General features: G+C 41.1%; 7 protein-coding genes and 2 long non-coding RNA genes across 38 annotated transcripts; 4 read left to right on the top strand and 5 right to left on the bottom strand.

The window, feature by feature from the left end:
• Positions 1 to 9926: 9926 nt before the first annotated feature.
• LARP6 (La ribonucleoprotein 6, translational regulator) lies at positions 9927 to 37628 on the bottom strand. Of its 2 annotated transcripts, XM_074328205.2 has the most exons (3): positions 36971 to 37628; positions 15392 to 15602; positions 9927 to 11514 (listed from the first exon to the last, which is right to left on the bottom strand). In XM_074328205.2, the coding sequence occupies exons 1-3, from the start codon at positions 37168 to 37170 to the stop codon at positions 10447 to 10449; spliced, it is 1479 nt and encodes a 492-aa protein (XP_074184306.1). In that variant the 5' UTR covers positions 37171 to 37628; the 3' UTR covers positions 9927 to 10446. The 2 variants fall into 2 exon arrangements, with proteins under 2 accessions (XP_074184306.1, XP_074184307.1); XM_074328206.2 differs by lacking the exons at positions 15392 to 15602; positions 36971 to 37628 and adding an exon at positions 11630 to 11789.
• A 20004-nt stretch (positions 37629 to 57632) lies between these two features.
• THAP10 (THAP domain containing 10) lies at positions 57633 to 69948 on the bottom strand. Its single transcript, XM_088796858.1, is given in 4 exon segments — positions 57633 to 59552; positions 69441 to 69577; positions 69580 to 69699; positions 69702 to 69948. Coding segments are annotated over 3 exon segments (504 nt in total). The 3' UTR covers positions 57633 to 59552.
• LRRC49 (leucine rich repeat containing 49) lies at positions 69672 to 199234 on the top strand. 6 transcript variants are annotated; one of them, XM_019736012.3, is made up of 17 exons: positions 69672 to 70497; positions 71169 to 71225; positions 73297 to 73384; positions 79109 to 79306; positions 79654 to 79756; positions 83195 to 83398; positions 89662 to 89728; positions 95566 to 95709; positions 113857 to 113918; positions 150370 to 150517; positions 160374 to 160457; positions 163527 to 163693; positions 181310 to 181547; positions 182747 to 182932; positions 185809 to 185918; positions 191725 to 191878; positions 198537 to 199234. In XM_019736012.3, exons 1-17 carry the CDS (start codon positions 70450 to 70452, stop codon positions 198738 to 198740), a joined length of 2262 nt encoding a protein of 753 aa, XP_019591571.1. In that variant the 5' UTR covers positions 69672 to 70449; the 3' UTR covers positions 198741 to 199234. The 6 variants fall into 6 exon arrangements, with proteins under 6 accessions (XP_019591571.1, XP_019591572.1, XP_074184308.1 ...); XM_019736013.3 differs by having other exon boundaries at positions 70291 to 70497; positions 73297 to 73393; XM_074328207.2 differs by lacking the exon at positions 95566 to 95709 and having other exon boundaries at positions 70291 to 70497; positions 73297 to 73393.
• Positions 199235 to 256956: 57722 nt separating this feature from the next.
• On the top strand, positions 256957 to 840423 carry THSD4 (thrombospondin type 1 domain containing 4). 2 transcript variants are annotated; one of them, XM_074328210.2, is made up of 18 exons: positions 256957 to 257216; positions 284450 to 284558; positions 294861 to 294930; positions 340170 to 340531; positions 368640 to 369087; positions 382217 to 382319; positions 518179 to 518315; positions 728989 to 729193; positions 796154 to 796329; positions 798700 to 798796; positions 803572 to 803844; positions 807153 to 807282; positions 808248 to 808452; positions 809012 to 809185; positions 817080 to 817253; positions 830547 to 830726; positions 834401 to 834545; positions 834977 to 840423. In XM_074328210.2, exons 2-18 carry the CDS (start codon positions 284530 to 284532, stop codon positions 835117 to 835119), a joined length of 3051 nt encoding a protein of 1016 aa, XP_074184311.2. In that variant the 5' UTR covers positions 256957 to 257216; positions 284450 to 284529; the 3' UTR covers positions 835120 to 840423. The 2 variants fall into 2 exon arrangements, with proteins under 2 accessions (XP_074184311.2, XP_019591596.2); XM_019736037.3 differs by lacking the exons at positions 256957 to 257216; positions 284450 to 284558; positions 294861 to 294930; ... (2 more) ...; positions 382217 to 382319; positions 518179 to 518315 and adding an exon at positions 627673 to 627891.
• LOC141570632 (uncharacterized) lies at positions 493298 to 515197 on the bottom strand. 2 transcript variants are annotated; one of them, XR_012494857.2, is made up of 3 exons: positions 515043 to 515196; positions 508767 to 508981; positions 493298 to 493666 (listed from the first exon to the last, which is right to left on the bottom strand). It is a non-coding gene; the product is annotated as an uncharacterized LOC141570632 (long non-coding RNA). The 2 variants fall into 2 exon arrangements; XR_012494856.2 differs by lacking the exon at positions 493298 to 493666 and adding an exon at positions 500196 to 504769 and having other exon boundaries at positions 515043 to 515197.
• On the bottom strand, positions 613012 to 627769 carry LOC148758542 (uncharacterized). 2 transcript variants are annotated; one of them, XR_016020761.1, is made up of 4 exons: positions 627636 to 627769; positions 619486 to 619651; positions 614023 to 614094; positions 613014 to 613906 (listed from the first exon to the last, which is right to left on the bottom strand). It is a non-coding gene; the product is annotated as an uncharacterized LOC148758542 (long non-coding RNA). The 2 variants fall into 2 exon arrangements; XR_016020760.1 differs by having other exon boundaries at positions 613012 to 614094.
• A 16298-nt stretch (positions 840424 to 856721) lies between the features above and the next one.
• NR2E3 (nuclear receptor subfamily 2 group E member 3) lies at positions 856722 to 862973 on the top strand. The gene is made up of 8 exons (XM_019735929.3): positions 856722 to 856818; positions 857311 to 857437; positions 857583 to 857686; positions 857777 to 858025; positions 858152 to 858312; positions 859147 to 859393; positions 859618 to 859723; positions 862440 to 862973. The coding sequence occupies exons 1-8, from the start codon at positions 856737 to 856739 to the stop codon at positions 862570 to 862572; spliced, it is 1209 nt and encodes a 402-aa protein (XP_019591488.3). The 5' UTR covers positions 856722 to 856736; the 3' UTR covers positions 862573 to 862973.
• A 6370-nt stretch (positions 862974 to 869343) lies between these two features.
• On the bottom strand, positions 869344 to 1134359 carry MYO9A (myosin IXA). 18 transcript variants are annotated; one of them, XM_074328212.2, is made up of 44 exons: positions 1134225 to 1134359; positions 1089793 to 1090703; positions 1079701 to 1079795; positions 1075637 to 1075699; positions 1066322 to 1066421; positions 1065673 to 1065729; positions 1060866 to 1060966; positions 1057406 to 1057532; positions 1050369 to 1050458; positions 1046406 to 1046522; positions 1043427 to 1043561; positions 1030680 to 1030801; positions 1012563 to 1012704; positions 1006982 to 1007177; positions 994559 to 994678; positions 983879 to 983954; positions 971671 to 971814; positions 970284 to 970323; positions 963493 to 963615; positions 963139 to 963219; positions 961255 to 961365; positions 959898 to 960020; positions 958193 to 958342; positions 957083 to 957396; positions 954893 to 956485; positions 952217 to 952316; positions 951501 to 951716; positions 943254 to 943366; positions 939185 to 939327; positions 933015 to 933238; positions 932404 to 932520; positions 923056 to 923244; positions 921748 to 921795; positions 916211 to 916322; positions 914208 to 914269; positions 907302 to 907494; positions 905419 to 905547; positions 904507 to 904612; positions 903616 to 903747; positions 902778 to 902901; positions 901450 to 901503; positions 874839 to 875041; positions 872718 to 872860; positions 871537 to 872147 (listed from the first exon to the last, which is right to left on the bottom strand). In XM_074328212.2, the coding sequence occupies exons 2-44, from the start codon at positions 1090630 to 1090632 to the stop codon at positions 871684 to 871686; spliced, it is 7932 nt and encodes a 2643-aa protein (XP_074184313.2). In that variant the 5' UTR covers positions 1090633 to 1090703; positions 1134225 to 1134359; the 3' UTR covers positions 871537 to 871683. The 18 variants fall into 18 exon arrangements, with proteins under 18 accessions (XP_088652983.1, XP_074184316.2, XP_019591524.3 ...); XM_074328213.2 differs by having other exon boundaries at positions 1060866 to 1060963; XM_019735960.3 differs by lacking the exon at positions 1134225 to 1134359 and adding an exon at positions 1133633 to 1134068 and having other exon boundaries at positions 1060866 to 1060963.
• On the top strand, positions 1132980 to 1153103 carry SENP8 (SUMO peptidase family member, NEDD8 specific). 4 transcript variants are annotated; one of them, XM_019735967.3, is made up of 3 exons: positions 1134276 to 1134384; positions 1135604 to 1135732; positions 1151393 to 1153103. In XM_019735967.3, the coding sequence occupies exon 3, from the start codon at positions 1151427 to 1151429 to the stop codon at positions 1152063 to 1152065; it is 639 nt and encodes a 212-aa protein (XP_019591526.1). In that variant the 5' UTR covers positions 1134276 to 1134384; positions 1135604 to 1135732; positions 1151393 to 1151426; the 3' UTR covers positions 1152066 to 1153103. The 4 variants fall into 4 exon arrangements, with proteins under 4 accessions (XP_074184325.1, XP_074184326.1, XP_019591525.1 ...); XM_074328224.2 differs by lacking the exons at positions 1134276 to 1134384; positions 1135604 to 1135732 and adding an exon at positions 1132980 to 1133107 and having other exon boundaries at positions 1151393 to 1152212; XM_074328225.2 differs by lacking the exons at positions 1134276 to 1134384; positions 1135604 to 1135732 and adding an exon at positions 1133005 to 1133028 and having other exon boundaries at positions 1151393 to 1152212.
• Positions 1153104 to 1153433: the final 330 nt, after the last annotated feature.

The following is a 1153433-nucleotide window of genomic DNA, read 5'->3' as shown; positions in this document are numbered from 1 at the left end:
GGGGGTTTGGGATGGCATTTTTGCTGCTGGTCAGAGGGTCTGGCAAAATAGAGACTTATACTGGCACCCAAGTATTATCTCTTTTCTGTGTTAAATGAGAAGCCGCCTCAAGTGGTGAGTTGTGGGCCTCCCAACAACGTTGACCACACTCATTTTCCAGGTCCAAGGTGCTAGCTCTTCCCATGATGCTCTGTGCTCTGTGGCTGAGCCCACACTTGTCCCTGAGGAATAGGGATGACATAGGAGGTAGCTCTGGGAGGTGTCCAAACTTGCCTGGGCCCCCTGAGTGCTGTGTTTATAGCAACAGTATGCAAGCTGTGTGGGCTGAAGGAAGCTGGCAGTAAGGCTTCTGTGATCTGGATCAGGTCACCCTGTGCCTGGGACCCTCGGAAAAGCTTGGCAACACCACGTTTGTTTATTCCGAGGCAGAAGGCCAGGAAAACACATTGGAAAGAAGGCCTGCCCCTTCATCAGTGGGGTGAGCCAGACAAGGAAATTCTAACCACAAGACCACACCGCATTATCAAAGGGAACTGGTTTCTTGTCCATTCCCATCCTCGGTCCCAGTTAAATATTCCAATTGTTTGGCCCGCTTTTCTCAAGGTATGATTACTTTTCTCTTTAATTAATCATGCTTTAGAAACAAGAAAGCCCTTTTTCCATAATCCACTGTTATACATCCATTCCCCACATAGCAGCCAGAAAGATGTTTAAGAAGCAGAGATTCCTTTCCAACTGTTTCTATGTCTGTACCTGGGCTTGCCCTGCCCTTCTCCCTGATCTCACTGTGTGTCCCCCAGCTCTTAGCTGCAGCCGTACTGGCCTTGGGTTTATTCACCACGTATTTCAGGTTTAGGGGACTAAGAAGGATGGATCAGGCTGCACAAACACCTGAAATCGCCCATCAATCTTTTTTATTACTTTTTAAAACTTCACATACATCAGCTTCACTTCCATTGTTTTCGAGGTTTAAAACATGCATAGATTCTTGTAATCATCACCACAAACAGGACACAGAACGAGTCCAGTTCCCAAAAGAAACCCCTCATGCTGCCGCTCTATAATCTCTTCCTGCTCCCACCCTCTTGCAACCACAGCTCTGTTCCTAGAGTTTTGCCTTTTCCAGACTCACATGAAGTGAACAATTCAGCATGTACTCTTTTAAGACTGGTTTCTTTCATGTAGCATAATGCATTTACGATTTATCCACCTTGTTGCGTGTAGCAATAGCCCACTCCTTCTCATCGCTGAGTAGTATTCCATTGTATGGATGCAGCACATTTTTTTTAATCCATTTACTTATTGAAGAATATTTGAATAGTTTCCAGTTGGGGGCAATTATTCATAATGCTGCTATTAAATATTAGTGTGTAGGTTTTCGTGTGAGCATAAGTTTTCACTTCTCAATGATAAATACCCACAGATGAGATTGCTGGGTCAAATGTGAAGTATTATGTTTAATTTTGTAAGAAAATATCAAACTGTTCTCCAGAGTGCCTGTTCTGTCCCATGTTGCCTTCCCACCAGCCATGCACAAGAGTTCCAGTTGCTCCACATCCTTATCAGCACTTCATAGTATCAGAACCTTTTATATTAGCCATTCTAATAGGTATGTAATAGTATCCCATTCTGGCTTTTCATCTGAATTTCCCTAATGACGAATGATGTGAGCAGCTGTTCATATGTTTATTTGCCATCTGTGTATCTTCTCTGGTGAGGTGTGTGTTCAAGTCTTTTGCCCATTTAAAAATGTAGGTTGTTTGCTTTCTTATTGTTGAGTTGGGAGAGTTCTTTATATATTCTGGATACAACAAATCTTTTGTTGGATATGTGATTTGCAAATATTTCCTTCCAGTTCGTGGCTCATCTTTTCATTCTCTTAATAGTGTCTTTCACAGAGCAAAAAGCTTTAATTCAATTAATTCCAATTTATCAACATTTTTAAAGGATTTCTTTTTCAATCCAAGAGCATGAAGATTTTCTCTTATTTTTTAATCTGAGTATTATAGTTTTTTAATTTTACATTTAGATCTGGGATTCACTTTCATTTAATTTTTGTATTTGATGTGAGGTGTAGGTTGAGGTTCAAACTTTGCATATGAATATTCAATTGTTCCACCACCATCTGTTGAAAAGACAATCTATTGAACTTCTCTCATACCTTTGTCAAAACTTTGAACAGACACTTCATAAAAGAAGATATATAGATGGCAAATAAGCATGTAGAAAGGTCTTCAACATCAGGAAAAGACCTTCAATGTTTAAAAAAATGCAAATTAAAACCACAATGAGTTATCACCACACACCTTTTAGACTGGCTAAAATTAAGTGTTGGTGAAGATGTGACAGAGCTGAAACTCGGACACTGCTGGTGGGAATATAAAATGGTACAAACAGTTTGAAAAGAGTTTGTCAGTTTCTTTAAAAGTTAAACACACAATTACCACTTCTTTCAGCCATTCTACTCCTATTTACAAAGAGAAATGGAAACATAAGTCCAGACACATGTCCAAAAACTCGTACATGAATGTTCATGGCAGCTTTATTTGTAATAGCCAAAACATGAGACAGCCTAAATGCCCATCAACAACTGAATGGATACGCAAAATGGATACAATGGAATACAGCACAGCAATAAAAAGGAATGAACTATTGATGCATGCTACAACATGGATGATTCTCAAAACAATTATGTCGAATTCAGGAAGCGAGACAAAAAAGTACACTACGCATGATTCCATTAATATTAAATTTCAACAAATGTAAACTAACATAAATGATGGAAAGCAGATCAGTGATTACCAGGAGATAAAACACGTAGGTGGAGAGGGGTAGGGAGAAAGGATTACCAAAAGAGGCAAGGAAACTGTTAGGGATAATGGATATGTTCATTATCTTGATTGAGGTGATGGTTTTACAGACCTATACATGTCAAAATTTATCAAATTGTACCCTTTAAATTTGTACAATTTGGTGTAAGTCAATTATACCTCAACAAAACTCTTTAAATTTGACCATGTTTTATGGATCTATTTCTGGAGTCTCTATGCTGTTCCACTTACCTATGTCTATTTTTGAGTCCATACTATCCTGTTTTGATCACTGTAGTTTTATTTTATAGTATATATTAAAATCATGTAGGGTGAGTCTTGCAACTTGTTCTTCTTTCTCAAAATTATTTTGGAAGACCTAGTTCCTTGACTTTTACATGTAAATTTTATAATCAGCTTGTCTATACCTACAAAGAATCATAGTGGGATTCCCTTGGCATTGCCTTTAATCTACAGATCAATTGGGTAAGTTTAACATTTTAACTATAATGAATCTTCTAATACATGAACAGAATAAGTCCCCTTGTTTATTTAGGTCTTCTTTGATTTCTTTCATCAGTGTTTTGTAATTTTCACCATATAGATCCTGCACATATTTTGTTAAAGTTATAATAAGTATATCATATTCTTTTTGGAGCTACGTACTATAAATGGTAATGTTCTTTTAAATTTCAGTTTCCAATTGTTCATTTGTAGGTATAGAAAAATGATTGATTTTTGCATGTTGACTTATTCCATGACCTTGCTATATACACTTAGTTCTAGAAGCGTTTTTTTTTCTTTTTTTGTAGATTTCTTGGGATTTTCTACATCTCACCTGTGATAGAGACTAGTTTTATTTCTTCCGTTTCATTCTGAATGCCTTTTATATCTTGTCTAATTACACTTGCTAGGATTTCCAGTACAATATGGAACAGTTGTGCTCAGAGCTGACATCCTTCGCTGACCATGCTTAACATTAGAAAAGAGAGACACAGCCAGGCAAGTCCTCTTAATGTGATGCAAGAGGGATACACAGTCGGCTGTGAAGTAGCATCCTTGGCAAAAAATTGAACCTGAGACTGACCAAGCCTCTAGCCAGGGATGACGCCACTAGTTAGTAGAGGCCAAAAACCTCAGTGATCAAGACAAATAACATCTCTTTTTCATTTATTTTTTTATTGGGGAACACTGTGTTTCTCCAGGGTCAATCAGCTCCAAGTCATTGTCCTTCAATCTACTTGTAGAGGGCGCAGCTCAGCTCCAAGTCCAGTTGCCGTTTTCAATCTTTAGTTGCAGGAGGTGCAGCCCACCATCCCATGTGGGAATTGAACCGGCAACCTTGTTGAGAGCTTGCGCTCTAACCAACTGAGCCACCCGGCCGCCACTCCGTAAGCTCAGCAGCAGCTCGTTGTCTTCAATCCAGTTGTGGAGGGCACAGCTCACTGGCCCAGGTGGGAATCGAACTGGCAACCGTGTTGTTCAGCGCTCGCGCTCTAACCAACTGAGCTATCCGGCCGCTCTGACAAATAAAATCTTAATGCAATATTTTAAAAACTCAAAATTAATGCAAAAAATTCATGATGAACTAAATATCAACATTTTAAATAAAGACAGGATCAGCAGTACTGGTTTTCCTTTCCGTTATGGCTCGGACTATTATTAATCCTGACTCTGGTCTAGATTCAGTCTAGAATTCAGTCTAGATTCTGGTCTAGACTGGATTCAGTCTTGAATGAATCCAGTATGTGGGAAATTACAGGATGATGATGAATTTCTTCAATAAATAAATTAAAAGAAAAAACACCTGGAGTGCCAGCTACTACATGTAGTAAACACAGATGTGTTTACTCCGTGATGCTTTATTTACCAAGTCATACCTTTATGACAGGTGTACTTTTCAACAGTACATTCTATTGTAGTAAAAATAAAAATGTTTTTTTTTTTTAAAGATGGAAGAAAAAGCACTTAAGTTGAAATAGTTGTTAAGTTCAGGTGATTAGATTTGGGCTGTTTATATAATTTTATTTTTAATGTTATTTTATAATGTTTAGTCATTCTTTTATAATTTATAATTTATAAATTACAATTTTATAACTGTATGTTATTTATATAACTAATAATTATTAAAATGTCTAGTTATATTTTTATATAACTTATAATTTTTAGGAATTATAAATTTAAGCAAAAGTTTTAGAAATACTTATCTGGCCCTCAGTTACTAGAGCTGCATACTGAAGTATGTAGGGATGAATTGAACGAAGCATGGGATCCGTTTTTAAATATTTTAGCTATTAAATCCAGAAACTTTGCCCTAAAAATTTTTAGAAAAACAAAAAGGAGAAAGAAGAAAGGAAAAGTTCCAAATGAAGTAAATGTGGGAAAAATTCATAATTGTTGAATCTGGGGAACTTATTAGAATTTCTTATACTCTCTACTTTTGTCTTTGCTTGAAATTTTTTATTTTAAAATTAAAAATAAATAAACTTTCACCCCTTCATTTGGTATAATTTTCTACACCATTACATTGTTTGATTTTTTTCTAAATTGGTATCTGAAATTATCTTGCTTATTGGTGTATTGCCTGCCTCCTCCCAGAATAAAAGCACACTGAGTACAGGATGTAGCTGGGTCTTGCTCACTCCTTTATTCCCAGCAATGAAAACAGTTAAAAACAATGAATTTTATCAGCATCTTACATCTAATATGATGTTTCAAACAGGTTACGTGTTGTAGTTGATGGGGATTTTATTTTTTATATTATTTAAAAACTAAGAACTCAGTACAGCCTCTCTTTTTGTCTCAAAGGGATCCCAGCTCTTCACGTAGGTGTCCTAGCTCTGTTTTCCTTGGATGGTCAGCAAGATTTTAGTGGATGCAGAGACTGAGTCTGCCCCCAAGGAGTTCTCCACAATCATTTCATAGTCCCGAAATCTGGTTATTTGCCTATCTGTAAAGACCACGAAGCCCAGCGATTTCATTTGACCTATTATTAAGTTCCCCACTGAAGGTGTTAATTTCAGACTACTTTGGAGTTTTATAGACTCCATCTTCCTTAAATTGTTGTAAGGCTACGCTAAACAAAAAACAGATGTTGAACTCTATAAATTTGCCATTACCAGCTGCTAATCTGTTCTCAATGTCAAAGGCAGCTTCTCCAACTTTGAAGAGGCTGTGCAACTCAGAATAAGCAAGTTTCTATTCCAAACTTTAGCTCCTTAAAAGTAAAAACAGTTGAAATTTCTCACATGATATTTCTTGTGTTTAAAAGCAGAACAAATCTACTTGTCTGTGTCGTTTCTTTTCTTTTCTTGGTTGTGGGCCTGTGGTATTAGAAGAATTGCTTTTGGATAAAGAAAACATTTATGCGCATTCATAATGCTTGCTATCTGTTCTTTCCCTGAAGTCTGCCCTATGGCCTTTTGAAATGACATATTACTCATGTACATGTGTGCAACTGAATTCATCTGGGCACAGGTTGATTGGGTTGGCCCTTCAGAGTGTATTCCAGGTGCTTCAGGATGGGACCATCACCCTCATTTTACACACACGAGAGGCAGCTTCAGTGGTCTCTTGGTCCTGACTTGGCCTCCATTCCTAAGCTCCTCCCATCTGTCCTAGGTTCACACGCTCCTTTTCGGATTCCTCAGGGGTTCAGAGTTCAGGAGTCCCCATTCTAGACTTAATCATACACAATATGCTTTCCCACACCTTGCGATGAGACATGCAGACACTCCAAGGTGCATTCCAGGGCCAGAGTGTTTCAGGACACGGAGTTGTCAAACAGAGCTGAATTGCAGTGCCCTTGCAATCTGTATGGCCTGCAAACGGGTCTGCTTGGATGGGTGGAAACACTAAATGTATAGTACACTGTACAATATATTTAAAGCTGAGGAAAACAAGGTTTTTATTCAGTATCCATTCAACAAATACTTCCCAAACTCCAGCCATGGGCCAGACTTAATTAAATGTGGTCCTTACCTCATGGTTCACCATCCAGCAAAGAAATGGTGCATAAACAATTGACTATAATGTAAAGTGATTAGTGCTCCAGATAAGTCTTTCCCATCCTTCTTACTTAGGATGACTTTATAGCTGAGAGTTTTAGTGACGATAAGTTGCTTGGAGCAATGTTTTAAAGTTGGGATGGTGTGAAGTATTTTCCACGTATTAGCCCATTTAATCCTTACAAGCACAATGTTGTAGGTATTATCATTCTCATTTTACAGATGAGGAAACTGAAGCCTAGAGAGGTGAGACAGGCGTCCTAGTTTGGCAAGTTGCAAGGCTGGAATTTGAACTAGGGTCTTTCTTACTCCCCAATCGTGAAAGTGTAAGCTGGACTCTATGCAGGGCTATGATCCATTTAGACAGGGCTATGTCCCAGTTTGGACACTAGAGGGCGCCCAGAGAGCAAACCCACGGGAGGAATTCACCTCCAGGGATACCATTCTGACCAGCCATAATGAATTGACCTTCCCAAAGTCATCTTTGAAGGTGAGTTAACTGTGACCACAGGGGTTAGAAAGCAGGCCTGAACCTACTACACATTCTGGTTACAGATAAGGGCAAGGATCACTTAGGATACATCTTTCATCCAAAGTACTTCAGCCCACTGTTTCTATTCCCCAAAGTATAGGCTTGTGGAATTTAATTAGCTATCTACTGTGTACAGTGACAAGACACATGTCTCGCTCGCTTCTGCTCATCCCATAGCTGATTCCAAATGCGGGGTGTGGTGCAAACATAGCTGCTCACCTAGAAATGGGTCCAAGGGAAAGTAGCTTAGTTCACCTGTTGGGCTGCATACATTCCAGACACGTCCCTCACCACCCCATTTATTCCAGCTCCCAGAGCAATGAGTGGCTGGCATGGCCCCGCTCCACTGGCAGCATACAAAGGACTGGCGCATCAACATGCCCATCATTGTGAGGGGAGCTACATGTGAACGAAGCACTCAGGCTGGAGCCTACAGCATCGCGTTTCCCCTATGAGAAGGGCGCCCGCCAGGATCGCCCTCAGTGCCTGGAACAAGAAGTGGACACTCCCTACTGTTTCAGTCCTTTCCTCCTAGAGCATGGCTGTTCATTTCTGGGTACTTTTCCATCATGTTTACAACTCCCAAGGATAGAACACACAGCTGAATACTATCGGAAAAGGCGAGTTCACATTTCAGGGAAAGTAGTTAAAAATAATTGGTGACCAATGTGTCTTCAAAGAGTCCTTTCTCACGTGTTTCAGTCCTGTGTGGCAGAAACCAAACAGAGCCTTTTTCAACCCAGACACACCCTGGAGTGATGCAATGGGAAATGAGACACGGGCATGGACACATTTTTGGATCAACCCTGCGAACGTCCAGAGGGCCTCCCCCCCCCCCCCCCCATTATGCACAGTGCAAAGGACGTTCGCTCCTTAGTCCATGGCACGGGAAGGGGCAGCCAGCACTTTTTTTCTAAGTAAGGAAGTTATGTGAACAGAACTCTAGTCGGATGGGTTTGGAGGCATTATAAGGGGGGCAAACAAGGAGGACTGGACACAGGGAGGCCTTGGGAGGAGGGTGTAAGGATGTAAGTGAGCATGTGGGGAGTGAGAGAGCATGTAAGAAACCTTTCAGGGCTAGAACTGACAGCTCTGAGTTGTTCACTGAAGGTGGAAAATGGTGAAGAAAAAGGTCTAAATATGAGACGCTCACATTTATTGAGTGTTTACCATGTGCAAGTTACTATGCGTTTTACGGGTACTGACTCAATTAGTTCTGACAAATCATACAAGGTAGGACTATTATCATCCACATTTTCTGGGAGAGGAAACTGAGGCACAGAGAGGCGAAGTCATTGTTTTGTCAAAGGTCACTAGGATTTGAACCCAGGCTGTCAAACTCCAGAACCTGCCTTCTTTTCCAGTCTGGGGACATGGAAGACGGTGAGGTCCCCGGGTGAGATGGAAAGTCAGGAGGAGCAGGTGTGCATATGTGTGTAGAAGGTGGTGTGGGTGCGGGGCAGACAAGATGATACTGTGGCTGTGTGTAGGGTCCGAATGTGCTGCCAGCACCTCAGTGGAGAGGTCCAGCGGGCTTCGTGTCCCAATGCGGACAGGGAGCTGGTTTTCATTAAAAAAATCACAAAACATCTGTAAAAATGCTATTGGCTGAGTTTCCCAGTCAAGCTGTTCAAGAAAAGCCTGCTCTGCTAACAAACAGGAAGCCTATGCCCCCGCTGAAGGTTTGGCCAGAGCTTTAGAGCTCGGGTTCATCAGCAAGGTACCCACATAAAGTGTTTCTTGCAGTATAAAACAGAGATAATATCTGAACCTTTCTTGTGTGGATGCTGGGAGAATTCAATGAGATAATGCATGGGAAAACCTTGGCATAGTGGCTGGTATCTAATCACTGTTCAATACTTATTAACAAATTCTATTGAATGTGACTTGTCTAAAATCCCCCCAAATGGCAAATGGATAAGCCAACACTGGAATCTCGGCTGGTCTTCTTTCTGTGACACCAAGGCAGCTTCCAGTAATAATGGACAGTAACCCAAGGACAATGAGCTACCATTTATGGAGGGCCAACTGCACTCTAGACACTGACATCGAGACAAATCATTCTGCAGGGCTACAATGAGGCTGAGAGGGGCTAGTGACTGTCCTAAGGTCACACACAGAACTAGTAAGTGGGGGGTAGGATGTGGGAATCCCCTCACCTTTGACCGTGACAGTGGCTCTCAAATTCCAGCATGTATCAGAATCCCTGGGGTGTGAGGAGGGCTTGTTAAAATCCAGATTCCAGGCCCCTCTCTCAGAGTTTCTGATTCAGTGGGCCTGAGGCAGAGCCTGAGAATTTGCATTTCTAACGAGTTCTCAGGTGATGTCACTACTGCTAGTCCAGGGGGGCACGTCTAGAGACCTTGGTTTATATCATACTCAGCTGCCTCATGGGCAGGATTCATTGTGATGAGAGATGCTCTAACATCTGCACACGCTCTGCCAACCCCACAGGCTGCCAGGAGCCCCAGGGCTGCCCCCGGGCACATTTAAGAAATGTGTCCCCGTTACTCTTCAGGGCTTCAGGACACACTAACCACAGCCTTGTCAGACAGGCAGATTTTGTCAGGCACAGTCTATGACTTCAGAGCTGGCACTCCCAGTTGGGTGTTTTATTATTTATTCATTTGACAGGAAACATACATTTGGTCTTAGAAGCAACCATGCTACCGGCTTCATTAGTTACCATTATATGAGAGAACTCCTCTGGGCTTTCAGGCAGCACCTGCGTGGCCCACAGAGGACAGCTCCGTAACCGGAGGGAAGAACCCTGCCCCAAAGAAGAGACCCACTGCCAGGCCTTCCCCGAGGAGCCTCTGTCCCACAGCTGTACAGAGCCATGAAATTCACACACGCCAGGCAGCGTCAAAATGATGGCCATGCTGGGAGGAACGGGTGTTCTCAACTGGAAGATGGTTGTAAACCCAGAGCGTACCAGACAACTTATATACATTACAAATATATAAATTAAGAGGTCTACATGTATACAAAATCTTTCAAAGGGGACTTATTTCATTCTATGTCATGCCAGGTATTTGTCAGAAGCTTGAAAACCGAGGTGGTTTTCAATGGAGCTGGCATTAAAAACCAAAGGTGATCATACCTGGGCCCTGCCCCTCTCATGTCCACCATGGAACCCCTTGGTGTTGTCAGGGCCTCTGGGCAACCTGAGCACCCCCACAGGTAACCCATCTGCAGTCTGCATCTTCCGAGAGAGCAGGGGACTCGCTCTGGGGCTCTTCTCCTGTGTCCCCATCTCAGCTTGGCGGCGCCTCCGAACCCAGGGGCTGCCGGAAGGAGTAATGCTGCTGTCAGAGGAATAATCCATGCACTTGCGAAGGATCTCAGGACTGGTGCTAGAGTTCAGCCGACCTTCCTCGGCCAGCGGGGATTTTCGGGAAACGCCTTTGCGTTGAGCCAAGGGGCTGCTCCAAGGGCTCGAGCACGGGGAGGCATTCGGGCTCAGAAAGAGATTCTGGTGGCCAGAGGGGCTGAGCTTGCTGCTGACCGTGTGCCGCCGGCCAGCCATAGGGGACGTGGGATTGCTCTCGGGGTCAGAGGAGCTGTTAGCGGAAGACTCGTCACCCATGTACTGAAGCTCCTCAACTCGCTTGTTTAGGGACTTGTTCAGGTGGACACTCGCAGTGGGCTCCTCGTCCTGGTTCTTGTCTTTGGGGGGTTTCTTTTTGGGTGGCTTCAGACCAATCAGGACTGCTTTCATGTTCTCCCTGCCCTGAGATTCCGCGATCATGAACTCATGGGCTTTGATGGCTGCTTCCACCTCCTCAAACTCGACGATGGCACACTCCTGAGTCCCCACCTGGCTGTAGCGGCTGCTGACCCTCCGGATATCAGGGGGCAGCTCTCTCCCGGGTTTGAGGATCCGCACTGATGAGATAACGCCAAAGGTCCCGAATAGCTTGAGCAGGTGTTCCATCACCTTCTCCTGCACCCGGCCATTCTTCTGGGGGGTGCCCAGGGCCCACAGCTTGGGGGACAGGTAGAGATCATAGACCAGGAGCATCTTGCTGGGGAGGTTCTCATTGGGGAAGAGCGGGACAGGGGTGGTCCGCCTCACCTTCCGGTGGTCCTCATTCAACTCCAGGGTCACTGAGTACTTCAAGGCATGTGCTGTGGTTCTCCAGTCCCGTGTGAGGTGTTTTACCTGAAGAACACAAAGCAAATAGGAAATGGCACCTCATGTCCTGTCCACCGTGTGTCCTCTGTAATCTCCCTCCCTCCTTTCCTTATCCCTGGAACACAGGGACCTAGAATCATACCTGGTATGAGCAGCTGCTCACAATTCTAGTGAATGAATGAGTAACGTCAAATGAGGCAGCAGTTTGTAGTAGTGCTGTCCACGGGACGCTTTCATGACACAGAAATACTCTATCAGGCACAAGTTTGGAGGTTAAATCTGCAAGCTCTGGAACAAAGCTGTTGGATACACAAATGGAAGGCCCACCTCCAACTGGCAGTGAGACCTGAGGAGTTATTCAACTTCTCAGTGCCTCGCCTTCCTCATCTGTAAGATGGAGATAATAGTGCCTGCCTCATAGAGTCATTGTGAGGATTAAATGAATATCTATCTATCTATCTATCTATCTATCTATCTATCTATCTACCTACCTACCTACCTACCTACCTACCTACCTACCTACACACACGTAACTTACTACAGTGTCTAGCTCACAGTGAGTACTCAATATTAGGTGCTGTCATTATTGCAAATATTACGTTCTATCATTTTGATAGGACTCACAGATTCTCAGCTACTCTGAAGTTGTATTTCTACGTTTAACACAGAGAAGTTCTCAAAAGATCTTTCATATTTCACTGCACTGTCTCCTGGGAATGATGTGGACTGTTTCAACTTAGAATCAAATTAAACCTGGGCCCCTTGGAGAATGATGAAACAGTCCCCCTCCTCCCTGAGTGGAAACTGTGTGTATCAGGGTTGCAATACGTGAAAGCTATATTTACATCGTAAAACAGTAATTTTCAGGAGGCCCACTTCCAGTGGAGGGAATGCCAGGGAGAATGAGTCATCCCAAAGACACAGTGGAGGTGGGTGGAGTGGGTAGCCTGAGCCAGGAATGGCGAGATCACCCCGAGTCCTCTGAGGCCAGCCCAAAGCCGTGGCTCTGTAGAGGAACCCTGAGACCAAAACAGGAACTTCCCAGGACTCAAGAAGGGAGGGCGGCATGGGGGGCACCTTGGCAGGCAGAGCTATTAGAGGTGCAGGCAGGCTCCTGGAGAGAGGGTACTATCCACTCTAGCTTGTGGCCTCTGGGTGAAATGGCCCAGATTTGGGCTTAGGGTACAGGGACCCCAAGTCACCTGCACACAGACTCCATGGGCTGATCACCATGACACAGGCTAAGGGCAGAGAGAAGTGTGTCCAGGCAACGGGTCAGACTTCAAGTGGATGATGTCAAGTAGGGGTCTGGACAGGGTGAAGATGATGGCTGCAGGTCAGTGCCAGCTGGTGGGAAACCAGCAGTGGTTCTCTTGGGGGGTAGAACACAACCCGTCAAAAAGGGAGCAGTCAGGAGAGGAGAAGAGACCACCTAAGCCTGAAGCCTAAGCACAAGGTGACTAGGGGAGGCCAGCACTGCCTCACTCAGGGGGCAGGGGAAGCTGATGGGCAGCCACGTCCACTCCAGAGAAGCAGCTGTGGCGAGGACCCACTGGGCAATCTCAGCCAGTCTGTGTCCCAGCCTGCGTCTGAATCTTGAGGAGGAGTATCCAGGTGCCATCTAAGAAGAGGAACCAGGGTGCTGAGGACTTCGTGCAACTACTAGAGCTTTGTGAGAATTCCAGAAACTCTGTAATTTCCCTGCTTGTGACCTTTGTCACATAAGTTTTCTACTATGATTAGCAGGAAACCCTTTAAGAGGAAAAGGGTTTTGCTCTCATTTTGTAGGTGTTGGGGAGCCTGTGTCCACTCTGTAACCAGTGAAGAGAGAAGACCCCTCTCTGTTCAGCAGAGAAGACCCCTCCCACATGGATCCATAAGTGGCAACTTAAAAAGGAAAGAAAATTGGGCTGAAGCTTAGAGTCCCAGGGGCGGAAATGATCCCACTAACTGCTTCATTCCAGGTCCCCCACAAATACTTCATGTGAGGGCGTGCTCTCTGTTCTCCGCACATGTGTGATACGGTGATTCATAGTAAGAAATATATATATATATATAGTCTTCATCTCCATTCCTGGCACCGAACTCCTGAAACCTATATAATTTCCTGAGGGATAAGAGCACTAGGAACATCTTTTGTACTAATGCGGTGACTCCAGGTGGCTCCTGGATCGGGGCTGGTCACCAGAAGACCAAGCGATGATTAGAAGCTTAGAATTTTCAGCCCCCCATCCTCCAAAGAGGGAGGAGGTCTGGAAACAGAGTTAATAATTGATCACACCTACGTGAGGAGGCTTCCATAAAGTCCCTGTGGGTGAACACATCTACCTACCTAGAGGGTTACATGTCCCAACTCCACTGGGACAGAAGCCCCTGCACCCAGGACCCTTCCAGACCTTACCCTGTGTCTCTTCATCTGGCTGTTCATTTGTATCCTTTATCATGTCCTTTAACAAACTGGTAAATGTGTTTCCCTAAGTTCTGCGAACTATTCTAGCAAATAATCGAATACAAGGGGAGGAGGTCAAAATCTCCAATTTGTAGCCAAGTTGGACAGAAGTTGTGGGTAACCTGGGGACCTACTACTTGCAATTGGCATCTGAAATGGGAGGCATTTTTGTGGGCGTGAGCCCTTAACTTCTGGGATCTGACACTATCTCCAGGTAGACAGTGTCAGAGTTGAGTTAAACTGTAGGAGACACAGCTGGTATCAGAATCGCTTGGTGTGAGAACTCTCTCCCCCACATCTGGTGGCAGCAGTGTGAGCATAGAGGACATGCACAGGAGGAAGAGTTTTTCCTTTACAACATGCAATGTCCCCTCCCCTCTCCTGTACCTTGAAAACCCCTTCTCATTCCCCCAAGACCCTACTTCAATGTCACCACTTCTGGGAAGACTGCTCAATTCTCCATGCAGGGTTAGTTGCCCCGATCAACTCACCCCCAATAGTGCTTTGTTCTTTCTTTTGTGGTACTGTCTATGGTCATGCTGTAATCCTTCACTGATCTCTCTCCTTCACTGGACTTTGCAAGGGCAGGGGGAGTGCCAAGTTCATTTAATACACCCTGTGTCTAACCAGTACTCAGTATACAGGATGCATATGTTTGATGACTGAATATAGAGAGCAATGGAAGAGAGCAGTTACCAGGAGGCAAGGCAAGAAGAGCTCTGGGAGAACAGCTGTCCTTCGTGCTCCCTGACAAAGTGGACAGGCAACTTGGCCAGGCCCCACTCGTTCCAGATCTCGTGATGCAACAGGCCGCACAGTGCCTTTCCATCCTAGTAAGTACACTTCCCCCGAGAGAGACACAGAGTTCTTACTCCAATGGGCCTGTCAGCCCTTCGAGAAGCAGGGCAAACACAGTCCAGGTGCTGGCTGTGTACACAGCAGGGACATGTGGTCTGCTGCCCAGATGGCAGCGATCATTAGATATCTCAGATCTCCACCTGCAGATGAGGAGGTGGGCATTTCACAGCAAAACAAAGACCGCTGGCGTCTTGGAGAAGACTCATCTCCAGAGTTCTGAGCACTCCTGCCTCCTTTTAGTTATTGAACTGGACAAATGAAAAGCTTGGATTTCATATCCTCCTAGGCCTGGCAGGTGTCTCACAAGGCCACCGAGTCCCCCTGTCCAGGCACAGAATCCTCCTGGCGACCCACTCGCCTGCCAAGAGTGCCTGACTTTACTAAGAATAAGCCATGTCATTTCATTACTGCTGCCAGCTGAGATCTGTCCCAACACCCAGGCCCTTTTAATAGTGTGGGCCAGTATTCTTACTAACAGGCCTCAGAGGAAATAAAGAATCATGAGTCATTAGGTTTCAAGGGGGTGAAAAGTATTTAGACCCATAGCCCCAAACACCCTTGAAATCCCTGAGGCTGCTCCTGAGAATGAAGCCTCACCTTTTTGAAGGATGTGAGTAGCTTGACGCTCACATATCCCAACTTGTTCCTCCTGACGTGCTTTAGCAGGAAGGCATCCTTCTCCAGGTTTTCATCAGAAAAGTAGAATTCGATCTGATCCACCAGTTTCTTGATTAACTCCTCATCCGGGGGCTTCCACTCCTGCTCCAGGTCCTCACGCTCGTTCTCGCCCCCACTTGTCGTGGCGCCACTGAGACCAGGAGGAGACGTTAGGTGTCATGAGCTGAATTGTTTCTCCCTGCCAGAATATATATGTTGAAGTCCCAACCCGCCCCGCCTCAGAATGTGATCTTTTTTTGGAAACAGAGTCTTACAGATGTCATTAGTTAAAGATGAAGTCATACCCGGGTAGGGTGGGCCCTAATCCTGTATGACTGGTGTCTTTAAAAGGGGACATCTGGAGACACGTGCACGCAGGGAGGACGCCATGTGACGATGTAGGAAGAGATGGGATGATGCAGAAGTCAAGGAACATCAAAGATTGCCAGCAAACCACCGGAAGGTGGGGGCAGGCCTAGGACAGAGCCTTCCCTAGCACCTTGAGAAGCAGCGTGTCCCTGCCCACACCTTGATTTCCAGAATCTCTGGCTTCCAGACCTGTGAGGCAATACATTTCTGTTGTTCTAGAGCCTCAGTTTGTGGTACTTTGCTAGAGCGGCCCCGGGAAACTGCCCTGGGTCACACCTGAGCGGGACTCCTCAGAGGTGGTGATCGCATGACCACAAGAGGATGGGTTTTGCCTCCAAAGAGCTAAGAAATCAAGCTTTTGTCTTTAACAAGGAGGGAGGATCACTAAAAAACAACACCCTCTACCAACATTTACAGGGCGCCCTGACACTGGCAGGAGGATTTTCACATATGCTATTGTTCTTCCCTCTCCCACCCAGCAAATCTCAATCCCTAGAAGACAGTTTAGTGGGGCAACTAAACGTCCCCTTTCTAGAGTTAGACTGCTTGGGTTCGAATCTTGACACCACCATTTATTAACTGATTTAACTGAGGCAGGGAACTCCACTGCCACACCTACCTCAGTTCCATTATCTATAAACTGGGAGTTATGATAATAGGGCATCATAACTCCCAGTTTATCGTTTATCTATAAACAGGGAGTTATCCTATATGGCATCTTGATGTCTAATAACATGACCATCAGACCCAGAACTTCCATTGACATGTTCAGAGCAGAGAACAATCTAGATCAGCCATCTAGTCCACCTGTATGCTTCTACTCTGTTGGGAGAACTTGCCTGCCTCCCAAAAAGGCTCAGAAAGTTCACAGCAGCATTATTCCCAACAGCCAAAAGGTGGAAGTAACTCAAGAGTCAATTGATGAATGAATAAACAAGATGTAGTATATATATATATATATATATATATATATATATATATATATATATAGTATATATATATATATGTAGTATATATATATATATATGTGTGTATATATATATATATATATATATATATATATATATATATATATATGGTAAAATATATTTGAGCCTCAAAGAAAAATATTCTGACCCATACTGTTGCGTCTAGTGCAACACAGGCAGTGAGGGTAAGAGAAGGGACAGCTTTGGGTTAAGTTTTTAAGAAAGTAAGAAACAGAGACTTAATGCAGTTAAATCTCAGAAGGCCAGGGGTCTCACAGTCATGAAAGACTGGAGCCCAGAATTAAGCCAACTGGCGGTTTTTATTGATAAGTATGCAAGGGAGTGTTACTGTTTTTGACATGGTCTGTGAGTCTCATTTATCACGTTTTAGAAATAACCCAAACCAATTATGTTGATCTTTAAACAGCCGAAGCAGAAAGTCCTTGAGGTGAGATATGTGACTCCCTTGAGGGACATATATCACATGTCAAAATTGTTTTACAGAGCTGAGCAGAGAGAGCTTAATCTTATCGCTCTAAAGACTCTACTCACAATTAGGTGAGAGGGGAAAGCCAGAGTCAGCAGCGGCTTTTCCCAGGCAGGGGAAAGGTGGGGCAAGGCCCCTTCCTAGATCTTTCTAAGGCAGCTCATGGGGGTCTCCACAGGGTTCCGCCTGGCTTGAGTTGCGCCCCCCCCCTTGGGGAATCTTACTCGTCATTGGCTGCAAACCCTCTTTTGGAGACTAAATAGAGAGAAGTATAAAGTCCCAGAGATGCACAGTCTCACAGACCCTTCTTTCCTTAAGGAAACACACAGGGGGACAATCGGCTAGGCTGTTGTGTGACAACACCATGCTACAACATAAACTTAGCCTGTGGTGGGAATCCTCCCAGGAAGCCCTGGGGCTGGCACACTCGGTGGGCAGCTTTGGACCCAGTCGGAGCATCACCCAGCCACCTTCAGGGATGACACACCCAAAGGGCAGACTGGACAGGCACCAGAGCCCTGCTAAAGTGAATCTTGTTCCATAGGGTCAGCTCCTGCATCACAGCTCCTCCACTGTAGTCACGGCCAGTCCTCACAACCGATCATTCTGGTGACCAATCCCTCCCATTGATGTGCAAACCGCAACCAAGGCTCAACTACAACAGAAGGGCACAAACAACCCACACAAGTGACACACCTGGAGTACCAGGCTCAGGTGACATGGGAGACTGCGCAACTGGGTCCCACAGGACACCTACTACATAAGGCCACTCTACTAAGACCAGGAGACATAGCAGTCCAACCTAATACATAGAAACAAACATAGGGAGGCAGCCAAAATGGGGAGACCAAGAAACATGTCCCAAATAAAAGGACAGAATAAGTTCCATAAAAATAACTAAACAAAATGGAAAAAAGCAATCTACCAGATGTATTATAGAATTAGAAACACTGGTTATAAGGATGCTCAGTGATCTCAGGGTGAACTTCAACAGAGATAGGAAACATAAAATTGGAGATAGAGAACACAAAAGAATCAGTCAGAAATAAAGAATGCAATAACTGAAATGAAGAATACATTAGCGGAAATCAACAGTAGATTAGTTGAAGCATAGGATCGAATCAGTGATTTAGAAGGTAAGGTAGCAGAAAACACTCAAACAGAACACCTAAAAGAAAAAAGAATCCAAAAAAATGAGGAGAGTTAAAGGGGCCTCTGGGACAACATCAAGCATACCAACATTCTCATTATAAGGGTACCAGAAGGAGAAGAGCGAGAGCAAGGAATTGAAAACCTATTTGAAGAAATAATGACTGAAAATTTCCCTAACCTGGCAAAGGGAATATATATACAACCCCAGAAAGCGCAGAGTCCCAAACAAGATGAACCCAAAGAGTCCCACACCAAGACACATCATAATTAAAATGCCAAAGGTTAAAATCAAAGAAAGAATGTAAAAGCAGCAAGAGAAAAGCAGTTAGTTACCTACAAGGGAGCTCTCAGAAGACTATCAGCTGATTTCTCAACAGAAACTTTGCAGGCCAGAAGGGATTGGCACAAAATATTCAAAGCGATGAAAAACAAGAACCTACAATCAAGATTACTGTACCCAGCAAAGCTATCATTTAGAATTGAAGGACAGATAAAGAGCCTCCCAGACAAGAAAAAAATCTAAAGGAGTTCATCACTACCAAATCAGTATTATAAAAAATCTTAGAGGGGCTTATTTAAGATGAAAATAATGATCATAAAATGGCAATAACTGCATATCTATCAGCAATTACTTTAAATGTAAATGGATTAAATGTTCCAATCAAAAGACAAAGAGTGGGAGAGGGTCCAAGATGGTGGATTAGGTGAACACTATGCCTACTGCATGCAGCCCAGGATCACACCAAAATTACAAATAAATTATAAAACAATCAATCTCAAGAATCATCTGAAGAGCGGCTGAACAGAACCCCTATAACTAAGGATATAAAGAAGAGACCACATCGAGACTTGTAGGAGGGGTGGAGACGTGAAATGGACTGACCCCAAACCCACAGATAGTGGTTGAACATCAGGAGGGACACCTTGGTGGTGGAGGTCCCCCTGGAAGAAGGAAGGGTCCCCAGCCCAGGGGTCCTGTACTGGGAAGTAGATCCGCCACAACATCTGGCAGTGAAAATCAGTGAGGACTGTGTCTGCTCCTCCTGGTGAGATGGAACGCAGCTGGAAACCCAGAAGTCCTCTCAAAGAACCCACACACAGACTCACGTGTCTGCAATCACTCACCTGGTCTCTAGTAGTGGGGCAGCAATTTGAGAGGTGCCAGAGATACATGGGGAAAGACTGAGTTGTACGACTTCAGAGTGAGGACTGGAGGGAGAGGAGCCATTATCCCTGTGTGGAGCCTGACTCATGTGTTATCTACAGGAAGGTGCCATCTTTTCTATGTTGAACCCTCCCCCAAAAGGCCCAATCTGAGACTGTGTTGGTCTGGTAAAATCTGCATGTATGTACTACCTTCATGATGCCCTGCACAGCTAATACTGCATCATCCGGGACACTCATGACTACTGAGCAACAGGCCCTGCTCCACAAGTTGTGGAAGCCTTTTACAGCAGCAGATGGCCTGTAGCAGCAGAGAACTTTTGGTGGTGGGCAGTAACCCAAAACATGGACCACAGATTCTCTTGGGCAGCTCTCAGGGACCTGCGGGCCTGAGGCGAGCAGTGGCTAGCCACAGTGTTCTCAGGGGATTTTGCAAAGTGGTCATGGGCCCAGGACCAGTGCAAGAACCGAAACTGCATTAACTTTGTAAAAACTACCAGCCACATCTCATGACTCCCTGGGACCCCATCCCACCCAGCAAGTACTGCACAGCCAAGGGCACTCTCGACAGAGGGTCAACCAGTCCGGTGTGTGCACCTACGGAGGTTCTCTCAACAACTGTGCCAGAAAGTGGCAATAGGCCTAGGGGGCTTTGGTCCTTTTGCTAAGCTGCCTCAGGCCCAATACTGGTGGCAGCTGGCCTCAGTTCACAGGAAGGCCACCCACACACACTTCCAGGTATAGCACAGGCAGCAGCCAACCACATACAGCTTTGTGGCTCCTACCACACAGCCACGGGCCAGTCACAGGCAAGGCTAAAATTGGCCTGCACAGAAACCCCTCCAAGAGACACCAGAAACAACACACCCAGAGGCCAGCTTCAGACCACACCAGAGCACTACCTGGTTATACCCCCAAGCAGCACACCCAAAGGATAGTCTCAACATGCAAAAGAGCCCATAGGGGTGAATCCTCCTCTGAGGGGTCAGCCCCCACACAGCAGCTCATACACTGTGGGAGTAGCCAATCCTCTCAGTCAGTCAGTGTGGGAGTCAATCCCACCCACTGATGCACCAAAAACAATCAAGGCTCAATTATAACAGAAGAACACACACAACACACTCAAGGCACACTCCTGGAACACATGCACAGGTTATCATGGAGACTGTGCCATTGGGCCACACAGGATACATACTACATAAGGCCACCAAGCAAAGACTGAGAGACATAGGAGATATACCTAGGACATAGTTGCAAGCACACAGAGGCAGCCAGAATGAGAAAACATAGAAACATGTCCCAAATAAAAGAACAGGAGAAACCTCCAGAAATAGAACTAAATGAAATGGAGGCAACGAACCAGCCAGAAACAAAGTTTAAAACAGTGGTTATAAGAATGCTTAAGGAAATTAGTGAGAACTTCAACAAAGAGAGTAAGCATAACAAAGGACATAGAAACCATAAAAAAGAACCAGTTAGAAATAAAGAATACAATACCTGAAATGAAGAATACACTAGAAGGAATCAACAGTAGGTTAGATGGAGCAGAGGACTGAATCAGCGATTTAGAAGACAAGGTAGCAAAAAACACCCAAATTGGAACAACAAAAAGAATTTTAAATATTGACATAGTTTAAGGAACTATGGGACAACATCAATCGTAACAACATTTACATCACAGGAGTACCAGAAGAAGAGAGGAAGCAAGGGATTGAGAACCTATTTGAAGAAATAATGACTGAAAATTTCTTTAACCTGGTGAAGGAAATAGGCATACAAACCCAGGAAATGCAGATAGTCCCAAACAAGATGAACCCAAAGAGGCCCACACCAAGACACATCATACTTAAAATGCCAACATTTAAAGACAAAGAGAGAATCCTAAAAGCAGCAAGAGAAAGACAACTAGTTACTTACAAGGGAGTTCCCATAAGACTCAGCTGATTTCTCAAAGGAAACTTCTCAGTCAGACGAGAGTGACAGGAAATATTCAAAGCAATGCAAAGCAGGGACCTACAACCAAAACTACTCTACCCAGCAAGTCTATCATTTAAAATTGAAGAAGAGATAATGAGCTTCCTAGACAAGAAAAAGCTAAAAGCTAAAGAAATTCATTACCACCAAGTCAGTGTTACAAGAAATGTTAAAAGGACTCCTTTAAGCAGAAGAAAGGAGAAAACAAACAAATGAAGATTAAAAATATGAATAATAAAATGACAATAACTATGTACTTATCAATAATCACTTTAAATGTAAATGGGTTAAATGCTCCATTCAAAAGATATAGAATAGCTGAATGGGTAAGAAAATAAGGCCCATGCATATGCTGTCTACAAGAGACCCACCTCAGATTGAAAGACACACACAGACTGAAAGTGATGGAAAACGATATTTCATGAAAAGAAAATGAGAAAAAAGCTAGGGTAGCAATACTTATATTGGATAAAATAGACTTTAAAATGAAGACTATAATAAGAGACAAAGGACATTAACTAATAATAAAGGGATCGATCTGACAAAAGGCAATCACCCTAGTAAACATTTATGCACCCAACCCAGGAACACCTAAATATGTAATACAAATATTGACTGACATAAAGGCAGAGATCAACAGTAACACCATCATAGCAGAGACTTTAACACCCCACTGACAACAATGGACAGGTCCTCCAGACAGAAAATCAACACAGAAACTGCAGCCTTAAATGACACACAGGCCAGATGGATTTAATTGATATTCTTAGAGCATTTCACTCCAAAACAGCAGAATATACATTCTTTTCAAGTGCACATGGAGCATTTCCAAAATAGACCATATGTTAGGCCACAAAACAAGTCTCAATAAATTTAAGAACACTGAAATCATATCAAGTGTCCTCTCCGACAACAATGGTATGAAACTAGAAATCAATTACAAGGAAAATACTGAAAAACACATAAACACATGGAGGCTAAATAACATTCTACTAAAAATGAATGGGTCAACAATAGGATCAAGGAGAAATCAAAAGATACCTGAGACAAGCAAAAATGAAAACACAATGACCCGAAAATCTATGGGACACAACGAAAGCAGTCCTAAGAGAGAAATTTATATCAATACAGGCCTAACCTAAAGAAACAAAAAAAATTTCAAATAAACAGTCTAACTTTACATCTAAGGGAACTGAAAAAATAACAGCAAACAAAGCCCAAAGTGAGTACAAGAAAGGAAATAGTAATGATCAGAGTGGACATAAATGAAACAGAGACTAAAAAAAAAATACACAAGATCAATGACACCAAGAGCCATTTAAAAAAAAAAAAAAAAAGATAAACAAAATTGACAAACCTTGAATCAGACTCATCAAGAAAAAAAGAGAGGACCCAAATAAATAAAATCAGAAATGAAAGGGAGAAGTGACAATGACACTATAGAAATACAAAAAATTTTAAGGAACTACTACAAGCGTCTATACACCAACAAATTGCACCATCTGGAAGAAATGGATAAATTACTAGAAGCATACAATCTTCCAAGGCTGAATCAAGATGAAACCAAAAATCTGAACAGACCAACTACTACCAATGAAATCAAATTAGTAATCAAGAAGCTCCCAACAAACAAAAGTCCTGCACCAGAAGGCTTCACAGGTGATTTTACCAAACATCCAAAGAAGAATTAATACCCACTATTCTACTAAAACTATTTCAAAAACTTCCAAGAGGAGAAAAGGCTCCCAAGCTCATTTTATGAGGCCACCATTTTATCACCCTGATTCCAAAACCAGACAAAGACATTACAAAAAAAGAAGACTATATGCTGATATCCCTGATGAACATAGATGCAAAACTCCTCACCAAAATATCAGTAAATCGAATTCAGCAATACATTAAAAATATCATACATGACGATCAAGTGGGATTCATTCCTAGTATGCAAAGTTGGTTCAATATTTGCAAATCAATTAATGTGATGCACCACATAAACAAAATTAAAAATCAAAACCACATGGTCATATCAAACGATGTAGAAAATGCATTTGACAAAATCCAGCATTCATTTGTGACAAAAACTCTCAGCAAAGTGGAAATAGATGGAACATATCTCAACACAATAAAGGCCACATATGACAAACCCACAGCTAATATCATACTTAATGGGGAAAATCTAAAAGCATTCCCCTTAAGATCAGAAACAAGACAAGGATGCCCACTTTCACCACTTTTATTCAACATAGTACTGGAAATCCTAGCCACAGCAATCAGACAAGCAAAAGAAATCAAAGGCATCCAAATTGGAAAGGAAGAAGTAAAACTGTCATTCTTTGCAGATGATTCTATATTATATATAGAGACCTCCAAAGATTCCACCAAAAAAACTATTAGAACTGATAAATGAATTTAGTAAAGTAGCAGGATAAAAAATTAATATTCAGAAATCGGTTGCATTTTTGTACACCAATAATGAACGACCAGAAAAAGAAATTAAGAAAACAATTCCATTTACAATTGCACCAAAAAAACAAAAAACTTAGGAGTAAATTTAACCAAGGAAATAAAAGACCCATTCTCAGAAAATTGTAAGACATTGAAGAGAGAAATTAAAGAAGATATAAATAAATGGAAACATATATACCATGCTTATGGATAGAAAGAATATAGTAAAAATGTCCATACTACCCAAAGCAATATATAGATTCAATGCAATCCCTATCAAAATGCCAATGGCATTTTTCACAGAACTAGAACAAATAATCCTAAAATTTATATGGAATCATAAAAGTCATCGAATAGCCATGGCAATCCTGAGAAAGACGAACAAAGTTTGAGATATTACGCTACCTGATATCAAAATACATTACAAGGCCATAGCAATCAAAATAGAATGGTACTGGCATAAAAACAGACACATAGATCAATGGAATAGAATAGAGAACCCAGAAATAAATCCACACCTACATGGTCATTTAATCTATGACAAAGGAAGCAAGAGTTTACACTGGAGTAAAGACAGTCTCTTCAATAAATGGTGCTAGGAAAACTGGACAGATACACGCAATAAAATAAAACTGGATCACCTTCTTACAAGAATAAACTCAAAATGGATTAAAGACTTAAATGTAAGACCCGAAACCATAAAATTCCTAGAAGAAAACATAGGCAGTAAACTATCAGACATTACCCTTAGTAATATTTTTACCGATATATTTCTTCAGGCAAGGGAAACAAAAGAAAAAATAACAAATGGACTACATCAAACTCAAAAGTTTTTTTCACAGTAAAGGAAACCATCAACAAAATGGAAAAACATCCTACTGAATGGGAGAAGATATTTGCCAATGTTACATCTGATAAGGGGTTAACATCCAACATTTATAAAGGACTCATACAACTCAACACCAAAAAAATCAAATAATCCAATTACGAAATGGGCAGAGGACCTGAACAGATATTTTTCCAAAGAGGACATAAAGATGGCCAATAGACATATGAAAAAATGGTTAACATAACGAATCATCAGAGAAATGCAAATTAAAAACCACAATGAGATAACACCTCACTCCTGTCAGAATGGCTATCATCAATAAATCAACAAGCGTTGGTGAGGATGCAGAGAAAAGGGGTCCCTCATACACTGTTGGTGGGATTACAAACTGGTGCAGCCACTGTGGAAAACAGTATGGAGGTTTCTCAAAAAATTAAAAATAGGGCCGGCCCGGTGGCTCAGGAGGTTAGAGCTCCATGCTCCTAACTCTGAAGGCTGTCGGTTCGATTCCCACATGGGCCAGTGGGCTCCCAACCACAAGGTTGCCAGTTCAATTCCTCGAGTCCCACCAAGGGATGGTGGACTCCGTCCCCTGCAACTAAGGTTGAACACAGCACCTTGAGCTGAGCTGCCGCTGAGCTCCCGGATGGCTCAGTTGGTTGGAGCGCATCCTCTCAACCACAAGGTTGCCGGTTCGACTCCTGCAAGGGATGGTGGGCTGCGCCCCCTGCAACTAGAAACAGCAACTGGACCTGGAGCTGAGCTGCGCCCTCCACAACTAAGACTGAAAGGACAACAACTTGACTTGGAAAAAAGGCCTGGAAGTATACACTGTTCCCAATAAAGTCCTGTTCCCCTTCCCCAATAAAAATCTTTAAAAAAAACCCAGAAAACAAAACAAAAAAAATACAAAAAACAAACAAAAAAGAGAGAGGAAGACTTTAAACAAATAAAAATGAAAAATGAAACTACCTTATGACCCAGCAATTCCACTGCTGGGTATGTATCCAAAGAAATCCAAAACACTAATTCAAAAAATACATGCAACCCTAAGTTTATTGCAGCGCTATTCACTATAACTAAGACATGGAAACAACCAAAATGCCCATCAATAAGAAACTGTGGTACATTTCTACAATGGAGTATTACTTGGCCATAAAAAAGAAAGAAATCTTACCATTTGCAACACATGGGTGGACCTAGAGAATATTATGCTCAGTGAAATAAGTCAGACTGAGAAACACAAATACCATATGATCTCATTTACATGTGGACCCTAAAGAACAGAATAAACGAGCGAACAAAGCAGAAATAGACTCAAATACAAGAAAAAAAACTGATGGTTGCTAGATGGAAAAGGGGTTGGTGGATGGATGAGAAAGGTGACGGGGTTAGGAAGTACAAATTGGTAGTCACAAAATAGTCACGGGGATGTGAAACACAGTATGAGGAATGTAATCAACAATGTTGTAAAGACTATGTAAGGTGTCAAATGGATACTGGAGTTGGGGGAAATCACTTTATAAATTATATAAATGCCTAATCACTGCTGAAACTAAAATAATATTGAATGTCAACTATAATTAAATATATATATATATATATATATATATATATATATATATATATATATACACACACACACACAGAGGGTGCCAAAAAATGTATCTACATTTTAAGAAAGGGAGAAACTATATTAATTATAGTACTCAATATATTCCGATAAGAAAAGATGAATACAAATTACGTTTGACTTCTGCAATTGCAAGAGGTGCTCAAAGTGGTTACCATGAGCGTCCAGACACTTCTGATTACCGCAAACTACTGTGTGAGCATAGATAACAAATCTTAAAATGTGTATACATTTTTTGGCACCCCTGATAAATATATTGTGGGGATAGAGCCCCAGAGAGCAGCTTCCAGGGTCTCGGCCTCACGTGGAAAGGTGCTCACTCGGGTAGTAAATGGCCATCAACTGTGATTGGATGGCCATCAGCTGTGGCCAGTTGGCCGTCAGCTGTAACCAGTGAGCCATTGGCCACTAATATAACTGCTGTGGCTACGCTAGCAGAAAATGGGGGCTAGCAAGAAGATGGTGGCTGGGCTAGCAAGCGCGGATTGCAGTTAGGACGGCAGGTTGCAGTTAGTGTGGCTCCTGCTTCCTGTGTCTCCAACCCAGCTGCCAGCGAGAATATAGTGGTGTGACTCCCCTACCTATGGCTCCGTGGGTGTTCCTTTTTGGCCTCACCATATCCTGTGTTCTTATGTGGGGACCGGGACTAGAGACCCCAGAGGAGACCCCGCATAACACCTGGCATGACATATATATATAATATATATATATTATATATTATATATAAGTCACTGGATATAAAGCACAGCATAGGGAATATAGTCAATGGTATCATAACTGCTATATACCATGTCAGATGGGTAGTAGACTTGTTGGGGTTATGACTTTGTAAGGGGTGTAAATGTCTAACCATTATGTTGTTTTGTATACCTGAAACTAATTTAAAAAAGGACAAAACAAAATTTCACTTATTAGAGAAATTTTATACCCTAGATAGCAGTGAAAACAGGTTGAATATACCAGATAAAAATAACTACAAACGCACAGGAAATTCTGAGCCCAGCTGACAAGGATGACAATAAAAGCAGAGGGTGGGGTGAGGTGTGTAATAATGACCAATGAAGAATTTTGGGTGGACTTGGGTGTTAGCAAAATGGCCTAACTTACTACAAGTGGCTAGTATATCAGAGGTGACCAGACCATCGAAGGGACCCACAGATCACTAAGTCCTACTCCCAAACTAGAGCAGTTGAAGCTATTATAAAAACTGTACTTGTAAAAAAATTAAAAAAAAAAAAAAAAAAAGGAACGAAGGTGATGTAATTTTTCAACCCTCCAGACCCATTCCAGTGCCTCCTGTTCTTCCCAAGATCTGCCATGGGGAGACACTACTCCCTGCAGATGATTCTATTTCAGACTTGATTGAGAAAGTGAAGTTCATCCAATCAGACTTGCTCAGACCTCCCCTGTGCCTCACCCTCCTACCCCCAAGTTTGTTCTGTGTCTGGAAATCCACCAAAGACCCCAATGGCCATATCCAGGTGCTTTCTTTCCATCTTGGTCCTCTCGCCCCGGATGCAGAACGGCCACCTTCTTCTTGATACTCTCCCCCTGGGATTATATGATTTGTTCTTTTCTGATTCTTCTCCCCATTTAGCTGCCCTTTCTGTCTCCTCTTTCCTCTCCCATTTCTAAATGTAGGTATTCCCCAAGGATCTCTCCTTGACGCTTTATCCCTGGCAAACTCTACACTTCAGTCCCTGATTAGCTCATCCAATTCAAATCTGCCTCTCCTTGCACCCCTTCATCCTTCTCTCACTCCTGAGCTCTAGTCCTCAATTCCTAACTTCCTTGTGCCTGCCTGACATTTCCACTTGAATAGTCTGATATTACTTCAAATTCAATTATGTCCAGAATCAAATTATTGGCTTCTGCAGAACTTGACCTACCAAGAGACATTCTATCTGGGAAGCTCCTCTTCCTTTGAGTCTCACAGTCAACAACCCATAACATGTTGGGTGGTGACTCTGCATCAGTTATTTGCACCCAGTGAGCAGATAGCAGGTAGCCAGAGATACTAGAACAGGCGGGCAGCTCTGGGGAGGTGATCTATCACCCCTCTGTGAGTGCAGAGGTGAGTTTCTTGCACCCAGGGAACCCCTCCCTTGCATGGGGGCTGTCAACAGCAACTGCGCTGGAAGAGCAGGAAAACCTATTTTGTATCTGGGAGCATGTTGCACTGTATCCTGGTTTATGCAACAGCCTTTGAACGAAACAGACCCTGTATCCTTTACAGACATTAAAGAAGTTTATATTCTTTAAATATAAATATTGGCAACTTTTGGTCAAACACAATAGTCCTGTAAAAACCATATATCATCCCTCCCAAACTTCCCCAACTACTTTCCCTATTCACTCATCTCTGCACTTAGGCTCAAAACCTAAGATGCATCTGTCAGGCCCACATTAAGTCAGTTATCAAGTGTTGATTTTATTCTGTGTGTCTCCCATCTGTTCTCTTTTCCATTCCAACTGTTCTCATTTATGTAACCCTTGGACATATTAATAGCTCATCAAAAGTGAATCTTCAAAATTAAAGCAATACATATCCATAGCAAAAACTAAAATAAAATAATAGAGAACTTATAAAGAAAACAGTAAGTCCCTGTTCCACCTCTCCTCCCTACAGGCATCCTATATTTAACCAGTTTGTTCTATGAGAGTTGCCTGATTGTCTATAAGATATGCTTATGGCTCTGTTTCTCTGCCAATTTTAGACAGTATGCATGTCCTATTATATGTTGATTTGGGGTTATTCATCCCCCAAAGCCTCTTCTTCCAATTTTTAAAACTTTACATTATTTTTAATTTTTCTATTAACCTTCTAATTGTGTTTTTAAATAATACATTTAAAACCCTGTTGCTTATTCCATCAACAGTAAATAATATTTCTCAATTCCTCACTATAGAGGATGTGCATATCATTACCCTACCTTTTCCTTCACCTCTTCATCCCCCTCCAACCTTTCAAATTCTATCAGACATACCTTTATTTCATTTTGTCATGGTTCGTAATATTTACATTCTATTCTGTAACTAAATTTCTATGTTTTGTCTATAGATAGATAGTGAAAGTGAACCAGTTGCATGTATTTGTATGGCTATGTAAATACTGCTCACTGCAGGAAGAAGGTATTTGCTAAGATTACGTTTCTTTCTTAAAGTCCTATTAGTTGACTGGCTCTGGACTGATCCTCTATGTCTTCTATCTTTTCTCTCACGTTGTCTGTCTTTGCATTTGTCTTTGATTTACATGGTACTATGTTTCCCCGAAAATAAGACCTAACTGGAAAATAAGCCCTAGCATGATTTTTCAGGATGACATCCCCTGAACATAAGCCCTAATGTGTCTTTTTGAGCAAAAATTAATATAAGACCTGGTCTTATTTTCGGGGAAACACGGTTAGAGATGTCCTTGACATTGCCTTCCAACCTTTCCTAGTGAATTTTTAAATTTTGTTAAGTATTTACTTTTTTCTCTGAAAACTCTTCTGTGTCTTCAGATTGTTCCTTTTTAATATCATCTGGCTTTTGCTTTGTGAATGCGATATTTTAAATTGTTTCTCAAGGTATTAACTGGAGTATATACTTTTAGTCTTTTTGTTTCCAACAGTATCACCTCTGTATCCTGTGGGGTCACTTTTTCTATTTAACTTTCATGTCATTGATTCTCTTCATGTGACTGGTCAAAAATTCATCCTTTTCTTTATAAGCATTTTAAAACATAAATTTATTTTAGAATAGTTTTAGATATACAGAAATATTGTGAAAATAGTTCCTATATACCCCACACAAGGCATTTTTATTATTATTAATAGCTTACATTAGCATGATAATGTAATAAACTAACACTGATGCATTATTATTAGCTAAAGCCCATACTTTATTCAGATTTTCTTAGTATTTACCTAATGTCCTTGTTCTGTTTCAGGATCCCATCCAGGATGACATATTACATTTAGTCATCATGTCTCCCCAGGTTCCTCTTGGCTGTGACAGTTTCTCAGACTTTCCTTGTTGCTGATGGCCTTGGCAGTGCTGAAGGGCACTATTCAGGTATGTAGTAGAATACTCCTCATTTGGGATTTGTCTGATATTTTTCTCATGATTCGACTGAGGATGTGGGTTTTGGGGAGGACAACAGAAGTAAATTTCCATTTTCCTCACGTCACACCAAGGCAACATACTATCAACATGACTGATCAGGTGTGACCCTGATCACCTGGCTGAGGGAGTCTGTCTCCACTGTCAAGTGACTCTTTCTTGCCCCTTTCCATACTGTACACTTTGGAAGGAAGTCACCCTACACAGCCCACACTTAAGGAGTGGGGAGTTACGCTCCATAGCTATTCATTTTGAAGAATGAAGTTCTGGATTGCTTTTCCTTGGTGGGTTGTGTGGCTTCCCTATTGGTTTCCTTCTTCGGTGGCTCTATATAGTAAACGGGGGGGGGGGGGGGGGGGACATGCCAACTGGCAGGCTTCACTTCACAGTGAACAGGCAGGGGATCAGAGAGTAGGGGCTTTACATGCAGAAGGCTTTCCACTGCAGGGGCTGCTCCACCTCAGCAGCCCTAGATTACCAGTCAATTCATTTAATCCCTATAGAAAATAATCTTGTTTCTTCTTCTTCCCCTTGGAAGTAAACAGTAGGTTGCCCGCTACTTTTCATTTCAAGCAGAGAGGCTGGGCAATTGTTCTAAAGGAAGAATTGAAATTCTCTCTCAGGTATTAGCATCCCCTTTCACTCTTGCATCCTTCGCATTCCTAGGGTTCTGTCTTCACAGCTCCTGCCACCTCCCCTCACCCCCAGCCCACTCCAGTTGAATTTGAGTTAAGCCTCTTCCACTCTGCACCTTATTACATGTTTTGAAGAACAGCGATGTCACTTCTCTACTTTAATGATGATGTGAATAATAATGATAATAATATTAATAATAATAATGTTTCCTATTTCATATTAAATAAAATGCAAAGTCCTTAACTCTTGATTCAGATCCACTTAGAATCTGGCTGTAACCAGTTCCAAACTTATTTCTATTTCCTTTTAGATCCTTTGCCTCAATCAAGTACGATGTATAGTTCCTTGTGAGGGTCACAAGGTTCCTGCATGCTCTTCCCATCTCCTTGAATGCTTTGTCCCTGTCTCTCAGGTCAAAATCCTAGCTACACACTAAGGTCCATCATAAAGCAATTCTCCCAAGAAGGAAGTCATTTCAAATTTGAACTACTCCTCGTCTATACTTGTATCGGAACTACATCTCTTAGTGCCCCGAACCCTAAGTGTCTGGACAGTAGGAGTCATACTGTTTTCTTTCATTCTAGCACCAACCTAGAGCCTTGCACACTAGGAATTTAAAAAGTGTCACCAACGTAAGGGGAATCATTTCCGTAGGGCAAATCACACCTATCAGGATTCTTTGAGACAGAGGTATATTTTGTTAGTGGCCTTTCAAGAGGACTTTGAAAAAGTTTTACATTTAATTTTTACATTTACATTATTGTTTCATTTTAAACAAAGTATTGCAAATCTAGAGTGGTGCTCAGTTCTGTTACAGCTGTAAACCTGCAAGAAACGGAAACAAGGGGTAGCAATAAGGAGCCACATTTCAAAATACATGATTTAGCTCCACAGACCAGTGTGGAAATATTTATCATATTTGTAAATAATTTGGAGAAACAAGTGCAGCATAAAACCTCCAAGGCTGCTTTTCTGATAAAATCTCAAGCTAATTTGGATACGCGTATATTCGTTGAGTGGTTATTCAAATGATACCTTACAGAAGGAAAATCCCAAAACAGAAATGGTGCAGCAATGAGCTCCTCACTGTGACTTTCAACACGGGAAAGATTTCCTGGACTCACTCATCCTTGCAGATGGCCTAAGGTGGCGCTTTGGCCACCAAGACCAGGAAAATGCTGGACAGCAACAAGAAAGATATTGAACAGAAAAGAGAAAACATCACTTATGAAAAACACTAGGGTCCAGTACCATCTGTGTGAAGTTTCTTTTGCCTCGCCTCTAGAAAAAGATAACGAACCTGAAACGGTTCAAAAAAGCAAACAATTGATAATGCAATATAAAAACACGAGAGCACAGTCAAAAGATGAAGTTTCTTCATAGAGACAGACAGAAAATATATACAAGTATGTTTCCGACTTCGGAAAAACCATTTTGGGAACAACTACATTTGGATGGCACTAGGGAAGCCACATCCTGTGTTTTGTGGCCCATGGGTTCTTATAGATTTATGACAGAGATCATGACCTGTCTTGACATGACATTCTGGTGTATTTCCTAGAGCCTGGGAAAGGAGTACAACTAGTGGCTGTCTCCGCCGATCTAAATACTGATTTGTGGTGTGCAGCAGAGATAAGATATACAAAGTGCTTAGTTCCACGTCTGGCACAAAGCTGGCGTTGATAAATGGAGGCTTGCATTATCATCATCCAGAACAGGGAAATGATAGCTTGTGCAATGTCCCTAAACATCACGAGAAGAAAGAAACTTAGATGTTTCTGTGTGTTAAATGAAAAGCAGACATGCCACTGGTTTTATTATTTGTACTGATATTTAGTACTATAATCATTTTTATACATTCTAAGACAAAGCAAACAAGTAAATAGGTTCATGTTATTAGGAATCAAGATTTCCAGTGTAAGAAATAAAAGAAACAAAGCAAAAACACTATAATATTAAATTTTAATTGGAATTATCAACACAAATTTCTTTTTAGAAAACATATTTCCTAGTTCTGTCTATTGAAAGGGCCTAAAAGCAATGAAACGCCAGTAGAAATCAGCACTCTTAATTCCAAGTCCTGGTTTCTAAATACCTTCCCACTAGTACTTGGGATTTCTGTAGAAATGGCTGGATCCCATGACTGGAGTAGGAAGTGTACAAGTTAGGCCTAGAATATCTAGTATCAGAAAGCAAGGAAGTGCTCCAAGAAAGGGGTAATAATGAACCATTTCTGCTTGCCTCATTAGGAGGAACTCTTATTCAAGCCCAGATAATGAGGCAAAGCTCTCTTTTATAGAGGAATGCCAGCTAATAAACACACAGAGAATGATAGAACACCACCTATTTGTAATTCCCAATGAACTGACTCAGGCAAGGGTCATCAGCAGATGCTAAAACCATTAGGGGAAAGTTCATTGGTGAAAGAATATTCACAAGAAGCCCACACATATTACTTGTTAATTGCAAGGGCAAGATCGCCTTAACCAAGGGGTCAAATTTAGAATCACTAACGGTGGGTGCTGCCTAAGGTGATGCAAGGAAAAGTTCCTGGTATTGCATATGAAGTGCTCATGAGAAAATGTTTGATCTGAATCTAATCAACCCTGTAGCTCTAAATCCCAATTTATGGGAAACACAGTACAAAGGAGCAAGTTAAACTAGATGATGAGAACATAACCAAACTGTGTGAAACATTCAAGACATCTGGCTTCTTAGTTCCAAGATAGCAAAGCATTGGGGGTGGGAGGGGGTGGCGGGGGGAATAATGTTCTAGATTAAAAGATTCTAAAGAGATATAATAGATGAATGTCTCGACCTGGATTGAGTTCTAGTTTAGGGTGGAAAAGAAATAGTTGTAAAACACAGTATGGGACAATTGTGAGAAACTTGAATATGAAACTTGGCTATCAGATTATTTTAGGAAATCATTGTTAGTTTTTTTAGTTGCAATAATAGAGCTACGGTTTTATGGGAGAATGTCAACATTAATGAAGTACTACAAAACGAAGTACTTAGGGTGTAAATCTTATGCACAAGATATTTTCAAATGATTCAGGGAAAACCACACACATTATATGTCCATCAAAGAAATATGGCAAAATATTAACAATTGTTAAATCTAGGTGGTGGGTACATAGATGATTGCTCACAGTACTACTCTGTCACCTGTTATGTGTGAAATTTGTATGTTAAAAAGGTAAAACTGAAAAGAAAGACACCTTTTTAGTGAACAAGATGTGAGAAGACTAATGGACATGTGAAGGTTATAAAGATTTTTCCTTATTTCCATTTATCCCTTTTCCCCCGGGTATAAGCCAAGTATTGGGCTAGGTACTGGAGATACGGTGAGGACTCAGGACAGGTCACTGCCTTCAAGGATTTCACTGTCTAGTAGAGGAGAAACACACAGATATTTCAATTCCATGGAGTGAGTGTGATGATAGAGACATGCATTCATTCAACAAATATTTATAAAGCACCCACTATGTGCCGGGTGCTGAGGATACAATGAGAATAGGGCAAGCCTAGCACCTGAATTCGCAGGGCTCATACACTGGTGAGGCACACAGAACTCTAGAATTACAATTGTGGGTAAGTGCTAGGCATAAAACGGACAGAGGGCTACCGCCACACCGCGGAGAGAAAGCAAATCCAGCTTTGGGGTAGGGATGGGGATGGTGGGGAAGAGGCAGCTAAGTTTTCAGGTGACTAGCAATCAGTCAGTCAGAGGGACACAAGTGCGAGTGCAAAGGCACGTGGACACAAACTGCACCCTGTGTTCGGGGACCTAGAGGGGGTCGGTTCTGTGAGTAGTACGAATTGTTAGGACAGGCAGGGAAAGAAGCAGTGGGCTGAGGGGATGATGCAGTGGGCTGAGCGGTGGGCGCCATGTCTCACCCAGCAAATTTAGGAACCTGGGCTTTCCTTTCCTGCAGGTTCTGGGAGCTCAGAAGTGTTCTCTTAGGGTGGTGGCTGCTCCCGTGCCAGGCTGGGCCCAAACAGTGTGGCTCCTGTTCTTGGCTGGACCTCCTTGTGCTCTGGATGTTTGCCTGCTGGGCTCTGTCAGCTCCACCACCCTGAAGAGCCCCAGGGATTTTCTGGGGTCAACTCTATGCCAGTGGGCAGCAGGAAACGCTTCAGACTGAAAACTCCATGAGACTCCAGCCACTGGGACTGGGAAAGAAGGGTGGCTCTGCAGTGAGAGAGTGGGGAGGGTGGGGGGGGGGCAAGAGGCCTCCCAGAGCCGAGGATCATGTTCTCCTAGATCTCATGAGGGATCTTTCCAGGCCCAAGAAATAAGTAGGGCTTTCATCCCGGCTAATGGTACAGTTTCGAAACTTAGCACCCAGGACAGGGGACAGCTTTTTGCTAGTTACAGGCAAAAACGAAGTCAGAAGTATAAACCACTCGAGGCTATTATACGTGACCTCTGAAATTATCTGACCAGGTGGCTGCCTTCTCAAGACTGTGAGAAGCCAGCGACTAGGGATTCATTATTTATATACTCTCAATACTCAGCAGAGCTGAATGAATGAATCAGGCTTTACAGTATATAAAGTGCTGACATATCTCCTGTGTCATCTGCTGTGGCCCAGCTTTCCTGCTCTAAACTGTTGAGCTGGATTTTCCTCCTGGAATACCTGTTTCCACTGAACTGCCCTGAATCTCTGGGTCCGTAAATCCAGACCCTTTCCATTGGGAAAGTGTCAGCCAGTGAAGGGGAATGGCTCTGGCCCCAGTCTCCTTATGCCCTGAGTTGAGTATTCTCCCAGTGAAGAAGATACATGTCTGCCACAGAAGAATCCTGCAGAGCCCGGACAGCTAAAAGCATGAGCAGAACCCCAGAACAGGGCTCTTCATAAGTGCCTGTTGGCCTTTCCCATAATTTGCAAGTTCTGCCATTGCCCTATGGATCTCATCCCTATGGATACTCCATACAACATGGAGGATCTCCTTTCAACAGCAGAAACAAAACCAGAGTTGTGAAAGGCCTATCCTTAGTGGACACAAGACTAAGATCTCCAGCTGACGACCAAGCTCAAAGCCCAGAGACAAGGTGAGACAGGTGGTTTCTGGTGCCATACCAGCTCCGTACAACCCATCACCCAGGAACCCAAGGCCAAGGCAGCAAGCTGATGATGCAAACCTAGAAATCGGATGGGGACGGCTGCTTGAAAATGGGAATCCCCTAGCCAGGGAGGATGCAGGCAGCAGGCCTGGAACTGATTCCAAACCAGGGCAAGAGAGCACTTTACACCATGAAATCACCCCTCCTGGGATCCCCCAGCAGCAAGTGTCAGCTATGCCTGGCCTGCCCCCACCCAGAGACTGAGTGAAGCCATGTGGATAAACAGAAAGGGAAGTGAGGTCTAGGAGGGACCACTCTCGGGGTGGGTTGGGGAGGGGGTGGTGCAGCCTCGGAGGTGAAGACCGGGCTGGGCGGGCTTTTTGGAGGGTCTTTGGGTGAGCTCACCAAAGGCGAGACAGGACGAAGATGGCCCTGGAAGGACTCCTGGGTCCCAGAGCATGTCCACGTCCAGGCCCTCAGAAACCCGCCGCCGGCCCCTGGAGGGAGCCTCGGTGGGGTTACAAAGCTGCGGATCCGAGCACCAACGACCGACACAAGCCGGTCCTGACGCGGTGCGACCGCCCTGACTCAAACCCCTCCGCTCGCTGAGCTGCCGTCCCCGAACTCCCGTTCGCCCGGACTCGGGGGTCGGCGGCTCCCCCTGGGCCGGGGCGCTGCCGCGCCTACCTGTGCCCGCGGCTCGGCTCCTCCTCGCTGGCGCTGCCCCAGCCGGGGCTGAGATACCGAGCCGGGTCCCCCGCGCCCTGCGCCTCCGCGCCCTCCTCCTCGTCCTCTAGCTCCTCCGTGTCCTCGGCCTCCTGGATGGCGACGCGGATCTGCACCGCAGTCTCAGGCCCGGGCAGAGCCTCCTCGCCGGGCTGGGCCATGGCGCGCGGGCCGGTCGGGACTGCGGCGACGCCGGGTCCCCGCGCCGCGAGGCCGAGCCAGCCGGGCGGCTGCGTCTGCGACCGAGGGAGCGGAGGCGGCCGGGGAGGGACGGGGGTCGCGGCGCCCCGCCCCGCGCCGCAGCCGCCACCGCCCGGCCGCTAGCGGAGAGCCAGCGTAGGCGGGGCCGTCAACGGGGAGGGTAACTTCCTCTGCTTTCCTCCCGCAGAGGCCTGTCCGGGAACGATCCCCTGGACCCCAGAGCCTTCCAGTGCGCGCCCTCCGCTCGAGGGGCCCGAACCGGAGGGGAGGAGTCAAGGCTCCGGCCTGGAGCCCGCTGCTGTTATACCACTGCCCTGGGGAGTGGAGGGGCACAGCGCATCTCATTGCTGTGTCTGGGGGGAGCAGGCGCAGACATCAGCTTAAGGGGCTTGAGTGCCTCTTCAATGTCTTTTCCACTGACCTGCCAAGGTGACGGAAATCTCCACCGTTATACCACTGGTATAACCACCCACGAACCACTGGTATAACCACCCACGACTGCGTCCTGCCAGGTCAGACTTGGTGCCTACCATGTCCTATACCCGTGGTTCTCAGAGTGTGGCCCCCCAGATCAGCAGCACCGGCCTTCCCTGGGAACTGGTTAGAAAAGCCAATTCTCAGGGCCCAGCCAGACCTCCTGAATCAGAATCTATGATTCAGAACTTTGCCTTTTAACAAGCCCTCCGAGTGACGTTGAAGTTTACTAAAGGTTGAAAGCCACTGCCCTGTATTGCTTCTTAGAATACGCCCTGCACATAGTAAGCATTCAAATACTCGTTGAATGAATAAAGGGAGCTATTGAATGCCAGTATGTTCGAAAACCCTGCCACCTTTCCACATTTAGTTTTCATTAGTTCCATCTCAACCCTTCAAATGTGACCCACAAACTAGGGACAGAGGCATAGAAATGAATAAAACCTGAATCTGCTTTCAGGAAACTCTTAATTTAGTGCCTTAAACATAATTTATCATATTAATTTGCCACTCTAGGACTCCAAAAGGACAGAACCCTGTACCAAGGCATTTTGATATAGGGAAGCAAGTCGGGAGAGGTTCAAGAAATGGGCTCTCTAGGAAAGAAGTGCCCTTATAACAGAGCACCATGCATGGGGCGCTGGGTGTCTGGGCTGGGGCCAGGAAAGACCCAGGGATGCAGGAAGGACAGCCCTTCTTATTAAGGTTTGACTGGAATCGGCCACCATTTCTTTGTCAGATCTGTCTTTTGACAGAAGAGGCCTTTGAATGAATAAATGAAGAAAGAGAGAGACGCTTGGCGTTCTGGAGAGGACAGCTCCCAGCCCTAGGTCTGAGCTACTGAAGGAAGAAGCAACAAATGGAAAGGATCTTTTCCAAGCCAGCTGTGCCTCTCTCCAGGGTTATGGAGTTTATAAAGTCTCTAGCCAGCTGGTCTACCCCTGCAATGTGGATGGAGAGGAGAGAAGTTTGTAGTCCTCTCCATGCCTGCAGATCGGATCACTTTAGTTCCTGAATGTTACAAAGCAATACACATTCTTTCATTTAAACCATCCTGTGTGGCAAAGACAAGAGGGATTATAATCCTTACCCACAATAATGGCTCACAGTTGTACCAGGTTTTAAAGTTTATGAAGAATTTATGCGTACATTATCTCAGGGTTTCCAATTGCCTGATCATATGAGTTCCCTGAGGATTTTTCTGAAAATATAGGTTCCTAAGCCCCCATAGCTTGAGAACTGCCAGTTGGTGAATGAATCTGGTCTGAAGAAGGGTTTTATTTGGTTAGAGTTTTGAAAAATAAAATGATTTTATATGCCCTTAGATTCAAATATATTTGCCTATGCCGATTCTGATATTACTTATTCCTGACTCTTCATAAAAGAATTTTGGATCTTCCATGTTTCCCTGAAAATAAGACCTAGCCTGACAATCAGCTCTAATGTGTCTTTTGTAGCAAAAATTAATATAAGACCCAGTCTTATTTTACTATAATATTAGACTGGGTATAATATAATACCACATATAATATAATATAATATAATACAATATAATATAATATAATATAATACAATATAATATAATATAATATAATATAATCAGGTCTTATATTAATTTTGTATTAAAAGACACATTAGAGCTGATTGTCTGGCTAGGTCTTATTTTCGGGGAAACATGGTAGGAAGGATGTCAGACATCACACAGCTCTGAGTGCCTCCTGTTAGGGAATGGGTGCCCCCAAGAGAACAAACCCCTTTCTTCCAGGGCTCCACTGAGAGAAAAGTATATATATATACATATATACATATATACATACATATATATATATATATATATATATATATGTATATATGTATATATGTATATATGTATATATGTATATATATATGAGGTGTGATAAAAAAATTACAGTGACTATTTAAATTTTAAAAAATTATTTCAATAAAAGTCACATTGCCATTAATCCCTCTCAAAATACTCCCCCTCGCTTCAAATGCACTTGTCCCATCATTCTTGCCACTTCCTGAAGCAGTTCTGGAAGTCCTCTTTCGTGAGTGTCTTTAGTTGAGCTGTCATGGCTGCCTCCATGTCTTGAATCGATTCAAAACGTTTTCCTTTCATGGTCATTTTGACTTTGGGGAAGAGCCAGAAGTTACATGGTGCCAGATCATGGTCACTGCAGCATCACCATAAACTAATTTTAACATTCTGTGTGCTTCGTTAGCACTTTTTTGCAGTTTGAAACAAAATTTCACCATTGTTCGTGATCCATGGTTTACGGCGCACTTTAAAACACACCTTTTCTCAATCATAGCTCACACCCGACTGACTGCACCCAACAAGTTGAAACTTGTCACACACTGTAACTAAGGTTTGACTCACTGCTACACATATTGAAGATCCCTGTCTTTCTGTTGGATGGCACTCAGCAGCAGCATTCACCATAGTTTTTGATCACACACCTGATATGTACTTTAATACTTTTTATATTTTATATAAATATGTATATTTAGCAACTTGGAATATACTGTGGAATCAGATGCAAAATTTGCATGGAATTTTTAAGGCAACCTCACATGTGGTGTGATTTGATTAGTTCTACTTACAGACCTCATCATTTGTGTCACTAGTGAAGGAACCAGGCCTTTGAAAGAGCCCCTTCTGGTTTCCAGCTCCTTCCTTCGCAGAACTGTGGCTGGAGGATGAGGCCAGTCCCACCCAGGCCTGTGTTGAGCATCATTGCCGGGAGTTTGCGTCAGCACTGATTTTACTGATTAGTAAAGTCTTCTTCAATAACATCATGACCTCAGTGTGGAGCTGGCATCAGTCCCTTTCCCTGGAATCTTGAGGGCTCATTTTTCTAGTAAACTGGAAATGGGAAATAGCTTTCTTCTATTGTTTCTGAGGATGAGACAAAAAAGTAACACATTGACAAGACATCAAGATAACTGAGGTTAGGTTGAAGTAAAAATCAACCACAGAAGACCTTCCCAGTGTATAAAAGGTTCTTGTTTTGGAGTCAGTTGGAAATATATTTGAATGTCCCTGGCATTAGAGTTGGAAACCAAGAACTTAGAATAAGATATTAATGTGCTGAAACTGGGAGTGGGCTAAATGTTGAAGGCAAGAATTGATAATATGGGGTATAGTGTAAAGTGTCCGTTTTTAGCTGTAGGTGAAAGGGGGATTTATTTACTCATTTAATCACTTGCTTACGCATACAACAAATGCCAGGCCCTGTGCTGGTGTCGACTTTGTAAAATGACTGAGATATGATCCATAAATACCAGGAGATAGAGAAAGCCTGGAAAGGATAGCCTTCGACCATAAGAGTGTCTACTGCAACAAATTCCGTAGCAGAAATCTGTGCAGAGGCAAAGCCAGTGAAAATATCACCAAGGGTGTCATGAAGCTAACGAGAAAAACTCCCACATAAGCAATGGAGTGTAGTGGAAAAAGCACTTTCTCTGGTATCGAATGGACCTTTGTTCAGACACCAGCCTTGCCACATCTTAGCTACATAACCTCTCTGCTGTTCAGTTTTCTTACCGGTAAAATGATTTGAATGATACTTACCTCAGCAAGTAGGGGATGTAGATCAAATCAGATCATTTGTGGAAAATGTCCAGCACAGTACCTGGCCCAGATTAGATGCTCAGTACATGCTAGTATATACTGTCATGTGTTCTTCTAAGTAACTGCATTCTGGGAAAATCTTAGCCTGAACGGGGAACACAAACATTCTAGTTACTGATACGTATTTTCCTCCATTGGCAATTAAGAAATTGGTATTATTATTATTTTGTCAATATGCAAAGCTCTTATAAATTGAGGTAGCCTTTCAGAGCCAACTTAATTCTGAATATATTGAGAAAACAGAGGACTTCTCTGGGCAGCAAATTAGCATCTTCCTAGAATTCATTTCCAGCTTCAATAAAAACTAAGATACTCATCCATAGGTATGAGGTGTTTTATAAGACTTGTCCATCAATACATATTTTCCATTGTTTAATAATATCAAATATCAAATAATAACATCAACCAGTTTTAGATGGATACATGTCCATCTAATTAGAGATTACATTTCCTAGCACACTTTGCATATTGTTACAACCATATGATTAAATTCTGGCCAATAAAATGTGAGTAAAATGTTTTCTAGGTTGTGCTTCTAGAAATATGGATGGCTTCCCCGGCCTTTTTCCTCTATCAGTTGGCTGGAGCAGCCAAGTTGGACCCAAGGATAGAATCCACATGTTAAGGTTGGGAGAGCCAACAAACAAGCTCTGGATTTGTTTAGTGGACCATCATCTGGACCATCATTTGAGAAAAAAAGAAACTCACACCTTGTGTAATCCTGTATCTGGAGATATCTTTCTTATAGCAGCTTGGCCTGTATCCTAACTAACACCTGAGGATTGAGTAAGATTGAATGAAACAACGTATGGAAGCACCTAGTTCAGGGCCCAGGACTAAGTAGCCACTCAATAAATTGGTGCTGAATTTGAATTTTTAAAATTTGACAACTCAGTAGCATTCATTGCATGATGCAAGTACACAAATTATGTGGTAAGAATGATGCAAGATCAAAAAGGAATAGAATATGGTCTCTCTTTCTAAGAACTCATGTTCTAATAGGAGAATTAGATTCTGTATTCCTTGTTCTAACCCTTTTGCAAGAATAGCATCACCAACATTATTAACGGAAGTCAACCATTGTTGCAAGTGGCAAAAACAGTGGGGCTTCCAAAAAGGCTCTCAGTTACTGTCTCCCACTCCCCTAAGTTTGAGGTATTCCCCCACTAAAAAAAGCAACAAAATCCCAAGTTGGGTTCCCACCATGTAAAAAGAACACGGCGCTGGTATAACATTACCTTTGTTGTGGCACGTTAACAGATTGTGTTGGCACATACTTCAGAGAGTATATTTAAGCTTTGCCTGCCATTTATGCCTGTGGAAGACCAGTTATCAAACTAACGAAGAATATGACACATTAAAATCGTTGGGTTTTATTTGGGGGAGGGAGGTGTGAGGAGGGCTAGGTACAGGAGAGTGTTCAGACATTGCAGGGGTAAAGGTGACTGGCAGAAATGCCAGAGGAATAGCCAGAAGAACTTGCACAAAGAGCAAGAGAGCCAGCTGCGTTCTCCAGTCAGAGAGGTGAGCCCAGCCGGGGAGCTCCAACCCCTAGGAAGAAACACAGCAGCTCATGCTTCTGATCAGGGTGAGGGCTGTATTAGGTCAGAGTTTGCGCATTAGAATCACCTGGGACCTTTTAAATATTCTGATGCTCAGGCTGCACCCCCACTCAATTAAGTTCTGGGGGTAGAGCCCAGGCATCAGAATCTTTCAAAGCTTCCAAAGTGATTCCAACACGTGGCAAAGGTTAAGAACCTCTGTTAGATATTTCAAGCTCGTATTCTCCAGACCCCTCCCAGGAAGTCTGGACCCTGGTTACTGGCTCACCTCATATCCAGGAGCAAGTAACCGCACAGTGTTCCTGGAATTGACTGAGAGATTGGGGTGACTTAAAGATGCATTTCTCAGTCGTATCATCTCTTAGCAGGAACAGGTTTTAGACCAGGTTGCTGCAAGCAGCTATGCAGGTTGTACATAGCACAAGTTTCCTTAGCAAAGGGGATGAAATCACAGCGTAAACTCTGCTCGCCGAGTCGTCACCCTGGCCCTGGACTTGGTGCAACTAGAAGGGGAAGAGGTGCCTATTTCTACTTCTCACAAAGGAGCTAAAGGTCTAGTAGTGTCCCTGGTTCAGGCCTGCCTGAGACAGAGGCAAAGGGAGATTCAAGAACCACCTGCATGAGAATTGCCTGGCATCTTATTGAAACACAGCTTTTTGGGCCCTTGGACCTAATGAATCAGATTTTTGGGGATGGGACTGAGCAATCTGTGTTTTAACTATATCCCAAGTGATTTCCATCAAGCTGAAGCTTGGTGACCAGTGGCCTAGGCCATGGGATGGTCTTTCAATAAAAATAAGTTGAGCCCCTCCTGCAGGCGGGGCCCATGCCACCTTTCAGGGCTGCAAGAGCAAACAAGACCCTGTCCCTTCCTCCTGAGCTACTGGGAGAAACAGACAAAAAATGTGGGTCCCAAGAGCCTAAGCTATGACCTCTGCTGGGTTCAGCTGGGTCTGGCACATTCAGAGAACTGGTGAGCAGACCCAGAGATGGCTACAGAAGGGACTGAAGCTCCTCTCAGAAGAAGAGTCATCCCGGGGAAGTAGGCGCCAGGCGCCACAATCCCAACCCACTGACAAAGCCTCCATTGTCAGAAGGGAGGAGTGATTTGAGGGACAGCTTAGTGTCTGATGCGTGGGCCAAAGCCCCAACGCCCAAACCCCGTTGATACCCTGTGGTTGTATATCTGAGTCCCAGGGAAAACTGGGAGCATGTGCGCTCAAACTGAAAGAAGGGTTTCCCTATAACCCATGTGAGTCATTTGGGCAGAAGGAGTATGAGTTTGGGGCCCCACTAACTGAACATACACACAAAGGGGGAGGCATTCCTGCCACAGCACAGAACAACAGCTCACAGCTTTGATATCCCCTGTGCTCCTCAGCTGCAGGGGCAGCCTGAGGTGCCTGATGGACACAGCTGTGCCCTGGGGACAGGACACAGGGGCTCTAACAGAGAGCTGGTGTGACAGCAGAGGAGGGACAACCTGTAGGCACCAGGTGCAGACTAGCCAGGCTTGTCTGTGAACACATGTTGTGAGACCCCAGGGAATGCCCACAGACACCTGGGAGTGTATGCGGGTGGCCGCTAGGATCAGGTACTAACGGCATTAGTGGATGAGAGGTGGTCCGGTGGAGGGAGCTCTAAAACATGGGCAACAGACTCAAGATTTGGCTTCTTTTCATTCATCATCCCTTTTGCAGAAAAAACTTTGTGCCTAATCAGAGTAACTTCTAATTTGTAGCCCAGACCGAGCCCTTGGAAGAGCCCTGAGGCATGGGCACTGGGATGGGACAGGGCACTGAGAGAGAAGGACCCCAGAGTCCCTGAGGGGAGGCGGTGAGGGGCATTTCCTTGGCTCACTTTGGAAGGTCTAGCACATGCGGCCCCTGCCCACCTTTCCTTGCTCATCTCATGTCATCCTGGCCTTCACTCGCTCTGCTCCAGCCATGGGGACGTTCTCTCAGTTTACTCCAAGGCACCATTCTCTTTAGCTTCCTATCCTTTAAACATGCCATTTCAGATGCTTGACATGCTGATTCTCCCCGCTTTCACCTGGCCAGCTCCTACTAATCTTCCAGGTTTCAGCCAAAATATCACTGACTCCGGTGGACCTTTCTGATGGACCAGTTTAGTATATAGGATATTAAATGCAGTCCATAAACTCAGCTATATAGAAAATGTAACTCTTTGGGGTGATGGAAACTGACTCTCAGTTTTAGTTTGGGTGCAACCCATAACTTGGACTTGGATCAAAATACCAGGTATCTGGTCACCAGTCATGTTTACCCAGGAATTTATCTACCGAGATGTCTACATCATCAGTCAGTGGCCTCATGGCTGCTCCAATGCCAAGTTTGGGGCACAGGGATCTTTGCTAAGCTTCTGGTTCCCCATGTGCCGGAGTCAACACCACTGACATGCAATCATTTGCCTTTTTTTTTTTTTTTATCTTGCTTCCATTCTGGAGGAATCATTTTCTGGATTAGGAAGAAGTTGCTTTCATTTCAAACCCTATTCAGCTCAATGGTTGCTGACTTCTTTCCCCAAATTTTATTTTCATGGATATAAAAATGTTGAAAGACTAATAAAATGAACATCCTTATAAACTCTACTGGATTAAAAAATTGTTAAAATTTTTCCATCATTGTTTCCTCACCGCTATGTTCTGCAGCCTAAGTCTTCTAAAAATAAGGGCATTTGCCTAGTAACCACAACACCATGGCCACATCTAACAAAATTATCTGCAGTTCTACAAAATCATCTAATATATAGTTCATAGTCGAATTCCTCTCAAATGTTCTGTTCCAATCATTTTTAATGCTTAAAAACAAAAAACCGGAATCCCATTAAAAGTCACACGTTGCAGTTTCTCTTTATATCTCCCTGGTCTATTTTAATCTAGAACATTTCCTCCTCTTCTTTCGGCAGTTGTTGCTTCATGATGTTGACTTTTTTGAAGGATTCATGTCAGTTTTCCTAAAAGACTCAGGATTTGGGAATAAAAGCCAAAGAACTCTGCTCCAAACTTTCCCTCAGGCAAGAAGTTTAACCAGCCTGTCCTGGTTTCCTCAGGATTGAGGGCTTTCTCTGACTAGGAGAATTTTAGTGCAAAACCCAAGAAAGTCCTGGACAAGCTAGGATGAGTTGGTTACCCTCAAGGAAAGGAAGCACAGAATTGGATACTTGCTTAAATAGTCGCAAGGCACAGGGTAAAACCCTAAAACAAATAGTTACCCAATATTATACAGCTGCACTTGATCCATAAATACTTTCATAGCTTCATGTGACTCCCCTTTTGCAACACTCATCATATTTTTTACTCTGTTAATGCCTAAATTTTCCCCAAAATAATAAACTCCATGAAGGCAGGGACTTGTATGCATGTCTTTCTTATTACTCTTATCCCACTGTATTCCCATAGTCCTTGTACATATCAAGTGTTTATTAAATATTTACTGAATGAAGAAATAATTGAATTATTTCAGGGTGTTTCAGAATCGAATGTATAAAGTAGAATTCAGCATCTATATTTTGAATGTCCAGGTAAGATACTTCTAAGACTGCAACCCTGGTTGGTAATCTCCATGCCTCTAATCCCCTAATATTAGGTTATGTTCCTGCATGGAAATCTTAACAAACATCCTACACAATGGCCTTGGCTAGCTCAGTAAGATTCTGGAAGTTTAAATAATCTTTAAGATCAAATTCAGACCTTAGCGTCCAAGTCCTCAGAGGGCTCATGCAATGAGGGGATAGATAAGGGTAGGGGTTTCCTGGGGATCTGGAGACACTTAACCCATTGGCTAAGCAATGCTGGCCCGTGTACCAGGGTCCTAAGGAAATCAACCACACTGCAAGAAAACTCAGTTAAGTGAGGTAGAAATTAAAATAATAATTCTACTCTGTCCTTGTGCCATTCTCCAGATTTGAACCCCTCAGGGCCATTAAATGATTGGTTTCTGAGCGGCCAAGAAGGAGGGACTGGGGTTGGGGAGGCAACTGAAACATAGTGTAATTCCGGAGCTGGCCTGAACTTCAGATTGGTTCAAGGTCAAGTCTGGCCTTTGGGAAGTCTTCTGGACTGAGGATTTGGTGACAAACTGGGAGTAGCATTGGGTACCTGATTGTAGAGAATTCAGCTAGAGGCTGACCTGGACGAGAGTCTTGAAGAGCTCAGTGCCCAGGACTGGCAAGGTCCACATGGAAGACACCACACCTCAATGCACGCTCTCGCCTTCTTTCTTCCCTCCCCAAAGGAGGGTCCGGTTGGGACCCAGGCTAACTCATAAAGGGCTGGCTTTGTGGCAGGAATACTTAGTTCAGATACTTGGAGGAAGAGGTGTCATGGTAACTACAATGTATCAAAGAAAGACTTGATAGACAAGAGCATTTAGAAAAGACCTTGCGTGGGGCTGACGGTTAGCTCAGTTGGTTAGAGCGGTGCTCTTAACAACAAGGTTGCCGGTTTGATCCCCACGTGGGCCACTGTGAGCTGTGCTCTCCACAACTAGGTTGAAACAACTACTTTACTTGGAGCTGATGGGTCCTGGAAAAACACACTTAAAATAAATAAGAAAAGTTAAAAAAAAAAAAAAAAAAAAGCTTTGCTAACTATGAAGAAATTTTGAAATACATGATTAGATTTATTTTATCCTGAACATCAACAGAGTAATGTTTATGTGTCCCTCACACCAGGGTGGGGGACTGACAGACTGAGAAGACACCAAAGTATTGTAAAGGAGATAAGAAACGGCTATTCACGGAACAATTACTGTGTGCTTTGCACACGACCTCATTTCATCCTTGCAGCAATCTCAATGAGGCAATTGTTTAGGGAAACTGAGGTTTAGCAAAATCAAGTGACTTGCTAAAGGGTATATGGCTAGGATGTGGCAGAGCATGAATATTTATACCTGAGCTGTCTGACTCCATCCAAATCTACACCTTTCCCACTATACCACACTGCACTCTTCCGGGGATGCAACGGACCAAGGACGAAACAGCTGCAGAAGTGGGGGCATGATTGAATCCTGGTGAAGAACACAGTCATTGCTGCCATGCTCTCTGATGGACACTGGAAAGATGGTTTTGCTCCCCAATTTCCTCTTCCACACCCCCCACATGCCCTGAAATCCTGGCATGCATTGCTTTGAGATGAATATCGGGGTTACGCCTCTCAGAGACATTCTCAATGAACTAGTCGGGTCCAGAGGTGATGGGGTGAGGTCCTCGGTACTCCTCCTCTCTGTCACCTCCATTCTGACACATCCCAGATGCTCTGGCAGCTCCATTTCTCAGTATTAGCTGTGAACTTGAGAGCATTCTGTTTTTCCTTCTCTTTGGTTGGATTGTCCTTCGCCCTCAGGGGAAGGGGCGGGTGTGGACAGCCTGGAGGGTGGCCAGATTTTCCATTTTGCAATCTCTAGCCACAGCTGCTAAAGAAAACTTATATTGTGTTTTAGTCTAGTGGAGAAAACATGTTTTCTTCTGCACTCTTGCGTAACCATGAAACATCTGGGGAAACTTAGCTTAAAACTTCCCTCCAGTGTCACGTTTGGGCTAAGCGACATAGAAGAATGTTCACCTTGACTGTCAAATGCGTTTGGATGCATCCCCCACTAGGAGTCATCCAGAACTTACAAGTGAGACCCTCTAAACTAACAGCCACTGCCTTTATCCTACATCACATTGTCCCTTGTAACTAACTGGTCAGGGCCCAGAAGGTAGCATTTGGGCACTTGAAATGGGGAAACACTTGGGAGGGCCAAGCCCTGTCATTTCCCCCAGAGACTCTTTGAGGACCCCAACAGCAAAGACTGATGGCAAGTAAAAGATGCAGAGCGTGGTTTCTGCCACTAACTTTAAGATCGAAAAGGGTGAGTCATCAGCAATGTGAATTGGAAAGCACTGTCGCAGAGCAGCCACGCTCTGTCATGCCACACTATATATATACAATATCTCACTAGCTCAATTGTGGCTTTTCATTTTTAGAAATATGAGCGAATGCCACACAGTTGGTTACCACTTTCTTGTAACACATCAGATTCATGTGAAGTTGCATCAACCCCAAAGGGTCATACACTTCAGGCAGGACTATTCAGAACAAGCCTGTTAGGTAATTCTTATCTCTCTCAAGGTCATCATTTCATCCTCTTCCCCAGTGGGAACCAAATTCTAATGAATTTGTGGTTGAAATTGGACTTAAGAATTTTTAGATACACTGTAAAATCTTTATGGGAAGGGCTGATTCTGTCATGTCTGATTTTATCCTGTTTGTTGAATGGGTGTAAAAGTATTCCTATTATGCTAAGAGATGAACCTAGGGGACGAGTATTTGGAAGTAACTTCCTGAGGGGTTCAGTTTGGGGACCTAGAATTGTGGTTTAGAAGCCGGGGATGATGTTGATGATACAATTTACGGTCTCCAAAGGTGTGTGTGTTCTAAAAGGATGGAAATTGTCAAGAAGGAGAAAATAATTAGCACTGTAATAAAAGAGAACATCAACACTGGAGAAGTTCTGTAAGTAGACTCTAAGAAAGCTGTCAGGTCCGTGAGGAGAGTCACACAGATCTGAAAGCACAGGGTGGACCTGTGCCTAGAGAGAAAGAGGATCTTATTTCCCCAGAGATACCAAGACCTGTGAGAGAAATGACTCTTAATGACGGATTGTCAAGCAGAGGTAACCTACATCTAAACCTGTAGTTGATACAATTTTAATAACAATTACGTTCTGCCGTTCCCTCACTGAGGTGAAATATCATGTACAGTCAAAATGCCTAACTAAACCTGTTACGATAGAAAAGTCGGAGGATGAGGACCCAGATGAGGAGGAAAGAGGAAAATGCTGCCTGCCTTTCCTGAGGGAGTCTTTACCACCACGTCTACAGCAGGTAGTGTCACTGTATAACATGCTGCCCACAGGGCAACGACTTCAAGATGGCCATTAACTCATCTCACAATCCCCGGGTTGGTTGTGAAGTCGTGTGTCAGGACGGACATGGCGGATGCTGCTGGGCTTCCTCCTGCGTCTCCGGTCAGCTGGCATGTCAGTGGTGGCTGGGTGATCTAGGATGACCTCACTCGTGTTGCAAGATTGCAAGCAGAGCGAGAGGACAAGCCCAGTGCTTAAGCACTTTCAAAGCCTCAGCTTGCATCTTCTTTGCTGAGGCCGCATTGGCCAAAGCAAGACATATGCGCAAGGCAGATTCAAGGAGGGGACAAACAGATTTCACCTCTTGATGGGAGTGAAAGGATTTATGGCCATTTAAAACATCTACCACAACTAGAAAGTAGGGTTGGTAAAGAAATAAACCAGTAAGTCCTTAGAATTATAGAGAAAGGGTTGGGATATCAAAGAGACAGTCCTTGGCTATAGAAATTGTTCATTTCCTGGAGGGTGTTAGCAAAACAGTGCCTGAATGTCACTGAGTCCAGCGAGGGAATGCTCTGTTTCGGGACTGCCCTGGGTTATGTTATCTCAGTCACTGTTGAGGATCTGAGTAGAACTGCAAACACCATCTTGGAACAATCTTGGAGGTTTCCTAGATGTCTGGAATCCGTCCGTTCTGAAAGTAACCAGGCAGGGACAACCACCTTGGAATACCTGAAAACCCGTCACTGCTGGTTCAAGTGGGAAAGACGCCTACTTTTTCTTTTCAAGGGCAGGGATTAAGAGCCAGGACGTGCAAAGGGTAGAGGGGTGAGTAGCAGTGATAGGTGACCCATTTGAGCTTGAATCAGGAAAGGAAAGGATGTGAAGGAGAAGCCTGCCCCAGAGGTAAGCGATCAGAATGAATAATAAGCAGGAGAATGTGAGCTGGTGAAAAGGTCAGAGAACATCTAAAGGACAGGTGGACGAAATTTGATCGTCTCTTCAAGCAGTTTGAATTTTTTTTTTAAAGACGATGAGCCAGCAAAGACTCTAATCTCAGCTCTGCCACTAACCAGTTAGTCATGTGACTGTGGAGAAATCACCTCTTTCAGTTTTCTCATTGATAAAAAGAGGGATTCTGACTGGACGATTTTTCCAAAGTTCTTTCCGGCTCTAACATCTTTATAGAAGCTAGAAAAAGAAGCGAAGGATTGGCTTATACATGAAGGGAATGAAGCTAGGTTAGTTAGGAGGAATCCCTTTCAGAGAGCAGTGGAACAGGTAGAGGAAGAATTGAAATCTCTAGAGCTTTAAAAACATAGATTCCTATTATATATCCAACAAATATTCACTGAGGATCTCCTGTATGTCAGAGAGAGTAGTCAGTGCACGACAGCAGCTTACGCCTGCTCTTAAGGCGCTTACAGAATCATTCGGGTTTGATCAAGTGATTTCAGAGAAAAAGCAGGATTTGTAAGCACACGTAACTTTTACTATTCAGTCATTTCTGATAACGAATAGGATTAGGTTTGCCAGGAATAGGGAGACTGAATTGCTGAGACAATTACAGGCAGGGATTATGTCAGATAATGTCTCTGCTCTTCAGTGTCTTTATCTGCAAAATAAAAGGGTAGACCAGCTCATCCCTGAAAGTCTCATTCCACTCCACAGTTCTGGTTTGGCGGCCCGGCGCTCTTCTTAGTGCTTCAGCTCAGCAACCCCATCTAGCGCCACTCTGTGAACCTGGAACAGCTCCAACAGTCCCGCTACCGACTGAGGAGAGCTATTAAAGAGACAGGACGTGAATGAAGGAAGACGGGCTTGAGAATCGAGATAGCAGAGTAAGGGGTTGATGGGGATTACAACTCACATATGTGTCTGGCACTGTGCTAAGTGGCTAACACGCATTTCATTTTCACAACAAATCTATGAAAATGGTACTGATAGCAATCTTACTTTGCAGATGAGGAAACGGGGCACAGAAAGGTAACTTGCCTAGTAAGTGGCAGAGACAGAGTTCAAGGCCAGGTAGTGGCCCAGAAAATCCATCCTCTTATCCACGACGCTTTCCTGACTCTAAGAATTATGGAATTACTTACCATGTGCCAGACACTGTTCTGAGAACCCTGCCTAGGATACCTCGATTAATCCTCTCAGTCACATTTACTCAAAGACTTAGGCCCAGAGAGATGCAGTAAGTTGTCTAAGCTCATAGAGTTGACAGGTGGTGGAGACTGGATTCAAACTGGAGTATTCAGCCAGGGTGAAGGGAACAAACCAAAAGATGCATCCAGGCTGCTGCCATCGCCCTACTAGTTTTTTCCCACCTCCCCAGATGTCACTGCTTCATCGTTCTTGGTGCAGAAAGGGATGATGCAAGCATCAAATGCCAGATGGAGTTTTTTTATTTGTTTTCAGTTTTTGCCAATTATCTGAAGAGCCAATTCCTGAATATTCAGAATTTGTTAATTCAATTAATGGGTAATGCACACTCGTACTCATTTTCTTGGTCTCTCTTGCTTCTCATTTTGCAGCAATGTTGCCAGGTAGGTAAGTAATGAAGGTGTGAAGTGCCCCAGGAGGGCGTTAAGCTCTCCCTTAGAGATCCTACATCATGGTTTCAACTACCACTTCTATGTAAATGCCTCCCTGACTATCTCCATGCCTCACCACTCTAATTGCCTGAGAAATGCATCTGCTTTCCTCTTCCATTATTCTCTCAAACTCAACATTCAGTATTCATTTAGCAAATACTTATGAGCACTTACTACGTGCCAAGCACATATGCAAAACCCTTAGACCTTTAGAACAGTGCTTGGCACATGGGAATACGAGTGAGAGACAGTCCTTCCTTTCAAGTTTTACAGTCCTGTGGGGGAGATTGGTAAACAGTCACAACACGAGGTGATCAATGCTGTGATGGGCTAAGCATGACAGGCACTGGTATATGCAGTGACATTTCATCCAGTCTTAAGAGAGAGGGAAGATTCCTCAGACAACTGACTTCTAAAAACGAAATCAGCATCTTTCCCCCAAATTGGCTCCTTTTTAGTTCTATTAATTGTACCATCACTTTTAGTTACCCAGGCTTAAGAACTCCGTCACTGTGTACTCTTGCCTTGTTCACAGATCCATTGTTGAAATTAATCATGTTCAGTCAGTTCTTCCTGCTCCGTATCTCCACCCGTTGTTTACCTTTCCCCATTCTGGTTGAATCTCACGTCTTGTTAAGCCAGGACTATTGCAAAAGTCTGTCATCTTAACCCTAATAATTCTCTCCTTTCCAGTTCTCCCTGAACTATACTGTAGATTTGTTTGCCTAAAATACTTTCCTGCTCAAAAATCTCAAAAGATCATTTAGGGCCCAAAGGATAAAGACCAGTTTCCTTGTTCTGGCAACATTTTGCTACTAGCTGCTCCATCTTACTCTCCCACAACGCCCATTTAAAAGCTTCTGCCTTTAATTTAGTGATACCACTATCTCTCTAACCCACTTACTCTCAGCTCTTCCTACATGCATGCCTGTGTTGACATTTTTTTTTGCCTTCAGTTCTTTTTTTTTTTTTTAAATATAGCATGTCTACAGCCTATTTGTCCTTAAAGAGCCATTACAATTTTGCTTTTTACCTTTAAAAAAATCTACAGATTTATCATTTATATTAGTCATTTGGCAATTAGCGTGTGTTGCCTTTTTCTTTAGCCCAGTGTATAAAGGTATGATTTATATACAACTACAACTGTACACACCAGTGTGACTATCATCACGTCAGGATATAGAACATTCCCATCACCCCCCACACATTTCCTTTTGCCTCTTTGCATGTAGTCTTCCCTTGCCCCGGTCCTAGGCAAACACGGATTTTGCCCTGGTCCTAGGCAAAACAGATTTTCTTTCTGTTACTACAGATGAGTTTTCTCTTTTCTAGAGTTTCATACAAATGGAAATATGGAGTGTGTACTCATTTTTGAGTCTGGATGTTTTCACTCAGCATAATGTTTTCAAAATTCATCTATATCGTTACATATGTTTATTTCATTGCTGAGAGAGTTGGATTGTTTGGGTACCCTACAATTTTATTAGATTGATGCAAAAGTAATTGCGGTTTTTGCAATTATTTTTAACCTTTTAAACTGCATTTACTTCTGCACCAACCTAATATTTGCTTATTCATTCACCTGTTGATGAACATTTGTGTAAAAGTCTATGTGTGGACATATATTTTAATTTCACCTAGAAGTGGAATTGCTTGATTGAATGATACGGCTATCTTCCCTTTATGCAAGTTTGCCAAACTGTTTTCCAAAGTGGTTATAATATTTTACATTCCTATCAGCCATATGTGAGTTCCAGTTGCTTTCTCTCTCCAACACTTCGTTATTCTAAATCCTTCGTATTTTCAGATTGTAAATGGAATGGATTTTATTTCACTTTGCAATTTTCCATTGCTAGTATATAAAAATGGTTTTTTATACATTCACTTTACTAAACTCACTTATTGTTTCGAGTAACTTTTTTTTGTAGATTCTATAGGCATTTCTGTGTACATGATCATGTCATCTCATGTCATCTATAAAAAACTGAGTTTTATATCTTCCCTTTAAACGTCTATGCATTTTTTTTTTTTTTTTTTTTTTTTTGGCCTTTGTTGCACTAACTAGGATCTCCAGTACAATGTTGAACAGAAGTATTGAAGAATGGATGTCCTTGCCTTGTTCCTAATCTTAGGTATAAAATTTTCACCTGTTGAACTTAACTATGATATAATTGGTATATAATTAATGGCTGCCATTTATTGGATTGAAAAAGTAAATTCCCTTCTATTTCTACTTTGCTGAGGATTTTTATCATGAATGGATGTTGATTTTTGTCACCTCTTCTAATAATGAGATGACCATAGGATTTGTCTCCTTTATTCTTTTAATGTGAATTGCATTGATCGATGTTTGAATTTGAAGCCAACCTTGCATTACTGTGCTAAACTACTTTTGGACATGATGCATTATTCTTCTAATGTATTGAAGGATATGTTTGCTAATAGTTTGTTAAGGATGTTTATATCCGCAGTCACAAGGGATATTGGTTTGTAATTTCCTTTTTTATGTCTTTGCCTAGTTTTGGTAATAGGGTAATGCTCAACTCATAACACAAAATGGAAATTGTTCCCTAGTCCTTTTCTCTTGAAAGAGCTGTGCAACATGGGCTTTTTTCCTTATGTGTTTGATAGAATTTGTAAGTGAAGTCATCTGGGCATAGAATTTTCTTTATGAAAGGATAATTACAAATACTATTTCTTTAATAGATATAGAACTGTTCAGATTTTTTTCTTCTTGTGCCAGTTTTGATAGCTTGTCTCTTTAGTTCTAGAATTTTCATTTGGTTCTTTTTTTAGTTTGCTTTTCTCTGCTAAGATTCCCCACCTCTTTAATCATTATTGCTATATTTTCTTTTTTGAACATATTTGTAATAGCTCCTTTGAAGTTCTTGCCCGCTAATTCCTCCTTCTGGTCCTCTTGGGGATGGTTTCTATGGATTCCCTTTTGGCTTGCTTATGGGTCACACTTTCCAATTTCTCCACATGGCTAGTAATTTTTTATTTTATCCTGGACATTTTGGAAGATGAATTCTGCTCTCTTCTTCCAAAGCACGATAGATTTTGTTCTAACAGCCAGTTAACTTGGCTGGACTCAAACCCCAGATTCTATTTCCAGTATGATGGGTAGCAGCTGAGATAAAGCTTGCAGCTGTTGCTTTCTGCTGGGCCTCTTTGAGGTCTTTCCACACAACACACGTGTAGTTCAGTGAGTAGCCAGACTTAGGTGGAGTTTATAGCACATGTGGGTCTCCTTCCTAAGTGGCTTCCACTTTTCCATGATTTGCCCCATCACTTTTCATTCTGGCAGCCCTTCATTTTCACCTCTGACTCATGAGGCCAGGAAAATTGCAGCTTTCTGCTTGAGTTGCAGCTGCCCTTCACAGCATGGAATGGTGAGTTCACTTGGGTACAAATATGCACAAAAGGCCTGTCATCCACTGCAGTTCACATTTCACATCTCTCAAGGCTGTTTCTACCTGCCTTTGATGTTCCCCAGCTCCCTCAATGTTGTTTGGTAGATTTCCCCCCAAATTTATACATGCTAACCATGGGAGTGTTAATCTGATACAAGCTTCCATGCCAGGAACAGAATAGGAACTGCTCTGTTGTCTTGGGGAAATTAAAAAAAAAAAAAAAATGACACTATCACCTCCATTATCTCTCCAGAATTCCCATAGAATTTTTTTTTTTTTAAGGATTTTTATTGGGGAAGGGGAACAGGACATTATTGGGGACAGTGTGTACTTCCAGGACTTTTTTTCAAGTCAAGTTGTTGTCCTTTCAATCTTAGTGGTGGAGGGTGCCGTTCAGCTTCAAGTTGTTGTCCTTTCAGTCTTAGTTGTGGAGGGCACAGCTCAGCTCCAGGTCCAGTTGCCATTGCCAGTTACAGGGGGCGGAGCCCACCATCCCTTGTGGGAGTCGAACCGACAACCTTGTGGTTGAGAGGACGCGCTCCAATCAACTGAGCCATCGGGAGCTCAGCGGCAGCTCAGCTCAAGGTGCCGTGTTCAATTTTAGTTGCAGGGGGCGGAGCCCACCATCCCTTGCGGGACTCAAGGAGTTGAACCGGCAACCTTGTGATTGAGAGCCCACTGGCCCATGTGGGAATCCAACCGGCAACCTTCGGAGTTAGGAGCATGGAGCTCTAACTGCCTGAGCCACCAGGCTGGCCCCTAGAATAATATTTTTAATGGAATAAACTGTATATTCACATTTTTTAGAGGGTTTTTTTGGGTTAATTTTTCTATAATTGGGGAATATTGGGGAAGAGTTTATTTTTTCCAGAGTTCATGAGCTCCAAGTCATTGTCCTTCAATCTAGTTGTGGAGGGCGCAGCTCAGCTCCAAGTCCAGTCACTGTTTTCAATCTAGTTGCAGGGGGCGCAGCCCACCATCCCATGCGGGAATTGAACCAGCAACCCTGTTGTTCAGAGCTCACACTCTAACCAACTGAGTCATCCGGCTGCCCCTATATTCACACACTCTTGACATGTCTCTCTTCTCTCACCTATAGCCCAATGGTTTTCCTTGTGTATCCAATTAAATATGAAAAATAAATACTAGCAGGTAAGCCATCTATAGAATACATTTAAAATAGAGTTTAAACCTAGAATAAAATAAAAATTCTTGATTATGACCTCAAATGCCTTACACCGTCTGGTCCAATCTCATCTCTTACCATTTTCTGCCTAGTTTATTAGCTCCAGCCACCCCAGCTTCTTGTTGTTCCTTAAAATACCAGTGCACCTGCTGGTCCAATCATCTGGAATGCTCTTCCCTCAGATAATTCCATGGTTTTTCCTTCTGATCCTTCAGGTCCTAATCACACATCGTCTGCTCCGAGAGGCCTTTTCTGATTAACCTGCCTAAAAGAGCAAACTCTCTTCCCCACCCCAAGTATCCTCTAACATCTTACTCTACTTTACTTTCTTCAAAGCACTAATCACTATCTGAAATTATTCATTCATTTCCTTGAATGTTTGGCTCATTGTCTGTCTCCAGGCTAACAGGTAAGTGTCAGGCGGGCAGAATCTTTGTATACCTTGTTAGCCAATGTATCCTTAGGTTTAGAATAGTTGTCTGGCACAGAGTATGTTTAACAAGTAGTTATTAAATAAATAAATGAAGAATGATATGGGAGAGATTGAACTAAACCTTACTTTTCCCCCGTTACACTCATCTGGCAATAAGAGAAATTGAGATCACTTAGAATATTTATGCAAAAAGTGAACAGTATTATATAGATGATAAGTTCCATACATTTAATTTAAAATAAAGCCAGAATTTCGTTTTACTTTAGGGCAGTGAAACATTACGCAATACATTGTAAAATCATGTGATCGACAAATCAAACATATATTCTCAGTTGGTAAGAGGAAAAAGAACTAACTGAATAGTAAAATAAATAAATAAATAAATAATAAATAAATAATAAATAAGTGCTGCTGTGGCTGTCAGAATTGTTTAACAGGTAGAAATGAAGTAAACCCATGGCAGTAATTTTGGGGATGACTGGGCACATAACTGACACTCATTATGGTTTGAATTAAGAAGACAGGCTGTTTCAAAGCTCAAGGGGCCACAGGTACTTACAGTCAGAATTTAATTTCAGAAGATTTACATGTTTAATTTGAAAACATAAAATAGTCATCTCAAATTCAAGCCAAAGCAGCAATAATAATGATGCTATGTGTTTACACAATCATTGTTCAGGCTTACAACTTCTATTAATATTTCATTTATTTTATTATTCTTTTTATTAAAATTAAGTTGGACATAAAATTAGTTTTGGAAGAAAATCATTTTCGTGTATTATTTAATCCTTTGAGGATAAAATGCATGCAGGTTCTTCTAATCATGCAGAACTAACAAGACATGTGAGGTGTAAAATGGACATTTATTCTTATTATTTTCAAGAGAAGATCAGTTATAATAAGTTTCTCAGAAACCATTTTAACAAATTACCTCATGGTACAAAATTACCATAGAGATTTTCCTGGTGAATGCCCAATGGGGCAGCTAAGTTTCACACGCTTGTTTCCCAAACGTGGAATTCAATAGAGTGGGATTAATAGAGGAAAACCTAATTCTTAAAATGGGGCTATTTTGGAAATGTAATGCTGTTATTTTGCTTGATGTTAATAATTTCAATCTAAATTAATCAAACTAATTTGTCGTAATAGGAACTGATGCAAAAAGATTTCACTAACAAGGTAATCTAAGTATATGAAACTCTAATTAAATTGATTCCCTTCAAAAATTTTTTGTAAGAGCCATTATCACTTCACCAGAAATGCGCATAGGGACAATCCATAGATCTAATAGCATTACAAATGGACAAACTAATAAACAAACATCACAGACAATAATAAGGGTAAATGTGCTGGCTTCACCCCCAAACAATTTAATAGTATCGGACTTGATTGTGCTATTATTGCTCTTTATTTTCAAATTATTTAGAAGAATAGGACATTTTAACATGTGGATGTCAAATAAGGCCCATGTGAGTGTTGCTTCTGAACTAAGATTAAATATCCAATGCTTAATCTTTATCTGGAAACACTGCTATTGTGGTTTTGTTTTATAACCTGATTTCCACCAAAAAAGATAAAAAGTAAAAGAAGGTGAAAAGGAGGAGTTGGGGGTTGTGGCAGGATTATCTTCATTATCTTGGCAAGCAGATAAAATTTTGCCTTAGAGCTAAATAAATTTTGTTGATACTCAACTGTCAAATAACTTGAAGTGAAAGATTTACAAAAGCAAAGAGACAATTATGTGAGCAAAGATTTGAAAAATGATCGCATATCAAATCATTTGCTGTGTCTTTAACAGGTCTCTTTTTCACTTCCACAACTATATAAGACAATTCACTTTTTTAAAAAAAGTTTATTGGGGTGACAGTTGTTAGTAAAGTGACATAGATTTCAGGTGTACAATTCTGTATTACATCATCTGTAAATCACATCTGTGTTCACCACCCAGAGTCAGTTCTCCTTCCATCACCATATATTTGATCCCCTTTACTCTCATCTACCACCCCCCTCCCCCCTTACCCTCCAATTCACTTTTAATAACCCAATCCGAATCTGTTTCTGAGCCACTGGAGTGAATGCCAAAGACAGAGAAGTTCTAGACCATAATTCATCAGTCTGAGTAGTTGCATTACATAGTCGTTTCCCAAACACTTTCACTTTGGCCTAAGTACCTGAAAGAGAACAAACACAATTTCCTATGAGTTAGACTTTGCTTTTCATGTATCTTTCATACACAAAAGATCAGTTCAATTGACCAATCAACTGAAGAGGTAAGACATGCCCACACTACCGGGAAGGGGTCTTTTCAGAGAAACCTGTGCAATTTTAGGCACTGGGCCTTTTTCATAGTGAGTACAGGTACTGAAGTGACATCATTAGATAGATTATCAGTATGGACCTGTGTTTGTATAACTTCATTTTCACATGGAATCTAAAAATATAAATCAGGAGAATTACATCAAAGGTAAGCCTACCTTATATGGTTCTATCTTCCAAAAGTTACAAGTGGTAAAGAGTATAGATAATACTTTTCAAGGTCACAGTAGGAAGGCTGGAATTTGAACCCAGGCAAACTGGCTCCATAGTCCAAGTTCTTAAGGACTCTGCCATACTGTTTACTATTTTTAAATCATAATTTTTTAAGCGTTCTGGCCAAGCAGAAATCTATAAGCTATTAAGTTCCTTGCTTACAACCCATTATTTTTCCCCTAAATCAACAGCTTGCAGAGATAATACTACTAGTATTAAATTATTGGATATCATAGCAGTAGCTTTATAATAGAAAGCTCAATCATCAGTCCTTTATACCTTACAGATATTTAGTTAGATAATATGATTGGCTTTAATGTTTTTATACTTTCCTGAGACAAATTACAATGTGAAATGGAAATTTTGATTTGTGGGGAAAGTAAGAAATAGGAAGATTTAGATGCTTGGAAAGTAACAAGACTGATATGTAGAAATTATGTGGAAGAGGCTAAGAAAAGATATCTGAAAAATGTAAGAAAGACTGGGGGAAGAAAAATATGAAGTGATAGAGAAATGAAAACAAAATTATAGTGCTTTGCAATTTTACCTAAGGTGTTGATAGTAGCAACTGCCTTCAGACCACTGAAAAAATATTTTAGCGGGCATCTTTGGTCACTGTTAACACAGGCTATAAATACCCAAGTTAAAGAAACTTTGAGAAGAAACTTTTATGAAGAGTCCCTTTGTAACATGAATAATGACATCTGATATTATTGAAGACTTTAAAATTTAAAAATCTTACCTTTATTTGTGTTTATAAAATTATGACAAATTTCTACTGGCTATTGCTACAGTGTTTCCCCAAAAATAAGACCTAGCTGGACAATCAGCTCTAATGCGTCTTTTGGAGCAAAATTAATATAAGACCTGGTATTATATTATGTTTTATTATTTACATTATACTATACTATACTATACTATACTATACTATACTATACTATACTATACTATACTATACTATATTAGATTATATAGACTTGGTCTTATAGGAAAATAAGACCAGGTCTTACATTAATTTTTGCTCCAAAAGACGCATTAGAGCTGATTTGTCCGGCTAGGTCTTATTTTCGGGGAAACATGGTACTTCTAAGCCAAGCATTATGAAGTCTAGAATAAGTATATACATCTTTACAAAACAGATGTACACTTGAAAAAATAGTTGTAGTAATTTAATTAGACATTTCAAAATAACTTTTGTTCCCTTTATAACAATAAATTTTATCCCTGCGAAAATCTACACCACGGAGAAGTAAAAAAAAACCCTAAAAATTAGCCATCATCCATAGCTAACAATGTTATGTTTTGGTATATTTGTCTTTTTTAATGCATTTTTTAAAAAATTAGGGAACATGTGTTTTATAATCTAGTTTCCCCTTTAATATATCATGTTTGTATGTTGTTAATTCTGTATCATAACTTTATGGCTGCAAACAATCTATTGTACATATATATTATAGTTTCTTAAAAACATATTATTGGAAATCTTTAAACATAAATCTTTTCTACACATATCTCATTACTTCTTCATACTAAAAGGTTAAGAAACAGAATTTCCAGGTATGTATTAATAAATTGGAACATGAGTCAAAAGAAAATATTTAGAATGAAGCAGAGAGAGATAAAAGGATGAAAAATATAGAAAAGAGCATAAGAGAAATAGCAGATAAGACGAAAAAGTATAACATATAATATTAATTGTAGTCCTAGAGCAAAAGAGAGAGAAAATGACACAGAAGCATTATTTGAACATATAACATCTGAAAATTTACAAAAATAAATAGAAGGCATTAAAACTTGTTTTCGAAAATACTTATTTGTATTTATCAAAATAAAAACAAAGGATACCACATCTATGCACATTACAGTAAAACTGGAAACCAAAAGAGAAAAACTTAGGGGCAGCCAGAGGAAAAAAGATGCAGAAAAAGGATACAGAAAGACTGAAAGTAAAAAGATGTAAAAATATGTACTGTGCCAACACTAACCTAAATAAAGCTGGTGTCGCTATGTTAGTGCTATATAACTAATAACAGCTTCAGAATATACAACACAAAATTTGTTTGAATTATAAAACTAAATATGTAAATGATCACAGTGGAAGATTTTTAACATACCTCTCTCAGTGACTAATACAATAAATAGACAAAAATTCCATAAGGATATAGAAATTTAAATAACATGATTAATAGACATATGGAGCATTGCACCCAATTGCAGAACACACACATCTCAAGTGCAGTTTATAAAAATTGACTTATGTTAGGCCTAATACAAGTTTCAATAACTTTCAAAGATTGAATACATATGTTGTATATTCTCTGTCTACAGTGTAATTTATTAAGAAATCTATAACAAAAATATAACTACAAATGCTTGTATGTTTGGAAATTTTAAAGTATATGTCTAAATAACACATAAACAAAAGATAAAATTACAGGAGAAACTGGAAGATATTTTACACTAAATAAAAAATATTCTATATTTAAAACTTGTAGGATTGAGTTAATGCCTAATTAGAAGGGAATTAATAGTTTTAAATGCATGTAATAGAATAGAAAAATTATGCTTGATTAATTTACATTAGAATTATTAACATTATGCAAAAAAGTATTATACCAATTATTTCTAACATATCCCCATCTCAGGAGTCAGTTTCTTCTCTAACAATACCACTCTACTGAATTATGTGTTTGGTAAATAAGCATGTGAAACTTAGCTGCCCCATCTGCCATTCATTAGGAAAATTCTGAAAATCAATGATCTAATTCCTCAAGAAGGTAAGGAAGAACAGTAAATACAGATTTAAAAGTCGAGGGACCAAAAGTGAACTGTAATGTAAACTCTGGACTTTGGGTGATAAAGATGTCTCACTGCAGGTTCATCAATAGTAACAACTGCACCACTCTGGCAGCGGGTGTTGATAATGGGGGAGGCTGTGCATGTGTGAGAGCCGGGGGATGTGGGAAATCTCCACCTTCCCCTTAATTTTGCTGTGAACCTAAAAGTATTCTAAAAATTAGCCTTGAAAATAATTTTAACAATACTGGAAATCTTATTTTAAAATGTAAGCAGTTGGGCAAAATTGGAAATATTTGGTACTTTAATGTTTTGTCTTCACATAAACAAGTTAGTTATCCTTAAGGTGTCTTTGTGTGAAATACCACATCTGAATCTGTAAAGATATGATAATGTTTAAGTGAAGTTTTCACTTTTTAACAATTTTGATTACTGGAAAAAACAGATATGAAAATGTCTACGTTAATCTTAGCTCAGTAAACCTAAACTACTCGTATTAATTAAAAAATCAAACCTGAAAAAAATAAGTGAAGGGAAGGAAATAATACATAATAGAAATATGTGAAAAAGAAAAAAATACCAGAGAGATCAAGAAGGCAAAGTTCATTCTTTGAAAAGACTAATATAAAGGGGGTCAAATATATAGTGAGAAGGAGAGTTGACTTTGCGTAGAAACAACCAGTGTCCTTTGATAGATGATTGGGTAAAGAAGATGTGGTACATATATACAACGGAATACTACTCTGCCATAAGAAAAGATGAAATACTGCCATTTGCGACAACATGGATGGATCTTGAGATTATCATACTAAGCGGAATAAGTCAGAAAAAGTCAAGAACCATATGACTTCACTGATATGTGGGCTATGAAACTGAAAGCAACAAAGGAACAAGACAAACAAAGAAACAAAAACTCATAGACACAGACAACAGTTTAATGGTTACCAGAGGGTAAGGTGGGAGAGGGATGGGAGCAAAGGGTAAAGGGGGTCAAATATATGATGATGGAAGGAGTATAGACTCTGAGTTATGAGCACACAATGTGATATATAGATGATGTATAGAACTGTACACTTGAAACCTATGTAATTTTACTAACCATTGTCACCCAAAAAAAAATTTAATTTAAAAAAAGCAAAAATTACTACAGATCACTCAGAATTTTAAAAGACGAAAGATTATCATGAACAATTTTGTCAATATATTTGAAAATTTAGATTAAACTGACTAATTTTTAGACAAATACAATTAATCAAAATGGATACAAAAATAAAAAAGACGTTTGAATAACACTATAACTATTAAAGAAATTGAACCTATCATTTAAAATCTTACCACGAGGAAAACTCCAGGACTAGGTGTCATTATCAGTGAATTCTACCAAATATTAATACTAAATTTATCAGTGAATATATGATGCCAATTTATAGAAACTTTTCCAGAGAATGATAAAAGAGAGAACAGCTCCAAACTGGTCAGCATAATCTTGATACTGAAACCTGAGAAAGGCATTTCAAGAAAGAAAATTTATAGACCAATTTTCCTCACAAACACCGATGCAAAAATCCTATACAAAATATTAGTAAATCAAATTAAGCAATATATAAAAAGAATAATACACCTTGGCCAAATCGGGTTTACTTCAGCCATGCAAGTTTGATTCTGTATTTCAAAACCAGGCAATACAATTCACATTAACAGAATAATAAACAAAATATATGATCATGAATAGATTCAGAAGAAGCATTTGATAAAATTCAGCGTCACTTATGATTTAAATCTGTAGCAAAAACTAGGAATAGAGAATATTTCTTTATGATAAAGAGCAGCTCCAAAAAGAAACTATAGAGACAATCTTATCAAATTGTGACATATTAAAGGCTTTCCCTCTGAAAATAGGAATGAGAAGGAGTTCTCATTTCTTTTGTTCCCCAGACTGTACTGGAGGTTCTAGTGCAAAAAGAAGAATAAGAAATAGAAGCATGAATGTCAAAAACTATTTGTAGATATTTTATTATACATGTAGAAAACCCAAAAGAATCTGCAAATTATTGGAATTAATAAATGAGTTTAACGAGATTTCTGGATACAAGGTCAACAAAAATCAATTTACATGCATTTATAGAAAATAAAATATTAAATACTATTTATAGTAGCAAAATCATATAGAAATAAATCTAATGAAAGGTGTAGTAGATCTCTACATAGAATGTCATAAAATGTTTTTAAAGGAAATGTAAAAATCCAAATAAATGGAGGGATACACTATATTCATAGATTAGAAGAATCAATTATTGTCAATGTTTGCTTTCTCCCCACATTCATTTATAAATTAGATGCAGTCCGTATCAAACTCCCAGTAGATAATTTGTGGAAATTGATGAACCAATTCTAAAACACACATGGACATTCAAAGGGCCCAAAATAGCCAAGACATCCATGAAGATGAACAAGGTAAGAATTAATCAATTGGTTAATTCTTAACATAAGCTACTGTACTTAAGGCACTGTGACAATGGTGCCAGGGCAGGCAAATACATAACGGGGCAGAATTTTAAAAAATGTGGAAACAGGCTTATGCATACGAGGTCTAACAATGAAGTTCGGAAACTCATCCTAGAAAAAGTGCTACATACTCATTGCTGAATATCACTAAGGTCACCTTCGACGTAGTCCCCTTGGGAAGCTATGCACCGATGCCAGCTCCTAGTCTACCCTTCAAAGCAATTTTGGAACTCTTTTTCTGGAATGGCCATCAGAGCAGTCCTATTACCCTTGATGTCCTGAATGTCATCAAAATGTCTTCCTTTCAATATTTACTTTATCTTCGGGTGAAGAAAAGAAGTCATTGGGGGGCAGATCAGGTGAGTAGGGAGGGTGTTCCAATACACTTGTTTACTGGCTAAAACCTCCCTCACAGACAGTATCGTGTGAGCTGGTGCATTGTCGTGATGCAAGAGCCATGAATTGTTGGCAAAAAGTTCAGGTCGTCTAACTTTTTCACGCAGCCTTTTCAGCACTTCCAAATAGTAAACTTGGTTAAGTATTTCTCCAATTGGTACAAATTCATAATGAATAATCCCTCCGATATCAAAAAAGGTTAGCAACATCGTTGCAACAAGTTTGTGAACTTAATTGTCACACCTCGTGTATATATATAAAATAGAAACTTGATTTATGATAAAAGTTGACAATGCAGGACAATGAGGAAATGCTCGTCTTCTCAAAAAAAGATGTGAGTCTACATGGGGAAACTTAAACTCTACCTCCATCATACATAAAAAATTAATTCTGAAAGGGTTGTAGATCTGATTATAAAAATAAAAACAGTAAGTTTATAGAGAACAGCATAGAATGCTTTAAGCATTAAGCAGACGAAAGATTGGTAAATTGGCTTACATTAAAATTAAGAACTACGGTACATCAAAAGACACTATTAAGAGTGAAGAGGCAAGCCACAGTGGGAAAATATATTTAAAATATATTTAAAAAACAAAGGAATTTTGACAAGGTCAGAGTTTATTAAGAACTTTAAGTCAAAAAGAAAAAGACAATCCAACAGAAAAAGGGGCTATCCAAATACTCAGTGAACACTTGGAAAGGTGTTCCCTTATTAATTTCATTTACAAAATGGGAAATGGAAAGTAAACCACCTCCACACATCCTGTGAAAGAACTTAAATGTGAAGTACTGACAATCCAAGTGTACACAGTATGCGGAACAATGTAAACTCTCACATGCTCTGGTAGAGTGTAAACTGGTACAAGTATTTTAGAAAACTATTCGTGTCATTTACAAAGTTTAATATAATCCTATGTCCCAGCAATTCTAGGTATATTCCACCAAAAATGTGTGCATATCTAAAAAATGCATGTATAAGAATGCTTATGACTACATTACTTATAATAGCCCCAAGAGTCAACAACCCAAATGTACAACAGAACAGATCACAAAAAGTTGGTATATTCACACAATGGACTGCTGAATCTCCAAAAATATGTTGAACGAAGCCAGACACAAGAAATGCCTACAGTATGATTCTCATATGAAGTTCCAAAAAAGGCAAACTTTGTTCCTCGGAGCAATTGGCAGGGGCTGGGCTGGTGTGATTTAGGGGCTCCTGGGTTGCTAGAAATGTTCTATTTCTTTGACCTAAGTAGTGGTTACACATGTTCAGGATGTGATAATTTAATGATTTTAGATTTGTGCACTTTCCTGTATATTTGCTGTATTTCAATTAGACAGTTAAAAAATGTAGTTAAATGAAAAAATAAGGATGCAAAATGAACAGTTAAAAACAATAATCATAGCTTTATGAAGCACAATATCAGGCAGGACATACAGTGCTCCTTAGAGCCCCCTTTCTTCCCTGGAGGTGGCCCTAATCTTTCCTCAAGCTCCCTGAAGACAGGGAACATTCATACTTATATTTATCTACATATAGCACCAAACACCCAGAACAGTGACTGCAATAGTGCCATAAATGTAGAATGACTGGAAATTTGATTTTCAGTCAATTGGTCCTGGAATTGAAAAGAAAAGCAGTGAATGGGGAAAGGAGCCAGAGGTGGCCCAAGCAAACTTTCTTAGCAATGTTACTGAGGTTCTCAATCCAGACCAGGCGAAAAATTATTGCGCTTAACTCTAAGCACACCTTTTTTTTTCTTTTACCTTGTATACTGTTAAAGTAACTATTATTACAATCATACCTAGTTTCCTAACAACTCTGCAATAACTCTAATGTAATATGGATTGTTAGAAATGTTGGCTGGATATACTTACTAGTTGGAAAACAGATTTGGTATCTCTTCTGGATTTTACAACAGTCAGCCTTTGTTATACTATGAAATCTTTGGTTGTTACATTAGCCTGGCTTTTCTTCTCCTGATTTTGATTAGATGGTATTATTATAAGGAAGAAAAATGGTGTAAGAGTGTGTGGCACGTTTAATATTTATCTTTTACTATATATTTATATTTATCTATGTATAGGTGTACCTGGGTAAAGGGTGGCTAGGTAGTGATGGTGGCTAGATGGTTCAAGGAAAGGACAGATGTCTTGAGTGGCATACAGCTTGGTGAGAAGGGAAACTGGCAGAGAATTGAAAATTGTTCTTATAGTCACAATCATTCTACAAATATTTATTGAAATAAATTCCTTAAATTAGCAAAATGTTCTCGGCATTGGCAATACAATAATGAACAAAATCAGGTATGATCCCTGCTCTCACGGAACTTACTTTCTAATGTGAGGGACAAACATCAAGCAAACAATACAATTATTTCATGACAATTGTGATGAGTGCTACTGAAGTATATGTGTTCTTGAGCCATATGGCATAAAAAGAATGAGAATATCTAATTAGGGGTTCAAAGGGGAAGGATGTTTGAGCTGGTTTTTATGTAACAGAACTTAACTGATGGTGGTGAGCATAATTCCAGGGTATTATGTGAGACAGTTGGAAACATCAGGATGACTGGTGCACGGTGAGCAACAAGGACAGTGGCCTTGGATAGGACTGGTGTGGTAGGCAGGGACAAGAAGCCCGCAGGGACTTGTACACTGTGTTAATAACTTTGTTCTTTATCCGAGTAATTTCAGGATGCCATTAAAGGACCTTAAGCATTCACCCCAACGTAGGAAGCAGGCTGGTAGTGCAGAAAGTTTCGGTCTGGCAGTCAGACCTCGAGCAAGGATTATAGGCCTTTGAGGACATTAGCCTCCTGGAATGTCTTCCTTGAGCATAAATTGTGAGTTTGGACTAGATGAGCACTAAGGTTTTCTTCAGCTCTAAAATTCTATGAATACTTGTATATATTCAAAGCCAAAATGCCAGTTACAGGTCACGTAGAAAATTAAAAAAAAAATTAAAATTAAAGTTGACATACAATTTTATATTAGTTTCAGGTATACAGCACAGTGGTTAGACATTTATATAATTACGAAGTGATCACCCCAATAAGTCTAGTACCCATCTGAGATACAGGTCACTATTTGGTGAACTCTTCCCATTTGTAGAAATGAATACCTTTTAGGCCCAATTAAGTGTCCTAATTTAATCTACATGTCATAGGGCTGAAGTTTCATTATCTCAGAGAAGGCTGGGTGGTCTTTAAGATGGGAAGTGGGGAAGAAGATGGTAGTAACCAGATGCAAAGTAAGTGTAATCAATGCTTATAAGGATAAAGAAAGGCAAGATGGGGGGAATCTCAGCTCACTAGGGTCATTTACCTTAAAGGCAGCTAGTGGCAGTCAAGAGGAAGTTGAGGAGTGGGAAGGGATTGTTTATCAGCAAGCCCCATCTTCGTCCGTAGCTCCCCAACCCTCTCCCCGCACCATTTTCACAGGTATAACTGACATTTCCTCAAGCCCTTATAATGTTATGCAAAAAGTTTCACACATCCCTTTCCTTGAGATTTGCTCAAATAAAACTCTTCCTACTTAAAAACTCTGGAACGGAGGTGAAGGGGACTTTACAATCTGAAGGACAATAGTGGGTGCTTGTGTGAGTTTTGGGGGAGGAATAAGGAGAAGGAACTCTAATTCCAAAGTGTTAAGGCTAAATAGGACCTTGGAGACGACCTTTAAAGCACAGTCCTAATTTTACAGACAAGTAAGACCACGAAAACCTTCGAGGTGAGGTGACTTTCCCAAGGTGACACTAAGTGGCGGAGCCCAGCCACAGTCCGAAGGTCCTTCCACGACCCTCGGTGGGCTCCTGCGTGTCCCTTTACCTATGAAGCCGCAGGCCTCTTCCCGGCCCGGAGGAGAGTACTGGAGGCTGGACGCGGGGCGGCCTCTGAATGCCCGATTGCCTGGGGCTCTCCCGCCTTTTCAGGGTCGGTCCCCCGCTTGGTCTCTCCCTCCTCTGCCCGCGTAACGTGCTGGGGGGTGGGGCGGGGGACGACACGTGGTGCAGGGTGGGCGCGGTACCCGCCACGAGCCTCAGGCGCCAGGAGAAGCGCAGGTTCTGCATCACCGAAGAGACATCAAACAGACCGGAGCGAAGTGGTCAGGGCGGAAGAGCGAGCGGTCACTGCCCCCGTACCAGTCGGCGCGGGGGCCCCGCACGCAGCGGCCCGACACAAGCCGCACGGCCCGGCCCTTGGGGAAGCGGAAGAGCGACTTCCCCGACTCGGTAGTGTTGCCGCAGTGGGCGGCACGCAGCGGGCTGGCGTGGTGGCGGCTTTTGGTGCCTGGCAGCCGGGGTCCCCTGCGACTGCGGAACCGCGTGGGGCCCATTTTCTTCCCCTACCTCCGGCCACCGCAAGTGCCGCACTGGGGCCCTAAATGGGAGGGCACCCCGCTCCTGGATATCTTCCTCTTCCTCCTCCCACACTCCTTTCCCGAGAGCAGTTGGCCGCAAGCAGAGGGATACAAATTTCGCGCGGGCCTAGCTGAGGTGGGCCGTAGAGGCGCGGGCCGGAAGTGGTGGTTGTCATAGTGACCGAGGTGGCCAGCTTCTTCCCCGGCTTATCCTTCCTCTTCTCCAGCGTAGTTTTTAGGAGGCCAGGAAAATCGAAGGAGGAAGTGCTAACGCACTGGGCTCCCCCAAACATCACCAGATGCTCTAACGACTGTGTCGGTCAGTTGATTTGTTAGAGGACCAGACCGGAAATGGATGTTTCCATGGTAACCCCTGAGCGGGTTGCCTGGGAGATGACCCCTTTCGGTCTCTGAATCTTCGCTGTAGCGTCACTTCTAAGGCAGGTCTATCTAACAGATCCTGGACCATCTCCTGCCATGATTCCCGGGAAATACCGCTCTGTATCTGGCCGGGCTACGAACAATGTAGGTTGGATCTCTTTACTTTCCCTTTCTTTCCATTCGTATTGTCCTTTCTGTCTGGCGTCTTTGTCTTAGGTGATGTACTATTAGGACCAGGACCGCTGAGTCTACTTAAGGTATTGTCTGATGGAGGCTTGAGATTCGTGGTCTGGACCAAGGCGCTTGGAGAGTATTAATATTGTATGATGGGTATTGAAAATCTTGTCCCAGATCTGGGCTTCCCAGAAGGTGGAGCTGGTCTGCTGTGAAAGGCTAAGGCTCATTTAAATTCCTTTAACCAGTCGATTCCCTTTTTTCTAAAATTAAGAAAATAATTTATTATTAACAAACACTCCCATCTCCTTTACCTGTTCCATTGAGATATTCACTTAGGCCTGAAATGGCAAGTGTCAAAATCATGAGGTGCTAAGTAGAGGGTTACATTGCTGCAGACATTTTGAAAACAAATCACAGTGAAACCTTTTAATTCTTAGTTGTAATTTTATTGTTTTCAGAAAATATTCAGAACATGATCATATACCAAAAACAAACAAAAAGCAAGCATCCTGTTTTATTCTAATTTTTGTTATATCTTTGTACTATTTTGGGGAGGAGTGTGTGTGTGTGTGTGTGTGTGTGTGTGTGTGTGTGTGTAAGTTAAGAACATATTTTATGATTTAATTTTTACATTTCAGGTGAACTGTGGGCTTCATCTGGTTATTCAAACATCATCTCTTCCTGAAAAAAACAAAGTAAGAAATAGCAGCATGATTTAAAGAGTAGAGTCTGAAATGGAAATTTTAAGTATATTTATTTTGGTCTCCAATCTGAACCTAATTTTTATTTTCTGCCTACATAAAGCCAAAAAAACCTCTTTTAAAAACTGAATCTTATTTCACTCATCAATTGGAGGAGGTAAGGTTATTTTATCTGACATTTAAACATTTTTTGAGTCAGGATCATTCTTAACATTGGTGACACATTATAGCTTATTTGGGGAAGATTTTTCTTTCTTGGTAATGGGTAAAATGATGGTATGTCTTACTAGTGATGGAATCTTATAATGGGTAAAATGTGATAATTTGAGGGGGACATATTCATATACTCCATTTAAGATCAGGGGAGAAAAATAGATTAGTTGTGGAAATATACTAGACGTAATGCTATTTAGAAGTTAAGATACAAACATGAAATTCTTTATTCCCTAACATTTTGCCCATAATATCTCTGGTATTTCCATAATTTCTTTTTTTATTTGATTTTTGAAGTACACATGTTTTTCTTTCTCTCCTTCCTCACCTCAGCACTCAAACATACCCACCTCCCACAAAATTATGCCTCAAGACACAATATAATTTTTTTCCTTTGACCAAGTAGTACATCTTCAAACATCACAATTCAGCTTTTTTTTTTCTAAAGAAAATGTTGGTGGATCTTTTCCACCCCTCCCCATGCCCCTGAGTTGTTCCTCCCAACCCCTCCACCCACCCTCCCCCCTCCTGAGGGGGCCTCTGGCCGGGTGCAGGGGTGGGCAGGCAGGGTCGGGGGTGGGGTCAAAAAAAGAAAAAGAAAGAAAATATTAAATAGATGACATTGGAGGAACTCTAAAGCAAAGGGCAGAGTTTACAGATAACAGCACAACGAGGGTAAGTAGGGGCATGAGAAGGGTAGGGGCATGGAAGGACATCAGTAGTCAAGGAGGCAGCAGTTGATTACATTCTGTGTATGAAAATGAACACTTGGAAACTAGACCATTTGATCATCTTGAATAAATAGCAGTTAGCTAGATTAATTGAAAATATTCTCTATTATAATTGGACACAATGGATTCCCTCCAAAGCTTTGCTAATTAATTTCACTGGACAATCCTATTCTACCATTATAACGTGTTTCTGAGAACAATATACCGCATCCAAATTCTTTCCAAACAATTCATTTTCTCTTATGTGGACATATGTTCTGAGAAAGTACCTGTAGCTCATATAATTCATAGGAGACAATACAAATGCTATTATAGTATTTATAGTATGGATGTGTCAGAAGCTTCATAATTCTTTTAAAATACATATTTAGGGTTTTTTTGTGGCTGATCATGAGAAGGAGTTTGATTTTGTTTTTTTCAGTTCTATCAACTAATTTAAAACCAATTTAGAGAAATCCCTTCTTAGAAGGTTTAGATATACGATTGTTATAATTGGACTCTTAAAGAAATTCTAATGACAAAAACATTGTGATTTTTTCCAACAGAATTTAGTTTTTGTATGTTTTTTGCTTTTGTTTTTGAGAAAATGATTCTTTTAATCATTGTATGTGTGGTGAGGCTATGGAGGAATTGAAGTGCCTCAGATGGAATGTAGTTTCATCGACCTTATGAAATTGACTCCAATTGTGTGTGCGTGCGCACATGTGTATTTCCAAATACATATAACATAAAATTTTAATCATTTTAAATTGTACAAATCAGTGGCATTAAGTACATTCACAATGTTGTGCAGCCATCACCATTATCTAGCTCCAGAACTTTTTATCACCCGAAAGGAAGTCCCTGTACCCATTAAGCAGTCACTCCCCATGCCCCCTACTCTACCCCACTGGAAGCCACAAATCTACTTTCTGCCTTTATAGATTTTCGTATTATCAGTATTTCATAAATGGAATCATGCAATATGTAGCATTTTGTGTCTGGCCTCTTTCACTTAGCATGTTTTCAGATTCATCTGTATGTTCTAGCATGTGTTGGTTATTAGTGTTATTTTATAATTATCTTCATTATTGTTAATTTCTTATCCGATTATTTTTTTCTTAAACATTTTTTTTTTTTAGGTTGAATTCAGGCTAAATAAAGAAACATCATCATTCCCTGGTCGACTCTTACAACATGACCTTGAAAGAAACTACTCAAGTAGGCAAGGTATTGTCAGTGAGTAGAGAACACATATGGTTTATTTTCTTTGAGTAATGTTGTTTAATAATACTGAATATCTAGATCAAAATAGACTTGAATTAAAAATGAAATGGTTAATTGGTTGCCAAATTGGTTTCATATTTGTTTAAATCGGAATTGATTTTACATACCCAGCAAGTAGATTATTTCCTATACAGAAAAAGATGTTGCATTTTAGTTCAGGAGTGGGCTATGTATAAGAGAATGGGAAAGAATCTTCCAAATACTGTTTTGGAATGAGGGATAATGGATAATTAGTCAAGGTAAGAGTATGGGAACAGAGATCTTTAGGAAATAAGGAAATAGTGGAAAGTTAGAAGTGGAAAAGGAACAGTTTCTTTCTCTTACCTACACATATAATTATAGATATTTTTTATCAAAGGCCTTAAACTTCAGTGTACATCACCCGAGCTCTTATTAGAAATGCAGATTCTTAGTATTTTCCTTGCCCTTTTCCCCTTCCTCATTCTGATTTTGTAGGTCTTGGTTGGGATTTGGAAACGTGAATTTTAATAATGTCGCAGGTGATTGTGATTGTTGTGGTTTGTGGACCATTCTTTGAAAAAGACTGCCTTAATATGATCTGGTTATATTTCTGAAATGTCATTTTCAATTTAAGGAGAAATTTCTTTTGGTACATTTGAGTTGTTAGTTGGTTGCTAACAACTGTTAGCTATCTGACATGTGCTAGCATTAAGCACTATAGTATCCTTACATGCAGTACCATCCCCACCTCCTAGGAGTTTGTATGAGAGGGCTGATCATACAGGCCTCTAGTTTGTTCATTTCTTTGCTGCATGAACATGTGGCAGTTTTGAATATTAGTTCCTTTTTTGTTTCATTACTTCTGGACCTTCCTTTTGGGCCCATCTAATCTGACATAATTTTTCTCTTTCCTATATCCTACACTCTTGTCTTAGCCAGTTGCTAGACAGGACATCAACCAAATCACAGTTCCACAGTGCAGGAAACATCTCTCTTATCTTCTTTTGTTCAATTGAATGCATATTTATTGAGTGTGTACTATGTGCTAGTACTGCATTAACCACACAGTAATACATGTGAACCTGAAAGTTCTCAAGTAGGATTTTTCTGTACACGTTGTGAATTTCCTTCACATTTTTGATAACAATATCTTAAATTTGTTTTGTAAATTATGAGTCAAACTTGCATACTTTTCCCAACCTATTCTCAAGTCAGAGGAGGAAGTTGGTATACAGATTTGTGGATGCCTGTCTAGATAAGTATATTTTTATATTTAATTCGTTAATTAGTTTGTTTGTTTATTTATTTATTTATTTATTTATTTATTTATTTATTTTCAGCTATACTTGACAGTGAATATTATTTTATATTAGTTTCAGGTGTACTGCATAGTGGTTAGACATTTATATGATTTATGCAGTGATTCCCCGATTAGTCTAGTACCCACCTGGCACTATACATAGTTGTTGCAACATTATTGAGTATATTCCCTATGCTGTACTTTACATCCCTGTGATTATTTTGTAACTACCAAATGTATTTCTTAATCCCTTCACCTTTTCCATCTAGCTCCCCAATCCCACTCCCCTCTGGCAACCATCAGTTTTTTTCTCTGTATCTATGAGTCTGTTTCTGTTTTGTTTGTTTGTTTATTTTGTTCTTTAGATTACACATGTAAGTGAGATCACACCGTATTTGTTTTCTCAGTCTGACTTATTTCACTTAGCATAATACCCTCCAGGTCCATTCATGTTGTCGCAAATGGCAAGATTTCATTCTTTTTATGGCAGAGTAATATTCCATTTTATGTATGTACCACAATTTCTTTATCCAGTCGTCTATTGATGGGCACTTGGGCTGCTTCCATATCTTGGCTATTGTAAATAATGCTGCAATGAACATAAGGGTACATATATCTTTTCGAATTAGTGTTTTGGATTTCTTCGGATAAATATCCAGAAGTAGAATTGCTGGGTCATGAGGTAGTTCTATTTTTAATTTTTGATGACCTCTAAACTGTTTTGTGTAGTGGCTGCACCAATTTGCAATCTCACCAACAGTGCACGAGGGTTCTCTTTTCTCTGCATCCTCGCCAACACTTGTTTGTTGATTTGTTGATGATGGGCATTCTGACAGGTGTGAGGTAATATCTCATTGTAGCTTTATTTTGCATTTCTCTGATGATGAGTGATGTTCAGCTTCTTTTCATATGTCTATTGGCCATGTGTATATCCTTTTTGGAGAAATGTCTATTCATGTCTTCCCATTTGGTAATTGCATTATTTGCTTTTTGGTGTTGAAATTGTATGAGTTTTTAAATAAATTTTAGGTGTTAACTCCTTATAATTGTATCATTTGCAAATATTCAGTAGGCTGCCTTTTCATTATCTTTGTGATTTTCTATGCTGTACAAATCTTTTTAGTTTGAATGTAGTCCCATTTGTTTATTTTTTCTTTTGTTTTCCTTGCCCAAGGTGATAGATCAAAAAAATATTACTAAGAGCAATGTCAGAGAATTTATTGCCTATGTTTTCAACTAGGAAATTTATGGTTTCAGGTCTTACATTTAAATCTACAATACATTTTGAATTTATTCATACTTATGGTGTAACAAGGTGGTCCAGTTTCATTTTTGTGTGTGTGTGTGTATATCTGTCCAGTTTTCCCAGCATCATTTGTTGAATATACTGTCTTTACCCCACTGTATATTCTTGCCTCCTTTGTCATAGATTAAATGACTACATCAATGTGGGTTTATTTCCGGGCTCTCTATTCCATCTATGTGTTTGTTTTTATGCCAGTACCATGCTGTTTTGATAACTGTAGCCTTGTAGTATAATTTGATATTAGGTAGCATGATACCTTCAATTTTGTGCTTCTTTCTCAAGATTGCTTTTTCTTGTCTGGGAAGCTCTTTATTATTCCTTCAATTTTAAATGATAAACTTGCTGGGTAGAGTAGTCTTGGTTGTAGGACCTTGCTTTTCATCACATTGACTATTTCATACCAATCCCTTCTTACCTGCAACTTTCTGTTGAGAAATCAAGTGACAATGTTATGGGAGCTCCCTTGTATGTAACTGCTTTTCACTTGCTGCTTTTAGTATTCTCTCTTTGTTTTTAACCTTTGGCATTTTATTTGTGATGTATCTCTGTGTGGGCCTGTGTGGTTCATCTTGTTTGGAACTCTGTGTGCTTCCTGGACTTGCATGTCTATTTCCTTCACCAGGCCAGGAAAGTTTTCAGTCATTATTTCTTCAATATGTTCTCACTCTCTTGCTTTCTTTCTTCTCCTGATACCCCGATGATGTGAATGTTGTTATGCTTGATGTCCCAGTCGTCTCTTAAACTATCCTTATTGTTTTAATTTCTTTTTTTCTTTTTGCTCTTCTGACTGGGTGTGTTCTGCTACCTGCCTTGTCTTCCAAATTGTTGATTCGATTCTCTGCTTCATCTAATCTGCTGGTGATTCCTTGTAGTGTATTCTTCATTTCAGTTATTGTATTCTTCATTTCTGACTTTTTTTTATGGTTTCAGTATCTTTTTTCATGCTTACTATCTCTTTGTTGAAGTTTTCACTGAGTTCATCTACAAAGTCTGACAATTAACTTCGCAAACTTGTTGCAACTATATTGTTAACCTGTTTTTGAAATCAGAGGAATTATTCATTATGAATTTGTACCAACTGGTCAAACAGTTAATCAAGTTTACTATTTGGAAGTGCTGAAAAGGCTGCGTGAAAACGTAACACAACCTGAACTTTTCACCAACAATTCATGGCTCTTGCATCATGACAATGCACCAGCTCACATGGCACTGTCTGTGAGGGGGTTTTTAGCCAGTAAACAAATCACTGTGTTGGAACACCCTGCGTATTCACCTGATCTGGCCTCCAATGACTTCTTTCTTTACCCAAAGATAAAGGAAATATTATTGAAAGGAAGACATTTTGATGACATTCAGGACATCAAGGGTAATAGGACAGTTCTGATGGCCATTCCAGAAAAAGAGTTCCAAAATTGCTTTGAAGGGTGGACTAGGCGCTGGCATCAGTGCACCGCTTCCCAAATGGGGTACTTTGAAGGTGAACATAGTGATATTCATCAATGAGCACATTTTCTAGGTTGAGTTAGAACACTTAATTGTCCTGCCTTGTGTGTGAGTGTTTATATATGTGGGTGTTTATATATCCACATAAATATTTGCATGTTTCAACTGCAGATAACTCTGGTTCCTAGTCATTTAGAGGATGTTGTTTGTAGATTTTAAGATCTCTCTGTCTAATCAGTCTCATCTCTTCCTATTTATTTGTAAGACATATATCACACTTACTATGATAGTAAGCTCATCATGTGGATCATTATTGTGACCTCTGTGTTTAATAGGAGTTGAAAAGTTTGAAGACAAAGTTCCTTTATTCACTGAGTGTAAATAAAATTTACTGTTTGATTACTACCTTTGCATCCAAAGTCTTATAATGTTTCGATCTGCCTCTTAAACTGAGGATTGGCTTGTAGTCTTTACAAAAGAATTTGAAAAACCTATTTGTAATATAATGAGAACTGAAAGTTGTCTATTGTTTGGAGTTTTTCTTTTATCACCTTTAGCTGATCAGTGAATCCTTAATCAGTTAATTCTCAGACTAGTTTTTGTTTGTTTATTTGGTTTCCAAATTAGTGTACTGAATGATGGTTGCTTGGCTATCCTGCTATCAGCTGGTCAAGGTCATTGGTGACCTTGATGTCAATTCTTAATGCTTGTACTGTGGAACGTCATGTTTAGTTACCTTGGTATCTCATGATATTCAGAAAGAAAGTGGAGTGTGGTCACTGGTTGTTTTGTTCATGAAGCTATGTGTGTGATACTTTGGTTTATACTTGGCATACCTAGAAAAGCTAGCAAATACCATTGCTTTTTAGCTCTTTAATACATCTATGTGGAACTTGATCTTAAGTTGTCATCATGTTGTATGATGGCCTGCCAAAGAGAATCCTAATGTCCTACATTTGGTTTGTTTTTATCTTCTTATTGGTCAGTTTAAGCCGCAGAATTTTGTGGTAACCTTCAGTTCTATTTTACTGCTTATCGCTCTTCTCAACATCAATTGCTGCTTTCATGAAATTTTCTCTTTATACAAGAAAATACAGTAGAATTCCTCAAAGTGTTACCTTCAACCTGTTATTCAAATCTTACCTCATTTCTGGAACTTCCCAGCATCTCTTCTCGACAATTCTACATTCTTCTGGGTGTTTAGAATATATCTTAATATACCCACACCCCCAAACTCATCTGTAACCATCTTCTTCAAGTGAAAAATAACCAGCCACATTTGTGTGTGACTGTATTATTAGGTATTTTTTTGTTCTCCATTTTCTGCATGTTCTTCTGTATAGTTTGTTAATTTCATATGTGTTTGCCCAGTAGAATGAAAGATACCTAATTGGCAGCGACAACATCTAACCAACAGCCTATAAAATCAATGGGGGTGTCATACATCCTGCGGACCCTCACTATAACTATACAAGATTTATTGATATCACTTTGGTTCTGCAGTATTCTCTGTTAATAGTAGCTGAGCATACAAACAAACAAACAAAAAGTGATGATGTGAGGTTTGCATTTGCTATTTAAAACTACTTTCTCTGTATTTCCTGTAGCAAAGTCATGTATTATGTAGCTTTGTGATAAACTTTTTGATATTTTGAAGGAGATGGAAGAGTAATAAGCCCTTCGCCTCGTAATAAATCCGCATGCATCTCATCCACAACAAACGTGACAGAACTCTGTGGGCTGGACATGAAAACTACCATGAGCTCCTTATCAGCATTTGGAGATTCTTCCATTCAGACACCTTCAAAGTCCAGAATCCGGCAGGGCTGTCATAGTGCTGGCCCAAATGTATCTGGTAATGAGGGACTATGATCTCAGCTCTAAGAGCGTTAAAATTTACTATTAGGAGTGAGCATTATAAAGGGGTAAAGATAGCACTATAGTAGTTCTGTGCTTTCAACCAATCTGTAAGGCAAGGGAAAAATTAGTTAGCATTCACAGAACATATAGTTTAGGTTTGAGAGGAAAGAAACAAACAAACTCAAAGTTAGTAATTAATTTCAAATATGGAGAGCTATGGAAACTATACTTTCTAGAAAAGGTATTTGTAAGTGCCAAAGTTCTCCAAATATAAGGTGACTTTAGTTTTAAGATTTTTAAAGGTTTTTCTTAATCAAGTAATTTATATATCATTTTCAATAGGTGATCATGTTAATTTGGTGAGCTCATCAATGCCATCATTTCCCATTCTCCAACGTTCTTCTGAAGAGAAAATTCTTTACTCAGACAGGTTGACCCTAGAAAGGTGAGGACAATTTGTTTTATTTTATTTTTTTGACTAGATAGTACATAGACATGGTACAAGATTTGAAAGGTACAAAAAGTCTCGCTTCCTCTTCCCGTTCCCCAGCTATCCAGTTCTCCTTTCTAGGTATAATCACTGTTACCGATTTTTTAGTTATCCTTCCAGGTGTATGGGGAGGAATTTTGTATCTGTATAATGTAAAAGAACTTGGCTATACTCTAAGAGTACTAAGTAATCTAAAATATGACATCGATGAAAATGGATTTTGGGCTAGAAAAACCTTTATAATGTAGTCCTCCCCCAGGCTTCCAGGCCCTGTCACCCCACTGGCCTCACTTCCTTATCTCTCCTTCACTCATTCTGCCTCCTTGAATATACCGAGCATGCTTACCTCTCAGGGGCTTTGTACTTGCTGTTCCCTCTTCCTGGAATGCTGTTCCTCCACACATCAGTAGTCTCACTTCCTTATCTCCTCACATTTTTACTCAAATGTTGTCATCTCAGGGATGACCTTCCCTGGCCACCTTCTCCAAAGCTGCAACCCCTTTCACCCTGACAGTCCCCAGCCTCCTTCTCTGCTTTGTTTTTCTTCTTAGTACTTATCACCCTCGAACATATTAAACATTTTACTTACCAAGTTTATTATTTGTCTCCTCCTACTAGAACATAAGCTCCACAAACATGGGGAGTTTTATTTAGTTCTGTATCCCCATCACTTAGAACAACCTGGGACAAAATAAGCTCTCAATAAAAACTTTTTGAATAAATGAGTATATTTAGGACTTGATCCCCATCTTTAAATCCTGGAATATACCTGCAATGGAAGGGTGGATGAAAGGTCCCAACCCTACCTTAGTGCTCTAACCAGCAGAGAAACCGTTTCTGCTGTGCATACCTTTAGCTTAGTGCACAGCTAACAGCAAATTGTTAAGCAAACATAATCGCTCAGCAGTGCACACCTGGCAGCAGATTGTCATGGATCATTTGTGTTTGTAGTTGGGAGAAAGCTCTCCAGAGGGTGTAACATGGTTTGTAGGCAGAGTAACACTTGAGGGCAGTAACTCTCATGGCATCTTTGTAGTATTGTTGGTTTTTGAAATTCTGATGCTATCTCTGATTTATAACTTTCACAATATCATTTTAATGTTTTGAGGGATTTTGTGGTAATTTTAATTCAGTCTTTAAAAGTACAGCCAAGAATAGTACCTCAGCCCTTCAGTTTCATGGTACTTGAGACAAGCAGGAGCCAGTATTTGTAAGACTGTGACATAACAAGTCAGGCACTTGTGTCGTAGCTCGGAGCGACTCAAGCAGTTATGAAGATGGTCCTTGGTACATGGGCCTCTGGGGTGAAGAAGCAGACTTTGATCAGATGGAGACATGTTTACCTAGGGAAGTCTGGACCAAGGGAATGAACTTAGCTTCAAAGGCTGCTTGTGAAATGGCAGGAATCACAAAGATGCCATAAGCGTAGGCATAATTTGATCGGTACCAGGATGTCCAGTCACGAAAGCTGGAGCAGAAGCAAGGCATTGAGGGATCATGATCTGAGAGCCAGTGGGCAACAGCGGTGAATTTCCAAGGGAGGTGTGCTGTGCTGTGCAGTTTCTTAGCCAGGAGACTGGGGGCTCAAGACTACAATCTAGCCCTGAGGAGAAATTCTTGGAAGAGCTGGGCTCTGGCTGTTCTGGGAGTTAGGGTAGGACTGGAGTAGCAGGAAAGCAGCCTGCCAGCATCAAGGAGAAAATCTGGAGGCAAAAGCATGGGCTAACAGACACCTCAGTATGGGGGTAGGAGGTATAGCGTCTCAGGGATTTTGTAGGCATAACAGACTCTCCTGGAGAGCACTGGGTAATAACCCAGTGTGTGTGTATTTGCTTATTTTGCTGGATGACAGGGACCTATGGGGTTAAGGGGTATACAAGCGAGCCTTGGAGTTGGGACTTAGTCACTGGATTTGGAATCTGAGAAAGTGATTTTATTTTAAGCTGCAGCTACTTATGTAAGTGATGGGTTAGAGCTTATTTTTTTTCCTATCTTAGTGATTTCTGACTCAAGAATTGGGTGAACTAGAAGCTGGGGGTATCAGTAAGTTTAACTATGTGAAACAGGAAGACTTGAAGCAAGAAAAATGAGACAATTTAAGATTTTTGCTAAGCTGATGCACAAAGATATAAATTTTAAACTTATAATTTATTAATTTATAATTTATAAAACAGAAGTACCAAATGAGGTAGTATAATTGAATATGTGAAATAAATTCTAAATACTAAGCACACATTAAAATAATTAAACTATTGCCTAATTTTTTTTTTTTTAAACTTTTTTTCTATTTTAAAACAATTTCTTCAGGGTCTGTATTTTTAAACATCACATCTTTGTCAACCATTAACATTCAGTTACTTCCTTATGCTAATCATTTTTTTTCTCTTTATGAGGAGAATTCTGATCACTTCCACAGTTTCACTTATGCTTGTAGCACTCTGATTTATTTGCTTTAAAGGTCACATTAACTTGATTTTTACTGAAAGGAAATATTTGTAATTAATCTCCCTATTAGAGTTGTTCACACTCTGATCAATAGACCTACATTTTCCTTGACAACTCTGTTGGAAATCTCAGAGTAGAATCATTTCTATCTGGCCATTGTTTCACACTAGTAGAGTTCTTAAAGGGCCCTGCACATACTGACTTCACATGCAATACATTATCACTTTTTGCATAATGGAGGCTTATTGTTTTGGTTTATTTTCAAATATAGCTACAGGCATATATTGTTAAGGTTTCATCGTACTCTGTAGCGTTCTAAATGTCTACGAAGTTCAAAGTTAGTATTAAACATATAATCATGTACTTAAAATCTAAGCTTCTGCAGACACTTTCAATAAGGGCAACCTTATCATTAATAGATTTCAGGATGAAATTGTTTTTATCAAACTGAACTATAGATGGCTGAATTTCTTACTCTTCCTAAGATATCATCCAACTCAAGTGTTTACGATTCTACGAGAGACCCTTTGTATGGTTTTATGTCCTGATGACTTAGTTGCCTGAGCAGCCTTCTTACCGGTGGATTGATGGCAAGGACATTTCTCTGGTTATGTGACATGGTTTTTCGAATCATCTCAACCGCTGTTGTAGAAGGCAATTACATTGAGTGTTGTCTGATGTTAAGTCATTTTATGTGAAACATTTTATATTGGAGTTTTTTTTTAATACCATGAGAACGTACACTTCACATTAATAATTACCCTTGTCAAAATATATTGGCTTTTATATGAATGATTTACGATTAGATCTAGGATGCTTAGTTCACGGAGGCAGGAAGTGGTTCTATTTATCTTTTTCTCCTCACAACAAAGATACTATTAATAGTATTTGTAAGAGGAGGCAGGCTGCCAAATCAGAACCTTACTAACTTTTTAAAATGTTTTTTAGGCAAAAGCTGACTGTATGTCCTATCATCGATGGGGAAGAGCACCTGCGTTTGTTGAACTTTCAACACAATTTTATAACTCGAATCCAAAATATTTCTAATCTACAGAGGCTAATATTCTTGGATTTATATGATAACCAGATTGAAGAAATTAGTGGGCTTTCTACTCTGAGATCGCTCCGTGTCCTTCTGCTGGGGAAAAACAGGTAATCTTTGTAGAGCAGTTGTTGTTTATTATAGTTAAGATCAATGTTGAGTACTGCGGTGTTTGGATGGCAACTCAGAACTGAAAGTTAGTTAAGAACCTAATAGACTAAATTTTTTTAAAGATTATTTGAATGGATTAAGATTCAATCATAATTTCTTTTATGATATTCAGTCTGACAGTCAAACCAAATAACATTTATTGAGTGTGTATTTTGTTATTTCCATTGCTTTCCAGTGCCATATCTTATGTGGAAGTTAATTGCTGACTTTGGCATTTATATTTTCAGGCTGTATTTTAAGCATATGTGTTCACGTTAGGCATATTTCACTAGTGATTCTTCTCAGAGCTGGACTGAGGGTAGACATTTGATACTTTGTGATTGTCAAATTATTGATTGATTTTTGTTCAGATGGTGTTTACAGTATGGATATAAGTTATGAACATCCTATATGAATGTCCCCAGTTCTTTTCATAAGGCTCTATTATGTAGCGCAGCTATACAATTCCTGATTAATTTCCTTGAGATTTGTTCATCTCCTCTCTCTCCTTTCTGCTTCACTGGATAGCTTTTGCAATGCCTAGAAAGAAGGGCTGTTGGAAAAATCCAAAAATGATTTTTATATTGTCAAGTGATGAAGTTTAGGTATGGCATTATACGCAAGCTTGGTTACCCTTCCCCTGTGTCCTCCCCTCCCGCCCCCCACCACACACACATAGCATGGACCTTGAATTACCTCTTTATTCTTATTAGCCAACAGTAATATAAGATACTTTTTCCAAGATCATGTCCAAGAGTTCTAGGCTCTTACCTGTTGTAGTTTCTTGAAAGTTCCCATCAGTGTAGTCTTATCACCTACTATTGTTTCGTGTGTTAGACTAAACATTATAGCAGCACTAGGGAATTCGGGGGAATTATAGGATCGTATAGTATTAGCTTGAAGTGACCTCAGCGATCAGCTCTCTCATTTTACAGTTGGAGAAATGGAGATGTAAAGTCACTTTTGCAAGGTGAGACATATACAGGAGGAATTATCCAGAGCAGTTCAGTAAGTACAGTGAGGAGTCAAGTCAATTCATACATTTAAGGCGTTCTCTTCTGGGAGCTCCCTGTTGTCTGTCCCAGAGATTTCTTTACGAGTTTCTGATCCTTGGAGTTACTGATTTGTTTCTCCAGCTTCCATTTATTCTTTAGTACCATTGCCTTTATGCTCTCTTTTTAGTCCTTGATTAAGGTATTTCCCAGTGATATTTTAAATCTCCTTTTCTAGTTTTAAACATAGTATCTAAGAGCTGCTCTTGGCTCCTAACGTTTTAAATCATCTCTCAATATGCTCTCTTTTCCTATTTCTACTTTTTAGATTCTTTGGCTTCTCAGAAATAACCTTTTAAGTTTTTAAAAAAAATAATTTGTGCCTCAGACATCAGTCTATTAGACCTCCTGACCTTTTAAAAGTCTCTTTGCTTCTCCAGCTCTAAAAGGCCCAATGCCCTTCTCTAAATCCTTACCACGGCCAAGTAAAAAGCAACCTAATGCAGTCTCTTCCTCTTCTCTCTGCTGCCCCATCTTCTTGTTTGTTTGCTTGCCTTCGGCCACATTTCACTTTATTTATCTTTAAAGAAAATAGCTGTTATACAGTTGTAGAACAGTTAGTGTTCTTGAATAAAAAAGAAAATGAGTCAGAGGACAACTTTCCACATTCTCCCAAGTTGCATATTTCTGAAGTGTCAGTACAATGCAAATTTGATCCCTAAACATATGCCCACTGCTCTCCAGCCAGCTGACTTAGTCCGGGCAAGGAGCCTGTGAGTCTTGAAGAGGCAAGTCTGTCCCGAGGCAGTATTTTAGTGACCGTCAGGCAAACTGGGCTGAGGACTGCTGGGGAAGAGAGCAGCATGTGAGTCTTGGATGACTCGTTGCCCCCTGCTGCTCAAGTCCAGAAAGCTTTCTCCTTCCCACCTTGTGAAGTACCGCACCGGTCTAGAAGACATTCTTGTCCGAGGCAACGGGACCATATATGAAAATCCAGGCCACCATATGCCTCTAAGTTCAAGCAGCTGCAACAAAGATTTCTGCTCAAAAGCTAGAAAAACCCTGTTAAGATCCTGTATGTGAAGTTTCCATTGCTGCTAAAGCACAGTTAACCCCTCTATACCACTTGCTCTTGGCTCTTGCCATCTAACTATCTCTTCTGGTTTCTGTAGCCCCTGTTTATCCTCGTGAGATCTTCTGGCGCCCTCATGGTTACAGGCTAATGAACAGAATTTCTCTGCACTTGCTTCTGGCCGCCTAGGACTCTATACAAAACTCCCTGCCAGACCCTGGCATTCCATATTCCTTTCCTTTTAATTGCTTGAGGGTTCCCACTTAAGGATTTGTCTCTGCCACCCGGAAAGCCTAGCTTTCACATGGATCCTACAGCAGGCTCTTCCCCCTGTCATGAGTAACATAAGGTGGCCTGCAGAGACAGGCTGGGAATAGCCCTAGATGTCTGCAGCTAGTAAAGTGCTAGGTGAGCCTGGTCTTTTTCTTGCTTCAGTTCTGTTTAATGGGAGAATTAAAAAAAAAAAAATTGTTCAGATCACATTGGTGTTATTGTAAAAATCTTAAACTATTCGGGAACTGACTAGGATTCTGCAAATTCCTCTCCTCGGTACCTAATCTGACCATGGTCTCATAGGCCAACAGATACCTTCATCTGCCTCTCAGTTCTTTAACATATCGATTTTTATGTCATTTCGGGTCCTGGGGGTGGGGAGAGAATCTATGGCGAAGGCAATTCATGAGAACAGGACAGCAAGATGTTTAGTCGGTCTAGAGTGTAACTGGCTGAGCGACTTGCCTATTTTTCTTCCTATTGATCTGGGCAATCAGGAGCCGAAGTGAGAGTCATAAAGCCGCGGAGGTTCAGAGCTAAGAGGATGCTTGAAATCACAACAGGTAGGGGCGTTTCATTGGCCAGCTTGGCACTGGCGGCCCTGGCAGAGCTCTGTGGATAGGCATAGTGCACATTTAGGTTTCTGTGACTGAAGTGCCTCCAAAGGGCCCAGAGTTTCTGATCCATACGGAAGGAGTTTACACTGAACCTCCAAATCAGAGAAATTTGGGCTGGGACAATCTCCATCCTTTGTTTATAATTTCCAAAATGTTAAAAAGAATTCTCAGACAAATAGTAATTACAGGCCAACATTTTAATGAACTCAAGAATGAGGGAGCTAGTAGGATGACAAAGCTGGTTCAAAGGAGGATAAGAGAAACTAATACATAGTCAATGAAAAATAAAGAATGCTGGACTAAGATTGGTAAGTTATAAAACAGGTTAATGTCCTATAAAAGCCATAGAATCATAATGGTCTGGGTTATGTTTCCTACTAGACAGAAATAAATTATATTCCTACCTGTCAAAAATCATTACATCTTATCAGTTCTCTACCAACTAGTATAGAACTTGACAGTTTGGCCTCTCATCAGTAGTAAATAGTCAGCTGATCCTTCGGTAGGCTTGCTGACAGCGCTTTGATATGACATGGAAAGGACATGCAGTCATCCGTGTGCTTTCTTGCCAAGATTCAGTTATCAACACTGAGTAGCACCCTTTCTTCTATATTCATGTATCACAGTTTTACAAAATTGTTTTTATACTGTACTTCTCACTTGAAAATGTATATTTTATTACTTATGTTTTCCCATGTCATTCCATGTTCTTTGAAAATACAATTTCTTAAGAGCTGTATAATCTGCATGGGTATATATACATATTTACTTAAATTTTCCCTTTTGTTAGACACTTACATGTGTGTTTTCTTTTACTGTGATAATGCTGTGATGGATACCCTTGTCCATAAATCTTTGTCTGCATCTCTGCTTATTTCCTTAGAATAGGCCTTAGTATTTTCTATTAAGTAGGTGAGTTCATCCTTCAAAAGCTCAGATGAGGGGGAGCTGAGATTTGATAAGAAGAAGATCGATAGAGTAGGGCGTTGCCTCTCCAAACGCGAGCCCTGGACCAGCAGCATCAGCATCATCCAAGAACTTGTTAGAGACACACATTTTTGGACCCTATCCCAGAAACTCTGGGGGTGGGGCTCAGCAATCTGTATTTTAGAAGCCCGCCAGATGATTCTGATACTCACAGAAGTTTGAGAACCACTGTTTTAGGGAACGTGAGCTTTGGAGTATAAAGAATGGAATAAAAGGCTTCTCTAATGGCTACACGGTCAGGTTGCTGTTAGAAAGCATCACTCTGCCCTAAGCCATGTGATTGGGTTCCTGTAATTTCCCCCCACTACTTAGGTGTTTCAAAAGCAAAGCAGGCAGAAGAATAATTTTGTTGAAAGTTTTGTCTGTTTTCCTATCTGGTTTGGTTAGTATTATTGTTATTATTAATATTGGCTGTTATTATTAGAGACATTTAAGTGTTAGATAGGATAGTATTAAATGCCTAACTCTGAATGAAGGCTAATGAAGGATTCCAGTGAATCCAGAATGATGTTAATGGTTTGGTAAAGTGACTTACGGATGTTTAAGGAGTAGGGTGCTTTCTAGAAAAAGAGCAGATTTCTGCCAGAGTGATGGTGTGAGAGAGGAGACTGAAGAGGAGGTTGTGGTCATAAGGGAGCGTGGGGTGTGTTTGTCTGTGTGTGTGTGTGTGAGAGAGAGAGAGAATGAGAGAGAGAGAGAGAGAGAGGAGGGAGAGAGGAAGAACTACAATCACCCTGTGATGGTACACAGGGGGTGTCTTTTGTAAATTAAATTGTATTGAATTGGTTGCCGTGATAGAATTCTGGGTTTGGTAATTATGGAAGATGGCTGAGGTCAAATGGAGATAGAAATTCAGGAAGTTTAAGTTTGTATGGTGTTTACACGTGATCAACATGTAGGAAGTTTCAAGGGATGATCCAGATTCTGGACACATTTAGGAAGCTGGAAATGGTTCTTTGAGGCAGAAAACAGTGCCAGCAGAAATAAGTAGTGAAAGGAAGATGATGATAAAGATGAATTCCATGAACTTAATTTTTAGCCTTTCTTTGCTCCTTTCCCGCTACTGAGTAATGGTAGTAGGAGAAAGTAGGCTCTACCGGGGAGGGAACAATAAAAGAGAAGTGGTTTTCGTTCTGTTTTGTTAGAAGAGTCCAACCGGAGGCAGTTTGGACAGATAAGGCAGCTGTAGAAGACAGGAGTGAGGGAGACAGTGTGTAGGCGCTAGGCATTAGGGGATAGAAGAGGGCGTATTTTAGAGATAAAATTCTGTGATTTGAGTTTATAGCAACGTTTCAGTTTTTCACCACATGGCAAATCAAACATTCCAAATAATACTCACACCCTGAGCAAGTCCAGTAGAAAGCATTTAGGTGGTATTCAGTCTGTCTCTGTGATAAATTATCCTGTCAGGAACAGCCTTGTACAGAAAACTCATCCGTTTGCTTTGCATGTTCCTCAGTCATTAAACAAATGCTTACTGTGTGTCTACTCAGTGCCGGGCACTGTCCTGAGGGCCAGGGGTAGCGCAGGGACATAGCAAACTTTCTGACCGCTTGAAGCTCACGTTTTGGCTTAAGGAAGGAGAGCATATAAAAGTAAACACCTGAATAATAGAATGTAGGCAAGGATAAACGCACTGACGTCAATTAAAGTAGGAGAAGGAAAGAGCAATGGGCACAGGGAAGGAGAGCTATTTGGATAGGGTCACCTGGAAAGGCCCTTCTGAGACTCTGTTGGAGCTGAGACAGGAATAATGTGAAGGTGTGAAGCATGTGACTTCCAGGGGAAGAACATGGGAAGAAGCAACGGCAAAGGTAAACACACAAGCAGAAATGAACTTGTGAGGTCAGAGAGAAGAAAGCCCCTGGGGCTGGAGCAGAGTGAGTGAGTGAGCCTGAGCCGGGAGGAGGTCAGGCTGGAGAAGCTCAGCAACCAGATGCTGTAGGGTCCCGAGCGCTGAGGTTAGGGCTTTAGAGCATATTCTGAGGTGAAAGGGACTTCCTTGAATCCGTGCCTTGCCTAAGGTTCTTAGACGTAGAATTTCTCTCTTTTAAAGATAGGACTTTTGGGATGGGAGGACATTTCCCCCAGTGGGACTGGATCTTGAACAATATAATTCAATTAATGGGAAGTATGTTTTTATTTAATATGTATATAATTATGTATCATCTATATATTTATAGATATCTATAATAAATTAAAGTGAATTATGCTTTAACATATTTTGATTTATAATAGATGTGATGCAGCTACATTTCTCCTCTACTTACTCTGATTTTCAGAATCAAGAAAATCTCAAATCTGGAGAATCTAAAAAGTTTAGATGTCTTGGACCTTCATGGAAATCAGGTATTGTAAAGCCCTATCATTTCTTTGTTTTTTGAAAAAAAAGTCCAGGAAATTTGGCATTTTAAAAGTTTTAAGAATTATACTTATATTGAATTTTTCAAGAGTTATTTTACTCTGATTTTCTAAGGTATTAAGCCTATTTATATAAGATTTGGTAATTCCTCAGCAGTAAATGATAGATAAAACATTCTAAATCCGTATAGTTGTGACAATTTTATTTCTTATTTAGTCATTTATTGACTTATTTTTTGTTGTTGTTGTTTGTTTTTTAGATTTTATTGGGGAAGGGGAACAGGACTTTATTGCGGAACAGTGTGTACTTCCAGGACTTTTTTCCAAGTCAAGTTGTTGTCCTTTCAGTCTTAGTTGTGGAGGGCGCAGCTCAGCTCTGGGTCCAGTTGCCGTTTCTAGTTGCAGGGGGTGCAGCCCACCATCCCTTGCGGGAGTAGAACCAGCAACCTTGTAGCTGGGAGCCTGCGCTCCAACCAACTGAGCCATCCGGGAGGCAGCTCAGCTCAAGGTGCCGTGTTCAATCTTAGTTGCAGGGGGCGAAGCCCACCATCCCTTGCGGGATTCGAGGAGTTGAACTGGCAACCTTGTGGTTGAGAGCCCACTGGCCCATGTGGGAATTGAACCGGCAGCCTTCGGAGTTAGGAGCATGGAACTCTAACCACCTGAGCCACTGGGCTGGCCCCTATTGACTTATTTTTAAAACACACATTATCCACCCCTTACCGAAGAACTAGAATATTTACTAATGACTTTCTAATACTTAGGCGTTTCTCCTTTATTTTGAGGTAACCACTATTTTGGATTTCACATTTTTTATTCTTTTGTTAGTTATTGTTAGTGGGTTTTATCACATATACTGTGATTCCCTGAAAATAAGACCTAGCCGGACCATCAGCTCTAATGCGTCTTTTGGAGCAAAAATTAATATAAGACCCGGTTTATATTATATTATATTATATTATATTATATTATATTATATTATATTATATTATATCTGGTCTTATATAAGACCCGGTATTATATTATATTATATTATATTATATTATATTATATTATATTATATTATATTACATAAGACCGGGTCTTATATTAATTTTTGCTCCAAAAGACACATTAGAGCTGATGGTCTGGCTAGGTCTTATTTTTGGGGAAATATGGTATGTGTGCCTAAATAATACATTGTTTAGTAGCATTGTCTTTTAATTTTAAAAAGGTATAAGACTATACAGTGTTGTCATCTTGTTTTTGCTTTTTGGATACAATATTATGTTACAGAAATTCATCTATTTTAACCAAGTAACTGTAGTTTATTAGTTTTTACTGTTGTATGTTCCATGATGTGGTTATATGAAAACTTTTCTTCTCCAGGTTATTATTGATTGCCATTTGGATTGTTTCTTTTTTGTTTTGTTTTGTTTCCTATTGTACTTCTAAGAATGTTTTTGTACATGTTTCTTCCATATGCCCCATGTACTCTAGGGTATAGACCTAAAAGTGAAATTGATGGGTCATAGGTTATTTAAATATCTAATTTTAAAAGATAATACCAGTGTTTTCCAAAGCAGTTGTAACAGTTTATACTCCCACCAGTAATGCCTAATAGATTCTGTTGTTTCACATCCTTTTCAACATTTGGAATTGTCAGACTGCTCAATTTTTGCCAATTAAATTGTTATAAAGAGGTATCTCCTGGTGGTTTTAATTTCCATTTCCCTGATTACTGTATAATCGGGGCTTGTTATTCTGTTCAGTCACTGTGTCTTCCCCCATATCTGTCTGTCTTAATTTCTCTATCTGGTTTGTTATGTTCCCCCTCCTTATTCATTTCTCTCAGAGCATCTCGGCTGTTTTGTAACCCTTTGCTCTTCTATTTTAATTTTAACCTTCAAATGTGAGTATTTACTTACGAATAGCTACCCGAGCTTCACACTCATGCAGAAGGTAAAGCCTCTCCTGAGGGCCACGTGCTCCTTCTGGAATGATCCAGGAGTCCTTGCCTGGTGAAGAACAAGATCTGCCACTGCCACTTGCAGTTGGTCAGGCACAAATCTCAGTGTGATCTCGCTAGGCTTTTGAACAGCTGTTAGTCCCAGTAGTTTTGGTGGAAAGCTAATGTAATTAATAAAAAACTTGATCAATCCAGACGGGCCACATCTGCCGGGTTCTAATCTCGTCCTAGCCCCATCTGTGTGTCTGTCCGTGTGTACCCCTTGTGAGAGCGGGGTTGGTGGCCTGGGAATTGTCCTGTTCTGCAGGCTCTTTAGTGTCACTCTGTAGAGGGAAGTTACCAGTTAGATGGTGGTAGAAGGGGAAGAGGAATTAAAGAGTTTGTCAGTAAAAGATTATCATATGCAAAAGCACTGAAACTAAAAGCAACATGGTATTTTTTACTACGAGAGAATTTAGCAGGCATTGGAGAACAGTGAGAGATGAGGTGTGAGAGGCGGGTAGGGGCTAGATTGTGGCGAGCTTTGAATATCATACTAAGGAATTGCTATTTTATCTTGTAGTCCACTGTTTTCAAACTATAAGTCCACTATTTAAAACTATTATGACTATAAGTGAACCGTTTTATGGCAGCAATATTTTCTTAAGTTTATTTAAAAATGCACATATGAGAAATAAACACAATGTGGTTTCCATATTATAATATACCTTTAAGAAATTCATGGGCATTACCCAAAATCTATAAGAGCACCTGATAAATAAATAACATATCACTTGATCTGTATGTTATGTCTAGGAGTTATTTACCAATCATTATGTGGATGAAAAATGCTCCTAATGCTTGCTAGATGACCTGTGGTTATGTGACTTATAATTTCTGCATGTGTTTGTGATAGTATATGTATTAAGACTAAACATTTGTACCACACAAATTATTTCTCAAGGATCTATAATAACAAGAAGGAAGTTTTAAATGAAAATCTGAGTCTTGTTTCAAAATATCTAAATCCAATAAGCAAACATTTGGAGTATTTCAAAGCAAAGGCCGTCTTGGTGACCTTAGGTTTTTAAAATGTTGGGAGATAAACTTTTCAAGATGAAACAATGTCCAGCTCTTAAAAAATTTCACCAAGTAGTTAAAAAACTAAAAGAAAATTACATGAATAATTTTTGTCTCTTGAAATTCTGTTGGAAATAAAAATGATACTTGGTGTACATTGTGGAATAAAATGCAACTGGCTTACGGATGTAAAACATTCTGAGGAATGATGATAGTGTTTGAGAAATAAACTGGGGAATGGAAAGAGATGGAGGGAGATGAAACCGGAGACAGAACAGTTGAGAGTCTACTTCAGTTATCTTTGTGAGAAGTGGTAATAGCTTGAACTAAAGCAGTAGCAGTAGGGATATCAAAAGGCGGCAGATTGGATAAGTATTTAAAAAGTAGAAACATTGTGATATAGCAATTGGTTATATGTGAGTAGTGAAGAATGCAGAGGAATCTGGGAGTTTGACTCTTACTTTCTGATCTAAATTTTGTTTGGTCTCCCAGAATCTGTTCTCTTGGTAAATGCTTGCTTTAACATGGACACACATGTGCTTCAAGAATCTGTTCTTTGAGTGACATCTTTTCATTCAGGGAGAATTTGCCCTTTCTGTGGTTGCTTGTCTGAAAGCAGACATTTGCCCCTTTAGTACTGCTGAGTAAGAAGCTTGTCTTCATTGAGTGAGAGGGATCTGGGTTGCTCTTATACAAAAGATAAGGCTGGAGTATCCAGCTTTCCTAGGTGTATTAAGAAGCTTTGCAGGCTATCTTGGGACCCTCTCTCTGATTAGTGTGACCCGTACTTGGGCTTTGGAACATTCCTATCATCTTTTCTTCTTGCTGTGAAGTTTATTAACTAATCAAGAACTATGCTGTCACTCTACACCACCCTTTGCCTGAAGTGTTTTATCACGTACTCTATGCTTGTGGCTTTGTCCATGGCTGCAGTGAGTAATAGACTATTCCATCAGAGACGTTGCATATGATTCTGGCCTATTCGATTGTAAACCAATCTGAACAATATCCCCAGTGATTTTTTTAAATTATTATTACAGGTTGATACCTATATATTAGAATTACCACTGTTTCTTTTTAGACTTACCAAACCGAAAGGAAATTAAAATGTAGGCATTCTCATTGTAAGTCCCACTGGTACCAGATGGAATTGGGGAAGTGTAGTTTTCTAAAAGAAATGCCCCAGGATAATTAGCAGAAAGGGGAAGACACCACACACAGGTCATACAATAATTGTGCCCTTCATTATATATATTTATCTTTCTTGAACTCAGGAAAGTTTTATTTTATATATTTAAATATTGCTTTTACATGTATGTTTGTTACATCTATATACTTGTCTGGGTTCCATATTCTCATCTCTTCTCTTATGCTTTCTAGCTCTATTTTTCCTTAGTATTTTAGGAGAATTTCTCAAGCTTATGCTGATATTACTGATTTTATGCAGTGTCTATTTTACTTTTTGCTAATTCCATACATTTGAAATGCTATCACCTGTTTATTTTGAAGTGTTTTTGTCCAAGTTTTATTGTTTAGTTCTGTCATCTGCAAATACTGATGGCCTTGTTTCTTTTATGATTTTTATTTATTTTCATTTTACATTGGACCAAAAATCTTAGGACAAATTTTAAAGCATGATCAGATGTTACCTTTATATATCATTGAATTTACAATAAGCATACTTAGGTTTCTCATCTCAAACCTATATGGAATCCACACAGTATTTCTCGAATGTAAGAGAAGGTCCAAGTAACAACATAGAAGCTGTATGATAAATCTAAAAAAAAGTTCCTTTACCCAACATCTGCTTTTGAAGTGTTAAATAATAAATTTCAAATAATACTGTGATGGTGGTATAGATGAGAAAATTAACCTCTTGTGATTGTGAAATTTATTTTTTTAATGTTCAGGAGAACAATGTTGTGTGTATGATTCATTATTACTTAAGTATGTTACATTAAAAGGTTGACAAAGTCCCGGCAGGGACCCCCACTTCTGTGCCACATAGAAACTCATCCCATTCTGCTTTGCTTGCAATATGACAATAACAAGGGCCTCAGAATCACGTTGAGCTCTTATCACGTCACGGGAGTAGCTTTTGCTTACCCTTACCTTACCTGACTGTGTAACTTGAACTCTTCGGCTGCCGGTCAGTGCTTCTGTGCTTGTGAGAACACTCCACGATTCGTCTTCTGGTTCTAAGCAGGGTCCACCATATTGCCCCCTGGCTAAACATTATCTGCCTCCTCTGCTCAGCACTTCCACTAATAAAGAATAGCCATCCTCACCCTCCACTGGGGGTGCTAGTTCCTTGAATCTTTTTTGTTCGGACTCTTGATTGCTCTCAGGATGCTTCAGCATAAATGGAATTAACAAGGGGAACTTGGAATCATTTCTTTTCCTTGCCTTTTCACTCGGAGGGCTGTCTTGCTACGTCAAAACATTGTGAGCTCGTGCCATCGACTCACAGTAAGTTTCTGTCTGGCAGGTAGTATGTATACTTCTTGTCACCTCCATGGGACCAAGCGTGGTGTTAGGCACCGAGACATGCCCCAAATGATGGGCTTTTTGATTATTTGATAACATTTACTTCAAATATTTAATATAGTCAAATTATAAAATAAATTTCTTTAGTTAATTTTCACAAGTTAAATGACTTCATATTATCTACAACAGAGGATATTGGAAACAGATTTTTAAATGTCTTTATATAAACTTGTCACTGAGTCCAGTGGCTATATATTTAATTTTTAAGGTTTTTATAATATACATATCTGAGATTTATGCCTGCTAATCATCCCTTCCTCATTTTTAACAGATTACCAAAATCGAAAATGTCAATCATTTGTGTGCTTTGAGAGTTTTAAACCTTGCCAGGAACCTTTTAAGTCATGTTGATAATCTTAATGGGCTGGATTCACTAACTGAACTTAACCTGCGACACAATCAAATCACTTTTGTGGTGAGTATTAAAATGGCATCAATATGTGGTTCCAGCTTTTCTTTTAAGGAAATGAAATAAATGTTATATCATTGCTTTATGCAAAGTATGCATCTAAGGTAATTTAGTTCTTTTTTCTGAATTTAAATTGTGCATATAATTATTAGGCTTTATGATTTTTTGATTTGGGAACTGTTGAGGTATTTTCTGTTCTAAAAGATAAATATAAAATTAAAAACAGAATAGAAATATTATCAGTAAATGAATCAGCTAGTATAAATGTATACTGAATCCCTTCCTGTTTTGTCATGGGTATAGAATTAATAGGAAAGAAGGTAATTGGTGATTGGAAGTTGATGTATTGTTGCACCAAGAGGGAAACACCTCAGAGGCTGAGGGCTGTGAAGACATGCATACATATCATATTCTTTGCAGTTTTTAAAGGGCAGCTTGGTCTAGTGAAAGAGCATTGCATAGGGCATCAGAGACCTAGTTCTGGTCTTAGCTTCCTCCCTCATTAGTTGTGTGACATGGAGTAAATCACTTTAACGGTGTAAGCCTCAGTTTACTTTTCTCTTAAATGAGGGCATTGGACTAGATTCTCTCTCGGGTCCTTTTGGCTCGTTGACTCTGAAAAAAGTCAAAGATGGAGGAGAACTGGCATGTGAGCAGGAGGAAAAAAGTTAGCTTTGTGGGGGCAAAACTACAGGAAGGCAACTCGGGAACTCTGAAGATAAACCTTGTTAGATTTATAGTTGTGCTCAACTTCAGCAACTACGTAACAGCTGACGCTCAGGTATTTTGTACGGGGCATATATGAAGAGGACTAGAAATATGGCTTTCCAGCTGCATGATATGATACAGACCAAGAAGACTTCTAATGATTAATGAAAACATTTGTTCTTTTAACAAGTTTCTTTTGCTTACATGCAATAGAAAAACTATATTGGGTTCTCTGGATATCATTTAAGCACTCTTAAAGGCACAATCTAACTCTTTTTCAAGACATTGAGTTCCTTAGTAAATAGTTAAGCAGTACGTAAGTGGTACACTTGAAAAGGCTGGGGGACAGATGCAGTTTTCTTTCCAGGCCTCATTGTACTGACTGGTTTCATTTGGAAGCTTCCCAGAAGATCTGAGCCATATAATGCTCACATCTCCTAAGAGGTTGGGATAATTTCAGAACCTCCTCCAAGTCGTGGATTTACTCCAGAGCCTATAAATTCTGTCAGGTGCTCCCCAGATTGGATTTAAATATTGGAAATGGCTTGTTTATTTTAAAAGACAATCAGATTGAGTTAATCTGTGACATTGTTGAGTCTCTAGGAATTGCTCAGGCTGGACTTCATATGCCATCAAGACACTGGGTACGGTCGGAACCCCAAAAATCTTTGGTAGAGTGGGGCACAGAAATCTACTGGCCCGAGCATATTCCTGTCTGTATTTTGTCTTTCATTTAGAAAGCACATTATGCATATCCAGGAAATTGCTTACTGAATTTCCCGTTGAGTATTACGTCTAATCATCACTGTTTGCTTAGGCAGCAGTAAACATCTGACGGAAAAGGAAATTAATTTCTAAAAGTTAAAAAGATTCAGTAAATAGTATACATATGGTATCATTATCATGTCAAGTATCTTGCATATTACTTTATAGGAAATTATGAGTATATACATATAAGGATAAATAAGAAACATTATCCAACTCTTACTTGTTTCGTTTTCAAAGCATTCTTTTCCTAAAAGAACCAAGAGGCTTTTAAATTTGAGGATTCTTTTTTTTGTTTTGTTTTTTCATGAGTTCATCTTTTCTCCATGGTCAGTTATCCACTTATTCTTTTTACAGTGTTTTTTCTTTCATGGTTTGGTTTTTTTCAATGGCTGGCAATCCCTAAATGAAGACCATGTTAAGTAGCAGCTGGGTCTCCTGTATAGCTGAATGGGTCTTTTTAACCATAACATCTCTCCCTTGAATGAACACTAGATTTGTGTAAGTTGTTGAATCTCACACCTTGGCAGACTTCCCTTTAGAGTGAGTAGAAGGGAAAAGGCAGGCTCACTCTGTAATTGCCAAAGTAAGAAAGACTTTGGGGATGGAAGGACTTTAATATCTTTTGTGCCAGGTGAAACTGCCATTCCTCCCCAACTCTGGTTCTGCGATAGCAGTTATTAACCATCTCCACGGATAAAACCCCCACATGCCCCATCCTTCCTTAATACATAGCTCTGTTTTGTTTAGAGAGCAGATCCTGAGTCTCCAGCTGTGGGTTTCCTCAGGCAGCTGCTCTGTGCGTGGCTGTGTTTGTACATGACAGCGGTGGGAGTGGACTGGGGTGGAGTGGGTTTGTTGGTATGCAGGAATAGTTGTGGAGTAGACATACCTTTAATTACACACCCACTTGATTAGCCACAGTTAAGCAAGGTCCCAGGCTATTCTTTGTATGACTGACTCCAGCATGGGGTACGATGGGATCCTGTCAGAAAGAACTGCTGCTCTGTCTGCACTGCAGCGTCTCTTGCCAGTTCTAAGCTGCAGAGTTCAGGGTTATCTCCGGTAAGACCCCACCTGCTTTCCAGCTTCCTGAAATTCATCAAAAATATTGATGTGTTAATGACAGCTCTTTTGTTTTAATCATTGCCATAGATTTATTTATTGTGCGTGTGTGTGTGTGTGTGTGTGTGTTTGCTTCACTCATTGAATCTTGGGAAGGTCATGAAATAGATGCATTACCTATTTCACCATTTTATCAGAAACTTCCTTCTCTTATGTTTTTGATGCAGAAAAGTTATGGTTTGTTTGTATTGTAGTTCAATTAATTGTTCTTTTTCTTGGAAATTTTGTAAATTTTAAACCAGGTGTCTTTTTAGTTTTTATATCTTTCCCTTTTAAAAAATTATGCAACCCCAAAAGAATAGGGATACCATTTATATATCCACCAGTCAGCTTAATAAATAAAAACCTTTCAAATATAGTTGAGGCCTTCCATGTAGCCCTCCACCATTACATTCCCTCTCTCCTTTGCAGAGGTAACCACAGTTCTGAATTTAGTGTTTATTCCCATGAATGTCTGTTTCCTTTTCCTATATATATTTGTGTGTGTGTGTATATATATATATATATATATATATATATATACACACATATATATACATACATATATATACACATATATACATACATATATATATACATATATATATATCATTAACAATATGAATGAATTGCATGCTTTTGAATGTTCTGTAAGTGGTATCATCATACTGTACATATCTTCTGTAACCTGCTTTTACTAACATTATACTTTGAGATTTATCTATGTTGATACCTGTAGCTCTGGTTCACTAATTTTCATTTTTATATAGTATATTGTATGATTGTAATGAAGTATTTATTCTTCTATTAATGGACAGTAATATTTCTAATTTTTTTCTTTTTAAGAAGTGGTGCAAATAACATTTTTGTTAATGTCTTTTTGTGTATGTATGACATTTATCTAGGTCAGTGGCTTTCAGACATTTTTAGCCATGATCTATGGTAATAAATAAAATTTCCATTGAAATCCAATTATTAAATACATGTTTATATGGATGCATTATAAATAACGGAAATAAGTATTTCATGAAACCTACCTTTAGTGCAACCCATTCTGGGATATCCTAGCCTATTTAATTCTATTGTATCTCATTAAAAAATATTGAGCTAAAAAAAAAAATGTTGGTCTCAACCTACTGAATTGATTTCTTGATCAATGAAATATTGGTTGCAACCTGCATTTGAAAAACAATGCTCACTGGTGGGTAGTTGGGGGAAGTGTAGCTGTGTGCCAGGGTACGCACATTATTTCACTTTATAAGATGTTGCCAAGTTTTCCCCAAGGTGGTTGTACCAAATGACACTTCCAGCAGCATGACCTGAGAAGTCCTTTAACTTCACATGTTTGGCGACACTTGATATTGTCAGACCTTTTAATCTTTGCCAATCTTTTAACTATAAAAAATATATTACAATGAGATTTTATTTTGAATTTCCAGTGATGTTGAATGCCTTTCATCTTTTTTCTTTTTTGATACTGTGAATGACCTTATCCTTTGCTCATTGAAATAACAGGATTTTTTGTTTGTTTGTTTACCTTTTCCTGTTAGAAACAGGAAAAGAAACAAATTTCTTTGGTTTCTGCGTTTTCAGGAAAAGAAGTAGAAATCATTAATAGTTTTCTTTATTGTTTCTGTTTTTTTTGTTTGAAAAATCATTCTTTGTAGGCTACGGACATAAAGATATTTTTCTATATTGTCTAACAAAAGTTTTAAAGTTATTCTTCACATGTAGGTGTTTCATCTATTTGGAATTGGTTTTTGCCTGGTGTGAAGCTGAAATCCAATTTTATTTGTTTCTCTCATATGGATTCCCAATTGTTCCAGCACCATTTATTGAAAAGTGAATTCTTTCTGTCTTTCCCTCTCCCCTTGGTAGTATCTCCCGCTAGCAAATTAAATATCCACATATGCATTGGTCTGTGCCTGGCCTCTCTGGGCTGTTTAACTGATCTCTATCCATGTTTCAGTATAACACTGGCTTAATAATTGTAACTTTTTATTATGTCCTCGAGCCAGTAGAATGAGGTCCTCAATCTTCCTTTCTCTTTTCTTTCCTTCCTTTTCCTTCCTTCCTTCCTTTAAAAAACTCATCTTGGTCCTTTCTTCTTCTATATACATTCTAGAAATAGCATGTCAAGTTTCACAAATAACCCTACTGGTCTGTTTAATTGGAGTATCTGTGAAGTAATTGACATTTTTATGATATCGAGCCTCCAATGTAATATGAACATAGCATGTTAATATGAATGGCATAATATGAATGCCACACATCTTTCAATTCATATATGTCCGATTTAATGATTTTATACTTTTCTCCATAGGTAGCTTATTTAAATTTTTTTTTTTTTTTTTAGATTTCCCCCCAGATATCTTATACTTTTTTGTTGCTATTGTAAGTTTTTTGGGTCAGAAATTGGTTTCTGACTGTTACTAGTATATGGAACCACAGTTGGTTTTCGTTTATTGGTTTTACATATAGCAACCTTGCTCTAACACTTAATAATTGTAATAATATGTCTGTAGATTATCTTAGGTTTTGTTATTTAGACAATTATAATTTTTTTGCAAACAATAGTAGTTTTCCCCTAATCATTATAGATTTGTTTTTTCTTGTTTGACTGAGCTGGACTGAACTTCCAGTTTGGCTGAACCTCCAGTACAAAGTTGGATATAGAAGCAAAAGTGCCTTACTTCTTGATTTTAAAAAGACATGCATTACTAGCTATGTTTGCTAAATGCCATTTATCAGACTGAATAAATTATTCTGTATTTTTAGTTTGCTTAGAGATTATATTATGAATGGTTGTTGGGTTTTATTAAGTGACTTTTCTACAACTCTTAGATTGATCATATGGGTTCTTCTGAAATCTATTAAATTTGCATATTACATGACAAGATTTTGTAAAGATAAGTTATTTTAGCATTTTGGTCATTATGTATATTATAGGCTATATTTCATATACATTCTTGATTTTGTTCGCTAATATTTTATTCACAATATTTACATCTATGCTAATAATTGAGATTGGCCTGTAATTTCTTTTATATTTATTGTTCTTTTCTGGTATAGAGGTCATACTAGCCTCATCAACTAAATTGGCAGTACTTCTTATTTTAATATTCTGTGATGCTCTATTTTGGATTTCTATTTCGTATAAATCTCAATTTACATGAGATAAAGATGATCTGTTCCTTAAATATTAGGTAGAACTTATCTGTTAAATAGTCTGGGTATTAGTGGGTAATAGTCTGACTCAGTAATAATAGTGGGCATCAGTTTTGATACGTTATAGTTTCCTTTCATGTAAATTCACTTTTGTGTGTGTGTGTGGCTGCTCTATCTGCAGTCATTGCCCCTTGTCACTTCTAATAACGCTTATTTATACTTTCCTTATTTATACTTGCCTGAGGGTTGTTTATTTTACCAGTACTTTCAAAGAAGCAGCTTTTGGCTTTTTTGAACCTCTCTTGGAGCTTTGAAAAATGTTATTTTATTGATTTTTGTTCTTATCTGTTATTTCCTCTATTTTCTTTCTAAAGTTTTATGTTGGATATTTGGTACATTAATTTTTAGTGTTTTTTATTTTCTAATATTATATAAGCACTTAAAGCTAATTTCCCTCTAAGAACCACTACAGTTTCTTCTCATAAGCTTTAAAATTTAATATTTTTATCATTTAGTTACAAATATGTTCTAAGTTCTATTATGACTTCTGTTATTTTGATCCATGTGCTATTTAGAAGTATATATTTTTTGGTATGTATGGATTTCTTATTCTTTTTCTGTCATTCTTTTCTCATTTAATTGCATTGTAGCCAGTGAATGTGGATTATATGCAATTGGTTCTTTGATGTTTGTTGAGGTTTGCTTTATTGTCTTGTAAATATTACAGTCAATAGTTACTATTAATATATTTGCCTTGTATGTGGTCAGTATTTGAAGCTATGTTTCTAGGTGTGCATAGTTTAAAACTGATGCATCTTCCTGATAAATTGTTCCTTTCATCATTATGTATTAACTGTGTTACTAACTCCTTCGCTGAGCAAGTATTTTATGAGCATGGGCTATATGCCAGGCACTGTTCTATTTGGTTGGTGCAAAAGTAATGGCGGTTTTTGCAATTATTTTTAACCTTTTAAACTGCAGTTACTTTCGCACCAACCTAATAGGTATGTAGAATATATCAGTAAGCTGATAATACTTCTTGCCTTAACATTTATTTAGTCTAATGTTAATACCAGCTTTCTTTTGTTTTTTTCCTCATATATCTTTTTTATTCCTTAACCTTTTTAAAATTTTGACATAATTGCAGAAAATGTTGCAACAATAGTGTAAAGAATTCTCAGTATGTTTCACTCAGATTTCTTAAATGATAACATTTAGTGCATTTGCTTTATCTTCTCTCGATTGTTCTCTTTCCCTCTCTTTATATCTACTAGTCTCTCTATTTTTTTCTAAACCATTTATGAGTAAGTTGCAGAAATGATGCCCCTTTATCTCCACATACTTCAGTGTGTTTTCCTAAAAACAAAAAATTTTCCTATATATCCACATTATAGTGATAAAAATCAGGAAATTACCATTGATACAATACTATTACCTAATCTGTAGATTCCATTCACATTTTCCCAGTTGCCTCAATAGTGTCCTTTATAGCAAAAGGAAATCCAAGATCATGCATTGCATTGTTGTTATATCTCCCTAGTCTTCTTTAATCTGCAAATGTACCTTAGTCTTTCTTTGTATTTCATGACATTGAAAAATTCGAAGACTTAGTTTATTATTCTGTAGAATGTCCCTCAGTTTGGGCTTGTCTAATGATGTTTCCTCATGATTAGATTCAGGTTATGTACTTTGGACAGGAATATCAAGAGAAATAATGCTGAGTTATTTGAATCATATTAAGTCCTTTAGCTCTCAACCTTTTTCTTATAAAGGATGCACAACTCCTTTTTAAGTTGGAGTAACATTAGTTAAAACAGTACATGAATTTCAGGGTGCAACATTATAATTCAATATTTGTATACTCCATAGGGTGCTCACCACCAAAAATCTAGTTTCCATTCATCACCACGTGTTTGACACCTTTACCCATTTTACCCTCCCCTCCCCTTCCCCTCTGGTAACAACCAAGTTGTCTGTATCTATGAGTTTGTTTTTTGTTTGTTTGCTACTTTTTCCTTTTATACGCATATTCCGCATATGAGTGAAATCATATGGTTTTTGTACTTTTCTGTTTGACTTACTTCACCTAGCGTAATACCCCCAAGTTCCATCCGTGTTGTCCCAAATGGCAATATTTCATCTTTTTTTAATGGCTGAGTAGCAATTAGGCAAGAAAAATAAATAAAAGGCATCCAAATTGGAAAGGAAGAAGGAAAACTGTCACTATTTGCGGATGACATGATTTTATGTATAAAAATACCCTAAAGACTCCACCAAAAACCTGTTAGAAATAATAAACAAATACAGCAAAGTTTTAGGATACAAATTCAATGTACAAAAATCTGTTGTGTTTCTATGTACTAAAAAGCAACTATCAAAGAGAAATGAAGAAAACAATCCCATTTAGAATTGCAAACAAAGAGTAAAATGCCTAGGAATAAGCTTAACAAAGGAGATGAAATACCTGTATACCGAAAACTGCAAGACATTGTTGAAAGAAGTTGAAGCAGACACGACTCCTTTTTTACCTTAGAATCTGAGAATCTGTCTTCTAACCGGAGAGTATTCTGTTGTACTGATTGTGATTACTGATATATTTAAATTCATAACTAAAGTGTTTCTCATGCTTTTTATTTGTCCTGCTTTTCCTCTGCTTTTATATCTTGGGCCTTATTTCAGGTTGAAGGCGTTTTTGCTATTCTTTCTCACTTGAATGGTTACTCTTAACATTTTAAAATACACACTTGATTTAAATTACAGAGTTAATGCACATCCCTACCCTGTTCTCAGGTAAGGAACTTAGAATCATTTAGTCCAGTAACCCCCTCCCATTTTACATGTTTTTATTGCCTAGTATTTTCTTTAGAACTTTTTACTCCACAAATTAGATATTTTAATTGCTGTTGTTTTCAGTGAATGCTTATTTGGATTCACACATATGTTGGTTTAGGCTTACCACTCCTCCCAAAATATCTAATTTAGAAAATTTTCCTTTAAGGTGATTCTAAGGATAGTAAACGCTCTCAGTTTTTGTCTAATAATGTGTTTATTTTGCTTTTATTCATGACTGATGGTTTGACTTGGTTGACAGTTATTTTTTCCCCAGATGTTTGAAGCTCATATTCCATTTTCTTTGGCTTTCTCTTATTGTCATTAAACTGTCTACTATCATTTTTTTGTAGGCGGTCTTCTTTTCCTCTGGTTGCGTTTAGGATTATAGACTTCCTTTTTGAATTCCTTCCGACACACTGTGATGTGTATTGACGTGGAACTACTATCTTTCACCAATTTGAGACACATTTTTCCATATTTCAACAACTCTGGATATGTCTTACAATCTATGGCATCTTAAAAAATAACTATTGGACAGGCTACAGTCATTTCATTGCCTAAATGTATGTGAATGTGGTTATACCTGTTTATACTATTGTCATTTCAATTGTTGGTACAACATGTTTTGAATTTAATCATTCTTTAAAATGTATTTAAAAAGATTGCATCATGATTTGGCATTGAAATGAAACGTTACTCAATTCAGAAAGGTATGGAAATAAAACAGCAAAGACATAAGTTTAATATTAGTGAACTTTTTTTTTTTGTGGAGAAACGACTGCCATCCCACATTTTCTGCTAATTAGCAAGCAAATATTTTAAAGGGAAGATAACCATGTTTGGTGAGGCTGTGTTACATTTTGTTACTGAGATAGGCTTAGAGAGGTTGCTTCTCATATGCCGGGCAACGTAACTAAAGGCAGGAGAAACTAATGAAACTCCTTGGAACAGATGAGAGAAATTGCACAGCAACAAAAGGCTATGTGAATAATTCATGCTGGTTCTTAGTCCATTCAGACGGCTATAACAAAATCCCATAGATTGGGTGGCTTATAAACAACAGATATTTATTTTTCACAGTCTGGAGTCTAGGAAGTCCAAGATCAAGGTGCTGGTCTGGTTTCATTTTGGTGAGAGCCCTCTTCTGGTCCGTAGTGGGTGCTTTCTCACCATGCCTTCTCATGGTGGAAGAGGCTCGAGATCTCTGCGGGGTCTCTGTTATAAGGCGCTTATCCTGTTCAGGAGAGCTCCACCCTCAAGACTTAAGCAAGGACCTCACTGACATCCCAGGCTCCGAATACCATCATCTCTGGGGGTTAGGATTTCAACACATGAATGTGGGGAGGCACAAACATTCAGACAATAGCCCTGGTGTTTCTTTATCCATATCAAAACATACAGAATGGGGTCAGTAGCTTGAAAGAAAATCCTGTGGCCAATAATGGAGCACACTTTAGTGTATACTGCGTCACCACTGTTTCTGATGGCTCGGAAGACAATCCTCTGTGAAAAGTGCAGACATTGTTATGTACTGAGTCAGAAATTGGATTCTAAATGTGAAGTCTTTTCTTCCTACTCTATTGAGGTATAATTTAGATACAGTAAAATTCACAAATCTTAACTGTACAGTTTATTTATGTACACATATATGGGGGTGCCAAAAATAATGTATACAAGTGGACACTTTGGTCAACGTTGCCCAAGCAGTAGTTCACCATAATCAGAAGTGTCTGAACGCTGACGGTAACCACTTTGAGCACCTCTTGTAATTGTAGAATAAAGTGTGTATACATTTTTTTGGCTATATATATATATATATTCATTTGATATATATATATATATATATATATATATATATATATATATATATATATATATCAAATGAATATATATACAGATCAAGATAGGAAAAAGTTCTATCATTCCAGAAAGTTCTCTCGTGCCTCTTTCCACTCGATGCCTTTCTCTACTCCGGAGGTTTCCTGACTTATGTCCCCATGGATTAATTTTGCCTATTTTTGAACTTTTTGTAAAGTGTGTGTGTATGTGTGTGTGTGTGTGCGTGTGCGTGTGTATGTGTATACACACAAAATTCAATTCAATGGGGAAAACAAGATCTTTTATATATATTATATATTTGTATTTAATATATATATATAATATGTATTCTTTTGTGTACTATACATAATTTTTTTGATATTAATCCATTTTGCTGTGTGTATCAGTAGTTTTTAACAAAATTGCTGAATTGTAGTCATTGTCTGAATACAATACAGTTTGCTTTTTCATTCTTATGTTCACAGCCACCTTGGTTATTTCCAAGTTTTGGCTTTTGCAAATAAAGCTGCTATGAATATTCTTGTAGTATTTATGTATTTATTTTGCTGGACATATCCCCTCATTTTTCTTGGGTAAATACATAGAAGTGTCATTACTGAGCCATAAGGTTGGTGGATGTCTAAATTTATTAGAAAATGCCAAACAGTTTTCCAAAAGTGATTATACCACTTTTCACCCCCACTAGCAATAAAGGAGAGTGCCCATTGCTCCATATCCTTGCCAATGTTTGACATGGACAGTCTTTATAGTTTTAGTGATTTTAATTTGTGGTTTTAATTTGCAGTTCCTTGATGACTAATGATTTTGAACATTTTTCGAGTACTTGTTGGCAATTCTGACATACCCTTTTGTGAAGTATCAGTTCAAGTCTTTTGCCCATTAAAAAAATTGGGTTGTTTATCTTTTTGTTATTGAGTTGTAGTAGATCTTTATGCTAGATTTAGGTTCTTTGTTTGATATATGTATTGAGTTTATTTTCTGCATGGCTTGCCATTTTGCTTTCTTAATAATGTTTTTGATATATGAAAGCTTTAAATTTTAGTGACATGCCGTTTACCAAATTGTTTTCTTTTATCATTAGTGCTTTCTTATCCTGGCTAAGAAGTCTTTGCCTGTCTCAATATCATGAATATGTTCTCCTCTGTTTTCCTCCAGATGTTTTATAGTTTTACCTTTCACTTTAGGCCTGCAATCTGTGTTTAATTAAATTTTCTGTATGATGTGAGGTAGGGATATTTATTTGCTCCATCACCTTTTCTTGAAAAGATCCTGTTTTCCCCCATTGAATTGAATTGGTGTGTTGGTTGAAATTTAGTTATAATCAAATGAATCTTTTTCTGGACCTTGTATTCTGTTCCATCTATTTGTCTATCATTATGCCATTGGTAGACATTATGCCAAATGTCTACCATTTGTCTACACTGTCTAACTACTCGAGTCTTATAGTAAGTGGAGATATTTTGGGAGTTCATTTATTTAATTAATTTATTTTGCTTAATTTTTAGGTATACATAAGAATGATATTAGGTTAAAATATATATGTTAAATAAATCCAAAAGAGCTCTTTCAGTAATCATAAAAAATTCTAAGTGATAGATTATTTTATTATTGGTTAATCATAAGTTGATTTTCACTAAGTGTTACATAAAATAATTGTAAGGCGGTATCTTAGATTTGATTAAATATGGTAATTTTATTAGCATACTGGATATTTGTGTTTCCTGAATCTGCAGATTATTATCTTTCATTAATTATGGGAACATCCTGAGTCTGTATATTTTCAAATGTTACCTACTCCTATTTTCTCTCTTTTTGCTTCTTAAATACCTACAAGGCACAGTGTGCACTTTCCTGTTCTATCCTTTGTTTCTTAAAAGTTTTGTTGTTCTTATCTCTCTCTGCTACATTTCTGCATTTTTTACTTCTTTAGTGATATCTTCCAGTTCAGTAACTTCTCAGTTTTGTCTAATCTGATTTTCCGTGTATCCATGGTGTTTTTAGTAATGGCCATTATTTTTTGTAGAAGTTTGTTTTCATAAATGCTCATATCTCTTTATTTATAGTATTGTATTTCTCTCATGTTTTGATTACTTTTATTTCTCTAATACTTTTAAACATGGATATTCCATAGTCTTTATCAAGTTATTATGGTTTCTTAATTTTTTGACAGCTTCCTGAAATTTCTGCTGACTCTTGCTCATGCTAATTTTTTTCACATGTTAGTAGTTTGGGATAGTCAGAATGTTGTAAAGCCTGAACCGAGTTTGTGTCTTTTCAGAGAGTTTTGCCAGGAGTGATACAGGCATGGATGCTAGGGACCATTTTTTATGAGGAGTCTTGTTAGCTCATGCTTGTGATGTAAATTTGAACTACAAATTCAAGTGAGGAAAGGCCTGTGAAGTTGGAGCTTTTTCTGTTTTACTTTATAGCTATTAAATCTAGCTCTCCTCGTAATAGAGACTAGAAATCTCTGTAGTCAGAGTATCAGTGTCTGATTACCAACTAATTAGTTTCTAGTTCCCTTTTATCTTTTTTTTGAGGGGGATTACAAGAGAGTGTAGAAGAAAATCAGATTTGGAAAACAACTTGAGGCTAGACTGACTGATATTTATTGCCATGTAATAGGTAGTTAACAAATATAAAAAGCAGATATACATATTAATTCCTTTGGGTTACAGAACCAGATAATGGACTTTTTTAAATTGACATTTAAATATATGATTAGAGTCATCGATATGATAGCTTACACATATTATTCCTTGTGTAATATGTGTCTGTGTCACAAAGTGATGGCTGTAGGAAGTAGTCATTTTGGAATTAACTTAATAAACCCTTTTATAAAAAGATTACTTTTTTCCATTGTTTTTTTTCAAACTTATTCAATGCTTTGTTTATAAATATGTTTCCAGTTCTCAAATGAAAATACTTACCCCTATATATTTTTACTCTTTTTTGTATGACAGAATAGGTCATGAAATGAGAATAGTTGCAATTTTATTATAGTAATCTTTGTCCTACTTGATACATGCCAAAGCCTCTATCTCTTTGCCTTTCTTCTTCCTTATTCCTCTGCAGGAGGCTGCTCTAAAAATAACTCCAGTAATAGATGTTATACACATGGTTAGATTGCTGAATCATCTAGTTCTTTTGTGAAGTTTAGAAATATGGAAAACAATGAGCAGAATAGGACAAGCATATTTCTCAAATGGCAAGTTATTATTCTTTTGAAAAATCAAAACTTATAATTCTCCCAATAGTCTGGTATTAAGTAATTTTATTTAGATCTCTTTTTTTTTAAATTAAAGTTTATTGGGGTGACAATTGTTCGTAAAGTTACATAGATTTCAGGTGTACAATCGTGTATTACATCATCTATAAATCCCATTGTGTTTTCACTAGATTTCTTTTTAAAAGGATTATATTTTAAAATATATTAAATGGTTTTGAATTTCACTTCAAATGATGTTTTGAATGTGATTCTCAGAATTGTGTGAAATACAATAAATTTGAGACTATGAGCAGATTAATAAACAGATGAGTATTCCCCTATATGTAAATATTTTATTTCATCATCTTCTCATCTTAGGTATGTTAACGTTATTGCTTCTTTGCAATAATTTTTATGCCTGTGATATTGTTATCTCCAGAGAAAAATTTTGGGAGGGTTTAATTCTTCACAATGAAATAAATGTGCTGACTTTTTCTCAAAGCTGTAAGAATTTAGCTTTCTTACATTATTCTTAATCCCTCCATTTCTCCTTTCCCCATCATTCCAAATTAATTAAATTTTTTGAGTAAGCAGTTTGTAGCATGCTGGCTTCCGCCAAAATATAACTTGTTGATAAAGAAAAGCCGAGATAATTGCATACTGGAAGGAAGAGCACACTACCATGACATAGTGTGAGATCCTTGAGGGCAAAGGCAGGATATTCGTTTTTGAGATTTCTTGGGCATCTGGTCAAAGGTGGATCAGGCTTGATTCAGGTTGATGAATTTATAATTTAATAGATTAGGATTGTCTAGCACAACAAGATGAGCTTTTCAAAGTGCATGTTGGACCATGATATTAAGCTCTTGTTTTTCCTGGCATTAGTAACTGTCTTGTTTCCCCCATTAATTGAGGGTTCTACCATTAACTAATGTCCAAACTCCCCAACAGAATTGTAAAATTCTTCTGTGTATGGGCAGAGATGTCAGGTAATCTGTTTCATTTGCTCCCTTTGAAGATACCTGGTCTAGGGCCCTTTGTCTTCTGTCTCTGATGTTGACTGGTTGCTCTTAAGCCTGCTATAGATGTCATTTTTGGATTTTTCTTTGCCTCCCTCCAATGGTGAATCAACTTCCTGGATCTTACATTTCTCCATCTTTTGTTTACTGTCTCATATTAGAGGAACCATCTTCTAGTAGCTTTCTATAAGTCTTTTTTTCCTGTAAATAACTCATGCTTAGATAATTGATATGATAAATACGTTTTCTTTTTGTCTATTCTAATGCTAGTAATTCATTACAAAGTATATCTCAGAATTGCTGGAAAAATTAAAGAAAAGTTATAATTTTCTTAAAAAATGAAATTTGGAATAATAAAAATGATTGTGGGTAATTATTTTATTTTTCAAATTTCTGGAAAGAGTATCTATTAAAGTGGTTATAAGGATATATGTAGTTGGATTCTGATTTTAGTTTTCAATTTTTTGTGAATATTTTTCATAGCTCTGTCAAGTAATGACAGTTATTGGTGTTTAAAATTTGATAAAGACGTCTGGTAAAAATTTTTTTCATAAATGACGATAAATACAAAACATTATCATTTAATAAAATAAACTTAAAACCTTTCTCACAAATTATCACTTGATGTAATTTGAACTTATATTTTAATAGCAAAAAATTATGTCTTGAAAGGTGTCTGTAGTCTCTGAAATGGTAGGCTGGAACTCGGACACAAATATATATATATATATATATATATATATATATTTATTTTTTAAGATTTTTTTATTGGGGAAGGGGAACAGGACTTTATTGGGGAACAGTGTGTACTTCCAGGACTTTTTTCCAAGTGAAGTTATTGTCCTTTCAGTGTTAGTTGTGGAGGGCACAGCTCAGCTCCAGGTCCAGTTGCCGTTGCTAGTTGCAGGGGGCACAGCCCACCATCCCTTGCAGGAGTCGAAATCGGCAACCTTGTGGTTGAGAGGATGTGCTCCAACCAACTGAGCCATCGGGGAGGCAGCTCAGCTCAAGGTGCCGTGTTCAATCTTAGTTGCAGGGGGCGAAGCCCACCATCCCTTGCGGGACTCGAGGAGTTGAACTGGCAACCTTGTGGTTGAGAGCCCACTGGCCCATATGGGAATCCAACAGGCAGCCTTCGGAGTTAGGAGCATGGAGCTCTAACCGCCTGAGCCACTGGGCCGGCCGACAAATATATTTTTTTAAGGTGCCTTGATTCAAAGGAGATCCAGGCTACTGCTTCACAGTTTCTCCCAATTAGATGTCAGCAAACAATGCTTGTGCCCAGAAATATCTCAGGTACATTTAAGGAAGAATTTGGGAGAAGAGATTCCCCAAGAGCACAGAGAGGGCTTTCAATTTGGCTGTGACTCCATACTTTTAGAGACCAGATAGAAAGCCAGCTATCATTTCCTTTGGAAAATAGGGCCTTGGAGTAAAATGAACCCTACCGCTAGTCTGTAATGCCTCCTTCACCCCACTCCCCTCTCACTTCTGGGAATATCAGAGAGAGGTAGCTGGCTGGTGGAGATGATTCAAGAATTTTGCCAACATGTAGCCCTGTCACCCACTGGGGGACTTTGGCTGCCTTCCCGTTTTATGCAGCCTTATTCCTTGACCATGATTGAAAAACTCTAAAAATCACTAACTCACAGCTGTGGAACGGGCTTTCCAGGCGTGGGCCTGAGAATGGTAATGCCGAAGGAATGGTATACATTGCCAGTGATTCTGTCCCTGCAGTTGTATTCCTTTTACACTGCTTAGGGTCTAAGGGGTTGAGAGAAGGTTGGAGAATGGCACACAACGGAAGCCACATGAGAGAATGCCTTAAGCCAGATTCATTTCTCCTATGCTCTCAAAAACTAGTAAGAGGTGGTTCTGCCACAATTCCATCACTTTTGTATTTTCTTTGGATAACAAGATTTTAAAAATAAATAAATGAACCATTTTTGGGAAAGCTGGGCTTGTCTGTAATTTTAATGCACTTGCCTAAATTCTTGTGGGATCTTGGAAATGGTAGTTTTCAAAGGGAGGAAGAAAGGAAGGAAGAAAGATGATGTCCTAACAGAAACAGTAAGATAGGTTTTGATTTGGTTTTAAATATTGGTCACAATAATATGTAAAATGTATGTATTTATATTAGCATTATTCAAACTCATATAACTCGGAATTACTGTAAATGATATTGCCCTTAAAAATGACAAACATTTTATATGAGAAGTGCCAGTCTGTAGTATTTTGAAGAGCAGAACACTGGAAGTCATGATACGTGGAAATTTGTCCTGCCTCAGCCTCTAAGACTGTATATAATACTGGGTCGCCTTCCCACCCCATTCCCACCCTGCCCCTGCAACAACCTCAACTGTTTACCGTTTCTCATGTGAATAATGAAGTTGTAGACTAGGTAATTACTAAACGTCCTCTTAAGACTCTGTTACTCCAGTATATGTCATACCTATCAGAAGGTTTGTGTCTTTTCACTTAATGAAATTAGGTAGCTTTGTATTACTTTATGATTTAAAAAAATCGTTTGGGCCAAACATTTCAATATTTGATGAGTAGAACTATATTTAAACAGCAGAGATTTGCTTTGGGGTGCCGTATCTAAACAGAACAGGGTAGATTTCCAGGTATACTGTGTTTCCCCGAAAATAATATCTTGCCAGACAATCAGCTCTAATGCGTCTTTTGGAACAAAAATTAATATAAGACCCAGTCTTATTTTACTATAAGACCGGGTATAATATAATATAATAATACAGTATAATATAATGTAATACCAGGTCTTATATTAATTTTCGGGAAACCTCTGATTCTTGCTTGGATTGGACATTGCTCTGATGGTGCCCTTTAGTGACATTCACTATGATCTGCTTTCGTTTTGTGGGGATATTGTCCGTGTATTGGTTCATTTGTACTTGAGCAGTATATTTCCAAGGGTTTGAGAGAAGTGAGGTAAATAGCTGTGACATTTTCAGATCCTTGCCATTGACTTGCAAACGGCAACCAAGGTTCAAACTACAACAGGAGGACACACACACACACACACACACACACACACACACACACTCACAGGCATGACAAATTCTCAGTACTGTTTGGAAAGCTAATTGCATAAATTTAAAATTTAAAGTATTTGAATGGCTTCCTTTTAAAAGTGATTTTTAACAAATGTTTGATCATACTATATTTGTGCTACAGTTGAAATGCTGAAGTAGCATTTTGGCTTCTTTCCCAAAAGCATGCTTAAAGAGGCTAGCAGCAGCATCTCTCTCTGTTCTCTTCCGTGCTTTTTACCTTGTGAGTGGTGCAGCTTGTTCTGCGGATGTGCTGAAACCCTCCCATTTAATCTGCAGTGGAGAAGAATGGAGCTCAGTGTCCAGTAGAAATCAATGGTCTAGCAAGGTTGCAGTAAATAGAAATGACTATATATTTCAACAGCTGAGCAAGAAGACGTTTGTAACATTTCTTTTTCTTTCAGCTGATAAATTTTTGCTTTCTGTTTCCTTCTAGAGAGATGTGGATAATTTGCCCTGCCTCCAACGTCTGTTTCTCAGCTTCAACAATATATCTAAGTAAGTGGAAACTCCCAACTTGTCATTTATTAATAACTTGATTGTGTGGGTTCTACTGCTTTAAGTTAAGATTATAAGTTCCTTGGAGAGTTTACTGGCATGTGAGATTTTAAACTGGAAAATGAGAGGGCTGGCTATGGCAAGTTCTTTGTGGAAAAACAAAGCTCTGGTGTATATCATTGCCTCTAATGATGAAATTAGTATAACATGTGCTTTTTATTTGATTATACTTCAGAGTTGCTCTCTTGTAAAAGGTGGAAATTTCAACAACATATATTTTGCTGTCCTTCATTTGACACTTACTGCACTAGTCAGTTGAATTCGAATTTCTTTTTAAGTTATCATCTAAATCTGTATAGCTGCTAAGCAGTTTTGATATAGCAAATATATTTGTTAGAGCAAATTGCTAATTAGGCCCTAAGTTCTAACTTAGTGTCCCTACTTAGAACTAATGCTGCTAAGAGACTGTATATTCGAATATATAAATGTGTAAGTTTTGTTTCCCAAATTTTTGAAGTGTATGATCCTTTATATTGTGACAAAATGTCAATGAGGGAGATTTCAGTACTGAAATCTCAGTACTGAAATGTGGAGCTGAGACCAGCAGACTTTTCGACGTGGAATGACCTCTGCTCCTTCCTAATTCTCTCCTTCTCCTCCTTCCCCCAGCCAGTCAGTCAGAATTAGGCTTTATAACCAACCCTCCGTTCTTTAGTTTCACTTCAAGGATGTTCTTTGAATCTGCTTTTAGAAGAGGGTAAAAATTAAGTCTAAAAGAGTTTAGAGCACATCCTGACCTCTGGGTCTGTGCTTCTGATTATTCAAAACTAGTTTAGTTTTTGTGCATTTTCTGTTATCATCTTTTTCCTCCTCCATCCGACCTAAGTGTTCACCCTATACCCCTGTACTATACTTCTAAACGTTAGAGATTAAATCCAGATGGTGAACTTCACAAATATGTATTATTTCAAAGAAAATATTCTTAATCTTTCTCATTTTTTCTCTTCTCTGGAAAAAATATTAAAATTTTCTGAACGACTTTAATCTTCTTTTCCATTTATGTTGAATGCTCTTCCAGCTGCCTTTCTGTCTTGTTGGGGAGGTAGGATTTATTTTCAATGGCACTGGAAGGGACACTCAATTTTCTTTAGGGAATGTCTACCTAAAGAACAACTGTTTTGAGAGGATAGTTTCTCATTCTCACAGTATGTTTCTCATGTCTCACAATATTAGCGGTTTAAGGTGCTGCAAACCCTTAGATTCTCCCAACTTGAGGTAGAACTCACTACTTTTGCTTCTTGTCTTGTTTATGGGGAGTAATTTAAAAAGAGATATAAATTTGGGTGTAGGGGTTACAATGGTCCCAGTCCCCAGGACACCTGAACTTCTGGACTCCTGGTGTCACCGCAGAACTTGCTCAAACTGGTCCTATCCTGTTTCTAACAAGACCCAGAACCAAAGTTTACAAGTGACACTTGTGAACCCTTCCTTAACTGACCCCCACCCATGGAACCAAAGGACCAGACTCGAACACCAGAACCCTTTTAGAATCCAAGGGTCTGTTTTCCAGGGAGATCTGGTACTGAAACCCCTTAAACCTGCCCTGAACCCTAAATCGGGGAGACAGATCTGAGCCTCGTCTCCTGTCTCCTTGTCAGTCAACTCGCAAATAAAGTCTTTTCTTTTGTCAAAAGCGGCTGCCATAGTATTGGCGTCTGTGTGTTTGGGCAGCGAGCCCTTGCTGGGTGACGCTGGCTCTGCAGGGAATCCATTCTAATTGCGAGTATTTTAGGGAATTTTCTTCCAACCTGTAAAGGAGTTTCACTCACTCAGCAAAATAAAGTTATCATTAATGGGATTAATATTGATAACTTCCTTTAGAAAGCATGATTTTGCAAGAAATCGCCAGAGAAGTGAGTCAACAACTTCAGGGCCTTCCTTTTCTAATTGCATTCTGTGTTTCTACAGGGGCTTAGCCCTTTACCCTCCTCTAGTGCTCTCAGCTGATATGCTTTTGAGGCTAAGTATGTTTCCTGCTCTTTGCCATCGGTGCACGCGGTCCAGGAGACAGTATAGAGCATATATTGGGTCTGAGGGGGAAAATTGGAGCGTGCAAACCTTGAAAACATTTCTGTAAACATTAGTCAAGACAAATATTTCAGAGAGCTGGGCCATTGGATGATCTGTAGTGATAACTACAGTACCTTTTCAGGGCCCGGGTACCCTGCTGTAGCCCTGGCATAACAGAGTTGCCCGCTGTTACAGTTCAGTGGCTCAGGGCCCAAGAAGAGTAGAAAGGGCAGTGTAAAGCTGAAAGTCAGTACCTTTTAGGACTCCTTCTGGAAAGCTCTCAGATAGTATTCAGCAGTGAAAATATTTAACTGTGTATCCATTTCGGGGAGACAAAAATGCACTGACTGTTACCTAGTAGGACCACTAGGTTTTAACCAAGTTATTGGATTCTTAGAGGTCCATTTACATGGACGGTTCGGTACCTGGTAGAAATTCAGAAAGTTCCAAATTGTGATGGCACCCTATTGAATTCAGAGAACGACTACATGGGTTGAATGGGTACCTATATTTAGTGGTGAGCAGAACCCTTTGTGGTAGACACCCTTTTTGTAAGTTTTCCTGCAGATAGGACAGTGCACTTAAGTTCTACCAGCAGACATGCGAGATATATTTAGAGAATAAATGACAAATATTCATGTCTGTATATCTGAATAGAACCGGTGCTTCTGGATAAAATATCCCTCAGAGTGTGAGGAAGACAGAAGCACAAATAGGTAATTATAACTCAGTGAATGAAGCTTGGCTGTGGTGATGTGCAGGGATATTAGCCAATGTAACTCAGCCTAGGTGTGAAGGGAGCCTTCTCAGAGGGAGATGGTACCTGCAGTGAGTTCTAAGTGCAGAGCAGGGCTTAGGGAATGAAGGGGACTGGGACACTAGTGGTAGAGGGCACAGCCTGGGCAAATTGATGGACAGGGCTCAGGGTGGACTCCCCGGGTCACCCTCTGGGCACCTGCAGTGAGGTCCCCTCCGACCCCCAACCCCATACTAACCCTGGGCCTTCCTCCAGCCCACACAATGCTGGAGGAGTCCGCCACAGTCCATTTTACGATGATCACCTTAAAAGGAATATCCTGTGGTTAATCAAGGGGCTTGGTTAAAACTAATTCATTCTTCAGATATGTTGGTTGCACTGGTCACCTCTTCTTCTGGGTGCTGTCTTTCTGGTTAAGATTTGTTTTGTTTTTCTTGGCTCTCACGATCTCAATTTCCAAGTAGTTCTGATTGTATGTGTTTTCCTAATGGTTTAATCTTATTTTATGAATGAGATAAAATTTCATTTGATTTCTAGAATTTCCTTTTTGCCCTTGGAGTTCATACCTGTATTTGTTCTCTAAACAAAAGAAACAAACAAAAATGTTCTTTCTTTCTTTGTTTCTTTGTTTCCAGGGTTTTTGGAAGGTAGTTCATATTTATAAATGAATCTAGATGGAGTTGTTTCCTCAAAACAAGTTTAAAAATATCACTTTGAAGGCAAATTGTACAGGATCTCTGTCTGCAGAAGATGTAGGGGAGGGAGGAGGGGGATGTCTGCCCAGTTGGACTTCCCTTTGGGATGTGCACAAGAATCCTGCCTCCTGGGAACAGGGGCTCCTTTTTCGTCCTGGCCACCAGACCTTACCTAGGGCGCTGACCTTCTCTCATCACTTTCAATCTAGGGACAACTCAGGAGTTAGCCACCCCGAGGGTGAGAGGCTGGCAGATCATTACCAAAGCCTTCCTTCATTACTGGACAGCTGACCCAGATCTGCCGCAAACATTTGCTGCCTCTGATCTAGCAGATATTCTGAGGCACTGCTGGCAACACTTACTAACTACCAATGTAATAATCCTGTTCATGTAAAGCTCTTCAGCAATTTGGGGTTTTACTGATTCCATCTGCTTTATATCTTCCAGAAATTCCTTAGTGTTCTGGCCTGCTGACGGAACTCATCCTGGCTTTTTAGTTCTGCAATGGGTAGTTCATGCTTTTATGTTGTCATTTCAAAGAGATTTTGAGAGGGTGGAGAGAGGTTAGAGCATGTGTTCAGGCAGCCATTCTCATAACTGTCCCTCCTTTGAGTGATTTCTCCAAGCAGATTACATATAAAGACGTCCTTGGAAACTTTGAAAATACAGTCACTGGTTCACTGCTGGCTGATCTGCTTCAGCAGACTTGGAGTGGGGCCAGGAATGACTTTTTTCAGGTTCCTCAGAAGATTCTGATGTGCAATTCGATGCTAGATGTGGGAACCATTGAGTTATGGCCCCCAAAATGAGAGTATCTGTTAAATTAGAGATTGCTGTTTTATGTCAAATTCCCCTTCACAAGAAAAAGCTTTATAAACAAAAATATTTGTCAGGAATAATTATTTGCTACCCTCAGAAGATAGTTTGTGATCTGGAGCCAAAAACCGGAATGTTTCATCAATTTCATCTCTTTTCCACTGAGACAGTTGCAGTTACAAGGTTAAATTGTAATTGACTTTTCTCTCCATTCTCTCTCATCTTTCATTCTCCAAATGTAGAAAGTTTTTATAAGCTTTAAAACAAACAAACAAACAAACAGAAAAACAGAAGAAAGAAGGTTTTATAATTCTAGTGCCTTGATTGCCCAAAAGGGAATTGTTGCTATTGCTTCTAGAACTAAGGGGAGTTTAGTATCATTGGGAAAAGAGTCAAAGACTAGTCAAGGTCAAATATCAGCTCAGGACTCTTGGTCTCCTGTATTCCTTTTTTAAAAACTGTGGTAAAATACGTATACATGTACCATCTTCACCATTTTTATGTATACCGTACAGTAGTGCTAAATGCATTCATATTGTTGTGCAGCCAATCTCCACAACTCTTTTCATCTTAAAAAACGGAAACGCTATACCCATTAAGCAACAACTCTCCATTCCTCCCTCCCCCAAGTCCCCCAGCAACTACCATTCTGCTTTCTGTCTCTATTATTTTGACGACTCTAGGTAATTCGTATAGGTATAATCACACAGTATTTATCTTTTTTGTGACAGGCTCATTTCCCTTAGCATAATGTCCTCAGAGTTCATCCGTGTTGTAGCATGTGTAAAGATTTCCTTCCTTTTTAAGGTTTAATACTCACATTTTATTCTTAAGGTGGTGTGGAACAGAGTAGAAGAGGGAGCTTGCAGAATGAGCCATGCCCCTCTCTCCTCGTGCCGTCCCACATGCCCTAGGCTCCGGCCCCACTGTGCCTCCTTAAACACAGCACGCTCCCCCTTACACACTCAGTCTTTGTATCCACCATGACTTCTGGGGAAAATATTTTTCTATCCTTTCTCTGTCCAAATAACTCCTGAACTTCCTTTAGATCTCAGATTAAATGACACCGAGGGTTCCCAAGCTTTAATATGCCTAAGAATCAATCTGCTAAAATGCAGCTTTCTGGGACCCATCTTTCATAGATTCTAGTTTAGTCGTTTTAGGTGGGGCTCAGGAATTTGTATCTTTGGCAAGTGATGCAGCCGACTAAAAATACCACTGGTCTGTACTTTTCAGATTTCAAGTCAAAACCTATACAGGGATCCTAAAATCAATTTAGTGGTTCAAGACTGGAAGAATAAAAACAGAATAGAAAAGATCAGAATTTGTCACGTATCGCAACGGTGAATATTGTTTCATGAAAATTTTCCAGTTTTAATTATACATGGGTGTATCTCTGCATACATTTGTGTGGATTGTTTTACCGCAGATATGTGGGAACTGGGTTACAATGTAAATATATTTCTCACTATGGATTGGGTTTAAAAAGTTTGAAAAATACTGTGGGGTCTTGCTACATGCTTTTATAGGTTCCTGTATTTCCACTATTATTGCAGCGTTCATAGTTTATTGTACTTTCATTTTAAATTGTTCTCCCTGCTAGACTGTAAACTTGACAATGGCAGAGAAGTATGTCTGTTTTGCTCACTACAATCTCTCCAGCATCTAGCATGCATATGCTCGTGGTAAAAATCTTACTATTGTAGCAACAAAATTTTCAAGAAGAATTGAATCCCTCAAATAGCAAGGTTTTTCTATGTGGTCTAAAAACTTGTTTTGGTGGGTCTTCTGTGTCATTGCTAAATGATTTGGACTATACTTAATGCCTGGACATGTGAGGGTCAAAGGCTTAAGCAATCAAAACTCTCTTGGCTGTTGTTTCTGGCTTCCGGGTCCATCTATTGATTGTCAATAAGGATCTTGCTCAGAACTTCTAGATACAATAAAAATCTATAGAAACGAAATCTTCCTGTTATTGTGGTATGTCAAGGGTGGGGTCGTGGCATGGTGTACCCTACAGGCAATAAGGAGCTGCATTTGTCTGGAGGGCATTTACAAACAATAATAAACCTGCCTACAAATAATTTTCCTTTTTATTATCTCCATGCACTGGAAATTCAGAACAACGTCAGGAATAAAATACTCCTCCCTGTCAGTGTGGATTTCTCATAACCTCCTCCCTTCTCTTAGTAAGACAATGCTTTTTGGACTCTGCTTTCTCTTTATGTTGTCATTGAAAATTTTAAAGTAGGTTTCCATTTTCTTTTTTGAGGAAGGAATGCTGTTACAAGTTCTCCAATGGCCTCTTTAGTATTTATAGGATGACTAAAGGTCACTGCCCTGCAAGCTTTGGGGTTTGACGTTTCCTTCATCACAGGGCAAGATTATCCTCCAGGCAATTTTCAAAATTTTCCTGAAAATGGCTCATAACTTTACCTTTGTCAGAAAGTCGTTCTCTTTACATTTTTCTCCAACTATACTTCAACTTGATAAGTCATCCTGCATGAATCATATCCAGAGAGGAACCTATTTCTATTTAGAAAAAGCAGAGAAACTCAGATTGCCCTGCAGCTGTCTCTTCTAGTACTAGTGGATATTTCAAGGAAGAAATGATTTTACTGACCTTCAGAATGGATTATTGTTTGTTGTGAACTCAGGTTGTTACATAAAGTGTCCCTATAGTTGACATATAGGGCTTTACTCTTGTACTTTACAGGGTTGGAAGTGTCGCTTAGGTCCTTTCAGCTGGAAGGAAATTGACTTTCCTTAGATCTGGTATCCAGCAAACTGTTAAAATGCCTTTACTTTTTTTTTTTTTTTCCTTTGTGGCTCAAGTTGATAGATAACCAACAATACCTGAATCTTCCTATGAACTGAACAACCCAGAGGAAATCAACTATTGATAGATCTTTTCTGACCACCTACTAAGAAAAGTTTTGAATTTAAGAAATGATACACATACCTGTTGAGGAAATTCCATTATCAGTACCCATTTAGCTTCTTAACTCCTCTTGCAGTGTTTGCCTCACTGCTGACGTGTGAGTCACCTTCAAACATTCAACTGCATTTTTAAAATGTGACAGATGCCATCTAAAGAGGGCCAAGGGAAACAAGTTTTTAAAATAAGGGCTTCCCCCCCCATCCCATTCATTGCTGTTTTCCTCCTGGGCCATGATCAAAACCGCGAGTATGCTAAGGCAGAGCTTGTTTAGTACTTGAAGTTCAAGCCTGGCTGCAGCTTTTGAATTCTTTTAGAAGGAAAACAGGCAAAAAGATGTGCCCACGACTGTGTGCCAATAAATTCATTTCAGATTTATTTTACCACCTCAGACAAGTAGACTTTGAGGTAAGATACATTTGTTTCATCATGCTCAGAGTTGATACAATTATGGGATCTAAACGTATCTTACTGAAAACGTAAAATTTGTACTAATATAAAATTAAACTAAAAAAATGTTATATAATCTTCCATTGTATACCTTATTTCAATATTACTTTATTATAGGCAACTTTTCCTTTTAGAGATCAAAATAGAAATTATTCTAAAATGTTAGAAAATATTAAAATGTCAAAAATGGACCAAGTTCATTTTCTTCATTTTTAGGATATTCAGTTTGTTAGATGACTGTGCTGTTTGTAATACTTTGCATTCTAATATAAAGGCTTATTTGAATTTTTCTGCACTATGCTATGGATTACACTTAGCTTAGTTAATTTTCTTTGACTATTGTTTTATTTTTGTGTTGTACTCAAAATGTTTTTTTATTTCTGTTAGTCTTAAATATTTGTTGATCACATGCTAGACAGATTACTGACTACAGAGATGGGATATGACCGTCCTGCTACCTTGTACTCTTGTAAGTGGCAGCATCATTGAAGACCTATTGGAGATTTTCTTCTGTTTTAAGGGAACTAGCATTACTGCCAACCACACAGTAGAACTTTGAAATCATAGCATTCTACTATTGATGAGCTGTAGATAAGTGAGAATTAGAAACCAACTTCTTTTTCTTTCTTTTTTCTTTTTTTTTTTTACCAAAATATTGTTTTTATTTAGTGGTTACATATTTGATCACATTACATTTCATTCTAATAAACATATAGGTAAAAATGTATTTCTTAAAATATAATCATTTCTTCAAGTACTTCGCTTGTTGTGTATTCTAGTAATCCTCAAGATTTTCTTCCAAATAAGTTACTTTTTCATGAAATATTTTTAAATCAGAGGCATTATTTTAGTTGTTATTTTGAAATGTTGATTTGAGCAATGTAAGTTGCCAGATAGTTTTGCAAACATTAACATGCATTATTTAAAGACATAATGCAAAAAGACATTGTTATACTTTCATTTGAATTTGAATAGTTTAAATATTTTCTCTCTATATAAATATATGTATATATATTATGACAACAATAAAACTTTCTAAAGCTTGCATTAGGTCGTTAACATGAAAATGTTAATAGGTTAATATAACTTTCTGACATGTTACCATGGTATTTTAGCCAAATATGATGATACCAGTTCTTATATTTTGGTAAGAATATACATAGTCAATCTGGCTTTTTTATTTTTATTTTTTTATTAGAGAAACCAACTTCTTTATATGCCTTCTATAGCTTGATACTATTTTGTACGGTTATAAATTCTATAATTTTTTTTGCTTTAAGGTAGCTAAAGTGAACAGAGTACATTTGCTTCATATCTTCAGAGGTAATTTACTGAGTTCCATGTAGAAGATACTGCCAAGAGAAAACTATTTAAGTAGTACAAATAGAGGTCCAAGGCTTCATTCAAACGTGTTGCCGGAGAGCCCCTGAAAACCAGGTGGTCACTGTCCAGTTGAAGCCGGGTCAGACCTTCCACAGGATATGGGAAAGCTGAATATGGGGCCTGGCGGTTCTACCACAGGCAGTTTTCCACTTTAACCTCCAGTAGCCATCGGGGGCTGTTCCTTTTTCATTCCTCTTGCTTCAGGACTCAGTAAACATCAGAATGGTATTCTCTGAGGACTGTTTTTGCCAGCCCTGTGGTTTATTGAAGAGTCAGAATTCGTAGGGCGTGGTAGACAGTGAAAAAGAAAGGAAAGGGGCAGGGGCACAAGGCGGTGGGCAGACGGGACGCTGTCATGTGTGTTTCATTTCCCTTTGCATTACCTTTGAAGGGGAGGAAGGCAGGGAAAATCTACTGGACAGCAGTTACTTTTTGCTATTATTACATGCCTTATTTTATTATCCTCTTTCTATTCAGCATCTATAGTCGTTTAAAGCATCCATTCTCTAGGTACAAAAAATACATGCAAATACTGCTATGGATTTTATTTATAACATTATGAAGGAGCCCAGAATTGTTTCCAGATACTCTTACTGTAATCATAAGGTTTAATTTACATTAGTGTAAAGGTAATTTATTTGTATGTGTGAGTTTTATAAAAGGAAGGATTCTTAAACTAAAATTAAACTAAGGCCCTGTGAGCAGGCTGCTTGCACACTTAGTCTCAGACGGGTTCACACATACCTAGTGGAGAGGCTGATAGCTATTCACAGCAGTGAAAGGACATTTTTAGAAGCACTGGTATATAAAAGCCCGTTTGGGTTTTGCTAATGTTGAAGGTTCTAGAAGTTGCAAGAAAATTTTTGGTGCATGTTACTAAGGGAAATTTTGAGTCTTAAAATTACTCTTGACTGCATATTGTATTGGGTGTGGTTGTTTCTAGGTTCAGAAACAAACAAGTATGATAAATGGAGATCAGTATGTGTTTTATGATTTCCTTTTTTGTGTGTTTTACAAATGCAAGGAAATCCAAAGTATATTCAGAAACAAACTTAAGGTATAAGGGATTAAACCCAAAATGCATATAGAAATTAATGTATTTAAGTAGCGTCCTCTACTGCTATTCCTTGTACTTGCATTATCAAAATATTTCCAAAAGAGGTTTGAAGTAGTTTACAATAAAAATCCCCACTACATAGATCTCTAGAGGAACTTTTGTTCATCCTTTATGATTCAATCTCAACCCCAAACAAGTAGAATAATTTTCCTTTTCTAAGACCTCTATAATATCTCTTAGAGTACTAGAGTATCTGTTTTCATATATGTCCAGTTGGGCCATATTTGACTTACATGCGTAGCATCTGTCCCATCTGGCACATGGTAAGCACGTAATTATTACTGTTTTCATTAATAAATAAATAAAGCCAAAGTTTAAAGCTGATGTTTTTCATAGTATTCATAGATAATTCTTAACAGTCCGACTCAGCATGTTATTTAGTTGTCTGAGGATTCAGTTTGCAGCTAATTCATCAGGGCTGTCCCTTGGTATATAAACTGCTAAAAAGCAAGTAAGACAAGAACGCCAAATTCAGATTCTTTTATGGTAGAGTTGGATTATTAGTAACACCTGTCATAAGATCTTCCAGACCAAAGCCTGTCTTCAATGACTGAAGATTTCAGTGGGCACTTTTTGAACATTTGAGTAGATTCAAAGTTGCATCTTAAAGAAAAATTTGAGATTTGGCTTCAGGTAGTTCCTGAATCGTGATGCCAACGTAAGACAGCCCCTCTGCTTGAGCAAAAATATCTGCCTGATTTTCACCAATGTCCATGTCATCTCTGGGACCGTTTCTATTGGCTTTTTCTTTTCTCTTTCTTTCATATTACATTTTCTTGCTTCACTTGACTGGCAATTTTTTATTGCATTTTGGGCATTGTAGGCATTATGTTGATGAGAATTGGGGTTTGTTGTCTTAATTTGGAAACTGTTGAGTTTTATTCTGTAAGGTAGTTAACTGGAGAAGCAGGTATTGATTCTGTTGAGGCTTATTTTTTTAGGGTTTTTTTTTTTTTTTAGGGTAGGTCTAAAGTAATGCTTATTCTATAGCTAGAGTAGTAAGTTTTTATATCTGTATTTATTTTATCCTGACAGTAAACACAAGATTTCTGGATCTGACTGATTATTTATCTACAGGATGTCTTGCATTGGTTTTCCATGCTCCATTTTCCCCAGGGGGTTATAAGACGCGGGCAGTTGTTACCTACACGTACGGGATGGGGGGCGTCTAGCACATGAGACACACCTAGAATTACTAATCTTGGAGCTAATAATAAAGGAGCTGCTTGCACAGCTGTACCTCTTCCCCTCTAGAGAAGGGAGGGAGAGAAGGTGAAAAGGAGGGGGGAGGGGGAGAGAGAGAGAGAGAGAGAGAGAGAGAGAGAGAGAGAGAGAGAGAAAATTACTTTTGGAATGTAAACAAATGGCTCCAAGTTTTATTACCTTTTGACATGTAAACACATAGATCTTGGAGATAAATTTCTGCATCATTCCAGAAATCTGGATCTATACAATCCCCATTTAACCCAGGCGCCATTTTTTTTTTTTTTTTCTTCTCAGAAAGCCTTGATCATGCAGAAACATGAACATCTTCACATTGTTTGCCAACTTAGGGCAGCCCTACACCTCAGGGATAACCTTCTGAGGCCTCAACTATATAACCCGAGTGTTCAGTGAAGTCTCTTCACTGAGTTTAGTTGGAACTCCAGTGTCTCCCAGCTTTGTGTGGCTTGTTGGGACTCTATTGCACAGCCCCTCAATAGTTATATTTTGCTGGGTTTCCTGTGTTGGTGCATCCTAATATTCAGCCAAATACTTAAAGAGACCCACGTGCAGCTTTCTAGAGTTTCTCTTCTCCACAGCTCCCCTTCTCCACTACTCCCTCCTTCCACATTCCAGCAACCTAGGCAGACCCTAAGTCCGACCTTTGCTTCACGTGCCTGGTGAGACCCCTGTTCTCTTTTTGACTCCACCTCCCTGTGCTGTGATCTGGAGAGTGCCTCCCGGCTGAAAGCCTAGATGAGTGCAGCTCCCATGTGTTTCTCTTAACCAGGGATCACAGCCCTATGCTGTCTGGTCAGTGCTTGTTCATGTTTTGTCCAGTTTCATAGTTGTTTCTATTGGGAGAGTGAGTCTGATACTGTCAGAGCCAAGATTGCAAGTTCCTTTCACAAATTTCCAGATGACCATGTCATGTGTCATTTTTCCCATCTAGCTGTCTGGTACTTAAAGGATGTGAATTTCCTTTAAATCAACAATACTGTCTGTATTCCTGTATCTAAGAGCCAGTGATTTAAGCTAATCTTAAATCGTTAAATGTACAGTTTCTGTCAAAAGCCTTCCTGCTATTTAAAATAAAGTTTACAAGTGGGCTGAAAATCTGTTCTTTAGATTCTTTATATTCCACTCCCATGTCATGTTATTTGTCCAGAAAACTTGATGTCTTGTCTTTATTACTTTATCTCTCTATAGAAATGCCTTCAAAAACTATGATTCAATTTATTCTAATCTTTACTGAAGAGCTTGAGGAAAGACTTAATTAAATCAGGAATTCTGGCTAATGAAAGATACTATAGTTGAGCACAGATTTTGTTCCGGGTCAGAGTGAAAAGGGAACACTATGAACGTAGGATTAAATTATAGGATTCTGTTTCATACGCACAAACAATAAATATGTCCGCACACAGAGTCCATATCTGAGATTGCAGGATCACGTCATTCTCAGAAGAAAAATACTTTTTCCTGTTTGTGATGGGAAAATACCTGTAATCTAAAAGCTGTGTTCAATTACTTAGGAGTAAATTTATAAGGATTATCTACATGAGGATTATCTATAGAAGCTGTTAGCCTTTGATGTTTAAAGGGATGATTGATAATCATATCCTATGTTTTCTGCTATAAGTTTTGAATCGATTAAAAGGTATAGGAATCGGACAAATGGAATACAGGAGAGCATAGATATGCACCTACAATCCGGCTTCCTAATACACCTCTCCTGGTTGGATTTTTGACTCACTGGCAGAAGAATTGGAAAGCTGAGAGCTACCTCTCTGGGAGGAGTGGAGCTGAAAGGAACACTCCCATTCGGTAGACTGGGTGGCCTGAAAGGAAAATAAGAGAACCTAGGATGATTATGTGTGCACTTGCACTTCTCCTTGGGGCGTGTACCTTTTAGGAGGTGTGTGTGTGTGTGTGTGTGTGTGTGTGTGTGTGTGGATGTGACTAGGTTATTAGATGGGTTGAATTAGTTGCTTTCTCCATATTAGTTTTTAGTATTAAATATGACTTTTATGAAGGGCTGAAACTTAAATTGGTCAAGAAGGAAAATAATTGCCTGGTCTTGAAAGTCACTGGATTTCTAATCAGGCGTCGATTAAAAAAGGGAGGGAGTTTTCCCCTTTAAAAAAAGTCTTGCTTACATCCAAGTAAGGGAGTTGGGAGTTGGGATTCTCTATAAATAAGGAGGATACCGCTGGATTCTTGTCTTGAAGGGAAGTGAATCCGTTAGGCTTGTTTGTCCTGGGCACTGAAAAGATATCACAGTGAGTTAATCACACACTTCCAAGACATCTTAAAGGGTAGTTCAAAACTGTTGACTAGTCTCTGGAAATTGTCTTTTTTTTTTTTTTTTTGGATAAAATTTCTGTCTTTTGGCTTAAAAAAGAAATTGACAATGTCAATTATAGATGCCATGTTAAAGACCATAGTGTTTATTTTAGGAATCTCCTGGGAAGCACTGGCTAGGTCTGTAAACAAGATTAATATTTTTCTGTAGTTTCTTTGATCTTATCTTTGGGGTTTGTTCTTTTGTACTTCAGGGGTATTGGCTTGTGATGCAGGTTTCTCATAGCTGCATGAGTTCAGGATGTAGAGCTATCTCAGGGAAATCCAGAGGATGGTAGTGGAGGCAATAACTGAGCCTCCCTCCTCTCCCACATCCATTACCACTTCATTAGAGATGTCTTCTCCATCTCTTTCATGTAAGGAATTTAAATTTTCTTCCCAGTTGGTTGTTGGAGAACACTGATTATGCATCTCTATAAAACACCACATTGTGGGGTCCGACAGCTGGTAAATACAAAGCTTGTGTTTTCTGTGAGTGTGGAATCTGATGACAGAGAACACACACAGACATGAACGACGGAAGCTTAAAGCAAACCTCCTGCAGCTTGTGGAAAACCAGCAGCCCCAGAATCACAGTCTGCCAGCATTGCCACTCTGATATAAAGGGCACTGCCTCCCTGATAACTCCGGCAGAAAGTTTCTGAAGAGCCTTAAAGTTCAAAATTGGACCAGCAGCGTCAGTATCACTGGGAGCTTATCAGAAATCCAGAATCTCAAGCCCTCCCTGCTACCTACTGGATCAGAATAGGGTGATGCAAGGGTACATTCCAGACAGGGACACACCTCTGCGAGGATTCTGATTTATTTAGGTCAAGTGCTCAGGTGGAAGTAACCACTCTGGCCAGGGGCATAGAGGCACACTGAATGCTCCAGCCTGGGACATATGTTCCCTGTCCCCTACAACAATGGGGGTGGGAACCTGTGTGGATTGGGTTTCTGCAGAAAAAAGTGTTCTGTTACCAGGGAAGGGAAGCCGAGCAGGAAGGCAGTGATAGGCACCTGATAAACTTATTTCCTCTTTCGTGTCTTAGCTCACGTTCATGTTTGGGTTCGCTATTCAGTAGTCCCTTCACTTTGGGTCATTTCATCCCATTTCCTGGTGTGTGTGAGTGTGTGTGTGTGACTCCCAGTCTCCCTCACCTCACAGTGCCATCTGTCTGCTTGACCTAGATATCAGAGATTCTTGCTTCTTCCACGGCATGGTTCCCCTGTCGCTTGTCAGACACTCACAGTTGTCACGTACGTAGGAATCCATGAAGGGTGAGCACGCACATACCTGGCCTAAGTCTTCCTCCACTTCCTTGCGCTCTTGGTCCAGCAAGTGTGCCTCACTCATTGCCTTTCAGTCTCCCACGAAGCATTAGTCCTGCAGCCTTGCCTTTTCCAGCCCTTTCAAGCTGTCAACTGTTAAACATGCGCCTGCATTACTAGAGGGAGTCAGACTTTTAGCCGTCAGGAAGGATAAGTCCTAGTGACTCTTTACAGAGAGCATGTAAAATACAGGGAAAGTCAAGGTTACGATCCTCTACTGTTATTTATTTTGATACTCAGAGTTTCCCGGATTTGTCAGATGGGCTCATATCAATATTTTGACATGTCTTTCCTCATCATTCCTTGAGTACTTCCTTACTTTCTGGTACAAGATGTTCCAGAACCATCTTTTGCAGGAGTTTTGATTCTTTTTAGTGGAAAATGGTATTTAGAAACCAAAATTTGAGTAGGTATGCTAGGGTATCATTGCTTCTAGTCCTTCTCAATAAAATTAAAAAGTGTGTGTGTTTTATTCATCTTTATCTGTCTCTCTGTATATATTAAAAACTGTGGCTTCATACTGACACCTTCATGAATTCAATCATGAAACTTCAATTACAGCCCAACTCTGCAGGGTTTGTTTTATCAATTCACCACACTCGCTTTTGATATTTATAATTACTCACCCAGACGTGGGCTCCCCATTGTGTATAGTTACTTATTTGCTCAGTCCTTGAATATGTAGAAAATAGTTTCAGAATTTCTGACCCATATTTCTGTGGGGAAAAACACCTAACCAGCATTCAGTATTTATGTACGTGGTATTCTGTCTTTAGCCTAAAGGTATGTAATCAAAGAACTGTGTTAAAAAGCTGCTTGGGTTAGTGCTCCACTATTTTCAGTGTGATTACGTTATTCACTTGAATAGTGGATTTGTTTTTTTCTGTTTGTATTCCACTTTTTGTTGTTTTTCCCTTTCAACCTTGCTATTATTTGATATATATGTTTTTCAGTCTGTGTAGTAATAACATGTAGTTCTAAACCTCAGAACTCGGAGATCTATCCGTTTCCCTTTCTTCTCCCCCATTTCCAAACCCAGTCCTTTCCATTCTGTTTTCATTCGTCCCTGTAGATAACCATTCTCATATCCTTTTTGTGCTTTTCTGGTTTTGATGTATTGCACAAATCAGAAGATAACACGTGCACTAGAGAGGAATTCATGCATGTTTTTGTATGGTTTCAGTTTTTACATTAGAGCTCTGATCCACTTGGAAAATATTCTTTTGCATAGAATAGATAGCATTTGGTCAAAGTGTATTATTTTCTTAATGTGGTATTGAAGTTTGTTTCCTAATATTTAAAACTTTTGCAATAATACTTACAAGTGACATTCATCTATAATTTTCCCTTTTATTTTAAAGTACTATTTTTATCAGGTTTAGGTGTCAATGTTATATTTGCTTCATAAAAAGAATTAGTAAGTTTTCCTTAATTTTCAATGTTCTGGAACAATTTATGAATCATTGCTACTATCTAGTCTTTGAAGGTTTGGTAGGATTTCCCTGTGTGTGTGTGTGTGTGTGTGTGTGTGTGTGTGTGTGTGTGTTGTTGTTGTGTGTGTGTGTTGTTGTTGTTTTCAGAGGACCTAACTGGAATCATATCCCTGCTTCTTTGCAGGTCAGGTGGTCTCTGTTTCAACTAACTCTGCTTTTGTAGAACAAAAGCAGCCGTAGACAATACATAAATGAATGGGAGGGGCTGTGTTCCAATAAAGCTTCATTTATGGACACTGAAATTTGGATTTTATATAATTTTCACCAGCCATGACATGTCATTCTTCTTTTGAGTTTTTACAACCATTTAAAAACGTAGGAACATTTGAGCTTATGCGCCATACAAATGCTTGGCTCATGCGCTGTAGTTTGCCAACCACTCGTCTTCCTGAAACCCTTTATTTTAGGCATCTCTCTTCTGTACAGCATAGAATTGGGTCTTGCCTTGTTAGCCAAACTGAAAATCTGTTTCTTTTAATAGATGAGTTAAGCATGGTCATATTTATTGAGATGACTGTCATATAAGCTTATAGTTCTAATGTCCATTATATTTATACTTCCTATGTTTCTTTATATGATGTGTTTTCTTTGTTTTTTGAAGTTTCTTTTGCTATTTGGGAAGTTTTGTATTTTTGTTCTATTAGTTACTTTTACTTAATATTATCTAAATGCCCTTAATCCCATTTTCTTTTTTTAATTAAAGTTTATTGGGGTGACAATTGTTACTAAAACTACATAGATTTCAGGTGAACAATTCTGTAATACATCATCTATATATCACATTGTATATTCACCACCCAGAGTCATCTATTCTCCTTCCATCACCATATATTTGATCCCTTTTACCCTCATCTACCACCCCCCTCCCCATTTACCCTCTGGTAACCACTAAACTATTGTCTGTGTCTATGAGTTTTTGTTTCTTCATTTGTTTGTCTTGTTCCTTTGTTGTTTTCAGTTTCACTGACATGTTTTCTTTTTTTAATTGAGTGATAATTGACATACACTATTGTGTTAAGTTTCAAGCGTACAATGTGTTGATTTGGTACACTTATATATTGCAGAATGGTCACCACGATAGCGTTTGCTAACGTCTCTATCATGTCACATAACTAGCATTTTTCCGTGGTGAGATTAAGATCTAGTCTCTTAGCACTTTGAAGTTTATATGTTGACTATCATGCATTATATCTCCTGTCATCTGTTTCCTTATTTTCTCCTTTACTATCATGACATTTGTAACGGTATTTTTTAGCTCTCATTTATCGCTTACACGATAACCACGAATGTATTATACTCTCCTCTTTCCTTCTTGCACCTTCCGTATTTTAGCTGCATGGTTTCTACTTTCCTGCACATAAAACACATTATACAAAATACATAGTATGTTGTTCTTCCACTTAGGTTCCTGCCTTTTAGTCTTAGATCTGTAATTAATTACTGAATGCTCGTCATTTGTCCTTTTGCTCAAGTTTCCTCAGTCATCTCTCAGTGGATGGGGCTCATCCAGTGTGTTCCTCAAGAAGGGAGCACGGGTCCAGAATATTCTGATGCCTTTCTTGCCTGTTTGAAAGCTTTTCTGTACCTTGTTACTTGAAGGACGGCTTGTCTAAATAGGAGATTCTAAGTTCACTCATTCTTTCCTTGAGTTTTCTTTTTTCTCCTTCTTTTTTTGATACGGCTTCATTGTTGCATTATAAGCTGTCTTTAGGGCATCTGATGCCAGTCTGAATTTCAGCTTTGATCTTAGTGCTTAGAGGTCTTGAGGGATTTTATTTTATTTTATCTCATCTCATCTTATTTTAAGTCTAATAGTTTTATTAGGATATGTTTTCAAATTGATCATTCTGGTTAAATTTTCCCAGTTACCTCTTAGACCTTTTTAATATGTACATTTTAGTCTTATTTCCAGAAAGTTTTCTTGGGATATAGTTTTAAGTATTAGTTCTGTTCAATTGTTTTGTTTTTGTTTTTATCTTTAGGAACTCTTATTATATATACTTGTTTTCTTCTTTGGCCTGCTTCTATTTCAACCACTTTACTTATCAATTTTGTTTCTTTGCCTCATTGTCATTCTCTTGGTTGTTTCTATGGCTTTCTTCAATGTCCTTTAGTAAAATTTTATTTGGATCTATTCTCCCTTGGGGTTTTGTAATTTAATCTTTGACTCTATGATGATTTTGTCTTATTCTTTCATTTCTTTTCTAAGTTCAATCAGCTCTTTTTAATTTTTTTCCTGTTTATTGTCCAGTTCTGCTTTTAATTTTTGAATTTCTTATTCAAGGTGGTTTTTCTTACCTCCAAATGCTTACTTAAGGATATTTAAAACAGAGTGGAATATTGTGTTACAGTTTTCTTCTTCATGTCTCTTTTTGAGTGGGGAATTTTCATCAACTTGAGTGGGTTTGATTTCCTATTATTAAAATACTTTGTGTAAATTGAGTCTGTTTTGGCTAATTTATTTTGTGGGCTTGAGTAGTTTACAAGGATCTTAGGTCAAGGGTGCCTTCTGTCATTGTAGCAAAATACTGTGTGTGTGTGTGTGTGTGTGTGTGTGTGTGTGTGTGTCTGTTGGGGAGACAGGGTTGTGTATCTTTTTAATTTTTATGTTTTGGTTCTCTTTTATTTTTCAGAACTCTTCATTTTCCCCTTTTGTTTCTTTGTCCATTTTCATCTTCACCATTCAAACTCCAAAAAGCTCCTCTACCGTCCTTTCTACCTTCTCAAAGCAATAGCTTTTAGAAGACTGATCCCTGGGATCACGTGCCCTAAAAGTCCCTTACCTGTATGTAGTACGTGCTGTGATCTACTGGCACTCTCCCAATATGTTTGCACCTAGTGGACTTTCTTTACTGGTGGTGATTTTAGATGGGTTTCAGGCCTACAAATAGTCCCCCTTTTCTCTCTGTCCACACACTTTTTTTTCATATTATCCTCCCATATTACCTACTTACATAGATCATTTGACAGTTAGTTGTCTTTTAGTTATGTTATGGGCATTGGTTTTATGTAATTTATTTGTTCCTCTTGTAATTCTGTATTGTTTTTTGGAGGATGGGTTGGGACATTCAGTTTATGCCTCTGTGTTTACGTCACATATAAGTGTATGCATGCATGTCTGTGTGCGTAATATGCAGAGGGTGCCAAAAAATGAACACACATATTAAGAAAGGAAAAACTGTATTAATTGTAATACTTAATATATAGCAATAACAAAAAATGAATGCAAGTCACGTTTGACTTCTGCAATTACAAGAGGTGCTCAAAGTGGTTACCATCAGCGTCCAGACACTTCTGATTATGGCGAACTATTGCTTGAGCATAGATAACATCTCTTAAAATGTGTAGACATTTTTTGGCACCCCCAGTATACATATGTATATAATGTACATACCTATCTCTCCTACCAGAATGTGATTTCCTTAAGAGTAGCAATTCAATTTTGCTCATCGTTCTGTCTTTAGCAAGAAACAAATGCCTATCATATACAGTGCCCTTTAAACATTCCTTTTCCCTATTAATGATTAAAACAAAGTTGCAATACAGCATGTTACTCTGTTAATAAACTGTTTCTTTCCCAAAGGCTGCAGATAGCTAAAAGATTGTAACATTAGGTTCAAACTCTCTTAACTACAGTGTTTTCCCCAAAATAAGACCTAGCCAAACAATCAGTTCTAATTCGTCTTTTGGAGCAAAAATTAATATAAGACACAGTATGATATTGTATTATATTATATTGTATTATATTAGACCCAGTATTATATTATATTATATTATATTATATTATATTATATTATACCCAGTCTTATATTATAATAAAATAAAACTGGGTCTTATATGCATTTTTGCTCCAAAAGACTCATTAGAGCTGATTGTCTGGCTAGGTCTTATTTTTGGAGAAACACGGTATGCAACTAGTGCTGGGCTAGATAGCCAGCACTTGGGGTTATTACTTGAGAGCCTGAATATACAGAAATTGCCATGCTGCTTATAAGGGAAGGAATATGATGTATATAGGGGCATCATAAGATGATGCCATTCAATTTAGAGGAAAGCCTCATTGTTTCTCAATAAATATATTATTCTCGCTCTTAATATTATTCTTGTGACTTGACTATGAAATGAAATAGCAGATGCCAGAAATCCTTTGTTCTAATACAAAGAGATAAATAGCAATGCTGAATCATGCTACTGTATTTAAAATTGGCTGGGAAGGTCAAAAGTGCTACAATGAATATTTAATGTTCTGATGAAATCTTAAGGGAAACGATGCTGTATTCACCAATACACTGAAATCTTCCAGACAATCATTCTATCTGGTTCATGCAGAAATGAAATTTAATGTAACTTCTCCTTGATAACTGTCATTTCTATGAGAGATACATACTTCTGTCAGTTCATGATTCAGAAAGAGAAGGAAGTGATGAATAATGGCTATGGGAATCAAACCGAAGAATAGGCATAAAGATTTATGTACAAGTGTTATGGGATGAATTGTGTCCCCTAAAATTCATATTTTGAAGTCCTAACCCTCTCAAAATATGACTGAAGATAGGACATTTAGCTGAGTAATTAGGGTAAAGTAAGGTCATGTTGGTGGGTCCTAATCCAACATGATTAGTGTCTGATAAGAAGAGATTAGCACATCTACACACCCAGGAAACAAACCATGTGAAGATGGAGAAGATGGCCAGCTACACACCAAGGAGAAAGTCCTCAGAAGAAATCAACCCTGTTGACACCTTGATCTTGGACTTTAGCCTCCATAACTATGAGACAATACAATTTTGTTGTTTAAATCCCCAGTTTGTGGTGCCTCGTTGACAGCCCCAGCAAACTGATACTACAAGGATACTCGTGACAGAATTTTTAAATAGCAGCTCAAAATAGAAATATGAGGTCACAATGTTGCTAACCTTTTTTGATATCAGAGGGATTATTCATTATGAATTTGCACCAACTGGACAAACAGTTAACCAAGTTTACTATTTTGAGGTGCTGAAAATGCTGTGTGAAAAAGTTAGACGACCTGAACTTTTCGCCAACAATTCATGGCTCTTGCATCACAACAATGCACCAGCTCACACGGCACTGTCTGTGAGGGAGTTTTTAGCCAGGAAACAAATAACTATATTGGAACAGCCTACCTACTCACCTGATCTGGCCCCCAATGACTTCTTTCTGTACCCAAAGATAAAGGAAATATTGAAAGGAAGACATTTTGATGACATTCAGGACATCAAAGGTAATACGACGACAACTCTGATGGCTAATCCAGAAAAAGAGCTCTAAAATTGCTTTGAAGGATGGACTAGGCGCTGGTGTCGATGCATAGCTTCCCAAGGGGAGTACTTCGAAGGTGACCATAGTGAAATTTATCAATGACGTATATAGCACTTTTTCTAGGATGAGTTGGTGAACTTAATTGTCAGACCTTGTAACATAAGTGTCCAATAATGGAGGCATGGTTATATTCACAGTTGAGTCTACCTATGCTTCCTCTTTGGCTGTCTCTTTAACGGCTGCAAAGGACAGCAAGAGTAGTCAAGCATGTAGCCTTGCACCACCATCAGTAACCTGAACCAAGTCGTGAAGAATCAGTAGGATGAGCGTCACTGTCTGTCAGCCCCTGGGTCCCTCTGTGTAGTGGGTAGACTAGCAAGGCAGCGTGGGGTAAGATAGGATTTATGCTGATCGTGAACATGCCAGCGAGAAAAAGAACACACATTCTATGCCAAGAAAGTTTGAGGACACAGACTCAGTATATCTCTTTTCCTCAAAATGATTTCAACAAATTCCCTCCAGAGCCTCATTTGAAATAAAATTTAAAATGCTCAGTTCATTCTTCTTTATTAGAATACCATTATTATTATCATTCAATGCTTGTTATGGCAAAAACAAACAATACAGACATGTGTAAAGTAAACAGCGAACGTGCCCAGTCTCGGTTGCAGAAGTACAACTCTGTTAAGAGTTTGGTGAGAACCTGTGAGGATTTTACCAGATATTTGGTCCTGTGTCAATACTGTTGACACATGAATAATTTTTTTAAAATATGGAATCATGCTATATCAGTTTTTTCCAACCTGCTCTTTTAGTTGGCAATATATGATAGATATATTTCCATGTTAGTACAGGTAGGCAAGGGGATGATAAAAAATTTAACAAGTATAGCATGTGTAGTATACTGGATAACCAGTACAGCACGGACACTGTCCAGTCAGAACACATGCTAAACTGGGTCTCGAGGCCCCTGCTCTGTGAAGGGTTAAACGTTTTGCTGTCAAAACAACAGGAGGCGCAGAGCAGCTCTGGGCTGCTGAGACTGGAGCCCTAAGGAGGGGCACTTAGGGGTCTGGAGGGCAGTGGACTTTCCCAACTGGCACGGAGGTGTTTCAGAACTTGTGCATTTATTGATACCTGGTGTATATCAGCCTTGCGTGTACGTCTCCTATTTAAATGGCTACACTCAAACTCATTATAATGTAATTATAAATCTTAATATATTTAATGAGCCCCTTACTGATGATCATTTAGATAGTTTGCCATTTTTTGTTATCATAAATAATGTTGCAATACACATTTTTTACTATATTATCTTTGTGAACGTGGACCAGTATATCACAATGGGACTTCGGAGAAATTATCTTTTTCCTTAGAATTGTGACTCCTTTCTTAATATTAGCAAGTAATTGTGAGAGTCATATTAGGAATTTATAACTTTAAGGAAATATTGAAATTTAGGTCAGTGGTCTCAAACCCCGACTCTGCATTAGAATCACCTATGGAACTATTAGAGATTCTATCTATCTATCTATCTATCTATCTATCTATCTATCTATCTATCTATCTATCTATCTATCTATGACCCTACTTACTCCTAGAGATTCTGATTTAGGTCTGGATGGGTTCCACAAGTATTTGTGTTTTTTAATAAGCTTCAGAAATGATTCTGATGCCCAGCCCGTATTAGGAGCTACTGAAATATGGAAGAATTAATATTGTAAAAGAGGACAGGATTGTATGATTTGTCAACCTCTAACATATGATAGCAAGTATTGGCGAAGATGTGGAACTACTGGAGCTCTCATACCTGCGAGTGGGAGTGTAAATCAGTAAAGTCATTTTGTAAAACTCTGGCGGCATCTATCCAATAGAAATTAATAGCATAATTTATGACTCAACAGTTCCACTTCTAAGTATGTGCTCCACAGAAACGCTTAACATGTTCACCTGAATTCTCTCAGCTGTGCCGTTTAATACAAACTGCCAACAAGCCAAATGGCCTCCAATAGTATAATAGAGAAAGTAAATTTAATGCTATTTTTATATAATGGAATCCTACCCAGCGACAAGAATCGTCAAACTACAGTTACATGCAATATGTGAATCTCAAAAAACAAAATGTAGAGGAAAAGAAGCCAGATTCAAATGAGTGCATATGTATGATTTCATTTACATAAGCTTAAAAACCAGGCAAGACTTACTTGCATTGTTAGAATGAATCAGTGGTGACTTTTGGGAGGAGTCATGGCCGCGAGGGAATATAAGGCATGGGCGGCACTGGGAAACCAGTATCGTTTTGTTTCTTAATCAGCTACTGGTTATATGGGCATGTTCAGTTTGTAAAACGTCAAGCTGTGTGCTTAGGATTTGTGCACTTTTCTGTATGCATAATATATGTTCATAAAAAGTTTAAATAATGCTGTGAAACCATCAAGAGGAGGAAGTTCCTCCAAATAACAAAAAGCGTTCCTGATAGAATAATGGCTGTCCTTCCATGAACTGGAAAAGAGGAATCTGGTCTGCAGTGGCGAGCTGGAGCCAGCTGGTACTCACCCACTAGACCAATTATGAGCATCTCTTCCATTCAGTGACATTTTGGTACTTTGAAATCGATCATATTGGGAATTTTTACACCATGGAAATTGGCAAATACTATGTCAGATTATTTATGTTATTTTCCTAGAGAGCAGATTACCTATATAATACTGAATGTAGATCTCTTTGTTCACAAGATATTATTTGACTTGCTTTATAGCCAGTGTAATTATTAAACAATTAATATAAAATTTGAAAGTGGCTAAAATCATTTTTTAAAAAGAATTAACCTTATCACATTTTGAGACTATGAAGAATCCTTCCTTCTTTTTTTCTACTGTAAATTTAAGGAGGCTTATTTGCATTCACATATCAATTCAGGAAGAGGAAATATGTCATTAAGAACTTTATTCAAATTTGGTTTCAATGTCACAAATTAGGACTACAAGAACATTATCATGTCTTAAAATCTGCCCTAAGTAATTATGAATCACCAGAGCCTGAAGCTGTCTTGCCTTTTTTTTTTTTTTTTTTTTTCCTTTTTACTGTTAGAAACTTATTATTGTAACCTGGAGAAAGCTAATAGAATTATTCCTTACAGTTCTGAGACACTCATCTCTGCTGGTGTCTTGTCAGCCAGGTTGCACAGACATAACAGATATATATGTATTTTTAATTGAATTGTTGTCAGCGACATTGTAGTAACAAAAGATACCAAAAGAGACAGTTTAACATTTTTTCTATGACAGCAGTTTAACTGTTTATGTCTCCTCCTTTTCACTTTCTTTTTGTTTCTGTCTGTATTCACAGTCTTCTAGCTACTTATTTCTCTCTGGGATCACTTTAGCTTCTCAAATATTAAACTCTTTTAAACAGTGTGATGAATGAATTAAACTGTTTTAATAGTTTCCTTTTAAGTACAAGACAACAGGCCCAAAATGGAATCACTTACGCTAAGCCCCATGTCCCCAAACCTAGATCTTAAACCAATCAATCACGAATTGCCAGATCACTAGCTTGGTAATCTGCCTGATTAACCCCTGCCACCCTGTAAAAGAAAGTAACTTTGCAGTAACTAACCTGTTGTTATCTAATAACTAACCTATTCCTGCTCCCTTTTGGCTATAAAAGTCTTTAATTTTGTAGGGCTCCATGAAGCTCCTTTCTAGCTGCTAAACTGGATGCTGCCCAACTTGAATCAATTTGTGTTCAAATAAACTCTTCAAATTTTTAATATGCCTTAGTTTATCTTTTAACATTCCCCCAAAGGAAATTTGGAGATCTTTTTCATGCATGTGGAAAAATAAATTATTCTCTCAATCGTATTTCTGCTTTGTGACAAAAAATAATGGCTTATTATTAGAAGTTTTCTTTTGGTTCTTCAGAACCATTTAGTTTCTAAGATCCCCTACCACCATCATGCACTAAAAAGAATTCTAGTGAATAACATAAATTAACAAATATCAACATAGATGATTACTTGTTATGAAGTACCAAATGGAGAGAAACAGGAAAGTGAAAGAAAATGTAAGAGAGGAGCGAGAGAGAGAGAGAGAGAGAGAGAGAGAGAGAGAGAGAGAGAGAGAGAGAATGTGTTTTGTTTACTGTAATGTTAAAATTGATTCTTGGGTTAAGCTGTTGTTAGCCTGTTCCAGTTTTAATAAAGTTCCCCCATTATTTTTTCACCTAAATATTTTAACAGTCATTGATAATCATTATCTGGATCCATTATTTCACTAGAGATTACAAAATGGTGATACTCCATGATTCTTTGGGAGTTTTTAAAATTATAATTCTTCTATAAAGAAAACCTTTATTACCTTTTTAGTTACCCCAGAGATCAGTTTGTACGGAGAAGACAGGAAAAATACTTGATTTCCTTTATCACCATCCACTGCTTTTGACATTATAATTTTAAACTTTTTAGTCTCTAATTCTGTGTCTTTTAAAATCTTCTTGAATTTTACTCATATTTTCAAACCTATTTTATTTCTTGAAATATGCTATAGTTTTTTTATGTTCTCTGTTTGATAATCCCATTATTTGAAGAAATTTGAGCTAACCTGTCATCTGTTGTTTCTTCTCGCTGTCAGAGTGCTTTATTTCTTTTTGAATTGTGAGAATTTTGTTTTACTTGGTACTTTATCTTTGAGAATTCTATGTTGTTGTTGTTTTATCAGTCTCAGGTGTACAAAGGAATGTAATAGATAGACATTTACACCCCTCACAAAGTGATGTGGGGTTTTATAGGAAGGTAGGGTCCTTCTCAAAGGAGTTGCATTTGTTTCTGTCAGATGTCTATGGGCATAACCGGCCTGAGAGCACTTCAAAAACATCAATTGTCCTATTGAAATAGTTCAGATGATCCATTTAGTGTGGATTTAGGCTGCAAATTGTGGTTTGTGGTTATAAGTAATCAGGGAAGAATTTTCCTCCCCTCCTACGTAGCCCCAAGTTTTGAGACAGGCTGTAATTGGGGACAATGAGTAGGAAAGGTTATAACTAATTCACCCTGTGTTGAGAGTCTAGCCCTTGGGGTCTCAGGTTTATGAACAACTTTCCAACTGGGGTGGCCCCCGGGAGTTGTCGCAAGTGCCTGGCCTTGACGATGAGTAACCAGAGCTCAACCTCATTGGCTTTAGTGAGTGCCTGCACGTCGGAAGGGTCAGCCTCAACATTCTGCTTGCCCATCTGAGTTCCCACTTTTACCTTATTTTTTTTTTTCTGCCTTTGTAGTTCTCATTTTTTAGCAGGCTACAGATGCATTTGATAATATTTTTTAAATATATCTTATCCATCATTTTCAGTTGTTTTTAACGACTCTCAGTCTACAAACTTAGTTCATTTGATCAAAAATACAAACACCATTATCGGCTCTTTTCTTTAGCTGTGCTTCATTGTTTAATACATAGGTATATATTACCTTACAGATCTTTCTAATTATTTTTGTTTGTCAGTGTGTATGTTTCTGTCCTGGTGAGCCCACTCAATTTATTCTGCTATTCCATTTCATTTCAGCCTGGTAGACACAGTAATTATTCAGTAAAATTCTTGCTGATCCATGTAAAATAAGTGAGCTTTCATTCATATTATTTCACAGTACATGGTACTTTATTGGCATGAAAGAGTAAAACCCCTTTTTCTAAACTACCTAAGTTAGTTTTGGGGGAGAATTTTCTAGTTGGAGAAATTTGACTGATATTTGGGAATTGTTAGTTAAATATCTGTGTAGTATACATAATCTATGGGAATTTTACTTTTTTCTCTGTATTTTATTAAGTAAGCATAAAATGGACTAAAATGTTTTCTTTCCTTTTGAGATGTGAGCTTGGTCAAGAGGGACAGCTTGTTCCTCTATAGGTTCTTTAGAAGATAGGAAGCAGATGTGGCACTGGGAGGAAACTACGAGGGGAGAACAAATGTATGAGTAATCTGGAAAAAGATTAAAGTCAAATTATAAGTTAAATGTCAGCCTTTGGACCAAAGCTTTTCCATTCTTGGTACTCTGAAGAGAAAAGCAACTGAGTATCTTAGTAAAAGAGAGAGACTGTTTCTAAGAGTGGTATTACTCCACTATAATTACTGTTCTGTTTCCAGGTTTGTTTGTTTGTTTTTGCTTTTATTTTTAAGTAATTTGATTTTGACTGTGTTTGGTTAAGTAGGATATAACTCTTCATACTCCTGTATTTGTACTTAAAAATATTGTTTTGTTTGATTAGAGAATGTCTTTAAAATCATATGTACTTTGTGCATTTCTAGGAATGTCTGGCATGTTTATTGGTCAAATGCCTTGCAGATGAAAATGAAATTTTGTGAAAACTCTTGTGGATCCATCCAAACCAGATTTATTTTTGCTTTAATAAAACTATTCAAAGCATCAAGACTTCAGTCTGGGTGTCAGTGCTAGCAGCTAATCTGGGAAGAGTTTCCAGGATAGAACCTGCTGCGGATTGTAATGGCTTTCCCATTCCTGGTGCCTCTTTCTGGTTGGGCTTGAATGATAGATACAGACCAGATGGGCATGAAAAGGTCTTCTCAGGCTCTGAAGTACTTCAGTCTGACTGCGCTCACCGGGCATACTGTTTTCTTCTATGTACACAAACGTGCTTTATATTAGAATTCAGTAAAGATGCTGTTTAGATTTGTGTTCATCACCACCCATTTGGTAATTATTAGACTAATTCCACTCCCTCAAAGAATAGTTGAGACACAGGGCTGGAAACAATTAGAATCATTGTAGTTTAAAATTATACTTGGCAATAAGAAACAAATCACGGATTCTCTATAGTCTAGCTTGTAAGTAAATAGTAAATAACAATAATATTGGAATCTACTTAAAATAAAATGAAGTTTTCCAGCTTCTCTGTCCTTCTCTCTGGACATGTCATTTATACTTTCAAACCGCATCTACCTGATTAGTGACAGGTATCAGGTCATAATGATTCTTGAATAGCAATGATATAACAGCAATTCTAAGAATAGAGTAAGAAAATTCATTTAATTATTTTAACCAAGGATTAGCCCTTTGGAATCATTTTAATTCATCATATTTTTCATTCATCCACCCAAACTTTACTAAATAAGTTATTAAATGCTATTTAATAAGTTCTGTGTTGGGGTACTGGTCACAACACATTTTTCGTCCTCAGGAAGGCTTCAGTTTAATTTTGTTCAGATATGCTAAGCCATTGAAGAAAAATGCTCCTCAATACAGACCGTCTACTGGCTCCGTGGCCTCTGCTGCTCACATTAGTTAAAAGCTCACGGTCGAAATTAGATATCCCATCCTGTGGTAGTTGAAGGAATACTTAAATGAAAGCCTCTTTGAAACACGTTCTACTAGCTACCAGTGTAAAATAGTGTTTCAGGTAAAGTAAACCTGATAGATGAAAAAGCGATCCTCAAATATGTATTGTTTTACGCTTTAATTTAAATTTCTTTGTAAATCAATTTATTTAGATGTATTTTGCATGTAGTAAAATGCACTCATTTTAAGTATAAAGTTCAATGAATTTTGAAAAAGTGTACACCCTGTATCCACCACTTCATTCATTCAAGAGAGAAACCTGGATGTTATTCTAAATAGACCACATATTAGACCACAAAAGAAGTCTCAATAAATTTAAGAAGATTGAACTCATACCAGGTATCCCCTCTGACCATAATTGGTATGAAATTAGAAATAAATTACAAGAAGAAAACTGAAAAACACACAAACACATGGAGGATAAATAACATGCTACTAAACAATGGATGAGTTAACAATGAGATCAAGGAAGAAATCAAAACATACCTGGAGACAAATGAAAATGAGAACAGAATGACCCCAACTCTATGGGACTCAGTGAAAACAGTTCTAGGAGGGAATTCATAGCAATTACAGGACTAGCTCAAGAAACAAGAAAAATCTCAAATATACAATCTAACTTTATACTTAAGGGGACTGGAAAAAGAACAGAAAAGAAAGCCCAAAATGGGTAGAAGGAAGGAGATAATTGAGATCAGAGCAGAAATAATCAATATAGAGGCTAAAAAGAGTAATACAAAAGATCAATGAAACCAAGAGCTGGGTCTTTAAAATGATAAACAAAATTGATAAACCTTCAACCAGACTTAAGAAAAAAACAGAGAGGACCTAAATAAATAAAATCAGAAATGAAAGAGAAGTGACAATGGACACCACCAAAATACAAAAAATTTTAAGAAAATACTATGAGCAATTATACTCCAACAAATTGGACAATCTGGAAGAAATGGATAAATTCCTAGAAGCAAACAATCGTCCAAGGCTGATCAAGAAGAAACAGAAAATCTGAACAGACTGATTAGTACTAACAAAATCGGATGAGTAATCAAAAAACTCCCAACAAATAAAAGTCCTAGACCAATGGCTTCACAGGTGAATTTTATGAAACATTCAAAGAAGAATTAACATCTATTCTTTTCAAACTATTCCAAAAAATTAAAGAGGAAGTGTGGCTTCCAATCAGGTTTTATGAGGCCACTGGTACCATGATTCCAAAATCAGACAAAGACATTACAAAAAAAGAAAACCATATACTAGTATTCCTGATGAACATAGCTGCAAAAATCCTCAACAAAATATTAGCAAACCAAATTCAGCAGTACATTAAAAAGATCATACACCACGATCAAGTGGGATTTATTCCTGGGATGCAAAGTTGGCTCAATATATGCAAACCAATTAACGTGACACTACGTAAACAAAATGAAAAATAAAAAAATCATCTGATCATATCAATAGATGCAGAAAAAATGTTTGACAAAATCCAACCTCCATTTATGATAAAACCTCTCAGCAAAGTAGGAATAGATGGAACATACCTCAGCATAATAAAGACCATATACAATAAACCCAGGTAACATCATACTCATGGGGAAAAGCTAAAAGCATTCTCCTTATGATTAGGAACAAGACAAGGATGCCCACTTTCACCGCTTTTATTCTACATAGTATTGAAAGTCCCAGCCACAGCAGTCAGACAAGACAAAGAAATAAAAGGCATCAAAATTGGAAAGGAGGAAGTAAAACTATCATTATTTTCAGATGATATTATACTATATATAGAGAACCCCAAAGATTGCACCAAAAAACTATTAGAACTGATCAATGAATTCAGTAAAGTAGCAGGATACAAAATTAATACTCAGAAATCAGTTGCATATTTATACACCAATAATGAACTATCAGAAAGGGAAATTCAGAAAACAATTTCATTCACAATAACATAAAAAAACAATATAATACCTAAGAATAAATTTAACCCAGGAGGTAAAAGACCTGTACTCAGAAAATTACAAGACATTGAATAGAGAAACTAAAAAAGATACAAATAAATGGAAGCATATACCAACTTCATGGATGGGAAGAATTAACATTGTTAAAATGTTCATAGTACCCAAGAAATCTGTATAATCAATGCAATTCCTATCAAAATACCAATAGCATTTTTCACAGAACTAGAGCAAACAATCCTAAAATTTATATGGAATCATATAAATGGCCATGGCATTCTTTAGAAAGAAGATCATACACAGTTGGAGGTATCACACTGCCTGATAGCAAACTATATATAAGGCCATAGTAATCAAAACAGCATGGTATTGGCGTAAAAACAAACACATAGATCAATGGAACAGAATAAAGAGTCCAGAAATAAACCCACGCTTATGTGGTCATTTAATCTATGACAAAGGAAGCCAGAATGCACAATGGGGTAAAGATAGCCTATTCAGTATATGGTGCTGGGAAAACTGGACATACATGTGAAAAAAAAAAGAAAGAAACTGGACCACCTTCTTACTCCATATACAAGAATAAACTCAAAATGGAGACCTGAAACCATAAAACTCCTAGAAGAAAACATGGGCAGTACCTTACCCTTAGCAATATTTTTTTGATCTATCTCCTTGGACAAGGGGAACAAAAGAAATAAAGAAAGAAATGGGACTATATCAAACTACAAAGTTTTTCACAGCAAAGGAAACCATCAGCAAAACGAAGACACCCTACTGAATGAGAGAAGATATTTGCAAATGGTACATCTCATAAGGGTTTAATACCCCAAATTTATGAATAACTCATATACCTCAATATTTCCAAAATTTATAAAGAACTCGTACACCTCAACACCAAAGAAACAAACAATCCAATTACAAAATGGGCAGAGGACCTGAGTAGACATTTCTCCAAAGAGGACATACAGATGGCCAATAGACCTGAAAACATGCTTAGCATCACTAATCATCAGAGAAATGCAAATTAAAGCAACGATGAGATACCACCTCACTGCTATCAGAATGGCTATCATCAGTAAATCAACAAACAACAGTGCTGGCGAGGATGTGGAGAAAGCAGAACCCTCATGCACTGTAGGTGGGATTGCGGATTGATGCAGCCACTATGGAAATCAGTATGAAGGTTCCTTAAAAAATAAAAAATGGAACTATCTTATGACCCAGCAATTCTACTTCTGGGTATTTATCCGAAGAAATCCAAAACACGAATTCAAAATGATACATGCACTCCTATGTTCACTGTGGCGTTATTTACAATCGCCAAGATATGGAAGTAACTTGTGTCCATCAGTAGACAATTGGTTAAAGAAGAAGTGGTGTATATATACAATAGAATATTACTCGGCCATAAAATGGAATGCATTCTTACCATTTGCGACAATATGAACGGACCTAGAGGGTATTATGCTAAATCAAATAAGTCAGACAGAGAAAGACAAATATCATATGACCTCGCTTATATGTGGAATCTAAAGAACAAAATAAATGAACAAACAAAACAGAAACAGACTCATAGATACAGAGAACAAACTGATGGTTAACAGATGGGAGAGGGTTTGGAGGTCTGGGTGAAAAAGGTGAAGCGATTAAGAAGTACAAAAGAGTCACAGGGACGTAAAGTACAGTATTGAGAATATAGTCAATAATATTGTAAAAGCTATGTAGAGTGTCAGGTATGTACTAGAGTTATCAGAGGGATCACTTCATAAATTATATAAATGTCTAACTGCTACCCTGTACACCTGACACTAATATAAAATAATACTGAATGTCAAGTATAATTGAAAAAAATAGTCACGGGGATGTAAAGTATAGCATAGGAAATATCATCAATAATATTGTAATAACTATGTACAGTGTCAGATGGGTAACATACTTATTGGGGTGATCACTTTGTGAGGTATGTAAATGTCTACTCACTATGCTGTTTTGTACTCCTGAAACTAATATTATATGTTGATGGTAATTGAAAAACAAATTTTTAAAAATTAAAAAAAATTCATCATAGACCTAAATGTAAAACACAAAACTATAAAAGTTCTAGAAGAAAACTTAAGAGAAAATATAAGGAACCTTGAGTTTGACGATGCATTTTTAGGTACAACACCAAAAGCATAATCCATGAAAGAGAAAATTGGTGAGTTAGACATCATTAAAATTAAAAACTTCTGCCCTGTGAAAGACATTATAAAAGAATGAAAAGACAATTTACAGACTGGGAAAAATATTTGCAAACCATATATCTGACCAAAGTTGTATCCACAATATACAAAAAAAACCTCTTAAAATGCAACAATAAGTAAATAAAGAGACTCACTGAAAATGGGCATGGGAACTGAAAACACAAAGAAGATGGAAAATGTGCTCTACATCTTTTGTCATTAGGGAATTGTGTATTAAAACAATGAGATACCACTACACACCTATTGAAATGACTGGAAAAAAAACAAAACAACAACCTGAGAAATGGCAAATGCTGATGAGAAAGCAGAGCTGGGAATGCAAGATGGTGCAGCCACTTTGGAAGACAGTTTGGCAGTTTCTTACAAAGCTAAACATAGTCTTACTATATGATCCAGCAATGCACTCTTAAGTTTTACCCAATGAAATTGAAAACTTTTGTCTACACAAAAAACAGACTAATATGAGGTCTGACAATTAAGTTCCTGAACTTGTTGCAATGACGTTGCTAATATTTTTTTGATATCAGAGGGATTATTCATTATGAAGTTGCACCAACTGGACACACAGTTAACCAAGTTTACTATTTGGAAGTGCTAAAAAGGCTGTGTGAAAAAGTTAGACGACCAGAACTTTTCACCAACAATTCATGGCTCTTGCATCACGACAATGCACCAGCTTGCACGGCACTGTCTGTGAGGGAGTTTTTAGCCAGTAAACAAATAACTGTATTGGAACACCCTCCCTACTCACCTGATCCGGCCCCCAGTGGCTTCTTTCTTTATCTGAAGATAAAGGAAATATTGAAAGGAAGACATTTTGATGACATTCAGGACACCAATGGCCATACGATGACAGCTCTGATGGCCATTCCAAAAAAAGAGTTGCAAAATTGCTTTAAAGGGTGGACTAGGTGCTGGCGTCGGTGCATAGCTTCCCATGGGGAGTACTTCGAAGATGACCATAGTGATATTCAGCAGTGAAGTATGTAGCACTTTTTCTAGGATGAGTTCATGAACTTAATTGTCCAGACTCGTCTGTATAACAGCTTTATTCATAATCACTAAAAACTTGAAGCAACCAAGATGTCCCACAGAGGTGAATGGATAAACAAATTGTGGTATATACATACGATGGAATATTACTCAGTGATGAAAAAGAGCTATGAAGCCACACAAAGGCATGGATAAACCTTAAATGCATGTTGCTAAGTGAAAGATGTCAGTCTTAAAACGTTACATACTATATGATTCCAACTTTGTGACATTCTGGAAAAGGCAAAACTATTGAGAGTAAAAAGATCAGAGATTCGGGGTGAAGGGAGCGGAGTTAAGCAGGGAGATTTTTAGGGCCATGAAATTGTTCCATGCGATACCTTAGTGACAGGTAGGTACATGACATTATGCATTTGTCAAAACACACAGAATTTCACAGCACAAAGAGTGAACCCTAATGTATACAAATTAAAAAAAAAATCATTTAGCAGGTTGGAGGATCCCAGAAAGGAATGTGGACTGTAACAAGAGAATCTAGTTGTATTTCAATTGTATGAAACAACTTCTCAGAAGGAGGGGCTGGGGAAAGGTGCTGACCTAAGTGACTTAGGAAATTAGTCTGTAAGACTAAATGCAAAAGGAATGACACGTGATCATGTACACAAGTTGATAATTTCCCATGGGGCACAGGTTAAAATTTCTGATACCACTATACATATATTCTGGGATGAAACAATTGAATAAATAGATGAGAGATGGTAGGAGCCAGATTTCTCCTTGTTGGAGTAGGAACTTACAAATAAGCAGAAAAAGAGACTAGAGTGATCCTTTTGGTAATGGGTTAGAGTGGAGTCATCAGAATGAACTCACGTTTAGCTTAATAGAGACACCAATGGCTACACAGAGAAATATTATAGATATATGTGTACATACATATATTTCCTTGCTCTGTCATCAGAGATCCTAAAAGAAATGACACTTCAGTAGCAAGAAGTACACCTCACCTCCAGATGTTTGTTTCTGATACCATTCTCCAATAAAAGGAGCATGGCTCATTGGCGAGGTGGTTGATTCTAGGACTAGGGTAGGAAATATGTAATATGTATCTAGAGACTCTTACAGTGCCAGAAAATAAAGAAGTACTAAAAACAAATCCACATTAATGGGAGTATATCAAAGGGACATGGGAGCCAGCTGAAAGAGCTTCCAATGGCCAAAGTTGGAACAATTTGAACAATAAAACAAGTAAAGTAGTATTGGATTAAAACCCAAAGTATAAAATAAACATCCATGAATCCAAACTGATATAAACAAACAAACAAAAACAAACAAATAAATGGCGGCAAAAAGATAAACGTCCTAGGAAGAAGAATTTAAAATAATTTAACTAGGTACTCGGCCCTCAAGGAGGGGAAGCTGAACTTCCCACCCTGAGTATGGGCCGCACACAATGTCTTCCTTCCAAAGAATTCAGGGGAGGGAACAGTAACTGCATTGGAGAAACCTGAGAAACACCACCTCAGCCAGGTGGTGAAGGGCAACATCAACAGTGACGTCATATGAGTTAATAGTATGTACCTTAACCCTAGCCTACTCATTAGAAAAACACCAGACAAACCCCAGCAGAGGAGCGTCTGACAAAATAACTAATGAGTATTCCTAAAAACTGTCAAGGTTATCCAAAAACAAGGAGAGTCTAAGAAACTGTCACAGCTAAAAGGAGCCTATGGAGACATGACAGCTAAATGTGATGTGTCCTCCATGAGAACAGACAAAGGGCAGTGGGGATAAATTAAGGAAGTCTGGATAAAACATGGACTTGAGTTAGTAAGAATGGATTGATATTAGTCGCTTAATTGTAACAAGTGTACTATACTAAGATGCTAATAACAGGGAAATTGGGTGGAGAGTATGTGGGGACTCTACTTAATCTTCTCAGTTTTTCCGCAAGTGTAAAACTGTCCTAAGCAATCATGTCTGTTAAACAAATCAACGTCCTACGCGAAGGTCTCGCACTGACCCCGTGGTTTCTCTCCCACAGTTTTGAGAGTGTCTCCTGCCTGGCTGACTCGGCGTCCCTCTCAGACATCACTTTTGATGGCAACCCCATAGCACAGGAGTCATGGTACAAACACACCGTCCTGCAGAACCTGATGCAGCTGCGCCAGCTCGACATGAAGCGGGTCACGGTGAGGGCCCTGGCCCCGCGCTGCGTCCTGGGTGCGGGCCAGGGAGTTGGCAGGCGTGCCCCTTGCTGGAGATGCTTCTTAGTCTTAATGAGCTAGGCATTCGCATGCATGTAATTATGGTGCATTTCGTTATTATAATGACAGATTCTTTTTTACCACCCGTCTCCTATTCCCAATTTCATCGCATAGGGCTTTCAAAATTCCTAGCCTTCTATTTATAATAGATGAATCATTATGCTTATTTTTCATTCTCACTTAGTATCCAACTACTAATTTACTTTGGAATGGATGGGTAAGAATTTCGTTGATAATGGTTAAGAACATAATGGTTAAGAACGTGGGTCCCAGAGCCAGGCTGCTTGAGTCCGAATCCTGGCTTTAATGTTTTCTAGCTGTATGACCTTCAGCAATGTGCTTAATCTTTCTATAGCTCGTTTTCCTCAAAGTGAAATGGGGATCATAATTATATTATGTCACAGGGTCGTTGTTAACATGAAATAAAGTGCCAAACCTTAGAACAGTGGGAGACTCCTAGGAAATATCACCTGTAGTTGCCATTGTCTATTCATTCTATCTCCATATGAGATATTTTGTATATTTAGAGGTTTTGCTATGGCTCCTGATCTAAGTGAAATGCTGCATATCATACCCCTGCTTTTAGGGGTACAGTGCACATTAGCACATTATAGGCCCCAAGGAGTTCTGTAAATAAGAACCTTGCGTGATTTGTGTCATTGCATCCCACATTAATTTGAATGTTTTATTTTCTCAGGAAATACCTGTTAATAACCTGAGACCTAAGCTTCTACCTGTTTTCTTACTTCTTGACTCTGGCAATTTTGATGTGGATTCTGAGTGATGCGCTAGGCTTATTCAGTTGCCAGCTGACTCGTGGCTTGTATCTTAGCTTCACAGTATGCAGTTTGCATTTCTGCTTCAGCAATATGACAGACCCCTAAGGGGCTGGCAGATGGGTAGGAGCGCTGATGAGCTCACAAATACCGGCGATCTCGCTGCTTTCTTTGTTCCAGCGTGGAGATGCGGTTCTTTGTGCTCTCAGTTTGTTCAGATCTGTGCTGTCAACCCTGTTGCGCACTGTTACCCTTATCTCTTTGTCTTTCTTCATTAAGCATGTTGATACTTCTCATTGCTCTTCCTGATGAGGCGAGATGAGTGGGGCAAGACATGAAGCTAGCCCCTTTATGTAAAGTAGTGCTTAGTTGCATAGTATGTTTCTCATAGTGAGTTTGTAGGTCAGCCTTGTCTATCGAACAAGTGTCGTGAAGGGCAGAAGCCTTTCTTCTTGTTCCTTGCCTAATACACACGGATGTCCTATCCATGTTTCTTTTCTTCTCTGTCTCACTCAGTGCTCAGTGTAGTAATATTCGATAAAGACCTGTTGGCTGAGTGAAATTTACCTACTTCTGTGCCTTAAATAATGGTGAATAATGTTGTATATAGTCGTTGACCTTGTACATTCCATAGAGGGTGTTTGCCTGGTGAGGAAATGAGGGAAAACCACCTGGGATGGGAGCAGGGCCAGCTGTTCTGCTAAGTACAGAGCAGATAGCCTTGCACATCTGCTCCTCCACTTTAGAATTTTGTTTTAATGTTTAAATGGAAACAATCTCAAAATTGCAGAAAAGTTGTAAGTACAGTACAAAGAACTTTTTTTCTTGAACCATTTGAGAGTAAGTTGCCAACTCGATTCCCCAACAACGTTGAATACTTCAGTGTATATTTCCTACAAGTAAAGACATTCTCCTATGTAAGCACAATGTAACTAATAAAATCAGGAAATAAACATTGAATAATTACTAGTGTTTAATTCTCACCACATTCAGATTTTACCAATTGCAGCAATAGTATTCCATATAGCAAAATGATCCAGTTTGGAATTACACATGGCAGATGGACACATTTTGTTGACATGTCTCTATCGTCACCATGTTTTAGGCACAGTTCTTCAGTCTGTCCTTGACTTTCATGACTTTGACATTTATAAAGATTACAGGTCAGTTATTTTGTAGAATAACCCTCAGTGCAGGTTTTGTTTGTTTGTTTGTTTTGTTTTTTATGTTTTCTCATGGTTAAGTTTTAGTTACAGATCTTTGATATGAATCTCACAGATGTGATTCTGCATTCTTCTCATTGCATCCTATCAAGTGATGTGTCATTTATATTTTTCCCTTTATTGATGTTGTTCACTTTAATTAAGATGGTGTCTGCCAGGCTTCTCCATGTGAAGTTACTGTTTTCCTTTTGTAATCCCATTCCTCATAAAAATTTCAGTTTATTCATGTATTCATATCATTATGGACCATGGTATTTAGTTTCACCTTTTGTTTATAATTTGGGGTACTTTTAGTGTGGAAACAATATACCTTTTCTTTTTTTTTTCTTTTTCTTGAAAGCTGTCAATTTATTAAGTCCTGGATCTGAAAAAGGCACAGCACCACTTCTGTCATATTCTCTTAGCCAAGTAGTCCCATATTCTATTAGCCAAGCAGTCCCATATTCTCTTGGCCAAGCAGTGCCAGAGTCCAAATTCAAGGGTCAGGGACATAAACCTCCCTGTTAATGGGAAGAAAATCAGCAAGTTTGGGGATCATGTTTTAAAATGGACGTGACACAGTCTGCCCTCTGGCCACAAGTTATTTACATTTGTTCCACATACTAACTATTTTCAGCACCTCCCAGTAGCCCCCAAAACTCTCTTCCCATTATGGTGTTAGGTTCAGGCTCGAGGTTTAGGACCTAGTCATCTAATCAGGTCATCTAATCCATGTGGCTCCGTGGATACAGTTGTTCAGATACAGCTCCTTCTGGATCAGAAGTCCTATCAACTTTTCCACTGTATCATGGTAGATAGGCTTCCTCAGAAGTTACCCAATGGATCTCTTCTGCATCTCATCTGCCAGAACTGGGTTCCATGTCCATCTCCAAAGGAATCCCTCCTATATGAAATCATGCAGTCTCTGTGCTTCTGTGACTGGCTTATCTCACTTAGCACAATGACCTCAAGGCCCAGGCATGCTGCTGCACGTGGCAGGACCTCCCTCCTTCTCAAGGCTGAGCAGTGTCCAACAAATATGCTTTTTCTTATTTCCTGTAAAAAGTGTGGCTCCCAGAACTTTGCACCAGGCTCTGAGTTTCTCTACCTGTAACAATATACCTTTATAAAGACTTTCTTTAAAAGGGTTGGCGAACAGCAGCCTATGAGCTGGCCACTCCTTTTTCTAAAAAAAAAAGTTGTGTTGGAGCACGGCCATGTCCATCCATTAATGTATTACCTGTGTCCACTTTGATGCTACAATGGTTGAATTGAGTAGCTGCTAATGAAAGTGTATGGCCCACAAGCCTAAAACACGTACCATCAGGCTAGAAGAGTGGGCTGACACCTGTTCTGTAATTATTTCTTCTCTTTAAAAATGAAATCTTGATTTAATTTTTATGTAATTTGCCATATAAACATTCCAGCCGGGTTGGATGACACAAATGTTTAATGAACTTCTGTGCATGAGGGCTGTGGTTCCCACACTGTGTGCTGCAGTGAACTCACAGGGGCACCACGGAATATTTCTAATTGTCAAGGGACACATAGTGATATATTTGATATCTGTGCAGCACTGAAAAACTTGCTCAAGGTAGTTTACCATTGCAATGTTACATCACGCTAAAACTGAAGTGTTCTCTGGCATCATATCTTTGCAAAGCTGACTTTTCAGTGGTTATTGTGATAAAAACAAATGGCATGCCAAAATCAGTATGCAGCAGGAAATGAGGGTGGCAGTGTCCAAGCTAATTCCAATGTTTGAGAAGTTGTGCAATGCCCTACAGGTACACATTTTCCCGTGGTAAAAAACTGTGGTTATTTAAGAGTGCTATATTGTCTTAATTTTAATTTACATGTATTATTATTTTTTCAAATGGCTACTAAGTTTCTAGAACATGAAAACTTATTAAGTTGCTTCCTAACTACAGGAAACAGAGCTGTAACACATTTCTTTTGACCTACAGGCACCATGAAAAAGTCCCAAGACATTCTTAATTACTTTGAACCAAAAAAGTTCTGTACTGGGGTCTGTATTAGATCCTAGAGATGATAAGCTCAGAAGCATAATTCGTGCCTTCATTTTAATTTACAATGTAACGCACGGGCAGACATGAAGCCAGATTATAATGTAAATTGACTGGTTAGATAAGATAGACTGATAGGTGCGTGCGTGCGGCGCACACACACACACACACACACACACACACACATACACACACACACCCCCGCAATGGAATCAAAGAACAAAGCACTCATGTATCTACTGGAGATACAGGGAAAGTTCCAAAGGAGGAAATACTTGATTTGACACTTGAAGGGTAGTAAAGAAGAAGGAGGGTGTATCTGGGGAGTGTTCCAGGGAGAGAGAAGGCATGCAAAATGCAGAGGGTGCTGAGAAAACACATACCTAGCTGGACAATCAGCTCTACTGCATCTTTTGGAGCAAAAATTAATATAAGACCCGGTCTTATTTTGCTATAATATAAGACTAGGTATAATATAATAATATAATATAATATAATATAATATAATATAATATAATATAATATAATATAATATAATATAATACAATGTAATATAATACCGGGTCTTATATTAAGTTTTGTTCCAAAAGACGCGTTAGAGCTGATTGTCCGGCTCTTATTTTCGGGGAAACAGTGTAGTAGTTCATGGCTGAGCAGTGCGTGCACAGAGGAGAGACCAGCAGGAGAACTGGATGTCTGACTGGCCAGGGCTAATCCATGAAAGGCGTTTTATGTCCTGATAAAGAGTTGAGACTTTTGTCGTGGACATAATGAGAAACCCTTGATGCGTTTAAGGTAGTTAAATTGGAACTGCCTGTGAAGGAGACTGTCTAGCAGGATAGAAAGCCAGAGGATGACTGGAGGAGGATGAGATGGGAGGTGAGATGAGAAGCAGGGAGATTAGTCACAGTAAGAGTTTCTGGGGTCCAATCCGAGGAATGGCAAGAGGTATGGTGCTAGAGACAATACAAGTTGCTGGCTTCAATTATTTCGTTTATGTTATCTCTGTTAAGAAGAGTGGCTTTTTGTCTGTAAAGAGTGGAAATAAATATTAATGAAGTAAAAGTAAAGCCTAGAACAGGTGAATAAGTAAGTTTGAATTCAGACCCATCAGAGCCGGGGCTGCTGGCAATCTTTATCTGTAAAGGACCCGATTGTAAATATTTTAGACTTTGGGGACAAAACAGTCTGTGTTGAAAACCACTCAACTCTCTCTCATTATAGTGTGAAAGCAGTTATACACAATGTGAATGAATGAATGAATGAATGAATGAATGAATGAGCACGGCTCAGCCCAGACGCAGGCTCATGGCAGTTGAGACGTAGTAGCATGTGTGAAAGTGACGAGCACTGGAATTGATGTGTTCAAATTGAGTTAATTGTGAGGTGTGATTGTTAGAAGTTAATACGGTTTAAAACAGTGTTCATTTATAGAAATAGGGAATTCAGAAAAATGGAGACAATAGTCTCCGTTTTTTTATTTTTTTCTTTAATGATCAGATTATACCTGAACTATTAGAGAGAGGGCTCATGCTAAGCTGGAGTACTTCCAGAGAACCTGGCATGATTTGTTGACAAAGGAGAAGACATAAGGAAGATATTACAGGTCTTCAAATATTTTCACAACTGTCTAAGAGAAAAGGCACGTTTTGAGAAGCTAGAGCAAGGACCATTCTATAGAAAGTCCTGGGAGGAAGGATTTTCTCCTTTTATTTCTAAGGCAGTATTGTGTGCATGCAGGCAATTCAGAATATGCTCACAGTTCTGAAACAGACACCGTGTCTGAAGTTCTCACGTGAAACCCACATCTAGTTGACTTAAGATGAACGTGTTTACAGTTTGCTCTCCAGATAATGGGACTGCCTGAGACAGACAGGAGTTTCCTTCCCACTGCTGGCGACGTGGGAGACATCACTAATGCATACCAACACGTCTGGGTCTCCTCCTCTTTTTGACCTGTGGAAAGATGGTATCGACTTTCCCCTTGAAGTTAGGTGTGGGCATGCAACTTGCTTTTGCCAATGAAATGTGAGCAGAAGCAAAGTATATAATTTTCAGACAGAACCATTTAAAAGCCAATGCATGAGTTTCCATGTTTTTCTCCCATGCAGTGGTCTTTGTGGGAGCATATATTGAATTGAAGATGCCATCAGATCATAGCACCCAGTAATACTCAGCCATTACGTGGAGGACAGTTGCAGGGTTCTTTGCATGGTCAAGAAATAAACTTTTCTTATTGTAAGCCAGTGTAAGTTTGGAAGTTGTTACAACAGCATAACCTAGCCTGTTCCGACTTCTTTCCCCCTAGTATTTAACAGCTAATATCCTTGGGCCAATAGAAGTCGGGTAACAGTTTCCAATGTTCACTCCGACATTAACTATGACTCTGGAAAAATCAGTTTTCTCTGAAAACAAGATTATTTGAATGAAAAATATGGATCATCTCCTCTAGACAACAGTGATTTTGAAGCTGTTTTAGTACTTGATGTAGTCAAGGAAAATAGTGTCTTTTATAACTATCTGTTCTAAAGTGTGTGGTTAAAAACCCACATTGCCATTCACTTTTTTAAATCCACGTAATAAACTGCTGCCTATATTAGGACCATTTTATTTAGTTTGGAGCAAAACTTCTTCTCCTATAATGTATGCATTGTTCTAAAGCCTTAATAATCTGCTAACGGAGTATAAGTTATCAAACACCTATTAAATCATTACACTTCTTAATTAATTTGAAATTATTTCTATATTAAGTCTTCATGACAAACTGAAGTATGGAAAAAAAAAATATATATACATATATTTTTGTCCCAGACAGTTCTCTTTCTTTCGCTACTTAAAAGATGGCTTTTATCCCAGAAATTGGACTAGTATCATGAAGAGGCCAGAATATCACAGTTTTTCCTTCTTACTAAGATTTATAGCTTATCTTTAAAATTAGAAGTGTATTATTGTTTCCAAGTTTAGTTACCCTTTAACTATTTGGGCTAAAATACAGTCATCACGTGTAAATTCCTTAAAACACTCAATATTTGAATTGATTTGGCATATGTCCAGTTTTCCTAGGTTTAGCTTTCCTTTTAAAGTCCTGCCTTTAATAGAAGCTCAAATTCTTTTAGAAAATCTAATGGAATCACCTCTTAAATATGTGTAGTACGTGATCCATACAGCTTCCAGTACTGTTTGAAATTGACCCTTTAAATAACCTATCTGTTTCTAGTTCACTTTTTATAGATGAGTCAACAATTGAACATCAATATAATTTGCTCTTTAAAAAAGTTTGTTCTGAAATAGGTTGTACTTAATAGGTTTCAAATCAGTATTTACTGAACAAAAGAATTTAGGATAATTATTAATCCAGCTATTTGTGAAGCTAGGAATCAAGGTTCTAAATTTCTTATTTAGTTTATTTCTCCTCATTACCTCTATTCACCCTTTAAACATTAAGAATAACTATTTTCCATATTGTAAAAGACACTTTAAATTCACCAAAAATCAAATTAAATTTCTATTCCCTTTTAAACAACTAAATCATATGGTAGATTACTACTGAATTTTAACCTCAGCTTTTTCATCTCTCTAAAATCAGTCAAATACATCTAAATATACCCTTACTATAAAAAAGTACTACAGATTCCATTTCTTATAAGATGTGCCTTCTGGTCCTGGTCCTAACTGTGTCACTAGCTATGTGACCTTATATAAATTACTAAACTTCTGAGAGCATTCATTTGCTCATTTCTAAAATTAGAGTCTTCTAGTAGATGCATTTCTAGTTTCTTTTTTTTTTTTTCCTTTTTAACTCTGTGATAGTTTCTATTTGTACATTTTTAATATACTTCTTTAGTCTAGGTCTTTCTTTGTTTTCAGAAGCATTTATAATAGCTCACCCTCTTGAATACATTTTCATGGCCTCTTTGACCTTCCTTAATATAACCAATATACTGGCCAAGATAGGCCAGCTTATGCTGCAGTAACAACTTCTCTTACCTCTGTGGATTAAAGGAACAGAGCTTATTTCCTGTCTGTACTACCCGTCTGCCTATAGTATGTAGTCCGGGCACTTTGCTTTGTGTTGTCCTCATTCTAGGGCCTTCAAAATACCCACCATCTGGAGCTTTGCAGATTCTGTAGCAGAGGTGAGAGACAATAGTTGTATCATACATTGTCTTTGAAAGCTTCCACCCAGAAGTGAACACGTGTCACTTTTGTTCATATGTTATTGGCCAAAGCAGGTCGCATGACCACACCTCATTTCAAGGGTACAGGAAGTGCTATCTCACAATGTGGCCTGGATGTGAGAAGACACAGGAATATTTGGTGAAGCTCTTATGACTACTCATCATGTTTTAAATAGAATGTTGACTTGGGGTAGGATTATAAATTACTACTACATTTAGTACTAGAAGGCAATTTGCAAACATCAAAAACCCTAGAAATATGTCTATCATTTGACTTTAAGTAATTATTGAACAAATATTATAAAGGTGTATATTCAATGATTCATTCCTTAATTATATATTTGTTGAGTATCTATTATGTGCCAGGAGCTGACATGCTTCTTACCTTCATGGAGCTATTTGGGGTGGGAGAGGGGAGAGATAGTGCTAGAGATAATTCAAATGAAACAGGTTAAGTGTTATGAATGAGGATGTATAGGGCGCTATGAAAGCATATAGGAAAATTTCCTGACTTATTTTCTAGATGACTGATTCTCTCTTCCACTGTGCAAAATGTGCTCTTCAACCCCGCACCATTGAATTTTTAATTTCTGTTTATGTAATTTTTCATTTCTAAAAGTTCTCCTTCAAATGTACTAAATTACTTTTTATAGTTTCCTATCTCTGAAGATATTCTCAAGCTTGTCTTTTATGAAGAAATTGGTTTCTCAAATTGTGACATCATTTTGAATGCCAAAAATCTTTTGATAATAAAAATTTAAAGTGGCGTGGTTGTAATTTACTCTATTAAAATTTGACAATCTTCAGGGGGAAAAGCATGATCAAGACTGTGTATACAGATTGCTGGCCTTGTAAAAATTTGTGAAAATTTTTAACTTGTGCAAATTTGTAAACTTGTAAAAATTTGCTCGTAATGAATATTGTAAGGTGATACAGAAATGACATGATTTGAGTTATGGTGTTGCGATTATGACTAATTACTTAAAAATTTTCTAAACTGTAATGTTATTTCATAGTTATTAGAATTTAATAAATTAGACTGGCCAAATCAATTTAAAAACAAAGTGAAAGTAATGATGGTAAGGGAGATTAATTTATGAATATCAGTGGAGAGTTTTAAAGGGTTTTCGTTTTTGTTTTATCATGTAAAAAGCTCTGATTTGCAACCATAGATCAAATCAAATTTGTGGGAAGTATCGTTTTGATCCTTTTTATCTTCCTGATAGAAGGTTTAAGTCTTTCTATGTGGAACTATCGTGCACTGCGTACTAAGGTAAATTGTAAAAACCTGCTCCCCTCTTTTTTCTTCTCGTCTCGTTATTTTTTCTCTCTTGATTTAACTAGATTTATATCACATCCAGAGTTGGGATTAGAATTAAGAATGCAGTTTTTGTTTGTTTGTTTGCTTGTTTTTGTTTTTTTGAATTAGGAAGGAAAAAGAAAATAAAGAGGCACATACTAAGTTTTTCTTCAAGGGAGTATTTTCTATTAGCTAAGTAGTATGCCTCTCACAAAGAAAAACAGACTTGCAGACCAAAGATATTTAGCATAAAAAAAGGCCAAATACTTAATGATATATTTTGGAAAATTTCTTTTAGGAAGAAGAAAGGCGTATGGCATCTCTTGTAGCCAAAAAAGAGGAAGAGAAGAAGCGGGAAAGTCATAAACAATCTTTGCTTAAGGTATTTTCTCTGATGTCTGTGCATGTGTGTGTTCCCACACTCACGTATGAGAACATTGAAGCTAGCTATTAATAGTTTGCTAGAAAAGTGGTTTCCAAACTCTGTAAAATTTTCATTCCTGTCAGTAGAATGTTTTTTTATAAACAAACACCCTAAAACTTTCATAAGTTACTACCTATAAATAAACTTGTACTTCTGAAATATAACGTATATTACACAGCACATGTAAAAGCTAGAAATTTTAAAAAGAAGAGACAAAAAATAAATATAACAGGTTCTCATTTTTTTCCACAACATTGCATCACCTGTGTATCCCCATGGCATATGCACTTCATTTTGGAAACCACTGTAATAGACTCTCATCTTTGCTGATATTTAATGAGCTCTGCTACTTTTTTCTTTTAATGATTTTTAAATTTAAGAACTTTCTCTGTTAGCTTCTCTGAGATAGAGGTGGTAAAGATTTTGAGGAATTTAGAAATTGAAGTTTGTTTTAAACTGGTTTTAAGTGATTTCACATATCAGATATTTCTTTCTATAAAGAAAATGTTTTCTTTTAAAATATTTTATATAAATATTACAAAGTACAGCAAATAAAGACAGCTTAAAGTTTATAGCTCCTTTTATGCTTCACACTATGTTCTAAAACTAAGGATGTCATCCTGATGATCATTACACTTATGTAGGGTTTTTTCTTTTTAAAATTAAAATGGCATTTAGAATTCAAAAAATGACAAGTAGAGATACAAAGTCGTATATAATAAACAGGACACGGGAACGTGGGTGATAGAGATGTGGTGTGTCTTGATAGGGGTATGAGTTGCACAGGTACATGCATTTGTAAACACGGAGCAAAGAACACATGTGCGCTGCTCAGTGAAAACTACTCCTAAACAACAAAAAGAAAAACTTGGTCCTAAGCCATCTCAGCTCGGGCCTTCTACTATAAAAGTGTTACTCAGCATGCTACATGTTTTTCCACCTGCTATAATTTCTACCCTCCTGCTATTATTTCTACATTTTTTTCCACCTGCTATTATTTCTACAATGAACATACTCCTCCCGAACTTTTATTTGTTTTCCTTTATCCCGTTAGTTACATGTGCCTAAGCCCCTCTTGACATCTCTACCTTTTTATTGATTTAGCCAATAGGATTTTAGTCTTTCTTATACTAGAATATCCCCAAGGGTTGGCTAAAAACACCTTGGTTTGTAGGAAATATAGCTGTAGGTAATATTTTTTTTAATGTATAGGAGCAAGATTTATCATTATACACAATACTGTTGGCAAACTTCTGAATGATTCATTTAGAAAAAATAATATTTCCTATCATGCTGCTGCTGCTGTAAGATGCATAAGTGAATGAATGAATAAATGAACAAAATCACATCAATCAATCAATCAATCAATCAATCAATCAATAGACTAATCATCTCAGCCCTACAGACTTGTATGAGTCCCAGAGCATGGAAAGGAAGAATAAACAAAGCAATTCCGTTGATGGTTTAGCTCTAAGGCTACCAGTGTAAGTAGAGCCCAGAACAGGCAACAAATTGCACTTGACTCCACCTTTGAACTGAAAATGTTTTGTTATGATCCCAGTTCAGCGGCTTGTTACCATCAGCGTTTTTGTAAATGTGCCATTGAATTTTTTGCAAACATATTTTTTTTAATATTTGGAAAAGTTTTTATGAAAACTTCAAAAACTAGCTATGCTTCACTTGAAGTCACTAAGTAGGACTCTTTGATTATGAGGCTTACTTTAGCTTTTAAACTCTGGGTGGTGAGCACACAAGGTGAAATATAGATGATGCATTACAGAATTGTACACCTGAAACCTGTGTAACTGTACTAACAATTGTCACCCCAATAAGCTGTAATTAATGAAAAATTTTTTAATGAGAAGAAAAGCATGGGAAATCAGGAGGCCTGTGTTCTAGCCCAACCTTAGATTCAGCGCTGTGATACCAAAGACCCTCAGCTTTTGCTGGGGATGTTTCATGTGACAATGCGTAATGATCATTAAGAAAATGGGACGGGTGGTGGAAGGGGGACAGGAAGAAAACACAGACACTTATCTTTTGCCTTGTTGCCTTTCTTTCTATTTTTAATGGGCATGCCATTTTAAAATGTGAACTTTTCATCATGGAGACTTAACCAGAATAGTGACTGTTTTCCCCCATCCATTTATGTCGAGTAGAAACATTTCAGCCAAGCACAGTTTCTTTCAAGAGTCTCGATCTGCTGTCTGGACAGGTTTCTGTGAGACAACGGAGCCCAGTGGTTCTCAAGGTGAGGTCCATTAGCAGCACCTGGGAGCCGGTTAGAATTGCAGATTCTTGAACCCCACCCCCAAACACTCTAAATCAGGATGAGGTGAGAACTAGCAACTAGTGTTTTCATAAGCTCCCCATGAAATGTGAGGTGCTCCAAAGTCGGAGGACCACTACCCTAAGGCATGAGTTGCATGTAATGAATTAACTTCTTTCCTGTTCATCTAGGCTGGTACTAGTTACCTAGAAACACTTCACCCTAGTACATCTTCTTTTAGTGGTCTACATATAATTACTAATTTTCAGACGTTGTAATTCGGACTGTGAAGCTTGGAACATTGATCAGTCCCATCTCCTTCTCTCAACCTTGCTGCGATTATTCCACTATATTAGTCCTAATTACTAGGTAGTCCTAAAATTTAAGATATTACTCATTTTGCTGTGTTTAAACACAAAGACATGTAAATTCCTGTCAAATTAAAATTTCGGATAACACTGAAGTATATAAATTTCTGTTAAACTTTCAGATAGTGAATTTTCATATCTCCGGTGGGAATAATTATTATTTGTATATATTTTTTCTTTAAGGATCATAGAGCATTATTGAAATATTTGAATACACAGGGTAAATGAAGGCCAGTCGTACTTTGTTTTAGAATACACATTTGGTAGCTACTTTTAAGGAATAGGCTCCTTTTAAGAGTGTGATAAGTGGTTCAAACAATATGTTCCTGGGATACTGTCCGGCTATAAAATTGTGTGATGTAATACTTGTCACAATGAACTTTTCCACAGGAGAAGAAAAGGTTAACAATTAACAACGTAGCTCGAAAGTGGGACTTGCAACAACACCGAGTCACCAGTATTGCTACGAATCAAGATAGAAAAGATACGGACTCTCCTTCTCAGGACCCCTGTCAGATGGATGGAGGCACCACCTCTGCATTTGCAGAGGAAACAGGGTATGCAGTGCTTCTCCTTCCCACGCGAGTCTTTGGAGAACTGGATTTGAAGCAGAAATGGGAACCCATTTCTCATATAATTATTTAAAAATAGTTTTCTTAAGAAAGTCTACTGAAATTAGAAGTTTAAATTAAAAAGTTAAGATGAATTACTGAAAAAGTAAATTGATTCGTAATTTAAAAACCTTCAGTGGTTTCCTTTTTGTCATAGGAAAACAATCTAGATTACTTAATACAGCCTATGAGGCCCGGTTCCCACCTCACCTATTTATCCCATTCTCATGCTGCAGCCTCAGTGAGTTTCAGTTTAGTTACTTCCTTCCTACCTCAGAACCTTTCTCCTGGAAGCAGTTGCTTTCTCCCCTGACACCACTTGCCTGCCCTGCTTCGTTTCCTTGCCCTAGCTAACTCCAGCTCAGGCTAGAGGTCTTAAATTTAAACCTTACGTCCCCTGAAACCTTACATTCCCTAACTACTTCCTGGAGACTGAACTAGATCAGATACCCCTTGTACCTGTCAGCGTTCTGCATTTCACCTTCTTAGCACTTACCATAATCATAATTAATTAATGTGTAAGAAGTAGTTTCATATCTGTTTTCTCCACTAGAATGTAAGCTTCCAGAGGAAAAGAGTCCTGATTGTCTTGACGTCTGTTGTATCCCCAGCAGCCCTACAAAACTTTACTCCTTAACTAGTTGTATTAAGCAATTCGGCAAGAAATGGGAATAATTACTCCAGTTGTGCTCTATAATATTTGTCTGTTCTCATGGCTCCAAATCTCTTTGCTTCTATCCCACATGTGTCTCATGATACGTATCCCTGGTTTATGAGCAAATCTGAGTACACTATCCAGACATTGCATATTTCTCTTCTCAAGAAAGCATTTGGAATCAAGTAAATGAGAGGGACATAAAGCATATATATCTTTATAGTTTATTTATAATTTAAAACATACATATAATTTAAAAATAAAGCCTAAAAATCAGGTAGAGCTTCAATTCCGTTTCATTTGATGAAGCAGTTATCTACCCTTAGATACCCTTAACCAAATTCTGAAACACATTTCAAACTAAATATAATGTAGCTTTTATTTCAAGTTTTTAGCTAGTATTCTTTAAGCTTGTCATATATAAAGAAAGTAATTTAAGAGGCATTAGAATAATATTTTGGACATTTTCTGGAGTTAAAAAGTCTGATACACAAGTTCTGACAATTAACTTTGAGAACTTGTTACAACAATGTTGCTAACCTCTTTTGATAGCAGAGGGATTGATTATTCATTAAGAATTTGTACCAAGTGGACACACAGTTAACCAAGTTTACTATTTGGAAGTGCTGAAAAGCCTGCCTGAAAAAGTTAGATGAAAACGACCTGAACTTTTCACCAACAATTCATGGCTCTTGCATCACAACAATGCACCAGCTCACAGGGCACTGTCAACAAATCACTGTATTGGAACACCCTCCCTACTCACCTGATCTGGCCCCCAATGACTTCTTTCTTTACCCAAAGATAAAGGAAATACTGAAAGGAAGACATTTTGGTGGCATTCAGGACATCAAGGGGTAATACGATGACAGCTCTGATGGCCATTCCAGAAAAAGAGTTCCAAAATTGCTTTGAAGGGTGGACTAGGCACTGGTATTGGTGCATAGCTTCCCAAGGGGTATACTTCAAAGGTGACCATAGTGATATTCAGCAATGAGGTATGAAGCACTTTTGCTAGGGTGAGTTCGCAAACTTAATTGTCAAGCCTTGTATATTTAGACAAATATACTTTACATTTTTGGTTATAGGATTACTTTATATTGATCACTGTACTTCCTTCAGTTCTCTTGGATACCCACATGGAAAGCTTCTCAGCTCTTTCAGCTAAAAAAAATCAGGCAGCAAGAATACAAATATAAATTAAGTGATAATTTATATAACAAGTGTATCATTCTTATATTGCCATAGAGCTTTGTTTAATATCATTTAAGTGTCAACATTATCATTTTACTTCATCTGAACTAAAGTACTTTATAAAGTAGAAACTTTATGTCATTGGTCTTTAGATTTATGGAATACTACATGAGTCAGTTCTATTTCTGACTTCTCTTTTTTAAAAAATATTTTTTTCTATCTTCCTTAAGAAGGTTTCCTGGTTCCAAGTTTATCCAAATAGTCTTGCAAATTTTATTCTAAAATTTAAATAAGGTTTTAAAAGTTAATCCTTTAATATATCAAATTTATTTTTACACATGGTGTTAGGTAAGAGTCTAACTTGATTTTATTTCAATTGACTCATCAATTTACTAATAATAGCATTCCTTAATTAAACTATTCTCTTTTTTCAGGAGAATGCCATTTTCATCTTATATTCAGTTCCCATAAATATTTGGATATAGTTCTGGACTTTCCATTCCATTTCACTATTCTACTTATGTCTTTTAATGCCAATACCAGATTATTTTGATTATAGTAGTTTTGTAGTAAGTTTTAATAGCAAGTACAGGAAATCTGCTTTCACTATTTTCTTTTCACAGTTTCAATTCTCACACACTTGTTCTTGCATATGAACTTTAAAATTATTTAATCTAAATAGAAATGTTAGAATCTTATTCAAATGGTATTTAAGTTATTCATTTCAGAAGGATTAACATTCTTAAGATAATAAATCATCACTTTAAAACTCATGGTGTATATCTGCATTTTTAAGGTCTTGTTTGGTATCCAGAGGGAACTAACTGTGAAAGTGTTGAAAGACTGAAGGAAAATTCTGGGGAACTTAATGAGGTTAGAAACCATGAAATTGTAGCAACTGTAGTCTGAATTGTTAAGTGAGTATTCCAGGAACACAGAGTAGCTAGGTATCACATAGAGAAGCTAAATGTCTGATAAAGAATAAGGAGATAGAGGACCAAAGATAAAGAGTAAAAATTTCAAATATAATGACAAACGAAAGAAATGATGGGTTATATGGTATAGGCTAGATATTTTAAGGAATTAAATACAAAAGGTTGCTAACAGATTGGGAGAAAATTTAGTATTTCTGGGACTGGAATTCTAAATGAGATCGAGGATGAGAAATTATGAAGTAAGAAGGTTAATAATGAGCTGGAATAGGGGGAATTTATAGTCAGAGTAATTTTTTGCAGTTGAAGATTTTAGAAGTACAGCATAAGTAATGACATACTAAGTAATTGGAGGACATTATTGCAGCATGGGAGTGGGTTGATGGAAAAGAGTAGATGTGAAGATCAGAGGAGAGATGAGTTGAACCTATTATTGTAGACACTGAAGTTACTGATGGTAGAACTAGGTGTGGACCCAGGGACCAAAGTATTAAACAGTGACCAGCCTTATCTCCTTCCAATCTCAGCCAATGCGTTCTATGCTCTTCTTACAGGGCTATTCACTGTTCAAGTCTCACTAGTGTGGGCAGTTGCAGTGTGTGCAAGAGTGTCTTTGTTCGTTTGTTTTTCATTAAATTTATTGGGGTGACATTGGTTAATAAAATTATGTAAGTTTCAAGTGTAAAATTCTACAATACATCAACCTTGTATTGCATTATGTGTGCACCACCCAAAGTTAAATCTCCTTCCATCACCATATATTTGATATCCTTCCCCATTTTCTACCTCCCGCCCCCCCAACCACCATGCTGTTGTCTGTGTCTATGTGTTTCTGTTTGTTTGTTCATTTGTTGCTTTCATATGTGAGTGAAATCATATGGTTCTTGATGTTTTCCACCTGACTTATTTCACTTAGCATGCTATTCTCAAGATCCATCTATGTTGTTGCAAATGGCAGTATTTCATCTTTTTTTAACAGCCGAGTAATATTCCATTATATATATATATATATATATATATATATATATATATATATATATATATATCACCTCTTCTTTATCCAATCTCCTATCAAAAGGCACTTTGGTTGTTTCCATGTCTTGGTCACCATGAATAATGCTGCAGTGAACATAGGGGTGTATATATCTTTACAAATAAATATTTTTAAAAATTTCAGGTAGATACCCAGAAGAGGGATTGCTGTATCATATTGTAATTCTAGTCTTATTTTATTTTATTTTTTTAAGGAACCTCAATCCTGCTTTCCATAGTGGCTGTACCAGTTAACATTCCCACCAGCAGTGTATGAGGGTTCCTTTTTCTCCACAGCCTCTCCAACACTAGTTATTACTTGTCTTGTTGATGACAGCCATTCTAACTGAGGTGAGGTGGTATCTCATTGTGGTTTTGAATTGTCTTTCCCTAATAGCTAGTGAAGTTGAGCATCTTTTCATCTATCTGTTGGCTGTTTGTATGTCTTGTTGGGAGAAGTATCCATTCAGGTCCTCTGCCCATTTTTCAAACTGGATTGTTTGCTTTTTTGTCGTTGAGTTGTAAGTGTTCTTTGTATATTTTGGATATTAGTCCCTTATGGGAGGTGGTGTTTGCAAATATCTTCTCCCATTTGGTGGGTTGCCCCTCTGTTTTGTTGATGGTTTCTTTTGCTGTGCAGAAGCTTTTTAGTTTGATATATGCGTAGTCTCATTCATTTATTTTAGCTTTTACTTCCTTTGCCTTTGAGGTCAAATTCATAAAGTCCTCTCTAAGACCAAGATCTGTAAGTTTAGTACCTACATTTTCTTCCATGTATTTTATTGTTTCACGTCTTATATTGAGGTCTTTGATCTATTTTGAGATTTTGAGTTAATTTTTGTGTATGGTGTCAAATAGCAGTCTAGTTTCATTCCTTTACATGTGGCTTTCTAATTTTTCCAGCAGCATTTATTAAAGAGGCTGTCTTTTCTCCATTGTATGTTTTTGGCTCCTTTGTCAAAAACTATTTGCCCATATATGTGTGGGTTTGTTTCTTGGCTCCCTGTTCTATTGGTCTGTGTGACTGTTTTTCTGCCAATACCATGCTGTTTTGATTATTGTTCCTTTGTAGTATAATTTGAAGTCAGGGTCTGTGATACCTACCTCCAGCCTTGTTCTTTTTTCTCATGATTACTTTGGCTTTTTGGGATCTTTTGTGATTCCACGCAAATGTGATGGCATTTTGTTCTATTTTCTTTAAATGCCATTGGGATTTTGATGGCAGAGTGTATTAAATCTGTAGATTGCTTTGGGTAATATGGCCATTTTAACTATGTTGATTCTTCCAATCCCTGAACACAGAATACCTTTCCATGTCTTTGTGTCTTCTTCAATTTCTTTTAATAATGTCTGGTAGTTTTCAGTGTATAGGTCTTTCATATCCTTTGTTAAGTTTATTCTTAGGTATTTTATTATTTTTGTTGCAATTGCAAAAGGAATTTTTCATTTCTTTTTCTGAAATTTTATTGTTAGTATATAGGAATGCAATGGATTTTTGTATGTTGATTTTGTATCCTGCAACTTTACTTATTGTTTCTAATAGGTTTTTGGTGGAGTCTGTAGGGTTTTCTACATAAAGAATCATGTCATCTGCAAAACATGACAGTTATACTTCTTCATTCCCTATTTGGATGCCTTTTATTTCTTTCTCTTGCCTGGTTGCTCTGGCTGGGACTCCTAGTACTATGTTGACCAGTAGTGGTGAGACTGAGCATCCATGTCTTGTTCCTGATCGTAGAGGAAAAGCTTTCAAATACAGGGAGTGCCAACAAAGCTGTATACAAGCGGACACTTTGGTCAATGTTGCTCAAGCAGTAGTTCGTTGTAATCAGAAGTGTCTGAACACTGACGGTAACCACTTTGAACACATCTTGTAATTGCAGAAGTGAAACATGATTCGTATTCATCTTTTGTTACTGGTATATATTGAGTATTACAATTTTAATACAGTTTTCCTTTCTTAAAATATGTATACATTTTTTTGACACCCTCTGTATTCACCACTGAGTATGGTATTAGCTAAGTGTTTATCATATATGGCCTTTCTTATGTTGAGGTACTTTCCTTTTATACCTCATTTTTTTCCTTTTATACCTTTTATACCTCATTTTATTGAGTGTTTTAATCATAAATGGATGTCGTATCTTATCAAAACCTTTTCTGCATCTACTGATATGATTATATGATTTTTTTCTTTTATTTTGTTTATGTGATGTATCACGTTGATCAATGTGCATATGTTGAACCATCCTTGTGCCCCTGGAGTGAACCCCACTTGATCATGATGTATAATATTTTAACGTGTTGTTGCATTCAATTTGCTAGTTTGTTTAGGATTTTTGCATCTGTATTCATCAGAGGTATTGGTCCATAGTTTCTTTTTTTGGTGTTATCCTTCCCAGGTTTTTCTATCAGGGTAATATTGGCCTCATAAAATAAATAAGGATGTATTACCTCTTCTTCAACTTTTTGGAAGGGTTTGAGATAGGTATTAAATCTTCTTTGAATGTTTGGTAGAATTCACTAGTGAAGCAATCTGGTCCTGGACTTGTACTTTTGGGGAGGTTTTGAACGATTATTTCAATTTCCTTACTGTTGAATGGTTTGTTTAGATTTTTTAGTTCTTTGTAATTCAGGCTGGGAAGGTTGTATATTTCTGAGAACTGGTCCATTTCTTCTAGGTTATTGAATTTGATGGTGTGTAGTCTTTCATAGTATTGTTGTGTGATCCTTTATATTTCTGTGATGTCCATTGTAACTTCTCCTCTTTCATTTCTCATTTTGTTTATTTGAGTCTTTTCTCTTTTTTCTTTTGTGAGTCTAGCGAGAGGTTTGTCAAGAGGACAATACATCAAGATATACATATATATATATATATATATATATATATATACACACACACACACACACACACACATATACATATGTACATATATATAGAAGATATACATATACATGTATATGTATATGTATATGTATATGTATATGTATATGTATAGACAATATCTCCAATCAGGGAGCATCAAAATATGGGAAGCAACTACTAACAGAACTAAAGGGGGAAACTGACCAAAACACAATTATAGTAAGGGACCTAAATACACCATTGACAGATATGGATAGATCATCCAAACAGAAAATCAGCAGTAAGGACCTATCGACCTTAATTGACACATTAGACCAAATGGGCATTTGCAGAGCCTTTCATCCCAGAACACCATATTATACATTCTTCCTTAGTGCTCATAGAACATTCTCAAGGATAGACCGTATGTTGGGACATAAAACTAGCCTAAACAAATTTAAGAAGATTGAAATCATACCAAGCATATTCTTCAGTCACAGTGCTTTGAAATTGGAAATCAACTGCAAAAAGAAAGCAGAAGAAACCCCACAAATATGTGCAGATTAAACAACATGCCACTAAAGAAGACTGGGTCAAAGAAGAAATAAAAGGAGAAATGGAAATATACATAGAGACAAATGAGAATGACAATATGACATATTTTGGGATACAACAAAAGCAATAACAAGAGGGAAATTTATATCAGTATAGGCCTATCGCAAGAAACAAGAAAAATCCTAAATAAACAACCTAACATTACATCTTAAAGGACTAGAAAACTAAGAACAAATGAAGCCCAAAGAAGGAAGTAATGAAAGTTAGAGCAGAATTAAATGAAATAGAGAACAAAAAGACAACAGAAAAAATAGTGCAACAAAGCTGATTCTTTGAAAAGAGTAATAAAATTGACAAGAGTGTCTTTTTTATTAATTGGCTCTTTTACATGGCAAAACTATCTCTGATACGTGGACTATTAATGTGACTTTCCTCACACTTTGAACGTTTTAAGCAGCTTATGGCCAAAAATTCTGTGACCCTCTGAAATAAATTAAAATTATAGAGTCTTCCTTTTCATGGTCTCAAAAACAAGCAATCAGTTCTAAGAGAAAGAGGAAATATCTGTTGTGCAAATTGTTGTGCCTTATAGTTACTGCCAAGAGTTCCAGAATTTTTATTAGGGGTTCCACACGGTCAGAAGCTTTTTAAGCAAGAAGAACAAAGGAAGAGTTTTGGAGAGATGGGAGAAGTGATGTGCGGTTCCATGAGGATTTGGAGAGCAGTAATGAATCATTAGGAAAGGGATCCACAATTTCTGGGAAAAGATTTATTTTCTACTGATGTAAGTTCAAAGTGCCATGGACACGCCGTTACATTATCTTGGTCTGACCCCTTTTAATGACCTGAAGAGTATTAAATCAAGGAGGCAGATGATATTTATATATGAAGCCAGAAAAATAAAACTTTAGAGGCAGTGAATTATTATTGGTGAAGATTATAATACAAAATTACTTATAACTTCTAGTAGTTGTAGTTACTTTCTCTAATTTAGTTTGTGGTTTTACAGATTCCTGTAAAATCTCTTATATCAGAAAGGTAAAATATTTCTAAGGTATTATAACTTGTATATGCCTACACCAGAAGCTCTTAACCAGAGAATCCAGATTGGCTTTTTGAACTTTATGTCTTTATTTTACTTGAAGTTTCCACACCATTTAATGTAGTTTACATTCTTCATTGTTGGAAGACTCTTTGCATTGACTTTCTTGGTATAATATATTCACCTGATTTTCCTTTTACCAATATGGCTACTTTTTCCCCCAAGTGTATCTTGCTGACTCCTTTTATACCAAATCTCTAAATATGTATTATGCTATTTCTTGAGTCATAAAATTTAGGTATACTTTTCCCTATAATATTAATAGATGAATGTCCAGCTCAATCACCTCCTGTCCTCTCTGTACTATGTATCTGTAAGTCTTTCATTGGTAACTTTTGTAATATGTAATATTCCTCTAGTTCTATCTGGTATAGATAGTAGCTCTCAAGTCTGCACTGTGCAAGATAAGCCTATCCTTTTTACTTCTCCTCCCATATTTTTACTTGCAACTGCTATCAACTATATTTTTCTAATTTATCTTGTGATTTCTTCCTTGACCCCATTGGTTCTTTAAAAGTGTGTTGTTTAATTTCCTCATATTTGTGAATTTTCCAGATTTCCTTTTATTACTGATTTCTAGTTTCATTGTGTTCAGAGAACATGTTTTGTGTGAGTTCAGTCTTGCAAACTTTAGTGAGACTTCTTTTGTGGCTTAATGTATGTTCTATCCTGGAGAATGTTTTCTGTGCACTTGAGAAGAATGTATAATCTGGTGTTGTTGAGTGGAGTCTTCTATATATTCTTGTTAGATCTAGTTGGTTTATACTCTTCTTCAAGTCTTAAATTTCCTAATTGATCTTCGACCTAGTTATTCCATCTATTGCTGCAAGTAGGGTATTGAAGTCTCCAACTACTATTGTAGAGCTACTGCTCCCATCAGTTTTTCTTCATCTATTTTGGGTGTTAAGTACACCTATGTTTATGACTGATACACCTTCCTGATGGATTGACCTTTTTATCTATATAAAATGTCATTTTACATCTCTTGTGACAATTTTTGATATAACATCTACTTTATTTGATATTAGGGGCCCATCCAGCTCATGTTTAGTTATTGTTTGCATGGAATATTTTTCCATCCTTTCAATTTTGATATATTTGTGTCTTTTAATCTTCTACACAGCATATAGTAGAATCATGTTTTTTTTAAAAAAAAATAAATATCATCCTTTTAGTTCAAGACTTTAATCAAGCCTGAAAAAGGATTTATTTCTGTCATTTTTCTATTTGTTTTCTGTTGTATATCTTCTTTGTTCCTCAGTACTTCCATTACTTTTTTCTTTCGTGTTTAATGATAATGTATTTTTTAGTGTACCATTTTGATTCCCTTCTCATTCCTTCCACTGTATATTTTTTAGTTGTTGTCTTAGTTGTCACCCTAGGGATTACAATTAACATCTTAATTTATAACAATTTAGTTTACATTGATACCAACTTCGTTGCAATAATATGCAAACACTTAACTCCTGTATATCTCCACCTTCTTTATGTTGTTGTTGTTACAGATTTCATCTTTATACGTTGTGTACACATTAACGCAAGTTTATTATTATTATTTTTTATGCATTTATCTATTAAATCATGTAGAAAAAAGGAGTTACCAATCAAATGTAATACTGGCTTTTATCTTTACCTATGTAGTTACCTTTCCTGATATTCTTTATTTCTTCATATGACTTTGGGTTACTGTCTAGAGTCCTTTCATTTCAGGCTAATGGATTACTTTAGCATTTCTCTTTTTTTGTTAGTTTCGGGTGCACAAAACAATATAATGGTTAGACATTTATCATTTATATCCCTCACACAGTGACAACCCCGCTCCTCCCCCCATCCACTATCCCTCTGACATCGCACACAGCCATTACATTTCCACTATCTCTATTCCTAATGCTGTACTCCGCTTCTTGGAAATATATATATATATATATAATTGTAGTTGACATTCATTATTGTTCAGCTTCAGCTTCAGGTGTACAGTGCAGTGACCAGGCATCTACATCATCCCTGAGGTGGTCTCCCTAATGAGACAAGTGTCCATCAGATACCCTACAAAATCTTTACAACATTATTGATTACATTCCCCAAATTGACTTTCGTATCCCTGTGGCCATCTTGTGGTTACTGATCCCCTCACCTTCCCCCTTATCCCCACCTCCCCTCCCATCTAGCATTTCTTGTAGGACAGGTTTACTAGCCATAAACTCTCACAGCTTTTGTTTATGTGGGAATGTCTTGATTTCCCCTTTATTTTTTGAAGTACAGTTTTGCTGGAAATAAAATTCTTGGTCGACATTTTTTTCCCTTTCAGCACTTGGTTGACAGTCATTTTACCACCTTCTGCCCTAGATGGTTTCTGATGAGAAATTCTCTATTAATTTTATTGAGGATCCCTTGTATATAACTATTCTTGCTGCTTTCAACAATCGCAAGTGATCGCCTAAGGTCTTCTCAGGTCTTTTCTGAGCAAGTTTCCAGCCCTGGACATGAATGTGGCCTTCTAGATTCCCTGAAATTTACAGGAGCTTCCCAAAGCCCTTATTCCCCAAGTATCTCCTCCCCCAGCCTCTTGTTCCTCAGACTTTTTGGTCTGTCTGTGTTTTGTCCCATGTGTCAGCAATACATTTTTGCCTTTAAATGTTTTTAACGAATGTCACCTAGAAAGCCACTTCAGCCATGAGGAAGTTCCGAGTCAGGTGAAACAAAAGCAAGCCCTTGAGCTGGTCCTTCATGGAGCCACTAGACATGTCAAAACATACAACCACAACTTTTTGAGAGGAAGGTATATATTGCTTCCTCTGGTACTAGCAACCTGCATGAAGAATATGGGTCGCCATCTTTAAGGCCACCACTTAGCTGGGGAGTTAGGTGATGGTAACAGGATACGTTAAAATGCCACAGAATGCTCTTACTGAAATTTAGCATTTTTTTCTTAAGCATTCCCCTGGTTGTTGTAATTTTTTGTTGTTAGATTCCAGATTTCTGAAAAAGTTGATTCTGGCAGTTTTCGCTAACATATTTATACTTTTATGGAGGGGTACAGTTTTGGAGGTCCCTGCCCTACCATTTTCTCTCCTTTGGAACTAGAATTTTTTCATATTGTATAAGCTATATTTTTACATTTCAAGATCAAGGTAATGTGTATCTATTCTATAATCATAACACTTGTCAATTGGTATCTTCTAAAGATTTGACACTACTAAACAGTGCTTTCAGTTTCTGTGGTTATGTAACTATTACATAACTATTTTTACTTGAGAGTTAAGTAGTGTACTGTGATTATATCTCATTTTCTGCTTTCTAAACCACTCAAGGAAACTAATCCCAAATTGAAACAGCTTCCTTTTATTTACACTTCAAAAATTGTTCAAAACCATGCCACACTTTAGTTTGCTTCATATATGAGCCATGCCTTTCTTACGTAGTTTGTTTTCACGTGGGGTTTCTTATTGCCTGGCTTTTTTTTTTTTTTTTTTTTTTTAGTTGAACAAAAACAGTTGTGCTGCTTTTACTACATTTCAAATTCTTTGAACTTCTTGTTTATCTTTTTGAAGCCTACTATCTCCCTGACTTAATTTAGTCTCATATTTCCCTTTTTATTTTATATCATGTTACTAGTAGTTTTTGTTTTTTCTCTTTTTTTATCTGTTAACAATAATTTTAAAATGCCGTTGCTATTGTAACACCAATGCAAGAGGTTTTTTTTTTTCTTTTTCTCTTGCATTTTTTTTAAATTAAGTTTATTGGTGTGACATTGGTTAATAAAATTAGGTTTCAAGTGTACATTTCTATAATACATCATCTATATGTTGCATTGTGTGGTCACCATCCAGTGTCAGTTCTTCCATCACCATATATTTGATCCCCTTTTCCCTCTTCTACCATCCCCCTCTTCCCTTACCCTCTGGTAACCACTTAACTGTTGTCTCTGTATATGAGTTTTTGTTTCTTTGTCTTGTTTCTTTGTTGCTTTCAGTTTTATATCCCACATATGAGTGAAGTCATATGGTTCTTGATGTTTTCTGTCTGACTTATTTTGCTTAGCATAATAATCTGAAGATATATCCATGTTGTCACAAATGGCAGTATTTTACCTTTTCTTATGGCCGAGTAGTATTGCATTGTATATATGTACCACATCTTCTTTTTCCAATCATCATTATGTTTCATCATCATATCCTCAAGTACTTCTAGACACTCAACTTCTAGATAGTAGAGTGGCTCAGATTCTTGTCCCGAGACCTCTCCTTACTCTCTCCTTTTCCCCCAAGCAATTTCACATATGTCTTTGACTTTAAATACCATTTATATTTTGAAGATACCAGTTTATATACATTTTCTTTTATGGTTTACCCATAAAAGATCGTACTTAAGGAAAAAAATATTTTACTACATTGAGATTATATTCTCCCATTTTATCTTTCTAAAGGTTTAAAATTTGGCCTTTCTTAGTTTATTCTTTATTACACTTGGAATTGATTTTTAAGTTTGAGGTTGAAATCTGATTAAACAAATCAGTTTTTCCTCTATAGGAATAACCAGTTGCCCTAGTGTTATTTATTGAGTATTCTTTCTTTTCCCCACTGATCTGCAATGCCACTCTGCCTGTTTTATTGGTGGTGGGAGAAATAGGTAGAAGGGTCCTTTTATAGATCTTCTGTTAATGTCCCTGTGTTCATTCTCACTTCTCACTCCAATCTTCCATCATATCAACTGTTCTTTCCTTCCCAAAACTTTACCGGGAAACTTGGCTGCCCTCTTTATTCTTGTCTGCAGTGCATTTTCAAAGCTATAGCTTCCTTTGTCCTTCACCATCACTCAACGTTCTTCACTTTCCAGCTTCTAGAAATTGGCAGAAACTTCTTGCTGCAGATTGCTCCCCACTTTGTACTTGTTGTTGTGTGTTTATACCATTACAATTACTTTCATGGGATCTTAGAGGGAGAGGTTTCAAATACATGTGCTCAGTCTGTCTGCTATTTTATCTAAAAGTACAAAGTGAAGTGTTTTGAATATTATAAGTTGTATTACTGCATTGTCTGTAAGTCTTTAAAAATGTAATTAAATTTTATCTTTCTGGAATGATATAAGCCTGGCTCTTTCTGAAGTTAGAAAGCTGGTCAGGGGGCCACAGAGTTTTTTCCTTGGAGTTCTGATTTGTTTTTTTAAATATTACATAAGGTTTTCCATTTTAAAAAATCACAATTATGGTCTTCAGTAGTTCTTATTGCCAAAAAGGTGGCTAATTCTTGTGTTACGATGTCTGTGACCTTTGGCTTATGGGTGTGTAACTAAATGCCTGGAAACAAGTATCCATGAAAAAATTATAGGCACATAAAGGGAACAAATTCCATAAAACTTCGCTATATCCCATTAATGATTTCTCTGTTCACTGTATTTGGGACAGCTCTGCAGTAAAATGACATATTGCAGGTTTCTTTCCCCTGCCAGCAATGGGAAAGTACTTGGTGTAATGTTTTCTTTGCTTACATTGGATGCATGCAGTGAGGCTGGTTTATTTTTGGTCATTTCCTGACTGTGAACACTGTGGTATTTTAGCCAATAATACTATAATAAAATATAATGCATGAAATGAATTTCTACACCTACTAATGTTGTAATAGAAATTTATAAAATACGTTATTGTAAGAATCAGCACCACTAATTCATGGAGGAAAGAATCTTCCGAAATATTTTCAGGCTTTCTGTCCTATCCTGTTTAGAAAGCCTAAAGATGTGTTTGAAACAGACCAAAAGAATCCATAATCTTCTGAAGTATTGTCTTTTTTTCCATTGAGGTATTTAAGAGTATATTCTCCATTTATCCTGGCTTTCGTGGACTCATTACTTTATGGCATTAAGTTAATCACCCTGTACTTCATTAGGTATTAAATGTCTAATCAACTGTTGTACACCTGAAACTAATATAATATTGTATGTTAACTATAATTAAAAAACAAAATTAAATATATATGTTAATTAGCCTGTCTTACAGTAATCAAGAAGACATAGAGTATTTTTTAAATTCATTCTTATGTAAAGATTGAGTTGAATACATGAATGTTTGGACTTGGAATTAACCACTAATGATCTTGAAGAGAATTCCTATTTGATGGCAGACAGCCTACTGTTATATAAATAATGTATGGGTTGGGAAATATCCATAGAAATATATTGGGCTTCATGGGAAAACAAATTTTCAAACGTAGATCCTCCATAGAAGAATACCATATTTCTTAGAGCGTAAATTTAGACTAGACGGGGGTAGACAACTGGACCAGGTGACCCAGTCAACTACTCTAAAACCTTTGAATCACACTTGATTCCTTCCTCTCCTTCATCCACGTCAGTCAATCAGTAAGTCCTATCTTTCTTTTCTCTTAAATATCTGGTTTATTTGTTCTCTTTTCTTAATAATCACTAAAATGTATTGAGCTAAGCATGAAGTATGGTTTAAAATATTATTTCTAGTCTCTGTAACAGCTCTGAAAAATAAAATATATTATGCACACCATTACATACAAAGAAACTGAAACTACAAAGAAGTTATTAATAAATAGCTTGCCCAAACAGTCCTCTGTTTATCAATGGCAGATCTAGAATTTGAACTAACATCTGTGTGGTTTTCTTGCCAATGCCATTTCTACTATACCATGCCCTCTTTTTGGTTATGCTTTTATATGGTCTAGCTGACCCTGTTGTGCTGGCCTTCCTACTAATCCCCATTCATCCAGCCTCTCCCTCCTACATCCTCCACACAATTGACCAACTTATCTCTCTCAGGTGGGTCCTTGAGGCCGGAGAACAAGCATCTCTCATTCACCTTTGTATCCCCAGCACCACCACCTATGGCACATTGTAGGTACTTAAAAACTTGCGTTGAATATGGTCCTCATACTTTTTATTTAAAAATTGTTTTCTGCTCCTCAAACATAGGATAAAACCTGGCTTTTCATCTTCATCTTCAGCTACTACTCCCCCTGTGCTTCAGTGTTCTAGCCACCTTGAAATTCTTCTTCACTGAAGATGTTATACATAATTAGGCGTCTATGTCTTTCTTCATTCTGTTTTTCTTACCCAAAGTGTGCTTCCTCCTTCTACTTCTGATGTATAATGACTCTATTATTCATCTTTCAAGGACCAGTTCAAATGCTATCTCCTTTTGAAAGCTGACTTCTCCCCTCTAGAAGAATTAGTCATTCTTTCCTCAGTATTCCCATAGCATATTATTTCAATATTCATTATATGACAATAAGCATATTATATTAGAGTTAATGTATGTATTTATCTTGCTCTCTACCCTCCATCCAGACTGGGAGCTCTTTAAGGGCAAATAATCTTCATTTATTTTTATATCCCCAGTGCCTACCACAATACCTAACACATAATAAGCTCTCCAGATTAATCTCTTTGTTTTATGGGATTGAGGTATTTCTTTTTAGAAATTATATCCCATGTGTTTATGAAATTAATTGCAGAGTATGATTAGAGCATTTATATTTCTGGGACCATAACCCAATAAAAGTGAAGAAAATTTCTGCCATAGCCAAACACTTGTACATAATTTCTGTATTGATTGTCCTTATGATTTAGTTACCCTTACCATAATCGTTAAGATTTATGTAGTGCCCTGTACATAGTGGGTTTTCAGCAAATGTTTGGTGAATAAATGAATGAGTAGACAAATAAAACAATATGCATGTATGTATGACTAGAAAAAGGTGGACATATTACCAGACATACAAAGAAAACTGAAAGGACAATCCCAACACAGAAACATTGGTTAGCAAACCTTCTAAGTTATTTCTTAGGGAAATCAGAGCACACCTTCCCAGAGAGCAGTTCCTCTGTTTCACATTGGCCAGAGGCTAACCTCATGCCTCATTCAGAAGATAACTGACGTGGGTTAGGTATTATACTACTTATTTAACAGGTGCTGTTTCCTATTGAGAAGGATGAGCCTGCCTACAGCCCAGCACACTTGCCATTTGCTTTCACTGAATATCCATGTGAGATCTATGTAAATTAGAGATTAATTCTTCTTTGTTTGGTAACTATATACCTGTTTTGCTGAGTCTAGGCTTACTTATTATTTCACTTATTTTCCCAACAGTTTGTTTGACAAATCTTTAAACAAAATAAATCATCCCCTTCTGATCATAGACTTTTATTTTGTAGTTTATATTCTTAAACTTATAATCATCTGGAAAAAGAAAAGCAAAACACTTCCAAATATACAATATAAAGCAAAACCACTTCTCAAAGGATTTATTCATGTTTTTGGTACATAGCTCTAATTGCCCATCATTTTTATATTAAAAAAACTTCTTTTGCCCTGTATCAGGGCCATCACGCATCACTCCATCAATTAGCTCCCTTTTTTCCTTGCCTTGACCTCACTTTATTATTTGTCTTTGCCTCACCTGAGAAAACTTCTTACTAACTCTCTCTGTGTCCATATCACTGATTCTGCCCCTTTACTCAAAACATACCTTATGGTTGGGGATCCTCCTTAAGATAACTCAGATTGAGTAATGTATGTGAAGTGATTGTATGTGTGTATATGTGTGTGTGTGTGTCCATTCTACAGACTAAACAGTGAACTGTTTTTTATCATTTCTTATTTCAAAATGGGGAGGAAATCTTTATTAATTTTACTGCTTATAATTGTACTATCCTTGTGTAAAATTTCAAACCACACTGAAGTATTGAAAAACAGAAAGTCAAAGTTACCCCTTAATCCAACTGCTGAGAGATAAACTATGGTTAACAGTTATTTTATTCGTCCCAAGTGTTTTATAAACATATTTTTGTATTATATTGTTCTTGCTATAGAAATAGTGTTTTGTAAAATGAGGTTGTTGTTTTTTTCAGTCAGACAATGGAATACTATAGGTTAGGAAAATCTCTTTGTATTGACATGAAAAGATATCCATGGTACATTAAATGTATTGTTTTAAAACTAAATCGAGTATCAGTTATCTTTCATTGATGTAAATAGTCTGGGTTAAAAGGTGGGGTAGTTTTAATTAGCATGTGCGTCTTTTTGAATTAAAATATCTGAACAGAAGATAGTCCACAGAACTTCCACATATTCTATTGAAAATTAGTCCTCGGTGCTCCGGGTTTAACTGTTGAAATGCAAAAGTGAATATAGAATTTCAAATACCTTTTCCAAGAGGTCTTGATGTTCCGTTATTTCCTTTGTGTGATAAGGCTATCATTTAAAATCCTATGTCGGGTTTTCCAGGCCTCTGGACCCAGTGCTCACCAATGCTTTGCAAGGCTTGTCTGTCACGGACACACACCTGGTTGAAGTAGACGGGGACACCCTGTCCCTGTATGGCTCAGGGGCCCTGGAGTCTCTGGATCGGAACTGGAGTGTTCAAACAGCAGGAATGGTGACAACAGTGTCCTTCACTTTCATAGAATTTGATGAAATCGTCCAAGTGCTTCCCAAATTGAAGATGAAGTTCCCTAATTCTCTGGTAAACGTTTCCTTTTTGCAGTATGTTTGCGTTACTCTCAGTCACGACTTGTACGTTCAGGCCAAATGCCTGTTTTTAACTCTGATGCAGTTTCTGTCTGGCAGGGAGACGTATGCTTTTGTGTTGATTTTCTGGGCCTGGGATTTACATTAGTCTTTGTAAATGCCCTTGTAGTTTTCTGTTAATATTGCAAATGATCACTCTACAAAGTGATTTTTTTATGGAGTATAAAGGACTAATATAATTTTATTCAAATTATATATTTCTACTTTATCAAGCATTCACCAGGACCTCACCTAACCCTATATTATATATTCATTTATTGTACCTGCTATTAGTGGGACATGTCCTTTTTGATATAATTTCACACTAGTCCCTTAACAACATGTAAAATAATTTTAGTAGTGAATTAAAATTACTCTGAGAATTAGCCTTTTCCAATCATGGTATTATTGTATTCCTTATTGGTATGCATTTACAGAAACTGTGGTTTCCATAAGCAGTTCTTTCTTGAGTTTCTATTATTATTATGTTTTTCTCTGTTAGCCAAGTGATTTCTCTCACCTGCTCTTTTATAGTATTTTCCTCTTGCCACATCATTTTCTCTAGAGAAGACAGATAGAAGTGGAGACCGTATGTTTAGAAAAGAGCATCCAATTTCACAGGCAGAACACTTACTTTAGCATTTCAGTTTTAGTGACTTGATTTTCCTATAGCCAGTGTAACTCGCCTACATAGTAATTGGCAAGATGCAAGTATAATCACTAATTAGTTCTCTCAGAGGCATGTAAGCCCTGCGTGTATAAAGTTCTGAAAATTTCATTTCTGATCTTCCCTTTGTAGATTTAATTTCAGCAAAAAGTATATAACATCATTGTAATAAGTTATTGTATGTTTATATCATTTTAAGCATCTTAATTTGTTAATAAATAGGGGGATGTCCTTTGCAGGAGGGGAATCACTTTGAATTCAATATCGGATGCATTAATGGATGCATTAATGGATTTCATCAATGATGCTTTAGTTGGATTAAAGTTATGTAAGTTTAGTACGTCCAGTCGACTTGATGTAATTGAAAACACATTAGCTAAGCCTGAAGATTACAAATTACTTGGAGAATGATCAGTGAAGCTTCAATGTTAATATTTTAAGATGTTAAACTTAATGTTCAGCTCTTTTTGTTTGCTTTATTATTGCAGCACCTTAAATTCAAGGAAACAAATCTTGTGATGCTGCAGCAGTTTAACGCCTTAGCGCAGCTTCGACGCATCGACCAGCTGACGGTTGATCCTCAAGGAAACCCAGTTGTCAATTTTACGCTCTGGAAATATTATGTACTGTTTAGGCTGAGCCATTTCAGTATGCAGAAAATAAATGGGACAGAGGTAAGCTAAACACTCAGTCAAATGTAGACTAAAAATGGTCCTTTTTAAGGGAATAGTCATAAAAATGGTCACGAATTTAAGTAGCCATAGCAGAACTTTTGAGAAATACTGCTTTTTAATTATTTTTTCAAATCTTGACATTTAAAATGTTAAAGAGCTAAAAATGTATTTATCTATAAACTTCTAAAGCAGTGGACAAATTTTGAAAATAAAATAGTAACCCGGTCATGATGAATGGTAAATACTTTTACTAGGTTGTTGGTAAGCATTCAGAGAAGTAAAATGTTGGTAGAATGACAGTTTTGTTGTTTTTTGTTGTTGTTATTGTTTGTTTGTTTTAAAGAACATTTCTGTGGGTAGTGTGATCTTTGCATTTTAAAAAGTGCTTTGTAGAGTACCTGGCATGCCAAAGGGGTTGGGGAAGCAATACCCAAATGTGTCCTAATAAGGGCTGTGGCAGAGGAAGGGAAGAATAAAATGGGGGATAAAGAGAATGCACACAGGGCAAGAAGAATGATTTAAAAAAGAAGTGATGAGAAAGAGAAATAAGCAGAGAGAAAGGTAAAAGAAGAGAAAGAAAAAAAATGAGAGAAATAAAGGAAATAAAACAAGCGTAAGTAAATGTCTGGACTGCTTTGTTAATAGTGTGTAACAGCAGCCAGTGGCCATTGCATAACACAAGCCTGCAGCCCAGATAACTGGAAAATTATTAATAACACGTTGTTTTTCAGATTGATTCTGCTAAGCTCATCACAAATAATCCCCTAGCTATCCAAAGACCATGTTCTCTTTAAATATTATTTGGAAGAAAAAAGGAAATTATACTTCTCTACTGTGGAATTCCTGAACTGAACTTAAATAACCATCCAAAGGAAAAAAAAATCTTTAATATGCTGTTAGTATTGTTGTGATTATCTTTTAAAATTCAGAAGACCTCCTTACTGTAAGATGAACTGTAATGAGCTTTGCCGGCATGGTGGTAATAGCGACTATATTTCCCTGCAGCTGACACACTATTAAGTACCCCTGGCCTAGGACTCCAAAATCCAGCATCTTGTTAGGGAGACGGGAGGTCTCTGCGTCAGTGGATAAGAGCGATGTGAAATTCGCATCTGCCACGGTAGGCCCAGGACCAGAGGAGCAGCCATCTGTTGGAGATACAGGGCAAATCTGGACCCTTTAGATGACTATTCATTTCTCCAGCTAGTTCTCGAGAGATTTGATTCCGTCTTATGTACCCTTGTGTACCCTGTTGGGACTTCCCCATATAGGTTTTGAGTTCCTGGTCAAACCTCATAATTAGCTCAAAGGTTTCCAAAGCTACTTCCGGTTGCACCCTGGACTGGAAGCAGAATGATCATCTTGGCTGTGGGTAATTCTCCCTCATCATCGCCAACCTGCTATCCTGATTAACCCTAAAGAGTGTATTTACGAGACATAGATCACTACTAGAAGTATAGTAATTTATTTTAGAACCTTGAAATAGGAAGGAATAATATAATTATAGGAAGTAGAAAAGAATTAGAAAGGACCAATATAATTTATTTTGATTTAAAATTCCAAAAATGTCAATGCCAGGGATATTTGACCCTTTAATAAAAGACCTAAAATAAAGCTGCTGATCTCATCCTTGACAATATATAGTAATGTTACATTATATTTCTGCTTCTCTTTGTGTAAGAGAGAATGACATTGCTTGAGGTAGAGTGCAGCTGAATTATGAGCATCAAGACGAGAGGACGGAGTAGTGGCCTACAGTGGCCACTAGGTGACTATATCAGACCACACTACTTAGTTGTCAGCTGAAGAAGGATTTGTGGGAACAGCAGCCTCATTAACTATGCAAGTGTAGGGAGAGGGTGTCAGTCTGCATTGATTCACAAGCATAAGATGCTTGTGAATTATGGGTTTCTTTTCCAGAAAATGCCTGTGAAGTGTTAATAATGAATTTTTAAAAGATTCAAAATTTAACAGTATCAGGCTTTCTCAGCTTCAGCCTGTTGACATTTTGGGCTAGGTAATTCTTTGTTATGGAGTCTGTCCTATGCACTATCCCTTAGCAGCGTCCCTGGCCTCTACCCACTAGATGCTGGTAATACCCCTTTACCAGTCATGACAACCAAAAATGACTCCAGACATTGCGAAGTGTCCCCTAGGGGTCAAAATGGCCCTGGTTAGGAACCACTGAATTGTATAGACAAACTAATAGTATGTAAAATGCAAGCAACCCTATTATCTGTTGAAGAAAATATGCCCAGATATTAATCCAAGTCTTGCTTTTAGCTTTTAGTATTTTCTTGGTTAACATAGGAATGAGCCCTCACAGGGAGTACCTGTGATGAGTCATTTCTTGTAGTGTGAAAGACGGACATAACTTCATAACAAACAGGAATGTCCTTGCTAATCCAATGTCCCGTCTCTCAGGCAGGAATAAAATTATCCTTATAGGAGCAAGGTCTGAACAACACCTTGACTTACCTTTGAAACATTAAAATGAATCTATTTACATTGACATTTGGGAATTTTCCCTCCTACATCGTTCTACTCCAAGAAGCTATAGGATTTCTGCAAAAATTCATTAAGAATTTAAGGGGCCTCAGTATAATACTCAGAAAACATAGCTTCAAAGTCAGAGATATCTCATTTACTTCTAGTCATACTTCATCACCATGAGCCACATTTGTATGTCTTCATTCTAATTAAGCTCAGAAGAAAGGTAAATATCAATGAGAACCCTTTTCTTACAGCTCAGGAGAAGGTACTTTCCTGGACTAAAAAGAACATACTAAAATCTGGACATTTTATTGGAATTATGTTAATTGTATCAAGATAAGAGACAGTGTCATTTTTGACCCATCTGCATTGTATCTCTTCAGGTGACACAGAATGATATGATAATGGCTGAAAGGCTATTTGGAATCCTAGCACACGTAGCATCTTCTGAGTTACCTCAATACCGTGTGATTTCAATTCTGGGTGATGCCAGGTAACCTTTAATTTCTATAATTTTTATAGAATTATTCTTTCTAGAGAAAGGGATAAATCCCACACACCTCTTAACTGCCATTTATACATCCCATAAACATTTATCCTAAATTTGTTTTGTGGCTGGCCCTATTCAAAGTGTTAGGGATATAAAGATGAGTAAGACAAAGTTCTTACTCTTGTGTGGCTTACAAGCTAATAAGTTAAAGATATACGTAAGCAATTATAATGTTTCAGATGCTAAAAGAGGGGGCTGTAGAAGAGACCGACAGCATTTTGGAAGAATATTGGGAAGGTGTCACAAAGGAGGTAACATTTTATCTAGTTCTATAGGAATCAGTAGGATTATTTCAGGAGAAAGATCTGCAAAGGCAGATCTGTAAGTAGTTCAGTATAATTGGACCATGGGGTGATTGCGAATAGTGATAGGAAATGAAGCTAAAAAGATTGTGGTTTGGTTTGAAGAGCCTTGCAATCCATGCAAAACAAAAGTGAAAGCATGGCAGAACAATTGTGTGGTTAGATTTATGTTCTAGAACAGCTGCCATTTGGGCAGACAGAGGTGAAGGAATGGAGACCAATCAAGAGGCTGGTCTGTAGTCCCGGAGAGAGATTATCAGGGCCAGAACTAAGATGGTGAGGGTGGAGAAGAGGATAATTTAAAAAGTATCTAGAAGAGGTGTACCTGACGGAACACATTCATTGACAGGATGTGTCATGGATGGAGGGAGTAAAGCCACGGATGGTCTGTCATTCATGATTCAATTATAGATAAGAGAATTCAGGCTAGAGTAAGTAGGAAATAACTTACATACAAGGAGTTAGTTATCTACAAAATCATTGGAAGGGCTGGAGAAGCAGTCGCTAGACTGAGCCTAGAGAGGACTCCAGACTGATACCACAGAACCAGCCCACCAAGGCAACTGCCACCTTTGTTACAATCACGGAGCTGGGTGATCAGCAGACTGTTGTCTGAACTGCGAGCTCCAGGATTATACCACTTTAACTCTACTGGAGATCAGAAAGTTCCCCACTCCTGCCCCAGAGCCTGACTCCAGAGCCATGCCGTCCTGCTGTAATTTACACCAACAAAACGGGTATCACGTATGCTGTTCCTACTTCCCCACTTAGCTCAGTTCTGATTTCAGATCTTATCCAAGTGTGTCTGATTGGTGGAATCTAAATCCCATGAAAACCCACAGAACCACTCTGAGGAACAAATACTGAGGGAGGTACCACTACAAAATGAAGAGTGAATGCAGGAAATATGAAACAACGGATTCAATAAATGAATGTGTGGGGAAAAAATGAGCAAAAATTATAGTTGTGTGAAAAAAAATCACTGCCTGATGTGAAACAAATTTAATAACGTGAAGATAAAAATCCAGGAAAATCCTAAGAGAAAGGAAGTTCAAGTTTGCTAAGTTACTTTCCCGGATCGAGAAAAATAATAAGTATTAATTAACACCACACATTGATGGAAAAAAACATATGTTTAACTGTGTGTTATAAAATTTTAAATGCTACCATTAGAAAAAAAGTAGATGTATAATTTCTAAATCACTAAAAGTAAAAAACAAAAAAGCAGGAAGGGAAGGCAAAAAGAAGAAAGAGAAAAAAAAAAAAGCATGTCAGTTATCACAATAAATATTAAGGAATGAAATTCTCTTATTAATAGACAGTAGCTCTCAGATTGGGTAAAAATTTGAGTTACGTGTTATTTTTGAGAGCTATCTCTAAAGAAAGCAGTACATAAAGGTTGAAAATAAAGGGATGGAAAATATATAACAGGCAAATGCCAACCACAACAAATAAATATGGGAATATTAATACTAGTGATAATAGAATTGATGAAACCAAAAACTACAATCCACCAAAAAAGATAATAATTTTTAACTTAATATAACTAAGATCACAGCTTCTAAATATATCAACAAATACAAGTATACATTGAAAATTTCATAGTTATTATGGTAAATATTAATCTCTTTGATTAGTGGATCAAATAAGCCAAAATAAAAAAGAATATTGAGGATTTCAATAACTCATTTAAACAAATTATCAAATAAATATATTTAGAATTTTATTCCCATAACCTATTTCCAATTCAGAAAAAAACTATTCAAACGCCTAAGAAATGTTTGAAAAAAATTGAATATATATTAAGCTCAAAGAAAATCTCTTTGCATCCCAAAAACCATACTCATACAAATCACTTTCTCTAATTATAATATCATAAAATCATAAAATAATTAGCCAAAAACTTATCCAGTTGGAATTGGAAAAGCAAATAAACAGAAGCAAGTTCCCAGAAAACAAAATACAAATGCCTTTAAACTTAAAAAAAGATGTTTGACTTCAATCAAAGTTATAGGCATGAAAATTTTAAAACAATGAAGTAACTTTGTGGGGGCAGAATAAAAGTTTGATAACGTACAGCATGATGAAACAGGATTCGTATAGACTATTGGTGTTGAGGAACGTTGATACAACTTTTTTGCCACAATTTAGCAATATCTAACAAGTTGTTGTTAGGTACATGTGTTTTAACTTAGTGATTTCATGTAAAGGAATATTCTAGAGATAATGTTTTTTACATGAGCACAAATGTGTATGTCCAAGGATTTTCATTGCAGCCAGTGTTTGTAATAGCAAAAATATGAAAGCTCATTAAATGTCCATTAATAGAGGACCAATTACTTGTAGCTCTAAAAATTATTAGAGTTTCTGATATGAAACAGTCTCTAAGATCTCTTAGAAAGTAAAAATGCAAGATATACAACGATTGTATAATATGCTGTGATTTGTGAGAAATGGGGCATATATTTCAGAGATAGCCTTTAATTGTAATCCTAGAGACAATCATTTAAAAACAATTTAAATTGTGTAATTTAAATTGTTTTTAAATGATTGTCTCTAGGAGTTGAACTGATGACACTAGGGGGCCAGTGTGTCGAAGCTGACTTTTCACTCGTGTGTCTATACATACTGCTTGAATTATCTGTTTGACTTTTGTTCTGCTTTATTTTTGTTGTTGCTCTCCTTTTTATAATGATTATTGCTTTCTTTTTTAAAAAAGGATTTTAGAAAATACTTTTAACGTTTTTCGGTTAAAGAATAAGTAAAACCAAACTCATAAGTCACATACAAGTGAATTTGACAACAAGAACAGTGTATGTCAAAACCTGTGGGATGTGGCTAAAACTCTACTGAGAGGAAATTATATATCTTTAATATACTTACTAGAAAACAAGAAAGATTATAAATTAATGAGTGAGGCTTTTAATTAGAGAAGCTAGAAAATACCAAAGTGAAGTCAAATAAAATGGAGGTAAGAAATTCATAAAGATAACAACTTTTAAAGAAATAAATTGAAAAAAGAACAATTGTCCAATAAAAGCAAAATTTGACTCTTTATAAGGACCATTTTTAGAGGGAAATCCAAGAGCTCAACTATTAAACTTTTTTTAGAACTAGTCAGAATATGCAAAAAGGAGAACAGACATCTCTTCAACATACAAAAATAATTAATATTTCCTCATTACAATAATAAACTACTGAAAACATAGTATTAGAAAAAGTATCCTATTTATAGAGGCAATAAAAACTATAAACACCAGGAAATCCACCTGACACAAAGAAACTATGTAATAAAATGGAAATTAGGAATAATAAAGAAATCTTAAGAAATGGAGAGATATGCACTATTACTGATTTCAGAGACTTAATATTATAAACATGCAAACTCATTCAAATTGAATCACAAATTTACTAAATTCCCAATCAAAAATCATAATGAAGTTTCTTAGTAAACTGAACAAGATGAATTTGTATCTTAGGAAGGCGTTCATCATCCCAAATTTATAAAAATACTGTACTATACTTTCTAATACTTCCATAAGGTTTGACACATTTACCTCACAAAAATAGCCTTAAAAGCATTTAAGCCAAAAGTTGAGAGCACTACAAATCCACATTACATTGGAAAGTTTTAATGTACCTCTGAGCAATTAATAGAAAAAAGATAAAATAGTTGAATAACATGATTAATAATTTGAGTTACTAGACATTTAGAGAACATTGCCCCCAACAACTGCAGAATGTACATTCTTTTCAAGCGTTTAGGGAGTATTTATAAAAATTGACCCAATACTCTCTGTAAAGCAAATGTCAACGGATTCCATGTTCCTCTGTTAAAATGTAAGTAAGCATTAACTTGATTACAAAATGTTAACTAGGAAATCCCCCCCGTATTTGAAAATTAAGTAACATTTCTAAGTAAACCACAGGTTAAAGACAATTTCATAATGGAAATTTGAAACTACCTTGAACTGAAATACAATGAAAATACTATGTTTTGAAACTTGGGGGATCAAGTTACATGGTGATAATGGGAACCATTTTAGCCTTGAAATGGGTATATCAGGAAAGAATAAAGGCTAAAAATGAATGAGCTAGACATTACGGCTAAAGAAATTAGAGAAAGAACAGCAAAATAATTGTGAAGAAAGCTAAAGAAAAGAAATAATGATATTAAAAACAGAATTAATGAAAGGTTGATTATTTGAAAAGACTAATAAAAGTGATATAAAATGTATGTTTACATTGCTCTTATAATACTAAAATTGATAAAGAAAATAAATGCAGGTAAAGATCTCTATTACTTTTTTCTTTATAAATGTGAGAATATTATACTGCCTATAATCCAATAAAAAGAATTGATTAGGTAAATTGTGATGTACATCATAACTGAATTTTAGGTGTTCATTGAAATTATTAGTTTTTAATGACATGGAAAATGCTTATTTTATAACATTAAGTGAAGCGGTATACAGAATTGGATGTTTAATATGACGGTAACGTTTTACAAAAATTCATAGAAAAAGCCTAGAAAGAACTATGTTGAATGTGAACAATGTTATAGAAATATAGATTTATGAGCGGTTTTTATCTAGTTCTCTATCCTTTTCAAACTTTGTGCTCCTTACAATTTCTAAAATGATTGTGTTACAGTATTAAATTGGAAAAAGAAACTTTAAAAGCGATATTCCTCTTCTGCTCCCAATCTTGAGTTCACAGTTCACAGTGAAATAGTAATATCACTTCGTTTATAGACACCCTAAGTGGTGGAAACCAGAAAACGACTTCCATGGGGGATGAGGTGTTGTCCTCTGGAATTCTAGGCTTACGGTTCTGTAAGTGATACTATGAGCACTGTTTATGTGCTTTTTGATAATCAAATGAGGCTCCCTGTTTCATTATTTACCTCCTACTGGAATCTTGTCCTGATATGCTGACAGTTGGAAGTTTTTGGTTTTCTGTCTGTTTTGATTTTGCCTAAATCAAAATTAAACCAGTATCCCATTCCATTTTCTAGCTATGAGAAATCCTACTGAACTGCATAATGGAATTATGAATAGTTTGTGTGATTTATAAGAGGGTAACTAACTTATAATATGGGATAGAAGGAGTTTGAAAATTTGGCCTACTACATCTTTAATATGGTTGTTTTATGCTCTGTGATTATTTAAGTTTTACATTGATTTTTGTAAGATAGATCTTTTTTTCACTTAGAAATGCTTGAGACAAGTTTATGTTGATGATTGGAAGTTATGAAACAAAAGAATTTGGGTTGAATAACTTAGTTAGTAGAAAAATTGGGGCATTGAAACTGAGCTCAAATAAACTCAAACTCATAAAACAGATACTCAAAAGAATATATGTTCCCCTCTAAAATCAACAAAAATTGATATATTTTAATAAACCGATTAAATAACTCTCTCAATCTCTTTATTGTCTTTCTATAGGAAGAAGCAATTCCGGTATCTGCAAGAAACCAAAGGGAAAAAACCTGGTATTGTCAACGAAGAAAATAATGATAGCAAAAGACTTGTAGGAGAAAACACAAATCGGGCTATGCTAAATTATACCACAAGAGAATTTTATAATGAAAAGCTAGAGGTAAAACTTCCATTGATTTTTGGAATCTAGTGCCTGGATATATCCCACATGGCTTAGGACTTGGTGGTTGTACATTTTTCCCTTAATGAGTTAAGATAACCTGTTTTGTTCTAGAATGTTAGCCAGCCTTATACATACAAAGCTGGGGACAGTAGGCACGAAGGCATTAGGAAGAGGTAGAGCCCATAGTTCCAATATCTTCATTTCTGCAGAAAAACAAAAAATGTTCAAAAGAAATCTGTACCAAAAATCTAGACCAAAGTAAGACCTAATCTCTCCGAATTAAGAAAAGCCATATAGCCTCGCTGTGAGGATTTAACTAGCTCATGGCAAACTGGCAGAGGCCACATTATGAGCATTTCACATAATTCAACACCCACTACATTTAAAAAATATATATAGGATAAATAGAAATTGGATAGTAAACGGCATGCGTGATGGGGGAAACTCTAGAAACATTAGGAACGGTGGTAGGTAGAATTCTAACTAAGATGGCCTCCATGAGTCCCAGCCCCTGGAGCCACACTTTTGTATAAAACCCTCCCCTAAGCTCAAGTAAAACCTATGACCTGCTTTTAACCAATGAAATATGGCAAGTGTAAAGGAATTTTGCAGACATAATTAAGATCCCTAATTAGTTAACTGAGCGGGCATGACCGAATCAGGCAAGTCCTTTAAAAAAGGACTCAAGATTTCCCTGAGAGATTCTCCTACTGGCCTTAAAGTAGTAAGCCACCATATTTTGAGATGGTCACATGGCAAAGAACTGTGAAAAGCTTCTAGAGAGCAGCCCCTGCTGACAGCCATCAAGAAAATGGGACTTTAAGTCCTGCAACTGCAAGGAAGTGAATTCTGCCAACAACCACTTAAGCTTAGAAGAAAACCCCAAGCTTCAGAAAATGACACAGCCTGGCCAGCACCTTGACTGAAGCCTCGTGAAGTCCTGAGCGAAGCGTTCAGCTCAGCCATGCCTGGACTGATTCATGGAAACTGTGACATGTAGATGTGTGTTGTTTTAAGTCACGAGGTTTGAGGTGATGTGTGCACAAGCCATAAGACACTAATGTACCACTGCAGTCAGTACTGAGACGAGGGTGTTCAGTATCTTCATTATTATTTATCAAAACAAACAAAGTGATGAGACGAAAGACAGAAATCATTGGAAACTTGAAAAGAAGGGAGTGAACTTACTTTCTGCAGTCAATATTATTGATTACCTGGGAATCCCAAGAGAATTAATTGGGGAACTATAAAAGCTGTAAGAACATTATTCCATAATGGAGCAGAAATCAACAACTGCCATATATATAAATAACAACCAAAAAGTAAATACAATGGAAAAAAAGACCCAACTCACAGTAGCAACACAAAAAAATAAAATACCTAGTAATAACTAATAAATATGCAAGAGCTATATGAAGTAAACTAAAATATTAATGAAGCACACAAAAGATTTGTGCAAATGGAAAACCTACCATGTTTTGGATAAGAAGGATCTAAAGCAAACCATATCAGCCTTCCTTAAGTTAGTTTAAAAATGTAATATTATCCCAATAAAAATACAAAAATTTTTCATCAAGGTTATTTTGTAAACAAGTTGATCCTACAGTATCTGTGGGAAAAATAAATAAATAGCCATAAAAACTCCAGAAAAGAAAAACAATGAGAAGTCTAGCACTACTAGATATTAAGGCATCTTATAAAGTCTTATCAAAACAGGATGGTTATGAAGAGATAACCTAATGGAATAGAATGAAAAGTCAAGTATACATCTAAATACAAAAGAGAATTTATTGTATGATAAAGAATAATCTCAAACAAGTCAAATGTATGATCCAATAACTATTTGGGAATAATTAGGGAACTGAGAAAAAAAAGTGGGATTTAGACATTATATCTTAATGGATATAAATTCCAAATGGATCAGAGATTTTAAAGTTTATAATGAAAGCACAAAAATATTATACAAGAAATGGAAAATTAATGTGTAGCATTGAGATGAGAAAGACCTTCAGGGGAATAAAATAAGCAAAGACAAGGGACAAACTGAAAAAATAGTTTGCAATAATCTCCCTAAATTATGAAGAGCTCTTAGAAAATGGATCAGCAATTCAATATAGGTTGTATTACTTATTCAAAAGCAAATTTTAAATAATATACAATTTACCACTGTAGCAAACATTGTGGGAATGAATAATAAAATATGTATAAGCCCTTTATGGAGGTTTCAATAAAATTTTATTGAAAGACATTGAAGAGAAGCTAAATAGAGAGTTGATGTTCATGGACAGAAACTTTTTACATGATAAAAATGTCACTTCTTTTTAAATCCATCCATAAATATAAGGCAGTTCTAGTCGAAATTTGGACAGGGTTGTTTGTGGAACTTCACCAGTTGATCATAAAAGCTATCTGACAGAGCAAAGTTTTAAAATAAATTATCTAATACACCTAAAATACACAAGAGTAAAAGTGGGAGAACTTGCCCTACTAGATATAAAGTATTATTTATGTCGTAAGAATGAAGGCAGTGTAGGAATAGACTAATAGACCCATGGACAGAATAGAGAACGAGAAAGACTGCATCTATATGGGAAACTTTGTACAGAGCAGGCATTGCAGACTAGTGTGGAAAGACCACGTAATAAGTGGTACTGAGGAAACCCTACTTTACACCATACAGCAAAAATTAACTACAGATCAAATAAACACATATAAAAAGCAAAACTTTAAAGTTCTTGTTTAAAAACAATCCTTATGACCTTGGTTGGGTAGGCTATGATTTTCTAACACACTAAGGGCACAAACTAGAAAGAAAAAAAAATTAAGAAATTTGGCAATCAAGGTCGTTGGTTGTTGCTGTGTTTTTTTTAAAAAAATATATATATATATATAACAGAAATAATTTCAGTGGAGTCATAAGCAAAGTCCCGATTAAAGGAGTTTGAGCAGTAAATAAGCAAGAAATAAAGACAGGGAATGTTGACTCCTATTTTGAGAAATACTAAAGGGAAAAGAAGGAATCTGAGGTCACATATTTTGGAAAGAACACTAGGCCACTAGGAGACCTGGGTTTGAGCCCGATTCTACCCCTTATTACCTGAGAGACCTTGCCCAAGTCCCTTAATTACTCTATTGACTCACAACCCATCATTCCTTCACTTATACCACACTCCCTACTTCTTGAAAAATATTGAAATCCCTGAAGCACAAAGTGCTCAGTCTCTCTCTGTACATCCTGAGTTGTTGAGAATGAATTGGAGTTCCTCACAAATCACGGAAGGCAGACCCTTTTCATTATATGTATGGCACGTCCAATTACACATATGACACGTATACTGTGTCGCGTGGTAATTGGCCATCCATTCTCCTGACTCATTCTAAAAATGATTAATGATGGGTTTGGAATCAGAGAGCTCAAAGGGACTTTAGAATCCAATCCTGTTCTTAGACAGATGAGGAAAACTGGAAACAGGTGACTATTCACGATTGCGTGGCACGTTATTAACTGAGCTGCCTCCAGGACTCAGGCCTTCCGCTTCCTGACCTGGGCCTCTTCCCCAGTATATCACACCCCTTTCTGAAGTCTTTCTGGCCACCCAGTGCAAAAGGGGTTATATGTGAACACTGATTATATTTGCTGTCTAAAATCTCATGCAGCACTTATTTACTGTTTAGTTTTTTTAAGTTATAATAACTTTCCATATGTTTAGGCCATCTCTCCAACTAGACTGCAAGTTCTTCAAGGACTAGATTAGGGTTGTCTCTAGGCAAATATTGGCTGATGATGTCTAATCCTAAACAAGTCTCTCAACTTCTGTTGACCTTAGTTTCCCATTTATAAAATGGAGATGTGGATTAAATCCAAGTACAATTGTCATTATAGTTAAAATTGCTTTATAACAAATCCCACCATTGACCTACTTTGTTCCCCCAACACCATCTTCATGACAACAAACTTTTAGTTCAATGAAATAATATAAACAATATTGTATAGAGTTCATCTCATCAGGATTGAATTTGTAAACAACTTGCTTTATGGATTACACAGGGATATTGTGGGATAGAAAAACAAATAAGGATATGAAAGCATCTGAGAAGGAAACAAGCATTGTTCAAAGAGCATCAGCTCTTTGCCGTGTCCGGGCAAGAGAGGCATCTCTCATGTGGTCCTTACGAGTATCATCCTGGACAGGTGGATATGTCATGCTGGCAGATACCTGATGAGTTTCAGACTAACAGGTGCAGAGTCATTGGCTTAGTGGAAGGAAGAAATGATGAAGCAAAAATGCTTTCAAACACAGTTACTAAATTCACAATTACTATAACATGTTTATGAAGAAGTAATGGAAGAAACTATAGCAGCAAATTATAAAGGACCAAAAATTGCACTCTGCCAATTATAAAAAGTTTATGTTCGTTTGTATTATGTATAAATTATTTAACAAGACACATCATTTAAGCATTCTTTAAATTTTTATTATCCCTAAATTGCTATAAAATGTTTTCCAGCCTTACTGCTAGAAGTTTATATTTTTTACATTCAAAATCATGTTTTAAGAAACTTAGAAGTCTGCAAAGAGGGGCATTCATTAAGTGTGCTCTGTATAAATACACCACTCATTGTAAAACGAAGCTCATTTTAGTACTGATCTCTGGTGATTCACACTTGTCTTTCCTCCTGGTAGTCCCTGTGTAGCCCAGAATTACCGAGCATTAAAAGGGAGCAGCTAAATGTTCTCATCAACAAGCTTAGTGCAGGTGACTAAGTCCCAGGCTATATTTCAGAGCTAGAGATGGTTCATCAGAGGAGCAGCCAGCTGGAACCATCTGTGATTTATCGCCCATCACAATCTATACATATTTTTATGACAGGTCAACCCATGACCTGTTGTTTTTAGCACATGAGCTAAATCAAATCAGCATGTTGACCCCTGAATGGTGACTAATTATTTAGAAAAATCTTATATGTCATAAGAAAATTTCCAAAATATGCCTCTGTTAGGGAATAGTGACAATTGAGACTCATCATTGACTTACATTAATTAATCAAGGATCTAAAACATATTTGGTTGTTTTAAAATTGTGAAAATCTGGAAAAGGAATAGAACGAAAGAGGGAAAAGCACTCATGTTCTCACAACACGGACTATCTTAATAATACTTCAGTATATTTTCTTCCAATAGTTTTGTGTATAATTTTTGTAACTTTTTAATGAAAATTTCAAACATACAGCAAAGTTGAAAGAGTTTTACAATAAACACCCGTATACCCAAACCTAGATTATGCTATTAACTTGCTTTGTCGTATATCTATGCATCTACCCATCCTCTATACATCAGAAATCCACCTTATTAATTCATTTACAGTAATTGCAGATGTTAGCATGCTTCTCCTTAAATAATTCAGCATGCATATCATGAATTAGTGTTCAGTGTTTGCCATAGTTTCTTCTTTTGAGGTAAAATTTATGTACAATGCAACACAAATCTTAGATGTAAGTTTTGACAAATACATACACTTGTATAGCCCAACCTCTATCAAAATTTCATTTTTTCTTTTTCTTTTTGCACTGCACATTGTAATGTATTTCCTTGTCATTATAAATCTTACTAAGTGTAATTTTAACGTCAATATGTGTTGATATTTTAAATTTAACCCTTTAATTCATCTTGAAATTATTTTGGTGTTCTGATTTGAGTTGGAGGTTTCAATAGATCCTTTCCAAGTAGTTAAACCTATGGTCTCATTGACATTTATTATTTCTTTTCTTCTTCATTGATGTGAGTTGATTTCCTTCTAATTCTGATTATCTGATCTAGTCCACTGATCTTTCCATATATATTATGACATTTTCTATCATCATGCCTTTATACTCCCCAAAAGTATCAATAGCCAGAAATAATGTTGAATGCTTACATTAAACAAAACGGCTTTGTTTCAGTTTCTGGGATGAAACGGGCCCAGTGCTCGAATATTCTTTGGTCCAAAACTTCCAGTGCTGGGTTTTGAACCCAGGTTTTTCAAGAGCAGACCGCCAGACCCAGAAGTTGAGTGGGGACACTTTCTTTGGAAGGCCAACTTCTGGGTCCCAGGCTTGTATATACTCGTATTTCCTCTTCCTCTTTGAACACTTTCCCCTACTTTGTCTACATGGCCTAGGCCACGTAAGTCGGTGTAATGTACCACTACTTGCTTTCCTTAAATACAGAGTGAATTCAGAGTATGGCCATTTAAGGTATGTATATGGCTATTAACTGACCTCATGCCAATTAGACTGTCAGTATCAGTACTCTGGCACATTTACCACCAGAAGCCATGAATCTGTGTGTTCAGCTGACTTGTGTGAGCTGAAGTACCTGAACTGAGAAAGGAGAATGTCTACCAAGGGAGAAACAGTCGTTATGATCCAGTGAGTCCAATAAAAAAGCACATTGTCTCAGCGTTGTCAGCAGAGGCAGGAGAGGCCGGGGAAGTAGGGGCCCCTGATTGGCTGTCGTTACTCAGGCAGAGCTGTGTGCAGACTGTCTCGGGAAGAGCTGCTGCTCTGACGGGTGGGGGTCCGAACAGATTATCTCAAGTTTCTCTGGTTCAGCTCATCGTTGCTTTGGCTTTTGGATTAATTATGATTAAATGCAAATTTTTCTTTTGTTAACAGGAAATAAAGGAAAAAAAGAAATTCTGCCAGATGTATATAGAGGACCTTGTGAAGGAAGCCACAGAAATCAACAAGAAAAATGAGGCTTTGCAGAAGCTCTGGCCACAGATGTTCATTGAGCTTGTCAGGGATGCGGTCATAGAGATCCGCAGCAAAAACTCCTATATGAAGCTTTGCCTACAGCAGATAACTGACCAAAAATAGAAATGGCTTGTCGTTGATTTTAGCAGTTTTATGTTCTTGAGGGTTGAAAATGTGTAGGTTAAACATGTTCAAACAATAACCCTCTCCTACAAACTAGAAAGACTTAGCATCAAACCATGATTGCCTACTGTTCTCGTACTAGTTACAGGTTAGGAAGGAAAGGAGGAAAGCCAGAGAAAGGGAGGGTGAATTTCCTGTAGATGATGACCAAACAACCTTTGGGAACTAAGCAGTTTTTAGAGATAGCTTGGGCCTTCAACTCGCACTGCATCTTAGGGTCTTGCTTGGAATGGTGGCCCCTGCTGTAGCCCACAGCACGGTGTTTGCTCATGCTTTAGCATGAGCTGCTTTTACCTTCTTTCAGCTGATCATTTCCAGTTATTTGCCTCTTTATTTTATGTCATGATCTCAAAGCCAAAAATATGTTCTTTTTATGTTTATAATTAAACTTATTAATCAATTAGTAAAAAAATAAAGGTGTATTTGCCTCCTTATTTTAGTCAGAATTATCATTTTATTGTATGTTCCCCTTTAGTTTCTTTAGAAGACGGTGACTGGGAGCCCTTCTCTTCACTTATATAGGAAGAGGTTCTGATCTTGTGGGACGCCCCTCAGGGCGCCACAGGAGATCCAGAAGGTCACTGTGGGAAGAAAATACGAAAACGAGTCAGAACTGGGGCGGGAAGATCCTTAGTGAATGGAAAATGCAGTTACAAATCAGTAAGTCGTCTCCCCTGAAAGGGGTTTCATTCTATAGTTAGATATTCTGGGACTCTTTTTCGTCTGGTACCCACCTGGCACTATACATAGTTATTACCATATTATTGACTATATTCCCTATGCTTTACATACCCATGACTACTTTGTAGTAACCAATTTGTACTTCTTAATCCCTTCCCCTTTTCACGCACCCCCCCAATACCCCTCCCATCTGGCAACTATCAAAATGTTTTCTCTGTCTATGAGTTTGTTTCTGTTTTGTTTGTTAATTTTGTTCTTTAGATTCCACATATAAGCGAAATCACATTGCATCTGTCTTTCTCTGTCTAATATACTCCACGCAGCACAACACCCTCCAAGTCCATCTATGCCGCTGCAGATGGCAAGACCCCACTCCCTTCCATGGCTGAGCAATATTGCATTGTATGTATGTACCTCCTCTTCTATATCCATTCATCCTCTGATGGACACCCAGGCTGCCTTCACATCTTGGCCATTGTAAACAATGCTGTAATGAACATATGGATGCACACGTCCCCTCAAAGTAGCGTTTTGGGATTCTTGGGATAAATACCCAGAAGTGGGATTACTGGGTCCTTCTTTGTTCTTATAGCCTTTGTTTTAAACTCTATATTGTCTGGTACAAGTATCACCACCTCAGCTTTTTTTTTTTCTTTTTTTTTTTTTTTTTTTTTTAAATTAAATTTATTGGGGTGACAATTGTTAGTAAAATTACATAGATTTCAGGTGTACAATTCTGTATTACATCATCTATAAATCCCATTGTGTGTTCATCACCCAGAGTCAGTTCTTCCATCACCATATATTCGATCCCCCTTACCCTCACCTCCCCCCCCCACCCCCCTTACCCTCTGGCAACCACTAAACTATTGTCCGTGTCTATGAGTTTCTGTTTCTCATTTGTTTGTCTTGTTCTTTTGTTGTTTTTGGTTTATATACCACATATCAGTGAAATCACATGGTTCTCTGCTTTTTCTGTCTGACTTGTTTCGCTCAGCATTACTCTCTCAAGATCCATCCATGTTGTCACAAATGTTCCTATATCATCTTTTCTCACTGCCGAATAGTATTCCATTGTGTATATGTACCACAACTTCTTTATCCATTCATCTATCGAAGGACATTTTGGTTGTTTCCATGTCTTGGCCACCGTAAACAAAGCTGCAATGAACATTGGCGCACACGTGTCTTTATCTCTAAATGTTTTCAGATTTTTTGGGTAGATACCCAGGAGAGGGATTGCTGGGTCATACGGCAATTCTATTCGTAATTCTTTGAGGAACCTCCACACTGCCTTCCATAACGGCTGCACCAGTCTGCATTCCCACCAACAGTGTATGAGGGTTCCTTTTTCTCCACAGCCTCTCCAACATTTGTTTCTATTTGTCTTGTTGATGATAGCCATTCTGACTGGGGTGAGGTGATATCTCATTGTGGTTTTGATTTGCATTTCTCTGATGATTAATGATGTTGAGCATTTTTTCATATGTTTATTTGCCATTTGTATGTCCTCTTTGGAGAAATGTCTCTTCAAGTCCTCTGCCCATTTTTCAATTGGGTTGTTTGTTTTTTTGTTGTTGAGTTGCATGAGTTCCTTGTATATTCTGGATACTAGCCCCTTATCGGAGGCACTGTTTGCAAAAATCTTCTCCCATTCAGTTGGTGGCCTCTTTATTTTGTCAATGGTTTCTTTTGCTGTGCAGAAGCTTTTAAGTTTCATATAGTCCCATTCGTTTATTTTAGCTTTTACTTCCATTGCCTTTGGAGTCAAGTTCATAAAATGCTCTTTGAACCCAAGGTCCATAAGTTTAGTACCTATGTTTTCTTCTATGCAGTTTATTGTGTCAGGTCTTATGCTTAAGTCTTTGATCCATTTTGAATTAACTTTGGTACATGGTGACAAATAGCAGTCCAGTTTCATTCTTTTGCACGTGGCTATCCAATTCTCCCAGCACCATTTATTGAAGAGGCTGTCTTTGCTCCATTGTATGTTTTTAGCTTCTTTGTCAAAAATTATCTGTCCATATTTATGTGGTTTTATTTCTGGGTTCTCAATTCTATTCCATTGGTCTATGTGTCTGTTTTTCTGCCAATACCATGCTGTTTTGATTATTGTGGCCCTGTAGTACAGGCCAAAGTCAGGAAGTGTGATACCTCCATTATAGTTCTTTTTTCTTAAGATTGCTTTGGCTATTCGGGGTCTTTTGTGGTTCCAAACAAATTTGATGATTTTTTGTTCTATTTCTTTAAAATATACCATTGGGATTTTGATGGGGATTGCATTGAATCTGTATATTGCTTTGGGTAATATGGCCATTTTAACTATGTTGATTCTTCCAATCCATGAGCACGGAATGTCTTTCCATTTCTTTGTGTCTTCTTCAATTTCTTTCAAAAATGTCTTATAGTTTTCAGCATATAGGTCTTTCACATCCTTGGTTAAGTTTATTCCTAGGTATTTTATTCTTTTTGCTGCAATTGCAAAAGGAATTGTTTTTTGTATTTCTTTCTCTGAGATTTCATTGTTAGTATATAGGAAGGCAATGGACTTTTGTGCATTGATTTTGTAGCCAGCAACTTTACTGTATTCGTTGATTGTTTCTAATAGCTTTTTGGTGGAGTCTTTAGGGTTTTCTATATATAGCATCATGTCATCTGCAAAGAGTGATAATTTAACTTCTTCATTCCCAATTTGGATGCCTTTTATTTCTTTCTCTTGCCTGATTGCTCTGGCAAGGACTTCCAACACTATGTTGAAAAGCAGAGGTGATAGGGGACAGCCCTGTCGTGTTCCTGAACGTAGAGCAAAGGGCTTCAGTTTTTCTCCATTAATTATGAGATTAGCAGAGGGCTTGTCATATATGGCCTTTATTATGTTAAGGTATTTTCCTTCTATACCCATTTTATTAAGTGTTTTAATCATAAATGGATGTTGTATCTTGTCAAATGCTTTTTCTGCATCAATTGATATAATCATATGATTTTTGTCCTTTATTTTGTTTATGTGATGTATCACATTGATGGATTTGCGTATATTGAACCATCCTTGTGCCCCGGGGATGAACCCCACTTGGTCGTGATGAATAATCTTTTTAATGCATTGTTGTATTCGATTTGCTAGAATTTTATTTAGGATTTTTGCATCGGTATTCATTAGAGATATTGGTCTGTAGTTTTCTTTTTTTGTGCTGTCCTTACCAGGTTTTGGTATCAGGGTAATGTTGGCCTCATAAAATGAGTTAGGGAGTACTGTCTCTTCTTCAATTTTTTGGAAGAGTTTGTGCAGAATTGGTATTAGATCCTCTTTGAAGGTTTGGTAGAATTCATTAGTGAAGCCATCTGGTCCCGGACTTTTGCTTTTGGGAAGGTTTTGGATGACTGATTCAATTTCGTTACTGGTGATCGGTCTGTTTAGATTTTCCACTTCTTCATGGTTCAGCCTTGGAAGGCTATATGTTTCTAAGAACTTGTCCATTTCTTCTAGGTTGTTGAATTTGGTGGCATATAGTCCTTCATAGTATTCTTGGATGATCCTTTGTATTTCTGTGGTGTCCGTGATAACTTCCCCTTTTACGTTTCTGATTTTGTTAATCAGTGTCTTCTCTCTTTTTATCTTAGTAAGTCTAGCCAAGGGTTTGTCAATTTTGTTAATCTTTTCAAAGAACCAGCTCTTTGTCACATTAATTTTTTCTATTGTCTTTTTGTTCTCTATTTCATTTAGTTCTGCTCTAATTTTTATTATTTCCTTTCTTCTGCTGACCTTGGGTTTTACTTGTTCTTCTTTTTCTAGTTCTTTAAGGTGTAACATGAGGTTATTTATTTGAGAGTTTTCTTGTTTCTTGAGATAGGCCTGTAATGAGATAAATTTCCCTCTTAAAACTGCTTTCGCTGCATCCCAAAAATTTTGGTAGGATGTATTTTCATTGTCATTTGTTTCTATGTATCTTTTGATCTCTTCTCTAATTTCTTCTTTGACCCAGTCCTTCTTTAAAAGTATGTTGTTTAATCTCCATGTATTTGTGTTTTTTCCCGCTTTCTTTTTACAGTTGATATCCAATTTCAAAGCCTTGTGATCAGAGAATATGCATGGTATAATTTCAATCTTCTTAAATTTGTTGAGACTGATTTTATGTCCCAATATATGGTCTATCCTTGAGAATGTTCCGTGTACACTAGAAAAGAATGTATAGTCTGATGTTTTAGGATGAAGTGCTCTATAAATGTCAATTATGTCCATTTCATCTAATGTGTCATTTAGGGCTACTATTTCGTTATTTATTTTCTGTTTGGATGATCTATCCATAGCTGTCAATGATGTATTTAAGTCCCCTAGTATAATTGTGTTTTGGTCAATTTCTCCCTTTAGTTCTGTTAGTAGTTGCTTGGTGTATTTCGGTGCTCCCTGATTGGGGGCATAAATATTGATGACTGTTATGTCTTCTTGTTGTACAGTCCCCTTCACCATTATGAAATGTCCATCTTTATCTCTTGTTATCTTTTTCACCTTGAAGTCTGTTTCATCTGATATCATTATGGCTACACCTGATTTTCTCTGGGTTCCATTTGCTTGGAGTGTCAATTTCCACCCTTTCACTTTGAGTCTATGCTTGTCCTTGTAGCTGAGATGTGTCTCTTGTAGACAGCATATGGTTGGGTTTAGTTTTTTGATCCAATCTGCTACTCTGTGCCTTTTTATTGGTGAGTTCAGTCCATTTACATTTAGGGTGATTATTGATATGTGAGGATTTCCTGTCATTCTATCTTTAGTTTTCTGGTAAGGCTGTGTCTCCATTGTTTCTTTGCCTTTTTGTTGTTGTCTATTATTTCTGTGTGGTGGTATTCTATGATGTTTCCCTCTGTTTCTTCTTTTATATCAGTATATATTTCAATTCTGGATTTATTTTGAGTGGTTACCCTTAAGTTTACGTAAAAGAAAGTTTGATATTTAGAGTATTCCATTTTCTTCAGCACGCTTACTTTCTCCATTCCCATATTCCGGTTCAGGCCTTTACTCTCCCCCTTTTTGAGTTTTGGTTACCACAAATTGTCCCTGTTGATGGTGGTCGAATAGCCTCCTTTAGTATTTCTTGTAGTGCAGGTCGTGTATTAGAAAATTCCCTCAGCTTCTGTATGTCTGGAAAGGTCTTTATTCCTCCTTCATATCTAAAGGATATCTTTGCTGGATATATTATTCTTGGCTCATGATTTCTCTCTTTCAATAGTTTGAATATTTGGTTCCACTCCCTCCTGGCTTGTAGAGTTTCTGCTGAAAAATCTGATGATAATCTAATGGGCTTTCCTTTGTATGTTACCGTCTTCTTTTCCCTGGCTGCCTTGAGGATTCTTTCTTTGTCGTTGATTTTAGACAGCTTCAATACAATGTGCCTTGGAGAAGGCCTGTTGGGATTGAGGTAACTAGGTGTTCTATTTTTTTCTTGGACTCGAGGGTCCAGTTCTGTCCACAAATTTGGGAAGTTCTCATCGACAATTTGTTTGAATATATTCTCTGTTCCCTTCTCTCTTTCTTCTCCTTCTGGTATGCCCATTATTCTTATATTGCTCTTTCTGATGGAGTCAGAAAGTTCTTGTAGAGTTCTTTCATTTCTTTTAAGTCTCAAGTCTCTTTCTTCTTCTATCTGTGTCATTTCCAGGTTTCTATCTTCGATGTCACTGATTCTTTCCTCCATCTGGTCAACTCTACTACCTAAGCTGGTTATTTCATTCTTAATTTCTTCTATTGAGTTCTTAATCTCCAGAAATTCTATTTGGTTCTTTTTTAAGATTTCAATCTCTTTCGTAAAATGCTCATACTGTTCTTTGATTGAGTTTCTGAGTTCATTTAACTGCCTATCTGTGTTTTCTTGTATCTCGTTGAGTTTTTTCAGAACTGCAATTTTGAATTCTCTGTCATTTAAGTCACATATTTCTGTATCTTTAAGTCCCTTCTCTGGAGATTTTTCACTTTCTTTCTGAGCTATCTTGTTTCCTTGGTTATTCATGGCGATTACTGGTTTACTATTTCTCTTCCTAGACATCTACAGGAGTGACTTCTGCAACAGGTTGATAGAAAGCGGTCTTTCTTTTGTTTGCCAGTACTTGTTGGTAGAATGTTTTATTATTTCTCCAACTGCAACTTATTTTTCTTCTCCCACACGGTAGTGCTGTTTTCTCTGCACTATTCCAATTTCTCACACAATGGGGGGATTCCCTGGGAGACGGGCTTCTCCTCTATTTATAGTTCGTCTAGGTCACAGGGCGCAGTGTCCCGGGGGGTATGCGGAGAGCTTTTGATGTTCCAAAGCTCTTCCAGATCCTGATTCAGAGCCCGTATGTTTCAGCAGTTCTGTTTACTCCTGCAGGGATCCGCCCAGATAGGTGGGGTCAGGGGCGGGGTGAGTTGTGAGAGGTGGCCCAGAGCAATGGCTGCGACCACCACCACAGCCGATCCTGCTTCCACAGCTCTCTCCCCTTTGCCGGAACTAGTTGGGCTGTGAATTTGTGTCTGCGGTACACAGTTCTCAAAATAGCAAATTTTCTGTTGTTTTGATCTGACACTGCTACTGTTTCGCTTCTAGCACCGGGCAGGTGGGGGCGGGGCGAGCTCTGGGAGGGGAGGGAGGGGGCGGCTAGTCTCAGTGCCTAAGGCTCCGTTCTCTGCTCGGCAGTGCGGCTTAAACTACTGTTTTCAGCCTTCTTCCCTCAGTCTTTTCTCCGAGGTCTCTGCCGTGAGCGTTGGGTTCAGCCGTGTTATATGCTGTCCCCTCAGCCCCGTGGGCCACAAGCGGAGCCCTAGCAGTCCGAGTTCTTCCCTCTCCTGCAGCTGCGGTAGTTCCGGGAAGCAGCGAGCTCGGCGCACTGAGCGAGGTCTGCGTCCTGCGCCCGTGCGGCTCTGTCTCCGCTCACTTCTCCCTTTCCTCCTCCCTCCACTCGCGCGAATCTCCCACCTGTAGGTGATTTCAGTCGGTAGTGGGCCTCTTCGTCTTGCCTGTCTGCTGTGCAGGGAGTCCTTTGTGGAGTTTTTGTTGTTCGATTCTTTGTAAATTCTAGGGGAGCTTTACAGAGGCTCACCTCACTCCGCCATTTTTCCGGAAGTCCTTTTTTTTTCTTTTTTTGTCCAATTTTTATGAAAACTCTTTTTCCATTTCTAATTTCTGTCTTTGTCTTTCAATCTGCAGTGAGTCTTTTGTAGGCAGCATATGTAAGGGTTTTGTTTTATTATCCATTTAGCCACCCTATCTTTTGATTGGAGAATTTAGTTAATTTACATTGAAAGTAATTGTTGATAGATATGTAGCTATTGTCATTTTATTATTCATAATTTTGATCTTTTTTTTTTTTTTTTTTTTCCATCTTAAAGAAGTCCCTCTAACATTCCTTGTATTATCGGTTTGGTGGTGATGAACTCCTTTAGCTTTTTCTTGTCTGGGAAGCTTTTTACCTGACCTTCAATTTTAAATGATAGACTTGCTGAGTAGAGTAATCTTGGTTGTAGGTCCTTACTTTTCATCACATTGAATACTTCATGCCAATCCCTTCTGTCCCGCAAAGTTTCTGTTGAGAAATCAACTGACAGTCTTATGGAATCTCCCTTATAAGTTACTAGTTGCTGCTTTTAGGATTCTCTCCTTGTCTTTAATCTTTGCTATTTTAATTATAGTGTGTCTTGGTGTGGGCCTGTTTGGGTTCATTCTGTTTGGGACTCTCTGTGCTTTCTGAACTTGTATGTCTATTTCCTTCGCCAAGTTGGGAAAGTTTTCAGTCATTATTTCTTCAAATAGGTTCTCAATCCCTTGCTTTCTCTCCTTCTGGTACCCCTATAATGCGAGTGTTACACTTGATGTTGTCCCTTAAGCAATCCCCTAAGAGGTCTCTTAAACTATCCTTATTTTTTTGGATTCTTTTTTCTTTTTGCTATTCCAATTGGGTGTTTTCTGTTACCTTGTTTTCCAAATCACTGATTTGATCCTCTGTTTCATCTGGTCTGCTGGTGATTCCTTCTAGTGCATTCTTTATTTCAGTTACTGTATTTTTCACTTCTGACTGGTTCTTTTTTATGGTTTCTATGTCCCTTTTTACACTTGCTATGTCTTCATTAAAGTTCTCACTGAGTTCCTTAAGCATCCTTATAACCATTGTTTTGAACTCAGTCTCTGGTAGGTTCCTTGCCTCTATTTCATTTAGTTCTTTTTATGGATTTTCCTCCTGTTCTTTCATTTGGAATACATTTGTTTGTTCCCTCATTTTAGCTGTCTCTCTGTGTTTGTTTCTATGTATTAGGTAGGGCTGCTATGTCTTGCCCAGATAGCCTTTTTTAGTAGGTGTTCTGTGGGGCTCAGTGGCACAATCTCCCTGGTCACCTGCTCTGGGTGCTCCAGGAGTGTCCCTTGTGTGGGTTGTGTGTACTCTCCTCTTATAGTTGAGTATTGATTGCTGTTGGCACATCAGTGGATGGGATTGACCATTAGGCTGACTGGCTATGGGGTTTGGCCACATCCACAGCTTATGGGCTGCCATGCAGGGGCTTATGCCACTGAGTGGGATTCGCCTCTATGGGCTCTGGTGCCTGTTGAGACCACCCTTTGTGTGTGCTGTTTGTGGGGTAATTGGAGGGTGTTCTGCTGTGGTCTGAAGCCAACCTCTAAGTATGTTGGTTCTGGGGCCTCTTGGGAGGGACTCTGGTGCCAGGTCACTCACTGCCTGTGACTGTTCGGGGGCAACCTGGCAGGAGCCACAAAGCATCTGTGGTTGTTCGCTGCCTGTGCTAAACCTGGAGGCGTGTGAGAGAGGCCACGCTACATACTGAGGATGTCTGCCACCAGTACTGGGTCTGGAGTATCTCCACAAAAAGTCAGGACACTCCATGGCCTGCTGCCACTTCCGAGCTCCCTTAAGGTTCAGCCACTGATAAAGCCTCATGAGGTATGGAGTTGGGTGTGGCGGGAGTCACTTGAGTGGGAAGAGTTTTGGTCACCAGTTTAATGTCAACTTTGGTTTGGTGCCAGGGCTGAGCCTGGAGCAACTCAGCAAAAGTCTTAGAGCACAGCAAGGCCAGTTGCCACCGGCCAAGTGCCTGCCAGGCCCCAATAGTTTTCCAAGAAAGAGTGCAATGCAGGTGGGGCTGGCTGCTGTCAGAGAAAGTCCCTCAGGCATTGGGGGAGTTAGGTTGGGTGGTGTCATGCGGGGACTCTGGTCCTGCTCCCTGCACAAGAACGCAGGATATGGTGAGGCCAAAAAAGGAACACCCACGGAGCCATCGATAGGGGGTTCATACCATTATATTCTCAAGGGTGCCTGGTTGAGACACAAAAGCAAACATCTGCCAGTATCCCAACGAGGGGCCTTCCTGCACCCCAGTCTTGCTGGCGGCCAGGCTAGACACAGGAAGTAGGATCCACGTGATCCGCAATCCGCCATCTGCGCTTGCTGACCCCACTTGCTAGCCGCAATCCACTGTCCACTTCTCTGCCAACCAACCGACCCCCTTGCCAGTGTAGCCACAGCAGTTATATTGGGGGCCAATGGCCACCTGGTTACAGCTGATGGCCATCTACTACCCAAGCCAGCACCTTTCCAGGTGAGGTCAAAAGCCTGGAAACTGCTCTCTGGGACTCTGTCCCATAGGTGGAGTCCCAGTGAGTCAGCAGGGCAGTGCAGCAGAGTTCACCAGGCCAATCAGATTCGGATTCTGCTATGGTGGGGGTGGGCTCACCACAGGAAAGATGCCGCCCACCTGCTGGCTGTCTGGGAGAAGTACCTCACACAGGGAAAATGCTGACTGTCCTCCAGTCCTCCTGAATCCACACACCTCAATTTGCTCCCCTATATGTCTCTGACGCCTCCTGAATCACTGTCTCTCCTCTAGAGCCCAAGGTGAGTGCCTGCGAGCAGGTGAATCTGTGTATGGGCCATTTAAGAGGACATCTGAATTTCCCACAGCCTTCTGTCCCACCTGAACAATTAGAAACCCCACTGTTTTTCATAGGCAGATGTGGGGGCTCCTGTTCCTGGCATCAGTACTCTGGGCTGGGGAGCCTGGTGTTGGAGGCCAGGGTCCCTCGCTCCTTTGGGGGGAACCAATGTGGCCGAGATATTTCTCCTGATTCTCAATAGCCATAGTGAGGTTTGGGGCTTGTTCCACATCTCTGCCCTTCCTACCAGTGTCGACGTGGCTTCTTTATATTTTTAGTCATAGGACTTCTGTTTGGCTAGACTTCAGATGGTTCTATAATTTAGGTGTAATTTTGATGTGTTCACAGAAGGACACAGACACAGTTGTATGTACTCTACCATCTTGGATCTCCTAACTTTTCTCATTCCATTGGAAGATCAAACAGGTTATGGGGACAGAGACAGGAGTGCAGTTTCCAGGCTCTCGGCCTCACGTGGAAAGGTGCTGGCTCAGGTAGTAAATGGCCATCAACTGTGATTGGATGGCCATCAGCTGTAACCAGTGAGCCGTTGGCCACTAATATAACTGCCGTGGCTACGCTAGCAGAATATGGGGGGCTAGCAAGAAGATGGTGGCTGGCAAGTGCGGGCTGCAGTTAGCAAGGGGTTGATTGGTTGGCAGAGAAGTGGATGGCAGGTTGAGGATCGTGTGGCTCCTGCTTCCTGTGTGTCCAACCCAGCCGCCAGTGAGAATATAGTGGTATGACTCCCCTATCTATGTTTCCGTGGGTGTTCCTTTTTTGGCCTCACCATATCCTGTGTTCTCATGTGGGGAGCGGGACCAGAGACCCCGCATGACACAGGTAAACAGGATGTAAGCGGGGATTTGTCCTATTTCATGCTGATCGGGAGTTGTTTGGAGCTCATTACCATAGCTAGAGATGATACGACTTCAGAAAAACAGCCTCACTCATCAGTAAATAGGACTTCTCCAATTTGCTCAAATTTCACCTAGCAGTTGTGATTGGCAGCAGGACTGCCAGGACGTGGGAAAACAAGAATGAAACAGGACAACAAAGTCATGCAGAAACGTTTGGAAGGAAGCTGCTCTTACAGTTCTAAGGAAGGCCCTACGCCCTTAAGAGCCCTTGGTTATCCTCCCTCAAAAATGGAATCCCAAGGTTTGGAGGTTTACATTATGTTTTAGAACATGGCCTTTTAAGTCACACTGTCCTGGTTTTGCATGTTGGCACTTAAGCTACCAGCTTGATAGCTTGTGAGCAATCTGAACCTCAGTTCCCTCACACTAGTACATACCTCCTAAGATACAAATGAATTCATGCATGAAGCATTTATTGTAATGCCTGGCACACAGTGAACACCCAATAAACGGAGCTATTCTTCTAGATACAAGTTGAACCAGAGAACCGGTGCCCCAGGACAGAAGAGCAATTAGCATTTCTGGATGATCCTTTAGTGTCTAAATTGAAACGATCTTTCATCTGGCTGGTAACGGGTGATCTGTCCTGGGGGTTATATCTTGTTTAGTGTAGAAATGAGATTCCACTTAGAGGGTAATGTTGAGAGGAGAAACAAGACTATCTTGTCTGTGGGCTGCTAGTAAGTAGGAAAGGCAAGAACTTACAACTCCTCAGGAGTGTGGGGACCTGTTGCTCACTCTAAGCTTTGCAGGTGATTGGCTGACTGGTCAATAAATAATCTAACTTCCTGAATGCTGCCTCTCCTCCCTTCACCCTCCCATCCCTGACGCTGAAGAGACTTGACCCTCACATTTATATGCATTCTTGGCCCTCCCTCCCCTGTGGATCTGGGAATTTAAGGAACCCTAAGTCAGCACTCGATGGCTTGGCAGCAAGCCTGTAGACACTGCTGGCCCTACCCAGGCCCTCCACTGCAGGCTTAGGAGGAGGGTGTCTGTGTTGTTCCTGAAACCAAACCTCCTCTGCCCCAGCTCTAGTCACTTGGTCTCTCATCCCTTTGTACCCGAGCTCCCTCTTGTCTGACCCTCTGTTTCACACTGATTGGTTTCTCCTTCTCGAATCCTTCCTTTGCTGGTTCCAAACTCCCAGTGTGTGTGTGCTCCTGTCTACTAGTTCCTCTCCCCTCCAGCCCAGCTTCCACCCAACCCATTTGCTGGCTGGAGTTCCCAGGTGAGGATAATTTCCAGATGAAACAATCTGGGACCAGGGTCCTAGGTTGTTAGTGGCGATCCCTGGACCAGTTGTCCTCTCTACTTGAGCTTTTCCTGTGTCTTCAGGAAGGGGGACGAGATACACATCCCCCTGTTTGAGACCGTCAAGGCCAGTGTGTGCTGAAGGATTGATGGCTTTTTCCCAAAGGAATCTCCAGCAGAAATGTCCGGTATCCCCAGTCTGGGGAGAAACACACATCCTGGTACAGCGGCTCGAGGGTTGAGTGTGCTGCTAGGTCGGGGGCAGCTGCTCAGTGTACTGTTGTCTGAAGCTAGTTAGTTGTGCTCCTGAGTCTGAGGGCCGTGCTGGTATCAGACCCCCACTGCCTGAGCCTCACGCCACTAAAGGGCTTGCCTGTGAGACAGTGAGGCCTCACCCTGCTCCTGATCTATGCCTGACTGGGGCACAAAATACACCGTGACTCATGTTCTCCACTGAGTAATAATCGTCACAACAACTGAGGTTGACTGAGCGGTGTCTAGCACTATTCTAAGTTTTCACATGAATTATCTGATTTAATCCCTGACCCTGTGATATATGTATGCTAGGCATCGCCATGTGAGCATTAGAAAACTGAGGCATAGAGAAGGCAAAAACCTTACCCAAGGGTATTTCAGCCAATAAATAGTACATAGGACCTGAATTCATAATCACCATTAGTCTCAAGGACCTGCTGTTTGGCTAAAATAAGTGAAAGAATGAAAAGGAAAGCAAGGGAAAGGGAAGAGAAAGGAAGGAATAGGAGGGGAGAGGAGAGATGGGGAGGGGAGGCGGAGGAAGAGAGCAAAGAAGGGACAAAAGGACATTGGAAAGAAGAACCTGGCTAGTTAGCAAGGCAAAATGAAAAATAGAATGCAGAGAGACTGCTCAGGAAAATATTAAGTTTAAATTCTGAAGAACAAAGGTTAGTTTTCTTAACCTGCTTTTATGGGTCAGCTGGAGATGGAATGCTTACTGTTGCCAAGAAGTTCAGAGCCAAGTTTGAAACTTGATCACAGCAACTGTGGTTAACCAGTATTGATGAAATATTTGTTATCTTTGATCCTGATTTCTACTTATGTTTATATTTTCCTGGCTCATGTGTGTGTCTTTTCTTGCAAGCTACCTTGAATCCTTTATGGAAAGAGGATAAGGATAAATAAATGAGTTAAAGTATACCCAAAGCTCCAAAGAACAAATGACTCCTATATTTCTTGGGCAGTGGGACAGTTTCAGTTTCTCTTCAGGAGACAATGAAACTATTTATTAATTCCTTACACCAGTCTCTCTAAGCTTGAGTTGTCAGAGAGTTGACTTCTCTTTGTTTATCTTGAAATATTTCAACATGGAAAAATGCACGTAGAATAGTATCTCAAATAAATACCCTGTATGCACCACCAAGCATAACAGATATTAATATTTTCCACATTTGCTTCAGATTTTAAAAATAAAACATAAATAGAGATGGAGCCCTTGTGCACCTCTTTCCCTCCCTAAAGGTAACCACGACCCCAAATTCGATACTTATTATTCATTCATGTTTTCATACCATTCCTATTTATGCATACATGCGTAGGGAGTTTATTGAATTGAGTTTTTATATTTTCAAGTTTTATATAAATGGTATCATGCAATATGTATTTTTCTGCATCGTTTTTTTTCACTCAATATTCTGTTGCTGAGTAGCTCTACTCAGAAACATAATTTTTAAAAAATTTATTGGGGTGACAATTGTTAGTAAAATGACATAGATTTCAGGTGAACAATTCTGTATGACATCATCTATAAATCCCATTGTGTGTTCATCACCTAGAGTCAGTTCTTCCATCACCATATATTTGATCCCATTGACCCTCATCTCCCTCCCCCCACCCCCTTACCCTCTGATAACCACTAAACTATTGTCTGTGTCTATGAGTTTTTGCAGAAACATAATTTATGGGAGAAACTTTTTTTTTAACTACTGTTTGATATTCTGTTGTACGGGTGATGCACAGTTTATATATACATTTTCCTGTGGTGACTTCTTGTTTATAACTTTACAGACAATACCACTTTGAATAGACAGTAGCTGTTTGCATATAAGTTCTGGGAGGTACACAATGAGTGGGGGAATTTCTGGGTCACATGCATACGTTCAACTGTATTAAATAGTGTCAACTTATACGAGTTTACACTCCCACAAGCCGAGACTATGAGTTCCAGTGGTTCCACATACTCACTGACAATTCGATTTTCATCTTTGCAGTTGGATGTGTTAATATGAAGTGTATGTGTTTGTGTTGTGTCTCTGTGTGTACTTGAGTGTGTAGCTTTTGTGCAGAGATTGCTCAAGGGCTTTTTTTAAAGATGAAATTTATATGCAGTGAAACGCACGTATGTGTATATTTTGATTAATTTTGAAAACATAATATCCCAATTAAGATATAAAATACTTTAATCACTTCAGAAAAGGTCTTCTAGTCAATTCTGATCCCTCCCTTAAAAGCAACTATTTTTCTAATTTCTTTCACCATTGATTAATTTTGTCTATTCTAGAGCTTCCAATAAATGAAAGAATACAATATGTACTCTTTTGTGTTGGGCTTCTTTTACCCGATATAATGTTTTTGAGACTCACCCATATTGTTGCATGTATTAGTAACTGATTATTTTTTATTGCATAATATGAAGGTACCACAACTTATTTATTGAGTCCAGTGGGTTGTTTCTAACTTGGGGCTATTATGAAGAGACATTTTTATACAAGTCTCTTTGTGTAGTGCAACTGCTGGGTCACAGATCAGTTTTGAGTTTAAGTACGTAAGGAGCTGCCATGCATTTTGTCAAAGTGATTGTTTAATTTTGCACTCCCTCAGGCAATGTATAGAGAATTCCAACTGCTCCACAAATGTGCCAACATTGGAGTGAGCCTTTTTTTTTTTTTAACTTTAAGTTTTTTTATTGGGGAATATTGGGGAACAATGTGTTTTTCCGGGGCCCATCAGCTCCAAGTCGTTGTCCTTCAATGTAGTTGTGGAGGTGCAGCTAAGCTCCAAGTCCAGTCGCCATTTTCAACTTTCAGTTGTAGGGGGCACAGCCCACCATCCCATGCAGGAATTGAACCAGCAACCTTGTTGAGAGTTAGCACTCTAACCAACTGAGCCATACGGACTGAGCCATCCGGCCGCCCCTCCAGAAGCTCAGCAGCAGCTCGTCGTCATCAATCTAGTTTTGGAGGGCACAGCTCCCTGGCCCATGTGGGAATCGAACCCGCAACTCTGTTGTTCAGAGCTCGCCCTTTAACCAACTGAGCCATCTGGCCACCCCGTGTGAGCCTTTTTTATTTTCAAATATTCCAGTATGGCTTTTTCAGCTATCTCATTGTCACTTTAATTTTATTTTCCCTGATGTCTAATGATGTTGATCACATTTTCAGGTGCTTTTTGATCACTTTTCTATCTTCTTTTCTGAATTATAATAAATGGTCAGGTCTGTTGACTATTTCATGTAACTTGAATTGCTTGTCTTTTTATTATTGATTTATAGTTCTTTATATGTTCTGGATATAATACTTTTGTCTTGAATTATGATAAAGTTCAATTCATCAATTTTTCTTTTATGGCAAGTGCTTTTTAATGTCCTCATTACAATGGTTTATCTGCCCCAAGTTTGCAAAGATATTTTTCTTCTAGAAGCTTTATAGTTTTAGCAATTGCATTCAGAGCTCTGATCCTTCTTGAATTAATTGTTGTGAATGCTGTGAAGTAAGGGTTAAACTTGACTTTCTTTTCCTGGAAACCTAGTTGTTCCAGCACAATTTGGTGCAAAGATTTCCTTTCCCCTATTGAATAGCCTTGGTAACTTTTTTGAAAATCAGTTGACCCATATATGTGTGGGTCTGTTTCTAGACTTAGTGTTCTGTTTCATTTTTCTAGTTTTACATGAATACCACACTGTCATGTTCGCTGTAGCTCTACGGTAAGTCTTGAAATCAGGTCATATAACACCTTCAATGCAGTCTTCATTTCAAATATTGTAGTGTTTATTTCTGACTGGTTCCTTTTTATGTTTCCTATCTCCATTTTTATGTTTTCTAGCGCTTTGTTGAAGTTCTCCCTGAGATCACTGAGCATCCTTATAACCAGTGTTTGGATCTCTGCATCTGGTAGATTGCTTGTCTCCATTTTGTTTAGTTCTTTTTTTGGAGCTTTGTTCTGTTCTTTTATTTTGGACATGTTTCTTTGTCTCCCCATTTTGGCTGCATCCCTGTGTTTGTTTCTATGTATTAGGTAGGGCTGCATTACCTCTGGTTCTTAGTAGAGTGGTCTTATGTAATAGGTGTCCTGTGGGACCCAGTGGCACAGGCTCCCTGGTCACCTGAGCTGGGTGCTGCTGGTGTGTCCCTAGTGTGGGTTGTGTGTGCCCTGCTGTTGTAGCTTGATTGCTGTTTGCATGTCAATAGGAGGGATTGACCCTCAGGCTGACAGGTTATGAGGACTGGCTGTGACTACAGTGGAGGAGCTGTTCTGCAGGGGCTCTTTAGGGGCACTGTGGTGCTGGCCTAGTCTGCCCTTTGGGTGTGTCATCCTTGGAGGTGGCCGGGTGATGCTCCAGCCTAATCTGAAGCTAGCCACTGGGCCTGCCAGCCCTGGGACCTCCTGGGAGGGACCCTGCTGCAGGCCAAGTTCAGCCACAGTCTGTGTCCTGCACAAGGCCACCTAGCATGAGCCACAAAGCAATCCAGAGATGGCTGATGCCTGTGCTGTGCTTGGAGGTACCTTGAGAGGCCAAGCCACTACCTGAGGCTGGCTGTCCCTAGTGTCGGGCTTAGGGCTGCTCATCCAAAGGTATGGAACATGCTGAAGCCAGATGCTGCTTGTTTTGGTTTTGTGAACCTTTGAGAGATTTTAGGAAAGTCCACAGCATAAGCCAAGTCAGGTTGTTTATACAGAAAGGGCACTGAAAGCAGCTTGCATGTGCCCGAAAGTTGTGTGGGGCACAGTCTCAGGGAATCACTAGGGCTTAGCAGACAATAGGTGATAGCCAGTTTGATGGAGACTTAAATATGGCAGCTGCTTGCATCTGCATGCAGGGAGGGGGAGGACTCAGCAAAGAAACAGTGGCTTCTGCCTCCATCTGGGAGAAAACTGCCCCTCTAGCCCTCTAGCCCTCACCCTGCAGCCAGACAATTCAGTTCCTCCCTGTGTGTCCTGGGTGCCTTTTGAGCTGCTGCCCCAGCACCAGAGCTCAGAGCAAGTGAATCTGTCAGCGGGTAAGTTTGTGCACATGAGTCCTTTAAGAAGAGCTCCTGGAAGTGCAGCTGCCTTCTGGCTCAGCTACAATCTCTGCTGGTTTTCACAGTCAGAACTTATGGGGATTTCTCTCCCCGGCACTGAAACCCTGGGCTCCCTCACGCCTCAGGGGGGCACCTCCGCTGCCAAGATATCCCTCCTGATTTTTAATGGTCAAATGCAGTCGGGAACCAGCCCGTTCTGTGTCTCTGATCCTCCTACTAGTTCTGAGTTGACTCTGCTGTCGTCCATAACTGTAGGGCTTTGCTTCAGCTAGACTTCAGGCAATTCTCAGCAATGGTTGCTCTGTGGTTTAGTTGTAATTGATGTGGTCCTGAGAGGAGGTGAGCACAGCATTTACCTACTCCACTATCTTGACCAGTTTAATTGTGTTTATGTTTATTAGAGATATTGGTCTGTAATATTTTTGGTTGTTGTTGCATCTTTTTGAGGTTTTGGTGTCATGGCTAAGTCACACAGCATCACTTTCACATCCGAGATAACATGGATCCAGTTCTCAATGGATAGAGTATCAAAGTCACAGTGTCAGAAGAGCATGTGGAGTGGGAAATAATGTTGCAGCCATTTTGAAAACTACAATTTGCCACATAAATCATGCTATTTTTTTTGTTGTTGTTGTTCCTAAGGCCTTGGACATTTTGCAATATTTCCTTCTACTTTTTCACCTGACTAAACTATATTCAGCCTCCTCTGGGTGAGGTGTCCCTATTAATGTACACACAGGACCCTGTATTTCTTTGATAGAATTTACTTGTAATTTACCTGCCTGTCTCCTCCATCAGTCTGTAGGTTCCCTGACTATATCTGAATTCGTGTCTTCATTGCTGTATCTCCCACATATTTAGCAAACTATCTGGATGAATAACAAAGCTTTATCTGGGGAGAGGGTTGTGTAGTAAATCAATTTCATTTAAACAAGATTCTCATTTTAGAGACAGCACTCAACTTCCAACTTAGTATCTTTACATCAACTTTAATATCCTTACATCATGTGGCTCTGACCACTTTGCACTGACACCTCTATGTATTCGAGAGGCAAAGGTCAGACTTTTATTAGCCAGGCAGTAAAGAACATTCTGAGCCGTCTCATGGTGGTCATGCCCAGAAGCCAACTGTTCAGTCTTATAAACATCACCATGTGTACACAGCAGAGCAAGTGGAAAAAGGAAAAATATGTAATTCTGATACTAAGAATTAATAATACTAAGTTAAACCTCGCAGGTACTACAATAGATTCAAAGATGAACTCATTAAACATGATGAAAGTGCCATAAAAAACAAGAATAAAATGTAAGGAATGTATACAAAATGCTGGAAATATATCATCCAAAGTGGAATCTAAAAGGCAGGGTGTTACTATGGATTTTATAATATTTTTAGCTTTCTGGGAATGAAAGCCCCACATAATATATAAATTCTCCTGCTGAACTTTTTATTTGCAGAGACATATTGTGGGGACATATTGCAGAGACTAAAAGCGTGGAACAACTATCCTAAATAAGATGTGAAGCTCATAGTTTCCATCAACTGTAAGGTCAAGTTTAACAGCATATCCAGGCTGAGAATTGATGACAACAGTAAAATACGTGGTCTGGGAGGAAGACTTGAAGACGTACATGTACCTGGACCTGTCATAAGCAGGGGGTCATACAGAGTTCAGAATTGGCAAGACACCTTCCAAAATATAAGCCAAGACCGATGGTCATTACTCGGAGAAATATTTCTCAAAAGATGGCATGAGGATGCCCACATCAGAACCATATGTAGGAATCTTACACTTCAGATATCTGTCCACATCCCCGTTCCTTGGACCAAATCTCTGCAGGTGCATCCCGGCGTTTTTAACAGGTTCCCAGGTGATTCCTGTGCAGGCCAAGTTTGGGACCAGTGTTTGGTGGATGCTGAATTTGGAGCCACGCGCCCCTCCACCTACTCCTGCATTTTGGAAAGGAGTCCATTTTAGCTACTCTAATATGAAAAGGTCAACTTGATCAGAACCCAGGTGATATAAGCCCATAACAACAAGAAAAAAATGGCTTTGCAACAAGAAAATAAGAAGAATCCAAAGCAAGTGTTTTGCTACCAGCATTGAAAATGCTGACGTTATGGATTTTCAAATGTCCAAAGCCTTGGCATTTCTCCCCGAGCTGACACTGGAGTAGTAGAACTGGACAGCCATTCCTCCGTGGAGACTCTGTGAAGCACTGGTCGTGTAATCCAGCTGACTATAAAATTTGACTATGGGAAGAGACAGGTAGTAGCCAGTGGCAGAGCATTTTGTAAGGTGATGATGCAGAGACTGAAAGGCTTGAGTGTTTCTAAGACTAGTAATGCTTCTGGCTTCCGCACTGTGGGATAGATTTGTGACAGAGATGGAGATGGTACAAGACAGGACTGCTCAACCATGTGTGGGGCAAGTGACACTTTTGGCTTTCCGCCAATCTCAGCACTGAAGGTAAGAATGCAGAGACACCATGAATTATGGGAAGTTAAATCCAGTAGCTGAACTTACAAAGCCTGTCACTCTAAGATGGCCAGGAAGCTGCTGTGGCCAGATGTGAGGAGCTGATGAGCAGTGCCCAGTACAGCCCAGCAAAACTGAGAATAGGACTAGGCCCTTATCCCCACAAGAGCTTAGTCCTTAATTTAAGTTCAGCTAAAACCATTCAAATCCTGCTAGGTTGTTTGTTTGTTTGTTTTCAGTCATTTAATCTATGGTTTGTATTTATGGTCTAGGAAAGAAACTGTATGAGCTTCTCTTTCTGCTTTTCTCTCTCCTCCTGTCCATTTTTCTAAACTTTACTGTCCCCACATCTCTCCCTGCTTCTCATATTTTGCTGTAAATCCTCTCTAAAAACATCAATCATTTCCTACATCTCTATCTTCTCTCCGTCTGTTTTTCTCCCTTTATTTTTTTGTCCCTGTGATCCTTTTCTTATCTTTCCTGCTCCACCCTCTCAGTGCTCTGTCTCACACACACTTCTCATCACACACACACACACACACACACACACACACACACACACACACATTCCCCTCCCTGTCATTCTATTAATTCCATGTTGTCTTTGTTTTTGTTACTGTTTCTGAGTGTCTCCAATCACTGTCTTTGTACCTCAGTCTTCTGAGCCTTCTGTGACTCTTTTTGAAAATCTCTGTGTTGATCTCAGTCTCTATGAAGTTATTGTCAGGAATACTAGGAAAGTGAGATATTTTGACAAGTAACATCTAAGACCTTATGGCAAGGGGAATAGAGACCCATGTTACATCCAGCTTATCTCTTACTAGACTGTGAATTCCTCAAAGCAGGGACAGTTCTTGGACCACGTTTAGAATGCACATGTTTATTGAACTGGCTATTGGTACTGGAGAGAAAAATCTTAGTAGTGGGTGTAACACCATTTACTATAATAAAAGTAGAGTACAGAAATATAACATCTTTAAATTTGAAAAAAATCATTGGAAACCATGGGGTACTTTTTAAAGTCACAACTTCCAATGCAAATGGCTCAACAGCAGTAGAGGAACTTTTGCCCATGTTTCACATGCGTCCTCCTATGCCCACTCTTCCAACACAATTGTCAAGTAAAAGGAACCAAGACTGCCTGGAGGACAGATGACTCCTTATGTTGGGAAAGGGGAAAAAAAGATCAGAATGAGCCTGGAATAGTGTGTTGTCACCAGAAAGCAAGAAGTTTATGTTAAAAAAAAAAAAAGTCCCAATAAATTAAAAAAAAAAAATGTTAGAGGCAGTATCAAAAGGCCAAAGGGCCCAATTTATGGGTTTCCATTGACCAAGCTGTGATAATTTGAGCACAAAATATTATTGTTATTATGGTTACTTGGAGCAAGTTGAGGCTATGAAAGATCATGGATTCATAATTATTCTCAAAAGAGAAAAGTTAACATAATGAGTAGCAAATATAGCTGTAATACAAAAAATGGATAACTAATTATGGATTTGTTTCTTGTTAATGGATTTCAGCAAATGGCCATTGTTTATATATGGATAATTTGTTTCTCCCACTAAATTACTCTTTTTTAAATATAAAACTACATAAATATACATGAACATATTTGTTTCTGAGGACAAATAAAATTATATAACTGAGTAATAATATAGGAAAAAAAAAGACCCAGCCAGAAAAAACGAAGACTGGTTTGGCTGGCACTGGGATTAACATATAATAATTTGTGGAAAGAGGGTCTGCCGCTTAATCAGGATCAGTGATCACACAAAATTACCAAATAGAAGAAAAGTTAAGCAGGGTCTTCCGAAAGGATAAATTAGTCAAATGTCCCAAAAAGGACGGATATACTCCCCAGACCTAATGCCTCATCTCACAGGAAATAAAACCACTAGATGGCCCTACTCATTTTAACAAAACACCAACAAAGAATACAGAATTCTTCAAAAAGGTAACGGACCAAGTCAATATATCATATTGATAGGACATTGGGTTTCATAATTCTGGCAAAGTGAGACTTTAAAATTACTACATCATTTCCTGAAAGACACCAGGTTATAGAAAAATAAAACCCAAGTGAAGGTGTGACCTTAAAAATCATGCTGCAGTTGCGTCAGAAGTGAATGCCGCCCGATGACGAGTCCTGCCCCCAGACCAACAATGGATCAGCCAGTAACCCAGACCCTGCAGCCTTGGCTGGGCTAAGCATTTCTTTTGGGTCTAGTAACATTACTCCACCCCTGGGAAGAAATAAAAATATATTACTGAAACCCTAGGAAGATATTAAAATAAGTATACTAATATCCCCTAGGAAGGTATAAAACAAGCACATAAATTATCAAAGAAATGAATAGGTCCATTGTTCTGAGCCTTTAGAATGCATTCAAGTGTAAGTATAATAATAAGCTTTGTAGTGACTGCATTTGTGAATGTTTTATGACATTTAAAGTGTTCAAAAATAATCAGCCATAGTAAATACATAATTGCATTTTAAATGATTGAAGAGAATTTAATCAAATTACAGTCAGCTTAAATTTTCAAGATAATTTGTTTTTAAAATATTTGTTTATTAGGTATGTAAGTCCAACAATTTGAGCATTAAAATACAAGTTTCCAGTTCCTGACAGGAAAATTAAGAAAACTGGACTGTGAGTTCCCTTCTCCAAAATCATCCCAAAGGAAATTATAGACAGTGATTGAAAACCTTTGATGTACATTAGAATTACCTGAGCTTTGAAAACTATTGATAACTGGGGGCCCTCCTTGGACCACTTGTATCAGAATCTCCAGAAGCAAAATTATTTCCAGAAGCACCATTATTTTTAAAACTACTCCCCAGTTCCAATGACTATGCAGCCAGGGCTGAGAAATTGATTGAGGAAGAGAGGAGGCTGAGTCTGCAGAACTAACATGAAAACGTTGACAAGGCCACAAGGAGACCAAAGACAGTTGTGAGCTGGTGCAGAACCTCGTGGCCGCCTGGGATGGGGCATCGTGGGTCAGTAGGTACAGCTACGGAGGGAACATTTTGCTCTTACCTGTCCTCCACATTGTTTTGGCAGGATCTTTTCTGGCTCCATCGCTTCTATAGATGGAAATTAGCAAGAGCAGCCCAGATGCCAGGTGTGCATGTGGGGAAATGGAAAGGTTGGGGAGGTGAGGAGACTATCAGGGCAGCTTCAAGACTTCCCCAGGTTGAGAATCTGGTGAGAACACGTGAATGGTGACTCACTGCCCTCAGGTCTTTGCTTCCTCAATGACAGTGGATTGTACCTAAGAACATGATTTTCTTTTGGAGATAACCTGCTTCTTTCCAAGAATTTAGGGAGACATTCTGAATTAGGGCAATGCCTGGTGAAGGAAATGGGATGGAGTTGGTCTGCAGGTTCTGTGATGTGTGGTGCTCTGGTTCTTAGAGAGCTTCCCCAATCTTCTCCATAAATGTCCTAATGGTCTATATCACACAGACTATGTTCTCTGACCAGCATGCAATTATATTAGAAATAAATAACAAAAGAAGAATTATTAGGTAACGATTCTCCATGGGTCTCTTGTGTTTCTGTGTGTCTTCTGAGCAGAGACGTTGTCAGCTTTTGTCTGGATTATCTTTTCAAGGATGTTTATGTAGCAAACACCCTTGGAAAATAAAGATAGTATCTCCCTCCTTGGCAGAGTGCAGGTTCGTTGCTGTCCATTAAAACAAAGATAATATCTCTCTCTGGGACAAAGACTGGGTGGGTTGGCTTACGCCCCCTTGTAAAAGATCGGAATTTCCTAATCTCAGGGTCTTTTAAGTGTGACTCCATCCCACTGCAGGTGCAGTGTCCTCCTGGACCCACATATACTTCTCTCTCGTGGGACTTGGCAGGCAAGGGGAACCAATGAGAAAATGAAGTAATTAAGTTCTTTGTGATTCAGGAGTCTCATGTCTTTTGCCAGCATTTTTGAAACTGGGACAATAGGGTAAAAATCCAAGACTCTTCACAGTTCTTGGTAATAACTTTTTAAAAACCCTTAAATCTGGATATGAAATAGCAAACAACTAAATCTTTAGATTAAAAAGAAATTCATGAAGATATTATGGAAACAGAATAAACTGAAAGTGTTTTAAGCCAAAATTTAGCTAAAGCAGTATTTGGATGGAAACTTATAAACCTAAATCAATTTATCAGGAATGCTAAGTGTGTGAGTCAAGAAGGAAAAGGAAAATTAGAGGAAAACTAAGGGAATCAGAAAGAAGGAAATAATAATGGTAGAATCAAAGTAAATAACAAAAAAAATGATAGTATAATATATAATAATAGTAACAACAAACAATAATGAAGATCAGCAAAATTAAAAGCTGTCTTTTTGAAAAGCTAAACAAGATAGTCTTATGGAAAGACCAGTAAAGAAAAATGAGAGATCATATAAAGAAACAAACTGCAGAATGATGAAAAGAGAATAACTGCAGATGCATATAGAATTTAAAAATAATAAAAGAATATTGTGAACTATAGTCTAATATACTTGAAACTGCAGATGAATTAGATTTTGTTCTACAAGGTGGTATTTAAGTAAGTGAACCACAGCAGAACTTGGCACCAGCCAATCACCATGGGCACCTAACAAGAGAAAGGGTGCCATGAGGTTATGGTGCGGCTGTGTCCTGCCCAAATAACATCTCTGTATTTACACATGTGTGTATTTATATTCATTAGGGAAATGTGCCTCTTTATATATACAGAGTCACATTCAGTTATAGACATGAGTGCAAGAATCTTCTGTAAATATTAGTTAAATGAAACCAACAGAACATTAAAAATATATCATGGAACCAGATTTACCCTCCTGCCTTAAACAATGGAAAAACTGAACAGAATATGTGGAGCAATGTTTTAAAGATATTGGATACTAAGAACACTGTGATTCCAGAGGAAAGGGAAACAAATGAGATGAGTCTTACAATCACTGTAGCTTTCTGCCTGGAGGTATGTTCTGAACATCTCAAGGAAAACACAGTGGTCTCTCTGAGTTGACAAGCAGAGATACGATTTCTGGGAGTCTGTGGGAGCTAGAAATTGTGGCGCAAGTTCCAGAGAGGAGAGAACTACATAGAAAAACAGCTTAGTCTTTGGTTAATACTAAGATGTATAATAATACTAAGACATGGACTGAAACCCTTTTATGTATGTGTGTGTGTGTGTGTGTGTGTGTGTGTGTGTGTGTATAAAATGTATAAAACAATAATATTATTTGAAGGTAGACTGTGGTAATTAAAGTTTACGATATATTCTAAAACAACTACTAAATGTGAAACAAGGGTTATAACTAATAAGTCCCCAAAGGAGAAAGAAATGGGTTTATAAAAATATTCAGTTAATCCAAGAGAAGTCAAAAAAATAGGAAAAAGTTCACAAATAGCAGGTGAGACAAATAGATATTAAACAGTATGGTGGAAGCATGTAACTAATTGCATAAGGTGTAAATGGTATGAAAATCAAATTAAAAGGCAGAGATTGTCAGACTGGATAATAAAGCAATACCTAGCTATGTGCTGCCTGCAAGCAACCCATTTTAAATATAAAGAAACAATAGATTAAAAATAAAAGAATGGACAAGATACACCAAGATAAGCATGATGAAAATAAAACTGGAGTGGCTATACTAATACCAGACAGAGTAGATTTCAGAGAAAAGAATCTTAGCAGAGATGAAGAGGACCATTTCATCACAGGACATAACAATTCTCATTGTTTTTGCACTAAGTAACAAGAGGACCAAAATACATCAAGTATATAAAAGAAACAAAACAAAAAACTGATAGACCTAAAAGGAGAAATTGGTGAATTTACAATTATAGTCAGAGGCTTCAACATCCTCTATTAGTAACTAACAAAACAAGTAGAAAATCTGTAAGGACACAGAAGACTTGAAAAACATAATAAACACTGTAAACCAAACTATTTATATATTTATATATAGAAAGCACTTAGCCAAACAACAGTATAATAAACAAGCTTTTCAAGTGCACAGGACATATTTACTAAGACAATATTGTGAGATGTAAAACAAGCCTCAATAAACTGAAAACAATTCAACTCATTCAAAGTATGTTCTCTGACTATAATGAAATTAAATTAGAAAACAATATGAGAAAAATACCTGGAAAACCTCCAAATATTTGGAAACTGCCATACTTCTGAATAACTCAGGAGCAAAGAAGTCAATGTGAAATTAGAAAGTATTCTGAACTGAATGAAAATGAAAACACATACAAAATATTGTAGAATGCTGGTAAAGTAGGATTTGGAGGGAATTTGTTAGAACGTTCTCAAATTAATGGTGTGAGTTTCCACCTTAAAAAGTAGAAAAAGTTGCATAAATTAAACCTTAAAATCAAAGGAAAATAAATGAAACCAAACAGTTGTTCTTTAAAAAAATCAATAAAATTGATGAATCTCTAGTCAGATTGATTAAGACAAAATGAGAGAGGACACAATTTATCAATATCAAGAAAAAGGAAGTTACGTAATTATAGTTTCAACAGACATTGCAGGAATAAGGGAATACTATGAACAGCTCTACACAAATTCATCAATTTAAATGAAATGCACCCATTCCTTGAAAGACATAACAAAAGCTCATTCAGGAAGAAATAGGTAACCCATAGGACCCAATTACCATTAAAGAAACTGAATTTTTACTTAGAATCCTTCGCACAGAGAAAACTCCAGGCTCAGATGGCATCACCAGTGATTTCTATCATATATTTAAGAAAGAAAGAAAAGCTAATCTCAAACTCTTCCAGAAAATTGAAGAGAAGAAAACCCTTTCCAACTCATTCTTTAAGCTACACTCACTATTCTGATACCAAAACCAGACAAAGGCATTATAAGAAAGAAAATTACAACCCCAAATCCTCCATGAACATAGATACAAACATTCCTTTTTTTTTGATACAAAAATTCTTAATATTTTAGCAGATCAATCCATGATATATAAAAAGATAATACATCCTGACCAAGAGGATTTCATCCCAGGAATGTAAGTTTGGTTTAACATTTGAAAAATTAATCAATGTAACTCACCATATTAAGGACTAGACGGGAAAAATCAGGCGATTATCTGAGAACATACAGAAAAATACTTGGTGGGATCATTCACAGCCTCTGCTGTGGCCCCCACACAGGGGCAGGGGAGCGTCAGGGGAGGGAATCTGTCACAGCCTTGGGGGTGACAAGGACAGTCATAATCCTTCACACACACATCCGATTGCTCCTGGGTTCTTGCCTCTGTGCTGGCTCCAGGGAGTGAACAGAGAGGGCTTCCCTTTGCCTCATGGGCGGCACTGCCCAGCCCGGCTCCGTGGCGGCCCTGCCTGCAGCCTGCTCCACCAGCGCTGCAGCCCCCATTGTAGGCTACTGGTTTCATCACCTGACCGGACACAATAGGATTTTAGGACTACTTCAGCCAATCCCCTCTCCCCCAGGCACTGGACTGACCCCCTCCACACACACACACACACACACACACACACACACACACACACACACGCACACACGCACACACCTCTGAGATATTGCCCCCACCCTATTCTCTTGGTGATAGGTAAGTGAGCATTTTAAGGTTTTGCTATGGGGAAAGAGTAGTGCTTCCCAGTCAAGCCACCCACCATTTTGTCACCCTGGATGGCTCACAGAAGTGGGTTTATATGTTATTTTCTATGGATTTATCTAGGGCCAATAGCTTCTTGCTTTCACTCTCAAATCACCTGTAATTTTTCTACATAATAATCCCCATCCTTTAAATTTTCACAGCACTCTACAACCTGTGTTTTGTTAACATAGTTTCTTCAGGGAGGAGCAGGAGCCCGCTGTCAAGACTACGGGAAGAGGACTGCTGTTTTACATTAGACACTTTGGAAGCACTATATGACTTTTAAAACTGTACACATGTAATTTTTGTATAAAATAAAAGTAAATAGACACAGCATGCTTGCTGCTGCTCCCCATCCTGAGCCAAATGCAGCATCAGTGATCCATAATGGTGCTTCTTCCCGCCCACCCAGCCTCCCAACCCTTCTCAATACAGTACTTCACCACCAATCAATTAGCATTGACCTCAGGTTTTCCATTCCTGACCATTTCCATTGGCTCTGTAAACAGGCTTTGATTTGGGTTTTCTAGCTCTGAACTTTGTGCCTTTTCCAGAACGATTCCAAGCTGCAGCCCTCCCAGCATCAGACATCACAGCGTAAGGTGTATACTGCTCCTAAACCAAGCCATGCCTCACTGCCAGAGAAAATTCTGTGGCTACATTCAGTCCCTGCTCAATGGGGATGGGGGTTGGAGAGTTATAGTATGCAGGAGCACGTTCATTTAAAGAGGTCCAAAAGCCAGAAACCCTGAGAGGAACCCCCTTTGGGAACAGTGGGTGCCACTAATGAAACACATTGCTTCAGGAATCCTTAGTCCTCTCTGCCAGTCCAAATGACCTTCAGGAATGGGTAGTGACCTCTGACATTTCAATGCTTTTCTCTCTTCCTACAGCCATTCCCACTGTGGTTGCTTTTTACCAGGTTGGGAGACCCTGCATTACATCCGGTGCAGGGTGTGGAGGGGAAAAGTTACAGTAGTGAGAGCTGTTACTCTATGCTCCTCCCCTCAGGAAGAGCACTACTTTTTTTTTTAAAACTTCCCCTTGCAAATCTTCCGTCTTGGAAGCAGAGCAATCAATCATGTTGTCAACACAAATAGACCTCATAAAATTCAACGTTAAACTTCCCTCTCCCATAAAACAAGGGGGTTAGACCAGATAATCCCTAAGGGTCTTTCCAACTCTCAGGTCTAGTGACTTTATGGCTTCAGTCAACACTATAAAACAAGAGTGGGAAGCACAAGTCTTCCTCTAAAATGTAGGCCAGGTTCTGGAGAAAAAGAGTTGAATTGAAAGGTAAGAAGCCCAAATGAATTCTGAAATGGCATAGGCTAATGAGAACGTGTTTGTAAAATGTATCACCACCCATGTGCCTTCCAATTGGCCCTGGATAATTTCCAGCAGTGATATCTGACTGATAAGTATCTTTCTTCATTAATGTAACAACAGTTTGTTGTATTTGCCAAAGGTTGGAAGAAGATTGAGCCAAGAGCTGGAGGCCAGGAGTTCCCCGTCTCCTGCCCTCCACATCTAGGCTCTGGGTTTTTGTATTTTCTCCTATATTTCAAGGCACACAGCTTTAATTTTGCTTCTCTGTCCTCTGTCACTGTGAAATACCACATCTCCATGGGGAAAGGGGATGCATTTCCCTTCACTAAATCTGCTCAAATCCTTCTAGAACACGCAGCAGGAGTTGCCTTTCAGTTGGGGGATGTTCAGAACGCAGCCAGTACAGGAGTTGCTTGCTCCTGGGAATGCAGGCACTCCCCAAATCCAGAGATACAAGAGATCTCTCATGGAGAAAGTGGTGGCGGTAAAACTTCAAATAGAAAAGCCACCGGCAAGAAAAGCTTATCTTAAGTTTGGCACAGAACTGGGAACCATTGCTTTGGGAGTCAGTGACACTCAGATGGAAAGGGAGGCCTCCAGGATGGGAGAGGCAGCAGGGGGAGAGCAAGTGTGTGCAGGGAGAAGAGGAGGGCACTCGGGCTAGAAGGCCAGTGGGGTGGGGTGGGGGGGGTGGGGTGCCATCTTGGTCCTGTTTCTGAGAAGTGTGTCTTTCCAGTGTCTTCATACCTTCACATACCTCTACGTGGCCCGGTGGGGTGTTGCATTTCTTCATCCAGTTAGTGAGTCATCCATTTTTTCACTGCCTCATTTGCTCACTTATTCAAAAAGCATTTATTCATCACCTACCATGTGCCAAATTGTGTCTCAGATACCAGTTCATGCGGATGAATAGGACGTGGTCCCTGCCCTCAAGGACCCACAGTGTGAAGGTAGGGGAGATAGACCACTAAACACGCATGTGACACTTAGCATAGTCCATGCCGTGCTGGGGTGAGCCTATGATACTTTGGGAACATAGTAGAGGGGCAGCTAAGCCACTTTGGGGAGGGAACACAGTGGGCTTTTCAAAGAAGGGCTTGCCATAAGGGTCCTGAAGGGGGTGATGTTATTCGATGCGTGAGGGGGAAGGGAAACACATGACAGGCATTCTGGGCTCAGGGGGCTGCTTTCACAATGGCTCTGAGACAAGGGAGAGCGTGCGGAGCTCGGAGGTCTACATGTGGCTCAGAGTGCTAGCTGATAAACTGGCCACACAGGTCATGGTGGGCTGGGCCCTCACCTTCACTCAGGTGCCTACCGAGCAGTTCCTGGGAAGAAACTGGCTTGTGCTAATTACATGACATTGTTTCACTTGGTTTGTTCTTAACTGTGTGAGGCTGGGTTCAATGAAATATTCCCTCTTCAGAAGGACCATGTGGATCTTTGAACCAGAGAATAACCTGAAGAAATCGTGTAACAGTGGATAAGGAGGCTAGATCAGTGAAGGGACTGATTGGAGAGACCCTCAGGAGAATGTGGCCGCCCTCAGAACCATTTGGAATGGCACAAACATGTGAGGGAAGGGAAGCAGTGTTAACTGGGCATCTGCTTTGTATCAGACACAGAGAGAGATGCTATAGACAGGTTACCTCATCCTCGCCTCACAGCAACCTAGCAGAAGTCAGTGTTTTTGCAACTACTTTACAAATGAGACTTGGAGTCTGTCAGAGCCACTTGCCCTGCATCGCTGTGAGGGGTTTGTCATGGTTCCCCCGACTTGAGCAGAGACTGAGTTAAGCCATCAGAAGTAAGATCCATGCTGGGGGAGAAAACAGCAGAGTCGAGTATCGGAGCAGGTGTGAGCAGCTCAGGAGAGCTCCCATGAGCTGGAAGCTGTGACAGCAGCGGCGTCCGTCGTTAGAGCAGGGAGATGAGCAGTGGTCGCGGATTTTAGCACATAGCTCTACTCACTCAATCATTCGTTCTATTTATTCAATTAAAGATTCTGCTAGATATGCAGCAGCAAAAGAAAACAAAAAATAAACAGAGATCTGCTCTCCCGGAGCTTACATTCTAGTGGGGAGGCAGATAATAAACAAGATAAATAAGATAGTAGGACAGTGGTGGTGAGCATTCAAGAGAGAAATAAAGGAAGTAAGGGAATACCAAAATGTCAGATGGTTGCAGCTTTAGATGGAGCGACCAAGGAAATGGCATTTGAGTCAAGACCTGAAGAAATTGAAGGCATGAACCGTGAGGACATCTGGCCAAAAAGCATTTCTAGCTGACGGAAGAGCAAGAGCGAGGGCCCAGAGATGAGAGTGCCCAGTGAGGGTGAAAACCAGCACAGAGCCCATGGCTGGAGCAGAGTGACTAAGGGGCTAAGTAGGAAGAGAAAAGAGAGTGTAGCAGGGGAAAGACCACCGGAGGCCTTGGAGACCATCGGCAGGACTTCAGCTTCCCCTCAAAGTAGGCTTGGAAGGCTTTGGAAGGCTTTGAGCAGAGAGTGACATCATCTGATTCTCATTTTACCAATATCCGTCTGATTTCTGTATTGAAAGTCTATGGTTTAAAGGAGGCAAGGGCAAAGCGGGGAGACGAATCGGGAAACCAGTGCAATAATCCGGGTGAGAATGGACGGTGGCTTGGACAGGGCCGGTGGGGAGGGTGGCGGGGGTGGAGCAGTGGAGGTGGTGAAAGGTGGTCAGATCTCGGTATATTCGGAAAGTTGAGTGAACAGGGTTTGCTGACAGATTGGATGTGGAGTGCGCGCGAGAGAAGTCGGGGATGACTTCAAAGCTTTGGCCTGGGGACCTGGAAATGCCTTTAACGGAGGGGGATCAAGAGTTGAACAGATTTGGGGAGGAAAATCAGGGCCTCGGTTTTGGATCTCTGAAGCTTGAGGCAGAGATATGGAGAAACACGAAGACAGGACAGCTCCACACAGGCCAAGAACAGAAGAAATGTGTCAAATACCACAGAAAGGTCAGGGAAGCTGAGCCTGGAGAGAAGGTCATTGGATTTGGCAAATAAAATGGTTCTGAGATCACAGAAGAGGCGCATGGTGTTCTCTGTGGATTTTCACCCAGTCCCACACTTAATTATGTATGGGGCTCTTTGGACCAGTTTCTTTTTTCTCTTCTCCGGCCCAGCTCCTTTCAGACCAGTGCTGACCTGCGTCGACCCACTCCTCCAGTCAGTACTGGCTTTGAAGCCTGTTTGATTTAATGGTCACTCCAAGGATCTCGGAAACCAGTGGGAGGGTGCCCTGTCTCCCATATGGTATTTTTATGTTCATTTTTATGGCACATTTATTTTTCCTGCTAAAAATATCCTGTGCCTTTCTAGAGGTAGGGGAGGGGGGAAGTGAAGCGGAAAAATTATTTCAGCATCCTGCTTACAGATCTGCCCAGTGGACTGGAGTCCTTACCTACTGCAGATTTGAGCCCTGGCTTTCCATGCCCATTTCTGGATGTCCTCACTAACATGTTCCAGCCCAGGCCCTTCCTGTTTTAATGGAAGGAAAGCAGGGCAGTCTCACCCACTCATCTTGGAAACGCCCTCCGGATGGCCTGGCAAGTTTCCATCCTGTAGGTGGCATAGAACTGAGTTCATGGAGCATAGAAAGTCCGAACATCTGTTTCTATGGGTCTCTGTGATGTCATTTGTCCTGAAACACCCTCAGCCCCCCACACATACAGACCAGATTCTAAATTTGGAGGGAAAAAACCAGAAGGGGAATGCCTACTGAGGCAATGCTCTGATTGTAGAGGGGCACCCAAATTTGGCTTTCGTGAATGGACTGGTTGAACCAGGTAGGCTCAGGAGGGTTAGTCTCCCCTCATGGCTTTCCTCAATTCTTTCCTTTGAAACAAGAAAAGAAAAATAAACTGGGCAAAGTCATTACTGTGTGAAATGGGGCTGGGGATTAGGATTTCTGTGTGTCTAAGAGCAACCAGTGTATAGATTCAAAGTTGATTTTAGGTTGGCTGAGTTCATATATTACAGGCTATTTGAGAAATGGTCTAAAGAGAATTTCACTGTGACCCGCCTGAGTTGGGGTAACAGCTTATTTCCGAAAAACAAAAATAAGTAAATAATGTCCCAATCATCAAAGGTGGAGGTGGAGACTGCAGCTTGGAGAAGGGAGGTAGCCGGTGTGGAGGTGCCTTGCGATGGCTCAGAAAAAGGGGCTCCTTTCTGAGCCTCCCTGCACTGCTGCCTCCAGGAGAGTCTCCCGAGATGGTTCTCCAGGGTGAGGGGTGTGACCCCTCCAGGCCTGGGAACCAGGACTTGGGACTTCCATGACGATTAATTTTGGTGAAAAGGGGACAGTTTGTGAACAAGAGTTAGCAGTCTGAGTCAGGCAGTCTGCTTTAAAGCCCAATTCAGTGAAGGGTCACAGTGCACGGCAGTGGAAGAAGGGGGACAGGGGGTGCAGAACAGCCTATGTTCTGCATAGCCACCTGGAACACTAGAATCTTGATGGGGGACCCCCAGTAGAAAGACATATCCCCACAACTGCCTGCAGGAGTGCTTTATCTTAGGACTTTAAGAAGATAGCAAAGGATTAGTTGATAATATTTGAACCTGTGTTTTTGATTGAGAACTTCATCGTGTTACTATATGGTAACCTAGGTTTAATGATAGACCCCTGTGCAGGAGTTAACATAACAGACCTGAGACTGCTTTCCTTAGAAAGGCCTGCTTGCAAGGCTGGCCCTTGACTGGTATGTGGGGATGTGGCGAGTACACTGTTCCATACACTGCTATAAAACTTTCCCTACATGATAAGGGGAGCTCACTGTGTCTGTACTGTTTGTACGATGAGACTGACGCTGAACACCTGGTTTTCTTCTGGGCGTCTGGAATTTTGCTACAATAGGATGGCCCCTATGACCAGCCCCCAAGAAAACCCTTAGACACTGAATTTCTAATTAGCTTCCCTGATAGGCACCACTTCATATGTGTTGTTAATTACAACTTGTTGCTGGAGCAATTAAGCACATCCTGTGTGAGTCCGCCAGGAGAGGACTCTTGGACGCGTGCACCTGGCTTCCTTCAGACTTCTTCTGTACGCCTTTCCCTTTGCTAATTTTGCTCTGTCTCCTTTTGCTGTAATAAATCATAGCCATGAGTGCAACCATATGCTGAGTCCTGTGAGTCCTTCTAGCAAATCGCTAAACCTGGAAGGGGTCTTGGGGACCCCTGACACAACATTAAGCCATGCATACTATACGAGTATTGTAGGGTTCTAAATTAATAACCAGCTCCCTCTGCATTAAAGAATTTGAAAAGTTCTTTAACCGGGTGGGGTTATAAGGGAGGTGTTATTCTGGTCTGGACAGTTCTGTTGAGCATTTTCTTGGTGACTCCTACTGTCCCTTTCCCATGCCGCACCTCACAGAGTACTTGCTTCCCTCTACCAGGACACCCCCATATGCATGCCAGTCTCGGTCTCCACTTACCTATCAAGGAGCAGAGGTGGACCAGACACGAGGAAGGAGGGTTTGGATCTCCCAGTGGTTGATGCTGGAAATGCCATAGGTGTTTGCAGTTCACTGCTTAAGCCAGTAGGAGGGTGACTGTGAAGAGCTGGCTACGAGTACAGCTCAGGACAGACTCCTCTAGCAGGGCAGAGATGGGCTCTTCCCAAGGCCGCCTTTTTTAATTGACATGCAATATTATTTTATATTAATTTTAGGTGTACAGCATGGTGGTTAGACATTTATGTAATTTAAGAAGCGATCCTCCTGACTAGTCTAGTACCCACCTGGCACTATACATAATTATTGCAATATTATTGATTATATTCCTTATGCTACATCCTACATCCCTATGACTAATTTGTAACAACCAATTTGTACTTCTTAATCCCTTCCCCTTTTTCACCCATGCCCCCAACACCCCTCCCATCTAGCAACTATCAAAATGCTCTCTGTATCTATGAGTTTGTTTCTGTTTTGTTTGTTAATTTTGTTCTTAGAGTCCACATGTAAGTAAACTCCCATTCCATCTGTCTTTCTCTGTCTGACTTATTACACTCAGCACAATATCCTCCAGGTCCATCCATGTCCCCACAGATGGCAAGAACCTATTCCCTTCCATGGCCCAGCAATATTCCCTTGTATATATGTACCACCTCCTCTTTATCCATTCTTCCATCAACGGACACCCAGGCTGCTTCCACATCTTGGCCATCGTAAACAATGCTGCAATGAACATATGGATGCACACGTCCCCTTGAAGTAACTTGGGTTTCTTTGGATAAATACTCTGAATTGAGATTATTGGGTCCTTCTCTGTCTCCTCTTATAGCCTTTGTTTCAAAGTCTATTTTGTCTCGTATAAATATTGCTACTCTAGCTTTTTGTTTGTTTGTTTTTTCACTTCCATTTTCATGAAATAACTTTTTCCATCCCTTTACTTTCAGTCTGTGTGTCTTTTGATCAGAAATGAGTCTCTTTTGGGCAGCATACGTAAGGGCCTTGTTTTCTTGCCCATCCTGTGTCTTTTGATTGAAGCATTTAATCCATTTACATTTAAAGTAATTGTTGATAGATATGTAGCTATTGCCATTTTATTATTCATAATTTTGATCTTTTTTTTTCTCTGTCTTAAAGAAGTCCCTCTAACATTCCTTGTAGTACTGGTTTGGTGGTGATGAACTAACTCCTTTAGCTTTTTCTTGTCTGGAAAGCTCTTTATCTGACTTTCGATTTTAAATGATAGACTTGCTGGATAGAGTAATCTTGGTTGTAGATCCTCACTTTTCATCACTTTGAATATTTCCTGCCAATCACCCCTGGCCTCCTTTCTGTTGAGAAATCATCTGACAATCTCATGGGAGCTCCCTCATTAAGTTTCTAGTTGCTTTTCTCTTGCTGCTTTTGGGATTCTCTCTTTGTCTTTAATCTTTGCCATTTTAATTACAATGTGTCTAGGTGTGGGCCTGTTTGTGTTCATCCCGTTTGGGACTCTGTACTTCCAGGTTGGGAAAGTTTTCAGTCATTATTTCTTCAAATATGTTCTCAACCCTTTGCTTTCTTTCTTCTTCTCTTGGTACCTTGATGATGTGAATGGTGTTATGCTTGATGTCCCAGAGGTCTCTTAAACTCTCTTCATTTTTTTGGATTCTTTTTTCTTTCTGCTGTTCTGATTGGGTGTTTTCTCATACATTGTCTTCCAAACCACTGATTTGATCCTCTGCTTCATCTAGTCTGCTGGTGATTCTTTCTAGTGAATTCTTCATTTCACTTACTGTATTCTTCAATTCTGACTGGTTGTTTTTTGTAGTTTCTATGTCCTTTTTTTTTTTTATGCTTGCTATCTCTTCATTAAAGTTCTCACTAAGTTCCTTGAGCATCCTTATAACAATTGTTGGAACTCAGTCTCTCGTAGGTGCCTTGCTTCCATTTCATTTAGTTCTTTTCTGGATTTTTTTCCTGTTCTTTCATTTGGGATACATTTCTTTGTTTCCTCATTTTGGCTGCCTCTCTGTTTCTATGTATTAGTAGATATGCTATGTCTCCCATTTTTGGCTGGGTGATCTTATGTAGAAAGTGTCCTGTGGGGCCTAGTGGCACAGTATTCCTTGTCACCTGTTTCAGGTGCTCCAGCAGTGTCCTTTGGGTGGGTTGTGTGTGCTCTTCTGTTATAGTTGAGCCTTGATTGTTATCGGCATATCAGTGGGTGGGATTGACCCTCAGGCAAACTGGCTGTGGGGTTTGGCCACATTCACAGCTTACAGGCTGCTGTGTGGAAGCCTTACCCCACTGCATGGGATTCACCCAGCAGGCTCTGCTGCCTGTTGAGACCATTCTTTGTGTGTGCTGCTTGTGGGGCTAATTGAGTGGTGCTCTGCTGTGGTCTGAAGCCAACCTCCAAGTATGTCAGTTCTGGGGCCTCTTGGGAGGAGCTCTGGTGCAAGCCCGGGTCAGCCATTGCCTGTGACTGGCCCCCTCCTACCCCCTCCTAGCTGGTAGGAGCTACAAAGCAATCCTAAGTTGTTTGCTGCCTATGCTAGACTGGGAGGCACATCAGAAAGTCCACGCTGTGAACCCAGGATGGCTGCCTACAGTACCAGGCCTTGGGTAACTCCAAAAAAAGCCAGGAACCCTGGGGCCTGCTGCCACCTGCTGGCTCCCTTAAGGATCTGCCACTGATAAAGTATTATGCAAGTTAAGTAAGGCAGGCTCTCAGGGAGTCACTGGAGTGGGAAGAGTTATAGTCACCAGGTTAATGTCGACTCTGGGTTGGTGCCAGTGCTGAGCCTGGAGTGACTCAGCAAAAGTCTCAGAGCATACTAAGGCCAGTTGCCGACTGCCTGGGGCCTGCCAGACTGTGCTAGTTTTCCTAGAAAGAGTGCAATGTGGGAGGGGCTGGCTGCTTGCAAAGGTGCTCCAGCTTTGAGGGAGTTGGGTGGGTCGGGGTCCCACTTGAGTCAACAGGGCAGAGCAGCAAAGCTCACTAGGCCAATCAGATTCAGATTTGGTCAGTGGGGGTGGGCTCAACGTAGAAAGATGGTACCAGCCTGCCAGATATATGGGAAGATGACCCCTCACCAGGAAAATGTCGACTGTCTTTCAGTTCTCTCCAGGAAGCCACACTCCTCAGTCTGCCCCAGGATCTCAGAGTCACTGCCCCTCTGCTGGAGCCCACCGTCAGTGCCTGTGACCTAGTGAGTCTATGCGTGGGCCATTTAAGAGGACGTCTGGGTTTCCCAGAGCCTTTCATTCTACCTGAACATTCAGAATCGCCACTGTTTTTCACAGCCAGTTATTGTGTGGGCTCCTCTTCCCAGCACCAGTACTCTGGGCTGGGAAGCCTTATGTGGGGGGGCTGGGGTCCCTCACACCTCTCAGAGAAACCTCCACAGTCAAGGTATCCCTCATGATTTTCAACCACCACAGGGAAGTATGGAGCTCATTTTGCGTCTCCGCCCCTCCTACTAGTCTCGACATGGCTTCCTCTTTATATTTTTAATTATAGGGCTTCTGTTCAGCTAGACTTCAGATGGTTCTCCAGGTTGATGGTTCTATAATTTAGCTGTAACTTTAATGTGTTCTCGGAAGGATGTAGGCACAGTGTTTATGTACTGCACCATCTTGGATCTCATTATGGGCCTTTGTGACTGAAGTTTTTCTAGATTTCAAGCTGACCTACTTCTACTTGGTTTCCACACATTCTTTCTTTAGATATGCTAATGTAATCAATTAACTAATGCAGAGTCTTGTTCTGGCCTGTGGGTCTTGCCTTCTGTAAAGCGTATGTCTGTCTGTAAACTGATGTGTTGATTTGGCTCTCCAAGAGCAACTTGATTCAAGTTTGGGAGTACTCCTTACTCATAGTCCCTTTTCTCAGTTGCAAGTACCACCTTGTATGCAGCATTGCTTTGAAGTCTTGTGTTCTTTCTGGACCATTCCATAGAGAAAATAAATAAACTTGTATGAGCTATTCAGTGTCTTAAAAAGCAAAATTCCATGTACATAGTTCTGGGTTCCAAGACAGCCACTCAGATACGTAGGCTTTCCTGGAAAGCCTCACCCACTTCTGCAGATAGCATACATCCATGGGGATATGAGAGAGGGGGCTTGGAAAATATATAGGAGTCATGCTGAGAGGAGGCTGTCCTTGGAAGTCTGGAAGATTTTTATCTCTTATCTGTAAAGAACTTTGACTCTGATAGCTGCTTTTACTAAATTTCCTAGTCCTCATCAGCTTATGCTTGGAAGAAAATAGTCCATGTAACCCCTATAGATGGCCAAAGAGAAATGAGACTCCTAGGTGCAGAGGTGAGGGGAATGAGGGAACAGAGTGTTTAGGTGGCCACAGGACCCAAAGGAGTGGTGGGAGAAAGAAAGAGAGAGTATATGGATAAGACAGCTCTTGAGAAGCCAGGAAGCCCCAAGGAAAATAGGAAAATCTGACAATTATCATAGCAGGAAGTGCTAGGTGATCAAAGGGAATTACTAGAGCTCCAGACCTTTATTTTTTTTCTGGTCTCTTAACATTATTTATTTTTAATTAAAATTTATTGGATTAATAATGGTCAACAAACCTACATAGGTTACAAGTGTACACTTCTATAATATATCATCTATATATTGCATTATGTGCTCACCATCCAGCGTCAGTTCTCCTTCCATCACTATATATTTGACCCCCTTTACTCTCTTCTACCATCCCCCCACACCCTTACTCTCTGGTAACCACTAAATTGTTGTCTGTGTCTATGAGTTTTTGTTTCTTTCTTTGTTTGTCTTGTTCTTTTGTTACCTTCAGTTTTATATCCCACATGAGTGAAGTCATATGGTACTCAGCTTTTCCTGTCTGACATATTTCACTTGGCATAATAATCTCAAGGTCTATCCATGTCACAAATGGCAGTATTTCATTTTTTATGGCAAAGTAATATTCCATTTTATATTTGTACCATATCTTCTTTATCCAATCATCTATCGAAGGACACTTTGGTTGTTTCCATGTTTTGATCACCATAATTAATGCTGCAATGAACATTGGAGTACATATATCTTTACGGATAAATGTTTTCAGATTTTTTGGGTAGATATCAAGGAGAGGGCTTGCTGGGTCATATGGCAATTCTCTTCTTAATTTTTTGAGAACCTCCATACTGTTTTCTATAGCGGTTGTACCAATTTACATTCCCACTGACAGTGTATGAGGGTTCCTTTTTCTCCACAGCCTCTCGAACACTTCTTATCATTTGCCTTGTTGATGATAGCCATTCAAACAGGTATGAGGTGATATCTCATTGTGGTTTTGATTTGCATTTCCCTAATAGCTAGTGATGTGGAAAATTTTTTCATATATCTATTGGCCATTTGTACGTCTTATTGGGAGAAATTTCTGTTCATGTCCTCTGCCCATTTTTTTAATTGGATTGTTTATCTTTTCAGTGTTGAGTTGCATTTGTTCCTTATATATATTAGCTCCTCACTGGAGGCATTTGTAAATATTTTCTCTCACTCAGTTGGTTCCCTCTTTGTTTTGTTGATGGTTTCTTTTGCTGAGCAGAAGCTTTTTAGTTTGATATAGTCTCATTCATTTATTTCAGCTTGACTTTGAGGTCAAATTCATAAAATCCTCTTTGAACCCAAGGTCCATAAGTTTAGTACCTATGTTTTCTTCTATGCTGTTTATTGTTTCAAGTCTTATGTTTAGGTCTTTGATCCATTTTGAGTTAATTTTGGTACATGTTGACAGATAGCAATCTAGTTTCATTCTTTTACATGTGGCTTTCCAACTTTCCCAGCACCATTTATTGAAGAGGATTCTTTTCTTCATTGTGTGTTTTTGGCTCCTTTGTTGAAAATTATCTGTCTATATTTACGGGGGTTTATTTCTGGGTTTTCAATTCTATTCCATTGTTCTGTGTGTCTGTGTTTCTGCCAATACCATGCTGTTTTGATTATTGTTGTTCTGTAGTACAAGCTGAAGTCAGGGAGTGTGATACCTCCAGCATTATTCTTTTTTCTTAGGAGTGCTTTGGCTGTTCAGGGTCTTTTGTGATTCCATACAAATCTGATGATTTTTTTGTTCTATTTTTTTAAAAAATGCCATTGGGATTTTGATGAGAGCTTTCTACATGGAAGCTTTTTCTCGTTGTTAACTTCAAAAGTCTCTTTATCAGAGGGATTTGAGGTGTAGGTTGTGGGTTTCAGTCAGAAGCCTTTAAGGAAATATGATGTGAAGAGGGTCTCCTTTTGTCTCTAGGGGATCTGCTCTCCACATCTAATGACTGCGAGCAGAGTCCCCATCATTTGCACTGACACGCATTGGCTGAGCACACAGGGTGGTTGGGGGAAGCTACAGAGTATTGACTAAGACATGACCTCTTCCTTCAGGGAGCTGGCAATTTAGCATGGTAAGGTCAGTAAGTGGGACTAAGAAGATGCCACATTATTGAACAGAGGCCAAGTCAATGGACCAATCCCAGCTCTCAGTGGTGGAGAGTTCCATCCTTACATGTCTCTTATCTACAGACAGATTTGCTCAGAAGACTGCGGAGGCTATATTCATTCTACAGAATGGTGGCTTTCTGAACCATTTGTAAATATCTTTTAACTCTTTCAATGTGTTAATTGATTTCAAGGTTTTTTTCCAAAATGTGTCAGAAATCCACAAAAAAACAAAAAGTTGATATTTTGACTCTTTTATGCATTTAATAACAACAATTTGAGCTGCTTTGTATATAAATGATATTATTTTTATGTATGAAAATTTCGGATATATTCACTCAGATGTAAATGAACTTCACAGCAAAAGGGTTAAGGAGGTCTTCAACAAATGAATTTTAGTTTCTCACAATTCAAGTCGATCAAACATTTTTTTGAAGGCCTACAAGGATGGAAAAGAATGTGGTCTCTGACCTCATATCCCCTGTTTTTACTCTCTTGGGATTGGCTGTGAACCCCAAATCATTGCTTGGCAGGCAGCACAAAACCTCCAGCCCCAGCTGAGCCATTTAATAGGTGCTTAAATTGATTTTGAGGGAAATTTTCTAGGGAAAGGAAGCAATTTCCCCAAGCATCCAGGAATATTTCATGCAGCTGTATTTCTATGCTCTGCATTTCTTCTTGTTGCAAAGGATGACCCGCCTCTGCCTCTCTCCAGAACAACCCTGTGAACAGGGTTCTGTTCCTTCTTCCCAGTCGAGGAGGACTTTGCATCTCACTCTTGCATCATTTTTCCATTTCTAGTGGTTCATGCCATTGGTTTAACAATATGTTGTAACATCCCTTATTATATTAAAAAATAAATAAATCTCTCCTTGACCTCCAATTCTTCCTTGATCTCTTACATATTTTTTCTCTCATTATAGTAAAACTTGTCAAACAGCTGTTGCTACCATCTTGACTTTCCCTCTTCCTAGTTTTTGTTTGACCCATATCAGGCAGGCATTTAGTCTCCACAGTAGTACTGAAGCCAGAATTCTCAAAGTCACCAACCATTCTGTTTTGATAAATCTACTGGTCAATTCTTATCTTCGTATCACTCCACTTGATCTCTCATTGACATATAACACAGTAGATCATTTCCGTTTTCTGGAAACACTTTCTTTGCTTGAATTTTGGGGAAGTTCATTCTCCTGGATTTCCTCCTACTCACTGGTCATTCCTTTGTGTCCTTTGCTAGCTTCCCCCCCTCTCCTTTCCCTCTAAATGGCAGGATGTTCTAAGGCTCAGTCATCAGACTTGTTCTCTACTGCCCCTCACTCCTTAGGTGATCTTACCCAGTCTCATGATTTTAAATATTGTCCATACTCCAATGATCCCCAAACAAATCTCCAGACTATACCTCTCCCCTAAGCCAACCAACAACTGCTTTCTTGCTATGTCCTCTTGGATGCCTGCTGTTCAAAGTTTGCATGTCCAAACTAGAACTCTGAATTTCCTGGTAGACTCTCTCCTCATACCTGTTTCTTCTTCAGTCCACCCCTCTCTTGGTCAAGGGTACTGCCATTTACCCAGATGCTCAGGCTGCAAGCTTGTGAGTTGTCATTGAGTTTTCTCTTTACCCTACATCACATCTAAACCTTAAACCATCAGTAAGTTTGGTTGGTCCCATCTTCAAAATACATCCCAGATTCAACTCTTTATCAACATCTTTGCTGATGTCATCCGTCTGAGCCCACTGCATCTCTCTGGACCTACTCTAATGCCTCATAACTCATCTCTGTTTCCTCTTTTGGCATCCCTTCCCCACTCTGTTCTCTTTATGGCCACCCAAGTGGATATTTTAAAAATGCAAATCAATTCATGTCAACCCCTGCTGAACACTTGGAATGAAATCCAAATTCCTTGCCATGGCTGCCTTTCACTCTCACCTTCTCTCTGTAGCCCTTCCTAGTCTCACTACACCCACCATCTTGCTTTTTTTCAACTAGCAATTTTATTCTTGCCTCATGGATTTCATGTTTCCTGTACCCACTGTCTACAATGCTGCCCCAGGATCTTTGCATCCTTACTTTTTCACATTATTTAGATCTTAAGCACTTATCATTATCTGAAATTATAATGATTATTAATGTGTTTACTTTTTATCATCTGTATCTAAGGCAATAGAATCTAAATTCCAAGGCAAGATTGAGTCTTTATCACTACTGCCTGAAATAGGACCTGAAACATGGAAGAGACTCAATAAATTTTTGTTGAATGAGTGAGGAATAGTAACAGCAAGAATTATTGAGTATTTATTATGTGCCAGATACTGTGGTAAGGGATTTACATGCATTGTCTCATTTAACTTACAGCAATTCTATGAGAAGTCTACTAATTTTATTTTACCCAGTTTTACAGATGAGGAAACTTAAGCATAAAAAGATGAAGAAACTTGCCTAAGTTTACACAACCAGTAAGGGATGCAACTGGACCTAGAACCCTGCTTGGTCTCACTCGAAAGCTCCTGCTCCTAACCACTAAATTCTACTGCCCCCAATGAAAGCAGCTTTCCTACCAGTTAAAATCTCAATGGAATCATTTTAAGATTTCCTGCTTAATGACTCTGCCTGTTGCCACCATAAATGCTCTTTTCATTATCTAACAGGGCTGAAAAGAGCCATCGTTGTCCAGGAAAGAACTGTGAGGACACTCTCAGCCTCCAATTCTCCTGCCCAGCCCCCACCAGTGGATTCATATTTCAAATGTTGGCGTGGAAGGAGAGGAGGACAAGTGGGATGGGAGAGAAGCACTCTACTCCTGGACGCCCAAATTCCTAATGTCTGAGGTCTAGGTTTTGACGTGTAGGGCAAACTTCACAAGTTTTCCTGCTGTCTTAATTCTGCAGCTTCACTCTTCGCTTAGTGCCCTCCCTACCTCCTTTTCTGGACAGAAGGGTGGGGCTCTTTTTTGGAAGACACGCTTTGTCCCCCAACCATATCCCCTGAGCCTGCCCTAGAGTTTGTAGACGTCCCCCACTAAGGAATGTTTCCCTGTATCTCTCTGCCTGAAGGCAATTTCCAGCCCAGGAGTATGTTTCATCCTCCACAGGGACAGGCCAGAGGTGTCATTGAGTTAAGACTTTAAGAGTGACCCTTTACTAGTGAGGGACAACAGTTGGTGGAAAAACCCCTTCTCTGCCTTTCTTGATGGGACAACTCTGGGGCGTGTTCCACAGTTTCGCAGAAGATCCCCAGGAGGTCTGAGCCCGAGTTGCCCACTGCAGTAACCCCCTGACTAACACACCTTTATCAGCCATCCTTGCTGTCCTCTCTCACCTCCTCTCTCCCTCACATGCTTCCTGAGACCACCTCCAAGTAAGTCACGTGTGCTGGAATCCTCCTCTCAGGGTTTGCCTTTGGGGAAACACCACTCAGGGCGGACTTCCTCTCCTAATACTGCACCTAATACCGAACGGAACAACATCCAGGAGTCATATCCGAAAAGGCCAACACACCGACCTCCCTACAAACTCAGGTTAAATTATGTTTCAGGGAGCTGCACACTCCACAGCTTCTGTCGGCTGTGATCTCATTTAACACTGTCAATCACCCTGCAGAGTCAGCCCATTTCACACTTGGGAAAACCCAGGCTCAGACTAGTGAATTAAGTGCCTGACTCCAAGCTGGCTGCAGCCTCCCCTTGGAGATTTGTCCAGGGATCAAATAAACTCTTGTCTGTAACACCCCCAGCAGAGAGCCTGGCAGTTAGGGGTGTTCAGCCAAGTAACTTCTCTTCTTTCTACTTTTATTATTACAATAAATAGTCTTAGAATTATTCTGTCGGTGGAATTTGGTCCATATTTCCTAATCAAAGAAATAGATGCACGTCCCACAGCCCCTTCTCCTAGGTGAGTCCAGGCACACAGCTCAGACATTCCCCTTCGCTTCAGAGACGAGGTGGGTGAATCAGCCCAAGCCCGACTCTGCACAAGCTGTCCATCTCTGGGGCTGGTATGTCAGTCCGTTGACTTCTGCTTCTGTCTCCAAGTTTCTTCTCCAACTCCCAAAGAAGGCAGGCGCCCCGCTTCTCTCAAGGGCTAAGGATGGTGCAACACAGCTTGCCATGGGAGCCCAGCAGCGTGGAGCAGAAATATGAGCTGGCTCCCTGGTCCTGGAGCAGAGCCTGTGTCCCCGTCCAGCATGTCCTGCTGTGGGTCTGCAGCTGGGGATGTCGGTCCCTTTCACGCATACACTCTGGACGCTCATCGGCGACCTGACTATGGTTTCCTCAGGGGTGGTGTGTGTGCTCTGCCCATTCGTGTTGTGCTCCCCCCATGACTCCTTCCTTTGCTTTTTTACGATGAGGCTGACCTGCCACAGCAACACCAACAGCTAGTGGCCCCTTGAGGGTGTTCCTTCTCAGCGGCACGTGTTTCCTTAAAGCAACACACACCTGGAAATGGAGTTCCCGGAACAATTCCTGGATGCTTTCCAGAGAAACCCTGGCAATATGTGCAAAAACCTTTTTTATTTTTCAACACGGGAACACATTACTTATCTTCCTTTAGTGCGCGGGCTGAGTTCAGTAAATCCTCAGGTGACACATTTCTGGGTGGCAGGGGTGCCTGAGGGGCATGAGGCTAAAGCAATAGCTGTCAGTCTGTGTCATTTCCACACACACTGAGTGGGTGATTATTTTAATATCCCAGTGGAAATTATAGACTGGAACTCAGGAAAAAAGATGGAGATGAAAATTCTGGAGTTGTCTTCAAAGAGAAGAAATTTTAAGCTGTGGGAATGGGTGCAATCTCTGAGAGGGACAGAGCGATAGACGGGAGGGGATGGGGCCTTAGATAGCTTGGTCATATAATTTGCTGCCCAAACTGGACCAATTTGGGAGAGAAAGGGGCCGCTATTAATAATAACATTGGGATCTCAGATGTAAGCTAGGTTTGTCTTGGACACACGAGGCCATGGGTCATCCTAACACTAGGTCACCTCTGTTGAAGGGGTTGGTGATGATTGCTTTTGCCACAGCCCTGACATTTGTGACATGATGGCAGGACGTGGTGAAGAGGTGGTCGCTTGCTACAGACCAGAGTCCTTTTGTTAGGGTCTCCTGAGGGGGAATTTGTGAACTCCTATCTTGTGTTGGCTGGCGAAGGCCTCCAGCTTCTCCCATCTTCACATCTTCCCTGGGGACAGGGAAGGTACGGTGAGAGTAGGGCACAGACACGTGCATGCTCTCCAAATGTCTCAGAGGGGAAGCTGCAACTATTGGAAAATTGATAAAATTGTCAGCTACATAAATTGTATAACCATAGTCACAATTCTATGATACAAATTAAAATTTTATTCACGTAATATTGAAACTAGCCATTACTGCAGCCATAGAATTTCCCTCTCTCCCTAATTTAATTACAATATACCTTTGTCCCTACTTGGTTTCCAACTGAGTCTCTTGGTTCTACGCCCTCTGACCTCCGACTTCTTCTGGGGCCTTGATCTATATTTTTTTCAAGTTCAGTTCTTGACCCTGAGTCTCCATATTGACCTATATCCAGAAGAGCATAGATGTAATACCATTCATTTTTCTCCTTCACCCCTTTTACTCCCTAACCTGTACAACCTGGGCTTCTACCATCCCTCCCCCAACTGTTTCTCTGAGTGGTTCAGACACAACTGGAGTCTGACTTCATCTGGGTCAGTGTGGCTCACAGGAGGCTCATACTGGCGAAGCCATTTCTGAAGATCAAGTTTCTAACAGAAACCAACTGGTTCTCAAAGTAGCAAACTGATTTCAAGTCGGTGAAAATCAGTTTTTAACTGGTTCTAACCAGGTCAAATCCAGCCTTCCTGGATCAAATTGTATACAGTCAGCTCAAGCGGGATAAAACATGGCAACTTGGGACAGCTCAAATTCAGAGCGATTCATGCTGATTGAGACCAGATAAGCCTGGTTCTAACTTGTCCTTATTGGGTGAGACCAACATGAATGGAATCACGACTGTCTGGAAGGAGGAAACTGGATTCAGCCAGGTGATACTGCTTCGTGTTAGGAAAAACTGGTGGAAAATGACTCCTGGCAGAGCAAACAGATTCTAACTAAATTAAACCAGTTTAAAGTCGCATTTGTCAGAGTAGCTTGGTGCAAACTGGATCAAATCAGCTCTAATTTCAATAGTTTTGCTCTCGCTGATTGAACCCAGGTTTGACCTGTTTAAACCAGATCATCTGGTCAAATGAACGGTTCCCTGCCTCAGAGCTTTGGGTGTCTGCCATCCCACTGCCACCACCATACCACCCCCCCAGCCCCACCCCCACAACATTGCCTATGAGAGAGGCTGGAAAGAAGGGAAAAAAGAAACAAAAGTCAGAGGATTTTCCCCACTCTCTCTGACTCTTAAGAGTCCCCTTTCTTGTTTCTTGGACCAGAAAAAGAGGGAGCTGTCTTCCCCTGGTGCACACTTCTGAAATTCTGCCTGCTTTTGAGTCAAAGGTGGGCGGCACTGGAGGAAAAATACCGTGTTTCCCCGAAAAAACACCTAGCCAGACAATCAGCTCTAATGAGTCTTTTGGAGCAAAAATTAATATAAGACCCTGTATTATATTATGTTACATTACACTACATTATATTATACCCAGTCTTATATTATAGTAAAATAAGACCGGGTCTTATATTAATGTTTTCTCCAAAAGATGCATTAGAGCTGATTGTCTGGCTAGGTATTATTTTCGGGGAAACACAGTAGGGCACACCCGCTGCTGGTTTAGGGGAACTTTGTGTTGTGGTCTGTGGGGACAGAGTCCCAGAGAGCAGTTTCCAGGCTCTCGGCCTCACGTGGAGGGGTGCTGGGTTGGGTAGTGGGTGGCCGTCGGCTGTAACCAGTTGGCCAATTGGCCGCTGGTATAGCTGCCACAGCTGCGCTAGTGAGTCATGTTGAGAGGGAGTTGGTTGGGTGGCAGGCAGAGAAGTGGACAGCAGGTCGCACGTCGTGTGGCTCCAGCCTCCAGTGGGACTATAGTGGTATGACTCCCCTACTTGTGGCTCCGTGGGTGTTCCTTTTTGGCCTCACCATGTCCTGCGTTCTCTTGTGGGGAGCGGGACAGGAGACCCCGCAGGCCGCCTCGCACGACAAATGGCGTAGCGAGCAGGGACTCCCGCATGGCATGGTCTCTTGCCCTCATCTACCTGCCATGATTTGTTTCACAGCTCTCAGATAGCTGCTCCCTCCATTCGGTCTAGGATTGATAGATGCATTTAGTGCGCCCTCTCTTGTTCCATCTTTTCTGGAATCAGCATCTCATTTTGCTTTTTAATCATTGGTTATTTTCTGTGTGTGGAAAATGGTACTTAGTTTATATACAGATGGCATTTATTGCATTAAAAAAAGTTGCATTTCTAAATTTCATTGACCAGCAATAGCCCTTTATTATGGCCTAAAAGAATTAAGCAGCTCACATCTTATTTTCAGAACCCACAATTAGAGACATTCCCTCCAAAGACAAATTCTCAAAGGAACAATTCCCACTAAGACTGAACCACAACCTCACCTGGCCTGAGTAATACTTTACTTTGTTTTTCTTGTTTTCACCCTCCCCTTTCACATTAATGAAAAATAGAGTGTTCCAAGGACATAAAAACTCTGACATTTGAGCTTGAGTGATTGGGGAGCTGTTTACCCATCATCCAGATATAGAATATGAACTAGGACGCAGGGTTTTTGGTGGTGGAATGGGAGATGACATGTTCTATCCATAACACATTAACTTGAAGAGGCTGCCCAAATTTCCGGGCGTGGGAGCCTGGAATTGGGGGTCAGAGGTTAGATTTGGGTGGCATAAAGAATGACTTCCCAATAAGTTACTGTGGAGATGTGAGGATGAAAATAATGATGGGAAGGGAGAGTACGGAGCATGGCAAGAGAGGAGAGACAGGGAGAGAGGTGCCCTTAAACTTGCCACGGTCAAGGACTTCCCCCCCACAATGCGGGCCTGGGCTCTAGATCGCTGCCCTCAAGGTGCCTCCCACTCCTCAGCATCTACTCCTTGGAGCCTAGGGAATGTCCTCTAAGCATTCTCCCTTTCAGGGCACAGATTGGCCCTTTCACTGGAGATTTTTCAAAGGCAGAGTTGGCATTTAAGTCACCATGGCAGTTCTGTTGGGGGAGGTTTGTCAGGATTTTCCTGACTCTGGCCCTTGGTGGAGACATAGTCTGGGGTGAAGTTGCAGTCTTCTGTGGCCTGCCTGACTTGTGCAAGAAGTTACCCCTGATGTTGGGCCTACTGATCAGCACAATTACCTCTGTATAGTGAATTAACAAGGCTTTTCAAGCACTTTGCCAATGCCACATTGTATTTACAAACACCATCACATATTATTCTACCCACTGCTATATCAGTCATGGTATGCCTAGGTTTTGCTGCACTAACAAACAAACCCAAATCTCGGGGACTTAACACAACAAAAGATGCTACACATCCAACAAGGAGTGGTGGGTGCTTTGCTGATCACAGACCGCTGAGACCCAGGCTAATGGAGGCAACGTCTTGGCAAGAGCTTCTAGAATCACAGCACAATGGAATGGAATGTGATGATTCCTGGAGTCTTAAAGCATCTGCCAGGTTTTTGCTCTTATCTTTTTTTAATTTTTAAAAAGAGAAGTCACATTCCATTGGCCAATGCAAGTCACATGGCCACATTCAGCTTCACAGTGACAGGGAAATTAAATCCTCTCTTGGGCCTAAGGAGGAAATGGTGACCCTCAGTAATGACCACCCAAACTATGCCCTCAAGAATTATCTCCACTCTAGAGTTGAAAAGCTCGGATTCTATTTAGTATCTTTTCCAAAATTACACAGATAACGGGTTAGCAGAGCAAGATCCAGGGGCATATTTGTTTACCTATAAAACCCATGCACCTTCCACAACTCAGATGCCTCCTCCTCATGAAACAATTATACAGAAGATGGTTCTTATTAGCTTCAAGGGAACTTCGGATGCTGACAAGTAAATTGTTTGACCCCCCCCAATTAAAGTTAGTCTTGTGAAAATGAGTTTCTTTTCTCTCTCTTGTAAAAATCTCTTTCTTAAAAGAGAGAGAGAGAGAGAGAGAGAGAGAGGAGAAGAGAAGAGAAGAGAAGACAAGACAAGACAAGACAAGACAAGACAAGACAAGACAAGAAAAGAAAAGAAAGACAAAAGAAAAAACAAACCAGACCCATTGTCCCTCACTCTCCAAACTGAACCACAATATCTAATTGCACATCAGGGTGATTTGGTTTCTTTCCCACTGTGTGGTATTTTCCACTCATAGGACTGAGTCAGGAGAAATCTATATCTTAATCTACATGCTTATCCTTGCTTATGTTTGTTCTCTGTTTGATCTCATACCTTCATTCATCCTTTGGCATGTCCCCATGACAATGGAAGAATGGCAATACAGCTAATCAGACAAAGGGACGGACCAACTACACAGCCCAACTTCTCTCAGACTAGGGTTCTAAGAGGGCACGAGAACACTCCCTACCCATTTTCCCACTTGAGAGAAGTCAGCAGTGAGCGTTTAGTACCACTCAGCAGATGAGGAAACCGAGGCTCAGAGAGGTTAAGTGATTGCTCAGGTCACGTGTCTAAAACCAGATTAAACCTAGCTGTTATTGTTTTTCTGAATCACATCTCATTTCCTGTACCCTCCGCTCTACATCCTTCCATGTACCTTCTCTTCCTGGGACCCTATCCTTAAGGACATCATACCAGCAGATGCAGGGGTAGCTCTGCCTTGTCTAAAGATGTCCACCTTCACGTGGTTTGCTCTTTGATGGGTAGAAGAATAGGTGCAGTCCTCTACCATGGGGATATAAAGGTGAGGCAGTCACCCCACAACTCAGGCTGTGGACCCTGGAGGTGATTGCCCCCCCCCCCCAATGCTTTAAGAAATGGTTCCCAGGCCTCAGAACTCTTCCTGAACAAACCTGAGACGCACAGAAGAGTTCCGGAAAGTGGCCTGAGTAGTGGTGGAGACCTGTGCCCATACTGCTGGGCTGAGCCTCTGGACAAGTACACGAGGCAGACCCTGCAGTGTTTTCGTTGTAACCCCCCAAAAGGCAAAATATAACTTGATTAGGTTAGTACTGTGCTTTGAGTAGGGGCTAAAGTTCTCAGCTTTCGTATGTATGATATTTGAAACTCAAGATGTCTTCAGTAGTTTTGATGGCTGTTTCTGAGAGCATGGAACCCCCAGTTTTTTCCATTCATGGACTGAGGGGTGGGGCAGTGGGGAGGAGGCTCATCAAAGTAGACGAGGGCCTGGCCTCCACGGGGTAACGGAAAGATCACAGGCCTGGCACTTAATGGGCTCTTTCCCCATATACATACGTGTAGTGGGACGGTTTTCTACTCACTTACTTTCATTTCCTTATCTGTGTAAGAGGGAATGCTCCCTCACACCTCTAGAATTCCATGATTTGAAATAGGGAAAAACGAACTTAGGAAGAAGCTGGCCATGAACACTGATCCGGTCCATTTAGGACTGACATCTAGTTCCAGAGGAATATAGGAGCCATTCCAGGGCTCACCCACACAGCCAGGCCTTCTCTCATCCTACCCACAGAAATGAACACAGCAGCTATTTCAGTGGGTCTTCATGACTCCAGACACAGGCCATGGGGAGTTTTCCTCTTGAAGCCATGATGTGGCCTTACAGTTCCGTGGTAATCCTCTACATTACAGGGTATGAAAGAAGCCATTTCAAATGCAGCTTGAAATTTTTTAAAAAAGAAGTCACATACTTCTCCGTGTATGTCATCTTTTCCCAGATGGATCCAAAACGAGCCACATAATTTTCCTGTTGCAGAGTTTCTGAGAGAATCACAGATCTGAGAGCTGGAAAGAGGTTCAAGACTTGGTGTGAGCCAATCGTCTTTTCTTCCAGCAGGTGTAATTATGTTCCTCCCATTCTCTAGACAAGGTGACTGCAGTTCTGTGGGTGGGGATTTCTGCGATGACAGGGCCAGCTGGTGATGCTGGTGGGGGGTGGGGCACTGACTACTTTATTTTACTAAACTGCTTCTCACAAGTAGAGGACTCCATCATCATGCAGTGAAACAGGAAACTATAAAGGGAAAAAAAGTAATGTAGGACCCATGAAAATCTTGACAGTGAAGTCTGGTAAGATGTCACAATTGGCTCAAAGTAGGTCCTCTGTATACTGAAAATAGAGGCAAGATGAAAGTGAGCAGGCAAAGCAAAGCAATGAACTTGGGACTGACTCCGTGGCCTGCAGTTTACTGGGTTTATATACAAACCACATCTGGCTAGTGTTCTCTGGATACGCGGTATCTCTAAGACTTGATAAAAATGAATTCAGTCAACAAGAAAGCCAGTTTGCTAAAGAGGGAAAATTGCCAATGAGTCCAAGGTGACAGCAATTTCAGGCACAATGTAAGCTGATTAGCCTCAAAGGGAGACCCTGCTTCCTGTTCTGAGACCTCTCACCTGCCAGCTAGGAGACCTGCAGTGCCAGTCACAGGGCAATGGGTGAAGGGCAAGGTTTTATTAGGAGAGTCTCCCAGGAAGCAGGGGATGGCAAGCGCAGGGCATGCTTTTAGAATGATAGATTTGTTTTATTTTGCCTTTTTCTTTCCCATTACAAAAGAATTGTGGAATGATGTTTTTGCATTACCTTTTTTTCCTTCATAATGGGAATTTTTTTTTCTTCTCCCTTTGGATAAACACAGATTTGATCATGTCAGCCCCCACTGAAATCAGAGGATTCTTCCTTGCTCATTTGAAAATAACCCAACTCACAAAATTAGCTATAAGCATCACTGACTTCTAAGGGATTTGTACCGGACAGATTATCCAATTGTTTACAAAATGATATACATACTTCTGCACTGGTTGATTAATAAAAGCCACTACTCAAAGCTGGCCCCGCCTACTTCTTCTACTTTGGGAGCCCTGGACCTCCCCCAAATCCAGCATCTAGGACAGCAGGGGGCTCCAGGACCCTGCTTCAGCCTCTGGCCTGTACCTTTGAGGTTGTCCCAGGATCATTAATCATGCCTAGAACTCTTTGCACCTTCAAATCGCAGCCTCTTCCTGCCCCCTTTCCACCGCCCCAACCACCAACACTGCTTCCCTCCTTTCTCTCTCCTGGATTCAGAGCAATGGCCATACAGCCCTTCTTTTTGCTACTTGAGCGCATCCAGTCTCCCTCAGGGCCTTTGCAAGTGTGCTTGCTTCTGTCTAGAATGGTCTCTCCCACCCTGTTCCCTTCTGACTCTGGTTAATGTTTCTCATCCTCCTTCCGATTATTCATAGTCAGCTTCGGTAAAAATAGGTTGGATGGATGAACGACCAGTCATGTTTGAGAGGAGCAGGCACTTGCCAGGGGACGGATTCCATGGCTCTTCCCTCAGTGAATCATCGCCAGGAGATAGGGAGCCTGTGAATCTGGGGACCACTGTGTCCATCTTCTATCTTGCTCAGCCTTGTGGCTCCTGGAGAGCAGCTGCTTCAACCTGGGTGATGCCTCCTAGCTGTGAGTATTATCACTTACAAAGAGGGAAAAGGAAATATTCTGAATACTTGGGATTCCAAAAGTTGTCTTGTACCAGGTAACACGAAGTTTTCTATCTCCGCTGACTGGACTGGGGCAAGAAAGAGAATGCGAGTGAAGCTGTAAGGAGAATTAGATCCCCCGCCACATAGCCTGCAGCCTGACACTTCACGGCACCCTTGCTTTCCATCTGGAAACCACTTTGCTTCTGTCCTCAGAGCTGTGGCTGCAGATGTTCTCCCGCCTCGTCCTGGACTAAAGGTCCGGTAGGGAGCCAGCCCCAGGCAGGCGCAGGAAACTTGGTCTTCGGTCAACATCCCACATAGCTTGCAGCAGGAAGAGGAAGAACGGCCTTAAGGAGGCAAGCAGGAGGGAAGACTTCTTTCCGCTCACCTGAGGTGCTTAGAAATCGCTGAAAACAAGTTTACCAGCTCATGTGTTGTTTTGCTTTGTTTGTTTGCCATGCCTCCCTTATTTCCTTATTATTCACTGGGCACAGCTTGCCTTGACTTTACAGTCTGCAAAGGTTTGCAACCAAGAGAATGGAAGGAACGATTTCTGTAAGTGTTGTGATGGATCCCGGTACCTCGCTGGAGCCTGAAATTAGGGGTTTGAATACATGTCTGTTTCTGTTCCGCCTCCAAACGTTGACAGCGTAGGGATAATATAGGGGTTTCCCTTCCTGCTGGGACACAATCCCCTGCAATGCCATCAGGACGAAAACACCAGTGTTTGTCAAGAATGGAGAACAGTATTTTTAAAAGTGTAACTTTTGGGACTCTAGCCCCCAGAAATGTTCTGCTGGGGAAAGACTTCACAGCCAGTGCTTGTTAGGGAAAGTACAGAAGCTGCGTTACTGTAAGTTCCCCACTGAGGTGCAGCTGGCCCATCTTGCCTTCCTGCAGTCTTTCTCACACCGCTCTACTCCGGTCCTGTGCTCTGAAATCCCAGGAGGAATGGCTGAACCCTGAGGCGGTGGCCCCAGGCAGGGGGCTGCCTTAGACAGGTGGGTGGTGGAAGTCTCCTGCAGGATGACCAGGTAATTGATCGTCGCAACTGGGACGACGGATGAAGGGGTCTTGTGGGGACAGAGTCCCAGAGAGCAGTTTCCAGGCTCTCAGCCTCACGTGGAAAGGGGCTGGTTAGGTTATTAGATGGCCATCAGCTATAATCAGATGGCCATCAACTGTAACCAGTTAGCCATTAGCCACTACTATAACTGCCGTGGCAACGCTAGTGGGTGGGTTGGCAGAAAAGCAGAAGGCGGGTTGCGGATCGTGTGGCCCCTAATTCCTGTGTCTCCGACCCGGCTGTCAGCAAGAATATAGTGGTATGACTTCCACTATATGGCTCCGTGGGTGTCCTTTCTGTGGCCTCACCATATCCTGCGTTCTTGTGCGGGGAGTGGGACCAGAGACCTTGCATGACAGGGCACTACTAACTCTTAATTAATTTATACTGGTATGACAAGTGTAAACTAGGACTGTCCTACATATACAGAGCTGGCACACGACAGAAGGGTTATGCTTTCTCTCTGTCATTTTAGGAGCCACCTCTAGGGCCAATGGGTAGTCATCCAGAAAAAGGTTTCGGTTCCAAATGGAAAGGGGTTTTCTAACAGAGGGGCCCCAACAACAGTCGGGGTTTTTAATGAGGTAGTGAGCACCTCGTTACTGCAGATATGCAAGAGGGTAACTAACCCACACACCAAGATGTAGTGCGTATGAGACATTGACATGCCAGGGAGACACGTGGGGCGGCCCCTATGATCTGAGGCACCTACTCTGCTTTATCCTCTCTGTCGGAGAGGGTTAGTAGCTTGTGTCATACGCGGGACCCAACCCTGCCCATCTGATTCATGCATACATATATACACTCACAAAGCAGAAACACAACAGCACTGAAAGATGAAAAACTCATACAGAATGTACATATCTCTTTGTTTAAAATGAGAGTAAATTTCACAGTATAGTCTCTGACTTTTAAACAAAGGACATTCTGTGACATGCAAGCAAAATATGGTCATGACAATTTGACCAAGTTTGAAGTGGATCAGATCAATTCTGACAAGCCAGCCTAGGTCAGCTGGGTCAAGTTTGGTCCATAAATAATTGTACTTTGGTTATGTAAGATGTTAACATTAACGGAAGAAGGGTGGGAGATACAAGGGAATACTTTGTACTATTTTGGCAACTTGTCTGTAAGTCTAAAATTAGTTGTTTTGTTTTTTTTAAAGACCCATATCCTTTCCTCCTAAGCCCTGTTCACACCATGCCTTGCCTAATGGACTCTGCTCCTCCTCTACAATTCAGCCGAGGTGAACACCCCAGATTCCTGCCCCCTTCCTATGAGTCCTCAAATATTGCTGCATATTCGCCAATTATACCGACCACCGACCAGCATGAGTTTCTGACTACGTGATGCCTTCCTTGCCTTATTCTGAGCTTCTTTTGGACTGGAACATTTTTATTTTTCATTTCATTTTTACTTCCTAACACCAATACCCTGCGCAGTACTCAGTTCATGTCTCTTAAATGAATTAATAATCCAATCTGAACACATTTTATTAGTTTTGCTTTCTTTCTTAAAATTATGGTAAAATATGCATTACGTCAAATTTACCATTTTAACCATTTTCAGATGTACCATTCAGTGGCATTAAGTACATTCCAATGTTGTGTTAGTTTTCTATCATTTTAAATGGTTTAAACTGGCCAGGGTTTACTAGAGCTGTTAGATCCACTTAACCAGGACCCATGGGACTTATGACACTTAGAATTAATTCAAGCCCACTCACACCAGGTGCCTCCAATCAGCACTGTTTGAGTGTGGAATTATTTCATCCATTTGATCCAGCCTGAATCAGTGAGAACTGGCCCTGCCCAGGCTCCAGGCCAGGCCTTAGCACTCAGAGTTGGTTCTTTCTTTGGCCTAACCCCTTGGGGTGCCACTTTCTCTATTGTTCATTTCCCCCCCTGGAGCTCTCTGCCCTGTTGCTCTCCTTTCTCTCCCACACAGGGCACCCATCCCTGGTTCGGCCTGGCTCTGGGGCAGGCAGCTTGCCTTCTGCCACCTTCATTGTCCACCCATGTACTACCTGCACCTTCAAAGTAACCCTGCTGGAGGGCCCTGGAGGCAGTGATAAACAAGCAGGATGACGCATATTTAGGGAGACTATCTGTATGTGGACAACCCCTTCAAATGTGTAAGGCCACCCCCAACCCTCTCCTGAGAGAGGAGGGACATTTTCTGTCTGTCACTGTACTTCCCACCTTACCAGCTCTAAACACCTCGGTATGAATGTTAAGAATGTGGCCCCACATTAGGAGTCAAGAAACTGGGCTCCAGTAACTTTGCTGCCATGAATTAGCTGTGTAATTTGGGTCATGACCTCTTTGGGACAATATTTCCCAATTAGTAAAAAGAAGGGCCTGGCTATACAGATCCCAGTTTGATGACGCTGATGACGACGATGATGATTTTGTTTTTTCTTCCCACACAATATCACCCTGAAAAAGACGAGAAGCACTGCTGGCGGCTCTGGCTGTCAGGAGATGTGTTTTCTCTCTCCTCTGGGTTGTCTAGCCCTAGTTGGAATTTGAGGACTCTTGTGCTTTTGTCTTGTGCTTTTGGAGGCTCCCAGTGAGGCTCCCCTTGTGTGTGAGTATGTGAGTGGGTGTGACTGTATGTGCCCTTTCGACCAGGGATCTTCCTTCTCTGGCCTTAGAGTCACTGCCTTCTCTGCTCTGGCTCACCGCACAATTTTTCTTGCTGGCTCCCTGTTTCAGCCTCAGCCCCATCCTGTCACAGCCAGAATGGTAGTTCCAGAAGACGAGGAGGCCCATGTCCTCCTGTGCTTCAGTCTGTCAGTGATTCCCACAAACCTCAGGGTAAGATTCACGTGGAATTCAAGGCCTCTACCTTCTGGCCCTCGCCTACCTCCTGGTCGTGCCTCTCACTTGGCCAGGGCTGGCCCGCCCAGACCACTCTTCATTCCACTCTTGCCACCCTCCTGCCTTCGTTGCCTCTGTCTAGACTGTCCTCCTATGTACAGGCTGGTACCCAGAGATCAGCCTCTCTCATTCTTTAAGGGGCCCCTCCGGAATCTCAGGTGTGGATTGAGGGCCGGTCCTTCCCGAGGCGGCCGCCAGGGGGCGGCAGGAGCGACTCCAGATGACAGCAGGAGGCCGCGAGTGGGGGAGGGAGGAGGGACGGAGGGAGCGCGGGTCCCGGCTCTCCGGATCCCAAACTCCGAGCCAGAGCTTTCCGCGCGCGCCCGAGCCGCTGGCCGCCCGCGCAGCCGGACACGGAACCGGGGCTCAGCGGGAGCCGGTGCAGGGAGGGCGCGGGGCGGCGGCGGCCGTCCATGCGGCGGGCTCGGGCTGCCCAGCTCCGGGAACCACGCGGGGCGAGGTGAGGCGAGGCGGCCGCCGGCCGCTCCGGGACGCGGACCGCCAGGTGAGCAGAGCCGCCCGCGCCCCGCGCCCCCTGCTCTCTGCCTGCGCGACCCCGACCTGGCCCAGCCCCTGCCGCCTCTCTGGCTCCCTCTGGACCGCGGGGCGGGCGGGCGGGCGGGCGCTCGGCGGCCGGGCGCAGTGGGTGTGTCCGGGGCGCCGCGGGGCTGCGCCCGCACGGGGCTCGGGAAGCCAGCCGCGCCTGGTCCGTGCCGACGGCTGCGCTTCCTTCCCTCTCTTCCCTTCCTGGAGGATTTGTTCTGTTCCGCCGGCGCCCACACTCACCCCTCCGCCCTCCAACTCTGAAACTCTAGGGACCGTCAACCTCGGCCGTCCTGGAGTCGCGGCCCGCGCTCTCTGGGTCTCGGGAGAGGGGACCGGGGAGTCCACAGCCAGCCCGTGCGCCCCCACCCCAGCCTCGCCTCCCTCCAGCTCTGGGCTGGAGGGCTAGCTGGTCAGCTCTCGGTCGGCGCGCCCCGAGCCCCAGCCTGGGGCCTCGGCCACTCTGTTTTCTAGAAAGCCTCAAATCCGTGTGTGTGTCTCAGCTAAGCCGCGGCAACCCTGTGCCTGTGGGAGCCGGAGTGGATGAGTGGTTTCCGCCAACTCTGGACACTTCCCTGAGTGCAGCCCAAGTACCTGCAGTCCCTTGGCGCACTCATAGAATTAGCTTTTACAGAGCTAGCTCACCTTGGGGCTTTAGGGATCTGTGAGTTAATATTTTTCACTTTGAAATAACATCAGCCCTAACTTGGGAAGGGGCTTTCAGATTGTTCTCAGGCCCACTTAGCATCTGGAATTTGTGGGGCTGGTGTTTCCTAAGCAGTCCACACTCAGCCCGGCGCCCCACAGCCTCCACTACTGCCTATTAAATGTACTTGCGTCTCTTCCCGTCTCCTTTGTGACCCCCCCACGCGTGTTTCACCCCTTCGCAGGCAGTAAGTGAATCTGAAGTCTTGGACCTGAGTAGCTGAGCGATCATGGAATGCCTTTTGGGATTTGGAGTAAGAGAAATAGAGACCCAGGAGAGGTCTAAGGAATGATCTTGTCCAACTGTAGTTCCACAGCGGAAGGCACCCAGACCCTGAAGAGTCTAAAGATTTCTTTCAGAGATCACACAGCACTTACAACCCGCATAACCAGCACGTGGCTTCTACTTCATTGATAAAGGTGATGAAGTGGATCTTACTGGGTCTCAATATACAAAGAAGCAAACATTTAAAAAATGTGATTTAAATCGAGTACCCCTCAATTCCTATAGATTTTTGTTGGCACTACAGTTGAATTCCTTTAGAAAACAAAATCCTCCCCCGGGAGTTAATTCAAGGAAGCAGATGGGAGTCCTGGGACTTTCCTATAAACCTTTGCAGGGCTGGAGCAGGGGTTTCCCGGAGGTCCTGGCCTGGGAAGTGAGAGTGGGTGATCAGCAGACTGGGGCACTTACTGAGTAAGCCACAGTCAGGCAGGCCTCTTGTAGGGAGGGCTGACGGCTTGAGCTCATGTGATCTGCATGCCCAGCCCTGAGCAGGGGACCAGGCTGGTCTTATATACATCTCAGTCTCCCCTGCCATGAAGAAAAGTTTCTAACTGACTTTTAGGAAAATAAAATAAAATACAACCCAGAGTTGGGGAATAAGAGCAGGGTTGGAAATTCTGATTTGGAGGTGTTGTGGGTTTGTTTTTGTTTTGCCTAGAAATGCTTGTTGTGATCACAATCAATTATCCTAGAGAGAGGCCAGGTATTGCCCCTCTCTTTCTCGGCCCCCCACATTTCTCTTGTGGCACCACCTTTCTCCCAGTTGTCCAGGAATCTCAATGTTTGAGCACCCCTATTGCCCCATCCCATTACCCATATTTGTAGCTTATTACCAAATCCCTTCCACATTCTTTTGTGATATCACAGAAAATTATTTTCTATTTCCATTCCCTCTGCCCCCACCTTATGTCCAAATGACAGTAATAATCTCCCCTCTTGACTCCTGGCCATGAGTCTCTTTCTTCATTTTAATCCATCTTTGTTCATGCTGACAGATTAATATTCCTAAAATTCTGATTTCACCACATCATTCCTCTTAAGAAATCACAATGGGTCCCCACTATTCACTTCTATTTCATTTGTCTCCGGTAGATTTTTTGAGCATCTGCTGTGTGCCAGGGACTGTTGCTATGTGCTGGGGCTTAAAGGAAGAACAAGACAATATCCTTGCCCTCAATTTGTTCACAGGCTAGCAGATGATTAATTGCCACTTTGGAGATAAAGAGACATAAAGAAATAACCACAAAACAATGTAAAATATTGGGGGTGTGCAAAGCTTCAGGAGCCACAGACGAGGGAGACATTTTTTTCTGCATGGGAGGAGCTAAGAAAATTACAGCTGGGCTTTGAAGTATGAAGAGGAGTCCAAGGAGATGGAAAAGGCTGGAAGGAGGGAGGGCATGCCAGGTAGAGGGAAGAGCTTGAGCAAAGACCTAGAGATGTGACCGTGCTGTTATGGATAGGGTTGATCCAAGGTCATTCTTCATCTGGGCATTTAAAACTTGTCTTAATTCCAGTCTCCTTTATTGACCCAAGAATACCCCGATTTTTCTCTCCTAAAACTCTTCACTTACCCAGTCTCTTTATTGTGGTCTTGTATGCCCCCCACCCATAGCTCAGAAATGCAGGTTTCCATTCCATTAATTTAAAGTTTGCCAGGAAGTGCATCCCAGCCTTCTTGCATACGTAGCCCTGTTCCCTGGACCCACCTTCTGTGCTGTCCTTCATTCTTTGCCGTGACTCTGTGTTCAGCCTGGACATGCCCTAGTGGGCGAGCCTCCTGGCCTCTCTTCTTTGGGCCCCTCCAAGGCGGGCAGCATAGTACCCACTTGTTACCAGGACCAGCAAACTTGAAAATATGACTTGACTGGGTTTGGCCTCCCATCCCACTTTTCCCATCTTTCCCCTCTTTTCTCCCCATTTCCTACCTTGTAGCTTTCTTTTCGTGTGTGATTGTGTTATTTATTTGTGTATGTGTGGATGTAAAGGTTTCATGTGTCTATTGACTGCCTTATCTGGGAAAATAATGGATTAGAAATATTACAGGCTGACGCTGGGGGGGGGGGGGCTTCAGTGGGAGGCTCTTGCTTTAGGCTGCTCTTCTGACTCTGGCTGCCTTTCAGGAACTGCCCCCTCCCCCCCTTCAGGACCTGTGCACTGATGCAGGGACATCCCTCATCTCCCCGGCCCGTTTTGCCCTTTCTTTCCCCAACCCACCAAAACCCACTTCTCTGGTTTCTGGATCCTCGCTGGCCTGATGAACTGACTCATTGAGGTCCTGTTTACTGAGCGCTGCTGTGGGCTGTGCTCGGTGCTTGACTCCTTTGTGACCCGGCATGGGTGTCCCAGCACCCATGACAGAGACATTGTCACCCCCATTTTAGGAGGAAGAAGACTCTGGGTCACTTGCCTGAAGTTAATAGCTCAGGTTTTGAACCTAAATCTAGAATCCAGCTCTCTGAGTCTGTTGCTCTTTCCACTATATCATTCTTTCCTGAAAGGGTTGTCTTTGGAACATCTGAATCAGAGTTAGGATCTGGTGAAAAAAGAAACAAAAAAACCAAACGGATTCCAGGGTGGAGGCAGAGCCCCAGAGTTGGCATTTTTAGGATTGTCTCAGGTGATTCTTTGGCAGGCTCAGGTTTGAGAACCACTGCCCTAGGCTGCCTTTACAAGGAGGTGCTAGAGTTACTAAGCCTTTCATCCCAGGTAACATTTCCTGTTTACCGGAGGCCTTCGCTTGGACTCTGAGCAGTGCCCAATGGAGCATCACGGCCCAGGCTGGGTGGAGAACTCTCTTTTGGTCAAAGGGATCTTCCATTTGGTCCTGAAAGCATCCTCCTCACCCCCAGCCCTCCCCACAGAGGCATGGAGGCCCTGCCCCCTTCAGGCTCCCTGGGAATTTCTTTCTGGGTCTGAGCAAGTGCTGAGGGAGAAGGATCAGGGTGAGTTGGTTCTGGAGCCCCAGATTTCCTGGGGTAAGAAATGGGCCGCGACTCCCCAAATAGGGCTAAATGTGTCTTGCCAGCCACTCCCTCCCTCCAGGCCTGGTGAGTTGCACTTCCTTCCCCAGATGGGGTTTGGATATTGACACATTTCCCTCATTCTAGAAGCCTTTATTTTGCCCCTCTCCGATCCCCAGCCTCAGTTTCCCCATCCGTAACAAAGGGATGGCCAAAGCCTGGAGGGCAGTGTGGGGACCAGGGCGTAGGCATGCAGGGCTCAGTGTCATCCTCATCGCATCCCTTATCCACTGTGTACCTGCTCGGTGCTGGGCAGACCAGTGCTACTCAGTATATGTGCTATAGAAAAAATATATAATCTCGGGCCCCCTCAGGTCCAGGGGTGTTGGACCAGGGTTGTTTAGACAAAGGGCTATATATTGCAACCTTATATTGAAACCCAGCAAATGAACACCCCTAGCTGTGCAGCAATAATCCTGAATTCTCCATTCAACATTCCCTCCCCCACCCAGCTTCCCTTTAGACTCCTCCAAAAAGGACCTAAAAAACAAGTAGGCAGCAGTTTTCTTTATTGGTCATTAGTTGTCGTAGGACAGTAATCTTTTCCTACTTATCTCTTCTTTTTACCTAATTTTTCAACTAAACGTTGTCTTCTCTGAGGCGCTTTGCCGAAGCTGATGGCTTAGGTGGTACCCTGGCAGTGTTCTCCCTTAGCCCCTCTCCTGGTGGGCATGGGCCAGAGGACAGAGGGCTGGGCTGCACTGTGGTGTCTTGTCCCAGAAGGGTGGCACTGGGTGGGTCACAACCTGGGGCGGGCAGAGGCGGGCCTGCCCCACCCTCCAGTCAGCTGGCTGCCTGCCTGAGGGCTGGCCAGCAGCAAGGACACAAGTAATGAGTGATTAATGGCTGCCCCATCTAATCTCCTGCCAGGGGAAATGAAGGGCCAGCCATGGGCTGGGGCTCGTCATGACCTGCTCCAGGTGGGCTTGGAATGCACCCAGCTCAGGATGGGGATTAAGGCTTGAAAGACGAGAGGAAATGAGATGTTAACCCTTTAGGCTGGCCCTCTGAGCCCCAGCAGGGAAATGGCAAGAGAATTATCAGCAGGCATCTGATGAAAGGGGGCATGGCCTTTGATTTAAGGCAAGGATGACTACCAGGGGACTGGGGTGGGGTGACAGGCCATTTCTTGGACTTACCATTTTTCTTGGAGGCTCAGTCAAGAGAGATTAATTCCTTATGAAAATGGGTACACAGACCGCTGGGAGGCTTTTCTAGCTGCTTCCGTTTGATCATATCAGCAAGTTACAAATTTGTAGTTGCCAAACAGACTTTTCCTCCTAAGATGCAGTGCCTCTGACCCCGTGTCATTTCCAGGAAGACAGAGGAGGGAGTCTGGCACTTGCTGCACACCATCTCTGGCAGCAGGAGGTCCGGTCCTTCCCCATCAGGGGGCAGCACTGCGATACTGAGGGAGGAGCCTCGGAGCCAGCCCCCTGCCTTCAGGCCTTGACGCCCCCAGTCTGTGTGTCCCTACACATTTCCTTAACCTCGTGTGCTGTAGTTTTCCCATCTGTGAAATGGGGGTCATGGGTGAGATTTATGAGAATGTAAAATGCTGAAAGCCGGCTCAGGAAGTGCCACGTGAATGGTAGCTATCATTGTCTTCTCATTGCCCGCCTAAGATCTGAGACGAGATCTTCTCTGGAAAAGAGGATGAGCAGCTTCTCTTCTGCGTCTTCAGACCTGCTTTGGGTGAACAACTCCTCTTTGATTGATGGTGCTTGTTTGACCCTCACATGCCTCAGATTCTGCTCCCCCTCGCCCACCCTGGCCTTCGGCTGCCCCTTTATTTATTACACTGCCTGCCTCTGCCTCTGTGCTTGGCAGCCAGACCTGGTGGACCGCGCAGTGACGCCTGCCTGGTCTTCTTGTGGCACGGCCACTTCCACACCAGCTCTGCCCATTGCCAGCCTCGCTGAGACCTGACAGCCTGAGCAGAATGGCCGAGGGTCGAGAGGTCAGCTACTTTGAGAGCAAACCCCAGAGCTGTGGAATCAGCCCTTCCTGCCCTGAAGCTTATAGTAACATTCTAGGGAGAAAGTGTGTGTGTGTGTGTGTGTGTGTGTGTCTCGGGGGCGGGGGAGGGATGTTTAAAGAGAAAGTCTTTGATTTAGTTTTTTTTTTAATATTATAAAGCTATTGCTGACCTGTGCTTCATTTTTAACTGTGGAAACTTTTTTATTTTTAACAAAATGCATCATCATTCGACAAAGTGAATTTTTAAAAAGTTTAAAAAAAATGGATGCAAATCGCAGCGGTTTCCTTTTCTGTTTTCTTGGAGCCTCCTTTGCTTCATCCTTGATTGAAGCTAATAATAGTAACACTTATCAATGGTTGAGCGGAGGGGTGGACCTGCCAGTGGACATGAGGCCCTTTGAGACTGTGTGAGCCAGGTTATTGCTGTTAGCGCTGAGCCTTGCCGGTGGAGCCATGCCTTCCAGTTTTGAAGTCTCATTATTGGATGTGCGCTAACATTCTAGCCTCTAATTCCATTTAGTCTATGGTGTCTTTTCCAGCACAGACAAGTCCCAGGCCCTGCTTCCCTTTAGTGAGGCCCAGGATTTCATTCTGCGTGAAGTTCAGAGAAGCTTCCGGCCAGCTAAGGGAGAAGGAACCACTGTTGCAGAGTTCTGTGTCAGGGGCTGCATTATGTTACTTAATCCTCTCAACCATCCATGTGAGCTCGACGCTATTCCTAGTCTGCAGCTTAGAAACGCGAGGCTCAGAGAGATTAAGGAATTTACACGGGCTCACACAGCGAGTAGGTGTCAGAATTTTGTGTGAATTCCGGTTCACCTGGCTCCAAAGCACGTGCTCTGTGGAACTAATGAGCCAGTTAGGCCCTCAGTCTAATTGTAACCCACTGAAAAGTCTCATTGTAATTCACCATTTTAAAGTATATAATTCAGTGGTGCTTACTTACTTTATTCACAAAGTTGTGCAACAATCAACATTATTTGATTCCAGAATAGTTCATCACGGAAAGAAACTTTTTATCTATTAGAAGTCCCTCCCTACTTCTCCCTCCTCCAGTCCCTGGAAACCACTAGTCTCTTTTCTGTTTCTGTGGATTCTGTACTTTTCATATAAATGGAATCATACAATATGTGATCTTTGGTGACTGGCTTCTTTCACTAAGAATAGTGTCCTCAAGGCTCACCCATGCCAAAGCATACATCACTATTTCATTCCTTTGGATTGGTGTGTGACCCACTTTAAAAATAAAATGTAAGGCTCTTTTGCTTAGAGAAGGGGTGGAGCTACAGTGTCAGAACAGAGGCAGCTCCAGGGAGTGCCCAGTCTGTACTGTGGGCAGATGTGCAGGAGACAGTGCAGCGGGTAGGTGCCCCAGCCTGAGTGTGGAGGTGGAGGCAGTGGGGCTGGCTGGGTCCTAAGTCTGGGAGGAGCAAGGAGGCCCAACCTCTGTCCTCCAGACACTTGTTGGGGTGCCCTCGGCTCATGCCCTCAGCAGAGCCTGTGGAGGTTCATCCTGGAGAGGCAGTGTGGATACAGTGGGCCCTGCCCGGGAGACATGGCCTGGAGGCTTTGCAGCCATGTCGCCACAGGCTACGTAGTGTGGGTGCTGTGCACACATTTTAGCCCCTCCTGTCTCCTGCATGGCTTGTAAATCCAGGTGTCAGATGCCGCATACTGAGACAGACCTGCTGATTGGCTTTTGAAGTTTCCAGATATAATACTTCATTTTTTTCTGATTATAAAAGTAAGGCATATTTATTGTAGAAAACTAGGAAATACAGAAAAACACAGAGAAGAAAAATGAAAATCATTCATAATCCCCCACCCATTATTTTTAATGTGTATCTTTCTAGTGTCTATATTTCTATTATCCACACACATGTATACATATACACTGTTTTATAAAATGGGAATCATGCTGAACATATTGTTATGTTCACTACTTTTTTCACTTAACAATAAATACATCATGTATTGTTAACATTTGTTGTTAGATGTATTGTTGTATAGGGTTACATTTCCCTATGTACTAAATATTCACTGTTCTTCCAAAATATGATTTTATTAATGGCTGCAGGGTATTTTAAAAATATTAATGTTTGTTTAAACGATCCCCTATTTTTGGACATGTTTGTTTTCCAATATGATTTATAAATATAACTGCATCTTTTGTGCATTTTTATACTTCTGTTAATGCATAGTGCTGTTTCTGGGACAAAAGATAAAAGTACTCTTAAGGTATTTAATACATGTAGTCAAATTGGCCTTCCAGAAAGCCTGTAGAATTTACAATCCCACAACTGTGCTATTGTTTCATTTGAGTTTTACTGTGCCTGTAACTACCCAAACAGCCCTCCCTCCCTCCCTCTTTGTCCTTTTCTGCCCCATTTCCTCCTCCCCTTGCTCTTCTTCCTCCCCACCCCCACCTCACATATTTGCATAGTACACTAACAGCTCATGTTATTCTGTTTTCTCCTTGGTATTTGCCTATATTTGAGTTTAAGCATGTGCACAATTTATCTGTGTCGCATAGTATGATTTTGTATAAACAGTTCCCACCCTTGAGCTAGTCAGGGTTCCCATTTTTAAGCATAATGATGGTTTCCATCATTTTTCTCCATCGTGATGCCCCACCCTCTGTTAGCAATCTACGTTGTTTCTAGTTTTTCCCTAATCAAAAAATTAGTACTACCAACATGAATGTTCAATTTGCTGTACTTTTTTATTTTTATTTTTTTATCTCACATTCTGTTTTGGCAACTCAGTTTCAGGCCAGGTAATGACCAGGTCAAAAGCAGGAGACTTTCTAGTAACACAGGTGCTACTCTGGGGCTCATCAGAGAAAACGCCCCTGGGAGTCCAGGTGAGAGCACCGGGAAACAGAATGGGTGCTGGTTTTCTGCCTCCCCTTTCCTTTCCTAGTAGGTACTGTTTCCTCAGGCTCATATTGGGGAACTCAGTACCTCTCCTCACAAGGGACTTTATAAGTTCTGTGCAGGGAGGTTATGTCAGTGCTCGTACAGTGTTCACATGTACACGGAATCGTACAATACATGTTCTTTTATGACCGGTTTCTGTGACTAAGTGGAGTGCAGATCTTGGTGACTTCTGAGATCTGCTCGTATTCTGCAGTGGTTCTTATGGACATCACTATGCATGCATTCTCTTTCATACCCAGTACCTCCTGAGCCCCTGCTAGGCGTCAGGCACCCTGCATTGTAAATGGTGTGAATTCCCGTCCTGACTTTGTCCCTTATTATTGCTGGTGTGGCTTGAACAGCTTAACCTCTTTGAGCTTCAATGTCCTCATTTGTGAAGTGGACTAATAGCCACTGTCCGTGCCACAGGAATTAAAGACCGCATAGGTACAGTGTTCATTCCCACACTGAAACAAAGGGCCTACTGTGTGTCTAAATGAACGCTGCAGGGTCCATCCAGCTTAAAGAGGAAGAAGATGCCGTTCCTGCCTTGGGGGCTTGGCAGAGAGGATGACCAGTGTGAGTGCCATTCTGCAGCAGGAAGGCTGGGGACCCAGGAGAAGGGCATCAGATGGTGATTGGTAGGAATTCAGAGAGACGGGAGCCCCCACCCCACACCTAACCTGGGGAGAAAGGAAATTGAAGCCTGTTATGTTTTATGGGTGGGCTGCATTCTGGAAGATCTCGCAGAATTCAGATCTCTTACAATTCAGACTATTTTTCCCCCTTTAGAATAAATGTAAAGAACGTGCAAGTGTGCTTGACACGTTCTCGGAACGCAGTTTTGCTTTAATGTTTCTTTTCACATGGTTGGGGTGTTATCGCTGACATTGCACAGTGCGTGTGCTCAGATTGCCCACTTATCTCATAAACGTTATTTGGCTTCCTGAGTAGCTCACCTGGCTGCTGTTGCTGCCATCATCATCGTCTCAGTGTGTTTTAATCTGGCACTACCGCTTCACAGACAGTCCAGATCAGGGGTCGGCCAACGTTTTTTTGTAAAGGACTAGACAGTTAGTATTTTGGCTTTGCATGCTGTATGGTCTTTGTTGCAACCAATCAACTCTGTTTTTTGAGCACAAAAGCAGCCATAGACAATACATAAGTGAACGGGCCAGGCTGTGTGCCAGTAAAATTTTATTTATGGACACTGAATTTGAATTTCATATAATTTTTACATCTTAGAAATAGTTTTCTTCTTTTGATTTTTGTTCAGCCATTTGAAAATGTGACAAAAACAGGCAGTGGGTCAGGTTTGGCCCACTGGCCAGAGTTTGCGGACCCCTAATCTAGATGATGATAATATTTGAAAGTTGTTTTAAATTGTAAAAAGAGTGAATGTTAAAATATCTCAGTAGTCAACAAAACCACTCATAGACGGTCCAGGGCTCATAAAAGTGTAGCTTAGTTCACAAGTTCTATTAAAAGATTGTGGGTATTTATCAGCCTGGGTGATACCAACATAGACAATTACTTGAACATAATTTGTAATTCTTAAGTAGTTATTCTAATGAATTTAACAATTTAAATCATATTATTTTGAAATTTAGGCATCAAATACTTCATTAAATGTCATGATTCCAATTATATACCATAAAACTGTTTGTTATTTCATACCATCCACGAGTCTGGCAACTCTGCCTGACTCTCAACAGACTGATGGACTTTAGTAGGGGTTTGGAACTTGATTCTGGCTGGAATTTTTATTGTAAAAGCAGGGGAGGGCATGGAAGGAACACCAAGGCTTGTATCTGGCACATGGTGAATGTGGGATAAACGTTTGTTCCTTCTCTGCCTTTCCTTTCCTCCCCACCCAAAAGTTCTGTATATTTGGTCAGCGCCAAAACTTGCTGAGCCTCTTTGAAATTGTTACTTTGGTTCTTTGCACATGAAGTAAAGTCAGTAACCTTTTTAAATGGAAATAAAAACAAAGGCTGTTAGCAGTTTCCCTTCCCAGGTCACCAGCTTTCCCTTGCTGGAGAATAAGCAGTACTGTGTGTCTGGTGGGGCCACACGCCAGGTCCCAGGTCCAAGGAAGGTTCCTCCAGTGGGGTGCAGACCCAGCTCTCCAACCAGGAGAGGGACACTTGGCCTACAGGCTGCCCTGAGCACTGCAGCTCCTGGGTATATCTTGGTATCCAGGATTCCAATGGTGGGGAAAGCCAGAATACTCTACATGGAAGACCACCAACCCCAAAGGTAACTGTGATGCTGTAGCTCTTGGCTCGTGGCTGTGCTCTTACTGTGTGGAAGGTGTTTTGTGAGTAGACGTGTGTTTGTGTCGTTTAGGGGATGGTGGTGTGTAACCATGTGTGCATTCTGGCCTTGGGGTCTGGCAGGATGTGAAGGGAGGCAGCCACTGCTCTCTGGCAGGTTTGGTTTTTCAATACTATAATGGGTTGGAGCTGGCATTCTTTCTGTGCTTCAGGAGCTCCTTGGTTTATAGACAAGAGGTCTTGGAGCCAAGGGCATGGGTGTTCTTGTCTCTGCACAAGAAAGAATTCAAGAGCGAAACACATGTGGGAAAGCAAACATGATTTATTGAAAATGAAAGTACACACTTGAGAGGAAAGTGTGGATGAATTCAGAGAATGAGTCGCCCTGAGGAAGTCACAATCAGGGGTTTACATCTCTCCTGGGGTGAGAATTGGTCACGTCCCATTGTCATGGTTCATTCTTCTCCTCTTCCTTGGTGGGACCCTCCATATCTGCTTTTTCTTCCTTATTTCATTCCTGCAGAACTGTCATGGTGTCAGATGCATGATGGGAGTCGTAGTAACCTCAATGCAAATGACATAATGACATTAAACTTAGCTAAAGGTCAGGTTCCCCCATCTTAGGGATGAGCTTTGCTGGATGAAACTAGTTCTTGTTTTTTCTCCAGCTGCGGGTACTGGATACAGTCACTTGTTGTATAACCAGTGAGGCACCTCACCTTGTACCCTGGAGGGGGTGGTCAATTTCCTAGGCTCTCTATCCTGCCTCATTACCCCCTCCCCAGCAGTATCAAGGCCATGCACCCCCCCACCAGTGGTGCCAGGGAAGGTCACCTGAGGCACAGTAATGAGGCACTTCTGTCCCTCCCAGCCAGGTAAGTATTAGTGGAGACCTGCTGAGGAGCTGGAACTCCCACTCCTGCTCAGTAGTAATGGTGAGTCCCCCTTCTCCCCTGGGTGTCAGTGGACGTCAAGTGGGGAACCTGAACTTGTGTCCCCACCTGGTCATAATGAGGTGGGGCCTCCCGTTCCCTGTTGCAACAGTGTCAGATTTAAGTAAAATCTAGAGCCTCATAACATAATAAATATCCAAAATGTCCAGATTTCAATGGAAAATCACTCATTATTACCCTAAACCAGGAAGATGTCAAACTGAATGAAAACTGACTATGAACTGATGCTGACACTGAGATGACAGAGACATGAGAATTATCTGACAAAAATTGTAAAGCAGTCACCGTGACAATGCTTCATTGAATAATTATGCTTGAAAGAAATGAGAAAAAGATAGGAAGTCACAGCAGGGAAAAGGCAGATACAAGTAGAAAGAAGAACCAAATGAACATTTTAGAACTGAAATAAACCATAACTGAAATAAAATCTCACTGGATGAGCTAAACAGAAGAATAGAAACAACAAACGAAAGAAGCAGTGATTTTGATGATATAGCAATAAAAATTACCCAATCTGAACAACAGAGAGAAAATAGGCTGGGGAAGAAAAACAAACAAACAAACAAAACAAACAAACAGATCCTCAGGGACCAGTAGAACTCACAAAAGATGTAATGTGTCTGAAATCCTAGGAGAGAGGAGGATGGGACTGAAACAAAGTACTTGGTGAACTAATTGTTGGAAGCTTCCCAAGGTTAGGAGAGAACACAAACCTACAGATTCAAAAGCTTAGTGAATTCCAAAGAGGATAAACCCAAAGAAATCTATCCCAAGATACGTCATAGTCAAACTTCTGAAAATAGTTTTGAAAAAGAAGAATAAAACAGGAGGAATCAGTGTACCAGGTTTGAAGACTAACATAGCTGCAATAATCAAGGCTGTGTGGAACTGGCAGAGGGATGGGCACAGAGATCAATGGAACAAAATGGAGAACCCAGAAATATGCCCCTCTGATTTTTGACAGAGATGCATAGGGAAATCAAAGAAACACTAACTGATTATCTGAATAATGACTTGTATGAGGCTGGTGGAAGATGCAGTGGGCAGGAAAGAGGTATGAGACAAGCTAACAGGGATAATACAAATGAAGAGTTGAGAGTTGGCAAAACTCGGGGCCTTGGGAACATTGGAGGGGGGAATTATGGAAGCCCAGGTAAGCTTTGAGCGTTGTCACTGGAAGGAAGGTGATGGCTACCACCAAAGTAGGAAACCTTGGCAGGTGGAGGACTTGGTGTGGAGCTGGTAACCTGGTCCTTTTATTATTCATTGTGAGCCGGCCATCAGCAGGAGCAAACTAGAAATACAGGAAAACGGTCTGAATGAGAGGGCAGGTCTTGAGTTGTTGTTTGAGACCTCAGCATGAGATAATAATCAAAGAGGTCAGAGTGTAAGAGTGCTTACCCAGTGTGCATAGCTTGTTGGTGGGGGTTGGGTTATTATTGATATTTTTCTAGTCCTGGTTTGGGTCACAAGGAGACCAACAAGGCAGACAGAAGAGACAAGAAGAGAACAGATTTGCATGGCAATTGACAATGGAGTTTAAGAAAATGGATATGGTGACAGTTTTATTCTCGCTAAACCCAATTGCCTTTTATTGTCTCCGTTGACCTCTGAGTGACCTTGACTCCAATGACTTGCCTCTTTTGGCCTCCTTGAAAATGTTTCCTAATTCCTGAGATGGCTGGCTGTTTTGAATTATCATAATCTTTTAATTGTGGCACCAGATTTTAGCTTTACCTAATAGCAGCCCATCACAGAATTGTGTCCAAGAAGTAAAACTAATTTGCTGGGTTTCTGCTTCCTTCTGTAAGGATGTACAAAGCCTTTTGGCATATATCGCACAGTAGTGATTACTATAAATCATTGACTAGATTTCTGTCCTTTAAGAAAATAATAACATAACTCAAATGTCAGTGCAGAAGCCCTAAGAGCCGAGCAGGAAAAGTCAAATCCTTTCCCCTGATGTTCAGAAGCAGCAAGGGCAGAGCGTGTGGCTGGTTGATTTATGATGGCTGCGGCACACCAAGCCAGGAGGCATTCTGGACAGGTAAATGCATGGGGGCACTGAGGAAACATCCTGGACCCAGGGCCACAGCCGTCCTGGAGTGAACAGGGCTGAGCACAGCCTCATGCACAGCATCTCCCTGGCTGGGGCCCAGGTCGTAGCCCATGTTTGGCAGCCGGCAGTTTTCCTGGGAGTGTATATTTGATGCAGTGTGTCAGGAGACCTGCGAGATACTCATTGTATTGCTAAGACAAGCCATGGCCCCAACAATCATGTGAGCTTGGGCTCAGATCACATGGCTACCACTTACTAGCTCTGTAAGCTCAGGTATATTGCATCACTGCTTGCAGCCTCAGTTTTCCTTTCTGTAAAATGGGGATGTCAGTCGCACCTACCTCGTAGAGTTGTCTTGAGAATCAACCAAAACAATGTTCAAAAAGTGCTTAGCGTAGCTTGTCATGTATTATACTCTCAATAAAATGTAAAAACCCCTAGTTCTAGCTTTGCCTTTAATTAGCTGCAAAACTGTGCCAGTCATTTTATTTCATTGAGTGTGAGTTTATTCACCGGTAAATCACGATTACAAAATAATGAAATTGGGCAGTTGGGTTAGTATCTCCCAGTTTTTTGTGTGCTTTGTGATTCTGTGATCAGATGTTAATTTGAAAAGTCAGAAAGGAAATAATTGATAGTTTAAAGGTGTAAAAACTTATTTACATAAAAATTATTTAAAAAATTGAAAGAAGAAATCAAACTGAAAAGGGGTCCTAGACAAAATAAGAGTTAACATCCTTAATACTAGAAAGAGCTCTTAAAAATCAATCCAAAACATAATGAGCATTACAGAAACATTGGTAAAAGAAATTGTAAGAAGAGATAGTACACTTGACTAATAAAATGAAAATTTGTTTGAACTTCACTAGTAATCAAGAGTACATATTAAAATGACTTCCTTATTTTGTTTTTCTTTTTGCCTATTTTGACAAGCACATTGAATGCCCACCCTGTACCAAAAGATTTCCTCCTGCCAATACAGGCAGACTACGTTTTCCACTCTCTTGCAGTTAGGGATAGCTATATGACTAAGCTGGGTAATGGAATACAAGTGGTAGCGATTTAAGCTACTGTTGTGAAGCTATTAGCTAAGTCCTCCATGATTTCTCTTTTCCCTTGTTTGTTCACTGGATGGAAAACAAATAACCAAGGATTCTGAGGCCCTAGACAATGGTGGAGCTACTAGATGAAAAGAGACTGGGTCCCTCGATGCCTGCATGACTGTATGGATCAGAATGTCCCTGTCAACCCAAATCAGACATTGAACTGAGCAAAAATACTTTTTGTTGTGTTAAGCCGTTGAAATCCTGGAACGGTTTGTTGCAGCAGTTAGCCTACCCTCACTAATTGTCATGGTAGGAAAGATTATAATGTTAGCATTATTAGCAAGTGTGTCTATTTCATCCACTACATGTGGGATTTTAGGAGGATACACTCTTTTTTAAAACAGCCCATATGTATGAAGGACCTTAAGTAGTCATACCTTTTGGCTTAGTGATTCTATTTTTAAGAATCTATCATCAAGAACTAAGCAGAGAAGCAGATAAAGAATTTTATACAAAGATGTTCATTGCAGATTCCAGCAATAAAGGAACTTATTAGATGTTATCTGGCTTCCACAGGATGAATTATTATACAGTAATTAAAAATGTTTCTGAATATTACTAGTGAGATGCTTATGATTTAAAGTGAAAAACAGAATGCAAAACTGTGTGTGATTTTGTTTACATAGAAATAGTATATGTAAAACATGCAGATCGTATGTACGAGCATTCTGCATAGAAAGAGACCAGAAGGAGCAACACCAAAAAGTTTTGTAGTGGTTAATTTGCATTGTGAGATTATGAGTAATTATAGCTTTCCTCTTGATGGTTTCCCATAGTTTTCAAACGTTCCTCAGTAAACATGTGTAATGTTATAGATGGACTTTTTTTATTTTTTAAAGAATACCACGTTAGCTATGTTACACCCAGCCCTGAAGTATTACCTAGATCTGTTTGGTGGATGAAAGCTCATTGTTAGTGCATTTGGCAAACCCTCCTTCCCCAACACGTGTGTGTGTGTTTGTGTGTGTGTGTGCACACAGACGTACACAGGTGCTTGCCAGAGTGACAAGAAGCCATTTGTAGATGGCAGGACCTGGGCCTTGTATCAGAAGAAAGGGCCAGTGGAACAGGAGGGTAGCTGAGCCTGAGCCAAAGCTGCGCTTAATCCCCACTGTCACGTGCCTTTCACCAAGGTGGCTGTAGAATGTATTGGTTTGGGAATGAGATGGAGCATCATCTTGAAGAAGGCCTTGGTGGCTCATTGGGAAATCTGCGGTCACAGGCAGGGCTCAGCTGTGGTTGTCGGATCTTCTTTCCTTTGGTAACTGCATGTCCTGCGGGGAGGCCTGCGGGGAGGCCTGCGGGGCTCCCGCTCCCCACAAGAGAACGCAGGACATGGTGAAGCCAAAAAGGAACACCCACAGAGCCATAGGTATGGGAGTCACACCACTATAGTCTCTCTAGCGACTGGGCGAGACACAGGAAGCAGGAGCCACACTGTTCGCAGCCCTCACTGCGCCGCTTGCAGGCTCAGCCACCATCTCCTTGCTAGCCCCCATTTGCTGCTAGCGTAGCCACAGCAGTTATATTAGTGGCCAATGGCTCACTGGTTACAGCTGACAGCCAACTAGCCACAGCCGATGGCCATCTACTACCTGAGCCAGCACCTTTCCATGTGAGGCTGAGAGCCTGGAAACTGCACTCCTGGCTCTGTCCCCACACTGCACCCCTACAGGCTCTCGCCTCACAATCTATGCGACAAGCGTCTTCAGAGAGGGGTCCTGTGCGAGGAGCCTGGAGGTGAATGCAATATCCTGGGCACAGCCAGGCTCTCTGGGCACAGCCAGGGTTTCTCAGGGCACCACCAGTACTTCTGGGCACAGCCAGACTTCCTGGGTTTCTTAGGGTACCACAGTCTCCCCAGACACAGCCAGGGTTTCTCAGGGCACCACCAGTACTTCTGGGCACAGCCAGACTTCTTGGGCTCAGCCAGGGCTCTCAGGGCACCTCCACTCTCTCTCTGGGCATAGCCAGACTTCTTGGGCTCAGCCAGGGCTCTCAGGGCACTGCCACTCTCTCTGGGCCTCTCAGGGTACCCTGCTGGAACAACAGCAGCTCACAGTCAAGGTGCTTACATATTCTCGATGGCGGCCGGTTGGGACACAAAAGCAAACATCCGCCAGTTCCACTACATGGTGGTATGTTCCCAAGCAAACAGTCAAGCGGTCCATTAAAATAGGAATAGAAGGCAATTCCCATAGTCCATAGTCATTTGCCAGGGCTGTCCTGGGGGTGAGGGACGACCTTGACCTCACCCTCATCTCCCAAGGAGGACTCAGCAAGCGTTTCCTCCTGGGACAACAAGTCCCGCGTCCGGTCTGCTTCAGTAAGCACTTCCCAGCCCACAGGGCCACAACGACCTTTGCTTTCTCCGGCCTCTGCTGGTTGGGGAACCGTCCACGTCCTCCCACCCCTCCATGGGGGTCCAGCTCTCCAGCAGCTGCTCCTCCTGGTCTTCCTGAGACTGAGTGTTCATGGGCACAAACTGCTTCATTATCTTCCAGAGAGTTTCGGTGGACACCATACCCTGCTTACTGCGTCATGTGTCATGCGGGGCGGCCTGCGGGGTCTCTGGTCCTGCTCCCCACATAAGAAAGCAGGACATGGTGAGGCCAAAAAGGAACACCGCGGAGACATAGATGGGGGAGTCACACCACTGTAGTCTCGCTGGCGGCTGGGTTGGAGACACAGGAAGCAGGAGCCACACTGTTTGCAACCCTCATTGCTCCGCTTGCAGGCTCAGCCACCATCTTCTTGCTAGCCCCCATTTCCTGCTAGCGTAGCCACGGCAGTTATATCAGTGGCCAATGGCTCACTGGATACAGCTGACGGCCAACTAGCCACAGCTGATGGATCCAATCACAGTTGATGGGCATTTACTACCTGAGCCAACACTTTTCTATGTGAGGCCGAGAGCCTGGAAACTGCTCTCTGGGGCTCCGTCTCACACTGCAACCCAGGGATTCCTAAGTGTGCTTGGCAGAGGATGCTGAGGAGAGGCTGAGTCTGAGTGGGGAGGAAGGCTGGAGTGGGTCTCTGAGTGGCTTTGATTCCTAGGTAGGGGGCCCGCATCCCATCGCAGCTGTTTTGTGTGGGAGGCTTTAGGAGTGGGGCAGAGAATGTCCTCACTGGTGTTAATTTCAGGAACAATTAGCAGTTATCACTGAGGAGTAAAGTGGCTTTTCAGATCCTGGGTATCGTACCTTCACAACACCACAATCATGCTTAGAAGGGGAGACCTCCCCGTGAGATTGAATGGAAGCTCTTTCTGTCATCACAACACCTACTGTGCCCCAGACGCTGCTCTAGGCATCAGGAATATAAAAAATAAGTCTTTGAGAAGAGTCTTTATCTTTGTAATCCCATGTTAGGGGGAGGAAAGACATGCATAAATCATAATGATACACTGTGATAACTGCTAAATTGGAGTTCTCCGTATGAGACTGACACAGATGGAAAGAAATGTAACCGGGTTTATCAAATGAGGTAAATCAAATGCCTAAGGAAGTAATATTTGGGGAAGAGACAATGCTCTCACTCTAAATACGTTTTCCCCTTTGATCTACAGTATCATGTCACTTGAAATTGAAAAAGCAACTTGGTACAGAAGCAGGAAAAACTGGCTCATTTATTTTAAATATCTCGCCTGCCTGATATTCCTGCCCTTGAATCTTTTCCTTAGTTACCTGGGAAACGTTTTTAAGGACTGAAAACATATATAGATCACATCAGTGTTAATGACCGTGAAATGATGCAGTTTGTATTAAAATCCTTAACTAATCTAGGCTCATTACCTAATTTCTACAGGTAACAAAGGAGAAGTCAGGTGTTTTCTTCAGTGAGTAACAAAACCCACTGTAATGTGTGAACTCGAAAATATCCAGGGCGTTTTCACCATTTTTTTTCTAATTCAGATTCTGTGGGTTTTCATGTTGCTGTGGGAAAGCCAGTTTGAGGTAGGGAGGTTCACTGGGGGGAAATGAGTTCTGTGGCTGAGTTTGAATATGACAGGGAAAAAAGAATGGGCTCTGCAAGGGGGTTCAGCAAAGACCCAGAGCAGAGGGAGTGTTAGGAGGACGTTCCTCTGGCTGGCTGGCCTCTGCCCAAGGCTCAGTCGGAAGAGGCTGGTGATGTGACCAGCCTGGGGCTCCAAGGTCAGTGTCCTGCTGCCTGGGGCAAGATTTCCTGAAAGAGTTGTGGTGAGTGGTCACGGCCACCAGAGGGCTCAGGAGGGTGGGCCCTCCCTGGAGGCAGCACGTGTCTGCTGTGGGTTAGTGACTTCCTTCTGGGGCCATGGGCGTTCACTGAGGGTCAGCAGTAACATCCAGAGAGAAATCAGCCAGAGACCCTGTTTTCTAAAAATTAAAAGCCTATTAGAGACACGTGCCATTCATCCTTTATGCATTCATCCATTCATCCATTAATGCGACAGACTCGCGCTGCATGGCCACCTGGACCAGGCACCGATGAGTAAAGATGAAAGATGAGAAAACAGCCCTCGCCTTGAGAAGCGCCCTGTCCAATGAGGGGCAAACATAAACAGAGTGTGTTTGGTACCTGTTAAAAGAGAAGATGCTCTTTTTCTTTTTAGCTTCTAGACCTGTACCTCCATTCTTGGCGGACCTATTTGCCCATCATATTGTTCATGATGACTATTTAAGGGACATCCCTCCCTCTGTTCTTCCCATCTGCTCTGGATAATCATTTTATTTCAAGCGGGGCGTACCTTCAAGAAAGAAGAACACCCCCTTTTATGCCTCTTGCTTTCTGGCTGCTCTTCTTGGCAGCCTTCTCCCTTCTTCAGCCAAAGTTCTTTCTTAAACACCCACCACATCTTCTCAGTTGAGGGGTGCAGGGAACACCCTGCACCGCCTTCTCCACCTGACCACCACCTCAGGACCACCTCCCCCTGGGTTTCCACTTCCCAGCTTGCTCCTTTTTCACCTCCCCTTTTGGCTCACTGGGCATTAATGGCTCCTTGGGCCTCTATCCTCTGTCATTTATTCACACTGTGCTCTCTCTCCAGTAGAGGGTTTGCCCATTCACAAAACACATGACTCCCTCGTTTTCTTTTGAAAGTTTAGAAGCCTTTGTCTTTCCTCAAACCTTGTCGCTCAACCAGCTATTAGTTCCCTGTGCCTGAGATTCCGGCTCTGCCGCTTCTAATCCCGTAAAGCCTGCCTGGTCCATGCCGGCATCCCCAGAGCCCAGAGGCAGCGAGGGCAGGGATCAAAGGATAGATTCTGGAGTCGCGTTGCCTGGCTTTGAAGCCCACCAGCGCTGCTGCATACTCTCTGTGGTGTGGGGAAATCCACCAGTCTTCCGGTGCCTCAGTTTTCCTCTCTGTGACCTGGGGGCAGCGCTAGTTACATACTTCATAGAGTTGTTATGAGATGAAATGAACTGGTACACAAAGTCCTTGCTGTGGTGCCCAGTATATAACAAGGGTAATGGAAGTGCTAACCCTAAAGTCTGCGGTGCCACTGACTGCCTTGGAGTGTTGGGGCTCCCTTTTGCCTGTACCAGCCATTGGACTCTCAGTCTGAGGTAATTTATCATTGTCAAAAAACATTCATTTGTGTTTATTTATTGGTCTGCCTCAGTAGGAGTGTGAGCTCCTCGAGGGCAGGGATTCCCCGCTCCCCTTCCTATTGAGTGTCTTGCATGAAGCCTAATCCAGTAGGCACTGTGTGACCATTAGCCGGTGGTGACCTGACTGCCCCACGTACTCGGGGACTGGTGCCAGCCCTGCAGGGGATGTGTGGTCACTCTGCTGTGTTGTGACGTGAGAGATTCATGCAGTGTATCCACTGAGGCCTACCGTGTTCCTTTACCTTCACACTAGTGCTGGAGAGGACACGTCAGAGAAAGACCTGCAGCAGCAACCTCTGTTTTGATCATTAGAGCCAGCCCTGTTTGTATCGGGGAGAAGGCAATGTCGAATGATGGTTAAGTGCATAGACTCTGGGCTCGGGCTTCCTGCGTTTGAATCCTGGCTCTCCTGCCTACTAGCTGGGGACTTTGGAGAAGTCAGTTCAGTTCTCTGTGCCTCTGTTTCCCAGTGGTTCCTCCTTCAGGGGTTGTTGTGAGGATAAAATGAGTTAACATGTGTAAAGCCCTTAGACTCCATCTGCTACATGGTAACCACTCAGTAGATGTTTGCTAGCATCCTCAGCCTCTGTATCATTATTTGAAATAATAGGTTATTAAATTGCTCATCTTGGTTTCCGTAGCTTTAGATGATGTCCATGGCAAAATAAACAGTCATTCCTGACATGTTGGTCTCCCAGCAAATCTGTGCGGTATACCCAGATAGCATGCGTTTACTCATTCATTCATTCATTCATTCATTCATTCATTCATTCATTCAGTGAGTGTCTAGCTGGGCGTGATCCTCTACCAGGTGGAAGGCAGAGAGTCTAATAGAGTGAAAGGAAGACCAACTCTGGTGTCAGTGGTCTGTGTGCAGTCCGAGCAATACCCTTGACCCGCTGTGTGGCCTCAGTTTTGCTGTGAGGATTCAATAACATGACTTATGTCCCATATTTAGTTCTTAGTAAAAGCTGATTCTTGACTCTTCTTCCACTTTCCTCATAATGGAAGACAGGGGTGGGTTGGACATACCCTGATGTTGGGAGCTGTCATTCTGGTACTTGGTCCACATACAGACACCTGCAGTGTCAGGTAGGGGGCGCTGCAAACAGTGGGCCAGGGTTCTGGGAGGAGAGGTTGTGTAAATGGCCGCAGGGCAGGAGAACATGTTGGTGAGCACAGGATGGATCTAATGCAGAGGCTCCCAGTCTTTCAGGACCCTCGGGGGGCGGCCTTCACAGAGGAACGGGCAGGTTCTGAGACTTGACCTCACCACGTGCTACGTACTGGGGGCTCATTTGGGGGTCTGGAACTGCTTCCTTTGGAAATCTCTGGTCTTCATTCTTTTGCTGGTGAGTCACTTCCTCTCCCCCCAGGACTGGGGCTTTTGTTGATCCTGGTGGTTGCTTTACATGTGGGAGTTCCAGAGGGAGAAGCCTGTGTGTGGGAGGAAGGGAGCGGAACTGGCGCCGGTAATTGGGATGTGCCTTTCTGAACCCAGTCATGACAGGCCAAGCACATCCTTCTCTTCTGGAGGATGGCCTCATATCAGGCGGGTCTTCCAGGATTTCTGGTCAGGGCATGAGGAAAGGGGCAGGCCAGATACTGAGAGACGGGCCTGTGGGTGAGGAGCAGCACAGCAGCGCCACTGTTTCGGGCTCAGTGGCACCACCGAGGACCAGGGGTGCCATTCTCTACCCTGGGTTGGATCTGTCGTGGCCCGCCTTTCTGGCACCGCCACCCTGAGCCTTGAAGCTTCCTGCTGCTTCTTCCTGGTGTGTGGGGACTGCAGCTTTGGCCTGAACAAAATCAGGTGACTTGTTAGCCTTCCTGTAGGGTCTTTGTGGAAAGGAGAGAACGTGCGGCCTCCATCCCCCAGGGAGCATATGTTCTTGTAGAAACTAGGCTGTAAGGTTCTTTGTTCACTGTCAAGAAAGATAAATCAACAGGAGCAAACCTCAGAGGCGGACTCAGGTCCATAGATAGCACGTTTACTCAGTCTGCTGGCCCCATGCGTTGTTCCCAACTGGATTTTCCGGAAACCTTACTTTCATCATTTCCTTCCCTGCTCCAGAACCTACAATGGCCCTTTCTTGCCATCTCATCAAAAATTCTCCTGGAGTCACTTTTCGGGGGCTTGCATAACATGGCTTTGTTTATTTTCAGGATTTTATTCCCCCAATCACAGTTAGAATCCTTTATTGCTTTCTGGGTTCCAGAGCAAGGGCTTTTAAATGTTTCTGACAGAGCCACAGTTAAGAAATCACAATAGCCAAGACATGGAAACAACCAAAGGGTCCATCGGTAGATGATTGGATAAAGATACTGTGGTACATTTATACAATGGAGTATTACTCAGCCATAAAAAACAAAATCTTACCATTTGCAACAACATGGATGGACCTAGAGAATATGAAGTGAGTCAGACTGAGAAAGACAAATAGCATATGATCTCAGTATATGTGGAATCTAAAGAACAGAATAAATGAGGAAACAAAACAAATAGACTCAGAGACATAGGAAAAAACAAACAAACAAACTGATGTTTGCTAGATGGGAGGGGGTGGGGATGGGGGAGAAGGTGAAGGGATTAGAAAGGGCAAGTTAGTAGTCACAACAATGTTGTAAAGATCATGTAAGGTGCCAGATGGGCACTGGACTTATCAGGGGGATCACTTCATAGACTGTGTAGATGCCTGACCAGCGTGATATATAATGTAATATGATATATATGCATATATAGTCATGGGGTGTGGAGTACAGCATAGGGAAGATAGTCAATCATATTGTAACAGCTGTATATGATGTGAGAGGGGTAGTATATTGGGGGGTGATCACCTTGTGAAGGGTGTAAATGTCTATTATGTGCCTTTGTATACCTGAAACGAATAAAAAAAGAAAAGAAAGACCTACCCTTATTTTGTGTGATAAATGCTGGTATTTTCTTTTCTTTTTCAGTCTTTCCTATTGCATTACAAAAAGTGCAGGTCATGACCTACGAAATTGATTTCATGATAGACTAATGGGTCGTGACCCACAGTTTGAAAAGCAGAGCTGATTGAACAGGATACCAATCATGAAAGCACAAATGAATCCCAAGGAAATGGCAGAGCTGGTACAAGCTCTCCCCGGACAACCGTGTCATGAAAAAAACTGACTGACCAAATCTGACAAAAACTTGGTTAAAATACATTCTAGAGCAATGGCCTCCAAATTTTTTTTTTTTTGACTGCATGCCCCATCAGTAAATGTTTGAGTGGATAACTCCAGTGTATGTTTGGCTGGTTTTTTTTTTTTTTTTTTTTTTTTTTAACATCTCAACGTATTATGTGAGCACATAAAACATACATTCAAAACAAATTTTTAAAGGGTGAGCTAAAGATGAAAGAAACCATATTTCCAAATGACAGGGTAATCATGATGGCTTCCTTCTATTATCAGCCAATATCTGAAAGCAAAATACACAGAAAGGACAAGGTTCATGGTTATAAGCAGTGGTTGTAAATCTATTTTCAAATTGTTTTGATAATTTAACATGTTTTCTGATTGACTTCTTGTCAGATTTGGAAACTTCTGCTTTACATCACATCTCCTCTCAACATCGCCCTCCCTTTCCCGATGAAACTGAAAAAGCCCTGTTAGAACCTCCTTATGCTGCCTCCGACCACCAGAAATCTGGAAGGAGTCGTCTTTGACACCTCTCTTTCCTTGTCCCCCCTCAACCATTCACTTACCATATTCTGGTAAATATGGGGTCAGCCCTTCCCATATTCTCCTGGGATCGCCAAGTTCCCGCCACCCTACTTCCTTCTTCCTTCCAGTTCCTCACATGAGTTTACACTGTCGATTGCCTCTCCCTGGGATGTCCCCACACCCCCTTCTGCTGGATGACTCAAGCCTCAGCATGAAGGTCACTTCTTCAGTGGGACTTTCTCTGATCACTGCCTAGTATACTTTCTGAGGCACCTTGGACATTTTTTCATGGCTTTTATCACAATTTTATGTTTATACTTATTTGTGTGTCAGTTTGTTTAAAGTATATAGCCCTCTAGCATCCTGACTGTAAGTTCCTCGAGGGCAAGGACCGTGCCTGCTGAGTGTGTCTGTGTGTGTATGTGTGTGTCTGTCCAGTAGCGAGGTCATGCAGTCTCAATAAATATGTAACACAACCACCCCACGAGGTAGTTACAAACAACATCCCCATTTTACAGGTGAGGAACTTGGAAGACAAAGGGTTAATTGCCAAAGTTTACCTCGTTCATAAATGGGGATGCTGGTCTCAGACCCAGGTCGTTCAGGTTACAGTGTGTACGCTTTTACTAATGGCTTTAGATGGTTTGCTTGTAACCTGTGTAGGGTGAGGGCTCATTTTAAGTCCCATCTTCCTTGCTGATGCCCGACTAGCCGTCCACAGTGATTCTCCTTCTCCGCAACTAGCTTGCTTAGTACAGGGTCTCTATGTCACAACCTTTACCCTGTGTTGTTCTGGATAACACTGTCCTATCCCCAGACAACTCCATGTCCCCAAATCTTCCCCACCTAAGCTAGATTGTAAAGCGAGACCCTGCATTGACTCATCCTTCTCTTGCATCCCTTGGAGAGGACCTGAGCACTGCACATACTGAGCAAATAATTATTGACGTAGTTGACCATCATCAGGAGCTTGGCAAAGGTTTCATCTGACTCCCAAGTCAAATCCCATTTTCCAAGTTAAATGCCGTCTTCGCACATACCTGCTCCCCAGCCAAGAGCAAGACCGCGCCTCAGATTCAGAGGAGTTTTAACTGTTCCAATTTGCACTTGTTGGCTTTCTTCCTGGTGGATCTCAGTGTAACGTCTGGCTGAGCCCCAAGAATTTAAGGGTCTTCAGCACCATGAGTAATTTCATGAGTTGCTGATGGCTAATTAGGGCTGATCACAGTTAAGAGGCTTTACTTTCTTAATAACCCTTAGAAAGGGCTGGTGGTGACTTTTAAATCTTGATAATTTTATCCTACAAATGGAATTTTATGGTTCTTATGACTGTCTTTTCTTAAGTCCTAGTAACTTATCTCGCAATCCTCCCTGTCTAATGAAAGGAAAATGTGAAGTCCTGGGAAGAATGCAGAAACCAGTAATTTTGGAAGACTCTGGCTTTACTAGAGAGGACCCCTGGGCACACCTGGAAACCTGGCTTCATTTATTTGTCTTCCTCTGAAAGGAGGTGTTGGAGGAGAGTAGGCTGGGCCATGGTTTTGCTTCCCAAATTCCCTCACATTCCAACCAAACCTCTCATCCTGGGCTTTCTGATGCTATTTATAAACTTTGAAACTGTTGGCTCACTTGATAATGCTTAGAAATTCTGTTTAGTGAGGGTTTCTGAATAAAATCGTATTTGTAGGTGAGGGGTTTTATCTCCCTGTTTTTACTGTGATAGCACATTTTAAGTGTTCCTTCTCTTCTTCTTGCATCAGTATCATCAGAGCTGGACTAATGCCCACTCATTTGATCTTCACAACAACCTGCAGTAGTTCTTGAGGCAGTATTTTAAAAGTTTTATTGAGATATAATTCACATACCATACTTCAATTTAAAGGTGTACAATTTCAGTGGCTTTGAGTATTTACACAGGGCTGTACAACCATCACCACAATTTAATATTAGAACATTTTTGTCACCCCAGAAGGAAACCTTGTATCCTCCCATGAGCCCCACTCCACCCCCAGACCCTGGCAACCGCTAATGTACTTTCTGTCTCAATAGATTTGCTTATTCTGGACATTTCTTATAAATGGAATCATGCAATATTTATCCTTTTGTGTCTGGCTTCTTTCACTTAGAATAGTGTTTTCAAGGTTCATCTATGTTGTAGCATATATCAATATGTCGTTTCCTTTATTGCTAGTATTTTTATTCCTAATGTATAGTGGGAGAAACCAAGACACAGAGGGAAAATGGTTTTTCTATGATTAGATAGCTTTTAATAGATGGGCCTAAATTTCCAATGCAGGTTGGCCAAATGCCAGCTTTGCACTGAGCACCGAGTCTGAGGTAACCATATTGATGGTTAACTTACTGAACAGCTTCGTGGACTAGTCACCCTGCTGAGCGTCCAGTAAATTTGGTATCTCATGTTCATACATAATCAGACTGCAGGTGGGAAATCTGGTAACCATAACTGGTCAGTGGTATTTTTGTTTCAATGTCTTCCATTAGCTCCCTTTTGGTTTCATTGGCCTATTTAGGCTCTAGAATCTCAGGCTATAGAATCTTCCTCAGCAAACCATGCTAAAAACAGCATTGTTGTTCCTTCTACAGGAGTTTGAACACCACTCCCACCTGCAGAAAATTGGCAACATACCCGAGGAGCCCTTGCTTTTTCCTGGACTCCAAGCATCATGGTTTCCCATTTCATGGGTTCTCTCAGGTAAGTGCAGAACCCTTTAAAAAGAGAGTAAGAAATTCCACATTTGAGTTTTACTATATAGTTTCTTTCAGTAACTAGCTATGAGGCTCTGCATCCCACTGATATTTTTGATGTGCTAGGTGCAGGTATTTGTGATAAGTGCACTACTTAGAAGTTGCCGAGGCCTTGGGAGCTGGGCGTTGTGCTGACAGCTGTTCAGACTGCGATCCACATGGCATAGGTTCTAAGCGGTACCCTGCTGTTTTATTATTTTGTTAATTAATTACTTTTTAAATAAAGGTGTTACTGGATCAGTGGATAGATATCATGGTTGCCTAATAAATAGGTAGTTACCTGGAGAACTTGAAAAATATGGTCCTCTGACTGCATCCCCACATATTTTGACTTAACTGATCTGGTTTATTTAAAAGGTGACCTCTCTAGTTCCTTCTGCTCAGACTGTCTATGACTTTCACCTACATTTTTCCTTTGATCCTGATATCAGCCATGTGAGGTGGGTAGAACAAGCAATAGTATCTCCAGTTTGTAGGACGAAAAACCAGTGCTGGGAGACCTTGACCTTGTACCACCTTCCTTTGCTGCAGAGTCAGAAAAGGGGCGCCGCCCCCGGGAGCTGTAGCCCCTGTCTGTCACTGAGGCGTTTTCCAAACATTCTTGAGGCTGATGCACCCTTTTCAAAATTCTCCAGTCAAAATCCTATGTAAAATCTCAACATATAAAATAGCCAATGGCAGTATTTTATTAAGACCCATTTATTTTATAAGTTCACGTTTGTAATATTTACACATGGTGAGATCAATGAATCTGTTTGGATAAACGCCGGAATTTGAGATCAGGATTTATGGCCAATAGCTGGTACGTCAGCCTCAGCCTCTGGTTGGTTTTACACTTGCCTTAGCTGCATAATACCAAGAAAATCTTGGTTCACATAGGTAAGTAATTGCAATTAGTAACAGTTCTTCAAAGAAGCTCATCTTGCAATCTCAGTATATTGTTTAAATTAATTGATTCAGCATCTTAAAAGAGCGGAAGGAAGGACTTCTGTTTTAAAGTTGAATCACTAATGATACCTTGTAGCCCCCCATCCCCACCCCAAACTATACATTAGCCCCAAATGCTCAGAACTTGTAACAAAAAGTAAAATGATTTATAGTATGTTATTACAGTGGTGACACATGTGGTTGCCCAAGCAGGGCCCGAGCATTTGCCAGGCAGATCTCTTAGACCCATGCCTGGCATTTAACTGGGTGTAGTGTGTGTGTGTGTGTGTGTGTGTGTGTGTGTGTGTGTGTGAGCTATAGTCTGTAGTTGCTTGTATCATTTTACATGAACAGATGTGTGCAGGTCTGACATCCACAGACTCGTGCAGAGGTATAGCCTTCTTCATCACTGACATTCACAGGCAGAAGCAGTCAGAGAAGTCCAGAAAACCTCTGCACAATCCAGCCATTTATAGGGCAGGTCGATTTAAATGTTGTATGGTCTCTTCAGGGTTAATATTTGGCATCCAATCTAATTTAGCTTGTGTGCATTTTTAAACCATAATTTAAAAAATAGTTTAAAAGGTATTTCAAGACATGAAATACGTACCCATTTTGTGGATGCTCCATCACACTGCGGTAAACCCACAGCTGCTGGACCACTGGCTCACTTCAGGACCACAGCCTAGGTGAGGACCTAATGGGGACATTTGAGAAGTGGAGGGCACAGTCTCATACTGAACTGGGTTGAAAAGAGCAGCAGATGACCACAGATGGGTTCACCATGTGGTAAACAAGTGAGTGTTAAGCCTGGCTGCCATCAGAAAAGCCCCTAAAAGTACTGAGGACCCTCAAAATTGTGGCCACCGAGACTGCATGGGAATGGCGTTACTTCGGAGAAGTCCCTTTTGCAAGGAACTTTGCAAGTGTTTTCTTGATGTCTTGGAGTTTTAATTGATGCCCCTGTAAGCGGTTCACCTCCTGTAATGACCTGTGGTGTGGAGGCCATCACACTTCGAGGGGCTGCTGGTGGGCTCACCCCCAAACTGTGCATTATTTCAGAGGAATTGCCCACAGGTTAGAAATGAGCAGGGTGGCAGGAGTTGGAAACTAGATGTCCCCTTGCTATCCTTACGGTGGAACTCCAGAAGTCTTGACAGGCCTCCGCCATTAGTGTCCTGCTAAGGGATTGTTTGAACAGGGGTGCTCAGCAGGACATCTCCCTGAGGTTTGCTGTAAGGACTGGGGAAAGAATGTGTGAGTTATGAGGACAGGTGATTTTTTGGGAGCGCTCAGCTGGAGATTTCCCTCAGGTCTCCTTCGTAAGCCAGGTACCCAGGTACTTACAAACTATTTTGCATTCTGTTTCTAGAGCCATGTAAATATATTTTAACCTGAAAAAAAAAATTTAGAAAAACTAGTGTCTTTTGTTTAAATGCTTTTCAAAATGTTCCAGGGAAAAGGGCGATGGTTACTTTAAGAGTAAGAGGTCTTTGATAAACGTGGCAGATGAGACACACACACACACACACACACACACACACACACACACACACACACACTAAGAGCTTTTTAATATTTATCAAGGCAACCAAATGCATAAAGATCAATTGGAAAAGCTGGAGGATTTCTCTACCTATAGGGGAAGCGGGTCAAAATTAGAAGTTAGCTGCCAAGAAAATTCCTGAGAGGAAAAAAGCATTTAAGGGGATTCACAATTCTCATATGCAGAGATTTAGTTTAAAAATCCCTCCTCAGTTTTTTGCCAAGCCACAGAGAAACAGAAAGCCAACTTCTTCCTCATTGAAAGAGCAGCCCTGGGCAATAATGTAGCAAGAGTGTCTCGCCCTGCTCAGTCTGTAGTAATACAAAAGAATCACAGTTAAACCCAGTAGCAGAGGCATACATTTTAACTCTTGATGGAACTAGTTAGTGGGCTGTCACTGAGCCTTGGACAAGCTCTGGGCCCCATGCACAATGCAAGGCAAGTCAAATCCTTTTGGGCCAAAGCGTCCATCAAGGCTAGATTAAGGAATATTTGTCACCTGTGCCGAGTTAGAGAGGAAACAGTACTAAGTTATCAGAAGTGTTTATATTTCTTAAAGACTTGCTCCAAATGGTGCATTTTTTTTTTTTTTTTTTTTTTGATATGCACAGTCACATCTTTATGTATTTGATCAGTGACTGAGTGGAAAGAAACACAGTTTCCTCCCTAGGAACACTAACAAGTGATGGTGGCTCCCTCCACGGCTAACCCACAGAATCTCTTCGGAGCCAGTCTGCTTGGTCACGGCTCTTCCTTTAACTCAGAGTGCTTTAGTATAGTTGACGTATTTTATGTTTGGAAGGAGAACAGAGAAGAAAACAAAACTATTGAAAACGCCAAACAATTGGTTAAATTGGCAGGAAATAAACTTGATTCAGTGATTCTTATTTTGAATGGTAGTTTTTGAAGAAATGCAGATGTAATTAGAGAGATTACAAGGTTAGATGGTGGTTTTTATAGATTTTATGGAGAGTTCTGGATCATTTTAAGCATTTTACAGGTTGATGGCCCTAGGTCAAGTGTCTGGTTTTAGTCTTTTGAAACTTAAAGGCTTTTCTTTTCCTTGATATACACTTCAGTAGAGTAATATTACTGTAATGCCTGTCAGCTACTTCACTTAGAAATACAACCAAAAGGGATTGAGGAAATGAGAAAGAGAAAGGTGGCTGGCTGTTCTTGGGGCAACTGAAAAAGCTCCCTAATACCGAAGGAAGACAGAAGTGGGTGAGGAAAATGTGTTTGTGTGTGTAAGAAAGAGAATGAAGGGTACCAGTAGTGATATTTGAGGCATGGTTGATCAGTGAAAACAGAGATTCCCCTTAGGAGTACAGAAGTATGTGATAATTGGGAAGGCTCATGGGGTTAAGCCAGTGACCAGGAAATGGGGTGAAGGAGCATAGGCTGCAAAGGAATAAGAGGAGGGGGATGGGGAGGGGGGAGGAAGAGGTGGGGTGTAAAGGGCTGAGGAGGAGGGGAGGAGAAGAGGACAGGCTTGGATCATCATGAAACTTTAAGGCAGGACAGAGTGTAGCCCACATCGAAACCACAACACTACCCAGTTGATGCTCAGTAAATATTTCTTGCATACTGAATGCATAGATTAATGATTATCTTTTATGTAAAAGAAATAAAGTTGAAATTTTTTCTTTTCTGATCAGGCTCATTCGTTAATTACAAAAATAGGTTAATGCAGAAAAATCATACGAATGATACACACACACCTTTCACCGTTTCCTTTTAACTTAAAACATGCACGTTCACTCACCAATTTTGTTGATGTGCGGCCGAAGACTTGGAACATGAACCCCACACTGTCTTTCTTGCACAAACCGCACCCACAAGCATTATGTAAGGTTTCCATTTGGGCTCCTTTAAAGTGGAGTGAGAATTTAAAGACATTTGCACGGCAATCAGAGTACAGAATAATTCTAGATTTGTATTATGTTTGTCCCCAATCACTTACAGTTGTCTCATCCACACCTAATTGGCCAGCAGTTTTTTTTTTCCTTGGCTATTTGCCTTTATTGAATCTTTCCAAAGCATTGAGCTTCACTTTTGTAGAAACAACAAACAACTAACTAGTCTTTTGTGTGTGTGTGTGCGCTCATTTCATGGGTTGGCTTATTCTTTGAACATTTTATGTAATTACAAAGCAGCTGGCGTAAACAGGTTTGGGAACATGGTTGACTATGAACAGGAGTCATCTGATGGGAGCAGAAGAGAACAAGTGTATCAGCGAAGAACCTGCTGGAATGTTATGTGGGAAGCCCGGTAGGAGCCATCTGAATGGTAGGCATAGAGGCTAGGAGGAAATAAAATGCTTTTGGAGGACTGCCCTGGAAAACCCCTTCCTATAAAATGATGGCAGGCATTCAGGCAGTATTGGTTTTTCTTTATGCTTGGCACAGCCTTGCACCTGGAGCCTGTCCTCACCACTCAGTATTTGATTGTGGGATTTGCTAGAACATTCTGTACCAAAGGATTCAATGGAGTCAAGGTGTGATATCATTGGGCTGCCAGCTACCCATTCCTTAGTTACCCAAATAGATTTATAGACCTCAGGTTAACAATGACACCCCCAGGGATCAGAACCAATAACTCCAGCTTGTAGAAATCCTTCTTTTCCCAGTTATACTTTTATGACAGAATGCTGGGGTGCACTTAGAAAACACTTTATTGATGAAAAGTCTTGCATCACCTTGCATTTCTTTAGTGACTGATACTTCCGCCCTCTCTCCTTTTTTTCTTCCCTCTCTTCAGTCCATCCTTCTATTTTTTGACTCACTTGACATTTATGAGCCCTGAGTTTGGACTGAGTCTGTGCTGATTGTTCTGCTAGTTGCAAGGATGGATGAGAAACCAATTCCTCAAGAAACCTCCCATTAAGCAGGGGAATTTACCAAAAGGTGTTGTGTCTTAAAAAGCTGTGTGGTGACAGAACACCTCACTTTCCCAGAGGCTCTGGTCCATAAAACACAAATGGCTACAAGAGTGGAGAACCTGGAAGTAAGCAGTAAAAATCACCAATATGCAATTAGAATAGGTGTCCTGAAGTTCATGCTCTAAAATGGAAACATTTACTCCACGAAAGCCAGGCAGGCCTTTCCCCAGAGCCTGTTTGGTTTCGGTTTGGTTGCAGCTTGGCTGTCTAAAGGTTTCCAAGGCCAAGGCCTACCGGAAGGGAACCGCTTAAGAGGACACAGTCTCCTCACCCGCAGTACAGGAGGCCAGGCCTTACAGCAGGGTGGAGACAGCAAAGGGCCATGGCAGTGGGGAAGCCCCAACTCTGGGCTGTCCCCCTGCTCTGCCCCTAGGCCATCCGTCACCTTATGCTCAGCCATCTAAGAAAGGTTACTGAAGCTCAGCATACTCTGTATGAGAAAGCAGAGGAAATAAATAGGATGCATTTTTTTTTTTTTTTGAAGTTTGGGATTTAAATGGTTAGCTTCAATTATTTTAAAACTTAGAATGTTCTCTAGTGAGGCTGGATAAACGAGATTTTATTGCACCCACTTATTTTCTGATTATTTTTGCAAGCAATGACAGAAAGTAAAACAGATGTGTGAAGCCACAGGCTCCTAAGACTGGGGAAGAAAATTGATGTGATAAAATGCAAATGCTTGTTTTAAAGGTGAGCTATTTCCTACTGAGGCCCCAGAGCACAGTGGTTAAGGGTCCAGGCCAAGGGTCTGACTGCTAGCATCAAAATCAGGCTTTTCCTCTTCGTAGGTGTGTGTGCCCTTCCGTAAGTGCCTCAATTTCCTCACCTGTAAAATGGGTATAGTAAAATTGTCTGATAGGATGGTTGTGGAGATTAAATGAAATACTTGTGAGCAGTGACAGCAGCGGGAACCATCAAATCTTCCGTGGCTAACGTCGTTTGTAACCCAGCTCCTTCTCTTGCTTTCTTTACTCTTAACTGATGTCCAAGGAAGACAGAGGGTTGAGCTGAACACAGTAAAATGCATGCTTAGCAATCACTTTTGATCTCCAGAGTGAAGTAGGTAGGGATTTCTCTTCAATGCTGAGGCTTTGGCTCTCTTTTGCTAAGGTTGGTATAATTTCATTAGTAGTGATCCGGCTGCTCCCAAAATATCTCTTGGGTTGTATTAACTGAAGAAGAAGTTGAGATTTTTTTACTGTTTTCCTTGTTTTGTTACTTGATATGCTCAACTGGTATAGAGTTCATTGAGGTAATCCGAGGTACACAGTGGTGGTGCTATGACCCACTCTCACTGGTGTTGAGGGTGGGTGGGGTAGGTGGGGAGGGGTGGGTCAAAGCAAATACAGAAGCCCAGTGCCCCCGGTCCATGATGTAGATCTTGTACCGAATTTCAATGAACATTATGTTCTACATGAGGAAATGAAATGATGGAGTGTTTAAAATCTAGAACAGCGCTGGGGAACTGGCATAGCTTTTTTTTCCTTTTTCTGATTGGTGTGAAACGTTGGGTTATTTCTTCTGCAAGGTGAATTGGAAAGTCTTGGTAGGAATGTGACTTCCCCCGCCGCTTGGAGGGGAGTGTGTGATTTGTTTGCCAAGGGCCCTGGTAGCCTTCAATCTGTCAAAACGTTGCAAGCTGGGAGCAGTTTGCCAAAGCAAACTATCAAAGTGAAATAACACATGAGTTGCACACACACAGACACACACATGCTCTCGCATTCCCCAAACATTAATTTTGAATTGGGTCAGGCGGAACAAGGATTGAGGCTAGATTGTCGGTGTTTTGAAGAGGTATGGGCACAGCTACAGACTACCAATTAGATAGGTATGTGTGAGCAGGGTGGGGTATCCCCAAAACAGAGTCTACTGAGCAGGGGTGGGAACCTTTCAGCCCTTGGCAGAGTTTCTTCTGGCCGCTGGGGTTATATATTGCTTTGGCTCCTGTTATTGCAGCCAAAGAATAATTTCCCCTCTGGGGGAATTTATTCTATTCCATTCAGAGCCGAGCCCATTTAATAACTAAGATTTTATTCCAGAATGAATTTACTGGGTACCCCTATGCATTTGGGCCTCACTAGGGCCCAACGCAATGAAGAAAAGAAGCATTTGAATATCTAAATGCAACTGGTGTTGCATTTTCTGCAGCATGGGGCACCTACAAACATTTTGATGCCATATGTCATGTCAGTCCTGTGAGAATGGATTTGGGGGCATCACATAGAAATTCAAAAGCAGGACTGATTTTTAAAAATCTCTCATAAAAGTACTTTTAAAAGCTCTCACCATTACTTTGGACATTTTTGGATATGTTAATTCATACTGTTTCTCCTTATGTCGACATTTCAAAGGTTGTCAAGGTGATACAGCATCATTCATTAACTCAATGAATTTAAGCTCTTACTACAGAGAGTGCCCAAAAAATGTATACACATTTTAAGAAAGAAAAAACTGTATTAAAATTGTAATACTCAATATATACCAATAAGAAAAGATGAGTACATAAGAAAAGTCTTGTGTATATATGTTTTTGGCATCCCCGGTATATAGCAGACACTCTGCTAGATGCTGAGGGATAAAACTAACTAAACAAACTCCCTGATCTCACAGAACTTATATTCTAGTGGGCATAGGGTGACATTTAAGTGAATAAAGACATAGTCTGTGAGACAGTGAGGACTATGGAGACAAGTAAACAGGAGAGGCTGGGAGAGGGAGTGCTGGTTTTTATAGGGTCAGGGAAGCTTTGTGGAGAAGGGCCAGCTTTGGGCAGACACCTAAAGAAGGTGAGGGAACAAGCTGTGGAAATACCTGGGAGGAGAGCTGACCAGGCAACCTGGAATGCAGTTCCTCTGAGACAGAGGAAAACCTAGAATCTTCCCTCCTCTGCTCTTTCTCTCCCTCTCCTGCCCCCAGTGCCCCTGAAAGTTTTGGAAATGCTACCTGGGAGGAGGGGTAGTGCACACTGCTCCTGGTTGTGTTACAGATATGTGGCTTAGGTGTCTGCCATAACAGGGGCTGAGGTATAACACATGTATGGAGCTGCTGCTTGTTTTTTTAACAAAACCACACTAAGCTGGTTTTCTTTCTTCATGAGTAAACAGTGCCAGAATGTGTTACAGATGGTTCAAATTTGTAGGCGTGGTTCCTAATGTGCTTCCTCACACATTCACGCATTTGAGGTCAGCAGGGCAGGTGATATTATTCCATTCTACAGATGAGCAAACTGAGGCACAGTGGTGCTTTGCTCAAGGTCAGGTAACCAAGGAGTATGGACTCCTGAGTCATGATGAACATAATCTTTGGTTTAGAGGATAAACTGGATCTAGTAAGGACACAACTAGAAAATAGCTATTCTTTTTCTACCATTGTGTTCCCACCCACTCCTTGAGATGCCCCTGCCCTGTGGCTGGAAGACATCTCGGGTGGGGAGCACCTCCTTTTCCAGTCCTGAATAGACGTGCAGCCGTTCTCTTTGGAATGTATGCGTATGGAATACCCTCGGTCCTCTGCTTTGGGGCCTTCACTGTAGCTCTAAGACAATGGACAGAATGCGTTTAACACCTGGTTAGTGTCCCTTCGCCCTGCTATTGTCCCCACACACAGTCTCTAAGCAGTGTGTCCAAGTCCATTCCATGTGGTCTGCTAGGGCCGGGCTCATTTACATACTAAATGGGGTTAGTGTGGAATTTAGAATTCTTAGCGATGGCGGGAGTGTTTTCTAACTCCACAGCCCTAACCCCTCATTCAGCCAGGTTTCCTCATCGCCATCTCCACACGGTGAGTTTTTCTTGGACACGGCACTGTTTCTTATCTTTCAGCTTTGTTGGAGGCCTCAACAATGTTGAGAATCACTGCATTGCTTAACTTCTGCCCTCAGGGTGAAACCCTAGGAAAGGATTCAAAAGACAGCTAAGTAGGACTGGCGGCCTTTCTGCAGGGTGCTGAAAACAATGCAATCAATGATTTCCAATCAAGGGACTTCAGGGGTTTAAATTACTTGACATTACTTGTCGCCTCTGCCTGAGTGTGCCGGGTGTTTTCACCTCTGTCATCCTCAGTGATGCTGACAGAAGATGAGAACATTGAGGAGCAGAGGTGTTAGCTTACCCAGGATCACCCCCATGGGAAGGGTGGAGTTGGGATTCTAGCCTAGATGTGTTTGACTCCAAAGTGTCATGCTCTCCCAGCACACCCTGCTGTCTCAGGGCCAGCTGGCTCCTATTTCCACACCTTCCCTTTATTTGATGACAAGCGCTAATCATGGCTGGTGACAGTGGGGCTTAACACAGCTAATCCAGCCCACGGAGAACATGTGTGGCACCAAAGGGCCAAGGACAGGCAGAGGAAAGGTTCTGAGGAAAGCTGGGGTGTGGGAGAGGAACTTCTCTGGCCAGGATCAAAATGCCCACTCTTAGCCCTCCTTACCAGCTCCACGAGGACCAGGCACTCACCAGCACTTACTCTGGGTCAGACATGCCACGTTTTCTCATGCAGCCCTCCCCGAAGCTCCTAGCCAGCATCCGTGGTTGTCCCCATCTTATGAGGGAGGAGACAAGGCCCAAAGAGGTTAACTGTTCTGACATAGAAGCCTTGCTGGTTCCCGGTAACACTACGTTTGATCCCAGATCTGGCCGATGCCACCACCCAGCCCACAGCACCTTTCTGCCTCCCCGCCCGTGGGCTGGCCCTTTGCCTCTTCACTGGGTCATCCCCCAGGGCCCAGGCTGGACTGTTCTCTCCCTTCCACTGATGAGATGGGGATGCCGCCTTCCGCCGGGTCTGCAGCCTGGGACATGCTCACAGCCCTGCCTGTTGCCATTTTCTCTTCCCAGTGCCCTGGGATTCCTGCTGCTGCTTGGATTCCAGCTCGTCTGCCCACAGCCCTCCACTGAGCACAGAAAGGTAAGCCATGGCCGTTCAGAGGCGTTCCTTCTCTGCACACGGGGCTGGTGTCGCTCCAGTCGCCACCCCAAATTTTGTTCTATTTGAAGGTGAGTCACTGCTGATTCTGAGAAGTACCATGTGTAGAATGTTCACCAGTTCTCCTATCTGTCCTAAGTCCTTGGAGCTTAAAAATGAAGCTGGTGCCCTGAGTCAGTCTCTGATCAGAGAGCAGTGCTGGCTTTGCAGCCCGTGGCCGTGAGAATGGGCCAGTGAAGGGGAGGTCAGTGAGAAGACACTGTACCCAGGAATAGTGGAGCGTCAGCATGGAGCTTTGCCCCCTCCAGGGGTACCTTCTGGGCAAGGGGTGTGGATGATTAGAGAGAGAGTTGTGACTGTGGCTATGCAAGAGGACCCCTGACAAGGAGCCATGGTCGTTGACAGAAAGAAACTGCCCCTGCCAATCAGCAGCCAGGCCAGGAGGGGGCAGGAAAATAAGGACCTGACCCTCTCTTTCCTCCTGTCAATCCCCTGCGGCGACTGCCTTTAGCTGAACCCAACCAAAGACAGAAGACAGAAAGCCCTGGATGTAATCCTTGAAGGTCAACCTCCTGAGCCACAGAGGTGGCTGGAAAACGGTGGACAGAGAGTCTGGAGGGACAAATGGACAGGATCAAGCACACGTCCCTTCAGGCTCTGTGTGTGTCATAGTTAATGAACTATTCCCTGTTTCCTCAATAAGCCTAGTGCTGTCCCGCGACAGAGCAGGCGTGTGATGAGTGTTTCCTTAGAAATAGATGCATGATGTGACTCTGAGAAGGTCCCCCAAATCCCTTCCTGCTGCCTAGGAATGCCTCATGTCCACCTGGAACAAAATGCAGACACTTCTGAGAGGAATAAGAGGTCAGCTGTGTGTATCTAAGTGGGACTGAGTTGGTCGGAACCTTTCCCGAGACAGGGTTTTCATAGGGTAAGTCCAGGACAGAAGGGAGTCAAGAAAAGAGAGTGTGTCCAAGGTTTGGCTAGATATGACCCTTCTTGGGAGAAGTTCTTGATGTTCTTGTCTGATTGGTCTATTTTCCTTTAGGTCTGTGGATTTTGTTTTGGCTTTGTTTTCCTGCGCCTGTATTGTATTGTGCCCCGCACTCAGACGTCAGCCCATGATCTGTCTTGTTCACTGTCGTATTTCCAGCTCCTGGAATATAGCCCGGCATGTTGTAGGTGCTCAGTAACATACTTAATGAATGACTGAATGGATGGAAAACCTGGTCACGATCTAAACATCATTATGTTGGAAGTTTACACCCCCCTTTACTCCTCGGCATCATCTCTACTCATAATTTCAAGAATCAGAGAGGACACCTATTATAGACTGAACGTTTGTGCCCTCCCCAAATTGATATATTGAAACCTAACCCCTAGTGTGATGGTATTTGGAGGTGGGGACTTTGGGCCGTGATCAGGTCATGGGAGTGAATGGAATTAGTGCCCTAATTAGACCCACGAGAGAGCTTGCTGCTCTGCCTGTGAAGGCACAACGAGGGGTCTGCAGCCCGGAAGAAGGCGTGACCACGCTGGCACCCTGATCTCCGACTTCCCACCTCCGAACTGAGAAAGGCATTTGCGTTATTTATAAACCACCCAGTTTGGCACTTGGTTTTAGCAGCCCAAACTGACTAAGACCAAACATGGCAGTGAGCAGCAGGGTTGTTGCTGTAACAAACACCTAAAAATGTGGAGGTGGCTTTAGAAAAAGGGAATGGATAGAGGCTGGGAGAGTTTTGAGGTGCATGCTGGAAAAAGCCTACATGGCTGGGAATGGACTTTTAAAGGGGATTCTGATGAAAGCTGAGAAAGAAAAGAGAAGAGCTGTAGAGCAAGGCTCAGTCTTCTTAGAGCATACCGAAGTAACCCCAAACAGAATGTGGGTGGAAATACAAATGGTAAGGGCCACTCTGATGAGTTCTCAGATGGAAATGAGGAACGTGTTACTGGAAACTGGAGGAAAGGTCATGCTTGTGATAAAGTGGCATAGAGCTTGGCTGAACTGTGTTTGTGTTCTAGTGTTTTGTGGAAGGGAGAACTTGCAAGCGATGAAATTAGGTTTTTAGCTGAAGCAGTTTGTAAGCAAGACATTGAAGGAGTAGCCCGGCTTCTCTTGACTGCTGGTGATACAATGCGAGAAGAGAGAAATGACTTGAAGATAGAATTGTTAATTGGAAAGGAAGCAGAACATAGAACTTAATGATTTGGAAAATTCTCAGCATATTCATATTAAAAAGATGGGAAAGCCTGTTTGGGAACAAACACTAAGGGTGAGGTGGAGAGATCACTTAATAAGATTAGTCAGCCATCTTGACAGAAGCCAAGAGCTATAGTCAAGTCAATGGAAGAATGCAAAGGAGGGGATGCTGGTACCTTCTGGACCTGGCTCACCTCTGATACCACCTCACTTGGTGGTCTCCTCTCGCTGCAGTGTGGCACTGAGTTCCTCAGCTATCCCCAGGTGATGCTCTAGCACCTGGATGTGGTGTGCGCTATGCCCAGCAGAGCCCTGGGGCGTGGCTGCCTCCATCTAGATTTCAAAGGACAAGGTCTTCCAGCAAAGCCGTGGTCCCAGGACCCCAACCCTGGGGAGCCGCAGTGGGTACAGGGCTGCCCAAAGCTGTGGGGGCAGGGCAGCCTGGAAGTCTTGGGGCCCCAACCGCTGCCCAGCAAAGCCGAGGGCGACCACTGCCCCAGTGCATCTGGATGGTAGGGCATTGAGCCAAAGAGGATTATTCTTGGGCCTTAAGCTCTAATGGAACTTGCATGATTGGGTTTTAGACTTACTCGGAGCCTGTCTCTCCTTTCTTCTTCCCCCTTTCTCCCATTTGGATGGGAAATATCTGTCCTATGCCTGTGTCACTATTGTATTTTGGGATCACATAACATGTTTGATTTCATAGGTTCATAGCTGGAGAGCAATTTGCCTCAGGATGAATCATACCTTGAGTTTTACCCATATCTGCTTTAGGTGATGTTTAGAGGAGACTTTGGACTTAGACTTTAAAGTTGCTGCTAGAACCAGTTAAGATTTTGGGGGCTATTGGGATGGAATGAATTTTCAATGCAAGAAGTATGTAAATTTGAGGGAGCCAAAGGCAGAACGCTATAGACTGAATGTGTCCCTCCAAATTCATGCGTCCCTAGCGTGATGGTGTTTGGAGGTGGGGCGTTTGGGAGGGGAATAGGTCATGCGAGGATGAGTGCCCTTATAAAAGAGATCCCAGAGAGCTCTCTTGCCCCCTCTGCTATGTGAGGACGCATCGAGAAGACCAGGAAATGGGCTCTTCCAGGCACCAAATCCGCTAGTTCCTTAATCCCAAACATCCCAGCTTCCAGACCTGGGCAAAATAAATTTACATTGTTCATAAGCCGCCCAGTCTATGATATTTTTGTACTAGCAGCTGGAATGGGCTAGACAATGGTCTATTTTCATTATTAAGGTACTTGTGTATTATTTATTACTGTTTGAAATTATCACAGTTGTTGATCTTAATAGTTCAGTCAATATCTACAGTGATTTTTTTGCTGTTCTTGCTCAGATAGACCATCATAGATGAAACTATTTTATAAATGATCAATTTACTTTGCTATTTCTCTTAATTTTTCAAGTTAGCCTGAAATAAATAAATACACACACACACACACACACACACACACGCACACAGGGAGTCAAAAAAATGTATACACATTTTAAGGAAGGAAAAAACTGTATTAAAATTATAATACTCAGCATATACCAATAACAAGCCATGTTTGACTATTCCAATTATAAGATGTGCTCAAAGTAATTTTAATTTTAATTTTTTAATACAGTTTTTTCCTTTCTTAACATGTATATACATTTTTTGGCATCCTCTGTGTGTGTGTGTGTGTGTGTGTGTGTGTGTGTGTGTGTTCATATATATATGAACCTTCTGAAAGGTTCACAAATAGATATTACCCTCATCTTTCTTAAAGTATTTGTTTTGAGAAATGACAAAAAAAATGGTTTACGTGTTACTTTACAATGTTGAATTTAATAATTGAGCAAAAAGTATTGTATCTTGTTATAGGGTACCGCCTCCTCAAAATGTTACTAAGAACTTTGCAGTAGAGAGATAGAGTAAATTTTTTTCCAAAAGTCAATAATGGTTTTCTTTACTTGGAGAGCATGTATTTCAGGACAGTTCTCAAATATAATTAATTATATGCATTTTGGCTGCCAGGTCATTGTTGGCCTACACCCCAGAGAAGAAAGGATTCAATGCTTTCTTGGGTGTGGATTTCCTCTTGATGTTTCTATCGGAGATTTGTGGAGCTGTGGCTGTCATCTTGCTTGGTTATAGCCTCAAAATCCATGCAAAAATTAAGCATGTTTATTATAGAGAATTTAGAAAACAATGAAAAGCTAGAAGAAGGAAATAAAAACTTACTCCTAGGGCAGGAGAGACAGTACTTACCATAGTAGCATCCATGTATTTCTGCCACATAAAAAATAGGGAGGCACTTATTAAAACAAGGGTCAGAAATTTTTTCTATGAAGGGTCAGTTGTGTATATTGTAGGCTTTCTGGGCTACAAAGCCTCTATCACAACTACTCAACCCTGCTTTTGCAGCACAAAGGCAGTCATAGGCAATACGTAAATGAATGTGCATGAATGTGTTCCAATAAAACTATTTACAAAATAGGTGGTGAGCTGGATTTGACTTGTGATCCCAGTTTGCCAACCACTGCTCTAGAGGCAGGCTAGAGAGGAGTTAACTGCAAGTGTACATGGTTTGGAATGTTTAGAAATTGTCTCCACCTGAGACTTTGAGGAACACAAAGAATTTAAGAAAAAAGTATACTTTTTCATTAAAGCATAAGAGAATTATGATTACTATCAAATTGTTTTCATTACTTAGATAAATCACAATTGAATTCCTGCTGACTCATTGTTTTGCGGTGAAATCCACTCCCAGTCCGTAACTGAAAGCAGCAAAAACAATTAGAAAACCATTTATGGTAAATTCTTAAGGGACAGCTTTACTAACTTGTGCATATTACAATTTAGTATGTATATGAAAATTATCCACTAAAAGACATCTTTTTCTTTCTCATTACAATAGCATGTCCAACTTTAGCATATGGAAACATTTCTACAGTGTAAATTATTCTGAGGAAAAGACATAATTTGTAAATGCTGTCAAATAAACTATGCATTTTTAAATGCTGCTCGGGTGACTGAATACAAGTCTGTGATAAACGTCCCATAACAGTGCAGGAAAGGGGGTCTCTGGTGCAGAATGTACGTAGCTCTTTCCAGATATTTCTATCCAGAAATCCTCCTCTTGCTCCTGCAGCATGGACAGTATCACAAAGGATTTTTCAGCCTCTGCTCTTGGTAATTATTTAATGACATTGGCAAATGATTCTATTTTTAAAATTTGTGTGGCTTCATTTGCAGATAAAGTAAGACCAAGGACAGGAAAAAGCTTGACCAAGGCTTTTATAAAAACCATACATTATATACGCATAGAAAGTATGCAAGTTGTAGAAAGCTGTTAAGTAATGAATCTGTTCTACTGTCGACCGAACACACATTCACAGAGCAAGTCTTAGTGTGTATGGTTAATACACCCTGTACAGAAAAGAATTGGGAAACATCATATTTTACTCCTACAAAAATGGAAAAAAACATACATATACTTTAATCACAACTGCCTGGGTTTTTAAAGTCTATTTATTAAAAGTATGCATGTTTATTATAGAGAATTTAGGAAAAAATGAAAAACTAGAAGAAGGAAATAAAAACTTAACTCCTCGGGCCACCAGCCAAAGAGAAGTGCTCTTCAACCTGTTATTTATGGAAACTTTCAAACAAAAAGAACAGACACTACAGAATGAAGTAAGGGTGAAGTAAAATATTTGTTTTCCTAACTGATTAGCAAGTCACAATGTGAACATCAGGGCCTTTGTAATGGGTTTAACGCCTCCTGTTAGTGCAGGAGGCTGTGCCGCCAATGACTTCACGTTGCCTCTTGACAATGTCATCCAGTTGGATATTGAACAGAAAGCCTATTGAAGGAAGTTTAAGGCTACATAAAATTTCTCATATGATTGCTGCCGTATTCAAGAAGAAGAAAGGAAAAACAGTAGTGTTTTTAGAAGAAAACATATGGAAATACGTTCATGATTTGGAGTAGGCAAGGATTTCTTAAACAGCGCATCAAAAGAACTAGCCATGAAAGAATTGTCCTACGTGAAAAATTGAGGACTTTTGTTTATCAAAATACACCATAATTAAGAGTGTAAAGATAAGCCATGGACAGGGTGAAGATATTCACAATATATTTGAAAAAGATTTATGTTCAGAATATATATAAAGACCCCTACTAATCATTAAGACAAAGTTAAACAATCCAATTTTAAAGTGGGCTAAAGACTTGAACAGACACTTCATGTAAGATGATATTCTAATGGCCAATAAGCATATGAAAAGGTGCCCAGTCAAAGTCATTAGGCCTTAGGAAAATACAAATTAAAATGGGACACAACCAGAATGGTTTAAAATGGAAAACACTGACAGTACCAAGTGCTGATGAGGATGTGGAGCAACTGGAACTTTCGTACATTGCTGATGGGAGTTTAAAATAACAAACCCCTTTGAAACACTGTTTGGCAGCGTATCTTAAAGCTAAACATACGCTTATTCAAAGACTTGTCTATTCTACTCCTAGGCATTTAACTCAAGAGAAACGAGTTTTGGTATTCACCAAAAAATATCATAACAATGTTGATAGCAGTTTCTTTTACAATATCTCAAAATTGGAAATAATCCAAAAGTCTATCAACAAAAGAATGGATAAATAAATTAGTTTATATCCATACAAGATAACACTAAGCAACAACTAACAAATAGACTACTGTTTCCAACCAAGATGGAATAACAGGGATCAAATTTACCCTCCCATCTAGAACAAGAGCAAAATGGCCAAGACTGAGTGACAGGGACTAGATTTTCCCTTACCCTCTCACCTGAAACAACCAAACCAAAACAAAACTGGACACACATATGAAACACTGGTTTTCAAAACCCTGGATATCAGTCAACAAAAGGCAGTGATTCCTCATCGATGGGAATCAAATGAGTTGAACCCTAACATTTCCCCAGCTAACTACCTTGAGAGAATTTTCTACCCTTGGCATCAGAGGAGGAAACGGGAATCCAGGCAGAACCTGTTGGACTCCTTGAGTTAAGGAGATGGATTGGAAAGTCCAGCAAGACCAAGGTGATGAGAGTACAGAACAGAGGACCAGAGAGGAGAGAACTGCACAGAGAAGAGACTGCAGAGATCTGCAGGGCATCCTCCTCAAGGATACAATACAGTAATGATCTGCAAACGTGAGGAACAACCTGAGGCGAGAAAAGAATTGCCCAAAAGGATTAAAGGGGACAGTACTCGTACAGGATCAGGAGCAGTGACTCTTCCCAGCAGCCAGACTTTAAAAACTCATAATTCAGGAGTAATGGACAGAATACTCAGGAACCTCTTGCCTTGGTACTGGGGGAAAAATTGACCCTAAAGTGTGTATTGCTCTGGGCCTAACAGATAATAAAAGTACTACTGGAAAGGATCAAACTGTTGCTAAATAACTTAACTATCCCAGCATAAAGCTCATATAGGAATAGTACCCAAAAAGGTAAAATTGAAGATGTCTGGCATTTAGTCAAAGGTTACCAGACATGCACAGAAATAGAAAAATATTAGCATTATTTTTCATAATTAGGAGAACAATCAACCAATTGAAACAAACTCAGAACCAATACAGATTTTAGAATTTGAAAACAAGGATATTTAAAATTATTAAAACTGAATTCCATATATTAGAAAAGTTGAGGCATGAAAGATATAAAAGACACCCTCATCAAACTTTTTGAGATGAAAATGACAGGGTTTGATTGAAAAATACACTAGACAGGATTAATGGTAGATTAGACAGTGCAGAAGACAGGATAGTGAATTTAGAGATATAACAATAGAAATTGTTATATCTCTCCAGAATGAAAAAAAAAGAATTTAAAAAGGTGAACAGAGTGTCAGTAAGCTCTGAGACAATTTCAAATGGGCTTATATATGTATAATTGAAGAGGTCGGAAGGGGGGTGACAGAAAAAATATTTAAAAAAATAATAGAAAATGTTCCAAATTTGTTGGAATTAAGACCCCAAAAATATCAATGATCTCCAAGCACTGGAAACATGAAGAAAATGGTACCAAGTCACAATCAAATTGCTCAACATTAGTGATAAAGAGAAAAAATTTAAAAGTTCCTAGATAAAGAGGACATATCATATACACAGAAAGATAAGAATGACAGAAGATTCCTTGTTTCCTGTTACTTATGCAAGTAAAGCAACATCTTTAAAGTATTGAAAGAATAAAACTGTCAACCTAGAATTTTATACACACAAAAAAATCTTTCAAAAATAACGGTAAAATAGAGACATTTTCATATATACATACAATTGTATGAAATATACCTGCACCACAGAATTATTAAAGGAGGTTCTTTAGGCAGAAGGAAAATATTAGGTGAATATATGGGTCTATACAAAGGTGAAATGCACCAGAAGTGATAACTACATGGGTAAATATCTAAGGTTTTAAAAATTATTTAAATTTCTTTTAAAGACTGATTCTTTAAATAAACATCATCATCATCACAATAGTAACGTGTTGTGGGGTTTATAACATGTATAAGTAAAATGTAGGACAATAGTATACGTGCTAGAAGAAGATAAATGGAAGGGTAGTATTGTAAGAATCTTATATGTAGAATGGTATATTATTTAAAGGTAAACTGTGATAAGATGTATACTATAAACCCTAAAATAACCATTAAAGTAAGAAAAGAATTTTAGCTCACAAGCCAAAAAAGGAAAAAAATAGTAGAATCATAAAAATACTCAAATAATTCAGAAGAAGACAGAAATAGAGGAAAAGAGATCAAATAATCAATAGGACAAGGAGAAAACAAATTGCGAGATGGTAGACTTAAATATAATTATATCAATAATCACAAGAATACCTCAACTAAAATGCAGCGGTTGACAGATTGGATAAACAACAAGAAACACGTCTGTATGCTTCTATAAGAAACATAAAGACACAAACTGTTTAAAAGTTAAAGGCTAGAAAAAATTTATCATGTGAACACTAATCAGAAGAAAGCTGGAGGGACTTTATTACTATCAGATGAAGTAGATTTCAGAGCAAAGAATATATATTACCAAGGGGCAAGAGGGTCATTTCAGAATGATAAAGGCGTGAATTCAAGAGGACATAACAATCCTAAACATTTCTGTACCTAATAATAGAGCTTCAAATTACTGAAGCAAAATCTGATATAACGGCAAGCAGAAACAGACAAATGTACAATTATAGTCAGATTTCAATACCCCTTTCCTAATATTGATAAGGATAGCGCTTATAGACAGAAAAGTCAGTGGAAACATAGACTTGAGTACGATTATCAACCAACTTGACCTAATGGACATTGTATGTAGAATAGTCCATCAAACAAAATCAGATATGCATTCTTTTCAGGTGCATAAAGAACACTTACCAAGATAGATAATATTGGGGGCCATAAAACAAGTCTCAATATAACAGGGTTCAAGTCACAGGTGGTTCTTTGATCACTATGGGATTAAATTAGAAATCAATAACAGAAAGACATTTGGAAAATTCCCAAATGTTTGGAAGTGGAATAACACATTGCTAAATAATCCAGGGGTCAAAGAAGAAATGAAAGGGAAATTAGAAAATACTTTGACTTGAATTAAATAGAAAACACAAAATATCAGAAATTGTGAGATGTTGCTAAAACAGCGCCTAGTGGGAAATTATATAACTAAATACCTATAAAGACAAAAAGGCCTCAAATCAATGATGTCAGTTTTCACCATAAGCAGCTAAAAACAGAAGAGCAATTAAACTCAAAGTAAGAAGAAAGGAAATAATAAAGATCAAAGCAGAATTCTATAAAATAGAAACAGAAAAACTATAGAGAAAACCATTTAAACCAAAAGATGGTTTTCTGAGAAGATCAAGAAAGTGGATAAATCTTGACCCAGAATGATCAGGATAAAAAAGGAGTGAAGACACAAATAATCATTAGCAGGAGACGGAGTGATGACATCACTACAAATTCTGTAGCTATTACAGGATAATATGGAAATATTATGAGTACCTTTGTTACTATAAATCCAGAATATTTGAAAGATGAAAACCACCAAAGCTTGCTCAGAAGAAATACCTAACTTGAAGATTTCTATATTTTTTAAAGAAATGGAATTTGTAGTTAAAAGCCTTCTTGCAAAGAAAACTCCAGGTCCCGATGGCTTCCACTGGTGAATTCTTGCAAATATGTAAGGAAGAAATAATACTGATTTTACACAAACTCTTCCAGACGAAGAGGAAGCAAACTTTCCAGCTCATTCTATGACACCAGCATTACATATTAAAGCCAAATAAAGATATTAACAGAAAACTATAGGCGATTATCCATTATAAACCTAGGTACAAAAGTTCTATATAAAATTTTATCAAATGAAGTCCAATATTATAGAAAGTGATAATACATCTTGAATAAGTGGGCTTGTGTTCCAGGAATACAAGGTTGGTTTAACATTTAAAAATGAATCAGTGTATTTCATCCTATTAACAAACTAAAGAAGAAAAACCATGTAATTATTTCATTAAATACAGAAGTGTTTTGACAAACTCTGACATCCATTCCTGATAAAACATCTCAACAAAGTAGGAATATAAAGAAACTTGCTTTGATCTGATAAAGGACATATACCTAAAACCTGTAGCTAATCATACTTAATGATAAAAGACTGAATGTTTTCCTCCTAAGACCAGGAAAAACACAAGGATGTCTTTTTTTTCTCATCACTTCACTTCTATTCTACACTGTATTGGAAGTTCTAAACAGTGCATCCAGGCAATGAAAAGAAACAAATTGCATCCAGATTGGAAAGAAAGAGGTAAAATTGTCTTTATTGGAGACAGCAAAATTGTCTGTAGAAAATCTGATGAAATCTAAAAAAGGCTACTTGAATAAGTGAGTTTAGCTATGTTATTGGATATAAGATCAATATGTGAAGAATCATTGTATTTCTATATACTGCCAATGAACAATAGAAAAATTAAATTAAAAAGAATATAATTCATATCATGAAAAATATGAAATACTTAGGGATAAAGCTAACAAAAGAGCTGAAAGACCTATACACTTATAACTACAAAACATCGTTGAGAGAAATTAAATACTTAAATAGATGGAGAAATATACCATATTTATGAGTCAAGAACTCAATACTGTTTCATTTTTGTCCCAAAATTGATCTATAGATTTAACACAATTCCAATAAAAGTTTTAGCAGACTTTTTGCAAAAAACTGACAAAGTGATTTAAAACTCTTTATGAAAATGCAGAGGACCTAGAATAGTCGAAACAAATTTCAAAAAGAAGAACAAAATTGCAAGAGTTATACTACCTAACATGTATGTTAGGTATGATTTTGCTACAGTAATCAAGAGAGCATGCTATTGGCGTAAAGGTAGATGAATGTGAGTAGGTAGTAGAACAGGAAAGTACAGAAATATGCCACAAATATATGGACGACTGATTTTTGACAAAGGTGCAAAGGTAATTCAGTGGAGAAATGATAGTCTTTTCAAAAAATAATGCTGGAACAATTGGATATCCACATGCAAAAGAGTGAATGCAATCCATACCTTGCACGATATACAAAAATTAAATGTTGGTCATAGATCTAAATGTAAAACTTAAATCTTTGAACCTTCTAGAAGAAAACAAAGGAGAAAATCTTTATGACTTTGGACTAGCCAAAGGACTCTTTTTTTTTTTTTTTAAGATATAGCTCCAAAGTCATAATCCATAAAAGAAAAAGTTGACCAATCGAACTATATCAAAACTACTTTCTACTGTTCTAGGACACTTAAGAGAATGAAAAGGCAAGTCACAGGCCGAGAGAAAACATTTACAAAGCGTATATTTGATAAAGGACTTGTGTCCAGGATATACTATAAGGAGCTATCAAAACTCAATAATAAGGAACAAACAGCCTGATATAAAAGTAAGCAAAAGATTTGAAATGACGCTTCACCAAAGAAGATATATGGTTGGCAAATAAGCTCATGGAAAGATGCTCAACATCATTAGTCACTAGGGAAATACAAATTAAAACCACAATGAGATACAACTACGTATCTACTAGCCTGGCTAAACTTAGAAAGACTGGTCATACCAGGTGCTGGTGGACTTGTGGAGAAACTGCTTCCCTCATACACTGCTGGTGGGAATATAAAAGAGTGAACGACTTTGGAAGTTCCTTAAAAAGTTACATGTACACCAATCATATGATCCAGTATTTACCCACAAGAAAAGGAAATATGTATCCATCCATAGACTTGGACATGAATGTTCATAGCAGCTTTATTTGCCATAAACTGGACTCAAGTGTTCACCAACAGGCGAATGGAGAAACCGTGGTTTATCCATACAAAGAAATACTACTCAGCAATGAAAAGAAAGGAACTATTGATACATGCTACAACACGGATGAATCTCAAAATAATTATGTTGAGTGAAAGAATATACACAAAAAAGTGGACATACTGTATTATTCTATTTATATAAACCTCTAAGAAGTGGAAACTAATCTGTAATGAGAGAATGAATATCAGAGTTTGTGGGAGACAAGGGGAAGCTGAGGAAGGGGGTTTACCAAGGCTGCAAGGAAACTTTTGGGGTGATGGGTATGTACATTATCTTGATGCTGGTGATGGTTTTATTGGTGAGTACATATGAGAAAACATCAAATCATACACTTTAAGTATGTACAATTTATTGTATGTCAGTTATAGCCTAATAAAACTATTAAAAATAAACTACTGATATAAGCAACAACTGAATGAATTTCGCATGAATTCATTCACTGAATGAATTTTTCTGATTGACCATTAAGAAGCCAGACACGAAAGGAAGTATGATGTATGATTCCATTTATATTTAGTTCGAGAACAGGCAAAGCTAATTTGTGGCGAAAATAAATTCAGAATATTGGATATCTGTGCGTGGGCGTGGGGGTGGGGAAGGGGGAGATGTATTGATGAGCAAGGGGCATGAGGAAACCTTCCAGGACGTTGGACATATTCTTAACCTTGACCGAACTGGTGGTTATTTCGGTGTTTAAAAGTGTAAAAAGTCATACATTTACAATGAGCGTACTTGATTCACTTTATGTATGTTATACATTAATAAAAAAAAGGGGGAGGAAGAGGAAAAAGACAATGCGTGCATGAAAGGCCAGTATTGAATGCAATGGAAATCTTGGGAGCAGTGAGGGATCGTCCTTTGAGAGTTACCAGGAAACAAAGGTGCTCTTCAAAGAACAAAATAAGGCGCACTCTCATTAGGGAGAGTCCAGTCGCAGAGCCTTTCCAGAACTGGAAGCTGATTCTCAAGCAGGCACTGTGTCTTTTCCAGCTGGTATGTGTCAGGCCTTCTGTTTCTCATGGCATAAATATCACTGAGTGCTTCTGAAAAATTAAGAATATTTCTACTTATGAAAAATGAAGAAATTAAAGTAAAAAGACTGTATTAAGAACTGGGAAGCATTTCAATGTTCATTAATTCATGGTGTGCCAAATCTCTTGGATTCAAATCGAATGGCAGAAAAATCAAATCTGTTTCTATTACCAATGGAGCCGCAAGCTTAACACTTTGTGTTTGGAAAGCCCTTTACAACGTAGAAGAAAGAGGACATCTTCGGGCTTCTGGTTGGAGCTTAATGGGGGGCAGTCCTGGCCTCCTAGCCTCTTCTGGTTTAGGGCCAGGATTCCCCTTCAGATCCCTGCATTTTTTTCTCAGCATGCTTATTACCCATGGGTAGGTGGCACAAAGTGGAACACAGAATCAGCAGCTCTGCCTGGAACCCACTTTTCACGTTGCCTGAAGCGTACGGACTTCCTGGACTGTGCCTGCTCAGCCCTTGGGGAGCTCTTTGCCTTCTCCAGTCTTGGCTGACTTAACTTGAATTGGTGTTTTCATCCTCCCAGCTTGTGGTATCTCCCCCCAGGTCTCTCCCGGGGAGAAGGAGTCTTGGTCCCATCCATCCTGGTGTCAACCACCCATGCCTGATGCCCGGAAGACTGGAAAAAGTCATAGCCGTCCCCCTCCCTCCTCATCATGGTGGCTCTGTCCTCAACTCCTTTCGTTAACCTTTGCCTGCTTTAGAAACCTCCATCTCTAGATTGTGAAAGATGCTGTTATCTTGTAAGAAAGCTCCAAGTCAAGAAGGAAACAAGAAAGACCTAGAAAAACATGGGTTACATGTTCTATTTTGAAGTTTGTGAAGATGCTGAGGGACCATCAGAGGAAGCAGAGCTCGGGACTGCTTGTAAGATGGGGAAACTGAGGCAATCACCCCACATTTTGAATGGTAAAAATGATATCCATTGAGTTTTGAGTGTTCCCTCCCCTATAACACCCTTTGCCGTGATTTCTTTTAAGAACTCTTTTGGTATTTAACTGCTACTAAGTTCAGGGGCAAAACATTTGTTTTTATATATTGTGAATATTTATTTCGTTCTAAATGTTTTTCCTGCTTTACAGAAACATACACATTTCCAGTTTATAAATTCCTTCCTTTGGAAGTTTGAGTTCCATTTGTAACAGTATTTAAAAATAAATACGTTATAAATTTGTTATTGTCTGAACAAACTCTACTCTGACCCATATCTCAAATGTGATCTACTATAAACAAGCCAAGTTACACAGAATAGATTTTTGTGTGTGTATTTTGACGCTAACAAAGTGACTTGAGGACTATAACTGGTTATAAGAAAAATGAGTATTTTTCTACTTTAATTTTTTCTTGAAATTTCCGTTCCCTCCCATACTTATCCACAGAAAACCCAAACCATAAAAAGGTGCTTCTTAAATAACTTCTAAGTTCCCCACCATGTTATGTTTCCAGGCCAGATTACAGTGAAAACAAAGTTTTGACAGACAAAATAACTTATCACGTACACCACAAATCTTGGTCTTTGGAAACAGAAATGAATCATAGTACAGTCTTGTGTAGATGTTTGTGGTCTACCTTTTTCTCCAAATGATGATGTTACCTGATTCTTAATAAGGATTTGGCAAGTGGCGTCTTCACATGACAGCCGGCTTCCTTCCCTACCACAGAGTGCTCAGTCCTTGGTTGTCTTGGAGAAATAGATGAGAGGTCAATGTCTGTTGGTTCCTAATTTTATTCTCTGTGTATTGCTCCTTGTATACTCGATACATGGTTTTGCTTATGGCCACATTCATTGTTTCCCATTCATTCATTCATCAAGCTTTTATCAAGTGCCTATGATCTGAATTTGGACTCTGAAGCCAGACTCCCTAGCTGATAACCTGGTTCTGCTGCTCACTAATTCTGGACCTTGGGCAAGGTCCTGTGCCTCAGTTTTGTCATCTGGAAAATGGGGATAATAATAGTACCTCTCACATATGTTGTTTGAAGGATCGCGTGAGTTCTAGATAAAGAGTTTAGGATGTTGTCTGACCCATTGTAAATACTTGGTGAGTTTTGTTGTCATTGTTTGCTGTTATTGTTATGACAAATGCCAGTCTTACACTGCATGCTGCATACCCAGGCACGCTTCTCAAAGTGCTTCCCTTCTAATGTCATCGGCACAGTCTCTACCCAGGCCGGATTTATCTACTCGTAGACGAGAGTTTCTCAGCCTCAGCACTATTGGTATTTGGGGCCAGATAATTCTTTGGTGTTAGAAGTTTGGCAGCATCGTTCATCTGTTCTTGCTAGATGCCAGTAAGATGCTCCTTCAGTTGTGACAATCGAAAATTTCTCCAGACATTGCCCAGTGTCTGCTAGGGGACAAAATTGCCCCAGTTGAGACCCATCTATTTAGACCATTTCCTCCTCCTGTGAAGGCAGTGCTGTGGCTCCTCTGCTTACTCAGGAGGGCCCTGGTTACGTGTTGTCTTCTCCCTGAGCTTGTTTTTGAATACCCATGTCACGTGTTACATGCGCCTTGTCACCACACATTTGGTGCCATAGGGACATTTCTGCTGTTCCTACTGAGGTCTTCTTAGTAGGAAATACTTCGAGAACACCCCATTTGTGGTTTTCCTTTAGTTCCCTCCTGCGCCTTGCCCAGGGCAGGCATGACACATAGGTGTGTGTGCAGACCCCCAGGAAGACAGCTTATGGTTCAGTCTGGAATGCATCATCGATTCAAACAATGAAGGAGGTTTACCAAGCACTTGCTGTGTGCAGACACCGCACGAGCCTCGGGGTTGTGACAGCACTGCACTGGCCTCTCCCTGGAGGGGCTCAGAGCCTAATGGGGGATAAAGGGCTGCGCTGCAGTTGGAGATGCTGTGTCATTCTGGACACTGAGTTTGGGATCACAGAGGAGCATGGTAATGCTGAGGGCGACAACTAACACTTATCGAGCATTTTCTACATGCTGGACACTGTACTCGCTGTACAGTATCTATTTTTTAACCCTTACAACAACCGTGTGAGGTAGAAGCTACGATTACCCCCATTTTACAGAAAAGGAACTTAAAGCTCAAAGAGCCACCCTCTAAGCTGAGTCTTAAAAGCTAAGTAAGAATTATCCCTGGGGAGATGTTAGAATGAGGGACTAGCAAGTGCAAAGACATGGAGGCAAGAGGAGGAGATGACCTCTGTGGGTCTAGGGAGCCTTGGGAGCTGGGGCAATGCCATTGGCTCTGACCATGGTTAAGTGATTTCAGCCGTGTGACCCGTTTGCTTCCTCACACCCCACTCCAGTGCTCCTTCATCCTCAAGTGATGGGCCCTTAATTATGTAATGCTCTTAGGTGAGTGGGGTAAACTACTCAACCTTGAAGTGGTTGTTGAAGTGGCTTTGAGCTCAGGTTTGGGGGAAGTAACAGCTGGACCTCCCTGGGAAAGTCGCAGGGCTGGCAGGTTCTGCAGGGGTGGTAGGTTCTCAGTCTTCCAAGCTGGACTTCAAGTGGCCCTGGGCAAATCACTTAACCTCAGTGACATTTGCTTTGTCGTCCCTAGGGTGCTCAAGTCTGTATCCCCAGAACCTCTTGTAGAATCTAGTATATTGTAATCTGTTAAATGGGGATAGCAGTTATTACAGGGCATTTCAGGTGATTAATTATATTTCAAATGAAATATACTGCTTGGTAAGAGAAAAGGAATATAAATAACCCCACTTCTCAAGATTCCTTAACTAGTCACCATTGACCTAAGCCCTTATATGTAGAGTTGACAGATGTTGGTTGTACTGGGGAAACCATCTTGGCCTCTGCTCTACGCAATTCCAGTTTGCAAGGGGTGGGTACAAATGAGAGCAAACCAGGGATGGAATGTTTTCTGTACATGGGGCGTGCCTCGTGGAAAGCAGCCCTTTCAGCAGTAGAAGGCAGGTCGAGTGTGCAGCAGGACAGAAAAGCCCAGAGCCCCTGACTGTGCCTTGTCTGATGGCAAGGGCTTTGCAGGGCTGAGTCCTGATATTGAGTGGGGGAAGGGTGATGGTCGCATTGAAATAGCTGCTAATAGGCAGGCCCTGCCTTCCTCCAAACCCTCTCTCCTCCTCTAAAGACTTTCTGGAAAACAGAGCAGAAACAATGAGGCAACCCCAAAGGTTGATGAGAATTGCATTCTCCCGGCACCCTGGTTACCCTGCGCCTTTGTCCATGTGGACTCCGTGAAGGGCTCTGCTGTCAGGTGTCTCTCTTCCCCGTGCAGGGTAATCTGCACTGATTGACTTGTCCATTGTCCTTCCCTGGAGCTAAAAACAAAACAGGAAAGGCTGGGTGGTGGGGAGACAGGGGCACTGGGTGGCCAAAGGCTGCTGCTTTCCAGGCAGTGGACACAGGCTCATTCTCTCTGAGAAACTTACATCCAGAGGCAGCGACTTTGAAAGGACCGTGGCTGTGGAATTAGAGACAGATGCTTAGCTGGCCATGAGTAGATATTAAATTGTATTAAACTATGCAAACCACATTTCTCATGCAAGGCTTGTTTCAACCTTACATCAGCCCTTGGGCTGCATTTGCATTTCTATAGAGAACGAAATAAAAGCAGCATGTCACTTACTCATTTCTATTCATAACTGTGCGCTGGTATTATTCTAGCTCTCGTCTGCCATACACAGCGTGGCCAGATTAATCTTCCTGAACCTCCATCAAGAGCTAGTTTAGTTCCCAGCGCTTCACTTTATCAACTCATGTTTATAAGGTGCAGGTGCTGAGAAGGATATAAGGAGACATAAGAGGAAGCTAAGTTTCAGGTCACCAGACATCTGGCTTCATGTGGGACAAGCCTTGTTTACGCCTGTTAATGCACGTCCTTTCACTTGCGAAAGTGACCCAGTGTAATGACGAATTACACGGTTGTCCCGCTCATGCCTGTCAAGTGCTCATAAGCTAGGAGGGGTTGGAAAACGTGAATGGAACTAACTTCAGAACGAGGTAGAGACAGGAGGCAGAGGGCTGCAGACGGTCAGAGGAGGAAGGGAGCCACCCAGGGCTGAGATTGACAGGGGCAGACTGAGGGACTAGGCTGCAAAGGACGAGGCCGACTCATGAAGGGGGAAGCAGCCCTGGATGACGGTGGGGGAGCAGCCTGAGGACAGGTGTGTGTTCAGGGTTCCCAAGGGGCCACACAGATGGAGGTTTCTTCTGAGGAGAGGAGAGAATGGCCTGGAGAGATGGGAGGGATAGATCTGGAGGGCTTGAAGGGAGGTGGGGAACTCACGCTTTACTCTGGAGGCTGGTGGAAGCCATAGGTACTGGCGCGAAAAACCCAGTGTGAGTGGGGAGATTGAACTGGTCCTGGTCTAGGACTGGTGACCTGAATACAGGTTGCAGGTACTGTGAACTGTGGTGACTGCCTCTAGACCTTGCTCTCCAGCATCCTGCCATTCTGCCTGCCTGTCTCCCATGGCTCACACCATGAAGCAGGTAAATTAACATTTCCGCACAGGACGGTGAGGCCCGTGGATGTCTTGGTGTCTTTGGTTTCCTCTCAGCAGAAGTCTGCAGCCAAGAGTTGACAGGAGCTTGCTGCTTTAAGATCAGTAAAATAATTATTTTGGCATGATTTTTTCACAGGAAAGTACCGAAGTGCATGAGGACAGGTATGATCCTTCAGGGGGCCGTCAGAGAATGACTCGCCGCGGGGTGTTTATCTGTGTTTCATGTGGGTAATCTTCTCATTGTAATTTTGTTTGACTGTCATCAGACCTCAGGCTCCACGTGGGCAGCGAAGCTGTTCATTTTGTCTTCTGTCTGCACTCTCTTTTCTGTATTCCTTTTTTCCTTTTCTCAACTAATATCGTTTTTGAGTGCCCAAGACATGGCCAGATCCTAAGCTAGATGCTGTCTTGCAATGTCCCAAGGACAAGCCAATCCTATGCAATCAGAGCATGCCCATTTTACAGATGAAGAAAATAAGCTCCGAAGAGGTTAAGAGAACAGCTGTGTGGGTGTTGCTGAGCACGTTCCTAGGAAACTAAGCCGGTCTCTGTGAGTAATTAGATTATTTCCAGGGATGCTATTGGGGAAATAACACATCACACAGAAAGCAGTACGCAGTTAGTGGCACCCTAGCCCATGAGTGCGTTGGCACCATCTAAGAGGCTTAAAAAATACAGGTTCCTGGGTTCTACCCTCAGAGACTATTTTTGTGGGCACTGGTGAGCTTAGGAAAGTGAGCCCAGGAATGTGTAAAGTTCCCTAGAGTACCGGTCCTCAGACTATGGGATATGTCAGTATGTCCAGCATAGATGTTGGGCCTTCCCCCTGGAGTTTCTGATTTCCGTCTGCGTGGGGCCTGAGAGTTGGCATTTCAGGAGGTGTGGACACTGCTGAGCTGGAGAGCACATGCCGAGAACTTTGCCCTAGTGGTTGCGGGTACACATCCAGGCCAGAGACTGTTGCACTGAGGCTCCTGGCCTCTGACTGATGCTCAAATTGTCTGAGTCTGCTTTGTGGAGGCCGTGATCGGATTAGAGAAGCTAGACCCAGGACACCAATACAACCAGCCATTCCCCCTTCCTCCCAACCTGGGAGGATCACTGTGGTATTTTTAACTGAGTCTAGATGTGGGCTCAGTACGCCTCTCGTCTCTCTGTAGCCGTCAATCCCAATCAGATGAGGTTGGCTCACAAGCTAAACCTGCTTTTGTTTGCCAAGCTAGACAGTCTAATGGGCATTTCCCAAATCAATAACTTAAAAAATCTGCGTGTTTGTGGACCTTGTGCCCTGCGTATTCATTAGTAGGACCCCCCTGGGGAGTGGTTCTTGACCTTGACTGCATGTTAGAATCAGCTAGGAAGTTAAAAAAACAAAACAAAAAACAAAAACAAAAACTATTGCTGCTGGGCCCCCCCCACCCCCGGACCAGTTGCATCAGTGCGTCTGGAGGCAGGTCCTGGTGCTGGTAGGACCATCACAGGTGAGCATCACAGGTGATTCTCAGGTGCAGTCAGGGTGGGGAGCCATTGGCCAGTGGCATCAGCGCTGTGTAGGCACCCGGTTCCCCAGATTCCATCTACATGAACCTCTGGTGTCCGCTTGCAGATCCCCCGTGCAGAGCACCCCTTTTCTGCCCACACCCCCTCCCACGTTTGCCACCAAACAAAATAGAAGCAGCCAGAGGCCTGCTGACACTATGCTCGTCCTGGAGGCTCCCTGACCAGAGGCTGAGATGGCCCAGCATAGTCAGAGGGAAGCTGTGTTCCTGGGCCGGTACCCCAGGAACTGAACTCCTTGCTCACTGTATCCTTTGTGAACGTGGGGATCCGTAGGGTGCCACAGAGAAGAAACCTTTCTATGTAGACTCCCCAGCTCTCAGCGCTGTCGGCTCCCCGAACCCAGACTCCGATCACCACCTTCACTAAACACACATTTCCTCCTTCGCAGCCGCACTTTCTGACGTCACTAGTGCCCTCCTAAGTGGCACTTCTCATTCTACCTGCTCTGCCGGAGTCCTCTGACTGACGGCCACTTTCTCCTTTCCTGGCGTCCTAACCCTTCCGCCTCCTCTCTATTCTTTCTCTGTTTCCTTTACTAACCTCTTCGCCTTCTCTCGCTCCTTAAATGGGGACATTTGTGCAGTGCAGCCATCGCTGTCCTTTGGCACTTCTCTGCACACCTTCGTGTCCCTCCCCGGATCCGTGGCACCGGCCTGACATGTGCTCTGAGTCCAGGGCTCCCAACAGCACCTATAAGCAGAACTCCCTCTGTGTCCACCACATGGGCCTGGTTTCCAGACTGCCCTATTTTTATGCCAGGCACCAGGGCTCTCCTGATTTCCCAGGTGTGGGATCTCTGGTGTTAAGCGCCGTTACCCAGTCAGTCCTTGCATCTGGTCCTGCCCGATGCCTCGCATTCCGGCCATGCTTGCCTCTGCTGCCTTCTCTCTGGGTTATTGTGATAACCTTGTGGGGAACCAGCGTCTTTGCAGCCTCACTCCTCCCACCTGCGCATTGCTCTGAGTCCTACGTCTAACATGCCCATACTTCCGTTGTGGGCTGAGGACATCTATTGAGTGCGTGCGGTGTGCCAGGCACCTGGTATGTGTATTATCCCATTTCAGCTGACAGCAACCTTATGAATTAGCAGACACTGTTGTTATACCCCTTGTACCTGTGAGGAGGCAGATTTGACGATGGAAGGAAAGTGGCCAGGCTTCCTGAGCACTGACGAGTGGTGGGACAGAAATTCAAGCTCACGCTGGCCTCTGAGCCCTCACTCTGAACCACTAGACTGTGGGCTACTCCCGTTGCCCCCAGCCCTCAGCGGCTGCCTGGGCCACCTAGAACAAAGACCAAGCTCCTTGGCTTGGCACACAAGGCTTTTCTAGAACTGCTGTAGCCCACCTTTTCAGTCATGTCTTCTTTTGTCCTCCTGTGTTAGAATGAACCCGGTTACTCCTGGATCCCCAAGTCATGTCACTCTTTCCCTCCTCTGTATTTTTGCTCAAATCCTTGGTGACATCCAGCACCCAGGGCAAGGCCACCCCTCCAGCTTAGTTGTCTTGATCTTTCCACACCTTCTGGATTCGAAAAGCCGGTCTTTGTAGACTGTCTCTGGACCCCTTTCCCAGGTATTCCAGTTTTATGCTCCTGGATGGGTCATACCCCCTTGAGAATAGGAAGGACTGCATCGACTTAGGTCAGTCTCCTACAGTTTCCAGCATGCTGCCTGGTATTCAGCGGTCCCCCAGCTCAGGTTGATGATTTTGATTTCACTCTCTGGTCCATGGCAGCCAGCTCTGAGCTGGACAATGTAAATAAGGCCTGGAGGTGCCGTTCCACCATCCGGAGCGGCTCTGCTTAGGTGCCCTGGTCCCCGCGAGTGCTCTGCACAGCCGTAATCACTTGTTAGATTAGTTTTCCATCCTTCATGGGAATCATTTTTCCTCATACATTTCTGTTTCTAAAGTATGAATAAAACGGAGACTTGGCTGTACACCAGGGAGGTTTAGGAGAGAAATGAGCAGTGGGACCTCCCCAGCCAAACCTGGCTGCAAACCGCTGATTGCATAGGAATACAGATGACTTCTAGCGGGAGGGGTCACACTGCCGCGATTCCGGCTTTTGCTCGGGAGCTGGGCCAGCCTCCGGAACCTGAGTATTAGCACAGCCCTCCCGTGGGCTCCCTGCTCCGTATCTCCTGGGGTGGACGGGGTGTCTTCAGTCAGAAAGGGCCACCTCTCCTACAGACCAGCCTGTCACCGACTAGCACAGGTTGGTGATTGTGTTAGCAGCTCATGGCCTGCCTCATGCTAAGAAATGTTAAATCTTTAGGTATGTATATGCAGATATGATTTTCCACTCCAAACGATAAAAAGACAGCTGAGCATTATTGAGTTCAGTGAAGGACAGACTCTCTGCTGGGATCCAGAGTGGTTTGGGAAGACAGAACTGGGAATTGTCCAATAGATGGAGGCAGGTAGGAAGGACATTTATCTTGTCAGCTGGAGTGTGTGTGGTGGGGCTGGGGGGAAACTAGTGGCAGGGAAACCAGCTGTGGTAATAATTAATAATAACAAGCAATTATTGAGCACCCCGTAGGGGCTAGATGTACTCATATGATTTCTATCTTACTCAACAACCCTACAAAGTGAGTGCACTGAACCCAGGAGGAACCACTCACCCAGAGTCACAGAGCTTGTAAACGACAGAACCGGCATTTGAACTTTGGACTGCCTTCTTTCAAAGCCCAGGCTGAAGTAGGTGGAGATTTTTATGATGAGTTTGGGATTAAAATTTATAATCAAATTGAAAGGAAGAGTCAGATAGGAGAGACGATTGGAAGATGCCAGAAGACTTGATAACTGGCCAGGTTTGAAGCACAAAGGAGACTCTGGGGGGAAAATAATAACTCCATTTAGTAGCCTGGGAGATTGAGAGAGAGGAAGCACAGACCCACCAGACCCCAGACCCCAGATAGCACACAGAGGAGGTGATCTTGAGGGGGTGAGGTGAGAAGGTGCTGGGATGAGATTCAGAAATGTGGCCAACAAGATAGTGGCAGAAATGCCAGGTAGCCATGGTCAGTCATATTCTCTGACTCCATCTGGACAAGCTATGAGTATGGATGAGCAGGAACATGGGAAAGAGAAAGCATCTCAGGGGGAGATTCTGGAGGAACTAGAATGAGGGATGGCAGCAGAAGTCACTGTCAGAGAAGCAGGAAGAGCAATAAAGTGTACGTAGCAGAAACCTGTGGAGGAATTGGTTTCCAGGGAGCTGTCAAGATGGCCAGGCACGTCAGAGAAGTCAGGCTCAGTGCCCCTGCATGAACTCAGAAGGGCTCGGTTCAACTCACTGCACACTTGCTATGTAGCTTCCATATAACTGGCCTTACAGTTGGTGCAGGGGATAAAAAAAGACAAGTCCCTGCTCTTGAAAGGCCCAGGAAACCTTCTTGGTACAGAAGTGAATGAAATGTGGCTCGTCCGCTTAGCCCAAGATTGTTATTCTCCGAGCTTCTGTCTCCTCATCTATAGAAAGGGCATACTCATGCCTGCCCCGGACAGGCTGTGCTGCTGAGAATGTTCCGGAAATCAGAATCAAAGTGATGCATGTACAATGTGCACTGTCCCTAGAGCTTAATGGTACCTGCTCAATTATGCTTAGAACTCACAGTGACAAGGATGAGAATGAAAGGCAGTTTTGAGGGTATGGTGGGGTGTCTTCCTGCCAGACTCAGGGAAGTCTGTCTTCCTTGGGAGTGCCATCTTTTCTTCAGTGGTTTGGGCTCTTCATTCTATGACGCCTGAGTTCTGCTGCCTCCTGTGGCTTTCCAGTACTAAAAAGCATCTCCTATTTCTAGAACTTCCCGTCCTTTAATGTGTTTTTTGGCCCAGATGTTTCAACAACACTCCCTTTCATTTTTCTTCCCCCAGTTCACACAGAGACCAGAGCCCCCTTCTGTTGGTTAGTGGAGTTCTCCCCGGCCACACCACCGGATAGCATATGGTGCGCTCTGTGGCCGATGAAAGGGTCTCCACACAGCTCTGAAGGCTAAGACAGCACCGACGAGCTGAATGAACCATGGGCTGTGTGGACCAGCTCCTGGTCCTCTGGGGGCCCAAGGGCTGCACGACTCTGTGTTTAGGTGCCTGGGGGTCTTGCTGCACACCTGCCGCTTGACCCCTGCACAGCCTCACTGGGGATGGGCGGTGGCGAGGTGCTTGGGGGTATGGCCCTACATGTGTTTGGCACTCTTGGGAGACTGGACTGCAGAGGTGGGGGGTGGGGTGATGCCACAAAGATCAGGGCTTCTGGAGGAATACATGTGTGACAGAAGCTGGAGGACGTGGAGGGGAGGGAGATCAAAGCAGGGACAGGGAGGGCCAGCCAGGTGTGGCCCATGGCTGGCACAGGAAGGCTGTGCTATTCAAATGCTGCGTCCTTCACCTGGCTCCTGCCCTGCCAGTGGGCAGCTCTGTCCCATTTCTCTGAGATTAGTCTCCCCTGGACCTTTATCCAGGACCCTGAGATTCTTGCGTGCTATGCTGGGATGGCATTTGGGGGTCACCCATCACTCCTCTTCCCCACATAGCTGGACAGTTGCCTCACTTTGCCCAGATGGTTGGAGGAATGTTGATCACAAGCGTAGCTTTGGGCCTGGAGGGCAATAGAGGTCAGAAGGACGCTCGAATCAAGGACAAGGAGCTTATGAGCTTTGCACGGGCCACTTCTTCTACCTGGCCAGGTGTCCCTGGCTCCCAAGAAGAGCAGCTGAGATGTGCTGACTCTAGGCAGAGTTAATTCTTTCAGCCATACCTGTGGGGGCACACCCCCATCCACTGATATGGAGCACGGAGGTGCCTCTGAATGAAACTCCACACACTGCCCAGTCACTGCAAGGGCCCTGCCTCAACCATTTCATAGATCAGAGCAGCATTCGTTTTCATCCCAATTGACCAATTCCGGTCTGAGTGTCGTCCCAATTTAGTCTCAGTAGTATCAAATTTAATCAACTAGCATAAGAATTCTCCTATTAATAGATACACTGGAAATCCCCGGATGTGTCATTTTATTCGTGACCTTATTTAAAAATAGCCCATATCAACAACATGCACCAAGAACCAAACTGTCCTACGCAGGCTCTTGGCTTGGGTGTCATAACACATTAGAAGCAGGGCCAGGGGTACAACTTGGGGCCCCCACATGTTCACTTCCATGTTCCCATTCCCTTTGGATCATTTCTTTTTTGACCTTTGCTCCCTCTAACTTTGTGCTGTGCCCGCCCCCCCACTTCTCTGGGGGCGAGGGACTGGATTGCTTTGTTCTGCACGTGCCAGAAATGGGGCTCTGCAGAGAGGAAGGCTGAGAGGTGTCAAGCGTACCCCTCGCTCCTCTAGAGGAGGGTTTCTCACCCTCAGCACAGTTGAGATTTGGGGCCAGATAACTGTGTGTGTGGAGGAGGGGAGGGGACCACTATCTCATGCATTGTAGCGTGTTCGTATCCCCAGCCTCTTCCCGCTAGATTCCAGTAGCATCCCACACCCCCTCAGCTGTGACAAGCAAAAATGTCTGCTGGTATTATCTACTGTCCCCTGGTGGGCAAAATTGCCCCTGGTTGAGATCTATTGTTTGAAAAGCAGCAGAAGCAGTATTTCGGAGGCCTCTGGAACCTTCCCCAGGTTTCTCCTTTAATAGGGAGTTTCAGAAGCAACCCCTGCTGGGGTGACTGAGGGCGTTTCCCAGAGCCCCCTCCCCATTCCTGGGCCCACCATGCTTTTCTCGTTCTGGTGGCTATTCTTTCAGCCAGAAACCCCATCACTCCTCACATCACTCTGTTGCTTGCTGTGTCCCTGTTGTCCCAGACAGGCTGGTCTGCGGCCTCTCTGACCTTGAATGTCTGGTTGACTGGGGGCAGGGGTGGTGGACAGAGCACGAGAAATCCTGGGCTGGTATCCCGGGTATGCTTCTCCTTGGCTGTGTGACTTAGAGACCCTCATGTATGACATAGCGCTGTGTCCTCGTGAGCTTGTCATACCACGGAATGGTGTGATGGCCAGAGACCCTGCAATGCCTCAATTCTGCTTGTGGGGCTCCCAAGGGAGAGAGACCCCGAGACAGTAACAGATGGGAAATGACGTATGGTGTGTCTCGTTGTAATGCTTTGTTCTGTTCCTGAGAGGTCCTTGGCTAAACATGAAGTGATCAAAGCCGTTGTTCTGAAGAAAGAAAAGGGTTGTGTTCAAGGCTTTTATACTTGCAATAACAAAATAATTTTTTCTGTAAGAATTTAATTCATAAGGTATTTTGAATGGCTATCGAATCTATTTTGGTAACATTGATAGGCCATTGTCATCATAGTCCATTGTTATAATCGATAAAGTAGAAAATTGAAATAAGATGTCAACACAGGAAGCACAAAATCAAACCTCAGTGCAGCTCCCTTCTCAGCCACCAACAAAAGAAGGATGAGATGCCACGTTGGTGCCTGTGCTGTGCCGTGAGCGTGGTAGCTCCTTCTGTGCCCCAGGCCCGTCCCATGGGAACCTCGTAGGGCCAATATCCATGTGATGGGGGTTGTGTTCATTTTTAATCATTTCCATTATATCCAATTCACAGTATAAAGATTTACATTGTGGATAAAGTGCCAGAAAACACTTTATCTGGGTAGGTGCCTAAGGACTCCCAATGGAGAGTTCTGACAAAGCTCAAGTGTATTATATGGCTTGGACTTGTAGCCTAAATGGAGACTGTCTTTTTTAAGCCCAGAGCAGTGGCCAACACTCTCAAGTGGTTGTAAAGAAGGAGATGGAGGGCTCCATGGAGTAGAAGCAAGGGCAAGGAGGACGGAGGCTTTCAGAATGGTGCTCTGCTCATCAACAAATGTGATCCAGTCAGCATCTGGGATTCTAACCACTTAGTGACTGTCTTGTGGATACAATGAGGATGATGCTGATCTCCCAGGCTTGGGGTGTGGATTAAATGACTTTATCCATAGACTAAGGTAGTCATCTCACTATTAAACACACCAGGGCTCAAGCCTCAAGCAGCTCGAAAATCCAAAGGTGCCTCTGGTTTCCCCAAACCAGTACCTCACTGAATGTGGTAGAATGAGCCTCCCCTCGCAGCACTTCCAGCGGCACCTTTGGTCTCCCATGTAATTGCCTGTGAGCATTGGAAATCGTTGTGGTTTTTAATACAGTGATATTTCCTCTCCAGGGATTTCAGCCCCTAGTCTAGTTTCAACAACTGCTAGTTCGGTCCCAAGACGTGGTTCTTGTTTCTTCCTTGTCTAATGGAAAGAGTGTTTGCGTTTGCACAGGGTTTTTAATGGGCTGTAAGCTGTTGGCTCTGAGAGGGATTTTTGGTTCAGAGCCAGGGAGACTTTAAATGTTTGGGGAAACCTATGAGTGCTGCAGAGAGGGGCCCCTTCTCTGCCGTACGCATGACCCATGTCAATATGGGCAGGTAGTGTTCCTGCTCACCTGACAGGCAGCAGTTCACCTCCAGGAGCTGAGAACTGCTGTGGTGCTCTGTTCCCTGATTGAGCAAGGACTCTGGGCCAGGCAACCTTTTCTGGGACTGTCTGGGGGCAGAAGTTTCAGATTAAGCCAGCGACTATTATGAGCCCCCCCCCCCCTTTTTTCTTTTTTTTTAATCATTCCAGAAACAGCTGGGGAGAGCTCCCAATTTCCCAATTTGGCTTCTGCTGGTGGTCTAGACCACAGAGATCTCTAGATGGAAGTAATTTCCAGAGATTTTCTCTTTTGGGCAAGACCACACCTACACCACCCCAGAAAGACAAATCTGTTCTTTTTTGAACTACTCTGGGAAGGCGAATTTGCAACCGCCCTTGGAAACAGTCGATTTTGACGATGTCTGTGCTTTTGCCTTCTCTCCCAGACTTTTCTCTCTGTAGAAACATTCTTCATGGCTTTGAAGATCACTGTAGGGTGGTCATCCCTTGGATACTTTCCTCTCTGCTAAAGCATTTCAACCCCAGCATTTTTGGGTGGCAGTCAGCATGGTTTGGGGCTTCCCAAATGTCTCCCCTCCAGGTGTCCCACCATCAGAAGATTGCACACGCATACCACACGCACACACATCCATGTACAATCCAGCCTCTGGGGTAGCCCTAAGTGGCCTACTGGAGGCTCAGAATTTCCTTGAGGTCTGCTATTGTCTTTAAACATTCATGGACATGTGACATTCTGTCCCCAAATAGAACTGATTGTTTTAATTTTGAAACAGTGTTTTAACTTACTTAACATTAGGACAAAACTCTCATGCACACACCTTCCTTTTTTTGTTAACTCTTGAGGAAATTGGTCATTTGGGAAGATGGCACATATTTTTTCTGGTCTGTCTGGTGTCCCTTGGTGCACTTCTCACAACCCCAGTGAGGGAAACCTGGGTTGCTGGCATCTTGGCTCCTGGAGCAGGTACATCTCCATTTGAATTCTGACTGTATCGCTTCCCAGCAGCCTAACTGTACGCAGATTACATCAGCTTCTCAGTTATAACAGCGAGATATTTCCTACCTAGTAGGGTGTGTCCATTGAGCACCTACGATGTGCCAGGCTCTGTTATAGGGGTTGGGACTAGAAGTGAATAACAGACACAAGATCCTCTTATACAATGAGCCATTTCTATGTCGGGTGGGAGGAACAGATCGTAAACAAGTAAGCAAATGAGAGCACTTCAGACCGTAATAACTGCGATGAGGAAGGTGGAGCAGGGCAAAGTAGAGACAGTGTGCGTGTGCGTGTGTGTATGCACGTGTGTATGTACGTGAGTGTGTATGCATGTGTGTGTGCGCGTGTGCCCATGGGCATTCGCTACTTCAGATGGTGTGGCCAGTGAAGTCTCTTTGAGGAGGTGACATCTGAATTAAGGTCTGATTGATAGGCGGAGCCAGCTAGGAGGATTCAATCAGGTAAGTTAGTAAGAGTGATGGCCCATGGGGTGGCTCAGTACGTGTTAATTGCCCCTCTTCAAGAATCAAAGCGAGGCTATTTCAGCATGGGGAGATAGATTTTATAAGTCATTAGGTATGATTGGAAGAATCTCAAAAGGGTAACCAGATAATTTCAATGGACTTTGGAAATGATACAGTTGAGAATTTTGTTTGCTGCCCAGCCTATCGCAGCTCACTCAGGGATGGCTGCTCAAGGGTACCTGAATAAGCAGAGCTTTTCAAATCACGTTTGTACCTGGGTCCCTGATCATCAGCTCCTTTTCCTTTGTTGGAGGGGCCTAGGCTTCCTACTTACCTATTGCCATGACCTGCTCCTGTGGAGCATGTAAATATCTTCTCCTCAGTCACATTATACCAGATTTGAGTTGTAACCTTTTAAATATGTGGGAAGAATTGATATGATTATTATCTCCTCACAGAGGTATTGTGTTGTGCAAGACAGGGCATTTCCTAAAATACACCCGTTCCTCTTCTAAAGTTTGTTCTTTTACATATATGAGTAATAACAACCAAAGCCAGAACTGACAATTGTGTAGAACTTTAAGCCCTTTGGTACCCAGTGTTCTTGAGAATGAAGCGCCATGGGGCAGAGAGAAGACACTGAGCTTTGGAGCCGCCCAACCTGGAGGCAAATCCTGGCTCCAGCCTCCTCTGCAATTTTTCTTTAAAATTAAAACAGTGATTTGTAAACTGAGTACCCGTGGGTCCTGGAATCTTGGGTATATTCTTGGTGGTCAGCAACTTAAATTACATTTTTTTAAATTTAGAATTTCATTTTGATGATAACCTAAAAATATCAACCTGAGTCTATGCTACATAATGTGATAGTTTATTAACTAAATACCTTCATTTTAGAGAGAAGAGTTTTTTAAATTTTCGAGTCCATAAAAGGATGGAGATATTCAGATACGAGGCAGGGCACCAATCTCCCCAAACCCTGTTCTGCAGAGCTTGGAACCATGTCCACCTTCAGCTGTATTGCCAGGTTCTATCTTTTGTGGCCCAGCTCACAATAGCTTGTTAGCAGTAAGTGCAGTGGTAAATGGTAGTGAATTTTTTTCATTAAGCAGCATTTAAAATGTTCTGAGCCCTATAGATTGGCCCTTCAATATAATGGATTGGTGGTTTAAACCAAGTTCATTTTTCAAAAGGAAAAAAATAACACAAACAATGGTCCATTGTGCTCAAATTTAAAAGAATCTAGTCAATAAGAGAAACTTCAAAGACTTACATACCTCCTACGGTCTCACCCAACAATGTCTATTTAGTTCCATTAACGATTCATCACATGAAATCAATATTGTTAATATGAATTTTTTTTTTGTTTTGTTTTCAGTTTTCTATTTACTCTGTTTTTAAATTAGCATAGGAGATGGGTGACCGGTTAGCTCAGTTGGTTAGAGTGTGGTGCTGATAACACCAAGGTTACTGGTTTGACTCCCTCTTGGGCCACTGCGATCTGCACCCTCCTTAAAAAACAAACAAACAAACAAATAAAAACAACATATGACTAAATTAACATGGGAGATTTATACCTTGTTTTGTTTCACAACTTGGGGTATGAGACACATACAAACGGAAGTTATAATGGAATATAGTGAAATGTGCTCAAAATGCTGTGGTGTCTAAAGGATACAACTGTCGTTGCCTGGGGAGCTGGGGTAGTTTACACAGACGGTGTGACATTCAGTAGGTCTTGAAGGATGAGCAGGAATTTACCAGGTGAACTAGGTTGGGGGTGAGGCAGGGTTTTCAAGGCCACTGCCATGGGTTGTCTGAAGCACAGAGTGGTGTAAAGGCTTGGTGTGGGTGAGTGAGAAGTTAAGAATGGGAAAGTGCTGCCAGGGGAAGCTGTGGGGCTAGGCAGAAGCCAAAGGGCAAAGGGTCTACTGAGCCAGGTTGGGGGACTGGATTTAGTCCTGGAGACAAAGGGGAGCTCAAGGAGGTCAATAAACATGGGACTTGGGTGATGTGATGTTTAAGAGTGTAATTCTGGAAGTAGGGAAAGGGGGATTGGAGGGATAGAGACCAGGTAAGAGCAAATGGAAGTAAGGCCTTGATCCAACCCTGGACCATGAGGATGGAGAAAAAGGGAAAGAGTTCAGAGATACTTTTGAGGTAAAACTGGTAGAATTTTGTGTGCATTTGGAGCAGGGGAGTGGAAGATGAACCAGAAAATTGAGAGTTCAGAAGATGGAGCAGATATTCAGATCCTGGTTAGGTGACGTATTGAGTACAGAAGTCCCATGCGTCATCCTGGTAGATACGTCGAGTTGGCTATTGGGAATGTAACTATACATGTAAATAGGGCTTGGGAGAGAGTTTGGGGCTACCTATGAATAAGGGAGACATCAGCATGAAGATTATTGTTGATGCTACAGTATTACCCTGCGATAAGGGTTGGATAAGATTGGAAGGCCCAGAATGGAACCCTAGCACTTGAAGAGCAGATAAAAGAGTAGGGGAGGAGCCAGCAGATAGAAGAAGAACTCAATCAGGAGAAGAGAAGACAGCTAGAAAGTTAGGAGGAAACCCAGGATGGTATGGCGTCCTGGAGTCAAGGAGAGAGAAAGTTTTAACAAGCAGGAGGTAGTTCAGGGATGAAATGCTGAGGACATTACTTTGAAGAGACAGGAGAACTATCATTTGGATCGTCAGCCTCTTGTCCTATAGGGACATGGAACAAGGAAAACAGTAGAGGTACCGGAGATTACCAGCCAAGTGCCTGAATGGCCATGACATGGGCTGTTATGGAGAGAGGAGGTGTTTGACATTTCCCAGAGCAAATGGGCAGAGAATCAAGCAGACGGGATACATTTGTCATTCATTCAACCATGTGTTATTCATCCATCCATCACATATTTCCTGAGGTCCTGCCAGGAGACAGACTCTGTATGAGGTGCTGTTAGTGAGATTAGATGGAACACAAAGGTAAGTAAGACGTAATCCCTGCCTTGGGAAGCTCACAGTGTTGTTTGGGAGATGGTTGTACGCACAGATAATTATAGTGCCAGGTGGCAGGTGCTGTGGAGAGGGATGTGTGTAATGGCTCTGGAGCTTGGGAGCGAGACCGTTTGACCTGGGTGGGAAAGGTCTTAGGAGCTGAGTTAGAAGTTCACAGGTAGAGAAGAAGAGGAGAAGGGAGAGAACATTGGAGCTGAGAGAGCGGCATGGTGAAGGCAGAAAGAGAAAGGGCATATCCTGCGTCGTCGTGCTCTGTGTGAGCATTGGGGCTGGGGGGAGAGCAGTGGTGGAGTTGAAGCTGGAAAGGAAGGCTGAGGCCAGATTATGAAAGGCTTCAAATGCCACGTCAAAGAATAAGTTTGGATCTCATCATTTGGAAAATGAGAGCTCAAGAGACATTGATAAGCAAGGGAGTAACACAGCAGTGCCAGATTTCAGAAAAACAGCTTTGGTGGCATGAGGAGACCTGAGTGGGCAAGGAAAAGACTGAGGCAGGGAATCTGAATAGGGTCTCATCTCAATCTGTGTGCAGCCTCAATCTGTGTGCAGCAAAGTATTTGTAGAACACCTACTGTGTGGTATACTCTGTGCTGGATGCGGACAGTAACATTCCAGTGACAGGCTTTTGCATGGCCTGTCTTTCAGGAGCCTGGTGGCTCCAGCCACTTTCTGGAGAGGGCTAGCTATTGACCCAGCTGCAGGTGGCCAAGTCACCAGGCTGAATCCTGTGCTGGAAGATTGTTGTTCCCCACACTCTTCACTGTGTGGATTACTCATTATTTTGACTGTCCTGCTTGGCTTGGGTTGCAGGTAGGCAATTGCTGTTGAGAGGGTGAGGCCAAATGGACTCGCCACAGGAACAAAAGAACCCACCCAGGCATCGAACAGACAGACATCTGCTTCTGTTTCCTGAGTAACTGTGCAGCAACACGAGGCAGACTCTGTACCCAGGCACATGCTCTGCGTTATTTTTTGGTTAGAACAGAGGACGGTTTCCATGTGGCTGGTGATGAAAGAGTCAGGTCAGTTTCAGAAGTGGGAGTGTTCCCGATTATGTCGACCACATCCAAATATTTACCTCATTCCATCATTTTGGCGGGGCCCTGCCTTTGAATGTGATGGCCACGCATCCGGGCCTCCTTTGCACTGCATTTAGGGAAGATCTTCTGTACATAGAGCCTGTCCTTTGCTGGCAGTGGGTAACCCTCAGCACAACCTGTGGGATTGCCTCGCTCTCTTGTGGTTCTAGGAGGGAATCAATACATGGCAAGGAATGTAAGCGCTCTTCCAGGAAAAATCAGAGCCTGTTAGCACTGGAAGGGACCCCGGCCCTCATCAAGCCCAACCGGCTCATGTTACTGATAGGGAAACCGTAGTCTAGAGCCACAAGGCAGGCTCGCCCCAGAGCTCGGAGTGAGTCACAGCAGACGGGACCGGAACACAGGGCCCAGTCCAGGGTCTCCCATGAGACTTCCCCTCCCTCTTCTTTCATCTTTCTACAGTTCCTGTTGCTGCTATAAAAGTACATTTCAAATGGAGTCTGGTTGGCGTGGATCCCATGTGAGGCAGGTATCACTCCGCCAATGTTTTCCTGTCTCATACGATAAACTCTGGGTTGGCCTCAACTTGAATGGCAGAAGCAGAAGGGGTGGACCAAAAAGCAGGCAACTTGAGGGTAATAAAATAATGTGGCCAGAGCTTTCTGGGGTTCAGGAAGTAGCAGTGGCGTATGGTGGAAGTCCAAAGCCTGGAGGGTAAGCTCAGTGGAGTGCTTTCCTCTTTGAGGTATCGGGTAGCCAATGATTCTCACACCAGGGGCTGCATTCAAATCACTGGGGAAGCTTGTTTGACATGCTTATTCCTCGGCCTCACCACAGAGGTTCTTATTCACTAGGTGTGATGTAGGAGCCAGGAATCTGCATACCTCAAGTAGATGTGAGGTTGACTATGCTGCAGGTACCCTGGGGGTCACAGGTGGAGAGACAACACAGAACTAGGAACAGGAGAATGAGGGTCCATCTGTGATGTTCTCCAGTGTTTGGGTCAGACTGTATACTCAGTACCATATATATGGGTGCATATGGTAGAGTGTCACGTATCTGAGATTGTTCCTGTAAGGATTCCCCACCTGGGAGGACACAGGTCTTGAGAGAGAGAGCATTTAAGGCCCTGTGCACAGAGCTCGTTTGCAGGGCAACTGAATTCCCACCCGCTTAGCTTTTGGATGGCTGCACTCAGTGGTTTTCTCCTCTCTATGGCTCGTGCTTTAGCTAAGACTTGGTCTTTCTCTTTCCCCTTTTCTCTATCTCTGCCTTGGCCTCCACTCACTCCTCTGTCATGGTTTCGTGCAAACGCAGCCTTTGGAGTGTTCCTGAAATGCATGTGTAGAACTCATTCCTGTATAAATGACTATGTGTGGGATTCTGACCCAATGGTCAAGGCTCCAGTCTCCCTTATTGGTGATGTTCTTACCTGTTGCTTTGCATCTGCTGGCATTGACGCTCATGCTGAGAGGTCAGCTTTGGGACCTTTGCATTGTGTTGTGTCTGAGTCAGGGGAGGTGATTGAGATGTAAGGTTGAATTTGTGTCTCAGAGGAAACCATCCTGGTGGCCCCTCACTTAGATCTGGTTTGAGTTTGGACCCTCTTTGTCAAGTGGCACCATCTCCCTGTACTCTTGCACAGGGTCCCAGGTAACAGATGTCCTAGCTGTGCTGCCAGCCGTATGTTCCCGCTTACATTTGCTCTCAGCTGTCCAAAACTCTGCTCGTGGGGCTTACACTCCAAAATGTATTTTTGTAATGTTTGCTTTAGGGTGTCAACTTGGTTATGTGGCTAAAACCAAACCTCCTTTTTCCAGTCTCTCCTAGAATGAGACTTGAGAATTTCAGACTTTGCATGTGACTTGTTTTCTATGAAGAACAGATGGTGGGTTTAATTTTGTAGAAAGAAAATTAGAAACCAGTGAAATCTTACATGATTTTACATTAGGACCGAAACCAAATACATTGAAAACATTTAGAGCTGTTCCTAGTTACGGATTTACTGGTGGTGATGAGAAATTCCGGGCTTTCTGTGACAAGGACTACCATCAACTCTTGGTTTACTCCACGCCTCACACCCCCCAAAATCTGTTCTGAATCTTTCTCCATTTAATCTATTTATTTTTATTTATTGAGCAAGCAATATTGTAACCATGACTGAACTTTTTTTAAATTACAAGAAAACTTACCCTGGGTCTAGCTTCAGTAACAGATCATATGTTTTCATTTTTCCATGTCCCCTTCCAGGCTTTGTTCATATGCCTACAGACTCTTTATATTATTATAATCATGGTATAGTTACAAGTTTGTATTTGGCATTTTTCACTTAATATTGTGTTACAAGACCGTTTCTGTATTGCTCTGTGTTGTTCATGATTGTGATATTTCATTGAGTTATTAAGCCCTCATTTATTTGAGTGCCCTTCTATTATAGTCATATGTGTTCATCCCCCTTAAAAAGATGATGATGAAATAAAACACAGCCACAATGGCTCTGCTGCTGCTTCTCCTGCTCTTCTCTAAGATCACTTCCTGTCTGTCCCTGTGATCCTCATTTGCTTAGTCCATCCTGTTTCAGGGAGACCTTGTTTTCCTGGTTACGCTCACAGTGGTCAACTGCTGTCTCCATTCGAATCCTCCAGCCCCGGACTCCCTTATTCCCTAGGCTTCTGGCCAGGCCAGACCGCCTGGGGCTATCCCAATTGCTGCCTTCTCTCCTCCAAGCCCTGGCCCAAAGGTAGACTGGCTTATTTCACGTTGTGTTGGTTACCAAACTTTATCTGTATATTATGATATTTGCAATCATTTAGATATGATTTAGGGTTCTTTACTGCAAGCAACAGAAACTAACATAAGCATTGGGGAATTTAGCAGAATGAGCCAGGAGACAGGTGGGTACAGAGGCAACACCAAGAGCAAGAGAAATACGAGGTGTGAGCAAACAATATGGTGAATGTTTCAATAAAAAAATTATTACAGTAAAAGCCATCTTGTCATTAATCCCCCTCAAATACTCCTCCTTGCTTTGAACACACTTATCCCATTGTTTTTGCCACTTTCTGAAACAGTTCTGGAAGTCCTCTTTCGTGAGTGTCTTCAGTGGCACTGTCGTCACTGCCTCGATGTGCTGAATTGATTCAAGACATTTATCTTTCATGGTCATTTTGACTTTTGGAGAAGTCACTCATGCTAGATTCGGTGAATAAGGTGGATGAGGACACACCGTAATGTTTTTATTTGACAGAAATTGCTGTATCAGAAGTGATGTGTGACACGGAGCCTTTTGTAGTTTCAGAGCATAACCAGTGGGGTCAGGGGAGCTGCTGCTAGGGGGAAGGACCCATGCCATTCGTGGTCTCTGGATCACTTTCCTGGAGATTCACATTCCAGGGAGGGAGCGTCCGGTCGGCCCACACTGACGCCTTGGCTTCAGCTGGCAAGGCCCTGAAACACATTCCCAGCACACTTCATCCAGTGTGGAGAGGTGATTCCTAAAGGGCCCAGGGAAAGGAGAATGAGTACCAGGCTGCCCTACATACACACCTTACCACTGATACACGTTTACACAAACATTCCCGCCAAACATCCACTTCCATACAACCAATCCCAAACTGCTGTTAGTTACAGCATCCAACTGCAAACCCAAAATCTTTGGGGGATTTCAGTCGCCCCTCTAGTTCTGCCACAACCTCTTCTTTTGCGTGGCCCACGTTGCGTTACATAGGGATGTGACTGTGCTGATTTCCTACATCTCTGAATGCCTTCCTTTTTTTTCTGCTCCGTCTCATGCCCCATAGTGACTATTTAGAGAGGTACGATAACATCAAGCAGTTGTTTATATGAGGAAGGGGATAATAGAAGAACTGAAGGATTTTATCCAAAATATACATATCTCCCTTGACTCTGGCCTCACTCTAGGCAGGACCTATCATCTCTGGAGAAAGAGGCATGGCGTAGTATTGTGTACTTTAATCCCATTGAAAAGCTTCTCTTTGATGCTGTTCTCTTACCCCTACACCCACCCTGCTCCTAGTCTTTAAAACCTCCAGTGGAATGGAGAGGGCACCAGTTTGGTTTGAGGGCTGGATCTGCTGCTTGCGCAGATAAAACTTTTGACTGGTGCTGTGAGGTCTCCTAATGAAGAGACGAAATGGAGGTCTGCTATGTTCCCGCTGGATGACTGGTAGTGTGTGTGTGTGATGTTTTACCTCATTGTTTCGCCTCCCCAACAACACTGTCACATTTGCATGATTGTTTTCAAAGCCCATGCTTCATGCACTGGGGCGCTCTGTACCTCAGTGACCACATCCACAAAAGGGAAATAACAATCCTTGAAATGAATCTTGTGAGTATCAGACGTAGGGCTTGCGTTAAAGCAGTTCAGGAAGATAAAGGATATTTTCGCTAGTCCTAATAACCTTCTCTTTCTATAATTATCCCATTTGTCCCTCCCCTTCTTTCAGGGGCAGTTCTTCTTTCATAGAAGGTGGACGCCATCCAACATGAACTTCATTACCTACTCCTATCCTTACCGCAGCATATGGTCTTCCATAATGGAAGATCTCTTTTGTTCATTTTTGTTTGTTTTCTTTTTCCGATCAATTAAATAACTTTACCCTGAATTTCCTTAGGGCCCAGCAATCTATGCGTATGAGACCATTTAAAAACAATCACTCTTGGGGCAGTGGGATTGCTCAGTTGGTTAGAGCATGAGCTCTTAACAACAGGGTGCCGGTTTGATTCCCACATGGGCCAGTGAGCTGCGCCCTCCACAACTAGATTGAAGACAATGAGGGGCTGCTGAGCTGCTGGAGGCACAGCTGGATGGCTCAGTTGGTTAGAGTGCCAGCTCTCAACAACAAGGTTGCCGGTTCAATTCCCATATGGGATGGTGGGCTGCGCCCCCGGCAACTAAGATTGAAAATGGCGACTGGACTTGGAGCTGAGCTGTGCCCTCCACAACTAGATTGAAGGACAATGACTTGACTTGGAGCTGATGGGCCCTGGAGAAACAATCACTGTTCCCCAATATTCCCCAATTAAAAAAAAAATCACTCAAATGTTAGTGGGCTTCTTTTCACGTGTGGTGAACAGTGCAGAATCTTAATCAACCCAAAGATCAGCCCAAATATTGCTGGCAGTCTCCAAAGGAGATGTCCCGTGTGTGCTTGTACACTGTTAGGAATTTTATTAACTCTGTGACTCATCCTCTTTAAGTCTCAGGTTTTCATCTAGAAAGGGAGGATAGATAATAGCTTTTTCATGTGGCTATTTTGAGGATTAAATTAGATAATACGTATAAAGCAATTAGCCCTTTGCTTGACCCATACTCTGTATTAAATAAATGGTAGTTGTCCTTGGTGTCATTTGTTAAACATCTGCTGATGGGTCTGGCCTGCTAACTGCTCCAAGCTGTAGAGGTGACCCCAAGGGGCAAGTGGCCAGTGATATGAAGATGGTGGCAGATGGGTGAGGAGGCCACACTCCGTTTTGCTTTTTCGCTCATGCTGCCCAGTTTGGTGGGAAAAGATTTTCTAATTGGGCTCTTTTCGTTGCTGAATTAGAGAACTACTCATATTATTAGGTTGAATCATGTGAATCATTTGACACAATGAACCATGGAATTGCATTTTTGTAGATCAAGAATGGTCAAATAGGGCCAGCCCGGTGGCTCAGGTGGTTAGAGCTCCGTGCTCCTAACTCCGAAGGCTGCTGGTTCGATTCCCACATGGGCCAGTGGGCTCTCAACCACAAGGTTGCCAGTTCAATTCCTCGAGTCCCGCAAGGGATGGTGGGCTCTGCCCCCTGCAACTAAGATTGAACACGGCACCTTGAGCTGAGCTGCCTCCCGGATGGCTCAGTTGTTGGTTGGAGCACGGGCTCTCAACCACAAGGTTGCCAGTTCAATTCCTCGACTCCCGCAAGGGATGGTGGGCTCTGCCCCCTGCAACTAAAATTGAACACGGCACCTTGAGCTGAGCTGCCGCTGAGCTCCCAGATGGCTCAGTTGGTTGGAGCGTGTCCTCTCAACCACAAGGTTGCCGGTTCGACTCCTGCAAGGGATGGTGGGCTGTGCCCCCTGCAACTAGCAACGGCAACTGGACCTGGAGCTGAGCTGCGCCCTCCACAACTAAGACTGAAAGAACAACAACTTGAAGCTGAACAGAACCCTCCACAACTAAGATTGAAAGGACAACAATTTGACCATTGTTCCCCAATAAAGTCCTGTTCCCCTTCCCCAATAAAATCTTTAAAAAAAGAATGGTCAAATATCAGCAATTGTTTATGTTTTAACCTAATGCTTAAAGAGAGATATCTGCAAATAGGTTTATTTTCTGTATGCTGTTCTAGTATACTTCTTGATTTTTTCTTCATTAATTAATACGTTATGGACAGCTGTCCACTTTAACAGATATGTCTACCTTACTCTAACAGAGAAATTGTATTCTATTGTTTGGACTGATTTGATTTTACTTAACCAAGCTCCTATTCCTGGACATTTAGGTTGTTTCCTAAATTTGGTTTTCGTTTTGTTCTTTAAAAAAGGGTGCAATGAAATTCTATAACACAAGTTATACAACTTTATGCATTAGTTTTGAGTATCTCTATAGAGCGAGTGACTAGAAGTAAAGCTGCTGGGCTGAAGGATAGGTGCATTTAAATTTTTGATAGATATTGTGAAGGTCCCCCCAAAGAAGTTGCCCCAATTTAGACTCACATTAGCAGTGAACGGTCTTGCCATGGCAGTGTTGTCAAACTTTAGAATCTGTACCAATGTAATGGGTATGAAATGGAATTCTGTTGTTTTATTTTGCATTTATTTGATTACATATGATGTTATTCAGTTTGCATATATTGTACATATTTTCCTATTATATTAGTCAGCTGGGACTGCTGTAACAAAATGCCATAGCCTGGGTGGCTTAAACAGCAGGAGTTTATTTCTTAGTTCTGGAGCTTAAGAAGTCCAAGATCAAGGTCCTGGCAGATTTGGTTTTCCGGTGAGGGCTCTGTTCCTGGTTGCTGATTGCTGGCTTCTTGCTATGTCCTCATATGGTGGTGGTGGGGGAAGGGCAGGGGTGGGTGGCAGAGAAGGGGGGGAGACAGAGAGAGAGGTTAGTGGGGAGAAGAGTGCTCTGGCCTTTCTTCTTCTTATAAGGACACAAATCCTATCATGAGCGTCCCACCCACATGACATTATATAAACCTAATTAATTCCCAGTTGCCCCATCTCCAAATGCCATCAACAAGGGTTAGGTGTTCAACATACTAATTTGGAGGGGATACATTCAGTCCATAACAGCTGTAAACTACCGGTTCATGCCCTGTGTCCCTACTTCCATTGGGTTTTTGTCTTTTTCTTACTGCTTTGTTAGACCTCTTTATAAATGAGGAAAATCAGCGTTCAGGGTTCATTTTAGCAGTGCCTTAGGTTTTCTGCTTTCACTTTTTACATGTCATCTGTGTATTAGGGAAGGAGTCATATGTTGCTGGCTACAAGGCTTTGAGTTTCCATTATTTGTTTGTTTTTGTCTCTTACCCTGATTTATTCTTTGGTTTTGCTGTTTGTCACTGACTAACAGAGGTCTTAGTTAGTCCTAATTTTAGGAATATTATATGTCAGGATGCTTGGAAATTTTCCCATCTTGCCTCACAGAAAACTCCTTGACTCTCAGAAAAGGAGGAGTGGGGCGTCATTAGGAGGGTTGGGAAGAAGAGGAGGGAGGATGGGAGGTTGGTGCAACTGAGAAGCTGACATCTAAAGCCCTCCTTTCATTTTTCTTTGATTTTTCTTCCTTTCTTTCTCTTTCTCTGCATTTTCTCCCTTCCTTTCTGTTTTTCTGCCCTTTTTTCCCCTTTGTTTCTGGCTGCATATTATACAAATACAATTCTGGAGCATGTGAGTAGATTCTTACCATGGAGACTGAGAGAGAATTTCAAGTCACTCCTCATAATTCTACTATAAATTGGAGAATTCTTATGAACAGAATAGGACGGAATGTGTTTTCATGCTTCCCCCCCTCCCCCCCCAGGGACCCTGCCCAATTTGGCAAAAGGAAAAATAAATTAAGGGTGGGATTAGTTCTAGGAAGTGGATTTTTAGTATAGCTGCTTGTCTAATTCAAATAGTATGGGCGGTGCCTGAGTTACCTATGGTAATGAGAAGTGAGGAGGTGGTGGGTAACTGAAATCCCCAGTGTGTCAGAAACATACTTCTGCCTTTGTTTGTTCATCCCAGTTATCCTTCTGTTAGAACGATCAAAGTAGATTTATTTCTACTCATGTCACCCTTCTGTTTTCCACCAACAACATCACGGAGGCAGCGTGCTGCAGGGGTGACGTAAGAACACTAGAGAAGGAGTCAGGAAATCTCAGTTCTAGTCCTTTCCATGCCCCTCACTGGCCTGGGACGGTAGACAAGCTATGCAGCTCTTGGGGTCTCATTTTCTGTCCTGTAAAAGAGACAAAATAACACCAACCTCCCAGAGTGGCTGAGGGGCCCTATAATGTGTCTCCTGGAGTTACCCAGTGGTGCCTGCACACAGAGCCCAACCCCATGCAGGTGAGCTGTTTGCACAGTGCCGGACACACAAACGGGGCTTGGCAAATGCCTCTGCGCTTTCCTCTCTTGTCTCAGAAGTACTATCACACTGTTTTGGTTTCCTAAGGCTGTTCTAAGAAATTACCACACACTGGATGGCTTAAAACAGCAAGAATTTATTCCCTGCAATTCTGGAGGCCAGAAGTTCAAAATCCAGGTGCCGTCAGGGTCGCACCCCTCCCAATTACTACCGGAGGCCCCTTCCCTGCTTCTTTCAGCTTGTGGTGGCATCACTCTAGTCTCTACCTTGGTGGTCACATGGCTTCCTCCTCTGTGTCTGTGTCTTCTCTTCTGTGTCTCAAGGACACTTGTCAGTGGATATGGGGCCTACCCAGGAAATGCAGGATGCTCTCATCTCAAGTTCCTTTACTTATGTACACCTGTAATGACCCTTTAAAAAAAACAACAGAAAAAAACAAGGTCACATTCACAAGTTCTGGGGTTTAGGGCATGGACATATCTTTTGGGGAGGGTCACCATTCAACCCACTACACACACATTTTGGGGGTTACTTTATAGATCAAGACTGTGGCTTGATTAGGCGCACTTGTTTTCATAACCATCTCAGTGAATCCACCATCAGTTTGATATTAATAAAGCAGGACATGTAAGGAAAGAGAAGAAAGAACAAAAACTTGGTTTTTGTTTGTTTTGTATTCATAAAGGGGCAAAAAGCCTGCTCTCCTGGGCCCCCAGTTTAGGGGTGATGAGTTGAATGTATTCGTTATGCGCATCCCCCATCTGCTGTTCACATTGCTCCCATATGGGTGGTTAGGAACTGCAGCCTTCCTGTCACAGAACCTTCTGTCATGCCCTTGCTCTGACCCCATCTGCTGGCTCCACCCCATGTTACCTCTGACCGCGCGTTGGCTCTCTGAACAGGGGTCCCATGGACTGGCTGTCTGACCTCCAGCTCTGGGCTAAATGCTCTGGTGAGAAGCCTGTTTGCTCCCTGGGTTCCATCTCTCACTCATCCTGCCTTAGTTACTCCCTGAACCTTCAGAACCCAGTGTAAGCTCTAAAGGTCATCCAGAGCCCACCGTGCGCTGCGATGTAGTTGAAGGAAAGTGATCCCAGTCAAACAGGTCCCATGGCTTCAGGGTGACTGAGTGCCTGGGGGTGAGGACTGTACCCCAGAGCTGAGTCCTCGCTTTTAGTCGCTCCAGTTCAGCCAAGGCAGTGGAAATACTTACCCAGCACTTACCTCGGGCACTTTGGTGGGTTTCCTCATCAATTCCACAGCCGCCCTCTGAGGTTATCTGAGCTCCATCTCTCATTCCCATGTGGTATGAAGCAAATCAGCTTCCTTGGGTTCGTTCCACACACAGGGGAAGACAGTTCCTGGACCTTCTCGCCACTTGGGTACTGCAGGGACACAGGAAGTGTGAAAGGACAGAGGAAGTGTGCAAGTGTGAAAGGACAGAGGAAGTGTGCAAGTGTGAAAGGACAGAGGAAGTGTGCAAGTGTGAAAGGACAGGAAGTGTGCAAGTGTGAAAGGACAGAGGAAGTGTGCAAGTGTGAAAGGACAGGAAGTGTGCAAGTGTGAAAGGACAGAGGAAGTGTGCAAGTGTGAAAGGACAGAGGAAGTGTGCAAGTGTGAAAGGACAGAGGAAGTGTGCAAGTGTGAAAGGTCTTCGAGCTCTTGGGCCAAACAACGCTGCCAACATCCAAGATTAAAAAGAATAATAATAAAAGCATAAGGTAATCTGGAGGCATTTTTTGTACTTCAGAGGAAAACCTGAGGTTCACTGAAATACCCTCACTCTAAGAAAAGTCGTAATGTTGCTCGATGATGTCCCACGGGAAGGAAGCACATTCAGGTGAAGCATCCAGAAGTGCAAGAGCAGCTGTTTGCTGGGGAGAGAGCAGGGAGTGCGGGACCTTCAGGTATTAGGAGCTGGGTAGACTTAAGTCCCAGCCCTGTGGTGACATGACTGGGGCAGGTCCCATTCTCTGAACCTCAGCTGGAGAAGCTTACCTCTGAAAGGTGAGGATGGTAACAACCAGTGCTGTGTGGCCTGGAGATTACATGTTATCTGGCACTGAATGAGCGCCTGAGTAATTACAGCTATTACTGTCATTCCATCTCTGATGCCTTCTCAACACCCATTTCCACCCCCACACACCCCACCCCCACACATCCCTCCTCACCAAGCTAGGGCAGCCAATCTCCCTAGGAACCTCCCCCAATCTTGTGCTAGCTGCATAGAGCTCTTCTGCTTCTGGGTCTAGGCTATTTATGTGGATCTGGGGTGCTTTTCTCTCCATCCCCAGGGCCCAGGTCAGCGCTAGTATACACCTGGAGCTCAGAGCATGTCTGCATGATGAAGGAACCCCGTGTACCCACGCTTAGCATCGTGCCTGGTATAGTAGGTCTCTGCGAAACGATGGGTTAAATGAAAGGGAATGTAGAATCACCCTCTGGATAGGACTTCAGAACTTTCTGACATTTTTCACCTCTTCTGATTCACCCTGCAAGCAGGAAAAGTTGTCATTATGGCGACTAACAAATACGTACTTAGTGCCCAGCACTGTGCTATGAACAGGGTTGACCTGACTCAAACCTCCTTAAAGCCCTAGGAGAGAAGTAGCTACCATCTTCTTTAGAACACAGTGAGGCTCAGAGGTTCAGAAACTTCTAGTCACCCTGCTGGAAGTGGTGGCAGGGATGTGACCCTAGGCAGATGCTCTAAAAGCCCCAAGGACCTGCCTGGAGGTTAAGGGGAACTCTTGCAGGGTAAGCCTCAGGAAGAGGTGAGGGCACCACACTGAGCTTTGCAAGGCCATACATAGCACCCAAAGCAAGAACTGCATTGTGACTTTCGTGAGCCCTAAGCACCCGTGCCTTTGCTCCATAAAAAACTATTTAAAATTATATTTTATGAGTGTGTTGGTGTAAACACAAATAGAACCCAGGCTGGATTATATTCATTTTGTTCTTCAAATTTTAAAACAGGCCCTGAGTCTACTTGTTCTTAATGGACAAGGCTTTCAGGTTATCCAACGCCTCTGAGGGCGAAGCAGAAGCTTGTGTCCTGGTCCCCTAACCGGCCTCTGTCTCCGCAGGTCCCGCAGCGGATGGCGGCGGCCGAGGGCGCCCCCGAGGACGGCGGCGGCGGCGCCCCGGGAGTGTGGGGCGCCTGGGGCCCCTGGTCCGCCTGCTCGCGCAGCTGCAGCGGCGGCGTGATGGAGCAGACGCGGCCCTGCCTGCCTGGCTCGTACCGCGGGCGCAGCGGCCCGCGGCCCGGAACCCCCGCGCGCGCCTTCGCGGGCCACGTAGTGTCGGCCGTGCGCACGTCGGTGCCGCTGCACCGGAGCCGCGAGGAGCCGCGCGGCCCTGCCGCCCTCGACGCCAGCCGCCAGGGCCCGGTGCTGCGGGGCAGCCGGCACCCGCAGGCCCGAGGCCGCGAACCCGCGGCGGAGAGAAGGTACACGCCCTCCCGGCCCCGCCCTCTCGCCACTGTCCCTGGCCCTGACGCTGCCCCTGCCCGAATGTGCCTCTCCAGCTTCTCTGCACCACAGATTGCGTGGTTAATTCATGGCTTTTGCCGGGTGGGGAGGAATTCTTGGCTCCGCACATCTCCTTTCATCTTTTGATTTATTTTGCAGCCTTTTAAAGCGTTGAGGCCACTCCCACCCCACTCTGTGGTTCTGAATAGTCTTCAAAGTGAAGCTAATTCTAAGAAGCCCTTAGGCGGCAACCTTAGGGAGGCCCTGTGGAGGGGTGAAGGAGGGGACCAGGAATGGGGAGATCTCTGTCCCAGTGCTTCTCTCCTGGCGCTGAGGGAAAGGGAGACCCTGGCCCCAGCCGGTGTGGCTTTGACCTGAGGACCCAGACTAGGTGCCTTTTAATCCAAGAGCTCATAGGAGTTTCAAAACCTTGGACAAATTGAATGTCTGCGGTGTTACATGCTCCCAGGTTGTAATTTCAGGATTCCATGAGCTTTCTAGAAAGTTTCTCCAAAGTATTTTGAGTGAGCACACAGCTTTGAGGCTATGTCTAATTAAGGACCTAGACAATTTTTGGAGTCTTAATAAAATATAAAGTCCAGAAATGGCATAATAGCATTAAAATAGTTGTATAGCCTTCCCTGGCTAGGCTAGTATAAATATGCCAAACTAGGCAGTGCCCATGGGAAACGTGGGAACATAGGGCTTGAGAAGAGCTTGTCAGTGAATGAATCAGATGATATTTACAGATTAGAGCTTTCATTCAACAGTATTTCTTGGGTATCCTAGGCCCATGATAGAATCTGAAAAAATACCAGTACCAAAGCATTCACAATAACAGCCAAACAAATTTACAGAAAGAACAGAAAGTATAAGACATGCTCTCAGTGCCTAAGAAATATATAATTTAGTGGTCAAGACAAGTTAATGCCCATCCCAGGCGACCGTGTGAGGTGGGCCACCTCGCCCCTCTTGTCACTGGCAGCTCAAATATCAGCACTGACGACCACCCTTACCCACTGTGGCTAGATGCTGCGTGAGAGTCCCCAGCCCAGTGTTGTAGGCTGTCACTGCCACTGCCTGAAGGTGGAGAGGACAGGCAGACTACCCACCCTCACAGCCACATGCTCATGACCAGGCCAGCAAGAGATAGGGGAGAGGAGACAATTTCACAGAGAAGATGCTTTAGCTGAATTCTGAAGGACGAACCACATTTGAGTTGATGGAAGAGAGACGTGAATTGCTGAGAGTTCAGAGGCCTGGCATGACCTGTCAGTGGGAAAGCAAGGAGAGGGATCAGCTGGGAGAGCCTCCTTCTCTCTTTCTGCATAGAAACCTGAGTGCCCTCCAGTGTCACTCTGGGACTGAAAGTCTGCTATTAAAGTGGAGGAGTTGACATATGCCATCTCCTGTCATCCTGATCGCACCCCATATAGCACAGCTCCCCAGTCCCTTCTTGGAAATGCTGATAGCCAGTGTGTTTTAAAATTCAGAGCTGTTCAGGTTTTAGAAAGGTAACTCAGGGCATATTTCACGTAATCAAACACATGATTACCTCCGCAGTGAAATATTTGAGTGTTCACATCACATCGGGTAAAAGAGACCAATAGCCTTACGTCTGTTAAGGTCAGGTTGGCTGCCCAATGATTTTTGACACCAAACTGAGAAAAACATAAAAAAAGAAAAGGAAAGACAAAAAGTTGTTTTTCGAAACTCTGGGTTTTAGAATGGGAGATTTATAATAGCTAAGGTTTGTTGATTGCCTGTTCTATGTCAGGCACTGTTCCTGTCACTTTATACTGACAACCCTGTGAGATAGATGCTAATATCCTCACTTTAGAGGTGAGGACACGGAAGCCCAGAGAAATGGGGTAACTTGCCCAAGGCTGCACAGCTGGTATGGAAAGAGTTAGGATTTGAACCCAGGCAGTCAAGTCTAAGGACTTGAGGAAGCAGATGTTACACATGAGGAATCAGGCCCGAAGATGTTAAGTGACTCCTCAGAATGCTAAGGCCGTGGAAAAGCGGAGATTTGAAGATGCTGCCGACTCAGATCCCTGGAGGACTCGGGGACTTCCCTTCCAGCCTCTGTGGTCGAGAACCTAGAAGAGCTGCCCCGGGAACAGGCTCTCGTTGGCTGCAGGCCTGGGCTGCGGGCTTTCCGGCCCATGGGTTTTGGCAGCAGGACATTTTTTTCTTCTAACTTATTGACAGGGGGCCAGTCACTGTTTACTATGAAGTTCCTATGAGTTTTTATCATGCTCTTGTAATTTGACAGTTTCAGATGAAATAATCCAAATATTAGCCTGGGAGACCTGTGCTGCTGACAAATGTCACGCTCTTCCCGGCTGATGAAAATCACATTTGCTTATATTTATCAGTCATTAGGAACTTGCAGAGTATATGTGACCCCACAAGGAATGTCAGCATGTTCTCTGGATGGCTGTCTGCCTCGCTCTCTGTTTCAGGTTTGAGGTTTGAGGCGAAGGCTCTTAGGGCTTAGATGTTTAAGAAACTGTTAGGTTGTTATGCTAGGCAACTGAAAACTTAACTGGAGCCAGATAACAAACAAAACAAAACTATTGAACCTTCCAACAAATATTTATTAAGCATTTACTATGTGGGACGGACACAAAGGTATGAAAACCAGGTTGGGGGCCTCAGGGCTCTTACTGACCGGCTACAGCAGCTGTTTGCAAACTTTTTTTTTTTAAGCATAAGAATCCTTTGTGCAAAGTCAGTCTTAGATGGGGGCTCCATTTGTCACACAGACAAAACCTGAGCTGCTCTGGGTGAAGTCTCAGAGGCATCACTATGAAAGCCTGGTGTCTAGATCATGGGGAGCCGTGGTTTCTACCCTGGCTGACCATTAGAATCCTTTGCCCATCTTTTAGAAATCTTAACACGCTGCTCACATCCCAAACCAACATCTGAATCTTGAAGAATAGTGCTCAGAAAACGATATAATTCCAATTCAGCAACGGTTGGGAATCTCTTTGAAACCTCCAGGTTCCATGGAAAAGAATTTGGGAATCGAATATAGCCTAGCAAAATTTCCCGAGTTTGGTGAACACATATCAGCATCCCTTGCGGTGCAGTGGGGAGTCTTGTTAAAAGTAGAGCTGCCCGGTCCTCACCATCTCCCTGCCTAAGGGGGATTCTGTTTTATAGGCCTGTGGTGGGACCTAGATAGCTTCATGTTAAATGACATACTCCAGAGTTTGAGAACCACTGCTCTAGAAAGTTAGAAAAGGCATGTATGTAAGTGCCTTCCTTATGAGGCAGTATGATGAGACAGTAATGGCACTGATAATGGCTACCATTGTGGAGCGTGTCTTCTGTGCAGACACTACATCAAACGCAGTATGACACTTACAGTTCATTCCACCATACGGACAGGGAGACCGAGGCTCAGAGGAGTGACAGGACTTGCTTAACATCAGCCACTCCAACAGCACCAGAACCAGAATTCTAAGTAGGCCTCTGGGAATCAGGCACTAAAGTTCTTTGTACTGAAATGGATAGTTTTGAAATAGGCATTTTGAAGACGAGGCGGCTCACTTCTAGGAGACGTGGTTGCAAAAGCCGCTTGTTGGTTGGACAGTTTAAGCCACGTCTTGCAAAGTGGATGGGATTTGGTGGTGAAGGCTGAAAATGAACTGCCACTCTTTCTTGCAGTGTGTCATGTTCTTAACCAGGGAAATCTTTGCGTCTAGTCCTGGACACCAGGGGGGTTCAAACCATGAGAAGCCACAGTCCCTGTTCTCGGGGCCTGACACCGTGGTAGTGGATGAGTGGCAAACCCACGGACACTGCACGTGGTAGAAAGGAGTGAACCTGTGACCAGAGTTCAGGAAGCTGGGGAGTCCTGGTGCGGTGGAGCAGTTAGGGAAGGCTGCACGGAGCAGGTAGGGCTGGAATGCATCCTTGATGAACACATAGAATTTACTTAGCTGGACTATATCCGGGAACTTCTTGAGTCCACTTGCTTTCATATCAGACCTTTATCTCATGAACTCACACACACACAGGCACACTACAAATCACACTCTAAAAAATCATGTCAGTGTTTGTTGGAGCTCTCCCAGAAATCCCGAGCTTAGGAAAGTTACTTAACATCTCTGAGCCCCAGGGGCTTAATCCTTCAAATGAGAGTAATAATAATACCTATCACATGGGATTGTTATGTATTTAAATGAAATAATATACCAGGGGTGCCAAAAAATGTGCACGTTTTAAGAGATGTTATCTATGTATTACTTTTCGAAGTTGAATTGAATTATGGCAGCAATGTGTAGTATGATGTTCGCTCAAAAGACGGCGTTAATCATGGGTGGCCTAATGTCTCAGTGGGTTAGAGCGCGAGCTCTCAACAACAAGGTTGCCAGTTCGAGTCCCGCATGGGATGGTGGGCCGCGCCCCCTGCAACTTCAGATTACAAACGGTGACTGGACTTGGAGCTGAGCTGCGCCCTCCACAACTGGATTGAAGAACAATGACTTGGAGCTGATGGGCCCTGGAGAAACACACTGTTCCCCAGTATTCCCCAATAAAAATAAAAGAAAGAAAAAAAAGATGGCATTCATTAAATGAAAACTAGCGTCATTCACTGTATTACAATTTTAATACAGTTTTTTTCCATTCTTAAAATGTGTACACATTTTTTGGCACCCTCTGTAGTTATATTGCCCAGTCCATAGGAGGTGCTCATTAAATTATAGCTCTAACGCCCAGCATGGGTGGAAAGGCTGGGCATGGGTGTGTGAGAGAGTTGCAGTCAGGGTCAGGAAGGATCAGGTGGAAGACTGGGGCCCCACAGGAAGGCAAGAGCCAGGAACTGAGATCTAGTGCAGGAGGGCAGGTCTCTGGACAGCGCAGCCTGGGTGCAGCCGGGACCCCAGCGCCTGGGCACCCTGCCCTCTGCCCTTCTGCTCAGAAAAGCTCTCCACAAAGGGTGGCCTTCCCCGGGGGCTGAGTAAAAGCGGTGGCAGCCTGGGGAGGTTCCGGACGGATGGGGAGTTCAGTCTGCAGGTCCTGGCCATAGATTCCATAGCAGCATTCAACCAAGTCCTCCCTCTCTCCATGCCCAAGGCTGTGGCCCTGGGATGGCCGAAGGGGAAGGGTGGGGAGAGGAGCATGTTAGGAGAGTCGGCAGTGCATGCAGCCCTGCAGCAACTCAGACCCGTGCCATTGGAGACAGTCCGACCTCGTAGGAGAGTCTACCCCTCAGTTTCTGGAATGGACACCTGCAGACTGGAGGGAGCTGGAAGGAACAGCTGTTACTGTAGGACCTTCCCTTATATGACACCAGAACCAAATGGGTTTCTTCCATTCCTAAAACGTATGGCAAAAACGCCATGCAGAGAGAGTCCCTGCTGCCCAGAATCCAAGCACAGGACTGTAGAGAACCCTCTTCGGCTTCTGCAAAGTCAGGGTATGAGGGCAGTGGCCACTGCCATTGAGGGTGACTGCAGGTAACTTTGTCGCCACTGGTCACCAAAGAGCCCGCTACCAGGTAGGCATTCCTTCCCAGGGGGCTTCCTTACACTCACCTACAGTGGCCAGTTTTCCTGATCGTTTTCATGTGAACTGGCTGGAATCGGGGGAATGGAAGACTTGGTGGCTTTAATTCAGAGATTTTTCAAGGTAGGGGGGCTCCTCCTCTCCCCCAGCGAGTGTTGCCAAGGCTAGAACTTTCATCCACTGGAGACAGTTGTCAGAGCCTGAGAGATGAACGTCACAACTGTGAAAATCACAGCCACTGTTTCGGTTGGGTGGAGTGTGTCATATCCCTCAGGTGTCACAAAGACGTTGTGGAGGGCGGGCTTCCCAGAAAGCGCTGGAGAAGTAGCGCTGGTTTCCTGTTGGGAGTCTGCCTGCATCAGGGACGTTCTTCCAGAGGCTGCAGACCCACATCCCAGGAGCAGTTTGTGCTCGGTTCTCAGTTATTTTTTTCTTTGAAGTACTGGTCTTTATTTGTTTCCAGTCTATTAGCCTGACCTGCCGACGATGGGGGAATGGGAGCCAACACATCCTGAGAGGCTGTGAATTGCATGCTAGTGAGGAGTTCAGCGCTGGCGTAGACAGGCCTGGGTTTTCTGCCCCGTTCGACCGCTTCCTAGTTGTGTGTCCTGCTGGCGTAGCTCAGCTGTTCCCTAATGGGGATCATAGTACATCTGCTTCATTGGGTGGCTGTGAAGCTGCTAATTCCTACAGTGTGGGCAACTCACAAACACTCCGTAAAGATGGCAGACTGCATTCCGCATGCCATGCTCCCTGGCAGCATTTCCCACACAGCGTTCCCTCTCAGCTTCATCACAGCCCGTGTGGGAGACCTGTACTGTTACCATTTGTGGCTGAGAAACTCGAGGGTCAGAGAGAAAATGTCTGACTAGTTCAAGGTCACTCAGAAGAAAGGCAGGAGAGGCAGGGTTTAATCCCATCTGTATCATGCTCCTCTCAGACTTGCACTTCTAGAAAGCCTTTCTGAAACTTAAAGGTAACACTCGTTAATTAAGCTCAGTTTGGTAAACTAAGACCTCTCCTCTCTGTCTGAGATGAGAAGTGAGGTCTTTCTCCGATATTCCCCCCAAAAATTTTAGTCTGATACAGAACCCCCTGGAACCGTCTCCGCCGTGAACTCCGCAGTCTGTGTGGGACGTCCCGCACAAACACCACCTAGCTGTGCACGCAGGCTTCACGTAAAGGTGTCTGCTTTTAAGGGTTGCCTCTGGATCGCAGGGCTTAATTAACAGAGATGACCTGGGCATTGCTTTTGTGTGTTTTGTTTTCATTATAATTCAGTCAACACTCCTTCTGTATTTGCCGTGAACCAGGCACTGTGCTAAACTAAACACAGAAGGGTTAGGCAGGTAGAAGAGGTGTGTTTTTGAGGACCTCCATGTGGGATGAAGAAACAGCCCAGGGAAACTACCTCATGGAGTGTGGTCCTGAATGTTCTACCCGTGGGGCGAGCGGAGGGCTGTGGGAGCACAGAGGAGGAGCTCCTTCTGGGGAAAACAAGACCACCGTGTGGTGGAGGGTACTTCCTTAAAGGATGACTTTGCTTGTCTCAGGGGGGAAAGAGCTGGGAAGTACTTGGAACGGATGAGGGGTGGATTGGTGACACTAGAGGGACAAGAAAGAGTCCTGTCCTCAGGGTCCCGTGCTGGTGGTGGGGTGGGGGGAGGAAGACAAGCAGACAGACATTTACCAGACCAAGTGCCCAGCGCTCTCTAAAGAAGGACACCCAGGGTGTGGGGGGGAGAGGGACACGACAGAGGACAGGGGGCCAAGGAAGGCTGCTCAGAGGAAGGAGCATCTCAGCAGCACCCAAGAGTGAGGAGGACATTTCCTAAACAGCAAACTGCAGGGGCTGAGTCTTGGAGGCACGAGCGAGCCTGTCATGTCCTAGAAGTTATAAATGGTCTGATGGGGCCGGAGCACAGACTGTATATGAGGCAGTGTCCTGGCGACACTGGGGAAGTCCACAGGCTCCTTTCCAGGGAGGGCCTATCGACTAGTCCTAAGGAATTCTTTGAGAAAGAAATCCCTGTAAATGCGCATGACCAGCTCGTCCGTGTTAAAGCAAGACGGTGTATCCAGTGCATCGTGGGTCTAAATCTCGCCGCATGCCCCTGTGGTTTTCACTCTGTTTGGTTGTGTGTATCTCATGAAGCCAGGGTTCGCTGGCTGGGCAGTGAAGGCCTGTGCCTCTCGTTTTGTAGTAGGTGTATGAGTTTCCCTTTGATGCCATAACACTTACCGCAATCCAGTGGCTTAAAACAGCACAAATGCACTCACAATCTGGAAGTCAGAAGTCTAAAATCAAGATGTCATCAGGGCTACATTCCTTCTAGGGGCTTCAGGGGAAAATCTGTATCCTTTTCCAGCTTTTAGAGGCTGGGGGCATTCCTTGCTCCTGGGACCCTCTTGCTTCTGTCATCTCCTCCTTCGCTAACTCTCATCTGCCGAGTTCCTCTTCGAAAGGACCCTTGTGATCACACCGCAGCCACTCGCACAATCGAGGAGGCTCTCCCCGTTTTAAGATCCTTACCTTCATCACATCTGCCAAGTCCCTTCACCACATACGGTGACATTCACATGTTCTGGGGAATAGGATGTGGCCATTTAGGGGTGGGGAGGAGCATTATCCAGCCTACCATAACAGTGCTTGTATTTTGGGGTCTTAAGAACCTAAGGAACGGGACAATTTCTGTGCTAGCAGGTTCCCTGGCCACTTCCCCACATCATGTCTAGTTGTTATCCATGGGAAATTTAGCAGTATTCCCCCCCCCAAAAAAAAAAAAATAGAGAAGAACCACGCATCCCACCCGACCCTTCAGTGTTTTTGGGCACGTGGTATTAACCAAAGACAGTGACGGTAATGAGTTCAAAGAGACCAGGTGCCCGAAGCAGCTGGGTGGAATAAAGCGCTGTATATGCCAAGTCCAGAGTCCAGGGTCAAGTTTCCAGCTCTCACCAATGCTTTCATCTTGGGCAGGTCACCTCATGTCTCTGGACCTTAGTTTACACATTTATAAAATAAAGGGATCCTATTCCATTCATTAAGGTCTCTTGCTAGGTATTGATGTATTATTGAGGCCCAGTTGCTGTTTTAAATGTTCCCACCACCATTCTGCCATCCCGAGTACTGGAAAGGGGAGTAGGTGTCTGGGAGATGCAGCCCTCAGACATGCTTTCAAACACGCTCCGGAATGTGATGGTTTTTCTTCTTTCTAGATGCTGCAACATCACACTACCTTTTAAGTCCGTCTGTTTAGACTCCTGTCTTATAACATGAGTTTTTCTTAAAAGTGTCGTCCACACGTCTGACCTTCTCTTGTTGGTCTTCCCTCGGGCTTCGGCCCTTTTCCATTGGAAGCAGTTGTATTTCTTACCTCGGAGAAAGCCCTGGGCTGGGAGTCATTAGACCCCACTTCCTGTCTCAGCACCACCATTTGCTAACTGGATGGCCTTCGGGAATCACTTAGTCTGACCTATAAAATGTGCATAATTATATGTCCTCTGTCTACCACATAGGCCCATTGAAAGGTCAAATGAGGTAACAGCCGTAAAAGTAGTTCAAAACATAAGACACTGTTTAAAAACCACGTTGATTCTTTTATTATCATTGACCAGATTATCTTTGGGTTTAGAGCCTGTGTCTTTTTCTATATGTGTGTGCGTGTGTGCATGTGTGTGTTGTGTGTGTGTCCACGCATATGTAGGTGTATGTGTTTGCGTGTGTGTGTTTTTGCTTGAAAGGGCTGTTAGTTTCGAAACAGGACAGACAGGATCAGGCTCAGTTCACAGGTTTTTACTCACCCTTTCCTGCCTCCCTGGGGAGCTGTCCCTGGCTTTGGGTAGGAATCATTTGTTTTTTCAGTTCCTTCTTTCCTGCGCACTTTCTCGGAGGCTATTTGCATTTCATCATTAATAACTCTGGAGCAATATGTTATTTCTGTCCTGGGGGCCCCTGGAGCCGAGTGGGCTCCATGATGCGGGATAGGAAAACTTGCTGTTAATTAAACTTTACAAAGGCAAATGCCTGTTTTCTGACCCTCAGTCGGTACCTAGGGAGTCTTGTTACACACAGGGGGGCAGAAACCACATGGCAGAGAGAAGGGGAGTCTTTGACCTGTCTGTGTTTCTCCTTGGAAGACCTCCCTGGCGATGCTGGGCGGTTAGCAGGGAAAGCAGGTACATCTGTTTGAAATGTATATTGCATGTTTTTGGTGTGTTTTGTTTTCCTCCTGCAAGGCAAGTTTGGTTTCTTTACCTTCTGAAGCAGGATTTCCACTTAGTCCCTGAGTTGTTTGACAAGAAGTTACCTGTTGATGCTAACCAGATAAACGGGGTTTTAATATGCTTTGGTTTCTAAATCGGAAACTCTAGCCCTGTTCAGCGGGAAAGTTTGTAGCGGAGCTGGGCCCACTGGTATGTACGTTTCTGCCTGTAGGTTAGAAAAGATTGGAGCCAGATTTTAAGCTTGAGTTACTCTGATCTCAGACAAGGCTCCAAAGAGCCCTTGTTCATTTCTTGTGGCATTTCATTAAGTGTCAGAAGTATTTCATTAGTTATCAGAACCAAGATCACATTTGCCATAAGAATGCTGTGTTGAACCCCCTCCAAGTCATTCACAACTCTGGGTTCCAGAAGAAAGATACGATGGGCTATGGAAAAAGCCTGACTACAATATGTGTGTCCCAGAAGGGGGATCTCAAGTCTGTATCTGGGACCCCTAGGACTTCGCCTTGGATGCCTGCCTGGTAGCAGCCTGAGATGCCTTCACATAAGGATGGAGGGGGACGTTTACTGTTACAGTCGTTTCCTGTACTCATCCTCCCTGCACACATTGTGGATTCATTTGTAGTAACAACTATCATTTTTCCAGCACTGACCACGTGCCACATCACTTACATGTGTGTTTCAGCTTCAGGCAGCCCCGTTTTACAGTTAAGGACACTGGTCTGAGGGAGAGAATTTCCCAGAGTCCTGCTGCTGTAGGCACAGAGTGGGGCCTGAATGCAGGCTTGCTTGGCCCCACTGTCTCCTCTCTTCCCATTGCCACTCCGGGCCTGTACTGTGGATCCAGGTAATTCACTTGTTCGAGGGGACAATTAAGTTTGGGAACTTGTTGCAACAATGATGCTAACCTTTTTTGATATCAGAGGGATTATTCATTATGAATTTGTACCAACTGGACAAACAGTTAACCAAGTTTACTATTTGGAAATGCTGAAAGGCTGTGTGAAAAAGTTAGATCTGATCTTTTCGCCCACAATTCATGGCTCTTGCATCATGACAATGCACCAGCTCACAGCACTGTCTGTGAGGGAGTTTTTGGCCAGTAAACAAATAACTGTATTGGAACACCCTCCCTACTCAATTGATCTGGCCCCCAGTGACTTCTTTCTTTATCCAAAGATAAAGGAAATCTTGAAGACATTTTGATGACATTCAGGACATCAAGGGTAATACAACAACAGCTCTGATGGCCATTCCAGAAAAAGAGCTCCAAAATTGCTTTGAAGGGTGGACTAGGCACTGGTGTTGGTGCACAGCTTCCCAAGGGGAGCACTTTGAAGGTGACCGTAGTGATATTCAGCAATGAGGTATGTAGCACTTTTTCTAGGATGAGTTCACGAACTTAATTGTTTGACTTCGTATGTGAGAGGGCTTGGGGTGGACCACTGCTGTGGCCTCCCTGTTGCTTCTCCTGGTAAAGTGCTAACATAACAGCGGCACTTTCTTGTCCATCCGTAGACCCTTTCCTGCATGTACAGTTCTGTTGGCTCCTCTCTGTGGACATTAACGAGCAATTACAACTGATGTTTACTGAGGGTTTACTGTGTAGGAAGTTGAATAACGCCCCCTACCCCCAAAAGATATCAGATCCTAATCCTTGGAGCCTGAAAATGCTAATTGATTTTGGAAAAGGGACTTTGCAGGTGTGATTAAAGATCTCGAGATGCGGAGGTTATCCTAGATTACCCAGGTGGGCCCTAAATGAGTGTCCTTAGAAGAGACAGGCAGAGGGAGGCTCGGCATCAGACATGCAGAGGAGAAGGTGATGTGAAGACAGAACAGAGAGGTGTGCAGATGCTGGCCTTGAAGCCTGGAGGGATGTGGCCACAAGCCAAGGAACCCCGGCCGCCCCCAGAAGCTGGAAGAGGCAAGGAAGGATTCTCCTCTAGAACCTCCTGAGGGATATGGCCCCGCTCACACCTCAATTTCAGCCCACTGATACTGATTTTGAACTTCTGGTCTCCAGAACTCTGAGAGAATGAATTTCTGTTGTTTCAAGCCACCAAGTTTGTGGTAGTTTGTTACTGCAACCCTAGGAAACTAATATACTATGGTTAAGGCTCTGAGCTAAACCTCAAAGGACTCTTACGCATAAAGTATCATATTTTCCTGTTTTTATTTGAGAGTGACTCTGCACTTGAAGAGAGTAAGTGACGAGCATCGTGTCCCAGAGCTGGTAGGTTGTAGAATTGGAAGCAGAGTCTGGCTCCAGATTTTTGCTCTTTACCACTGTGTTATTCTCCCTTGCTGCCCCCGACTCCGTTCCCACCCTAATGTCCCATAGGTCAGGCCGAGGTCAAGATCAGCCTTGCCCCTAGAGCCTTCTTTTTCCTCTTTTTGGTTTGACTTCCAGGCACACCTTATTTTCTTTATTCTCTCATGAACTTTTTCCATCCAGAAACGTTTGGTCCCCTGTGAGCCATGCAGATCCAGCAGCAGCTAAGATTTCCTTTTCCTCAGTGATTGGAACGCAGTTCATTGTGGGCTAGTGCTGAAAACGTTTCTTTCTGGATTTGGAGGGAGACTTTTTGCCCGCCCCCCCTTTTCCAGTAAATTCTCATTCCAAACAGTCCGTCCCTGTAATGCTTTGTGAATGGCATTTGGTATTTATAAGCTGTACTGTATTGCAGCTGTTTAAGCTCCTTAAGAGCTTACCATTCATTCATTCAGTAACATTTGTTAATATTACAATAATATTTGGTCACACAGAATTCCTAGCTTGGACAGCTTGTTTAATGCCTTTTCGACTCAGTTTCCTGATGCATAATATGGGAGTAATGACCCCTTTTGCTTTTTGCAGTGATGGTTAAATGGGATAACATGCATACAACATTTGGCAGTTGTTCAATACATCGTCACTATCTGAAGACTGAATTTATTTCAGTACACGACACTAAATATTTTAGGGGATGGGGTAAAACTCTAGAACAAATTCCTCTTTCAACTGCAGTTTACTGAGAATGACAGACTTACACCTAAATAACTTCCTCTAATGCAAGGAAGTTATGCATCACGTTTCACACATGATTATTACACTTAAATATTTCATATTTATGGCAAAGAAAAAAATGAAGTGATACATGGTAAGTGGGTACTTAGAAAGTGGTATAAAAATTCAGAATTGTGAGATGCCCAGAATATGAGAGAAATACCCTTGCTTCCTCCATAGGCTTTTCACATAAAAGAAATGTAAGTTGCAGTACAGTTGTTACTACTGTTGCATTAATGAATTCCACAGAACTTATAGAAAGCAGTTCTTCAGTTTGCTTCAGGCTGTTGGGGGTCAGCCTCTGGGGCGGGGCACGGTTTGAGCGTCCAAGGGGAGAGGGCCTAGGAGCTCACATTTGCTCAGCACCTGCCCTGACCAGGCACGTTGCCCCCCCAGGTAAAATCATTTCGTTTCCGGGACGCTTAGGTTCCGATTCCAACCCACACCAGCAGCAGGTTTGACTCCCAAGAGGGTTGCTCTCAGTTACGCTGGAGAAATGAAAGCATTTACTGTTCTTTCCTGCAAAGCCGCTCAGTCCCACCTCGCCCATGTTTGGCTGGCTGCCTCTGCAGTGACCTTCACGTGTGTCAAGGTTGGCGGTTCTGTGGCTCTCACCTTTGCAACAGTGGTAAGCACCATTTATGGGGTGTCCACTGAGGGCCAAGCCCTGGGCGAGGCACTTTACCTGCATTATTTCATTTAATCCACGTGCCAGCCAGATGAGGAAGGCATTGTAACCCTCACCTTCCTGCTGGAGATGAGAGATGGAGAGTGAGTTAGCCATGATTACACAGGTAATGCGTGGTGGTCCAGCCTGTTTGATAGAATGCCTAGACCTTTTCTGCCATCCCATGTTACTGCGCCTGTCCTGTTGGATCTCTTACCCTCCTCACCTTCAGGAATGCCCTGCCCAGCACAAAATAGGATGGGGCCAGCACCTTCTTTGTTCTGAGTTCTCTAACTCAGCCTTCATTGGAAATGCTTCTTCATTGGCCCTTCACTGGCTCCTTTTTCACCTTTGCGTGAATCCAAACAAGATACCCCTTCCTCAGGCCAGGTCCATCTCCCCACTGGGAGGACACGCTGGATTTCAGCGTCCAGATGTCCTTGTGCAGTGAATAGCCTCGTAACTGTAAGTAGCGCGCCTGCAGCCCCACACACTGTTGCTTTCTGTGGATCTGCACTTGGTTTCCTTGAATGTCCACTCCTTTGTCCTTATTCCACCCCTTTGGTTCCCACTGGACAAGGCACCTGAAGATCAGTTCTGGAAACCCAGAGCCTCGGGTGCACAGCGGCACTGGTGAGCGCTGGGATGACTTGTTCTTGAATGTGTGGCTGATTTTCAAACACCATCCTCTAGACAAGGACAGGCAGCCCGATGGCAATATCTAGAGACAGAATCTAAGGAGCCTCCCGGATCTTTGCCCCAGGATGGACGGGGTGTATTCGGAAGGCTGCTCCTTGGTTTTATTTTAAAGGTGTGTGGGAGCAGCCCAGGGGATCCTCACCTCCTGGGCGGCCAGCGAGTGGGTTACTGAGGATAGGATCTTCTTGAGGCATGGCTTCCTGGTGCAGAAGGGGCTTTTAAACCCGGAGTTTCTGCTGCTTCTGCTAGGTTGCCTGCCTCTTGGCTCCGGGTAGTGCCCCTGAATCCATTTGTGAAAGGACCTCTCTCCTTTCTCTTATTAGTACAAATTCACTACTTCCCTCTGTGTCCCTCCTTCCCATCTCCACCTGCCCACCCCCACTTATAAGCCTTGGAGATCCTTCCCCCTGAAGGCTCAGGGCAGAGCTGTCAGCTGATTCTCACACTGGTCTTTACGTGCAGACCTTAAATATTTGCTGGGGATCAACAGCAGGTTTGTGCACACCAGCTAATGTATGTGACAGTGTGTGCCACACAGTAGGCAACCAGGAAAGCTTTTATTTTCATCATCTTAATTTTTGTTTCCCTAAGTGATCAGGATTTTCCTCTTATCTACTGTAGACTTCAGATAATTTATTGCCTGGAACAGCTCTGGTAACAGTTTCAGTCTTCTGAACTTCCAAGAAGACAGATGCATTCAACCTAAACCATTTGCTCACAGCCTCTTTGAACTTAGCACATGCTATCCTTGCTCCCCTTGGCAGGTGATTGTAATGGAACAGGGAGGGTTCTAGGAACACAGGGCTTTCTCTCCAGTTGCAGGCTGCAGACTCCTTTCCGTCCAGCTTGCCTGGGATCAGGTGGGGCTCCTTGATGAACACAGGTTTCTGCCCTTCAGCTGCTGCTCCCTCCCATTCTTCCTCGCCTGGAATTCCAGCTCCAGGTGGCCAGTGGCTACTGACTTTTAATTTCACCGACTCCCTTTCCTTCCCACCCAGATGTGTGGGGCTGCCCTGATTTCCTGCTTATTAGAACTCAGAGCCATTTCGTCTCTACCAGTGGATCCAGAGAGGAAGTTTTCATTGACCCATTGGTTATAAATGCTGAGCAGTTAAGCTATGGTCTCTCATATGTGTTATTTCAACACATATGCAGGGGGCCTCTGGATGAGACCTTCTGCTAGTCTCCGGGGTTATGCACACAGGAATAAACTAACAATCCTTGCCCTAAAGGTCTAGAAGACTTGTGACTGAGCCAGGCCTTTTACTCAGCAACAGTACCAAGATCCAGTGTAATGCTATGGCACAGGGGTGCAGACTGCCCCTCCAGAGCACTGACTGTGTGGGGGCAGCCTGAGGGTTGCACAGGGGGCACTATTTATGTTGGTCCTGGAAGGTCAGACCGATTCAGAAGTAGGTAGGGCAAAATTCCAGTCTGGGAGGCGCAACAGCTCAGTGTATTTGGGAAATGGTGAGTGATCCGAAAAGTATAGGGTTGGGGGCAGGAGGTGGGGACGGAGATGAAGATTGGAGTTGAATCTAGGAAGATAGACCGAGACCAGATGACAGAAGGCATCAAATCAAATGTTCCTTAAAACCATCTAGGTTTGAATTTTATTTTCCAGGCAGAGATGAGCCATGAGGATTTTTTGAAATAAAGAGTGTGGGGACAGAGCCAGGAAAGCAGTTTCCAGGTTCTCGACCTCACGTGGAAAGGTGCTCGTTCGGGTAGTAGATGGCCATCCGTTGTAACTAGTTGGCCATCAGTAACCAGTTAGCCATTGGCCACTGATATAACTGCCGTGGCTACGCTAGCAAGTACAGATTGTGGCTAGCAAGTGGATTGTGGATTGCAGATCTTGTTGATCCTACTTCCTGTGTCTCCCCCAGCTGCCAGCAAGATGGGGTGCAGGAAGACCCCTCATTGGTGTACTGGTGGATGTTTGCTTCTGTGTCTCAGCCAGCCGCCATTGAGAATATAGTGGTATGATTCCTCTATCTATGGCTCTGTTGTTGTTCCTTTTTGGCTTCACCATATCCTGTGTTCTTGTGTGGGAAGCGGGATTCAGACCCTGCATTACAGAGGGTAATGACCTGGACTATATTTAGAAGGACAAGTCCAGAGGGGAAAGAAGTCAAAAGTGCATGAGTTAGAATTTCCAGTTAAGATGGCAGAGTAGGTGAACGCTGTGCTCAACTCCTCATGATCATATCAAAGTTACAACTACCAGAACAACCATCATTGAGAATTGCCTGAAGTCTAGCTGAACTGAAGCCCTACAACTAAGGACACACAGAAGAAGCCACCTCAAGACTGATAGGTGGGTTGGAGACGCAGAATGGGCTGGTCCCACATCCACACATGGTGGTTAAAAATTGGGAGGGATATCTCAGCTGTGAAGATCCCCACGGAGGAGCCAGGGGTCCCAGCCCCACACCAGGCTCCTCAGCCCAGTGCCAGTGCCAGAAAAAGAAGTCCCCACAACTTCTGGCTATGAAAACCAGTGGAAATTTTAGCTGAGTGAGATGGAATGCAGCTGGAGAAACAGGTATTCCTCTTAAAGGATCCAGGCATGGACTTACTTGCTGATGGACTCACTCCCTCTGAGCTCCAGCACTGGGACATAAGAGCAGGAAAGGAGCCAGGGACAGAGGAACAGGCACCAGAGCCCTGCTAAAGTGAACCCTGCTCTGTAGGGTCAGACCCTGCACTACAGCTTCTCTACTATAGTCACTGCCAGTCCTCACAACAAGTCACCCTGAAGGTCAGTCCCTCCCATTGATGTGTAAATAGCAACTAAGACTCTACTACAACAGGAGAGCACACACAACTCACACTAGGGACACACCTGGAGCACCCAGCTCTGGTGATCAGGGAGACTGCGCCACTGGACTCCATAGGACACCTACTACATAAGGCCACTCTACTAAGATTGGGAGGCCTAGCAACTCTACCTAATACATAGAAACATAGGGAGGCAGCCAAAATGGGGAGGCAAAGACATGTCCCAAATAAAAGAACAGAACAAAGCTTCTGAAAAATGTCTAAACTAAATGGGTATAAGCAGTCTATCAGATGCAGAGTTCAAAACGCTAGTTATAAGGATGTTCACTGATCTCAGGGAGAACTTCAGTAAGGAGAGAGGAAACATAAAAATGGAGATAGAAAATGTAAAAAAGAACCAGTCAGAAATGAAGAATACATTAGAGGGAATCAATAGTAGGTTTAGGAGATAAGGCAGCAGAACAGCAAAAAGAAAAACGAATACAAAAAAATGAGGATAGTTTAAGGGGCCTCTGGGATATCTAGCATACCAACATTTGCATCTTAGGAATACCAGACAGAAAAGAGAGAGACCAAGGAATTGAAAACCTATTTGAAGAAATAATGGTGGAAAACTTCCCTAACCTGGCAAAGGAAATATATATACAAGCCCAGAAAGTTCAGAGTCCCAAACAAGAAGAACCCAAAGAGGCCCACACCAAGACACATCATAATTAAAATGCCAAAGGTTAAAGACAAAGAAAGCATCTTAAAAGCATCAAGAGAAAAGCAATTAATTACCTACAAGGGAGCCCCCATAAGACTGTCAGCTGATTTCTCAACAGAAACTTTGCAGGCCAGCGGGGATTGGCATGAAATATTCAAAGTGATGAAAAGCAAGGACCTACAACCAAGATTACCCAGCAAAGCTATCATTTAGAATCAAAGAACAGATAAGGAGCTTTCTAGACAAGAAAAAAGCTAAAGGAGTTCACCACCACTGAACCAGTATTATAAGAAATCTTAGAGGGACTTCTTAAGATGAAAAAAAAGATAAAAAATATGAATAGTAAAATGACAATAGCTACATATCTATCAACAATTACTTTCAATTGAAATGGGTTAAATGCTCCAGTCAAAAAATAGGGTGCTAAATGGTTATGAAAACAAGACCCTTACAGATGCTGTCTATAAGAGACTCACTTCAGATGGAAAGACACACAGAGATTTAAAGGGATGGGAAGAAGATATTTCATGAAAATGAAGAACAAACAACAAACAAAAAACCAAAAAACTGGGGTATCAATACTTATACCAGACCAAATAGACTTTAAAACAAAGACTATAACAAGAGACAGAGACGGACTCAATAATCCCACTTCTGGATATTTACCTGAAGAAACCCAAAATGCTACTTCGAGGAGACATGTGCATCCATATGTTCATTGCAGCTTTGTTTACAATGTCCAAGATGTGGAGGCAGCCGGGTGTTCATCAATCGATGAGTGGATAAATAGTAGGTGGTGCAATGGAATATCGCTCGGCCATGGAAGGGAATGGGGTCTTGCCATCTGCAGCGGCATAGATGGACCTGGAGGGTATTGTGCTGAGCGGAGTATGTCAGACAGAGAAAGACAGATGCAATGTGATTTCACTTGCATGTGGAATCTAATGAACAAAATAAACAAACAAAACAGAAACAAACTCGTAGATACAGAGAACATTTTGATGGTTGCCAGATGGGAGGGGGGTTGGAAGTGGGTGAAAAAGGGGAAGGGATTAAGAAGTACAAATTGGTAGTTACAGAATAGTCATGGGGATGTAGGGTATAGCATAAGAAATATAGTCAATAATATTGTAATGACTATGTATGGTGTCAGTGGAGTACTAGATCTATCAGGGTGATAATCAGAGGGGGTTTGGTGGGCAGGGTGAAAAAGGTGAAGAGATTAAGTACAAACTAATAGTTACAAAGTAGTCATGGGGATATAGTGAAGTGTAGGGGATAAAGTCAATGATATGGTAATAACTATGCATAGTGCCAGGTGGGCACTAGACTAGTCAGGGGGATCACTTTGTAAATTATACAAATGTCTAACCACTATGCTGTACACCTGAAATTAGTATAAAATAATATTGAATGACAATGCTAATTGAAAAATCAAAAAGGGAAAAGGGGAAGGGGAATAAGAGGTCCAAATTTCCAGGTATAAAACAAATAAGTCATGGGGCTGTAATGTACCACATAGGGAATATAGTCAATAATATTGTGACAGTGTGGTACAGTGTCAGATGGTTGCTGGACTTATGGTGATCATTTCTTTAGGTATGTAAATGTTGAATAACTATAGTGTACACCTGAAACTGATATAATGTTGTGTGTTATATTTTAATAAAAATCTTAAAAGAGTTATGCTTATACTATACTGTAGTCTACTAAGTGTACGATAGCAGTATGTCTAAAAAAAAACAATGTACATACCTTAATTAAAATACTTTATTGCTAAAAAATGCTGACCATCATCTGAGCATTCAGGAAGTCATTATCTTTTTGCTGGTGGAGAGTCTCACCTTCGATTATCTGCAAAGCACAGTAAAGTGAAGCACAATAAAATGAGGTATGCCTATTATTTTTCTAGCATTTTTGCTCCTTTAGGGTTTTTTAAGGAACTTGTACATTAATAAACGTTGATTGAATAACCTCTGAAAAAAAAGTGCATGAGGTTCCTGACGTGACTTGGTTACTTGATGGGTAGGGATGCTGTGAGACAACCTGGGACTGGAATATATCATTACTGAAAATTCTGGATTGGGTGTCACAGAATCATAGCTATTCCTTACATAGACTATGTTGCCCGACCATATTCAGACTTTAAGGAAGCTTCCATTTGGGCATGAGGCTGGTGATGGCCTTGGCTGATCCAAAACCTTTCTGGGAGTCTCTGACTTTTCAGTTATGTACGTTGATTTTTCAGAAGAATATTCTGTCCCCAGACTATTTCTGTCCCCTCAGTCCTTGGGGCTCACAGCCTTTTTCTAAGTGAGTGTTGTATGTCCAGTCATAATGTCTGCATATTTAAGTATTCCATTGACTGACTTGGTTTCTCTTCTGATTTGCTTACGCAGCAGACACAGCTTCAGGGACAGGTCAGATGGCAGGGACCTGCATTTGTGGCTTCTGATCCTCTCCACATCCACAGTCACTTTTTTAAAAATTCAGTGGAGAGCAGTGTAGTGTTTTTCTTTTTTATATCACTTTCATATACTGAAAGCCCATGCAGAAGGCAAAAAAAAAAAAAAAAATTGTATAGTGGTGCAAAAGGATAAGGAATGACTCCACCTCAACTCAACCCCTGTAAGTCTGCTTCCCAAGGAAACCGTCACCCAACCTTTCATTTGTGTGGCTTCAGAAATGTATCCGGCATACATATGCATTTTCATGTATTGTATACATTTTTTTCTTTTTCAACACAAACGGGAGCATGGATATCCTGTGTTGTCTTCAGTATCTTGTTCTTTTTCACTTAATTGTAGTTTGGAAACATTTCTGCATTAGTGTATACACATCTGCCTCATTCTTTTAAACAGAGCCATAGCACCCCGCTGTGTACTCAGATATTTACCACAATTTAACTCGCTCATCCGTTTCCTAGTTAATGATGCTTAGGTTGTGTTTCAGATTTATAATTTGTAATCACAATTCAGATATGCAAAAGGCAGTTGATTTTTGTACAACTCAGCGTGGTTCATGAGCCTCTATTTCTGCTGCTGCAGGAAAACTGTCAATTCCAGGAAACTCAGATGCTCAGACACGTCATGTTAAACATCATGAATGTGGGGTTTATCCTCAGTTCAGTCAGGGTTCTCCCCCTTCCTCTCCCTGGAGGTGACCTGGCTCCCCAAGGAGTGGGGGCGGCTTCTGTGTAGTCTCGGTGAAGGGAGCATTGCCTGCTCTATTTCACTGGCTGCCTTCCTCCCCTTGTAGTAACTGCTGCCGAAAGTGCCACAAAGACCCCTCTGGGGTCACCCACTGGCACTCCAAGGGGCCCCTCCACCTTGACATCTCCCTCCCATGTCCTGGTCAGGTGCCATGTGGGACAAGGGCTTCCCCACAAGGCTTGCAGGTCCCTTCTGTCTCAGGCTCCTAAACAGATCAGGAGTTCCCGTGGCTCCCACCCCGGCCAGACCATTCTGGCCTAATCTCTGGTTACTGCCTCTCAGTACTTCCCTCATCTGCCTGCTATGCAAACTCTTCATTTCCTTTGGTTTGAAAAGATAGTTCCTAGGTCACAGAACCTGTTTCATATTCCATAGTATAAACTATACCTCTGCTTTCTATGTCCCAGACTTTGGCTCTTGACAGACAAAGCCCAAATTTTCAAATTCTAAAGAAACCCTTACTCTCTTAGTGCTGCTGATCGCTGGGTCATCTCTTCTCTGGCTGTAATCATCAAGGTCATTTAGAAACATTGCAGGGTGGGGGCAGGCAGGAAAGAAGGGATTACTGAGAGGGAAAATGCGCTGGCTAGTTTCTTACCACGCTGTCCTACTAGGGTTGTTTCAGGTGTCCTGCCAGTCCAGCCAGGCGGCACGGAGGACTGCTGAGCCCACGCCTCTGTACATTTATGAGCACCTGAGAAGTTCATTCTGACTTAGGAGTCCTACTGCTCGTCATCCTTTAATAACATGTCTATGAGAACCTCTTTAAAAACTGCATTTGGTCATACTAATGGGTTTTGGAAAAAGTATTTCACTTGATAGTAAATGCAAGTCTCCCCTCCCTCCCCTCTCCCTGAGCTTAAGTGCCAAGTGGGAATGCTTTGTTTCCTCCGTGACAGGGGAGAGGGAGGAAGAATGTGGCATTTGGGGAGCTTGTGTAGAGGCGACCCTCAGATGCACTCTCTGCATTTGTGACTAGGAGTCTACCTAGTCACAAAAAAAGTTTACTTCCTTACTTCCTCAGGCCCATCTTGGGTGCTAAGACTGGCCCAGTAAATCTGCCTCAAAACATTGGCTGGGTAAGAGTTTAGTTTTGATGTACTATGGCAGTGCAAAGTGCAAATGTGGCATAAAGGATCCCTTCAGATCAGATGTAGATTGTTCATTAAATACAGTGACATTCAATAGGGTCTTAGATTTCCTCAACAGTACCTCATACAGGGATGTCATCCGCCCCTGGTTCTGTCAGCTGTCTCAGTGACAGTCTTCCTCCCAGAAGCCGCCTTCCCATCTTCCCTAGGGAAGCATTGATTTCTGGTTACCTAACAACTCAACTCAGGTACCTGGCTGCAAGAAATGCCACCTTCTTAAATGCTGTAAAACCCAGAACCTCCAAGACGAAGCAGTGCAACGAGACTTTCTATTGGGGGGGAGGGGAATGACCTCGTTGCCCTGCCTACCTGCGGGCTGTCAGGCTCAGATTCCTGGGGTTCCCAGTTCCAGGGGCTGCTGCTCTGTGGGACGCTGTGGCCCATGTGGGGTTCATGTTAGCTCAGCTGAGAGAGGCTGCATCTCTCACGGAGACGTGACTGAGCTCTAAGGGAAAACAAAAGGGGAATAAACGTGGAGAGTATGTACAGTACAAACAACCTGGCTTCCGGAGGGCAGGGTTCCTGCTCTGCCCCTTCCACTCTACTGGAAACTAAGAAAAGAGGTAGATGCCATCGTCTCGCTGAAAGCAGCTGACCGGCAGCCTTGCCTGGGTGGCTTTCCAGTTCTGACGGACATGCATGAAGCGCCACGGACCTCTTAGTTCTGCCCCTTCGTTCTTGCCTGGGAACTTGGTAGAAATACAGTGTTTCAGACCCCACTCCGGACCTCTTTGCAGGTGGGGTTTCAACAGTCTGTTTTAACCAGATTTCTAGGTGATTCTGCTGCGGCTTCAGTCTGAGACGGACAATCTCAGAAGGACTAGGAGGAGAACAGCATGTGCGGGAGAGAGGAGGAAGTGGGGCTTGACTGTCGGTCTGAGATGTCCGTGGGGCTGTTGGAGTGTGGACCAGTATCCGCATCATCAGCTCCCCCTGGGAGCTTGTTACAAATGCAGAATCAGAGGCCCACCGGGCCTCCCGGGTCAGCAGCAGTAGTGTGACAAGATCCCCCGGTGACTTGTGTGCACGTCACAGGGGAGAAGCAGACTCTCGCCTAGAGGTCAGCTGGGTATACGCGCGTGCTCTTGACTTTCAGGAGCGGGGGCTGCGCGGGGATAGAAATGTCGGTGTTGTCAGTCACAGGTGCTGGCTGCGGATGACGCGTTTCCAGGGGTCCTGTGTAGACTTGGGAGACTGGAGTCTGCTTGAATCATTCCACTGACGGATGAGGGTTAACATCACCAAGTTGCACAACATCACACAGAATGAGCCCCTGGATGGCAGCCAGCCTGTTGTGAGGAAAATATTTGATGTGCTGGTTACCCTCTCCAAAATGTTCTTTGTAGCCTTTATCTCAAGAAACCACAGTTTCCCCAGACACCCATGGTAGGTCATTGGAAGAACTGGGACGAGAAGCTGGTGTCCGAACGCTTACTGTTGTGTTCTTGTCGTTGAGTTATGCTGTGGGGGGAAGGGACTCTGCGTGTACGTGTCAGGGCTGGAAATGGGAGCAAGCAGAAAAAGTCACACACCATACTCAAGAGATGTTCACACAAGTTGCTCAATAAAGGCTTGTTAAAGGTTGTTGAAACAGATCATGGAAAACATGATAAAAACTGCTTTCAGATTCAAGAAAATGCATTCCTATCAGTAACCTCGATTTGATCTTTACAACATCATTGTAAGTAGATAAGACGGGAAATTATTCATGGCCTCGTTATAAAAAAACAAAAACAAAAAATGAAAAACAGCCTTATTGAGATGTAATTAACATATCATAAAATTCACGATTTAAAGTGTATGAGTCAGTGGTTTTTAGTATATTCACAAGGTTGTGCAATTATAATCACTAATTACAGAACATTTCAGTCACCTCCAAAAGAAATCCTGTACCCTGGACATTTCATATAAGTGACCTTTTGTGTCTGGCTTCTTTCACTTAAAATGTGTTCCAGGTGCATCTATATTATATCATGTATCATCAATACTTCATCCCTTGTATGGCTGAATAATAATCCATTCTATGAATAGACTGTATTTTGTTTATCCATTATCAGTTGATAGGCGTTTGGGTTAAGTTTTTGTGTGGATATGTGTTTTCATTTCTCTTGGGTATATATCTAGGATTGGAATTGCGGGGTCATATGATAACACTACATTTCAGTGTTTGAGGATCTTCCAGATAGTTTTCCAAAGCGACTACACCATTTTCCATTCCCACCAGGAATGTCTGAGGCTTCCAGGTTCTCTACATCCTCTCCAATGCTTGGTATTTTCTGTCCTTTTTATGATAGCCATCCTAGTAGATGTCCTCTCATTTTTTTTAGGTAAGAAAATTGAGGGTGCATTATTGGCCAAAGTTGGTAGAGCTTTGAAATGGCCAAGCCAGAACTTTTTTTTAAAGCAAATGCTGTGGGATTCATGCTGCGCTAGGCATTATTTAAGTCCGTTGCTCTTATTAAGTTGTTTACTCTTTACAACAACCTGTAAGGAAGATACTGTTATCATCTTTATTTATACATGCATACAGGGCCAGGACTGGACCTAGGGTCAGGCCCTGAGATGCAAAACTTAAGAAGATATCACTCTCAGATTCAAGTCCCTGGCCTCATCCAAGTCCTGGCACTGTGTGAAGAAACTGAGCCATCAGAAGACAGACTACCTTCCCCAAAGGGTCAGTAATTAGTAGGTGGCGGCGGTGGGATATAAACCCAGGATCCCAGGCTTCAGAGTCCACCTCATTAGCCACTGTGCTACACTAACAGGTATGGCTTTGATCTCCAAACCGGGCTTTTTCTCTTTATTTCTGAAGGCTTCACTTTCTGAAATTAGCCAGAGCTTTGACAAGTGGGGACTCCAAAGTGAAAACTCCGGAGATGGGATATGAGGAGACCAAGCAGAGCTAACAGCCCCCAAGGTACCTACCGCGTGGACCCCTGAAGGGTTAACTGGCCACACAGTTCCCCTCGGCTACATCTGTGCTTATTATTTCAACTCTGTGTAAATCTGCCCAGTTCATGTAGGCTGTTCTACAAGTGGCCAGATGGACTCTGTCCTGGTGGGGAAGAGGCCATTCTGAACCGTCAGGGTAATTAGCTCTGACCGACCGTAAGGGAAACACATTCTCTTGGCCAAGTTAGGCTGAATCCGCGGCTTGTCTAATTGTTCTGAGTCAAATATTCAGAAATTACGTCTCTTATAATCGTACCGTAATTGGCTGCCCAATTTCTTTAGTCTGGTTCTCAGAATTAGCTGGTTATTTGTTTTTGAATCATTATCCTTCGAATGGTATTGCTATTTGTGGGGGTTTTGAATGGTTCTCTCAGTTTAGGCAGAGCCCCCCACAAAACAGTGTGAATACAAAAATATACATTTGCTCGTGTACATGTTACCCCCTCAGGAGTGATGGGCAGCCTTTGGAAAGATGCTTACACAAATCCCCAGCCAACAGCAGGTTTGCTGCCTCCTCAGCTCTCCAGGAGTAAGACCCAGTTAGTCTGGGTTCAGCGGCTCTCACTGGGTCAGCTGCAGCAGTCTGGTCCTAGCCAGCTGATTTTTTTTATATGTCACAAAGAGGGTTTTGTTTTTTTTTTGCTTTTTTCCGTTTGTTTGTTTTTTTAATTTATACCTATCTTTCTCCATTAAACATGATACATTTTACTGTTGAATTTTCAACTTTTTGTTTGGAATTTTAATTCTGTCTTTTGACTGTTTCTCAAAGCTGTGGGTCTGTGGACAAGCAGCTCATGCGTCAGCTTGGAGCTTGTTGGAAATGCAGAATCCCAGGCCCCGCGCCAGACGTCCTGAGTCAGAATCTGCCTCTTAGTAAGATCCCTGGGGGATTCCCGTGCACATTCAAGTTTGAGAAACCCCGCTCCATGTGTCTTCATTTCTGTTACCTTCAGCAGGGGCCCTTCACCTGGTGCTTACTCTGAGGCTAGGATTTTTGGTAGGCTTTCAGATTTTTTAAAGAAGAAAAATGATACACACACACACACACACACACACACACACACACAGAAATTCTTTCCTTTGCCTTTTCATGATGTCATTCATTTTACCTGGCCTGCCACAAGAAAGAAAAAAGGCAAATTACATTCAAGTTATATATATATTTAAGGCTAGTTTCTTAATTGCATCTCTTAAAGCAGCATGCTGGATCCCCCATCATTAACGGCGTCCCAAGTGTTGCCAAGATTAATTGAGAAATGCCTAAAGGTAAAGTAAGCCCTATAGGATAGTTTAATTCAAAACCATATCAGCTAAGAATGAAGGTGCAATTAGCGATAAAGATGTTAATAATTAGTTGTGGTCTGTTAAATTTTATATTCAGTGGTTATGTACAGTGAAGAAAGAGTTTCCTCATGAGGGCAGAAATTAATGTTTCACCTTGATTGCTGTTTTAATGTGCTTATTTTAATGGGGCCATCTTGTAGAAACCCTTGGGCACATTTCCAATTTTACGTAAAAGTAGAATTAATTATTATGGAAGCATATAATTTTAGAGCTGGAATGATCTTCACAGTCATTTAATCCAGTTCAGTCATTTTCAACATAAATAAGAGTCACATGCCTTATTAAGTCCTTCCACAGAATATTGGAAACTGTGCTTCCCAAGCCTTAGACCAGGGATGGTGAAACTTTCTCAGATCCCTCCAGACAAAAGTACTTCCTCTTGCCTCAGAATTCCCAAAGCGCCATTTTTGTAATGTCTCCAAGGCCTTTACCCCACCTTGTGTTATGTTACAGATGCTTCAAATGTAAGGTTGAGGTGTTCTCAGTGGCTTTATGACCACAGTATTCTTTGCTACATGAGTCTGTGGGTCAAGTGCGGTTTGGTTGATTTAGGGCATCCAGTGGTGGTGCCAAATAAGTAGGAGTTTTGTCTGATCCATTTTTGTATTTCTTTAGCATTCCTATGTTTTACAAACAGTAGTTTCATAATACAGTGGTACCTCAGTTTTTGAATGTAATCCACGAGTTCTAAAACGTTCGAAAACAGCCGACAGCTAGGCCTCAGGATCTTGCTCTCAGCGGGAGCCGTGTGACATGTTCGACTTCTGAGTCATATTCGAAAACCGAAGCATTTACTTCCAGGTTTATGGCGTTCATAAACCAAAATGTTCGTCAACGGAGACGTTCGAAAACCGAGGTACCACCGTAAAGGTACATGCAGTGGTATGCTGGAGCTGGTTTTTCCTTCCTCCTAGAGCTGGTTGTGTTTTCACAATGGCAGCTTGAAATTGGCCATGGTAGGAGTATTTATGCTTTGGGGAATGAAAAAATGCTACAACAGAGTTTTTTATCTCCAGAAAGCCATTTGTTAAACACTTCCCAATACACCACTCTTTATATAATTTTCGTAGAGTCTCACAAAGCAACAGGTCTCCACAAAATCTAAAGAGCCACACCAATGTGAAGGTGACCATGTCCCCATTGTCGCGCGTGGGTTGCCTCAGGAGTGACGGAGTAGCCAGTTGCTCAACCTCCTAATTTCTTCACGGATTTAGTTAGACCCAGTGCAAGTCAGGCTTAGGACTGCATTAGAACTTGGTTGCTTAGCTAAGTTCTGCTTACCTGGAAAAGCTATTTGGGCACGAATGATAATGGAAACAGAGTCTGAAATACCAGGCACAGTTGAGTGACAAAGAACCCCACACACTATTACCAGAAAAAAATGAACAGGAAGTTACTATGGCTGAAATCACAATGATATCTATATATTCCTCAAAAGACCGTCAGTGGTTCCCTACAATTTATAAAAGTACCCAAACTCCCTCATGTAAGTCACGTACTGACCACAACTTCCCAACCTAACCTCATTTTCAACCACTCCCATTGCCCACAATTGATTCCCATCTTCATTCTGCTTCCCAGCCTCTGCAGAGCCTGGTTCCGGCCTCCGTGATGTTCCCTTCTCCTGGAATGCCCTCCCTCTGCCTCTCTGTTGCACCGCAGCTTCGCTCCCAGACTTCTCTTTTTACCCGGTCCCCTCCACCATGGGCCAGAGCTCTGGGTGAACGTGAAACTTCCTGTGACCATCTCCTTTCTTGTGTGTCTCTCTGTAGGAGCAGGACCCGAGGTCCAATCGGCCCTGGCAAGTACGGCTATGGGAAGGCCCCGTACATCTTACCACTGCAGACGGACTCCTCACACTCACCGCAGAGGCTCCGGAGGCAGAGGCCCTCGGCCGGGCATTCCAGGCCCCAGGGGCCATCTGGTCCCAGCCATGGCTATAGCCCGCCAGCCGGCCGGGCCTCCCAGCACGGACCTCTGTACCAGAGTGACAGCGGCCCTCGTTCTGGACTGCAGGCCGCAGAGGCCTCCGTCTACCATCTGCCTTTGACCCATGACCAGGGCTTCCCTGCAGCTTCAAGTCTCTTCCATAGCCCGGAAACAAGCAGCAACCATGGCATGGGGGCGCACAGGGCAGCTCCGAGCTTCTCCCAGCCCGCCCGGTCGGCAGCAATCTCCTGCATTGGAGCCTATCGCCAGTACAAGCTGTGCAACCCCAACGTGAGTACCCAAGGCCTCATGGGGCCTGGGCTGACTGCTACGCTTACCTTCCTGTCGGTTGGCGGGAAACGTGTGGAAGACAGCAAGAGCATAGTTTTTTTACACCATGTTAATGCACTTTTATCTTCCTTTCTCTCATTTCTCTCCATTTATTCTCCCCATGTACTTTTCTTTTTTATGTAAGGTTATTACTTTAGTAACTTAGGAATAACTTTTTGAATCACTTATTGACAATCTATTGCTTATATCAAACAACAATATAACGATTGCTGCATATTAAACAACTTCCAAATTCTCAGTGGCTTTATGTCCACAATATTCTTTGCTTCATGGGTCTGTGGGTCAAGTGCGGTTTGGTTGATTTAGGGCATCCATAGTGGCGCCAAATAAGTGGGAGCTTTGGATGGTGTAACTAGCGTGGGGATCATGCAGGAAGTTCCCCGGAGGGTCCCTGCTCTGCCAGGCATCAACACTTTGGATGCTGCACTGCGAAAAAGTCTGGTCGTGGGTCACTTGCTGAAGATCCCACAGCTAATGAGTAGCAAAGGATATTATAAATGGAAACTACATAAGGTGACCAAATGTGTTTTTGTTACATATTGGTTTAAAGACTATATATAAAAGAAAAAGGAATAGAGAATGTTTAAAGGTTAAATTTCCAAGTTGCTATATTTTTCATTAATAGTTTAATCTGCCTTAATACTCCGTTACTGGGTAACAGGACAGCTGTTATATATTACCTTCAATTTCCTCATTAAAAATATATTTCCTGCTGCAGAGTCCATAGAAATGACTTAATTTGTGATTTTAATAATTCCTCTGAATGCCTGGATTGCTTTTGAGCTTGTTCTTCCACTGACAGGCTTCAGAAATTATTCACTTTTGTAAAGCAGTAATTTTTCTAAAGCCGTTACTCATCAGTCAACCAGTACGTCTTCATTGAGCGTCACTGCTTGTTCCGTAACAGACTGGGCGCTGTGGAAGAGAAAAGTCATATAATCCACCTTATAGAGTTGTTATGAGGACCATAAATCAAAAAGAAGTGCTTGTGTCTGATCAGATGTGGTCCCTGTTCTCGAATAGCCATTGCAATCCTTTTAGAATGAAATGAATTAATTTCTAATGGAGAACACATTCCCCCATTGACGAGTCCATTTTTTAATTTTGGAGACCAAGTAAATCATAAAGAGAAGGGAAAAGGGAGGGGGCGTTTGGCGTATGTGCGGACCTGATAGCTACTAAGCATTTCTTTCATTTAACCTACAGTGTTTTAAGCCGTGCACTGTTTGTCAGACCTGTGCTGCCAGGCTGGCTCTCCCCTTGCATCAGCTGTGGCTTCTCTGGTGGCTGGAAAAACTACACCACTGAAGAGATTGAATTGCAGTGAATCCTGGGAAATTCTTGGGCATTCATGATGTCTGCTGTCATTTTGCAGATAGGCAAAACCATGTCTGAAACCCCGGACAAAGAAGCAAACGTTGACAAGGGATCATCCAGGTGTAATTCCCTTCTCTGCTGTCACCTTTGGCACAGCGTCCTCCTGAGGGCCCCGTCACCCCAAGCCGCATCCTACCTACTCTTTTTGAGAGACAGCCTTCCTCAGAGGTCGTGTTACTGCATCCTTTCTTTTCATAAGCCCGTGGCTGCTTGTGACTTGGGCCATAACCTATGAACACTTTAAAACTCCCTGTGTTCGGGATCTCCCAAATCACTCCTAGGCTCGGTGATTTGCCAGGACGACTTAAGGACTCAGCGTATGGCCCTACCCACAGCTATGACTTATTACAACAAAAGGATGGAGAGGAAAATCAACAGACAGAAAGGTGCATGGGGCCAAGTCCAGAGGAAACCAGGCACCAGCTTTCATGAGTCCTCTTCCAGTGGAGTCCACAGGACACACTTAATTCCCTAGCAATGAGTTGTGACAACACGTATGAAGTGTTGTCAACCAGGGAAGCTCATTAGAGGCTTCGTGCCCAAGGTTCTTTTGGGGGGGCTGGTCATATAGGCACCCTCTGCCTGCTACATACTAAACTTCCAGGCTCCCAAAAGGAGAGCAGGTTTTCAGCATAAATTGTATTGCTTGTACATGTGGTTTGGGCATAGTAGGTCACTCTTATCACTTAGGGAGTAATAGAAGCCCTTCCAAAATCTAAGTTTCCAGACACCAGCCAAGGAGCAACCTTGCAAGCAGGGCTTTCTAAGGAGAGCCACCCTAGTCCTGCTGTACGTGTTATTTACACTCTCGCCACGTGGACCCGTGTGCTCTAGCATCTTAGCACACGGGTGTTTTGGGGGGGGCTGGTCATACAGGTCAAATGTCTTATGACATTTACATATCTTCCCCAAGGTCCAACGTGAAGAGATGCCATGAATTTCCAAATTGTGTAAATCTTCCTATTCTAAGAGGAACGAGGTGAAGGGCGATATTGTGAAAAAGCGAGTAATCTGATAGGGAATATGACGCTTATGCCATCTCCAAAGGTTAAAACGTGACACACACATTTAGAGATCGCTCCCAGTTCTTACCTGGAAGAAGAAAAACGAGAGTAGGTTGGGGAAGGTGGGAAATATCCACTGATTTCAGAAATACGTCCTTGAAAGTAAGCACCCAGTTAGCCCACCCCAGTTCTTGATGGAAAGCCCTCTTCCTAAAACCACTCCCTCAGTAGAGGGCTCAACTCGGGGGTGCGTGGTAATACACACGTGGGGTGGTCTGAATCAGGGCAAGTGTGCTTGCAGACTTCCGTGTCTCAGAACAGTGTCTCAACACTGGTCAAGGTCCCTCCATCCTCACCGGTGTGAGCCAGTGGCAGAGAAGGGGCCACCGGCTGTTATAAGTCAGTGTACTTAGTGTTCTGAATACGCGGAAGAGCTCTGAGAGCACAGGGCAGGCGGCCCCAGGGCTGCAGAAGACTCCACTGAGAACGGGACAGTTGAGCTGCGCTTCCAAGGATGGCCAAAAAAAAAAAAAAAAAAGAGAGAGAAAAGAGCATTTGGGGGCAAAAGAAACAGCTTCGTCAAACACAAGGCAGGATTGTGTGAGCATCTCAGGTGCTGCCATGCCTGTCGGGGGAGGGTCTCTCCTTCCTTTCCCTCCCCATCCTCCTATCCATTTTAAATAATCACAGTCTTAATGGGGAATTTATTCCTTAACGTCTCGATGTACAGAAACGTCACATGGCCTTGCTTGACTTTCATATATGACATAGATGAGTGAGAAACTTTTTAAAATACAGCGAAAGGTCAGAAAACAGCTTTAAACAACTGGTTAAAATGGATGATAGGTCTGCAAGGCAGTATGACATAGTGGGTTTGGGAGTGAAGTTGAGCTGATGTAAACCTGAGCTGCACTCCTTGGGAGCTGAGTTTCGTAACTCTCTGAGGACCAGTTGTAAAGTGGGAATAATACTACCTGCTCCGTAGGGTTGATGTGAGGTTCAAATAAGTGCAGAGTCGCAAAACTTGGGATGAAATGGTCGGATTTCCCTTTTGTCCTCTGGGTTAGCTGTGGTCCAGGGTCCCTTCCTTTTGTCCAACAGTAAAACCAGGTTTCTGAAGAGACCCAACATTTCAGCTGTGATGCAGTTTCAATGTAGTCACCCTTGGGTCATGTTTAAAGTGAGGAAAGTGAAACTATAGGTAACTTCATGCCAATGAATTCTTTATACCCTCGAATGTGCATACGAAGTTCGGATAATTAGGTTTGCAAACTCATCCTAGAAAAAGTGCTACATACCTCATTGCTGAATATCACTACAGTCACCTTCGAAGTACTCCCCTTGGGAAGTTATGCACCCAGGCCAGTACCTAGTCCACCTTCAAAGCAATTTTGGAACTCTTTTTCTGGAATGGCCATCAGAGCTGACATTTTGTCCTGAATGTCATCAAAATGTCTTCCTTTCAATATTTCCTTTATCTTCAGATAAAGAAAGGGAGGGTGTTCCAATACAGTCATTTGTTTACTGGCTAAAAACTCCCTCACAGACACTGCCCTGTGAGCTGGTGCATTGTCTTGATGTAAGAGCCATGAATTGTTGGTGTAAAGTTCAGGTCGTCTAACTTTCTCACGCAGCCTTTTCAGCACTTCCAAATAGTAAACTTGGTTACTTTTAACTGTGTGTCCAGTTGGTACACATTCATAATGAATAATCCCTCTGGTATCAAAAAAGCTTTGCAACATCGTTGCAACAAGTTCATAAATTTAATTGTCAGCCCTCATATTTACTATTAAGCCCTGTCTTATGGTGCCACTTGGGAATTTTAAGCATTCCAGGGTGCTTTTAGGGTTGATTCATAGAAGATGCCCTTTATGAAATACTTCAAAATCAATAATACATCAGCAGTAATGATATCGGAAGGTAGTCTTTAAAGATAAGAAAGATTTTTATTTTCTTGCTTACAGTGTGTATGAGGAAGTTGAGGTGACAGACCCCAGTGTAAACAGATAATCGGTGGTCTTTCAGAGCAGACATCAATCTCACACGTCTCCTAGTGCAACACCCCACGTTGCTCACTATTGCGGTTCTTGCTGGAGTCCATAGCACAGCGCTGACCCTGACTGAGCAGGGTCAGGCGTTAGGCTCTCAGACAGGGACACTGAGAGTGAGAAACCTCTGTCTCCAGGGGACTCCAAGGCCAGTGGGAGAGCGTCAGGTAGGTAAGTAATGAGTGCAGAGCACAGGCACCCATTCGTGTGCTGTGTCGGCCCCTGGAACTCTCCAGACAGTGGAAATTCACCTGGCTTGGGTGGAATCGACAAGTCAGCAAAGGCCTTCCTGGGGAAGTGCAGGCTTTCCAGCTGAGGGCAGAGTTTTCTAGGAAGAGGGAGTGGCAGGGACCCTCGAGTCCCCTTCCACTCCCATCATGGCTGAGGAGCAAGAAGGGGGCGCCTGGGGAACCGTGCAGTGGAATCAGATGTTTTCCTAATGAGTGGTGGCTCCGTCTGCGAGTGTGATGTCTTCAGCAGAGAAGGGGTAAAACCGGGAGGCATCGTGGTTTGTCCACAACCCGGCACTTTCTCAGCTGTGGCAACAAATAATACATAGTCAAGGAATCGAGTAAATAATTAAGTTTCTTCTTTATGGGAGCTCTTAGGAACAAAAGAACTAGAGTCTTTATAGGGGTGAAACAGGGGAAGGAGAAAGCCAAACTGCAGTTCTTCTTGTGCCTGAGGGGTGCAATTAAAGTAAAATTCTTTTCCACTAGCTGTTTCTGGGGTTTTGTGTTATTATTCGCTGGATACATTAACTGGCCGGACTGTCTGTGCCCTTTGTGGTGGAGGCCAGGGCGTCTCTCTCCCCACCTTCTCTGAAGCACCCTGAATTCTGTGCTTTCTCCCCAGAGAGGAGACTGTCGCTCCAGCTCCTTCTGGAGAAGTGGGGCTAGTAGTGCAAGGCAGGGACAAGGCTGTAAGTTGTTAAGGGCCTTCGTTGCCAAAGGAGGCGTGACTCTGAGTTTAGACAGAGTGCACTTACTGTTACGAGGGGAAAAACTCCTGGGGCTAAAAGCAGCTTTTAGCAAACAGGAGTGTGCTGAGTTCTGATATCAGTGACTCTCCAGTAAATTTCCCTGGGGTGGGGCTGGCTTCTGACAGTGAATTTATCCACATAGAGTTGTTTCTGCCTCAAAGTAAGTGAAAATGAAAGGAAAATGTTGGACACATCACAAATGAAGTTAACCACGCTCTGTCCAGGCAGCTTCTAATTCTACCCCGTTTCTAGTCTGCTATTGAATAAAAGAGTTGCTGACAACTTCCTGACTGCTGTTTTAAGGAGAAGTGTAGCAAGTGGGCCTGGTAAGAATTCAGTGCAATTCTGGAAGGTATAAAACTCACCAGGAACTGTGGGACCAGTTCTGGACGGACAGGACATCTTCCTGGGGGTCTCAGCGTAACCTTCTCTTATCATGAGCTTATCACCAACCTCCTTATCTGGGAAGTATGTGCTAGTGTCAGCGCTTTTTGCCTGAGTCTGCTTTCCATCTTCCCAGACCATTTGGAATTTTCCATAGAAAGTTTTCCCAATGACTTTTTCATATTCTATTAGTGGCCTTTCATATACATATGTGAACTATATGTGAATACGAGTGTGTAAATATTAAATACAAATATTCACATATTTCATATGTATGAAATTTATATGTATGACACACATACACACACCTGTGTATGAACTGTTCACAGTTGTCACTCGTCATGTTTATAAAAAGCAGTGCAAATAGTAAGAAATATCACAGTGGTAGAGAGCGGTATGTCTTCGTCCCTCTCCCAAGATGTAGTCACAATCATTTTTATTGTTTTGTTTTTTTCATGGTCATTCTCTCCGTAACTCTAAATAACGTGCTAATACCTCTGCTTCTTGATATATCAACTTCAAAATTTTTCTCTGTCAACTTCTCACCCTGAAACCTGAAAAAATGACCCCCTCTCTTCCCACCCTGCTGATGCCTGCAAGCCACATTTTAATTTTCAGTTATATTTTTAATTGTATATAGTATATTAACAATTTTTATTGCCTTATTTTACCAATCTTAGGAAGGATCAGTTAACTCCCTGTTTTGCAAAGTTAGAAATTTAGTGCCCAACTAATTCATTAAATAATTCTCATTTCATTCCTTAGTTTGGTTTATGTAGTTTTCTCACTGTGACCTTTGAAATCCTTACAAGCGACCAGTAGGAGGGATTCCTCTCTGGATCCTCAATCGTCAGGACACCTGACACATAGCAGGAACGCAGTGACCTTTTGCCTTTGAAAGAAGTTCACATCCTGCCCTAGCAGATATCACAGGGAAGGAAACCAGTCTTATTCATGTGGTCTCTGAAGTAGCTACTAGCAAATGTCTGAGGTGGACAATTCAGTTTGCGAACTTGTTGCAACAATGTTGCTAACTGTTTTTTATATTAGAGGGATTATTCATTATGAATTTGTACCAACTGGACACACAGTTAACCAAGTTTGTTATTTGGAAGTGCTGAAAAGGCTGAGTGAAAAAGACAAAAACGACCCGAACTTTTCCCCAACAATTCATGGCTCCTGCATCAGGACAATGCACCAGCTCACACAGCTCTGTCTGTGAGGGAGTTTCTAGCCAGTAAACAAATAACTGTATTGGGGTACCCTCCCTACTAATCTGATCTGGCCCCCAATGACTTCTTTCTTTACCCAACGATAAAGGAAACATTGAAAGGAAGACATTTTGATGACATTCAGGACATCAAGGGTAATACGACGACAGTTCTGATGGCCATTCCAGAAAAAGAGTTCCAAAATTGCTTTGAAGGGTGGACTAGGCACTGGTGTTGGTGCATAGCTTCCTAAGGGGAGTACTTTGAAGGTGACCGTAGTGACATTCAGCAACGAGATACGTAGCACTTTTTCTAGGATGAGTTCGCAAACTTAATTGTCTGACCTTGTATGCTCCTTGGGGAAGTAGGAGTTTTGAATGTTTTTAAAAGTTTACATTTTGCCATATGCTTGCTTCCTGATTAGTTAGAAAAAGGGTGTTTTCTTTTAGACCTTCTTATAGGCATAGAGATATATTGATAACCTAAAAAAGGAGAAATAAATAAGTACTCCTGGGATAGGCCTAGATTTGTATGGATGTATATCCAGAGTACTTAAAATTATAGGGCTCTGCTGGGGGAGTGAGTGGGCTTAGTCACTAGTCATTAGTAGCCTTTGGATTTTTGATGAATAGAGGGAAACACCTTTCTCTAGGCGAACAATACGAATTTGGACGGGAAAAAAAATTTGAAAACTAAGAAAACCTTAGTTTTATGATTGATTTTTTACAAATCCAAAACCTTGACCCAACTCTTTTGGGCAAACCAATTCACTGACTGTCTAGAGGAGTGCTGGAAAGGGTAGGAGGTGGTAAAAGAGTTTTTGCAGCGTTGAGTTTGTTCCGAGTAACTTGAGAAAGCAGATAGTAAACATATTTGAAAAATGTGCTGGATTCCTTGTAAGGAAGCTTGGTCCATGGTTATATTATTCTACTGCTGGAAAACAAAACCTGTTTTCCAGCTGTAGGAGAGAAAGGAGGGGAATGTTTACTCCAAACACCTACCTTTCAGGCACTTAAGCTTCCGGGACTGTCAGATTCATCTTTGATGTCTACCTAGATTCCAGTTCAGCTAACATTGATTGAGCATTGCTGTAAGCCAGAAGCTTTAGTGTGTTACTAATTTAATCCTCACAAAAATCCCTGGGAGGTGGGAGTGGTGCCGTCACTTAGGTTTAGAGAAGCAAAGTGCTTTGCCCAAGGTCACATAAGCACTTTCTCATGGCAGTTCAGAGACATATCGTAGATTTTCTGTTTTTAGGTTTCCTCACTGTGCTGATATTAAATACATCATTTGTTGCTATGGTAGCTGGTCTTTTGATTGAATCCAGACCAATGCAAAGGACAAAAAAGTGCGTATCTGACCCAGGCATAATTCAAGGTCATGTTCCCTCGTGCTACCTTCATGGGGATGATGCTCTTTTGTCTCCTGGGGAACTGAACGTAATTAATTACCAAAAGGTAAGCTCACCAGCAGTGGCCTCTTGAGCAGTGAAGTTAGGTACAGGCCGTTGTCATCTCCGATTAACCAGGGTCCCTAGAAACCTAGTCCATGTTTCCATAACACTGTTTGTGACGCATAGCAACCCCAGGCAGTTGTCTAGATGGAACTTTGGAGAGGGCCTGAAGTGCTTTGTAAGGATTCAGCTCATTTTCCTGAAGTGCATCTTTATCCTCTTCCCGAAAGAGAGCGGTGGGAACATCCCTCCCTCTTTTGGGAGGACGGGAGTCACTTGAAGGCAGGCGGTCTCCGGGGCTCATGGCTTGGCTAGAAAGCTCCGGTCTTCACTGGCCCCTTCCTGTGTGAGCCTGACCTCCAGCTACATGCCTTTTTTTCTGTCTCAGTGTCTGGTCTGAAAATTACAAGAACCTGTGTCCATGGACAGGCTCGGTTGTCGGTAGGAAATCTGCCCAAAGTTAACTCACGGTGTAATATAGGGACAGTGACTGATAAGGCCAGGGTGACTCGGTCTATGGCATCAGGAAACAACCCACTGGAAACGTAACACATAGAAAGGGATCTGTAACCTAGAAGTTTAACTTCAGAGAATCTGTAAAATGAGAGGAGATCATATACTGATAATAGTATAACAAGTACAAACAGATGTGATCTACAAAAGAGACATGAAACAATTTCCCCTGCTCCCTGCTCCCGACAGCTGGGGCCACTTCATCAGGCCTCAGAGGCTGAGGCTGACCCTGGCCTCTAGGGCCTCTCTTGACAACAGAAGGAGTTAAGGCCTCCTGTCTGACAACCCATTGCAGATTCGTTTTGCTGTCCATACAGTCTCAGGGGCATCCTGGCATCGTGGTTACTAGCATGGGTTCTGGACCCCAAATGTTTGGGTTCAGATCCTGACTTCACCACTTATAAGCCCTGTGATCTTGGACAGCTCATTTAATTTTTTGTAGTCTTGATTTCTTTATCTGTAAAATGGGTACAATACTTGTCATGAGGATTAACTGAGCCAATATACATAAATCATATGGTGGAATGTCTGGCATTTAGTAAGTGCTCAATAAAAGTTACCAATTTTTCTTCTTTTTTTTTTTTTTTTTTAAAGATTTTATTGGGGAGGGGGAACAGGATTTTATTGGGGAACAGTATATACTTCCAGGACTTTTTTCCAAGTCAAGTTGTCCTTTCAATCTTAGTTGTGGAGGGCACAGCTCAGCTCCAGGTCCAGTTGCCATTGCTAGTTGCAGGCGGCACAGCCCACCATCCCTTGTGGGAGTCGAACCGGCAACCTTGTGGTTGAGAGGACGCGCTCTAACCAACTGAGCCATCTGGGAGGCAGCTCAGCTCAAGGTGCCGTGTTCAATTTTAGTTGCAGGGGGCAGAGCCCACCATCCCTTGCGGGACTCGAGGAGTTGAACTGGCAACCTTGTGGTTGAGAGCCCACTGGCCCATGTGGGAATCGAACCAGCAGCCCTCAGAGTTAGGAGCATGGAGCTCTAACCACCTGAGCCACCGGGCCAGCCCAAAAGTTACCTATTCTTGATATCATCATCATCATCACCACCACCACCACCACCCCAGGCTCTGCTTCCTCACCTGCACCATAATTCGGTCTCAGTAACCCACTTCCATTTCTAGGCCCTGTGAGCCTTGCATTTCTCAGGCCAGGTCCCTGTCCTTCCCAGGAAGTAGTTCCCTGCCTCCAACTGGCAGCTTGCCTGGCATCATGTGGGTGCCTGCTCAGGGTCACACACAAGGGTGTGCCCATCTGCCAGGGCACCTTGTTACCTCCCACTGCACCTTCCCACTCTGACTGCTATTTGGCTGCCATAGCAACCTCTGGGCTTAGCTGCCTGCTGGCAACTGTAGGTGGATTTGCTGCTTCAGTCTCTGACCCCCTGCTGTGGGTCTGCCACCACCTCAGTCCTCCTACCTCAGGAGGTAACCGGGCCATGCTCAGATATAAGGAACTTGTTGATGACCAGGATCCTGAATGGTCCATCACAAGTGACTGGTTGGCCTGGTAGACGCACATGGACGTAATAATCCCAGGCATTAGTGGGACGTAAAACACACCGTAAGATTATAAACTACAAGCACGTGCCAGGGTGGCGAGGGCCAGATGTGTTTGGAAAAGCTCAACTCTGATAAATTTTTGTTACATAAATATCGCCTATTTATGGCAGAAAAATTACACAATACAAATAAACCAAAAGTTAATTGTGAAGAGAAAACGTCTATAACTCACCTTCCAGAGAAAACTCTTAACCTCTCTTCCCCCTCCCCACACCGAATCATTCTGACACTTTCCAGTTAATGGATTGTGGACTGCTTTCCATGTCATAAAGTGGACATTTGTATCATCAAATACTGAGCAAATCAAAATGATTCTGAAGGTGCACTGTTGGCACTATTTTGCTGATGGAGAGAGAGGGGTGAAGCAGACTGGCTAAGATTGTGTGGTGTGCAGCTTCCAGTTCTAGTAACTGCCAGCAGCTTAATTAAGAGCGGCTTTTGGCTGTAGCCTCGTTGCAGAGCAGCTCTGCCTGACAGAGGTGTGCTTATTTGAGAACAGGACATTTCGCCCACTGGTTCTGGTCTGGTTCCCTTATAAAAACCTGCCAGCCAGCAGCTCGTCTCTCATTTCTGGTGATGGCTGGGGTGGGGGACACAGCTCTGGCCTCTGTCTCTGTCATTGTGGGACCTTTGGCAAAGTATGCCACTTCTCCAGGCCTCAGTTTCCTTATCTGGAAATTAAAGGGGTTGGATTTGATTCTCACTGCTCTACCACTCTGTGATTGTGTGTTAAGGAATTTGGAGTGAGATTGAAGCTTGGGTGTGGCTCTTAATTGTTGCTGCACAGTTTGGTGCCAAGCTGGCTGCACCAAAATCACCTGAGGGAGCAATTCCAGCATATATTCCTAGGTTCTCTTCCCCACCCTCCGACTGGGGTGAGGTCCGAAAATCTGTATTTTTTAACAAACTCCTTAGCGATTCTTTCTGATTGCAAGGGCGGTGCTTTCTCCCACGTCGCCCAGCTGATCACATCCAGTAAAACACTGGTTCTGGCCAAAAGGTTGTAAAAAGCATCCTAACTCCAACTCCTGCTTGCAGACAGCTGGTGTTGCTGGAAGCCGGCACGGTTCCGGCTCGGGGGCTGCCAGAAGTTTGGCTTCCACAGCCCTTCCAGGCCATCAGGTTCTCACTGATTGTCAGAGCTCAGCCCTCCCTGCCCTTTTCCCCACCAGTTTCCATCACATTCTGCTTCACACGGCTTCTCGCTCCATATGGTTTGGCTCAGGCAGCAGCAGGATTATGACCACCCCGAGTGTTACACCAGCGGCCACCCCCAACTGCCCTTCATTAAGCAAGAGATGCTTTCCTCCCTGGTGTCATTCTTTGCTCTGTCCCCTCATCCTCCAGGAAATCTGGTGTTTCTGATACATACAGTAGATTTCTGTATAAATCAGGGCTTTGAGCTGTCTTATTAGCAGTTCATTCCAGAGACTTCTTACATACAGGCTTTTAATATTTAAAGGGCCAGATTCCTTTCTCTTCTGATTATTAAAACACACACTTATACACACACATACACACACACCCCACACTTAAACAGAGTGTAGCTAGGTTATAAAATGCCTGCTCATACTTCATCCACAATTTGAATTTGAGATTCTGGTCTTACTATTTTATTTCATATTTATTTATTTGATGTCACACTTTGCTCATATTTGCCATTTATAAATAAGAAAGCAGCCAGAGGAAGCTGGATGTTTTCTTTGACTAGAGTATCAGAGTCACCTGGATAATTTGATAACATACAGATTTCTGGACCACATCCCAAACATCCTGAATAATAATCCTTATTCAGGGGGATGGTCCAGGAATTTGCATTTCCCAGGAGATCTCCCAGGTGAAAGACTGCGTGCTGAAGGCTGGGAAGTCCTGCACAAGTGGTGGAGAGGATTTAGACCCAAATTGAGACAAGATGGGGAGGACACTGGGTCGCAGCCTGGTGGCGACCAGACCGCATGGAGTGAAATCCATCCTCTGTCCTCACAGGCTGCGTGGCTCCTCCAAGCCTGAGATTGCTCGTCTGTGAACAGTCAGCAACACTCTCTTACCTACCTCCTTGTTTGTTATGAGGATTCAGTGAGTTAGTACGTGTAATATGTTTAAACGCAGTGCCTGCGTGGTGAGGGCTCTGTACGTGTGTGCTGGGAGTATTATCTCACGCACGGGAATGGTGTGAGTAAAGCCAAACAAATGGAAATGGAGTCCCTTTTTCTTTCAGGGGCCTGAGCAGACCATTTTGTCAGAAGGAGCAAAAGGTTTAGGTTATGTCTCAGATTATGGTGTGCAGAAAGTTAACCTGGGGAGCTTGTTAAAAATTGAGTGTCCTTACAGAGATTCTGATTTAGTAAACTTGGATTGAAGCCTTGGAATTCTGTATTTAAAATTTTTGATGTAGGTAATCAGCTAATTTTCAGAAATCCTGGTTTCGGTAGAGGGGGACTGGTATTTAAAGTCGGAGCAGTCTTCTGGGAGCTGACTGGGTCTCTGGCAAGAGACGGACACTGATTGCATATTTACTCTCTGCTTTATCAGGTGTGTCCCGAAAGCGGTAGGAGCATCCGGGAGGTGCAGTGTGCATCCTACAACAACAAGCCGTTCATGGGCCGCTTTTATGAATGGGAACCCTTTGCTGAAGGTAAGAACAGACCCAGCGCTGTCTGCAGGAATTATTTTTGTCTGTTCCCTAACCCCTCTGCCTTCTGGTTTAGGCTGGAGGAATTGGTGTGATCCTGACCAGAGTGACAATAGGGGACAAAATGGGACCCCAGGGCAGAGGGAGCCTGCAGGCATCTTTACGGAAGGTAATCTAGCTCAGGTGACATCTGGACCATTAGTCAGATGGATGAGGCATTGATAGAACAAGCACAGTCTGAGGATGGCAGGGTGAATAGGACAGAACAGGGTTCGAGAAATGGTTGGAACAAGAGGTTCAAACGAAGGTTTTGAGGAGTGAGAGGGATGGAGGTCCCCGTTTCCTTGGTTTCTTCTACAGGGGCTGCTGTGGTTGCTTCAGCGAACATGTACGGTTGGCAGTTGTTTGGCTTTGGGTGGGGGAGCCTTGCATGCTGTTTCCAAAGATGAAATGTGGTAGGGAGGCATTGTTCTTGGGACCAAGGTTCCTGCCATTTCAAAGTGACAGACGATCTGATTTTGGTAGAGCTTCTCAATGCTGCTCTGGATCCTGGAGTCACTTTTCTTTGTTGAAACCCAGTTGCTAACTTTTGGACTGAGAAGTGTGAAATTCTAAGCTATTCCTTCCCATCACAGAGAAAGTGGGCTCCAAAGTGGTGATGGGTCAAGCAAAACTGCTGGGGTTCAATAATCATAGCAAAGTTGGCCAGAGGACAGAGTCCAACTGCCCTCCCTGTCCAGCTGAAGAGCTCTGTCAGGTCTCGGCCCAAGCAGTAGCCATGGCAACTGGTGTTGACTAAAACCCAGAGTGTGGAGCATTGCTGCTCTGTCCAGGACCTGGAGAAGTTGTCCTAGGAGAGGGCTAGACACCAAGCTGTGCTGATTTCATATTAGAGTCACTGTCTGGGGAAGCCAAACTCTGGAAGGTCGTGCCTAGTGGGAGGAAGAGAGGGATTGATGGATATCTGCTCTGAAATTGGACGCAAAATTGCTTTTATCTGTGCGTTTTTTTTTCCAGAGGAGAGCCTGTAGCTTCTACTGGATTCTCAAAGTGGCCCTATGACCTCAAAATTGTTAAGAACTAATTTGAAAATTTGAGGCTGTTAGATCCACACAGGAAAGATGAACAGATGAAACAGAGAGATGATTAGATGCAGAAATGAGGGTGGGTAAGAGGCTGGAGGGTGAGCTAAGGAAGGAAGCCTGTGGGTCAGAACTCGGTTCAGACCCTTTTCATTCCTAAAAGCATTACATTAAATTCCAGGTGGTATCCTGACTAGGATCCTGGGACACAAATAGCGTATTGGTGGACTACCTGGTGAAGCAGGTGTAAAGTGTATAGTTAATAGTATTGTACTGGTGTTCATTTCTTAGTTTGCATAAGTGTACTGTGGTTTTATAAGATGTTAACATTAGGGGAGGCTAATGTTATTAGGGTTCCTGGGTTCCTGTATTAGGCTATACAGGAACTTTCTGTGCAACTCTTCTATAAATCTAAGATGATTTCAAAATAGAAACTTTTAAAAGAGACATTGTGATGCCACTTAGCCAGGTCTTCTGTGCATCCTGGTGAAGATGAAGTCTAAGACTTACCAAATAGGGGAGGAAGAGCGTCCTCCCTTGCACCTCAGAATCTGACCTTATTTGGAAATAGGATCATTCTAGACGTAAATACTTAAGGTCCTCCTGGAGTAGAGGGGCTCTTAATTGAGTATGCAAGGTGGCTTTGTAAGAAGAGGAGAGAGACTTATAGGGAGAATGCCAAGTGCCACTGAAGGCAGAGATTGGAGTCTACAAGCCAAGTAATGCCAACGATTGCCAGCAACCACCAGAGATTAGAAGAGACAAGAAATGGTCCTTGCCTAGAGCCTTCCGAGAGAGGATGGCCTGCCAACACCTTGCTTCTGGACTTCCAGCCTCCAGAACTGTGAGAGTAAATCTCTGTTGTTTTAAGCCACTGAGTTTGTGGTATTTTGTCATGGCCACCCTAGCAAACTACTACAAAGAGGAAGGAACTCACTTCTTGATTGGTTGAGATGTACCCACATGGGTAGAACAGGAAGTGGGGTTGATCTGACCAATAGCAGGAGATGCCAGAGAAGTGAGGCACCTCGCCTCACCTGGATCGTATTCCCTAGACACCTCACAGGTCTAGGTGGTGCTCAGCCCTAGTTGCTCATTAGAATCACAGAGGCGCCTTCTAGAAATACTGATGCCTGGACTCCACTCCCAGCGATTGTGATTTAACTGGTCTGGGCACCAGTGTTTTTTAAAGAACCCAAGTGATTCTAATGGGCAGCTGGGGTTCGAGACCAAGTCAGGATTCCAGAGGGTCCTGACTCCAGCCTAAATTAAGGTACCGAATCATGGATGTGTCATAAACTGTGAGATGTATTTCTGTGTCAGAACAACAGTTCTTGTCAGTGAACATTTAGAGATGTACCCTTGCTGAATTGCTAGCTGTGTGTAATAGATGCTTTACTGTGATTAACTGGGAGGAAAGGCACATTCCTCTGGTGCCTTTGTTTCCCATTGTTTCCCCTGGAGTTGAAGCCTCGTGGCCAGACCTTCTCTGCATAGTTTGGGGTGGTCATCTGCCAGACCTGATCCTCTCAGACCCTCATTGACTTGTATCAAAGCCCTATGTGTACCACAGAGAATATTTGTGCTATTGTTTTCACGTATTACAGATACTCTCCATGGATGCCTGCGGTCGTCTGCTTTATGTGTGATTCTACTTTTCCTGTTCCTTTGTTTGCCTTGATTTGTGCTGGTCTCTAAGCATGAGGCTTGGGGAAATCTTTTATAACACTTAATTTAACTTTTCATTTTGGAAAATATCAAGCATATGTAAAGGTACAGAGAATAATAGTATAATAATAAGTTCCTATACAGCCATCACTTAATTTCAGTAGTTATCAGGTCATGGCCAGTCTTTTTCATATATATATATGAAATATATATATATATATATATATATATATATATATATATATATGAAATATATATGTGTGTGTGTGTGTATATATATATATATATATATATATATATATATACCACCTTATCTTTCCCACCCCGATTATGGGAAGCTATTTGAATTCACATTATTCATTGGTAGCTATATTAGAACTCTTGGTTGTAAGTGACAGAAACCCAACCTAAGTACATTTAAATAAGAAGGATATTGTATTGGTCATGGTATTGGGAAATCCAAGAGGTGGACTAGGCTTCAGCTATGGATGCATTCCAGGACTGCAGTAACGTTAGGACCTGCCTTTCTTGGTCTTCATCTCTTGCTTCTGTTGACTTACTTCTCAGGTGGGTGGGCAGACTTACATGGCTACGAGATCGCAATTACTGAGAGAAGCTCTCTCTCTTCTAAAGTTGTGGGTTCAGTTGTGTACCCCCAAAATGTCAAAGTCCTATCCACAGTTCCTGTGACTGTGACCTTATTTGGAAAGTGGGTCTTTGTAGAAGTAATTAAGATGTAAGTTAAGAAAAGGCCATACTGGAGTAGGGTGGGCTTTTAATCCAGTATGGCTGGTGTCCTATAAAAAGAGAGGAAGAGACACAGAGAACACCATGTGAAGACACAGGACAGAGACAGAGGGAAGACAGTCATGTGACGACAAAGGCAGAGGTTAGAGTGATGTGTCTACCAGCCAAGGAACACCAAGGAGTTCCAGCAACAGCCACAAACCAGGAGGGGTCATGGAAGGATCTTCCCCAGAAACTTCAAAGGGATCATGGCCCTGCTGACACCTTGAGTTAGGATTTCAAGCCCCTAGACTGTGAGCCCCTATTGTTTTCAACCACCCAGTTTGTGGTAATATGTTATGGCAGCGTAGGAAACCAACATGCCCAGTGATGGTTTCAATCCCAGAAAAACCACACTGTGATCTTGTTTGGATCATATTCCCATCCCTGGACCTGATTTCAGACATCGGAAGTACTTGGATTAGCTCAGGTCACGTGACAGCCCCGTGGTGGGGGACCCACACCTCATGCAGCAGAAGTGGGGCAGTGGGGATTGGGACACACAGGAAAACAGAGTCTTCTACAAAAGTCATTATATACTTCTGGACCATTCGCCACTGGAATTTTGAGTGAGCCAGTTAGAATCCTGGTATTTTACAAAGTTAAAAAAATTGCAGAATAGCAGCAGATGAGAGAAATCAGCTATCTTCTGCAGTGTGTTACTTTACCGAGAAAATTCAACATTCTTTTAAAATATTTGATGACATTTAATATGTTTCACATGCCGAGGAGAGCAGGAACCCATGGCCACTGTAGTTGCATTGACTGTTTAAATCATTCTTTTTACTGCTAAGATTGTTTTCTTGATTTTGTCCTTCTTCCTCCTAAATGACTCCCAGGCTGACCAGTGGGAGGAAAAGGCAGGGTGTTCATACTTTATGACTGGGGTTTGCACTGGGCTCTTGGGTTTGCTTGGATGTCTACTGCTATTCACTTGTGCCTATTAGGGAAACAGCTGTGCTCATTCATCCCGATGCCACACAGAACAGTGAAAGCAGATTCCGCTCTCGGGTACACACATTCATTTCACCACATGTTTCTCTTTGGACCTTTCATTGCATTTCCTGGGTATGGTGATCTATCCTTAGATAAGACCTCTAGGAATTTTCCTTTTGGCTCCAGACCTCTGTTGTAAAGGTGATGGAAGCAGAACTTGGGTACCGAGGCATCCCCGTTGCCCCAGGACAGTGATGACTTAAGCCTGTCCCCTTTCACTCTCAAAACCACTTTGGACAATAAATTATATGGTCACCCTAGCTAGGATGGGACGTTTTACTATGAAGGCTCTTGTTTAGATGCTGACATTGGGGAAATGGAGCCTGTTTTCATGCCGAGGGTATTGGGGTTTGGCTGCACTGAAGTCCAGAGTTTTGCTGGGTTGCTGTGGGCTATACAGCAGCAGGTATCAGTCTGAATCCATAAACCCGGGGACCGCTTTGTGTTCAGGTATCTTCAGTGCACTGTGTGGTCCTGGGAGCTGAACTGGAACTGAACAGAGTGGAAACCTGAAAGTCAGAGGTGAGGACAGGTCAGAAATTGGAGGTTGTCAGCTGGTCTCAGGAACAGGGCCATGGTATCTGTCAGGAATGACAAGCATATGCTGCAGTGACAAAGAATCCCCAAATCCTAATGATCTCACACATAAAAGTTTGTCTCTTGCTCCTGCTCCACGTGTAATGTAGTATGTGTTCTGCTCATTTGGGGACAAAGCTGGCAGAAGCTGCATCTCATTCCACTGCCACTGAGGCCGGGAAAGGGGACAGTGCGTCAGGCACGGGTTCTTAACACGTCTGCAGAGTGAGCCCTGCTGTTTCTGCTCATGTCTCATTGGCTGAAGGAAGTCGCATGCCACTCTTAGCTTCAAGGGCAGTAGGGTGGTGCCATCCCACGTGTGTTTAAAGGAGGAGACACAGAGAATCCGTGAGCAGCCCTGGTGGCCAGCCCAGGCAGGAAGCTCTGACAAAATTCCCTGGATGCCTTCCTTGGAAGTGCAGGGGACTTTCATTAGGCTGCTTGCAAGAATAGTAGATTGTGTGCAGAGGGTATTGAAAGTACCCACGGTCTCTGATTGCCACAGCGTTCTGAGCCACTGAGACCAATTTCTTCCCTTGATTAAAGCTCTGAGGTGCAGAGATGGAAAGTGGCACCCAGGTGCCCATGTGAGCTGCTGATTCCCCCACCAGTCCAACCATCTGCCCTGGTGGGTGTGCCCTGGTGGCACAGACCCCACACAATGTTATACCCTGTTTCCCCAAAAATAAGACCTAGCCGGACAATCAGCTCTAATGCATCTTTTGGAGCAAAAATTAATATAAGACCTGGTCTTATTTTATTATATAAGATTGGGTCTTATATCATATCATATCATACCAGGTCTTATATTAATTTTTGCTCCAAAAGATGCATTAGAGCTGATTGTCCGGCTAGGTCTTATTTTCGGGGACACACAGTAAGAACTGTGGGACACGGGACGAGAAAGCTTAGGACCAAGAGCCTGAGGACCTGGGATTAGGATGTTTATGTTTTGATGAAGGAGCTTCATTCCCGGGGAGCTGTTACTCTCACTCCACCTGCCCACCGCTCCCACACACACCGTGTGTCATCAACATGAACCTTTCAGAGCGGACAGGCTGGGCCTTAGGGAAGCAAGAGCAGTATTCCAGCAACACCCTCAAAAGATCCGTTCTCAAGCTCTCTTCACACCTGATTTTAGCCAAGAGGCAGAGACGCGATCGAGCTCTCTTACACACTCCTGGGAATACCTGGCAAGACTAGGCTATGTTTAATTAGCGTATGAGAGTATCATGAGGACAAAGCAAAATCCTGAGGGCAACCCCTTTGTGAAAACAAAGTGGTAATTTTGGTGCTGTTCATGTTGAGTTAGAATGAATGGAGACAAGGTGCCCAAGAGGAAGTCGGGGGTGGAAATGCTGGAATTTAAGGCCGATACCTACGGTTTTGATCTATACTCAAAGTCATTGGCCTTGGTGTCATAATTAAAGCCACCGTGATGGATAAGACCTCGAAGAATCACAAGGAGGGAGGATCAAGGAAGGAGCTATGGAGTATGTCCCCATTAAAGAAGCAGAGGAAAGAGGCTCAGCCATTAAGGGAGCCTGAGAAGAGACGGCAGCAGACATCACACTGCCTTCTGCCATCTCCTGTATTAATGAAGTGTGTTGTGGCTTGTCATGTTCTCTTATTACATACACCACAATGATGCCCACATAGGATAACAGAAATGGCTTGTGTTTGTTGAGTGCGTACTACATACCAGGCACAGTTCGAAATGCGAACTCATTTAATCGTCACAACCACCCTGTGAGGTAGGCACTACCGCGCTTCCCCAAAAATAAGACCTAACCAGAAAATAAGCCCTCGCATGATTTTTCAGGATGTTCATAATATAAAATAAGCCCTACCATATTTTCCCCGAAATAAGACCGGGTCTTATATTAATTTTTGCTCCAAAAGACGCATTAGGGCGTATTTTATATTATGAGCATCCTGAAAAATCTTGCTATGGCTTATTTTCCAGTTGGTTCTTATTTTCGGGGAAAGACGGTATTATCAGCCTCATTTTACAGAAGCAACAGGCATAGAATAGTTTAAAGACTTGTCCAAAGTCACCCCAATGGCAAGTGAGAGAGCCAGGTTCAAACCCCAGAGTTTGGCTACAGAATCTCTACTCTCAGTGTGTATGGAAGCCAAGAGATGGATTTGCACAGTTTGAGCATTTGAGTCCAGTCTTTAGGTACCTGTTTTCACTGATGGAACTTTCTGGAGTGATGGTAATTTTCTATGTTGTGACTGACATGGTTGTTACACAGGCATATACACTTGTCAAAACCTATCAAACTGTACACTTGTGATCCGTGCATTTTATTGTATATAAATTATACTGTTCATTTCTTTCCCCTTCTCAGTCTCTCCATTCTGGAAAGTGACATTGAGAACCAGTGTAAATTCACTGTTGTGGAACCAATAATATAATATACAAGGGGAGGATCAGAACTGAGAAGATGAGACTAGAACGGGCTGTTGGGAACACTGCTGAAGAGAAGTCAAAGAGGACAGCCAGAGAGTGTAGCTAGCTCTTTCTTTTAAAAAACTGCCGTGAAGAAAGCATCTTGAAAGTTTTTGCTATATAAGGGGAAAGAGAAAGGCTTGTTTAGAGTGGTAGAGAAATGAGAATGTCTGTAGATCGAGAGAATGAAGCTTGTGAAGAGGAATAAGGGATTCATAGAATGGTATCTGTGAACCTACTCTATCCTAGAAGAAAAGAAGGAAAATAGACAGTTTTTTCCTCCAAGAGAGTTTTTACTAAGTCTAACGCAAAAGGATTTTATTGGAAGGATATCCTGTAGCTCAGAGAATCAACAGGAAGTATGTAGAACCAGGCTTGGCAAAAGCCACAAATTGAGGAAACCCTGGGGGTCCAGGTGGACAGAACTGACAGTCTTACTTGCGTGCGGCTGCTACAGTGATTGGGTTCCAACAGGTTTCTCCATCCAAGATTCACAGCCCTGGAAATGGGAGTGTGATGGGCTTGGTGTGGGCCACATGCCCGCCCCTCAGCTGGGAGAGGAGAGTCCTAATTGACAGACCCACCAAGACTACACACAGAGGGGGAGAATGAATTCCCAAAAAGGAAATCCAGGTGCTGAACCAAAAGAAGGGAGAGTGGATCCTAGATGGCCCAAAACAACCAATGTCCACGACAGAAACTCGCGACAAATCAGGCTGTCCTCCTGGCTTGTCAACTGTCATTTCATCGGTAGGCACACAGGGCTTCTTAACACCTTTGAAGGATTATTGGAATTGGAATATAACACACGAGTTTTACTCTTTCCCTCTTCACGTTGTGTTCATGTTTCTGAGGATATCTACAGATGGGCCTCCTTGTACATGTACGGCATGTGACTGCATGGGTCCCCTTTGTTCCCAAGCATTATGCAGACATGACACAGGTTGACCAGTGGCATGGGAGAGAAGCAGGGGTTCCGTGGTGCCCCTCCCCACCCCCCACTGCACCGTGTGTTGGGGGGTGACCTCAGGGAGACATGAATGGGGCTGATAATGATTCTGTCCTGTACCCCTGATTTGCATAATCCTGGTCCCTCGTCTAGCTCTCCTGCTCCCCGCTGGGCTCATGTATGTGAAGTGCGTGTTCCTGCATGCATACTGTTTCTCTCACTGTCTGAGTGTAAGGAGAATGAAGGATAGAGCCGATGTTATCACACATCTCTGTTAGTCTTCGCTGGGAAGTTTAGGATTTGGAAAGGAAAGATTTTTTGAAGAAGAAAATCGTCCCTGCTCCGGGGTATTCTGGAAGGTGCAAATGATTTGTGTAAAAGCAATTTCTTTCCTGGCACTTGAACCAGTGTCATTCGAGATCATTAGAAAAGAAAAGCCTCAGGATATATTTCAACACCTAAGCAGATGAGTCTAAATGTGAATAATTTTAAGGATTTGAAACCAAGCAAAGAGCTTAAACCCATTGCAAAATATGAAATAACGAGACCCAACTCTGTCGTTTTTCTCTTCCAAGAAGCTCAGTTTTCGACAAAGACTGTCTCAGAATGTGGCTGGTTGGAACGGGCAAGGTCAGTGTCACAACAGTGTTGCTATTCCACAGATGCGGAGGCCGAGACTAAGGGGTGGATGGTCTGCCTCAGGTCACAGGATAAAACGGAAGAATCAGAATGAACGAGAAGTTACATGACCACAGCCTACCGCTCTGAGTGCCGTCATTTTCCTCAGGGGAATTTCTCCTTCAGTGTAACCAAGCCCTAACTGAGTTGTTTCCTTTAAAAACAAACAAAAGTGTTTTTACATGAAGACTACTAAGACTTTTCCAGAAAGTCCTGGGACTGTCTTACTCCCTGCAGCAGCGTTCTCGCACCCTCTGAGCAGAGAGGTCTCTTACTGTGAATTGGTAGAGACATGTGGGGGTGGTGGGGACATTTGGCTGTCCCTTGTATGGACATCAAGAAATTAGTATTGGGCCAACATCAAGAGAGTTTTAGCATCAGAGGATTTAGAGCTAGAAGGCAATCAAGGAATATGTAATTTATATTTAATTTATAAATTCAACCCATCCCTTATATACGTTATATATCAAAGAAATCCTCCTTCAACTGCATAGTTCCTCCCCGAAAGCTATTCAACAGCACCGTAACCGTCAGGGTCCATTTCTTAGAAATTCCAGTGAGAACATTCGGTGGATCAGTGGCACTTGTTTGCAAAGGATTAAAAGAAAGAATCTGTTGTATGTCTGTGGTTCGGTAGGAAGAAGGGGGAGAGTGTGCGTCAGGTCCCCTCTTTTACCGCAGCCATCTGCTTCCCTGCCTGCTCCTTCTGCGTACACGCTGCCCCAGCACAGCCTGATAACGCTGCGCCAGGTTACTCTGCAGTGGGTACTTATTGCCTGGCTACCCTTTGGAGCCACAGTGAACAAAATGCCCAGGTTCCCCTGTCAGATATTTGAAAGCAGTCATCTTGTCACCCGGAATCTTGTTTGACCAGCCTGCTGAGTATTTCTATTTCCTTCAATCGATTCCCTATGTATTGGAGCATGCTATTTGTTTATTATACTGGCGGTTCTCTTTAGCATATAGCTCATGGGTCATAACGATTAGGCCTCCTCATCTGTGGCAGCTCTAGCTGAGTCTGGTTCCAATATGCTGGGCTCCGGAACGAGTGTCCCTGGGATTGATTGGTGATGCCTTACATGGGTATAGAAGTGGCAGCACACACTGCCTCTTTACAGTTTTTTGATCTTTCAAATTGTGATGACATAGGTGTCAATTAATTCTATTAGTTGCTTGAAAATTTGGGATGCATCCTCATTCTTTATTGAACAGAAATAAGACTCTTAAATGGTTCACAAGGTTTGCCAAGCATTGCATTAGGCCTCTCTACAAAGTGTCTGTGTAAAACTTCTGATCTTACAATACAGTAATCAGGGGAATTATGCAAATAAAAATGAGGACCACATGTCATTGTGGATTATGTCTAAAATGTGTTCTCATTTAAAATGTAAATAAAAACCAAACAATATGTGACTGATTGTAATTTTACAAGAGAAGATTTTAGCATGACTGAAATAGTCGGGAGGGGCAGACCTGGTTTCCCACAGAGATCCTTTAAATCAAGGATTTTTTCAGGGTTGCAGTGTATACAGAAGCATAGAAACTAAATCAAGGATAGTTTCTAAAAATTGGATTGCCTGATCTATGTATTAAATAGATGTCATTCTGTTTTGGAATTGTATTTCTTGTCTGCATCTGAGGCTGTACCTTCAGCAACAAAACAAAATTGAGGTCGTAGCAATAATTTGTATCCAATTATCCTACTTCCAAACCCAGCTGTCTTCAGCCTGAATATTGGAGAGCACTTGTCATCATATCCTGAGTTCACATAAGTCATTATCACACCTCTTCACTGAAGACCTAGGCTACTAACAGGTACCTATGTGCAGGACTCAGCCAGAATACTTAGCAGCTGAGTTTATACTGGGATATATTTTTCTTTCAGATTACTAATTGTGATATGTAGTAACCTGAAATAATAAGGCTTTCATTCAAAACCAGTCCTGTTCACATGGGAAATATTTCTGGATTTTTGCTTTTCCTTCCCTTTCCGGTTCTGTGATTATCACTGTTCCACTCTCACCCACTGATAATGTCCACTGATCTTTGTGTGGCCCACTGAAGAAGGCACACCTTTCCAACCCTTTCTGTGCTGGGTCTACGATGGCATGGGTTCTGTATCTCCCTGGGGCAAAGCAAAAGTGGTCATCACTACTCCATTGTGTCAGATTCTTGTTCAGCTCACCCTTCCGTGTGTAGTGCTTAGTTTTTTATCTGTACTTTAGCATTCTGTCCTTTTGGGTTGCCACACACACACACACACACACACCCCTCCAGCACCACCACCCACCAACACTTCCTATGAGGAAACCACCATATAACTTTGTTGACAAACATCTGTTTGGATATGTTTAAATGATTCCGAAGTGAAACAGGGAAAGTCTCCATATCACTTTGTAGTTTTGAACTGAAGACTGCTGAAAGCAGAGAGAGGTTATATAAATGTAAGTGATTAAAGCTTTGGAGCTGGTTGACAGAATTTACAACTCAAGATTGCTATTTAGGGATTACTAGCAAGAGTTTAGGAAAACAGTTCTGCATTGTACTCAGTTGATACTTTTCTTTTAAACCTTGCTGCAGATGATATTTTTATGGAGGCAGGTAGTCACTGACTGGGGAAAGGTAACCATTGGGAAAGACTGGAACATGGCAGGTTGCAGGGTGGAGATAGCCAGGTATTACAGGGGTCAGATACGCTAGGCAGACAAGCTTTGCCATGAGTTTATTGAGGCCAGAAGTCAACAGCAGGATAGGAGACTGGCAGGGCAACCATAGATTTCACACGGTTATCGAATTAACTTTTCTTTAAAATGTAACCGAGTGAGCCATAATTTATTGGGCTGAGTTGAGTTTTGTCCAGAGAGGTTGTTCGAAGTTTGGATTCGAACAACCTCCCTGGACAAATCTCTGGAAGCAGCTTTCATCTAAAGTCCTGCTCTAGCAAATGATGTTGATTTTAAATTGAGCCATCCATTAAAATTAGGTCAGATTTGAACAGGACAGTGCAGCTTTTTGATCTGGGGGAAAACGTGCACACGGGACTATGATGAGATGGCCTGCCTGTCACTTAGGAGAGGGAGAAAATGGAGGGGAGGGCTCTTACATTCCAGTGAATTCGTGCACCCTCTTGATGCCAACAATTAGAAAGGGAAGCGTATCAGATGCGTCCAGCCCACATTCCATTTGTACTCAAGGTTACGTAACTGCTCATCGTGTAATACTTTGGCCCTTGTCCACTGAGCATGCAGATATTGGCGGGTTTGCATGTCTATGTAGTAGATGCCCCTTGTCTTGTCTTGCACCCGGTGTCCCTGTTTGTTTATGCTGGCTTTGGAGGTTATATAAATAGTTTTATCAACCTGTTCTCCCACCCTTGGTGATTAGTGGCACCTTCAAAAAAATCCTTGGGTATGTTCTTAGGATGTGAAGGAATAGAACTTAATCCACCCAGGTTTACGATGGTTATCAGTCTCCTTCCATGCATGCTCTCATGGCATCTCCAGGCGTGGAGCGTGGAGGGTGTCTGGGGGCTCTGCTCCCACCCTGGCTCCCTGGACCTCTGGGGCCTCTGCTTTTGGAATCAGTATTGTCCTGCCTCTTGGAGCCTAGCGAAGGCTGCTCAGGGGCTACCAAATGTAACTGTGCCTCCGGACTAGACAAGCAAATTCAAGTTCACACAGAATGGGAAGATGCACTTTTTCACCTTAAAAAAAAAGATTGCGACAGTGTGTTGGCATTGATTCATGCAGCCACCTTTTGTTCTGTGTGAGAGCTAGCCTTGGAGTAGCAGGAAGGGCAATGCACAGAGAACACAACCCCAGGGGCACCAGCCCCGCCATCCTTGGACCACAGTAAGAAATGACTTCCTCCCGTTCTGAGGATCCAGTGAGACGATGTGTCTAAAGTGCGTATATAAAGGTTGTAAGCTCCACTGTTGATGACAGAGTGTCTCTACGTGCCTGGCACCCTCCAGGTGGATACTGGAAAGATGAGTAGTATGGGACGTAAGCAGATGCCAGGAAGAGGATTTCAGGCAGACGGACGGCACAGGCAAAGGTTCAAGGGTGGAAAATACTCTCTGATGTTTCAGGGGAGCATCAGAGAGTATGCTTTGGCTGGAGCAAAGGGTGTAAAAAGGGAAGAAGTGCAGGATACGTTTGGGCTAAAAGTTTGGGGCCAGATAATGGAGGGCCTCAAATAGGAGGCTGAGGAAATTGGACTTCGTTTTATAGGCAGTGAGAAGCTATTGGGGTTTTTAAAGCAGAGGAGTAACATGATCACAGCTGAGCTTCAGGAAAATTAATCTGGCAGCAGAATGCTGCAAAACCTCTTTGGAACAAGAAGTGGTATAAATAAATAAGTAAGTTGAAAATTTGGCAGTAGTGTTTTAAAATATGTCCTAAAATGTATGAGCTATATATTTTGAGATGATAATGTCTTTTTTGTCTTTTGTTTTCTCACAGCGGCCAAATTCCTCTTTCTTTTTTCTCTTCTCTTCTCTTCTCTTCTCTTCTCTTCTCTTCTCTTCTCTTCTCTTCTCTTCTCTTCTCTTCTCTTCTCTTCTCTTCTCTTCTCTTCTCTTCTCTTCTCTTCTCTTCTCTTCTCTTCTCTTCTCTTCTCTTCTCCCTCCCTCCCTCCCTCCCTCCCTCCCTCCCTCCCTCCCTCCCTCCCTCCCTCCCTCCCTTCCTTCCTTCCCTGCATTTCCTCCATCCACCCTTCCCTCCTTCCTTCCCTCCCTCCCTCTCTCTCTCTTCCTTTCTGTGTCTCTCCCTCTCTCTTTCCCTCTCCCTCACTCCTTCCTTCTCTCCTGTCTGTGATGGTTAGTGAAATTTGGGGGGTGCAAACCCAGCCGGAAGTTAACCCTTCCAACACAGTGCTTTAAGGAGATCCAGCTGCCGGGGCTCTGTGCCCACTGTGCCAGCTGTGACTGCTTCCATTACCAAAGGCAGTGAAATCATCCACCTTTGATTTTCACCAACCCCAACCATACAAAGTATAGATATTTTTAATAAGTAAGCTGATTCCTATAATTCATGTGGCTAATGTTTCTGTAATCATATTTTCTGGACTCATTACCAAAAGGCTCAATCGATTTCTGCAACTCTTAGGTTAGTAAGAACAAAGACTTTCTATGAACTCTATAGACACGGCCCATGTCCTGCTCCAGCAGATTTAGGAAATGTGTTTAGGCCCTAAGTGTTCATGGATTTAACTTACAGGCTTGGGACTCTTTGTACCTTCCCCTGAGAGTCGGTGGCACAGTTTGAGACATGAATCTGAAGTCTGTTGTGCAAGATACGTGTATGGAAAAGAGTCATTTAGCTTCACTGTTCTCTACTTTTTTGTGCATTTGCAGCAATGCTCATGAATGAATTAGAAATTTGGTATCTGTGAAAAATCATGATCAAATGAAAGATAAACCTGTAGTGAAATTGAAAAGTATGATTGATTTGTAGTGTGCACCGTAAGGCTGTGAACAGAAACTCATTTGATGCTCCATGGAAATGTGATTCAAGAGAACGCTGGGAGCCTCTATAAACATTTTTGTATTTGTGAATCTGGGAATTCAAGAAGGTTCCGGATGTGTGCCTCAGGAATGTCAAGAGTCTGCTGTAAATCCAAATTCACAAAAGAGATAAATTATTGAATGACTTCAGATTACAAAACGATTTTCCATTTTATTAAATATTTACCACGTGTTTACCCGAATGAAGTCCTTTAGTAAATATAGTTAGTATTTGATTTACAGAAATTCAGTGTATACAGCTGTTTCTGGATACGTGTATCATGTAAAGTGGAATCCCCTTTTTATGGCATTAGGAAATCTTAAGATAACAATTTTTCTGTTTGAAAAATCAGTTTGCTTGTATGAAAGGCACTTGTTCAGTAATTATAGATTTGGTTTCTTACCAGGAGGGATTTTGTATTATAGATGGTTCTAATTCTCAAAGCTGTTTGATAGCAAATATTCTTATTTGTTATGCTCAGCCACCACAATATTATCTGCCCTTTGGCTTGGGTCCATGTAGAATAGCTTTTAAAACCCTGCCTCTGATGTTTACCTGCTCTGGGACCAAAGGCCTCAGATTTCCCCATCAATAAAATGGGGCTAATAATAGTTTCTCCCTGAAAAGTCTTTGGAGGAGATTAAATGAAGCAATTCATGCACCTTGTACCTAGTAGGTACTCAATAAATGTTAGCTATTATAATATATTATTACTATCATTTTTCCAGTCCCAAAGGTAAAATCAGCAGTACCTTATTTCCAAATAAGTGGGTTATTTTCTTTAAAAAAATTTTTTTTTCATTACAGTTGACATTCAGTATTATATTAGTTTTTGGTGTAAAGCATAGTGGTTACACATTTATATACCTTATGAAGTGATCCCTCTGACTAGTCTAGTCCCCACGTGACGCCATACATAGTTATTACCATATCATTGACTATATTCCCTGTGCTGTACTTTACATCCCCATGACTATTTTGTAACTACCAACTTGTACTTCTTAATCCCTTCATCTTTTTCACTCAGCCAATCTAGCAACCATCAGTTTGTTCTCTGTATCTGTTTGTTCATGTTTTGTTTTTTTATTTTGTTTTTCAGAGTCCACATATAAATGAAAGCATATGATGTTTGTCTTTCTCTGTCTGCCTTATTTCACTTAGCATAATATCCTCTAGTTCCATCCATGTTGTTGCAAATGGTAAGATTTCGTTCTTTTTTCATGGCCGAGTAATAAATATTCCATGTAGCCACTATGGAAAACAGTATGGAGTCTTCTCAAAAGATTAAAAATAAAACTACCTTATGACCCAGCAATTCCACTTCGGGTATTTATCTGAAGAAATCCAAAACACTAATTTGAAAAGATATACGTACCCCTATGTTCACTGCAGCATTATTCACAGTAGCCAAGATATGGAAACAACCTAAGTGCCCATCGATAGACGACTGGATAAAGAAGAGGTGGTACCTATATATGGTGGAATATTACTTGGCTAAATGAGTGGTTTTTATTCAGCCTTTGCTCGATGTCTAAACTGTTTCACATTTCCCAAAATGAGGAAATTTTTGACATCTCACATACTGGTGTCCAGCAGTAGCAGGAGACGCTGCCTTCTCTGGTGCTTAGAGTAAAGTGTTTTATGGGTTCACTGATTTATGACACCCTGTCCAACTGTACCACAGCGTAAGAAAGAAGGACAGGGGGAAAGGAGGGGGGGAGGGGAAGAAGGAGAAAGAGAAGAGCGGAGGATGTTACCTTATGCAAACGTAGGTTGGTCCTGCTTACTGTCCAAGTCTTACCTAGCAGTAGCCCCTGGATTGTGCAGGGGCGCCTTGGTTCCCACATAGCAAATCTCTGCTCTGCTCCTTGACTTTGAAGGTCCACGTAGTCCAACACTCACAGCTAAGCCACCTTAGCTTTCCCAACACTTTCCACTGGACCCAGGCACATCCCTGTGAACTGGCTCATGGACTGACTCAGTGTAGGATTTCCTCCAGCTCCCTTTTGTTTATCCAAATCCTATCTAGTCTCTAGGACCCACTCAAAGCTTATCAGCTCCTCGAAGACTTCCCCAGCTGCCTCATTCCTCACGGATTTCTCCTTATTCAGCCTAAGTATCTTTGCGGCCTGGGTGCCATCACAGAGCACAGAGCACATTGAAATCACAGTAATAACTGCAAACGCTCACATAAAATTCTCTAGCCCTCAGAGCATTTTCGCTTACATTATTTCTTTGACCTTCCTAACATCCCTGAGGCAGGCAGGCAGGTCACATATTTTTACCCTACTCTGCACGGTTACTTGGTCAAGTTTATACAGTGAGTGAGACCAAGAACTTGAACTCGCCAAGGCTACCGGCCCTATTTCCCAAGTATGGTTTTACTCTGCTGTTGTTCCTTGTATGTCAATATTATCTCCTTAACCAGTCTGTGAAAATCCTTGCTGTAGGGGGAAATGTCTTTCTCTGCTGAACCTCTCAGTTGCATTTGGCCCTCTATCCAGCTCATTAAATCTTGTTGCCTGATAATAGTATTGTTGTGCAAATGCTTATTATGTGGCAGGCGTTGTGCTGAGCTTCTGTACAGGGAGGGTCTCCCTTAGCCCTCAGATGCCTCTGTAATACCGGCGCCCTTACTAGCTTTAGGTTCAGAGAGGTTCAGCAACTTGCCAAGATCAGCTACCTCAGATAGCTAGTAAATGACTCAACTCGTCACACAAGTGGCTGTTACCATGGGTGGCTCCTTTTTTGTTGTTTTTTTTGTTTAGTTTAGTTTAAATTCAGACTTCTAGTATAAGACCCGGTGATATAATATAGCATAGTATAGTATAGTATAGTATAGTATAGTATAGTATAGTATAGTAATTAGTATAACATAAGGTAATATAATATAATACTGGGTCTTATATTAATTTTTGCTCCAAAAGACGCATTAGAACTGATTGTCCAGCTAGGTCTTATTTTCAGGGAAACACGGTATTTAGCTCACAATTCAGAGACAGCATTGACAATGGGCTAAAACGCTGCACTGGGTGGTGGGGCAGATGGGGATCTGCTCTGTTGAAAGCACAGTGCTCAGGAATGCTGAAAGGAGAATTGGGGTGAAAATGGCCTTGGTTCCTATCTTGTTTGGATCCAAGAGCAGCCCATCGATCACTCAGCAGAGTTTAGCTGCATTGAATTACATCAGCACCATACTATTCTACTTAAACTAGACGGACGATGCTTCTGATGCCTTTTGTCTCAAGTGCACTTAACCCCAGAGCAGATAAATGAGAACCCTGGGTGTGTGGCCCCAAGTAACACAAAGAAAGGCTAGAAATGGCTATACATGTTTATCTTTTAGAAAAATACTTCTGCATTACTTACCATTGAGAGAAAAAGTGAGATACTGTTGTTTGGGTATTTTAAAAATTGGTTTGGCAAAACAGTGTTAATGGTGCATAACACTACATTCTGGGTCCAGACGGGATCTCCTTCTTTCTTGGTATTGTAATATTTTAAGAACATAAACTCATAAAGATAAGTGTTGGGTATTGTATGTGAGGAGATGCCAAGACTGTTGTCCAAGAAGTGGTGAAATGCTACGTTGTCAGGCTCCTCGTGATAGAAATGTCAATAAGTAGTTCTTCTTGCTGAAAGACCAAGTTACTTCTATAATATGGGGACCCAAAGCATTTCTGATTTTAGTAATTAAAAAAAAAAAAAAAAAAAGAAAGAAAGAAAGGAAAACTGGTGTCCTTTGTTCTGACCATGAATGCAAACAAATGGTCTCAAAGCACACGGTCCCCAGGATCGTGCTCTCCACGTAACTCAAACATGTTTATTGTGACATGTAGCTCTGTCTTGCAGTGTTGGCTTGAGACATTTTAGCCATTGGAAAAAATTATATATATATATTTCCTAAATAAGTCAACTTGGGAATAGCAAAATAGTTCAGCGTATCCAGGTCTTTACCCTTTATTTTGAGATCATTTGCTCTTTCATTAGGAAAGAAAAACTCAACAGTGGATTTAAGCACATTATCCATGCTATATCCTGCCCTCCCCCAATAGCCAGTATTCAACTAGGTAATAGAGCAAACTCTTGGATGCATTTTTTATTCCATTGTGTCTAAAAAGTCCAGTAGTCAGCTACTGTCTGCATTTCCTTAACAGTTTTGGGTACGTTCACTAGCCTCCATCCAGGCTGCCATCTGAAACTTTAGCCGTAGCATCTACATTTGCAGAGATGTAAGCACCATTCTTAGTAGGAATGGAATAATCATACCTTATTAAAAATTATTTCATCAAATATCTTACAGCTAAGCATTTTGCACATTGACAAGCCTCTGCAATACTATTATAAACAGAGCAAGTGAAGACCATTAAATGGACGAATTATAAATTAATATCAAACTTCTTAATTGGCTGGTACGTCCCTTAGCTGCTCCTTCAGCTATGTCTGTTGAATAATTTAAAATGTGTTGCTTGGGAGTATTATTGATTTTTAGCTTGGCTATCAATTTTGGTCCAAATCAGAAAAATTCATGTACACGTATATCAGGACTTCACCAAATGTTCTCTTGACTGATCGTTACCTCCTAAGGTGTTTCTGAAACTGACCAACTCAGTGCTTCATGAATTGTGTTTCCCAGTGGATTTATCCAAATCCCAACTTTTCTCTTAAATTGAAAAAAAAAAAAAAAATCCTAGTGATTTTTCTTTAAAAATGCATAGTTTCTTAATAAATATTGCAATAATTTTTTTTCATTTAGCTAATACTCAGATTTTTTTCCACCAAAATGAAAATGTCAGTTTTAGAACCATTTGTATTTCTATAATGGTAAACTTTATTTGACATACACATAGAATGTGTTTTTCAAATTTAACATATACCATGTTTCCCCGAAAATAAGACCTTGCCGGACCATCAGCTCTAATGCGTCTTTTGGAGCAAAAATTAATATAAGACCCGGTGTTATATAAAACCGGGTATTTTGTATTGTATTATTATATTATATTATATTATATTATATTATATTTATTATATTATATTATATTATATTATATTATATTATATTATATTATATTATATTATATTATATTATACTGGGTCTTATATTAAAATAAGACCCGGTCTTATATTACTTTTTGCTCCAAAAGACACATTAGAGCTGATGGTCCGGCTAGGTCTTATTTTCGGGGAAACACGGTAGGAATATGTTCCTGGGAAACAGATAGATAAAGACTTTAAAAATAGCTGAGAGTGAGGCAAGCCGTAACTGTGGCAAAACGTCTCGCACACTTTTGAAGCTCGGATGAGCCTCCTGCCACACAGGAGTCAAGGGCCAGCATGGGGTCAGGTGCCGAGAGGATGGACTTGCATATTTCAGATGCTGCATGTTTTGCTTTGGATGCTCTGAGCTGCTGGGACTGGATGCAGTTCTTCTTGGATAGATAAACTGCTGGAGACCTTGAATTCAAGAAGGAATTTTTAACCCTTCTGTGTTTAAAAACGAGTGACTTACATGGCTGAGGATGGGAACCCTCCCTACAATCAACTTGGGGAAAGGTTTTGAGAAGAAATGGACTCCTTTTACCATTTGGGCAGTTGTATATAGTTGTGCAGCATGCCCCGTAAAGACAGAGAGGCCACCTACAAAGTGGGCGAAGTGATGTTTCCTGCCATGGATCCCCTAGTTTATGCCCAATGAGACATTCAGAATGTTTAGAAAGAAGTGCATTTTACAGTTGTGCATAACTCTCTGCTTGGTATTAACTAAATTGAATTTGGCATTTAGATGATGCAAAGGAATCGATCCACAGTAAACACTTAATGTGGAAAGAGATAAAGACAGACCAGGAACTTCCTCATCCTGCCATTTTGATCCCTTTCTGAAAGAAAGCATCCTGACTATCGTGAGGAAACATCAGCTTGGAATTCATACCTATTTGACTTGGCAGATGTGAAGAACTATTCTTTCTGAGTATCCAAGAAGTGAAAACATAGGACAGCAACTGAAAACCACCTCAGAGATTATCTCATTACCTCCCCCCATTGCACAGATAAGGAAACTGAGGTCTGGAGGTGTCTCCGGACCTGCTGGGGTGAAAGGGCAGGTGAGGGTGTGGGTGGAGAGCCCGCATAAACACGGAGTTCTCCCGCCGTCCCATCTCCTGCTGGGCAAGTCTAGCCGGAAGCCCCAGGCCAAGGGCTCCTTCCTGAGACACAGAGCAGGACACAGAGCGGCAGAGAAGGATCTGCAGAGGCAGACGGAGAACGACCAGCACAGCCCGAAGAGAACCCTTAGGAACGCGGGATTCTGCGCATGCAGTCCATTTCAGTGACAGTCATCACAAGAATGCCTGCACAGATAGGCACTAGCGCCTCTGCACGGGTGTGATACGTACCACTCGCGCCGTCTGCTGCCAACACTCGGCGCACTTCGTGTATTCAGGCTCCGTCACAGGAACACCAGCACCGTCCAGGGGGCCGCGGTCTTCTTTCTCCGTGGGGCTTTCTGCAGAAAGACACAAGGAACACACTATGAGTGGGGAAAATCCCCAGCTGGCAGAGGCCTCTGCTTTTTGATAATAAAATCAATTCTCTCTTTTATGAAAATAGCTAAAGATTCCCAGCATTTTGAATTCGGATTTTAACGATGAGCTAGACTGAGACATCTCTGTGTGCCACCTCTGATCCTATTGGCTGCATCCAATGGGAGGGTCTCGGCTCAGTCATCACCACACCTGTCTTCCTGTGGACACAGCCCAACAGCTTTTAGCCTCTCGTTTGCTACGCTGGGGCTTTCCGGTTGAGTCTGAGGGGCGAGACTCCCCTGAGTTCCACTCATGCATGTGCCACCAGGGATGAAGGTGGACACAAGTAGTTCGATTCTTTTCCCTTCCTCCCCCTGGATAGAACTATCCTGAGACACAGCAGTTTGCTGCCTCTAGGAATACAGCCCTGGATGGTCCTCAGGTTAGTTGTACCGGACACCAAACAGAGGTCAGCTTGGGAACACACCCCATCCCATTTTCTCTCCCTCCTCACCTGCCTCCGTCCTCGTTTCCCTCTCTCCTGAATAAAGCGGTGGCTCTGCTTCAGGGAACTCAGGCTGCAATAGATGCCGAGACCATGACTATCGACTCCCTTCTGAGGTCCAATTTTCAACGGAACTAATTAGGCTACTGTTTAATGAGTATGGAGGACATTAAGTGGGCCAGTCAGTAATCTAATTATTATAAGTAACTAGACACCTGTTTGACTTGGAAAGCCGATAGATGGTCATCTGTTGTAAGAGTCACAGAGTGTAGAGCTCGGAACTGTCTGGCATAGCCTTAGCCTGACACCTTCCAGCCTTTGTTTGGGGCTCATCCTTTATCTCAGGACATGACTCTAGCTTCCTCCTGATAGGGAAGGAATGACTGGAATTCACTTTCTTATTTTTCTAACTGGATGATCCCTCCCTGCTGAATAATCCAGAATGAGGTGCTCATGCCAGAGGAAGGGGTGTGAAAACCACATGTGTGGGACACCTGCTCACCCTCCTTTCCCCAAAGCAGATATGCATCGGGCCCCAAAGAACATTCAGCAGTGCTTTCTGCCCAGGGGTAGATGAAATAGGGAGAAGGGCGCTGGAAGTTCTGCTGTGGCTCATACTGCCTCTGTGCCGTGTATCGTGTCCTGTTACTGCTGGGTGGTTCCGTGCGCAGGATGGTGTGAGCTGTAGTGAGATGCCAAGGTCTGGAGCCGGAGGGCTTCCCAGGGGCAGGTGCTGAGACAGCATGTCTTCTGCTCCTGGCTAAGTGGCTTCCATGCTGACTCTCCTGGAGATTCTGTGAGCTGCCTAATATCCTTTCAATATATTTTCCGCTTAAACTAGCTGGGGTGGTTGCTGCATTTGCAGTAGTGCCACAGAGCAAGTTTAACATCCATGAATGATGTTGCCATTAGAAATTGTATGTCATTCAGATTGTTTTCTCTTTTGTCTTATTAGTGTCTCTTTGGGACTATGAACTTACTGGTTGGCTTTTAAAAACGATCTTGTTTACAATGACATCCAACACTTGCAAAAGTTTTTTGCTCCCAAGAACTAAATTCCAAGAAAGCTGAATGCATGGTAATTAGATTTATTTCAGGCTTTGATTACTGAGAAGAGCAGAGCTACACCAGTCACTAGTGCTTAATTTCAAAAATATTTCAATGTTATTAACTATCTGTTGTGGTCATACCCTATGAATTTGTTACCTTTGTATTTTATTTATAACCCAGACAACACTTAACTGAATAAAAAGCTGTTGGTTACAAATATGTAACCTTGTCATCATGTGTTAAAGGTGGCAGGAAGGTTTGTCTCTGCTGCCAACTCCAATCTAGTTATTTTTAACATGTATAATCACATCCTAATTGATCTGTCTTGAAAATCTGGTTTCCTTTCTTTTTCCCTTTTTAAATTAACTTTTATTTATGAACACATGCATATAATTTAAAAATCAAACACTCTTAAAAGGCTTATAATGAAAAACAGTATTCCCCCCAAATACTATCCACTCCCTAGAGGCAACTATCTTCAACTCCTTGAACTGTTTCTCTTGGCATTTAGTATCATTTTTCTAGACGGTGTGAATCCATTTTGGATAGTCCTTCGGAACGTCTTGTAAGGTGACTGGACTTAGCAGTCTTACGCCAGCCACGCCCTGGCCTCACTTCCCCTCCCTCACTTCCCTGCATAGTTATAACTGAACCTTTAAATAGTCATTGTTTACGTGAGCCTGGCTATGGAAATACTGTTTGCGACAGCTTTTTCATATGTGACCACATTTCTTTCTAAATTATTTGATAATCTGTTTTAGTCAGGGTTCTGTAGAGAAACAGAAACCAGTAGGATGGAGATACATGCATACATACATACATACACACACATAGATGCTTTATTGTAAGGACTTGGCACCCAGTTATGGAGGCTGGCAAGTCCCAAGCTCTCCAGCTGGCATGCTGGAGACCCACGAGAGCAGGTGATGTAGTTCCAGTTTGAAAGCCAGCAGACTCCATACCCAAGGAAAGCTGATGCTGCCGTGTGACTCCAAAGGCAGGAAAAAACTGAGGTTCCAGCTCAAGGCACTCAGAGGAGTTTCTTCTTATGGTGGGAGGGTCAGCCTTTTATTCTATCAGGCCTTCAACTGATTGGATGGGGCCCACCACGTGAGGGAGGGCAATCTGCTTTACTGGGTCTAGCAATTCAGATGTCCATCTCATCCAGAAACACCCCCACAGACACACACAGAAAAATGTTTGACCAAATATCCAGGTACCCAGTCGAGTTGACACATAAAATTAACTATCACAGTATCTTTCTGACATCTATCAATTTTCCCAAGTGCTCACATACATATAATAACCTACCATTTACATTTCCCTTCGTCTTGGAGACCTTCCCCGTTGGCCTCCACCCTCCTGCTCTCGTTTGGAATAGTTGTTCTAGGCTGGGGGCATAACTAGCGTCTTCTATTATGATGGCCTCTGGCTACCACATCCAATATCCTCTGCTTTCTTGGTGGAAGCACATCCTTCAGCAGCTGCCTACGAAAGGGTACAAGGAAAGTATTTTATTTTTAGCTTTTGCATACCTAAAAAATATGTTTATTCTACCCCACAATTGGCTTATAATTAAACTATTTATCCAAACAATGTTGCAAATCATTGGTCTCTGCGAATTCTGAAGGTATCTCACCATGGTCTTGAAGCATTCCGTAGAAGAGCAGGACCATTCGGATGCTACTCGCTTTGGGTGTGACATGACTTTTGCCTCTGGAAGCTTGTAGGGTTTTCTGTTAGTCTCTGGTGTTCCCATGCTTTACAGTGAGATGCGTCGGGGAGGAGTTTTGTGTGTCCGCTGTGTTCTACGCAAATGAGGTCAGACAATTAAGTTCACAACGTCATCCTAGAAAAGGCTGAATATCACTGTGGTCACCTTTGAAGTACTCCTCTTGGGAAGATATGCACCGACGCCAGTGCCTAGTCCACCCTTCAAAGCAATTTTGGAACTCTTTTTCTGGAATGGCCATCAGAGCTGTCGTCATCGTATTACCCTTGATGTCCTGAATGTCATCAAAATGTCTGACTTTCGAGATTTCCTTTATCTTCAAGCAAAGAAAGAAGTCATTGGGGGCCAGACCAGCTGAGTACGGAGGGTGTTCTCATACTTATTTGTTTACTGGCTAAAAACTCCCTCACAGACAGTGCTGTGTGAGCTGGTGCATTGTCGTGATGCAAGGGCCATGAATTGTTGGTGAAAACTTCAGGTTGTTTTCGTCGAAATTTTTCATGCAGCCTTTTCAGCACTTTCAAATAGTAAACTTGGTTAAGTGTTTGTCCAGTTGTACAAATTTATAATGAATAATCCCTCTGATATCAAAAAAGGTTAGCTCAATTACAAGTTCGCGAACATAATTGAACGTAATTGTCCGACCTCATACCCTACAATGGACCCTTTTAAGCTAGGAACTCATCTGTAGATCATTTCTTTGATAAGTTTCTTTTTGTACATTTTCCATTCTTTATTTTTAGAGCTCTTTTTTGGTTAGAGTCTCCAAATGTTTTTTCCTTCCTATTTCCATTGTTTGGATTTTTGGTTTTACTTCCTAGGGAGTTTGCTTGGCTATCATTCAGATTCTCTGTTAGACTTTAAATTTTTATGATCAGATACTTTCCAAGAACTGTTTCTTATTTTCTGATTATGTCTTTAACACAGCATCCTGTTCTTGTTTCATGAATGCGATATCTAAATGTATTCCTTCTCTAAGAATGTAATAGGATTTTTAAAGTTCTTTTTATTTTCCCTGCATCTACCCAAAATTCCAGGTTATTTTTCTGTTTGTTTTGACTCTGTCTTTCATGTCAGAGACTTTCCCTGGATATCTGTCGGCCTTCAGTGAGTATTTAGTGAGTAAGGCACTAAAAACCAGATTGAAAGTTCTACGTGCCTGGATGAGTAACTTGGCTGGTGAGCTTTCCTTGGGGAGGACAGATTTTTGAGGCAGCCTTTTTGTTGGAACCTCACACGCTCATGTCCGTATATGGATGTCTTTCCTCTGAGGCTATTCATTTTCTCCAGAGAAGAATCCTCTCATCTCCTGCCTGGAGAGGTGGATGTGTCGCTGTTGTTCTGGGAGCCCCTTCTCCTCACCTCTGTTCTCCAACTTGGCTAATTCCTGAGTCTGCAGTCCCTCCCCAATTTCTCCTGAGAATAAACCTCTTCCTGGCTTGGAGCAGGGGATGTGGGATGAGAGGGGTCTGGCCTCATCAAGTAGGCGCAGGAACTCTGTTTTCCATCATATGTCTGAGCCCCATCTTTCATGGAACTTGTGCTTCCAAAGGCTGAGCGGCTGGCTTAGTTGGGCCAGTTGGCTTTGGCCTTTACGGCAGATACTGAATTTGCAACTTATACTCTGTTAACAATTCTTTCATCCACTTTTTCTCCAAGTTTGCCGAAACCTTTTCATTGCTGTTGTGTCTTTTCGGTTGCCTTTATCCTGTGGGTTAAATTATTTTTAATTGCTTTACTGATACAGGGCTTGGAGAGGAAGAGGCGATAAAGGCAGATAGTCACTCCTCCATACCTAACTGGAAGTGGAAATCTAGGCTTTCCCTTCAGGCCTGAGAGCTGCCATGGAACACACCTTCCTCCCATCCTGAGGGGGGCTGCTTGGGGCACTGCGAGGCCACCATGAATCCTGGGCAAGGGATATAGCAGCTCCACTGCTACGTATTTGCCATTCCCACATTAGATGTTTGTCCTATCCTTTGCTCTTCTTATTTTTCCTGCCTTAGTGCTTCCTCCCTTCTCGCTCTTCTGTGCTCATGTATTCTCTGCTATTGATGCTTAAAATTACATTTTCAACAAGTCTTTAACCCCTCTCTGAACTAGATGCTCTCAAGGTAAACTGGCTTTCTCCCAGCCTGTGCCTGCTCTGCTGTCATGAGCTGCAAGCTTCTGTTTCTTCTGTCTTGTCTGTCCCAAGTGACCTTTTACAAAGAATGCCTGTCAGTCACTGTCTAGTTCAGTTCCCAGGAGCTAACAGTCAATGACTCAAGCAGGTATCGCCAAGAAGTCAGATTTCTCTTTGGAAGTAAGAAAGGAAGCAAATCATGGCCGGCGCCCGCGGACCTAGACAGGTCCCTTCACACCTCTGCCTTCTGCCACGCTGACACGTCTGATCACACAGGCTGAGATCCTAAGAGTCAGGATCCGCTGAGATAGGTTCAGTTCAGGAGACACCAGTGTTTGCATGTCTCCTTCCAAGAAAGCACGTAAGTGTCCCCCAGCCTGACACAGGCTGCACGTCCCTCCGTAAGCGTTCAGGCTGCCTGGTCACCGCAGTAACTCACTGCTCTGGGTCTGCAGTGTCTGTCTTCACATCAGGGCTGTGTGATTGGTCCGTAATGTAAACGCCTGGCCCAAAACGTATGGCCTGAGTTTATCCAAGGCCCAAACAATTACCAAACATTCTTCTTAGATAGAAGACAGATTTCTTTGCCTTGGCAAAGATGTTTCTGCTGAGATACATTACAGGATGTTTTACATTCTCTTGGTCTTGTAATAACACCACGCCCAACCCAATATTTGATGCAACTCAGAAGGTTGTTATTTTTAAAATATATATTATTGTTCTTAGTCTGAGGCTTTCATATCTGTAAAGAAGTACAATCCAGTCTCTCCCTTTCCAGAGTTTTATGGCACCTGGGAACTCGGATCAAGCTGGGACTGGGACCCAGATGGGGTGGGCTGGTGGGGCCTGCGTCAGGGGAGCTCAGAGGCCCTCCCGGCTGGAAGGGGTGCCTGGGCTATGGCGTTTAGATAAGCAGATTGGGCTGTGCTTTCAGGCAGGCAGGAAGGAAGTCATCTGGAATCATCTCTTGCCTCGATTACTCAATGTCTTCCTTCCCCGTGTCACAGTGGTCCTGGGAGCGTGATGTTATCATCTGCGTTTACAGATGGAGGAAGAAGATGAAGGTCCGGGAGGTGGAATAAGCTGCCCCGGGTCACCATTAACTCCCAGGGCTGGGATTTGAACGCAGGCCTTTTGACTCCGCGTCTGTGGTCCGTCCACGGCCCTCCAGCTGCTTCCTGAGCCCCTTTCCTGGGTCTTTCAAGCAAAACAAGCCAGCTTCCTGCTATTGGAGTGTTAGTGTGGCCTGACTCACTGAGGCTGGCTGTCTCCTTTGGTTCATTTCACCAGGTTATGCCCCCCCCCCCCATTTCCTTTTGCAGAGTCCCGGATCAGAGGCATTCTGGCTCTGTATGAACTTACTGTGTGACCCTGGGCGAATCATTTCCTTCTCTGGGTTTCAGTTTCCTCATTGTAAGATAAGTGTATAGAAATCCACTGGTCTCACATCTGCTGGTGCATCAAAAACACCCAGGGAGATTTTTTTTTTTTCTTTCCAAGAACTCTATTAAGGTGTAGTTTACATATCATAAAATTTGCCCATTTCAAGTACAATGATCTTAAATAAATTTACCAAGTTGTACGACCATCACTAAATCAGTTTTAGAACATTTTCATCACTCCAGTAATATCCCCCATGCCCGTGTTAGTCCCCATGGCCACCCCTGCCCCAGGCAACCAGTCAAAATAGTACTTTCTTTCTGTCCCTGTAGGTTTATCTTTCCTGGACATTTCATATAAATAGAATCAAACAATATGTGATCTCTTGCATCTGGCTTCTTTTACTTAATATAATGTCTTTGAGACTCATTAATGGTGTACAGTGTGTCGGTTCCTTTTAGTTGCTCAGTAGTATTCGATTTTAGTCTATCCGTTTGTCAGTTCATGGACATTTGGTCCAGTGGATCACCTCAGCACACAATGAATAATACCGCTAAGAACATTCACGTACAAGTTTCTGTGGGGATGTATGTTTTCATTTTTCTTGAGCAGATACCTTCAAGTGGGATTGCTGGGTCATATGGTAATTCTGAATTTAACTTTTTAGGAATCTGCCAAACCCTTTTCCAAAGTGACTATTCCATTTTACATTCCCACCACCAATGTTTAAGGGTTCCCCGGGGTGCTTTTTAAAAATTCTCATTTCTGGGCTAGTTATTCCCCAGAGGTCTGGAGTGGGTCCCAGGAATTTTCATTTAACAAGCTTCCCAGGTGAGTCAGATACATCTGGAAGGTGGATGTGTGTTTGAACCCCTTAAGACCAGGTGACCTCCGAAGCCTCACAGAGGGCAGTTGTCTATTAGTGTGTGCCTCTAGGCAAATTGCATCTTCCTGCCAAGTCTTTCCCGGTGTTCGTCTTTGGGTCAGAGAGGCAGTTATGCAGAGCGGAGTTGAAGGGATTGGCCAAGAGCATGCATAAATCTGTTCAGCACCTGTCCTGCATTATCCTCTGTACAGGCCAAGGCTTTGTGTCCCTGGCTTCATAGACATAAAATTTTATCACAGCGTTTTATGTGTTATCACGCTGTAAAAGTGCCATAAGCTCAAGCATCCAGTTTTCAGTGTGGCTGAAAGTGTCCTGTTCCTTTAAGTCAGAATCTTGGTTGTCGTCATTTTGGTAACTTACTGAGAAGCCTCATCCCAACCTTTTCATTTATTAGCGCTGACCAGTTCCTTAATGTCTCTGAGCTGAGCCTCTGTTGCCTTATCTGCAAAGTGGGATTAATAATATAGACATCCTGGAGTCTCTTGTGAGAATTAAATGAGATAACCTAGGAAACGTAACCAGAGTGGGCTGTAGGGCTCTTTTCTCCCTCTTTCTTCCCCTGGGCCCCTTTTCATTATTCTCCATGTTTTCATGTGCTCGTTGGCCATTTGTCTATCTTCCATTATTTCTTTAATTATATTTTATTGTAGTAAGAATGCTTAGCACAAGGTCTACCCTCGTAACACATTTTTAAGTTACACTACAGAAATGGTAGCTACGGAGACAGTGTTGTCCAGCACGTCTCTGGAAATTACTCGCTTTGTGTAACTGACACTTCCTGTCCACTTGTCAGCAGCACCCCACTTCCCCCGGCTCCCACCACTCTACTCTCTGATTCTCCAGGTTTTACTACTTTAGATACCTCATATCCGCACAGACATGCAGTATTTGTCCTTAGGTGACTGACTTTTTTCATTTACTATAAGGTCCTCAAAGTTCATTCACGTTACTGTGTGTTATAGGATTTCCTTCTTTTTTTAAGGCTGAGTGATATTCCATCGTATGTATATACCACATTTTCTTTATGCGTTCATCCATCAATGGACATCTGGGGTATTTCTGCCTCTTGGCTCTTGTGAATAGTGCTGCAAGTATATGGGTGTGCTACTATCTCTTCAAGATCCTGATTTCAGTTCGTTTGGATAAATACCCAGAAGTGGGGTGGCTGGATCGTATGATAGTTCCATTTTTAGGTTTTTAAGGAATCTGCGTACTGTTTTTCATATCGACTGCATCATTTTGCATTCCCACCAATAGTGTGCAGGGGTTCCAGTTTCTCCACATCTTGATCACACTTGTCTCTCTCTTTTTTTAATAACCATCCTAACAAGTGGGAAGGGATTGGTATCTCATTGTGGTTTTCATTTGCATTTTCCTCGTGATTAATGATGTTGAACATCTTTCCATGTACCTGTTGGCTATTTGTTTGTCTTCTCTGAAGAAAATTCTATTCAAGTCTTTAGCCTATTTTAAAATCTGGTTATTGGGGCGTTTTTGCTATTGAGTTGTAAATTATATAGTCAGGAAATGAACCCCTTATCTGACATGTGGTTTGCAAATATTTTCCCCCAAGGTAGATTATCTTTTCACTCTGATGATTGTTTCCTTTGCTGTGCAAAAGGATTTTAGTTCGATGTAATCCCACTTGTCTATCTTTTCTTTTGTTCCTTGTTCCTTTGGTGTCATATCCACGAAATCATTGCCAAGACCAATACCATAAAGCTTTCCCCCTACGGTTTCTTCTAGGAGTTTTACAATTTCAGGTCCTAATTCATTTTGTGTTAACTTCTGTGTATGGTCCAGGTCCATTTTGTTTGCATGTGGATATTCAGTTTTCCCAAAATCTTTGTTGAAGAAACTATCCTTTCCGCTTGTGTATCCTTGGCACCCATGTTGAAGACAAGTTGGCTGTATATGCACGGTTTGATTTCTGGGCTCTTTATTTCGTGCTGTTTGTTTATGTGTCTATCTTTATGCCCGTATCCTACTATTTTAATTTTATAGCTTTGTATTACATTTTGAAATTAGGAAGTATGATACCTCCAGCTTTGTTTTTTTCTCAAGATTGTTTTGGCTATTTGTGGTCTTTTGTGGTTCCATATGAGTTTTAATACGTTTTCTTTTTTCTGTTTCTATAAAACACACACAATGAGATTTCAATAGAGATTGCATCCAATCTGTAGATTTCTTTGGGTGTATTGCCATTTTAACAATCTTAAAACTTTCAGTCCAGGAACACAGGATGTCTATCCATGTGTTTGTGTCTTCTTTAATTTCTTTCATCAGTGTTTTATCGTTTTCATTCTATAAGTCTTTCACCTTCTTAAAATTGGCCGTAGATGTAAGGGTTTATTTCTGGACTCTCAATTCTATTGCATTGATCTCTATGTCTAGCCTTGTGATAATACCAAACTGTCTTCATTACTGTAGCTTTGTAGCAAGTCTTAAAATTTGCAAGTTTGAGTCCTCTGAGTTTGTTGTTCTTTCCCAAGATCCTATTCTATTATTAGCTGGCGACCTCACTCTTTGCAGTGCCAACCTGCAAATAACATTTATTCTGCTAATGGACCAGGGTTTCAGCTGTGTGGACTGTAGAATCAGCTGCATGTGTATGATCGCACTCTTCGTTTTCACCTGATGAGGTTTCATTTCTTCTTCTCTGGGCTCCCCTAGATTCCCTTGCTCAGTGTGCATGTCTCCACCACTCTCCCCAGCTACAGTTGTATGGCTAATTTCTCTTTAGCCCTTGATCGAATGCTGACATTTTATTTTAATGCCCTCCGTGGCTGGAGAAACAGCATCTTTGTTGTTGGGTCCCCGGATGCCCGTGGCTTCTGGCTTTGGCTCTCGCTTTATAATCAGCCAGCCTGGTTAGGGACCCTCAGCTCAGGAGCTGTCTGACTCAGGGTGTCTGAGATCCAGCTCGGCAGCTTCCACCTTTCTCACCCACCCTGGTACTGGTGTTCTTCCTTCAGACTGGACACCTCTGACTCAGATCTCGGTGAGTCTCTTAGGTGTTATCGTCATCGGGATTGTCATTTTTACTGTCATCACTTTTGCATTCTCCCCTTTCATTAATTTCCATATTTTCTACCCCAGAGAGGTTGGCAGACTTGCCCCCGTTAGGAAGACTTGAAACCTTGCGTAGAACCCTTGTCTCCTGATGTTAAGTCCAGTGACACTGCCTTCTCACTAGATGCCTGTTTTCTGTCTGTCTCTTGAGAAGAGCATAGACTTTGAATTCAGACAAAGGTAGAACTGATTCCAGCTTAGGCCCTTGATAACTGTGTGACCACCTTGCATACATTTGTTAAACCCTGTGAGCCTTAGATTCTGCACCTGTGAAGTGGGGATAGCAGTGCTGACTTTGCAGGGTGAATACCCCATCAAATGAAATAAGGAATGAAAAGAAAACCACCTAGCACAGTACCTGGGACCGGTGCTGGGTATCTTTAAAAGCCTCCAGTCTCCTTCACAATGAGGCCTCCCATGGTGTGGGATTTCCAGGTTCCCACGGATTATTGTGTTCCTTCTCAGATGGCCTTGGACATGGGGACCGCCTGGTTTGGTCTAGACATCTCATCGCCCCTTCCCTCTGCACCTGTGTCATCCGCTCAGCTGCTGCCTTGGTCTTGCTGAGTCTCTGGTCTGAGCTGTGCTTCATCCTGGCCCGCTCGACAGTGTGGAAGAGAAACACAGAGCAGGATGATCATTAAAAGAGGAGGAATGGGATAGGGTGACTTTTATGGAACTGTTTTTCAATGTTTTACCATATTTTGAAGTATTTAAAACTTAGGTCATCTTCTAGTTTTATTTTTGGTAGAGGCAAACTAAGGATTGCGAATGCTTTGATATTCTTCACATATCTGTTCCATAATATTTAGAGGAGGACCACTGGGGGCAGTGGCTCCTTGGTCACCCTGGGCACTTCACCTCGGGCCCCAACTTGCATGCAGCAATGAGCAAAATAAGAAAGGATGTGCTTAACAGGAACCACCCGCTTGAGAAAGAATTTTGGTGACCAGCTACTGTCAGTCACACATACCTTTTACCGTTGTCATGACCACCACAGGCCCCCTCATCAGAGGACTTCCAACGATTCACACTACCCTCTTTGAAAGGAGTTCTGGCAAATTCTATTTTCTCTTTCCGGTTAAGTTTTTCTTTTGGCATCTTGGCATCTTCCTGGCTGGCCTGGCCTTTAGTGTGGCACTGGAAAAGACCCTGAGCTTTTAGAAAGCAGGTTCAGAAAGTCTTAAACTAATGGACAATGACTTTCACACCCCCAGGGGATAAGGAATGGAATTTTCATGTATGTGACTTTCAATAGCTTTTTTTTTTTAAATCTGCTTGGAGTATCTTCTTACATTGGAGCACTCTGGAACATACTGATAAATTATCCCTGTTGTATAATGAGGGCGAAGCATTCGTATAAAGAAAAGTTTTCTATGTATAGATATATTTCCTGCAAACACCTGGCAAAGCTAGGCTTTTTCTTAAATATTATTTTGATCTACTTTGTCCTCAAGGATACACCACTCCTATATGCTTTATCTTTTTTTTTTTTTTTCAAAAACTACCTACGTTAACAGAACATAAACGGCACCTTTATTGGGAATCAGAGGAGTATCTCTCCAAGACAGGTACATTTGTCTAGAAGATGCTTTCAAAGCTGCGCAGGGACGGCTGGGAACTGGGGTGCTTTGATTACTGCTGATTATTAGGGATTGGCTTGGTTGTTATTTCTGGACCAGATGCTGTGTTCCTAGAAGTTTCTCATCATTTTTTCCACTAAATCCCTCAGTGCCTATTCTAAGCTGAGTTTGGCTTTTTAAAGCCCTAACATTTGTCAAACTCAAAAAATTATCCATGAAGACACTAGTATAAGAGGAAGAAGTACCAATAAAAATCTGGAGAGTAGAATGTGCTCTTTTTGATGACTTAGTCTGCCTTAAACGCTTCCTGTAATGTCTGGCAGTAGAACAGTACATGAGAGCTCAATTAAGTTCCAAATTAAGAAATTACAAGACAGATGATAAAATAAACGGTTGTGTTGGCAAGTTCTAAGAGAACATCAAAGTGCCTTGATACATATCTTTTTCCCCAATGAACCAACTTCTGAAATCACAGCCAGGGGAATCGTTCTGCTCTGAGATTTTAACCATTGTCGAAACCAAAACAGTATTTGTATAATTGGGTAAATTAGGACATAAGAACTTGCTAAAAGAGAAGGTAAGTAAAATCTAAGGAGACCTTATTTTATTTACTGTAATCTGTGCCTTTGCTGCAGGACTAGAGTAAATTCTCTGCTGTAAGGTCGTTTCCCCCTAATTACCTAAAAATGTTCTTTCGTTTAAAGTTAGATGTTTTGTTGTTGTTGTTTGCTTGTATGTTTTTTAAAAATCTGGAGACTAAAGGCAAGAGAAAAAAAATCAGCACTGATTCCATCACTCAGAAATGACTGCCATTATTATTTGGTTCTATACGGTATTTAACTTTTTAACAAAAACTAAGATCATACTACATATAATTCTGTTTAGCCTTTCTCCTGCCTTTATGAACTTCAAAATATATTGTAAATAGCTTTTAGGCCAACAAAGAGAGAGTTAGATCATGCTTTTCAGTGCTCCAAATATCCCATTTAGTGGATGGATCATAATATATTTTATTAATCACCTACTGATGGCTATGTAGGTTGTTGCTGTGTAAAACAATGCTTCAGTAAACATCTTTGAACATATACCTTTGTGTATTGGGGGGAAAAAGCATTCTTTTCCTCTTTGCTGTTCTAATAAATGGCATCTCTTAATTTCTTTTTGAGCCACTTCCCAGGTATTTTGGCTCTTCTATTTCTATTTTAATGAATTGTTTGTTAATGTTTTTGCTAATTACAATCTCTCTTTAGATTTCCATAAACCTTTTACTTATCCTCATTTTTTTTTTTTGGTGGGGGGGAAGCCTGGTTCACCTAGCTCTGGACTCTACACCAGAGGTTCCTAAATATGACGGAGCATTGAAATAAATTTCCTGGGGATCTTTAAAAACTATTAGGTTGGTGCAAAAGTAATTGTGATTTAAAAGGTTAAAAACAATTGCAAAAACCACAGTTACTTTTGCAACAACCTAATCCTGGCGTCTGGCTCCCAATCTCAAACATTGACTCAGCTGGCCTGTGGTGGGACCACTGCTCTAGTCTAGATCAATCATCATGCATGTCTCCATAGATACATGTTTTCTTCTAGGTCGTCCCATTTATATAGTTTTTTCAATTTTACTCAGTGTCTGTACATCTTTTATTCTGCTTTTTAAAAAGTTTCGTATTATGTTATGAACACTTTTCTAAATTGCTTCTTTGTGTAATAACCATGATGTTAAGCCTATGCAATACCATTTTCAGTTTATTGACAATAACTTATTTAAAATTTACCCTACAATGAACATATGAGCTGATTTTGCTAGAGAAGCAGCTGAGTGTAGTGGATGCAAACACTGACTCATTTTAGATTGTCTGGATGTGACTTCCTAACTTGGTGACTGTTTGACCTTGAACAAGTTGCTTGACTTCTTTGACCTCAGTTTCCCCATCTGTAATGGGAATGATAAAATAGTACTTACCTCAAGAGTTGTGATGATTATCTGGGGAATGTATATAAATCATTTAGACAATGTCCATTAGTCACTAATCAATAATGTCATAAAACATCTTTGAGAGTAGCTTTTATAGAACCCTATGAGATGTGAAAAATACTTTATTTTTTAATCTTATATTTAATAAGATATATTTTAAACTCCCTTTGTATTCTACTAATATGATTTCATTATAATTCCTTTAGTAACATTTTGTTATCCGGCAGGACTGATTGCCTTTTCCAAGATTCTCCTTAATGTTCTGGGGTGTCCTTTTTCCAGATGAAGGATAGAATGATTCTAATGCTTTCTTTTGAAAGTAATTTAATATCTCTTTTATAATGATTTTCTCTGGGCTACCTGGAGACTTCCTCTAGTAATTTGAGATTCAAATTGTAATTCAGAGTTTCTAATTTGCGTGTGTGCTTCAACTTAATTGAACTTATATTCTACCTGGACACTTGCAAGGGAAATATTCTCTCCTTGACCTAGTGGGGAGGGGAGGGAAATGTCACTCAGTCTTTGCAGTACATGACATTATAAGGACGGGGTACCTTTTTTTTTTTTTTTTTTAATTTATTGAGGTGACAATTGTTAGTAAAATTACATAGATTTCAGGTGTACAATTCTGTATTACATCATCTATAAATCCCATTGTGTGTTCATCACCCAGAGTCAGTTCTCCTTCCATCACCATATATTTGATCCCCCTTACCTTCATCTCCCACCTCCCACCCCTACCCCCCTTACCCTCTGGCAACCACCAAACCATTGTCTGTGTCTATGCGTTTCTGTTTCTCATTTGTTTGTCTTGTTTTTTTGTTGTTTTTGGTTTATATACCACATATCAGTGAAATCACATGGTTCTCTGCTTTTTCTGTCTGACTTGTTTCGCTCAGCATTACACTCTCAAGATCCATCCATGTTGTCACAAATGTTCCTATATCATCTTTTCTTACTGCCGAATAGTATTCCATTGTGTATATATACCACTACGGGTACCTTTTGATCCCTCCTGCAGGGGGAGCTTGGTGGGCTCTGACCTCTGCTGCCTGATGCCCAGCCTGGCCTGCCACAGTAACTCCAGGACGTTCTAATTTTATAGTCAGACAAAAACTGGAAGGTCTTTCCTGGGAGCAAGCTGAGGGTTAGTTTGTTATGTGACGTATTTCCAGAGACTGAGGTTTAAAGTAGTAGATTTTTGTTGCTTGTTTTTTCAAATAATTTTTTCAATTAGTTGACATACAATATTATATTAGTTTCTGGTGTACAACATAGTGATTAGACATTTTTAAAACTTACAAAGTGATCACCCTGATTAGTGCCCATCTGTCACCATACATAATTATTACAATATTATTGACTATATTCCCTATGCCATACTTTACATCCCAATGACTATTTTTTAACTACAAATTTGTACTTCTTAATCCATTTGCTCTTTATACCCAACCCCTCAACCCCCCTCCTTTATGGCAGCTGTCAAATGTTCTCTATATCTATGAGTTTATTTCTGTTTTGTTTATTTTTTAGATTCCACATTATAAGTGAAATCATATGGTATTTATCTTTCTCTGTCTGACTTATTTCACTTAGTATAATACCTTCTATGTCCATTCATGGTTTTGAACATGGCAAGATTTTATTCTTTCTTATGGCTGAGTAATATTCTTGTATTTACGTACCATTTCTTTATCCAATTGTCTATTAATGGACACTTAGGTTGCTTCCACATCTTAGCTGTTGTAAATAATGCTGCAGTCAACATATAGATGCATATGTCTTTTTGAATTAGTGTTTTAGATTTCTTCAGATAAATACACAGAAGTAGAATTGCTGGGTCATTCTTTGTCTCTTTTTGTAGACTTTGTCTTAAAATCTTGGTTGTAGATTCTTGCTTTGCATCACTTTGAATATTTTGTGCCAATCCCTTCTGGCCTGCAAAGTTTATGTTGAGAAATGAATTGACAGTCTTATGGGAGCTCCCTTGTAGGTAACTAACTGCTTTTCTCTTGCTGCTTTTAAGATTCTCTCTTTGTCTTTAACCTTTGGCATTTTAATTATAATGTATCTTGGTGTGGTCCTCTTTGGATTCATCTTGTTTGGGTCTTTCCGTGCTTCCTAGACTTGTATGCCTATATCCTTCAGCAGGTTATGAAAGTTTTCCATCATTATTTCTTCAAACAGGTGTTCAATTCCTTTCTCTCTCTTTTCCTTCTGCTACCCTTATGATGCGAATGTTGGTATGTTTGATGTTGTCCCAGTGGGCCCTTAAATTGTGCTTTTTTTTGGGGGGGGGGAATTCCTTTTTTTTTGTTGTTGTTTTTTGCTGTTTGGTTGGGTGTTTCCTGCTATCTTATCTTCCCAATGACTGATTTGAGCAACTGCTTCATATAATCTGCTATTGATTCCTTTTGATGCATTCTTTATTTCAGTTGTTGTATTCTTTATTTATGACTGGCTCTTTTTTCTTTTTAATGGTTTCTCCCTCTTTGTCTAAATTCTCACTGAGTTTATCATTTCTTCCTCTAAGTTCATTGAGCATCCTTATAACCAGTGTTTTGAACTCTGAGTCTGGTAGATTGCTTGTCTCCATTTTGTTTGGTTCTTTTCCTGGAGTTTTGTCCTGTTCTTTCATTTGGGACATGTTTTCTTGTCTCCTCACTTTGGCTGCCTCCCTGTGTTTGTTTCTATGTAGTAGGTTGAACTGTTACATCTCCCGGTCTTGCTAGAGTAGCTGTATATAAGTAAGTGTCTTGTGGGGCCCAGTGGCACAGTCTCCCTGGTTACCTGAGTCAGGTGCTGCTGCTGTGTCCCTTGTGTGGGTTGTGTGTGTCCTCCTGTTGTAGTTAAGACTAGATTGCTGTTTACATGTCATTGGGAGGGGTTGACCCTCAGGTTGATTGACCGTGAGGACTGGCCGTGACTACAGTGGAAGAGCTGCTGTGCAGGGGCTGATCCTATGGAGCAGGATTCACTTTAGTGGGTCTCTGGTGCCTGCTGAGTCTGTCCTTTGTGTGTATTATTTATGGAGGTGGTTGGGTGGTACTCTCATATGGTCTGAAGCTAGTCACTGCGTGTGTTGGTTTTGGAGCCTCTTGGGAGGGGCTCCAGTGCAGGCCAAGTTTAGCCACAGCCTGTAGCCTTCCCAGGGCCACTTGGTATGAGCTACAAAGTGATGTTCATTTTGTGCTGGGCTTGGAGGTATCTGGGAGAGGCTAAGCTGTGAAATAGGCTGGCTGCCAGTAGTGCGGAGCTTGGGGCTGCTTAGCAAGAGGTATGGTGCACACTGAGGTGTGATGCTGCTTGTTTGGGGTTCATGAAGCCTCAAGAAATTTTAGGAAATCCACAGCATGAGGCAAGACAGGCCATTTGTGTGGAAAAGTCACTGGAAGCGGCTTGGGTCGGTCCACAAGTTGGGTGGGATGGGGCATCAGGGAATCACCACGGTGGGGTGAATGGTGTTAGCCAGGTTGATGGAGACTCAGATATCACTCCGACCTGTGAGTACAGACTTGGTGTGGGGAGGGCTCCACAAAGGAACAATGACTTTTGCCAGCACTTCTGTCTGGGAGAAAGCTGCCTCTCCAGACCTCACTCTGAAGCCAGACAATTCAGTTCCTCCCCATATGTCCCTGGCACCTTTCAAGCTGCTGCCCAAGTGCTGGAGCTCAGAGTGAGTGAGTCCGTCAGTGAGTGTGTCTGTGCACAGGTCCTATAAGAGGAGCACCTGGGACTCCAGCTGCCTTCTGTCTCACTCGGCCACATTCTCCACAGGTTTTCATAGCCAGAAGTTGTGGGGACTTTTCTTCTTGGCCCTGGAACCCTAGGCTGGGGAGCCTGGTGTGGGCTAGGACCCTCACTCTCCAGGGGGACCTCTGCAGCTGAGATATCTCTCCCGATTTTTATCTGCCAAACATGGGAGTGAGACTAGCCTGTTCTGCATCTTTGCCCTTTCTACCAGTCTCGAGGTGGCTTCTTTTGTATGTCCTTAGTTATAGGACTTCTGTTCAGCTAGAGTTCAGGTGATTCTCTTAATGGTTATTCTATAGTTTAGTTGTAATTTTGATGTGGTCATGGGAGGAGGGGAGCACAGCATTTTACCTACTCCACCATCTTGACTGGAATGCTTAAAGTAGTAGGTTGAGTCTCCTTTCCCTGGCAGTGTTTTTAGTTCTTGTATGGTGGGATTCTGTGAGCCTGGGGCTACACACAGATTTTTCTACCTCAGGTTGGAGAAGGGGTGGAGGGTGGGAGTAGGCAAAGCAGGGCTGAAATCCAAATGGAGAAGCCAACATCGGATGAGCCCAAGAGGAAAAGCCAGTAGGTCACCAGCACCAAAGGGGCCAGAAGCAGGTACTGAAGCCAGAATGTGCAGTGGAAAAGGCCAGAGTCAGAGGAATGAGTGGAGAAGATCACATTCATCAGAGAGGCCCTGGGCTGCTGCTCACAGCAGGGTCCGTCTCTGGCTTGGTACACACACCTGCAAAGGGACCTACTCACATGCAAGATCCAGTTGGAATGTTTTGGGGGTTCCCAGGGGGAGAGAGCTAAGGCAGGTAATAAAAATTTGGGGTTGCTGTCTCCAAACACACTCTTACCCCCACATGATTAGTCCAGTGGGTACGTCCCTTTTTTGGACCAGCAGGAAGTCTGCTTAGCTAGTGGAAAGTGACATGTAGTGCTCTGTCAGTTACTTCCTCTCAGCTGATTGAGATCATACCCACTTTCCCCTTCTCCCAACACCATGACCTTAACCCCAAGCTGCTATGCCTTCTGGCTGCTCATTCAGCTCTCCTCTTCCTACCCTTCTGCATTGTGCAAGGAGATCAGGATGCCACCCTTTCCTGTGAGGCCTTGGTTTGGTCTCTAGAAGTGGCAATCTGCATTTGGAGAACATTCCATGAAGCTCGTTAGGTCTGCTGATCCCTGATGTAAGGTTTGCATCTGTGAGTGTGTATCTCTCACAACTCTTCGCCATTCTGATTCCTAAACTCTCGCCTGCAGGAGAAGACTCTGATTGGCCAGTTCTAGGAGAAACACTGGAATCAGTGTTTGTAAAAGCTCCCCAAGGGATTCTGGCCATCAGCACCTCTGGGTATCACTCACTCTGGGCAACTGGGACAGTGGCTGACCCTCCGAGCAGGGCCCACGTAGACTCAGACTAAGGAGGTGTAGGGCAGGAAGTGAGTGGTCGGCATGGGCTAAGGTTTTACAGATCTCTGGCAGACACTGTTGTCTGCTTTGGCTAAAGAGGGAATTGGGGAGGAGGGGCAAATGATGACTAGCCTCTAAAGTTGTAAAGAATAATGTGCTGTGTGCTGTCTTATACAAGTCAGTTCTGTGGATAAAGCAAGATACGTTTTCTGCTTGTTTGTTTTTGTTTTTGTAGGAAGAACCAGGGCTATGGGCCTGATAGAAGTTGGTATTGGGTCTTGAATGTGTTACCTCTTCCAGAATCTTCCGTCTCAGGCTTTTGCATGTTACTATTGGAATTTCCTCCTTGGAGTCTTGTATTTTAGAGCCATTCATCTAGGTGGCATTTGCTCATCACTGGGTGCTGTGCTGTGCCTGGGGTCCTCGGGAAGGATGTTTTACTGTTGTTCTAGGTGAGTTCTAGCGTGATATGGTGACTCTGGTGTGGCTGCTACAGGAATCTTTAACTAAAGAGCACGGCCAGACAAATGTAGGTGTTCGAACACTCACTGGGCATTATGCCTCCAGAACCCTCTGAGTTTCTCCTCACGCTAGAAACCTCGGGCTGCTCCATTTGGGTTCACAAGGACCCTTTTGCCTGGACCCAGAGCAGGCCCCTTTGGTTCCCTTTCCCCCATTGACCCTAGTTGTGACCTTCAAGATCAGATGACCTTTAAGCTCAATGGTGACTTTCAAGACCAAGAAGGACATGTCCCCAAGGAAGAGCTAGGGGCTGAAGAGCAGAGCTGACCCAAGCCACCATTCCATTTATTCCATCTGTGTTAGGATGCCTCTCAAGGTGGCAGCTCATCCCAGAAACCACCCAGAACAAGAACTTTCTCTGGAAGGCAAGCCAAAGGGACTGTATCACGCAAAACCCAGGACCTTTCAGTCTTTGTGAAACGTGATAAAAGCCGGCCCCATCTGGCTGTGACTTGCGCCGCCACTGGTTGGAACTGTCTGTGCCACGCCGCACTGGTGAGCAGTGAAGAAGAAAGAGGGAGGGAGCCTTATGTTCCTTTCAGAGGCTGGATGGTGCCTTGACAGTTGTTACTTCAGACCCTAAGCCCTCCTGGATGGAATCAAGGGAGCCATCACTTATTCTGAAGTTTGCTCTGCAGAGAATGGCGTTTTTGTTCCAGTGTATTCCAGTGCATGCTGTTTCCAATGTAGTTCTAACATGATATTATCCTGCATATTTAAAAATATGTTTGGCAGTAAATTTTTCAGTCTTATCACTAAAATTTCAGCCCCAATTCTCTTTTCTCCTTTCTGTTTCTCGCCCAATTTAAGGATTATATCAGTATTTCCCTTTGGGAAATGCAAGAGCATTATCTAAGAACCATGAAATTATTTTCCAAGAGCTTAGGTGCTGCTAATTTGGAAGATGCACAGAGTGATTTTCAGGGTTCTCCGACATTGTCTATAGTAAAATGTATTCCATGTACGAGATCCCTGCTAAAAGAAGTAACCAAAATACATATTTGCCCTATCTCAGATAATTAGTTTTCTAACAGACTTGTGGATTTATGCAAAAAGAGTGGTAGAATATAAAAGATCATTAATCATCCTAGCATCATGAGCTCATGTTGTTATGAAATAAATATACTTACTAAATGGATCCAGATGCTATCAAATACATGTGTCCAATAAAGATTATTTTCTCTCCTTGGCCCAGGCAATAAACACATGAGGCTTGTTTGTAACACCTCTCTTCCATCAGTCGCCAGTGGTCCAAATATATTCTTTTAACCTCTTTCCCCTCTGTTGCTAGTGAAAGGTGGGCAAGTGTTTTCTGATAAGGATTCTGGGAAGAATCCTAAGGAGGTCGGAGACTTTCCCCCATGACCCAGAGCTGACGGATGATAGAAAAATGAAAATCACATGGCCCATCATCTGCCAACTTGGGACAAAACATTTTTTTCTATTAATCTTTTTTGCCTAATACATCAAAGTACGAATTCTAACCTAAGACATTACCAGTCCCCAGAGGATATACTTGAGTCTTAGAGGACCCCATGCAAGCCTCCATGTAAAGACAGAATGACAGAAAGATGAAGACATTCAATTACCATCAATCACAAGGTTCTTGATGTGGGTGATCTGTCTTCCCAAGACCACCCCCAGGAACTGGCTGCAGGGCTGGAAACCAGAGGGGCCCCCTGTGAGAGAGGACGGAGCTCAGTGAGTTGAGGGCAGTGGCTAACATGGGTTTGAAGCCAGACATATATATGTTCTATACATTCTAATCTTGTGACCTTCCAAATTATTGTACCTACGTTCATTTTCTTTATTTGTTAACCATGAGTTGTTGGGATGATTAATGAAATTATTATAATCTGCCTATTACCTCGAATGTGGCTAAGATGTGGTAGCTTTTATTACCCTTCTGAACAAGATTATCACAGATGGAGAATGAGGTTGTCCAGGAGAAGTAGGTGAGCAAAGGAAAAGCTGCTTATTCTAATAGCAGAGTGATGCTTACACACGCCATTAACCACTGGGCCTGTCCTCACAGCCAGTTCCAAATCTGCCTTTCTGGAGTTCCCGCTCACTGTCATCCCAATCGTTTCAGGTTCTCTGGGTCCTAGAATTGGACAGCTCGCCACTGCCACCACTGCCACCATGGCCAATGTGTATACCTTTCTGTTAACACTGAAGGAAGTAGAAAGATGCCTACTTTGCTCTTCAAACAGATGTGTAAAAGCTTGAAGGCTTAAAGATAAGGAGGGAGATGGAGAGAATTACGTTATTTATTAGTGGCTTCTCTTATGGACAGCCTCTCGCTAGGTAATTCAAAGATTTTATCTCACTTTTATCCTTACAACAACCCTGAGGAGTATGATCATTCAAGGAAACTGAGGTCACACCCAAGCTGATCTTTCTAAAGAGCAGACGCTCATTGAGGACACCTTTTCCTGCTTCTCAGATATCTCCACTAAGAAAGTAAGGTAAACAAAGCAGCACACATGCAACAGAGGTTCACCAGGGAAAGAGTTTTGAAACAAATACACTTGTCTTTTGCTCAGTATGGATTTTTATTTCCCTAGATGCACAATATTTCTCAATCTGCTGTCTGGTAGAGCAGACCTCTGACATCCTACTTGAAAGGGAATTCTGCGGTCAAAGAAAGTTGGGAGTGCTGCGTGTTATATTCCTATCTTGACGATTCATGATGCCGATGAGTGTGTTCAAGTATGAGAAAGTTCTGCAGTGAGAAACATAAAACTATTTAAAATTGCTTACCCTAGTGTCTTCCAAACACATTGTAGATCTGTGGATGGTATGTGAAACATGTGTAGTATTCTCTTGCATTTCTTCACAGATCGTTCTTTGGAAATATCAGTCTGACGTACAAGCATAAACTTCTTAGATTTTAAATTTGGTATCATTTTCAAGTCTGGAAAGATATTCAGGCACCATCCCAGAATTTTCCACTTTATGCTCTCTCCAGATCCTGCTCTGCGGCCATCCATCAGATCCTGCTTTTGAGGGAACCATTTTCCTTCCAGGATTTGGGACAACTTGCCTCCCTTGTTTCTTGGGGATTCTCTGGGGTTCTGGTCTACGAGCATTGCTCTTCTTGACTGGGACCTCCTTTCACTAGCATGTTGTTAGGGCTAGCTGAGTGGCTGTGCTCAGGTCCTCTGCTCAGGACCTTGGGTTGCCAGCTTGCCCGAGTTATAGCCATGGCCGTGAGATCTCCGTGTCAGTTTCCATCTTTCCCACATATGACTTAGTATTACACTCAGTTTCTACATCTGTAATTTATTTGCATGTTAAGTACACTGGATATGCCAGCATACTGAACCTTTAAGACTAAGTGTGTCAGGGGTCTCCAAGACCACCATCAGGCTTGAGGATTTGCTAAGTGGAATCTGGAAAGCTGTTATACTGGCAGTTATGGTTTATTACAGTGAAAGGATACCGATTAAAATTAGCAAAAGGAAAAGGTGCACAGGGCGAAGTTTAGGGGAAACCAGGCATAAGATTCCAGGTATCTCTTCCCAGTAGAGTTCTGCAGGGATACACTTAATTATCTCACAATAGCGTGACAACTCGTGTGAAAGGTTGCTGACAGGGAATCACACCTGAGCCTTGGTGTCCAGGGTTTTTATTGGGACCAGACATGTAGGCACACAGCACCTGCGTGACTGAGCTCAGCTGTTCAGACTCCAGCACCTTCCCACTCCCCGACTCCCAAGCAAAAACAGGTGTTCACCATAAATCACGCTGCAAGGATAAACTTACGTGGTCACACTGATACAGCATGTCCAAGGCCTCAGGCACACATCAGCACTCTTATCAGGACAGTATTCCCAGGGCTCAAAGCTTATCTCCCAGTATCCTTGGCCCAGCGCCCATCCTTAAGACAGGCCTTTCTTTGCAATGTGCAGGATTTGGACATCACGGGCCTGCTGAGTTAGCCCCCTTTTTAACGCTTTCCACCTACTAAAGTTTAAATTGCTCTTGTAAGTTGCTGCTTTCTCAGACTTACTGAATTCAAGTCAAATGACAGGTACTGCACATTGATACTTTCTTCCTGAGTGCTTACTGAAATAGGACAGTTTTTGGTTTTGGTTTGAAAGGTCAGGATAGCCCTGTCTCTTTCCTTTCTTTTTATTTTATTTATTTTTTACTGAGATATAGTTCAGCATTTTGACCAATTTATAGTGTACAATTCAGTAGTTTTTAGTATTTCACAATATTTTCCAACCATTACCAATATGTACCTAATTCCAAAAAATTTCCATCATTCCCCAAAGAAACATCTTATCTCTCATTTACCCCTTCTTTCTATCCCGTGCAACCACGAATCTACCTTCTTTCTCTGAGGATTTACCTATTGTAGACATTTCATATACGTGGAATCATATGTGGCTTCACTTAGCATAATATTTTCAAATTTCATCCATGTTGTAGCATGGCTCAGTCCTTCATTTCGTTTTTTTGCCAAATAATATTCCATTGTATGGATATGCCACATTTTGTTATATCCATTCCTCTGTTGATGGACATTTGGATTGGTTCCACTCTTTTAACTATTATGAACAATACTGCTGTGAACATTCATGTATCGGTTTTCATGTGAACGTATATTTTCAATTCTTTGGGGTATGTACCCAGAAGTGGAATTGGAGGGTCCTATGATAACTCCATGATTACCATTTTGGGGAATTTCCAAACTGTTTTTCATAGCAGCTGAACCATTTTACTTACCCACCAGCAATGTATGAGAGTTCTGATTTCTCCACATCCTTGCCAATACTTGTTATTATTCATCTTTTTCATTTCAGCCATCCTCGTCGGGGGTAAAGTGACATCTCATTGTGATTTTATTTTGCTTTCCCTTGATAAGTAATGGTGTGAAGCATCTTTTCATGTGCTTACTGACCATTTCTATGTCTTCTTTGGAGAAATGTCTATTCAGATCCTTTGCTCATTTAAAAATTGTGTTGTTTGTCTTTTTGTTAGCTTATAAGAATTCTTTTTATATTTTAGATACTTATCAGTTATAGGCTTTACAAATATTTTGTCCCATTTTGTGGATTGTCTTTTCAATTTCTTTATGGTATCCTTTGAAGCACAGAAGTTTTTATTTTGATGAGCCCAGTATATCTACCTTTTTCTCTTGCTGCATGTGCGTTGGTGTCATATTTAAGAAATGCAAGGTCATGAAGATATATACCTATGTTTCCTTCAAAGACTTTTATAGTTTTAGTTTTTGCATTTAGGTCTTTGATCCATTTTAAGTTGATATTTGTAAGTGACAGGAGGAAGGGGTTGGACTTCCTTCTTTCGTTAAAGAGACTATTTTTCCCCATTGAATAATCTTGCACCGTTGTTGAGAATCAGTTCACCATAGAAATCTGGGTTTATTTCTCTTTTCTCTCTCTCAAAAAAAAAAAAAAAAGATAAGGTTTGACAGATGAATGGCGGCATGCAGGCCCGGCTGTGGTGACAGTCACGCTGCCTGGAACAGCCCGGGGCTGGCCTCTGCTGCTCTGCTCTCATTGCATGTGCGCTCAAACAGACGCCTAGCCATTGACGGGTCCCCCTCTGCAGCTTGTCTTCACCCTGAAAATGTATACTGTTATTACAACTCCTAAAATACAACTGGTATCAGATTTTGTGGAGAACTTTAACTGGTAGGCCATAGAAAGACATCAGTTGTCTAACACTAGCATGAGTGTCATTTAGGGCAGTAGTTGCGAACAGTGGTCCTTGGAGCTCTGCCTCTTTCATCCTAATGTTCTGCTCTTACAGTTTTATCTATCTATCTATCTATCTATCTATCTATCTATCTATCTATCTACCTACCTGGATTTCATTTTAGGAACCCACACAGACTTCATCTTGAACATGAGGTTGGGACACATTCTTTAGAACGCAGTTATCACTACGTTAATAGACTGCTTAGAACATTGTGTAATTCTCTCCACCACAGCATGGCAGCTCTCCCTTGCCTATTATAGCAGCTTAGATTTAGTTCAATTTTAAGTAGCAGAGACCTAAAATAAAATGGTTTAAACAATACAAAAATTGAGTTCTCCCTTACTTTCACAGTTCGGTGGGAGAGTATCCAGTGCTGGCGTGATGGCTCAGCTCCTCAAAGTCCTCGGGACCCAGAAGTTTCCATCTCATCATTCTCCCACTTCTGGGGTTTGGTCCTGTGTAGGAAACACTCACTCTTCCTGCTCTGTATCTCTTTACTCTCACACTGCTACCACACTCACAACACTTCTGACACCACATGTGAGGGGTTTGCCCCTCACTCTCTGCAACACCAGCTGCGTGTCGTACAGTTTAACTCAGTTCTGACACTGCCTGAAGATAGTGTCAGATCCCACAGATTAAGGGCTCAGTCCCGCGAGACTCCCCATTCCACTTCAGACGCCATTCACAAGTGCACGTCACCTGGGCTCCTGACCGATCAACTATGAATCAGAGATTCCCACGATCCCCTCCTTGGGATCGATTAAGTTGCTAGAGTGGCTCACAGAACTCAGGAAAACAGTTTACTTCCTACAGTGGTACCTCAGTTTTCGAACGTCTTCATTAACGAACATTTTAGTTTCTGAATGTTGTAAACCCAGAAGTAAATGCTTCGGTTTTCGAACACGACTCAGAAGTCACACGTCACACGGCTCCCGCTGAGTGCAAGCTCCTGAGGCCTAGCTGTCGGCTGTTTTTGAACGTTTCAGAACTGGTGGATTATGTTTGAAAACCGAGGTACCACTGTATTTACTAGTTTATTAAAGAATATGATAAAGGATACAGGTGAACAATCACATGAAGAGATACATAGGGTGAGGTCTGGGAGAGTCCCAAACAGAGGAGCTTCTATCCCCGTGGAGTTGGGGTGTGTTCACCGACCTGGAAGCTCCCCACACTCCTTACTACCGGGACTTGACAGAGGCTTCCTCATGTAGGCACGATCAATTATTAACCATGTTCAGCCCCCTCCCTTCTCTAGAAAATGGGGTTGGAGCTGCAAGTTCCAAGTTCTAATCATGGTTTGTCTGGTGACCAACTCCCGCCCAGGAGCCACCCAGGGGCCCACCCACAGTCACCTCATTAGCACAAAGGCCTTACTGTCACCCAGGAAACTCCAAGGATTTAATTCCAGTTCCTGTTTCAGGAACTGGAATTAAAGTCCAAATATTAGAACTAAATATGCTCCTAGTGCTCTTACTACTTAGGAAATTACAAGGGTCTTCAGAGCTCTGCTCTGGGAACTGAGGTCCAAGAGTAAATAACAAAATGAACGATTCTTCTAGCATACCTATTTATAAGGGTTTCAGGAGCCCTTTGTCAGAAACCAGGGCCAGAGACATATATATATATTTCTTATTATTGCACGTCCTAATTTTTAGATTCTAGAGGCAATCAGAGTTCAGCCATCATATTTCCATTCCAGGTGACAGGGTATTGAAGACGACTGGAGGGTGATGAGCAAAGGGCTCAGACCTGCTTTTGTTAATGTAGGTTTCCAGGAAGTTGTCATGTAGCATTTCACTTACATTCTGTTGGCCAGAAATACATCTGTGGCCACACCTCGCGGCAAGGAAGACCCAGAAATATAGTCTTGGGAGGGGGAAGCCATGCACACAGCCAAAAATGCTATTGTTCTGGAAGATCATGGGTTTTGGAAGGCGTCAGACATTCCCTGGCACACCCATCCTTTGAATAGCTCCTAGAATCCAACCTCTTCCAAGAAATTGTTTGAGCTAATTAGAAAAGTGTTGTGTTCCTTACCCTTCTGAGTCTGATCCAGGGCTTTCTAACTGGACACTTAGCCTTGCTTTCTACCTCCACACGTCCTTTCTTCTAGACTTATAAACGATGAACCTCACGTATTTGGATGTCATGTTCCTCTTTTATACATGTACGTAATATAATCAAAATCTATTAGGTTGGTGCAAAAGTAATTGCAGTTTAAAAGCTTAAAAATAATTGCAAAAGCCGCAGTTATTTTTGCACCAACCCAATATTTCCATCTCAGTGATGGCACCACTGTTTACGCAGTTGCTCAAGCCAAATACTTCAGAGTCCTCCCTAAGGCCCGTCTTTCTCTCGTCGTTCCTGTTCAGTCCATCAGCAAGTCCTGTCTTCTCTGCCTCCCTCGTAGATGCTGTACCTGGCACTCCTCGCCACCTCTATGCTCCCACCCTAGTACCCAGCACTCTTATCTCTTGTCTGGGCTGCTGCAAGTACTTGCCCAACGGCCGTCTTGCTTTCACTTCCGCCAACCCCTCCCCCATCCATTATGCAGCTTCACACCCTCTGTTGCCTTCCTGGTGTTTCTCTTTCCATGCCAGCCACACTGGCTTTCTCGCTGCCTTCCCCTGGCAGGGCCTTTGCACTTGCTGTGCATGCTTCTTGGAATGCTCTGACCCCAGGGTCTGCGCATGGTTCCCTTCCTTGTCATTCAGGACTCACTTCAAATGGCACCTCCTCCAAGAGGCCTTCGCTGTGCTGTGCTACTCCACCGCTCTCTTTCACATCCTCCTCCTATTTTCTTCAGAGCGCCTATAGCAGTCTCAAATTTATGGAGTCAGTTTACTTATTGCCTAAAAGGAAGCCTCCATGAGAGCGGTGACCGCCTCTGTTGTGTTCGTTGCCGTGTCTCCACTTGACAGAGCCGTGCCTGGCACAGAACCGGGCTCCATAAATATTCACTGGAATGAATGAGTAGGTGTGTGATAAAATTGTTTTAATAAACAGATCATTTCAAATTTTAAAAAACACTGCTTTGAGGAGAGGAGAGAGTCTGCCTTTTGGAGAAGAGGGCCTAGGGTGAACATTCATTTTGTGCATTTCTATTTATCGCACTTACCTCGGTCCCCAAGAAGGTGACCTCCTGGCTGTGGGTCCTGGTCTATACAGTCTCAGCAAAGTTGCACTGACACCAGCTCTCAGTAGCTTTCGTGCCATTACTCGTATCATGTTTCCACGTGACGATCTGTGTGACTGAATCATATCTACTAGCACGAGGACAGAGGTAGTCAGAAAAAACACAGCACGGTCTACTTCTAACGAAAGCAAATTAAAGTCGACACCTAACTTTTCTGTAGGGCCCTAAATTCAGATGACTAGACATATGGAGGATTTTATCGGGGGATTCTTCTGTCTGGGGGGGCTTTGAATACAAATTTCCTGCACGGCCCGTGTTTGTTTGCAGTCTTTAGAGAATATTGCCTCTATAGTGCTTGTCGGTGAATGAGAAAGGATAATATTAGCTATATGATAGCTCCTTTTAAAGGTTTGGTAACAGTCCCAGTTTATTGAGAAAGGGGTTGACTGACACCTTGATGTTGTTTCTTTCCTTTCATTTAGCTTGGAACTGCTTCTGTTACCTCAAAACTTAGGCTTGGTAATACTGACTTTTATCAGTTACTGTAACAAAATACGCTTATGTTTATTCTTTTAAAGAAACAAAGTGGTTTTGCTTACTCTCAGCTTCAGACAAAAACCTGCCTACAAGTGATAAGTGTAATCTTATAATTTGTACCACAAGGTTGTGACCCAAGCGTCACCACCGTTTGGCTGCAGCGTACGTTGTGTGTGTTTAGTTATTCTGTGTACTCTTCTGGAAGGCTGACCATTTACACAGTAGACACAGATAAATACTGCTGTTACTGTAACATTTTTTCTGTAACCAAACACAACTTATGAACTCTTATTTTCAAAGATGGTAGAATATAAGCTTATTCTTTCAAATATTGTACTTACACTTTGACTCTCTCGCCCAGTTTAAAGCAGTCTTTTGGGGATCATTACTCCGAAGATTCAGGGTCACAGTCAGTCCATTCAAGGTCCAGGGCTGTTCTGCACTGGGGTTCTCTGCCCCCCAGGGAGACGTCTGGGCTGGGGAGCGCCTGGATGGACTCACTGACTAACACACACCTTGCCCGCTGGCTGCTGTTGGCATCTTCCGTGATGCCTTTGTTCTCCCAACTCGGTCTTGGGCTGTTGGCCTTCGTCCCTCCTCGCTGGCTGACACATCTGGACCCTCTGACCTCTGAGCTGCCTGTCACAGCCCATCAGGTAACCGGCCCTGGCTTGCCTTCCAGCCACAAGGTCGCACACTCTATGTCCTCCTGGTCCCCAACACAGACTTCTGACTGTCCGAGGGCCCCTTTAGCCCGCCTGTTACCCTGCAGGCCAGGCATGGACTCCTGGGCTGCTGCTCTCCAGGCTGTGGCAGCCCAGGGACATAGTATTTTCAAAGCCTACGTGCCACCCTGCCTTTTCCACTCCACTGTGGCTGCCCCTTACTGACGTGGGGCACCCCGCGAGGTGGTTTCCTCCCAGTTCCGAATGGGAAACCACAGTTCCTCTGTGGTCAGTCTTCCAAGCTCTGCCATCTGGGAACACACACATGTAGTTCTATTTTCCTTTTAACAAAGCCTGGTTGTGTGACAAAACCTCTGTTCCAGACCAGCCTCTAGACCAGGGATTTAGAAAATGCTATTTTATAGGACTTAAAGAAAATAAGATAATCGTAATCATAATAATACTATTTTAAACGTCAAGGATTAGCAATGTCTTCTCTATTGAAGACCATATCTGCCTCCAATGAAGAAGGATGTGTATGCTTCAGCTTTAAGAAGTGGAGAGCCTTGGGAAGATGGGAACATGAAGAATGAAAACATATCAGATTACATTTTAAAACCATTGTCCTTATGTTTTACCACACAAAAATATTGTCTGATGTCTTCTTAGAAGTAGGTTCCACTAACCTCATCCTCAAAGGTGAATTGAGGGGTGACTTTCAAATTAGAAGTCAAGGTGAATATGGAATGTACGAGAGCAATTATAAAGGAAAGCTGAATAAGTCTCTCACTCACTGTTGCGAGCAGAGGAAGAAGTCAGGGATAACTTCACAGTTTCAGAACAGGTTACCATGGTGGAGGGCCCAGCAGAGTCATCTACATGCCTCCCTTTGGGTTGACACAGGGAGGACTTGTTTATTGTTTGTAAGTGTGTTTATTTGTTTTGAAAAGATGGGTTTTGTTTCAGCTGTGCTTAATTGGAAGCAAAGTTGGGACATTAAGGGGCCGCTATGTCGCGGAAGTTGGAGATGTGAGAGTAGAGAGCAGGATACAGGCCAGATTGGCAACAGAGATCAATTTCTGCTTTGGCAGAATCACGTGACTTCAGTCATAGCGAAGAGTCAGCCTGAGGAGCAGGTCCCCACACGGGATGGATTGTAGACCTGAGCCTTTTAGAAGTGTACTGATAAGATTCACCAGCGATACCTACATTTATTCTAGTGTTTCTCTGTACCACCACAGATGATTTCTGCCTAGTATAGAAAACTGTTGTTTTGTCCCCAGACAGTTTTATTCCCATTTCCAAACCAGTCCCAGCCTGAAATTGGCCCGTGAGTCTATGGAAAGTGAGTACATGAAATCCACACACAAGTTATATCTTCATTGTTAGGATTCTGTGAACACTGCTTTAATCGTGAGGACTTGGGAGAGTCCTTCAGTTTTAAAAAATATTTGAGAACACTTATGGATGTGGCTCTGGTTGAAGGAATCCCGTCTCTGCACAAGTGACAGATGCTGAAAATTGTGGGACATGTGCAAAACAACTTTCACTTTGAAATTTCATTTCTAAGTCTCATCTGTAAGTTGGATTCTGTGTACTTTCCCAGCACCCCATTCCTGCTCCATGGGAAATTCAGGCCACTGTGTCCTCATGAAAAAACATCTAGCTCAGGAATCATGTGATACCCGTCCAAGATTGTATAGGCTTTGAAGATGACACCATAGTTTGCGTGGCCATGTTGTAGCCCTTGTTGTCTCTGAATAAGCCTTCCAAGAAAGGATCTTACTGAAACACATGATTCAGATTTACATGTTGGCTCATACTTATTCACATCAAACCATACTGGGCATCTTGCAACACATCTTCACTTTGGTTTTTTTTGAACAATTACTGTTTAAAGATTCCTTTTTTTGTAATAGCCAGAGTTTGTATTATAGCTTTTTAATAAATTTTTAAGAGTAAAGGAGCATATGCATAGCAAGGAAAGATATTTTGAGAGTCTGCTGAAAATTCTCAGCTGAATTATCTTTGTACCATCAGAGTAAAGAACAAAAAGAACAAATAGAAACAAGACCACGAAAAAGCCTTTGATTAACATGCTGGCTAACAGAAATCGTCTGTGTCAGCACAGAACCTTTCTACTTCTATTCTAGCAATGGTGAGCCTATGAAGATGTCGAGGGAGACAGAAGGTGTGCCTGTTAATACTTGTGTCAAATACTTTGGGCCACCTCTTCTTTGGTTTGCGGAGTCAGACTTCTGCCAGGTTTGCGCGTGTGACCCAGAAGTGTTCAGGTGGGGTCTCACATATTTGCTGGGCTAAGTCACAGTGTGGGATAATGGTCAGTCATACTCCTTTCTGAGACCAACTTCTTCTGTGTGGACCAAGGTTTTTCTTTCCAGTTGCCTTAATTTCACAGTAAGTATGTTGAAATTAAACAGAGGAAAAATAGTGATATCAGAGAAGAGGGAGACTGACTATCCACTCCGTCCGTACCCTCAAAGAGGGGGTGCCTGTCCGCACCCAACATTGCAGAGTCTGGCTCTCGCCTGCTCCGTCATAGTGACTTGAATCCCGTGAGCGCTAAATTATTAAGAGTAGCGAATGCAGCTGCCAGGTGAGCTACAGACGCATGGCCCCCACAGTTTTCTCCCTAAAGCAATAGGCACAGGAGAAGCCAGCTACCATGCCGATTGAAGAGCAGTTATCAGATATGATGTAGTGGACATGAGCTGTTCAGCTGGACAAAGGTGACTGAAACACAGGTTGCTAACTCAGCCCTCTGGAGGGACAGTGTGCGACTTTGTGTAATCTTGCTAAGTTCACAGAACCTCCGTTTTCTCACTTGTAAAATCGAATAGTAGTCATTCATTCTACTGAGTTGTAGTGCATATTACATGACGTGATGTGTAAGTACCAAGCACGGTGGTAGTTATTGGTATTACAGAATTGTTATTAAAAAGTCACTTGACCATTGAATTTGAGCAGAGGGCGCCTAGGAGGGCTTAACGTCTTGGAGAGTCTGATACGTCTTTCTTCATAATCAGAAAGCACATGTCCAAAAAACGGACACTCATCGATTTGTCCAGGACGGCTGGAGATAGTTCTTGCTGCAAGTATATCCGTTCTTGAGACTCCCGGCAGACAACTCCCTTCTAATAAGGCGGCCCTTCTTCACATTCATGAATTGCTTTGCATAGGCCACCTTCAAAAATAAATCTAGTCAAGTCTTTCTTACCTGTTTTGACAAACTTTTCTGCCTTTTAGGGTGGCTTCTGATTAATGCAGATCTTACTCATTTTTTTGTATTGTTTGTACTAATTCTCAGGGAGGACTTTACTTATAAGAACAGTAATTATAATATCTACCATTTATTGAGCAGTTAGTATGCATTGTGCAGAGTGCTTTCCTTGAATTATCTCGCTTAATTCTCATAACAAGCCTATGAGGTCAGCGTTATCTTTACTCTCAGAGTGAAGAAGAGCAGGCTTTGAGAGTTGAAATGACAGCTGGTAAGTGGCAGAGCTGGTGTTCTTTCCTAGCTGCACTGTCCCCAAGTTTGGGGACACACTGGTTTTGTCTTGTAATTTGGTAGCTAGGTGTAAAAGGCTGATCCAGTAGTAATGATCTGGGGTCTTTTCATTCTTTCCTTTTATAGTATGGCTATTTAAATTAAAAACTTTCAAATGTAGACAAAAGTATAGACAATGATAAAAGTGGTATGCTCACTACTAACATTTAAGGCATGCTACCATTTTGCCATAATTGATACAAAATTTTAAAGCTACAGAAATAACTAAAACCTGCCTCATCATTTTTTCTCATTGCTTAATCTCCTCAGCAAAAACTAGTGTACTGTAAGCAATGACCCAATACCTTTCCCTGCATGTTTTGTGGTCTATAACTTATGTACATACCTGAGCAAAAGATGTAGTAGTCATTCAATGTGTTTTTAAAATGGTATCGTGCTGTATGCTACCTTTTTCAATTTTCAGTTGAAATTTATCTTGGTCGATATCTAAAAATCTGATTCACTCCTGCTGCATGATACAGTGTGTAAGCACTTCACAATTTATCTATTCCCACATTGATGGACTTTTAGGCCATGTTTATGTATTAGCCTGTGTAGACAGTGCTTCCTTATATGCATGAGTGAAATGAACACACTCTAATCTTCTGTCAGTTATGTGTATTGCAAATAGCTTCTTCTAAACCAGGGGTCAACAAACTGGTTTTGCAAAGGAACAGATAGTAAAATATTTGAGGCATCATGGCCCATAGAGTTCTTTTGCAACTATTCAACTTTCATTGTGGCGTGAAAGCAGCCATAGACAATGCATAACAAATGGGCATGACTGTATTCCAGTAAAATTTTATTTACAAAAAAACAGGCAGAGCGCCAGATTATGACCCTTGGACCACAGTGTGCTGACCTCTGTTTGAGACTATTGCTTATCTTTTTGTTTATAAAGGCTTTTGTTATACTGAATTTTTATTTGAATAGAATCAGATTTTCCCAATCATTTCCTTTTTGTTTGTGCTGTGTGTCCTTTTCAAGACATCCTTACCTACAATTTGTATTAAATAACTTTATTTACATTAGTAAAGGCTTTAAAGTTTTGCTTCTTACATTTAAGATTTCAGTCCAACCCAGTGTGTACTATGAATTTAATTTTAATGTTCCTCTTATAGCTCCGTTGTCCTAGCCATTTATTGACTAATCCATCTTTCCTCCACTGATTTGTCAAAGTGCCTGTCATATACACATTTGTTTAAAAATAACCTTTGTTAAATTCTGCAGGAACAACACCAAGCTGCTACCTATCGGTTGCTATCTATGTGCAGAATTAAGCCAAATTTGGGACCTTCCATTTGGGCAAAAAATTAAATATTCCTGGGAGAAATGCCTCCTTAGGATCCCTGCCAGAGAAACACGATATAATTAGTCACTTAATCTAATGACTGGGTTTTGGTCAGAGTAGGCTTACTGCTATAATAAACAACCCCCAAACCTCAGTGGTTTAGCACAACCAGGATATATTTCTCATTGACATTGCAGACCAGTGTGAATAAGTGAGGAGTTCTCCGTTCCACAGAGTCATTCGGGGACTTTAGCTCTTTCCTTCTATGGATCCACTGTCTGTCAGGGCTTTGCAGACCGCCACTGGGTCCTCTGCCATAGGTCTGTGTATGATGGAAGTGAGAAGGCACATGGGTTTGTGGGGGGTTTAATCAGCTAGTTCTGGAGGTAGTGCATCACTTCTATCCACATTCCATTAGCCAGAACTCAAGTCAAGTCATATAGTTGCACCTGCCAACCAGAGAGCCTGGAAAGCGTAGTCTAGCTATGTGTTCAAGAAGAAGAAGAAATGGATGGAATGCATAACGGGTAAATAGACGGGTCTCTTCCTTCAGACCCAGAAATGATTCATCATGAGAGCAGGACCCTGTTGAGTACACACCCACTGTCCCCCCAGCACCTAACACAATGCCTAGCAACCCTGAGGGTTCATAACAATTAGAAAGAACGTGGATGGGAAAAGGAGAAAGAAAGGGAGAGAGGGAGGGAGGCAGGAAAGGATGAAGGGGAGAAGGGGGGGAAGGGGAGGACTGACGAGAGTGAATGGGAAAGGCCAACATGGTACTGAGGTGACGGTCCCAGACTCTTGTGGATTCTGTAGGTCAAACAAAAGTCCCCTTCATTGAGGGTGAATGATACATAGCTGTGCTCTGTAGGGGCCTACATGTCATGTTGACGTTTTAAATGTAGTACACCCCGATCTAAGCCCACTGTTGGTAGGCGTGGGGACCCATCATGCTTTATAGGCTTGGCTCCTAGTGGCTGAGGGACTGATTAGAACTGAACCTAGAGACAAACTGTTCAGTTCTGAGAGCTGAGCAAAATGGGGTGCCCTAGGCCTGAGACGGCTGGACCCACAACGAGCAGCAGGAAGTGGCTGGAGGGTTTATGTTCTAAGCATCTCAGTGGAGTTCTAAGACTGTGTAATGGCTGTTAGGGCCAAAATATGGGGACTCTCAGATAAGACTTTTTTTCTGACTGTTCCGGGAGAGCCCATGTTGGGAAAATAGCCAATGTATTGTACTTTGTAGTTTTCAGTGGGACCTAATAAACCGTTGCCAATCCTGACATTTATATTTTAATGCAACGCAAAATTAGCCATGGGAACTGCCTCCCAGGTCCCTTAGCAAGTGTTGGCAGAACCCAAAGTTTTAAAAAGATTGGGTGGGATGTAAATGTTTAGATAGATTAGAGTACTTAAGTGTTTGCTTTGTATAAGAATAATCTAAATAAACTGCTGAGGGATAATTTTCGGAGTTGGCTATTGGTATCTGAAATAGTTGATATGAAAGTGGCTGACTTGCTCTTCCCTTTATCTCTGACACAAATCTGTAATGGAGAGATTTAGGGGAAAGGGCATGTGTCTCCTGTGAACCTATTTCTGTGTACATGGGATGGAATTGTTTTGGAGGATGGCAAATTATGCCCATGGGGAAATTTGTTTTTCCTTAAGATGCCAAAGGAGAGGTTGCCTGTGAAAGGCGGGCAGCTGACTAGTTGGAGATTGGGATGGTCTCGTTTCAAATTGTGGACCCATCACTTAGTATAGACATTTGGGAGACTGCAACCCTCTTCAAGCTTTATCTTCCTCATCTGTAATCATGGGGGAAATCCTAGTGCCTGTCTTCACAGGGTTCTCAGGTGTTCAATGAGCTAAGCCACCCGAACTACTTGATTTGTGAAATGCCTGGTGCTTAATGCTCAGTTGGGGTTACTAGCTTTTAGGACGCTCACTGTTGTCATTATTAGCAATAGGGGAAGTGGTGGAGCTTGCAAATATGTACCTTGGAGTAGGGTACTTCTTCTCCAATACCCACCTGCCGGTGGAATTTAGGGGGTGTGGAGGGAGGAAGGCTTCAGGTAGCATGGAGTTATGTGTCCCCCATTTTCCTGGGCCACCCATGGGGGCGGTTCATGAATGAAAGTTTCCCAGTCCTTCCCAGGAGGCCCATCATGAGCCAGAGATAAAGCTGTGAGTTTGGGGAGACAAAGCCTCAGGCAGCCGAGCCTCTTGCTCAGCACAGAGCAGGACAGTCCGTGTGCATGGCCACCTGATGGAGGCTGAGGAGCCTGTGGTGGGAGACAGACGGGAGTCGGATCGCTGGTGGGGGCGGGGCTGGCGGCGTGTGGGTCCGTGCCCTCTCCACTGGGGCCTTTTGTTCCTCAGCCACGCTGAGAGGTAGAGCCTTAGTGGAAGGAGCCCCTACCTGCTTGGGACGCAAAGTTCCTAGTCCAAGATGAAGGCTCCTGGAGTAAGTATCCTGATGCGAAAGGCACTCAGGGTTTGGCCACAGCCATTGATGGGACAAGAGTAGGTAAGGTCATTTAGGCCCACACCTGCACAGAGCCCGGGGCCTGGAGCTGAGGCCGAGGCTCAGGCCACCAGCAGTTCGAAGGTCCCCCAGAGAGGACAGAACCACACGGCATCATTTCATTCTGGGTTCGAAGCCACGAGGGGCAGGCTACTCAGGCCAGTGGGAGCCATGAACCTAAGACTTAGGGCTGAAGGGAGACAGACCCCCAGGTTAACTGGAAAAGGGTCAGATGAGGTCAGGTGTGAGCCTGAGAAGCAAGAGGGCAGAGGAGCCCGCGTGCTGCAAGTGCAGCGAGCGCTGAGCGGGAGCGGGCGCCCGAGCTGCTGGTGGCATCATCCCAGCGTGATTTGTAGCCCTGGGCAAGCTGCATTTTTCTCAGAGCTCAATTTCCTCATCTCCAAAATGAGGCCGGCCGTGCCCTGGGTCATGATGTTGGTTAGAGGCAGGGCCTGATTTAGCGCTGGATCTCCTGGCAGTAGCACTTTGCACTTGTGCCACATTACTGATGCTTGCAAAATGCTTCCTCTTAATTGATCCATTGAAGAACGTCTGGTCCAGGTGTGCTTCCAGCATGCCACGGCGATGGCTGGTCACCGCAGGACACTCTTGCACTGTCCGGTCAAGGAAACAAGGAACACTAAAATATGGACATGGAGTAAGAATTCCCAAATCTCTGAAATGTCCCAAAGTCCTTCTTAAAATTTCCAAGAAATACTGTTTTACATTAATGCCGGAGTAAAACCACTCTTCCTTAAAGCATTCAAGGAAACGGAACACGGTTTCTTACTTCATATTTTTCTTAGTCCTGGTTCCACTGTGCCCTGGTGGTGATGGTGCCTTGTGAGAATTAGGGTGACCACAATTATGAGTTTCGCTAGGCTATTAATGAAAGGTTACTTGGCCAGCAAGTTACAAAGAAATTCTTTATCACAGGACTTCTCAGAGCTTTGACTCCACAAATGTGAGTTATATATTTTCAAGAGGAAGGTACAGTAACCAGACTTTACCAAAAGGGTCATAGAACCTGTTTTAAATTTGGAGGGGGGTTGGTTTTACAGAGATCGCTCAGCATGAACATTCTTGAGAAAGTGCTTTGGGAAAACTGCCTAGGTGTTTGCCGGGAATTCTCAGTTACCCCCAAGTTAGCCTGTAGTCATATCCTCAGGTCAGGGTGAGCTGCGTGAGGGTCATTCTGCTGTCACTCATAATAACTGCATCACAGTCTAGGGGAACAATTCTATATGCCTTATACCTGGAATAGGATTTGAGTTCATACAACACTTTTGTATGCAGTTGACCCCTGAATAACAGTTTAGAATACTCAGGTCCACTTGCACGAGGACTTTTTTCAATAAATACTGTAAATGTATATTTTATTCCTTATGGTTTGAATAACATTTTCTTTTTTCTAGCTTACTTTATTGTAAGAATACAGTATATAATATATGTAACAAGCAAATTGTGTTAATCGACTGTTTATGTTATCGGTAAGGCTTCTGGTCAACAGTAGGCTATTACTCGTTAAGTTTTGGGGGAGTCCAAAGTTATAAACATATTTTTAACTGCATGGAGGTTCAACAATATTTGAAATGTACTAAAGACCACCGGTTGACCCAGACTTAACCTCAACGTCATTTGCTGAGCGTTTTGTATTGCAGCAACTTTCCTTCTCCCAGGCTCTTCTTTCCCTCTTTCCACGGGATACCACCTTCCAGCGAAGGGGACTCTCCTTTGTATCACAAATCATTCCTCCTCCCAAAGGCACCTGGTATTACTCATATTTAAAACAGGTCAGCTCACATTTCTGGCCTTTTAATACAATGCAGTCCAGCTTGGGTTGGTAGAGAGACAGACAACACCTAAAAGAGAAGGTCTGAAGAGCCCAAGGAAACCAGTTCCTGGATGTTACTGACTGTTTGCTCCACCATGTACCTCATAGCAGCGTTTCAGAAAGTATGGCACTCACACTGCTGATGGGAGCTCAAGCCTTGACCTTAAGTGGAACCAATAAGCCTTACTACATAACACTGAATCATAAAATAGAAATCATCCTTTCTCAGTTCTCTTTCCACCCCATGCTATATCTTTTTTTCATTTTAATATCAAGAAAAATATCTTTTAGGTACTAGTTATGTCTTTAACAATTCTCAAACTGACCTGCCCTTCAATAGCACTTAACTAGAATTTAATAGCATTGTTTTGTTTTCATTTGTATTTACTTTGTTTCCCTGAAAATAAGACCTCGCCGGACCATCATCTCTAATGCATCATTTGGAACAAAAATTAATATACGACCCGGTCTTATTTTAATATAATATAAAACTGGGTCTTTATAATATAATACAATACAATACAATACAATACAATACAATACAATACAATACAATATAATATAATATAATACAGGGTCTTATATTAATTTTTGCTCCAAAAGACGTGTTAGAGCTGATGATCTGGCTAGGTCTTATTTTCGGAGAAACAGGGTATTTTCCTGTGACCTTTTCTTGATGGAAAGTGATGGGGTTTTTCCATTTACCGTGGTAAGATAAAATGTCTTTCAAAAATACATTTTAAAAAATGTAAACACATAGAAGTCCGTGTGATGGGAAAACTTGTGAAGACTAGAACTGCTGTCATCACAGTTGCCATGTCACCTCCCAAAGTTGACCCAAAATATATGATGACTCATTTTACAGATGAGAAAACTGAGACCTAGAGAGGTGAAATGACTTTGACTATTTTATTTGACTAACATAGCCAGAGCTGGGACCAAGTTCTTCTGAACTGTTATGTATTTTCTTCATTAAAACTTTTGTATCAGCCCTTTGTATTAAAACATAAGGTTAAAATAGTCTCTTAAAAATAGTTTCTCCTCTCCCCACAACATTTTGAAATCATGTTCCAAAAATAGATTAGAACTAAATAAGGTATTAAAATATTAAAAGCAGTTCTGAATGTGAAAGCACTGAAATAAATGTAATTGCATTCTTAAAAGACTATAACTTTAAGTTAAAATATTTAACTGAAAAACAGCTGAAACAACTTAAGACCTGTTAAAACAACAAATGGGCTAATGTGAGCCACGTTGAAAAGAATCTTTAAAATATTATAGTCAATTCAATATGGGCCAAAAACAATTACTTTCTTAAAACCCTGAAAAGCAACTTAAAACAAATAAAAGCCAGAGTCAACAACTGCAAATGTTAATAACAATCAAAGTCCATTAGAACTAAAGGGCAAATTTAGAACTGAGTAAATTGATAATATAGATTTCTTTTTTGGGTTTTAATATGGGTGAAATGGAGTTGAAATCAAGCTTAGAGCACAAAATACACCTAATAATGGTTCTTAAAAACCCAGTAACACAGTATTGTGGAAGTCTGCCTATAAGGGATCGGTGACTTTTTAGGAACGTGGAGGAAATGTCCCCCCTCGTCTGCCTGATTTGAGCCTCCTGACTCACTTGCTGGAACAGAAAGTCTCCATGAGGTAAAGAGATGGGGATGCTGAGATGGGAGGCAGGCTGACTGAACAGACTCAGCCCCTGATGGAGGATATTTGGTTATCAGAACAATCCAGACAAAAGGGTCAGAAAACAAATGAGGGAATTGAGTCTAAGGAACAGACCAGAATAACTTATTACGTTTGTTGAAGCGTTGTGATTTCCTCCTGTTTTAAATTTTGCAACCCTGTCTGTTTCACATGGTATGGAGCAGTGGAACTCTAAAAACACAAATGCGTTAGTTGTCTATTGTACATGACAAATTATCCCAAAATTTAGTGGCTTAGAAACAACAATAAATACTTATTATCTTACAAAACATCTGTGGGTCAGGAGTTCAGAAGTGGCTTGGCTGAATGGGGCTGGTTGACTGATGTACACCTGTCACGAGGTGGCAGGTGTTGTCTGGGGCTGCTGTCATCTGGAGACTTAACTGGGGCAGGAGGATACTCTTCCCGTGGCGCCGAGTCACTGAGCTGGTGCTGGCAAGTGGCAGGAGGCCTCAGGTCCTCTCCCCGGGGGCGTCCCCACAGGCCTCCTGAGAGTCCTGTGAGCGTGGCTGACTTTCCTCATAGAAGCCAGTCAAAGGGGAGAGGTGCGAGGTGCAACATCCTCTGTGACCTCGTCTCAGGAGCCTGAGCTGTTACCATCTTCATCCTCTGTCGGTTACACAGTCTAGTCCTGATTCAGTGTGTGGTGAGACTGCACACAGGCGTGAATGCTGGAAGGCGCTGAGCATTGGGGGCCATTTTGGAGGCTGGCTACCACAACAAAGCATTACGGACCGTGAAGAAAGCAGGGAAACCCCATGTTTGCCTAGGGCCAGCCTTTCAGGAGGAGGAGGCCTAACAGACAGACAGTTTAGCAGAGAAGAAGGAATCATCTAAATCCCAGTGAGGCCAGTTGGAAGGAAGATGGGATGGGATTGTTCAGACAGCCAGTAAGGAACTGAGGAGGAGCACGGCAGGAGAGGGGCAGGAAGTGGGGCAGCCGGAAAAGCCCATTCAGGGCTCTCGGGTGCCCTGAAAACTGGCTGCAGAGCTTCACGCTGGTTTGGGTTCCAGGATGGTCATCTTGAGCTGCAAGCTTTGGGTGCCATAGCAGATCCTTACAGTTAAGTGGAATTAGTGCCCTGAGATGGCAAGAGAAAAGCCGATGGATGGGAAGGAAGATAAAGGATGGAACAGTGAGAATCAAGGGCTGCTTGTATGACTCTGCTGCTCCCTTTGGTTTAGGACAAGATTAATATGATGATAATATAATAGTGATAATAATGGTCTTGGAAACACACAGGGAGCCCTGTTTCTCAGTAGGTATATATTATAGGAACTTTAGAAAATGCAGATAAGCAAGAAGAAAATAAAAAGAATCTGTAACCCCATTACTCAGTACCACAAAATAATTATAGTTTCTGGGGTTTTTTTCCGTGATAGTAAATAGATCAGTCTCACGATGTGTATGTATGTTGGGTCTGTGTGTATGTTTTACAAAACTGGTGTCATGCCGCCGTAACCTGCTCTTGGCATGTAGCTCATCTTTGACAGCTATCCCTGTTGAGAGTGATTGTACTGTAGCAGTCTTTCTCAGCCTCTTTCCATTACTGCTTCCCAACAGCCCTTTTAATACCACCATGACATTTTAATACTACAGATGTACTGTATATCTGTTTATATATTGTGATTTTTTTTGGAGGTCCAAAGATAATCGTAATATCTAAGATTTTTTTTAACCTCCTAAGAAGAATGTTTCCCCCTTTGACACTGCATGCACTATAGCAATGTTTTATATAGCTTTATGGGGTTTCATTATATGAGTGTGTAATAATTTGTATAACCACCCCCTTTACTGAAAATGTGGATTGTTGCCAGGTTTTACTTGTTATGTACAATGTTGCGACTCTTACCTACAACTTCAGTATGACCTCCTTTCCCTTTGATTTCAAAACCATGAGTTTTTATTTTATTCTTCAGTCCAGTCGTTCCTGTGTACCTACTTGGTGCCAACCAGTCCTGAGTCTGGTACTGGTGATAGAGAGATGACAGAGAAACTGATTTTATCTGTGCAGAATCATAGCTCAATAAAAGGAAGGAGACAAATGAGGATGAAAAGGAAGGAGGGAACTTGAATACCCAAGGAGGTCCTCAGAATGGGCTAAGGGGTTTCAGAGGTAGGATAGGTCACAGCCCAAACTTCCTTGGAACTCAAGTCACAGCGCATGATCCCATGATTTGTGATTGTTGCAAACCTCAGTTTCTACATCTGTATAATGGGCTAGGAATGCTGACTTCACAGGGATTTGTTTTCTTTTTCAAACCTTCTGTTGTTGGGGCTCAGCTCAGATCAGAGAGCAGCCAGAGGAGATGCTAAATCAGGGCCCATTTGACTTATGAGTATAACATTAATTAAATTAAAAACACTCCAGGAACTTTGAATAGTTTCTCCAGGGGGACACTGGGTTTATGATATCAAAGCCAGAAAGAATTATAGATTTTTACTGGGAACTTTTTTCCCTCTTACCCTTGAATAATTCTAATGATATGCATGTAAAATACATTATGGCAAATTCTCTAACAATTTCCGCTTCAGTAATAAATGTTGCATTCTAGTAGAGCAGGAACATCTGCTTAATAATTTCATGTAACTGCTCTGCAATGCTGCCAGCGGTAGAATTTAGTCAGTTGGGTAGAGCATGAAGCGGGTGGCGTGGGAGAAAGAAAGACAGTTTGAACCGAGATTTAGCCACTAATATGGAACGAGAGCTTTAACTTCTTCAAGCCTTGGTTTCTTCATTCACAAAGTGGAGAAAATAATGATATAGGCCATACAGGGTTGTTGTGAGGACTCAGAAAGTGAATGAGTGTGAAGGGCTTGATGTCAATATCTGGTCCAGAGAGAATACTCAGTAAATGGTAGGATGATGACAACGGTCGTGATTGGTAATGGTGGTGATGGTGGTGGTAGTGATGACGATGGTAAAGCGGAAAAGTATTGCTAACATTAATCAGGAGGGATTTTCTGGTGTGGGAGGTTAATAGACCTAGAGCAGCATTTTGCCTCTGATCCTCGTTGGCTCTGTGATGTTGAGTCTTGGTGACCCTCGATTATCCACCTGTGAAATGGGAACAGGACCTTCCCCTCAGGGGGAGTGATGATCAAAGGAGATCCTGTGGGAGCACTGGTGGTGGGCAGGCTCAGTAAATGTGACTTGTGTTCATGAAAAGGCTATTCAGTAACAGCTTGAATGCTCCAATAGAACACTCTCTGTGTTCCATTTCCTCCTTTTAATTGTTCCTGGTGGACATTTTTTCCTCCTTTGAAATGCATACATCCCCATGCTTGTGAAGGAGCTCATCCTGTGCTGGCACCCACCATGGTTTCAAACAGCGTCTGCCAGTCTAAACCTTGCCTGCTTCCACTGGCTTCTGGACACTCCCTCAGGAAGCCTTCCCTGACTGACCCGACCCACCCAAAGCTCTCTTTCTTGGGGCTTTCTGAATCATGCAAATTTATAAAACAATTCACGAGTGCTTTGCTGTGCTAAATATGTGTCTTTATTTTATGTCTGAATGTTTGTGTTTGTTTGGTCTCCCTAACAAATCAAAGCTCTTTGAAGTCAAGAATTGTTATATTTATTTTTTGAATCTCATCTGCTTTCTTTTTTTTCCACCCGATTCCCTACCCTCCACACACAGAATTGAATTCTTTATAGCAACAATGCTGAACATAATGGGCGTTCAATAAATAAAGCTGTATTTGGATTTCTTTTTTATAAACCCGGCTTCTTCTCTTGCTTCCTTTTCTTCACCTCACTCCTCATACCATGTGCTTTCAAATATATACAAATACAGCCTTTTATGTTTATATATTTAGTGACCCACTTGTGAAAATAAATGTTACAATGTGGGACCTGGGACACCTGATACCATTTGAGCCTCAGAATATATTAATTAATTCAGTGGTGTCTGAGAGAGAATGGGGATTTCTCAATTTAAATAAATGCACTGTAATGACTACACTATGTCCTTCCCACAGTTACTCAACGGGAGTGGGACTCAGTGTAAAGCCACACTCTGAACCGCCTTGCTGATTGATTGGCTGTGTGTCCTCCTTTCCTGAGCGCTGAGGGGATCTGACTGAACATATATGCTGTGGAGCGATTGTGAGCAGGCTGTGTACTGCATTTGTATGCTTTTCTGTCCTTATTTCTCCTCTTTCTATTTCCTTTATCTCTTTACTTCAACTTTCAGTCATGCAGTCTCGCCCTCGGGTGAATGACAGAGGCCATTTGGGTGTTTCAGTCTGCCTTTTATTGTAAGACCCTGCAAAAACCTTCCTTCTGATTCTCTTAGGAGATATCAATTGCCACATGCCTTTCAGAGTAAGGAGGGCAGAGGGTTCTCGCACACTGTTTTCCTTGTGGCTTCGTTCTCGCCTTCCGACCGGCAGCCAGTTCAGGCCTAATGATTCTCGTCTTCATGTTTACTCATTTGTTCATTTGTTCAGTCAGTCTGCCGTTTAATACATATTTATCATGTGTCCACTATGTGCCAGGTGCTATTCCGGGCTCTGGAGATAGAAGTGTGACTAAAACTGATAATACCCTGCTCTCCAGGAGCCAACATTCCAGCAGGGGAAAGAGGACGACGTACCGCACAGGCATTTTTCGGTTGGAGCTTTTTCCCAGCTCTGCACCTTGGACAAAGTCCACTTTCCATGGGTTTATTAAATATGCTGAACCAGACAGTTGCTGCTGCTTTCTGGAGATGAGGGTTAGTTCAGCTCCATGACACAGAGCGCTTGAAATTATGATTTATAAAATAAAACAGTAGGGCCTTCTGCAGATGTCACATCTGATTTGTTCCCTAGAGGCAATGTGCTGTCATAGAAATAAAGCAAGACAAAGCTTTGCTCACTGGGCCTCAGTTTCCTCATCTGTAAAACGAGGGGGTTGGAGAATACCTATGGTTCCCTCCAGCTCTCCAGCCCAATGACTCCAGTCCTACAAGAATCTTTTCCTGAAGAGCTGTTTGCCTTCTTTTTAGCCGAAGGCAGTGCCAGGGCATCTGAGAAATACCAAGGCTCAGTTGTGATGTGTCGCCATGAAAACGTTGGCTGCCCTCCGGACGTCACTCTGCTGGTGCTGTGTCCCGGAGTTAAATTTAGATAAAAATCAGTTAGGAGCTAAAAATATTACCAGCTTTCCTGACAGGTTGTATCCATCATCATGGGAGGAAAAACAAAGAACTGGCTGCCTGGCGACAGGGACTGGGCGGGCTGAGTGTGAGCTCAGGCCTCTGCTGGAAACGTGCTGACTTGACCGGCCAGAGCCATTTCCTGGGAAAGCTGAGGCAGACCGTGGGAGGCTTCAGCCTGAGGAAAGTTCAAGTTGGAGAGAAAAGTGCTCGGGTGTCTGGATAATCCATACTGCCCGTAACTTCTAGAAGGTTCTTCTAAGGAGTCCTGTTCAGAAGGAAACCCAGAAACTAGCTTTGCTGCATCCTTAACAACTTGCCTCAAAAGAATTCTTTAGCAAAAAGGCCTGTATTAATTGAGTGGAATGGTAAAGGTTGAATTGGTGTCACACCTTGTGACACCTTGTGTCACATCTCCTGTGACACACCTTGTTGGCCGGCAGTATGGTGGGCCTGAGTTCGAACCACAGCTCTGCTTAGATGGTTTGCCTTTCTGAGCCTCGGAATGTGAAACTGAGGTGATGCCACTTACCTGCCAAAGCTGTGGTAATGGTGACGTGAGATGCTATGTGCAAAAGGCTTGGTTTGGTGCTGAGCATACTGTAAGCACTCAGTCAGTGTTCAGTGTCATTGCTGGTGTATTGTGCCCTCCTGGGCCACCTGAGGAATGCCTGCAGCTGCCCCTGGGTGCACCCAGGAGACGGGCTCATGGTGTATGGAGTCACTCAGCCTGTGTCCCCCACCCCACTTACTAGCTACATGACCTTTACTCATTTATCTCTCTCAGTCTTAGCTCTCACTTCTCAGACATAGGTATGACACCTACTATGTGAGGCTACTGTAGGAATTACATGAGGTCATGTAATTAAAACACCTGGCACACAGTAGGTCTTCAGCAGCACAAGGTCTGACGTCAGATTGACTTGTTAAAACCCAGGCTTGACTGTTTTTTAATTGGGAGGCCTTAGGAAAGTGGCTTTACCATTCTGAACTTCAGTTTTTCCTTCTGTCAAATGGAAATAATAGTAGGATCAGCTGCCTAGAGTTATGGGAGGATTACATGACGATGCATATGACTCACTTAGCCCAGGGCCTGACACGCTGCCGAGCCCTCAGGAACTGTTAGCTCTTTCTTTCCTGCCCACTCAGTTCTTCCGGGATCCAGCTGAAGAAAGTGGTCCTGCCTCTGTTCCTTCTGACCTAAAATCCTGTTTTATACACCCACTCACTTTTTCTCACTTACTCTCTCATCTCTGCTGCGGCTGTCACGGGTCCATTGCTCTTTTGGCTGCCAAGAGTCAGAGAGAGGCTAGTTCGGTGAGTAACTTAAAATAAAACAGACATCAGTTGACACATCAGAGGTTTGAGTGGCATAGACACTAACTAGCCTATTTACCGGGCGTCCCTGTGATCTGGCCTTGGCGAGTAGGGAGGCAGGTCGTGCTCATTTGCTCCCCCACCTGTGGGTCTCCTGGAGTGTAGACAGAGCTGAGCTCATTTGTCCTGCACTCCTCTCAGTGGCCTGTGGCCGGCAAAGCTGTTTGTCTCCCCTTCCAGTTTTCTGCTACAGTCATTTAGGCAGCATTGATTGGTTTTCCTGAGGCGGTGTTTGAGCGTCTCCCCCAGCCCCCTAGGTGTTTGGCCTGTGATGGTGACAGAGGGGTGGCTGCCCTTCCTCACGCTCCTCCTGGCACTGGGGAAGCAGCTATGAAATATTCAACTGTCGCAGGCCAAGAAAATTTGGATGTGGACCCATGCACACTTGGTTTCATCTGAAGACAGTCAGGTCTCAAGCGGCCAGATCACTGGGAAGAAATGTGGCCTTGCCTCTGAACTCTACCTTTGGGGAGACGTGGAGTTATCAGCCTCTGCTGGCTCCAACTCAGAGCAGATTAACTTTTATGAAATGATTGTCTCCAAACACACTTACTAAATGCAAAATCCTGGTGTGTCTCCACAGGCACCACGGGGCGGGGTGACCGCAGACGCTCGCGCTAGCTGGGACCGCTCTGATGCGGTCTGGCTCCCAACATGCTGGGCGGGCAGGAGGAGGAATCCCAGATTGAAATGCTGAAAACCTAGGCTCTGGTCTTGGCCCTCCACTCGTCAATTCTGGGGCCTGGGAAAGGTGTACAGCTTCACAGAAAACACCGTGACCCCATCTCAGGGGCTCCGCTGTGGAGCTGGACGGCATCTGTAGCATTTGGATGAACAAACAGCTGGTATTGAATCGCAGCACTTTTCTCAACCGTGTGGCATGAGTTACTTATCCCTTGAACTTCAGCCTCCCCGTCTGTGATACAGAGATAACAAGGTTCTGTTTGCCAGGGTCTTACAAGAAGCAGACACTGAGATGGGATTACGTGTGCAAGAATTTTATTAGGGGAAATGGGTAGGCTAGGAGAACAGATGGACAGCAATACAGGTGTGTCCTCAACTGAAGGAGAGAGGGAGAGAATGTTGGGGGAATGGTCCTAGATTTCCAACGAGGATTCAGCAAGGCCGTATGTGGGGGCCTTGGAGTCAAAGTGGGCTATCAAAGGAGTCTCAGGACCCCTGCTGGGTTCAGCTGGTGCCCTGGGAGGCTCAGCTCAGTGCCCATGCTGCTGCAGGGGTGGATTTCAGAGCCCAGCAGGTAGAGCCCTAGGTCAGTTATGCTCCCTGTAGTTGGAGGCCTGCAAAGGACACTTATTCTCATGGGCACCACAGTACCCACACTGCATGATGCCTGTGAGGATCAGAGACCCACGATGTAGGGAGTGGTACGTCTTACCTTAAGGCTGATGCACACCTGCTCGTGGTTACATGTATGTATGGAAATTCTTGCCTATAGAATGTAGAGGGAAGAACATAGGCTTGGAATCAGATGGACTTGGGGGAAGAAAGGACCCTGCTCAGGGTCCTTCAAATGACTCCTCCCCACAAACCCAGGGAGTTGGGTGCCTGAGGTCTCTGAGTTACAAGGCAGCATGCCTAGGATTTGAACCCCAGTTCAAGTCTTGTAATGTTAACCTATTGTGAGCCAGTGGTTGCCACAGGTTGTTACGGTAGGGATCATTACCCCTGATGGCAGCTGTCTGTCTTGTTTTGTCCGTGCTGTGTGATCAGCGCCTAGAATGGTCGTGGTACGCCGAAGGCGCTCAGTAAATATTGGCGTGATGAATCCATTGGCTGCAAACTGTTAGCGTGGTGTCCAGGCTGGCTCACCCAGATTCCATTTGTGTACCTCAGATGGCACTCCCTTAGTCCTCCCTAGCAGTGGTGCTCCTAAGGGGAGGCTGGGATGCTTGGGTGAGAACGACATCATCCCTCTTGCTGGCCACAGGTCATGGTGATGAGAGCCACTGTGCATTGTGCTTTCTGCCCGAAGAAGCAGGGGGTAATGTGAGCTTCAGCAGCTCAACCCATGAGCAGGAACACCCTACCTCTGGCATCTCCACGCCGAGAGGGCGTCGGGAGGCGCGTGCTGAGGCTCGGCTTCAGGACATGCATGCGTTCTGTGGGGTGGGCTCCAGCCAGCCCTAAGGCTTCCTTTCCTGTCCTCGTGAACGGACCGATAATGTGTCGTAGAAGTGGAGAACTGGCCGTCAGGACTCCAGACAGCTGCCTGTTTGAGTTCCGCATTTCTGATGCATGGGCCCTTCAGACTTGAGCTTTCTCACCCTCCACATGCCCTAATTAGGCTGAGCCTTTGTTTTTTCTTGGCCAGGAGCCTTGTCATTCTGGCATCTACAATTTTGGACAGGAAAAATGTGGATTTGAGTGGCTGGCAACTGGTCCAATGCAGAAGGGCAGTGATAGTAGAGGACATTCCCATGGCATCAGAGTGGGCATTTTTGTTATCCCGAGAATCAGCCAGAACAAGAGTACTAAGGCTCACTGAGGATACATATAAGCCTGGTTCCCACTTTGCTCAGTGTTTTTTCACTCTCAATAGGAGTAACGTTTGCATCCACCACATGATTTTTAAGGCGGTGCTAAGCCTTTCTCTCTTACAGGGCTTAGTAGGGGCTTGTTGAAAAAGTGTGGCCTTGAGTTTACAAGCTACTGCTCCAAAAGGCTGTGGCTTCTTCCTGCCTTTCCTCTCCCACCATTTGGTCCTTTTCCTTCAATTAACATGCCTCGCCTTTCTCTTTTTATGACAAATACGTGGAACTCAGAGATGAGTAAAATGCAACCTCTGCCCTCAAGAAACTTGCAACCTCCCTGCCTGCTGTTTCGGTTGCCAGTTAGTTGATGAAAATACTTAAAGAAGGACCGTTTTTAAGATTTAGAATTCACATTATATAGGACAGTGTCATAAGATACATCCCCCAAACAGGAAGCCAGAGCAGTATATCAACAACCAGAACAGTCATAAACTGAGAACTTAGCTCTTTTCCACAAAATAGTCCAAAGCATGTTTACGTGGGTCATCTTTCTTCATGACATGATAAGTGAAAAACAAGGAGAATTTTCTCCTTCTTGCAAACGGAGAAACAGAGTTAAAGGACATCTTCAAAATCCTAGCTTTGCAACTAACACATGATTTCTCTAGAACCCTTTCTCCAGGAGAAACACATCAGCAGCTCTTCCAAATTAACAAGTCACAGGAGAGTTTGGGGATTAAGCATGAAACTGTATGGGAAACGCCCTGCACGTTTCCTGGGTGTTTGCTCAACATCCAGTAGAATTGGTAACTCTCATAATTATTTTCATCACCATCCTTGTTATTTTCTCAATCCCCAGCTCTGGGGGCAGCTGGTACAAGTCTGTCTCCCGAGGGCTGAATAATACTGAGATGAGCATTGGACAAGTGTACGGCCAAATGCTGGCCCATCAGGACAAATGACTCAGCAGGCCAGGTCTGTCTGACCCAAGCCCCGGAGAAGAAACACAATATCTTCCCTTTCTCCCGGTCTCTGAAATTAAGCCCTTGGCATCACCTGCATTTGTTGCTGCGTAGATCTGTGGCTCTCACAGCGCTCAGAAATAATTGGCAGATGTGGTCAATGGTGGAAGGAAAACATATATTCTCCATGAAAGCTGTGCTGTTCCTCTGAGACAAAGACGGAATATGTTACAAAGCCCGCTTCTTTTTGAAGCGGCACATTCAGAACTCGAATGTGGTTAAGTGACAGACTGGAACAGATGGGCCGGGCTGTGCTGGATGTTAGAAAGGCCTTCCTTCTTGAGCAGAATTAATGGTGCTCGGGTCCGGGGAGGAGGGTGAGAGCACTCTTGGCATGCAGCTGTCCTGTGTGACTGTTGCTGCACTCATCTGTGACACATGTTGGATCTGAGCGATGAGTCTTGGATCCTGGGTCATGTTCGCCTCAGAGTCATCTTTTATTAATTAAAAGAGACGATACACGTGAGGTGCTCAGAGCAATGCCTGGCTCACGTTCAGTACATGCAGACACTCGTCAGCACCATCATCTTCTTTCAGTTGACAGCTCTTTGCTTAAATCAGTGTTGTTGGGTTCAGAGATGGTACTTCAATGAAACAAATCTTCCTACTCTGGTTAGGACTTGAATGAAGGACCCCGTCCTCCAGCCCCGTGAGGATCTTTGTGTAATCCTCAGGCCTTAGCACCTACATTCCCGGGATGGCACATAGACTTAATCTGGAGCTATGGAATCTGGCTGGACTCTTTTTTTTGAGAAGAATTCTGGGACTTATTTCAGGCTCAGAGGACAAAGATGCAGTGATGGATTAGTGATGTCAGTCACGGGTGGGAGAAGAGTGGGAGGGCACGCGTGCCATGCTTTTACCATCTCTAACTAAACAAAGGAACTTAGATCTCAACCTCCTCCGTGAAGATGAGCGTGAGGCTGGTTTCTGAGGGTGCTGCCATTCTGGCAAGCAGCTGAGACCTGAACAGCTGTTTATCTTCCCGGTCATGTTTCTGGTTTCTGGCTGTTTGTCTTTTAACAAGAGGTCAGTGATTGAGGGCTCCTCCACATCTGCAGGGAGTTTCCTGCAGAATTAGGATGTGTAAAATAAACCCATGAAATCAAAGCTCCAAGAACATGCTAGAGATTGTTTCCCACTTGAGGTCATACTTATTCTAGAGGGGCATGGGGGTGGGTTGTAGAGGAATGATGTGGAAAAGCCAAACTTGAGGGACTGGATTTCAATAAAGCATAGTCAGTAAAAAGTTTTGAAAATAAAGCTCAGATTGGGGAAAAATCACCTCAATGAATGGCCTTTCAATTGCAATCCATTAGGGAAATAAAGTGATGGCGGCCATACCCCCAACATGTGCGAGACAGGCATACATATCCTTGCTCCCTCTCCCACAAATGTTCAAGCTTCTAGAATTTATTTAATCAGTTAAGTGATTTAGGGCAATTGGTTTTCAACTTGTATTACAAAAGTAAGTTTTATAGCCCGGCTCTGAGTAGAGAGGGTCTAATGATGCATGGAAATAAGTGGTATCTAATAAGTATGTTAATGTCCTTTATTACAAGTTTGTAATACTTTGTTCAATCTGAAATTCAGTTTCCATTTAAACATAAAAGAAATTCAAATTCAAGTTACTGAAATGTTAAAATTTCTAACTAGCAATATTTAAAGCAAAAAATATGTATATTTTGTCATTTAACACTTAAGGAAAAAAATGAGTGGTCCTTTGGGTGTGATTGTTTTTCTCCAAGTTGAAGGTTAGTATTTGGAACAGTGATGTCACCACTGGCCATGAATGACATTCCGCATTTAACTGTATCTGCTTGTTGTGATGTACCACATGTGCAAAGAAACAGTAGCACTCAGTCAGGCTTTGTGAAAAGGCATAAAATGTTAAAGTGCTGTAAGATGTGCTTTCAAACGCTCAATCTAACAATCTATCATTTCTGTTCCTCAACATATTTTGTAGGCATAACTTATTTTCTCTCATTTGGTAATTCAGATACACTTTCTAAAGCGACAAACAGATCTGATCCCAATGTAATTTTTCTGTAGGAAGCAGGTGAAATTCGAAGAATGACACACAAACCTGTCAAACCTGTCAAAATAAACCAGACTTTCACATTTTCATCAGGGGAAAATGCTATTTTTTTAAGGTCAGGCTGGAGGTGACGTTGGTTCCCTTTAAGCGTATGCTTTGGGAAGCAACGGGCCTTATTTACTCGGGCACCATGGGGCTTGAGCATCTTTTGTTATCTCCGCAGCCCTTGCAGACCTTAGAACAAATTAGTCTGTGTATGCACATGTGTCTGGTGGGGAGGGAGGAAGAAGGGCTTACGATGGGTAAAATAAACCCACCCTGGTCCAAGGCTGTGGATGGGGATGTGACACAACTGGGTACAACCCTAAATTGCTTCTCCAAGTCCCACCCCAAAAGGGAACTGTGGGAGACAGCAGCCAAGGCAAAGGTCAAATGGACGGTGGACCCAGCATGGAGGCCCAAGAACCTGGCGGCTGCATCAGGGTCCAGGTAGACCTAAGTAGAGCCAGGCCCTTGGTGGCTGAGCGAGGTAGCCGGGAAGAAATGTGGCCCTATAGGGCTTGGCTATATTTATTCAGTGTGTGTCACCCTCGGAGAAAAACCACAAATACTTGCCTTGTGAGCTAAACCCTGCAAGAACCAACTAGTTAACATGCAAAAGTCGTCCTAAATTGGAACTGGATAAACTGGTCTGGCCTGATAAATAGCTATAAGGTTTCCCATCTCCACACGGGGTGAGAGTACCCTCGGACATTCTGCCTGGGCAGGCCGTCCACTCAGCGAGTCTTTATTCGGCCTCTGAGGGCCTGGGTCCTGGGCGACAGGGGCCCCAGCCAGACTGGAATGTGAGGCTGTGCGCATATGCTAGGAGGCCTTGGGTTCTCCAGCAGGCCTGGCCTGGGAGAGGGCTGAGACACTGGGAGACATTCCGGAAGCCTCGAGGGTTAGTCAAGTGACTCCTGAATGTAGTGTGCTGTGGGCAGAACGACCCATTTAAAGGTCAAGCTGAGTTCTAATCTGGACTTTCATTCACTAAATGCCTGTGGTCAAGTTTGGAAGCCTTTTCTCCACCTCAACTCCCTCCTTGTATTAATACCTCGGTGGTGCTGATGACCTCCCTGAAGGAGTATGGGTATTAGCAGAACTGTGTACACAAAATACCCAGCAGGGCCTCGCAAAGCCTGGTTGGTGTCTGTTGTTTCCCTTCCCTGTGCTATTGTTAAACTACTCCCCCCCCCTCACGAAAACAAAAAAATAACATAAAAAACTGCTGTCACCTTATTTGCCTAAGAACTGGGTTCAAAGTATGGTTTTTAGCTTTGAAGAGTCAGAAGTTTGAGCTTTGAATCCTAGAATTTCCTCATTAGCTGAGTGACTTTGAGCCAATCCTGCAATCTTGGCATGCCTTGAAACGCCGGGGATCTCCAGGTGATAGGCCAGGCCCCTCCTGCTCTGACCTTTGCAAGCTCTCTGCAGTAGCACAGAAGAATCCCAAAGCAGAGAATCTGCTTACATGTTGCATGATCAATTTTCTTTGGACCTGAGCCTAAGCTATCCTTCCATATCAGGGGTTTCACTGTCCCGTTTATACTCATGTGTGGAACCTAGAATCAGGCTGTGAGGTAATGCCAAGAATATGTGCACTGCTTTAAATTAATATGTTGATCTGCTCTGCAGTGAGGTTCTTTCAGCTCTGATTTTTCCTTTTATGGTGTCTTTAGCAAAAGGCAGGGAGGTTAGGAGGTCCTTGACTGAGGATTTACAAACCCACGGGTTCCAGCACGTCAGGGTTGGAGTGTAGCTTTTTGTTTTTGAGCAAGTTCTGTTGTTTGGGTTTAGTTAATCTGTGGCTGAAAACTGAGATTATTAGAAAGAAAAGGCAAGCAGCCTCTTACAGTTACAGACACTTGATGGGAGGTAAGGTGGGGAATATGGGACAACATAGGAGAGCCCTTCCAACTCAAACCATCAGAGTTGAGATGGCAGAGTGGCAGAGACCCAAGTGTCCAGTTTGGCGGCTAGAACCAGCCATTGTCTGGAAACCGGGGTCAGAGTTCTGGGGCTACCAGTGAAAGGCTGTGCGTGCTAGGGGTCCCCTTTGTTCCTCGGAGCCTGTGTGGCCCGTGTTTACAGGATGAAACCCAAGCTCCTTGCAGGGCGGTCATGCTGTGTCTTCTCCAGCCACTGGCACCTCTGTGGGTCGCTTCTTCTCAGGCCACCTTGCTCCGACCTCTTCCCATATCTTTTGTCAGCTTTGTTTTCAACCCTCATTTTACCATTCTTAGTATGTTTTCTCTCCATTAAACTTCTTCAATGTTCTATGTTGTTACTTGCTTTTTTTTTTTTTGCCTCTGCCTACTCAAACCATTGCTTCTGCTTGGGCCTCTCTTTGATTTATTAATTTCTTTAACCCGGAAAGAGTCCCATTCATCCTTCAAAAGGCAGCTTGAGTTATGTGGCTCTTAGGAACTCTTCCCTGGTCCTCTCAGATGTTTATTTTCCCCTGGGTCACCTCTGTACTTGGCACACGTGACCTGTGAAACTGATCACAGTGCACTATTTTGTATTTGTTTATGTGCCTTGTGCCTATCTAAAATGTAACCTCACTAAACATGAGAGCCACACACTGTAGAGTAGGCATAAGGTATAGCATTTAAGAGATGGCTTGCCTAAATTCACATCGCAGCGCTACCATTTGCAAGCTGTGTGACTCCAGGCACGCTCTTAACACCAGGGGCAAGTTCTTAACCAACTTGTGCCTCAATTTCCTAATGCATAAAATGGGAATAACTGAAGAATTTGCCTCCTGTGGGTGTTAGGAGGGTTAAATGGTAAGTATGTATAGAACATATAACCGCCCAGTAAGTCTTAGTTATCACTGACGTTGATCTGAATTTCTAGGCACCATTGCAGCGTTGGAGCTTAGCTCGTCACCGACAGAGATGCTGACAAGTTTTGTGTTTCGAGTGTTTCTGGGCTGCGTGCTCGCCAGCCGTGCCGGCGACGGGCACACAGGCCCTGCCTGTGCTGTGTATGTAGCTCCCACTTCTTGCTCGGATGGTCCGTGATTCCCATTTCACAGATAAGGACCCTGAGGTCCCGAGAGGGTAAGTGACTTATCGAAGGTCACTTTAAATCCAAGACATGCTTGAAACCCCAGACCTCTGAGTGGGAGCTTAAACCAGAGGCAGACATGTCACCCACTCTGTAGTTTAGAAGTTCTGGCCTCTCAACCCAAATCCTCAGGGGTGAACTAGAGGAGCCAGGAAGTGTGGCCCGGCCCACCCTGCACTGGGAGCTGGCTGTGTCCCCCACCCTCCGGGCAGCCCTGAGCCATGGACACTTCCCACTTCTCACGTGTTCTTTTGTGGGAGAGGTGGTTGGTGTTTGGGCCTTACTGAGCCTCTTCCATGAGCGTTCCCTGGGGGTTCACTTGTGAAGATGGCACGGGAGGGCCTACAGTGGGGAGATAGATGATGGCCTCACCGTTTCTCCCGAACACGTAGCATTCCTTCTCTCTCCATTTCATTTCTCTTCCTTATTCTTTTCTTATCTCTTGTGTTTTCTTCCTTTCTGTATCCTTTCTTTTATTTTCCTTCTCCTTTCCTCCTTTCTTTCTTTCTGTTTATTTCCACTATAGGAATTTTTAACTATGTCTTTTAGAATAATGACCTTAATGTTTTTTTTCTAAAAGTAGCATGTGTCCAATGTAAAAAATTCAAACAGTCCAGATGAGAGCCAAGAAGAAAGTAAAAAATTACTCTATCCCCCCCCCACACACACACACACGGGTGGGGGAGGGAAGGGGAGAAAGAGAGAGATTGAGAGAGAGAGAGAGAGAGAGAGAGAGAGAGAAAGAGAGAAGGATGGGTGAGTGGGTTGATTGATGGATGTCCTGATAGAGAAACAAATACATCAGTTGATTGACTGAAGTGCTTTTTTATACAAATGAGATGATAGATTTCTACTACAATATCTACTAAATTCCATTTTCTTTCTGGAGTTTAAAAATAACATAGCTGATGAGGTTTTAAGTTATGCTTTGGGAAGCTGGAATGGAGAGGCTGTTTGTGTCATAGAGACTGTTGTGGGAAGTACAAAATATGGTGTACATAATGAAACGAGTAAAGAAGTAGAGGCATTGCCCTGGGCTGGGCCTGTGCTCCTCTCCCTGCAGCTCCTGTAGAGAGAGCTGAGTCAGAGGCCAGCCTGAGAGCAGGAGAGAAGAGACGGCACAGGTGCTGAGAGCACCCGTGTCTCTCCTCCAACCTCCTCTTGAACTGATCCCCACACAATGTCTTATCTTCTACTCTCTCGAGTTCCTCTCCTGCCTCCCCATGTTTCCTTCTGTCCTTGCCCTGGGATGATCTGGCGGGGACGGACCCTTGGGTGCATGCCACGGCTGTGGCCACTGGCTGACTCTCGAGTGCTGTGTTGGCGGGCAGCTGAGCCTCGGCCATAAGCAGTGCCTGAAGCGGCCCTGCCTATACATCGTCACCAAGTGGGGGCCCGGCACACCAACCAGATGCCCCTCTCCTCGTGTGAATTCCCTCCGGTGGCCTTTGGTGTCAGACCCACTCACACCCTCAGAGAGTCAAGTGCTGAGTCTCAGAAAGCGTTTGTGGGCCCAGTTTGTTCCAAGGCTCTCTGCTCTCTTCCTTTCACTGTCCAGTCAGCATACAAAAGGGGCTGAAGAGAAGTAGCCTTTGCCGGAGGCTTTGTGCCTACTGGTCTCATGTCATCCTACTGGGAGGGAAACCTGCTTCTTCTCTGGACAAAGCCCACCTAAAGGACCTGCCGTGCCCACTGTACTCATTTCCTAGGGCTGCTCTAACAAATGACCAGCAACTTGATGGCTTAAAACGATGGAAATTTATTCTCACTGTTTCTGAGAGCAGAAGTCCAAAATCAAGGGGTCAGCAGGGTTGGTTCTGGATGCTTGAGGGAGAACTGTTGCATGCCTCTCTCCCCGGCTTTCTTTGGCTTCTAGATGCATCACTCTAATTCCTGCACGTGTCTTCATAGGGCCTGCTTCTGTGTGTGTCTCTGTGACTCTCATCTCCTTCTGACTCTCTCTTATAAAGATACTTGACCTCCTTAAATCCAGGATGATCTCATCTCAGGATCCTTAATTTCATCTGCAGCAACCCTTTTTCCAAATAAGGTCACGTTCATGGTTTCCAGGGTTAGGTCTTGGATATATTTTAGGATTGGGGACAGCATGCAACCCTCTGTGCCCAGTTTATGGAGAAGCATTTGCAGCCTCTCCAAAAAACTGTCAGTTGCCTCACCAGGCACAGACGCAGGGTGTTAGCTGTTGTCTGTTCAAAAAAACTCACTTCCTAGTCCTTCGTGTCTTCCTCGACACCTAGCACTGTGCTACAAGGTTATCTTTAGTTGTTTTTTGCCAGACATGAGAATTTGGGGAAAATATTAAAACTGCAGGGCACTATTTTCATGCTCAGAAAAAGTCATGGAAATTCCAGGTTGCACAGTGAGCATTCTGAAAGATTTCTCATGCTCACCTCGGTAGGTTCTGTGTTCGTCTGTACAAGATCTACTCAACAAATGTGGCCTTTGCTCCCCAGAATCTTCAGGGCGGTAAGAAGGATTTGAAAATAGTGCGGTATCAAAATCTACTTCTCAGGTCCATCTGACGTGGGAGATGCCATTGGAGAGTGAGGACAGTGAGAATGTACACGACTATGGCGGAAGTGTGGAAAGAGGGGTGCAGGTTACACTACGCGAAATATTCAAGGGGGAGCTCATGAGACTTAAAGTCAAGAAACAAAACAAAACAAAACTGTTTGCAGTTTTTTTCGTCTTTATCTTCCATCCTTTCTTAGCCTAGCCAGGGTCTGTGATATTAGCTATAATTATGTATCTGAGTTCTCTTTTCTGTAAGGTACACATTTTTCTGTATGTCTAAATGTACTCATTCAAACCTTTCTCCTTATTTGTCTGGTACCTTTAGTGTCCCATCAATGACCTTTCCCTGAGTGGGATCCTGCTGGCCCTCCTTGGCCTGAAGCCACCACAGTGGCTGGTTTATGTATACCTGTGTTTATATATACCTATGCTGTCTAATATGGCGGCCAATAGTTACGTGTCGTGTTTCAAGTTTAAAATGAAATGCAACTTAAAATTTAGTTTCTCAGTTGTGCCAACTGTATTTTAAGTACGCAATAGCCACATGTGACTAGCAGCAATGACATTAGACAGTGTAGATACAGAACATTTCCAGTACGGCAGAAAGTTCTTCTGGACCGCTGTGGGATATATTGCATAAACCCTCTCTCTTTTCCTGCTAATGTAACACTGATCCTTCCCTGACTGTCCTTTATCCTGACATCACCTTACTCTGAAATTGTTCAGTTGATCACCTGGCAGCCCTTCATGCTTACTAGCCTGCCTCCGTATCCACATGGTAACAGCTTCACTAATCTCACCCCTAACTCCTCATTCACATCGCCCATGGTCCATCCTCACTGCCTCAGATCATCCAGGATATGTAGTCTGCAATTGGAACAGAATATTGGAACCCGACACTGTCTTGGAAACTCTCGGATTTATAGTTGCAGCCGTTATGAAATGAGAGCCATCCAACTCCTGCTTGGGTGAAGCCTTTGAAAAGCTTGCTTTTGAGGTCATTCCTGGAAACCTCAATTCCAAGTTGTCTTTTCAGTTCCTCAGTACCCAGCCCTTGGCACAAGGCCTCCTCCTTCAGACCAGTGCTTCTCAAACTTTAATATGCAGCAGAAGCACGTGGAAATGCTATAAAAATGCAGACATTCTGATACAGTGGGTCTGGAAAGGGCCTGAGGTTCTGCATCTCAATGAGCCCCAGTGGGTGCTGATGTGGCCAGTCTGGGTGTCTGAGATGCTGAATCTCAGAAGTGTCAGCTCTCTCCTCTCTTCTCCTTTGTCCTCTCTGAGAACACCTGCTCACCAAAACTTGGTATCTATATGAGTGTTGTCTTTCAATAGAGCTACCTCAAGAGTCTATACTCCGATGACACCACCACTCCAAAAAACAGCTCAGAGCATAGCTCCTGCTCGTGTATAGAACCAGGTAGAGCTATTGAAGATGTAGTCTCCCTATGTTATAGTTAAACCTAACCATAATGGCTGTTTTAGCCTTTAATTACAATTTACACTTCCCAGGACAACCTTTGCTCTGGATTTGGTTCCAAAGCATGAACACCTGTTAGCACTGAGCTACTTAAAGAAATGTGCCACACGTCCTGTAATTCCGTGTTAAAGAAGAGTCGTATAAGTGTGTCGAGTGACAGGACCATTTTCGGAGTGAGTGCCAAGTCTGCAGGGTGAGTGAGCCCTTGTAAAGGGGAGCTGTGCTTTTATGAGAATAGGCAGGTTCTCACCTTTTTGTTATGAAATTCACTTTCCTTTACAGTCATATCTTGTATGTCAATCTCTGTAACTAGTCATTCTGGATTTCTGGATCATCCTTCAACCTGTGTCCTCACATGCATCCCATCTCCCAGGACTTTGCAGCATGGAAAGGCGGGGAAACTCGGGCAAGGAGGTCAGGCAAACCTGGGTTCAAAGCCCCTGTCGATTCTCTTTGGCAGTAAGATCACAGACAATGTATTTAACGTCTCTGAACTTCTGTGTTTGGATTTAAAATGAGGCTACTCTGCTGTACAAATTAGATACAGCGTGTACAAAGAATAAATTGGATACAGAAGTACCCAGCCCAAAAAAGCACCCCAAAATGTTGTTTCCGTTTCTTCGTTGCTTCTCTGTTTAGTATTAACCCCCTCCCTTGCTTGGTTCTCTCCTTCTTCATCCATACATGCTCGTTTCCACTCTCTAGAAAACAATGGCTCACTTACCCAAATGCGGTTCCGTCTCCCCCTTTCCGCAATGGCAAACTCCTTGAAGATGTGGCCGCTAGCTGTTCTCATGGCTTCCTGTCAGTAACCCCGCCCAAAGAATGTGCCTTTGGCCTCGACAATCCTGTGCTTTCTCTGGTCCACTCACCTGTGGGAGGGAGCGTCCCCATCTTTTCTTCACTCAGTGGCACGCTCACAGTGAAAATGGCTGCTCCCAGCATCGGTCAGAGGTCACTATGGAAGGAGAAGGATTGCTGAGAGATTAATCACAAGGTCACGTTTTCCTTTTGCTTTCACGTGTTTCAAAGACATGAGATGAGGCTGTGCGTGTGTACATTTGTGTTTGGAATAGGACAAGGGGCCTTACGCTTAGAGGCTGCAGGGACGTCGTAGTTGAGGGGGAGAGTCAGTGTGGGCCCAGCCAGGGGGAGCCGCGGCTGGTCTCAGGAACGAGGTTAGAGCAGGAGGGAAAGATGGGGTACGGTCCATTTCACCAGGAGCAAGGTTTATAGTCCATTAATTTTAATGTAATGCAAATCGGTTTATGGAAGTGCTGACACACTGTTATTTGAAAAGCATGAGTAGCAAAATAATTAAATCTCTGTCTATATTTTATTTTAGCACATTTATTGTGTAGCCTTGCCCAGCTGATGTGATAGATTTCCAGTCTTATAATTACATAAATTGCAAAGTACCCCCCCAAAAAAAAGTGTATTGTGATGCTAAAAACAGAGTGGGGCATGTTAACTTAAACTTCATTACTTTAAGCTGAACTCTGTTTTGTCCCTGAGTTCGGCCATACGCACTCAAAATAGCCTGAAGTTATGCTTCCCAGTATATAACATGAGGGGATGTTGGTGTCTGTTTAATGTTTCTTTTTGGCACCTTCACTTTAGAGCGTGCCTTCTTGGTGGGGAGCCGAGCGCCCCAGAATTCAGACAGTCATTCCCTGCTGTGCGGGTTGTGGAACAGGCCCGAGCCCTTTGCTGGGAGCCTGGACCGCTGAGTTCTGCGTTGGGGCTGCCACTGACTGGCTCAGTGGCTTCCCCTCTGGGTCTCTGTCACACCAGGAGCCAAGTCACTGGAACTTCTAGACTGAACATTTCGGGACATGAATGTTTATTTTTTCCTTCTTCATCTCTTAAAATAAAAATCTCCCAACATAGCCCTTTATATATGACTCTGAAGTTGACTTTCTTCAGTTCCCGAAACACTCAGCTAGAAAGAATGGCCAAGAAGCGTGAGATGGCCACGAAAGAAGATGAGGGTAGGGAGCAGTGCAGGGGAAGTAAGCTGAGGCCTCGAGGAAGAAAAGAATAGAATAGGAAAAAGAACTGAGTTGGTGACGAGGTGTGCCTCCCCCGGATTTGGGGAGAGTATAGTTGCATAGTTGCAGGCAAAGCGTGTGGCCACCCTTTTTCATTGTATGAAGCCTGTTATAATTCTTCTAAGAAACACCACTGGGAGGATTGGCAGTTTTATGACCTTAAAGCTGATCTGATACCTGAGGCCACTGGCGTCCCCTGGTTTGAGGGTCATAATCAGACAAGTCTGTCAACAAGCTGCGGAGGGAACAGCTTTGCTTTGAGCAGCGGCTGGGGTACCGATGCCCTCTGCTTGGGAAGTGCTTTCCGAGGCCAGGCGCAGTCCTGGGTGTCAGGTGAGTGGCTGGGGAACCCCCGGGGAGTGGCGGAAGTCCCGGTGAGCTCTGTCAGAAACGGGCCCTGTACCCCTTTATTGCTGCGTGGTCCCTCAGTGACAGAGCTAGACTGTGACAGACTGTGAGAGGCTTTGCAGATCATGTGGCCCAAGCCTGTCTTCTGTAGCGCAGGGGTCCAAATTTAGCTGGGAATGGGGAGGACAGTGCTACCTGGTGCTGGCTGAGCTGAGGTTTCTGTATTTCGCACTGTAACACACCATACTTGGTCATTATCACAAAACAGAACAACAAAAGAAAGAACAAAAAACTGCCACCTTTAGGGAAACTATACGTAAGTAAAACAGACATGTATGATAGGCCCTTCAACTATACTGCTTCTGTGGATGGATTTCACCCTGTAAATACTGTTTTTTCTCCCGACTTTACTATTTCATGAGATATCAAATCTTGCTTCTCCTGGCCATCTGCTCTTAAGTTCTTCCTTGTACAGAAACGAAACAATCCTTTTGTAACCTCAAAATTAAACCTAGACATTTCCCTAATGTGCTTTGCTCTCATATCTGTGTCGAGGCTGCAAGCTCTTGGTCACAGCTATTTCCAGTCTTATGTCAAGTCTCACCAGAGTCTCACCAGAGACTGGCGATGGCAGTCGCCTGACCTCTCTCCTGGGCTGGTGATAGTTTCTTCCATGGCCAGATTGGACTGGAAACAACACAGAAAGAAACCAGTTTTCATTCTGCGGCGTGTCTCCCCACGGGATCCATGCCTTTGCCTGGCTCCCTGGTCCCTTGCAGGGGCCGCATAGGTTTAGAAGTCAATTACTACATACTGGTAACTTGCCAGCTCTGGTCTGCACTTAGGAAAACCACTGCTTTCTGTCATTTGGCTTTTCGACCCACAGTTTTGCCACCCTGGCTCTTTTTAAAACTGCTCAATACATTTGTGCAGCTCACTGATAAAAATTCCTTTTAAAGAATCATGACAACCCCATACTTCTCACATCTTTCCTCTTTGGTTTCCAATGTGGGCCTATTAATTATGTAAAGAAAAGATTACATTGTCCATTTGTTCTTGGCAGGTCGGTGATTCAAGCAGAGTTGATACTTTCCTGTCTTCTTCATTTTTAGCATCTTTTCCCAACCAAGAACATGTTGAATGTTCATTTGGAAAGATGAAAACTTCCACGATCGTCACTCTTGGTGTTACTGTTTCTAATACATGTCGTCCTCAGCCAGGTTAGGGTTTGATGATTTGTCCACAAGGTAAACTTTTGGCTGAAGACCCGGGGCCTGAATTTATCCAAAGCCCTGATGGTTGCCAGCCATTGTCTCTGAGAAGCAGACATGTGTCTTTCCCTTGGCAACGGCTTTGTATAGAGATAAATTACAGGATGTTTCCCACAGTCATGGCCCCATAACCGTGTAGCAGGCATTACTGCGTCTGCTGGGTCAGTTATGAACAGGGTTAAAAGGTATGGGTCTTGTGAAACCAGGTAAATTGAAACATACTTGAACTTTACTAAAGCTTCTAGAGACCCAGGGACTAAGAAAGAGTTTAAAAGGATTTGCTAGTATAGTTGAATTCATTTCAAAGAGTATTGATTGAGACCCTCTGTGGGAGACAAATGGTAGAGACAGGATCCTGTCCTAGGGAGCTCTGGGATACCAGGAGCAAGAAATGAATTGTAACACAGTATCTTATGTGCTATGATAGACGTTTATCCACAATGCTTTATGAATTCCAATGAAGGGAAAATGAATTCCAACTACAGTTTGGGTGGGGGAGGAGTAATGGAAAGCTTAACATTTAAGCTAGATTTTGATGGAATTTTCCATATGGACACATGGGTGGAAGGGTGTTCTAGGAGCAAGGAACAGCATAAGTGACAACCCAGAAGCCTGAAAGCTCTGGAAAGTGGCTTGTCTAGGGATTGAGGAGCTGACGCTATGCGAGTGGGCTGTGGCCCTTTCTAAGGGCCTCTCAGGCCAGAACTCACACTCACTCAGCACCATCTCATGTGGCAGACACTCTGCTGAGCACTCTGTGCTTTGTGTGTCCTTTGGTGATCACAGCATCTCTGTCAGACCCGTCTGATAGCAGCAGACACCTGACACAGGAAGCAGAAGCCATGTTTGTCTGTTGTCATCTAGGGATGTCACACTTAGAAGAGCAGTGGGGGGGGAGGAAAATAAAACCTGCGTGTGACACACCTTTGATTGGTGTGGACCTACTGCAATTTTCAATAACAAATAAGCCGTGTTAATAAAAATCAAGTGTCCGATTTTTTTAATTAGAAAGCCCTGAATCTGACTGCAGAACAGCCGGTGGTGTGATGTCGTTCCGGTTTGCTTCCTGAAAACAAGTCAGAGCAGATGAGAAAAACACGTAGACTGTGGTTTTATTTAAAGTTCTTCAAAGATGGTTTCTACCTCTTTACAGGGGAGGTTCTTAAATCTGAGGTTCCTGACCCAGAAGGACGCATTGATGAGCTTCAAGGGGACCCAGGGCAGCCTTTAAATTGTATACAAAACATTTTCTCTACTAACACATTCCAATGTCAGCTTCTGTGGAGAAAGTCCATGCTTTTGTACAATTCAAAAAAAAAAAAAAATCTGTTGGTCCCCAAAATAATAGGAGCCACTAATGCATGTTATCTGTGGAATGGAATGTCCCCACAACTTCAGTGACTGGATGATAAAATCCCAGCTTCTTTGCACAGGAGGCATGGATGTGAGAATCAGACAGACCTGGATTCAGATCTTACCTCTGCCACTTGCTGCTTCTGTGATCTTGTGAAGTGGAAAGTAATATGGGAACAGATAATGAGATTCACACACGTGTAATCAATAGAGCAGCTGAGACTGCCAGCTGACGGAGGAGGGAAGGAGCTGAGGATGGACCCTGGGAGGCCGATGAAGGAGACTGAGAAGGAGAGGCCGGGAGCCAGGAGGGAAACCAGGAGGGCAGTGTCCAGAGCCAAGAAAGGGGAGAGTGTCATGCAGGGAGCCATCAGAGTGGCCTGAGACTAATCTAGGTACATAAGGACTGAGAAGACACCTTTGGCTGTTCATTTTGATCCTGGATCATACTTCTCCGAAGTGTGTTGAGGAGGTATCTGATGAACTGGCGAAAGGCTCCTCCTTTATTAATTCAGCATAAATCTCCTGAGTGCCTGGCCGTGTCTGGGCACAGCTGTCGATGCCATGGGGCTTTGTCCGTGAGTTCTCTCACCTTAAAACCCTGAGGCCCTAACACGACTTCTACCTCTGCAGTTGCTCACAAGCATAAGATGAGCTGACTGGACCACGTGTAGGTCCACTGCATGGCCTTGAGCAGGCCACATGATCTCTCCAGGCCTAAGGGATGGGACCTAGAGCATCTGTAAAGTGTCCCCAGTCTAAACTGAATCCTGCATCATCACGGCCCACTCAAGACGGGGGCGGGGGTGATGGCCAGTTAGTACCTTCCACATATAGAACTCTGGTTATGTTAGAGCACTTTGTCTTGTAAGATGTCCCTCCATGGTGTTTCCTGTATGTACCTGTATGGTGCCCGTGTCTGGCAGGTGGATAAATGTATTGCATCTGAGGATTGTTTCCTCCTGGGGAATCCTGTTGTTTTAACATGGAAGCATTACAGATGTTCTGTAAAACAAAAATAACATTTGCTAGGCCCTATGCTAGATTCTTTCATATACAGAGGATGCCAAAAAAATATATAGACTCATTTTAAGAAGGGAAAAGCTGTATTGAAATCATAACACTCAATGTATACCGGTAACAAAAGATGAATACAAGTCATGTGTATACATTTTTTTGGCGCCCTCTATATTATGACCTTGTTTGGGGTGAGCGTCCTCTGTATGGAGATTTCAATGCACTGCAGATTAAATAATGCTTCAAATAAAGTTTTTCCCAGAGTAAAACCAGAAGCAATGAAAGATATACAGCGTGCTTCATGCATCAGGTGAGTGTTAATCCTGCCCTCCTTACTCCCAGCTCACGAGGGAGCTCTTCTTTACTTCAAACCTGAGGATTTTCTGACATGCTTTCCTCTAGCTAGATTGAAATTAGCCTGATGTGTGCATGTGCTAATTTCAAAAGACAAGCTGTAAATGACTGTCTCTCAGTTTATTGCCTTATCGGCCCAGAGGTTTGTTTCTTCTTTGTTGTGGAAAGTATGGACCTGTAGCCCCAAGTATTCTGGGATTATGTGTCATTTGGTGGTGCCCTGGGAGATGATGAAGGATTGGCAGGTCAAGAAGACTGTACTGGGCTGGCCCAGCCCCTGCTCAGCTGGGACCGTGACCTTCGGCAGCCTGCCTGTGCCTCAGGGAGCTGAGTTAATGAGCGCAAGGCTCATGGACAGTGCTGATGCTTGACTGAGTTTCCATCCGCTGGACCCAGGTTCAGGGCCAGAAAAACTGTTTTTGTCATGTGTCAAAAATGGAGTCTTAGAGTAACCTTTCCCCAGGTGTTCTAATTTAGGTTCTTCCAGAGAGTTCTAATTAGTTTCTTCTCCAGAACATTCTATTTCCTTTCTTTTTCAAATGGACTGATGACTACTCTCTCCAAATAGTTGCTTTTGGGGCACAGAGACCGAAGTGGCCACTGTGGTCACTTCCTGTGTGGTTCCCTGTTCCAGCTCTCCCCATCACACGTTTATTACAGTCCAACTCAGGGAGGGGCATTTGTTTTCTTATTTATTGATTGACTGCCACCACCCCCCCCCAAAAAAAAATAGAATATGACTGGGTGAGAGTGGAGACCTAGTGCCTCATTCCCTGCCGTGTCTCCAGAGCCTAGAAAAAATACTTAGTGCCTAGTTGGTGCTTAATGATAATGTGTTAAAGTAGAGAGCAGGAAATTAAGAGAGGGCGGGAAGGGGCCTTAAGCAGGGGCATTACCTCCTTTTGCATTAAGCAAGCTGGGACCAAAGAGACCACAGTCCTCCAAGCTCCTGAAGGGGTTCCCTGCCCGAGTGTGACTCACCTCCCCCCTGGAGGCCACAGTAGTGTCTTCGGCCACACAGGAGTCTGCCAGAGCTATCCCAACACTGAGGAACCCGGAACTGCCCTGTGGCCCCCAATGCCCCCCGCCCTCACAGCTCCTTCTGTAAGGGGCGTTTTGTTCCCAGGACATCAGCAGCATCGCACACCCAAAGACTCCCAGGGAGAGTGTGTCAGGAGGCCATCAGGTCTAGCTGGGGCCCAAAGAGGAACAGGCCTGCCCTCTCCACCTTACGAGTGTGAAAGATGACATTTTCCTAGCACTTCCATGTTTAGTAGATGCGTAAGACATGGTAGCTGCTCCGTTTGGGATTTCTGGGCTGAGGATCCCAGCATGCTCTTGCTCATGCTGTGTAGCAGGTGGAGAGAAAGCAAAGGAATGGTCCCTCCTCCCCTCACTGGCCCCTGCTTGCAGCCCCTCCATGTGGAGGCTGCCACGCATGAGGCCGGCGGTGTGCTGTGGGACATCTGTGCTGCAGTGACGACTGTGTTGCTCTTCCCGCTCTGGCATCGCATCCCCGAGATGGCTTGGCCAGAGGCGTGCGTTTCCTTGGCTACCAGTTGTGGCTGGGTGGGAGCTGACACGCTCTTCAGTGTGTATGTCAGCAAGTCGTCCCGGTGGGACGCCGTGCCGGCCGGCTTCTCCAAGAGGGCGCGGGCTGTGCAGCCAAGAGCAGCGGGGCGGCTGCCAGGCTTTGAGAAAGTGTTTGAGGCATCGAGGCTGTGCAGGGCCCCTCGCCCTTGTTCCCTCTCCCCTCCTGACTCTCCTGCCTGAAGTTTTGCTAGGGGGGTGGGGCTGCACTGAGTGTCTTGGCAGCGTCCAGCCACCGGAGACCTCTGTGGCAGAGGATGGGGAGTGCTCAAGGATCACCTTCCAGGGACAGAGATTTGGAAAGGATGAAAGAGCGAGACGGAGAAAATTAAATGTGGCGAGAAGTGCATTTTCCTTTTCTGCCGGCTGAAAATAATTGAATTATGGTATTTTGTAAAATCATCTGTTTTGAGGTTTTTTCCTTCCCCATCATGCTACCAATTGCCTTACTGATTTGAAGAGGGGAATAAAGCATTCCTTTTGGCTCTGGGCTGTGATTCCTACCAAATGCCTCAGACTTGGGTCAGGTTCTAAGAGGTGGCTCTGCTGTCTGCTGAGACTGGAAATGAGAATGAGGCCTCCTAGGGAAGGTCTGGCCAGAAGGCCTTTGTCAGGCCCTGGCTGGCTCCTCCCTCTTCCAGTCAAGGCCAGCCCACAGCACGGCCTGCCTTTTCTCTGCGCCGTGAAGGTCTTCATCACATTTGGATCGAGATCCTCAGAGGTGTTGTCTTGCCTCGTGATGTCCTGTCAGAGTTTCCCTTCCCTCTTTCTCAGCTATTCCTTGAATTCTGCTCCTGGCCTCTGTCTGCGGTGGTTTAATGGGGAGTTCCCACATCGCGGTTGCCCATACAGTGAGGTCTCTTTACTCTCAGTCCAGGGAATATTTAGTAACTGTTAGTGACTGTCCTTTAATCATGGAGTGTGATAAGATGGGACTTTGGGCAACTGTCCAACAGAAATCCCGTTAGATAGGTGTCCACTTAGAAGCGGCCTCACTGAGGGGCAGGCGGGAATAAGCATGGGGCTTGCAAGAGCTTCAACTCTGGAGCCAGGTTTCATAAATTCACATCCTAGCTTAGCCGCTTATCGGTGAATGGCCTTGGGCAAAGACATAATGTAACATCACTGTGCCTCAGTTTCCCCATCTGTGAAATGGATGGAAAACAGTATTTACCTCTGGTTGCTGTGAGCATAAAATGAAATAATGAACATGAAGTGCTTAGATCAGCGCCTGGTACAACTGAGCTAATGTCACCATCATTGGCATTGTCATTCTCATCGTTACTTACTACCTGGTGGCTTTGTGTGAGTCACTTGATTCTCTGAGCCAAGGTTTCCTTAATGTGAAAATGGGTCTACTACTACACAGGATTGTCACGAAGATTTGGAGAGAATGCACGTGGAGACTCTTAGCCCCGCACTTGACACCCCCCGGAAACTTGGCAGAAATGAGTTCCCTGTCCCTCCCCAGCTGCCTCTTCACAGCCTGTCAGTTATTTGGATGGAAGTGTCCATTTCACTGTAATGTGGCTGCTGTGTGATGGCAAGTATAATCCTTGTTACTTACTTTAATTTGGCACAAGTTAACATCATATTCAGTCTAAACAGTCACCTCCTTTTCCCACCTTCCAGCTCTCTTCTGCTGAGAGCCAGTCAGGCAGTTAGTCTTGAGGGCCTGTACATGTCCAGGACGGTGTGAGGAGACCCAGAGCTCACGGAAGATGTGGAAGACTTTCTCCTTGGATGTCAGACTCAACATGCCCAAAACTCTTTCCTGACCCCATTGCGTCATTCACAACACCATTTTCCCATTAATCTTGAGTTATCTTTGATTCTCCCTCTATTGTTATAACACCTTCTATTCAGTAAAGGCCTATAGTCACCATACCAGGTGACTTCAGTTATCTCATTGCTTCTCACAATAACCCTGGGAGGTAGGAACTGTAATCATCCCATTTCACAGATGAACAAACTGAATTTTAGTGAGGTTAAGAACCTTGCCAAAGGCCACTATTGTGCTAAGCTGAGATTGAAACGCAGGTATATGAGAATCTGCCTTCTATACTTCCCACTCTGTTATCTTCCATCAGTTGGTTTCTTTATGTTTTGGCTGTCTATTGCTGTGTAGCAAAACCACCCCAAAACCGAGTGGCTTAAAACAACAGGTGTTTTTTGTTTGTTTGTTTTTTGTTTTATTATCTCTCATGGTTCTGGGGGTTGACTGCACTCAGCTGGGTGATTCTTACTTGATCTCTCCTGCATTTGCACTCAGATGGTGGTGGAGGCTAGAGTCATATAAAGACTCCTTCACTCACTTATTTGACACCTGGGTTGGGAAAGGCTGGGGGCTGATCAAGGATATCTCTCTCCCTGCCTGACCCTTCCCTGTGATTAGTTTGGGGTTCATCACAGCCTGCTCTCAGAGTGGTCAAATTTCCTACATGGCAGCTGACTTTCTCCAGGGCAAGCATCTAAAAGATCCATTGGAAGCTGCAAGGCTTCTTATGACCTGGCTTTAGAAGTCCCAGATTTTCATTCCACCACATTTTATTGGCCAAGCAAGTCACTAAGGTCAGTCCAGATTTAATGGGACAGCTTATTTCTATCTCTTGATGTGAGAAGCAGCATGTGTGTACAGTGAAGGAAAGAATTGATGGTCGCCATCTTTATCTGATCAGTCACCAAGACCCATCAATTATTTTCACTTTTAAAAAGTCCCTCTTAGCTGTTCTATTCTACTGTTATTACCTTAGTAGGGTCCGATTTTGTTGTGCTTCATTTTTCATTCAGTATAACCATCTCCTAATTGGATTCTGACTCTCTCTCCAGTTCCTGATTCATTGTGGATCCATTGAGGCATTCCCATCAGATGCCTCGTTTATCCATTGGTTCATGTATTCATAGATCCAAGAAAGACTTTAGAAGTCATCCAGCCTCATCTTCTCATTTTACAGAGGAGGAAACCGAGATCCTGAGAGGGCATATTCAAAATCATATGGTTAATTTTTTGTAAAGTTTAAGGTCAGTAGACACTTGCAAACTGTCTTCCTTAAGCTAGAAGAGCAAAGAAGGAGAAAGACCCAATTCCTGTCCTTGAAGAGACTACAGTTTAATACTGTAGTGATGGATACTTTAAAGATAATTTTAATAGAAGTTTGCACGTGGTCCTGGAGGGAAGGCATGTAACACAGTTTAGGGTTCAGAGATTTCTTGGAGAATGTGACCCTTGAACTGAATCTTCAAATCTATAGAAGCAATTATGTGAGCTAAGAAAGGTGGGAGGATTGGGACACGGGGTGGCCTAAGGGACAAAGGCAGAGGTGGGGACTAGTGTAGGGGTGTGTGGGAGCACATGCTACGTGGTGTTTCTAGAGCATGAAGGGCCCTCAGTGTCACACTACGCTAGGCAATGGGCTGCCACGGAAGCGGAAGACCTACACATGGCCAGTTAACATGGTCCATTCATCTAGGAAGGTGTTTAAAAGCTTACTTACTGTCTTAACTTCTCCGTCCCCAGACTCTGTCATGGCCAGGCCACTTTGGATGGATTTTAACTGGCTACTTCCCTCTCCATAAAAAAGAACAATAGCCCAAAAGTAATAGACTAAAAATACTTAACATAAGTTCTTCGAAATGCAAATGTGAATGACTTAACTGTATGAAAAGGTGCTGAGCTTCATTCATAATAAGGAAAATGTAGTATCAAACCACACTAAGAACCATTTGTCATTTCTTAGAGCATCAAAGGCTCATGTCATCTGAGGTGGTGAGGAGATGGGCTTCCTCAAACGTCGCTGGTAGAAGGGTAATTTGGGCACCTTCTCCTTGGAAAACAACTTGGCAATGTCTATCAAAATTATAAATGCACCTAGCAAGTCTACTTCTCAGCCGACAGCTATTCTTATATTTAGAGGAAGCAACAAATGCACGTGATTATTTATTGTGGCATATTTGTGATTTTGAATAATTGGAAGCAATCGAAACACCATAGAAAGAAAACTAGTCAAACGAATTATATTTCACTCAACAAAGGAATGTTACGAAATCTTGAAAGAAGAGAATGAGAATTTCTGTATGTGCTGATCTGTATGTTCACCCAAAATAAAGTATTGGGTGAACAGAGAAAGAAAATGTAAGAAAGAAAGTGGAAAAATAAATATGCATACATATATGCTCAAATATACATAAAATACCTCTGGAAGGAAACATGAGAAATTTATATACTGTTTGTACTAATGAGTAGTTGGGGTATAGAAGTAGGAGGGAAATGTTTCATTGTTTACTCTTTTGTATTTTTGAATTTTGAACGATATGAATCTTGTTTTTTTGTGGTTTTTTGTTCATTTTTTTTTTAGTAAAAATGAGACAAGGTAAAAGCAAGAAATTCAAACAAATAAACCATTATCACTGGGAGCGTCTTCATATCTGGTGATAGAATAAAGTATTCTAGGATCCTGTCCATTTTACAGTCAATGAAGGAAACCTGGCCTCATCGTCCCAAATTAAAGAAAGACTGAAAATAAAGTCTGAAGCAAATATGACAAAACATTGAAGTGAGTTACACTGAGTACATACATATTTCATACTGACTTTCAATATGGTTGCGTTATTTTGCATAACAAATTAATAATTTCCATGGCATGGCTTTGATATTCTACGTTGGGATATTGAAGCTGGTTAGTTCCATTTCCATCCATACTCAACACTCCCATCCTAAGTCTCATCACCCCCCTGCCCCTCCAAACATGGGGGCCAACTTTATTTTGCCATTTTAAATGCCCATCTGTGTATACTCATTACTTCCCTTCATGAGATTATAAACTCTGAAGAGGGTAAAGACTGTCTAACTCAGACAGCAGCAAACATTTTTTGTAAAGGGCCAGGTAGCGGATATTTTAGGCTTCATAGGCCAGACAATCACTGTTGTAACTAAACTTTGCCATGTAGCACAAAAGCAGCCATAGATGATGCATAAATGAATGGGTGTGGCCGTGTTCCAATAAAACTTTTTTTACACAAACAGGTGGTAAGCCAGATTTGGCCCAAGGGCCACAGTCTGCTGTCACCTAATTCATAGTGTGCTACCATTGAAGTCATTGTTCAATTCCCTTCCGCTGGCTCCTCTTTCCCTGGCTCCCTCCGGAAAATGGACGACGTTTCTGGCATGTGTGCCGGTGTATCTGTGTGTGTGTGTTTGTTGTATGTATAGGTGTACATTTGTGGTCTCTGGGAAGGAGGGAACTAAAAAAGGAAGAAGGAGAGACATACTGTGTGTCTAGATTAGTGAGGAATCCACGCCAACTCTCGAGTACTTCAGGCAGCAGTGGAGACGTTAAGGAATAATTATTTAAGAAAAGGTAGTATCATGACTCTCTTTCAAATATAAAATGAAGTCTTGTAAGAGACGTATTTAGCTTATTAATTTGTGCTGGAACCAGTGTGGTGTTCCAGCTGGTTCGAAGGAGAGAGCAAGCATACCCAAAGGCCGCCAGGAGTGCTGAAAGGAATTTGCTGTAGATGAAAAACTAGCCTCTGGGGAGTGAGGAGGGCTTTATTATTTGCATCTCCACCGACAAAACTCATTTCCATTACTGTCAGTTTTTCACAATTTATGGAGTTGCAAAAGAGCTCAGCTTAAGAGAACGAAGGGCGCAGACCTCTAAAATTAGATGCTCCAGAGAAGTTTATTAAACAATGACTAATTATTCCCTGAAAAAAATAATCTTTTTTTTCCCCACTTTTCAAAGTTTTTCACAATCTTGTGTGATAGAAACAACATTCAGTAAACTCATGTTCCTCTAGATGATGGAAGATCTTGAAATCTAGGCATGAGATTTTCAGACTCAGTTTGATAGGTAATAGGCAGCTATGGCAGATTCTAGAGCCTGTGAAAGTGCAGGAGTACTCCTGGTAAGGACTGACATTTGACCTCAAGGGGAAGAGGAGGGGGAGTGAGGGGGGGTAGGGAGCAGACAATTCCAGGGACCTTTTCGAAGAGGCAGCATGGTGACATGGAATTGCACTGGATTGGAGTTGGAAAACCTGCATTTGAGTCCCATCACTGCTTACCACCCGTGCGACACTGGGCAAGACCAAACCTATTTGCTCGTCTGTGGTTAGGGGGTAATATTAATTGCCTCAAAGGCCATAATATTAAATGAGAAAGCGTGTATGTATCTTAATACTTAGGACTTTCGTGGTTTGTAGTAAGTGTTAAGTTTCCCACTTTCCATCCAGGGTGCCCTTGGGAAAGTTACTTCAGCAATCTGAGCGTTAGTTTCTTTATCTGTTCAAATTCAGAACATGATGTCCACCTCTCAGAGTTGCTTAAAGTATTGGCAAAGAGTGGTTCCAAGAAATACTGGTTTTCTTTTGGGGTCTAGGAAGGCCTCGCAGAGGAGATGACCACTGCGTCCAGGCTTGATGGATGAGTAGATATTTTGTACGTCAGCATTTCTAGATGTCATAAGATTTCCCAGCACAGTAATTGGCATGCATATAATTCAGTTTTACTTATTTTCATCACATCATTTTGGACCATTGTGTTTTCTTTTGACTCATTGTACAGCACTGAGTTTTAAAGTATATCATGATAAGGGGCATGCATTTGTGTCATAGGATGTGGCAAACAGTATGAATTGTTTAAAGCTTGTTTGGGGATGGATTATAAATGGAACATATATTGTGCATGTGAATTAACGGTTATTTAAAGCTCTGTTAAATTGCAGGTTGGGGGACAACCCTAATCACAAACATTTTGACTCATTTCTTCTACCTAAATAATAAAATATCTTAGAAATTCTATTACTTTGGCATTGCAACTACATCTTCCAGATTTTCTTTCTCCCAGGAACAATACAAAAACATTTATCAGACCATTGGAAATGATGCTCATTACTTGTAGGTCATGAAATTGTATTTCTTCCTCTCTCTCTCTCTCTCTCTCTCTCTCTCCCTCCCTCCCCTCCCTCTCCCTTTTCCACTCCCTCCTTCCTTCCCTCCCTCTTCCTCTCTCCCTTCAGTCCATCCTTTCTCCGAGTGTGAGTGTGAGTGAGTGTGTGCGTGCGTGTGTGTGCATGTGTGTGTGTGAACTAGCCTGACCTACTTTATTGGGTGTATACCAATTTAAGGAATTTGCATGAGGATTTCCAGGTGCAGCAGAGAAAGCTCTGGCTCCTGACTTTCTTGCCTTGTAGTTGTCAGTCTTCCCTGTGTCATGTCACCGTTGCTGATATAACAGTAATAAGATTGACAAAATGGTGGTCTAGGCAGGACTCCAGAGTAACAGCCTGAACCCCAGGGGACCACCCTCTCCAGTCCCTCAAGCTCTCTTTCTGCCTGCCTGGGATTCCTACCCTATCTTCTTTTAGCCATGGTTGCCCTAATTCTCCCCTTCTAGTAAAAAAAACCTCCTTCTGTGTTTTTTATGCCTCCCAGCATCTCTCTTTCTATCATGCATTCCGTCTCTCCCAGTGACAATCTTCGTTCAACAGCACAATTTGCTGATAGTTTATAGAAATATAGGAGACTGGAGGGGGGAAAGGGAAGAGAGTTTATAAAATGAAAGGAGGTCTCTTTTGTTCTTTGGCTTCCTTTGGAGCCCTTGGTATCAGAACATCCTGAAGTGGGTTCTGGTTGGAATGGAGATAGAGCTTGTTAATGAAACCAGTAAATTATCCAAGAAACTTGTGGATGTAATTATAAGCAACTTTTTTTCTTTTTCTCTCACTGTCATTTTTAACATGATTCACTAGAAGTTCTTTCACTGCCCTTGGTTGAAAAGGCAGGTAGTCCCACGACTGTTCTGGTCACTCTCAAGTAATACGTATTCCTAGGACCACTGGAAACGGACAAGACAGTCTCAAGCCAGTTATTAAAAGTGTCCAGTCTATGCAATAAAATTTTCGACTTGCTTTAACATTAAATCTGTTCCTCTCTCTAAACTAGAACCTGCTACAGGTGAGAGAGGTTGAGGTTCCTTTTCTCTCTGCTTTCTCATACCTTCCCTCATGGTGATGACCAGGGTTTCTGACTCTGCTTGGTATACAGAGAGGGAAGAGGAAAAGGCAGGAAAGGTATTACTGCACAAGTCCTGTCGCATGAGTTTTTACTAGGTGGGCTGGGAAGGGTTTTAGCGCTGACTCCTTCTCTCATGTATTCTTTTGGAGGTTCTTCTGAGACCCTTACTGGGAACATGGGACTGTATTTCCCCTAAGACATGGTGCATTTTCCTCTAGCTGGATACCCTTTCCTTGGCTCTTCTTTTTCCAGGGGTCTACTCTATAGAGACCCTTTCGGTTAGGGGTCTGTCACCTTCCCATGGAATTTTCCTGGTGGGATTTAAAATAGATCCAGACTGACTCTCTACCCAACATGCCTTCTGTCTGGTCCACAAGCAGAACTCACAGACCATCTGCCCTGACAGTCACCTGGAGAACAATGCCCAACACACACCTCTCCTCGGCTTGTATGATTTTCCAGGCCGGAATCAGAGCCAGTGCTTTGTGTCCCTATGATTGTAAGGAGACCAAATCAAACCCTTCAACGGTCTCACCGAAGCTCCTTTCTCTTAACCTGAAGGAGAAGAATCCCACCCATCTCCTGAGAGGAGGAAATACTCGCACAGCTCTCTCCAAAGAAATACACTTTCAAGCTCCATTTTCTCAAAAGTAGTCTTTCCTCACTGTGAGTAAGGGAGTCAAGAGTCATCTAATGAGTTTATCCTTCAACTTTTAAATTTTTGAATGTTTGTCTCTTCAAAATGTAATACCCACCAGTTTTCATGTCTTAGCTGAAAATGAGACAGGCATAGCCCCCATTTTCACACCCAGTTCACATACACTTGCTCTTAGTACTATCATCACATTTATTGAACAGTCACTTTATGCCAGACCTTTTTTCTTTGTTTAGCTCTTTTCATTCTTGAAATGACCTCCTTTTAGAAAGAAACATATTGAGAGATTATAGGATTTGTCCAAAAGTGTTCAGATAGGGTTAGGGCTGGAATTGGAAAAAAATTCTTCTACATAGCTCATAATTTCAGTTTTGAGTGCCTCTTTAGTCAAAGAGTATTTAAAGGGATGTCTGTAACTTGTAAGTGAATAAATTAAAAATAATCCTTTTAGTATTAATTTCTAGTTTTGTTTTATTTATTTATTTATTTATTTATTTATTTAGGTCAGAAATATAGCCCTGAATGAGTTCTAACTTTTAGACTGTAGTGAGTTTTATGTGTCCTAATAACATGAACAATTTTAGTAACCACTCACTAGATATTTGAAGACTATATTTGCTTTTTTGTTGTTGGGTGCAGAGTTCTGTGGTTTTCTCTTCACTAGAACTTCCATGGCTCCTAGTTCAAGGTCTTCCACACAGGAGATCCCATTGCTGAAACAAAGACATTTTGGAGCTGCTTATGACCTTAACACAGCAAGTTATCACTGAAACTATTAGCAAATCTGAGACTCAGCTACATTTTTGTTATTCCATTGCCAGTAAAACAGAAAGCCTTATAGATCTATAAGCTCTAGTGGTGAGGTTTTCTTCCACTTCTAAAACAATTCTGGATGGTGAGGCAGGACACATGACTTCTTGGCCCAACTCTGCCACTAACTTGCCCCCGCACAAATTGTCTCCTCACGAAATATGGGGTCAGGCAGATGTTCGCATGGTCAATTCTGCTTCTCAGAGTCTGAGACTCTGCACGGTGGGCCTCTGGCTTCCATCCAAGGGTCACGGGCAGTTCACGAAAGCGGGCGTTCCCACTGAGAGTGAGTGTTTCTTGGAGATAGCATCATACACAGGCAAATGCTGCGCATTGGTCCCTGGGAATTACAAATCATTATTTAAAAAGTGCTGGAATGGCTGGTCTGCAATGAGTTGTAAAATCACTGGGGTAAACCGTTCCTTGGTATGTTACATGAATACTGGACCCAAATTCACTTACAGCCTAGTTCAGAAGGTAGACCTGAAATGGTAACACACAATGCTGGCTGCCGTTTTCTTTTCTTTGTCTAGAACAGCTGCGCATGGGCTGGGGGATGTGTGTGCTCCCAGAAGGTGGTGCAAACACATGTTTCTAGTGTACACTGTGCCCTCTTTCTCCCTTGACGTCCTTGACCGTGGGGTGGTTGAAGTTCTCAAATGGAGTAAGCAGAGGGAAGTGTAACCTTCTAGGCAAAATGCTTGGTTCATTTTCTTCATTTCAAATGTATATTGAATCAGTGTCTTAATTATGCCATTCCTTTTCCATCCGTTGAGCATTCAATACATGTCAGGCTGTGCTATCTTCTGCAGAGACAAAGACGGGTAAGAGACAAGAAGTGCGGGTGGATTTTTGTCACGTCTTATCCCACATAAAGTGGGACATGAGCCAACCACATTCTAAATACAAATAAATGAGTGGGGTAAGAAAGGGGATGTGGTAAGAAAATGTCCATCTAACTTTCCAAATCAGAAAGCAGAGGTTGTGCAGGGAAGGAGTTGTGGTCTACAAATTGGCCAGTAAGAAAAGGCAGCCTGGAACTCGTCAGCGTGCTGGGCCGTCCTCCAGCCTCTTCGGAGGCTGCTTTGGGGAGTGCATCTTGAGGGTGAGCAGTGGCCCTGACCCTCAAACTCTGAATCCTAGGAAAGATGTTGCTTGCAGAAATGAGCTCAGCCTAATCGCTTGAAATTAACGCAGCAGAGGAAAACGCCCAATCTCTGTTTATGAATGTGCAAAACAATTTGCTAGACACAGCTATTACTCAAGCAAGAGACTGTTCACAGATGGTGGCTTAAACTAGGGGTGGATGCAAAGGCTGGGACTGTGGGCCATCAATCACCAGAGACACGCTGCTGGGTGGAAGTGAGCATACCAGGCCCAGGCAGGGCTTAGTGTAGGGGCTTGTTGACAAATCCCCTGTCCTACAGGTAATTAGAGAAATCCACACAGCCACAGAAATCACCAAAAGTCCACAGGGGGATTTCAGCCAAACCCACATGTCCTCACAATCCCTTCTCCTCCTTTCCCCGGCCTTCCGAAATACAGCACAATACAGCCCGTTGCAGTGTATGCATTCAATCAATGAATAGAAACTCCCATGTCTGCTAGAGCCCAGACACTAAGGAATGCCCATGTAGGTTAGAGATTATCTCTTCGTCTAGGTCGGTTACTGTCTAGATGTGAAAATAAGGCAGAGTGTGTGTATGGGCGTACACACGTGTGTGCAAAAGGAGAACAACCCAAGGCATCAAGTTTCCTCTCTATCTTCCTGACTACTTTCGTCTCACACTTCAGGTCCCAGCTCAGCGGCACCTTCCTCTGAACAGCCTTCTCTGAACTTCCAAGACTGGGAGAGGCGCTCCGGCTGTGTGTTCCCACAGCTGCCTGTACTTCCCCCATCACAGCGCTTCTGACACTGGATTGTAATTACCTGTGGCATTGTTTGTGATCCCCTCCCCCATACTGTGGCTTTTGTGGGAACAGAGACTGTCTGTGTCACTCCCAACGTAACACATATTTGTTGTCACATTATGTAAACAGTATCGATGCTGTTCTCTGAGCGTGGAGATGGAAGAGGTCATTTGAAGCCCAGGAGAAAGGACTCCAGCTGGTCCTGAGCGATAAGTTGAGAATAAGAGGAGAAATGATGTGGTTTTACCGAGGGCAGTGGTCCTCAAACTGTGGTTCCTGGGCTGTCAGCCTCAGTATCATCTGGGAACTTGTTAGAAATGCACATTCTGACCTCACCCCACACCTGCCAAGTCAGAGACTCAGGAGGTGGACCCTGGCAATCAATTTTAATAAGCCCTCTAGGTGATTATGATGTAATGAACTCTTACAAATTTGGCCCTACTTGTGACTTTGGGACCAAGCATGATAAACAGAATTTATCTCAGGAGCTACTTTCAATTGATGGGCAGTGGTTGTTTGGAGATCTTGTGTGAAGGATTCTGAGGCGTGATAGTACCCAGGGTGAAAAAGTGCCATGCCTCATTTGTGAAGTCTTCCATGAGTGCAAGAGTAAGGTGCACCCAGATGCCTGTGTCTCCCATCTCTGATCTGGAGCCAATCCTGAATTTATGTGACGTGATGATGGCAGTGCTGAGGGCTGCCTATCTGGCCATGGGTTCTCTTTTGACCTTCATGCTCTGGTTTTCCAGGGCCAGCCTCCTTCCCTGTGCCCCAGTTTGGGTGTCCTGCCCCTTGACACTAGTCTTGCTTTAATTGGGTCTTCATTACCAGACAGTGGACCTCCCTCATAATGATACCTCATAATGATACCACTCCTCTGGATCTTGGTTGGTGGCCTGCCTTGTCACTGTTTGACCAGACCCCCACCTCTTGTTCTGAGATGAGACCTTTTATTAGCCATCCTCAAACCCTCCTGTGGCTAGATTGGGTTATTTTGGATCTGCCTTTGGGTATACATACTTCTGGTGCACCCTGAGAAAAATAAATCTTTCCACTTTGCTTCTATTTGTAAACTCTTCTCCCAATTGAAGTGAGCTCTGATCACAAACTCCTAGTCCTGGCTGCCTCTTCAGCCTGCCCCACCTATACAAGAAAGGGATTCCAGGTGGTGGCACCAGTACAAATAAAGGCATGGAGGTCAGAATATGAAAAACAGGATTGGGTTCCAAAGGGAGACCAGTCTGGCTGGGTTAAAAACCCATGATGAGACACATTAGATTAAAACATTGGCAAACAGTTGGTAAGGTCCGATTGTGGAGGGTCTTATTCCCCCAGATCTGGACCTTAGACTTCATGCTGCAGGTGGGAAACATGCAAGACTCTAAGCTGGGGAAAGTGGAGATACTTGAAAGAGATGCTGGTGGAGTTCTGACCTGTAGGTGTGTGCAGGGGTGGTGAGCAGGGGAGGGACAAAGGGAGGCTGCCACAGTCATCCAGGCCTGATGTGGTGCTGGTTGTGGGAGCAGAAAGAAACTGACATGCCCAGTCAAAATAGCAGAGTAGGTAAATGCTATGCTTGCCTCCTCCCATGACCACATCAAAGTTTCAACTAAATTACAGAACAACTACCCTTGAGAACTACATGAAGACTAGCTGAACAGAACTCCTATAACTGAGGCTATAAAGAAGAAGCCATGTTGAGACTGGTAGGAGGGGCAGAGACACGAAACAGGCTGGTCACAATCCCACATGTAGCAGTTAAGAATCAGGAGGGATATCTCGGCTGCAGAGGTCCCCCTGAGAAGCAAGTGGTCTCAGCCCCACACTGGGCTCCCCAACCCAGAACACCAATGCCAGGAAGAGGAGTCCCCGTAACATCTGGCTGTGAAAATCATCAGGGATTGCATGAGAGTGAGATGGAGGGCTGTAGACCCAGGTATCCTCTTATAGGGCTCAAACACAAAGTCACTCACTCACGGACACTTCCTTAAGCTCTAGCAAAGGGACAGCCAATTAAAATGCACCTGGGACATATGGGGAGGAACTGAATTGTCTAGATACAGGATGAGGGCTGGAGGAACTGCTCTCTCTAGGACTGAATTGCTGGCAGGTGCCATTTTTTCTCTTATTGAGCCCTTCACCCTGAGCACCAAATTTGAGCTTTATCAACCTGACTAACACTGCTTGGAGCACCCTGGTAACTCCTTGAGACCCCGTCCCAACCAACTCACATACCAACCCAAACCGCTTTCATTGCTTGTTCCTCACAAATGACCAGTCTCAGCCTGAGCTATGGACTTTCCTAAAACCTCTTAAAGGTCCACAAATCTCAAACTAGCAGCAGCTGGTCTTGGCATGCCCTGTACCTCTTGCTAAATGGCCCCAACCCTGGTACTAGTGGCAGCTGGTCTCAATTTGCAGCACAACCTTTCCCAGGAGCCTCCAAGCCCAGCACAGGGAGCTACCAGCTGCAAGTCACTCAGTACCTCCTACCAGTTGGCCCTGAGTTGTGTGCAAGCAGCAGCTGAACTTGGCCTGCACCAGAGCCCCTCCCAAAAGGCCCCAAAACCAACACATTTGGTGGCCAGCTTCAGACCACACCAGATCACCACCCAACCACCTCCACAAATGACACACCAAAAGAGTGGATTTGGCAGGCTCTGGAGTCCTGCTGAAGTCCAGGCACTTTAACCCCACTTCATGGGGTTGGCCCCCACATGACAGCTCATCCACTGTAGTCATGGCCAGTCCTCACAGCCAGTCAGACTGAGGGTCAATACCACCCACTGAGGTGCCCACAGCAATCAAGGCTCAACTACAACAAGAGGGCACACAGCCCACCCAAAGGATAGCCCTGGAGCATTCAGCTCAGGTGACCAGGGAGAGAGACTACATAACTAAGCCACACAAGATAAGTCTTCCCGGCCAATACTGGGAGATGTAGCAGATCTACCTAATACATAGAAACACAGGGAGGCAGCCAAAATGAGGAAATGAAGAAACATGTCCCAAGTGAATGAACAGGACAAAACTCCAAAAAAAAGAACTAAACAAAATGAAGGCAAACAATCTACCAGATAGAGTTCAAAGCACTGGTTATAAGGATGCTCAATGAACTTAGGGGAAGAATAGATGAATTCAGTGAGAATTTACACAAAGAGGTAGAAACCATAAAAAAAATAACCAGTCGGAAATAAAGAATACAATAACTGAAATGAAGAATACATTATTAGATGGAATCAACACTAGATTAGATGAAGCAGATGATTGAATCAGTGATTTGGAAGACAAGATAGGAAATCACCCAATCAAAACAGCAAAAAGAAAAAAGAATTTTTTAAAAAATGAGGGTAGTATACAGACATCTGGGAAACATCAAGTATAATAGGCATACAGAAGGAGAAGAAAGAGAGTGAGGAATTGACACCTATTGGAAGAAATAATGACTGAAAGCTTCTCTAACCTGGCAAAGGATACATACATATGAGTCCAGGAAGCACAGAGATACCCAACCAAGGTGAACTCAAAGAGGCCCACACCAAGACACATCATAATTAAAATGCCCAAGGTTAAAGACAAAGAGAGAATCTTAAAAGCAGTAAGAGAAAGGCAGTTAGTTACATACAGTGGATCTCCCATAAGACTGATTTCTCAACAGACACTTTGCAGGCCATAGAGGATTGGCATGAAATATTCAAAGTGATGAAAAGCAAGGACCTACAACCAAGATTACTCTACCCGCAAGGCTATCATTTAGAATTGAAAGACAGATAAAGAGTTTTCTAGACAGAAAAATACTAAGGGAATTCATCACCAACAACCCATTACTACAAGAAATGTTAAAGGGACTTCTTTTAAAAAAAGGAAGAAAGAAATTAAAATATGAATAATAAAATAGTTACATAGCTATCAATAATTACTTTAAATGTAAATGGATTAAATGCTCCAATCAAAAGACATAGGGTGAAAAACAAAGATATAGGGTGGCGGAATGAAAAAGAAAACAAGACCATACATATGCTGCCTACAAGCGACCCAATTCAGATCAAAAGACACACACAGACTTAATGGGATGGAAAAATGTATTTCATACAAATGGAAATGAAAAAAAAAAGCTGGGATAGCAACACTTATATCAGACAAAATAGACTTTAAAATAAAGACTAACAAGAGACAAAGAAAGACGTTTCATAATGATAAAGGGATCAGTTCAACAAGAGGCTATAACTCTGTAAACATTTACTCACCAAACATAGAAGCACCTAAGTATATAAAGCAAATATTGACCAACATAAAGAGAGAGATTGACAGTAATACAGTCATAGTAGGGGACTTTAACACCCCATTGACATCAGTGGATAGATTATCCAGACAGAAAATCAATAAGGAAATGGTGGCCTTGAGTAACACATTAGAGTAGATGGAAATAATTGATATTTTTAGAACATTTTGCCCCCAAACAGCAGAATATACATTCTTTTCAAGTAAACCTGGAACATTTTTCAAGATAGACCACATGTTAGGCCACAAAACAAGTCTTATTAAACTTAAGAGGATTGAAATCTTATCAAGCATCTTCTCCAATCACATGGTATGAAACTAGAAATCATTTACAAGAAGAAAACTAAAAACACAAACACCTGGAGACTAAATAACAAGCTACTAAACAATGAATGGATTAACAATGAGATCAAGGAAGAAATCCAAAGATACCTTGAAAGAAATGAAAATGAAAACACCAGGACCTAAAAGCTATGGGACAAAGCCAAAGACATTTTAGAAGGGAAATTCATAGCAGTACAGGGCTACCTCAAGAAACAAGAAGAATCTCAAATAAACAATCTCATCTTACACCTAAAGGAACTAGAAAAAGAGCAACAAACGAAGTCCCAAGTGAGTAGAAGGAAGGAAGTAATAAAGATCAAAGTGGAATTACATGAAATAGAGTCCATAAAAACAATACAAAAGATCAGTGAAACCAAGGGCTGGTTCTCTGAAAAGATAAACAAAATTGATAAACCTTTATCCAGACTCATAAAGGAAAAAAAGAGAAAGAACCAAAATAAATAAAATAAAAAATGAAAGAGAAGTGAAAACTGACACCATAGAAATACAAATGATTATAAGAAAAGCCTACAAATAATTATATGCCAACAAATAGGACAACCTGGAGGAAACAAATAAATTCCTAGAAACATACAATCTTCCAAGACTGAATTAAGAAAAACAGATAATCTGAAAAGATGAATAACTACTAACAAAATTGAATCAGTATTCAAAACACTCTCAACAAACAAAAGCCCTGAACCAGATGGTTTCACAGGTGAATTTTACCAAAACTTCAAGGGAAATTAACACCTATCCTTCTCAAAGTATTTCATAAAAATGGAAGAGGGGGGAAGGTTCTCAAGCTCATTTTATGAGGCCAGCATTACCTTGATCCCTAAACCAGACAGAGATTACAAAAAAAGAAAATTATAGTTTCATATTCCTGATGAACATAGATGCAAAAATTTTCAACAAAATGTTAGCAAACTGAATTCAGCAATGCATTAAAAAGATTATATATCATGATAAAGTGGGATTTGTTCCTGGGATGCAAGGTTAGTTTAAATGCCATAAATTAATTAATGAGATACAGCACATAAACAAAGTGAAAGATAAAAATAATAAATCATATCAATAGATATGATCAACCATCTTCTCTGATCACAAGAGTATGAAACTAGAAATTCAGAAAAAGCACTTGACAAAATCCAGCATCCATTTATGGTTAAAAACTCTCAGCAAAGTGGGAATAGAGGGAATGTACTTCAACGTAATAAAGTCCATATACGACAAACCTACAGCTAACATCATACTCACTGTTGAAAAGCTGAAAGTGCTTTCCTTAAGATCAGGAACAAGACAGGGATGCCCACTTTCACCACTTTAATTCAACATAGTATTGAAAGTCCTAGTCACACCAATCAAACAAGAAAAAATAGATAGATAAAAGGCATCCAAATTGGAAAGGAAGACATAAAAGTGTCATTATTTGCAGATGACATGATACTATATATAAAGAACCCTAAAGATTCCACACACAAAAACTACTAGAACTGATAAATGAATTCAGTAAAGTACAGGATGCAAAGTTAATGTTCAGAAATCGGTTGCATTTTTATACACCAATAATGAATTACCAGAGAGAGAAATTAAGAAAATGATCCAATTTACAATTGCATCAAAAAACAAACAACAACAAAAAAAACACCTAGGAATAAATTTAATCAAAGAGGTAAAAGACCTGTAGTAGGAAAATTATAAGACATTGAAGAAAAAAATTAAAGAAGATACAAATAAATGGAAGCATATGCCATGCTCATGGATAGGAAGAATTAATATAGTTAAAATGTCCGTACTAGCCAAAGTAATCTATAGATTCAATCCAATCTCTGTCGAAATACTCATGGCATTTTTCACAGAACTAGAACAAATAATCCTAAAATTTATATGGAACCACAAAAGACCCTGAATAGCAAAAGCAATCTTGAGAAAGAACGAAGGTGAAGGTATCACATTACCTGATATCAAACTATACTAGAAGGCTATAGTAATAAAAACAGCATGGTACTGGCATAAAAACAGACCAATGGAATAGAATAGAGAGCCCAGAAATAAACCTACACCTATGTGGTCAATTAATCTACGGTAAAGGAGTCAAGTACATACAATGGGGTAAAGATGGTCTCTTCAATAAATTATGGTGGGAAAACTGGATGGATACATGCATAAAACTGAAACTGGATCACTTTCTTACACCATATACAAAGATAAACTCAAAAATAGATTAAATACTTCAATGTAACACCAGAAATCATAAAACTCCCAGGAGAAAAAATAGGCAGTAAACTCTCTAACATTGCCTTAGTAATATTTTTCAGCCATGTCTCCTCGGGCAAGGAAAACGAACAAACAAAAAAACTAAACAAATGGAACTATATCAAACAAAAAAGGTTTTGCATAGCAAAGGAAATCATCAACAATGAAAAAGACATCCTATGGAATGGGAGGATATATTTGCCAATGGTACATCCACTAAGGGGTTAATATCCAAAATATATGAAGAACTCATATAACTTAACACCAAAAACTAAACAAAATGAAACAATCTGAGTAAAAAAATGGGCAGAAGACCTGAGTAGACATTTCTCCAAAGAGGACATACAAATTGCCAGTACTCACATTGAAAAGATGCTCATTGTCACTAATCATCAGAAAAATGACATTAAAACCACAATGAGATGTCACTTTACACCTGTCAGAATGGCTATCCTCAAACAGCCAGTGTTGGTAAAGATGTGGAGAAAAGGGAACCCTTGTGCACTATTGGTGGGATTGCAAATTAGTGCAGCCACTATGGAAAACAGTATGGAGGTTCCGCGAAAACTTAAAAATAGGACTACCATATGACCAAGCAATCCGACTTTTGGGTTTTTATCCAAATAAATCAAAACCAGTAATTTGAAAAGATATATGCATTCCTATGTTCATTGCAGTATTATTTACAGTAGCCAAGATACAGAAGCAACCTAAATGTCCATCAATAGATGATTGGATAAAGAGGAAGTGGCACATATATACAATGGGATATTACTTGTCCATGAAAAAGAATGAAATCTGGCCATTTGCGAAAACATGGATGGACCTAGAAGGTATTATGCTAAGTGAACTAAGTCAGATAAAGACAAATACCTTATGTGGTATTTATATGTGGAACCTAAAAACAAAATTAACAAACAAGCAAAGCATAAACGAACTCATGGATGCAGAGAACGAACTGATGGTTGCCAGATGGGTGAAAAGGGGGAAGGGCCGAAGACATACAAATTGGCAATTACAAAATAGTTATGGGGATGTAAAGTACAGCATAGAGAATATCGTCACTCATATTGTAATTGTGTATTGGGCCAGGTGGGTACTAGACTTACTGAGGGATCATTTCGTAAGTTATATAAATATCACCACTGTGATGTACACCTGAAACTAATATAATATTGAATGTCAGCCATACTGAAAAAAAAAAATTAAAGAAAGAAACTGGCATATGAAACACTGGAGACACTCCCAAGGAGAATCAGTGTGTGGTATGGCTGACTCCGTGCAGGGAGAACGGGACAGAGAAGCTGACACTGTTTTGAAGCTATGTAACTATAATAAAGGCAGCCCTCACGTGAAGAGGGAAGGAGACATAGGAGCAAGTTCAGAACTTGAGTTGAGCGATAATGTGTGTTTGAGGTGAGAGCACGGTATCCCAGGGGACTGTGGAGCAGGAAAATGGAGATCCAGGACCACAGGCCGTGTGCATGCTGGGCTGAACAGGTAGGTAGGTGTTCCCTGCTCCAGGAGACAGCCGAAGAGGGGTGTGTGAAGAAGGAGCTTTCAACTCTAAGGCTTGATCCTCGGAGAACGACTTCCTCAGAGGTAGAACCAGGGCAGGCACAGCCCACGAGCAGGGCACGCAGGAGGCTGCAGTGACAGGGATGCAAAGGGATAAGAGAGCCCCGAGGGAGAGGTGGCAGTCTGCAGTGTTAATGCCGCAGAGGGGTCTGCAGTGTTAATGCTGCAGAGGAGACGGACGGAGAACAGGCCTGAAGATGCGTGGACCCGAGGAGTTGTGGGCAACACCCAGGGAGGGTGCAGTGGGCCCTTATGTGTCAGGACAGCTATTTGCTACCTAAATTAACAGTGTACTTCCAGGGAAACCTGCTGTGAACAAGTTTATAGCTCAAACCTGCCAGGCCTCCGAACTTTGTGATGGAGAGAAGTCATTCTTTAGAATGGTTGTGATCCCCTCCTTGCTTCCTTCTCAACCCCCTACACACATACACATCCCCCCACACTTCCACCCCTTTCTATCAGTGACTCCTCTGAAAGCCAACATAAAAGTAGCAGAACAGAAATTGTTCTACCACGTGCCACCAACACATAGACTCAGTTTTTCAAGGCTAGCCACATAAATGCACACAAGAAATTGTCTGCCTTGTGCAGTTGTTCAGGTTGTTCACTGCGCAGATTATTTCATTTAAGGGGCAGCATTTACATTGTAGGTATCGTTAGTATTTTGATTTTTTTCGTATTTTCATTGACCGTGTTCATTCTAAAGATGAGTGATTTGCATATTTACTGGTGGTTTTTCCTACCTATATCAATGCATAATGACAATTTTCTATCAGGTGGAAGTCAAGTAGAAAAGGAAGGGATGGTTTTACTACTTCTTGTAAAAGCACCTTGAAGGAGACTTGAGTCCCCACCAGATTAGAGAGACAGCACTTTGGCTGCTACATCACCAGCCATCATCCGTCAGGTGGAACTGATGTGGGATATTTCTGTGAGTGCCCGGATGGTGTCGCAAAACCGAAGAATGGAAACACGGACCAGGGAAAGGCGAGGAGTGGCAAAAGAGGATAGTTCATTAAGAGGAAAGGGTCACAGCTCTTGAGCGAGAGGGGATCCCATCTGGGTGCCCAGTGTCTAAGACAAAAGGCTCTTATTCTTATGTATTTTCTTGCCCGCTTGGAGAAGGGAGCTAGCGCCTTCTAATGGGATTTGTCTGTCAAATTTGTTCTGTTTGTCCATCCTGAAGGAATTAACGAAATAACCCATTTTTATCTATCAGATCTGCTCTGTGTGTCTGGCCAAAAAGGATTTATGAGATAACTTACTAACCTCAGGGTGCCGTTACATTTTGTCTTGGAGCAAAAGAGCCATTTCAGAACCTGGAGTTTCAGGATATGGCTGCCTTTGTTTATTCCACCAGGGACCTTCCTGTCTACCCAACAACATGCTAACTAACCTGTCTTAGAACCATTAGAATGGGTTCTGGTCGGTCCATTTCAACTTGATAAGCATTTATCGGATACAAGTACCTGTGGTGTGAGAGGATCTCTGTCCAGGATACAAGGATGAAAAAACGAAGTTCCATCAACCTCAAGAACCTCAGATCTAAGTGGGGTGCAAGCAGGAAAACAACGTAATGCAGTGACCATAGGGATAAAGTGCTGGAGGCCCGGGCTCAGCCCTCCCAAAACCACTGTTCCACTCCACTATGCCTTTTCTTTTAATGGAATGAACTTCAATGTTAGCCATAATTAATTTATCATTTTTAGTGGATCTTTTATTGTCGTGAGTCACTGCTTAATAAACCTAATCTCCTAGGCAAAGGAAGAGGTCATTTGTTTTAAACAAGTTGTTGAGATGAAAAGCTTTTTAAGGCTTCTACCCTTGGATTAGGCAGCTGTGGAGAGAGAGAGAAAGAGAGAGTTTTTCTTTAGCTTTTCTTATGTCCTCTTTCGTGTTCTTAATATTCAGATTCAGAGACGGGTTTCAGGGGGGTGCATTTGTAGCTGATGGTTCTGGAGGGTCAGGCTTGTTCATCTCTGCAGTTCTAAGTTCTCTTCCAGAATCACGGAGGAGGCCTTGGCTCTCTTGGCTCTGACTACTGTTTCCTAATAGTCAGGTGTTTGCATATCTTGTGTGTCCTTCATCAGCCCTCCACTCCTAAGAGGAAAACAAGATTAGCCCAGCTTTATTTCCTTGCCAACCTCCCACTCCTTCGAGTTTGCAGTCTTTGAGAGGCTACGGAGATGGCTTCTTTACTTGTCTGGCCTCTTTTTCCTCTGACCATCATACATAGTATGGGCGTGAGAGATCCTTCCAACCACCGTGCTGTACAGAGAAAGAGACAAAGCCCAGAAAGACGCTCAAGTTCATACTGTGAGTTCAACACCGGGAAGCAATAATTTATAAATACAACTTCCATTGGTTTACTTTGAAGAAATGAATGGAGACTAAACTGCAAAGAAAAGAGGAAAGTGATGCTGATGAAGAAACCAACGACAGAGAAGTCGTGGCCGCATCCAATACGCGGTTGTATTCCCTGGGCTGTTCGCCGAGTGGGTGTCTGGCCAGGGAACAGTGAAGGCCCACGGACAGAAAGCCAGAAACTTGGAGACAAGGAAACGGGAGACTGGCAAACGCAGCCGTGTCCTCACTGCCCACATGTGTATGGGTTTGTTTTTAAAATCAAAGATAAAACAAACAAACAAACAAACAAAAACAACAACAAAAAAGGGAGCTATTCAGTAGTTTGCCAGCCAAACAAAGGAGCTTGAGCTGTGAGCTGCTAAGATCCCAGCTCCAGGCAGTGCCAGCCTGAGGAAGACAGGAACCCTTGATCTCCAGGTAAACAATATTCAGATTCAGAGAAGGGTTCCAGGACTAACCCAAGGGTGTACAGTTATAAAGAGAGACTGCTGGGGACCTGCCCACACCGTCGAGAGGAGATGGAGCGGGGCTGGGTGGTGGGCTGAGTACTGCAAATACCACAGGGATAAAGACCGTTGGAGAAATAAGGGGAAAAGGCAGATGTTTGAAATAAAATGGCGATGCTTATAAACGAGAAAATGAAACTGCAACTTTGGCCTAGATTTATAGGAAAACAAAACTAACATTATCTGCCTTTAATGCAGACATCTAACTTTCCAGCAGATGGGGATGTTACCACGTGAAAGAGAAGTTTGACAGGTGAGACTGGCCCCAGACTCTCTTTTCTCCAGAACAGGATGGTTTTTCTTAGGAGTGAGACTCAGAACCCCTAAAATATGTAGACTCTGCTATTTAGGTAAATAACACTTTTTAAAAGAAAATGTAGGCGTGACCTAGGATCCTCATTCAGAGGGTAAGCTTTTTAAATGATGAAAGCCCTAGCCAGTTGTTTCCTCCTTGCTTTGGGAGAATTTGGCAAAAACCCTTTGTTTTCTAAGCTTTGTATTTGGAAACCATAGGCAGAAAAGGGTTCTATTTGCCTTAATCAACATTCATTTGCATTACAGTATTAGCTACTTTAGGAGTCAGGGTTTCAGGGACTTTTTGTTTCTGTTTTTGTTTTTTCCTGGACCCTAGAGGTTCCCTTGCTGCGATAGGCCTGGGGATCACACTGTTTTCACAGTTTGCTTGCTTTTTGTTTTAGGCTTCTGAGGACCTGGGCAGGATGCTTTTATCAAGTGTTTGAAGAATTGAATAGCTGTGTACTGGAAGCCAGCCGCTAAGCATAACTCATTAACATTAAAAAAAAACTTGCCTGAGTAGCTATAGAAAGATCCTTTTGACGCTAATGTTGTCTGGGTGATCTCAGGTGTTAGAGAAACATCTTCAGATCTGCTCAGGATACTGTGGTTGGTGATTATCTCCAAACCAAGAAAATGGTACCCATGAATCAGAGCTTGTTTAAGGGTTAGCTGTAGGTAGAAAGCACGCCTTAGGTGTAAATAGAATATTGTTTTAGCTCCCTAATGGCTTTTTCCTAATTGAGTTTTTAAAAAGAACTCAAAACTCATTCAAATACATTTCAAGAGAATTGTAATATGTTCTACTGTACTTTTAGATGTTAGTCTTAGAATAAATTCCAGGAGGGGGATGAATGGGTTAGTGGTTATGAATTATGTTGCCTGATACCTACATTGTTTTCCCCAAAGCACTGGACTAGTCATACGAATATACCATGTTCACCCTGAACTTGCTTTATGTGCAATCAGTAAAAAAAAAAGGAAAAACGCTTTTTTCGTTATAAGTATATATGGCAAAGGCTTAGAAGCAAATATTATGGTCTGTTCAGGGAATTTCAGGCGTGGAGCTCAGAATCCTGGTCAGCACAGTTTAGGAGAAGCATCTTGGAGATTTTCTCCTTAAGCCCAGAACCCCTGTTCCACATTCCTCTGAGTTCAAGCAAAGGTTACCCTCCCTTGGCCAGGGGACCCCTTGCTGCCTGCCAGCCAGGGATGTCTGGATAGTCTTTTGATCTTCTCTTTTTTTCTCAACCCAGAGCTATTTAATCCCTCCTGGGAACAGCAGAGGCATTTGTTATTTGGCCATCAACAGTTAACTGCTTTTGTGGTTTACACACATACACAGAAGACAAATCAAAATTGCACTCAGGATATCACACATTCTCAGTAAAACCTGAGACTTTAACAAGAACTTTACCTTGTTTCACATAAATCATCCCTTGAATTTGTCCAGAAAGAGGCAATCAATTTGCGTTTTAACACTCTTGAAGGCTCCTTACATCTCTGTCTTATAGCTGCTTGGTTGACTCCCCTTGGGTTCTCAGTGATTCATCAATTTGCTCACCAAACCCACATGGAGTACCCACTCTGAACCAGGTGCTTTGTAGCAGGAGATGCGGGTGAAGCAATGGAAATTTAGCCCCAGTGACAGGGAACACAGCAACCTTCGTGCATGCTGTATTGTTCTGGGGTCAGTAATGTCATTTTTGTTTGCAAAGGAAAGCTGAGTTTTCCATCTCCCAGAATGTGTGCCCTTCTGAAAGGTTTTCTGTTGTTCAGCTCATCCTGTATGCCCAGCAGAAGACAGAAAGCAAATCTCTGTAGGCCAGAGTGATCTGGTAGGAAATCGTCCCAATGACTGGAATTTGATCACCAATTTCAGTTATTGTATTGATTTGATTCTTTGGAATATACTGGGGGAAGGGCAGAGTTTTTGCTTTTATGATTTTTATGAATTCTGGAATATTGCCTCCATTTAAAAAAATATGGTAAAATACGCGTAACAAAATTTATCATCCTAACTATTTTTAAGTGTATAGTTCAGGGGTGTTAAGTACATTCACATTATCGTGCAACCAATCTGCAGAACTCTTTTCATCTTGAAAAACGGAAACACTGTACCCATTAAACAATAGCTTCTCATTTCCCTCTCCCCCAACCCCTAGCAATATTATTCTATTTCCTGTCTCTATGAATTTGACTTCTCTACCTCATACGAGTTCAGACAGTTAAGTTTGCAAACTTGCCACCATGCGCTTACATTAGCAGCACTGTACAAACAGCTCGGTAAGGTTTCATAACCTTGGTACATCAGTGTCTCACAGCTGTGTTTGACTCGATGTGTGGCGATGTCTTGCTGAGTGGCGTTCATTATTGTTGTTGCGTGTTGTTGTGTGCCGTCACGAGAATGTCTGATCTTGAATTTGCGTAATGAACAAATTTCTTGCTAGACTTGGCAAGAGTGGAAGTGAAATCAGGGACATGTTAGTCCAAGTTTATGGGGATAATGCCATGAAGAAAATGGCAGTGTACAAATGGATTAAACGTTTTTCTGAAGGGAGAGAACACGTCACAGATCAAGATACGTCAGGGAGGCTAGTAATGAGCAGAACTGACGAAACATTGCAAAAATTCATTGAATTGTGCGTCAAAATTGTCAGCTTACTGTGAGAAGCATAACAGACCAAGTAAACATCGATAGAGAAACAGTTATGAAAATCTTAACTGCAAATCTTGTCATGAGAAAGGTGTGTGCAAAAATGATCCCGAAGGAGCTCACCGATGAACAAAAGCAAAGGAAAGTTGAAGTTTGCCAAGACCTTTTGGAGAGGCAAGATGATGTTTTGGATTGTGTTATCACTGGTGGTGAAACATGGGTGTACCAATATGACTCTGAAACAAAACGTCAATGTGCACAATGGATGTCAGCCAATTCTCTACGACAAAAAAAATTCTGTCAGTCCAAATCAAGAGTCAAAACGATGTTGCTAACCTTTTTTGATATCAGAGGGATTATTCATTATGAATTTATAACAACTGACAAACAGTTAACCAAGTTTACTATTTGGAAGTGCTGAAAGGCTGTGTGAAAAAGTTAGATGAAAACGACCTGAACTTTTCACCAATAATTCATGGCTCTTGCATCACCACAATGCACCAGCTCACACGACACTGTCTGTGAGGGAGTTTTTAGCCAGTAAACAAATAACTGTATTGGAACACCCTCCCTACTCACCTGATCTGTCCCCCAGTGACTTCTTTCTTTACCCAAAGATAAAGGAAATATTGAAAGGAAGGCATTTTAATGAACATTGAGGACATCAAGTGTTACAATACGATGAGTTCTCTGATGGCCATTCCAGAAGAAGAGTTCCAAAATCGCTTTGACGGGTGGACAGGGTGCTCACATCAGTGCATAGCTTCCCAAGGGGAGTACTTCAAAGGCGACCATAGTGATATTCAGCAATGAGGTATGCAGCACTTTTTCTAGGATGAGTTCACGAACTTAATTGTCTGACCTCATATAGAGGATGCCAAAAACATGTATACACATTTTAAGAAAGGAAAAAACTGTATTAAAATTGTAATACTCAATATATACTGATAACAGAGGATGAATACAAGTCATATGTATACATTTTTTGGCACCCCCAGTATACAGTGTCTTTTTGTAACTGGCTTATGTCACACAGCATAATGTCCTCAAGCTTTATCCATGTTGCAGCCTGGATAAAAATGAATTTCCTTCATTTTTAAGGAAAACATATATACCACATTTTGTTTGTCCGTTCGTCTATAGATGGATACTTGGGTTGCTTCTACTTTTTGGCTCCATGTGGCTGTATTGTGACTAGTGCTGCTATGAACATGGGTGTACAAGTATCCCTTCAAGACCCTGCTTTCACTTCTTTTGGATATATACATGTATTCAGAAGTGGAATTGCTGGATCATATGGTAGTTCTATTTGTAATTTGTTAAGGACCTGCTAGACTGTTTTCAATAGCGACTGCACTATTTTACGTTGCCATCAGCAAGGATTCCAATTTCTTCAGTCCTCACCACCTGTTATTTTTCTTCTTTCTTTCTTTCTTTTTCTTTTTCTGTTTTTTGGGGGTTTTTTTTGTTTTGTTTTGTTTTGGTTTGGTTTTTTTTTTGGATAGTAGCTATCCTAATGGGTATGAGATGTTGGTTCCATTTTTAAAGGTGAAATAATAAAACAGAATGAACAATAATATCCTAAGCAATCCCTGTATTTTCATATAAAAGGATATAAATCAGGAAATGCTAACATTTTCCACTGTACACCTAGTATCAAAAACCAAACAGAATGGCCCCAATAGTATATAGGCCAAATGTGTAAGAGAGATTATATTACATTTCTTCTCTATTTGTTATCTACTCTGATTTTCACAGGATATCTCTTTTTGGTGAACCCTCTGTATGGCCTTAACTGGACAATAAAAGCAGGGGGTGATTAGAGAAGACTAAGGAGATGTGATCAAACAATACAGTGAATGTTTAAATTTAAAAAAAAAAAATAAATAAATGTATTACAGTAAAAGACACATTGCCATTAATCCCCCTCAAAATACTCCCCCTCACTTCAAACACACTTATCCCATTATTCTTGCCACTTTATGAAGCAGTTCTGGAAGTCCTCTTTCGTGAATGTCTTTAGTGTTGCTCTCATGGCTGCCTCAATGTCCTGAATCATTTTGACTTTGGGTAAGAGCCAGAAGTCACATGGTGCCAGATCCAATGAATAAGGTAGATGAGGACACACTGTAATTTTTTTTTTTTTTACAGAAATTGTCCCAGAAGGGATGTGTGACATAAAGTCTTTCCATGGTGATCAAAACATACAGTGAATGCTGCTGCCGAGGGCCATCCAATGGAAAGGCAGGGATCTTCAATATGGGTAGCAGCGCGTTGAACCTTAGTAACAGTGTGTGACAAGTTTCAACTTGTTCAGTGTAGTCAGTCAGGTATGAGCTACGGTTGAGAGGTGTGTTTTAAAGTGTGCCGTAAATCATCCTCCATCATGACAATGCTCCGTGTCACACATCACTTCTGGTATAGCAATTTCTATCAAATAAAAACATTACGATGTGTCCTCATCCACCTGATTCACCGGATCTGGCACTGTGTGACTTCTGGCTCTTCCCCAAAGTCAAAATGATTCAGGACATTGAGGCAGCCACAACAGCGCAACTAAAGATACTCATGAAAGAGGACGTCCAGAACTGATTCAGAAAGTGGCAAGAATGATGGGATACATGTGTTTGAAGCAAGGGGTAGTATTTTGAGGGGGATTAATGGCAATATGTCTTTTACTGTAATACGTTTTTTTTATTTAAACATTCACTGTATTTTCTGATCACCCCTCATACCAATATGGATAGAACTGTTGGACGATTTCTGCATTGCATGGGCAAGTTATGCAAAGTTCGACTTTCCTTTACATACGTCTACAGGATTAAATCCAGTTTTGCATCTTGTATCTTCCTGTGTCCACCCTGTCAAATAACCTTCCCCTGACCTCTAGCACTCTGAACCCACTGAAAAAGACTTTGAACGTCCTTGGTGTACACTTGTGCTTGCCCACTTTTCAGAGCTTTGCACTGAGGAGTTTACTATATTGGATTATCCAGGAATTTTTCTTGGTCCCTGACCTACATAGTACAGTGGAAGGGGAGTAGTAATAATTTGGATTAATCAGTGAAAAAGGTCACATCCTTTCCTCTCAAATATATTGGGCATTTAAAGAAAATTCTCTCTTTTCTCGCCCTCTCCCCCAATTTTTTACGTAATTATGGATGGTGAAGTCTATCCAAAGGAAACCAGAGCATCAGGATGTATTGCTGCATAGTCAAGGTCAAGTAAAGGACTGAATCTAGGAAAAGAGCCAATATCACAAAGGTTTACTAGCAATGGCTGTATACTGTTGGGAATGTGTATAGGGCACATTATCACATTCTGTCATCACACATTTTTCATTGAAGCTGAGCATGCTTGTGGTGGGAACTTTTGCTGAAAGAAAAGAGTAGTGAGTCCCTTACTAAGACCCGTGTTTGTCAGTGGATGACGGTTGAACTTCTGGATACTGTGGCCCTCAGAACACAGGAGACTCTCAGAAGAAGGAAGATTAAAACCATTCCTCTACACAGACCCAATAAGGAAATGAAACTTGCAGGTGGCTATTTGCAAAACCATAAAGAGGAAGAAAACAGAATAATGAGATCCCGAACAGCATTCCCAAGGTTTGGCTACTTAGCAGCTGGAGTCCTGAAGTGCAGCCAAAAGCCATGGAACCATTCTCCCTCCCCTTCTTCCAGACGTATTTTAACTTGGCCATGCTTCTGTGACAATTATCAAAGAAAATTAAAAGAACAGGCAGCTCAGAGGGCTTAGGGACATCCTAACATTAATTAGCTACCTCCAGGCAAGGGAATACTTTTAATAAAGCCTGGAGACTACTGGGTACTACCACCTAGCCCATCTTTTTACTGCCCTGGCTGCCACATTCTGATAACAGTAGATATTTCTATGCTGCAATTATTAGAAAGCTTCCAAGCGCAGACATTCCATACTTCCCTGGGCATGTTGTTCCAGGGAAGACGAAAGGAAGTGATCATCGATTTGGTACCTGTGCTTTTACAAACATTCTCTTATTTGATTCTGAGACAAGACTGTGAGAGAAGCATTGAAATACCCATTTTGACAGATAAGAAAAGCAAGTTTCATAGACATAATTTGTCCAATGACACAAGTTTAGTAAGTGGCAGGGCTCAGGTGCAAACTCAGTAAGTTCATGCAAAAACCATGCTCTTTCTCTGTGCCTTTATGCCTTTCAGTAGATTCACAAATGCCAGGCAATTTGTCTACAGGTCTAACCAGCATCTTTTCTGCTGCATTTCTTTGAATGCAGTTGCACTTTGAAGGTCTGAATGGGTCCTAAAGACCTTGGCTATGGAACCATAATGCTGGCAGCAGCAAGTTTTGCAAAATGGCTTTGAATCTCAGTGAGATTGAGAGGAAGGCTACACCTCATTTAACTCAATGGCCACCATCCAAATTGTCCCACAGTCAAGAAGTGGGATGCTTTTCATGCTGCTTCTGTACACATCCTTTGTTCTTCCTTTTTGTCTTTGCCCATCCTTTCCCCCAAATATCACAAAACATGGCTTCAGCTGGAGGTTTCAATTAGGTTCTGGCATGATGAGCTCATGCCCCGCTTTGTGTGGCCACCACAAGGACATCCTTCCCGGCGCTTCCTCTGAGGGGGAGCTGGGGCTGCTGAATTCCCTTTTCATGCTGCCACAAGGCAACCCACTTCTCATTTGTCCAAATCCTTGTTTGTCTTGGGGAAGTGAAATGCTTGCATTTGATTGTGATTGGGATAGATGGACGCCTTTTAAAGTCCCCTGGAGGAATGAAAGGCAAGCTTACTCAGGGGGATTATCCCCTGCATTGAGTCCAGTTGAATGTGGAGGGCTGCCTTCGTTTGGTAAATAGTGGTGGAGGGGCCCGCCCCCTGCCTTTTTCTCCTGCCGGTTGGGCATATTTGGACAGTACGTGCTCTGCCTGCAGAGAGGCCTGAAAAAAGTCTCTTAGCAGATAATTGGGGCCTGAAAGGGACAAATGAGGCTGGATGGTGAGTCTCTTCAGGGTCACAATTTCCACCTTAAGGTAAAGATGATCACTGTCCACACTTGCCATGTAAATCCAATGGGCTGCCATGCCAGAGTAAATTCACCAAGCCATCAAGGAGGAGAGGCTTGGTTCTGGGCTCTTGTAGAATCTCCGGGCAAAGGATGGAGTACAGCTGGTGGAATCAGCCACTTGCTAGGGTCCTTTGTGTCTGTCCCTGTGTTTATGCATGTGCAAATGGCCCCTGCTCTGTCTGGCTTGCTGTTTATTTTGTTTGGAAAGCTTCTGGCTGTCTGGGATTGTATCTGTTCATTCCCCTCTGTATAGAGGCATGTAAATGAGCTTGTTAATTCAACTGAGCAATTGATTAAGCTGTTTTTTAATGTGCTCAGCCGCTGTCCTGGGCCCCGCAGGAGGCATGAAAGAAGCCCCAGTGAGGTCTCTCTGTGCCTCGAGCAGCTCCAAGGTCCTTTCTAAGCCTCCTGTTCTTGGCTGTGAAGTTAGAAGATCAGACTAGCTGATTTCTAGGACTCTTCATGCTCTAAGGTTCTTGGATTGAGGTCATTGTGTTACCAGAGAACAAGGGTTCTTATATGGTTGCAGGAAGGCATTCCAGGACGTCCTGAATAAGCCATGCGAACAAAGCCAAGCAAGCATTGGATTTATTAAAAGAAAGGAAACAGTACATTCTCAAGATGGCATGACAGTGGGCAGGCCTAGAAGAGCAACTGCACCAAAGAACAAAGAGGCTTAGGATTTTATTCGAATGAGGGCGCGAAATATTCAGGGGTGTTGTCGCAGCGTTCCCAGGGTGAGTCTTTGCTGACTACTACTTCCCATGGGGAGGTGGGATTCCCTGTTCTTACTTGGAACCTTGTGGGAACTGTCATAGTGACACATGGGCTGGAGATTTTTCTTGGCTGCTCTAATAACATTATAATCCATTACAATTAGCCGCATAGCCACACCTTTTCTTAAGAATGATCTCACCTCCTCTCCTTCCTATGTTTCCCCACACTTCCTCCTTCCTTCGTACCCCGTCTCTCCCTGTGGTCCTGTTCTTTCTGCCTATGGTAACAATTGGAGACAAAAAGATATCAAGCCAGCTAAAAAATAAAACCTATTGTGATTAAGAATACAAATGAGTTATGTAGAAAAATGTGTTCTTTGGTTGTATCAGAATAATGTTGCTAGCAAATAAAATAATGCCCAGTTACATGTCAACTTCACATAAACAGATAATTTTTTGGTGTAAGTACATCCCATGTAATATACATTGTACATCTGAAAATTTTAACTGGGCTTCCTGCATTTTATCTGGCAGCCCCAGTCCTGAGAGATCATGAGACCTGTGACTCACAGAAGTGCCACCTATCCAGGCGTGCTCCTTTCTAGGATGTCTTGCTCTGCTCGCCAGCCACACTGGCCACCTTTCCACTCCTCCTGATGCAGGGCTTTGCACAGGCCTCTCCCACTGCTTGGGATGCTTCCTTCTTAGCCCCTCCCTCATAGCACTAACTCATCCTTCAGATTTCAGTTCAAAAGTCACTTCCTCAGTGAAACCCTTCCTGATACCCTAGAATGAGTCGATGTCTCTGTTCCGTATTCCTGGGGCGACTGCCTTCACAGCACATGCCCCAATTTTTAATGTTTGTATATTTCACAAACATATGCTGACGTGAGGTTTGTGTCCGTAGGCATTCTGGATATTCTGGATAGGTGTACCAAAGAAGTAGAGCTACAGAGGTGAGAATGCCCGCGGTGTTTCCAGAGCAGTGAAGAGAGCAGTTGAGTAGTTGGTTTAAGACCCAATAGTAGAGAACAATGTCCTTGAAACCATCTGAGGATAGATGTTCTGAGGCCAGTGAAGAACTCGGATGGCTGTGAGACGATGACGGAAGTCATTCTCCACTGGGTTTTGTTAAATCCCAAAAGGGGCCGCCGTGTCCGAGAGCCCTCCGTGGGGCTGCTAAGGACCACTGTCTGAGGATGGCAGAGGGCATCAAGTCGGAAATACACAGTGAGCTCTGCTGCGTCCCAGACGCACAGCGTGTGCCGAGCACGAGCAGGCCACACACTCAGGAGAGACACAGGCAATGCCCACTCTTTCTGTTCCATCTTATCCTGCAGTCAAGTTGAGACAAGGTGACCTAGGGTTCCTTAAAGCCTTGCCCTGATTTCTGAGAACTTTTCATATGAAAAAGTTTCTTACCTGAAGCCATCAAAACTTTCTTCCTACTGAAACCTTCTTCTTCCAGTGTCTTACCATGTCTGCTCTTCCAAGTTTAGAAGCGAGATTAGTGCCTTTGTTGGAACCACCACTGTGTTTTCAGGTCTGTGGACTTGCTGCTTCGGCCCACGTATTCATGCAGTAACATTTTCCACCTGTGGACCAGCCAGAATTGTGTTCTGATTCCTGTTGATTACTCTGGCCTGCTGCCCACAGACTGCAAGACACATGTCTACACACACACAATTGTATATACACATACATGCAGGTATATACTTACACATAATACACACACAATAATAAACACGTATATGCACATGCACATAACACATACATATATGCACATGCATATATACACACATGCATTCCTACATGTACAAGGACACGTGTACACATAATACATGCATGTATACATATGCACACATGCATACATTTATATATACGTATATGTATATTTAAGTAAGATGATAATAGCAGGAGATGGGAAGTAAAACCACCCTTGTCTGGCTATTGCCTGCGGAGGTGATACTATCCCCTCTGCCTCTGAGTTTCCCTGGCTTCTGAGACTTTGGCTTGACATGGCGTTTGTGCCAGAGTTCCCGTCACCGACTTCCTTCTCAGAGCTCTCAACAGCCTGTCCTTGACAAGAAGAACCCCAGCCACATTGTTTTTCTGGAGGATGTGTATACATTCCATATTTTAATATGTCCATATTTGCTCGGAGAGAGATATATTTTCCCAAGCCATGAGAAACTGGTTAAGCCTCCCGCTTCTCTTGAAGCTGTCAAGCTGCTTTCCTGACAGTTAGCCAAACTGGCTTTCTACCGGCTGAACCCCCTTCAAACTCTTATTTTTTATTAAATGTAACATTGTAAGATGTAACACTACATGTCACACAGCTTGAATAGTTTTGAACAGCATGGTGTTTTTTCCACAATGGTATTTGTTTTCAGTCACTTTTTCCAACTTTAGATTTACTGTGTATGACATGAGAGTAAAAAGAAAACATTTCAGAAAAAGGCTGGGTAACTTGAACAAAGTTGGCTTAGCCAATTCCCATGGAGCTCCGTGTCTAGAAACTTTCTCCAAATGGGAAACTACTGCTGTTCCATGTTCTGCTCTCCAGAAGGGTACAAAGAATGCAAGCCGTGGTGCTTCACAGAACTCTAGACAGGTCTCTGCATTCTCTCCACAAGCACGTCGGTCTTGCATGACCTGGGCTACTGGTCTACTTCTGCAGCCTCACCTCCTAGCATCTCCCCTCGCTCTCTGCTTGCGCCATGGAGAATGTCTCTCAGGTCCTTGATGGGCACGTGCCTGGCCTTTGGGTGTGGTCTTTGGTACCCCTCGGCCTTCAGTGCTCTTCTCTCCTCCCCTCCCTCTCACATGGTAAACTCCTACTTATCCTTCACGGTTACAATCTCACATTTCTTTGTGTGGATACTTAATGAATTCCTGCCTTTCCCATGGGATTGCAGCTACACAAGGTCGAGGACCTGGTCTCTTTTTCTTATCATTTCCTTAATACTTACGGTAGTACCTGGAATAAGGCCAGACTCTCAATACATATTTGCTGAGTAAATGAATTCATAAAATAAATGAATTCTGGTTGCTTCATGAGGGCAGAGCCTCTGTCTTATTAACTTGCTTAAACCTAGATTCTGGCACAGTGCCTGGCACACAATAGGTGCCTAATAAATGTTCATTGGATGAGTAAACAAGCATTGCTTCCTATGTGGCACCATGCCAAGTACTGTCCTTGACTTCAAGGAAGTGAGTTTCTACTTAGAGCAGTATTATGTACTCGGATGAAATAATTCAGTGTTCAGTAGGGCACCAAGAATAAGACTTGGCTTCTGAGTCAAACCTGGATTTGAATCCTGTTGACACTACCACTTTCTAGCGGTGTGGCTTTTAGCAAGTTAATTAACCTCTCTGAGGCTTGGGTTCCTCCTCTGTAACATGGGATAATAATAATCTCTATTTCGCTGAGTTGTAAAGATAATATGGCATAATACCTATGCAGTGTCACACACAGCTCTCAGTACAGGGCAAGCACTCTAGCTTGTTAGGTGTCATTGTTCATTTAGGAAATCCCTATGCATCTTAAGTGTGGTAAGGTCACTGACAGACAACATGACTCCAGGCAAGTCTTTACATTTTTCTAAGCTTCAACTTTGTACTATGTGAAATGAGAGAATTAGGTAATGAAACATTTCTAACATCAAACAAACACATTTTCTACACCAAGCAATTCTCCGGGTCTCGGTGGACACCCACTGGTGTCCTACAGTTTAATTCAATTCTGACACTAACTACCTGGAGTTAGAGCAGACCCTGCAGCTTAGTCCCACAGGACCACCCCTCAGTTCAGACACCAATCGCAAGTAATGGGTCCCCAAGTAACCCACACTTCTGTCCAACTTGGCTACATATCAGAGGTCCCCACAAGGTGCCCAATAATTGGCTAGAATGGCTCCTAAAACTTGCGGAAGCAGTTTACTTACTATTATCAGTTTACTGTAAAGGAATAAATAGCCAGATGGAACAAATGCATAGGGCAAGGTATAGGGGAAGGGGCGCCTCCATGCCCTCTGTGGGCACGCTACGGCAGAGAGTAGGTGCTCGATAAACAGTAAACACATAAATATTGTAAAAGGTGCGAATATGTTAGGCAGCCAAATCTCAATGTAGACGCTAAAGAAAGAGAAGTTCCTTTTCCCTCTGCTTTCTGAACACGGTGTACCGTACTGACCACTCAGAAGAGAACTTCCTCTTTGCAAGGCCTCTGGATGGGTGTAGTCTTTACTGGCTATCTTGCATGGATAACACTGGAACCTTTTATTTAGTTAGCGGAACACCATGCTGTCTGTCAGTTTTGGCAGTGCATTTCCAGAGTGTCCACTACGGGTCTGATTGCCGGGTAGGTAGGTCTCCTTTCTCCATCCTAGTTCAGTAGTATTGATTAGAGCAGTGGTTCAAAAAGTGGGGTTCCTGGGGCGTCACCCAGGAACTTGTTGAAAATGCAGATTCAGGGGATCCTGAAAATGCAGATCCACCCCAGACCGAATGAATCAGACTCCCCAGGAGTGGTCACCATCGAGCTGTGTTTTCACAAGACCTCTGGGTGATTGTGAGTGCACGAAAAGTTTGAGAACCACGGCATTACAGGGCCCCAGACTAAACCTGTGTTTAAGTGTGAGACGTGCTAAGAGGAATTGAACGTCTGGGGAACATGGAGCCAATGATTTTTCGGGATTTAAAAAAAGACGTTTTTGTTCAAGGTTTCTGACCCAAATCCCCAGCCTGTTCAGACTGTCCGTTAAGTAAGATTCAGCAAGGTGCTGCATGTGAACTTCTAAAATTTTAATTACATAGTTGCAAGTATAGGACTGAAGGTTAGGGATATTAGGCGATTGATAAACTGTATGTTTTTGCAATTAAGGTTTAATAATGGAATGTGCCCAAAACAATTTCCTTTTCAGAACAGGCGGAGCTAAGAATTAGACTGTCTCACCCTTCTGACTTTTTCAGAACAGTTTTCTAATTCCAGAGAAGAGGCTGGGCTCTTAGAAGCACTCTCCTCATCTTACTTTCCATAACTTTGTCCTGGAAAATGCAGTCTAGGGGAATGCAGTTTAAACAGTAATCATCCGCGTCTAGTCCAGAATTTGGAGTCCGAGGGCAGGCAGCCCCTTTGTCATAAACAGGCGGTCCGCGGCGGTCACGCCCGCGCTGTGCAGGCTCTGCTGCCCCGGGTTCTTCACCCCGACCGAAGGCTGCGAACTCCACGTCCACGGCTGGGGCTTTGAGCAACCCCCTTTTAGTGTTATTTACACCCTGCATGTACACTTAAGACTTTGCATCCACATGTTTCTAATTCGTTTACACTTCACTCATCAACGTGCTTTGGGTAAGCAGCCTGCCACGTCTGAGTTTTATGAGCTGCGTTTACGAGGTTGCTTTTCTTGAACTGGGATATCGTATATTCTACCAAAAACATGGAACTTGAGCCTGGGAAATGAGGGCTTCGGTGCTAAACTTGGAGTGAACCTGTGAAGTTTGAATGGATCCGAAACTAAGCACAGATGTTATCCATTCTCCAAGAATAGCCTCGTGTATTTATTCACAGACTCGCCTCCGTTTGCTTACCTGAGACTTTCTCCCGACTTAGATGAGGAGGGAGAAAGCGCAATTGTCGGCAAAGCTTGAAGCTCTTTTCCTGCCACGTTTGGCTCCTTCCATCCTTCTGGGAGTCTCCCTCTTGCTTACTAAGAGCTCATGCAAACGAGGTGGTAGCAAAACTGGCTAAAATCTAGAACCTCCACACTTCAGCAGCATTTTGCTCCCCCACTTACGCAAAGTTCCTGAAAAGACAAGGAGTTTTACAGTTTTGTGTTAATTTTGAATAGAAATGGGAGGGACCGACCATTAATAATAACTGTGCAGAAGGATTCTGTTTCTGAGAACCTGAATTGTTGGAGTTATTGCGTTCTTTTTAAAATTAATTTTTATTATTTAACCCAAGTTTTGCATACATGCATTTTACAGTCAAAGAGTTCTACAGACTTTGCCCCCACACCAGCATTTCTTACTCCCTATTTTAACTGTTGTTTTGATATTCAGCTTCTTATCACTAAATAATGCTTACATTGTTACACCTGGATTCTTCAGTTTCAAGTATTTTCTGTTGAAAATGAGGATGTAGCCCTCTTGTCTCATTCTCTCTCTTCACCTCACCACACGTGGGCTCTTCCCATCCCCCACCCTCTTATCATAATTATGTTGTAATTTCAGTTCGATTAATAACGGTTGCTTACATGCGGACCATGGGCACAGTCTTCATAGCAGAGCCGTAAAGTGTACTAGGTTGGTTAGCTCTCTAGGGCATCCATCCTGAGGTAGAGATTTGTGCCCAGTGTTTATCGGAGAGTGAACCTAGAATAGTGTGAGATGCAGGATTGGAGAGAGGGAGAAGTTGGGCTGGGACAGTCACACAAAAGTCGCACCCCGTCCCACTGGAAGCTCTGAGCTGGGATAAGCCCTGCAGAGTTACCCAAAATTCAGCCTGGGTGGGCCTTTGTATTACCACATGGACTGGTCACTGGATGGTGTCTATCTCTGGGGAGGAGGTTCAGCCTTGGTTGAAGGGCTCCCTTAGGCTGATGGCAAGTTCCAGAAAGACACAGCTATCAGCTACCAGCAGGCAACACTCCCAACTAATGGATGATCATGTTTAATAATCTGGACATTACACTGTAGTATCCACTCCATATACTGTGATTACTGTTCTTTTCCTGAATTCCATTTTTTCCTTTCTTGTTACTAAATACCTTTTGTTTTCGATATGTCTTCTTTTTTACGTACTTCACACTTACGCAACCCCAAGCTCTCTAAATTGTGCAAATCTATCAATAACTCGATATCTCTATATCTTATCATCACAATATCCTAAAATTGATTACGTATTTTATTCGTTTCATTTCCTGGAAGAAATGTCTCCTAAAACCTTCGTACCTGCTCCAGTCTTTCCCTAGGGCACATCTGTCTTATCAGGGGCTCTTTTCATCCTAGTCCTAAGCACTCTCTCTGCTTCTCTCTTGGGTTACATCTTTGATTTCCTGGATCCCACACATTATACTTTCTGCATTGTGATGATAGAATACATCCTCCAGCAAGTGTACATGAGAGGTAAATGGTTTGAGAATTTAATTTCTGAAAATGCCTTTATTTTTTCATAAGTGTTGAGTATTCGACTAAATACAATATTAATTCTAATTTGGAAATACTTTCCCTCAAAAGTTATGGGGCATTGCTGTTATCTTCTAGTTTTCAGAGTAATTGTTGAGAAATCCAGTACCATTTTGTTTGTTTCCTCCCTGGTAACCTGTGTTATCTTTTCTTTGTTCCAAGTGTCTTGAAGTTTCACGGTCACGTGCCTTGGTGTTGTTCATTATTATCCATTTGTCAGGAGACTTCCCCATAGGTCCCCTGCGCTCCTACATGTCTTGTGGAGTATGCAGAGAATGCAAGACCCTGACCACTTTTCAACTAGGGCCTTTCTCAGGGTTGTGTTTGCAGTGAGCAACCTTGAGGGGTGAAACACATTTCTGTCCAGGACAAAGAGCAGGGCTCCTTTTTGCTTCCCATAAAAGCAATGGGTTCCTCAAGCTCAGTGCTCCTGAGCTGCCACACAAATCCACTAGTGTGCAGCTTCCACTGGGCTCCTGCACGTTGCCCCCAGGGAACCCTGGGGCAAGGGGTATTGACACAAACACACTGATGCCCGTTCTGCTTGCTCTTCCTTGAGCAATGAAGTCCTTTATCTCTGACTGAGGAGTCTTGTGTCTTCTGTCTGTATCCACAAAACAGTAACAGGCTAACTTATTAATTATAAGGAGGGTAAAATCAAATCCCACGCCTAACCCCATTGTCCTGGGCACTTTCTGGGATCCTTCAATCTGGAAACAGAAATGTTCTTGAGTTATTTATTTGATGATTTCCTGGGGATCCAGGAAACTAACTCCTGCTGCTTTTCTTTTTAAATAACAGATTTATTGAGATAAAATTCACATACCATGAAAACCACCAATTTAAATAGTTCAGTTTAGTGGTTTTAGTATATTTAGAAAGTTGTGCAACCATCACCACTACATAATTTCGAACATTTTCATCACTCCAAGAAGAAAATAAGTACCCATTAGCAGTCACTCCACATTCTTCTCGGCTTCCTCCAGCCCCTGGCAGCCACTCATCTACTTTCTATTGCTATAGATTTGTCTATTCTGGACATTAAATATAATTATAAAATATGTGGTTTTTGTGACTGGTTTCTTTCACTTAGCATAATGTTTTCAGGATTTATCTATGTCATAGCATGTATCAGTATTTCACAATTGTTATCTTTGAATAATATTCCATATATTGATGTTACATATTTTGTTTATCCATTAATTCATTGAAGGACATTGGGATTATTTCTACTTTTTAGCTATTATGAATAATGCTATGAATAGTTATGTTCAATTTGAATATGTACAATATGAACATGAAGACGCATGTGTTCATTTCTCATAGGTATATATACCGAGAAGTAGAATTTTTGGGTGATATGGTACCTTTATCTTTGATGTTCTGAAGAACTGCCAAATGCATTCCAAGGAAGCTGTTCCATTTTACAGTCCTATCAGCGTTGTACAAGAATTCTGATTTCTCTACATCCTTGCCAACACTTATTATTATTATTTTAGCCACCTTGGAGTATGAAGTGGTTTTGATTTTTATTTTGCTAATGATTTATAGCTCATTGTGATTTTGATTTGTATTTCTCTAATAACTGACTATATTGAGCATCTTTTCATGTACTTATTATCCATTTGTATATCTTCCTTAGAGAAATATATATTTGGATTCTTTGTCTAGTTTTAATTGGGTTATCTTTTTATTGTTGAGTTATAAAAGTGTTTCATAGATTCTAGATACAAGTCCATTATCTGATATATGATTTGACAAAATTTTGTCTCATTCAATGGGCTGTCATTTCATTTTCTCAATGGAGTTTTACGATGAACTTCAATTGGTTTATTTTTTTCTTTTGTCACTTGTGCTTTTGTTATATCATCTAAGAAACCACTGACTAAGTCAAGATCTTGAAGATTTATACCTGTTTTGCTCTGAGAATTTTATAGTTTTAGCTTTTACATTTAGGTTGATGATCATTTTGAATTAATTTTTCTATATGGCGTGAGATAGAGGATTAACTTCATTCTTTTGCAAGTAGATATGCAAAGTTATCCCAACACCGTTTGTTACAAAGACAATTTTTCCACCACAGTTGGAAAAATTGAGAGTCCCGCAATTGTTTTGGCACCCTCATCACAATCAGTGGACAAAAAATATAAGGGTTTATTTCTGGACTCTCAATTCTATTCCACTGCTCTATATATCTAACTTTAGGATAATATCACACTGTCTTCATTAAAATCAGAAAATATGAGTCCTCCAGCTTTGATTTTCTTTTTCAAGGTCGTTCTGGCTATCCTTGGCCCCTTGCAGTGCAATACAAATTTTAAGATCAGCTTGTCAATTTCTACCAAAAAAGTCAGCTGGTATTTTGATTGGGATTGCTTGAATCTGAAAATCAGTTTGGGGACTATTGCCATCTTAACAATATTAAGTCTGTTGATTCATTAACATGGATAGCATTCCATTTATTTAGATCTTCCTTAATTTCTTTCAACAATGTATGACAGTTTTAGTGTCTAAGTTTTATACTTTTTTTTTGTTTAATTTATTCCTAAGTATTTTATCCTTTTTGATGGAACTGTGTTCTTAATTTCATTTTCAGATTGCTCATTGATAGTGTATAGAAATAAAATTGGGTTTTGTATATTGATCTTGTATCCTGTAACTCTGATTAACTTGCTTATTATTAGTTCAAGTAATTTTTGGTGCATTTTTTTTTTTTTTTTTTTGGATTTTCTATATACAAGATCATGTCCTCTAGAAATACAGGTAGTTTTACTTATTTCTTTTTAATCTGAATACTTTCTCTTTTTCTTGACTTATCTCTCAGGATAGAAGTCCTTTTTATTTCCGTAAAATCAGTAGTAATGTCTCCTCTTTATTCTTGGTTTCAGTATTTTAAGTCTTCTCTTCTTTATTTTTGGTCAGTCTGTATAAAAGTTTCTCAATTTTATTGATCTTTTCAGATAACCAACATTGGGGTTCATTGATTTTCTCTATTGTCGCTCCCTTTTCTGTTTAATTTATTTACATCCTTCATTCCATTGGCTTTGGGTTTAGTTTTTTTAGCTCTTTTTCCCCCCAGTTCTTAAGGTAGGATATTAAGTTGTTGATTTGAGATGTTTTTTTTCACAAGATGTTTACCACTATAAATTTCCCACTAAGCACTGCTATAAGTGTATCTCATAAGTTTGTTGTTGTTTTTTAATTTTTATGACTCTCAAAGTATTTTCTGGTTTTCCATGTGCTTTTTTTCTTGATCAGTTGTTTAGAAGTGTGTTTTTAATTTCCACATGTTTTTGAAATTCCCAAATTTATTTTTGTTATTAATTCCTAATTTTATTCCATTGAGGTCAGTGAACTTAAAATTTGTATGATTTCAGTCCATTAAAATATATTGAGGCTTGTTTTATGACCTAACATTTGTTCCTTTCTGGAAAGTGTTTCATGTACACTTGAGAAGAATATGAATTCTGTTACTGTTGGGTGGTGTGTTTTATTATTATTATTATTATTCACATTATCAAATTATTATTATTATTGAATTGTTCTCATTTAGATTCTGCCAAGTTTACCTTCCTGTATTTTGGGACTCTGTTGGCTTCCTGATGGATTGACCCTTTATCATTATAAAATGCTTTTATTTGTCTTTAACAATGATTTTTGACTTAAAGTCTATTTTGTCTATTATTAGTATAATCACTTCAGTTGTCTTTTGCTAATGTTCTCATTGCTTTTATAAAGGAGTTCATTTTCAGAGGCTTTAGCCAACCATTCTGGAAAGTGGAACCTCTAACTGCTTCTTAAACACCCTTACAGACAATTTCTCTGTTTATAGGACTCATTCTTCTTTATTTCCAAAGTTACCATTTGGAAATGCTATGATATAGGTAGATTTGTTGCTTTAATTCCCGTTTTGGATCAGTTTGCTTGGGTCTGCTAAGTCATTACCATGGGTCTTTCTGCTTTCCACCCTCCAAAATTTTGTAACTATTAATTCCTTTTCTATTTTCTTTGTTTTTTTACACTAGCAAAAGTGTCTTTACACATATTAATGGCTTTTCCAAAGGAACAAAGCTCAATGAGTGGTTTAAATATTTAACTTTATTTGAGGGTTAACCCTTTAACTGTTAGCTGCTTTATTCTAACTAGCCAGAATTTTCTTGTATATTCTCCAACATTTCTTTTTTTTTAGTTATCAGAGGGCTTTCTTACTATCAGGGATCCAAATACCTGGCAATATCCTAAATTTAATTCAAGATAGTGCTTATGTTAAATTTAAATTTAGACGTGGAACTTAAACATCCTTAATTCAAAATAAGAATGGTCAGCTGCTTCCAAGTCTGTTCACTACTTGATTTTCCTCGGAGCAGTGGTTCCCAAACATGACTGTACCCTGGAATCACCTGCAGGGCTTGTTAAAATACAGGCTGCCCAGCTCCATCCTCAGAGTCACTGACTTAGGAGTTGGAGGTCAGGCCCAAGAATTTGCATTTTCAACACGTTCCCAGGTGATGGGGATGCTTCTGGTCCTGGGACCGCACTGGGAATCACTGCCTGAGTGTGTGGGAGGTAAAGGTGTCCCCATTGCGCGTGGGGAGGACATTTAGGAAGCAGCTGAGAACAGAGAAGGAGAGGAATAAGAGGGAGATAAACAGGAAGTAGAAGGATGTACCCACTTACTCTTATCCAATTGCATCCACCTCGTGGCCACTCCTCTGTTGTCTCCATGACAAAATCATGACAAAATCAGCTTAGAGAAGCAGCTCTTGGCATCAGAATTGTAATTCTGTTCAAAGACAATAAAAGGAGTGAAGTAACTCTCGATGAAAAATCTTAAACTGAAGGCCCGGAAATGTATTTTTATGTGAAATTTTAAAGTGGTTGGGGAGTATGTGCAGAGTCTGCAGACGTCAGTCCTTATGTAATTTTATGAGAAGCACTAGGTTGAGTGTTGCTAAGGCACCAGGAGCTAGGCAGTTTTGTTGGGAAGGTACTTGTCCACAGGCTGACATTATCTCCCAAGATCCCCCTTTTCCCTTGTTGCAAGTCTGAAGTCAGGGACACTGTCTAAGCCACACAGGCAGAGGCTCAGACCTAGTGGCCGGTTTAGGCCACAGGAAGGAAGAGCCCAGACTTAATGCCATTCCTCTGGGTTATTTTCATGTGTCCATTTGGAGATTCTCCCATAATTACCTCAGTTTTGGCCATGTTATTTTGTTCTTAGAAGGTTCTTTGGGGGCTGGCCCGATGGCTCAGGTGGTTAGAGCTCCATGCTCTTAATGCCCAGGTCACTGGTTCAATTCCCACGTGGGCCAGTGAGCTGCGCCCTTTACAACTAAGACTGTGAACAACAGCTCTCCCTGGAGCTGGGCTGCTGTGAGCAGCCAGAGGTTGGCATGAGCTGCCACGGGCTGCTGAGTGCTGCCGTGGGCTATCGTGTGTTGCTATGAGCGGCCGGTGGCCAGTGTGAGTGGCCGGCAGCCAGTGTGATCCGCCGGCAGCCAGTGAGAGCTGCCGTGAACTACTGTGAGCAGCTAACCGACGACTGGCGACCGTCTGCCTCAGCTGGGGGCAGTGCAAGGCTCACAATACCAGCAGGGGCCAGGGAGCTGTGTCCTACACAACTAGACTGAGAAACAACAGCTTGAACCAGTGTGTGGGGGGGGAGGCAGAAGAAAGGGGGAGAAAAAAAAAAGAAAGTTCTTCGGTAGTATGATCACAGATATTGAGAAATAAAGTGGTGACTGCAAAGGATAGAGTTGGTTGGGAGGAAGCCAAGAGAAATGAGAACTCAAAACTCTTGCCCCATATGAGGCTGCCTTTCAGACACTCTTATTACTTAAAATGCAGGTATCCTGGATACTTCCTGCTGTCACTTCAGAAAGCGAGGAGCTGGGAAGAGAGGAAACAGGATCTAGATAGATAAATGACATAAAAAAGCAAGTTGTAGGAAACTAGTTTTAAACTCTAACCTACCACTTCATTTTTCTAGGCCTTTTGTGTTTTGTTTGTTTGTTTTTTATCTATATAATGATGGGTTAGTTTTAGATAATTCCTAAAGTTGTTTTTGTCTTTGGTATTCTTTGATTCTTTTTTCCCGAGATCACCTCTTATATCTTTTGGGCAGGCAGGGTAAGAAACCAAGTCTCTTGACTTCTAAGATAGAGCTCAGGATATCTAGAAGATTCAGTCTTCCCTAACCCATGTGGTCCCAGGGGCTCCATATTATTTCCTGGTAGCAGTTTTCAATGGCTTTGGAGGAGCAGGAAGCCCATTGCTCTATGACAGTCAGGCAGCCACACTGGGGAAAATATGATGTATTGTCTTGGTTGGAAAAAGTCAGTAGTGTCCAATCCAGTAATCAGATTTTCAGACAAAGGCACAAACCTGGAACATGCTGTCTATGGCTGAGCATAGCATTAGTCTTCTCTCCAAAACCAGCTGAAAAAAAAATCAATGTGTATTTGGCTCGTCTGTCTCTTTTGGATATGGAAATATATCGCGCCTGAAAATTTTTCTCATTCTTATTTTGAAGGCAACTAAATTGCTCTGGAAATATTAGCTGTAGTGGTAATTAATTTAGCATTTATTGAGCACCTACTGTGTGCCAGGCTCTGTGTGAAGGGGTTGAAATATAGAGAAACATTCTGAGTGGGGAGAAGGGAGAAAAAGGCCAACAAAACAAAAAGTGCCAATATTCATTTATCCATCCCTTTTTTTTTATTCCTCAGAGATTTGTTGAGCATTTGTTAGGTGCCCAGCTCTGTACTGAGTGCTGGGGATACAAAAGTGAATAAGACAGACAACATACATCCCGGTGGTCCCTCAAGACCATGCTTCAGTGAAGCTTGGTTAACCCTATAGTAGAGAAGGCCAGATCGGCCTGTGATGGGTGGATGTATAGGCGAGATCAGGATCCATGGAGGGCTTCCTGGAAGAGGTTACCTGGGACCTAAAACAAAGTAGAAGCAGGTGCAGACCAGTTCAGCAATGGCTGGACAGAGAAAGTGTTTAATTTGGTATAGAATCTAGACTTGGGAAGATGGTAGGAAATGAGACTCTAAAGGTAAGCGAGGTTCAGCTCTTGAAAGACACTTTTATCCCTTGCTTAGGAGTTTGGATTTCAACCTAAGGTGATGGGGAAACCACTGAAATATCTCATAAGGGAGGAATTTTTACAGAAACTCCAGCCATTTAAAAAAGCATAAAGATGATATAACTAAACAATTTTTAAGTATTTTTTAAAAAGCAGAACATTAAAATTGTGTGCTCACTGTGATTGCTGATATATGAAATATAATTATGACTATGGCAAAGTATGGGAGGGTGTCTGAAAGTAGAGTCTCTTACTTGTATTGTGAGATTCTTTAAGAATTCCTTTATAATACTCAGCATCAAATCTCTACACATGCCAGTAGATTACAGTCCCTTCCCTCTACCATTAAATATGGAGAAATCTAATAACATTCACGAAGTTTTAAAAAGTATGCGGTTATAAAATGTCCAGAATAAGCAAATCCATAGAGACAGAAAGTAGATTGGTGGTTGCCAAGATGGGGGGTGGGGGGATAGGAATTGGAAGGGATAGCTAACAGGCACAGGGTTTGTTTTGGGGGCAATGGAAATGTTCTGGAATTAGTGGTAATAGTTGTACAACATTGTGACTATACTGAAAAACCCTGAATTGTACACTTTGGTTAAAATGGTTCATTTTATATTATGTGAATTTTATGTCAGTAAAACTACAGGAAGAAAAAAGATGCTAACAGTTTGTTTTTTTTGTTCTGTTTTGTTTTGTTTTGTTTTGTTTTTGTAGTAAAGGGCAATCGGAAGTGTGAGTTGAACTGCCAAGCAGTGGGGTACCGCTTCTACGTTCGGCAGGCAGAGAAGGTCATTGACGGCACCCCCTGCGGCCAGAACAGCACGGCCATCTGCGTGTCCGGGCAGTGCAAGGTAAGTGCCCCGGGACTGGGCAGCTGGGCTGAATTCTGGGGGTGTCTGAGTTCTGACTGCCGACCGCTCTGTTTGCCAGGCTGTGGCCTGCTACCTGCCCCCCAGCCGGACCATGAGCTTGGGGAGAAGTGGGAGGGGGCAGGCAGCTGCCTCCACTCTGTGTTTTCCATCTTTGTGAGTCACCATGTCTCACTCTGGCATTTCAATTATTAAGTGATTTATGTTTACACCACATGCTTCAAAAGGGACACAGCGATCTTTGCTCATTGGGTCGGGCCTCCTTTCTTACCTCTGAAGTGGAGGTTATGGAGAGGCCACTGCGGATCAATCCAGAAATGGTCGGCGTCGTGAGGGTGATGTTTTAAGGGCAGGGTTAGTTTATCTTGCTTCCTACCAGATAGGACAGGCTTCCAAATGGAAGTTGTCTTGTGCCTTTTACAGTAGAAGTTGTACTTTAAACAGGAAGAGTTTGCAGCCTACTTGGACTTCTGAAGTGTGTTCCAGAAATTCCCCCCACTGACATTCTGGGCTTGAGAGAATTCTTGTGGGACACTAACCTTTGACAGAAAGCATCATTTGGTTAAAAATAGGCATCTGAGATGAGATGGCACAAATCCCATAGCCGCATGCACTGGGGCTTGGACTTCCACCCTCCTTTCATCTAGAAATGGAACAGCCAAGCTGAGACTCTAGCAGGTAAATGACTCTTTGGAACCCAGACTGAGATTCTATCTTAATTAACGCTCAAGAGCTGGCAGGACTGATTTTCATCAAAGGAGGAGCGTTTTGGCTATCACATCTGAAAGGTCCTGTCATACTTTGAATGTGAATTGCCACAGTGTTTAGTTTTAGAGCTATTCAAGTGTGATTTATAAGCACAACCTTCCCCTTCCAGCCTTTTATTTTTAAAACAAGATTTCAAATGGGATGCAAAGTAACTTATCAAAGCAACACGGATATGCTCAGATTTTGAATGAAAGTTAAGAAAGGAAAAAGCTGTCATTTGATATCGTTTGCTGTGTGTGAGGTGTCTTTGAAAGAGCAAACCCCCCCCCCCCCCAAAGAATTAGGAGGTGGCACACAAAAAGGTAGAGGACATGATAGGAAGTCCAGTGGAGGCTGAGACTGGCCTGACCTTCAAATTTCCACTTCTTTGGAAAAACCATTGGGTCACACACATCCCTGGCCATCCTCAGATAACACCTGAGGGAGTTCTGTTAGAGTTTTGTGGTGTCCAGCTCAACCGGTCTCTGCTTCTAAATATTACCGAGCCTGAAATAATGGTCCTCAAGCAACGTAGCTTTTTCTTTCAGGTCCTGGATGAACTGTTTTATTTCTTGAACACAGCTGCACACTGCTGGGAGGTGGTAGAGTGTAATGGTTAAAACATTCCCTCTGAAGTCAGGGTGCCTGGGTTCAAATCCTGCCTCTCCCACTGATTTACTGTTTGGTCTTGCTCAAGTTTGATCAGCTCTCTGGGCCTTTGTACCTCACATACGACATGGGAGAATGGTACCTATCTCCTGTCTTGTAGTGCAGAATCATGAGCTAACACGTGTGAGGCCCTTGTAACAGGTCTGCACTTGGTAAGCCTGCTGGCGTGCATCATGAGTGTTTATGCTCACGTATGTCCTGTCGTATTTGAGTTTTTAATGCAAAAGTACTTGCCTTCTTTTTTCTTTTTTTTCTTTTTTTTTTTGTAGATTGTAGATTTGTGAGATTCACATCATCTTCTGAGGTGGGTTCTCTCACTGTAGTGTGACTCATTAGGGGATTGCAGATTCTAATTGGATCGGTCTGGGGGAAGGGCTGGAGAGTCTGATTTTCTGACAGGCCCCCATGTGATGTGGATGCTGCTGGTCTATACTTTGTGTAGCAAAGTTTTAAAGGACACTTTGATTAAAACATAGTTAACAAAGAACCAGAAATGTAAATACAGAGTGGTGAAATGACTTGGAAGGAAGATGAAATGTGGTCCCTTTCCACTGGGTGAGCATGTTTTCTTAGTGTTGCATTAAGTGTCTCTGAACTGATGATATGAAAGAAAAACAAACACTTTTAAGGACATGGGTATGGATTCTTACTAATTGATGAAAACCATTCAAACTGTAGGGCAACACAGTTTAAAGATGATAATTGCTAAAAGACGGGACAAACATTCCCAGGATGTGAGTAGATTAATGGGAATTTGGTGTTATGAGGACGACTTTGATATTCCATCATATTTGCTCTCTGTGCTTTTGCCTGAAATTCACTTATTGAAGTTGTTGGAACCACTGACTCTCCCATCCACTTTAGAATTTCAGTTTAAATAATCTGAAGTACATTTGCTTCCCAGGCTGAGGTTCTGTTTACTTTGCAACTTTCAAAGGGTAAAGTGTCCTCTTCTGAATATTTGATTGGAAGCCCAGAATTCAAATTGCTCTCTCTGCCTGGCTGACTTGTGGCCGAGAGAGCTGTCACTCGCAGACACGAGTGTCTGCCTCTGACAGAGCTCCGGAAAGCCTCTGCTGGCCACATAAAGTTGAAAAGCAAACCCAGGCCTGCAACCAATGTTAATGAAAGGTGGCAAGCATTAAATAGGACTAAGAGTGAAACCCACCAAAGAGTAGCTAGGGGAGAAAGGTGTCCTCTGACACCACGCAAAAGAAAGGCCCTGGACCCATGCAGCGCAAGCTGGAGTGCTTTGCTCCAGCCCCGAGGAGCAGGCCCTGGCCAGCTGTCTTGACCCCATTGCTAGTGCGCTGCTCCATTTAGGTGCAAGAGTTGGAAGGCAGGCAGGAAGCCTGCAGACATCCTTGAACTGGGGGCTGGAGGAAATGGGGGTCCCCCTCCAGTCCTTCAGTGCTGGGTGACACGTCCTTTCTTGACAAGGACTGAAGGATCTTAAACGTTGGCCTCAGGCTGAGGACTGAGTATAGACAGGCTTTGAAGGGAAGTGCTCTGGCCCTGTCTTTTCCTAAAGATACTATATCTGAAGCTCTCAGAGTCCTGCCATCGTCATCCTGACCCTTTCCCTCTAGACGTCCAGTAGGACCGCCTGACCAGTCTGCAGAGCCGTCTCTGAGACACGACCAGCCCTACCCAGTCAATACTGTTATTTACGGGAATGAAATAGCATTTATGTCTAATTAACAGAGATCACAGTAATAGCTTCTGTCATTGAGCATCACATTAATGGTGATGTGATTTTTTTTAACTTGATCTCAGCTTTAAACTCTGAAAATGTTTGAATTTTTATAGTTTGATGTGTATTTATTATTTCTGCTCACAAATTAATAAAAACAGAGAAAGCTTTGCCTTCAAAGGTATAGCAGGCATTTGAAAGAACAGGGTCGCTTGGATAAAGACTACCAAAACAAAAACAAAAACCCACAACACCCACCTTTGCTCCCTGGAGACCAGCCTTTCAGAAACCTCAGGCTTCCAGACCTGAATGATGCTGAAAGAGTTATCCCCCCTCCTCCCGCCAAAAGTCTTTGATGGTGAAGGAACAGTCCTTGAGTAAGTACCTTACACTACAGAGGCTGATGCAAAACCTCAAAGGAGGAAGGTTGGAGCTGATGCAAACTACTAAGGAACCATTTCTGAGAATTTACCACGTTCCAGACACTGTGCTATAAGGTTTACATACAAAATCGTGTCATCAATTCTTTTGTCTTCACAATAACTTCACAATCAATAGGAATTATTATCCCCGTTTTCCAGAGGACTGTTGAAAAAATGAAATCACTTGGATGCACTAAATGCTGCCTATGAGTTGTCTATTAATATTTGACTTTTTAGGATGCACCCTTCCTCAGAACAGAAATGGTACTTTATATGTGATGGGGAGAGACTACGTACTTTAGGTCTCCCCTATTCTGAGTTTATTTTCCTCACTACCTCTTTTCAAAACAGACTATCTTTCCAAAACACAGATCAGGACAGGCCTCTCCTTTGCTTCAATTCCATCTGTGGCGCCCCACTGCTTATGGAATAAGGGCCAGGCCCTTCATCATCTGTCTCCTGTCAGGCCTCCCTGGGCCCTCAGTGCTGGCCAGGTTGGGACGCGTTGCTGCCTGACCCCCAGACTTGCAGGGTTGTGCCTCCCTGGGAATGTACACAGTGCCCCGTCAGCCCAGAGTGCCGCTCTGTGCCCTCTGTTGGTCCACCCCGTGGACTCTGATCAAAAGCCAGTGGCTGACCCCTTGGGCGCTGTAGGATTCTTCTGTTCCCACTTCTTGTAACTACTTGTTCCCATCGCCCCCGCCTGCCACCCAGCCACCCTGGGAGCAATTCCAGGCACTTTGCTTTAGCAAAATGCCTATCCTTTGAATAGGTGCTTAAAATAAATGAGTAAATGTATTAAGGTATTTGGTGACTCAGTCTATTGGATTGCGTCAAATGAAACTATTCTTGAGTGTAGCACAGTGTTTTCTCATTTTTGGCTGGGATGGGCGGTTGAGTGCAGATAAAACAAGGACATGAAGCCCCTTGGCCAGATCCGCAGAAGCCAAGGCCTGGGAGGTTGGGGAGAGTTCTTGGCACCTCTCAAGTGCCTGTCTCCCTCATCTTGTTTTTAATTTTGCTCCCTCTGAATTTCCCAAGTCCCTGCAGAGCTAATGACAAGAAGAACCTAAGAAATGTGAGAGTGTGTGCTCCATGGTGCCTTCTGTTGAGGGGAAAGAGCCCCTCTGCCCACCAGCCTTCCCCCTCACCCCTGTCAGCTGTCACCTTCCATTCAGGGTGCTTCCTATAGCCCACCTGTGCCCACACTCTGCGGGGCTTTCACACCTCCTCCCCAGCTGGGAGCTGCTAGGCTTCCATCGGACACGTCAGCAGCCAGTTTCATATTTATTCATTAAATTAAAGCCAGGTAACTCTTTCCAAATATTCAGAGATAAGCTCTGGACCCGCGTGTGGGCCTGACTGGGAAGGGTGACATAATGGGTGTGTGCGCGCGCTGTGGGTGTTCAGGCGCTGAATGGTCGTCACCCTCTTTTATGCTGTCTGGAGCCAAACAGGTAGACCCTGCTGGTTTCTCTGCCAGTTTGCCCTCAGTTGGCTCTTTTGGGAGGTGGGGGGAGGGGTTGCTGGCTTTATTTTGTGAACTTTGCTTTGAGTTCTGTTGTTACTTGAAGGAAACCAAGAGAATAATTGCGTTGGGTAAACTGTTCTCCCCTTCACCAGACCTTTGCATAAGTCAGCCTTGAAGTAGGGAGGAGACCTTATACTCTGCTTGAATTCCCAACGTATGACTCTTTGTGGACTCCCTCTCGTATCCCCGCCCCAAGCAAACTGTGTTCTAAAAGTCCTTTCTGCTTGTGACTATGAAAATGCTTATCATATTATGATGTAGTTATTCTGGCATGTGTTTCAGCTCCTAAAGGAGAGAGAATGTGTCATATGTGTGTGTGTGTGTGTGTGCGTATATATATATATATATATATATATATATATATATATATATATATATATATATATATTTGTACCCTCAGTGCTTTAACATATGAAAATTATTCAATAATGTTTTGAAAATAGATGAGTGAATGAACAAGAGCAAGTCAGAAACTGACTGTGAAAACTCCTTTCCTACAAATAATCGAGAATAGGGTTAACGAAGCACTCCAGTTTCAGAGCCCAGGCCCTGTTCTCAGGACCAAGACCTCTTGAAATCTTAAACCTAAAGTAAATCTGAGTAAATTTGCTTGGTTATATGCCTTCTTTCCCATTATCTACGATTTCTCTCATTTTCAAACATTGGGAACACTAGCTCACATAAAAACCCTGTTTAGGTTTCTTAATTAATACATACTTATTTATTATTAATTAATTATTCATGAGCAACCCCAGCAATACATAATTATTAATTAAATCAACAAATGGTCTTAACTGCTCACTGCCCTACACTGGGCTAGGCGTTGGAGATAAGACAATGGAAAAAAATTAATGCGGCTCCTACCCACCTTGAGCTTAAAATCTAATGGAGAAAGTAATAAAGCAAAATGGCTCATTAACGTGCAAGAATTACAAATTAGGAGGAGCCTGTGAAGTTCATGGGGAACTGAAATAGCCAACAGTGGTGGGAGGCACACATGGAGAGCATCAGGGTCGAGACAACATGTGAGGGCGACGCTACTTACTGACCTTGCAGGTCCAGGGCCTTGGAGAAAACATCGGCCATGTCTGCAGCCCAGGCCCCAGTCCACAGGCGCTACTGAGTCCCTGACACGTACAGACATGTGCAGTTTGTGCCTTCTCCATGCTCCCAGCTCTGCTAATCTGGTCTCCTCCTGACGGTGCTGTTAGTACTTCCTCCTGGGTGCCCACACATCTCCCTGAACGCATGCTGGCTTTAGCAATAGGAAAGCCCTGTACTAACTGCACGAAGTCATTCTCCAGGCCCAGAAAGACTGCCCTGGACACTGAATGATGTAATGGGGCAAGAACAGGTTTGGGGGGCAGTCAGGATCTCCAGTACTAAAATGAATACAAGAGGGGCTACACAGGTAAGGTTGGGGTAGGATGTTCAGAGCTTCCAACCTGCCCCTCCTGTACCAGAGTGTCTGAAGAGAGGGAAATGGAGGGTCCCTTGCCCCTGGCTTTCTAAAGGGATGGGCAGCATAAAGAACTGTTCTACCTACATCAGCAGGATGATTTACACTGGTGGCTCTTGTAACTTAGAAATGAGAGGGCGCTTCCGCAGAGGAAGTCCTCTGGGCCAAATAGTCCACGTCTGCCCCAACCCATCCCCATCCCTGCCCCTAAACCAAACACAGACCAGAAGCGTCCTCTGAGTAGGCTCTGTTATGGCACAGACGCTGCAGAGTTATACGACGCTCATTGTACACCAGCTCGAATCTACAGACACTGTTGCTCAATACATATGATCACATTTTAGGGATGCAGAAACCTGTGCTGCATATGGAAACCACAGGCAGCTCTGTGCAGACTGACAAGGTCAAAGGGCAGTAGCCCCCATCAGACTTTGTTTCAAAAGTGCGTAGGCTGCTAAGCCTGATGATAACAGAGCCTGGGAGTCTGAGTGAGGACAGGAAGGCAAACACCATCATCCTAACGCCAAGTTTGGACATCTCGTTTAAATGTCTGCACAGTCAGGTCAAACCAAATAGTAAGTAACATTGCTAGTGCGATAGAAAAGCCTTAGAAAAATATCCTGAGAGGTCATGCAACTAGGTAGAAATAGATATTTGAGGACAAAAGTGCCAGATGAAAACACATATTTTTTATTTCATAGTCTTAGTAGATTGTTATCTATACATTAATATACTTTTACGTGACTCAGACATCAAAAAGGATGATCCCCTGTTTCCTCTCCACCCGGTTTTGCATTCCCCAACAGGAAATAACCTACTTTGACAGTTTCTTTTTTAAGGCAGATATTTTTCTGTACCTACAAGTCCATTCATATGGTATACTGTTTTCCCCTTCTTTTTGACACGGTAGCTATCACACACACGTGGTCCTGAATCTTGCTTTTCTTAACATACCTTGGAGAACTTTCCGTTTCAATATCTAGAGTTGTAGTACTGCACTGAATAAATTAATTCTAACGCACTTAGCTGTGATGCACATTTAGGTTGTATCCAGTCTTTGTATCATAACCAGCAATGCTATCATCAGGACGCTTGTGCACAGGCCGTTTTACATGTTTGCAGCTATCTGTAGGATAAATTCCTAGAATCCAGTCAAGAGTTCGTAAGTATTTGTGATTTTAATGTGTAGTGGGTGGCGATTTGTTTTCAAGAGAGGTTGAAACAACTAACACTCCCACCAGCAATGTCTGAGGTCGTGTGTTGTACAGTGTCTGGATTTTTGCCCATCTGATTAGTGAAAACTGGTGTCTTGGGTAGTTTTCATTTGCATTTATCTGATTTTGAGCGAGGCTGAGCATCTTTCCGTATGTTTAAGAACCACAGCCTGGAGTAGGGTGAGTGAGGTGCAGAATTTAAGGAGGCATGAAATGAAATGAAATTCTCAGGGTGTTCTTGAATTTTGTGCCTTGGGCACCTCACCTGCCCTACTCTAGTCCCAGCTCTGGAGAGCTTGTGCCCTCCTGAACCAGGAACCACTTACATTCCTTTTGGGTGATCTGTCTTTCTGTTGGGTTGTTGATCTTTTTCTTAACTTGTAGGAGCTTTTCATACATGAAAGAGATTTTTTAAATGATATAAATTGCAGGGGTTTTTTGTTTGTTTGTTTCGTTTTTAGATAGCCTTTGACTTACGCCTTTGCACATGGGGTTTTGTTTATTTTTGCCATGCAAAAGTTTTTAATTTTTTAAGCTGTCAATTGTAATTTTCTCTTTTATCATTCTAGATTTTGTGCCATAGAAAGACCTTCTGCATTCTGAAGTTGTTGTGTGTTTTTTTAAATCTGTCTTCCTTCAGTAATTTATGGCTCTCTGCTTTCACATTTTTACATTTTATATTAATCCACTTGGAATTTACCCTAATGTATCATGTTAGGTATGGATTCAGTTTGACCTTTTCTCAGATAGCTACCCAGTTGTGCCTTTACCGTAATTGAATTAACCTTTCCCCCACTATTTTGGGGCTCCCTCTATATTATCATATGTATGTATCTCTGTCTATATGTATGTATGTATGTACGTATGTATTTGGGTGTTCTATTCTGTTCTGCTCTGTTCTGTTGTATTCTATTCTATTCTATTCTATTCTATTCTATTCTATTCTATTCTATTCTATTCTATTCTATTCTATTCTATTCTATTCTATTTCAATTCTATTTGTCTGTATGTCGAATACCAGAACGTACATTTTGAAAGAGAAATAAAACTTTCCAGCGTTTAAAGTTATGAAAGGTAAGCTTGCTCTTTGCTTGGACCTAATGAACTCACTGACTTCAGATGGAAACCTTTCTTTATGTATAACTTGGAGAAACCATCCTTGATTAGGGGCTTAGCATGACTTCGTATTTACAATATGTTTTTACTTGATTGATAAGCGGATGTTCTGTGAATTTTTAGAACTGGTATGGCAGAAGTTAAAAATCATGAAAAGTACTCCAGATGACAAAAGTAGTAGATTCTTTGAAAAACACAATGGAAGTTCTAGCAACTATTTGCTCTTTTAGAACAAACTGGAAAAAAAAAAAAAAATCGCTGCTCCCAAGAGCAACCCAGTTCTTCTGGTACCATTTTCTGCATTTGGTAAGTAGGCAATATCTTCTACAAGTTATATTTTATACAGAGCTTATTAATTTCTTAAACTTTATCAACCCATCTTCTGATGGTTTGAGACTTCCAGTTTTTCCCACTTATTTCTCTTGTGCTTTATTTTCACAATTCTCAGCAAAATGCTAGTAATTGTAGCATTCATGGATCTTATGAACCTGGTCTAATAACTGAATCTTAAGAGGCTGCGAGGAACAAAGATTATTTTTTGCTCTACCTACAAACCCAGCCAAAAAGTCGAGGAAGGAAGGTCAGCAATGGCCATGATTGTCACTTAAAGGGAGTGAATATACGCCTCATAATCATATGTGTAAAACGATCTCGGATTCAAACATTTAGTTTCCAAATGCCAGACTTGTTTTCTCGAAATTGTATTTGACAAAACCTCAAAGTATGTTTGTCTTTCTTGTGAGAGCTATCGTGAGCTTTTCCTCACCATCCTTTCTGAAAGATCTTTGTGTCTTTTGGATTTCAAATCAGTTTCTAAAAGCCTAATCTAAGTACTTCACGTACACAATAGGAGGTTTCAAATACATGATATAAATAAAGTATAGTGCTTGGTGTTCCAACGATGCTTGATTGTGTGCTTGCTATGATTTTTCACTTGGGGAAAAAATAAGCATATATATGTATTTATATATTTATAGACATTTATATTTATATATGTGTAATATGTATGTTACACATGTCATATATAATTGAGCCCCCTCTGAGTGAGGCTAGAGAACCTGTATATATAAATTCATATCTTGTTGCTGTGTTGCAGTTCTTACAGATTATGTAGCACAATATCAAATAAATGAGACGTGAACACGTCGTGCTGATGTCTTTTTCTGATACCTTCTGAAGGGTGGTTTTAGTATAACTGGTTAATCGTGACATCTAGTGTTTAGTACTGAAATTACAAGTCCTTCTTAAAAGCAGCTTCTAAATAAAGGATTGTTTAATTCAGGATTGACGATTAGAATGAATAGACCAGAATTTTAAAAGCGGAAATGAAATAATGGGGGTAACAACTGGGAAAATTTTGAGTTAGAATGGTGATGTCTTCTTGATGACAACACCAAGAACTGTAAATAACCATTGTGTATGGCCACGCAAAGTAAATTGCTATTTACTTTCAGAATTAGTTCTGAATCTGGTTTTTCAGTTCAGCTCTCTTTGGCCCTCCCCAAACCAGGTGTGAGTGTGAATTCACTAACCAAATTACCTTGCGTAAGTCATATAATTTCTCTGAGACTTGATCTCCTTAAGTGTAAATTAGAGATGCTCATAAGATTCTGGGCGAATTAAATGAGATACTGTTTCATGTGTAGAGATCTAAGCTCGATGTGGGGTGCATTGTGGAAGGTGGTGCTGGTGGTGATGATGTGTCTGCGGCTCATTTGCTGGGTGTTGATGTCTAAGGGTAGCAGAGACAGACAGGGACCAGGTGCAAAAATTGTCCAGGAGATTGTAAGTAGCTCCTGGGAACAGTGAGCAGCAGGGGTCATATCCTGATAAGAACAGAAAATGTGGACGGCATGAGGCTTGGATGAAGGGAACCATGCTGCCTAAAAAGGCACTGGGGTTGAGAAAACTACTGCACAGCTGACTTGGGACTCAGGGTGTGGGAGAGAGGGATGGAAAGAAGTGTCAGACATCCTTGGGAAGAGTGTTCTGCCTTTGGGCTTTAAGAAGGTAAAAGTGCAGGAGCAATTTCTTATTCTGCCACTCATGAGCTGGGCCTTCTTTGTTAAATTTCTTGACTATCCTGATCCCCATTTTCCAGTTCGATAATGTGGGGATGATAACGGTACTGACCTACCAGGATGTGAGGATTACATGAGAAGAAGCGTATAAGAGCCTTAGCACACACCTGGCATGGCTTTCTAAGCTCGGTATCATTCTTAACTCTTGTTCTATCTAAAGGCAGGAGATGAAAGCAGAAGATTGAAAACAGGACAAACGAAACTCTCTTCAACCCCTGGCCACATGAATGATTCCTCCTTGACTTTCTACCCTGCTCCCCCTGCCTCCTAGAAATGCTTTTCTTCCTCCACCTCCCTCGGGAGATCTCCTCTGGGAAACAGTCCCTGACTGGGCCCCGGGGTGGGTGCGGGGGTGGGGGCATCAATCGCTCCTTGTATAGTGTTCCCAGTCCTTACAGAGCCTTGTTTTGATACACTTTCTGTTCTCATTAGACTGTAATGTCCATATTTGTTTACATATCTGACCTCCCTGACAAACAATGAGCCCCTTGAGGACTGACTGAGCTTAAGAAATGTTGATAAAATTGAGTAATACAATATGAGAGACGGGAGAGAGGAGAGGAGCAGACAGAGAGTACAGCATTATGGCAAAATGTTCATTGAATCTGGGGGAAGGGTGTATGGATGTCTATTGAACTATTCCCACAATTTTTTCTTTGTGTTTGTAATCCCTCAAAATACAAAATTGGAGAGGGTAAAAATGAAAGATTTGCCTGGTTTTCCTTTTTGCATTCAAAGCCTTTTTCAGGGGAAGATTGGACTGGACCCTGACATCTATCGTGTGTTTCTTCCTTCCTTGCCTGGCCTCCCCAGCTGCTCAGAAATACAGGCCTCTGTCTGCAAGTCCAGTACCTGACCTGGCTCTGCTCAGCTGGCATTCTACCTGTCCTGAAGAGAAAACCGGGTCCCTCTCCTCTGTATGTGAAAACCGTTGCTTGGAAGCCACAGGGTATTTCAGAATTTTGGGTGAGGAGGGATAACATTAAATTCTGCAAAGAGGAAGCATTGAAACAGCCCTGTGAAAATGCATGTTCAGTTCAGAGGGGGAATAAAAACTATACATTGTCACTTTCAGGTCCCCCTGCTGGGCGTATGCAGAACTGCCGCATCCCAAAGCACGTAAAATGTTCCCTGCGCTGTGCTTTTGAAAAGCATAAAAGGTGCCATGTTCAAAGCTATATCCTACCCTATCCCATTCCCTTCTGCAGCAAGTATTGCTTAAATGGTTAACCTGTGTATTAACTTAAAGTACAATCGGCGAATGTAATTTTAAAATGAAAGCTGCTCAGCAAGTGCTCTTCAAATGCTTTTATTTTATTTTATTTGACTTTTTAAAAGAAAAGGCCTGAGGCAAATCCTGAGAAGGAAAGACTGCCACATATTCCTTCTGTTATGTGGATTGCTTGATGATCAAATATGTGGTTTTTTTTTCCTTCTCAATAGAAAAATCTGTCTCTCCTACGATCATTCACGGCCAAGGTGGTACTTTCTGAGATAACAGACCTTTAGTCAACATGAAAAAGAAAGTCCCTAAGAAATAGAACTTTCCAACAATGGAGTGACCCATTTCCTGTGGTAATGCCTTCCCTGTCACAAACGGTGTGGCTGTCTAGTAAATGTGTGATGAAGGGGGTGGTGAGCAGGCAGGCACACAGAGAGATGTACAGGAAGAGTGTGGGCAACCTCATGCACTGGTGCTGGAGAGGGATGTTTAAAGTGAGTACAGGTTGGACAAGATCCCCTCTGGCTCCCTTTCTGTCTGAGGTATTGTGAAGCAGACGTTCTGAAGAAGTCAGTGGGGTGTCTAAAGCATTGAATCCATCTGAAGGGTCCTAGACGGATGCCATCTCTTTTGTGGCCACAAGTGACATTCCTAACTTGTTTAGTTGTTTATCAGTATAATTCTTGGCCAGAAGATAGGAATTTACCGTAGAATCAATGTTGTCCTCTGTAGCCAGGCCCGTACTAATTCAGCCCAGTGCATTTCCACCTGGAAATGCTCAACATGCTCAAATCTGAGCTCAGCTCTGCCTCCCACCGTGCTCATCCTCTCACGTGTCTGCTTTGGGCGAGGGGCACCTCCATGCTGCTCATCTCCCAAGCTAGACCGCTGCACGCCTTCCTCATCCTCGCCTCCCCACGTCCGGTGTGACCAAGTTCTGTCATTCTGCATCCTTGCAGTTTCTCACGCCTGCTCCTTCCTTGTCCTCTGGATGCCGCTGCTTCATGCGAGGTCATTAGTCATTTGTTCTTTGACCACTGCAGGGGTCTCCTAACGTGTCTTCCTGCCTCGTTTCTTACTCTTTCAGTTGAGCTTTCCCTTTGCTGCCAGAGGGATTCTAAAATATAAATCAGCGTAAGGTATTTCCGTGCTTCTGGGCCCCCCATACCTGTCCCGTTGTCCACGGGTAGAGTTTAAATGCCTTAGCGTGGCATTCAGCATGCTCCGTGATCTAGCCCCTGCCGGTCTCTCCGCTCTTAAGACGTACACTGCAGCCATACCACACCAGGCACAGCTCTCTGAACAGGCCACATCTCTGTTGTATGCCTCTCAGTCTTGCCCCTCCTTCTTCTGCCTGCAGTGTCTCTTCTTCCCTGTACAAGTGGCACATAGCTATTCACCTGGCAAGACACAGCTTAGGTGTCATTTCCTCTAGAATGCTGTTACTCTTGGTCCCACAAGAGGGTGGGTGCCTCTCCCTTTTGTGCCCCAAAGACTTCCGTCAATGCGCCTATAATTCTTTATTTCCCTTTTTGATTTGCATGTCTGCCTCCCCATGGATGCCTAGAAACACCTTGAACTAGTGTCCAACCTTGTCTCACTCACCTCAGATCCTCCACTGACTGGCACAGTGAGTCAGCACATAGTACTTGTTTGTTCAAGTGGACAAATGAACCTTTTATTCAGCCACCCATGCAATTGCCATAGAAATCAGCACTGTTTACCTGGAGCTGCTGGCATCGTCTGACCTGCTCATTCGTCACCAGGCCGTACCTGGATCTCCCCAGACCTCATAACCACATAGTCCAGGTGTGTCCCGTTGACAGCAGTGCCCCCAGAGTCCCTGCTCTGACCCCCATCAGCTAGATCGGCAGGAGGGTCTCTGTTTTCTCAGATGATCTCCCAGTCGTTCCCAATGGTGATGAGATCCAACAGGCAGCTGGATATCCAGGTCTGAAGTTCAAAGGGTTGAGATCACTGCTTTGTCTTGACTGGGAAGAGGTGATGGTTTCACTTCATGGCTAAAGCCTCAGAATGTTCTTCTCACGGTTGTAGGATGGAAACGTCACCAGGACAGTGCATGGGCTCCTTATGGTACTGTGCTCTCCTTGTATAGCAAAACATTAAGTGTGGGGAAATTTTGCCAAGTTTGATCGTGGAGACCAGTTCATACTTTCCTCCTTTAGCAACTGCGTGCTGGATGGCTGCTCCTAGATTTCTAACCAGGACCTCAAATCTCAAGGTAATTAAAATTGCATTGATTCTTACATTCTTTCCAAATCCCCTCCAAGGAAAGAATAACCTTACTATCACAGATGCTTTCTCCTGTATGTCCATGAGCAACACCCACTGGTCACCGAGGCCAGAAATAGGAATGTCATCTTCAGTTGCTCCTTGCTTCTCCCCACCACATTCCGTGGTGACGAGGCCGTAAGGAAACTACCTCCTTAGTAGGTTTCTGTATTTGTTCTTCATCCTCCTTCTCAGTACCACTTCATTTCACAAGCTTCCATCATTGCTGGTATAGATAAGTAACACAAATGCTTAATGGACTTCCCAGCTCTAGTACTGCCCCTCCTTATACCGAATTGCCTGTGTCATTTTCTAAAATATTCATCTAAATGTGTCACTTCGTGCTGAAAATTTCCAGTAGTTCCAGCATGGTTTTTACATCTCTGCTAACTTTGTCGTGTTATTTTATCACAACTCTTTCTCCGTAGACATTGGTCCTCAATACCTCTAGTTCTGCAAACAGGTCATCTTCTGTCAGTTCTCTTAGTGTATGCTGCTGCACCTTCGGCATAGAATGCCTTCGTAGCAGGGAACTTTGGGCTGTAGGTAAAAGGAAGTCCATCCCAAAGCCTTAAACACGAGAAGGATTTATTCACTCTAACATAAACCCAGGCATCTGGTGGTTCTGGGGTCGATTATCGCAGTGGTTCATGGTGTCACTGAGGACAAGCTTCCCTTCACCTTTCCACTCTGCCAGCCTCCGGTCTCCTCAGGCTCCCTTCCCTCATTCCCAGCGTATCTCCATGGATCTAGGCATCGCAGGCGGACATGGCACCCGGCAAGAAGAAAGAAGAGCCCACTGTTCCTTATGTGTCGTCTTTTTTCAGAGTGAACCAAGCTTTTCTAGACACCATCATAGGCTTGTGTCTCATGAGTCAGAACCAAGTCTCACGCCTAACCTAAGCCAACCACTGGCAAAGGGAATTAAGGACGTCACAAGAGCGGGGGACAGGAGGGAAAGGCACAAGAATGAAAACCAAGGCTTTGTCAGCATGGAGGGAAGCGAAATGTCCATTCAGTTGTCAAACAACAATGTCTCCCCTAGCCCTCGTTACCCTCCTTCACCAGGTTAATTCCTAGTAATTTACCAGGCAAATTTTTGACTACTCACCCAAGGAGTCATCTTGCGGAAACTTCTGTGTCCACTTCCCTTCCTTCCGGAACCTTCTGTGCGTTACACTGCCATAGAGCTTACCTACCCCACCAGTGCCTCCAAGTCGGGGACTTTGTACCTGGCACAGTTACTGACCTGTAGTTACAGGCACAGATGCTATTAGTTGTTGAATAAGAAAATGAAAGACAAAATCTGAGTTCTTGTGTCAATTGGTGATGACTTTCCTGTAATATGAAATGTTACAGCTGCTTGTAACAGAAACCCAACAATAGTGGTTTTTCCAAAAGGAAGTTTGTTTTTCCAGTGGAACAGCTTCCAAGGAAGAGGCCCCAGGGCTAATGAAGCTCTTGCCCGTTTGTCCAGGACCCAGGCTCCTCCTGGCACCTTCTTCTGCTCCTTAACACGTGACTGCACAGCCTCATGAACACAGGTTGGACATTCTCCTCCACTGAGTCCAGGTTCTGGGCAGGAAAAGGGCTAAAGGTACTTGCCAACTGAGACTCTGTCTTTTCCTCAAATAAATAAATGCTTTCTCAGCAACTCCACCTAGTTGACTTCTGGTTACATCCCATTAGCCAAACACAGGTCTGGTCTTATGGGGACATTGCCAACACAAACACTGTCAGGGTTCCATTAGTTAGGAAAAAGGGGAGGCTGGAACGTGTTCAGGCACTTAGGCAGTGCCTGCCTTAGTCACCTCCAAAGGGTCTCAAGAAAATTTATTCTTTATTTGTTGTTCCATCAGCCAGCTTGGAACAAAATAGCAGCCATTAAAAGCTATTACATGGAAGTATTGTGTTATATCCTAGAACAGGACCTTGTAAGAATGGCTTAAATCACACTCCTCATTGAGGATACCGGGAGTGCCAAAAAAATGTGTACAAGTGGACACTTTGGTCAATGTTGCTCACGCAGTAGTTCGCCATAATCAGAAGTGTCTGGACCCTGATGGTAACCAGTTTGAGTACCTCCTGTAACTGCAGAAGTCAAACATGACTTGTATTCATCTTTTGTTATCGGTATATATTGAGTATTACAATTTTAATACAGTTTTTCTTTCTTAAAATATATTCACATTTTCTGTCTCCTTTCCTTTTTTTTTTCTTTTTTTTTTTTTTTTGGCTTTTTGGCTTTTTGGCTTTTTGGCATCCTCTGTACTGAAAAGACAATGTTGAGAGGACCAAGGCCCAGAGAGCCATCTCTTGCCCAAGTTTAACCTGAAATTTGGCGGCAGGGATTATTTGGGAAATAACCTATCCTCATCTCAGTTCAAACTCTGTTAACATACTGGGGCATTTAGTGATTTCAGTGCATACCATCTTTGGGTAATAGAAATTCGATTTATTAACTTCTTTTTTCAGGCTTACATAATTAAATCTTCAAAAGTAGCAACCATCTTTGCATGATTTGCCAGCTATAATGCCCAGTATAAAATCATGTCACGAGGACCTTAACACAGTCCTTCCTGCTTCCTCTGCAAGGGCTTCTAGGAAGATGTAGGAAAGAACCACATTGACATGTTTGCCCACCATGGCCTGCAGTTACCTGCATTCACACCTAGATGGCACTCACACATCAATTGGAAAATGGTTGCCATGTAATGTTAACCTCCTGGTAGAAACTGACAAATTCTTGAATCAAGGTGGTGAAAAGTTAAATATAGGTGGCTTTCAGGTGTGGCTTGGTGAATGGATTGGTTAGAGGAGAGGTGGTGAAAACTGGGGACTGGTTGTAAACACATTTGGTGATTACATAGAAATCCCCTTGCCTTCTGTTCATTCTCCTTCAAATCCCAGGTTCCTCAGCCAACCACAGCAGGCAAACCCTCAAACAGACTGGCAGGTCTTACCTGGGTGTGCCTGCCTGACCAATGGGCAGCCTCGGCACTGCCCCAGAAGACCACGGACCTATTCACATTGGTCACGTACTCCGAGTTGGTGATCACAGAGGAGACTCAGTCACTAAGCCATGATTTCGCTATTCAGCTGGAGAAGGCTCATGTGTTGGGTTCAGTTAGTAACTAGGGTGGTTGGTCTTTCAATTATTCCGGTAGATATAAACACATATATTGTTATTACTCAATACCACTGTCAAACTCTTGTTCTACTGACTGACCAAATTATCTGGGGTTACAGTGGACCCCGTTTCCATGTGGCAGTAGAGTAGAATGTGAAAAACCTGGGCTTTGGAGTTAGCGAGAACTGGATTCTAGTCTGTGTTCTATCACCACGACTTCTGTGGCCTTGGGCAGCTTAATTAGCCCCTCTGTGCCTCAGAAAAATGGAGGTAATAATAAAACCTACTTCCCAGAGTCACAGTGAGGATTGAGATAATTCTGTGTAAGCCACTGAACACAGCAGCTGCTCAAAACACTGTAAGTGCTCAAAAAAATTAGCTATTATTATTGCCATTACTCCAAATTCATTAAAGTCACAAAGGACAATGATATTGGTTGTTCCCATTCTATACAGATATTTCATAATCAGTTTAACTTGAGTTATAAAAAGTCATAGGAGCAAAAGCAGTTAAATTTGACAGTAAAATCTATTACTAGGCTCAAGTTAAAAATAGCATTTAGAAATGAGTAGAATTCATTAGCGGGAAATTGACTTGGAACCAAATTTAGACCCCAAACTACTAGAAAATGAAAAGCAGTCATTTTAACACCAACTGGTATCTGAAAATTTTGCTGGCCAAAGTCAATGCCTAGTTCTTTGGCTTTCCCCACAGATGCATATTAGGGTTTGTAGACTCTTAGGAAAAGACCCCTTAGGTTTCAAAGTAAGACAAGAAACTACTCCCCATATTAAAGCAACATGACAATGCACATGGGGGATCAGAGCTCTGACACAGCACGACTGTCCCAGGTAGACACAAACGACCCTAAGAGAGGCGTGAGGTACAACACTGGAATCAGAAGCAGGGACAAAGAAAGGAGGGTTTTGGCATTGGACAAATGCATCAGTCCAGTGGTGTGTGATTGAAACCTTGAGGGGGTAGCAGACCTGTGTTTTCTCTCTCTGAACTAGGCCAGGTTGGGTCCCTGTAGTTAATGACTCGGGTAATTATGTGTCCATGTGGCCTCATATGTTCCATTAACTGATTGGTATCACTGCCCAGAGGAAACGTGGGCTTGGAAGTGGAGACTCACCCTGTTGCTGCCCGCTGATTGTGGGCCAGGCTGAAAGTAATGTAGGCAGCTGAGGGTCTCTTTTCTTGCCATTATTTTCGCCCAGGAAAGCTGTGGCTGCTCAGATAAGATGGGGGAAGAGTGGCATAGGGAACAAACTCAAGACACATTGAGCTTGGCACTGAAGATTCAACTTCACATCCAGCTTCCACCCCATACAAGTTGCTTCCACATTCTGAGCTTCTGTTTTCTCGTGTGCAAAATGGAGATAGCAAATTTTACAGCATCCAAGGTAGTGCAGTAAGTATAAATTAAATAGCCACACACACGGGAGTCTGTGGAGACGGGGCTGCTCCAATTGTTCAGAGGGCCCCATGTGCGCTTGGTAGACAGAGGCACCTGGGCTGGGAGGGGGGTGGTGTTTTATCTTGTCAGTTAAAGCTTGTCATTTCTGGTCTAGAAGTCTCTTCTAAACTAACTCGGACTCTTTGGGGAAATCCTCTGTCTCTCAGAGCTCCTCCCTGCTTCTCAAGGGTCCCTTCTCTTCCCCTTTCTGCGCCTGTTCTCTTGTGGAGAGTCAAGGTGAAGGAGGACGTGTACCTAGCCCTGGTGCTGGGGGCAGAGGGTGTGGCCCCCTGTTGTCCTTCCCCTCTGGCTCCTGCCTACCGGTTGACTGTTGTCTGTATTGCCTGGTCTTTGGGTGTCCCCTCCATCCTCACTGCATCTGCTCTAAGGCTATAGCTCTCAGGCTGTCCTTGTAGCACAGTTGACGGCTGGTGGACCCCAGTCCGCCCTCAGGCCCCTCCTCCCTAGCTCAGTTCTGTTTTGGCCTCTGATGTTCCCTACATGCCATCTAGGCTCCCAACTCTGGGCCATCCACCCCGTGCAGCCACGGGCAGCCTTGGGATCCCTGCCTCAGCTTACCACACCACTGTTTCTTCTCTCCTGCAGATGTCTGTGTTGCTGGTCTCCCTGCTCCCACTTTCCCATGTGAGAAGGATGCCACACGTCCCCTTGGCTTTGATTCCCAGCTCTCTCTGGAGGATTCTATTCCCACCTACAGTGTCTCTATCCTGAGACTTGTGGGGGGGATGCATGTGGTGAACAAACAGGTCCCACACTTGAAACTTCAGCCCCTCCCTCCCAGTCTCCACTCCTCTTCTAGCTCTTGAAGGCAGTTACCCCTGCTCTAGACTGAATTTGGCCTGTTTCCCCAAAAGTTTCAATGTTGAAGCCCTCACCACAATGTGATAGTATTTGGAGGTAGAGCCTCTGGGAGGTAATGAGGTTTAGATGAGGTCATGAGGGTGGGGCCCCCAGATGGGATTAGTGCCCTTATGACAAGAGAAACTAGAGCACTTGTGCTATCTATTTCACTATCTCCAAACACATGAAAGAAAGGCTCTACCTCCAAACACATGAAAGAAAGGCCATATGAGGACACAGCAAGAAGGCAGTGTCTGCAAGCCAGAAAGAGAGTCCTCTCCAGAAACCGACTCTGTGGGATCTTTATCTGGGATTTCTAATATACAGAACGGTAAGATAATAAATGTCTATCGTTTAAGCCAGCCAGTCTTTGATGTTTTGTTGTGGCAGCCCAAGCTGACTAAGACAATCCCCCTGTGGTGAGGGCTTGCCTCTTTTTTGTGTGGCTTCCAGGCACACCCGGTGCTCAGACCCCAGTGCTGGCTGATCTTACAGGCCAAGCCCTTTCGGAATTCAAAAGTAAACCCTTTCGCTCTGAAGTGCCTAGTTCTTGCAAGTCACAGTGTTTTGCTGTCAGACTCTTCTGCCTGAGAAGAGCTTCAGGGACTGACCTGGGGTCTCTTTTGTCTTTCGATGCCTCAGTGGAGGGAGCGCTGTGAAGCAACATGGTGTTACCTACCACACAGGAACAATGCATTGGATTGTCATTGGAAATCATGTTTGGTGATGTGAACAGATGTGAAATAGTTTAGTACTGTGCCTGGTAAACAACTGGTACTCAGTGAATGTTTTCTAAATTTTGACGTTGAGTAACAGCTTGAAACTTGAGTATCTAAAAAAAAAACAAAGCTGAACTACCTCAAAACAATGGTTGTCTTCTTTGACCCCTGGAGTCACGACATTCAGACAAAGAGGGATGTGGGTCTGTGCCATTGCAGAGATTCTCTGATGGGAATCTAAATAATAGTTCTTTGGTCATCGGCCTTCTTATGTGGTGAGCATCATGGCCACTTCCCAGCAGCCCCCAGAGGTGAGGAACTCCAGGCATGGGAGGGTGGGCTATTTGTTGCAAATGAACCTCAGTGCCCTTTAGAATGAAAGAACCTCATGGAAAATAACTCAGAAGTGTACATTTAAAACCAATCTTCCATCTCTTGCTCCTCCAGGAAAGAAATTTAAAAAAAAAAAAGGGGGGTGGTGGTGGAATAAAACTTAATGTTTAAGTCAAACAAGGCCTTTTCTGTACATAGATGTAACTGGATAGCTTTGAAAAGCAGGGCGGGATCATCCCTGGCCTGGGTCTTGGAGCCTGGCTGCCAAGGCGAGAGGCGGCCTGGCCCCTCTCCCAGCTGTGGGGCTCCAGGGCTGAGGAGCCCGAGGCCCCCGCATGTGACACTTCGCTCTTAAGATTCTCTAATTTATAGTTAACGCCTTTTAAGCAAACAAGAGGGAGAAAAAAAAAATCTGGTTCATATTATGGCAACTTGCAATGAAGGGAAGTCTGGGAGTTCAAAGAAAAAATGTCCCAGGAAAAGCTCAGCCCGTTAAAATGCATTCTAAGTGGTCAGGAAGGTAATTGAAAAGAAGGCTTTCTCATTGTGCAGTTGGCAGCCCAGCCCTCCTCCTTCTGCCCCTGTCCCTCCAAACATCGCTCCCTGACACGAAGGTCATTCCAAAGAGGAACAAAAGTAGGAGGAACTGGTTACCAAGACGTGCTAAATTGACTGAATAAATAGAACTTCAGAGTTCAGTTGAAGGGATCAAGATGGAAGGAATGAGCACTCTCCTTCTAAAGCCAGGTCTTCTCTGGTTTGATTTGGAGCTCACAGAAGCTCCCTCTCCCCACGCCCACCTTTGCCATCCAGAAATGTCTGCCTCACCTGCTGATTGTTTGGGGCTTGGTTTATGACCATCGGTGAGTTCCTGCCTGATTTCTGTGGGTCACAGTATCTGTTGCTCTGTGTGCTTGTTGGAGGTCCGAGGAGCAGGAGAGGTGACAGGCTAAAGAAAGTAGAATGTTGTTCCCCCCCCCACTCCCACCCCGCCTACCCCCGCCCTGCATCTGCCCTCCGCTGAGGCCTGAGCCTCTCTGGGCTAGAAGGTTATCATATTGGCTGCAGCAGTGGCATAATAATGACAAAATCAGAAGGGCTTGGAATGGCAGACCCCAAGGTTGGAAGGCAGTGTTACAGGGCTTATCCTATAGCTGTGCTTACGGAGAAGCCTATGGTTTTTGCTTAGACTGTCTGCTGAATAATTGGAGGTTTGGTAGGTAGACAGGGTTTCAAGGAAAGTCGTGGAGGTAACATCCTTTATCCCCACCAGCTATCCTGTTGGCCCCGATATTTCATGGATGGGGGCGGCCTGCCTCTTAATAACAGCCATCATTCAACCCTCCGGGCAGCTTGTCCCTTCAGGCGGCTCCACATGCCCTGTGCCCTGCATTAGGGATTCATTCTCTGACCTAGGGAATTGGCCTGTAATAAAATGCTGTTTTCCCCGGCATCGTGACACCCGGACCTAGTGTGAAAGTGAGTTGGTAGATGTAATCCGTTCCAGATGAACCCCAGTTTGGTTGAGAGGTAGGGGGGAGGAACAAGGAGCCCTGAGGAAGGGGCAGAAATTTGACACCTTAGATGCTAAAAGGGAGGTGGGACGTATCAGAGACCAAACTGCCCTCTTCACCTCAGGGTGGCCCCAGATGGAAACAAGAAGGAGCCCAGTTCTTAGTGCTTCTGCAGACACTTCTCAGGTCCTATTATTTCTCTTGAGCTTTCTGAGCCTGCCGGGGTCAAGGGTCAAGCACAGCCCAGTTTGACCCACTGACTTTTTACACTGGGCCCCTTTTGTGAACAAGGTCAGGCCTTTCCTCCCTTAATGAGAGCCCCCCAGTATAAATGACAGCATTATTTTGTGGTGTTTAGTTTGGGTATGAGGAAAGAACTTTCCTCTTCCTCTTTTCCTCCTGTGGTTTACTTTTGGATTACTCAAATAAACAGACGAAAACGTCCCCAGTTAAGCACCACCGAGTGCCAAAGCAGCACCATGTGTTTATTCATAGATTTTTCCACCCCGTGTATTCTCCTTCACCTCCGATTTTAAGGCAGTCTTATGCATTTCTTTTTCCTACATAATGTCTTCCATTTCCAGGGAGAATTTTCGCCAGTAGCAGAAAGGCCCAACCTTCGAGTATCAATAAGAGCGTGAAAATTCTGACATGACCGTCCTGCTGAAATGGAAAGCAACAGCATTGCTTTCACGCGCGGTGGAGATGAGTGAGGTGCTCCGCTAAGCGCCCTAACTGGCCACCTCAGCCCATCCCCAGTCTTATGAGGTAGATTCTACCACCATCCTCAGCTTGCACGTGGGAAGCCAGGTGTGCACAGCGGTTTGCCGAGGTCTTGTACCTGGTTGGTGACTGAACCAGGAATCCAACCTCATCGGAGGGCCTTCTGAGCCCGAGAGGCCCTCTGGAGGCTGCACTGCTTCCCAATATTTACTTCCTTCTCAGCAAGCCCTTATTAGAAATTGGAAGAGAGTTGGGGCGCAATAGAGAGGTGAAACAGTAAGACGGGGAGAGAGCCTCATGAATACCCCGCAGACCAGGCTGAGGTCCCCACGGGGTGTGGGTTCCGTCCTAGGCTGTAACGGAGCCGGCCTTGGGGTGGTGGTGGTGGTGCAGGTATTTCCAACCTGTACGCTCGCCCGAGGTTGGGAAGTAGAGACCCATCACCTGGCATCAAATCCAAACTCCTTGCTGTGGACTGCAGGGTTCTCTATAACCTGGCCCCTCTTCACTGCTCTGCCCTCCTCTCTCCCTCCCTCCCTCAGTCAGAGACCTTGGCCTTTTGTTCGTGGGTCCTGCCAAGCCCTGCCCATCTCAGAACTTAATACTGTGACGTCTGCCTGGAGCATCCACTCGGGGATGTTTGCAGGGTTCACTCCTTCGCTTATTTCACATTTCTACTCAAAGGACCCTCCTCTGAGCTGCTTCGCTCCACCTGCTTCTGCTGCCTCACACGGCCTTGTTTTCTCCACAGCCCTGTTACCTGGGGTCACGGTATTTACTGGGTTATATCTTTATGGCCTGCCATCCCCGCCAGAAGGGGAGGCCCAGCCTTTGTGTGTGTAGCTCACCGGTGACTTGCCTGGCACATGTGTGCTGCGTGAGCAATTGAGTTGAAGGCATCTGTGGCATCTGCAGCTCCCAGAATCCTTTACCAGAGGATTCCTGGGCTTTTCCAGTTCTGGGCAAATGATTAGAAGTGACGCAACCCCGTGAAGTGTAATCTGGGTGTAGTAACTCTCTTTCACTTAAGCATTAGTTTACTTCTTCACTGACCATGGGTAAATTGTTATAATTTTTATCAATCGTTCTCTTTCACAGATGACAAAACTGAAGGTCAGAGAAAGTCACTCACTTGCCAACAATCATGTAAGCGTGAACAAGGATTTTATAAGTACCCATGGAAATTTGATCTGTGTGTCTATTGTTATATAGTGGAAAGAGCCTCAGGTTTGGAATCGAAGGTTTATATTTTGTCTTAGTTTGTACGTGAGTATATCAGCAGTGTCATCATGGCCAACATATTAGGTTGGTGCAAAAGTCCTTGCGGTTTTTGCAATTACTTTGAACCTCTTAAACCGCAATGACTTTTGCACCAATCTAATACTTACCTTTCTAAACTTTAGTGCTCTTATTTGCAAAATGAGGATAATAAATTTAAAAGACAGGACTCATTAGCACTACCTGTGATAGAGTATTAAAGTATTTAGTAGATTCCAGCATACCTGTTAGGCACTGAATAAGTTATTGGTTGACTTACACACATCTATTTCCTCACTTGTAAAAATGCCTGCATCTCGGGGTTATTAGGCTCAAATAAAGTCAGGTGTCAAAAGTACTTTATGAACTATAACAGATAATGCAAATGTTAACTGATCGTGTAACTGTCACGTTCCAAAACACTAGACATCCTGGGACTTTCTAGAAGAGAAATAATAGTGATGGATATTTCTATTCATCCTGAGACATGATTGGAAAAACCTATCAAAGTGTTTATGTTACTGGAACAGAGTCATTCTTATCCTGTGAGGTTTTGGCAACTTTGTGTTATTCATATACACAGATGTTTCTAAAGAAGCTTCGAAACACTTGCCTCTATTGTTCATTTACACGGTACGAAGTATAGACAGCCCACTCACAGGTTCTGCGATTTGCTGTATGCTCAGATGGGACTTGCTCTGCTTGAATCCTTAACTGCACTGCCATTCATGTCCTATATTTTATTTTAAAATACAGTTGACCCTTGAATAACGTGTGTTTGAACTATGTGGGTCCACTTATACATGGGTGTTTGTTTTTCAATAAACACAGAGTCAGTATTTTGTATCCCCGAGTTTCTCATCCATGGATTCAAAGTACTGTTTTTGATTCACAATTGGGAGTCTGCGGATGTGGAGGGCCAAATGTATGCATTGTTCTACGCCTTTTTACCTAAGGGACCTGCCCATCTGCGGATTTTAGTATCCACGGGGGTCCTGGAATCAGTCCTCCGTAGTCAAAAGTTATACATGGATTTAAGTCTGCAGTGGAGGGAACAGGGCGCCCCGGTGCCTTGACCCCCCGCAGCTGTTCAAAGGTCAGCTGTAGTTGGAAACTATATTTGCACAAACTGAAAGGTATACTTAAGACAGCTTTCTCATAAATTCCTAACTTTTCCTGCATCAGGTCTCTTTGAATCTTCAGTAGTAGTCAGCCTTTTCATTTGTTTGTGTTTTCTGTCCTGTCAGCCCCAGGGCTGTTACAGGCATGAGTTTTCCTCTGCTCACCTGGCTTGGTTCAAGGTGAACTGAAATATGTCTTCCGCAAGTTTTTCCAAAAAATTGAATCTCTTGCATGAAATAGGTATTTCAAGCAAGAGTGATTTAGATTCCTTTTAAATTTGAAAAATTCAAAAACATACTCATATACCCCCAAAGTGAAAATCACCCATAATCCTTGAAGTGCAACAAAATAGAAATAAAATAAGAAGTGAATATATATGAACTAAGGAGTTACATAACTAATGTTATTTCAGTTTTGTGAAGGATTAGTTCATTGTGTGTAACTGAACTAGAGAGTGGTAGATGGATTGGTAAATTCTGGGGAGAGGTTATTAGGCGAGTATACTTTACACTTTCTTATCTTGAGGGATTCTGTTCCCTCTTAAAGACTCTGGGTCTTGTCCTCTGCCACACTCAAAGCTTTTGTGGCCCTGGAGTGACCAGCACACTCTACCTCTGATGTCATACTGATGTCTCCCCCATGACAAATGCCATGGCCCCTTTTCCTTGTTCGTCTGGAACTGTCCCCTCTCTACCCCTTGATCTCTGTGGCCCTCAATACTGATGGTAATTTTCTTTCTGGAGCACATTCCCCAAAGATTCCGTAAGGGAATGGCTAAGAGGTTGAAACTCTAGGCCAATTGTTCTGAGCCAACTCATGCTAATAGAAGAAACAAATCACCTGCCTGCATTCAAAAAATATAGGTAGATGTGAAAGGAAGAGAAGAAATATAAGTTGCCTGTGTTTTGAAAGCATGCCATCGGTCCTAAATAACCCTAGGAGTGAATTAAATGGCATATTAAAAGGCACTTAAATATCATGCCTGTTCTCCCAAAATTAATGGCTGAGTCCATTCCACATTGAATTGATCGTGCTTGCCAGCAGGGCTGCATGGCATGTGGACATATTTGCACATTGTGGAGACAGTAGCTTAGCTTATGATACCTCACCTCCCTAGCTCACATCAGCGTCTGACAACAGTGCCTGTGGCTCAATGGGTGCTGAGTTAACCTGGATCCCTTAGTTTCACGATCTGAGTTCTGGCCTTTCTCTCACTGGGCTGGTGGCTGTCTCTTTAGTGAAAACAGAAAAGGGCTACTTATGACAATGACGAATGTTCTCTATTTGAGCACAGTCCAGCCACCTTTTGTGTTTAAGGCCAAGGTCATTTCTCCTTGCTGGTGTCTGTCATTGCCACCCAGTTACAAAGGGACTGGAGGTTACCAGAGCACAGTTTGCTGAAGATGTTTATCTAATTGCTCATTGTGCAGGGCAGTCAGTCCTAGAAAGACCAAATCAAATCTGTGTCCTCTATGTGGCTTCCTATGTCCTCATTTTATCCATGTGCCCCCCCCCCTTAGTGAGAAGCCCCTGCTATTTAAGCATTGCAAAGGAAAACTCAGTTTTACTCACTGTAGTATTAACAGGCTTATATGAGTTATCTCTAGCTGTGTAACAAATTATCGCAAAACTTAGCAGTCCAAAAATAATAATAGACACTCATTATCCCACAAAGTCTCTGCACGTCAGGAATTCAAGAGCAGATTAGCTGGATGATTCTGACGCACGTCTCTCATGTTGGCTGGGTCAGCTGTCATCTAAACACTTGATTGGGGCTGGAGCATCTGCTTCCAAGACGCCTCACTCACAAGACTAGCAAAGAGGTACCAGCTATTGGTAGGGGGCCTCCGTGTCTCGCCACGTGAGCTGCCTGAGTGGGTTTACAATATGGCAGCTGGCTTCCCCACAGTAGCAGCCCCAATGTACTTTATGACCTGGCCTCAGGAGTCACACCTCGTCATTTCCAAATTATCCTTTTGGCTACACAGATGAGCCGGATTCAATGTGTGAGGGAACTACAAAAGGGCATGAATACCGGTAAGCAAAGATTATTAGAGGCGATCTTAGAGATGGACTACCACACTCTCTGTAGCCCATCAGAACTTTCAGTCCCCTTGAGCAGAAAAATCCCGTAGTGTTATTTCAAATAAAGAGCCCACAATGCTGCTGGGATCTGTAGGTCTTATCAGTATTACACGTGACTACCAGACAGTGTCAATATTACATGTAGTCCTGTTGAAAGAGGTATTTCTTTCCAAACATCTGATTTGATATTTGTTAGGAAACAAACATACAGTCCAGCCAAGTCAAGGTTAGAGGTGTACTTTGATCATGACTCCAAGGGGGGTTTCCTTTTACCGTGACGAAGCCGTATGGGCACTGTCAGCTTTCTTTTCTTCCCTGGTGTTTGCATTGAGTAAAGTTAAACAAACAAATCAAAACTGAACCTCCTTTTACGAGGTTACCATTTCATGCATTGCCATCCTGGAGTACAGGCCAGGTTCTTTTGTTAGCTGCTGCTTTGAAATCCATAGCCAAGATTGCCCGCCACAAAGCTTTGAGTGTTGGCAAGCCAGCTACAATGCGCTGGAGGCTCCTTCGGAGCTAAAGGAATGAGACCAGAAGCATTGTGGAATCCTATCTCTTATGGCCAGTTGGAAGGAATCTGAAAGACCCCCCAGGCCTGACTTCCAGTGGATGGAGGTATATAGTCTAACATACTACAGATGTGGTAGATGATCACCCCACATCTGCTTTCATATCAAAGATGAGAAAAAGCTTACTGCCATCATCTTTGATTGTCGAAGAGTTCTCATTTTCTGCTTGAGCCAGGTTTTATCTCTGTAGATCTTCTGACCTTTGACCCTTAATTTTTTTTCCCCTCTGGAGCAAAACCGAATGTGAAATGCCTTCAAATATTTGAAAACCGCTCTTTTGTGGGTCTCCTTTAGTCTTTTCCAGGTTAAACATTCCATGTTTGTTCAGCCTGTCTTCTGAGAACAGTCTTCAAATCCCTGACCATTTAAGTTTTAAGGTCCATCCGAAAATGTGCTATCCTTTCATTTGTGTGACAAGTATTTGTTGCATGCTGTCTGTTGGCAAGACACTGCGAGTCCATATGTCTGAACAGGGCTGGGTCAAGTGGGACTGTTTCTTCCAATTAATTTGGATGTTATGTTTCTATTGATGTAACCAGAGATTACATGAGCTTTCTTTGCAGTCATGTCAAGCTATTGGATTATTTTTGGCTGTGATCAACTAAAATGATCAGTTTTTGTTGAAGGGAACTGTTATCAGTTCAGGTCTTCCCAACGCTGGATTCATGTAATTGATTTTTTGAACCTAAATTAAAGACTTCACGTTTATCTCTATCCAATTCCATCTCGGTCCAGCTCATCGTTCCACCCCATTGAAGTCATTTTGATATTTGCTAACTCTTAAATCTTGATTTCATTGTGCTCGTTATTTCTTTCAGCTTTGTGTCATCTGCAGTTTTGATCAGCATTTCTTCTGTCTTTGTGTCCAAGTCACTTGTAGTAGAATAGGACCAGTGACAGAGCCATTTGGCAAGTCACTAGACACCTCCCTTCCCCCTTCCATCAACACTCTTTGAGGGCAAGTTTTCAGCCAACTATGTGTCACCCAAATTATACTGTCATCTGGTCTGCATTTCTCCATCTTGTCCACAAGAATTTCCTGAGAGACTTTGCCAAATGCTTTGATTAATCAATACATTCTGGGTCTCTGACGTTCATACTTGTCAGTTATATGGACCTGCTTCTTGCTCCAGAGGAAGAAAGGGAATGGGGCAAACTTGGCACTGTTCTCTTTTGCATATGTTCCCTAACCGGCAAACTCCTGGCTCGGTCTAGGGGACTGCCAGGTTCGTGAAGATGTATCTATTGACTGACCCCTGCCCTGACCCTTTGGGACCAGGAAGTCCTTATTGATTATAGGTATTATAAGCTTGATTGGAATTCAAGTCTCTTAACTCCTAATCAACTGCTCTTTCTAGCTATGCTGGGTTCATCTCACCCTCCCCATTTCACCTCATATGTCTGCTTTCTACCTTGCTTAGATCCTCAGGTTTCTGGATTTGCATGATTCAAATCACCGTATACTTGAGTACCTAATGTAAGTGCCTGTGCAAGATTTGTCCACGCTGTGTCAGTACTTTCTAATGCACCCCCTGCAACTCCCCAGACTACCCAAGCATGAATCTATCACAAGCCATCCTGGGCTGCTCTACCTTTGGAATTCCTTCAAGCTCATGCCTATCCCACCATCCTCGCTGCCCAGCCTTATGTGTGAGACCTATGATTTCTCCATTGTTTTTGGCTTCATGCCCTGACTTGCACATTTGGTTTGGGCCTTAGATTTCATAACTAGGTTTAGATAGTCTACTCTGGCTCAGACCTTGTTTCCCACCAGGATATGACTTCCACTGGATCAATCACTACAAGTAGGAAACACATTGCCCACCTCCACCCTGGCACCTTCACCACAGAGCCTACCCTTTATCTGTCAGGTTGGAAGGCAGTCAGTGGGAAAATAGATGACAAGTCTGGATTCCAGTTCCCAATTCAGTACTGCCTATTGCCTGTTAACTTAGGGAACGTTTACTCCTTTTTCCTTACTTATTTTTATTTTCTGCTGATTTGTAGTAATGAGTCCCAACCACCATTCCTTGTGATAGGAATGAGAAGGTACTTACCGTCAAGGGTAACAATTCAAGGTAACTGTGTTACCCATCACCAGGCCCTTTACGTTGTGAACACCATATACAATCAGCTCGCCCTAAGTGTCTCATGGAAAATATAGAGCTCTGCCACTTTTTCCTGGAATACTCTCCTTGTCTTCTAGTCTCACAGCGTCTTCTGGACATTTTCCCCTCTAAAACTTAAACCTAAAACTCTCGAGATCAGAAATTCCTCTGCCATATTTTCCTCTGTTTTAGGAGATATACACCGTTTCTTTTTTCTTTTTTTCAGAGATTAGTTTTGTTTTTCCCAGTTTTATTGAGATATAATTGACGTATAACATTATAGTAGTTTAGGTGTACAACATAATGATTTCATGTATGTATATACTGTGAAATGATTACCCTAATAAGTTTCATCAGCATCTATCACCTCACATAGTCAGAAATATGTTTCTTATGATGAGAATTTTTAATATCTATTCTCTTAACAACTTTCAAATATACAATACAGTACTGTTAACTGTTGTCCCCATGTTATACATTATATCCCCAGACTTATTAACCTTATAAGTGGAAGTTTGTACCTTTGATCACCTTTACCCATTTCCCCCACCTCCCACACCCTGCCTCTGGCAACCACCAATCTGTTCTCTTGTTTTTTTGAGTCAGATTGTTTCTTTTAGATTCCATATATACATGGGATCATATAGTATTTGTCTTTCTCTGTCTGACTTATTTCACGTAGCATAATGCCCTCAAGGTCCATCCATGTAAATGGCAGGATTTCTTTCTTTTTTGTGACAGAATAATATTCCATTGTGAATATTTACCACATTTTCTTTAGCCATTCATCCATCAATGGACTCTTAAATTGTTTTGATGTCTTGGCTGTTATAAATAATGCTGCAGTGAACATGGGAGTGCAGGTGTCTCTTTCAAATAGTGATTTCATTTCCTTTGTATATAGACTCAGAGTGGAATTAATTGCTGGATCATATGGTAGTTCTATCTTTAATTTGAGGAACCTCCATACCATTTTCCATAGTGGCTGCACCAATTGACATTCCCAACAGGTCACAAGGTTTCCCTTTTCTCCACATCCTCACCAACACTTTTTATCTCTTGCCTTTTTGATGACAGCGATCCTGACAGGTGAGGTGATGTCTCATTGTGGTTTTGATTTGCGTTTCCCTGGTGATGAGTCATGTTGTGGATCTTGTCATGTACCTGTTGGCCATTTGTATTGTCTTCTTTGGAAAAATGTCTATTCAGTTCCTCTGTTCATTTTTTAACCAATTTTTTTGTTGTTGCTATTGTACGAGTTCTTACATATTTTCGCTATTAACCCCTTATCAGATATATGATTTGTAAATATTTCTTCCATTCCCTAGGTTGCCTTTTCATTGTGTTGATGGTCCCCTTGATGTGCAGAAGCTTTTTGATTTGGTGTGGTCCCACTTGTTTGTTTTTGCTTTTGTTGCCTTTGCTTTTGGTGTCAAATCCAGAAAAACCATCGCCAAGACTGATGTCAAGTCTTACCCCTATGTGTCTTCTAGAAATGAGATGTACACTGTTTCTGCCCAAGAATTCATAGAATCCTTATTCATGAGCCCCGCTGAGGTAGCCAGCTACCAATTTCTCATTCGTTCTGTGGTCCTGCAAAACTGTGACTGTCAATTGGAGTAAGGAATGAAACCATCACTCCTTCCTTTGAATCTGTAATTCCCTGCTTAGGAAAGTGAATATATACATTGTAAACATCAATTTGTCTCCTCTAAATGGTCAGTGAACGTGCCCATTTAAAACTTTTCAGACTAAGTAAAATTTGGACGTGTGTGTGGCCCTTACCCGAGTTATTTTTCTCCTGGTGCGTGAGTGACTTCCCATAGACTCAAGCTCTCAGCTTTCCCACTAAACCCTAGGAAATCTGAGCTTTTAGCCACTGCAATTTTTTGCTCTATGAGCCTGTTTATACTCATTTTCAAATGTATTAATCTCTTCTTGCATTTCACTTTGAACAAAACAAGGTTTTTATTAATTGAAGCAGGGTCTCCCACGGGACGTCCATTGTGACTGCCTTCATCGTTACATAAGAGGAATAAACAAATGAGCCCCCTTTGAACTCTGCAGTTCAGGCTTCTACTGCATCTTGGCTGTGGTTCCATAGTTTGACACTTGTGCTGCAGTTAATTAGGGTGACTATGAGAGGTAGACAGCGGCAGAGAAAAGGCAGGATTTAAAAGCTGTTCCTGCTACCTTTTGGGGAGTTTCAAGTCCTTTCTACATTAGAAAGCGAAATGATAGATTTATGCTTTATTTTCTCCCTTGCCTCCCTCCTTGGCTTCAGATTTAATGAGCCCAGAGGAAAGGGGACTCATTATTTAAAATGTGGGTGACGTGCGTTTAAACTTAAGATTTGTATATGCCCAGACTTTTTATCCCTGCAGCCTAAGTTACCTACGTATAAATCAAACTTCATCAGTTACACTGTCGGTATTCATCCCCTCTGTTGGGAAAAGCTTAATCTAATGGGCTATTTCCCAAAACTTGCTTTGCTGCCTTCTTATTTGTAAAGCATATGGTATCCGCTGGTGTAGGGAGGGAACTGGAAAGCATGCTTTGGTCACTTTATGTGAGTTTTAAAATAGTGGCAAATAGGAGAATGCCTATACACAGAGTTTACTGGCAATTCTGTGGGGGTAGGTGCTAAAGTTTCCTGTGACGATGGAGTGAAATGTCCAGGAAGCAGGACCCAGGATGAAATTGATGCAGGAAAAGGATTCTGACCTACCCTTCCTTGACAACTCTAAAGGATGTCTCTTCTTCCTCCTTCTCTTCCCCTCTTCTGCTTAGGTTTGGGGAGGAGAAACTGGGCCAGGGAAACAGGGTCCGACCTGGATATGCTATAGACCCTCACTGCCCACCTGCCCTCCAAGCCCTTCAGCTGGAGGCCCTCAAAGGCCAAAAAGAGCCTATCCTTTATCTGTCAGATCTCCGTTCTCTGGCCCTGAAGCAGAAACCTTTAGGTGGACTCTTCCAATCTTGTCTTCATCCCTCAAGTGTTAGTTCCATTCTCTGCATCTCTCTCCAATGCTGCTCTTCTCCCATCCCCTGGTAGAAGCCACCTTACCTGTTGTTTCAATTGCTGCGAGGGCCTGGAAACGACTCCCCCTGCTTCATGCTGGCTTGTCCCTGCTCCGCTTATTGAGCTGCAGCCAGGGCTACCCTTCCAGAAGGCAACACCGACCTCCGGCTCCTCTGGTTAAACCTGGAGAGACTCCATGCTGCTTGTCCCTAAGATGAAGTCTCCGCCCCTCAACAAGTCTCTGAGGCCTTTCGAGAGCTGGCCCCTGCTTATCTCCCCATCCTTCCCTCTTGCCCCATCCAGCTTCATTCTAGCTACACTGGAGTGGACATGAGCTCTCTCGCCTTTGGGCCTGATGCCTTGAGGTCCTCAACTTAGAGAGTTTGCTTGACCAGACCCTTAACTGGGTGTTTCCTCTGAGATAGTGCCCTCACATTTGTACTCCACAGCCCCAATTTTTCCCTTCAAAAAATCCTATTAAATTCGGATGAAGAGGCCTAGGAGCTCCAAAGCATTTCCCTTGATTTCCAGAGACCTCAGGGCTTGCTTTTTCATGCTTCCCTCTGCCTCGTCACTCCTGCACCCTCCTGTGCGGCCTTGGTTTCTAGCCTTGTTAGCCAAACCCCCAAATCCATTTTCCACGCAAAACCACAGGACATGAGTTTACTTTTCATGAGTTGACTAACTTTACCAAAGATTAAATGATCATGAGAGGTGACTTCAACAAGTGATTGGCCATAGCCCCCTTCACTGGCTCAACCTTATTTCCACTCCCTTTTTCCTAGTCTCCATTACATTAAGTTTAACTCTAATAGAAAAAGTAATACTAAGAGGTGATCTAAAGGAGTCTATTTAAGTCACATTAAAGAAGTCTGAGAGTGGCAGGGCAGTTTCATTGTCCTCACTATGAGGCCTTCTTTCATCTTATTCCTTCGTGCTTGGCTTCTATTTTCAAGGTCATCGAACCACCCAAAACGACTGCTGCAGCTCCAGTCCTTACACATACATTCCAGCCAACCAAAAAGCCATGCGAGCTCCCTTTAAAGATGTTTCCCAGAAGTTGCACACACCACTTCTGCTTCCATCCTATTTGCCAGAACTTAGTCACATGGCCACATCAGTTACAAGGTAGGCTGGGAAATATAGTCTGCATTCTGGGCAGACACGTGCCCAGGTAAAACCAGGGGGTCCTATTACTATGGAAGAAAGGGAAAATAAATATCGGAGGACAAACTGCAGGCTCTGTTACACCTATAACAATAAACGTCTACCTTTTCTTGCCCTGCCCAGGTTGACATATGATCAGTCTCCCTCCACATTTCCCGTTTGACCTGGGATCATTTCCCCAAACACCTCCAGCTCAATTCCAAAGAGGATTCTGCTGAAAACATTTTCTCCATCTTATAAACCCTGCTCACTTTCTGTGTCCTGCATTGCCCGGGCCCCATGCTGCTGTGCCAGCGGGCTTCCTTGGGTTGTCCACATACGCCTGGTCTGCACACACACACCACAGTTTCAGTTGACTGATGTCTCAGTTTGGGATTTACCAGTTCTCAGAAAGCAACAGCAGGTTCACGGCTCAACAGCCATGGTGAACAGTGAAAGAACAATGCGAGGATGCCCTTGGTGTGGCTTCCCCATACCCCCCAGATCCACAGACACACTTTGGTGGCTGGTTTCAAAGCTGAGAAACTACCCACCAGTTTCTAATAGCCCCCTTCCGGTGAAATGAGGCACAGATGATATTTATCTACTAAACAACAGCCATATGAATACATTTAACTGAATATGTATTCAACTTTGCTCAACACATCTGCATCAAATATACCTTTGGAAGACTGCCCTTTGGGGGAGGAAGGCAGGAAATTCACAATCTGGTTATCTCCCTCCCCATGGTCCCCACTACACTGGTCTTGCTCACTGTTGTATTCTTTCTTAGTGTTTCACGTGCTGCCTGACATAGAGTAGACGCTCCACAAATATTTGCTAATGAACAGATGAATGAACACCATGTGCTAAATGATGAAGGCACAAAGATGATTGAAACATGGTCTTTGTCTTCACAGAGCTCAAAATCTAGTGAGGGAGGCTCAACATAAGCAATCATATTGCAGAGGAAAGTACACAGTACAAGTACATGCACAATGTGGAAGTAGCACAGACTATATGCCTGAGCTGGATTTTGTCATAGTGTGAACAGGAGTTCACTAGGCCTGTGGAGATACGTGCAGATGGAGACATTACAGGCAGACAGACCAACTTGTACAAAGGTCTAAAGGTGTGAAACACCCTTACATCACTGGACAGGAGGGTAGGTCCCCTAACCTAAAGACCTAAAGTAATCTTTTTGTAAAGCTAAACTTTTCATTTTATTTCTAGAAGTAATTCATAATTCCTACCAATTTATCAAAAGTCAGAGCTTTGACCAAAAAAAAATAAAAAAATTCATGCTGAATGGTGGTTACCACAGGGGTGGTGGAAGATGAAGAGGGTAAAGGGGGTGAAATATATGGTGACAGAAGGAAACTAGACTTTGGGTCCTGAGCACTCAACAGAGTGTACAGATTCATATTAGGTTGTACATCTGAAATTTATATAATATCATTAACCAGTGTTACCCCAATAAATTTAATTTTTTAAAAAGTCAGAGCTTTGATTTAGAACGCTGATTTGCATCCAAAGATTATGAAACAGGATATGGTCATTTGTTAGAGTTGTATCTACTCCCCACCCTGGGGGAGAAGGGAACACCGGTAAAATGGAAAATTTGGATTTCTTTCCTAGAGGTTGACTATTTAGAGGCATGTGCATGCTGCCTTTCAGTAATCTCAATATAAAGATTTTTTAAAACTCAGTGACTAACTACAGCTAGAAAATAACAGTTGCTAATATTTACATGGCAGAGTGCCGGGTGCTATTATTCTAAGCATTTCAAATGTATTGACTCATTTAGTTTTCCCAATAACCTTATTAGGTCGATACTAGCATTATACCTATTTCATAGATGAGGAAACTGAGTCACACCAATTTGGTGACTTGCTCAAGGTCACAAAGCTAATAAGTGTCTGAGTCAGGACTTTAAACTCTGACACGGTTCCAAAGTTTGACAGAGTATTTAAAGTTACCGGGCCGTTTATTTTATTATTTTATTTTTGAGCTTTTTATCTAAGCAAAGAAAATGTTGATGAGGCAAAACCAGACAGAACTTGCTGGTTTGTGGATCACCCCTTGGGCTCTGATGTGTCAGGGGCACACCCACACCGTGTTATGCTGTCAACCCTGCTCCAGCATGGCTTCCTTCCCTGGCGACTCCCTCTGTGGCTGTCCCTGCCCCCACAGGAGCTCCCCCTGAAGAATCCAAGCACATTGGCCCCTGTCCACACTGCACCACACGGTAAGGTTCAGAGCTAAGCACTAGGGTAAGCAGGTGGGGGTATTCAAATATCAGATCCATGGAGGGAGGGGCAGGTGACAGTTTCCAGAATGTTCTTACTGGAGGCTCTGCTTCCCTTTATGATGGTAAATGTGCTTAATCCTTTTTGTTTCATCCTTTGAGAGTAGGGTATACCATTCTCACCTCCTTAGTGGCCCCTCTTGCCTACCAGGGCCAGTCCTGCGATGGCAGAGTGGGTCTCAAGTAGGCAGCGTACCCCGCTGAGGCCTCCTGGACCACCGCTTCCGTTCCCCACTTTGGCCTTACCCTTGCCCGCTGTGACCTCGGTCAGATACCTGCCTTTTGCAATGTGAAGGAAGAAGTACAGGTTAGTGCTCAGGAGCAAGGGCTGCTCTGCGCACACACTCCTGGGTTCACAGCTGGTCCAGCCACATGCCTAGAATGTCTGTCACCTTAGCCAAGTCCCGCAAACTGTTCATGCCTCAGTTTCCTTATCTATAAAATGGGTTGATAAAACCTTCCTTGCAGTGTTGTCATGAGGATTCAAATAAAATAATCCATAGCGCTCAGTAACATGGACTGTGAGAGGCCGTCTGTGCAGTGGTTTCAAGCCTGGGCTCTGGAGTGACACGATGGCCAGGATTCCCAGCTTGGTCACCGTCTAACCATGTAACCAGGGACTGTGTGACTCCTCTGTAACAGAGAGATGCGTAATAGCAGTAGCCGTGTTCTAGGATTGTTGTAACTATGTCGTGCTCATAAACTTACTACAGTAAGGTGCTCAGCATGCTGCATGGCACACATTAGGTGCTCAATAAATGCTCCTATTATTGGTCAGGAATTATGCTCACCAGCCCCAGGTGGAGTTAATCCGTTCTGGACTGATTTCCCTGAGCCTCTGTGAAAGGCTCACACCATCCCTACAAGTGTACTTCTGCTGTCACTCAGAATTCCCAGTTAGAACCTCCCCAGTGGAAGGTTTGTTGACTTTTCTTAGCGGACAGAGGTTTGGCTACCCTAATGGGCAGAATTCCACAGCAGACAAATTAGGATTGTCTCCCGAAGGAATTTTCCTTCATTCCAAGATGAATGTTCCAGAAACAGTCCTCTCTCAACGCATCTTTGGAAGTCCTGCTCGCTGACCTGCTTGGAAACAGGAATCTTGATTTTCAGAAAGGTTGATTTTTACAGGAAGTTTGGCTGGATGTTATTCTCATAGGGCTGATGTCATCCTAATTGAAACTGTGTGAGTGGCAAACTTGGCGTTCTAAATTTAGAAAAAGAGGCATTGGGAGGAAGTGGGACCTTCAAAACAGTGAAAGAGGCAGTGTGAGTGGTTTTACCTCGCCCTGGCGGGGAGAATACCTGGGTTGTGCAGGCCAGCTGGTTGCAGATGCTGGTGCTAGTGAGGTTTGTTTTAAATAGTGCATTTTCGGAGTTTTTTTCTTTCCTAATGTTACCCAATATTTTCACGGTTTTTATTGACTGTATTCACCTTTGTGAATCTTCACCTGTTTTTATGTCAATTCAGTATTATTTTGAGAGCCACACCCTTTTCTCCAGGCCATGCCCCAGCTGAGACTGTGGACTAGATTACTCAGAGTTACTGTTTCCAGGTCTTCAAATCCACAAGGTAACCCTTCGGTAAATTATTATTTTCTCTAATAATAGTAGCAGCTTAGGCAGTAATGCCTGGCATGCTCACACCGCAGTAACAAGGTGGGGTGGGGGGATATCTCACCACGGTGCCCCTAGCCCTACACAGAGAAGAGGGACAGAGAGCATTTCCTTCCCATCACCACTGCTTCTGCGGGCAGAGGAGAGGGTGTCAAGGACCCTGTCCTCTGTTAGGAGGGGCTGTGGAAAGTGAGGGACAGTGACTCCTGGAGTACATGGAACGAGGCCACCAGTGGGAGGCGGTCATCAGGCAGTGACCAGCATAATGCACCGTCACCTGGATTCTCCCCTACCAGCCCCGCCCTACCCCAAGCCAATTTAATTGGAACTTTTAGGTGGTTTTCAAAGCTTCCCAGGATTCTGAGACCCACCCCAGTGAGGTCCTTCAGTGTGGGCCGTGTGAGCGGGTTTCCTGGCAGCATGTGGTCCCCTCCTGGGCCCCACTGGTGCTGGACCTTGCTGGACAGTCTCTTGATGCTGACTGTTCCTCTCTCCATGGTTCTCTGGTCAGGCACACCCACTGGCCCCTCTGAGTCCTCCATGGTCAGGCTTTGTCCTTGGGACCCCAGTGCCCCGGGGACAGAGGCACCCCCTGTTTGCAGCCTCTTCTGTCCTTACAGGGCTTTTCTGCACTATTTGAACACAAACGACAGTGTTATTCAGCATTTGCTGCTCTATTCTTGCTCATGTCTGCAGAGTTCTCCATGGCTTCATCAACCAGTCTGCTGCTGCCCCAAATATTCTCCTCTTGCCCCAGCAGACCCTCCAGCCCCCTTTCTATCCTGCTCTGCCTGCATGTATTGCTTCATCAGGCCTCCTTTCCTTCTGGTTTCCCACTGGGTTTGGCCAGTGAGAAGCCCAACTTGAGACAGGGAAGAGGGAGGAGAGTGGGGTTGGGGTATTTATTCTCCTGCCTTACTCCTTACAAGGTCATCTTAGGTGCTTTATCTACAAGACTCTCTCCTTCCGGGTTCCAGCAGTCCCTCCCCTTTGTCCCATTGGGCCCTTCACTCCTGCTCATCGTGATTATTTCACTACACAGGTGATTCTCAGAGTGTGGTTGCTGGACCAGCAAAATCAGCATCACATGGCAACTTAGAAATGCCGGTTCCCAAGCCCACCCCAGACCTACTGACTCACATACTCTGGGGATGGGGTCCAGCCGTCTGTGTTTTAACAAGCCCTCCTGGGCATCCTGAGGCACATTCAAGTTTGAGAACCGCCACACTGTGCCTTCCTCTTGTCTCACCCACAGCTTTGCTAACCATCCTCAGGCTGTCACTGCCCCACCTGCCGTCTGTCTGCTCTGGGACCCTGCCTGATGCAACAGTTGGTGCGTGTTTCAGTTTGCTGTTCCACACAGCTGTGATCTTTGTTTACACAGCTCTGCACACGTGTGAGCCTCTAAGGAGAATGAATTCCTCGAAGTAGCGTTTCTGGGTTAAAGGGAATGTGCATTTTAAATTTTGGTAGATATTGCCAAATTGTTCCGCAAATGGTCATCCCAACTTGCTGTTATCTAAACGGGTGTGTAGTTATTTCACCCTGTGTTACCTCTCCAGTCACTGTCAACTAACCAGACAGTGGCAGTGGGTTTGGGTCGTGCTTCTTAGACTTGGGTCGCCTGGGAACCTTGTTGAAATGCAGATTCGGGCTTGGGAGGCCTGAGCTGGGGCCTAACGTCTGCATTTTTAACCAGCTTCCAGGTGATGTGATCCGTGTTGGTCCTGAATAACAAGGGGTTAGAGAGTAAGCATCGAGAAATGGCCAAGAGGTGGGCTCTGTGTTCAAATCCCCACACAGCCATTTATTAACGGTAACTTTCCACAGGTTTCTTCATCTTCCTTAGCCTCCGTTTCTTCACCTGTAAAATGGGGATTGGATGATGTGTGATGATGGTCGTATATGGTAATACATGCATAGAAAGTATTTATAAAGCACTTGACACATGATTGACATTCCCCAAATGGTAGCTCCAATTGCTGTTTGCCCCACCCCCATCTGTTCCTGATACTCAGCGGCCCTTCGTCCCCCTCAAACAGCTTCCAGCAGCTGCTCCAGAAAGTTCTACTTGTACTCAGGCAGCCCCTGAGTCCTAAGCGGTTGCTAGGACCCAACACTGCTCTCCTTAGGCACCTCCAGAAGGGAGCTTGTGGCTGAGCCATTGCCAAGCCCTCCGCTGAGCAGTTGTTCCACTCGTTCAAGAAATCTTTGAGACATTTGCTTTTAGAAAAGTGAGCCTTAGGAAACCCCAGCTGCCCCATCCGTCCGCCAGACAGGCATAGAATCCTCCTCCTCGTAGGATGGTCGTAATCCTGATGAAACCTCTAGGAAGGCCTCCAGTCCGCCTTCTTCTTAGGATGGGCTTGGGTGAACTACCGGTGGCAGGCTCCCTTTTGGAATAGGAGGCTGAGCTCCTCACTTCTCCCGCAGATAAACTCAGGTTTCTAGGGAGCTTGGCCACGCCCACCCACCCTTGTCTATATGGATCACCCATGGCCCAGGGGATGTGTATGCAAACTGGTCCCTAAAATAGCATTGTCCACTAGGTAAACATGCAAATCACTTGTGATACACAACTTTTCCAAAAGCAGAGCCTTGACGTCTCAGCATTACGAAGAGGCTTGAGGCTTGCAGGGAGCCAGCCAGAAGCAGCTGCCTGAGTGTGACACAACTGGCTCCTGTCAAACATTACCTCCCCCTTCTGTATAATGTGGACTTGAGTCAGAACATGAAGAGACAGCTAGGAGAGCTGTGAGCATATGTGAGGGAAACGGTATTTAGAAGTTGCCGGGAGAAGTCTGAGGGTAGAGGAAGTGGATGGGCTGCCCGGCAGACCCAGGTCTTGAACTCATTTTCCCCACACTGAAGGCAGCGCTTGTGCTGGGAGGATGAAAGGATGGGTGGACAGCAAGACAGAGCAGGACTGGGGGTATGGAGGCCACGTTGGGCGTCTCATGCTGCATGTTGCGGAAAAAGAAATAAAAGCTGCTGCTTCCTTTTCTTTTCGACCAATTCTCTTATCTGTGGGTCCTCAGCCCCATTCTATCTTCACCCCCTCAGCTGGGTTGGCTCTTCTCCCCTTGTTTCCATCGTGCTGGTGATTCTCCAGTCTTCCTCCCCAGCCCACATCTCCCTCCCCATCTCCTACCCTGCATCTCCAGCCAGCCATCCCCCCAGAGCCTGCCATCAGCTTCCCTGAAACTGCTTTCATCCACTTCGCCAAACCTGCTTCTCTTTCTGTATTTCCCACTCTCAAGGTAGTCTTCATTTGTTCTGCAGCTTTAAAAAGTGATTGCAACCATCCTGCGTGATCCCAAATCTGCCCCCGATCAGGTGGAGTGCAGCAGAGCTGTGCGCCCAGATCACATTGTTCTGGTCCCCAACGAAGGGGGCTTACGCTCTCAGCTTGCTTGGGGGGCTGTGGGAAGAAACAGCCCTGGGAAACCGCTGGCCGTCTTTATGCAATGTTTTCCTCAAAGATGTGGCTCATCACATCCCACAGCAGCCTTGTAATGAGGAGCCAAGGGAGAAAGTGCCCTCGGGGATAGCTGAGCAGAATTAGCTGAGCAGGCAGCCTGCTCTGGTCCTGTGAATCCCGTGTCACATTCCTGCGCAGAGCTCGGAGCCGACTGACCTCTAGCAAGTACACGAGAAGGCACATTGATATGTACTCCAGTCCTGGCTTTGTTGTGTCGTCCGCTTATTTTAATTTACATTATATTATTGCATATATTTAGTTATGCCTCCTTGAAAATGGGATGTAAAATATAAAGAATTATACCCTCCATTCTCACGTTTTTGTAAATGAACACACACGTCCAGTATCTGCAGAGATATATTTATTATGTGGAAAGATGCAACTTTTAGTAGAGAGCATGATTGGGTGGATTCTACCCCAAGTATATATTAAATATAACAAAATCAAAGTAACAGCACTTTTCATAACCTGCTATAAAATAATGCAGCCTTGTGAAGAGAGATGCAGAGCTTGCATTTCAACTGGAGAGAATTTCAGTCGTAGGTAGCAACCAAAATTCAAGTCACTTTTATGCGACTTAAAACACACACACACTCACTATAATTATGTAACATGTAACAAAAACATACTGGGGACTGTTTTCTGATAATGGGAGGTCCCTGGCAACCAAGTGAGTGATTGCAGGGGCCGTGAACCCTCTGGGCCTCCTTCCAGATACTGGGCAGTGTGGCAGAGTGTTCTGAGAACCTGTTTCTCCCTGTGCTTCCCTAATGGGCCATTCAAGAAAGGGACTATTTGCTGGTTACCAGAGATGAAAGTTTCTGTCATTTTTCTGCAAGCGAACAGGTCTTTAATATTTCCTGAAACCACAGGTCTGCTTCGTGTCTTGTAACTGAAATAACTATAATCCTTAACACCAGAGAACAGCGGGCCCCTGCTAGTGCATCGGCCATCTAGGGGGACGGGAACACCTGCAAGAAAATTAGGCAGAGCATTTTTTGCAAGCCATGTCTGGGCTCTGTAAATGCTGACTGGTCATGGGCAGATTGTTTTTTTTGTGTGTTTTTTTGTCAAATGTTTTCAATGACCCCCCTGTACCTAAGTGAGGTATTAGATGGACGTGTTTCACACAAATTCTCAACTGACTTAATACCCATCTTCCACGTCCATTTGTCCATGTTATTTATCATGTGCACAGCCTCTGTTTCTGATATCAAACCTTAGTCCTTTTAAGTGCACAAGCTTTCTCTTTCCCTGACACTAATGAAATTATTTTTTATTAGAGTCTGCACTTTCCTAATCGTTGCTTCTGGATTTGGGGTTTTATGGGTAGATCAAGGACAAACCATCAAGAGTGAGAGGTGGGAGGGAAGGTTAACTTGACCTTTGGGAAATTGCATGAGGACTAATTCACAGATATGTTACTCAAAGTCTGAAACAAAGACTTTTCATTAGTTGATGTAAGAAACAGACAAATTTAAGGAACAAGCAGGCCGGGCTGTTTTGGGTATGTTGGTGGGAATTTGATTTAAATTTTGAAGCCTAGTACAGCTTGTAGTTTCCAGATTTTTAAAAAAGCATACCTATAATTTTAGAAGAAGAAAATAATTTTTTTCCTATAGAAGGCCAGTGATACCTGGTAAAATGAAGGTAGAATTCTGTACAAGTTTTAATTGTTTTTCTAAATGAAATAACTTTGTTATTTTCATTCTGACTTAAAATTGCTGTAGGCTGATTTTAAATACAGAAAAATACAGATGTTCAAAAGAAGAAAGTGAGAAAATTTATATTCTTACCACTCGGCAAGAAATGCTGCTAACATTTGGTATATTTCTTCCCAGGCTCTTTCCTGGGTATGCAAACACACATATGTATATATACTTTGTATCAGAAAGGATTCATACTATACATATATGTTTATAATTTGCTTTTTTCTTAATATATTTTAGATATTTTCCCTGTCAATATGTATATAGATCAGTATCATTAATAACCAGTGTTTAATACTCCATTATGTGTATCACGATTTATTAAATTCCTTGTTTTTGGACATTTAGGTTGTGTATCAGTCAACTATGGTCATAATAATGCTGCATAACAGACAACCACAAACCTCAGTACGATACAGAAATAAGTACTTCTTGCTCTGAAGTTTGCAGGATGGGGGGAGGGGCGGCACTGAAGTGTAATGAGGTGGGTGGGGAGGCTCTGCTCCATGCCCCTCTCATCCTGCCGCCATCTCCTCATCCTGAGAAACGTAGTGTTGAGTGTTCTTCTCATGGTGATAGCAGAAGAGTGAGAATGCAAGCCCAGTCCCACACATAGTTTTCAAGCCTTGGGCTGCATCTTGGTCACGAATGTTCCATTGGCCAAAGTAAGTCATAGGACCAGTGGAAGGCAAGGGGCAGGAGGTACACTGGGTCCACAGGGTGGGACGTAATGCAAAGCGAATATTTCCAGACATGAATCCAATCTAAGACAAGTTGTCTCTGTTTTTCATTATTGTAAGCATTGCCGTGAATACTCCTATGCATACAGTCTGCACACCTTACTATTTTTTTTTTAAGGATAAATTCATAGAAGTAAAATTGGGTCAAAGGTCAAAGAGTATATCAGGTTTTTTTTAATATCAGGATTTTTATACATGTGACCAGACTGCCCTTGTTGGACTTGTTTTAAAACAAAACAATTGTCCAGGAATGGTTTTTTACTGACATTTGTGAGATTGTTTTCAAGAGAGGAAAAATGAAAAAGCTAAAACAACAACAAAAACCTGTATGACTGAAAGAAAAAAAAAATCTCTAAAGAATGACAAAGTTGGGCTTTAAAGGTAACCTTTAGACTTTGTGGAATAAGAAGCCCCAATTAGCTCTCAAAGATTCGGGATAAAATAATATGATGACTTTGGAATACCACAGATATCTCTTAGCTTCTAAGTTTATTTATAAAATCTGAGTTATTCCTTCATATACATATATGAGTAAAACCTTGAGAATGCCTGGGAAAACAAAACTTTTTAAAATAGACATTAAGGTTTGCAAATGCAAGCAGATCATTTTTTCATAGCACAGAAAGGATTTTTCTAAGTAGCTGGGGACCTTCGCTGAACTCAAGAGTGGTGACAACAGAGGATGATTTTTCTCTGACATGTGCAGCCCGGGTAGAAAAGACAAAAGTTTCTTTTCCTTGCTCTTAATTTTTTTCTCTCTCTTTCTCCTTCCCTACCTTTTTGTTCCTCTCCCTACTTTAGCCTCTATAGTTCTCCTTTTCGTTGGTTCATTGAGTCCTATAATTACCATGGAAGGAAAGCGAGAAAGAGGAGGGGAAAAGAAAAGATGCATCTGTATGTGCCCACGGCAGACTAGAGCAATCATTTCTTTGCCTCTGTAGACTAGAGTATTATTTTCTCACTTCATAAATTCAGCCTTTCACTCTGTAGACATTTATGGGAACACTGTGGAAGGTTTGGGGTGAACTCCCGTAAGTGAATAGTGAGAAGGTAGGGCTTCTTGGTTTGTTTCCAGCCATTCCTCGAAAATGCATTCTTTTAGATTTTTACACCAGAAAAACGACCCAGAACTGAAAGGGCCCTTCCCAAAGTCCAACATCAACATGGGATTAAAAAAACAGACCCCTGCCCCTCTGATCACTAAAGGGCCTAAGATGAGAGCTGGATTACTGCGTAATGTGTTCAGCTTCGGGTCATTGGAACCAACTTAGAGTGGCTAAAACCAAGAGGGATGCATTTTCATCTCGTAACAAAAAGTCTAGCAGTGGGTAATAACCAAAACTGGCTCAGTAGTTTAACAATAGCATCATCTCTACTGATTCCCTCGGTTTTTCTCCCATGGTCATTAGACGACTGCTGCAGCTACAACCATCACATCTGTGTTCAAGGCAGAAAAATATATGGAAAGGGCAGTACGTACTGTAACTTTAAACAGGGAAGCAGAACTTTCTCATAACTGATCCTTTCCCCGCCCCACCCTCACCGAGCTCCTTATCCTCCTGGCCAGAGCTGTTGGCATGCCTATCCCTAGCTATGAGAGAGACTGGGAAACTGAGTATTTTGGATGAAGACATAAAAAAAAGGAAGGGGATTAGGTATGGGGGTTGGACTTCCAATAAAAAATATCTTACACAACAAGTAGTACAAAATATTACAGCACCATCAGAGGGACTCAAAGTGGGGAGATATGCAGGTCAAGTTGGGCTGACAGTGGTATATGTGTGAACATACGTAAATGTGTGGTTTGTATCTTATTTGAAATGTTGGTATCATAATGGATAAAATATTAATATTGAGGCATATTGGCTTTTGACTAGACATTTTATCTAGGAGAGAGTAATGCTCCTAAACTTGGTCGAGTGGAGTGAGAGGCAGTGCTGTGTCATGAAAAGAACACTAGAATGGTTGTCAGTTTACTTAGGAAAGGAACTTCCACAGCCTCGGTTTCTTGTTCTGGGGAATGGAGAGAGCATCCATTTTGCTTACCTCAGAGGGTGTGAGCAACAGATGAGGAAATACACGGTAAACAGTAACGGGCCCTTGAGATATGCGTTAATGCAGTGCTTATCCCATGTTGGGCCATCCATCAGCTTTTCTCTGACCTGGACCTTCTCAGGACTTGAAACTGGGATGGAGGCAAGACTATATTCCCCAAAGGAAACGTGTGGAATATTTTCCTACAAGATTCCTAATGCTCGTGCCACTGGGGAAATTCTGTGTACTGATTTTACTGACTCCACCGGCACAGTTTAATCATGACGAACATCCACAGAGAATGGTTTTACTTTTCTAAATTAGCTTTCAGGAAGGCCCATGTGGTGCTGTTTCCGTGAGTAATACCAGAAGAGTAAACTGGCTGTGGGTCTCTTCCTAAGTTGTTTTCCGATGAGATAGGTACTATTATTATTCCACATTTCAATTTGAGGACACCAAGGCTCAGAAAGAGTATGTATTTGAACCAAAATGTCACAGAGCCTGGCTTTTAAACCAGACCTGCCTTATCTGCAGGCAGAGCTCTTAGCCTCAACTGCAGTCAGGGGTCAAAGGTAACAGCATCAGCCTCCAAATTCTCCTGGCTCCTTCCCCCCATCATCTTTTAAGCACACCTTTTATATATAACCCTCTTCTCAACTCTGAGGTGGGTTAAACTGTGAGTTTTTTGACTCCAGTTTTACAGGTGAGGAAACAGGCTTAGAGATGTGAAGGGACCTGTCCCTGATGCTACAGGGAATTCATGATTGACGGAGACGGAGTCAAGGGTCTCCTTCCATGATAGTTAGAGGCATTCTAATGTAAAGGAAGTCATGGGTTTCTGACAAAGGGTTTGGTCCTGACTGATAAAATACGCATTCTGGTTGAACTCGCTTCAGATTTCCCATTTCTGGGAAACAAACCTCTCGCCAAAGATCTCTGCTCTCCTCCTAACTATTGCTGGCTAGCTAGGTGACTTTCAACTAACATTTAAACCAATCTGTGTCTTCAAATACACTGTTTCTCTGCTGTTTCCCCCAGCTCCTCTAGAAGCTAGTGTTTCCAGATTTGGTAGAAAGAGGGCAAGGCTGAGGAGGGGTGTCTGATGAGTCACCACCACTGCCACTCCTGCTGTCCTCATTAATGGGCATGGCTTTTTCTAGGTCCCATTGGGTAAATAGATATATCTCTATCTGTCTATCTGCCTGCCTCTCTGTCTGTCTATCTGTCTACCTACCTACCTACCCACCTACCTATCTGGCCTATCTATCCAATCTGCCGTCATTCACCTGACCTGATTCCCATCAGCGTGGTACAGAGACCTAGATGAGGAGCTGGAAGACACAGGTTCTCGGCCAAGGTCTGAGCTTAGTGGCCGTCTTACTTTCCATCTCTGGACCTCGTACCCTTATCCCTAAACTGACAAGGTTGAACTAGCAACCCTCTAAGGAATTTTTCTGTGGTTCCTTTTCCTCCCTGGATAGGGTTACAGTTCACCATCATTGACTATTTTGGGCTCAGAATTATTGTGGCTTAGTGGTAGATGAGGAACTTACTGCAAATTCATCTTTAAAATGTTTAGAGATCATTAAGAGAAAACTGAGCTCACCGTTGCCTCCAGAGCATTTGACGTTACCAGCCTCGCTGGGCAGAAGGAGGCCTGAGGAAAGGGGATTTGGACTCGGAAGCACCTGGAGATCCCAGACGTCTCTTCTACCTTCTCTGAAGGGGAGACCATAGCCCAAGCCCAAGGTCACCCCACTCTTAACCACACAATCGACCATAAGACTGTGTTTCCTACATTATTTTACAGTGCCTCTCATAGGATGGCAAATCATTATTGATATATATTTTGTGTTATTCCTACAAAACTAGTGACCACATGTGTCAGCAGTGCATACCATTTTCTTTCTGGTTGAATTCAGTTACTACTACAGTTCACTGACAAGTTTGTTTTTCAGCCTGTGGAAATAATTACATTGTCAAATACCACTTCATGATTAAAAACTTTTAAAACCAGGAATAGCTCCCCTTTCACAGTAATTACTTGTGACAAATATCCTTTTTTTAGAAAATAAATGCTGAACAAATTAAAGTCAGATCATTTTTATTTTTTTCTCCTGCTAAAATAATTCCACAAGTAAGAGGTGATTCCAGTTTGGGGATGTTAGTGTTATATATTGTGTGATCTTTAGTCTGCAGCACCCGTCCACACCCTCATCCCCATCTCAAAATATTTCTCTTTTCTCGCAGTCAAAGGGTATCCATCGCCTTTAAAATCAGCTTCCTTTAATTCTCCCTTCTTTGGCACTATTAAGCCTTTAATTTTACATATTTTTTTCCCCGCAGTTATAGTTTCTCTTTCTTTACTGATTTGGGATTCCAATTCCAATTCTAGTTGTGTGACCTTGGGAAAGGTAAACGCTCTGAGGCCCAGTTAAAAAAAAATGGCAAGAATGATTTTGCCCCACAGGGTACTTGTTCTGGGAATTATATGCAAAAGTTACATTTTAGGTTAGGACCCGGTACATAATTAGCTCTTAATAAGTGTTCATTGTCCCAGTTACTGACCGGTTTTCCATTTTGGCTTATGGCATGCAAATATTGTTCACATCTTACCAAAACCTTCATTGGAACCAGCTGGCTACCTCCCTGATGCCCAGTTTTGGTTTTTGTTTCGATTTTTTTCCCATTCTTTTTTCTCTCTCTGTAAACATTTTAGAAATCGTTTTTGAAAGTCTCTTTCAGATTGGCCTCTTATCTGCAGTTCTGAATGTGAACTCCTTCGTCTGTTGTGAGTGAGCCGGTGAGGCCAGCTCGTGGCGGGGATTTCTCCCATGCTTTGCAATTTTGGAGTGAGAACTGGTTTAGCAGGAATCCTTCGCCTGGAGAGACCCGTTTGCCCTGGGTTCAAGAGGAATACCTACGGGTAGATTCTGAATTCGCCCTTTGGGGGTGCTACAGATGTCCCAAGTGTTCAGCCATGTTTTGTGTCCTCAGTTTTTGAAGACGCCACCAATTGAGTAGCTCCCCACCAGATCATGCAGCTTCCAGCTTTATGCTGAGAAATCCCTGAGGTCCAGCTCCCTTTTACCTGGGGAGGGGTTGGCCGTAGTCTCCATTGTAGACTGTATTAAAATTGCATTCGGGGTTTGTTAGGCTCTGGCACCTCTGTAAGACATTCAGCTTCATGCCAGCACAACATTCTGACTTGGCATGTCCTCTTTATTTCTGATGCCTCAGGATTTCCTGTTCTCATTCTGAATTTGGCTGTGTGGGATTTTTGTGTGTGTTTATATATTTTGTCCAATTTATCTATGTGTTTGGAGCTCATTTATCTATGAGCTTTTTGCATCAGTTCAGCTCCCTGTAATCAGGCAAGCAGTTCTGTTGCTTTCCGTTGGGACTGCACTGAGAGGCTTTTGCTGAGCAATACTGACTCGTTTTTAGCCCCACGACTCTTCTTGACACTCGGCAGTAACTTCTTTGTTGCTAAATCCTGTTCCCTTTTCTGAGTTTGGGTAGACATAGATTTTTCTGAGTATTTTAATAGCTGTGATCACAAGAAATTATCCACCAGACTACGAGGTCCAAAACAGTGTGGTCTAGAACAATTCCTGTGTGGCTTATGTTTGCCGTCGTCCTACAGCCCAGCACAGTGTCTTCCGTGTGGATTATCTGTCTGTCTGTCTAGGACAATGTGGCAAACGGCTGAGACTTATATTAAGATCACGTTGAAGGTATACAACTCAAGAACGTGGTGTGCCTTTCTACTTGCTCAGGGGTTCTTTTGGGGCCTTCAGAAAGATTTTTTAAAGATCTTTATAAGTGACTTTCCCATTTCTTCCATTATTGCTGTGCATTTTATCTTCTTTATTGCTATGGTAAGTGGGATCTGTTCTTCTATCATGTCTTCAGTCTGGTTATTGTTTGTAAATATGAAAGTTACTGAATTCTGTGTGGTTGTTTCTCTACTTTATTATCTTCCTAGATTCTTTTATTATTTCAGTAGTTTTTATTTTCAGTTGTTTGTTTATGTTTTTCAGTTGCAATTGACACTCATATTATTTTACATTAGTTTCAGGTGTACAGAACAGTGGTTAGACATCTATGTAATTTATGCAGTGAGCCCTCCGGTTAGTCCCCACGTGACGCCAGACAGTTATTACCATATCATTGACTATATTCCCTATGCTGTGCTTTACATCCCCATGACTATTTTGTAACTACCAATTTGTATTTCTTGATCCCTTCACCGTCTTCATTCAGCTCCTCACCCTCCCCCACCCTCTGGCAACCATCAGTTTGTTCTCTGTATCTATGAGTCTGTTTCTGTTTTGTTTGTTTGTTTGTTTTGTTCTTTAGATTCCACATATAAGTGAGATCATACACTATTTGTCTTTCTCCATCTGACTTATTTCATTTATCATAATGCTTTCTAGGTCCATCCACGTTGTCACAAATGGTAAGGTTTCATTCCCTTTATGGCCGAGTACTATTTCATTGTATATATGTACCACCTCTTCTTTATCCAACTGTCTATTAATGGACACTTCAGTTGTTTCCATATCTTGTGTATTGTAAATAGTGCTGCAATACACATAGGGATGCATAGATCTTTTCAAATTAGTGTTTTGGATTTCTTCAGAAAAATACCCAGAAGTAGAATTGCTGGGTCATAAGGAAGTTCTATTAGGGGTCCTTTTTCTCCACATCCTCACCAGCACTTGTTGTTTGTTGATTTATTGGCGGTCATTCTGACAGGTGTGAGGTCGTATCTCCTTGTGGTTTTCATTATTTCAGTAGTTTTTAATTATTTTTCATTTAGAGTATGTAACCATATCATCTACAAGTAGTGATAATTTTACCTTCTTCTAATAAATATTTTTAGCCCTTGTTTCTTCTTTTTGGCCGATTGTATAGGCTATTACTTCTAGTACAAAGTTAAATAAGAGTTAAATCTTTGTACTTTTGTACTTGTTCCTGACTACTAAAGATGCTACTTATATTTCTCTCTTCAGTATAATACAAACTCTCAGGCAGGGATAGATTTATTGTTATGTAAACGGAGTAGTCTTTTATCATTGAATGTTTTTAAAGAATAGATGTTAAATTCTTCTTAAACTTATTAATATGATGAGTTACGTTAATGCATCTCCAAACAGTAAACTGCCTTTATTCGTAGCATAAACTCCACCTGATTAGGATGCATTGTTCTTTTAATGTCCTGGATTCTGTGCATATTACGACTTCATTAAATTAACATTTATTAAGTGAAGCACAGGGTGCCAGATGGTGAGCCATAGTTCAACAAGAGACCACAAGAGAAATTGAAATAGAGAAGTGTACAACTCAAAGGTCCCAGAGGAACAACACAGCACACCTTGAGGGGCCACACGGGGAGGTCAAGGCAGAATGCAGGTAGTGAGAGGCAGGACCTGGGCACATGCCTTCGTTAGGGACCATGGATGGAGTGCTCTGGGGTTCCTAGGCTTTGTCCCGATTGATCAACTCAAACCAAAAGAGTAGGGCTTTCGTGAGCCCAAGGGCGGTCGTATCCAAGACATAAGACTTACAGGTACTGGGAGGCAGAAGAGACTGTTGGTTACCAGGGCTATCAGGGAAGTCATATCTGGAACTTACATTTGCGTGTGGTTTTGAGGCTGCTACGTAGAGCAGGCACTTGCACAGGAGGCTAATGTCAGCTTAAAGTCCCTGCAGGCCACGTGGCCAAACAAAGGGATGCCAAGGCAACCACGCCGCGGAATAGTTTAGCTAAACTCTCAACAGTTGGTTATATTTTATTTAGGATTTTTGTATCAGTATTCATAGATGGTCTGTGACTTTATTTTTGAAATCTTTCTTGCATTTTGTTACTGCACACATCAGAAAATTGAGAAGTTTTCATTTGATTTCTACATTCTAGAATAGTTTAAATTACATTGGGACTTTCTGTTCTTTGAAATTTGGTGGAAATCCTATATGGGAAACCAGCTGGAGTTGGTCCTTTTGAGGAGATGAGGCTCTTTGTCAACTTTCCTCATTTTTTTTCCCATGAAAACTTGTCTATTTAGAATTTTTCTAGAGTCCTGGTATATTTATTTTAGGTATATGTGTTATGTTTTATATATCGCTTAGGTATATTTTTTCAAAAATTGTCCATTCATCTAGGTTTTCAAATGTATTTGTTTTGAGTTTAGCAAAGTAGTTTTTTGTGGTTCTTTTAATTTGCTTAGATTTTGTAGTTATCTCCTTGTAATACTCCTTACTTTATATATTTATGATTTCCTCCCTTTTTCTGAATAAGTGAGTTAGCAGATTAACTGTCTTTCCCCCCAAAAGCTTTTAGTTCTTTTTATTCTATTATTTTCTAACTCATTAATATCTGCTTTTATTTTTATTAATTCCTTTCTTCTGCTTCCCTTCGGCTTATTGTTCCCTTTCTAACTTATAACGCTCAACTTTATTGTAGTTTGAGATTTACAGGTAAGTACATTCAGAGTGGCCCACCAGTGCCTTGGCCATGGTTTCCCCAGTCATCGTTTGGTTGGCTGTAGTTCATCTTCTAGAAATTTCCACAGAAAGCTCATGGGAACAATATTCCCTGAGTTCTTGCATATTAAAAATTATTGTTCCATTAAGAGATGACCAAGGACTATGCAGCCAAAATATAAGGAATGAAGGTATTTTGAGACGGGGTATTGTACATGTGGGTCAAGCAGATAGTTGCAGTTCGTCAATAGTTATTGTCTTTAAAAGGAATCCCCAAATTGTATAAGCTTCAGGCCCATGACACTGCATTCACTCCTGGCTGCTGCCCAGCTCAGCCCCGTGAGCAAACCCTCTCTTGCAGTTGATGGACCAGCCTTAGCCACTCAGGAGACCCTGTCACCCTGCAGAAGTGCATTATTCTACGAAACCTGCTGCCGCCTACGCAGTCCCTCCACCTCTGCCCTGCACTTCCTCCTCCAAAGCACCAGACAAAATGTGTTTGCTTTTTGTATCCTTTACAAAAAAATTGATGTTTGTTTCTTGGTTTTGCCAGAAATGGAAGATAGTAAGTTTTTTTTTTTCCTTTTGTCCTCGTTTTTGGATTATTCCCACATGCAGGAGGGGAGAGAATGCAGTTGTGCAATTATGTTCACGCCAGAAGTCCACTTCTGTCATTGTAAACATTTTTCTATTTTAAAAATCAAGCACATATACATTATAGAAAATTCAGATGCTGAGAAATATAAAAAAGAAAATTCAAACTACCATCACTGTTAAAATCTTTGTGTATTTCTTCTAATCCCTTTTCCATGTTTTCCACATTCTCTTCCTTTACAAAATTGGGATTACTCTAAACCTACAGTTTTGTATTTTGATCTTTTTTTCACATGACCACTTTCCTAAGTTACTAAAAGAGAAAAAAGTTGTCATAGCTGCATCAAATAAATTAGTTTACTGTTTTCATATTGTTAGACGTTTAGGTGATTCTGTTTGTTTTGTTGTTGTAAATTAAACTACACATGTCGTCAAACTATAGTCCATGGGCCAAAGCCAGCCCACAACTGTCTGTTTTTGTAAATAAAGTTTTGTTGGAACACAGCCGTTTCCCTTTGCTTACGTACTGTCTGTGTCTGACTTCTCCCTACAATCGTAGAGTTGAGTAGCTGCAAGAGAGACGGATTGGCTTGCCAAGCTTGTAGCATATGTAGTATCTGGCCCTTTATAGAAACAGTTTCCAACCTTGTAGTACTACAGTGAACATCTTTCCATGTTCATTTTTATAGACATGTATGTTTATTTTCTCAGCACAAATGCCTAGAAAAGGAGCTGATTTGATCAAAGGGATATAAACATTTTTAAGGCATTTGCCAATTGCCCTCCAGAAAGGCTGATTCACTCTTCCATTACTAGAGCCCCTTCGCCATACCCTTGACAACATAGGGCATAATCATACTTCTTAATCTTTACAAATTTTTTAAGTTGAAGGATGGTGTCTTATTTTTGTTTGCCGACCTTTGATTACTAGTGAGGTGAAACATTTCTTCATAACTGTCACTTTCGTTTCATTTTTGAATTGCCTCTTCTTGCATGTCTTTTGCACGTCTTCCGGTTGGGGTGTTTGGGTTTTTTTCAGGATCTGTGAGACATATTTAAATGTTACAGATATTGTAGTCTTGATGCTTTGGATATTGACAGCTGTGCCTTTTCTCGAAACAGCGCACTCTCAGCATCCGTAGCTTAGTGGACGGTACCCCATGCATCTGAAGGAGTGTGGCAGTTCCTAGAGTCTTGGGTTTTGTTTTGAAGGGAAGCATATTTTCCTAGGGAAGCTAAGGGCCTGACTTCACCTCCCTGAGCCTGAGAGAAAGAAACTTTCCAGAAAAGAACCATGGTGGTTTAGAAAGCAAACCCCTCTTACCTTTCTTTCCCCAGGCCTGGAGTTCACCCGGGGTCTTCTTCAAAGTGGAAAAGCTCCCCAGTGTTCCTAAATTAGCCCCTAAATCGATTCCATACTCATGGAACCTGGTAGCCGGAATCGATTTGTGTGTGGCAAGCATTATTCCTGAAGCATGCCACGTTTAAACTTTTTGCCCTCCTGTAATGTCTTCTTTCTGTTTTTTCAGAAACCATGTAATGAACTGTTTCAAAAGGGTTAATCACTATAATGCATAAAGTAGCCCTTTGCAAAACCACACCAGCCATCAAACTTTCCAAATAAAATTTTGTGCATTCAGGTGGGCGTCTTGGCAGGGAGGAGGCCGCAAGGAGATGTTTCTGAACCATATGGTTGTTTCTCATGTCTTAATAGAAACAAACCTGCTTGGGTTACTCAGAGTGAAAGCGGGTGGGGAAGAGCTCAGGAGGCTGGCATCAGAACAGGAGCACCGAGCCAGCTTGCCCCTCACCTCGCTCCATGTGTTCTGGGTTAATGAGATAATGGCAGGTTTTCTGAGACAGCTGGAGAGTCTGACGCTTCACTGGGGGCCTGCCTCTGGTGTCTTCTGAAGCGAGGCTGATGAGTCAGTGCTTCCTCCTTATAACTCTCACCCTTATATTCCTTGGATGTTTAATACTTTTTCATAATTCCCCCTGACTTAGGACTGGAGCCGTGTCAAACTTAATAATTACACATATGTGTATCGCACCCCACAGGTACCAAGAGCTTCTTTCATGTGATCTTTATCCTCTGCCAGGACATGTAGCTGACTGTTATCCCCATTTTAAAACTGAGTCAACTGAGGCGCTGAGAGCTTCGTGTATTCGTGTATGTGAGTCATGTGGCTGTTATACATCAACATTAATTAGTATATGACCCTGGGCCTTAGTTTTACTCCAAGAACTCCATACACTTCGATGTGAACAAAGAATATTTTGTTCACAAAGAATATTTTGTGGGTTGCTCTGAAATTGCTGGCATGACCTCTCTTTGTCCTAAAGACAGCTTCTTTCATCCAGAGGGCAGATATGCATTGAGCTCGCACTGTGTACCATCCACTCTGCTCGGTGTTTTACGCACAGTATGTCGGATCAACCACAGCTGCCTTGTGACAGAGGGCTGCTGCCATCCTTCAAGCTGGGGAAAGGGAGGCTCAGAGTGGGTGCCTGCCAAGAGCATAGTGCAGCTTGTTAGAGGTGGCACTGGATGTGAACTCAGCCCCAGGCCTGGCCACGAGTGCCAGCAAGGGCATGGCTGTACCAGCAGCCTTGACCCAGACCTTCCTAGTTCACAGGATTCTGAGTGATGGAACACCCAGATGTCATCCAACTTTAATTTGATTGAAGACTGTGAAGGTCGATTTTTTTTTTAAGGAAATGATGCATACTGATATGGGGAGACTTTTAAAATTACACCTGAACCTTCATAAATGAAAAAAATTACAGAAAACTATGCTTCGGTTTTCACTTACTGTTTTTCTTTGCAAATTGAGCTTGTTGGGAGGAGAGTGTTATTTTTAGAAATTACAATAAAATAGATGAACGCCAACATAAAAGAAAGGACTGGGCTTATGTCCATCCCCATCTTTTTTTCCCCTGACCCCACCTTCCAGGGTGGGAAACCTTGTGCCCTAAACACATCAGAGGTCCCAAGTATGTCAGCCCCAGAGTCCCATTGCAAAGCACAAGCAACTCCCCCATCCAGCACGACACAGATTTTTAATTCAGTATTTCTAAAAGCTTTCAAGCTGCCTAAGTAAGTATTACATAAAGGTTCCTCTTCACTCTGCCGTATTCTGGCCCCTTCCCCTTCCACCACTACACCATGGACCCCAACAGAAAAGCTGTCTGGATCCTTGCCCATTAGCGAATTCAGTATTTTTCTTTTAAGTTCTCTTTCAGTTCAGGAAGAAGAGTGGCTTTATAAACCATTACCAAATCAAAGCCCCATCAGAGGAGGACAGAAGCCCCCATACATTGGGGTGAATTATTTTTGGGTCTTGATTTCATGCCAGCGCTAGTGAAATTTCACAGCTGGTTATTAAAAAATCCTGGGGTCAGGGTTCTGTGCTATTTATGTCACAAGAAGCAAGAGAAATAAAATACCCTAAAGATATAAAAACATTTTGTAAATCGACATATTTTGGGCACATGTTTCTGTTTCGGGGCCTAGGAAGCGATTTATGTGCCTTGATGAAGTGCTGGTAGAAAGACCTCCACTGGTCCCTGCTTAATGGTCCACGCACCTTCCGAAGTATTGATACAGCTGACCTGGCGAGGGCCCATGACAGGTGAGAGGAGGGAGGCCTAGGAAACGTGGACAATTTATTACGCTTCAGAAAGCAGGCAGAAAAAAATGGTGCGAGAGACCCAAGCCACAGTTTCTTCGAAAGGTAGAAACTGTTAACAGTTCAAGTTGACAACTGCCAATAGCAAGCCAGCTTTGTTTGACTCACTGTAAACTTGGATCGTTGGGTTATTTTTGAGAATACTGAAATGGAGCAGCCCCCTCCTACTGCTTGGAGCAACTCCAACCCTACCCTCAAATGCAGAGATCCAGGGATGGAGATGGTGCAGGAGCCAGCCTCTCCCAGAGCAGACGTCGGCCCTGATAGAGGATGCACTTTGAGCATGTTGTCGTGATTAGCCGATGGTTCCCAGTATCCAGTCCCCCCTAAATAACACTCTAAAATAAAATACTAAGTGGTATAGTTTCTCTTTGTTAGTTGCAGAAATATGACATAGGAGAAAACAAGGCATTTCTCTTTGCTGAGGGGATGTGATAACCCAAGAAATCAAGCAGGACATCTCCAAGCTGTTGGCTCAGGAAAACTGCAGACTGCAGAGGTTGCCAAGGGTTAAAAAGAGAGTCCATATTATGAACAGGATTTGGGTTTGGAAACCTCCCGTGAGGGCTATATAAGAGAAAGTCTAAAGCTCTGTTTCACAAACGCATCTCACCACCCCCAGGGACTCTCCCAAGCACCCAGTATAGCTTGTTTTCAGTTTTCTCATGAGGCTTCACTTCAGGAAAAGAACATGCATCTTGTTTAAGCCTGCAGTAGAGTCACTAAAGGGACTGTTTAGAACTTCAGGCTTTGAAAGTTTTCAGGACAGAGCGTGTGTTAAGGGGGTGGAAGGGGGGGAGGACGGGGTATGTAACTGGGATTCACACTCCTCTCTTCCCTACACAGTAAACCACCAGCTCAGGTGCTAGCTGGCCTTGGAGCAGAGGCTTCTCTCTTGGAGTGGGGCTGGATTATAGCTAAAAACCATCCTTTGGTTTCTTAAGTCACAGATTAGTTTGGACCGTCACTCGTCCCATGTGAATCTGAGGTGTCCCTTGGTGAAGCTGAACTGAGCTAACTTAGGGATGTGTAATGATACTTGTCTGTAACTTGCCTGAAGTACAGCTTTTGCTTCCTCATATTACCTCATGGTATATAAAAAAAAGTTTCCCATATTAAAAATTGACTTAATGTACAATAGAAAGCTGTTGGGATGAAGTATTAGAATAATTAGGGTTAGAATCCCCTGTACGAAAAGAAGACTCAGAATGACTGCAGGATAGTCCCAAAGGTGATTTTCATTTTCTTTCACTTCAGAGAAGTTTGTGTGTATGCACTGAGAATCCTAAATTCCTCTGTCTTTTTGTTCTATCACCTTAGCATGCAGCTTTCATCCAGGTTGCCTCAGGGACCAAGGTGGCTGCTGGAGCTCCTGTCAACAGAAACACATTCCAGGCAGCAGGAGGAAGGAAGGGGAGAAAAGCAAAAGCATACTATTGCCTATTCCTCTCTTAAGAAATGTTCCGGGAAACTAGCCTTTCCCCTGACATCTCATTGGATACCCCTAGCAACAAGAGAGGGCAGAAACTATAGTTATTGAGTCAGGGACATTGATACATAGAATATAACTAGGGTTCTGTCCTAAGGAAAAAATGAGAGAATAAGTATAAGCAAGTGACTCAGAGTCTCTGCCACAAACAGTATTAGCGAAAGGAAAAGACTGTGGCACAGCCCCCACCCCACTTGGGGTGGTAGCAGCTTAAAATGAGACAAACCACTCTGGAGCATTTGCTGGATGCTTTGTGCCTTATTAATTACCAAACAGAGAGAAAGAAATACATGAACACGAGGCATAGTTCAGACTTTTCCATTCAAGAAATAAGAATACCAGCACTGCCACTGCACTCTAACCCCCTAAAGAGTATTTTGCAAAAGGAAGGATGTTTTACAGGTTTTGAAGTTGTTATACCCCAAGTTCTTCTGCAGTGAGAATGCAGTTATACAAACTGGAATGCTTTTCAAATGCTCTGTAAATAAGGAGAAGAGAGCGGGAATATGGCCATGTGTAAAGAGGTACATATGTACACAAAATTTATATACAGGTTTAAAATTTCTATTTTATAGAGCTTATTATATTACTTTCTTGTTCAAGGAGTCCTGTCTACAGAGGTGAAGGTAAATCTCTGAAGACTGAAGTTCCCTGGGAATAAGCTTCCCTTGCCTAGCGAACCTCACTGTCCCCACGCAACTGCAGTCTGTGGCAATTGTTTTCTTTCTGCTTTTCAAATGACTATTGTCGGACTTTAAATGTAACCCTAGGACTGTAAAGATTTCTCATTTGTTGAATAGGCATAGTGCATGGTCTAAAAAAAAATCAATGGTTTGGATTTGATGCCCTGAAAAGTCGAGTATTGCTTCTGGATCATCGACTCCATGTACTTGGCAGATGGAGTGTCTGGTACACGCCCGTGGAATTTTCAGTGAGGAATTAAACATGTTTGGGTTGAAATCGTATTGAAAGGAAACACAATTCTTTGCAAGGTAAGGGTGGGGTGTAGGTTGGTTCTTATAATGTTGTAGGCTGCCGACTTAACTGGGGATGGCATGAAGCCATCATGAGTCAGTTATGGAAATCTAATAGTCACTCAAATCTAACGGTTAAGTAATTTTTTAACTGATAGAAACCCTGCTGTTGGATTATGTTACCCAAAACAATACTAAGGCTCATAACGCTGTCTAATCAGAAAGATTCCATGGGAATAATCCATATAGTGTTGTAATTTATCATGCTTTCAGAAGGGGAACAACTCATTCTTCTTGAGAAAGCTGATTATTTCTCACCTAATTAAAATGCCAACATTTTAGGGCCAATTGCAAGTTGAGACCCACAAAACCTTCCCGCTGTGTACAAGTACCTTAAACGTATTTCCGAATATTTAGAATTTTTTCACCCCAGTTGTGCGTGTATGTTGATATCTTACTGATAGTAGTTAGAGGTCAGTATTTAATTGTTTGTCACTCTTATATTTTTTCATCCCGTGGCTGCCTCTCGTAATGCTTCTCTTCCTTAGGATCTCTCTAGAATTATTCCTTCCTCTCACTGCCGTGGCCACCCGCCTGGTCCAGGTTTCATTGCTAGACTCCCTCTGCCGCTGGTGCCTAGCTTTTCCATTGAGCCCACAGGGCAGCCAGGTTAATCTTCTTATGACATGACTTTGGTCATCTAACCACCAAGCTCGAGAACATCCTCTGGTATTGAATCGATGACGGATGGAGTGGCTTTGGCCAGATGGGTCCTGCTTTTCCCATCTTGTCTTTCGTGATTTCCAGACACCAACTCTTCCCTCTGGTCTAATCAGTTCAACTCCTGGTGCCCAGTTGCTGCCCCGTTTCTGCAGTTTTGCCTCCCAGTATCTGCTCTGCTGAGAAGGCCCTCCTGTGTCTCTGTACTAAGTCCAATCCTTCCCTCAGTTCCTGGGAGGAAGCTTCTTTCTTTTTGCTCTGACTGTCCATGGAGCAGTGGTCTCTCCAACACTGAGTTTTCAAAGCTCATAGTGTCCTTGACATTTTCTTTTTTTGTTATGTCACCATATATAGTAGTTCCCCTTTATCCACGGTTTTGCTTTCTGCAGGTTCTGTTATCCACGGCCAACCAAGGTCTGAAAATATTAAATGGAAAATTCCAGAAATAAACAGTTCATAAGTTTTAAATGTTTCACTGTTCTGAGGAGTGTGATGAAACCTTGTGCTGTCCCAGCTGGGACATGAATCACCAATTTGTCCAGCATCTCCACGCAGTGTATGACACCTGCCCAGGAGTCACTTAACAGCCATCTCGGTCATCCGATCGACTGTCACACTATCACGGTGCTTGTATTCAAGTCACTTGTATTTTACTTAAAGCCACATTCGCATAGCTTTTATTACAGCATATTGTACTTGTTCTATTTTATTAGTAGTTATTGATTGTTAATCGATTACTGTGCATAATTTATAAATTAAACTTTATCATAGGTATGTATGTATGGGGAAAACATACACACACACACACACACACACACACACACACACACACACACACACGGTTCAGTACTGTCTGTAGCATCAGGCATCCACGGGGGTTCTTGGAACATATACCTCACAGATTAGTGGGGATGACTGTGCTATATGTTCCATACAATTATCTTCTAATCAATTTGAGGGCCAGGTTTATATGTCTTAGGGGCTTAGCAAAATTCTTTATATATGAGATTGTTTTAGATGAAAAGGTGTGGGTTTTTCCTTTGGAGGAGGTAGGAAGGGAGAAGGAAAGCAATTAACACGTGTTTGGCACTTTCAGGGTATCAGACGCTTTCTATATATGATTATTCTCAGTGTAAACTTATGAGGTAAGTGTTGGTTTCCTTACTTTGCAAAGAAAGAAACTGGGACTCACACTTAATAACGTCAGTTATTAAAGGTCATGCAGCTGGTACATGGCAGAGTTTGATTTTGCCCAAAGTGGACTCATCTGACTTCCAAACCTGTGTCTATTTATTCTCATTCTCAATCCCTCCTCCTTTCTGCCCCCTTCTCCCTACCTCCCCTGTCCTCTCCTCTCTTCTTCTCCATGATGATATTTTCCAGTTCTGCAATCTGAGCTGCTGACTACCTTCATACCAGGGCTAGGTAACACCAAGGTCATTTTTGACCATCCTTTTGGGTAGTTCAGCATGGCAAGGGTATTTCATGGCAGAGTTGATGGAACTGTGTCCTCTGACTTAATTCCCTAAATCTTGTTTGCCCCTTTTGAATGATTAATAGTTTAAAGCAGATGTGAATTTAAAGATGCAAATAACCCTTTCCATGCTGACTCCCCTGTGAACCTCCAGGACCATTTTCATCTGGGTGTCATTAACTCATCTTTGTGACATCCCTTTCTTATCTCCCTCCTCTATTTAGTACATGTTACATAATTTCTGCCACCAAAGAGCGAGCAAATCAAACAGCGAACGCACCTAGTTAACTATGTTTAAGATCTGCCCAGGAATGTGGAACATGTTTAAATATAAAACTGAGAATGAGGTCTTTGACATTGATTGATTTTAGGAATAAAGTCGAGCTAATCCACGATACCAATCTCATAGAGAAGTATTTTCATAAAATTCCAGAACATTTGTGGGAACTGGGCCTTCATTAGGGCCCCATTGTACGGGGATAAATGGCGTGATCCTTAGAGTTGATCTAGTTACTGAAAAGAATGGTGCAAATGAGGCCAAATCTGTGCATTTCGGTGCTGGACATACTTAGAAATGCTTGTATGTAGGGCCAGTCCGGAAAGCACTTAAACATGCATCTCTACACATTCTACATGCTATTGAAATTAACCAGGAGTATAAAAGTTCATAAAAATTAGGGTGAGGAAAAGAATGGAAATAATAGGATGTGCTTCTTTGTGAATTTCTGTGGTAGGAAACAATTTGAGGTCATTATGGGTGACAGAGGAACAGGGAAACATTCTCTTCTCCAAACGCAAGTACAGAGGATGTTTGGACAATTATAAAATCTATTAAAAAGCTTCCAACTTGAAATTAACTGTGTACAATAATAAAGTATCAAGTTTTATGCTTCACAGATTAGAGAAATGAAGGAACTTTGAAAGGAGGGTGGGAGAGGACAAATCTAATCAAAGCATCGGAAAGCAAAATGTAAAAGCTGAAACAGTTGACTTAAAAAACAATAGATTGGATCATAATGTATTATATATTATATATTGAATAGAGGCAAGATGTTCTATGCAAGATAATTGCGGGCTCCTGGCCAACTTGAGATAGAAAATGGATAGAAAATGAGAGTTGGAGAGAGTAAACACATCATTTCATAAGTGAGGTCTTTCTGAGCAATGGCCAAATGTCAGAGTGCTCACTACTGACGCTGCACGTGCTGTGCGTCAGCCCTCCTGTCGCGTCAGATGCTGCCGTCTTACTCAGGATTCACAGCTGAGTGAACTTACATACAGTTGCATTTCCATAGTATATGATAGATGCAGATAGTGTATACAGAGGATGCCCCAAAAATGTATACACATTTTAAGAAAGGAAAACTGTGTTGAAATTGTAATACTCAATATATACCGATAACAAAAGATGAATACAAGTCCCATTTGATGTCTGCAATTACAAGAGGTGCTCAAAGTGGTTCCCATCAGCATCCAGACACTTCTGATGATGGCGAACTACTGCTTGAGCAATGCTGACCAGTGTCCACTTGTATACATTTCTTTGGCACGCCCGGTATATTATATATAACTACAGTATTTATATATGTGTATAGTATATGTATACATATAAGTGAACTGATACAGTGTAAGTTGATTGAACATATACTTGTATACGATTCAGAACAGCACAGGTTACCAAGTGCTACAGGAGATGTGAACAAAACCCCAACATGCTAGGGTAACATCTTCAATAAGGGTGTTACTAAAAATATAGCAAAACAAACGACAGCCAAGAACTGGTTTTCCAGTGGGCTCTACTGTCCTGGCCTTGTGTGAGCCTACGGGTGTGTGAAGGGCTCTGGCTTCTCTCTTGTCACGTGAAACTCTTTCCTTAGAGAGGAATCACCTGAGAGTTGTGGCACTAAGAGAATGATTGAAAAATGTTCTGACACTTCTTGTCTGTGGTCAGCATTTACAGGAGTCAGGTGACATCATTTCACACTCTTAGACAGGTGATCTCAGGTAGTTTTTGTAGTGACAGCCAAGCCCGCTACTCCGAGGGACTGGCTTTTGCCACCGAGGAAATGAGTAGGCATTCCTTGTGCCTCTTCTTTTTTTGCCACTACTTATGTCCCTCTATAATTCCTGATTTTTTTTTTATTTCTTATTTTCAGTTTTAGTTTTTGAACCATTTTACCATGCAGAAATTTACATTTCTGCTTTTCAGGATTGATGTCCCCCTCATTCTTATCTGTCTACCTGACTTCAGACCCGCTATCAGTTAAGACTTGATTGGCTGCAAGTGACAAAAGCTAACGAGTTAACTAATTAAATAGGGCTCACATTGGGATTTTGTTTTTCTCACATAAAAAGAAGCCCTGAGAGAGACTGTCCAGGGCTGGGGTGGTAGTTCCGTCATTCCACAAGGGACACAGGCTCCTCCCCTCTTTCTGCCAATCACCCTTCCAGTGTGCACTCTGTCCTCACGCTTCATGCCGTGGGGTTACATGGTGGCTGTCCCTCATTAGCACCGTGTCTGTGTTCACACCAGGAAGGAGAGGAAAGGCGAACAGTGGCTGCCAGCAATGTGTTCCCATGTAAAAAGTTTTCCCGGAAGTTCTACTTAGGAATGTCCACTTCCATTTCACTGGCCAAAGCTGTACATGGCCATTGCTAGCTGCAAGGGAGGCTGGGAAATGTAGATTTTTTGGCTGCACCAACAAGTTCAGTGTCACGTACTGACAGTAAGCAAGAAGACCAGTGAGGTTACTGTGCAGGCAACTAGCATTGTCAACTCAAGACCCCTAGCTTATCTTCGCCACTATCACCTTTTACATAAACTCTGACTCACATTTATCTTTCTGGTCCCACGTGCCAAATGTAGCATGCTCTCTTCTCTGCTCTGTCCCAGCTCAAGGTGCTGTAACTAAGCCCAACCTCAGGCCCAAATCTAGGCCTCTGAGCCCTCAACATCTGAACCCTGACTCATGGCTCCCTCTAGCACCCCTCCCTTTGGCTCCAACAGCAAGAGTCCTGGAGATGATTAGCTGAGGTCCTACAGAGTTGTGTGGCTTTACCCACTGAAGACTTCTTTAGGCCCAGACTTGCCCTAAGTAAAACCTTCAGAGGCAGGGGAAGGCCAACCTTTAAAGCCTGTGTGAAGTTCACACCCACCTGGGATAGCTTTCTGGGAGTGGCAGATGCCCCCATTCTGAGGTTTGCTTGTTTAGGGATAACCGGCCCATGTTACAAAGATGAAGATTTAGGGTCTCTGACTGGGGAACTGTCACAGACTTCCACTGGTTCACTTCAAACTCAGACTCAAATGGGACAAGGCAGTACCACCATTCCAGCAAGAATTCAGCCTGTTATCCAAGTGTAACTCCCATAGGCAGCTCACAAGTTGTGCCACAGTCACCTTTTATGTGAGAACCTGTCTCTGCCCTCAGAATGATCTCTGCAGAGACCAGGCGAGTAGTGTTTAGAGATCAGTGCAGTATGGATCCCTGAGCTCATGTAGGGAAGGGTGGGGTTCACCCCCGCTGATTTAGTTTCTGCCTGGCTCTCTCAAGCCCAAGATTCCATCTCCAGTATCCAGTTCCACAGCTACCATTATGTCCACCCCCAGAGAGAAGAGAGGAATCCCAGAGCTAACCCGGGTCTTATTGACTTTGAGGGGAGCTGATCCCAGTCCTCTCTCCTGCACAGGAAATCCATAATATACCCAATGGTCCATGGGCCAGCTTGGCCTGTGTGTGCCTGAGGCACCTCAAACTCGATGAAGTGCAATTGGCTCATCTCCCCTGAATCTGCTGCTCCTCTGCAGTTCCCTGGGTGAACCATACAGCTGGGTTGCTGATATAAAATTAGGTCCCCCTGCCTGGTCCTAATGTTATATTCTGAGAATCCATCCAGTGACTCCCCAAGGTCTGTGGGTTCTGAGTCCTTAAGGCCTCCTTCTCCACCTTCTCCCCTCTGTCCTCGCGGCCCTGCACAGGTCACAGCTACTTCTCTTCACTCTGCAATTGCTCCAGTGGCCTCCTCACTGGTCCCCTTATCTCTTCTCTGCTCCAGTCCACCCTCCTCGTCCCTGCCAGAGAGATCTTAGAACGGCCTTAAATCACGTCATTCCTGGGCATGAAACTCTCCAGTGGCTCCCCAAAGCTTCTAGGACCTCATGCAGATTCAGAAGTTCACCCACAAGGTCACCACTCCCCCAACGGCAGCCATCGCCCCAGTCTCTGCAAGGCTCACAGTGTCTGCAGATCCTGCTCTCTCCACCCATCACGTGGCTCATGCTCAGTCCTCATTCATGCCCAGGTCAAGTGTCCCCTGCGTTGGAAAGCCTTCCCTGATTGTCCAATCAGTTTCATAGTCACTGAAACAATATCAAGCACCTGCTTGGTGCCTTGTTTTATGGATACATAGGTGGACAAGACAGGACTAGATTACCCCTCAGTGAGGAAAACCAGAGAAAAAGCCAATAAACACATTAAACAGTTGTTAAGCTAGAGGAAAAATGCCGCGAAGCAGAGAAGTTAGGGCTGTGGCTCCCACACTGTGTGCCTAGGTACCCTGGGGTGCTGCAGTAGATTCACAAGGCACCACAGGAAATTTTGTATATTTTAGGGAAACAACACATCTGTGAGAGTCTATGAAAGCTGCTGTGTTATGTTGTTTAGACCTAACTACTTAATAAATGAAACTACCCTGTATTTCTTTGGTCTAGGTTTGCCATGAACAAAATTACTGGCACATTGAGTACCATAAACCAGGAACGTTTGGGAACCACTGAAACAGGTCCTGTGATAGTGACTTAGGGGCAATCTTGACTGGTGGGAGAGAAGTCCTCTCAGGAGGAGACACTTGAGGTGAGGTTTAACACGAAGCCTTGTGGAGATTTAACAGGAAGACTATTCCAGGCAGTGGGAAGAGCATGTGCAAAGATCCCAGAGTGTTTGGGGAGAGGAAGAAGACCAGTGTTGCTGAAGCACAAATGTTAGGGGCAGGGTTGGAGAGGCAGTCAGCGGGGTCGGCGGGAGTCAGATAAGGCTCTCTAGCTCATGGCAGGATGTAAGCGTTTTATCCTTCAGGGATAATTTCCATCCTGACTGCAGTGCACACCACTCCTTCATATCATCCCAGGACCCCTCAGCTAAGCCTCAGGACCTGGCATTTCTATGGCGCTCTTCTGCCTTCTGCCGTGGGATTCCGAGCCCACCCACCCATACATGCAATCAAGGCACACCTCCCATCGGCCGGAGGCCCTGAGCAGCCCAGCTGCATGGCCCGGCCGGGACCCACCCACAAGGAGCGGCTGCAGCTCCCTGACCGTGGTGCATCCTCTGCGTCTTCATCGCAGGGCATCTGCACCACCCCTTTCTACTGACCTCCTGACCCTCCCTGGTGTGTCACCCTCCAGGGTCGTGGCCTAGTTTATTTACTCTCTGGCCCTGAATTGGGAGTTTTGAGGGACAGTCAGTACAGTAAAGCCTAAAGAAGTACTGAATCCACTCCTGGAGCCAACTCGCCCATTTTCTGTAATGGACAAAAATCATACACAAAACAGGAAAGTGGAATCTTTGTGCTATAATTTCTTAACACAAGTGGCCGTGAAGAACCAGTTCGGAATGTCACTCATCATGCAGCCAGCCTGCGAAAACCAGTTACTGAGTAAATTATGACTTTCAGGGGGCATACAGCGTGGTCTTGGCTTGGGGAGGGAAAGGAGAGGTGGAAAAGAATGGTAGAAAATGAAGGCTTTTCAAATAGCAGAGAAAATCATACCTTAAAGAGCCCCTTGTTTTATGACAAGCAAGTCAAGAAGAATTTCACCTTTCTTTATCTTGATGATTTCAGAGCTGGGACTCTTAAGTCACCAGCATACCTTGAATGATGGCTCAGGGCCCAGCCTATTATAGGCCTGTCAATATAAGTGCGTTGAATGAATGCCTAATAGAATGAATGAATGTATGCGTGCAGGGTTATGGAAGCTGAGGCAATTAAAAGTGAAGGTGGTCACCACTGCTGATTTATGGAGAAGAATTGATAAAAAGATGAAAGGACTTCTTAATTAAGTCAAGTGACCTCAGAAGAAACCATTTTAGAAGCATAAAAACTAAAGCCCCACATTCACCTCACAAAGTATCCAAATAATTATAGGAGGCAGAGAAAAGAAAAGCAAAAATGGATGCAGTGGTTAAAGCCACAAGTACAAGGAGTTTGAGAAACACTTATTATTTGGATTAACTTTTTAATAAAGTTTTTATTTTGCAATAATTTTCGATTTACAGAAAGCACAGAGAGTTCCTGTGCACTGCGCAGCCAGTTTCAGTGTTTCCTGATGTGAACGTCTTACATTACCAAGGTACATTTGTCAGACTAAGGAGCCAACATTCGTATATTACTATTAACAAAACTTGAGACTGTTCGGATCACAAGTTTTTCCATTACTGTCCTTTTTCTGTTCTAGGATCCAACCCAGGAGCACGTGTCACATTAGGTCAGCATGTCTACTTAGTCTCCTCTGGTCCATGACAGCTTCTCAGTCTTGTTTGTTTTTCGTGCTCTTGACAGTTTTGAGGAGTGTGACCGAGTATGCTGTAGAATGTCCCTCAAAATGGGTTTGTCTGAGGTTTTCTCCTATTTCACTTAGCATAATAATCTGAAGATCCATCCATGTTGTCGCAAATGGCACTATTTCATCTTTTCTTGTGGCAAAGTAGTATTCCACAACTTCTTTATCCATTCATCTATTGAAGGACACCTTGGTTGTTTCCATGTCTTGGCCACCATAAATAAAGCTGCAATGAACGTTGCAGCACATATATCTTTTCGGATAAATGTTTTTAGATTTTAGGGGGTCTATTCCCAGGAGAAGGATTGATGGGTCATATGGTAATTCTATTCGTAATTTTTTGAGGAACCTCCACACTGCCTTCCATAGTGGCTGCACCAGTCTGCCTTCCCACCAGCAGTGTATGACCGTTCCTTTTTCTGAGAGGTTTTCTCATGGTCAGACTGAGGTTATGGGTTTTGGGGAAGACTGCCACAGAGATGAAGTGTCCTTCTCGTCACCTCACATCCACATGATGTCACTGGGGATATTAACGTTGATTAATTTTTTTTGACCATAGACCTTGTCTTTACTGCATCACGTTCCCATCCTTCTGGCCAACCTCCCATTCTGTTAGCTCACATTCAGCGGGACTGAGGTCCCTTTCAACATCCTCAGAACCCTGTTCCTTCGTGTCTTAACCAAGACCCTCTTCCCACAATTATTCTCTTGCTTTAATAGCAAAAATTGTTCCCTTTATAGAAGTTTGTTGAGTACCTGTTTAAACATTGTCAAAGAGAGTGTATGAAACAGACACGCACTTTGAAAAGACGTTCTTAGGGCTTGGGAAAGGATATTAAAGCAATGAAATGCAAAATTAGATATAGAAAGAAAAATCAAGATGGGAGAAAAATGGCAGCCAAAAGTAGACAGCCAAATCAAACAGGGGCAAAATTTGTGACTCAAATAGCAAGTGCAAAATGGAAAAGTATTGGTCAAAAGTAAAAGTTTCAAAATCAAAAGTTTCCAAATTTAAAATAAAAGTTTGCAAAAGTAGAGGAAATTTAAGTGGTTTGAGTTTGCACAGGAACAGAAACATAGATGGAAAAATATGTTTCAAATAGGTGAGGCAAATTTTAATGAAAAGCTAAATAGCACAGTTATCTGATCTTGCAAAAGGAAAGTACTGCAATTTGGAAAGTGCAAGAAGCTTTTGGCAGCCCCAAAGTAATTAACAATTATCAGCTTGGACTTAATGAGAAGGTCCAAGGACTCTCCAGAAGGCTCGGATTTGGGCCTGTCATTTTAAGAGGCAAACAACATAGGAATTTGAAATCTTTTTTTTTTTTTTTTTAATTAGATTGGTAAAATGTTTTTTGTTTATGTTTGAGGGGGAAAAAATGCATGAACATGTTTTCTCAATGTGGCTCATGTCCAGTCATATTGAATGTTTTTTGTTCATGCAAAAGAATTCGTTGTGCGTGTTGTCTCTGTTCAGACATGGTTGTTCCCTTCCCCCAAGGACTTCATGGTTTAGTTAGTACATCCCCATTTTATTCCTTACCTCGCGTTTGCGTCTTTGCTGGTCTGGATCTTGGGACTCAAATCTCTTCTGCAGGCAGGATTTTTCTTTTTGCTTTTTCCTTGAGTAACCTGTTTCAGCACCTCTCCCCCACCCCCTACCCAGGTTAAACACTGCGTTGTATTGATTTCCTCACTCTCACTTCCCCATGTGATTATAAGAGGAGCAGCCCATGAACAGGTAGAGATGGTAAATTTATCACCATAGGTTGGCTCTGCTCTGTAAATCTCCTGCCAGCCACTCCCAGGTTGTTTGCAGGTGGCCCACCTTGTCAAGACTTTGGTCCCATCCAGCACCAGCGGGCAGGCCATCCCCTACAAGAATGGCCACGCACGGTGATGAAAATCCATGTAATCCACACAAAGCTCTGTAATACATGAAGCCTCAGGTTGCGTAGAGGAAACCCAGAGCCTCTCACAGTGCCCGTGAGGTTTCTGTTCTTCCGTTTCCATCACTTACAGTTGCTTGAAGACCAGGTTGTCTTTCTTGGCCTGCACTGGACTTCCTACCAGCATCATGGGGGTCGTGTTCCTGGCTCATCTGTCCTTCCTGTGACGGGTACTCTGTGCTGTTACAACGTGTGTCCCTGTGACCTGGGTTCGTTCGCAGATGACTGGTCAAAGGGGGAATGATGTCAATATGCCACAGAAGTTAGGCTGATTCATCTGTGATTTTTCCAAGGCAGGGGACGGTGGAATCACAGGATAGAATTAGAAACTTCAAGGACAACACTTCAGTAGGGTGCTGCGTAGGCAGGGGCTCTTACAGATCTATTTTAAGCAAATGAGTGCATACGTAGGGCTCCCTCCAGGAGAAGCACACCGCTGCCTGATGGGGCTGCAGAGCTGTGCTTCCGCTGTGCCCGTTCATGGCTGCCCTGTGGCTCAGCGCTCTGCCGCATCACCTTGCCTCAGCATCTGCAAGCCAGCCCTGCCACTCTTCTGTCCTTGTACATTTTTATTATCCCCTGAGGCAGACACCAGAATGCTAAGCTTCCTGTGTGGGGTGTTAAATTATATCCCAGGAACCAATTATTGTTTTTGCTGGTTTCTGGTTACAAAGTTGCATAGGTTGAAAATGATTGTCCCTTAGTTTTACCGTAAACTATGCTATTTTTAAGGGCACTATTTTGCAGAACACAATGTTTTCCAGGAGTCCATACTGAAAGGCCTGTATTCAGCTATGTGTTTTCCTTTCAATCACATACAGATCTCTTCCCTCTGAAATGTCCTAAGCTGGGGACACTGATCCTTCTATTGTCCCAAAGTTTGAAAGATAGGGGCTCAGGAGAAGAGGGGAGGGGTCACTCAGTTACCTCAGTGTAGTGCCACTGCAAACTTCATCTGCCTCTCTCAAGACCCCAAACTCCAAGAAGGCAAAGACCAAATCTTTGGTCCCCTGTGGGGGCGGAGCCCCAGAGAGTAGTTTCCAGGCTCTCGGCCTCACATAGACAGGTGCTGGCTCAGGTAGTAAATGGCCAACTGTGATTGCATGGCCATCAGCTGTGGCTAGTTGGCCGTCAGCTGTAACCAGTGAGCCATTGGCCACTAATATAACTGCTGTGGCTACGAGGGAGAGAGAGGAGAAGAGAAGGAAGAATGGGGGCTAGCAAGAAGATGGCGGCTGGGCTGGCAAGTGTGGATGGCGGTTTGCGGACAGTGTGGATCCAGCCTCCAGTGAGAGTATAGTGCCGCCAGAGAGAATAAAGTGGTATGACTCCCCTACCTATGGCTCCATGGGTGTTCCTTTTTGGCCTCACCATATCCTGCGTTCCTGTATGGGGAGCGGGAGCAGAGACCCCGCAGGCCTTCCTGCATGACATCCCCATATTCCTCATGCCTGGAGAAAAGCCTGGACTCAGTGTTGGAATGTTAACTCATGTGGTCTGTAACAGGTGTCAGAGGCCCTCCCGAAATACACTCCCCATGGAAGCAGGACCAGAATTATACTGCAAGACTTTTAGTGATCAAACCCATGACACTCCAAGGGTGCCTCTCACTCTGCTGAGTTAACTCCACTCTAACTCAGCGGAACTAATGGACCAAAACCCCAGTTAGACCTTCTGATAACTTTGTTGGGCTTTTCTCCTGAAATAGGGACTAGCAAAGTCATTGCTACCAAAAAGTAAATAGTAACATAAAAAATGGTGCAATAATGTCATTTGATAATAATAGTGGGGGAAGAAGAGAGCTAAGTGTATGAACTGAGAAAGATGTGTTGCATGAATTGTGAACATTGCTAAGGAAGAGGGAGGACCACTTAATTATCTAATGAAACGGGAACTGTCTAGACAAGTAATTCAGAGAGCTCAGGCTAAAGCCAACCCTCTAAGAGTTTGTGCCAGAGCCCAACCTCAGTCCTGCCCACTGAAACCGCAAGGCTTTTTCTGCTCTGGGTTTAGCCATATCTCGGTTGGCTGCCAACTATTAACAATGAGTGACTTACCATAAGAAGCTCAGGCCTAAGGGAGTTCATATTCTCCCTCCCCATGTCTACTGTAGTAAGGGGCGGGTGACAGCTTCCAGCAGTCATTCAATATGCAAAGAACTCCTTCCCCAAGTTCAGAGGCCCGTACTTACTTTGGCCAAACCTTCCAGCCCTGGCCTTGCCCTGCTGCCCCTTGTAAAGCCCTAGAGGAGAATACAGAAGACAGAGCACTAGAAATCAAAGGGTGTACATTCCAGTACCAGCCCTGCAAAGGACCTGCTGGTGATTCTGGGGAGATCGCTTAACCTCTTTGCTTCTCATTTCCTCACCTGTGAAGTGAAGGGGCCCAACTGAAACATTGCATTTTCTTTAGAGTAGAGAAGTGATATAAAACATTTTCAATATAGAATTTGTAAAACACAGTAAAAACATTATAGCATTTGTAAAACACAGAAAAATATCATGCGTGTGCAAAGTAATTTTAGATATTGTTGTATAATTTTGAATCAATTATTTAATTTTGGATCCTTCTTTTTTTCCTAACATTATATGAAGAACCTCTCCATTCATTAAAAAAATTCTGTGTAATTTGTAATAGCTTCCTAAAATTTCACAACCATTTGGTTTCCAAAATGCCTCCCAGCACAAACATTTTAGAATTCTTTGAGTGATGATACAAGAGGAAAAAAAAGATGGATTTTTTTTTTAAAGTATGTCTTTCTGAGAAAAAGAGAGGAGGCAGGAAACATCTTTGGGTACCATGTGGTTAGTCACTGAGGGGTGTAATTTAATCACATTATTCTTGGGAGACAGCCCTCCATGGTTCTCTCATGCTCTACGTGTCTTGCTGGGTATGTCAAGAATATAAGAACATAACTGCTTTTTAACTGAGCCATTCTTCAGGGTTATATTCTCAGCAAGCAGCCCTGAGAAATGAGATAAGCGCTACTTCAGAAGGAAGGGCAGGCTTGCTTCTTGCTATAAAAGCATCGCATGCCCCAAGCTCGATGTTCCTCAGCTTCAGTGCAAATCCACTGCTTGTGCAACATCTGTCTGGCCCCCTCTGTGTTGCCCATGGACTCAAGGACAAGGGGAAACAATGCAAATGCTGATGTCCGTGCTGCTTGCTGTGCTGTGAGTAATAGTCTTTTTTCTCTGACCCGGGAGTCTCATATCTTCTGCCAGCAATAGATTAACTCGTTAGCTTATAAGTGGGATAAAATCAGCCCCCAGACCAAACAATAATTACTTGTTAGTTAAACATTGACAGTTGAGCAGCAAGGATATACAGACTCCAGGAAGTAAAGTGTCTTGCTTAACTTTACACGGCTGATTACTGTCAGGGCTAAAAATCAGACCCAGGTGTGTGGGACTCCAAACCCCACATATTTTATTGGCTTCTTTCACCATATTGGACACCGTACTGTGTCCTCTAGTCAGTAGAAACCACTTGATATGAAATTAACAGAACTTCCAATGGATTCTTCATCAAGAAAAGTAGTTAATCCTGGTTAGATGCTGAGTCTGAAGATATTTTCCCTGGAAGCTTACCATTTGTTACCTATTTGAAGGATTCGTCTGCAAGCTACACAACTGGTTTATTTAGATTAAATGAAAACATTTAAATCCGGTTGTTGTGGTGTTTTATTGGCTTTAAAAAGGATGTTTTCTCCAACAGCTCCAGTGCATAAATATTATGAATATTCTTAAAAATAAAACGAACACAGTAGTAATCATTCTAGTACCCATATTGGCAGAAATTATAAACTTCCCATGCTGGAGAGAAGAGGAGGCAATGAATAACCCTAGGGATGTGTGTCACTTCTATACTGTAGGGACAAAAGACGTTTTTTAAGACATTTTTAAAGAGCAGATTTAGTTTCGTTGCAATAGTAAGAGGAAAACACAAAGATTTCTCACATAGCCCCTGCCCCCATGCGTGCATAGCTTTAATAACATGACCCACCAAAGTGGTACATCAGACACATCATTATCACCCAAAGTCCATCGTCTACATTAGGGTTCACTTTTTATTAAAAACAGGAATTGCCTATTGATAGAAAATTGTTGTGTTGGTAGAGCTTGCTAAAGGTACTCTCAGCACAGTGTCTGGTATCCAGTCAGCACTCAGTAATTGGTAGGTATGGTACTTGGTCAATGTTTTCTCAATGAATGACAGTTATTTGTTCATCTATTCATCTATTCCATAAGTATTTATTGAGTGGCTGCTAAAAGGACAGATGCTACTAGGCATTGGGGAGAGACATCCCTGCCCTCACGGAGCTTATGTTCCAGAGGGGAGACCGATAGTTAACAGATACACAGACACAGAATGTCAGTAAGGATGAAACTGCTGTGAGGAAAAGTTAAATAGAAAGAAGAGCCTAGAGAGATGGCTTGGGTGATGTTAGAGCATGTGGTCGGGGACACCTTTGCACGGGGATGAGAGCGGAGTAAGGTGTGGGAGCAAGTAGCGGGAACATGTGGATAACGATATCTGGGTTAAGAATAGACATGAAGGTGACATACAGCGGGGTGATGGTTCTTTGCAGCCCAGCCTCATCTTCTGTGTTGGACCTCCGTCTCTCTGTGGACCTTAACTCACCTGTAGCCTCGTGCATAAAGATAGCAAGCAGAGTCTTTTCACATTGTGAATGGACGGTTAGAGTTCTCATCATTACCTCAGGTGGCCATCAAAGAAGTAGACATTTTTTTTATTTTTGTTTGAACTGAGAAAACATTGCTTTCCCATGGGCCGGGTTCTGATACCACAAGATGAGTGTGATGTGTTTGGTGGTGTGGCCGAGACATGTTTTGTTATAAGGAACATGAAGAGGAGTGGAGTGCGGGTAAGGAGAAATAAAACATGGTGTCTGTTCCCCGCGGAGCCAAACAAATGGGTAAGGTGCCAAATTATGGGAAACGGGGAAAAAGGGGAAGGAGAGTGTGGGGACAGAGCCAGAAGTGCAGTTTCCAGGCTCTCGGCCTCACGTGGAAAGGTGCTGGCTCAGGTAGTAAATGGCCATCAACTGTGATTGGATGGCCATCAGCTGTGGCTAGTTGGCCGTCAGCTGTAACCAGTGAGCCATTGGCCACAATATAACTGCCATGGCTACGCTAGCAGGACAATGGGGGCTAGCAAGAAGATGGTGGCTGAGCTGGCAAGCGCGGATTGCAGTTAGGACAGTGGAGTGTGGGTTGGTTGGCAGAGAAGCAGACAGCAGGTTGCGGATCGTGTGTCACTTGCTTCCTGTGTCTCTGGCCCAGCCCCCAGCGAGAATATAGTGGTGTGACTCCCCTACCTATGGCTCCGTGGGTGTTCCTTTTTGGCCTCACCATGTCCTGTGTTCTTATGTGGGGAGCGGGACCAGAGACCCAGCATGACACAGGGATTGGAAACACCAGGGTCTCTCTCTCTCTCTCTCTCTCTCTCTCTCTCTCTCTCTCTCTCTCTCTCTCTCTCTCTCCCTCCATCAGAAGAAAAGATTCCCTCCTTTTCCATAGCTAATGCTGGGACTAAAGATGGGAGGATTAGCAGACTTTTTGAAAGCCGGGTCTTTACACTAAGTTAAGCAGCACAAATTTTGTCATTTTTCCTTCCTCTCAGAGGAGGAAAAATATTTACTTTCATGTCAAATATTTAATCATTTGTTGAGTTCAGTTTCACAAAAGAGTTAAAATGTGGGAAAACCAGATCCCCGCCCCCCTTTCATTTTGGCTTCTGCTTAATTTTGTAACATTAATTCTTTGATCCTTCCACCCATAAATCATTTAAGTGACTTTGATTAAATAACCACTTAACTTAGAAAATTCTTTGTATAATGATTGTATTTCTTGTCATACGCCCTACAATTATAATGAGGTTTCACAAAGCAGGTTCAGATGCCAGCGCACCTGGACTCCTCCTGGCGCGCCGTGATTTAAGGCGAGTTATTTCACCTCTCAGGGCTTAGCCTCCGCATTGATAAGAAAAGCTTGGTATTTAATATACATCCCCTGTGGAGACGGTGTCAGGAATTTTATTCAGTTAGTGTGTATAAAAGATCTTTATTGGAGACCCCAGGCAGGGCGATACCCATGAATATTTTAATATGCAATAGGAACTCTGCTGTGTGGACCATCTAACCAATGTTATGTAATGACCTGTTTTTGTCTCCACGTTCCCTGCTGAGACTTTCTCCTGGCTTCTCTGCAGACTGAGGTTTGCGGTTTTCCCAGGGGTGAAGTGATGAGGGGTGTGGCTGTGCAAACGGGACAAATGGCAGATGCTAAGCCCAGCATGTCCTTCCTTGGGTGTGGCCACCCCAGTTTATGTCTTTGTAGGACCAGCAGGGACTGCCAATGTCTGTAGTTTTGAGGGTTAATGCAAACCTGTGAAATGCGAGACCCCCCAGTTCTGCTCACAAGGTTTTGTCAAAACTTCTCACAAATGACTCTTCGTTTTGCTCTCCCTGCGGCTGTATGGGTTATACCGGTGGTGACTGCCACTGACATTTCTGTGTTGCCATCTTACAGTCTGAACCATTTCAGTCTGGAGATGTTTTCCTGTGGCCCCGACGTTCACAGTAACTATTAAAGATGACAGTGAAACGTATGTAATGGACATGATTCAAATATTTCCCACTGCTTCTGAAATGATTATTTCTCTACAAGAGCAAAAGACCGGTGAAATGTGGGCCTAAGGAATGGCAGCAACAAACACCGTGGGTTTTTAAGTTTAAGCTAATATTTAACGTAGGATAAGGACTACTGGTAAATATTGATTTATCTTCCCTCCTATTCCCCTAGGGGTTTAATCTCGCAGCTTAGAACATTAAACAATTGTTTTTTATTCCACCAGTATTATATAAACAATACTGGAATTCTTTTCTTTGTTTCTTTTCTTTTTTTAAAGAAATGAAAAAGCAGCCAGTATCCCAGCAGGATGGAGCAACTGCGTGTGTGTGTGTGTGTGTGTGTGTGTGTGTGTGTGTGTGGAGTGACACACCCATACAGCAGTAGGCCTAGCTTTCGTTCTGATCGGTGCCTTGACCTGCTTCTATGCCTGGTCTGGACACAGAGTTTTACCCTCAGCAATACTTGACAGAGTTCTTCTAACTCTGGGCTTTAAAGGGAGCTAGCAGCATCAGTGGGGAAATGATTTGGCCCTCCCAGGAGCCACGTGAGCTGTCTAGAGCAGCACTGTCTGATAAGAATGTTCTGAGATGATGAAAGGTCTGTATCTGTGCTGTGTGGTTACCACCAACCCCATGTGGCTACCGAGCACTTGAGATGTGGCTTGTGCAGCCAAGGAACTGAATTTTAAATTTGACTGCATTTTTAACAATTTAAACAGCCACATGTGGCTAGTGGCACAAATGGATAGTTTCCCGAGAGTTAACTTAATACATAGACCCCCACACATGTACAATGAAAGTAGAATTAAAAAGCAAGAGGGGTTCTGATGATACCTGGAACCCCTCCTGGGACAGTCTGACCGCCCTTTGTAATGGAACTTGGTCCCTGCTTCTCTTCTGTGTTCCATCTTGGCTTTTAAAAAACATATATGACAACTTTATTGAGATATAATTAAGATAGCATACAATCCACATCTTGAAAGTGTGCAAATCAATAATTTATACTATATTCACAAGGTTATATAACTATTAACACTGCCAAGTTTATAACATTTTCATTATCCCAAACAGAAAGCCTGTACCCACTAGTAATCACTCCTCATTTCTCCCCAAACCCTGGCAACCACTAATCTGCTTTCTGTCTCTATAGTTTTGTTACTCTGGACATTTCACATAAATGGACTCACACAATATGTGGTCTTTCGGACTGGCTTCTTTTACTGAGCATATTTTCAAGGCCCATCCATACATAGTTATTACCATATTATTGACTACATTCCCTGTGGCGTACTTTACATCCCTGTGACTATTTTGTATCTGCCAATTTGTACTTCTTAATCCCTTCACCTTTTTCATCCATCCCCTCAAACCCCGTCCCATGTGGCAACCATCAAAATGTTGTCTGTGTCTATGAGTTTCTTTCTGTTTTGTTTGTTTTGTTCTTTAGATTCTACATATAAGTGAATCATATGGCATCTCCCTTTCTATGACTTGCACCACTCAGTACAATACCCTCTAGGTCCATCCATGTTGTTGCAGATGGCAAGATTTCATTCTTTTTTATGGCTGAGTAATATTCCATTGTAAATATGTACCACCTTTTTTTTAACCATTCACCCATCGATGGACACTCAGGCTACCTCTATATGCTGGCCACTAAACAATGCTGCAATGAATACATAGATGCATGTGTCCCTTCGAAGTAGTGTTTTGGGTTTCTTTGGATAAACATCCAGAAATAGGATTACTGGGTCCTTCTTTGTCTCTTGTTATAGCCTTTGTTTTAAAGTCATTTTATCTGGTATAAGTATTGCTACCACAGTTTTGCGGGGGGGCGGGGGGGTTGGTTTTTTTCATTTCCATTTTCATGAAATATCTTTTTACCATCCCTTTTACTTTCAGTCTGTGTGTCTCTTTCTATCTGAAGTGAGTCTCTTATAGGCAGTATATGTAAAGGTCATGTTTTCTTATCCATTCATCCCTGCTATGTCTTTTGATTGGAACATTTAATCCATTTACATTGAAAGTTATTGTTATGTAGTTATTGCCATTTTATTTTATTTATTTATTTATTTATTTATTTATTTATTTATTTATTTATTTATTTATTTATTATTTTGTCTTAAAGAAGTCCCTTTAACATTCTTGTAATACTGGTTTGGTAGTGATGAACTCCTTTAGCTTTTTCTTGTCTGGGAATCTCTTTATCTGTCCTCCGATTCTAAATGACAGCTTTGCTAGGTGGCTTTGCTGGGTAATCTTTGTTGCAGGTCCTTGCTTTTCATTACTCTGAATATTTTGTGCCAATCCCCTCTGGCCTGCAAAGTTTCTGTTGAGAAATCAGCTGACAGTCTTATGGGAGCTCCCTTGTAGGTAACTAACTGCTTTTCTCTTGCTGCTCTTAAGATTCTTTCTTTGTCTTTAACCTTTGGCATTTTAATTATGATGTGTCTTGCTGTGGGCCTCATTTTATTTGGGACTCTCTGTGCACCCTGAGCTTGTACGAGTATGTCAATTTCTTTTACCAGGTTAGGGAAGTTTTCAGGTATTATTTTTTCAAATAGGTTCTTGATCCTTTGCTTCCTCTCTTCTTCTGGTACCCTTATGATGCAAATGTTGGTATGCTTGATGTTATCCCAGAGGCCTCTTAAACTATCTTCTTTTTAAAAAATTATTTTATCTTTTAGCTGTTCTGATTGGGTGTTTTCTGCTACCCTATCTACTGAATCATTAATTCAAAACTGCTTTATCTAATCTGCTGTTGATTCCCTCTAATGTATTCTTCATTTCACTTATTGTATTCTTCATTTATAACTGGTTCTTTTCTATGTTTTCTATCTCCATTTTTATATTTCCTATCTGTTTGTTGAAGTTCTGTCTGAGATCATTGAGCATCCTTATAACCAGTGTTTTGAACTCTGCATCTTATAGATTGCTTGTCTCCATTTTTCTTTCTTTTTTTTCAGTTCTTTTTCTGGAACTTTGTTCTGTTCTTTTATTTGGGACATGTTTCTGTATTTCCTCATTCTGGCTGCCTCCCTGTGTTTGTTTCTATGTAGGTAGGGCTGCTATGTCTCCTGGTCTTAGTAGAGTGGCCTTATGTAGTAGGTGTCCTGTGGGGCCCAGTGGCACAGTCTCCCTGGTTACCTGAGGTGGGTGCTGCATCTGTGTCCCTTGTATGGGTTGTGTGTGCCCTCCTGTTGTAGTTGGTTGCTGTTTGCACATTAGTGGGAGGGATTGACCCTCAGGCTGATTGGTTGTGAGGAATGTCCATGACTACAGTGGAGGAGGTATTGTGCAGGGGCTGACCTTATGGAGCAGGATAAACTTTAGCAGGGCTCTGATGCCTGCCCAGTCTGCCCTTTGGGTGTGTCATCCTCAGAGGCAACTCCATGGTGATTCGGTTAGGTCCCAAGCTGGCCACTGGGCCTGCTTGCCCCAGGGCTTCCTAGGAGAGGCCCCACCACGGGCCAAGTTCAACAACAGCCTGTGCCCTGCCTGAGGCCACCTGGCATGAGCCACAAAGCAATCCGCAGATGGCTACCACCCACTCTGGGTTTGGAGGTGCCTGGGAGAGGCTAAGCTAAAAACGAAGGCCTGCTTCCACTAATGCCAAGCTTGAGGCTGCTTAGCAGGAGGTATTGGGCATGCTGAAGCAAATGCTGCTTTTTTGGGTTTTGTGATCCTTTGAGAGGTTTTAGAAAAGTCCGCAGTATAAGCCAAGAAAGACCATTTGTATGGAAAAGCGACGGGAAATGGTTTGGGTGGACCTGCAAGTTGGGTGGGTCAGGGCCGTGGAATCACCTGGGTGAGGGGGATGTTTGCCGAGTCGGTGGAGACTCAGACGTGGCACCCACCTGCATCTGCACTGGGGATGGGGACGGCTCCACAAGGGAGCAGTAGCTTCTGCCAGCACTTCTGCCTGGGAGAAGGCTACCCTTCCAGCCTTCTCCCTGAAGCCAGGCAATTCAATTCCTCCCCATTTGTCCCTCTTGCCCTTGGAGCTGCTGCCCCAGCACTGGAGCTCAGAGAGAGTGAGTCTGTCAGTGAGTAAGTCTGTTGTGGACCCTTTAAGAGGAGTGCCTGGGACTCCATCTGCCCTCCATCTCACTCAGCCACAGTCTTCACTGGTTTTCACAGCCGGAACTTGTGGGAGACTTCACTTCCTAGCACAGGAACCCTGGGCTGAGGAGCCTAGTGTGGGGCTGGAACCTCTGGCTCCTCCATAGGGGTCTCCCAATTTTTAACTGCTACATGTGGGCGTGGGACCAGCCCATTCTGCACCTCCGACCCTCCTGTCAGTCTCAAGGTGGCTTCTTTATGTCCTTAGTTATAGGACTTCTGTTTAGCTAGACTTCAGGCAGTTCTCAATGACAGTTATTCTATAGTTTAGTTGTAATTTTGATGTGGTTGTGAGAGGAGGCAGGCACAGCATTTTTCTACTCCTCTATCTTGACCGAAAAATCCACTGAGGTCGCATTTCTGTCCCGGGCATGAGGCTGGTAATGACGCCTTTGATGGAAAGAACCAGTTCCATCGTGACCACCTGTGGGAGTAATTAGGAGGGCTTGACAGACATTGGGGCAGAGATAAGCATCACCATAGGACTCACAGGGCTGCCAGTAGAGAAGATTATTAAAAGGTTATTCTTTTGTTGGTATCTGCCTTAGGTAGTAAATAATAAACTTGTTTTATTTTTAAGACTTTTCAAAAACTCTATGAATTTATCAATACATTTGCATTGCAAAGAAATAGAAAATACCAACAAAAGAAGAAAATCTTTAAGCCTCCTAGGTCCTATTATCCAATGATAATCTCAGATATTTTTATTGGTTGCTAATAAATAAAAAGTGCTTTAACAAAAATGAGATCATACTATATTTTATAATGTGTTTTTAAAACAATATATCATGAAAGTATCTCTCTGTTAGATGACAGTCATAGATGTCCTTTCTATTGGGTACATAACATCTCATGGATGGGTATATTTATTTAACCAAACCTTGCTGTTACGTGTTTAGTTGTTTCCAGTTTTGCTAATACCTACTACCCTCCTACAAAAGAACATCTTTACATGCACATTTCCTCACTTTTTTAGTTATTTCCTCAGGGAAAGTTCGTACAAGTGGTAATTCTAGGTCAAAATTGAGGTTTGGACATCTTTAAGGCATTTAATTCAGATTGTCATTTTTTTCTTTTCAGAATGGTTTTACTGAGTTGCATTCTCACCAGCAGTAACTGAATGTGCTCTCTTGCGTCCCCCTCGTGCAGACTTTGGTCCCTGTGTTAGGACTACCTCTTTTCACAGGAACGTAGTCTGTCAGGTTTAGAAGCTGACCATTGACGTTGTCTGTCTTCATCTGCCAAGCAATGCTTGGATCCCCTTTTGGATTCTGCTAGTTTGAAATGAAAAATATTTCTTTTAAAGTATTGATTTGGGAACATGATTGATGTTTGAATGAAGTAGAAAAATTAGGGGCGCTGGAAAGGCAAGTGATCCTGGGACCCGAATACTTTGGTTTCAGGGTTGGCTGTGTCATTGGCTGTCGCTGTGTGTGACCCTGGGTAAGTTATCTGCTTGCCCTGCTTGGGCCTGAGATGAGGGGTTGAGGAGGACCCAACCACTACATTACCTTCAGTTTTGACAGTCTATCAATCTTTGGCTATTTAAAGCATTCCTCCCAAAGACTAGGCTTGTAAATGGAGAGTGTTCAGCCTTTGAAATGCAGTTTGTGTGGGAAAGGAAAAAGCCCAGCAGCTAGTTTGGTGCTGTGTCAGAATTCTATGTTCTTTGTGAAGTAATAAATTGTGTCTTGGCTCCTGGATTATTCCAGGTTGCCTTGGGTTTTGCGGAAGTGGCTTTTTCAGGAATTGTTCCCATTCCCGGAAAGAGGGTGTTAATTTGTGCCTTGGCTGCTCCTCAGGGCACACTCTGGCAAATTCCTGGCAGCTTTTTCAGAGGATCAGCAGATCAGTGACCTTGCAAGATGACAAACACCCTCCATTAAAAACCCAAATCAGACCTAGAGTATTCTGATAGACCACTTACCCTGGGCCTCTGAACGGTTTGGGGACCAAGTGGAAATACTCTAGTCAACATACCACAGGAAATGGGATATCCAAAAGCATAGAAATCGGTTAGTATTCCTTAATAAAGTATCTGTGATCCCCTGAAATGGGGTCCAGGTGGTATCCTGGAAGCGGCGATGCAGCTAAGGAAAGAGTAGACAGTGAAATTGAGGAGCATGTGTATTTGGTTGTCTACGGTTTGCAGCCTATGCTGACCTGCCTTACTTACTCCATTCAGTATCTCTGGAACATCATTGTCACCATTTGGCCCCAGTTCACCCAGCAAGCAAATCAGGAGCTGGAGTGTTGCTTGTGAGTGGCCCAGTAGCACCTGTAACAGCCACCAGAGCTTGGCTGGAATTCCCCTAAATTCTGCTTTCTTGGCAGATTTTTTGCAGTCTCACACCTCTTTCTTCTTCTACCTCACTCTTCTGTGACAACAATTAAAAAATGACTCTGAGCCTGTAGTAACAAATTACAGTTCTTTGCCCATCTTCAATATAATACACTTGGAAGATGCTGTCTAATCTAGTATTTTCCAGACTTTAGTCACCTGGTCATTTAGCCTTCACAATTTATGCCATGTTCATATACCATGTGTACTAGTATTTACTTAATGCCTGTCTGCAAATTAATACATCATTTTACTTTTTCTTTTTCTAAGCAGTGATGGAGGAATATTTTTCCTATGAATCCCCAAATTATGTAGATGATGTTGGATCTGCCGGCAGTTTCTGAGTGTGAGCTGGGATCATGTCTCGTGAGACCAAAGAATGGAAACACAGACCCAGGAGAGGCAAAGAGTTTTAAAAAGAGGAGAGTTTATTGAAAGCAAAGAGTCAGAGCTCCTGAGCAGGAGGGGGTCCCAAATGGGGGTGGCCCCATGACTGAGGCAAAAGCTCTTACTTTTATACCTTCCCTTGCCTGCTTGGGGGAGGGGAGCTGTGTGAAGAATGGAACTTGTTTGAAGAAGGGAACTGGCGCCTTCTAATGAAATTTGTCTACCAGGTTTGTTCTGCTTGCCCATCCTAAAGGAATTAGCAAAATAACCCACTGTTATCTATCAGATCTGCTCCATTTGTCAGGCCAAAAGGAATTTTATGATTAACCTCAAGGCCTTGTTACATTTTGTCCTGGAGCAAAGGAGTGATTTCAAAACCTGGAGTTTTAGGATATGGCTGTCTTTTGTTTATTCCACCAGGGACCTCCCTGTTTACCTAGGGACGTGCTGGCTAACCTGTATCAGCAGTACAATATCTATGAAATCATGTCGGTTGTACAGTTGTAGTTTTTTAATTAACCTTAAAATAATTACATAGCTATTAAAATGTTTAACTGTTCGTTTGTATACTATATAATATAGCTCACTTTTACCCCCTTTGGAATACAATATCATTATCTGAGAAATTAATTAAAATTAAAGAAAATTTAAAATCCAGTTCCTTGGTTGAATTAGCCCCATTTTAAATGCTCGGCAGCCCCTGGGGCGCGTGGCTGTCGTGCTGGGCGGTGCAGACAGAGCAGCCTGCGTCACAGCAAGCGACACTGAACAGTTCTGTCTGTTTGCCCAGGGAGCGCTGACTGCTTTCATTGGCACAAGATGAGCTCACACATGGTCAGATTGTCCAAAACACAGAACAGTGACTAATTTAGGAAGTGCTAGCAAAAACGTCAGATACTAGTTTATTCCGATGACCATTATCCAAGTACGCAGCAAGGTAAGTAACAGGGAACTTGAGTAACAGGGTCCCTTCCTCGTGCTCTAAGCCGACTCTTCCTGCCATCTGTCCGTCCCTCCATCCCCACCAGCCCTCCTCCCTTCACCTCCCTCCCAGCCATGTCTCCTTTCTGTGAGTGTCTGCTTTCTGCTTCCATCCTCCTTTTCTCTCTCGCTGTGTGTCCGAGCCTTGCCCTCATCCTCGCCCTTGGTCTTCTCTCTCCTTTCTCCCTATATTCCTTTCACATTCCCAACGAAAATCTCCCTAATTCAGAATCTGAGTGTATTTGAATTTCATGTTATAAATTCCTCTTCAACTACAGTAATGTTGGACCCAAGGACATTCTCGGTTGTAGCAGCAGTAAGGGGCCCTCCTAGCCGAATTCCACACAGACAGGGTCAGCTGCACACAGAACATCTCACCGTGGAGTCCCACTGGCCCCTCCAAGCCAGCCTGCCTGCCACGGAAACCTTTCCTCCTCCTGCGCCTGCCTGGTTCTCACTGACGTCACCGCACCAAACTGCGTGCTTTGCCCTAGTCCTCATCCAAAGCCACCTTTAAAAGAACAAGAGAATGTTCGATCATCTTTCTCTTCAGACCCATGGAAGAGGGGCCCACAGCTCCCTCTGTGACATCGGTTGCCTTGGTTGAGCTAAAAGCCGGCAATTGCCTAGAAGGCTTGGTGCAACTTCTTTTAAAATAAAAAACTGCGCTGCTAGAGCCTGGAAAACTTCTGGAGGGTTCCCAGAGGGAGGGAAGTGCTGCATAGACATGTGTATGCTTTGTCTGTTGGCCGTGAATTCCGAGGAGGAGAACAGATCAGACTCCTTTCTCCTTATTTTAACGATTCAGAGACCCCCAGCAGGAAAGTCAAGGAGAAGTTGGATCTGAGAGCGCTCAGAGGGCAGGGTGCCCTTGGGAACACACAGACATTGTTTGATTACACAAAACACACCCTTCCTTAGGAGGAAAAAGGAGAAAGTTTCCCTTATTCATTCCTTATGGGGAAATATGTTCTTTTTCTTCTTCTTTTTTTTTTTTTTTTACTCCCATCCTAAATGCATTCAATTAGGCTATGGAAAATTTAGGTCCTCTTGCTAATTTATACAAGAAGTTATGGTACCTTGGGATCCTTCATCTGTCAGCTCTCAAACCTTAAATATGGGATCGATTATTCTCAGGAAGGTGATGTGATGATCTGCTCTCTTTCTCAGACAAAGGGAGGCATTTGTCCAAGATGGGACATTCCTACCTGGGTGGGAGTGATAGAAACATCCTTCTGGCTAGCTTCTATACCAATCCACTCTCTGAAACAGAGAAGCAAATCCAAGTTTAACAAACCTTCATTTTACTGAAGTTTAAGGTCTGTGTTGTCCTCTGGATAAAAATAACTATAACATCTATTTGTTGAATGCTGGGAATGTGCCGAGCAGTGTGTTAGGTGCAATCTCATTAATCCTCGTCTGATGGTGTGGACTGCTCCCCCCCCCCGCCCCTGGACCCTCATATTTTAGTTTGAGGAATTTGAGACTGAGAGGGGTAAATAACTTGAAAAATGTCACACAACCAATTTGTGGCAAAGTTCACATTCAAACCCAGGTCTGTCTGTAGTTTTGTATTTATGTTTTCATGAAATGTTAATTGATGGATTCTGTGGGCCAGGCACTATTCGAGGCTCAGGAGGTTCTACAATAAATATTAAAGGCGAGATCCCTGATCTTCTGGAGCATATGTACTAGAGAAGAAAAACAGAAAAAAAGTAAGTTATAGAAAAATCTAGATCATTTCCGATGTCGATAATTCCATACGAATAACAGATGGAGTGAAGTGATGGTGCATGTGGGGCTGCTTGTGTTGGGAGCTTTTAGAAGCGTTTTTCTGAGAGGATGTCTTTTGAACTCAGACCTGAATGATACGGAGAATCCAGAATGCACATGTTTAGGGCAGCGTAAGCAAGGGGAAAGGCAAGATCATATTAAGATTTTACATAAGTTTTTAAAAGATCACTCTGGTTTCTGTGTGAAGAATAACGGATACAGGAGCAAGTCGGGAAGTGGGGGAAATGGTTAGAAGAACATGAATTTCAGAGGGCCTGGAGGCTTTTGAATAAAGAGGATAGTACTAGCTTTGGAAACAGCAAAAGGGTTGGAAACCCGATATTTACTCTACCTCCATCCAGACCCTGAGATACTTGAGATGTGAGGAGGGAACCTCAGGGGCCAGCCAGGTCCAGTTAGTGGGCTGAAGAGAAGGGAACATTCAGCAAAGAAGGTGAAGCTGTAGAGAATTTGTCTCAGCAGCAGTGGTGGCAAATCATAGTAACAACAGCTAGTTTTATTGAACATGTACTGTGTGTCTAGCAGTATTCTAAGTGCTTCTCTTGGAATACGTTCTTTAGTCCCCTCGATAATCCTAAACTGTAGATAATACTCTCAGGCCCATTTTACACAGGAAACTGAGACACAGAAGAGTTAAGAAACTTGCCGCTACTAAGTGATACGGCTGGATGACAGACTCTTAATTCTGGAAGTGAGAGTGGCATGCTTGGGGGGTTGTCAGAGAGGGTTGGAGAGTCACCTCCCTAAGGGAAGCGTAGGCTGGTCTGGAGATGAGACCCAGATGACAAAGGATCTGCAAGATGGTGACAAAGGTAAACAGGTTTGTTCCATGATGCCCTCGCGCTGGCTGACTCTAGAAGAAGGTTCCTGATCAGTGCAAACTGGAAACGCTGCACCCTTGAGGGCCTTGTCTTTCCTGCAGCTTCTGTGGGTGGGGAGGACCCACGGGGGTGCTGGGCCTCCTGCTGGCATCGCTTTCTTAGGCAGCCTGTGGGGGAAAAGCAGTGTCATCTAAACACACAGTGTCTGGATGTCTTTTTTCCCCACAGATCCGGGGTGGGGAGAATGCTCATATTTACACATTTCTGGAATGTTTTACCATGACTCTCATTTGGAGATAATAATCATTTACTATGATTCATTAAGCACTTATTACATATCACTTTCTATGCTGAGCACTGGACATATTATTCCTTCAATAAACACAACGATCTTATGATATAGCTATTGTTCTTGCGCCCCTTTTTCTGATGGGCTAACTGAGCTCTAGAGGGTTACATAACTTGCCCAACATTATAGTGGGGGTGGGCCTGAGATTTGAACCTTGATGATCTGGTACCAGAGGTAAATCCTCAACCACTTTGCATAAGTGAGGAATGAATATGCATATGTGGAGTTGGGCAGAGGTGGGGGTGGGTGCTTCCCCAGAAGTCTTTGCAAACCCAAAAGGAAGGAGCACATGTAGCAACACAGAATTGGAGGAGAGATCTTGAAGGTGAACAGCCAAGGTTTTCCATGATCAAACTGATTTTGAATGTCCATTAGACCAACTCTCAGATTCAGGGAGCAACTTAAAGGTGATTAACTTGGGGGGGGGGAAGGGTGGGAGGAGGAAATTGATGTGAATCAAGAGAAGGAAATTACTGCCTTACTCACTTGACTTCTCCTACTATGTAAGTCTAAAGTTGATACTACTCAAATAATACTTCCCCCCCTTTTAATTCCACTTCACAAACACCTAAAAAGCTGTGTCTGCTTCTCCACTCTCCTCTCCCCTCCCCCAAACAAGAAAAGTGGTGTGGTTATGGATGATTTCCGCTGAGATATTTTAGTTCTCCATGATTTTAAAAGAAAATATATACATAGGGTATCTTAAAAAGAAATCATTTAAATAAATGGAATAAGGTACTTTAGACCTCATAGTTAATTAAATCTATTGCATCATTTAAAAATATATATGTTCTTTGATATTCATCTGTTCCTATTCAGAAACATGGATGGATAATCTGATCTAAGTTTTCTCAGGCTCCGTGGTCTTGGCAAAGTCACTTTTTAATCATATGTCTGTGTTTCTCCAACTTGAAAGTACCTAGACTTCCAAGACGATTGAGATGCTATGGGAGCTGTGAATTTCTCTGTTAAATGGCCATGAGTAAGGAGACAGCTTCTTAGGTTGTTCTCAGTCCTCATTCGTGTTCTAAAAGAATTTCTTAACCTGGAAATCGTTTTCTTTCGATTCACCTGGTGGATCAGATTTTGCTGTCACTCAGCGTTCCTTCAAGCTCCCCTGGAGAAAAATGTCATGAATCATAGACATTGGTTCATTTGTTTGACCAACGCGTAGTGAGTGCCTACTGTGTTCCAAGCCCCAAACATCAAAAATGTATAAGGTGAGAGCTTGTTCTTCAGGGTTCATCGTTGGTAAGAGTTATTACAGAAATTGGTAAGGGACAGATACAGCCACCTGTGATGTGAGCCAGACGGCATCTCCCTGGGTAACAAATTCCTTGAGAATTAGGGGCCTAACATGTTCAAGACCACATAGCTTCCACGTCCTCGTCACTGGCCCGTGGTTACAGTGTGCACTCCTGCACCTGCCATGGCCCTGGGCTTTGTAGACCAAGGTCTCCCTGCTCCTGAAGATGGAGAGATGGAATCCAGAGACCAGCCAACTGGAATGTGGCAGAACCAGGCTCTGGGTCTCAAATTCCCACTTCAGAGCACTTTTTTCGACCTGAAATAAAATCTCTTGTGTTAGATGGACATTGTGTTTATGTCTTTAAACCTCCCCCAATTTCTTTTTATTGTTATGTATTTGTTATTGTTTGTTATTGAAAGCCAATATTTATTTAGATTAGCCAGCATGTACTGTAAGGCCTTGGTAGAAACAAACTCAAAACGGTCCTCTGGGCTGCCTCCCTCATCCAAGGCGTGCACCTGCCACCCGTAAAAAATAGTTCTCTTTGAAGGGATTGGGTTAGCAGTAGGGGTGAGGGAGGCCCAGGGCACACAGCAATAAAAGGAACTTGCAGTTTCAAGTGGAGGCTGAGTGTTGGGAAAAGCAGAAAATATGGTGCATTGATTGAAAGAGATGTATTCAGCTTTTCATGCTTCAATGCAACCCATTCTAGCAACAGTGGTTGTCACTTAGTATGTGTTCAATAAACATTGATTGACTGACTGACTGACTGAATGAATGAATGTGGGGAAGAGAAACATAAGCAAAGACAACATGCAAACCCAGGATCTTCATTGCCTTTCTGTGTGCCTTCTAGAATATGTGATTTAACACCTCTGTGTCTCTAAATAGAGCTGACTTGTTTCAGTAGATGTCTGTGTTCAAATGCCACTTAGTGAGGGAGCTGGCATTGTGGCGGTAAATCGGGGAGGTGAAAAGAAGGATCTAATAAGTTCTAACGTTGGAGACTTCGGAGCCAGCAGCTTAACTGGACTCCAGTCTGGCACCGGGAGCATGGGCAGCCGAGCCTTCCGAAAGCCACACGTGACCTGCAATATCATACATGGAGGTCCCACCACAATAAAGACCACACTTTGGCATCTGGCACGTGATGGGAACAGAGGAATCTACACTTGGGGGTATGTAAGCATTGGCTCATGTCGCTTCATTTTTGGAGATGAGTAAAAAGATGTCATGATCACTGTATTAGTCCCCTAAGGCTGCTGTAACAAACCACCACCAGCTCGATGGCTTAAAACAACATCATTTATACTTCACAGTTCTGGAGACCAGACTGCAGGGTACATCCCCTCCAGAGGCTCTGGGGGAGAACCTTTCCTTGCTTCCTCCAGCTGCGTGTGGCTGCGTCACTGCATTTCCTGCCTCCCTGGTCACATGGCTTCTCCTCTTTTCCCTGTGTCTCTCCTCTGTGTGTCTCTTATAAGGACACTTGTCGTTGTATTACTATTTAGGACCCTCCTGGATAATTCAGGATGATCTCATCTTGAGATCTTTAACTTAGTTATATCTACAAAGACACTTTGTCCAAATAAGGTCATGCAGGGGAGGAAAAATTTTCCTTCTAGCATTCTAAGGTTTTGGCTGGGGCCCGTGTAACAAAAGACAGATTAGCAAGACAAAATCATCTACATTTACTTAATATAATAAGTTGTAGGTGACACAGGAGCCTTTAAGGGAAGGAAGGCCTGAAGAAGCAGTTAAACTTGGATGTCTTTGTACCAGGTGTAAGGAAGACTGGAGAGTCATGGGGAAATGTGACAGCACAAGGAGTATGAGCTGAGAGTAGTAAAGTGGGAAGCTTAGCAAGGCCTGTGCCTGCAGATTCCTCTGGGTGTCCCTCTCTGTTGGAGATAAGGGCGGTCTTTTCCTCCAGGTACAGGGAGGGCACCCCTCCCCTGAGGATGCTATGACCTGCTTCGGGGGAATATCAGAGAGTCCTTCCTGTACCCACCATTTCTCAGATTCCTCTAGCTTAAAATGTTCAATATGCCAAGGTGCCCTATTTGGGGGGAGTGTGCCCTGAACTCTGTCATTTATGTTCCCAGGTTCTGGGGATTGCGACATGGAGATAGATACCTGTTAGGGTACTGTGATTCAATCCATTGCAATGACAATGACATGCATGTATTAGGAAGATAGTTTGACGGGAGTAGAGTGGCAAGGGTCAGGGGGAGACCCTGGTTTTAGTCCAGGATTGAGGAAATGAGCAGTGGGATCAGGCAGCGGCCCTGGGAATCAAGTGGAGGAGGTGGAATCAGGAGACATTTGGTGAAAGAGTTTTCTAGGACTTGATCCCCGTGTGAATAGAGAAAGAGAAATTTTCAGTTGGGCACTAAAGCATGTTTCCCAAAACCGTGTGCTGCAGAAATACTGGACTGTGGAATGTCCGTGGGGAATATGTAGGGGAAATGGTTCTACAAGCAGCACATTTGTGAAACACTGGACCACATGGGGTTGAGCGGGCCTCACTTCGTGGCCCTTCTCTAAGCCTTTGGCACGCTTGTGTGTATTGTGGCCCTCTGAAGGGCGGCACGTGGGGACCGCCTTCCCAGACTTGTGTGACTGTGGCCCTATTTCACCTGGATGATCCCAAAGTACAATGGCCCACACGCCTCTGGACAATATGCTCTCAGGCTCCCCGCCCTCTGAGATAGGGATGAGGGGGAAAAGAAAATGTGAGGGCCAGGAGGATGGGGTGAGGACAAACTGAGTCAGGTGGTCTGTTGATGTTTGTTTCCTGAGACCCCTGCCAGCCACAAGCATGGCCACAGGGACTGATGGCATTGGCAGAAGTCACTAGAAGGCTTGAATAGTCTGTGGGACCATCTTGTGGTTTGGGGTCTTCTTTCTCTGGTGACTTCTTATCCACAGCAGAAGCTTTTGCTTTAGAGGAGGTGTGACACGTACAAGGTCTGACAGTTAAGTTCGCGAACTCATCCTAGAAAAAATGCTACATACCTCACTGCTGAATATCACTACAGTCACCTTCGAAGTTCTCCCCTTGGGAAGCTATGCACTGATGACAGTGCCTAGTCTACCCTTTAAAGCAACTTTGGAACTCTTTTTCTGGAATGGCCATCAGAGCTGTCCTATTACCCTTGATGTCCTGAATGTCATCAAAATGTCTTCCTTTCAATGTTTCCTTTATCTTCGGGTGAAGAAAGAAGTCATTGGGGGCCAGATCAGGTGAGTAGGGAGAGTGTTCCAATACAGTTATTTGTTTACTGGCTAAAAACGCCCTCATAGACAGTGCCATGTGAGGTGGTGCATTATCGTGATGCAAGAGCCATGAATTGTTGGCGAAAAGTTCAGGTCATTCCCGTCTAACTTTTTCACGCAGCCTTTTCAGCACTTCCACATAGTAAACTTGGCTGTTTGTCCAGTTGGTACAAATTCATAATGAATAATCCCTCTGCTATCAAAACAGGTTAGCAACATCATTGCCACAAGTTGGCGAGCTGCATTGTCAGACCTTGTAAATGTCAGCTATTGTGCCAATTCTGATCCATTGGATGGCGACTCCCATGCTGCCTGGAGGGGGAGGTGGGAAGACCGCTGTAACTGATCAGCACAGTAAGGGAGGGAGGTGACCTATGAGCCCTTACTTCATGCGTTGAAGAACTGTCTTTCCCACCCCCGACTCCATGTGTGCCAAGGGGCCTTCCGGGAGCACAGCTGACCCCGCCCTGCCCCGTGCCACACTAATCCCAGACCCTCCAATCTTTAGCACTCCCTGTGTCACGTAGAGAGCAGTGGGTACCAATGACAGAAATAATAGACATCAATTTTGCAATGATTATAAAAAGAGTGAATGTTTACCGAGCTCTTAGTATGCATGGGACACCACAGTAAGTGTTTTACGTGTAATACCTCATTTGATTCTCCTGGGAGCCCTAAGGGCCAGGTGCCATCAGGCATCAGACTTTATAGATCAGGAACATGGGGCTCATGGGGATGAAGTTACTTGCCCAAGGACGTGTAGCTAGTGTGCGGCACAACCAGGATGTGACTTGCGCATTCTGATGTTAAAACTGCCATTCCTAACCACCAGATTACAAATTGAATTGTAGATGTTTTAGTTTCATATGTTGGTAAGACTTGCAAGTGGAAATATGCTAAAGGCAGTGGAATATACAGAACCGGACAAGGTCAGGCCTGGGCTCAGAGCCATCAGGGGAGATGGTGGTTGAAAAGGGCCCATGGATAAATTTACTCCAACTATGAGGTCAAGAGTGGGTTATACAGATTTACAATGCAGAAAGAACTTTATGCAAAGATTTTATGTATTCGTGGGACGTTTTGCCAACCAATGAGTTAGAAATAACTGACTACTGTTATCACAGTCCATGGACAGAATATTCCAGCTGTGCGGAAACAGGGCCCCGACGCAGAAGTCTCCCTCCTAAATCATGCTGAAAAGTCAGAATCGGTTGGGATTTTTGAGAAGCAGGGAACTCTCACTAGTCCAGAAAGTGCAGCAGAAAACCATGGTCCTCTGTGAGCGCTAGTGAGAGGATGTGATATACTGCAGCTCTGCCTTAGCACCGCTAATTAAAAACTCAGTGCCCTCTCCATTCCCTCAAGACCTGGAGCCCATTCACCAGGAGCTTCCTGCACATGGCACAATGCAGACACCCAGGAACTAGTAGTTGAATCGATTGAGCCAAGGAAATGAGAACCAACCCTAGCCAGCTACATTTGTTCCTGGATACAGTATCAGATTTTAAAGTGTTTTACTGTCCCATCACTATTTCATTGCAAATGTCTGAATTTCCCCCTATATCCTGGGGACAAAGCCACGATAAATTGCTACCTACTTACACTGAGTTTCATTTTGTTCTGATTCATTGCCTGCTTCAGGGGCCTTCTAAAATCACAGTTTATGGACTCTATATCCTGGTGGTTCCCAGAGAGAAATGAGCCTAGATTCCAGGGAATGCAAATGTCTTCAAACTTGCAGCCAGCTTCCAGGCTCCCTGCAAAGGTCTCTTAAGCCCCCAACTATTTCCTCTCTTAAATCACACATCGCTGGCACAGGCAAGATATTTTCAAGTTACTTCTTTCTTGTTAGGACACAGTCACTTCAAGGTCTCCCAAATAGACAGAAGTGCTGTCGTTCTTGCAGTTTTATTGCACTATTCTTAGGTTTAGTTCAGTGATTCTTTTTTAAAGTTGTGTTTGGTTTTATTTTTGTTGTTCCTGAACGAAACTATTTCTTCAGTGCTGCATTGGAAACACGATGTTGAATCTCTCTTGACATGTTTATGGGCTGGATGAAGGACTGTATGTGTGAAAGGGAGTTGAATATCTCAGTTGTGAAATGTCATGACTTTTATTTGACACATTTCCAGTTAGGTGATGCAAATCTTTAGAGCCAGTGATGGCTTATTGTAGAGCAGTGGCACCTGGTATTCTGCCAAATTTTGATCTGGATGTAAAATTTATTCTTTCCTCAACCTAGAATAGATTCTCTTGTAGTGTCTGTCACATGCGGTTGAACTGGGATGTGGCCCAGAATGAGGCACAATTTTTCTGCGCGTGAGATAAGAGGCATGGCGTCACCTCAGGTTAGCACACATGAAAAATGGCCATTTATTGAAATACACAAACACTTCTCATGAATAGAAAAAAGCAAATGGTTTGGAAAGTAAACAATTCTTCTCATTCGGAGGGCAGGAGAAGTGAGTAATGTGACAGCTGTAGGAAGTTCTTGGAACTTCCTGAAGCTTTCTTTTCCATAACCAGCGTTCACCTTTAAAGCCCTGCAAACGTACAGCTAAAAATTTGAGTATTTGAAAGTGTGCTATAGATACACACAAAAAGGTCAGAAACCACTGGTCTATTCTCAATAACATCAATTAGGTGCTGATACACACACATATGCCACATACATTTTAGTTCATGTTTGCAAATCTTGTTTAGGATTTTTGGATGTTCTTCAAATTTTGCTGCTTTCTTTCACTGACATTCAGATTTTGTTGATTTCTACCCATGTTTCCATTTATGCTGTAATATCTTCCCTGACATATCCTAGGTGTGAGCCTAGGAAAATTGCCTTAGGTAAGACTGAAGAGTGCCTCAAAATCACTTGCTCTTAGGCAGATAACCAAGTTTCCAAAGTGGTTGTTACTGGAAACCACAAAAGTTTAAAATGTTGGACAGCTAACTTGGAAACTCCCCCTCATCCCTCCGTCTTTGCTGTTGTTGGGTTGGTGATAAGGATTAGAGGCGAGTGCTCTTACCCATGTGTCATGGGGGTTTTGTGATAGGCTCCCAGCCTCTCTGAGAGTCACGGCCTATAAGAGCATCAGGAGACGCCGTGGAGGGTGTTGGCAGGACCTTCCCATTCTGGACACCCCCACAATGTCACCTGAGAGCCCACGGCTCACTCCGTGGGAGGCAGTGCTATGGTGGAAAGTACATGGACTTGGACAACATGCAGAACAGGGTCCACTTCTTCCTACTAATTCTGTAAGCCTCAGTCTTCTCATCTGGAAAATGGAGACGGAAGTAAAATTCCTTCCTGCATGGTTATTAGAATTAAATAAGATCATATCTGTCAAGCGCCAGCATAGAGTAGGCGCTCAACAAATCTTGATTTCCTTACCTTGCTGTGTCCACAAATGTCAGCAATAACTCCTTCACTGGGCTGCAGCCTCTGGTTCTGAAACGGAAATACCTGCACATGGATTGATGGGAATGATGAGACAGGCTTCTGTAGTGAATTCATCAGATTTCTGGTCTGGCCTTAGCAAAGCAGGGGCAGGGGGAATCTGACTATACAGCAGACACCAGGCCTCACAGAGAGGAAGGACTGAGTCTGGGCTCTCCGCGGTCACCTCCAAACGCACATCACAGGTAACAGAGATGAGCTCGCCCATTCAGAAGATCCTGTCTACAATGGCAGACTGTTTTGCTTTTTGCCAAACCTGACTCTTTCCAGGCCACATTTCCCAGACTTCTTGCAGTTAGATGTGACCAGTGGGGGATAGGCCGGTCCTGGCTGTCGTCCCCTTCCTCCCCTCTCTGTCTGCCAGCTGGATAGCAATGGCCAGGGCAACCCTGGACATAGTGTCTTGAAGTGGGCAGAGCCTCTCGAAGCCTGGTCCCCAAGTGGCCGTGGAGAGCCCCACCTGCCCCACCATCTGGACTTCACCCAAACAAGAAAGAGGCCCTCTTTGTATTAAGCCATTAAAACCTCCAGGTTTCTCTGTTACAGCAGCTAGCATTGCCTTTAACTAATAAACTTGATGTAACAAGAGGTGAGTTTTAAAATCTTTCCCCTTATGATGGCACTGGACATCCTTCTGAACATGACAGCACTGTTTTATATTTTGTTACTGTGGGAAAACAAATTTCATAGATGCTTAAAAATTAAAGATAAGGTCGACCTAGTCTCAATATGCCATGTGAGATACAGAACAAGGTTCTCTGTCAGCAAGAAGTCTGTTTGAGTTTCTTGCCTCAGAATTTCAGCTGAAAGCCAGGTGAACTACGTTTATTGTGTTTTAAACACTCCTGATGCCAGGTTCTGGGTTGGGAAGGGGGAACTCAATAAAGACAGGGGAAATAAATGTCACTATTTTTTTTCTAAATTATCAGAAATTCATGAATTAGAAAACTGAAATTTTTCTAAAGCATTCTATACACTCTTCTGTTTTCTTAAACAAAGTACTATGCCGAAAATAATTGTACCGTTTTCAGTCGTCAGCTTCATCAACCGTACAATGAGGGATACTTAATCCGTAGGATTTGAGGCTTACATGGGGATCACGTCGACCTCCCAGACTAACACCTGTCACAGTAAATATTAACTAATAACTTGAATAACTAGCGTGGCCTTGACCTCTTCCTTAATGATATGTGTACTAGCTTTTGCTTTGAAATCATGCTTAGGAACATAAATCCTCACCTTCGAGAGACCTGTAGTGACCTTTGAGTGCTTACCCAACATCGATTGGAGCTAGGTAGCAGTGCTTTCAGACACAGTATTAGTTTTCCAGTTTGTATTGACTTCTTGCCACTTTTTACTGGTAGCCACAGCCTTCAAATTATCGTCTTCAGATCTTTTTTTATGGGAGAAGAAACTAAAAGGCCGCTGGTAGAAATTACAGTTGACCTTTGAACAACGCGGGAGTCAGGGGTGCCATCGCTGCACAGTTGAAAATCCTAGTATAACTTTTGACACCCCCTCCCAACAAAAAACTTAACTACTAATAGCCTACTGTTAACCGGAAGCCTCACCAATAACATAAATAGTCAATTAACACATATTTTCTATGTTATATGTACTATATACTGTATTTTTACAATAAAGAAAGAGAAAAGAAAATGCTATTAACAAAATCATACAGAAGAGAAAGTACATTCACAGTAGTTATTGGGAAAAAAAACATGTATAAGTGGACCTGCGCAGTTCAAACCCATGTTGTTCAAGCGTCAACTGTATTAGGAAAAAATGAACACGCTCTGTGTGCGAGCTGGTGAACACCCAGCAGAGCAGACTCCCAGCCTTCGGATGCTGTTTCAGCAGCTCAGGCTGTTACAGTCAGTGCCAAGGTTGTTGCTGGTTCCAGCAAATTCCGGTTCACAGAAGTCAGAACTTCCTGCCTCAGTAGGGCTATGCTGGGAGGAGAGAGAGGTAAAAGGGAAAGATTGGGCATTGAAGGAGGAAAGGGTAAGTAACAGGGGTGGCTCACTGTGGAGGAGGCCAGGTGATGTGTGCGCACATTCAGGTGTGAGAAGCCCGGTTCTTAAAGCACCTGTTCTGTCTTACATTCTCACCAGCCCTGTGTCAGACTCCCCACTTCCCTAAGTCTTGCCAGTAATGGGTATTTATCATTCATAAAGACTATTTTCCAGTGTATTCGGTGAACACAGCATCGTGTTTTTTGGTTTTGTAATTCTGCAGTTACCACTGATGTTAATTTTTTTCATATTCTGTTTTCATATTGCATTTGCATATCTTCATCAGTGAATTGACTATTCATGGTGTTTCCCATTTTTATTGTTATATTCCCCATTTTTTCCAAATAAAAATAATTTTGTAATCTTACTACATTTTTCTGCTGCTCATTGTAGAAAAAAGAATAACTAAAATTTTAAAAACAAGAATGTGATAATCACTTTTTACAAATTAATAGAATTTACCAAAATTCTATTTTGGTAAAAAGAATTATATTCAGGATGCCATTTTATGGCCTACTTTTAAAAAACAATTTTATTAAGAAATAATTCACATACACTGTTCACCCATTTAAAGTATATAATGCCATACTTTTTCAGTATTTTCAGAGTTGTGAACCACAGTCTAATTTTTAGACATTTTCATCACCCCAAAAAGAAATCCTATACTTATTAGCAACCACTCCCCATTTCTCTTCATATTCTTCAGGCCTTGGAAATTACCAGTCTACTTTCTCTATGTATAACTTTGCCTGCCCTGGACCATTTAATAAGTGGTCTTTTGTGACTAGCTTCTTTTACTTAGCATAATATTTTCAAGGATCACCATGTTATAGCATATATCAGCATTTCATTTCTTTTTATTGCCAAATAATAGTCTCTTGTATGGGCATACCACTTTTTATTTATCCATTATTCAGGTGATGGACATTTGATCTGTTCCCACTTGTTGGCTATTAAGAATAATGTGGCTCTGAGCATCCATGTACAAGTTTTTGTGTGGACATATGTTTTCATTTCTCTTAGGTGTATACCTAGGATTAGAATTGTTGGGTCACGTGGTAACTCTGTGCGTAACTTTATGCTGTGATTGCCAGACTATTTTCCAAAGCAGCTGCACCCGTTTACATTACCACCAGTAGTGTACAAGGATTTCTCCACATCTTCACCAATATTTGTTCTTACCTGTATTTGTGATTAGTGGGTATGAAGTGGTGCCATATTTTGGTTTTGATTTGCATTCCCCTAATGACTAATACTGTTGAGCATCTTTTCATGGGCGTGTTGGCCAGGTGTATGTCTTTTTTGGAGAAATGTCTATTCAAATACTTTGCCTAATTTTCAATTGGGTCATTTGTCTTTTTATGATAAAGTTGTAAGGATTTTTTTAATATATTCTAGATACAAGTCTCTTACCCAACACATGATTTGTAAAAATGTTCTCCTGTGGGTTGCCTTTTCATTTTTTGATGGTATCATTAGCAGCACAAAAGTCTTTAATTTTGATGAAGTCCCATTTATTTATTTTTTCCTTTGTTACTTGTGTTTTTGATGTCACATCTAAGAAACCATCACCTAACCCAAGGTCATGAAATTACTTCTACGCTTTCTTCTAGAAGTTTAATAGTTTTATGTATTAGTGTCCTGTGGCTGCTGTGACACATTAACACACACTTAATGGCTTCAAATAACACAACTGATTTTCTAACAGTTCTGTAGGTGAGATGTCCAAAATGGTTTTCACTAGGCTAAAGTCAAGGTGTGGGCAAGGCTGCATTCTTGTGGAGGCCCCAATGTAGAATCCCTGTATTCTTGCCTTTGTCAGCTTCTGGAGGCTGCCCACATTCCTTGGCCCACAGCTCTCTTTCATCTTCAAAGCCCACATTGGCCCGTTGAGTTCTTCTCACATCAAATTACTCCAACTTCCTCTTCTGCCTCACTCTTCCACATTTAACGTATTTTGCTGTGTATAATGTGAACTTTTTTGCCCAAATTTGTGAGGGAAAAATAAGGATGTGCATTATATATACATAGGTAGTACTAATTGCGTATCTACATAAATGTTTTTAATTCTTTTATTTATGCTTATGAGTTAAAAGTGTAACTCTAGAAATCAATGACAATATCCGTATGTAAAATAATACCCTGGAATATGATCATCTGTTTTGTTGAACTTACGACGAACTTGCAGCGACAAAGAGTTCTTGGCCTTCTATGATGCGTAAATACCGTAAATTTGTTACCGATACATAAAAGTCTTGTACCTTGTATCTGTTCTTGTGTTTTGTAATTATTTGTTACGTAAAATTTCTTGTACCATAATATATTTTTTTAAAAATGCTGAAATTCCTTCATAATACAAAAATCAAGTACCTAAATGTAAACAAATAAAAATTTGAATTAAAAAATTAAAACAAAAGACTTTTTTCCCTGAAATTTTGGGCCAAAAATGTGGGTGCACATTATACACAGCAAAATACAGTAAGAACACTTGTGATTACATTGGGCCCACTTCGATATTCCAAGATAATCTTTTAAAGTCATCTGATTAGCCACATTAATTCCTTTTACTGTCTTAAATCCCCTTTGCCATATAATGTAACATGGACATCTTTGGGGGCTATTATTCTGCCTGCCACAGTCTGTGATCCATTTCGAGTTAATTTTTATATGTGGTGTGAGGTAGAGGTCCAACTTTATTCTTTTGCATGTGAATATCCAGTTATCCCAGCACTGTTTGTTGAAAAGACTCTCCTTCCATTTGTCTTAAAACAATATAACATCAAAATATACCCATATCAATAAATATGACGTAGTCACTTTAAATGGTTGGACAGGATTTCACTTTTTGGATACACCATAGTATATTTAGCAACTCCTCTATGGTTGGACATTCCTTCCAGAATTAAAATTGTCATTATCTGATTTGTGGGGGGTTTTAAATATATATATATATTATAGAGACAAACCTTTTCCCATTATGTATGTTGTAAATTATCTTTGAAATTATTCACTTCTTTACACCATCCTGGTGTAAGCCCTTATCTCTGTTCATCTGGACTGTAGCCGTAATCTGCTAATTGGTCTCCCCATTTCCTCTCTTCTCTCTCTCCAGTCCTTGTTCCATAAACAGAGTAGCCTTTGCAAAACGTAAATGTGGTCATGTGACTGCTGCCTCTGCCCTTAAAGAGATTCTCATTAGGAAAAGGACAAAACTCTTCATTGCGGATCCTCCCTTTGTCTCCAGCCTGACGCGAGGCTGTGCTTCCCGCTTGCTCACTCTCTCGTCCGCACCTGCTTCGTCTCAGGTCCTCATGAAAGCCGTTACTGCGTCTGCCACAAGCCAGTCTCCCTAATGAAGAAAGCATCTTCTGTCGCCACATACCTTTCCTTTGTAGCCCATTTCACACTGCAGTTTTAAATTCACTTGTTGGGTTTCGTTAGTGTTGCTTCCTGCACCAGACAGTGAGCTCCACAGAGACAGGAACTGAGTCCGCTTTGCTCGTCATTGTCCGTCTGGGATTCAACACGTGATAGTGCTGATATTTTCACTAAGGAAACAAATGAAATACATTTTCTACGGTGTATTTGGCTTTTAATTTTGTTTATGGTATTTTTGATTTACAGACTCTTAAAAATATATGCAAATGTATAAATGTTTTATGATGTCTGCCTTTGTTAGAGTTGTGTTAAAAGTCCTTCTCCACGCCAACAATATAGAAATACTGACCTATTTTCTTTTATTGCTTTGATACTTCTATGGTTTGCATTGACATCATTAACCTTCCTTGCAGTTTATTTGGGGCATATAGTATAAATTAAGGAAATAACCTTATTTGCTTCCCAAGTGATTCGCCAGATTTCCAACCATTTTCCATCCTCTTTTTGCAGATTTGAAGTGACACACTGATTGCACACGAAATCCTTTTCCATGTTTGGTATAATAGTGCCTATATATAAATAGTGCCTATCCTACACGGGTAGTATTTGCCACTGTTTTAATTATTATAGCTTGATGCTATGTTTTAAAATCTGAGAGTCTCATTTTCTAAGAAAATAAGTTTTTATAAAAATAAGACTGGCAAGTTATAAGTTTGAATTGAGGGTGACTAGACAGAGAACTGTTCCTCAGAGCAGCAGTGCTCAAACTTTAGAGCAAACTCACCTCTAGAGTTTCTGGGTCAGTAGGTCTGGGTGGGGCCCAAGTGTCTGCATCTCTAACAAGTTCCCTGATGATGCCCACATGGGGATCCAGGGGCCACAGATTGAGAACCTCCACCTTAAAGGCTTGTAGTAAAGACTGTGGTCAGCCTGAGAACGGCCCTTATGCTTTCTCTGGATGGGCTCCCCGGTGGGCCTGTCCTGTGCGCTTGTCATGAGCACCTCCTACCTGTGTCCCTGGCCCTGCTCCAGGCTCTGCATCAAAGCCCAGCCAAGGAACACAGCCCTGCATTCAGGCTGCCAGGCTTCGGCCCCTTTTCAAGGAAGTGGTGAGTCCCTGTGCTGTAAGTTCTCGTGGTTTTCCTCATGTGCGAGGGGAACGGAGCAATGAACTCCCCTTTGGCGTCCTCACTTCTACTTCTTTGGCTATTTAGTGGCTCCTTGGTCCACACAAAGGGAGAGTTAATTACTAACACCTGCTTCTGCTGCTGGACCTACAGCCAACTTGACAGACTTTTTCCACCCATTCTGCACAATGTAGCATATTTAAAGAAACAAACATAGTTTGAAGAGTTTAGCCCTACAATCTATAGCTCTGTGGAGGAGCCTGCCTCTTCTCCCTTCACAAAGGGACAGCTTTCTTTATGGGAAATACAATAATTTATCTGCTATGGATTTACTCTTCTTTGTTATTAAGACAAAAGTACCTGATTATATTTTACGTGAAATATGTAGTCTTCAGAAAACATTTGTTTTCCTTATTTTTTGATACTCACCTTTCCCCCACTCATATATATATTTCCCTAAGTCACCCAAAAGTTAGGTTAAAAATGATTTGCATTTCCTCGAGGAAATTTCTCCTTTTCATGTTCCCCCTTTTGTGGTATCTGAGATGCACCATCAGAATCTCTCCCCCAGTCACAAGCAGACAAGACTGTCTGTCGGAACCGCCTTGCATCCACTCCCATATTCAGCACACACTGAGTGGGGTTGTCTATGTGGGAAGCCCTGGGAACGCAGAAGCTGTATCTCCTGTCATCAAGGGCTTGCTCTCTATTGATGAAAGGTTGATACATTCATTAACAATAACAATACAGTTTGATAAAGATTGCGCTGGAGCTAATCAGAGGATGTGTGGGGACAAAGGCCAGGGGCACAGCCCTCGGCTTGGCAGGGAGCCTGGCAACGCACAACTCCCAGAAAAGGGGACCTTTAAATGAATCACTGAGGGAGGGGGATCCGTGTGTGTATTTATGTCTATTATTAACTGTTACTATTGCTGTTATTTCATTTGTATTTACTTTTTGAATTGTCATATATTTAACAATTCAGTTAGTATGAAAAGGGTTATAGAAGTGCTGTGCAATAAAAATACAATGTGATGTCAAATTTTTATAGTAGCCACATTTTCAAAAAGTAAAACAAAAGAAGTGAAATTCCTAATAATTCTACATTTTATTTAACCACATACATAAAATTATCATTTCAACATCTAATCAGCATAAAAACTTATTGCTGAGATACTTTACATTTTTTTGGTACCATGTCTTTGAATTGTTACAAAGTGTATTTTACTTTCTAACTCACAGCAATTTGGAAGAGTCACATTTCAAGTGCTCAGTAGCCACTTGTGACTAAGTGACTATACAGCAATGTCGCCCTGCCATCTCTGCCCTGAAGCTGCAGAGTTCCCCTCCCTAGAAGCAGCCGTTGTCGCTAGCCTCTAGTGTGCTCTTCCACAGACAGTTACCATGTACACAAGCAATTACACACATACATGTGCAAACAGTAGGACACTGACCACACTGTTGGCCGTCCTACATTTTCACTCAATGATAGATCTTAGACATGTTTTCCTATCATTACTTAGGAGGCAAGTGCAATTTTTTCTTTTGTAGTGTCATTTATTTATTTATTTTACTGTGGAGTATTCCTTTGTATGAATGTCACAAGTTACTCATTCAGTCTTTCTCAGTGGGCATGTAGGTCGTTTTCAATATTTGGTGCTTATAAACAATTTGAGCTGAGTTTCCAAAGAGACAAAGAGTAACAGGAGCTAACTCAGTGAGGGTGGAGAAGTGACGTTCTGGAGCACGAAGGAAGGCATGAGCACAAGGACACATGGCATTTGGGGACAATTTCCTGTGGCTGAAGATGTCTGGAGAGTGCGGTGTGTGTTAACAGAAAAGAAGGGCGAGACTGGAGGGGCAGGAAGAGACCAGATTGCAAACAGCCTTGAGGTGTCATATGAAGGAGTTTGGACTTCATCCCTAATGGAGAGTCATCAAAAGACTTTTAAAAGCAGGAAAGAATAAATAAATGATTGAATTAATTAATAAATGGGGGAGGGACAAATCGTCCATACTGATGAATTCTGATTAATAGATGCAGAAGACAGGAGGGAAACAGAAAACCACCATTTAGGGCATGCAGTAAACATTGCTGCAGGCAAGATCTACCGATGAATATTCAGATTAGTGGGCGAAACTTTGAGAAACAGGATATTTGCATAGCCTCAAAGTATCTCCCCCCAAATATGTATTAATTATTGTGATGATTGTAACATATGTCCAAATTGTTTTTGATATTCTCCTCCAGGAAGGGGAGCTTAATTGCACTGGAGTTAATGACTCATTTCTAATGAGTAAGGTATGGAACAGAAAAACTAATAACTGCAGGGGACACACCCGGCAGACCCCACCTTAGCCAAATGGTGAAGGTTAACATCACCGGAATGCCACGTTTATGTGGGGAACCCTGACAAATGTGATGAGACGGGCAGTTCACCTCTAGGATTTTCTTCCCCCAAACCCGTAACCCCAGTCTAATCATGAGAAAACATCACATAAATCCAAATTGAGGGACATTCTACAAAATTCCTGACCAGTACTCTTCAAGTGTCAAGGTCATGAAAAACAAAGAAAGGCTGAGCCACTGTCACACACCAGAAGACACTAAGGAGCTGTGTTGACTAAATGCAATGTGGTCTCCTGGATTGGGTGCTGGAACAGAAAAAGGACATTTGGAGAAAAACTGGGGAACTATGAATAAAGTCTTCATTTTAGTTAATACTGTTGTACCAATGGTAACGCCTTAGTTTCCATAGTTACCATAACTACTTAAGATGTGAACATTAGAAGGAAGTGAGTGAAAATATACCATGACACACTGTGCTGTCTGTACAACTACTCTATAACAGAAAATGGCTTCAAAATAGATAGGTAAAAAAAAGAATCACAGGAGTGACATGATTGACTCCCATGGTAGAACAATCCTAGTGGTTGTGGTGGGAGAGACGTGAAAGGGAAAGTCCTGCTACAAAAAGTCAGGAGGGGATGGTGGAGGCCCAGATGGGAGCCCGGGTGGGAGCAGGGGCAGCGGGAATCGGACACCATGGACACATGGGGAGATCTCCAAGGAAACTCACTCAGACTTGGTGATGGTTTGGACAAGGAAGTGAGGGAGTAGGACTCAAGAGAACACCCAGTTTCCAACCTCCAGGAATTAGATGGGTAATGATGTGATTCACAGAGATGGGGGAAACAGGAGGAAGAACAGATTTCAGGAAACATCAGTTCCATTTTAGACCTGTTCAGTTTGGCGTACATTTGAGAGATCCAAGTATCCACTAGGCAATTGGATATAAGGACCCATGGGTCAGGAGGAAGAACTGGCTAGAGACTACTGTGGAGTCATTGGCATTTAAAGGGTGGCTGAGGCCAGCGAAGTGACGAGATGGCCCAAGGAGAATGGCTACAGCAGAGAGAGGGCCGAGAACACAGGCGTTCAGGGGCTAGGCCGAGTAGGTAGCAAGGAGACTAGAGCATGTACAGAGAAGTGGTGACAGTGCAAGATTAAGCGATGAATGCTAGAGGCAAGCTGCCAGGGTCAGAATACCTGCGTTGCCACCTACCCAGTGTGTGACATGGGGCAAGTTAATTAACCTAAGGCTGTCGTCAGGATTACATGAGACACCATGTATAGAAGTCTTAGGATAATACTTGGCTCACAGTGCTCAAGAATGCTGGCTAATTGGAGGCAAAGGAAAACTAGAGAGTTGTCTAGAAGCTAAGTGTGGCTCATAATGAAGAGTGTGTGCTTCACACCCTTTCAGATGGCTGTTATCAAAAAAGTGGGAAATAGGAAGTGTGGGCAAGGAAGTGGAGAAACCGGAACCTTTGTGCGCTGATGGTGCTGCCGCTATGGAAGACGGTTGGGTGATTCCTTGAAAAGTTCAGCAGAATTACCGCACAGTCCAGCAGTTCTACTCCTAGGTATGCGAGGTCTGACAATTCAGTTGTTGCAACAATGTTGCTAACCTTTTTGGATATCAGAGGGATTATTCATTATGAATTTATACCAATTGGACAAACATTTAACCAAGTTTACTATTTGGAAGTGCTGAAAAGGCTGAGTGAAAAAGTTAAATGAAAACGACCTGAACTTTTCGCCAACAATTCATGGCTCTTGCATCACGACAATGCACCAGCTCACACAGCACTGTCTGTGAGGGAGTGTTTAGCCAGTAAACAAATAACTGTATTGGAACACTCTCACTATTCACCTGATCTGGCCCCCAATGACTTCTTTCTTTACCCGAAGATAAAGGAAATACTGAAAGGAAGACATTTTGATGACATTCAGGACATCAAGGGTAATACGCCAACAGCTGTGATGGCCATTCCAGAAAAAATGTTCCAAAATTGCCTTGAAGGGTGGCGCTGGCATCGGTGCACAGCTTCCCAAGGGGAGTACTTCCAAGGTGACCATAGTGATATTCAGCAGTGAGGTAGGTAGCACTTTTTCTAGGATGAGTTTGTGAACTTAATTGTCAGACCTGTATACCCAAAAGAACTGAAGGCAGGGCCTCACACAGCTACTTGTACACTCCCATTCACAGCAGCATTATCCACAATAGCTAAAAATGGAGACAGTCCAAGTGTCCATCAAAAGATGAATGGATAAACAAAGTGTAGTCTATCCATCAAGTGGAATATTATTCAACCTTCAAAAGGAATGAAGTTCTGACACATGCTACCACATGGATGAACCTTGAACACATGCTAAGTGTAGTAAGCCCTGCGTAAAAGGACAAATCCTGTTTAATTCTACTTACACGAGGAAGCTAGAATAGGCAGATTCTAGAGACAGAGTGTTGAATAGAAGTTATCAGGAGTTGTGGGGAAGGAGGGATGGGGAGTTATTATTTAATGAACACAGAGTTTCTGTTTGAGAGGATGAAAAAGTTCTGGAACTAACTAGTGGCGATGCTTACACAACATTGGGAATATACTTAATGCCACTGAATTTTGTACTTAAGAATCATTAAAATGGTAAATTTTATGTTGTGTATATTTCACCACAATGTGAAAAACAATGCTGGTTAATACTGCAGAAAACTCAAATAAGTTAAGCCCTGAAGATGATCCTTTGTATGTATTTTGTGACACTGGGGACATTGGGGACATTTCCAGAGTCCTTATAATGGAGCAGAGGTCAAAAATGAGTTTGCGGTGGGTTGAAAGGTGATTGGGAAGCGTCTAGACCAGCGACTGGCAAACTGTGGCCAAGTCTGGCAAGCTTCCTGTTTCTGTAAATAAAGTTTTATTGGAACACAGCCTGGCCCTTCGTGTGTGTTTTGTCTGGGGCTGTTTTTGTGCTATAGCAGCAGAGTTGAGTAGTTGCCACAGAAACCATATGGTCTACAAATCAAAAATATTTACTATCTTGCCTTGGACTAGACAAGACCCCTAGACTTCCAAGAACTTTGGCTTTCTTAGACAATGCCTGCACTTGTAACGAGGTTGCTGAGTAAATGACAGTGCTGCTTTGGTCATTAGATGCAGCCTAGTGATGATGATGGTGTAAATAAGGAGGAAGAAGAGGAGGCAGGGAGGGGCAGAGAAGAAAGTCCTTTCCTCCTTTCTCTAACTGGAGATATCTTCACTGTACCTTCTGACTCTTACACAGCAGGAGAAAGGGATTGTAAGAACCTCCACCCAACCCCCCAAATAACTCCCCACTACTAAGTTATCATGTGACTGGTGATAATAAACTTTCTGAGATGGCGACAAACTGCAGTGTGGTTTAGAGTTTCCTCATTAATGCAGGAAAATGCCCACAACCTGAGGCTCTTCGAGTGTTTATTAATTTACTCTCTGGGACTGGGTGCCGATATTTATTCAGATCAAAGAGAAAGCCGATGTCTTTGGCGCTTACTGTGTGTCAGGAACTATGCCAAGTTTTATGCGTCGTGACCTAATTGATAATCATCGTACCCATCGGATGGCCTGTCCACACTTCCCAGGTGGGGCGACGGGGGGCGTACTGGGATGTAATACTCACCCACAGACTCACAGGGAGTTCGTAGCAGAACTGGGGCTTGGAGGAGGTCTGCCAGATTCCAGCGCTCCGGCTGTTTCCACTGCACAGTGCAGCCATCCCTTCCTCCAGAATGGTTCTTTGTGCCCAGTCAAGCACAATCTAATATATGGTGGGTTTTCAACCTGCGGTAAACCATGAGCCCTGCTATCTGACAATACGAGCTGGCCACTTAGGGTGTGTCTCAAGTGAACCTTAGGCTTTAGCAACACCTGCTCCCCGACCTGCTCCTGTGCTTCCTGTGCCCCCAAGCTCCAGCCTGCCTCACCTGACTCGACTCAGAGTGTTTTTCTTTAAAACCATCCTGCTTTTCACTGTGTTCTGCCAGGACCGAGCTTCACTTGTTCCCACCTTCCTATCTCTTTCCACATCATCTGCTATAATTCCTCAAGCTCTTGGTTAGGCACAATGACCCAGGGAGGCAGCAAGAGGGGGATGGAGTGGCTTGCCCAGTTCCCATTCATTCACGTCCACATGATCAATGCGTAAATAAATACACAGCACCCTCCCTTGTGACTTTTATCCTTCAAGGCTGCCCTTGATTAAGCGGCCTTTGACTGCCTAGATTTCTGTAGCCATCAAATCAGAACTGAAGAGGAACTCAGAGGTCATCCACTCAACCCTTGATTGTATCAGTGAGAAAACCAACTGATGCCCAGAGAGGGTTGGCAATTTTTCCAGGCACACACAGCTTGTTGGCAGCAGATCCTGGACTAGGAAGGCCCTGGGTCTCCCAACTGCCAGCCTGGAGCTCACTCTGCTGAAGCTCACCGCCTCCCGCCTGCCTCAGTTGATGAAGCAGGGGTCATCCCCCTGCATGTGGAGTGCTTACCTTGGAGGCTTTTCATGAATGAGACCAGATGCAGAACTCCACATTGATCATTTCTGCCCCTCCCCTTTCTGCTTTCTGTTAAAGGCAGCCCCCCAGCTCCCAGCTGGCTCCTGTCCCCTCCCCCAGCCGGGAGAAGTTATTACATGAAGAGATCAGCTTACCAGTTTTCTCCAGAGCAGAGGCTGAGCTCGGAGCTCCGGGTAGTACAGTGAGGGAGAGCAGAGGGAACAGCGCGGTGCCTAGCGGAGCTCCAGGGCTGGAATCCCGAGACACAAGTGCATCTGCTAGCTGTTAGCACTTGGCAGACGGAGTGCTCTGCTAGGGTAGTTCTGACTTTGGGTAATAATGTTTGTCAGCTACCTGATATTAACACTGCTCCACGTTCAAACAGCAGTGTTAGCAAGACCTGGGGGAGAGGTAAGCCAAATAAAATATCTTGTCAGAAGTTGTATTTTTGTCAGCATTATATTTCCTCTTCTATCTATCAAGAGGGATCAGGGAATGGGCTTTTATGGTGTGCAAAGAGTCATACTTTATGTTGCTGTTTTAGGCTTGCCTGGCCATTTCTTAGAGACAGACGTCTTTTCTTCTTGAAGAACCCTGTAATTTGTAAAATCTCATTCGGAGGCTGTCTGTACAGTTGCCACCCTGGGGAGTTGGCATGGCCTTGATGACAGGTGCCTGGAGGTGCACATTTCTCCTTCTGCCACTGCAGGATAAAGAAAATGTGCATGTCAGATTCCAACAGGCACTGTTACCTTCTGGGAACTTTTCTCCAGTGTTGCAGAGAGAATATGCATGCTAGAGGAACTGCTTCTCTTTTCTGCTTTTTTGCATCACATTTTTCTCCTGTTTTGCTTTGATGTGCTTGGAAAACTCTGTGCGTAACGTTCTATCACAGGTTTGAAGAAGGACAGTGATACATATCAGGGCTACGAGTGTGTCCAGATCTATCACAGAAGGAGGCAAGTCTGAGGCCCATGAGAATGGTTTGTTCTTATTGGTTTAGCTTATATGCTAGCTGGATACAGTTCTGAACATCATAGATGCCTGCAGGCACCAGTTTTTGATGAAGGCAAAGAGATTGGAAGGGATGATTATCTGGGCCGGAGAGGGAAGAACTTAAGTTCTGCTGGAGAGGGAAGAACCTGGCCTGCAACAAACTTACCTTATCCACGCCTTGTACTCCTTCTGCTGATGAAAAGTCACAGATGCCTGAGTAATGAAAAGACAGCCTTTTTCCTTAATCTATCTTCCTCTTTGAAAAGCCAAGTGAGGAGTGTATCTCCTAAAAAGGCCACGGGGCCACTTCACAGCTTTGTCTTTTGTTAGCATTGTCAGGATGGACGCAAGCCTAATGTAATTACTTTCCTTTCCATGAGGGGTGGCCGGAGTGTGCTCCCAAAGCCCAGCCCAAGGCCGGCTGTGGTTTCAGCAGGTTTGTTACTCTGTTCAAAATAGACATGTGTCTTGGAGGCATGCAGAAACGGGTCACTTGTTTCGGGCTTTTAGCGTGTTTGTTACTCATGTCCTCTGTTCTGCAGATATTTTGTGGGCCAGTGGGGGGGCCTGAAGTCTTGAATGGGAGCTGGAGGAGCTGAATGGGTTAGTGCTGCTGAAAGCTGAAAGCAAACCATTGCCCTCTAGTTGTAGTTGAAGTTTGCAGCTTCCCTGTTGATTTTTTACTGTGCAGAGTAAATGACAAATGGGCCGGCCTAACTCAGCCTGGAGCACTTAAGCATGTGAGAGGAGACCTCATATGGAAAATATTTCTATCACCGCTGCATGTGCATATGGTCTGGGGAGACCCTCGTCCAGAGCAAATCACGGTGTTGCAGCAGTCCCTCAGTGGCCTGCCAATTACTCTTATTAACAGCGGGGCCGAGGGCAGGCTTCAGTTACCTGCACACAGCTGGCTCCTGGGGAAGGCCGCTCTGGAATGTGTGTGCCTCCAGCCTTGTGTCACATGCAGAGGCGAGAGCGGCTCTGTTTCACTTTACAATCAGCAAAGCAGATGAAAAATGAAAGGGAATTACACAGGCTCACCCCAATCTTGATGCTGTTCAGACGACACTCAGCACTTGAGAGAGAAAAGCAGAACTTCTGTATTTTGAGTTAAAGTCTGTATGTGCCTAATAGCCCGAAAACCCAACCAGAGGTGACGAGATGCCTGCTCTTCTGCTCCTTTGTTCTATTCTGCTGTGCTAAATAAAGACCCGCATTTGCCTTTCCCTCTTTTCTTCCTTGTTTCCTTCCTTTTTTCTGTGTTTGTGTGTGTGTACGTGTGCCTGTGTGTTTGTGCGCACGCACGCACGACTGCAAAGCTTTCACTCCATAACCACTGTACTCCTAGGAAATTGTACAATGAGTGAGTTGGAAATGAAATGATGGAGGAACAGCAGTATGAGCAGCTCCCCCTCCCTCCTTAAAAAGAATGTAGTTTATATGGAGCTTTGAAGAATGTGGCATTTATTTATAAGAGGCTCTTTTTTTATAGCCGTGTTACTTACGAAACTCACCCATAAACATGTGGCATCGTCCCCAAGTCACCAAGGTTTCCTTTTCCTCTGCCAGCCGGTTTTCTTGCAGGTTTTAATTATCTTCCCTTTGGATGTTCATAAAAACACATGAGAAAAAGGAAGAAAGGAGAAGAAAGCGTCACAGGCCTAGTGGTGCTCAGCTGGCCGTGTTCTCAGCGCGCAGCTGGAAGCCACGCAGCCAACTCAGTCCGTTTTCTAGGGTGTGAGGTCCTTCCAGATAAACAGGGGCTGGCAGGTGGTGGAAGAGGGGTTGGAACTCAAAGCCATCCTCACTGGGTGTCCTGTTGCTGGCACCGTTGGCACCAGTGACTGACATGCAAGAGCTCAACCACCTGAGATGGTGTCGGCGCATGGGTTTGAGGACAAACCCAGAGAAAGACTATCCTTTCATTTTCTGGTTGCGGAAACATTAGACTGAGAACATTGAGGTCACTGGAATGCCTTTGCCCCTGTCAGAATTAGGATCACAGCAGCATTCACTTGTACAAATTGCATGCGTCCCCTAAAAGAATGTAAAGAACTAGAAGGTCAGCCAGGACTGTTGGTGCATTTGTCAGTATGGGAAGTGTGCCAGGATCCAGGTGCTTTGTAGGATGCCACAGAATGGGGGAGTAGTCTCTCCTAAACTTGAACTTGACGTCTGGGTACGACCAATGAGATGCTGTTGTTATATGTGGGACGGGGGAGAGAGACGCAACTAGAAACCTGCAAGGTTCTATAGAGCATGGTGAGCGATTCCTAGAAGTGAGTCAAATAGATGTTCAATTATGATGAAGCAATTTGTCAAAACCTATCAAAATTTTAAAAACTGTCTTAGCTGCTAATGCATATGGTGTTTTTTTGTGTGACGATGGCAATATTTTGGAATTGGACAAGTGATAGTTGCACACTTTTGTGGCAGTACTAAAGACCGCTGAATAGTACCCTTGAAAAGTGCAAATTTTAGGGCATGTGAGTAATATCTCAATTTCTTTAATTAAAAATCAATAAGTAAGAAGCATCTCTTCGACCCTGCTTTTCCATTTCTAATACTCTATCCTGTTGATCCACTCTGAATATGCACAGTGCTCTCTGAAGCATTTCTCCTAATTAGGCGGTTGCAACTACCTAAATGCCCCCTTGGTGTGGGATGCGAGGCAGGTGTCCAAAGACCAGGAAGTTGCGCTGCGTGTAAGGATATGAGCTGACCCACCAGGGTATGTTGAGTAAGAACAGCAAGTTGCAGAATGTGTGTAAAGTGCTACCCTTGGTGTAAAGTGAGTTAACGTAATTGTCCGTCCTCTCTCTGGGAGGACATACAAGGCAATGGGTGGGAAACAGAGAGACTAGGGGAGGAGGGCAGGTGAGAGACTTATACCTGTGGCACCTTACCTTCTGAAATGTGCGTGGTAGTGAACTCATGATATAATGGGTAACGTCCTCAGCAGTAGCTCATAGCTCCTGCTAAGGGGGAGTGCGCATGAGTTAACAGCTGTAACACTGAGGTACTGCTCAGTGAAGTGATCCTTAAGGGCTAAAATGATGTTCTTTCGGTGACTCATTCACTCCTGTAACACCTACTCATTAACCCTGCTTTTTCATTTTTACAATGAGGTAATAATAGTAGCTACTTTAAGGGGTGGTTGGAAGAATTCATTGTGATCATATGTGTAGAGCTCTTAGCTTGGTGTGTCAGGCACAAAGTAAACAGCACTTTCTGGCTATTACTACAATTACGATTGCCTGTGTTACCAGGGCTGAAGCAAGGAAGGTGAGAAGATACGGTCTTTGTCTTTGATGAGCTGATGCTTTAAAGGGGGCACAGAGTGCAAACAGTGAATGATTGTGCAATAAAAAGCTCTCTGTCATTGCAAAAGCACAGGTGAAGAAGCAGAGAGATCTGCCTAAGAAAGTGAAGAAAGAGTCCACAAACGATGTCATATTTAAATAAGACTTGGAGGGTTGTGTGTTTGGGGTCTTCAAGACAACCCCCAGGTTTAGTTATTTGCAGTAATTCAATAACCCACCATATAGTTGCACTCACAGCTCTGAGTTATTACAGTGACAGGATGCAGAGCAAAATCAACAGAGGGAAAGGCGCATGGGGCCAAGTGCAGAGGAAACCAGGCACCAGCTTCCAAGGCTCCTCAATCAGTGGAGACACACAGGATGCACTTAATTCCCCAGCAGTGAGTGTGACAACATGTGTAAAATGTTGCCAACCAGGGAAGCTTGTTAGAGACTCAGCACCTAGGGTTTTTATTGGGCACTGGCCACCTAAACACCCTCTGCCTGCCTTGTACCAACATTCCACACTCCCAGAAGGGAAGCAGGTGCTCAGCAGAAACCATGTTGTCTGTACCGTACGGGCACAGTGAGCCACTCTTACCAGTTCTGGGAATGGGGGGAACCCTCCCAAAATCCAAGTTCCCAGAGGCCAGCCAATGGCCAGACTTGTAAGCAGGTCTTTTTAAAGGAGAGAAATCAGGGCTGCTACATTTGTTAACTCTTTTCTGCACAAACAGGTAGGCATTTTGAGTGGAAAAAGAGGGAGGGAGGACCTTCCCGGCAGAGGAAAAACATCTATAGAGCCCCATAAATAAGAAAAAACACAGCACATTCTGGAAACAATGCTTAGTTCAGATCACAGACGCATGCATTGTGAGATGTGGCAGAAGGTTTTGCAGTCACCTGGCTCCCAAGTGTTGGAGTTTTTCTCTGTGCCTTTGAAACTTCCAGAAATTCCATATGTACAGTCTTAGGATTACCTTTTTATGGCATGTCATGTAGGTGACCGCTGTGGGACATTTTCTTGGTCATAGATTTTTGAAATTATTTTGAAGGATTAAATCAAATTAAATAATGAATGTAGAGTTGATTTATAAGCAGCGACAGCCTTTATAAAAAGCTGCCCATCGTTGTTAGTCCCTGGAGTGTTGTTTGTAGCAAATAGGAGTGCAGGATCAGCCTTTAAAGACTGAGCGTGTGCACAGCTCTCGGTGGCTCGCCTGTCTTGGGCTTTCTGACATCTCCAATGCAAAACCAGCTATGTGGGACTGACGTGATAAAGCAAGACCCAGGATGGAGGCTTGGGTCTACCATGTGTAGTCATATGACTTTTGACATTTTAATTGTTTTATTTTTAATTATGAAAGCGATTATTGTACAAAAAAAAATTCAAGCAATAAAGAAATGCAAGGAATAAAAAGTTAAAGGTTCCTCTTTACCCTCACTCCCTCCCCAATCCTTCTTCCCTGCCCAAATGAAACCATTGTTAACAATTGGGCATTTGCCCTTCTAGAAACATTCCTATGCTTTTCTCGGCATAAGGGTGTGCAGGTCTGACAATTAAGTTCACGAACTCATCCTAGAAAAAGTGCTACATACTTCATTGCTGAATATCACTATGGTCCCCTTTGAAGTACACCTTTTGGGAAACTATGCACTGATGCTGGCACCTAGTCCACCCTTCAAAGCAATTTTGGAACTCTTTTTCTGGAATGGCCATCAGAGCTGTCGTCGTATTACCCTTGATGTTCTGAATGTCATCAAAATGTCCTCCTTTCAATGTTTCCTTTATCTTCGGGTAAAGAAAGAAATCATTGGGGGCCAGATCAGGTGAGTAGGGAGGGTGTTCCAATACAGTTATTTGTTTATTGGCTAAAAACTCCCTCACAGACAGTGCCGTGTGAGCTGGTGCATTGTTATGATGCAAGAGCCATGAATTGTTGGTGAAAAGTTCAGGTCATCTAACTTTTTCACGCAGCCTTTCAGCACTTCCAAATAGTAAACTTGGTTAACTGTTTGTCCAGTTGGTACAAATTCATAATGAATAATCCCCCTAATATCAAAACAGGTTAGCAACAGTGTTGCAACAAGATCACCAACTTAATTGTCAGACCTCGTATGTGCATGTGTGTGACTCTGAGAGTATGTGTGTATATGCCCACGACTTGAAGCTTTCATAATTCGAAAAATTTAAAAATGTCAGAAGTCACTTGACTACACGTGGTTTTGCTGCTTCTCTTCTGATAGCTGGTGCCTCTTGTTTCCACCTCTTGTCTTACTGCGATTGCTAAGACTTTAGTCTACAGTGTTGAACTGTAGCAATGAAAGTGAACACACTTGTCATTTTCCAGACTGAAGTGAGAACACTTCTAATATTTTATCATTAAGTTTAATGCTTCCCAGATGTTTTAGGTAGACACATTTTATCCAGTGATAACTTCCCTTCTAAATTTGTATCAGGAATGGTTGTTGAATTTTATCAAACGTTGTTTGATTTCATCAAAATGCTCATATGGTTTTCTCCTTTAATCTACTTACATAGTGAATTATATTAATAGATTTCTTCAAGTTGGACTGTCTGCATTCTTGGAACTACCTATCTAGTCTTGGTTCTTGGTTCATTAAATTTGCTATTGGATTGGATTTGTGAATATTTTATTTCGAATTTTGTCTCCTTTTTAATAAGTACTGTTGGCTCATGGCTCTGTGTTATTGTGCTAGCCTAGGGTTTTGCTAGCTTTGTAAAATAAATTCAGAAGTTTCTCATCTTTTAGTTTACTTTGAAATAGTTTAAATAACAGAAGAAATTAAGTCTTTCTGGAAGGTTTGTTGAACTCAGTCATAAAACCAGCCCTTCTCTGGAGGGGTGGTCTTTAAGTAACTTTTCTTTCATTTCTAAAAAATGTGTGATACTTAATAATATACAGGAGAATATATGTAACATATAAGCATGTTATGAAACAGAATAATCAAATACCTATGACCCCACTACCCGACTAAAGAAACAAAGCATTCCCAATAGTGTACGCTGCGTATTACCCAGGCACATCCCCCTCACTTCTCTCCAAAGAGAACTATCATCCTAAATTTTACGGTTGTCATTGTCTTTCTTTTTATTTTAACATTTTTTTCGCATGTGTTTGTATCTCTAAAGAATGTATGGTTTGATTTTGTTTGGTTTTGAGTTGTATAAACATGGTAGCGATTTTTGTATCCGCTTGGTTTTGTGCTCCACAGGATGGTAGGTGTAGCTGTAGTTCACTCATTTTCACTGCTACGTAGTATTCTTCTAAGCAAACTTCCATCTTGTTTCCTGTTGATAGTTGAGTTCTTTCCAGGTTTGTTTGGGGGGTTATATTATAAACACTGCTGTGAACATTTTGGAACACATCTCTTCACATGTGTGTGCAAAGATTCCTTTAGGGCATATACTCAGGAGTTGAGTTACTGGGTCACAACTCTATGACCCACTGACTCTGTGTTTAACTCTATGAGATCATGTCAAATTGATTCCTACAGTGGTTGTATCAATTTTCATGTCCGCTAGCAGTGTGTAAGCGTTCTCAGTGACCTTCTCCTTGTCAATGTTTGGCATTGTCAGACAAGTTAATTTTTGCTGCTATAATAGTTATCAAATTCATTAGTTAGTGTGTGTTAACTGATATTTTCCTGATCACTAACTAGTGCTACACGATAATTTTTATATGTATATGCGTACAAGTGATTCATGTTTTCCTTTTCCATGAAATGTCTGTTCATGTCTATTTCCTGATTTTAAATTTGGCTGTTTGCTTTCTCACTACTGATTTAGAAGCGTTTTTTTGTTTTTTTTTAATATATTTTGAATATGAATTTTTGCTTGTTATTCCATGTCACCTTTTCTCCAGTCTGTGGCTTTTATTTAAAAATTGATAGTGTCTTTTAATAAATAGAAGTCCTCAGTTTATTTGAATTTATCAGTTTTATTTCTTTATGTTAACACTGTCTATGTCTTGTTTAAGAAATTATTTATTCCCAGGTTATAGAAATATTCTCCTAGTTTCTTTTCTAAAATTGTTCAAGTCTTGCATTTCACGTTTATGTCTTTAATATACTTAGAATTGATGTTTCTGTACAGTGTGAATAAGGGATCTAAGTTCATTTTTTTCCATGTTGATAATTAACTGTTGCAGGACCACCCATTGAAGCCTGTCCACCTCATTCTTACTCCTTGGGGCCATCTTCACTATTCTTAGACATGTGCTCTTCTTTCTGAAATTTGAAGTGAATGCATCAATTTTCCTTGGAAAATCCTTTAGAAGCTTTTATCAAAATTGTATTGAATCTAACATCATTCTAATATTGAGCCGTTCTATCCATTAACATAGTATAAGCTTTATGTTACTTAGATCTTCTTTGAAGTTTTGCAATAAATTTTTATAATTTTCTGTATTATAAAGTTCTTATACATCTTTAATTTAGATTTATTACTAGTTACCTTGTTATATTTTTATTATTGTAAATTATGTATACATTTTTAAATTAATTTTCGGTTATTGCTAATGCTTCGAAATGTAAATGATCTTACATCCAAGCAACTTGCTAAATTCTCTTAATTTAAATCAATTGCCCGTAGGTACTTTGCACATAATCATGTCGTCTATGAACAATGGTCATTTTGGATTTTCCTTTTCCAATGTTTATACCTTGTTTCTTTTTTTTCTTATAACTTGTCTAAGATCTCCAGGAAAAAATTGAATACAGGTAGTGTTATTTTGTTCCTAACTTAAAGGAGATATTGCTAACATTTTGCCATTAAAAATGAAGTTTGCTATATTTGATTGTACACTTCATCAGGTTAATAAACCCTCTTCTATTTGTAGTCTGGTAAGAGACATTTTTAAAACATGAATAGGTGTTGAAAGCATTGTCTCCGTCTACTGAAATAATTGATGTATAGTATTTGATATATAGATTGATATGTAGTATTTTTATTATTCAGTTTTAGCTACTTAAAAAGATTTGTCATTATGATATTTTCTCTGACCCATGCATTATTTAATTATATTGTCAATAGTATGACCCAAGTTCATTTCTAACTTGATTGTAGTGGGGCCAGAGAACGTGGTTTTTTGAAATTTGTTAAAATTTGCTTCATGGCCTAGTACATGGACAGTCTTTGTAAACATTCCAAGTGTGCTTGAGAAAAATGTTCATTCTTGATAAGTGGGTCCATGGACTTTCTATGTATCTTTAAAATTAAGGTCGTAGACTATGTCGTTCAAGTGTTCGACATCTTTACTGATGTTTGCCTGCTTATCTATCAATTCCAGAGAAAGAGGCGCGTTGAAATCTCCCAGCAGTTGCTCTGTTGGCCTGTAGGGGCGGATGGGGCGTGACTGACCTCACTGTTCTTCCAGCAGTCCTGTCCTCGATGTTAGTGACCACTCTTGCTCGATGGCCCCTCCTGTTTATTGTACCTGTGGTGACTGAGTTTAGAATTTTTCCATCTCTACAATAGTCTCTTTCGATGGTTTCTTCTGCTATGGTTTCTTGCAAACATAAACTGTCTAATATTAGAAATTCCTCAAATAGTTTTATCTGCTGATTTTATGCTGTCTTGTTTTATAGTTGTTGTTACAACATGTGTGTCTTTTCTGCCATTTGAATGTAATTTTGGAAAGTGTTGACCTTAAACAAATAGACAGCCAGATATTCCTCCAGCAAAATGGGTTTATCCCGGAAGAACAAAGAACTGTAAGTTAGGACCTGCAGTCTAACAGGGAACCGCGTGCAAGTCCAGAGTAACGAAGGGGCGGTCGCTCTTTTACGGGCTTGGGAGGGGCTGTTGCAAAGGAAGAATCCATTGGTGGAAACTGAAAGTTTGAAGATAATGACTTTTAACTGGCTGAGTGATAGCAGGCTCCCATTGGCTAAGCTGCACTGGGTAAGGAGGAATCTTTTCTTCCTCCTGCTGAGGTAGTAATGTGACATCACCTCCTGTGAGAGATGCAAAATACTTATCCTCCTTTTGAGGTCAGTAGTGAGTGTGGAGTGACGCCTGGATGGACAGTTCTCTCTTTTAGCCTCCAGACTCCATTTGAAATGAGGTTTCTGCTCTTTTTTTTTTTTTTTTTTTGGGGGGGGGGATTTATTTTTTCTTTTTGTTAGTTTTAGGCGTACAAAACAGCGTAGTAGTTAGACATTTACACCCCTTACAAAGTAAGCAAACAAAACAGAAATAGAGGTTTCTGTTTATTAATTTTCACAAAAGAAAAGAAAAACAAACACCTGAGCTCAATCTGCCATCTTGATCCTCGTTAAGTGCTGTGCAGACCCTAAAGATCTATACAGAGGCAAAGGATGACCTTAGCACATTCTTTTAACTTTCCTTTTCTTTTTTTGACTAATGTTATAAAGCAACTCAGGTACATTAGAGAAAAGTGATTGTGATTAACAGTCACAAGACACCCAAAATGTTATTTGCCACTTTTTGAGACAATCACTTGCCAAGAAACTATTGGGTGCTTTGATAGAAAGTCACATATTCTATAAATGGAAATATTTAGTCTCCAACAAATGCTATAGTGGGTGTGTGTGTTTTTTTCTTTCCTATTTTTTGTACTGTGTTGCTGGCATGCATATTCAATTAGGCATTTCTCCTTTAAAAATAATTTTACTTAAAAACCCTTATTTGCTGACTCAGCATATTATATAAATGTATTTACTTTAGCTTAGAAAGTTAATATGAACTGACAGAAAGAATGCTAAAATTTCAACCCAGGCATATTTTAAGGGACAGAATGAGTAATTGATGTAAAAGACCAAGTGGTTTGTATTACAATATACTGAAATCTGCCTATCTATCATTTTTCCATATTCCTGCATTGCACCAAGGCAAAATAATCAAGTCTCAATTAAATTCAACAAGTGCGTTTTGAGTGCTATTTTGTGTATTAGGTTTGTGCTAAGTGCTGTTGGATTCATAAGGAGGTTGGAGCCCCCATTTGTCCTCTGAAGGTGGGCACCAACGAGTACTTTAGTTAAAGCTAAAATATAAATTACTCTAATAAACATATCACACCCTATTATGAGGACCGGGAACAAGCATATGGAGGAAAGAGCATTTGTGATGGCATTGAAGGATGCTAAAGTGTTCCATGGACAGATAGTGGAGGAAGCCATTCCAACTCCCAGGAACAGTAGGAATAAAAAGAAAGTTATTCAGTTGGGAAAGGTAAAGGCATATTTAGACAATGGCAAATAATTCTTTTTTTTTTCTTTTGGCTAGAACTCAAGTACACATAGTGGGAGATATCACACACAATTCAGTTTTGACCTTAGAAAAAGGATGGAGGCTCTCTTTGTGGCCAAATACACCAATTTTGTAAATGTTTCATGGAAGCTTATAAAGCTTATTTTATTATAAATATGGATGTTAATAATATGTGTGCATTCTTCCATATGCTATATCATTCCTTTCTTCTGTGGGTTATTCTTATATTTCTTAGGTTCTACTAGATGTCACTAAAACTAAATGATTTCTTAAATATGTTCCAACTTTAAGATTCTCTGATTCTCAGAGTGACCACTAAACTACAACGCATGTCACAAACCCCTGTCTAACATCGATGTCTTAGTAGAGTGGGAGAACACCTGCGGGCTTTGAGACATCCAGGCCTGAGCTGGAATCTCGGGTTCTGCACGTTCTTACCTGGGCAGGCTGACTGGCTTCCCGAAGCATTATTTTTTTCATCTTCACAATGGAGAGGATTATGTTATCATCACAGAGTTTTAGTGAAGATTAAAGAGGTTATTTTCATAAAGTGTTTGGTGCACAGCAGATGCTCCATGGATGGCAGCCATCTTTGTCATCAAAGTATTTGCTCTCTCAAGCCTGGTGGACGAGTCTTCAGTTAGGCCAGAGCAATTGTGTAAAGATACAAGAAGAGATTGTCAAATGAAAGCAGAACATAAAGTGAGAGGAATAAGAGGAAATGAATCTGGAGCTCGGGAAAGCATCCATGAGAACAAAAAGAAAAACAGGAAATCCCAGAGAGGAGGTTGACAGTTGAGAATCTAAAATGTGGCTCCAGATTCCTTAGACAAATCTTATGGAGTCAAAAGGTCAGAGGAGGAGAGAAAGGAGAAGAAAATATTAATATTTAGGATGCTTTCAAATGGGAAGGTAGGAGTGGGTGGCTGAAAAAAGGAGAAAGAGCAAAAATAGGACTTGTAACACTAAAACACGTTGGCCTCACCTTCCCAGTGATGAAGGAAGGGGCTAGGAGATCACAGTGGTTTCTCAGCAAAGGGGTGGATACAAAAACACTCTGTCTTCCTTAGAGTCAAAAAATGGTGCTAAACACCGAATTCCACTCTCTTGCATCATTATTTGAGAAGGAACCTTAGAGGTACGTAATCTAGTCCAACCCACTCATTTTACATAGAAGGAAAATGAGTCTTTTAGAGGTGACATGGGTTGCCCAAGACCACACAGTTGCTCACTCCGAGCTGGTCTGGAAGCAGCATCGTCGTGATGGGCCTAGTTGCAGCATCTGAGACCTGTGGGAGCGGGAACGCTTGGTACTAACTTGAAAAAGAGTGGTTGTAGCTTTTAATCTTTATGGCAGCAAGAGTTAAGCCAGATACATTAAATGTGTTCAAAGCTGTTCATAAGAGACCTCAGCTGTGTACAGTTTGCTCCCCAGTAGGCTGACCCTGTGGTCGTGGTTAGATTTGTACGTGAACCATCGGAGCCTCTTGGAAGGTGGTGGGGAGGTGGGGGCAGAGGGTGGAAAGCAGGCCTTCGCTGCATCACCAATATGGAGACCCTGGCACTGTTCTGAGTGGTTGCCATGTGTCAGACACAGATCCTCACCTGACATTCTCGCTTCTTGTCCCTTGACATCTAGCAGCAAAGCAGGACCTGGATGTGGCGGTGCATCCATTTCCTCACACCTCTCCCTCCCTGCCCGCCCCACAGCTTCTTCCAGGACACCCTCGTATGCTGTCACTGGTCTCAGAGTGCCCTCTGTTCTGGTGCATTCCATAACATCGAGCCTGAGGTCTGCTTTGACCTTGTTTGCTCTCTTAGTGGTTTTCCCCGCTGACTCCCTGGTCTCTCCGTGAGCCTGTTAGCAGCCCGAGGCTGGGAAACCATCCCTATCCCCCGCCATCCCGTGGCGCACAGCACTGGGTACCAGGTGCCTACTTAGTCTGTGCAGCCCAGTTACTGAGCCTTCAGCTCAGACGGGAGCAGAAAAGCTTGCGCTGACTGAGACGCCCTTCAGAGATGAGGGGTGCAGCAGAGTCTTGCTGGAGGACCCGCTAGCCAAACCACTGCAGGAATCTCCCCTGCGAGGCTCAGGTAGTAAAGACCCAGGTAGTGCCCAGGAGGCAGCTCCTGTAGAACCGCATCTAAGCACTCTGGAAAACCCATTCAGAGGGAACTGCAATCCCAGTACCCCTGAAGAGGTCTAAGAACTATGAGTGAGCACTGTGGGACTGGCAGATGAAAGGGGCCCTCTAATCATGAAGCATTTTGATGATTAACAGAATTCTATGCCAACACTTAAAGCCGGATACACACCATAGTGATTCAGCCAAATAACGCTTAATCATTTTGGCTCTTATTCCTGAAAAAGAAAGTACAGTGAAGTAGGAAAGACAGTAATTTTTTTTTTTAAGTTTGCCTATTCTTATTGGGTTCAAATAACCTGATTCTAAGGACTTATTTGGCCTCTGATTTCCATGTTTCATTGTATGACCAGCCTCAAAAAAGGTGGCTATCCAGCCAGGGCTCCCTTCTCCCAGTTACTGCTGCCATCTCCCGTAAATGTATTTGGTGAATAAACTCTTCTGTCTTTGTAACAATGTGCATTATGCCTTACTCAGCACCAGCCCCAGAGGTGCAGTTTCACTTGCAGGTCTGAGCCAGCCCTGATTTGTTAGTGGTGGAGGGTGGGCCTTGGTTGATGGGCCAATTGGCCAATTCTAAAGTGACTTTTTCTTTTTCATTTTACTTTTCTATATTGATGGAAAATACAGTTTCTGCAGCATAGCAGAGTAGATTAGAACTGAGACTTGTGTATCACAATTTACAGAACTGGGTTTATATACTTCCAAGAGTTCATGATGTGTATGCTCATTTTCTCCCCTTTGGGAAGTTGCAGTTGGGCATCATGCTGCTTATGTGGGGCGTTATACCAGACGCTGAAGATGCAAAGATGGGGCCCCACTCCTAGGAGCCCACTGAGGGGAACAAGTGTGCACAGAGAGGCCGTAATGCAGTGTAAAAACTGCCGCCATGTGGATGGATGGAGTGCTGTGGGAACCCAGATGAGGAGTTATGCTGCGGACAGTCTGGAAATACTTCACAGAGGAGAGGATATTTAGGTTGAGGCGTTTAGAATCAGTAGGAAGCTGGTGGAAGGGGAGTTGGACTTTCCACGCAGAGTAAACCGTGTGTCTGTACAAAAGTAGGAAGTCTGAGCAAGTTCATATTCTATTATCCAAAACCTTTGGGGCCCAGATGTGTTTTAGAATTTGGAGTTGTTTTGGGGGCATATTAGAAGGGTAATATGGAACATATATTGTATATTACATAACACCCCCAGCAGGGCTAGTCAAATACATGAATATATCCAGAGCAAAAGGTGTCATATCAGTTAAGTCGCGTTTTGCTACCAAATGAGTTTAAGTATCAAATATACAAAGGAAAATAAACTTAGGTCTTTTTAAGCCTTTTGGATTTTGGAATTTCAAATAAAAGGATTATGGCTGTGATTCCAGCAAATTCCTAGAGCTAACTCTCATTGGGCTGACCTAGGTCATGTGCTCATCCCTGAACCAATCATGGGAGCCAAGGGGATAAATATGCTGATTGGCCAGCCCCAGTCGTGGGTCCAAACCTGCCCCTGGAATTCGGGGAAGGGTTCAGCCTTTCTGGATCACAGAGTGATACCAGGGTGAAGTTTCCAGGAAAAGGGATACTTGGCAGGTAAAAATCACAGTTGTCCATTATATATGCATCACAGATGTGCCCCCATTATATGACCGAGGTCATGAAGTCTTAAGAGCAGAATAGGATTCAGACCCTCTTCTGTCTGATTCTAGAGCCCCTGACAGACTGGAGTATTTGCATGTGCCGGTGGAATGTAGTCTCCCCACTGTGTAAACCACTGCTCAATTATACGATGCAGACAATTAGAACCTAGCAAAGTGTATAACAGCGTGCTAATTACATGGAGTACAGCGAGTGGGTTAGTTGAAATGACTTAGAGAAGTAAGAGGCATTGGCAGGCCGCAGCTTCACAGGGGTGGCGAGGTTGCGCTCAGCCTCGAAGGATGTGTCAGTAGAGATGGAAGACACCTTATCTCTGGTTTCTGCTCCAGGGACTCTCTCGTAAGTTTAGTTGCAAACAAACATTGAATTTGAGGAAGGAATAGCAGGCAGATTTTCCTGGGCCCTGGATGAACCTCTGACACCATAGGACATACATTCCAGGGAATGGTAGCAGAAGGAAAAATGTCACTCTGATTTATTGATGAGGGAAGAAAAGCAAAGGAATCATTAAGGTTTAGATGCTCTGAGGTGGCTTCTGGGTGCTCAGAACACAAGTGTGAAGATGGCAGACAGCAGTAACTCTTTCTGGCCAAATAAAGGACTCAGTTTTCTGCTTTGGGGGGGGGGGCGGGGGGGGAGAGGGGAGGAGGGGCAGAGAAGTCCTAGAATTGGTAACAGACCAGAGACCTGAAGGGGCTCTTCAGGTGTCATCTGTCCCATTGTCCTGGATTTTCATTATGGGAAATCTGACGTCCAGCAAGGGGAATGCCTTGATAAGGTCACAGCTAGTAATTAAAGAAAAGGAGCTAATGATTCAATAGTTTTATCTCGTTTGGTCTTATTTTGCATTTTGTTTTCCTGAAATTCAGTAGTGAATCCAAGTACTCTTCAGGCATTGTTATTCTGCAGCAGCGTGTGGCTTGAATGTGGCATGTGTTTTCTCTTTACAGGGATTTAATAAAATAAAAATGCAAACTAGATTTGACATAGCTAGTAAAAATCCCCACTCGCTGAGTGTTGAGAACTTTGTGGTCAGAGGTGTTCATGCATTTCCTTAGTTCAGGATATCAGCCCTCAGAGCCTAACACTATTTACTGAGCATCTATTTTGTGCTTTGGTGTTAGACAATCTCATTTCATCCCCAGCAGAGCACTCTGTAAAACAGATTATCACCGCATTTCAGGTGACAAAACTGGGCTAGAGAGGTAAGTACCATTCTGAATGTAGCCTGTTAAAGTGTGGGGCTGGGATTTCTCCTTATTCCTCAGCCATGCCCGGTGATCCCGTCACGCCCGAGTTTCTGGAGTATAGACCCTGATCTCTCAGAACATTTTGTCCCATAATCCTCATCTGCAACCAGATTTTATTATATTTAATTTAATTATAGTCCATTTAATATAATTATAGTCAATTTAATTAGAATGGACTCACTATGCCTCCAGAGTCCCTGTCATTTCCTCTCTTGCATTATAAATTGTCCTCTTATGTCTTAGGCCCCGCTGCGTCCCTGCTCCCACCCTCCGCCAGGCCCTCCCCCCTTCCTTGGTCTTCACATGGCGAGATGGGCTAGCTGTCCCAGACACTGGCTCTTCTCTCCCGTCTTCCGAGCCGGAGCGCTTGCACAAAACAGACTCGGTTCTCTGATCAACACTTCTTTGGCAGAGAGAACTGTGATTTTTTTTTTCTCTCTTTCTACAAGCTTAAACTCATGTAGATGTGGTATATTTTATATCAAGGACTCTTAGAACCAGAGGGTACCAAGAGGCCCACCCTCTCCTTAGAAATTAGGAATCTGCAGAGCAGGTAAAGTGTTCGGCTCAACTTCACACAGCAATGCTAAACGTTAGTTATTTCCGCCAAGTGGGCCCAGAGCGGTGAGTGGCGGGAACTGCCCTGGGCTGCGCTGGAGGTCCTTAAAAGAGCCAGCCCACGACAATTATCACTGTGCTTGCTGCATTTCACTAGCACCCACAGCATCCCTGTTTTGATTTGCTTGCCCCAAACACAGACCCTGAGCCAAGCACCCAGGTGGGAGTGGTTCATTTGGCAGGTGATCTCAGGAAACCCCAGTAGGGCAGAGGGGGAGTGACACGGGGAGGGGGGCACCCCATACAGGTGTGTGATCAAGCCAGTGACGCCGTGGGCATGTGGGGCTCCATCCTGCTGCGGACTCTGGGGGGCAGTGTAGAGCATGACTCAGAACTACTCACAGAAGGGGCAGGAAGCTGGCCTGTTTGCCCACCAATGCCTTTTCCTCATTGGTTGACTGCGCTTCAGGGACTTTACCTCTTCAGCACTTCCAGCTCCCTCCCAGCGAGAACAAAGCACCTGGGCAGGCGGTCCCAGGTGTTCCCAGCACACGGCCTTCAGGGCAATGAGGTGAGTGGGGAGAGAATGCAGCAGGGCACGGGTGGGCTCAGCCACGGTCCCCGTTGATGAGGCTCCATCCACGAGAGGAAGCAGGAAAACCAGGACATGTGTGAGAGATTTACAAACAGTAATTTTGATTAACTGCCACTCTTGCTTCTCAATCTTGGCAATTTGGATGCTCAGAACCAGTGTATAGCCCACCTCTAGCTATTGGACAAGATCTTAAAGGAATGCAATCTTTGTACCAACTTTACTGTTTTTTTCCCTTCTCTTATCTAGTTCCCTTCTGCCCCAGTTTCTTTGTATATTTATTCTTACCCTACTTGTGCATGCCTTTCAAAGCTCCCTCAAACCCCTAAAGAAGATTTTTCATCAGGGCTCCTCCATGTGGGGGTCCTGACTGCATGGCGACCACAGAATTCTTGCTCATGCGTCAGGTGTTAGTGAGTCATCAGAGAACTGCCCAGAAGGGCAAAAGTGGTCACAGAAACAGGATGGCCATTATCCTCTCAATGCTGTGGAATAGGAGACTCCTGTGACACATGGGTTATGGGACGAGAGGTCCCTGAAGGCCAAATTGGAGTCCACGATTCGCAATTTTGCTAAGTCAGGACCCTTTTTATAACATGGAAAGTCGAAAAATAAATGAAGGCAAGTTCCAGCAGAAGCAGCTCCCAAAACTTTCAATAGCTGTAATCTTACTGCTCTTTTTTTTAAGGCTAATATTTAAAATACTTCCTCCTATGCATGATTTTTATTGCTTAATATTTTTGCCACTTGTCTAGTATGTATAGTGTGTGACAATTTTCTTTCGTGAGCATGTATTGCTTTTAAATGGGGAGACAGTGAAAAGACACGTCCTCTCATCTGAATATGTTTTAATCATGACATCCCCCCATGTGTCTTGTTTCATAAAAATAGATGTTCCATTAGAGCCATTCAGGGAAATGGTGGCCTGTCACCCAGAAATGTAAGGTTTGGGCTGTTTTCTTTGCTGGTGAAAAACCCTAAAGAAATGAAGATTGTGCCTTCTGGTACTCACGGATGTGGGTGAAGACCCACACTGAGTCTTTCCGCAATTTGGTTTCATGTTTCAAGAACTATGTTAGGCAGATGTCACAGTACAAGGGAGGGAGGGAGGCGGGAACACACGTTCACTCCACTCTTGTTTCTCTTTCTTCTGTCCAATAATGAACAATGCTAACTGAGCATCACTCAGAAGTTATTTACTTATGATGCCTTCATTCTCAAAAGGATTTAAAACCACCTGAAAAAAACTTAGTGAATGTAATGTACCAGATAACAAGTAAGGGAGGAAATGGAGCCAAAGGGAAACTTGGGATAGGAAAAATAAGACAGGAAGAAGCCTGATGTCTAAAATCCATGCCGTTAAGTCCTGCTGGTTACGTGTCAGAAAATCTGCTCTGAGATTCATAGCAGCCAAAGCAAAGAAGGGAATACAATCAAATAAATGCCTCAGAGGTCAAAAACATAAAGCTGATTTATTCGGGATGGGGTATTGAGCTAAGTATTTTGGAGGAACATATACAAAGAGGATAAAAGATATCAGCCCTTGACTCAGGCGGTCAGTGCCACTGCTTCTGAGGACAAATAATGACATTAGGTAACATCAGCTGAGCACTTCTTGGAAGCTTAGCTCTCTTCCAGCCCTTGCAACCATGGCACAGGAACCCCATATGTCAGGTGCAGCTACTTGTATTTGAAAAAGTCGAATTTGTGACTTACAAAAGATTTTCCCACTTGTGTTCTTGCTTAATTAACTCACAATATCCCTGTGAGATACAGGCAAGGAAGACATTCTTTTTCCACGAGGCGAGCAAGGTTACATTGCTAATAATTGGTGAACCTGAAATACAGAAATCCAGATTTTTCAGATACACCTTTTCATTGCTTCATAGTCTCGAGGCAAAACCACGTGATGGCAATGTGGCTATTTGGCTCTGGAACCTTCCGCGGAGTCCGTCCGCTGCATGGCCGCCACTATGTATTGGGCAGATCCCTGTTCTTCTCGGAGCTGCAGTGTCTTCAACTGGAGAATAAGGAGGAGGATGACTTGTCTGGGAAGATCCGTTCCAGCTGCCACAGCCGGTTCATCTCTGGGTTTCTGTGGCTCCGGGCGCTTTCCCAGGCTGCTCTCCAGAGCATTCCTACTCATTTTCACATTAGCAGTTGCTCTGTGGTATGGCCTGGCCGTGCCTCTGTGGGCCATTTAACCCTCACCATCGTCCCAGCCTGCTTGGAAGCCGGGATGGGGGGTTGCATCCTGAAGGCTGAGAGAAGCCAGAAGCCCCTCGGAGCCTGGGGTGTCCTACGGGTGTTTTCACTGTATTAGCAGAACATGAGTTTTCTTGTTACTCATTGGTACGTCATCTTCCATGGGTTTTCTGAGAAGTTTCAAAGTGGAAAGTGCGTGAAGTTGGATCCACACCTGGTGAAGAACTCACTTTTTTTTTATTTCCTTGTTAAACCTTTTCTGAGCCCAAAGAGCCCACATCCACGTCATGAATGCTCACAAGTTAGTTGTGTCTCCGTGGAGGGCTTCCCTGGGGGCAGTGTGACGTGCGTTACCGCAGTTTCCTGTGCCCAAGTAAGTAAACCCTGTGCTGAGTCCCCGTCTCCAAGTCTGCTCCTGTCATCCCTTTGCCTAAAAGTTTCTGTATTGAATAAAACCGAAATGTTCCACATAATCCCAAGAAATTCCTTATTTAATGGGAAGACGAGATCCCTGAGCTTATAGTTTGAAATGTGATTTCCATGTTCCCATGGCATTAAGGGCAGTTCACCTCACCCAATCCCCAACTGTCTGCGATGCTTTTCTAAAAATGCCTGTATTTAGCCCCTAGCACGTATTTGGACTACCTGTTACGGACCAGGAGTCTTCTCTGAGCCCTGCAGGAGGTAGAGTGGCTGCATGAGACTCAAAGCCCCCCTCTAATTTAGTTGCGAAAGTTGCTGTAGAATCGGTAGGAAGTTCCAGCTTTGGCCACAGCCAGTTTATCTCATCAGCAACCTGACATCTAGGAATGGCCGTGGCACTTTCTCTGTGCATTGTGTTTTCTTTCTTCCCGCATCTTCGAAGGCTGGGTTTTTCTATTTGCTTCTTGCCTCTTTGTCTTTTATAATAAAAGCAATTCGTGTTCATGGTTGCGAGAAAGAGAGGCAGAGAGGGAAAAACAGAAAGAGACAGAGATTGCAGAGAGAATTTAGAAAAACATAATAAAGAAAATAAAATCCCAGCACAGCAAACAAACTGCTGTTAATGTTTCGGATTTACCAAAGTATGTTTGCGTGTAGTTATTTATCCTCAACCCTGGCCACTTACATGACTTTCCCGTTGGGGGATAATAACAATATTTTATGTGAGCAATTTTCCTGTGTCATTAAAGAGTCTTCAAAACCTTGACTGTTAATAGCTGCATAACATTCAGTTGTACAGGGAAAGCAGTTTTTCTCCCCGCTTCCTTTGTGCTGGACTTGTGGATGGTTTCCACCTTTTCTCTTCAAACATGTGCCATGCTGTACCATGGTAGCCCTGTCCACAGTGTACAGCTCAGGCCGAGCGCTGGGCTGGGTCTGGGGATAAAGGATGCAAAGGCACCACCAGCCTGCCCCCAGGGAGGGGGTGGGGAGCAGCGGCATGGGGTGTGTAGCATGTCTACTAATGTGATATTTAATCCTGTAGCAGAGTCTGAAAGGGCTTCCTGAGTCGTCTAATATTAAGTCACGTTCGGTATGATCTTAGAGTTATATATATTTTATTGTTGTCTAAGTCTGGAAAGAGGTCTTGGGGGTGGCGAGAGGGAAGAAAAAGCTCCCCAAGGGTTGCTGAGCTGTTTCTTGAAGGACAAAGTGACCCGAGCAAGGAGGGAAGGTTGGGATGGGGAGGAGAGAGGTCATTGCAGGAAAGGCAAACAATGCCAAGAAAGGGGGCTTAGCAGGGTTGGGTCTGTGCCAGGGCTTTGTTCCGGCCTGACTGAGGAGGCCTGGGAGGGCATGACAGGAGCTGCAGCTGGAGAGGTCTGCAGGGGCCATATCCTGAGAGGCCTCAGATGCCCCACCAAGGAGGTAACTTCATCCGAAGACTTGGTGAAGCCGCTGAGACTTACAAATAGAGGCCTGAGCTCAGCACTTGAAAGATGCTCACTGTGGCATCTGTAGCGGGGACCACAGACGTGGGGGTTTCTGGGGAGAGCTAGGGGGTAAGGACTCCTGGCCTCTGGGCACAGAAATCATGCCTTCGGTTTGCTGCTGCCTGGCACACACTAGGTGCTCAGGATTTGTTGCATCTGAAAGAGGCTGTTACAAGATTCCAGGAAGGAATGCTAAGGGTGGTGGCAGTGACAATAGAAGGGAGGTCCTATTAGAAAGACATTCACGAAGGGACATGGATGAAATTTATTGATTCAACGGCTAAAGACCCCAACAGACCTTATTTTTTAGCCCTGAGCAAAAACTAGAATGTGGCTTTTGAAAAGGTATTTGACTTTAGGGACCAGTTGGCCAATGGAATGTTTCTAGACCTTTCCAAACTCTAATTTCTTCTTTGTGAGTTACATAGTTTGCTTCTATTCAATGGGTCCCTTCTTCCCCAAAATACCACCTGTGAAATAAGTTAAACACCATACTGTTTTCATGTAAAAATATTTCCTCAAATCCACTGTATAAATGAATTACTCTCTAGGGAACAGGATAATCTAATTTCCCTCGTACAATGTTCTCTATTCACATACTCTACCTTGCTGTAAGGTTAGCTTATGAAGCCACTGCTTCTGAAGGATTATAAACTATAATAAATGTCCATATGGGCTCTGATTGATTTCCTACAGCCTCACTAGTTGTGACTTCAGTTGGTAACTTAATACTAATGGTGTCACTTTGATTACCTTTAATTTTCACCCTGTTCCCAGCACCTACTAGAGTACCTGGTGCCTAATAAATGTCTCTTGAATGAAGGAGGACTTTCAATCCTTTAAAAACACTCCTCAGAGAAATTTTGGAGAGCTCAGAGAGAACTCCTGCTGTTCAGATGGCATTCACTGAAGAGGTGAAAGCAGGGTTCCATCCTTGGGGAAGGAACACAGACCTGCTCTAACATCCCACTTTATCCCGGTACCTTGGCACACAGTAGGCACTCAGTGAGTATTTGCCGACTGACCACCCTGCTGTAGCAATGTCTCATGGTATGCCACAGCCCTTAGTTCAAGCCTGAGCCTGACAGTGAGGCAGCCTTTCGTGTACGCATTCAGCCTTTATTGAGCGCCTACAGTATACTAGCACAGCAGCAAACAAACATTGACAGTGTTCCCTGGATTCCAAAAGCTTTCTCTTTGTGAACTCTGCAAACCACTCTGGTAGATATCATCATCCCCTCTTGCAGACGAGCAAAATGAGGTTAGAAAACACTATGCTACTCATCCAAGGTGGCGTATCAAAAGGGGAGCTGATTTTCTCACCTGCATCCTCCTGGTACCAGAACCTGGCTTCTGGATGTCCTTTCACCAACTAAGTAAGCAGTGGTGGTTATGAAGTGAGGTATCAGGACATCACAGGGTTTGAATCCCTAGCTCCATGCTTTCCTGCTCTGGGCCCTGGGCAGTTCCTTCCTTTCTGAGCCTCAGTTTGTAGTGCCCAGGTGAGAGGAAATAAGATAAGGGACACAGAACAGCTGGAGAGGAGCAGCCTGACCCAAGAATGTTAGGGAGAAAATCACCTGCACACAATGACTGATGCAATGTAAGGCAGGAAAGAGGGGCTTAAAATTACAGCCACTTATTACTGTTCTCGAGTATACAGGACAGCTGGGTGGTTCTGCCAGTCTGTGCCATGCATGGCCGACCTTGGCTGGCTCACTCATGCATCTGTGTTCGACTGGGAGCTGGCTAATCTAAGAGAGCCTCACACACATGTCTGCAGTTGCCTGGCTCTCCAGCAGGGTGACGAGGGTGAATGGACCATGTGTCTCTCATCCTCCACCAGGCTAGCCCAGGCTTGTTCCCAGACAGGGTTAGAATTCCAAGCTTGTGAGCAGAAACATGTAAGACCTTCAAGGGGTGAGGAAGTAGACTCCCTCTCTTTGTGGAAGGAGCTGCAAAGTCACAATGCCACAGGCGTGGATACAGAGAGATGTGAACAAGTGAAGCCACAGTGATTGCCTGAAGCCGACATAATCAATCCGTTTCTCTAGAGACCCTAGAATAGCTTCAGACCAAGCCAGATTGGCTGAAGCTGCAGACCTGGACCAGAGCGTTCTGGCCTCATTACAGTACTTTACTAATGGGGCTTTCAGGATGCATCAGCCCACACACAAGGGAAGTTACAGAAAACGACTGTGCAGCTTCTCGTCATATTTACTCCCAGTTTGTCGTTGAAGACCTTGTTCATTTTAGTACATGTTGGGAGAGATTCCTCTGCTGTCTCTGGACTCAGCCCACCTGGGCTTCTCTAGAGCTGGGCTGGTTTTAATCACACAGATTTGTGACTCGTGAAGCTAATGATTTCTCTCTTCAAGTTGTTTACTAGAAAGCTTAAAGCTGAGTACATGACCCACAACTAACAAACAGGAAGACCTCATGACATATATTTTGGCACTGACTTCACTTTCAGCTTCGTATTATTGTTCCTTGTAACAGAGCATCCTCCTACTTACTTTTGGTTGGGTCGCATTGTATATTTTTGTTAAGTTGTAAGCTTTGAAAATAGTAGATGATAAATAAAATGGCAAAGAATGAATGAGCAAGCAGAGTGCCTTTATATACCCAAAAATGTACTGAAAGTTAGGGTATTTTGGTTTATTTGTTTATTTTTAGTAAGTTGTGTTGGAAGTCCTACATGGAGCCAAACTTCATACCTGGAAACTGCAACTTCTAGATTTTTATTTTGGGAAGCATGCAGTTACCCTTCTTACCACTAGATGACACTCCTTCGTTATCGTCTCCAAGGTGGAACTATAAGCTATAAGGACTCTGCAGAGGACTGTGGGACATTTCTGAATAGTCTCTCTAAGGTATAAAACCTGTCTCTTTTATGTAGGAATGGGTGTACAAGTATTTGGTGATGGAATGAAAAGCCTGAGGGGGTGGTATCACTGTATGAGGTGTGATCAAACAATATGGTGAATGTTTGAATAGAAACAATTTATTACAGTAAAATCCATAAATCCGTTAATACAGTAAAAGCCACTAATCCCCCTCAAATTTCTCTCCCTTCCTTCGAAACACTTATCCCATCATTCTTGTCACTTTCTGAAGCAGTTCTGGAAGTCCTCTTCCGTGAGTGTCTTAGTTGCGCTGTCGTGGCTGCCTTGAGGTCCTGAATCATTTTGACTCTAGGGAAGAGCCAGAAGTCATATGGGGCCAGATCTGGTGAATAAGGTGGATGAGAACACACCGTAATGTTTTTATGTGGCAGAAATTGCAGTATGCCAGAAGTGATGTGTGACACGGAGCATTGCTATGATGGAGGATGATTTAAGGCGCACTTTAAAACACACCTTCTCTCAACCGTAGCTCACACCCGACTGACTACACCAAACAAGTTGAAACTTGTCACAAACTGTTACTAAGATTGGACACATAGCTTCCCATATTGAAGATCCCTGCCTTTCCATTGGATGGCACTCGGCAGCAATATTCACCGTATTTGTTGATCATAATGGAAAGGCTCTGTGTCACCTATCGCTTCTGGCACAGCAGTTTCTGTTAAATAAAAACATTACAGTGTGTCCTCATCCACCTTATTCACCGGATCTGGCACCGTGCGACTTCTGGCTCTTCCCCAAAGTCAAAATGATTCAGGACATCGAGGCAGCCACGACAGCACAACTAAAGACACTCACAAAAGAGGACTTCCAGAACTACTTCCGAAAGTGGCAAGAATGATGTGATAAGTGTGTTCAAAGTGAGGGGGAGTATTTTGAGGGGTATTAATGGCAATGTGTCTTTTACTGTAATATATTTTTTTATTTAAACATTCACTATATTCTGTGATTACACCTCTTATGCGGGCTAGCTCCTGCCTGCAAGATGCTTACAGTCTAGGTCAGGTTTCCAAACCCTCCTTAAAGCACTTTTCAGTGGTTCTAAGCAAAATGTGAAAATTAAGACTTATGGAGTCTTACCTGTAGCTAAATACATCCATTTTTAAAAGTTCTCTTTTACTCTGAGGTTATGTCATTTCTACTTTTTGGTGTTAAGATGTCTTTTTCTTTTGTAAAATGATAAAACGAGTAGATGGTAGACACTTTTTTGTAAAAATAAATATGTTCTTACTTGAAAATAAAAAGTGAACAAATCTGTAGAGCCTTCAAAGTTCTTTTGGGGAATTTAAAAATTTTGGCCTGCAAACTCCAAAATTCTGAAAACCTGTGTTTAAGAGAAGGTACTAGTATAGAAATAGTCAGTATAATCCTTCTCAATATGTTTGTATGATCAGGTCCTCACCAGAAAATATGATCTCATTTCATCTATAGTCCAGCTCCTATAATAAACCATGTTTATTTTTTTATAAAGGTGGTATTTAGAAAAACAGTCTAAGGCATATTCTCCTTTCTGCTTTCTGGCTAGGAATTCTGGATCTACCCTTTAAGCAAGTTAGAATACTTGGGCCTCAATGATTACATTCCACTGCTATGTTCTTAGCTTTTATAGAGATCAAAAGGTGGAACCACCAACTGAAAATCTACTTCTGCCTTTCTTTTATTTTAAAACTGTGGTAAAGGACTCTCTCTCTTATATTACACAGTAGACCTTAAAGTTTCATATAAGGAAGTTTCAGGGTCCTTGCTAATGCCGTGTGGCTCTGTCTCTTCTCCTTTCAGATAACCTGACAACGTTATCTTTTTTCGCTTGGCTGCCAGTGGTCTCAAGTTCAGATTTCTACACTCAACCAGAACAACTTTGTTTACCTTTAAGACTGAAGCATTTTCAATTTCCTATTTTCTTCTCCTATTTTTATTAACCTTGTAATGTCTTTTATTATAAGCCCCTAAAGCCCATGTTGGAGTGATATACAAATACTTTAAAAAAATAGAATTCTTTATATAATAAATGGTATTTTTTGGAAAGTACTGGATTATTCAATATAGATTGCAAATGCCTTCAGAGTATGTTCCAGGACTGTCCTAATGAAAAACCTTTAGTGTTCTCTTATTCAAACTAGTTCACAGGTTCAAGCCTTGTTTTCTGGGTTAGAATGTAATCCTTGTTGGGGAAAAAGCTTTGTTTTATATGTTATTTTAAATCCCTCATAGTTTCCGGATCAGTACCAGGACGTAAGAAATGTCAATGGATATTTGCTGAAAGACTAATCCACTGATTTGTGTGTTCTGGGGAATTAGAAAAGATTTCCTAGACGAGATACAAGGAAATGGATGGAAGGCAGGATATTCACCTCTGTAATCCTTGGCTTCTTGAATGTTAAACACGCTGGCTAAGGTTTCTAAGGTTCTGGGACTTCACAGTTGTTAAGTAGGAGGTCAGGAAACTGACGAAGGTGGTGACTGACCATTTCCAGATTGATGGAGCTGGAAATATGTGCAGTACTGTGGAGAAGCTTTCAAGATAGAGAAATGCTTCCTAAGGGCTGTTTAATTATGTCTCTTTGCTTTACAACTGTTTGGCTTTCCTGAAACTTCCACTTCGTGCCCCCAATTTAGCTCTAAGGGGGCTGTCTTGGTATTTATGGAAACCAGTTTGGATTGGTGCACGGCGTGAGATGCTGTGTGGCCTGCAGATGGACGTCTGGGCAGTGGTGCAGCTGGCACCACATCTGGCTGAGCATGCTCCTTGCAGATGACTCGTTACTTGCTAGTTAGAGCAGCAGAGGTTCGTTGTGACATCGACTTGTTTGATGAGTGTGGGGTCATTTGCATTGTGTTTCTTGATTTCTTTTGACTCTACTATTTTCTTTTTAATTAAAGGTTGACTTATTAAACTCTGAGTATCATATACGTGTTCTGTTAAGTATTAGGTATCCAAGAGGTAATAACCAAGGAGAAGAAGTAAACAGCTATCTGATAGATTGAATAATAAAGAGAAAACACTTGGTTACGTTAATTTATGATGTTAAAGTTTTCTACTAAACTAATTAAGACCATTTTGGTGATATTAGTTGTAGTTTGCCTACATTGATTTAATTTGGGGCTCTGGATTGGCATCAACTTTTTTCTTATGAAATTAGTGGCAGTTATATTTTCAGTTTAGATAATTTGAGATAAATTATAAATTGTGGATAAACTGAATTTAGGTAAGGGAATATTATTGTTATTTTTTTATTTTTTATTTTTTATTTTTTTGTATTCTCCGTAAGCTCTAGTCTTCATAAATGTCCAATATCTATTGTGAACTTGCTTGAGGCCAGCGGGTATTTGAGAGACCATTTCTTCCAGCTAGATCCCTTCTGAGAAAGAACCCAGGTCTGCTCTCAGGATGACCTGCCTGTTACAAGTCTCTGGAGGTTCTGGTGAGAAAAGGAAATACCTTTGGGTAAAAAGGCCCCAGAAGAGGGAACGAATACGTGTGGAAAAAAATAACAGTTCAGTGAGCTGGAGTCACTTGCTCAGCCTTAACACAGCTCAGAAGGTTTGTTATTTTATTTAGACTTAAAAAGACTGCTGCTGCACTCCTGAGGCTTGATTCCACTGTACTCTGCAGTAACTGCCTCCACGTGGTGGACACCTCTCAGGTTAGTTCCTTCAGCTCTCCTCTCACCCACAGCCTTGGTTTTTATTTTCCATTCAGAGCCTTTAACATATCTGAGCCACCGTGATATGGAAGGTAAAGCAACAGCAGTGAGAGACACTCATTTTACAGAGAAATGGAAAACCTAGCTAGTGACGAAAACTGCCCAGTTCTATGTGTAGTAGTTCTTTATTGCTTTATAATAAATTGCCATAGACTTGGTAGCTTAAAACAACACAGGTGTATTATATCAAAGTTTCTGTGTTGTATACAGATTATATTATATAAATATATATATACGGAAGGTGACAAAAGAAGTATACACATTTTAAGAAAGGAAAAAATTGTATTAAAATTGTAATAATATATACCGATAACAGAAGATGAACACAAGTCACGTTTGACATTTGCAATTACAGGAGGTGCTCAAAGTGGTTCCCATCAGCATCCAGACACTTCTGATTACGGCGAACTACTGCTTAAGCAATGTGGACCGAAGTGTCCACTTGTGTACATTGTTTTTTGGCACCTCCAGTATATTACGTATTACATCACGTTTCTGTAGGTCAGAAGTCTGGGCACAGTATGACCAGGTTTTCTGCTCAGGGTCTCACCGGCCTGAAATCAAGGTCTGCCCCAGGGCTGCTGTCCTCATCCAGAGCTCGGGGTGGCCTTCCAAGCTCCCAGGTTGTTGGCAGAATTCATTTCTGAGGTACCGTTTCCTTGTTGGCTCTGAGTTCTTGGGAGGCCGCCCACATTCCTTGCCATGGGACTTGTCCATCTTCAAGGCAGAAACAGTGTGACAACTTGTGCTTCAAATGTGAGGCCAGCCAGAGAAAAGTCTCTGCTTTTAACAGGCTCGGTGATTAGGTCAGGCCACCCAGATCCACTCCCTATCTTAATGTCCACTGTACCATTTCATCGTGTGAGTAAAACCCATCACATCTGCGGTCCTGGCCACTGTCCAGCTGTGGGGGGTCATCTTAGGATTCTTCCCACCGCACTTTTCCTTTGACAACCTAAGGGAAGCTGCTTATCACAGACAAGCGTCAGGCCTTCCGTGGAGGGCCGGTGAAGGATGCAAAATGCACATAACTCTTTCTCTGCCCCTTTACCATTTACAAAGCACTTCCACAGCTGTGACCTCATTTCCCCTAAAAATAAAATAAAATAAAATAAAATAAAATAAAATAAAATAAAATAAAATAAAATAAAATAAAATAAAATAAAATAAAAACTTCTATCACCTTTTCATTTTATATGTGAGGAAACTGAAGCTCAAAGAAGTTAAAAAATTAACCCCAAGTAACAAACCCACTGACTTAGAGCTGGGACTTCTGACTCAAGGATGACATCCCCTGGCTCTAAGACCAAAACTTACCTTGTGGCATCTCTCCACCCTTAAGAATCTTGTCGTTTGGAAGACAAAGTAAGACACAGAAAGCAGGTGAAGATTAAGGAGGAAATATCATAATGGTGTTTTTAATACAGCTTAAGTTCAAGAGCAATGTGGGGCTGGGTAGCTGGGGATACCTGATGGGAGAGGGGCACAGGTAGGCAGAGGGGAGAAAGAAGGGGCAGGCTGGGGACAGTCTGAGCAAAGGCAGGAACAAGCAAAGTATGTTGTGGAGGCAGGAGGGAAGGCTGTCAAAGGGTTAATGACCCGTGAAAGAGACCTGGGAATTTGCTGTGGGGTGTTGGACTTAGGGAACTATTGTGTTGTTTTAGCTGGAGAGTGATTTAAAATAGCAGCATTTCAATGGGGAATTGATGGTTCACAAAGCCTTCCATGCACTCAGCACCTACTGCCTGTGTCTAGGAGGTGTGACAATTAAGTTCAAGAACTGTTGCAACGCTGTTGCTAACCTTTTTTTTTGATACCAGGGGGATTATTCATTATGAATTTGTACCAACTGGACAAATAGTTAACCACGTTTACTCTTCGTAAGTGCTGAAAAGGCTGCGTGGAAAAATTATATGACCTGAAATGTTCACCAACAATTCATGGCTCTTGCATCACGACAATGCACCAGCTCACAGGGCACTGTCTGTGAGGGAGTTTTTAGCCAGTCAACAAATAACTGTATTGGAACACCCTCCCTACTCACCTGACCTGGCCCCCAAAGACTTCTTTCTTTCCCCAAAGGTAAAGGGAATGTTGAAAGGAAGACATTTTGATGACATTCAGGACATCAAGGGTAATACGTCGACAGCTCTGATGGCCATTCCAGAAAAAGAGTTCCAAAATTGCTTCGAAGGGTGGACTAGGTGCTGGGTCGGTGCATAGCTTCCCAAGGGGAGTACGTGGAAGGTGACCATAGTGATATTCAGCAATGAGGTAGGTAGCACTTTTTCTAGGATGAGTTCACGAACTTAATTGTCAGACCTCATGTACCCTAAGTCCATTAATAGATCATGAACTCAGTGTAGTGGGTGTGAACGGCATTTAAACTGTAGATTAGAATGAAATGGAATGGATTACAGGACAGAGGATGTAGTCAGGGAAATAAGCATTATTTTTTGAAACAGTGCCAGTTTGTGTGTGTGCATGTTTTATGTTTTGTATAGTACACTGTGATATAAAATATGTTTATTTCTTACTCTGGGCTGCAGGCAAAAGGTGTGAGAAATACTGCTCAGCGAAACTCTTGCACATGTGCACCCAGATCAAGTACTCACGTTGCTAGCAGCTCTGATTATAATCGCCAATAACTGGAAACACCCTCGATGTTCATCCTCAGGAGCACAGATCAGTCAGTGGTGGGTTATGCGTATAATGAAGCACAGGTAACACTTTCAAAAAAAAAAAGAAAGAAACTAAAGCCACATATATCATCATGGACAGGAAAAAAAAAATCAAAGATGAAAGAAAAATTATGGTTTCTGAATTATAAATATATTATGTAAACTTTAAAAACATACAAAACAATAAATGATTTATGTGGATCTACAAATAGTAGTAGGAGTATATACATGCCTGAGAATGGTAGCAGCAAGTTAAGAGAGGGGGCAATGGCTGAGGGAGGAGAGGCAATGGGACCAGGGAGATGGCCTTTTACCGGCACCCGTTGTGTTAAATCTGGGCAGCGGGAACTTGACTTTCGTGATATCATTCCGCATATTTGTTTGCAGCGTTGGAATATTCCATAATACATGTGTTTAGAGCAGAACTGTAGGATAATTTGTGAGCCAGGCTGGGCAGAGACACTTTGGAGACTTGCAGTGGTGTAGCTTGGAGGCCATGTGGTCCCCAACGAGGGTGACAATCAGAATAGGCCACTCTCACACAATAGTGTGTATGAGAGCAGTAAAAATAATATCTTGCATTTTAGAAGGGCTTTTCAAAATAGAAAACCACTTCTACAGACATCTTCTCATTCTATGGTCACAAAAGAGGTAGGGCAATTTATTACTGTGAACCTTAGAAAGACGAAATTTAGAGAACTTACATGACTTGGCCAAAACACAACAGCGATGTATAGTGAAGTGAAGAATTGAATCCGGTCTGTGCGTGGTTTTCTCAGTCTTTTAAGACTGGCATGTTGGGCCCACCCTTGGCAAAGCCCAGGTGTCATTCTTTAAATCTCTGTTTTTCATTTATATGCTTCACAAATGCATGACCATATGATAAAAAGATTTTGATCATGAAGACCGCTCCATTTCTTGTGAAGTAAGAACATTGCTCTAAACATCCTGTTGGTTCAGTTCCATCTTAAAGGTACAGGGACAGGTCATTTCCTGGCTTGCTTGTTGGTCATTTGGCATGTTCTGTGTGTGACAGATGACACCAAATGGAGGACTTCCTGGGTGTGCACTGGGTAGATTCATGCTGGCAGAGCTTCAGGGGATGTCAGAGGGCAGCTGTTGCGGCAATGAAGCCTGGTGCAGCCTTCTGCAAGAATGTTTGCAACCGGCCCATTTGTGGGAAGAGATGTTTAGACGGGGGCCAGATGTTTTCCTTAAGAAAAAAAAAATTCAACAAACCCAGACATATTCCATATACTAAGAACTAACAAAACAAAGAGTGGGTATGTAACAAGAAGAAGGCAAGTAAATGTGAATGGTATTGTTCAGAAGTGGTTTCAGTGTGTAAATAATGGAAGAAAAGACAAAAACAAATGTTTGCAGGTCTAATTCTTGGTGGACTCAATGTCAGGTTTTTACGAACATAATCTCATGTAATTTTCCCAACAACCCTATGAGGCAAGTGCCCATATCCCTCACTTAAAAACAAGGAAACAAGAGCTAAGACATTAGCTTATTTGCCCAAGTTCACTGGCTAGTAAGTGATGGAGCCAGGACTTGAATGAGAATTTTGCTCCATAACTCACAGCATTTCGTCTATATCACACAACGATAAAATTGAAACAGAAAACAGCATACATTTACCGTGTTTCCCTGAAAATAAGACCTAGCCATACAATCAGCTCTAATGCATCTTTTGGAGCAAAAATTAATATAAGACCCGGTATTTCTTATATTATATTATATTATATTATATTATATTATATTATATTATATTATATTATATTATACCGGGTATTATATTATATTGTATTATATTATACCCGGTATTCTATTCTATTCTATTCTATTCTATTCTATTCTATTCTATTCTATTCTATAAGACCCGGTCTTATTTTAATATAATATATATTAAAATAAATTTTTAATATATAAATTAAATTTTTGCTGTTACATAAATTTTTGCTACAAAAGATGCATTAGAGCTGATGGTCCAGCTAGGTCTTATTTTCAGGGAAACACGGTATTAGCCAACATGTGGTTGCCACAGAAAGAAGTAGATTTTGGAAGTCCTGGGATATTGGAAGAGGAAATTGGGATCTTTGGGCTGGGAAAGCATTAGAGATTCTTGAGCAGACAATTGTCCAGCTAAATGCTCCATTCTTGTGGGTTTTGTCCAGCGTGCAGTCACGATGGGCAGGAACTGCAAGAAGCAGCTGAGAGCAGAAGGTGGCTGGCCGTCCCGCAGTGCCTGCAGCCTTTGGCCCAGCCACACAGCCCCGCTGTCCCAAAAGCTGAGCAGTCAGCCTGTCTGATGAGGGGCAGGGAGAAGACGTTTGTCTGGCATCTCCAGTCAGAATTCAGATTCATTCCCATGGGAGGAAACCATGTCCTCCTTGGGATTCGTGTCTGGCCTGCAGAGACAAAACCCACTGTGAGCTGGACTGGCTTTTTGTGGACTGGTCTGGGAAGCCAGTCACCACATATAACACACATTCCATGGGAAGATTATTCCAAGTTCAGCTTTCAAGTGGATGTTCGGAATATAGCCTGCCCATAAGCTGAGAGCAGCCTGCCTTGAAAGTCTATTGAGCTTTGAGGTATTAAGAGTTCGGGTTCCAGTGCTGACTGAGGGAGGGGATGGGGAGTGACGCTGCGTGAGTGCTCAGGTACCAAGGGCTGTGTGGGGCTGTGCTGGGGGCTCTACGTCCCCTTGTCATGTTTCAGCTCTAGTTCTGTGAGGTCTGTAGGAGCGTCCTCAATTTTGTGCTAGGGACTGGACTCTCAGAGAAGCCAGTTAATTTGCCATGGGCATACGGCTAGGGAGAATTGAGGTCTGAAGCTCGAGTTCTTTCCACAAGAACTTGATCTAAAGCTAAAACTAAATCTAGATCGAATGAAGAAGTGAGCAGAGAACTTCTCTTCTTGTCCCCAGCCTGCCCCTTGGCATCATTGTGATGAAAAGAACCCATGAAACAGCCTCCTGGGCAGCCTTTTAAAAACACACTGAAGAGTGTGTGGCATCGGCAGGATGATACTGCCCCTTAGACCTGCTCCTGCCCTTCTCCCACCTCATCTCCCTTCCTCTTCTGTGTCTGGCTGGAAACTCGGACTATCAAATCAGCGACTGTTTAAAGTCATCAAGAGATGGGCCAATAGGAAGGGGAGAAGGTGCCCAAGGACAGGCAGAAATGAGAAGGTGGTGAGGTGGGGCAGTCGCAGTGGCGGGAAGTAGGTGGGAAGGGTTTGGTGTGAACAAAAGAAGTTTGCTGCTGCCACAGCACAGAGGCTGGGGATGAGCTGAGTTTGGAAAGTCAGGTGTTACTGGTACTAAACTAAATGTATGGGCTTTTCTCTTAATCAAATTTAAATGTGAAGCTGCGTGGTGGTACTTCTGCGTAGATATGGGTGATGCTAGAGAGGCACTATGGGAAGAAGGGCTTGGAAATCAGACACTGTGAATCCTAAAAGTGTGTTTTAATAAGCAGTGTAGTTAGAGCTTTGGAAATTCAAAGGGCCTAAAATTGCATGTATGTATACGCAAGTGCACAGGAAGCATCCTTTACTGGTTCTTATATTTCCAAAGTCCTGTTAATAATTAACTTCAAGTATACCACACTGGGGAACATTCCCCCCTAACTATTAGAGCAGAAGAACCCTCTCACCCCCTCACCCCAAGATCTGCTAGTTCAATGCCCTCAGTTTGAAGATGGTAGATACTGTTGTTCCTGTCCTGCAAATAGAAAACCCAGACCCAAAAGGCCAAGAAACTGCCCAAGTTCAAAGTAAGTGGCAGAGAAAGTTCTGAGTCTGTTTGCATAACTGCACATGTTGGTTTCACTAGAGAGATGGCACAGCTTTTTCAAGGTGACTGTTGGAGGCTCTCCTAACCCTTGAAGTCAGGACATGAGTCCTTCTGTCCAACTTGTCACTACTTTTCTTTCCCAGCAAAGGTCCTGTTTTGTTTTTTGTTTTTTAAATCACAACCAGAATGGCCTTGAGGTATTTCTTGTTTGTGTTTTTGTTTCTTATGAGTATTCATTCCATCGTTTATTAAAAACATGTCTTTGGAGAAATCACTGGGTGGTGAGGAAAACGTTCAGGCAACTTCTCTTTTGCCAACTGATTTGAGGGGAGAGTGGCCTCCTGCAAATGACAAGGTATATGCCACCCCTCTGTGGGTAGCTATGTAGTCAAAATCGTGACATTGTTGTGGTTTTCTCTTTCTTTTCTCCAAGTACAAACACAAGGTAATTATCCAATGGCTCTTTTTTATGAAAAAAGAAAGGTCTTCCTCCACATTCCAGAAGTAGCTATAGGTTTCTCTAACTCAATAAATGCATCGTATATCCACCTTCCAGAAGGTGCTGGGAAAGCTTGTTGCTAAGAGTTTTATAAACTGTGAGTTGCCATTCAGATGGTACTGAGTAACCTAAGACTGGCTCCACGGGAACACACCAGGATACTGAGTTTGATCTCATTACTGCAGATGGAGACATTGCTGGGTCTCTGAATTCCAGCGTTTCCTGTTGAAAACGCCTGGATTGATAGTTGCTTAGATGGTGCTCTTCAGACTCAATTTGGCTAACGTGTTAAAGATAGGACCATTTTCTGCTTGTTTCCTGTTGTGCATGGTGGGCAGGCTTCCTAGCTGGGGAAGGATGATGATACTTGCGGGGCACCAAAGCAGGGGGAGGTGGAAGGTTGGCGGTGGTTCCTTGGGCCCTGGAGTGACCTTGGCCCTCCTGGCTTGGAATGCTGCAGCACTGCAGCCAAAGAGGGGGTGGGGACAAAGGGAAGCAGCCAAGAAACATTGAGGCCGAAAGCTTTGGGGAACCAAGCCGGGTGAGGCAAAGAGGAGCTATTGTTAAACTAAAATATTTAACTAGATTTCACTTTTTTCTTTCAGTCCAAATTCTTTGCTTGAAAGTTTAGCTTTGAAGTTGTTTCTTTTCTTAATGTTCCAACAATATTGTTCTTTTAATCTTGTTTTTGGGTGGAACATAGACTATTTAGATTATTTCTAAATTATAGCATCAAATTTCTCAGATTTCTGGGTGTGCTTTTCGTCATAGGCCTTCTTTGGCACTGCCCAGAATCTCCTTTCTCAAACAGGCAAGATTGTGTAAAGACAGGCTGGCTAAAGCTGACAGTTTGGTTCTTTAGCGTCTGGTATGTGTTTTGTAAATTTTTGGAGAGTTGCTAAATAAATTATATATATTTATAATATATACAGAGTCTCCTGACTCTTAATACAGAATATTTATGCCAGTTCTTTCTATAGACACTGCACGTTGTAAAGAGTATAACAGAAGTCCTTATAAGGATAAGATTTATAGACAAAAAGCTTTCCACCAAAAAAACATGTTTACAGAAAATACAAACTTTATATTTCACTTGGAAGAACAAGATGAGAAGCTCCTGGTCAAACCATGGAACTTGAATGAAACCGTTTCTCATGCAACTCATTAGAGGACACAGGTTTTTAAACAAGCTTGACACCCCATGTGAGAAGAACCTCTTCCCTCCATGGCCTAGGGTGAGAAAGCAGCTGCCAGCCCCACCCCCAGCCCTCAAGCTGGACTCTGAGCGCCCAGGGCTGTGCCTGCGGCACATCTCATCAGGGAACCCGCCTGTGCCAGCCCCAAAGGGAATGAGTTCACATGGCCTCTTGAATCACTTTTCATTCCTCCCTCGACATTCATTGAGGGTGTGCTATGAGCCAGGTCCTGGGCTGGGCCCAGAGTCACGCAGGTGAACAAACCGTGAGTCAGGCCTTCAAGGTGCTCGCAGCCTGTCAGGGGAGAGACGTGCTCCTGAGAACAGGCTAAAGTGAGGAAGGCAGACGGCGATACAGAGGTAAGAAGGGCTGGACCGGAGGATGGAGTCCCAAGGATGAGCTTCTCCGAGCCAGTCATGCTGAGGTGAGACGTTGAAGGACTGCTGAGCACTGGGCAGACAGACCCATGAGAAGGGCCTTCCAGGCCAGGGCAGCAAGAGCCAGAATTGGGGGCAGAAGGAATCCAGCCCGTGATCTGTTTGGAAATGATCGTTTGGCTGGTACGCTGCGTCAGGAGACTTGAAAGATCAGCCAGGACACATCCCAAGGCAGAGAGTTTGACCTTTAATCTGTAGTCTTTGATGGGTGTTGAGAAGAGGAAGGCTGGATGTGTACATGACATCGAGTATAAATACTCTAGAGGAGTCACTGTAAAACCAGGGTCTGACTGAAGGTTGGGGAGAGGGTCATTATCTTGTTGAGTCCACTTCCCCCCAACCCTGCGGCAAGCACCTTCTCCTCTCCCCTCCGCTTTGTGCTGGAGTCTTCCACTCACAGCCAGGGACTCGGGGCTGCTGACAGTAACGAAGATAGTTTTTGAGGCAGGAACCAAAAGGCGTCCCGGGTTTGTGTGTGAGGGAACCCCACCACGCCCTCTGAGAAGCACGTGCTACACTACGAAGGTTTCTCTGTAATCTTTGCCATTCATAATTGAGTTGTCCGTATTCTTCACGATGGCAGATGCCTCAGGCTAATGCCAAAAATCGTATTTCCATGGTTAAGCTCCCGAGAGAGAGAATGGATGCCCTTCATAAATTCTTAATTTAGTGCCACTGCACAATAGCTTAGTTCCCTTCAATGCTACTTTTTGTTCCCAATCCCTCCCAGCCACGTAATTTATGCAGGATCCAGAAAAATATATGTATTCTTCTGAATATTCTTCTAAAAGAATCATATTATTCTTACAATGCCTAGAATGAGAACAGGGCTTAGACAAGTGCCACTATGCTCGTTCAGCTGTGTGAGGTTCAAGAACCGCCCCAGGTTCAAATCCCCTCTCGCCCCTGACAAACCACATAACCACAGATGGCAGCTGTCTCACAAGATTGCTGAGTGTTTAAAGAGACAACAGAGTTCTTATCGTTTCTCTTAGAAGTTATGTTTGAAAGATTGACGAAGGTGTGTGTCACCTATGGTAGGGGCAATCGAGCTAAGGTTCCACCCCCTGCGTGACACCTTTTTCAACTACTCAAACTTGCTGTGACCTTTTTGTTTTACTCTGAACTCCACATGCACTTACAGTCAATATTTACAGTTGGAACCACTTGAAAACCTTGGTATAACCCCAAATGATATTGCGTACAAGTATTTCATGTGGCTTAGTTTTGTCTGCCCAACTAAATTGTAAATCGTTGAGATCAGGGGCCGTGTTTTCTGTGTCTTTCAATCCAGCCACTGTCTCCTGCATGGTGCAGTGCTGGTGACACGGTATGGACAAGATAAATGCTTGATGGCCCTGTTTGCTGTGGCTTTTTCCATCCAAGTCCAAATATGGATGGTTGTCTCCTGAGGAGGATCCAAGCCCTCTGGGCTGATGTCACTCACGGAGCCCACTTTCTGTCAGTACATTCATTCATGCTGTCACCTACTCACAGGACACAGACCGAGCTCCTGCTATGCCAGGTCCTTCCAATACTCATCACAGTGTTTTCTCTTAGCTCCTAAATGTGAGCTGATTCATGCAAACTGTTCACTCTGCTGACCAGACCTTGGTCACCTGTGAGGTCACAGAAACGCTGTAAGTACCTCCAGGGTGGAAAGGACCTACAACCAGGAACGCGCCCACATCCCAGTGCAGGGTAAGTACAGCCCAGCAACCCATGGCACTCACTCCCCATGCACGTCCCGCCCCGCGTTCTTCATAAAACCTGATGAAGATCGTTGTTTCAAAGTAAGAGCGTTCTGCCACTCGGCTGCTCCGGTGGATGCTGGCCGTGGGCCCAGAGGAATGTGTGTGCATTCAAGGGCGAAGGTGGCCCCCTGCATTGTGCGCAGAGGCTCGCTTTGTGCCTGACGACTGGGAGCTGCATAAAGCCCCAGTGTCCTCCCCACAATGCACCCCAGTATGAGAAGTTCCTTTTCAGAAGCAGAGCCACAAATCTTCTCACTGAGATGCACTTTGGCTCTGCTTTCCTGGAAGCTCTCACGTCTCACATTCTGAAACATCCCGGCTTGGTTAGTGTCATCTTTCCATGATGACTCCATCTGGTGAAAGGCTATTTAATTTCCCTTCCAAAGTGACTGATTTGAGCAGAAAAAAAACTTAAGCAATTAAGATTTTTCAGCAATGTGGCCTTGGGAAAATACCACCAGTTAGCTAGTCAGTACTGGATTGGACAAGGTTCTGAGCAAGACTGCCACTCACCAGACAGCTGTCTGGATTTCAAAGCCCTACCCTCTGCCTGGAGCCTGTCCCTAGTCCTCCAATGGTCAAATCTTATCATCACTTCTCTAGCTCAGCTACCACCTCCTCCAGGAAGCTTTCTCTGGACTTCTACGTGGTCCCCTTCTGAATTCCCAGAGGGCTTTGTTTGCTCTTCTCTAGGACCCCTTTGTATTTTCTTCTTTGTTTTATCTTAATACCTACACAAGTGACTTTTACTCTTCTGTGAGATCCTTGAGGAGAGAGTCTGTGTTTTCTAATCATTATAATTCCCATAATATCTAGTCCAGTGCCTTACACATACAAGACATTTTTTAAATAGTTGGGGCATGGGGATAGAAAAGGAATGATTGGGAATTATTTGAATTTATCATACGCAACCATTTTGTTTCATTTTGTTTTGTTTTTGTAGTTGTCATTTCCAGTTTTTTTGAGATCTAATGGACATACAACACTGCGTTAGTTTGAGGTGTACAACATGGTGATTTTATATGTATGTATAAATGAGTCCCACGATAAGTTAACATCCACCACCTCACATGGTTACAGTTCTTTTTCTTGCGGTGAGAACTTATAAGATCCACACCTTAGCAACGTTCAGTTATGTAATACAGTATTGTTAACATTACTCATGTTGTGCATTACATCCCAGAGCTTACTTATCTTATAACTGGGAGTTTGTACCCATATGCGGCCATTGTAAGGATCTCCACGCCTGCTTCACGACGGTGTTGTCTGCTGCTGCTGCTTCTGATGGCGACTGAAATCCTGAGATGGCCACTTGCTACATTCTAGGGACTGATAAGCATTTTATATATTATTACGTCCATATTAATTATGAGGAAACTTGATTTTAGAGAGAGTATATAACTTGGCCAGCAATCCACAATGAGTAAATGACAGAAGCAAGATTTGAACCCAGGTGCAGCCATCAGCTGGCATTTGGCAGCTGAAAAGAGCATTGCAGGTCATGTGCTGTTACCCAGCCCCAGTGCTTGTCCATGGTGCAAGCATAGGACAGGGGGATGGAAAAGCGGTTGAGCGTTCCCCGGCAGCCGGACTTTGCGAGGCAGTGGCATGGGCCTGCCAAGCTTCCTTTCGCGTTGGCTACTTTATAAATAACTATAATTGCACCAGGCTTTGGTGGAAGACTTTGAGCCGAATATAAATGTCAAACTCATTCAGAAGGTTTCCAAGACCAAATAAACCCTGAAGAGCCTGTGATTTTTGATGGCTCTAAATTTGCGAATCACAAGAGTATGGACAAAGACAGCTGCCATGTCCGGAGCTACTGAAATGTCAACTACTTATTGTTTCAGTGTCATCTTGTAATGGAGGTTTCGTTGCAAGATCAGAAATCTCTTCTGAAAATATTGTGGTATTCTTTTTTTCTGTATCGTGACAAAGCAGCTGTGTGTCAGAGCAGTCTTGTATGTGTCACAAAGCAAAACCTAGAATAAACACAAGTTGGATTGGCCTGGAGTCGTGACCAGAATCTCATTAGGTTGGAAATGTTTAAAAGTCAGGCTGAAAGGGCTTTTTTCTCTCTTGAGGGTAGCTTAGGAAAGCCATAGAGAAAACAGAAGTCACACTAGGAAAGGTTTCACATGTAGGAGGTAGGATTTCAGCTGGATCTTAAATGCTGGGTTTGGAGAGGAAGAGATCTAGGAGACAGAAATGAGGTGGGGGGATGAGCGGAGAGGGGCGAGTGAGGCAATGATAAAGAAGACGAGTCGACGGGAGCGCAGGGTTTCATACGGGGAAATTGGAAGGAGACAGAGAAATAATTAGCACTTTTATTAAAGTGCCCTTAGACGCCAAACCCTGAGCTAGAAGCTTTGCAATTTGCCTCTATCCCCACAGCAATCCTGTAAGGTAAGTGTTATGCTCAATTTTGAGACAATTAAAACTGAGGCGCAAACAAATCCACAGAGACAGAAAGCAGGTTGGTAGTTGCCAGGGTCTGGGAGAGGGGGAAATGGGAAGTGACAGCTAATGAGTATGAGGCTTCTTTCTGGGGTGATGGCGTGTTCTGGAATTGGATCATTGTGATGGCTATACAACTTGTAAATATCCTACCGAATCGTGTACTTTAAAAGAGCACATTGTGTAGTATATGATTTTTTTTAAATAATAAGGTAAAAAAACTTAGGCTCCAAGAGATCAAGTGACAGTCTCAAGGTCATGAAGCTGGTGGTCAGTTGACAAACTGGGATTTGAACCCAGGGCTCCCTGGCTCCAAAATTGTAATTTTCCCCCTTCTCCCCAGATCATGCTTCCTTCTGTCCTTTCAGGGTCTCTGAAGGCTTAGCCATGAGGTTGGCTACAAACTTTGATCAAAGAGTAAAAGTATTTTTATTGTAAATGCAATGATGAAGTCTGACAGATACAATGCCAAATCTAGTGGGTCTTCAGACACACAGTAAACTTTCTGGTAGGAAGTAACACACAGGATCCTGGCTTTGAAGATAGAAAGATTAATTCTGGACCTCACCCGGGTCAGGGTGGGGATTCTGGTGGGCTGGCTGGCTCTAGGGCACAGGGACAGACTGAGCCTCATGATGGAATATTTTTGGTGCCTGCAGCTGGTGGGCTGTGACAGGTAGGATCTGTGGGAGGGATTCATATTATGAAGGGTTTGAAATGCCACTCATCCCGGTGGGGGAATTTTAATTTAGTGTAATGGTGCATTATTTGTGTTGGAAGGTTCTTCCAGTGATGTACAAAGGGTCGGTTAGTGTGAAGATATCGTGAGTCAGGGACGCCAGATGTGGCCAGCTGGGCGTGAGTTGGGGATAGTTGAGTTCAAGGTTTTGGTAGTGGAAATGGAAAGGAGGCATGAATCTATGTGCGATTTGGGGGGGGGGAGAAAGGAGGGAGGGAGGGAGGGAGAGAGGGAGAGAGAGAGAGATGAAGGAAGGAGGGAGGGAGGGAGGGAGGGAGGGAGGGAGGGAGAGTAGGAGAGGGAGAGAGCGGGAGAGGGGGAGAGGGAGGGAGAGAGAGAGAAAGAGAGAGAGAGAGAGAGAGAGAGAGAGAGAGAGAGAGAGAGAGAGAGAGAAAGAAAGAAAGAAAGAAAGAAAGAAAGAAAGAAAGAAAGAAAGAAAGAAAGAAAGAAAGAAAGAAAGAAAGAAAACACAGATAGCCTTGGCCACAGATGAAGGAAAGGGAACAGTTACAGAACTCTCCCAAGTTTCTCTCCTTTTTTACTCTGACTTTTACAGCCCGGAAGGCTAGAAACTTGAAAGCGTAAGGATGACCATGAAATAAAAGGAGGCCCAGTTTGCAGAGGATATGATGAAATAAGTTGGGGACATAATGAGTCTAGGGTAGCAACATTGAACATGTACCAAGTGTTGTGCTAACGTCCTGCCAGCTGCAGCCTTTTCCTTCCTTCCACTTTAGGGAGGCAAAGTCCGATTGTTGTGCCCGTGACACACATGCAAGAGTAATAACATTGGCAATCCAAGGCTTTTTTGTCACACTCTGTAATGTACAGATCACTTTGACATCCTGTATTCTATTTATTGTTACACTGTTTTTATCGTAATCTTCCCACAATGGTGAATTTGCCCTGCATGAAACTGTATAGCTGAATTTACTAAGACATTCCATTCAGCAGTTTGAGGATTCCAGATCAAATGTACTCAAATCCAAAAGATGACCTCAGGTGAGTGACACAGGGAGTTCGAGAGGAAGAAACAAAAAGGCTCTGAATATTTAGATATAAGACAACTCCCACCAGTGCTGGTGAGTTTACCTTATCAGCATCAAGTCAATAAATGTCTCATTCAACCTTCAGGGAGCTCCAGAGAAGTTCTAACAAGCAAGGGCTTAGGAATTGTGTATGTACTATTCAGTGTCAATTATTGACTGTTTTAAGGTGTATAAAATGTCAATTGTAATATGCAAGCCAGGACACAGTAGAATGATGTCCTTAAGTGCTGGAAGAAAAAAGAACTGCCAACCTATAATTTCATATCCAGTGAAAATATTCTTTAGAAATGATGGCAGAAGACATGCTATGGAGAAGAATAAAGCAAGAAATGTCAGTAATGTGTGGGGAAGAGGGGTGCTCATTTTTAAGTAGGATGGAATAGCTCACAGCTGAGATGGAGAAGGTTCTAAGAGGAACACACTTGGGAGGGAAAATCAGGAACTAGATTTTGGATTGCGAAGGTGGTGGTGCCGTTTGGATAGCTAAATGGAAATGTCAGAGAGCCCGTGGGTATAAAAAGTCAGAGGTTCAGCGAGAGCTTCCGGCTGGAGATGTAAGTGTGGTATTTAATGCCAAGAGCCTGAATGAGCTTTTCAAATGTAAATAGAGGAGAGAAGATGGTCAAAGAACTGAGCCCTGGGATGCTCAGATGTTGGAAGTCAGTGAAATGGGGAGGACAGCAGATAAGACTAAGAGGCATCAACTAGGAGCTAGGAATAAACCCAGAGAGCGTGTTGTGCCAGAAGCTAACTGAAGACAGGATTTCAAGGAATCAGCTGGGCTGAATGTTCCTGTGAGGTTTGATAAGACGAGTAGTCAGAAGTAGCCGTTGGATTTATTATCATGGCAGTCAATGATAACCTTGGCAGTCGAAGTGTCTGTATATAGTGAGAACAGAAGCCTGATGGCAGCAAGTTCAAGAGAAAATGCTGTCTCTCTTTTTCTGGTTTTTGTTTCTTTAGTGGGATTTCTTATTTTGAGGAGCGTTTGTTTTTTCTTTTTTCCACTTTCAAACATTCTCCTCGCTCCTTGTGAAAAGCAAACGACAAAGGAAATTTCTCCAAGAAACCTCTTCTACTTTGTACAGTGGCTGGGCAGAGAGATCACAGAAGCTGTGTGGTTTTCTGTTGTTGGCATCCGGCTCACCGTGAGGACAGGGGCATTTTGCAGTGGCGTGGTGACTCATTTTCTATTTCTTGTCACTTAAGCTCCTCAGCAAAGTGAATGCAATTTGGGAGCCACAGATTCCAGCAAGGAGACAGGATCAACTGCTCAAAGGAATGAGACCTCCCAGAAATAACATATTTCAAGTGACAATTGTAATGTGTGTGTCCTTAGCATTGGGAGATGAAATCTGAAAACATCTTGGAGGCAAAAAAAGGCAGAGCTGGATGAAAGCCTAGCTTTGGAGGATGAATTAGGGGCAAAGAAAGAATTCATCAAAGCCTTTTAGGGAGCCAGAAACTCAGCAGTGCTCTAGCAGAAACGTGTTGGTAGGAAAAGAGAGACCAGCTGGGAGCAACATGGTAAGTGCAGTTTGGGAGCTTTGAGGCGATACAAATGGAAATGGCCTGCCACTGGCTAGAAACTGAGGCCAGAGAGCCAGGAGGGCTAAATGTGGAGCCAGGCGTCCCTGACTGAGAAGTGGCAGAGGAGTTTCTGTTTCATGGGAGAGGTGAGATTTAGGAGCCGTTGCCAAGATTGGAGAAAGACAGCTTGACCATCTTGGGAATAAGCGATCATGGGAACGCGTACAGGCAAATGGCCCAGCTTGCAAGACAACTCAAAGGCGAGGATGGATGGCATTTGTAAATGACAAGGACCTTGAGAGGTGACCAGAGAGAGTTCAGGTGTTGAAATAAGAGTCTCTCACTTCTGTACTCGTTGGACTAACTGCTGAGACCCAAGTCTCAACGCTGAGAATTCAAAGGTCAGAAAGGAACATGTCTACACTTGACGTAGCCCCGCTCACTGCCAGCTGGTGAACCAGAAGTGAGTGGTAATCACTGCACAAAGCACGGGGAGGCAGATCCTTTCCTCACCCTGAGTCTCAGTGGAGGTGTGAGTGAGTTCGAGTCAAACTGAATGGGGCTTGACTAGGTGTGGGTAGGAGGGACCCGTAAAATTTCCCTACACAGAAAAACAAGACGGCGTGGGGGAGAGCATGAAAGGTCCTGGGAGGTGCAGGGAGCTGAGATGTATGGACGTGCCAGGAAAGTGAAGGAGACAAGAAACGACGAGGTAGGAAAAGTGGACCAGGGCCCAATCAGCAGCAGCTTCGTCAGCGGGCCACGGGGGAGGAGAACGGGACGAATACCTGTTATCTGCCTGCAGTGCTAAAGGGCCCCTGGTTGAACTTTTCACGTTTTTAAGTTTAGTTGTGATCTTTCAGTTTTAAAAATATGTGCTCATTATAGAAAAATTATAAAACACAAAAAGTAGAGAGAAGAAAATATTTCTCCATTGTTGGCATACAGAGCTACTTCTTGGTATTATATAATTTCTCTTCCATCCTTTTATCACTTAACATTTAAAGGGGATTCCCCACATTACTGAAACCTCTGTATAAATATCACCTTAAGCAATATCTAATATTCCATCAAGTAATGATTTATTTAACCATTCTCCTGGCAGTGCACTTTCCGGTTGTCTCCAGTTTTATGTAAATATAAATAAAGCTGCGATGGATTGTATGTAAATCTTTGCTTTGGATTATGCCTTTGGGATTAAGTCCCATCATTAGAATGACAAGGTCACAGGGTGTAATGATTTTAAGACTCCTGATCCCTGTTGCCAGCTGGCTTTCCAACACGTCCTTCCGGTCCACGTTTTAACTGGCATCATTCACTCACCACATAGTCTCCAAAAGTGAAGGTTGTAATTTAAAATTTGATATCACTTTATAATATTTTTATGAAATGAGTATGATCTCCAATTTACAGATAAGGAAACTGAGGTCGACAGGTTATCTCACTAGCTCCAATTCACACAGCTCATAAGGCACAGAGACAGAACCAACACCAGGTTTGGCTAATTCAAGAGCCTTCCCACTCCCTTCCCGGGCAAATGAGAGACCTCACAGAGGGTTTTAAATCTGGAGAGTGACATGAGGTACAAGGTCCTCTCGGCCTGCTCTTCTTTGTGCTGACTTGTATGTTGGTGATGAATCTAAAGATTAACTACCTCCTGACACGAGAGAACCCTTGCCTTTCTTAACACGCTACTGCTTGTTCTTTGGGACATTTAGGAGCTAAGACTGATTTTGTGGAAAGGGGGAAAAACAGAACAGAAAATGTAGGTTATTCATTAATAAGTGACATAGATGAATTCATACAGATTCATTGCTAAATGACCCATTGCAATCATTTCTAAACAACCTTATATAGTTCATAATTGTAAAAGATCATTTCAGCAGGAATAAAACTGAGCTGTTCTCAGCTCAGCCACAACTCTGATTCCTGCCGCACTGCGCCTCCTGTTCAGGCCTGAAGGTCAGAGGTAATGACAGCCAGGTCCATGGTCACTTAGGATTTAACTCAGGCTGTGGCCAGAGAGCTGCATGGATTCGATTTACTCTCTTGAAAGACCCACATTGGCCAGTGATCTCACTGGGTCGCACACACATAGGGAGTGAAAGAAAAATAACAATCAGAACTACCATTAATTGAGTGCTTACTGTATGCCAGGAGCTTAGAGAAAATGAACTCCCTCAGGCACATTTGGGGCCCAATAAGCAACCCAAATTAAAGACAGCTTCCTGGCATGGAGTCCACCACTGTCATCAGCAATAAAGAGGTGGAAACTGTTTGCAAAGGGATTTGAATAATCTGCTTCAAAGCACATGGAGTCATGCACATTCCTTCCCCGACTTAAGAACACGCTGGTACTAACTGGGGAAAGCATCAGACTGACAGGTAATCGATAATGACAACCACTCACGTGTCTCAGAGGAAATTGATGCTGGTGGCACTTTGCCCAGTGGGACGTGTCCCCCACACTGCAGGCCCCTCCTTTCTGCCTCCTCCATCTCCCCTCCATGCCCCCCTTGATGTTGTAGCCATTGCTCCTGTCAGAAAGAGAGCACATCCTGCATGCATGTGACTGTAGAAACCCCATGGACCAGAGAATGGCGTCCTTAGGAAGTCCGTGGGGCAGACTCTGGCCAAGGGCAACTTTTTCACAACAGAACTCAAAGTAGCAAAGGACTGCCCTTGAGAGACAGTCTGTCCTGCCACGGGAGGGAGAGTCCGAGGGGACGGGGCTCCTACCAGGAGGGACATGTGAGCTGGGACATTCCTGGTCCCAGCAATTTACTAACACTCTTTGTGCTCAAGAGGAGACTAAGGTGGCTTATACACATTTACGTACATACAGGCCTATCGCAGAGATACTGCAGTAAAACAAGTGTCCCAATACAATGAGTTGTCATCTGTTTGCTGGGGGAGGGTCATGCCTTCAATTTGTAAAAATACATCTGCAAAGCACAGTAAAGCACGAATAAAACCAGGTGTGCCTCTGTCTACTGGAATATACCCATACAGTAGGAGCCTCCTTCCCCGTGTTGTGTAACGTACCTGTCTCTTTACCTCTTTGCTTACGTAAGGGAAAGTAATGCTTCAACAGGCACTCCTCAAATATAAATCGGAGGGGAACAGAGAGCATAGAGCAGACAGGACAGTTATGTCATGGGTGTGGGGCTCTAGAGAGGTGCTCCTAGGTGAGTTAGCCTGTATGTATATGTCCGTCCGCATATATGTAGGTATGTGTGCATTTACATGTGTGCGTGTGTGGGGAGGTGGGGAGAGAGAGGCTGGGCTGTGGAGAGGATTGCACGAATGAACATCATCTGACCTCTATTCTTTTTTTTTTAATTAAAGTTTATTGGGGTGACAATGGATAATAAAGTTACATAGGTTTCAAGTGTACAATTCTGTAATACATCATCTATATGAGGTCTGACAATTAAGTTCGTGAACTTGTTGCAATGATGTTGCTAACCTCTTTTTTGATATTAGAGGGATTATTCATTATGAATTTGTACCAACTGGACAAACAGTTAACCAAGTTTACTATTTGGAAGTGCTGAAAAGGCTGAGTGAAAAAGTTAGACGACCTGAACTTTTCCCCAACAATTCATGGCTCTTGCATCATGACAATGCACCAGATCACACGGCACTGTCTGTGAGGGAGTTTTTAGCCAGTAAACAAATAACTGTATTGGAACACCCTCCCTACTCACCTGATCTGGCCCCCAATGACTTCTTTCTTTACCCAAAGATAAAGGAAATATTGAAAGGAAGACATTTTGATGACATTCAGGATATCAATACAACAACAGCTCTGATGGCCATTCCAGAAAAAGAGTTCCCAGATTGCTTTGAAGGGTGGACTAGGTGCTGGCATCAGTGCATAGCTTCCCAAGGGGAGTACTTCGAAGGTGACCATAGTGATATTCAGCAATGAGGTATGTAGCACTTTTTCTAGGATGAGTTCACCAACCTAACTGTCAGACCTCATGTATCACATTGTGTGTTCACCACCCAGAGTCAGTTCTCCTTCCATCACCATATATTTGATCCTGTTTACCCTCATCTACCACTCCCTGCCCCCTTTACCCTCTGGTAACCACTAAACTATTGTCTATGTCTATGCATTTTAGTTTCTTTGTTTGTTTGTCTTGTTCCTTTATTGCTTTCACGTTGACCTCTATTCTTAACATGCAGCTATTTGCAGAGGCAAAAGAAAAGAAAAAGCATTGGACTTATAGCCAATACACTTGGATCAGAACCTCAGTAATGCCACTCTGCCAGCTGTGCGATCATTAAATGTGACAAATATCAGTAGTAGTTAGTTCCAGTGACTAGAATACATTTTCCTTCTCTATTCCTGACCCTTCCAGTTTCTGAGTAATGCTGTGCTGATCTCCTATCTTCTGCATCAGGCATTTGGAGGGGGCTGGGTTTCTTATTGGAAATGAAAGTATTGACATTTTCCTTCTAGAACTAGATTAAGGGTGCTACCAGACCCGCCTTTTCTGTTTTGCTGCTCCCCACTTCCTACGGAAACTAACTCTCCCTCAGCAACTCCTGGGCCTACAGCAGAGACTCAGCAGTTCTCCCCTTGTTTCAATGAATAACCCACGGACACTCACTTTGTGCTAAGCACTGGGGACCCTCGGAGCTCACAGTCTAGTCATAAGAGAGACAGATCAATAACAACTAACCATTGTGTAATATGACAGGTGAGCGATTAATGTTATGTGAGGAAGAAGGAGAAGGATTAACCCAGCCTGGGGAGGTCAGGGAAGGTTCAGAGGAAGTGACATTTCAGTTGGACCTTAAAGGATGATGGTCATTTGCCAGGTCAGTGAGGACAATTAAGGCAGAGCCTGCCACACGGCAGGATTAAGGGACCTGGAGTATAGTCTGGACGCCTGCATCCACGGAGGTGCTGATGAGCATGGAAGTTGGGGAGTGGGAAGTGGCTGTACATAAGGTTGGGAGATGAGGCAGGGGTCAGGTCTTGTAGGCGTTGAGCTGAGCAGAAGTTGAGCAAGGCCTTTGCCAAGAACTGCTGCTGTGTGGAGGCTTTTACGTCACTGAGTATAGTGTACTATTTGTATCTAAGACATTTAGGGCTGCAGGAGGACTGGGCATTTGAAAGACATGCTGTCAGCCAGTTCTCTGGAAATGGATGGGAAACACTAGCTGTGTGGTCAGGAAGGGGCCAGAGGCCTGGAAGACCTTTGGGAAAAGGTCATGAATGAACAATATCTTTGTGCTTTTGTCAGTGTAATCACTAAAGGGGAAGTAAAGCCTTTTGTAAAAAAGGTAATGAGGCTTTAAGGTTGGATGAGCTCACAGTTTTAACTAATCACCCCCCAATGAACAGGGCTGATGCAAGACTTCTGCAAACTTCTTTGTAAGATGGTGACTTGAATTGAAGAATTTCTGGAAAAAAAACAAAAAAAAACAAAAAAACAGTTATTTCATAGAGAAACTGGTTGCACGGAGATGGCAGATCTGGAATTCAAAGGACAAGTCACAGAAAGCCAGATGGTGTCCCCGGCCCTGAGACGCTGCTTGGACTGTACGTGTGAACCTGTTCACGGTTTTCCATGGCTGTTCTCTGGGCCGACGCCCATGCAAAGGGGTGGGCTCCATGGCTACAGCTGTTGACAGAGAAAAGAGCGATATGCAGCTTCTTAAACTTTTGACACATTGCTGTGGGGCTGGAATGGGAGGCTATGCAGCTTCCTCTCATGTCTGCTGCTATGCCTTCTGAATGCTATAGTTGAAAGGATCACACTCAGAAAGACGCCCCAGCTGTGAAATTATTTCCCAACAGAGAGTCAATATATTGATATGTTTCAAAGGCTCAATCCAGGCTCTCCAACCAGCTTGGAGCAAGGTGGTGATTGTTGCAGCTTTCCTGAAGCTTCTGATTGTTGCTAAATGTAGCTGAAGACAGAATGCTAGTGCCGTAGGTAGGAAGGAGTTAGCAAATTGATAAACTGCGCTTTTCGCAATAGTTCCATCTTGAAGGATGTTGTTTGTTCAGTAATGGCCCTTGCCACCTGGCCACATGAATAACCATGGTGAAGCATTTCTGGAGTCTGCTCCCTTAATTTGAAAGCATTGTGAAAGTCACTTTGACTTATGGAAAAGCAGATGCATTTTCATTTGCTAATGGCCATGATCACAGGCATGGTAGTGTTTGCGTCAGCACAGCAGGTGAAGAGCAGCCTTTTCTAAAGCATGTTCCAGAACCTGTAGTCCTGTGAGAGTCCTGCAAGGGAAGGGTTTTATATGTGAATGAATTCGAAAAATGCTGTGCATTATATGCCTTTGTTGGAGAGTCCCAAGGCCCACTGGCATGCTAAAAGGTTCTAAGGTCCCTTGCACTAAGGAAACCTGGTTGACTTGCTATAATTCAGCACTTCCCAAACTTGCCCATGGAGCCATTGTTTGGGGGGTGGGGGGGGTGCTTTTTGTTTTTTGTTTTTTTCAATTTTTAACGTCTTTTAAAATCCTGCATATTCAGAACAACTTTAGGAAATGCTGATTTGTGAAACTGAGACATAAATAGGAACAGGGTTTATGGATTTCTCAATTGTCTTTTCTTACATTCGACACTGTTGAGCTAGTTAATCCTGAGCCAGAAGATATGTGTGGTTCCACACAGAGAAGATAAAATGAGTCATACTCTCTTGCTCCAAACCTCTCCTCTTACCTAGACTCTCTCATTTTCATAATCCCCACATCTACCCAAGCAAAACCGCCCCGGCCGTGTCCATTTTCCTTTCTACAACCTGTTTACGTACCTATATCCACACCAACTATTGTGCTGTGAAGCGTGCGTCTACCCACACATGGATTATACCCCATCTAAGCAACTAAATCCACGCAGAATCCATGCACTCCAATAAAGCAATCCTGATTAGATGGCATGCACGCTCACATTTGGGCCGAATTCCCAGCTGACCAATATGCTTCCCTTTATGTGGGGTCAAGTGTAGCATAACTGGTCTCCATCTGAGGTCCAAGTGGGGGCTTGCTGCATGTACACCCGACCACGAAGTTGCTGAGTAAGTAGACCTTGCCCCCCCCCCCATACTATAGGGGATATTTAGCAATGCAACTTGGAATCTTGGACGCTGTCTCCGGACATCCGGGTCCTGTGGTTAGTGCCGGACATCAGAAGGGTAGAACAGAAATGCTTGCTCCCTAAAGCACCCTATGTTATCTTTCTCTCAAACCCAGCTACTCTGTTGGGGCTAAATATTTCTCTATCTGCTCCAGATAAGTCACTTCTTCCCAAAAGTGTTTGCAAAGATCTCTACCCACTTGTGCTTCCTTGCCACCATCTACTTTACTCTCTTGCTTGAGTCGCCATTACTCCTGAGGCCCTAGTAACTAACGGTCTAACTATCATACCTACTGCCATTGTCACAGCTTATGTTTTCCACCTTGGAGACTTAGCAAGGACTCTGTCCTCCAGACGTACAGGATGCTGAATTCTCCTGGTTCTCCCACATACTCCTGAGATCAGCCCATCTAGTTGCCATCTTCCACGTGGAATGTTTCCATTCATGGGTCTCATTTATTTCCAACTACCTAAGGGAATGCTGCAGGGGGGATAAACACACAGGCCAACCCTGTGGCATCCTCCAAACATTTCTGTTTTTCTAAATGGAATCAGAGATTTCCCGAGTCCGTTGAACTTCAAACGTCAGGATTATCTTTGACTTCCCTGACTCCCTGACCTCCTGCAACATTTGTGACCATGTTGTAAATTAGGAAGTAGCAGGCAGATCTGTAAAGGATGTTTATTTCTTCTGTGTTCTGCTCAAACAAATGGAATTTATTGAGCCCATTTTGTTTTAAGTTGTGAAGCTGTGCTGCTCTCTCGTATCCTCACAGCTTACTTCAAAGTGCTTTCTGGCTTTGTTAATAGGTATGTTATTACCGTCTGAAAGATGGACGGGTTTTATGGGATACCTCTAGTCATCTACAGTTCTGGTGGCCAACTTCTGCTGAATGGTCGTGTCTGTTAACGATTTTGGAAGCCTCGACCAGGGGTTTTGCTCACTGCCCAGCTCAACTCTATCCTGAATTTTTGAGAAGAGTAAAATTCAGTTCTGACTTTATAAAGCATCATCTCACTGGAAAGAAAAGCTTTCAACCTGAAATGTTTAGAGAAAAGTTTCTGAAAATATTTAATTCAATCCAGAAATGTGCAATTGGAAGACATACTTCGAGCATAGGAAGAGAGGGAGGGGTCCGTGCTGGTTAGGGTCGTTGTGGAAGGTTCTCCAGAAGATGGGACTGAGTGGAGGTGAAGAATACGTAGTATTTGAAGAGAGCAGTAACGGAAGACAGGGAAACTCAGGACTGTGTTTCCTCCTCTTAGAAGGGAGAGGGGCAGTGAGCTACACCTGAGAGGGGAAGAAGCGTCCCCGTGAGTATAGGTGAACCCCTAGAAGTTCCCGTTTACCAAGACCAATCCAGTCAGGGTGATGTGGTGGGTTCCTTTAGCACCAGCTGGTGAGGCCTGCATGTGAGTGTCCAGGCCAGTCGGGTAGGAAGGTGCCACCCTCCCAACCAAACACTGCCCTGAAAAGTGGACCTGAGAAAGAGCTGGCATTTGGAGTAGTTCTTACGTTACACTACTGTCCATGTAAACCGACTTGCACAGATTTAGTTTTGCAAATGAAAACAGTTGGCCAGCGTTTTATAGCTCTCCACTTCTGCCCTCAGGCTTGTTCACTCTTCCCTTTTAAATGGAAATGGAAAATGGAAATAAGGTTTCTGTGATGCACGGAATCTCTACTTTCAGAAAAGATAAACAGGGTCCCCTGGTCAGAAATTCCAAAGAGAAATATGCCTCCCAAGGGATGGAAGACTGAAAATAAATTTAAACATTGGTAAGTTGGTAAGTACATTAATACGACCACCAGTCAAACCCCTAAACTCAATTCACTTTACCATGGCAGGGCACACCACTGAAGGAAAATGAGAACCAGTGAAAGGAGGGAAACTTCCAGAGAAACCCATGAGGCTACCCTGGAAGATAGCAGGATCTCAGGTTTCCGAAATATCAGTCTCGGGGCGAAGGGGCTCACGCACCCAGATGGACACACAGCGGTGGAACTTAGGCAAACGCACCAAGCCGAGACTGGGATGAGTCAGGACCCTAGATAATTAGGATGTCTTGTTGGTCTACAGGTAAGAGAGCAGCAGAACTAGTGGGCAGGGCAACATGTGCATTTGAGGGGCAGGAACCCAGGTTTGGGAACCCAATGGCCTCATTTCCTAATAATGTGACACTGGACAAGTTACTGAGCCTGTTTTCCCAGCTGTAAACGAGGTTAAAAATACCTCCCTCGTGAGGCTGCTGTGAGGATTAAGAAGCATTAAAGGAGTATATATGAGATATTCGTGTACTTCATACAGAGTGAGTGTTCAAAACAACAGAAACTGCCCTTCCTTTCCCTCCTCTTTGTATCATCACCCATTAGAGTAAGAAGAACAGAGGAAAGGGCCAAGCCTACGCCGTAGGGCCCCAAGGATAATGTTAATAAACATCCAAGAGAAATAAAGGCCATTTATATAAGGATTCTGTCTTTTCCTGGGTGGAAATTGCTCTTCACAGGAGAAGAAGTAGAAATGACAGGCTAAAGAGGCACCTGCTGCCCCAGGAAGGTGAGGAGATGAGGACCCGGACACCTGAGATGAGTTTTTGCTCCTGCTAATACTATGTTCAGGCTGACTCCAGAACCCGGGGAGAGATGCCCCTTCCGTGTAGATGAATGTGTGTTCCCATAGCAACTGGTTCCTGAGCTGCTGTAAACTCTCTGTTCACTCTGGTGACTCTCCCCACAAGAAAGAGGCTCCTCCAGGGCAGAAACTATCTCATTTACTGTCCATTCCCAACACCCAGCACAGTGTCTGGCCCAGAATAGACACGCGATACATATGTGCCAATTGAATGAGAGACCTGAAGACTAGAGATGGACAAATGTCTACTTTTTCAAAATGGAAGAAGGGTAACATTTGGGAACTACAGATATCTCAGCTTGATGTTAATTCAAAAAATAAAAAAAAATTTAAAAATCTGTAACAGACTTAAATAGCTGGTTGGAAAAATCTGCAATTCATCTAGAAATGATCAGGAAATTTGAGCTGACCTTCCTGGAAAGCCACGAGTGCAGTGAGAAGATTTAAAAAGCGAATCTAATTGTATATTGCATGAATAGAAATATAGGGTCCCGAGCAATCGTAGTCCTCTTGTGTTTTGCTGGTCGGACCACATTATATCCTGTTCTGAGCAGCTCATTTTAAGAACTCTGACAAACTAGAACACACCCAAGGGAGGGTGACCAGGACCGGGCATTTGGGTCCCTATGAAATGAGTGCAGTTGAGAAAGCTGGCATGGTTGAACCTGCAGAGTGATGATAGAGGTAGGCAGGAGGAGGCAAGAGTGCCATCTTCAAAGCTCTCTGTAGCAGTTCTCTCCTACTCTACTCACAATGGCAGAACTGGGACCCACGGGCAGAAGTAATGGGGTCCAAATTCAATCCATCATAAAGAGGAATTTCCTAGAAAATAGAATTATGCTCCCTCCAGATGCAAAGCGTTCCCTTCCCTACAAGCATTCCAGCAGTGCCTGGATAACCTGTTCAGAGAAGCCGTGGATGGGGTTCCCGGACGGGACAAGAGGTTTGAACTGGGTGGTCTTCAACTCCAAGAATCCGTGCCAGTGCCACTTCATTCATCACATGTGGATTGACTCTACCAGAAACCTTTCCAGATTAGGGCCACGATGTGGCAGAACCCATCAGAGGCTCCTTTCACATTATTTTCCAGGTCAGCTGCTCACAGTAACCCATATCTGGAATAGGGATTCTGAAGAGTTTAGCCATTAGTTTAAAGTGGCTTTCTGTCACCAGGGAGTGGTCAATCTATAATTACTTGTAATGGTTAGAAGGTAATTTGTAAGAGAATCGATTCACATTGCATCATGTGATATCATGGCAAATGCCAGTGGAAGTTTATGGTGATAAATCAACTAACGTGAAATGCAATCTGAGATTTCTTGAATTCCTCAAATTCCTATCTCAAATTCCTCTCAGTTGTTTTAGAACATTTAATAGCAATCTTCTACCTTTTAAATAAAATCAGATACGAGCCAGAAATAATGGCCCATGTAATGAAAATAGACGATAATAATTTTTCTTAAATTATTTTAGTTTGAAATTTTTCCACCATCGTTGAGATTTAACTTCTGTTTTAGTCAGTAATTTCTCACTGCCTGCCCGTTTTCTTCTTCTTCCTCTCTCTCATTTCCTTTCATCTCCTTTTCCTCTAAGAATTTCAATTTTTTAAACTTTCCCAGGGCTCAATTAACATCACTTAAAAAAATTTTTGTGGGACCAGTGAAGTCTTGGAGCTGCTGCATTTAATACTCAGCCGAACCCTGGAAACCAAATCTGTAGCCAGACATTTGGCTTTGGTTTAGAGCAGAAGTCGAAAAAGGGAATTGATATGCAGGTGTGGTGCAAAGCTGGTCTTAAAAATACAGATGTTATTACCTCTGGGCCCGAGGGACCTGGAACAGAATGCAATGAGCCACCCCAGAGGTGAAACAATGGTCATAAAATGGTTTCTCGATTTGTGAGTTTTGCTGAGCTGTCTCTTTGCAACATTTAGTGACTATTTAATAACACTAACAGCTCTTTGAGCTAAATTGCTAACATTTGGGGAGCAAGGTTATGTAAAACAAAATTGAATTATGAAAACAATTTTCCAGTTAGCTCTGGCATTTCTTTATTTCTGTTTATCTTTTTCCTCAAAGGAGCCATTTACCAGTTCTTACTCAGCTGGCATGAGCTGATGTCTACAGACCCCAAACAATCAGCACACACCTCTGAACAACAAGGGTTCTTATTTTCCATCTCTGGTCCTACCTCAAAGCTTTGAAACACATTCCGTCATGGAAAGATCTAAAACCAAGAAGTACCCCAAGTGGTCTTTTGAAGAAAATTATGATGCTCATTTAACCCCACTTAAGTTTTCATAAAACTTCTCTCTCAGCCTAGTGCTGTTAGAAGTAGTCTTATTTAGATGTAGAAACAGTGTGAATTGATAAGCAAAACTTAAAGACAGAGGCGCTTTCTAGTAAAATCGCAAATGTGCACCCCATAAAAGCAAGCAATTCCACTTCTAGGTATACACTTTAGGGCAACTCTCCCACATGTGCACACTTACGAGCTGTTAAAATGCGTAAACTAGATGCATATGTGCCCACGTGGGTAGATCTCAAGAACAACAGAGTGAAGAAAGCAAGCTACTCAAGACATGTTACCATTATGCAAATTTTTAAATACAACACAAAATATACAACCTGAGAGCGTGGGCACACGCCAGCTTCAGAGTCTGCCCCTGGGCCACCAGAGGCGTTAATAGTGGTATGTTTCCCCTAGAACAGAAAAAACTGAAAGCACATTTAACAAAAAATTAATTTAGTGAGTACTTGGGTATAATTTTCTATAGTTTTATGCATCTTTACATATTTTACAACTTTTTTTTTTAAAAGCCCAAACCAGGATTTAAACAAAAGGGACAGAAGCACTGAGAAGCACCAAGCGGGTTTCTCTCCAAACCCAGCAGGGTGGGGACAGATGGCATCAGGGAAAGCACCCCGAGGTCCAATCTACAGAGGACAGGAGTACCAGCAAAGTTATGTTCGAGCCAATTCATTCTTTTCTCTTTCAGCAGCCTGCACCTAAGAGTCGGTAAATGCCTGTTGTTTAATGACATAACTGCCCAGTCACATTCTACTTGCCTGGCACAAAATTTTCATATCCTGCTTGGTGATAATGTAAATTGAAATTTCCATTTCTCCTATTTATTCTGTCACTTTGTGGTTCAGGTTTTCCCTTGTCTCTGTATATTATATTCACATGTGTAGACCCAAACGGGGCAGACAAGCAAATGGTACAGCCCAACTCTCTATTTCAGGTAGAACTTGATTTCATAAGTGGAAATGCCTACACATGGAGGGAAGTCTGCTTGACAGTCACAGTTTATTTTCCCAACAAATTCAGTTAACACCTGATTGGAAATCCGGACCAAGTTTTGAGGTTCTTTAAAAGTTACTTAGTATTATTTCTGTTCAGCTAGTATCTATGCAATATCTTCTCTATGAAGAGTAACCAGCCTGTAAGACTGGAATTGCATGAAGCTCTTTAGAAATTCGTGGGCAGTCCCAGAAGTCGGGCTGAAGAACGTACGAAGGCACGGCACATTATACTGAGACTGTAATGAAAGGCTTTGAAGCATCCTGTGAGGGGGGCACAGAGGAATCAACGGAGTATTTGGGGTCAGACAGGTGGGGCTTTGGGTCCCAGCTCTGCCACTTTACCAGCTGTGAGGCCTTGGAAAAGTTACCTAACATCTCTGATCTTCTGTTTTCTCATCCAATCAACAAGGGTAGTAATGCCTACCTTACGATGTTGTTAAGGATTAAATGACATAAGTAATGTAAAATGCTTAATCCAGTGCCTGACATGTTGCTGGCATTTGAAAGCACAGTTGTAGGTTCCTCTTCGTTGTCCCTGAGAGAAGACACAGGTAGAAACTTTTGGATGCTGTGCATATCAGTAAAGACACGTGATTTGTGTGTAATGCAGTAACAGGGAAAACTGTCGGCCAGCTTTGGTCAGATTGGCATACCGAGGTTTTGCCTGGGGATTGTAACCATCCATGTGCCTTTACCAAATGAAGGCCATCTCTTTGCATGATAAAGTGTCATCAGGAGGGCATCCGGATGAGCTCATTGTTCTAGCCAAATAATTCCGCGGAAGCAGCCCTAGTAAGAGTTGTGTTATCAAATAACACAATTAGATCTACACATTCTGTGTATAGCCTTGTGCAAGGATTGAGAAGTGAAGCCTCAGGGTGGGTAGAGTCAAGGTCCCAGGCCATCCCTCCAGCCTAGACCCACTCCCTTAGTGGGTTGGAGGGTTGGAAAGATTAAGAACCAGAGGGGCCAGCTTCTGGCTGGGAGTCCATCCTGTTTTCCAGTTTCACTATGGGCCGCTCCCTATTGTGTCATCTTGGGCAAGTAACTGATTTGGCTTGAAATTTCTTGGTCTTTAAAAATGAGGATGTGGGATGTTGGAATAGATGCTTTCTGCATGTATGATTAAACACTAAAAGTACCATGTGTTATTGATTCTAAAATGCACTTTTTTTTTTTTTACATTTTAACATCTAGAAAGTCAGGATGTAACCTACAATTGATGGTAATTTAGATTTCTGTGAAATATGGTATTCAATTCATGGCAAGTACTAATAACAACTTCTATTTTATTAAAAGTTTCTACAGGAAGAATTGAAAATTTCTATCAAAGTATTTACTGAACATGAGAGTTTACAATCCTTGTAACTTCACTGGAGATTGTTAACATAGAAACGAATCCAATAGCTGCTGGAACAATTGTCCCAAAGGAGGCATTGGTTTGGGTGTCTCTGAAGGTCCCTTTTGGCCCTGAGATGCTATGGGACACTATTTCAGTTATTGGCTTAGCTATTTTGTGTGCTCATTAAATAACTACAGAGCATTTTGGGAAAAATAGAAGGTGGTTTTTGGGAATAGCATCCTTGTTTCATCATACTGACATAGTATTATACCTATTAAATAACTACATGTAAAATGCCACTGACGTGCTAAATTACTCATAGTCCAATTAGCTGAGTGTTACCATAGTTGTCACACGTTAATTATTTATTTTCAAATAAATATGTTCGGACACTAAAACTATAGTCAAAATAATTTCGTATTGGTTAATGTCTTAAAACTTCCTTTACATTCTTGTAGACGTTCAGGAGCTATTTGCTGTGAGCGTACTGCCGTCTAACAAAACAAAATGTTTATTGTTGCTGCTCTAGATAAATGACACTTTCATGTTCTTACCCTAGTCATAGGGGAGATACTACTTTATTATAATTGCTAATGATTTTTTTTTTTGAGCTTATATGTATAAAAAGAAGCCGTTGGTTAGTTGTGAATGACTGGTGGCTTGATTCGTCAAGCCTTCACAGCGATCACAACAGGTAATATCTGTTGTCAGTCTCACTGTGGTCATTAGCGTGGCTGGGAACTGAAGCGATTTTGAACCTGCCTGTCCCAGGAATCAAGCCCAGAGGTGTGGTACAGTTGACCTTGGAGGAGTTACTTAGAAAGTAATTCCCAATGCCAAAATCTGGGATCAGTTATCCAAAGGGCCGTATGTGAGGGCTGGGTTTGATTTCTGGGTTTCCCTAATTTACAGTAGAAATCTTAGTTTATCACATATGCCATGAATTTGTTAGTATGAAGGAACTAATCAAAATGCTGTTTCCATAAACATTTTTATTGATTCATCATTTCTGAAATCATGCAGTTTATGAGTTGGTCCTATTTTGGGTAATAGCAATTACTTATGAAAGCTGCTAGATAGTTTCTGTCAAGCTTAATTAAACCTTTTCTGCTGGGAGACTTCTTAAAGCGTTTGTGAACTGTTGACTGTTGATATCATGTCCCAAACATTACTCATAAAATGGAATCTCTACCAGTAAAAATAACTCAGAGGCATCAAACCTCGAAATCTGGAAGCCAGTTGACTCCTTTTAGACAAATTCCATATGTCTCATTACCTCATCGCAGCTCAGCATTTGGTCTTGCGTATTATTTATGGGTCGGATTCACTTTTTGTCCTAATGTGTTCTAAATCTTTTTTTAATGTCTACTCTATTTTTTACTACCATTCTTTTGTAAATTTTAATGATGTGAAAAGTACCAAAGGACCAATGAAGAGGCTCAGAATAGCAACCTTTGTAGGGAGCCCTGACGAAGAGCTTATCAAGGAAGATTTTTGTCCCAATTATGAAATCAGAGGAAAATCTAGAACTTTACAGATGCAGTTGACTACACAGTATTGGGAACATGGGAGAATGTTAGGCTTAAGACAGGCGTAGCTATAGACTTAGATTCAGGGAAAGTTTGGTTGTTGGGGACCATTTTGAGCTGGGCAGGGTTTGGATTGATAAAGAAAATAAGGGAGAGCAATCCCTGAAGAACTCTGAGTTGACGAGTGATGTAATGAAAGCAGTATTTTAAGAAAATTAATTCCGTAGCATTGGGTAGAATTGGAGGGAAGGACTAAGGATGAGGAAAGCTGCGAGGCAGAAAGACCAGTTTCTATATAAAAATCAAGGAGCAACCGGATGAGTGAGGAAGATAATAACTAAGGTCACCAAAGTGGTGCCAGTGCCGTCAGTAAGAACCACTACCTTTTACTGAATGCGGATTAAGTACCAGGCATTGTGCTGAGTGCTTTACATAGATTATAGCATTTGATCACAACAACTTTATAAGTGCTATTATCAATCCCATTTTGCAGATGAAAGAACTGAGACTTGGAAAAGTGAAGTGACTTCCCCTAAGTAATTGATAGAGGTAGGATCTCAACCTAAGCCATCTGATACCTGGGCACCTGCTATAAAAGAGGAACATTAGAAATATTTGAAAAGTAGAAATGAGAACTAGCCAATATTTTGCTAGCACTCTACTTGGTAATATGGCATCTTAAAGTATGTTATCATGAGTTTAAAATCTAACCAGAGAATCAAATTCTACAACATGGGCCAGACAGATGTCATAGTTTGGGTTCCCCAGGAAACAGACTTTGAGATCTGTGTGCAGGAGGTTTAGTGGGAAGAGCTCTCGGGAACAATATCCAGGATTGGAGAGGGATGCGGAATGGGCAGACATAACAGAGACCTCAACTGATCTACTAGGGAGTTCTGGGGCTGGAATGACCCTTCGGAATTGTCCCAGTAAAGGCAAGGGATCTGGTCCTTTCTACCCCTCCATCAAGCAATCAGTAGATGCTGGCTGCCCCCAGGAAGGGAGGGTAAGCTTCCTTCTGCTCTGACATGGCCTGGGGAGGGATTCAACTATGAGTCTCCAGCCTCCTGAAGGGAATCCAGATAACACACCACAGTATCCACTATTCCAAAATATAAAAATGTGTTATATTTTGGAATTATCTACTTTTCAGTATGTGACCTTAAATCACATTTTGGGGGAATATTTTCCTTTTAAAGTACTTTTTGGTGGGGAGGAGACACCCAATAAATCTGTCAGTACATTTCTTTGCCGTGGAATAGTGGCCTTAGTTCTTGATGAAAATAATCAACATGGAAGGCATGTGGTGTGTGGCTTAATTGAAACACTGTGTTTTGGACCCATTTGGTGTTAATGTGTAAATTCAATACTGTTTTCACACCTGCTCTCTGTTTTATGGTGCCTTGTTTAAGCAGAAGTCTAGTCTGGATTCTTTGTTTCAGACTAAGGAAGGGCCGTGGATGATTCTCACTGGTCAGGAATCCAACTCATATGGTGTCCTTCAGAACCATCGGGAAGACCTTGCCAGGCCTGCCTGCAGAGCAGAGCTCTGTGAATGATGTCACGTGCCAGAATCACTTAGGGAACACTGTCATACCACTGCTGATCTTGACAAGTATTAAGTATACACGCACACAACATACAGGCACACCTGAACTTCATCTCCCAAAAAATCTGATTCCTGGTAGCTGGGGTGGGATCCAGTCATACTAATTTTTTTTTAACAGCCTCTAAGATTCACCAGAGTTTGAGAACCCCTTTCTAGTGGGCCAGTGGAGACCTTTGGTAAAATCAGTCTATTCTATGGGCATCTTTGGGAATGAGATTCATAGACCTTCTTTAACTTCCTCTTACTTATTTCAGTTACCTTATCCTTTACTTATAAATGAAGGTGATCCTTGCGTTTATCTTGATGCATAGCAAATAAGTGGAAGCATGCAAGCAGGGATCTGTGTCTCTTTTCTTCATTCATGCAATAAGCCTTAATTGAGCAGTTACTATATTCCAAACACTGCAAAATGCTAGCAGTGCAGAGACAGGAAGATTCAATCTCTGCCTTCAGGGAGCTCATAGTCTGGGGGAGAAGGCAGAGACTGCCAGGTGATAAAGTACTGATGTAGAGAGAGCCACAGGGGCTGTGACAGCATAGACCAGCCATCCCTGACTTGCCTTGAGAGTCAGGGAAGGCTTCCTGGAGGAGGTCTAGAGGACTTGGCAGGATTGGAAATGGGGAAGTCAAATGTGGTTTTTCCATCCATAATTATGGCACATCTTTCCACTTCTTTAGATCCTTTAAGGGGATTTTATATCCTTTAAGAGGATTTTTATACATTTTTGCATAAAGATCATGTACAATGTCTTTGGGCTTCATTGCTAAATAATTCATGGTGAAGAGTATGTTACTTTATATTCTTTTTCTGGTTGGTTATGTTGGTTATAGAGAAGTACAGTTGACCTTGGTATGTAGTACCTTGTATCTTAAAACTTTGCAGAACTCTCGACTAATTCTAAGAGTTTGGGGGATTTTCTTGGGTTTGCTAAGTATATCATATCATCTGAAAACAGTGGTAATCTTGTCTCATCTTTTCCAGTCCTTATATTTATTTCCTTCCCGTGTGTTATTGCACTGTGTAGGACCTCCATATCTTATTGGAGAGCACAGGTAATTAGGAGCATCTTTGTCTTCTCCTAGACCATAAAGGGAATGTGTCTCAATTTTCTCTTTTGAAAGTGATGTTTTCTGGGGGTAGGATTTGGCAGATAACAATTTGCAGTTTTAGGAAGCGCCTTCTACATTTTTCTAAGAATGCTTTATCTTAAATATGAATCAGACTTTAACAAATGCTTTATTTAAATTGCATGTTTTGAGATGCCCATATGATTTTTATTCTTTAAAACCAATGATGGAATGAATTACACTGGTCAATTTATCAGATTTTGTACCATCCTTATATTCTGGGATAAAAGCACTTGATGATAATTATTACCATTTTAATTACTACTGGATTCCATTAGCTAAATGAGATTATGGCATATTACCATAGGGAACATTGCCTTATTAGTTTCTGTTCGTTCATTATTCTTATCCAGCTTTGGAATCAAGCATATGCTAATGTCATTAAATGAAAGGGACAGCTCCCTTTCTTTTTCTGTACTCGGGAGCAACTTGTTAAGTGGAGATTATCTGTTCCATGAATATTTGGTAGATCTTACCCAAGAAATCACCTGGGCCTAGTGCTTTGGGGGAAGGATGTGGGGCATAGGGAGATCCTCCATTACTGTGTCAATTTAGTTAGTGGTCGTTGGTCTCTATAAGTCTTAAGTGTGAAAGTAAAGTGTGTACCTAGGTGTTGCAAGAAGAGAAACAGTGCCCCAAGATCTATTCAGGAACAAAGAGCCATCATCTGTGAGCCAGAGGCCTGTCAGAATACATGTCTATGTGAAGGGCACTCAAATGTCTCTTGTCTCATCAGTGTGTCCTACTTATCCTAAGAAGGGAGCCTCGCGAGGCAAGATTCTCAGCCCATGTGGGTTTGTGTGGGATGAAAACTCCCTGATACCTCCATCTGTGAAGGGCCAGTAGTTCTTTACCCCGGCCTTGGCTTTTTGGGGAGTCACTGACTTGACCCCCAGACAGCAAAGGGCCAGCTAACACTGTAACAACTTCTTTGGAAGAGTCTGAGCTTACATGTAAACCCTTCATTAGATGAGAAGCAGGTTTCCCCTTTAGGAGGACACGTGGTTAGCCGCTAGTCAGTAACCAGCCTTCAGAGGAACTCAACCAGGGTTGTGACGGGTCCAGAAATCAACTATGATGATTGCCTGATGGAGCCGGGCTGGGAGTTACAGGGAGGGGCATGATAGATGTCTTCTCCTATTGAAAGAAACCCTGTGGAATGGGCTTTGTGGATTGCTTGCAGTGCATTGTGTCCCACAGAGAGCAGAGGGGAAGCAGACTTGGGTTCCGAGTAAAGAGAGATGTTTCCAGTTGAGCTGCGGGTCCTCCATTCCTGGAGGAGCTTGTTAATGCAGAGGTTTTGAGCAGAGCATCTCCTGGATCAAAGCAGAAGTTCAGTTTTGACAATGAAAAGGAAACCTAAGTGAGGGCTGCAAGCATCCTGTACACTAAGGAATACAATGTTTTGGAAAGGACCACATGTGTATGACCAGACAAACGTTCCCTGAGCCCTTCCATATTCCAGATTCTGCACTGGATAGTTCTATATCCTCACCCTGTTTAATGCTTCATAGCAACCCTGTGCATTATTCATCCCCATGTTAAATACGAAGACACCGGGGATGAGAAAAATTAAGTAACTTGCCCAAGGTTGCATAGCAGCTAGGGAGAGAGCAAGGATTTGCACCAAAGAACACCAAGTCTGAGCCCATTTGGCAGCGACCAGGGCTGCTCCCACTTTGGTGCACATACAGGAGTCTCCTAGGGACCTGTTAAAACGCAGGTTGTTTCAGGAGGTTAGGGGTGGGGCCTGTGGTTCTGGTTTTGTAATAAGCCCCGCGCCACCCCCACCCCGCCCCGCAGGAGTGCTGATGCTGCTGGCCCACGGGAGACGTATTGGGGTTTGGCCTCTCTTGATAAAGTTGTTCAGGAGTCTTTGCTTACAGATGAATTTGTTGATGCTGTTTCCCAGATGAGAAAACCAAGGAAAAGAGGGAGCTGGCGCCTGGTGCCCGTGCACATTTGGGAAGTCTCCACCTTGACTCACTTCCCTGGGAATCCGAAAGAATGGGGCTGGCAGTGACAGAAATAGGGTTGGTCAGCTCCTCGTTCAGATAATGTTTATTGAGTGCCCATGGTGAGCTGGAGACTGTTCTAGGCCCTTGAGATGCAAAGATAGACAAGGCTATTTTACAATCTAGTGGAGTGAGCCTAAACCAAAACAGTTATCACGGGGTTTGGTTAAGTGCGTACCTTACAGTTTTCCTGGCCCAAAGCCTTGAAATACCCTGACTTTTCTCACTCTGTCAGCCTCTATGACGAATCTGTCACCAGGTTGGCTCAATATGAATAAACAATGTAGTGGAACTGCCAGAAAACTAATGGAGGCTCCATCTGCATGAATAGAAGTGTCCTGAACTAGCTCTTTCTGCCCGCTCAGCCCACAGCTGGATGACTGGCTTCAGATCCCTGGCCCCTATCTCAACGGGAACTGTGACAAACTGGGCCTCGTCCAGGGAGAACAGCCAGACAGGGAGGAGACCTGAACCATGTCGGATCAAACATCATTGAAAGAATTGGCAGTGTTGGTCCTGCTTCGAGATGGAGCGACTGAAGGACCTGAGGGCCTTTCCCAGCTGTCACTCTGCCATCGTGCCCCTTCCGTAGTCCTTCCAGGGATAACTCCTGTCCTTCCAGATATTACTCCCCTGACTGTCCAAGCTAAGGCAGCCTGCCCGAGCAGTCCCCATCACATGCCCATGTTTTCGTTTCTTCTTAGCTCTCATCACCTCTCTGGTCATACCTTCATTTCTTATTTGTTTATGAGACCAGTTTGAGAAGCTCAGCTCTAGAGGCTCCTAGGTAAGGAGATGCTCAGGGCTCCCCAGTTACTCCTTTGTGATGTTTATAGACTCTCCTCTTCCTCACCCAGTCCCTCCCCCCTCCTCCCCCCACACCCCACACCTGGACTGTGGGGTCAGCTTCCCTGGGAGCTTCTCTTTGTTTACCTCCCCTGTCCCTGTCCCCAGTAAAGTCCATCCTATATGCAGCAGCTAGAGCAGTTGTTCTGTCCATTTTCATCATCTGGGACATGTCGATTGGAGCCTCGGCTCCCAGGAGCTTCATTCCCGGGTTACCCTGCCCATAAAGCAGCATAGGCAGCCCTCTGAGACCAGTGACGGCTTGGCACCCTCAGACCCACATAGCCATGCCTCCTGTGTGCTCAGAAAGAGGCCTCCATCCCCTTTGGCCAGCTTTCCTCCTCCTGCCTCAAGTTGGAATCTCTCAATAAAAGCAGAGACGCTTTCCAAACACCAGACTTAGGTCTTTGTAAGCTGGCTCTCAATCACTTTCTTTCTTTTCTTAGAATTTGTTGCTATCTAACCACATTCTAAAGTTCCCCCAATAAAAAAGAAAACACACACACGCACACACACCCTCCTTTAATCAATGCTTGCTTAACTGGTGCTTCAGACAGCGCTTCTTAGGCAAATGGATGACCACATGGATATTTCCGGGAGGGGCAGGGGGATGTTAAGTTGGCACAGAGCTCTGCTCTGTCTCGTCACGGCACTGCCTTTGATCTTTAATTCGAGCCATTCTAGTCAGGGCTCAGTACACTCTGAACACACACTTTGTGATTAAAAAATGTGTGTTACATCAGCCAAAACATTTGTTTATATTTTACCCCCAATTTCAGGGTCCTTGTTTCTTGTCATGCTTTCCTCGAGAACTTTCTTTATATAATTAAAGAGGTGTGAGCACTCTGAGCATGATTGAAACAGAATACAAAGCGCACTTCCCTCCTCTGAAGACAGAGAAATTTTCTCCCCACCATTGCAGGCACAAAGTCCACAAGGCCATGGCCGACTGACCGTCACTGCAGCCTTTCTAGAATGGTCATCACAGTTGGTTGTCCAGGAAAGAAGGAGCCTTGTAAAGGCAGAGGCCTTCCAAATAGGGCCCCTTGTGGCCCAGGGTGTTTGAATATACTAGTGTGTGTCTCCAGTTCTGTGAGAGCAGGCTTTCTCACCAGTGGCACTATTCACATTTTGGACCAATCATTTTGCAGTGGGGGCCGTCCTGTGCATTGTGGGATGTTTAGCAGCATCCCTAGCCTCTCCCTTCCAGGTGTCGGTACCTCTCTCCCCCTACCTCCACCAAATGTACAATCAGAAATGTCTCCAGACTTTTCCAAATGTCTCCTGGGGAGAGCATAGTCTCCCCACATTGAGAACCAAGCACTGTATTGAATGGACTCAGACAGGGCTCCTTCTGAGGTGGGCTCTGTGGGATGCAGAGTAGTGGGCACACAGTAGGGTCACCTGAGAAACTCAACAGATAACAGTGGTCAGGCTCACACCAGACCAAGAACATCAGAGTCGTGGGGCTGAGGCCTGGACACAAATAACTTTTAAAGACCTGCATGTGATTTTAGTAAACGTTCAGGGTTGAGATAGAGAACCTTGGTGACTTCCATCAAAGGTTTAAGACAGGAGCGGGTACCTTGACGTATTGCAATTTCATTGACAATGAGTCAGACAGGAAGTGCCAAGAAGGCCAAATGACCATCCTAAGTCTGCGTGTGCTCTTTTTGTCTTCCTTAGTGGGTGTTGGAACTCAAAGTGAAGGAGACCCGTACTAGGAAGGGCTAAAGGAGTCTGGGGAACGCCTCACAGCCAGGCTGTGGGAGAGAAGAAATCCTTAAGGAGCAGAAAGTGTCTCGGATGATTCTAAAAAGGAAAAGTAGGCTGAGTCTTAGAGGCCTCAGGGAGGAGGGCAAGACAGGCCAGGAGGGGCAGCGCCTAAAAAGTCACCCTCCTTAGCCACTTGCTTCCAGTTAACGGAGGGTAGGGGCGTTGCTTGGCTCTGTTGGCTTGGGGGTCTTGTGATGTCCCTCCGTTTTCCTCTGTGATACGTCGGTCCTATAATAAGGGGATAACGGACACAGGAATGGTTCGGGGTCAGACTTCTGGTTTCCATTCAGGGTGCTCGCACGCCTCAGTCACCTTGCCCTCTGATTTCTCCTGCAGGAGGGAGAATGAGAGCCTGGGCCTTGGGTCACGGGATTGTGTTCAGTTCTTGATACCATGTCTTATCCGTTGATACGGCGTAGAGAAATAAGCTGCTTGGCCTCTCTGGGCTTCAGTTTTCTCATCTGTAAATTGGGGCTAATAGTCACACCTGTCTCATAGAGCTAGTAGAAGAATTGAATGAGGCGATCCATGATATTTAGAGTGTTCGCCTAAATATCAGCTATTTATTCTTTGGCCCCGATATTCAGTGGACCAAGAAGTCCTCTTACCTGTTCTTTGGAAACGTCTTTTGAAAATCGGGCCTCCTCCGCCCCATCTCTGTTGGCACTGCCTGCGTTCTGTGCCATTGGTCCCCCTGCTGGCAAGTCTACCTGGCTCTGCCACAGAGCTGACCTCTCTCCAGGTGTTACTTGGGTCATGTGACTCCTGCTTACAATTCCCAGGGGTTCTTTGCAACCCCCAGGGTGAAATCCAGAAGCCATATACCCAGACCCTACGTCTTTGGCCCCACTGTCATCTCCCAGTGTGTCAAGATTGTTAGTTTTGGTTCCCACGACCAGAGAGCCTTGACTGGCTTCCCTTGCTTGTGTTTTAAATGTCTGTATGTTTTCAAGTCACTCTAAGTGTTGTTCGAATGAACTCCCCTGTTCACAGTTTATATGTCTTGGACTGAAGTGTTGCACATTTTTTTCCTGTCATGTTTTAAATATAAAGTTTTGTTTTTCCAGCAAGTGCTGTGAGTGATTTGGAAACATTGCCTGGTCCTGATTAATTTCTTTTCTGCAGCTCATGTAGGGTCTTGTTTATTTACATTAATAAGAAGACTATACAAACAGCTTACATGTGAAATTTTCTCTTGAGGACACAGAGGCTGATGATAAAGGCTAATTCATGAGTGAGGGAAGCTGAATCTAGGCTCTTTCAGCTCTTGTCTGAGCCTATTGCTGCCACAGGTCTCCTAATTACTATGACAGACCTTGTCTGAGGCAGTTATTTTATTACAGGTCTCCCCAGTTTGGCAGCTTACCTACCAGCTTGCCCCTTTTTTTTGGCATGGGGGCGGCAGTCAGAGGAGATGAGAAACAAAAGAGGACATAAAGGGGAAAAGCAACTAAAAGACAAACTGCCTCAAAATCAAACTCTTTGGGACCTGTGGCCATTGGTTGACCTTCAACAAGAAGATGCTTCCAGGAATATTTTGTTGCATTGCATCAAAATCTGGACTCTTCAGATTCTTATTCTGAGTCAGCCCCAATCTACTAGACGTACAAATAACCAGTCCTACCTGTGAGAATGATCCACTGACGTTGAAGACAGGTGTAACTGGGGAAACATGGTGACTTAAAATCAAGAGTAGTATTACTTTTTTTTTTTTTAATTTTTTATTGGGGACTATTGGGGAACAGTGTGTTTCTCCAGGGCCCATCAGCTCCAAGTTGTTGTCCTTCAATGTAGTTGTGGAGAGCACAGCTAAGCTCCAAGTCCAGTTGCCGATCTCAATCTTTAGTTGCAGGGGGCGCAGCCCACCATCCCAAGCAGGAATTTAACCCGCAACTTTGTTGTTGAGAGCTCGCGCTCTAACCAGCTGAGCCATCTGGCCGCCCCAAGAGCAGTATTTCTTTTGAAGAGACAAACTTTGATTTCTTGAACCTATACCTGGGTAGTGGTATCAATTGTTAATATCTGTCTTCCTATTCGTGCTTTTTCTTACTGGGCTATAATTATCACTAATTATGAACCTATTTGTCTAGTTCCCTCTGCTAGACTGGGAGGCAAATGACCGAATATAAAGCCGGCATAGCGTTAGGGATAAGGACATAGGTAATTGACCACAGAGAAGGCTAATTTTGGTCCTAGCTCTGTGCTTACCAGCTCCCTAGCTTGGGGAAAGTTATCTGATTGCCCTCCCTCTCCAAGTTCAGTTTTGTCATCTGTCGAATGAAAGCGGAATAGCCCCTTCACTGGGCTGTTCTGAGGACTGAGTGGGACATACTCGTAAGTGAAGCCCCAGAGGAGTGAGTGTGTGGCTTACTCAGTCCAGGTCAGCTGCTGCAGTCATGGGGAGGGTGGCTTTCATAAGTTCCTTGAGAACGTGGAGTATTCTGTCTGCACCACCAGCTTCTAGATCTGTATCTGGGAATGAAAGTGTGTGAAATGGAGGGGTGAACGGCATTCCCACATATCCGGTCTTTGCTGTCGCCGGGATACGTATTTAGGGAAGCGTGAGCACATCTGCAACCCAATGACATGCCCAGTACTTTGGCTGCAGCTGGACAAGTGACATTCTTAAATCTCTATGTGATTTGGGAGAAGGTATCTCCCTAGGGACTCATTCACCAAATGTGAACAAAGAAGAACAGTGACTTGGGGACTGACTCACTGAGGGGATGGGAGGAACCTGTCAAAGAAAGATCACTCAAAAATAAGAGAAAAAAACTAGCCTCAGAGGTCAGGGAAAGAGTTTCTTGAAGGAGATGATGCTTCTCTATGTCCAGGGTGGCCACAAGTTCAAGGGGAAGACCAGACCACCCCACATAAACTGTACAAACATCTATGTGGGGACCGCTCCCTTGGGCACCCAGTTTTACAGCAGTTGCATCACCTCATCAGCTCACTTTTCTCTATTCTGGTTAGTGGCTATTTAAGAGCCTTTACACAGCACCACAAATGAAAACTATTCTAATGGCTCTCAGCTGGGCTGTGGGTTGCTCGCCATTGTCTGCACACAAAACCCTGATCCCATTAAGATGGACAGATATTTCCTGCCATCCAATGGCCTTCTGCTCACAAACATTTGATGCTATTTAAAGCCTCTTCTTTGCAAATATGCTTTGGTCGCATTTGTTCAGTGCCCGGTTAATTAAGGCCAGATTTGAAGCTCTCACAGCTGTCACTTCTATTAACTGATGGCAGAGAATGTAGGACTTTATTTTTCCAGGAGATAATTTGGCCATCAGAGTAAAAGCCAAGAGATCCTTGAATCCCTGTGGCACTTACCTTGACTTCCAGGCTTCTAATGAAAAAGCTTCTTAGACAAAAAGGGACACAAAGACCCTTTCACAGAAACCATCACCACTCTCTGCCAAGCAGGAGATTTATTGGGTGGGAACATACACACACACACACACACACACACACACACACACACACACAGGCTTTATTTGAGGCACCCTGGAAAATGAAAAGCTATCTGGGAAAAGTAATCATGTGAGAAGATGGTCTTAAAGATAGCTTGGATTTCTGTGAAGGCAAAAATGGACCAATTTATAACAGAGACTGCTAGAAGGCTGAAAAGAGTAGTCTATTTTCTCTTATATCTGTCTTTCTCTAAAGGAAACACGTGGTGGATTGGTTGGAACACATGATCTTTTGGTTACTAAATGCTTTAATTAATAGAGAATCAAAAACATACTATACAGAGATCGCCAGTTATCAAAGAAATAAAATACTGATTCTTTTCCAGCCACATGATTTGGGGTGATGCAGATAGTACTGAAAATAATCACAGTCACAATATTAATGGAGTTAATGTTTATTAGGTGCTCACTCTGTGGCACTTTAAATGTATACGTTTTCATGGATTATCTCACTTGGCTCTGGAAAACCTATGAGGTAGGTGCTAGTATATGTCCATTTTATAGATGAGGAAACAGTGGCTTCACAAGCTTAAGGAATTTGCCCAAGGTCACCCAGCTGGGAAATAGCAGGGTCAGAACTCAGGTCTCAGCGAGCCCTGTGTACCCTGAAATGTCCACTCATCACCTCCTGTCACCACCTCCTGGGACAATGGAAAGCACATGGGCTTGGGAGACAGACCAGGGTTTTGTCCAGGTCTGTCATCTGACCTTCTACAAATTGCTTCACTTCTCTGAACCTCCATTCTTCAACTGAAGTAAAATGGAAAAACTAATAGCTGCCTTATGGCTAGCATAAAGATTAAATGAAATAAAGATAAACAAAATCCAGAGTACTGAACAAATGTCAGTTCCTGCTCCTCCATTTCATTTCATGCCAGTTTTTGCTTTTCTCCATCTCTGGATTGAAGCTCCCACCATCTTCTGCTTACATTGTCCTTGCGTTCTTGGCTTCATCTTGGCTTTGTGTCGTGGGGACCAGCACAGAGACATCTTCCTTGGCTTGGCTCTTTGTGGCAATCCCACAGCTGTGGCTTCGACTCCCTGACCCCAGCTGGTCCCCCAGGAATCACGACCTCTCACCTTTCTGCTCAGACCCCCGTGACATCACTGAACCACAGGAGGACCTATGAGGCTGGAAACCTGCAGGCTTGATGGCTGGCCCAGCACTCTCTTCTAGCCAGGAATTTCTCACCTGTAAGCAGGTTCCTAAGAGAAACGCTGCACAACAGCTATTTTCTCCCTCAAAACTGCTTTCTAGATACGATTTTATTTCTCAGAGAAATTTGGGCATTTCTGGCTTCTCTGAATTTCCTGGAGGACGAGTACAAAAGAGAAAAAGTAATAATCGGTAGAATGCTTTTCCAATATAATCCATGGGCGTCTGCTGGAAAACATAAGAGACCTAAAGGACTCCTTAAGATAGTGATCTTTTGGATTAGGAGTTCAGGTGAGAGGAGATAGCAACTGAGTGAATTTACTGATGACAACAGAAATAGAAAACTGAGGGTGAACAGTTCTCTTGGGAGAACACCCACCATTTAGTGATGGGGAGAGTCAATGACCACTACTAATTTTAAGGCTGGTTAAACCTTTTTAACCATTGTTCACAGATCTTTAACTTCTCATTTACATTCAAAACACCTGCATTTAAAATTTTAGAGGGGAACTAAAACACCTTTAATAACAAATTCTTAAAAATGTTGGCTTTCAAAAAATCACCTTGGGCTTCATACATTTAGAAAGTGCAGTCAAGAACTGAGACTTTGGAAGTCCCTGCTTAGGGGACAAGTGAAGGAAAGGAGTGGAAGGAGAACAGGGCGCCTAGGTAGGTACCGCCATGGAATTTAGAGGCAGAGAGTAATTCAAGAGGAGAGACACGAGGAATGCCCTTGTGAATAAATGAGAACTGAGAAGACTCAGTCTGATACGGGGAAAATGGTGAGGTCATTGGCATCTTCAAGTAACCTCAGTAACCTGGTTAGGATAAGTAGTCTGTGGCCACAGTTTAAGGAGATATGATTATGTTAAAGTTGGTGCTTGTTCAAGATATTTGGTCGTAAGAGAATAACAGGCAAAAATGGAGTCAGTGAGACTTGAGGCTACAGGGAAGGTCGGGATTGTCAGTGCTCCCTCATGAAATTTCTACATTTTTGCAAGACACGTTATTCTTTTGTAGTATCATGTTGAGCTGATAGTATGCAGGGTGGACAAAAGATGCAAGATTCTCTGGGTTGTTTTCAGAAGGTTTAAGGCCATTTGGATACTTGCGTTCTCTGCGTCCCTCTGGCTCTGGGTGATACATAAAAGTTGTGATGAAATGTCCTATACTGGGGTTTTCCAAACTATGTCTCATAGCTCCAAAGCACCAAATTAGAGATAAATTCTGATCCCTTGAAAACTAAAACTACACATGAAAATGAGGAACTGCCATATTGAATTGGCAAGTAGCATTCTATATCTATTAATAGTTTGTCTTTTCTATACAATAAAGAAAAAACATTTTAAGGAATTTCAACTACTCAATTTAAAACTTTATTTTTCTCATAGTCACAGAACTTTTAATTGATGACATTATTGCAATAGTACAGTCTTATTTGGGCAATAGAAATAAAGAATTCACAAGATCATTTGACTGTATCAGATATTAAAATTTAGTAGGGTCTCTCTCATCTTTTGTCACCTAGCATGAAATTCTACATAATTGTTTGGCTGTAGGTGTAAGAATTTAGCCAGCAGTTCTGTATCAAGCAGAATAGGCTATATTATGCCTGAATGACAAATACTGTGTGATCAAAAACTATGGAGAATGCTTAAATTTAAAAAATTATTATGGTAAAAGACACATTGCCATTAATCCCCCCTAAAATACTCCCTCTTGCTTCAAACACATTCATTCCATCATTCTTGCCACTTCCTGAAGCAGTTCTGGAAGTCCTCTTTCGTGAGTGTCTTTAGTTGTGCTGTCATGGCTGCCTCCTTGTCCTGAATCAATTCAAAAGTTTTTCCTTTCATGGTCATTTTGATATTGGGGAAGAGCCAGAAGCCACATGGTGCCAGATCCAATGCATAAGGTGGATGAGGACACAGTGTAATGTTTTTATTTGACAGAAATTGCCGTACCAGAAGCGATATGTGACATGGAGTGTTGTCATGATGGAAGATGAAGTAAAGACACTCACAAAAGAGGACTTCCAGAACTGCTTCACAAGTGGCAAGAACGATGGGATAAGTGTATTTGAAGCGAGGGGGAGTATTTTGAGGGGGATTAATAGCAATATGTCTTTTACTGTGATAAATGTTTTTTATTTAAACATTCACCATATTTTGTGATCACACCTCATACATACAAAGTATCAGTGGCTTAACACAAAGATTTCTTTTGCACACTAGTCTTTAAAGGGCCAACAGGGGCTCTGCTCATCATAGTTCCTCAGAGACTAGGTTGGTGGAGGCCCCACCATCTTAGGCAGATGCCATTTCACCCAAGTCTGTAAAATTTGCTCTGGCAGAGGAAGAAAGAGTTGGAGCGTTGAGTACCAGCCATTAAATGCTTCAACGTGGAAGTGACACATGCTACTCCCACGCACTTCCCATTGGCCAGAGCTTAGTCACATGGCCACACCTAACTTCCTGGGAGTGGAAATTGTAATCCTCCATTTACCTGGAAGTAGAAGAACCAGATACCGAGAAACAGCAGTATTGCTGAACAGACGTGCATCCTGTCCTTCATTCCCCTTGCCTAAGAAGGAAGTATTAGTACTTTCTTCAACTTTGTAAACTATCGTTTTGAAATAAATGCTGGTGACTTGCTTGGCCGGGGGGTGGGGGGGATTGGGGGGGAGCAGGAGTTCCAATAGACCGGTATAACTCGGGAGAGACATTCACTAAGGCTAGTAAAGTGTCTCTTTGACTTAAATACCCCATTTGTGATACAGAACCAAAATGCACTAAACCACAAAATTCCACTCCACCGAGATCTAAGCTGCAGTTTCTTCATTCTCCAAATGAGACATTCTGTGAACTGGAATAGTAGATAGTAACCCAGTTGTAGCCATAGAATTTTACTTAATTCAAGAAGTAGTATCACTTAATATGTGCCACTTCTGAAAGGAATGCAGCATTACATTTTGCGTGTTCTTAGATGTTGCGTGGGAATAAGATGTAACCTTAATGCAAGGCCGATGATAATGTTTGAATTCAAATATTTTAAACAACTTGCTACTTAATTAAATCAACAAAGCATTATGATCTTTCATTGCCAATATATCCTTGGGGATTCTCATCCCCTAGTTCTTGTAGGACGGTCTAGGTCAATGATGAGTAACCTATTTAGCAATCACACCAAGTCTCTCAAATTCTTCCATATTGGGCTGATTGCTATGATGTAACTGAACCAGGAGACTCCTTCAGAGCCAAGAGCAAAAAAGATAACATCACATAGATAAAGACCCAAGTCGTGCTGACTATTGTTTAGACATCCTAGGCTTTCCCAAAACTGCATGATTTCTTAACCTTTGATTTTGTTTCATTTGAATCTAATCATCCTTTCTTTATTTTATGAATCCTGATTCCACCATGAAGCCATCTGTATGAAAGCCTTAGCCATTGCTGCCCAGAGGATTCATCAAATCCTGGTCCACCTACCACCTGTTTATTTTGCTCATGGATATTATCTCCCCAGCTAGACACTAAGCCCACTGGGAGCAAGGATATGACATACGCCACTTTTGATTTCTGTAGAGGAGTGGGTAGGTAGTAGGCACATGATAGGTGTTTAATTAATCCTTCATTAATACAGTAACTCATCTGATGATTTAAACCTTTCTTTCCACACCCACCTACACACACACACACACACACACACACACACACACAATTCAATCTTTGCCTGAATGACTCTAGTGACAAAGAACTCACTTTCTCCCCTAACAGCCTGTTCCATCCTCAGTCAACTCTGACAGCTAATGTTGAGTATAGCAAAGATTTATTGTGTGCCTAGTATGTTCCAGGCACAGTGCTGAGCCCTTTACACAGACTGTGACATTCAGTCCTCGCAGCAGTCTTAGCAGGCAGGAATCCGCTGAGACTTCATTTCAGGATCAGTGAGTGGGATAGGTCCTCTGTACCATCCCCGTTAGTTCCAGTCCTGTTTCTTGAGACCACAGACAGGAAATCTTTCTTCCATGTGACAAAGCCTCCAATATTGGGAGCCATCTTGCATGTCTGCCTCCTTTCTTCCTATTAAACCCCCAGTTCTTTATACTATTGTTAACAACAATCGCTAACTCTTATTGAATGCTTACTGTTCTTGGTACTAAGATAAATGCTTCTCTCTCGTGCCTTAACTTATGATAAATTTTCTGTATACAGTTGATAGAAGGGGTACAGAGAGGTTAAGCACCTTGCCTGAGGTCACACATCTAGTGAGTGGCCAACAGGATGGCACTTCCAGGAGAGTGTGATCCCAAAGACAGAGTTTCTAATTCCTGCTCAGTGTCATGGCCACTTAATAGTGGTTTTATCTTTTTGGACAGTGTAGAATTCCTTGTGTCACCTTTTTAATGAATGGGTAAATACTTGGTCATAGAAAGAAGACTCATGAAAGGGGTATTTTTCAGCCACACTTTTCATGGGAAAACCAAATGCTGGAAAGGGTATAATACTAAAAAGAAACTGTAAAAATATTTTGGATACCTGTACAACAGTAACATTATTCCAGATAATTTAGCTTTGAGCTGGAAACCTAGAGCTTGACTTACACCAGGGTCTCAACCCATAGTCCTGACAAAGAGAGGATAATGTTGAGAAAATCACCTCTTTTAAGCAACTACATCAAACCAAATGGAAAATATTAGGGAGAAAGCAGCATAGCCAAAGTGCAGAAGTCTCCAGAGACCAGAACATGGAGCAGTGGTGGGTGGCACACGAGAGAGGCTTTGAGTGGCTGGAAGGAAATCCTTTCATGGATGGAGGGGCTTTCTCAGCAGGTGGGAAGCTCCCTGACGCAGGGATAGGGTGAAACAAAGCAGGCAGACAGGGCTCTTGCTAAGAGGGGAAATGGCTTACGAAGTATGAGTTACCAGCACCTATGAGGTCATTGGGAGATGCAGTGAGCGTTGAAGTTAACGGTCCACGTGCTGGGACTGGCCTGCCCAGCGTATAGCCCAGCTCAACAGCTTGCCAACCTTGGACAGTTTTCTCAACCTCACTATGCCTCAGTTTTCTCATCTCTAAAATGGAAATAATAATATCATTTACCTCTGGTGGCATAGAGAAGATTCAATGAGTTAATTTGTGTAAGACCTTTTAAAAAGTAAGGGCCATGCACATGCTAAATCATCCGGTCTTAATCTCCACTTTTTAGCAGAAGTGCTCATTTTTCCAAAGAAAGTGGTATGAGTGGTCCATAAAAGAAATTTTCAAAAACCTAATGTATTTTCTTAGTATAAATTAATTTTTAATGAAAGCATTAATATTCAATTATTATAAAGGCAACTAGTGATCATGTGGCTATTTTGTTGAATAGAAAATTGAACACGGAATGTGGAAGATGGTTTAGATGCATCAACATCCAATTTATTTCTGAATTTTCTTTCCATTTACAAGTCTTGAAGAGTTCTTGATTAACACAGACGAGAAACTGCAAATTGTTAACAGCTCATCTCTTTGACAAAATAGAAATGGGAACGGTTTGTCCTCAGGGCTGCATAGAAATGAGTTCATGCAGCAGTTTCCATGCTGTAATTAAGCTTGTACTATGGTTTAGTATAATGTATGATGTGTATCAAATTCTTCATATTTTAAAAATGTTTTAAAGATTATGAAAACATTAAAGGAGAACCTTGGAATAGCTTGAAAGCCACTGACTTATCTCATCTATCAGACATGTTTTATCAGTGAAATTAGCCCAGTGACCTACCTGTCCAGGGTGTCAACAGGGCACACAGTAGGACCCAGGCTGACACCAGGCCCCTTCCGACACCTCCTCTGACCTTGGTTAGCCCAGATGATCTCTGTGTTGTTTTCAAGTCTAAGATACTAGCAACCTATGTTTAGGGGGATGCTTCCTGATGAGCCTGCTTTTACCATGGTAGGCTTCCTCCTCCTCCTACTGCTTGGGCCATTTTGTTCTTGTCTCCATTACAAAAATCTGTTGTGAAATAAAATTTCCAAGTTACATTTTCTGAAAAGGGTAGATGTGCTTTGTTTCAAATCCATTTTATTTTTGTTTCTATCCCTTTTAGTAATGTTTGTGTAACACAGAGAACTGTGGTCTTCTGCAACAAGGAGAGTTAGTAATTTTTGCTAACACTCATTGGTGGCTATCAGGTCCAAATTTCTAAGGAAATCCAGATTTAATTGTCATGACCAGCTAGGTCAGTGCCCTATGCCACCCTTGTTTGTGTTCTGTTCCCTGACATTTTAGCTTATATCAAAAAGCCAGGTTCAGTTTATTGATGATGTTGAGCCACAACAGAGAAGAATCCAGACATGCGAAGAAACAGATAAATCATTTTGCTAATCACTATCTGAATGGCTTTGTGTCAACCACGTCACTCTTACCAACTTATTTGAGGCAAGGATGTGCCAGTGGTCAAGTAGACACTCCCAGGAACTTTCCAGTTCATTCCTCCTTAGGCATAATGCCTTAGTTAACTCATGGAACCCATAGGAGGCATGGGCAACTCAAAATCAGTGTTCTACAGCAGTGCCTGTAGGCTATAGGTTTCTAGCTTTTCTCTGTTCAAGATCTCTGGAAGTCTCTTTAACTTAAAAGGAGCAGGCTGTTTTCCTATCATTATTTAAAAATACAAGTTGAACAGATTGAAATTATACAGTGATTTCTTTGCAGCCCTTAGACATACATAGAACATAGTCTCAAAGAGGGTAACCTTCGCCCCCTAAAGACGATGCCCTGAGATTGCTAGAATGACTCAATGTGCCCAAAGGAGAGATGGTCTTGGGGAAATCCTGACCTGTAAGCTGATCATGCCATGATTTTAGGTTCCCTTTCTGCTATTCAAAGAACATTCCAGAAGCCAGAGGCAGAGTGAGCCATAAGGAAACAGAGGCCATCCAAAGGATTTAAAGTCCCAGACCTTCGGGTCTGCACTGGAGAAAAGGCCTCCATCAAATCCTTTGGTTACAGCAGGAAAAGGTGGTTGGAAGAGTTTCTGTTGCCAGGACTTCAGGCCGCACATGGAGACAGACAATGAGCAAAAGAGAATGCAAAGCCTCTGAGAAATTGGAGCTTTCCCATGAGAACAAAAGGGAAGTCCGAGATGATAATAACATGACTTCTTTCCAGGAAACATCAGGGAAGAGCAGGCATTCAGAAGCCACCTGGGGCCCTTTCTCTCCTACCACCACCTGTCAACCCCGGGCTGCATGCGCTCCCTGGGTGGATGGGGGACCCTTGTGGGTCACTGCGTTCGTTCATTCTCTTCAGAGCTGTTCTCGCTCCTGCTCTTCCCTTGGTAACATGTGCTGCCTCAGTCACTGTGTTAACCTTGCCTATTTGGCTTCCACCTTCTCACTGTGCTCCTGAGTTTTTGACCTAGTAAGAAATGGGTTCATGTCCTGATGCTTAGCTGTGTGACCTTGGGCAAGGTACTTGACCTCCCTGTTTCCTCCTCTAGTAAAACGGTAGTACATATTGTCACCCTAGGAGATGCTGTTGCTTTTCTCGGTGCTCATGAGCATCCTTGCAGGGCTCTGTGAATAATGAGGGCAAGCCTTTCTTATGGGGCCCAGAGAGTCCATCAGTTGTCAAAACTGAATTTTTTACTCTATTTGACTTTGGCTCTGGCTTTCTTTTAACTGTGGTTTATTTTTCTCTGCCAGAGAAATGCTTTCCTTTTTACTTCCATATTTGCTGTCATTCCACATTCCTTAAAGCATAGGCAGGCTGTTCTATAGCTAAATAACATTCCAAGGCAGCTATTGTTTAAGCTAAGAGTGAGTATCATTTGTTTGTATTTCTATGAATTTGCCCTCTATGTTATGTTATCTTTAACTTGACTTTAAATAAAACATAATATGTATTGAGTTCCTTCAAGGTGTCAGATGTTTTATACAAACTTGATTGCCCTTTATCATCACAAAACCAACCCAATACATTAGAATATATAATTAATAATTGGTGTTGGTAATTCATATGTACTGTCACTTTAACAAAGTATTTTTGCTGACAAAGCATAAGGATGCTGGATCATTTTCCAAATTCTGAATTTTGCTGTTACCCACACCTGACGTAAAGCTTACTTTACTCTTGAGCTGCTACAGCCCCAGGCACTCCTTTCCACCTGGAATCAGGGACTGAAATATCGGCATAATACCTGAGAGGAAATAATCAACTTGTTTAAGTGACAGCTGACATCAGGAAGCTTTCTGAGCCAGAGGAATGACATGACGACAGCAGGATCTTGGGAAGATAAATTTCACGGCCACATGCAGGATAGATTACCTGAAACCACAACATTAGCCTTTCTTACGCTCCCACATCTGGGGGGCATGATTTAAAAGCTCATAAATAGGAACTGTGTAAAGAAGGGACTGGTGAAAATTAAGAATTTCAAGGTTCCACCAAAGAAGCTGAAGGATTGGTGTTTATCCAACTGGTTTGCGTGTCCTAAATACTTATGTACACAAGTGTATATTATTAATGTGGTCACTTGGAAGCCATGTGTGGTATCATCTCTGCCTTTACCCTACCTTTGGGCCAAAAGTTGCAAGAGAAGGGAAATTCTCTGCAAGCATGAGAATTATTCATCTGGCTGCCATCTGAATTCTTGCTATGGAACACATTGGGTTTGACAGATAGCCCTGTTCTTAGCCATCCTTCAAAAGAAGCTTGAAGGAGCCTTCACTTAAAGGATGTTTAAATATTTCAGGCAAATTTCTTCCTTTTGGGCATGCATGGAAGACAACGTCTTTATTTCTTAATGAAATAAATATTCATATTAGATGCATCTATGGTTACAAGAGAGAATAATGGGATTATCCTTGTTTGATTTCTTTGTCATTCTGAACCCGAAGAGCAAGCTCTTGGATTGGGTAATGATATCTTCCATGGAACCTAATGTTTTTCCTTGAGTCATAAAAATTTCTAGCGTGGTAAACCAACAGTTTCCATTCCCAGGAAGACAAGCGAGAAAAACTTACAATTTCAGTGAATAATGTAGGACCTTGGAATTTGTTATGAAAGGAAGGATGGTGTGATAGATGTTCCTTTACTTGGTTGAATGAGCACTGAAAGATGAGAAAGAGACAACATGGGGCCTTGGGGGAGCTGGAGAATAAAGAAAAACTGCAGGAGATGCTGGAACAATTCAGTTGGTCCTTGTGGGAGGGGACTGCTAGTACAGCCCCTGTGGAAGGGCCTTGGGAGAGTCAGAGAACAGCCTGGAGAGATAAGCAAGAAGACGGAATTAGCCTTAGATTTCTTAGTCACTTGAGCCCTTGGTCGGCCATGTTCCAGGCCTTGTTCTTACAAGAAGAATTTCCATGGGACTAAGGGACTGCAATTAGCAGAGGAGAAAAGCCCTGGGCTCCAACCCACTATCACCACTTCTGCGTGACCTTTGACATATTATTTTCTCTGAGCTTCAATAAGATAGGGATAATCAAGAAAAGCCAACAGGGTAATGTATGTAAGGTGCCTAGCATGTGGGGAGCATCCTACCCGTGATGGATGTCACATGTATGTGTAGGACTTCTTACTGCCTGAATCCCTAGGAGCAGCGTCTGTTGTCCACCTACAATGCACGTAAGACGCTCCAACACGCCTGAGCTATAAGCTCTGTCCAGGAGCCTCCTTCACTCTCTTTCTAAAAGAACATCACTCCTTTACAATTTTTGAGGCTTTCCGTAGCTGGTCTCCAAGACAAACCAGGAAAGACTAACAAAAGCAAAGTTTAACTTTTTTAAAAAGTAGAAGTAACGAAGTTATAAGAAAATCTCTGGAAATCTTGATCACCGTTGTTCCAGGCCATTGTTGACATGCAAAGAGATCACAGTGTTTGCCTGTTACAACCCTGGCTGCAAACACCACTTGAGAAACCTGTGTAAATAGAAGTGGGGTTTCAGTGGGCAGTGCAAACAGAACAGCCTCTGCTGTTGGTGAAGAAAGGTGGGTGCCTTGTGTGAGAAAAGGGATTCCCATGGGCATACCTTGGGACAAGTCATTGAAGGGAAACAGTCACAGCCTCAAGGAGAAAGGAAAGCACACCAGCATTTTCCAGCCCCTCCTCCACGCCAGTTCTAAACTAGGTGCCTTCATCTGCATGTTCTCCTGAGAGCCTCACAAGACACTTGAAAATGAGATGTTAATGCCTTCATTTTACAGCTGAGGAAACTAAGGCCCAGAAAAATGACGTCACCTGCAGGTGTAGAGGGCAGTAAGGATGCCCTTAGGTGAACATCCTGTGTCTAGAAGAAAAGACTTGAAAATGTGGGAACGTAGAAGAGAAGTTTTTGTTTCGGGTTATGAAAATGGAAAGGGAGTTCGAGGAATCTAAACCAGGAATTCTAAAGGCAGGAAACTTGGCTTAAGTAGATGTAGCGCTTCAGGGAAGACTTGGGAGGGCTGGGAACAGAGAGAGGTTTAAATCACAGCAAGTAAACTTCAGATTCAAGGTCAGTTGTGAATAGTCCTCCCAACCCCTCAAAGCTTTCATTGACTCTCCAGCATCTCCTAGCTTCTCTCCTCCTCACCTTCTGTCCTTTCTTCTCTCTCCCTGGAATCAAAGCCCCACTCTTTTATTCAGCCGTATCTCTCATTCCCTTGCTTTTTGCTGACCCTCGGGCCTCCGGGCCCCTCCTCCCACCCCAGGCAGCTTATCCAAATATTTTCACAAAAATGGTTCGCTCTCTAAAAAGAGTTGCTATTCTAGCTGGTAGATAAAACCTTTTTCACGTGGCTCCAGGGACACAATAAGAAGAAAGAGAAAAGATAGAGCATTTTGAGAAATGAGAATCACATTTCAATAACACGGCACAAATTTGTGAGGAAACAGTAAAACGCCGCCTCAGAAAGAGTAGGAGGGTACCAGAGTGTCATGAAAGGAGAGTAGCTGGAAGGCCTGTCCCTGCCACCTTGGAGAAGACACTTCCTTGGAGAAGACACTTCCCCTCCCAGGACTTGGTTCTTCCTCTGTGAGGCGAGGGTCTGGCCTGCCCAGAGCCGTTCCTGCTGTCCAGTGCTGAGATTCTCAGGAGACTGCACACGTGTGTCTTAGCACCATCCCTGCCCCCATTAAATATCTCACAGACAAAACTTTTTAAAGGTATTAGTGCTTTTCAGTTTGTAACCAAAAGAGCGACAGTGTTTTCTTTCTTTGACTGGATTGGGAGAGTTATCATGTGGGGGTCAGTATGCAACTTGAGAAAAAAAGAAAGTACGCAGAGGAAACAAAACGTGACCTGAAAAGTCAAATTATCCCGGATTACACAGGAATCACCTGTGGATGCTGCCTAAATGCAGATTCCAATCCATTAAGCCTGGGAAGGGGCCCAAGATTTCTTTTTTTATATATAGCTGACATTCAATATTATTTTATATTAGTTTCAGGTGTACAGCGCAGTGGTTAGGCATTTATATAATCTATGCAGTGATCCCTCCGAGAAGTCCAGTACCCATCTGACACCAAGCATAGTTTTTACAGCATTATTGACTATATTCTCCATAATGTACTTCACATCCCCATGACTATTTTGTGACTACCAATTTGTGCTTCCTAATCCCTTCACCTTTCTCACCCATCCCCCAACTCCTTTTCCATCTGGGAACCATCATTTTTTTCCTCTGTATCTATGAGTTTACTTCTGTTTTGTTTGCTCGTTTATTCTGTTCTTTAGATTCCACATATGAGTGAAATCAAATGAATCATTTGTCTTTCTCGGTCTGACTTATTTCACTTAACATAATACCCTCTAGATCCATCCATGTTGTTGCAAATGATAAGGTTTCATTCTTTTTTATGGCAGAGTAATATGCCATTGTGTATATGTACCACAATTTCTTTATCCAATCATCTGTTAATGGGCATTTCAGTTGCCATATCTTGGCTATTGTGAATACTGCTCTAATGAATATAGGGGTGCATATATATTTTTTTGAATTAGTGCTTTGTATTTCTTTGGATAAATGCCCAGGAGTGGAATTGCTGGGTCATGAGATAGTTCTGTTTTTAATTTTTTGAGGAACTTCCATAGTGTTTTCCATAGTGGCTGCATGAATTTGCAATCCCACCAACAGTGCATGAGGGTTCCCTTTTCTCCACATCCTTGCTAACACTTGTTGATTGTTGACTTATTGATGATAGGTGTTCTGACAGGAGTGAGGTGGTATCTCATTGTGGTTTTTATTTGCATTTCTCTGATAGTTAGTGACGTTGAGCACTTTTCATATGTCTATTGGCCATCTGTATGTCTTCTCTGGAGAAATGTCTATTCAGGTCCTCTGCCCATTTTTTAATTGGATTGTTTTGGGTTTTTTGGTGAGTTGTATGAGTTCTTTTTAATAAATTTTGGATATTAACTACTTCTCAGAGATATCATTGGCAAATATCTTGTCCCATTCAGTAGAATGTCTTTTTGTTTTGTTGATGGTTTCCTTTGCTGTGAAAAAAACTTTTTGGTTTGATGTTGTCCCATTTGTTTATTTTTTCTTTTGTTTCCTTTGCCCAAGGAGATGTATCAGTAAAAATATTACTAAGGGAAATGTCAGAGAATTTACTTCCTATGTTTTCTTCTAGGAGTTTTATGGTTTCAGGTCTTACATTTAAGTCTTTAATCCATTTTGAGTTTATTCTTGTATGTGGTGTAAGAAGGTAGACCAGTTTCTTTTTTTTGCATGTATCTGTCCAGTTTGCCAGCACCATTTATTAGACTGTCTTTACCTCAGTGTAAATTCTTGCTTCCTTTGTCATAGATTAAATGACCATATAGGCATAGATTTTTTCTAGGCTCTCCATTCTGTTCCATTGATCTATGTGTCTGTTTTAATGCCAGTATTATGATGTTTTGATTACTATAGCCTTTTAGTATAAGTTGAAATCAGGTAGAGTGGTATCTCCAGCTTTGTTCTTCTTTCTCAGCGTTGCCGTGGCTATTCAGTGTCTTTTATGAGTCCATATAAATTTTAGGATTGTTTTTCTAGTTCTGTGAAAAATACCATTGGTATTTTGATAGGGATTGTGTTGAATCTATATATTGCTGTGGGTAGTATGGACATTTTTACTACCGTGTTTCCCTGAAAATAAGACCTAGCCAGACAATCAGCTCTAATGCATCTTTTGGAGCGAAAATTAACATAAGACCCGGTCTTATTTTACTATAAGATCGGGTCTTATATAATATAATATAGTATAATATAATATAATATAATATAATATAATATAATATAATATAATATAATATTCTCCATTTCCCATTTGGATGCCTTTTATTTCTTGTCTGATTACTGTAGTTAGAACTTCCAGTTCTATGTTGAATAAAAGTGATGGAAGTGGGCATTCTTGTCTTGTTACTGATTTTAAGGGGAATGCTTTTAGCTTTTCCCCATTGAGTATGATGTTAGCTGTGGGTTTGTCATATATGGTCTTTATTATGTGAAGATATGTTCCCTCTATTCCCACTTTGCTGAGAGTTTTTAATCATAAATGGCTGCTGGATTTTGTCAAATGTTTTTTCTGCATCCATTGATATAACTATATGATTTTTATTTTTCATTTCATTTATGTGGTGTATCACATTAATGATTTATGGATATTGAACCAACCTTGCATACCAGGAATGAATTCCACTTGATCATGGTGTATGATCTTTTCAATTTACTGCTGAATTTGGTTTGCTAATATTTTGTTGAGGGTTTTTTCATCTATGTTCATTAGGGATATTGGTCTATACTTTTCTTTTTTTGTAATACCTTTCTCTGGTTTTGGAATCAGGGTAATGGTGGCCTCATAAAATGAGCTTGGGAGCCTTCCCTTTTCTTGGATTTTTTGGAATAGTTTGAGGAGAATAGGTGTTAATTCTTTTTTGAATGTTTGGTAAAATTCACCTGTGAGTCCATCTCGTCCAGGACTTTTGTTTGTTGGGAGACTGTTGACTACTGATTCAATTTCATTGGTAATAATTGGTCTGTTCAGATTATCTGTTTCTTTTTTATTCAGCCTTGGAAGATTTTATGCTTCTAGAATGTACCCATTTCTTCCAGATTGTCCAGTTTGTTGGTTTATAGTTCCTCAGAGTATTTTCTTAAAAATTTTTGTATATCTGTGATGTTGGTAGTCACTTCTCCTCTTTCATTTCAGATTTTATTTATTTGGGTCCTCTCTTTTTTTCACTATGAGTCTGGTTAAAGTTTTGTCAGTTTTGTTTTTCTTTTCCAAAAAAACAGCTCTTGGTGTCATTTATCTTTTGTATTGTTGTTTTAGTCTCCATTTCATTTATTTCCACTCTGATCTTTATTATTTCCTTCTTTGTACTCACTTTGGGTTTTGTTTGCTGTTCTTTTTCCAGGTCCCTTAGGTGTAAAGTTAGACTGTTGATTTGAAATGTTTCTTGTTTCTTTAAGTAGACCCGCATTGCTATGAATTTCCCTCTTAGGACTGCTTTTGCTGTGTCCCATAGATTTGGAGTCATGTGTTTTCGTTTTCATTTGTCTCAAGGTAGCTTTTGATTTCTTCCTTGAGCTCATTGTTGACCCATTCATTATTTAGTAGCATGTTATTTATTCTCCCTGTATTTTTGTGTTTTTCAAGTTTTTTCTTGTAATTTCATTTTAGTTTCATAGCACTGTAGTCAGAGAAGATGCTTGATATGATTTCAGCCTTCTTAAGTTTATTGAGTCTTGTTTTATGGCTTAACATGTGGTCTATCTTGGAAAATGTTTCATGTGTACTTGAAAAGAATGTATATTCTGCAGCTTTGGTGTGAAATGCTCTAAAAATTTCAATTAAATCCATCTGGTCTGGTGTGTCATTTAAAGCTGCTGTATCCATATTTATTTTCTGTCTGGAGGATCTGTCCACTGGTGTCAGTGGGTTGTTAAAGTCCCCACCATGATTGTGTTACTGTTAATCTCTGCCTTGGTGTCTGTCAATACTTGTTTTATATATTTAGGTGCTCCTATGTTGGGTGCATAGATGTTTATTAGGGTTATGTCCTCTTATTGGATTGATCCCTTTATTATTATATAATGTCCTTCTTTGTCTTTTATTGTAGTCTTCATTTTAAAGTCTATTTTGTCTGATATAAGTATTGCCACCCCAGCTTTTTTCTTATTTCCACTTGCATGTAATATCTTTTTCCATCCCTTTACTTTCAGTCTGTATGTGTCTTTCCTCTGAAGTGGGTCTCTTAAAGACAATATATGCATGGGTCTTGTTTTCTTATCCATTCAGCTACCCTGTGTCTTTTGATTGGAGCATTTAATCTATTTAAATTTAAAGTGATTATTGATAGGTACATAGTTTTTGCCATTTTATTATTCATATTTTTGAACTTCATTTGTTTTCTCCTTTCTTCTGCTTAAAGAAGTCCTTTTAACATTTCTCGTAATATTGGTTTGGTGGTGATGAATTCCTTTAGCTTTTTCTTTTCTGGGAAGCTCTTTATCTTTCCTTCACTTTTAACTGATAGCCTTGCTGGGTGCAGTAGTCTTGGTTGTAGGCCCTAGTTTTTCATCACTTTGAATACTTCCTTCCACTCCCTTCAGGCCTGCAAAGTTTCTGTTGAGAAATCAGCTGATAATCTTGCAGGAGCTCCCTTGTAAGTAACTAATTGTCTTTCTCTTGCTGCTTTTAGGATTCTCTCTTTGTCTTTAACCTTTGACATTTTGTGATGTGCTTTGGTGTGGGCTTGTTTGGGTTCATCTTGATTGGGACTCTGTGCTTCTTGGACTTGTATGTCTATTTCCTTCAGCTCGGGGAAGTTTTCAGTCGTTATTTATTCAAATAGGTTCTCGATCCTTTGCTCCCTCTCTTCTCCTTCTGGTACTCCTACGCTTGGTATTGTCCCACAAGTCCCTTAAACTATTGTCATTTTTTAAATTCTTTTTGCTGTTCTGATTGGTTGTTTTCTGCTACCTTGTCTTCTAAATCGCTGATTCGATCCTTTGCTTCATCTAGTCTGCTGTTGATTCCTTCTAGTGTATTCTTCATTTCAGTTATTGTATTCTTTACTGATTACTGGTTCGTTTGTATGGTATTTTGTTTTTGTTTTTTTATGGTTTCTATGTCCTTCTTTATACTTGCTAGCTCTTCATTAAAATTCTCATTAAGTTCCTTAAGCATTCTTGTAACCAATGTTTTAAACTCTATCTCTGGTAGGTTGGTTGCCTCCATCTCATTTAGTTCTATTTATGGAGATTTCTCCTGTTCTTTTATTTGGGACTGTTTTTTTGTCTCCTCATTCTAGCTGCCACTCTGTGTTTGCTTCTATGTATTAGGTAAATCTCCTCTGTCTCTCAGTCTTTGCCGGGTGGCTTTATGTAGTATGTGTCCTGTGTGGTCCAGTGATGCAGTCTCCCTGATCATGTGTGTGTGTTCCAGGAGTGTTCCTTGAGTGTGTTGTGTGTGTTCTCCTGTTGTAGTTGAGACTTGATTGCTTTTGGTGCATCAGTGGATTGGATTGACTCCCAGGCTGACTGATGGTAAAGATTGGCTAAGCCCACAGTGTTGGAGCTGCTGTGTGGGGGCTGACCACTCAAAGGAGGATTTACCCCCACAGGCTCTTGTGCCTGTTGAGACCCCCCCCCTTTAGGTGTGCCACTGTGGGGCTAACCAGGTAGTGCTCTGGTGTGGTCTGAAGCTGGCTTCTGGGTGTGTTGTTTCTGATGTCTCTTGGGAGGGGCCTCCATGCAGGCCAATTTCAGCTTTGCCTGTGAATGGCCTGTGGATACCTGGTAGGAGCCACAAAGCTATATGTGTTTGATTAGCTACTGCTCATGCTGGACCTGGTGGCATGTGGGGGTGGCCTCACTGTGAACCAAGGCTGGCTGCCACCAGTTGTGGGCCCGGGGAAGATTAGAAAAAGGCCCTGGGACCCCTAGGCCTATTGCCACATGCCAGCTGCTTGTACAGCTGTTGAAAGAGCCTCCTTAAGTGAGTGGGCTGGCCTGGTTGATCTTGTGTTAAGAGTGTCCTCGGCGATCCATCATTAGCTGGGTGGGGCAGAGTCCCAGGGAGTCATGAGACATGGTCAGTGGTTTTTATAAAGTTAATGTAGATTCAGTTCTCACACCAGTGCCTGGCCTCTGACCACTTTGCACAGTGTCCCAAGAACACTGCAGCCAGCTACTGCTCATCTCAGAGAGTGCCTGGCCTGTGACCACTTTGTAAAACACCCTTAGACACTGCAGTCAGCCACTACTTGCCTCAGGCTCACAAATCCCCAAGAGCTTTCCAAGAGTGGCTGCAGTGCAGGTTTTGGGTCACTGTCTACCACCAAAATATCTCCGGGCTGTTGCAAGCTGTCCACTGCTACAAAAGGCCTCCACAGCTTGTAGGCCATGGCCAGCTACCCAGATGCCCAGAGTGCCCCTTGCAATGAAGTTCTATGTGGATGGGGTGGAGTTCCAGTGAATTAAGGAATATGGTCAGTGGTTTCTACAAAACCAATGCAGTCTCGGTTCCTACACCAGTGCTGGGCACACAGCCATCCAGCAAAAATGCCCCGAGAACACCACGACTAGCCACCACCCGTCTCAGGCCTGCAGTTTCCCAAGAGCTGCCCAAGAGATGCTGGGGCACATGTCTTGAGTTATCCCCCACCAGCAAATGTTTCCTGGGCTGTCCATCACTGCAGAAGAGCTTCTACAGCCTGTGGGGTGGGGCCAGCAGCCCAGCAGTCAAGAGTGTCCTGCGCGATGTAGCACCATCTGTGTGAGGGGCAGGGACCCAGGGCTTCACAAAGGTGGCACACATGCTCGGATTCCACCAGACCAATGCAGTCCAAGACTTGGCCCTTTGGGGGAGGGCTCAACACTGAAAAGATAGCACCCACCTGTAGGCCACACATGTGTCAGGCTCCACACAGGGACCACAATGGCTCCTGTCCCTCCAGCTCTTGACCCCAAAGCCACACAAGTCAGTCATTCCTTGTACATCCCTGGGCCTCCCGAGTTGCTGCCCCTCCAGCAGAGACCAGGCAAGTACACACAAGCAAGTCAGTCTTTGTGTGGGCTCTACAAGAGGAGATCTGGGTTTCCAGCTCCCCTCCACCCCACCCAGTCAGACAGACAGAGTCCTCTCTGATTTTCACTGCCAGAGGCGGTGGTAACTCCTCTTCCTGGCACAGGATCCCAGGCTTGGGAGCCTGGCATGGGGCTGAGACCCCTCCCTCTTCAAGAGGGACCTCTGCCATGGAGGGTCCCTCCCAGTATTTAACCATTATCTGTGGGCTTGGGGTGGCCTCTTCTTTATATCCTTGGTTATAGGGGTCCTGTTCAGCTAGACTTCAGATAATTCTTGAGGTTGATTGTTCTATAATTAATTTGTAATTTTGGTGTGATCCAGGGATGCAGTATGTATAGCATTTACCTAATCCACCATCTTGAGCCCCAAATTCCCAAGATTTCTAATAGGCTCTAAGCTGATGCCTATGAAGGTCCTACAATTAAGTTTGCGAACTCATCCTAGAAAAAAATGCTGCATACCTTATTGCCAAATATCATTACAGTCACCTTCAAAGTACTGCCCTTGGGAAGTTATGCACCGATGCCAACACCTAGTCCACCCTTCAAGGAGATTTTAGAACTCTTTTTCTAGAATGACCATCAGAGCTGTCATCGTATTACCCTTGATGTCCTGAATGTCATCAAAATGTCTTCCTTTCAATATTTCCTTTATCTTTGTGTAAAGGAAGAAGTCACTGGGGGCCAGATCAGGTGAGTAGGGAAGGTGTTCCAATATAGTTATTTGTTTACTGGCTAAAAACTCCCTCCCAGACAGTGCCCTGTGAGCTGGTACATTGTCATGATGCAAGAGCCATGAATTGTTGGCAAAAAGTTCAGGTCACCTAACTTTTTCACGCAGCCTTTTCAGCACTTTCAAATAGTAAACTTGGTTACCTGTGTGTCCAGTTGGTACAAATTCATGATGAATAATCCCTCTGATATCAGAAAAGGTCAGCAGCATCGTTGCAACAAAGTTCATGAACTTAATTGTCAGACCTTGTGTGCTGCTGGTTCATGGACAACACTGAGTAACACGTAGCTAGACAAGATCAAATAAGGCTTATTATTTTTTATTTTAAATGACAAAAAAAAGCAAAGGAGGATAAAATACACTTTGGAAAGATTCTCATCCAAAATGCTAAAATAAAAATGTTGAGGGTGCTATAGGAAAGTTCCAGTGGGAGAAGGAGAGAGGGAATTAATATGACTGAGTTCAGTGAATAAATTAGTGATTGACAAGATCCCCACTCGGACCCTCACTCTAAGATGACTCCGTTAAAAGCCTGGCCTGCAGCAAAGCTTCTGCCTGAAACAGGCTCCTGTTCTAGGTTCCCAGACCTCAAAGTCGTCCTTACTTCACCTTCCCTAGACCGCCCTTCTTCAGTCCATTGGCCATTCCTTCAGCATAAACTTGGTGCCCCTGCCCCCCATTCTAATTCCATCTCTGGTCCAGAGCCCCATCCTTCTGTCCCCATCTCAGTGCAGTTGTCTGTGTGCATCTGGACCTCCAGTCTCTTCCACCTCCAATCCATTGCCTGTGCTAACCAAGCATCTTCCCAAACCAGCATTTCAGTTTGCCATTCCCCCAGTCAAGAGTCTTGGGATTCGAGCCTTTTCTTTCATCATCTCCCCCCACCCACCAAGCCAATCTTCTCAGCAGTCCCTGAAGATTACCCTGTGACATCTAAAAAGCCATGTAACCCTCAAAGTTTAATTCATGTACACAGGTTTTTAAGCATTTTCCTGACCATTCTCGGAAAAAAGGCCTGAATATTCCTCCCACATTTTTAAATGCTCCACAAAAACATTTTGAGACATGAAAGTCATATCTTAACACCGTATCTTAACAACCTGGCAGAAGCGTGCACATAGGAGCACAATAAAAGCAGTCGGCCTGAGTTACTGAGTCCACCCTTCTTGTTTTTCTCAGCTGTCATTCCTGTAATTATTTTACCAATGTTTCCTGTCCCTAAACGAATTGCTTAGGTGAGTATTCTTCTGGGAAGGCTTGTAGGTGCCATCTTGTGGAGTAAAATGCAAACAGGCACGTTTGGAGATAGGCTGTATGTCAAGGAAATGACAAAGACACACGCATGGGTCTCCATCATTACCTTCCAGTGGCTCGATTCACCTCCAGTCCTCTGAGAGCCTCTGGTTGTGACCCACACCTGTGGACACGGGTGTCTGTGCCCAGGAGGCTGTGTCGCTCGGTCGGGCCAGTGTGTAAGCAGCCTCCACCCTGGAGCAGAGTTCATCAACCCAGTGCTGTTTTGCTGGTAGTATGGCTTCCAGAACTTTGCCAGTGTAGACAGTATCTCTGATCCTAGCCCTGACCCCTTAGCAACTCAAACCCACAGCCTCTGTCAAACCCATCCCATAGGGTGCCGGCCCCTCCTGGGGCCCCACAGAGTTGTGATAGTATCTGATCAGATATTTTAAACAGAGAATTCACCGTACAACCCTACACATTAAGAAGTCCATGGGTTTCTACTATTCAATACAAAAAGATGCGTACCTTACTTTCATGATAGAGCATTTGTCATTCTTGTAATTCATTCCATGCCCCCAGCCCCAATTTCAGTGCATCCGAGAGGAAGATCATGAAAATGACGCACTGGAATTTTAGAGTTTGGAAAACCCCTCTCTCCCAGGAAAGACAACCTCAGCGTGGGGCAGAGGTGGGGGTAATTCTCCTACAGCATGTGAAAGCTTTCCTCTCAGGGCTCCTTTCTTTAGATTTGTAAACCTCACTGCAGTTGATTCTTCTCAATTATATCCTATAAGAACGCCAACATTTTCTTCTAGTTGAGTCACTTGGTAAGGTGCTGTTCTCTAATGAAATAGGATGAGGTACTGAAAAGCGACAACCAGTTTGATTAAAACCAGATCACTAGTTTCACAATTGCCATCATTAAAGAAGCCAAAATACCTTTGGACCACTTCTTCCCTTCAAATGAATGACATTGTCAGTTTGTTTCCCATTGATTCCTGCCTGCAATTTAATTGTGTCCACATAAAGCAGATTCATCTGACTTCAGACGTGGTGGGAGCCTTCACATCAGGGCTTCAGCTCTTTTTCTAAGAAACAGCTTAGCACCAGAGAGATGATCCAGTTCGAGAAGCAAATTGGTCCTGTGACTTTGATCTCTGGAGTCCTCAATTAGCTGTTCTTTCATTCAAAACACTCTTTCTGCTGTATGCTGGCACTGTGCTCTTTCCAGTACCTAATCCTGCTCATACTGGTTAAGCCAAAAGGCAAGCTTAAAGAACTCTAGAAGACTACTGGTTAGCCCCATGGCAGTGCGGAAATCATGTTAAAGCTGGATAATTGAGTATCCTTGGCTCGTTGAGTATCCTTCTCTGACATCTACCAAGTACTGTTTCTGCACTTCTGTGGAATTGCCGTTGTTTTTAAAGCTTCTGGGGGACCTGTCGTGTACCCCTGGGTGTCCCATGAGCTTTAGATTAATTAGAGCAGTGATTCTCAGCTGAGGGTGATTTTGTTCCTGCAGGGGACATGTGGCAATATCTGAAGACATTTTTGTTTGTCATACTGAGGGACAGGGGTGCTACTGGCATCTAGTGAGTAAAAGCCAACCGTCCTCCAATGCACAAGTAGCCTCCACAGCAAAGAACTGTCTGGTCCAGAATATCACTTGAGACAGGGTTGAGAATCCCTGGCCATGAGGACGAGAGAGGGTTGGGGTGCGGGAGGGGGAGACCCCGGGCTTCCACACCCCACCAACCGCTCCTCAACCAGAGCAGTCCTGCTTTTCTCATTTTATATCTTGGAGTCCTATGTTTCTACATGACGTTTTGTTTGAAATGATTGGTTTTGTTCCTGCTTAAAAAAAAAAAAATTGAAGACTACTATGGTAGCAGATGACAGCTCCTTGCCTTCTGTCCGACAGTTGAGACACATTAGGACAAACAAACTGGACGTCTGTGTACAGGATGAGGACAAGCAGGTGTGACTTTGGAAGCGTCACCTGGAGCCTTAGTCGTAGCTGCACAGGGCTCAGCACATCTGCCGTTCGACATTTACACATCGCGTGGAAGGGTAGAATTGTGTCTGCCTTTCAGTTTAGACCAGGGCGGTGGCATTCGTTCCTGTAAAGTGCTAAATCATAAATATTCTCAGCTTTGTGGGCCATACTATCTCAGTGTGGGGACAGAGTCCCAGAGAGCAGTTTCCAGGCTCTCGGCCTCACGTGGAAAGGTGCTGGCTCAGGTAGTAGATGGCCGTCAGCTGTGACTGGTTGGTCATCAGCTATAACCAGTTAGCCATTGGCTATTGATATAACTGCCATGACGTGTTGGTTGGTTGGTTGGTTGGTTGGTTGGTTGGTTGGTTGGTTGGTTGGTTGGCAGGCAGAGAAATGGACAGCAGATTGCAGATTGCGTTGCTCCTATTTCCTGTGTCTCTAACCCAGCCACCAAGGAGGATATAGTGGTATGACTCCCCTATCTGTGGCTTCGTGGGTGTTCCTTTTGGGCCTCACCATGTCCTGCATTCTTATGTGGGGAGCGGGACCAGAGACCCCACATAACACCCTGCATGACACTCTGTCACAATTACTCCACCCTGTGTTGTAACACAAGAGCAGGCCTAGACAGTAAGTAAATAAATGGGCCTGTTTGTGTTCCAATAAATCTTTATTTACAAAGACAAGTAGTAGGTCAGGTTTGGCCTGTGGGCTGTAGGTTGCCGACCCCTGATTTAAACCCTAAGTAGAAACCATGTTTGTTTTGCCTTCATGTCTCCCCGCCTAACAGCATATTGACACATAGTAGGGGTTGCCTCAGGGAGCAGTGGTCAATCATGCAGGCACAACACCAGAAGGTTTTCATGAGAATGACTGGAAAACGATCCATCCAGTTTTTTGCAGAGAATTCCTATATGTTTAACTGTTTCCCTATGTTGCACATTTAAGATGTTTCCAATTTCTTTATTAATAATAATACCGTGAAGAGCCCCATACAGAAATTGTTGGCCTCGTTTCTTATAATTTCCTTAGATAAATTCCTAGAAGAAGGATTAGTGGGTCAAACAGTATATATTGCTAAATTGCTTTCCAGGAAGGTGGTATTGATCTACATTCCTAACAGTAATAAGAGGGAGATATTTATCATATGCAGAGGATTTCTTTCAACAGAATGTCATGAATAAAAGTTTTGGCATCCATATGCATTTCCACAAATTAGCTCAGTGTAAATTGATGTTAGTTACTAATCATTTTAATAATAACATTCTCCCATACTATTGTGACAGCATGATTAAGGCACGTTGTTTTACCTGTTGTTACCATCTAGCCAACCAGCTGTTACCAACTAGCCAACTCTCTGGTGTGTTTACTGAGCACACACAGACACATCTGCTTCCCATCAGAGAATCAGAAGCTCCACTATCTGCACGCCTGGCACCGGCCTACCTACCCACCCTGATGGACCAACGCCTCCTGCCTGTGAAATTCACCACCAAACATGTCATCCAGATTGCTCATTTCCCTCAGGAAATTTCATTTAGGTTAATTTTGGCACACAATTGGAGGGCAATTCTTGAGCAATTTCTCTTGGGATGGCTTGCGATATGTAAAATTTTCCTACACCATGTTACAAAAATCACTGGAAGGATACTAAGGATATCTGATAGTTTTTCAATCGCCTGTGTAACAGCAAGAAATCTCTCTTTTGAACTGCAGAACACGGTGAGCAAAACAAACCATGAAATAAGGTAAAGCAGGGAGCAAACGTTCTTTTCCACCAGATGCTGTTGGAGCGGTAAGGATGAGGGGCTGTAGAAGGTGTCTGACCCTTGTGGCAAACCTTGGCCTTTTCTTAGCTCTTCAGACTTTTCTACATTTCTCCAAATGAAGAAGACAGAATCTGTGACTGAGAAGTAATAGAAAGTGTTAGAGAAATACCGTCCAAGTGGTTATGTGATGATGGGATTTACTTAGACGTGGATAGATTCCAGATGAAACCAATATATAAAGACAATGATACAAAAGCAAAAACAAAAATAAGAACAGCATTTTCTGAGAAGTCACCCTATTAGAGCCTGCTGCTAAGTAAGCGCCTTTCGTGCTTACCTCATCTGAGCCCCCCAACAGTGCCCTCAGGTAGACCTGGTACCATCCCCAGCCGCAGATAAAGAAACCACAGCTCGCAGCTCAGCTCTGAGCGGCTAATTCACATGTCCAAAGTACCGACCTCCCAAGTGGGAGAGCCAGCATGTGACCCAGGTCCAGCAGATGCTAGTGCCACTGAAGCTCCCACTGATGACCCTTGGGCAGTGCTCCTGAGTTTGGAGACAGGCCAGCACTATGGTCATCCCCACCAGAAACCAAATGACCAGCCTCCTGATGATACATAAACCAGAATTCAGGCCAGATCCATCCCCGGGCACTGTCTCCTATGAGATCTGAATGTGGTGGAAATGCTTTCAGTGCCAGCCCCCGAGGGAAGTGACCCGTCCAGCATCACACAGCAAGTCAGGGACTGGGCCAGGGCTACACCAGGTTTCCTGGTTCCCAGTCCAGCATTCTTTCCATCATGCCAACTGCTTTTGCTATTAAATGACATCAACTCCCCTTATCAATGACATGGCCATGTTTTAGAGGAGAATGCCAGCTGCTTTAAAGAAATATGTGATACAATGTCATAGGACTACACACCGAGAAAATGTGGCAAAATCCAAATACGGTTTCCCCTTGAGTTAATGCATCGTCCTGACGGCAGGGCTCCATGGACGTGGTTTTGACAATGTGCTGTGCTTTGGTGAGATATTATCATTAGAGGAGGCTGGGTAAAGGGTCCCTGAAACTCTGTACTGCTTTTGCAACTTCTTATGAGTCTTCAGCTATTTCAAAATAAAAACTTGTAACAATAAAAAATGTAATGGGAAGATGAGCTAAAATACGTAGTCATTCACTGTGTGTAAAGTATAGGGTTAAAACAGCTGATGTGGGAGAGACAGATGTGGTTGGTGCTTCATTACGTTGGAGGAGGAGAATGGCAGTCGCTTCTGGGCCAGGGTCTCACTGAGACCATGGTGACAGTGCCTTCAGCTTGTTCTTCTGCACCTAGGTCACCGCTACCAGCCACTCCTTTGCCAACGCTGGAACCCACAGCGTGACCTCTGATCCTTTGGGGGGGGGTTTTGCATAATGGTTAAAAGCATTGGGTTTTGGCTTCAAATCCCAGCTCCAGCTCTTGCCTGCAGCATGGCCTTGGGCCAGATACCTAACCTCTCTGCTAAATCTTAGTTTCCTGCAGTCTTCAGCAACCTCACAGGTTGTTTTTAAGATTCAATGAGAAGAATACATGTTTGGAGGAGCTGGACTGGAGGACAGACTTGGTCAATGTAAATACGACAATGCTTAGGAGGATGGGACGAGGAGGAAGTGGGGAGAAGAGGAGGGCAGAGGTCCAGGCTTCCTCTTCTCCCCCAGCTGATCAGTCACAAAAGTCTGTTCATTTTTCTTCCTAAGTACCTCTCACGTCCTCGTCACTCCATCACCATTCCCCTAGTTCAGTCTGGGACGTTGCAACATCCTCCACACTTTATGTACCCTCTTATTAATGAACAACTTTCTAAAAGAGAGTTGATCCAGCAGGACACAGAATGCAGGGCTCCTCTTGCCCAATGGCTTCTGAGTATCCATACACGTGTCTCACCACCCCAGTTCACCTCCAATTCCCAAAGACAAGACCTGAGTGTGATTCAGCCTGGGCTTTCCTCTCCCGCCTGCCTAGTGGTCATTCAACAACGTCAGTGATGAAATGCATGTTTACATGTTTAGATCCTGCCATGGCTGGTTCCTCTTGTCATTCGGTCCTGGCCCAAAAGTCACTTCTTTAGCCACGCCCTGCCTGGACACGCAATCCAAGTTTTCCCTTATTATATCATCTGCTCCTCACGACAGCCCTGTGTGGGAGAAGGGACAGTTGTCAGATATGTAATTGCCTAAAAGTAAAGATCTTGACTGCCTGTTGTCTGCCCTGTTGTCCTTGTGGAGTTGTGCCTCCTGCTTTGGGAAGTACATATGGAGCATTTGGCAACTCCACGGCACCCAGTCTCTCAAGGACCCTGGGTCAGCACTAGAACCCTGGAAGTGTGCTCCATCAGCTTTGTGTCATCGCTCAGGGAAGGTTTACACACCCCTTGTTCTGATTTCTCTCTTGAGTGAACCCTGGGCACTCAGAACCCTGAAGAGACAGGATGTCTCCCCTTTAGTTCTTGGCACCAATGGCATGGCCATACACTTCACTGACGCCAAACCCAGGTTACCGGCCGTCTAGCAGGAAAAACTGTGGCAGCCCTCTCTCCCCACGTCTAGATTCATCCAGAGTGACCGTGCTGTGCAGGAAATCTGGTGGGAGGGTGGGTATCCATTGAGCTGTGCAAAGCATTTTAACATAATGTCTGATTCACAAGATAAAATGGTGTTTTGTCTGTGTCTGTGGTTGTCTGAAGCCGTCCATGACTGTGTAATTTCCTTGATCACCCCATTCTAACTGGGCTGAGGCCTGAGGATTGAGGCAATGTCTGTCCCATTTTTGGCAACTCTTGTTCACTCCCTACCTTTTGTTTGCAAGAGAAAGAGACTCATTAGACTGCCTGTTCTCGCCACTCGAGGACCCACCCACACTACAGCCCAAAGTACCATCAGAAAAGCAAATCTGAGCATAGCCCTCCGTTCTTCAGACGTCCAGTGGTTGCTGATGCTGTCGTATAAAATTCAGATTCTTCACCCTGGCAAATGAGATTCTTGACAAATTCAGCCGAGTGCTCCAGCCTCATTTCATCCCTCCCAGCAACCCTACCCTTCAGCATGTCAGTCTGTGAACATGCCTTCTTACTGCTGACCTCCAGAGGGTTAATTCCTACTGCCACGTCTGCATGCACGTTGGTGCCTCTGCCTGCAGCGCCCCATAAGAATGAGCTCCATCTGGGACAAGTGGAGGCCAGGGGTAGCAGGAATGGCCCCGATAGGTGGGGAAAGGGAGGAGAGTGAGATGTTGCTAAACAGGGCAGGGAGTGAGTGCTGACCTGCTTTTCTGTCCAGCTTCCCCATCGTGAGAGAACCATCTCCTTCATTCTGTTAGAATCTTGCTTTGGCAACATGGATCTACTTTCCAAAATCTCTGTGGGTGGTTGCATTTTTTTTATTTTTTTTATTTATTTATTTATTTTTTTGCTTCGAAGGAGAACCAAGGAGGGTGGGGCAGTGGAAATCATGCACAGAAAGCTTTTTTTTTTAATTTTTCTGCTAAAATGTGCATGGGGCGGGGGCAAGAAATATTTGAGGGAGGAGAAATAAATAGCAAACAAGACATTTCAAGAGGCTAATTAGATATGGATGAATATATTGAGATGATGCTCTGTCATTGTCAGAAATAATGTTTTACAGAGAAGCTATTTGTGAAGAGAGACCAGTTATTATTGATGGACTAATGTGCACTCCGGAATATGGAAGTGATCACGCAGACCTATAGTGCCTGCAGAAAGACGTCAATCAAACGTGAAGTGGGAGGGGAAAGAATGGACGCCTTCCGACTTGCCTCTGCCTGTAGGATTTGACCTGTAGGACCCACATGAACAGACCCAGGGTTGTTTAACAAAATCAAAAGTGGACTTTGAATGGTTTGCTGACCACTTTGTCCGCCCCTGCTCCCCCAGATGAGGTCTGATGATTGTTCTTAGGTTTCAAGCACTAACACAAGCCTGTGATTTAGCAAACATATGTCTGAAGTTTTAGAATTCCATTCTGATTTCAAGTACCATTCCCTATCCCCATAACTCAGTGAAATCTGTCATCCAATATTTCATTGTCCAAACTACATTCACTCACTTCCATCTGCCTGAGGAAATGTGACAGAGTTCTTTGCTCGTACCACATGTCCCAGTTTTGGATCCAGAAAGCACGATTGAGAGCTCTGTGGAATCAGCTCCAGAAGTGGGAAAGGATTTCTTGAAGACTGCTCCATTCTGGTCCAGGGTTTAATTTTTTATGCAAAATAAAATTGCTCAATCGAAAGCATGAATGGGGAGGGGGGGATGAAGCAAAAATAAAAAACACCTTGGAATGAGTAATGGGAAGATTCTTTGGGGGAGGAAATGCGGGAAAGTCAGAGTTCTTTTAAACACTGGTGAGACTGCCTGTGCAATCTGTGTGCGCCCCTTAATTAGACGTGTATTACCCAGTGTGCTGGTGTTTCTGGCCCCTGCTTCCCCAGTACCCTTCTGCCCTGGGAAAGTGCTTTGGGGGAGCCAAGCAAAAGCCCTGCTGCTCAGCTCCTCAGGGCCACAATGACCAGTGGGGACCCAGATCTCAACCAATTGATCTACTTCCTAAGAAACTGCGCCTGAGGACACTATTTTGGAGGGTACTTTGTTGAATGTTTATATCGTCTGTTCTTTAGAAGACTTGGTAATAAAGCCCAATTTTAGGTGCGGCACTTGTCATGGTCCCCAAGAATTTCTTCACATAAAAATCCCTGCAAGGTCCAGCCTCTCCTCTCTCCATGTCCAAGAGGGGGATGGATTTGTGGGACCTCACTGTCCATATCCCCACACTCTCCCCATCCCATTTCCCTGCATTATTTTTCTCCTGCTCATTTACCACCACCAAAGGCACTATTTTGTTTCCTTGTCCTGTTTACTGTCTGTGGCCCCCACTCTGCCCCTAGAATGTACATTTCACGTGTGCCTAGAAAAGACGAGCCCTCCCCAGGGAAGGTGCTCCTTGAATGTCTATTGCGTGAAGGGAAGAATGAACTTGCTCATCTGCAGGAGCCGAATGGGGTTGGGGGGAAGTCAATCCCAGCCCCACCAGTAGATCTGCGGCCCTCTCCCCTTCTTCCCCGGATGTTCCTGATAGATGCTACAAGAGTCTTCTGTTTTCTACCTCTTTGCAGAGCATCGGCTGTGACGACTACCTGGGCTCCGACAAAGTGGTGGACAAATGCGGGGTGTGCGGAGGCGACAACACGGGCTGCCAGGTGGTGTCCGGCGTGTTTAAGCATGCCCTCACCAGCCTGGGCTACCATCGCGTTGTTGAGATCCCCCAAGGAGCCACCAAAATCAACATCACCGAGATGCACAAGAGCAACAATTATTTGGGTAAGTTTGATCTTCCAGAGGAAACCATCTGTCCCAGCCAGGAGGTTCATCCCTCCAGGATCGTGGGATGAACACAGTGGTACCCAGAGGTCCGCCAACGCGTAGAAGGTGTCACTGGGAATGCCAAAGCATCCCCTCCCCCTCGAAATGCGAAGCTTGGGTAGAGAAAGTTTAAAAAGCCCTACTTGCTAGTAAATGTTTAATATCTACACGTGTAAACCAGCCTTTGCTCCTTCCAAGAGAAACATGGTTATGAATTCAATAATTGGCTAAATCATTTCTCTGAGATGGGGGAGCCTCTTTGAAAAGCCAAGAGATCTGCCAGTCGTTTGTTCTGTTGGGGATTGAGGTGGCCGGGGGCATTTGATGATCCTGTGTGGACCCTCACTCCGTGGGGTTCTAAAGCAAAGGGCATTTTTCTCTTCTTTCTACCTCATCTTCCTGGGGAAACGGTATCTTCTGAACAGCTGCAGAGCCCCTCAGCTATCATTCTGGGCAATATCATCAATATTGAGAGGGTGTTTTAAACCCATTTTCCTGCAAAAAGAGATCTTTGTTGATACTTCCTTCTTGGTTTCTGGCTGATTGCACTTTATGCAAAGCGATTGAAGTCTTACAGATTAATGTTTACCAATTTCTAATTCAAGTAAGCACGTATAAATCAGTTAACAAAATACTATAAGGAAAGCAATTTCTTAAAGTCAGTTAAGGAACAAGAGTCATTTTTGTATTGTAATTATTTATTGAACAGGAACTTAAATAGCACAGGTACTATTCTTAGTGCTTCACGTTATTAGATCATTGAATGTTCTCAGCAGCCCTAGGGCGTAGGAATTTTCCCCTCCCCATTTTATAGATAAGGAAACAGGCACAGAGAGATTGTGTAACGTGCCACAGTCACACAGCAAGGGCGGGGGAAGTGTGGTAGTCTACCAAGAGGTAACACCCAGGAGAAGGTCTCAGAACCAAGTTCTGATCTGTCATTGGCTGTGCAGCAGTCAGTGGCTGCAGCAGTTGAGAGATCATTTATTTTGCAAATTTCGAGTTGCAGGCTCACCCCAGAGGATAACTCCAGACCCGAGAACGCCAAGTTCTATAGCTCTTCCTTCTCTCCCCAGCCAAATGCAACCGAGCTTAGCTTCACTTAGTTTTATTGGCAGGGGGAGGAAAGAATGGCAAATGGGAATTCAAGACAAACCCTTAGTTAAAGTGGAAAGCTGTTTGTTGCATTTGCTCTGGCAAACCCAGGAGCCAACAAAGTGACCATAAGCCTGAATTCCCAGTAAATGGTTGGTGTGTTATTTTTAGTTGCAAACAATGTCCTCCTTTCTATTGTACTATTAGGAAATCACATCTCCATAAACATCCTGTCTCCTAGAATGGAAAATGTTCTTGAGGGATTATTTGAGGTGTGAATGTGTTGAAATACACCAGCAAACAATGCCACTTTTTATGAGCTTTGTGTTGTTTTAAGTTTTCCCTGCTTTGAATTAGTCCTATTCAGCAAAGGGTTTTAAAGCTGTGCCTTCTGAAAATAAAACAGATATCCTGGGTGAATAGTCCACTGGATGTCTGAACAGAAACTTCTCTCAGCGATGGATGGACTAAGAATCTTGACCTTATAAGTATTCACGAGAATCAATAGGATAACAGATATTCAGGACTCAGCAGAGCCCCTGGCACTTATTAGCAACTGACAAATATTCGTTCCCTTTCTTTTATCTCAGAGAGCTTGTTAGTAGTCAAAGCTTCATGGAATCAAAATTCCATCTCCCCCTAACAAAGATGAAGAGGAGGCAGAGGAGAATGGAAGTACCCCGAGTCAATGGAAGGGGGATTTAGAAAGTCAAGTTCAATTTCCTATGCCCAGAGACCAGTGGGGTGCATGAGGAATCCAGAGTCCATGGCAATAATACATGATGCCACATGGGCAAAGGAGGGAGAGTGGAAACAGAAGAGCAGGCTTTAGTGAGGGAGGTTCCAAAGGTGATGAACAGGAGCTTCTGTCTGTTTCTTTTTCTTCTTTTTTCCTTTTTTCATTCAGATATAATTCACATCCTATAAAATTCACCCTTTTAAAGTATACAGTGCTTTGGATGGTCTTTTTCTCATCACAGGCATTCTCTTTACCTATCCAATTTATCCTGCTAAATCTCCTGTTCTGTGAAGTCTGTATATTTTTAATGTTAAACTGCATGGGATTGCTTAAGATTATGTATAAGTCATTACAGCACAGATCTATCTAGCTATTTTTGAACTATCCAGTGACTGTTTTTTATATTACACATTTTCAAACATTGAAACATTTTCTCAAAGAGATATGTGATGGGTTTCTCCACTGTTTTCCAGGTAATGACGAAAGTTGTAGTTTTCTTACCTTGTCATTTCTGCTGTATTTTGTATAAAAATTTGACTTGGTTCACAAAATTGGTTTGGCTCTTGACATACATTTATTTGTTCAGCAGAATAGGCAATACAGAGGAAATGAATAGTTCAAATTTGTGGCATTTCTTTGTAAAAATGCACAACTTTAACCAATTTTGTTCAGTGGCCCTGTTGTTTTCCAGAATTACCTTTAGTTATTTGTAATGCAACTCAAACTTTCATTGTGAAATACTTCCTTGTCTTTTCTTTTAATTTTTATTGGGGAATATTGGGAAACAGTGTGTTTCTCCAGGGCCCATCAGCTCCAAGTCGTTGTCTTTCAGTTTAGTTGTGGGGGGCGCAGCTCAGCTCCAAGTCAAGTCGTTGTTTTCACTCTAGTTGTGGAAGGCGCAGCTCACTGGCTCATGTGGGAATCGAACCGGCAACCTGGGTGCTATGAGCCCTGCGCTCTAACCAACTGAGCCAGCGGGCTGCCCCGATACTTCGTGTTTTTTAATGACCCAACTCTCCAAACATGATAAAGACAGAAAGTAGATTTCTATAAAAACAGAGGGACTTGTGTTATTAGTGCTGGAGAAGATGGTTTAATCAGCTCATTTGAAAACATTTTCTTAAACCGTCAGTATTTACATGACCTACCCTAGCTCACTCAGTTAATAATAGTAGTCATTCTGTATGAATAGATAGCTCTTTGTCTCTAAGCATTTTTACATGCATGGTCTTCTGACTTTTAAAACTGGACATTCTTGATTTTGCTTGCTTCAGAAAAGATTTGGAGTTAGTTTCTAAAGATGTAATTATAGAGTTAGGCTATGAAAATTGAAATTTAAAAATGAAAAACTACATAGAAGAAGGAAACGTGTGTACCAAAAGCACTGGCTAATATGTAAGTAGTGATGGCACATTCAACCTGACTCTGAGTTTATAGTTTAATTTGGTTTGGCCATCAAGAAGTGGGCTGGCTAGACTCAGATTCTGAAGGCTGAGTTCTGGCCCTGGCCCTGCTGTAACTCACAGAGGAACTGGCCCATTCAGACGAGGGCCCGGGGTCAGGGGCGGGGTTGGGTGGGGGTGGGGGGACAGGCCAGCTCAGCACTCCATGCTGCTGGCTGTTTCTCTGAGCAAAGCTGGAGAAACTATAACATTTTTTGGTGCACAGAGTTCTGGAAGTAAGGTGTTTGTCTCACTTTAGTTTGGAAACCAATGAAATTCTATAGAATTGAGCTCTACTTTTCAGTGGAGTAGTCAATTTGAATTTGTTCACATGCTACAATATATAGTTGGTGGTTTATAGATTCCTCCATCTTTTTTTCTTTTAATGGAAAAGACTTTGGAATCCCTGTATCTGTTGTAGGCTATGTGTATGTATTCTCCTTTTGGACATGAGTTATTCTGAACCCTGTTCTTTGGCAATAATTTAAATCTAATGTTATTAAAATGATTGATATTTTATATTACTTGCCTCTTCCTTAATAATATGTAAAATTATTTTAGCTGAAATATAAAAGTTTGGCATAGCTCAGCCTGTTCGGTTTACTAATGTCATTATGTAACAGTTAAGAAATCAGACATAAAAGCATACCAAGCAAAAGCTTGATTCTACAAGACATGTTCTACCTGCCAACATGCTATACTGTCATGAGCTTTAGACTTGGAAGGGATTTTTTAAAGGTCTGTAATCTTTTTAAAATAAACTGGCAATATCTTTACTTTTAAGCATGTCAAAAGTTTTAAATAGTAATAATGGTCAGCATTTTAAATATCAGGTATCATGGATCATCTATAATTTGCATCTATAAATAAACCTTTATTTATTATTAGTTAAACAAATTTTTTTTCGTGTGCATTATAAAAATTTTGAACAGTACAGATGATATAGAGCAAAAAGATGAAATTTTTCCTTCGTGCCAACCGCATGCTTGATCCACCGCCTTCAAATGGAAAGACAGATAAACGACCACTTGTCACAGTTCCGTGGGTATCCTCCAGTCCTTTGTGAAAGTACGAATAAGTATATTTGTTCTAAAATTCATATTACTGCACACATTTTTTGCAATTTGCTTCTTATTTTAACATCACGATATTCTTTCATATTAATACATATAAAGTTTATTCATTATTTTGTGAGTGTAGAACATTCCATACAAAGGATGTAACACCACTTAAGTTTTTCGGGATGGTTAGATTGTCTCCAGTTTTCTAATATTATAAATAATACTTTAGATTTTTGGTTCAAGATGGCAGCCTGAGTACATGCGTTCTTCTTCCCTTCGTCCCAAGATTCCCTCAAAATGATAGTAAAGGAATAACAAAGGATATGACCTATGACCACCAAGAAAACAGGACGGGGGCATCTGTTAAATGATTTAAACACATTTCTGGCAGACAAAGGGCAAATAGAAGCATGTTCCGTAACGGAGCAGAGGAGGTCAGAGCCTAGGTGGCAGAGGGGACCGTGATGAGGGGGGCCGGCCTGCATGCAGAGCTTCAGGAGCCTGAGTCCGGGTGCAAGGGAAAGTGGGAGGGGAGAATGCAGCTGAAAAATGGGAGAATAATTAAAAAACCTTCAGCTGAACAGGCACCCCAGCACACACACTCAGAACACTGGCATCTACCTCCCTGTCCAAAAGCAGAAGGGAACTGGGGCGTGGGTGAGAGTACGGGTGCTCCAAGAACTCACTCTTCATTCTGGAAGTGGAGGAGGGAGCACCTTAGTGACAGGCACCCCATTCTCTCACCCTATAGAACTTGGCCTATTAACAGGTTCTGCCGCTATGTACAAAGTTCTCAGGCAGCCTTTCCATCGCTTTTGTCTCTAATATCAATGGATAACTGAAAATAACATGGATGGACAACCAAGGATCACTAGACATTCTTTAGAAGCCTATAACGTGTAAGAGAAAACCCAAATAAATAACTGGAAAAGTTGTTTCTAGAAGAAATACAACAAATTCTTGGAGAAGAAAACTTAGTTCTCACTAACAAGTAATGCTTCCATGACTCTCCAAATACGTATGTCCTTTCATACTTATATAAATATTGCTACACTCCTACAAATAGGACTTATAGGTCAAATGGCATGAACACTTAAAATTCTGAAAAATAAAGCAAAATTCCTCTCCAAAGTAGCTGTTCTAATTTATACCCCCACCAAAAGTACATGAAAGAACCCTTTTCACCACACCCTCACCAACACTAAATATTATGAAGTTACTTCACTTTTAGCATATGTTTTTATCTGCACTTTCCTGACCACTCATTTTTATCATTATTTGTACTCGTATGAATTTGGTATTTTGAAATTGTGTTTGTACTTTTCTCACTGATTTTGAGAACTCATATATGTTATGAATAATAATCATTTTCTGTTTGTATGCATATTAGTCTTTCTCTTGTGTTTTGCCTCTGCTTATGATATCTATTACTCTGTGCAGAAAAATTTTAATCTTTTTCTTTTCATTGGTCAAATCTGTCAATCTTTTTTATATGACTAATATGTTTTGTCTTACTTTGAAAGACCTGCCCACTTCCAACGTTATAAAATTATTATCTAATATTTTATTCTATTACTTTTATAATCATATTTTATGTTTAAATATTTAATCTCTTTGAAATTAATTTGTGTGTGGTGTGAGTTAGGGATCTAACTTTCTTTTTCCAAATAGATAGTTGTCCCAACACTATTGAATTTCCCCCACTGATTTGAAATACCATCTCTACTGTATATTAAATACAGATGTATGTAGATATACCTGTGGATCCTCAGTTCAGGTCCACTGATCGATTTGTATCTTCCTACTTCAGTACCATATTGTTTTCATTTCTGTGGTTTTATATGTTTTATTCTTTTTAGGTCAACTCTCTGCCTCCTCGCCAATTCCCTACCCAAACACTTTTTTTCCCTAAATTTTCTCACACTTGCTCTACCTACTTTTTAAAATCCGTAAAACTTCTATTGAGATTTTAATCGATATTGCAATAAACTTATGGATTAATTTGAAGAGGAAAAATTGTCTTCACAATATTGACTCTTTTGATTTAGGAGCATAGTATATGTCCTCACTTTATGTTGTTTAACAATATTTCTCTATCTAGACTTTACATATGTTTTATTAGGTTTATTCCTAGGTATTTTACAGCTTTTGCTAGTATGGTATAAGATCTTTATTTCCATTATATTTCCAATTAGTCACACTGGTGTATGTTGTCAGTTTATTTTATATATTTATTTTGTACCTTACTAGACTCTTTTAACCATCCTACTAGTTTTTCAGTTATTTGATATGGATTTTCTAGATGGAAAAATCTTGTGATCTATAGATAATAATAATGTCCTCTTCCTTTGCAGTCTTCTCACTCTTACTTCTTTCTTGTCTTGTATGCAGAGGCTCGACCTCTAAACGTTTTGGAATCACCATAGTGATCGTGAGCGTCCTTAGCCTGTTTCTGACAATGAGAACGCTTCTAATAGATGTTTGCTGAAGTTTCTGGTAGATACTTTTTATCAAAGTAAGGAATTTTCTTTCTGTAACTAGATTTTAAGGGTTTTTATTAGAACATGCTCTTGCTTTTGTTTTGTCCCCAATGGCTAATTATCCTTAGTTGTCAATTTATATTTATGCAGTTGATGTTTATTTATTATAGGTACATTAAGTGGGTTTCCTCCAGTTATTGCAATGGACTGACTGTTTATACCCACCCCCCAAATTCATATGTTGAAATCCTACCCCCCAAGATGGTGGTATTAGGAGGTGGGGCCTTTGGGAGGTGATTAGGTCATGAGAGCTGAGCCTTCATGAATGAGATTAGTGCCCTGATAAAAGAGGTCCCTTCTGCCATGTCAGGTTACAAGGAAAAGACAGCTTTCTGGGAAGCGGGCTCTCACCAGACACAGAATCTGCTGGCACCTTTATCTTGTACAGCACGTCCTCAAATAATGTCTTTTCATTCAGCATTGTTTCATTCAACATCACCTTGTTATAACGTTGATGAGATGCCGTAAGAACTTAACGCTTCTTTATATCAATTAACCTATGGTAAAATTGGTTTTGTTATGTGTCATTTCACTTAAAGTCTCAGAACCTATCAACGACATTGAGTGAGGACTTACTGTACGTCCCAGCCCCCAGAACTGTGAGAAATAAATGTCTATTGTTTACAAGCCACCTAGTCTGTGGTATTTTGTTGTAACAGCCCGGACAGGCTAGGACAGTTCCCTACATCTGATTCTGCAACAGGCCATTCCTTCACATGGAGCAGACCCCAGCACGCAGGCAGTTGGCTCTCAGACATGTTTCCTGTGAGTGTGCATGGGCCAGGGGCAGACAGGGAGTAGAATCAAAACCACTGGCTCTTAGGGGTATGCAAGGATTCAATAGAATTATAAACATGAAGCCTCTAGCATGACAAGACTTTAATACATATTTTCCCTCCCTTACCCCAAGGCTCCAATATTTATGAATGACTGCTTAACAAAGCTCTAGTTTTCCTTGTACTGGCGAAATACAAATATAGCCTTCTCTTCCATCCCACTGCCAGAAGCCTCCCGGATGATGCAGACTTCAGTGTGAAATGTTGCACCTTTCTTCTCAGACTTCAAAAGCCCACCTAATTGAACTCAGTTGCTCTGGTTGTGTGTCCTCATGGCTTCTGCACCCCACTGTCTCTCTTGGAGTAGTTCCTTCTTCCCAGGAGAACAAAAAGAGACTCACAGTGGACAGGTCAGTTTAGTGTCTCCCCTGTGCCGACTCATTCTAATCAGAAAATGGTTTCTTTAGGGTATAAATTTACAATCACGTGTCTACCCATTCCCCCCCAGCTGCAGCCAGTGCTCTGAGCAGCATTCCTCTGCCCCCGCTACTGCCTGGCCTCCAGTGCTTGCCTGGCCTTGTCTTCCATGTACCGTCCAGCACTGCCTATGGAGACTGCCCTCTGCAGAACTGCCATTTCTGTCTGGGATGGTCTCGGACAAGTCTCTCAACATTTCTGAGATTCAGTTTCCTCGTAGGTAAAGTAGGAAAACCATTGCAATTTCATGGAGCTGCTGACTTTAAACGAGAGATGTATGTAAAATACCTAGCACCTTAGATGCACTCAATAACTGTTAGTTTCCTGGTCTCCCTAGGTCAGGGGTTCTCACCCTGGCTGCACACCAGAATCACAGGAGGCATGGTATTTGAGGCCTATTTGAAATATGCCAATGCCTGGCTCCCCCCTGTGGATTTAATCGGTCTGGGGCAAGATTGGGTATCGGGATTTGTTTGAGCTCCCTAGGTCATTCCAATGTTCTTACAGGATACAGGACCATTTCCTTATACAGAGGGTCTCAATTCAGGGCTATTCCCCCCTCCCCATACATGTGGCACTATCTGGAGACGTCTTCGATTGTTACAACTAGGACAGGGGTTGCTCCTGACATCTGGTGAAGAAAGGTCAGGGATGCTGCTGAGCGCCCTACAATGCACAGGAGAGCCCCACGACAAAGAATTATCCAGCCCCAAATGTCAGTAATGTACAATGAGAAACCCTGGCCTGTGTAATCACTAAGATGCTTTTTGGTGCTAAAGTTTCACGAGTCACTTATTTCAGAATGATGTCTTAATAATAATAAATGTCTAAGGTGCTATGGGAATGACTGTTTTATCCACCATTACGTTTGCACTTATCAGCTCCCTCTGAATTCTTACTTTCCAAGCCAAGCCCCCTCCTTCAGTTGACTTTCAATATTTCACTCAATCTGTTTGGCGGTGGTCCCCTGGGTTGCAGCCCCAGCACAGAAGTACCTGCTTTTCTGGAATTCAGACCCTTGCTTGCTTTCTTAATATATGGCAGGAGCATAAAAGACAGATGGAGAAAAGGAAAAGCAAAGAGAGTAAGAGTTTTCCTTTGGACTCCCCATGGGACTTTGACCTTATCTGCGGTTTGGCACTTACCATGTTTTATTGCAATTTATCTATTTAGATGTCTGATCCCGCCAGTTAGTCTAGGCCCTCCTGGAAGACAAACATTCCTGTTTTACATTCCTTCTCTCGAGTACCCTCCACGTGCCCGCACCTATGCTGAGAAGCAGACATACAGACATCTAGACAGGCCCGGCTCTCCTGAGGTGACACAGTGTTGTGAAGCCCGTGTGGGGCAAAGCTTAAACACCTTGATCACATATGTCGCTCGCAGACTGTCGGAATCCCCGTCTGCCTCCTTCATGTAATAGTCCCTGAGCTCGCACAGTGGGAGGGGCGGGGTGCTTGTATCTGCACTGTTAGCTGACGACACTGCCCCCAGCTTGGCTGAGGGACCCGCTAAGGTGAACAATTTGTGAGGGGCTGAGTCAGGAGCCAAATCCAGGCACAGCCCTTCCTCATGACTTACATTCTATGTATGTGCCCCTGGTCATTGGCAAATGAAATGTGGCTGGAGGGTGGGGGTTGGGGGAGAACCTGGGCCTCCTGCCTCCCCCCACCATTAGAAGAAAGATATGCCCTCACTCCTTATAGCCTTTTGTCCCCTTCACACTGTTCCATCCCTGCCCCCACTATTACCTCAAACTTGATTTAAATCGTTTGGCCTACCCTCCCCTGGCGAATCCTTGGACTAGGTTGCCATAGTTAACAGTTTAGTCACTAGACTTACGCCATCTGCCTCAGCAGAGTTCTTCTGAAACTAGCATCTAAAAGAACATCCAGCTCTTAAAAAGAGCAGAACATTTTGGAGAAATGAAACAATGTATACACATTTTAAGAAAGGAAAACTATATTAAAATTGTAATACTCAATATATAGCAATAACAAAAGATGAATACAAGTTAAGTTTGACCTCTGTAATTACAAAAGGTGCTCAAAGTGGTTACCATCAGCGTCCAGACACTTCTGATTACGGTGAACTACTGCTTGAGCAACGCTGACCAAAGTGTCCACTTGTATACATTGTTTTGGCACCCCCAGTAAATATCATTAAATTTCTTATTTTAATGATTTTAAATATAAAACTCAGTGGCATTAAGTACACTCATGATGCTGTACAACTATCACCACTATCTATTTCCAGAACTTTTCCATCACCCCAAAGTTATAACTAATGAACAGTAATTACCCATTTCCCCGATCCCAAACCCCTGGTGACCTCTGTTCTACTTTCTGTCTCATGAATTTGCCTATTCTATGTACCTCATGCAAGTGAAATCATACTTGTCCTTTTGTTTCTGGATTATTTCACTTACCATGCAGTCAAGTTTCATCCATGTTGGAGCAAGTGTCAGAAATGTATTCTTTTTTATGGATACACCACATTTTGTTACCCACTCATCTGCTCATGGACAGTTGGGTTGTTTCCACCTTTTGGCTGTTGTGAATAACGCTGCTATACAGGTATCTGTTTGAGTCCTTACTCTCAGTTTACTTGGGTACATACGTAGGAGTGGAATCGCTGGGTCATACAGTCATTCTGTGTTTGACTTTCTGAGGAACCGCCAAACTTTTCCTATATCCACCAGCAACACTGGGGGTTCCAGTTTCTCCACATCCTTGCTAACACGTCAGTCGTGTTTTTACAAGTATTTAAGCAGATGATAGGACAGTACCAGTGGTCTGCTTGTGAACCGCAGGACAGAATGCCGAGATGGGCTTTGTGACCTCCTCCGATACCTGCTGCAGGTAGTGGCAGCCTCGGGAGATGGTCTAACCACAAACACACACCTCAGGGCGCCGTCCTGACTCCTGGCTGCAGGGCCCTGATCACAGGAGAGAAGGTGATCACCAAGCAGCTGGTTTGTTAGTTGGACTCAGTTCTCACCTTTTCTTCAGCCACTAACTTTTATGATTCCTATCAAAACCAAATCTTCACAAAACAAAGGTCCCCTGCCAAGGCGCCTGTGAGCTCTGGGAAGAAGCCGTTGTTTGTTTTCATGCTCCTGGACCGAACTTTGCATTAGGACTTTCTTCTCCCCTAGTGTCTGACAGAGCGCTTCCCTTTGATTCAGGAAAGCTCTGATGTCCTTCCAGTTGTTTGCGTGGGCTCTCTTTTCACTTTCACTGTCACTCTGCCTTAAAAGATTTCACATCTGCTGGACCGAAGTGAGCCCTGCTTTTTACTTAGCTCCCCATTGCCCGGAAATGTAAGACTAGGTGTGCCTGTTTGCACTTGGATTTGCCTTTGGTTTTGTGGGAGATAGCTAAGCTGCGATTTGTTTTTACTTTTGATTGCATCGCCTGTTTCAGACATAAGTAAAGTGTCCACACCTGCTTTCCTCCACCTGATGGGATGCTTTGCTCAAATTCAGGAAACAGCTGTTGAGCTCAAGTCGGGATCATAGATTTCGATGGGAGTGGTTTGACAGCCCTGTCCCTGCAGACAGAGTAACATTTTCTCCCAGCTCGTGCTGGGCGGCAGCACCTCCAGACAGCATCTAGAGCAGGGCTGCTAATCGCTCCCAGATCTCCTGCGTGGATTAGAGTGAATGCTCAGAACCTGTTACCTGTGAGTGCAGCGTGGGTAATGCTATCCCACATCCGTCCATCCCCTAAGCCATTTGCAAATGCCTCAAAACCTTCCCTCTTTGAGTCAAGGTCAGGCTTTGCAACGTGCTAGATCACTGAGCTCCCAATGAAGGAATTAATACAAGTTAAGCCTCAAGAAGGAGTACCTAAGGTTTAAACAACATTGAGTAAACATGGCTGACTTCGCGAAAGAGAAGTGATAGCTGAGAAAACAATAACATCAAGGTTTTCTTAACCAGCAGCAGGGGCCGCCCACCCTTTGCTTCTGCAAGGTCATTGCTGTCTTCTGGAATGTCCCTCACTTTCTCTCCAGGGTTATAGCTTCAGAAATTGGAAATCTGCCTTCTAGGAGCATCACCTTCCTCTCCTGGTCTCACCTTCCCGCAGGACAAATCGAGGACCCTTTTCCTTCTCTCATTAAGCAGAACTCCAGTCAGATCCTACTCTTCTTCTGAAACTTTAATTCTTGCTAATAAATCCCTGAAGGGGTGAGATTTGAAGATAAGCCTCCTTTCAAGCCTTCTGACTATGGGCTGCCTCTATTAGCTCTTCTTCAGCTGTTTTAGCCAAGCACTAAGAGCTCTTAGAAGAACTCTGGGCATCTCCCAATTCTCCTCTGCCCTTTCGCCAAGCTAAGTACTATTCCTTGAATTAGAGGTCATATAAATGTCAATATAGGAAAGGTCCACTCCTTCTGTCTGAATCGAGTTGATATACATGTCCTTACTCAGAAAATATACTTTCACATAGTCCTATTCCTCCAATTCTTTGTGGCCTGACTGTCACACTTATATTTACTATGCTTTGGGGGCAGAATTTGTCTCCTTGATCAGTATTTATTTCTCCCTTTATGTAGTAGTTATATAATCTGATTAAGTGAAACACTGCTCTTCATCTGACTTGATATTCATACAAAAATAATTAAACATTTCAATGAATACCGATAAGCACCTACTGTTTGCAGTGCATTGTAGAGACCTGAAATTGAACAATACATGGTCCCTGCTGCAAAAAGCATTTACAATCCATTTGAGAAGCCGTTTGTGGGGACAGAGTCCCAGAGAGCAGCTTCCAGGCTCTCAGCCTCATGTGGAAAGGTGCTGGCTCGGTTATTAGATGGACATCAGCTGTTACCAGTTAGCCATTAGCCACTAATATAACTGCTGTGGCTGTGCTAGGGGGTGGGTTGGTTGGCAGAGAAGCTGACAGCAGGTTGCGCGTCGTGTGGCTCCTGCTTCCTGTGTCTCCAACCCAGCCGCCAGTGAGACTATAGTGGTGTGACTCCCCTATCTTTGGCTCCGTGGGTGTTCCTTTTTGGTCTCACCATATTCTGCATTCTTGTGTGGGGAGCAGGAGCTGAGACCCTGCATGACATTGTTGATAAGAGATCCAGCACTATGGGAGTGCAAAGGATGGAGAAATTACTTCTAACGGGATAATCTGAGGAGGAACGGGGGAGATGGTGTTTAAACTGGGCTTTCAGTGCAAACGTTGGCCACCTTCTGGGGGGAAAGGGCCACAGAGTAAATATTAGACTTTGCAGGCCATTTGGTCACAGCTGTATCTACTTTGCGGCCTTACTGCAAAATCAGCTGTAGATGATACATGGATGAGTGGGCATGGCTATGTGCCAATAAAACTTAATTTACCAGAAAAAAGACAGATGCTAAATTTGGCCTCCATATGTAGTTTGCCAACCCCTACTTTAGAGGATGGGTGGGCTTTTATCAGAAGAAATGAGGGCAAGAACATGTCTGTCCAAAGGAGCAGCAAGAGCTAAGGGACAGAGAAAGAGGAAGTGGGATGCATGTCTGGACTTGGTGTCTTACGAAACAAGCAGGACAGCCTTGACATTTAGCACTACAAATGCAGGTTAAGTCCAGATTGTGGAAGATCTTTCATCCCAAACTCCATCCTTCAGATTAAATCTTTGGGCAGGGGTCAGCCACTGAAGATGCTGGAGTGGAAGAGGGTTGCAACTAAGACTTTTTTGTTTGTTTGTTTGTTTTGGCTTTAGTAGGGGAGGAGGAAAACAGAGCAACCGTTTAAGAAAGGCGGGTCTATACCAAGAATCTGAGGACCAGAAATGACTAGTAAACAAAGATACTGGCATGTCTGTTGGCTTGGTGATCTTAACCTTAACTGTAAAGCAGAGTTTGTGAATGTGTGTCTTTAATCGGTGAATGTAGGTGTCGTGCGAGGCGGCCTGCAGGGTCTCTGATCCCGCTCCCCACACAAGAACGCAGGATATGGTGAGGCCAAAAAGGAACACCCACGGAGCCATAGGTAGGGGAGTCATACCACTACGGTCTCACTGGAGGCTGGGCCCACCGGACGCGCGACCTGCCATCCGCCTTTCCGCCAACCGACCAACTCTCCTCCACTCTCCTCGACTGTTTCTCTCCTCTCTTCCGCTCTCCTCGGCTCTCCTCTTCCGCTCTCTTCAGCTCTGCTCAGCTCTCCTCCGTAGCCGCAGCAGTTATACTAGCAGCCAATTGGCCAACCAGCCACCGCCGACAGCCAACCAGCCACAGCCGATGGCCATCCACCACCGGAGCCAGCACCCTTCCACGTGAGGCCGAGAGCCTGTAAACTATTTTCTGGGGCTCTGTCCCCACAGTAGGTTAAGTGCCTTATTATACAAAAACATAATACACACCAAAGTATTGCTAGACCGTGGAATGATAAAGTGCATTTTAGTATTTTCAGATGATTGGGAGCAAATGAGAATAGAAGGGACAGATGAGTAATCTCAGGAGTTGGAAATTTAAGTGATCAATCCTACTTAACGAGAGAGAGCAGGACAACATACAAAGGGAAATTTGAGTTGCATTTGAAAGAAGCTAAGTTTCTTTCCTTGTCTCAGGCAGAACCCTTGAAACCTAGCCCGGTCTTTCCTTCCTTGTTGGTATGTTCCGGAAACACCAAAGCTAAATGGTTATCTAGATCTGTACCCATGGCAATGACCTAAGCCTCACAGCAAGTTCTCATTGGGCAGCAGAGATCCTGTCCCCATCCTTCCTCAATGCTCTGTTTAAAGTGAATTCCTCTGTTTCCAATGATCCCACGTAAATCATATATCTGATGAGTTTCCAGAATTGCTGCAAGAAGACCCATATTAACCTTAATATTTTTTTTTATTAGTATGGCGGAAATCTGTTCATCAAAGAAAAAGGATCTAATCAACTGACTTGAGGTTTCTTCTGATGAGTATTCCACATGGTGGTTAGCCTCTCCTTTATTTACACAAATGGGAATGGCTAAGACTCACTTGGAATTTTAAGATAAATTACTAGTCACCAGCTTCTCTGGCAAAAAGTACCCATCGTTCAAAGTCTCAAACATTTCAACACGAGCAGAACTGTGGCGGTTGTGCAATGCACTTTTCTGGCTCTGTGCATTCATTCAGTCACTTGAGCTCTCCATGTATCACTTTCTTTACCTGTAAAATCAATTGACAATAATACTTACCTCCTAGGATCATTGGGAAGATGAAATAAGATCCACTCGGAAAGCACTCCAGCACACAATACTTATTCAACAAGTATCAGGCGTCATTGCTATTTTTATTGTTACTATTATGTAGACTAGTCTAGAATTATATGGTTATTTGTGCTTTGAGATTTTGTCTGGACAATAAATACCTTTCCACAAGCAAAGACTCTTTTTCTAACCATACCAAGCCAGTAGTGAAATCAAAGTTTTATGACATGTTTTTATAACACAGTGAACTAGATCTGAAGAGCTGTTTGGGTTGTATCCAGTTGGTACGGTGTCCTCTAATTGAGCTCATTGGCTTGAGATGTCACCACAGTGTTCATAGATGCAATCAGAAGTGGATCAACACTCATAGTGAAGTCTAAGTAAGTAACAAGGATTGGGCTTGATGTTCTACTTTTAATATAAATATTGACTTTCTATTCGGTGATGAATCATTTTTTATATATTTTTTAAGATTTTTATTACAATATAGCTAACATACAATATTATATTAGTTTCAGGGGGTACACCATAGTTATTCAACATTTATATACATAAAGAAGTGATCGCTGTGATAAGTCCAGCAACCATCTGACACCATATCACATATCTATCACAATATTATTGACTATATTCCCCATGCTATATATTATATTCCCATGACTTAATTTGTTTTATACCTGAAAGTTTGAACCTCTTATTACCCTTCACCTTTTTCCCTACTTTTCAGATTTTCAATTACAGTTGACATTTAATATTATTTTATATTTCAGGTGTACAGCATAGTGGTTAGACATTTATATAATTTAAAAAGTGATCCCCCTGACTAGTCTGGTACCCACCTGGCACTATACATACTTATTACCATACTGTTGACTATATTTCCTGTGCTGTACTTTATATCCCCATGACTATTCTGTAACTACCAATTTGTACTTCTTAACCCCTTCACCTTTTTCACCTTGCCACTCAATCCCCCTCCCATCTATCACCCTAATAAATCTAGTACCCATCTGACACCATACATAGTTATTACAATATGATTGACAATATTCCTTATGCTATACCCTATATCCTCATGACTACTGTAGAACAATCAATTTGTACTTCTTAATCCCTTCCCCTTTTTCACCCACTCTTGCCAACCTTCTTTCATTTGGCAAACATCAAAATGTTCTCTGTATCTATGAGTTTGTTTCTGGTTTGTTTGTTTGTTTGTTTTGTTCTTTAGAGTCCATATATAAGCAAAATCACATTGCATCTGTCTTTCTCTGTCTGACATACTCCTGTCAGCACAATACCCTCCAAGTCCATCTATGTTACCGCAAATGGAAAAATCCCATTCCCTTCCACGGCTGAACAATATTCCATTGCATACAAGGTGTGATCAAACAATATGGTGAATGTTTAAATTTTTAAAAATTATTACAGTAAAAGACACATTGCCACTAATCCCCCTCAAAATATTCCCCTTCACTTCAAAAACATTTCATCATTCTTGCCACTTTCTGAAGCAGTTCTGGTTGTCCTGTTTCATGAGTGTCTTTAGTTGCACTGTCGTGGCTGCCTCAATGTCCTGAATCATTTTGACTTTGGGGAAGAGCCAGAAGTCGCATGGTGCCAGATCTGGTGAAGAAGGTGGATGAGGATGCCCCATAATGTTTTTATTTGACAGAAATTGCCATATACCAGAAGCAATGTGTGACACAGAGCTTTATCATGATGGAGGATGATTTACAGCACACTTTAAAACACACCTTCTCTCAACCATAGCTCACACCTGACTGACTGCATTGAACAAGATGAAACCTGTCACACACTGTTACTAAGGTTCGATGCACCACTTCCTGTATTGAAGATCCCTGCCTTTCCGTTGGATGGCCCTTGGCAGCAGCATTCGCTGTATTTGTTGATCATAATGGAAAGGTTCCGTGTCACACATCGCTTCTGGTATGGCAATTTCTGTCAAATAAAAACATTGCTGTGTGTCCCCATCCACCTTATTCACCAGATCTGGCACCGTGCGACTTCTGGCTCTTCCCCAATGTCAAAATGACCACGAAAGGTAAATGTTTTGAATCAATTCAGGACATCGAGGCAACCACGACAGTGCAACTGAAACGTTCACAAAAGAGGACTTCCAGAACTGCTTCAGAAAGTAGCAAGAACAATGGGATAAGTGTTTTGAAGCAAGGGGGAGTATTTTTAGAGGGATTAATGGCAAAATGGCAATGTGTCTGTAATAATGTTTTTTTAAATTTAAACATTCACTGTATTGTTTGATCACACCTCGTATATGTACCACCTCCTCTTTATCCTTTCATCCATCAATGGACAGCCAGGCTGCCTCCACATCTTCGCCATTGTAAACAATGCTGCAATGAACAAGTGGGTACATACATCCCCTCACAGTGGGGTTTTAGGTTTCTTCAGACAAACACCCAGTAGTGGGATTACTGGGTCCTTCTTTGTCTCTTGTTCTAGCCTTTGTTTTGAAGTCTGTTTTGTCTGGTATAAGTATTGCTACTTTGGCATTTTTGTTGTTCATTTCCATTTTCATGAAATATCTTTTTTCATTCCTTTATTTTCAGTCTTTTGTGTGTCTTTCGATCTGAAGTGAGTTTCTTGTAGGCAGCATATGTATGGGTCTTGTTTTCTTGGCCATTCAACCACCCTATCTTTTGATTGGAGCATTTAATCCATTTACATTTAAAGTAATTGTCATTTTATTATTCATATTTTTTATCTTTTTTTATCTTAAAGAAATCCCTCTGACATTTATTGTAATACTGGTTTGATGGTGATGAACTCCTTTAGCTCTTTCTTATCTGGGAAGCTCTTTATCTGTCCTTCAATTCTAAATGACAGCCTTGTTGGGTAGAGTAATCTTGGTTGTAGGTCCTGGCTTTTCATCACTTTGAATATTTCATGCCAATCCCTTCTAGCCTGCAAAGTTTCTGTTGAGAAATCAGCTGATGGTCTTATGGGAGCTCCCTTGTAGGTAACTAATTGCCTTTTTCTTGCTGCTTTTAAGATTCTCTCTTTGTCTTTAACCATTGTCATTTTAATTATGATGTGTCTTGTCTTAATGTGGGCCTCTTTGAGTTCACCTAGCTTGGGACTCTCAGTGCCTCCTACACTTGTATATCTATATCCTTCACCAGGTTAGGGAAGTTTTCTGTCATTACTACTACAAATAGGTTTTCAAATCCTTGCTCCTTCTCTTCTCCTTCTGGTAGCCCAATGATGCAAATGTTGGTATGCTTGATGTTGTCCTGGAGGCCCCTTAAACTCTCCTCATTTTTTTGGATTCTTTTTTCTTTTGCTGTTCTGATTTGGTGTTTTCTGCTACCTTAACTTCTAAGTTCCTGACTCAATCCTCTGCTTCACCTAATTGACTCTTGTTTCCCTCTAATGTATTGATTATTTCAGTTATTGTATTCTTCATTTCTGGCTGGTTCTTTTTTATGTTTTCTAGCTACATTTTTATGTTTCCTATATCTTTGTTAAAGTTCTCACTGAGTTCATCTACTCTTCCCCTAAGTTCATTGAGCATCATTATAACCAGTGTTTTGAGCTCTCCATTTGGTAAGTTATTTCTCTCCATTTTGTTTGGTTCTTTTCCTGGAGCTTTGTTCTGTTCTCTCATTTGAGATATGTTTCTTTATCTCCCCACTTTGGCTGCCTCCCTGCATTTGTTTCTATGTATTAGGTAGGGCTGCTATGTCTCCCAGTCTCAGTAGAGCAGCCTTATGTAGTAGGTGTCCTGTGGGACCCAATGTCTTCTTCCTGGTCACCTGAGCTGGATGGTACAGGTGTGATCCTTGTGTGGGTTGAGTGTGCCCTCCTCTTGTAGTTGAGCCTTGGTTGCTGTTTGCACATCAGTGGAAGGGATTGACCCTCAGGCTGATTGATTATGTGGATTGGCCATGACTACAGTGGAGAAGCTGTTGTGCAGGGGCTGACCCTACGGAGCAAGGCTCACTTTAGCAGAGCTTTGGTGCCTGCCCAGTCTGTCCTTTGAGTTGTCTTCAGAAGTGACTGGGTGATTCTCCGGCTTGGCCTGAATCTGGCCACTGAGTATGCCAGCTCCAAGGACTCCTGGGAGGGCCCTGCCACAGGCCAAGTTCAGCCGCAGCCTGTGTACTTCCTTGGGGCTACCTGGTATAAGCCACAAAGCAATCCACAGATGGCTGCCACTCACACTGGGCTTGGAGGTGCTTTGACAGGTCAAGCTGTGAGCTGACGTCAGCTGTTGCTAGTGCCATGCTTGGGGCTGCTCAGCAGGAGTATGGGACACACCAAAGCTAGATGGTGCTTGTTTGGGTTTTATGAACCTTGAAAGATTTTAGGAAAGTCTGCAGCTTGAGCCACAACAGGCCCTATGTATGGAAAAGCCACTGAAAGTGGCTTGGATAGGTGCACAAGTTGGGTGGGGCAGGGTCTCAGGGAATCACAGAGTGGGGAGTTGCAACAGTGTTAATCAAGTTGATAGAGAATGAGATATGATATGCCTGCCCATGTCTGCACACAGGGAAGGGGCAGGAGCTGAACAAAGAAACAATGGATTCTCCCAGCACTTTTTTCTGGGAGAAAGCTGACCTTCCAGCCCTCAATCTGAAACCAGACAACTCAGTTCCTCCCTGTATGTCCCTGGAACCTTTTGAGCTGCTGCCCCAGCACTGGCGCTCAGAGCAAGTGAGTCTGTCAGCAAGTAAGTCTCTGTGCAGGCCCTTTAAGAGGAGCTCCTGGGACTGCAGATGCCCTCCGTCTCACTCAGCCACAATCTCCAGTAGTTTTTACAGCCGGAGTTATGGGGACTTCTCTCCCAGGCACTGGAACCCTCAACTGGGGAGCCTGGTGTGGTACTGGGACCCTTCGCTCCTCTGGAGGGGGTACCTCCACAGTTGAGATATACCTCCCGATTTTTAACAGTCACACGTAGGTGGGGATCAGCCCATTCCTCATCTCTGCCCTGCCTACCAGTCTCTAGGTGGCTTCTTCTGAATGTCCTTATTTGTCAGGCTTCAGTTCAGGAGATTCTCAGTGGTGGTTGTTCTGTAATTTAGTTGTAATTTTGATGTGGTCATAAGAGGAGGCAAGCATGGCATTTACCTACTCCTCCATCTTGACCAGAAATCCTGAGTCATTTTTTTTAAATTTTCAGCTACATCTCAGAGACCCACAGAACAGTGAAACTCCTGTTGTGACCATGTAAGAGTCAAGGGCACAGACCCTCCATACCGTTCAGCATGGGGACTCTCATAGCCCCTGTGACACAGACCCCTCCTGAAAGGGGTGGAGGCATGGTTCAACTGAAGGCCTTTACAGACCTGCTTAATTTATTACAATTAAATAAGTTTAACTTTTTACCACGGAGCTTTATCCCTTCTTTTCAAAACACATGTGAAAAAGAAATGCATGTTTAAATGCAGAAAGCCTAATCTCTGGCCAGAGTCATCAGCTGGCCTACCACTTATTTATTTGTTAAATAAGCTTTTATTAAGTGTTAAGTATAAATACCTAAGTTCTCAGTTCACAATGATACAGCTTTGATGAATGTTTGCAAAGTGAACACACTCATGTAACGAGCACTCTGATTAGGAAATAGAATTTTATTGGCATTGCAGGAGCCCCTTTTCATGCTCCTTTCTCAGTCACTAACCCCCTCACACCCCCAAGAGGAACTACTACCCTGACTGTTCCCACAGATTCATTTTGCCTGTTTTTTTAAACCTTATATAAATGGAATAATACAGCATATACTCTTTTGTACCTGGCTTTGGAGGAGTGGGGCTAAATGTTTTTACATTTCACTTGGAATATAATATTAAATGAGAATATAGATTTTGCCCTAATATTTGACCAATTTCCCAACCCAATTTGTTAAAGAACTCATTTATTTAACATGGAAAGCTTAGAATGTGGTAAGTTCTTATCTTTATACTAGCTCTGTTTCATGAATGTTTGTTCTGTTCCATTTATCTGTGAAGTAATTTCTGTACCACAGTTCAACTATTACAGCTTTAAAATATGTTTTAATATTTGGCATGGCAAGTCTCCCGTTTGTTTCTTTTTAATAACTTTTAGATAATCTAGTGTGTTTGTATTGCAGGTGAATTTTGGAACCATTTGTCACACTTAAGGGAAAAATTCCTATTGGTGTTTTCGTGTGGTAAATGGTGTTAAATCCACTCAATACACACATATTGAGCACTTACTATGTAGCAGGCTCTGTTCTAGGCACTGGGAATGCCACAGAGAACAAGGCACACCCCCTCACTGATGACACTTATGTTCTAGTGGGGAATATTGGAGGCAAAGAAGAACAAAAAGATAATTTCTGGTAGCAATAACTGCTATAAAGAAAATAGGAAAAAACGACAATGAGTGACTGGTTGGAGGAGCAGGGTGCTGTTCAAGTTAGATGATCAGAGAAGGTCTCTCAAAGGAGGTGACACTTGAATTGGAACCTGCTTCATTCCAAGAGTGTATTAACATCTATATATCAGCTTGGGAGGAATAGACATAGTGAAAACATCCAACCTAAGAACATAGCGTTTACTTCCATTTATTCAAATAATTTATATCTGCCAGTAAAATTTTTATATTTCCCATGTAGATTCTCTGCACTTCTTGTGAAGATTCATCTTAGGTATTTAATTATATTTTGTTGTGGTACAGTGGTGGTGGTGGTAATGATGATGATGATGGAGAATGAAATCTGTTTTCTATTTAATTTTCAAAATTGTTATTACCGGTGTATAGAACAGTTATAGATTTCTTACATTTATCACTATCTGACTACTTGGTTGAAATTTTGTTAATTCTGAGCATTCTCAATTGATTATCATGATTTTTTAATGATATAATCATACCATATAGAAATAATTATAACACGACCGCCTCCTTTCCAAAGTTGTACTTCTCATTTCTTTTTCATGATATATTACCAAAAGTTTATCAAAACTTCTAAAACAATTGTTAATAAGTGATAGCATACATCTATACCCTAACTCTGACTTTAATATGCATACCTTTAATTTTCACTCTCAAGTAAGATAGATGTATATTCAATATATATTTTAAATTAGTATATGGTTACATGCATATTATCAGATTGAGAAAGTCTGTTTCTAATTCTGTAAATGATTTTATCAGGATGACTTTTAAATGCTATTTTGGCATCAATTTAAATTATTTTTTCCTAAACATTTTCTACATTAAATCATCCCTGCATTCCTGGAATACAGCCTGCTTCATCTTGCTCAGTGATTCTTTTAATGTTCTGTTGAATTTAGTTTGCTGGTCCCTTACTTAAAATTTTAAAAATCTATAATTTGTAAGTGAGACAGGCCAATTACTTTCATTTTGTGCTACCTCTCTGAAGTTTAGGTTAGGTTAGCTTTCCAATTTTTTATGCTCTAGAAAGGATTATACCATTACATACTCCTTTTGATTTTGATGGAAACACACAAATAAAAACATCTGACCCTAGAATCTTTGGGGAAGATAATTTTTTATTAACTTTTAAAATTTCTTCTATGGCTTATCATGTTTTCTTATTCATCTTAGGTCAATTTGGTAATTTTCTTAATGCATCTTTTTCATGGAGAGTTTCAAATGTCAAATTACATATAGAATTCACCTGTAATTTTTTTTTAAATTTTATTTTATTAAATTTATTGGGGTGACAATTGTTAGTAAAATTACACAGATTTCAGGTGTACAATTCTGTATTACATCATCTATAAATCCCATTGTGTGTTCATCACCCAGAGTCAGTTCTCCTTCCATCACCATATATTCGATCCCCCTTACCCTCATCTCCCACTCCCCACCCCCCACCCCCCTTACCCTCTGGCAACCACTAAACTATTGTCTGTGTCTATGAGTTTCTGTTTCTCATTTGTTTGTCTTGTTCTTTTGTTGTTTTTGGTTTATATACCACATATCAGTGAAATCACATGGTACTCTGCTTTTTCTGTCTGACTTATTTCGCTCAGCATTACTCTCTCAAGATCCATCCATGTTGTCACAAATGTTCCTATATCATCTTTTCTTACTGCCGAATAGTATTCCATTGTGTATATATACCACAACTTCTTTATCCATTCATCTATCGAAGGACATTTTGGTTGTTTCCATGTCTTGGCCACTGTAAACAAAGCTGCAATGAACATTGGAGCACACGTGTCTTTATCTCTAAATGTTTTCAGATTTTTTGGGTAGATACCCAGGAGAGGGATTGCTGGGTCATATGGCAATTCTATTCGCAACAAAAAAACAAACAACCCAATTGAAAAATGGGCAGAGGACTTGAAGAGACATTTCTCCAAAGAGGACATACAAATGGCAAATAGACATATGAAAAAATGCTCAACATCACTAATCATCAGAGAAATGCAAATCAAAACCACAATGAGATATCACCTCACCCCAGTCAGAATGGCTATCATCAACAAGACAAATAGTAACAAATGTTGGAGAGGCTGTGGAGAAAAAGGAACCCTCATACACTGTTGGTGGGAATGCAGACTGGTGCAGCCGTTATGGAAGGCAGTGTGGAGGTTCCTCAAAAAATTACAAATAGAATTCACCTGTAATTTAAAAGTACTCTGATATATTCTCTTTTTTAGTTGTAATACTACTTTTTGGACTTTATTTTTTTTTTCTTTATTAAAGTTGCTTATTAAAAATTTTTTGGGAACCAGGTCTCAATTTCTAATGTACGAGATCAGACAATTAAGTTCGTGAACTAACTCTAGAAAAAGTGCTACATATCTCATTGGTGAATATCACTACGGTCACCTTCGAAATATTCCTCCTGGGAAGCTATGCACTGACACCAGTGCCTAGTTCACCCTTCAAAGCAATTTCGGAATGCTTTTTCTGAAATGGCCATCAGAGTTGTTGTCATATTATCGTTGATGTCCTATCCTAAATGTCATCAAAATGTCTTCCTTTCAATATTTCCTTTATCTTCGGGTAAAGAAAAAAGTCACTGGGAGCCAGATCAGGTGAGTAGAGAAGGTGTTCCAATATAGTTATTTGTTTCCTGGCTAAAAACTCCCTCACAGACAGTGCTGTGAGCTGGTGCATTGTCGTGATTCAAGAGCCATGAATTATTGGTGAAAAGTTCAGGTCATCTAACGTTTTCACGCAGCCTTCTCAGCACTTCCAAATAGTAAACTTGGTTTGTCCAGTTGGTACAAATTCATAATGAATAATTCCTCTGATATCAAAAAAGGTTAGCAACAGCATTGCAACAAGTTCACGAACTTAATTATCAGAACTTGTGTTTTTTTTCTTTTTTAAATTTATAAAATTCTGTTTTAAATTTTCCACCTTGATTTTCAATTTTTTTAAAGAAAATAAGAGTGCTTATTGCTTTGGCCACATCTGATAAATTCAATATGTGTTCATGTTTGTTTTTTTCTCAGTCAGTGATTATCAAGTGTTTTGGTCTCAGGACCTCTTTACAAGCTTAAAAGTTATGGAAGACCCCAAAGAAACTTTGTTTATATAAGTTGTATTTATTGATATTACAGTATTCAAAATTTAAACTGAAATCTGAAAATTATTGTTTTTTTAAATAATAGTAAACTTGTTATTTGATAATTGTTTTTTGAAAAGTAACTATTTCCCAAAGCAAAAAAAAAAAAAAAAAATTGAGAAGAGTGGCATGGTTTTAGAATTTTGCAAATGCATTAATGCCTTGCTAAATAGAAGATGCTGGATTCTCATATCTGCTTCTGTATTCAATTTACTGAGATATGATTTTTGGCTGTAATATATGAAGAAAATCTGGCTTCGTGTAGCTATGTGGTTGGAAATCAAGAATTAATTTAGTAGTCTTCAGATAATTATGAATCTTTTTCTTTGATACTACACCAAACTAGAAAAGTTGTAGTTTCTCAAAAACTAATTGCAACATGAAATATGAAATTATATTAATAAACTTTCATATTTTTACACTCATAAGAGAGAGATAAAAAGTAAATAACATTGTAGTGTTATTATAAAAATAGATTTGATATCACAGGCCCCTTGAAAGAGTCTCAGAGACTACACTTTGAGAAACACTGTTTTAAGTAACTGCAGTATGTGTAATTTTTTTTCACTTGTTAATTTCAAATAATGTTAGATTTGCAGAAAAATTTCAAAGATAATACAGAGTTCCATATGCCCTTCACCCAGCCTCCCCTAATGCTACCTTTTTTTTAAATATAGCCATAGATAGATAGATAGATAGATAGATAGATAGATAGATAGATAGATAGATATAGATATAGATACACACATATAAAATTTACCATTTTAACCATTTTAAATGTACAGCTCAGTGGCACAGTGTTGTACAGCCATCACCACCATCATCTCCAGAATTTTTTTCATCTTCCAAAACTGAAATTCTGTACCCATTATGTATAATTATGATTTATTCTTTAACCCAAATTATTTAAGGCATTTGTCAATATTTACATGTTTAAGCAGTTATATTTGTGCTGTTAATTTCTGATTTTATTGCTTCAGAGAATGTGATATGTACAATTTCAGGAGTTGGGTGAGTACAAAATGTAGGAAACTTTGTCTCCCTCCATCACTGATTGAGTCAGAGGGTTTACACCAAAACAAAAAAAGGTGACAAATGTCTGTTCCTCCACATAAGAGTACCTTTGTCTTGAGATGGCCAGAGAAATCTTCCTTCATCACTTCATCAGTCCCTGTCTTTCTGTATAGACCATGAAACCAGAACACATTGAAAATAGAATGCTGACCTCGCTTTTTACCCACAAACATCAAGTTGTTAAACTCAGGTTGTAAGGACAGAGCAAGGAAGAATGCCTGAAGCTATACTTGCTAGAAACTGAAGGAGATGGTGGTGATGATAGTGATGGTGGTGATGGTGACAGTGGTGATTGGTGGTGGTGATAGTGATAGTAGTTGTAATGATGGTGGTGATCTTGGTTGTGGTGATGATGGTGGTGGTAATGATAGTGATGGTGGTGGTGATGGTAGTGGTGGTGATGATAGTGATGTTGGTGGTAGTGATGGTGGTGATGATAGTGATGTTGGTGGTGGTGATGGTGGTGGTGGTGGTGATGATGTATTCCATTGATTTATTCTCAGGGGGAAAGTGGCAGGAGGGTAAGGGGAAAATTTCCAGCACTACTACTATACTAGACTTTTTCTGTAAAGAGCCAGAAAGTAAATATTTTAGGCTTTGCAGGCCATATGGTCTCCACCACAACTACTCAACTCTGCTATTGTAGTGTGAAAGCAGTAACTGGTTTCCAATATAATGTTATTTACAAAAACAAACAGCAGGCCAAATTGGCCCACATTTAGTGCTGACCTGCACTAAATGAATGCCTGTAGATCTGAAAACTGACTATGAGTTGTGAATATCTCTTCACCAACTGACCATCTTAAAGGAGAATTCTACCAGCACACAGATGAATAGTAAACAGGGCAATGGACAGTCACTTACCCTACCTATTAACAGGTACAAAGCTGGGCTTACTCCTTATCCAAATATTTAGTTGAGAAAAGTTTCATAGTCAACTCTGATCATAAAGCTAGGCGGTAGCTAGCAACCACTAGGAAATAAAAATTAAGCTACCAACTTCTTACGAGGTGTTCACTTTCTTTAATTACTTATTCTTTAGGATTATTTCATTTACCTCTTAATATAGTTGTGTTCTGCTGTTTCAAATAACAGTTTTATTTTATATAAACAATTATGCTGATCCATTTTAATTTTTCAAAGTGTGGAGTCTTGGCTGTTTGGACCAGGGGACTGTAACAGGGTCTCATTGCTTCTTCCTGACAGCACTTTCTATTTTTAGGAAAAGGCTGTAACAGGAAAATGAACCACCTCTTAAAGGACTGAGTTCACAAACTAACCTTAAAATCTAACATCTCAGATATTCTTCTGTATTATCCATCAATCAGCCCAAAATATTTGAGTGTCTATATGTAGAGTATGTCTATTCATTCATTCATTCATTCATTCATTCATTCATTCATTCATTCAACAGACATCTATTGAGAGTCTTTTATGAGACAAGTCTGTTTTGGGCTGCAGTTATGACTTCAGCAATAGCTTCTTTTACATGTCTGTTTTGTTCACATGTGTTCATATGTATTCTATATAATAATTTCTTCTACCTTCCCTTTTAATAATAAAAACCCCTGAGTGAAAATCTGTATTTTCCCTTTTTTTCAGAAGGCCCCACGGTTCCCTGTTGGATGCTCTGTGTGCCCTAAAGCACTTACCAGGTGATTTTGATTTACCGACTGGTGGGAAGCCTTTCTAATCCAGTCTCTGTCTTGAGCCCCACCCAGAATTCTTCCCTTAATTTTCCTATAGTTTCCAAAGGATGAGAGAACATTTTTCTTTCCGCCTTTAAGGGTTTGTGTTGAATTAGTGATCACTAGGACCCAGACTTCACCCTGAAGATAAGTGTATTTATATGTCCAAATGAAGTAAGTAATCCTGAGGGAACATTCTGAATTGTGTCCTGACTTTTAAAGAGAGTCCATATTGCATTGGCTTCATAAAACTGAAAAGTAAAATGCTAATGTGTAAAAATGTTAGTCCAGGCAATAAAATCTGTTCCCAGCCTTTTCATAATCAGTTCCAGCCCAGTCGACAAGCTTATTAGCAGAAATAATGGGGAGAAAGGGGAAATTAAAAGCTTTATAATTAAAAAGAATAACTCTCTTCTATTAAGTTACCTGTTTAATACCCTAAGTTTTTTGGTTGTTGTTTTTTTTCTTTTTGTGAGCTGCCTGTAATTTTTAAAAACCAGTTTTTGAGGGCAAAATGTTAACATCTTGGAATAATCATTCCATGTTCTTTCTTTCGTTCTTTCTTTCTTTTTTCTTTCTTTCTTTCTTTCTTTCCTTCCTTCCTTCTTTTTAGTCATTCACGTTGACATTTCCATCCCCACTTGTGACAGATTTTCCAGAACCATGTGAGTCTGGCTGTTCTCAAGACCGAAGCCCTTTACCTGTGTGGCCTCCCTCTGGGACCATGAGACAAGTGCATGAAAGTCTCTGGTCCCTCGCCGGGGGCTGGACAGGTACCCGGGATCCTACACTCTGGAGCTCTGCTGTAAGGACCCGCAGAGGTCTTCACTTTACTTCCTCCTCAATGAGAGTCTGAGAGATAGACAGTATGTCTAAATTGTGACCCCAAAAACAATAATACACCTACTGGAAATGTCTACACAGTGTTCTTAACCCTCCAAAAGCGTTATATTCCCTTGGTTTCCTCAAGTGAGTGTGTACAGTCAGACCAAGATGGATTTTGGAGCTGGTGTGTCCCTCCTGTTCTGGAAGCCACCACCTGGTACCTTGGGGTGCTGGGGCTCTCTGGGCTTCCAGAAGCAGCATCTGTGGAGGGCAGAGGCCAGAGCCCCAGACGTGGAGCTTCAGTTGGTCCTTGAATTCTGTATCCATCTGGGCAGCTCTGTGACCTTGGGCATGTTATTCAAACTCTGTGAATCTCCTCCTCCTCACATGCAGAGTGGGGAGGACGGAAATAGTGAGAGAATTAAATGAGATGATGTTATGTAAACCTGCCTCCACTCTCAGTGCTCTCAGATAATCAGTGAGCCAGGAAGGAGAGTCCAGAGCATCCAGCAGTCACTCCCAGCCAGAGAGGTGTGAGAGGCCCGAACACTAGGGGACTGAAATCATGGTGTCGGCAGGTGTTCCTTTATGGGAATTCTGGGAGGACCCCTTGCCTTGTCTTCGCCACTGTCTAGAGCTACATGTCCTGCACTTCATGGCTCATGGCCCCTCCCTCTGTCATCAAAGCCAGCAGTGGAGCATCTTCCAGTCTCTCTCTGACATCACCTTTCAGACTTCTGACCTCTAGGACTGCAAGATAATAAATGTGTGATGCTTTAAGCCACTAAGTATTTGACAGTTCCTTACAGCAACAGCAGTAGAAAACTAGCATACTCCCCTTCCTTCCTTGTCAGCTGGCCCTGCTCCCCACTATGGATGTATCATTCTTTACCATCACCTGACTGGAGACGTAGACTGCTAACTCATCGTGAAAGGTAGCTTGTCTGGAGAGGAAAAAGCAGACAGACTCTGGGTCCAGGCAGAACTGGATTGAGTTCCAGTGTCATCACTTCCCAGATGCACAGCTTCATTTCTCTTGACCTTTATTGTCCTCATCTATAAAATTGGCATGATGAAAAGATTAAACTGCATAAGGTACTCCTCGTGGAGTACCTGGCCTGTAGTGGGCTCCCAGCACATGACCTCTCTTACTTATGACTCTGTGAAGACATTCCCTTTTTTCAGAGTGTAGGAAATCTACATTGTCTCCCTGTCTGGTGGTCCTAGGTGGACCACCAGTTGGACTCCAGGCAGCTGAACAGTGTCTTCCCCAAGGACAATGAAGACTTGGCCCAGCATATCCACGGGGAAGTCAGAACTAAAGGATCGAGATTTCCAAGGATCACATCATCCAGGTGAAAGCCTGAAGTAACCAAAACTGGCGGTGTGGTTAGGCTGGAATGTGTAACCTGCCCGTGAAGGGTAACAAAATCCCAGCTGGGGCGGTCACCAAGAGTAACAAAATCTCATGGGTGTGTTCTTTCTTCAAAGGACCAGAGCCTCAGCTGGGCCAGTTTCCCACATACTTAAAGAGTAACAAAATGCCAGAACATTAATATATACAAATATATATATATGAGTGTTCCAGAACATCCAGACACAAAACTGATAAAAGAGACGTGTGTGTGTGTGTGTGTGTGTGTGTGTGTGTGTGTGCCCATGGAAGAGAACGACTGAGTCTAATTTTGATTTTTCCATCCTTCGAAACTGAATTGCTGCTATGCGTTTCAAGAATTGTAGAGATGATGAGGTCATCTTGCTGGAATTATGCTCCCAGGCCATCCTTCAAAATACTTCAGGCCTTTCCCCCCCGCCCCCACCGCCCCTTTTTCCTTTGCTGGATGCCAAGGCGATGTAGCTCGATAAAAGCTGCACTTTATGGCAGGACACCTAGTCTTCCCTGGTGATGTTTTGTTTGTTCGCTAAGTTGGAAGACTGAGCCTGCAGTATGCAGGGCGCTACCAGTGAGCTGGAGGTTTGGGGCCGGCTGTGGTGAACGCGGCTTGGCTATGAGCCAAGGTCCAGCTCAGTCTCCTCCGTGCTTGGGGATGGGACCCAGAGATCCCTGGTTTCACATGTAGCTCTGACATCTGAGGGTATTTTAGAGAAGCAGTGGCAAGAGTGGGGAGGAGAGGAGGAGTGGCACGAAGGTGGCTGCAGGTGACATTTGCTGGCTCTGTTCCTGGCAGTAAGAAATCCTGCTACACACCCTGGTATCTGGAAGGACTCACTCCAGGCAATTGGAGAAATGCTGACCTGGGCGATATTTAGTATTTAAAACTACCTTTTATGTAGTTGAATTAATTTCATTTACAAGTCATTATCCTGGAATTATAATTCCGTAAAACTTCCAATTGGACACCAATAAACACTTAAGGAAGAGAGAGCAGATTCCTGAAACGATAACGAGTGAATTCAAAATTCATTGTGTTTTTGAAAAGACACAAAAATGTCTCAAATTTCTTGCTATGGTTCTAATGTTTAGTCGTAGGTTTATTTGAAGACTGAGTCAACCCTGATGTTAACTCACTGTTTATTTCAGGATATGGGATGGTGGAGGGAAACCTAGCCTATGGGAGAGGAAAATCAGAAAAACCCTCGGTGGATGGACATTTCTTATTGTTACCAAAGGATGTGGACGGCCAGACAAACCCCTTAGCAGGAAGCATTCATAGGCTCATCCCGTCATGCTTGCTGCTGGGGCAGCAGGGCAAGGAGATCTAAATCCCACACTCGGTCACCTTGGGTCCACTGGCCACTTGAAGCAGAGGAACAGAGCCTGGCTTGAGGGCGGGACCCAGGAGAGGCAAGTGCAAAGGTGTCCTTTGAGTTGAAGGCTGACCCTTTGGTGAAGACCATCTGGGAAAGGCTCTGTCAGATGCTCTCTTTGGAAAAGCCCTCAGCCGTGGAATGCATTTTCATTTATGTTCTAGTGACTGTTTTCTTTTTTATACTGTCACAAGCAAGTCACCAAGTTCTGAATATTTAGATTTCTCCTCTTTTACTTTTTTTCTTTATATTTTGCCCTACAATACAGATTTCAGCCAGTTTTAGCTTTTCATACGTTGCCTCCAGATTACAGTTTCTGATGACTTTTAGTAAAGGTCTGGCATCCTTTAGGCATGACTTCGGGTCATCATATTTTCTTTTAACATAGCTAAGCTTTTCAAGAATTATACATCCTTCAATTTGTCCAACAAGTTTCTAGCAACCTATTTTTCCCTTCCTCTGTATAATTTAATTGAAATTTTTATTGAAATAACTGTGGGTTCAACATGCAGTTGTAAGAAATCATACAAATATTATTTCAATTTTTTTTAACTGAGTGAAAACTTCTGCTCCCAAACAAAAGATCCATTTAAAACTTAAAAAAAAAACACAAAAAAAAAAACTGTCCACATTATTGTGTCCCAAGAAAAAGTGCAGGTATCAGGAACTGAACTTATGTTTTGGGGACATGCGACCCTGACTATGTATGACATCATCAGGAGAAGGCTAAAGCACACCTCTGAGGCAGTTCACAGCCCTGTCACAGTGCCAGAGACTACCCCCCTGCACCCGGCAGGCCCACAACAAACCACAGAGAACACCCCACGGCATCCACCTGGGGCCCGTGTGCATCTGGCAGCCAGGACAGCCCAAAAGTGGATAGGTCAGGCGCAATAAAGAACCAGCACGTGCATGGAACTGCTCAGGCATCCTCTCTTAAACTTTGCTTCTGTGCCTCTTGAGTTCATATCTCATTCTGTATCTTCCTAGCTCCCTTGCCAAAAATCCCCACAAAACAAGTGGATGGCTTAGCAAGCTATATAAGGGAAAGAACTAGAACTCGGCCAGTCACCAGAAGCCCCTCCATGTGTCTGTCCTAGCTCTCCTTCCCCCCTCCCCTCTAACTTGTATCAAAATCATGTCCTAGCATTTAGATGTAATTTTATTGCCCGCGTGTGCATTCTTGGACCTGATAGTCTAGTCTTGCCCATTTTTAATTAGGTCCTTTAAGCCTCTCTTTATCTACAGATTCTCTCGTCTATTCTTTTCTTTTTGTAATGGTTTACCTGTTGGCGGACCCAGGGTATTTGACTGTAATGGTTTCCATCGTGGTGAGGCTTGCTGATTGCTTAGCCATAGTGCATGCATTTAATGTGTTCCTCTGTCCTCTGCACTTTTGGCTAATTGGCAGCTGAATCAGAGGCTTGATCACACTTAGGCACAGTCACAAGATGGTAAATCTCTGCAGTTGATCAAGCTCAGTAAAGAGTTGGGCACTATAGCTTCTCCCCCTCAGAGACGCCGTCCACTCCCACTCTTGTGTGTCCTGCCCACCCTTGCCATTCCAGGAGAGGGGCCCACTGAGACATGGCATGTCCTCGCCCCCAAAGAAGGCAGACCCATAACTCTATGAACCTGGTGACAGTCTCACAGGGAAGGACTGTAGACAGGCCCCACCTCTGCTTTCGCACCCACTGTCCCTGCCCCCCCCCCACACACACACACACAAAGGGTGAGATGGTAGCGACCACAGCAGAGGCAGGGAGAAGGGAGCCCGACTCCCACCCTACCTAGAGGGTCACTGTCCCCACGTGTAGGGACAGCTTCAGCCCCCCACCGTCAAGAACTAGCCCAGATGCTACTTTCCTTTTCCTTCACAAGGGAGAAAAATGGCTTTGGAACCACATGCAAATCCTGGCTTTGTACCTTGGAATGGAGGAAGACCTTTGAAGTCAAAGAGAACAAACAGTATAAATGCATTAAAGTGTGAATAGGCATAGAATGTTCTAGAAATGTTAAGGAGTTCGGTGTATGGAACTTCTAGAACATAGAATGACTGTGAAGGGTAAAGGAAAATAAGACTGGAAAGGCAAGGTGAGCTGAATTAGGCTGTCCGGGAGCAATGAGAGAGGAAGGGGACCTTGTCAGCCAGTTTTGCCAAATCAACTTGATGGGATTTTAGTGTGTGGTCACCTCATGGGATTCAAGATGGCATTTGGAACTGTAATGTGTTGTAAGACCTTACCTAAACCCCAGGACCATGAAATGTTTCCTTTGGGAACAGCAAAGCTAGATATTAAGACAGTTTTCATAGCTAAGAATGTATATATCCTGTATGTTTCATGTCTTCTGACCTGTTATTTTTCTCCATTTTCCAAAGCAAGGTTTCTGTAAATACTTTACTCCAGTATTTACTAATGTTATTAACTTTTAGTGTGTATTATCCTTTCTTAAAAAGAACCTCTTAAAAATAACATTGTCCTTCCCTTTGTTTCTCTTTTGGACATTCCATTTGCGAGGAACAGCCCAGGATTTGCTAAAGCCACATTCAAACTGAGCCCACGCCTGGGGTCTTACAGCTTGACATACCACAGCTTCATCAGGACCTTCCGTGCCTGAAAGTGCCAAAAAGAGCACAAATTGGTTGAGAAGCGGCAGGTCCACTATTCTGCATGGCATGAGTTTTCCATGTTAACCTGACACTCTTTGTTGTTTCATGGTCAATCCTATCAAAAAAGCTTTGTGGGGACTAAAACACTGTAGTTTAATTTTTAAAGTCCAAAGAACTTCAGAAATAAAAAATAGTTAATATTAAGAAATCTTTTACTATATTAATTATTAAAAGAAAAAAATCATCTTAATAGGTGCTGAAAGGTCACTTGATAACATTTGCGACACAATCTGCATTAAAACTTTTTTAAAGATTTTTATTAAAATATAGCTAATATTTTATTATATTTTTTATATTTTTTCAGGCATACACAATAGTTAGTCAACATTTATATACCTAAGGAAGTGATCACCATAAGTTCGGCAACCATCTGACACCATACCGTGCTATCATAATATTATTGACTTTGTTCTCTATGCTGTACATTACATTCCCGAGACTTATTTCTTTTATACCTGGAAATTTGAACCTCTTATTCCCCTTTTCCTTTCCCCCCCTTTTCCAATTTTTCAATTACAGCTGACATTCAGTATTATTTTACACTAATTTCCAGTGCACAGAATAGTAGTTAGACATTTACATAATTTAAGTCAGCCCTCTGACTAGTCTACTACCCACCTGGCACTATACATAGTTATTACCATACTGCTGACTATATTCCCTATGCTTTACTTACATCCCCATGACTATTTTGTAACTACCAGTTTGTACTTCTTAACCCCGTCACCTTTTTTACCATGTCCCCTAAAGCCCCTCCCATCTATCACCCCAATAAATCTAGTACCAATCTGACACCATACATAGCTATCACCATATTGTTGACTATATTCCTTATGCTATGCCCTACATGCCCATGACTACTTTGTAACAACCAATTTGTACTTCTTAATCCTTTCTCCTTTTTCACCCATTCCTAATGCCCCGCCTATCTAACAACCATCAAAATGTTCTCTGTATCTGTAAGTTTGTTTCTGTTGTGTTTGTTAGATTCCACATATCAGTGAAATCACATTGCATCTGTCTTTCTCTGTCTTACATACTCCATCAGCACAATACTCTTCAGGTCCATCCATGCCACCACAGATGTCAAGAACCCATTCCCATCCATGGCCAAGCAATATTCCATTGTATATATGTACCACCCCTTCTTTATCCATTCATCTATCGATGGACACCCAGGCTGCCTCCAAATCCTGTCCATTGTAAATAAAGCTTCAATGAACATATGGATGCACATGTGCCCTCAAAGTAGCATTTTGGGTTTCTTCAGATAAATACCCAGAAGTGGGATTACTGGGTCCTTCTTTGTCACTTGTTATAGTCTTTGTTTTAAAGTCTATTTTGTCTGGCATAAGTATTGCTAACCCATCTTTTTGTTTTGGGGTTTTTCTTTTCCATTTTCATGAAATACCTTTTCCCATCCCTTTACTTTCAGTCTGTGTGTATCTTTTGATCTGAAGTCAGTCTCTTGTAGACAGCATATATAAGGGTCTTGTTTGCTTATCCATTCAGCCACCCTATCTTTTGATTGGAGCATTTAATCCATTTATATTTAGAGTAATTGTTGATAGATATAGTTATTGCCTTTTTTTTTTTAATGTATTTTGTCTTAAAGAAGTTCCTCTAACATTCCTTGTAATACTGGTTTGGTGGTGATGAACTCCTTTAGCTCTTTTTTGTCTGGGAAGCTCTTCATCTGTCCTTTGATTCTAATTGATAACTTTGCTCGGTAGAATAATCTTGGTTGTAGGTCCTTGCTTTTCATCACTTTGAATATTTTGTGTCAATCCCTTCTGGCCTGCAAAGTTTCTGTTGAGAAATCAGCTGATGGTCTTATGGGAGTTCCCTTGTAGGTAACTAAGTGCTTCTCTTACTGCTTTTAAGATTCTGTCTTTGTCTTTAAACTTTAACATTTTAATTATGATGTGTCTTGGTGTGGGCCTCTTTGGGTTCATCTTGTTTGGGAGTCTCAGTGCTTCCTAGACTTATATCTGTGTCCTTCACCAGGTTAGAGAAGTTTTCTATCATTATTTCTTCAAATAGGTTTTCAGTTCCTTGCTCTATCTCTCTCTCTCTTCTCCTTCTAGTACCCCAATGATGCGAATGTTGGCAGGTATGCTTGATGTTGTCCCAGAGACCCCTTAAACTCTCCTCATTTTTTGGTTTCTTGTTTTGAGGGGTTTGTTTGTTTGTTTGTTTGTTTGTTGTCTTTTTGCTGTTCTGATTGGGTGTTTTCTGCTACCTTTTCTTCTAAATCACTGACTCAGTCTTCTGCTTCTTCTAATCTACTGTTGATTCCCTCTAATGTATTCTTCATTTCAGATATTGTATTCTTTATTTCTGACTGTGTTTTTTTATATTTTTCTATCTCCATTTTTATGTTACCTATCTCTTTGTTGAAATTCTCCTTGGGATCACTGAACATCCTTATAACCAGTGTTTTGAACTCTGTGTCTGGTAGATTCCTTGTCTTCATTTTGTTGAGTTCTTTCTCTGGAGTTTTGTTCTGCTCTTTTATTTGGAAACTGTTTCTTTGTCTCCCCATTTTGGCTGCCTCCCTGTGTTTGTTTCTATATAATAGGTAGGGCTGTTATGCCTCCTGGTCTTAGTAGAGTAGCCTTATGTAATAGGTATCCTGTGGGGCCCAGTGGTGCAGCTTTCCTGGTCACCAGAGCTGGGTGCTCCACGTGTGTCCCTTGTGTGGGTTCTGTGTGCCCTCCTGTTGTAGTTGAGACTTGATGGCTATTTGCACATCAAGGAGAAGGACTGACCCTCAGGCTGATTTGTTGTGAGGCCTGGCTGTGACCACAGTGGAGGAGCTGCTGTGCAGGGTATGACCCTACAGAGCAGGGTTCACTTTAGCAGGGCTCTGGGACCTGTCTAGTCTGCCTTTCGGGTATTTCGTCACTGGAGGCAGCCAGGTGATGCTCCAGCCCAGTCTGAAGCTGGCCACTGGGACTGCCAGCCCCCAGGCCTCCTGGGAGGCAACCTGCTGCAGGCCAAGTTCAGCCACAGTCAGTGCCCTGCCTGGAGCTACCTGGCAGCAATCCACAGATGGCAAGTTGCCTGCACTGTGCTTGGAGATGCCTTGAGAGGCCAAGCCATGAACTAAGGCCAGCTGTTACTAGTGCCAGACTTAGAGCTGCTCAGCCAGAGGTATGGGACTTCCTGAAGCCAGATGCTGCTTGTTTGGGTTTTGTGAACCTTTGAGAGATTTTAGGAAAGTCTACAGCATGAGTTAAGTCAGTCCATTTATACAGAAAAGCCTTGGAAGTGGCTTGGGTGTGTCAGAAAGTTGGGTGAGGTGGGGTCTTAGGGAATCACAAGGGCAAGACAGATGAAAAGTGATAGCCAGTTTGATGGGGACTCAGATATGGCATCTGTGTGTGTCTGCACACAAGGAGGAGGGAAGGCTCATCAAAGAAACAATGACTCTGCTAGCTCCTACATCCAGGAGAAAGCAGCCCCTCCAGCCCTCACCCTGGCTCCTCCATCCAGAAGAAAGCAGCCCCTCCAGCCCTCACCCTGCAGTCAGACAATTCAGTTCCTCCCTATATGTCCCTGGTGACTTTCAAGCTGCTGCCCCAGCTCTGGAGCTCAGAGTGAATGAGTCCATCAGCAAATAAGTCTGTAAGCAGTCTCTTTAAGAGGAGTGCCTGGGACTCCAGCCACTCTCTGTCTCACTCAGCCACAATCTCTACTTGTTTCCACAGCCGGAAGTTATGGGGACTTCTCTCCCTGGCACTGGAAACCTGGGCTGGGGAGGGGTTGGAATCCCTCACTCCTCAGGGGGGGACCATTGCAGCAGCCGAGATAGCCCTTCTGATTTTTAATAGTCACACACATGTGTGGAACCACCCCGTTCCATGTCTCTGACTCTCCCACCAGTTTTGAGGTGGCTTCTTCTGTATGTCTATAGTTGTATGGATTTGGTTCAGCAAGATTTCAGGTGATTCTCTATGATGGTTGTTCTGTAGTTTAGTTGTAATTTTTATGTGGTCATGAGAGAAGTTGAGCATAGCATTTACCTACTGCGCCACCTTGACTGGAAATTCAAAATTCTTAATAAGCTAGGAATGAAAGTGAAATTTCTTAATTTGGTATTAAATGTCTACTGGAATTCAATAGTGTTCATCATACTTAATTATGAAATGTGAGAAGCAGTCCTATTTCCAGAAAAAGATAGAGAGACCCCCACTATCGCTGTAAAGTTTCTCATCTGTGAAATAAGATGAGAAAAATAAACAAGGTATAAATATTGGGGGGAAAAGGATAAAACTTCTTATTTATAGTTCATGACTTTTTACCAACATCATTACATCTCATCATCAGACCTAATCAAATGTTCATTACAGTGTCCAGATCAATATAAGTATTCAAAAATCACTAGCTTTCCTATATGTAAGCAATAACCATATAAAACATGTAATTTTCGGGGGTAGGGGGTGGGAGATGAGGGTAAGGGGGATCAAATATATGGTGATGGAAGGAGAACTGACTCTGGGTGGTGAACATACAATGGGATTTATAGATGATGTAATACAGAATTGTACACCTGAAATCTATGTAATTTTACTAACAATTGTCACCCCAATAAATTTAAAAAAAATAAAATAAAAAAGAAAGGAAAAAAAAAAAACATGTAATTTTCAAAAGATACCATTTACTGTAGCAACAAAAACTTAAAATATTAGGAATAAATGAAGCAATAAATACTTCAGAATAGTGAAGCTATATGAAACTTTACTAAAGGATATATAAAGAAAGTTAATAAATTGAAAATGTATACCATATTTATGTCTAAGATAACTCCATATTAAAGATCTATCAAGATCCCCTAAATTAAGTCATAAATTTAATACAAAAAAACTCATCATCATTCCAATAGAATTTTAATGAAAACCACCTAACTGATACAAAAGTTTATCTGGAAGAACAAGAACAACTGTGCAAGAATAATCACAGTTTTTGAAGAAAGATAAAGTGAGAGCATGTACCAAAGAGATCACAATGAAATGAAATAGTCTAGCAAAAGACTGTGCATATAAGAATAGAGTATATGATAAAGGTACATTTTAAATAATTGAGGAAAGGTTGGATAATTCAATAATCAGCATTGAGATAATTAGTTATCATGATGGGGAAAAGAATAAGACTAGACTTCTGTGTCATAATATATACCAATATAAAAATTATAAATATACCAGAAGAAAATAAAAAAATTAAATCTATTTACCTAAGGAAAATATTTTTAAATCAAGTGTTAAGAAGAGACTTTCTAACAAGTCTCTAAACCCTTTTGGCCTCTGTAAGCATTAATAAGATTCACAAATTTGAATAAAAATTAGAGCCTCCTCTATGTCTAAAGATGCTATTAAAGACAAGTGGTAGACTAAAAGATAATATTTTTGAACATATAAAGACATAGCACTAATGACTAATATCCTTAATATGTGAAAAATTCATTAAGATAAAACAATCCAATGTAAAACAGGCAAATGATATAAGCAAGTAATTCCCAGGTGGAGAAATGCCAATGATTAAAAATATATAAAAGGATATTTAACCCTATTAGTAATCTGAAAAATGCAAACCATTGCAATACAATTTTTGCCTAGCTGATTGTAGAAATTTAAATGTTGGTAAAAATATAGTGTGGGAGAAGAAGCAAAGATAGTTGGCAACTCTGATCAGGTGTTGTTAAGTATATAATATACCACAGTATGCAAACCTTTGACTTAGCAATTCCACTTCTGATTGTTTATCCTATGAACATACTCCTTTAAGAGCACAAAGACCTTTGCAAGAATGTTAAAAATAATAATAATAAATGCAATCTAACCACCCAACAATAGGAAAGTAATTGTTATAATATTTCTATCCTGTAAAACACTCTTCCGCCATTAAAAACAGTGGAGTCATGCTACAGCTCTACATTTAATGATATGAAATGAAGATCCTTGAAGGGATGCTGGGCTTAACAAAAAAGTTATAGTAGAGTCCCATTTATGTACTCAAAATGTACTGTGTGAAATTACATATAATTTTATATATGTCTGTATCTGAATATGCACAAAAAGATCTGGAAGAACCCAGCACCAAATTATTAAAAAGCTATTATCCTTGTGGAGGGAAGTGAGATTGGAGCTAAGTAGAGGGAGAAGTGAGAACTTCCACTTCTTACTTTTAGGACACTTAACCTTTTTTTAAATGAGTTACCTCTGTGATTTAAATAAAAAAAAAATTCAAATTGTTCTGATGAAAAACATACGGAAAATAAAACTGCCAGAAATGACACTGCTTACAGCCTATAAATCCAATCTGAAAGCGTCCTCGGGCCGGATGCCCCCACCAGCCTCCGCTCCATCTGAGGTATTCCGAACTGACAGTCTTCAAATCCTTGGCTGTTTGCACAGTGCTCTGTGACCCCCCTCCTGGAGTCAGGCTTTCCCATCGGATTCTCCCCTGAGGACGCTGCTTCCTCCAGAGCCCTTCACACACACACCACAGCAACCGCAGGCTGGAGTGTTGTACTGGGCCAGGGAAAAGCCAAGAGGGGTCAGCCCCCAAGTCTCTAGAGCTCATTGTCATGTTTAAACTCTTAGCTAATTGATTCATTCCATCATTTTGGAGTCATTATTTTAATTAAATTTAATCTTTTAAGAGAATTTTTCACTTAAAGGGACCTTGGAGGTCTTTCAGTTCAAGCCTAACATTTTATGTATGAGGGATCAGAGGCCCAGAGAAGGAGCGTTCATAAATTGTATTAGATTCAAGACCTTACACTTTGGGGCTCAGCCTCGTAAGGTTTTTGATGCTTATGAGGGCCAACTCCTGGTCGTTTGCTACCACTTGAGAATGTCATTTTCATCACCTACCCACCTATCCCCAGAAGGGTAACCATGGTCACTTCCCTTTAGGAGGACAAAAGTCATCAGCCAGACCTGTCGTTTTTTCAAATCGAATTCTTCTGACTTTGGGACCTTTGCACAGGCTGTTCTTTCTTTTGAGGATGCACTGCCCTGCTTTTCACAAGGCTGCTCCTTCCCCACCCTCAGGCACCTCCTCAGAGAGGGCTCCCCTGTCCTGCGGGTAAATTAGATCCCTCTGCCTTTTAGCAACCTGTTTCTCCCCAAGAAGGCAGCCTCCAGGTCACTCTTATGTCCTTAGTGCCCAGCACAGTGCCGACACATAGTAGGTGTTCATGAAGCGTTTGTTAGGTGAATGAAGGGGAAATCTGACACCCACTTTTGAAAGGTTTCTGGCCCCTGCTTTTGTGTGGTTGGCTTCTCATGTAGTCTGTGGAGTGTGTATTATCACTTAGGGGGTTTGTGGAAGTGAAAACTGATACAGCTTTATTATTTTCATTTGTGTGGATTACAAGAGAGATTGAACATATTTCCATTAGCTTGTGTTGTTTGTTCAGCCATGCATTGTCAGCTTGATGTTTTACTCAGTCACTCCTGGGCAGTGGCCTGTGTCAGCAAGGCGGGAACCTGTGAGACAGGTGGCAGAGTGGGGATAGATTTCTCCTAGGTCTTAACTTCCAGGGACAGGGTCCCAGGGACTTGCTGCTCTGACAGAGGCCTAAAGTCAGCCCCACCCTTTGACCTCTTGCTGGTTTTTCCACAGAAGACAGGGCGTCTAGGCCTGCAGTGCAGGCAGATGGCACAAGAAAAGGGGGTCCTCAACCACGGGCAGGTCTGGCGTGAAGGCAGGTCCAGGTGTGGGGCTCAGCTGCCGGCCTAAGCCTCCACCACAGTCTGGGGGTAAAGGGAGAAACTCTATTCCTAGGAGCCTCCATTTCTTCCTTGTCAGGGCTGACCTCTGCCCTCCTCTCCAGTGAAGGGCGAGGGTCTTGGCAAATTTCAGCCAATATTTAATGAAACACTTGACAAAGTTCTTAACTTAAAGTGATTTCCCCCTAAGAAACCAGTTTTTGTAGAATGAAAATTGCTAACTGACAAGATAAAACACTAAGTTGTCTAATTCAGAGCTAAGTATTTATGCAGTGATTATGCGTTTATCCACAACAACATGAGCCAGGCACTCAACTCGGGATCCAAAGGCCACTCCTTACAGTGACCAATGTGATGGAATGGGCAGAATCAGGAGGGCATGGAAGTGGTAAGAGCACCGGGGCCCAAACCCACCTTTGAATCTGGACCCCGACACCTGATAGCTGTGCAAACGTGGCCGCCTTAGGTCTCTGAGTGAGAAACAGGTAGCAATGCCATCGTCATGGACTCTGGCCTGGAGAAGGTATGAGAGTCCACTTTGGGCCTTCAAAACAGAAAGCAAGCGGTGATATCTGGAGTAATCAGGGCAGGGGAGACATGGGAGAGGTAGGACATGGACCAGGCCTTGAAGAGGGGAAAAAGCAGAAGCCGACGGGTGAAGATAATCCTAAGCCACAGTAGGGCAGGCAAGTTGCTGGCAGGACTGGAGTGAAGTTCGGTCCTGATAAAAGGAACAATGCCAGGCAAGTGGGCTCCCAGGGCCAGCCAGCAGCCAGGTGTCCCCCAAACTATCTTCAAATACATATTGAGTTTCCATTTCGAGGAAAGGCTGAGCCTTGTGTGAGGGAGCAAAGGGAGACAAATGGTGGCAGTTTTTCAATTTCCATACCCTAATTAGCAAAACTAAACCCCAAAAATAACCAGATCCCCTTTCCTTAACGGGCACCTCGGTGGCTTCTGTGGTTAATGAAGCATTGCCCCGTGGTGGAAGAGGGTTCTCCTCTAACCCCAAGCCGCTCATCCAGGGCCCCCTTCCTACCGTGCACAGGACTCCCTGAGACGAGTTGAGGTAAATAAAATGTCCTTCATCTTCACATTTCTGGTAAGGTGTTGCTGTCCTAGAGATGTCTGACAGCTCCTCACAGACTCAATCCCAGGCAGCAGCCAGGCTGGCCCACTCCCTATCCCAGCGTGCAGTGTAGCCAGTCTCTTTCATCTCTAACACCACGACAGCACCCAGGAGGAAACTGCAGCTGTTGTGGGTTTTTCATCAAGGGAAAGGATTTTGCAGTCATTCATTCATTCATTCATTCATTTATTCAATGACTATTTCAGGGTTGCCTACTACTCACAAAGGACTTAAAGAAGAAAACACAGACATGGGCTTTTCCCTCCAACAGCGTGTAGCCAGTTAATCTAATGGGCAAGATAAGAAGTAATCAGTGATAAATTCCCTAAAAGAAATATATTCAGTGTTACAGGAATCCAGAGAGGGAGACATTGCTTCTACTTGGGAGTGGAGCAGGGAGAGAGTCAGAGAAAGTTCTGGAAGGAGGTTTAAACTTTCTGTTGTTTTTATGATACACTTTGAAAAAAATGGAAGTTCTTAATTTTAGTATGGTTCAATTTATCAGTCTTTTAAAGTTAATACTGTTTTTTGTCCTGCTTAAGACATTTTTGCTTACGTTCTCCTATATTATCTTTTAGAAACTCTTTTTTTATCTTTTAAATTTCGTGAGGGTGTGTCCCAGTTTTTTTCTCCCCAATACAGATAATCATTTATCCAGCACCATCTATTGAAAAGACCATCCTTTTTCCATGGCTCCAGTGCCACCGTTAACATAAATCTAGTTGATGTATGTACACACACACGCACACCTATATACACATACACACCTTATTCTGGATTTTACATTCTATTGCGTTGATCTATTTTACTCCATTGTCTTAATTACATACTTTATGAAAAGTTTTAATATTTGGTAGAGAGTATCTTTCCACTTTTTTTTCTTTACAATTATCTTGGCTCTTCTCAGCCCTTATATTTCCAAATGAATTTTAGAATCAAATTGTAAATTTATAGCAAAAAAAATCCTATGGGGAATTTGATTGGAATCAAATTGAATCTGCAGATCGATTTGTAAAGAACTGACATTTTTATAATATTGGGCCTTCTGGTTCATGAATATTAGCATATGTAGGACATGCAAGCAGGGTAAGGAATTGCATCCAGATAATCACAAAGCCTAATCACAGAGACTGTTAGTCTAACCCTTTATTCTGCATGTGAGGAAACTGAGGCTCAGGCTAATTAGGGACAAGTCTGGAGACGGAGCCTTTACCTAAACTCAGCTTCTGCCCACACAGCATCCCCCTCACACAGAGCGTGTGGGCAAGGTCCTGGAGGTATGGAAGTTCTGACTTCTTTTGGTGGAATGAGGATTGCAGTTGGCTTTGCAAATAGGATTTTGTGACTGATTTAGATGTCAGGGGTAAAGGAAGAGCTCAGGAAAAACAGTTTTCCAGCTCAGAGACTGGGAGGATACCTGAGCCGGGAACAGGACGAAGCAAAAACTGGGAGAGAAAACAGGGTGTTTGGTTTGGGACATGTTGAACTGGAGATGTTTATGAAATATACAGGGAAAGTTCTAATAGGCCCTAGAAACTAATGCTGGAGTTCCGGAATGAGTCAGAACCTAAGATATTAATTAGGAGTCATCTCTTCAGAGAAAAAAGTTGGGGCTGTCCAAGGGCTGGGATGGAAGGGATAATAGAAGCTGACCAGACTGTAGCAACAGCTCCCTTTGGAGAAGAGGAGGCAGGGGGGAGCCGAGGCAGGTCAGAGGTAGGCAGGTATCGGGATGCAATACCCCAGAGGTGAGGGATGAGGGAGATTCCACAGGGAGCAGTCTATGCCCCAGGGAAAAGGGTTAACATGCCGCAAACAAGACGACTGGGAAGAGGAAGCTGGAGCTTCTGACTAAAACATGACTCTTGACTTTTGCAGGTGCAAGGCAGCCAGAGTAAATGTTACTTAGGAAGCTTGACAGGGAAGCAGAGGAGAGAGATTAAGGGTGCCAGGGCCGAGACAACTTCTGGTTCTTTTTAATGGTTTGATTTGGTTTGGTTTGGTTTGGTTTGGTTTAAAAGCCTTTACAGTCTGGTCAGCTTCTATTTCCCCTTAAACATGTTTATTGTAAGATGGGAGGAGCTGGCAGAGAGCGGGAGATAAGAGATGGAAGAGAGAAGGACTGCTTGATGGAGGGTGATCCTGAAGGAGGAAGGAGGGATGAAGGTCAAGGACATGGCCTGTTGACAGTTGCAATTGAAGTCTCTGAGCTGAGGTAAGAGGGCCGGGCTGGAGAACCCTACAGGGGGTGAGCGCTGAAGCCCAGCGGATCAAGTCAGTCCCACAGGAAGAAGAAAACCAAAGGGCTGAGGCTTTAACCTTGTGAGAAACCCAGAGTTCAAGGTCAAATAGGCACCAAGGAAGGGACAGCAGGAACACGTAGTCATGCTGTCCAGAGGCCCAAATAGGTCAGTTTGCTGTCCCCAGCCCCGAAGATGGGGCCGAAAGAGGTGACCCTCAGGATAATGTTTGCTCGTGAGACAGGTTCGAATGATAAAGCCAGCATCCACTAAGCCACATATCAAATGCCTGATTTCTCTACTTGCAGCGGACTTCAACGTCCAAATATTTTAATTAAACCAGTATGAGAATATTTAAGACATCAAAAGAACAAGGACATTATTAATTTGGGAATCAAGGCAACTAACACTTGAGCCCTTTAAGTCATTTCCTCATTTAGCTCCAATCTCAGTAACAAACATTCCTGTAGCTCCACGGTATGTTCCTGGATCTAAAACTATAGCTTTGTTTTTCACACCCTCTGGGACTTATTTCTTATCTTGAGCTTTTTTGAAGTCAGCAGTTATCAGATGAACCTTTAGCTCACCGGACTTGGGTTGAATAGGTAATTTCCCCCCTGAATCGTAAGAATTCAAGCCAAAATTCCAGGCCAGCTTTAAGCAATAAATACTGTAATTAACTTGTAACCAGGCACGCTAACGTTTTGCTTGGAGAAAGCATCGCTTTCTCAAACAAATGCCTTTCAAATAAAAACAATTTTATGCCCTCTTTTTCCAGTGCTTGGGAATAACCAGTGTGTCCTGTAAGAGTTGTACATTCTTACAGATTTTTTTAAATCCAGTTTCCTCTGGTCTTCAAGTTCTGTCATAGAAGCTGCACTATCTCCTACGAGTATATTGTTTCTAACAGAGTCACCTTCCGTCTGAACTGTGCAGGAGGTTTTGTGGAAGTCCTACGGAGCCTGGGTAGTCGTGACGTCCGTCCTGCCCACCAGATGGGGCAGAAATGGAACCCAGGGCTGTGTCAGGTTGGGGTGGACATCTGTGACTGCTACCAGTGGCATCCCAAGGTGGGAGAGGAGGGACCGTGGCGGGAATATTTTATCATGGTGATAATAAGTGACAGACAGTTTAATACCGTTTTTAAATCTTCTACAGATAGGACACCTCCTCTTTGCCTGCATCCACGTAGGACAGACCACCCCCACTGCCCGGTCCACAGATATCAAGTCAGTGAAAGAGGTGAAAAAAGACCCATAGTAGGGTCAGCCATGGGAGTTTGAGCCGAGGAAGTCCTGAGAATACCCCAAACATGCATCCAGAAAACCAAAGTCCAGAGTCAGAGCTGAGCTTGAAACGGATAGGGCGTAGAGTTAAGGTATCAGTTGCCAGAGAGTTTCTTAGTCTTAGGGCAAAGGCGAGTCAGGAACCAAAGGAAAAAGGCTTCACGTGTACGAGCAGGAAGGGACCTATCATGAGATGGATTATGAATTTTTGCCAAAATGGTTGCCACTCTCTGACCTATTTTTTGTTTTCGTCTTTTTGGTTGAGCCATACACATGGGGCCTTCCTCCAACAAGGTTTTTAAGTCACCACATAATTTCTGTGAGCATTCAGAACGAAGAGCACGGAACGCTGCCTGAAGCCTGGCCTTATTTTCTCAACTCTGTGGCAGAGACCCCTGTGCTGCGGTTATGGTGCTGCACACACACTGTGCAGAGAACTTGGGTGGCCCTGGGACACTGCCAGGCAAAGCAGCAGCAGTAACGGGAGGTTTACCTTCCGTGAGGTCCTGGCCCTGGCCTGCCGTGTGGTTACGCAGGAGGTGGTGTGGCCTGGGGTAAAGATCTCTAAATATGGAAGCAGGAGACTTGCATTACACCCCCAGCTCTGCTACTTACTAGCCTCAGGGTTTTGAGTGCTCTCTTGTTTGTTTTAAAACTAGCTTTCTCACCTGAATAATAGTATTGGAATAAGGATGGCTGGGGGCTGGGGGAGGAGTAATTGAAGTAAGGGTGTGAGTTTTCTTTGGGAACTATAAAAGGCTAAGAGATATAAGGGTGAATTATCTCTAGGCTCTGCTGACTTGGTTTTCTGGTTGTCATAGGGCTCAGTCAGTCATTAGCAATTAGTACCCAAATGCAAGATGGGAGAAAAGCAGCTTAGCAGCAGTACCTGTTTGCAAAAGGTGCTTTATCTAATCAGCCATGTGCTGGAGCTGCATAGAAACCTGCAGGAGTCCAAGCAGAGTGTGCAGAAGGAGGGACGTTCTTTTTCTCCTCTCCGGAGGGTGATCAAGTCCATCCTAGAGTGTAACAGGAATTGAGACCAGCCAGATAACGTGTTGCAGGAGGAGACATCTAGGAAGCCCCAGGATTTTAACTGAAAGGGAAAACTCTGGGAGGGTTGTGAAAACTCTCTGGACTTTGTGGCTGTTCTTATGTGGGAGACAGATTTGACTCGTCACATGTGTCTTCCAGAGGAGGGTGGACACTCCAGAGATACAGATTTCAGCTCGTCTAAGGCAAGGGTGACCAAACATTGTTGCAAATTAGAATCACCTAGGGAGCTTTGAAATATTCCATTGTCCAGACGGCACCCCAAATCAATCAAATCAGAATCTCTGACGGTGGGGCTCAGGCATCCATATTTTTAAAACTCACCAGATGATTGCAGTGGGCAGCCAAGTTTGCAAAGCAGTGATCTCCATTGGATAGTAATAGCATCCAAACTAAGCAAAGAGGGAGTGAGCTGCTACAGGTGTGGAGAGTCCCTGCCATTGAAGCTGATCAGACCCAGGCTGTGTCCCCTGGTGGTGATGACCTCAAACCTTCCAGGGGTGGTTGGACTAAAGGGGATAAGCCTCACGTGCACCCCATCCTGAGAGGCTGAATCAATGCTCTGAGCCGGAGGTTTTCCAATTTCTTCAATAGTTCCAAGGATCTATTTGTTCAAATGAAGTATTTAAAACAAACAAAGGAAGAGGGAGGTGGATTCCCCTCCCCAGCCCCATCTATTCTACACTCTTCTCACAATGACTGAGGACACTTCGTGGAAATCTGGGAGCTTAATGAAAATCTCTAGGACTCCAGGAAACACGGTTTTAAAAACCGCCAATTTAAGGGAAGGGATTTCCACAGAAATGAATTTTGTATTCAGCCATCTGTAGTTGGAATTTTGGTTATTTTGATGAATAGAAGTAGCAAATCCCAGATGGAGGAGAGCCAACATAAATGACCATGGACCTAAACTATTTACTGGCATCAGCGAGTCTGTGGTAGACCCAGTGCTGTAGAAACTAGACCCGGGTGTATTTCTGCTTATTATTTAGTGCCACACATGGGATATAAGGGCCACCTCTTCTGGCTCACCATGGTATTTCCAAAGGGAAGAATGTTTAAATATTGGATGCTGCAAGTTCCCAGGCTTTGCATTCACATGTAAGAACCTGGACTGAGTTCTTTCTTAATGTCCTACAGTGTGCAGAGCAAGTCTTGAAGCCACGTGTTCTCATTTCCAGTATCTTTTACAATTTCATGGCCCTTCTGTGCCACACAGACTCTAGTTTCTGTACCAAAGCCATAACTTACATAAGGCGGTCTAAATGCAGAGAAAGGACTAGGAACTGAAAACAAATGGAGTGAGTCCTGGCTCTGCTATTAGCCAGTTGTGTGAATGCAGACAAGTCACCTAGCTTATCAGTTTCCTCCTCTCTAAAATGGAATTCATTATACCTGCCACATATTTCACAGGATTATTGTGAGGTTAAAAAAAATAAGCCATGATCATATTCTCTAAAGTTATATAAAATATGCATGATTATTAAAAGCAAAAATTATAACATTGGGAGAATTTCAATGTATATAGATGTCATACACATGGCAAATATAACATAAATGGGGGATGGTAAGAGGACCCATAGTTTTTAAGACTTCTACATTTTATTTGAAGCAGTAAATATTAACTGTGACAAATGAGGTTTGTATATTATAGTCCTTAAACAATAACTAAAATATAGTACAGAGCTATGACCAAAAGCCAATAAATAAATTATATGGAATACTAAAAATGATTCAACTCCAAAAGAAGGAAGGAAAACAAAGAACTGAGGCACATAAAACAGAAGAGACAAACAGAAGACTGACAAAATGGTAGATCTAAATCCAGTTAATAATTATTTAAATGTACGAGGTGTGATCAAACAAATGGTGAATGTTTATTAAATGTTATTTAAAAAGGTATTACTATAAAAGACACATTGCCATTAATCCCCCTCAAAATACTCCCCCTCACTTCAAACACAAATCCCATCGTTTTTGCCACTTTCTGAAGCAATTCTGGTAAGTCCTCTTTCGTGAATGTCTTTAGTTGCACTCATGGCTGCCTCAATGTCCTGAATCATTTTGACTTTGGGGAAGAGACAGAAGTTGCATGGTGCCAGATCCAGTGAATAAGATGGATGAGGACACACCATAATGTTTTTATTTGGCAGAAATTGCCAGAAGCGATGTGTGACATGGTGCATCATCATGATGGAGGATGATTTACGGCACACTTTAAAACACACCTTCTCTCAACCGTAACTCACACCCGACTGACTGCACCAAACAAGTTGAAACTTGTCACGCACTATTACTAATTTTCAACACCGCTTGCCATATTGAAGATCCCTTCCTTTCTGTTGGATGGCGCTTGGCAGCAATATTCACCACAATATTTTATGATCACAACAGAAAGGCTCCATGTCAGACATCACTTCTGATACAGCAATTTCTGTCAAATAAAAACATTACGGTGTGTCCTCATCCACCTTATTCACCGGATCTGGCACCATGTGACTTCCGGCTCTTCCCCAAAGTCAAAATGACTTTGACTTTGAATTGATTTGGAACATGGAGGCAGCCATGACAGCACAATTAAAGACGCTCATGAAAGAGGACTTCCAGAACTGCTTCAGAAAGTGGCAAGAATTATGGGATAAGTGTGTTCAAAGTGAGGGGGAGTATTTTGAGAGGGGTTAATGGCAATGTGTCTTTTATTGTAATTTTTTTTATTTAAACATTCACTGTTGTTTGTTTTTTGTTTGTTTTTTTTATCACACCAAAGGTCTAAAACACCAAATAAAGAGAAAAATTGCATAATAATAAAGGGGAAATTAACCAAGAAGTCATAAATGCATATGCACCTAAACAAAAGCCCCAAAACACATAAAACAAAAACTGAAAGGAGAAATAGACAAATCCACAATTATACTTGGAGACTTTAGTATTCCTCTCAAGGAATTAATAAAGCCAGTATACAACATGACCTAATTAACATTTATACAACATTCTACCCCTCAGCAGCAGAAATACACATTCTTTCCATGTGTGCATGGAACAGTCACCAAGATAAGCCATATTCTGGGCTGTAAAACAGACCTTAACAAATTTTAGTATAGTTAATAATCATATAAAATATGCTTTTTTTGTGACCATGATGGAATTTTAGTAGAAATCAGTCACAGAAACAGATCTGGTAATTTTCCAAATATTTGAAATTAAACAACACATGGAAATGAAACACCACAAGTCTGATGTGAACTTGGAAAATATTTTGAACTGAATAAAAGTGAAAATACAACACGTCAGAATTTGTGGGATGCAGCTAAAGCAGTGCTTAGAGGAAATTTATAGCATTAAAATGCTTATACTGGGGAAAAAAAAGATCTCAAGTCAATAATTTAGTCTTCAACATTGAAAAACTAGGAAAAAAAGAGGAAATTAAACCCAAAGCAAGCAAAAGGACAGAAATAATAAAGATAAGAGCATAAACCAGTGAAATTGAAAATAGGAAAGCAATAGAGAAAAATCAATGTGCTTATATGCACCTGTATATTTCTTTGGTGAAATGTCTGTTCAAATCTTTCACCCAATTTCTAAATGGATTTTTGTTTTCTTGCTGTTGAATTTCAAGAGTTCTTTATATCTTCTGGATATAGAATCTATACAGAGTCTTTCATAGAGCAGAAGTTTTTAATTTTGATGAAGTTCAGTTTATCAATGCTTTCTCTTAATGGATCTAGCGTTGGGTATAATATCTAAGAAAACCTCATCTAATCCAACGTCACAAAAAATTTATCCTAGGTTTCTTCTAAAAGTTGTATAGTTTTACATTAACATATAGCTCTATGATCCATTTTAATTTATTTTTTGCATAAAGGGTGAGGTATAGGTTGAGGTTCAATTTTTTGCATATTGATGTCCAATTATTAAAGCACCATTGGTTTAAAAGACTGCCCTTTCTTCATTGAATTGCCTTTGCAACTTTGTCAAAAATCAATTGGCCATATTTATGCAGGTCTATTTCTAGACTCTTCTGTTCCATTGATCTATGTGTTCATCCTTTTGCCAATACCACATTGTCTTGATTACTGTAGCAGGCATGGAGTGAGATTCAAGGTGGGTTAATGCCTAAAACAGGTAAGCTTCAGAAATGTCTATTGCACATAACTTATAATAAAGTGTGAAAGCAGAATGAATTAGGTTAATATAGCAGCAAGGATGCTTAAATTTTGCCTAAGGATTTTCATTTGTTTATATCTTCCTCAAGCTCGTATCCCGTTTTTCATGTAGAAATAAGTTTTTAGGCTATTTTAAATAAAAATATGTTTATATTTTACTCTTTTTTATACCCAAGTAACATTCCATTGCATATATGTGCCACTTCTTCTTTATCCAGTGGTATATCGATGGACACTTAGGTTGTTTCCATATCTTGGCTATGAACATAGGGTGCATATATCTTTTTGAATTAGTGTTTTGTATTTCTTCCGATAAATACCCAGAAGTGGAATTGTTGGATCATAAGGTGGTTCTATTTTTAATTTTTTTAGGAACCTTCAAACCATTTTCCATATAATCTCACTTACATGTGAAATCTGAAGAACAAAATAAAAGAACAAGCAAAACAGAAATACACATAGACTCATAGAGACAGAGAACAGACTGATGGTTGCTAGAGGGGAGGGGCTTTGGGAAACTGGATGAAAAAGGTGAAGGGATTAAGAAATACAAACTGGTAGTTACAAAATAGTCACGGGGGTGTAAAGTACAGCATAGAAAATATAGTCAATAATGTTGCAACAACTATGTGTAGTGTCAGGTGGGTACTAGACTAATCAGGGGGATCACTTCATAAATTATGTAAGTGTCTAACCACTATGCTGTCCATCTGAAACTAATGTAAAATAATATGGGATGTCAACTGTAACTGAAACAATAAATAATTTTTAAAAAGAATATGCTTATATTCAAGTGCGTGTGTGGACGCAGAGGCACACGTGCACTCACGTACACACCCACACGCGCAGGTATTCAGAGAACATAGGTTGGGTGTCATAACCCTGATTCTTGCGGTTGTCCGTTCTCAGGTATGCCAAACCCGGAGAGCAGGGGTTATCCAACTGGAGCGTGCAGTACAATCACCAGGAGGGCATGTTAAAACGCAGGTTTCTGGGCCCCCCTTCCAGGGATTCAAGTTCAGGAAATCTGTGATGGGCCTGAGAGCTTTCATTCCTACCAAGTTCCCAGATGCTGCTGCTGCTGCTGTTATCCATCCAGGGACGACACGCTGAGAATGTAGCTGTAGACCTGGATTCTTTCATCGCTTGGTGCTCAGTATCCCAAGCGCATCAACGGTGCCCAGTGGGGTTCATTCGATTCCGAGCTCCAGCTAGCTGTCCTGAACCCAATTGGGAAATGGAATTGAAGCAGAAAAGTGAAAAACCCACTATATTCTTGGAGTCTGAATTGAGTGAATTCTTCCAGGGAAAAGAACAAGTAAAAAAGATAAAAGAAGTAATTAGAGATATAGATGAAGAATGGCTGAATGTTGATGATTCTTGAAGCTTGGTGATGGGAACATGAGAAATTATTTTACTGCTTTGTTTATTTTTAATATGTTTGACATATTCCATTTTTAAAGGAAGTTTTTTTCTTAAGAAGTAAACTGAGATTATAAAGTAGAGGAGCCTAGCAGAGGATAGATGTATGAGAGAGAAAAATTAAAAATGCTATTTGCAAATTGTCAAGGTAGCTAGAGATAAATCAACCCCACAGGGCTTTGTAGACTTTCCCTCTAAGCCCCTCGTAGCCTAGGAAAGTTAATAATTACATGAGATGAAGGAGCTAGTCCAAGGTGGTTCTATATCAAGTCCAAATTTCTATGAAATTTTCTGTTTTATCTTCCAAATGTGATTTTGCATTCTAGTTAGTATCCATTTGGTTTCATCTAAAAATAATGTTTTAAATTATTATCACTTGGAGAAACTGTCTCCTACCTGTTCCATCATTAGACTCATAACTCATAACTCCACAGACGTAACTAAGTACATCCTGTGGTTTTTTTTTTTAGATTAACTGCTTCTGCCATTGCCATTTCACTAGTTAAGACTGAATTGGTGCCGTCATCTTGGAACCCTCAGCAACAGTGCCATTGGATCAGTTGTCAGGCATTTCCCTCACAATCTTGCATTTCTTCATTGAATTCAAGCTTGTGCTTCAAGCTTCCTATTTTCAGTCACCAATTTTTGTAATAAAAAGAAAAATCACCCAAATCCCCAGCTTTGGGGGCCTTTGGGTTATACAGTGCCTAGAACAGGAATGGAGCTAAGCTCACGTGTATGTTTATATTTTTAAAAAATAGAGCATGTATTCAGAACAGAATGTGGGAACATTGTGTGAGAGAGAGAGAGAGAGAGAGAGAGAGAGAGAGAGAGAGAGAGAGAGAGATTGAAGGAAATACTATTTTGGTTCATGGTGTAATAAAATTTAAAGCACTAGCTGTCCCATAATGTTGAGAATTTGCTTATTCCCCAAGTCATTCCAGTTTTGCCACAAGTTTTGTGCTATAGAATTGGAAGTGGGCTCTGGGCTTTTTCTCTATTTATGATAGGTTTCTTTACTACTAAAATTCTGGATTCAAATATTGGTATGTTACTCTGTTGCAAGCTAATGTATATACCCACCACTCTACAACCACCAAACATTTACAACCCTGAAACACACAGCATAAGTTAGATAATAGCTGTCTGCATTAGTTTCCTAGGGCTGCCATAACAAAATACCACAAACTGGGTAGAATAAAACAATAGAAATCCATTCTCTCACAGTTCCAGAGACCAGAATGCCAGAATCAAGGTGTCAGTAGGGTTGGGTCCTGCTTGGGGACGCAGAGAGAATCTGTTCCGTGTCTCTGCTCACCTCTAGCGTTTGCTGGAATTGTTGGCCTTCTTTGGTTTGTGACTGGTTTACTCCAATCTCTGCTGCCTCATCACATGGCTGTCTTCCCGTGTATCTCTGGGTCTGAAGGTCCACATTGCCTTTTGTTTTAAGGACACCAAACATAGTTGGATGTAGGGCCCACCCTAATCTAGTACGATCTCATCTTCACTTGATTACGTCTGCAAAGACCCTGTTTCTTAATAAGGTCACAGTCACAGGTTCTGGGTGGACATAAATTTGGGAGGACACTGTTGAACCCAGTACAGTATGTATGCAGCTATGCAGATGCATGATTGCATGGTAGTATTTATTATCTTCTTTTTGTTCATAGAGCACTTTCCTGTTTTACAGAGTGTGTGTGGCGTTTTGTCTCTTGTTGGGTGTGTTCTGATCACCCACATGGAACCCTGTAACGTAGGGTCCTCATATACAACTCCATGAGTTCACCACAGAAGTTCCTCAGTGAGAACTTTTGGGGCAGAGCTGACCAGAGGATGGGAGGCAGAAAAAACATTGGTGTAGGTGGTAGCTGGGATGGGCAGGAGGTGATGGCAGTGGGAATCCAGTGTGACGGGAAAAATAAAATAAGACAAGAGAGGTGGGCCATAAAGGTGAGCTGAAGAATCAGGTTGATTAATTCAATTTTCTGCTCCTGAGGTTAAAAAAGTCTTGGGGGACTTAGAATCAGCATTTAGAATCGTAAAACCATCAAGACAGCAGTTGATTAACCCTCAAAGAACAGGGTATATATAGCCACTGAGATTAGGGTGAAGAGGTTAGAAGCAGAAGATAGCAGCATTTAAATATGACCCTCATTAGGAGAGGGGGGCACTAGCAGTGTCCCCCAACATCTACTGAGATCTTTCTATAAGGTACCATGTAAGACAGTGCTCCTGCCCTATGAAAAATCACAATACAATTTAGGGAAAAAAGCAGAGTCACAAATTATCAATTTTTTTCCATACGTGATTGAATGCAGTAAAGGGGACTGTGTGAGGTGGTGAAGGTATGGTCACATCAATATGACCTCGACTGTCCATCAGGGGAGGGGGGCTTTACCATTTAGGCTTGGAAATTTGGGGGCAGAGGAGAGACAGGAGACAAGGTATATTTCAGAAGACTGATCTAGAGTGGCACGCAGGAGATGCGTGATTCTCTGTTACGGTCCACGCATGAGGCAAAGAGAAGCTAGATGCAGAATGGACAGGAGACGAGAGGCAGGGAGACCAACGTGGCTGCAGTTCAAAGGACGTGATCTGCCTGGTGAGTGATTGGCTCGGGGGGAAGAAAGATAGAAAGAGCCAAAGACGGTTGCCAAAACTGGATTCTGAATAACAGGAGAACAATATTTTCTAAGCAGGAAGGGAGAGGAAGCAGGCCCACTTAGGGCGAGAAAGGCACTGGGTTTATCTCTGGATGAACTGCGCTATAAGGAGACCCACTGGAGTCACAGACTCCGGGATCCTGCTCAGATGCCACCTCCTCTCTGAGGTCATCTACCCTCCCTTGGAAATGTTACCAGCGTCTCTGTCCACGACGTATTAGCACGTGTCTGAGCTCCCAAAGTCGTGGACTGGGTCTTACCTTTGCAGCCCCCCAATACTTCTTTTGCCCTGTTTACTTTCTTTCTTAAACCATGGATGGAATCTATTTCATACAACATTATTTGGGGCTTAAAAACACACAGATTTTCTTTATAGTTAGTAAGTATTCAAAGGAAATTTGGAGTCGAAATAAATCAAATGTTAATATCTTAAAGAATGGGAATTAGCCGTACTTAGCTATAATTTAGCAATGAAATGAGAACAAAGACTTGGCATTTCTCTTTATTCAAACCCCTCACAACCTGGAATCATAGAGTGCCAAAGAGAAAGCCAACCTTCTTTCTCTGATTTTCAGTCCAAACGTGTTACCTCATATTTTAGAAAAATCACACGGATTCGGTTTTTTCCAAACCCCAAATGCCAAAGCGAATCTGAACTGAAAAAGTGCTGTGATACGTGCATATACTTGTTTAACAGAAACCATAATTTGGACCCTTTATCAAACCGGGCCGGGATCTACCGAAAAAGAAACGCTTGCTTTTTTTTCATAGAATGTTTGTGCATCACTGCGTGTGTTTCCCATTTGGGTCAGGAGGAATGGGGGCCATTTTTGAGACTGGGATTCTTAGACAGGAATACCCAGATAAACAGGACTTGAAGGAGTTTCTAATACACTCTTATCTGAACTCCAAGGTTAAAATAATATAAGTCAGAACAATACAGCTCATGATTTACTACTAGTCAACAAGCATTTGTGGAGTGCCGACCAAGAGCCAAGTCGTGGGCAAAAATGCAGATGTCACAGTTTCTGCCTTTAAAGCACTCACCTTCTAGCAAGGGAGGCAGGTATATTAATATATAGTATAGCCCAGGGACATAAACTCAATACTAGAAACCAGCCATAACGTATATTTATGTGTGATTCTACTTCTTTCTATCGCCATCAAAGTTGCACTCTAAGCCTTCTCCATATTCAGGTCCGAAAACTTATTCTGAACCACTTTTGGCCTTCGGCACTTTTGTGGGGCCAACCAGTGACAGAATGGTTTGTGTGATCTGTGCCCTGGGCCTTCCTCTAGCATGTTTATACCCAGTATAGCAGCAATTTGAAGGATTTCAGGGAATACTGGCGCTTTGTCTGAATGTATTCTTTGATTATACACATTGTTTTCCCTTCATCAAATTATGTATTTCCAGCAGTTTTCTTCTAAAAGTTAGCTCGAAGCTTTTGAAACTAGATGTAGAGCCACAGAGTAGTGAGTGACTCAGGATGCAGGAATTAGTGGACCAGCGTCTGCTAACTTGGGAAGTTCTATTGTCTGGTCCAGCTCTGGCTGTGATCAGTATCACCTGGGCAGCTTTTATATCTCAATGCCCAGACTGTGCCCCAACCAATTAAATCCAAATCTCTTGGAGGTGGGACCAGGCATGAGTATCTGAGGGAGAAAGAGTCAACTCGTGTGTTTGAAAAAACTTTTTATTTGAAAATACAAACAGTCCTGAAACGTGACAGTTCGAATTAATGACCTTTCGACTTGACGATGGTGCGTAAGTGACAGGCCTTCAGTAGAAACCTTACTTGAATTTGGTTCTTTTCCCGGGCAAACGATATGTGGTATGATCCTCTGTCGTGATGCCGGGCCGTGGCCGGAGCCGCAGTGCACAACCCACCAGGCGGTCACCAGGGGAAAAGAGCATTCCCGGCGTTTTCTGTTTTAGTTCAATGCTCCAAACATCCTTCAGGCCCTGTGTGCCTTCCGCTGTGTACGTTACTAGTGAGGACCCACACCACCATTCTGTTTTTCACTTTCAGTACAGTGCTCAGTACATTACATGAGGTAGTCAACACTTCATTGTAAAATAGGCTTTGTGTTAGATGATTTTGCCCACTCTAGGCTAATGTAAGTGATCTGAGCCCTTTAAGGGAGGTTAGGCTAAGCTATGACATTCGGTAGGTTAGGTGGATTAAATGCATTTTTGACTTATGATGTTTTCTACTTACCTGGGGTTTATCAGGACGTAACACCATCATCATAAGTCGAGGAGTATCTGTAATTTGAAATTCATAAAACATTGCAAAAATAATATAAAGAACCCTTTATTCTCTTTATCCAGAGTCACCCACATGTTTATCCTCTGAACCATTTGAGGGTGTTACGTATATCATGTCCCTTTACCCATAAATACCTCGGTTTCAGTGAATGTTTCCTAAGAATAGAGACATTCTCTTACGTAACCACAGTATAGCTAACAGCCTCACACATTTACATTAATATGATACTTAAACGTATTTAACTTACCATCCATATTTCAGTTTTGTCAACTGACCTAACAATGTCCTTTGCAGCACTTTTCTTCCTCTGGTGCAGGATCCATTCTAGGGTCAGCTTTGCATTCAGTCGGTATTTTTTCTCCTCGTTTAATCTGTAATGTTTCCATGGACTTTCGTGATATTGACACTTTTGAAGAATACAGTTCCCCTCACTGTTACAAAATGGACTGTTCCTCATTGTCTGATGAAATGATGCCCTTTCAGCCGGAACACTACATAGGGGTGTGTCCTTTTCAAGATACCACCTCAGGAGGTACACAACATCCACCTTTTTCACCAGTGATATTAATTTTGAGTACCTGGTAAAGTGTTGCCCAATTCCTCCACTGGACAATTATTCTTTCTTTTTCTCCCTTGCAAGTAACAAGCAGTTTGAGGGATCAGTAAGACCAAGGGACTGTCCTGCTCCACATCAAAATTTCCCCCAAAAGTTTAGCATCTGTTCACGATTCTTGCCCAAGTCAATCTTGACTGTGATGATTGCAAAATAATTTTCCACCTCCAGCCAGCCCTCGAAATCCCTCACAAGAAAGAGGTCTCCCTTCTCCCCCACATATTTATTATATTTATGAGAATAATCTACTTATTATTGGTATGAACTCATAAATTTCCTTTTTTTAAGAAATCCATAATTCATTACCCCTCTTATTTGGGTGCTCAAAGGGTTCCAGATGTGGCTTGTAGGAACCCCTGTAAAGCGACTCCTATGCCCTCGTGACATGTCCCCATTGGTTTTGTGAACACTTCCAGGCTAATCTTGTCCCTATGCTGCACCACCCCTGAAACTAGTCACCTCTCCAGGAAACGGTGCCTTTTGATGAGGAATGGTGTTAGAGACCAAGAGCAAGGCAGTAGGTATGCTTATTGCCACTGGAGTGTTTTTGCTTCTTAGACCTCTTAGCAGACAGAGCTAGGAAGTGTGTGTGTCTGTGTGTGTGTGTGTATGTGTGTGTGTTTATGTGTGTGTGTGTATTCCATTCCACTCACCTACATATACATACATATGTACATAGAAACATGCACATATACATAATCTCAAAATCATAAAGTCACACTGCCTCAAATTCAAATCCATCACCACAGGGTTCTATGTTGCCATCCCCCATTCCATATTTGCATGTATCCTTTTCCACAGTGAGGTCCCTGGCTCCCAACAACATCGCCTCCAGGGTACCACCGCTTTGGGAAGATGTTTGGCATGTCTACTACAACATACACGTACCTATAACCTAGCAGTTCAGCATCTGGGTATATCCCCAGTAGAAATGAGGACCTATGTCCACCAAACACATAGGAGAATGTTTACAGCAGCTTTACCCATAAGTGCCAAAAACTGGAAACAATCCAAAAGTCAATCAATAATAGAAAAAGTAAATAAATTGTGGCATGGTTGTATAGTACAATGCCAAATTTCTATGAAAAAGAATGAACTGACAAACACAACAATGTGAACACATCTCATGGGTGTCGAGCTAAGTAAAAGATGTCCAACACAAAAGAGTGTGTGTGGTATTATTCCATTTATGATAAATTCAAAAGTAATGGTGCTAGACAGCAGAGTAGTGATAACCTTGAGGCTTGGGGGGCTGGGGTAATGACTTTGAGGGGACAGAAAAGAGTCTTCTGGGGGGGCTGGAGTGGTCTATATCTTTATTCAGGTAATAGTAACACAGGTGGAATACAAATATTTAAAAAAGCAAGCTATAAACTTATAATTTAAATACTTTGCTGTATGTAAGTTATATCCTAATTTTAAAAAAAATTAATACAGCTATAAATGGAGCTGCCAATGCAGTTAACTCAACTGAAATGACCTAATCAGACCAATTTCACATGTGTTCAGGAAATGACAACTACATCAGACCTTAATCATCCGCCTGGCAGCTACTGCTTTTCTGTTGTAAGACACATCCAGAGTCAGTAATGGGAAAAGTTGTGCATCCCAGCATTTAACAATACAACATGTGGGCTTACTCAGCGTCTGGAGATCATTTTGTGTTGCGTTGAGTTGGACTCTCTTTTACACCTCCCCACCCCCAAGGATTAGTCACAATCCAAACCCTTAACGGCTTATGCCCTGTGTATAAAGTCAGACGATTATAGGCGCCCTCTAGGATGGATGGCTGATCCCTCAGAAAAACTTGGCTCTGGGAATCCTAAATGTTTGCAGACAGGGAGGGCAGGTACGTGGTGACAGCTTCAGTAGGAGAGTGGGACAAAGGCCACCACCCCCTGACTGGCCTTTTGCCTTCCTCCTCCCTGTGTCTGCCCTGTTGCCCAGGCAGAGCCAGAAAATGAGAGGTGAAACCGTTCCTTTCTTGATTGAGAATCCTTCTCTTTTGATCAGGACTCAAAAATAAGACATGAGGGAAGATGTGCTGCAGTGGGTCGCCAACTTTAAATGCACCACAAGCACGGGGGGTGAGGGGTGGCTTGATGCTAGGCCCTCACCCAGAGTTTCCGATTCAGCCAGCCTGACCCTGTGTATCTAAGCAGCTTCCAGGGATGCTGACGCTGCTGGTCCAAAGCCCGCTTTCAGAACTGCAGGTGTGAGGGGAAGGAGATGGAATCAGAGCATCAAAGTTCTGGTCCTGAACTCTACATGATAGTCTATGACCTTCAGCGAGTAACTCGATCTCTCTGCGTGTATTTCCTCTTCTGTATAAGAAAGGTAATATGTGTCCTGCTTGCCTTATGGGATTGGCATTCATATTATGAGTTCATTTGTAGGGTTTTTTATTGAAGTATAATTGACTTATAATATTATATTAGTTTCAGGTGTACAACATAGTGATTGGGTATTTATTAATACACATTACAAAGTGATCACCACTAAAAGTCTAGCTACCTTCTGTCACCATACAAAGTTATCACAGTATTATGGACTATATTCTCTATTCATTTGTGTTATGAAAACCAGCAATTATTAAACCAGAGGTTCTGCATGTTTTTTGCCGTGGACTCCCTTGGCCGTCTATGGCTACCTTCTCAGAATACTGCTTTTAAATCCATAAAATAAGATATAGAAGAATACAAAGGAAACCAATTACACTGAAATATAATTATCAAAATATTTTCCGAAAACAAATTTGCAATATAGAAACACGTGCTTCTTTAACATTAAAAAAGGAAATTTCATGGAAGGTCTGACAATTATTGTCATTTCAAAATAATGATGAGTTTTTAGACAAATTTTTAAAATATCTGTAACATCAGTAATGTCATGAAAATACATACATGATTTCTATTGGTGACAAAGTCTCAGCACTGCTGATACTATTACGGTTTGTTGCCTACATTTATAGTAGAACAAATGCTGACATAAAGATGTAATTGCCACAGCCCTCCAACGTGGCAGTATGAAGTGAACAGTGGTGTTGCCTTTTCAGGGTATCCAGATTAGCCACCATATTCTGAGACTCGCTTGGGTGTGTGCCTACATGGGGGCTTCTGTGGGGGCTTGTGGACTCGATGGAAAACGGCGGGCTGCAGACCTCCAGCTGGCATTGTGGCGGTGCCAGTGGTGTCCTCTCCCTTTGCCCTCGAGTTGGTCGTGCCACTTCCCAAACAGCATCTAAGAACCGCAGAAATATTAAGAAGCTTGGAATTTTGCTAGTAGGAAAAACTTAACCTTCATTTTTCAAAGAAAGACACAGACATCTAGTCACAGTGATATGTCTGCTGTAAGGAAACCCCCTTCTTTATTTGATTGTGGAAGCCAGTGGTCTGTGATGGGCAATAAGATTATGGGAGGCAGGGCTTGGGTATATAAGCAACTCCTATATGACTCTTGGAGAAAGGCATTTAGACCAAATATGTATGCCTCGTGTTGACAGCTAAAACTGGAATGAAACCCAGTGCCAAACGAGAGTGGAGAGTTCTTCACATCGACATGGCTGTGAGGTTGCCTTTTAAACAGGCTTTGCCAAAGCTTAACCTTCAGTGAACACACCCGCTAGCAAGAGTCAGGAGTCACCTGCACCTTTTGTGGGGCACTCCTGGGCATCATTTATAGCCCGGGAACTGCTTACAGACACGTAACCTGGAGATGCAGCTGCTTTTGATATGCCAAGCCAAGTTGGGCCTAGTTTAGGAGCGATTTCAAAAGCTAACCCATGAGTATATGGAATCAGGGCCATGTTTGCTAAACATCTGATATAGCTTCTTTTTATGTTTTGTTGTTATATGGGTAAAGGTTCATCTAAACCTTTAAAGGAGATGCATAGGTAATAGTAGTAGATGGTAAAAACATTTTAAGGGTCCCCATGTTTTATTTCCTGGGAGGCCATTGCAGCTAGCTCTCTTTTATACAGTATTTCAAATGGTTCTTGATTGGACTTTTTGGTTTCCAGATAATAACGTGTTCTCTACAATATTGCCATTAAGAGCAATAAAGTCTTAGCCAGAACTTACCTCATTTCTGAGCTTCTGATGATGCTCTGAATGGGATTTTAAGGAGTAGCTATGAAAGGGGGAAATATGCATATCCCTCAGGAGTACTTCTGCTTGTACACTGTCCTTTATTAAAAATTAAAATGTTCAAGCCTTAAAGAAAGTAATAGAGGCATATGGTAAAACAAAATGTAAATGGTAGTAAACAGCTATACAATGAGAACTAAATGGCTCCCTTCTCGTCTCCCACCCCAACCTAAACCCTAGCTCCTGTCCCCAAATGTTAACAGATTAATGACTATGTTTCTCTAAAAGTTTATTCATGTGCCTACATGTTTTATGTATACGCCTCTATTTAAAAGTATATACAAATGAGATCATATCAAACACATTGGTCTGCATTTTATTTCCTTTAAAAATGTGTCATGGGGGATGACCAGATGGCTCAGTTGGTTAGAGCACGAGCTCTGAACACCAACGTCGCTGGTTCAATTCCCACATGGGCCAGTGAGCTGCGCCCTCCACAACTAGATTGAAGGCAATGAGCTGCCGCCGAGCTGCCAGAGGGGCGGCCGAATGGTTCAGTTGGTTAGAGCACGAGCTCGCAACAACAAGGTTGTTGGTTCAATTCCCATATGGGATGGTGGGCTGTGCCCCCTGCAACTAAAGACTGAAAATGGCAACTGGACTTGGAGCTGAGCTGCACCCTCCACAACTAGATTGAAGGACAATGACTTAGAGCTGATGGGCCCTTGAAAAACACACTGTTCCCCAATATTCCCCAATAAAAAAAATTTTTTTTTAATATGTCATGGACTGTTTCCCATGCCACCACACACAGATCTATCTCGTATTTTTAGGGTCACATTGTGTGGATATCCAAGATGACAATTTTCTTAAGCAGCCCTTTACTGGTGGATATTTAGGTTGTTTTTAGTTTTTCTATATTTAAGAAAAATCTGCAGAGAATATCCTTGTTACAAACACTCTTATATTATTTAGAGAAAGATACCACTCAAGTAGTTTCCTAGAAGTACAGTTCTTAGGTTAAGGGTCTGGGCAGTCAATGTTTTCATATGTAACCAACTGCCCTCCCAAATGGTTGAGTCAGTTTGCATCCCCACCAGCGGTGTTATGGGTGCTTGCTTTTTCACACACCTGTCAGTTCTGGCGGCATTAACTCTTTTAAAACATTTGCCAATCGTGTGGGTCAAGAATATCCCATTTTGATTTGCATTCCTTAAATTATCAGTAAGGTAGAGCATATTTTCATTTGTACATGCTTTTCTGTGCATTACCTATTTATCATTCTTCGCCTATCTCTCTGTTGAGCTGTTGCCTTTCTCTACTGCATATTTTGTGCATTCAGCAGATATGATGAAGGTCCTAGTAGGTGGTGAGCACTCTGCTGGGCTCTAGAGCTGAAATGGGAAGGAAACACCACTATCTTTGCCCTTCGGGAGCTTACAGTGTACTGGCAGACGAACATTAATCAAACCATGCTCTGAATGGGCGTAAGTACAGACTGAGTTAAGTGCCTGGAAGGAAAGGTTTTTGGATCTCTTATTGCATGTGAGAGAAGAGACAGGCCTGGACCAGGGGTGGGAGGAGACTGCCCTGAGAAGCTGACATTTAACGAACAAATAGGATTGGAGGGGAGGGGAAGCATTTCTGGAAGAAGGAAGTTTTGAGGAAGGAACATGATATATTTATTAGAGGAGCTAAAAGAAGGTCAGGGAACAGAGCACAGAGAGAAGGACAGTGATGCAGGGTGAGTCTGGACCACATTACCTGGGGCCCTCGCCCCATTAATAATGGGCTTTCCCCCCCCTAGAGAAATAGAAAGCCATTGAAAGATTTGGAGCCTTAGTTGGTGATCAAATCGGCATTCTGAAAAGATCACTCTGGCTGAAAAGGAGGGAAGCAGGAAGACCAATTAGAAGGTTTTTGAGTTAGTCCAGATGAGCTCTGATGGTATCTTAGCCTTTGCTTATGACAGTGGACATGAAAAGAAGCAGATGGGTTCAGGAAATATGAGGGAGGTCAAATAAAATTTGATGATGGATTGGATATAGGGGATCACGAGGGGAGGAGGTATCCAGGATTCCTATGTTTCTAATTAGGTGGGTGGTGGTCCCGTTTACTGACATAAGAAACACTGGACGAGGTCAGGGATTAGTTCAATCTTAAACAACGCATCTGAGTGAAACTGTCAAGTAGGCAATTAGATATAAAAGTCTGGGACCAGAGGAAAAGTCCAGATTGGGAGTCACTGGATATAATAATTAAAGGCATGGGCATAGGTGAAATGGCCCATGAAAGAAGTACAGCACCCAAGTCACGTCTACTCCTAATCCTTAAAGAATGCCGAGAGCAGGTGGAAAGCAAGCCGAGTGTGGTGTCCCAAAACCAGGACAAGAATGGTTCAAATTGGATGGAGTCGTCAGTAGTGCCAAATGCTGCTGAAATGTCTCATAAGAGGAGGCCTGGGAAATGCCCACTGGATTTAGCAACAAGGCTAAATGTCACAGTCTTGGTGACATTCATGTGAACTGTTTCAGTGGAATATGGAGGCAGGAGTCAAATAGGAGGTGGCTGAGGAATGACTGAGAAGTGAGGAAAGGGAAACACTAAGTGGACCGCTCTCAAGAAGTGCGGTTTTGGTAGAAAACAGCCCAAACCTGTTCTTCCACAGTCTCCACTCTTGACCCTTCGTTGCCACTCAATAAGCTGAATTGATTTTATGATTCAGTATTCAGTACCTCAGTTCCCCAGGTGATGTTTCTCAGTAGCCATGGCAACCAGCCAGCCAGGGGTAGAGTCCGCAGGGGAGGCGTCCTCAGAATTGGAGGCCCTTCCCCACTCTGAGCAGCCTCTAACTCTGCAGGCCTGGGAAGGCCCATTGTAGAATCACTGCTGGAAATGGGTTTCTGACACTAAGAGTCCCCGTGTTTTAGAGACACCCACTGAAACATAGAAGGATAAATGGGGTCTGGGACGTGCAAAGTGAAACATGATAGGCCATGAGTTGACCACTGTTGAAGCTCGGCAATGGGTACCTGGAGGTTTCTCATATTGTTCTCACTACTTTTGTTCATAGATAAATTTTTCTACATTGTGTTGTGAAAAATTAAATTTAGGCACTCTGAAAAGTGAAAGTTCAAAAAGCTGGTGACCCCCACGGGCCCACTGTGTACATGGCACTTAGTACAGGATCTCTTTTAACCCAATCTGCCATTGGCTGGCAGCTTTCAAGATGCCACATGTCTAAGGGAAGCAAGTCCGCTCTCACATGCCGTCCTTTTCTTCTCTCAGTAACCCTAATCCTGGTTTCTTACCTCCCCTCTGAGTGTGGGCTCCAAATTGCAGCTCCGTCACTGACCACCTTCATGTCCTTGAACAAGTTCTCGCTGGTCCCTGAACCCCTCTCTGAAAGACAGGGACACACATCTGCTTAGCACTGTTATGAAGACTGATTCTGACCGTGTGTGTGGAGTACCTAACAGTCCACAGCCCCCAAAGCCCACAGAAAGCAGGGAGGTAGATAGTATAAACGAATGAAGCTGACCAGGTAGGAGAAAACCACGGGAAACCTCCTGGCCTTTCTTTAGCTTTGCCATTTTTAGGAGACATACAAGTGGGAAAAGTATTAGAAAAATAGCAACGCAAGCACGATCACACAGGGAATGAATGAATAGTTCATATTCATGAGTAAGTGGGTAATAAGCTGAGACTTAGCCTCGGTGTTGGGGAGTATTGGGGAGTGGTGGGGATTAGGACAAACCAGAGCCTGTAGGCCCCGTGCAAATGGGCCGTCCTCCCCAGTTCCAACGGACTGCTGCCTGGAGGGAATGGAGCCAGTGTTAACATGTCTTCTTGTTTTATAAGACAAGCTAGTACTCTAACTTTTTTATGTGAAATCTCCCAATTCTTAAATTTAGATTCAATTATACTTTAAAAAAAACACTGCGATGGCCAAACCAAGCCCACCTGCAGGCCAAAATCAGCTCATGAGCTGCCAGTATGCAACCTCTCACCTAGATAATGGGCTATAATACAGTTTCCCCTCCCCCTCCCTTTTATCTTCCTCATCTCACTTTCTTCTTTCCCTCTGGTTTTCCATATCCTTCGCACCTAACCACTCCCACCCTTCATTGCTGTATCCAAATGGTGGATCAAAGTGGGTTGAAGAGCTGGTTAAGCCCAAAGGGATGTGGTCTGGATGCCTCGTCCTGCCCCAGGGCCTAGATCAGTGCCTGGCACATAGCGGATCCTAATGAAAAACTTGCTGTGTAAATAAGCCAGCAACTGGGGTCAGGGGAGGTCAGTTCCTTGTGCACACCCTGGGCTTACTTGAGAAACTGTCTCATTTTTCTCCACAGCCTTGCGAAGTCGTTCTGGCCGCTCCATCATCAACGGGAACTGGGCAATTGACCGGCCTGGAAAATACGAGGGTGGAGGGACGATGTTCACCTATAAGCGTCCAAATGAGATTTCGAGCACTGCTGGAGAGTCCTTTTTGGCTGAAGGTCCTACCAATGAGATCTTGGATGTCTACGTGAGTTTGGATGTTTCTGGGCTATTCTTTGGATTTTGTATCTTGTTGCTTCAAAGGGCCACATTTAGAACAAACAAGCGACACATTATTGCCCCAGCTCAATAAAACCACTTGAGTGGAGTCTTTTGAGGTGTTCTTAAATCTTGGTGTTCATCTGTGCTAGTCACCCTGAATGTACCTGGCTCACAGAAACATTAAACTCTACCAGATGCTTCTAACCCTCAGCGTTTATTGACCCAGTAAAACCAATTTTACTTGTTGAATCAAATCAGAGGCAAAACATATCCTTTATTTCATGAGCATTGGATCTCCTCCAGGCACTTTCCTCCTAATGCTAATTTGGCATGTTTTCTTTCTATGGCAAAAGCAAGCAAATGCCTAGAGCAAGACAAGATTGCTCAGAGCTCTTCTATTAAAACTGATGAAGACAGGAGAGCTCCAGAGTATCCCAGATGACACGATAAAGCGCTGAGATTTACTAGACAACACAATACAGAGATTTACTAAAAGTCCCCTGCTTCACAGAAGACAAAACTTTGATTTATTTTACAAGAAACTAAATTATTAAGCTACCTAAGAGTTAAAAATGGTCCTTATTTTTTTAAAAGCAACCACTAGAATCTAGTCTTCTTAAAAAGATCAGGGAACAAAAGCTTGAAACTGGGTTTTTATGATAAAAAGAATGAGCTCACCCACAGATACGCATTCTCTCCCCGCCTACAAAGCCATGCTGGTCTACAAGATGTGAGCTGTGTGAGAGTTTTATAAATAGTGCTTCTCCAACTATACAGTTACATGCTCATTCCTCTCGGGCCTAGCGGCTCGAGGACCAGAACTGTAAAGGAAGCCTTGTTATAGTTAATTTTGAATATTTTTTTTTTACGCTGTCCAGTGGGTTGTTGGACTCTGAGTAAGTTTCGAATAGCATCAGGGATTCAAACCCCGGGTTGTTAAAGGCCCATCGTGGGTGGTCTGGGATGTGGTAGCCAATAATAACTTCATAAATGGGACAAGGTCTGCACTGGCGGAATGAATGCTCACGCAGAAGAGGCACAGAAGAGGGAGGGAGGGTTTCCGGCCTCAGACCCATTGTCAAATTGTGTGAAAGGAGAAGCGAGGGAAGAAGGGGAGACAGCAGGAACCTGAGGTCACACCACCATGTCTCGCGGGGTTCTGTGTGCACCACCAAGGTTTCTGAGTATAAGGAGCCCAGGGGGTCTCATGTCTGCCTTCTGCGAGTGATTTATAGAATGGAGGCCCCATTTCACATGGAGGGAGGAGGCAAGAGACGATGGCATAAATGGACATAAGAGACATAATCAGGACCAAACAGGACCCCACCCATGCAGGACTAACTCTGAGGCACTTGCAGCTAAAAGGACCTAAGAGATCTGCTGTATTCTAACTTTCTTCTTCTCCAGCTGAAGAAATAAAAAACTGAGTTGAAGGGACCTGTTCTGGGCTACACAGCTGGTCAACAGCAGTACAGACAGAAATATCAAAATGGAACAGAGTCTCTTTGCCTGGCTCATATCTGCGCTGCATTTAGCCCCCTACCCTCTTGCCTACCAGGAAAGCTGTGGGCCAAAGGATCTGTGCTCCAGAGCCAACAGGGAGGGATTCGTTCTGTTGGGCCATGCAGACAGATTTGGTGTTTTTGTCTCAGACAGTTTCCTTGCTGCCTTCCACAGCCGGATGCAGTTTCATGCTTGCTATCTTCCTTTTGTCCTCAGTTCCTGAGAGAATAGGACCCAGCGAGAAAGTTACTTCCCTTATACCTGTTTTCCTGACCCCATCTTTTTGTGATTCTGAAGTTTTCTATGGATGAGAAGGGGTGGGACCCAAGAGTCAACGAGGAAGAGGGTTGGGCTGGACCTTTGCTGTGCCAGCCTCATCTGCCAGGTAGAAAACTTGGAAGGAAAACGAAAGGACTCCAGGGCTGGCCCTGCCCGAGGTCTGGCTCTTCTTTGCTGACTCTAACTCGCCACCTAGTGTTCCAGTAGGTTCTCTGTAATGTAAACATGTATCTATTTTGGACATTTTGAGAGCTCGGAGCAAAATCTAAGCCACGGTATGAGGATGGTTGGGAGCCAACAGAAAGGTTCCACTACCATTGCCCATCTTCCTACTTGGAACTTATAAAATCTTGACTTTCAGCCTAGTTTTCTTCTAAGTTCTTCATTTTTCAAAAGCAAATAAAAAGCCATCTGGAAATAGTTTTTGTTTAATCTGTCACAGGTCCACTAATATTATTACATGTGAATCAACCCACTCATTTATATAGTACCACTCATACCACTGAACTCAGAGCCAGGAGGAAAGGGACGTGCGTGTGTGCCAGTGCAGTGACATCGGCTTTTGTGTTGTCAGATGATACACCAGCAGCCCAACCCAGGAGTCCACTACGAGTACGTCATCATGGGGACCAACGCCATCAGCCCCCAGGTGCCACCTCACAGGAGACCAGGTAAAATCCATGTTTTGCTGCCAAGCACTCGTGTCATTTCCCTTTAAAGCGCGTCTCTCTTCTTGCACAGCGATTCTCCGTCTCTTAGTCAACACAGAGAAAAGCCAGGGACACGTACTTCAGAGTCAGTGGCCCAGATATCAGAAGATTCTTCACCGTTTGTCTGAGCCTTTACTAATAAGAGTGTCGCATGAACTTGATTCAAAAATGACATGAACGCCTGGGTCTTTCTTTCCAGTTCTTCATTTTGGAATGCCTATATTAGTTTCCTATTGCTGCCATAACAAATTACCTCAAGCGTAGTGGCTTAAAACAATGCAACTTTACTATTTTACAGTTCTAGAGGTCAGAAATTTAAAATGGGTTTTGCTTGGCCGAAATCAACATGTCAGTGGGCCATGCTCCCTGCAGAGGCTCTAGGAGAAAATCTGGTTCCTTTTCCTCTTTCAGGAAGCCACTTACATTCCTTGGCTTGTGGCCCTTTTCTCCATCTTCAGAGCTGGCCGAGTAGTACCTGCAAATATCTCTAACTCTGACCCTCCTCTTCCATCATCACGTCTCTTTCTCTGACTCTTACCTCCCGCCTCTTTCTTATAAGGACCCTTCACTGGGCCCTCCCAGATAATCCAGGATGATCTCTCCATCTCAGAATCTTTAACTTCATTCCATCTGCAAAGTTCCTTTTGCCATATGGGGTCACATATTCCATGTTCCAGGGATTAGGACACAGACATCTTCTGAGGGCCATTACTCTTTCTGCCAGTGCCTTTTCTTGAGGTTCCCTTTTGCTCCTGTTAACACTACTTTGACCTGTAAGAAAAGAATGTGGAGTTCACACCATTCCACACAGAATATGGATCTGCCTCTTCCCTGGGGGCTCTGCTGCCGGACAGAGCAGGCAGCTTTCACGGGGCTGCTGCGGGCTATGGCACAGCACTCAGCTCTGCAGATACCTCCTTACCCAGCAATGAGGGTGCCCACCACTCAAATGGAGAGTATCCTTTCCATCTTTCAAACAGGAAGGTCTGCAGCAATGTCAGTGATGACGGTCCCTCCCAGGCACTGCCGCGTCCTCGCTGCGAGCCAGGCACTGCAGAGCGCTTCACACAGATTAACCATCGAATTCTCATCGCAGTGCTCAGAGGGAGGGACTCGTATGAGCCTCATGTTACGAGTGAGGAAACGGAAGCTTAGCAAGCTTAGGTCACTCCCCCAGGTCCCACAGTGACCTCAGGCCAGCCTGCGCTTGTTAGACTGCCTAAAGGCTACCTGGTCCAGCACCTGTTCTAGGCGTTGAGGGGACAGATGCCACATCCAGCCAATCCATCCTTCTCTGGGCAGCCGGTTAGATAACCGGGTTATCTGATTGTCACATATCAGGGAGCTGTGTGCCCAGCACGCAGGCTACATGTGCTGTCCAAACTCCAAGTCAGCACACCCAGCAAACAACATTTTGAAGCCATTTCCAAGAGCAATACACAGTCTGAGAACCAAGTTCAGATGGCAGACTATTGATATCACCGAGGCCTGATGCTGATTTGTAGGGGCAATTGGACAGACTATTTGAAATCAATAGGATGATGATGTTTGATGACAAGTCTAATGGGTCTCACCTAACGGGTAGCCTGGGGTTCTGGGGTCAGCTGCCTGGGACAGGGCAGGCCCGGAAGGGGTCAGTTGTAAAAAATTGGTGAGAAGGGGCATTCTGGACCAGGCTTCACCCTCCATACCAGTGGAGTCAGGAGGCCAGAGCCTGAGTCCGACTCTGCCACTTCCTTGCTGTGCAGCCTCAGGCAAGGCAGTAACTTCTCTGAATACACTCCCAGTCTACAAAACAGGGGGAAAAGCTACGCTCAACGGTTTTGTTTTGTTCTAATGGGGTGCAGCAGAGGAGGAGACCAAATAAATCAGATGTCAAGCCTAGTGCCCAGTGCATACTAAGCACTCGAAAAATTTTTTAATGTTTTCAGCTAATAACCTCTTGGACAGTCTCATTTATATCAATATGCCTGGTCTCGACTCTATTGTTTTAATTTGCATATAGTATTTTAAAACATGAAGTATTGTAAGAAGCCAACTAAATAATAAAGCACTGATGAAGGGGTAGAGAAACTCTAGGTTTTAGTGGGGTTTTTTAAAGCATTTTAAAAGATTTTATTGGGGAAGGGGAACAGGACTTTATTGGGGAACAGTGTGTACTTCCAGGACTTTTTCCAGGTCAAATTGTTGTCCTTTCAATCTTAGTTGTGGAGGGTGCAACTCAGCTCCAGGTCCAGTTGCTGTTGTTGGTTGCAGGGGGCACAGCCCACCAATCCGCACCCACCATCCCTTGCGGGAGTCAAACTGGCAACCTTGTGGTTGAGAGGACGCGCTCCAACCAACTGAGCCATCCAGGAGCTCAGCGGCAGCTCAGCTCAAGGTGCCGTGTTCAATCTTAGTTGCAGGGGGCACAGCCCACCATCCCTTGCAGGACTCAAGGAATTGAACTGGCAACCTTGTGGTTGAGAGCCCACTGGCCCATGTGGGTGTCAAACTGACAGCTTTCGGAGTTAGGAGCATGGAGCTCTAACCGCCAGAGCCACCGGGCTGGCATGAAACCCTAAGTTTTAACTGGATTCTAGAGTAGCTCTAGAATTTGCCTCCTTAGTTTGTACTAAGCTAATATGTGTTTGAACATTATTCAATCAAAATAAAAACATGTGAAGTAAAATGTGCCTGCTCCATAACTGCCAAAACTTGGAAGCAACCAAGACGTCTTTCAGTAGGTGAATTTAGATAAATAAACTGGGGTCCACCCAGGTGACAGAATATTATTCAACACTAAAAAGAGATGAGCTATGAAATCATGAAAAGACATGGAGGAACTTTAAATGCACATGACTAAGTGAAAGAAGCCAATCTGAAAAGGCTGCATACTGTATGATTCCAAGTCTATGACATTCTGGAGAAGACAAAACTATGGAGACAGAAAAGATCAGTGGTTGCCAGGGGAGGGAGGGACAAATAGGTGGAGCACAGAGAACTTTTAAGTCATTTCCAGAAGCAGTGACACTCTTCTGTATGACACCAGCATAGTTGACACATGTCATTATACACTTGTCCAAACCCATAGACCTACTGTAAACTCTGGACTTTGGGTGATAATGCTGTTTCCATGCAGGGTCATTAATTGTAACAAGTGCACCACCCTGGTGAGGGAAGGGTTGTTGATAATGTGCATGGGTGGGGGCAGGGGGGGTACGGGAACTCTGTGCTTTCCACTTAATTTTTCTGTAAACCTCAAACTGCTCTTAAAAAAAAAAGTCCACTAAAAGAAGGCAATCTCCCCCCAAACTTTTCCCCCTTCCCCCTACCCCTGTCCCAGAGGGAATCGCTCAACAATTTGGTGGGACTCTACCCAGCCCTTTCCTATGCATGTACACACGTGTTTGCAGCCAATTGGAATCTTTGTCTATAGCCTAAATGTACACAGAACATCACATGTCATTCTCTGCCATAAGCCAACGTAAATCTAACTTTAACTTGAAACTTCTTTGTAACTGGTAGACATTCAATCTCAGTCCAAACGGGGCTCCACACACACACTGCAGGTGTGAGTAAAAGTTCCTGCCTGGTATAGGTGAGGGACTGCAGTGGTCAGGAAACGCGAGACCTCACGCTCCTGCCTCTTCCACCGTGGAAACATCTCTCCCTCTCTCTCTCCCTCCCTCTCTCCCTCTCTCTCATAAGCGCTCTCACTTTCCCCTCCTCCTTCCCTTCTTCCGGTCATCTGTCTCCGCTGGGATCTGTCATCCTTACTGAGCGCTAGGCTTTCACTGTGGGAAGCAAGAGCTGTTGACTTACAGCAGCTTTCGCTTTCTTTCCTGCAAAAATTCAAGGCAAAAAAATCTAAGGGCTTGGCTCCTCTTGACTGAGGGAGATAAAGAAGGAATCACAGATTCACCTCTCAGAAAGTGTCCTGCCACGTCTCTGTGTGCGTGTACGTGATACAGACTGAATTCTGTGTGCTTTCTTCTTCCGCCAAATAACAGACCAGAGTCAGATCTCCGTGTCAGAACATATATTTGCTTCATTCTTTTAAAAAAAATAACAGTATTCCGTTCATGCTGATAGCGTCATTTATCGTAACCAGTACCAGTGGTGGACATCTAAGCCCGTTCTACTGCTTGGCTATTTCAAAGAATGCTTTAGTGACCATACTTGTACATACAGCTTTGTGTAAAAGAATGGGAATATTTGTACAACAAATGTCCTAGAAACTGAAATGCCTAAGTCAAAGGTACGGACATTCAAATTTTTGTTAGATATTGCCAAATTGCTCTCCAAGATTTGCATTTTATTTGCAGGCTCCCCCCACAGTGTATGAGAGCGTGTTTTCCAGCACCTTCAACAAAGGATTTACGGATATAAGGGTTTCCAAAGTTCTAATCCTTATTGTTAGGTGACTAGAGTTGTGGTTCTAGTTTTCACATGTAGTGCTTTACTTATGAGTGAAATTTCTGTGTAGCATCTTTGTATGACCTTTGGCTATCTGTATTTCTTTCTGTGTGGACTGCCTCTCCCTGGCCCTTTCCTACTTTTCCTATTCATCTTTTTCTATTCGTTTTTAATAATGTTTTGAATATTAGGGAAATTAGTGTCTGTTTATTTTAAATATATGTGCTAAGGATTAAAAATGATCACGTGCTACCTGATTTCTAACGGTGAAGCAGCTTCCTAGTTACAACGCAACATCCAAACTGATCTGTGCGTGTGCGTTGGTTTCTGTCTCCTAGGGGAGCCCTTCAATGGCCAGCTGGTAACAGAAGGGGGGAGCCACGAGGAGGGAGAAGAGCAGGACAGGAATGACGAGGAACATCTGCGCGGGGGGACGCCTGACATATTCACCTCAGAATCAGTGCAGACCTTCCCTGTCAGGCATCCTGACAGATTTTCTTCCCACCGGCCAGACAATGTGGTACCCCCAGCACCACAGCCCGCACGACGAAACCGAGACCACAACTGGAAGCAGCTCGGGACAACAGAATGCTCCACAACCTGTGGGAAAGGTGAGCCCATGCGTGCGCTGGGAGGGTCTCCGCAGATGCCCAAATGAGGAATGTGCAGGTGGGCCCGAGGGCCATGGCAAACCCTCACCTCTGTGAGCCTGGCTGTGAGGTGGCTCATTGGTGTGATGTTGTGTAGGGGGTCCCCAAGACCACCCGCAGGCTCGACGACCCACTATAAGAACGTATAAGACAGAAAAGCTACTATGCTCATGGTTACAGTTTATTACAGCGAGAAGAGACAGATTGGAATCAGCAAAGGGAGGCAGAAAGCTAGAGAGAATTATGCAGTAAGGCCAAAATCATTTTAGCGAGGACCTGTCCATGACACTAGAGGTTAGCTGTATGAAACACAACTGAATAGGCACCCAAGATCAAAATGTATTATTACTGAAATATTCTACCATTCAGGTCGTGGTGTGGTGCCCATTAAAGGAACCAGATACACTCAGAACTAGGTGAAAACAAGGGAACACTATAAAAGGATAAAAATTGTTGTCAGGTAGTTTGATTTCACAGGTGGCATGTGTAGAAGAGTCTCTTCCATTTCCTGTCTTTAAATGCAGCCTGGCCCAGGCCTTCCAGAAGGGTAAGATGTGGCCCTGTCCGGAGACCGTACGGCATTGCATTGTGGACATAATGGGATGGGAACAAAGCATGTGCCATTTGTCAGCTCACCCTTCATGCTCACACAGTGTTGCGTTCACTTTTCTCCAGTCCTTCCTGGTGGAACTAACTGGACCACACATTCCCTTGCTGTAAATACTTCCAAGTTTAGGACATCATCACCCCAGAACGGGCCCTGTCGCAGGCATCCAGGACTCCCTCCGCTCATTGCCAAGATCTCTGTCCATCTGGTAAACCCTTGGCTTGGTTTGGCTGATTCCTGGTGTTCCGACTAGAGTTATTTTTTTCCCTTGCTCCTTATTTTGCGATCTCTCCATAATGCCTTACCAACCTCTACCTGTGGTACAGTTCCCTGCTCTGACAAAGCATACTTCTGTTTTGATCAATACACCCAAAATATAACCCAACCAAACTGGTCCCAGGTTTTCTCCGCTGCCTGAAGCTCAGCCAGCACCTGACCTCACCACCCCATACTTGCTTGCTGCCAATTAGAGGAACATTGAATGCTTGAACAGTAAAGAGATGGCCAGATGTCTCCCTTTCTGCAGAAATCAAAACTGACCCGAAGAAAGAAACCGTTGTGGTCACTGGAGTCAAGAATTACAGATCTGGTATTTTCTCACCATCAGAGAAAGAGAGAGAGCCTCCGAATTTATTTCCTTGGCTAAACTCTGGAGCTGGACCATGGACAAGTGTACTGTAAAGGCCAAAAGAGGGGAGGGGAAGGCAGGCAGAGGCCATGTGCAAACAGCCGCAAGCAGGACCCATCTTTGCAGGACACAGAGCATTCCTATGGTAACCTGTATCTTTTTAGCTCAAGATATTACATTTCGCCCTCACTTGAGTGCCAAGTGGTTTGGGTAGTTACTTTTGCTTTCCAACCCACAAACGTGTAAGTAGAAAAGTTAAACTCCTGTGGTCTTGAAGGGAAAAGGATAGGCTAAACAGTAAGATTTTTACTTAATTCCTTAATAGCTGGCTCCCAAACGGGTACCCTGCAAGCTGTGAACTGAATCTTATCCATCCTTTTAACTCAACACAATATGCTTAATGTTTGTTGAATTTAATTAAAGTTCTCTTCTTAAATGGAAGCAGATATGTTGCTGGACAAAACTGAATTCCACAAAAGTTTTTGCTTCCTATTAATTTTACAGTCAGTACTGCTTTTTACTCAGCTAATAATTATGCTTAATTGGAACTTTATTTTAAATACTGGTCTCCAGTTATAGCTACATTGTAAATTTTTACTGCCAGAGTACTTTAAGCAAATGTTTGCTTTAGATTCAAAACTGTCTTACAAACTGTCCAGTTTCTTACAAGAACTATACTCTGGCTCAGTGTGTCACACAAGATCAGTTTAAAGAAGCATTGAAACACTGCCCATGGCAGGTGAAATATTGAGACACATATTAAATGTTATCCCTCTAGTTACAATTAAAAATGTAGCAAGTTGCAAGTTCAGAAACTATAAATGTCTGTCAATTAGCAACAGAGCTAAGACAGAGCTGCAGAATAAATGATAGCGTTCTGCCAGGCAGGAATTGTGCAGTGGCCTACACTGGGGGGGGGGGGGGGGGGGGGGGGGAGGCAGTGCTTTGTAAAGGAGTATCCTACTCTTCCAGCAGTTGCGTTGCTCCTTTAGCTGGTTACATTTCTCACTTTGTAAACGTCCATTAGTAATACTCAGTGCTGCCACCAAGGGGTAGCAAAGAGGAAGGCCAAACTGTGAATTGATTGTTGTGGGTTGTTTGTTTGGGAGCTAGAAATTCCACTTAACAAATTCTTTTTCTCCAAAATAGATGTATCCATTTTCAACCAATGAAACTAAGCTGTATATTAAAACACACACACACACACAAACACACACTCCTGAGGCAGTATGATTTTTTTTAACAAAGTAATAAAAACAAATTAGACTTCTGGTAAATACTCATTCAACAAACTTTTATTGAGCACCTACTACTCTACTAGGTACTGAGGATACAGGGGTGAACAAGAATTAGTCTTGTCCCTGAGAAGCTCACTGTCTCATGGGAAGCAGACATATACTCAAATAACTAAAATCCCGCTAGATCAGTACTGTATCAGGGGAATGTATAAAATGTTTTACAAAAGGGAAGCCAGCTGCTCTTACAGCCTTTCTCAAATCTCCTTATTTCTCTAGTCCAACATAAACTGTCTCTTAAACATATCTGGCGCTTGCAGGCCAGTTTGTCGGGTACTGTTGTTTCAGTGCAGTGACCTGGATAGCTCCCTCCCTCCAGCACACAGGTGCACACACCTACTCAAACCCAACCTTTTCTCTAGGATGCAGCCTGAACCCTCTAGGACCCTTTCTCTTTGATGTTTGCAGAAATCCTTGAAGAACTTATTGTTTGTGCTTGTTTTATCATCACTCCCCTGCCTAGTGAGATCTTGAATTTTTGTAAAAAATATTTTTATCTGCCTTTGAGTGCCTTCAAACAATGTCCACAAATAGATTATAAGCTCTTTGAGGGCAAGAACTATTCCTACTCTTCTGGTGCTGACAAAGCCCTTGTGTGAGAGGTGTGTATAAACAGACAGACGAAGGAGGGGTGAGTGGGTGAATTGCTCTGCTTCTGTGGCATCTCTTCACAACCTGGATCTCTGTGCATCTCCATCACAGACCGACATCGCAGGGGCTGTTCTCCTTGTCTTTGCAGGGTCGCAGTATCCTATATTTCGTTGTGTGCACAGAAACACTCACGAAGAGGTTCCTGAGAGCTACTGTGACTCCAGCATGAAGCCGACCCCCGAGGAGGAGCCGTGCAACATCTTCCCTTGCCCAGCCTTGTAAGATGGCCACTCTGTTCCCATCACCTGTCATCAGGTCACTTCTGGATGCTTGTGTGTAGGACCTTAGTAGCAGATATAACCTCATTTTTAAGTCAGTCTACCTCTGATTTGGGAACATGAGACTTGATCTAGGCATACAATGCAGCCTATTTGCAAGCGCACCTGTCTTTCAGGATCCACACAGGAGCTCGTAGCCTTTAGCAGGTCAGCACACTCCAAGGAGCCCAGCCTTTGGGAAATAGGAGCAATTAGGGTTTTTCCTGGTAAGGAAAACAACAAGGGAAGCAAAGAGTTCCAATCCCGTGTGGTCAGTGGTGTAGGTGAGCTGTGTACAGAGAGAGAGAACGATGGAAGTCACACTACATCTGCCTGGAAGCCAGGAAGAGCATCTGTGCTCTTGGCTGGTTAGTGGGCCTTGGGCTGGTTATTGAGGAGAAATAGGAGGCTTTGAGGGAAAAGGGGCCTTAACAGGGGTCGAGCTTAATTCTCGCAGTAATAAAATGCCTTATTTACCTAAATGCCTTATTTACCTAAATGACAAAGCAGGACGACAGGAGGCTATGTGAAGGTGATAGGTAAGTAGTTAATGGAAAATAAAGAATGCTGGAGTAAGATTTCTAGGTTAGTTCCGAAGTGGGTTAATGTTCTACAGGGTAATGAAACTAAGCTTTGGAGGGGTTTTTTTTGTTTTGTTTTGGTGTGTTTTTTTTCCAATCTAGATAAAAGTCATTTGTACCTTCTCAGTTCTCTTGACTTGTATAGACTCTGGGCCCTAATCACAGGCAAATAGCATGTGGAACAGAGGTGACTCCTTTACAGAGTCAGGTGGCGCGTAGGCAGACTGATGAGCAGCGCCCTGGGAGAAGAGTCACCACAAGGATTCTGCTGCTTCTGTGTCAGCTCCTCCCTCTTCCTGTTGACTGAAGCGCTCTGTCCCTGTCGCTCTCTCCTTCCCGGGCCAGCTGGGACATCGGGGAGTGGTCAGAGTGCAGCAAAACCTGTGGGCTGGGCATGCAGCATCGCCAGGTCCTGTGCCGCCAGGTGTACGCCAACCGCAGCCTCACCGTGCAGCCCTACCGCTGCCAGCACCTGGACAAGCCCGAGACCACCAGCACCTGCCAGCTCAAGATCTGCAGCGAGTGGCAGGTCCGCACCGACTGGACCTCGGTACGTGGGGCGGGCGGCCTGCTCCCGAGCGCCTCCTCCAGGACCCATCGCGCCCTCCCTCCTCCCCCACCCACACCTGACAGGAAAGCGCCCTGCGTTCTCCGGGAGGGAACCGATCCTCTGGGGTTCTGGATGGCTGGGCTTGTAAACCGCAGCATGTACAGATAGCTCGAGAGACTTAAGGCTGGTGTGTCTGTCACCACAGCCAACTTTCAGGGGGAGCCGTGTGCGTACCCGTGTCTCTCATGTGTCATGGTGGACTGAAGGTTGGCAAATGCTAGTAGAACCAGCTCCTTCCAGTCTTGCTTTCCCATTTTATCGATGACAGAACTGAGGCTCAGAGGAACAAAATAATCAAGATATCTAAGGTCTTAGAGAAAAGGGTTGTGAAGTTTTCAGGGCTGGGACCCTCCCCAGGTAGCATGGCATTGCAGCGGACCCAGGGGGCCTCACCACAGTCCTCTGTTCAGGTGGCAGGTAACAGGATCAGGGCACTATCTGAAGAGTCATCCAGCGCTAACGCCGCCCATTCCACTGACATGAGCTTGCTGTGTTTCAGTGCTCAGTGCCCTGCGGAGTGGGACAGAGGACCCGTGACGTGAAGTGTGTGAGCAACATCGGGGACGTAGTCGATGACGAGGAATGCAACATGAAGCTCCGGCCGAGTGACATCGAGAATTGTGACATGGGACCCTGTGCCAAGAGCTGGTTCCTCACCGAGTGGAGTGAAAGGGTGAGCGTGACGTGCAGACTGGGTTTTCTGGGGCTGGGGACCAAGGCCTGCTGGGCAATGGTCAGGCGTCGTGTGTCCCAGGGTGCCCCAAGCCACACACAAGGAATCCCAAGGGTGATTTCTGACTTTGGGGAAAAGGCCCGGAGATGAACGATTGCAAGCTTCCTATCCTTATGTGAAGATTGAGGAGTCGGTGTGAAAAAGTTAGTCTAATTCTCCTTAGCACTCCACATGAATAATGAACTACTAAATAAAGTGAATAGTTGCATCACACCTTCATGCGTTTTGTGAGTGCCTAACATAGAAAAGGCTCTCAGCAAATCGCAGGCCCATCCCTGCTTCTCACTAACTTGCAACATTTCCCATCCTCTCCTCTCCCCAGTAGCCCGACACCTCACATTACACAGCCCCTGCCCCATGCCCCAAGACGGTCCCCAGATAGAGAGCGTTTGGTACGAACACTGAACTCTTAGGATAAGCATCACTGTACCTCCAGCCCCAGGACTAGACTGTACAGGACACCAGATTAGCCACCAGGACAGTGCTACGCAAAGGGAACAAAGGGAAAGCGGGTGCCGATCTGAAGGTGTCCACTGACTCAGACTTCTGCCCCTAAAGCTGAGTCCCGCAGAGCTCACCCAGTTCTCTTTAGTGTCCCTCCCTTTCCAAGCCTCCCAGCAGCTCCTGGCACTGTTGAAGCCGTGCAGGGAGGGGTCTCAGAAGTCGCCTTGGGCAGCCTCCCAGTAGCACGAGGAATCCTAGACAGCGTCCCCACGTCCCCACGTAGGTCTGACTCCTTTGTCAGAAACTCTCTGTGTCATAACAATGACGGCTATTTCTTTACAGCCCACGGTGTCAGGAGGTTTCCTTTGAACTGAACCAGTGTATTTTGCCAACTCCCACTGTGTCCTGTAGAAAATCGGAGTTCACGCTCGTGACACTGCAGACCCACAGATATTGGGAAATCCCTTCCCCTTCCCCAGACTAAAAATTCCTAGGTCTTTCAACTTCCTCTTTGTGTTTCTGGATTTCTAGCCATCCCTAACTCATTTGTATTCACACTAAACTTGCCAAATTTAGCGTGTACGGAAATAAATGAAAACAATGCTGCTGGGCTTTCCTTTTCATGTTGGAAACATGCTTTTGAAGATAATGTTCATTTTTCTGTTCAAAAGGTAACGTACACTATTATAAAAATATGAAAAGAATCAGAAAAGTATACCTATAATCACTAGAAGATAATTTAAGACTTTTAAGCTACACTGCCAAGCTCTTTTCTATTCATGCATACTTTGCACACATAGCTTTTTTATACTCATATATATTCTAAGGGTATGAATCATAGTATACAGTACATAATTTGGTAACCTGCTTTTTGCACTTATGTTGTGTGAACACTTTAATGGTATTGATAACCTTTAAAGCATGATGTTTAATTAGAATAAGCTATTGTAAAACTATTATCAGGTTGGTGCAAAAGTAATTACACTTCAAAAGGTTAAAAAACAATTGCAAAAACCGCAATTACATTTGTACCAGCCTAATATAATTGAACCAATCCCCTGTTTCTAAATGTTTGAGGATTTTTTCTAATTTTTCACTATTTTAAATAACATTTCAGTAAATATCCTTATGCAGATATCTTGATGTGTACCTTTCCTTGTTTTTCTAAAATACTGTGTAGGAAGTGGAATTATTTGACTAAATGCTATGAACTCTTTTAGAACTCTTGATACATTTTGGCATATTTCTCTCCAGAAAGATTATTTCAGTTTAGTCTCCCACGTAGCAACTGAGAGTGCTTTTATAATCCTTTTATTGCACTGATTATTTACAGGTTTTTAATTTCATCTCTCTACATTTACCACTCTCTGGAAAAGGCAACGGGCTCAGAATGCCCCAGGTAGAAAGAAAAAAAAGAAGAAAAAAAAATATATATATATATATAAATATATAACTGCAATGATTTATTCTTCTTTGTGTCTCCCATATTTATTTAGAACACTAAACTACTACATGTAAATTTACAAGGAATTCCACACTAGCTATTTCCCCTCCAATAAAGGCTTGTAAATTTCCCTTTAATGTAAATTTGCTTTGTATGTTAACATAAGTACTTGCTGGATCTAACCCTTGTCTTAAAATTCCAAATAGAGCAAAGAATGAGCACTTTATTCTTCTGTTTAGAGAACTTTTTTGTTCTTTTTTGGAAGCCATGTGAGTTTGGTGCTGTGATGTAAGTAAATAATTTTGCTTTATCTACCGCCAGAATAGATCATTATTCCTAAATGTTCATGATTGTTGTAGAGTAGATGAGTGGGAAGCGGGTACTGTTGGGTTTAAGGAAAGTGAATTGCCTTTGGCATCCTTTTCCCAAGGACTCAGACCTTATTAGACCTTGAGCAAGCTGCTGGCTCTCTGACCCTCAGTTTCCTCCTCTGTAATATTGCCGAGGGAGCATTAAGGCATAACATTTGAAACTATGACCTAGATGCTGCTGGCACACTGGGGAAGGTTTCCTGTGTGCTGCTCCATTCTTCTTGGGCCTCATGTCAACACTGGGCCTTCAAGCCACCATTTTTTTTAGGAAAGGTTCAGCCTCCAGGAATGACCAGCTGATGGCCGTCTTCCACGTGTGACTAATCGCTTTGTAGGAAAACCAACCTGTTAAGCTTTAGTCTGAACTATGCAGTTTTTAGCATAAACATGTATTGAGCACTTGTTGCAATGTAGGCGTGAATAAGACACAGCCTCTGTTTAAGGACAAGTAGGAGAGACGAGAGAAGATGAGATTCAAGTTTACAAACACTTAAGGATCCAGGGCGATATTGTGATTTATAAGAAATATAGAGGGTGCCAAAAAAATGTATACACATTTTAAGAAAGGAAAACTGTATTAAAATTGTAATACTCAATATATAGCAATAACAAAAGATGAATGAATACAAGTCACATGTGACGTCTGCAATTACAAGAGGTGCTCAAAGTGGTTACCATCAGCGTCCAGACATTTCTGATGACGGTGAACTACCACTTGAGCAACGTTGACCAAAGTGTCCACTTGTATACATTTTTTTGGCAACCCCAGTATGTATTTGGTCTTTATCCAGTTCCTGGCTCACAGCTCCTAAAACCCTTGGAATTTCCTAAATGTTGAAAGTGATAAAGGAGTCTTTTGTTATGTTAACAAGGTGACTTTTAGAAAGCACCTAAGGATAGAGGCTGGTTGCCAAAGTTGCCAACTGTGTGATTAGAGGGTTGGAACTTTCAGTCCCCCTCCCGAACACCCCCCCCCCCAAGGGAAGGAGCAGGAGCTGGAAGTTGAATCAGTCGCCAATGGCCAATGATTTAATCAATCGTGCCTATGTAATGAAGCCTCCATCGAAACCCAAAAGGATGGGGTTCAGAGAGTTTCTGGTTGGTGAACACGTGGAGGTTGGGGGGAGAGTAGTGAACCTGGGGAGGGCATGAAAGCTCCATTCCCTTTCCTACAGACTTTCCCCTTTACATCTTCTCCACTGGCTGTTTCTGAGTTACAGCCTTTTATAATCAACTGGTAAAACATTTCTGAGTTCTGTGAGCTGCTCTAGCAAATTAATCGAACCCGAGTTGGGAGTCTTGGGAACCTGATTTGTAGCCGGTTGGTCAGAAGTACAAGTAGTAACCTGGTCTTGTGATTGGCTGTAGGACTGACCCTTAACCTGTGAGAGCTGATGCTATCTCCAGGTAGATAGTGTCAGAATTGAGTTGAATCATAGGACACCCAGCTGGTGACTCAAGACTTGCTTAGAAATGACACAGGGAAGCATCCCCCACCCCAGTCATTGGAATTGGTACCAGGACACCAAAAGAGTATCCTGTTGCCAATTTTAAATTAAATGATCTCTACCTAAATGAATTGAGGTTGTAAACTCAATCTGAATCTTCTCTTAAACTTCTAGGGCTATATGTACAGTTTTTCTGACTTCATAACTTACTTAAAAACATCCTTCTAGCTGCTTTTAATTGAGGGTGGGCCCTATCATATGTAGCCATCATTTAGTTTTTAGTTCTGCAAGTCAATGGCAGGTTTAAATGTGTGCAATTTTTAATCACAACAGGAAAAATAAAACTTTTAGAAAGTCCACCAGCCTCAATTTTGTAACACCTAATTTCTAAGGATGTTTTCCAAGAGTGAAGATCTTGAGTTATTTAAATTATGGAAGATGATGCATAAAACTGAAGTTCAGGAATAGTCATTAGGGCCTTATAGTCCCTCAGGGGCCAGTTGGGCCAAGTTTAGCATTTAACTGCTGCTGGAGTGAGAAGGCAGCCCCCACCAGAGGGGGGTTAGGAATTTCCTGCGTCTCTGCCTTCTATCTGCCCAGAAGTTCCTTAGCAGTCAGGTCCTTCTTCTAGGCACATCCTTCAGGGACAGTGAGTGTGTGTGTTTCAGTGCCTCCCTTTGAAGGTTAGTCTCTGCTGCCTGGTAGGCACCCCTTATACCCCTCATTTCTACTGACAGGCTTCCTAGGACAGGTCCTGTGTGGGTAGCAGCACGTTTCAAATTAATTTGTTGTGCTTTTCACTGCAGTTGGAATAATGAAGTGAAGTTCCTCTGCAGGGTCCATCCTTATAATATTCTCTCACTGGGCACTGGCTTGGTCCTTAACGTTCTTCTTTTAAATTAAGCACATGGGGAGATGGGGAAACTTTCCCAAGATACAATGTACATTACTCGGATTGGAAAGCAGAAAATTAAATTAGTGAGTCAAATGGAAATTAGCTGGAAAGAAATATTCTTACAGTATGAAATGCAAAGATAACTTAGATTTGATTTACCTTTTATTCTTTAGAAGAACAGAATATCTTGAGTTTTAAAGTTAGGAAAGATACAAGATAATACATGGCTGAAACAAACAAACAAAGTGTAGTAATTGATTTATTCTAATATTGTAACAACATATTTTTTTAACCTAATTCATGGTCTAAGATTTTTTTATATCAACACAAATAAGTAAAAAGTATTTGTGAGTTTGAAAGGGAAAAAACCCTCTATCCTCTTATGTTCTGTAATGGAGGCCTGCAAATTAAGCTGACAAATAAAAAAGCCAGATTAACCAGAGAAAAGCATGCAAGTTTTATTTGATGTTAATTTTTTTTACATGGCACAGGGAGACTTCATAGGAAAGAAGTGAAAATCCCAAAGAAGCAGTTAGATTCGAGGTCTTATATACCATTTTATCAAAAGGTGATAAATTATGAAGGGACTAGACAAAAGAAAGGGATTTGAGCTCATAAGGGCAGTAAATTGTAGGAAAGTGGCTAAGAAATATATGGGGGAAACTAATGGAAGATAAGGGTTATTTTAGTAAAGCTTGTGCAGACTCATCTTGGCATCGATTCCCCATTGCCGATAAGAATGTTCTCTTCCTGGAACTGGGAGAGCCCCTTACTCATGGGAAATGTATACCCTGCTTTTAGGCAAGAAGCGGAGGGCAGAGAGCTCTTCCTGCATCTGCTGTTTCTCAGTTGCCTTCATAAAATAATCAATATGCCAAAGTAGCATATTGTGGGGTGGCATGTTCTAATCCCCTTGAAGCCCTGTGCTCCAGAGAGTTCCCTCCCTGAGGAGTCAGACTCAGGTCAGCAATGGTCACGTAAATGTCTGATGATTCATCCTGGGTTGTGATTTTACAAGACTAGGCAGCAAGTTACAAAAACAAAAGTAGACATTTTGATAAAGAAATTAGGTGGTGAGTATTACTTTTTGCTTTTCTCAAATTTTATTTGAAATTATATTGCTTTTATTTACTTTTAAACATGGTAATGTTGGTAGAAACCAAACATTGACTCCATTTTTAAGAAAAGACCCAACAGAGACCCTCAGAAGGGCTTTGGTCATCACGTGAAGGCGCACTTTCAGAATGGGAAAGTCCTGATGAGAGAAGAGAAATGAGTGAGGGAGAGCCCAAGTCTATGTTCATTTATTCCGCTGATATTCATGGATTCCCCCAAGGGAAAGATGCTGACGGAGAAGTTAGATGATTTAATAGTCGCTGCCTGTGCTGAGCCTGCTTCTATAAAGAAGAACGAACTAGGACACAAATGACCATAGTACAAAGGAAGACAACAGACTACAGAGTGTTGTGAGAATTCTGAGGATGGAAGGAGTATATTGAGTTGGACCATCAAAGAAGTTTTCAAGAGGAGATGGTAGTTGAGCTGAGTTGAACGGATTGTTATGTGTCCGGGTGGAGGAAAGGCGTGCTCCCGGCAGAAGGAACGGCGTGAACAGGGCGCTGGGAGCCTTTCATGTGATCAGGGTTTCATGAGCCCTGGTTCTGTCCAGCACATGGTGTGTAGGATAGAATAATGAAGACCGGGGCCATATTTTAAAGCCAGTTGGGGAAGTCCGTAAGCAACTGTTGTTAGAAATGGAACAGCTTCAGAGAGATTTCAGCATGTAGTTCCCAGCACCTGGAAGGCCAGCGACTTAGAAAAGCTGGTAAGGCTGAGCGAGAAGCTGCGGCCACAGTCCATGGTGCTGGGAACCACGGGCAGAAGGGACAAGACAGATGAGACAAATGTGTTAGAATGTACGAAACCTGATGTCTGGCTAGAGTTGGGAAGCCAGAAGGCAGAAGAGCATCAATTTTGAATCCAGATATAAATTTGAACACAAATTGGAAATCCAGAGGAAGAATGGGTAAAAGTGATATCCCGTCATTTACCCTTTGGACGTGAAGTATCTGTGGGACACCCACACGAACCTGTCCTGAAAATATAGGATGAGAAGCAAAATAAGGTAGCATTCCAACGTATTTCAAGATAGATGGGAAATGCTCTTGGAGCTTCAGGGTGTGGCTCAGGGATGTGTTTGCTGTGACCTGGTTGAGGACAGACTGAGATTGGCAGGATGAAATCAGCAACAGTTATGTGGCTGTGAGGGAAGCCGTATCCCTGTGAGCCTGGGCTTCTCTGCTTAGAGTGGGGGTGTAGGTCCTGATACCGTTATTGGTCCCCTGCTGTATGCATCCACTGAGCACCTGCTCTCCACATGTCATTCATTACCCATAGTCCTGCCAGGACTGTGTCCCTGTGCCAGCTGTCATGCCAGAAGTGGGAGGATCTGGGTCACTGGCCACAGGCCACTCAGTTGGTAGGGATATTAACGCTGAAGTGACTGGTTCCCAGGCCAGGCTTTCCCTTTCTACCAGGATTCCTCCTGGTAGACTGTCAAAGCTGTGGCCTTCAGGGCCTGAAACCGGCTGCCCTGATATCACACAGTAACATGGAGGTGACAGACGTCGGTTCCCCTCCTTCCCCAGACCAGCGCAGATTCATTACAAGCAGGTGGACATGTGCCCAAGTTTTCATGCTATCATGAGGGTGCCCCAAAAATGTATACACATTTTAAGAAAGTGAAACTATATTAAAATTGTAATACTCAATAAATACTGATAGCAAAAGATGAATACAAGTCACATCTGACTTCTGCAATTACAAGAGGTGCTCAAAGTGGTTGCCATCAGCGTCCAGACACTTCTGATTATGGCAAACTACTCCTTGAGCAACATTGACCAAAGTGTCCACTTGTATACTTTTTTTGGCATTCCCGGTATTTTCGAAAGCGAAAGCCAAGGACAGATAGTCTGACGAATGTAAGCATATTAATCACAACCATGAGACAGGATATTGGGAATGAAGACTGTCCCAGAAAATCTAAGATGGGGGATATGCCACACGGATACCCCTTGATGGAGGAGGCTGTGCATGAGAAGTGGTCAGAGATTTCTAGGGGAAAGAGCTGGTAGGGAAACAAGGTGTTCGGTCCTCCCCCACACCATTTGAAAGTGGCCTCAGAACCTGGGGGAGAGGCCCCCCCGCGACACTCCCGTCTTCTGTCTTGCAGTGCTCGGCGGAGTGCGGGGCTGGCGTGCGGACGAGGTCGGTGGTATGCATGACCAACCACATCAGCAGCCTGCCCCTGGAAGGCTGTGGAAACAACCGGCCGGCAGAGGCCACCCCATGTGACAACGGGCCGTGCACAGGCAAGGTGGAGTGGTTTGCTGGGAGCTGGAGTCAGGTGAGTGGCTGGAACTGGGTGTGTCTGCCTGTCCCTGGTAAGAGGTAGCATAGTGAGGAGTTAGGAACCAGGACCTGGTCTGTCCTGGGTTTGTATCCCCGCAGTGGTACCCGTGACCCCGAAGAGGCTGCTTATGCTCTTGGAGCCCCACTTAGTCCACAGTATTTATTGAGCACCTACTATGTGCTCTTCTAAGTGCTTGGGATGCATCAATGAGCAAAATAAATGTCCCTTCCCTCAGGGAGTTTGTGGTCTAGCATGGTTTCCTTGTGTATAAAAGGCTGGTAATGACAGCACCTGACGAGCTTGTTTGTAGAAGAAATGAAGTAGTGTATATTAAGTGTGTAGCACAGTGAGTGACATGCACAATACACAAAGGACTCTTTGGTACAGCAGAGGACAACCTGGAGATTACTTGGTGGGCTTAAGCCAAGACTGGCACTGCTTTTTGTTTTGTTTTGTTTTGTCTTTATATCTTTGATATCTTTGCCTGTGTTGAGTGGGGGTTGTCGGTTGTTTTTACATGTGAATGTATTTGATTTTTTCTTTGTTGTTGTTGTTGCTGTTGTTGTTGTGCTTGGTGATCTGCTTTGTTCTGAAATTGCCCTACAAGGGCCCAGCTTAAGAGGCACAAGATTCAACATATCCAGAGGCCAAATCCAGACCAAACCAGAGTACTACTGGGTTTGACCTGCAAGTGACACACCCAGAGGGAATTCTCTACAGGCACAAGAGGCCATAGGGGCCAAGCCTCATTTGAGCGGTCAACCCTCACACAGCAGAACACCCTGCTGTGGGCAGAGCCAAGTCTCACAGCTAGTCAGCCTAGGAGTTAATCCCACCGACTCACAAGCGAAAAGCAATTAAAGATCTTCTTTAACAGGACGATATACACAACACAAGAGTCACCTTTGGAGCACACGCAGAGGAGAAGAAAGAAGTAATGCAAGTCATATATAAAGGACACATACTACATAAGATAACCCAGCAAGAACTAAGAACTCTAGGGGATCTACCTGATACATCAAAGCAAACACAGAGAGTCAGCCAGAATGGGGAAACAAAGAAACATGTCCCAAATAAAAGAACAGAGGAAACCTCCAGAAATGGAACCAAATGAAACAGAGGTAACCAACCTATCAGAGACAGAGCTCAGAACACTGATGATAAGAATGTTTAAAGAGATTAGAGGGATGACATAAACAAGGATGTAGAAATCATAACAAACAACCAGCTAGAACTAAAGAACACAATTACAGAAATACAGAACTCACTTGAAGGAATTAACAGCAGGTTAGATGAAGCAGAGGATCGAATCAGCGACTTAGAAGACAAGTTAGCAGAGATCACCCAAACAGAACAACAGAAAGAAAAAAGAATAAAAAACAATGAAGATGGTTTAAGAGACCTATGGGATAACATCAAGCGCAACAACATGCGCATCATAGGAATACCAGAAGGTGAAGAGAAGAAACAAGGGATTGAGAACATATTTGAAGTAATAATGTCTGAAAATTTCCCTAACCTGATGAAGGAAACCAACATACAAGCCCAGGAAGTGCAGAGAGTTCCAACCAGGATAAACCCAAACAGGTCCACATCAAGACACATTATAGTTAAAATGGCAAAGGTTAAAGACAAAGAGAGAATCCTAAAAGCAGCAAGAGAAAGACAGAGGGTTACATACAAGGGAACTCCCATAAGACTATCAAATGACTTTTCTGCAGAAACATTGAAGTCCAGGAGGGAGTGGCAGGAAATACTCAAAGTGATGGAAAACAAAGGCCTACAACCTAGATTGCTTTATCCAGCAAGGTTATCACTTAAAGTTGATGGAGAGTTAAAGAGCTTCCCAGAAAAGAATAAGCTAAAGGAATTTATTACCACCAAGCCAGCATTGCAAGAAATACTAAAAGGACTTCTGTAAATAGAAGAAAGATGAAAACAATTTAACTACAAATTTAAAAATGGCAATAACTGTGTACCTATCAATAATCACTTTAAATGTAAACGGGTTAAATGCTCCAATCAAGAGACATAGGGTGGCTGAGTGGATAAGAAAGCAAGACCCTTGTATATGCTGTATACAAGAGACTCACCTCAGATCAAAAGACACACACAGGCTGAAAGTGAAGGGTTGGAGTAAGATATTTCATGCAAATGGGAATGAGAAAAAAGCTGGAGTTGCAATACTTATATCTGACAAAATAGAGTTTAAAATGAAGAACATATTAACAAAGATGGGCACTATATAATAATAAAGGGATCGATCCGACAAGAGGACATAACCCTAGCAAACATCTATGCACCCAACATAGGAGCACCTAAATATATAAAACAGATATTGACTGACATAGAGACAGAGATCAACAGTAACAGTATCATAGTAGGGGACTTCAACACACTTCTGACAACAAGGGACAGGTCTTCCAGACAGAAAATCAATATGGAAACAACAGCCTTAAATGACACATTGGACCACTTGGATTTAATCGCTATTTTCAGAGCATTTCACCCCAAACCTGCAGAATACACATTCTTCTCAAGCACACATGGGACATTTTCCAAAATAGAGCATATGTTAGGCCACAAAACAAGTCTTGATAAATTTAAGAAAATTGAAATCATACCAATTGTCTTCTCTGACCACAGTGCTATGAAATTAGAAATGAACTACAGGGAAAAAAACTGGAAGACACACAAATTCATGGAGGCTGAATGACATGTCACTAAATAATGAATGGATCAAGCAGGAGATCAAGGAAGAAATCAAAAGATATCTTGAGACAAACGAAAATGAAAATACGATGACCCAAAATCTATGGGATGCTGCGAAAGCAGTCCTAAGAGGGAAATTCATAGCATTGCAGGCCTACCTAAAGAAACAAGAAGCATCACTAATCAACAGTTTATCTTCACACTTCAGGGATCTGGAAAAAGAACAGCAAAATAAGCCCAAAGGGAGTACAAGGAAGGAGATAATAAAGAACAGAGCGGAAATAAATGAAATAGAAACCAGAGAAACAATACAAAAGATCAAGGAATCCAAGAGTTGGTTCTTAGAGAAGATAAACAAAATTGACAAACCTTTATCCAGACTCATTAAAAAAGAGAGAGGACCCAAATTAATAAAATCAGAAATGAAAGAGGAGAAGTGACAACAGACACCTCAGAAATACAAAAAATTTTAAGAAATTACTATGAGCAACTATATGCCAACAAATTTGACAATCTGGAAGAAATGGACAATTTTCTAGAGGCGTACAACTTTCCAAGGCTAACTCAAGAAGAAACAGAAAACCTGAATAGACTGATTACCACCAGGGAAATTGAATCAGTAATCAACAATCTCCCAACAAAAACAAAAGCCCTGGACCAGATGGCTTTACAGGTGAATTTTACAAAATGTTCAAAAAAGAATTATCACCTATTCTCCTCAAGCTCTTCCAAAAAATCCAGAAGGAGGGAAAACTCCCAAACACTTTTTACGAAGCCACTATCACCCTGATCCCAAAATCAGACAAAGACACCACAAAAAAAGAAAACTACAGGCCAATATCGCTAATGAACATAGATGCAAAAATCCTCAACAAAATATTAGCAAACAGAATTCAGCAATACATTAAAAAGATCATACACCATGATCAAGTGGGATTCATCCCTGGTATGCAAGGGTGGTTCAATATCCGCAAATCAATTAATGTGATACACCACATTAATAAAATGAAAAATAAAAATCACATGATCATATCAATAGATGCAGAAAAAGCATTTGATAAAATCCAGCAGCCATTTATGATAAAAACCCTTAAGAAAGTGGGAATAGAGGGATCATATCTCAACATAATAAAGGCCATATATGATAGACCCACAGCTAACATCATACTCAATGGGGAAAAGCTAAAACCATTCCCCTTAAGATCAGGAACAAGGCAAGGTTGCCCACTTTCTCCACTTCTATTCCACATAGTGCTGGAAGTTCTAGCCACAGCAATCAGACAAGGAAAAGAAATAAAAGGCATCCAAATCGGTAAGGAGGAAGTAAGCTGTCATTATATGCAGATGATATGATACTATATTTAGAGAACCCTAAAGACTCCACCAAGAAACTATTAGAGCTGATAGATGAATTTAGTAAAGTAGCAGGATACAAAATTAATATTCAGAAATCAGTTGCATTTGTATATACCAATAATAAAACATTAGAAGGAGAAATTAAAAAAGCAATCCCATTTACAATTGCTCCAAAGACTATAAAATACCTGGGAATAAATTTAACCAAAGAAGTAAAAGATCTGTACTCAGAAAATTATAAGACACTGAAGAAAGAAATGAAAGAAGATACAAATAGATGGAAACACATACCATGTCCATGGATAGGAAGAATTAATATAGTTAAAATGTCCATACTGCCTAAGGCAATATACATATTCAACACAATTCCTATCAAACTACCAACGACGTTTTTCACAGAAATAGAACATATAATCCTAAAACTTATATGGCACCATAAAAGACCCAGATAACCTCAGCAATCTTGAGAAATAAGAACAAAGTGGGAGGTATAACAATACCTGACATCAAATTATACTACAAGGCTACAGTAATCAAAACAGCATGGTACTGGCATAAAAACAGACACATAGATCAATGGAACAGAATAGAGAGTCCAGAAATAAATCCATGCCTATATGGCCATTTAATCTATGACAATGGAAGCAAGAATGTACAGTGGGGTAAAGACAGTCTATTCAATAAATGGTGCTGGGAAACCTAGACAGACACATGCAAAAAAATGAAGCTGGACCACCTCCTTACACCATATACAAAAAGAAATTCAAAATAGCTTAAAGATTTAAATGTAAGATCTGAAACCATAAAATTCCTAGAAGACAATATAGGAAGAAACTTCACAGACATTACCCGGAGTAAGATTTTTATTGATATATCCCCTCGGGCAAGGGAAGTAAGAGAAAAAATAAACATGTGGGATTACATCAAACTAAAAAGTTTTTTCACAGCAAAGGAAACCATCAATAAAACAAAAAGGGATCCTACTGAATGGGAAAAGATATTTGCCAATGATATATTTGATATGGGGTTAATATCACAAATTTATAAAAAACTCACTCAACTCAACTCCAAAAAAACAAACAACCCAATTGAAAAATGGGCAGAGGACATGAAGAGACATTTTTCTAAAAAGGACATACAGATGGCAAACAGACATATGAAGAAATGCTCAACCTCAATAACCATCAGAGAAATGCAAATAAAAACCACAATGAGATACCACCTCACCCAAGTCAAAATGGCTATCATCAATAAATCAACAAACAGCAAGTACTGGCGCGGATGTGGAGAAAAGGGAATGCTTGTGCACTGTTGGTGGGATTGCAGATTGGTGCAGCCACTATGGAAAACAGTATGGAGGTATCTCAAAAATCTGAAAATGGTACTACCTTATGATCCAGCAATTCCACTCCTAGGTATCTATCTGGAGAAATTCAAAACTCCAATTCAAAAATCTTTATGCACTCCTATGTTTATTGCAGCACTATACACAGTAGCCAAGACATGGAAACAACCGAAATGCCCATCGGTAGATGACTGGATTAAGAAACTGTGGTACAGGGCCGGCCCAGTGGCTCAGGCAGTTAGAGCTCCATGCTCCTAACTCCGAAGGCTGCTGGTTTGATTCCCACATGGGCCAGTGGGCTCTCAACCACAAGGTTGCCAGTTCAATTCCTCGAGTCCCGCAAGGGATGGTGGGCAGCGCCCCCTGCAACTAAGATTGAACACGACACCTTGAGCTGAGCTGCCACTGAGCTCCCGGATGGCTCACTTGGTTAGAACGCGTCCTCTCAACCACAAGATTGCCGGTTCGACTCCTGCAAGGGATGGTGGGCTGCGCCCCCTGCAACTAGCAATGGCAACTGGACCTGAAGCTGAGCTGCGCCCTCCACAACTAAGACTGAAAGGACAACAACTTGAAGCTGAACGGCACCCTCCACAGCTAAGATTGAAAGGACAACAACTTGACTTGGAAAAAAGGCCTGGAAGTACACACTGTTCCCCAATAAAGTCCTGTTCCCCTTCCCCAATAAAACCTTAAAAAAAGGGGAAAAAAAAAGAAAAAAACTGTGGTACATTTATACAATGGAGTATTACGCAGCCATAAAGAAGATAGAAATCTTACCATTTGCAACAACATGGATGGACCTAGAGAACATTATGTTAAGTGAAATAAGTCAGACAGAGAAAGACAAATACCATATGATCTCACTTATATGTGGAATCTAAAGAAAAGAATAAGTGAATGAACTAATCAGAAACAGTTTTGGAGACATAGAGGAAAAACTGAGGGTTGCTAGAGGGGCGGGGGGTGGGGATAAGGGGGAAGGTGAGGGGATTAGAAAACAGTCGGTAACCACAAGATGGCCATGGGGTTTTGAAAATTAATTTGGGGAACATAATCAATAGTGTTGTAAAGATTTTGTAGGGTATTCGATGGACACGTGTCCCATTTGGGAGACCACCTCAGGGATGATGTAGATGCCTCATCGCTGCACTGTATACCTGAAGCTGAACAATAATGAATGTCAACTATAATTTTATATATATATAAATATAAATATATATATAACTACCAAATATAAGGAATATATATATATATTTATAAATACCAAATATAAGGACTGCCTTGTCCTTGTGAATTGATACAACCCTTTGGAAAGCCATTACACTTCTACTGTCTCTATTCCTAATGCTGTACATCAATGCGGAGCACAGCATTAGGAATAGAGACAGTGGAAATGCAATGGCTCTGTGCAATGTCATAGGGGTAGTGGATGGGGGAGGGGGATTCACACAGTGTGAGGGATATAAATGATAAACGTCTAAGTATTACTTTGTCTTGTGCACCTGAAACTAATAAAAAAATGCTATGATATAAATATTTTTAAAAAAGGAAATCCTGCCATTTGCAACAACATGGATGAGTTTAGAGGGTATTATGCTAAATGAAATAAGCCAGAGAAAGACAAATAATGCATTGCATCAATTATATGTGGAATCTAAAAAAGCCAAACTCATAGACAGAGAGTAAAATAGTGGTTTCCAGAGGCTGGGAGTGGGGGAAGTGAGGAGAGGTTGGTAAGACTTCCAGTTATAAGATGAATAAGATCTGAAGATCTACTGTACAGCACGGTGACTGTAGTTAATAACACTATTGCAGAACTGAAATTTGCTGAGAGTGTAGAACTTAAGTGTTGACACCAGAAAAAAAAAAAAAGAGGTAAGTATGCTTAACTCAGTGGTAAGCATCCTTTCACGTATATCGAGTGATCAATTTAAATATATTACAATTTTATTTGTCAAGTATACCTCATTAAAGCTTGGGAGAAAAGAGGCAGAAATAGAAACAGTTGAGGTTGTTCATTATAAAGAACAGATAATACTGAATACTTTAATAGCGTGACTTAATTGACCAATTTTTGTCCTCGCTGTTCCAACATTGAACATGAACCCCCTAAGAAAATGTGGAAAACATCAGTCCCTCTTATTCTCATCATGATTACCATCAGTATTTTGAGTTCTTGGGCCACTTACCATTTGGCTCCCAGGGCTGCTGGTTCTCCAAGGACGTTTTGGCTGATGGTCATGATTTATACACATTATCAGGACCTCTGGCTCCATATAGAATTTAATTTCTTTTAACTAGCTTTAAACACAGACCCTGAAAAAAGTGGACTTGTAAATTGATACAACCCTTTGGAACGTAATTTGGCAAGAAAAGTCAAGAACCATTAAAATGTTCGTTTGCCCTAACCCAGTCACCCCACTCCTGGGGATTCATTTTAAGGAAATAATTAACAGAAGAAAAAAGGCTTTCAACAGAGATGTTCATGACAGCAGGGCGGTGAGGGATATTATGGTATATCACAACTCATTAAAATATTATGTAACAAGAACAGTGACAATTAGGAAGACATGGAACGTACATATAATATAAGGGCAAGTGAAAAACAATATGAAAACTATGAACCTATGATCTCAACCACTTCAAAGTGTAGTGTTTTTTATATAAGCAACTTGGGGAAATGTTTTCTTCTCAAATTTCCTTTAATGTTTTATAATACAAACTGTAAAATATAGAAAATTAAAAAAGAAAGAAAATTCAAATATGTGCCATGGTAGCTCGGTGGATATCAGAGATATACATGCTTAATAACTGGTCCCAGCTCTACTGCTCCTTACTTCTCTGACTTGGGGCAACTAATTTAACTTCTCTGAGCTTGTTTGGTCATCCAAACGTGATAGTAACACCAACTTCCTTGACTTTTCATGAGTTGCTGTACATGTGGGGTTACCCATTGCTTGGGACATGGGGTATACTTAATAAGTGTAAGTTCCTTTTTCTCCATGTTTATTATTTTTCCTGCAAGCTGTTTCTATCTCTTCTTTGGTAATAAAGCACCTAAGACCTAAATCCCAAAGATAATTCAGAAGTGGTCTGACAATTAAGTTCGAGAACTCACCTTAGAAAAAGTGCTACCTACCTCACTGCTGAATATCACTATGGTCACCTTTGAAGTACTCCCCTTCGGAAGCTATGCACCGACACCAGTGCCTAGTCCACCCTTCAAAGCAATTTTGGAACTCTTTTTCTGGAATGGCTATCAGAGCTGTTGTCGTATTACCTTTGATGTCCTGAATATCATCAAAATGTATTCCTTTTATTATTTCCTTTATCTTCAGGTAAAGAAAGAAGTTATTGGGGGCTAGATCAGGTGAGTAGGGAGGGTGTTCCAATACAGTTATTTATTTACTGGCTAAAAACTCCCTCACAGACAGTGCTGTGTGAGCTGGTGCATTGTCGTGATGCAAGAGCCATGAATTGTTGGTGAAAAGCTCAGGTCGTCTAACTTTTTCATGCAGCCTTTTCAGCACTTACAGATAGTAAACTTGTTTAACTGTTTGTCCAGTTGGTACAAATTCATAATGAATAATCCCTCTGATATCAGAAAAGGTCAGCGACAGGGCTGCAACAAGATCGCAAACTTAATTGTCAGACCTTGTATGTGGGATGGCAGATATCCAAGGAAACTGAGGCAAAGGGAAGAGTGTAAAAGTGTAATATCAGATCATAACAGTGTTCACACACAGTGAAAATAAGGGTGCACTTCAACTCGCATGCCTCCCGATCTCAGAAGAGGGGAGGGGAGCAGGATGCTGGGTCTTGGCTTGTGGGCCTCTTATTGACTCTAGACCTGTGCTCAGAGAGCTGAGTGGGGTGAATCCTGCTGAAGGCAGACCTTATTTCTGCTAAGATTAGAAACATGGACTGATTTCCCTGTTGTCCAAAAGGGTCAGAATATAATTGAATGTGAACTGAGTTTTGGTTCTCGATGTCAGAGCCTACTGTCACCTCCCTGCCCTGGGAATTTGACATTATCCCCCAAAGAAAATGAAATAGAGAATGCTTATTTATTGAAAGGCAAGTCTTAAACATTAACTGACTTCAGAATGTAAAAATAAATGTTCCTTCCTGCCACGTGGGTTGAATGAAAGTTGGCACCTTGAACACCCCACCAGCCTGGTCATTGTGACTAGTCCGGGATGGACATGTGACCTAAGCCAAGCCAGACAGAGGCCTCCCCTGGGATTTTACGGACTTCAGGGAAGAGATTCCCTGGGAAACTGTGAGTACAGGAGCCAGCAGTGGCCATACTGTGGCTTGCAGAGAAAGCCGGCCCAAGAGAACGAGACCTAGAGAACTTAGGGAGTCTTTTCCTCTCTGGAGGCAGAGTAGCCCAACTCTTATTCATAAGGTATCCCGCCAAGTCTAGTATTCATGCCCAGATGTTTCCTTTCTTCCCTGTCAATTCTGGGTTTATTTCACCCTTAGATTGTCTTAGTTCTGAGGGGTCTTTCACAGCCTCTGGTCCTGGGGAACAGCCCTCTTGTCTGCCCGTGTGTCTGGATCATATTTATTCTCCCTGGCATCTGAGCAGACACCTCTACTCTCTCACCTAGCCTTGGAACAGTGATCCACCAACATACAGCTGCAGGAATGCTTTAAGTATGGAAACATGTAGAATGGTTATCACCTCTCAGTGGAAGCATTCGTCCTGTTAAATATCAGTTTTGTCTTCTATTATTTTCTCTATGAATTACATTTTATCTAATATTTGTATTACTCTATCTTATTTATCATTATTGATTTTCACCTGCTATACCTTTGTCAATGTCTTATGTAATTTTTAAGATATGTCTTTTGTATGCAGGACTATTTTTGTCTTTATTTTTACCCAACCTGCAAATCTCTATTTTTAAAGAGTTAAATTTTAACCATTTACATTCATTGTAATCACTTATGTTTGGACTTTCTCCTTCCATTTTATTTTGTTTTCTATTTAGTTTTCTATTGCCATGCTTTCTTGGGCTTTTGTGTCCTCTTTCCTTTCTACATATTTGTACTGGTTAGGCTTCCTGAATTCCATTTTTTTCCTCTAACATTTTGGAAGTTATAAATCCTATTTTTATTCGTCTAGTGACAACAGAAGAGAAAAAGATTTAGCACAGAGTTTTAAAATGTTATGTTTCTAACAGATCAGGTTACCAGTTATCAGTTATCAGCTTTTCCAAACATAAACTGAAGGAAAAAGAAGCCCCTGAAAGAAAATAGAAGCCTGAAGTCCCGTTTTATTTACCTCCAGTCTCTCAATCTATAATACCTCCAAAAAGATGTTGAAGTCACCTGAATATAGCTCCATATTAATGTTAATTAATTTTGTAGAAAACACTAATTTATATTTTAATACAGCCCCCTCCCCTCCAAAGGTTATTTTTGTTGAAATATAATTCACATACCATAAAATCCACCCTCTTAAAGTGCACAATCAGTGGTTTCTTTGTATATCCACAAGGCTGTGCAACCGTCACCTCTAATTCCAGAACATTTTCATCAGCCCAAAGGAAACCCCACATCCATTATTAACAATAGCGTTTACTGGTGTCTTTGCCAACTTCTGCTCTTATATCCTGTGTCTTCTTCCTGTTTCTTATTTGTTTTGTTAGAGACCGTAACCCAGTAAGTCTTTCTAATAAGATCCATAAGCCATAAGTTTTCTGAGCCCTTGAATATGTGAAAATGTCTTCACTTTGCCCTTGGACGTGAATGCTCCCAGTTGGGGCAGATGCCTTTGCTTCTTCCTTGGCACAGTCAGGCTCCTGGTCAGTACCTTAGCTGGCCACTCTCTCATTGTCCCGAGGCCTCCCTCCTGCCACTCACGTCCCCATGCGCCCTCTCCTGAAGCACTGGAGCTGCTTCCTCCTGGCTAGCGGTCCTCCTTCACGTTCACATTGGACTACGATTTTCTCCTTCAGTTTAGTCTCATCTGTCTTTCACCATTCAGAGATTGCCCATAATTTCTGGTTGCCCAAGGATGAGTACCCTCTCCTGTTTCAAATACCATCTTATGCACACACAATACACCCACATACACATCCATTCACTAGTTCCCAGACACACGTGTTCTGCCGTTTCTGGGCATTTAGGGTAGGAGAAGGCGGCAAGAGGTGCTCCTTCTTCCTTAATTCCTAATGTCTTCAAGGACTTTCCAAACAGCATAAAATGACTTCAGATTTTGGTTAAGGTTTACAGTCTGCTGTTCTGCCAACTACTTGGTACAGACAGCTCCTCCGAGCAGTCAGGGGCCTTTCAAAGCAGGTTTCCACACCCACTTCACAGGTGAGACCGTAGAGACCTGGGAAAGTGCTATGTCTTGGCCAAAGACACAGGACTATTTACTGACGACGTCTAGACTAGTTTCCGTTCTCCTGACTTCAGTCCCACGTTCTACTCCTGCTGACCCCGGCCCTGTGACACACACCCTCTCCCCTCCTTTGCCTGGCAGCCTGTTGCTGCCCTGCTGCCTCCGATTCCTTCCTTGTTGGCAGCACTTAAAGAAAAAGGACAAAACGTGTATGTACACCCAATCAATAAGCAACTCACACACTATGGCGTGCATTGTTATACGATGTTAGACCAATGAGAAAGATCATCTCCAGGGAAAACCCATGTCAGAGACATCATAATACACACTGTACAAACCACACAGGTAAAATACAGTCTGCCTGGGAGGCTGGGGTGGGACTCAACCTCCAGCTCAAATAAATAAATTAACTAATCAACATGGAAGAAAATAGGAAAAAAACTAAGAAGATATTCTGGATGTCTAGAAAATGGTAGAAAAGGAGTGGGAATTACTGATGGTGATGGTTATTATGCCCTGTGGGGCTAATTCATAGTCTGTTGGCTTGGGGTCTGTTTTGGGTTTTTTTTGTTTTTTTGTAGAGACGTGGGTTTTTCCCCTGGTTTTATTTGACCACGTGTCTACCTACAGAAGCAAGGCTGATATTAAGAATTCCAGCTATAAGCATTGTTACAGGCTTTCCATAAAGGTAGTGGATTCTTTAATGTCTCTAAAAGTAGATAGATCACAGCTTGTAAATTTTTTAACCAAGAATAGTAAGTAAACCGAACTTGAACAAAAAACATTTTACAAAGTAATAGATTTACGAGCAGTTACACGCATCGTATTCCCATAAACTAACACAATGCACCAACATGTGTAGTTACCTGACTGGCCGCTGCGGACAACACACCCCAACAAACTTCGGCACCAAGTTAGGAAGTGAGGGAATTGGGCTCCATGGTGAAAGGCTTCCTGCTGGCCACCTCATTAGGAGGGGAGACTTAATCATGAGGGACATTGTCCCAAGTCTGGAATGTTCTTCTCAGCTTTGTACGTCCCAAAGAATTTTAACTTAGCCCTCATGTGCAGTTGTGCAGGTTCTGGGAGATTAATTCATTACCAGTGTCCACCCACTAAGGAACCACCAGATAAACCAGAATGTTAGTTCACTGTTTTACAGTGAGAGGTGTCAGAGGCTACTGGACAGAAACCAGCAACTTGACTGGCTGGTGTGTCCTGTCAGGGCGTCTCAAGGGGGCACTTTTCCACTCTCAGCACAGAGGGCATCAGGGTCTCAGCAGCCAGCAGCCGGAAACTGTGGTAACTCAGGGCACCCACTCTCCATTCCAGATGTAGAACTGTTAGGAAAATTGGAATTTGTGGGCAACTTCTCTAGAAACATGTCCTAGTGCCCTTGGGCTCTTCCTCACTGAATTGATGACAGAAAGCACTCGCAAACATCCCTTGATGGACAGTAGCTCTTATCTCCTTTCCATCATATGACACCATCTTTCTCTGCCTCTTTCCCCAGTGTTCCATCGAGTGTGGGAGCGGAACCCAACAGAGGGAGGTGATTTGCGTTAGGAAGAACGCGGACACGTTCGAAGTGCTGGACCCTTACGACTGTTCCTTCCTGGAGAGACCCCCCAGCCAGCAGTCCTGCCACCTGAAGCCTTGCGGGGCCAAATGGTTTAACACAGAATGGAGCATGGTGAGTCGGGGTGCTCTTGAGAGAGACGGTATTCATACATTGTTTGTCTCCCATAGACATGCCTGGGCACTGCTAGGTGCCAGGCACAGGGCTCAGCCTTCAGGTAGATTCCCTGCAGTAATCTACTCCAGCTGGTCACTGGCGGGGCACCCCTGGGTCAGCGTACCCGTGAGTGGAGCCTGAGGCTGAGACAGTCGTGATCTCTAAACCTTGGAGGCCATACAGCAGTGACACTCAGGTTTCAGAGTGCAGGGTAATTAGCTGAGATCTCGTCTGAAAAGACCAGTTCCAAGTCCACCTGGCCAAGCAGTTTGCGTTTTGAACAAGCTCTTTAGGTGAGTTGGATGCAGGTATCCTTGGGCCACATTTTGAGAAGTACTGCCTAGAGGATGGATGGCTGAAGGGATTCAATGATGCTGCTGAGAAACTACATCACAGAGTGATCATGTTATAAAACCCACTGAAATTCTAAAACCCACTGAAAACTCAAAGAATTTCCGTGGGTCTCAGTACCAGTGTGAAACCCACGCCAGTCAGCCCTCAGTGTGTGTGTGTGTGTGTGTGTGTGTGTGTGTGTGTACGTACACTTTCTTTAAATCATATAGACAATATGGACCACTATGGGACTGTTCCTATTTCTCTCTTTGAATTGGCTGCTAGGACCCTCAGCCAAAATTGTGGCGTATCTCAAACAGAGAATTTATCCGACCTTACAAAAAAGATAGTTCTTATTTTTATCTTCTTTTTACCCTCGTGTTTTTGTTCTTATTTTTGTTTTTTATCTTGTAGCCCTCCAAGCATTTCTTAAGTCATCTCAAATCCTTTCTGTAAGGATGGAGGGTATTATGTAAATGAAGAGAGACAGAGAGCAGGAGACAGAATGGAAGACTTAATTAAGGAATGAAAAGGAAAAGGATGGAAATAGTGATAAAATGTTGTTTGGTTTTTTTGTGGGTTTTTTTTTTTTTCAAGTATAAGAGTTTATTTTCAAGGAACTTCCTAAAACAGAAAGCATCCTCAGAGCATCATTCCTAATGACTGTTTAACATGTGTTGGACCCACAGGGGCGAGATTCATTCTGCTTTGTGTCACTAAACGTCTTCAAGCAGTGGTTGTAGGTGAGCCCAGACTAGGGGCCAAAGCCTTTCTCAAGATCTTTATAAGATATATGAATAAAAGCTGAGAATTCTGTTTCCAAACATTACGAGTCGGCTCTAGTGATAACGGCCTTTGGGCATGTGGTGAGCCACACCTCAGGGCAAATGGGGACGAAGGAGCAGTTCAGTGTCAGGGGTGTTTTGTCAACTTCTGGGAAATGGAACTAAATTATTCTGATGTTGGCCAAGACCCTTGAGAACACAAGAACAGATCACTATTTTCTTTTACCATTTGGTTTGGAGAGTCCAGAAAGGGCCGGGTTCACCAGGCCACCTCAAAGGAGACAAACTCCAAAAACACCTGGCTGGATACAACCCAGATGTCCCTCAGAGTTGGTGTAGAGCCCCCAAACCACACAGTAGTACTCAGCAACAAACATGAATGGGCTGTTGGTACCTAAACAACATGGATGAACGTCACGTGCATTTTGCTAAATGAAAGAAAGACCCCAAAAGCTATACATTGTATGACTCCATTTACATAATATTCTGTAAAAGGCAAAACTCTAGGGACAGAGACGGGGGTAGGGTGACTCTCACTGCAAAGGGACAGAGAAGGGGATTTATTGTGTGTGATGAAACTTTTATGGAAATGATGATAGCAGAGCAGTGACGGAAGGTACACAGTAATGAAAGCTAGATGCCTGAATATGCCTTGTTTTATAAATTTGAGGTTAGAACTAAGTAAACATGTTATATAATTATAAAATAAAATTAATTTTTTAAAAAAACCAATCCCTAAAAATGGAAAATGAAACAAATTAACCTAAATGTATATCATGCTGGTGGCATAAGCACTATTGCCTGTGGCTTTAAAACACAGGAATTTGACTGTCCATCCCTAAGAACAAAAGAACTGCAGAAAAATGTTTACATTGTTTGCAATAATCACATTTTTAGTGATGGTACTGTACTCTATTCTGAGATGGTTGGGTGTGTAATGTGGGATAAAGTAAACAATATACTTTTTGATGCTATGATAATAATTATATACAATAGCAGGCATGATAATATGAGAGTGTAACCCTGTTATCCCCAGCATCGAATAATAGGCTTCTCAACTGAGGAGAAAAAAGATACAGCTAAAAAAGAGAGGTTTAAGTGAAAATCCTGTTATCCTGAATTTGAATTAGAAGTATCCCTATGAACTCATAAAGTAACTTATTTTACTCTCCTAGTTGTATCTACTGGAAGAGCCTAGAAACAACGACCAACCAAGTAACAATGAACATACCTATCAGCCAGATGTGGTTTCAAAACACCACTCTCCTCTGACAGGAAGCAGGAACTCTGAGAAAATGGCTGATTACAGATCTGGGACCATATATGTGTAAATCAGATTGGAATATCTTTCTGTACCAGGCAACAGGAAGTTCTCAAAGACAACTGGGTTTATGACCTCAGGACCCAAGAACAGGCTTCTGCTGCCGATCAATAGGGCGTCAGTGAGCATCACTAAAGTATTAACTACCGTAGACTCAATGAAACACATCATACATGTTAAATCCATCAACTACAAGTTTATAATAATAATAAAAAACCAATAGGTCACCATTGGAGGATGTTAGGGGAACCAACTCATTATTCTAAACACTGATAAATAAAATAATCAAGCATTCAGTCCGACTTTCCTAATGAGCAAGCTGTACCACTAGGTAACCAAGAGTAAATATATGGGGGAGGGGATGCTTTAGAAGAGATTCCCAGCGAATAGAAGAAGAGATGATAGAATATTATCACCACTTCCCAACCCCGCATGAACCAAAGGGTCTGGGCTTTGCACTGCTGGCATCCCCGAAAGAGACACATCCTATGAAGTAGTCTCACCACAAAAAGTCAAACCTGTACCTGTTGAAGTCCTCTTCTAGGGCCAACTTCCAATTCATAGGGACTACAGAAGACAGAGGAGCTTGTTAAACTGGGGGTGCAGTTGATATGTGCCATGGCAATGCCGTCAGCAAAGCCCTGACTGTGGGAAACTGCAGGACAAATGACTCAGTTCCTCCAACACCTCAAGTTCAAGGGGAGAGAACAGAAGAGGGGGACCTATGGATTAAAAGAGTCACGAAAAGCATATCAACCAACGGCAAAGCGCAGACCTGATGTGAATCCTGATTTTTAAAAATGATATTTTAAAAATCTGTGAGATTCACAAGTGGAAATAAGAACATTGACTATATATTTTAAAATAGTAAGAACTATGTATTGTTAATTCTTAGATATTGTGGTAGTTTTATAGCGACCTTTTGTTTTAGAGTGAAAAACTGAAATATTATGGAAGAAATGATATGATGTCTAGATTTGCTTCAAAATAATTCCAGGAGTGGACGTGGGTGGAGTATAGATGGGACATAACTGGCCACGAGTTGATGGGTGTTGAAACTGGTTAATAGTTGCATAGGAATTTGATTATTCTGTCTCCTCCTGGAGATGTTTGAAATTTTGTGATATTGGCCCTCTCCAGTACGCTGCGCTAATGGGCTGCCAAGAAACCTACCTTTCTCTCTTTGTCCCCAGTGCTCCAAGAGCTGCCAGGGCGGCTTCCGGGTCCGGGAAGTGCGCTGCCTGTCAGATGACATGACCCTAAGTAACCTCTGTGACCCTCAGCTGAAACCAGAAGAGAAAGAATCTTGTAACCCTCAGGACTGTGTTCCTGAAGTCGGTGAGTAGGAATTCCTATCTTGGAGTCAAGATTCCTCTCTGTTAAAAAGTTCTCTCGTGTAAAAATGCCACGCCCATTTAGGTCTCTCTGTGACCTTGTGCAAGGTCATGGAGTTCAGGGCTCAAAGCACTGTTGGGAGGATAGGTTTATAGCAGGGATGGCAGTCCAAGCCACCCACCGAAAGGTAAACTTTGGTGTGGATTGATTAAAATGGCAATGCATTCAGAGATTTGGTTTCGTCATCCTTAGGGTAAAAGTGGTGAGACTTCAACTTATGTTTAAAGAAAGAGAAAGAAGGGCAATCTCCACAGGCCCCTTCCTGTGGGTAACAGACAGCAGGACGCTGATGAGGAGCCCCAGCCCCGCCCTTTCTCTCTGCAGTCGTCAGCCCCTGACCCTTGTGCTCAGGCTTTTGTTCTCTTCCGCTGCAGATGAAAACTGCAAGGACAGGTACTACAACTGCAACGTGGTGGTGCAAGCGCGACTGTGCGTCTACAACTACTACAAGACTGCCTGCTGTGCCTCCTGCACTCGTGTGGCCAACAGACACCCTGGCTTCCTGGGGAGCAGATAACACCCCTGCACCGCAGCCCTCGGGCAGGGCAGGGAGTCTGCGAGCAGGGGGGCCGCCTGGCTGCTGCTCCTCAGGGCTCCCCGGCCCAGGGCCCAGCCGGTCGGCTTGGTCACCACGGTCACCACCCTCGCCTTCGGTCAAGTGTACACGTGGTGCCAACAAGCAGAGCCACAGCTGTCCTCTGAGCGTCGCCATAAACTGATGATCCCTCCTTGGGGAACCTGGCACCTGGAACGGTGCCCTCTGAAAACCAAGCAGTGGGGAGTGCAGGTGGCTCTCGGCCAACTCTTGGGCTGGCACTTTCTGCGTCAGCGATTGGGCCCTGACTGGGTGCTCCCTCAGCCCCGGAGCCCCTGGCCTTTCCAATATCAGGGCCCCTGGAGAGTCAGAGGGGGCAGCCCCCCGCCCCCAGGGCCCCACGGAGCCCTCCGTTACCTCCGCCCGGCTGTGCTTATCTTCGTTCTGAAAGACATTGGGCTGTGCTCCTGCCTATGACACAGATATCTCCTGTCCATATAGTGCTTTATTGTTTCACAGGTATAGTCACATGTATTAACTCATTAGCAGCTCACAGTGCCCCAGGACGGGAGGCAGGGAATGAATCATTATCCCCATTTTACTGACTAGGAAACTGAGATTGGACTTTGATAATTCACCTGCTAGGTATACTCACCTGTCCAGTGGCAGAGCGGAGTCCTGACCCTAACCATCTGACCACAGAACCCTCACCCCGAGGCCTGTGCAGACGTCTCAGGTCTGCAGGCTGCTCTTCCTTTCAGACCAGGAGGCTGAGAGATTTCCCAATCAGCAAACAAAGCCCAGGTCTTCGAATTCTTCCATCCTGCCAAAGGTCAAGACCATCCGCTGTATCAGTTTCAGGAATCTGTTTCTACTTATCCCTTCCCCCAACAGTCACAAATCCTTGTCAGGGGATTCTGCAGGATTTGTTAAACCTCATCCTTAAAGGAAACCTCATGTCCCATGAGACCAGAAAGCCACTGGGTAGCAAGGTGATTGCCTGAAATTCTGCTTCCATCCTCCCTGGGAATGGCAAGTCAGGGTCCCTTTGGCCACAGAGCCTTCGGTGTCGCAGAGTTCCAGAGTTTTGTGTTCCCATCCCTTCCTCAGCTAGCCCTCACCCCCCATCCCCACCCCAGGCTGTTCACCACACATTGCCCAGTGGAAAGACTTCACCAACCCATCTCAGTTAAAAAAAAAAAAACCCTTATGTTTATGTTAGAAAGAGTCTCCCTTTGGTCTTTCTGGTTTGATTTACGGATTTCTCTCTATGACGTCAAGTCCTTCCCTTCCCCCCATGACTTACAACCCATGTCCACCCTCCCCAACCCCCCCAACAGAGGTGAGCACTGAGATCTACATTAATGCAGCCAGTCCAGAATTCGCTGCATCTAACTCTGTGGTTCCAGAGGCTGGAAGGGCATGCAATGCGCAGTGAGAGGTGAACTATCTGAAAAATGAATTAAGAAGAAGGAAAAGAAGAAGGGGAAAAAAAAAAAAATATATATATATATATATATATATATGTATGTATTTTTTTTCTTTCACTCATTAAGAAAACTAGCAGGTAAACAAATTGTAAGCTTGTTATTACCATTGTCCTGGGCCTGTTTCTCTTTTAAAGCCTAGTTCTTAGCAATTGAGTTTCTCCCATGAGCCCTCTAAACCAAAAATCTGCTAATTTAATGGTCATTTGCAGCTTTGGGAAGCAGTATCACCTGCCTGGTCTGACACACTCCGTTAGGTTCCCACTACCCTTGAACTTTCAAAAATTCTATTTGGCTTTTCTGTGGCTGTCCTTCTCTTCCGGAGAGCCCCAGCCACCACTTCCCAGAAGCAGCCCATCTCTCCTGATTTTAGGGAACTCATGCAGAGAAGGAGGCAGAAAGAGGCCCAGGTTCCCTGCCCACCAAGCGTGGGGGGGTGGGGGGGAGCACCTAAACTAGGGGGCTTTTTTCTCTTCCAAAAAATTAGCTTAGCTATTCTTGGAATTCATTCATCTATGGAAAGGTTATAAATTACTACAGCGGGTTTTCTCAACTTACGTGTTGTAGAGATCCAATTTTTACTAATTTCCTAGCTTCTTGTGTCAGCATCTAAACGTCCTCGTCCTTAGCACAACACGTACGATACAGCCCATTGGTATTTCCAGTGATAACTTTCCTGTGGAGGGAATCTAAGAAAGCTCCTGTTTTGATGACTCCCTCCCTCCAGGTCTTCTTCCCCTTGTTGCACCCCATTATTTCACCCTCTCCTTTCTATCACCTGCCACCTCCTCCTGATTTTTCTCCCTATCCCGTTAATGTCCATAATGCAAAAATTGAAATTTACATTTGATACTGTTGTTTTTTTCCTGTGCCGGAATTTTAACATTAGGTGAATTTAAGCTGTTACATGTTTTTCTCCCAAACATCAACAAAGCTCCAAACAGAAACAAACTGCTTTTTCACTTTCAGTTATTGGAAAAGGAAACTGTGCCCCTTATAGCTTCAGCAAAGACCATTTACTGCAGTCAGGTCTTCCCATTCCCACGCTGACTTGCGTTTTCCCCCATGGAAAAGGAACAGCGTGAAAAATACGACGCTGCACAAAAAGCTTGTAAGCCCTGCCACTCAGTTCGGTTCCTGAAAGTCCTGTTTGATTCCTCTGCTGGCAAGCTAGTGGGGCTCCACCCTCAGGGACCTGCAGTGTGACAGGAGCTCTCAGAGCTGTACCCGTCTGTCCCTTTGCCTTACTTCTCTGGTCCAGGGTTCTTTGAGTTTTCCTTTTTCATTTCCTAGAATATGTATCACTTACTTATGCTCAAAGTATTTAGCATTCAACACTCTTTTTCCCTTTGAAACAAATGGCCTTACAGAGGGATGAAACATGGGAAATAGAAACGTAATTTATTTTCATCAAGTTGTGTGGCAGAGAGAAATCCAGGTTATTACTAATATTACTAGTACCTTTTTTTTTTTTTAACTATGGCCATTTCAGAGTTTAAATATCAGTTTTCTAATGTGGAAGAACACACAAATAGAAGTGGTAAAAAGAAACAGGACTTCCCTTAAAACAGGCTCAATAATCAACCCAAAGGAGCCTACGTGAGCTTGGCAGGTGGAGGCCAACATTTGAGAGATAGAAAACATTTTTAATATGTCTTAAGTGGGAAGATAGATGCCTTCCTGATGAAATGTGTAGGTGAAATGAAATTAGAGCGCTAATAGCTTGGGTAGCGGTTTCTGGATCCAAAAAGATCTGGGAGACTATTACCCAGGGAGCAAAGTAAGGTCTTACCTTTGGGTTTGAAAAAAAAAAAAAAAAATACAAGTGTAAGGTGGGGAAGATGTAAGCGTTTCAGCTGACTAAGCTCAATGTGAGTCAGGAAACTGGGGTGGAAACACCAAAACAGAAGAAGATGCAACACATTTAGGCTACGTGAGGGGAAAACATTGGTGAGGGACCACACTGTGCTGCGATTGTGGGAAACTAGAAGAACATCGGGAGTGTGTAGCATTCAGCTGAGTGCCTCGCCCTGAGGAGGGGAGCAGGCTGTCAGAAACAGTGGGAAGGACTTCCTGAGAAGAGACTTGGGATAGCACCAGGACACCCATCCTAGGACCAGGAGATAAAAGCGACAGGGAATAGATTCTAACTCTCGCAGAAGCACCAGCTTTCCGCAAGTTAGAGCATCCAGACGGAAGACGCCCCTCTGGTCGGTGGTCACTGACCTGTCACTGGAGGTCTCAGCAGAGGCTGAACAGCCATTTGCCAGGGATGTTGCAGAGGGGATTCAAGCACCCAGCTGTGGCAACATGACTTGTACGATCCTTTGCGAGCCTGGGCATTAGTGACTGCATAAGTAGAACAGCTTTAAGTGATTCTCCAGGTCTGGGATGGCAAGTGTGGGCATGAGGACTTTCCCGTCACTGTGTCGGCCATTTTGAACCCAGTGTTACACCCTCCCCTGAGCTAACTGTGGCCGGGAGAGAACCACTAGCAAATTGGTCAGAGCTGCCCTGTCTGGTCTTGCTTTGTAGATGAGTAAACAAACGCCCTGATGGCTAGTTCCCTGCCCAGGGTCACACACTTGGATGGGAGCAGAGCCTCAACTAGACTAGGACCCCCTAATACCATCTCTCTCTCGACTCACCTGGCTTTCCTGCACTTTTGCTGGGGCAAAGCAATTCTCTCCACCCTGAACCATCCCACACACCTAGTCCTATTCAGTGGGTTGCAGTGGGAGACTCCCATCGTGCTGAGGAAAAGCGACCATGACAGCATGGGAACTTCAGCCACCTTTCTCAGCATCTTCCAGACGCTGGACCCTTTGCCGCCCTGAGGGGCAAGACATTCTTTTACGGGACTGATTTCCACCCACCTTGACCCTCAGATCCCAGCATTCAGTTTGACAGAAGGATATACTTTGCTGTAACTTATTATTTGTTCTTTGTAAATACAAGATGTTTATAGGAAAATGTGTATTCTGATCTCTACTGGCAGAATGAGTCACTACACCAAAATAGTTCTATTATTTAGAATGTGTTAATTTTAAAAGGGACCTAATAGGTATTTATTTACATACACGGTCTACATTTGTGTGAAATCGTTTGATCCTACTAACCCAGCTTCCTGGAAAGTTGCTACACGATGTGTTATTCTAAGTCCATAGTTACAATTTAGTATTCTGATTAGTCAAACTCCTTGGATTTTAAGATTGAATGTAAATTACTCTGCTTTTTTACTTGTTCAGGGGCTTTTACCCCCGACATTGCACCCGAAACAGGTCTGTCTGGATTGCCACCTTTCCATCTTAACTATTGTATTTGCTCGTATAATCTGCCTCTCTTCATCCCCAAACATTTGGAGAAGAAAAATAAGGGTCTTTTTCATCTCTTCTCTGTCTTGGCTCCTTCGTTAGAATTCCCAGCAGTAAGGTTTGGGTAGAGCCGTGGACGAGGCAGGGTCTACTCGCATGGTCAGAGGGGCCAGAAAGGGACGCGTAGCATTTACTGCTCTGACCACGTCTCCGGGGTCCCCGCTGGGGACTGCTGCAGTGGGAGCTCTGTGTCGCCCTGTCACCTGGCTGCACAGGAGCAAGGCACCCACTGAACACCCATCGACTCCATGTCACCCTATGCTGTTAAGTTATTGTTTAAGGGGGTGGAGGGTACTCGGTGAATTATATGCGTCAATACAGTCTGTTCTGTCTTCAGCAAAAATGACAACTATTTTTGTGTATGACTAATTTATTTTTATTATTGTAAAAATACAATAAACTTGTTAAAAGAACAGCTTGGTTAACACCTTTGTGCTTGCTCAGGCCTTATTCCATTCCGGCTCACGTTACTTCAAACAACCCCCTCTAAATAGAAGAACCGAGCCCCTGAGAGGTGGATTGGCTTGTCGGACTTGGGCTCTGGGCACTTGGGGTGGCTGGGTCACTTAGAGAACAAGGACCACCCTACATGCAGATGCCATTGGCCTGCTGGTTCCTGCAGGTCCTCAACCCCGGCTGTACGTCAGAATCACCAGAGGGGCTGAGATGACATGTGCAGGCATGTGCACCCCCCCTGAATGGCATTTTCACAGGTGTTTCTTTAAACCTCCCCCAGGCGGGAGAAAAGGTGGGGACCCATGTGCCCATTCAGTGTGGCACCACTTCTGCCTCATTTTATTGGTCAAAGCCAATCATAGGCATCCCAGATTCGGGGGAAGAGAGACAAGGAACCCCTCAGCCTGCTCCCAACCTCTGAAGTTGGTTTGCCTCAAAACGCTACATTGTCCCTTGGGATTCCCTCTCTATCGCCAGCCGTGATGCCTCCCCAGTCATGACACTCATTGACTCAGTCGTTCGACAAACATTTAGTGAGCACCTACTCTTGCCTGACACTCTGTGTGGCACTGAATGTGTCTCAGTGTGCCAAATAGAATGAGACTGCCCTCAGGGAGCACACCTTCTAAAGGGGGAGACAAAAAATAAAGACATAGACAAGTAAGTTATGTGTACTATTAGGTGGTGACATCTGTTACGAACAACGCAAAGCTGAGAAGATGAGTGGGAAGGGGTGAAGAAGGGGCAGGGGTTGCAGTTTTCAATCGGATGGTTGGGGACGCGGGAAGAAGCTAGCCACATAGATGCCGGAATGAAGGCATCGCAGGAATGTGACAAGCCCTGCCCAGGCTGGACAGGCACAGTGTTCAGAAACTGGGAGAACAAGGCAGCACAGCAGGAAATGAGGTCAGACGCCTGGGAGCCAGGAAAAGGCTGGTTTCACCGTGACAGAGGGGAGACGCCAGTCAGGCATGTGGCAGAGGAATGACAGGGTTTGAGAGAGGCCAGCAGCCTGACATGAGCGGTGGTTTTTTGCACTTGTATCACTGCACCCAAAACACCTGTTTTCCTGGGTTAAACAAGCTGGAGACAAGCTGAGAAATACCATGTCAAAGAGAACGCTGTATCAAAGTCCACTTAGCACAGTGTAACAAGAGCCAAAAACCTGAATACATCCTTTCACTTAAGAACTCCATGCCAGGGAATTCGTCCTGGGGACAGAATTTAATAAAACAGTGTTTTTCAGGAGTGTTTTCATTCTATTTTGTGTGTGTGTGTGTGTGTGTGTGTGTGTTTAATGTTAGTAGTAATCTTTATAAGATGGGCCTGAACTTATCCTCCAATGTCGAGCTGACAACCTTTGGGTCCAGTACCGCCATTGGTTCCAGTGCTGGGACCAGGCAGTATTACTTTAATTGTCAGGAGCTGAGCTAATAAGAGAGGAAAGGAGTCACATTTAGTAGTCAAATACGTATTCCTGCCACGCACAGGCCAGTTTATGTCACAGACTTGCTGTTTAAGATAAGGATCTTCAGTAGCATGGGTAGGCAAGAGTGGTGAGTTACTGTCATTACAGCCGGACCCAAAAGGATTTGTGCCCGTCAGCTGGTTCCCACATCCATGCTGAGTGGCAACTGAGTTTCAGCAAAACACTATGTCATCAACGTTCTGCTTTTAATTCTGTTTTGAAATCGTGTTTTTCCTTAATCAGCAATTTCTATAAGAGTTACAATCCCTCTACTTAGTCTTATTTTTATAACATTGGAAACAATTATTTTCATTTGAAAGTTTTCTGAACGTTACTCCAGTGAGAGCAGCGCTGGAATAACTAACACCTCGAAGCATCAGACGATTCAGAACATCCGTTGTGGGGCTGATTCGCTGACCGCCCACTCAGGAAGGGTCAGACGCTCCCTGGCCCCCGCAGGAGTAGCGCCCAGACAGGTGGGTCCCACGTGGGTTCGAGAACGTGCAGTGCGTTTATTTTGGGGGTGACCATACTCAGGGGGTAATAACAGGCTGGTGTGTGCCCAGAAAGTCCTCCAGTGGCCAGGCTCAGGGCATCCATGCCTCATCCTCACTCAGACCATCTTCCAGGGGATCTCAGGCATCACCTTCTGTGTAACCTCCTCAAGCACCTTCCAGCTGCCCCACCTCTCCTGGCATCAAGAAGTCAGCACCCCAGTCTCCTCTGCCTCATCCCGCCTTGTTCAAACTGTCAGCCGGGTAGGACACATCCCCTCAGGCCGAGCTGCATTGATACTTTCTTTTCTCACCAATAAAGTCTACAAGGAGCAAGATCCCTAACCACGCCCACTCCAGAATTTCACCTTTTGTCTGACAGACCTTCACCCAAGACAGGTTTACCAGTCTGAACCTAACAGTTGCTCCCAGTCTCAATTCGGTGAGTGTCCTTTCTGCTCAAAGCCCCCCACATCCTGGTCGTCTGGTCCTTGAAGCAATCACCTCTGCAATACAGAAAACCTGAGTTCTAATCAAAACTGTTTCCAGCCTTTTTGACAAATCATCTCAACGGTTCTTATGGGAGCATAGGAAATCCCCTTTATAAAATACCGTGTATTTATTAAAATATAATAAGTCTAGTAGATGTTCTCATGGGTGAAGATGCCACCTCAGTGTTAGACAGTGGGTCTCCATCGTTCCATCATATAAGCTCCTCTTTGGTGCTTCAGTTAAAAACCAAAATCCTGCATTAAACACTGGGTAACTTTGCCAGGATTTGTCACTAAAAGTTTAAACCCTCTGCCTGAGGTTGCAAGTACTAATGAAATTTTTTTCTTTTCTGCAATTTCAACAACAAAAAAAGTCCCAAATTTCTTGTGCCAGAATTGTGGAGCCTTTCCATGGAGTCGGCAACGGTTTTCTCGTAGAGTAACAGCAACATCTTGTGGCCTTTCTGGATATTGCAAGTAGATCAAGCAACCTCTAATTTTGCCCCTATTCGTACAATCGTGGATCTTAGATCTGGGAGAGGACTTGAGAGGTCCTCTAATGCAGGCCCCTGCTTTACAGGTAAGGTTCATTAGCTATTTCTTCATTATAACAGCCCAGAGAAGTTAAGATGCTCGTCCAAGGTTACAAAGCTAATAAGTAGAGTATCTTAGCTGAGGCTCCTGCAACCCGTTTGTCACTTTTTAGGAAGAGGAAAACTTTCTTCAAACAAAATCCTACCAATTCTAAAATAGACAAATACAGAGGTGTTCTTGTTGAAGAGCCAGAAGGGCCCACCCTTGCCAGCCACTACTCAGCACCCTTGAAACCCATTGTCTTATCCCAGGGGCTGCTTCCCTGGGAACCCAATGTGGAATGCAGGGTGGAAACCAAGGAAAGGTCCCTAAGAAAACATCATTTTATTCTGAAGTGGTTTCTTATTTGACAGTCCTCTGTTCTGGCCTTTTATTAAAATACATTCTCTTTCTATCACGATTATCAGCAATTCTTCATTTTTATATCTCTCTTCCCAGATCATCTCTAAATTGATTTATTTTCAATTGCAAGTAAATGTGTTAAACCTCCTATGAATCGGTGGCAATGCTGGCCATGGGTGTGACAGCAGCAGGCATGCGGGGCGGGGGGGGACCCTGCTCCATGCCAGGCCCTGTGCCAGGCTCTGGCTCGTCAGCACAGCGGTCTGACACAGGCACAGGGTTCCATCAGAGGTGAGAGCAGAGGGCAAAGCAGGAGAAAGAGCAGCAACCTCTGATGGGGAGGCTTTCATTTACTCAGTCAGTCATTCAAAAAATCGTTGTCAGGCTCGTTCTGTGTGTCAGGCCCTTATATAAGACACAAGATTGCTGGCTTCCCAAAGCTTGCATTCTAGTTGCAGGAGACAGGAAATAACAACTGAAAAATAAATGAATAAGATCGTTTCCAATCATGACTGAGATGTGGGGAGAAATGATAGTGTCTGGTCTGAGGAGACACACTGGAGCCGGGTCTTGGAGTGTGAGAGTCGGCTGGAAAAAGAAAAAAAGAGTCAGCCGGAAGAAGAAGAAAAGGACCCTGGAGGTGAGCCAACGGCAGGTATAGATAGGCAGGCATGCAACATGAAATAAGTCAGAGAAAGACAAATACTGTACGATGGCACGTACCTGTGGAATCTTTAAAAAGACAAACTCAGGGAAACAGAGTAAAGTGGTGGTTACCAAGAACTGGAGGGTGGGGAACAGGGAGATGTTGATCAAAGGGCACAAACTTTCCGTTATAGGAGGAATAAGTTCTAGGGACCTATTGTACAACATGGTGACTGTAGTTAATAGTTCTGTATCATATACTGAAAAAGTTGCTAAGAGAGTAGATCTTTAATGTTCTCACCTGGCGCGCACGCGCGTAAATGGTAATTATGTGACATGATGGCGGTGTTAGCTAACACGATGATGGTAATTACATTGCAATTTATAAGTGCAACAAATTAACACGTTGCACACCTTAAACTTACACAATGTTGTAAGTCCATTACATCTCAATAAAGCTGGGGAACACATTTTTTTTTAATTAAAATGTATTGGGTAATAATTTTAGTAAAATGACATAGGTTTCAAGTGTACAATTCTGTAATACATCATCTATATATCACCATTGTGTGTTCACCACCCAGAGTCAGTGCAAATTTTAATAATTAACAAATAAATAAATAAGTAAAAATAAATTCTCAAAATAATACCGTGGGGGGAAACAAGAGAGGGAGAGAAAACCCAGCACTCTTACTGAGAAAGCTCATCCAGCTTTCTGCCCTTTCTCCTTCCAGGAGGGGGCGCTGCTGCACGTAATAGCCAACCCAATCCACAGCCAGCGTCTGGGATTTTCCTCTTCTGCTACATCACCCCTTTCAAGTTAGCTCCTCAAAAACAGCAAGATAAAAATGGTCCGTGAAAACAGATTTAAGGCAGGGTGGTGGAAGCAAATGGGGGTGGGGGGGGGAAGAAAAGAAAAGATTGAGACTAGAAAGTATGTCCAAAGTCATCAACAATATTTTTTGTTTCATTTTTCATGTTGCCTGCTTGAGCATGTGTATATTTTAAATTAACTTTTGATGATGTAAAGTTTCAATCACAAACAAAATTAGAGATAACAGTTCGATGAAACCCCAGGCACCCATCTGCCAGATCAACAACTACCAACTTTAGTTCTCAGTTTACACACCAAATCCTACCCCTTCCTTTCTTTTTTTTTCCTGCAGTCTTTAAAAGCAAATCTGAGACATTGAATCACTTCTCTGGCAAATACTTCAGGTGATGTCTCTGACAGGTAAGGATTCTTTTTATTAATTATAACCACAATATCATTGTCATGACAAATTAGCAACAATTCGTTAATGTATTCTAATTGTGTTTATTTGTGGGGGTTTTCCCCAAGAATGGATACATTTATTGAATGCTTATTAAGTGCTAGACAATATTATTATCTACATTTTACAGATGGGGATGCTGAGGACGGCACACATTGGTTAATACTCAAGGTGACTGGGAAAATAAATGGGTTCTTGTTTGGCATGGCTGATGGCCACTCACATAAATAGAGAGAAATCTTGCATCAAAAAATCGGAGGACAGCATATGAAAGATAGGAGAGTAGGAGTTCGGGAGGAAAGCAAATGGCATGAATCATATTATCCACCCTTTGATTTCACCCTTATCTGTAAGCCCTACCTTATATGAGCCACCTCTCCAATACCAGACAGATCGAGCCTTCTGTCCGAGTCATAGCACCTAACAATTTACATAGTTTGAGTTTGTATTATCAACCCAGTCAGGTGGGAAAACTGACAGCCAAGTGACGTTGCACAGACCAACGGAGAAGTTCATTGATTCTGTAGGAGGTGGGTCTGGGCTTCACATCCTTTAAGTGGCTCTAACAGGGCCCGGAATGCAAAACCTGTACTGACATCATAGAGGTTAGACTTGTTTTGTAGATGTCTGTATTTCCTCAACATGAATGTCTACTGTTTGCTTACTATGGGGTAAATCACACATCCCGTGTGCTGTACAATACCGTGAGACCATTCGACTAAGGACATGTTTTATTTAACTATCTTTCCCTAGCATGTAACACTAGTCTTGATGCAATGGAAAAGACAAAAAATGTAACTTGAAGTAAAATTAATTCAATTTCACATTAATTTTACTAAGCTCTTCTAGCTTAGTGTAAAGAATAATTTGTTGGGGCCGACCCGGTGGCTCAGGTGGTTAGAGCTCCGTGCTCCTAACTCCGAAGGCTGCCGGTTCGATAACCACAAGGCTGCCAGTTCAATTCCTTGACTCCCGCAAGGGATGGTGGGCTCCACCCCCTGCAACTAAGATTGAACACAGCACCTTGAGCTGAGCTGCTGCTGAGCTCCCGGATGGCTCAGTTGGTTGGAGCGTGTCCTCTCAACCACAAGGTTTGCCAGTTCAATACCTCGACTCCTGCAAGGGATGGTGGGCAGCGCCCCCTGCAACTAGCAACGGCAACTGGACCTGGAGCTGAGCTGCGCCCTCCACAACTAAGATTGAAAGGACAACAACTTGACTTGGAAAAAAGTCCTGGAAGTACACAGTGTTCCCCAATAAAGTCCTGTTCCCCTTCCCCAATAAAATCTTTTTTAAAATATAATAAAAAATTCTTTGGAAAAAAAAAAAAGAATAATTTGTTTGTTTTGGAAACTTTGAACTAGGAGTCTGGGCTGTTCTAGTCAGCAACCATCTGATGATTTTGCATAAGTCTTTTCTTCTCTTTACCTAAATTCATTCATGACATAAGGAGATTGGGACGCATTATCTCCAAATCCTTTCATCCAGGACACTCTATGACCTAGCAATACTGTAAAATTGCATTTAGTTATCATGGCCGTGCTTTAGATCTAAAGACACGTGGAAACAAGTTATTGCAATCCTGAAATCAGGCATAGAGTATTTGTGTTTAAACAGTTGACTTAGTTTTTAAACATTTTATTTTTGAAATAACTTCAGAGTTCCAGAAAAGTTATATTAAATTTCAATGTCTTATTTGGGAGTCTCACCTTAAGATTATATCTGGGAATAAAATAATCGATCACAGACTTAGTGAGAAGTTACCTTTGAAAACAGACTGTCAAATAAATACATAAATGATAGACTATTCTTCATGGTGATGAAACAGTATAAAAACATAAAAGATCAGTAAAAACAATAACACATTTATATGAAACATTATACTATATCAAATATATTAATAAATTTAAATATATTAAATTTATGATCAGCCACAATGCCTCTGACTTAACAGAAATGTTTTTGTTTTCATTTACAAATGCCATCGTGTTCATAATATTTTGTACTTTGTTATTTCATCATAGCATTTTTCTATATAACCCCCTTCAATGGCTGAAAGATAGCCATCTTGGAAATGTGTCATAATTTATTAGATTTAAAAAATATTTAACTATTTCCAATGCATAGTGACTGAAACCAACATCTTGGCATGTCATGGTGTAGAGTTTGTGTAAGAAATTCTATTAAAGAGCAGGTCTTCCAAACCCCCTTGGAAACAACTAGGAAGCAGAATTAGCTTATGCAAATTTCATGCATTTGGAGGGAGTTTGTTGTATTCAGGGTTCCAGGAGACCTTTGCATCCAGAGCACAGAACAGAGAGAGGGAGAAGGGCAGCCCAGCTGGAAAGATGGGCAGCCAGCCATTCTGCCGAGACCCCTCCTGTACTGTCACATCTTAGGGAGAATTGCTTTGAGCATATGCATTTTCTACAATGTCATTCTAAATGACGTATCTTTCATCTCTGTGGAGAGGCACTGGATATTTGTTGCCTCAATTGAGCATTTTCACCAAATTAATAAATGTAGCTAATAAAGGATGTCAGAAAACACAGGTTCCTTCGATATCAAAAGTCAGGAAGGAAAATACGCCAGAGGTGACATTTGAAAACTGCTCACCTGACCAGTTCCATCTGGGCAATTTCTGTAAGCTGGTGCAGCTGTCATGATATTGTCTGGGACCTCAAGAATAAACCACAACAGACACAGGCAGAGCTGGCATCTTTGTGTCGATGCAGCACGTGTTAGCCCACTTTTGTCACGGGACAATTGGAGCCTCCCCACTCACACCTACACACATGCACACACATATTCGTATGTACACACTTGTTGCATACCTGTCGTGCGGGGCGGCCTGCGGAGTCTCAGCTCCCGCTCCCCACACAAGAACACAGGACATGGTGAGGCCAAAAAGGAGCACCCACGGAGCCATAGATAGGGGAGTCACACCACTATAGTCTCGCTGGCAGCTGGGTTGGAGACACAGGAGGCAGGAGCCACACAATCCGCAATCCATGATATACCCTTGCTAGCCCCCATTTTTCTGCTAGCGGAGCCACAGCAGTTATATCAGTGGCCAACGGCTCACTGGTTACAGCTGATGGCCATCCAATCACAGTTGATGGCCATTTACTACCTGAGCCAGCACCTTTCTATGTGAGGCCGAGAGCCTGGAAACTGCACTCCTGGCTCTGTGCCCACAATACCTATGAGCAACTCCCAGTCAGTCAGACCCGGTGCAACCCCAGAGCTGTTCCCTAAAAGCAAATATAGAAAACAAAGTAGTATAAGGATGGAATTCAGTAAATCAGTAACATAATTAGACTTAGCTAGTTTGCAGCTTGACTCACCGCATAACTCATTGTCTGGCCACGGGTAGTTAGACTGAGTTTGTTTGCAGTTAGATCCGCCCTGATATTCAGCTATTTCCTCTTTGTTTCTCCCTTCACTGATTAACTGAAGAACTCTTTTATTCCCTTTCTCAAGGCTACCCATACCTCGTTAATCTATTTAATCAACAGAATCCTAACCTGAAAAGAGCGATTTCTTAATCCTCAGGCTCCCAGACACCAGAGTCACATAAAGCCCAGGCCACAGGGGCCAGTCCAGTCCGGAGTCCAGAGATAACCTTATCTTCAAACAGACCAGACCCCAGGTAGGATGTCCCCCCTCGGACCTGCCTGACCCACTGCCTACCCTTTGTTCCCCTTGTGCACCTGTCAAACCTTCTGCCTGGCCTAGGACGGGGCGGTGGGCTTTGGACAGGAGTCTGCCATCCTCCCAGATGCTGGCGTTTGGAATGTAAACCTGCTTTTCTTTCCACCAACCTTGTGTCTGGATTTTCAACTTTGAAGCGGCGGCAGCCAGACCTTAGCACGGTATCAGAAGGTCCGTACAAAGAGGTCACTCCTTTCCCTTTCTCTGTAAGTTTTATTGAAGTTTGACTCTAAGAATCTGCATCACATTGAAAACCAGAACAGAAATGCTGGCTCAAGGTGGCTCGCCACAGCTCAGAGCGTCGGCTTTCTCCTTGCCACCTACCTGGAGACAGAATGTGTGTGGAGATTTTCTTTATTAAATGTATAAAGGTGTTGTTGTTTTTAACATGTCCTCCCCTCCCCCCTTACTCTCGGGCAGATACATTTGCCTGAAGTAACCCAATTATCTGCCTGGGTTTGAGTCCCACGTCGCTTGTCACCTACATACTGGCTGTGTGACATTGGGTGACCTCTGTCAGTCTCTGTAATGGATGATAATAATAATACGCCTCTGGTAATGCTGTTGTGAAGATTACATGAGTTGACATATATAAACACTTAGAAATGTGTCTTCCACATCCTAATTTCTTAATAAATATTTCCTATCATTATTATTGGTTGTAGTTATTTCAAATTAGCCACTCTCTTTTAAAAACACAAAAAGCCTTATCTTGATTACAATCATAATACGTGTTCATTATTAAACATTGAAAAACAGAAAAATATAAAGAAGAAAATAAAATAGTAAAATTCTCTTTCTGAAAAACCTCTGTTGACGCTTAGAGCCTTCCTTCCAGATAGTTCCTGAGTGCATACCCGTGAGACAGGATGTAATGTCACCCACCTGACAGCCTGGGGCTCCTCACGGACATTTGTCGTGGGCAGAGCTTCCCGCACCTGTGAAATCAGACTTGGTGAACTGTCTCCAGGAAGGCAGGAAACAACATGGCTTAGGACAGCGGTTCTCCACCAAGGGCGATTGTGCCCCTGGGGGGAGGGGGACATAAGGCAACATCGGGAGGTATTTTTGGTTGTCACAATTGGGGAGAAAGGGTGCTCCTGGCATCTAGTGGGTAGAGACCAGGATGCTGCTAAACACCCTGCAGTGCCCAGGACAGGCGTCCCTATCAAAGACAGATTAAAATGTCAATAGTGCCCAAGTTGAAAGGCCCTGCCTTAGGCTATTTCATTTCTAGATAATAAATATTATTACCAGGAGGGTCTGTCAGCTAGAATACACTGGTGTGGTTGTACCAGTTAAGCTTTTAAGACACTCTGTCCCGGTTTCCAAGCAGCATGCCCCGGCCCCCACTCCTCCCCGCCTCTTCCTTCCCCCCTTCTTCCAGAGCTTCCCAGTCCACACTGACGTGTTCAGACCTGGCATAGACAGAGGGGTGGCTGCGCCTCTGGGACCAGGCCTCCCCCTGGCGGCTGCAGTTGTTCTGACTGGCCAAGGCCCCGCCTGAGCAGCTGGGCAAGGTCGGCTGCCCCCCCACCCCCCAACCAGTGATGACAGAGAAATGAGGAGCCTGAGAAACCTTTCATTTTCACACATATAAACACTTAACAATTTCTTCATAAATATTTCTTGTTGTTATTATTACTGCTAATATGTCTAGTTAGCCATTTCTCTTTTTTTTTTCATTGAAAAGAGCTTTATTTTATCCTGATCGTAACTGTAATACATATTCATTATTAAACATTCAAACAAAACAGAAACATTTCTGTGTGTGGTGAGTTTCTGCCTGTGGCGTCTTCCAGCTCTGGGGGAGAATGAAGACCCACCTGGGAGAGCAAAGGCAGGAAGGAAACATCAAAACAGATACTGTTCACTTAGTCACCTGGACACAAAGGACGAAGGGGGTCAGCCCCAACGTGACACGGATCAGATGTGCCCTGGACAGACAGCCTTTTGTCTGCTCAGCCTAGGACAAGGCACGGGAGCCTCTGCCCTTCGGCTCAGACCTTTAAAACGATTCTGGAAGGACTTCACCAGCCAAGGGCTGGGAAAACTGTATAGTGTGTTGTGGGGGAATATCTGATTATTTCTAAATGTTATCTTGAAAAGAAAATAAAGAGGCTTTGTTGAGAAACTTTCATGCTGGTGTCTGCCTCTTGGAGTCCCGAATCTTCCTCTCATTGCTCTAGGAAAACAACCTCCTCATTAATTTAGGCCATGCCAGGGAGAAAGGAGGACCGTGGTCTTGGACCAGAAATTCCCGAGACCCAAGAAACCACATGTCCGTGCTGCTGTCGCTGGCTTTGACGCTGAAACACTGTGGGCCTGTTTCCATGTAAACGAGTACAGAAACCCACCCCTTGCAGTGGCTACACCGCACCCCACGGCAGGGTGGTTGGTGCACACTTTATTTAGCCTGTTGTCTGCACATGGGTGTTCTCCTGAATGGCTGCAGGAAACAGCTCTACTTATCATGAAATCTTTGTGGTATTTTCCGTGGAAAGACTTCCTAGAAGTTCAGTTGCTGGACCCTGAGCCCCAGGGCCCGTGGGCTCCCCACTCACTATCCTTTCTCAGAGACAGTGAAGACCCTTGTGTGGGGGGGTGGGAGGTGGCGGGGATGGAAATTTTTAAGAAATCCCAGAAGCTACGTTTCCAGGACTGAATGCTGTGAACGAGGCTTGCCTTAAATCAGAAGCTGGCAGCTGCTGGAATGGGTGCCATGGCCGATAAGCCCAGACAGCCTGACTGGCAGCTGGGTCACCCCAGGAGCCACTCCCTCCTGCCTTACAGAACCCAGGTCATCTCTCAGGCCTATGGCCTGTGACCCAGGGTGTGACAGGCCCTACACCAGCTGGGGCAGGTGGCTTTACCTGCCAGGTCTTAAGTGTCCAGAGGGAGAGCAGTCTTGCAGCCTTTATCACACACCTCCCGCTGCTCCCTCCGCCCCAGCCCCCCAGCCCTGCCCTCACCCTGTCCCAGACCTCCAGGGAGTTCAAAGGAAGTTGCTGACCTGTCCACTGGGGGAATAATTGTATTAGTGATAAGGTGGCCTCTGACAGCTTCCTCAGCAGATTCAGGGCTTTGGGCTGAGTAAGCCTTTGACGTCTGCCCCAGCAGCTGGTGGTCACAGATCGGGAGACTCCCCCCTGCCCGAGTCCTGCTGGGCTGTCACCCTTTCCCACTGCACAGTCAGGGCTCTCGCTGGGCCTGACCTGCTAAAGAACCCAGCGCCAGGGGGAGAGAGGAGCTTGGCTGGGATCAAAATGACATAAGAGGTCGACAGAATAAAGTCAAAACAAACAGAGTAAGAATAGGCAGGTCAAACCCTGCAGGTGTCCTTTATCTCGATGGACTTATTTGTTTACCACTCTAATACATACTCACTGTAAGAATCTCAAGAAAATACAGACAAGTTAAAAAAAGACTCCTGGTGCAGTAAGTGCCTTGTGAGCCTCCTGCCCAGCTGACCTGAAGTGGTGACCCCGTCCTGGAGTCTTCCATCTGGACTGAGGAGAGGGAGTTGGCGTGGAGTGAGGCTCAGCATTAAGGACAAGGTCTGGCCCTGGAGGCACCTCTAGAGGGACAGCGGGTGGGCTGAGCAATCAGGGCAGGCGGCCTGGGGGAGGTGAGCCCTGGACAGGCCCAGAAGGGCAGAGGGGACTGGGCAGCTAGAGCAGGAAGGGCAGGCCAGCAGCGCAGACGGAGAAGAGCAGAGAGAAGACCAGCCGGGAGCTGAGCCCTCTCCTTTTCCTCTTTACCTGGAAGGCCCTTCCCGATGCCTCCAGCGCCTTCCCCAGGCCCTTCCCACGCACTTGCTGGAAGGAACTAGGCTGGGGGTGCTCCTGGGGTCTACCTGCTCCCGGTATTTGCCTCCCTGCTGAGAGCTTCAGGGAAAGTCCCATACCTGCCCACACTGCCCACCTGGAAAGTCACGGTCTTTGACCTCAGCAGGGCCTCAGGGCCTGCCCCGAAGTCCCTCTCTGCGTCCCTTCCCCAGGTGACTGTGGTCACCTCCAACCTCTGCCCTGTGGCCTCCTTCCACCCACCTCCCCCTTCTTGTCATCGCAGACTGTGATACCCCTGTTAGTGTCACTCTAATGCCAGCACAACCCCCAAGGGGACAGCAGTAGACCCAGTTTAGAGGTAATAAAACTGACACAGAGGCGCGGAACAACGTGCCCAGGCTCACATGGCCAGGACAAGGCAGAGCCACTGTCGGAGAGCAGACGTCTGGTCCGTGTCTGCCCCTGCAGCCCTGGCCTCTCTGATTCCTTCCAGGGGGTCCCTGCCCTGGCCAAAGCCGGCCCCCTACACGTACTCTGCCACCCCCTCAGGCTTGCTCACATAGCCCTCACTCTCTCTGGATATTTTCCTTCTGTCTCTCATTTTAAAAGGAACTCCTTTTCTTAAATATTTTTATTTAAATAATATCTCCCCGACTGGAAAAAAAAAAAAAAAAAAAAGACTTTTCTTAATGTCACCCTTCCTGCAGAGCCCTTAGCCCCTCTCTTTCCCTCCTCAGCAAGTGCTCTGCTTCCGGTCCCCTTCACGCAGAGCCCTAGAACAACCCAAGGCTCCAGCTACCTCCTGCTGCTGCAGCCAAGGAGACGCTCCGAGTCCCCCTGGAGAGCACCTTGGTGGAAAGCAGGAGTTTGGGATCAGATGTAAGTTTGAATCCCATCTCTCTCCCCAGTCTCCCCCACCACTCAGTAGCTGTGTGTCCTGAAGCAAATTGCTTCACCTCTCTGAGGCTCAGTTTCCTCATCTGTGAGTTGAGGCTGATAAGAACAACTTCTTCAGAGGCTTGTGTGAGATTTGGACACCATATTGCAAGTATTTGTGTAAGCACTCTCCTCACATGCTTTCCTGTTCTTGTTAGTGATACAAGTGACCTTACAAGACGCTTGACCTGCTCGATGCCTCCAGCCTGGAATCCACCCCTTCCCTTGCTCCCTTGGCCCACGCTGTCCTGATTCTCCCTCTCAGCTCCTCAGCCAGCGAGCACTTCCTCCTCCCAGACCTCCAGGGTTGGAGGCCCTCAGCTCAGCCTTAGGCGCTTTCCTTTCAGCGCACCAGTGGGACAGGCGTCCCTCCCTCCCTCTTCGTGGGCTTCGGTGCCTGTTTCTGTGCAGATAACCTGATGGGAGGTGGTCGCCACAACAGGACTCCAGGTGGGTCTGTGGCTGGAAGCTCGGGGCAAAGCCCCAGGCAGGAATGTGGTGTGAAGTTGTCCTGGAGGCTGTGCATGTGTGCGAGAGCGACCAAGGAGGGCGTGCAAAGGTCCGCTGGGCCCACCTCTGGGGCACACGACGGAGATGACATGTTCCAAGCAGGGGGCAGACAGGGAAGACCTGTGCTCCCGAAGAAGCAGGAAAGAGGAGCTTTGAGAAGGAGAGACCAGTCACCCAAGTTCAAGGGAGACGCCCTCGGCTTGGAGGTGAGGTGGAGCTGTAGGCCTTGCAGTGGAAGACGCTGAGAGGCCACCTGGCTGGAGGACGGGGTGGAGGGGTGAGGACAGAGGCACAGGACGTCGGGGAGAGGCCTCCGCCCAGTGGCCTCGGTCTTCTGAGGCCCCAGAGAGCACATAATCCTGCAAAGTCCCTGGAGCTGACTTTCCAAATCCCCAATAGTGCTTCCCTGTCACAGTGAGCGTTAACCCCACTTACCAGGGCCCTGCCCCACCTCTGTCCCCTTAACTCCATGATCCTCCCGGAAGCTTCACACTGTGCCCCTCCCCCTCGGGCTCTCAGACTGAGCTTACCCCTGGCCCAGGCTCACCCCAGAGGTGAGCTCAGGTCGGTGAGCTCAGGTCTGCCGAGGGTGGGTGGGCCCCTCCAGACCAACCGGGGCTTTCTGCTCCATTCTGGGCATGGGGTGGGGGTGGGTGGGCCCAGGCGCAGGGAAAGGAAAGGCTATTTACTCCAGGATGCTCTCAATAACCCTGAGATGTAATAATAACGACAGCCTCCATCACGTATTACACTCTTACTAAGTACCAGGCATGAAACACTTCGAGAATTACCTTAGTGTCCCCAACTATACTAATGACATGTACTTTTGTACATACTTCCTGTTAAGAAGGGTTAAAATCACTGCTCAGGGCTGCATGGCTGGCCTGTGAGGGAGCAGGAATTTGAACTTGGGTCTGTCTCTGCTCTCTCTCCACCCTCCCTCTGGGGTCTGGTGCTTGATCCAAGGTGGCAGACTCCACCTGCTCCTCAGAACCATCACTGAGCTGGGAAGACTGGGTGTGGGGACAACCTAGGACTCTAAGGCCAGGTCAGGGAAAGTAGAGGAGGCCACCTGATCGCCTGTAGCCAGGCTCAGGGCCTGTGTCCTCACCCCTCTTGTCCTGCAGGCTCAGCTCTCCAGATGGGTGAGAAAAACACCTGGCAGCTCCTCTCCTGCTGCCTCATATGCCTGAAGGAGACCGCCCCCCACATTGCCCCCGCCCCCCCCGCCTGCAGGCCAGCCTCAGACCCTACACTGGACCCATTCCCAAGTGTGATGGGAGCTGCCTCTGTGCCAGGGGTCTGGGGAATGCTAACCTTTCCAAAGGGTCAGGAACCTCAAATCCTGGGCCCTAAGCAGCCCCGTATCAAGGGAGTGGGGAGAACGACTGGGGCAGAGAGCTGGACGTACCCAGGCCCCACAGTGAGCATCAGCTGAGCAGAGCCACACAAGCACACACACTTGTCCCTGGAAGCATACTTAACAGCTCAGAAAGAGTCAAGTCCTGGAGGTAGTGGAGCCCACACCTGCCTCACCTGCCTTCACGATTTGGCATTGGATGGAGACCAGCTTGAGAGCACTGGGCAGCCTGGGGGTTGGTGCAGGGCAGCAGGACAGACAGACCAGCTCCGGGGGCACCTTGGTAACGCTGCGGGTGTGGCCGCTTGGTCCCCTGTGGAGACAGTAAAGATTAAGAAGATCATAAGCGGTGCCCAGTCAGCGTCCAGCCTGCTGCCCTGGGAGAAAGCTCCTTGGGCCAGAGCCGCTGCTGTGAGGGGGAGTCAGGGCGGCTCCTGAGTTTAGACAGAGGGGACAGGGAGAGAGAGACAGACGGAGATCACAGGGCCAGGAGAAGGGAGAAGTAGAGAGAGAGGGGGGACAGGGACACAAATAGAGGGACAGAGGTAGAGACAGGAAGGCAGGGGCTGACTGGCTCAGTGTCTCGGGAGGTTTCCTTCAGGCAGGAAGGCGGACGCTGCCCTGGGACCTGCCAGGACTCAGCCAGCAGCGCCCACAAGCTCCAACATGGCTGCAGCTGCGCCGACGGCTGTGGCTGCCTCCAGGAAGGAGACTCCAGGCGGATGGGGCCTGGGGGAGGAGCAGACAGGTATGGCTTTCCCAGACATAGTGTCCTGGCCTTGGGGAGCGAAGTGTGCACCACGACAGCAGCCAAAGTAACTGGCCCAGCCCGAGAGCTGTGGGCAAGTGTGAGGGAACCTGCTGGCAAACCCAGAATCCTAGACACATGGGGGTCAGAGAGCCAGGACAGGACAGCTGAGCTGATAGGAAGGGAAGAAGAGAGAGCGCCCTGAGGGTTTGTCAGTGGACAGACGTCGCAGTGGTGTTGTCCAGATGTTTTTATGGGATGATGGAGCCTGAGGCCACCTGCAGACAGAGGGAATGGGAGGTGGGAGGTGGAGGCAGAGAGCTGCTATACAGGTAGAGGGAGGTGAGAGGGCAAAAGTTAAGGGGGGGGTGAGGGGCGTATGCTAAAGGAGACCCTTTTCCAGATGGGAAGGAAATGAGGGGTAGAGGGGTCCCTGGGGCAGTGAGAGGGGTGTGCAACCCCACCCTGCCCAGCGTCGCTCCTGTCCCTCAGGCGGGGGCCCCTCCATCCAGTGCCGCGTGTGTGGGGACACCAGCAGTGGGAAGCATTATGGCATCTACGCCTGCAACGGCTGCAGCGGCTTCTTCAAGAGGAGCGTGAGGCGGAGGCTCATCTATAGGTGAGGGAGGGCAGGACCCCTGAAACACACACACAGCCCTGCTGGGTCCCTGAATGGGGACGAGGTGATTAGGGCGAACATGCCCGAAGCTCGCGGTCCAGGGTCTTGGAGGTACACTGACGCCTGGGGCTCCCTCCACCTGCAGGTGCCAGGTGGGGGCAGGCATGTGCCCAGTGGACAAGGCTCACAGGAACCAGTGTCAGGCCTGCCGGCTGAAGAAGTGCTTGCAGGCGGGTATGAACCAGGATGGTGAGTCGGGGACACAACCTGGAGAGGCATGACAGAAGAGATGGGGGTGCATGCCTGGGGGAAGGGTCCCGACCCTTTCTGCCTCCCCAGCCGTGCAGAACGAGCGACAGCCGCGAAGCACAGCCCAGGTCTGCCTGGAGAGCATGGAGTCAGGTGGGGAGCCCCAGCTGGAGCCCGTGGCGGCACCGCTGGCCCCAGGAGGGCCCAGCCCCCAGGGCCCCCTGCCTGTTTCTGCAGCCAGAACCCTGGGGCCCGGGGCCCTCACACCTCCAGGTCACCACCACTTCATGGCCAGCCTTATCACGGCCGAAACCTGTGCTAAGCTGGAGCCAGAGGATGGTAAGTGGGGGGATGGCTGAGCTCCCGGGTCAGTCCCTAGCCTTTATCCCCAGGCCCGGGCCCCTGCGCCCCTCCTGCCGCCTGCCAAAGAGCAGAGGCTGACATCACAGCTCCCTCCTCCAACAGCTGACGAGAACATCGATGTCACCAGCAACGACCCTGAGCTCCCTTCCTCACCGCCTTGGGGACCTGACAGCATCCACGAGACAGCGGCTCGCCTGCTCTTCACAGCCGTCAAGTGGGCCAAGAACCTGCCTGTGTTCTCCAACCTGCCCTTCCGGGACCAGGTACACCCATCAGGCAGCCCCCACGAGCCAGGGGGCTGGGGGCACATGCGCCTGTGCAGGTGATGATTGGAGGCGTGTGCGGCTTGGGGATGGTGACGGTTGGTCGCACACGCCTGTGAGTCAGTGATGGTCAGGGGTACACATGTGGGTGGACTGTCGGGGCTGCTCACACCTCTGGGCCACAGTGATGGTTGGGCTGAGTGATGGCCAGGGACACACTGAGAGCAGGGCTTTGGCTCCAGGTCTCTTTCCTCCTAGACAGAACCTCAGGTTATGCAGACACTGTATGCAGTGAGTGGTCTGCACACCCTGAACAGTGTGGGTGACGGCTCTGGGCTCCCTGGGGTGGGGGGGACAGGGGAGGGGCACAAAGGCTTCTGATGTTGGGGCTTGAGTTTCAGCCCAACCTTTTCACCTCTGGATGCCCCTCCATGCTTCTTGTGGGCAAGAAGCCCAACGTGTTGTGATAAACGAGAAGAGAGCCAAGCCTTGAGCCAGTGGCTTGGATGCAGCAGCTCAGTGTCAGGCAGCATCTCCTGAGTACCCTCGACTTAGGGTGCTCATGGGGAGTGTCCCTGAGGCCTCCCAACTCCCCACAGCTCTCGGCTTTCATAAGTGTTCCAGCGCGGCTCCAGGTGGAACCCACAAAGTGTCTTGGAGCCTAGGCAGTGAGGCCCGACGGTGCCAAATCCCAGAGCTCGGGGAACGTTCCAGGCTACCAGGACCAGCCCTTCCTTTCTAGGGGACCCGAGATGGTGGCGGAGGCTGCAGGCTGAGCCAGGGATGCTGTATGCTGCATACCGGTGCTCACACTCACTCCCTCTCTGGGCACAGGTGATTCTGCTGGAAGAGGCGTGGAGTGAACTCTTCCTCCTCGGAGCCGTACAGTGGTCTCTGCCTCTAAACCGCTGCCCACTGCTGGCCCCTCCTGAGGTGCCGGCTGCTGGCAGCGCCCAGGGCCGGCTGGCATTGGCCAGCATGGAGATGCGAGTCCTGCAGGAAACCATCTCGCGTTTCCGGGCGCTGGCCGTGGATCCCACAGAGTTTGCCTGCATGAAGGCCCTGGTCCTCTTCAAACCAGGTAGCTGACTCTTGGCCTAAGCCTTCCAGAGATGTGGTCGGGGATGACCTCCTCCTGCCCCTCCCTTTCTCTCCGTCACCCCATATAGGCCCAGATGTGCACAGATGTCTTCCCTGGGGGGCAGGAGAGAGGCATAGGGCTGGGCGCACCCCTCCTGCGGGAGGGGTAACTGTGGGGGGCAGGGTGGGCTGTGAGAGGAGCTCACCACCGCTGCTCCTGTCCAGAAACGCGAGGCCTGAAGGATCCGGAGCACGTGGAGGCCTTGCAGGACCAGTCCCAGGTGATGCTGAGCCAGCACAGCAAAGCCCACCACCCCAGCCAGCCCGTGAGGTGACCGGAGGACCTGCCTCCCTGCCCACCTATCCCGTCACTTCTTCACCCCTGGCCCACCTCCCTGGCTCTGCCTCAGGGCTGCACTGATTAGACAGGACAAGGGTCTCAGCTCGGCCAGCACAGATGAGACCTCTGCAGTGTGCCAGGTACAGGGCCAGGCCCAGGAACGGGGACCAAAATGGGCTGCCTTCTAGGAATGCGTGGCAGTGACCACACTGATGAGGAGAGCTGCCCTGGTCAGGTACGGGGGCCGCATGTGTCCAAAGGAGACAGACCCCCTAGGTGTGGGGTGGGAGGGACAGCAGAACTGACAGGACCTGTGGGGGAGGGGCTGGACTTGGAAGGAAGCGCAGGGCAGATCTTAAAGCAGAGAATCATCATTTACAAAGGCAGGGGACGGAGAGGGAAAGAGAAACTTAGATGTGTTCTTAGGACAGGGGCCCAGTTTGGAAGGAACAACAGACTGCTGCCCATGAGAAGGTGGGAGATTAACCAGAATGGCACTCGGGGACGAGTTCAGGACTTTGAATGCCAGCCTAGGCCATACCTGATTTGGTGGGCAGAGAAGAGCTGGCGCAGGTTTGCGCAGGAGGGTGTTGTACACAGAGCTGGATGACGTGGCAGCAAGTGCAGAGATGCTGCCGTCACCCAGGGGAGTCCCTGGAGTCAGCTCCTCGGGAATGGAAAGGAGATGACAGATCCAAGGGCCTCCAGGAGTGGGAATGGTCCGAGTTGGCACTTGGGTGGATGCAAGGGAAGAGGAGCTATTTGGGAGAAGAGGTGGTCCTGAAATAAACAGGAGTATCAGGAGGCAAGTTCTGAGGGAACATGACAAGGGCCAATGGGTGTGCAGAGGGGCCTCTCTCGGGAATACATAATACTGCGTAAGCCATGTGCGGGACGATGCCCAGCCGGCTGGGTGAGGGGAACTGAGAGTGCAGTGTGGGGAGGGTGGGGCCAGAGCCAGGGCCCGGGGACGCCAGCTGGGCTCAGCCCCCGCAGGTACAGTGGAGCCTGTCAGGGTCGGGCCAGTTGGCTCCAGCGTCTTCTGGCTATTTTGGATCATGTCATCTGCGTGCTCCGGGGGCTCCAGCTCTTTCTGAAGAAGTAAGCTAACGTGCACAATCTCACATCACCTCTAATCTGAGAAATGGTCACAAGAAGAGGGAATTTCCCTTGAAAAGAGCCAGGGGGTACTAGGAATATACCTCGGTGGCACAGAAAGATTTCTGCTGCTCATGAGCGTGGGGAGAACACGACTGAAGAGCTGACAGAGCAGCCTAAGAACGGTCATTGCTGATGGCACCCCGCAGAACTCCTCGGCTAAGTTCCTGTCGGGTTCACCTCCCAGAGACGTCCTGGCATATTGGTTTTGTGTCAAAGTTCAAAATTCTGATTAAGATTTCCTGTGTCCGTTCTACAGCACCCCCAGCTACAGGCAGACCGGAGTGCTGAGAGATACGTGGGTTCTCTAAGCCAGCCTATTTCAGTTTTTAAAACCAGCAAGACTCAGGAAGCAATGCAATTTCCATGGTAACCCAACAGACACTAAAATGAAGCCCCACCAAACAATACCTTACTTTGCATAATTTGGTCTGATACTTGTATTGTTTCTAAAAGACTGGCTGTAACCCATGACATTTCATTTCAGACCCACTAGTGGATCAATTACCACAGTGTGGAAAAACAATGTCTATCCTGGACTTTACAGTTACTTCTTCCTGAACCTCCTCAGAAGGGGTTCCTCCCCACACAGAAGAGGGGGAGGCACCAGAGGAGTGTACAACTGCTCGTGCCACTTACTTGCACTCATTAGAGGAAGCGAGCCCTGGGATTGGGGGTGGGGGCGGGCCTCCATGGTGGGGTGGGTGAGCAGGGCCTTGCTTTGGAGGGGTCTCCTTGTCATCGGGGCTCCCACCCAAGGAAGGGGCTCTCCCCCATCTGTCACTCGGGGCTTCACCACCCACCGGCTCTGCCCTGGGGACCCCTGCCTCGGCAAATGGTTTTTAACACAACAATTTCTTATTTTCTGGGTGAGCATCTCAGCCACAAAAACTATGCTTCCACTTCAGAACGTTTTCACTTATGGTTCCTCTATCATCCGAGGTAGCTTACAGAAGGGAATTTATATTCATATTCAAATATATATACCAGGGGTGCCAGAAAACATATACACATTTTATGATTTGTTATCTATGCTCAAGCAGTAGTTTGCCATCATCAGAAGTGTCTGGACGCTGATGGGAAACACTTTGAGCCCCTTTGTAATTGCAGATGTCAAACGTGACTTGTATCCATTTTTGTTATCAGTATATATTGAGTATTACAATTAATACAGTTTTTTCCTTAAGATGTGTATACATTTTTTGGCAGTCTTTGTAGTATTAATCATCATACATTTATCACAATAATCACATATATGATTAATAGTCACATCACATGTATTATTACTATAAAGCACTTCTCATCTCTACACATAATAAACAATATTTATTCATATTTTCATTGCACTCAAATAAACATTTGGAGGGGGGGGCCACAACAGGTCCCGGATGGGTGGTGGCAAGCCCTCTAGTAAGTGGGGCCTTTCCTCAAAATTCTGCCTCCTCCCCTGGGTCCCTCTCCCCTCTCCTCTCCTTCAGCCAGGCTGCTGCCCCCAGGACTCATGCTCAGAGCTGATAATACAACTGATGGCATCCCCTCTCCTGTTCAGGTTTGGGAAATTGCTCCTGCTCCTCCCGTCTTTGAGGTTTATCGCTTCTGAACGCGTGGAGCTCCTCTTTTTCCGCAAGACCATCGGGAATACTCCAATGGAAAAACTCCTCTGTGATATGTTCAAAAACTAATGGAAGCAGAAGTAAGCTGGTGCAGTCACTGTGGAGAACCATCTACTGAAGTGAAACACTCACCTGCCCTGTGACCCAGCAATTCCAGTTGGAGGTGTGTGTACCTAGCAGAAATGTCCACCAAAAGATATAATATTCATAGCAGCTTTATTCATAATAGCCCCAAACTGTACCTTGAAATTCAAATGGATTAATCAATCGTGGCATATTCATATGATGGAAAACAGAAATAAAAGAGAATGAACTACCAATATATGTGACAACATGGGTAAATTTCAGACATAAAAATTGAAGAAGCCAGGCTCAAGTTCCACTTATACAAAGTTCCAGAACAGGTCAGACTAACCGGTGGTGACACAAGTTGGAATAGCGGCTACCCCTGGGGCGGGAGGTGGGGTGACTGAGAAGGGACCCCAGGGAGTCTCCTAGTGTGCTCCAGATGTTCTCTATTTGATCTGGGAGGTGGCTTCACAAATGTATTAATTCATAAAAGTTATTTAGGCTATGCGCATAAGATGCGTGCACTTCACTGTATTATGTCAGACCTCCACGAAAAAGTGAAAACACAAAGACAGGAAAACGAATGCGGCCACGACTCTCCTGAGGACACAGAAGGAATGAGCATGGTTCTGGGCTCCGTGGGGTTTCCACTCGAGTCAGAGCCCAGGTGCAATGAATTCCAGCTAGGGGAAAAATCTCCCGCAGGACTCAACCACCCAGCTTCCCTCCGGATGGCACCCCATCTCCCATGGCTTCTCTCCATCTTTCTCTTCCTTAGCCTCCCTCACCTCAACCCCCCAAACAAAGCTGAGCACCATCCAACTCAACGCAAGTCAGCTACGGCCCTTTTTGTGCAGGGCAATCTCCACTTCCTAATTCCTGATGAAGGATGATGCTCAGACAAACCTCATCCTTTTCAAAGACAGACCCAGAAGACATAGTGTCATGCAGGGTCTCTGGTCCCACTCCGGCGGGTGGATACAGAATATGGTGAGGCCAAAAAGGAACACTGATGGAGCCATGGACGGGGGGTTGTCACACGGGGTATCATGCGGGGTCTCCAGTCCCGCTCCTCACATAAGAACGCAGGATATGGTGATCCCAAAAAGGAACATTCACGGAGCCATAAATAGGGGAGTCATACCACTATAGTCTCACTGGCGGCTAGGTTGGAGACACAGGAGGCAGTAGCCACATGATCTGTAGCCCGCCGTCCACTTGTCTCTGCCAACCAACCTCACTTGCTAGCTGCAATCCGCCTCTCTGCAGTCCGCAATCCACACTCCTTCACGCCTCACCACTACACCACTACACCACCACTTTGCTAGCTTAGCGGCAGCAGTTGTATCAGCGGCTAATGGCTAACTGGTAACAGCTGATGGCCAACTAGTCACAGCTGATGACCATCTACTATCTGAGCCAACACCTTTCTATGTGAGGCCGAGAGCCTGGTAACTGCTCTCTGGGGCTCTGTCCCCACAGGGGTTCATACCACTATATTCTTTCTGGCAGCTGGGTTGGAGATACAGGAAACAGGAGCCACACGATCCACAATCCCCGGTCCGCTTCTCTGCCAAGCAACCACCCACCCAACGAACCAACAATCAACCCCCTAGTGTAGCCATGGCAGTTATATTAGTAGCTAATGGCTAACCAGTAACAGCTGATGGCCAACTAATAACCAAGCCAGCACCTTTCCATGTGATGCCGAGAGCCTGGAAACTGCTCTCTGGGACTCTGTCCCCACACCTAGAAAAGAATAATAAAACAGTTAACATGTATCAGGCACTTTATATGCCAGGCAATGAACTAAGTACCCATTGTGCATGATGATTTAATCCTCAGATTAACTTTGGGGGAGGAGGAAATCATCCATGTTTGTAAATGAAAACCCTGAGGCTTAGAGGACCCCCTCGGTCCCTGGAATCCACTGAACAGTCTGTTGCATTTTCTGCCTTCAAAGAAGAGATACTTGAATTCAAGAAGCAAAAGGTCATGTGAGAAATCTGAAATCCTAAGGGTTCCCTGCCCTTTGGCCTGTGCCTGAATCCTCCAGCTGACACAGATATCCTGTCATGATGGAGGGAGCATGGTTCAGAACACTTTGCTTTGCAAATGACAATCGCTAGGTTGGCGCCCAGGGAGGAGTGTGTGGAAAATCCTGCCCAGATGCGGTCCATCCCACGTAAGCATTCAAACTATTTGAGACTCTTCATCTTCTAAAACTATCCGGCTTGCCTCAGTTATTTGGGTCATTTCATGTCTATAATGCCATCGTACCTTCCAATTCCCTACCAAAAGTTTAGTCCATAAGGTTGAAAGGTCTATATATAGAAAGCCCAAGCAAAGGCACTTTAGCAAGCTACATGGTTGAAATACGACCACGTAGGCCCTGAACACTTACCCTCATTTTGCTTTTGAAAACCTAAGACAGCAAAAGCAGCCCGCTGAAGTTCACGGGCAGTGTCTGGGATGTGTGAGCACAGCAGGGCTACACTGGGAAAGAGATTGTTTGGGGTCTCCAGGAGGAAGTCTTGGAGAATTAAAGGAGGTATAAGCTGGTGGCATCAGTCCAGGAACTACATTTCCCAGGATCCCTTTCCCTATGGTTTGCTAAGGGAAAGAGGGCGCGCATGAGATTTGGAAAGTAATCGAGAAGCCATTATTCTCCATTATTCTCCAGAGACAGTTGTGGCCAGATGTCGGAAGATGGAGATTTCACAGCGGCATTCTTTAGAATTGCAGTAGCTTCCAGACAAGTTCTTGAGAACTTAGGAACTTCTGGCTGAGATCTGTGTTACTTTCTCAACCTCCTAAGAACTGTCCAGCTTGCCCAGTCCTTCTAGTGTTTATGTTAAGCCCCTAATTCCTATATGAAGTACTTTTCACCAGGAACATTGTGAGTGGCTTCTGTTTTCCTACTACAATGCAGCTCTCAGTCAATCCCAGGATTTATTCAACCTTTTGCTGTGAATTGGCCCCACTGAAATTCGAATGGGTAACAGCTCTTTTACTGCATCTAGGGCCCTTGCTGGGGGAGGGGATACTATGAAAGTTCCTTTTTGCCCTCAATACCAGAAATGCCCTTGGTTATGAAGCACACAGAGGTGGTTCCGTGGACCTATCTGAGCCTTTCTTTTCAGCTGCAGTTTTCAGGTTCATACGACACGTTTCTTCTTCCTTCACCCTTAAGGGAGTATTTAAAGGTAGAAAGGGCAGAGAAAGACTCAGAGATGCCAAACAGCACCCGTTCAAATGAAGGACTAGAGCCTGATGGCAGAACGTTCCCAGCTGTTACCATGACGAGTCTCCATCTGGTGGACACGATGGGTTCTCCCCTTTAGGATGCAAGCACGACCGGGCTTGGAGCTTGTCTGGTTCACCAGTGTGGGTGCTCAGGAAATACCTGAGGATTAACAGCAACTCAGAACTGGGAAGTGAACCACTCCACAACTATGTGTCCGAAGTGCCTACAAGATTAAACAAATATCACGTGTCTTATCTATTAGGTTGGTGCAAAAGTAATCGCGGTTTTTGCAATTAACCTTTTAAACCGCAATTACTTTTGCACCAACCTAATACTTTCATGAGTATGTCCCTGAATCTAAGACCCTGTACTGTTTCCCAATTTAGAAGGAACAATTTTTTAAAAAACCAAAGCTCTGGTCTCTGTGTAACTCGCATCTCCTTATACCTTCATGTACTCATCTTCACAATTGAAAAGGTTTGTTGTAAATTCAGTAATCACAGAGGCAAGTTTTAAAAGTTGTACCTCTAGGTTTTGTTGGGCCAATTAAGGAAATTTAAAGCAACAGTTCACTCTATCCTTATCATTTTGATGTAATGTAATGCAAAAATGTAAATGGGAACTTTAAAAAGGAATGGGAAAGATAACCTCAGCATTTAAAAACTCAATACATTTAAAGGAAAAGTTCACTACATTAACTTTTTTTTCCATTTTACCTTAGACCTTGTTTGGCATTTGGGAAGCGCTGATCTCATTCAATGCTCTCTTCCAATACTTAAGTGCTGGTACCCTTTGTAGGTGCTGAAGATCTAAGAGTCAGCAAGACAGTCACGTTTCTTGCGTTGGGAAGCTTACATCAGACAAACACGGGGAGCTGTTGAGAACATATGACATCTAACCCAGTTCAAGGGAGAAGAGGTAATTCCCAACTAGAACTGTTTTACATTGAGACCTGAGAGTCAGTAGGAGTTATCCAGAAAGGAAACCTGGGAAGAGAACTCATTTCCGAGAGGAAAACTAACCCAGAAAGGGCACATGATTTCTCCAAAGTCATTTAGTAGAGTGGCAGACGACGATGACAAACTAGGTTGGCATTCTTGGGCCTCTATAAGCTGATGCTCCCACTTCATGGCCTTTTTGGTGAGGACCCTCCGCGTAAGTGTACTGCCTTCCCTGCCCAGCCAGCCCTAAGCGGATGAGATGAAGTCTGGACAGCTTGCAGCTACTGTGTTTCCCCGAAAATAAGCCCCGGTCTCATTCATTTTTGCTCCAAAAGACACATTAGGGCATATTTTCAGGGGATGTCTTATTTTTTCATGTATAACAATCTACATTTATTCAAATACAGTCCTGTCATCTTCTTCTGGAACATCGTCATAACGTACTAAATGTGTCCGTCTGGCTCACGATCTTAACTGGGGCTTATTTTCAGGGTAGGCCTTCTTTTCGGGGAAACATGGTGGCATCCATGACAGGAAATGAGCAGCTTCACCTCACCATCACGTGCACTCAGTTGAGTTCCAACCACCACCCCCTCTACACTGTCAACTTTGGGCTCAGTCCCTTCCTTCAAACAATCAGTTTAACAAACACAAATCACTGTTGTCCCTTGGGATCAGACTGGAGCGAGTTAGGGCAGGAGTCAGGATGGTGAGAAAACAAACCACACGCATGGCTGCTACTAGAAGCTTTGTTCTTTAATGAGCCATTGGAGTGACTTGTTCAAGCTGCTTTTGTGCAGCCATACAGTGCGTATTTTCAGTGACACAAACTGGACTTTATACAGAGGATGTCTTGCTCCCCCCCCAACCCCCAAAATACAAAGTGCCTGTTGATTGTATCAGGAATGGAATCGGTTCTGTGGGTGAAATAAGTCATTCTTCTTATAGAATTATTCTGTTTAACAGTAAAATATTATATTTCACAGGATATGTCCTTTTACAATACATAGTCTTTTAAAAATTTACACTCAGCATACTTATAAATTACTTTAAATCCATTAAAATAATATAATACTAATCTGTAGCACACACCTTTCCCCTAGTAAATACAATTACTTGGTTCAAAAGGTGTAACTTTTCTATGACCTAAGAGGGCTGATAAATAGGTAATAAGTATGGATGGATAACAAGGTGACAGACCCTTTGGTGGGGCTTTTAAATAAAGTTTCAAAAAGAGACCAAGAAGACCTAACAGTTCCATGTCCACACACTGTTCTGCTGTTCTTTTAACCCAAATCAAATGTGGGAGTGGTTCCAGAGAAAAGTGGTTCCAAGCATTTCAGGGGCAAAGAGACAGGACTCCCACAAATACTGACGAATTTCACCACCAAGGCGAGAATGGTGTTGGGGGACAGTGCTGGGGAGTTGTCACAAAATTACGGGTAGACATAACACTTTGTCAACACAATGATGTATGCCCCATGTCCAACTCCCCGCCAAGGGAAAAAAAGGGCAAAAAGAAGGATAAAGAAAGTCATCTGGACCGGGTTTCTTTTTAAAATGAAAACTCTTAGCTTTGAACACATCCTGATCTCTCTCGTTCACCAAAGGGCTCGAGAGGTGCACGTATTCATTGCAGTTAAAATAACTGTGGCCCGTGGGCACTGAGTGTGCGCCAGGGTGGCACTCCTCTTCCCAGCGAGGGTCTGGGACCCTCTGACTGTGAGAACAACCCTATTGCAACAGAGCAGAGCAGTCTCCACTCACCTCCCCGCAGGGGGAGAGGGAAAGAGATGTAGCTGGTTTCTGAAGCATGAGAAAGTGGGGGTTCAGGGATCCCATTCCCTGCCTCAGGTCTGGCTCTGCAGGGAAGGCTGTCTATCCCTTTGTGCTTCTAGAGCCCAGAGTGGCAAAGTAATTAAAATGGCAGGAAGTACAAAGTACATTAGAAACTAAACTAAGCAGTTACCTCCAAACCCTTCCTGCATTTGCTGTTAGTCATTTGCTTCACTTTGTGACACCCAATGTGGCCCCAAAACTACACTTCTCTGTTTCCGTGACATTTTCCACAATATGGGATGTGTAGGCTTTAAAGAGGAGAACTGAGAATCCCGGCTTTGTTTGGGGCTGGGAATGCGTGGTAAGAACAGTGCTCTGCATTTTGGAGATGGGCTTCAGGTGTGGGGCTGCCCCACTGCGGCCATGAGGCATCCAAGAGCAAAGAAAACAAGCAAAGGAGAAGCAACAGGACACAGAGATGCGACACTATTGAGGTTATCTTAACTGTAACTGACTGTAATGCACGCCGCTCACTTACTGGTGATAGAACTTGAACCAGGGAGAGAACCCATTTAGATCAAATGGAAGGAGATACAGCACTTGGTTCTGACAGTTTTTTAAGAGTTCCGACTTCATCTCTTTACCAGGTCACAATACCTGTTACCCTATGAGAACAACAGGCTTTCTTTCCTTCAAACGGAGGGTCACACACTTGCTCTCCATTCTTACAATTTCGTGATCTCTTCTCCCCACCACCCTCCATTCTGGCAGCTTGTTAAATGACTAGAAATCCACAAATCTAGCAACCGAAAAACAAATATTTTTTATTTAATTTTATCCAAATTCAGGTTTCAGGTCCCTGAGAAAAATTATAAAGTCTCTTAACATCCATTGCTGAGTTCCTATAAAGTGACTTAATGAGTAGTTTTTTAACTGCCAAAAACTTATTCTGCAAAAAACAATGGCAACAACAAAAAATTCCACAAAGATTTAGAAGGAGAACATACGCCAAGATGTGTTCTCCAGGCCATTCCTCGGGGCCGAAGGAAAGGGTCACCGCTTTTTCTGTGTAGTATTTAACCAATGTTTGAAGCAAGTAGAGAGGAGCAGTCAGGCCCAGCAGAACACTCTCGCAGAAGCACTGGGCCAGACTGCAGCCTGGCCTGGGGCCGGGGCAGCGATCCCACTGGGACACAGCCAGCCTGAGGGGTTGGGTTTTCCTCCAGGAGATTTTCCAAAATTCAGGTTTTTAAAGGCTTTCCATTTATTACTCCTCAGAACAGCACAAACAAGCCAGCAGGTGTTTGTGGGATATAAAATTGAACACTTACTCACTAACCATTATCATTCTGGAGATTTAAAAGGATTCCCTTCCCTAGCTCACTTCTGAACCCAAACCAGGGCCAGGTAAGACTCCTGTTACTGTTAGCTGCCCCTCAGAACAACGTTCCGAGTCTCACCTCGTGCTCAACAACAACCACACAAACAGTGGCATGAGGCTCAGTGCTGCGTAACAGGGGGGACTCTGCCTTAACACAAGTCTTAATATTTCCATAACTTCAAACCAAAGAAGCATGAAAAGGAAGAATAACCAAAATTCAGGTTACAGATGGTAAAGGCTCTTTTTTAGAACAGTGCATGTGGTAGTTAGACAAGACGCATTTAGTAACTTTAAAAAATCTTAAAAATAAACATTTTCACATACTTATCTCAAGAAAGGGTATCATGTTTCATTTTCCATATATCATAAATAGCAAAAACAGATTTCTAATCCCATCAATGCTAAGAAGCTTAAAATGCTACTGTAACTCAGGTGTATGGAGACGCCCAGTGGTGAGAGATGGTCTGGCTTGTCCCTCAGCCCAGGGACGGGAGGCTATAATCTAGGGGAAGGAATTCTATGGGGAGGAGGGAAGCAGAAGGTTAAAAAGAAATATGCATACTATACATATATATTTACAGTAAACTTCAGTAACCAGAATATTAACAAAAATAGCTTCAAGTAGTCCTTGATTTTTTAAAATCTATTTAATACTGATGGTCTGAGGAAAAGAAGATGAAAATTAAATGGGTCCTATGAAAAACTTTTCTCTTATTTTTTGGCAGCTTTCTGTAACACTTATTCATGCAGTACTGTGTGTGAATGTTTTGGGAGAAGTGATTAAATGGTGACATAATTTATCTGACTTTGTGGTTGAAATCCACCAGCCTCTGAATACGTGATCTGCAGTTTGTGTGTGTGATCTATACAAAGAGAGAAGACTGGCTGGACTCGGTTGGAACCCTCTTGTTTAGGGATCACCAAATCTCTGCAACATTTTAAAAAAATCAGAGGAACCTGATCCTTGGACCAAGGAATATAAGAACAGGTGGCTACTGAAATTTCAGCCCATGCAATATATTTGGCAGGAACTAACCAGGAGTTAAACCAGCGTTGATTATTATTATATCAAACATCACCAAAAAACAAAACATGTACTCGCTTCTTCATGTGTAACCAGATGTCTGAGACATTCTCTGATGGCTTAATGGAAACAATTGCTTTTTTACTTTCCCCAGAATATAACATAACGTTTTTTCAAAAATCTTAAAATAGAGGGCCTCGGCATTTTGTTTATAAATCCTTGGAAAAAAAGTATATTCTACCCCAGCTCCTAACTATCCCAAAATAAACCTAAAGGCTTTTGCTTTCATGGTTAAGAAAGATTTATGTTTTCTTCAAATGTCAGAAATCAGTGGGTCCCTCAGGCCCACAACGTGGCCCCCAGTTCCACATCCACCTCTGGGAAGGAAAAGAGGATGGAAAAGGCGAGGCAACTACAGAGACCCCCACAACTGGCCCAAACCTCCAGGCCCTATGTGGCTTTATTTAGTAAAATCTCTAGTCCAATTCAACAGCCAAGGCACAGCTGGCACCACCCCGCAGGCTTAAAGGGGCCTTTCCATTTCAGCAGGAGGCCCAGGAATTCAGCACCCGAGGTCTCGGTTCTGTGCCTGGGCACGAGGCAGGCCCACACTTAGGATGGACGACCGTGGACGAGGTGATCAGAAGAAGCCCCGAAGATGAGAGGTGTTTACCACTCATGAGAGGTGTTTACTACTGTGGTGTTTACCACCGCCATGAAGGAACACACATCTGCCAGCTCAGACCATAAACTCATTATTTCCAAAGAGAGTTAGCTGTTGGGCGGAGCTGCAGTCTGGGTCCGCAGTCTTCCTGCGGCCAGACACAACAGTGCCCTCTGGGGTCTCTTTGGTTTTCTGAGGTGAGTTTTTCACATTCTTTAATTTTTGTTTGCCCTTTTCAGGGTTGAAGGTTCCTCTGCTGATGAACTGAGGCCTGTCTTCCATGGATTTGGTCTGGCCCAGTGACCCTTCCACTCCCAGGACCTCACCGGCTGAGGCAGCTCGGTAGAATGGAGATTTAGAATAAATCTGAAATCGTTTTCTGGTCCCATGAGAAGATGCAGTGTTAGATGAACATAAAGAAGAGACTGACGAGTCCGCCGAATCCAAAGACTCGTGCTGCTTTTTCAGCTGCTTTCTCAACTTGCTAGAAGGTTCAAACTTGCCAGCTGCCTTCAGGGAGCCAAGCGCTAAGCTTCTCTCTAATCCAAAAAGGAGACCAAAGCTGTAAATGACAGTTCCCGCTAACGCAAACCATCGTATAAGGAACAGGGGTCACCGGTCACACGTGAAGCTGGGTGGGCTCTGATTGGAGGGTCCCGGCTGCCCTACTTTGTGCAGGACATCCTAACCCGAGAAGCAGTGCCATCCATTGCTGCGTCATCGTTTCAGAATGGATCCCAAGGAAGCCTGGAGTTGGGCTATTCGGGGAGGTCTACAACTGCTACTACCAGTTAGGAAACGACCTATCCTGAGAAAATGGGTCATGGCTCAGTAAGACAACATTGGTGGGAGTACTGGCTTTTCACTGTGGTAAATGCAGAAAACATTAAATTACCAAAAAGCTGCGTTACATTGCAGGCTTTGTCTAATGAATAGTTTCCATGGGAGCTTCACAAGATGGGTATATTTCACCTCCTTAGGACTCTGTCACCTTTGCACATAAGGCGAGGCATTCTGGAAAGGAACCCTGTCTTAGCTTGGGAATCCTTAAGGATTCCCAATTCTTTGCAACACAAATCTGGAGTCTTTTGGTCTAACACGTCATTTACCTGATTTCTCAGAGATGGCACCTTCGGATTCAATATTCAAATTTTCTGAGCTCTCAGCAGTCCCAATGGAGGCCTCCGACTCAAGCGTCTCATCATCAGAGGCACGCGGTTCCAGGACAAGCATCTCAAATGTCAGCTCCTCCCTGTAAAATAGTCAAGAAATCCATTAGCGTGGAAGGAAGACAAGAGGAGAAACAACCTTCCATGAAAGTCAGGCATTTAAGCAGAAAAATGGTCCCATTTCTTACTGTTCCCCTCCAGGGTGGCGATAGGACCTGTAAGCCATAGGCTTGGAAGCTAAAACTACATGGACTAGAGGACAAATGACAGACAGGCAGCACAGGCCGGGACCCAAAATGGGGCTAAGGGTGAGGTGAGGGAAGATCTTTTGTTAAAATAAAAGAAAATAAAATCAGGGATTAGGGCCCTAAACTCACTGTACACTCATTCATAACGCATCAGGAGAGCCCTGTCCTCTCTCTGGACCTGTTTCCTCAACCACAAAATGAAGAGACTAAATGAGCTCATCTCTAAGACTCCTTCCAGCTCTTCAACTATTTTCCATGGAACTTCACTAACTGGCTACAGACCATATTCTCTACCTTGACCACAGAGAGACCTCTGGATGAAGTCAAACACTGATCTTTACTCTCTTTTGAAGGTGATGCCGTCTCCAAAGTATCCTCTACTCCTCCTCGCCAATCACCCACCTACCTCAGTTATGCCCCCTCATTTCCTGCCGTCTTTGGTGCCTGGGTCCTAATCTCGCTTTCTCACTACTGCCTGCCACCACCCTAATCTAATTCAATCAGTATCTTTGTAACAGCTCACTTCAGTACCCTCACACCAAGTCCCTTTATGTCTACACCTCTAACAACCTTTCCTCCACTGTATATAGGCAACTTTCCCCAGTGGGCAGACCCTGGAAACACATCAGCTGAACCCAGGACTCCACAGCCTTATCCTTCCAGCTCTTACTCCCTCTTCCATCAGGTCTCCTCCCTTTCAGAACCCTTTAAGCTTCACTTCCACTCTACCTATCTTAAACTATTCATCCTTCAGTACCTCCACTACCTAGTTTGAGATTCAGACAATCTTTTCAAGGAGAATGTCACCAGAGACTCTGTGCTGCCATACCAGCGTCAGAAGCCTCGTGCATTCACACGTGAGTTTGTGCTCGTACGTTCCTCTCTCTGCAAAGATTCGCCTCATCCTACAGATTCCAACTCATCCTTCAACACTTCAAACCATTTTCGCCAAAGCTGAGTTAGGGCCTCTGCTTAGATCATTCTTATATCGGACAGCCTGGTCAAGTACATCACGTTTGCCTTCTCATGTTCTGCACGGCTGAGCCCCAGCTGCTTTTTCAGCTTGCCTAAATCCCAGGATCAATCCTGACACACAGACCCATATCCCCCCATGAACCAAGCTCTCAGACGAGGGGTCCTGGAGCTCAGGAACAACAATCCCCTTAAAGCTTGAGAGTCCTCACCGTCGACCAGAACCAGCACATGCGCCTTCAGGGAGCACCGTGGGTGCTCATGTCATCCCCAGGGCACAGTGTTCACCCCCCCACCCCCCGCCGGCTCCCGTGATGCTGGAGGGCACAGAGCCACTTATCTGTCCGCCTTCTAAACTGCCACCAGTTTGCCCACCCGGTACCCCCGCACCCACGAGAGTTGCGCCCTACCCTGACCATATAGCTGCTGGCCTTACAGCGCTACTGATCTTCAGATAATAACCTTCCTTCACGGTATTTTAAATAATGCCCATTCTCGGAAGGGACTTGGTCTTAGCCTGGAAATCCTTCTTCTTCCTTTTTAAGACAAATCTGTTCACCGAGGTGGCCAAGACCAACACAAACTGTCCCACCCAGTCAGCCGCCCATCTAGAATCATCACTGTAGCAGCTTCCGGTCTCACTACTCACAGAGCTTCCCTGCCTGAGGTGACAACTTTCACACTGTTACCCGAGTGCAGGCAACATCTCCATGCTCCCTGTATCGCCTGACACAGTGCTTGACACATAGGAGTTGTTTAATAAATAAGATAAAGAAAGGACAGAAGGAAGGAAATGAAAACAGCTGGTAACTGGTCGCTCGCCCTCCTGCTAGACACTCACTTCTCCTTCTGCAGGCTCTCAATCTGCTCTGTCAGCACTCTCTCCTCCTGCTGCATAGCTGCCTGCTGCTGCTCTGTGATGTCCGTCTCCAAGGCCGTCTCACCAGTCAGCGTCTCTTCTGGGACATCGGACATGGAGGGCAACTGAACTACAACAGGAGAGGACGGACCTGGATAGTTTCCTCGACGAAGGCGCCCCTTTCCCTGCAAAGACAAACGCACGTTAGAAAGTAAACTGAGTGATTACATCAGTTTCACGCGGCCCACTTAGGATAACATGTGCAATTCCATCACAACAGGTGACTGGCAGAAATCAATGGAAACGTTGCCCAAGGCCTAAGATATTTAGTGCAATACCATCCATGGGACACATTCAGGTTGTGAATGTCTTGCAAGAGCCCCGGAAAATGGGTGCTTCTGTGGGTGGGGGCGCAGCAACACACTGCATCCATCTAAGCTGCGTCCACGTCCAACTAAATACACACACAAAGCTGTTTAAGTTTAATTACAATTAAATCAGTGAAAACTTAGCTCTGCATTCACCCTGGCCACAGTGGCTCGTGGCTACACACTGAACACAGCAGGTGCAGAACATCCCACCGTGGAGGAACGTCCCGGTGGACAGCACAGCTCTTTACCTTTAACCCCAGAACACATACTCTCTCTAGGAAGATGACAGAAACAGGTTCTGAAACTCAGTTCCATTTTTTAAAAAGTCGTTTATATATCACAGGGTACTAGTGAGAGATATTCCCTGAGAACAACTCAAGGAACTTTTTTCTTGAGACCAGAGAGAAGAAAAATCTTATTGCTTTTAAATGGGTTACCATGTATATAACTTGAGCTTCTGATAATGGCAGTCTAGTATTTCATATTAAACCAGAACAACTGGACCAAACATAAAAACTCAGCATATTCTTAAAGGCACTAGAGAGCTAATACAACGGGCCAAGGAGAGGCTAGCCCAGCAGTTAGGGCTAATCTAAATTTAAGAAGAGGTGGCTGAGAGTCTGAGCAGAGCTTCTGCCAGACTACAGCAGGGTCAGCAAACTACAGGCCAAATCTGACCTCGTGCCTGATTTTGTAAATAAAGTTTTATTGGAATACATTCATGCTCATTAATTCATTGTCTTCTGCAGAACAATGGCAGCAGTGATTGTTGCAACCAAGACTATATGGTTTACAAAGCCTAAAATATTTACTTTCTGGTCCTTTACAGAACAAATTTGCCAACCCCTGGGGCACAGAATAACAGCTGGAGTCCAGACCCACACAAGGGTGCAGGCTGCTGCCTGATAAAACCTCCACGCCTGGTGCTAGGATCCCCGAGGTTTGTATCCTAGACATAAAGATAAACTGAAATTATAACAGTCCTTGCAGACACTGCAGCCTAGCTTCAAGTCATCTGAATGGTCCAAAAAATTATAACCCCTAAAATTGGATTAAAGTAAACTCAGGTTGCTAGTGTCCTAGCACCTGGCAGAAAAAATAAAAACGCTCTTTGGAGGAAAGTAGCATCTCAGGCCTCAAAATATTTTTATAAATAATTTTTCAAATACGATGTCAGACACAATCAAAGGTAACCAAGCACAAAAGGAGACAAGACAATGTAAATGAAAACCAGTAAAAACAACAGAAAACAGAAACCTTCAATGACTCCAGACATTGTGGCTATAAGACAGACTTAAAATAACCATGCTGAAAGAGATAGACACAGTTGAATTAATGGACCATAAGTTAGATCAGAAGAAAATATAAAGACTCAAGCAGGGAAAACAGAATAAAAAATTTTCTAGAAAAATTCAGAAAAGGTAAAAGAGAGGACACAATAAAAAGATCTACCATATGTAAAAAGATGCCAGGAGAGAAGACAGATCCTGTAGGAGAAATATTGACAAGATGAGGGCAAAGCATTTTTCAAACCAATTACATATATTAACCTACTGCCTGAAGAAAGCCTTCAACCTCTTAAAAAGTAAATAAATAGAATTCCATACACCTAGACTAAACTGCTAAAAATCAAAGGCAAGAGAAACTCTAAAAAGCAATCAGGAAACAAAAAAGTACATGCAACAAAAATCAAAGATACAAAATTTACTTTTCAACAGAAACAATGGAAGGCAGAAAACAACAGATGGTATTTTCAAAGTGATGAAAGAAAAAAGCAACTGCCAACCTAGAATTCTATACATAGCAAAAACAACCTTCAAGAATGAAATTGAAATAAAGACATTTTCAGACAGACTGAGAGAACCTGTCACCAGCAGACCTGCACTAAAGGAAACACAGATAGAAAATGTCCCAAGCACAAAAAAAGTCATGGAGGGAGAAGTGAACAGCAGTGAAACGGTAAATATGTGAGTAAGTCTAAAAGAATACTGACTGCATAAAACAAGAATAATATGTTGGATTAAAATATATACAGATTGGATTAAAAATATACAGATAATTAAAAATACAACAGTAGCAACTATACTATATAATAGCTAAAGCATATTAAAGTCCTTGCGTTATCTAAGAAACAGATAAAAGTACCAATTGATTTTGATACGTAATAGACTTTTGTTGTAATCTTTAGGTTAATTACTAAAAAGAAGTAAAAGAGTGTAAAAACTTCTAAACTAACAAAAGAAAAAAAATGAATAAAAAATAGTCAAAAAGAAAAAGGCAAAAAAAAAAAAGAACAAATAAGGCAAGAAAGAAACAAACCACGTATAGGTTAAAAAACAAGCACATAATAGTAGATTTAAATCCAAATATATCGGTGATTACATTAAATGTAAGTAAATTAAAAGCTCTCATTAAAATTTGAAGACTGTCAGACTGTATTAAAACAAAATAAAATCCAACCACATGAAGTTTACAAGAGATGCATAGAAAACTTAAGAATTAATAAAGGCTGAGAGTAAAAGGATGGGAATAAAAGATATACCATGTCCATCAAAAGAAAACTGGTGTAACTATCTTAATTCTAGACAATGTGAACTTTAAGGTAAGAAATGTGATGAAGAGCCATATTTCACAATGATAAAAGTTCAAATTATTAAGAAGATATAACATTTATTAATTTGTAAGTAGCCAAGAAATAGCTTTAAAGGTTTACAGTAAAATACTGACAGAATACTCAAAGAAATAGACAAAGCTATAATTGGCACAGAAAAAACAAGTGTGTACACACAAATCAGTAAAGCTATAAAACTGAACAACTTAAACTGAACAACTTATACAAAATTCAGTATCTCACAACTACAGTATACTTATTATTTTAGAGCACATACTGCAAAGACAACACATTTCTCAGGGTTGAAATAATTTATCTGACCTTAAAAGTAATTTAAAACACGTTTTCTGATAGCGCAATTACAAAGAGAAAACTAAAGCTCTCTATATAAAGAAATCAAGAAATACACGTCTAACACACACATCGCCAAGGAAGAAATCATAATGGAAATCAGAAAATATTTTCAACTAATAAACAACAATATGAAGTTCTGTGGGATAGTTTAACTCTGCCTACCTTAAAGTTAGAGCCTTATGTGCATACAGTAGAAAAGAAGGTTAAAAATTAAAGAGGCGAGCATTTTTTTCAGAAAAGTAAATAAAGAACAATACATTACAAAATTAAAAAAAAAAAAAAAAAAGCCCAAGGAGGGAAAAAGAAAGACAAGAGTAAAAAAACATTAGAAAACAGAGGACCAGAGCTAAAATGTAGCTCTTTGAAAAGACTAATAAAAAAGTTAAAACACTGTCAAGACTGATGAAGATAAAAAGAGAGTTCACGAATAACTAAAGGCAGGAATGAAAAAGGGGATATCACTACAAATCTTGCAGACATAGAAAGGGTTAAGAGGCTACTATGAACAACTTTATGTTCATAAATCTTAAATTTTATACAAAGTGGAGAAATTTCTACAAAAATCCAAGTAATACTGTCAAAGAAGAAATAAAAATGAAAAATCTTATACATTGAATCCATAAATAGGCAAACTTTCTAGAGAGAAAATCTAGACCTAGATGATTTCACTAGCAAGAAGAAATGACACACCCATTCTTCCAAGAATTAAAAAATGTATCCCCAGCTCATTTTTAGAGGCCAGCATAACCTTGATATTAAACATAACAAGGATATTAAATGAAAGAACTATTATAGGACAATTTTACTCATAAACACAGGTGCAAAAATCCAAACAACATATTATAAACTGAGTGAAGCAAGATGTAAGAAGGATATTAACTCATGACTAAATTGGATTTATTGCAGTAGTATAACCATGGTTTAACATTAGAAAATCACTTGGTATAATATTTCATATCAATAACATAAATCTCATGAACACCTCAATACCTGCAGTAAAGGCGTTTCATAAAATTCAACGCTGAATAACAACAACTCTTAGAAAGCCAGGAATAGAGGTGAACATACTAAATCTCATAAAGCATCTATAAAAATTCTATAGCAAACATTGCATTTAGTGGTAAAAGGTTGAAAGCTTTCCGTTTGAGACTGGGAAATGCCAAGAACGATCCCTATTACCACTTCCTTTCGACACTGTACTGGAGGTTCTAGCTAATGTAAGAAAAAGAAATAAAAGGCATAAGGACTATAAAAGAACAAGTGAAACTGTTGTTACTTATGAACAATATGACTGTAAAGGTAGGAAACCCAAAGGAATCCACAGATTATTAGAATAAATGAGTTTAGCAAGGTTGCTGGATACAAGGTGAAAAACACCAAAATCAATTGTATTTTTATTTAATGAACAACAAACAGAATATAAAAATTTAAATATTTATAATCACATTAAAATATTAAAATCCTGGTAATAATTCATACTAAAGGTATGTAAAATTTCTACACATAAAACCATAAAACACTTTTGAGAGGAATTATTGATCTACATGAATGGAGATCGATATTATGTTCATGGATGGAAACAATATTGTAAAAATGTCAATGCTCCCTAAACTGATCTATAAATTCAATGCAACCTCAATAAAAATCCCAAGAGAATTTTTGTGAAGCTGATTCTATCATTTGTGTGGCAATATAAAGAGCCAGGAACAGTCACAACTCTACTGAAGAAGTTAGGATGCCTTATCCTAGCAGATACTGATAGAAAGCTATAGTAGTTAAAACAGTGGTGCTGGTACAAAGCTGGTTAAAATAGAGAGTCTGGAAACTGATCTACCCACATACAGTCTCTTCATTTACAACAAAAGGGACCGTAGGGCAGTATGGAAAGAATACTTTTCTAAATAAATGGTGCTGGAAAAACTGGACATCCATGTGCAAATATAAAGACCATTCCCTACATTATACCACATACAAAAACTGTCCCCAGGTGGACTGGATACCTAAATATGAAAGGCAAAGCAATAAAGCTTTCAGAAGATAATAAAAATTATCTTCATAACATCACGTAGGAAAAATGTCTTAAACATGACCCTAAAAGTACTAGCCTAAAGGAAAAGGCTGATAAATTAGACCACATTACTACAATTAAGAACTGCTGGTTCATCAAACAACACTTTTAAGAGTGGAAGAAATCTGCCAACAGAAATAACCAATTAAGGGCTTACATCCAGAATTCACAAAGAACTCCTACAGGTCAGAAAAAGACAGACAAACCAGTTAGAAAAATAGCCAAGAGCTTTGAACAGATCCTTCCCAAAAAAGGTCAATATACTCATGAAAAGGACTTAAGCACATTAGAGTCACAGCACAGAAATGCAAATTAAAACCACAATCACACACCCATTAGCATGGCTAAAATTAAGGCATAAGGGAATACAAGTGCTGAGGAGGAGGTAGGGCAATTGGGAACTGTCACACACAACTAGTGTAGCACAACCATTTTGGGAAAAAGTTTGGCCTTATGTACTAAAGTTGACGATACATACACCCTGTGACCCAGTAATTCCACTCCTATATATCCCCAACAAAAACACATGCATGCATCCATCAAAAAGGCATGTACGAGAATGTTCATAGTAGCATTATTCACAATTCCCTAAAACACAAGGCAAATGTCTGCCAACGTGAGAATTGTGACGTATACACCGAAACACTATACAGTAACAAGAGTGAGCTACAACTAAACAATATTGACAAGTCTTATGCACATAAAGTTGAGTGAAATAAGTCACATACAAAATACATGTTATATGATTCTATTTACATAGAGTTCAAAATAGACACAACAAAACTATAGTGCTCAGGAAACTTCACTGGGAAAACAACAAAGAAAATAGAATGATTAACAGAAAATCAAGTTACTGCTTACCTTTGAGGGAGAGAAAGAACTGTGTTTGGAAAGAGAAAGAGGAGTGCTTCTGGAAGAACTGGCAATGTTCTTTCTATTCCTGAACTCTAAGTGGTTATGTGGATGTTCACTTTACCATTCATTAGGATGTATATGTGTGTTTCTGTCTTTCCTATGTGTTGTACTTCATAATAAAAAAAGATATTTTAAGAGCTTTTCAAAGTTAGCTGTTTATGCAAATATACTCATATCTTTTGAATAGCATGAGACAATAAACTGACTGATTTCCGAGTTGATTTGGGGAAGAAAGACAAGATATGCTGTCTCAGAAGTAGAAACTGCAGACTTAGCCCAGGCGGTGAGGTTACAGTGGGGGCTGACTCTTCCACTCGTGTGTTCTAAAACATGCAACGAGGTGAGACTAAGGAAGATTCTGAGATTGCTGTTCCCCTTTCAGTTCTGCAGTAGAGAAGTAAAGATAAGAAGGTGGTCCTCAAAACACAAGGCCAGTGTGAAACTTTAACAAAAGCTGACTCAGAAGAAGGCAGAGAGCAGAGTTTGGAGACAGTATGAGTATCAACACAGTGGTAAAGAAAGTCCAATGTGACCACTCGGAATCCAATGATAAATTCCAGGACATCTTCCCATTCCATTTGATTTTGCCTTTGTAATGAAGCCCAATGAATAACTAAAGTTTAATGTGATATAAAAGCCTCAGAGAGCTAGAAAATCTGAGCTTATTTATTCTTAGTATACACAATAAAAAAGTGGCCTGTGTTTGGCAGTCACCTCCCTAGCTGCCAGAGTACTTGACCATGGGTTAGTTAAGAATTACTTAACAGAGCTAAAGAAAGTCGAACAAGCCCTACAAGATTGAATCTCTTTTAAGACAGCATTAATAAAACAAAGATGAAGGAAAACCTGAAACCCTTATAGCCCAGAGTTCTCTTACAAGATCAAAGAAAACAATTTTTAAAGTTGATTACAGAGCTTTCAGAAACATGGGAAAATACTAATATTGTGTTAAAAACTGGACATAAACTTGTATACGATAGGTTTTTGTTCTCTATTTCAGTCTGCAAATACACCCAATTATTAAGAGTAGCTCCTTGAGTGGCATAATATCCTTTATTCTCTATACTTTTCTGTACTTTCCAACTTTCCCATAATAAGCATTAATTTGTGTTTGCCCCCCCAAAAAATGGGAATTCTTTTTACAAGTCTCTGAATATTATCTTTCAGTGGTTTTACCTTTAATTGTTTTCTTAGCATCAGTGCAAAAAGTGAACACAGTGAAAAAGGCAAACACTTTCTTGGCATTATGATAAAAATAGATCTGACCTCCTGGATTTCCTGTAAAGGGTCAGGAGCTAACACTTTGAGAAGTAATCTGTAGTATGCTTTGTTCATTTTTCACTGGTGGCTGGTCCTTCTGTTTATTTATAGGGGCTTCTCCTTATTAATTAGAGAAAATTAAACTTTGTGATATGAGTTGTCACAAAAAATGTAATTATTTTCTTATGGCGTGTCACTCCCTTTTTGCCTTGCTATGGTGATTTCTGTCATGCAGTAAATACTTGACATCTATGTTGATGAACCTATAATTTTAAATGATTTTATGTAATAGAAAAACTTTCTCTTAGAGTATAGTATATTTTTTTGTCATATTAGGGATTTTACTGGTTTTGACTGATCACACATTTTATGAACAATTTGTACCCAAGTCTTAATGCAAGTACTGAGAAACCTACAGAGCCATATTGTAATCCTTTTCAGAATAGTTATTCCAGTGACTTTCCCAGTTTAAATTTCAGAAACAAATTATTCCTAAATCAGGATATCAACTACAATTCTCTTCAAATGTTGATTTAAAATATTAGGTCTACAGTCCCACTAATCCATGATTTAATATCGTACACAATATTCAAATTTCTATTTACTCACCATAACATTAACAAAGTCCCTAGGGAAATCTGGATTACCACTACCAAAGATGACACATGACACACAATTCTGACAGACAGCCAAGACCATGGAGCAGTTTAACACATTATCGTGCCTAAAGAGAGTTAACTATTTTCAGTTTGTACAGAAAAAGAAACTGACAATTCATTTCACCCTTTCAAAATGGGAAGAGGTAGGATTCCCTTCTTTAAAAAGGTGTTTTTAACTGAACTCAGAGAAACAGACAGTAGCTTGGAGGTTGCCAGGGGGTGGGCAGGTGGGAGAAATGGGTGATAATGGTCAAAAAGTATAAATTCTAGTTATAAAAGGAATAAATTCTGGGGATGTAATAATGTATAGCACGCTGACTATATATGAATACTTGATGTGATACTGAATACTTGAAAGGCTCAGAAAGTAGATCTTACATGTTTTCACCACCAGAACAAAAGGTAACTGTGAGATGATAGATGTGTTAACTAACCTTATTATAAATATATCAAATCATCACGTCATACAACTTCAAGTTACACAATGTTATATGTCAACTATATCTCAATAAAACTGGACGGGGGCAGGTAAAAATCCCAAACACATGTTTTTAGAGCTCTAAAAAAGTCGCATTTATAAAACAGTGATTTTTAGATTTTCACAGATGAGGCAGCTCTGAATTTATGTAGCAAGTGTTTTATTGATATATATATCTATATCTATATGTAAATATATGTAGATATAGATATAGATCAACGTATCAAGTGCTGTTCTTATGACTTTACCAATATTAACTCATCTAATCCTGTGAGTGCCGTACCACTAATCCCAATTTACAGATGAGAAACCTGAGGCCTGGAGATTAAATGACTAGCCCATGTCACAATTGCTAGTAAACTGGTGCTTGGATGTAAACACAAAAGTTTAGTCGAGATCCCATCCTCTGTTCTGCTGCCTTTAATATTTTTGTGAGCAATTTTAAGTTTTTCTTTTTTGGGAGGGGGGAGAGTGAGTATCAATGTTATACTCTTTTCATTTAAAAAAAAAGACCCTCTCTGCTCCAGAACAGTTTAAATTGTATTGTAATTATATCGTTAAAGAGTTGGTAAAATTCCTCTGTGAAACTATTTATGCCTGGTGTTTTTATAGGAAGAAACTCTTCGATGACTTTATCTCTCCTTTGGTAATTGGCCTGTTGAAAGTCTTTCTTTCAGAGGCAGGTTTAGTGAAGTACATTTTCCTAGAAAACTTTACATTTTCCAACTTATTTCAGACTTGAATACAGCTGCGGTAGTTATCCTCCAAGATGGCTCCCGAGCATTGTCATCTCTTGGTAGTCACCTCCTTGTTTAGTCTCTTACCCACTGAACACGGCTCAACTGTGTGATTATTGTAGAGATGACAGAATGTAACTTTTGAGGCCAGGGTATAAAGACACTGTGGGCTTCTACCTGGCTCTCTCACATCATCTGCTCTGGAAAAAGTCACCAGACACTCATGTAGCCCTGTGGAGACTCTGGTGCAGGTGGCCAAGAACTAAGGCCAAGAGTAGCACCAACAAGCCAGCGGTACGAGTGAGAACCTGGGAAGCAAACGCGACAGTCCTGCTCGGCCCTGGCTGACACTCTGACTACAGCTCACAACAGACCTAGCCAGAACCACACAGGTAAGTTGCTCCTGCATTCCTGACCCACAAAAATACAGGGATAAGGTAATAAATGTTTTCTGTCATTGTAAATCATTAGATTTTTTTTTTTTTGGGGGGGGGGTACTTTGTTACACAGCAATAGCTAACTAAAACAACAGTAGTCTTTTGTGACTCTTAGTTTTCACTTAGTTTTCACTTAGTTACACTTAGTTATCCGTAACTCCTTCTTACTTCTTATTTGTGAATTTGAACCTATTCCACTTTAATTAATGATTTGTTTTCCAAGAATTAACTTTTTTTACTCATTAGTTTCACCATTTTTTTGTTTTCTATTTCCTGCTTCCACCTTCACTATTTCCTTCTGCTCTCAAGTTTATTTGGTTGTTCTATTTTTACCTTTTTAAGTTAGACGTTTATTTTCATTTTTCTTACAAGTTTTTAAAGCAATAATTTTTTTTCTGAACACTGCTTTAGCTATACATCCCACAGATTCAGATAAACAGTGGTTTTATTGTAATTTTTAAATTACTCAATAATTTCAGTTTACATTTCCTCTGCCTTTGAGGTTTTTCTTGTGGCCTAACTTTCCCCCCAGATGTTTTATTTTCATCATGAAATATGTTACACTTAAAGTACATTTCAAAAATTATAAAGCAAACACCTGTACAGCCACCACCCAGATTTAGAAGTACAATAACACCAATATCACTGGAGTGTTGTGGCCTAATTTTGAGTGTGTCCCCTGGGAAGCCAAACAAAGTGCACACTGTTTTCTTTGTGGGTACAGAATTACATGTATGAGGTCTGACGATTAAGTTCACGAACCTGTTGCTAACCTTTTTTGATATCAGAGGGCTTATTCATTAGGAATTTGAACCAACTGGACAAACAGTTAACCAAGTTTACTACTTGGAAGTACTGAAAAGGCTGCATGAAAAAGTTAGGCAACCTGAATTTTGTGCCAACAATTCATGGCTTTTGCATCACAACAATGCACCAGCTCACATGACACTGTCTGTGAGAGAGTTTTTAGTCAGTAAATAAATAACTGTATTGGAACACCCTCCCTACTCACCTGATCTGGCCCCCGGTGACTTCTTTCTTCACCCAGAGATAAAGGAAATATTGAAAGGAAGACATTTTGATGACATTCAGGACATAAAGTGTAATATGATGGTAGTTCTGATGGCCATTCCAGAAAAAGAGTTCCAAAATTGCTAAGAAGAGTGGACTAGGCCCTGGAGTCAGTGCATAGCTTCCCAAGGGGAGTACTTCAAAGGTGACCATAGTGATATTCAGCTATGAGGTATGCAGCACTTTTTCTAGGATGATTTTGCAAATTTAATTGTCCAACCTCGTATATACACATTATATCAAGCATTAATTATGTTATTTAAGAACACTCACTTTAAACAATCTTTTTGTGGCATCAATTATTCCCTAAAAATGAGGACATCCTGTGTTTAAAACAAAATTCCCATTAAAACAAATTTCCCATTGCACCTCAGAGATAGCTATCTATAATATGAGACAGACCCGTGAGTCCTGGCTCTCCCTCTTGGCCTGACTGCTAATGTTTTAGCATGCTTTAGAACGAAGCCTATTTGACTTAAGGCTTCCCTTCTGCACAATTACATATCCAAGTTTCTAGAAATTCTTACATGGCTTTTTCCAGAATTAAACCTTGTATGCTTTGTACCAGCATGCCTTTTCCAGCAGGTTAGTTCAGACTCATCCCTTGAGATCTAGCGCACATGTCATCTCTTCTATAGCCTTTCCCAGTACCCCAAGCAGAATTAAGTCCTTCTTTCTTAGTACTCTCACCTCACAGTACACAGTACTGTCTGATCCCTCCCTCCCTCCTTTTACAGCACTCTTTTTAAAACCCACAAATGCAGCCATTTAAACGTGTAGAGTTGCCATCCTTTGTGTGAGAAAGTCTGTGTACGAGATGATTCTACAGTCTCCTTTTCCTAAGAATGATATTCTGAAACAGAGATCCTTAATTATTTGATTTGGATCAGAATTCTGTGAGACCAGTCCATAACAGGCTTTCCTATTATTCCGTGTGACCGATCTCTAATAAGCTTTCCTACTGTAACAAAAATATTGGGAACCGGATGTTTTAATGTGGAGGATCTAAATGAAGATACCGTATCTCTTTGATATAATCCTCAGTCGAGCCCAACATTTCTATTTTCTCCTAAGGCTTAAAGAGCCAATATAAACGAGTAGAAGGTACACCAAAGTGTTAAAATGAGTACGGCCTATAAGGAGAGTTTTGATTTCTCTGAAAATGCTATAAGGCTCGTGACAGAGAAAGGATGCATGAAAGACTAGCAGGCATGGTAGAAGGGTACAAAGACACTCAATACTGTGAGTTACTTTGGTAAGCCCACAGATTTGAAGATAGATGGAGTTACAGAGATACTGGTGGTGGTGATTAAGGAATGGACCACACCACCCTTAAACACCTGATGACTACATAGGGAACGATAGCTGTTACCCTCCCCAGGGAGTCATGATACTTTATGAAGATCCAAGAAAAGTATATGTAACTGGGGTTTGTCCGTGGGCTGACTGTAAGGAGGAGAAACTGTGCACCATCTAGACAGTACTGTATATAGCTACAGCACAAATCTCAGAATCCTAATGAAGAAATCACACCCTAAAATAGCACTTTGGGCCAAGATGGAAGATCACTATTGAGTTAAGTTACAAAAATAGGGAGCAAGGAATTGAATTATCAGACCACTTCCTGAGGAGTCTGCTTTCCTGGTAAAGAGAAGTCCCATATCTATGGTTTTCTAGAAGATTGGCTATTTTGCAAGGTGTTATAATTAGGTAACCAGGCTTGTTCAAACATCCCAGTGCTTCTAGTTACAATTCACCAGATAATGAGGCTCAGTAAGCACTTTAAACACAGCCAGTATATGTGCGTTTGTACTTATTTCTTACACATGAAAAGGAATGGTCCTCCTCACGGTTCTGTGCAGTACAGTGAGGCCGCCATGTTACACAGACCGCAGAGCAGGGGTTCAAAGGGCAGTCCATGGACCTTTAGAAGGAATCGGGGTGTCACCAAGCTCATTCAAAAGGGTCTGAGATGTTGTAACTATTTTCATAATGATACTAAGATGCTAGTTGTCCTTTTCACTTGACACTTGTACTAACTACACAAAAGTCATGGGTACAAACTGTTGGCATCTTTGCATAAACCAAGGCAGCAGTACCAAACTGTTCTAGTAACCGTCACACTCTTCGCTATTATGCATAGCTTAGAAAAAAGTCAATTTTATTTCATGTCATCCATCAAGTAGTACAGTTAACTTCATTAGTTCTTAACCCTTGAATCCACTATTTTTCATTTTCTGCATGATAAAAAAAATAAGTTTTATACATAAAGGATGTTTGCTGCATACCGACTGGTGACCTTAAGAAAAAGTGCAGTTGTTTCAAACACAAGCTGAGTTAACTGTTTCATTCATGAAATGCTACTTATAATAACCTAACACAACAACCACTTCCCTTACTCCAGATACCACAGTTCTGTAACAGTCTGTTTTAACAGGAATGAGTTTCAATCTCTTACGGGCATTTTGAAAAGAGCTACATGCTGATCCCTTTTACTAAAAGCCGAACTGAGGCTCCTTTTCGTCCACATGGCCAACACTCTATGAAGGAGAAGGAAACTCAGCTGTGGATCATGAGCAGATGCTGAGCAGGCACATCAGGAGGAAGAAAGGACTAAGCTGTTTTAGGGGATGTAGGAGGGAAGAACTCTCTGCTTTCTTTTTAAAGAAACATGTTCCTAGGCTGTCTTCCTGGCCTTGTGAGAAATATCAAAGACTATGACAAATTAAACTACTGGTTCCACTTCCCCAATCTTCTGTGACAGAATTATAAACCAACATCCTTTATGGCCTCGGGTCAGGTAAAGTGTATTCCCCACTCCTTGATTTGGGGTTGGGTTATGTGATTTGCTTCTGGCCAGCTGGATATTAGCAGACATTATGGGAGCAGAAGCATGCACAGTTGGGCTTACCAATTCATTTGATGCAGACACTGTCATGAGAAAAACATATTCCAGATGATAGTTCACTGGTTCAAGAAGAGTAAGAGATGTATAGAACAGAGCTGGACCCAACCTGTAGCTTACCCTAAATCAGCTGAACGTCAGCCACCCCCACAGACGTGCAAGTGATAAATATGATAAGTACACGATTGTTGTATTAGGAGAATGAGTTTTGGGGTATTTTGTTAAAGGTAGGATTATCATGAGATTAGCTGATGACCTTAGGTGATCCCATGGACACCTAATAGTCACATTCTGGGAGCTACCACTGAGTAAACCCATTGTTTTTCCCTAAGAAGGTTTGGAAGTCTTTGGTGATGGGTAAGTAGTCCCTGGCTTAAAAACCCTTGACGGCCTCTCAAGGATTAAAAGGGTCAAATCCAAACTACTGGTCCTGGAATTTAAGAACCCAAAACCTTACCTACTATTCCCTTCCTTCGTTCTTCCCCAGAAATCTTGTATTCTAGCCATTGAAGTTTATTCCATTTTCTCAGGTAGTACTAGTCACCCAGCTCTCTGTGCTTCTATAGCTTTTGCACAGACAAGACGAAGATTTAGTAAACTAAACTGCAATGATTTACATCTTTGTTTACTACTTTTTAGACGGTTAATTTATTTAAGGCAGAGAGATCTTTCAAATATATATATTGAAAGTCTCATTTTAACTTAGTAAAACTGTAAAAGTTTAAAAATATTAAATGACTTTATGATACTAAATTGAGTTCACATTTTATCTCTACAAAAATCTTCCTAAAATAAAAGAAATATAAAACTGAATACTATAGTATTGTCATACCGTCATTAAATATACATAAGGAAAAAGTTCAAGAGTAATATATATATTAAAAAATCTAAAGACGATGGTGGTTTTCTTTCTGCCTTTTATACTTTACCCTACTGTTTAAAATTTTCCACAATGAACATGAAAGAAGTATGTGAATGTGTCTTTTATGTACAAATACAAAGTCTTAGATTTATCAAATGGCTAATTTAAAAAAGACATTATACGCTATAATACAAAAAAGTAAACCCAATAATTTGAAAATAATTACTATAAAAGTTTATCTTTCAATTTTAAGTTCTTTGAGAAATTAGAAAAGTTTCCTCAAAATAATTTATGCAAACTGGGAGGAAAAATGGCGGCGTGAGGTGAGCCTCTATAAAGCTCCCCTGGAATTCACAATGAATGGAACAACAAAAACTCCACAAAGGACTCCCTGCACACAGACAGGCAAGACGAAGAGGCCCACTACCGAAATCACCTACAGGTGGGAGAATCGCACGAGGGGGGGGAGGAGGAAAGGGAGAAGTGCGGAGACGGAGCCGCGCGGGCACAGGACTCAGACCCAGCTCAGTGCGCCGAGTTCGCTGCTTCCCGGAACCACCGCAGCTGCGGGAGAGGGAAGAACTCGGACTGCTAGGGCTCCGCTTATGGCCCACAGGGCTGAGGGGGCAGCATATAACACGGCTGAACCCAACGCTCACGGCAGAGACCTCGGAGAAAAGACTGAGGGAAAAAGGCTGAAAACGGTGGTTTAAGCCCGCACTGCTGAGCAGAGAACGGAGCCTTAGGCACTGAGACCAGCCGCCCCCTCCCTACCCTCCCAGAGCTCACCCCACCCCAACCTGCCCGGTGCTAGAAGCGGAACAGTAGCAGTGTCAGATCAAAAGAACAGAATATTTGCAGTTCTGAGAACTGTGGACCGCAGACATAGATCCGCAGCCCAACTAGTTCCAGCAAAGGGGAGGGAGCTGTGAAAGCAGGACCGGCTGTGGTGGTGGTCGCCGCCATTGCTCTGGGCCACCTCTCACAACTCACCCCGACCCTGGCCCCACCTATCTGGGCGGATCCCTGCAGGAGTAAACAGAACTGCTGAAACATACGGGCTCTGAATCGGGAGCTGGAAGAGCTTTGGAACATCAAAAGCTCTCCGCATACCCACCGGGACACTGCGCCCTGTGACCTAGACGAACTATTAACAGAGGAGAAGCCCGTCTCCCAGGGAATCCCCCCATTGTGTGAGAAGCTGGAATAGTGCAGAGAAAACATAGCACTACCGTGTGGGAGAAGAAAAATAAGCTGCAGTTGGAGAAAAAATAAAACATTCTACCAATAAGTACTGGAAAAAAAAAGAAAGACCGCTTCCTATCAACCTGTTGCAGAAGCAACTCCTGTAGATGTCTAGGAAGAGAAATAGTAAACCAGTAATTGACATGAATAACCAAGGCAACAAGATAGCTCAGAAAGAAAGTGAAAAATCTCCAGAAAAGGCACTTAAAGATACAGAAATATGTGATTTAAACGACAGAGAATTCAAGACTGCAGTTCTGAAAAAACTCAACGAGATGCAAGAAAACACACATAGGCAGTTAAAAGAACTCAGAAACACAGAGAACAGCATGAGCATTTTACGAAAGAGATTGAAATTTTAAAAAAGAACCAAATAGAATTTCTGGAAATTAAGAACTTTATAAAAGAAATTAAGAAATAACCAGCTTAGGTAGTAGAGTTGACCAGATGGAGGAAAGAATCAGTGACATCGAAGATAGAAACCTGGAAATTACACAGATGGAAGAAGAAAGAGACTTGAGACTTAAAAGAAATGAAAGAACTCTACAAGAACTTTCTGACTCCATCAGAAAGAGCAATATAAGAATAATGGGCATACCAGAAGGAGAAGAAAGAAAGAAGGGAACAGAGAATATATTCAAACAAATTGTCGATAAGAACTTCCCAAACTTGTGGACAGAACTGGACCCTCGAATCCAAGAAGCAAATAGAACACCTAGTTACCTCAATCCCAACAGGCCTTCTCCAAGGCACATTGTATTGTATTAAAGCTGTCTAAAATCAACGACAAAGAAAGAATCCTCAAGGCAGCCAGGGAAAAGAAGATGGTAACTTACAAAGGAAAGCCCATTAGATTATCATCAGATTTTTCAGCAGAAACTCTACAAGCCAGGAGGGAGTGGAACCAAATATTCAAACTATTGAAAGATAAATCATGAGCCAAGAATAATATATCCAGCAAAGATATCCTTTAGATATGAAGGAGAAATAAAGACCTTTCCAGACATACAGAACCTGAGGGAATTTTCTAATACACGACCTGCACTACAAGAAATACTAAAGGAGACTATTCGACCACCATCAACAGGGACAATTTGTGGCAACCAAAACTCAAAAAGGGGGAGAGTAAAGGCCTGAACCGGAATATGGGAATGGAGAAAGTAAGCGTGCTGAAGAAAATGGAATACTCTAAATATCAAACTTTCTTTTACATAAACTTAAGGGTAACCACTCAAAAAAAATCCACAACTGAAATATATACTGTAATAAAAGAAGAAACAAAGGGAAACATCATAGAATACCACCACAAAGAAATAATAGACAACAACAAAAAGGCAAAGAAACAATGGAGACACAGCCTTACCAGAAAACTAAAGATAGAATGACAGGAAATCCTCACATATCAATAATCACCCTAAATGTAAATGGACTGAACTCACCAATAAAAAGGCACAGAGTAGCAGACTGGATCAAAAAACTAAACCCAACCATATGCTGTCTCCAAGAGACACATCTCAGCTACAAGGACAAGCACAGACTCAAAGTGAAAGGGTGGAAATTGACACTCCAAGCAAATGGTACCCAGAGAAAATCAGGTGTAGCCATAATGATATCAGATGAAACAGACTTCAAGGTGAAAAAGATAACAAGAGACAAAGATGGACATTTCATAATGGTGAAGGGGACTGTACAACAAGAAGACATAACAGTCATCAATATTTATGCCCCCAATCAGGGAGCACCGAAATATACCAAGCAACTACTAACAGAACTAAAGGGAGAAATTGACCAAAACACAATTATACTAGGGGACTCAAATACATCATTGACAGCTATGGATAGATCATCCAAACAGAAAATAAATAACGAAATAGCAGCCCTAAATGACACATTAGATGAAATGGACATAATTGACATTTATAGAGCACTTCATCCTAAAACATCAGACTATACATTATTTTCTAGTGTACCCAGAACATTCTCAAGGATAGACCATATATTGGGACATAAAATCAGTCTCAGCAAATTTAAGAAGACTGAAATCATACCAAGCATATTCTCTGATCACAAGGCTTTGAAATTGGATATCAACTGCAAAAAGAAAGCAGGAAAAAACACAAATACATGGAGATTAAACAACATACTTTTAAAGAAGGACTGGGTCAAAGAAGAAGTTAGAGGAGAGATCAAAAGATACATAGAAACAAATGACAATGAAAATACATCCTACCAAAACTTTTGGGATGCAGTGAAAGCAATTTTAAGAGGGAAATTTATCTCATTACAGGCCTATCTCAAGAAACAAGAAAACTCCCAAATAAATAACCTCATGTTACACCTTAAAGAACTAGAAAAAGAAGAACAAGTAAAACCCAAGGTCAGCAGAAGAAAGGAAATAACAAAAATTAGAGCAGAACTAAATGAAATAGAGAACAAAAAGACAATAGAAAAAATTAATGTGACAAAGAGCTGGTTCTTTAAAAAGATTAACAAAATTGACAAACCCTTGGCTAGACTCACTAAGATAAAAAGAGAGAAGACACTAATAAAATCAGAAACGGAAAAGGGGAAGTTATCACGGACACCACAGAAATACAAAGGATCATCCAAGAATACTATGAAGGACTACACGCCACCAAATTCAATAACCTAGAAGAAATGGACGAGTTCTTAGAAACATAGCCTTCCAAGGCTGAGCCATGAAGAACTGGAAAATCTAAACAGACCGATCACCAGTAACGAAATTGAATCAGTCATCCAAAACCTTCCCAAAAGCAAAAGTCCGGGACCAGATGGCTTCACTAGTAAATTCTACCAAACCTTCAAAGAGTATCTAATACCAATCTTGCTCAAACTCTTCCAAAACATTGAAGAAGAGACAGCACTCCCTAACTCATTTTATGAGGCCAACATTACCCTGATACCAAAACCTGGTAAGGATAACACAAAAAAAGAGAACTACAGACCAATATCTCTGATGAATACAGATGCAAAAATCCTAAACAAAATTCTAGCAAATTGAATGCAACAATACATTAAAAAGATTATTCATCACGACCAAGTGGGATTCATCCCAGGGGCACAAGGATGGTTCAACATACGCAAATCCATCAAGGTGATACATCACATAAACAAAATAAAGGACAAAAATCATGATTATATCAATTGATGCAGAAAAAGCATTTGACAAGGTGCAACATCCATTTATGATTAAAACACTTAATAAAATAGGTATAGAAGGAAAATACCTTAACATAATAAAAGCCATATATGACAAACCCTCAGCTAATCTCGTAATTAATGGTGAAAAACTAAAGCCCTTTGCTCTATGTTCAGGAACACGACAGGGCTGTCCCCTATCACCGCTGCTTTTCAACAGTGTTGGAAGTCCTCGCCAAAGCAGTCAGGCAAGAGAAAGAAATAAAAGGCCTCCAAATTGGGAATGAAGAAGTTAAATTGTCACTCTTTGCAGATGACATGATGCTATATATAGAAAACCCTAAAGACTCCACCAAAATCTATTAGAAACAATCAACCAATACAGTAAAGTTGCCGGCTACAAAATGAACATACAAAAGTCCATTGCATTCCTATATAGTAACAATGAAATCTCAGAAAAAGAAATTAAAAAAACAATTCCTTTTGCAATTGCAGCAAGCAGAATAAAATACCTAGGAATAAACTTAACCAAGGATGTGAAAGACCTATATGCTGAAAACTACAAGACATTTTTAAAAGAAATTGAAGAAGACACAAAGAAATGGAAAGACATTCTGTGCTCATGAATTGGAAGAATCAACATAGTTAAAATGGCCATATTACCCAAAGCAACATGCAGATTTAATGCAATCCCCATCAAAATCCCAATGGCATTTTTTAAAGAAATAGAACAAAAAATCATCAGATTTGTATGGAACCACAAAAGACCCCAAACAGCCAAAGGAACCTTAAGAACAAAGAGCAATGCTGGAGGTATCACACTCCCTGACTTTAGCTTGCACTACAGGGCTACCATAATCAAAACAGCATGGCATTGGCAGAAAAACAGACACGTAGACCAATGGAATAGAATTGAGAATCCAGAAATAAAACCACATATATATGGACAGATAATTTTTGACAAAGAAGCAAAAAACATACAATGGAGGAAAGACAGCCTCTTCAATAAATGGTGCTGGGAGAATTGGAAAGCCACGTGCAAAAGAATGAAACTGGACTGCTATCTGTCACCATGTACCAAAATTAATTCAAAATGGATCAAAGACTTAAGCATAAGAGTGAAACAATAAACCACATATAAGAAAATATAGGTACTAAACTTATGGACCTTGGGTTCACAGAGCGTTTTATGAATTTGACTCCAAAGGCAAGGGAAGTGAAAGCTGAAATAAATGAATGGGACTATATCAAACTTCAAAGCTTCTGCACAGCAAAAGAAACCATCAACAAAATAAAGAGGCAACCAACTGAATGGGAGAAGATTTTTGCAAACAGTGCCTCCGATAAGGGGCTAATATCCAAAATATACAAGGAACGCATGCAACTCAACCAAAAAAGAAAAAAAAAAGAAAAAAACAACCCAATTGAAAAATGGGCAGAGGACCTGAAGAGACATTTCTCCAAAGAGGACATACAAATGGCAAACAGACATATGAAAAAAATGCTCAATATTACTAATCATCAGAGAAATGCAAATAAAAACCACAATGAGATATCACCTCACCCCAGTCAGAATGGCTATCATCAACAAGACAAATAGTAACAAGTGTTGGAGAGGCTGTGGAGAAAAAGGAACCCTCATAAACTGTTGGTGGGAATGCAGACTGGTACAGCTGCTATGGAAGGCAGTGTGGAGGGTCCTCAAAAAATTATGGATAGAATTACCATATGACCCAACACATGACTCTCTCCTGGGTATCTACCCAAAAAATCTGAAAACATTTATACATAAAGATACGTGTGCTCCGATGTTCATTGCAGCTTTATTTACGGTGGCCAAGACATGGAAACCAAAATGTCCTTCAATAGATGAATGGATAAAGAAGTTGTGGTATATACACACAATGGAATACTATTCAGCAGTAAGATGAAATAGGACCACTTGTGACAGCATGGATGGATCTTGAAATTATAATGCTAAGCGAAATAAGTCAGACAAACCATATGATTTCACTGATATGTGGTATATAAACCAAAAACAACAAAAGAACAAGACATACAAATGAGAAACAAAAACTCATAGACACAGACAATAGTTTAGTGGTTACCAGAGGGTAAGGGGGGAGAAGGGTGGTAGGTGAGGGTAAAGGGGATCAAATCTATGGTGATGGAAGGAGAACTGACTCTGGGTGGTAAACACACAATGAGATTTATAGATGATGTAATACAGAATTGTACACCTGAGATCTATGTAACTTTACTAACAATTGTCACCCCAATAAACTTTAATTAAAAAAAAAAGAATGTGAATGTTTTGCAGATTAGTAAACTTTATTTCAAATTATACTCTTCACATTATATTAGCTTAAATAGTACTAAATCATTATTTATGCTTAGAATGATAGCATAAATAAAAAATAAAAAAACATTTGTTATAGAAAAGGTATAACTGGATGGACTGTAATTATATCCCGTTATGAAGTCCTAGTCTGAGAATAGCCTAGTCAAAGATTATGTGCCATTACCACTTTCAACATGGCAGCAGAAACAGATACGGCTAATGCTTGAATAACATGGGAGATAGAGGCGCCAACCACCCACACAGGCAAAAATCCACATAGAACTTCTGACTCACCAAAAACTTGACTACAGTTGTCCCCCAGCATCTGCGGGGATACTGAGATACCCAAATCAATGGATGCTCAAGTCCCTTGTGTGAAGTGGCGTAGAACAATGCAGGGAATCAGCCCTCCTCATCTGCAGATTCCCAGCCCAGTGATACGGAGGGATGACTGTATATTTATTTTTTAAAATCTACCTATAAGTGGCCCACACAGTTCAAACCTGTGCTGTTCAAGGGCTAACTGTATTTTGAAAATCATTTCAAAATGCAATGATCAGGATCCTACCCATTTTAGTGATAGCAAATATGATTATTTACAAGTCAAGAGCCTCCTAACCGATATATGGCTACCGGTATTGCCCATCTCTAATCATTCTTCTTCAGAACGCTACCAGTTTATCTTCTAAAAGACACACTGATGGGGACATTGGTCTACTTTAAAAACCTTTCTATAGCTCTAAAATGCTTCAAAGCAGAACATTCAAAATTCTTAATGTTGCACAGTTGGTTTTAATCTACTTCTCCAAATTCTTCTGCCATTTCCACACTTCCAGCTCTAGCTACATAAGGCAGTATTCATAGATTGCTGTTCCATGCTTCCTTGCCTCTGGAATTATCTTTCACCTCTTTCTTTTCTCCATTTGTTAAATTACTAGTCATCTTGCAACACCCAACTCAAATGACTTCACATTGGCAATAATAAAACATACTTTTCATAAATGCATTTCACTTTGCATTTCAGAAAATTCATGATACTCAATTACGGAATAGCAATTTTTTAAATCTATGAATACATGAACATTACCAACTTTGATTTGTCAGTCTATGTGTAGCGGGTGACCAAAAAACTCACTGCCATCTCGCCTAGATTCAATTCCATAGATGCTCACTGAATACCAAATATGTCCTTGACAGTCTTGTTCTTAAGACTGGGCCTAAAACGTTCCCGACAGCTAAAATGCACATGCAGTAGTACATTAAGTGGGAGTTTTCCTCTTGGTCCAAATCGTGGCTAATGCCCAAAGCTGAGGATAATTAAGCACCCCTTCTTCTAGCTTCAATCAGCCCACATAGCTGGTACCAGTCACTTCTCTCAGGGCTTACTGAGAGGCATCAGTTTATTGAACCAGCACTATCATCAATATTGTAACACCTTCCCTCAATGAATCTAAAAAGCATAAAAAGAAAGAGGGCTTTACTGAACATTGAGGGGAACATGAAGTTTATGAAAAGAAGATATTCCCTCCCCTCTGTTGGGAAAAAAGCAGTTGTTATATATGAATCCAGAGGGTAAGAATCAAAGGTTAAGGTCATCTCATGCTCATGGATAGGAAGAATTAATATAGTTAAAATGTCCATATTGCCTATGGCAATATACAGACTGAACGCAATTCCTATCAAACTACCAAGGACATTTTTCGCAGAAATAGAACATATAATCCTAAAATTTATATGGAACCATAAAAGACCCCCAAATAGCCACGCCAACCTTGAGAAATAAGAACAAAGTGGGAGGTATCATGATACGTGACATCAAATCATACTACAAGCCTATAGTAATCAAAACAGCATGGTACTCACATAAAAACAGACACATAGATCAATGGAACAGAATAGAGAGCCCAGAAATAAATCCATGACTATATGGTTATTTAATCTACGACAATGGAAGCAAGAATTGACATTGGGTTCTATTCAATAAATGGTGCTGAGAAACCTGGACAGACACAGGCAAAAAAAAAAAGCTGGACCACCTCCTTATGCCGTATAGAAAAATAAATTCAAAATGGATTAAAGACTTAAATGTAAGATCTGAAACCATAAAACTCCTAGGAGAAAATATAGGAAATAAATTCGCAGACATTACCCTTAGTAACATTTTTACTGATATATCCCCTCAGGCAAGGGAAATATGAGAAAAAATAAACGTGGGATTACATCAAACTAAAAAGTTTTTCCACAGCAAAAGAAACCATCAATAAAACAAGAAGGCATCCTACCGAATGGGAGAAGATATTTGTCAATGATACATCTGATAAGGGGTTAATATCCAAAATTTATTAAAAAAAACTCATTCAACCCAACACCAAAGAAAAAAACAACCCAATTAAAAAATGGGCAGAGGACATGAAGAGACATTTCTCTAAAGAGGACATTCAGATGGCAAACAGACATATGAAAAAATGCTCAACCTCACTAATCTTTAGAGAAATGCAAATAAAAACCACAATGAGATACCACCTCACCTGAGTCAAAATGGCTATCATCAATAATTCAACAAACAGCAAATGCTGGCGTGGATGTGGAGAAAACGGAACCCTCGTGCACTGTTGGTGGGATTGCAAATTGGTGCAGCCATTGTGGAAAACAGTACGGAGGTATCTCAAAAATCTGAAAATGGAACTACCTTATGACCCAGCAATTCCACTCTTAGGTATCTATCCAGAGAAATCCAAAACACTAATTCTAAAAAATGTATGCACCCCTATGTTTACTGCAGCACTATTTACAATACCCAAGACATGGAAACAGCTAAAATGCCCATTGGTAGATGACTGGATTAAGAAACTGTGGTACATTTATATAACGGAGTACTACTCGGTTATAAAGAATGAAATCTTACCATTTGCAATGATATGGAGGGACCTAGAGAACATACTAAGTGAAATAAATCAGTCAGAGAAAGACAAATACCATATGATCGCATATGTGGAATCTAAAGAACAGAATAAATGAACAGGCTAATCAGAAACAATCTCAGAGATAAAGAGAAAAAACTAAGGGTTGCTAGATGAGAGGGGGTGACGTTTGGGGAGAGGGTGAGGGGATTAGAGGTACAATCGGTAACCAAAAAATTGCCACGGGGATACAAAAGACAGTTTGGGGAGCATAATCAGTAATGTTGTAAAGATTTTGTAGGGTATTTGATGGACACTTGTCTTATTGGGGAGATCACCTCCGGGATGATGTAGATGCCTGATCACTGCACTGTACACCTGAAGCTGTAGCTGAATAGTGATGGGTGTCGATTGTGGTTTAAAATAGCTATATATATATATATATATATATATATAGTCACGGAATGTGGAGTGAAGAGCAAGGAATGGGGTCAGTGGAACTGTAGCGGCTGTGCGTGATGTCGGAGGGGTGGTAGATTGGGGGAGGGGGTTATCACTTTGTGAGGGATGTAAATGTCCAACTGTTACATTGTTTTGTACACCTGAAACTAGTAATTAAAAAAAAAAAGTTTGAGGTCATCTACAAGAAAGGCAGACTGGTATTTCATTCCGTTTGGTTATCTATATAGGCAAAAGACTTACTGATTTGCCCCTCTGTTATATGCACAGGAGAAAGAAAAATGAGGAGAAAGTGTGGTGAGGAAGTGTCAGGTAGGAAGGTAGGCAAGACTATCACCCCTACCTTGAATTCTTGATTCCCCAGAGGTATGAAAAACATAACCTTTCCCCCAATGGCCATGGGAAGTAGATCTGACTGGACAAAGTCTTGCAAAAAAATAATAAAAATACGTATCAGAGTCACAAGGTGTGAACGCCATCAGTCAGGTTTAGCCAGAAGATGTGACCAAATCTTGCAAGGGATTGCCAATGCTGAGGAAACAGGACAGATTGAGCTCACTGTTAGCAGGGTAAACTGGAGCTACCAGTCATCTTCACTTAGCCTATTGACAATGAGCTTGAATGGTAGTGTTGAACAACCAAGAAAGAGGACTGCCACCTCACACTGGGATATCTTGCAAAATTCTACCTCTCCTATCACTCCTGCCAGTTTCAACACCAGGGGAAGAAACAGCACAAGAAAGAGGGAAGGGAGAAGTGAGTGACAAAAAAAATCCTTCTCATCCACCCCAAAATTTTCAGCCCCAGAATAAGGTCCAATCTGTCCTGGGAGAAAGCGACAAGAGTACTACATCAAGCCTGAAATTGTAGTTATAATATGAATGAAGAGAACTAAGTCTTAAATACTGGAATGAGACTAGAGCATTTAAATATCATGGAATAGTGACAAGATGCTACTAAGGTAGTTGACATCCAGTAGGAAAGGGGAGTTTGGCATGGTAGAGTTGGAAGACAGTTACTAGATAAAAAGTAAAACTGAGTGTATTTATATGCCAGCAAGTTGAGATCCTCCATTAACTGGTTACACATAGTCAGACAGTCTCTGAAATTAGTTTTCATGTATATCAGTGTTCTTAGTTTTCTAACTCTCTATTCCTTCTTTGTATAATCTATGAAATTCTTGTATGAGCTCTACTATATTGTGACATTTAAGTCTGGAACCAGTCCATCAATTTGCTTACTATTACTGCTGGTCTGTCTGAAAAATGCTAAGTGGACAGGAGCCATATTTCCACATCTAGGAAGACACCATCAAAGTCACAGATATGAATGGACAAATAAGCATTACTAATAATGGAGGATGTTGGAAGTAGCGATAAGTATTTCAAGGAATAAAGTAGAGGAGATTGATGAGAAAAAAGCTCAGAAAGCAGAAATTAACTTGATGACTCAGTACTTTCAATGATCACCTTTTAAGAATCCAACCTAAGAAACCACAAAGAAGCTCATCTGACAGAGAGAAATAAAACAATATGTTGTAAATGGAGATTGTTCAACAGCACGACACGGAGGAAGGGAAATGAAGCTTATAAAGAAAGAGTAAGAGAAAAGCAAGGGAAGGCTGGTCGGGAAGTGGGACCTGACCTGGGCTGCACATGGAGGGTGGACAGGCATGAATGAGAGACAGAGCAGGACGACTCCCAGATAGATGAGACACACTAACGTGAAGTGGCCGTGACACATTGCAATGTTAATACATACCGAGACTGAACTGCGGGTAATGCTCATAAATCTAACTGCAATTAGTACGGGTTTCTGGATTAGGGAGGACATGAAAAGGAAAGCAGAGGTTAGAATGTATATGTCATCGCCCCATTAAAAGAGAAGGCTTCATCTTTCAATGGACTTCTGCACATCAGCAAAAAAAACAACAACAACAAAAATAAAAACCACGGCTAGCAACTTTGCGGTAAAGGTCCTTCCCTGCCTCCCCGGATGGACCCTGCTAAATTGGGCCTCCAGAACGGAGCTCCTGAAAATCCATCCTACACCAAGGGTTTCACTTTTAAATGGGGTTTTTGTTTTCTGGGGAAAAGATCTAGATAGTGTCCTATGATGCACTTTATTTAATACCTTTACTGCGTGGGAAAAGTCTATGTTTATTTTCAGAAAAGACCCTTCTAATTTAATCAACATGCATTTGTTGAGCCCTTGTTCTGTGCTGGTCAGTTGAAACAGTAAAGGAAGAGCGGAGTTACTTTAACACTAATCTCAGTCCACACTCTAAAGACTTGGAGGAAGGGCTGCTGAGTCCCTGGGAAAACGCAGGCATGCGATGGGGAAGCTGCTTCTCTTTAGAGATTTACTGGGGTGTGAGTCTGTGTTCATCACCACACCTTTATTTTACAATTGAGGGGATGGGAAGCAAATGGGCAATACTTAAACTTCGATGCAGCAGTTTTTCAGTCACCCAGATCCTACTGATTATTGGGCCAGTGAGAACGGGAATAATCTATATATAGGTCACTGGTTACAAAGGAAGATATTAAACAGAAAAGTGGGCAAGAGGAGGAAATAAATGATCATTTTTGCAAGGTTTTTTCCAAAACCTAAAAATAGACCCTTAAAGAACCTTTATTTGATAATAGTAGACTCACAGAATTCCATTTCCTTATAAATCATATTCTTATAATTAAGTTCTCTACATCCCAGGAGTATTGGCAGGACTACCAAAAGTGACATAATTAAGCATAGTGGAAAGAAATAGAGAAAAAAGTTAGGATAGGGTAAGTTTCCATAGAAAGGACAGGAAAAGAAAACAGACCAGATTATTAAACCCCAACATTTTATCCAAATACCTGACTTTTAAAATTCTACACATTTAACTGCATATATATTCTGTACATACAACTAAAGAGAGCTAAAAGATCAAACATGAGGCATCCATTAGTACCCTGAGATTTGGTGGTTTTTTTTTTACTTGATCCATGTGATAAAGATTCTGAGAACAGTCTCCCTCCATCATAGCTGCACACGTACAACCCCAGGAAAGCTCCCATTCTCCAGTGGTTCCCGGCCGTGCGTCTTACCATTGATCTGCGAATCAGTGACAGTCTGGTCTTGGCCTTATTCTCAGCAAATTCCAAGCTACTGATGTCTTTGAGACGAGCCTTGTATTTATTCATTTGTTCCACAACAATCAGCTCCACACAGCTGAAACAGGAGAAAAGAAAGAAAACTATTAAGAGCTGAAGTAAATCAAATAAAGTGTAGCACCACAGACTGTTTTTCAGCTAAGTGTGGTTGATGGAAAATGAAAGAAAAATCACATCCCATATTGTGTGAGCTCAGAGGCAGGGTTTAGCATGTGGCTCACAGCTCTGGCTGCACTTCAGTACCATCTCAGGAGTGGCCATAAGTCCCAGTGCCCAGGCGACACCCCAGAACAATTCAACAGACTAGACTGTCTGGGAATAGGACACAAACACCAGTATTTTTTTCAAAGCTCCTTGCAGTCAAGGTTAAGAATCACCACTCAAGAAGGAAAGCAGAGGCCCACAAAGAAAGGTCAAGGTGATATATAGGAATATTGAAGTACTAAGAAAAAAAGAATTCAGAGCCATGACACCACAGTTAGACTAGACACAAGGTGCACAAAATTTTGCAAAATGGAATTTTAAAATATATTTAGAATTCCTAAAGAAAAGCTCATTTTAAAAATAAGACTCTTCAAAACAAATGATGCTCGGTTGAAGAGAATCTAAAGGAAGTTATCCACCTTCAGCTTATGAAAACCCAAGATGTCCAGCAATCTTCTTAAAATAACCTGAACTTATGAAAGCTTTCACTATGGTTGGGATCTGGATAAGTAACTGCACTGCCTCACAAGTCTCTGTGGCCCTGCAGAGGTGGGGAGCCTGGCCTTACGTGGTAGTCTTACTGATGTCCTGCACGCTTTGCAGTGGGTCAGTGGTGTCAGGGCAGCGGAGAATGCAGGGAGCAAACACAATGGCCAAAGCATTAGCCGACATCCGATTAGTGTCTTCTTGCAGAGCGATCCTAAGGAACAAAAAAACCCCAAGTGAAACAAGGATAAAAAGGGAAGGTGGTAGGGGTAGGTGGAAGAGATGGGAGAAAGAAAGAAGGCAAAAACCACACTGTACCGAAGCATATTCATTCACATCGGTTGTAGGGGGGCCCTGTAGCCTTTCCCCAGGGCTGTTCCTTTGCCTCTGGAAAATATCCTTTCACTCTGTCCCTTCCCTGAAGCAATGTAGACCCCCTTGATACTTATCAAGGGGAATCTGTGACCCATGGCTCAAAGTCCCCATAACTAGATGAACATGTCTGAAGAATGCGGAGTAGAGACTTCACACTTTCAAACAGTCATATTTATCCAAAAAGAAAGATGGATTTCTTTCCAACTACTGCTGATATTTACACTCAGGGAAGAGAGGCTATTCCTGAAGTCTCCTTGGTTAGTCAATTCCTGAGCACCATCTGAACCCACCTCCCATGAGTTAAGTTATGTCAACAGATACAAACTTCCTAGTTCATGAGTTAAGTAACAAGTTAGGCTACATAGTGCCACCATGAGGCTGAAGTTGTTACTTGGCTCATGTAGGACAAACAAGCACCTGCCATGAGGTATGACTCAGCTGATTTCTTCTCAAAGGAAATCATAACTACCATTTGAGCCACTGACTTTATAAACAGGAAGAAAAAAACCTGTCAGTTTTCCAACTGGAGGAGTTCTTCATTTATTCAAAAGAATCCAAGAGAAACTTAAACATTCACTATCTTGCTTTTTGAAGTTACCTGACCAGATGGAAGATGAGGCGTTCCAGCGTATTGAGATGAGTTCGGGAGAGCTGGTCAATCACAGAGTACACACCACGGATTGTCTCTTTCCTCTCCTGAAGACCTAAAAACAGTAAGGGCAGCAAGTGAGACTCAATAGCCCCTCTTCTGTGCTACGACTTCCTCCTGGACAGACACTAGGTAGGTAGCAGGGAGCCTAGGTCTGGCGCTCTGGAATTGCAGGGGAGGCCGTTGTAGCTGTGTGGCGGCCACTCAGTGACCACCAGTCTCCCGCTGCTTGCGTTCTATTCATTAAGCAGTCTCCTGAGTTTTCTTCTGTGTCCTAGTAATCCTGATTACAGTCAGGGAAAAGGACGCCCTAGTTTTTCAGGCATTTTGTGGCAGACTGATTCCCACTAAAATGAATCAATTGCCATCTAGTTTATAAATCAGTCTTATGGGACTTTGAAAAGTCTGTGTCAGGGCCCAAACACTTCTAGGCAGGTCTTCATCCATAGTCTACACATTCGTAGCACTGAAAAACTAAATTCCATACTGTTAGGCCTGGCATAAAACAGTCAGCTTTACACAGAGTTCTTCCCCAGATTCACAATTTAAATGAACAAAAGCCAACCCTTAAATTTCCTATTTATAACCTTTTGGTTGTAACCCTAGTCTTTTAATCTGTTTGTGAGAAGCAACTAAGTGACTTACTCAGGAACCTTTTAGGACACTGATATTTTAATGAGTCTCTAAACAGTCAACATTTGAATAGGTGAAAATACACTGGCAGTTTTATATTGACTGTCAACAGCTTGCTTTGGCTCTATATGGACTAAACCACTAGAGGATGGCTGAATAATTCATAACGAAGATGCCATTCCTTTTCCAAGGGTAGGCTTCCCTCAGACCCAGGAAGCCTGTGCTTACCCATAGCTCGAAGAAATTCCTCGTAGAGTTCAAAGGTCATGAGTGGATTGGGCAAATCACGAAGCCATTGTTTGAATACACTTGCAATGACGTGTATGTTATAGTCGTCCAGGTTTACATTCTCAGCATCTATTTATAGACAAGAGTTAGATAACAAAGACAAAACATGCAGAGATTCAAATAATTCACTGTAGAAACTACCATCACCAAAAGAGGGCTTCATGTTCCTAATCAGATGAATTTTTATCTTCTATAATCTACTGTGTTTCCCTGAAAATAAGACCTCGCTGAACCATCAGTTCTAATGCGTCTTTTGGAGCAAAAATTAATATAAGACCCAGTCTTATTTTACTATAAGACCGGATCTTATATAGTGTAATATAGTGTAATATAAGACCAGGTCTTATATTAATTTTTGCTCCAAAATACGCATTAGAGCTGATTGTCTGGCTAGGTCTTATTTTCGGGGAAACACGTAACCCCAATGTTTTGGAACAGTGCTTCTAACTGTGGTAAAAGAATAGATTTTGTTTGTTTTCCAAATCTGTTGTGGACTGGACTGACTGATATGTAAAATCAAAGATCACATGTTTTCAAGAGTTAAAGATCACTGTTAAAATGCTAATGCTTGCTCTCACTTTCTGTACTTATCTTGCTGTGGATTAGTCTGTGAACCCCACTTTGAGTAACAACGCTTTAGATGACAAATGGGAAAAAGGCCCAGAGGACATTTTCTAAAAGTAAGGCTGATTTTAAGTCATTGTTAGAGAGGAAAGAACCGAAATAAATGAGTTTAGGAAATGTAAGGAAACACCTTTACTGTTTTACGCATAAGCTCCCTAAGGTTATACAGATGAGATGACTGGAAGGGTACAGGACGGATGACTTTTCACTTGTGCTGACTCAAGGTACAGCAGACACATTAGCAATTGCCTTTAAGCTGGAGTAGGCTGAGTATCTGGGAGGCAGAACCTCTGCTGGAGTTTCACCAGGCATTTTCTGTTCTTATTTCCATACTGATTCATTTTTCACTGATTTGTTCATTAAAAAACAACAACAACAAAAACTAGAAAAGAAAAGCATGTGGGTAGGTTCTTGGCTATGAGAAGATGAGCTTAGTAGGTAAGTGTGATTCAAAAAGATCTATCCCTTCCCAACAGTGGAAAAGAGTAGAAGCTGAGCATGAAACCAAAGTCAAAACCCTGGCTCCATTCCAGGACTGTGGCTAGAACTCTACACAGATACACAAGCAACCCACTAATTATCTGTTTAAATACTACATCATCAGGTAGGAAGGCAAGAAGGTGCACTGGACAGAGACCACTTGGCATCAGAATAATGGAGACTGACAGACAATAGTTCAGATCAGGCATTCAGAAGACCTGGGGTGATATCCCAGCTTGGGCACTTATTGGGCATGAGTCTCTGGGCAAGACCCTCTGTAAACTTCAGTTTCTTTATCAGTAAACAGGGATACTAAACCCTAATTCATAGGATTGTTGTGAAGTTCGGTATAAAAACATTAGCACAGTGCCCTGCATAAGCATCAAAAGCTCGTTATTTTATTTCCCTGAGCCTACATTTTTTTCTTTGCAAATTACAGTAACATGATCTTATTAGATTCTTAAAAAGATTAAATGAGATCTGTCTGAAGTACCTAATAATGCCTTGTACAAATGGCACACTCAATATATGTTTGCTGAATTGACCACAGCAAAACAAAGTCACTTTAGAAAGGCACAAAAACACAAACAAGCACCACAGAAAAGACTGCATCCTTCGGGCTGAAAGGAAAGGATCACCATGTAATGAGAACTTTAAGAGCACAAAATGAACTATTTCAGTACAAGTATTTGGTCTTGATTTGGAGGGCACTATCTTACCTGTATCTAGACCTTGTCGAAGCTCCTTGATTTTATTAGTTGAACCAGACTTTCGGTAAATGCCTTCTGTGTACAAGCCGTGCATTTCAATGTAGTTTATGAGCTTCTCCACCACTAAAGGAACAGTTCGGTCTTCACTGGTCAAACGGGACAATTCAACTCCAAATTGTCGAGATGATAACTCTGGATCATACTAAATGGAAGATAATTATTTCCAAATACATTCAAACATGTTTAAACATGTTTAACCAATTCTTTAAGAGGAATTACTTTTTATTTCCCTGAAGTTTTAGGAGCATAGTTATGAGAGTTGGGGGGGGGGGAAGGGAATTATGGTTAATGCTGAAGAGTATAAGTAAGTGAGACATTAGCTTCCATCCTCTCCCACCAGGAATATCCGCCAAAATAATGGGTGGAGAATGGAGGGAGTGGTAACAGGCTGCTGTTTCCTTGCCTGTTAAAAATCTCTTCATGTAAAGGTGGGATTTGTGCAAGGGAGAAGGAGGATAGACTTTGTCTGCTAAACATTCACCAGGTATCATTAGCAAATGTACCAATTTGATAGGAAGTAGAGTTACCAGTCATTTCCAACACATGAGACTACTTCGGTGTTTATGTAAACTTTAGAGACATTAACTGCACATTGATGTCACAGCTGAAGGCAGAGGCACATACAGACTAGCCCAGGATTCGTGTGCTAGCTCTTTTTTATTTACTTCAATAGTGTATCTGATATCAGGGTTTCCTAACTATAGTTTATGCGACTGGAAAAGAATGGCTTATCCTTAAGTTATTTGAATTCATTCACAGAAAAGAAAAATGCCAGGTATTATCTGAGATGAAAACCTTTTTTATAAATCTCTTTTTTGTCCTTTCCATCTCTTGGGACCATTCTCCTTGCCTAACCCAACACTGCACCCCACTCTCTCCTTCAGTCTGCAGCCAATCAGGCCCGAGTTCTTTTGGGCAAACAGTACACTCCATTGTTCCTTTTCTGTTCTCAGTGCCGTCACCCTAATTCAAACCTATCACTGCCCAACTGCCTATTCTCACAGCTTCTTGATGAATTTCCCAAATCCATTTTTTCTATTTTTTACATATTATAGAGTATATAAAATCTACTTTATTATCCTCAAAACCCTTCAGTGGCTAATTAGTATATATCAAAAAAAGGTGCAAACATTCCTGAGTCTAACCTTCAAGATATTACTTGAATTGATCCTAATTTCTCTTTCCGTCTTATGTTAACACATTTGTCATTTATGTACTAGGTAACAGGGAAACAAAATCAAAGAGCTAGTGCTTACCTTAAGACTAATGCTAAGACTAGCAGTGTTAGTGTGTGGAGGTAAGTAAAACAGTAATAATAGATTTAGTGGGTATTATGGAACTACAGAGGTGAAACAGCTAGATCAGGAAAAACTGGGCTGGGTAACCACTAATGACCTTGAGAAGGCGTGGTGCTTAACCTAATTGTTGGAAAGCAAATGGTACCTAAGTAAAGGAGGCAAGAAAAGAAACTTTTAGGCACAGAAAGAAAAGAACTACAAAACTGGACAAACTAACAGTAATCTGATATGGCTGAACTGAAAATGAGAAAAGATAGGCTGAGAGATTATAAAAGGCTTTGGGTACTAAGTTACAAATTTTGAGTCTTGTCCTGACAGCTAAGGAAAGCCACCAGAGAATTTTAAGTAGGGGAAGACGTAAGTGTTGCATTATTATTCATCATTCATCTACATATACTCTGTACACCAGCACTTAATTCTTAAGGAAAGTAATTGCATGTCTACTTTGAAGCATGTTAAATTAGCTTAAATTAATATAAGGCAACATGTCTGAAAAGCTTTTCTAGGTCTGAGGTGGAATACAAAGACACTTAATCTTGGAACATTTAAAGGACGCAAGTTAAAATTTTGTATCATCACTATATAAATTAGATTATTTCATATTTGAAACTAGGTTATAGCCAGGTTATTTCATATTCACAACAGGAATATCACCTATCTCAGAGGCTTATTGTACAGAATAAGTTACAGATGAACATACATAGCATAGTATCTGGTACATGGCAAATGCTCAATAAATTGTTAAAGAAACAAAATAATGCTTGCTGCAATGATTAAAACAAAATAAACTTTAGCCAACTTTCTTACTATTACTGTGATACACACATGCACATGTATAATCTATCTAAAGGTGATGGCTATCCCTAAAGCATTAGGAATATTAATAGTTAAGACTTGAGAAAGCAGAAAAATAAAATAGTTGAGGGTAGGAAACAAAACCTTTAAAAACAGTTTGATTTTAAACCAACTAATCTATAGCAAACATACTAAAAAATTCTATTTCTTGAAATTAAAGAAAAAATTAATTTCAATCTTTTCAACTGAAAAAATTTAACTGAGTTTTCTTTGTAAAAATAATGTTTTTATAATTATTTTCCCTCCAAATCAACTTCCTTTTGTATTTTAAATAAAATTTTATTAAAGTATGACATACATACAGAAGGGTGTACAGATCCTAAGTGGAAAGACTTTGACAAAGTAAATACTTGTTACCAGGACCCAAACCAAGAAACAGAATATAACCAACAGTATAAAATTCCCCTCCAGGCCCTCCCAGCCACTATGAGTTTCACTCTTCACAAATAACCAGTATCTATACTTCTATCACTATACATTAGTTTTATCTGTTTTTGAACACTGTAGTAATGGTATTATGTAATATGTATACCATAAATTAGCTATTTTGAACTTTATTTAAATGGAATAATACAGTATGAACCCTTTTGTTTCTGGCTTCTTTCATTCAACATTATGTTTGTGACTACCAGTAGTTTAATCTCATTGCTATATAGTATTCAATTACACAAATATACCACAATTTATTTATTTATTCGACTGCTGACGGACATTTAGGCTCCTTCCAATTTGGGGCTATTTCAAATAGTGCTGATAAAAATGTTATTTTGTCTTTGCACAAATATCTATGTATATCCGTTGAGTATAGATCTTGAAGTGGTACTGCTGAGCGACGAGAATGCTTCTGTTCAGAACTGACAAATACTGTCAAGTAATTCCAAGAGTAGTTAAACCAATTACACTCCCTACCAGTAATGAATGAAAGTTCCAGTTGCTCTAATCATTGCTAGGATGTTTTCCAGTTTAGCCATTCTAGTGGGCACATATCTCACTATGTTTTCAATTTGTATTTCGCTGATAATTAGTGAAGTTGGGCACCTTTTCATGTTTATTGGTTATTTGGAAATTCTCTTTTGTGAAGTGCTGCTTAAGTCATGTGGTTTATTTTTACAGAGTTGACCATCTTTCTTACTGATTTGTAAATGCTTTTTATATATTGTAGATCTAAGCTAGATATATGAATTACAAATATCTTCTTTCCCTCTGTGGTCAGTTATTTTTTGTTTGAATAATGAATGGGTTTTGAATTTTAATACTTTTCCTGTATTTATTGAGATAATCACACTTTTTTTCTTTATTTGTTCAATGTGATAACTTACATTGATTTTTGAATGATAAACCAACTTTGCATTTACGGAATAAAAACCAACTTTATTATAAGGTGTTGTTGTTTTTTTCATTTTTATCATTAGCACAGATTTAATGTGCTAATATTTTAAGACTTTTACATCTGTGCTCATGATATAGACTAACCTGCAATGTTCCTTTATTGTAATATCCTTTTCACGTTTGACTTCAAGGTTTCACTATCTTCGTAAGTCAATTTGGAGGGAAAAAAGTTAAAGGATTTACTTTTTTGTCATTTCCTGGCAGAGTCTGTAAAAGATTAGCGTTGTTTCTTTAAATGCTAAGAAGTATTCAATGGTAAAACTATCTGGGACTGGAGAGTTCTTCGTGGGAAGATTTTCAAAAACAGACTCTATTTTAATAAATATGACTCCAGATTTTCTATTTTTTCTTGACTTAGTTTAAGCTAAGTTGTATTTTTGTGAGAATTTTCCCAATTAATCTACATTGTCAAATTTATTGGTATCAGATATTCATAATAGTTTTTTAAAAAACTCTTATTTTTTACCACTCGCTAAGAGTTTCTTCATTGTTTTAGGTTTCTCGAAGAGCTAAAATTTGGCTTTGTACATTTTTATCTCTTGTACAAATGCTTTTGATTTCATTTACTTCTATTATCTTCCTTTTACTGTCTTTGGGTTTTATTTGCTAGCGTTGTTTTTTTCCTCTACCTTCTAAAGATGGAAATTTAGATCATTTCTATCCTTGTATCCTTTCTAACATATATATGCATTTAGAGCTATAAATATTCGTCTAATCACTTTAGCTATAGCCACATATTTGCTATGTCATACTTTCATTATCACTTAATTAAAAATATTTTTCAATTTTTATTTTAATTTAGAAGTATGTGCTTAATTTCCAAACATTTGAGAACTGTCTCGTTAACTTTAGGTGGATTTATAGCTTAATTCTATTCTAGTCAAATACTCCCAATATTTTCAATCTTTTGACACTTGTAAGAACTTGCTTTATTGCCCAACATGTGATTAATTTTGTCAAATGTTCTATGCATGTTTGAAAAGACTGTGTAGTTAGGCAGTTGTAGGTGATGCGGTTCAATGCATATCAACTAGGTCAAGTTTTCTAATCTTATTTTTCATATTATTTGCATCCTTACTGAATTTTTGTCTGCCAGCTATTAAAACTATATTAGACTCTTCTGAAGTTATAATTTTTATCTTCCTGATGTGCTGGCCATTATCCCTTTCTTCCTGGACTCCAATTACACACATTTAAGAATTTTTTATCCTTTCCCATATGTCTTCCATGTTTCATTCTGTATCTCCCCATCCTTTTTGCATTCCACGTTTGGACAGTTCTACTGACTTATCTCTCAGTTCACCAATCTTCTCTTCTCTTATGACCAATATGCTGTCAAAACCATCTTTTGAGTTTATAATTTTAGTTGCATTTTTTATTTTTAGAATTTCCATTTGACTCTCTCCCTCCATCTATCTATCTACATACATATACATTTCCATTTTCTGACAGAGAAGAAATTTTCTATCTTTTAATCTATTATTTGAACATATTAATTAAAAAATTTTAAAGTACATGTCAGACAATTTAGCAACTGCCTCATCTATAAGTCTATTGATATTATAAACATTTGTCTTTTTCTTCATCTCATTTCTTAAAGTCTGGTATTATATATGAAAAAGTTATAAAGGCTCTGGATGATGTTATCTCTCTTTAGAGAGGACTCACCCTATACACTCTGGTGGGTAGCTGAATAAGGAACAGATAGATAATCATAAGCCAATCCCGGACTCCCTTAAATCTTGTTTTCAATTTTTACAAAGCTCAGTCTATCAGTGGTTCATCCCCTTTCCTAGGGAATAGCTCCTCAGAGGCCTCATTGAGAGTCCAGAGTATTGACTAGGGTCCCTCTTTGAAGGTGGATCATAAATTCCTATTTTCCTCTCCTTAGCACTGTGAACAGCAGGAAACTCTAATCTGCTTTTCTGGTTAGCTTCTTAGCCTTTTGCCCTGTGCTGCTTAAGAATTCATGTACACTTGAACCTATATAATTTTACTAACCAATGTCACCAACTGGGAAAAAATAAAGGAATTCAGCAAATGCCTTGAGGGTACAATCTTTGGGTTTTAGGCTCACTTCTCTATGTCTGGATCATGGTCCTCCAGAACCTGGCAACCCTAGACTCCAACTTTTGTCTCTACAGCCTTATGAGATTCCTAAAAACTTTGCTGACCTCTCTGACTTTTAAATGTGTCCCTCTGCCCAGAATCTTGGTTTCTTGTCCTGTAACAAAAATTGCCAACTTCCCATGAGGAGAAAAACATCTCACAGATATAGATTTGCCACCCCACAATTCTCTTCTCCAGGATCTGGGCACCTAAAGTCCAGTTTGCCTGGGCAGCTCTCTGATGCTTGGCAACAGACTTTTGTAGTTGTTCTCAAACAAATGTCCCATCTTCATTTTATTTTAAGCCTTGAATCAAATTTCTCTTTGTACTTTGTCACAATTTGTCTATTAAATTGAAACAGATGAGGGCAGCCAGATAGCTCAGTTGGTTAGAGTGCAGTGCTCATAACACCAAGGTCGCTGGTTCAATTCCCACATGGGCCAATGAGCTGTGCCCTCCACAACTAGAGTGAAAATAATGACTTGACTTGGAGCTGATGGGTCCTGGAAAAACACACTGTTCCCCAATAAAAGAAATTAAGAAATATATATATGTTCTTAAAAAAAAAAAACTGAGACAGATGCAAATTGTATACATGGGCTGTAAACAACATGCACACACATTTATACTATAGTTCAGATACGCATAGTATTATTACAACTGTCTGTATGTGACTAATAAGTAAGAAATTGTGATTATACATCAACGAAAGCCTGAAATTATTTAAAAATGGTTCTTTCCTTGAAATGCATGGTACCAAAGTACACATTCAGTCTCTTTCGGATCTCTGTCTGTGTATCCAAGTAGAAATATGTAAAAACACCAACTGTGTGGTGAATTTTGCTGTTTATGTTAAAATCTTTAATTGTAGCCTACCACTTTCAATATAATTCCTAGGAAGACTCAGTGTTTAATGAAGTAGGACACCTTTAAAAGTAGTGTTTTAATAAATGCTTGGTTGTAAATCAGTTTAGTAGCTCCCATCTAGTAAAGGTAAATACAGTTCCAGGAAAATCAATTCAGTCATATATACACATCCCTCTATATGCTACATCATGACATAATATGTATTTCTTACTATGATCTGTGGTCAAAAGTTTGAAAACCACTGCTCTATAAAACTATGAGAGGCCTTGATTTCTTTCATGAAGCACAAAAGACCAACAGATCTGTTCATTATTACTTACAGGTGGTAACTTCTTACCTTTTTAGAGCACTTGGCTGTGGTTTTCATACAGCACTTCTTATGGCAAGCATACTTGCATACTGAAAAACAGGTTAAAACAGGCAGAACTTTTAGAAGTCTGTACATCAATGACAAGAACTTAAGTTTGTAAGTTGATTTTCAATGTAAATTTTTTCTTTAAATCTGAGACTGCTGACTGCTTAACTGTATGGCATTAAAATGAAAAAAATTTAACCCATTCTTTTTTTAATTCAATTTACTTATTTAACCCATTCTATTTGGAAATATGAAGTTGAAAACATGCCTAAAATTTCTAACTGACGTCTATAAAAGTTTCTTTATTCTTTGAAGACTGCATGTCCTTCCTCCCTGCCCCTGCCATATTTCAGCAGAATATATATCTTTGTGGTTTGATTTGTAAATTCGTGTTTATGTTCCTCTCATGTATGTGCTGTACAATCTGCTAAAATGCCAGAAATACCTATTAGGAATCATTCCAATGGGTAAGGAAGACATTACTTCCAAATACTCTTACGAAAACAACAAATTGGGTAGCATATTAAGATATAAGAAAGGCCTTATTTATTATATAAGAAGGCCCAAAATGAGCTCTGAAGAACCAGAACACAAAGAATATCAGTTGTGACTGGGAAGATGAATAAAGAAAAGAGCAGAAATCATTTCTTGGAGCAGGAGATAACGGTACCTCAGCAGTTGGCAGCTGGGAAGAGGCACACTGACAGGAAGACAGTGAGAACAACTTGGCCTATGTCATGTTGCTATACAAGCTCTGGCTCCTGTATATCAACACCTGAGTGTCCTTGACCTTCTATAGTCTAACTTGCAGGGTTTTCAAAGTCAAGGTCAAGTAGGGGAGGCCATATCATTGAAATCACCAGTATAATCACAAAGAAAGTTAGTAATTCTACTAAGAAATCAAACCAAGCCCACTCAAATCATAAAAAAGCAGATTCTTTACATTTTTCGTCTCAAATCAGAGAGAATATTATACCAAATCTAGAGGCATCGAAACTAAAATTCAACAGTCGAGTACATGGCAAACTACTTCCTATTTCACTCACTATAATTTTTTGAACTCCTGATAATAAAACAAAAGGAAAACAATTTTTGAACCATAGAACAAGTGAACATATCCAGCAATAGTGGGGGCCATATCTTTTATTCTTGTTGCCATACTAGACCCAGTCCCTCCTGATATTTCATTCATTCAGTTCTGGCCCTCTAGTATACAAACCCTCACAGAATTACTGAAAGCACCAGAGTAGGTGCATGGAATGACAGGCATGGAAACTAAAGGTGCTCTATACGCCAGAACCAAGTTGACCCACAACAAAGTCTCTACTTACATTCTAGGATTTATATATTCTGATGGAAGTATTACAGTAGGAAAAAGTATCTTTTTTATTGTAATCTAAGAATCTGTTAATTAATCCATCAATATATAGGTCCATCTACACAACAAGTATTTATTAAAATTTACAATGTGCTAGAAATGTTCTAGGCACTAGTGATACAGAAGAGATAGATAAGTTTCCTGACCTTATGCAGCATACACCCTAGTGGAACAAACTGACAAACAAGAAAACAAATGGAATACTTAACATAATTGTGGGGGGTGATAAATACCATAACGATTTTGAAGGATGAGTAAAGGGACAGAGAATTGTGGGACAGGGTGACCTTTTAGGTAAGAGAGTAAGGAAAGAGCTTTCTAAGAGGTAATTTTTGAGTACAGACATGAATTAACTGAAATAGTAAGCCCTACTAACATCTGGGGGAAGAGTATTTCAGATAGAGTGAGCTGCAAGTACAGTGACCAAAGAACACCAAAATATCTGGTTTGGCTCCAGAGACTAAGTGAAAGAGAGAACAGTAAGAGATGAGGTTAAAGAATTAGGGAGTGGGAATTTCTCATTTATGTTAAAGAAGATAGAAGAAAACTTAGGAAACAGAAATGTCAAGTGGTTAAAAAAAATTCCTCCAAGATCTCTTCTACTTACATTTGCACACAGAGGCTCGGTCCATTATCCATATCAAAGAAGAACAGTACTCGCAGTACGTAGGGATGCTGTACTGAGTGGCCTTAAAGATGTGACCATTGTGCTCTTCCACCTGAATGAAAACATACAGCTATTTATGTTAAAGTCAACACAGGAAATGCTGCCCCAACCAGGTGGGCCAGTGGGAAGACCTTCAAGTCCCTGTTAAGTCTTTACTGAGGACTTACTCCACAAGGAAAATTAGGATCTTCTAAGAAATAAAATGAAAGTAAAATACATGTTCCCGGCTTTCAAAAAGCTAACAATCTAGTAGAGAAACAAGAACAACTTACATGAAAATCAGAAAGCAATGTTACAAACACAGAAGAGCTTACGCGACAATCAGCATGTCAAATTAAAAGCAGCTATTCTCAAATTTTTATTTTTAACCTCAAGAACCTTTCACACTTTTGAAAATTATCGATGACCTCAAAGAACTTCTATTTACATGCATTATACCTATCGAGTTTTACTATATTAGAAATTAAAACTAAAGAAAATTAAATATTTATCCAATTTATTTAAAATCAACACTAAACATATTACGTGTTAATATAAATAACATTTTTATGAAAAATAACTATATCTTTAAAATAAAAAACGTAATGACAAGAGAGGTATTGTTTTACATTTTTATAGATGTCTTTAATGTCTGGCTTAATAAAAGACACCTGGATTCTCATATTCACTTCTGTATTCAATCCGCTGACAGGTGCGGATTAGTTTGAAATATATGAAGAAAATCCAAGTTCAAACAGAAATCAAGAAAAAAAATGGAACAATTATTATCATTTTAGATAATGAAACTACATAAAAACTCTACAAATGGTAACTTAAAGGTTAATTGAAATATGGAATCTAAAACCACACGAATGAACTCTTCATGTTCTGTGACATTAAAATCCATTTTTCTGGGCTTCATTAAAATTTACAATTTTACTTCAAAGTACCATTAAGAAAATAAAAAGATAAGCCACAGACTCAGGGAAATATCTGCAAATCATGTATCTAATAAAGGACTCCTATGTAGAATATATGAAGAATTGTTAGAACTCAACAATAAGAAGATAATTCAACTTAAAAATGGGCAAAATATTGAATGGACAGTCCATCAAAGACATACAAATGGCCAAAAGGCACATGAAAAGATGCTCAAAATCATTAGTCATAAGGGAAATGCACATTACAGCCACGATGAGGTATTGCTTCATACCCACTAGAACGGCTATAATTAAAAAGACGGTAACAACTGCTGGTGAGGATGTGGAGACTGGAGCACTCAGACATTGAAGGTGGGACTATAAAAGGGTACAGCCTTTTGGAAAACTGGCAGTTTTTTAAAATGTTAAACACAGAGTTACCAAATGACACAGAAATTCTACTCTTAGGTGTATAACCAAGAAAACTAAAAACATAACGTTCACACAAAAACCTGCACACGAATGTTTATAGCAGCGTTCTTCATTATACCCCAAAAGCACAAATAACCCAAATACCCACCAAATAATAAAAGGGTAAATAGAATGGGGTATATCCACACAATGGAACAGTATTTCAGCACTAAAAAAGACCAAACAACTGATATACACAACTTGAATGAAAACTCAAAAACATTATGCTAAGAAACCATATGCAAAAGACCACACATTGTATGATTCCATTTACATAAAATGTCCAGAAAATGCAAAAATATTAAACCAAAAAGTAGATCTGTAGTTGTTTGGGGTTGGAATGGTAAAGAGCAATGACTGCAAACTGGCATAAAGAATTCTCTTGGAGTAATGTAAATGTTCTAAAATTGGATTGAGATAATGGTTACAAACTGTGTAAATTTACTGAAAATCACTGAATTATACACTTAGAAGGGATAACTTACATTGTAAGTACACTGACCTTAATAAAGCTCATTTAAAAAACCTTTTGGTCTATCCTGCACTTTAAATGGATATTTTACCTATACATGATTTTATAGTATTATGCATTGGTCAGCTGGAGAACACTGGTGCACTGAGTTTGGAAGAGTGAAGCTCTTCCAAATGTTGACACGTTTCATTATACACTATCAAAAAGTCACATTCCTTCATATTACCACCAATCTCATCAGAAAACTGTTTACTGGAAAGTTGTCACACTCAGTGGCAGGCACAAGTTTTCCACAATTCTAATTTTTGCTTGAAAGCTCAAACTTTACCACTGACAACAAATATTGTCAGGTGTTTTCCTTGAAGTGAGAGGGTCACTTTGTTCATTTTCAGAAAACATCTGCCAAATACGAAAGTCTATAACTACAGCTTGTTAATAAAGTAAAAGCGATTTCTATGAAAAATGTGCAACATGTTGACATAAAAACTTGTATACAAATGTTCATAGTAGCATTAGTCATAATAGCTAAAAAGTGGAAAAACCCAGAAGTCCATAAACTGAGGAATGGATAAATAAAATGTAGTATATCTATACAATGGAATACTATTTGGCTATAGAAAGGAATGACGTACCGTACATGCTACAACATGGATGAATCTTGAAAATATGCTAAGTGAAAGAAGATGGACACAAAAGTCCAATATGGTATGATTTGTTTTTATCAGTATTAATGTCCATAATGCACAAATCCATAGAAACAGGAAGTAGATTAGTGGTTTTCAGGACTGAGTGGAAGAGAGACTGAGGAGTGATTGCTTATTCTTTTGGGGGTGATGAAAATGTTCTGGAATTATTAGATTGGTGCAACAGTAATTGCGGTTTAAAAGGTTAAAAATAATTGCAAAAACCACAATTACTTTTGCACCAGCCTAACATACAGTTGTGACAGCTGCCCAATGTAGTAAACACAGTCATGCACTGCACAAGATGGGGATGTTCTAAGAAATGTGTTGTTAGGTGATTTCATCATTGTGGCAACATCACAGAGTGCACTTACGCACACCTAGCTGGTCCAGCCCACTACACACCTCGGCTATGTGGTGTAGCCTAGTGCTCCTGGGCTATAAGCCTGTACAGCTGGGTACTGTGGTGAATGCTGTACACAATTGTAACACAATGGTCAGTATTTATGTGTCTAAATATATGTAAACATAGAAAAGGTACAGTAAAAATACGGTATGAAAGATAAAAAATGGTCCATCAGATAGGGCACTTACATGAGTGGAGCCTGCAGGACTGGAAGTTGCTCTGTGTGAGTCAGTGAGTGAGCGGGGAGTGAATGACTACTGTGGACTTTATAAACCCTGTACACTCAGACTGCACTGAATTTATAAAACAACAAGATTAAATCAAGACAAGAGAAAATGATAAAATCAAGAGATGCGGTGAACACAAGATGAGGCACGGCATATTGCTTTACAGCTTTTTTTTGTACAAGTAGAGAGAGTATACTTTAAAATAACAATAAAGAGTATAGTACCCTAAATGTAGAAACCAGTAACATAGTCATTTATTATCATTCTCAAGTATTGTGTACTGTACACAAGTGTATGTGCTGTACTTCTTTATGACTGGCAGTATAGTAGGTGTGTTTACACCAGCATCACCACAAACATGTCAGTAAAGGGCTGTACTATGACGTTTTAAAAGCTATGATGTCACTGGGTGATAGGAATTTTTCAGCTCCATTTTAATTTTATAGGGCCACCTATAATATTATAGACATGGTTAGTAGACATGGTTAGTGATTGAGTGAAATTTCCTTATGCTGTGCATGACTGTATACTAAACTGCACTAAATTGTATACTTTAAATGGTCAAAATGGTAAATTTTATGTTATAGGGATTTTGTCACAATTTTTAAAAAGTCTAGATCAGTTTACAGTTCAATTGTACAAGTGATTTTTTTTGAGACAACTATCATTTGCAGCTATTGCATATTTCCCATTCCCATTTGGAGCAACTGCCTTGATTTGTGCTAAGGTGTCAGCAGTTTTACCCATGATTGCTTTTGTGTCAACTCACTGAAGAAGGAAAATAATGTCATTATTATTGCTATTATGAAAATAGTTTTGATCTTGCAAAATCTCTCAAAATGTCTCAGAAACCCCTACAGATCACACTTTGAGAACCACCACATTAAAGAGTTTATATAAGCAGAGAGAAGGCATAGAAGGATATACACTATACTATTAACTACAGTGATTATCTCTGCTGAGATAAAATACTCAGGAATAGATGTAAAATGAAATAGTAAAAACCTATATGTGAAAAACTTTAAAACCCTCTTGAAGGACACAAAAATAGACTTGAAAAGATGAAAAGATTCAAAATCATAAAGATATCAGCGTTATGTTATTTTATAAATATAAGGAAACCTAAGAAAAAGTACTAATAGATTTTTTCCTCCTAAAACTAGACAATTAAATTCATAGTTCATATGGAAGAATAAGTTAAGAATAGCCAGAAAATTTCTAAAAAAGAAAAGTAATTAGGGAGGACTTAGGCCTGCCAATTATTACACATAATAAAAGCTCAATAATTAACGTAGTGTGAAATTGGCTCATGCATATTCAGATAAACTAATGGAACAGGATAAAAAAGATCCAAGCATAAAGGGGAATTTAGACTATAAAAATAGTAACATCTCAAAGTAGATGGGTAAAGATGAACCTTTAAATAAATGATGTTGGCTTTGGTAGGAGGTAAAATTAGATTCGTAACTCACACAATATAGCAGGATAAACTCCATAAAGATCAGAATTTAAATGTAAAAAATGTGACCATTAAAATGTTAGAAAAAAAATTGAGAATTTCTTTTTAATTTTTAGGTGGGGGAAAGTCTAACTGTGACTCCAAATTCAGAACCTATGAAGGAAAAGAGTGGTAAGTCTAATTTCTCCTCTACACAGTAAATAGCACCCATAGCCAGGTCAAAAGAAAACTGGCAACTGGGAAAACATACTTGCAACCTATATCGCAAACAAAAGGTAAGCTCCCTCATACATGAAATTCCTAGAAATTGAGAAAGACCAAAACCCCAAATAAAAATATGGGCAACAAACATAAACATACAGACCATGGTAAAAATGCAAATGGTACTTAAGCATAAGAGATAAACTCATTGATAATAAGAGAAAAACAAATTAAAACTACAGGGAGATAAAATATTTCTTATCTATAAGACTGGCAAAAATCTAAATTTAACAACCCACTTGCATATATTATTTTTGAAACTTAAAAATGAGATTATTCCTGTAGGGAAATGAAGCAATATTTATCAAAATAACAGATGCATTTTACGCATGATTCCGTAATTCCAATTTCAGAAATCCCCCTCCATTCTCTTACACGTCTACACACACACACACACACACACACACACACACACACACACACGGTTATTTATTGTGCCATTATTGTTTGTAACAGCAGAAGACTAGAAACAACCCAATGCTCCAGCAAGGAATATTAGACAGATGTAAAACAGATTTCTATGCACAGCTATTGTATATATTTCAGACTGCTGGTCTAAAAATTACTTCTTTATAACATAAAAAAAGATTATGACTTACTAAATCAGTTTCTTTTTTCCTTCTTTTCTTTCTTTCTGTTTTTGGCACCTGGTGGGAAAGAAATACAGAAATTGTGATATAACAAAGATCAAGATACTTTCTTACTTCTTTGCAAGTGCTAACTAAGATTTTTGCTCAAAAGGTAACAGAGTAAGCAGCTCTTTACTCTTCAAGAGGAAACATTAAGCTACTAGTAAGCAAATGTGAGAAATCTGGAAGTTTGGTAAAACACAGTGCAACAGAATGGAAGGCTACTTTAGAGATTACTGTCCTTTGAAACCTCAGTTCTGTCCAGAAGCCACACCGTATCAATATAAATGATGATTTTAATCATTAATTAAATGATTACTAATTTTAAAGATGGGACTTTCCATATTTTGGCTCCAGAAAATTCTCTTATTTCAGAGCTAAATATAAAACGCCATCATGTGGTACATGGAAAAGCTCTTTTACATATGACATTTTCTGATAACCATAGTCTAGAACAATCCAAGCCTAACCTTTATAAAATTATAAACAAAGGCAGTATAAACCTAGTGAGAATTTTCTACTGCACCACATAAAGACTTTACCCACAATGTAGAATTAAAGAACTTTCAAGGATTTATTCATATCTGACTGCTTCAAAAATTACTTAAGACAGTTTGTAAATATAAACACACATAAACTAGAATAACAAAATAAAATGAAACATAATCAACAAAAAGGATTAATAGTACTAATACATAATAATTAGATACCTAATTATTTCGGCTGCAGTACTGAGAAAAGAAACACTTTGCTAACTTTGTCTAAGCCTGATCGCTCTTCTGTATTACGGATTTCATAATAGTTATTTAACAGGGCTGGAGCTGAATTAAATAAAATATCAAACACCTAGTACAATTTCTGGCACTCAATAAATAAAGGTATTACTGTTACATAGATTTCTAGAAACACAAATTTTCCTAAAACCTGATTCAAGGAGAAATATAATTTGCTGGTCCTCTCATAAAGGCCACTAGCTGGCTGATACAATGAATCACATCTTTAACCACTGTTTTACAAAAGGAAATTCAAGTACTGATCTCCATCAAAGCTGAGGGTATACTCTTGAGGGCACAACATATTTGACCTCAGTGAAGAATGTATTAATTTCAGAAGGTTTAGAGAATAACTTATAAGACAGAATGGAGTTTGTTAAATATCAAGTAATGCTAAGTTGACATGTTCACTGCAATTTTTTCTCAAATACCAGATGTCCCAAACAGACTCTTAAGAAGAGTTCATAATTGAATCTTTTCAGAAATGAAAATATATCATATTTACCTTTGTGGGTATACAATCCAAAGTCTTGAATTCGTTCATATATTCATCTAAAAACACTTTAAAAGTGTTGACCCAAACTCTGACTGGAGACTCATTCCAATCACGTTGTTCAAGCCTCATGGTCTTTTCCAGAATCTGCTCAAATAATGCATAGAGGTCTTTATACCGGATGCTTTTCCCATCATCTATCTAATAAGCAATAGAAGAAGAAATACAAGGTTTTATGAAGGAATTATTTAAATACAGAAGACTGATTCAACTTGCATTGGGCAGTATTCAGAATAAAGATTAGGAACATGAAATACTTTCTAATGGGCATGCTTATGAACTCATGTGATTTTTGTAAGCCCCACTCCACTGTGAAATGTCTGCAGAATAAAACTTGCTAATTTTAGTAAAATACCAACAGCTTAATGCAGTAATTTAAAACATCCTGGGAATTACTGCCATAAGTCTGGCTTTTTAACTATATTTAGATATAACGATTATTTGTATCACTCTTAATTACCTACCTCCCCAGAAGCGAACCTTGTTTAGATAGCTCTACTCTAAAATTGAAAGAGTGGAGTGACATCAGCAATATGGTAGTTTGGGAGGATCGCCAAGTCTCTCCCCTTGAAGTTAGAACAAGTTGGACAATAAAGGATTCTCTATTCAACACACAAACAGGCACGTCTGAAACATGGCGTAGGAACATCTGAAGGTAGGCATATCCATGCGAACAGCAGAGACAGGCTGGTGAGGGAGAAGGACAGAGACAGAAGCTGGGCACAGCCTCGCCCTTGCAGTGGCTCCAGCAAAAAGGACAGCAGTGAAGGGCTGGGTGCAGCCCCCATTGGGCAAACGAGACTGGAGGGATAGGAGTGGAGACAGCAATCGGGGCTGGACTGAGGCTGGACTAAGAGTCAGGGGCAGAGAAATGATGCCAAAAAATCTCAGCGCTCCAATGCCTGCCAGCATCAAATGAAGGATATCACAAATAGGGAATCTGCCCACTCCATGCCTCTGTGGCCCATTGGGCATCAAAATCCACATTCTGCAGATCGCAAAAGGGCTAAACAAAAACGTTGCAGCCTAAATTGTCTGTACTCATTGTGGCTAAAACCATGAAGAGCCGCACACAGGAATTCCCGCCCACCCACGCCACTGTGGAACAGACTAGTAGAAACAGCTGAGTCAACTCAAAGAAACCCTGCCTGTGGCTTCTGGCAACAGGATGGCGGTGCCAGAACACACAGGAGACGCATAGCCCACCCTTTCCAAACCATGGGTGTGGTGACACAACCAAGGCAACCTGGTTGTAAAGGGGACAATTGCCTCCTGGGGAATACCAAGGATTTCCCACTACCTCGGCAACACTGCCCCATGGAGACCCTGTAAGTCCCATGAGTGCAGGTAAGAGAAAAAAAAACCCATACTTCAGCGCCACTTACTGGAAAATGAAAGCGAGACCGCTACTTGTCAACTGAAATTCTTTAAGAAGGCAGCTTTGATTTACACGAATGCCCAGGCAGAGAAATAATCCATCAAGCACAATGAATAACCAAGATAACAAAGGAGTTCAGAAAGAAAATGGAAAATCTCCAAAAAATAAACTTAAAGACGTGGAAACATGTGATTTAAATTTGAGACTACAGGGGGCCCGGTGGCTCAGGCAGTTAGAACTCCATGCTCCTAACTCCGAAGGCTGCCGGTTCAATTCCCACATGGGCCAGTGGGCTCTCAACCACAAGGTTTCCAGTTCAATTCCTCGAGTCCTGCAAGGGATGGTGGGCTCCGGCCCTGCAACTAAGATTGAACACGGCACCTTGAGCTGAGCTGCCTCCCGGATGGCTCAGTTGGTTGGAGCGTGTCCTCTCAACCACAAGGTTGTTGGTTCGACTCCCGCAAGGGATAGTGGGCTGCGCCCCCTGCAACTAGCAATGGAAACTGGACCTGGAGCTGAGTTGTGCCCTCCACAACTAAGACTGAAAGAACAACTTGAAGCTGAACGGCACCCTCCACAACTAAGAAAGGACAACAACTTGACTTGGAATAAAGCCCTGGAAGTACACACTGTTCCCCAATAAAGTCCTGTTCCCCTTACACAATAAAAATAAAAAAAAATTGAGACTACAGTTCTGAAAAAAAACTCAGTGAGATAAAGAAAACTCAGAAAAATGATTCAATGAACCCAGAAATAAAAATCAATGAACAAAAGTAGTACTTCATCAAAGAGACTGAAACAATAAAAAAGAACCAAACAGAAATTCTGGAGCTGAAGAACTCAATAAAAGACATGAAGAATGAACTAGCAACCTTAGAGCAGAACAGACAGAGGAAAGAATTACTGACATAGAAGACAGAAGTGTAGAAATGACTCAGGTGGAAGAAAAGAGAGACTTAAGAGTTAAAAGAAATGAAAGAACTCTGCAAGAACTACTTCACTCCACCAGAAAGAGCAATATAAGAATAATGGGTATACCAGAAGAAGAGAGGGAGAAGGAACCAGAGATCCTATTCAAACAAATAATGAATGAAAACGTCCCAAACCTTTGGAAAGACCTGGCTCCTTGAATAAAAGAAGCTAACAGAATGCCTAATTACCTCAATCCAAAAAGGCCTTCTCCAAGGCAAATGATATTAAAACTGTCCAAAATTAACAGCAAAGAGAGACTTCTCAAGGTAGCCAAGGAAAAGAAGACAGTAACCTACAAAGGAAACTCTGCTAGATCATCATCAGATTTTTCAGCAGACACCCTATAAGCTAGGAGAGAGTGGAATCAAATATTCAAATTATTAAAAGCGAGAAATAACCAGCTAAGAATACCGTATCCAGAAAAGTCATCCTTTAGGTCTGAAGGAGAAATAAAGACCTTTCCAGACATACAGAAGCTCAGGAAATTTACCACCACAAGAGATGCATTACCAGAAATACTAAAGGGTGTTCTTCTACCTGAAACAAAAAGACAAAAAGAAACAAAACTATGAGCAAGATGACTAACAGACAGACAGAAGCAGGAAACTGCAACCCTTGTTCAGCATAGGGTATCCAACACTTAAATATAACATAAAAGTTAAAGGAGGTAAAAATATATATTTTTTTAAAAATACCATATGACTTCACTCATATGTGGGATATAAAACTGAAAGCAACAAAGGAACAAGACAAACAAATAAAGAAACAAAAACTCACAGATACAGACAACAGTTTAGTGGTTACCAGAGAGAGGTAAAGGGGAGGGGAGTGTTAGAGAGAGTAAAGGGGGTCAAATATATGGTGATGGAAGTAGAACTGACTCCGGGTGGTGAACAAATAACGCAATATACAGATGATGTATTATAGAATTGTACACTTGAAACCTATGTAGTTTTGTTGACCATTGTGAACCCCAATAAACTTTAATTTTAAAAAAAAGAAGACAATAGCTATTACAGCTTGGAAATGAACTCACATCATAAAAAGGGATAATTTATGACAAAAACAAAAAAAGGGGAGGGGTAAAGGACTGAACTTGCACGGGTGAATAGAGGTAAGATGCAATCAGAAGAAAAAGGAATATTGTATATATGAAATTTTCTTTTGCATGATCTTAATGGTAACCATACAAAAAGAATCTAGAACTGAAACACAAACATAAAAAAGAAGACAAAAAGCATAAAATCATAGAATATCACCAAAGTATAACAACAGACAGAAACACAAGGGAAAAGAAACAATGAAGATACCAAGTTACCAGAAAACAGACAAAATGGCTGTAGGAAATCCTCATATATCAATAATCATCCTAAATGTAAATGGATTGAACTCACCAATTAAAAGGCACAGTTGGATCAAAAAAGAAAATCCAACTATATGCTGCCTTCAGGGACACATTTCAGCTACAAGGACAAACAGACTCAAAAAGAAGGGATGGAAAATGATACTCCAAGCAAATGGCATCCAGAGAAAATCAAATATAGCCATATTTACATCAGACAAAATAGATTTCAAGATAAAAAAGAGACAACGATGCACAATTTATAATGATAATGAAGACAATACATCAAGAAGACATAACATTTATCAATATATATGCATCCGACATGGGAGTACGAAAATTTATAAAGCAACTAGTAACAGAACTAAAGGGAAAACTAATAAAGCACAACAATAGTAGGGGAACTAAATACCCCATTGACAGCTATAGATAGATTGTCCAAACAGAAAATCAATAAGGAAATATCTGCCATAAATGACATATTAGATGAAATGGACATAATTAATATTTACAGAGTTTTTCATCTCAGAACAACAGAATATACATTCTTCTCTAGTGAACATGGAACATTCTCAAATATAGACCATATGTTGGGACACAAAATTAACCTCAACAAATTTAATAAGACTGAAATCATACCAAACAAATTCTCCAGTCACAATGCTTTGAAATTGGAAATCACATACAAAAAGCAAGCAGGAAAAACCACAAAAATGTGGATATTAAACAACATGTTACTACTGTGTTTCCCCGAAAATAAAACCTAACTGGAAAGTAAGCCCTAGCATGATTTTTCAGGATGACATCCCTGAACATAAGCCCTAATGCGTCTTTTGGAGCAAACCTTAATATAAGACCCAGTCTTATTTTCAGGGAAACAAAGTTAACAATGGGTCAAAGAAGAAATAAGAGATCAAAGAACAGAGACATATGAGAATGATAATATAACATATCAAAATTTTGGGGATATAGCAAAAGCAGTAATTAGAAGGAAGTTTGTATCATTACAGGTTTAACTCAAGAAATAAAAATAAATAACCTAACATTTCACCTTAAAGAACTAGGAAAAAAGAAAAATCCAAAAGTCGGTAGAAAGAAGGAAATAATAAAAATCAGAGCAGAATTAAATGAAATAAAGAACAAAAACACAATAGAAAAAAAATAATGCAACAAAGAGTTGATTCTTTAAAAAGATTAATAAAGGGGCCGGCCTGGTGGCTCAGGCGGTTAGAGCTCCATGCTCCTAACTCCAAAGGCTGCTGGTTCAATTCCCACATGGGCCAGTGGGCTCTCAACCACAAGGCTGCCAGATCAACTCCCGCAAGGAATGGTGGGCTGCACCCCCTGCAACTAGCAATGGCAACTGGACCTGGAGCTGAGCTGCACCCTCCACAACTAAGACTGAAAGGACAACAACTTGAAGCTGATCTGCACCCTCCACAACTAAGACTGAAAGGACAACAACTTGACTTGGAAAAAAGTCCTGGAAGTACACACTGTTCCCCCCATCAATAAAGTCCTGTTAAAAAAAAAGATTAATAAAACTGACAAACCTCTGGCTAAGGAAAAATGAGAAAAGACTCAAATAGACAAAATCATAAATGAAAGAGAAGTTATAATGGACACCACAGAAATACAATGGACTATACAAGAATACTATGAAAGACTATATGCCACCAAATTCGATAACCTAGAAGAAATGGACAAGTTCTTAAAAACATAACTTTCCTAGACTAAATAGACTGATCAACAGTAAGGAAATTGAAATAGTCATCAGAAACCTCCCGAAAAGTAAAAGTCCAGGACTTCACTAATGAATTCTACCAAATATTCAAAGATTTAATACCCATCCTTTCAAACTCTTCCAAAAAATTGAAAAAGAGGCAATAATTACTAACTCATTTTATGAGGCCAACATTATCCTGATACCCAAACCTGGTAAGAACAACACACACACACATACACACACACACACACACACACACACACACACACACACACACTCTTACAGACCAATATCTCTGATATAGATACAAAAATCCTAAACAAAATACTAGCAAAATGAATACAATGAAAAGATAACACATCACAATCAAGTGTGGTTCATTCAGGGGCATAACGATGGTTCAACATACACAAATCAATCAATGTGATACACCATATCAGCAAAATAAAGGATAAAAATCATATGATATCAATAGACGGAAAAATGCATTTGACAAGATACACCATCCTTTTATGATTAAAACGCTCCATATAATGGGATAGAAAGAAAGTGCCTCAACATAATAATTAAGGCCACACATCACAAACCCTCAGCTAATATCATACTCAACAGTGAAAAACTGAAAGCTTTTCCATGATGATCACGAACAAGACAAGGATGCCCACTCTCACCACTGCTATTTAGCACAGTACTGGAAGTCCTCGCCAGAGCAATCAGGCAAGAGAAAGAAATAAAAAACACACAAATTGGGAATGAAGAAGTAAAACTGTCACTTTTTGCAGATGACGTGATTCTTCACAGAGAAAACCCTAAAGACTCCACCAAAAACCTATCAGAGACAATAAACAAATACAGCACAGGTGCAGGATTAAAAAATCAATGTACAGAACCAGTGCACAAAATTTCAAAAAAAGAAATGAAAAAATTTCATTTGCAATTGAAACAAAAAAGGAATAAACTTAACAAAAGATATGAAGGACCTATACATCAAGACTCTAAGATATTGGAAGAAACTGAAGAAGGAAAAATGGAAAGATATTCTGTGTTCATGGATTGGAAGAATCAACGTAGTTAAAATGGCTGTATTACTCAAAGCAATATACAGATTTAATGCATTCCCCATCCTAATGACATTTCTCTAAGAAACAGAACAAAAAAATCATCAAATTTGCACGGAACCACAAAAAGCCCAAAATAGCCAAAGCAATCCTAAGAAAAAAGAACAGAGCTGGAGGTATCACAGTCCATGACTTCAAATTACACTACAAAGCTACAATAATCAAAACAGTTTGGTATTGGCAGAAAAATAGATAAAAAGACCAAATGAATGTAATTGAGAGCCCAGAAATACATGGGCAACTAATTTTCAAAAAAGGAGCCAAAACATACAACAGAGAAAAGAAAGTCTCTTCAATAAATGGTGCTGGGTAAGTGGAAAGCCACATGTAAAAGAATGAAACTAGACTGCTATTTGTCACCATACACAAAAGTTAACTCAAAATGGATCAAAGACCTAAATATAAAACTGAAACAATTGAATACATAGAAGAAAACATAAATACTAAGCTTATGGACCTTGGTCTCAGAGAGGATTTTATGAATTTGACCCCAAGGGCAAGGGAAGTAAAAGCAAAAATAAATGAATGGAACAGTATCAAACTAAAAGGCTTCTGCATAGCAAAAGAAATTATCAACAAAACAAAGGGGCAACCAACTGAGGGAGAAGATATTTGCAAACAATGCCTCCCATAAGGGGTTAATATCCCAAATATATAAAAAACTCGTACAACTCAACAACAACAGAACAAATAATCCAATTTAAAAAATGGATAGAGGACCTGAACAGACATTTTTCCTGAGAAGACATACAGATGTAAGAAGACTGACAGATGTAAGATGCTCATCTCCACTAGCTGTAAGGAAAATGCAAATGAAAACCACAATGAGATACCACCTCACATCTGTTAGAATGGCCATCATCAATAAGACAAATAATAACAAGTGTTGGAGAGAATATGGAGAGAAAGGAATCCTCCTACACTGCTGGTAGGAATGCAAATTGGTACAGCCACTATGGAAAACAGTACAGAGGTTCCCAAAAAAATTAAGACTAGAAGTACCCAGCAATCCCTTTTCTGAGTATCTACCCAAAAAATCTGAAAACATTTATCACTAAAGATATGTGTACCCCTATGTTCACTGCAGCATTATTCACAATGGCCAAGACATGGAAACAACCAAAATGTCCTTTGATAGGTGATTGGATAAAGAAGATGTGGTACAAATACATAACGGACTACTACTCCGCCATAAGAAAAGGTGAAAGACTGCCATTTGCGACAACACAGTTGGATCTTGAGATTATCATGCTAAGCAAAATAAGTCAGATGGAAAAGGACAAGAATCATATGACTTCACCCATGTGTGGGATATAAAACAGAAAGCAACAAATAAACAAAACAAACAAAAACCTCATTTACACAGACAACAGTACAGTGATGACCAGAGGGGAAGAGGAGTGGGGGAAGGTTGAAGAAGGTAATGGGGTGATGGAAGGAGAACTGACTGGGTGATAAGCACACAATGCAATATAGATGATGTGCTATAATATTGTACACTTGAAACTTATATAATCTCATTAAATAATGTCACCCAAATAAATTTGATTTTAAAAAAGGAAAAGAAAGAAAGAGTGAATACTTGAATCCTTGCCGAATGATATTTTACTAGGTAACCTTCTTTGTTTTTCCAAAGAGTGACATGCCTAGAGTAACACTGTATTACCTGAGGAGGAATCTACATGGAATTCCTTTTAACTTATTTAAATGAGGTCTGGAATCTTTACAGGAAAAGAAAGACTTTAAGTGACCCAAACAAAATAGAATTCTAAATTCTATACATTTAGCAGTTGTCTTTCACCTCCTCAGAATTAGAAGTTGAACTTTTTTGATCCGGGGTTAGAAAACCACCATTAAGCTCTGCTTCATAATGTTAGCTCTTCCTATGTGATTCAAAGTGTACTGGAGCATCTAATAACCCTAAGCCCCTCCCTAGTCTAGGAAATACAGGTAGGAAGCATAAGTAAGTGGGTAGGATTAGAAAAATATGGCTAACACTGTCCCTACCCAAATCTAGTCACTTGCAGTACCCTGATTACTACTTTATTATGTTCTTGAAATTCAAGTCTTTCAGACTGTATGGATTCCTATTTTTAAAAGGCAAAAATCTTATATTGAGAATGAAAAAGTAAAGGATACACAAGAAAGTTTTCCTGATTTCTCTTTTCACAATGAATAATAGATCGAAAAAGAAAACCCAATTAAATATAAATTATTTTATAGAATAAATGTGATAATTTGTAGATACTAATAAAGATTTTATAAAGTATTATTATGTAATTTAGCATCAAAAATAAATTTTCTAAAACACAACCAATACAAAAAAAAGTACAAAGTAAATTTGAAAGTGATTTTAAAAGCGATGTCAACTGATATATAGAAACCAGTGAACAAAACTCTAATTCCACTGGAAAAAAGTTGTATAATAATTCCATACATGTAAGAATTAGAAGCTAGAGCTAAATGATTATGATAAGTCAAAATAGTAGAGAGCCACTGGCTGAAATAGAATCATACTCAGAATGTCTAAATTCAGTATCTTAAGATGAAAATATACCTAAGGGGGGGAAGAAAACTGCTCAAGTAAATTCAAGGAAGCAGTTAATCTGAGGTCAGTCAGTATGCTTTTCTCGCTCTATCCCTAAAACAAAAACAAGGAACTAGAGCAATCTCTAGATGAACATGGCCTCTATTATTTTCTACAGTATTAACAAATTTTTCTTGTGTTGAGCCACTGAATATATCCTAACACTGCCCAACTTACCGCCAATGCAGATGAATAAAAGCTGAAGATATTCTGCCGAAATTCTTTCAGGGCTTTTTTAAATACAACATCCACTAGTGTGTCTTTTTTGCTGTCTTCATTATCTAGGTCGTTCATCTGGGGACCACAGAAAGAATTTTTGTACACAATCAACTAACTGAAAAGAGGTGAATGCAACAGTTGACACATGCTGTTTCTTCAACAATGACTGCCCTGGAAGTACAAGCCATCGCTGTTATGGCTTGTTATGGTAAAAGCACGATAGCCTGAGTTTTATTGCTATTAGGTGATTTCTAATGACCTTTCTAACAGTTATGATTCTACAGTTCTGCTACCAGGAAAACTTCAAGGGTGCAATAAGCCTCACCTTCACATATGTAATATACAAGTATAACATGACAGCTATAGTAAAATGGAAGTTGACAGTAAAGCCTAAAACTATAAATCCTGTTTGCCCAGTCTGACTAATGCACATCATACTAATGCATTTGCGCCTTCCATCGCACTTACTGAAGCGTTTGTCATCTTGATCTGTAGGGGCCATATCCTGACATATACAAATATTCCACAGTCAAACTGCTCAGGGGCCTGACTCAGCATGCAAAGTGTACCTTTTTCAGAAGAAACTCATCCATGCTTTTTAAATCACTGGCGCTCGCTATGATCTGGATGGAATCGTTCTGCTGCTGCACAGACTCCAAGGCCACGCTGCTGATCTTCACACTGCGCCTGCGCCTCGCCTTTGGCGAAGGCTCTTTGTTCTCCTTGAACTCCTTCTGGCAACTACCAGGCAGCTCTGGGCTCAAAGGAGGTGTTGGGTGACGATGAGCTGATTCTGCAATTCAAGACAGAGTAGACAAAAAAGAGAAAGAAAAGAAAAAAAAGAAATTTAGTGAAAATATTGAAATCGCCACATCCTTCTTTTTAAGTTCCTTTAGTAAGTCACTGTAGGAAACGCAGTACATATCTGAAGAACACAGTAACATTAATGGTTGAGGTCAGACAGTTAAGCAATAAATTCAGATTGCACATTTATACAGAAAATATATTTAAGAATTACCATTTTTCAACGGGAAATGGTCTGATATTGAAAACCAGGATGGAAATGTCTTGTAGAACTGAAGCCCAGATACCAGAGACACAATCACACTACAATGTTAAATGCTGACTGTTAACCCAGTCATAGCTTCACTCTGTTTGAAAGAACATCCAGCTAAATAAAAGTCCAACAAACCAGTGAAGTTTAGTAATTATTATTATTATCTCCTTACTAAAGGGGCTAAAGCCATAAATGTTTCAGTAATAACACCTGGTGTTAGCCTGGCAACCTGTTTAGAGAGTCAGGTAACAACTGGCCTCTTGTGCTTGGTCTCTTTTGTATTTAGGATTTTCTTATATATCTCCCAAATAACTATCTGAATCTCTCAGAGAATTCCTGGAATGAATTGGCTTTGTATATAAAATTGAAAAGCACAACAGAATTTTTCAACAATTGTTTACACCAGAGAAACTGGATTCCATGCAGTCCGTTACAATCTAGAACTACACTGGATTTGCCAAAACCCTACTGGGCTCGATGAGAATGTTGGCCCCTTCTCACTGCACATATCTGGTGGTTTATCCCACATGTATTCACCTTACTCTCTGTCCAGTGGTATAGTCTCATCCCACCTAAAAGCCAATTCTGATAAGGGGAAAAAGAAGTAGCTTCCTACTAAATGCTTAATTCCACCTCAGGCAGGAAGTGAGACAAACCCAGTCTTAGATATGGCACCAGAATAAAAATTATACAGATACAGGATACAAGTATATTCCAACTGGTATCACCTGATTTTAATTCCATTATATAACCTAGATATATAAGTATCTATTATTTCATTTAGCAAAGTCATTATCTTTCTTACAATAAAAAATGGTTACTAAAGAAACTGTCTATAATCCTATTTCACCATTAAAAACAAGGGCTACTTTAATAAATTTCTACCCAAAGATAAATAAAAAGCTACGAACTTTTTTTTTCCATATTTCTTTTTTTTTAATTAAAGTTTATTGCGGTGAAAGTAAAGTTACATAGATTTCAGGTGTACAATTGTGTAATACATTATCTATATTTCACATTGTATGTTCACCACCCAGAATCAGTTCTCTTTCCATCACCATATATTAGACCCCGTTTACTTACTCTCTTCTAGAGCCCCCCTCTGGTAACCACTAAACTATTGTCTGTGTCTATGAGTTTTTGTTTCTTCATTTGACTGTCTTGTTCTTTTGTTGTTTTCAGTTTTATATACCACATATCAGTGAAATCATATGGTTCTCTGCTTTTTCTGTCTGACTTATTTCGCTTAGCATAATAATCTCAAGATCCTTCCATGTTGTCACAAATGTTCCTATTTCATCTTTTCTTACCGCCGAATAGTATTCCATTGTGTACATATACCACAACTTCTTTATCCATTCACCTATCAAAGGACATTTTGGTTGTTTCCATGTCTTGGTCACCGTAAATAAAGTTGCAATGAACATTGGAGCACACGTCTTTATGGATAAATGTTTTCAGATTCTTTGGGTAAATACCCAGGAGAGGGTCATATGTTGGGTCACATGGTAATTCTATTCTTAATTTTTTGAGGAATCTCCACACTCCCTTCCATAACGGCTGCACCAGTCTGCATTCCCACCAACAGTGTATGGAGGGTTCCTTTTTCTCCACAGCCTCTCCAACACTTGTTACTATTTGTCTTGTTGATGATAGCCATTCTGACTGGGGTGAGGTGTTATCTCATTATTGTTTTTATTTGCATTTCTCTGATGATTACTGATGTTTAGCATTTTTACATATGTCTATTTGCCAATTTTATGTCCTCTTTAGAGAAATGTCCTCTGCCCATTTTTCAATTGGGTTGTTTTTTTTGTTGTTGAGTTGTATGAGTTCCTTGCATATTTTGGATATTAGCCCCTTGTGGGAGGTGCCGTTTGCAAAAATCTTCTCTCATTCAGTTGGCTGCCTCTTTATTTTGTCGATGGTTTCTTTTGCTGTGCAGAAGCTTTTAAATTTACTATAGTCCCATTCATTTGTTTTAGCTTTCACTTCCCTTGTCTTTGGAGTCAAATTCATAAAATGCCCTTCGAACCCAAGGTCCGTAAGTTTAGTACCTATGTTCTTCTATGCAGTTTGTTTCAGCTCTTATGCTTAGGTCTTTGATCCATTCTGAATTAACTTTGGTACATGGTGACAGATAGCAGTCCAGTTTCATTCTTTTGCATGTGGCTATCCAATTCTCCCAGTACCATTTGTTGAAGAGGTTGTCTTTGCTCCATTGTATGTTTCTTGCTTCTTTGTCAAAAAGTATCTGTCCATTATTTATGTGGGTTTATTTCTGGGTTCTCAATTCTATTCCATTGTTCTACGTGTCTGTTTTTCTGCCAATACCATGCTGTTTTGATTACTGCTGCCCTGTAGTACAAGCTAAAGTCAGAGAGTGTGATACCTCCAGCATTGTTCTTTGTTCTTAGGATTGCTTCAGCTGTTCAGGGTCTTTTGTGGTTCCATACAAATCTGATGATTTTTTGTTCTATTTCTTTAAAAAATGCCATTGGGTTTTTGATGGGGATTGCATTAAATCTCTATATTGCTTTGGGTAATACGGCCATATTAACTATGTTGACTCTTCCAATCCATGAGCACAGAATGTCTTTCCATTTCTTTGTGTCTTCTTCAATTTCTTTTAAAAATGTCTTATAGTTTTCAGCATACAGGTCTTTCACATCCTTGGTTAAGTTTATTCCTAGGTATTTTATTCTTTTTATTGCAATTGCAAAAGGAATTGTTTGTTTTTTTTTTTTTTTTACTTTCTTTTTCTGAGATTTCATTGTTAGTACATAGGAATGCAATGGACTTTTGTATGTTGATTTTGTAGCCGGCAACTTTACTGTATTGGTTGATTGTTTCTAATAGCTTTTTGGTGGAGTCTTTAGGGTTTGTTACATATAGCATCATGTCATCTGCAAAGAATGACAATTTAATTTCTTCATTCCCAATTTGGATGCCTTTTATTTATTTCTCTTGCCTGATTGCTCTGGCGACGACTTCCAACACTGTTGAAAAGCAGAGGTGATAGGGGACAGCCCTGTCGTGTTCCTGAATGTAGAGCAAAGGGCTTCAATTATTCACCGTTAATTATGATATTAGCTGAGGGTTTGTCATATATGACCTTTATTATGTTAAGGTATTTTCCTTTTATACCTATTTTATTAAGTGTGTTCATCATAAACGGATATTGTATCTTGAAAACACTTTTTCTGCATCAGTTGATACAATCATATGATTTTTGTCCTTTATTTTGTTTATGTGATGTATCACCTTGATGGATTTGCGTATGTTGAACCATCCTTGTGCTCCTGGGATGAACCCCACTTGGTCGTGATGAATAATCTTTTTAATGCACTGTTGCATTCAATTTGCTAGAATTTTTGTTTAGGATTTTTGCGTCTGTATTCATCAGAGATACTGGTCTGTAGTTTTCTTTTTTTGTATTTTCCTTATCAGATTTTGATATCAGGGTAATGTTGGCCTCATAAAATGAGTTAGGGAGTATTGCCTCTTCTTCTATTTTTTGGAAGATTTTGAGCAGGACAGGTATTAGATCCTCTTTGAAGGTTTGGTAGAATTCACTAGTGAAGCCATCTGGTCCTGGACTTGTGCTTTTGGGAAGGTTTCGGTTGACTGATTCAATTTCCTTACTGGTGATCGGTCTATGTAGATTTTGCAGTTCTTCGTGATTCAGCCTAGGAAGGCTATATGTTTCTAAGAATTTGTCCATTTTTTCTAGGTTATTGTATTTGGTGGCATATATCTTTCATAGTATTGTTGGATGATCCTTTGTATTTCTGTGGCATCCTGTGATAACTTCCCCTTTCATTTCTGATTTTATTAGTGCTTTTCTCTTTTTATCTTAGTGAGTCTAGCCAAGGGTTTGTCAATTTTATTAATCTTTTCAAAGAACCAGCTCTTTGTCATATTTTTCTATTGTCTTTTTGTTCTCTCTTTCATTCAGTTCTGCTCTGATTTTTATTATTTCCTTTCTTATACTGACCTCGGGTTTCATTTTTTCTTATTTTTCTAGTTCTTTAAGGTGTAACGTGAGGTTATTTATCTGGGATTTTTCTTGTTTCTTGAGATAAGCCTGTAATGATATAAACTTCCCTCTCAAAACGGCTTTCACTGCATCCCGAAAATTTTGGTAGGATGTATTTTCATTCTCTTTTGTTTCTATGTATCTTTTGATCTCTCCTCTTATTTCTTCTTTGACCCAGTCGTTCTTTAAAAGTATACTGTTTAGTCTCCACATATTTGTGGTTTTTCCTGAAAATCTACAATCTTAATCTTTATACACGCAGCCTTATGAAGCAAACACAGAATGACATCTGCCAATAATATATGCTTCAACTAAAGAGCTTTACGCTTCCATCTTGGAAATTAGCAGTGGAGACTATAACTGTGAAACATTAAAAATTTAGAATGATTACTGCAAACCAGATAAAAGAAATTGATCCTCTTCATAATGTAATAAGAAACTTCAAATCTTCTAAACTGAACTTGTAGTATTCACTTACATAATTCATAATTGGTTTTATCCGTATCAGTTTGCCAACTGATAGGAGCAAAGCCACAAGACACAAAAACAAGGCTCTAACTACATTTCTATCATCTTTCCCTCTGACACACAGGTGCCTCTGGCTCATTCATTCCTATATGAAGCATAATGATCTTTCCTCCTTTGTCCCTTTATCTTATCCTAAAGAAGTTTTGTTTACTTACTGTAATTATGTCTGTTCTATCTTCCTTTACGCGATAATAACTTTCTTCCTAGGACCTCTTTCTATTTTATTCATTCAATACTGATATTTCACCCACACACTGGTATTTCACACTCATTACCACATACCCATCTCTGATGTATATCCCTGTTGAAGATAGCTGACATCTTCACACAGTAATTAAAAATGTTCATACATGCTTGAGCAAAGGGCTTGGGAAGAACGGGGTAATCTAATAGTGGGCTTACTGGAACCCTTGGAGAGTTTTCTCAACAGATGAACTAACTGTTGGGTCCTTTCAAATGTGTTATGATTGATGCCCCCAAAAGTTAAAATAAGAGCTACCATTATAAAATCCCACACACTAACACACTGACATGCTTAATATACAGCATGGTGGTTAAGAACACTGACCCTAGAGCTAGACTTCCTGGATTCAAATTTCATTGCTGCCAATTACTATATAAGTAGGTAACTTCTGTGTGCCTGTTTTCTCATCTATAAATTGGGAATAATCATACCAGCCTCAAAAAATTGTTGCGAGGATCAATGACGTAATGCATACATGCTTAGTACAGTGTCTTGTATGCAGTAACCACTCATATATTAGCTGCTATCTTATTAATTTTTATTAGTAATACAAATTTGTTAAGTGAGTGCATGATGGCCAAATTTTAGCACTTTAGAAAACTACAGTCTAACCAAAGATTCACAACCATTCTTGAAGTAGTTGTTGCTTCACTATTTTGTGCCATATTTCCTTGGAACTTATATTATATTATAGATACAATGTAATTTTATAATTATCTTTTAGTTAAGGAAAGATTTAACAATCCCGGTCCTATCTCATTAGGATATCTAGTCAACAGGATTACCATTACAAATACTAAAGCAACAGCAAACTTTCAGAAAGAGTAAACAGGAATTATGAAGACAATCTCCATCCTTTGTCTATTTTTACCATCTGGAAACGGATGAGCTGGAATCGAATCTGAACCAGGAAAGAGTGCCGAAACCTCCGAATGGGTGGCAGGTTTCACTCTGGTAGTCTTCTTCTCCCCTTGTTTCCCTTTGGCCCAGAATCTCATCCTAGCTCTCTGAGGTCTATTTAAAAAATAAAAATAAAAAACAAAGGTAAAAATGGAAATTAGCACATCCCAGTAATATCTGCACATCACTTTAAGCTACATTATAAAGACCTATCACGTGCACTTCTTCATTTAACCTTCACACATAAATTTAATCATATTTAATTTTCAATTTTACATTTAAACTTCATCTGAAAGGTACACAGATTCCTCATCATGAATACAGAAATAAGAAGACCCAGAGACATTAAATAATTCCCTAAAATAAATGACTACAAAATAGTGGAACTAGGATTCCAACTCAGGTTTTCTAATTCCTAAACTGGCATCTCTTCATTTTTGCTTTCCTTTCATCTTGGATTTAGTGTATAGACAACTTAACAAGAAAGAAAATACTTCTAAAGAAATCACTGATATCCCATCACTCTGAAACATATTAGTTTACTTTTTTTGGTAATCTTCTTCCCGGCTTTATCCATAGCATGCCCTCTTACATCATTGTAATCATGATGCAGATAACAATTTTAAATCTTTCCACTTACCATTATATGATAAACATTTTACTGTTACTCTTTTAGATTCATGAATCATCAACATTATTAACAGAAGCCACCACTTATTTGAGTTATCTTGCTCCAGGCATTGTGCTAATTGCTTGTATAGGATTACTTTATTTAATTATAACAAGTGTATTTTCAAACTGTTATAACCATTTTACAGGTGAAAAGCTGGAGACTTAAACATTAGGTAGGTAATTCTCCCAAGGTCATAAAGCCTGTGCGTGACAAAGTTGAGAATCACACCTATATGCTAGACTGTCTCATTCTTAGTGCTTATATACTCTCGCCTATCACATAAATCAAGGAAACACCTTCATATAATAACAACAGCTGACATTTACTGACCATATATCAAATATCCTAATTCCGTACTAGGAGGCTTATTTGCACATTAATTTGTTTGTTCCTTCGTATGTTCATTGAGTCAATCAAAATAAAACATCTGAACATCTACTAGAAGCCAGGTGTTACACCTTATATATGGTATGTCTAATTTTTACAACTACAGCTGACCCTTGAACAATACAGGGCCTAGAGGCACCAATTCCCTGCACAGTCGAAAATCCGCATATAACTTCCAACTCCCCCAAAATTAAGTACTAGTAGCCTACTGTTGACTGGCAGCCTTATCGATAACATAAACTATCGATTAACACATATTTTGTATATTATATGTATCATATGCTGTATTTTTACAATAAAGTAACCTAGAGGAAAGAAAATATTATTAAGAAAAGCATAAGGAAGAGAAAATACATTTACAGTATTGTATGTACTTATTGCAAAAAATCTGCATAGAAGTGGACCCACACAGTTCAAACATGTTTTAAGGGTCATTTGTATACTATGATAAATAGGTATTATTATTGTTACACATGAGCAAACTAAGGCTCAGAAGGTTGATGGAACTGGAAGTTACAATGAGATCTATCTGGTTTTGAAGCCCATGTTCTTTTTTCCAAAGCTTATTACTAAACCTATACGTCCATATAGGGTAAAGACAAATTTTCTACAAGGCTTATTACAAATAACAGCATCCTTCTGCCATTCTCATTCCTTTTCTGCTCCCTACAGGCAACCCTTTTGAATTGATTTAACTAATTATTTTAATATTTACATATATTGCTATCGTATTTGTGACCACAGATAATGATTAAGCATGTTCTACCACTTCTGTTCTAACCCCTCCACAAACACAGAATGCCCCCAATAGAACGATACATAATTATAGTTAGATCAATATACAGTATATTCTTTTAGTAACATTCACTATTTACTTTTATTATGTAAATATATTCATAACTGAGTCACGTAGTTCCCTGCATAACCTACTTTTTTCTAAAGTTAATAAATGTTTTGTTTTACATTTGCTTCTTTTCTACATACAATACACCTCCAGTTGGTGTATATCCTCATTGGTGTTTCCCCATTGGTGTATATCCCCTCTCAACATTTTCAAACATAGTAAGTACTCTCTATCCGTTTCATGTTCTTGAAATCTCTCCCAGAGCCTTCTGACCTGCTCCAATCTGGTGTGGTTTCCTTCAGTGCTTGCTGTACAACTATCATTTGAAAAGCTACTTTCACCTTCACAATGGAGATTCCTTTTGTTACTATCATTTTATAACAACACGTCTTTTGGTATGGGTCTATTTTCATCCATTATATTAGGCACTCAGTAGGCCCTTGCAATCTAAAAACTTATGTCCTTTTGTTCTGTAAAATTTATTTGAATTACTTTATTAATGATTAGCTCCCCTCCATTTTCTTTGTTCTACCTTTCAGAGCTCCTATCAGTAGGTCATGGGATCTCCGGAACTACTCCTCTAATTTTATCTTTTCTTGTCTCTTCCATCTGTCTATTTGCTTAGTTTTCTGGGATATGTCCTCAGCTTTCTTTGTAACTCATTTGAGTTGATTCTTTATGCTATTATAATTTTGATTTTCAAAAGCTCTTTTTATTATGAATGTTTCTTTCACGCATTCTAGTTTCACAGACGTAGTTTATTTATGCAGGTCTGTTGATAGCTGTACTTGCCTCTCGAAGTTTTCTTTCCCTTGCATAGTTAATTTCTTCTGAGTTGTATTTTATCCATTAGTTTTAGTTTCATATAAGATGTTTCCTCAAATGTGTGGCAATCAAAAATATGTTTTAAAAAAAGCTGTTTGAAAGCTCTAGTGTGCACTGGTGAACCTTTCTAACTGTGGTCTTCCTTGTAGGGTTATCTGGCTGTTTTGTTTTATAGGGAGAGCCTCTGATACAAATATGTCTAGGTCTTTCCTAGAGGGTGGGACAAACGTCCTAAAAACTCTTTGAACCTCCTGCTTAGAGGGTACATGAAATGTCAAGGAAGCTGAGTCAAGGAAAAAAGCTGGGCAATCTTGAACATTCAGTATGTAAACATTCACTAAATTGCCTGTGCCAAGTAGGTACCCCAGGCCTCAACTGTATCTGGTAGTCTCCCAGTGCAAGGATCTTCTGTTTTATCCTTTCCAGGAAATAAATCTGTTTTCTGCTAGGATTGGGGAAGATCAGTCAACTTGATGCTTCTTTCTCAGCTTTACTTAGTTGGTTTAGGAATCAGCTTTCTCCTACCAAGACTTTTAAAATTTGTCTATTTACTTTTTGGATTCCACGGTTTTGTTATTGTTGTCTCCTCTTGTTTTGCTTTTGTTTTTTATCCTATATAGGTTTTGTCATTTTACCAATGTTGGAGGAAGACGTGAAAATTAAATTTATATATTTAATCTGTTATCTGCAGCTGTATGTTCTTTCTACTATGTTATCTTGTTTGCCAAAATTTGATCTCTAGGATAATCTGCTCTGGATTTGGGTTACTTTGGATTATGCCTCTATAGTCACAATCCAAGGAAGTTGTCTTTAATAGGGTTATGAACCAGATAGATTTCAGTGTGATCTTCAAGTGATCAGTGAGGGCCCAACCGACTTATATAACACAATAAGAGACAACGATATTTATTTGACAAATAATAATTCCATGTATTCTCTTAAAGAGAACATAATTATTTCCTAAAAGTTGTTTCCAGTTCAATTTGTAGAATACTTAGATGGAAAATATTTTGAATCTTATCTGGTCTAATCTCTTTTCTTTGACAACAAAAAATCAGAAGTCATATAATGATTTAAAAACTTTGACCAAATCACACTACTAAACATATAGAAAGACAAAGCTCATTTTAGATATCTGAACTATTATGTGCCTGTCACAGAGTAGGTACTTAATACTTGTTGAAAACAGTTAAATTTCAAAACTAGCTGCTCAACCAATTAGGCTTTTAAAAAGAGGCTCAGTATATAACTCTAGAGCATTAAGAAATAAAATTATTTTACCCCTATTAACTCTCAGTGTATGCTTTATACCTTAGATCCGTATCTGAAGCCTTCTGTCTCACTGCCAACTTCGTAATCTCTCCTTGAGACATAGTCTTATGAAGCTTTGCTTCTTCATCAACTGAAGAAAATCGCTGTGATGTCTGTAATAAGTACATATATGTGAAAACTTTAACACCAAGAAACCACATCATAGCGCTGTAATTAAAACTCAGGTGATGGAACTTTTTGATAATTACACCTACTAAAACCATACAAAAAAACACATTAATATTACTCAGAGATTTAATGAAATAAAGAATCTACTAAAAACTGTATTATCAACTTCCTAGAGTAATTTGAAGTAAAGAGAACTTGGGTCAATGAAAGTGTCAAGAAGACTTATCAGCTCATGTTTTCTGATAATTTAACAAAAAAAATCTCAAGAGAAAAGCTAAGAAAAAAGTCAAAACCATCTAAAGATACAGACAAAAGACCTAGGATCCGATAAATACAGAATACTAAATCTTTCATACCTCCTTTTATTTGTCCCTTAAAGGCGATAATTTTTTTTAATGGCTTAACTTGCCATTATAAATTCTTATTATATCCTTGACTGGAACAAGAACACAGGAAGAAAAGAAAAACCAAAGGACCAAAGAATAAAAAATCATCATCACCACTAATGGTGTAAGTTATAAATAAATTACATGGCTATCAAACTGGGACCTGAATGTCAACTGGCAATTCTTGTCCCATTTGTTTACAATGTGCCCTTTTAAAGACAACCCCGTTTGGAGGAGAGGATTTCTTGCTCCATTTAAGTCATTTCCTATTACTTCATTTTTTTATAGTTACAATATCTTTTCTTTGGTCCTTTGGTCCGCTTGACTACAGCCTTATCAACAGAAACTATCTTGAGTTGTTCATATTTTTTTAAAAGAACCAACTTCTGCTTCGGGCAAAGATGGAGTAACAGGGACCTGTTTTAAACTTTTAACTGAAACAACCAAAAACAAAAACAGAAACAAAATTAAAACCCATACAAAATAATATAAAACAGCAGTTATCAAGAAGATAGAAAGTTATCCTGAGAGATGGGAAACAAAGGAAGTGAGTCCTGCATCTGCCCCAACTCAGTAACTTGAGATAGTTTCCAGGCTGCGACACAGGGAGGGGGAAGCCAGGTGAATCTCAGCAGAGTCTCTGAGTTGAACACACGAAGCTGAAAAGTCCAGAGAAATCAAGGTAACTAGAAACCAAAGACAGAGTACTAGAAGGGAGACTGCTGCACCAAGAAAACACTTTGTATGTAGCTGAGTATGTAGCTGAGTACTAGTCAACACTTCTGTGTCAGAAAACTTCCCACGATGAGGAAAAGGACAGCTGAAAGGATGAAAGGTAACAGCGCTCCACATTCACAGGAGGCCAGGAATAGTGCCTCTGCCCGAGCCAGAGTACATAACTTTAGGGTTCCCGGCCTTTGTGTGAAGTACACAGAATCTTGCCTCTATAGTCTGGACTAACTACTGCTCTGTTTGAGCCAAACAAATCTTTATTTTATTTAATAAAAATTGTATACATTTAAGGTGTACAAACGTGATTATTTTATTTACATATAAATAGTAAAAGTATTACTTCAGTCAAGCTAATTAACATATCATTTCATCATATGGTTACCTTTTTTTTCCTTTGGTGGTGAGAGCACCTGAAATGTATTCTCTTGGCAAATTTCCAATATTCAGTACAGTAAGCCTAACAAATCTTAAAAGGAAGACTTAAAAGGACCAAGTTGCTTTTAAAACAAAGCTCTGGAATATTGCTGGATTTAACAGGCTCAAGAATATTAATCAAGTACAAAAGTATCCAGCATCTAACAATGCAAAATCCACAGTCAGGCATCCAGTAAGAAATAACTAGGCATGCAAAGAAGGAAGAATATATACTGAGAATGAGGAGAAATAAATTCAATCCATCTATAATGACTCAAAACTGAAACAAATATTATTCAGTATTGGTAGATTAGAGAGAACTGACTAAAGAAAGACCTTAAAATGGCACCTGATTCAAGGTGACATAGAGGTATTTCTTCTGAAGAAAAAGAAAGTAAAAAGGAAGGAAGGGGTGCCCTCTGGAGATTGAGCAGTGAACAGGAAAACAGTAGGAGGGGAAAATTTACAATCCAGCACAGAAAAAGAGAAGCAAAATAATGGAGGACTCAACAATTGCCTCCACCACCACAAAAACAAACAAACCCAACACAGGCTGTCTGTAAAAGAAACTGAACTTTATTACACTGGCAGAAGAGAAAGCTCTATAAACTACCTCAATTGCACAAAATGAATAAATTAAAACATACAAAATCTATACAAGCTACAATAAGAAAACAAAACGAAAACCAAAATGACAACCAAAACAACTAAGTTGATTAACCCAACCCCCCAAAACAACAAGCATGAAGCAGAAAACTGTAACTCAAAAATGAATTAAATATCTTCATATATATGAAACACCAGGAAGAAATGAGAGTTGAATGAGCTCAGAAAAGAAATAAAAAGATAGTGAAGACTAATTTATAAGATGCCTAAAGGAAAAAAGCACAAATGTAAATTTAAAGTGGACTGAACAAAGGCAGGAAGATAATGAAGAATATAAAGTGATATAAAGAAATAAGTCAAAAGGATCAGAGAGAAGATGGCTGAAATGGAAGACAGGAAAAGAAGAAAAAATTTATTTATAATTGGAGTCTCTAAACAAGAAAAAACAAAACAATAGAACACAACTAAAATTTAAAACTATAATCCATGAAAACCTTTCAAAAATCTCAAGAGATTTTTGAAAATAAGGCAAGACTAGAATTTGTATGTTGGCAGAGTCCTGCATTCATTAATCTGTAATGATCAACTGAAAGACATATCCTAAACTTTAAATATAAAGAAAAAGTTCTGAAGGTCTCCAAGTAAAAGGATCAAATAACTTATAAGGGCAAGAGAATTAGGCTGGCAATAGATTTACCAAAAATAACAAGTAAAGCAAAACAACAATAAATTAGCATTTTCAAAAAACTCAGGGAAAGAAAGTATGAATCAAGAATTTTATATGTAGCCAAGATGTCCCTTCAAACATCAAGCTTTTACAAAAAACTCAGGATTCTGCATGTATGAGCTCTTCATGAATAATCAATCTACTAGGGGAAGAGCTTCACCCAAACAAGAGATAAATAGGGAAACTTCAGCAAAATATTTAAGGTGATCATTTAATATATTTAACATAGATGTGAGATAAAAACAAGGGTGGGGAGGAGGGTGAAAGAATAACATGCAAAATTACATGTTCTGACAAAGTAGAAATCTACTTTGTAGAAGGGAGAAGAAAAGTAGAGACTAGATAATTCATAAATAGTTGGGTCACAGTAGGTGAGAATTAAAGAATATTAGTCATTAAAAAATGACTAGAGTAATTGGTTAAATAAAAATAGTGAGTTAAAGGCATTTAAGAAAGGTATATGCCAATAGAACAAGAACACAACCCTCCCTAAATATCAAAAGACATTAAAAAATAAAATAAACATGTAACAAAACACAGCCAATTTAATGTAATACATAATATAAAATTATACGAGTTCAGACTGAATCTATCAGTTGTATCAATAAATATAAATAGATTTAACTCATCTATGGAGGGAAAAAAAATTGAATTTGTCTCACAAAGCAGGACCAAACTATACTGCATACAAAACACATATCTAAAACAAAAGGGTGACAACAGGCTGAAAATAAAAGAATGACCAAAAGTATTCTGGGCAAACAGAAATAAGAAGAAAACCGAGGGTGATATTACTATTTAAGTAGAATTCAAACAAAAGGCATTAAGTGTGACCAAGGACGTTTTTTAATACTAAAAGCCACAATTCACAATGAATAATAGGCGATTTTAACACCACATTCTCCACATAAGAGAAATCAAGTGTAGAAAAAAATAATAAGGATATAGAAGACAAACAACACAATCAATAAGGTAGAGATTGAGGATATGTATTGAAATTTTACACTCTGAATAGAGAATACACCTTATCAATTGCACATGGTATTCACAAAAACTGACCACATATTAAGTAAAACAAAATACTGGTAAATTTGACCAAATAGAAACATTACAAATACTCTGATCACAATGTAATAAAACTAGAAACTAAAAAAATTTAAAAACAAAAAGGCTCTTCCTCTGAAAACTAAAAAGAAAAATTTATTACACAAGTTTTGGGTAAAAATATAAACTGAAATTACATTTTTCTTAAAAATTAAAAACTTTACACATTAGAATAAATAAGACACATCTAAAGTAGTTATCAGAGGAAACCTTACAGCCTTAAAAACTTGTATTAATAAAAATAAATGCTTCAAACCCCCAATCCAAAAGCTAGAAAAATAAGAAAGCAAAACAAAAGAAAAGGAAATAAATAATAAAGGTAAAAGCAGAAATCAGTAGAGAATGGGGGGGGGGGGGAGTGGATATAATAAATAAATCAAAATCCTGTTATTTTGGAAAAAAATTAATAAAACATACAAATGACTAGCTAACTTAAAGAAAAATGGAAAATGACAAACAGGAAATAACCACTGAAATAGATAATTTTTAAAAATCCTAAGGGCCTACTTTCAAGACCTCTATGCAGATAAATCTAAAAAGTTAGATGAAGTGGATAATGTCATAAGAAAAAAAATATTTACCAAAACTGACCCCATTAGATAGAAAGCTTGAAAGACTAATTTCCCTAGAAGAAACAGAGGGACTTATGAAGGAATTATGCAACTCAAAAGTACCAATCCCAGATGGTTTCACAGGGAAATTCTACCGTATCTTCAAATAGCAGAGTGTCACAATGCCATAAATTGCCCCTGCCTTTTGGGGGGAATAAAATGCATATATAAATACTAAGTGTATTCAACAAGTGTGGCTGCTATCCAGGGGCCACCAATCCAAACCTCTGAAGTTGTGAACGTTGTTCAGTACCAACTGGTTTTTCAACTTGCAATACTCACCTCCAAATCACTAGCCGAGGTCCTAAACTCCTATCAACATCCTCTCCTGACTTCCCTTTTCTGAGCAGTTACTAAGACCTAGTCAAGGTGAATTTTCACTTACTGTAAAATAAGTTAATAAACTTAGTCTTGCTTGATTAACAGATTTTTCTGACAGGTTTCTTTTTTTTTTTTTTTTTTTTGGAGTGGACAGTGGAAAGAAGAAACATTCAACACAGGTAAGGATTGGAGAGCATCTCAGAGAATAACAAATAGAAATAAAAATATAAGAAGTGACCACAGTTTTGTGGGGGAAATGAGGCATTTTGTTTTATCCTATTGGAGATAAAGAAGACAAATTCTGGAGAGCTATTTGGGAGTCATACCCATAGAAATGAGTGGGTTAGTCTGAAGAAGAAACTAGGCAGAGAAAATGTTAATGTGCTTATACCAATCCTACAAATAAGGATAGAAATGATTTTACTAACTCACCATTCAGAAGACTGAGAGACTAAAATACTATATGAAAGCCACCTTAAAAATACTGCTTAGCAGAACATGTCATCCTTTTTGGGTAACAGCCAACAGAGTGGATATAAGAACTGAGTGAGAGCAGCATACAGAAACTAAACAGTTATTAAAAAGGCAGAGTTAAAGTAGGAAATTAAAAAAATTAAAAAAAAACACCAGTTTAAAGGAGGGAAACTACCTCTGTTGTCTCAGTTAACAAGTGGTTAACAACTCATCAACTCAGGAGGTCAAAGTTATCAAATCCCCTTCAGGTAATTCATTTAGAACTCTATCCCATTAGATATTTCTTCCAAGACTGAATCACACACTCCTTAGCAAATGTCACTGAAAGGATCACTTTGTCCACGGGGGAAGAAAAAAAGCAACTATCCAGTTTTTAAAAATCCATGAGCCCAGAAATTCAAGCCCATTTAAAATTTGGAGTTATCTCGATTTTGAGAATTCAGTAGATTCCAGTTAGAAACAATTAATCTTCATCTACACAGTATCAGGTAACATTAGAACATGGCATATTTTCAAGTTAAACAAATACAAACACACTTTAAAATTGTTCCTACCCTCCCCACCCCCAACCCCAATAAGTATCCATCAGCATATTCTAGAAAGCAAAGCCTCTTCATGCAAGTGTCCATCAGAAACGACCACCACCACCTGCTCTTAAAATAGCTAGTGATGAAACCCAAGGACAGGGAGAAAGCTGGAGAGGTGACTAACACGCTGTGCAGGGGGTGCGCTACAACTACAGGCATGCAGTGACTGTCAAGCAGTGAACAGAATCCCAGGCAGAGGCTACCGGCTGGCACCCTTCAAGGGGCCGAAGGCTCCGAGCAGAAAGCCCAACTTCCTGGTTCATCTCAGTAAGAGTTCTCAGTGAGAAAGAATTCTACCATCGAAAGGACTAAGGTTTGTGACAAAGGAAATTCTCAGGAACAAAACAGCAAAATTCTAAGTTCTTCCACAAATGAAAATTCTCTGTATGCTTTACAAAATAAATTAAGTATGCTCCCTATTTGTACTAAAAAAATATGTAAGCAGTACTTTTCATTAAAATTAGTTTGCTTCATGACATAATTTCATCTTTAACTACTAATCATATGATAAAAGTATAGTTTTGTTTATACTCAAAAATTGGGCATCTCCAAAGTGGAGTTATTTTATCCTACACTGGGAAGAAAGAGATTTGGCTTTATTATACCTATCAATGGATATACAGGTTGTTTCTAACTTTTACAATTCTACAGTTTGGCTCAGGGTAATGACTCATTTATCTAATTAGAGAACTGGTCATGCATTTTTCTGTCTTAGACTATCAATATTATCATTTAAAAACTGAGTCTGTCTCCAACAAAAAATAAACACAATGAGGGTATTCTCAAAATTAGCAAAAAATTTTAATTAACTAGATCTTTGGCACAAAGAGCAGAAAACAGATCAAGGATAAAATATTTAATACGTCAAAAGGTGGCCACCTTAAAATTTTCCTCCTATAATTTAGAGATGCTAAAGATGAACATTAGAGAGCCAATTGAATTAAGGATACGCACAGAAGTAAAATGCATATCACTCCATTTTATCAGTGATAATGTTTTAGTATATATCAGATATACAGGGTCCTTCCTTGCATTTGTGCATTTTCCAGGACAATTCCAAAATCAAACACTTTACATCCACAAATACATTCATATTTGTCAAACTATATATACCAAATTTTGGTTGAGATATGATAAGTTATTTTCTTAGTCAAAATAGTGCAGCTTTATAAAAAAAACCTAACCCCAACGCTATAATTTGTGACTAATACAAACTCACACTATATACTGCTTTCTACTTGGCAGGGTTAGTCCAGGGGGACATTTTTGGCATTGCAAAAATTTGGCAGTTTTTAAAATTCATGTTTATTTTCTATTACTAAAAAATTAGGAAGGGGAAGCAAGTTTAAAGGCAAAAAAAAAGAGAGAATACCATTTAATTAAAGTTATTTTAATTGATTGTTTAACACACACCCTACTCACTAGACCAGGTGGGATCAGTAAACTAGAACCAGCAGGTCAAACACAGCTTGCGGCCTGTTTTGTAAACAGCTTTACTGGCACACAGCCATGCCCATGTGCTTACATCTGCAGCTGTTTTCACTCTACAGTGGCAGTTAAGTAGTAATAACTGAGACTGTGCAACTCACAAAGTCTAACAGGTTTATTATCTGGCTCTTTACAGAAAAAAAATCAGAGGGCCACTGCTCTAGACCTTTCAAGACACAACAGAGAATTTCTACATCAGTGCTACCGTGTTTCCCCGAAAATAAGACCAGATCTCATATTAACTTTTGCTCCAAAAGACACATTAGGGCGTATTTTCAGGGGATGTCTTATTTTTTCACATACAACAATCTACATTTATTCAAATACAGTTATGTCATCTTCTTCTGGAACATCGTCATAACGTACTAAATGCGTCCATCTGGCTGATGATCTTAACTGGGGCTTATTTTCAGGGTAGGTCTTCTTTTTGGGGAAACACAGTACGTTCACTCTAATGCCGCCTCATTTATGATGTGACAGACACTATAGTTCAAGTGCCCTTTATCCGAGTCCTGTTAAAACAAAAGTTCCCTACTTGCTGTGTTCACTGAGGTTTCCCATGGACAAACCATTACACGGGAAGAAGCTGTGAAGGTTAGCTGTAGATTAGCAGACTACACCCATCAGACTTGTTCGTTGCCTGTTTTCTTATATTGCTGTACAATTACCATTTCGGAGTCACTGTGAGAGGCCTGCCCCAGGCTGGGTGCAGGCCCTCGCTCAGAGTGAGGAGGCTGCTCAAGGGACAGAAGGGGCTCAACATTGTCATCGTAATCATCTTCCTCTGTTTCCCCCTCCCCATCGGCCAAAGTACCTCTAGTCAAGAAATCGGAGCGCGTCCGCGCCATTCGAGCTTTCTTTTTATGGGCCGGTCTGGCAACCTGCTTGACCAAATGATAAAACAAATAACACAACAATGTTTTGTTTTGGGTGTTTTGGAGATGATGCCAATGAAAGACATCAGAGAGCTCATGAATTTCTTGAAACACCCCTCCACCCACCATGCCCTTTCCACTAGAAGTGATGAGATGACCACAACCAATCCGTATGCATTACTCTGGACAAGAGAGGAGAACGGAAGCTAAACTACACTGTTCTTCTCCAGAGCCAAGGAAGCCATCTTTCGCTGCCATAATCAATCACCAAAGTCACTTGCATAAATAGCCTCCTTTTTCTCAGTAACTTCTTTTTTTATAAATATAATCTGGGTTTTTAGGCACCATTCCCTGCCAGAAGTACACCTCCTTACGTAAAAGGCCTAACTCATGGCTTCTTTCTCTATAAACTCTTGGGAGTAAATGAGATGCTCTATCTACAAGAATAATAATTTCCAGAGTAGTGTGCATCTATTTTGCACAGAAGATAAACAAAATTCAATACTTACCTCTCCTTGGCCCGGCCCAATTAATTTCACAGGTTTCCAAGTTGGTTCATCTTGTTTATGGAGTTGAGGATTTCCACTGTTTAAGGCTTCCTTGTTGACACTTAGGATAGAAAAAAAAAGCAGATTACATTTTAATTCCCAGTACATATCCCATGGCAGGAATCTTAAAGTATAGCAAGAACTATAGTCTAACAAGTAAGGTCAAAGAATTCCAGCAAATTCCATAAATATTTCCAGATCTTTTTCAATGTATCACAATTATTCTGCCTACCTAATTTATACCATTATCAATAATTTACATGCATGAATGAATTACTAGAGGCCCTGCTAATCATTGGGTATATTCCACTATGATGACATATGTCTAAGAATAGCAGCAGCAGAATTAGCTCAAGAAATGAAATGGATTTAGTGATGAGAAAGGAAAAAACCAAATCCCCAAATCTTGAGAATTAATCTTAGAAGAGGTCTTTTATTCTAATCATAAAATACCTGATAAGTAGTCATCCAGTGATGAGGACCTCATTACTTTGTTTTATATTGAGATGGTTCCTTATTCGTTAGCAAATTTTCTTTCTATAATCTTTCTGTAGCTTTCATCTATTGTCTTAGTTTTAAAACTCGTTTCTTTGAAGAACAAATCAAAGGCCAATAGACTCAACTGGGGCAAGAGAGATTTTAAGGCCAAAAGGGAGTCTTTTCGGACAAACTAGGATGGCCAGGCTTGATCCTACTCTGGTTAAAAAGGGAGATCGGTCTTATACTTAAGGAGGTGTGTTTCAGGCAGGGAACGGGGCCTAAAAACACAGATTATATTTACAAAAAAGAAGTTGTTGAGAAAAAGAAGGCAATTAATACAGAATAAAATCAACATTAGCAGGATAAGAAATTGTTATTAAGCTAAAAGAAGCATGCCCGAAATTATACAGATGGTATAGTGTTATCTTGTGAAATTTTAATTTTGCTTGAATAACTACATGATGTGACTGCTTTGTCATTAAATTACATGTAGAAAGGGATGTCAGTGTCTAATGAAAATCTGAATAGAACCTACACTTTCATGGTTCCAGTTACCTATACCGTGTTTCCCCAAAAATAAGACTGGGTCTTATATTAAGGTTTGCTCCAAACGACGCATTAGGTCTTATGTTCAGGGGATGTCATTTCCTGAAAAATCATGCTAGAGCTTATTTTCCGGTTAGGTCTTATTTTGGAGGAAACATGGTAATAACTCAGTACCATGAGTCTTAAAATTTATCAACAATATATTGCTCATCTCTCCTTAGCAGGACTTTAAGCTCACTGAGAATCTTACCTTACCTTCTAGCATAGTGCGAGGTTTAAAGTAGACACTAACCTATGAGTTGGCAGACTAAATGCTCTTCCACTCAAAATATTCTATTTAATTTTTATAAATGAAGGACTAGAGGCTGTAAGAGGTTATCTTGTCCTTTGCTCTATGTAGTAATCCCTAAACAAACCTAACTAAATGAAAAGCTTTCCTAGCTAACAGCAGCTCAGCGATCTCCATTTTTAACCAGTGTATAACACCCAGTCTTATATTATATTATATAAGACCTGGTATTATATTATATTATATTATATTATATTATATTATATTATATTATATTATATTATACTATATTTTGTTTTATATTATATTACATTATACTATATTATATTATACCCAGTCTTATATTATAGTAAAATAAGACCGGGTCTTATATTAATTTTTGTTCCAAAAGATGCATTAGAGCTGATTGTCCAGCTAGGTCTTATTTTCGGGGAAACATGGTAGTTAAGAAAACTTAAAAGTATAAGAACGATAAAAGTATAAAAGCATAAAGCTTAAAAGAACATCCACTTATATGAGGTATCTAACGCAGTCAAACTCTTAGAAACAGAAAGGAGAATGGTGGTTTTCAGGGGTTTGGGGTGACGGGGAAGAGGGAGTTGTTCCATGGGTCACAGAGTTTGTGCAAGATGAAAACGTTCTAGAGATCTGTTGCACAACAGCATGCAATAGTTAACACTACTGTATTGTACACTTAAAAATGGTTAAGGTGGTCAATTTTATGTTATGTGTTTTTTACCACAAAAAAAGTACAAAGAACTTAATGAAGAACAAAAGTAGCCGACAGAGTGACAAAGCACATTAACTTTCAGCCTGACACTAACAAGCTGGCCAGCTATACCTACCAGCTGGAGGGCACCCAGCATTGGCTGGATGCCTGCTGTGTTTCCAGGCACTGCACTTACCTTCACAAATGCTCTCACACTCAATGGGGAGGAACCAAAAACTCTGTATCGGTGCTCAGGCAAAGACTCCCAGGCTATAATTCTATCTAATTTCAAGTGGCTGGTGGAATCAACAATTAGGGAATTTTTTACCCAGAGAAAATGGCTAATTTGAGTAGCACCCATACAAACAGCTGAAGCAGATCAAGGCACCATAATACAGGCATACCTGGTTTTACTGCATTTCACAGATGTTGTGATTTTTAAAAATTAAAGGCAAGACCTTCCACCAGCAAAAAGATTACAATGCGCTTTATTGTGATATTCGCTTTATTGCGGTGGTCTGGAACCGAACCCGCAGTTATCTCTGAGGTGTGCCTGTGAAATTCTCCAAAAAGTTTCCCATTTATACATAAAAATAAACAAACATTTACTTACAGGGAAATATTCATATTGTCCTTTGGCGTGAAGAAAATGGCCCTAGTAGTTCCATCTCTGGAAGGGTCATAAGATGTATGGCCATAAGACTGAGTTGGCCTAAATTGTTCTCTTTTTGAAATGCGATTATTAGAGAGTTTGCAGGCTACATTAACTTGGGTGCACATTCTGTCTGTCCTGGATAAGTCATTGACTGTACTAGATTGGCATGGGCCTCCTTTTTTTTCAAAGAACAGGGTGACGGGTCGGTCCCTGGGGGGTAAGTGAACAGAGGGACTGTCTTTTGGAGCAAGAGCTGAATCTTTTACAGTTACTGACGGAGGCCGTAGTACACTGGGTTCTTCCTTATTTGGGGTATTCAGGATGACAGAGGATGGCCTCTCTACTCTTTGCTTTGATTGATGGAAAGATGGTACCAGGAAAGACTCCCCACCTCTTGGCTTTTCAATTGTCTTGAAGGCTTTACGCTCCCTCTCTAAAATATCTGTTTGATGACGAATCTGTTCCATCATCTCTTTTTCATTCTGCTGCTGCAACTGCTTTTGTCTTTCTTCCTTCTCAGTGTTTAGCTTTTCTAACTTCTTCAGCACAGTGTTAGAAGAATCTGTAGTCAAAGAAGCAACACCTTGATTTTCTCCTGAGAAGTGATACTTTCTGGTTTCCCTGTTGATATCCAAAGTAAGAGCTGGAAGTGTTTCTTCACTTTCCAATAGTTTGTTTCTCTGGATACTTGCGTCTAGTCGGGAACTTGTTTTCAGTGGGTCTTGTTGGGGAATATAAAAAAATGTAGGCAGGCTATTTGAAATAAAGGAATCTCTCAGCTGTGGCTTACACGAAATAGATTCAGAGCTGCAGACCAGGCTTTCCTTCGTAGTCCCATTTTTCAAATGCACTGAGTCAGAAGGTGCCCCCTTTTGAATCAGTGAGTAGTCAGTCTCATGTGAGGCACTGAGGGCACTGCCCTGTGAATCAGGTTTTGGACTGCTAGGTATCTTAGGTGACAGAAACTGCAAGTCCCTTTCATCTAAAATTAAGGATTCCCGTTTGCTCGTTTGGCTTTCCTCACAGCTCAAAAGTTCCAAGCTTCCTTGAGAGCTTTCACTGTCAGGTGTCCCCTGTAGAGACTGAAGGCCCTCAGGCATCAGTTCCGTAGACCACCTACGTTCTTCTGAAGGAGACACACCACCTAGAGAACGGACTTTCAGCAGCTCCAAGCTAAATATAGCTTGTTCCAGTTCCCTCATTCTCCGACTTTCTCTTTTGGCCCGACCTACTTTTTTCTGGTGGAGATCCTCCAAGGACTTGGGTCTCTCTCTTACAATCACATCTTCCTGCAAGTCCACACCACTGTGGCTCATGGCTCTCTCCTGTCGCTTGTTTGGGGGCTCCTTCAAGCAGTCCACTGAACTAATGCGATTACTCTCTACCACAGATTTACATTCCTCTATGGCTTTTACTCTGTTGTCAAAGGAACAATCCTCCCATTCTGACGGGTCTGAACCCTGAATTTTCAGAGCTCCATAGGGCTCAATACTCATCAAACCAAGTTCTAGTTTTGTTATTCTTAGTCTTTGTTCTTTTAAAGCTTTAAATCTATATAAAAATAGAAAAAAGTGGGTTAGAGATATCTCTTGGATACCACTAGAGAGAATACATTTACTGAGAATTTAAGAAGAAAAACGAAAAATCTCAAAATTTTCTTTTTATAACACCTAAGTATTTCTCAAACTAATATGGATGCACACTTCATAATTCTACTTCACAAATGAGATTATATTTCATTAAGTGCACTGTTCCTAATTGGGCATTCTACAAAAAACAAAGTAAATTGAATTAGAAGTAAAGCTCTCATTTAATAATATCCTTATTTTAAAGTAAACCTTAAAACCTGAAATTCAAGTTTCTAAAAGTAAAAACAGTTCAATATGGACAATTTTTAAAGATTCAACCCAATGTAAAAGTTGACTCTTAATTAGAGTTACAACCACAGACCATGTAGGTTTTCAATCCAATTTAATTCAATAAACACTTAGCTTCTATTATAAACCACACAATGTGGGTTAAAATTGCTAGGAGTATCAGTTTAGTGGAGAAGACAAATTGTACATAAACCAATTCTAATATGTTAGAGCAGAGGTATAAACAACATACTTGGGAAGAAAAAGTAATTACTGTAACAACAAAGATTACCTTTGTCTTGCTCTGAATCCTCTACATATTGACTGCAAAAGGATAATTTTGTTTCTTTGCTCTTGATACCTCTTACTTTCCCTGTAGCTTTTCCATCTTGCCTGTATGCAGATGGCAGCCATGTGCCTCCGCCTACAGTGCTCCCGCCATCTCTGCTGAATGATGATGGCTGCAGTCCGCAGCTCCCAATACCGCTGCCTCTCTACGTGAGCACGCCAGGAAGCTTGGAGAAGAGTAGCTGCACTAGCTTTAACTAAAGCATCTTTCTGCACAGATGCATTTCTGACTTGCTTCTGGTAATTCCTCCAGAATTGCTGTGGGGAAGACAAAAGAATAGAAACTATTGTCATATCTTTTGCGACATTTTCACAGAAACAAGAAAAAAGAAATTTTCTTATAATTAGAAAGTAGCTAAACAGCTATTTTAAAAAGTTTTCTAGATATGCTCTGTTAAAACAACTATTTTAGATAATATAACCTTGATGAAGTTAATTACATTAATAGAACTTAAAATAATTTAAAAATTTTTGATGCTTTCATGCCCCACAAATTAATTTAAACATATTACATTACATTCTCATGCTACAATTTGCCAGTATTCTTGGGTTTAAGGTCAACATGTACACATTTCAAAGTTTAAGATATTAAAGATTTTCCTGTACAAATAGACACGGTCCTATGGAAAACAGCCATCATATAAACCAATGAGGGAGAAAATAAAACCAAATAAATGTGAAATAAGGTACCTATAATCCAAGATGAATACACAATAGCAATGTATGTATAGCTCTCAAATATCACTCAGAAAACTATTAAATAAAAATAACTGTCAATAAAAATTAGGTTCATAACTCCTTTGCCCCTAATCATAACTCATAAGCCATTATAACTATACATTCAATTTAATTTAAATTCAGCTCCATCAACAGTCTATTATTTCAGGCCCGGTAATCTGCCGGGTGCTATCAACATTTCAAAAATGAGTAGGACACATTCTCATCTCTGAGTAACTTTTATATTTTATTTGTTTCACCACAAAATAGTTCTGGTTACTAAAACAAAGGTCAAATAAACTAGCCAATCTCATGCAAGGCATCCCTTGCTCCCCACCTGGATAATAACGGACGCCTGTCTCAGGCGGAGGAAATGCTGCCTGCATAGCAGGCTCCGGAACCATCGCTGCAGCAGCACGATTCTGCGGAGCACCTCTTGGTGAAGCAGATCCTGTAGGTGCTGCCGTTCCTGCTCTTTCAGGAACACCTACCAGGACGAAGAAAGGTAAGGAATGTAGTTTAAGAAAATGTGAGAAATGTATTTCTCTGATAAGCTTTTTTAGACATGAACAAATACAGTGGCAGATGTGTAAAAGCAGTACCAATAAATATATCTACAGATTTATCCAAAGTAGTCATTCTCAAATTGGAAATGAGACATCAGACATAGAAGGGGAAATGAGACGGTAAGTATGAGTACAAATATCCCAGTGCCAGAGATTAAATCGATACATTATTCCCTTCCCTTGAGAAATTCACCACTATCATGAGTCAATGTGCTACTGGTAGCACATCATATTTTTCAAGGATGCTCGGGTGGGGGAATAAATTGAGAACCATAGATCTTAAAGTTTGATCACAACACGAATACACCAATAATAATTCTTTTTGAAACCGAGTATGCTTGTTGCTGCTCAGAGCTAGTAATCAGTTTACTTACTCCTTCGTTCTATTAAAAAAACTTTAGGGATTTACGGGGATACAAAGATAACTTAGGCATAGTCCTTTAGGAAACAGGATTTGCACTCACCTTTAAGAGCAGGTAGATATTAAAAACTGTATATATTTAATGTGATTATTTTAATGTATATGTACATTGTGAAATGATTACCACAATCAAACTAATTAATACATCCATCACCTCCCATTTTTGTCAAAAACAAGTTTTTTTTTTAAGAAGAGCACATAGATACTAGACACACAAATATGAAAACAATTAACTAATACAGGCATAAGACAACAGACCCCGCCTGAACAAAACCTGGAGTTGGAAATAATGATAAAGGCACATATGGGAGACAATCTTCATGATGAAAATATTAAATAGTGTAAAATCACAATATGGAGGTTCTTGAAAAAGAGAAAGATGTTTGAATTTAGTGAGGAGGTTATCGGGAGATTACTACTGAGTCAGAAGATAACATAAAGAAAGAAGTATATTAAGATGATTTTGATACGACGGGTGGAGTGAGTTAAATGGAATGACAAAAAGACTGGAACCAGATAAGGGATCTGTGTACTGTAAGAGAAATGTAAGTGAGAGCTAAAGAAATAGAATTAATATGGAAGCAATCAACAGAAGTGGAGAAAAGGGGAGAGATGTGAGAATCATTTGTGAGGGAAAACAAAAACAAAACAGAACTTTGTAAAAGAATTAAACTGAAGGGTAAGCCAAATAAGATTATGGTTTCCAGCCTAAGAAACTAGAAGGATAACAGAAAGAGTAGCTGACAAATTAAGGACAGTAGGGGAATCAGGATAAGGTGACTTTGGGCAAGGAGAGTTGGAGATTACAGTAGAACACTAGAGAGAGATGATTTTTAGGCAGCTAAAATTATAGGCAGAACTAGAAAATTGGCCAGAAGCTCTCTGATTAATATTGACTATGTAATTATTAAGAAAAACTTCTTGGCCTAATCATTTTCCTCATGACATCTGCTATACTATGTTTTTTTATAAAACATTCTCATAGGCTAAAATTGTCATTATTATTTAAACACAAAAATATACTCAATTTTAACAAGGGCTGGAAATATATTTACCATGGATTTTCCAACTTGGTAATTATCTGGATTAAGATTTATTTTCCTGAAGAAATTCTGGATGTTAAATTTGGATGGAATAATATTTCGAGGAAGAAGTACATGGAAGTGGCTCACAAAATCCTGAAAAATGAAAAGAAAATGTTATAAAATCACAAGATCCTAAACTTAGCTAACTGTCCTTATATTGATCCCTTTCTGATTCTTTTAAACAGGGCGAAACCAAGAAAGTACTTGTTAACTTAAAATATTACAAAAGGTTAATTTGTAAAGAGGGGGAGGGAGGCTGAGTTCTATATAGCATTATATTATCAAAAGGGAATGGAGGAGGAAAACAGGGCAGACACTAATAATAATCTCCCTTTTGAGAAAGCTGTATTAAACACCAAAGAAAAAGTTATTTAACTAGAATCAGAAATTTTCACAGAAAAAGAAGCAAAGTTGGCAGCTATACAGGGTGTAACTGAGAACGAAGCTTTTCCTCCTGGTAACAGCAAAAACTTGCTCAGCTGCTGAGAAGTTTCACTAGAATTTCCAGACCCACAGCAGCAGAAGCTGATGACAGTGACTAGGAGCCTTGCTGGCAGCTTCCTATGAAAGAAAATCCTGCTGAGAACCTTTAGCAAAAATCTAATGGAATCTTTTCTTTGGAACTAAACAGTCCTGATTGAACGATTTCAATTACTAGAATAATCAGTGTGAAGAACTGCTACGTTATGAATAAACTTAGTGTTAGTAAAACTCAGATCAAATGAGAATAGCCAAGTACTGGTTCTATTATAACAAAAGCTAATGAGATTGCTGCCATTCCATGGAAATGAGTTCTCTCAGCCTCTATAATTCTGTATACGGTGTTTCCCCAAAAACAAGACCTAGCCAGACAATCAACTCTAATGCGTCTTTTGGAGCAAAACTTAATATAAGACTCAGTCTTATTTTACTATAAGACCAGGTCTTATCTAACAAAATATAATATAAGACCGGGTTTTATATTAATTTTTGCTCCAAAAGACGCATTTGAGCTGATGGTCCGGCTAGTTCTTTTTTTTTTTTAATTTATTTTTTAAATTAATTGGGGTGACAATTGTTAGTAAAATTACATAGATTTCAGGTGTACAATTCTGTATTACATCATCTATAAATCTCATTGTGTGTTCACCACCCAGAGTCAGTTCTCCTTCCATCACCATATATTTGATCCCCCTTACCCTTATTTTCAGGGGAACACAGTACAAAAGATGGAAGGGAAAGGAAGAATTAAGAGAAATAAACAAGTGAGCCCCCAATAAAAAATAAGCAAGACAGGAACAATTTACTTGATGTGCATAAATGTTTAAAGATCACTCAAAAGTATAACCTGGAAAGAGTATTTGCAGCTGTATCCTGACTGGCGAATTCGCACTGTCTCCAGCATCCCGGTGTATCGAAGCTGTCGAAGTACCAAGGCATCATTGAACCTCAATGGCAGCTAAAACAAAGCAAATAGAGAAACTTTAATCTAGAAGAATAGAGCTATTCTTAATGTTTGTCTTATAAGTATGGTTAACTTTTCAATATCTAGGAAGTGACTAAAAGTTGTGTGGTTAAGACATAGTAGAAGTGACAGGACACTCTTACTTCCCCAGCTAGTAGCTTCAGAAAAGTTTTGACTGCCTGACCTGAGCAAAAAAAGAGAAACGAAGCTGCCAGGCTTCTCTAGTCACAGTGGGAGAGGACCTTCAAAGCTCAAAAGGAATGTAGTTGCCCACAGAGGTAGCCACATTATAAAATATGTAACAATATTAGCCTACTTATATATAGTTAATAAGTGTCTGTATTGTTAATTAAGATTTTATCTACAATCTCACTCAGAAACCACCTGCCCCACTCTACCAGTTGCCTTGGTTAACTGAGAGCTGACAGATTCTTCTTCTAATGACTAGGACAAGGTTAAGAGTAGTTCATTTCCCTTTTTACTTTTTGCTAATGACACTGGTATGACACACTGAAAAACGAAAAATGACCTCACTGTGTAGGTAGACAAGATGGGGGACCAGCCAACAGGAGATCCACTCCTTAGCAGGCACAATACCCTGTCACTCCTCGGGCCTCAGTAGGCATGCTTTCAGACAGTCAAAAGATGTATGCAGAGCTTCTGCTACTTCTCCCTATCCTCTAAATACTATCTTCAATAATCCCTAAGGCAATCCCAAACATTTTCTTGCAGACAGATGGGGCATACCAGATGTCAAGGAAAAAATATCAGATGGGCAACTTATGTTAAATAATAATAGTAGTTAACATTTATTTAGTATTTATTCTGTACCCTGAAATACTTCATTAATTGAACTCTGCACAGCAAGGTCTCAATTAAAAATAGAGACTCAAACTTCTATTTAACTGTAAATTAAATGGTTCCCTTTTTAGTCACTGTAAAAGGACAGCTAACATTTACTAACCACTTAGCATGGGCCAGGAACATTCTAAGTTACAGGTATTGACTCACATATACTCACAAAACACTATGAGGTTGGTCCTATAATTACAGTATATTCTTACATGGATGAAAATATTTAAGCACAGAAAGGTTAACTTGTTTAAGGTCACAAAGCTTGTAAGTAGCAGAGTTGCGGACTGCTTCTTAACATGTTGCGTACGGATCACGAGAATCTTCACGAGGGATTTAAACCCCGCCGTACGCAATGTGTTAAGAAGTAAGAAAGCTGAACCTGAAAATTCCTACCACATTTTAGCTGTTCAGGCTGGGAACTAATTTCTCCTATGATGAACATAAAGAAAGATGACGAATGTTCACACTTATTAGATGTATTTGCAAAGCTCTAATTAGGGGAACTGCCATGAAAAACAGGAAGGAGTCAAGGCTGTCCACAGTACCTGCCCTATTTTATAGAGACAAGAATCTCTAAACATGAAAAATGCCAAACAAGTTCTTTAAAAGTGACAGTTTATATCCAAACAAGAGAGATTAATCTTGGGATAACAAAACTTGCATAAAACTTTTTTATGATGCAATTTCAAGAGGTATTTGCTTCTCAAATTCTAGGAAATGCTAAGTCAACACCATATAAATACCTCACAGGCAGGTAATTGTAAAAATTACAAAGATAGCCATAGAAAATAGAGAACGTGGTTTTCCTTACAAAGATTATAGATAGCTCTCCGGGTCCATTTAATCTCCTTAGAATTTAAAGCTGTTTGAGGTAAGCTCAGCTAGGAGTGCTCATTTACAGGACGTCTTTACCTTTTCGGCGTTAGAGCGAATGCATTTGACAAAATATGGTTCTGCCTGACCAAGTGTCTCCATCAGCTTGTTTAAGGAGGCCTGCAATACAAAGCAATATAATCAACACTTTCTTCCCTTCCTAACTGGCAATCAGTGGTTTATAAGTATAAACAATAATGTTGGCAAAATATGCAAAACAAGTAGTATACACAGAAATCGGTTTATTTCTGAAAAGCAAAATGACCATTTCAGCATGGCTTTTTAGTCACATGATTCATATGCCATTCAGGTATCTTGCAGATCACTTTGGCCTTTCAATGCTCATCTGAACCAAACAGATTCCTCTTTGTTAAAAGTAAAATAGGAAATAACCTGAAACTGGGCACTGATGCTGGGAGGTTTCTTCTTCTTGTGCAAATGAAGAAGAGACTTGGTAATACGATCCTGGAGGGTCAGTCTTGTCAGGTGCTTTAAAGAATTTACCTCTAGCAAGTGCTGAAAAAAGAGAGTGAAAAATCAAATTCTTCACATAAATTAATCTAAAAACAGGAAAAACAAAATTATAAGCCAGTTTTCATCATTTCCTGTGCAATGACTATGGTGAATATGGGAGACTGATATTCAAGATCTATTCTACCTTCCTCCCACTTTCTTGCACATGCTTTCCAGTGAAAAAGAAACTACTTTTTCTAAATTCTCTTGCATCTCGGGTTCTGAAAGTGATTTCAGTTAAATTCCCACACGTGAAACTGGGAAGGTATAATGAGGCAGAGGCTTCTGTTTCTGCTGGCAAACATGTACACAAAAGAATTTCCGTTTTCTGTCCAGGCACCACTTCTGTGAGTGCTGCGAGGCAGGGTGCTGGGTATCTGCACTGTCACTGCAACTGCAGTGAGGCACCTGTGCCCTGGAGCCAGCAGTTGTGGCAGCTTCTTCCTGGTGCCTGCATCACAGTGCAGGTGGATACACCTGGAAACAGCAGCTACAAGGGCAGCTTCCTGATTTCCCAGTTTTCTGATTACAGCTTAGGGTAGTTCTGCACTGTTGTTTTAATACTCTGAAACTATAATGATTTTGTAAGCTCTTCTTTGAATTAAGTTCCTATTTACTTAAAAATATCTCCAGTGATTATGTTGTCGGCAACTGAATCCTGACTCATAGACAATAAATTAAATTCAATCCCAGAGCTTTATCAAGTATGGCACAAACATGTACACAGAAAAAGAAAATATAGACCCTATCAACCCTCATCCTGATGTACTAATTATTAATCTTAAAAATAAGATTGGAGTTACATATAAAGCAACTAAGAATATAAAATATTAGTAAGGTACTGGGGAGCTTATTTTAGCCAATGGAAACGTTTTAAACCATCCTACATTTACAGCAGTGAGTTTGTCAATGAAAAGAATTTATACAGATGTACAAGTATATATTATTCAAAAGGTAGTAAAAGTTTTATTGTATGAGAAGCACAAGACTGAGTTAAAAGCATGACAAATGTAAATCTAAAAAATAATTAACTTTAACAATATAAACATTAAAAAATACTTGCAAGTAGCAATGAGTACAATACATATTTAAACAAGTGCAAATAAGAAAAAAATGTTTCTTTCTAACAATGTTAAAGACTTGTTATCTGTATATAAGAACTGTAAGAAATCCTTAAAAAATACATCCCAAATATATGAGAAGACCTAAATATGCAATTCTCAAATAAAGTATAAATGTCAAATAACATGACAATCACTCAATCTCACTTGTAGCAAAGAAACATACATTTTCTTCTGAATAGATTTTCTGCACATCAGACAGGCAAACATAACAGAAACTGACAAAACCCCTTGTTCATGAGGGTGTGGTGAAATAGGCTGATTTATGCACTGTTCTTAGGAATGCAAATCAGTATAACCTTCCAGATAAGCAATGTCACTCTGAGGTATTTATTTAAGGAGACTGTCAAACAAGATCTGAATGTTATTTTTGACAATGTACTGTAAAAAATAATGAAAAATTATAAACAGATATGGAATTCTTTTCATAAAGTATGCTTTATCCACACAACTTAATACTATACAGCTCATAAAAGCACTGTAAACCTACATTTACTGACAATGAAAAACATTTGCAAATACTGTTGACAAAAAAAAAGCCATGTAAAATGATTTTAGACATATATATATATATATATATATATACACACACACACACATACATACATATATATACATATATATACATATATATACATAAAATGTGTGTATTATGTGTTGATTTTTGAAGGGTTTTTATTTTATTTTTATTAGCATTTTTGAATTCTCACAAGATTCACTGTGTATTAAGAAAAAAATAATTTTACATACCAGTCAAGACTCAATTAGAATAATTTTATACTTTATCCATAAGTAAGAACAAAATAGCACTGAAGCCTATAATAATTTTTACCCCAAACATTTAAGATACTTCTGAGAAAAAGACATTGGAAATAATGGTTTCATTTTATAAACCACACCTAAAGTGATAGTAAAATTACTAAACATTCGTCACTATGTGAAAAAGCAACATATGGACTGTGGAATGTATAAATAACTCTTTTTAAAAAGTCCTTGCTTTCAATGAGTTTAACTGGTAAAGTATTAAAAAAGAAAAAACACATGTATTATTACTTAAAGGTCTAATGATTTCATTTGCTTGGAATATGCTATAGCCAAAGTTCACTTGGCTTGATTTTTCTTTGGCATTCAACTTCTACCGTAAATGCCCAAACTTAACTAAGTTTTCACTTAAATACTCAAAAAGTAGCCCATCTCTAAATCAACATGTCATTTCACTTTCCTCTTTGTGCATAATGTCAGCTAACTATCTTCTCATTCATTTGCTTATTTGCATTTTTTTCCTCTGGAAGATAAAATATGAGAAAGCAAGGACTGTGACTAGATTGTCCATCCCTGTACCCCAAGGCCTAAAACAATTTCTGGTATAGAGTAGGTATACAATAAATAGTTTTGATGAATGAATGGTTAGCAACTAATGATTTCTGAGTAATGTTTCCTCAGCAACTGGAGACCAGACTTCTGCCAAGAAAACCACCATGATCAGATGAATGAACATATATTCAGAGTGATTACTACAGATCACGCTCTGTTCTAAGTGCTACGAACATACTACATTCAAGTATAGGAAAACCAACTACAGGGACACTAAAAAATTAATGCTGACTCGAGAGTTATTAAGATTTGTAAGAAGATAAAATAGAGCAAGTGCAAAAAGAGAAGACCAGGCAGAACAGAACAATGTGGAAGACAGGAAGCTAAGGGGGCAAGAGAGAGATGAATCCAATTAGGTGACAGCTGTTTACAGCCCAGCATGATCTGACAAAAAACAAGAACTGGAATGAGGACCAGAGATCTAGCGGGAAAGGGATATAAAGTTAATTTCTTTCTTAGGTCTTCTGTTCATTATCTGCTTTGTTCCTTTCTTAATCCCATCTTCATTGTTCAAGCTTAATTAATCAGTCCATTCTTTTTAAAAACAATTATTTATGGATTGTTTGCAAGGTGCTATAGAAACAAAGATTGAGAAGATACCGCTCAAGCATTATTTACAATAGCCAATATATGGAAGCAACCAAAGTGTCTATCAATAGATGATTAGATAAAGAAGAATTGGTACATACATACAATGGAATAATACTTGGCCATAAAGAAGAATGAAATCTTGCCATTTGTGACAACATGGATGAACCTGGAGGATATTATTCTAAGTGAAATAAGTCATACAGAGAAAGGCAAATACCATATGATTTCACTTATATGTGGAATCTAAAAAACAAAATAAATGAACAAACAAAACAGAAAGTCTCATAGATACAGAGAAACATTTTGATGGATGCCAGGTGGGAGGATGGGTGGGCGAATGGGTAAAAAAAAGAGGAGGGGCGGGAGAGGGATTCAAATGTACAAATTGCCAGTTACAAAAACCAGTCATGGGGATGTAAAGTACAGCAGGGAATATAGTCAATAATATGGTAATAACTATGTATGGTATCAGATGAGTATAAGAATTATGGGGGTGATCATTTTTTAAGTATATAAATGTATAATCACCATGTTGCACACCTGAAACTAACACAATATTATATGTTGAGTGTAACTGAAAAAAATTTTTTTTAAATTATCAAAACAAAGAAGAAGATACTGCTCATGTTGTTAAAGAGGACTGAAATTAACTTCCAGTCTTGAACTTGAGTGACTAAAAATTTAGTAGGGGAGGGCGGATAGGTGGCTCAGTTGGTTACAGCGTGAGCTCTGGGCAACAGGGTTGCTGGTTCAATTCCCACATGGGCCAGCAGGCTGCGCCCTCCACAACTAGAATGAAGACAAGGAGCTGCCACTGATCTGCCACTGAGCTCCCGGGCAGCTGGACGGCTCAGTTGGTTGGAGCCCGTGCTCTCAACCACAAGGTTGCCGGTTCTACTCCTGCAAGGGATGGTGGGCTGCACCCCCTGCAACTAAGACTGAACAACAGCAACTGGACTTGGAGCTGAGCTGCGCCCTCCACAACTAAGATTGAAAGGACAACAACTTGACTTGGAACAGATGGGTCCTGAGAAAAACACACTGTTCCCCAATAAAGTCCTGGAAATACACACTGTTTCCCAATAAAATCCTGTTCCCCTTCCCCAATAAAATCTTTTCTAAAAAATGTCTCATTAAAAAAACATTAGGGGAATGATACACTAAAATAAATCACTTTGGGCATCAAGTATGAGAGGTGAGCAGGGTGTCATGGCAGAAATATACAACTTCCAGTAAAAGACTGGAAATTAAAAGAATTAAAAGATAGGTTATGTTAGAAAAGTAGATTTAATAGAAGTGACCGTTTCAAGGTATGAGAGGGAATAATTCTAAGAGAAAAGGGAAAGTACCATCAAAAGAGAACTGTATTAACAGAGGGCCAAGGGCTTTGAAGGTTGTATTTGTTAAATATTTGCTCATATTTAATTATTCAGCATTATAATAAAAATAAAGCATTCTAAATCCTACCTATATCAATAAACTGAGGTCCTAGAGGAGCCCTGAATACAGGTGACTGAATCTTATTGTGGGTAGCTATAAAAGTGAATGGATGCGTGCCACAATGCTTCATACAGCAAGATATGAAAGAGGCTGCAGGTATAACCAAAGAGAAAAGAAAAAAAGAAGAAAAAAAAAAGCTCTGGTTATCGACACTTCTGTTGCTTCTTGCCAAATCATATAGGAAACTAACTTAATGCAACAGAAATATGTTGTTCAGCAAATGAGCTCAGTCAGTGAGGATATAAGAACCGCCACTTTAAATTTTAGTAATAATACTTTTCTTGGCTTGGTCTGAAATGGACTGAACCATCAAAACACTTATTAACTATAATTAGAAAAAAATGTGGCACATTTAAATAAGTAGGAAAATAAGATAAATAGTAAGGTTACTAAACAAAGCACATAATCAGCATATATGTATCTATACAGGTAAGCCACAAATTCAGTTCTAAACCTTCTGATAGCAAATATGAAAAAAATTACTTCCTATTTACTGTCAACCATGCAGGTACCAAACACATATCTATAATTAGATTCTCACATCTATTATCCCCGCATTACAGAAGAGGAGACAAAAGTTAAGACAACTTATAGAGCTTACTCCAAAAATCACAGAGCAAGTAAAAGATCCCTAATTTGAATGTAGGTCAGTGACTCCCAAGTCTATACTTTCATAGCCTATAATGCTCCTCTAATATTAAATGCACGTATTTGAATCTATAAAAAAACACTAAAATAAACAAAAACTAGCTACATTCAACTTAAAAAGAAAGAGAAATAGATGGGATTCCTGTCATTAATGACTGAATGGAATTAATTACTTCAGAGGTATCCAACATATTCATGTTGGCTGTCATAGAAAGTTTAAGAAGTTATCCACTTGAGAGTGAAAGGAACAGTGCAAATCCCAGGCATGGCATTCAAAATACTGAAAGACTGTAAGAGAGTGAAGCAAAAAGAAAAACAAATGAACAGGTAAAGATGTTTGATAGCAAATGTGGTGCCCTCCCTTTTTTCCTGCATAAAATCTGTTCATGATAGGAACATCATTACAAGCCATATACATGAATTTCTTTTGTTTTGCAGTTTAAAACAATATTTAGCACTACCAGAAACCACATCAGCAGTACATCAAATTTTCTTTGGAAACCTAAGGTAACTTAGGTAGAAGGAATAATAAAGATAGATTCATTTTCTTGTTTCTTAAACTAGAAAATTGCAAGAATAAATAGCTCTTTTTCAGTTCTTTCAAAATTTTGGAATTACATTCATTTACAAGGTTACAAATGACACAGTTTCTTCCTTAGGAGGGTACAAGAGAAGGAAACACTCAGTAAGATTTTTCTTTCTTTAGTAAATTCAATAAATATTTTTGGAAAGCCTTCTCTGCGTTAACAATGTATATCAGAGTAGGCTAATCACAGGGGCCAAATCCTGCCCACTGTTTTTATACAGTTTATTTATATGGTTGAAAAAAATAAAATCAAAATAGTAATGGCATGAGAAAAATTATATAAAATTCAAACTTCAGTGTCCATAAATAAAGTTTTATTGGAATACAGTCACATTCATTCAATTACATATTGTCTACAGTTCCATTTGTGCTACAACAGCAGAGCTAGTCAGTTACAACAGAGACCATAAGCCTGCAAGAATATCTGGACCTTTATAGAAAAACTTGGCTAACTATTGCTAATGATGATGAGCATTAGCTAAGCACTAATAAGAAATTATCTTAAAATCAGGTAAATTTCAGAATTTGATCTTAACCTGACCCAAGAAGAAATTCAAAAATCTCATGTAAAGAAGCAATTACTCAACAAAAATTTACATTTAGATTCAGAAGCTTTTAAACACTAGAAAATGGGATATATCACAAATAAATATCTACCTGAACCATTAAGCTTGGCCATTTTATAACATCCAGTCTTATTTCTAAAATAGATTTAAGTGAATGTACACAATCCCTATTTGGGGCATAAATAAGGTATTTCTTGTTATAGATTTATAAAGATTGTTTGCATGAGTAAAAAAAATAATTATGAAACAGGGCACCAATGGAAAAATATTTTTCGTAATACCCACCTTTGGAAGGCCAGGCTTGGATTTCAAGTTTTTGTTTCTCCTAAAGAGACAAATCATACGTTAGAAACAACTATTGCAGATATGAATGATTTCCAAGTCTCTATTGAAACAAATTATATGCCATTTCCAAGATATAGGTCATCTATATAGAAACAATTTGATTCAACTAAGCAGGCACATTTGGGAAGGAAAATACGCATGGAAAAGAGAACAAGAAAAAAGATGCCTGTTCTGTAGTTATAAACAGACTTAAGCCTGATGATCAGTAACACAACATTGTACATTCAAAGCTCAAGTTTCATTTTCTTGTGGATGTTAATAGGGCTCTAATTTCTTTTCACTATGAAGTTTTGTTTCTGTCTTTTCAGGACTTTAAATAGATGCTTAACTTCATGAATTTTAAAAATATACTTTTTACGAAAACTCTTATTAAGATCTTCTACTTTTGGACATTAAAATTTCTCTTCTGCTTTTTCATTATTCATAACTCAAAATCATACTTATGTCAAGAATTTCTTTTATTACAGCTACAAAAAGAAAGGGAATAAAGGCCAATACTGAACATGGGCTGGGGAGCCAAAAGACCTGGGCTTGAATCTATGCTCTACCACCTACTAAGGTACGATTTTAACCTGTAGAAGCCTTGGTTTCATTATGTAATAATGTAAAATGACGATAATAACACTAATCTCTTAGAGTTGTGAGGATTAAATGAATTAATTCACAGTTCTGGAGTAGAGCAAGACCTACGTAAATTGAGCGTATTAACAGTTAAGCAATGACTTCGGGATTGAGGAATCCAATTCAGTCAATCCTACCTCTAGCTGGCGGTCAAAAGATATGCTTTGGAAGTGTCTGAAATACGTCCATATAGGTAGCTAAGAACTTTTTACTGGTCCACCATGCATGGTTATACCTATTTCCTCAAACCAGTTCTAGGACCAGGTAATAAGGAATGGCAGGCTTGAATGAGTGTTTACATATCACTATATATGGCTCCATTCACCATTCATAGGGGATTTTCCTGCCCAATATTTTTGGACTGCCAGAATCAAGGGACAATTGCAGTTAAAGAACAAGAATCAAAAAAAGAGGTAAGAGTTGTTTCTCTCTCTGGATATAGGGTCCAACAAACAGCAACAACGAATCATTTCTACACTGTGTATATTGAATTATGATTCTCCTGGCAAAATGAAAACAAAGAACAAACAAAAACCACCAGCTTAATAATGTGTGCGATTCCTAACTCTAAATGCTGACTACTTCTGAATCTTGTTTCACTCCAAATTCTATTCATGAAATAGGATCACCATCACTTCTTCGTTTTTTCGTCCAGAAATTTTAAACCACTCATAAAAACCAATCCACATTACTGATTAATACTAACGTGAGAATTCCATGGGCTCTTTCCAAGAGTTTGCTATTGGCTGAATTAGCAAATATACCCTCTTTGTCAAGCAAGGAGGTGCTACTTGATAGTCTGCTCTGGCGAATCCCAGTTCTGCCATTCCAGGCAATATCAAATGCATCACTGTAAAAATTAAACACAGTACAATTTGCTTCAGTTAATTAAGACATCTCTAATTAACACTCTCTAAATTGCATAAGTAAGTAAAATAAAACTTTAAACACTTAAATTTTAGAAAAGATGCTAAACCAGCAGCAAATGGTTTTAACAGAGAGATTATCAATCAATTTGGACTAACCTTTTACTCATTCAAAACAAAAAATTTCTAAGGATTCTGGCATATTCACATACAAGTGTACATGTAGATGAGTACATCATACAGCGGGTTAAATATATGGTTAAATATATTGTTAACCATTTAACAATCAGTAAATAATATAACATATTATAATATAAAGTAAAGCCTTTGTCTTCGTTAGATTTTAGAAAGTCCAAATGCCTTTTAACATTTTTTTTATTAGTTTCAGGTGCACAAAACAATGTAATAGTTAGACATTTATCATTTATGTCCCTCACACAGTGACAACCCCCTTCCCCCCTTCCACTACCCCTCTGACATCGCACACAGCCATTACATTTCCACTGTATATATCCCTAATGCTGTACTCGGCTTCTTGTAACTATATATATATATATATATATAGTTACAAGAAGGAATATATATATGTATATGTATGTATGTATGTATATATACATATATATGTATATACATATACATATACATATGCATATGCATATGCATATACATATACATATACATATACATATACATATACATATACATATATATATATATATAATTGTAGTTGACATTCATTATTGTTCAGCTTCAGCTTCAGGTGTACAGTGCAGTGACCAGGCATCTACATCTACTGAAGGAATTTCCAATCCTAATAGGCAATCCCATTCTAAGAATATTGAATTTCCTCCTCTGAGGTTTCTTCAGACACTCACTATTACACACACACACACACACACACACACACACCAAGTTACTAAGCTACTTCTGTGGGCTGAGCTCTATTCTAGGCACCGAAGATATAAGAATGAACAAAACAGATAAAATTATCAATGATTACGATAGGGGGCTTTCCACATAAAGACAGTGAGTTGCACACATATTTGGATTCTTCCAGAAACCCATTAAAACAATAAAATAATTTACAAGGGAACAAACACTTAAGAATGAAGAAAATATACAAAGAAACAACAGTAACACATTTTTGAAATACAGAAAATTGAAAAATATACAAAGTAGATTGCTTCTCAGTAGTAAACTTTGAATTAGCTGTGGGGAAAGTTAAGGCTCCAGAACTGGTGGTACCAAGTACCTCTGGAAGTGGTGGGAAAGGTAGGTTAAAAACAGGAGCACTAGTTGAAAGTCATTTAAGAAGCACTTGGAACGCCATGCAACCTGATAACCACTACTGCCTGACCTAAGCAAGAGTACGAACGAGCAAGTCTGTGAACTGGGCAGCACCAGGCATAACTGAGGATGAGTTTATAGACTACAAAGGAAATTATGAAAATAGAGATTCTTAGTCTTTTTACCCAGCTGGCTCCAGAATGCTGGCAGACGGGATACAGCTGACCCTTGAACAACACAGCTTTCAACTGTGTCAGTCCACTTATACACAAATTTTTAAATTAAATTTATTGGGGTGAAACTGGTTAGTAAAATTATATATGTTTCAAGTGTACAATTCTATAATACATCACCATCTATATATTGCATTGTGTGTTCAACACCCAAAGTCAGTTCTCCTTCCATCACCACGTATTTTACTCCCTTTTCTCTTTTCTACTACCCCCTTCCCCTCCTTACACTCTGGTAATGACTAAACTGTTACCTGTGTCTATGAGTTTTTGTTTCTTTGTTTGTCTTGTTCATTTGTTGCTTTCAGTTTTATATCCCACATATGAGTGAAGTCATATAGTTCTCGACTTTTTCTATCTGGCTTATTTCACTTAGCATGATAATCTAAGATCCATACATGTTGTCACAAATGGCAAATACACACACACATACACACACACCATATCTTTTTTATCCAAATGTCTATCTAAGGACATTTTGGTTGTTTCCATGTGTTGGCCACCGTGAATAATGCTATAATGAACATTATCTTTACAGATAAATGTTTCCAAGTTTTTGGGATAGAAACCTAGAAGAGGGATTGCTGGGTCATACGGTAATTCTATTCTTAATTTTTTTTTTTTTTTAAGATTTTATTGGGGGAGGGGAACAGGACTTTATTGGGGAACAGTGTGTACTTCCAGGACTTTTTTTCCAAGTCAAGTTGTTGTCCTTTCAATCTTAGTTGTGGAGGGTGCTGTTCAGCTTCAAGTTGTTGTCCTTTTGGTCTTAGTTGTGGAGGGTGCAGCTCAGCTCCAGGTCCAGTTCCCGTTTCTAGTTGCAGGGGGCACAGCCCACCATCCCTTGCGGGACTCGAACCGGCAACCTTGTGGTTGAGAGCCCGTGCTCCAACCAACTGAGCCATCTGGGAGGCAGCTCAGCTCAAGGTGCCATGTTCAATCTTAGTTGCAGGGGGCGGAGCCCACCATCCCTTGCAGGATTCGAGGAGTTGAACCGGCAACCTTGTGGTTGAGAGCCCACTGGCCCATGTGGGAATGGAACTGGCAGCCTTCGGAGTTAGGAGCAAGGAGCTCTAACCACCTGAGCCACTGGGCCGGCCCCTATTCTTAATTTTTTTAGGAACCTCCATACTGTTTTCCACAGTGACTACCAACTTACATTCCCTCCAACAGCGTATGAGGGTTCCCTTTTCTCCAGCTTTCTCCAGGAAACACAGAAATTCCCAAACAAGATGAACCCAAAGAGGCCCACACCAAGACACATCATAATTAAAATGCCAAAGGTTAAAAACAAAGACAGAATCTTAAAAGCAGAAAGAGAAAAGCAGTTACCTACAAGGGTGCTCCCATAAGACTATTAGCTGATTTCTCAACAGAAACTTTGCAAGCCAGAAGGGAGTGGCAGGAAATATTCAAAATGATTGAAAACCAACATCTATAACCAAGATTACTCTACCAAGGCAAGCTATACTTTAGAATCAAAGGACAAAGAGCTTCCCAGACAAGATAAAGCTAAAGGAGTTCATCACCACCAAACTAGTATTACAAGAAATGTTAGAAGAGCTTAAGATTTAAAAAAAAAAAATCAAAAACATGGATAATAAAATGGCAATAACTACATATCAACAATTATTTTCAACGTAAATGGATTAAATGCTCTAAGCAAAAGATAGTGTGGTTGGGGGCTGGCCCGGTGGCTAAGGCGGTTGGAGCTCCATGCTCCTAACTCTGAAGGCTGCCAGTTCGATTCCCACATGGGCCAGTGGGCTCTCAACCACAAGGTTGCAGGTCAACTCCTGGAGTCCCGCAAGGGATGGTGGGCTCGGCCCCCTGCAACTAGCAACGGGAACTGGACCTGGAGCTGAGCTGCACCCTCCACAACTAAGACCAAAAGGACAACAACTTGAAGCTGAACAGCACCCTCCACAACTAAGATTGAAAGGACAACAACTTGACTTAGAAAAAAAGTCCTGGAAGTACACACTGTTCCCCAATAAAGTCCTGTTCCCCTTCCCCAATAAAATCTTTAAAAAAAAAAAAAAAGAAAAGAAAGAAAGACAGCATGGTTGAAAGAATAAGAAAATAAGACCTTTACATATGCTGCCAACAAGAGACTCACTTCAGATCAAAAGACACACAGAAATTCAAAGCTAAGGGACAGGAAAAAGATATTTAATGAAAGTGTAAAGGGGAAAAAAAAGTTATGCTACCAATACATACACCAGACAAAATAGACACTAAAATTAAGGCTATAACAAGTGACAAAGAAAGACCCAGTAATCCAACTTCTGAGTATTTATCCGAAGAAACCCAAAACACTACGTCGAGGGGACATGTGCACCCATATGTTCCTCACAGCATTGTTTACAGTAGCCAAGATGTGGAGGCAGCCTGGATGTCTGTCGGTGGAAGAATGGATAAAGAGCAGGTGGTACATACCATGTTTTCCCAAAAATAAGACCTAGCCGGACAATCAGCTCTAATGCGTCTTTTGGAGTAAAAATTAATATAAGACCCGGTCTTATTTTACTATAAGTAAAGTAGCTAAAATAAGTAATATTGTGTAATATAATATAATACAATACAATACCAGGTCTTATATAATACCAGGTCTTATATAATGTAATATAAGACTAGGTCTTATATTAATTTTTGCTCCAAAAGACGCATTAGAGCTGATGGTATGGACAGGTCTTATTTTTGGGGAAACACGGTAGATTTATGGGGGTGATAGATGGGAGGGAGTTGGGGCCAGGGTGAAAAAGGTGAAGGGATTCAGAAGTACAAATTGGTAGTTACAAAATAGTCATGGGGATATAAAGCATAGAGCATATAGTCAATGATATGGTAATAACTATGCATAATGCCTGGTGTGTATTACACTAGTCAGGGGATCATCACATCTTAAATTATATAAATGTGTAACCAGTATGCTGTACACTTGAAATTAATATAAAATAATACTGAATGTCAAAAACACAAAACAAAAAAAAGTAAAAGGATGACCCCCATACTGAGAGAAATATTTTCGAATCATATATCTAACAAGGGACCTGTATCTGGAATATAAAAATATACCACTCAAAAATAAGACAACCATATTTAAAAATAGGAAAATTTACTCAGAAATAGAAAGGAATGAACTACTGTTATTATGTAACAACTTGACAGACTAAGCATCCTGTTTAGTAAAAAAGTTAATCTCAAAATCTTATGAAGGGGTTTACAATATGCTACCCCAAAATATGCTACTTTGGTATAAGGATTATTTTGAGCTGAAGAGAACTGAAAACCAACAGATAACAGAAAGCAGGGCATAAAATTTCCTTTGTGTAGGTGTCCCTCTCTGCCACAGAAAAAAGAAAAGAGCAACTCATCACCTGAGACATAGAGTAGGCACTGAGATGAATTTACATAAACAAACCTTACTAAAAAACTTTCCACTCACTCCTATTCATCTTCCATCCACTCCCCTATATAATTCGTACTCACTTCCCCAAATTGAATTATCCCTTGAAACCTAAACGCCCTTAACATTGTAAAAAGGGTATATATAAGCCCCCAAGTATAACTGCTTAAGTTTCACTTTTCTGTGAACTTAGGCATGTAAACTATTAATAAAAATTTTATGCTTTTTCTTCTATCAATCTGTCTTTCATTAGTTTAATTCACAGGCCCCCATTTACTGAACCTATGAAGTTAGAGGAAAAGTTTTTGTTCCCTGACAATGTTATACTACCTGATTCTATTTATATAACATCCTTGAAATAAAACTATAAAAATAAAAAACACACTAGTGGTTGCTAAAAAACAGGACAGGGACAGGGATGGAGAGGAGTGAATACAAATCAGCAGCATGAATGGATCCTTTTGTAATGATGATAGAGTTCTGTATCTCGATTGTGGTTGGTTACATAAATCTATACATGAGATAAAATTGCACAACACTACACATATACACACATGCAGATTTTTTTAAATGATGAAAACTGTAGTCTAGTTAGTATTAATGTACTAAAGTAAATGTCATGGTTTTGATAAAGTACTACTACTATGTAAGATGTCACTGAAGTGAAACCGAGTGAAGAATATATAAGAGTCAATGAACTACCGTGTTTCCCGGAAATTAAGACCTAGCCGGACAATCAGCTCTAACACATCTTTTGGAGCAAAAATTAATATATAAGACCCGGTCTTATTTTACTATCATGTAAGAACAGGTCTTACATAATATAAGACTGGGTATAATATAATATAATATAATATAATATAATAATATAATATAATATAATATAATATTAATGTAGGGTATAATACAAAATTTAATATAATATAATGACAGGTCTGATATTAATTTTTGCTCCAAAATATACATTAAAGTTGATTATCTGGCTAGGCCTTATTTTCGGGGAAACACATTATTTTTTCTTTCACACTATTTTCGAAACTTGTTTTGAAAAATGGAATATAACCTTAAAAATTATTTTCCTATTAAACCTTATTTTGAAGCACATTTTTTATTAGTTTCAGGTGCATGAAACAGCACAGTGATTAGATGTTTATATACTTCACTAACTGATAACCTCAATAAAGTCTATTACACTGTACATAGTTATTGTAATATTATTGGCTATATTCCCTATGCTGTACTTTATACCCCCATAACTATTTTTTTATACCTGACATTCAATATTACTTTATATTAATTTCAGGTGAATAGCATATTGGTTAGACATTTACATAATTTATGAAGTGATCGCCCAATAAGTCTAGTACCCATGAGACACTACACATAGTTTTTACAGTATTATTGACTATATTCCCCATATTGTACATCCCCATGGCTGTTTCATGACTACCAATTTGTAGTTCTTAACCCCTACACCTTTGTCACCCAACCCCCAACCCTCTTCCATCTGGTAAACATCAGTTTGTTCCATGTATCTATGCATCCGTTTCCACTTTATTTTTTCTTTAGATTTCACATATAAGTGAGATCACATGGTATTTGTCTTTCTCGGTCTGACTTATTTCAGTTAGCATAATACCCCCTAGGTCCATCCATGTTATCACAAATGGTAAGATTTCATTTTTTTTATGCAGAGTAATAATCCATTTTGTGTGTGTGTGTGTGTGTGTGTGTGTGTGTGTGTGTATCACAATTTCTTTATTTAATCATCTACTGATGGACATTTCTTGTTGTTTCCATACCTTGGCTATTGTAAATAACACTGCGTAAACATAGGGGTGCATATATCTTTTTGAATTCGTGTTTTGGTTTCTTTGGATGCCCAGGAGTGGAATTGCTGGGTCATCAGGCAGTTCTATTTCCATTTTTTTTCCATACTGTTTTCCATAGTGGCTGCACCAATCTGCAATCCCATCAACCGTGTACAAGGGTTCCCTTTTCTCTACATCCTCACCAACACTTGTTGTTTGTTGATTTATTGATGATGAATCAACAGGTGTGAAGTGATATCTCATTGTAGTGTTTATTTGCATTTCTCTGATGATTAGTGACATTGAGTATCTTTTCATATGTCTATTGGTCATCTGTATGTCCTCTTTGGAGAAATGTCTATTCCAGTTCTCTGCCCATTTGTTCATTGCACTGTTTGTTTTTTTGGGGTTAGTTGTACGAATTTTTTAAAACAAATTTTGGATATTAACCCTTTATCAGATGCATCATTGGCAAGTATCTTCTCTCATTCAGTACGATGTCTTTTCGTTTCCTTGATGGTTTTCTTTGCTGTGAAAATCTTTTTAGTTTGATGCAGTCCCATTTTTTTTTGTTTGTTTCCCTAGCACAAGGAGATAGATTATCAGTAAAATATTACTACAGGTAATGTCTGACAGTTACTTCCTAAGTTTTCTTCTAGAAGTTTTATGGTTTCAAGTCTTACGTTTCAGTCTTAATCCATTTTGTGTTTAATCTTGTACATGGGGTAAGAATGTGGTTTTTCTTTGTTTTTTTCTTTGGTTTTTTCGCCTCTATTCGTTTATTTCTGCTCTAACCTTTCGTTTCTTCTACTTACTTTGGACTTTGTTTGCTGTTCTTTTTCCAGTTCCCATAAACGTAAAGTTAGATTGCTTATTTGAGATTTTTCTTGTTTCTAGAGATAGGCCTGTATTGACTAAATTTCCCCATTAGGACTGCTTTTGCTGTGTCCCACAGATTTTGAGTCATTGTATTTTCATTTTTGTTTGTCTCAGGTATATTGATTTCTCCTTGATCTCATTGTTGACCCCCAGTTTTCAGTTCCATGTTATTTAGTCTCCATGTACTTATGTATTTTATGTCTTTTGCAGTATTTTTCTTGTAGTTGATTTCTAGTTTCATACCATGTAGTCAGAGAAGATGCCTGATATGACTTCAATTTTCTTAAATTTATTGAGACTTATTTTGTGGTCTAACATGTGGTCTATTTAAGAAAATGTCCCAGGTACACTTGACAAGAACGCATATTCTGTTGCTGTAGGGTGAAATGCTCTAAAAATATCAATTAAATCCATCTGGTCTATTGTATTATTTAAGACCAGTGTCACCTTGTTGATTTTCTGTCTAGAGGATCTGTCCATTGGTGTCAATGGAGTGTTATAATCCCCTACTATGATTCTATTACTGTTAATCTCTGCCTCTATGTCAGTCAATATTTACTTTATATATTTAGGTACTCCTATGTTGGGTGCATAGATGTTTATTAGGGTTATGTCCTCTTGTTGGATGGATCCCTTTATCATTATGTAATGTCTTTTGTCTCTTATTACGGTCTTCATTTTAAAGTATTTTTTCTGATATAAATATTGCTACCCCAGCCTTTTTCTCATTTCCATTTGCATGAAATATCTTTTTCCATCCCTCTACTTTCAATCTATGTGTGTCTTTTGATCTGAGGTGGGTCTTTTATAGACAGCATATGTATGGATCTTGTTTTGTTATCCACTCAACTACCTTATGTCTTTTGATTGGATTATTTGATCCATTTACATTTAAAGTGATAGATAGCTACATAGTTATTGCCATTTTATTATTCATATTTTTTATCTTCTTTTGTTTGTCTGTTTCCCCTGTTCTTCTTAAAGAAGTACCTTTAACATTTCTTGTAATACTGGCTTCATGGTAATTAATTCCTTTAGCTTTTTCTTGTCGGGGAAGCTCTTTATCCCTCCTTCAATATTTAATGATAGCTTTGCAGGGTACAGTAGTCTTGGTCGTAGGCCCTTGTGTTTCATCACTTTGAATATTTCCTGCCAATCCCTTCAGGCCTGCAAAATTTCTGTTGAGAAATCAGCTGACAGTCTTAGGGAGCACCCCTGTAAGTAACTAGTTGTCTTTCTCTTGCTCCTTTTAAGATTCTGTCTTTGTGTTTAACCTTTGGCATTTTAATTATAATGTGTCTTGGTGTGGGCCTCTTTGCGTTCATCTTGTTTGGGACTCTGCACGTCCTGGCCTTGTATGTCTATTTCTTTCCCCAGGTTACGAAAGTGTTCTATCATTTTTTCAATTAGGTTTTCAATCCTTTGTTCCCTCTCATCTCCTTCTCATACTCCTATGTTGTGAATGTTGTTATGCTTGATATCCCAGAGGCCCCTTAGACTATCTTCATTTTTTTTTTAATTCTTTTTTCTTTTTGTTGTTCTGATTGGGTGTTTTCTGCTACCTTGTATTCTAAATTGTTGATTTGATCCTCTGCTTCATCTAATTTGCTGATTCCTCCTAGTGTATTCTTTATTTCAGTTATCATAGTCTTTATTTCTGACTGGTTCTTTTTTATGGTTTCTATGTCCTAATTTATGCCCACTATCTCTGTGTTGACGTTCTCACTAAGTTCCTTAAGAATTCTTATAACCAGTGTTTTAAACTGTCTCTGGTAGGTTGGTTACCTCCGTTTTGTTTAGTTCTTTTTCTGGAGTTTTCTCCTGCTCTTTTATTTGGGATATGTTTCTTTGTTTTCTCATTCTGGCTGCCTTTCTGTGTTTGCTTCTATGTAGTAGGTAGATCTCCCATGTCTTTCAGTCTTTGCAAGGTAGCCTTATGTAGTAGGTGCCCTGTGGGGTCCAGTAGTGCAGTCTCCCTAATCACCTGTGTGTGTGTTCCAGGACTGTCCCTTGTGTGTTGTGTGTACTCTCTTTTTGTAGTTGAGCCTTAATTGCTTTTGGCTTGTCAGTGGGTGGGATTAACTCTCAGGCTGACTGGCTGTAAGGATTGGCTATGCCCACAGTATATGAGCTGCTGTGTGGGGACTGACGCCTCAAAGGGAAACATTTTAGAGATACAGATATTTGGAATTCACCAAATAAATGGTGGGTACCCAATAAATTACAAAATATATCTCTACCCAAATATTATTTGACTGTTATCTGTGTATCCCATGATTTATTCTATCTTTCTTGATGGATGCTCTTAGGAACCTTAAGGTACCATATCCAGGCTGAAACTTTCATTACCCATCCAAAATTGCAAAACTGTTGCTGCTCCTATATTCCATATCTAAATACTAAGCCAGAAATCTAGAAACCATCCTTAATTATTCCCTCTCCTCACCCAATGCAGTCTAAAAATTTTATATAGATACATTCTCTCTCTCTGCCCTCTCCCTCTACTCCCCTCATCTCCTTTCCCTCTTGCTCCTCCTCTCCCTCTCTCTGAAAGGAAGGCATACCAGAATTACAATCACAGATTAAGAAGATAAGCTTGGCCAAGAACAAATTTTGGTAATTCCCAAACCAGTTCTCTTCCTCCTACATGCTATGGAAAGGTCTAGGGCAAAACAGGTAAGTTATATTATACTAGTATTTTATATTCGGTTAACAGGAAGAGTCCCAGCATTAGAATGGCAGGTTCAATGGTGGTGAAATAGAAGATTAGAAGTGAAAGAAAAAAATTGGCTGTGCCACAGTAAAGGAGAAGTATCAATGCAATGCTAGGGAAGACAGAGAACCTCTGTGTGCACTTAAAAATCTTTGTACCAGTAGGTTGTTTCAATGAAATGATGATATAGGTATTTGTTTCAGATTTTCAAGAGTTAGGTATTTCAGAGTCTCCTTTAGCTTAGCATATTGCTACTAAGATTGAAGGCATACACAGTGTTTTTTTTCTCTATGTATACTTTCTCTATGCATAAAGTAGAGAAGACCCAATATATATTTCTTACAAACTCTGAATCCTCATGAAATAAGGTGAGAGACATACAGAGTCTCTCTTAATTTCCCCCCTTAATTTAGGTTCACAGCAATGTATACCTACCACCACCACCCACTCCAAGCCATTATCTCTTCCCAGAACTATTAGTCTCCCTGTATCCAGTCTTGTGCCTCACCAAATCTCCAGAAATCAACCAGAGAGATTCTTCTGAAATGTCAGTCAGTCCCCTGCTTAAAAGCATTAAATCACTTCTATTACCCTGATGATGAAGTCCAATCTTTCTAATATGGCTAATAAAGCCCTATATGAACTAGCCTCTGACTATTTTTTTCTTTCTAGAGTCAAGTCTCATCACTTTTTTCTTCATACTCACATTCTTTTACTTTTTTGTATCATGCTCTCTAGAAAGAGCTCTCTGTTTTTCTTCCTGGACCTTCATACACGTTGCTCCTGGACTGCATCACCCCCACCTTCACAGGGTTCAGTTCTCTCAGACAAGTTAAACATTCCTTTTTCTGAAAAAACCTTTCTGATGCATCTGCCCCGTTGGACTCACTTTATTGTGATATTTGCTTTATTGCGGTGGTCTGGAACCAAACCCGCAGGGTATGTCTGTACTGTCAATAGACTTAATTGAAGGTACACAGGTCACCAGATTAATGATAAATTTGTACTTGGGTAAAATTTAATATGCAAATATGGCTGTGGATTTCATCATTAGTCAAGTTATCACTGTTAAGAAAACAAAATGCATACACCATAAAGATAGCAAATAGTTCAATCTGTTGGCACTTGAATTCTTCATTAAAAGTGGTTAAAAGGTAAGCTCTGATGATCACATTCATCAAGAAAAGATAGTCAAAGGTTTGATGGACATCAAACTACTCAGTTATTATTTACCAGTAAGATTTCTCCACAGAAAGCAGAAGAATAATTTTGCAAAAGAACATAAAATGCAACAAGGTTCTCAGAAATTAAAACAGATGCATTCATTTTAAATTATTTTGTTTTTCATTGTATAACCATTTTACCAGAGGCAATCTTAGATAATTTAGTCCTAATAGTTTTGTTAATTCTAATGTTATTAACTTATTACACCATTCATAAAAGATTTAAGAAATAAAAACCAAACTATGCCTGCTTTTCTTCATATTTTTAAAGCCACAAAGGTATTGGGGTCAAATATATGGTGATGGAAGGAGAACTGACTCTAGGTGGTGAGCACACAATGTGATATAGAGATGACGTATTATAGAATTGCACACTTGAAACCTATGTTTTACTAACCATTGTCACTCCAATAAATTTAATTTAAAAAAAAGTATTAATAAGTATTCTAGTTATTTCTTCTATACTTCCTTGAAAACATAAACCAAACATACTTACTGTTGGTGTTTTTCATTTAGAGTATTCATGCCCTGGAGATCAGAAAGAGGAGTCCTGGGATTTTTCCGGGTTATACCTAGCACATAAAAAGCAGAAAATTTCAAATCAATGCTAAGAGAAAATAACCATGAAACAATATACCTAAGGACAAATGAAATTAATATGCTTTGATAGTAAATATGTGCTGAGTATGTCAGAAATGTCTAAATGACATGAACCAAATCCAATGACTACAACTTACAAATCTGACTTAGACAACAATGAACCCAACTAGGGAATTTAATAATAAATTCTTTTATTCCTTCTCTAATTTAAACATTATCAGAAAATACAAGGGTAACTAGGCTGAAAGTCTCAAAGCATACAAGCTCATTCCTTATTTTAATATTTAAAAAATTCCTAATGATTTCTTTGCATCATTTTTCAGCTGACATGGACTACAGATTTTAAAGATCAATTAATCTTACATATAAAACCACAGAGAATCAAAGATGACAAAGTGCTTCCTTAAGAATTACCAACATAAGGCTATCAATTTTCATAATGTACACATGCACACAAAGACATTTACTATAGGTAAGAAACACTGGAAAGGAAGTAAAAGTATCTCTATTCAAGACAACAATCAATTCCATTTCTACACAATTGCAATAAACAATAAGAAAATAAAATTAAGAAAACAAGTCTATTAATAGTAACATTAAAGTAATATAAAAGGAATTAGTTTAACAAAAAAAAGTATAAAATGCCTATACTGTAAACTATATAATTAAAAGAAATTAAAGAATATCTAAATAAATGGAATGTCATCCATGCTCATGGACTGGAACAGTTAATAGTATCAAGAGGGCAATTCTTTCCAAAGTGATCTACAGATCTATGCAATCTCTACTAAAATTCTAACTACGTTTTTTTGGAAAACTGAATAAACTGATCCTATAATGCAAGGGACACAGAATAACCAAAACGACATTGAAAAAGAAGAATGGTAGGAGAACTCTCACTTCCTAAATTCAAAACTAACTACAAAGAAACTAACTCAGACAATATGGTACCAGCATAACAGAAAAAGAAATCGATGGAAAGGAACTCAGAGTAAAGAAATAAACATTTACATTTATGTTCAACTGAACTGTGATAAGAGTGCTAAGGCAATTCAATGGAAAAAGCATAATCTTTTCAATAAATAGTCTTGGGAAAACTAGATATCCACATGCAAAAGAATAAAATTGAATCAAAAATCAAAATTTAAGTGCTAAACATATAAAACTCTTAAAAGAAAACAAAGGAGTAAATTTTTCTAACATTGGATTAGGCCATAGTTACTTAGATATGACACTAAAAGGACAAGCAACCAAAGAAAAAAATGGATAAACTGAACATCACCACAATTTAAAACTTTCATGCTTCAAAGGACACTGTATCAGGAAGTGAAAAGACAATACACAGAATGGTAGAAAATGATTGCAAATCAAGTATCTGATAAGAAACTTGAATCCAAATATAAAAAGAACTCTTGCAATTGAAAAATAAAAAGGCAACCAAATTTAAAAATGGACAAAGGATTATACATTTTGAACCAAAGAACAGACATTTTCCCAAAGATATGCAAATTGTGAATAAGCCCATGAAAAGATGCTAAACATCATTAGTCATCAGAGAAATGAAAATCAAACTACAATGAGATACCAGCTCACACCCACTAGAATAACTATAATAAAAAGAACAGTAAGTGTTGGCAAGGACATGGAAAATATTGGAACCTTTCATACAATGCTGAATGTGAAATGATATAGTCACCGTGTAAAATAGTCTACCTAGCAGTTCATCAAAAATTAAACATAGTTACTATAGGACCCAGCAATTCCTCTAAGTATATACCTAAAAGAATAGAAGACACGTATCCACACCAACATAAAAACTGTTATTGGAAATATATGGCTTGGGATCCACAAACTCAGTTAGGACTTTAAACAACTTTGTTTTCCTATATATCTGATATTTTTTCATTTTATTTACTCAGTTACTAAGTCATGGTCACCAATTTCCTATGACAAATTATCACTTTCTATCCTTCATATCCATTCTTCTGTGTATTGAATCACAATCATCTCAGGCCTTTCCTCAATATTAGTAATTTTCAGCTATTTCCTCTATTTCTTGAGCTCACACATGTTGCTTTACACCTCTGCTTGTTTTAGTAGCATACCTATTTTCAGTATCATACTGATCTTTTATAGCCTCAAGTCTGTGCTGTTGTTTTATTGGATTTATGTTCTCAAATTCTTCTATACTGTAAAATGCTCACAGGGACATTTCTTCTCTTTTTTGGGAGTATCATTCCTGCAAACACCATAAGGTGTTTCTTTTTTGGGTGGTTCTTTTATGCATATCATTTCACTTCCTTATTTCCCTTTATGTAATGATTTTAACAATTATTAAATATTTTAAACATTAAAAAGCCCTAAGGAATAGTATAGTGAACACTTGTAAGTAATCACCCAGATTAGAAAATGAAACCTAATGCACCTCTTTGACCCCATTCCAATAGCATCAAATCCCAACATTGCCTACTTGTTTGAATTCTCATAAAAGGACTTTAAAATAGCTGTCATTCTGCTCAATGATTTAAGATGGTCTTACTGAGTTAACAAACAGGAAATTTCAGGAATAAAATGGAAGCTGTCAAAAGGAACCACATGGATATTCTGGTACTAAAATCTGAAATTTTCTGAAATGAAAAATTCATTCTATGGGTTTAAGAGGAGACTTGAAACAGCATAAGGAATTTGAAATCAGATAAATAAAAATTATCCAATCTAAAAAACAGAAAGCAAAAATAAGGAAAAATGAACAGAGTATGAGGAATCTGTGAGACAATATCAAATATCCTAAGAACATGTCTATAAAGGAAAAGAGAAATTGCAGCAGAAAATTGATTTGAAAAAATTTTGGTCTAAAATTTCCTAAATTTAATTAAAAACAGGTCCAAAAGGTACAGTAAATCCCAAACACAATAAATATTTAGGTACATCACAAATTGCTGAAAACCAAAGAATAAAGAGAAAATCTTGAAACAGAGAGAGGAAAAAAGGTGATTTCAATATGAAAGAATGACAATAGGATATCTCAGTTTATCATCACAAATAATGTAGGAAAGAAGAAAATGGAACATCCTTAAAAGGCCAAAAGTTTGATAGTTCCTAATCATGTTAAATATATGACTACTTTATGACACACTAACTTCACTGGTAAGTTTTACCCAAGGAATTACAATATAGGTACACAGGGCAGCTTCCTAGTCAAGATGGCAGAAGAGGTAAAAGCTGTGCTTGCATCCTCTCACAACCACAACAAAATTACAACTAAACTACAGAACAAACATCACTGCAAATTGCCTGAAGTCTAGCTGAACAGAAGTCCTATAACTAAGGACATACAGAAGAAGTCACCTCAAGACCCACAGAATGTGTGGCAACACAGAATGCACTGGTCCCACAACCATGAGTGGCATTTAAAAGTCGGGAGAGATATCTCGGCTGCAGAGGGCACCCTGAGGAACGAGAGGTCCCAACTCCACACCAGGTTTCCCAGTCTGGGGAGAGAAATCCCCAGAACTTCTGGATGTGAAAACCAGGAGAGATTGCGGCTGAGTGAGAGAAAGGGCTGCTGGAGTCCCAGGCGTTCCTTTTAAAGGGCCCACACAGAGACTTACTCACTTACGCACTCACTCATTCTGAGCTCCAGCACTGGGGCAGCAGCTGCAAAGGTGCTAGGGACATACAGAGAGGAACTGAATTCTCTGGGCTCAGGACAAGGGCTGAAGCGACAGCTTTCTCCCAGACCAAAGTGCTGGCAGGAAACACTGTTCCTTTGTTGAGCCTTCCCCCATACCAAAGTGCACACCGCACCAGGCATCATATCTGAGTCTCCATCAACCTGGCTGACACCCTTCGCCCCATCCTAGTGATTGAGACCCTGCCCCACCCAATTTTAGGGAACACGGAAGCTGCTTCCACTGGCATTTCCATACAAATGGCCTGTCTTGGCTCATGCTGTGGCAGGCACAAGAGCCCTGATAAAGGGAATCCTGCTCCAGAGATCAGGCACTGCATATCAACTTCTCCACTGTAGTCACAGCCAGTCCTCACATGTCACTCATGTATTTGGTGGCAAGCCTTAGTACTTGTTGACTAGTGACTTCAGTGGGATTTTTTAATAGGGCTACTCACAAATGGCAGTTCTCTACTCTCAGAGAGAGTGATCAGAGTGGGAGCTAACAAGCAAGATATTACCTAAATGAACAAAGTGCAGTCTTTCAAAACTTAGTTTCAGAAGTGACATACTATTACTTCTGCCATGTCCTATAGACAACACAGACCAACACTCGTAAAATGTGAGAGGAGACTGTACAAGGTTGTGAATACCAGAAGATGTGGATAATGAGAATATCCAAGAGGCTGGCTGCCATAGATGTATAAATGGAATTTATAAATTTCACTTTCCGAGTATTCATGGCTAGAATATTACAATTTAATTTCATATATTTACCTGCTATCCTGTGAGATTGTTAAATTCACTTTTTAGATCAAAGAGCATTTTTTAAACTTCTTAGCACTTTCTATATAGATGATCATGCTGTCTACATTTTCCTTTTCAATCTATGTACCTTTTATTTCTTTTCCTTGCCTTATTCCACTGTCTATGACCTTTAGTACAATGTTAAATTCAGTGGCAAAAACAGACATCTTTACCTTGTTCTCAGTATCAAAGAAGTATTCAGTCTTTCACCATTCAGTGTAAAGTCTACTGCAGGCTTTTCATGTGTATTCTCTGTAAAGTTGAAAAGGTGGCCTTCTGTTCCTAAGCTGCTAAAAGTTTTTAAAGAGGAATGGGTATAGAATTGTGACAAATTCTCTTCATCCATCTACTGAGATAATCTTAGGTTTTTTTCCTTTGTTAGATGGTTGAAATGATGAGTTCTATTGATTGATTTCCTACTATCAAACCAACCTTTCATTCCCGGAATAAATTCCACTTAGCCTTCATGTATTATCCTTTAATGTACTCCTGAATTCAGCGTCCTTTTATTGAAGATTTCTACATCTATTATTGTGAGGTATGTTGGTCTGTAGTTTTCCTATACAGTTTTTGTCTGGTTTTGGTATTTGAGTAACAATACTGACCTCATGATATGATTTGTACAGTGTTCCTTGCTTCTCTATTTTCTGAAAAAGTTGAGATGAACTGGTATTATTCCTTTCTTAAATGTTTCTTAAATAAAATTTACTATTGAAGCTATCTAGGCCCAAACTTTTTTTGTGTTTACGTGTGGGAAGATTTTACTTATGAATCCAATTATCGTTAAAAGACATAGGACTAATCAGATTTTCGATTTTTCCTTGGGTCCATTTAGATGACTTGTTGACATTTGATGAATTTATCCATTTCATCTAGGTTGAATTTATTAGCATAAATATTCATAATTTCTCCGCAACTTTTTGGTGTCTGTACTATATGTAACTGTGTCTACTCTTTCATTCCAGATAATAGTATTTGCTCTTCACTCATGTTTCTTGATCGGAATGGCCAGAACTGAACAGTCTGATTTGGCAGCCACTAGCCGTATGTGGTCATTCAAATTTAAATTGATTTAATTAAAACTTCAGTTTTAAATTAAAAAATAGAATTTCAGGTGCTTAACAGACACATGTGACTAATGGCTAGTTTTGGACAACATAGTTGGAGAAGATTTCCATCTTCACAGAAAGTGCTATTGAACAATGCTGGGCTCAAACTTTACCAATTTCATTGTTCTTTGCGAAAAACCAACTTTTGGTTTCCATTGATTTTTCTCTACTGTCGATTTGCTTTGTATTCACTGATTTTAGTTCTTATCATTTACTTCCTTCTAGTTGTTTTGGGCCTAACATGCTCTTCTTGTTGTAGCTTCATAAAGTGAAAGCTTAGATCATTAATTTGTGACCTATTCTTTTCTAATATAAAGATTTAAAGCCATCAATTTACTTCCAACCACTTTAGTTAGATTACACATGTTGTAATATGTTGTTTCCATTATCATTCAGATCAAAATACTTTCAAGTTGTCCTTATGAATCTTTCTTTAACTCGAGTTATTTATACATGTTGTTTATTTTCCAAATATATAAGGATTTCCCAGATAACTTTCTATTACTAATTTCTATTTTACTTTAAATAGAAATACTTTAAATTTCAATGATCTGTGTGACCATAGTATTATTGCCTGAGGCCAGGGACATTAAGGCAGGCGCTGTCAGCAAGGTAGGAGCCAGGTGCACCAAGCCCACAGCTCTTTTCTAACAACTGCTGATCCTTCATCGTTTTCACGCACATCACAATCTCCACTGTCCCAAGACTAGATTGAAGGTCAAAAGTATGAGTTCAAATTAAAATGAAGTTCTTCTATTCTCTTTCTCTTCCACCTACCACCTTATTCCTTCTCCTTTCCAGGATTCCTAGCCTTTACAGAAGTGGGGCTGCAGCTCATACTCCCACAAAACCCCAATTTCACCCCACTCCTCTAATTTCCTTTCTGCCAAATCTCAGAGAATAGTCACCACAGAGAGGTGGAAGCACTAGAAAAGGAGGAAAAGCCAAAATACCATTATATGCCTTAATCTTGAAGGTTACACTGTCACTTCTGCCACATTCTATTTATTAGAAGTGAGTCACTATGTACAGCACATGCATTTTGAAGGGAGGAGTATCAAAGAATTTGTGGATACATTTTAAACCAGCAAAACAATGTAATAATTTTTACCTTAAATAGTCATATATCTTTTATAAATAAAGAGAAGAAAATGTGTACAGTAATTTGTTTTTATGCATATTTATTGCTTCTGGTTTCTTTATTCCTTCCAAAAATTCATGGATCAGCGAACTACAGTCCATGGGCATTAGCAAACTAGAGTCCACTACCTGTTTTTGTATGGCCTGCGAACTAAAAATGGTTTTTACAGTTTTAAATGCTTCAGGAAAAAACAAAAAAATCAATTCAATAATATTTTTGTGACATGCGAAAATTATATGCTATTTAAATTTCAGTGTGCATAATAAAGTGTTCCTGGAATAAAGTTTGCCTGGAAAATAGCCATGCCCATTTGTTTATGTATTATTTATGGCTCTAAGGCTACAGAGACCACCTAACCCACAAAACCTAAAATGTTTACTATCTAGCCCTCTGCAGAAAAAGTTTGCCAACTTCTATTATATATCCAGGCTACCATCTGGTGTCATTTCCCTTTAGCCTAAAGAACTTCCATTATCATTTCTATGTATTATGGCGACAAATTCTCTGCTTCTGTTTATCTGAAAATATCTTTATTTTGCCTTCATTTTTTAAGGATACTGTTGCTAACTGATAACTGGACACTGTGGATAAGACATTGTAGCAACACTGGATTCTGTTATGTTCTTCTGAAAACTGTTGCTATTTCTTCTAACTGATAGTTAACTTGTCTGGTCCCAAACTACAAATACAGAAATTTGGCCTGAAAGTTGTTTTTGGTTTTGGGGTTTTGGTTTGTTTTGCTTCTGTTTTTGTTTTAATTATGATTTTTGCATATCTTTCAGCCTCTACTGCTTTACTGAGAAGTCAGGTGTTAATCACATCATTATTCCCCTGTATTTAATGTACTATATTTTCTCTTAGCTGCTTTCAAGATTTCCTCTTTATCTCTGGCATTTAGCAATTTGCCCATAAATTGTGGTTTTCTTTTGTATTAATATTTATCCTACTTGGAGCTCACTGATCTAGATCTGTAAGCTATTTTTTTTCATCAAACATGAAAGGTTTCAGCCACTATTTCTTTAAATATTCTTCTGTCTCTTTCTGTCTCTTATCTATTTATGGGATTCCAAGGCAGTAAGTATTCAGATTTTTCCCCACAGGAGCTATGCACAGATACAAAAAGGCCTCAGTCAGAAAAGCAACAAACTTGCAAATGTCGCCTATTGTAGTTGGGTCTTTGAAAGGTTATCTACTATTTGGTTTGCAGTGTTTTTTTTGACAAGGCTCCTACAGTCTTTCCTGAATACTGACTGCAGACAGCCAAGTATGGTTGGCACAATTCATACTCTTAACTTTGGGTTTAGTCATCTGGCAGCAAGCTCTCTCAGTTCCATGATTCTCCTCCTAAATTCCAAGCTGCTTGCCAGTAACTCAACTTTGTCCTGTGGCACCTCAGGTCAGTACGGTTATGATTTTCTGTCTTTGGAGCTATGGGAGTTGGAAACTACCTTGTGCAAAAAGCCACACATTCACAATTCTTACCCACTACTTTACTTAAAGAATGATTCTCCTCTGGTTTCTCCTTCTTTTTGGTCTTTTAGTCTTCTTGGGTCCTTTTCTAGTGCTTTCAAATCATTTATTTTAAAATTTTTCCAGTTTTTATCTCTGTTACCTGAGGGAGAGTCATTCACATCACCAATTCACCACTACCTAAAGCTGGTAGTCCCCTGATTTTTTAAAAACAATCTTCTGAACTTGAATTTATAATTTGATATATTATAAATTTCTAATTATTGTAGCAGTATAGTGGAAAATGGAATAAACTACCTAAAATAATGGAAAAGTTCCAACTTCCACAAATGTAGAAATAAATTTGCATGTGAACACAGATAAATGTAAAATTTCTTCATGCAGCCTATGGTAAAATTGGTATCTTCCTATTCTAGATCCATATATACCAAGCTGGGATGCAATCAAGCTTAGGGTTGTCATGAAAATCAACAAAGCAAATAAATCACTTGCAACTATTTAAAAATTAAAAAGAATTAATTTAATTGCCCCCAAAAGATTTCTAGACTGTTTTAAACAATGTCTCATGTTCTAATTAAAAGATTTAGAAAAGGAAGATAGATAATTGGTATAAGGACTTGTCATATATCTTTTAGAAATAACAGCAATACACAATGGAATACTATTCTGCCATAAGAAAAGATGACATAGTACCATTTGCGACAACATGGATGGATCTTGAGATTATTACGCAAAGCAAAGTAAGTCAGACAGAAAACGTCTAGAACCATATGATTTCACTGATATGTGGGATATAAAACTGAAAGCAACAAAAGAACAAGACAAACAAAGAAACAAAAACTCATAGATACAGACTATAGTGGTTACCAGAGGGAAAGGGGGAAAAGGGGTGGTAGATGAGGATAAACGGGATCAAATATATAGAAGGAAAACTAACTCTGGGTGGTGAACATATAATGTGATATACAGATGATGTATTACAGAATTGTACACCTGAAACCTATGTAACTTTACTAACTATTGTCACCCCAATAAATTTTAATTTAAAAAATAAATGTAATAATATATATCGATAACAAAAGATGAAAAAAAAAGAAAACCACCAATGGTCATCATTGTTGGTATGTTAGATACTATATCTAAGCGTACATAGAAAATGAAACCTTCAAAATTCTTTATTATTAAAAAAATAATAAAATTAAAATAATAGCAATAATTAAATGTAACATTTAAGGATGTCTTTTTTAAATGAAATACTTACCTGTTCTTTCTAAAATGAGAAAATATTTTAAACAATATTTTTCAACATGCATTCCACACTTTCTTATACCACAACAGCAAAAGTAAAAAGAACTGAAGAAAAAACACACAGCATTTGCTTTTAGGAATTGTACTTATATTCACTGATAATTGGATACTAAAATTTCATGGAATTTCAATCACAGAACTGTGAAATTAGCAAAGTATCATCTGTGGTGATCTGTAAAAGCTGAGAACAGAATATGTAAGTAATTTAGGTCCATTATGTTCAACTTTCTGAATTAGGCTTCAAGTACTCTGTAGTATCTATCCCTTTATTCTCCCTATAGCAACAGCCAAATAACTGTAATCCCACAACAAGCAAAAGAACCCATTTTCATGCAGAATGAGTATAACATATAAAAGAGGAGGAAATGGAGACCAAGGGCATCTTTTTACACCCATTTTTAAAAAAACACCCACTATGATTCTATCGTTTTTCCTTAGGCCAAAATACTAACATTGTGGCTTTGCTCTAAATAGAACATAGGAAAGTCTGATAGGAGGACTGCGTGTAATCAAACTAAGTGATTTACCAATGATACACAAAAGCAACACTGCTGATGTTGAAATTCAAGCATAAGCAAACATAAAAATCAGCCAGAGCTAGAAAGGGCAGAGGAAATTTTTGGCAGTGTTGGATATATTAATCGTCTTGATGATAGTAATTTCATAGTTCCATATATATGTACTAACATACCAAACTCTATGCTTTTGCATGCAATTTACCTCAAATAGTTTTCAATAAAGCTTTAAAAAAAATCAGCAAGAAAAAAAATCATTATTCATTTTTACCTATCAGTTGGCTACTTTAAAGCCAAAAATGAAAACCAATTCAGAGTCTGTAACCAAGTGTTACTAACAACTCAAGGATCACAGGCAAATAGTCATCTAAGTTAAAAGAACAGGTGTATCAACTTTTTCAAGACAAAATGAAAATATCCTGAGCTAGACTGGGCAAAGGATTACAGAGGTCACACTGCCTATGCAATTATGTCCCACCCAGGTGTAGAATGCGCCTGGTTTCCATTTCCAAATGGATATGTGATGACACAGAGTTTTCAGGATTTGCAGCCTTACTGTACTTCTCTTCCTTGCACCTCTGCAGAATCTCTAAGCTCCTCTGGTGGACTGGGTGTTGGAGAAAGCTAACACTATCCATACTTTTCAAAATTGCACATGGCGCTGTATCATCATGTCCTTAGGAAGCAAAAGAAAAACAAAAAATGGAGAAAAGAGAAAGACATTATATGAGCCCAAACCAATAGAGAATCAAGGACAATGCTGCCAACTATCTTAGGAGTACATAAAAATATATCAAGTAATAGGGGTTAAATGTGAATGCTTTTTCCATATAATTTGAGGAAATTACACAACAATAACAGGAAAAATAAAAAGGTCCTTTTCAGGTATTCAAAATATCCTCTTCAGTACTCCAAGTGTTATGAGTTAGTTAACACCATACTAAAAATTTATCATTTAAAATACTACGGTTTTGTATGGTTTAGTTTGTTTGTTTTAATGGAATAATGTTTATCAGGTCTGAAATATAATTAGCATATAGTTGGCAACAATGCGAGGAACACTGATGAACCCCAAAGAGAAATTTACCCAAAACAATTTACCAAAAGTTAAACAATTCTTTCACAAATCTTGCAATTAACAACACTTGCAGGAATTCCAACAAGTGTGTCAATGTTGAAAGAGTAGAAGAAAACACCACAGAGCAGAAAAACCCAGCAGCACTTCTGTATTTATATATCTAAAAACAAAGCTCAAAAATCTGTACCTCACCACCACTTCTTAGTAAAGTGAGACAGAATCAGCTACTGGTGGGAAAGGGAAGAGAGGACTTTAAGGACCAAAGCCCCAGATTAGTGCTACTGAAACAGTAATCACTCAAGCAGTAAAGGGGGGGGGGGGGGGGGGGGTGTGCAACCAATACAATAAATGGATTTAAAAGAGAATATAGGTCTTCCAGGTTTAGGGGGACTTGAGTATCATTTACTCAGAGACATCTCTAGAGTTAGGACATTAAGTTCACATTTATGTACATTTCCCTTTAAAAAACAAAGTGAATAGTTAACAATGGAGTCAAATTAAGCCACACACAAACTAAAGATCTAAAGAGCTATTGGTGCGTATTTACTGTATAATTAGAAATGAGACACTATCTATGAATAGTTCTCAATGTAGACTCTTTTAAAAAGTTAAACAGAGGCAGAGTAATTCAGAGGTTTACAAAGCATTGTTTAGTTTAACTATAAAATCTTAAAACTGGATATCTATATCCAGAGAATAGGCATCTATACTTTAGCTAAGGAGATGGAATCCTATGATCCCATAACATCAAATAATAATATACATATAAATACCAGGCTTTTTAAAATAAAATGAATTTGAAAAATTTTTCACATCCAATAATAAAAATATAAGCAAAAGCTAATAAAACACTATCTCTTTTACCTAATATGAAGAGCCCATATATTAACAGTTGTAAATGTTCAATGTTTCAGAAAGAAATAACTATTACCAAGTTATATGTCATTTCTTAGTCAAAAGATACGCCAGTAAAAATATTCTATTCTCACTATATCAATAATCCCCACTTTAATGGGTTGTTTGGAGAAAGAATGTTTACTCAGATTAGCCTTCACTTAGCTGAGGGAGGTATCAGTTGAGGGGGACCATTTGAGAAAAAAATACATGGGTGAGTTCTACACACACTCCATCCAAATCGTAATTTTAGAAAGTTATCACCAGACTTTCATTCCCTTCAATAGCTAACTTAATAATCTGCTAGTCAGAAGTATAATTATGGTATTCAAATTTTACATAAGATTTCAGGACATTAAATATACTAAATTATCTAGTTTTAAGAAATCACTCAACACTACCACAGCCACTGTACCCTATTTTCTATTTTATGGAATAAATTGTGGCAATGCCATTCGGGTATGGGTAATTTTGTATCTGTCACTGTTTTGTGTCTCATCATTATGCCTTGTTTTTGTTTTTTTAATTTCCATTTTGTTCTTTCATGCTGCTTTATATGCCTTCCTCTAACTGTTCTAAACATTATTTTACAGACTGCAATATTATACTACTTCCAAATCTTAAAGTGATATTCCTTTCATTTGCTTTGTGTACTAACTTCTTGTCAAGGTGGTTTGATTTCCCATGGGAGTTTATAAATACATTTTCAGTAGGGGTTATTTTCTAAGAAGTTTCACAAAGTCTTAAAAGAGGTTTATTTAGTGTTTCTTTATGCTAGTTCCTGGTCTGAGTTTGATCAGTTCATAGCTTGAGATTATACACAAAACACACGGCATAAATTCAGACCCATATTTATGCACGATGAAGATGTGGGGCACTGATTTTTTTTTAAAGGTAACTTTTTAAAAACCCTTATCTAAGGTTTAACACATACTGCTATGGTATTTCCCCGAAAATAAGACCAGGTCTTATATTAATTTCTGCTCCAAAAGACACATTAGGGCTTATTTTCAGGGGATGTCTTATTTTTTCACGTACAACAATCTACATTTATTCATGTACAACAATCTACATTTATTCATTTGTTCATGTACAAAAATCTACATTTATTCAAGCACAGTCATGTCATCTTCTTCTGGAAAATTGTCATAACCCTCCAAACCCCGAATTCCAGCTTGAATTTCTTGCGACTCCATTTCCTGTAGAACCACTGGCCCCAATTTCTCATGTCCAGCAATAGAGCTCTCCTTAAATGAGGACTTCTTGTCCATGTAGCCTGCTCGTAGTGCATTGGCAACACAGCTGTCAGTGATTTTATCCCATGAAGTCTTCACCCAAGTCACGACCTCTTGCAGGCTAGGCTTCACAAAGTTTCCACGCTGATTTCTTTTCATTCTATTTTCAATGTAGTCATTGATTTCCATGCACAAATGGTCCTTGAATGGCTTGTTTATTGCAGTATCAAGAGTGTGGAGATCAGCAGTCATTCCTGCAGGAATCATTATTTGATCTATTATTCTCTCTGCAAGGAAGTTCTGCATGTCTTCAGCGCATTGAGTGCTGGCTGAATCCCAGATTAGCAGACCTCTTTGGACACCTTGAAAAACAAGTGGCAGCATTAAATCGACTCACTTCCTTAGAACTGCTTGTGTGTACCAGGCTTTTTCGGTTTCAAGAACATAAATGCCTGAAACACATTCAACCTTATCTTTCTTGCCCTTAGTGATGATTAGAGGTGGGGCTTTCTTTCCATCCAGACGAATTGCCAAAATACAGCTATCACGTGCACATTCGTAACCAGTGGAGGGAATGTAGATTGACGAGGCACCCCTCTGATCAATTTTCATTTGAGATCCTTGGCCCATAAACACTCAGTTTCATCCTAGAGAAGTTGGAGAGTTGGTATTTAGAAAAGTCGATGCCATCAACAAAGGACTTGAATGCAAGTGCACATTTAATAACTTCAGTATCTTCCTGCTTAAACATGTTGTCGATCTTAGAGACAGTTCATATCGCTGATGGAAGCCATCCAGCCAGTGCTGTGATACTCTGAATTCTTCTGGGGATATTTCTAACTGTGGTGCCATTGCAAGGGCAAATGCTTGAATATCAACCCTGCGCACAACCAAAGCCTTTGCACTCCTGTCAGCAATCCATTCACAGATGATGTCTTCCAGCTCAGGAAATAATGGTTGCGACATGATCCACACTTGCGCTTCTTAGCATTTCCCTCGTTCACCTGTTGACTGAGGTTATAGTACTCTGCTCGCCATCTTTGGACCATTCGGAGATCCAACTTCTTCTCTTTGCAGAAAGCCGTAAGATTCTTGCCCGGGAATCCTCCACGTTTCCTTTCTTGTACTCGACAGAATAGCTCTTTCTTTTTGCACTCATCTTGTCTGGAGGTCAAAATATTATTCCCTTTAAATCTACCACTAAATCAAGTGTTAACGGAAGACTTACAAGACAGGAGTGGCAACAAAAATGATGATAGTTAAGAATGATGGTCCACACAAAAGCAACGAAAAATTGCAGGCACCAAAATTCAGAAAACGTTTATTTATTTCACACAAGTGCATTAAGTACGTCCATTACAACACATGACGTATTGAATTATGAACATTCATATTAGACAAAACCACGTCCGTTCATTATCAAATGAGCACGTTATTCATGTGTTGTGTCTGTGCTCCAATTGGTCATTCAAGAATAAGTCTCAAGTTTGCTCATCTGTTTACATAGGCATTTACCTCTCGTCCAAAGGCGCCCAGTTGGGTATTTACAAATTCTTAATTATAATTTATATTATCATTTATTCGAAGTATTAATGTCCATAACATTATTTATTTATCTTTAATTGTATGTTAATATTATTTTATAATTCAATACGTCCATCGTGTTGCAAAGGACGTACTAAATGTGTCCATCTGGCTGACGATCTTAACTGGGGCTTATTTTCTGGTTAGGTCTTATTTTCAGGGAAATATGGTAACATTCTTTTGCTAGACAAGGCAAACAGAAAGGATTCTGCAGTCATCTTTTCAGTGACTTAAGCTCTTTGAAGCTCCTGAGCACGTAACAGAGGCTTAATCCTAGCTCCACTGCATCATTCAAATTGGAAGCCATGTCTCTGACCCTATAACAGTTCCTGTAATGCCAGCTCCGAGGCCTTAGGACTTTTGAAGTTATATTTCACACACAGTAAAATCCAACAATCTCAAGTATAGTTTGATGAGCTTTAATAATGTTTACACAAATGTAATCCTCAATTAAGATGTAAAACATTTCCATCATTTCAGCAAGTTATTTTATCCACTTCCAGTCAATACCACCCTTGCCCCTCCTAGAGGCAGTCAAGTCATGATTTATATCACTATATAGTATATTACTTTGCCTATTCTTAAACTAAATAAAATCATACGGTATGTACTTTCACGTCTAGCTTTTTTGCTCAATACTTTTTGTCACTAATTCATGACGAATATCAGTAGTTTGCTCCTTTTTATTGTTGAATAATGTTACATGGTAGGAATATATCACAATTTGGTTATCCATTCTTTCACTGATGGACATTTTGGTGTTTCAAACTGGGGTTATTATGAATAAAGCCACTATAAACATTTGTGTGTTTGTGTATGATAGCTTCATTGAAATATAATTCACATTCCATACAATTCATCTATTTAAAGCGTACAATTCAATGGTTTTTTAGTCTAATTCCCAAAGCTGTTTAACCATCCCACAATCAACTTTAGAATATCTTCATTATACCAAAGAGAACCCTATACTCTATCACTCCCCTCATCATCTCCCAGCCTGCACATTCCAACCCTCAGCAAACACGAATCTACATTGTCTCTACAGATTTGCCTATTCTAGGTATTTCATATAAATGAAATCATACAATATGTGGCCTTTTGTGGCTGACTTCTTTCATTTAGCAAAATTCGTTCAAGGTCCATCCATGTTGTATCACATACTAGTACTTCATTTCTTTCTAAGGCAGAATAACATTTTATTGTATGGATGTACCACATTTGGTTTATTCATTCACCAGTTAATGGTCATTTGGGTTGTTGCCACCCTTTGGGTACTACGTCTAATGTTGCTAAGACATAGTTTATAAGCTGTTGTTTGAACTCCTGTCTTTATTTCTCTGGGGTATCTTAAGAATGGAATTGCTGGGGAAATTGTAACTACCAGGTTATTTTACAAAGTGGCTGCACCATTTTACATTCCCACCAGTATCAAATGCGGTTTCCAAATTCACCACATCCTCACGAACATTTGTTATTACCTGTCTTTTTTATTGTAGCCATCCTAGTATTTATGAAGTGGTATCTCACTGTGGTTTCGATTTGCATTTCCCTAATAACAAATAATGTTAAGCATTTTTTTCATGTTTATTGACTATTTGCATATCTTCTTAGGAGAAATGTCTTTTCAGACCCTTTGCCCATTTTAATTGGGTTATTAGCTTATTATTATTGAGTTGTAAGAATTCTGTGTATGTTCTAGATACTAATTCTTTATCAGATATATGATTTACAGATATTTTCTATCATTTGTGGGTTGTCATCTCATTTTCTTAATGGTGTCTTTTGAGGCACAAAAGTTTTTAAATTTTGATGAAGTCTAATTTATCGATTTTTACTTTGGTAGCTTATGCTCTGCGTGTCATATTGAAGAATTATTGACTAATCCAAATTGGGAAATGTGAGTCTTCCAATTTTGTTCTTCCTACATTTCTGGATCCCTTTACATATCAATTTTAGAATTAGTTTGTCAATTTCTGCATAAAGGTAGCTAAGGTTACGACAGATCAAGTATTGTCATCTTACCTATACTAAGCCTCCCAATGCACAAAAATAGAATAGCTTTCCATTTCTTTAGGCATTCTTTTACGTTTTTCAATGTTTTATAGTTTTCACTGAACAAGTCTTACAATTCTTTTGTTAAATTCATTAATAAGGATTTTATACTTGTTGGTGCTCTTGTAATTAGAGCACCAGCTTAATTTCATTTTCAGGTTGTTCAATGCTATAATATAGAACTACAACTGATTTTCCACAGTGATCCTGTGTCCTGAAACCTGATGGCCTCATTTATTAGCTCTAATAGATTTTTTTGTGGATTCCTAAGGCTAGTCTATCCATGATGTCACCTGCAAACAAAACGGTTTCTTCCTTTTATATCTGGATGGCTTTTCTTTTTCCTGCCTAACTGCTCTTTATCAGAACTCAAAGACAATGTTAAAGAGAAGCGGTGAAAGCAAGCATCCTTATCTTGTTTATCATCATAGGGGAAAAGCATTTCACCATCGAGCAAGCTTTGGATCCAACACAGATCCCCTTATTAGGTTGAAGCAGTCCCTTTCTCTTCCTTGTTTGTTCAGTGGTTTTAATAATGAAAAACATGAAAAGGTGTCAGTTTTTGTTAAGTGCTTTCTCTGTCTCTACTGAGGTGATGGTGGGATTTTTGTCTTTTATTCTATTAATGTGGCATGTTACATTGATTTGATTTTTGTAAGTTAAACCAACCTTGCATTCCTGGGTACATTCCACTAGATTCTGGTGTATAATGTATAACACTTTTTACATATTGCTGGATTCAGTTTGCTAAGAATTTGTTGAGGAATATTGGTTTGTGATTTGCATTTTTGTGATGTCTTGTTTGGTATCCAGGCAATACCGACCCCACAGAATGAGAATAAAAGTATTCCCTCATATTCCACTTTTTAGAAGAGTTTATAAAGAATTGGTGTGAGTTCTTCTTTAAGTATTTGATAAAATTCATCAGTAAATTCACTGTTCCTTGACTTTGTTTTGTGGGTAGCTTTCAATACTCTCTATCTCTGGACAGTTTATGATGCATCTAAGTTTGTATCTCTTTGAATTCACCCTCCTTGTACTTGAGCTTCTTGGTATGCAGTTTTTTTTTGAGCTTCTTGGGTATGTACATTAATTTTCTCATCAAATTTGAGGAGTTTGGGCTATTATTTCTTGAAATAAATATTCTTTCTGCCCCATTCCTTCTGGATTCCCAGAAGTTCGTATGCTTTATTGGTGTCTCATGGTTCTGCTCATTATTCTGCATTTTCTTTCTGTTCTTTAGACCTGATCATCTCAACTGATCTATTTTCAAGTTCATCGATTCTGACATCTGCCTATTCAAATCTGCTGTTACACTCTTCTAGTGAATTTTTCATGTCAGTTATTGTACTTTTTTTACCTGCTTCAAAATTTACATATATTTGATATTCTCTATTTGGTGACACAATGTTCTCAAACTTTCCTTCAGTTCTTCAGATATGGTTGCCTTAGGTCTTTGAACATATTTAAAAATAGCTTACTGACTTTGTCTGGTAAGTTCAGTGTCTGGCTTTCCTCAGGAACAGTTTCTATTGATTCCTTTGTTCCCGTGTATGGGTCATATTTTCTTGTTTCTTTGCATGTCTCATACTTTTGTGTACACCAGACATTCCAAATAATATAACATGGTAACTCTGGAAATCAGATTCTCCCTTTTCCCCAGGATACGCTATTGTTGCTGTTTCTTGTAGTTGTTGCTATTTGTTTAGGACTTCCTGAACTAATTCTGTAAAGTTTGTACTTTTTGTCACGTGACCATGGAAATCTCTGCTCTGTTGGCTTAGTGATCAGCTAATGATTACAGACAGATACCTTTACATGCCTGAAACCACTAAATCTCCCAGTCTTTGTCAAAGATCACTGTATGTTGAGACACACCTTCAACACTCAGCTAGGCAGTTTACAAATCCACCATATCCTTCACCTCCTGCTCACACAGTATCTGAAGGTTACGCAGAGGTGAGCAGTCAGGATTTTCTCAGGTCTTTCCTGAGTATGTGCATATCCCCAGGCATTACGGAGACATACAGGGTTTCCAGGCGGGAATTCCCGCCCGTTGTCAGGAAATTGTTTTCGCTTTCCCATTCTCAAATCTCAAGACATAAACTGCTTTCTATTCTCCGCAATGAATCGTTTCCACAAAGTGACAGCCGATACTACCAACCACCAGGGTTCACGGAGCCGATTTTCCCGATTTTGCAACCAACCTTTCTCGGGATTTGGGAATGGGTAAGCAAAAATTCCAGGAATTCCCTCCTGGAAACACTAGAGATGTCATTTTGAGCTTTTCCTTTTAGCATTTTGTTTAGCTTTTGCCCCAACTATTGTCTCTTGCATTAGGCAGCTGCAATGTTCAACAATTGCTTCTGTTTCTTTCTGGACAACATTCCTAGGCAAAAGGCTATTCACACTAGGCAAGCACAGAGTCAAGTTAAAGTGGAGTCTTCTAGGGAACCACCCGGTAGATTCAATAGTGAAAATGCTCTGGGACTGAGGCTTTGAAGGAGCACCAATACCCTTTTACTCCCCTTGGTGGTTGCCACACTGCTGATTTTCACTGTGCTTCAGGCTGTGGTTTTCAAGGCTACAGTGGAGCTGGGGAGGGAGGAATGCAAACAGTGCAAATTAAAATGCTACAAAGTGCACTGTCTTTACCAATATTCAGCCTTTTTGTTCTTGTACAAACACTTCCCGAATTACTTCAAGACTTTGATGAATTTTCTGAGTTTTGACAAAGCTATCCTGACACTTTTTGCAAGTGTTCTTGTTGCTTTTATGGGAAGAGAGAATTTTCAGAGGTCCTTACTCCACCACTTCACTGACATTCAAAATAAAGCCCTTATTCTTTAATAACCACACTATAGTGCCTGATATAGAAATGATTTATAAATAATGGTCAGGGTTTTATTTGTTAACATCCACTTAACTTCCTTAAGTATTGGGTGGAATTGTACACAAAGTACTGACTAGAGATTCTAGGCCCCTGGTGATATCCAAATCAGTTTTAGTACCTGGTCATTTCTGGAAATAGATGGTCACTGGAACCCTTCTCCCACTTGCAGAAACAAGCGGGAGCCCATTAGTATCACAGAGTCCACTGAGTCAGGTATGGAAAAGGGACAGGTTAAGTGGGAACCATTAAAGCTCTCTACCTGCAAGGCAATGTATGAATGGCTTCAGCTTCTCTCCTTGCCGATGCAGAAACTGAATACCTCTTTGATCTCTCTTATTCTTGCCTCTTATCCCAATGCCACAGCTGAATTCCCCATCTCTGTCTAGTCTCTTAGAATAATTAAAGTTCCTCTTTGGCTATAGTGTTTATGGTAACTCCAAAAGAACCAAATAAAGCATGACTGCACTCCCTCTACTTAACTGTATAATTCAGAGTCAAGTTATCATCTCCCCGTATGCTCTAATCCAGGCTCTTCCCTATTCAGGAGAAATAAATCAGAGGCAAGGTAGATGATACCACTGGAATATCTGTTCTCCAATACCTCACTACTGAACAGACAAATCATTGTCATTTCTCATTCTACCTCTCAGCAGGGCCAATATGTAGCTTCACTCAGACTGCCTACTTGTATGATGCTACTAAGAACAATTTGGTTTCCTGATCATCACAATATACATACATTCTACAACTGTAACATATTTATCCTTTAGAAGAATAGCTAAATTGAATTGAATTAACTTGATTTAAGGGCCTTAAATGGCACTGTGTCCTTTAATTTGGAAGTCTATTTTAAAAGTAGATTTTAATTTGATATTCTCATTTGCGCTGTTGGCTTGCTTGATGAAGAAAAAGAATGTCAGAGAATTCCTTAAGAAAATCCATGATTTTTTGGATCACCATAAAGATGTATGTTGACAATTAGCTAAAGAGTCCATTGAATTTTTTTACAAAGATACTCACAAAAGCAGTGATACTGTACTTCTGCAGTCTACATCTTCTTTCTTCATTAGAAGTATTATCTTTGACCTCTCATTCTCATTCAAGATCTGAACTTAGTTACCTTCGGCCTTCCATGTATTCTGCTTCTGCTTAACTAATCTCCAATTCCTATTTCACTATGATATGTTTGCATACTATTTACAGTCATCATAAAAGTTCTGAATCTACTACTTAATCCATTTTCAGTTATCCTGTTAGTTTTCATTTTGCAATGCTACCATTTCTAACTTTACGGTATCCTTTTATTCCAAATCCACCAGAAAATAATCGGTGGTAAGTGGTGTGGAGGGAGCAAAACTGCTAAATGCTGGCACTGACACTAATACACTATAATAAAAACAATTATTCTCAGTGACATAGCTGCTCAGTTATTGCCTCAAAATGCAAATGAACTATAGTTTTTCTTTTCCTTGATAAAAAGTAAAATTTAACCAGTTTATCCAAGGGGGACTTCTAGGGTATTGGTAATACGTACTCTTTTTCTTAACGTAGGTGGTAGTTACAGGAGTGTTTTTACTTTGTGATAATTCACTAAGCTATACATTTTTGTTCTGTGCACTTTTCTGTATGTATGTTGTATGCCAGAATAAGAGATTTTTCAAAAAGAGTTTATTACATGGAAGCTCTATGTGGGCCACAAAGAAAAACTAGATTAGAAAACAAAAAGAATCCAGAAATGATCAGAGTAGAGATAATGCAGGGTTAGTTTGTTGATCATTAATAACATTGCATGCCTTTGTATAAACTGATTATTATACACATACATCCAGCTTCCTTAAGTATTTTAAATGCCAAAGGAGCACACAATATAAACAATCTTTACAGAAGAGGACATACTTAATAGTAAATATAAGTTTCTTCTCTTAGTTATATCTTAGCAGGATCCTTATCACTTTCAAAATTTTCAAAATTGATAAGTGCATTATAATAAATAAGAATATATCTTAAATTAACAGGGAAAGAAAACTTTTCCTTAAAGATTTTGCAAAGATAGTCTCTTAGGACTAACTTTGTAAAAAGCAAAGCAGGTTTAAGATATTCCTTTTACTTTTTAACAAAAACTATAATTCTCCCTACGTACAAAGGCCAGTTTGCACACATTAAAATCTGAAAAACAGAAATTAAATTCAATTAGTTTTTGCCTCTCATTTTAAAAATATAACCTCCCAAATATATTTATTCATTTGAAATATATCAAAGCTGAATTTAAACTTTTACTGCTAGTGCACATGCCAAAAAGCCATATAAGTCTGGGAGCCCTAAAAGCACAGGTATGTCCTAGCACACTTCTACTGGAGCTTCTCTGGGCAGAAAATTTATTTTAAACAACTACATTTACTCGTGTATTAGAAAATCCTCACTATGCAGCAGTGGTCTATCTAAGGCTAGAGCTACAGCAAATAACATTGTGATTCCAGAAGGTAACAAGTACTTCTGAAGATGCTCCCTGCCTCCCCCCAGAATGGGAAATGGGATATTTTATGATTTAAGGGGGAGGCACACTGAAAAATTAACCTGCTTTAATTAATTCTAAGTTTCAAAGTAAAATTCAATGAACTGAGTTATGGGGAAAAGAAAATTAACACTTTATCAGCTGATACTTTACATGTATTATTTGACTTTGCCTTCATAATTTTGAAGGCAATATTAACACTCCAAGAAAAACTTCTAACAGCTGCAAATCAGTCCAGAGTAGAGATGACGCTTGACTGATTACTGAAACCAGGTTATCTCCATTATACTACACTACTTCCATCCTAATCTTTCTGTCTCCTGATTTATGCTTCCACATTAAATTATGTTGCATTCCTAATAAAAAACTATGGCATAAGAAGAAAACAGAGAAAGGTACCAATAGTAAATTCTATATAATTAAATAATTACATTTCTCTTTTTGTTTAAAAATCATACCAATGTTTTACTGAGTGCCTACTAAATTCCAGGTGCTTTACATTCACTATTCCTATCAGTATTTATTAATAAAAATGTACCAATACATATATACACACATACACCATATATCTGTTTAATTCAATCCTATAAAATTCACTAGAACAAATTACATCTGAACCATGATGTTAAGGTATGGTAAAAAAACGGAACAGAATAAAATGATTATGTCTATGCTCCTTAGGGGTAAAAATTAAAAGACAACGCATGGTAGAAACTAATACTACTGCTTACCAGTTTTTCTCTGAATGTGTCTTTTCCCAGCTTCCCTGAAAGCAACTGTGGCTCTGAAAAAAGCTCGGAGAACTGCCCATCGGAAAACAGCTACTGGATCAATTCCAATCATCCCAGAGATAAATGCATTCTTGCTACTTCTCAGAAGAGCTACAATGTCAGGGCGCATATGATCTGTATTTTTTTCCCGGAAATCCTATATAAAAAAAAAGTACAAGTGTTATTTTTTAAAAACTTATTAAACCAAGAAGATAATGGGTAACATGTCTGAACAGTGGTTGACTAAGGACTACAAAAGTGACTTCCATTCTAGGTAGCTAACTGGACCAGATATCATCTATAAAGTCCCATCCAACCCTACAGCTATTAGATTCTATAGTACTTTTAAATTAGAAAGAATACTCCGCAATTTTATTGCTACTTGTTAAACACTGGTCAGGGAGAGCCTCCCTGAAGGGGCATCACAAAAAAAAACGACAAGAGCTGAATAATAAAAAGGATCCAGACAGAAGACAGTCAGGAACAGCATACCAAGCAAAGGGAACACCTATTACCTCTAAGTGGTGATGAACTGGACAAGTTAGAAGAAAAGCAGTAAGACCGGGGGCTGGAGCATTCCAGTGGAAGATTCAACAAAGATAAACTATATAAACCTGAGTCTGATCTGGATTGTATTCAAGTGTAAAGGAAAGTCACTGGAAGGGTAATGACACGAGCTAACTAGTGTTTTCTAAACACCATTGGTCGCTGTGGAACAAATGAATTGTACAAAGGAGGGAATGAATTGCACAAAGAATAGAAAAAGGGAGACCAGATATTGCAATGTTCCAGATAAGAGCTAAAACTGACTTGGACTGCATTGGCAGTAACAGTGCAAAGGGAAAACAGCTGGTACATGTTTTGGAGGTCAGGACAAAGGACTTGCTGGCAGAGTAGGGCAAGGTGAGAGAATGAGGGAATTAGGTTAACACCTATAGTTTGGGTTTGAGTAACTAGGTGAATGGAGGTTCCATATAGTGATATGGAGAAAACTACAGAAAAGAGGTTTGGAGCTAGGAAATGAGGAATGAGAGATAAGTTCTGGCCAAGTTAAGCTGAGATGGTGAGGACATGGTAACAGCAAGTAATTTAATAAGAGATTACTGTGTGTATTGGCACTCTTCTAAGCATTTTACATGTGTTGTCTATTTAAGCTCATTTCATTCTCCTAACAACTCCTTGATGGAGATGATATTACTATTCCTATTTTACAATAAGAAAACTGAGATGAGAGGGGTTAATTATCTTGGCCCCTATCACACAGTAAGTTGAACAGGTTCAAACACAACCACTCGTAACCACTATAGTACAGATATCAAGCGGACGATGGATGTACGTGTCTAGAGTCCCACAGAGGTTTCAGAAAACACATTTGGGTATCATCAGCATGTAGATTTTTTAGAGCTCATTAAGATTACCTAAGGACTGTAAAAAGGCAGTAGACACTCCTGCTAAAGCATGGTTTTTACAAGAAAATGGGTTAAAATACCCCATAGAAAGATAGGGAGGGCAAGAAGCTTAGACCTCTGGAAGAAGGTCCCAGACTGAGATATAAGCCAAGGCATTTGGCTATAACTACACCCAGATGATGGATGGACTCTTGGTAAGGAAATCGCTCCAAGTTGGTGCAGCTTTACAAAATAGCTCTAACTCTTAATTCTGAGGAGCACGCCCAGTATGATGTCATCTAGCCTCACGTCCAGAAGGCAGCTGGACTCATCCTGCTACCTTTAGGGCTTTCCTTTCCTAATTCTTCTTTCTATGCCTTGAGAACAGGGAAAAGGGGGAAACAAACCAGAAGTCTTGGTCCCTAAATACTCTTTAAGCAAAAGTATATATTATAAAAGTTAGTAAAACTGAGTAAGAATTTTCAAACCCAAATCGTCTCCACCACCACCACCACATCCTCAGCTAATACCTACTGAGGGCAGACAAGATGTCAGGCACTAAGCTAAGCACTGTACATAACAAATCCAATTGTACCAAACCCTCAATAAAGTAAAATCAGTCATAAGCCGTACTTCATTGATAAGCAAATGGAGAGGTACAGAAAGTACAAAGGTGAAACACAGTAAGTACCGGTATAAGGACTGAAACATCAGTCTGCCCTACCCGAAAGACCACCGCGTCCTATTAATAACTACACTGCACAACCTAAAATTCCAGAATTCTTTTCCATGATGACTGTCAAATGTTGAGAGAGACCTACATTTTCTAAATGTAATGGTCTTGTCTCTGTCTTCATATTTCTAAATTTTTAAGCATTTCATAAATTTTTAAGCATTTTTTAAACATTTCATAAACTATTTGAATCATTCTTCTTGAAACTCTTAGTTTCTTTAACAACACATTTTATGTTTTACTACTGACCTCTTGTGCTGCCATTCTGGGTTTGATCATGTGTGCTCTTATATTTTTCATTCAATCATCCTATATCAGGTGATCTCAACCATAATAATGGCTACCTCTATGATGAGGCCCAAATCTGTATTTCTAGCTCAGATCTTTCTTTTTAAGTTTAAGATCCATTTACATTACCTTAAAGGTAGTTCAAAATTGAAACAGAATACATTCACCAGGGAAATGATGTGGGCCTGGAATTTCCTTTGTGGGAAAGTTTAAACTACTGATTCAAATTATTTCACAGACATGGGATTTTCAGGTTTTCCTATATTTTCTGGTGACAGTTTTGGAAAATTCCATGGATGGAATTTTTGAATTTATCTATGTGGTCAAATTCATTGGCAAAATACGTTTATATCCTTTTAATATCTGTTAGGTATGTTATTAAATCTCTTTTTTTTTTAATTTCTGATATATATAACTTGTGAGTCTCGTTATTTCTATTATTAGTTACTTTCTATTACCTTTTACTTCTTTTCTGTTATCTTCTCGAGGAACTGACTTTTGACTTTGACAATTTCTCTACTGCATGTCTATACTCTATTGCCCTGATCTCTGTTCTTCCCTTTATTATTTCCTTCTAATTTTGGGGGGTTTAATTTGCTGTTCTTTCCTACTTTCTTGAGATGAAAGCTTAGATAATTACTATTCAATCATTCTCCCTTTCTAATATATGCATTTACAGTTATAAATCATTGTGTTAAATGCACCCTACAAATTTTAATGTTGTATTTTCATTAATGTTTAATTGAAAATATTATCATTTTATTGTGATTTCTTTTTTGACTCATGGGTTATATGAAGAATTTTGCTTAATTTCCTAACACCCAAAGACTGTCTAGCTGCCAATTAGGTCAGTTATTTGAGAATGCTGTTCAATTTTTGTTTTTATTGATTTTGTGTGTTTATTTTGTTAGACTCTGAGAGACATGTGTTAAAATCTACTACAATGATGATGAACTTGTCTAGTTCTACTTTTGCTCTCCTTTTGGTTTATATATTGAAATGAAGTCATTAGGTACATACAACTTTTGATGATTATGTCTTCCTGTTGAACTGGCCCCTTTTATTGATATAAGATGTGTCTCTTTGTCTCTAATAATACTTCTTACCTCAAAGTCTACTTTGTATAATAAAAATGTAATTAAACCACCTTTCTTTTAGTTAGGGTTTGCATGGTATATCTTTCTCCCATCCTTTTACTTTCAACCTATGTGATAATATGAACAGTCACAGGTACAAGTGTATATAGTGTATGTTTCCATTTATCTGAAATTTAATAACAAGTAAAATTAAGGACAAAAAATTAGGATAGGGTTACCTCTGGATGGGCGAGAATGAGCTGGAAAGGGGCACGAAAGAAATCCATACACTTTATGTACTTTCCTATAAGATTTTATAGCCCAAGCTGTTTTTGTTTTTGTTTTAAAGTGTATTTTTTAAATCTTTTTTTAATTGAGGTATAACTGGCATATAACATTGTATAAGGTATACAACATGTTGATTTGATAACATTTATATGTTGGGATATCATTACCACCATAGTAGTGCTATCTCTTAACGACTTTGAAGACCATACATAATCACAATGTTAGCTATAATCACAATGCCGTGTATTAAATCTCTATAACTTACCTGTTAACTGCAAGTATGAATCTTTTGTCCAACGTCTCCTCAATTTCCCCACCCTCTAGCCCTTGGTAACCACTGTTATACTCTGTGTTATTCTTAATATTTGTTCTAAAATATTCCTTCCTATGCTTTCCATCTGGAAAAAAACAGCATCTCCAATTCACCCATCAGCTATAGCCAGAAGTCACTTACCCAGAACCCATCAATACGGTCTACTGATTATTACCTAATTTTGAACCCCCAGGTTCCACTCCCATCCTCTGTTGTTCCTTCTTCTCAAAGTAATCAAAGAAATCTTTCAAAAACACAAATCACATCCTCAGCTTTTAAATCTTTACATAGCTCCCCATAATGATTTCAACAAAAATCAAACTCCTTTAACTTGGTCTAGAAGTCCTAAAGAATTAACTTGCTGTCCATTCTCTGAATTCATCTGATGCCATTGTCTCCATTGCTCACTATAATGTAGTAACACAGGCCTGTTTTCAATTATTTTAACATATTAAGTTCTTTCCTATCTCATGCCCTAGAATACTCATCATTAACTTCAGGTCATCTCTCAAAATTTGAGTTTCTCAAAGAGGTGTTCATGGATCTACAAATTCAATATCCAGTATTTCACTAGTTTCTCCTATAGAACACATTCATTTCTTTACAGTATATGGCCCCATTTATCTGCATTATACACATACACAGAGATATATGTACCTGTGTATATGTACACATATGTATGTATATGTATACACAGAGCCAGGATCATATCTGTCGGTTTTATCACTGGATCATTCCAAACACCAAGCACAGGGTCTGTGTATAATTAACACTTCCTTAGTAAGTGAATCATTAATGAATAATGAGTCTTCTCAAAACCCAGGAGAAAACATATTGTTCCACTACTCTCCACATTGTCACTGCCTTGCCTGGGACACTGTCGTAAATAGGCTTTAAACATCAAGTGGTTGAAAACAGCTCACCAATTACAAACAAGAAATAGACACAATTATAAAGATTTCCTTCCGCAGGAGTTAAGACTTTTAATATACTCACGAGGAGTGCAAGCTCACACACACCTACTGATGCATCGAGACATGAAACCTCTGTCAGGCCTCAGAGGTGTAGAGGAGAAAATCTCCACAAACTATACACCTGAGCTAGTGGGTTTAAGACATACTGATGTTATCTGTTCTTTCAGACCTAAAATGTCTATCAGAATGGACCGCCATCAGGTTCATCTGTAGGAAGAAACCAACAGAAACACCACTGACAGTAACATAGTACAAGGCAGACTCTGAATTTTAGTAGTATCCCTATAAAATGTCTCCAGCTGTTACCGATCAAGAGCCTCCATAAAACTACAAAGAGGGTAGATAGTGTGACAGGAATGAGAAATGTACACTTGAAACCTATGTAATTTTACTAACGAACGTCACCCCAATAAATTAATAAAATAAAATAAAAAAGAACACACATCTACCCTAAAGGCATATTCAACGAGAAATTGACTGACCTTTACCCCGTATTTTACTTTCCCGGCATAGTGCTTTATGATGAAAGCAGGCTCCATCACAGCTGGAAATTCAATGTAAGAATTCTCTTCATGTTGATGCTTGAATTTGTCTAACAATGTTTGATTTGTAGCCTGTGGAAAGCTGAATTAAAAACAAAAATACTAAACAAAGGTGCAGCAGTTAATAATTGTTTTTAAAAATACATTAGAATTACATTGCCATCTAACACACTTAGCAAATTACAAGGTTTTCACTTAGATTATCTAATCTGATTCTCCTAACAAGTTAAAAAGTGAGTAAAACAAGAATTACTGTTCCTAGTTTATAGATGAGGGGCCAAAAGTCATAGTTTGCCCAAACTGACCCTTGGAAAGCAGCAAAACTGAGAAGTTACCTCAGGTCGTTCGGTATTTAGCGTAGGCTGCACTGTGCTACTGCACTACTCTAAAACCTGCAGGATAATAAAAACCAAATCATATGTTGTTTCGATCTAAGAACTTCCAAAAAGGTAATGATCTCTCAGTTTGGATAGGTCCTTTAAATCCACAGTCATTTTTTGTTTTCCTATTTCTTCATGTATAAATTAAGTAGTAATTTTCTTACGCATACCAGTTATTACATATTTTTATATTACATCTATTATTTCAAACATATATCAATAGGGCTGTACTCATTGATGAGCATTTCATATCCAGGAATCATTCAAGTAATATTTATTATGAAGTAATTACATAACAGCAAGAATAGGAATATGAAAGTTCAAAAGGAAAAAAATCACTAGTTGTTGGGAATAATGGAAAAGTTCAGAGGACACAAGAGGAAATTATGAACTAGATGTTAAAGGTTGGAGAGGAGCTTCAAACAGAGAATATTACTCACAGAGTAAGGACAGAGCAAGTATCTTTCAGAGAATAGTATCATTTAACAGTAGCTGAAATAATGCGAAATGTGACATGAGGTTATAAAGATGCTGAATACGAGAACTAATGTGTAAAAATGATTCTAAAATGATACAAAAATGGTTAATTATGTAGTATGTATTGGAACCAGGAAGTGAAACCAGAGGGCAACCAAAGGGGGTCTCCCTGGAGCCTTCCCTCTGGCAATGTGGTTCTCGGTGGTGTCAGCAACCCAGGAACAATGATGGGAGTAGCCTGGCAAGAATGCTAGACCACAGAGATTGTGATCAATAACCCTAAGGGTATTAATCATAAGTTTCCGGGTAATTTTCTAAAACAGGGAACTGCAACAGGGGACATTCCGAGCTCAAGCCGCAGGGGGATGATCTATTGCTAAGCTACAAAGGTGAGGCCAGGATCATTGCAAGGCCTCTGCTATGGGGGTCCCAACCAAGCCCTGCTTCAATTCCCCCGTCTTTTATTCATTTTATTTCTATACAATTAGTGTGGTTGCAAGGATACAGGACATTGACCACTCTTGGCTGCTCCCTGCTGAGAGTGGGCGTCATCCCTACTTATGGGAATCCATCATCACGGGGAGGGGGCTGTTTATGGCACATCCAGCAGTCAGAGAGGCTAGTGCCCCTAGCTATTAAATCAGAAAACTTCTACAGTAAACAGGTTTGATTCGAGGGAAGTAGTCCCAGCCACTGACTCTGCACCTGACAACAGTTGTGGTCCTGGGCAGAATTGCCAAGGGTCCCCTCCATTTAGGCTTCTAATCATTGGTCCACTGGTATTACAGGGCTGTAACAGGCAGAGGGGCTGGCCTGGGGGAGGTGCTGGTCCCTTATTTCTGGAGTGCCTGCTGAACCTTTCCCAAGTCAATAATATAAGAAATAACAGGATTGAGGTTAAAATTGAAAGCAATGGGCAGCAATTAGAGACACGGCTTAGAGGTCTCTCGACAAAACTTTTCTAGAGTCTTTTTTAAGGTCTGATTTGCTCGTTTCACTTTTCCTCTGAGGTAAAGGCCATAGTAAGGAACTGGCTGAGTATGAACCAAAATCTAGGGGCTGTATTTATCCCCACAACTGAGCAGGTTTCAGAGGAAATAGGTCCAGAGTGAACAGTCGAGACAGCATAAATGGTTCCTGTACCAAGCAGGAAATGAACAGGCTGACCTGCCACGTCAAGGGTCACCCGCAGTTCCTCCCCTGTGATGACAATGGCCTTTTTCTTCTTGGGAGCCCCGCTGGGAACCTTAGGCCCATCAGTCGTTTATAGCCATTTGAGGGAAAGGAGTTGGTCTCTGCTCCCTTCAGAACAGGGGACAATCCTTCCAGTGCCCTTTTAGTCTGTGCAGGGGGCACGGCTGCTTTGGAGGACTAGGACCCTCCTCACTCCAGTGGTCTGGGCTTCCACATCTAAAGCGGGCTCCTTTACCTGGTGTTCCTCCTCTGGGGTTATCGAGGTGGCCCTGAGGTGGCTTTGGGCTTGGCCTATCTGTAACTGCAGCCAAAAGTCTGGCTTTTCTCTGGTCTCGCTGTTCCTTTCTTTCCTTGTCTTCCCCATCTCAGTTGTTAAAGACATTTAAACAAATTCCCTGGCCTTCTCTAGGATCTGCCTGCCAGGTTAGGGAAAACATCAGGCCACGCTTCCTCACACTGGCCTGTATCTGCCATCGAGAAGGGTACATGAACTCTAGCAGTCCCAAAATACAGAAGTTCACATAATTATTAGCAAAACTTAGTTCTTACTATTATGGAAATTTAGTTCTCTTAAGTAACCAAGGACCTGATTAAGACAATGTAAAACAGAAAATATTCTGATGACACGTACCTTTTGCTTTTCTGGGCAAAAAACTTTTGCATATTATCAGTAGCAGACCAATAGTCTAACAAACTTTGTCCTACTTAGCAGAGAGAAAATATTTAATTTTGCACCAGCTTACTTTTGATATTTAAATTTACTTACTTAACTGGATTTAGCTTAACCATAAAAATTCTCTCAAGATTTTCCTTCACAAATGTTCTACAACTTTCTGGTCCTTCTTACTTTGTTTCTTCTCACTCTTTCAGAAATAACCATCTTTCGGACAAACTGCTTTATCTTTCAGTTCCTTCAAAAATGTTATGTCCATACCTTATACCTTCCTTGAAAACATACATCATTTCCTTTCATATTAATAAGAATCCATAACCTTCAGAACCTTAATTTTTACTGAAAACTAACAGCAAGTAATTAGCATTTCCATTGGCAAATCCAGCAATATATTTTGCAACCTTCAAAAATATAGCCTTCTGTAATAAAATACAAGATACATTTATGAACAGATCTTAATCTATCTTTTTACGTTCCTGTGACAAGAAGCCAGAAACAGGTGAACTCAGACCTATCTAATAATTAATGTTTCAGTATTTCAGTATTTTGAAATACTTTTATATGCAGTAATTTTTATCATTTAATATAACTTAGCAAAACTAAACTCTTAAGTTACCAACAGATACTGGGAAAGCATGTCCAACCATCCACAGTATATAATTATTACTGAAAAGTTTCATCTAAAACATGTAGTTACTTATTAGTTCTTAACTCTATGAGATTTTAAAGTTAATTATTACCCAAGCTATTTTCTTGACAAATTTGGTAACAGAGATAACATGAATTTATTTTTGTAAAAGATAACGTATTTAATGTTAATAACCTTAAAAGACATGTCTATTTAACCAAAAGACAAATTAGCCTTAGTAGCAAATATTTTCTTAGATCACGTGATCCTGAAAATTACTTAGGTCAGTTTTCATTATTTTTAATGTATGTAAGCGCTTAAAATTTTATTTTAAGCCAATTAAATATTATTATCTGGTAATACCATCTGAAGGCAAAAACAACATATTATATATAAAACACAGACAAGCACAGAGATTATATACATAAACTGAACTACTAACAACTGTAAAGAGGACCTAAGATCTTTCAATTGCCCCCAAAAGGGCAGTTTCAAAGAGGCTGGAACAAAAAGATGGAGGTCTGGCTTGCGAGACTAGCCGCTTGTTTTTAAAAATGCCTTTTTTTCCCTTCAGTTACCTCAGCCTCAAGCAGCAGTAGCCGCGTTTACACTTCAGATTATCTGAAAGATCTTAAAAGCTACTGAGAGTCAGAAAAACCTTACAAGACTTTTACTTTTGCCAAGTTTCTGAACACAGTGTCCAATTATAAATAGATTAGGAGACGGTGGATTCTCTCTTTCTCTGGGACTAAACCATCAGTTTCCTTCCCTTTTCAGAGTCTATCATAAAGGCTTATACATAAGAAATTTCACCCTACTTCCCAGACCTCTAACAGAGCTCCAGCAGCAAAATACTATAATAATTCGATGAATTATTGAGCAACCAGTGCTCTCCAGAATCTAACATATACATTGGCCAATCAGTAATGCAATAGAACATTAATTTCTTTTTGATTAATGGCTCATAGCCGTAGTTTTGCCAATGACCTAATTTTCTGCCTAACAGGATCTCAGCTGGTATTGAAATCTTAGATCCCATTATGGAGCTGGAAAAAGTGCGGACACACTTAACACAGACTTAAAAACACAGATAGGTCCAAGCAGTCCCTGGATTGAACAGACAAAAACCAGAAAAAACAGATTTGGATCTGAATGCCAGATACAGAAACCAGACCTAGCTAGGTGACACATTTGGAGGTGACATCATCTTACTCCATATATAATGTGTGATCAACAACTATGGTGAATGATTAAATTTTTAAAAATTTATTACACTAAAAGACACATTGCCATTGATTCCTCACAAAATAACCCCCCTCGCTTCAAACACACTTATCCCATCATTCTTACCACTTTCTGAAGCAGTTCTGGACGTCCTCTTTGAGGAGTGTCTTGTTGCGCTGTCGTGGATGCCTCAATGTCCTGAATCAACTCAAAATGTTTTCCTTTCAATGTCTTTTTGACTTTGGGGAAGAGACAGAGCTGTACGGTACCAGACCAGGTGAATACATGGATGAGGACACACTGTAATATTTTTATTTGACACAAATTGCCATACCAGAAGCAATGTGTGACACAGAGCATTCCCATAATGGAGGATGAAGTCAAGACACTCACGAAAGACAACTTCCAGAACTGCTTCAGAAAGTGGCAAGGATGATGGGTTAAGTGTGTTTGAAGCAAGGGTGAGTATTTTGCGGGGTATTAATGGCAATGGGTGTTTTACTGTAATAATTTTTCTTTTATTTGAACATTCACCGTATTTGCTGATCACACCTCATACAAGGTCCATCGACCATCAGACAATTGGCCAGTGGGCTGAAACCAAAAACCAGGTGTGGCCTTAAGACCACCAGATGCCCAAAGGCCGAAACCAGGTGTGGTGGCTTTTACAGTGCAGCAGATGGGCCCCGCCTCCCCGTGAACAACCTTGCCAACCACAAGTGCACTTCCAAGTCAAAGCAAGCCTGCAGTCAGAGCCCCTTACAGGTGAGGGTATTACGCCTTGCCGGATATTGCAGTCTCACCTATTGGCGCCAATGGGTCAGTATGACCCCCAGATGGCCCTCAAGGAGGAGGCCCAGACAGTGAGTGCAAAATCTTCCAGCTGTGCATGCCGGGGCCACCCCTTTACGAACCAGTAATTACAGGAAAGGGTCAGAATTGAAGAGACAGGACAACACAGCAAACGTTTATTCTATCCCAACTAAACAGAAAGGTGTCCGTAACGGGTGGGTCCTGACACAAAGCCCACCTTGGTAAGCAAAATCACTTGGCAGCTGCTTCCAGAGGTCAGTATTATGCCAAGGAATCCGCCCAGTCCCAGGCAGCCCCCGAGACCCTCCAGAAGCCGAAAGACTTACTAGAGGAACCCCAAGGCTGTCCTGCCCCGGAGTCACCAGAAACTGAAACTGGAGGGCAACCGAGTCTGGGGCTCGTGCTGCCTGCGCCACTCAGCCAATAGACTAACACAGGAGTTGGGTCATAGAATAAGCATTTATTATCAGAGCACCAGTGGTCTGAGAAGGCAGCAGGTTAACACCTCCAAAAACTGCCCTCACATTCTCAGACCAGCTTGGGGTGTTTAAGGGAAAATCTGGGTGTTCCTTCAGAGGCTATGTGAAGGTTCCTAGGGGTCCATTCTGCTTCATGGAGCCTTCCCTCTGGCAATTTGGCTCTCTGGTGGCATCAGTAACCCAGAAACAATGATGGGAATAGCCTGGCAAGAATGCTAGACCATAGAGATTGTGATCAATAAGCCTAAGGGTATTAATCATAAGTTTCCGGGTAATTTTCTTAAACAGGAAACTGGATGGGACATTGAGCTCAAGCTGCAGAGGGATGATCTATTGTTAAGCTATAAAGGTGAGCCCAGGATCATTGCGAGGCCTCTACTATAGGGGTCCCAAATGGGCCCTGCTTCAGAAGGAAAATAGCCTTCGGTGTCAGATAATCATAGTTATTATAGTTTAGGTTACCATTTTTGTTTGTGACCTTGGTCTAGGTAACCTTATCTAAGAAATGGTTTCCTAAATCCAGAAAATGAGTACTATGAGATAGCACAGTGCTAGTAGAATGAGATAACACTAGTAAGACATCTGACACTAGCTGGCATCCAATGGGGATGACGTACATAATTGTTACCTAATTTTTCACTTTGCCAAAACTGCCATTTTTCTACTCACGTAGGCCTACGTTTACATTCAAATACTATCGCTTCCTCAAAACATCTCTGCCATCTCTCTAGCTCTTGCATTCCATTTCAGAACTCTAAAGCCATTCAATAATGGATTACAGTCTTACAATTTCAAACAGAGTACAGCAACAGCCTCAGCAATAGTATCAGTAATTCTAATCTTGTTTCAGGTCACCAAGTCAAGATTCAAAATGAATTTTCCCACAATAGTGCTTTCATCATGTGCCTATCCTACTCAGGAAAATTTATAGATCACCAGGGCACAGAAAATTTATAGATCACTCAACCTCTGTAAACTTATGCCTCACTGCTCCAAGAAAAAATGCTTTGCCTCAGGAAAGACACTCATCTCACTGTCTCTAGATAAGGGTTTATTTACCTCCTACTACTCTGAGTAATCAAAAAGCCTGTCATTTATTTTTCTCCTACTTTTAAATGGAGGAAAGAAATATGCAAAGAAAGGAGATCAGACAGGAGGACAGTTTTTATTCCAAACAAGGAAAGATGGAAAGCAAAGCTCTCTACATGTCCAACATTCAACAAACATCTGTGGATACACACTATATTATCAATCAAAAGAATCTGGAAAGAAACAAATCAGACATTATTGTTCATTTCAAAGCTCTTTGTCTAGTGTTCCCCAAAGGCTATCTGCAAGGGCAGTGTTTCTATTAGTGTTAGATTAGTGTTTCTATGTGTACTTCTACAGATGTATCTCTGGAGCTTTCAAAAATACCAATGCCTGGACCCCACTTCCTGTAATTCTTCTGAACTAAAGCTAGGTAGTGATGCATCAGTCCTGTCTATAAGTCCCACAAGTCATTCTTATGAGCAGGCAAGACTGACAAAATGCTGTCCTAAATGTATGCTCTGATCTTAACTTCAGTTTGTTTACATGCAGACTCTGATTCAAGAAGTCTGGGGTGAAGAAAGTCTGATATTCTGCATTTTTAAGAAGCTTCAAGGTGCTGACAGCAGCCGATCACACGTTGAGTACTATAGGAAAGACTGACCGTCACACTCTTAATACCCTACTCATACCTAACTTTGTTTAAACTACTCCTCCTTTCTAAATTCCACTCTGCATCCTTTATAATCTAGCTTAAATAACTGGCCCAAGATCAAATTGCCAGTAGACAGCAGAGACAAGATTAAACAAGACTTCTGACTTCAAACCCACGCACCTAAAGCACTATAAACATACTCAATGAAGAAGGAATACCGCTAAGGACTTCTTTCATGTTATATATTCCCTATATGATGAAATATTTTTAAAGGACAAATACTCAAAATTAATGATTCCCCAAATGGCTCTTCCTAAATACGACTAATTTATTTTTAAGGCGTTTTTAAAGGTCATGGAAGAGGGAAAAATATTTCATGCCTTTGCATCTTCTAGGATATTAAAGCAGAGACAAAGGTTGTATATTTATAAGGGAAGTTATAACAAGAGGACTGACTCATAAAGTGGTTTGTTAAAAATTTTTATGGAGGACTGAATACAGAAACGGAATTAAAGGGACAATTATCAAGGTTATTCAGTCCAGTCTCCTACCTATAATAATACCCTGACAGATGAAAAATAATTACTATAATGGGAAATTTAATCAATTTATGAAGGAGCTGCTAATCACATCTAATGATGAGAAAGTTCTTCCTTACACTGAGTCAAAGTCTGTTTCCCTGTGAGTGGCCGGTTAGCTCAGTTGATTAGAGCGTGGTGCTAATAACACCAAGGTTGCCTGTTTGATCCCCGCATGGGCCACTGTGAGCTGGGCCCTCCTTTAAAAAAAAAATCTGTCTCCCTGTAATTTATGGCCATGTGGCTTAACTCCACAAACTTTTGGATAACAACAAGGAGGTGACATTCTCTTTGCTGGGCAATATTTATGTCTGTGTGAGGGTCCAACTGTCAAGAGAAACATAGTGTTTGAACAATAAGATGTGCACTCAATGAAATTTTGCTTAAAAAATAACAGGCGAGACAAGACCTCTTTGTTCTACACGTTTTAATTACATATCCACTATTTCAACTGATGTTCACAACCACCTTAAGATATGCGAGGTGTAATCAAAATATACGGTGAATGTTTAAATAAAAAAAATTATTACAGCAAAAGACACATTGTCATTAATCCCTCTCAAAATACTCCCCATGACTTTGAACACATTCATCCATCGTTCTTGCCACTTTCTGAAGCAATTCTGGACGTCCTCTTTCAGGGGTGTCATTAGCTGCACTGTCGTGGCTGCCTTGATGTCCTGAATCATTTTGACTCTGGGGACGAGCCAGAAGTCGCAGGGTGCCAGATCCGGTGAATAAGGTGGATGACGACACACTGTAATTTTTTTTTAATTACATTTATTGGGGTGACAATGGTTAGTAAAATCAAATAGGTTTCAAGTGTACATTTCCATAATACATCGCCTATCACACTGTGTGCTCACTACCCAGAGTCAGTTCTCCTTCCATCACCATATATTTGACTCCCTTTACCCTCTTCTAGAATCCCCCACCCCGCTTACCCTCCGGTAACCACTAAACTGTTGTCTGTGTCTATGAGTTTTTGTTTCTTTGTCTTTTTCCTTTGTTGCTTTCAGTTTTATATCCAAAATATCAGTGAAGTCATATGGTTCTCGACTTCATCTGTCATATCACTTAGTATAATGATCTCAAGATCCATCCATGTTGTCACAAAAGGCAAGTATTTAATCTTTTCTTTCTTATGGCAGAGTAATATTCCTTTCTTATGGCAGAGTAAAGAAGATATTGTGTATATATCATATCTTCTTTAGCCAACCATCTATCAAAGGACAGTTTGGTCGTTTCCATGTCTTGGCCACTGTAAATAAAGCTGCAATGAATACCGGAGCACATTATCTTTACAGATAAATGTTTTCAGATTTTTTGGGTATGTACCCAGAAGAGGGATTGCTGGGTCACCTGGTAATTCTATTCTTCATTTTTTGAGGAACCTCCACACTGCCTTCCACAGCGGCTGCACAAATCTAAATTCCCACCAGCAGTGTATGAGGGTTCCTTTTTCTTCACAGCCTCTCCAACACTTGTCATTACTTGTCTTGTTGATAACAACCATCTTATCAGGGGTGAGGTGATATCTCATTGTGGTTTTGATTTGCATTTCCTTAATAGCTAGGGAAGTTTAACATTTCTTCATGTATCTGTTGGCCATTTGTATGACTTCCTAGGAGAAGTATCTGTTCATGTCCTCTACTCATTTTTCAACTGGACTCTTTCTGTCATTGAGTTGTATGAGTTCCTTGTATATTTTGGATATTAGCCCCTTATGGGAGGCATCGTTTACAAATATCTTCTCCCATTCAGTTGGTTGCCACTTTGTTTTGTTGATGGTTTCTTTTGTTGTGCAGAAGTTTTTCAGTTTGATATGGTCCCATTCATTTATTTTAGCTTTTACTTCCCTTGCCTTTGAGGTCAAATTCATAAAATCCTCTCTGAACCCAAGGTTCAGTACCCATGCTTTCTTCTATGCAGTTTATTGTTTTAGGTTTGAAGTTTGGGTCTTTGATCCATTTTGAGTTAATTTTGATATATGGTGACAGATAGCAGTCTCATTTCATTCTTTTACACGTGGCTTTCCAATTTTGCAAACAGCATTTATTGAAGAGGCTTTCTTTTCTCCATTGTATGTTCTTAGCTCCTTTGTCAAAAATTAACTGCCCATATATATGTGGGTTTATTTCTGGGTTTTCAATTCTATTCCATTTGTCTGTGACTGTTTTTCTGCGAATACCATGTTGTTCTGATTACTGCTGCTCTGTAGTACAAGCTGAAGTGAGGAAGTGTGATACCCCAGCATTATTCTTTTTTCTTAGGAGTGCTTTGGCTATTCAGGGTTTTTTGTGATTCCATATAAATCTGATGATTTTTTGTTCTATTTCTTTAAAAAAATGTCACTGGGGGGCAGCCAGTTAGCTCAGTTGGTTAGAACGTGTGCTCTTAACAAGGTTGCCGGTTTGATTCCCACATAAGCCAGTGAGCTGTGCTCTCCACAACTAGATTGAAGACAACAAATTGAGCTGAACTGCAGCTGCACTGCTGGTGGGTGGTCAGATGGCTCAGTTGGTTAGAGCACGTGCTCTTAACAATAAGGTTCCTGGTTCGATTCCCTCCATGGGATGGTGGGCTGCACCCCCGCAACTAGATTGAAAACGGTGACTGGACTTGGAGCTGAGCTGCGCCCTCAACAATTAGATTGAAGGACAATGACTTGACTTGCAGTTGATGGGTCCTGGAAAAACACACTGTTACCGAGTAAAATAAATAAATAAATACATACATACATAAATTAAATATATATATATATATATATATATATATATATATATATATATATATATATATCACTGGGATTTTGATGGGGATTGCATTAAATTTATATATTACTTTGGGTAATATTGCCATTCTAACTATGTTGATTCTTTCAATCTATGAACACAGAATGTCTTTCCATTTCTGTGTGTCTCCTTCAATTTCTTTTAAAAATGTCTTATATTTTTCAGTGTGTAGGTCCTTCACAGCTTTTGTTAAGTTTATCCTAGGTATTTTATTCATTTTGTTGCAATTACAAAAAAAAAAAAAATTTTCTTCATTTCTTATTTTTTTAATTTCATTGTTAGTATATAGGAATTCAATGGATTTATTTTCACCCCTTCTTCCGCCTTCCCACCCCACTCTGGTTCAAGCCACTGTTTCTCAGTCTAGCTGTGTAGGAAACAGCTCCCTGGCCCATGCTGGTGGTATTTATGAGCCTTGCACTGCCCCCGGCTGAGGCAGTAAGTTGCCAGTCGTTGGTCAGCCCCTCACAGCAGCTCACAACAGCTCTCGCTGGCTGTCAGCCACTCACAATAGCTGCCGGCCACTCACCCTCACTGCAGCCACTCACGCTGGCCACCAGCTGCTCATGACAGTACACGGTAGCCCATGGCAGCACACAGCAGGCCATGGCTGCTCATGCTGGCTGCCAGCCACTCACGGTGGCCACTCCTGGCAGCACACGGTAGCCCAGCTCCAGGGAGAACCGTTGTTCACAATCTTAGCTGTTAGAGGGCGCAGCTCACTGGCCCATGTGGGAATCAAACCGGAGACCTCAGCATTAGGAGCACGGTGCTCCAACCACCTGAGCCACCGGGCTGGCCCTCAATGGATTTTTGTACGTTGCTTTTGTAGTCAGCAAATTTATTACACTTATTTATTGTTTCTAATAGCTTTTTGGTGGAGTCTTTAGGGTTTTCTAAATAATTATGTCATCTGTAAAAAGTGACTATTTAGCTTCATCATTCCCAATTCAGATGCCTTTTATTTCTTTCTCTTCCCTGACAGCTCTGGCTAGAACTTCGAATATGATGTTGAAAAGCAGAGATGATAGGGGACAACCCTGTCTTGTTCCTGAATGAAGAACAAAACGCTTCAGTTTTTCGCCGTTAATTATGGTAATAGCTGAGGGTCTGTCATATGTGGCCTTTATTATGTTATTTTCTTCTATATCCATTTTATGAAGAGTTTTAATCATCAATGGATGTTGTATCTTGTCAAATACTTTTTCTGCATCTATTGACATAATCGTAAGATTTTTATTTTTTATTTTGTTTATGTGGTGTATCACACTGATCGATTTGTGTGTGTTGAACCATCCTTGTGCCCCTGGGATGAACCCCACTTGATCGTGATGTATAATCTTTTTAATGCATTGTTGTATTCAATTTGCTAGAATTTTACTTAGGATTTTTACATCTGTATTCACCAAAGATACTGGTCTGTAATTTTCTTTTTTTGTGTTACCCTTACCAGGTTTTGGTATCAGAGTAATGCTGGCATCATAAAAGGAATTAGGAAGTACTGCCTCTTCTTCAATTTTTTAGAAGAGTTTCAGAATGACAGGTGTTAGATCCTCTTTGAATGTTTGCTAGAATTCACTAGTGAAGCCATCTGGTCCTGAACTTTTGCTTTTGGGAAGGTGTTGGACGACTGATTCCATTTCCTTATTGTTGATGGGTCTATTTAGATTTTCCAGTTCTTCATAATTCAGTCTAAGAAGGCTGTATGCTTCTAAGACCATGTCCATTTCTTCTAGGTTATTGAATTTGGTGGCATATAGTCCTTCAGAGTATTCCTGGATGATTCTTTGTAGTTCTGTGGCATCCGTGGTAACTTTCCCTCTTTCATTTCTGATTTTGTGACTTTTCTCTTTCCTATTGTCTTTTTATTCTCTATTTCATTTAGTTCTGCTCTGATTTTACTATTTCCTTCCTTCTGCTGACTTTAGGTTTCATTTGTTCTTCTTTCTCTAGTTCTTTGAAGTGTAACATGAGGTTGTGGAATAGGGATTTTCCTACTTTCTTGAGATAGGCCCGTAATGATATAAATTTCCCTCTTATTACTGCTTTCGCTGCATCCCAACAATTTTGATAGGATGTATTTTCATTCTTATTTGTATCTATGTATCTTTTGATGTCTCCTCTTACATGTGTCTTTTGAGGCTGGTATTTTCTTACTGATTTTCTGTTTGGATGAGCTGTCAATGATGTATTTAGGTCCCTTACTATTACTGTGTTTTGTTCAATTTCTCCCTTTAGTTTTGTTAGTAGTTGCTTTGTATATTTTGGTGCTCCATGATTGGGGGCATATATGTTGATAAGTGTTATGTCTTCGTGTTCTCTTGTCCCCTTTATCATTACAAAATGTCCATCTTTGTCTCTTTTTACCTATTTTATCCTGAAGTCTGTTTAATCTGATGTAAGTATGGTTATGCCTGCTTTTCTCTGGATACCATTTGCTTGGAGTATTGATTTCCACCCTTTCAATATGTTTATCCTTGTAGCTGAGATGCATCTCTTGGAGAAAGCATATGGGTAGGTTTTGTTTTTTGATCCAATATGCTACTCTGTGCCTTTTTATTGGTGAGTTCAGTCCATTTACATTTAGAATGATAATTGATATATGTGGATTTCCTAGATTCATTTTGTTTTTTGTTTTCTGATATCTCAGTATCTCCATTGTTTATTTGCCTTTTTGTTGCTGTCTGTTATTTTAGTGTGATAGCATTCTATTATTATTCCCTCTGTTTCTTCTTTTTTTATGTTATATAGCTCCATTCTGGATTTTTTTGAGTGGTTACCATTAAAGTTATGTAAAAGAAAGTTCCATATTTACAATAATCCTTTTTCTTCAGCATGCTTCTTGTCTCCATTCCCCCTTGCAGATTCAGACATTCACTCTCTCCCCTGCTATGTCTTTGTCACAAGTTGTCCCCATACATCCTGTGAATTGATTTCTGAGTTACAGTAGCAAGTTGTCTTTTTCTTTTTCCTTTTTTTAAAAAGTGTTTTTATCTTCTTTACCCGTTGTGTTATGCTTAAGTGTATACAGCCCTATTTTGTGTCAGGGTTGCCATTTCCTGCTTCTGTCTGTCTATTCGTAATGTTGCTCATGGTTTTGTATTCTTTTGCTTTTTTATAATCATGTCAAATAATCTCCTTCAGTATTTCCTGTAATGCAGGTCATATGTTAGAAAATTCCCTCAGCTTCTGTATGTCTGGAAAGTTGTTTATTCCTTCTTCATATTGAAAGGATATCTTTGTATTCTTGGCTCATAATTTCTCTCTTTCGATAGTTTGATTATTTGATTCTACTCCCTCCTGGCTTGTAGGATTTCTGCTGAAAAGTCTGATGATAGTCTAACAGGCTTTCCATTATAGGTTACCATTTTACTTCCCCACGCTGCCTTGAGAATTCTTTCTTTGTCATTAATTTTTGATAGCTTCAATACAATGTGGCTTAGAGGAGACCTGTAGGGATTGAGGTAATTAGGTGTTCTGTTTCTTTTTTGGATTCAAGATCTTTCCATAAGTTTGGGAAGTTCTCATCGACTATTTGTTTGAATATACTCTCTGTTGCCTTCTGCGTCTCTTTGCCTTCCGGTATGCCCATTATTCTTATGTTGCTCTTTCTAATGAAGTCAGAAAGTTCTTGTAGAGTTCTTTCATTTCTTTTAACTCTCAAGCTTCTCTCTTCTTCCATCTGTGTCATTTCCAGATTTCTATCTTCGATATCAATAATTCTTTCCTCCATCTGATCAGCTCTATTACCTAAGCAGGCTATTTCATTCTTCACTTCTTTTATTGAGTTCTTCATCTCCAGAATTTCTGTTTGATTCTTTTTTAATGTTTCAATGGTAAAATATTCACTTTGTCCTTTGTGTTCCTGAGTTCATTAAACTGCCTGTCTGTGTTTTCTTGCATCTCATTGAGTTTTTCCACAACAATCTTGAATTCTCTGTCAATTAAGTCACATATTTCTATGTCTTTAAGTTCATTTTCTTTCAGGGCTGCCTTGCTACTTTGGTTATTCACGGCAATTAATGAATAATTACTTCGCTTCTTACACACCTACAGGAGTGGGTTCTGCAGTAGGTTGATATGAAGAGGTCTTTCTTTTGCTTTCCAGTAGGTGTTGCTGGAATGTTTTATTTTCCCTCCCACTGCAGCCTTTTATCTTGTCTCACACTGTAGTGTTTTATTCTCTTGCACTGTTCCAGCTACTCATGTGACGGGGGGTTTCCTGAAGGTGGGCTTCTTCTCTGTCAGTAGGTCACCTACTCAGAACACTGCCTCTGTGGGAAGATACAGAGGGCAAAAGAGTTCTGAGCTTCAGAACTCCCAAGGCTATCCCTGCAGTCCAATGCAGCGCCTATGTGTCTCAGTGGCTCTGGTTGCCCCCGCAGGGAACTGACCAGAAAGGTGGGGGCAGGGTGGCCTATGACAGCGGCCGGTGTGTTTGTGACTCCAAGCAATGGCAACGACCAGGCCACAGTTGTCTAGTCCCTAGAGCTCTTTCCCTATCACTAGAATTAGTCACATTGTGGATCTGTCGCCCCAGTTCTCAGGGCTGTAGATTTTGTTATTTAATCTGATACTGTTACCATTTCTTCTGGAGCCTGCTTCTAATACTGGGAGGGTGGGGATGGGACAAACTCTTGGTGGTGGGGGAAGTCGGCGGGACTACGTGTATTTGTTTTTTGTTTTCTGCCGGGCAATTAGGGCTTAAACTACAGTTCTCACCCAAGGCCTCAGCTCCAAATGCTGAGTTCAGCTATATTATATGCTGATCCCTCAGGTAGGACTTTGGACCACAGGGAGTGTGCCTACAGTCTGGATTCTTCCCTCTCCCAAGACCACAGTGAGCTCCAGACTGTGTCCCGCAGCCCACGGCCCTGGTCTCTGCATTTCCCCCTTCCCTGATCACCCAATTTCCCACCTTTAGGTGACTCAATGTGCGGATCTCTCAGAAGTGATTGTGTATTGTTTAAGGTATCCCTTCTTGAATTACAGATGTTCAGTTTGTTGTAACCTCCAGGGGAGATTTCAAGAAGCATTCCTCATGCCACCATTTCTGTGATGTAATCTGTAATGTTTTTATTTGACAGAAATTGCCATATACCAGAAGCAATGTGTGACACGAAGCCTTTCTGTTATGATCAACAAATACGGTAAATGCTGCAGCCGAGTGCGATCCCAGCAGAAAGGCAGGGATGGTCAATACAGGAAGCGGCACACTAAAACTTAGTAATAGCGTGTGACAAGTTTCAACTTGTTCAGTGCAGTCAGTCAGGTGTGAGCTACAGTTGAGTTGTGTGTTTTAAAGTGTGCCCTAAATCATCCTCCATCATGACAATGCTCCTGGTATACAGCAATATGTGTTAAATAAAAACATTATGGTGTGTCCTCATCCACCTTATTTACTGGACCTGGCACCATGAGACTTCTGGCTCTTCCCCAAAGTCAAAATGATTCCGGACATGGAGGCAGCCACGACAGCGCAACTAAAGACACTCATGAAAGAGGATTTCCAGAACCCCTTTAAAAAGTGCCAAAAACGATGGGTGTGTTCAAAGCGAGGGGGGAGTATTTTGAGGGGGATTAATGGCAATGTGTCTTTTACTGTAATAAATTTTTTTAATTTAAACATTCACCATATTGTTTGATCACACCTCATATAGCAGACATTATCATTCCTCATCATTTCCTTTTTGCATGCCAGAAAACTGAGGACCAAAGATATTAAGAGATTTACCAAAGGTAGTTAATATAGATGGGATACAACCCTGAAATTCTAACTCTGCAGTCCAGGTATTAACGGAAAGCAATAAAGGACAATACATTAAAGCACAGGACAATTAGTCAGAAATATCTGGAGGGTATTGAAAAGAATCTTAAGTCCATCCTTTAGTACCTATATGATCTGTTTCTAGAATTGCTTAAAACATTTTTGTTCTTTTTGTTACCAAAAAGTACCTCAAACAAAAAGAACTGCTTACCATTTCATATCAACCATAATGACTCTCAACAGTGAATACCAAACTACCTATGAAGCTTTCCAAAATAAAATACACAAGAGATAGGGTACTCAAGCAGAGTTAAGAACTACTAACCTTACAATTTTGTGTTTCAGACCACATAGAGCAAAACAAGAACCTTTTACACAACTGAGGCCATAAAATTAAAATATTATTTGTGTTAACCGTGTTTTCTTCACTTACAGTGGAAATTGGAAATGGCCAGTGATAGAGGGGGTAGATATAACTGTTAGCAGTCTCCAATATATTTTGCATTCTGCCATATTAATATATATACCAATTCTGTATGTTTATGGCATACTAATAGCGTGACAAAACTTACCATACAAACCAGGATATTCTGAGAGTAAAAGAAGGCATCTTTAATAATTAAACTGGACAACAGTCATAAACATTAGATTGTCCCACACAAACATGATGTGTGAATAGCCTAGCTATAATAGTAAATCCCCATTATTTTATATCCTAATTTAATGAGTACAATATTAAGCAAGGTATCAGGTGATCTAATTCAATTTCTAAACATCTTACTAAAGAATCATAGAAAACCCACACACTCTCCATCACTTCAGTTTCTCCAATTTTAGATTTGCTGTCTTTTAGGATAACTTAACAATAAAGAATACTTTATAGAGCACTGAGAACACTCTGGAGGATGCTACATGAAGCTTTATTTCTGAAGCTTATAGATAGGTTTGGTATACTGAACAGTGTTAACACAGGATGGTAAATATTTGGAATATGCTGCCACTTACCACCTGCAGAGCCGTGGCAGCATCACTAATCTATCCTGATGTGCTTTTCTGCTAAACATGAAAATAGCAAACACATTGCACATATAAAACTCAATTCAAGAAGACAGAAACACACAACAGTAAAACAAATTAATGCCAACAAATTTAACATCAAAGTGGCTATGTAAAAGAAATCTGGAAAAAAAATTTTCAAATGAGTTCAATGGTGAAGTCCATCCAATTTTCCTAGAAACACATGAAAAAATGCATAAAAGGGAAACTTTGGCTCTTTATTTAATAACGTAAAAAGAAAGCTTAGGACTTAAGAAAACATGAAAAGCCCAAATTGTCAAAAACAAATTTGAAAAGAATAATACTCACTTGCTTTCTTCATCCAGAAGATGGAGCAGTCCTGTTGGTTTCTTGCTGATAAGATTTATGCAACAGGTGTTATCGATATAATCTATATTGTGCCAGCTGATACCTTCAGTTCTATATTCCTCCTAGTAAATAACAAATTAACAATTTATTCATCAAAGACAGACAAGTTTTTACCAAGCTTAAGAAAATAGTCTAAACCTTTCTTTTTAAAATCATTAATCCACGCAATGGAATAATGTACAATTTCAGTTGTATAAAATCTTGACCTATGTATGTATGTTTCCTTTAAAAAGTACATGCAACCAAACTTTTTGGTTAGAATTCTATTTGTGATACCATTCAGATCAAAATTTAGGGCTGGATTTGGTTTATCCACACCGTCTGATGACTGCACTAAGGAAAAATATAAAACAAGGAAGCCTAATTTCTCCCACAAGACTCTAATTCATAAAAAAGGACCAATTATTTGTTTCATCATCAACAATGAATTTAATAAAATTATCTGGGGAAGTGGAGAACCATCACCTCCAGTGATCTCTGGTATAAGTCATATGGCATTCATACACACTTAACTTCGGCAAAACTAAAACTCTTAGAATATTTAAAAAAAAAAGTTTTCAAATTCCAAGATTTAAAAACTGGAGCAATATTTCAGAATCCTCTTATGAAGCCCCCATATTCCTTACTATTTCTCTGTACTTGGAAACATTCTTTCATTTATCCCTGTCATGTTTTTACTTTAGACTGCTTTTCAGAAAGATGCCCCTGAAAATCTAAACGAGATACATTTCTACACTGCAGTGATTTAGGCACCAAGTAAATATCCTGTTCACATGATGGTTTTAGTATTCCCTGATAACGCTTCCACACTTCTCTGCAAATATGGTGGTTTTGCAAAATAATGATTTTGTACTTTTATAATTCTTTATTATCATCATCTTGTAAATAAAAAAGACCTTAATATACACTATAGTTATTCTAATTGGGAAAGATAAATGCTTAATTCTTTCCTTTTAATTAAAAATTTCACAAGTAAGTAATTGCTACATAAAAGCCACCTCAAAGCGGTGCTGAGAAAGTTGTTTTTGTTTTTTCCATTTCCTCTTTCTCACAGCATGGGTAGCAAGTGTACTTGGTAATACAAGCGTATGGATTTTTATAGACATTACTAGCGATCCAAAATCCTTCCTTATCCTTTCTTCCCAATGACAGTTCAAATCTTCTTGCCTAAAATTAACTATTATCCTAACTTTTTTTTTTTTTAATTAGTTTCAGGTGCACAAGACAAAGCAAAACTTAGACGTTTATCATTTATATCCCTCACACTGTGTGAACCCCCCTCCCCCAATCCACTATCCCTCTGTACGTTCCCCAAATTAATTTTCAAAACCCCATGACCATCTTGTGGTTACCAACTATTTTCTAAACCTCTCACCTTCCCCTTATCCCCACCCCCCCGCCCCTCTAGCAACCCTCAGTTTTTCCTCCATGTTTCCAAAACTGTCTCTGATTAGTTCATTCACTTATTCTTTTCTTTAGATTCCGCATATAAGTGAGATCTTATGGTATTTGTCTTTCTCTGTCTGACTTATTTCACTTAACATAATGTTCTCTAGGTCCATCCATGTTGTTGCAAATGGTAAGATTTCTTTCTTCTTTATGGCTGCGTAATACTCCATTGTATAAATGTACCACAGTTTCTTAATCCAGTCATCTACCGATGGGAATTTCAGTTGTTTCCAGGTCTTAGCTATTGTGTATAGTGCTGCAATAAACATAGGCGTGCATAAAGATTTTTGAATTGGAGTTTTGGATTTCTCCGGATAGATACCTAGGAGTGGGATTGCTGGATCATAAGGTAGTTCCATTTTCAGATTTTTGAGATACCTCCAAACTGTTTTCCATAGTGGCTGTACCAATCTGCATTCCCATCAACAGTGCACCAGCGTTCCCTTTTCTCCACATCCACGCCAGCACTTGTTGTTTGTTGATTTATTGATGACAGCCATCTTGACTGGGGCGAGGTGGTATCTCATTGTGGTTTTTATTTGCATTTCTCTGATGGTTAGTGAGGTTGAACATTTCTTCATATGTCTGTTTGCCATCTGTATGTCCTTTTTAGAAAAATGTCTCTTCATGTCCTCTGCCCATTTTTTAATTGGGTTGTTTGTTTTTTTGGAGTTGAGTTGAGTGAGTTTTTTATAAATTTGTGATATTAACCCCTTATCAGATATATCATTGGCAAATATCTTTTCCCATTCAGTAGGATCCCTTTTTGTTTTATTGATGGTTTCCTTTGCTGTGAAAAAGCTTTTTAGTTTGATGTAATCCCACATGTTTATTTTTTCTCTTACTTCCCTCGCGCGAGGGGATATATCAGTAAAAATCTTACTCCGGGTAATGTCTGTGAAGTTTCTTCCTATATTTTCTTCTCGGAATTTTATGGTTTCAGATCTTACATTTAAATCTTTAAGCCATTTTGAATTTATTTTTGTAGGAGGTGATCCAGCTTCATCTTTTTGCATGTGTCTGTCCAGGTTTCCCAGCACCATTTATTGAATAGACTGTCTTTACCCCACCATACATTCTTGCTTCCATTGTCGTAGATTAAATGGCCATATAGGCATGGATTTATTTCTGGACTCTCTATTCTGTTCCATTGATCTATGGGTCTGTTTTTACGCCAGTACCATGCTGTTTTGATTACTGTAGCCTTGTAGTATAATTTGAAGTCAGGTATTGTTATACCTCCCACTTTGTTCTTATTTCTCAAGATTGCTGAGGATATCCGGGGTCTTTTGTTGTCCCATATAAATTTTAGGATTATATGTTCTATTTCTGTGAAAAATGTCGTTGGTGGTTTGATAGGAATTGCGTTGAATATGTATATTGCCTTAGGCAGTATGGACATTTTAACTATATTAATTCTTCCTATCCATGAACACGGTATGTGTTTCCATCTATTTGTATCTTCTTTCATTTCTTTCTTCAGTGTCTTATAATTTTCTGAGTACAGATCTTTTACTTCTTTGGTTAAATTTATTCCCAGGTATTTTATAGTCTTTGGAGCAATTGTAAATGGGATTGCTTTTTAAATTTCTCCTTCTGATGTTTTGTGTTTGGTATATACAAATGCAACTGATTTCTGAATATTAATTTTGTATCCTGCTACTTTACTAAATTTATCTATCAGCTCTAATAGTTTCTTGGTGGAGTCTCTAGGGTTCTCTAAATATAGTATCATATCATCTGCATATAATGACAGTTTTACTTCCTCCTTACCGATTTGGATGCCTTTTATTTCTTTTTCTTGTCTGACTGCTGTGGCTAGAACTTCCAGCACTATATTGAATAGAAGTGGAGAAAGTGGGCAACCTTGCCTTGTTCCTGATCTTAAGGGGAATGGTTTTAGCTTTTCCCCTATTATCCTAACTTCTGATACCTTTGGCAAGATTCACCTGTTTAAAAATATTATATACAGCGGATCCAAGATGGCAGAATAAAGACGGTACTTGCTTCCTTCCATGAGCACATTAAAATTATAACTAAATTATATAACAATCAACCTGGAGAACCACCTGAAGTCTGATGAACAGAAGTTTTATAACAAAGAAGCATGTGGAGACTGGTAGGAGGAATGGAGATGCCTAATGGGCTGACCCCAAACCACTGTGTGGCTGTTGAGACTCAAAAGGGAGATCTTGGTCATAGAGATTCCTACAGGAGGAGCAAGGGTCTCCAACCCCACACCAGGCTCCCCAGCCCAGAGTACTAGTGCCAGAAAGAGGAGCCCCCACAACATCTGGCTGTGAAAAACAGCAGGGATTCGGACCATCCAAGTAGAATGGAAGGCTGCAGGAAACCTAGACAGTCTTTCAAATCACGTGTGCACAGATGCACTCACTCACAGACACTCAGACTGGCCTCCTGGAGGGATAGTGACTTGGTGGGCATTAAAGGCATTCAGGGGATAGACTAAGGTGTGTGGCTCTGGGCCAAGGAGAGGAAAACAGTTGCCATTTTCCCTGTGTGGGGTCCTGTTCCCCTGCAGCCCTCAGGTAAGTGCCATCTTTCCTGTGCTGAGCCTTCCCCCAACAGGCCAAATCTGAACCTGAATTGGTCTGGTGAGCTCCACCCTGCTGACCCCTGGGACCCCACCCCACCCAACTTCCAAAAGGCCAGAGACACTTTCTTGAGAGCAGCCAGCCCCAGCCACACTGCACTCTTTCTTGGAAAACTACTGAAGTCCATGGGCCCCAGGCAGGTGTTGACTGGCCTCGGTGTGCTCTGAGACTTTTGCTGATAGCTCCAGGCTCAGCACTGGCACCAAACTAGAATCTACATAAACTGGTTACCACAATTCTTCCCACTCTAATGACTCCGTGAGACCCTGTCTCATGCAACTTGCATACCACACGAGGCTTTAATGAGTGGCTGAACCTTAAGGAAACTGGCAGGTGACAGGAGGTCTCGGGATGTCCTGGTTTTTTGCAGAGCTACCCCAGGCCCGGTACTGGTGGCAGACATGCTCCGTTCACAGCGTGGCCTCTCCCATATACCTCCAGGTTTCCCACAGGGAACGAAAAACTGTGAATCACTTCATAGGTGCTACCAGGTAGTAGTACCCCAACTGGCCACAGGCAGTAGGTGACCTAGGCCTGCACCTCCCAAGAGGCCCCAGAACCAACCTACTTGGAGGCTGGCTTCAGACCACAACAGAGCACCGCCCAATTAGCCCCACAAGTGGCACACACAAAAGCTGATCGCAACAGGCACCAGAGCCCACTGGGGCGAATCCCGCTGGAGCAAATCCCACTCAGTAGGGTAAGCCTCCCACACAGTAGCCCGAAGCTGTGGACATGGCCGAACCCCATAGCCAGTCAGCATGAGGGTAAAACCCACCCACTGACATACCAACAGTAACCAAGGCTCAACTATAACAGGAGGGCACACAAGAGACATTTGTGAAGCACCCAGAGAGCAGGTGACCAGGAAGACTGTTCCAGGGCACCTACTAGGTAAGGCCACCCAGCCAAGACTAGAAGACACAGCAGATCTACCCAGTAAATAGAAATAAACACAGAGAGGCAGCCAAAATGAGGAAACAAAGAAATATGACCCAAATGAAAGAACAGAAGACTCCAGAAAAATAACTAAATGAAATGGAGGCAAGTAACCTACCAGAGTTCAAAACAATGGCTATCGTGAGAACTTCAACAAATAGATAGAAAGCATAAAAAGGGGCACAGAAACCATTAAACAAATAAACAAACAAAAAATCCAACCAATTACAAGTGAAGAACACAATTACTGAAACTAAAAACGCACTAGAAGGAACCACCAGCAAACTACATGAGGCAGAGGATCTAATCAGCAATTTGCAAGACAAGTTAACAGAAAAAAACCAATCAGAACAGCAAAAAGAAAAAAGAACCCCCAAAACTGAGGATATGTTAAGAGACCTATGAGACAACATCAAGCATAACAACATTCACATCATAGGAGTACCAGAAGAAGAAGAAAGCAAGAGATTGAGAACCTATTTGAAGAAATAATGAGTGAAAACTTTCCTAACCTGGCAAAGGAAATAGACATACAAGTGCAGGAAGCAAAGAGAGTTCCAAACAAGATGAACCCAAAGAGGCCTTCACCAAGAAACATTATAATTAAAATGGCAAAGGTTAAATGCAAAGAGAGAATCCTAAGAGCAGAAAGAGAAAGGTAACTAGTAACTCATAAGGGAGCTCCCATAAGATTGTCAGCTGATTTCTCAACAGAAACTTTGCAGACCATAAGGGATTGGCAGAAAATATTCAATGTGATGAAAAGCAAGGACTATAACCAAGGGTAGTCTACCCAGCAAAGCTATCATTTAAAATTGAAGGAGAAATAAAGAGCTTCCCAGAAAAGAAAATGCTAAAGGAGTTCATCACCACCATACCCATATTACAAGGAATGTTAGAGGAACTTCTTTAAGACGGAAAAAGAAAAAAGACCAAAATTATGAATAATAAAACGGCGATAGCTACATGTCTATCCACCATTACTTTCAACGTAAATGGATTAAATGCTCCAATCAAAAGACACAGGATGGCTGAATGGATAAGAAAACAAAATCCTTCTATTTACTGCCTACAAGAGTCTCACTTCAGATTGAAAAACACACACAAGGGGAAAATAAAGGGATGGAAAAGGTATTTCATGAAAATGGAAACAAACAAACAAAAAGATGGCAGAGTAACACTTATACCAGACAAATTAGACTTTAAAACAAAGGCTGTAAGAAGAGACAATGAAGGACCGAGTAATCCCACTTCTGGGTATTTATCTGAAAAAACCCAAAATGCTACTTTGAGGGGACATCTGTATCCATATGTTCATTGCAGCATTGTTTACAATAGCCAAGACGTGGAGGCAGCCTGGGTGTCTGTCGATAGAAGAATGGATAAAGAGGTGATGGTACATATATACAATGGAATGTTGCTCAGCCATGTAAGAGAATGGTTTATTGCCATCTGCAGTGGCATGGATGGACCTGCAGGGTATTGTGCTGAGTGGACTGTCAGACAGAGAAAGACAGATGCAATGTGATTTCACTTATATATGGAATCTAAAGAACAAAATAAAGTAAATCAAAGCTACATTTTGATGGCTGTCAGATGGGACGGGGGTTGGTGTGTGGGTGAAAAAAGAGGAAGGAATTAAGAAGCACAAATTGGTTCTTAAAGTAGTTATGGGGGTATACTATACAGCATAAGGAATATAGTCAATATAGTCAATAATATTGCAATAACTATATATGGTGTCAGATGAGCACTAGATTTGTTGGGGTGACATGGGAGGGGTTGGGGCAGGGAGAAAAAGGTAAAGGGATTAAGAAGTACAAACTGATAGTTACAAAATAGTCATGGGGAAGTAAAGCATAGGGAATATAGTCAATGATATGGTAATAACTATGTATATTGCCAGGTGGGTACTAGACTAGTCAGAGGGACCATTTCTTAAATTATATAAATGTCTAACCACCATGCTGTACACCTGAAATTAATATAATATTGAATGTCAACTGTAATTGAAAAATTAAACAGGCGGGTAAAAGTGAAGAGGTATAAGAGGTCCAAATTTCCAGGTAAAAAACAAGTAAGTCATGGGGCTGTAATGTACAACATAGGGAATATAGTCAGTAATATTGTGATAGTGTGGTACAGTCTCAGATGGTTGCTGAATTTATCATGGTGATCACTTCTTTAAGTATACAAATGTTGAACAACTATGACGTATCCCTGAAACTCACGTAATATTGTATGTTAGCTATATTTTTAATAAAAATTAAAAGTAATAAAATAAAGTGAAGAAAATAAAATAGAAATATTATATAAATAGAATCATAACAATACATAGTATATATAGTCTTTTCACCTGGCATTTCTTCACTCAACATCATGTTTCAGAGACACATCGTGTTGTAGGATTCATTCATTGTAACCGCTGTAGGGTAGAGTTTGTGGAATACCACATTTGCTCATTTCTGTATTATTAATGGTTGCTTTCTCAATGTAATAGCAAAGTTGAGACCGTATGGCCCAAAAAACTGAAAGACTTATTAGTTGGTCCTTTACAGAAAAAATATGCCAAAATCCACTACAGAGCATTAGTTCTCAAACTTTAATGTATAACAGAATCACATAGAGGGCTTGCTACAACACAGACTGCTGAATCCCATGCCCAGAATTTCTGAGTAAGTATAGGATGGGGTCCAATACTTACATTTCTAACAAGTTCATCAGTGATGTTGATGCTATCAGTAGGGGTAGGGGAAGGAAAAATCATTCAGAACCACTGCTGTAAAGTGCACACAATTTATTCACTCATTGTACTACTGATAGATATTACAGTTGTTCCCAATTATGGGCCATTAAAAATAATGTCATTATGAACATTTCTGCACAAAACTTTTGGTGTGCATTTATATACATTTTGAGAGTGGAAACTACATCTGTATAACCTCAATAGATACTGCCAAACAACTTTCTAAAGTGGTTGTACCAATTTATACACCCACCACCAGTGTATGGGACTTTCCTGTGCATGGTATTTCTGTAATACTTGAATTATCAGTCTTTCTCATTTTAGTCATTCCGGTGAATGCCTAGGGGTATATCATTGGGGTTTTAAATTTCCCCGCTGACAAGTAAGTAAAAAATCTTTTCCATCTTCACTGCCCATTTGGATGTCCTCCCATGCCTATGTTCATGAAAAAAAAAAAAAAAATCTGAGGAAACACCCTTGCCTTGTTCTCAATCTTAGGGAGAAAACATTCAGTCTGTTTCAATTAACTGTGATATTACTTGCTAAGTTTTTTGTAAATGTCCTTTATGAGGAAGTTCCCTTCTATATCTAGTTTGCTAAGGATTTTTTCTTAACATGAATAGATATGTAATATTATCAAATGCTTTTTATACTTCTATTGAGATCATCGTGAGGTTTTTCTTTGTTTTGTTAAAAGATGAATTAAATTGATTGGTGGTTAGATGTTAACACACATCAAGAAAGAACTCCACTTGGTTCTGATGTATTATTATCATTTTATATATCTTGCTGAATTTGGTTTGCTAACATTTAAAATTTTTGTGTCTATGTTTATGAGTGAAATTGACTTTAATTTCCACTTCCAATATCTTTAACAGATTTCGGTATCAATGTTATCCTGGATCTCTAAAATGCATTAAGGCTTGACCCTTTTTTACTATTGCACATTAGGATTTATCTCAAACTGATACTAATTAATATTATTTCTTCTTTCACTGCTAGTAGAATTCACCAGTGGAGCCATCTTGGTTTACAATGTTCTTTATGGAAAGGATTTTAATTACATATTCAATTTCTGTAATAGCTATAGAATCGGATTTTGTATTTCTTATATGTCAATTTTGAAGTTTTTTCCATATTTTTGGTATGTCTACTTATAAACATAAAGTTGTTTTAACTTTGGGATCTCAACTTAAAGCCTGTGGAGGTTACCAGGGGGCTCCTCCTTGCTCTTGAACCTGGAAAAAAAAACCTTTTCAGCTTCTCAGATTCTTAAGCCTGACTCTTTCAGAGACTCAGCATCCCTCTACCAAAATAGAAAACTGTCTCTAAGAGAAAAACAGTCCCAAATGCTGGGCTCCTCCTCATCTGTACGAAGGGTTTCCTTCTTAGAGCTTATAGATCTAAGCCCTATAAAACTTTACTTATTTGAAGGTAGTCAAATGCCTTCAAATATATTTTGTTGTTTTTTCAGGTGTTCTTCAAGGCAAGTTTGGTCAAAATTTCCTAGTCTAACATCCCCAGAAGCGGGATCGACAAAAGAAAAACTCACTAGATTATGATCTCCTCAAATAAGATCCCTGCACTCTAAATTTCTATCTTCAATGCTTAGCACAGTGCCTGATACACAATTGTTATTCAATTTACTTATGAATCAATGACCTGAAGGATAATTCTGAACAAGTAAGGGTAATAAGACAGCAGTAGCATGAGTGGCCATCAGCCAGCGTGAGTGGCTGGCAACCATCCTGAGCTGCCCTGGGCTGCCGTGAGGGGCCAACCGATGACAACTGGCGTACGACTTCCTCAGCCGGGGGGAGCACAAGACTCATAATACCAGCATGATACAAGCAGCTGTGTCCTACACAACTAGACTGAGAAACAACGGCTTCAATCGGAATGGGGGTAGGAGGCGAGGCGGAAGATGGGGGGGGGGGAGACAGCAGTATTACAAATGACAACGGGAAATATATTTTTAGATCACCTCTTTTGGTCTGTCTATTACTCCCCATTATCTCTACACTAAACCTTGATTCAGGACTCTGAATCACTTGCCCACACTACTTCAGCAGGCTCCCAGATTACATCCTTCGCTCCAGTTCGCCTCTTTTCAGTCCATCTTCCACAGTTCTAATTCAAATCCTCTGCTAAATATGCTTCCTCCTTCTCTAAAAGAAAAATTCTAATCTCTGCATGATATATAAGGCCCACAACTATCTGACCCTAGGCTATTTCATCAAACTTATCTTTCTTCCTACCTGCATCCTTATATCCTATATTTTGGCTATAATGAACTATTTTCAGCCATCCACTTCATGCCTCACAGTTTAAAGGATAGTGTTATTTTTGCTTAAAATATCATTTCTCCATTGGCAATGCTGTGAGCTCACCCTTCTATTCAAAACTATATTCCAGAATCACCCCTGGGAAATCTTTGCAGACTTTCTGAAAGTTCTAATCAACATCATCCTTTCTACTACTATTTTACCTTATATCTGATTACAGCACTTATTATCCTGCAGGACAATTATTACATCCTATGTGCCTATGTACTACTTTTGGACAAAATTTAGAGGTGAAACTTCAGTAATCAAGATTTTCAAGATGTTTCCTCCCAAAGCATCTTTGCTACTTTTCTATTTCTATCTTATTTTTTCAAAAAATTTTATCTACTTAACTGATTTTGTATTCAGTTGAATTTAACAAATAGTCACCAGGTACCCATCTCATACTAGGTACCACTGATACACAAATAAATAAAACACTTAATATTTAAAATGCCTCAAATCTCTTATTTTCAGCAAATCCATTTTAAGTGGAAAAATATGAGAAGGAAGAGAAAGGAAGAATAAAATAGAGGAGATGGCAAAGAGGTGTAAGGTTTCTAAATTTTCCAGAAATTACATCAAAACCGCACCCATTACATCACAAATTACAGAAGAGAATACTGAGACTTGAAAGAAGAAAAAAAACATGCCTTAGAATCTAGTCTTCTGATCTATAATTCTACCACACTGCCCAAAATTATGACATTCAGAGTAGTAAATCAATAAGAATCACCCACCCACTCCCAAGTAGTTTTGAACACATTGTACATGAACTGTAATATTGTACTTTTATAGATGTTTTGAGGCATTTCTTGTGGCTCCCCCATGTCTAATCTAGACTTCTAGAAAATGTAAGAAAATTTCAGTTTACAACGGAGTACATTTCTTCTTCAAAAGCAATTTAACCAAAGTCTTTGGTTTAATGATCCACAGAGCAAGTGATGCTTTGTTTTGTAAAATATAGAACACATCAACAAAATGCATTATCCAGCCCTACAACATATATACCATGTTTCCCCCAAAATAAGACCTAGCTGGACCATCAGCTCTAATGCATCTTTTGGAGCAAAAATTAATATAAGACCGGGTCTTATATAATGTAATATAATATAATATAATATAATACCCAGTCTTACATTACGTTTTGCTCAAAAGACACATTAGAACTGATGGTCCGGCTAGGTCTTATTTTTGGGGAAACACGGTACAAGAGATAAAAATACTAACTTACTCATACATTATCCAGTTAAAAAGAACTAAGTCAAAAACAATCCCCCAGCTTAGCTTTTGGTTAAAAGCCAGAATTATGGAACCAGAGTGCTAAGATTTGAATACCAGCTTTGGGCATTATATATAAAACTAGAATAAAAATAATAGTACCCACCTAATAAACAGTAGGCACTACATAATGGTAGCTAATATTATAACAAATAGTACTATCTTTTAACAACTCTATCGAAGGGTCTAGCTAAAAGGTTGTGTTAAAAACTCTAAGCATTCATCAAGATGACTAGACTATATAAACCTTTAAGCAAAATAGAAGTGCTTCAAGCCAAGAGAGAGGGCAACAAACCCCAATGATAGGAAAGATCTTTTTTCTTTTCTGTTTTGTAGATCTGTGTGGTCTTTCTGTCCATTTCATTTTTTCACCATTTCTCATGAATTGAATATGAACTCTGCTTCTGCTTATGTCCTCATACCCAAACTGAAATACTGGGCTACATTTTCTTTGACCTGCATTTAACCTAAGAATTCTCATGGAAACTGATGGCATGCTCTTCCTACACTAAATCGATTTGCGCTTCTCTCAAGAAATATCTAGTCAGCCATTTTGGTCTCTACACATTGTCCTGTTTCCTTGTATCCACACTGAGTTGATCTGAGATTCTATTAGTAAGCTCCTCTATCCCATTCTAGAACTAAGAAATCAAAGTGATCAAACAAGCATACTTAGCATTACACACAGTGATCAAGCCCATGTCAGCAATTAAAAATTCACAACACCGGGGGTGGGGGGGTGGGGGGGGGAGATGAAGGTAAGGGGGATCAAATATATGGTGATGGAAGGAGAACTGACTCTGGGTGGTGAACACACAATGGGATTTATAGATGATGTAATACAGAATTGTACACCTGAAATCTATGTAATTTTACTAACAATTGTCACCCCAATAAATTAAAAAAATAAATTAAAAAAAAAAATCCACAACACCCACAGAAACACAAAACAAAATCATCCATTTTTCATTCACAGGTGCACTCAAAGAAGCACATATTATTGAATCTACTTGGGGTCTATTAAAAAAAGAGAAAAGAAAACCCTGTATGATATGGTTCAAAACATATGCTCTGATACTATGTCATTTGCGTACACTAAAATTAAGACTACAATATCTATACTGAAAACAAGATTTAAAATGCTTATCATGATTATGAATCCAAAATGTCTGTGTTTATTTAAAGACATAAAAAAGAAATAGGTATAACTGATACATTCTACTAAACCTTAAATACACCCCACCAAAAAATGTATGTGTGTGTATGTGTTTGTGAAGGTAGGGGGGGTGAAAGAGGGGCAGGAGGGTAAGCATACATAAATTTGGGTACTCACCTGCTCCAATTTAAAGATATGCTGATTAAAGTAGTGTTGTAAACGTTCATTAGCAAAATTAATACAGAACTGTTCAAAGCTGTTATTTTCATAATCTTCAAATCCAAAAATATCAAGAACACCAATAGACAAAGTCTGTAAAACAGGAAAAAATTATGGTTAAAAAATGATGCTCAAATTTATGTCATGAATAATATCCACAATACAAGAAACAAAATGCTCTACGTTCTTCTACAGTGGAGAGATTCTGCGGGGCCAATGTTGAACCAAACTATACCACAAATAAAAAGCACTTTACTTCTCTTTATCTTCATCTTTTTTAAAATTCTAATTATCTTTTAATATCCAAAAATTTAACATGTATAACCCATTGTATTGGTTACTCTACAGAAATGCACAAAGCAGGGTTAGTGACCTGTTATCTCAATCTCAAAAATCCCTAAACTCCAAGAGACAAGAGAATGGAAATAGCAAGCTATGGGGAAGTCAAAAGGTTACTTAAGTAAAACTAGAGTTCTCCTGGCCATACCCTATTATACCAAGAGGACCATGCAATTTTTCCTGTTTTGACTTCTACATCCCAATAGAATTCTGCTTTAAGAACCAAGCTAACAAGTATGTTTAATCAGCCTTTTGGAAGCTAGGAATAAAACTGGGTATCAGAGTATGTGATTTCCTGAAGTTAAAATTTTACAAATGTTTATCAAAAAAAATTGTACAAGGTTTGTAATGTTAAATAGTTCTAAAAGGATTATAACAAAAAACAACAATCCCTTCATCCTCAATTTCTACTCCCTAAAATCAACAACACTCCAATCTTTTCAGCTGTTTGGTATGAAATAGTATAGTATAACATAGTATAGTAAACAGCAGCACAGAGTAGCATAGAGTAGTACAGAGTAGAATAGTGTAGTGTAATATAGTATAGTATAGTATAATACACAAATGCTTATTCTTCTATTTCTTGATATTTTACCCGTAGAAATTATCTTCTAACTTCTTACTACAGATGATAAGGATTCAGTTCTAATAACCCCAAACCAACATCCTTCTCACCATCCCACCTCATTCTTGAAATACAGTTGTATGCCAATTGTGGTTAAATGAAAACAATTTTTCTCCACTGGTGCTAAGAGAGATACTGGGCAAACTGATGTAATTAGTGATCAATAATAATAAAAGATTTTTTAAAGTCTCCATTAAGAGTATGTTTGATTAATTCTGCTGGCTAAATTCTAAGCCCTTATGAAAAACAGTGAAAATAATGACCTCCAAAAAAAAGTTAGTTTGGTTATTAGATTACAATTAAAATTAATAATCTAACTGCGGGCTTACACAAAGCATAAAGTTCCTGTAAGAGCAATTTTACATTTAAGATAATAGGATTAAAGTAATAAAGATAACATTTCTAATCAGCCTGAAAAGGTAGACTATTCCACAAAAGTTGTTGAGAAATAAAAATGAATTTGAAATTATTAAAGTTAAGTATCTAAAATCTGCCATATTAAAAATAAATTCCAATTGGAATAAAGGCCTGAACATAAAAAATTATATTCTAAAAGTATGAGAATAAATATTTTATAATCTTGGGCTAGAAGAGGCCTTCCTATGTAAAAAAAATACATAAATAAAACCCAGGACAGAAAAGGAAAAGAATGACCGAATTAACTGCACAAAAATTTAAAACATATGGGCTCAAAAACACAACATAAACAAATCTGTAAAGTTAAGAGAAAATATATGCAACATATATCAAACTATAATTCTTTGCAATATCCACAATGACTTCTAAAAAGGAATAAAAAGACAAAATGAACAACATAAAAGCAGCAAAAATATATAAAGAAATAAAATTGAGAAAACATTTGGCAATAAAATGGGATAGTCCTTATCAGATTAGCAGTGAAAATACTGATAATATCCAATGTGAGTAAAGGTGTGAGGAAATAGGCACTTTCATACACTATTGGAAGTGTAGTCTTTTTTGAAAAGCAATTTAGCAGTAGCTACCAAAATTTTAAAACATATACATCCTTAAATCCAGCAATTCATTTCGAGAATTTTGTCCTGGAGAAATGTGCATAAAGAATATTTGTTACATTATCATTTATAACAATAAAATAAGTGTAATACATTTTAATGGGGGAATTTGTGGTACCATACTATATATAATACCACATATTATATAATATTACAAAGTTCTTAAAAATAATGAGATCTAGATATATTTCAAGATATATATTTTTAAAAAAATACAAGTTGTAGGAACAATACAATGAAAAAGGGCTTCTATGGAAAGTAACCTCACAGGGTGATGAGATCGTAAATTCCTAACTGGGCAGGTCATGGTGGGGTACGCATGTAACTTCTTTAGTGAAAGGTTTTAAACCAGCCCAGTCCATTGTTTTTGTGCATCTAAGTTAACATACCTTTGAAATACCAGAAGTAATACCCCTGAAGAGAATTAACTCTCAAAAGAGCAAATAATCTTGTTAACCATCCTGTAATCCAATCACTGAGTTGCTTCCTCCCACCTTCATGTAATCTTCCTTAGTCCCCTCCTTAATTTCGAATGCATAAAAGAAACTACAAAACTATTATTCTCCAAAGCATCTGAGATCTTGTTCCCTGGCACATGTTGTCCGTTTGGCTCAAAAGAACGCTTACAAAAATTCTCTACAGTTTGGATGTTATTTGCGTCAACAACAGCATGATTGCATTTTTATGTTTGAAAGCAATCTGCATATGTACATCTGTAGGAATGTAAGTACATGAGAAAAAAGGTCTGAAAAGACACACAGAATAACAGTTCCTCTGAACAGGGTAATAAAAACTGAAATAAGGAGGGACTAGCAGGGAGTACAGATAACAGGTGATTCTTTCTTATGACTTTTATGTAATTCTGTCTTTCTAAATTTCACATATTAACCATATTACTGAAAAAGTTTTCTGGAAAATATATAATCAGTGTATGTCTACCTTGGTGTTTTGCTCCAAATCTTTACTATTCAGAAGTGCATGATTAATCCGAAAAACTATCCAGTCAAATAGGGCACTATATAAAGACTTGGCCATGGAGTTCCTCACTGTCACGGCCTGAAAAGAAAAGAAAAGAGTTAGGAGTACAAGTGAAATTGATAACAATCTGATTAAAATACTATAACAAAGTGTGTTTTGCTCTCATTCAAGAAAGAAAACTTACTATTCATGAATAAGAAATTAATTTTTCTCTCAATATAAATAGTCTATAATTGAAGTTTTCTATATACAGTCATTAATTTAGTCCAACTCAGAGAATCTAGGCTAAAACTGCTTTGAAAGGTAAGGGGAAATGTAGGTCACCCAGTTCAAAATAGTTTTACTGAAAATTAGGGTATATATTTCACTTGGTAAAGAAGGTGTAACAGGAAGTTTACAAACAAATGAACCTTGCCAGCTCTAGTGGAGACAAGAATTCCAGGGAGAGCAATAAGTCCGTTAGCAAAAGGCATCAGTTATCTGCGGAATGCCAGTCAGACTCTTATAACATAATCATAATACCACCACAATTACATTCCTGGTTGTCTTCAGCTTGTCATCAACAGTAACCTCTAGAATTTCTCCATCTCTAGACAGAGTAACAATTATAGTCAGGCAATTTATTTTTTTCCTTCATTTCAAGCTTTCCCTAATTTATGGAAACTTTCTGTATCATCTGCTCAATTTTTCTGTAAATCTGAAATTGTTCTAAAATATAAAGTCTATTAGTTAAAGAAAATTCAACATTTAAGAAGTACTACCTTTACAGGGCATGTATCTTAAGAGAACTGAGTCCTACCACTTAGAATACAAACCCTAATAATTTATATATTTATCATCTAGGGACTTACTACTTTGAAGCATGTATATTCAGGTACATATTTATATCTCAGTTCTGAATTTTAGAGGAAGTACAGAGTAATGATTAACAACTAGACTATCTTCCAAACCCAGTTTCTCTAGCTTTGCGACCTTAGTCAAGTTACTTCAACTCTCAGGCTACAGCTTATTGCATTTTCAAAATGGAGATAATACTACTACCATCTACCACATAGACGACGAATGAATTTCTGAATTTCAGTGAAAAAAAAATGAAAGTTTCAAGTCTAGACAAAAAAATTACTACCTAAACTATTACCAAGGAGAAGACAGGTATTGAATTCTCTGTCTTCAACACTAGCAACTTGAAAATAATTGGAAATGTTTACTAGTGCTGAAAAGAAAAGGAATGTGGCCCTAGAATTCGATACTTAGACAAGTTACCAGCAAAGTATCTTTAAAATATCAATAAAATCATAGTAAAATATATAGAAAGAATTGTCATTCTATTTTTCCCAAGAGGGAACAAAAGGAATGAAGATAATCTGATCAAACTCAGCAAAAGTAAAATATATTTAAATTAAATAAAAACAGTAAGACACGAAAAACAAAGAATAAGAAAACATTGGTTATCACAATAAATGTAAATGGGTTGAGTTTTTTAGTTAAAAGACAGACTTTCATATTAAATTGAAAACTAAAACCCACCTATTTATAGTTTATAGTAACTCCTATTTTCATCAAATATTATAGTCAGATAGAATCTAGATTTACCAAAACATACTAACACTTATCTATACCATAACTCCCAATATTATACTTTCGGCCTCTTTTCTCTGAAATGCAGTCCTGCCTATCACAGCTTAATCTCAATAAGCCCAAATACCAATTAACATTTTCCCACCCAGACAAGATCTCATTGAGTGTTTCCTCTCCTACTGAATAGTACCAATATTCTTACAATTGTGTAAACCAGAAAATTAGGATTTATCTTTGACACTCCTTCCTCCTTGCTTCCCAGTAAGCAAATCATTGCCAGACGCTGTTGATTTTACCACCAAAATTTCTTTCTAAATATATTTATTTCTCCCTATCAGTATGTCACCATTCTAGACAAAGCAGCAAACATCTTTCTACTCAACAGTACTATAGCCTTCAAAGTCATCTTTCCACATTCACTCTTGTCCTCTGCGTTAGAATCCCAGGATGGTCCCCAGTATTCCCATCTCCTGGTGTACATATTCTGTGTAACATATACAGAATTTAAGTGTGGGCAGGACTGTAAATAAGAAGGATTTCACTCCCCTGTCTTATGTTATATAACAAAGGTAAAGGAATTTTAAAGATATAACCATGGCCCAAAATCAGTTTATTTCTTTCAGTTAATCAAAAGGAGATTATCCTAGGTAGAACTGACTTAATCAGAGAAAGCTCTTAAAAGGGACTGATCCTTTTCATCAGAGATTCTCCTGCTAGCCTTGAAGAAGCAAACTGCCATGCTGTGGACAGGACCACATGGCAGGAAATGGCAAGTAGACTCTAGCTGCTGAGAATGGCCCCTTACAGACAACAGGAAATTAGGGGTCTCAGTCCTACAACTGCAAGGAACTAAATCCTGTCAACAACTTGGGAACCTGGAAGAGGATGCTGTGTCTCAGATGAGATAACAGCCTTCACAGACACCTTGACTTCAGCCTGGTGAAACCTTGAGCAGAGGACCGAGCTAACCTGTGCTCAGACTGATGATCCATGGAAAACTCAGATAATAAATCTGTGTTGTATTAAATGTCTAAGTCTGTTACACAGCTACAGAAAACGAATATACTCTCTTCCAAATGATTCTTCACACTGTGGCCAGAGTGATCCTTTAAAAGAAAACCTAAGACACCTTTTTTGCTTAAAATATTTTAAGCAAAATGCTCTTCAGATAAAATACTAAAATCCTTAAGAACTGCTCCTCGTTTTATACCTAATGCCTAGCACATTTCTGGGCACAAAGTCTATCAACTATTCACTAAACAAATAAACACACTAAAATGTACACAATAAAGCAAAGGTTATAAAAATAATCTCAGCAAGTTAAAGTTAAAAATGTAAATAAAAATAAAGAAATGTTTCATAATGAAAAAGTTATAAAAGAAAATATAAAAGCAGTGAACCTTTATGTAAAAGAAGGGCAAAACTCTTAAAGGCTTGGTTTTTCTGTTATTTGGAAAGGAGTTCTCAAAGTTGGAGACTATAAAATGTAACATAAGATACCTGACGTAATGAAGAAATGTAGACTTGTAGGTACAGTTAGGAGGGGCCAAAAAGTGGCAGAAATGGGTCAGTGTCTGCCCAGAAAGTATTCTCTACAGTTCAATCACTATTTCCCCACCTTCGTGTCTTCTAATCTCATATTGCTGTCCTATTTTTATAATTGCCATAGTTTGATTTCTTATCAATTTCATAAAATTACACTATAAAACAAGTCACCTTTTCAATAACTTTCCTACTCCTATACACCGTAGCATAATAATAATAATAATAATAATAATAATAATAATAATGGCTCGCTATAGCAATAAATCTTACCTGGAAGCTTCATTGTACAGTTATTTAAAGCCATGAGACTGGGGGAAATAACCTAGACAAAAAATATAGACAAGAAAAGACAAAGACACCGACACCCCATCTTTCAAAGGTGAGGAAGAAAGAAAAAGCAAACAAAAGGACTACACAGGAGTGGCCAACAATGAAAAAGTAAGCCAGGAGAGTATGAGGTGCCGAAAATAAGAAACTGCCTCAAGAAGAAAAAATCAATTAGGTCAAATACTGCTCACTTATAATTCTACCTACCATCCATTCACCCCATATGAAAAATAAAAAACTTAAGAATGGTGAACAGATTAAGATCCTTGGAAAAAATGTAAGTCTATTGCTTAAAGTCACATTCAACTTTAAGTTTCCAAGTTGATGGAAAGTTCACAAATTTCAAGGCCCCAGAAAATACTTCAGTCAACACTCTGTTGTTGTTATTTTCATTCTGTTAAGAGAAAAAACACAAACCCAAACTTCTAAAAAATGTTCAGAGTACTTTGATGTCAGAGAAAATCATACTCGTACCTCTGCCAGCTTGTATGGTAAAATAAGCTTTTCTCCCACTGTCACAGTCTTCCTCGTAACTAATGCTTCAAATAGCATCTCTTCTTTAACCTATAAAGTAGAAAAGTAAATTTAATATGTAAGACTTATGACAAAGAGTTAAATTATTGTATTGAGCCAGCCCGGTGGCTCAGGCGGTTAGAGCTCCGTGCTGCCAGTTCAATTCCCACATGGGCCAGTGGGCTCTCAACCACAAGGTTGCCAGTTCAATTCCTCGAGTCTCGCAAGGGATGGTGGGCTCTGCCCCCTGCAACTAAGATTGAGCACGGCACCTTGAGCTGAGCTGCCTCCCGGATGGCTCAGTTGTTGGTTGGAGCGCGGGCTCTCAACCACAAGGTTGCCAGTTCAATTCCTCGAGTCCCGCAAGGGATGGTGGGCAGCACCCCCTGCAATTAAAATTGAACACGGCACCTTGAGCTGAGCTGCCTCTGAGCTCCCGGATGGCTCAGTTGGTTGGAGCATGTCCTTTCAACCACAAGGTTGCCGGTTCGACTCCCGCAAGGGATGGTGGGCTGTGCCCCCTGCAACTAGAAAACGGCAACGGGACCTGGAGCTGAGCTGCACCCTCCACAACTAAGACTGAAAGAACAACAACTTGAAGCTGAACAGAACCCTCCACAACTAAGATTGAAAGGACAACAACTTGACTTGGAAAAAAGTCCTGAAGTACATACTGTTCCCCAATAAAGTCCTGTTCCCCTTCCCCAATAAAATCTTTAAAAAAAAAAAAAGAGTTAAATTATTTATTCAAAAGAAATACAGAGAAAAATTAATGACATTAGCAAATATACAACAGAGAAAAACAAAGACAATACACTGGGAAATTTGAATACTGGCAAAAGTGGAATGTAAGCGTCCCACTCACCCCACTTCCAAAAACAAAAGAAAGAGGTAAAGGGGGTCAAATATATGGTGATGGAATTGATGGAAGGAGAACTGACTGAGTGATAAAAACACAATGCAATATATAGATGATATAGAATTGCACACTTGAAAGCTGTATAATTTTTTATTATTTTTAGTTTCAGGTGTACAAAACAACACAATGGTTAGACATTTACACCCCTCACAGGGTCATAACCCCAACAAGTTGACCACCACTCTGACACCATACATAGCTATTACAATACCATTGACTATATTCCCTATGCTGTACTTTACATCTCGTGACTATATGAACATATTTTTTAATTACAGTTGATATTCAATATTATTTTATATTAGTTTCAGGTGCACAGCACAGTAACTAGGCATTTATATAATTTATGAAGTGATCCCCCTGATAAGTCCAGTACCCATCTGACACCTTACATAGCCTTTACAACATTATTGATTATATTTCTCCACACTGTATTTCACATCCCCGTGACAATTTTGTGACTACCAATTTGTACTTCCTAATCCCTTCACTTTTCTCACCCATGCCCCTGAAACCTATATAATTTTACTAACCAATATCACCCCAATAAATTTAATTTTTAAAAAAGAAAGAAAACAAGGGTAAATAAGATAGATGGGTCTTTTAAAATTAAACTTTTCTTTCTGATGATAGAAAACATCATCTTTCTGATGATGGAAAAAAATGTTTCATTGTGCACAATATGGAAAGTATAGAATAGTACAAAAAACATTTTAAGACAATCAACCATAATCATACAACCTGGAGAAAGGGACTAAAAAGTGACAACACTTCTTAAATTCCAAGAACATTACAATGGGTACTAATTTATGTTTCAGATGTTCATTTAAACAGAACACTCAAAACATTCACTGTTGCCTGAGGTAACAACAAAAATTGGAAAAATAAATAAAATCAATCCATTATTTTTAAAACATTTGTTAAAATCTAAACCTATACTTATCATTGAATTGAATCACTTTGGGAAGGAGGAAAACTAAATCTTAACTAAAAAGTTTACATTTTAATTAAACCAGTTACTGTGCCTACCTTTTAATTTTATCTCAACAACAGCCTTAAGGCTGCAATTATTAAAATCAATTGTAACCAATTAGAGAAGAACGTTTTTAAAAGTAATTGCTAAGAACTAACTATAGGCAGGATATCTGGGGGTCCTGTCATAACTTCTAGCTCCTCAACTTGGAAGTATATCTTTTTTCTATTACCAAACCTCTATTCCTGGAACCAGGCCAAACTGTACATAACAAGAAAGAATTTTAAACGCTTAGGATCTAAAGTGATATTGGCTATCAAATCACATGAGCTGTTAGTTTAACTCTGACACTGGTAAGCCCAATTCTCAAGATGGGATTTCTCCTTTTTCACCAACACCTGGGTTCCTCTCTTCCCACTCTCTCACCAAAGAAGGAATGCTGCACTGGAACGAGAAACCTCGGTACTTGTTGAATGCCTGAACTTATGCGTAAGACCACTAGCCACCGTGCCCTGCATCACCACAATATCAAATGTTTGACTAAAATACCACCTGAAAGACCTGACTGAAAGACCATCTGTTCTCTGACCCTCATGACCTTCAAAATTACAACCTTTAGGTATCACACCCAACTTTCTGGAATTTCTTTCCAATGAGTGAGTCTAGTTCCAATTTACGGTACTCCTCTCTTCTCCTGTCCCTTCCTCAAGGCTACCTCATTCTATTCAAGTTAATAAGCAACACCCAGGCATGTACAAAATAATAAACTCTACAAAGTTAGATGAAGAAAAGAGAGGCATCCCATGCTTTCAAAGAGCACTGCCGCCTTATAATGGACACAAACTAGTAAATAATTAACTCTGTTATAAAATCAAAATTAAATTATGCTAAGTTGAAATTGATGGAGCCAGTTTAGACCATTTACTAAGGTTAAACCCCATGAAATGGCACAAAAACCAAGATTTGAAAGATGAGTAATATTTTAATAGAAAAAAGCAGGCTACTCATAATAGCAAAAAACTGGAAACCACCAAGATGTCCTTCAGTAGGTGGATGGATAAACAAACTGTGGTCCATCCAGACAATGGTTGAATATTACCCAGCAATAAAGAGAAATGAGCTATCAAGCCATGAAAAGACTTGAATCTTAAATGCATATTGCTAAGTGAAAAAAGTCAGTCTGAAAAGGCTACATACTGTATGATTCCAATTATGTTACTTTCTGGAAAAGGCAGAACCTACAGAGTTAGTAAAAAGATGAGTGGTTGCCAGGCACATGGAGGGAGAGGTTGAACAGGTAAAGGGGATTTTTAGGGCAGTGAAACTATTCAGCATGGTACTGTAACAAAGGATACATGACATTATGCCTATGCCAGAATCCATACAGCACAAAGAATAAATATTAATGCATACAAGGTTTCTGAAAATTATTTAAGATGTTGGAGGATCCCAGGAAAGAATGTACACCATGACAAGAGAAATCTACCCGTATAACAAACATATGAAACAACCTCAATGAAAAGAGTGGGAGGAAAAGGTACTGACCTAACTGATTCAGGAAACGAAGAAGTATGCAAAACTAAAGGCAAAAGTGGGAGAAGATATTTGCCAATGATACATCTGATAAGGGGTTAATATCCAAAATTTATTAAAAAACTCATACAACTCAAAACCAAAAAAACAAACAACCCTATTAAAAAATGGGCAGAGGACCTGAATAGACATTTCTCTAAAGAGGACATACAGATGACCAACAGACATATGAAAAGATGCTCAACATCACTAATCATCAGAGAAATGCAAATAAAAACCACAATGAGATACCACCTCACTCCTGTCAGAATGGCTGTCATCAATAAATCAACAAACAACAAGTGTTGGCAAGGATGTGGGGAAAAGGGAACCCTTGTGCACTGTTGGTGGGATTGCAGATTGATGCAGCCACTATGGAAAACAGTATGGAAGTACCTCAAAAAATTGAAAATGGAACTATGTTATGTCCCAGCAATTCCACTCCTGGGTATCTATCCAAAGAAATCCAAAATCGAAAAAAACATATGCACCCCTATGTTTATTGCAGCACTATTCACAATAGCCAAGATATGGAAACAACTGAAATGCCCATCAACAGACTTGATTAAATAAAGACACTGTGGTACATTTATACAATGGAGTATTACTCAGCCATGAAAAAAATGAAATCTTTCCATTTGCAACTACATGGATGAACCTTGAGAACACTATGCTATGTAAAATTAAGTCATACTGAAAAAGACAAGTACCATATGACCTCACTTATATGTGGAATCTAAAGAACAGAATAAATGAGCAAACAAAACAGAAATAGACTCAGAGATATAGGGAAAAAAAAAAAACATTGGTTGCTAGATGGGAGGGAGAAGGGGATGGGGGATAAGGTGAAGGGATTAGAAAGAGCAAATCACTAGATACAATATAGTCATGGGGATATGAAATACAGTATGGGGAATATAATCAACAATGTTATAAAGATTATGTAAGGTGCCAAATGGGAAATGGACTTTTCAGGGGATCACTTCATAGACTGTATAAGATGCATTACCAATGCACCGTACACCTGAAGCTGAAGTAGAATAATATTGTATGTCAACTATAATTAAATACATAGGAGGTCTGCCAATTAAGTTCGAGAACCTGCCACCGTGCACTTCCATTGGCAGCACTGTACAAACAGCTCGGTAAGGTTTCATAACCTTGGTATATCACTGTCTCACAGCTATATTCGTGTTGATGTGTGGCGGTGTCTTGCTGAGCGGCATTCATTACTGTTGTTGCATGTTTTTGTGTGCTGTCGCGTGAATGTCTGAGCCTGAATTAGAACAACGAACAAACATTTAATTTCTCATTAAACTTGGCAAGAGTGAAAGTGAAATCAGGAACATGTTAGTCCAAGTTTATGGGGATAATGCCATGAAGAAAATGGCAGTGTACAAATGGATTAAACGTTTTTCTGAGGGGAGAGAACGTGTCACTGACGAAGAGAGGTCAGGGAGGCCAGTAACAAGCAGAACTGACGAAAACATTGCAAAAGTTCATTGAATTGTGCATCAAACTTGTCAGCTGACTGTGAGAAACATAGCAGACCAAGTAAACATTGATAAAGAAACAGCTGGGCCGGCCCAGTGGCTCAGGTGGTTGGAGCGCAGTGCTCCTAACGCCGAGGTCACTGGTTAGATTCCCACATGGGCCAGTGAGCTGCGCCCTCTACAGCTAAGATTGTGAACAGCGGCTCTCCCTGGAGCCGGGCTGCCTTGCGTAGCCAGAGGTCCGCGTGTGCTGCCATGAGTGGCCAGCGTGAGTGGCTGGCAGCCGGCAAGAGCTGCCGTGAGTTGCTGTGAGCGGCCGACCGACGACCGGCGACCAACTGCTTGGGGGGGGGGGGCGGTAGCATAAGGCGCATAATACCAGCATGGGACAGGGAGCTGTGTCCTACATAACTAAACTGAGAAACAATGGCTTGAACTGGAGGTGGGGGAGAAAGGTGGGGGAAAGAAAGTGGCGGGGGGAGAAAGAGTTAGAAAAATCTTAATTGAAAATCTTGGCATGAGAGAGGTGTGAGCAAAAATGGTCCCGAAAGAGCTCACTGATAAAGAAAAGCAAAGGCAGTTTTTAGCCAATAAACAAATACCTGTACTGGAACACCCTCCCTACTCACCTGATCTGGCTACCAATGACTTCTTTCTTTATGAGAAGATAAAGGAAATATAGAAAGGAAGATATTTTGATGACATTCAGGACATCAAGGGTAATATGACACTCTGATGGCCATTCCAGAAAGAGTTCCAAAACTGCTTTGAAGGGTGGACTAGGCGCTGGCATCAGTGCATAGTTTCCCAAGGGGAGTACTTCGAAGGTGACCGTAGTGATATTCAGCAATGAGGTATGTAGCACTTTTTCTAGGATGAGTTCACAAACTTAACTGTCTGACCTCGTATCTGTGTGTGTGTGTGTGTGTGTGTGTGTGTGTGTGTGTGTGTGTGTGGTCACAGGATGGGGAGTACAACATAAGGAAGATAGTCAATGGTATTGTAACCGCTATATGTCAGAGGAGTAGTAGATTGGGGGAGGAGGGTTATCATTTTGTGAGGGGTGTAAATGTCTAACTATTACATTGCTTTGTACCCCTGAAACTAATTTTAAAAAATGAACCATTAAAAAACAAAAACTAAAACTAAAGGCAAAAGGAACTACACATAAATACTCTCCTATAGTTGACAAAGTCATTTCCCATGGGTGTATGGGTTAACAATTCTAATACCGCTATACACGTATACTAGAATTGAATAATTAAGTAAGTGAATGGAAGCTGGTGGGAAGATAGCTTCCTAACTGTTAAGAGTGGGAGTTTACAGATAAGTAGGGGGAGAAGGCTAGAATGACACGTGATAAATTAGAAACATCAGGATGACCTCATATTTTTATACATAGATGGTACACAAAAATTTCTGTAGACATATGAAAATACCCAGTCTAGTCTACACACGTGTATTTCTTTACTCTGTCAGAGAAGAGGGCCTATAAAAAAATAATACCCCTGTTAAGATGAATCTGGCCAAGATGAGAAGTTAGCTGGGAACACATGAGAAATCATCATTCCAGAAAGAAAGAATAAGGTAATAAAGTCTTTGATGTGAAAGAAGCACGGTAGGAGATCACCTCTGGTTCCTATTTAGCTATGAAGAAAAAGGATTCCTTTTCTCCCCGTCCATCCAGTTACCCAATCTTCAAATAAAATAATCTAACCAAAATCTTAGTATGAAAAGAAATCTCAAATGTAGAAGAAGAAAAACAAGCACAGGCATAGAACATTCTATAGTCTAGAGGGAAATAGTCATCCTCTCCAGCAAATTGAGGGATTGTGGATATCTGGGGCAAGGGAAGGCAGGAAAGGAAACCCAAATCTTCTAAAGATTGTGGCACACTCAAAAAGCAAAAATTCATCTTTTAGAGAAACACTATTATTAATAAAAAGCATTAACCCATTTACCCCTACAAAATGGTTACACAAAATAAAAACTGAGAAGTTACCCAGTATTTGAAATGACAAATGAGAATGTAATCACTCACTTCTAATAATTCTGAGACAACAGGCAGAACTTCAGGATTACAAATGTCTATGGAGTCATCCCGGTATGTCTTCTTTTTATAACAGATATTACCCAAATGTAGTATTGCTGAGAGAAGAGAGAAAATCCTGCAAAAATAAAACCACAAATTATAGCTTGCTTGTGTGCATTCTCTGAAGCTTACTTCATCCCAAAAATTCTAATCAAGCCAATAAACCAGCACAAATATGTAGTATTTAGTCTTTAGAAAGTAAGAAATGAGAATCACTAAAATTTATTAAGTGCTTACTGTGTTAGGCATTGTGCAAAGTGCTTTATACAACCTTAATTTCAGTACTGTACCACTTGTCAGATACAGTTATTTGAACAAGACTACTTGCTGGTGTCTGAATCTTGTACCACTTGCCAGATAAAGTTATTTGAAAGGGACTTCTTGCTATTGTGTGTAGTAGTTTCTGTACACCAGTTGTCTGTAGAATCTGCTGTAGTGTTTCTGAAGTTCATGCCTTTCAAAATGCTTTTCATCCTAAATGGAATGCCCTTTCCCCACACTGTCCATTTCAGATCTACTGAATCAGAATCTTCAAGGGAAAAGCGTTGGAATCTGTATTTTTTAACCAAGCCTAGGTGATTTTTTATTAGTAGCTAAATTTAAGAAGTGCTTTCCCACATCGTATTATGGCACCCTTGAGAAATGCTTTTTAAAAACAGTCTGAGGCCACTGGAGAATATTATCTAATATCAGGCCCCGACTGAAACATCTTCATATGGACCTTCTGTTTTGTCCTTCCCTCCCGTCTCAGAGGAACACATGTCCCTCTTCCAGTCAACACTACTCCCTCCACGTGTGCTCTCCATCCCATGAACTCCAGTTTACTCGGGAACATTATTATACCTCTTTCCTGTCTCTCACCTGAACCTACAAGAACTTTCTATCAAAACAATCTCACGTTCGCTTCTCTCTTACTTTAAAAAATCCATCCTACATCCCACATCTTCCACTTCCCTTCACAAAAAAGCTTACTAAAATGTTAACTTATACTCCTTGTCTTCACTTTGTCATTCGTATTTACTACCACATTCCGGCATCTGCCCCCCGCTAAAGTGTCTCATAGAGGTTACCAAGGACCTCCATGTAACTAAGAAGAGTGTATTATGTCCTATAGTTACCTGACATCTCAACGGCATTTAACACAACTGAACACTCCATCTAAAAGTGATTCCTGGAAATTCCTGTATACACACATCTTTGTGCCTTGTCCAATTATTTTCTTAGGATGAATGTGTCCTATTAATGACTAGGAAATTTTAACTATGTATTTTCCTAAAATTAGGAAATATTCTAAATAAAACAAAGATTTACTCTAGGGACTATTACTTTCAGAGGTCCTGAATTTTAATTATCTGTGAAATTAAACCTATCAATTAGAATCAACATCTAATTGATACGCTTAATTTCACAGATAATTAAAATTCTTTAAAAGTTTGAATCATTAACATGAATCAAAATACAAGTCAATTATAAAGGAAAAAAATCATAAAAGTATTCTGCATTAAAGAGGAAATTCAGTATCAACTGAAACATTATAAATGCTAATGGAAGCCAAAAAACATAAAAACACAAGTTCCTAAGCCATTTTTTAAAAACTGTTTTTAGCAGTAGTTTATATGGTTGCTAATTACATTGTTTCAGGATTTTGGGTTCAAAAATCAGCACATTAATGTTTTCTCACACATACATATGTGATGCACAGATAGTCTCCAACAATAAGAAATATCATATAAACAATCAATATACTATACATAATTCAATATAAAAAAGATTCATAACTATGAACAAGAATCCTTATTCTCAAAAGGCTTATCATCTTGCATTAGAAGGTAACAACAAATTACTACAGGGCAGGATATCTTAAAATACAGAAGGTAGGAACAATGCACAGTTAAGGAAAATGTCATTAAAAAGGTAGTACTCTAAAGCACACAAGTTTCAATTCACATGCCAAATTTCTAGCTGCCTGCAGGGTGGTGTTTAGAGGGATTCTGGGGTAGATCTGAGTGTAGTAGTGCTGATTTATGAGCAGTCAATCATGGTCACACGAGAGGGTAACTGCGGTACACATGATATCCAAAATACCTCAAGTATTTGAATGAGTGACAAAGACATGAACATCATTCCTTCATGGAATGGAGAAAACATTAAATATTCAGACTACAACATGAAGTTTTAGACAACACCATCAGTCTAGTAAAAATGCAAAACTTGTGTTAGGGAATACCTGAAGATAATTAAGTGATAGGGAAGGGTCAAACTGAATGTCAGGCTACTAAAAACGTAGTATTTCCAGTGGTTACCAATATGGGATACTGTCAAATCACAAAATATAAAAGTCATCCCTTGGTGTGTGTTTCCAACTTACGTTATCTATCTTATGCTATCTTTAAAAAATGAAATTGTTTCACTATTATTTAATACATAGATGGACACTTTAGTTCATATGCCAGTCAGGTGTCACGTGAGATAAATGTAGTATACTGAGAGAAGAATGTAAGTAATGCAGCATGGAGGAATTGATAGCGTACTCTCATTTATTTAGTAACTTTCAAAGGAATTGCAGCTTATGTCACCAATTAAATGGGTTTGCATATTTATATATTACATTATTTGGTTTTAACTTAACTTTCATAAAAAGATTCTGGTAAATAATCTGCTAATTGAAGATTCATTCCAATAATGTAATTACAAGCAAACAAGAAAATGACAGAGCTGGTATTTTTCAACTCCTCCTATGAGATTGAAAGTTGACAATATAATCAGATCTGACATATTTATTAACACTAATTCCTTCCTCAAAAGAATAGTTATGTTACTATTTTCTTCTGGTGAGAGTCAAGGCTGTCTTTAACTTTAAATAGTTTATTTTATTTTAAATATAACTTACTTCACCTTTTACTCAACCTTTTTACACTTCTATTTTGTTTATATTTAGTAAAATGAACAAAATATGTTACAATAGACATAAATTTACAGAGGAAAATTATGTTTTACTTATAGGTATGCGTACCTTAGTAAGATTAGAGATCAATAATATAGAAAACAAGAAACTATAAAAATAGTGTTATAAAGTACCAGTTTTTAAGTAAGGTTCATGAAGCGGCTTCAAGGGCACCATGAACTCTTAGAATTATATGCAAATGTTTATGGGTTTATATTTTACAGGAAGAACAGCTCCAGCTTTCAACTGATTCTCAAAAAAATCTCAAAGAATACATGACAAAAAAAGCAATTAAAAATAAGTCTTTTAGAAAAATTAATTTTCTAAGCAACACCTAAGATGGAAGAGGCACTAGATCAGGAATATAATAAAACTGTTTCAGAGGACCAAGGAAGAGGAATTTTTGAAACACAAATCATAATTTGTTTTCTACTGAGGGTATAAGGATACAATAAATAAACTCACTGTCTTCGTGTCTTGGGAAGAAATCCTACCATTTCCATGGCCAGTTGTAAGCGTTCAAAGTCATGCCTCAAATCTTCCCCCTCCACTGTGAAGCAATCCTGCTTATAAATGAAAAAAGGGGGAAATAAAGATTACCTATTGGAAACTAACATAAACCACTCAGAAACATAGTAATTTTAGATGAGTATACCTATGTATGAACAAATTAGAGCTGATGAAATATTTAGATACAGTCAAATTCATTAGACCTTTTATCTTACTATAGGTATGCAAACTAAACACATATTTACCAAAATACCAGTAAGTTACCTTTTAGTCTCCCTTTCACAATCACCAAGGCAAGAGTCTCCAAAGTAACATATTATTCCAAATTTAATTTTAAGAGGTTTTGAAGAGTTTTGGAGACCCAAAGCACTCAAGAGAGCTAAATTGCACAAACAAATATTATTTATTCAACAAATATTTAGTAAATGCCTATGCATATTTCAAGTCACTGCACTAGGTCCTAGGACACGAAAATAAATTTTAGAAGAAGCAGTAATTTAGTTGAGAAGTGAAGCCTAGATTTATATGATATAAAGGTGTTTGTTATACAGATGTTAGATATAAATAGCTCCTAATGAAATAATATAAACAACATGTAATCAATCAGCAAAGAAACAAGTATATGTTAAAGTACAAAAACCTGCAAAGAATACTCATCATATGAATCAGTATAAACAGTTGTGGACTACCAGATTAAAAAATATTACTTTTTTAGAGTAACCCTTCTTTTTCAGTTCCCAAAAAAGTGAAACATTAACACTGTACCCATAAGTCTTTAAATCCCTTTACTTACGTTCTCACAATCCATTACTTACATTTTCAAAAACCTCCTCAGACATATTTACTTTTGTTCATGCCTATCCTCCTATGTAATGCTTTATCAAGTACTCAATAAATGCATGAACTGCTATCTGTTGTATTCACTGCAGATCTCCAACATCAAGTCAGTGACAAGTAGGTAATTATTGAAGTAAATATATAATCATTGAATTACTAAGTACTGAACTGAATGAAACACTCCTTTTTGAGAAATAAATGTTCACTTATTTTTTGAAAAGTATTTATCAAGCATCTACCATGTACAACATGCTTCACTGTAAAAATAAGTTAATGAATATATCTGTATAGCTTAAAATTAAATAGTAAGGCTTAGAATGCTGTTATAAAAATATGTTTATTCTCTATATGGAAAGGTCCATATGCATAGTTTAACTCTAAATTCACTTCAAGAAGAATTCCTTCTGAGAACCCATGCATGTAATTGTCTGCCTATAAAAATTTTGGTAAGCAATTTTAAGACACATTTCTACAACCATGACAATGTCCTACTCACTAAAAATTTTGACATATTTTTTACCGATAGTTAAGCATTTTAAAATGCTCTTGCTTCTCTTCCCCCCAAACCACAGCTCATTCATTTTATGAATTAGTAAACATTTTTCTATAACAAATAAGTGGGGAAGGAGAAAAGCTATGCTTCCACTATGTAAACTCAATGATATAGCAATGATTCTCATAACTGATAGTGTTAGCTGCTCCCCAAATGAATATAACAACATATACATAATATTGAGAAAGTAAACTGGTAAGTTTCAAAGAATAAGGCAGGGCACTAATCCACAACTGTTACAACCCGTTCCTCTGACAAAAGATAGCTGATTCCTCTTGTCTAACTCAGCTCAAGCTCTGGTCTTACTTGATAACATGCCACTGCATACTCTACACAAACACACCAAACTGTTCTTTCACGCGATCAGTCTTTTTTCCCTTTGTATAGAATGATGAGAAGCCTCTCTCATTTACAAGTGCCCATAAGCCAGGCATGCAGTAGGCATTTAATGTGGATATGAAGGAGAGAAAGTAAAGGGTATAATCAAATTAGACTTTTTATTTTCTATGTTGTCTCTAATTTTTAGAGTAGTGTTTGGAAAATCATACTTGTTATAACTACCAGTTGATAGTGCAGGACATAAATCACAGCAATTGAGAGCTAGTAACGATACTGGGGATCATTTAAGAGAAGAATATGAATGTGAATATATAATAAATGAAATAACCTGACTAGAATCCCAGTTACACTAATTTGTTTCACCACCATGGGGGAAGTCACTTAAATTCTGAGCCACTGCTGTTTTTCATGTGAAAGGTAATCATACTAACTCCAACCAGGAGGTTTTATAAGGATCAAATATAATATGGATGTTAAAGTGGTTTTTAAATGGGGGAAAAAAAAAACAAAAAAAAAAGTTGTGCAGCAAGACCTTATATTGGACTGGCACCAAGTGAAGAGTAATGCCAGAAAGGCAATATTTGAGGGAGTGACCACAAACATATACTCTCAGGAAGGGAATGGCAGCAGAGTCTTTGTGCTGTAGAAATACTTCAAATAGACAGAACTGGAAACACTAGACTCAGGTGATCCTGCCCACGTTGCGTCAGGACCCACCTGCACTGCAGCAGGTCTACACCCTGGGGAAATAGGCTGCCAGGTAGGTATTTACAGGAGACGTTTGGGCTCCTGTAAAGATAGTAATGACCAAGGTGTGAACTTGGTCTCAACAAGATAGTAAATTCTAATCCCTCTGCAGCATGGTAGACATGACAGAATTCTGGGACTTACTATGACAATTCTCATTAAAACTCTGCCTGATAATTGGACCCTAAAATCATTCAAAGCTTGGTTCAGAAAAATGCAAAAATTAGGTGAGACTAACCCTTTATATTGAAGTTACTCAACACCAGCTTGAAGTTAGAACTATTAGATTATTACCATTTAAAGAAGGAAATTAGCATTTACTAAATATCTTCCACATATGGGAGTCACTATGAGAGTCACTTAACATATATAATCTCATTAACTCCTCGAAACACGAGGAGATAATTACAGGCATATACACATAATTGTACAACTATTTGTAAGGGAGAAAACAGAGTTGGAGGGTAAAAAAGTGCACCTAAATGACAGGGGTAGCCAAAACAAAATCTGCCCAGTTCTAAATCCTCTGCTCTGTCCCATGCAACACTAGTTGCTTGAGCTTATTTAATAGGATAATCCTTACAAGGAATCAAATCACCATACATTGGCAACACCAGGTCCCCTGCTAAAAGCAATTTTCTCACTATAGTTCCCCTTGGAGTCATTTATACAATCCCATAAAATGTATAAGTAATATAACACCAGTGGCAGAACAGTCCTTAACAATCCTCTCTTCCTATAATGCTAGTCACATAAGTTCTAATAAGTCAGAGGGAAATAAAGTTTAGTTCGCCCCAAAATACACTATGAGAAGGAGCTAAGAGGAAAGAACACATCAAAAGATCCGCAGATTGCATGCTTGCATTAATTGTGAGAAAAAGCAACAGAAATTAATCAGAGTTCAAATTATAATAGCTTTGAAAACACAATAAGCAGGAGGGTAGTGATGATAGTGTTCTTAAGAGAGTAGGAGAGTATGGCTACAAAGTGTTTCTAAAAGGAAAAGATGGGTAATAATGGTTCCAATGATGGCAGCAATGGTGGAAACATTTACTGTGCACTTACTAAGTATTAAGCACTCTATCAAGCTGTTCAGAGGCACTGTCTAATTTAGTACTCACAGAAGTTCAGATAAAGACCATTATCTGTACAGGCAATCAAGCTTCATATTGGCCATGAGTTTCCAGGTCTCCTACCTATTTCCTAGTGAGGCATAGTCACTTGGTGTACTAAGTAAATGGATGCCTATCAAGAGTGGCAAAACAGCATAAAATTTTTCTACCAAAGTTTATCTATTAATTTAAATGTCTAAAATTTATTTTCCTAAGTGTTAAACCTGATACCATAAATTACTTCATTTATTATGAAATGGTAATGCAATTAAACTTTGTCCAAAGGAAAAAATTAATGTCCATTAATTTTCAATTCTGAAATAAACTAGTTTTGTAATTAGTGGAGTTTGTAATTACGTGCAGTTAAGAATTAAAGTCATGGTTATTTAAAACAAGGACTAAGACGCTATGTTTCCAGAATGACTAGTTAATAAATTAGTTCATTAGTTAATAGATACAGATGAGCATTTGTTTACAGCCATTTACATCTGACCTAACTGCAAACCGAAGGGAAGGAAAAAAGATTTTTTTGTGCTCTTTTTATGACAATATACTTGTCCTTATAAAATATAATAAATAAAGCTAAATTTACCTAATAATTTTATAGCACATTATTTCGTATATGCCCTTAAATCACTCAATTTAAAATGTAATCTTATTTATACGAATTTCAATTCTTAATTTTTGGAAAATTACATAAAGGCTGTAACCTCTCTTGCTATTACAAAATTCAAAGAAAAACTATATAAGTATTCATTATATAAAAGACTGTTAACTGACAAATAAAACAGGAAGGACGTAATTTTTAAAATAAGGGATGAATAGTAATGAAACCACTAAAAAATAATTGAAAAAAATGTCAAGAAAAAAACCTGTAGTTCATAAAGATTTACATCAATGCTGAAATTAGGAATGCAATCAATTTATTATTTATCAAATACTGAATATAGCCTAAATGTTAGCAGAAAAAAATCCAAAAAATGGAAATTGACTGGTTTTCAATCAACAAACCATACACATACAAATCAATTCAAAGAAATTAAACACTGATTTATCTTCTTTCCTAGATTGTTTGTACGCCAGCTGATTTTCTTTCTAAGTCACAAGATAGATGCAAATGAGTAAGGTGAGGGGTCCTTTAACAGGAACAGAGTGTTTAGGTACTTGTACTGACCGGCTCAGAGTCATAGCAATAATCATCCCAGCTCTGTCTGAGGGGTTTCTTTGTTATCTGAAAGTAAGGCAGATTAGTTAGGTAGAAGTAATGGTTATTATACTTCGCTAATTATCTCTTAGATACAGTGTTCAGGTAACACTTTGATGAAGTTCATATTGAGTGTTTAATAGAATCATTCACTAAATTATAAAAATAATCATACTAAGTCAGTATCACAGTTATCATGCAAAGAGGTATATGTATTAGACTTTGAAATATGCAAATAAGGTTTCAAGTAATGCCTTGCAAAGGACAAGCATTAAACTTTAGTAACATTTAACATGCGTGGTCTGTAAAAGGTAAATCACTCTGAAAAGAGTAAAACACTTTTCTAATATAGAGATACCTATAAACATTTTATTATTCTCTTAAAGAGTCTCACAAAAATCAAAAGGCATACATATAAATAATCTTTTCAAACTCATGAGAGTAAAAATTTTTAACTTTGAGAACTGTATCACGCAAATTTTTAGATTGCATGTAAGAAAATGCTAGCTAATATCCATTGCCAGATATGGGTAAAAAAGTACTAGAAAAAAAAAACTTTCCTCAAGAGCTAAAGTTTAATAATGGCCTACATTTTAAAATGCTTTTTATGAACTCTTACCTGATTGAGATAATGATATTCTTCTGGTTGTTTCAGATGGAATGCTAACCTCTCTTCTTCACTTGCTCCTGCCAGGAGGTAATAGAATACATGATAGTTCCTGTTGGAAACAAAGAAGTATGGCTTTATAATGAACATGATCTATGCTTATCATTTAAGGGGGGAAAAAAAACAAACATTAATTTTTTAGTAAAATGTTTTAGTTTTGCTACATTTTTTTAATACAAAGGTAATAAGTTCAACATATAAGTACTGTAAAATAATGCTTTGGATACTGAATTTAAAAGAGGGGTGAAGGTGGCAATAAGGCAAACTTATGACCTCTGAAAATTCCCTCCTCCAAAAACCAGTTAGAAAACAAGTAAACTTGCTGACATCAACTTTTTAGAACTCTGGAAATTAACCAAAAGCCTACAACAATCCAGAGGTATTTACATAAGAAAAATGGCTAATTTCTCAGTAAAAACAGTAAGCTTTGTGGCCTTTTAACTTGTCCTATTCCATCTCCCGCTCTCCAGATCCATGGTAGCCTTCAAAACCAACAGCTTACAGTCGTGGTGAACACCAGAAGCCTGACAATCTCCAAAAGAGGACAGAACAGGGTTGGAGCTCATTCAGAGGCTCGGTCCCTGAAAAATATCATCATTTGAACTGTCTGGTGGTTCCCTGGTAGAAGCTACATTCAAAACTGTGTTTATTTGACCTGACCCAAAATCACTCCAGTGTGAAACTCTTTTCCCTAGGGCATTTGTAGAAAACAATTACAGGCTTTTTTTTTTATATGTCGTTGTTTGAAGCAGTGGGTAAATGCTGAGGCAAACTATAGGCTAACCAAAAACATAAAGGAAAAAGCTGGGAGATAAGATCACACGGTCTTTGAAAAGCTCCAATATATTCCTGGGAATCCGGATGGCCATGTGCATGCATGAGGCTGTGCACGCACCCAGGGCTGCTTCCCAACTCAGCAAAGACCAGAGGGAGCAAGCTCTCTCTTCTGCCTAACCATGAAGGTCTGCACAAGCAGAAAGTAAAGGCTAAGGCAGAATTATCAAATGCCTACCTGAGTGGGAAAGGCATGGCCCAATACACACACAGAGCCCTGAGTCAAAGATGAGGAAACTTTCCAAGCATTTAAGGAAATCTCTGTTTAATCATTAGCTAACCAAGTAGATATACTTCAGTGGCCATACTCGAAAAAGAATACAGACCTCATGAAGTTATTTCAGAAGAGTCAAGAAAAGTACATCAGGAACAAAAACAACCCCCCATAAAGCCTGAGAGGGGGAGAATCTCATCTCCAGAACTGCCCACATGATTACTTAGAATGTCCAATTTTCAACAAAAATTTATGAGACAGGCAGAGAAACAAGTAAGTATAACACACACAAAGGGGGGGGAAACACTCAATAGTAACTGTCCTTCAGGAAGCCCAGACATTACTTACTAGACAAGACTTTTCATCAATTGTTTTCAATATATCCAAAGAACCATAGTTAAAGGACTAAAGGGAAATATCAAATAATGTCTCATCAAATAGATTATCAATAAATACATAGAACTTAACAAAAAAATCAAAAAGGAAATTTAAAGTTGAAAAATATGTAGTCATAAAATGAAAATCTGGAGGAGCTCAACATCAGATCTGAACAGATAAAAGAAGGAATCAGTGAACGTGAAGCTAGGTCAATTGAGACTAGTCTGAGGAACAGAAAGAAAAATGAATGAAGAAAAATGAATAGAGTATCAGAGATCTGTGGGACACCATTAAGTAGACACCAACACATGCTTAATGTGGGACACCAACTTATGCACAAGGGGAATCCCAAAAAGAGAGGAAAGAAAAGGGCAAATATTAGAAAAAACAATGACCAAAAACTCCCCAAATTTGATAAGTAACATTAATCAGCACATCCTAGAAAATCAACAAATTCCAGGGAGGAAAATTCAAACAGATAAAAACCTAGACAAATCAAGACTATAGGAAGACAATGAAAAAATGTCTAAACAACATAAGAGAAATGCTTCAAGGAATCCTAATATAATATTACCAACTAATTTCTCATCAAGAACCATGACAGAAAGATAGCAAGTTCAAAGTACTGAGAGGAAAAAACTATTGATCAATAATTATACATCCAGCAAAACTATCCTTTAAAAATAAAGGAGAAATTAGGGCATAGCCGGATAAACAAAACCAAAGAGACTTCATAGCTAGCAGATAAGCCCTACAAGAAATACTAAAAGAGAGTTTTTCTCACTGAAATGAATGGAGACTAGATAAGCTTCAATTAAACAAGAAAAAATAAACAGCACTAGTAAAGGTAACTACATAGGTAAATATAAAAAAAGTATAAATTTATTTTTTGTTTATAACATTTTTTTCCTCAAAAATTTTAAGGACATCTGCAAAACGCAATAATTACAAATTTGCATTGATGGACCTATTATAAAAATGTAATTTGTATGATAACAGCACAAAGAAGGGGGAAAGGAATAGAACTACAGAGCAGCAAAATTATTTGTATACTATGAAAAAGTAAGTTGTTATAAATCTAAGCCAGATTGTTAAAAAGTTAACTGTAATTGCCAGGGCAACCACTAAGAAAATAAGTCAAGAAATATACCGCTGAACCTTGAACAACATGCAAGTTGGAAGCACCAACTCACTGTGCAGTCAAAAATCCACATTTAACTTTTGATGCCTCAAAAACTTAACTACTGATAGACGACTGTTGACTGGAAGCCTTACCAATAACATAAAAATTCAATTAACACACATTTTGTACGTCATATGTATTACGAGGTCAGACAATTAAGTGCGCAAACTCATCCTAGAAAAACTGCTCCATACCTCATTGCTGAATATCACTATGGTCACCTTCGAAGTACTCCCCTTGGGAAGCTATACACCGATGCCAGCGCCTAGTCCACCCTTCAAAGCAGTTTTGGAACTCTTTTTTCTGGAATGGCCATCAGAGTTGTCATCGTATTACACTTAATATCCTGAACGTCATCAAAATGTCTTCCTTTCAGTATTTTCTTTATCTTCAGGTAAAAAAAAGAAGTCATTGGGGGCCAGATCAGGTGAGTAACGAGGGTGTTCCAATACAGTTATTTGTTTCCTGGCTGAAAACTCCCTGTGAGCTGGTGCATTGTCGTGATGCAAGACCCATAAATTGTTGTCAAAAAGCTCAGGTTGTTTTTGTCTTTTTCACGCAGCTTTTCAGCACTTCCAAATAGTAACCTTGGTTAATTGTCCAGTTGGTACAAATTCATAATGAATAATCCCTCTGATATCAAAAAAGGTTAGCAACATCATTTTGACTCTTGATTTGGACTGACGGAACTTTGTAGGTCATGGAGAATTGGCTGACTTCCACTGTGCACTTTGATGCTTTGTTTCAGGGTCATCTTGGTACACCCATGTTTCATAACCAATGATAACATGGCCCAAAACATCATCTTGCCTCTCCAAAAGGTACTGGCAAGCTTCGACTCTCCTTCGACTCATCGGTGAGCTCCTTCAGGACCATTTTTGCCCACGCTTTTTTCATGCCAAGATTTTCAGTTAAGGTTTTCCTAACTTTCTCTACCAATGTTTACTTGGTCAGCTATGCTTCTCAAAGTCAGCCCACGATTTTGACACACAATTCGATGAATTTTTGCAATATTTTCATCAGTTCTGCTCGCTACTGGCCGCCCTGACCTCTCTTCAGCAGTGAGTGACATGTTCTCTCCCCTCAGAAAAACGTTTAATCCATTTGTACACTGCCATTTTCTTCATGGCATTATCCCCATAAACTTGGACTAACATGTCCCTGATTTCACTTCCACTCTTGCCAAGTTTAACAAGAAATTTAATGTTTGTTTTTTGCGGTAATTCAAGCTCAGATTTTCTGGTGACAGTACACAGAAACATGCAACAACAGTAATGAACACCACTCAGCAAGACACAGCCACACATCGACAGGGACACAGCTGTGAGACACTGATATACCAAGGTTATGAAACCTTACCGAGCTGTTTGTACAGTGCTGCCAATATAAGCACACGGTGGCAGGTTCTCGAACTTAATTGCCACACCTCATTTGTTATGTATTCTTACAATAAAGTAAGCTAGAGAAAAGCAAATGTTATTAAGAAAATCAAGAGGAAGAGAAAATATATTTATAGCACTGTATGTGTTTACTGAAGAACATCTGTGTGTAAGTAGACCTATGCAGTTCAACCCAGGTTGTTCAAAGTTCAACTATATAATAAAAGAAAAACACCAATGGAATTAAAATGGCACACTTGAAAATGTCTCTTTAATATAAAACAAGGCAGTAACAGAAGATTAGAGGAACAAAAACATCATAAAACACATACAAAACAAATAGCAAAATAATATTCATAAATCCTAGGTTGTAATTACATCCAAGTGGATTAAACACTTCAGTCTCAAGGTAAATAACTGGCAGAATGGGTTTTTTAAAAAAAGATCTAACTACACACTTCTTACAATAGACATACACTATAGACTCAAAGACATAAATAGGTTACAAGTAAAAGGATAGAAAAGACATCATGCAAACAATAACCAAAAGCAAGTTGAATTGTCTATACTTACATCAGATAAAATAGACTTTAAGACAAAAATTTTTACTAAACGCAAAGGTCATTTTATAATGACAAAAGGGCCAATCCATCAGGAAGCTGTATCAATTGTCACCATAAATACATCTGAAAACAGAGCTCCAAAATATATGAAGTAAAAACTAACAGAACTAAAGGAAGAAATAAACAATTCAAAAGTGCTGAGATATTTCAACCTCTCCCCACCCCTTCAATAATGAACAGAACAACTAGACACAAGGTCAAAAGGGGAAAAAAGAACTTGGAAAACATTAATGCCAACTGGACCTAAGAGACATCTATAGAATACTCCATCCAACAATAGCAGGATACATATTTTTTCAAGTACCAATGGAATATTCTCCAGAATAGACAATGTTAGACTAAAAATCAAGTCTCAACAAAATGTAAGAGGACGGCATCATTCAAGGTATGTCCTCTGACAATCCTATTACTATAAATCAGTAACAGAAATTTCCAAAATTCACAAATATGTGGAAATTCATCCACATACTCCTAAATAACCAAAGTTCAAAGAAGAAATCACATAGGAAATTAGAAAATACATTGAGCATTTTTTCATATATCTGTTGGCCATTTGTATGTCTTCTTGGGAGAAGTGTCTGTTCAGGTCCTCTGTCCATTTTTTAATGGGATTGTTTTTTGTTGTTGAGTTGTATGAGTTCTTTATATATTTTGGTTATTATCCCTTTATCAAAGGTATTATATGCAAATATCTTCTCCCATTCAGTTGGTTGCCTCTTTGTTTTGTTGATGGTTTCTTTTGCTGTGCAGAAGCTTTTTAAAGTGACATAGTCCCATTCATTTATTTTTGCTTTTATTTTCCTTGCCTTTGAGGTCAAATTCATAAAATCCTCTCTGAACACAAGGTCCTTAAGTTTAGTACTGACACTTTCTTCTATGTAATTTATTGTTTCAGGTCTTATGTTTGGGTCTTTGGTCCATTTTGAATTAATTTTGATATATGGTGACAGCAGCCTAGTTTCATTCTCTGCACATGGCTTTCCAATTTTCCCAGCACCATTTACTGAAGAGGACTTCTTTTCTCCATTGTATGTTCTTGATTCCTTTGTCAAAAATTATCTGCCTGTATATATGTGGGTTTATTTCTGGGTTTTCAATTCTGTTCCATTGGTCTTTTTTCTGCCAATACCATGCTATTTTGACATTGTCGCTTTGTAGTACAAGCCAAATTCAGAGAGTGTGATATCTCCACCCTTGTTCTTTTTTCTCAGGATTGCTTTGGCTATTTGTGGTCTTTTGTGATTCCATACAAATCTGATGGGTTTTTGTTCTATTTCTTTTAAAAATGCCATTGGGATTTTGACGGGTATTGCATTAAACTTGTATATAGCTTTAGGTAATATGGACATTCATGCGCATCAGGGAAATGGAAATCAAAACTACAAGGAGATACCACCTCACACCTGTTGGAATGGTTGTTATCAACAAGACAAGTAATAACAAGTGTTGGAGAGACTGGAGAAAAATGAACCCTCATACACTGCTGGTAGAAATGTAAACTGGTATAGCTACTATGGAAAATAGTATGGATGTTCCTCAAAAAATTAAGACTAGAATTACCATACAACCCAGCAATCCCTCTCCTGGGCATCTACCAAAAAAATCTGAAAACTTTTATCTATAAAGAAATATATACCCCTATGTTCACTACAGCATTATTCACAGTGGCCAAGACATGGAAACAACCAACGTGTCCTTCGATAGGTGATTGGATAAAGAAGATGTGGTACATACATACAATGGCATATTACTCAGCCATAAGAAAAGATGAAATACAGTGGTACCTCGGTTTTCAAACATCTCCATCGATGAACATTTTGGTTTACGAATGCCGTCAATTTTATGGATCAATGGTTTCATTAGATAGTAAAATTCATGCTAAATTTGCAGTTTTAGGGGTTGATTTTAAAGGTATGGAATGGATTAATCCATTTTTCATTACTTTCTATGGGGAAACCGTGCCTCAGTTTTCAAACGTTGCAGAACTCCAACAGTCTTCCAGAACGGATTATGTTTGAAAACCGAGGTACCACTGTACTGCCATTTGCAACAACATGGTTAGATCTTCAAATTATTGTGCTAAGCGAGTAAGTCAGGCAGAAAAAAATCGAGACCCATATGACTTCACTCATATGTGGGATATAAAACTGAAAGCAACAAACAAACAGACAACAATTTAGTGGTTACCACAGGGTAGGGAAGGAGGAGGGTGGTAGAGCAGGGTAAAGGGGGTCAAATATATGGTGACAAAAGTAGAATTGACTCTGGATGATGAACACACAATGGACTACATAAGTGATCTATTATAGAATTGTACACTTGAAATCTCTATACCCTTACTAACCAATGTCACCCCAATAAATTTAATAAAAATTAATAAATCAAGTAAAATAAAGTACCCTCGTAATGTTATTAACCAGTTACCCTAATTAAGTTTTAAAAGTAAAAAAAAAAAAAAAAAGAGAATGACACTGAGTTGCATGAAAACAAAAATACAACATACTAAAAAATAAGAAACAGGTGAAGCTATGTTCAGTGGGACTTTATAGCTGTAAATCCATATTTTAAAAGATCTCAAATCTATAACCTCAATCCACTTTAAGAAACTAGAAAAAAAAAAAAGAAACACTAAACCCAAATCAAGCAGAAGGAAGTAATAAGCATGAGAACAGAAATAAAATTGGGAATAGGATAGAAAGAAAAACGAGAGAGAGAGAGAGAGAGAGAGAGAGAGAGAGAGAGAGAGAGAGAGATCAATAAAACCAAAACTTAGTCCTTTGAAAAGATCATCAAAATTGACAAACTTATCTAAACTGACGCAAAAGAGGGTGGAGGTTTGTATGGTCTGAAATTTCAAATTTCTATGTTGATATCCTAATTCCAAAAGGTGATGGTATTAGGAGGTGGGCCCTCTGGGGGTGATTAGGCCATGAGGGTAGAACCCTCATGCAGGGAGTAGTGATGTTTACAAAAGATCCCGCAGAGCTCCCTATCACCTTCCTTCCATCACGTGAGGACCAAGGAAGAGGGCTCTCATCAGAATGCGACCATGCTGGCGCCCTCATCTTAGACTTCCCAGCCTCCAGAACTGTGAGAAACAAATGTCTGTTGTTTATAAGCTATCCCGCCTGTGGTATTTTGTTACAGCAGCCTAAACAAGCTAAGACACGGGGAAACCTCCAATTCAGAAATGAAAAGTGGGACATTACTACTAATCTCATGGAAATAAAAATATATTATAAGGGAATACTATAAACAATATATTTGCCAGCAAATTAAATAACCTAGATGAAATGGACAAATTCCTAGAAAGACAAAAAAACTACCAAATCTGACTAAAGAAACGGAAAATCTAAAGCGATCTATAACAACTAAAAAGTTTGAATTACTAATCAAAACTTTCCACAAATAAAAACCTAGAACCACATGGCTTCACTGGTGAATTCTACCAAACATGTAAAGAAGACTTACCCAATCTTTCACAAACTCTTCTTATCCTCTGAGCTAGTATTATACCATGATACCAAAACCAAACAAAGACATCAGGAGTTTCCCAAAAAAAAATTAACTTACAGCAATATCCCTTATGAATATAGACACAAAAATCCTCAAAACACTAGGCAAGCCAAATCTGGTAACATTTAATAAGGATTATATATACATCTGCAAATCAAATCCAGGAACATAACAGAGAATCAGTTTACAAGCTCTGAATTTTCATCTCCCACTGATTCTTCGAAACCAAGGAAACCAGGCTTACATTCCTACCACTCACTCCACTAAAAGGTGTTAGAAAAAGTAAGTAACAACCTTCTGCCTGTTAGCTCTGCAAGTCTTTATGAAACTATTCTCTTCCTGAAACTCTTTCTGTCATTGTGCAACACCTCGAATTTCTATTTTTCTCATCTGCTAGCCACAAAAAAGTTACCAGAAAAGTCTGAATTCTAGTCCTAACTTTGCAGGTAATTCATTACGATAATGTTAGTTATTAGTTATTGAACTTTTATTATTTATAAGGAACATACTAAGCATTTTACAAATGTTATTTAATTCAATCCTCTAAACAACTCTAGGATAGTTTTCTATCTGTAAAATGAAAATAAATATCTAAGTAACACAGAAGTTAAGTGAGATGCCAAAGGCATATTCAATAGTTGAATATGTAGGTCTATTTAACTTCAAACTCTGTCTCTTCATTTTTGTCTCATTGTAACATGAAGCAAATCATTTACCTCTCCCGAATTTGGTTTCTTCATCTGAAGATTACATATATCATCTCTGAAGTCCCATACACCTCAAATATTATAATGAAATTAAGAGCTTTACTAAAAACTTTTCTCAAATTAGAGAAAGAGCACCAAGACATGGAAAAAGGTCCAAAGGCACAATGTTCACAAAGAGCACAAAAATACCAGTTTCCTTGTTCTGACAGTTTGCATAGACTTTAAAAAGGGCAACAGTTCTGTACACCATTAAAAAATCCCCTAGCACCTGCAGAAAAAGTACACTGTTCTGCCCATGACAGAAATAGCTATTACATGTAAAGCTTTGCATGATATAAACTGAATTAAAGGTCATAGTAGACAAAGATCCTAAAAGTCAGTCTGCATTATACAAATGTTAACTTGATCTAATTATACGAATGAAAATATATACCGTTCATTATGCTCCTGATAAACGAGTCTGGACTTCTCCAGTAGATATTTTTCAACATAGGCACTAGAAGAAAAACAAAGTTGGTTGATATAAATAACAAGCTTAACATAAGGTAGACAAATTTTTTTCAGAGAAGATAGAAAAGTGTAAGGAATACTATCCAGATCATTTTCGTACATTTAACATTATAATTGTGTAATGGACACTGTTATAGTGTTATCCATGTTAAATTCATGAATTCATAAGATAGCACACATAGCACATAAGAACCTCCCATGATGTAAGACTTTACTTTCCTTCCAGGTTCATATACCACTCTATACATTCTTTCAGACACTATACTTCAACCAGACTACTAAATAAGGCTCAACGGTATACTTTCTTTACATCTTCATGGTGTTGCCACATTCTGGAATCAATTTATTACTGACTGATTTACTCCACAAGTATTCATTAATTGTGCACTGTGCTAAGCAATGTTCAAATACAGAAATAAGTCATACACTACCTGTTCTCAAGGGGCTTACAAACTAGTGTGGGAAATAGGTAAACCAGCAGCTATCATACTGAGTCGACAGGGTTTATAGAGCAATGACCAGGATTTTATAGATGTACCAAGAGAGACACATAAGAGTCAATACAAGAAGAAAAAGGATGTAAGGAAGAATTCCTACAGAGGGTGAGTACATAGCACATAGTAACCATTCAGCAAACATATCTAGTAAGTGGCTGAGTAAATGACTCTGAAATCTGAAAGACTGACCAGAATAAGCCAAGGAGAACTGCCTTTATGTAAAGGCAAAAAAGAAGGAGGGTACTTACCAACTTCAGGGAAGATAATTAGTTAACGTGGCTAGAGAATGAGATAGGCAAGTAGACTAGATCAAGAAGGACCAATATACCATGTGCCAGAAGAACTGACTTTATCCTGAAGTAATGAGGAACAGAAACATGAATTGTATTCCTCATGTTATTCTTTTTATCCAGTCTGGACCCTTCAAGTCTTCAATACCTCTTACCCAAATTGGAGCAGTCAGTTAGCTCTAACAAGAGAAAGAGGTTCTATAAATTTAAAAGCTGTACTACTGAATCCAAATTACTTCACACAAACCTCTTGTGCTAAAAATCTGACTCTTGAGCTTTTATTTCCCTCAGTTCCCTCCCACTGCATGTTCTGTATTTCAGTCATTCCCATATACAGGCTATTCCCTCAAGAATGACATTTACTCTTCATTGTATTGTTCATGGTCTTCCCTCCACTTCTAATTCTGTAGTCTATTCCCACGCTCTGTTCAGTAGATTCCATTCATTCGTTAAAATGAAAATCAAATGTGCCTTCTTTGCAAACCGATTACCATTACTACCACCGGTAACTGAAATTTATCACTTCTCAATTACCATTATCACCTCTACTCCAAACTACTCAAACAGGATCTTACGTCTAAAATGGGAGAAAGGAACTAACATAAACTAGTGTGTTAAATTCTTATACTCAACCTGCATGGCAAATATCACTGCCTCTATTTTACAAGTGGAGAAATTGATATTTAAAGATATTAAGATCATGCAGCTCGTAAAACAGCAGAACTGTGATTTGAACCCAGGTCTAGTTTAACCTCAAAGGCTCTCTCTTTCAACTACACTAATATACTCCTGAATATCTCTTTCCTCCCCTCTAATCCATAAGTTATACCAGAGTTACCTCCCTATATAATAAGATCTAATCATGTTATTCCTCTACTTTCACTTGTTCCTTATACTGAAGTATGTAGGGGTGAATTACACTATGTCCATACTATGTCCATCTGGGATGGTTTATTCAAATACGTTGGCATAAAAAAAGAAAAGAGATGAGGAAATATGGCAAAATTTGATAACCACTGAATCTGGGTGGGAGTCCCTTGTACTAATCTCTTTACTTTTGTGTTTTGATATTTTTTATAATAAAAATTTTTAAATCTCCTTCCCACTGTCAAGAGGATAAATTATAAACATTAGAGCTTTATTCACATTGTGAAACTAACTCTATGCCCATACTCAGTAGCTACTGAACCTACCTCCTCAAGTACACCAAGCTCTTGTCACGATTCCATTGATTTGCTAATGCAAGTTCCGCAATTGATAACGTGATCTCCCACTTTTCCTGCTTGGCAAATTTTCAAGATCCAAGATAAAAAATCACCTTTTTTGTGTGAACTCCTCCAGACACATACAATCATTGTACTTATCTCATTTACTGCAATCAGCTTATATAAATATCCATCTTCCCAAAAGACAGAATTTTAATGGCAGGAAACATGTCTACATGTTTTTATATCCTCAAACTTAGCACAGTGCCGGGTACTCAAAATGAACTCCATAAATGTTTGTTTAACGAATGATCAAGTGAAAGATAAAAATGTGCAATATATACAAGATGTGATCAACAAATACGGTGAATGTTTACATTTAAAAAATTTATTACAGTAATAGACTCATTGCCATTAATCCCCCTCAAAATATTCCCCCTCGCTTTGAACACACTTATCCCATTTTCCTTGCCACTTTCTGAAGCAGTTCTGAAAGTCCTCTTTCGTGTCTTTAATTCATCCTCCATCATGATAACGTTCTGTGTCGCTTCTGGTACGGCAATTTCTGTCCATTAAAAACATTACAGTGTGCCCTCATCCACCTTATTCACTGGATCTGGCACCATGCGACTTCTGGCTCTTCCCCAAAGTCAAAATGATTCAGGACATGGAGGCAGCTACCACAGTGCAACTAAAGACACTCACAAAAGAGGACGTCCAGAACTGCTTCAGAATGTGGTAAGGACGATGGGATAAGTGTGTTTGAAGCAAGGGGGAGTATTTTGAGGGAGATTAATGGCAATGTGTCTTTCACTGTAATAATTTTTTTAAATTTAAACATTCACCATATTTTTTATCACACCTCATATTTGTTGACTTAATGTTAAAATTTTAAATGTTCAATATGCATTTGTTGACTTACTGTTCAATATGGAGATTTCTGCTCATTACTGATGTAAGAGAAAGTTTAACCTTTTTAGGTAGTCACTTAACTGTAAGTAACAGCCTGAATTTCATTCATAAAATGGGAAAATAAACATCTGCCATTCCCAAGGCATGAAACTGTCTTAAGGATCAAATATACAATCTGTAAAGATTATAGACTATATGAGCCCAACTACATGACATTCTGGAAAAAAGCAAAACTATGGGAACAGTGAAAAAAGATAGGTGGTTACCAAAGGTTACAGAGTAGGAAGAGATGAACAGGCGAAGCACAGAGGAATTTTAGGGAAATGACACTATTCTGTATTACACTGTGAGGGTGAATATGTGTCTTTCTACACTTGTCAAAGCTCACAGAATATACAACACAAATGGAACACACTAATGCAAGATATTAGGTTGGTGCAAAAGTGATTGTGGTTTAAAAAGGTTAAAAGCAGCAAAAACCGCAATTACTTTTGCACCAACCTAATAATATGGAGAACTTCAGGATAAAGTAAAGAGGTATATGGGAACTCTGTATTTTCTACCTGTTTTTGTCATGAACCTAAAGCTTCTCTAAAAATAAAGTTTATTAATTAAAAACAAAAGTTATAAAGAATATCCCTGGCACAACCAGAGGACTCTGATCATAGACTGTATAATGAGAAGTATTGCAACAAAATTAAATTTCTTGAGTAAACAATAATATTATGTAGGAAAATGTAGCTGGGAATGCTTTAGGAAATAAAATAATTACGGGGTCAAGTTATATGCCCAACTTATTCAAAAACAATTTCAAAAACTGAATGTATGAATAATATAGAGAGATAAAGAAAAGGCAGCAAATTGTTAACAAGTAATAAATCTTAAGTTAAGGGTGTATGGGTATTACACTATTCATAGAACTTTTCTCAGGTTTGAACTTTTCAAAAAGGAAAAAAAGGAAAAACATGTAATGCAGACATCACTGTCACTATTCTCAGTAAAGAGCAAATGAACAATCTATGATTTATAAAGGGGCAATAATGAAAATATAAACACGCTTCAAATCCTACTATTGCCACTTACCCAAGTACAGTGCCTGTTTCTTGGTAATTTACTTGAATAAACTTGCCAAAACGACTTGAATTGTTATTATGAGCTGTCTTTGCATTTCCAAACGCCTGTCAAAATAAACAGTTCTCATTAATTTCTTTTTTAAAAGATGGAAAATCCTATTTAGGTCAGCTCAGAAACAAAATACTAAAGAGATCGCAGAAAAGCAATTCATTTATACCTTCAGACTCATACAGTTCAGGTAAAGTAGAGGAAAGCAACTAATAACTGAAATAAAACCAAGTAGACACTATTTTATGCTGTTCATTAAAATAAAACTTAATGTTAAAAACAATGCTCATTAAAATTCAGATTTCAATTTCACATTCTAAAGTCAGGAAATTTCTTAACATATTTTTATATATGCATTTTTTTAATCTTTCTAAACTGGAATAAAAAGGGGTTAGGTAAAAAACAATTACATCAAAATAATTATAATTTTAGAATAGTATAAATGAAGTTTCATTACATAATATACTGTACTTTATAACACCTACTTAAAACAAAGCTACAGTACTATTTTTAAAAGAACAAAAAATATATAGCCTTCTTCAATTGTCACCTAAACTATAACCAGGCAACGAAATGTTATCCAGCAAAAAAGATGAACTACTGGTACAGACATCAACAATGATGAATGTCAAACATTATGCCAAGGAAAGAAGCCAGACACAAGAGTGCATACTGTAATATGAAATTCTAGAAAAAGCAAAACAAGAATAACAGGAAGCAGATCAGAAGTTGTCTGGGAATGGGAATGGGTTGGAAAATGTCTACGAGGGGGCACAAGGGGTAAGGAAAATATTCCACAGCTTGACTGTACGATGGTGGTTACATGGGCATACAACATTTATCAAAAACCACTGAAGTGTACATTTTAAATGTCTATATTTTATTGTAAGTTATACTCAAAGTAATTGATTAAAATTGAAATTTAAAAGGAAGAATTCACTGCTGAACCCACGTATTCAACAACTTAAATCTCCTAGACATACAGCTGAATGAGAGACGCCAGTCTCAAAAGTTTACATACTGTATGATTCCATTTACTATATGACATTTTGAAAAACAAAAAACAACAGCAATGGAGAAAAGACAAGTAGTTCCCATGAATTATGGGAATATATGGGACGGCAGTGTATAAAGATAAGGAATAAAGAGAGCGAGTTTTATGGTTAATGGAACTATTCTGTATTCTTGTTGTATATAAATGACCATACAAATTAATATGTTTTAAAATTCACAGAATTTTTCTGCAAGGTTGTTTCTTTTAATGTTACTATTTTAAAAAGTAAATCACTAATAAATGAAGGCCAAAAAAGACAATTTCAGATATATAAATCTGAAAATATTCATCATAAGCCAGCCCACACTAAAGAAAACACTAAAGAAAGTCCTTCATGAAGGGAAAAAATATCATTTTCAAATATGAATCAACAGAGGGAATGGAGAACTACAGAAATAGCAGCCACATGAGTAAATATATAAAACATTTTTTAATATTTCAATCTTTTGAAAAGAACATTGAGAGTGTGGTTAGAGAAAATGATAAAGTAAAAATCTTTGAAAAGCCTTTCTCATACATAAAAGAAATAAGACTAACAAAAATTGTCAAAATCAGCTTTTTGATGACTCTGGAAATTAACCAAAGGCTTGAAATAAATCCTTTGTAGAGGAACATTTAATCAAGAAAAATAACTGAAATCTTGGTAAGAAAAACAGGCACTGTGACATTTTAACTTACCCGATTACCATCTCCTTCTCCCTAGCTCCACGCTGCAGAGAAAACCAACACCCTACAATTACAGTTTAAAAAAAAAAAAAAAAAGCAGCCTAGAAGTCATTGGAAGGCTTAGACCAGAGTTAGAGCCAAAGCCCTGTCCCAGGGATAATTTTCATAATTTGATCTATATGGCGTTTCTCTGGAAAACCTCACTCAAAGAGCTATCTTTATTTGACCTGACTTGGAGATCACCCATTGAGAACAGCCTTTTCCTTTACGTGTGTTTGTTTGAAACAATCAGAGGTAATTGTTTAAACACTGCAACTGCCTAGGTGGCGCTAGAGAATGGGGCAAAGTAACAATTTAAAAGGAAAAGCTGGTGAATAATATGTACAAAAGGGGTTTTGAAAAGATCTGAAATACTACATGTGGGGACAGAGCCAGGAGTGCAGTTTCCAGGCTCTCACCCTCACGTGGAAAGGTGCTGGCTCAGGTAGTAAATGGCCATCAACTGTGATCTGATGGCCATCAGCTGTGGCTAGCTGGCCGTCAGCTGTAACCAGTGAGCCACTGGCCACTAATATAACTGCTGTGGCTACGCTAGCAGGAAAAATGGGGGCTAGCAAGAAGATGGTGGCTGAGCTAGCAAGCGCGGATTGCAGTTAGCATAGCGGAGCGCCGGTTGCGGATTGCAGAGAAGTGGACAGAAGGTTGCCGATCATGTGGCTCCTGCTTTCTGTGTCTCCAACCCAGCCGCCAGCAAGAATATAGTGGTGTGACTCCCCTACCTGTGGCTCCGTGAATGTTCCTATTTGGCCTCACCATGTCCTGCGTTCTTATGTGGGGAGCGGGAGATGAAACCCACGCTACCCGGCATGACACTACATATTCCTGGAGATGTAGAAGGCGTTGTGCACGCATAGGACTATGCACATGCCCTGACAGGTGTGCATGCTCACAAAGAGTTGCAACCTCTGGCTGACATTCAGGCTCTATGTAAACAGAAAGTAAAGGTAAGGGGAAGCTGGTAACTACCTGGTTGAGCGTTGAGGGTTATCCCAACAAGCACACAGAACCTGTAGAAAAGACTGCGAATCTTATTGTTTCAGAACATTTAAAGAAATCCCCGTCCAATAATCTAAACACTAAGCTGAGTAGAGAATTTGATCGCCTCACTCAAAAAGAGGAATACAGACTGCAGACTTCAAAGAAGTGGTTGAAACAGCAGTAACAAAACAACCACTACAAACCCTGGGAAGAGGAAAACAATCTTAGTTCCAGAAATGACACATTCTGTTAATAAGAATGTCCAGTTTTCACTAAAAAATTATGAAACATGCAAAGAAAGTGGAAACAGGAAAATTAAAAAAGAGCAATAAATAGAAATTGTCCCTGACAAAACCCAAATATTGGACTTTCTTGGCAAAGTTTTCTAACAGCTATTTTAAACATTTTCAAACAACTAAAGGACAGTATGACAAAGACGCCTGAACAATGGAGAATATCAGTAAAAAAGTAGAAATTACAATCTTGAGGGTGAAGAAATTTGGAGGATTCACACTTCTGATTTTGAAAATTACTACAAAGCTGTTGTAATTAAGACCATGTAGTACTAGCATACAGATAAACATATAGATCAGTGGGTTAGAACTAAGATTAAGAAATAAACCCTTGCATTAATGGTCAACTGATTTTCAACAAGGATACAAAGACAATTCAATGAGGACAAATAATCTTTTCAACACAGGGATATCCACATGCAAAAGAATGAAGCTGGTAGGAACCTCATATCATATAAAAAGTAAATTCAAAATGAATCAAAGACCTAAATTTCAGCTAAAAGTATAAAACCATAGGTGAAAATCTTCACAACCTTGAATTTGGCAATTTCTTAAAATGACACCACAAGTACAAGCAACTAAAGAAAATTAAACTGTACTTCATCAAAATTAAAACTTTTTGTGCTTCAAAGGACAAAATCCAAAAAATGAAAAGACAATCCACCAAATGGGAGAAAATATTTGCAAATCATATATCTGATCCACATCTAGAATATATAAAGAATTTTTACAACTCAATAGTAAAAAAGGCAAATGCCAAAAAAAGGCAATTTAAAATGAGCAAAGAATTTGAATATACATTTCTCCAGACAATATACAAATGTCCATGAAAGCACATGGAAAACATTCTCAACATCCTTAATCATTAGAGAAATGTAAATCAAAACCACAATGAGATACCATTTCACACACATTAAGATTATAATCGATAGCAAGTGTCGGTGAGGATATGGAACCCTCATACATTGTAAATGTAAAATGGAATGTAAAATGGTACAGCCACTTCGCAAAACAGTTTGACAGTTCCTCTGTCAGTTAAACACAGCTATGACATAACACAATAATTCATTCCTAGGTATAAACCAAAGAGAACTGAAAACATGTCCCCACAAAATGTTGTATATGAATGGTCCTAACAACATTATTCATATAGTCAAAAAAACAAAAACAACCCAAATGACCATCAACATATGAATGGATAACAAAATGTAATATGTCTATACAATGAAATATGATACAGCCATAAAAAGATATTAATTACTAACACATGCCACAACATGAATGGACCTTTAAAACACTATACTAAATGAAAGAAGTCAGACACAAAACAATATATATCGTTATGATTCCATTTATATGAAATATCTGGAATAGGTAATTACATAGAGTCAGAAAGCAGACTGCTAGTTTCCAAGGGTTGGGGGGAGGGCAGAATGGGAAGTGACTGATTAATGGTTATGGAGTCTTCCTTTGGAATGAAATCATGAAAATGTTTTGAAACTAGACAGAGGTAGTGGTTGCATAACACTGAATATTAAATGCCATTGAACTATACTTTAGTTAATGTTACATGAATTTCACCTTAAAAAAGTAAAATAAAAAAAGGAAGAAGAAGGAGACAGAAAGATAAAGGGACAAAAAACATATGGGACTAATAGAAAAAAATACAAAAAGATAAGACTCAAACTTAACTATATCAGCAATCTCATTAAATGTAAATGGCATAAAGAGCCCAATTAAAAGCCAGAGATGGTCATAGTACATAAAAAAAGCAAGACCCAACCATAAGCTGTCTATATGTAGTTCTTAAATATAATGAAATAAGTCAACTTAAAGTAAAAGGATAAAAAAAAGATATCTTGCTAATACTAGTTAAAAGAAAGCTAGAGTGGCTAGCTACATTAATATCAGACAATGTAGATTTCAGAAGAATGTTAGCAAGAAAAAGAGTGATTTCGTAATGAAAAAAGAGCCAATTAATCAAAAACAAGCACCTATAATCATAAATGTTTATACACCAACAAGAGAGTTTCACGTACAAGATGCAAATCTGACAGAACTTACGGGAGTAACGGACAAATCTCCAAGTATAGCTGGAGGTATCAAGACCTCTCTCAGTAATTGATAGGAAAAATGGAAAGAAAATCAGCAAGGATATATTAGACTTCAACAACACTATCAACCAAATCAACAAGATGATACATTAAATCAATTATCCCACTAACAGAATACACATTCGTCTTAAATGCACATAGACTATTTACCAAGAAAGACTATATTCAATAAACTTGAAAGGATTCCAGTCTCACAATGTGATATTATCTAACCACAATTAAATTACAAATAAAAGATAGGATCTAAATATTTGTAAACTACATAGCACAAATCTAACTTATGATTCTAAGAAATCAAAAGGAAAATTAGCAAATATTTTTAACTAAATAAAAATGAAAACACACTATATCAGAATTTGTGGGATGCCACTAAAGCAGGACTGAGGGCAGACATTATACCACTAAGTGACTTTATTAGGAAACAACAAAGGTCTCAAATCAATGACCTCTAGCACACTAAGAAATACACTAGCACACTGAGAAACTAAAAAAGAGTAAATGTAATGTAATTAAATTACATTAAATGTAAGGCAAAAAAATAATAAAGATAAAAGCTGAAATTAATGAAATATAAAACAGCAAAAAAACAACAAAAAATCCATGAAACCAAAAGCTGGTGCTTTGTATAACAAAGGAATATTATATAAAACAAGATACCAATAAATTTGACAAATTAAATTTAGTACACAATTTCCTTGAAAAACACAAAGTACCACAAAGCTCACTCAAGAACAGCACAAACAGCTCTGCATATATTTTAAAATTGAAATTTTGTTTTAAAACATCCTACAAAGAAAAAAACAGGTCCAGATTGCTTCATTAATCATTTCTAATACTGATAGTAGAAAAAAAAATACCAGTTTTACACAAACTCTTCTAAAATATATAAAAGAAGACTTCACAAACTCATTCCCATGGGGCCTGCATTATCCTTATATAAGAAACAAGCAAAAAGACATTAAAGAAAATATTTCTCATGATCACAGATGCAAAAATTCTATACCAAATCTTAGCAAACCAAAATCAGCAATACATTATAGGATAATACCTCATGACCAAGTGGTGTTTATCCCAGGAATGCTGAGCTGGTTTAACATTCAAAAATCCATCAATGTAATTCACATTTTAACCAATTATTTTTCAAAAAACCTATGACCATCTCAACAGACACAGAAAAATCATTTGACAAAAAAACCCAACATCCATTGCTGATAAAACTCTATACAAAGAAGGAATAAAAGGGAACAGCCTCAATCTAATATCTACACCAAAACAACAGCTATCACCACACTTAGCACTTAAAGACTGGATGCTTTCCCTCTAAGACAAGGATGCTGCTTTCACCACTTCTATTCAACATTATACTGGAATAGCCAGTGAAATCTACAAGGAAAATAAGACATTCAGATTGGAAAGGAAGAAATAAAACTGTCCTTATATTCACAAACATGAGTTCCTACATGCAAAATCCAACGGAAACCACAAAAATATATCAGAATATCTGAATGTAGGCAAGTTGCAGAATACAAGATCAATATAGGAATATCAGCTGTATTTCTACATACTATAAAGTAACAATTGAAAACTTTTAAATACCATTTATAAAAAATTGAAATACAGCATACCAAAGATGTAAAAGACCTGTACAATGAAAACAACAAAAGATTGCTGAGAGAACATACACTTGTTCATGGGTCAGATGCCTTAATATTGTTACCATGTCAGTACTCCGCAAATTAAACTAGAGTCAACACTATCCTAACCAAAGTCCCCAAAAGGCTTTTATGGGGAAATGGACAATTTAGTTCTAAAATTCATGTGGAAATGCAAAGAACCTAGAATATACAAACAACTCTGCAAAAGAAGGACAAAACTGGAGAACACTACTTAATTTCAAGAATTATTGTAAAGCTATATAATGAAAATAGTGTGGCACTGGCATAAAGACAGACAAACAAATCAGTGGAACAGAAGAAAGAATCCAGAAATAAACCCACATATACATGGACAAATGATTTTTTGACAAAAACAAAAAGGCAGTAAGGTGAAGAAAAAAGTCTTGAAACAAATGGATATTCATAGGTAAACACTGGATCTATACTTTGCACCATATACAAAAATGAACTCAAAATGCACCACAGACCTAAATGCAAAACCTGAAACTAAAAACCTAATGGAAAAAAAAAAAAAACATACAAGAAAACCTTTGCAACCATATTGTTGGGCAAAGCTTTTTTAAATACAACACCAAAAGCACAGTCCATAAAGAAAAAAATGGCTAAATTTGACTTTACCAAATTTAAAATTCTGCTCTTCAAAAGAGAGACTTAAATCTGGGAGAAATTTTACCAAAGGAGGTAAAAGATCTGTATAATGAAAACTATAAGACATTAATAAAAGAAACTGAAGAAAACACAAATAAATGGAAAGATAGTCTAGGCACATGGATTGGAAGAAAACTGTTAAATATCCATACTACCCAAAGAAATCTACAGAGTCATTGCAAGTCCTATCAAAATTCCAATGTTATTTTTCACAGAAATAGAAAAAAAAGGTCGTAAAATTTGCATGGAGTCACAAAAGACCCTGGACAGCTAAAGCAATCTTGAGAAAGAACAGAGCTGAAGGCATCACACTTCCTGACTTCAAATTACATTATAAAGCTATGGTAGGCAAAACAGTATGGTATTGGCATAAAAGCAGAACTACAGATCAGTGGAATAGAATAGAGAGCCCAGAAATAAACTCATGCATTATGATCAATTAATGTATGACAAAAGGGCCAAGAATATACAATGGGGAAAGGAAAGTATCTTCAAGAAATGGTGCTGGCAAAACTGTACATACACATGCAAAAAGACTGAAACTAAACCGCTATCTAACACCATACACAAAAATCAACTCAAAACGGATTAAAGGTTTGAATGTCCTGAAACCATAAACCCGTAGAAAAAAACATGGGGGTAAAACATCGGTCTTGACAATGATTTCTTGGATTTGACACCAAAAGCGAAAATAAAAAGTGAGACTACACGAAATCAAAAAGCTTCTGCACAGCAAAGGAAATAAACAAAATGAAAACACAACCTACCAAATGGGAGGAAAATCAGCAAATCATGTATCTGGTAAGAAGTTAATATCCAAAATACATAACATTAAGAACACATACAACTCAATTGCAAAAAATAAACAACATGATAAAAAATAATGGGCAGAGGAACTGAATAGACATTTTTTTCATAGAAGACCTACAGACGGCTAACAGGTACATGGAAAGATGTGTAACATCACTCATCATCAGGAAAATGCAATTCAAAACTATGAGATTATCACCTCACATCTGTCAGAATGGCTATCATCCAAAAGACAAGGGTTAACAACTGTTAGTGAGGATGTGGAGAAAAGGAAACCCTCATGCACTGTTGGTGAGAATGTAAACTGAGGCAGCCACTATGGAAAACAGTATGGAGGGTCCTGAAAAAATTTAAAAATCGAAATACTATGTGATCTAGCAATTGTACTTCTGGGTATATACCTGAAGGAAATGAAATCACTATCTTTGAAGAGACGTCTGCACTCCCATGTTCTCAGTAGCCAAGAAATGGAAACAGTCTAAGTGTCCATCCACAGATAAATGGATAAAGAAAACGGAGCATATAAAGAATGGTTCTATCAAGGGTATGAAGTAACTGGAACCATCACACACTGTGTTTGGTGGGAATATAACATGGTACGTACAATCACTTTGGGAAAGTTTAGCAGTTTCTTAAAAAGCTGAACATATACCTATCATATGACCCAGTAATTCCACTCCTAGGTATTTTACCCAAGAACAAGGAAAGTGTATGTTCACACAAAGAACTTACATACAGCTTTATGTATAATAGCCAAAAACAGGAAACAGCCTAAATGTCCAACAGGCGGATGGATGAACAAAGTGTGGTATACCCACACAACGGAACACTGCCTTATCAAAGGGAATGAATTATTGACAGGTACGCATAAACAACATGGATGAATCTCAAAATAATTATACCAAGTGAGAGAAGTCTAACATAAAAGAGTACATACTATATAATTCCATTTATACGAAACTGTAGAAAATACAAACTAATCTATAGTGACGGAAAGCACGTAAGTGGTTTCTTGTAGATGAGTAGGTTGGAAGGGGTGTGAGAGACGGATTACAAAGAGATATGAGGAATATCTTGGGGATATGTTCAGTATCTTGACTGTGGTAGTGGTTTAATGGATATATACATACTTCCCTCAAAAATATCAAATTGTGCACTTTAAACATGTGTAGTTCACTTTATCTCAGTTACACCTCACAAAATCTCTCATAAAAAACCAACTAAGTAGTAATATTACCTTTTCCTTTCAGCTCTAAAACAAAAATAGTATCTTTCCCTTCCTTTTTACCCTTGATAGTATTACTTCTAAAACATTACAGAACTAAAAAAATTTTTCCCACATTCTCTACATTTTCAAAAGTGAACCCTTAGAATTTTAATGCTAGGAAGATGTGAAGGTTGCAAAGATACACATATACTGACAATACCATTTTCCCCAAACACCTACTTCCACACCCTTTTACAGGCAGGAGTCATGCTCTTGCCATCTCCCCTTACAGGGGGATTTATATGACTCCAGTCAGCTCTTTCTCTTGCATCACTTTGACCCCAAGACACTCTTAGAAACAAATACTGCCATTGTCACACTCTTCAATCTCCCACATTGCCTTTGTTATTTCCCCATCTTCCAGTTTTCCTTGGTAACTCAAACTGATGTCTATACTTCTGTTTCATTTCACTGTCTCACATCTACGAGTCTTTTCTTTTAAATTTTCTAAAGACACATTTAAGAGTAAGAAAAGTTTTATACACACCTCAAGTACTGGTCCAGCTCCAAGAATAATTTGTTCCACGCCACTGGCAAATCCCTTCTGACTGAGAGCAGTAAGGTGGTGAATAAGAAAGTTTGTGCTTTGGGTCTTCCCAGAACCACTCTCTCCCGAAATCACAATGCACTGATTCTTTTTGCGCTGAAGCATGGCGTGATAAGCCACATCAGCCACAGCATAAATGTGGGGCTCAAGTTTTCCCAATTGGTGGTTATCATACATTTTGACATATATGGGGTTATAAATAGGAAGAAACTTGAATGGGTTAATAACTATTAGAATACTGCCAACATAGGTATAAATTTTTTCATGCTTGAAGCGACTTCGTAGGTTTTCTAAGAGAGTTTTCTCATTCAAATCAGGTAAGCTACATAAATCATCAAAGTCTTTCTGCTGAGGCTGTGGAAGAAAACCCCGTTCCATCATCCTGCGCCGTTCTTCTGTTACCTGCAGCCATGACTGAAGACTACCATAATGGATTGACCCATCAAGGTTTTTTTCTCTCAGAAGAAAGCGGTAGTCCTCGCCACTCAGGCGATTTTCCAGAGCCATTCGGGGCCACATCATCATTCGCTGAACTGGACAGTCTGTTGGATTGAGTATCCATTCTTCTCCACCAAATTCCTTTACCTCTGCTAGAACGTAACATTTTGTTTTGTCAAGATGAAGTCTGTTTATAAGAGAGTCAATCACCTCAGCAGCTGTGGAATTTTTTCTGGCAGGAATTGGACAGTAGATTGTCCCTTCTGAAATTTTCCCGGGATATATATGTAATGTATGTTCATTATCCTCAAAGCGTCGTCTTCCTCCATCATTTACATTCATATTGGATCCTGTCCCATCAGCATGGATAGTACGTGTTCAAGATTGTGCAAACCATTTTCGTGGCAAAAGAACTGTAACAGAAAAGATGTGAAACATTTAGAAGTCATAGGACACAAGCATTGCTTTCTGATGCTCAAGAAAAAAAGGCTTAACAGTGATGTTGTCCATATCTTTTAGAACACAAATCCTAACTCTTTTCTTAGTGTAGGAGTCTTTTTTTTTAAGATCTAATTGGCTTTATTAAGCGATTCATAAATTGGGCAGCATCCCATCTAGCAAGTAGAAGGGTGCTCAGGAGAAACAGTCTTAAAAAACAGTCTGAGACCACATAATATTACATTTTATTGTCCAAATGTGGACACTTTCTAAAACATCTTGCCAGAAATTTTTTCAATGTTTTATTAGGTTGGTGCAAAAGTAACTGTGGTTTCTAAAGGTTAAAATTGCAAAAACTGCAATTACTTTTGCACCAATCTAATATTATATTAATAATTCAAGATCCAAGGAGTACAAATAAAAATTATTTTGTCTTCTACTGTCTCAAATGTTTCTCAAGTACCTGAGATTAGAATCGGGTTCTTTGTATCTGAAGAGCCTCTCTAAAGACCAATTAAGATAAGAGAATAATCAGACAAATCTAATCACTCTGTACTGGAAAGCTCTTACTTATGGATAAAGCAAAATCAAGAAAAAATGCCACCAATGAAGCAAAAATTTTGTGAAATTAAAAACAGTAAGAAGAGCAAAGAGATAAATTATTTTAATGTAATTAATCAGAGATAAGAGAAACCTGCTATAGAATAGACATATTTTCAAGGACTTCTAGACTCTGACTCTTCACCTGCTCTAAGGTGGAGAGGTGAAGGGGGCACCAAAAAGATCCTACCCCAGGCTTGCTGAACAAAGCTGACAAAATTATATAACTAGGCACCACGCAAATTTTATTCAACCTTCCCTTTTCAGCTTTCTTTCATTCCTCACACAAGTATCCTATATATCCTTTCAAGCTTCTCAAACCTCAGCTATATCACACCTCTAGAAAAATGATTTCAACTTTTATACCTGAGAAAATAGCGATTTCCTTTAAATGACTCCTCCAAATCAAAATGCATTCCTATTTTCATCTCGTCTTTGTTTTTCCATTCCTATCTATAGAGAAAACAAGTACCTCATCCTTTCCGAAGCTCATAAAATCCATTTCTTATCTCCATCAGTAATGTGCCCCATCAAAAAACCACTCTCAGAAGTGACTGGGTGGTGAACACACAATACAATATACAGATGATGCATTATATAGAATTTGTACACTTGAAACCTATATAATTTTACTAACCACTGTTACCCAATAAATTTAATTTTAAAAAAACACTCTTACGTGTTATCAATCTTTCCTTTTTACTGACTTCATCCTTTAACATATAAAGATCATTTTAAAAAAAAATAGTACCTTCAGTTACTTCTCTCATACTACTACGTATTTGTCAAAGTCCTCTAATGAATAAACTTTGTTTTTTACCTTTTTCCTAGATGATCTTTCAAATGTACAGAATATTATAAAACATAAAAAACAGCCAAATATCTAACACCCAAATTCAACAAATTTGAAAATTGCTATAATTGCTCCAGATCATTTTGTAAACGTAACATTAAAGATATAGTTAAAGCCCCTTCCTTTGCAGAGGTAAGCACTATCCTGAGGTTGGTATTATTCTCAAACATGTTTTCATATTTTAATAACATGTGTGGATCTCCAGATATGAAATAGTACTATTTCATTTTTTTAAGCTTTAAAAAGAAGTGTCATCCCTAAATAGTCTACGTCTCACTTTAACTTACTATTGTATTTTCTATTTATAAATGCTGACGCATGTAAAGTTCATTAATTGCCAAATAAAATGCCACTGTATGTAGGTGCATTAACTTAAAGTACCACTCTGGTGGAGAAGGTTGATAATGGGGGCGGCTGTGTGTGGGGAGTGGGGGAACAGGCAACGTGTGTATGGCAAATCTTGTACCTTCTGCTCAATTTTGTTGTGAACTTAAAACTGCTCTTTAAAAAAGTTTACTTTTTTAAAATTCCATTGTATGATTATGCCACAATTTACCTATCTACTGTTCTTCTAGTGAACACTTAAAATGTTTCCAATATCACACCATTAAAACAATGCTGTAATTCTCATACATGTCTCTTCATGCACCTTTGCTAGAATTTCTCTGGGCTTCATACCTAAAAGTACAATTGCTTGGTTTTAAGCATCTTCACCTTTACTAGGTACTAACAAAATGTTCTCCAAAGTAGTTGTACCAGCTATTTCACAGCCAGTGTAGGAAGAGCTCACATTTCTCTGCGTCTTTACCAGTAAAAGCATTGTGAGACTTGAGTTTCTGCCAATATAATAAGTGTAAAAAGGTATCTCATTACTTTAATTTGCATTTCCCTGATTACTAGTGAGGATGGGTAACACTTATCCTAGCACTTGCCATTTAAGCTATGTTGCTTATTCATTTTCCCTTTTGTAAGTTGATTTTCCTTATTGGTTTGAATGAGTTTTTCCTATATCCTGAATATTAATCACTTTTCAGTTATCTGTGTGACAATACCGCCTACCATTCAGTGGCTTATCTATTTTTCTTTTACATTGCCTTCAGTTGTAGAGAAATTTTTAATCATCAAATCTACCAATTCTTTACAGGTATGACTTGTTTCTATTTCTAAAAAACAACATTAACAACAATTACAGTTAAGTCTTATTGGGTGCTCACTTGTACTAGTCATTTTCTAAGCATTTCACATGGATTATTTAATTTAATCCCCATAATTCCTCCCTGAGTGCTGTTTTTATCATCATCATCCTCATTTTACAAGTGAGAAAACACAGAAAGATTATGTAACTTACCCAACGTCATAACTAGAATGTCATAAAGCTGAGATTAGAACCACAGTCTGGTTCTAAAGCCTACACAGTATTATCTCCTGGTATAGTTTTTAAAAATCGTCTCTTATCCTGAGAATACAGTTAATTATTCTGTATTTTCTTCTACAAGGCCTAAGTTTTGCTTTTCTCATTCTGATCTATAATCCATATAGAATTGACTTTCACATGTGATGTGAGATGGAGCTCTTAATTATTTTCACTCCAATACAGATGAGCAACTGAACCAGCACCACAATGAAGGGTCTAATCTTTCCCCACTGATTTATAAAGCCATCTTTGTAAAGTACCAAATTCCAAAAAAAAAAACAAAAAAAAAACAAATCAATCTGTTCTGGGCTCTGCATTCTGTTCCACTTAGTCTATTTGTCTACCCTGAGCCTATCTTAATTACTATAGCTCTATAATAAGTTTTGATAACTGGAGGACATATCACCTCTATTTGTTCTTTAATGTTATTTGGCTATTTACCATAAGAATTTTAAAAGCAACATGTCAACTACGATGAAGTAACTTTTTGGCAGTTTCATATTGCATTGATTTTATAGATTAATATTGGAAAACACTGACATCCTACTGATTGCCCATTCATGTACACCATGTTGTTATCTTTTTTAATTACACTATTATTCCCTTCTAAAGTTTCTGTCATTCTGATATCCACCTGATCTTTTCTTTCCCTATTGAATTTCATAATTGTTTTATTTTAAGGGATATTACTTGCTCACTTATCTCCTTGAAAATCCTAAATACATAATTTGATATTTTTCAAACTAACATTTTAATGTCATTGTCTTGCAGGGAGGCCTGTGGGGTCTCTGGTCCCACTCCCCACATAAGAACACAGGATATGGCTAGGCCAAAAAGGAACACCCACGGAGCCATAGATAGGGGAGTCATACCACTATATTCTCTCTGGCAGCCGGGCGAGACACACGCAGTAGTAGCCACACGATCCGCAGTCCGCCAATTCACTTCTCTGCCTGCCAACCAACCAACCAATCAACGCAGCCCCGCAGTTACATCAGTAGCCAATTGGCCAACCGGTCACAGCTGACGGCCAACCAATCACAGTCGAGGATCATTCACTACCCGAGCCAGCAACTCCCCACACGAGGCCCAGAGCCTGGAAACTGCTCTCTGGGACTCTGTCCCCACACTCCACCCCTCCAGGGTCTCGCCTCACAATCTACGTGACAAGCATAGAAAACAGCATAGTGGTATGTTCCCAGGTGGACAGTCAGACAATCCATCAAATCGTGTATTGAAGGCACTGCAGCGTGCAAAGGTGGCGGCACCTTATTTAACTCCCTATAGTTCACAGTCATTCGCCAAGTCCCATCTGGCTTCTTGACAGGTCATACTGAGGCGTTAAAGGGACTGTGCATTGGCCTCACAATATGTGCCTTCTCCAATTCCAATATTGTACGACCAATCTCCTCCTGCCCTCCTGGCAGGCGGTACTGTCGCACTGTAACCACGCGCCAGGGCTGTGGCAATGCTTGAGGAGGGTGGTGAGCATGTCCGTGTGTCACCGCTTTCCCCACCCGGATCCGGAGACGGAACTCTCCTACCGACGTCTGTAAGCTGAGGCCATGTAGCACGTCCACCCCTAGAATATACTCCGGAACGGGGGAGACATAAACCTTGTAGGTACGAGGAGGGAGCCTTCCTAAACCCAGTGGTAAGGAAACGGCTTTCACAGTCACAGTTTTTCCCCCGTAGCCATCAATGCAGACTGCTGGTCCGGGGAACAGTTCTGGGTTCCCATAAACGAGACTGCAGTCGGCGCCAGTGTCAACTAGAGCCAAAACCCTCTGTACATTAGAAGGGGACCAATGTATGGACAGTTCCACGTGGGGCCTCCGGTCCCTGCTCGTCCCCTCTGACCGGGTACCTTGGCCCCACCCCTAATCAAGCTGCAAGGGGTCAGCCTCAAGCGGCTGCATGAAGTCCTGGAGGGACACAGGTCACGTTTTCCCAGACTCCTCCTTTATGCTTCTCCGGAATTGTTCCGGACGCAACTGTTTCCAAAGTTCCAGCAGGAGTGCATTGGGTTGTTTGTCTATTTTCTTCCTATCGACCCCTGTTGCCACGAGATCACGCCACATCTGTGCGCGTGTTACTCTCTGAGGCCCGCGACCTCGCCCCTTTACCTTTGGTTTGGGCTTCCAGGTCTCAACTGTGCGGACCTCCTGTCTTAACTTCCTTCACCTCCGGCTTTCATCCCCTAGGGTGGCCATGGCAGTTGTAACTTCATGGATCCGCCGCCCTACATACGGTGTAAGAATAGCAACCAAGGATCCAAAAGCACTCGCAGGTGCAGTGTCCAAAACCAGATCTCTCATGCTGGCAGTAAAAAGCTCGTCATCTGGGCCCTGCATGTTGAGGTTAAAAATAGCATGTCTCATACCCATTTCACGGATTATTTGCGTAAGTTCTGTATATGACTGCCACTGACTCACAGTGTCTGGCAGCTCGCCAGCCTGTTCCCATACAGTGCGTACCGCAGCCGTGAGCCACGCCATTAGAGAATGGTTGCCCTGGTTGTTGGCCAACCTATGGCAGTTTTGTAACCTTTGTTGCAGAGACGGATGCACTGTCACGAAGGCTAGCTTTTCCATCTCGCCTGGGAAGCAGAGAATGCTGTCTGCTCCCTCATCCCATAAACGTAATAGCCAAGCCGAGACTGGCTCTCCAGGGCGCTGTCTGTACCACCTCCCCAGCTCCTGCAACTCAATGGGAGTGTAAGGGGTGTAGGTCGTGAACTCAGTCACAGCTGGGTTGCCTGCAGCAACGCCCCCGGGGCCCAAAGGTTGCTCACGTTTTACCCTTTGCTTCAAGACTGGCCGGGCTTGGGGGTTGGGAGCTACATTGTCTCCACTTGCTTCCTCCGCCTCTGCCTCAGAGTGTCCACTGTGGGGCCCCTCTTCTAACAGGTGGACCCCAGCTTCCAGCGCCTCCAACCAGGACACCTGGTCCGGCACCTGGGCCATTTCATTAAGCGCATTTTCCGTGTTGAGACTCAAGGCCGTGAGGAACATCCAGCCCACGCGGCCGGCTGTAGCCTTCTCCTCCTCCAGCAACTGCTCAGCCAGAGCCTGCAGGGCCTTCTCCATGCTGACCGGAGAGCCGTCCATGTCCTCCCACCCCTCCTTGGGGGTCCAACTCCTGAGAACAGTGGCCACCAGACACCACACACTGTGTGGGGGCCACACATCCTCCTGCCCCGAGTCAGACGCCATTCCTACCTGGCCGGAATCCTGCTCGCCATGCCAGGCATCCGATTGGGTGGAGGCCTCAGTGTAAGAGTCTGCAACCCTCGGAGCCTACAGCAGCAGCACATTATTAAAAGGAAGGTGATGCCTTCTATGGCCAGGAGGCAGTTGTACCATCTAAATGCTCGAGTCTCCCAGGCAGACCGCACCTCCCATTCCCGGCGCAACTCCTCTCGGGCCTTCTGAAACTGCACTTTCACACGTACAAACTGCTCTACCATGCTGCGGTAGGTTTTGGCCGGCACCATACCCTGCTCACTGCGCCATCTGTCGTGCAGGGCGGCCTGCGGGGCCTTTGGTCCCGCTCCCCACATAAGAATGCAAGATATGATGAGGCCCAGAAGGAACACCCATGGAGCCACAGTGTCATGCAGGAGACCCTGCTCGCTGCTCCATTTGTCATGCAGGGTGCCATGCGGGGTCTCTGCTCCCGCTCCCCACAAGAGAACGCAGGACACAGTGAGGCCAAAAAGGAACACCCCCGGAACCATAGGCAGGGGAGTCATACCACTATACTCTCGCTGGCAGCTGGGTTGGAGTAACAGGAAACAGGAGCCACACAATTCTCTACCCTCACTGCGCCGCTTGCAGGCTCAGCCACCATCTTCTTGCTAGCCTCCTTTTTTGCTAGCGTAGCCACAGCAGTTTTATTAGTGGCCAATGGCTCACTGGTTACAGCTGACGGCCAACTAGCCACAGCTGATAGCCATCCAATCACAGTTGATGGCCATTTACTACCTGAGCCAGCACCTTTCTATGTGAGGCCGAGAGCCTAGAAACTGCTTTCTGGGGCTCTGTCCTCACACATAGATAGGGGAGTCATACCACTGTATAAACATGTTTCTTACAGTTGGTCTGTTCAAATCAAGAGATCTGTCTTGAAGAAACAATGAGGAGATGCTTCAAGAGGGTAGTTCCTAGCTATAAAGTTATGTTTGTGTTCTCCTGAATCCCTAGGTTTATGGCCTTGAATAAACTGTGGTCTCTGGTACCAGTCAGCAGCAAAGCTACTCCATACCGTCAGGCAGGCTGTACCCGCATTACCCCAGGAGATGTCCTGGGTAACCACTGTCTGATATCTATAGGGTACAATATGGCCGCCCAGAATTAAACTCAGAAACAGCTTTCCAACAGAGGGAAAACTATGGTCTCATGGTTTCCAACAATGAGGCCAAACACAATAATACTTCCCATTTACCTCCAAGAAGCCAAATCTCAGCTGCTTTACCTACAAGTTCCCAGCCATAGCCTCAATCACTGCTCTGTGTTCTATTCCCTTTCTGAGACATAAAAGTGTCTATCTTTTTTGAGCCCCATTTGTATCGATTTGACTTTCTCTTTTTGTTACTTTATCAATCATTACTTTGTGTTTGGAAAACAGGGGCTGCCTCAAAATATCACTCACAAATACATCTTTACAGGAAACATGAGTGTTTATCAGAATCATCTGGGGAATGTTTTAAAAATACACATTTCTAGGCCTAATGATGTTTCTGAGGTTGGGAAATCTAGGCAATTCTGTTGCTGCTGGTCCACAGCATAGCATTTGGGAATCAATGGTCTATATTTCCACTCTCCATTCCCTTACTACTCTTCCTACATAGCAAGCTACTGCCAATGTTCTTTGAAAATGTCACCAATTACTATCAAGTTGCCAAATCCAAAAGCCTCTTCTCAATCCTCATCCTAATATACCACACAATAACATTTAAATGAGGTGGCCATCTTCTCATTCTTGAAACTGCCCCTACATGACAATTATTTTTCTTGTAATCTTCTAATAGGCTCACTCTTTCTGACTCACTCGTAACAACTTTTCCACTACCTGACTGTAACAATAAAAATAGTCTCCCAATCTCTGGACTCAAACCAGTGCCCTCCTACCTGGATGATTTTCCCTAGTCCTTTATCTATAAAGTATACCGTTACCTATTATCTATGGGAGCTTTTGCACTACAATGGCAGAACAGACAGAGACCATATGGCCCACAAAGTCAAAAACATTCACTATGAAGCTTTGAAAGAAAAAGTTTGCCAACCCCAATTCTAGTGTAATTACTAAAATACAGAAAGAAAAAAAAAGTATAATTTCCCAACTATTAGAGTAAAAAAATGGAATGATGAAAAATAATCAATTCCAGAAAAAGCAAGAAAGGAGCGGGGGGTTAGAACAGATGGAAGAAACGGAAAGCAAACTAAATATATCAGTGATGGAAAGAGAACTGACTCTGGGTGGTGAACACACAATGTGCTATATAGATGATGAATTAGGAAATTGTACACCTGAAACCTATGTAACTTTACTAATCATTGTCAAGCCAATAAACTTTAAACATATGTATATATTATATATCAGTGACTTATTAAACGTAACGCTCCAGTTAAAAGACAAAGAATGTCAGAGGGTATTGTTCAAATCCAACTATATGCTGTTTTCAACAGACATACATATATAATATGAGAATACAGAATCTGAAAAAAAAAGAGAGACGATACACAATGTAAATTCTAGCCAAGAAAACGTTGGTAAAATCCAAAATAACATCAAGCAAAATAGAAAAAGAAAGTTGAGTTAAATACCTCTTAGGTCCCTTTTAGCCCTTACATACTATAATTCTAGGTTTAGGCGTGAGACAAAGGTCTCTGGGTATCACTGGTGACCCTGAAACGTAGGAAACAGAAAAAGACTATAAATTAAGGAGGAAGTGATAGATTGGTCAGTAAGTAGACCAGTGGGTATTGATCAAATCAGCTATAAAAAAAAAGAAGTATGAGTGAAATGTTTATTAGTTGGGGGCTTGAGAGCACATCTTTATGATTATAAATAGAACTAAGCAGAAAAGCAGGAACAGAAAACTTAAGAGAAAAAGGTCTAACTGATAAGCCAAGGTTCTTTGGTAAGCAAGACTAAATGAGATTTAGGTCAAAAGTGGACAAAAGTGCCTAAAAAAAAAAAAAAAAAAAAGACATTATTTCTTTTTCTGAAAGAAAAACTGGGTTCAGAAACAGCTTTTGAAGTAAGATGTGACAGGAGTGCATGTTAGCTGGTCTTCATCACTACATAGAATATAGCAGCCCCCTTTTACGTACAGTAAGTCAATGCCAAGTAAAAGCCAAACTGGGTGCTGTAAGAAAAAACATTTTGTAGTATTCAACTAAAGAAAAGGTGATGGAAGATACAAGTTATCATATAACACACTATAGCATAGGTACATGGACAGCTATCAATTTAGTCTGCCCATTAGGTAATCTACTACCTTCTTCTGGTGAAAGTACTGGGTTTTCATTTAAAGAACTACTTCTCCTCCCCTGTCATCTGACACCGTTTAAATGGACCAAACTCATTCCCCAAGCAGGGCAGGAGGGTAGTACTAGGTGCGACCCAGGCCCAGTAAATCAGTTTATTCCATTCCCCCTAGCAACAGTGGCTGCTCACTGGAACAGCCACTGGAACTTTGCAGCAACTATTAAGAATTTTTTTTTTCCTACTAGGGCTGCTAATCTTGAAAGAGGTACATTAGTCCCCGCAGCCGCACTGTAGTTTCACTTTCCTTGGTTGCAGTTAGCGTAATCAACCGCTGTCCAAAACTATTAAATGGAAAATTCTAGAAACAAACAATTCATAAATTTTAAATCCTGCGCCATTCTGAGTAATGTGATGAAATTTTACACCATTCCCCTCCATCTGGTCGTGAATCATCCCTTTGTCCAGTGTATCCACACTAGGTAAGCTACTCAACCATCAGTCACTTAGTAGCATGTCATGGCTCAATTATCCTGGATCACCCAAAGAAAATGATCCTTCTTTTCAAGATTTTTATTAAAATCTAGCTAACATACAATATTCTATTAGTTTCAGGTGTACATCAAAATTATTCAACAATACCCACCTGGCACTATACAGAGTTATTACCACATTATTGATTATATTCCCTATGCTAAAGAAGTGATCACCATGGTAAGTCCAGCAACCATCTGACACCATACCACGCTATCGCCATCTGCGACAACATGGATGGACCTAAAGGGTATTGTGCCAAATGCAGTAAGTCAGACAGCGATAGACAAATGATCCACCTTCTAATGTGAGGTCAACAGCAGCCTAACACTATGTCACAATGCCGACGTCACTCACCTCACTTCATCTCATCACAAAGATATTGTATCCTCTCACATCATAAGAATGGTCTGAGAGAGAGAACATATTCAAATAATTTTTATTGTAGTATTTTTTTATATTTTTCTATTAGTTATGATTGTCAATCTCTTACTGTGCCTAATTTATAAATTAAACTTTATCATAGGTATGTATGTATGGGAAACAACAGCATATATAGGTTTCGGTACCATCCATGGTTTCAGGCATCCACTGGGGGTCTTGGAACATATCCCCCATGGATAAGGGAGGACAACTGTAAACCTAGAGCTGTGGGCAGCCACCTTCCCTGAATGCATAAAAGAAGGCTCTCTGCAGTAAAAGAGAACCAACTAACATACACAGTAAAACCTTATCAACGCTGCTTGGGCCACTAAACCCAGCAGTGCCTCAAATAAACTCAACCACTGAACTTCCTTGTTAAGGGTGCCAATCAATTCCCTTTTATGCCCTAAGCCACTTTGAGTTGGGTTTCTGTTCTCTGCAATCAAAAGAATACACTACAATAGGTAGCATTTCAGTGCAATACCCTTTGAGAATATAGATATCCTTTGTTATCCAAATCCCTGATATCTAAAAGTCTCACACTCTAAATTCAGGAACCAAATATATGTGAATAAACCTTTGGATACTTCCTTCACTATCATGCTATTTGCTTTCCAAACTTGGGAAAACAGATTCAAATAAGGTAGTACACCCTCCCCCACATCCAAATTCACTATCCGAACTGAAGAATTAAACAGTTAGATAGTGAAGGATACTTGTAATGCAAGCCATGCAGAAATACGGCAAGGGATGTACAACAGGTCAACTGAAAAAACATAAAATATAAAGTTGTATATAAAACTATACATGTATAAAAATGGAAAAAAATATTAGGCTTTTGGGAAATCTTCAAAATTTCCTTTTATAGTTTTCACCAAAAATAAGTTTGATACACATTACATTTCACTTGAGTTGAATAACAATTCTCTGAGACAGGGAACAAACCTTCCAAATAAGAAAATTAAGGCTTAAAGAGCAAAAAAGACTATGAAATTTATGATAAAGATGGCATTTCAAATCAGCAGGGAAAAGGGAGTTTATTCCATAAAAATGTGAGGATAAATGACTGAGAATAAAACTACGCACATAAAGAACCAGCACTTGTATAACTATCAGATATTGCTGTATCTTTTATAAAGAAAATTAATTTTTTTTTATTCTCTATCCCCAAATAGTTATTTCAAAAGTATACGCTAACAGAAGGAAACAATGTGGTAGACAGTTGCTGTGGTCAGTAGGGTGTGGTTTAGAATAAGCCAGCTTATGATGTTATTCACTGGACTGAGTTAGAAGAGACTAATTATAGAGAAAAACTGTGGTGAAGAAAGAAAACGAAGTTAGAAAATACAGTGTTTCCTTTAAATTAGAAGTTCAGTCAAAAAAGATGAAACTAAAGATTTTTAAGGCAGTGTTTTGCATCTTGCGTGCTAATAAAATTTAATTTCAAAAAATATATGTTGTTCTTTTACTTTTTTATCAAGTTATTTTCCAAGATGACAAAAGTAGTAACCTTTCTCTTTATACTTGCTTTATCACAGGGATCCATTAATGAATGTTAGTAAGCAGAGTCATACATTATTATTCAGTAACAAGAGTAGAAGGATAGAATCAGGCAAATGTATGTCTAAAGAATAAAAATTTAGCTTCACTGCAGGAAAAAAATCATTCAAGCAAAGGCCTCCCCAGTACATATGACTATTAAAAGGAGAACATTCTACTGTGAAGGCAGGGTCCATTTGTGGCAATAAACAGTAATTTATATACAGCTGTAAATTCCATGGGGAGAGAGCTATTAAACATTTTGAACTTATTTTAGAAAACTAACTCTGGAAAAGTGGTATTCAAGAGCTAATATTCATGTTTCTTCATTTTTTCAGTACTTACAATTCAAATGTTCTACAAATATAGTTATTACCATAATAACATGTAATCACATATATAAACATATATGCAACTTAGATATGGAAATATTTATATTTTTATTTTTAAACTTTGCAAAATATATGTTTTGTAATCATTAATTTTTTCAAAAGTCCCCAAATACGCTTCTTACATTTTCTCCTCTTCCTGGGCACACAGCTAGCCGGTATTTCCCAACCTTCCTTGCAGTTAGTTACACGTGACCATGTGACCAAGTCCTAAGCCAATGGTATGTAGGCAGGGGCGATGAACGCCTCCCTCAGGCTGAGCCAATAAAAGCCCCTAAAAATGGGTTTGTCTTCCCTTGTCTGCTGAGCCCATGTACGGATCTGGGGGAAAGCTCCAGGGTCCTACGGGATACAGAGCCACCAGCTAGAAGGACTCTAGGCCCCAACGGACCACATGGAGAAGAGCACCCACCATCACCCCACCTCCATTCACCTACATTGGACTGTAATGTAAATAAGAAACAAAATTTTACTATGCAGAGCCACTGATATTTGGGGGTTGTTTAGTGAACGCAATTAACCTACCCTGACGAATGCATTATAAAATCTTCCCAACCCCTCCCGTGAAGAGTTCTATAAGGAAATGCCTCTTATATTTATTTTTGAACTTCCTCTTATATTCAATCCATCAGTAAGTACTATTGGTCTGCCTTTAAAATAAATGCTGAATCTAACCATTTTTTACCATTCCCGTCTCTACACGTACCACCTCGTTCAAACCCACTATCATTCTCTCACCTGAACTAGTGAAAGAGTGCAATACCCGTGCTTCTGTCATTGCTCCCTTACAGTCTGTTGTAGACACAACAAGCAAAATCACCCTTTTTAAAGGTAAATCACATCACATCACTCTCCTATTCATAACCTTCAATGGCCCTCCATACCCCAATGAAATAAAATTGAAACCTCTTACTGTGGCCTAACTTCATCTTTCCCTCACTCCACTCCACTCCAGCCTCCCTGGTCTTTTATCTGTGTTGAAGCTCAGTCCTGCTTCAGGACCTTTACACTTCCTTCCTGCTCACTCTGCCCGATTTTCTTTCAGATCACCGAGGTCTCTGCTCAAATGCCAACTCCTCAGAGAGGCTTTTCTTTACTACCCTATTCAAAATAACTTTCTTTAACCACTCTAAGTCTCCTTATTCTGATATATTTTTAATCAAAAAACTTGCTGCACTATCTAGGATTTTATTATTTTTTTGGGTTTTTTTGTATATTGTCTGACTTCCCCACTAACAGAGGAAGACTCGTCCTTTCCATCTGCGGTATCCACAGCTTTTTTTCCTTTTCCTACTGACTTTCTCATCTATTTTCATTATTTGACTTCCTATAAGATCTATTTTCAACAATAATTTGATAATGTCTGGCTTTAAAAATGAGCAAACAATCCAAGTCCTTTCCTAAGGAGGCAATTACTGTTGCTGATACAGTAAGCATGCCTAGCAATATACATAGACGAGAGGCTCTTAAGAAACAAGGATATCTAAATGGCAAATAAGAATATGAAAAAGAACTCAACATCTGTGGTAGATCCGATGATTCAAAAATACTCACTACCTGCGTGCCCTCATGTCCGTCAGGGAAGTATACCTCCCCATCCCTTGAATGTGGGCTAAGCCGCAGGACTCAGTTTAGAGAGCAGAGGTCAGCAGACATGACGTAAACAGGCTTTGAAATATGCGCAGCCAGCCAGGTATGCCTTCTCACACAGGTGTCGTCCCGCCACCAGAGAACATGCCTCATCTAGCCTACTTGTCCCAGTAGGAAGATGAGATACACAGAGCACAGCTGTCCCGCTGACCTATAAAATCATGACCAACAAATAAACACTATTGTTGCACACCATTGGTGATTTTCAGGTTGTCTGTTAAGCAGTAATGGTTGGCTAATACAATATCATTAGTCATCAGAGAAATACAAAACAAAATCACAACGGGATACTACCAACCCTCCACCAAATGGCTTATATCCACTAAAAGGTATGTACAAGAATGTTCATTGCTATGTCATTAATAAAGTAGCCAAAAAAAATGAAAATAATCACAATGTCCATCAACAATAAAACTAATAAATGGAATACAATCCAGTATTAAAAAGAACACACTGCTGACACACAACATGAACCTCAGAGGCATCATGTCGAGGGGGAAAAGGCCTGATCCAAAAAAGACACATGCCACATTATCCCATTTACACGAAGTTCACAAACAGACAAAATAAATCTATGGTTATAAACTTCAGAAGCATGGTTCCCTTTAGGGAGGGGGGTATAGAGGCAGTGCACAAAAAAGGGAGCCTTATGGAGTTTTATATAAACATTTTATGTCTTGATCTGGGATGGGGAAAAGCAAGTATATACACATAATTTTTAAACTGTGAACAATGAAGACTTGTGCACTTTACTATACAAAAGGAAAAACTTTAGCATAACTAATGAGATTGGTTATTTGAAGTTAAAGTGGTATTTCATGTAATAAATGTTGATTATCAGTCTAATGTTGTAATTATTATTATATAAGTTAAAAACACCTCAAAATTACACTTTAATCACTAAATACTGAGGGAAAGTATAAAAATTATAATAGCACCTAGTTTAAATATTCCAAAGGTTTCCTTTTTAAATATTACATTATTTTAACAGTTTCAAAATAAACTGACCTTTTGCCATTCTACTGGGACACCACGTTGACTATATAACCAAAACATGAATTTTAAACAACTTAAAATCTCTCCCTCTACAAGATATATTTCCATTGTTCTTAAAATGAGATTTTTTTTCTTAATATACCAATATAATATGGATGGAAGACTTAATGAAGTTTTTGTGTTTTTATCCATTTAATTAATAAAATTCCAGAAGCTTCAAAATATTTTACTCATTCTTATAATAAAGGCTATAAAAGTGTTTATATTATTTTAATCAGCAAATTTTCTACTCTGTAGAAACTTCCTAAAGTTTACTCATAATTACAATCCAATGTATTGTTTGACAGAAAAGCTAAGAATTCGACAATTCTTTAAATTCTTAATGAAAATACAAAAATTCTATTTGTAATTAGAAGAGAAAATCATACATGATTCTTTCCTAGGTCATTTATTCTGAGGTTTCCTTTTACCAGCTCCATGATACTCACCTACAAGACTATCAAATTACCCTTCCATAGTACTCCTTCAAACAGCTTTCTCCCTCAGCTCCAATTCTCTATCTAAGCCAATGTACTAAGTAGTCAGTTCATGACTCCTACCAGCTCAGGAATGTGCTACATCTCAGCAGTACTTCATTTTTCTGAAATTCTGGAACATTTTATTTCCTCCATAGCTTTAAGAAAAATATCTCTTTACTGAGAACATATAGACCCTATTACCTCATTTAATAAGAAATGTGTGTTATTGTCCTTATTTACAGATGAAGAAACTAGTTTCAGAGAGGTTATGTGATGTTCCCAAGATAATGTAAACAGTATGTGGATGATTTGGGGTTAGAAACCAGGTCCCAATTTCTTAACCAATATGCTACACTTAGCACAAATTAGAAACAGGATGATAATTAACAATAATAGCAACAAACACTCATACAGCACTTACTATGTGCTCAGATCATTTAATCTTCATAACAATTCTAATTAGATGTGTACTATTATTATCTGTTTTACAAATCAAGAAGTTGAAGCACATGGAGGTTGCCACTTGGCTATGGTTCCAGACCAGCAAATAGCAGGGCCAGGACTCAGTGGTCTAGCCCTAGAATTTGGGTTCTTAACTACCATCTACTTTGTCTTTCATAACCTGCCTTGGATTATAGTTGATAAAGTACATGTTCTATTTCCTCTATGAAACCATAAGCTTTTAGGGAGCAGAGGTCAAGTCTTCTGACCCCACAACACCTCAGCCTCAGGTTTGCTCTCGCACAAGGATGGGTAAATACCCGGCCCTAAGGAAGTCCTTTACAGTAGTGATATTGGAGCTTTGCCTTGCCACTGAACTCCTAAACTGTGTATCTAATTGCTTAGTGCAGATCTGGTGGTCTCACGTACTAGTCTACAGGCTTGTTGAGGGCAGAGTCTTTGTCTTAATATCTGCAGCACAATGTTTGTACCTAGTAGAAACTCAAAAACTGTTTGCTGAATAAATGTGAAATTCTTATTACAAAGGGTCATACCTCACAATCCCACTATCAACTGAATCAATAATGTAAAGAAATTTACAAGCAATTACGTAATTTCAGGCTGTTGAAGAGGAGACTAGGGAAATAGCTGACAGACAGTAGAGACATGTGTTACTTATACCCAGCAGTAAATACAGGAGCAAGCAAAACAAAATCGAGACTTCTTTTTCTTAATTTACATATTCCTAAACTTTTACTCCAGTTTTTCTCACAATACCCTTCATTTGGGCACCTCTTCCTTTGATTTTCAGTAAGAATCAGAGACTAGGGGAGTTCATCTCTGGGTTGATCCACTTATGAGTTCCGTGAGTGTCTGCATTTTAGGGCCTGCTGACAAGATAGATATGCCATGACTCTAAAGCGCACATCCAAACGCTGAGACTCAGCATCACGTCCCACATTCTTACGCTTGTGCAACAAGAATGCAGCACTTATTTAGAAGCCTGGCCTAGGAACACATCTTTTAACTCTACTACTTAGTCTAGGGAACACATGCTTCCATAATGACCCCTTTCAGGTACTTAGTGGATTTTCGGATGTGCACACTCTTAATCACCGGAACCGTTTCACAGGTCGACTTCAAACTCAGATTTCAGCCCTCCACATGAATGGCTCTGAGGGGCTTTCAGAGTCATGTGAGCAGTAGATCCTTTTAACAGACATCTCTTGTCTACTGTGGGACAAGTTCCACAGACGCTGGTCTTTGTCCCTACTACATTTTTTATCTGTCCTGCTTTTCTACCCTTTTAACAATGATTCTAATGTTCCTCTTATTAACTGTTGTTGCTTAATTCCTTCATTCCAGAGATATTAACCAACGTTCCAAAACTCTTCAACAATTAAGCATTCTGAGAACAAAAAAATACCAAGGAACAAATGAACAAAGTAATTTTGGATAGCATATGTTCTCTCTGTAAAGGGCCAGATAGTAAATATTTTAGGCTTTGTGGGTCACATAAAGCCTCTGTCACATACTCAGTTTTTTGTGTTTTGTTTTACTCTTTTAAATGTCTGACAATCTAAAAACCATTTTTAGCTCTCAGACAGTACAAAAACAGGCCACCTGCCGGATTTGGCCTGTGGGCAGCAGCTTGTCTATCATTATAGGAGAGGGGTTAGCTATGCTTATTTTGGTTATCAGCAGCGCTCAGTGAAGCCTCTGGGAGGCGGTGAGAAGCCTACAGGAGGACAGGAAGGAGCAAACTATGCTAACACAAGGGTGAAATACTCCAGGCTAAGAGGACTAGGTAGTACAAAACCTCTACATCAGACCCTAACTCGGCATGGTTGGTTGCACAATGCACAGAAAGGAGGTTAGTGTGACTGAAGCAAAGTATTCAAAGAGGAAAATGGTGAAAGATGAGGTCAGAGGTAGGAAGCGGTTGAACTGTATGTACCTTGTAATCTGGTATTTTATTCTAAATGTAATAGAAAGCCTCTGGGTATTTGTTCTGTTCTGTTTTGATAAATAGGGAATAATATAACCTGATTTATATTTTTTAAGGATTACGCTAATTGCTTGAAAGAGAATGGATTAGAGGGAGGGAGGGAGGGAGGGAACGAGGGAGCGAGGGAGGGGTAGAAGCAAGACGATCAGTCAGGAGGTTGCAGTACTAGTCCAGGGCAAAGATACTGGGTGTTGCACAGGGCAGCAGCAGTGAAGACAGAAAGAAGTGGACAGATTAGGTGTGGACTGAAAGACTCTAGTACGTTTATTCCATAGAGCCAATTTGGTTTAGTTGTGGGAACAAACACAACACCTAGGTTTATTTAACTGAAAGCAACTGGGTAAATAGTGCTTCTATTTACTAACATGGGAAGAAGAAGAACAGGTTTGTTTATGTTCATTTGTACGTGCTGTTTGTGTTGTTGTTTGGGAGGGAGGGCAGAATATGGCTGAGTATGCCTTCAGCCAATTAAGTTTATAGAATATGCAAATGGAAATATTGTGTAAGCAGCTGGATATAGAAGTGTACAAAACAAATGAGGAAAGGGCTAGAGATAATGCACATCTGGTAATCATCAGCAGGAGGATGGCATTTTAAGCAATCAGACTAGATGAAGTCACATACAAAGAGACTGCAGGTAAAGAACTATGACCAAGCCCGGCAGGTTGCCAGTGTTTAGTGGTCCCAGGGAGAAAGAAGGAAAGTCAAAAATGGAGCAGCTAATGACTTAAGCGGGGGAGGGGGGGGGGAGGGGGGTAGCAGCAATGGTTAACCCTTAGAATACTTACAATGTGCCAAATATTCATTTAAGTGTTAAATCTTAGCATAACTTTGGGAATCAAGCACTAGTATCACCACTTTCAAATGAAGAAACTGAAGAACAAAGGATTAACTGGCCTGCTCTAGATAACATATCAAAGCAAAGGAAAACCACCAGACAAATGAAGGGTCATAAAAGAGAGATATTTCAAGAAATTGCAAATGAAGTCAGATAAGAATAGAGAAATGACCTGTGGATTTACAACCCTGGAAATCATTTGTGACCATTTCTGTGTTTGATTTATGATTGTAGCTGGTTGACTCTGGGGTTAGTGTGAGATAAATAAATTAACACAGGCAAAGAATTTAAAACAGTATCTGGCACATAGTAAGCAGCCGGTAAGTGTTCACAGGGTTTAGTAGTAGTACTAGTAGTAGTCATAGTAGTTTTGAGTATTCTATTACCTACCTACAAGGAGATCTTCTCTTTTCTATTAAAAACCATTCATGGTTAGTAATCTATTTTTATAGTATGCTCTATTAATATGAATATTTAGGACATTGCAGAGATATAGCAAACCATTTGTTCCCAGAAGTTAAAACGAAGTCACTGCTAACCACCTGTCAAGTATGACCTTCTGTTATTTATGGAATTTATAATATTCCAAATATTTACCTTTAAAGACCATAAGACCTATACCAAGATCAACAACTTGCAACATTTACTTCAGATACTTAAAAAACATTTAAGTGGCTCCTATTACTGGGATGGGGAAAGTGTACCTATCTCAAGCCAACTACCACTGCAATTATCAGGGTCAATGGAACATCAAAAAAATCATAACCAAGTAATGCATTTGGCAACAGCCATTAGACCTACACATACCCCCTACTCTAGGAAATTTATTCCATGGAGACAACTTATCACTTTTATTCTAAATTAAAGTATTAATGACAGTCTCCTAAGAATTAAGAGAAGAAATCTGGATTAGAAAGAGCCATACTTTGACGGAAACAAACAAATACATAAACTCTAGCTGGGATTAGCTGTTTAGCAATGGTTGACCCAATCGTGATTATATAGCAGAAGCTGATAAACAGTAATCTTCCCGTATTTGGATAACTTTTACAGATGAAATTAAGGTGTGTACTAATAGAAAGCAACCAACAGGAAATGCCAACAATGACAAGTAATATGTAAATTTGGTACCACAGTATACTAAAAAGACTCTCCACAAAATTCTGAAAGATAACTAAAGTGAAGTGGCTGTGTGACCTGGGACAAGTTATTTAACTTTCAATACTGGTCTAGTGCAGGGGTCGGCAAACTTTCTCTGTAAAGGGCCACAATGTAAATATGTGAGGCTTTGCAGGTCATATGATCTCTTTCCCAACTACTCAACTCTGCCGTTGCAGCAGGAAAGCAGCTATGAACAAGCACTTATCCTCACAGCACCTGTCTTTTACTCATAAGAGCTCATATCCAGGGAAAAAAAACTGATGAAAAATTAGATTTGACTAGGCATTCCTGTGCTATAATAATAAAAAGTTAATCATGCTCCATATAATTTATATCGCCTTCATTGGACATGAGAAGGAAAGCAAAGATTTGATCACTTGGGTATGCCAGCAAATTTGTTAATACTATTAAGGTATTAACAGAACACCACCTTTTCAACTTATACAAATGAAGAAACTAACATTAATTTTTAACTCAACTAATACAATAACATCATGCTGAGAGTTCTCCTTCCAGTTTGAATATAGAAGGTCACAATAGAGAATCGCTACCACTATAAAAACAAGAAAAAGCTGGACAAGCTACAAAATCAATTTTTTAAGCCCATAAGAGAGCCTAGAACACAAAGAAGTCTAAAGAAACTCAAACCTATAGAGGAACAAATTCTCTCTAGGTAGGGACAAGTGACCACTTTCAACTGTAAGGCCACGGTAAGCAAAGGAGCAAATAATCCTATCAACCCATATGATGGACTGAAATCTAGAGGAGCCCCAGAAGTAGTGTTAATCAACACAATCTAAAACTTCATCCCCCAGGAGACTGCACAGAGTATGTGGTAGGTAGTGTGCATACATCTAGAGGCAGAGTAGGAAGGCATAGTGAGATTTTCTGGAGAGTGGAAAGCCAAGTACACAGTTATAAGGAAATCTCTATAATCTAGCTTTACATAAAGCCCATGCTCTGTTGTAGGGTGGAGATTGAATCCATCCTTAAAACACTGGAAACCAAAATGAACTAACTATAGGTGTAAGCCAGCCCAGTCATAATTCAATTCCACGTCAGAATGAAAACATTAGCCCCTACCCTAACCCTTTTGGTAGGTCTGAGGAGTTAGCACGCCTTTTTCCAGGAGGAAGCAGTTATAAACTTCATTCTCACTGTTCTTTGTATTTATAATATTCATATACAATAAAAATTACAAGGTATTCGAAGAATCATAGACAAGAGAAAAAAGTTAAAACAAACCCAACACATGATCCAGATGTAAGAATTAGCAAAAACTTTAAAATAAATCTTATAAATTTGAGGAAAATATTGATTTAATATATTCCGGCAGAGAAATGGAAAGTAAGAAAAGAGCCAAATGGATATTCTCAAACTAAAAGAGGAAATAATCTCACATGGAAGTGTGGATCTGCAGGAAAGAATGGAGAGTACCAGAAAATACTGGGAACGAGAAGAGTACATCTACTCTCACCACTTCTGTTCAAGACTGTACTAGAGGTAACAGCCAGTGCCATGAAGCAAGAAAACAAACTGAAGGCATAAAAATTGGAAAGGAAGAATTAAAACTATTACTATTGCTTTGCTGCATCTGTTCCGAGGATGGAGACCATTCTCAGCAATCAGATGTGGACATTCCGGGCGTGTGGCCATCACTGTGAAGGGACCACAGTGACTGGGAAGGCCCCAGAGGTGCCCTGCGGAGGGACTGCAACCGTATCAGTGAAGAACTCAGTCTCCTTGGAAAGAAAAGGAGGCTCCGGGGTGACAAATGGGGGGGATAGAAAGGTACTGACTACTGTTCACTCCATCTGTGGTCATGGACAGAACATGATCACGGGTGTCCCATTGGGCGTCCACTACAAGATGAGGTGCACGTTCCCCATCCATATCGTTATTCAGGAGAATAGTCTCTCGTTGAAATCCAAAATTTCTTAGGTGAAAAATGCACCTGCAGGGTTCGGATGAGGTCAGGTGTTGCTTATTCAGTATCTCAAGCGCAGAAAGATGAGTTAATTCTTGAAGGAAATGATATTGAACTTGTACCAAATTCAGCTACTTTGATTCAACAAGCCATAATAGTTAAAAACAAGCATATCAGAAAATTTGGGGATGGTACCTATGTTTCTGAAAAAGGAACCGTTCATCAGGCTGATGAGTAAGATCTAAGTGTCCGGCTACAGAAACCCCAAGATGTCGAGTGAGTCCTCAGATTTATTTGTGGTATTTTAAAGATGCAATAAAAATCACATACTAACTTGGCAAAAAAAAAAAATATTATCTTTATTCTCAGATAACATAACCTTATACACAGAGGCTCCAAGGAATAGGCAAACTATTAAAACTAAAATTTAACTTACGAAGTTCAAAAGACACAAGGTCAATATACACTAAGTAAATTCTAACTACTAACACAACATAATCAGGAAAATGAAATTTAATAAACAATACCATTTATAATAGAATCAAATAACAATAAACACTTAGCAATAAAGTTAGCAAAAAGATATGAAAGACCTCTAAACTGAAAACTATGAAACTTTGCCAAGAGAAATTAAGGACAATCTCAATAAATATAGAGATATATACCATATTCCAGAATAGGAAGACTCAATGTTATCAAGATGCAAACTTTCTCCAAGTTGATCTATAGATTCAACACAATCCCAATTAGAATCTCAGCAAGTTATTTTGTGGATATTGACATACTGATTACAAAGTTTATTTGGAAAGCCAAAGGCCCAGAGTAACCAACATAATATTGAAGGGAAAAAATGAGTTTGGAAAACCAAACTACAAGACTTCAAGACATTCTAAAGCTATAGTAATCAAGGCGGTTGGTGGTACTGCCAAAAGACTAGACAAACATATCAATGGAACAGAAAAGAGGGATCCGAAATGGACTCACACAAATACAGTCAACAGATCTTTGATGAAGGAGCAAAGGCAATTCAATGGAGAAAAGACAGTCTTTTCAACAAATGGTGCTAGAACAACTTCTACATTAAAAACATATATAGATAGATATAAACTTTACACCTTTCACAAAAATTAACTCAAAACAGACCCCAGACCTAAATGTAAAACAAAAACTATAAAACTCCTAGAAGATAGCACAGGAGAAAATCTAGATAAACTCGGTTGGTAATGACTTTTTAAATAAAACACCAAAAGTAAAAGCCATGAAAAAAAATTACATTGGACTTCATTAAAATCAAACTCTGCTCTGCAAAAGACACTGCTAATAAAATAAAAAGCCACAGACTGGGAGAAAATCTTTGCAAAACACATATCTGATAAAGGATTGGTACTGAAAATATACAAAGAAACTCTCAAAACTTAACAATAAAGAAACAAACAACCAAATTAAAATGGGGAAAAGGTCTGGACACCTCACCAAAGAAGGTATACAGATGGCAAATTAAGCATATGAAAAGATGCTCAACAACGTTATGTCATCAGAGAACTGAAACTTAAAACAACAGTGAGATAGTGCTACACACCTATTTGAATGGCAAAAATCCAAAACAACACCAACACCAAATGCTGGTGAATATCTAGAGCAACAAGAATTCTCATTCATCACTGGTGGGAATGCAGAATAGTGCAGACACTTTGAAAGACAGTTTGGCAGTTTCTCACACACTAAACATACTCTTATACAATCCAGCAATCTCATTTACCCCAAGGAGTTGAAAACTTACCTCCACACAAAAATCTGTACACCAATGTTCACAGCAGCTTTATTCATAACTGCCAAAACTTAGAAGCAACCAATATGTTCTTCAAAGGGTGAATGGATAAACAAACGATGGTACCCATATAATGCTGACAAAGAGAAATGAGCTATCAAAACATGAAAATACATGGAGGAAGCTTCCAATTATATGACATCCTGGAAAAGGCAAAAATATGAAGACAATAAAAAGATCAGTTTTGCCAGGGGTTCGGAGGAGGGACGGAAGGATGAATCGGTGAAGCACAGGCGATTTTAGGAAAGTGAAACTATAACCGTGGAGGCATGTCTTTACGCACTTGTCCAAACCCACAGGATGTGCAACACAAAGTAAACCCTAATTAATGATGTATCACTATCAGCTCATCATTTGTAACAAACAGACCACACTAATATAAGACGGTAATAACAGAGGAAACTGGAGGAATGGGGGGAAGAGGTATATGGGAACGCTCTAAACTTTCTGTATAATTTTTGTTTTAGGTTTCTAAAAGTCCTTTAAAAAAAAAACAGAAAAGTCTATTAATTAAAAATAAATTTTTAACATTTTTATAGTCATAAACCTATAAACTCTAAGATTTAGGCATTTTTACTATACGTAAATTCTACCTTAATTTTCAAAAATGAAACCTTAAACAATGGCTCTTTAGAACTTTTATTTGAAAGTGAATATTGAACAAAAGACATGTCATGTTTTTTAAAACAGGATGACATATGCTCTATATGTGCACATATATGCATATCAGTAAATGCATAGGTAACTATCTGAAAAGAGCAGCACTAGGAAGGCAATAGTATGGAAATACAGCACCACCGTGACGGGAACAAGAAGAAAGGAAGGGGTGGGGGTTATGCCTAACCTGTATGTTTTAATCTCTGTCAGGAGAATCTACATTAATTTTTTAAGTTAGCTATTTCTAGGTTTTAAATGCAAGCTTCAGCATTTGAAGAATATCTCAAAATGTTTTCTAAACCTTTAAGAATAAACAGTGTTGGCATAAATTAACATTGGACATAGATCTTTAGCTGTAAATATTTCCACCTGTAAGGATTGTAAACCACTCAATTGTGACTGACCAGGTAAGGAACAAGTACACTACGGCTTGCTGGTTCCTAGCTTATCAATAACTCCATCCCTACAAGGATTATGGCTATTTCCATTGCACACTCCTCTTTCATTGCTTAGCTGACTCCTAGATTCCCCTCTCCATCTCTCAAAAAAAAAAAAAAAAAAAAACCCACAAAAAAAAACAAGTGTGGAGTCTGACACCCTAATGAATATTATGATAATGAATTGTAATACAACATTCACAGCACCCATTATTTCAGAAAGCACAAAGAATTAATCTGAGATATGCTATTACGACATGGATAAACTATCAAAACTATTCCATGCTTGTCTTTTCTTTCTTGTATTACTTTCCACTATGCCTTTCTCTAGACAAAATTTAGCTTCTATTATGTTCAACTTTTGGGGTTTACACTACTGCTGTTATGGAGTGAACAGTGTCCACCCAAAATTCAGATGTTGAAGCCCTAATCCCAAATGTATTTGGAGACAGGACCTTTAAAAAGGTAATTATCATTAAATGAGGTGACAAGGGTGGGATAGGGATACTAAGCCAATAGGCCTGGTGACCATATAAAAGTAGTAAGAGATACCAGGGATGTACGCACACAGAGAAAAGGCCATGTGAGCACACAAGCCAAGGAGAAGCCCCAGGAGAAACCAAACCTGGTAATACCCTGACCTTGGACTTTCAGCCTCTAGAACTGTGAGAAAATAAATTTCTGTTGTTTAAGCTGTGGTATTTTGTTACAGCAGCCCTAGCAAACTAATACAGCTACACAGCAGTCTTTGGTACACACTTATTTTTTTTTTTAAGTTGTTTTGTTTTGTTTTGTTTTGTTTTGTTTTATTGGGGAAGGAGAACAGGACCTTATTGGGAAACCGTGTGTTTCCAGGACTTTTTCCAAGTCAAGTTGTTGTCTTTTCAGTCTTAGTTGTGGAGAGAGCAGCTCAGCTCCAGGTCCAGTTGCCGTTGTTAGTTGCAGGGGGCAGAGCCCACCATCCTTTGCGGGAGTCGAGGAATCAAACCGGCAACCTTGAGGTTGAGAGCCCACTGGCCCATGTGGGAATCGAACTGGCAGCTTTCACGGAGCTCCAACTGCCTGAGCCACCGGGCCGGCCCCAAAATTATTAATATACCTTAATTTGACATTGTATTATAGTGAATTGTACAGGATACTAACTACTTTACTGCCATTGCCCAAGAAATACAATGACCCCTGTGCCTAGTGTCACATATGTATGGCTTTCTTTTTCTAACAGAGCTTCAACTATTATACTTGAGTTCCTTTCTCTTCCATTCCTTCAACTGTGGTCATCTCTGTACTCTTAGTTTTTAACATTGTCAGAGGTCTGTTTTCCAACACGTTATCAAATTTGTAATCTGACATATTTGCCACTTGCCACCCTGATACCTTTTTCCCCTTCACTCACTCCTGTACCAGCTGCCTCATGTATACTTCTCAGCCTTGGCAATGTTGACAATTAGGCATTTAGAAGCATCACCAACCAATGAGAGCACTTCTGGTTAGTGAACAAACCAGTAACATGCTGCTTTCTGTCAATTACCTTACTGCTCACACCAGTAGGCTATTTTTTCTGACTGTTGCATCTGTTCCTTCAGCTGAGAAAATTCAAATGTTAACTCCATGTAGCTTATTAAAGTGAAAAACACTGCTCTTCAAATAATATCAAGAAAGTCCAGCTTTGTTGGTTACCATCAACAAAACGTGCTAAGAGTTGATTTCTCTACTTACATTGATATGTCTGTGCTCATTTATCCAGTCATCCAGTCTACCCTTCTCTGACCAATGATATGCATTTTTCACAGCAAAACCCTTCCAGAGGCAGGCGTCTGATCAGAGAACAGAGTATCCCTTACCACCTTACTCAAGAATAAAGCCTAAAATTCTGTTCTCATTAGAACACTACACCAAACAACTAAGTTATGCTTTAAAATGATCATAGAAGATTGCTTTACTGCCTCAAGAGTCAAAATATTACGGACAATCGATTTTTACTCCTTCAAGATCTTGATCTCATCAACAGCAACGTTGCCAGACCACTTACAGAAAAGTTCAATCTTAAAGTTTTCTTGGGTTTTGGTCCTTTCAAAAACAAGTGCCATCATTCACTATGTGTCAAAAACTGTATTAGGCCAATGGCTTCAAGTGGGATTGTAAATAATCTTACCTCTGTTTTGTTAAGCTGTGAGATAACAGTGCTAAATTGATAACATAAAGAATGAGTATTCATAAAAAGAAGTTACTAGTTTTATGTAAAATAAAAGTACAAGTTAATCATTATTTTACAGCATGGTAATCATTAGTTTACTGCATAGAATCAGATAGCAAGTCACAAATTACTTATTAGCACAAAATTTACTTATTAGTAAAATTTCAGCTATTCTAAAATTTTAGAAGTCATTCTAGAAATCCAAGTTTTCCAACGAACTGGAATTTCAGCTCTTTGAGCATCAGAAGTTGTTTACAAATACTCTGGATGAAATTATTTCTACAACATATTTCAAACTTTTTAAGCAGAGTATACTGAATACAATTTACGCATTTCTTAAGCTTTTGGAAATTTGCAATGTATGTCAATTTTTCTATGATAGTGGCATACTAGAAACTACTGATAAACATAAGCAAGGTTGTCTGTCCCATCCTCAGTCTCACCAGATTAGCTCTCTTTTAGTTTATAGAAAAGCTTTTCATACTGTCAGCATAACAACTGACAAATGCCCCTCTGTTCTCATTGCTGCCTCTAATCCATGTGACCTTAGAAACCAAATACTTATTTGAATTGTCTAAAATAAGACTAACCTCTAAATAAAGGCCTGAGGGATTCTCATATAAGTATAGAAATGTTAACCATATATTTTCATAAAACCTCCATTGACCATTTAGAGATCTTTTTTTTGCAATATAATTTTATGGAGAAAACATGGGCTTTGTTGTCACATGGGTTCAGATCCTACTTTTAGCACTTATTAGCTATGAAATCCTTGGTAAATAATAAACCATCTTCCCTAAATGTTTACATATTTACTATAAAAAAATCACCATCATCACCTCATTCACAGTTGCTATGAAATGTGATACTGTGTATAAAAAAACAATGAATGCTACAAAGTAGGTGCACAATAAAGGACTATTTTCGTCTTCGATTCATATAGTTAAACGTGGCAAATTTACTGAATTTTACTGTCTTTTATAGAGTCAACAAAATTTCCCAATTCTTTTTCAACATTTTTTAGTTCTCAAGTATCTACATATGATGTTAGTTTTCCCTGCCAAATAAATAGCTTGAGTATTTTATGCCTCTCTTGTCCTCTGTAACTGAGATACTTCTACATGACCCAAGAAGCAGAAATCCTTAAGACTACACTGGGAACATGGGAATGAATGTGCCATCTTAATTGTTCACATTCCTGGATCATAAATAATTTCCCTAATGTCAACATTTCTGTCTGCTACTTACTTCTAACATAACTTTGGGGCAAGCTACTCTAGCTCTCTGAGCCTTAATTTATTCGTGTTCAAAAAAGAATATCAAAATATGGTCAATTATTTAGAACAAAACACCCACTGAAATTTTTAAAACTAAATAAAATAGAAAACATATACTCTTAAAAGTATCAAAGGGCTGACAAGATAGTAAGGAATTATAAGCCTAAAACATAAGAGTGAGCAAGAATTCCAAGAGGCAATCAGAGTGCTGAAGCCAGGTTAGCCCCTAACGGAAGACAAACTTGGGTTTTGGTTTTCACAGTCTCATAAAGATAAAAGCCAAGCCGGGGGCCCATCCTAGGTAAATAAATCTGACAGGAGACCCCATACCATACGACTGGAACCCATAAAATGAACCAAAGTAAACATATCCCATTCTAACCTATCTCCTAAGAACTATGAGGAAAGTTGCTCTGGCATTGAGCTGTAAAAGAAAAGGGGAAAGGAGACTTCCTGACAAGTTATAACGTTTTCTGTAAAGGGACAGATATAAATACTTTAGGCTTTGGAGGCCATACGATCTGTGAGGCAACCACTCAACTCTGTTGTTGTAGCATGAAAACAGCCACAGATAATACAGAAACAAATAAACATGGCTGCGTTCCAACAAAATAATTACGGGCACTGAAATTTGAGTTTCAGGTTGCAAAACATTATCCTTTTTTTTCCCCAATTATTTAAAAATGTAAAAAACATTCTTAGCTTGCGACCTTACTGAAACAGGTGGTACAGGCCACAATCTGCCTAGAGTTAAAGCATGACACACACCACCACCTCAGCTACCCACTACCCTACACACAAAAACACAGATTTGAGACTCTAATTCACATCACCTGAATAACACAAAAAATCCAGGTGATAGACATCCAGAAGACGCATGTGCAAATGTCACAAATAATGTCCCAAGAAAAGGCATTATTTAGAACAAGCAAGGAGGAAATAAAGCACCATGGAAGGATAGAAATAGATATGCAAAACTTCAGATATAGGAAATGATCATACACAAAATATAAAATAACTGCTTACTGATGTTTAAAGCAATAAACAAGCCTGAAAGTATCCGAAAGGGACAAGAACCACAAAAAATTACTTGGAATTTTTGGAAAAGAAAAAAAACAAAACTTATAAAATTGTAAAACACAAAAATTGAAATTAAAAATAAAGTGGAATAGTTGAAGAGAAATTAGTGAACTAAAAGATAGCTAAAGAAATTACCTATAGTGAAAGAAAAGTATTTTAAAAACAAGGTTAAGGAACATGTAAAGGAGAAAATTTAATATATATGGAAGTTAGAGACCCAAAAAAAGAAAGAGCAATGAAGTCATAACATCGTGTTCTTTGAAAACAAATAGAAATCAGTAACAAAAAGATGACTAGGAATAGCAAATGGTATCTTCCAGAACACCAATACATACCCCATCCCGTATACAATTCTACAATGTGATGCTGACACTTTTCCCTAAGTTCTCTCCCCCTTGAACTTGGATGAAACTTTGTAACTATCTAGACCAAAAGAATGCAGCAAAGTGAGGCTGAGTGAATTCTGAGGCAAGGTCATAAACAGCAAACAGCAGCATGGCTTCTACCTGCCCCTTTCTCCCTCAGGAATTCCAGTGGTCATATGACAACAACACTTAAAAAGCTCCATGGAAAAATCCACATGGAAAGGACCCAAGGCAGAACTCCAAACTGAACGACTCCTGAATTCCTAACCCACAAAAACTGTAAACAATGAAGATCCAATAAATTTTGGGCTTAACTTACTATGCTGCAATAGATAACATACTAGAAAATGCTCACATAGTTGTAAATTTTAAAATATAATCAAAATAATCCATGTGACAAATAAATAAAGATATTTTGAACTATAACAAAAAATACTTGCAAGATGCAGCTAAAGCAATACTTTACAGGAAAATTTATAAACCTAAATACATATAATAAAAAAAAATTAGGAAAGTGTCTATTCGAGAACATAGAAAAAGAACAGCAAAATAAACCTAGGACAAGTAAAGAAAAATAACAAAAATAAGAAATAAAAAGAAAATATACAATAGAAAGAGCAAAAAATAAAAGAAGTTGGGTCTTTGAAAAAAATATAAATTGGCAAACCTCTAGCAAGAATTATGAGGGAGAGAAAGGGATTAGAAATGACAAAGGGGGCAAAAACTACCAATACTGCAAACACTACAATGGTAAGAGGACTTTTATAATTTAGATGAAACTGAATAAATATGTAACTTAGCAAAACTTATTCAAGGAGACAGAAAACCTGAATGGTCCTGCTTAAAAAAAAAAAAAAAAAAAAAAGGAAAGAAAAGAAAAACTTAATGACTCTAATAAAAAAATCTTTCCATAAAGAAAACTCCAGAGCCACACTGCTTTACCAGCAAGTTCTTCCAAATACTCAAGAAATAAATATTCCAATCTTAAGTAAATTCTTCCCAATTTTTTATATGAAGCTGGCATAACTCTGAAACCAAAGTCTGGCAGGGACCAGACAAGAAAGAAAAACTGTAAGCTTGTCTTATTCCTAAATGTGAATGCAAAAATTCCAAATATTAGCAAATAAAATCCACCCAGCAAGATAAGGATAATAAACTATAATCAAATTAGGTATATCCCAGGAAAGCAAAACTAAATCTAATAATAATCAGAAAGCCAATTAATATAATCAAATATATTTAAGAAATCCATAAAAAGTCAGTTTGTTAATCTCTCAAAGGAGCTTAGCAAATTAGGAATAGAAGGAAACTTCCTTAATTTGATAAAAGGCATCTACAGATACTTAGTGGAGACAGGCTGAACATTTTCCTTTGAGATTAGGAATAAAACAAGGGTGGCCCCCTATCTATCACAATCGATATTATACTGGCGATCCCAGGCAGCATAAAAAGGCAAGAAAAAAATAATAAAAGATATAAGGATTAGAAACAAGAAAAAAACCTGTTATTATCTGCATACGACATAACTCTGTATATAAAAAATATGGAAGAATCCACAGATAATCTCTTATTCTACAATTTAACAGATACAAGTTCATATTAGTTTTAGATCTCTATATACCAGCAACAATTAGGAAATAATTTTTAAAGATACATTACTACTTACAACTGCATCAGAAAACACAAAGTGCTCAAGAACAAATCTAACAAATAATGTACAAAATCTCTACCGAAAAAATGAGACTTCATTATGAATCATTAGAGAAATGAAAAGATAAGGGCGACCGGATGGCTCAGTTGGTTAGAGCGCGAGCTCTTAACAAGGTCGCCGGTTCGAGTCCTACATGGGCCAGTGAGCTGAGCCCACCACAACTAGATTGAAAAAAACAACAACTTGACATCCTGGAAAAGCACACTGTTCCCCAATATTCCCCAATAATTAGAAAAAAAAGGAATGAAAAGATATCCATATTCATAGATTGAAAGACTCAATGTTGGAAAAATGTCAGTTCTCCCCAAATTAATCTAAAGTCAAATCAATCTCAATAAAAATTCCAAATGTTGCTTTTTTATGTTGAATTATTTGGGGTTTTTTCCTGTGGGATTTGACACAGTGGTTCTAAAATATATATGAAAATACAATGGAGCAAAAACAGCCAAGAAAAAAGAGTGGGAAGATTTGCCTTACCAGATATCATAACTTACAAAACTGTAAGTAGATGGTGTGTTACTAGTACAGGAATAAACAAACAGACCAATAAAACAGAGAATATCCAAAGACAAAACTACACAAATATGAATACTTGATGTATGGCAGATGCGGCACTGTAGACCAGTGGAAGATGAACTTTTCAAAATTGATGCTGGAACAATCAAGTATCCATTTGGGGTGGGAGAGAATGAAACGGAACCTCACACTATCCACAAGATCTCTTACAGGTAAACACCAAATTTGTGAAAGGTTAAAACTTAAAAGGTCTTTGAAGATAATATAGGAGAACATCCTTACCTCAGCCTAGGAAAGGTTTTCTTTAAAAGGATTCAAAAAGCACTACACAAAGTTGACAAGTTCAACTATATTAAAACTGAGAAATTTTGTTGGTCAACAGGCACCATAGAGAGTGAAATAACAATCCGAAAACAGAAAATACTTCTAACAGGTATAACTAAAGGACCAGTATCCAAAACACACACAGAATTTCTAAAAATCAGTAAGAAAAGCACAGACCACATCGTAGAAAAAAATTAAGCAAAGAACTTTAACAGGCACAGCATGAGAACAAAACTCAATGACTATGAAACAATGTTCCACTTCATTAGTATTCATGGCAATGAAAATTAAAATCATAAGACACCAGTATCACACCCTTCAGATTGGCAACAATTATGAGTCTGACAATACCAAGTGTTGAGAAAGTAGAGCAATTGAACGCTCATACATTGTTGTTGGTGGAAGTATAAATTGAAATAATTTTGAAAAGTACTTGGCCATTATCAACTTAAATATGTGCATACTTTGCAACCCAGCAATTCCATTCCTAAGAATTCTAGAGAAACATTTGCGCACCGGTAAACGTAAAACAGGTACAAGAGCACTCACCACCAAATTGTATAACAGCAAGAAACTGAAATCAATTCGAATGCCCATCAAAATTAGAATGAATAAACTGCAGTGTAATCACATAATGGAATACTCTACCACGATGAGATCTAATGAACTATATGGCTAACTATGATAACCTGGAATTAATTCACAAATGCTGTATTAAATTCTAAAATACTCCCATGAAGTTCAATAACAAGGAAAATTAAACTACACTTATATGTATAACCTGGAGATATATATATAACCTGGAATTTAAACTTATGAAGCAAAGCAAGAAAACGATCGTCACAAAGGTCAGGATACCAGCGACCTCCACAGAGGGGGTCGTGTTGACAAGGGCAAAGAGGGCGTGAGGCGATGGGGAGGCAATTCTGGTTTGTTGGCCCAAACAACACAAATATTCATAATTTTCTTGAAACTGCACATTTTATTCACTCTCCTGTATATATGAATAAAAAGTAACGACTGCATATGACTGTTATGGTAACTATGCAATAAAGCAACCTATGTAAGCCTGATCCATAATGTACATTTTAAAAAAAATAGCTACTAAAATTCGTTGTTGGTTTTTTTTTGGTTTTTTGTTTTGAGGGCACAGCTCACAGTGGCCCATGCAGGGATCGAACTGGCAAACTTGATGTTATTAGCACCACATTCTAACCAACTGAGCTAACTGGACACCCCTATATAAATTTTTTGTATCTCCCAAAGTACCCAATCACAGTAAGTTGCTTGTTGTGGTAGATGCTTAAATATTTTGTTCAATACATGAAACAAATTCCTTTCAATCACTGGAGTAAAAGACAATTCAGATCTGAACGGTTAGGTTCCCTAACTTCCAATTTCGATTTCACAAGCCTAGTGCTTGAATTCCTTGTATCCAAATAGGTACCCTTCCCTCTCCCTTTAGTATTCCTGATCTCTTACTCCTAACACCCGTATTATACATCTTACATGCCTTACTAGATTGTAAGTAGCTGCCCACTGAACGCTTGGAATCCTATAATCTGAAGGTTTAAGGCAGAAAATATGAAAAAGAAAGACTAAAGTTAAGTAAAGGAGAAGGTACAGGACAAAAACAATGAGAACCGAACTTGGGTTATCCTTAGAAGAAAACACCCAGGACTTAGGTTTTTAGTTCCAATGCTTCAAGGAGGCAGGAAGCGCAGGGCAAGACAGCAGGTAAGTCACCTATTGTTGTATTTGACACTAGTATATAAAACAAAGCAGATTAACATTCATTGATGTCAATCACCTACATCCCAAAATATATCTACTTCTCCCAAAATTCTCTAAATAACAACCAAAAAAAAACAAAACCTCACAACAACAAAGCTCCCTCAGACTATAAATCTCTCTGAAACAAATCAACTCCTTCTCAATTACTTAGGGAAGAAATTTTATTTTTTAATTACTTTATTTAACATGTATTACTTATTTATAGTTCAAAAGATTAAACAAAAATATACATAGATCCAGACTCATTAATAAAATTATGATATATCAACACAACAGAATATTATGCCTCCATAAAAAAGAATGAGAAAAACCTGTATGCACCAAGTTCTGTATGTATCAATATGGAGTGCTCTCCAGAATATACTGTTAAGTGAAAAAAAAAAAAAAAGAGGTACAGAACAATATATATAGTATGTTACCTTTGGTGTATGAAAAGAGAATACACACATAAACATACATCCTATTTTTGAAAGAAAAAACTTACTGGAATGATTGATCAGAAAGTTACAAAAATGTTTACATATAGGGGAGTAAGGAGGAAACAGAGTAGAGGGAAGGGGATGTAAATAAGATTTCTACATTTACCTTTTCATTTGGTTTCTCCTTTTGAACTATGTTAAGTGTTTTACATAGCTCAAAGGGTAACATTAAATCAAAAAATGGGAAGCAAACCCTAAAATGAAAAACAAATGAACCTAAATACGTATCACACTGGTAAAATCACACTGAGAAAATAAGAATTTCAAGTAATTTCTGAATATAGTACTAATAGTATTTCCTTAGTGGGACACATTCTAAGGACAAATAAAATGCAAAGAAATCTTAAACTTCATGAATAGTTTTATTTATTTTGAAACTACTTTAGGTACACTTAGAAAAAATATATATCAATGTTAATAAAAACTAAGATTTTCAATGCAAAGATTAAAACTAAAGTAACTTTTTTTAAAAAAGATAAAGAAACCTGCAATGTTAAATTTGAATTAGAATTATCAATATGACCTCATGCTTTTCTTCCCTCCTGACAAGGCCTAAAAGTAATGACAGCCCCATAAAAAGCAGCACACTTAGCATCCAGATATTGATTTCTAAATATCATGCTCTACAATAAGGAGACAGAACTTCTTGGAGAAACTGCTGATTCTAGTCTAAAGCAGCAAAAGTCACAGTGAGCCAAGATATCTTGTACCCAAAAGTAAGGAAATCACTCAGACTAATCTTGGTTTATGCAAAAAGAACTCAGGAGTCTGCTTGAAGGGTCTCCCAATGTCCTCCCTTATTTGAGATAATTTGAGCATCAAAAACAACAACATCTCTATTATTAATTGTAATACAATAAATAAAATCCAAGACCACAAAAAACTCATTTGTTGCCAAAGTAGATGACTTAGACCAACTTCTCACTCTAAAATAAGATGGCAAAGAATTAAGCATTTATTTACTCAATCCCAGCTGACGAAGGTTATAAAGTTCTTGTTAACTGAAAAATGACAGCTAATAATGTAAATGAATTACAGAATTAGAAAAATCACCATTTTCAACCTTCAGTTAAATAACTGATTTGTCTAAGGCTCAATGAAGGATAGTAAAATTATTAGGTAAAAAAATATTGAAGAATGGAATGGTACCAAAGCATCACCCCCACAGATTACTGTACTAGATGATCATAGGAGGAAAGAGTATACTTTTACAATGGAGAAATATAACAAACACTACCTTAAACCTCATAAAACTTACATCACTAATAGAGACATTGTGTACCTCCAATAGAACATAACATGAAATATAACGTCACCTATTAAGTATTCTTGCCAAAATTTTTTAATATGGATCTAATCAAGTCTTTAAAGTATAACTTCCAGTTTATAGGATTTAGAGGGAACAGAGGAACAAGTTAAACAAAAGCACAAAGAAACATTCAGATAACTCTCAGAAAACAGGCCATTTTATAAGATCTGGCCTTAGTCAAAAAAATCCAAATAGCTTTTCTAAAAAGATTAAAAAGATAATCAAATGCAATTCAAAAGCTTGATTGAATTCTGGTTTTAAAAAATCATTTTGGGGCCGGACTGGCGGCTCAGGTGGTTGGAGCGCCATGCTCCCACCGTCCAGGTCACAGGTTCGATTCCCATATGGGCCAGTGAGCTGCGCCCTCTACAGGCAAGATTGTGAACAACAGCTCTCCCTGGAGCTGGGCTGCTGTGAACAGCGGGAAGTCCGTGTGAACTGCCGACAGCTGTCGCGGGCTGACATGTGCTGCCATGAGTGGCCAGTGGCCAGCGTGAATGGCCGGTGGCCAGCGTGAGTGGCCGGCAGCTGGCAAGAGCTGCCATGAGCTGCTGTGAGTAGCCGTCCAACGACCTGAGAAACGGACTGCCTGGGGGAGGGGGGAAGCGCAAGGCTCATAATACCAGCCTGGGCCAGGGAGCTGTGTCCTATACAATTAGACTGAGAAACAACGGCTTGAACCGGAGTGGGGTGGGAGGAGGCGGAAGAAGGGGGGAAAAAAACATCATTTTATAGGACAATTGGAATATTTAAACATAGAGTGAATATTAAATACTAGGAAATTGTTATTTTTCTTAGGTGTTGGTAATGGCACTGTGGTGATGTGAGGATACGCATTTTCTCAGGAGATAGATGCTAAAGTATTTTAAGGTAAATGTCACAATATTCTCCACTTTCAAAAGGTTCAATGAAAATATACATACACACATATACTAGAGAATCCTAAAGCAAAATATGGATGGTGAATTGTTAACTTCTGAATCTAGATGGCAAATATAGCAATATCCTTTGTTTTACTCTTTCAACTTTTCAGTATCTTCTAAATTTTATTTAGAACAGCAGGAGGTGGGCAGGAAGAGAATTAAAAGAAGGTAGAGTTACAAAAGCAACTTAAGAAAAAAATATGATCTAAAAAATCATTTATAAATACATATGCACAGTCACCTGAAGACCTTTCACCCTACATTAAAAAAAAAAAAAAATCCAGAGATTAGTCAGCCCACTATCATCTGATCAATATAAGTAAACAGATCTCAAACAAATACTTACACACTACACACAGCAATAGCACTACAATCTGTCAATGATTTAAGGAATGTTTGCCATTGGCAAACAGAACATTTTGTTAATACCTCCACAATGAATCAAAACACATTCTAACATCCATTAATCTTACATACTAAGACATAAAGAAAAGCATTTCTTTGAAATTTTTTGAACTGAAAAATATGATCACATGTGAAAGACAGCTAGCAGACTATCCTGAGATTTACTTCCATTAGCAACAAACTTTGATTAGCCATTTAATTCTAAATGCCACACAATGGAATTCTTTCAATTCTTGATCTCATTTAAACATAACAAGAAATAGACATATTCAAGGTAGAAAAGGTTGACTTACTGAGTATCAACAATGTACCTATTCCTTTACATAAAGTATTTAATGATTATCTTCTGAGGTAAATATTTCCATTCAAAGATGAACATTCTTGAAGATCAGAAATTTAAATGACTCTTCCATAAATGACAGCTCATAAGTGATGAGCCTGGAAATTGAATTGAGGGCTACTGGAAATCCAGGTTTGAAAGTCCATATGCTTTCCACTTAATTGGCCTTAATGGATTTTAAAATATTTACAGACAGAAAATCCCATCTATGGAAAAAGTACGTTTAAAAGAATACCTTCAAATTCAAAGAGCTGTATCATCTTAAAAGTTTAAGAAAAATCAAAACTGAGAAAAAGTACACTCTAAAATTATTATTGCTAGTTGCAAAAAAGAACCAATCCTTAGAAGCCAGCTGTCTATGACATAGGACAGCTAGTCCTTTCCTCACTGTACATGTAAAATTACACTTCAGTTGCCCGCTGGATGACCCCACTGCCAAAATATGCTAGCAACATTAATTCACATGAAAACCCAGAGGGCAACCACCATTTGAAAAGTGCTTTACATGTTTACTATACCCATCTCAAGCATGTTCACCACTCAAAATAGGCTATTTTCAGCAAATATTCTTTGCTCTCTCGTATTTTTTTCTGCCATTCTAAAATATTAAACAAATAAGAAAGTCTACTTAAATAACAAACATCCCACAACTAAGTATCAGAATATTAGTATTATGTGATTTTGAATTTGTCTATTGGATAAAAGTATGTCAAAATTATATTTCCATAACATAATGTAGATTATATAGGTTCTTTCTATAGGATCAAAATTGCAATATCTATGCCTCTTGTATGTCTAAAGATATTCACAAAATATGTAGAGAAATCTTTATGTTAAAGAGTTTTCCCATTTAAAATTAAATCCTCTTTGAAGTGGATTAGTGACTAGAAGAGGCCACGAGACGGCTTATGGGAGTTGTAATATTCTGTATCTTGACATGGGTGTTGGTTACAACGGTGTGTTCGCTTGGTGAAAATTCACTGATCTGTGTACCTTTTAGTACAATTTATAAAAAGCTTTTTTGTTTTTTTTTAAATCATCAATTTAAAAACCTGCCTGATTATATTGCTCATACCAAAGAAGTTCAAGCCCGGTGAAGAAAATCAAGTGATTAGGAATTTCATTAGAGAGCTATGACAGAAGCAAGCATTATAGGCACACACAGGAGTGGCACCTAACATAACCTGGGGGAGGTAAAGAAAAGCTTCCTGAAGATACACTTGAACTGAGTCTTGAAATTCAGACAGAAGCCAACCAAGCAAAAAAAAGGGAAAGGGAAAGACAAGAAAGGGAACAGAGAGTGCAAAGACAGGAGAGAAGCCTACATTCAGTAAGAGTGGACCAAAGAATTTAGGGCAGACAGCAATGGAGGAAAGCCTAGAGAAGTAAGAGTCATATCATGAAGGAGCTCATATATGTGCCATGCTCCAGTTTCAGCTTTACCCTAAAAGCAATGAGAAAGCACTGAAGATCTTTCAACAGGAAAGGACATGATTATATTTGCACTTGTACTATAAATGTCAATATGGTGCCTGCCATGTTTGCAACCCCATTTTGTGAGAAATTAGCCTATACACTGCCCATGCTTTTCACCATTATGGTCCTGCTCCACATCCACACGCGCAAATAAACACACAGCCAACACTAAGTGGCCAAGAGCGGTCACATAACCAAAGTACACAGGCTTGCTAGAAGTCCATGAGCAAAAAGACTGAGCCAAAGAGATTATTTCTTGGGTATTCCAACTAGAAGATCCCAGGGAGAAGGAAGAAGTTTACAACAGGAGCTCCGTTAAAAAGATAGCAGTCAGGAGGCCACATGCTGGCATTGGAATGACACAGTAGTTACAAGGAGGCAGAAATTAAAAATAAATGGAAGCTATGAGATGCAGGGGGTGGACTGGAGTAGACAGAAAAAAATAAGCCAAAAAGAAACAGGAAGAGTAGCTAAGACAAGTTCACAGTAGAGCACTAGAGTGAAATCTGTCTTTTCCTGCTTCTAGTTTTATTTATTATGCTCCTGTTCTTCTTGAGACCAAGTTGTTTAACTTTTCCTGGGTTTCCTTGTTTCCTGGGTTTCCTTTCAATAAGCTTAAGGAAACCTGAGTCTCCTCCTTGCAAATAAAAGAGCCTAACTAAAAGAGCATTTTAGAACACTTACTCTGGCAGCAATGCAGAGAATGAACTGGATGGTACGGCATAACAAGAGGCAGAAGAGACAAGGCGAGACAACCACTTAGAAAGCATTACAGAAGCCCAACGGATATTTTGGGTGAAAGAACGTAGAGACAACCAAAACAGCGATAAGGAACGATATGAAGCATCCTAAGGGGGAATGGGCAGGACTCAGTGATATAAGGTATAGAGCAGAGTGGAGGGTGATTCCCAGGTTCCTGAAGGCTTCATCATCAAGGTAGGAAATCAAAAGAAAAAATCTTGTTGCAGTTTGTCTCACTCTACCCCAAAGAGGCAGAGAAGAATTTTATTTTGTACGTGTCTGAAGAGCTTGTGAAACGTGAATCCAAGTGGAGAGATGTCCATTAGTAGTGATTTACAGGGGTAGAAGCAAGAGCTCTATACAGCAGCTCTAGACTAAAGAATAAATACATTAAGTAGATACTATGCTTTTAAAACACGACCAAAAATTCTTTGACTGATATTTATTTTAAATTAAGTTAATACAACTAAAGATCATGCAAACCAAACTTAGTATTCTTGGCAAATTACATTTCAAACCTCCTGTACTTCTCTGCAAACACTGAATATTGAACTTCTACAATAGTATAATCCAAATGATTAAGAAAGATGGAGTTTATACCACTAATTTCTACTAAGGTTTTACTTTTTAAAAAAAAATCTTAGTTCACTCCATTTCCCTCATGAACTATATACAAATAATGTTAACTAAGGGGAAAAAATGTGTTAAAAAGTCACAGGATGGACAGTGAACCTCACTATTGATGCTTAAATGATAATAGCATTTCTTAAAGACTTAATCACATAATTTACTAGCTTAGACATTCGACTCTACCTGTACTGCAAATGTTGGGTCCTACAATCTTTTCTCCTCTCATCTATACCCTTTGCCTCCAAAATCTATTATTACAAACCCAGAACTTGATAAGGAACTTACGTCACAAATCCAGCTGCCTTCTGGCCATCTACATCTGACAGAAGAAGTATAATCACCCAAATTCAACTTTCACAAATTGAATTCCTCTTTCTTAACAAAAATAAAAATCCTCCTCCTGCCTCACATGGATTCCAGCGCAGTGAAAGGCACAGCTAGAACCCAGACCGTACCCTCTATGAACCCTTTCCCTAATCCCAAATCCACTGAAATCACCCCGTCCTATCTACCCAAATCCAGACCACTATCATCATTTGCCCGCACTGCCCTCTTGATAGTCTTGCCTTTAGCCTTAGTCTACCCTTCAATCCACCCTCCTCACTGCAGCCAGAGTGACCTTGTCAAAAAGCAAATCTGAACATTTCAGTACCCTACTTTAAATCCTTCAATAATTTATTTGATAAATATTTTAATCACCATTAATGTTAGTTACTCCACGGAGGCTCAGCAGTTCAATGACATTTATTTTAGTTATATCTTTTTTGTAGGTTCAACACAAAAGAATCATGAGGACATTTTTTCAAATCCTGAAAACTCCTTAAACATACATATAACAGCTGATACATTTAAAAGAAAAGCACGGAGCACAGTTTGTAAAAGCAAAGACTGAAAACACCTGAAGACCACCAAAATGAAACATTATCCAGCCAGTAAATAGGCACTATCATATGTACTGTTGTTGCATGAGCTCTAGGATCTATTATTAAGTGGGGGGAAACAAGCTATACACAAGTGTGCAGTATGCAAGCATTTGTCTGAAGTGTGTTTTAAGGATATAAATGTATAGGCTTATATATGCTAGAAATATCGCAGGAAGGGCACAGTGGATGGAAATAGTGGTTGCCTCTAAAAAGGGAAAATAGGTGGAAGATAAACAGAAACTTTCTACTGCATATTCTTTCAAACCTTCTGGCTTTTATAGTATGTCTAGTTATTACTTATAATTTTAATGATTTCCCCCTCCTCGGTTCCATACATACAAAATAAAAATTTCAAATGTACTGACTACAAAAACCTCTCTGTACTTCATCCCTATACCAAAGTTAAAATTATGCACTGATCATTTGGTGTAGCATTACATTTCCTTCTTGACAGTTCATGAGTTCAACTTCAACATTTTATTCAATATTTTACTACTGCTAAGAAAGCTGTGGGTAATGACACCAGTGACCATTGCTTGCTAATTGTACTTGCTCCCTGGAAAAGCAAGACAGCAGCACCAGGTAACAGAAATTTATTGACATTAAAAACTTTAGGGATTAAGGAAAGCTACAAATCTTAATTTCCCAGAAAATTCAGAAAGAGCAGATCAAAATAAAAGTGCCCAGTATCCTCCAAAAACAGTGCAAAAGATTTGTAGATATCTGCAAAAAAGTGAAGCAAATGATACTACATGGAGACACAGTTATAACCATTAGTGGAATGTGATTTAATTCTTATAGAGGTTCCCAAAATGTCAGAGCTGAACCACCTCACACATTCAACAGAAGAGAGAAGTAGGCTGTGTGACCTTTTAACAGCACACACACCTCCTGCCCTGGGCTTCCTACTCTTCCCTCTTTCCCTCCCTTCTTTAGCCACCAGACTAAACGCTCCAAACATGGGTGTCGTCAGTTGGTCCTTTTATGCCCCACTGGGGGGAATACACTAGACTAAGCAAACATCCCTTCAAGATTTCACGGCAAAGACGTTTCAACCAAAGAAGGGATCACGACCAGTAAGATAACGCGGTCTGCCGGAGTAGAGAAGGTCTGTGGGAAGAGGGGTGGGGAGAGAAACCGCTGTCTGATGGTGTCTAAAGGGGAGCTGACACCAGATCTACTGGGAGGTGAGAGCATCACGCAATATACTACTATCTGAAAGCCCAGTTGGGTGGAGAAAGAGATAGTCGACTGGCAGTGAGCGAGCTGGGGGGGAGGTCCGCTGGGAAGGTGAGTGGGCAGCGATGGACCTGCCCAGGACCTGGGGGTCGCAGTGGGTTAGGGGGCAGCGGTGACTGGGTCTCAGAGGAACTGTGATCACCGAGTGTAACGGAGTCTGGAGGCTCCATTAAGGGTCCTAAGAGTCTGAGGGACGTTCTAAAGGGGTGTGCTGGGGTGGGGGTGGGGGTCCGTGACAGACTACCGGGGCGGCGGGAGGGCCGGAATAATATCTAGCCAATGGAGATATGATGGGTGGGGTCTACTGGGGACCCCGGGCAGTGATCGGGCGTCTGGGAGGCTCCAGGGCAGACCCGCTCGCGGGGCGTCTCCGCTGGGGCGGGGCCAAGGGGCCCCGCAGGAGCCCAAGAGCGAGACTGAGACGTGGGCCGAGCCGGGCTGCAGGGCCGCTGGGCGGCTAGGGCGGGTCTTACCTCGGGCTCCGCTGCGGTGGCCACCACAGCCCCCTCCTCTAAGGCGGAAGCTGCCTCCCACCCTCGGCCCCAGGGTCAGGCCGCAGGAGTCAGCAGAGGCCGGGGCCAGCGAGGGTCGGACGGTTCCGGCAGGGTGGGCCCAGCTGCCTCAGGGTACGGGCGAGCGGCCGCCGCGCATCCCCCGCCCTGTCAGAGAGACTCCGCCCGGCCTGGGCAGGCACATCCCCCGCCGCACCCCGCCCAGAGAGCACGCGTTGGACCGCCGCCTCAAGCGTTGTCGCCGCCTCTGCCGGTGCCGCGGGTGCCTCCGCCGCCGTTTCTTAAGGTCCTGGATAGATTCTCAGCAGCCACAACCAACCGCCGCCGGGTCTCTAGTCAGCTCCGGCCCGCGCGCCCCCGACTCCGCGCACGCGGCCCCGCCCCGCGCGACTCCTCGGCTGCAGATGAGCAGGCGCGCGCGCACTTAACTCCCACGCCCCCTACAGCCTGCCAGAATCGCCGACCACGCCCCCGCACGTGACGCCTCCAGAGGACATAGTATGCGCTTGCGCGGGCACGCCCCCTTTCGCCCGCCCCAATTTTTCTTCCTCACCTTACGGCAGAGCTGGTTCCTCTGCCTTAGATGCTCCCTCTACTAGAGAATAATGTCGCAAGGTTGGGATAGAAAACTCGAGGTTTGCGACCGTAGCTCTCGCTTTCCGGCCAATACCCAGGTGCCTGAAGGCTGGTTGGGGTGGTGAGGCCCGAGGCAGGTAAGAAGTCGCCTCCCCACTTCGGTTTGTCTGTCAGTGTGTCCTGGCAAGAGACTGCTTTGCTGCCCACGCAGATCTAGCGTATCAGTGCCCCCTCCCTGTTCTGGCGCAGGGTTCTCAGCGCCGCCCCTCTTAGCCCCCGCCCCTTTTCACACACACGTCCCCCCACCCCCCGCCTTTCCCCGCCCCCGACCTCCGATTCCTAGCCCTCCTTTCCATTCATTCCTCAGACTTCTCCCTGTGTGGTTTCCATGCCTTGGACTCCAGAAAGTCAGAAGCGAATAAAATGGTCTCAGTTTTAAGAACTGCTGTGTTATGTGGGAGACGATGAGAGAATCCGCAGTTGTAGTAAAGTAAAATTATAAGAGAAAAATAGTACAGGATACTCTCTGAGCTTAGAAGGGCCGCTGATTGTATAGAGAAGGACGCGAGGAAACCCTTTCCAAGACGACCTTTGGGTCACTCATAAATTGTGATAAAAGGCTAGTGAGCAGTAGCTGGCCAAAGAAATAGAAGCAGAGCTAGTGACAGGTACAAAAGTATATGACAGTATTGATCTGGAAGAGTAAAAAAATAGAGGAATTGAATATCGCTGGTGGAAACCATACGGGTGTAACCTACACTTTAAGGAAGCATCGTGTGGAAGAGATGAGTGAGAATGTGTGCTGCAAGAATGTTTTGTTTAAAGATGGGAGACTCTTAGGCATAAAAGTGTACCATTGAACCGAGAAGTGGACAGTTCATGGGTAAGGTGCCTAATTTATAGGATCAAGAACACTAATGGAACTCAACTTTGTATGCACATTAGAATCATCTGGGAATCTTTTTTCAAAATAAAATCACTGTTGTTGCTCAACAAATTAAACAAACCAATTAAACAAACTTTAGGATTAGGGCCCAGACATTAGTATTTTCTCCTAAGGTGACTAATTCTGAGGGTTGAGAGCCACTAAGCTCTAGAAAAGAGAAGGATGGGAAGTAGGGAAGAACAGGAAAGTGATGGAGTTAGCTGTGTAACATTAAGATGGGAGTCATTTGGTGAAAAGAGAGTTGGGGATGGAATAAGAAGCTCAAGCAGAGTGATGGAAGTTTTGAATAACTGCTCTGGGAAATGGGAGAGACCATTCCTGCCTTTCCCTTCAGCACATTTCCATCCCTCAATCTTAATCAGGTCCACCTCACTTATGGCTCTCCTCCTCTCCCTTTCCCTTCCATCCAGGATTTATCAGCTGAGGATCCAGCCTTAGAGCACAAGGATATCCTCATTTCTATCCCCCAAAAGAAAAGAGTTAAGTCAATTTATGAGATTCAAAGGCTAACTTCACTCCTCTAGAGATTACTACACACAGTGAGTGCCTTGCCAATTTAAAATCTGTCTTCTGTTATCATTTCATCATTCATTTGAGTTAGGAAAGATATACAAAGATATTTAAGATACAGCCCTATTAGAATCTCATAGTATTAGGGAAAACAAACCTTTAAAAGAAGAAGGGTTCACTTTGGCTAATAGAAGGGCTGTGAAGGCAAAGCCCAAGCTAGTGCAGGGCTACTACTGTCTATTAACTAGGGTTAATCCAAAAACCTGTCTCTCTGCCTCCAGATAAAAGGGAGTCACTGTTGTCTGGTATAACTAGAGCATAGTATGGAGAGTAGGGGTGGGACAAAGATAAAGATGATAAAGTGGGTGTCAACAGATTGAGGAGGCTTGAATTCCGTGCTAAAACATTTAGATTATATACTATAAGCAATTGATAGGTATAAATAACAAAGGTAAAAATAAAATAATGTCTTTTACACGAGGGACCTCTTTGGCCACCTGGCCTGTGGGCCCTATCTCAGAATGCTTTCATTATTATTTTTTTTAATTATTAGTTTCAGGTGTCAGTGTTTTTAAATGTATAAAATAAAATAGATAAAAACAAATGAAATTTTATTTCAAGTTTTAAAAATATTTAGAACTATGGATGTAGCTATATATGTACTTCTTTATGCATCAAGTAACATCTGACGGCAGGTCTAATTGTGTAACTTCAAAATAATGACTACAAATTATATTTTGAGATACCTGTAACAACTTTAATATGATGTGAAAATGTCCTATTTCTGTCGGTGACAAAACACATAGGGACTGCTAATGCTATGAATTATTGCCTACACTTATTGAAGAAAATGCCAAATTTCAGCTAGAGATTATTGAAAATAAAAATGCAATTTTATTTCGCAACGCAAGTCCATGGAACCTTTAAATTCTGCCACATCCTGGCCCATGGATCCTAGATTTATAAAAAGCTCACGGTAATGGTTTTAAGCAAGAGCATGACAGATCAAATCTGTGTTTCAGAAAGGTACTAGAACAGTGTTCACTTCCCAACCTCTGTGTTGGTGCTGGAGTGGGAACTGGCTATTTTCTTCTGCTCCTCCAATCAATACCTTAAGGGCAGCAACCAGGACTAATCCACTGTTGCCTAATAATTGGGGTCTGCGGAGAACTGTGCTTGTGGCTATCTATGTAGGGGCAGTACTAGGAAATAAACTGGGAAAGATAGATTGGGGCTATTTTTGTGGAAATCCTTGAATGCCAAGCTGTAATTTGTGCTTACTTTGGCAGATAATGGGGAGATGTGAAAAAATTTGGAGTACAATAATGTAATTAGAATTCTGTTTGAAAAATTAATCTAGCGGTAATGTGTAGGTTAGATCATCAAAAGAGAATATAGGAATGAAGAGACTAGACCTATTAAACAATTACATGATTTTTTAAACTGAATTTTATCATAAAGTGATCTCTAAAGAGTCAGCTAAGTTACTTTATTTCCCCAATATGACTGGCCTGTCTAAAGAAACAGATATTGGAATAAACTACATGCCTTTCAACAGGGATGTGTACACCAGTTGGAAGTCAATAGCATTTTATGTGATCAAGAGGCTATTCCATTATTTTGTATTATAAAATGATAATATTAGTACTTCTCATTAGCAATGGCTTTACCACATATATCGGTTCCCAGATGTTGCTAAAGCCTTCCTTTGTTAAATTTCATCTACACCTGTAAATCATACATTTCTGACTTTTTAAGGTCAAGACTCCTTGCCAATCCCTTAAATCTCTTCGATGAGCACAATGTATTAGCAAACAAAAAGGAATTCCTCAAGGCCTAGGTAACCCATCTCTTTGGAAACTGATCAGTATCAGGCTTTGTAAAATTTACTGCCCAAATCCCAGTTAGTCCCCAAATTGTGTACTTTTTAAAACATGTTGTTCAAAAAAATTGAATTTGGGGTCCAGGATTACTATCCAAATGAGTAATGTAAAGTTATGTAACTTTCTGAACCAGATTCTCAGAGAGACTACCTTCTTGTGCATGACTAGCCTATATTAACTTTCTGTCCATTTAACTATTGGATACCATGTGGCTGGTGATATGGTTCAATACAGACCAAAAATCAGAGGTTGAGGTTCATCTGTCTGTCCCCCTTTTGGAGGGAAGGGGGAGTGGGTCTATCTTAAAGTAGAGAGAATACTTGAAAGTTATAAAGCTTTTAAGGATTTTTATTGCAGAAAAATCTCTAAAAGTTATTTTCTCTCGCTTCCAATTAAAAGGCTATCTCTTGGTACATTCATCTGTTTTGAAAGCACTAGAACACAGTTGTAATGCTAAAAAATTGTCACGATTATAGTTACTATTTTTGAACATCCATATTATTAGAAGTTTAAAAGCCTTAGATCTGCCTTCCCTAATGGCCAACAAATAAATACTCTCAGGATAGTGTGATAGGTTAAATTCTATCAAAACAATAGCAAGGGGATTTCTGACCTTATTTGGCTCTAGTCTTTTCACTACTGTTTATTGCAGTAACTTGGCACTTTAACAGCTAAAATAAATAGTTGCTGAAAATGTTTAGCTCTACTCAATAATGTATAGTATAATTCAAACTTGGTCAGATAACTCACAAGTATTCATGTTGATTAACATTTAAAGACAAATGGCAAGACAGAAAATTCTATACATTATAATTGAGTCCCATCAGACTGTTTTTCTATTAGCATAGTACAGTAATACATCCATTCATTCATTAAATATTTATTGAGCCTCACTGTGTTTCAAGCACATTTTTGAAACCCATTAATTAGGAGTTTGTAATAACAATTTACTTCTTAACTGTCTATGAAAAAAATAACTTACCAGGCTTTGAAATCTACAGGACAAATAAGATTAAAAGATGATAGCATTTCATACTCTTTCAAACAACGTGTTTGTGTATAGCTACTATGTGATGAACACCATGGTTATTTATGAAATCCAGCAGATTGTAACTCTAGCTCAACCACACCTTATCAGCCTTTATTTGTTACTATATATACGAAAATAAAGTTCTGTCCACTTCTTTATTAAATATTATCTTACTCAGGCCTCTCATTAAATCTAATGGCCTCCCCATATACTGTCTTTACGTCCCTAGTCATTTCAAATTTTGCAATTGTGTGAAATCATTTCTCAGAAAATTTTAAGTAAAACAAAGTCAATTTAAGAAAAGGCTGGTGTTTACACCAAGTTTATAGTAATGAAAAAAATTGTGACATAATTATAGATGGAAATGGTAGACTGAGAATAAAATTCTTTTCATGCTCAATGACACCTTAGCCATTGATAACTACGCCTAGTAGCATAGCAGTAAATGAAGAGCCTTGGTGCTAGAAGAAGTCCTAAAAATTCACCTGGTCTGTCTCCTTGGCCCAAGGCTGGACCAAATGGAATTTATGGCAATAGAGTTACCAGGCATCATCATCATCATCATACCAACTGGTTTTTCTTCTTTGAGAGCTGAATTCCTCTATTTGTGAAATGTTGATAAAGGAATAATGAAACAATTTACAAAATTGAAATCTTCCAATGTTTATAACAACTTTGAGTGTTTCAGTTTTTCAAAATGTATTGCATTTCTGTATTTTGTTCAAGAAAGTCGTTCATTTATTAAAACTTCTCCAGTTTGTCAAGCACTGAAGATAACAGGAATGAGTAAACTCTAATGTCTGCTCTCAAGAGATATATATAAATCTTGGTAATTTTTACATGCCTCTTTATACAAATCTCTGAATGCTTTAGGCTACATTAAAAGGAAGTGTTTAATTGGGGAAAATTGAAACCAAAGAAAAAAAAAGGCTTCAACTTCCTTCCTGAAAATTTTTTTGCTTATGCTGCCATGAAACACACATTTGATCTTGGATGTGATTCTTTTTGTGAAATTGTAAATGGAATCATACATTAGAAAGTTGGACATAATCTAATTTTAGAAAGCATCAAATTATTTTTACATCTTTGTGGTTGAAGGTTTAAATAAGAGAGATTAGACTTTCTTTTTTTCAGAGGACAGAAATGAAACCAGTGAGTTGAAGACACACATATTTTAGGTCAGTATAAGTGTGAGAGGTGGTACACCTTTTTGTCTGAATAGAAATAGCTGTATTTACTGGTTATGTGCTCATTATAAAAAGAAAGGGGAAAAATAAAGCAGACAATATCAAAGTATGGAAGGACAAAAATTAAGTATTCTATTTTTATTTTTTAATTACAGTTGACATACAATATTTTATTAGTTTCAGGTGTACAACATAGTGATTATTTATAAAACTTACAAAGTGATCATGCTATTAAATCTAGTACCCACCTGACACCATACATAGTTATTACAATATTAATGACCATATTCCTTACTATACCCTACATCCTCTTAACTACTTTGTAACAACCAATTTGTACTTCTTAATCCCTTCCCTTTTTCACTCAACTCCCCAACCACCCTCCCATCTGGCAACCATCAAAATGTTGTCTGTATCTATGAGTTTGTTCTGCTTTGTTTGTTCTTTTTTTTTTTTCATTCCAGATATAAGTGAAGTCATATGGTATTTGTTTTTTTCTATCTGATTATTTCATTTACCATAATACCTTCCAGGGCCATCCATGCCATCACAGATGGCAAGATTTCATTCTTTTTTTAATGCCTGACTAATATTTCACTATGTGTGTGTGCGTGCGTGTGTGTGTGTATCACTTCTTTTTTATCCATTCATCTATTGATGGACACGCAGGTGGCTTCTACATCCTAGCCATTGTAAACAATGCTACAGTGAGCATGTGGATGCATATGTCTTTTCAAATTAGTATTTTGAGTTTCTTAGGATAAATACCCAGAAGTGGAATTGCCGAGTCCTTCTTTGTCTCTTGTTATAGCCTTTGTTTTAAAGTCTATTTTGTCTGATGTAAGTATTGCTACCCCATCTTTTTTGTCGTTTCCATTTTCATGAAATGTCTTTTTCCATGCCTTTAGTTTCAGTCTGTGTGTGTCTGTCAATCTTAAGTGAGTCTCCTATAGACAGCATATGTAGGGGCCTTGTTTTCTTATCCATTCAGCCACCCTATGTTTTCAATTGAATCGTTTAATGCATTTACATTGAAAGTAATTGTTGATAGATATGTAGTTATTGCCATTTTTTTATTCATGTGTATATATATATATATATATATATATATATATATATATTATTTTATTTTCACTTTTCTTCCTAAAGAAGTCCCTTTAATGTTTCTTTTAATAGTGATTTAGTGGTGATGAACTCCTTTAGCTTTTTCTTATCTGGGAAGCTCTTTATCTGTCCTTTGATTCTAAATGATAGCTTTGCTGGGTAGAGTAATCTTAGTTGTAGGTCTTTGCTTTTCATCACTTTCACTATTTCTTGCCAATCCCTTCTGGCCTGCAAAGTTTCTGTTGAGAAATCAGCAGACAGTCTTATGGGAGCTCCCTTGTAGGTAACTAACTGCTTTTCTCTTGCTGCTTTTAGGATTCTCTTTGTCTTTAAGCTTTGGCATTTTAATTACGATATGTCTTGAGTTTATCTTGTTTGAGACTCTCTGCGCGTCCTGGACTTGTATGTCTATTTCCTTCACCAGGTTAAGTTTTCAGTCATTATTTCTTCAAATACATTTTCAATTCCTTACTCTCTCTCTTCTCTTTCTGATGCCCCTATAATGTGAATGATCATATGCTTGATGTCCCAGAGGCCCCTTAAACTATCCTCATTTTTTTAAATTCTTTTTTCTTTTTGTTATTCTGATTGGGTGTTTTCTGCTACCTTATCTTCCAAATTGCTGATTTGATCCTCTGCTTCATCTAATCTGTTGATTCCTTCAAATGTATTCTTCATTTCAATTACTGTGTTCTTCATTTCTGACTGTTGTTTTTGGTGGTTTTTTTTAATGTTTTCTGTCTCCATTTTTATGTTTCCTATCTCATTGTTGAAGTTCTCCCTGAGTTCACTGAGCATCCTGATAGCCAGAGTTTTGAACTTTGCTTCTGATAGATTGCTTGTCTCCATTTTGTTTAGTTCCCTTTCAGGAGCTTTGTTCTTCAATGTGGGACATGTTTCTTTGTCTCCTCATTTTGGCTGCATCCCTACGTTTGTTCCTATGTATTAGGGAGAGCTGCTGTGTCTCCTGATCTTGGTACAGTGGCGTTATGTAGTAGGTGTCCTGTTGGGTCCCGTGGCTCAGTCTCCCTGGTTCCCCAAGCTGGGTGCTCCAGGTGTGTCCCTTGTGTGTGTTGTGTGTGCCCTCCTGTTATAGTTGAGCCTTGACTGCTGTTGGCACATCAGTGGGAAGGATTGACCCTCAGGCTGACTGGTTGTGAGGACTGGCAATGATTACAGTAGAGGAACTATTGTGCAGGGGCTGACTCTACAGAGCAGGATTCACCTTAGCAGGGTTCTGGCGCCTGCCCAGTCTGCCCTTTGGGTATGCCATTTTTGGGGGTGGTTGCATGGTGCTCTGGTGTCGTCTGAAGCTGGACACCAGGTGTGTTAGTTCTGGGGCTTCTTGGGAGGGGCTCTGTTGCAAGCCAAGGTCAGCTGCTTCCTGTGCCCTGTTCAGGGCCACTTGTTATGAGCTATAAAGTGATCTACAGATGGTTACCACTTGTGCTCGGCTTGGAGATGCCTGGGAAAGGCTACACTGTGAACTGAGGCCAGCTGCTGCTAGTGCCAGGCTTGGGGCTGCTTAGCAAGAGGTACAGGGCACACCAAGGTCAGATGCTGCTTGTTTGGGGTTTGTGAACCTTTGAGAAATTTTAGGAAAGTCAACAGCATGAGCCAAGGCAAGTCGTTTGTATGGAAAAACCACTTGGGTAGGCCTGCAAGTTGGGTGGGGCAAGATCTCAGAATCACCAGGGCCTGGTAAATGGTGTTAGCCAGATTGATGGAGACTCAGATATGGTGCCCACTATGGGTGCAGGCTAGGTAGGGGGAGGGCTCAATTAAGGAACAATGTTTTCTGCCATCACTTCTGTCTGGGAGAAAGCTGCCCTTCCAGCCCTCGCCCTGAGCCCAGACAATTCAGTTCTTCCCTGTTTGTTCCTGGTGCCTTCTGAGCTGCTGCCTCAGCACTGGAGCTCAGAGCAAGTGAGTCCATCAGTGAGTAAGTCCGTAAGCAGGCCTTTTAAGAGGAATGCCTGGGACTCCAGCAACCCTTAGTCTCACTCAGCCACAATCTCCTTGGTTTTCACAGTCAGAAATTATGGGGACATTTTCTCCCCGCACTGGAACCCTGGGCTGGGAAGCCTAGTGTAGGGCTGCGACCCCTCCCTCTTCAGGGGGCACCTCTACAACTGAGATATCCCTCCTGATTTTTTTTTAATTGGGGAATATTGGGGAACAGTGTGTTTTTCCAGGATGTCAAGTCATTGTTTTTTCAATCTAGTTGTGGGGTGCACAGCTTAGCTCCAAATCAAGTCATTATTTTAAATCTAGTTGTGGAGGGCACAGTTCACTGGCCCATGTGGGACTCGAACTGGCAACCTTGGTGTTATGAGCCACGCTCTCACCACTGAGCCAACTGGCTGCCCACGGGCAGCTCAACTCCAAGCTCAAGCCATTACTTCTCACTGGACCATGTGGGAATCGAACCGGCGACCTTGGTGTTTTGAGCATCGCCTTCCAACCACTGAGCAAACCGGCCGCCCACCCTCCTGATTTTTAACTGCCACTCATGGGTGTGGGGACCTGCTCATTCCTCGGCTCTACACTCCCACCAGTCTTGAGGTGGCTTCTGTATGTCCTTAGTTATAGAACTTCTGTTCAGCTAGACTTCAGGTGATTCTCGATGATGGTTGTTCTGTAGTTTAGTTGTAATTTTGATGTGGCCCTGGGAGAAGGTGAGCACAATGTTTCCTTGGCCATCTTCACCAGAACTTAATAATCCTATTCTTAAAGAAAACTATACCTAAACTTTTGATGGCTATCATTCTTGATTATTTTTGGGCATATTGTTCTCATACAAATTTTAATATAACCATCCTTTTCATAGCATACCATGAACATCTTTCTACCTCAATATTTATAGCTACAACATTATTTTTTAGTGGCTAAAAAATAATCCATTGTATGGAAATCCTATTATTTAAATGTACCAGTCAGTCCTCTTTTGAACGTCCAGCTTGTTTCCAGTTTTTCTATTGCTGTCGTGAACATCCTTGTTAAATTTTTGCACACATTCTTAATGTTTCCCTTAAGATAAACTTCTAAAAGTATAATGCCTACATATACACATTTTTTAAGAATTCAAATGGCAAATTACTCTTCAAAAAGCTTGCATTTGTTTACCTTCCTGTCAACAATGAGAATGCCCATTTCCCCATGGTCTATCAGCAGTGCTGGTTACTATCAGTTTTCTTTGCTAATTTAATAGGTGAAAAAAGAAATCTTGCTTTAACTTGCATTTCTTTAATTACTAATAAGGTTTGAGTATCTTCTCATCTGATTATTGGTCAGTCATATAAGTGTATTAAGCTCTATTTTGTTCTAATATTTTTGTTTCATTTTTTTAATATTTAAATTTTACTCCATCTAAAATATAGTAATTTGGTATAAAGTGTGAGGTAAGGATCCAATTTCTTTTTTTATCAAATGATTAACAAGTTATCCTATTGTCATCAAATAACTCAACAAGCATATCTCAAACTTCACTGCACAGACAGTAAGGTGTGTTAATAGATATTCTACAACAAATAAAAACAAAAAGCATTTCATAGTCAAACGAGATTAGGGGAAAAAAATCAGACCAAGTTAAATTTCTTTATTGCAGAATTTACCAGAGGGCTCAGTAGTGGAGACCTGTTAGGCTAGGTCAAGACAAGAAATGACGATGGATTTGACTAAGGTGATAATAATGAAGATGGAAAGCATTGGATAGATACAGAGTATTTTGGCTGTAGAATCAACAGGACTTACTATCAATTGGATGTGAGGTACGAAAAAAATAGGAACCTCTGGAGTGGTATCTATATTTCATCATAAAGTACTAGGTTTAATTTCTGGTCATTATTACAGGAAGAACTAACACACAGAAGACACCAGTAAATATATTTTGGCCAAATGAATAAATGTGCTTTAAATAGATATTTTGCTCCTACACACATTTAAGCTACTAAAGCATAAGCTTGTGTTTGTCTTTATTAATTATTAGGGAATCTGCTTCCTAATTATTAGGGGCTTATGTTATAGGCATATCAACTATGGACAGTAATTAGACTGTTCCACTGAGGTATCCAAGCCAGCAGAGTAGAGTGAATGAGGCGGAGAAAATTGCCTGCAACAGTAGCAAAAGTTCTCTGGGAATCTCTTATTTTATTTTAAAACTCCATGCTGATTTGCATTTTAGGCTACAATATGTCCTTGTTTATGTTAATAATTAAGGTGTGTCAAGTTACCAATTAAAACATTGTTAGGTCAACAGTTAAATTGCTTTACTCTTTTCCTGCAAAGCTAGTGCAATTGATGCTCTAGGAAGATGCACTGTGATTATCGTGTGTTTATTTTTTGGTGTGTTTGTTTATTGATACCTGCTGGCACATAGCCATGTATCCAGTTAGAGAAGCCAACCACACTTGTGAGCATCTGCAGTTTGATATGATTTGAAACAAACACCAAAGAGAGTGAAGAAGGGAACTGCATTTATAAACTACTAACTTTTATAAGCTCAAAATGAGTAGAATAGCTGCACTTGGCACTTGTAGTGTTTTTGAAAACATAACCAAATGAGGCTGGGTTTGTTTGTTTATGTAATAATTAAGGGGGAAATGAGTAATGGTCACAATTCTGGGATAGTATGTTTTGCTGTTGGGCTCTAAAGTAAAATAAACTTATCTGGATCATTACTTCATCAACAGCCACAGGCATATTTTCCCAAAAATGAGAATTGCTGTATACCTTATGAAATGCTTGTTAATTAAGATCCTCATGCACATTGTTGATCTTAAGAAATACGTATTTCATTATGCATCTATAAATTAGACAATTCTTATTTATATCCACTGTAATTAGTATTTTTAAACATTTCCTTATAAAAAATCCAGATTGAAACAGCAGTAACACCTCTAGTTAAAGGTTGGTTAATCTACCTGGAAGCTATCTTTAAGTATTTTAGTAACTAGCTCTAATGCTTTATTAGACTTTTAAAAGCTCTTTAAATTAATTTAACCTAGAAATTTGCAATAGATTATTTAAGAGTGGTCTATAACAGGGATTGGCAATTTTTCTCTGAGAGGCCTAACAGTAAATATTTTAGGTTTTCCTCAGATAGCTCAAAAGCAGCCATAGATAACATGTAAATAAATAAGCATGACTTTGTTTCAGTAAAACTTTATTTACAAAAACAGGCAGTGGGCCAGATTTAATCTGTGGGCCATCCCTTGGACAAGAAAACTAAATTCTTTTAGGATTTTTTTAAAGAGGATGACAAATTTTTAAATTGATAAGGATAAGAGCTTAGACTTAAAATTGTAGAAACCATAGAATCACTTGCAACCATCTTAAAAATACAGGTACCCAGACCCTACCCCAAGAAATGGATCATGTTTGCTCCTTAAAATCCCCATAGATGATTCTGATATGCACTTCCGCCTAGAACCACTATTTATCTGGTCCAAATCCCAGGATATAGATGATGAAGCTGAGACCCAGAAGTTTAATGACTTCTCCAGAGTCAAACAACTGGTTAATTGAAGACCTGAACTGAATTCCAGATCTTCTGGCTCCCAATCTAGTGTTTTTTCTACTGAACCAGCAGCTTCTTCCCTTACTCACATCAACAGGAAATCAGAATGGCTCCTACTAAATTGTAAATTTTCCCTTTAAGTTAGTTTTTGTTACTTTTTATTTAATAACCCTATTTTTATAACAAACAAATACTCAAGTAGCGTTTTTAAGGGTTTTAAGATTAATATGAAAAAACTGTCTCTTCCTTTTGTCAAAATTAAACCTTTGTTTAGGAAGTGTTCTATATACTGTGAATTCTATGTTAGTTTAATTTTGCTACAGAGGTTGGAAGATACAATAAACTAAACCCTGTCATCGCAGGATTTGTGTGTCCTGACAACACATTAACATCACTGCTTCACTCTGAGGTTGGGAGAATAATTTTCTCTGGAGTTAGCACTCTTCTTAGGCCAGAGGTCGAGCTCAAGAGCATGGAGCTGGACTCTAGCCAGCTCTATCCTTTATGAGTTTGTGGCTTTATGTAAAGAGACAAACAAATGCTTTATTTGCGGGAACTCTTTAAGATCCATTATCACCACCCCAAATACAGGGAACAGGGAAGGAAACTTTTTTTTGAAAGTCTGCTATATACCACGTCTCCCCGAAAATAAGACCTAACCGGAAAATAAGCCCTAGTTGATTTTTCAGGATGACACCCCTTGACAATAAGCCTAATGCATCTTTTGGAGCAAAAATTAATATAAGACCCCGTCTTATTTTCGGGGAAACACGGTACCAGCCATTGTGCGGAGTATTTTCACTCATGTTTTTCATTTGCGTAACAACCCTGTGAGGCAGGTTTTATTATTACCTCATTTTACAGATGAGGAAAATGAGGCCCTGAAAGAGGATGAATAACTTGCCCAGGGTCACATAGATAGCAAGTGGCAAAGTCAGAGTCTAGACCCAAAGCCTCCCTGCCCCAAAACGTAGAACTATAATATATTTTGTAGGATTTTACAAAAAAACTCTGAGGAGGTCATTTCTTCCCAGTTCACTCCCCAATATTCTTTACCATCCACCAAAACCAAGTACATAGGTCTTTTAATTCTGACAGGCTTTACTATTAATGAACAGAGGAAAACAGACAAAATACAAAAACCAAGGCAAAAATGGGGATGCTACAGCCAATACAAAAATCTTAGGAGGCCTTATTTCTCTTTTTTTCCTCCCTGATCTGTATCTTCTGACTCCCTTTTTAAAACGTTTCATTTGTCTGGCAAACATTTACTTTACCTCAGACATGCCAAGGATGGTTCTAGATGGCTCTCGGTTCTTTTGCTAGGTCCCCTTCCTTCTCCTTTTCCCCTACCCCATTAATAGTGGGGCCGTCGTCCTCCCAGTCTCCACAGCTAAAACCCCCAAATCATTTCTTAATTCTTTTTCTCTCTTATCCACCCTTCTCTGATCACTTATTGATTCTCTGTCTATAATATCTTTCCTTCCTTGCCTCTCCATTCTTACTACCATTTCCACTTGTTTAGGACATGTCCTCCTACCTTTCAATAAAAATCTAATTGCTCTGTACCTCCAATTTGTCTCCATACCAATTAATCCTATATGCTGTGGCTGAATACTAGTTTTCCTAAAGCACTCACCTAGCCATTAATGTCTCCCCTTTTCCTCCAGTGTAAATTCCAAACTCTTCCACCTGGAATTCAGTCCCCACTTAGCTTCTAGCAATCTTCCTCGAACCTTCACCTTCACCCCTACACTCACTTCATTCCAGCCTGACGGAGCTACACAGCTAAGGGCACTTCACCTGCCTCTCTGCCTTCTTAATGCCGTCTCAGTGCATCCAGCTCTACCTGCCTTTCAAGAGCCCACTTTTGTGCCACCCTCCCCTTGAAGTCTTTCTTGGTCTGAGCTCTCCTTCCCTTTCCCCCTCTTAGCCAGGAACGACTGTTCCCTTTTCTGAATTCCCATACATTTTATGGGTTTCTTCTCTCGTTGAGTGGAAGTCACCTACACACGTTTGTATTTCCCACAGTACCTAACATTAGGTACTCAGTATGTGTTTAATGACTAAAAGAGGTATAAATGTTCATTATGTGTTCATTATAATATAATGGGCTTAAGCTCAGTAAGGGTCGGAACTGTAACTACTTAATTCTCATTCTGATTTTCAAGTTCCTACCACTTAGGAAATACCCAATAAACATGTTAAATACATTCCAGTTACCAATTATTGAGATATAAATTTCTTGATGACACAATAGCTATCTGAAAATACTACTTTACGTTATATATTTTTTTATTTTAGTTACCTATGTTTCTTCATTTTACCTTGATAAATAACCAATGATAAAGGTCATGAACTAATATTCTCACTTTACAGGAGAGGAAACTAAGGTTTAAAGAAATTAAGTAGTTTATTTATGATCACAGAACTGTATGAGTAGCAGAACTGAGCCTAAAATTCAAGTCTTCACATTTGAAATTTAGAGTTATTTTTCTTGGCCAAGGGTGGTTAGGCCAAAGGCTAGTTTGGTTCCATCTGCTTTAGAATTGTTGGGGTTGAACTATTATAGTCATGCCGTATGGAATAGGATTAGGTCCTTGACTAAGGATGTTGGATGTTTTCAAAAGGAAACAGATAAAACGCAAAAACTCCTTCTGAACAAAATCTTGGCCCTGCCTGTGGATACTCCCTCCCAGGTGAGGTGCCTGTCTGTCCGGCCACTCTTCTTGGAGGCTCCTATCCCTCCGTGGGTTGGCTGTTGAGATGTGGGTCTGATTTCAGCTGGCAGCATAGGAAACAGGTTTCCAGGGATTTGCCAGGCCGCACAATCTGGCACTCACCACTCCGTAGTATTCGTGAAGGGCACGCGAAGTGACTGAGGGAGCCTTGCTTGCTACACAAGCCGTCATTCTCTTTCCATATTCATAGCCTCTGAAATCCAGTCAGATCACCCTCCACACTGTTGCTTTTGCTAGACTGCTGTTTGCTCATTGGCTGTCAGGCTGGATATTAAGCATCATTGTAAGAAACAATCTTCTGAAACTATTTCATCTATTATAAGGACATTGTGGGACATTATTCATTGTGATACACCACGTCTTTTATGAACATTTCTTGAGAGAAAACTGTCTGACTAATACAAAGAAAGTTTTCACCTCTCCTGAAAAATTGTTTTTACCTTATGGACATTGTGAATGTTTAACTTAATGCTCTCTGGTTAGCTGCCAAACCGCTTAGAGCCAAATTTGTGGTCTCCCCATAACAAATGTGCTCTATGCCTCGTTAACTTTGTTCCTGGCTCCAGTTTATGTCTCTGCTCAAGTTATTCTTTCTTCTTAAGAAAATCTTCATTCATGCCATCTTATTTTATATAAAGATAGTGAGATGGATGGATAGATAGATACACACTCATAAACAGCCTTATGTTGTTTCTGAAATAGTTCATATTGTGACAGACTGTAGCACATAAAACCTCCATTGGTTCTTCTTAGTTACCTCCTTTACTTGAACTTTTTTCCTTTGAGGGGTATGTTTATTTTTTTAATATAAGTTTTTGCAGGGTTTTGATTATACGAAAATGGTTGTGCCACAAAATTTAATTGTTTTAATAGCGTAACCAAGTGGTGAAATACCTGGCCCAATGGCCAGAATTGATTAAATTGATGTCATAATTCTAGCCCCGTCTTTCACAGCTGTGTTAACCATTTTCTTACAATACGTTTTGCTTTGCAGTCTCAATCTACATGTGCTAGTTTGTTGAGTTGTGATTTTTAGAAATAGTTATGCTGCCAAGTCTGTCTGTTAGGCTCAGATATTATGTTACCTTAACACACTTAATCAGAATTAGTGTCTTTGTCAGCACCTCACGTCAGGTGACCGCGAGCATATGAATCTTCTCGTAGGACTTCTCTTGCCCCTACTCTAAGTTAGTCATGCTTTTGTTTGGTCCAAATAATATGAATTGGATATTTGTTTCCAAACTTCATTTGCTTTCATTGGTTTAGAGCTCTATCTAGATTGTCTGATCATCTTACTAGTAAAATCCAATGAATAATACAAATACTATTTTTACAACATTTTATACTCTTTTAATACCTTCAAGTAAAGTTATTTGGCCTTTCCTACAAACTCTCTGAAGTGTGTAAAGCAAATACATATGCTGTTGTTACAGGTAACAAAAATGAGGACAAAATCACTTAAATGACTTGCTCAAGATGATACCAGCAAATCAGGGTAGAACCCGGGCAAGACGCAGGTCTCCTGATTGCTGTGCCACACCACTACCTATCAACAGCAAAGGAAGTCCTGACTTACATTGTAAACATTGCACAGTCGTTTCTTACCCCTCGAGGTTAAAGATGGGAAATGGGCAGACATGTTAGCTACGTCACTCACACTCTTGCTGGGCAGAATCAGGAGTGAGGTTCATGTGTATTACTCTCCTGAGTTTTCTGTTCTTGAAGCTGCAGTTCCTTTTAACTACAACTCCAGTCACTGTCTCTTTCCATTATGGAATGAGGAAGCAATATTTTATCTTATCTCTGGAAAATTAATGTTGAAATGAAAACTATTTCCCTTGGTAATTAGTAACATTTTTCTGTAGACTCTGAAAATTCATCTTTAATATAAAAATAATTTGCCACTGTTATCACACATAGTCATTAAAGGGCCAAATGTATGGTTAACGCCATGGAGTTTGGTGAGACATTCGTTATAATTTTAACCAATCCATGCTTACATTTCAGCATGGAAAATTTCCAAAGTTTTCATTCTAACTAATTGTTAACAATAAGCACTTAGGCTAGACTCCCCTGAATGCTTACTCTCAGGCATTGCTGCTAAACAGTTTACAATTATATTTAATCTTTACCGAAACCCTGGAAGAGTGGCTATGACTCATGGTCCGCCTCCGACAGCCAGGTATCATATTCAGCAGTAAATACTGTCTTCTGCCTTTCTTTCAGCTCCTGGGATTTCTGGGAGCCTGGCCAGGACGAGATGGACCCGGTTGTCCTGAGTTACATGGACAGCCTACTGCGGCAGTCAGACGTGTCACTCTTGGACCCCCCGGGCTGGCTCAATGACCATGTCATTGGGTTTGCCTTTGAGTATTTTGCCAATAGTCAGTTTCCTGACTGCTCTGACCACGTCGGCTTCATCAGCCCCGAAGTCACCCAGTTCATCAAGTGCACTAGCAGCCCGGCCGAGATCACCATGTTCCTTGAACCCCTGAACCTCCCCGACAAGAGAGTTGTATTTTTAGCCATCAATGATAATTCCAACCAGGCAGCTGGGGGAACCCACTGGAGTTTGCTGGTTTATCTCCAGGATAAAAATAGCTTTTTTCATTATGATTCCCACAGCGGGAGCAACTCAGTGCATGCAAAACAGGTAGCAGAGAAGTTGGAGGCTTTCTTAAGCAGAAAAGGAGACAAACTGGCTTTTGTGGAAGAGAAAGCCCCTGCTCAACAAAACAGCTATGACTGTGGGATGTATGTGATCTGTAACACGGAGGCCTTGTGTCACCACTTCTTTAGGCAACAGCCAGAGTCACTGTTGCAGCTGCTCACTCCTGCATACATCACAAAGAAGAGGGAAGAATGGAAAGATCTCATTGCCAGACTGGCTAAAAATTAGCTGTTGAAGTATATCTGTGACTTTGGAAGTCTCCTCTTTCTGCCTGTCCCCATTTATTGGATGGCTGCAGTCTCGGTGCCTGAGGGAAGATGCCAGGTAGAGGGAACTTAGGATTCTTACTTTTTCCTGAAAGAATGTCACCTCCTGTATTATCCTAATGGAAAGTTTCACTTTAACCTGACTGGATAGCAGTATGTGCTGTGAAATGTCTTGAAGTTATGCACCAAAACCTTAAAACCATGCTATCTTAACATTTATTCATTCTCTTTTGGTCTCCCTTTGCCACATTGGCTTATTCCAAAGGAAAAGCAGTGATCTGTAAAACAAATTAAGAATATATAAAATCTAGAGGAACACAAGAAGAAAACTATACAAGAACCAAAAACTTCTTGCACACTGGCTAGAAGCAAATTAAGACCTAACCTAATTTAAAATCTAAATATGCGAATCAATTACTCAGTTCTGTGATATCTCTTCCGTTCACCATACAAAGCTTTCCTGGCCATTTGCAAACCCTTTGCAAAGATTTGATAAAGATAATGTTAGCCCATCTAATTGTGGAATGCTTTAAGAAAGGGGGAATCTTGAGTTGCTTCATTAAATTAAATGGCTGTGGTAGACCTCTTAGTTTGCTCAGTGAGTAGGTCGATTTGCTTCTCTGGATTAATAGCTTTCCTTCACCTTGTCTATTAGCCATGCGCACACTCCTTCCTTATATCCAAAGTTCTGTGGTTTTAAAACTCATAGCTGATAACTTCCTAACGCTATCTGATATTTCAGATAAATATTTCTGCTTTCTGATAGTCATAGTTTTTCCTCTCTTCTCTATCCTTAATCTGGCAGAATTATTTTGTTAATATCGTGGTGATTTCAGGACTATTATATATGAAGCTTACAGACTAAAAGTTGGTTTGTTTTTGATATATAAAGGAGAAAAAGTGACCTTTCTCAACAACCCTTTCACTTAATTCAAAATGCAAGCAATGTAATTTTTTAAATGTGGAACCAAGAGTAAAAAGAAATGCTATCCCTCCTAAATCACTGATGTGTTTTTTTCAGAATTGTTTCAAATAATTAACAACTAGATGATATGTTGGGTACACACATTAATTCTATTCCTAATGAGAATTAGATTTCAATGCATATGAATGAGACTTGAAAACCAAGATTAACTTCAGCCATTAAAGTGATTTCAGCTAACTCCGGAGCCTAACCCTGCCCCCACCTCTTATGGCCCAAAATAACCTCGCCACTCAGTGACCACAGAGGCAGTAACTCAGTTCCTTTTAGTCAGGGTGGGAAAGCACAGCAAGTGTAAATAAGTACCAGTTGCATAGCAGGCCTGAGTGATAGCAGGCCTGAGTGAAC

The sequence above is a fragment of the Rhinolophus sinicus genome, chromosome 3 (genome assembly GCF_057876585.1).
Source record: "Rhinolophus sinicus isolate RSI-liver-muscle chromosome 3, RSI-T2T, whole genome shotgun sequence".
NCBI classification, from domain to species: Eukaryota; Metazoa; Chordata; class Mammalia; order Chiroptera; family Rhinolophidae; genus Rhinolophus; species Rhinolophus sinicus.
Note: the sequence above shows the minus strand (reverse complement) of the source record. Positions and strands in the feature narration are given on the sequence as shown.

Excerpts from the sequence above, each read along its gene's own strand:
- MYO9A (XM_074328212.2), bottom strand. The coding sequence starts at position 1,090,632 with ATGAATGTAAATGATGGAGGAAGACGACGCTTTGAGGATAATGAACAT. Across the intron at positions 1,007,178-1,012,562 it reads AAGTAAAATACGGGGTAAAG|GATTTCCGGGAAAAAAATAC; the intron begins GTCAGTCAATTT and ends TTTTTTATATAG. Across the intron at positions 963,220-963,492 it reads GCATCAGTGCCCAGTTTCAG|GCCTCCTTAAACAAGCTGAT; the intron begins GTTATTTCCTAT and ends TTTGTATTGCAG.
- SENP8 (XM_019735966.3), top strand. The coding sequence starts at position 1,151,427 with ATGGACCCGGTTGTCCTGAGTTACATGGACAGCCTACTGCGGCAGTCA.
- LARP6 (XM_074328205.2), bottom strand. The coding sequence starts at position 37,170 with ATGGCCCAGCCCGGCGAGGAGGCTCTGCCCGGGCCTGAGACTGCGGTG. Across the intron at positions 15,603-36,970 it reads GAGCCGAGCCGCGGGCACAG|TGGCGCCACGACAAGTGGGG; the intron begins GTAGGCGCGGCA and ends TCCTGGTCTCAG. Across the intron at positions 11,515-15,391 it reads TACTCACATCCTTCAAAAAG|GTAAAACACCTCACACGGGA; the intron begins GTGAGGCTTCAT and ends TGTGTTCTTCAG.
- LRRC49 (XM_019736013.3), top strand. The coding sequence starts at position 70,450 with ATGATTCCCGGGAAATACCGCTCTGTATCTGGCCGGGCTACGAACAAT. Across the intron at positions 73,394-79,108 it reads AAGTAGGCAAGGTATTGTCA|GAGATGGAAGAGTAATAAGC; the intron begins GTGAGTAGAGAA and ends GATATTTTGAAG. Across the intron at positions 160,458-163,526 it reads ATAAACAATCTTTGCTTAAG|GAGAAGAAAAGGTTAACAAT; the intron begins GTATTTTCTCTG and ends ACTTTTCCACAG.
- THSD4 (XM_074328210.2), top strand. The coding sequence starts at position 284,530 with ATGGTTTCCCATTTCATGGGTTCTCTCAG. Across the intron at positions 808,453-809,011 it reads TCCGCACCGACTGGACCTCG|TGCTCAGTGCCCTGCGGAGT; the intron begins GTACGTGGGGCG and ends GCTGTGTTTCAG. Across the intron at positions 830,727-834,400 it reads TTAACACAGAATGGAGCATG|TGCTCCAAGAGCTGCCAGGG; the intron begins GTGAGTCGGGGT and ends CTTTGTCCCCAG.
- NR2E3 (XM_019735929.3), top strand. The coding sequence starts at position 856,737 with ATGGCTGCAGCTGCGCCGACGGCTGTGGCTGCCTCCAGGAAGGAGACT. Across the intron at positions 857,687-857,776 it reads GGCGGGTATGAACCAGGATG|CCGTGCAGAACGAGCGACAG; the intron begins GTGAGTCGGGGA and ends CTGCCTCCCCAG. Across the intron at positions 859,394-859,617 it reads CCTGGTCCTCTTCAAACCAG|AAACGCGAGGCCTGAAGGAT; the intron begins GTAGCTGACTCT and ends GCTCCTGTCCAG.